Source organism: Microcaecilia unicolor, chromosome 10 (genome assembly GCF_901765095.1).
Source record: "Microcaecilia unicolor chromosome 10, aMicUni1.1, whole genome shotgun sequence".
Classification (NCBI taxonomy): domain Eukaryota; kingdom Metazoa; phylum Chordata; class Amphibia; order Gymnophiona; family Siphonopidae; genus Microcaecilia; species Microcaecilia unicolor.
This window is the reverse complement of record NC_044040.1, coordinates 171,211,273-172,279,545: the sequence shown is the minus strand read 5'-3', so window position 1 is coordinate 172,279,545 and position 1,068,273 is coordinate 171,211,273. Positions and strand designations below refer to the sequence as shown.

At 44.6% G+C, this 1,068,273-nt stretch overlaps 4 protein-coding genes across 5 annotated transcripts; 3 read left to right on the top strand and 1 right to left on the bottom strand.

Annotated features, from left to right (window-relative positions):
• Nucleotides 1-17,628: 17,628 nt before the first annotated feature.
• On the top strand, nt 17,629-95,859 carry SLC16A14 (solute carrier family 16 member 14). 2 transcript variants are annotated; one of them, XR_003943623.1, is made up of 6 exons: nt 17,629-17,947; nt 43,009-43,287; nt 75,236-75,379; nt 78,015-79,013; nt 92,299-92,496; nt 94,706-95,859. XR_003943623.1 is itself a non-coding variant. In XM_030216980.1 (5 exons), exons 2-5 carry the CDS (start codon nt 43,017-43,019, stop codon nt 92,433-92,435), a joined length of 1,551 nt encoding a protein of 516 aa, XP_030072840.1. In that variant the 5' UTR covers nt 17,629-17,947; nt 43,009-43,016; the 3' UTR covers nt 92,436-92,634. The 2 variants fall into 2 exon arrangements, 1 of the variants encoding a protein (XP_030072840.1); XM_030216980.1 differs by lacking the exon at nt 94,706-95,859 and having other exon boundaries at nt 92,299-92,634.
• An 11,919-nt stretch (nt 95,860-107,778) lies between these two features.
• On the bottom strand, nt 107,779-192,099 carry FBXO36 (F-box protein 36). The gene is made up of 4 exons (XM_030216097.1): nt 191,939-192,099; nt 143,237-143,345; nt 127,353-127,525; nt 107,779-108,079 (listed from the first exon to the last, which is right to left on the bottom strand). Exons 1-4 carry the CDS (start codon nt 192,032-192,034, stop codon nt 107,888-107,890), a joined length of 570 nt encoding a protein of 189 aa, XP_030071957.1. The 5' UTR covers nt 192,035-192,099; the 3' UTR covers nt 107,779-107,887.
• Nucleotides 192,100-219,948: 27,849 nt separating this feature from the next.
• TRIP12 (thyroid hormone receptor interactor 12) lies at nt 219,949-690,135 on the top strand. Its single transcript, XM_030216098.1, is given in 44 exon segments — nt 219,949-220,019; nt 230,647-230,685; nt 267,462-267,608; nt 299,473-300,272; nt 333,979-334,084; nt 351,015-351,151; nt 352,576-352,659; nt 362,081-362,143; nt 362,146-362,175; nt 364,597-364,745; nt 372,934-372,969; nt 373,384-373,479; nt 399,549-399,641; nt 400,948-401,109; nt 413,091-413,159; nt 436,514-436,679; nt 453,970-453,995; nt 453,997-454,098; nt 459,357-459,509; nt 461,152-461,305; nt 466,698-466,926; nt 470,354-470,472; nt 501,481-501,682; nt 506,062-506,162; nt 510,593-510,767; nt 535,291-535,432; nt 543,570-543,761; nt 550,112-550,263; nt 573,911-574,068; nt 583,279-583,352; nt 590,214-590,413; nt 590,787-590,914; nt 604,166-604,317; nt 604,817-604,959; nt 605,073-605,229; nt 608,364-608,462; nt 625,882-625,996; nt 627,163-627,317; nt 628,295-628,459; nt 645,626-645,790; nt 685,017-685,130; nt 685,608-685,702; nt 685,921-686,024; nt 686,760-690,135. Coding segments are annotated over 42 exon segments (6,057 nt in total). The 5' UTR covers nt 219,949-220,019; nt 230,647-230,685; nt 267,462-267,510; the 3' UTR covers nt 686,957-690,135.
• Nucleotides 690,136-704,103: 13,968 nt separating this feature from the next.
• On the top strand, nt 704,104-1,052,065 carry DNER (delta/notch like EGF repeat containing). The gene is made up of 13 exons (XM_030216224.1): nt 704,104-704,449; nt 857,578-857,874; nt 870,516-870,610; nt 878,964-879,130; nt 924,268-924,413; nt 953,425-953,578; nt 971,087-971,200; nt 989,955-990,179; nt 1,013,324-1,013,446; nt 1,020,776-1,020,889; nt 1,032,174-1,032,305; nt 1,044,841-1,045,087; nt 1,051,029-1,052,065. The coding sequence occupies exons 1-13, from the start codon at nt 704,240-704,242 to the stop codon at nt 1,051,138-1,051,140; spliced, it is 2,136 nt and encodes a 711-aa protein (XP_030072084.1). The 5' UTR covers nt 704,104-704,239; the 3' UTR covers nt 1,051,141-1,052,065.
• The last annotated feature ends 16,208 nt before the right edge of the window (nt 1,052,066-1,068,273 follow it).

Sequence of the window (1,068,273 nt, the reverse complement as noted above, 5' to 3'; positions counted from 1 at the left end):
GGGTGCGCAGAGAAGAGGAAAAGGGAGACCAATCTCATGGGCTTCAGTGACCACCTTCAGCTCTCTCCTACCCGCTCCCTTAGTTCCAGCTAGCAGCACCTCTGCCTTCTTTAATTTTCTGGGCCCCAGCAGGGTCAGTGAGGAAGCTCTCCCTCCGTTGCAGTGTCCTGCCTATGCGAGACAGGAAATTGCAGCAGAGAGAAAGCTTCTGGGCTGCCGATGGCAGTGTATTTACCTCGCTGCCGGTGGCCCGGATTGAAGAAGGCAGCGCTGCAGGGAGCCGAAAGAGAGTAGGAGAGAGATGACCAAGGCAGTTAAATTGAGAACAGGAGATGGCAATGACGGCTGAAGCAGGGAATGGGAGGGAGATGCTAAGGCCGTCGCAGGGCCCCTGGGAGTGTGAGGCCCTGTGTGACCACCACTGTTGCCCCTGCCAAAGACCGGCCCTGAAAATCATTTACCTGAAACTGCCAACTGCATGTTGGTGAAATCCGTGTGGATCTCCAAGAAAGGCCATTGGGGATGGGGGAGAGAGGCCGGGAGTAAGGGTCGAGAAGCTGAAGGGGTACAGGTAGTACAAACAGGACAACAGGAGTCAAAGTCTGAAACAAGGGATCGCAACTGGGGAGCCCACCACAAGGATTGAATAGAAGATAGTTGGGACTTCGCTCGGTGCAGAGGGAAATGCAGTTGATGAAGCAGAAGAAGAGCAGACAGGGAAATACACAGGATGCCACTAGGGTGTGTCCACACAGTTGTTCTGGGATCATCCAGCTGCTAACTATTGGTGACGTTTCTGAACTGTTGTAGACGCCTGCATTTCTATGAGGAGTATAACTGCCAGTGGCTCAGGGCAAGCAGACTCCTTGCCTGTACAAATTTGGACCAGGGTTTTCGAGTCTGGAGCAGACAAGGAAAGAATAAGAAAAGGGAGTCAACAGTAGCATTGTCCAAAAAGACCCAGTCAGGCCGCTTAGAGTGAGCTTTACATTTGAGGATGGCTTTACAGAAGTCATTGAACTGTCACCTTTTCAGATAGGAGGCAATCTCATGAATAGGGCATGTTGTAGAGGTTCACCAGAGCAAGTGTAATAACCACAGCCTTCCCACACGGTATGATAGGACTGGGTGCTGGTGGCCACATAGCCGAATCAGTGCAGATAAATAAATCAGAATCTTGCTAAAGCTGAAGAGCACATGCCAACGCAGCAAGTTCTCTACCTTTGGCACTGAAAACAGATGGGTCAAGAGAATGTTGGGCCACCACCCATCCCTTGTGGGAGCCTGGAGAGAAGACTTGAAAGACAGCAAAGGAGACAGACATGGGTGAAGAAGGAAGGCTGGAGAAAGAGCCATCAATAAAAAGGGTGGTACTACCAGGAATGTGGGTGTCCTCCAAATAGGAAAGTACAGGTGGGGGAGCACATGTATGGTCCTCACGCTCCAGAATAGCACCCTCTTCTGGTAGGAGGTAAGCCGCGGGATTAGGTGTTTGTAGCTTGTGAATGGAAACATTGGGAGCAGAAAGGAGGGCAGTGTATTTGGCAATACGCTAATGTGAAAAAGTGGTGGAGGGGGATTGAAGGAGGTACCAAACAAACTGTGGAGTGTGAACTTGGACAGGATGTCTGAGGACCACAGGAGCCTCCTGGTCCAGGGCATGTGCAGCAGTAGCGAGATCACGCATGCAAGGATTGAAGGCCCTCTCAATGGGGGAAAATTTCTTAGACGAAATAGGCATGAGTGCCAAAGGAAATTGTTGGGTCAACACAGCAGCCATCTAACACGCATCAGAACTAGGAAATAATAGAAAAGGCTTGTCATAAATAGGGATAGTAAGGGCAGGTGCTTGCGATAGCAAGGATAGAAGAAGGTCGATAGACTTTATAGCCTCCGGAGTCAGGGTGATTGGGTTAAGACTTCTTAAGGAGGAGCCCTGAGGGAGGGACTGTAAGGGTTTAGTTAGTGTGGAAAAAGAAGGTATCCAACTACGGCAAAAATTCAGCAGGCCCAAAAGAGCTTTAACGCCTTTAGTTGTCCTGGGGGATCTTAGGGCTTGGAAAGCCTGTATCCTATCAGGGCAAATTTTGCAGGCACCATGGGAAAGAACATATCCCAGGAATGTTACCTCTGGTAGATAAAACTGGACCTTGCCCTTATTTATTTTGTACCCACAGGACCTTATTCTGTTGCCCACCTGGAAAGTGGACAGATGCACAGGATGATTTCATGGAGTTTTTTTTTTGTTAGTAACATTTGTACCCCACGCTTTCCCACTCATGGCAGGCTCAATGCGGCTTACATGGGGCAATGGAGGGTTAAGTGACTTGCCCAGAGTCACAAGGAGCTGCCTGTGCCTGAAGTGGGAATCAAACTCAGTTCCTCAGTTCCCCAGGACCAGAGTCCACCACCCTAACCACTAGGCCACTCCTCCACTCCTTATACTTACAATGACAGTCTGGTTCTACTGGGTGACACTAGCTTATACTTGGACTGTCAGAATGATAGGGACACTCAGAACCTAATGAAGTTCCTGGATATGTGGAACTTCCAACATCACCCACTACAAAGGGCTAGACATGCAAGCCTACAAACTCGAGAACCATAACGAAATGAAAATCAGAGATGCCCTATGGTCACCAACCCCATGGTCAGACCATTATAAGCTAATATTCATCCATGCATGGCCAGAATGAGAAAAAAAGAGAATCTATGATGCCCGATCCAACTCCAAGAAAACAAGAGGAAAAATTGATGCAGACCAATACTGGCACAACATAAACCAGAGCTGTGTGTTAGGCCAGCACGACACAACTACCTTCCTGAATCAATGGGACAAGGTGAGTCATACAACACTGGACAAAATAGCACCGGAGAAGCTGAAAAATCATCACAGGAGAACAATCCATCTCTGGTTCAACCAGGAACTATCACAGGTGAAAAAAGCCTGCAGAAGACTTGAGGAAATGGATGTGCTACAAATCCAATGAAAGTAGAGCACAATGGCGCAAAATGATCCAAAAATACAAATCTGAAATCAAACAATCCAAAGCTAAGTATTATGAATACAAGGTAGGGGGGTCATCAACTAAACTTCAAAAAACGTGTTGGGCTGGTAAATGGACTGCTGGACACACAGGACCTGATAGTGGACAACAGACAACATCCCTCGGCCCAAGAGTTGACCAACTTTGAACAGAAAATCTCCAATATCAAAAGAAATCTACCTATCTCCATGAACGACATAGGAGAATACCTAGACAGGACAAGAAACACAGAGGTGCCCCTACCGGCAGATAGAACATGGTCAACTTTCACACCTCCCTCCGCCGAAATGGTTCAAAATCTTGTGAATAGATATGCTAAATCACAATGCATACAGGATACCTGCCCAAATTTCCTGCCAAAGAACGCCCCTGATGTATTCATACATAGCCCTACGAAATACATCACTTCCATGTTTCACCAGGGATAATTCCCAAAGGAGAAAGGAGGCATCATATTAACCCCATCCCTAAAAATAGCAAGATCATGCAAGACCAGTGGCTTCCATCCCTCTACTTACCAAGGTGATGGAAGGCATAACCGCAAATCAACTCATGGAATATATGACACACTTTTACATACTGCACAGCTCACAATTGGGCTTCTGCCCAAGTTATAGCACAGAAACCATCCTAACGTCTCTGGTGTCAGAACTGAGAAAAGAGATCAACACGGGTTGCAGGGTCATGATCCTCCAATTCGTCTTGTCTTCAGCATTTGACTTGGTAGACCATGGGTTGTTACTAAACATGCTAGACAACAAAGGAATAGGGGGCAAGGTTTTATCCTGGTTTGAGGGATTCCTGAATTGCAGATCCTACAAAGTGAAGATGCCACGATTCCTATCAGCAGAATGGATTCCAGATTGTGGAGTGCCTCGAGGTTCTCCCATCTCTCCATCATTATTTAACATTCTGATGGCCCCCTTAGGCCACAAACTAGAAGTGAATGGCTTTAAAACATACATCTACGTGGATGATGGTACCATATGCATCCCCTTTGCATCATGGCTGCACTAAGAGAAATCAAATGTGCACTTGATGTGATGGAAACCTGGGCCATGACTTTCAAGCTAAAACTCAACAGAGAAAAACAACATTCATGGCGATAATCAGTCCTTCCACACCAATAATAAGCAACAAAATTCATATCAGTCGAATGAAATACACTCTAGATACTAACATCAAAATGCTAGGAATACTGATTGACCAACACCTGACTCTAGAACTGCAAGTGTCCACCTTAACATCAAAAGTATTCAGATCCCTGTGGAAACTATGATGACTAAGACTATACTTTTCAAAAACCATCTTCCGCATTCTAGTCCAAAGCTGTCCCAGATAGACTACTGCAATGCGGTCTATGCGGGATGCAGAGAATACATTCTCAAAAAGCTACAAGCAGCACAAAATACCTATGTGTGCCTGATCTGCAGCACATCCAGATACGATCATGTTACACCACTGCTACAATATCTACACTGGCTACCAATAAGAGCAAGAGTGATCTTCAAAATTTGCACTTTTGTTTACCAGATTGTATATGGCACCACACCAAGTGACATGATGTCACTAGTAGAACTACCACGACCAACCCTCAAGGAGAAGCTGAGAGATTACCTCTATGTGTATTGGGCCACTTCAAAAGAGAAGGTAAAGAGGTCTTGACAAGAGTCATGTAAAGGGATGCATTAAAAAGCATTAGTAAGATCTAAAAGAGTGCTATAAGCCTGAACCTGTTCTGGGAGGAGGGGTCATGAACAACTGGGTGTTCAGGAAGGATCATTTAATCTAACTGACGAAGGTATTGCTCTATCTGCCACTGACCACAGGCATTCCGTACAGGACATAAAGGTGTATTAAAGGGACTATTTGCATAACGGATTATCCCTTCAGACAAAAGCAGGGCAAGTTCTGGCCTGATCCCTTCCCGAGCTACTCTAGAGAGTTGGTACTGTCGGATATGCAGATCCTGACCTGGGATCTTGAGGGTGATTGGTATGGAATCAACAGAAGCGGCCAGGCTGTAGGGATGGCTAGGCGAAGCCCAGTAATGGGGTGGGATTTCCAGGGGGAACCTTGCTGTAGAAGCAGTTGTTTCCAATAAGGGCCGTACATGATCATCCAGGCCTATTGCCCCATTACCAATCACACGTGAGGGTGTGATTGGTAATGGATCAATAGACCAAGTGAGTAATATAATCAGTTTGGTCAGCATAGTGTTCCACCAACTGGTCCCACAGGAGCGTGGTGGACAACCCTCACTCAATCCCTTTAAAAATAATTCCCATTCAAGCCTCTGCATGTTACTGATCTAGCCCATACTGCTATCTCTGACTCTCAGTGTGAACTGAAAGGGAACTACCATCTGGGGCCCATTCTGGAACTCAGAATTCACCCCCTCAATCGGCCTCAACATGCAAATACAAGGTGTCTGATAGTGAGTCAGCACAGGGGAATCCCTGTAAGGGCTCATCAGATCACAAGCTAGGGACTGAATGGAGATGAGTTCCATTTCTAGGGGGCAAAAGATGTAACCATTCCCAAATATTGGTTCCATCATGGCAAGTAGTGCTGTGCCATGGGAATAGCCCCCCCTCCTGCTGTCATGACATTCTATTAGTACAGTGAGTTTAGACAAAAGGTCTCGGCTGAATAAATTAACTGGAGAGTCAGGAGCAAACAAAAAGGATACCGATAATGACCCCCCCCCCCCCAACTCTATATCCAAGGGTTTGATGACATCTAACTGGATGGGATTACCACTAAATCCCAGTGTTTCCACCCTCTGAGATGTTAAAGGTACTCTTTCCCCCCTGCTCCTATACTGGAAATGGTTGCCCCTGTATTTTCTACCATAAAATTCACTGGCTGACCCCCAACCTTTGTCTGGACAGTGGGTTCGGACTGGCCACTATGGACATGCAATGGGGCCTGTAGTCATTGCCAATTAGGGTGATCCCTTCTACCCTCAATTATTCCTCCTCCCTCCGGATATCTCCAGTTTGAAAATCCATGAGACTGGTTGCATTCCGTGCTAATGTGGCCCCACTTCCCAACACTCAAGGGGCTCTCTCCTTAACTGGGAATCAGGTAACATGGGTGGACCCTGCCCCACCTGTATGGCTATGCCCTTCCCTGTGGGTTCCCTGTTTCCTTTATGTGCAATCTGGGCCATCTGTGAGGTTAAAGACTCCATTTGGGCCACAGTAACATTACTTCTTGGCCAAAGCTTCGGCTTGATTTTCCTTATTCTTCTCTTCCACCACTACACTACATCTGGCTTCCTCAGGAGGAACAGAGTTCACCCAGGACAGAGTAGGGAACCCAGCCAGGTTTTGTGTCATCCGCAAATTTAATTACTTCACTTGTCGTTCTGATTTCCAGATCATTTATAAATACGTTAAATAACACTGGTCCCAGTACAGATCCCTGCGGCATGCCACTATTCACCTTCCATTGAGAAAAATGGCCATTTAACCCTACCCTCTGTTTTCTGTTCAATAACCAGTTCCTAATGCACAGAAGGACATTGCCTCCTATCTCATGACTTTAATTTTGGACTCTCACAAGGAATTTTGTCAAAAGCTTTCAAAAAATTCAGATACACTATCGGGCTCATTTTCGAAGGAGAATGTTACGTTCCTCACCTGGTTCCAGGCCTGCGCGGCCGATTCGCCGGCAAGGCGCAGTCTGGCAGAGATAGCCGGCTATTTTGGATGTGGTTTCTCCAGGATGGGTCTGTTTCTGTTTCCTATTTCTGGCAGCTGTCATGTTGGTTGGATCAAGGACAGCAGCCATCTTGGCTAGCTCAGGAGGGGGCAGCCATCTTGTATACAAGAACAGGAAGGAAGCCCATATTTGGGTGTTGTGCTACTCTGCTGATGGAGGCAGCCATCTTGGAACAGCTGCACATGGTTGAGCCTAATTCCTGCACTATTTAAAGCCTTGTTTCCAGTCCTTCCATGCTTCGGCTTCTATTCGCATAGAGGTTGTGGTCTTCAGCTGTTCCAGTGGTTTCCTGTGTTCCTGACCTCGGATTGTTTACTGACTTCACGCTGTGTTGCTGCCTGCCCAGACCTTCGGACTGATTCTCGACTTCGCGCTGTGTTGCTGCCGGCCCAGGCTTCGGACTGTTTTCTGTTTTTGCTGCTTCGCTGACTCCTTGCTCCAGGACTGTGGCTGCGCTCCCGCTTGTCTGGTCAGTGGTCGCGCAACCCTGCTGGTTCCAGAAGTCCTGCTGGCCGCTTGAACCCAGGGGCTCAACTCTTGGGGGACAGTGGCTAAGTGCAGGTGAAGCTTGGGGTTGTCTGGCTGCCTGACCGAGCGCGATGGCACTCCATCTTCGCCGTGCTCAGTCGGGGCACAAGGGCTCACATCCCCAATCATAACAGTGAAGGATGCCCATCTTTCGACATAAATCCTTCTCACAGGATCGTCCAAATCGATATAATCGAAAGCCGATTTTGGACATCCCCAACTGCTTTCCATCGCAGGGATGGCCAAAGTTTAAGGGGGTGTATCGGAGGCGTAGCGAAGGCGGGACTTGGGCGTGCCTAACACTCGAACGACTTTACCTGGTCGTGTTTTTCTTACGACTAAGGCACAAAAAGGTGCCTGAAATGACCAGATGACCACCCCTTACTCCCCCAGTGGTCACTAACCCCCTCTCACCCTCAAAAAATATCTTTCAAAATATTGATTGCCAGCCTCAGATACCATACTCAGATCCATGACAGCAGTATGCAGGTCCCTGGAGCACTTTTAGTGGGTGCAGTACACTTAAGGCAGGCAGACCCAGGCCCACCCCCCCTACCTGTTACATTTGTGGAGGAAACAGCGAGCCCTCAAAAGCCCACCACAAACCCACTATACCCACATCTAGGTGCTCCCCTTCACCCGTAAGGGCTATGGTAGTGGTGTACAGTTGTGGGTAGTGGGTTTTGGGGGGCTCAGCACACAAGGTAAGGGAGCTGTGTACCTGGGAGCAATTTCTGAAGTCCACTGCAGTGCCCCCTAGGGTGCCCAGTTGGTGTCCTGGCTTGTCAGGGGGACCAGTGCAGTACAAATGTTGGCTCCTCCCATGACCAAAAGGCTTGCATTTGGTCGTTTCTGAGATGGACGTCCTTGGTTTCAATTATCACCGAAAATCAGAAATAACCAAATCTAGGGACGACCAAATTTAAGGATTTGGACGTCCCTGATGGTATTTTTCAAAGGAAAGATGGACGCCCATCTTGTTTCGAAAATACGGGTTTCCTCGCCCCTAGATTGGGACGTTTTGCGAGGACGTCCATATCAAAACATGGACGTCCCTTTCAAAAATGCCCCTCTATATCAACTGGCTCACCTCTTTGCACATGTTTGTTTGTGCCTTCAAAGAAATGAAGCTAATTGGTGAGGCAAGACTTTCCTTGGCTGAACCCATACTGGCTCTGTCCCATTAAACCATGTTTGTCCATATGTTCCATAATTTTATTCTTTATAATAGTTTCCACTATTTTCCCCGGCACTGAAGTCAGGCTTACCAGTCTGTAATTTCCAGGATATCCCCTGGAACCCTTTTTAAAAATCAGTGTTACATTGGCCACCCTCCAATCCTAAGGTGCTACGTATGATTTTAACCACAGGTTACAGATCACTAACGATAGATCAACAATTTCATGTTTGAGTTCTGTCAGACTAAATGTGCCAGTTGTATTGTACATATGTATTTTTTATTTAAAGTCTTTTTGGATATAAATGCATGCAGTACACTATTAGCTACCAAGTTCATACAAAGTTACCCCCCCCCCCCCCCCCGTTTACAAAGCCACACTAGCAGCTGCTGCACGGCAATTCCGACCCAGCCCGCTTAAAGTGAATGGGCTGTGTCGGCATCACTGCACCTGCAGCCACTAGCGCGGATTTGTAAACAGGGGACTAGTTATTATCAGTGGAAAAGAAATCTGTTGGCTGCATGCTATGTTTATTGCTACCAAGTATTACATATTGAGGGCATTTGCTTAAAACATTGATGGTTTTAATTCATTTATCCAGACTTTATATGCACATGGTATTGATTTTTAAATGCAAAAGCAAAAGAGGCAATAAAAAATAAATTTTGGATGTACTCTGTTGAAGTTGTTGTTTACTTTTGTAATGTGTGAATGCATGCTTGTTCTGGGGTGAGCATATGATAATGTTTGACTAACTGTTTACACTTATGGCTATGATTTCTCAACATGCTGCATCATTAAAGGACAGATTTTAAATGCCTAGTTGAGTATATATGCTAATCTCAACATTGTTAAATGTTTCAGACATACCCATCGACTTGCTTTCAAGATGTTATTATCATCCAGAAAGAAGAGATAAGAGTTTTCAGTTTTGGCACAGTATAAGTCATCACAAGAACAAAATATCAGAAAACTAATGGACTGCATTATAGCCAATTTAGATATGTTTCAACAAATGAGAGATCTGCCTGAAACCAAATATTTATTTTTATTATTTTGACTTATAAAACCACTTGTCCCTGAAACACGATCAAAACAGAAAAATCCACTTGTGTATCTAAAATGTAACCTCTACAAAAGTGATGAAGTGAAGATGTGATTCCATGTGCCACAATGAAAGGAGGGTATAATTTTACTTCCATTTAATTTCTATATATTCCATCTTAATAACACCAGGCTTCCCAAGGCAGTTTACAACAACAGTTAAGATGATCCCATCAGGAAACAGGACATCCTCACTGAGATTTGGCCATGTGTTACTGTATTAACAGTGTGGAAAAATTAGCACAAAATACAGAGAATTTATTTGCTGTTTCAGTGATTTTCAATTTTATTTTATGATATACATCTACATATGGGAAACTTTCAAATAAATAAAAAAGCTGTCAAATAAAAAGAAAAACCACACATATTGCAGTCAAAAGCGTTTGCTATTGTTTTAGTATAGAAATATCTTTATTTTCATCATAAGCAATAAAAAGGCATATATAGCCCAGTTCAAAACTCCGGTGCTATTCTGAACAGCGCTGTAAAAATACTGCTGAAACAGTGCAGAAAAACAACACCCTAATGCTCAGTGCTAATACAATGCAAATATAGGTGTGCTCATATCATTGAGCATTAGGGAGTTTGACGGGAGGACTGTTCTTTGGCATGGGAGGATTGTACTTGGTGTTCCACGGTAAGCTTGGCTCCTGGGCATGTGTGCCTGGTAAAACCTGAATGTGAAGCACACATTGGTGTCTGTTTTCTGCAGCCAAAGTATAAGTGTTTTGAATTATTTTTTGTTTGGACGCATATATTTAGATTTAGGAAAGATGTCAATTTTAAGGCATATTTTCAAATCACTTAGCCTTCCAAAGTTCCATAGGTTTCTATGGAACTTTGGAAGGCTAAGTGCTTTGAAAATATGCCAATGTGTACTTTCACTTTTGGCATTTTTAATTTATTTTAATTTATTTTTTTTTTTAGCTTGGGTGCTACTATTTAGATTCAGGAAACAGATACCAATGTGTGCTTACGCTTGGGTCTGCTGTTTCTCATGACCAGCACTTAAGGGCTTGCACAAGCTTCCTTCTGCTTCCAAAAGCAGAGGTGGATTGACCATTCAGGCAATCAGGCAGTGCCCAAGGGCCCAGAGGCTCTGCTCAGTTGCCCTTGCCCGCCGTTTCCACTGCTACCGCAGCTGCACACCAGGGGCGTAGCCAGACACCCAATTTTGGGTGGGCCTGGGCCCAAGATGGGTGGGCAGAAGAACTCTGCCTTGTCCAACAAGTGATTTGGTCTCTCCCTCGCTCGCCTGCATGCCATGTGGTCTCTCAAATATCCCCCTCCCCTGCATACCTTGTAAATAGCAGATTTTCACCGGCAGCGAGCAGCAGCTAATACACACTGCTCATGTTGGCCCCACAGCCTTCCCTCTGAAGCAACTTCCTGTTTCTGCATAGGTGGGAATACATCAGAGGGAAGGCTGTGGGGCCAGTGCAAGCAGTATGTATCAATGGGGCTTGGGGATCCCTGCCAGCCACATCATAGGTATGTTGCTACTGGGTGGGCTTGAGCCCAAAGTAGATGGGCCTGGGCCCACCCTTGGCTACGCCACTGCTGCACACTGCCTGTGTGTGCCGGCTCTGCGGTTTAAAATGGTGGCCACAAACTCTTGCGAGACTACCATGAGAGGTTGCAGACACCATTTTAAACTGTGGAGCTGCCACGGACAGCAGCAGCAGTGCACTCAGCAGTGGCAGGGATGGAAGAAGGTGGGAAAGGGGAGATCGGAGGACATGCTGCTGAACATGGAGGAAGGTAAGGGCTGCAGGGATGGCGATAGCATGTGGGGGAGACAGGGGCAATGGGGGCGGCAGTGGTTGGGGTCAGGGGGCGGCAGTGGGGAGGGGCCCAGAGTACTCTCAGTCCACCTGTGCCCAAAAGCAATCAGAACTGGCAGATTTAGCAGAAAGAATCATTAGGATCATGAGAAATCCAACACCCTAGCACCTGCTCTGAGCTGGCATTATATTTGGCAGCGGTAAAGCAGGTCTCTTTTTGGCGCTCTCTTCTGAGCTTAGGGAAGGAATACAAAATGACCTCATTAACATGAACTTGACTATATTAGCATGCTCCTTGTGTTGTTCATCTGCATACTTGTTTGTTCCTGTGCTCTGGGCCTCTGAACATTTTGCGCAGGTAAATGCGGGCGCTAGTCTGGCGCTAATGGCCTCTAGCACCCATGTTTACTTTTGAGCATCGGGGCCATAGCTTAGCACTGAAATCCACAATACAGCATTGCGTATAACAAAGGAAGCTCTGGAGCACTGACAAATTCATTGTGAATAAAACCTCCCCCCTTCACAGACACCTCAAAAAGTCCCCAACCCCCCACAACTCCCCTTACATCCCCCATCCCCTCCTAACATAGAGAATGCAAAACCTAGGAGGTTTAATAAAACAATATAAACCTCACTAGTTTGCTATTGTTTTGTTCTGACTAATATGGTGGCAAGCTCAGCCCACTGCCTTCAGCCCAGATAATGGGCCAGATAGGCTCATGCTGTTTCCTGCCACTAAACCTCCTTGGGATGTGCATTTCTTGGAAACAAAATAGGAAATGTGAGCCACACTTCCTATATCAAACAAAAACAAGCCGGAAAGAAAAACAGAAAATATGATTTTCATGTGCTGTCAATAACCCCCCCGGATTCTATATATGGCGACTAAAGCATGAACAAATATGGCTGTGCGGCCAAATCAGGGGCGTAGCCACGGGTGGGCCTGGACGGGCCCAGGCCCAGCCACTTTTCCTTCAGGCCCGCCCAGCGCCCACCCTAACAAGCCCCAACCCAAGCCATCTTTTCCTGCCTCTTCTGCTGGCTCTCCCCATCCGCGTGGTCTGTTTAATTTTAGTCCTTGAAGCGCCGTTCTCCCTCCAGGACCGCACCGGCGATTCCGATAGCCTTCTGCCAGCGTGCATCATCGGGGGCGGGGCTTCTCCTTAGGCGCATCCCACCTCAGGACGCGCCTGAGAGGCTCCGTCCCCGACGACGCACGCTGGCAAAAGGCTATCGGAATCGCCGGTGCGGTGCTGGAGGGAGAACGGCGCTTCAAGGACTAAAAATAAACAGACCACGCGGACGGGGAGAGCTGTCAGAAGAGAGGGAGGGGATGGCCAAGGTAGGCCGAGGGAGACAGAAGAAAATGCCGGGGGGGGGGGGGGAAATATTTTTAAATTACTGTGTAGGGGTGGGGTTGGGAACAGCCCACCCAGGTTAATGCGGGGCCCGCCCAAAATGGCAGGTCTGGCTACGCTGCTGGGCCAAATTGCATGCCCAATTTAATTGTTTAAGAAACTAATCGGTGCTGATAATTGGCCAATAACAAGCAATTATAGGCAGTAGTTAGAATTTATGTGTGCAACTTTCTAAGTGTATTCTGTAAAGTGGTGCTTGTAAATTCTAATGCACAGATCTCAAAGGGGAGGTGTGGCCTTGGGAGGGGCACAGGTGGGTCATGAGCATTTCTAGAAATTATGCTCACTGTTATAGAATTCCTGATCTGCACCTAAGTTAGTTGTGGACATTTAAACCAGTTTTACTTCGCAAAATTTAGTCACAGATCCGCGTGCTACACATCTACTATAATAAAACTCACCCTCAACGTTCTGAAGACAACGTTCTGAAGTCACTCAGTCACTCACTGAAGGGTTCATGGATTCATGGTGGTGAAGCCACAACACTGACCATGTCTCTCTGCCCCGCCCTCGCATAACAGACCAATCAGAAAAAACACACTCAACATTCTGAAACACAAAGGACCATCACAACACCGTTCCCAGGCAACACTAGGCAACGTAAGACGGACCAATCAGAGGAAACTACGTGACAATAAGGGAGGAGCATTCCCCAGCAGAATGGCTCACTATCTGTGCAGCACGGAGAGCACAGAACCACCGCTGGAACGAGAGAAGAATATTCCTGCTGTGGGTATGTGCAAAAATAGACCGGGGGGGGGGGGGGGGGGAGAAATTTTTAAATGCCTAATTCCAGTACTGAAGAGTGCCAGAGGGCCTATAGCACAGACTATATTTGGGCTCACTTGACATGGAGTCAGAGGAGCCGGAAAACAACGTGCCCGTCACCATCTGGGACGTGGGCGAAAAGGACAAGCTGCGGCCCAGCTGGAAGGATTACCTGCGACCCAGCCAGCAGCAAACAGCGACCAAGGAAGGGGGAGGAGTACTCCTTCCCTGCCTAGGAATCGCTGGAGACTGGCTGCCAAACTAACGAAACAACCGCACACCGACGCACCACTTCCATCATTCGAAAGGCATCCACTCTTTCTTCAACAGAAATGCAAACTAATAATACAAAACAAATAAAGAATACATGGTTTCTCAGGCGGCTGCAGGTAACTCCCCACCCCCTTCCTCTTCCCCTTTTGCCGAAGCGGCCAAGGACGTACCCAACCATCCCCAGCCTCAAGCAAGCAGTCTCCCACCTCAGGGATTCCCACAGCACATCCCCCAACCCCCAAGCAAAGAAAAAAAACAAAAAAAGACACACATCAACAACCTGTACACACACCGCACCCTCACACACTCACACACACACACACAAAATAACTCTGTGACACATACACTAACACACAAAAAAAACCACATGCTAGCGCCCGTTTCATTGGTTTCGGAAACGGGCCTTTTTTACTAGTATTCCATAAACAGCACCTAACAGGCTCTGGTTATAGAATAGCACTAAACACATTTTCCCATGATTTATCTAGTCTTAAATGTGTATCTGCCAGAGTGCACACTGTTTGCAGAGTGCACACCATCACACACATGGGCGTAGTTTGGGGGGGCGAGGGGGGCATTGCCCCCCCCCAAACGCAGGGCTGGCGCAACACTGCAGGCAGCTCTTCCCGCCCTCAGCTCCCAGACAGGCTTCCTCTTCGTTCCTTCCTGCCCCCCCTCGCACGCATTTAAACCTTTTATTTTCCTCGCAGCAACGGCAGTGAAGTGCACAACACAGCAGGTTCACCTCCAGCCTTTCCCTTCCCTCACTCAGTGTCCCGCCTTCTTGTGATGATGTATTTCCTGTTTCCGCGAGGGCAGGACACTGTGTGAGGGAAGGGAATGGCTGGAGGCAAGCCCGCTGTGTTGTGTGCTTCACTGCCATCGCTGCAAGGAAAATAAAAGGTTTAAACATGCATGGGGGGCAGGAAGGAACAGAGAGGAAGGCTGTCGGGGAGCTGAGGGAGGGCAGGGAGAATTGCTGGACATGGAGGGGAGAGGGAGAGAAGAGATCGCTGGACGTGGAGAGGAGGGGAGGGCAGGGGAGAGGAAAATTGCTGGACATGGATGAATGGAGGGGAGGGCAGGGGAGAGAGAACAATTGCTGGACATGGATAGATGAATGGAGGGGGCAGGGGAGAAAGCAAATTTGCTGGATATGGGTGGATGGAGGAGAGGGCAGGGGAGAATGGAGAGTTACTGGACATGGATGGATGGAAGGGAGGGAAGTCAGGAAGGAGATGCACATGGAGGGGAGGGAAGAGCGGATAAATGCTGGACATGAATGGAGTGGAGGGCAGGGAAGAGAGGAGAAATGTTGGACAAGGATGGAGGGAAGGAAAGATGAAGGAGATGCACATGGATGGAGTGGGAGGGAGAGAGGAAAAATGCTGGACATGGATGGAGGGGAGGGAAGACAGAGGAAGTAGATGCACATGGATGGAGGGGAGGGGAGAGGAGAAATGCTGGATATTGATGGAGGGGAAACTGCTGAATTTAAGAGCTGGATCGGAACACTTTGAGGGCAGATACTGAAACTGGAGGAAGGATAGGGACAGGGCTACAGATGGTAGACAGGATGCATAAGGACACAGGAGGATGGTGGACATGGTGAGAGAAAAAAATATCAAATGGAAAGAAGACACTGCTTAAAACAGAAGACACTGGGACCAAAGCGAATAGAAAAATTAAATGATCAGACAACAAAGGTATAGAAATGTTAAATAGTAGTAGTGGTAGTAGTAAAAAAGTATTTTATTCAGAATGTATTAATTGGAATATGTCAGCTTTTGGAAATGTGCATCTGTGATATTTTGCATGTAAGTTTCAATTTTTCTGGTATTGCTGCATGCTGAGTCTGACTTCTTGAGGTAACTTTCCAGTTCAGTATTTTGCCTTCATATTTTTTTTTTCTAGCTTCTTGTGTCATATCTGTTGTGTCATGTGTTTTTCACCAGGTAGTGTACTGGTGTTTTAGAGCCCGGTGTAATTACAGTGCTGCCTTTCCACGCATAAGGTTGTAGCTTGTCCTATCCTTGGAATTAGTGCTGTTATGGTTTGGTAAGGTTATGAGTGTGTTTTTGCACAAGTTTGTGTATAGTGTTTTGCAGTGGAGAGATTGTGTGCTGGCCTTACTGAGGTGGCACCAAAACATCAGAAAGGGTTTTAGCGCCTAAATCATGACACACTACCTCATGAAGGATCTATATATAGAGCTTATGCATTTCTAAGGTCTACAATGGCATGGTATGGGAAAGGGGGTGGGGAAATACTACTGGAGAGGAAGAGGGAGTGCTAGGTAAGGATAGAGTTAACATATTTTGTCCTTTCAAAAAGAGGACACATGCCCCTGCCCCGCCCATGCCCCTTTCAAATCCTCGCCCCTCCTCTCCCCCCGGGTCACATATTCCCCTCCCCTGCCCCCCATCACCTCCCCTCCCCCTTACTATCTTACTGCCCTGGTGGTCTAGTGACCTCTTTGGGGCAGGAAAGAGCCCCCTCTTTCCTGCCCGGAGCTCTGTCCTTGCCCTGCCTCCTGTTGCTGTGACGGTCTCGGGATTCAAAATGGCAGCCGAGAGTTGAAGTCTCGCGAGGCCGCTTCACCTCTCGGTGGCCATTTTGAATCTCGAGACCGTCACAGCACCAGGATGCAGGGCAAGGGCAGCGCTCCGGGCAGGAAAGAGGGGTCTCTTTCCTGCCCCGAAGAGGTCACTAGACCACCAGGGCAGTAGATAGTAAGTAAGGGAAGGGGAGACTAGGATAGGTCCACCTGCCCGTTTGTCCAGAAATCCGGACAAATGGGTGGACTGGCAAAACCCGTCCAGACATGTCCTCAAAAAGAGGACATGTCCGGGTAAATGCAGACATATGGTAACCCTAGGTAAGGAGGAAGGAAGGGAGAAAGAGCTGGCTTTTTTGGGAATAACCATAATGAATATGAGATCATAGAAATTCATTATTGTTATTCCCAAAAAAGCCAGCTCTTTCTCCCTTCCTTCCTCCATATTAGCATATTCATTTGTGTGTGTGTGTGTGTGTGTATATATATATATATATATATATATTATATATATATAGATAGATAGATAGATATAGATATAGATACATATATGCAAATGAATATGCTAATATGCCCCACCTCATCCTTTGCCCCCCCCCTCAAATGAAACAGTCAAACTACGCCCATAATCACACACAAAGTTGCCAGGGCTGCAGGATTCTCGCCCAATTGGGCTCCTTTCCGCGACCTGCTGCAACTTTTTCACGCCGCGTGCGGGTTGCTGATTTTGGGCGGCTTTTTTTTTGCCCCACTGCGATTTTTTCACTGGCCAATAGAAGCCCCACGGAGGCGGGCTTAATGACATCACTTGTATGCAAATGGACTCATTAATATGTATTATATCATTCATATGCAAATGACTTTGTGCGGTTTGGGGCTGGTTTTGGGCGTGGAAATTTTTTTCCATCTGGCAACACTGAGATTCACACATGGTGCATAGTCTTTCTGAATTAGTATGCATATGCAGGAGTATAGGGAAAAGAATACACACTCTTTCTGAAGGAGTGTGCATTGTTTACAAATAGTGCCAACTGTGAGTAATGTATACTCTGTGTACAGTGCGCACTCTTGCACATTGCTTCGACCCTTAACAACATTGATCCGGTGATGGCATTATGTTCATAAACTAGACACAAGTTAATACATTGATAACCATAGACACAAACTTCATCCTTCCACAAGAGGGTGCGTGTGAGGTTATTGTATATGTCCTTTTCCAAACCAGAATCAGCCGGTCTAGGAATGAAAGAGAGTGTAACAGAGGGGTAACTGTACATACTTTGCAGCAATACATTACAAACATACGTCCACGGTGGAGAAAAGGACTGCAACATTACAGTCATTTTTTTTTTCAATCCGTGCCATTTGCTGCAAGCACAGAAACGATCCGAATGAAAAAGAACTCGGCAATGACAGCCTGCTCCTGAAACAGAGCAGCAAAATACACACGCTAAACTGCTGATGGGGCATCCCGGAAAACACAGTGAATAAGAAGAGAAAAAGCAACTGGGGCAGGCAAGGTTCTTCTGTGTGGTGACTCCGACCTGTAGGATCGGGACAGGTAAGGGCTGTAGTACTACCTGTTAGGTTCACCGGCGAACGTCTGCCGGTGGATGGCTGCCTGCTTGCTTGAACTGAACTGCAAATTCGTTTCGTAGGCTCAGTAGCGCTGCTGCTGCGAGAGGTAACTGCCGGTCATTCATTGTTTGAGGGAGATCTGAGGTTGTGTCTTCGCCCAGGCGGGCTGCCAGATCTCTAGGAGCAAATGGAATCCCCCACCAAGGCGCTTTGTGATCTGGACTGTGTTGGCATTACACTTTTGCACATTTTTTGTCCAGAATCGTGCAAAAACTCTGAGCATCTGACTTGCAGGTCGAACTTTTGTTTGCCGACGTATGTGAGATCTGTCTGTGTTGTATTTCTCAAACAGATCTAAAGAGAGACCCCAAACTTTCCAAATGTTGTGAGTTTAAATTTGGCACATAAATGTATTATTAATATAAGAAAAGCTTAATATCCATGCCAATGCTCAGAGTTGCCATTTTGTTACATTTATGTTTGTGTGTAGTCTTGGTGATCACAATGTTGAAAAAGACTGTGTGGCTGGGGTTGTAATTGTTTGTGCTGGAAAGCGGTGTAGGAGATTCACAGTCCGCACAGCTAATAGGCCGGCAGTTCCGAATCCCAGCAGATGATAAGGAGAGAAGCTGCTGAACCAATCAGGGCTTTCCGAGATTATAGTCGGCAGGCAGGGAAATATGCGACTGCTACCATGGGCTAATGTTTTCTTCCTCGCTGTATGTAGTACGCTGCCGGATAGCGATCCTGACCTGCACACTGTAGATTCCCCTCGTCCCCTGCTTTTCTGTCGATTATTGTAGTTGGACCCTCTCTCCTCTCTGTGTCCTCGCTTTCTGACCCAAGACACTCTTTAATTTAATTTGCCTTTAATTGTAACTTGTAAAAGCCCAAAATAAACTTGTATTTAAGATTTCTGAACTGAGGCTTCCAACACCACTTCCTGGTCTGCCATGGGCAGAAAAATTGTGTCCAAAGGACAAAAAGACACAGGGCCCGATGTAATAAAGCATGAGTTAAAATGTGTTCTACTTTTTAGCATACTTTTTACTTGTTCACATAGTTTAAAAAATGCATGAATGCATAAGGTAAAAATGTCTTTAATGCATCAGTAGAGCGAATGCTACATACCTGTAGAAGGTATTCTCCAAGGACAGCAGGCTGATTGTTCTCACTGATGGGTGACGTCCACGGCAGCCCCTCCAATCGGAATCTTCACTAGCAAAAGCCTTTGCTAGCCCTCGCGCACCGCGCATGCGCGGCCGTCTTCCCACCCGAAACCGGCTCGTGCCGGCCAGTCTCATATGTAGCAAGACAAAGAGAAGGGAAGACACAACTCCAAAAGGGGAGGCGGGCGGGTTTGTGAGAACAATCAGCCTGCTGTCCTCGGAGAATACCTTCTACAGGTATGTAGCATTCGCTTTCTCCGAGGACAAGAAGGCTGCTTGTTCTCACTGATGGGGTATCCCTAGCCCCCAGGCTCACTCAAAACAACAACCATGGTCAATTGGGCCTCGCAACGGCGAGAACATAACTGAGATTGACCTAACAATTTATCCAACTAACTGAGAGTGCAGCCTGGAACAGAAAAAACATGGGCCTAGGGGGGTGGAGTTGGATTCTAAACCCCGAACAAATTCTGAAGCACTGACTGCCCGAACCGACTGTCGCGTCGGGTATCCTGCTGCAGGCAGTAATGAGATGTGAATGTGTGGACAGATGACCATGTCGCAGCTTTGCAAATCTCTTCAATAGTGGCTGACTTCAAGTGGGCTACCGACGCTGCCATGGCTCTAACATTATGAGCCGTGACATGACCCTCAAGAGCCAGCCCAGCCTGGGCGTAAGTGAAGGAAATGCAATCTGCTAGCCAATTGGATATGGTGCGTTTCCCCACAGCCACTCCCCTCCTGTTGGGATCAAAAGAAACAAACAATTGGGCGGACTGTCTGTTGGGCTGTGTCCGCTCCAGATAGAAGGCCAATGCTCTCTTGCAGTCCAATGTGTGCAGCTGACGTTCAGCAGGGCAGGAATGAGGACGGGGAAAAAATGTTGGCAAGACAATTTACTGGTTCAGATGGAACTCCGACACAACATTTGGCAAGAACTTAGGGTGAGTGCGGAGGACTACTCTGTTGTGATGAAATTTTGTGTAAGGGGCCTGGGCTACCAGGGCCTGAAGCTCACTGACTCTACGAGCTGAAGTAACTGCCACCAAGAAAATGACCTTCCAGGTCAAGTACTTCAGATGGCAGGAATTCAGTGGCTCAAAAGGAGGTTTCATCAGCTGGGTGAGAACGACATTGAGATCCCATGACACTGTAGGAGGTTTGACAGGGGGCTTTGACAAAAGCAAACCTCTCATGAAGCGAACAACTAAAGGCTGTCCTGAGATCGGCTTACCTTCCACACAGTAATGGTATGCACTGATTGCACTAAGGTGAACCCTTACAGAGTTGGTCTTGAGACAGACTCAGACAAGGTGCAGAAGGTATTCAAGCAGGGTCTGTGTAGGACAAGAGCGAGGATCTAGGGCCTTGCTGTCACACCAGACGGCAAACCTCCTCCATAGAAAGAAGTAACTCCTCTTAGTGGAATCTTTCCTGGAAGCAAGCAAGATGCGGGAGACACCCTCTGACAGACCCAAAGAGTCAAAGTCTACGCTCTCATCATCCAGGCCGTGAGAGCCAGAGACCGGAGGCTGGGATGCAGAAGCGCCCCTTCGTCCTGTGTGATGAGGGTCGGAAACAGTCCAATCTCCACGGTTCTTCGGAGGACAACTCCAGAAGAAGAGGGAACCAGATCTGACGCGGCCAAAAAGGAGCAATCAGAATCATGGTGCCTCGGTCTTGCTTGAGTTTCAACAAAGTCCTTCCCCACCAGAGGTATGGGAGGATAAGCATACAGCAGACCCTCCCCCAGTCCAGGAGGAAGGCATCCGATGCCAGTCTGCCGTGGGCCTGAAGCCTGGAACAGAACTGAGGGACTTTGTGGTTGCTCGAGATGCGAAAAGATCTACCAAGGGGGTGCCCCACACCTGGAAGATCTGACGCACTACAACGGGAATTCAGCGACCACTCGTGAGGTTGCATAATCCTGCTCAACCTGTCGGCCAGACTGTTGTTTACGCCTGCCAGATATGTGGCTTGGAGCACCATGCCTTGACGGCGAGCCCAGAGCCACATGCTGACGGCCTCCTGACACAGGGGGCGAGATCCGGTGCCCCCCCTGCTTGTTGATGTAATACATGGCAACCTGGTTGTCTGTCTGAATTTGGATAATTTGGTGGGACAGCCGATCTCTGAAAGCCTTCAGAGCGTTCCAGACCGCTCGTAACTCCAGAAGATTGATCTGCAGATCGCGTTCCTGGAGGGACCAGTTTCCCTGGGTGTGAAGCCCATCGACATGAGCTCCCCACCCAGTAGAGACGCATCCGTCTTCAGCACTTTTTGTGGCTGAGGAATTTGGAAAGGACGTCCCAGAGTCAATTGGACCAAATCGTCCACTAATACAGGGATTTGAGAAAACTCGTGGACAGGTGGATCACGTCTTCTAGATCCCCAGCAGCCTGAAACCACTGGGAAGCTAGGGTCCATTGAGCAGATCTCATGTGAAGGCGGGCCATGGGAGTCACATGAACTGTGGAGGCCATATGGCCCAGCAATCTCAACATCTGCCGAGCTGTGACCTGCTGGGACGCTCGCACCCGCGAGACGAGGGACAACAAGTTGTTGGCTCTCGCCTCTGGGAGATAGGCACGAGCCGTCCGAGAATCCAGCAGAGCTCCTATGAATTCGAGTTTCTGCACTGGGAGAAGGTGGGACTTGGGATAATTTATCACAAACCCCAGTAGCTCCAGGAGGCGAATAGTCATCTGCATGAACTGTAGAGCTCCTGCCTCGGTTGTGTTCTTCACCAGCCAATCGTCGAGATATGGGAACACGTGTACCCCCAGTCTGTGAAGTGCCGCTGCTACTACAGCCAAGCACTTCGTGAACACTCTGGGCGCAGAGGCGAGCCCAAAGGGTAGCACACAGTACTGGAAGTGACGTGTGCCCAGCTGAAATAGCTGATACTGTCTGTGAGCTGGCAGTATCAGGATGTGAGTGTAGGCGGTCCTTCAAGTCCAGAGAGCATAGCCAATCGTTTTCCTGAATCATGAGAAGAAGGGTGCCCAGGGAAAGCATCCTGAACTTTTCTTTGACCAGATATTTGTTCAGGGCCCTTAGGTCTAGGATGGGACGCATCCCCCCTGTTTTCTTTTCCACAAGGAAGTACCTGGAATAGAATCCCAACCATTCCTGCCCGGATGGCACGGGCTCGACCGCATTGGTGCTGAGAAGGGCGGAGAGTTCCTCTGCAAGTACCTGCTTGTGCTAGAAGCTGTAAGGACTGAGCTCCCGGTGGACAATTTGGAGGCTTTGAGGCCCAAATTGAGGGTGTATCCTTGCCGGACTATTTGGAGAACCCACTGATCGGAGGTTATGAGAGGCCACCTTTGGTGAAAAACTTTCAACCTCCCTCCGACCGGTAGGTCGCCCGGCACTGACACTTGGATGTCGGCTATGCTCTGCTGGAGCCAGTCAAAAGCTCGTCCCTTGCTTTGCTGGGGAGCCGAGGGGCCTTGCTGAGGCGCACGCTGCTGACGAGAGCGAGCGTGCTGGGGCTTAGCCTGGGCCGCAGGCTGTCGAGAAGGAGGATTGTACCTACGCTTACCAGAAGAGTAGGGAACAGTCTCCCCCCCAAAAAATCGTGTACCTGTAGAGGTAGAAGCTGAAGGCTGCCGGCGGGAGAACTTGTCGAAAGCGGTATCCCGCTGGTGGAGCTGCTCTACCACCTGTTCGACCTTCTCTCCAAAAATATTATCCGCACGGCAAGGCGAGTCCGCAATCCTGCTGCTGGATCCTATTCTCCAGGTCGGAGGCACGCAGCCATGAGAGCCTGCGCATCACCACACCTTGAGCAGCGGCCCTGGACGCAACATCAAAGGTGTCGTACACCCCTCTGACCAGGAATTTTCTGCACGCCTTCAGCTGCCTGACCACCTCCTGAAATGGCTTGGCTTGCTCAGGAGGGAGCTTATCCACCTAGCCCGCCAGCTGCCGCACATTATTCCGCATATGTATGCTCTGTAGAGCTGGTAGGACTGGATTTTGGTCACGAGCATAGAGAATGGTAGGCCTTCCTCCCAAAGGAGTCTAAGGTTCTAGAGTCCTTGCCCGGGGACGCCGAAGCATGCTCCTAGAACTCTTAGCCTTCTTTAGGGCCAGATCCACAACTCCAGAGTCATGAGGCAACTGAGTGTGCATCAGCTCTGGGTCCCCATGGATCCAGTACTGGGACTCGATCTTCTTGGGAATGTGGGGATTACTTAATGGCTTGGTCCAGTTCACCAGCAATGTCTTTTTGAGGACATGATGCATGGGTACTGTGGACGCTTCCTTAGGTGGAGAAGGATAGTCCAGGAGCTCAAACATTTCAGCCCTGGGCTCGTCCTCCACAACCACCCGGGAAGGGGATGGCCGTAGACATCTCCCGGACAAATGCCGCAAAAGACAGACTCTCGGGAGGAGAAAGCTGCCTTTCAGGGGAGGGAGTGGGATCAGAAGGCAGGCCATCAGACTCCTCGTCAGAGAAATATCTGATGTCCTCCTCCTCCTCCCACGAGGCCTCACCATCGGTATCAGAAACAAGTTCATGGACCTGTGTCTGAAGCCGTGCCCGGCTTCGACTCCATGGAACCACGGCCACGGTGGGAGCGTCGAGAGGGTAGACTCCCTTGCCCGCACCGGCGAAGCCCTCCACCGACGTCGTCGGGGAGCCTTCCTGGGAGGCGACCGCAGTCGGTACCGCAAGTGGCACCGATGTCGGAGACCTCACCCCCGGGCAAGGGGCCAGCCTGCGCCTCACTCGAACGGTACCGGTGGCGCAAGCACCCCCGATACCGGAGGGGAAGGGCGCAACAGCTCTCCCAGGATCTCTGGGAGGACGGCCCGAGACTCTCGTGCAGAGCGGCTGTGGAGAAAGACATGGAAGCCGATGCAGGCGTCGAGGTCAGAGTCTGTTCCGGGCGTGGAGGCTGTTCCGGGCTGTCCATAGTGGAGCGCATCGACACCTCTTTGACAGAGGGTGAGCGTCCTCTCGGTGCTGATGCCTACTGGGTGCCGACTCCACTCGGGCGACCCAGAGCTCTCGGTGCCGATACGGGAAGGGGACCGGTGTCGATGCTTCTTCGACTTTTTGGAACAAAGCATGTCCACTGGAACTTCCCGGCACCGACGAGGAGGACGTAGAATCCAGCCGTCGCTTCCCTCGGGGCCGAGGCCGAAGAAGGTCGGTCTCGGGGGGGCTGTACCGCAGGAGCCCTCAGGGTAGGGGGAGACCCACCCGAAGGCTCACCGCCACCAGCAGGGGAATGGACAGCCCTCACCTGCACTCCAGTCGAAGCACCACCGTCCGACGACATCAGCAGAAGTGGAGGTCCCGGTACCACCGACGCAGCCTTCCGATGTCTCAGCCCCGATTCAGAGGGCCGATGCCTCGATGCACTCGATGCAGTCCGCGGCCGAGGACGGAGGTCTGGATGCTGTCGACGTCGATGCACTCGATACTACTCCCGGTGCCGATGCCGACGAAGAGCCCGAGAACAAAACGTTTCCACTGGGCCAATCTCGCTACCTGAGTCCGCTTTTGTAAAGGGCCGCACAGACTACAGCCTGCGGGCGGTGCCAGCCCCCAGACACTGAAGACACGACGCGTGGCCTGTCAGTGAGCGAGATTACCCGGTCGCACTGGGTGCACTTCTTGAAGCCGCTGGCGACTTCGATGACATGGGCGGAAAAAATCACGCCGGCGAGATCAAACTCGTGATTGCGTAAGGCACCAAAAGAGGGGGAGAAAAAATACGACCCGAGGCCTCAAAAGGGCCTACCCGAAGACGAAAAGAAGCTACCGGGGCAAAACTTGAAAATAGAGGAAAGGGAAAAGACCGAAAAGGTCTTCTTCCGAAATCCTTTTTTTTTTTTTTTTTTGTAGCGAAAAGTAAAAAGAGACGCGCGAGGTCAACTTAAGGGGCGCAAACGGCGTAACACGACCGTACCGAGCGCGGACAAAAGAAGACTGGCTGGGCACGAGCCGGTTTCGGGTGGGAAGACGGCGGCGCATGCGCATCGCCGCGCGAGGGCTAGCAAGGCTTTTGCTAGTGAAGATTCCGATTGGAGGGGCTGCCATGGACTTCACCCATCAGTGAGAACAAGCAGCCTGCTTGTCCTCGGAGAGTTTTAAAATACACATTACAATATTCACACAAAAAACGTGAGTAAAAATATGTACTAAAAGCAGGTTTTTACAGAAGGTATGCATTAAGTTGTTGATAAGTTCTAACAACTGTTCCTGTAACTGTTCGGAAACATGTGGATAACGCGTACCACATCATAGGACCCAGGGGCGTAGCCAGACCGGCGGGAGGGGGTTCAGAGCCCAGATGAGGGGGCACATTTTAGCCCCCCTCCGACGCCGCTGACCCCTCCCGCCATTGCCGACCCCCCTGCCGCCGCCGCCACCAACTTTGCAACCCCCTGCCAACGACCCTCTCGACCCCCCTCCCGCCGTCAACCCTTCCCCCGCCGCCGCCATCGCCTACCTTTGCTGGCTAGGGACCCCCAATCCCCGCCAGCCAAGGTCCTCTTGCTTCCCGTGCAAGGCTTCGTTCTGTTTCTGTGGAGTCTACTCCGACCGTCAGAAACAGAACGAAGCCTCCGCGGAAAGCAAGAGGACCCTTGGCTGGTGGGGGTTGGGGTCCCCCGACAAGCAAAGGTAGCTCACGGTGCCTGGCGGGGGGAGAGTTGGCGGCGCGAGGGGGGTCGAAAGGGTCGTCGGCAGGGGGCCCCAGGACCAACTACTAACGGGTCCCGGGCCCCAACGTAGCTACGCCCCTGAGTTAGGACCTTCTATGGAAAGACGCTCTTAAGTTACTAAGGGCCTAATTTTTAAAGCACTTAGACTTTGGTATGGGATTTGCGTTACAAAACGTATGAGAGACTTGCTGACCTGAACATGTATACCCTGGAGGAAAGGAGAAACAGGGGTGATATGATACATACGTTCAAATATTTGAAAGGTATTAATCCGCAAATGAACCTGTTCCGGAGACGGGAAGGCGGTAGAACTACAGGACGTGAAATGAGGTTGAAGGTGGGCAGAAGAAAAATAGGAAGTATTTTTTCACGGAGAGAGTGGTGGATACTTGGAATCCCCTCCCGCGGGAGGTGGTAGAGATGAAAACAGTAACAGAATTCAAAAATGCGTGGCAGTTATGAATGCCCACCTTCCATATCATCAAGCTGATCAATCCATAGACTGGTGGTTGTGTCCATCTACCCAGTGGAGATAGAGAGCAAACTTTTGCCTCCCTATATGTGGTCATGTGCTGGCCGGAAACTCCCGGTATGTGCTCTAAGCTCAGCAAGGTGGTGGTCACACACAAGCATCAGCTCTGGCCTAGGCCATCCAGCTAATTTTAGGTTTTGTTGAGTGCCTTGGGTTGAGGGCTCTTTGAGCAAGTGCAAACTGGGGTGCCAGGGTCCCTCCTTTTCCTCCCCCCTCCCGCTGGCTCCGTTAAAAAAAAAAAAAAAAAAAAAATTTTAAACGTCCTTAAAGGCGTTTATTTCGACGTTTATTTAACGTTCATTGCAGCTACTCACTGGGACACCAGTTCGTTACAGCTCGAGCGGACAGCAGGTAATTTTTACCTTTTTATAGCGGGCAGGGGGGTTCCCCGATTTTCTTCTCCTCGGGCAATATGGCGTCGGAGGGCGAGGGCGCAAAGGGTCGCTCCCCGGATCGCTTGAGCGCTTCTAGAGGGGATGCGGGTGGTCTTACAGCCTGATTCGCCCTTGTTGGGTGACAGTTTCGTGACCGAGAATGTCCCGTCCTTCTCCGGCGTGGCGGTTTTTCCCGCCATAACGCCATCCCCCGCTCCTCGCCTCCGCCATCTTGGCCGGCCACGCGGCTCGGACGGCTTCCTCGTGGGCCTCCCTTGAGGTTGGAGACTTAAATTGCCATGAACGCCCTTAATTTGGGCGGCGGCACAAAAGCGGGCTAAAGTTAAGCGCCATTCTTCCTGCGCGGCTCCCTTCGCGAGTGTCCGCGCCGGACGCCATTTGGATTCGCAGCATGTTTTCTCCCCCGCTCTTGCGGCGCCGGTTTGAGGGTGCGTCTAGGGCTGTTGCCCAGGCTGCGGAAGTGCACAGTCTGGGGGGTTTCTCCCCCGAGTTTGTTTTGCTGCTGCAATCAGCTTTCCTCATGCAAAACGCTGCCCCTGCTCCTCGTCTGGTAAAGAGGTTGAGGTTCCCAGAGGTAAACGCCCTCGGGTTGATTCCCAGTCCTTGGAGGACTTGTCTCCTCCGATGTAGATGAGGGCAGCGTGTCTGAGGTCTCCCAACGGTCCTTTGCGGATTCCTTGGAGGAGACCGGATCCCCGCTTGGATGGAGCGGATGACCCCTCTGCAGCGCGGCTTTTAGCCCAGAGGATTTTGCCCAACCTGTTGTTACAGGCCATGGACACTTTGAAGATTTCCTCTCCGGAGGACGTCTCTCCCTCAGCCTCTTTTGGCTCTGCCATTATGCTGGGGACGAAGCGCTCCGCCTAGAGCCTTCCCACGTGCATGATGCCATGCACAACTTAATTCGGCTCAATGGGATGTCCCGGAAGCGAGCCTTAAAGTGGCTAGGGCTATGTCCCGCCTCTATCCTTTGGCTGTGAGTGAACGTGAGGCCTATCTGTGGCCTACCGTGGATTCTTTAATCACTGCGGTGACTAAGGAAAACGGCGTTGCCGGTGGAAGGTGGCAACGGCCCTAAAGGACGCCCAAGACAGAAGATTGGAGGCGGCCTTAAGGTCGTCCTTTGAGGCGGCTTGCTTTAAGTTTGCAGGCCTCAGTTTGCGGCTCCTATGTGGCCAGGGCGTGCCTGACTATGGTGCAGCGGGCTTCCCCCTCGGATCATTCCTTGAGGGCTGATTGGCCGGCCCTGGAATCGGGCTTAGCCTATTTGGCAGTCTTGCTGTATGATGTCTTGAGGGCCTCAGCTAAAGGCAGGGCTCAGACAATCTCTGCGCGGCGGTGGCTTTGGCTGAAACATTGGTCTGCTGACCACGCCTCTAAATCCCGCCTGGCTAGATTGCCTTTTAAAGGCAAGCTGCTCTTTGGGGTCGAGCTGGACAAAATCGTGACCGATCTCGGCACGTCTAAGGGCAAGAAATTACCAGAGGTCAGGGCTCGGGCTAGTACTCGTCCCGGTACCTCCAGAGGACGGTTGCAGAAAGCCCGTCGGTACCGCCCGGGCAAGTCGGGTTCCTCTGCCCCCTCTTCCTTTAAGAGGAATTTCTCCCCCAAGCAGCATTCCTTTCGCAGAGACCGCCGTCCCGGAGTGCTTCCTCCGGTCCTCCCCCAGGGTCTCGTACCCAATGACGGGGCCTTGGTCCACGCCCCAGTGCAGATTGGAGGACGGCTGTCCTCGTTTCTGGGCGAGTGGACCACAATAACTTCAGACGTGGGTGCTGGAAGTCATCAGAGATGGCTACAAGCTAGAGTTCTGCCGACCCTTAAAAGACGGGTTTGTACTCTCTCCCTGCAAGTCTCCGGTCAAAGCTGTGGCAGTGCAGCAGACCTTGGACAATCTGATCCGCCTGGGCGCGGTCGTTCCTGTGCCAGAAAGTCAGCTTGGCAAGGGACGTTACTCCATTTACTTTGTGGTACCAAAGAAAGGAGGTTCTGTCCGGCCTATCCTCGACCTCAAAGGGGTCAATCGGGCCTGGAAAGTGCGGCACTTTCGCATGGAGACTCTCCGCTCTGTTATAGCGGCAGTGAAGGCAGGAGAGTTCTTGGCTTCCTTGGACATCAAGGAAGCGTACCTGCATATTCCCATCTGGCCTCCTCATCAACGCTTTCTGCGTTTTGCAGTCCTGGGACGACACTTCCAGTTCAGAGCCCTCCCATTCGGGTTGGCTACTGCTCCGCGACCTTTTCCAAAGTAATGGTGGTCATCGCGGCCTTCCTACGAAAGGAAGGGGTACAAGTCCATCCTTATCTGGACGACTGGTTGATCCGAGCCCCCTGTTATGCAGAGTGCGGCAAAGCTGTGGACCGGGTAGTTGCTCTTTTGAGCTCCCTGGGATGGATCATCAACTGGGAGAAGAGCCAGCTGCGCCCGACTCAGTCCCTGGAGTACCTGGGAGTTCGATTCGACACCCAAGTGGCAGAGTGTTCCTGCCAGACAATCGGATTGTCAAACTTCAGGCTCAGGTGGACCAGTTCCTGGGAGCCTCTCCTCTTCGGGCTTGGGACTATGTGCAGCTGTTGGGCTCTATGACGGCCACGATGGAAGTAGTGCCCTGGGCCAGGGCTCATATGAGACCACTTCAACACTCCTTGCTGCAGCGCTGGACTCCGATGTCGGGATTATGCTGTGCGACTTCCCTTGGACCCAGCAGTGCGCAAGCGCTGAGCTGGTGGATGCAGACAGACAAATTGTCTGCGGGAATGCCTCTGGTGACCCCAGAGTGGATTGTCGTCACGACGGACGCCTCTTTGTCGGGCTGGGAGCCCACTGCTTGGGAAGGACAGCGCAGGGGCTCTGGTCTCCTGCAGAGGCAAAGTGGTCTATCAACCTCCTGGAACTCAGAGCCATTCGGTTGGTGCTTTTGGAGTTCATCCCTACTGGTGTGGAAGCCTGTATGGGTCCTGTCGGACAATGCCACAGCTGTGGCCTATGTCAACCGCCAGGGTACCAAGAGCGCCCCTCTAGCCAAAGGCTATGTATCTTTGCCAGTGGGCGGAAGCGAACCTGGAGCAGCTTCAGCGGCCCACATTGCCGGAGTCATGAATGTCAAGGCGGACTTTCTCAGTCGCCATACCTTGGAGCCCGGAGAGCGGCAGCTATCTGCTCCGGCGTTCTTGGACATCACGAAGCGCTGGGGCCAGCCGAGCCTAGATCTGATGGCGTCATCGGCCAATTGCCAAGTGCCGCGCTTCTTCAGCAGAGGACGGGACCCTCGATCCCTGGGACTAGATGCTCTTCTCCAACAGTGGCCGACACAAGAGCTCCTCTATGTGTTTCGCCCTGGCCCATGTTGGGCAGGGTGCTAGACCGGGTGGCAAAGCATCCCGGAGGGTAATCCTGGTGGGTCCGGATTGGCCCAGGCGTCCCTGGTATGCGGACTTGATCAGGCTCTCAATGGACGATCCTCTGCGACTGCCAGTGGAGCAGGGCCTGTTACATCAGGTCCCGTGGTGATGGAGGATCCCTCCCCCTTTGGTCTTAAGGCCTGGCTATTGAGCGGCAGCGTCTGAGGAAGAGGGCTTCTCAGACAAGGTCATCGCCACTATGCTGAGAGCGAGGAAGCGCTCTACTTCTACTGCTTACGCCAGGGTTTGGCGTATCTTTGCAGCGTGGTGTGAAGCAGGCTCACTTTCTCCCTTCACTGCTCCAATTTCTTCAGTGTTGGCGTTCCTGCAAGAAGGTCTGGAGAAAGGCCTGTCGCTCAGTTCCCTTAAAGTCCAGGTAGCGGCTCTGGCTTGCTTCAGGGCCGCCTGAAGGGTGCTTCCCTGGCTTCACAGCCAGATATGGGCGCTTTCTCTAGAGAGTTTCACCTGCGCCCTCCTCTGCACTCAGTGGTGCCTGCGTGGAATCTCAACCTGGTGCTAAGAGCATTGCAGAAGCCGCCTTTTGAACCCTTGTCAAGGGCATCTCTGAAAGACCTGACGTTGAAAGCAGTCTTTTTGGTGGCTATCACTTCAGCCAGAAGAGTTTCCGAGCTCCAGGCGCTCTCATGTCGAGAGCCTTTTCTGCAGTTCACTGAGGCAGGAGTGACTATTCGCACAGTGCCTTCCTTCCTGCCCAAGATTGTTTCTCTCGCTTCCATGTGAATCAGCAGCTCTGTCTCCCTTCCTTTCGTAGGGGGACTACCCAGAGGAGTACTCTGCTCTTAAATTTCTGGATGTGAGACGAGTCATCATCAGATACTTGGAAGTGACCAATGATTTCCGGAAATCGGATCATCTGTTTGTCCTGTTTGCAGGTCCCGTAAGGGTCTGCAGGCTGCTAAGCCTACAGTGGCAAGATGGGTCAAGGAAGCCATTGCAGCGGCTTATGTGGCCGCGGGGAAGGTTCCGCCTATCCAGCTGAAGGCTCACTCCACGAGAGCTCAGGCGGCCTCGATGGCAGAGGCCGGATCCGTCTCCTTGGAAGAGATATGCAAGGCGGCAACTTGGGCTTCGGCTCATACATTCTCCAAGCATTACCGTTTGACTGTGGCTGCACGGGCGGAGGCCCGGTTTGGAGCTTCAGTGTTGAGGTCAGGGATTTCTATGTCCCGCCCTGGGTGAGTACTGCTTCGGTACATCCCACCAGTCTATGGATTGATCAGCTTGATGATATGGAAGGTAAAATGTATAATCATACCTGATAATTTTCTTTCCATTAATCATAGCTGATCAATCCATAGCCCCTCCCAGATATCTGTACTGTTTTTATTCTGGTTGCATTTCAGGTTCAAGTTTAGTCTTCAGTTACTTCAGAAAGACTTTGTTCAAGTTCTTCCTTTACTTGGATTCTTCAAGAGTTGAGACGAGTTTGTGTTATAGTGAGCTGCTGCATTCCTCTCCCCCCGTTTTACGGGGCTGGATTGAGACTTAAATTCTGCCCGCACTCCCTTCTTTCCTTCCTGCCCTCTCTTCCTCTTATATCCCCCTCTCTCTCATCTCCCCCTTCCCTCCCTCCTCTTCCTTTCGGTCGCCCGGCTCTGTTCTGTAGGCAGCTTTGTACCCCTCCCGCTTCGGCGGTGTTAGGGTCAGTCAGCTCCTCCCGCGGTTGCAGGATAAGCCAGATCCCCCCCATCGGCGGGTGTGGTGTCCCTCCCCCGCTCCGCGGGGATGAGCTGGACGGATTCCCCTCCCCCACTTGTGTGGGGATGAGCTGGGTTAATTCCCCTCCCCCGTTTCGGCGGTGGTGAGCTGGGCAGAGTGTCCCTTTGTGGGTGTAATTCTCTAAGTGCTGAGTCCTGCGGATGGAGCTTTGATATCGACATACTGAGGAGTTTCCGGCAGCACATGACCACATATAGGGAGGCAAAAGTTTGCTCTCTATCTCCACCTGCTGGTAGATGGACACAACCCACCAGTCTATGGATTGATCAGCTATGATTAATGGAAAGAAATTATCAGGTATGATTATACATAATTTTACCTTCTATAACTACCCTAACAACTCTCTTCCTTCTTCCCTCCTCCCTCCTTAATCGCTACACATTACTAACTGTATCTGATATTCTGATATGACAATGTTAACAAATCTATGTAAGCCACATTGAGCCTGCAAATAGGTGGGGGAATGTGGGATACAAATGCAATAAATATAATAATAATAAAGGAATCCTGTTCAGAAGGAATGGATCCTCAGAAGCTTAGCGGAGATTGGGTGGCAGCGCCGGTGGTTGGGAGGCGGGGCTAGTGCTGGGCAGACTTCTACAGTCTGTGCCCTGAAAATGGTAGGTACAAATCAAAGTCAGGTATACCTATAAAGTAGCGCATATGAGTTTATCTTGTTGGACAGACTGGATGGACCATACAGGTCTTTTTCTGCCGTCACCTACTATGTTACTATTAAAAACAGCAGTAAACTTAAACAGTGTATTAACTATACTGTTTTAAAAATGTAAACAATTTGAGGCTTACCTGTTCTGAAAGGGACCCTCTTAAGCCAAGAGCGATCTTGCTACCAGACAGACTACTGAGCAGGGGGCATAGCCAGACAGCCAATTGTGGGTGGGCCTGAGTCCAAGGTGGATGGGCACGGAATTCATAGCCCCCTCGCTGTACTTTGCTCCGCTCTGTGCGCTTCGTCTCGCCCTCCACCTGCAAGCTCAAAATATTAAATACCTGAGCAGGAGGGGATCTACAAACCCCGCCAGCTGAAGATTTCCTCCTGCTCAGGCAGCCAGCAGCACTTTCCTCGAGCTGATGCCACAGCCAACAGGCTGTGCATGCATGAAACTAAGCATGTGCAGAGGGGCTGGTATTGGTGTCAGCTCAACGCAAGTGTTGCCAGTTGCCGTTTGGAAGAGCACCGGCTTCCTGAGGAGAAGGAAATCTTTAGCTGGTGGGGTTTTAGGATCTCTGCCAGCCACAGCAAGAGTGCCACAATTTTGGGTGGGCCTGAGTCCAAATAGGGTGGGCCCTGACCCACCCATGGCTATGCCACTGCTACTAGCCAGGACCCCTGTGATCCAGCACCATAGAAGGCCAACCTATCCCCATAGGGATAGTTGGAATTTGGGAGGGCAATCCCCTCCCCCCCCCACCAGAATGTTACACCTTATACTTTGCCCTCCTCCTCAAAATGGCTTGGGTTCAGCTGAAATCAGAGACTTTGCTGGATCTGCCAAAACCTCCAGACTGAAGGTAGTCTGTGCAATGAGAACAAAACTATCTGATAAAAGAAATTAAGAATAAGGAACCACAGATTCTTCACTACATAAGTCTTCACACCCTTTGTCTCATACCAAACCCAGATTAGTTCTGGTTCCAAAAACTGGTTTAACAAGGGTTATAATAAGGTGTGAAGAATCAAGCTATTTCTGTTGCAGATACTTGTCCAAACATTTTTTAAACCGAGATACGCTAACAGCTGTTAACACATCCTCCAGCAACCAGATCCAGAGCTTAACTATCATTGAGTGAAACAATATTTCCTCCTATTTGTTTTAAAAGTGTTTCCATATAACTTCATTGTGTGTCCCCTAGTCTTTGTACTTTTTGAAAGAGTAAAAATTCAATTCACTTCTACTCATTCTACACCACTCGGGATTTTGTAGACCTCAGTCATATTATTTAATATTTATTATATTTGTATCCCGCACTTTCCCACTAAAAGCAGGCTCAATGCGGCTTACATAGTAATAGGTAACACAGAATTTTGTTATGTAAAGTATCCCCTCAGTCGTCTCTTTTCCAAGCTGAAGAGCCCTAACCTCTTTAGCCTTTCCTCATATGGGAGGAGTTCCATCTCTTTATAATTATTGGTTGTTCTTCTTTGAACCTTGGCTAATTCTGCTATATTTTTTTTGAGATACGGTGACCAGAATTGAACGTAATACTCAAGGTGAGGTTGCACTATGGAGCAATACAGAGGCATTATAGTATTTTCAGTCTTATTGTTATCTCTTTCCTAATAATTCCTAGCATCCTGGTTGCTTTTTTGGCCACCACTGCACACTGGGCAGAAGATTTCAGTGTATTGCCTACAATGACACTTAGATCTTCACCTGCCATTTGGATGCCCAGTCATCCAATTTCCTAAGGTCTTCCTGTAATTTTTCACAGTCCGCATGTGTTCTAACAACTTTGAATAGTTTTATGTAATTTCCAAATTTAATCATCTCACTTGTCATGCCAATTACCAGATCATTTATAAATACGTTAAATAGCACCAGTCCCAGTACAGATCCCTGTGGCATGCCACTATTCACCCTCTTCCATTGAGAAAAATGGCCATTTAACCCTACCCTCTGTTTTCTGACCAATAATCAGTTCCTAATCCACAGAAGGACATTGCCTCGTATCCCATGACTCTTTAATTTTCACAGGAGTCTCTCATGGGGGACTTTGTCAAAAGCTTTCTGAAAATCCAGATACACTACATCAACCGGCTCACCTTTATCAACATTTTTATTCATGCCTTCAAGGAAATGAAGCAAATTGGTGAGGCAAGACTTCCCTAGTCTGAATCCATGTTGACTCTGTCCCGTTACACCATGTTTATCTGTTCTGTAATTTTATTCTTTACCATAGTTTCCACTATTTTGTCCAGCACTGAAGTCAAGCTTAATGGTCTGTAATTTCCCAGATCACCCCTAGAACCATTTAAAAAAATCGGTGTTACATTGGCCACTTTTTAATCTTCAGATACTACGGGTGATTTTAATGACAGGTTACAGATCACTAATAGCAGATCAGCAATTTCATGTGTGAGTTCTGTCAGTACCCTAGAGTGCGTTTCATCCGGTCCAGGTGATTTAGTTTGATTTAATTTGTTGATTTGGCTCAGTACATCTTCCAGGTTCACTGGGATTTTTTTCAGCTCCTCATGGTGCCTGAAGGTGCACCCATTTACACCTTCCATTGATATGGTATAAACGGTTGTGCCTAAACTTAGGTGTGCCCATGCTAATATACTTTAAGGGCATCTTAGCTCACTACTACTACTACTACTATTTAGCATTTCTATAGCGCTATAAGGCGTACGCAGCGCTGCACAAACATAGAAGAAAGACAGTCCCTGCTCAAAGGGCTTACAATCTAATAGAAAAAATAATAAAGTAAGCAAATCAAATCAATTAATGTGAATGGGAAGGAAGAGAGGAGGGCACCTAGCATTCAGCCTCTGCTCACCTAAATGGAGGTGCCAATTTATAGAATGGCCGCCTTTATTTTTCTAACTGGGTTGGTTTCAGTATCTCTTTTCCATGTTCCTTGTGTGATTCTTCTGTATTCTTTTTATCAGCATCTTTCTTTCATTTCTTCTCTCCTCCTGTATTCCTATTGTCCCCAGTCTCTTCTCTTTTTTTCTTTCTTTTACTGCCTGTTTTTGCTTTGTCTTTCACTCACTCTCCAGTTCCCCATTTCCATCCTCTGTACTTACCCCTTCCCAAGACCTCATCTACCTTTCTCTAACTCTCATTCTTTCACCAATCTTAGCTCTTTCATTGTAACTCAGCTCTTCTCTTGTAGAGGAGTAGCTTGATGCTTAGAACTGGCACTCCGCTCCATGGATAAATCCTTCTTATCTGTTCCCTTCTCCACTACTGCCAACTCCAGACTTCGCGCCTTCTGTCTCGCTGCACCCTACGCCTGGAATAAACTTCCTGAGCCCCTACGTCTTGCCCCATCCTTGGCCACCTTTAAATCTAGACTGAAAGCCCACCTCTTTAACATTGCTTTTGACTCGTAACCACTTGTAACCACTTGCCTCCACCTACCCTCCTCTCTTCCTTCCCGTTCACATTAATTGATTTGATTTGATTTGCTTACTTTATTTATTTTTTGTCTATTAGATTGTAAGCTCTTTGAGCAGGGACTGTCTTTCTTCTATGTTGTGCAGCGCTGCGTATGCCTTGTAGCGCTATAGAAATGCTAAATAGTAGTAGTAGTAGTAGTAAAGCATCCAGAAGCAGAGATTATAGGTTTATAGGTTCAAATCCTTCTGTAGATCTGGGTTACTACTCAGCCTTCTAGACATCTAGCCCATTTATTTTCCTCTTACCTCCTATTCAGCTTCCATTCCTCCTCATTGGCTTCTCTCAGTCCCATTTTCATATTCGCTGTGCCCTTCATAGTCCATCTCTTAATACTGCTTCTAGCCTTCCCCAATCCTTCACACCATCTCTCTTTGCCCCTCTGGAAACACTTCCCCCTTTTCACCCCCCTCCCTACCTCTCCTCACTAGAGACTCTCTCCCCTTGTCCTTCACCCTCTCTCTAGAGACTCTTCTTTTCCTCTGTTCACCCTCTCCCTCTCTCCATCTAGAGGCACTTCCCTCCAGTTTTTGTTCCTTCCTTCGCCTCCTCCTTGCATCCTCCCCTCACTAGAGATTTACTTTCACCCCTTAAAGACTAACCACCCTCCATTCATGTACTTCCCCCCATTCTCACCCCTCACCCACTCAACACTTTTTCCCCCAATTTTTATCCCCACCCCTTCCAATGCTTTCCTTCTCTCTCCCTCTGATCTACAAACCAACCAACCAACTACTAGAAGTACCTCCCTTCTTTCTCCTCATCCTTCAGTTCTTTGCAGCATCAATATGCTGCTTACCCCTCCATTGGCAGCAGGAGAAGCGTTGATAAGACATGGGATGCCACTGCTTGCCCTGGGATTGGTAGGATGGAATGTTGCTACTAAATGGGTTTCTGCCAGGTATTTGTGACCTGGATTAGCCACTGTTGAAAACAGGTTGCTGAGCTTGATGGACCATTGGTCTGACCCAGTATGACTATTCTTATGTTCTTATGATCTCCTGCTACCGCAGGAGAAGTCTCATGATAATAACTGCAAAATCTACATCTCTTATCAAGAGATTGTTCCTGCGATAACACATCTCCTGCTTCCAATGGAGGGGAAAGTTGGTGCACCACACCAAGTGAGCTGAGTGAGTTTGCAGTCCCTCAGCAGGAGTGTGAGAAATGACTCACAAAAGCAGGAGTCTACCCCTGAATGCAGGAGACTTGGCAGGTATCCCTCAACATCTACTCCCTTCTTACTGCTTCTTCACCCTCCTTCAGGTTAATGAAGCAGGTGTTCAGCACTGCGTGCATCTGGTAGCGCTATACAAATGCTAATAATAATAATAATAATGAAGCAGCAGAAGACAGTCCCTCCATTCTCTACTGTTTTGCAGTCTATTAAGCTGCTCACACTGTGAACACTTGCAGTATTCGGCAGGCAAGACTTCCTGTTGCTGATTCCCAAGATCGGCAACAGGAAGTCTCACCCCTAAATACTGCAGGTGTTCATGGTGCCAGCAGTTTAACAAATGCTACAGCTACAGAGTGGAGGGACTAACTTCTGTAGCTCTTCTTGCTAGAGGCAGAGTGTTGGAAAAGGTAGGCAGCAAACGACAGTTGGTCATCACAGTCCAGGGTTGCTCTCCTTATGCTGGTGCCCAAAGTGAATGAACTAGTGGTAAAATTGACCCTGCCAGTTATGAAACAGCTGTAAACTAAAGGGGTAGTAGATATTGCCTCTTCAAAGGAAGGGACTTTTTACCTAATGGTGAATTTATGGAATTTTTCACCAGTGGAAAGTAGCTGTCTTATAATGCAAAATTAATTCTAAATTAAATGGCCAAGGTTTTAGATCAGAAAGCTGCAGTCTTTCAAATTAGAAGAGCCATTTCATGTCTTTGCCTTATCCTGAGCCCCAACTTCCATTCCTTTAATTCTCAATCCTCTATCCTCTTTCAATCCCTCCTCACCACCAAGAGTCGCCCGCTTTCTCAGTGCCCCTCTTTCTTCTTCATCCTTCAGTGCTGCCATGATGGAGCCGCAGGTTGCAAACTCCTGTTTCAGAGGATCAAAGGTATCTGTTTGTGATTTGATAACAGCTGTATGCAATTCTGAGCTGATGGCTATTTGGGGATTAGGAAGGAATTTTTTTCATTTGCCTGCAGATGCTCACTGATTTTTTCCTTTTCTTGGATTACCACACAGGACCTTTGTCAATAGATTTTTCTGATAGGCAAAAGTATTTTTTGAATATGGCCCATAGAGAGTGCTGTTAGGCAGTCCAAAGAACACTGGACCTTCTGGTTTTCATTCTAGAAACTCAGCTTAATGTGCATGGTTACATTGTATTAAAAAAAAAGATTTATGATAAATAGCATTAGGAGAGCTGTTTACATTATTTGAAAGTGAATATGAGATTTTATATATGTAACCTGGGTCTCACACCCTGGTGGCTCAGCTCCAAATCCCACCCGGAGTCTGACCGGGAATCACAAACTTAAGTTTCTCGACGTGTTACAGGGGGACCACCCCACATACACACTGTACTCACAGTTCCAATTCTCCAGCAGTTCACAGTTCCAATTCTCCAGCAGTTGAACTTGGGAGTGGGTTAATGGCCTGGAACAGAGATCCGGGCATTGAGAGTTTGAGAGATTTACCAATGGCCCTTTTTTCTCAGTTCGGGAGCAAACGCTTTCATTCTGTTGCCAAAAATCACGCTGCACTAATTTTATAGAATGTAAATAACTTTACTGGAAACTTCTGCAACTGGCAGTGTGAACACAATTCCATGCAAGACCATTCATGATAATCTTAGCCACTCTTTTTTCCCTCTTAGGGTATTTCTCAGCTGTAATATTTACACCAGCTCCTGTCCTTTACCCATCCTGTTGTTCCCTTAATAACCCCAAGGCTGCTCCTCTTACACCTGATATCAATCCAATTCCTTCAGGCACAGACCCTTTAGGCTGTCCTTCTTCCAGCAGTGTACCCAGCCTTGAACAGACTTCCCCTGTTCGGGTTTCTCGCTTCCAGGCTGGATTCCCCTTATCCACATGAAGTTTTGTCTCCTTCTCAGTTGCCACTTATAGGGGCAGTAACTACTCCTTTATTCAGCCTGGCTATATCTTCTTACACTCCAGGATCCCCCAATCCTCCCAATGGTCCTGGTGGGGGTATAGGCAACCAAGGATCTCATGTACCTCACTCCAATCCATTTTATCATTGTCCACTCCATTCCTGATGTCACTCCACTTTATCTCTGCAACTTCTCTGCCTACCTCTCCCCTGGGTAGGCGTCCAAACCTCATTCTCCAGACCCATGGCAGGGGCGTCCCTTCCCCGCAAGGCGTCTGGAAAAATCTATCACTGCTGGCTTAGTAATACCCATATCATGGGGTATACATATATTTACCATGTGAACAATATGTACCCTAGTTCACAAAATCATTCACGGAGACGCCCCAGCCTACATGTCAGACCTAATAGGATTACCACCCAGGAATGCTAAAAAATCATCCCGTACATTCCTTAATCTTCATTTTCCCAACTGCATAGGTCTAAAATATAAACTAGCGCATGCATCAACCTTTCCTACTTGAGAACACAATTCTGGAACGCGCTGCCGCGCAACTTAAAAATGATCTATGAACTAACTGACTTCCGCAAACTACTGAAGACCCATCTCTTTAACACGGCATACCACAGAGATCAACAAATATGAACTCCTCCACACATATCCAGAATTGTCTTATAATATTTGCTGTTATGCTACCATCATGCTTTTTCATTATCATGTTACCCAAAATTCTTCTGTAATACTAATTGTCTACTTTCTTTTATATTTCCACTATTCATGATGTATTGTAAGCCACATTGAGCCTGCAAAGAGGTGGGAAAATGTGGGATACAAATGCAATAAATATGTAACTTTTGGCAGAGTGTCAGCAGGTTTTGAAATTATTTTACTTTGACTAATGCTGGACCTAGCTCTCAGCATTTGTTTTTCTGTTGCAAAAAACAACCAACCAACTGCTCATTAAGCATGGTTAAAGATTACCTACCTTTCTGACTTCTATGGTGCTTTTCAGCTTTGTAATAGCAGAGCTGCCAACTTACCCAGTTCCAAGGTGGAGACATTTTGGCCTGTCCTGGTTTTGAGCTTACAGCCCAAATCAGGGTGCGATTTGTAGTGCCTGAGCCTGCCAGAGGTGGAGCCACGGGGAGGGGGGCCTTAGGGGCCTGGAACCCCACTTCCATTTTGGGCTCAGGCTCCTTTCAAATATATAGCTCCCATTAAATGGCTGGTGGGGTTGCCAAAGCCCTGCCAGCCAAAGAAATTCGTTGCCGAGCTGCTCCCCTCCTCCTCGTCCTGCTGCAGTACTGAAGAATCTGGCGGTGTACCTGCAGCTGCTGATGCCAGAACTCCTTGTGCATGCTCAATGCATCCCTGGTGGCACACTGCCAACTTCTTCTGTACTGCAGCAGTGCAAGGACAAGGTTTAGCTGGCAGGGCTTCAGCATACCTGCCAGGAAGTCCACCTCTGCCTCCCCCAAATTGGAGCGCTGGTTATGCCCCTGGATTCTGCCCATTGAAATTAGCACTGCAAGTCCCATAATGCGCCTTGATGAGGTGGTCAGAAATTAAGGACTGTCCCAAAATCTCTGGGTAACTTGTCATCTCTGTAATAGTTCATTGTGTTGGTGAGTAAGATGAATGAGGAGAAGAACTGAGACTTCGGGGTTGGGGGGCAGGAGAATTGAGTTTATTCCCTGTCTGACAGGATAAGGGAGATAATGTCCTCCATCTCTGGGAGGGAGGTAAAACTTGCTGATACAGTGATCCAGGCTGGCCAAAGAAACATGCAGAGGATGAAGTACTGAAAGAACTTCTATCCAATCCTGCTGACTGTTGAGAATATTTATCAGCTTAACTGCTTAGCATGCCATGTGGAGGTGGGAAGCTACATAAAAAAAAAAAGATAAAATGATGACTTAAAGAAAATCCCTTGGCCTCTTGTCGATTTTGAACACCTGTAGATAATTGTAGTTAGATATTGTAGGCAGAAGAAAAGAATTATGTTTAATTTTATCAGTAAAACCTTTAGAGGCATTTTTAAAATAGTAATAATAAATACTAGTAAAAGAGGCCCGTTTCCAACAGAAAGGAAATGGGCACTAGCAAGGTTCCAGGCCCCCTCCCTCCCTCTCTTCTGAGTTCCAGGAACCCCTCCCCTTCGAGTTCCAGGACCCACCCCTCCCCCTTCTTCCCCCTCCCCGTCCCTTCTCCCCCTCCCCTTCGAATTCCAGTACCCACTCCTTCCAGTTCCAGGACCGGCCCTCCCCTTCCGGTGGAGTTCCAGGACCCCTTCCCCCCCCCTATCGTCCCGAGCCCCCTCCCCTCTCTCTCGTCCCGTGCCCTCCGAGTTCCATGCACCCACTGTCGTCCGAGTTGCACAACCCCGCGCCTCCCTCTCTCTCTCTCTGTGGCCTCCGAGTGCAAACAGGACGTGTGCAGCTGCCCCTCCACTTCGTAAGTGCCGGCTGTTCTTTAAAACATTTTCCCTCCTGGTCCGCCGGCAACAGTGAAGTCGAGCAGGCACGGCATGGCGCTTCAGACTGCCTTCGCTTTGCTTCTGTTTCAGCTGTGCCTCTGGTCCCGCCCTTCCACAAACAGGAAATGAGGGTGGGACCAGAGGCACAGCTGAAACAGAAGCGACATTGAAGGCAGTGTGAAGTGCCATGCCGTGCCTGCTCGATTTCACTGTTGCCAGCGGACCAGGAGGTAAAAATATTTAAAGAACAGCCAGCACTTACGAAGCAGAGGGGCAGCCGCACATGTCCTGCTTGCACTTGGAGGCCACAGAGAGAGAGGGAGGGAGGCTCGGGCTGATGGGACTCAGAGGAGAGGGAGGGCGTGTAACTTGGACGGGAGTGGAAGGAGGGAGGGAGGTAGGGGGGCATGGAACTCAGGGCGGTGGAACTCGGACGCAAGTGGAAGGAGGGAGGTAGGGGGTCATGGAACTCGGAGGGGCAATTCTGTACTCACCTCTGGTTGCTGGTGCTGGGTTTCCTTCCCTCTCACTTCCCATTGATCCGCCCTGTGACGTCATCTCCAGGGCGGACCAATGGGAACAGTGTTACGAACCCAGGCATCCAGACAGAGGTGCAAATTATTATATAGAATATACTTAAGATTTTTTCCTTTGTATTAAAAAATTTAATTGAAAAGCAACAAAATAATTCCTTCAGTGTGAGGAAAGCTTTTGATGATTATCAACAGATCTAGAGCCCTGGGTATAAGCGGAGAATGGGAGAAAACCTTTACTACATAGGCCATTTAAGGATATAGGGGTATGTTTACTGAGGTGCGTTAGCGTTTTTAACGTGTCTTTAAAGTTAAGGCACATTAAATGCTAACGTGCCTATACATTTGTATGGGTGCATTAGCATTTAATGCGCGTTAATCATTAACGCACGTTAACAACGCTAATGCGCTTATAGCGCACCTTAGTAAACATAGGCAATAGTTTTTTATTTGGTGCTCCTCACATTTTAAACGCCTGAAACATCAACTGCATTCCAGCGAAGTCAAACTGGATCTGACTGTCTTTAATCTTTTTTGATTTGCTGGACTTCAGTGTGCTGTGTTTGTATAGACAGACAACCCTAATGTAAATATATCACTAAAACACAGCATGACTATGATCGAACAGGACAATACGCAATCTTCATCCATTCCGACCCTCCACTTATACCTCATACGATCACTATACAACTTTGTATTTGTTATCCACGACTGGGCAAACGCCTTTGACGGTACTATGTAAGCCACATTGAGCCTGCAAATAGGTGGGAAAATGTGGGGTACAAATGCAATAAATAAATACATAAAACATTTGTTTGCAAAAATGCTAAAAGTAAGACAGCGCCAATTCAGTGCCACAAACTATGTTTGCTGAAAACATGCATTCTATCCATTCCAGAATATTGCATGAAGACGATGTACCCCAGTACTGAAGACGTTGCTAATGGTGCAAAAGATGACTACAAAGCCAAGAAGAAATTCTTGAATCCCAGTCGAGACATAGATGGCGGATGGGCCTGGATGATCGTTTTGGCTTCTTTTCTTGTACATATACTTGTCATGGGATCCCAGATGGCACTAGGAATTCTAAACATGGAATGGCTTGATGAATTCAGTCAAAGTCGTGGTCTGACAGCATGGGTTAGCTCGTTGAGTATGGGTATCACATTGATTGTGGGTATGTTCTTTTATTGTTAACTTACTACAAAAATACTGTATAGTTCTTAAAGGCGGTTATTGTAGAAGGGGTTATTCACATTCGAGACATGCATAAACTGGTATTTAAACATTTATCTTGCATAAAAATCTAAGTTCCCATTTTACAAAGGTGGGATTATCATATCAAAAACCCAAGTGTGTGGAAATGTCATGGTGGGATGATTTCGACATGTTTCAGGTGGGACTAAGGCATGTCTAGAAGATGCATGTTTATTCCCCACTTCAGAAAGGGAATGTCAATATTATAACAGATTGACATCAGGATTTAATCCTTATACCAAGCACATTTAGGTTTTGGCAAACTTCTCCAATTGAGCAGCGCTGCACTGGAGGGATTAGGGGAGGCTGCCCCCTTATTGCCCCTACAAAAAGGTAAACTGGCAAGGATACCAGTCTCTGTGACAGCATCAGGAAAATACACGTTTATATTTCTAAACTGGCTAAGATAAATATGTACGTATGTGCCAGCATATACACGTTTATGTTGCTATTTTATAACAAAACCGTGTATGTGGTGATTTTCAACTCGTAGAAAGTTTCTCTGTTTTTTTTTTCTAAAATGGACGTTTAGCCGCATACACTCGGTGCATAAGGCCCGTTTCTCTTGTATTTTAGAAAAGCTTGTTCTAAATCCTAGTGAACTTGAGACATCCTGACCAGGACATCTCAATTCTGACTTCTACATGATTTGTTCTAGATTTGTTTTCCTGGGATGCAGCAAAAGGAGGGATTGACATGGGGGGAAGAGAGGAAGATATTCTCATTCCTTTCTAGACTCCAGTCTCCTTGATCTCATGTTCATCTCAATCACTCTTTCAGTGCATGGTCATATCTTGATTCATTATAATTCTTCCTTTTCTTTTCTTTAACTTTTCCTTTTCCCCTTCACCTTCACTTGATCTCCATACTTTTCTGTCTTCCTCTGCGTTCTTCATTTCCCTTAATATCTCTGTCCTTTTTCACCACATTTCTTTTTCCTTCCTCTGTCTCATTTGGTACGTAACCTAATCCAATTGCAAACCTTGTCATCTTCCTAGCTCTTCAATGTGCCTTATTTATTCAAACACCCAGGCCGCATCCCTGGTCTTGCTACCAAGCTGTGTAATAATCCAAACAGCCACCAACATTTTCGAGAATGTTTTCTGAAATATTTAGTCACCCTTTCCTCATCGATATTTAGGTTATAACCAAAGCCATTCCATGCAGGTTATCCAAACCTTCTTGGAAGCTTGATACAGTCTTACCTCAGATTTTAAGGTTCTAATCCCTGCTTCTCCATTAGTCCATCAAATTTTATGTGGTACTGCTCCGACATATGCAAGGCCTTGTAGACCTATTTGAAAGAAATGCTAAAGTAGATTCAAAGGAGTTTTTGACCCTTCATTATCCAAAATGCAGGAAAACAGTTTATAAAACTGTACATTCTGCCTGGTTTCCATACCAAGCTACCAAATACTGGAATTTGTAATCACTGAAAATCAAGCGTCAGGAGAACTACTTTTCCTTTCGAAAAGTGTTAAAAACTTTTTTATTTTGTAGATTTGTGCTACAGTCTCATTAGGAAATTGGTGATATATAAAATGTTTGTTATTTGCACTGCTGTTTCTATGATTTGTATCTTATTACAAGTAGTTTAGTTTGGTTTATTCAGACTTGATATACCGCCCTTCAATACAATCAGAGCTGTGTACAATAAAATTAAAAAATATATATTCCAGTAAAAAAAAAAAGAACTCCATAAATTGTCAAAGGATAGATTCAAGGGAAAATGAAAGCACATAAGGCAAAGGGGAACAGCATAGTAGGGACCAGGGCAGGCAGCACTGCCAAACCACAGCAGGGGACTAAGAGCAAAGCAGGGGGAGCCCTATCACATAGCAGGTACAGGGAAGACAGTCCACATCAGGGAGGGGAAAGACTTGGAAACACCTGACTAAATAAATGGGTTTTGAAAGGAGTCTGGAAACGGGAATATGATTGTTCTGAGTTCAGAGTTATTGTTAGGGCATTCCAAAAGGAGGGAGCAATGCAAAAAAAAAAAGAATGCTGAGTGGATTCTAAATGAGAGCAATGCAGTAGAGGCAAAGACAGCCAGGAGGCGAGAGCCGAACATAGCACCGTAGAGGGAGTATAGGGGAAATTAATGCTAAAAGGTAGGAAGGGATACCTGAGTGCTAGACTTTGTGAGCCATGGTAAAAACCTTGAACTGGATACGGAAGGATACGGGAAGCCATTGCACCCAACAAGGGAGTGACATGATCGGACCTATAAATATGTGAGAGTAGGCGAATGGCGGTATTCTGTACTGTTTGCAGACATTTAAGGGAAACCTTTGGGTGACTAGAGTAGATAATATTACAGTAATCCAACCAGGAGGAGACCAAGGAGCAAAGAAGAGTCATGTAAGAGGAATTGTCAAGGTAGTTATGGAGGGAGCAGATAAACCTAAGGTAGTAAAAACACATTTTTACTACAGAAGAAATTTATTATTTTTGTTCTTAGGATTGTAAGCCATATTGAACTGTTAAAGGCTAATGTGGGATATAATTGTCAATAAATGTAAATTTGGTTTATTCCTAACCTTCTTGGAAACCAAAGCAGCTATATTGTTGCCCTCTGTCTATCGAGTTGTCCTCTCCTTATTCCTCCAAAGTCCCAGAGGAGTGAAGCATTTCCCTCATTTCTTCTATTTGTTATCCTTCCCTTTTAACTCTGTAGTTTTTTGAATACTACTGTGTCTACCAGTAAGCAGTTTTCTCCGGCATCTGTATTTTCTCATGTTTCTTCTGAATTTGTTAGGGCGTGCATATGTGGAAGCAATTACTCGGAGCACAGAGAATGCTACAATATTTTGTTATTGCATGTCTCTACATATTCAAATACTCTAGTAAGTTTGAAAAATGCTAGTTTGTATGCGTCTCCCACCTGTAATGGAATGATTTTCAACCAGGAAATCCGTTCTCAATTTCCCACAACCGGAACCTCAGAGCTCCAGATAGGGAAAATATATAGAGTATTAAAAAAAACCACTATCAAGTTAGGAGTAGGCTATTATCATTGGTCCCTAAGGGGAGAAAAGAGAAACAAGAATCATCCGCAAAAACTCATGCTCAATATGAGAAAATTGAATGATTTAAAAACTCTTTTCCTCCTAAAAACCCAAACAGGTGAGAGACACAACACCACAAACCAACCTACACGGGAAACACCCGATCAAGACTATAAACATTTACTTAAATGAGCAGAAACACTCCCCCCCCAAAACACACATACACACAAGCCAAACACAAACCAAACAGACCCAAACAAACCAAAACGAAACCCCCTACTATCAGCCCCTAATTACAGACCTATTTAGGGTGGATTACTGAACCTGGGAATCCAAGTATCCTGGCCAGGAATACTTCCAATGAGACTTTAGTAGAACCCCGAGATTTCACCGTCTGCGGCTTGGAGGAGGAGATGTTCCAGCAATCTAGCGCATATATCACCCTTATAATATCACCCTTCAACAAGTGTGCCTTGTTTCACCAACTTTCTGGCTGCCTCAGGAAGGGCACGACTGAAAAACAAAATTATTAGTCCTTATCGCTGGCTTCAAAGATGGGGTTCTACTAAAGTTGGTTTGTGGTGTGTATCTCACCTGTTTGGGTTTTTAGGAGGAAAAGAGTTTTTTAAATCATCCGATTTTCTCATATTGAGCAAGAATTTTTGCGGATGATTCTTGTTTCTCTTTTCTCCCCTTAGGGGACCAATGATAATAGCCTACTCCTAACTTGATAGTGTTTTTTAATACTGTATGTATTTTCCCTATCTGGAGCTCTGAGGTTCCGGTTGTGTAAATTTGAAGAACGGATTTCCTGGTTGAAATCATTCCATTACAGGTGGGAGACACACACAAACTAAAGTTTTTCAAACTTCTTAGAGTATTTGGATTCAGGCTTTGATTAAGTTTGGAAAATCTCTTTCTAATTTTAGAGAATGTCTCTACATATAAAATACCTGAACGTTGACCAGGATCCTGCAGAATATGTCTAACTATTCTCTAAAATAAGGATTTATCTCATCTGCACATGTTTGTTTCCCTGTGGCACCAAGAATGAGTATCCAAAGGTGTCAGTAGTATTGCCTTGGAGTTAGGGATCAGTCTGCTTCATTCTATCTTTCCCTCTTTCCCTTATGGCTGGATGACATAATATTGTATTTCCTATAGGTTTTTCACCAAGGCAGAATTCCATATTAGGTCTCTGAATATGCTGACTCAGGGCTGATGTACAAAGGTCACTGTTAAATACAGCAGCCCTGGGTGAACTTAACAATTTGCTAACAGTGACTGAGGCACAAAGGTGATGGCATGCAAATGAAATGTACGGAAATTTAAGGGTGACCTTTGTGCATCGGCCTCTAAAAGTGCCTAGCACATACAGAGGTCAGTTGTTAAGAACAGTTGTTTCCAGGACACAGGGGAGGGGGAGGGGGAACTTCCACAAGCAGTTGAACACATATCAGTTAATTTATTCACTCCTTGCTGTACAAATGAAAGCAGACAACTTACAGTTTGTTAATGTCACTGTCTGCAGTCTCTTTTACAGCAGCAGCTGTTCTGTGCTGTCCACTTCTGAGAGAGGGGGGAGGGAGCTGGGAGCAGGGAAGCTGTCTAGCCTTGTGTTGTTGCAAGGGAAGGGGTTATCTAAGGTGAGAGTGTTCCAGGCAAAGCAGCTTCAGACTGTTGTTTGTGATGCCCAGAAACTGAAGTTTGTGAGCTGACTTGTGAGCAGGACAGAATCATTACCTGAGAAGGTAAAGGTCAGCAGAGCACTGGAAGGAGGGGAGGATTCCTTCCAACAGGCGGGGGGGGGGGGGGGGGGGGGGGGGGGGGGGGATCGGAAGGCAGAGGCTGAAGGGAGAAGAGAACTGGACAGGGCATCAGCCCTGGAGTTGCCAGCATGGTTGAGGAGGGCTCCTTTCTGACAGCTCCTGACCTGCCATAAAAACTAGCATGGAATGCTCATTATAATACTAATGAGCTCATTGTAATACATTTGCATAGAATTCACGGTAGCTGCTATGGCAATGGTTAAAGCCACTCCAAAACCCTTTGTGCATTAGACACTACATAACATTTGCTTTAGACGGCCTACAACGGTAAAGCAAACATGCTACCATGGTAAGCTTTGTGCATCAAGACGTTAGAGACCTTCTCTTTCCTGCAGCTTATCAGTAGAGGGTTTGTGAAAGACTGTGTTTTGCTGGACAGACCATGGGAGCTCACCCATCTGTATGTTGCAGTCTTCTAATAATTCTGCCTCTTCTGAAGTATGGTATAGTAGTCCTTACTGATTAGGAGTCTGCAGATGTTTGTAAGGTCCTCCATACTATATTATTATTAGCATTTGTATAGTGCTACCAGACGCACGCAGCGCTGAACACCTGACACAGAGAGAGACAGTCCCTGCTCAATAGAGCTTACAATCTAAAAATACAGACAGACAAGACAATTAAGGGCGAGGGAAGTACTGGGTGAGAAGGAACAAGGGGAGGGCAATTGAGTAGTGGCTAGGAGCCAAAAGCAGAGGTGAAAAGGTGGCAAAAGTAATAAGCAGCTAGTGGATGAACTTTCATCTGGAAGTTGTATGTATTCATTCTCAGGACCAAAAGAAATTGCTGCTGATCAAAGGTGAGAAACAAACTGATTAGCCTAAACCTGGTTCATTTATGCTAAAGGCCTTGCTCATTCTGTCTACTAACATATAGTAACATATGAAGTACTAATGCCTCCCTTCAGTTGCCTAAGGGAACTAGAGTAAACATAGGTAGCTGTACTTAATACAGTAATGATTTAAATAGAGTAAAGCAGGTAACAAATGATAAAGGAAAAATGCAATATCGTGAATGTATGTAAGCTAAGATGAAAGCAAATGATAATGTGGTATCAGTTTGTAATGTGATGTTAGCATAATTGAAAGTGATGAGAGTGCAACTAGATAGAGCATGCAATGTGAATTTAGTGTAAATAAACAGCTACATTTACTAACATATGCAAGATGTCTGCAGGGTTAATCCGTGTTGAAACAAGTGGAAACTGAGAGCGGTGGCAGCGAATCTGAAAAATGTCTGTGATAACGAGAAATGCATCATGAAATACTTTTTGAGCCATCAAAGATTTGCAGCAACGAGGAAGATGAAACTGTACTTAAAGAGGACAATTAGATACAGATCACCAGAACTTGATTCACCTTCCCATGACTGAAGAACTAGTGTGCAGCCCTGGTGGTGGAGGAGGCGAGAACATCCTAGGAACAAGAGAAACCAGAATCCAGAGCACAAATATCCCAAAACTGTAGGATTAGCAGCTACTGGTAAGAAAGAGTAGTGGTGGTTGGTGATTCCCTCGAGAGATACAGAGATGTCCACCTGCCAACCAGACATAATGTCCCGAGAGGTGTCTGCCTGGTTGTGAGTATGTGAGACATTACAGAGAGTTTGCCAAGACTTATCAAGCCTGACTATTATCTGATGCTGTTCATCCATGTTGGCACTAATGATACTGCTAGTTATCCCTCTGAATGTATCAAAAGTGACTTCATGGCTCTGGGAGAGAGGATGAGGCACTTGCAGGTAATTGTATAAATACGCATTAACATTTACACATCAATTACATTCGTCCCACACCTATCTCAATCTCCACTTTCCCAACTGCAGGAATTTAAGATACAAGTTGCTCTTTGCCTCGTCTTTTTGCTTCACTTGTCCCCGTTACTGGAACGCTCTACCATCAAAGATAAAAGAGACATCCGATCACAGCCTGTTCAAGAAATCCTTAAAGGCCTACCTGTGTGATCGATCTTACTCCTCTACTGCTTGATCTTCTGCATCCCCGCATTCCCCTCCCCTGTTGATTCCCTCTCTTCCCTTCCTCTACTTTCTACCCTGACTTGCACTTGACTTATTGTGATGTACTTTTCCTTAGCATTGTAAGCCACATAGAGCCTGCCTTGGTGGGATTATGTGGGATATAAATGTTCACTATAAATAAATACATAAATATGTGACATACAGGCATAAATGCCAAAAACCCGCCCGGGTGCTATTCTGAAATATGTTTCAATCATTTTTATTCAAAAACTTAAGGAAGAAGAAAAGTTAACATCATCATGTATGAACGTCTGATATTTTCCCCCCATGTGGCTAAACTAACACATTGTACTTCTACCCCAACAAATAGTTTCTGAAAATATATGTATATCTTAATAGCACATATTTTACAGTAAGCATCCACATGGAGAGGGTTCTGGTGGAGCATAAGCGGGACTTACACGTATGTAACTGATAGATTACACTTGTATCTTTGGCATATAGGTACAAGCACTTACATCAGCTCTATGGCTACGGAGAGGAATGGCCAGCAGGAAAAAGATGGTGATAATGTCTCTGTATAAATCTCCGGTCAGACCTCATTACAATTCTGGAGAATGCACCACCAAAAAGATATAAACAGGATGGAGTCCGTTCAGAGAACAGCTGTTAAAATGGTCAGTGGTCTTTGTCATAAAGTATGTGGTGACAGAATTAAAGATCTCAAGATGTTTACTTTGGAAGAAAGTTGGAAGAGGGGAAATAAGATAGAGATATCTAAATACCTCATGGCAGACTAAGTGACATCATCCAACAAAATGGAGGCTCAAGCAGGGAGCTCTATTCAAACGAACCAATATTATGGTAATCCTCCTTAATCAAATACCCAAACCCTCTGGAAAGTGCTGGAGAGTTACTGTGGGTGCTAGAAACAACTGCTTGGTGAAAAACTGTGGATTTAAGAGAGTTTGATTATGCCATGGTAGGGAAGAGACCCAGGAAGCAGATAAGCTGGTAAACAAAGAGCCACATGAAAGCAATTCTGTATCCGAAATAGTAACAGATGGAGTGAGTACCTGATCTGTAGTGCTCCCATTACATGAGAAGAACATCACAATGAGAAATTGGGACACAGTGGCTGAGCTACAGGCAGACATTGCAGAGTTAGGCTATCAGGTCAAGGAGATTGATGAGAGAGTGGAAGAGCAAGGGGAAGGTGCACAGACAAATGAAGGAATTGGAGGAGGCGAGGGTGCAAATGTTGTAAAAATGGAGGCAGTGGAAAACAGAATGCAAAGAAACAATTTGAGAACTAAAGGATTTCCAGAATATACAGACTGCAAAGAAGTGGCGGTTAAGATCTGTAAAACAATACTTAATATGGGAGACCATCCATACATTCACAGGGTGCACAGAGTGCTGCGCTAGCCTAAAGAGATTGCATCAAGGTATATAATCATCTGTGTGCATAACTACACAACAAAGGAGTGGATTGCATCAAGGGTGAAAGCAGTGAATGCAATTTGAAATTTTGACTGGGAGTGCCTCCAATTCCTTAATGGAGGAAAGAATTCAAGGTCATTATGAACTGATTGCAGCAACTGCATGGTAAGTACCAATGGCTCTTTACAGTACAGGGTGTTCTGTGGGGTGTTAATGGAGGAAGTGGTGGCTGCACTGTGGGAAGCTGGACTGGAAGGAGTCGAACTCTCATCCATAACAGAGCCAGCACTACGAGAACCGCTTGGAAAGTGGCAAAAGGTTCTTAAAAAAGGAAAGCGTGTTCTGGAAAAAGCGAACAAGAAGGAAAGCTTATTACAGGACCACAAGAGGCTTCACAGAAACAGACCGACTATTAGACTGTGGACTGTTTTCTCTGCACATTACAATAGGATCATCGTTAGGTGTCAACAACAATGTATGGTGCCAACTAAGACAAAGTTTACTGGTTGAATGGTGAGTGTAAGTGAAGGTTAGGTGGATGTGGGTATCTGAGTTAGTGAGGATTTAGAGCTTAAGAATGGTATGAGGTGGGAGGAAGGTGGGATTTCCAGATGATTGTGAAAATCTTACCAGTCAGTATTCAGTGGGAGCTAGGAGCCCACCAACCAGTTAACTCCCGCTGACTGGGTCCGGAACATACAGTGGGGGAAATAAGTATTTGATCCCTTGCTGATTTTGTAAGTTTGCCCACTGACAAAGACATGAGCAGCCCATAATTGAAGGGTAGGTTATTGGTAACAGTGAGAGATAGCACATCACAAATTAAATCCGGAAAATCACATTGTGGAAAGTATATGAATTTATTTGCATTCTGCAGAGGGAAATAAGTATTTGATCCCCCACCAACCAGTAAGAGATCTGGCCCCTACAGACCAGGTAGATGCTCCAAATCAACTCGTTACCTGCATGACAGACAGCTGTCGGCAATGGTCACCTGTATGAAAGACACCTGTCCACAGACTCAGTGAATCAGTCAGACTCTAACCTCTACAAAATGGCCAGAGCAAGGAGCTGTCTAAGGATGTCAGGGACAAGATCATACACCTGCACAAGGCTGGAATGGGCTACAAAACCATCAGTAAGACGCTGGGCGAGAAGGAGACAACTGTTGGTGCCATAGTAAGAAAATGGAAGAAGTACAAAATGACTGTCAATCGACAAAGATCTGGGGCTCCACGCAAAATCTCACCTCGTGGGGTATCCTTGATCATGAGGAAGGTTAGAAAATCAGCCTACAACTACAAGGGGGGAACTTGTCAATGATCTCAAGGCAGCTGGGACCACTGTCACCACGAAAACCATTGGTAACACATTACGACATAACGGATTGCAATCCTGCAGTGCCCGCAAGGTCCCCCTGCTCCGGAAGGCACATGTGACGGCCCGTCTGAAGTTTGCCAGTGAACACCTGGATGATGCCGAGAGTGATTGGGAGAAGGTGCTGTGGTCAGATGAGACAAAAATTGAGCTCTTTGGCATGAACTCAACTCGCCGTGTTTGTAGGAAGAGAAATGCTGCCTATGACCCAAAGAACACCGTCCCCACTGTCAAGCATGGAGGTGGAAATGTTATGTTTTGGGGGTGTTTCTCTGCTAAGGGCACAGGACTACTTCACCGCATCAATTGGAGAATGGATGGGGCCATGTACCGTACCATTCTGAGTGACAACCTCCTTCCCTCCGCCAGGGCCTTAAAAATGGGTCGTGGCTGGGTCTTCCAGCACGACAATGACCCAAAACATACAGCCAAGGCAACAAAGGAGTGGCTCAGGAAGAAGCACATTAGGGTCATGGAGTGGCCTAGCCAGTCACCAGACCTTAATCCCATTGAAAACTTATGGAGGGAGCTGAAGCTGCGAGTTGCCAAGCGACAGCCCAGAACTCTTAATGATTTAGAGATGATCTGCAAAGAGGAGTGGACCAAAATTCCTCCTGACATGTGTGCAAACCTCATCATCAACTACAGAAGACGTCTGACCGCTGTGCTTGCCAACAAGGGTTTTGCCACCAAGTATTAGGTCTTGTTTGCCAGAGGGATTAAATACTTATTTCCCTCTGCAGAATGCAAATAAATTCATATACTTTCCACAATGTGATTTTCCGGATTTAATTTGTGATGTGCTATCTCTCACTGTTACCAATAACCTACCCTTCAATTATGGGCTGCTCATGTCTTTGTCAGTGGGCAAACTTACAAAATCAGCAAGGGATCAAATACTTATTTCCCCCACTGTATATTCAGCGGCACTTAACCAGAGAGTGCCACTGGATATCTGCGTAGTCTGCTTAGCAGAGCAGTCTGAGCAGAGGTGGAGCTGAGAGTTATCCAGGTCCTGCCAATATTAAGTGCTGGAGCCCAGATAACTATCTGAGGAGGTTGGACCACATAAATAAGAGACATGGAGGGGCATAATCGAACGCGAATGCCCATCTCCATGGGCGTCTATGTCTGAGAACCGGTGCGTGAAGGAGTGGGCCAGACCGTATTTTCGAAAAAAATGGGCGCCCATCTTTTTTTTCGATAATACAGTTTGTGCCAGGCAAATGCATCGGATTTGTTCGGATTTGAGCTGGGCGGTTTCGTTTTTCAGCAATAATGGAAACTGAAGGCGCCCAGCTCAAAAACGAACAAATCCAAGGCATTGGGTCATGGGAGGGGCCAGGATTCGTAGTGCACTGGTCCCCCTCACATGCCAGGACACCAACCGGGAACCCTAGGGGGCACTTGTAACAATTAAAAAAAACCAAATTAAATACCTCCCAAGTCCATAGCTCCCATCCCTTGGGTGCTGAGCCCCTCAAATCCCCCCCAAAACCCACTGCCCACAACTCTACACCATTACTATAGCACTTATGGCTGAAGGGGGACACCTGCATGTGGGTACAGTGGGTTTTGGGGGTGGTTTGGAGGGCTCCCATTTACCACCACAAGTGTAGGGGGGGGTGGGCCTGGGTCCACCTGGGTGAAGTCCACTGCACCCACTAACAACTGCTCCAGGGACCTGCATACTGCTGTGATGGAACTGGGTATGGCATTTGAGGCTGGCAAAGAGGCTGGCAAAAAATGTTGTTAAAGTTTTTTTTTTTTATGCTGGGAGGGGGTTAGTGACCACTGGGGAGTCAGGGGTGATCATCCCCGATTCCCTCCGGTGGTCATGTGGTTATTTAGGGCACTTTTTTGGGACTTGTTCGTGAAAAAAAAGGGTCCAATAAAAATGATCAAATTCGCGCTAAAAATGCCTTTCTTTTTTCGATTATCGGCCGAAGGCGCCCATCTCTCGGCCGATAAACACGCCCCCAGTCCGCCTTCACCACACCTCCGACACGCCCCCGTCAACTTTGCCCGTTTCCGCGACAGACTGCAGTTGAAGACGCCCAAATCGGCTTTTGATTACACGATTTGGGCGCCTTTGCGAGATGGGCGCCTATCTCCCGATTTGGGTCGAAATCTGGGCGCCCATCACTTTCGAAAATAAGGCTGCTAACCTGCCAGGATATCTATCCAGCTACAAGCACTGAATATCAGCAATACCTGGCAGCTAACGTTGTCCTGGATATTCAGCACTGGTAACTGGATATGGCATGGCATTGAACATCCAAATGTAACCTGCGGCAGCCAGTGTTTGAAAAAACAGTGACCGCTTCGGGTTGAATATTGATCTGTTAGTGTTTAAGGATGTGAGTGAGAGGCTGTGTATGAAATGAGGTGACAAGTGAGGTTGGATGGTGACTACATTATAGGGGGGGGTGCTGCCAAGACAAAGCAGCAAGTGACATATGTGAGGAGGGAGGAGGATGGGGATAGTAGGTGTCTGATCCGTAAGGAACAGTAATGGGGGGTGACTGGAGGAAATATTTATAACGGTGTCACTAAAATAGTGTCAATTAATGACAAGGGGCTAAATTCTGGCAACAAGTGTCAATTGCTTTTTAAGGAGGCCTAAGCAAATGTAAGGTGATACCTTGTTAGTCTAGGAAACACACTTGAAAAGAGGTGATGAGCATCTGTTAAGACAGAGAATGCTTATACAGAATTTCTGGTTGCTTAAAACAAAAACATTGGAAGTGGGGGGGGGGGGGGGGGGAATAGGGATTTTTGTCTCCAAATGACTGACAATAGGAGGGATTTATGTCTCCAAATGACTGACAATAGGAGGGATTTTTGTCTCAAATGACTGACAATACATATTAAAGGTTTGCATAAGGATGAAGAGGGGGTGTCATATACTGCACTCATTTTATATTGTACACACTCTAAGACAATTCCGAGCAGTTCACCCACTGCTTGGTAAAAAGGCCCCTGCACCTTCTTATTCATTCTTATTCATTCATTTGTAGACTTGAATACTACAGTTCTCTATATCAGTGATTGAGACTTTCTCAAGTTCGTAGATAACTCATATAGAACTGCTCTTAGAAGCCAAGAAATATAATCATGCAAACCACTTTTGATTGAGAAGCACGGGTTCCTGCTCTCCTACTGCTCCCCATTTAAGTTCTTTGTATTGACCTTTAGGTTTTTACTCAGAATTACCCATGTTTATCTACAGCTCCCTTATCCCTTATATACCAATACACACTCTTCACTTATCTCAACATAATCTTATTGCCATTCGCTCACACCTACTCATTCATCAGGATGAAGGCACTCATGTTTTAGCATCATGGCCCCATCACTGGACCAACGTACCCCCTGACATTCAACTGGAAATGTAATTCAAGAAATTTAAATCGGCATTAAAGACTTATTTCTTCGGTCTGGCATTCCCTGCTGTATTGCAGTGTTCTTCAATGCAATGCATTGGGGGCCAATGGCTGCCTCCGGGAGACCTCTGGGGCAGCTCCCATTGTCTTTCTGGGTTTATTTCTGCTACTCAGCCTCTCTACCTAGGCTAAGGTTAGAAAGGGGAAAGTGGATGAGGGAATGAGCTGCATGCTTGAAGGACAAGGCGTTTCTCAATAGACAAAAGAGAATGCATTTGGAAATGCTCACAGCCTTGAGGATATCCCCCAATGAAGTTTGAAGGTGGGCTGGTGGGGATGATGTCATTGATACACACTGGTCAGCAGTGTCCATTGCTGACCTATTGCCTCCCTCTGAGAACTTGGCATGTGGCACTCAGCAATTTTCTTCTGTATGCTTCTGTCTATTCATGCCTTGTTTCCTTCTGTCCTTTCTTATGTTGGTAATAATATTCTTTGTGTTATGTGTTTACTAGTAAAAAAAAAAAGCCCGTTTCATATTGAAATGAAACGGGCGCTAGCAAGATAGTCACCTTCTGCATTAATGTTTGTAAGGGAAGTATTAGGACCAGAGCCGGTGGTGGGAGGCGGGGCTGGTGGTTGGGAGGCGGGGATAGTGCTGGGCAGACTTATACGGTCTGTGCCCTGAAGAGGACAGGTACAAATCAAGGTAGGGTATACACAAAAGTAGCACATATGAGTTGATCTTGTTGGGCAGACTAGATGGACCGTGAAGGTCTTTTTCTGCCGTCATCTACTATGTTACTATGAATGTGCAATGATGGTAATCAACAATTTCCAGTGGTGTTTGACAGTCTGAGTATCTGTCAGAGAGTGGAAGACACAGATACACATTGTGTGTGTGTGTGTGTGTGTGTTTGTATCAGTGAGACACATGTCCAATGGGGGGGGGGGGGGGGGGGTAGTATGTGTGACAAAGAGAGTGAGATAATCAGTGTGTTTGAACACTGTGTGTGCATCAGAGAGTGGAAGTCTGAGATACACATGTGTGTGTATGTATTAGTGTCAGACAGATCCAATGGGGGGGGGGGGGGTATAGTATGTGTGAGAGACAGCTCGAATGGGGGGCTAGTATGTATGTCAGTGAGAGAGAGAGAATCTGACTGTTTCACGGGGGGGGGGGGGGGGGGGGGGGGGCTGTTTGTCCGTCTGTCTGTCAGAGAGAGAAAGTCAGAGAGAGTGACATGAAATCAACTCTGCCCATTCCCCACACCACTACAGCCCAGCCCCTTACCACCTCCTGTTCCCACAGTGATGGAGCCTGGAGTAGTGTAGGAGGTCCAACTTGAATACATGAGAGGCCAAGCAGCACAGAGGTCAGGTTTTCTTTAGTCAGCCGCTGTGCTGGTGTAGTGACGGCCAGTGTCTTTGCAGGTGGAGTTCTTTCAGAGCAGTTTATCCAGGTAGGAGTTCTGCGCGAGGAAGTGAGTGAGGCGTCAGGTTGTTAAGCGGGAGGAGGATTTCAGCGCGAGGGACAGATTCAGGCGGTTGTTTGTTGAGCAGCGTGAGGAACTGAGTGAGAGGCGGCTCTTTGTTCTGTTCAGGAGGGCTCCGAGTGCGGGAGGGTGGGACACGGCGCGAGGGGCAGGAGGGCGGAACATGGCGCGAGCAACTTAGCCAGCTGGCTGTTTTGATCAGCTGGGCTCTGAGGGCGGAGCTATGACAGTGAGTGGTGCGATTTCTGTGGAGGGCGGAGCGATGACGAAGCCTTTCTGATCAGTCCTCTCTGAGGGCGGGAGGGCTCTGAGGGTAGTGCTATGACAGCGAATGTTGCGATTCCTGTTGAGGGCGGAGTGATGACGAAGCCTATGGAGGGCTCTGAGGACGGGAGGGCTCCGAGGGTGGGGCTTGAGAGCGAGTGGTGCGATTCCTGTGGAGGGCGGAGCTATTACGAAGCCTACAAACACTTCAGGGCTTCAGGCTTCACTGCCAGGCTGCCAGCTTCAGAACGTTGGAGGTGTGTTTTATTATATAGGAGATTGTTATATCTCCATACTCTTCATGTATCTTTGTTAACCTAATATGTTAATTGGTAACATAGACCTCCTTCTGTGTACTCCTTTTCGTTGTTCCATAATATTAATTTTCTTCTATAAACCACATTTTTAAACTTAGACTTGTGATGTATCAAAATCACTTCACTGGCTTCCGATCAGGTACCGCATACAGTTTAAGCTTCTCCTTTTAACCTACAAATGCACTCGATCTACAGCCCCTCCCTTCCTCTCTACCCTCATCTCCCCTTACGCTCCTACCGTAACCTCTGCTCACAGGACAAATCCCTCCTCTCAGTACCCTTATCCACCACCGCCAACTCCAGGCTCCGCCCTTTCTGCCTCGCCTCACCCTATGCTTGGAATAAACTCCCTGAGCCCATACGCCAAGCCCCCTCCCTGCTCATCTTCAAATCCTTGCTCAAAGCCCACCTCTTCAATGTCGCTTTTGGCACCTAACCATTGTACCTCTATCCAGGAATCTAGACTGCCCCTATTTGACATTTCTCCCATTAAATTGTAAGCTCCTTGGAGCAGGGACTGTCCTTTTATTAATCTGTACAGCGCTGCGTAACCCTAGTAGCGCTCTAGAAATGTTAGTAGTAGTAGTAGTAGATGTATCAAAATAAAGTAAATATGGATATTCAAGGTATGAGAGCTACAGATGTATGTGTGCATACTCCGAATGCTGAGCAATTGGAAACCAGAGTATTACAAACTACTACTGAAACCTTCTTCTTGCACATCTAGTATCTAAAACCACACGTAATGCAGGGACTATTACAAACTGACAAGTTAATCGAGGGCGGGGATTTTTAACATCACTAGCAGTTATGCCAGGTCTATGGCCTAGCCACTGGTACTGTCCCTGATGCTTGGAAAATTTATGTTGTACATCCAATCCTGAAGAAAAATTTGTTTGATAAACTTGAACCCCTTCAATTACAGACCCATTTCTCACATCTTTTTTCTTTTGAAACTTTTGGAGAAGATTGTCTTTTCTTAATTTAGCGAACATTCTGAGGCTTTCATATTCTATATCCCCAGCAGTCCAGTTTTTGGCATGGGCATTCTATCAAAACTATTCTTGCCTCTCTCCTGAATGACATTTACTAAGCTTTTGAATCCTCTGTTCTTTTGATTCTTTAGACTTAACTGCTGCTTTTGACCTCATGAACTACACTCTTATCTTGCCTCACATCTGTTGGTATTTTGGGTACTGTCCTTTCATGGTTTGCTTCACTCCTCGCTGATCGCCAGTTTGCTGTTCACACCTCACAGGCATCACTTCACCGCATGTTCTTCACTGTGGCATCCCCCAGGGTTTCATTTCTTCCCCCCCCCTTTTTTTTAACAACCTTCTGGAAATCATTGAAGACCTATCTGTTCAAGAAAGCCCTACCACAACGATCCAACCTAAACACCTGAACCCTGCAACACAACGAAACTTGTACCAGAAAGGACACTTAATTCTTCCTCCTCAACTACCTAAGACACTCTGTATTGTTGAACTTTAACGCAATTACCACTATGTATTCCTAACACCGGAATTGGCGTTCACCATCACGATACTATGTACGCACATTGAACCTACAAATAGGTGGGAAAATGTGGGATATAAATGCAACAAATAAACATTTTTTGTCCCCTTTAGCTCTTCTGATCCAAAACTCTGGGTCCAATTTTTATGTCTATGCTGATAACATATGATACTCTTACGCCGAACCTTTCTCCACCACAATTATGCCTCAGTTCCGTTGAACCATTGCCTCAATACTAACCGTTTAGTACTTAATCCTTTGAAATCTTCAGCCGTTGGCTTTCTAGATCTTCTCTCACCCCTACTTGGAATCCCTCAGTCGAGGTATGCCAATACAACTGGGAGACTCCCTGAAATATTTATGCATTAACTTTTGATTCTGTATGTCAGTCAAAGTGGTATAGCAAATGTGCATAAAGAATAAAGGATTCTAAGCTGTCCTTTATACCTTAAGTTTTCCTCAGTTGTTCTCTCATGTTTTTCCTCCTTCTCATGGTTCGCTGTGTCTGCCCTCTTTTAGATGACGATGCTTGCGCTACTCTTCTCCATGCTCTAGTCATTTTAAAACTCGATTACTGCAATATTATTTATTGCTGGTCTTCCATCATCTCTTATCAAGGAAACTACAAATACCCCAAATACTGCCATCTGTATTCTCACAGGTGTTTGCCGATTTGACCATATTACTCCATTGCTTAAACTTCATCATTGGCTTCCTATCTATTTTGAATCCAGTTTAAAATCTTGGTTAACCATAAGGTACTTTTCTCTGATCCCCTGTCCTACCTCTCGTCTCTAATTGTTCCTTATTGGCCCACCCACAATTTGCGCTCCTTACTGCTAACCAGCTTTCTATCAGACTGCAAGCTAGTCATCACTCCACTTTCTTTCTTTGAGCCCATCCATTTGGAATTCTTTGCTCTTCGCCCTCCATTTTGAACAGTATTACTTGTACTTTAAGATTACCCTAAGATTAATTTATTTACTGAAGCCTTCTCTAAGGTCTCTGCGATCTGGTCATGTCCCAGGCAGGCTGCTAGCATTTGCTCCCTCTTCTACTCTTCTTCTCTCCTTTCTTCCTTCCTCTTTTCTCTTTTTTTGTTGCTGGTTGGCGTTCCTTTCCTTTTATATGCTGATGGACTTTGATTGTTCTTGAAAGGTGGTATATCAAATGCCAATAAACTAAACTATATCCAGGAACCCAGATTCCATTATAGAATAGGCTGTCACTATGCAACATTGGGGCACTAAATGAAGGTGTCCACTAATAGAATTGTTCCCTTAGAGTTCACCTTCTTTCCAACCAGAAGAGCAGTGTTTCCCACATCTTTTCTGTTCATTCTGCAGAAGTTGATGGATGGACACTACCAACACCTCCTTTGGAGCATTGAAATAATTAAGGAACAAAAAGAGGTGACCTGGGCTCACCTTCCGCATTATCTTAAAGGAAAGGTCTCCACCATTCTCTGAACAAAGATGAGGTCGATTCTAATGAGGAGAGGAGAACTCTGAAGGAAGGTCTAGAGAGTGCTCCTGATCAGGCAAAATCCTCAGAACCAAAGGCAGGATCCCAAGATTATCAGACTCTGAAATTACAAGTAGAGAAGTTGTCTGATGAAGCACCAATTTTACAGGCTTCATCTCAGATATCCTATGATCAGATCGTTTTGGCCTCAGTGTTAATTAGTTTGCACTCTGGAGAGTCCAAGCCCTTCATACAAGCTTTTTCAGAAGAAAGCAGCAAGATATCAGACGTCACATGTATCTCATCATTCATCAATAGAAGACCCTGAGGAAGGCCTTTTTAGGCTGAAACACAACTCGTGTTGAGTTTCAGATGTTACAATAAAGGCAATTGTTTGGACATCATCTGCTGATCTTTCCTTTGTCACCCTCGCTGTGATCGATTTGTTTGCGTGACTACAAGGGTTACTGTTCTTATATATTTTGCCACTAACTAATACCAAACATTATAGATGTTCCTTCTCAGAAGCTGTCTGGCTATGACTTTGCATGGTCAATACCAAAGTCAAACCACAATATCAAGAGATCAATGTTGGTATTGAACTGCTTGATGTGGTAGCAGAGGTTTCAAGGATCAATTACACCTACACTACAGTGATGCCAGTGTGCTCTGTGTTGATAATTCATCTACCTGTGGTGCCAAGAGAATGCCCCCCAAGGCTTCTTCTATTTGGCAGCATGAAAGGTTGCTGAGATCAAAACTGGATTCTGTTGCTCTTCTTCCTCCTGTCCTTGGTTGACTTGCACCGTGAAAGATCCAGTAAAATAAAAGGACATGTATTTCTTCCAGGGCTTGGAATATCCTGGATACTGTTTACAATAGTAACCTAACTTGTATAATGTAGTAATTTCAGTTTGTGCACAATAATCAATGAAAAGCTGTTTGCATATAGGCTGTGGATGGAGGAGTAACCAGTTCAGAAAAGACCTAAAGACCTATACCTCTTCAGGATATTCTCTGAGTAAAATGTGCACTAATCATTCTGGGACAACAATATACAACACAACCTCTAACTGTAATGCAGCAGCATGAGAACCAGGTGAACCAGATTTGATTCCCACTGGAGCTCCTTGGACTTTGGGTAAGTCACAACTATCTATTGCTTCAGGTACAAAATAAGTACCTGTATATAATGTGCAAACTACTTTGATTGTAACCCACTGAAAGGTAGTATATCAAATCTCATCCCATCCTCTGTGTAAATATGGGACCCAGGCCAATGCCTTTGTTTTCAGCAGCAAGTAATATAACATCCAGGTCAATGGCAGAATTATCAAAATATTAGACAACATATGGTAGTTGCTCTAACATATAAACCATGCAGAATGAGTGACTGGAATGCACGGGCTCTTTTGATAGGTTACTTTTTGCAGTATGAATAGCAATATAATATTTTTATTGTATTTTCAGCTTGGTGGCTCCTTTTGCTCTGTTGGCCTTTCAGCTCAATGAAACAGACTGTGGTGCCGTTAGTCTTCTTTCAAAACTACCTAGGATTTTATTCCAAATTTTAGAGACCGTCATCTAGCTCAGCCACTGTAGTGACAGCCTCAGTCTATCACCTGTCCACTTGGTGTCACTATCAAGTGATGACTGACACTCCCAGCCCTGAGGGTGCTGGAAAAGATTATAATTTTTTAACATACTTTATTCTCTCTATACCGTATTCTCTCTAATAATCGCCCAGCATATTATTAGAAACACTTGATTTTATGAAGGCTAGGATGGGCTATTAATCCAGGCATCATTTCTCTCCTCCAGTCCTTCTCCTGAGATGACCATTTCTCTCCTCCAATCCTCCTCCCCATGATGATGACCATTTCTCTACTCCAGCCCCCTCCTCCCGCGATGCACCATCATTTCTGTCTCCATCTTGCCTCCTTCAGTAACTGGCATTGCTCTCCTCCACCCTCCACCTGCGATAACCTCAAACATGCACAGATCTTTAAGGCCTTGCACCAGCCCAAGACAGCAATGACAAGGGGAGCTGGCGATTACTGGAGGAATCTTGATTTGGTTTTAAACCAAATTTTCTGGGGTTTTTTCGATCCTAAAGCGGGGGGGGGGGGGGGGCAATTATTGGAGGTGGGCGATTGTTAGAGAGAATATGGTAATAGGAAGAGTTGTTTCTGTTCAAGACCTGGGAGTTGGAGCTATTACAGTTTGTCAGGTTTACCATAAAGGTTCAGATTGACTTTTATAGGGTTTTATTTTAGGGCCTGATTCATCAAATTCTTTCTCTCTGCAGGCATTCAAAGGGAAAAAATTCTTTAGAGGCCTATCAACTATTAGATGTTAGCTAATACTTAAGTACTGTGGCTATTAACTTATTTGCATGCACGTTAGCATCATCACCATCCTGACAGTAAATCTAATATGTATGAAAATTTGAAAAAATCTAATACAAATGTATATTAAAATATCCCCATTCTTTCTTTAGTGGTCCCTTAGACATCTTAACTAGCAGATGGGGCTGGTTCCTGGGCTCAGTGCGCTTGTCACACTGTTATTAATGCCATTTTGAATTTTACATTGGTGCTAGCAGTGGGAAAAACTCACATTCTTGGGAAAACTCACATTCTTGGGACTTCATTCCCTAGCTGCAAGGTCTAAAGTACAAATAATACATGCGTCTTGTTTTTCTTACATTGGCATGCAGCTGTGGAATGCATTACCACTTGATCTGAAAAATATTCATGACATCACCTTTCAAAAATCTCTAAAGAGAAGTGGCCTAGTGGTTAGGGTGGTGGACTCTGGTCCTGAGGAACTGAGTTCAATTCCCACTTCAGGCACAGGCAGCTCCTTGTGACTCTGGGCAAGTCACTTAACCCTCCATTGCCCCAGGTACAAATAAGTACCTGTATATAATATGTAAGCCGCATTGAGCCTGCCATGAGTGGGAAAGCATGGGGTACAAATGTAATAATAATCAATAATAGGAATTCCAAACACATCACTAATTACTTGATAATCTGTATGCTTATTGAATTGATTATATCCATTTTGTTACAATTGTTCTTTATGTAACCAATTATCTACTCTGGCGCCTGTCATGGTGTATTATTGTAAGCCACATTGAGTCTGCAAATAGGTGGAAAATGTGGGATACAAATGCAACAAACCAAATAAATAAATAAACCCAGCTCCCTCTTTCCAGTGATTTCTGAGAGATTATGAGGGTATGAGAGGGGTCTAGGAGAAACAGGGGTTCCGGCCTGGAGGTCCTTCAGAGCTTCGTGAGGAAGATGGACAGAGTGTTCAGGACTCAGAGTCCCTTTAAGAACTTCAGGAGGCATGTTCCGCATGCTACCTGGTCCTTTTACTTTGAGCTGGTTAACATGGGAAAAACAGAGCTGCAAAATGTGTCATTACTAACATGGCCATGTGAACACTGCTGCTTTGTGTGTCTTGTTAACTTAGTACATACATTATAATTGGTGGATAATGCACTTTATTCACCAGTGTTAATGGTGTTAGTAGTACATAGACTAATACATGATACACAATTTTGCTTAAATTGGCTATGAATAATACATTTACCGGAACAAACAATATATATTAAAAAAATAAACCTCAACTGGCTAGGAGGTACTATACTGCCTCACCCAGGTTTCAATGGAAAAAAGACCCAGAACCCAAGAGCAATAGAAAACAACTCCCCAAGGAGAAAAATCTATTGCTCTAAAAAAAACAAAAACAAACAGGCACTACAGGTCACATGGTAACTAATTATTTCAATAGTCAATCAAAAATGTGAGGCCAAAAAATGACAACTCGAGTTAGTAATACTGTACAGAATAAATCAAAATGACTTATATGAAGAACCAAGTTCCACGATCTTTGGAGAGGTTTTAATCTTGAACTCCAAAACGTCCAAATGATGTGCCACAGTAAAAGGAGTGGCCTAGTGGTTAGGGTGGTGGACTTTGGTCCTGGGGAACTGAGGAACTGAGTTCGATTCCCACTTCAGGCACAGGCAGCTCCTTGTGACTCTGGGCAAGTCACTTAACCCTCCATTACCCCATGTAAGCCGCATTGAGCCTGCCATGAGTGGGAAAAGCGCGGGGTACAAATGTAACAAACAAACAAAAAAAGCAAATTCCCGACAAGGGTCCCCTTTGTTTCACAATAGCTGCGTCAGGAGGATACTACTACTACTTAACATTTCTAAAGCGCTACTATGGTTACGCAGCGCTGTACGAGTGACGGTCCCTGCTCAAGGAGCTTACAATCTAAGAGACAAGTGACGGACAGTCCGATAGGGGCGGTCAAATTGGGGCAGTCAGGATTTAGTGACCGGTAAGAGTTAGGTGCTGAATGCAGCATTGAAGAGGTGGGTTTTAAGCAAGACTTGAAGATGGGCAGGGAGGGGGCTTGGCGTAAGGGCTCAGGAGGTTGTTCCAAGCATAGGGTGATGCGAGGCAGAATGAGCGGAGCCTGGAGTTTGCGGTGTTGGAGAAGGGTACAGAGAGGAGGGATTTGTCCTGTGAACGGAGGTTACAGGCGGGAACATAGGGGGAGATGAGGGAGGAGAGGGAGTGAGGGGCAGCAGACTGAAGGCATTTGTAGGTAAGAAGGAGAAGCTTGAATTGAATGCGGTATCTGATTGGAAGCCAGTGAAGTGACCTGAGGAGAGGGGTGATATGAGTAAATTGGTTTTGGCGGAATATGAGACGTGCCGCAGAGTTCTGAACAGATTGAAGGGAGGATAGATGGCTAAGTGGGAGGCCAGTGAGGAGTAAGTTGCAGTAGTCAAGGCGAGAGGTAATGAGAGCATGGACGAGAGTTCGGGTGGTGTGTTCAGAGAGGAAAGGGCAAATTTTGCTGATGTTAAAGAGGAAGAAGCGGCAGGTCTTGGCAGTCTGCTGGATATGCGCAGAGAAGGAGAGGGAGGAGTCAACGATGACTCCGAGGTTGCGGGCAGATGAGACGGGGAGGATGAGGTGTTATCAACTGAGATAGAAAGTGGAGGAAGAGGAGAAGTGGGTTTTGGTGGAAAGACGATGAGCTCGGTCTTGGACATGTTCAGTTTCAGGTGGCGGTTGGACATCCAGGCAGCAATGTCGGATAGGCAGGCTGATACCTTTGCCTGGGTCTCTGCGGTGATGTCTGGTGTGGACAGATATAGCTGGGTATCATCAGCATAGAGATGATACTGGAAACCATGAGATGAGATCAGGGCGCCTAGGGAAGAGGTGTAGATTGAGAAGAGAAGGGGTCCAAGGACCGATCCCCGGGGAACACCAACAGATAGGGGGATAGGGGTGGAGGAAGATCCATGAAAGTGAACTCTGAAGGTGTGGTGGGAGAGATAGGAGGAGAACCAGGAGAGGACAGAGCCCTGGAACCCAAATGAGGACAGTGTGGCAAGAAGTAAGTCATGATTCACAGTGTCAAAAGCGGCGGATAGATCGAGGAGGATGAGGATGGAGTATTGGCCTCTGGATTTGGCAAGGAACAGGTCATTACAGACTTTAGAGAGTGCTGTTTCTGTCGAGTGAAGAGGGTGGAAACCGGATTGAAGTGGATCGAGGATGCAAGGCAGCGACTGTGAATGGCGCGCTCAAGTATTTTGGAGAGGAAGGGTAGGAGGGAAATGGGGCGGTAATTGGAGGGACAGGTAGGGTCAAGTGATGGTTTTTTTGAGGAGAGGTGTGACTACGGCGTGCTTGAAGGTGTCAGGGACAGTTGCAGTGGAGAGAGAGGTTGAGGATATGACAGATGGAGGGGGTGACAGTATGAGAGATGATGTTAAGTAAGTTGGTGGGGATGGGATCAGAAGAGCAGGTGGTGGATTTCGATGAGGAAAGAAGGCGAGCGGTTTCCTCCTCGGTGATGACAGGAAAGGAGGAGAAAGAGGCCTGGGTTGGTTGGGTGAGGGAGAGGGTTGCAGGGTGAAGAAGAGATGGCTTGGTAGTGAACTGAAGGTTGATCTCAAGGATATCCGATTGTCTCAAAAGCAGTACACTCGGATATCTCAAAAGCAGGCATATGCTCTCTTTTGAAAACTAAAGAGATTTGCATTTTCTTTTCCTGTGGGTACTTTATAGGGGTAAAAATGCAGATCCAAACTATGCATGTTGTTGCCTCTGTCGGCCTTAACCTTGCCGAAAGAAATTCCTCCACAGAAATGCAGGTAGAAGTAGTGATTGAACAACATACTTACAGAGTGGGCAGTTTTCAAAAAGTTATTTTACCTGTGTGCTGATGCCATTGCATGGGACAGCCTTTGGTGTATATATGGTAATGGATTTCATGTCTGTACATTTGATTTGTGTAAAATGGACCAGGTTTCTGTATTTCTGTGGTTCTCATTGTTTAGCCTTATAATCACCTGTGCTACTTTCAATACTGGCAGCTTGTTTAGGAAACATGCCCCTGGGCATGCTGGGAGGAGCAGGGTTTCCTTCCCCCTTCCTTCTGAGTGATCTCTGAAGAGAAAAGTAGAAGAACATGGCAAACTGGTTGTTATAACTATCCCTTAAGAATTAATCTGATATATAGACTACACATTGAGGCAGCTCCCGGCTGCTTAGTATCCCTTTCTAAAATAGAAATGATCGCAAACCGGCAACAATATACTTCTCCTACAATTCGACATGTCAAGTGCCTTTGATATGGTTGACCACGGAATTCTATTGCACATACTTGAATACTTCGGCATCGGAGGAAATGTCCTAAACTGGTTCAAGGGGTTCCTAACCCTGCGGTCATATCAAGTTACATCAAACTCAACTACGTCCGCTTCTTGGACACCTGAATGTGGAGTACCGCAAGGATCACCCCTCTCACCAACCATCTTCAACATAATGATGATCCCATTGGCAAAACTCCTATCAAATCATAACCTCAACCCATACATATACGCCGACGATGTAACAATATATATCCCGTTCAAACAAGATATCAAAGAAATATCCAACGAAATCAACCAAGTTTACACATCATGAACACCTGGGCAGATGCATTTCGATTGAAACTAAACGTGGAAAAAACTCAATGCCTAATACTCACCTCCCAATACAACACGAATGAATGTACACCTTAAACACACCAAAACTAAACGTTCCAATCTCAGAAACTTTAAAATCCTTGGAGTCACTATCGACCGCCATCTAACTGTTGCGTGCTCGAGGACCTTGGCATGCTGTCAGGCTTCTTCCCCGGGAGCACTGGGTTCGTGAGCCCATGGGCCACTACCGTGGAGCGGCAGTGGCAGGCAAGATCACCTCCAAGGTAGAGATGAGACAAAACTGGACCGGAACCCCGGACTGGAGTTCTACACCGGAATACACGGAACTGGAAACGCACCGGACGGGTGCGCACTGGAGTGGAGCCCGCTGGACTGGAACACACTGGAGGGCCCCACAGGACTGGAACATACAGGAGTGAAACCCGCTGGACAGGAACACACTGGACCTAGGCTTCACCTACGCTTGACAACCTTTCCCCGAGGGTTGAGCCCTCAGGTTCTGGCAGCCGGTAGGACTTACAGGAAAACCCGGAACTGGAACTTGCAAGCAGGAACAGCAGGAATGAAGATCCAGGAGTGCCCCCTGGCACCTAGGCGCAGGCAAGGCCGACAGGCAGGGACTGTCCGGGTTCTGGCAGTCGGCAGGTTTAAACACAATGACTAGTAAACTGTACCTAGGCTAATAGAAACGCTATACCCAGGCAAACCAGTCATACACAAGAAACATACACAGAGCACACTCAGGAGACTTGAAAGCTATACACCAGCTAACAGCAAAGCTGTGCCCAAGCTAACAAGTCATGCACTGGAAACAAACACAGAGCACTAGCAAAGCTATACACAGGCTAACAAGCCACATGGTGCCTAAGCTGGCTAGTCTAAACAAACACAGAGCACTAGCAAAGCTATACACAGGCTAACAAGCCACACGGTGCCTAAGCTGGCTAGTCTAAACAAACACAGAGCACTAGCAAAGCTATACACAGGCTAACAAGCCACACGGTGCCTAAGCTGGCTAGTCTAAACAAACACAGAGCACTAGCAAAGCTATACACAGGCTAACAAGCCACACGGTGCCTAAGCTGGCTAGTCTAAACAAACACAGAGCACTAGCAAAGCTATACACAGGCTAACAAGCCACACGGTGCCTAAGCTGGCTAGTCTAAACAAACACAGAGCACTAGCAAAGCTATACACAGGCTAACAAGCCACACGGTGCCTAAGCTATCTAGTCAAACATAGAAACTCACACAGTGTACAGAGCCCTCTATACACCAGGGCCCTAGATGAACAATGCAAAGGCCCGGGCTGTAGTCTCTAAGAGGCAGATGCAGCAACCAAACGTAAAAAACTCTAAATCGTTAAAGTCCCTAACGATTTTAAAATAACGAAAAATGCACCAAAAAAAAAAGTCACACATGCTGAGATCGGTAGTGAAACGTACAATGTATCAAAGAATCACAATACACATCGTTAATCGGCCCCCAAATCATGCGCAGAGCAGCCAAGCGTTATGTTAGCTGCTCTGCGCATGCCACAAACAGTCAAAACACAGTCAAATCGCAAGCACATGGCTCCCAAATAAAACAAAAATAAAAAAAAAAGGGTCGGGAGGGGGCAAGGGCGCTCATCAGGAGCGTCCTGTACAGACGGCCTTGCCCCCCCCCCGCTGCTCCCCACTTTCCGCCGCTCCCCCCACCCCGAAAAAGCAAAATTCTAGCAGCCCCTGCCCCCTCCCCACTTTCCGCCGCTCCCCCCACCCCGAAAAAGCAAACTTCTAGAAGCCCCTGCCCCCTCCCTTCCTCACTACTCTCTCACCTCAGCTCCGCCTCCCGACATCCTCCGTCCGTGCCCCGCCCCCTTTTGGGGTCGTCGCCGCCATTCCCCTCCTCCATCGGGCCCCCCCTTCCTCTTACCGGGCCCGTGCAGCGCCTCTCTCCTCTGTCCGAAGGCGCTGCACGGGCAAGAAGAAAGCTGAATCAGCTGATGCCTGCCTTCGCCTAGCTTCGATAGAGCGTCTTTCTCTTCCTGGGCCCGCCCCTGTCTGACGTCAGTAACCTACGTAGGTTACTGACGTCAGACAGGGGCGGGCGCAGCAGAAGAAAGACGCGCCATCGCGAAGGCAGGCATCAGCTGATTCAGCTTTCTTCTTGCCCGTGCAGCGCCTTCGGACAGAGGAGAGAGGCGCTGCACGGGCCCGGTAAGAGGAAGGGGGGCCCGATGGAGGAGGGGAATGGCGGCGACGACCCCAAAAGGGGGCGGGGCACGGATGGAGGATGTCGGGAGGCGGAGCTGAGGTGAGAGAGTAGTGAGGAAGGGAGGGGGGCAGGGGCTTCTAGAAGTTTGCTTTTTCGGGGTGGGGGAGCGGCGGAAAGTGGGGAGCAGCGGGGGGGGGGGGGCAAGGCCGTCCATACAGGACGCTCCTGATGAGCGCCCTTGCCCCCTCCCGACCCTTTTTTTATTTTTATTTTTTTATGTGTTTTCTGAGGTCCTTTGGACCAATCACAGCGCTTTTAGCTCTGCTAATGCGCTGGGATTGGCTCAAAGTTTGTTTATTTTTTCACTTAACACTTTTTCCTGCCACGGAGCTGTCCTAACGAGAGGTCCAGACCTCTCGTTAGTTTTCCTGCCTTTTTCCTGCGTAAAGGCAATCGGAAAAGGTTAGTGCATGTCGTTTCAATGGGGTTTTCACACTAATTGCTCATCTCCATTCCGTTTTCGTTAGCTGCTACTGTCGTCGGAAAATAGGCTTAAGTGCATGGAAAGGATAGGAAATTCTTCCCTGAGGGCTCATTTAATGATGAAAAACGTTTAGTGCATCTACCTCTAAGTGATTAATAAAGCCCTTCCACACCAGAGGCACAGCTGCAGCAATCACCTTGCATCCAAACAGAGGCTTGACACACAGAGAAGTCAGCCCAGCGGGAGCCATCTTGGATACTGGCATAGAGGAGTCGGCGGCAGCCATCTTGGAAAAGGCATAGCCCACACAGGTGAGGTTCAGTAGGGCAATCAGCACACAGAGCCAGAGAGAAACTAACACAGAGACAAGCAGAAGCCAGCACAGCCACTGACTCCCAGAAATAGGGTAAGTCTGAGGGTGGTCACGGCCACAGACGTAACACTAACACTAGAAACCCATGCAAACAACACAACCAAAAAGATGTTCTATTGCATGTGGAAACTGAAAGAATAAGACAATACTTCCCAAGATCCGTCTTCCACAACCTAGTGCAATCCCTCGTCCTCAGCCATCTGGATTACTGCAATTCACTATACGCAGGTTGTAAAGAGCAAATACTGAGGAGACTTCAAACAGCCCAGAACACTGCAGCCAGACTCATCTTCAGAAAACCAAAATACGAAAGTGCTAAACCCTTACGAGAGAAGCTGCACTGGCTCCCACTTAAGGAACGCATTACTTTTAAGATATGCACATTAGTCCACAAAATTATCCACGGTGAAGCTCCAGCCTACATGTCCGACTTAATAGACCTACCACCCAGGAACGCTAAAAGATCATCTCGAACTTTTCTTAACCTCCACTTCCCTAATTGCAAAGGCATAAAATACAAGGCGCTGCACGCATCAACCTTTTCTTACTTAAGCATGCAATTCTGGAATATACTACCACGCAACTTGAAAACAATCCACGAACTAACCAACTTCCGCAAACTACTGAAGACTCATCTCTTCGATAAAATTTACTGTAAGGAGCAATACACATGAAGTCCACACTCACTATTCCAGAAATACACCAATACATTCTTTTCTGAACTCTCATCCCCCGTAATCTCATCACACTTAAACCTCACTCACAGAAAATGTTATACCGAATGTTCTTTTACTAAGGTTCTATCACCCTACCAATTTCCCATTGTCTCTTTCCATTGTTTCATTGTTCTTTTCCTTGTCCTATTCCCTAACGACACCTCGACTTTGTCTCGCTTAACTTCTCACAATGTAATCCATAACTGATTGTAACAAATTGCATTTCCATTATTTACAATGTATTGTAAGCCACACTGAGCCCGCAAATAGGTGGGAAAATGTGGGATACAAATGCAATAAAATAAATAAATAGAAAGCCATACTGATTTTTCACCTGATGGCTGTTGCCACTGTTACTGTGGACTGCTGCTGATCCTGCTTCTGTAACTGCTGTCTGCTGGGCTGATCTTTGAGCATCAGTGGCGTAGCTGCAGGGGGCCTTGGGGGCCCAGGCCCCTCACACTGGCTCAGGCCCCCAACAATAGTGGCCAGCCAGGCATTTGTTTACTTCAGGCTCCTGCTCCCTGTCCCCATGGTCAGACAGCTGAGCTCTCCCTCCCTTCCTTCGGGTTCAACCAGCTAGATATCTCGTTTCCAGCAATGAGCCGTGACGCGGAGCAGTGCTGAAGACAACTGCTTCTGGCTCTCCCAGTCCGTTTGCTGCTTCATCCCACCTTTTCAACTTCCTGTGAGTGGACAAAGCAGATGGACTGGGGAAGCTGGAAGCAGCTGTCTTCAGCGCTGGCTGCACGGCTCACTGGCTACCCTAAGGAGGTTAGATTGAGAACAGGAGCATAATATAAAAAAGCTGAAGCCATAGAGATTAATCTCTCTTTTCCGCTCCCCTATGAGTTGTTGGTAGCGTTTTTATTTAATCTCACTTATATTTTCAAACATGCTGGCTTGTGCAGCATACGAATGTCCACAGAGGAAGTATAATAATCTAATAACATTTATAGGTAGAGTAGTAATTTGCTATAAATTGTAATCAGTGTGTCATTTGGAGGGGCTAGTTATAGAGATACTGGTACCCTACCACGCGTTGTATTTGTGCACTCCTGTAAAGGGCCACTAAAACAGACATCATGTTATGAGATTCAGGTGCTTAACATCCAGAGTTTGTATCTATTTACTTATTTATACCATTTATATCCCACATTACACATGAATTAGGTTGAAACCTGGGAGCATTTAAAATAGTAACATAGTAACATAGTAGATGACGGCAGAAAAAAGACCTGCACGGTCCATCCAGTCTGCCCAACAAGACAACTCATGTGTGCTACTTTTTGTGTATACCCTACTTTGATTTGCACCTGTGCTCTTCCCTGTGCCTAGATCAAAAGAGAAATATGGTGTGTGGGAACTTTCTCTTTTTGTGTGTGTGTGTGTGGGGGGGGGGGGGGGGGTGTTTGTGAAATGCAGTGGTATATTATAAAAATGCACTTAATATTGTTTAGTACTACTATTTATAAGAGAGATATTGAATGATGGCAGAGCTACATTCATGCAGAAGTCCAGAGTCAGTCTAAATGTGCCAACATTTTCCAGTTCTGTGGTATATATTGATTTCTTCTTCGAGTCTGTTTGATTGTAGAAGGCATGTTTTTTTTTTTTTTTTTTGGGGGGGGGGATCTTTTCTCCCAGCTTTGTGTTTGTATATAGATAAGTCCCTGGAATAATATTGGCTAAGGGAAATCAGCAGTAGAACAGTTGGAGCTGAATGACATTTATGTTCATAGAAAGTTAATTATTTTCAGTGGAAATTAAATCTGTTGGCTGCCTGCTATGTGAATATTCCATCACTGTTTCATTATTGCTGCCAAGTATTACATATTTAGGGCATATGCCTTTTCAACATAGATTGTTTAAATTTGTTTATCTAGACCGTACATGTAGATGGTATTGCTTGTTAAATCCAAAGGCAAAACCTAAGGGTGGTTAAACAGTTTGGCATAAACTGTGTTGTGTATGACTTTACCTGTTTTGCACAGCTTTGGGTCCTACTGGATGTTCAATGCCAGTCACTGGAAACAGCCTGGCATTGAATATCTACTGTCAGTGACAATCACTGGCACATATGCAGGCTGCCTCCTGTGATCTGAATATCGGGCCCACTGTTTCCCACAAGTTTAAGCATTTCATGGGCATCCAGATAATTTATTTGTAGGTTTTATTTGGGGGTAGAAAGTGATCTTGCATTTTGCTTCCTATAGTAGATAATGCATTTATTTTAATTCTCCTGTTCTGTACTACTTATAGAGAATGTAATCTCTTAGTGTTTCCTTTTCTGATTTTTGGTCCTTTATTCTGTAATTAGTGAAGATTGGTCCGTGTTCTGTGAGAGACCGAAGTAAGAGAATTAAAAATGTCAGTGTTTCCAAAGTTTCTGAAAGTGTGAATGTGGTTTATGTTGAGACAGAACAGCCTGTCTAGTTAGAAATCCATCATAAAGTTCACTCTAAGGCATTATTTGGTATACTCCTAAACACTAGTCACACCTATATGCCTAGTGCCCCTCCATGTCAACTCTGGGCTCCCCCAAAATGTCATGTGGCTGCGCCCCTGGAATCTCATTAACAGTCATTGACAATTCTCCTCTATGGGAGAGGATTAAGTTACAGGCACAGACTCATTCTGTATAGGCAGAGTCTCAATCCAGATTAATTCTGTTTACAAGTGCTCCATTTGTTTGTTAATTTGTCATCAATTCTATTAAATGTGAATTTGGATGAACGGTTTGGAGTCTCCCTTATTTGGTAGAAAACAGTTTCAGTACAGTCACAGGTTTACCCATCAGGCTATACTTGGAAAGAAGACCTTGTAGAGGCCTGAATAACCTGTGCAAGTAGCCATTTACCCTCATAAATAGCTTTTCAAAATTCCCCTCCAAGATATGCTTGCACGTTGTGATGATTTCTGTATATTTAAGTGGCTATGGATTTTCATCATTTGTCAATTATTATTTTTATATTGTAGGGCCTTTTATTGGGTTGTTCATTAACATTTGCGGATGTCGCAAAACGGCAATAATTGGAGGAACATTGAATGGTCTTGGTTGGATATTGAGCGCCTATTCTACGAATGTGCAATACCTCTTTATTACATTTGGAGTGATAGCTGGTAAGCAAGGTATATTTGTTGAACAGGTAGTAGCTCCTTCTATGTCTTTGTTTCAGTAGTTTAATATTGAAGAAATAAAGTCAAACTTGAATCCTTTTGGAACATTTTTTCTTCCTTGATAACTGAAAATATTAAGGACCCTGTTTACTAAACCGCGCTAGCATTTTAAACATGCGTTAAAATTAGCGCGTGCTAATTACTAGTCACCTATGGTCAACTTAGCATTTAGCATGTGCTAATCAGCGTGCACTAAAAATAGTAACGCACACTTAGTGCTGCTTAGTAAACAGGGCCCTAATATTTTCTACTGTTTTTCATGGATTTGTTTTTGTTTAAATTGCAAATTCTACTTTAAAATATGTAAAGATGAGAAAATAATGCTAGTACTACCAAGGAGTGTATTCATGTTGTAATGTAGACCATTGTGGTCGAGGCCTGAAATGCTTAGCAAAGAATCCCCCAGTTTTAAGACTCTACTGTTTAACTTCAGAAGGCTTTACCAAGGAGCTAGTGGACTGTTAAAATAAAAATACACACTTGAATCGGTTTCTTTACTTAAAGTAATATTTTTCATCTTTTATATTAATACAAAATTTGTATTTGGAATTTAATATTAACCTCCAGAGCTAGGAATTTTCTGTTAATCTCCTGCTGTGCAAACAGGCTGTCAACTTTTTATTCGGTTTACTGTTACTGCCACCAAGTTATTACTTATCAGCAACTATTACATGAATAAACACACATTTTAGTTGTTTTGAGTAGGAAAGAAACAACCAGTTATGGGCCCTAAGAGTCACAAAAGACCTGTTTTTCTTTTTCTTTTATTAATAGATATTTAAAATTAACACATGTTAAAAACGCTTGCAGGAAGAATGGAATTCACATACAGTAAGATTTACAATACAACATATCTTCCCTATCCCAATACAACATTTTGTAACTATCCTGTACCGGATTTGGCGAATGCCTTCACGGTATTATGTAAGCCACATTGAGCCTGCAAATATGTGGGAAAATGTGGGATACAAATGTAACAAATAATAATAATAAATCTAAATTAAAAAAAACAAGGAAAACTACAAACAAATGAAAATCCTCTATCAAGTCCACAATCTAAAAGAGAGGAGCACATTTTACAGAGAGTATTTAAAAAAGAAAAACATCAAGTAAATAATAAAAATTGTAATTCTAACCAGCATGGAGTCAACAATGCTCATGTCAAGATACTACAGGGAAGCAACATGAATCAAAAAAGGAAAACAGATTAAGTTAGAGCTTAAACAAATTGCTGAAGCTGTTTCAAATTTAAAACAAACAAACAAACAAACAAACTATATATCTAGCATTATCAAGTTTAACCAAACATTTAGGGATTCTTTTTGTAAGCCATGGTAGCGTTTTTAGCTTGTTGTAGAAATCATCTGGTGGTAAATGCCATGATGCCCATAGGAATATAAAGGGTGTCTCGGTGTTTACCGCCAGCTGATTTCTACTACAAGCTAAAAACATTACTGCGGCTTAGTAAAAGACCTCCTTAGCAGGATAATGCAGGAAAAATACTCCTTCTAAAGCAATAACTTCTAGAAAGACCTGTTTTTCTAAGTATCTCCAATGAATATTTATGAGATCTAGTCTAATATATATTCTATATGTGAAAAGGATTAATTTGCATGTTTTTGTTATTCTGAAGAAAACATAGAAGAACCACACTCCACAATCAACCAGCAAAGAAACGCCACAGTGGACGACAAAAAAAAAGAACAAAGATGTCTTTATTCAAAATCTTCAGTTGACATGACATGACCATATTTCGGCTATAAGGCATTTAGCAGGAGTCTGAACATGTATTCTAAAACATATATATAAATACAAAAATACATATACATAAATACATGTTTTTATTTTTGTATTTATGTATATATTTTAGAATATATGTTCAGACTCCTGATGAATGCCTTATAGCCAAAACAGCCGTGTCAAGTCAACCAAAGATCTTGAATGAAGATATTTTTGTACCATTTTTGGAGATGTAATTTGGGCAGAGCAGGGGTGGAGTTGAAATGTGCATGCATATTTTATAAAATATGTAAGAACACACATAGAATGCTTCTTTGGTGCAGGTGTAAATTTGTATGTTACTGGGGCTGGTTCTGGGTGCCTACTGTATAAAGTCATAGAAGTGCCGAGTTTGATTCCCACTTCAGGCAAAGGCAGCTCCTTGTGACTCTGGGCAAGTCACTTAACCGTCCATTGCCCCAGGTACAAATAAGTACCTGTATACAATATGTAAGATGCATTGAGCCTGCCATGAGTGGGAAAGCACGGGGTACAAATGTAACAAAAAATGTATACTTCTACCTGCTTTCAGTTGAAGTGTTCCCAGGGGAGGATATTTTCAAAATTATCAGGGGGGTCTTAGTTGGAATGAAGCAGCTGTGTAAGTCTCTGGGCCAACTTTATCCATAAGTAGTTTTCAAAGTGAACGCATGTGTGTGAATTTTCACTTTGAAAACCAGGTGCAAAGGCCACGGGGAAAAAGACCTGTGGACTTTGTAGCCATGTGGGCAATTTGAAAATTGCCCTCTAGAATGATATTGATGATTTCAGTACAGTCACTTCTGATATTCACCTGCAGGTATTGGGAGCGGAATGGTATATTTGCCTGCTGTCGTCATGGTTGGGCAGTATTTCCAGAAGCGGAGAGCCCTGGCGCAGGGACTTAGTACCACTGGAACGGGGTTTGGAACCTTCCTGATGACCATGTTACTGAAGTACCTCTGCAAGGAGTTTGGCTGGCGGAATGCCATGTTTATACAGGGTGCAGTGTCACTAAACTTGTGTGTCTGCGGTGCACTAATGAGGCCTCTTCCCTCCAGTGAACAGAGTGAAAACAGAGTAGAGAGCAGGATGGTGGCGAATGACCTCGAGAAAACATTGCCACCGCCAGCGGAACCTCTTACACCTAATGGTCTGTTAACTGAAGTGGAAGAAAAAGGAGGGCCAGCAGCTGTTGATGTCACTAACTCTCTTCCCCCTATAAAGGGGAAGGGTAAGAGAAGAAATGGAGTTGTTTTCAAGGACGTGTACGCACTTAGCATCCTGAAAACAGTCAGCCACATAACTGTGACAATCAGGAAAGGATTTTGGTCCTGGTACTCCAGTTACTTTGGAACAGCATCACTCTTCACCAATAAAGTATTTGTGGCCTTTGTTGTTTGGGCTCTGTTTGCATATTGTAGTTTTGTTATTCCTTTTATTCACCTCCCCGAGATTGTCAAGATGTATAACTTAACAGAACAAAATGACATTTTCCCTTTGACTTCCATAATAGCAATAGTCCATATTTTTGGGAAAGTGATTCTTGGCGTCATTGGAGACTTACCCTGCGTCACAGCTTGGAATGTCTTTTTGATGGCTAACATCACCTTGGGGGTCTCGATCCTGATTTTGCCATTAATGCATATATATGCTTCCTTGGCTATTGTCTGCGCCCTTGTAGGATTTTCCAGTGGCTATTTTTCTTTGATGCCCGTTGTGACTGAAGATTTGGTGGGGATATCACATCTTGCGAATGCATATGGCATCATCATTTGTGCAAATGGGATATCTGCATTACTGGGACCACCCTTTGCAGGTAACAAGATTAGTGTCTGATTCAGTACAGTCTTCTGTCTATTTGAAACTGCACTTTTTGGGTTTATTGGGTTAATACAGATTATGGCTGCTTTAAATGAGACAAAACTATGCTGATCCACTCTAATACCATGAATAACTAGGCAGTAAACTTTACTGTCACCATCTGTCTTTGTAAATCATTAACTGCTTAACATGCCTTACATTCTTCCCCGTACATTTTATGCTGTAACTTGTAATTTATTTTTCCATGATAAAACAAGAACGCTTTTTTTTTAACCAGTAATTTTTTTTTCAATTTCTTATAACTATGAATTTGCAGTGGGTTTTTTTGTATCATTAATGAAAAGTGGTAACTTTAACTCTAGCTAAAAAATTAAGACAGAAAAATCTTTCATCGTATCAATAGCCATTAGAACAGTCATTGGTGCAGCTTTTATTAAGCCACTCAGCAGTTTTCTTTGGGAATCTGCTAAAAGTTTATACTTGCATGTCTTGTTTCTGCTGTATTTGAATATGGACTATGTGATGGAAAATACATGAACCAACACAGAGAGGGTACAAAGTACAAGACAAAGTCCAAAATAGCAGAAAAAAAAAGCACTAAGAGCCTTCAAAATAGAGACACAGTTCCTTTTAATCATGTAGCTTGAGCATCAATCTTGTACTAAGGACCCGACTGTATAACGAACATAGACAATAATACAAATCAGACATATCAGCAATAAAAAAGAAGAAATAAATGGAATCCTTGAAAAGTACACATTAATAATGTGAACATGCATATTAATTGTGTATTTGAAGTCAACATGCATATTAATAGTTTATATAAATTGCACTGAAAATGTGAATGTGCTTCTTAATAATTCTGTGTACATATTTAAAAGCGGTATGTGATGTAATAATACGAAGAACAAGTAGTAGTTATAAACTGAGAGAAGATACATATTACTTCTAGTATTGTTGAGAAAAATGTCCATCAGAAGCGGTTGTTTAAGCAAAAAAAGTGTCATGGTGCATATCGAAAGTGATTGTGTAAACAGAAAACTGTCATGGTAATTATAGAATGATCTTGAAAAAATAGGGGGTCTAAAGAAATCACTAATATGATTGTACTAAACTCACCAATAGGTTATTCTTAAGCACTACTGGTTAAAAGATTGAGGTTGATTTTTGGATTAACATCAAGTTTCCTATGGTTGATTACTCGATAATGCCTACTATCTACATGCTACTTAAAGTACACAAATCATTTTAAAAAATGCCAGGAAGACCAATTGTTGTGGCTATCAGATCTCTCTTAGAACCACTATCTAAATTTGTAGATGTTTTTCTAGAAGCTTCCATTCTAAGAGTTAAATCATATGTACGAGACGCCTCCCATGTAATTACATTATTACATGAATTTGATGGAGATATCAGCAACATCATCTTGGTAACATTTGATATTGAGGATGCAGCATTGAATATTTTAACCCAAATTCTGAATGACCAAACTGAATATGTAAGAGTTCCTACCTTTTCATTATTCAATTGGTGGCACTGGCATTGAAGAAAACTTTTTTTCTGCTTCAAAGGAAAATATTACAAATAAAGGTACTGCAATGGGAGCAACCATGGCTCCCTCATATTGCAATCCTGCATGTTGCAAACTTTGAAAAGGGAGTCATATCCCTTTGAAGAAGAAGTGAGGTTAAGAAATGTTGTATTGACGACATCTCTATGTTTTGGAGAGGAAGTATGGAGAAACTGCATACTTTCCATGCATGGCTCAGTACATTTGATTCCAATCTAAAATTCACCATTCACTATCATGAATCTATCCCATTTTTGGATGTAAGGTGATAATGGTTTTTACACTTCAGTTGATAAAAAAAAACAGATAAGAACCATTTTCTGCATTTCAATAGTTTCCACAATAGATGTCTCAAGGAAAATCTTCCTTATTCCCAATTCCTGTGCCTGAGGAGACTTTGTAGCTACTTTGAGGAGTTTGAGTCACAATCTAAGCCAATGATGGAATGCTTTAAGTATAGAGGGTACTCACCACATTGCGAGAGCAGCAGACAGAGAAATGTTACTCTAACTAAGATTTTCCAATCCAGTGATATCAAGAAGATACTGAACCACAATTGGCATATCCTTGAATGCCATCGCTGCTTCCAGAATAAGAAAGTGACAGTTGCATACACTCAGGGAAAAAACATTAAGGAAATTGTCACTCCATCAGCAATACCAAACCCTGTTACACAAACGGACTTGGATGTTGGCCATCGACCATGTGGTGCTTGTTCTGTTTGCTCTTCATCATTCAGTATTACAGAATTTAAAGATCCACATACTGGCAAGACATTTTTGTTAAAACATCAATCGGATTGCAATACAGAACAAGTTCTTTACTTTACGATTTGCCCATGATCGTTACTTTATGTGGGTAAAACAAAAAGGAAACTCAGAATATGCATGATAGAACATAGGAGCAACATACGAAGAAGTAATTTAAGCTGCTCCACTTGTGCAACACTGCATGTACTTCTCACACTCCTTTAATGACCTAAGATTATTTGTTTACCGAGTAGTCACAACACTATAATGTGGAGGTGATTTAGACTAATTTTTGTTACAGAAAGAACAACGTTGTATTTTTGAGATGGATACTGTTTCTCCAGCAGGTTTAAATAATGAAATTGATTTATCTGTCTTTTAGTTCAATCAAAGATTAGTAGAATTGCGTTGCATCTTCATAAGAAACACAGTCATTTTAGATGTTTTTTTCACTATTCAAACACTGTGTTATGTTACATTGGTGTTTATTATTTCATGTTAATATTAACATTTTCTTCTTTTACTGCAATTATCTATAAGTAGATTATGAGGTAAGGAATAGCTTACCAACATTTTTATTGATTTTTCTATTGCAAGTATTATGATTTTAAATGATATATGTACATGCATGTTTGTTGTGATTATGATTATTATCTTAATACACATATTTCATTTATGTTTTACTTTGTTTTTACCAACTGTTAAACTAATTACTGAATTAAATACCCATCTGCTAGCATCATAATATAAAGATACTGTTTCTTATATTAATATTTTGTTATTTTGTATTTTCCAACATGTTATAGCCAAATGCATATGATTTCATATTTAGCATATGTCTGTAAGTATATGTTATAATTCACCCAAAAGAGAGTAGTAATTATACATTCAGTTTTCTTGAAGAATGTTGATTATTTTTTAGACGGCACTACAGATGTACACATAATAATGCATGTCACACTTAACTGTAATATATATTCATCACTTCAAATTATCTTAAGATGTGACGCTCACAATAAATCCTTAGTGTTGTGACACATATAAGAAACCCCCAATTTTCATATATATATATATATATATATATATATATTTATATTTCTCTTGAGCTCACCCGACACCTCAAAGAAGATGTCATCATTACGTCATCAGGTCCTTCATTATTTAAATTGAGTAGGAAATCATCATCAGTTTGCTTCATTCCTAGATTATGAAGGACTGTTTCACTTCTGACTGTGAGGAATAAGAAACTATGTTTAGTTTGTTTTGTGTGGGTAAGCCTCTTTCCCAGACTTTGATTTGATAAGTGGATCACAAACTTCTTAATTTGTGGAATTAGAAAAGGTGCAGAGAAGGGCGACGCAAATGATAAAGGGGATGGGATGACTTCCCTATGAGGAAAGGCTAAAGCGGCTGGGGCTCTTCAGCTTGGAGAAAAGACAGCTGAGGGGAGATATGATAGAAGTCTATAAAAAAATGAGTGGCGTGGAATGGGTGGATGTGAAGTGTCTGTTTATGCTTTCCAAAAATACTAGGATTAGGGGGCATGTGATGAAGCTACAAAGTAGTAAATTTAAAACGAATCAGAGAAAATGTTTCTTCACTTAACGTGTAATTCAACTCTGGAATTTGTTGCCAGAAAATGTGGTAAAGGCGGTTAGCTTAGCAGAGTTTTTAAAAGTTTTGGACGGCTTCCTAAAGGAAAAGTCCATAGACCATTATTAAATTGGACTTGGGGAAAATATTTCTGGGATAAGCAGCATAAAATGTTTTGTACATTTTTGGGATCTTGCCAGGTATTTGTGACCTGGATTGGCCACTGTTGGAAACAAGATGCTGGGCTTGATGGACCTTTGGTCTATTCCAGTATGGCAATACTTATGTACTTAAGTAGGTCTAGCCTACTGCATGATACACAGTGTGTCTCATTGATAAGATGAGACAATTTTTTCCAGCAAGATGTAGCCTGGGGGGTTCTCCTTTCATCACATCCAAATTGAGAATTATAGAGGCTTTTATTTAATTTTACTTACGGTTCTTTTTTAGTAAATGTGTATAGTGTTATCATATGTGAGTTTGTTAGCAGTGTCAGGAAATATGAGATTTTGGCAGCTTTTTTAAAATGAATGTTAACAGAGCCAGAATAACACACGTGATAGTATAATATGTTATAAGTATTTATGGTTTTGAGCCGAACATTTGGCGAGTACTTTGATTTAATATATAAACCTGCAAGTAATGTCAGCTAGTAGAGAAGAGACGGCTGAGGGGAGACATGATAGAGGTATATAAAATAATGAGTGGAGTGGAACTGGTGGATGTGAAGCGTCTGTTCACGCTTTCCAAATATACTAGGACTAGAGGGCATGCAATGAAACTAGTAGTAAATTTAAAACAAATCGGAGAAAAGTTTTCTTCACCCAACGCATAATTAAACTCTAGAATTCGTTGCCGGAGAACGTGGTGAAGGCAGTTAGCTTGGCAGAGTTTAAAAAGGGATTAGACAGTTTCCTAAAGGACAAGTCCATAAACCACTACTAAATGGACTTGGGAAAAATCCACAATTCCCGGAATAACATGTATAGAATATTTGTATGTTTAGGAAGCTTGCCAGGTGCCCTTGGCCTGGATTGACCGCTGTCGTGGACAGGATGCTGGGCTCGATGGGCCCTTGGTCTTTTCCCAGTGTGGCATTACTTATGTACTTATGTAGTATGAGATTTTAGCATTTTCAATAATCGCCAGCAGAGCTAGGGGACAATTTTTATGAACTGTGGCTTCCACAAGAGTGAAATGGTATCACACAGTTCACTATATTAAAGTTGGATGTGATAATTAAGTTATAAGCATTTATGTTTCTAAGTAATATATCTGTTGGGCACTTTGATTTAAAAACTTTAGATGGCTCTAGACTATTTTCATTTCGCGATGGCAGCGGATTTAATCTATATTTTTACAATTTAATTTTTTAATTTTAATTTTATTATTCCACTTGTTGTTTATAAAGGAGGCATCTCCATCGTGTGCATCAGGTCTTTTAACCAGTATTGCTTTAAGAATAACCTATTGGTGAGTTTGGTACAATCACATTAGTGATTTCTCTACACCCCCTATTCTTCATATTCATGTTCACTTCAACTATATAATTAATAGCATGTTCACATTATTAATGTGTATTTTTCAAGGGTTCCATTTATTTCTTCTTTTTTATCACTGATATGTCTGATTTGTATTATTGTCTATGCTCATTATAGACCCCTGACGCAGGCACTGTGCGCTAAAACACAGCCCATGTCAGGTCCTTAATACAAGATTGGTGCTCAAGCTACACGATTAAAAGGATCTGTGTCCCTAATGGAAAATACATGACCATATCTGAACATTTAAGAGACTATTTTAAAAGCATCGACGTGTATAAACAGTAGTATTAAGAGTTGGACCAAAGAATGTGGAGTCGAAGAATAAATTATTTGCTTCCATTTATTTATGATAAAATGCCATCTACTGGAATATAACAATGCACTTGGAGACGCATGACTCGACACAGCCATGTTTTGGCTGAAATTCCTGCATCAGGAGTACAATATGCTAGAATGCTATAAATCCAATGTTGGGACATCTAACAAATGAGTTCTTAATGCCAAAGGGATCTAAGGTGCTCAGTATCAAGGAAACCTCAGCTTGTGCAAAACCAGTTTTGAGTAAAATGTCCTTGTTGAGTCGTGCTTCTCCAAGCACATTGTTATATTCCAGTAGATGGCATTTTATCATAATTAAATGGAAGTGACTGTTTTATTCTTGGACTTCACGTTCTTTGGACCTCATTCTATTCTTTGCTGCTTGCTACCTGTGAGGTGCTTGTTCTCCTCGTTTTTTGCCTACCTTAAACAGTGGCTTTTACATGTGTAGATTGGCTACATGTCAACCCCCAAATTCTAGAAATGGTGCCCAAAGGTAGGTGCACAATTAGGTGTGTGGTTATAGAATAGGGTCAGTTATGCACGTAACTTAGGGCCCCTTTTACAAAGGTGCACTAGCATTTTTAGCACATGCTAACCGTGTACACACCTACAGGAATATTATGGCTGTCTATATGTTTAGCGTATGCTAATTGTTAGCCCACATTAAAAATGCTAGTGCACCTTTGTATAAAAAAACCACTTAATTTGCTCTAAATTGGTACTTAATTGGTGGTATCAATAATTGGCCTTAAGAAGCACTAATTGGAAATAATGTGTACTTACATAACTGACTTATGTTCGTATTCTATAAACTGAGCACCTAATTTCCTTGGCGCACAACTCCAAAGGGGGTGTGGATCTGGGAGGGGCATGGGCAGGTCAGGGTCATTTACCTACATAACTGCCAGTACCTAGGTATGTTGGTTGAGAGTCCGCTGAGGCAGAGGAACTCTGAGATCCCACGACAAAGCAATGGTAATCAAGAAGGAATGAGAAATAGACCAGGCTAACCAGAGACAAACGAAGAGACTTCAGTCGATTGTAGATACTTTATTGGTGAAAACGCGACACAGTGCCGTGTTTCGGCTAGTAGCCTGCATCAGGAGTCTTTAGGATAAAATACATGAATAACATCTAATGGTCAATAAATGTAGACCCAAGTGGATGGAACAATGTGGTCTTTAAAAAGACCTTTGCGCTATAGGTGCTGATTTTCTTTTAAAATTTCCATGTGTGTGTAGAATAAAATATCAGTCCAAGCAATTTCAATGTTTTGACCCGAAACAATTAGAAGATTTTTTATTAAGTAAAGAAGTGGTTGATGTACAAGTTTAGTCACACACAACACTGTATAGCAGATTAGAGTTAGTCGCACGGGAATTGAGCTGTTCTTTTTGATTTATTTTTTCTTCTTGTGTTAATGCTTAATGTTTAAGTATTGAAATTTTCTTTAAGTCTTGGATCAATTGCCTAAATTTGTGGTCGTTAGTTTTGGATATTATTGTGGATAGTATTTTCTATTGTGAATTTGAAAAGTTAATTTCAATTTTGTGTATTATCACTCATAAGTATATATTATGAATGTTAAAATGATAAATAAAGAATTTAAAAAAAAGACCTTTGATTAGAAAATATGTGGGTTCTAAAACATATTTTACCCTAAAGACTCCTGATGCAGGCTACTAGCTTAAGCACGGTACTATGTCGAGTCTTCACCAATAAAGTATCTACAGTCGACTGAAGACTCTTCGTTTGTCTCTGGTTACCTGGTCTATTTCTCATTCCTTCTTGATTACCAGTGCCTAGGCATGAACATTTAGATCAGCCTTTGAGCTGGAGTAAATGCTCGCACTTAGAGTTATGCGTGAAAATGTAAACTTGTGCTAGTATTCTATAATATTATAGAATTTACATTTAGCATGCATCATTCTGGTGCCAAAATTTCAACATCATTGCTTGATTATACCCACAAATGTGTATTTCAGAAAGCCACTATTTATATGGTTAGAGGTCTAGGATGCAGAGATTTCAATGGTTTAGGTGGGCCAAAAATTTATATGTTTATTTATACATGTATATTTAAATAAGTTTCTCTGGTGGCTTCTATACCAACTCTGAGGCACATATAGGTTTTTGTACTCATTTTGACTAGGGTTGTAAACAACAGGGTTTAATTACCCTTAATTCCCCCTTTTTTGTTTCTGCCTCAAACGTAAAAAAAAACCCAAAAACCTATTTTGGTGGCTTTTGGGCTCATTTTGAAAAGAGATGGACGTCCAAAAAGTGACATAAATCGGTGTTTAGATGTCCATCTTACAGAGTCGTCCAAATCGGTATAACCAAAACCTCATTTTGGACGTCTTTCTCCAAAGTCCATCAGAAGGATGTCCAAATCTCAAGGGGGCGTGTTCAAGGCGGGACTTGGGTGTTCCTAAGACTTGGACGTTTTTCAGCCATAATGGAATAAAGCAAAAACGTCCAGCACTAAAACTTTGATGTTTTGAGCTAGACCTGTTTTTCTTATGAATAAGGCACAAAAAGGTGCCCCAAATGACCACTGGAGGGAAACAGGGATGACCTCCCCTTACTCCCCCAGTGGTCACTAACCCCCTCCCACCCCCAAAAGGTGTGTTGAAGAACATTAGTTGCCAGCCTCTATGTCAGCCTCAGAGTCATACTGAGGTCCATGACAGCAGTATACAGGTCCCTGGAGTAGTTTAGTAGTAGGTGCAGTGCACTTCAGACAGGTTGCCCCAGGCCCATACCCCCACTACCTGTTACAATTGTGGAGGAAACTCCAAAACTCACCAGAAGCCCACTATACCCACATATAGGTGCCCCCTTCACCCGTAAGAGCTATGGTAGTGGTGTACAATTGGGGATAGTAGGTTTTGGGGGGCTCAGAACACAAAGTAAGGGAGCAATGGTGAGATGTGTACCTGGGAGCATTTTATGAAGTCCACTGCAGTTCCCCCGAGGGTGCCAAATTGCTGTCCTGGGATGTTAGGGGGACCAGTCTACTAAAAATGCTGGCTCCTCCTACGTCCCAATGGCTTGACTTTGGACGTTTTACATTTGAACGTTTTTTTTTTTTCAAAAATGGCCAAGAATCAAAGACGTCCAAATCACAGGACATCCATGGTATTTGCGAACACAAAAGATGGATGTCCTTCTTTTTCGAAAATGTCCTTCTTCCCGGTTCGGAATTTGGATGTCTTTGTAAAACGTCCAAATTCTGACTTAGATGTTTCTTTCGAAAATGCCCCTCCACGTTAGCTAATTGCCACCACATATAAGTACAGTTTTGTGAAATTGGGGATATATAAGTGCCAACACCTACACATGGAAGCTGACAAATTACAACTTTCATATATAAGTGCCGCACCATGATGCCACTCTTGTTTTCCGTATAGGGTTTTGCAAAATCACTGCTTCCACTCTACGTGTTGGCAGATACATGAGTATTTTTTGATGTCCTTATTTGTATTTTATAAAAGGCTCGGAATTCGGCAGAGTCTTTTGCAAAATACTAGGGAAATGTGAACATCCTGACCTGGTCGTCCTACTTCCCCACATTGAACTGCTATACTAAATGGGGCCTCGTGTATACCTGCATATTTATGAGCTCGCTACACTTCCCAAGATGCACATTTCTATGAGTTTCTACGTACAGCCATCTTGCAAATATTTAGCCACTCTACAGCAGACAATTTTCAAAGGGCAAAGGGACAGATAGACCCGCCTAACTGCAGCCCTAGGCAGCTGGATTATTTTGAAAACTGCCATGAAAAACTACCTGCCTATCTTGTACGCATGGCAGGTTTCAAAGTAAAAGTATGCTGCAAAGTTCACTGGTACAAAATAACCACATGCTTTGTCGAGTGCAGGCAGCATAAAACAATGAGATACTAATGCGTGCAATGATATATATTTTTTAAAATTCTCTTCCAACTATATCTATTCTCAGTGATGGTGAGGAACTGTGAGCATGATTTCAAAACACAGGTGTCACAGAAGTGTTTGCAACCGATGCAAGTACTATTGCTTGACATTTCCTCCTTTTAATTTGGTACAGAACAGAATGAATACAGATTTCGTTTAATATCTGGCCATGATCTGCTCTGAAATTCCCTCAGTACTATGAATGTAGTACATGGTTAAGTATTCAGTGAGTGGCAAGAGAGGATGATGTATCGGTTGCTTCACGTTGCCAAATACAATGTGATCTCTAAGGGGTCCTTTTACTAAGATGTGGTAAAAGGGAGCCTGCGCTAGCGTCAGCGTGTGTTTTTGACATACACCGAGGCCCTCTTTAACCACAGCGGGTAAAAGACTGTCTTTTTTGCTGGAAAAGAAATGCCGTGTGGCTGTTTTGGAGGGGAGCACTTACTGCCACCCATTGAGGTGGCAGTAAGGGCTCCTGTGCTAACCCAGCAGTAACCGCTGCCAGATTACCATCAGGTAAGCACCAGCGCTACAAAAAGTAGAAATATTTTTGTAGCACTGGAAATGGCGCACGTTGGGGGTGGAAACTTCCAATGGATATTTCCGGATTGGCACTCGGCAAGCATGTTGCCGCATGCCAACCCTTTTGTAAAAGGACCCCTAAGTTTTTGCCATCTGTATTGTATGCAGGTCATTTCATAATTTCAGAAAACAATTATTAATATGGCTGTAACTATATACTGCACAGAAAAGGCATAAGAGTCAATTAAAAATGACTTTGTATGAATTAAAATAGAACTTGGAAGCTATAGCTATAATCTTGAAATATAAATTTTATAACATGATCAGGATCTGTTGGGTGGGGAGTGGGGGCAGGAGGGCCATTTGGTCCAGGCCTCACAAAGAAAAGGCACATATGCTTGGAAAAATGTTTACTCAATATTTTTTTAATGAGTTCCAGGACTAATTTGCAGAGGCCTGGGCTCCTCTGACCCTCTGAAAGGCCCTGAATATGACAGTAGCTGTGACATTTGAAATACTATGTAGGGCTTGATCTCGCTAATATTTGGAGTACTGACTGCTGCTTGAAGAGGTTTTGGTGACTGAGGGAGGAAGTTCTCAGCGTGGGCTACCATTAAAATGGGTTATTTTACCACAAGTCATGCTATTTTAGCACAGGGTCCCATTTTATACATTAAGCCCCTGAGCTGAAGTAGCATGACTTGTGGTAAAGTAAACTTTTTTTTTAATTTATAAATTTTAGTGTGTACAATTTATAAAAAGTACAAGAAAATTGAAGTATCACATTAACAACAAAAAGAAGAAACCAAAATAAAGTAAACCAACAAGCCCACATCATAGGATGTGACTAAAACCTATTTTCTTAATACAAAGAAAGAAAGAAAGAAAGAAAGAAATCATTAGGGTATCACAAAAAACCTAAACATTATTCGTCCTAATACTAACTTATGTACTTCAGCTCAATACAATGGTTACTTCTCAGCCTTTCAAATATTGCTCCAGTTGCAGTGAATCCCAAAAACAAATTGCTTGCCCTGAAAAGATATAATAGGCTTACATGGGAATTTAAAAAAGAAAGTAGCACCCAAAGCCAAAACTCTTGGTTTCAGTGCTAGAAAAGCCTTATGTCTGAGTTGTGTTTCTTAGGATACATCAAGAAAAATGTAAATTTTTGCACCACAAAATTGCACATCTTTAAGAAAATAATCCATTTTAATGTTAGCCCACATTGATAACTTCCCTCCCCTGCCCACCATGAATAGGGAGCACTTTCTGCCCTGAATCAAAGTGGTGGTGGAGGGAGAGGAATCAGTTACTGATGTGCCATCTTTGGAAACTTTTTATAAGGGTAGGGATGGTTCTTCAGGTAATGGGGGCTGTTTCAACATGGGTTGTAGAGAGGTGTGGTAGCCGTGTTAGTCCTCCTCTCTAACTAAAGTTGGGGTTGCATATGAAACGATGGGCTCTGTACTTTGTATCTGCATTAAGCACACTAGTGAGATTTTCAAAAGGAAACTCAGGGGCACTTTTACTAAAGGGTTGGTGTTGCAACTGGCTTGCGCGCTATTTCTGGAACTACCGCAGGAGCCCAGCGGTAGTTCCCACCCCCAGCATGCACCATTTTCAGCACTTACTCATAAAAACCAGATATGAACTTGAAAGCAAATTACATGCTGTAAAACTGAGTTAAACTAAACATTTTCTTGTGGCATAATGTCTGAACTCTGAAACTGGACCGCTGCCTTAACTTACCTAACAACTACTAATGCACAGTCATCAAGGAAACAGCCTGGCCCACCCTACCATGCTACTATATGTTATTCATATTATTTCATTTACTCACTGATTTTAGCAAAGGCAAAAGCTTCTGCACTTAAACTATAAAGGACACCTACTGAACTATGAAAAAGGGAAGACATTTTTCTTAGTCTTATTTAGCATATTGTGAGAAAGATTATACAACCCATGTTATCAATAGAAATCAAACAAAATAAAACATGGAAAAGAAAATAAGATGATACCTTTTTTATTGGACAACTTAATACATTTCTTGATTAGCATGTAATTTGCTTTCAAGTTCATATCTGTTTTTTATGAGTAAGGATGACTGCCCACAGCTGCTAGCCATGACAGCATTGGGGCTCAATCACGTTGCTGCCTTACTGGGCCCCTGCTTGTGCCTGAAAGGATGTCAGTCAGCAGCTCCAACAGCTGTCAGAGCCCCCTCTTGCAAAATGTTCAGGCGCTTCCTTCCCTCTAGCCCTCTTTTAGTCTTCCCAGGGCCTCCTCTCTAACTAAAGTTGGGGTTGCATATGAAACGATGGGCTCTGTACTTTGTATCTGCATTAAGCACACTAGTGAGATTTTCAAAAGGAAACTCAGGGGCACTTTTACTAAAGAGCTGGCGTTGCAACTGGCTTGCGCGCTATTTCTGGAACTACCGCAGGAGCCCAGTGGTAGTTCCCACCCCCAGCATGCACCATTTTCAGTACTACAAAAATATTTTCTATTTTTGTAGCACTGGCGCTTACCCGGTGGTAATCGGGCAGCAGTTACCGCCAGGTTAGTGCAGGGGCCCTTACTGCCACCTCAGCGGGTGGCGGTAAGTGCTCCCCCCCAAAATGGCCGTGCGGCAAGTGGTTCACTTACCACATGGCCATTTCTTTTTGAGAAAAAAAGACAGCCTTTTATCCGCTGCAATAAAAGGGGGCCTCAGCGCATGACAAAAACAAGTACTGACGCTAGCGCAGGCTGCCTTTTACCGCAGCTTAGCAAAAGGACCCCTCGTTGAAAAAAGAATTTCCCTTTGAAAATGAACTTGGAGTCCTGCGGGTCATAGAATACTCATTGTTGTGCTCTCCATATAGCAAATTAGCATTTGCATTCTTGGTACTACACTAGTACATATCCTTTGGATTTCAGAGGTGTTGAGTACAATTCTGGGGCTGCAGAATGTGGAGTTAATACTTTGTATATTATTTGTTTAACCTATAACCAAGTACAGATTTAAAACCTTTTTTTTAAATCTTTTTACAGGTTGGATCTATGATGTCACAGAAAAGTATGATGTTTCCTTCTACGTATGTGGTTTGCTATATATGGTTGGGATAATGTTCTTGCTGCTTAAGCCTTGTCTTAAAACAAAACCACAGTCTGAGAAGGACACTACTTAAAATGGACAAGCTTAATAGACATTATAAACTTTTGAAGTACTGTTGACTATAAAAATGAAAGGTGATAAATGCTACAATGGAATGCTGGATGGGAATATAATATTATCATAGTCTTCTCCAATTTTTTTTTTATACTGTAACAGCAAATGGCAACCACCAGAGAAATTACTGGTTTAAAGTAAAAACATTTTAAAGTTTGTATTTTGATCTTGTAGTATTCGATGACTATGCCCTTAGTGGGGGGGGGGGGGGCAGTTTTTAATCTGTTTGCATTAAGGCAACGTTCATGGGTACTCTTCTGAAGACTTTGCACCAGTGGCATCTCTAGACATAAATATGTGGGGTGGCAAGCCAAAGTGACATTTCTGCACATCTCACCACCACATCACACACCCCTTCCTTCCAAACCTCCTTTTTTTAAATTATCAATATAAGACACCAGGCCTTCTATGCATAAAGAAACCCTTCCCCTCTAGCTAGTTTCAGATACCAGCTAAAACCACCATTGTAAATGATAGCATCGTTCACCAAATTCTTTTGTATGAAGTGAAGGCTCAACAGGATCGGACAAAATCTCAATATTATAAACTCCATATTCCCCAACAATGGAGCTATCCCTCTTACAACACATTATGCAAATATATTCAAATTGTGATTAACACCTCAGGAACAGCACATGCTCCTTCCACTGCCAGACACTTTGATTAAATCAGATGGATTTTTGCTTATGTGGTGACTCTATAGGATGTGGACTTCACTAATCTTAAGCATTTTTATTTTGAGTGCCAAGGGCCTATTGGTCAATAAGGCCAGACACTTTGCAAAATAACACAAAACCCTGCAAAATGACATTCAAAACCTATATAGCAAGCTTACCAAACCATAATAGTTCTAACTCAACTATGAAAAGACAATAAATATTACACTGGGCCCTAGAGCACCAGTATACCTACTGCTGAAAAACTAGGACAAGCTGGATTGCTACATATTCCTACACAAAGAGTACATGCTAGCAGAATCCTTAACCTGAGTTGCACATGCAGAACATGAGACCCTCACCTGATACAAAATAGGGGACCACAAAAAACTTGCAGACAAAAACTGAAATGGAGACCCACCTCCCTTCTGCCCAAGAAAACCAAACTCTATAAGCAGGGCACTATTGGTACAGGTGAAACTAAAATGCATTTTCTCCTGTACTCTACAAAATACAACACTAGAAACGGTGTACATTTCCCAAAGCAGACACATTCTAATCCTTAAAAGGTATTAAATAATATTTTTCTTTTCTACCTTTGTTGTCTAGGCATTATATTTCTAATTGGGCTGATCCCAATCTCTTTTCCACTTTCCTTATGTCGGTCTTCTAAATTACTTTCCAAGTTTGCCTTTCCATTTTGTTCTGTCTCCTCTTGTCTTCTTTTCTTTCTGTACATCTGTCTACCACTGATCTTTCTTTTTATGTTTGTTCCACTTTTCTCTTTTCTGTGTTTATATCCACCCATTTCATTTTAACCTAACACTCCCTCTCACCCTCTTCTCAGTTTCCTCCTTTTAATCTCTCATCTGCCTACCAGCTTTTCCCATCTCCCTCTCATCCTCTGTCCAGCAGATATTCTACTGTAAAAAATTGTGGAATACAGAATGTGAGTCCACATCTTTGGTAATAGACCATTATGTGCAGTGGCTGCCTATGGGCTCAGAAGGACAAATCAAGAAGGAGAAAAAGAGAAAGGCACAGATGCTGAACATTTAGTAGAAACAGACTTTTATGTGGATGATGAACTGAAGTCCATACACATTGCAGCAGAGACCATTGACTTATTAAAAGAGTGCAAACAGTGCTAGCAGAGGCCAGTCTGAGACTCCACAGGAACTGATTGGAGATAAAGGAATGGATAGTCAATATTGGATGTTTTCCAATAAACTCCAAAATATTTGTAGAAGTTGTTTTCAGATAAGTGTTTTGTTCTTTATATTTACTGTTAAATAATTTACATTTTATTTGTAATCATCACATAGATTTGTTAGAAGGTTTTTCCAGGGCACTGATGAATTTTTTTCAGTCACCTTCTCCAGTTATATAGGTGACCGATATATTTTTTGAGCATTCATTTTTTTCCCTTCTTTATTTTTGATGCATACGTTTTGATTGATTAGTCATTAAAAAAGTTTTTTAGATTTAGGGTTCCTAGTGATTTTATTATTTATTAAAATAACTGGGTTACATTTTCTTTAAATTTTTATATTTTTCCTGTTATAATTTTTAGAGACAACACTCAGAAAAACCATAGCGCACCCCATCCATATTGCATTAAGCAGGTGATAGAAAACCAGATATTGATATCACTGGCACCATTGCACAAAGTCCAATGAGTTTTCTCAACCAGATAGCACCATCTTATGATGCATACAACAGGAAACATATGTGAAGCAATCAACACCTCATCGACACCTCACAGAAAGTGCTTTCCGAGCTGCTGAATTGTGGACCTTCAGTGACAACTTGGCACCACCTAGGAACTTCAACACTAGAGCCATCTACAAGAGACAATGGGGCTCATTTTCAAAGAACTATGCAAAGTAGCTTAGTAACCTATGGTATGTGGAGGCATATTTTCAAAGCACTTAGACTTACAAAGTACCATAGGTTACTATATAACTTTGTAAGTCTAAGGTGCTTTCAAAATTAGTCCGAATGGCTTGTGAAGAGACATGAACTTTGTGGAGTGTTGTCCACCCCCAAAGGTTCAGAGATTATTTATGTTATCTGTCTCTCAGCTCTTGTAACATGATAAAGAAGAAATCACCTGGACATCAGAGAGTCTGAAAAATGAAGAAGTTCTGTGGACAATAAAGATCCAACTCTGCAAAAATGGACTTTGCATGTTATCATGTTTAATTATTCATAGAGTTAAAACAGTAGTTTCTACAGATACCAGGCAACTAGTGTTCTGCCCCCATTTTACATGTGCAGATAAGGTTATTTATATTCTAATCCAGTTGAACTGTGAACTACCAGTTTGGTATATTTCCTGTAAGTTGTAATTCTGTTCTCATTGGTTCTCCCTGGGCATGCGATCCCTGCTGTCACTGTCTAGTTGGTCCTCTTATTAGCCCTGCTACTTGCTGGGTATCTGATCCCCTTCCTATTCATAAGCTTTCATGAAAGAAGAAAGGCTGAAGGCACCCTGGGCTCCTGTAAGCAGCTTCAACTGTTCTCTCTTCCCCTCAGCAGAGTACCTTCTTTTCACCTGCATTGCCAACTCCCCACCATCGTTCCAGCAATCTACTGTAGCAGTGGTAGCAGTTGACCCAGTACTCAGGGCCCAATGTACAAAGGCAGCTGTAAAATATGGCTGCCTCTGTAAAATTTAGCGATTCACAAACTGCGAGTGATGCACAAATGGGATCACATGTAAATGAGCTGCATGGATTCCACTTGTGCATCGGTCGCTGTTTGCGAGTCTGAGCTGCAAATGCATGCACTGGGTGGGCCCAGTGGCGTACCAAGGGGGGGGGGGGGGGGCGGTGGGGGCAGTCTGCCCCAGGTGCACGCTGTAGGGAGGGTGCAGCGCACCTGTCTGCTATGTTCATTCTGTGCTCCCTCTGCCCCAGAACAGGAAGTAACCTGTTCCGGGGCAGAGGGAGCATGGAAATGAATGAAGCAGACAGGCGCGCGGCACCCTCAACCCCCAGCGGTGTGCACCGGGGGAGGGGGTCGCATCGGCGATCCACCCCGGGTGTCAGCCCCCCTAGGAACGCCACTGGGTGGGCCTAAACACCATATAAGGAGTTTTTTCTTTATATAGTGCTTAGCCCCATCCAGAACATCCCAGAATGCACTGGGCAGGGCCTGGGTGCTGCCATTTTGTTCCAGGCAGGCCCGAGACAGGAGGGAGGGGCTGTTGGCTCCTTTCTTCACCTTGTAAAGGTACAGGGAGGGATGCAGGGGGATCAGGACTGGGACTGGGGGGAGAAGGGGTTCAGTTCACTGGACCACCAGGGAAAATTAAAAAAAAAAAAAAGAGGGAGGGCGCAGTGGGGGGGGTGGGGTCAGGGTCCACTGGACTGCCAGGAAATTAAAAAAAAAAGATTCATGGGGGCTTCTCATGGTTCATGGGACCACCAGGGGTGAGGGCTCGGCTGGGGGGGGGGGGGGGTGCCAGGAGGTGAGAAATAGGAATCACAAGCAGGCAGTCTTTGCAGCTCCCTGCTTGTGCTTTCCTCCTTTTCAACAGCTCCAGAGCAGCCATAAAATTTGCTCATTAAATTATGGCTGCTCTGGAGCTGTGCATCCCCTGGAATACACATTAGAATACTAATGAGCTCATTTGAATAGTTCAGACCTGCTAAGTCAGTGGGAGACTCCCGCATTTGTGGGTCATCTCCCGCACTCCCGCTGGGGAGCTGGGATCTCCCACTGAACAGCTCCATTTCCAGGGACAGCAGGAATTGATGTTTTACAAGGCATTTCCTGCTGTCACTGGAAAGGAGGCTGTGCCGGGGTGCAGCCGTGGGCGGTTTCTGGCAGAGCTGTGGGTGATTCTGGGCGGAGCTATGGGTGGGCTGGCAGAGCTATGGGCAGGCCCTAAATCTCCCGCTCAGGAGGCTGACCCCCTTGGTAGCTCTGGAATACTAATGAGCTCATTGTAATACATTTGCATGGGGTTCTTTGTGGTTGCTAACGGCACATGTTAGAGCCACAGAAACCCCATTTGTACATTACTAGCTACATAATCATTTACTTTAGAATGGCTAGAACCAGTCTAAAACAAACATTGATAGAATGGTAAACTTTGTGCATCTGGCCCTCCTTTCCCCCTCCTCCTCAGCCAGCAGCATCCAGTAAGTGGCCTGTTATTCATTTTCCTGTTGCAATAAAACTGTTGGAATTTTAGACAAAGTGTCCTCATTTGGAGATTGGTACAGGGTTTAGCTGATTGATTATCAATGCATGGGTACAGCGAAATCAGTATATAACTATTGGAGTAGTTTGGAGAGCTCTGTTGCATCTGCATTTCAAAATAAATTCCTGAAGCTAATAGCTGTCAAATTCAAATTAGAAGGCATAAGATATTAATTTCAATCTGGTTCCCAGGCTGCTAATGAATTCATGAATGGGCCTATGAAGCCTAGATCTGTGGTATAATTAAGGTATAAATGTTACCAAAAGCTGAGACATCCTTATAGATCTCTCCTTCAGACTGCCCATCAGCGCAATGGTAGTTCTTTCCTGATTCTTCCACTAATGTTTGCCTTAAATTTTAATTTTGATTTAATAGAAGCAATGATTCTTAAACTGTTGGTGGTATTTATAGCATCCATCATAAGAACATAAGAATAGCCATTCCGGGTCAGACCAATGGTCCATCTAGCCCAGTATTCTGCTTCAACCTGGTAGAAACCCAAATAGTAGCAAGATTCCATGCTACTAATCCAAGGGCAAACAGTGGCTTCCCCCATGTCCATCTCAATTGCAAACTGTGGACTTTTCCTCCAGGAACTTGTCCAACTCTTTTTAAAACCCAGATATGCTAACCACTGTTACCACATCCTCTGGCAACATTCCAGAGCTTAACTATTCTTTCTTTGAGTGAAAAAATATTTCCTTCTGTTTGTTTTAAAAGTATTTCCATGTAAATTCACTGTGTGTTCTCTGGTCTTTGTACTTTTGAAAGAGTAAAAAAAAAATCAATTCACTTTTACCCATACTACACCTCTCAGGATTTGTAGACCTCAATCATATCCCCCCTCAGCCATCTCTTTTCCAAGCTGAAGGGCCCTAACTTCTTTAGCCATTCCCTCATATGAGAGGAGTTCCATCCCCTTTATCATTTTGGTCGCTCTTCTTTGAACGCTTGCTATGTGCTTCTTATATAGATTGCTTCTACGGCTAGTGGTGTAGCATGGAGGGCCAGAGTCAGGGACCAATGTTTGCATTTAGTCCCCCTCCCTCCTGCAGCCACCCAATCCCAGCTGATAGCAGGAGTGTGCAGCTGGAGGCATGGAGGGCTCAGCATGTCTTTAGCTATTCTTTCTGCCCATGTGACGCCTGCCCATGTGACTCATAGCTTAGATCAGGTGTTTGACCTGCATGGTACTGTATATTTCTACAGCGCACCTTCTGGTTCAAAGAACTTTGAATGATGCAGAAGAGGCACTGGTAGCAGGAAGAGCAAGTTGGACCAGTGTCTGATCATCATGCCAGTAATTCTACTCTCCTGCTGTCAGCTGGGATCAGGTTGAAGGTGCAAGAAGGAAACGGGGGACAGGAGAGGGAGACTGGGGTGACAGATGGTGCCTATGAGCAGAGGGCAGAGTAATTGCTAGATACTTGAAGGAACCTGGAATCAGACCCATAGAACCTCCATTGAACACACTTTTTATCCTCACTCATCACAACCTTTATCCTCCCATGAATGATCCTGTAAATCAAAAATGGGCCTTATACATGATTAACTAGAGCACAACTTCCTTTCACTGCCAGGCACAAGTATTTCAAAACCTTGCCAAAAGTGCACTCAGAGCTTTTAGCAACACCTACCATACCATAACAGTACTGTCAGAACTATACCTATGGAAAAGCAGCACAGCAAATATACCAAGCCCTAGAGTCCTAGTACACCTACTTGGAAAACAGAACAGGTCAGACGGCTCTAGATTTCTACATAGAAATTAAACACTAGTGGGATATGGGACCTCAGTCACACACACAGAATATGGACAGACCTTCACAAATTTTGGAGTAATCTGACAAACATTCAGATAAAAACTAAACCAGAAATTCCAAGAAGCCAGACTGTGCATGCAGTGCAACACCATAGAAGGGGAAACAAATACATTTCTTCTCATACTGAGCAACTACGGTAACACTAGAGATGCACATTTGCCAAACTGACATACTCCAATTAATAAATTAAAAATAAAATGCTTTTTTTTTCTGATCTGGCTATTCACTGGTACAGCTTTGTTTCTTTAAATCTTTGATTATTGTATTTGGGTCGGGAAGGAATTTTGGATGGTGGCTCATGCGTTTTTCAGTAATAGCACAAGGTGAGTTATCCATTCAGGTACAGTAGGCATTTTCTTGTTCCCAGAGTGTATACAATCTGAGTTTGTACCTGAGACAATGGAAGGTTATAAGGGCAAATTTATAGCTGTGCACCAGCTCTTAGGCACCACATGCACACATAAATGACAATTTGTTACTTATGTACACACTTGCCCTAAATGCTAATTTATAAGGATGCACCTAAGTGGCATTGAGCACAGCTGTGGGGGGGGGGGGGGGGGGGGGGGGGGGGATACACGTGGGCGAACGCTAGGGCGGCACATGGGTGTATCTCCCATTGACACACACACCTTATGGAATATTATAAGCTGCACGGATAGCTTGCCACATATGCATGTGCCCATGTTCACCAGCCACTGACCTGCTGTAAGTAGGTGCACATTTTGGTGCACCAGTGCCAATTTGCATTAGCATTTTAATAATGGAATCTGGGCACCCAGATACCATTATAAAATTGGCACAAACCACACTGCATCGGGGTGCCCAAATGTGGGCACTAATATATAGACTTACCACCTACATGACTTGTCCAGATTTGCGTTACAAGACGTATGAGGAGAGACTTGCGGACCTGAACATGTATACCCTGGAGGAAAGGAGAAACAGGGGTGATATGATACAGACGTTCAAATATCTGAAAGGTATTAATCCGCATACGAACCTTTTCTGGAGATGGGAGGACAGTAGAACGAGAGGGCATGATATGAGAGTGAAGGGGGGCAGACTCAAGAAAAATGTCAGGAAGTATTTTTTCACAGAGAGAGTGGTAGATACTCGAATGCCCTCCCACGGGAGGTGGTGGAGATGAAAACGGTAGCAGAATTCAAGCATGCGTGGGATAAATATAAGTAATCCTGTGCAGAAGGAATGGATCCTCAGAAACTTAGCCGAGATTGGGAGGCGGGGCTGGTGTTTGGGTAGTGGGGCTAGTTCTGGGCAAGACTTCTACGGTCTGTGTCCTGAAAATGGGGCTAGTTCTGGGCAAGACTTCTGTGGTCTGTGCCCTGAAAATGGCAGATGCAAATCAAGGTAAGGTATACACAAGAAGTAGCACATATGAGTTTATCTTGTTGGGCAGACTAGATGGACCGTGCAGGTCTTTTTCTGCCGTCATCTACTATGTTACTATGTTACAAGGAGGGACAGTAGAATTTGAACTCTGGCTTGCTTAGCTCAGTCCACTGCACTAATCGTTAGACTACAAAACTTTGCAATAAATATAAAATGTAAAACATAGGGGTCCTTTTATTAAGATGCGCTGAAAAATGACCTGCAGTAGTATAGGCATGTGTTTTGGGTGCGCACAGATCATTTTTCAGCGCACCTGCAAAAATTGCCTTTTTAAAAGTTTTGCTGAAAATGGACGTGCAGCAAAATGAAAATTGCTGTATGTCCATTTTGGGTTTGAGACCTTACCGCCAGCCATTGACCTATTGGTAAAGTCTCACGCGGTAACTGGGTGGTAATGACCTACAAGAGTCAAATGCCACTTGGCACACATCTGATATGCACGTCCGAAAATAAAAATTATTTTTCAGACGTGTGCATTGGACACTCGCCAAAAATGAAATTACTGCAAGAGCCACACTGTAGCAGGGCGGTAACTCCATTTTGGCGCATGTTGGGTACACGTAGACGCTTATGTGGCTTAGTAAAAGGGCCCCATAATAAAGAAATATATTTGCTAACAGGTTCAGCTAGTAAGAAAAGGTGAGGGAAGAAGTCTGGTTGCTAATCAATTGCCTATCCTTCTGAATGGCAGCTTCCAAACTGTAGAAGATCAGAATTATTAGTATAAGTCAATGGCAGTTAGGTGGGTGGGGTGGGGAGAGGAGAGAGAGAGAGCGTGTGTGTGTGTGTGTGTAAAAAAACAAACTGTAGGCTGACATATCCACTAATGTGAAAAAGGTTTTGCCCCTTCATGATTTCCTCTATTATTGCATATATATCACACTGAATTTTAATGTCGACCACATAAGAGAAGTTCTGATACTCAGTTTCAGAACATTGTAATTCCAAATACCTTCATCTTGGCCCAACAACAAAAATTTAGTTTTTTGCTTATTAAGCTTCAGATAGTGGCTATGAATCGAAGATTCCAATATATTAATAAAATCCCTAATCTGCAAGGCCTAACCTCAGCTGAGTAGGTTATTGGTAATAATATAGTTATGTCATCAGCGCAACTAAAGATTTTATAGCCTACAGAAGTTATGGCTTCTCCCTAATGAGAACATAATAGATTGAACAACAATTGGTGGAAGTGGGGAACCCCACTTTCTGCCACCTATTCTTCTGACATAGAGGCATATTTTCAAAGCACTTAGCCTTCCAAGTTCCATAGGATTCTATGGAACTTTGGAAGGCTAAGTGCTTTGAAAATATGCCTCATAGTTTCCTTAAATGGCTCTCACTGTGGCTCTGTGGAGTCCCAGAACTTTAGAAATGGTTTTGTAACCCTTTCCAAACTGATATATTTCAACAACTTTATTTCTCATCTCTTCTTGTAGAAACTTTTGTGTGACTACTTCATTCTCATGGTATGAGAAACTAAGGGGGCAGTTACTTTTTACATGGAGGAAATGCCTGGCCCTGGGGTGTGTGTGTTGGGGTGGGGGGGAAGAAGAGAAAAGAAAGTGACATAGGGAAGGACAATGACACAGAGAAGAGCATGGAGGTAACATAGGTACAGGGAAATAGAGGGGAGGGAAAAAGCCACTGAGGAGAGAAGATGGACAAAGCAAGATAATGACACAGAGGGGAGATGTTGAATATGGGGAAGGAGAGAACAGGAACACTAAGAGGGAAGCTACTGAACATAGGGGGAGGAAGAGGACAGGGAAACATTCTGGACAGGATGGATAGGGACACAGGAGGAAGAGGGATAGTGGACATGGAGAGAGAAGAAATGTCAAATGGATAGGAGACCCTGAAAGGAGCAAAAAAACATAGAACAGCAAAGAACATAGAAAAGGAAAAAAAGAAGACAAAGTAAATGGATAAATAAAATGCTCAGACCACAAAAGCAGAAAAAAGTATTCTGAATTTATTAATTGGCACATGTCAGCTTTGGGAAATATGCATCTCTGATATCTTGCATTTCAGTTTCTAGTTTTGCTGTACATATAGAGTCTGATTTCTTAAGGTTTCTAGTTGCATTTTTTACCTTTATATCTCTATTACTGATCTGTGGTCCCTTGTTTCATATTTGTTGAGGTGTCTGGGTTTGCACGTGACTAAGGTGCAGTATTCTGCTAACAAACAGTTTCTGTATAGAGTTCTGTAGTAGCCCCATTGGTTTTGTTTCAGTGTTTTGGGTGGGCCTGAGCCCAAAGTGGGTAGGCGCAAGAACCCTGTGCCCCACAGGCAATCCAGTGCTTATCAACCCCCATTCCTCCCTGGCTAGGGTTGCCAACTTGCCGGTTTTCAGCTGGCCAGGATGGTATTTCAATGGCCAGCCCAGCTGCTGGCAGACCCTCAAAACCACATAGAAAAGCCATTTTTTTTCTCTGCAATAGCAAGGCACTTTGGCAGCTCCCACTCTCCCTTCCTCTCTCAGTGCAACATCTCTCCCATTGTCTTTGTCTGCCCTCCCCCTCCCCAGGTCCATCCAATGTCTCTCCCTATTCCCACCCTCAGTGATTTAAGCAAGAAGCTTCTGCCTGCATTTGGGGCCTTCTCTCAACCGCATCCCCTCCTGCTCGGAAACAAGAAGCTGATCATAGGAGGCGGCTGAGAGAAGGCCCCGAATGCAGGCAGAAGCCGCTTGCTTTAATCACTACAGCTGTCGCTTGTCAGGAAAGACGTTTCAGGACCTGGGAGGTGCAGGGGAAGAGGGAAAGATGGTGGAAGAACCTGCGTGGGGGGGGGGGGGGGGGGGAAGAAGACAGAGGCAGCAGGAGACATGCTGTCTAGAACAGGTGATAAAGGGAGAGGGACTCAAGAGCTACTGAACTCATCCAGGGGGGAGAGACGGAGGAGAGATGCTGGATCTGCTAGGTAAGTGGGGGGGGGAGAGGAAGAAAATGTCAAATCAGGTGGGAAGGACTCAAGAAATGATTAACTCATCAAGAAGAGGGAGCGATGCTGGATCCATTGGGGAAAGGCAAGGGGGGGGGGGGGAGAGATGCTGAATATGTCAGGTGGGGGCTGGGAGGGAGACTGAAATGTTGGATCTGCCCAGGAAGGGGAGAGAGAAACCAGACTGAGGGAGGAGGAGAGATGCTAGAGCTGGGGAACAGGAGGGGATGGAGAGAGAAAGACCAGTTTGGGGGGTGGAGAGGGGGAGAGATACAGAACCCAGGGAGGGAGGGAGAGATGTAGCAGACCATGAGGAGGGGGGCAGGGCAGAGAGAGATGCTGGACCCAGGATGGATTGTGTAGGAGGAAGGGTGGATTGTGTAGGAGGAAGGGAAGAGAGAGATGGGAAGGACAGGGACACATAAAAGAGGTGCTGGGCATGGAAGTAGTATAGGGAGAGGGACATAGAAGGGCAGTACTGGAAAAGGGAGGACAGGGACTCTGAGAGGGCAACTACTGAACATGGGGGAAGATAGGGACACAGAGGGCAGATTCGGGGGGGGGGGGGGGAAGAGTGAATAGGAATAGAGGCATAGAGAAAAGATGCTGGACAGGACGGATAAGGGACACAGAGGGGAGATGGATGGTGGACATGGAGAGAAAAACAGGAGACCCTCCAAAGATAGGAAAAGAGAAATGCAGAAAAGAGACACTGGGACAGTTGTTTCTAGAGGGGTGGGGGGAAGGCTGTGACAATAGGTACAGCAAGAAACTTGGGTGGGGCATGGTTAGGGCAAAGGAGGAGCATGAAGCGGGGCAGGTGTTAGGTCTTTCTCTGTCAAAAAGTTGGCAACCCTAAATCCAACATCTCTCAACCTCCCTGCAAGCGATGAGGCGTCTCAACCCCACTCCCGTGTACCTTTTAAATACTTTATTCTTCACAAGCAACAACTCATACATGCTGCTGTGCTGGCCCCCTGAGTCTTTCCTCTGACTTCAGCTTCCTGCTTCTGCAGAGGTAGGACCATGCCAGAAGGAAGGCTCTCAGGGGCAGATAATCAAAAGCCCCGCACTGTTCCAAACAGCGCTCTAAAAATAGCACTGGAACAGCATGGGGCTTTACCGCATGCTGAGGGTGGGAACTACCATTGGGCTGCTGTGGTAGCCCAGTGGTACTTTCTTTTTAGCGAGAGGTAAGCCCGTGTTGGGCTTACTGCCACTTTGTAAAAGGGGCCCTTAACCTTCCGTTGCCTTGGGATGACCAGGGGTGGCGCTGCAACCTCACCTCACCTAGGGGCCCTTTTATTAAGCTGCAGTATAAAGTGGCCTTTGTACACCTTATGTGGGGTTTTCCCAAATGCGGAGGCCATTTTTATCACAGCAGTAAAATGGCCGATTTTCCCTATTAATGAATAGCCATGCGCACACAGCCATTAAAAAATATTAGCGTGTGAGTAGTTACCAACACCTATTTTGTAGGCAGTACGGACTCACATGCTAATCCTGCGCTAATCAGTTAGCACACCGTAATGTAGCTGTGCTAACCGATGGTCGCAGAAATGCCCACTCTCCACTCCCCAGACACGCCTGTTCCACGATAAAATAAAAATATTTTTTAGTGCGCGGTTTGCATATACAGATCAAGAAATTACTGCAGAATGCCTGAGCGCTTCCCATAGTAAGCACACACTAATGCTTAATGCAGCTTAGTGAAAAGACTCCTTAGGGCCTGTCATGGAAACCGTCACACTTGTGGTGGCCCCCCATAAGTCATTCATGGCTTGGTGTATGTACACAGGGGAAAGATAGTCTAATGAAAGCAACATTAACAAAAGCCAAAAGATTAGGCAGTCATAGAAATGACAGTGAAAGCACAAAGTCCAGATTCTGTTTGCCGCATCATTTTACATAAGGGAGACTTGTAGCACTCCAATTTCAATAGGTGAGCAAAGATGTCTCTCTTTGTGGTGCATTATTGCTGTAAAGATTAAACTATTTTTGTTGTACTTAAGTGCTTTAATATCTGAGGACAGACTTTGTAAGTTCAGTCCATAAAGAATTGTGTGTTGAATGTTAAGCTATTTTTCTACATTAAAATTTATTTTTGTAATTTTTTTCCTGGAAAATGATGCCCCAATATAAAATGTAGCTATAAATACTTTATCACTTGAGATAGATATTGTGTTTCTGTTGTGAAGCACAGTATTTAATATACAAAATGTACTTATCTTTTTATAAAGAAGTGTAAACTTGGTTCACAGACTTCTATGCATATTGATTGGGAAATTACAAAAACAGATTATCACTTTAACAATCAAAATGCATGCTTCCAAGAAGAAATATTACTGTGAATAAAACTGAGAAAACAGCTATCCTTAAGTAGCAATGAAAAGGGTCAAATTATGCACTACATTTAAGCTATACAAATATATCTTTTTAAAATATCTGTAAATACTGACTTACACTTATTCTGGTTCCATGCAATCAAATGGCAAATGATTTAGATGGCTTTTCAAGTTTTCCCTACTCTTTTGTACATAGATATTCTCTGAAGTAGGCCCATCATGATTTCAACAGTCCTATTTTGATTTAGGTCTTGAGAGGCTTTCTAACAGAGAACTGTAAGATCCAACATCAGTCTTCAGTGTTAACAAATTTATAGGAAATCTAGTTTTCAGAAATTGGACTGAAGAAGAAACAAAATGAACTACATCTGTTCTTGATGACAATTACTCTACCAGCTATGTAAATGGAACCTGGTGTATTCAGCCCAAGATATTTTGACCTCAGCTGTAGCTATCTAAATAAAGCTGTTGTTTTGAGTTGAATGCATTATATACTGAGAAAATAAATTGGACAAATGTTTCCTCACCATGTTAGATATTTATTCCACATATATGGGACTAAATTCTGTAAAAACGCACACTAAGTGCTATTCTATAAACAGCACTCCAAGTTGGGCACTGTTTATAGAATAGCGCTTAGTGCCGCGATTTGCGCCCAAATTTGGGTGTGAGGATTTATACCAACAGAACTCTGGTGTAAATCCCCCGAATTCTATAACACTGCACTCAAATCCTAGAAATGCCCCTGAACCGCCTATGCCCCTCCCATGGCTACACCCCTTTTTTAGATCCACCCAGATATATTTATGTGCACATCTTTATAGAACAGCACATGTAAATTCCAATTATTGCCAATAATTGTTAGCACCAAATTATCAGGGCTATTTGGCTCATCAAGCAATTAAATTGTATGCACAATTTGGGTACACACCTCAATTTGCATGTGCAATTTTGAGTGCTATATAAACCATTAGGGTGATGGCATATATCTCAATTACATAAATTCATATATAGTTTAAAGATGCACACATTTGAAGAATACCTTATTTTTGTCCCTGGTTGTCATCATGCTCCACGTATCTTCAACAAAGTCCAGATATGAGAAATAAGAACATCACTTCAAGACATTACATAAATGGCACAGGCTGTCAAGCTTTGAGAAATTAATTTATGACTGCTAAAGTAAAAAGATGTATAACGCCCATGTCAGTGTTTAGGATTCACATGTTAGGAATTTATATATCCTGAAGTCCTAACCGGGCAAAATACTTGATACTTGAAAAGCATTCACTTAAAAATTAATATAGGAAGACAGATGTTTTCCTATAGAAAAATTAGAGAACAAAATGCAAAATAAAGATGCTATTTGGTGGTTATCATTTATTCTTATGTACAATAGTTTACCAACTTTGAGTTGTCACTACTTTTTCTTAAAGCTAAAACCCAGCAATCCTACCTAAATAAGGGCCTCTTTTACAAAGTCACACTACTGATTCTCAGTGTGGCAAATGAGAGGAATCCCATTCAATTCCTACAGGCTTCCTCTCATTTGCCACATGGGAATCACTATCGCGGCTTTGTAAAAGAAGTCCTTAGGCTCCCTGCATGTACTGCAGATTAAAATTAATTGATACTTTTATGCCTACATTGTGGGAAGATCAATAATATTAACAACCTGACCTAAAGTTGTTTGTCCTGTGCATATAAATCTTTTAACAGGCAACATTTTCAGGATAGTATTTAACTTTGCTAATGTCACTACATCTGAGTTCAGCTAAAACATTTGCCAGGGACCTAAAATATAGAATGGCCATGTTGTTAATTTGTTTACATAATCATCAAGGTAAGATGTGCATAAGACATGTTATAGATAGGTAAAGAATACTGTTAGATGCATTTTTTTAAGCAGAGACCATCTTTACAAATAAAAAATAAGATAAAATAGTTCAACTCTCATAAACAACAAACCCAAATCTCAAATAGTAGAAGGTAGATGAAGGTATCTTGTTGATTCAATGAAGCAGTTGTTTGCGTGGATAATATGCAGCCTTCCTTCTTCTGCGGAGCTGCAACTGAAGTTGAAGCTTATTTGTAAAGAAGATCTGCTTCCAGCCTATATCTTGTGCCAGCATTCTCATTTCAGGGGTGACAGTATCACACAAACTTTCCACAATGTGCTCCCACAGTTTGTCAGAGCTGCATACCTGTCAATTATGAAAGAGTGAGATCGCTCCCACAAACCTAATCTCAATCTTAGTTACCTGTTATATTTTCATTAGTGATATATATTTCATAACTGGTTGAAATTCAAAATGATTTAACTGGCCACTGAACGGTTAAGTTGCTTGTTCGGGGCTATCTGCTAATTTTCAGCAGCACTTAACTGGTTATCACTGCTGAAAATTAGCGGTTAGTGCCTAAGTGAAAATCTTCTACTTTGGAGGTGTTCTGGGGGTGGAGTCAGCAGTTGGACAGTTAAGTGCCAGTATTCAGCTCCTAACAAACCAGGATAATCACACAAATGGAATTGCATAAATCATAGTCCTATCTTTATGCACTAACTCATAGTTGCTTAAGTTCTGAATATTGACTTTACGAGCTATGCGCCAGCCAGCTCCACATAAATGGGATATTCAATGCTGATACCCGGACATGGCCCAGCATTGAATATCCGGGAAGAACACTGGCGGTGGACAGCAAAAAATTCAACGTCTGAATATCTACCCCTAAATAAATAACATCCAGCTTAATGTTATTACTATTATTAAAAAATATTTATATCTTGCCTATCTCAGAAATTCTAAGCAAGTTACAGAAATGCATGTATAATATTAAGTTTATTAATATAACTTAAAAACAAAATTAATAGCTATGGTATAACACTTATATCTCTAAAAATAAAGTAATCTAGATGTGAGCAATTAAAAATAATATATTTTGACAAAAACAGTAACACAGGTATAATAACTTTTTAACTAACAAGTACTGTGGAGTTTAGCTCCCTCTGCTGGTGTTTTGAATACTTTAATTCCTAGACAGATACTTTTGAATTCAACTTTCAATTCTGCATAAAGTAATGTGGTTGCCATGTTAGTCTGTTTTAATGGTTAATAAATAGATATTAAAAAAAATAAGATGAAAACTTTTTTATTGGACCAATGTAAGGGGGTGGAGAGTTGTATCCTCCCAGGGGGTCTGGGTATGTTGAGCAAACTGAATGGACTATACAGATGTTTATCCGTCATCATTTACTAAGTTATGTTACTATGACAGTAGGAAAATATTGTCACTTATCTCTCCATTGCCTCAGGCACAAAATTAGAGGGAAATATACCTAATGCACTTGAATGTAACTCACCTTGAGCTACTACTTAAAAAAGTGTGAGCTAAATCTAAATACATACATAGATACATAAATAAGTGAAGCATTCCAATGACAGTCTCAAGGGAAAAGATAGGAGTGGGAAGGAGATAGGAAGAACAAAGAAAGAGATGGATGGATGATAACAAGGTGACAGAACAGTAGAATTTATGGTTTTACAATGTGAACAGAAACCCAGATATATGTAAAGTTCTTTCTTGTTGGTGTCAATTTTCTCATCTTAACTTGGAAGGTCTTTCTGAAACACTTATTCACTCCATAAAGATCACTGGAAAAAGATACAGTACTCAAAATCTAGGATAACAAAAACTATTTATCTATACGTGTTTTTGGAGGACAGCAGAAAAATCAGCAACAGAAGTAGGTAACTTCATCCAAAGGTGTGGGTATGGATCCCAGAAACTGCTTGAAAGCTTTTACAGACAAGCATATGTAATTCCTGTTAAGCAGCTGTCACTTGAGACTCCTTCAGTCCTACAATATAGCTGAATATAACAATTCCATAAGTAGAAGAATAGGGCTTATTATCCTGCTGTCCTTAGTGAACATCCATTAAAGCAACCAACTTTCTCCCTGATATTGAGCCTGCAGTGGTCAGCCTGCACTGGCACTTGCATAACTAAGCATTCTTATGTCTCTTATGACCCCATACAGCTTCAATTTTTTCTTGAAGGTAGAGGAGTAAAAGAGCTGTGATAGATGAGGGTTTCTCTTTATTTAAGTTCGGTCATATATTATTATAGGGGGGCATTCACTTTGTATCTTATTTAGTGGTTTCTTTTGAAATTACTATTCCTTCTAAAATGTGAATTGTGATCTCTCCCCTAAATGTAGTCTGACAGATTATTTCAGGTTATTATTTTATTACTTACTGATTGGTGGTGGTTATAACATTTTTTTTACTGATTGTCTGTATCTTCATTCAAATTTCTTTTCATGTTTATTGAAATTAATAAAATTTAAAAAATACATAAATAAAAGATAGGACTATCATGTGGGCACCAGACATATTCAGTGTACAGCTGCAAGCTCTTCACCGCATTCACCCACAGACTGCCCTGGCACTAGCTACATACTGCAACGGCAATCAGAGCTTCTCCTTCCTGCTTAAACCCCATTGAATATCTACCCCTCTATTTTCTCTGAGGAAAAGCGAAGATACTTACCTGTAGCAGGTATTCTCCGAGGACAGCAGGCTGATTGTTCTCACATGTGGGTCGACGTCCGCGTCGGCCCAGGAATCGGCATTTTGCAAGCAAAATATAAAAAAAGGTTTTGCCAGAGTCTTCTGGTGCGTGTGCAGAGCACTGATTTCCCGCCCATCGCGTGAGCGCATTCCCTCCGTTAAAGCAAAAAGCATAAAAAGAAGCAAATAACTCCAAAGGGGAGGTGGACGGGTTTGTGAGAACAATCAGCCTACTGTCCTCGGAGAATACCTGCTACAGGTAAGTATCTTCGCTTTCTCCGAGGACAAGCAGGCTGCTTGTTCTCACATGTGGGGTATCCCTAGCAACCAGGCTCACTCAAAACAATGAATATTGGTCAATTAGGTCTCGCAACGGCAAAAGACATAACATAGATTGACCTGAAACCATAAACAACTAACTGGGAGAGCAGCCTGGAACAGAACAAAATTGGGTCTAGGGGGGTGGAGTTGGATTCTAAAACCCGAACAGATTCTGCAGCACTGGATGCCCAAACCGACTATCGCGTTGGGTATCCTGCTGAAGGCAGTAGTGAGATGTGAATGTGTGGACTGATGACCACATTGCAGCCTTGCAAATCTCTTCAATGGAGGTTGACTTTAAGTGAGCCACTGACACAGCCATGGCTCTAACATTATGAGCCGTGACATGGCCCTCTTAGAGTCAGCCCAGCTTGGGCATAAGTGAAGGAAATGCAATCTGCTAGCTAATTGAAGATTGTGCGTTTTCCGATGGCGACTCCCCTCCTGTTGTGATCGAAAGAAACAAACAACTGGGCAGACTGTCTGAAGGGCTTTGTTCGATCCACGTAAAAGGCCAATGCTTTCTTGCAGTCCAAGGTATGCAAACTGCTTTCGCCAGGGCGGGTATGAGGACGGAGAAAGAATGTTGGCAAGACAATTGACTGATTCAAATGGAACTCAGACACCACCTTTGGAAGGAACTTAGGGTGCATGCGGAGGACTACTCTGTTGTGATGAAATTTGATATAAGGTGCATGTACTACCAAGGCCTGAAGCTCACTGACCCTACGAGCTGAAGTAACAGCCACCATGACCTTCCAGGTCAAGTACTTCAGATGGCAGGAATTAAGTGGCTCAAAAGGAGCTTTCATCAGCTGTGAGAGAACGATGTTGAGATCCCATGACACTGGTGGAGGTTTGATAGGGGGCTTTGACAAAAGCAAACCTCTCATGAAGCGAACAACTAAAGGCTGTCCAGAGATAGGCTTAGCCTGTACACGGCGATGAAAAGTACTAATCGCACTAAGGTGAACTCTTACGGAATTGGTCTTGAGACCAGACTCTGACAAGTGTAGAAGGTAATTAAGCAGGGTCTGTGTAGGACAAGAAAGAGGATCTAGGGCCTTGCTGTCACACCAGACAGCAAACCTCCTCCATTTGAAAGAGTAACACCTCTTCATGGAATCTCTTCTAGAAGCAAGACTCGGGTGACACCCTCTGAAAGACCCAAGGAGGCAAATTCTAAGCTCTCAACATCCAGGCCTTGAGAGCCAGAGACTGGAGGTTGGGATGTAGAATCGACCCATTGTTCTGAGTGATGAGGGTTAGAAAACACTCCAACCTCCACGGTTTTTCGGAGGACAACTCCAGAAGAAGCGGGAACCAAATCTGACGTGGCCAGAAGGGTGGAATCAGGATCATGGTTCCGCAGTCTTGCTTGAGTTTCAGCAAAGTCTTCCCTACTAGAGGTATGGGAGGATACGCATACGGAAGGCCTGTCCCCCAATGTAGGAGAAAGGCATCTGATGCTAGTCTGTCATGGGCCTGAAGCCTGGAACAGAGCTGAGGGAACTTGTGATTGATCTGAGTGGCAAAAAGATCCACCGAGGGGGCACCCCATGCTTTGAAGATCTTACGGACTATGCCCATGTTCAGTGACCACTTGTGAGATTGCATTATCCTGCTCAACCTGTCAGCCAGACTGTTGTTTATGCCAGCCAGATAAGTGGCTTGGAGAAACATGCTGTGACGGCAAGCCCAAAGCCACATCTGGACGGTCTCCTGACACAGAGGGCGAGATCCGGTGCCCCCCTGCTTGTTGGTGTGAAACATGGCAACCTGATTGTTTGTCTGAATTAAGATTACTCGGTTGGAAAGCCAATCTCTGAAAGCCTTTAGAGCGTTCCAGATCGCTTGCAATTCCAGGAGGTTGATCTGCTTTTTCCTGAAAGGACCAAGCTCCTTGAGTGTGAAGCCCATCTACATGAGCCCTCCACCCCAGGAGGGATGCATCCATCATCAGCACTTTTTGTGGCTGAGGAATTTGGAATGGGAATGCCAAAGTCAAATTGGATCGAATCATCCACCACTGAAGGGAATTCCGAAAGTCGGTGGACAGTTGGATCACATCCTCTAGATTCTCTGCAGCTTGACACCACTGGGAAGCTAGGGTCCATTGAGCTGGTCTCATGTGTAGACGTGCCATGGGAGTTACATGAACTGTGGAGGCCATGTGACCCAAGAGTCTCAACATCTGCCAAGCCGTGATCTGTTGAGACGCACGCACTATGGACACTAGGGACAGGAGGTTGTCTGCCCTTGCCTCGAGAAGATAAGCACGAGCTGTCTTTGTGTTCAACAGAGCTCCAATGAATTCAAATTTCTGAACTGGGGTGACATGGGACTTGGAATAATTTATCACGAACCCAAGTAGCTCTAGCACCTGAATAGTCATTCGCATGGACTGTAGAGCACCTGCCTCCGAGGTGCTCTTCACCAGCCAATTGTCGAGATAAGGGAACACATGCACTCCAAGTCTGAGTAGTGATGCTGCGACTACCGCCAGGCACTTTGTGAACACTCTGGGCGCAACGCCAGACCAAAGGGCAGTACACGGTACTGATAGTGCTTTGTTCCCAGCCGAAATCAAAGATACGTCCTGTGAGCTGAAAGTATCGAAATGTGTGTGTAAGCATCCTTTAAGTCCAGAAAGCATAGCCAATCATTTTCCTGAATCATGGGAAGAAGGGTGCTTAGGGAAACCATCCTGAACTTTTCTCAAATAAGAAATTTGTTCAGGGCCCTTAGGTCCAGGATAGTACGCATCCCCCATTTTCTTTTGCACAAGGAAGTACCTGGAATAGAATCCCAGCCCCTCTTCCCCTGGTGGAACGGGTTCGACCGTTTGGGCCTGTAGAAGGGCGGAGAGTTCCTCTGCAAGTACCTGCTTGTGCTGGGAGCTGTAGGACTCAGCTCCCAGTGGGCAATTTGGAGGCTTGAATTCCAGATTGAGGGTGCATCCTAACCGGACAATTTGAAGAACCCACCGGCCGGAGGTTATAAGACGCCACTGCCAGGATTGCTGGACATACTTAGATTAATATTAAACCAGCTTCTGACTTCTGATAACCCCCCCCCTCCCTCAGGAATCACTAAGGATAGCAAATGGACCAAATGTTGCCCAGCTGGCTGATAGCCCTGTTGTTTCTCAATTACTCCTGATTAGCATACCTATCTCCTCTCTGGGCATCTGGGAGCAGTGCTCTCAGTGAGAACAAAAGAAAGCCAGAACTAGGGACTTCAAAGAGGAGAACCTGTGAAAATGGTCACCTTCCTGACTTCAGAAAGCAAACTGGAGTTGGTAAAGGAAAGAGCTGAAATCAAAGGCTGGGAAGAAAATAGTTTTAAAAAATGTCAGAATATGTCAGCAGTTGTTGTCTAGGGATGGTCCCAGGTCCAGTTCACAGAGGCAGTGGGTTTGTAGAGGCAGTCGGGTCCAGTTCACAGAGGCAGTGGGTTCCCAAAGAATACACAATCCACACGGGTTTGGATATATATAGAAAATATATTGTATGTACATATATAGGCTCATAACACTTGGTACAGGGAAATAGTACAATGCTGTATCTGTGTGTGTGTTTAGATGGGAATCAATGAGAGAAAGGTAAGAAGGGGGAGGTGCAGAGAAAGAGAAAGAGAGAGGGGTGCCTAAGAAAGCAGAGCCATGTGCTCTGGGAGAGGAAGCTTTGGGGTAGAACTGGGGAAGAAAGGGGGGCCAGAGCTGGGGCTCTGGTGGCTGGAGATGGGTGTGGGCAGAGAGAAAGACAGAGAAAGAAGTGACCTGAGCAGAGCCCTGTGCTTCTGCTTTATACCTCAGGAACAGAAAGAGATCAAAAAACCTAGTTCTGGAGCCTGTCAGCCTCTCACCTCTACTCCTATTTTTTGTATTTTTGCTACACAAGTAGGGTTTTTTTTCTCTTTCTTTTTGATTTTGGATCAAATATCACCTCTAGTATCTTCACAGAATCCTTACGTGGGAGGAAAGTGCCATGTATGCAAGGAGGAGAATATGCAATTGAGGAAGAAAGTGAAGGAGATAATAGTATCCGATTTTACTGTATTAAGCCTTAATTCATTTTCAGATAGCCATTCATCTATCTTATTCAGGTCAGTAGAGGTAACAACCATAGATGAGAGAGAGTGCAGGTCTAGAAGGGAAAGAATCTGAATACGAAAAAGGCAAAAACAGGGGTTGAATGAATAGGAAGGGATGAACAAAATACTGAATAGAATGGATATAGATCCTTGAGGAACACCAGAGGCAAGGGGTCAGGGCATGGAGGATGTCCTAGACCAGGTGACCAAGAAAGATGTATTAGTGAGATAAGATTTTTTTTATTTTGAAAATAATATGTACAATTCAGTGTAGTACAAGAAAATTAAATTTATCATAATAGTGATAACAAAGGAAGATATTATCTCTCCAACTTTGTAAGTCTAAGTACTTTGAAAATACACCTCCTGGTATCCTAGTGTTCACTCCTCTTTCAAATGCATCTAATTTTGTACATTGGAAATGCATTCATATTTCTGCTGCTAAGCAAATAATAAAGTTAAAGTTAAGCAGAATTGGATCCTGCAGCAAAAGTGGATCCAATCTCAGCCAGTCACATAATTTTGACAGGAAGCTCACCTCACCTCAACTACTCAGGCAGTGGTTTGACAATGATGGAGTGGCAGTTTATTCATATACAGTGAGTAGAAGATGCCTAGAATGTGGACTGAGAGGATATAAGCAGCTATGGTTGTTGAGGCAGAGGCACAGAGGAAGTATGAGTCGAGTGAGCAAAGAACTCAAAATATACTTGCGAGATGTGGTAAACAGTACCTGTCTGTTTCGAAAGCACTTTCTGCTTCTTTGGAGACCAGGTTTGAGCATATGTAAGTGATTTCCAGGTGAAAAATACAAGTCAGAGTATTTTAGTGTATCTGTCAAACATCTGTTGAACATCATGGCTTGGGGCTGTATGAAAGTAAGTAGTATTGGGATGTCCACAAAGCATCAATGACATGGTAAATGCTGAAGTGCATGACTCAGGGGCGGACTGACTATTTGGGCCCGCCGTTCTCCCCATTCCCACACACTACCCTTCTGCTGCAGCCACCACGGCTGCTGCTGATGTTACAGCAGCGGCGGCAAAAACAGAAATAAAGATAGTGGAGCTGTACTGTTCCTCCTGTTCGCGGCTGCCTGAGATTCTGGATGGAAGTGAGGAGAGAGAAAGGTCAGATACTGGATGGAAAGGGGAAAGAGAGAGAGAGGGAGCAGGTGCTGGATGGAAAGGGGGAGAGAGAGAGAGGGATAGATGCTGGTGAGAGTTAAGAAGAGATCGAGGAAAGAAGAAACAAGAGACTGGGACCAACACAAACGGCCAGACAACAAAGGTAGGAAAAATAAATTTTATTTTTAGTTTAGTATAAAGTAGTGTGGTAGCTGTGTTAAAAAAGAAAATGGAAATAAGATATCTTTATTGGAATAATTTTAATACATTGTTGACTAATATTTGGAGACTCAACCCTCCTTTCTTATGTCAGAACAGAATACCTTAACAGCAGTATACTGTCCTGACCTGAGGAAAGAGGTTTTGGCCTCTGAAAGCTAACTGGAAAATATATTAGATCCAATAAATTGGTATTATCACATTTTCAATTTTTTGTTTTATTTGTATTTGTTAACTTATAGTATAGTAATTGAAATATGTCAGTTTTTGAAATTTGCATCTGCAGGCAGGGGAGTAGCAGCAGTGCAGCGGGCAGGAAAGAACCGGGATGATGAGAGCATTGGTTGTGGCGGTAGGGGGGCATCGGACAGTGGCCAGGCGGGGGGCCCAGACCACTCTCAGTGCCCGGGGGTCCAGACCACCTTCAGTCCACCCCTGGCATGAGTCCATCAGCACAGAAACTTGTTTCCAGATGACTACGTATTCCAGGGCGACAATGCCCCATGTCATCAAGTAAAAGCAGGAAGAAATCAAAGAAGATCTCTACCCTCAATTGACCAACCCAGTTACCAGGCTTGAATCCATTCAAGAACTTGTGGCATGAAACAGCACTAGAACTATCCAAGTGGCATCCTGAATCAAAGAGAACTGACAGGGGTACTTACACAGTTTCACATAAGTAACATACATTTATGACTGAAACAGCATTACTGAATCCTTCTGCAGGAAGCAGCAAATAATAATACTAAATAAGAACACATTAAAAAAATGGAAATGGAATTGCCAGCTACACTGACATTCCACATTGCAAACAACCTATTCCAGACTTTTGCATACCACTGTATATGTAATTCTCAACTAATTATTTATGTATTAAGACTGATTTGGCACAATGTCTCGTAATCCGCTTTGAGTATCAAGCTGTAGGCGGAATATAGATAGAGAATTAAATTAAGTTAAACTAAATTTCAACTAGCCCACATCATGAGGAAGCAGCACAAATTAGAAACATCTTCAGAAAATCGAAGTCAGGACCCAAATAGAACCTAACACAATTTACAGCTTTATAATGAACTAAATAAACCTTTTATCCATTATAACCCAACTAGCCGTTGAGCCCGTAAAAACGGGCTAGTATAGGACGGGGGGAGGGGGGAGTTGAAAGGCCCCCCCTGCCGCCGAGCTCGCTGCTGCCCCTCCGAGGTCACCGCTACGCCCCCCCCCCCCCGGAGTCGCCGCCACCCCTCCACCCAGGCCGGGCCCTCGCTTCGCTATTGAAACAGCGCGGGAACGCAGCACACAGCTCAGATGAGCTGCCGTCCTTCTTCTCTGCCTGTGTGACACAGGCAGGGAAGGAAGGCCGACGATAGCTCAGCTGAGCTGTGTGCTCCGTTCCCGCGCTGTTTCTATAGCGGAGCGAATGCCCGGCCCGGGTGGAGAGTGGGTGGCGACGGCGACCTTGGGGGGGGGGGAAGCGGTAGCGACGGCGGTTTCGTCCCTCCCCTTGCGCAGTAGAGACCCTCTCTATCCCGCCCCCGTCATCACGTATTGACGCGGGGGCAGGACAGAGAGGGTCTTTACTGCGCATTTGCGAGTGAGTTCGGTCACTCCCCGTTTATATGTTTGATAGAAACCTCTCCAGTTTCTGAGAACACCTATCAATCTAAGGAATACATATTTTGGGAATAAAACATTTGCAGGCATATCTAATAAAATAAGTAGCACCTAGTGCCTAAACCCTAGGCTTTAAACCCTAGACTTTAAAGCTAAAAAAGCTTTTCATCTGAGACAATGTTCCCTCTAAGCTGACAAGTGGAGGAGTGGCCTAGTGGTTAGGGTGGTGGACTTTGGTCCTGGGGAACTGAAGAACTGAGTTCGATTCCCGGCACAGGCAGCTCCTTGTGACTCTGGGCAAGTCACTTAATCCTCCATTGCCCATCGCATTGAGCCTGCCATGAGTGGGAAAGCGCGGGGTACAAATGTAACAAAAAAAAAAAAAAGAACAAAATTTTTTTCTTTGGGAACAAAGGACTGAGTTGACATGAGCAAAGATTTTCTGTTACATTACCTTGTGAGCACTTTTTACAGATACACACACATGAACACTCACAGAGAGGTTGGAAAGAATTCCATGAGCCATGTTGTGCACGTTTTCCCTACCTGTTCAATTGTAGTTTGACTATGTTTATGGTTACTCTGAATTTTACTCAGCTACTGGATGTTTAGGGTAGCTTAAAGGGAACACTGCTCCCCCTGTACAAGTAACACTCTTAAAAAAAAAAAAAGAAAAAAAAAAAAAGATAGTATGGGCATTTTTTGAACACAGCATGAAAGGACTCCTTCATTGACTACCAGCTGCTTCCCCTAGTACTTCTGTTACTGATGGTATTAAGTACACTTGTCACAGTCTTACTGTGACTTCGCCCCCCGACATAGCGGAATCCAGCGGTGGCATCTTCCCGCACCTGTGCATGCCCCCCTCCTGGGGTGCACCTGATCAGGGCTGATGGTAGGACATCGAGGAAGAGGCAAACTGCCACATGCTTGGGTGCTGTCAGCTCCGAGCACTCTTAAGGAAGCTCAGCCCCGCTTAAAGTACCTTCGCAACAAGCCTGGTTCCCAATAGTCTTGTTCCTGCCAAGTCAGACTTGTTCCTGGCTCCTGCTAAATCCTTGTTCCTACCAACCCTTACTTCTGGTTCCTGCTAAAGCCTTGCTCCTGGTCCCTGCCTTGCCGAGCTCCCAAGTTCTGTCTTGCCAAGCTCCAGATTATTAGCCTTGCCTAAGCTCCAGGGTTCCAGTCATGCTAGTTCCCTGCTTTGGCCTCTCTTCTTGGGCCTTGGAGGTGATCTGTCTGCTGTAGTCGGACCTGCGACTGTAGTCCAAGGGCTCACTACCACAAATATAACAGCTTGCAAAGGTCATGAGCTCAACAGAATCACTAGCCTTACAATTGCTACAACAGCTTGCGCTCCAATTGCAGCAACTATTCAGAGCCATGCAAACTCTGACCAATCTGATGGACAATCTTCAAGGACCAGATTTAGGTCCAGTGGCAGCCACACCCCCTGTTGCAGAACTTGGACTGCCCGCTTCCCCTGGTGGCGTGGGGATTTGCGTCTCTCCACTTCCTCGTTTCGATGGGCACCCTAAGACATGCCAGGAATTTCTGAATCAATGCCAAATCGTATTTGAATTACAGGCTAGAAACTATTCGTCAGATAGGGCCAAAGTGGCCTATATCATTTCCCTCATTATTGGTCCTACGCCTGTATGAGTATCCCCTGACTAGGAGAGAAAAGATCCCATAATAAATAATCTGGCAGAGGTTCTTACCCACTCTCATAGTGGTAAGGCCATTTTGGTGGCTACAGAGCTACTGAATCTACGACAGGGTTCCCAGACCATTGGAGATTACGCTATTTGGTTCTGTACCCTTGTGGCAGAACTAGAATGGAACAATGAAAGCCTAGCTGCCATGTTCTGGCAAGGAATGTGCTTCCCGATTAAAGATGAATTGGCTGGCGTGAACTCCTCACGAACCTTGATTTGATTCTTCTATGCACACGAGTGGATATTTGCTTCCGTGAACAAGCCCTGGAGTGTCAGACCAGCTGCAGACCTTTCGGTTGGCTCCTACATTTCTATGCAAACCCTCAACACTCCCCTTACAGCCTTCCTCTTCTGGGAACAATGAGGAACCCATGCAAGTGGATGAGGTGGGGCATTCAGACCATGAGAAGAAATGAGGTAGGGTCCTATACTGCGGCAAAAAAGGGCACTGTACCTGACGATGCCCAGAGAAGCTGGGAAACTTGCAGGTCTAGCTCTAGCCGGGCAGGCAGTGCTAAGACCCTCGCCATAAACTCCACACTCACAACTACTGGTTCCAGTTGCCATCGATTTGGAACCTGAATTTTTCACTGAGGCATTTATAGACTCCAGATCAGGAGGCAACTTTATCGATGAGGCCTTGGTTTGTCATTATCACATTCCCAAACAGAAGTTATCTCATCCTATTCCAGTATCCTCTATCTATGGGCACATCCAGGGGATGCTTGAGGTCAAAACCCTCCTGCTCAGCCACCAGATTGGGGTACTACATAGAGAAACTATATGTTCTACAGACAGCCATAAACCCCATGATCCTGGGTTTCCCTTAGTTACAACGGCACAATCCCCAGATTGATTGGGAACAAGGCCAGTTAACTGCTTGGGGTGCATCCTGTATAAGATGCTGTTTGGACTCTGTCTCTCCTCCCAAACCGGTGGCTATCCACGCGCTAGAGGTCGGGCAAACCTTACCCCAAGCCTACCAAGAATATGCCGACGTCTTCTCTAAGTAACAGGCTGGGACTCTTCCACCTCATCGAAGTTATGACAGTCCCACTGAACTACTGCCTGGGGAAATACCACCCTGGGGCAGAGTATATTCGCTCTTGCTTCCAGAGACCGAAGCCATGTCCACTTACATCAAAGACAATCTGCAACAGGGGTTCACCTGTCCTTCCGAGTCTCTGGCTGGAGCTGGATTCTGTTTTGTGGGCAGGAAGGACAGGGGGCTGAACCTGTGTACCAACTACCAGGGCCTAAACGCTATTACCATGAAGAACAAGTATCCTCCTGCTGCTCATCTCCAAATTATAGACTTTTGTCGCTAGACAACTGCGGGAAAATGTCCTCAAGTGGGGGCACAATTCAAAGACCGCTGGCTGCCCTGGAATACAAGGCACAATGGAGTTAATTTCCCATTCTTATTGGTGGCCCTCTCTCAGGAAAGACTTAAGGGATTTTGTATTGGCTTGTCCTTTGTGTGCTTACCAGAAATCCTCACATGCCTGACCTTGTGGTCTTCTGAAATCATTTCCTATGCTCAAAAAACCTTGGACACATTGCCATGGACTTACAGATCTTCCTCCCTCTAAGGATCACACTACCATTTGGGTGGAAGTGGACCGATTCTCGAAAATTGTCCACTTCGTGCCTCTTGCTGGATTACCCATTGCGCCCATGTTAGCGCAACTCTTTCTCAACGAGATCTTCCGGCTGCACGGCTTGCCCAAATCCATTGTATCAGATGCGGTGGTGCAATTCACCTCCAAATTTTGGTGAAACCTTAATCGCTCCCTTCAAACGAAACTGGATTTCTCTTTGGGCTATTATTCTCAGTACAACGAGCAAACAGAAAGAACCAAAGTCTGAAGGCCTTTCTGCAAGCCTACATTTCAGTTCTTCAAGACGACTGGGTGCAGCTGTTACCTTATGCAGAGTTTTGCCATAATAACCATGTAAGTGCATCCACTCGAGCTTCCCCCTTCTGAAATGTCTACAGACAACATCCACGGGTACCCATGCCCGTCCCAGTGGCTCCAGAGGTTCCTGCCATTAAGAAAGCTATCACTTAATTTTCCCCAGATATGGGGGCCACCCAGGCAACTCAGTGGACCAAGCAACAAGCTGATCGGAAAAGATGCCTGGCGCCCCGTTTCCAGACAGGGGACCTGGCATGGCTCTCTACACAAAACCTACGACTTAGGACACCCTCAACTCAGCTCACCCTTCACTTCATCTGGCCATATCCAGTCATCCACCAGATTGGTCCTGTTACATATCAATTAAAGCTTCCAGTTAAGTTGCGAATCTACAACACCTTCCATGTATCATTGCTGAAACCAGTAGTATTAAGGAAGATGGCCACAACCTGCCCCACTCCATTACAGGTTGAAACAGATCCAGAGAAGGAATACAAGGTAAATGATATACTGGATTCCCGAAGAGTACGAGGCAAGTTATAATACCTTGTTGCCTGGAAAGGTTTTGGTCCTGGGAACCTGCAACTCTTGTTCATGCTCCAAAGATTCCACCGCCTGTTTCCCCACAAGCCCAAACCAAGGTCCAGGCGCAGGAGGGGCTATAGAAGAGGGGGTACTGTCACGGTCTTACTGTGAATCCAGCAGCGGTGGCCTCCCACATCTGTGTACACATGCCACAGCTCACTGGATGAGGGCTGGCGGTGGGATGTCGAGGAAGGAGCACACCTGGGAATTGGGTCTGAGTGCTCTTAAGGAAGCTCTGCACCACTTTCAGTGCCTTTGCAACAAGCCTGGTTCACGCTAGTCTTGTTCCTGCCAAGCCTGCCTTGTTCTTGCGAAGTCAGCTTTGTTCCTGGTTCCTGCTAAAGACTTGTCCCTGGTTCCGGCCTGCCTAGCCTTGTACTTGGTTCTTGCCTAAGCTCCAGGGTTCTGGCCATGCTAGCTCCCTGCTTTGGCCTCTCTTCGTGGGCCTTGGCCAGCCACAGTCAGACTAGCGACTATGGTCCAAGGGCTCACTACTGGTGTCGGTGCTGGGCAAAATGGTAGAGACTATTATTAAGAACAAAATTACAGAGCATATTCAAAAGCATGGATTAATGAGACAAAGTCAACATGGATTTAGTGAAGGGACATCATTTCTTTGAAGGGGTGAACAAACATGTTGATATTGTGTATCTGGATTTTCAGAAGGCGTTTGACAAAGTACCTCATGAAAGACTCCAGAGGAAATTGGAGAGTCATGGGATAGGAGGTAGGGTTCTATTGTGGATTAAAAACTGGTTAAAAGATAGAAAACAGACAGTAGGGTTAAATGGTCAGTATTCTCAATGGAGAAGGGTAGTTAGTGGGGTTCCCCAGGGCTCTGTGCTGGGACCGCTGCTTTTTAACATATTTATAAATGACCTACTACTACTACTACTAACTAGCATTTCTAAAGCGCTACTAGGGTTACGCAGCGCTGTACAATTTAAACATAGAAGGACGGTCCCTGCTATAGAGCTTACAATCTAAAAGACAAGAGAACAATCTAAAGACAAGTGAACAATCTAGAGGACGAGTGAACAGTTAATCTGATAGGGTGGATAGATTGGGGCATTCTATATATCTCGAGCGGTTAGGCGCTGAAGGCAGCATTGAAGAGGTGAGTTTTAAGTAGAGATTTGAAGATGGGTAGGGAGGGGGCATGGCGTATGGGTAAAGGAAGACCTAGAGATGGGAGTAACTAGTGAGGTAATTAAATTTGCTGATGACACAAAGTTATTCAAAGTTGTTAAATCGCGGGAGGATTGTGAAAAATTACAAGCGGACCTTACGAGACTAGGAGACTGGGATGTGTATTTTCAAAGCACTTAGACTTACAAAGTTCAATAGGTTACTATGGAACTTTGTAAGTCTAAGTGCTTTGAAAATGAGCCCCTGGGCGTCTAAATGGCAGATGACGTTTTAATGTGAGCAAGTGCAAAGTGATACATGTGGGAAAGAGGAACCCGAATTATAGCTATGTCATGCAAGGTTCCACGTTAGGAGTTGCGGACCAAGAAAGGGATCTAGGTGTCGTCGTTGATGATACGTTGAAACCTTCTGCTCAGTGTGCTGCTGCGGCTAAGAAAGCAAATAGAATGTTAGGTATTATTAGAAAAGGAATAGAAAACAAAAAGGATGTTATAATGCCTTTGTATTGCTCCATGGTGCGACTGCACCTCGAATATTGTGTTCAATTCTGGTCGCCGCATCTCAAAAAAGATACAGTTGAATTAGAAAAGGTGCAGAGAAGGGCAACGAAAATGATAAAGGTGATGGGACGACTTCCCTATGAGGAAAGGCTAATGCGGCTAGGGCTCTTCAGCTTGGAGAAAAGGCGGCTGAGGGGAGATATGATAGAGGTCTATAAAATGATGAGTGGAGTTGAATGGGTAGATGTGAAGCGTCTGTTCACGCTTTCCAAAAATAATAGGACTAGGGGGCATGTGATGAAGCTACAATGCAGTAAATTTAAAACGAATTGGAGAAACGTTTTCTTCACTCAACTTGTAATTAAACGCTGGAATTCGTTGCCAGAGAATGTGGTAAAGATGGTTAGCTTAGCGGAGTTTAAAAAAGGTTTGGACGGCTTCCTAAAGGAAAAGTCCATAGACCGTTATTAAATGGACTTGGGGAAAATCCACTATTTCTGGGATAAGCATTATAAAATGTTTTGTACATTTTTGGGATCTTGCCGGGTATCTGTGACCTGGATTGGCCACTGTTGGAAATAGGATGTTGGGCTCGATGGACCTCTGGTCTTTCCCAGTATGGCAATACTTATGTACCACAGACATAACAACACGGAATGCATTCCAGGAATTTATATACCAAAAAATCAAAATAATGCACAGGAAAATCATAAAACATATTAAACAGAATAGTATTTGAGTATTGAGGAAATATATGTAGGTACTTTAACACTTGCCTCCCACTCAACCCTAACTCCCCAGTCCAGCATCTTCCTATTATCCATGTGAACAGAAGTAATACAGAACGCTACAAATGTCACTCAAGACCTACAGAGCAATTTTACCATACCATAATAGCAGTAACTTCCTGAATCACACAATAGCAGTAACTTTCTGAATTGCACAAGGACCTACCTGAGAAAAGACAGCACCACAAACACTGTAGTGAGTACTAGAACATCAATAAACTTACTGGAAAACTAAACAAAAAAAGATTAGTACAGATTGATCCTGCACAGTCAATAATATCAGAACACAAGACCCTCACCCAATATGGAATAAGTCTAAGTAGCCACAAACTAAAAACAGAAATATGTAGACAAAAATTAAACTGAACCTCCAAGAAGCCACACTTCATATAGTGCAACATTAGAGCACGGCAGGTCCATGCCCCCCTGTACTGGGTAAAATATAAGGATAGAAGACGTAAATTTCAAAAACTGACATATTCCAACCACTACATTACAAAGGAAACAAATACAAATAAAACAACAAATGAAAAATATGATAATACCATTTTATTGGACTAAACAATTTTTTCAAGTAGTCTTCAGAGGCCAAACCACCTTCCTCAGGTCAAGACAGTACACTTGTTATGGTATCCTATCCTGACCTGAAGAAGGAGGTTTTAGTCTCTGAAAGCTAGTCAAAAAGGTATTAAAATTAGTCTAATAGAAATATATTGTTTTATTTCTATTTTCTATTTATATTTATTAACCTTTATAAACACAGCCACCACATTACTTTATCTTAAACTAAAAATAAGGGGCCCAATATTTAGCTGGTGGCGATCAGGATGCTAGAAATTATTAGGAAAGGGATGGTGAATAAGACTGAAAATACTATAATGGCTCTGTATCGTTCCATGGTGCGACCACACTGTGAGAATTGTGTTCAGTTCTGGTTGCCGTATCTCAAAAAAGATATAGCGGAATTAGAAAAGGTTCAAAGATAAGCAACCAAAATGATAAAGGGGATAGAACGCCTTTCGTATGAGGAAAGGTTAAAGAGGTTAGGGCTCTTCAGCTTGGAAAAGAGATGGATAAGGCGAGATATGATTGAGGTCTACAAAATCCTGTGTAGAACAAGTAGATCGATTTTTTTTTACTTGTTCCAGAAGTACAAAGACTAGGGGGCACTCAAGGAAGTTACATGGAAATACTTTTAAAACAAATAGGAGGAAATATTTTTTCACTCAACGAATAATTAAGCTCTGGAACTCTTTGCTGGAGGATGTGATAACAGCGGTTAGAGTATCTGGGTTTTAAAAAAGTTTGGACAGATTCCTGGAGGAAAAGTCCATATGCTATTGAGACAGACATAGGGAAGCAACTGCTTGCCCTGGGATTTGTAGCATGGAATGCTGCCAAGATTTGGGTTTCTGTCAGGTACTTGTGATCTGGCTTGGCCACTGTTGGAAACAGGATACTGGGCTAGATGGACCATTGGTCTGACCTAGTATAGCTACTCTTATGTTCCCATCCCAATTAAAACAGTCAATATCTGCTAACTGCATGGACGTCATGGAAACCAGCAAAAGAGGTCCAGTGAGAGAGGGAAAGATGAAGAAACAGCATTCAAAGATGGATATATGGGTACTTATTTTATTTTTTATCACTGCATTTACAAATAGGGCAGGACTATTTTTAGAGCCATTTATGTGGGTAAATAGTGATGTAAACAGTGGCTTGGCTATCTGAAAATTGCCTTCCTTCAAAAGAATTAAATAATTATATGCATTGTGGAATCACCTGTGTATTTTTTTCTTTTCTTTTAAACTTTATTTATTAATTTTAAAACAACATAGTGTATTTTTAAGCTACATTTAAGAGAGACATTGCCAGGGGCAGGTTATAGGCAGGATCACAAAAATAACACAAGTCTATTCATGTTATTTTCCAAAGATAGCAGATAGCAAATGTCCACAAGTATGCTATACCTGCAATAAGTTTCAAAGTGAAAGTATGACTTATTTTTTCTTTGAAAATTTGTGTAAAGTCTGAGTAAGAATTGTTTATCACCTATAACAGACATTTTCAAGCTCAGAATGTACTATATTCTTGAGTTAATTGTCTCCATTCTCCTCATGAAGTGGGCTATTTTCACCTATTTTCCTGAACCATATTTTTGTTAATACTATTTTCATGGTATAGTTTTCCTGATTTTGTATTTGTAATAATGCAATTGAAGAAAAAATTAATTAAAAAAGAATGTAGTACATTCTGAGTGTGCACAGTCCTTCCTATGAGCAGCAGTCTCCTCAGCAAGTCAGTTAGGCCCTCTTTACAAAGGCACATTAGCTTTTTTAGCGCACGCTAAACATATGAGTGTGCTAAATGTTAAAGATGCCCATATATTCCTATGGGTGTCTCTAGCATTTAGCACACACTAATCATTAGCAAACACTAAAAACACTAGCATGCCTTTGTAAAAGACCCCCTTAGTTTGAAAGCTCAAGACATTCAGGAAGTCTTGGGGAGGTAGGAGGTACTGTATGCCTGATCAATCCTGTTGTCTACATAAAACACGTCTTCCAATGCCTTTTCCATGGACAGACAAGACTGAATTAAGTACGCAAGTGGGTGACTCCAAAGCTTGGTGTGTTGTTCCATACTTAGGAGCAAGCTGCAGTAGAAAAGGCAAGAACTGCTACTTCACACAAATTGTCGGCGGAGCTTTGTTTAGGATCCAGTTGGCACCCACTTGTGTGCTTGACTCAATCCTGCTTGTGGAAGGAAAACAAAACGTTAGCACACACTTTGTCCCAATAAAAACAACCATAAAGCTTGTATATACCAGATACAGCTTTTAAAAAACCTGTAACAAATAACATATTATTTTACCTTTTCAAATGTGTGAGAGGTTTGAGAAAGTCTTGCAATATCTTCAAGATCCAAAAAGGTCATGATATACAGTAGTAATCCTTCAGGAAGTCGTTCAAGGAAGTCAAACTTTCCTCGGCACAAATTGCTGACATACTCCAGAATATTCTGGCCAAACACTATGCTAATCTGAACTGTGATTAAAGGAAATCCAAGATGCTGTTATATTTACAATTATTGACACTACTTATTGCCAGATAATCTTTACAATTTTGGTAACTATTTCCATGCCAAAAGACCAGTATATCTTAATTCTAAAAGGCTGATTTTCAAAAGGTCTAGGAGCCTAACTTTGAGAAAGGATTTTAAAATGTCCCACTGAAAATTAACTAGGGTTCAGTGCCTAAGTTTTCAAGTCTAATTTCAGTAGGCCCCCAAATTTAAAATTCTAAAAAAGTGGCTACAGAAGCAGTTTGTGGGAGGGGAAAAATTTAGGAGCTTACTACTGATTTACAGAATGAGGCATTTGACTTATGCCTCTAAATTTCGACATGTGAATAGCAGACCTAAATTTAGGACCTAACATTTTGGCACCTAACTTACATACCTAAGTTTAGGTGCTGAACGTTTATTTGAATATCAGCCTCTAAATCCTCTAAACAGTGTTTAACACCTTTGTCAAGTAATGAAATTCTCTTGAGCCAGTTGAATTGAGAACAGCCACAATCTCAGGACCAGGTCTGCCTAGAGTTGGAAATTTTGGGGGGCAGTAGCAAGGCTCTGGTCACATTAATGCAGCTTTCAGTGTGAAGCCTTCCAGCACAGGACCTCACTTAAGCCCTGCTATGTCCCGACCCCCTTCAACAAGAAGTTTGCATCTGATAGGCCTTGACGGTAAACCTATGCTCAAGACCCTGTGCTGTGCCGGTTTTTTTTTTAATTGAGCCTTGGGCCTGGGCAGAGGTACAGTGGTGGTGGTGGTGGTGACAGGGGGAAGGAAGTGAAGAGGAGGAAGATGCTGGACATGAGAGGGCCAGGGAAGGTGAGATATGATGCTCGACACATGAGGAGAGAGAGGAGGGGGAGATACTGGACATGGTGAAGGTAGAGAAAGAAATGCTGAACATGGGGGAAGGGTTTAGGGAAAAGAAAATTCTGGACTTTGGGGAACTGCTAAGCAAGGGAAGGGGAGATGAGAACAGATGCTGGACAACTCGGGGGGGGGGGGGAGTGTGTAGAAAGTAAAGATACTGGACAGCTTCTGGGGGATGGGGGAGATGCTGGAAATCAGGAGAAGAGTAGGCAAGGGAATGGGAAATGCTGGCCTATGGTTGGGAGGAGGAGGAGTGAAGGACCTCAAGCAGCCCAGAGAAGTGAACACAGCTGAAAAGGAATCTGGTATGGTTCTCTAAATAAGAAGCTGAAAAAATAAAGGGAAAAGAGGCGGCATTCATGAGGAACACAGAAAAGAATACCAGATATAACTGAAAGACGCTGAAAAGCGAATGCTACATACCTGTAGAAGGTATTCTCCGAGGACAGCAGGCTGATTGTTCTCACTGATGGGTGACGTCCACGGCAGCCCCTCCAATCGGAATCTTCACTAGCAAAGTCCTTTGCTAGCCCTCGCGCGCCCGCCCGCACCGTGCATGCGCGGCCGTCTTCCCGCCCGAAACCGGCTCGAGCCGGCCAGTCCAGTATGTAGCAAGACAATACAAGGGAAGACACAACTCCAAAGGGGAGGCGGGCGGGTTTGTGAGAACAATCAGCCTGCTGTCCTCGGAGAATACCTTCTACAGGTATGTAGCATTCGCTTTCTCCGAGGACAAGCAGGCTGCTTGTTCTCACTGATGGGGTATCCCTAGCCCCCAGGCTCACTCAAAACAACAACCATGGTCAATTGGGCCTCGCAACGGCGAGGACATAACTGAGATTGACCTAAAAAATTTACCAACTAACTGAGAGTGCAGCCTGGAACAGAACAAACAGGGCCCTCGGGGGGTGGAGTTGGATCCTAAAGCCCAAACAGGTTCTGAAGAACTGACTGCCCGAACCGACTGTCGCGTCGGGTATCCTGCTGCAGGCAGTAATGAGATGTGAATGTGTGGACAGATGACCACGTCGCAGCTTTGCAAATCTCTTCAATGGTGGCTGACTTCAAGTGGGCTACCGACGCAGCCATGGCTCTAACATTATGAGCCGTGACATGACCCTCAAGAGCCAGCCCAGCCTGGGCGTAAGTGAAGGAAATGCAATCTGCTAGCCAATTGGATATGGTGCGTTTCCCTACAGCCACTCCCCTCCTATTGGGATCAAAAGAAACAAACAATTGGGCGGACTGTCTGTTGGGCTGTGTCCGCTCCAGATAGAAGGCCAATGCTCTCTTGCAGTCCAATGTGTGCAGCTGACGTTCAGCAGGGCAGGAATGAGGATGGGGAAAGAATGTTGGCAAGACAATTGACTGGTTCAGATGGAACTCCGACACAACCTTCGGCAGAAACTTAGGGTGAGTGCGGAGGACTACTCTGTTATGATGAAATTTGGTGTAAGGGGCCTGGGCTACCAGGGCCTGAAGCTCACTGACTCTACGAGCTGAAGTAACTGCCACCAAGAAAATGACCTTCCAGGTCAAGTACTTCAGATGGCAGGAATTCAGTGGCTCAAAAGGAGGTTTCATCAGCTGGGTGAGAACGACATTGAGATCCCATGACACTGTAGGAGGCTTGACAGGGGGCTTTGACAAAAGCAAACCTCTCATGAAGCGAACAACTAAAGGCTGTCCTGAGATCGGCTTACCTTCCACACGGTAATGGTATGCACTGATTGCACTAAGGTGAACCCTTACAGAGTTGGTCTTGAGACCAGACTCAGACAAGTGCAGAAGGTATTCAAGCAGGGTCTGTGTAGGACAAGAGCGAGGATCTAAGGCCTTGCTGTCACACCAGACGGCAAACCTCCTCCATAGAAAGAAGTAACTCCTCTTAGTGGAATCTTTCCTGGAAGCAAGCAAGATGCGGGAGACACCCTCTGACAGACCCAAAGAGGCAAAGTCTACGCTCTCAACATCCAGGCCGTGAGAGCCAGAGACTGGAGGTTGGGATGCAGAAGCGCCCCTTCGTCCTGTGTGATGAGGGTCGGAAAACACTCCAATCTCCACGGTTCTTCGGAGGACAACTCCAGAAGAAGAGGGAACCAGATCTGACGCGGCCAAAAAGGAGCAATCAGAATCATGGTGCCTCGGTCTTGCTTGAGTTTCAACAAAGTCTTCCCCACCAGAGGTATGGGAGGATAAGCATACAGCAGACCCTCCCCCCAATCCAGGAGGAAGGCATCCGATGCCAGTCTGCCGTGGGCCTGAAGCCTGGAACAGAACTGAGGGACTTTGTGGTTGGCTCGAGATGCGAAGAGATCGACCAAGGGGGTGCCCCACACCTGGAAAATCTGTCGCACTACACGGGAATTGAGCGACCACTCGTGAGGTTGCATAATCCTGCTCAACCTGTCGGCCAGACTGTTGTTTACGCCTGCCAGATATGTGGCTTGGAGCACCATGCCGTAACGGCGAGCCCAGAGCCACATGCTGACGGCTTCCTGACACAGGGGGCGAGATCCGGTGCCCCCCTGCTTGTTGACATAGTACATGGCAACCTGGTTGTCTGTCTGAATTTGGATAATTTGGTGGGACAGCCGATCTCTGAAAGCCTTCAGAGCGTTCCAGATCGCTCGCAACTCCAGAAGATTGATCTGCAGATCGCGTTCCTGGAGGGACCAGCTTCCTTGGGTGTGAAGCCCATCGACATGAGCTCCCCATCCCAGGAGAGACGCATCCGTAGTCAGCACTTTTGTGGCTGAGGAATTTGGAAAGGACGTCCCAGAGTCAAATTGGACCAAATTGTCCACCAATACAGGGATTTGAGAAAACTCGTGGACAGGTGGATCACGTCTTCCAGACCCCCAGCGGCCTGATACCACTGGGAGGCTAGGGTCCATTGAGCAGATCTCATGTGAAGGCGGGCCATGGGAGTCACATGAACTGTGGAGGCCATGTGGCCCAGCAATCTCAACATCTGCCGAGCTGTGATCTGCTGGGACGCTCGCACCCGCGAGACGAGGGACAACAAGTTGTTGGCTCTCGTCTCTGGAAGATAGGCGCGAGCCGTCCGAGAATCCAGCAGAGCTCCTATGAATTCGAGTTTCTGCACTGGGAGAAGATGGGACTTTGGATAATTTATCACAAACCCCAGTAGCTCCAGGAGGCGAATAGTCATCTGCATGGACTGCAGGGCTCCTGCCTCGGATGTGTTCTTCACCAGCCAATCGTCGAGATATGGGAACACGTGCACCCCCAGCCTGCGAAGCGCCGCTGCTACCACAGCCAGGCACTTTGTGAACACCCTGGGCGCAGAGGCGAGCCCAAAGGGTAGCACACAGTACTGGAAGTGACGTGTGCCCAGCTGAAATCGCAGATACTGTCTGTGAGCTGGCAGTATCGGGATGTGCGTATAGGCGTCCTTCAAGTCCAGAGAGCATAGCCAATCTTTTTCCTGAATCATGGGAAGAAGGGTGCCCAGGGAAAGCATCCTGAACTTTTCTTTTACGAGATATTTGTTCAGGGCCCTTAGGTCTAGGATGGGACGCATCCCCCCTGTTTTCTTTTCCACAAGGAAGTACCTGGAATAGAATCCCAGCCCTTCTTGCCCGGATGGCACGGGCTCGACCGCATTGGCGCTGAGAAGGGCGGAGAGTTCCTCTGCAAGTACCTGCTTGTGTTGGAAGCTGTAAGACTGAGCTCCCGGTGGACAATTTGGAGGTTTTGAAGCCAAATTGAGGGTGTATCCTTGCCGGACTATTTGAAGAACCCACTGATCGGAGGTTATGAAAGGCCACCTTTGGTGAAAAGCTTTCAACCTCCCTCCGACTGGCAGGTCGCCCGGCACTGACACTTGGACTTCGGCTATGCTCTGCTGGAGCCAGTCAAAAGCTCGCCCCTTGCTTTTGCTGGGGAGCCGAGGGGCCTTGCTGAGGCGCACGCTGCTGACGAGAGCGAGCGCGCTGGGGCTTAGCCTGGGCCGCAGGCTGTCGAGAAGGAGGATTGTACCTACGCTTGCCAGAAGCATAGGGAACAGTCTTCCTTCCCCCGAAAAATCTTCTACCTGTAGAGGTAGATGCTGAAGGCTGCCGGCGGGAGAACTTGTCGAATGCGGTGTCCCGCTGGTGGAGATGCTCTACCACCTGTTCGACTTTCTCTCCAAAAATGTTGTCCGCACGGCAAGGCGAGTCCGCAATCTGCTGCTGGAGTCTATTCTCCAGGTCGGCGGCACGCAGCCATGAGAGCCTGCGCATCACCACACCTTGAGCAGCGGCCCTGGACGCAACATCAAAGGTGTCATACACCCCTCTGGCCAGGAATTTTCTGCACGCCTTCAGCTGCCTGACCACCTCCTGAAAAGGCTTGGCTTGCTCGGGGGGGAGAGCATCAACCAAGCCCGCCAACTGCCGCACATTGTTCCGCATGTGTATGCTCGTGTAGAGCTGGTAAGACTGGATTTTGGCCACGAGCATAGAAGAATGGTAGGCCTTCCTCCCAAAGGAGTCTAAGGTCCTAGGGTCTTTGCCCGTGGGCGCCTAAGCATGCTCCCTAGAACTCTTAGCCTTCTTGAGGGCCAAATCCACAACTCCAGAGTCGTGAGGCAACTGAGTGCGCATCAGCTCTGGGTCCCCATGGATTCGGTACTGGGACTCAATTTTCTTGGGGATGTGGGGATTAGTTAATGGTTTTGTCCAGTTCGCCAGCAATGTCTTTTTTAGGACATGGTGCAGGGGAACAGTGGACGCTTCCTTAGGTGGAGAAGGATAGTCCAGGAGCTCAAACATTTCAGCCCTGGGCTCGTCCTCCACAACCACCGGGAAGGGGATGGCCGTAGACATCTCCCGGACAAAGGAAGCGAAAGACAGACTCTCAGGAGGAGAAAGCTGTCTTTCAGGGGAGGGAGTGGGATCAGAAGGAAGACCCTCAGACTCCTCGTCAGAGAAATATCTGGGGTCCTCCTCTTCCTCCCACGAGGCCTCACCTTCGGTGTCAGACACAAGTTCACGAACCTGTGTCTGCAACCTCACCCGGCTCGACTCCGTGGAGCCCCGTCCACGATGGGGGCGTCGAGAGGTAGACTCCCTCGCCCGCATCGGCGAAGCTCCCTCCGCCGACGTAGTCGGGGAGCCCTCCTGGGAGGTGGCCGCAGTCGGCACCGCACGCGGTACCGACGTCGGGGACCTCACCCCGGGCGATGGGCCAGCCGGCGCCACGCTCGACGGTACCGGAGGCGCAAGCACCGCCGGTACCGGAGGGGTAGGGCGCAACAGCTCTCCCAGAATCTCTGGGAGAACGGCCCGGAGGCTCTCGTTCAGAACGGCTGCAGAGAAAGGCAGAGAGGTCGATGCAGGCGTCGACGTCAGAACCTGTTCCGGGCGAGGAGGCTGTTCCGGGCTGTCCAGAGTGGAGCGCATCGACACCTCCTGAACAGAGGGTGAGCGGTCCTCTTGGTGCCGATACCTGCTGGGTGCCGACTCCCTCGGCGACCCAGAGCTCTCGGTGCCGACGTGGGGAGGAGACCGGTGTCGATGCTTCTTCGACTTCTTCCGAAGCATGTCACCGGAGCTCCCCGGCACCGACGAGGAGGACGTAGAATCCAGCCGTCGCTTCCTCGGGGCCGAGGCCGAAGGAGGTCGGTCTCGGGGGGGCTGTACCGCAGGAGCCCTCAGGGTAGGAGGAGACCCACCCGAAGGCTCACCGCCACCAGCAGGGGAATGGACAGCCCTCACCTGCACTCCCGACGATGCACCACCGTCCGACGACATCAGCAGACGGGATCCCGGTACCACCGACGTCGATGCAGCTATCCGATGTCCCGGCGCCGATGCAGAGGGCCGATGCCTCGATGCACTGGCGGCCGAGGATGAAGCTCTGGACGCTGACGACGTCGATGCACTCGATACCCTCGGTGCCGATGCCGACGAAGAGCCCGAGAACAAAACGTTCCACTGGGCCAATCTCGCTACCTGAGTCCGCTTTTGCAAAAGGGAACACAGACTACAGGCCTGAGGGCGGTGCTCGGCCCCCAGACACCGAAGACACGACGCGTGTCTGTCAGTGAGCGAGATGATCCGGGCGCACTGGGTGCACTTCTTGAAGCCGCTGGAAGGCTTCGATGTCATGGGCGGAAAAATCACGCTGGCGAAATCAAAATCCGAAATGACGAATTTGAGCACCAAAAAGTTTTAGGGAGAAAATCTCGACCGAGGCCAAAAAGAGGCCTACCCCGACGACGAAAGAAAACTTACCGGGGCAAAGACTGAAAAATACGGGAAGGGGCAAACGAGGCCCGGGGGGCTTCCGGAGTACTTCCCGACAGTTTTTAAGGATTTTCCGAAGAAAAAAATAACACGCTAAAGAAAAGGACGCGCGAGGTCGACTTTCCGGGGCTCGACACGGCGAAAACACGACCGTACCGAGTGCGGACAAAAGAAGACTGGCCGGCTCGAGCCGGTTTCGGGCGGGAAGACGGCCGCGCATGCACGGTGCGCGCGGGCGCGCGAGGGCTAGCAAAGGACTTTGCTAGTGAAGATTCCGATTGGAGGGGCTGCCGTGGACGTCACCCATCAGTGAGAACAAGCAGCCTGCTTGTCCTCGGAGAAAAGAGATTTAGCCTGCAAAAGCACAAGCAGAAGAATAAATGGCTAGAGATGTAAGAAGAAATGAAAATGCTTTTTTTCTGGTACATTAGTAAAAGAAGAAAGGCTAGAAATGTGTAATCTGGGTCTCCCAACCAATTCAACTCAGCTCCTTCCACGACTGACCTGGGTCACAGGGACACTATTACTTTTACCACACCACACCACATTCATGTTCACTCTGCACGTTCCACTCAACATAGTCCTTCTAGTTCGAGCTTCAGAGTGAGTAAATGGTCTACAATAGCAATCCGGGGATTTGGAAATTAAATGGAGCTTCTTTACAGTGCCTCACCAGTTCAGAGAGAAAGAGTCCTTACTCCTGTTTAAAGAAATCACACAGCACTCTAATAGTATCTTTTGTTGCAAACTTAACTTTACTGAGCTTTCTGCAATCGGCAGTCAAATTACATTAGAACTCCATCTGTATAGTAGAACTCCTCATGTCCATTTAAAATTGTGTATTACAACCACAATCCTCTTTTCCAACTTGATCTTCTTGGTAATTTCAGTATTTATACATTTATAATATTTCCTGTCCTTTACCCATCCCAGAGGCTGGTAATAATCCAAGGCTGCTCCTTACTCTCTTTAATCACAATTCACTTCCCTCAGGCACAGACCCTTTAGGCTGTCCTTCTGAACTACACCCTGGCCTTGAACAGGCTTACCCTCTCTAGATTCCTGCTTCAGGATGGGTTCCCCTTACCCACCCTCAGCTCCGACACCTTCACAGTTGCCATTTAGTGGGGCAGCAACTACTCTTTAATCAGCCTAAGTTTATTTATTCACTTTGGGATCCCCCTCTCCTTCAAGGGTCCCGGCAGGGGTACAGGCAACCACAGATCACTTTCTCCTACAAGTCAGAGCCTTTATTACTTCCAGCTCCACATCTTTTGTCAATCAACTAACAAATCCACTTTCTTTCCAAGGTTTATTTCAACAACACACCCCTCGGGCTGGACTTCCTTCTCACATGGGGACATCCCATTCTCTCCCCCCAGTGACTCTTGGGAAAGTTGTCATCACTCAGTAATCCCCATATAATGGGGGATTACAAATGGAATTATAAGGCTGAAAGATGCTGTGAACCGTTATATGAAAAATGATAAGGGAAAAGCAGATGTGCTAAACAAATACTTCTATGCTCACAGAACAATATCCTGCAGAAGGATCACAGTTGGCTGACAAAAGGTACATATCAAAATGGAGTAGATAATCGTACCATTCACAGAATAAAGTGTTTATGAACAACTTACATAAGTACATAAGTACATAAGTAATGCCATACTGGGAAAAGACCAAGGGTCCATCGAGCCCAGCATCCTGTCCACGACAGCGGCCAATCCAGGCCAAGGGCACCTGGCAAGCTTCCCAAACGTACAAACATTCTATACATGTTATTCCTGGAATTTTGGATTTTTCCAAGTCCGTTTAGTAGCGGTTTATGGACTTGTCCTTTAGGAATCCGTCCAACCCCTTTTTAAACTCTGCTAAGCTAACCGCCTTCACCACTTTCTCCGGCAACTAATTCCAGAGTTTAATTACACGTTGGGTGAAGAAACATTTTCTCCGATTTATTTTAAATTTACTATACTGTAGTTTCATCGCATGCCCCCTAGTCCTAGTATTTTTGGAAAGCGTGAACAAACGCTTCACATCCACCTGTTCCACTCCACTCATTATTTTATATACCTCTATCATGTCTCCCCTCAGCCGTCTCTTCTCCAAGCTGTATAGCCCTAGCCTCCTTAGTCTTTCTTCATAGGAAAGTCGTCCCATCCCCGCTATCATTTTAGTCGCCCTTCGCTGCACCTTTTCCAATTCTACTATATCTTTCTTGAGATGCGGCGACCAGAATTGAACACAATACTCAAGGTGCGGGCGCACCATGGAGCGATACAACGGCATTATAACATCCTCACACCTGTTTTCCATACCTTTCCTAATAATACCCAACATTCTATTCGCTTTCTTAGCCGCAGCAGCACACTGAGCAGAAGATTTCAGTGTGTTATCGACGACGACACCCAGATCCCTTTCTTGGTCCGTAACTCCTAACGTGGAACCTTGCATGACGTAGCTATAATTCGGGTTCTTTTTTCCCACATGCATCACCTTGCACTTGCTCACATTAAACATCATCTGCCATTTAGCTGCCCAGTCTCCCAGTCTCGTAAGGTCCTCTTATAATTTTTCACAATCCTGTCGCGATTTAACGACTTTGAATAACTGTGTCATCTGCAAATTTAATTACCTCGCTAGTTACTCCCATCTCTAAATCATTTATAAATATATTAAAAAGCAGCGGTCCTAGCATGGACCCCTGAGGAACCCCACTAACTACCCTTCTCCATTGTGAATACTGCCCATTTAACCCCACTCTCTGTTTCCTATCCTTCAACCAGTTTTTAATCCACAATAGGACATTTCCTCCTATCCCATGACCCTCCAATTTCCTCTGTAGCCTTTCATGAGGTACCTTGTCAAACGTCTTTTGAAAATCCAGATACACAATATCAACCGACTCCCCTTTGTCCACATGTTTGTTCACTCCTTCAAAGAATTGAAGTAAATTGGTCAGGCAAGATTTCCCCACACAAAAGCCATGCTGACTCGGTCTCAGTAATCCATGTCCTCGGATGTGCTCTGTAATTTTGTTTTTAATAATAGCCTCTACCATTTTCCCCGGCACCGACGTCAGACTCACCGTCAGACTTGAACAGCTGAAAGTGGTCAAAGCAATGGGACTGGATGGGATCCATCCCATGATATTGAGGAAGCTCAGAGAAGCTCTGTCAGATCCTCTTAAGGATTTGTTTAATAAATCTTTAGAGATGGAAGTAGCTCTGTGGAACTGGAAAAGATCAGATGTGGTCCTTCTTCAAAAAAGTGGTGACAGAGAAGAAATGGGAAACTACAGGCCAGTATGATTCACTTTGATGGTTGGAAAAAAATGGAGGCACTGTTGGAGGAAAGAATAGTGAACTTCCTGGAATCCAATGGGTTACAAAATCCAAGGCAACACGGGTTTAACAAAGATTGACTGAAAGGTTTCCCATCCAGTTTGCCACCTTGGGTCCTAATTTCAGCCCACTCAGCTTATTCAGGAGTCTCCTGTAAGGAACCATATCAAAGGCTTTGCTGAAATCCAAGTAGATTATGTCTAGCGCATGTCCTTTATTAAGTTCTCTGGTCACCCAGACAAAGAAATCAATCAGACTCATTTGGCACAATTTTCCTGTGGTGAAACCATGTTGCCTCAAATCTTCTCATGTTAACTGCTTAACCACTTTGGTAAAATAGGCCTTTAAATGTACATACTTTATTGCAAATTTTCAAACAGAAACTACCTATGCTGATTAATTTTGAAAATTAGTGTAAAGTACACATGCTAAAATTAGCTGTGCACGTCATAAATATAAAGACTATTTGAAAATTGCCCATATACCCCCTAATTTTATATAGTGCGCCAAAAGTAAGGTGCCAATTAAGCGCCTAACGTTTTGCATTGAAATGGAAGTTAAGTACCAAAATGAGTTTACAGTTAGGCACCTTGCATTTAGGTGTTATTCTATAACTTGGCACTTAAGTGTTCTCGCGCATAACTGTAAAGAGGAATTCACATGGGAGGGGCATGGCACTCCAGCTAATTAAGCTCATGCTTTATTGAATACTGACAGGTGCCTAATTGTTACTTTTAGGTATGCCCATTTACACCTGCCATAGAGCAAGTATAAGTGGTTGCACCTAACTTTAAGTGTCTAATTGCCGACTTATATTAGTATTCAATAATGGATTAGGTGTACTAATTTGCCATTATAGGATACTAGCTTAGTACCCAGATTTTGAGCACTTACATTTTAGTGCCCTTTATAGAACTGCCTCCACAGAGGGTAATTTTCAAGTTAATATATAGAAATCAAACAAAATAAAAAGTTTAACAATAAGATTATACTTTTTTTTATTGGACTAACAATACATATTTTTGACTAGCTTTCAAATGTCAGATCCTTCTTCTTCAGGTCAGCACAGTATGAGAAAAAGATGACAATATCGGAATATATAAGTGACACATAAAAGCATTTCAATGACAGTCTCAAGGGGAAAGACAGCAGTGAGGATGGGGGTGAAAAACAGGAAGAGATGGATGAGTAACCAGAAAGTAACAAAGCACTATAATTTTATGGTTTATAATGTGATAGGAAACCCAGACCTTTATTCATTTCAAAATTTCTTCCATGGGTAAAACGGAAATGGGATTTTATATAAAACTAGCCGTTGAGCCCGTAAAAACGGGCTGGTATTGAAGTTTTCCTTCCCCCCCCCTGCGAGGTCACCACCGCTCCCCCCCCCCTCGGAGTCGCCGCCGCTGCTGCCACCCCTCCACCCGGCCGTGCCCTCTCTTCGCTTCTGAACTTACACATCCATTCGCCGAACGCAGCAAGGCACATCAGCTGAGCTGCCGTGGGCCCTTCCTTCTCTGCCTGTGGCCCCGCCCTCCTGTGACGTAACGTCAGCAAGGGCGGGACACAGGCAGAGAAGGAAGGGGCAGCTCAGCTGATGTGCGTTGCTGCGTTCGGCAAATGGATGTGTAAGTTCAGAAGGGAAGAAAGGGCCGGGGCCGGGTGGAGGGGCGGCGGCGGCAGCGACTCCGAGTGGGGGGGGAGGGGTAGCAACCTCGGCGGCGCAGTTTCCCTCTCTGTCCCGCCCCTCCCATCATCACGTATTGACGCGGGGGCGGGACAGACAGGGAAGTCTCTACTGCGCATTTGCGAGTGAGTATGGTCACTCGCCGTTTATATGTTTGATTGTCATGTCAATATGCAGGTGTATTTATGTGTGCACAACCTGCATACAGATTTACCCAGACTCCAAAGAGGCACTCCTTGACGCAGGGTTAGGTAGAGGTTTGCATTTACACACATAGGTGCCATTTTTACTAAGCAGAGCTAAAAAGTGACCTGCTCTGTCCTCAGCGTGGATCTTTCTCGTGCGTTAAGACCACTTTTAGCGCTGCTTGTAAATGGGCAATTTTCTTATTCCTGAAATAACAGCCAAGTGTTAATTTTCCCATTAGAGTGTGGCCATTACCACATGAGCACTTGCCAACACCTATTTGGTAAGGGCTCACATGCTAATTCTGTGCTCATCAGTTACCACAAAGTAATGCCCACATGCTAACTGATTAGCATAGCTATGCCCATTCTCTGCCCCCAAAACACCCCCAGCACTAAAAAGTAAATTTTATTTTTTAGCATATGAATAGTACACGCACATGCAAAATCTACTGTGGGGCACCTAAGTGCACCCCGTGGAATTGCATTTTAACCTGCAGTAACCATGCGTTAGTGCTTACCGCAGCTTACTGACGGGCCACATAGTTTTGAAAATTTGAACAAATGCATGTAAATCAGCTCAGAAATTTGGTGCATGCTAAACAGCAGATATAAATGTAAGTGCATAAATTCCATTGGGTAATTTTGATACTAGAAACTGTGCAAACATTTGCTTTGAATATTCACGCAAGTCCACATAGGGCAAAATGTGCATGTATTTTCTATGCATGGACACAACTACAAAGTTACCCATAGGAAGGGTAATTTAACAACAAGCTGCCTAACTTATGCATCAAATATATGCCTAAGTTATACCAGGCTTTTACAGAGACATGTGCATACTTCCTATTTGAAAATTATCATGCGTGAAGGAACAGGAGATGAGATGCTGAATCCCGAGGGAAGGAGAGGGACAGTGACCTATACTCAAGCCATCACATTTTCTTGCTATGGTTCAAAGCTATGTCAACCAAGTCCGTCAATGAGGCTGTCTCTTCCTATAATACTATTCTGTCATCTGCTCTGGACACTCTCGCTCCTCCCGTGTCTCGTCCTGTTAAACATACCAAACCTCAACCTTGGCTGACCCCTACAATCCGTCACATAAGCTCTTGTGCCCACTCTGCTGAATGCCTCTGGCTTAAATCTCATGCTCATGCTGACTTCATACACTTCACGTTCTTGCTGACCTCCTTCCAGTCTGCTCTCCAACTTGCCAAGCAGGACTACTACATCCAATTGACTAACTCTATTGGTTCAAACCCTAAACGTCTGTTTGCCACGCTTAATTCTCTCCTCAAAGCGCCTTCTCCTCCAACTCCCCCTTCACTTTCTCCCCAGACTTTGGCTGATTACTTTCATGATAAGGTTCACAAGATAAAACTTGAATTCACAACCAGCTCTCCTCCACCCCTTCTTCCCTTAGTCCACTCTCCCAACCCTCTTACCCCTACCTCCTTTTCTTCCTTTTCTGAAATCACTGAAGAAGAAACTTTACTTCTTCTTCAATCCTCAAAGCTAACCACCTGCTCCTCTGACCCTATTCCCACTCACCTACTCAACACTATCTCTCCTGCTGTCACCCCTTTCATCTGTCATATCCTCAATCTGTCACTTTCCACTGCGACTGTCCCTGATGCCTTTAAGCATGCCGTAGTCACCCCACTCCTCAAAAAACCTTCTCTGGATCCTACCTCTCCTTCCAACTAATTGCCCCATCTCCCTCCTTCCTTTCTTATCCAAGTTACTAGAAGTGCTGTCCACCATCGCTGCCTCGACTTTCTTTCTTCTCAACCTATTCTTGATCCACTCCAATCTGGCTTTTGTCCCCTTCATTCAACTGAAACAGCACTTACTAAAGTCTCCAATGATGTATTCCTGGCTAAATCCAAAGGGCTCTATTCTATCCTCCTCCTTCTCGATCTTTCTGCTGCCTTTGATACTGTTGATCACAGCCTACTCCTTGACACGCTGTCCTCACTTGGATTTCGGAATTCTGCTCTCTCCTGGTTTTCTTCTTATCTCTCACAGCGTACTTTTAGTGTATACTCTGGTGGTTCCTCCTCTTCCTCTATCCCGCTGTCAGTGGGTGTACCTCAAGGATCTGTTCTAGGACCTCTCCTTTTCTCCATCTATACTTCCTCCCTTGGTGCTTTGATCTCATCACATGGCTTTCAGTATCACCTTTACACTGATGACTCCCAGATCTACCTCTCCACATCAGTAATCTCGGCAGAAATCCAGTCCAAGGTATCTGCCTGCCTCTCTGACATTGCTACCTGGATGTTTCACCGCTACCTGAAACTCAATATGTCCAAAACTGAACTCCTTATCTTCCCTCCTAAACCAACCTCTCCCCTTCCCCCATTCTCTATTTCTGTCGATAACACGCTCATTCTTCCTGTCTCGTCTGCTCGCAACCTTGGGGTCATCTTCGACTCCTCCCTCTCCTCTGCCCATATTCAACAGATTGCTAAAACCTGTCGTTTCTTCCTTTATAACATCGCCAGAATTCGCCATTTCCTTTCTGAACACGCTATCAGAACCCTCATCCACACTCATCACCTCTCGCTTAGACTACTGCAACTTGCTTCTCTCAGGTCTTCCACTCAGCCATCTCTCTCCTCTTCAATCTGTTCAAAACTCTGCCACACAACTAATATTTCGCCAAAGTCGTTATGCCCATATCAGCCCTCTCCTGAAATCACTTCACTGGCTCCCTATCCGTTTCCGTATACAATTCAAGCTCCTCTTGTTAACCTATAAGTGCATTCACTCTGCAGCCCCTCACTACCTCTCCACCCTCATCTCTCCCTACACGCCTTCCCTAGAACTCCGTTCACTAGGCAAATCTCTCCTAATTGAACCCTTCTCCTCCATCGCTAACTCCAGACTCCGCTCCTTCTAACTCGCCGCACCTTATGCCTGGAATAGGCTTCCTGAGCCATTACGTCTAGCTCCATCCCTGGCTGCCTTCAAATCCGGGCTAAAGACCTACCCGTTTGATGCTGCTTTCGACTCCTGACTTGTAACTTTTATCTTATCCTTATGTGTCCTTCTGTTTGTCCTTCCCTTATCCTTTTTGGTCCTGTCTGTTTGTCCTGATTTAGATTGCAAGCTCTTTTGAGCAGGGACTGTCTTCTTCATGTTCAATTGTACAGCGCTGCGCATGACTGGTAGCGCTATAGAAGTGATTTATAGTAGTAGTAGTAGTAGTAACTTGTACATGAGAATGACCTATATCTGAGCATCTATGGTAAATAAAAGAATGTCTATATGCTGTGGACAGAAGCTTTGACTATGAATTCCTCCATTAAGAAAAATACTTTTAGCTCTTACCTTGAAGTGTTGAATCCTCTAGGAAGTCTTGATGAGACTCTCTAAGTTCTCCAGGTTTCGTATCCCTAAATTCACTTCGAAGTGAGATTTTCCACCATCTCACAATCACCTGCAAAATAAGATTATTTTTTCTTAATTACTTCCCATTCTGTGGTGTATATTCATTGATATTTGTGACAGTAAATAATAATATCATTTATATAGGTTCATTAACAATAGTTACATTAGTATTATGATTTATTCAAACTCGATAACTTGATATACCACCAAATCTACAAAGATCAAGGTGGTTTACATCATACAGAAAGAAAAGAAGTACAATAATGATAGGCAAGCACAAACATTGAAGTACAACAGGACTGCTCTATTCTGTTCCTGAGGTCTTGATAGAATTGAAGGGATTGGGATACTACATGTCCACTGGCCTTTGTTTCAACAAACCCTGCCCCAGGGCAGAGGAAGCTCCACCAAAGTTGCATCAGGTCCATGTACCAAACACACTGTGGCCACTCCAGGGCAACCAGGAGTACCAGAAAGTGATGACAAGCAATCTTCCATAGTATTCGGCTTATGGATTAATGAGACAAAGCCAACATGGATTTAGTGACGGGAAATCTTGCCTCACCAATCTACTATATTTCTTTGAAGGGTTGAACAAACATGTGGATAAAGGTGAGCTGGTTGATATCGTGTACCTGGATTTTCAAAAGGCATTTGAGAAATTACCTCATGAAAGACTCCAGAGGAAATTGGAGAGTCATGGGATAGGTGGTAGTGTTCTACTGTGGATTAAAAACTGATTAAAAGATAGAAAACAGAGAGTAGGGTTAAATGGTCAGTATTCTCAAATGTAGAAGGGTAGATAGTGGGGTTCTGCAGGGGTCTGTGCTGGGACCGCTGCTTTTTAACATATTTATAAATGATCTAGAGAGGGGACTAACTAGTGAGGTAATTAAATTTGCTGATGACACAAAGTTATTCAAAGTTGTTAAATTGAAAAAGGATTGTGAAAAATTGCAAGAGGACATTAAAAGACTGGGAAACTGGGTATCCAAATGGTAGATGACTTTTAATGTAAGTGCAAAGTGATGCATGTGGGAAAGAGGAACTCAAACCATAGCTACATGATGCAAGGTTCCACATTAGGAGTCACCGACCAGGAAAAGGATCTAGGTGTCATCGTTGATGATACTTTGAAACCTTCTGCTTAGCGTGCAGCAGCGGCTAAGAAAGCCAATAGAATGCTATGTATTATTAGGAAAGGAATGGAAAGCAAAAATGAGAATGTTACAATGGCTTTGTTATCGCTCCATGGTGTGACCGTACCTCGAATAATGTGTGCAATTCTGGTCAGCGCATTTAACAAAAAAAGATATAGTGGAATTAGAAAAGGTGCAGAGAAAGGCGATGAAAATGATAAAGAGGATGGGACAACTTCCCTATGAGGAAAGGCTAAGGTGGCTAGGGCTGTTCAGCTTGGAGAAGAGATGGCTAAGAGGAGATATGACAAAGGTCTATAAAATAATGAGTGGAATGGAATGGGTGGACATGAATTACTTGTTTATTCTTTCCAAAAATACCAGGACTAGGGGCACATAGTGAAGCTATTAAGTGGTAAATTTAAAAATAATCGCCATTACTTACTAAATTGTAGTACTTGTGAGAAATTATCTAACAATTCGCAATTTCTCCTGAGTACTGCAAGTTAGTAAGTAACAGCAGTTATTTCATTTACCTGCCAAGACCCACTACCAGCACTGATTGATTCTACAATCCTAGCCTGAGTTGAGGCATATGCTACACAAACAGCATTAAGAGACTCCTGAAGCAGGCCCATTGGCCGAAATACAGCCTTGTGGAGTCTGTAGATTGTTCAATAAACTCTGTATTCGAGCACTGCCCAGTCCTCTTTTTGAGTCACCTTCGCTGTTTCCTGTGTGTTAATCACAGAAGATCCACACTTCCAATTATTTTCTCCAAACTTTTTGGGACTGCACATGTGTCTTGTACATTCATTTGGCCTGTTGCTCTCAAATAAGCTTTGTATAGACTTGAATATATCACTGTAGAGGATGTACATGATTCTTTTGAGCTCAGCAAGCCAAGAATGTCAGCAAAAATAACTTCATCTAAGGAAGTCAACAATGTACAAGAAGAATGGAAAGAAACTAGCCACACATTGTCTGATCTTGCTCCAAGTATGATTAATCTACTGAAACTTTGTTGTGACAGATAGAAAAATGCATTTTGAGTTTCTAGTGAGGCGCTGCTGAAAAGGTAAATACTTCTCCTAACGGATGTGCTGTGAATTGGTTGTGGCTAGAAGAAACAAAAGAGGAAAGAAAAAGGGGACTAGCTGACAAGACCCCACATTTGTCTTGTGATTATTCACCAACCTATGATTTACTATAACAGATAAGTTAGTACTTTTATTTTAGGAAAATTCCTTCTATTATTTATTTATTTATTTTAAATTGTTTCATGATTACAGACAATAAGATAAGAACTTCTCACCGAAAAAAAATACCAATTGAAAGCTGTTTCTATATCTCAAGAACAGTCAAGGTAATACAAATATAATCACAGCCCACATTATTGGGGAAACAAGATATCAGGAAGGAAGGAAGAAAGAAAGCAGGGCCGTGTCTAGGGTCTCTGGTGCCCCCCTGCAGACTATCAGTTGGCGCCCCCCCCCCCCCCCCCCCCCCATGTGGCATTTTAACAGATAGTCAACAATATCAAAGGGTTAGAACATTTATCTTATTGTTACAGGTTTTAAACATTTTTCCCTGAAGTGATCTGTCTGCATAACATCTCCTAAGAAAACTGCCTGTTGAAATCCTTTAGATTTATTAAATAGAAATATAGAGCCCTATATTAAAGTAACTAATTCCAGTCAAAGTGTATTTAAATAGGCACATTATATATTTTTACAATACAAAATGACAAACATCTGCATAACATCTTCTAGGACCCTATGCTCTTTTTAGCCTTTGCTTGCACCTAAGGTTGACAGTATGAAAACATGAATTCACCCTACTATCCTAAACCATGTTTGTGTGTCTTTTGGTTTTCCAATAAAAACCCAAAACAAAACTCCATTTAATACTAGATTATAAGCCTTTTACTTCTACACTGGGTTCCCTTAGAAAGAAAAGTAAACAGTGTCTTTAACATCAGATACCCCAAAGCCCTAAAGAATAAATTAATAAAACTGTGCAGTACTGTGACAATCTAGCAAAGTGTAAGCAGGAAAAGTGCTGACTCATCACCTGCTGACATAAAGCAAGTAGATTCACCAGCTTGAGGACATTTTGGCCTCAGTGCTGTCCACCAGTTATGCACCAAAGATGTTAAAAAGAAAAACAAGCAAGCAAAATAAATCATAACACAACAATGAATAAATAAAAGCAGGAAAATCAAGGTTCTGCATTCTGAAAATATGGTTTATATTTTTCTCTAAATAGATTTCCCACGGGCTTCCTGAATTTACATAGCAAAGTTTCAAGGCAGAAAACAAAATGTAAACATCAGTTATTTCGCCCCTCCCCCAAATGGAAATGTTGAAAAGAGCTTCAGTCAAAATAGGATAGTTTTTTTTCAGCTGCTCTTGTAGATGGACTAAGCTGTATGTTACTAATATCTTAGTGATTTTTATTCTCAGGCCCTTCAAGCAGTAATTTTCTGCTTTGAAAATGGAAACAGAAGGTTGGCCTACGAAAGAATGCAATTTGCATTCGTTTCCACATTTTAAAGCGCTCAGAAAGTTAGGATTCACTAAATCCGGGTAATTGTAGCACAGGTAAATATGATTCATTTAACTATGATTTGTATTTAGTACTAATCGATGCCAAAGTTTCTGGAAACATAAAATACAGACAACAATTTAAGGACTAGTTTCCAATTGTTTTAAATAAAGTTCATAGTACTGATGATGGCACAAACTGTTAAAACACATTTTCATCATACAATACATTTCAAATGTGACCACAATTTCAGTTTCTTAAGTTCTCACATTGCATATTTTAGGCCATAAAACTGCGAAGTGTGAAGTTAAAAAAAAAAAGTTTGTCTCTTGTGTCAAACCCAATATATAACCCTTCTATTATTTTAGGTTAGACGAGGAAACATTTTTAACATGATTTCTTCTTCCAAGCCATAAGGATCGGCAGTAATTTCGAAATTAGTGAAACGTCACTCTTGGTGGGGGCTTTGGATTAAGAGGCTGGAAGGAAGAGTGTGAAACAAGCCAAGGTGTAATGTATGATAAGGCTCTCACCTCACGAGGAATTTATTGGCCAAGTTGCTGTTCCATTCTGTCCCAATCTCATTTAGCACATTCATTCTCTGCAATCTGTCTCCATAATCTTCTGTGACAGAACGGAAGCGTGGGTGTTTGGAAAGCAGCGAAAATATGCAGAGGCTGATAAACTAACTGATGCTAATTATCCACATTTAGGACACCAAGTGCAGGAGATCAAGGTTTACAAATAAGAAACCAGAGCCAATGATGGTGGCTTCCTAGTGTGGAAAGAATCTTTCCACACTAGGAGGCCACCATCATTGGCTCTGGTTTGTACAAAAACAGCTGATTTTAGGAAGCAGGAACGCACCGCAGGCAGCCAGGCTCTGCAGCTTCTCCTCGCGCTCTATGTCACTGCCCCTGAAGGCAGTGTTGCCAGGTGGAAAATTTTTTTCCCACCCAATGCAGCACAAAACCCGCCCAAACCCCGCCCCTGACACCCCCACCCCCGCGTCATCACCCCCGCCCCCGCCGTCATTAACCCCGCCCCCGCCGTCACCGGCCCCGCCTCCCCGTCACCGGCCCCACCTCCCACGTCATCGGCCCCGCCTCCTACGTCACTAACCCCGCCCAAAAACGTCACTAACCCCGCCCCCCGCGGCCGAAAAAGCCGCACAAAAAACCGCCCGGAAGCCCAAAAAACAGCCCAAAAAACCGCAACCCGCCGCGGGCAAAAATTTCCCGCGGCGGGTCGCGGAAAACCGCCCAATTGGGCGGTAAAACCGCCCACCTGGCAACACTGCCTGAAGGAGAGCCCCGGAGGAGCGCAGCGACGTGAGAGGTGGGGCTGCAGAGCTGACAGCCAATGGCTGATGGCTGCCTGCGGTGCTGCTCCGGCTTCTTGAAATCAGCTGCCAGACGGAGGTACAAAGGAGAAAAAAAAGGAAAGGGATCTTGCAGAGAGAAGAGGGCGGACAGTTGGGCAATGGGAGCAGGAGGGCGAGGTAAGCATGGTGCGACGGCGCCCCCTAGAGGACAGCGCCCCCCTGCCGTGCTTACCACGCTTACCATGTTGGCACGGCCCTGAAAGAAAGAAAGAAAGAAAGAAAGAAAGAAAGAAAGAAAGAAAGAAAGACCTTTATATGAATGCCTAATCTATAGTTATTACCTAAATCCACCCCACCTATTTAAGACAGATTATTCCAGAATAATAAGACAACTAAAAATTTAACTAGTCTACTTTCCCTTTATTAGCAATAAATGCTTCCAAATGAATGGGTTCAAAGAAAACAAAACAGATAATTACACAACTACAAGATAATTGTAAAAAGAAAGTAGCACCCATTTAAATCACCTGAGGTTTCAGTGCCAAAAAGGGCTTACACCTCAGCTGAGTCAAACGTGCTGCATCTAGGAAAAGCTGAAGAATTTGGCTACAAAAAGGTACAGTGCACTCCATTTAAGTGCACGTCGGATAAGCGCATGCTATGTTTAACTGCATGCTGTACTTCGGTCCCGTTTTTGGTGCCATCAATTTCTATGGGGACAAACTTTGGTTTAGCGCACCACTGATAAGTGCAAGATTTGCTTACATGCATGGTTTAAGACCGCTCCTCTGCCGGAAAGACTCCGCATAAGCGCGTGCATGGAATATGGAAGCCGATTGGCGCGTGACAACCAACGAGATTTCAAATTTACCACCCCTTTAGCTGCCACAGGCAGAATAAGCAAAAGAATTTTGTTAGACTGTACACTGGGGTCTTCGTCGTCGTTGCAGCGGAACTGTAAGACTAACACTGGCTGAACAAATAGAAGTTCTTAAAAAATTAGAAAACAAACAAAATCAAGCATCTATTGCTAAAGAATATGGTGTCAATCCCAGCCAAATTTCACGTGCCTTGAAGCAGAAAGACCAGCTTCTGGAAGGCTGGCAAAACAATACAAATCCACAACGGAAACGAAAACGGGCAGGAACAGCTGAGGCGGTAGAAGATGCTGTTCTTCGGTGGTTTTCTCGAGTCAGGAGCAGACAGTTTCCTGTCAGTGGTTCACTGATTATAGAGAAAGCTAACCAGCTAGCTGAAAGTGTTGGACTAACTGAATTCAAAGCCACTGTTGGATGGTTGGAAAGATGGAAGGAGAGGAACAACATAAAATTCAAGAAACAGCATGGTGAAAAACAAGACGCTGATGACTTTGGTGCTGAAAATTGGGTTGTTTCAGTTCTTCCTACCATCTTGAACGAGTTTGCACCTCGTGACATTTTCAATGCTGACGAAAATGGTCTCTATTGGCGAGCGATTCCTGATGGAACACTTGCATTCAAACATGCCGAAGCTATTGGAGGTAAAACATCGAAGAACCAACTGATGATCCTCCTTTGCTGCAATATGGATGGGAGTGAGAAGTTGGAACCCCTCGTCATTGGAAAGGGCAAACAGCCCCGTTGCTTCAAGACAGTTACGTGACTTCTTGTGTCATATGAGGTTAACGCAAATTCATGGATGACTGGGGAAATTTGGAAGCAGTGGCTAAAGAAGTTAGACACTAGAATGCGGCACAAAGGCGTCAGATTTTGTTGCTTTGTGATAATTGTGCTGCACACAAGGATGATGTCAGGCTGTCTAACATCAAGGTGGTCTTCCTGCCACCAAACACTACCTCTCTGATCCAACCTATGGATCAGGGCATAATAGCCAATTTCAAACAACATTATCGGGCTCTTGTGCTACGTCGTCTGATGAGCGTTATGGATGACCAGACTGGCAAGGATAAACCTGCTGTTGAACTGGCTTGTAATCTATCACTGTTGGATTCCCTATATATGCAGAAAGAAACCTGGAATCATATCACACAGGCAACCATTGTGAACTGCTACAAACGGGCAAGCTTTGTTAAGGATGTGGAGAGGGACGAAACAGATGCAGCTGTTGCAAACGTGTCAGATGAAGAGGTTATTGACATCCCAGCTGGTGTTACTGAAGAGAAGTTTCATCGCTACATAGCTGTTGATTACGATCTACAAACAGCTGAAGACAGCACTGATGTGGAGATATGCGCCTACACGCAGGCAACAACGGCTGATGATGAAACAGAGGATGAAATGAGCAGTGAGGCATATGCTGACGAAATTCAACAACCTCCACCTGCCACTTTTGCAAGAGCGCTGGAGAGTCTCAACACCATGCGGGCCTATCTGGAGGCCACTGGATGTTAGTGCTATGACAGTTTTTACCGTCTGGCAGACGTAGTCTATGGAACACACAGACCCATTAGTGTACAGAGGACCCTGATTACTTCAAGTAAGCCTGTCAGTTAACGGAGACTGTATACTGTACAAATAATAATAAACAGTACTGTACATATGTTTATCAGATGTCAAGCTTCTTTGGGTCACAACGGTTAAGTGCACACTCCGGTTAACTGCATGCATTTCTTTGGACCCAGACCTTTGCACTTAAGCGGATTACACTTTATTTCCTTATATTGAAAATAAGCTTTCATGACAATCTTTTTTCAGAAATAAATGAAACCAGAAGGGTTCCCCTACTAGGAAAAATAGCTTGAGAAGTGCTCTCAGCTCTTTCTAAAACATCTAGGTCTGCCTCTGACCATCAGTTTTCAGGATATCCCTAGACAGATATTATAACTTTGAGATACCAATCTCTTGAGCATTAGAGAGCTTTAGTATCTCAGAGAAATAATGCCTAATCAAAATCTCTGGGTTTCAGAAATGAATGATAGGAAAATTTAGCAATCTTGGGGGGGGGGGGGGGGGGGGGGGTCTTTCACTAAGGTATGCTAGCATTTTTAGCCTCTGCTAAAAATCAGCTGGTGCTAAACGCTGAGACGCCCATTATGGAGGAGATTCTATATATGGCACCTAAAAATCAGAACTGAAATCAGTGCCGATTAAGTGCATTCTATAATCGGCACCTAGATTTAGGTGCAGATTATAGAATATGCTTAGTTGATATTTCAGCGCAGATATCTGCGCGCATCCATTTACGCCAGTGAAAACCTAGTGAAAATCTCAGTGTATAGATTTAGGCGCACTGGGCTATATTTTTAGAACTAGGCACCTAAATTTTGGAACGCTCATTTCCCTGCCCATAACCACACCCCTTTTTTGTCTCCGCACGTTAGAAGTTTGGCGCACATCGATATAGAATACGCTTAGCGAGCTGTGCGCCTAAATTCTAATCAATGTTAATTAGTGATCATTATTGCTTAAGTTTTGTTATCGGTGCTCATTAGCTTGTTAAGCCAATTAAGATACGAATAGTGTTATAGAATCCACACCGATTTCAGTACCTAAATCTAAGCACACTGGGCATCTCAACATTTAGCACCAGCTGATTTCTAGTGCAAGTAAAAATGCTAGCGCACCTTAGTAAAAGACCCCTTTAAATTCCTAGAATGATAAGTATTTTCTATAAATTCCAAACGTCTATGAAGTACCATGCAATCCAGTTGCATTAAAACTCTTAACTTAATGCAGAAGCATTATTTTCCACTTTGCCAATTCTTCTATCAATTTCATCTAATTTGTCAACTGTTGCCTTGGGGAAGTCACACAACTGGGGAACAGTCCCTTTCATACTGTTTTCAATACGAATAACAACATTCCAAAAGTCCATTAAAGAAATATCAGATTTTGCATTTTCTACTGGTTGGGTTAAAGAATTAGGAAATTTCACAGGAAGTGGAACAGGCAATATATGTATGTATGTATGTATTTATTTATTTATTTATTGCACTTGTATCCTACATTTTCCCACCTATTTGCAGGCTCAATGTGGCTTACAAAGATCTGTTATGGGATCGCCATTACAGGGTAAAAGATACAATTGGTATTACAAAGAGATCAAGGATGACAGAGAAAAACTAGGCCAACCTTTAAAGAAAGACGTCATTTAGAGTCAGGGTGGGGTGGTGAAGTGTTATAGTTAAGTTATGGATTCTCGTGGTAGGCCTTGTTGAAGAGATAGGTTTTTAGAGATTTGCGAAAGTAAGTTATTTCGTTAATTGTTTTCAGTTTTGTTGGTAGTGCATTCCACAGTTGTGTGCTCATGTATGAAAAGCTGGTCGCATGTGTTAGTTTGTATTTTAATCCTTTACAGCTGGAGAAGTGTAGATTAAGAAATGTGCGGGCAAATCTTTTAGCATTTCTAGGAGGTAGGTCGACGAGGTCTAGCATGTAGGTCGGGGTGTCTCCGTAAATGATTTTATGAACAATCGTGCATATCTTGAACGTGCTTCTTTCTTTGAGTGGGAGCCAGTGCAGTTTCTTTCTTAGGGGTTTTGCATTTTCATATTTTGTTTTTCCGAATATGAGTCTGGCTGCAGTGTTCTGGGCTGTTTGAAGTTTCTTGATAGTCTGTTCTTTGCAGCCAACGTATAGTGCGTTGCAATAGTCCAGGTGGCTTAGTACCATTGATTGTACCAGATTGTGAAAGATGGATCTAGGGAAGTAAGGTTTTACTCTTTTAAATTTCCACATGGCGTGAAACATCTTCTTAGTTGTATTCTTCACGTGGTTTTCAAGTGTGAGGTTTCGATCAATGGTGACTCTGAGAATTTTCAGTATGTTTGAGATGGGTAGGGAAACATTTGGTGTGGTTATTGTGGTGAATTTGCTTGTGTTATATTGTGAAATGAGTATAAGACATTGTGTTTTTTCTGCGTTGAGTTTTAACTGAAATGCATCCGCCCAGGAGTGCATTATTTGGAGGCTTTGGTTGATCTCGTTGGAGATTTCCTTTAGATCATGTTTGAACGGGATGTAGATCGTGACTGAAGATGAGGTGTCCTGCACAGTAGGTTCCTTCGATAAGGATCTCATGGTCACTTCATCAAGTAGGGCCAATTCAGGCCTAGATTTTGTGACCAGTGAGTGGGGAGGAGTAATATTCCCTCTTGGGCTTAGGAGGAGCCTGGTTCCAAGGAGGAAGCACTAGATATATTCAACTCACCAGATTTAATGATATGGTTATCCATAGGTCCCACAATTTTAGGAGATGAAATCTGAACTTTGGGGACACACACTTTCCTTTTCTTCCACCTATTAAATGTGTATAACACTCTCATCCTCCCTGTCCCGTCTGCGCGCAACCTTGGAGTCATCTTTGACTCCGCTCTCTCTTTCTCTGCTCATATTCAGCAGATTGCCAAAACCTGTCGTTTCTTTCTCTATAATATTAACAAAATTCGCCCTTTCCTCTCCGAGGACGCTACCAAAACCCTTACCCACACCCTTATCACCTCTCACCTAGACTACTGCAATTTGCTTCTCGCTGGTCTCCTGCTCAGCCATCTATCTCCTCTTCAATCTGTCCAAAACTCTGCTGCGCGTCTTATATTCCACCAGAGTCGCTATACTCACGTTAGCCCTCTCCTCAAGTCGCTTCACTGGCTCCCTATCCGCTTCCGCATATGGTTCAAACTTCTCCTTTTGACCTACAAGTGCATCCACTCCGCAGCTCCTCGGTACCTTTCCGCTCTCATCTCTCCCCTACACTCCTCCCCGTGAACTCCGTTCGCTGGGTAAATGTCTCCTGTCGTCCCCCTTCTCCCCCACTGCTAACTCCCGGCTCCGTTCCTTCTGTCTCGCTGCTCCCTATGCCTGGAATAGACTCCCTGAGCCAGTACATCAGGCTCAGTCTCTGGCTGTCTTCAAGTCTAGGCTAAAAGCCCACTTCTTTGCTACTGCTTTCGACTCCTAACCATGACTCTCTTACTCAACACCCTCACTTATCACCCCTACCACTGCAATTTCCCCACCCCTAACTGTCTGTTCGTCTGTCCAATTTAGATTGTAAGCTCTGTTGAGCAGGGACTGTCTTTTCATGTTAATTTGTACAGCGCTGCGTAAGTCTAGTAGCGCTATAGAAATGTTTAATAGTAGTAGTAGTAGTAGTATGTCAGTTCTACTTACATATAAAATATCTTCTTCTAATAGAGCATAGAAGAAGAAATAATATGCTACACATCAGGTTGGCATCTCCTTGCATCTCCTTGTGGTGCCACGGGGCTCAAAAGGGGCATAATCCTTAGGTCACACCCCAATGACCACATGCTGTTAGCATCAATTGTTCTTACGCACCTTCTCCTTTGTGACATCAGTGGTATTCCAGGATTCCAGCTAGGAAAGCCTCCAAAAATGTTCACTATCAGAACATAAACAATGTTTCATATCTGTCTCTTTTGCTCCTACTTGGGCAGGAATATTCCCACTTTCATTCTATAGTATCTGCATAAATTCACATTCTAAAGATCTATATACATTTTATTCCCAAATTATTTATATATCTAACTTAATATTTTATTAGCAGTATATCAAATAAACTTAATTTAAGTGGTTTATGAGCAAATAAAATATTTATTCATACTTTTCTACTGCAGATCTGAAACCACTCTCTGCAAGTGTACAGGCAAACAAAATAATGGCCATTTTCACATAGGTAAACCAAACCTATAAAAATACAGTACAAACCCCAATATATAATATTCTCTGGGGCCCTTTTACTAAGCTGTGTTAGACAGCAAATGCGGGGTTTAGCGCAGTAGTCAGTAGTGCAGACCCACACTACTGTCTCCTGTGCAGTGGCGTAGCCAGACCCAACGTTTTGGGTGGGCCCAGAGTTAATATGCAACCATCGCAGGATGGCCCTTGCCACATAACTGCCACAAATGGCCTGAACACTAGATGTTCCCACAGAAAAGGCCAGGTGGAGTTGCTGCTCCACCTTCGTGTCATGGAGCTCCTTCAGAGCTGAGCTCCCCTGGACCAGCACAGCAGTTGCCATGGTAACTGATGTGACCAGAGGGTCCATCAAGAAAAAACCAGTATCTTTCAACCTCCTTCAGAGTGAAGGTATAAAGGTGATCCAGAACCCTGGCACCTCTAAGGGAACCATCTGGATTTTCCCACTCCCCCATCATCATGCAGATAAGATCCTTGTGCAGAGAAAAATGCTTAGGGGGCCCAGCGACCCCCTCCAGCAGCAGATCCCCCTCAATGGGGTCTGCAACCGAAGTTCACAGCATAGAAAAGGTCTTAGTAACTTTGTCAATAAGAGACAGCTCCTCTCGCTGAAAGAGTTGGATCAAATGGAACCACTCATCCCCCACTTCCCAAGATGGGAAGCCTCAGACTTAGAGTCCCCTGTGAACTGTCTGAGAAGACATTGGAGTCCTCTTCTACCTCAGGCACTTTTCCCTCAGTCCTATGCTGCTTAGAACCCAAAGTGAGGCCTATAGGGGCCCCACCAGAGGGGAGGTGGGACTCTATCTGACTGCAACTGCTGTCGGACCAACTGTGCCAAACACAACTTCCCACCTACTGGAAGGTAGAGAAAAATACAGGATTGTTCCAGAGAGCACCACAGATTATAACTGGTGATGTCACTGGTTGAATTCAATTTTCTCTACATCCATCTTCTGGTGGGAAGGGATAACACCCGCCAGTTCAGAACAGTGTAAAGATGACATTAAGCGGCCCTTCTGAAGATACTGATTGCAAATAAACCTCCAAAATCTGGTTCATTTGCTAGCAGACTCTCCAGAGACTACAACAATGCATGAGATGTTAAGTCTATGACAGCATGATGTCCCTGAGGAAACTTACCAAAGTGAAACTGTGGTCCCATTGGACAATGCAAAGATAAGTGCTGATTCTTTTGTGTTGTAAATCATCCAGTGATACTTAAAAATTGTGTATTTTGAATCGTGGTGTATGAAGTTGGGTAGTTCTTTTAAAAAAACAAAAAAGGCAGTTGAACATTCTTAAAAGCAAGTTAGCATGAATGGGTTAACTATTTTAATGTTGGTTAGACTTTGTTACATTTGTATAACCAATAAGTGTTCCTGAATGAGACCAGTAATCATTCCAGATTCAAATGGAGCTTCTGGACCAAAATCTTCTCCCTAGACTAAAGCAAAGGCTCTGGTGATCCACATCTTTAAGAGGTTCATATGGAGGGATCCAGGCTGTTTTCCACTTGTCTGATTGGGCCACTCTGTAGTTTACAGGCCCACCTTCTTGATTAATTTCCTGATGACCACTGACACTGTAGCTTACTGTCTAATGATGGTAGTAGTACCAACTCAGTTTCCTGGTTGGAATATTGCATGACTGTAGAGCAATTATATTCCTGGGTTTGTGTACTGTGGAATTTCTCCAAACATAGCTTGGCAGTTTCTCCAGCTGTCTTCAGCCACTTTTGCATTTGAAGGATATAGTCCACCAAATTCTATCCTGGGCTTTGCTCCTCTTCCCAAGTATCTTAGCCAACATCCAGTATTCCCTGGGGTTTCCTCTCATAAAGCAATCAAAGAGAGCAGAAATATGTTGAGCTCTGTGAAATATCCTGGTTGGCAAGTGAGTACCGTGTCTATAATCAAGGATGATGAGAATGTATTGGTTGCCTCGGGTGATCCTTTCCAGAGGTCCATGGCAACACTAAGAGGGCAGTACAGACTCTACCAGCCTTAGTTAACCGACATGTTGGACAGGACTGACAGTAAAACTGAATATAGCTATGGCCAATAGAATGGAACTAATATTTGCTTATGGGTTTTCTCTTCCTCTCAACAACCTCCTAACAAATGCCCATGTATCAACTAATAGTATACCTCAAACAACCCAATGTCCCTTCAAATTATTCCTTCTAAATGCACAGAAGAACAGTTTACAGTGTAAAAAGTCATAGACCTCAGTGGGAAATTATTTCATAAGAGCCAGAAAAAAAACTCTTAGCCCGCCTTGCTTCCTCACTGGTCTATATTGACTTATTTATTATTATTATTATTACTGATTTTAACAATTTAGCTTGATTCAAAAAGCTTTCAGTATATTATAAAGATAAAGCAGTTTGTACTTATCATTTTCAAAAATTAGGACCGCTGGCTGACATGCGGCATGTTTTGCAACAGCTGCGTCAGGGTCTGGTCCACTGCAAAAAAGCATAAAGTAAAATTAATACAGAATATAAGTAGAACTACTCAAAAAATTGTCTAAATTCACTCACCGTTATGCACGCCATGAAGCAACATCTCTTTAAACATGGTGGCACAGTGATACCAGTTAAATAGCTTAAACATGGTCCCTGGCCAATCAGTTCAAAAAATGTACAACCAATCAGCGACAGCAAAAATCATTCAGTGAAAACAGGAGTTTGTATGTCACAGCAAAGAACCCCGATCCAATTCATTGTTCAAACACCCTAGGGGATAAAATGTCTAATGTAAATATCCAATAATTTTTCAAGCTAAGAGTTTTTTTCTGTAAACTGCTCTTCTGTGCATTTAGAAGGCATAAATTGAAGGGATGTTGGGTTATTTGAGATACACTATATGTGGATTACTCCCCGTCCAAATAAGACTGGTGTATTGAGTGGATGCCAGATGAACGTGATTTATCGAACACTTTGGCCTTCGCTATGACTACCACGGATCCAGTAGAATTTACCTATTCAGTGGAACAGGAAGAAATGTTACTTCAAAGATTATCTATTCTGGGTACGGAATCAGCATCCTCCAGTGCCAACACATGGATGGAATTAGAGACTCAATATAAACGAATGATGAAGGCAACTCTACACAGAAACACGTTAGCCCATTATGTTAAATCCCAAGTGATTCCCAGTGGTCTTCATATTTATAAGCCCCTGAAGTTACTTACCAATGATATGGGTTTCATTAATAAATGGAATGCCATTTTAAACAAATATATTAAAGACTTGAGGTTATTGATAGTGGAGTTTACATCAAAATTAGAAATGGAGCTTAAGACTACAACAACTACGATCTCCGAGAATATAAAACAGGGGTTGTCCTTGGATGAGTTTAACAAATCTCACAGTGGATTACATCAAAAATTTCAGATGTTCAGAGAACAGCTACGAAAAATGAAAATTAATAAGTTAAAAAGAGACGAGAAGGATTACAAGTCTCATAATGTGTACAATTGGATGAATAAAGATAACAGACTCATACAAGCTTTAGAGCACTTATGACTCTGATTGCAGTGAGGAGGAACACTAAAAGGATACATCTAAACCAGACCATCCATTTCCAGAGGCTCATCGTCCAAAGAGACGCAACCGGGGAGGTTCACAGACAGAATTTTACAATCAAACTCACCAGAGAGGACCGCATACCTGAGCATGGACGTCCACAGATTCACAGTGACCATGATTGCTAATTACTAGCTAATTACTTAGCAATATGAATTATTGGAATTAGGTTTAGCATTTGTGCCTTCCTTGAGATATGATTCCTTCCAGATGAGAGTTGTGATCAAACAAGTCACCCGCAAACTTCAATTAAGGAAGTTTTTTTGAACATGGGGAGACCATGCAAGATATTTCTATAATTCAACTGAAATCAAATTGTTCTCCGTTGGGTCCCCTAGATCCTGCCATCCAAGTTTATCATGATCTACTGATAAACCAACTGAAAGCTTCTGAAAGACAGAGAAATCGTTTCACTAGAGACAATCTCACTTATGCCCAATGACACGCCCTTCAGGCTTTGAGAGATGAACATCAAGTTGGTTATTTTGAAGGCGGATAAAGGAGGGGCAACAATGGTGCAGTTTACAGATTTACCAACAAGAGGTTAGTAGACAACTTTCAGATACTACTAAATATTGCACATTACCAGGTGAGTCTGTTGGCTAAATAAGCTTCTTCTTACTTGCAGGACACCACTTATTTCCTAAGGGATTTACAGGGAATTCACTTGACAGATAAATCTGTGTTTGATACCATGGATATAACTTCCCTCTATACCCAAATACCACAAGGGGAATTAGGCAGGCGTAGTAGTCCACAGAGAATATCTACTCCTTTTTGCTGGATTTAGCCTCCTTAATGATTGAAAAAAATGATTTCCTATTTGGAGATCAATTTAAACAACAAAAACGAGGTGTAGCAATGGGGGCATTGTTGGCGCCATCAGCAGCCACCTTGTTTGTGGCCAAATTTGAAGAGACACTTGTATATACATCAGAATGGTTCCCCAAAATAAGACTGTGGTATTGCTTTTAGATGACATCTTCTTTTTGTGGGAAGATTCAATTGAACGATGGCAAGAATTGTTGACATCATCATTACAACTTGACAACCATACAATTGATTTTTTGGATGTACGGGTGTATAGAGAGGAGGATATGATCCAGACTACTCTATATCGCAAAACAGTATCCCATAATATATTGCTACATTACACTAGCTCCCATCCACACACTGTAAAAAAAGGCTTGCCTGTCAGCCAATTTTTGCGCATTAAACAAAATTGCTCCTCTGCAGCTCAGTTTGAAATGCATGTGAAACAAATAACTGAACATTTAAAAGAGGGGTTATCCACATTTCATCATCAGGAAAAGCATATTTGAGAGCAAAATTCACCAATTATGAATTACTACTACAGTACAAATTCAAGGAATCAGAAGCTAGAATTGTAGCGGTTTTACCTTATAATGATGGTAGCGCTTTTGACACTTCCATGATTCACAAATTTTGGGAGGTTTTCTCTATGCATTCCTGTTTTTTTTAACATCCCATTGTGGCCTTTCGGAGAGGTAAAACTATGGGGGAAATGTTATCTTACAAACGATTAGATTATGATTCAGTTGAATAGACACACAACTTGAATGCATTGTCAATGATGTACCTCAACTATTACTGGGATTTCTTGGGTTGTGCCAGGTAAAAATAGAACCATTGTTGCTTGTTCTAACTCTACCTAGAGATGGGAGTAACTAGCGAAGTAATTAAATTTGCTGATGACACAAAGTCGTTAACTCGCGACAGGATTGTGAAAAATTACAAGAGGACCTTACGAGACTGGGAGACTGAGCGGCTAAATGGCAGATGACGTTTAATGTGAGCAAGTGCAAGGTGATGCATGTGGGAAAAAAGAACCCGAATTATAGCTACGTCATGCAAGGTTCCACGTTAGGAGTTACGGACCAAGAAAGGGATCTGGGTGTCGTCGTCAATAACACGCTGAAACCTTCTGCTCAGTGTGCTGCTGCGGCTAGGAAAGCGAATAGAATGTTGGGTATTATTAGGAAAGGTATGAAAAACAGGTGTGAGGATGTTATAATGCCGTTGTATCGCTCCATGGTGCGACCGCACCTTGAGTACTGTGTTCAATTCTGGTCGCCGCATCTCAAGAAAGATATAGTAGAATTGGAAAAGGTGCAGCGAAGGGCGACTAAAATGATAGTGGGGATGGGACGACTTCCCTATGAAGAAAGACTAAGGAGGCTGGGGCTATTCAGCTTGGAGAAGAGACGGCTGAGGGGAGACATGATAGAGGTATATAAAATAATGAGTGGAGTGGAACAGGTGGATGTGAAGCGTCTGTTCACGCTTTCCAAAAATACTAGGACTAGGGGGCATGCGATGAAACTACAGTGTAGTAAATTTAAAACAAATCGGAGAAAATTTTTCTTCACCCAACGTGTAATTAAACTCTGGAATTCATTGCCGGAAAATGTGGTGAAGGCGGTTAGCTTAGCAGAGTTTAAAAAGGGGTTGGACGGTTTCCTAAAGGACAAGTCCATAAACCGCTACTAAACGGACTTGGGAAAAATCCAAAATCCCAGGAATAACATGTATAGAATGTTTGTACGTTTGGGAAGCTTGCCAGGTGCCCTTGGCCTGGATTGGCCGCTGTCGTGGACAAGATGCTGGGCTCGATGGACCCTTGGTCTTTTCCCAGTATGGCATTACTTATGTACTTATATGTACCTGTGATACCATGAATGTGGTTTATGTTCTTATATGCCCATGTGATTTGATCTATGTCAGACATTCTACACGTCCAGTAAAACAAAGATTAGCGGAACACAAGTCTCGTATCAATACCCAAATCTTAACAGCTCCTATTGTGCAGCATGGATAAATATCACCTTTTAACTGACTTACATTGGTGAATTATTGATAAATGGGAACTGGGGCGGGAGGGTGAAGATATTGAACAATTATTGAATTACAAGGAACGTTGGATATTTATATTAGACACTTCATATCCCCTAGGGGTTTGAACAATAAATTGGATTGGGGTTCATTGCTGTGACGTACAAACTCCTGTTTTCACTGATCGATTTTCGCTATCGCTGATTGGTTGTACATTTTTTAAAACTGATTGGCCAGGGACCATGTTTAAGCTATTTAACTGGTATCACTGTGCCGCCATGTTTAAAGAGATGTTGCTTCATGGCGTGCATAATGGTGAGTAAATTTAGACAATTTTTTTAGCAGTGCTACTTATATTCTATATTAATTTTACTTTTTGTAGTGGACCAGACCCTGACGCATCTGATGCAAAACATGCCACATGTCGGCCACAGGTCCTACTTTTTCGGAATGAAAAGTTAAGTACAAACCGCTTTATCTTTATAATATACTGAAAGTTTTTTAAATCAAGCTGAATTGTTAAAATCAATAATAATGGCTTTTTACACTGTAAACTGCTCTTCTGTGCAATTAGAAGGCATAAATTGAAAGGACATTGGGTTGTTTGAGATATAGAATGGAAAAATTATGTTCTTACCTGATAATTTTCTTTCCTTTAATCATACCAGACCAGTCCAGACTAATGGGTTGTGTCCATCTACCAATGGAAGGAGACAGAGAAAATAGTGCCCCTTAAGGGTATCGTTCAGCCTGGAATGTTCAGTATTTTGAATAGCCAAACAATGGTGCTCTGAAGTTTAGAAGAAAACACAGTTAATACCAAACAGACAAACTCTTGGAGCCAATATGCAGAACCTCACTGTTCCTGCTTGGCCGAAGGCAACTGCAACCTCCCCTCACAGTAAAGTAAGTAGGAGGGAATGGTCTATATCGAGCTTGCCCAAGCACAGAGATCTACCCCTGAATCCGGGGAAAGAACTCTGTGATCCCAAGTAACAGGAGTCATACAGAGCTGGCACAACAATAAGTGGCAGGAGATTAAATAGAGAAGATGAAGTAGACAGTGCTGTAGGACATCCCACCGTATTGAAGAGTTGTGGAACAGCCAGGGATACCTAAAGGAAACAACACTCTGAAAGACTTAAGCCAGGGAGGGCATCTGGACTGGTCTCGTATGATTAAAGGAAAGAAAATTATCAAGTAAAAACATAATTTTTCCTTCCTTGTCATCTATACCAGACCAGTCCATACTAATGGGATATAGCAAAGTAGTTTCCCAAAGGGGGGGGGGGGGGGGGGGGAAGAAGATTGCAGAAGGTTAAAAAATCAACAAAGCTATACACATAGCAAAAACTGATCAGCAGAAAAGGACTTGAATATCCGAACCACCAGGCTACCAAAATGGAACAGTGTTAGACACTAAAAAATGAACTGAAGCCGTAGGACTGTTGAATAAAAGCATAAAAATGTTGAATAAAAGCATAAAAGAATAGAAGTGGAAAGCTTCAAAGAACATGCAGAGCAAGCTGTTTCAACACTAAATCTCCTGAGACATGAGGCCCACATCAGCCAAAGGCAGGCTCCAGAAAGTCTGTGGGATAATGGGAACCAGATGCAGCATATGTTCTGCTGTAGGATTTATGGTATGGTACAGCCTGCAAGCACGTGATATCAGGAGAAGATTATAAGGAGAGTGAAACAAAGAAATAAGTAAGCATTTTGAATTTTTCTTTGTCTGTATATAGCATCCTGATTTCTTTGCTGTACATTGCTTTGTTTTAATCATTCATTCTGACTTGTATATTGCTTATCAAGAAATGCTTCCTGAATATGATTGGTATTCAGTTCATAAACTACTTTTTATATTAAATATGAAATTCGTCTAGCCTTTTCTTCAAAGTGGCGAGCCAGCCAGGAGTAGGCCGCACACGGAAAAGAGAAGGCGAGACGAATGACAAATTAAGTGTGTGTTGTTAATGAAGTTTTTTACAGGATTGAAAGCAAAGCAAGCGTTGTTTAAACCTGATTTCTGTGCACCACGTAAGTGGACGTGATCAACCTACTGACGTGGACATACAGGTGACGACTCCTGAGCTTGCTAAAGAGAAATAAGAAGACGCGTGAGTAAGCTTACATTGTGGACTTATTAGTGGTATATTTGTTTAGCTTTGTAGTTTTCTTTTTTGTATATTTTCTTTGTTTAAGTGCATTAGTATATTTTTGTAGGTTGTGGCTCTATAGGAGAAATTGTAATAGTCAGAATAAAATGAAAGGGAAAGGAGCAGATAAGAAAGAAAAGCCCCCTGTATATGCTATGTATTTAGATTTAGATAGTTCAAAAAAATGCTCCCCTTTGCAGCATGTCATAGAATTATTCCCGTTAGAAAAAAAACAGATTGAAAAAATACATGAGAAATGGATCAAATATGATGCAAACTGGTCTCAGTATGGATCATTTGATCGTCCAAAATTATTATCTCTCCTGGAATACTTACAACAAAATAAAAAGAAGAAGAAAAGCTTAGAGAAGCATCTTACAATTTGGAATTTATTTTCTTTAGCAGCAGATCTTTTTCATGCTGATGTAGATAGGATACAAAAAGAGGCAGAAAGAAATAATCCCCCGTCATATGAATCTAGCAGGGACACGTTGTGCCCCATAAGGGCGACTGATAAAATGAAGGAATTAAAGTCAAAGCGCTCTGTGCCATGCGCTGGGTATTCGGCTCTTGATGACCCCCCCAGTGATTCAGAAAGTGAAAAGGGAGGGGATAATGAGGACAGTGATGTGGGGACTAGGGAACAGAAAAAGGAGGAAAAACGGGTGAGACAGAAAGAAAAAGGAAAATCTAGTGCAGAATCAGGCACTTACCCTGATTTGAAAACTTTAATTACATCAGAACAATATGACCTGGCAACTCAATTTGAAATTGAGGGACGGCTTCGGCTATGTACCGAGTCACCCCCTGAACCTTCCCTTAGAGTGGATCCTCAGACACCCACGTCTAAAATCAGGGAAACACCGCCCAAATTGACACCCAGACCGTCAAAGGCAATTTTTAAGGAAACCTATGTAGCTGCAGAACTTGTGAGATTGGATAAAACTAAATATGGGGCAGAATGGTGGGGAGTTACTAAAAACCTATTGGAAGTTAAAAACCTCCTTTTCCCCTGTGATAAGGGAGGACCTACCTCACATGAGGATGTACAGAATTTGACAAAAGTAATAAATAAATATTGCCCCAAGGCGGGAAGCCTGGACTTTATTAAAGCAGGGCTGGAGTACTGGGACGATTGGTTTTACAAAATGAAACAGGCTGAAGAAGAGGTGGAAGAGGAAGGTAAACAGGAGATTTGCAGTGCTTTAGATAGTAGTGCTTTACACATGCCAGTTATGACGCGCTTAGACGCAGCTGGTAATCGAGTACGCCATTACAAACCATACACCCCCGTAGATGTTACAACTTTAGTTGCAAAAATTCCCAGTATAGTGAAAGGAGCTCGTATGTGGTTAGATGGGATAGAACAGGCAACTGCAGGGACTCAATTGACTATTGGAGATTTTAAAGCTTTCTGTGCAGCATCGGGTATCAGTATTTCTCAACTGGCAGTGCAGTGTGGATATCAGCGCCTGCCATCACATACTGTGGATGGGGATGTATACGCAGGGAATAGTAAGGCTGCTCTTTCTGCAGCTCTGCATGTGATGTATCCAACACCGATTGATTTTTCAGCCATAACGGCAAATAAATGGGACCCTAAAACTGATTTTTCGGCACATTTGACAAAATGTATAAATTTGTATAAGGCTCAAACAGGGCAAGATGCGGATGTGGATCATAATGTAGCAGTTTTTTTACACCTATTTATGTCCACACTGCCTGATAATATGCGTAAGAATTTAGATGCTGTCATTGCCCTGTCCTCAAAGCCGTGGCCAGAAATAAGAGAGACATTGATGCATTTTAGTAATGTGCATCGTAAACTGATAGAGACCCCACAGAAAGAACAGGCTAAATTAACTTCTAAGTTAATGACTATGCAGTTAAAGGATTTGGAAAGCAAGGAACAGGATAGAAACAAAAAACAGGAAACAATGGTAATGCCCTCTGCCTCACCTCCACAGGTCATTTACTATGTACAACCAGGATATAGCCGGCCATACCAACCAAGGGGACGAGGCATGGTTAGAGGCAGGGGTAGAGGTCGAGGGATGCAAGGATCAGGACCATCACCTAATAGAAGGACGCATGTACAATGCTGGGGCTGTAATCAATTTGGTCACTATGCCTCAGAATGTTATCAGAATGCAGGAATGCCCCAAGTACAAATGCAGACGCAGCAAGGATTAATGCCACAAGTAGTAGGGATACCTGCGAGTGCCCCGCAGACTGCAATACAGCAGCCGGCGATGCAATCACAGGGACCAGGGGCTGCAGTACAGAGACAGGGTACTGTAAATGCCTTTCCAACTTGGCAGAATATTCCAGACCAATGCTATTGACTGGAAGCAGACCAGTGTCAGGAGGAGGGAATGATTTTCAGGTTAGACACAAGGGAGCCCTTTATTACATTGACAATTGGAAAATATGGAACTCCTGTGAGATTTTTGATAGATACAGGGGCGAGTACCTCTGTGTTATGTGCAAAACCGCAGGGAGTTAAGCTTTCAAATCAGTATAGAACAACAGTGGGATTTACGGGGATAGAACAAAGAAAAAGGCTAACGGAACCGACTCTGGTGCGCTTGGAATGCCAACCGCACGGTTCAAGGGAGGCTGTGGTACCCTTCTTAGTGGCACCTGATTGCCCAGTAAATTTGTGTAGTAGAGACTTGTTGTCTCAATTAGGACTCTGTTTAGATTTTGGAAATAAAGAAATACCAAGTTTGCTCACTATGGTCCAACAGTTGAATAATGAAAATAAAGTAAGGGTTATGGAAGAATTACCGCAACATATTTGGAGTACAAGTGATTCACCATATGGACTAGCCATAAATGCAAAACCCCATAAGATAGAATTAATAGAAGGGGCAAAGGGGCCGAAACAAGACCCTTACCCCATACGACCTAAATTAGTATCCAAAACCCTGGAACACATTGGTAAATTATTGAAATGTGGTATTATTGAACCTTCAGTATCCCCGTACAATACCCCATTGTTTCCGGTCCCGAAAGGGGAAAACAATGTAAGGATAGTACATGATTTAAGAGAGCTAAATGAGGTTACAAGAAATCAATTTCCGATTTGTGCAAACCCCGCTACTCTTTTGCATACCCAGAATATATATGCATATAACACTGTTATTGACTTGTCTAATGCATTCTTTTCAATACCTCTTCATCCAGAGTCTAGGGATTTGACGTCATTTATAGTACAGAATGAGGCATACAGGTGGACTAGGATGCCTCAAGGCTTTACTGATAGTCCATCGGTATTCTCAAAACAACTAATGATGGATTTAAAGGATTTCAGGAGTCAATTGCCTGACACGGTGTCATTGTTTGTCTATGTAGATGATATTCTACTGTCTGCTGAGACTGAAGCAGAATGCCTAGAATGGACTAGAAAATTATTTTTGTTATTAGGAGAGTTAGGATATAAATGTAACAAGGAGAAATGTGTTATAGCTCAGTCTACTGTCACCTTTTTAGGACAAAATGTTTCAGCAGAACATAAGGTCATTATACCGGAAGTTATATCTATTTTAAATGAGACTCCGGTACCGCAAACAGTTACCCAGTTACGTGCTGTTTTGGGAATGTTAAATTACTGCAGACAATGGATACCAAATTATACACAAAAAGTAATGAGACTTTATAAACATTTGAAACTGCCCGCAGCCACACCAAAGAATACACTAATTGTGTTGGAAGAGCAGGATAAAATAGTGCTGGCTAAGATTGTGAGGGATTTGTTATCCCCAGGACCGTTAGCAGTAATAGATATCCAATCACCTGTGCATTTGTGGGTAAAAGACATGGGAAATAGTTGGGCAGCTATGATTAATCAAAATAATGAAGTAAATGCACCAGTAGCTTTTTTGTCAGGCTCTTTTAATCATGTGGAAAAGGGAATGAAAGAAATACCAAAGTTACTGACAGCTATAGTGGCTGCAGTAGGCAAATGGAGAGCACAAATGCCTTTTGTTCCTATTGTAATACATACCAACCACACGATTAAAACGCTGTTGAGCCCTAGCCAGACGGCATTGACAGCCACTAGATTTGGAAAATATCAAGCAGTACTTTTAGGACAAGATATAAGAATAATACCATTAACTAAAGAACAGAGAAATAAGGTAGATCTGCTTTTTCCTGTCAATCTAGAGGGTGAGATTGATACTATAGAAATCCCTACATTTCACTGTCTTACTTTTGAACCCTTATCTGATGGGTTAATATGGTTTACAGATGGAGCTTGTGAAAGGACTGTTGCAGGCTTTGCCTGCGTGCAGGTAGATGAGAATCTAAGAAAGATAATGCAAGTACAATATAAAACCCCTCCTGACCATACTGCACAGCATGCTGAACTTTTAGCCGTTATTACGGCCTTACAACACACTGATATGACTCAAAATGTCACTATATATACTGATAGTGGTTACGTTGCAAGTTCACTACAGTATCATATATTAAAATGGCAGCGTAGGGGGATGATAACCAGTGCAGGTAAAAATTTACAACATTACACATATTGGAAATTGCTGTTTGAAATTTTGGCAAGAAGGGAACGTGAAGGTAGAAAAACTGCAGTTGTGTGGACCCCGGCCCACACTGAAAAGCCAACCTTTGAAGCACTAGGTAATGCAATGGCTGATGCAGCAGCAACGGAGGTGGTTAAGCAAAGTGAAAAGATTTTGTATAATACTAGACAGACACAGGAAGGGCCACTTACGAATGTAGATAAGATTGAAATGTGGCAGCCAGAGGGACAGGAAAGTGAAAAATGGTTGAAGAGAGGATGTATGAAATTGGGAAGTGAATGGTTTAATGCAGAAGAAGGATTACCTTGTATGCCAATGAGCCAGGCGATTAAGGTATTGGCTGAGTGGCATGCAACCATGCATTGGAATAAGGAAACAATGAGGCAACAATTTGAGCAAAGATTTGGACTTTAAAAATTGATAACCTGATTCAACAGGTTGTGCAAAATTGCATGGTATGCAATATTAACATACCTAAACGAGGTCCTAAAATATCACCTGGGACACTTCCAATACCAGAAGGCCCAGCAAAAGAATGGTATATTGATTTTACCGATATGATTGTTCCAGTGCAGGGAAAAAGATATTTGTTAGTTTGGGTGGATGCTTTCTCAAGGTGGATAGAAGCATTTCCATGTAAAAGGGAGACAGCACATGAGGTGGTACAATGCCTGATAACTCATATTATGCCAAGCCATGGGTGTCCGTCTAGAATAATTTCTGATAACGGGACACATTTTAATAACAGTGTTTTGAAAGAAATGGAAACGATTATGGGTTTAACACACAGGAAAGTATCAGTGTATCGCCCCACCTCCAATGGTTTGGTGGAGCGCTACAATGGCATTTTAAAAACAAAATTGAGAGTCTTATTAAAATCTCTCAATAAAGAAATGGTGGGAAAATTATATACATGGCTTGATGTATTGCCATTAGCATTAATGACAATACGGGCCCAACCCAATGGGCGTACTAAATTGACCCCATTCCAAATTCAGACAGGACGTCATTTCTTCCCGATGCAGACAGCAAGTACTGATAGCACAGCTCAGTACTGGCAAAAGCTACAACCGATGTTGAACCTGACAAGTGATATGATCCGAACAAATGTAGCATCACAGGCAGGGACTACTAATGATGTTTGTGCTTTTAAAGTAGGTGATTTAGTACTACGAAAGAACTTTACACATAAAACATGGAAGGATCCTGTGTATGTAGGACCTTTTGCTATCACAGCCCTTACTCAGACCGCTGCCCGTCTGGAAGGTCATACTTCTTGGATACATTTATCAGATATTCGACGAACTAATAATATTGAAGTGGACAAAGAATAAACATGATGGTATTGGACTGTTGTTGTTTGTTAATGGACAATGAACACATATGATAATAGACTTGTTGCAGCGGCCAAGATGTTGAATTTGACTGATTGTATCATATGTGCCCACATCCTTGTCCTTGCCAGCTATGATGTATGGGACTACAATGATAAAATTGAGTGGGCACCATGACTGTGATCCCAATAATACCTGTGTAAGAGATGATGAAAACCTTCATTGGACAAATGAGACTATTTATAAGCAAGCCTTGCTTATGGACAAGTACCCACAGACATCATGTCATACTATTAATCAGACACCAACAACTGAACACATTCCTCCGATAAAGTGCACTTACACGCAGAATGTTGTAACAACTGATTCAATGAATGTTATGCTTTTAATTTGTGTAATTTTTAATGCCACATTAACTAATGCAATTGGGCATTATCCTTATAATTGTTCTTATATGAAACATAAGAATGACAGTGTACTTCCCTTTGATGAAACTCACTGTCTGTATTCAAAAGAAATATAAATTTTGTACCCTAGTACAATTGAATCTGTTTAATGCAACATGTATTAGCATGTTTGCAAAGATGTGCCAGGATGCTTTTAAAATGATAATGGTAACTGAAATCAGGAATGAATAGAACGTTAATATGTCAGCAGAAATATTGAAAGATGTATAAAGATGATGAGAAGGCAGAGCTTGCAGGCACAGCATATCATAAATAACAAGGGGGAGGAGATTTAGAAGGGAGGTAAGGAAACAGACTGGAGCTGAAACAGATGTGTTGAGGCCTGGAATATCAGTCCTCAAAGGGAGGATGTTGAATAAAAGCATAAAAATGTTGAATAAAAGCATAAAAGAATAGAAGTGGAAAGCTTCAAAGAACATGCAGAGCAAGCTGTTTCAACACTAAATCTCCTGAGACATGAGGCCCACATCAGCCAAAGGCAGGCTCCAGAAAGTCTGTGGGATAATGGGAACCAGATGCAGCATATGTTCTGCTGTAGGATTTATGGTATGGTACAGCCTGCAAGCACGTGATATCAGGAGAAGATTATAAGGAGAGTGAAACAAAGAAATAAGTAAGCATTTTGAATTTTTCTTTGTCTGTATATAGCATCCTGATTTCTTTGCTGTACATTGCTTTGTTTTAATCATTCATTCTGACTTGTATATTGCTTATCAAGAAATGCTTCCTGAATATGATTGGTATTCAGTTCATAAACTACTTTTTATATTAAATATGAAATTCGTCTAGCCTTTTCTTCAGGACGTAAAACAAACGTACTGAGCAAAAGAAAAACTACATACTCCTGTCCTGATAGTAGCAAAAGAAGCAGCAAAGATACTCATGCTAAAGGACCCCCCCCTTGGAAGGAAGGCAACAGTCGTATCTGAGCAACAAGGAGAAGAACTGTCTCTCCTAGACCAGGATCCACTTCTCCGAACCCTGGCAGGACAAAGACCAACTCCCAAACCTGCCGGTCTGCCTTGAGTCCAAGATGATCGGAGGAAGCGACTCTAACAAGTACTAGGAGTACACAACCCCAAACAGTGCGCCACACTTCATAGAAGAAAGCAAGCAGGGCCCAGGAACCACCCATACCCACGCCTAGTGAGAGAATCAAACTCCACAGAATAAGAAGAGACTCCAGAGTCGAGAGAACCAACTAACTGGAGCGCTAGTCTCTCCAGGAGACCATGAAGAAAGGACAGCAGCATACCAAGGTACAACCGTAGAAAGAGTACTCCTAAACCAGCTCGCTCAGGGATGAAAGGACAGAGCCACGAGAACAAAAGGAGACAAAAAGAAAGAGAGTCAAGAGCCATACTGTAGAGAAAAGACCCCCAAGGTGCCAAGAAGCCACAAAAGGAGCAGAGACGAATTCAAACTCCAGCAATGGAGAAGCTTCTCGCCAGCCACCAAGAGGCTATGGGAAGAAAAGGTGCCACAGGAATGGTAGCTAACAGGAGACAAGGCAGCCTTGTCTAGCAATCTAAACTGTGGTATGCTACAGCTGCCGAGAAGTTACTGTATCCAATCCGCAGAAAAGACCTGAGGTTGACCGACAAGGTGAAACAGTGCCCAACAGGCAAAGGTGAAAATACGCTCCACAGTCAGAGACTGAACTGTGCTCAAGGGACAGAAATGAAGCTGCGCTCATCAGGCAGAGTAGGATCCGTGCTCAACAAGAACAAACGGATTTGTACTCAATCACACAAACTGAGCCACGCATCACGGGCACAGAAAGGTTGCAAACCTCTGGCAAAGATAGAAATGCACTGATAAAGCAGAGAAGAAGCTGAAAGTAACAGACAGAGGATGAGCAGTGCCCCACTGAAAGAGCTGGATGTTAGAGGTACCTGCAGAACTGAAGCTGCGGTAGCGATGGAACTGTGTATAAAACGCAGACAAGGAGCTGCTTTCCACATGCAAACAAGGATCTGCGCTCTGGACGCCAGCAAGGAGCTGCGCTCCTGACAATGGTAAGGAGCTGTGCGCCAGACACCGGAAATGAACTTCGCTCCAGACACCGGCAAGGAGCAGCGCTCCACACGCCGACAAGAAACTATGCTTCCTACGCAGACATGAAGCTGTGCAGCACCTGCAGTCACAGAGCTGTGCTCCACATATCGCCCTGGAACTGCGCCCAGACTGCAGAGAAAAGCTGTGCTAAACACACAGAGATGGAGCCACACTCAACAGGTGGTGGAGCTGCATTCTATACGCAGAGAGAGAGAGAGAGAGAGAGAGAGCTGCATGCCACACACAGACAAGGAGCTGCATTCCACAGGCAGACACAGAGCCGTGTTCTACACGCAGGCACAGAACTGCACCCCACACTGAGACCTGCAGAGAAAGAACTACACTCAACATGCGACAATGGAGCTGTGTTCAACATGCAGAGATGAAAGGTTGCAGAATATGCAGCGAAGGAACTTCACTCAACATGCCATGATACAGCTGTCCTCAACATACAGCGATGGAGCTAAAGCCAACCTGGAAGTGTGGAACCTTGCCCAACATGCAGTGATGGAGACGTGCCCAACATGGGATGGCGGAACTGCATGGATTGGAGGAAACGTACTAAGATAGTTTACAGGCTTCTTAACAACAAGAACTTATCAAGTGACTTCCAAATCAAAAACATGAACAACATGGAAACCTGAATGTGGAGTACCACAAGGATCACTGCTCTCACCAACCCTTTTCAACCTAATTATGACACCATTAGCCAAATCACTATCTGACCAAGGACTTAACCCGTACATATATGCAGACGATGTCACGATATACATCCCGTTCAAACAAGACTTAACCGCAATCACAAATAAAATCACACACAGCCTCCAGACAATTAACTCATGGGCAGACGCATTCCAACTGAAGCTGAACGCAGAAAAAACACAATGTCTCATCCTATCCTCACAATACAACACAAACAAACCCAACACCATAAACATCCCAGACTACAGCCTACCAGTCTCAGACAGCCTGAAGATTTTGGGAGTCACAATAGACTGAAACCTCACACTCGAAGACCATGCGAAAAACACAGCAAAGAAAATGTTTTACTCAATGTGGAAACTTAAAAGAATCAAACCTTTCTTCCCAAGGGAAGTATTCCGCAGCCTAGTACAATCAATGGTGTTAAGTCATCTAGACTACTGTAATGCCATCTATGCCGGATGCAAAGAGCAAATCATTAAGAAGCTTCAAACAGCTCAAAACACAGCAGCCAGACTCATATTTGGGAAAACGAAAAACGAACCCCTAAGAGAATAAGTGCACTGGCTCCCATTAAAATAACGAATTGCGTTCAAGGTTTGCACCATGGTCCACAAAATCATTTACGGAGAAGCCCCGAACTATATGTCAGACCTCATAGACTTGCCTAGGAGAAACACAAAGAGATCATCACGCACATACCTCAATCTCCACTATCCTAGATGCAAAGGGCTGAAATATAAATCCACATACATCAGCACGCAGCTGTGGAATGCACTACCGAAGGCCATAAAAACAACGCAAGACCTAATCATCTTCCGAAGACTAATGAAAACAGAGCTTTTCAAGAAGGCATACCATAAACATCCATCTTAAATACTAAATAATAACACTACACACGAACCATACAAAAACGAACTCTTATCACATGACAGACACCACCACCCTAAACCTTATGCAAAACAAGATCTCTCTACAGTCGATGACCTAATGTAGATTATAATGCAATGTATCACCCTGAAACCTTCAGGCAATACCATATTTACTCTTCTCTACCATGTATGTACACACATGGTATATATATACCATGATCTTTTCCATATAAGTTATGTTCCATGTATGTTATCATGTACGTAGGCACCATACGCAATAACCTTTGCAATTCTACTATCTGAAATGGCATCCGCCATTACGGCAAATGTAAGCCACATTGAGCCTGCAAATTGGTGGGAAAATGTGGAATACAAATGCTACAAATAATAATAATAATGGAACAATGAAGCTGCGCTCAATGTGCAGCGATGGAGCTGCGCTCAACATAGAACGATGGAGCTGTGTTCAACATAGAGTGATGGAGCTGTGCTCAACATACAGCAATAGAGTTGTGCTCAAATGCAGTGATGGAACTGTGCTCAACATGCAGCAATGGAGCTGTGCTCAACAAGCAAAATGCATAGATAGAGCCCCGGGGAACAGCCAGAGAAGAAGGTGATGCCAGGAGGCCAACAAGAAAGGAGCACAACGTGGAAATGCAGACCTGGCACTGCACTCCTCTAGCCCAGAGGGACTAAAACTAAAAGAAGAGAAGACCCCATGCCCCAAGAGACACTCTCGGCCCCCAAATGGTCTCTGAGCCACAATGACCTCCCTCCTAGGCAAGCGAGATGGAGCAGCAGTCAACGTAGAGAAAGAACGCCCGCCAAGAGGGAGGTAACACCACAGATCTGGAATCCTCAGACCATAGGGAGCAAAATGCAGCCATAAGGCAGTGAGAAAGAAACAACTCTCGCCAGGCCAGGAACAAAGAGGAAGCTGGCCACAAACACCAAACTGAGGAAAAACCAGCTAAGGGAGAGTCAAACTCCAGACCAAGAACAAAGCCATTTCCCTGCAGAAAAGTAGAGAAAAGCGCAGAGCTAAGAGGCGATCCAGCAATCCAGAGAAGCTGCACGATCCGTCCATCATCCACTAGGAAACAGAGAAAATACTGGACATTCCAGGCTGCACGATACTCTTAAGGGGCAGTTTACTTGGAACTATTTTCTCTGTCTCCTTCCACTGGTAGATGGACTCAACCCATTAGTCTGGAATGGTCTGGTAGATGACAAGGAAATGTGGATTACCCTCGTCCAAAAAAGACTGGTATATTGAGTGGGTGCCAATTGAAGGTATGTATCAACTAAAGCACTTGTTGACAGTAGGGTGGTGGTACCTGGAACTGCTTGTGTACTTTCCCCTCTAAGATTACCTTTGCTACCCTATACACTAGGTTCTTTTTAAATTATGAAAAAGAGCAGAGACGGTTCAGATCTACCATTTGAATTTATTCTCAGATGAACATAAGGAACTCAGACTTCATCTGGACCCTCCTAAAGTTCCTTGGGTTACCCTCTCCAACTAATTCAAATACGATAGCAACAGCTCCCAAGCATCAACGGCGTTAACGTTGTAACATGTAGGTTTGTAGCCAAGGTAATAGAGGGTTAAGTGACTTGGCCAAAACCACAGGAAGCATCAATGGGTTTTGAATCCTGGCTTCTCCGATTCTCAGCCACATGATATAACCACTAGGTTATTCCTCCATTCAACTTACACATAAAAGTGCCACCACCTACACATACAAAGCCCTGCATGATGCCTGCTAATATACCAAAATACTACTACTAGTATTAATCATTTCTATAGCGCTACTAGATGTATACAGTGCTGTACAGATTATATACAGGTACTTTTCTCTGTCCCTAGAGGACTCACAATCTAAGTTTTTGTACCTGGGGCAATGGAAGGTTAAGCGCAGCTGTCTCAAAGGACAGTGGTACCCTGAGCCAAACTGCTTTGGTGGCACCCCCCCCCCCCCAACTGTATTGCTTCCAGTGCCCCTTCCCTCCTCCCTTCCTGTGTGTTCAGCATCTCTCTCTCCCTTGAGCTGACATCTCTCCCCCCACCTCAGTCCAGTCTCTCTTTCCCCCTCCCCACCGAGTCTGGCACTGTTCCCTCACCTCTCTCATACCCCCTCAGTCCTTTAAAGTTTACATTGGTCGCCAGCAGCAGCAGCAACAGTCTGACAGGCTGCCTTCAGCCAGTACCTGGGTCGTCCCTCTGCCGTGTCCCATCTACAGGAAATTGCATCAGAGGAGGCAAAACATGGGAGAGGGAAGACTCAGGGGTTGGTCAAAGGCAACTTGCTGTTGCTGCTGCTGCTGCCAGTGACCAATATGCGGGAGAGTAAGAGAAGTGAGGGTGTAGTGCCAGCCCTGCAAGGAAGGGAACGAAAGAAGGGGAAAGACTGGACTGGTGGGGGAGAGGGAGGGAGGGGGAAGAAAAGGCTTAACCTGTACACCAGATGAGGTCAGAGGCTGGGTATTTTGGCCCCCTTAATCGCCAGGGCCCTGGGCCAGAACCTTACCTCGTTCAATGGTTAAGCCAGCCCTGGGGTTAAGTGACTTGCCCAAGGTCACAAGGAGTATTCTCATTTATGGGTCTACAATTATGGAACACATTACCAAAAGAAATAAAGGAGGGGAAGGTATTTTGGATTTAGCTTATACCTTTTTCAGTTGTAGTTCAAGGTAAGTTACAGGAGGATTATTTCAAGCAGTAAATGCATAATTGAAAATAATAGAAATGACTGGTGAGGATGATGATATAATGTACCTTTTTTTAATATTTATTTTATGTTTTAGGTTGTTAGTTGCTCTGGATTCCCTGGAGGAAGTGACAACTAATAATTAATCAATTAATTAAACAAACCTGCCACATATACGCCAGTCCTGCCTTTATTTTAATTATCTGTTAATAAATCCTTGTTTGCAATGTTACCTCTGAGTGTGGCTGCAACCTGGCAATAGGTGAAAGGAAAAAGCCATGAACCAGAGAAGGATGGAGGGTTAATCAAATAGGGGCCTGGTGCAGAGGCCATGAACGGGCCCTTCACTATATGGCATTGCTTGGAAGTGGCTTGCTGTAAGAAATAATTGGGGAATACTACACTGCAAGCTTTCCCTTTTACTTTGTGTTGAGTTTGGGCAAGAGGTGGCTGGTTCAACCAGCACTGATGCAGAGAGAAGAAAAGATGGAGTTGGGGCTTATCCCTCATGTCCTCTCCCTCTAGCCCCTTAAGCACCCTCCTGTTGGTGCTGCAGACTTTGTAGATTGCAGTGGCATACCTAGGGTAGTTGACACCCGGAGCCGGTCATTTTTTAACATCCCCCTCCAAAATTCAGTACTAGGCATACTGAGAATACAAAACACTCAGGACCTATAGAGCAATTCTACCATACCATAAGCAGTAATTTCTACGAGTCACACAAGGAAAAAGAAAGCATCTTAAACACTACAGTGAGCACTAGAACATCAATTCACCTATTGTAAAACGAAACCAGACAGATAGTACAGATCGTCAATCCTGCACAGTCAATGCCAACTAAAAGTCATGTCTTTTTCACAAACACAGATACACCCTAATCCACTATAGAACAAGTAATCATAAACTTTCTATTTAGTTAAAAAATTAAACTGAACCCCCAAGATGCCAGACTCTGCATACAATGCAACATCACAGAAACAGAAAATGACCCCTAGTACTGTGCAAAATATAAAGACAGCAGATGTAAATTTGAAAAAAACTAAAATACCAATCACCACTTTACAAATTAACAAATAGAAATAAAACAAATATAGAAAATAAAATACCATTTTATTGGACTAATACATTTAGCTGTCAGAGGCCAAAACCTTCTTCCTCAGGTCAATACAGTATAGTGTGTTACAGTGTCCTAACCTGACCTGAGGAAGGGGGTTTTGTTCTCCGAAAGTTAGTCAAAATTTATTAAAATTAGTCCAATAAAAAGATTACCTTATTTACATGTTCTATTATAAACATTTATTAACACAGCTACAATACTACTTTATCCTAAAGCAAAAAAAAAAAAAAGAAATAAAAATATATATTTTATATACAGTTTGTTGTCTCTGGTTTCTGCTTTCCTCATCTTCTTTTCACTGTCTTCCTTCCATCCAGCATCTGTCTTCGTTCTTTCTCTGCCATCCAGTGTCTGCCCTCTCTGCTGTCCCCGCCATCCAATGTCTGCCCTCTCTCCCTGCCCTTTCCATTCACTGTCTGCCCTCTCTCTCTCCCCCTTCCACTCACTGTCTGCCCTCCCTCTCCCCCCCCATCCATCCAGGGTCTGCCCTCCCTCACCCCCCTTCCATCCATCCAGGGTCTGCCCTCCCCTCTCCCCCCCATCCATCCATCCATCGTCTGTCCCCTCTCTCTCTCTGCCCCTTTTTTCAGCCCCCAGTTCCAGCCCTCTTATCCCACCTGCCCCTAGTTCTAGCCCCAGCCCACATCTCCCACTTGCCCTCCCTTTTCAGCCCCACTATCCCACCAGTCCGCAGTTTCATCCCCAGCCCTTTTCTCTCACCAGTCCTGAGCTTCAGCCCCAGCCACTTCTCCCTGTCCCCTTTTCAGCCCCCAGTCCCCCCAGTTTCTGCCCCTGCCCCTTTTCAGCCCCCAGTTCCAGTACTAGCCCCTTTATCCCACCTACCCTCCTTTTCAGCCCCCCAGTTCCAGCCCCCTTCATCCACATGCCTTGCATTAGGGACCCCTTTTCAGCCCCAGACCCATTTTCCCACCAGCCCCAGGCATGGCTCCCATTTTCTCGCATGGCCCCTTCCCCTCCCCCCTTCTCCCCACCCGTCCCCTTCTCTCCTCTTCTCCCATCTGAGATCCCCCTTCCCACCCCAGTCCCCTTCTCCCCTCTTCTCCCATCTGAGACCCCCTCCCCACCCCAGTCCCCTTCTCCCATCTGAGACTCCAATCCCCACGTCCCCCTTCTCCCATCTGAGACCCCCCACCCCCTCTCTCCCCACCCCAGTCCCCTTCTCCCCTCTTCTCCCATCTGAGACCCCCTCCTCACGTCCCCTTCTCCCATCTGAGACCCCCTACCCCCCTTCTCCCCACCCCAGTCCCCTTCTCCCCTCTTCTCCCATCTGAGACCCCCCTCCCCACCCCAGTCCCCTTCTCCAATCTGAGGCCCCCCTCCCCAGTCTCCTTCTGCCATTTGAAAACCGCCTCCCTAGTCCTCATCTCCCATCTAAACCCCCCCCAACTCGACCCACCTACCACCTTCGTGGAGAGACGACAGCCCTCGTCTCCTGCCTCCATCCTGCTGTGCCTTAAAGAAAAATCTGAAAAGCGGCATGGCAGGCATGCTTCACGTCTGCCCTGCCTGCTTGTAAAAGAAAGCGGCAAATCTCCTCGTCAACGTCGTGACTTTGCGTCGGGTCTTCCCTCACTGGGTCCCGCCCCGACGTCGACGAGGAGATTTGCCACTTTCTTTTACAAGCAGGCAGGGCAGACGTGAAGCATGCCTGCCATGCCGCTTTTCAGATTTTTCTTTAAGGCACAGCAGGATGGAGGCAGGAGACGAGGGCTGCCTGCAGTCTGCAGCGCCAACGGAGCACGCCCCCACCCACTGACACCTGGGGCAGACCGCCCCCACCGCCACCCCCTTGGTACGCCACAGGTAGATTGTCAGTTTATTAAAGTTTCTTTTGTAAGATATGGAGGAGTGGCCTAGTGGAGAGCACCAGTCTTGCAATCCAGAGGTGGCCGGTTCAAATCACGCTGCTGCTGCTGCTGCTCCTTGTGATCTTGGGCAAGTCACTTAACCCTCCATTGTCTCAGGTACAAACTTAGATTGTGAACCCTCCTGGGACAGAGAAATATCCAGTGTACCTGAATGTAACTCACCTTGAGCTACTACTGAAAAAGGTGTGAACAAATTCTAAATAACAAAATCAGGCTTATTTTCAAAAGAGAAGGGTGCCCATCTTCCAACACAAATCGGGAGATGGGTGTCCTTCTCTCATATTTAGGTTATGTTTAAAACAATAGCAACTCATAATTTCTAAACCAAATTTCATTAAAATCACAGCAGTAATCTGAAGCTAATTGTGAAATGTTGCACTGACAGGAAAGGCAACATTAAAAAAACAAAACAAAAAAGTTGCAGGTCTGCATTGGCCCTGTTCTTGGAGGCCCTCATCCTCGATTTGACCTGACCGGACTGCTGATTCCCCTGAACATGGCAGCTGATCCCCTCTGACAATCACTAGTATTATTCTAACAAATTGAGTGGGATAGTTACTAATATGCACAATATTTATCTGTTAACGAATGTAAAATGGCAAAATCTTGTGTTATTACGGTAAAGTATCATGCATTCTGATAAAATGTGTGCTACACAGTAATGAGATGCTAGTCACCTCATTATTATGCAACTCAAATAATGCAACTTTCATTAAATTTTGTACATTGTTTTAGTCATGCAAAACAGCTTTGAGATGGCATTATTTTTCCTCCCTGGGAACACAGAGTTGCTAACACATGATCCAATGCTTCCAAGAAGATCATAAAGAGCTGGAGCTAAACAAAAGTGATGCATAGACCCCTCCCCACACCCTAGAAAACATCTCCAAACCAGTCACAACTCCAGAAAACAACCCCATACCCTCCTGAAGACCCCTTCCCATGAGGCCTACTGATGGGTTTCCTAGTGTCAAACTGCTGAGATAGGCGTGATCCCCAGGAGCTCTTTTCCCATCAGGATCTGAGTAGTTCAAAATGGTGCTGGATGACTCTCAGCAGTAGTCTGTAGTAGTACCACTAGGGGAGGAAGGTCTTCAGGAGTGTAGTGGGTCTAGGAAGGTGGGAAGGATTCAGTGATGTCTTTCAGACAGGTGCCATTTCTGATTAGCTCTGACTCTTTAAGAAGGTGTCCTTTTACTAAGGTGCGCTGAAAAATGGCCTGCGGTAGTGAAGGCCCGAGTTTTGGGTGCGTGCAGAATCATTTTTCAGCGCACCTGTAAAAAAGGCCTTTTTTAAATTTTGACGAAAATGGATGTGCGGCAAAATGAAAACTACTACTTGTTCATTTTGAATCTGAGACCTTACTGCCAGGCATTGACCTAGCGGTAAAGTCTCACGTAGTGACCGGGCGGTAATGACCTACATGCGCCAAATGCCACTTGGCGTGCATCCGATACGCGTGGCAGAAAATAAAAATTATTTTTTGGCTGCACGTATTGGACGCGTGCCAAAAATTAAATTACTACAAGAGCCACGCAGTACCTCCATTTTGGTGCACATTGGGCGTGCGTAGACGCTTACCCTGCTTAGTAAAAGGGCCCCCCAACGTTCCCAGGAAGAATAATACGACTTGTGAGATTGATCACGTTACATTATTCATTTACTGGGTGGGAATACTAAACTGTGGCACTGAATTTACCACAGATTAGTGATTCCCACAATAAACTAAGCTGTGATAAAATATAGTTTATAAAATTACCCCGATACTGCACACATATAAAACAGGCATGGAGAAAGTTTGTGCCTACCTTTACATGATCTGAACCAGGCCTCTTCGGAGAAGGAGTTTGGGAAGAGCACAGGTAGAGACACGACGTACATGAATATTTTATACCAAAATCTGAGCAAGTGTGTATTTGTGGAGGAGTAGCCTACTTGTTAGAGTGGTGGATGGAGAATCAGGCAAACCTGGTTCAAATTCCACCATGGCTTCTTGTGATCTTGCACAAGTCTCTTAGGGGTCCTTTTGCTAAGCTGCAGCTAAAAAAAAAAAAAAAAAAGCCTTAGCACACCCTCAGGCGGGTCTTTCCTGCAAACAAAGGCCATAAAAAATGGCCTTTTTTCCTATCTTTTAGCATTAAGGGCCAAGTGATAATTTTGTTATTAGTAGCCTAGTGGTTAGTGCAGTGGACTTTGATCCTGGGGAACTGAGTTCGATTCCCACTGCAGCTCCTTGTGACTCTGGGCAAGTCACTTAACCCTCCATTGCCCCAGATACAAAATAAGTACCTGAATATATGTAAACCGCTTTGAATGTAGTTGCCAAAACCTCAGAAAGGCGGTATATCAAGTCCTATTTCCCTTTCCCTTCCCTTTTAAAAATTACTGCATAAGTACTTACTGCCTGTGTTATCAGTGCACTAACCAGTTGGCGCTCAGCGATACAGATGTGCTATCTGGTTAGTACAAGGACACTCGTCACCCCTGAAACGCAGCCTAAAAAAAATTGAAGTATTTAGGTGCACATTAGTTCCTAATGCAGCTTAGTAAAGGACTTCTCAGTTGATTCAGATACAGAATGAGGGACCCTTTTACTAAGCTGCGTGTGCTAAAATGCATGCCCAACACATCATAAAATGGTATACCATGGGATGCCAAACATGTGTGTGCTAAAAAATATTTTTACTTTTTTTTTTGAGGGGTGTGTGTCTGCACTAATCAGTTAGGGTGTCTTTTACAAAGGCGTGCTAGTGTTTTTAGTACGTGCTAATTGCTAGAGTCACTCATATATTCCTATGGGTGTCTCTAGTGTTTAGCACATGCTTAATTTTAGCATGCACTAAAAAAGCTACCGCGCCTTTGTAAAAGGACCCATTAGTGCAGTTACATTACGGTGTACTAACTGATTAGCTTGGGAATAGCGTGGGAATCCTTACTACTACTACTAATCATTTCTATAGCGCTACTAGATATATGCAGTGCTGTACTCTTGAACATGAAGATACAGTCCCTGCTCAACAGAGCTTACAATCTAATGAAGATAGACAAACAGAACAAATAAGGGATAAGGGAATTACTAAGATGGAAATCATAAAACAGACATGGGTATTGAACAAGTGAATAGGGGTTAGGATTTAAAAGCAGCATCAAAAAAGTGGACTTTTAGCCTAGATTTGAAGACGGCCAGAGATGGAGCTTGATGTACTGGCTCAGGAAGTCTATTCCAGGCATATGATACAACAAGATAAAGGAACAGAGTCTGGAGCTGGCAGTGGAAGAGAAGGGTACAGATAAGAGAGATTTACTTAATGAATGGAGTTCCTGGGGAGGAGTGTAGGGAGAGATAAGAGTGGAGAGGTACTGAGGAGCTCCAGAGTGAATGCAGTTATAAGTCAAGTAAAGGAGTTTGAATTGTATGTGGAAACAGATATGGAGCCAATGAAGTGACTTGAGGAGAGGGCCAATACAAGCATAGCGACACTGGCGGAATATAAGCCGTGCAGCAGAACTATGAACAGAATGAAGGGGAGAGAGATGGTTTAGTAGGAGATCTGTGAGAAGCAAGTTGCAATAGTCTGCGAGAGGTGATAAGAGTGTGGATAAGGATTTTGGTAGTGTGCTCAGAAAGGAGAGGATGAATTTTGATGATATTATAGAGAAAGAAATTACAGGTTTTAGCAGTCTGTTGGATATGTGCAGAGAAACAGAGAGAGAGGAGTCAAAGATTACCCCAAGGTTATGAGCTGATAAGACAGGGAGGATGAGAGTGTTATCCACAGAGATAGAGAATGGAGGAAGAGGAGAGATTGGTTTAGAGGAAAAGATAAGAAGCTCAGTCTTGATCAGTTTCAGATGGCAGTAAGACATCCAGGCAGCAATATCAGACAGGCAGGCAGGCTCATACTTTGGCCTGGATTCCTGCTGAAATTTCTGGTTTGGAGAGGTAGATCTGGAAGTCATCTGCATAAAGGTGATACTGAAACCTATGGGATGAGATCATAGCACCAAGGGAAGAAATATAGATGGAGAAAAGAAGAGGTCCCAAGACAAAGCTCTGAGGTACAGCACCAACTGATAGTGGGATAGAAGTGGAGGAGGTTCTGCCAGAGTATACACTAAAAGTAAGATGGGAGAGATAAGAAGAAAACCAGGAAAGAACAGAGCCCTGAAATTCAAGTAAGGACAGCATATCAAGGAGTAGGCAGTGATCAACAGTGTCAAAAGCAGCAGATAGATCGAGAAGGATGAGGATGGAATAGAGACCTTTGGATCTGGCCAGGAATAGGTCATTGGAAACTTTAGGAAGCACAGTATCAGCTGAATGAAGAGGGCAAAAGCCAGATTGAAGTGGATCAAGAATAGCTTGAGATAAAAGAAAGACAAGACAAAGGCGGTGAACAGCACATTGAAGTATCATGGATATGAAAGGCAGGAGGGAGATGGGGTGATAGTTGGAAGAACAGGTAGGGTCCAATGAAGGTTTCTTGAGGAGTGATGTAACTACGGCTTGTTTGAAGGCATCAAAAGTCGCAGTGGAAAGTGAAAGATTAAGGATATGACAGACAGAAGGGATGACAGTAGGAAAGATAGTGTTAAGTAGATGAGTGGGAACAGAATCAGGGGAATGGGTAGTTAGTTTTGAGGAGGAAAGAAAATGTGCAGTTTCCTCTTCAGTGATTTCAGAAAAGGAAGAAAAGGAGGCGGGGCTTGAAGGAGGGTTGAAAGAATGGACTGAGGGAAGGAGAGGAGGAGGTGACGGTTGAGAATTCAAGGTTAATCTTGTGAACCTTATAATGAAAGTACTCAGCCAGAGTCTGGGGAGAAAGTGAAGGTGGAGTTGGAGTAGAACGCACTTTGAGGAGAGAGTTCAGTGTGGCAAAGAGATGTTGAGGGTTTGAGCCAAGAGAGTTTGTCAACTGGATGTAGTAGCCCTGTTTGGCAAGTGAAAGAGCAGACTGGAAGGAGGTCAGCAAGAATTTGAAATGTATAAAGTCAGCATGGGCATGGGATTTCAGCCAAAGGCGTTCGGCAGATTGGGCACAGGAAAGTAGGTAGTGGATTATAGAGGTGGGGTTTGGTACACCTTATAGAACAGAGAATGGGAGGAGCAAAAGCATCCAGAGGAGAGAATAGTATTATAGGAAGAGACAGCCTCATTGACAGACTTGGATAACATAGTAGTCAAGAAGAGGTTTGAAACACTGGAGGACAGAGTAGGAGAGTCAATAGCTTGAAGATTTCTAAATGTATTGGTGGAGATTGGACATGACTGGACGGGAGGGTGTGTAAGTATGAAAGTTATCAAATGATAGTCAGAGAGGGGAAGAAATGAGGCACAGAAACTGGAGAGTGAGCAGTTGGAGAAGAAGATAAGATCAAGAGAGTGGCCATTCTGGTGAGTAGGGGTATGGAGGAGAACAGCTGAAGATAGAAGGAGGATGTTAAAGCGAGAAACTGAGAAGCATAAGAGTCAGAGGGATTATTAGCATGGATGTTAAAATCTCCAAGAATGAAGGAAAGCCAGGAGTCAAAGTCAATGAGAAAGGAAGAAAGGGACTTGGGGGGGGGGGGGGGGTGGGGGGGGGTCAATAAATGACTGCTACTTGGAGAGATAAAGGAGTAAATAGACGGATGGAGTGGACTTCAAAAAAAGAAAAGCAATGAGACTGAGGTGGAAGAAAAGGTTGTAATATACAAGAGGGTAAGAGTCAGTGGTGTGCTGGAGCCAGCTCGCTCCGGCTCGCTCCAGCTCGCAAGATCCGGTTGTTAAATTTTGGCCGGACTTGCGAGCCGGTTGTTGGAAAGGGCGAGCCAGCTCTCCCTCCTTCTGCCCTCCCGATCCAGTCCCTCACCGACCCTACCTTGGCCATCAAATTCTTCGGGCAGGCAGTGTTGCCTGCCCGCTGCCATCACTGACTTTCCTCCGCCGCCCGATCGCACTTTGAAAATGGCTGCAGAGACTTCCAGAGGCAGCCTTGCGAGACTTCTGTAAGTCTCGGCGGCCATTTTGAAGCGCGATCGGGCGGCGGAGGAAAGTCAGCGATGGCAGCGGGCAGCAACACTGCCTGCCCCGAAGAATTTGATGGCCAAGGTAGGGTCGGTGAGGGACCGGATCGGGAGGGAGGGAGGAAGCAGGAGAATTTGTGAAACAAGTCGGGAGAGGGTGGCAGGGGAGAGAAGGGAGCTGCTGGACATGGGTGGATGGAGGGCAGGGGAGAGAAGGGAGCTGCTGGGCATGGGTGGATGGAGGGCAGGGGAGAGGAGGGTCACTGCTGGGCATGGGTGGATGGAGGAGGGTCACTGCTGGGCATGGGTGGATGGAGGACAGGGGAAAGGAGGGTCACTGCTGGGCATGGGTGTATGGAGGGCAGGGGAGAGGAGGGTCACTGCTGGGCATATGTGGATGGAGGGCAGGGAAGAGGAGGGTCACTGCTGGGCCTGGGTGGATGGAGGGCAGGGGAGAGGAGGGTCACTGCTGGGCATGGGTGGATGGAGGGCAGGGGAGAGAAGGGTCGCTGGGTATGGGTGCATGCTGGGCAGGGGAGAGGAGGATCACTGCTGGCCATGGGTGGATGGAGGGCAGGGGGAGAGGAGGGGAGAGAGAATAAATGCTGGACATGGATGGAGGGGAGGGAAGAGTGAGGAAGGAGATAAGATAAGGGAAAAGGAAGAGAGGAAAAAAACTGCACATGGATGAAGAAAATAGGCAGAAGCTGAGGACCAGAAATGAAGAAGAAAGGAGGAAAGGAAAGAAATAAATGGAAAGGAAGCCCTGGAAACGGAATTAAGAGGACAGATAGCAGCAGAATCGGATACTGGGCCAGCATGATCAGACAAACAGTCACCAGACAACAAAGGTAGAAAAAATCATTTTATTTTCATTATAGTGTTTGGAATATGTTCCCTTTGAGAATCAGGTGCTCAACATTAAAGTTTATATTTATTTACTTATTTATGGTATTTTATCCCACTTTAAACATGAATTAGATTGGAACCTGGGATCATTTATTTTTTTTTCCTGGAGAGAGTAATGCATTGCCCCCCCCCCCCCCCCCCCCACTGGCTATAGCCAGCTCTGCAATTTTGGGGGGCGCAGAGGTGGACGGGGGAGAGAGCCTGTTGTTAAAAATTTACCAGCACACCACTGGTAAGAGTAGTAGCCCGACAACACCTCTGCAGCCAATTGGGCGAGGAGTATGGGAGAAAAGGTAACCTCCATGACACAGGGCCACAGCTGAAACAAAGTTTTCAGGGCCAAGTCTCAGTTAGGGCAAGCAGATGGAGAGTACAAGAGATAAAGAGGTCGTGGATGTAGGAAAGTTTGTTGCAGACAGAGCGGGCATTCCACAGAGCACATAAGAAAGGCAGAGAAGAAAGGGAGAGGAGAGGAACAGAAATTAGATTGGAGACATCACATTGTAACCTGCACATATAAGATGACAGCTGATGTGGAGGACCAGGATTGGGATTGATATCCCCATTGGAGAGCAAGAGAAGGAGCAAGAGAGTACGGAGAAGAGTAGGTGTAGTTCCCGAATACATGCTTAATCTGGTTGACCTACCACCTAGAAACAGTTCCAGTTTAACCCGATCCTACCTAAATTTACATTATCCTGATTGTAATGGACTTAAATATAAATCTACCTACGCCTCTGACTTCTCCTACATAGGCACACAACTATGGAATGCTTTACCCAAATCCTTAAAATCAACCCAGAACTATCTAAATTTTAGAAAATTATTGAAGACCATCCTGTTCAAAAAGGCTTACTTTCCTGACTCAACCTAACCCACCCATTCCTGGTTTTCAGCAAGATTCATCAACTTTATTAACATGTAACTTTGTATTATCTTTTGCTACCTTACTAGTTTAAATGATACCTATTTGTCTATTACCTTACTCTTACATTGTTTAATTGTACTTCTCTGTACTGTAGTCTTCCCTACGGTTCTATGTAAGCCACATTGAGCCTACAACTAGTGGGAAAATGTGGGGTATAAATGTATTAAATAAATAAATGACAGCAACAAAGGCAAGATGGACTCAGATAAAATGGAGATGGTTGAATGAAAGAAAGGAAATGTTGAAGGTTGAGAGCTGAGAAGGGAGAAGACAAAAGGGATGATGAGATGATGAAAGCAGAAGGTGGGCAATGCATTCCTGCAGTATACAGTGGTTTCAAATGGAGAAAGAGATTGGAAAGGGCAGTACCAAGAAGAGAAACTGTACTGGAGTCATTAGAAATAGCAGAGAGAAAATACAAAGTGTAAGGCAGTTAGTGGAAGCTCTAGGTACCTGGAGCAAAGGCCCTGAGAGGATCAGGGTGGACCTGGGAGTTACCCTGGAAAAGGCTGTGAGGATATGAAGATGGTCTGCAAGTCCTCCACAGCACCTGGAAGGCAGCTGGTGGAAGCACTAGGCACCTGGAGCGAAGGCTCCGAGTGGATCGGGGTAAACGTAGAAGCAGTGGCGTAGGAAGGGGGGGCGGTCCACCCCGGGTGCACACCGCTGGGGGGTGTCGGCTCTGCGCTGGTGCACTGCCCTCTCTGCCCCGGAACAGGTTACTTCCTGCAACTTTGTCTGCAACAAACTGCCCTTCATCCACGATCTCTTCATCTCTCGTTCCCTTCAACTGCTCGCCCTAACTGAAACCTGGCTCTCCCCGGACGACTCGGCCCTTCGCCATGGAGGCTATCTCTTCTCCCACACTCCCCGCCCAGTTGGCCGCGGTGGAGGCGTCGGGCTACTACTTTCGCCCTCCTGTAGTTTCCAACCCCTCCTCCTACCGCAGTCTCACTGCTTCTCATCCTTTGAAGCACACTCCATCCGGCTATTCTACCCATTGCCACTCAGAGTGGCAGTCATTTACCGCCCCCCTAATAAATCCCTCTCTTCCTTCCTCACCGATTTCGATGCCTGGCTTTCCATGTTTCTTGAACCCTCATCTCTGTCACTCATTCTCGGAGACTTTAACATACACGTTGATGACCAATCCGACCATCACGCGTCTCAATTCCTCACTCTAACATCCTCCTTCAACCTCCAGCTATGCTCCACCGCCTCGACTCACCGAGACGGCCACTGTCTTGACCTCGTCCTCTCCTCCTCCGGCTCCCCCTCCAATTTCCACACTTCAGCTTTTCCTATCTCGGATCATCACCTGATCACCTTCACACTTCTTCACACCCCACCTCAGCCCCGTCCAACTCTAACCACTACCTCCAGGAATCTCCAGGCTATTGACCCTCCCACCTTATCCTCTTGTATCTCCAATCTCCTCCCCTCCATCTTGTCCTCCGAGTCTGTCGACAAGGCTGTCTCCGCATACAATACCATTCTCTCCTTTGCTCTGGACACCCTCGCTCCATCCACCTCCCGTCCCACAAAGTGTACTAATCCCCAGCCTTGGCTGACCCCTTGCATCCGCTACCTTCGTTCCTGCACCCGATCTGCTGGAACGCCTGTGGAGGAAATCTCGCACCCATTCAGATTTCCTTCACTACAAATTCATGCTATCCTCCCTCCACTCTTCCCTATTCCTTGCCAAACAGGACTATTACACCCAACTGACCAATTCTCTCAGCTCCAACCCCCGTCATCTCTTCGCCACCCTAAACTCCCTCCTCAAAGTGCCCTCCGCTCCTACCCCCCCTCACTCTCCCCTCAATCACTGGCCGATTACTTCCGCGACAAGGTGCAAAAGATCAACCTTGAGTTCACTACCAAACCATCTCCTCCTTTTCACCCTTTAACCCTCGACCAACCAAGCCAGGCCTCTTTCTCCTCCTTTCCAGACATCACCGAGGAGGAAACCGCTCGCCTTCTTTCCTGCTCGAAAAGTACCACCTGTTCCTCTGATCCCATCCCCACCAACTTACTTAACACCATCTCTATACTGTCACCCCGTCCATCTGTCATATCCTCAACCTCTCTCTCTCCACCGCAACTGTCCCTGACACCTTCAAGCACGCCGTAGTCACACCTCTCCTCAAAAAAACCATCACTTGACCCTACCTGTCCCTCCAACTACCGCCCCATTTCCCTCCTACCCTTCCTCTCCCACATACTTGAGCGTGCCGTTCACAGCCGCTGCCTTGATTTTCTCTCCTCGCATGCCATCCTTGATCCACTTCAATCCGGATTTCGCCCTCTACACTCGACAGAAACAGCGCTCTCTAAAGTCTGTAATGACCTGTTCCTTGCCACAATCCAGAGGCCACTACTCCATCCTCATCGTCCTCGATCTATCCGCCGCTTTTGACACTGTCAATCATGATCTACTCCTTGCCACCACTGTCCTCATTCGGGTTCCAGGGCTCTGTCCTCTCCTGGTTCTCCTCCTATCTCTCCCCACCGCACCTTCAGAGTTCACTCCCATGGATCCTCCTCCACCCCCATCCCGCTATCTGTTGGTGTTCCCCAGGGATCTGTCCTTGGACCCCTTCTCTTCTCAATCTACACCTCTTCCCTGGGTTCCCTCATCTCATCTCATGGCTTCCAGTACCATCTCTATGCAGACGACACCCAGCTGTATCTCTCCACACCAGACATCACTGCGGAGACCCAGGCAAAGGTATCGGCCTGCTTAACCGACATTGCTACATGGATGTCCAACTGCCACCTGAAACTGAACATGTCCAAGACTGAGCTCATCGTCTTTCCACCAAAACCCACTTCTCCTCTTCCTCCACTTTCTATCTCAGTGGATAACACCCTCATCCTCCCCGTCTCATCTGCCCGCAACCTCGGAGTCATCTTCGACTCCTCCCTCTCCTTCTCGGCACACATCCAGCAGACAGCCAAGACCTGTCGCTTCTTCCTCTTCAACATCAGCAAAATTTGCCCTTTCCTCTTGGAACACACCACCCGAACTCTCGTCCACGCTCTCATTACCTCCCGACTTGACTACTGCAACTTACTCCTCACCGGACTCCCACTTAGCCATCTATCCCCCCTTCAATCTGTTCAGAACTCTGCTGTACGTCTTATATTCCGCCAGAACCGATATACTCATATCACCCCTCTTCTCAGGTCACTTCACTGGCTTCCAATCCGTTACCGCATTCAGTTCAAGCTCCTCCTTCTTACCTACAAATGTACTAACTACCCTCATCTCCCCTTATGTTCCCACCCGAAACCTCCGTTCACAGGACAAATCCCTCCTCTCAGTACCCTTCTCCACCACTGCCAACTCCAGGCTCCGCCCATTCTGCCTAGCCTCACCCTATGCCTGGAACAACCTTCCTGAGCCCCTACGTCAAGCCCCCTCCCTGCCCATCTTCAAGTCTCTGCTTAAAACCCACCTCTTCAATGCTGCCTTCGGCACCTAACTCTTACCTTCAGGATATCTGGACTGCCCCAAATTGACTGCCCCCATCGTATCGTCTACTCACTTGTCCTTTAGATTGTAAGCTCTTTGAGCAGGGCCTGTCCTTTATGTTAAATTGTACAGCGCTGCCTAACCCTAGCAGCGCTATAGAAATGTTAAGTAGTAGTAGTAGTAGTAGTGAACCAGTGCAGAGCCGACACACCCCAGCAACGTGCAGTTGGGGTGGATCGGCCCTCCCGCCCGTCCCTCGCCGCAGGTATGCGCTCCAGGGGGGGGGGGAGTGCGCTCCAGCGGGAGGAGGGTGCGCCGTGCTGCACCCGGGGGGGGGGTGCGCAGCAGCGACCCGCCCCGGGTGTCAGCTCCCCTCGCTACGGCTCTGCGTAGAAGTCACTCTGGAGAAGTTTAAGAGGATATGCAGATGGACTACAAGTCCTCCACAGCACCTGGAAGGCAGCTGGTGGAAGCGCTAGGCTTCTAGAGTGAAGGCCCTGAGTGGATCGGGGTGGACCTGGGAGGAACCCCGGAGAAGGCTGTGAGGATATGCAGATGGGCTACAAATCCTCCACAGCACTTTACCACCTACAAAATGGATGGTGGTAAGTGTACATGTGCTAATTTATTTTAATTGCTATGTACTAATGGCAACAAAGGCAATGCAAAAAATGGCTGTGGTAAAAATTGCCTAAATGCTGAAGAAAAACCTGTGCAAAGGTGTGATAAGACCACTTTTTACCTCAGCTTAGTAAAAGGATCCCTTAGATTGTAATCCCTCTGTAGAAAGGAAAATACCTTATATGCTTTGAGCTACAACTGAAAAAAAAGCATGAGAGTGCATTTACACACTATTGTTGAAGGCTTAGGGAAACTATTTTATCACACATTGGTGTCTATGATCTGTTATAAAATCATAAGGATTTGCCCACAATTGCATGTAAAAAATACAACCAAACAGAGCTGAAATCAACGTAATATATCTATATCTACATACACAAAAATCTTTAAAGGAAAAAGATTAGCAGAAAACCAAAGCCATTAGGGACATATGGAAAAGCAGGGTTTCTAAAATATGTTCACCAAAAATAAGTCATAAAAATACATTTAAAAGCGTTTGTCTGCAAAAAACTGTTATCAATAAATAAAATATAAATTGGGTGAAGCTGAATTCAAAGTGAAAGAATTATATGTCTATGTGGAAAAAAAAAACAGCATACTGTATAGAAGATCCTGGAAGTAAGAAAAAGATATCAATTGCCTGAGCGCTAAGTGAAGGACTTATCTTGCAACAGTTTAATGAAGAGATATCATTCTTCTATGAGATGCATATAATTCGAATACTTACTTCAGTCTTGGTTATCACAAGCTGGTAAAAGTCTTTGCTGGGTGCTGGAGCTTGGCTAGACACATCAAAAAGACATTCAGGCAGCAGGGACGCCATGATAAGACGCTTGTTACTGTTTCCACGGCAACCAGGAAGAGGCGGGTTTTAAAGGTCATTCAGCCAAGAAAGATATACGAAATAAATTCCAGCCATTTTAAATGATAACAACTCAAAGAAACCTGTCGAGGCGACAAATAAGAAACCTTTATTCTGTACTACTTGAAAAAAAAAATCCCTGAAGAAAAACGACCTGAGGGAAACAGTTGTGGTGAGTGAGAGGTTATGACCTGGCGGAACAGCATCGTTGGCAGCCACAGTAACGCAATTTTCTGAGGCCGAAAAAAAGGTGCTAGGATTACGTAGACGGGCAGTCGCCGGGAGAGGGGGCTGTGGGGATGAAAGTGTGGCGGGTGGATAGGTCGGCGCTGTTAAGAGCCGTAAGGCCGGGTGAGCTTGCTGTTTAGGGCCGCAGTCGGAAAAGTAGTGCGCGTGTGGAGCCGGCGGAAGAGTACGAAGCGAGTTGTATGGCTTCAGCTGATAATTGAAGGGAGAGCTGGGAGATTGGAAGTGGAACAAATCTAGGTAAATTAAACGAAAAAGTCACTGAGGTACGGCCCAGCTCTGACAGATTCCTTTACCTAAAGCCCAAGGGGAGCTCCGGAGTTTGCATTTTCTTCTATTTTAGCATGAGTAATGGGCGTAGAATTGAAAGCCTCAAAACACTGTTGTCATCTATTGAATTGAGTTCCTTTCCTGTTTTTGTGATGTAAGCAGTTTAAAAAAAAAAAGGGTAATGGGGACATGGGTTTTGGAAGTGAAAATAACAAAATGGCAACTCGCCTTTCCATTACGAAGAGACTAGTGAAAAAGTGGTTATTCTAACAGTAAACCCGAAACGATTTTATTCTTAAAGAGTGAAAGCAAGTCGGAGCCCGAACCGATTGCTGGGAACCGTGAAAACAAAAGGCTGCCTGTGGAAGAGCTAACACACTTTTTAAAAACAGCGTTTGAACTTCAGCCAACTTGTTTATTCCCCTTTCTTTGTCTTTTTTTTTTAGTTTTTAACAAAGTGTCTTTTGAAACCCTGGAACAGATCCACAAGAGATATTTTAATCTGTTTAGCTATGTGTATAAAATGTGTATTTCGAAATAATACCTGTCTTTAATTCTAAGTGGGAATGGGGTCCTAATTGTGTAAAGATCGAAGTGTGGTGGTGCTGTGTGTGTGGGGGGGGGGGGGGTTCTCCTGTCCTGTCTTGGCTGGTTAGACGTGTAATGGGGTCCCCCCCCCCGGTCAGACAGAAACCCAGTGTTTTTCTTGTTGCTGGACTGGTTCTCTTTTCATAGACTGGTTTGGGTCGCCCTCCTTTTCCGGGGCTGGGGAGGAAGGTGAATTTTATTACCCTGCTGATAGACCCGAAACTGCTCAGCTACTGTGGGTAAGATGATCTGTGTTTTTTTTTTTAGCCTGCCTCCTGGTTCGCTTCTGGTTGCAGCTCTGCCAATGAACTAGAGAACCAAAAGCCGGGGCTTTTTCATAGTCAGCGGGCCCTTTTCTTAACTTTCCGAAGGGGTTAAGTGGGAAATGCTCCCTTGCTGTGGCCCGGGAAACAGTGACTTTCGGACACGTCGGACGCTCCGTGGTCTCTACATATTGTAAAACGAATAAAGTTGTAAAGGGTTTTTGAGAAAAAGTCGCCGTTTGGAACAAAGGTCCTGCTTGTGTGAGAGAGGCCTGCATAGTAGGCCTGATTGTGTCGCATTTACACACAAGGAAGAAAAGCGATGTTTGGTTCGGCCTGAAGTCAACCCTAAGTGGGCATTTTGTCAGACAAAGAGTAGTTTATGTTTACTTTGCTTTCGGAGCCGAATCGAGAGACCCGAATCGTGCTACGTCAATGTGCGTTTAAGTGTAAACACAATGCCCAGGCACCAAGATTCATCGCTTCGGCGGGCACTTCTTTATTGTGAATTTGTCATCGTGAACGAGTAAGATTTCCAAAAGTGGGAAAGTCATTATCATTTGAATTGCACGTCACCTACGATATAGTTTGAATGCAGTAGGATAGTGAAATATGCCTTTAAGTTCCATACACGATTTCAATGTCTGAGGTGAAGTGGTTGCCTACTGCTAGAGGTTAGACTTAGTTAATATGTATAATTACAGAACATGATGATCAGAAAACCTTAAATAACATATTTATAGCGCTGCCTTTGAGTTTCACGTGTGTTCAGGTGTTAACTTTTTAACCAGTTTTGGTTGATTTTCCTTTCTTTTGTAGGTATGCTTTTATATAATACTCCATGGTTAATTCTTGTTTCAAAAATGAAGATGCCTTTTCAGTACTACATTTGAGCCTACGTTTGTCAAGAGAGAATACTTCTAGAATTCTTTGCAGAAAAAAAGGTACTGTAATTGTAAACAAAATGCTGGTTTTGTATTTTTGTTGATTTAACTTTATTGTACATTAGGCCCATTTTTATTTTCTGTGTAGTTGAAGGACAACTATTTTGGTTTTGATACACATCTGGTGTTACTGTATGAGAATGTAATGTTTGTGTAACCAAGGCTAAAATTCATTAAAAATGGATACTTTTTATTATGAACCCAGTATTCATTTACAATACCCAGTATATTGAAGGGAGAAATCATTTGTTGTTTTTTTTTTCTATAGCACCATGTTAAAGACAACATGAAATAATTTAGGAGAGGACCTTACCCATGCATTGGTTTTCTTGTATTAGGTATTGTTTAACTGACCTATTAAAGCATTTCTGTTCTGTAAGGGGTTTGTCTTATATGCCTATTTAATCCTGTAATTTTTTTTTTTTTTTTACTTACATGGATTTAGTGCTTTTCTTTGTCAGTAGTAGCTCAAGGAACTACATTCAGGTACACTAGGTATTTCATGTATATAATTTGCTGCGTTTAATACATTGGTCGCTGTCATGCTTTAGAAACCATATTTACATTGTTTTGCAGCAAAAATTATTTTTTATTTTTTATGGCAGCAGTGTAGCCAGACCTCGAAGTTTGGTGGACCTGGGGGTGAATCCTCTCTGGAGTCCTCCCCAAGTAGTCTGGCAGCAGTCAGCACATTTCCAGCCACAGACACAGCATTGCCCCCCTTCCCCATACTCGGTTCAACCAGCATCCCTATACACGCATGCGCGGGGGTGCCAATTGAGTTGGGGATTGCTGGCATTGGCAGCTGGAAATGTGCTTCTGACTGCTCCGAGGTTGAGACGGGGTGGGGAGGGAAACTTCAGAGAGGACTTTTCAGCTGGTGGGGCCTGGGGATCCCCGCCAGCTACACTAATGACGTGTACCACCACTGGGTGGGCCCACCTGTGGCTATGCCACTGATTTAGGGAACATGCACAGAGAACAATTTTCTATGATTTTCACAAGATGAAACTGTTTACACTGGACAGATGGTTCAGAATGTTACCTGGTCTTGTGTGGGTAAAAATACATGTTTTGTCTTTTTGGCCCTGAAAATAAGAGAGATTCTCAGGAGTGACTATATATAAATGATTTTACAGGCTATTCTGTTAGTGTTACATGTGAACCATTTGTTGGGTATACTATCATAGGCCTAGTATTTAATTTTAAGTATTTTGTTCTGTATTTCTTAGTTCAGATTTAGGTGTCTGCTATTATCTGCTTTACTGCAGGAAGGTAATAAGTTTCATATTTTCATTTATTTGATATACTGTGTCACTCTAGTCATAACTATGGAATGCCCTCCCACGGGAGGTGGTGGAAATGAAAACGGTAACGGAATTCAAACATGCGTGGGATATGCATAAAGGAATCCTGTGCAGAAGGAATGGATCCTCAAGAGCTTAGTCGAGATCGGGAGGCGGGGATAGTGCTGGGCAGACTTATACGGTCTGTGCCAGAGCCGTAGGTGGGAGGCGGGACTGGTGGTTGGGAGGCAGGGATAGTGCTGGGCAGACTTATACGGTCTGTGCCAGAGCTGGTGTTGGGAGGCGGGGATAGTGCTGGGCAGACTTTTACAGTCTGTGCCCTGAAGAGCACAGGTACAAATCAAAGTAGGGTATACACAAAAAGTAGCACATATGAGTTGTTTTGTTGGGCAGACTGGAAGGACCGTGCAGGTCTCTTTCTGCTGTCATCTACTATGTTACTATGTAGTTTCAATAAGATTTATTTATTTACAGCATTTATATCCCACAGTTTCCCACCCATGGGCAGGCCCAATGTGGCTTACAACAATCTACATAAAAACACAGCATGTCAGGGGTCAGACAATTAATGTCCTAGAAATATAATGGGGAAAAGGCAAAGCGAGGTAAAGTAAAAGAGAGAGAGCAGTGGTGAGTAATGTGACAGATCAGAAGGTAGAGATGCCTGGCGGGAGTGATGCATACGCTTTGCCAAATAGAAAGGTCTTGAGGCGGTTTTTGAAAGTAGGGTGATCAGTAGTAAGTTTCACCAGTATACTTCACTTTGGGATCCTTTTACTAATCTGTGGTAAGCTCTAATGTATGTTTATCACAGTTGAAAAGGACTTACTATGGGGACGCATGCTGAGGCAAACCACGCATTAAAAATTTCACTTTTCTTGGACGGGACATGTCTGGGGGTGGAGAGTGGGCATGACAACGCAAATCAGTTAACACAGCCACATTACTGGCCACTGATTAGCACGGGATTAGCTTGTGAGCCCTTACTGCCTACAAAATGGATGGTGGTAAGGGCTTATGCAATATTTAATGGCTGTGCACTAATGGCCATTAATTGGGAAAATGGAAAAACGGCCATTTTCTGGCTGTGGTAAAAATGGCCTTATCGTGCAAGGATGCAGTAAGGCCACTTATTACTGCAGCTTAGTAAAAGGATCCCAACTTTTCATCCTTTTTACCTGTGTTCTGATGTCTGCATCACTTTATTTTAGAATTCCAAAAAAGCTACTCTATACAGATTTACAAAAAACTTGTAAGGACAATTTGCACCGCTACACAATGTACCTAGAGGGTAGTGTGATATTTTACTAAATACTGTTCCCCTTGATGGCCATATTTCACAATATACTCATCATTTCATAGACACAAATGGTCTTAAGTAGGACACATCTCTTGTTTTGACTTGATGAAAAATAATCAGTCAATCGGTCCTTCTGGTGTTTCGGTGTTCCTTTAGACGTCCTTTGTTTAAAAAGTTTTGTTGACTATGTAGAATTTTTCAGGGACCCACCCCAACGATTTTTCTTAGACACATGCTTGGACCAGATACACAAAATGGTTTTCCCATTTTTATCTATAAAAAAAATTGATTATAGAATATTTGGCCTAAAATGTGGAAAAACCTATTAGTACATGAAGCCCAAAATGGAGGAAGCTATTGTGCAAAGAGGAACCTTAAATGTGGTAAGATGGCATTTGGTAATGGGCAGAACTTGTAGGTGAAAACATTGTGTAAGACCACCTTTTTGTGTTCTTATTCTTGATAGTAAATAGGCCCTAAAAGAAGCCAAAACTAAATTGCTTTAGCTCTTGAATTCAGGAATAACTGCACGCTAATAGTGTGGGTGTTAACTATTCATATGTGCTAATTTCTGCAACAAATAGGTAAGTGAAAACATCATTTTGGAGAAGTAGGTGGGGCCCAAGCCTTAAGTAAACACAAGGCTGTTGCTTTGGGTTAAGTTCATATGAGATAGATGATGCAGAGCAGTTAGTATCACATGAAAAGGCATAGATAGCTAAGTATATCGTGCGCTATCTGCTATGCATTTCGTGTATGATAGAGACATTTTCTCTATATTGCTTGGCAGCTTTTCCAGAAGTCCTGGGAAGAGCCCACAGTTGGAAAGCTATAGCATACTGTTGTCAGTTGAGGCCATAGTTTGTGTTATGCATTGAATTTGTATGGTAGTGCAGAGGAAAACATGCTTTGTGGAAATGCTAAGTGGACTACTGCTGTGGAATAAGGCATATTACTTACGTTTTCAAGATATTTTGTGACATTGCTTGAGAAATATTAATATTTTTTAAGACTCTTGTTCTTTATAGCAGAGATGATGACCTCTAGTCCTTCAGTGCAGCAAATGATTTTGCTTTTCAGGGTAAAGAAATGCAAATCATCAGATGTGTGTGTATGTATAATATAAGATTATGTATTTCACAGATACGTAGATATTCTGAAAACTAGACTTGTGGCACTTGAGGATCAGAGTTCATCACTGTAGTGCCTAACAGTATAGGAATAAACATTACTTATGGTGTGTACTACTTTTGATTCAACTTGCATGATGACTTTTAATCATGAAGGTGCTGTGGAATATATAGCGATTCCACTTGTTCTGGTTTAAGGCTGCAGAGTGGCGTTGTGTTTATTGGTTTTTGGGCCTGTAGGTTTGGTTCCCAGCTCAGTCAAAACAAGTCTGTGCAGGGCAGTAGCACCATAAGCCTTCATCTGTAATTACCTGGGGTGTTTCCCTCTGTCTTTGTAATCTTTTGTAGCCCCAGCCATTGCAGTGATGGTTCTTCACTGCAGCTCCCCTACCTCCTGGTTCTGTGAATGTGAACATCAAATCATGTCCAGCTCTGGTTGGCCTTTAGATAGAAAGCTAGGACTGGGAAGCAAATTCTGGTTTTCTGCATGATAGTGCCATTTATTAACAATTAGGCATATAGATAAGAGTGGCTGGTGGATATGAGGATTGCTGGGTTACTTGCCTGCCTGTTGCAAAGGTGGCGGACCTCATGTGTCACATAGGTAAGATTTAGACAGTGTTGGGGAGAAGCTGGCTGTCTTGGTACATGTGGGTACTAAAGACATAAGAAAATGTGGGAGGGAGGTTCTGGAAGCCAAATTCAGGCTCTTAGGTAGAAAGCTAAAATCCAGAACCTTCAGGGTAGCGTTTTCAGAAGTGCTGCAGACCCAAGAGGCAGGCAGAGTTCTGAAGTCTCAATGCGTGGATGAGACAATGGTGAAGGGAAGAGGGATTTAGATTTGTTAGAAGCTGGGCGACATTGTGGGGAGGGAAAGCCTATTCTAAAAGGATGGATTCCACCTTAACTGGGATAGAACCAGGCTGCAGGCATTAACATTATTTAAAAAGGAGAGAGAGCAGCTTTTAAGTTAGAGTGGTGGGGGGAAGTGGACAGTCGCTCAGTAGAGTGGTGGGGGGAAGTGGACAGTCGCTCAGTAGTGAGGCATCCTTGAAGGATACTATTATAACAAGAAATTTTAGGGAATCGCAATAGAGAAGTTTAAAAAAAGGTGAAAGAGAGCTAGTATTGTTTAAGGGTGCAACTTATCCCTGTTAACATCTAAGCAGCTTGTAGATGCAAAGAAAAAACACTTTGAAATGTCTGTGTACAAATGTTAGAAGCCTAAACAATAACATAGTATATAGTACTAAATGAAGATGTAGATAAAATAGTTATCTCAGAGATCTGGTGGAAGGAGGACAATCAGTGGGACACTAGCGGGCATATTTTCAAAGCACTTAGCCTTCCAAAGTTCCATAGGTTTCTGTGGAACTTTGGAAGGCTAAGTGCTTTGAAAATATGTATGTATGTTACCAGGGTATAAATTATATTGAAATGATAGGGTGAATCAAATTGGGGAGGGGGGGATTGCGCTGTATGTTAGAGGGAATTGAGTTGAACAAAACAAAAATTCTGCCTGAAGCAGCAATGTGGAATCTTTATGGATAGAAATTCCATGTGTGAAGAGAAAGAATATACACATAGGGCTATACTTAGTGTACCAGGCCAGAACAATTAGATAGATAACAGAAATTAAAAAGGATTGTAAATTTGGCAACAGTTTTAATAATGGGTGATTTTTAGTTAGTATACTCAGACAACATGAGCAAAGATGGATTTTTTTCCTTATGTACAGTTACACCTGAAGGGTTAAATGTGATTGAGTGGAAAGCTTTTTTGAGTGCTGAGGACAGATGTATGGAAGGTGGTGGTGTCATCATGCTGGTGTATATTGAAGGTGTTTTTTTCGAAAGCCCTTCACCATTTTGAGAGAAGCCATGCACGGAAAGTTTGTTCCTTAAAGTTGCTTACTGCGAACTATCTTGGACAGAGCTGACATCTTGGAAAGTGTTTATAAAAAGATGTTTCCCCTGAAGCAGCCTGTTTTGGTGAAACAGGGAACTCTTGTTGGGATTAGTGGAAAATTATTCCAAGAAGGATATAGTCTATCACTCAAAAGATAAGTACTTATTATTGACTCATGTGCAGCAATATTTTTTCATGCTTTCCAAAGTCAAATTCTGTATCTCTAAAAATTATTTTGGTCATTTTGTATAAGATGGATAATAAGGTGGAGTTTTTTTTATGACTGAGTATGGAGACATCCAAGCACCATACATCTGAATAGTAGAATACCTCTATAAAACTTAGTATGGTACCCCAGAAAAAATGTCTTATTTAAATACTGTTTCTTTTCTCAATGTTTTTGATCATTAAAAATAAAAAAAAATAAAATCAGGAGGAAAAGACCTCATTTAGACCTTAACCACACTCTTGGAACTTGTTTCCTACATATGGGGTTGGTCAAACAAATAGTCATTGGTCTAAAAAACCTCCTGTTGATGGTTGTTGAACCAACAAAAATAAATGCACTTTATTCACAATAACTTTAGTTCAACAAGCGTGTATATAAAAAAAAATGTTACTTAGCTTGAGCAGCCTTGCTCTTAAACAGCTCCAAGTGATCATCTTTTTTTTTTTTTTTTTTTTTTTTTTTTTTGTGAGACCATGTATGATGCTGTCAGTTGCTTGGTGGGGGGTCTCCGTTGTTTCTCAAGTCTTTTTTTTTTTTCTCCACCTTTTGCATGGTATTACTCTTTATGACCTTTCTTGAGATACAGAATAACATTGTAGAAGTTTGTGAATAGTGACTTTCAATTCTGCAGATTCTTTGAGTGAAGTGATTTTAGTTACCCCAATATTGACTGGTTAAATCCCATTTCAGGAAGTGCTAGGGGGATTAAAATTCCTGTACATAAGTGGTTGCTTCTTAGAGCAACTGCTCCGGTAAGCTATTTTAGATCTAGTCCTTAATGGAATGTAGGACTTAGTACAAGAGTTAAGTGTTGGATTCCTTGGGAAACAGTGATCATAACATGATCAACATAAGAACATAAGCATTGCCATGCTGGGACAGATCGAAAATCTGTTGAGCCCATTATCCTGTTTCTAATACTAGTCAATTCAGGTCGCAAGTACCTAGCAGAATCCCAAAACAGTAAAACAGATTTTATGCTGCTTAGTCTAGAATTAAGCAGTAGATTTTCCCAAGTCCATTTTAATTTTGGCTTATGGACTTTTCTTTTAGGAAATGATGCAAACCTTTTTTTTAAACCCTGCTAAGTTAACTGCTTTTACCACATTCTCTGGCAACAAATTTCAGAGTTTAATTACACATTGAGTGAAGAAATATTTTCTTCAGTATGTTTTAAATTTACTACCACTTGGCTTCATTGTGTCCCCTCCCCCCCCCCCCCCCCAATCCTAGTATTTTTGGAAAGAGTGAAAAAAGGATTAATTCATTTCACGCCATTCATATTGTATAGACCTGTATCATATCTCCCCTTAGCCATCTCCTTGCTAAGCTGAAGAGCCCTAACCTCTTTAGCATTTCCTCAAAGGGAAGTAATCCCATCCCTTTTATCATTTTTGTCACCCTTCTCTGTACGTTTTCTAATTCTGCTATATCTTTTTTTGAGATGCGTTGACCAGAATTGTACGCAATATTCGAGGTGCAGTGCATCATGGAGTTATACAAAGGTATTATATCATTCTCATTTTTGTTTTCCATTCCTTTTTTTAGTAACTCCTAACATTCTATTTGCTTTCTTAGCTGCTGCTGCGCACTGAGCAGAGGGTTTCAACGTATCATCAACAATGACACCTAGATTCTTTTCCTGGGTGGTGACTCCTAATATGGAACCTTGCATAACGTAGCTATAATTTGGGTTCCTCTTTCCCACATGCATCATTTTGCACTTGCTCACATTAAATGTCATCTGCCATTTGAATGCCCAGCCTCCCAGTCTTGTAAGGTCTTTCTGCAGTTTTTCACAATCCTCTTGCGATTTCACAACTTTGAATAACTTTGTCATCAGAATATGTAATTACCTCACTAGTTATTCCCATCTCTGGAACATTTATAAATGTTAAGCAGCGGTCCACGCACAGACCCCTGGGGAACCCCGCTATCTACCCTTCTCCATTGAGAATACTGACCATTTAACCCTACTCTCCGTCTTCTATCTTTTGACCAGTTTTTAATTTTCAAAAGGATGTTATTTCCTATTCCATGACTTTCTAATTTCCTCAGGAGTCTTTCATGAAGTATTTTGTCAAATGCCTTTTGAAAATCCATATAATATTCTCTGGCTCACCTTCTCTGCACGTTTATTCACCCCTTCAAAGAAATGTAGTAGATTAGTGAGGCAAGATTTTCCTCGACTAAATCCATGTTGGGTTTGTTTCATTAATCCATGCTTATGTATATGCTCTGTAATTTTCTCTACCATTTTGCCCTGCACAGACGTTGGGCTTACTGGTCTATAATTTCCCTGATCATGTCTGGAGATCTTTTAAAAATTGGCCTTACATTGGCCACTCTCCAATCTTCTGTTACCGTTCTTTATTTTAAAGATAAATTACATACTACTAACAATAACTTTGCAAGTTAATTTTTCAATTCTGTCGATACCCTGGGATGTATATCGTCCCGTCCAGGCAATTTGCTGTTTGTCAGATTGCTCCATTACAGCTTCCAGGTTTACAGAGAGATGTTTCAGTTTCTCGGACTCATCAGCATTGGATCTCATTTCTGGAACTGTTAATTTCTCCCACGCTTCCTCTTGAAGACTGAAGCAAAGAATTCATTTAATCTTTCTGTTATGGCCTTGTCTTCCCCGAGAGCTCCTTTTACCCCTTGGTCATCTAGTGGTCCAATTGATTCTTTTACCGGCTTCTTGCTTCTAATATACCTCAAAAAGATTTTAGTACATGCTTTTGCCTCAATGGCAGTCTTCTTTTCAGAGTCTCTCTTTGCCTTTATCAGTGTTTTGCAGTTGACTTGCCATTCCTTATGCTGTTTCCTATTCTTTTCATTCAGATCCGTCTTCCATTTTCTCAAGGATTTTCTTTTTGCTTTCATAACTTCCTTTACCTCATTTTTTATTTATTTATTTGTATCCCACATTTTCCCACCTATTTGCAGGCTCAATATGGCTTACAATTTCCGTCATGGCTTTCGCCATTCCAGAGAAAAAGATACAATTGGTATTACATGGAGAACATGGATGACATAATAAAATTAAACAGTCGGGTAAAAAGAGAAAACTTTTAATTGGTATTACATAGGGAACATTCAGAATATCAAGTAAGTGGTAATGTGTTACAGTACTTACTATGGATCATTGTGGTATGCCTTATTAACCACGCTGGCTGTCGTTTGGCCTTCCTTTCTCCCTTTTTTTTTAATACATGGAATATATCTGGTCTGGGCTTCCAGGATGGTATTTTTGAATAGCATCCACACCTGATATAAATTTGCAGCTGCTCTTCCATTTTTGTTTAACCATTCTCCTCATTTTATCATGTCTCCTTTTGAAAGTTAAATGCTAATGTATTGGATTTCCTGTGTGTACTTACTCTAGAGATTATCTCAAATCTGATCATGTTATGATCACTGTTATGTGGCCCCTGCACCAGATCATGTACTCCACTAAGGACTGGATCTAGAATTGTTCTAGATCTAGTACTTCTCTTTTTGGTTCCTGAACAAGCTGCTCCATAAAGCAGTCCTTAATTTTTATGAAAGAATTTTATCTCCTTAGCATGCCCTGAAGTTACATTTTACCCAGTCAATATCAGGGTAATTGAAATCACCTATTATTGTTTCCTAGTTTGTTAGCCTCCTTAATTTGATTACATTTCTGCATCTGTGTGTTCATCATGGCCTGGTAGATGGTAGTTCAGTTCTATCAAATTTAACTTAAATGGAGGGCAGTGACTATTAATCTACTGAATCAGCATTTAATTTTCAAAAGGATAACTATAATAAAATGAGGAAAATGGTTAAAAAAAACAAAAACAAAACAAAGCCTGAAAGGCTCAGCTACAAAGGTAGGACTTTAAATCAGGCATGGACATTGTTTAAAACACCATTTTGGAAGCCCAGACCAGATGTGTTCCATGTATTAATAAAGATGGAAAGAAGAGCAAATGACAGCCAGCATGATTAAAGGGAGAAGTAAAAGAGGCTATTAGTGCCAAAAGAACATCTTTTATAATATGGAAAAAAGATCTGAATGAAGAAAACAAGAAGTGGAGAAGGGTGAGTAGTGGAGTGCTTCATGGATCTATACTGGGACATAAGAACAGCCATACTGGGTCAGACCAATGGTTCATCTAGCCCAGTATTCTGCTTCCAGCAGTGGCCAATCCAGGTTACAAGTACCTGGCAGAAACCCAATTAGTAGCACCATTCCGTGCCGCCAATTCCAAGGCAAGCAGTGGCTTCCTCTTGTCCATCTCAATAGCAGACTATAGACTTTTCCTCCACGAACTTGTCCAGATCTTTTTTAAATCCAGATACACTAACTTCCGTTACCACATCCTCCGGCAACGAGTTCCAGGGCTTCTATTCTTAGGAGGAAATATTTTTTTCACGCAATTTGTTGTAAAAGTATTTCCATGCAATTTTGAGTGTCCCCTGGTCTTTTGAATGAGTGAAAAATCAATTCACTCCACACCACTCAGGGTTTTGTAGACCTCAATCATAGTCCAGTGCTTTTAACATATTAATGATCTGGAAATGGAAAACTATTTAAAGTTGTTAAAACGCATGTGAATTGTGAAAAATTGCAGGACCCCACAGTCATTCACAAAGGAAAAATATTCAGCATTAAGGAATCTTTCATGTGCTCATCTTCCAAAGTCCTATATATCATTCAGTGTAAAAATGCAACGAAGGCTGCTACATTGGAGAAACCAGTCAGATGCTAAAGAATAGATTTAATTTACATAGACACCATATGAAAAATGCATATACTAATAAAGATGCCACGCCTGTGGGGCAGCACTTTACAGAACCAGAACACTGTACCAGTGACTTCATGGTAAGAATCTTAAAAGGGAACTTTAAAACAATACAGGAACGTAAGACCTTTGAAGTCAGAATAATTAAATATTTTGACACCCACCAGACAGGACTTAACAAAGATCTGGGTTTTCTAGCCCATTATAAACCATAAAATTGTACTGCTTTCACACCCTCCTGTCTCCATGCATATCTCACCTGTCCCTTTTCCTCTCACCTAACCACCCCCCATCCTGTTAGACTGTCACTGAAATGCTTTGATGTTTCACTTATATATTGTCATCTACCAACATTTGCTTATTTCCAATCTGATGAAGAAGGGCAACCTTTGAAAGCTAATCAAGAAATGTATTATGTCCAATAAAAAAGGTATCATCTTTTCTTTTCCATGTTTTATTTTGTTTGATTTCTGTTGATTACCTGAAAAATTGCAGGAAGACTTTTGGAAGCTTGGAAGACTGGGCATCCAAATGGCAGATGAGATTTAATGTGAACAAGTGCAAAGTGATGCACATTGGGAAGAATAATCCAAATCATAGTTATTTGATGCTGGGTTCCCTAGGAGTTGACACCTAAGATTTTTTTCTTGGGTGCTATCATGGACAATAGTCAGAACTTTTCTACCCAGTGTGTGGTGGTAGCCATAAAAGCAAACAGAATGCTAGGAATTATTAGGAAAGGGATAAAAAGTAAGACAACTATATTTTGAATATTGTGTGCAATTCTGATCGTCTTATCTTAAAAAAGATATAGCAGAATTAGAAAAGGTTCAAAGAAGGGTGACAAATGATTGAAGGGAATGGGACTTGAAATACCGCCTTTCTTTGGTTATAATCGAAGCAGTTTACATATTATAAGCAGGTACTTATTTTGTACCTGGGGCAATGGAGGGTTAGGTGACTTGCCCAGAGTTACCAGGAGCTGCCGTGGGAACTGAACCCAGTTCCCCAGGTTCTCAGGCTGCTGCACTAACCACTAGTCTACTCCTCTTATTAGAGGGAAGGCTTAAAAGTTAGGACTCTTCAGCTTGGAAAAAAAGACAGCTGAGGGGGATATGCTAGAAGTCTACAAAATATTGAATAGTGAATGATGTAGAACAAGTAAACGTAAATCGATTTTTTAAATTATTTTTTTTTGCTCTTTCAAAAAAATACAATGTCTAGGGAACACTCAAGGAAGTTACATTTTAAAATACAAATATTTTTTCACTCAACAAATAGCAATGCTCTGGAGCTTGTTGCCAGAGGACGTTGTATCTAGGTTTAAAAAAAAAGTTTGGACAAGTTTCTGGAGGAACAGTCCGTAGTCTGCTATTGAGAGAGACATGGGGAAAGCCACTGCTTGTCCCTGGGATCAGTAGCACACATCTTGCTACTATTTGGAGTTCTCTCAGGTACTTGCGACCTGAATTGGCAACAGTTGGATGTAGGATATTGAGTTAGATGGACCATTGGTCTGACCCAGTATGACTGTTCTTTTGTTAATCGTACCTTAGAGCAGAGTTCTGAGGAGGACCCTGTTTACAAGATGTAATACACATTAGGGGATTGTGAGGAATCAATAAAAAAGATGTTTCACTATATGAACTCTGACTGGGACTTCTTTGTTTTTGATGCTCTAAAAGTTATCAGTGTACAAGAACTTGTCTCGGGGACCCAATCCTAGAGCTATAACAAAGGTTCAGATCTAAAAGGATGTTTACTGTGCATGTTCTACATTTTAGTTTCTTTGTAGTTGAGTGGAATAGAATGATGATTGGATGATAATCCTAGAGTTCAAGCAGTATGATAAAACTGTACAAATTGCTGCATCCATTATTGAAAGAAATTGTCCTTTTTATCCCAATGTGTGAATAATGTAAGAAGATTTGTTTTCCATTATTGGAGCCAGCCCTGTGGTGCTTGAGCACCCCCTTTATTGAATATACTCTTTGTGTGAAAGGAGAGGTAATTTTCCTTTGGGTTTAGTGCACTCAATAATTCTGAAAAGTTAGCTCCTATTTTATCAGTTGCTTGATAAATGTTACTGTAAACTGTACAGTAGAACAGTAGTACAGCCTAATTTTAACTGTATTTCCATGTGTTTGGATTCTACTCTGCATGCAGAAAGATTAACAGTTATCCCATGTTTGTGGTAGTTTGCTTATAGACCATTTACATTAGTTCCTTAACGTGCGTATAGTGTATGTATGTATTTTGTTTGCAAGATTCAAAATAAGCTATTCCGTATCATCAAGCCAATCAATCCATAGACTGGTGGGTTGTGTCCATCTACCAGCAGGTGGAGATAGAGAGCAATCTTTTGCCTCCCTATATGTGGTCATGTGCTGCCGGAAATTCCCCAGTATGTTCTCTATCTAGCAGGTGTGTGGTCACACAGCAGCAGCTCTGGCTAGGTCTCCAAGCCTAATTGTTTAGGTTTTGTTGAGTACCTGGGGTTGAGGGCTCTTCGTGAGCAAGTGCAAACCTGGTGGTGCCAGGTCTCTCCTTTTCTCCCCCCTCCCGCTGGCTCCGTTAAAAAAAAACAAAAAAAAAACCCAGAAAAATAGACGTCCTTGAAAGAAAGACGTCCTTGGTTGCAGCTACTCACTGGGACTCCAAATCGTTGCAGCTCGGAACGAGAAGCGGGTAATTTTACCTTTTCCTAGCGGGCAGGGGGTTCCCCGAACGGTCTCCACGTGGCTATGGCAAGGGCGCGAAAAAACGCTCCCCGGACCGTGTGCCCACGTCTAGCGGGGGTTCAAAGGCAGAGACGCCTTTCTTGGGCGCCTTTTCGGAATCGGGAGAGTTCACTGGGTTTTCCTCCAGTGCGGCGGTTTTTCCCGCCTTAGGCGCCCATCCTCCGCTGGCCGGCCCTCCCGGTTGTGGCCGGCCACGCTGCTCGGTCGGCTCCTTCTTGGGCCGCCCTTGAGGTGGGAGACGTTAATGGTATGGTCACCCTTGATTCGGGCGACAGTATAAAGTCGGCGAAATAAAGCGCCATTCTTCCCGCGCTGCTCCTTCACGGAGTGTCACGGCGGACGCCATTTTAGATGCGCAGTGCGCCTCTCCCCCGCTCTTGTGAGCGCAGGGTTGAGAGTGCCGCTAGGGGCCGTGGCCCAGGCTGCAGAAGTGCCCAGACTGCTGCATCAGGCGTTTCTTATGCAGAACGCTGCCCCTGCTCCCCTGTCTGATAAGGGTGATGAGGCTTCTGTGGTTAAACGACTTTGCGTTGATTTCCAGGCCTTGGGGACTCGGTCTCCTCGATGTGGATGAGGGCAGCGTGTCTGAGTTCTCCCAGCGGTCCTTAGGGGATTCCTTGGAGGAGACTGATCCTCGCTCGAAAGGAGCAGATGACCCTCTGCAGCGCGGCTTTTTTCGCTCAGAGGATTTGCCCAACCTGTTAGTGCAGGCCATGAGCATTCTGAAAAATTTCCTCTCCAGAGGAAGGCCCTCTCTCAGCCTCAGCTGGCTCTGCCATTATGCTGGGAACTAAGCGCCCGCCCAGAACCTTCCACGTTCATGAAGCCATGCAGACTTTAATTTCGGCTCAATGGAATGCCCCAGAAGTGAGCCTTAAGGTAGCCAGAGCCATGTCCCGTCTGTACCCTCTGCCTGAGGGTGAACGGGAGGCCTTTCTCTGGCCTACAGTAGACTCTTTATCACTGCGGTGACTAAGACGGCTCTGCCCTGAAGGACGCTCAGGACAGGAGATTGGAGGCGTCCTTAAGGTCGGCCTTTGAGGCGAGATGCCCTGAGCTTGCAAGCCTCGGTTTGCGTCTCCTATGTGGCCAGGGCATGCCTGACCGTTTTGCAGCGGGCTTCCCCCCTCGGATTCTTCCTTGATGGCGGACTGGCCAGCCCTGGAATTGGGCCTGGCCTACTTGGCGGATTGCTGTATGATGTCTTGAGAGCCGCGGCTAAAGGGATGGGTCAGTCAGTTTCTGCCCGGCGTTGGCTGTGGCTTAAGCACTGGTCTGCTGACCATGCCTCAAAATCGCGCCTAGCCAAGTTGCCTTTTAAAGGCAAGCTGCTCTTTGGGGACGATCTGGACAAGATCGTGACCGAGCTCGTACATCTAAGGGCAGTGCTCGCCCTGGTCCCGCCAAGGGCCAATTTCAGGAAGCCCCGTCGGGAGATCGCTCGGGCAAGTCGGCCTCCTCTTCTTTCAAGCGGAAACTTCTCCCCAAGCAGCATTCCTTTCGCAGGGACCGCCGTCCCGGAGGTTCTTCCTCCGGCCCTCCCCCAAGGTCTCGTACCCATTGACGTGGCCCTGGTCCATGCCCCAGAGCAGATCGGAGGACGGCTAAACTCGTTTCTGGGCGAGTGGACCAGGGTAACTTCAGACACTTGGGTTCTGGAAGTCATCAGAGACGGCTAACAAACTAGAGTTCTGCCGGCCCCTAAGAGACCGGGTTCGAAACTCCCTGCAAGTCTCCAGTCAAGGCGGCGGCAGTACAGCAGACTTTGGACAACCTGCTCTCCGCCTGGGCGCGGTGGTCCCAGTGCCAGTAGAATCAACTGGGCAAGGAGATGTTACTCCATTTACTTCGTGTGCCAAAGAAGGGAGGTGCTGTGCGGCCTATCCTCGACCTCAAAGGAGTCAATCGGGTCTTAAGATATGGCACTTTCCAGATGGAGACTCTCCGCTCTGAAAAGGGAGAATTCCTGACAAGCTTCGACCCAGGTGGACCATTCCTAGCCTCCTCTACTCTTTCGGGCTTGGGACTATGTCAGCTGTTGGGCTCCATGATGGCCACGATGGAGGTAGTGCCCTGGCCAGGGCTCATATAGACCACTACAGCACTCTCTTCGCGGCGGTGGACACCAGTCCTCTGAGGATTACCTGTACCCTTCCTTTGGATCCATTGGTGCGAAGGCACTGAGGTTGGTGGCTGAGGCCAGCAAGCTGTCCGCAGGAATGCCTCTTACGACCCCCAGAGTGGGTCGTCGTCACTACGGACGCCTGCTTGACGGGCTGGGGAGCCCACTGCCTGGGACATACAGTGCAGGGGCTCTGGTCTCCTCAGAGACGAAATGGTCCATCAACCCCTGAACTCCGAGCCATTTGGTTGGCGCTTCTATAGTTTCTTCTCCCGGTACTGGTGCTGAGGCCTGTGCGATTCCTGTCTGACAATGCCACGGCTGTGGCCTATGTCATCGCCAGGGAGGTACCAGAGCGCCCACTCTAGCCAAGGAGGCCATGAAGCTATGCCTGTGGCGGAAGCGAATCTAAAAACAGCTGTCGCGGCCTACATTGTAGAGTCATGGAATGTCAAGGCGGACTTTCTCATCGCCATAACCTTGGATCCCGGAGAGTGCAACTGTCGCTCGGGGCGTTCTGGACATCACGAAGCGCTGGGCCGGCCGAGCCTGGATCTGATGGCGGCCTCGCCAATTGCCAAGTGCCGCGTTTTTTCAGCAGAGACGGGACCCTCAATCTCTGGGAGTCGATGCTCTTCTCCAGCTGTGGCTGGCACAGGAAGCTTCTCTACGTGTTCCCGCCCTGGCCCATGATGGGCAGGGTGCTAGCCGGGTGGCAAAGCATCCGGGCCGGGTGATCCTGGTGGTTCGGATTGGCCCAGACTCCCTGGTATGCAGACTTATCAGTACTCTCGGTGGACGGCCCTCTGCGACTGCCAGCGGAGCGGGGCCTCTTGCATCAGGGTCCCGTGGTGAGGGGAGGATCCCTCCCCCTTTGGTCTTACGGCCTGGCTCTTGAGCGGAAGCGGCTGAGGAAGAAGGGCTTCTCAGACAGTCATCGCAACTATGCTGAGAGCGAGGAAGTGCTCTACTTCTACCACTTATGCCAGGGTTTGGCGTACCTTTGGCGTCGTGGTGCGAGGCAGGCTCTGTATCGCCCTTCACGTGCTCCAATATCTTCAGTGTTGGCGTTCCTGCTAGGGGGCTGGAGAAAGGCCTGTCGCTCAGTTCGCTGAAAGTTCAGGTGGCGGCTCTAGCTTGCTTCAGGAGCCGTCTGAAGGGTGCTTCCCTGGCTTCGCAGCCAGATGTGGTGCGCTTTCTCAAATGAGTTAATCACCTGCGCCCTCTGCACTCGATAGTGCCTACGTGGAATCTCAATCTGGTGTTATGGCCTTGCAGAAGCTGCCCTTCGAGCCCTTGCCAAGGGCATACGCTGAAGGACCTGACGTTGAAAAGCGGTCTTCCTGTGGCTATCACCTCAGCCAGAAGTTTCCGAGCTCCAGGGCGCTTTCGTGTAGAGAGCCGTTCCTAGCGATTCACTGAGGGCAGGAGTGTCAATTCGCCCAGTGCCTTCCTTCCTGCCCAAGATTGTTTCTCGATTCCATGTGAATCAGCAGTTTTGCCTACCCTCCTTTCGTAGGGAGGAGTACCCAGAGGAGTACCCTGCGCTCAAATACCTGGATGTTAGACAGGTCATCATCAGATACTTGGAAATGACCAATGATTTCCGGAAGTCGGATCACCTGTTCGTGCTGTTCGCAGGCCCTCGTAAGGGCCTGCAGGCATCTAAGCCTACGGTGGCATGTTGGATCAAGGAGACGATCGCGGCAGCTTATGTGGTCGGCAGGGAAGATTCCGCCTATTCAGCTGAAGGCACACCTCTACTAGAGCACAAGCAGCCTTGATGGCGGAGTCCATATCTGTCTCCTTAGAAGAGATTTGCAGAGCGGCTACTGGATCGTCGGCTCATACCTTCTCACGACATTACCACTTGGATGTGGCTGCTCGGCCGAGGCCCAGTTTGGGGCTTCAGTGTTGCGTTCAGGGGATTTCCATGTCCCGCCTTGGGTGAGTACTGCTTCGGTACATCCCACACGTCTATGGATTGATCGGCTTGATGATAGGGAAGGTAAAATTATGTATCATACCTGATAATTTTCTTTCCCTTAATCATAGCCGATCAATCCATAGCCCCTCCCAGATATCTGTATTGTTTGTGTTCTGGTTATATTTCAGGTTCAAGTTCAGTCTTCAGTTCCTGTTCACGAGGACTTCGTGTTCAAGTTCTTCCCATTGAAGTTTCTTCGAGTTGAGACGATTTTGTGTTACAGTGAGCTGCTGCTTCCTCTCCCCCCGTTTCGGCGGTGGCTGGATTGATAACTAAATTATGCTGGCGCTCCCTCCCGCTTCGTGCGGCTGTAGGGTAGCTTTGTATCCCTCCCACTTCAGCGGTGTTAGGGTAGGCCAGCTCCTCCCGCGGTTGCAGTAGCAGGATAAGCCAGTTCCCCCCGCGTCGGCGGGTGTGGTTTCCCGCCCACCGTCCCGGCGGTGGTGCGCTGGAATATTTCCCCTCCCCCGCTTCGGCGGTGGTGAGCTGGGCAGAGTGTCCCTTTGTGGGTGTAATTCTCTAAGTGCTGAGTCCTGCGGATGGAGCTTTGATATCGACATACTGGGGAATTTCCGGCAGCACATGACTACATATAGGGAGGCAAAAGATTGCTCTCTATCTCCACCTGCTGGTAGATGGACACAACCCACCAGTCTATGGATTGATCGGCTATGATTAAGAGAGAGAAATTATCAGGTATGATACATAATTTACCCTTTTGCTTGTTTTACTTCTATGTATTGGAGTTCAGTGCATCAGTTTAGTCGTTCTTTGTAAATATGTGGTAAAATCAATTGTTTACTATGGGTTCTCTCTCTCCCCCCCCCCCCCCCCCCCCCCAATACTATTTCCCTATATTATAAGCAAATGATAGCTGAATACTTCTTGATATTTCTGCTTCAGCTATTCCATAGCGTCCCCACAGATCAGTCCAGAGACAAGTGGGTTATGTCCCTCTACCAGTAGAGAGAACCTCAGAGGTTTACTATATGTGGACATATGCAGCCACCTCAACGTCAGTATTTTCTCTCTCTCAGCAGGTAAGAAATCTCCTGTGCTGCTCTGGTTTGATCTCCTTGCCTGTTCCTGCAGCTTAGTTGAGATGGGGGCTTTGAGAACAGCTTGGTGCATTTCTTGGGGTACACTTGGTGGTGCCAGGTCTCTCCTCCCACCCAACTCTGTGGACGTCTTGGGGCCAGTGGTCTCTGAAGAACAACTGGACTCTGTCCTGCTTCTTAAAAAAAAAAAAAAAAAAAATGTTTTCCATAGTGGGGCGTCTTTGGGCGCTTTGTATTTGAATCTGCTGACCGATGGAGGCTTTTCCCTTGGTTGAGTATGCTGAGCTGGATCAACCGTGCTGCCATTGCTGCCTGTTCAGTTCGCCACTTCCTACGCTGTCTAAACTCTCAGCTGGCTGCGTTTTTTTTTTTTTTTTTTTTTTTTTTTGAAGTGCTGGCTCTTCGGTGGCCTTCGGGGGATCGCAGCATATGGCGGGGTGCTCTTAGGCAGTGGTTCTTTGTCTTGAGTCACGCTGGGCATGCACTTGCGGCGCCATCTTGCAGCTATGTCATGGTGCATGGTTTGTGCTTTGTCGCAGTGAGGCTGCCGGTTGGGTTTGGCATGCTGCAGGTCAGTTGGGGGCTCATTTTATTTTTGTTAAATAGCCCCTGTTTTTGTTGCCGGTCGGCAGGGTCGCGGGTGGCTAGATGGATTGCGGCTGTTGCCGACTCCCCTTTTCCCGTGCTTTAAGGTTTGGTGCTCTGTCTGAATTGCTAACAGTTTTTGAGCCTTTGGAAGTTTGCACTAGCATTCCTTCTTTTGCTCTGGCTCTATCTGTATATGGTACATTCAGTGCTGCAACAGCAAGTGGTTTTGTGTATGTTCCGTCCAGATCTGGTTTAAATTGCTTCACTTCCTGTCATGGGTTTAGATTTGTTTCCTGTAGGTATGGTGAAGTGCCTCGTTCCCAAGTTTAGGCTAAATACAAGGGCAGGTATTTATACTTAGGTTTTTCTGTGGACGGCGCATCCTTTGTTTAAGCTAATGTGGCCGTGCCTGGCCCAGACTAAGGTCCTCACTAGCCCAGTGTTCTGTTTTGTAGCTGACTAACAGCAGGCCTCGAGGTCTAGGTCGACCAAGAGGATTCACTGGATCCTTCTTTAAGGGCCTTGCTTGACCCACTATTGGATGGCATTCTTATAATTCTTTACCCCACCCCCTGCAGCAAGGGCACCATAAGACCTCTTGGATCGTAGGCTTTATTGCTTTTTCTTATGTACTGCACTCTGAGTTGTGGTATTTGGCGTCTCAAAGCTCAACGAGCTTTGTTTGGTCTTCCCACATCATGTGACTACGTTTTTAATGAAACTCTGTCATTTGTTATGTCAGTGGCTTGCAGGTCTTCTCCCCGTTGGGCATACATCATTGGCTTTTCAGAATATCGTTTTCTCTACTTGCTGCTATGGTTGGTGGGGATTGCAGGACTGGGAACTCCAGCTTACAATGCAGCTACCGCCAGTCCACATTCCCAATTCTCGGCAGTCCAGGGCACGTTGCAGTTTTGGTCCGCATCCGCGGCCAGTTGCTTCCTTCCAAGACTTTCTAGTAGCAGAACTCTTAGAAGTCCCATTCATGTTTCGCCTGGACAAGGTGAATGTGCCCGGCACATCGAGTTCCAGCATAGTCCAGCTTTGCTAGCTTGTAACAGGGTGTGCAGCTAGGTCTGGACACTTGCTTTTCCCTGGTAGCAATTAGGACTGTGAGCACGGGTCTGTTGGGAACGCTGGTGCACGAATACTCTGAGCTTTCCCTTCTCAGACCTGGATCAGTCTCTGGGTGCGGACCCTTGCTTAGTTTTGGGAAGTTGTGAGTCGGACGGACCTGCTCCATCTTGAACACCGCCCAGTACTTGAGCTTTACACGGTTTCTAGTGGTCGCAGAGCTTGCTGTGTGTTTCTGGATGTCTGGCCTGGTTCCTACTCTGGACATAGAGCCTTGTTCTGTCTCTGGACATTGAATCTTCCTCCTGCTTGATAGTCTTCTGGGGTCTCATCTTGGACACTGCCCGGTATAATTGAGCTTTACATGGTTTGTAGTGGTCGTCTTTCCTCAGTCCTCTGGATGTTGAAATCTTCTCCTGCTTGGTAGTTTTCTGGGGGCTTGGACTTGCTTCGTCTCTGGCGGTCTAGCCCTATCGCCGACAAATGGGGAGTCTAGTCTTACTCCATCTCCAGAGGGTGGGTCTTGCTCTGGTCTCCGGATGTTGACCTTTGCTCACTCCTGGTCGCTGAGACTTGTGTCTATCTCTCATCTCTGGAAGTCAAGTCTTCCTCTTTGGAGGTTTAACCTGGCTTCATTTCCTGGGGCCCAGTCTTGCTCCAGTTCTGGAAGTCTGGTCTTGCTAAGACACACTTGGAGAGAAGGGGGAGGGGTTCTACCTTATTCTGACTCCAGAGGTTGACCTTTGCTTCGTGTCCGGAGGGTCAGCTGGACGAGATCATCTCCGGAGCCTTGGATTGCTCTGACTATGCTAAGGACCTGGCCTGTCCTCTGTTCTGGTTGTGAAGATTACCTAGTTCCGGCTACGACTGTAGAACCGGGCCTAGAATCTATCTTTCTGTGGGGCTTTTCCCAGCTCCAGCTTGGGCCGTAGCCCTGCTCCAGCTACAGTTCCACCTGTGGGACTTTGTCTAGCTTTTGCTTTGCCGCTCAAGCATTGACTTGCTCTGACCTTGGCCATTGAACCTTGCGTAGTTCGGTGTTGTCCATCGACCTTTGCTTGGCTATGGGTTGGTCTGTGGAGTTTGCCTAGCTTCAGGTTCCCTATCGAGCCTCTCTTCCCTATGGCTTTGCCCGTAGATCTTGGCCTTCCTAGGGTTTTTCTAACTACGGCAGTGTCCGTAGAGACTTGCCTGAGTCCGGTGACTGGCCTAGCCGTGGCTATGTCCGGAAAAGGGGGGGGGGGCTTTTCTCAAGCTCGGCCCCTTCCGTGGTGTTCTTTTTAGCTCCCGTTCCATCTGTGGAGTCTTACCTACTTCTGGTTTTCTGCTTTCGAGATTTGGCCTTGCTCTGGTGTCAGCCTGAGCATTTGCCTGGCTTTGGTTTCGACCATTGGACCTTAGCCTAGCTCCAGTTCTAGCAGTCGTGATTGGCTTTGCCATGATTCAGATCCTATGGTTTGGCCTGCTGGCCTCTCTACAGATGTTTCCCTCCCACAGGAGTGGTGGAGGAGGAGCCTAACAGGCTTTTTAGAGGCAGGAGAGGGGTTTTCATGCTGGATTTCTTCAGTTGCTTTGGTATCGACAATACTGAGGGGTTTGCTATATGTGGACATGGTGCAGCCACCTCAAGCTCAGTATTGTCGATACCAAAGCAACGCAAGAAGAAGAAATCCAGCATGAAAAACCCTCTCCTGCCTCTAAAAAGCCTCAGGCTCCTCCGCCACCTTTTCTGTGGGAGGGAAACATCTGAAGTGACAAACTGTAGCTTATAGGTTGACCTCGTGTTTTTGGTGTTTTTTTTTTTTTTTTGAAAGAACTGAAATGGAAATAAGAGAACCTTGCAAATTCAACCAAGGGCAGGTCTCTGAACTGATCTGTTAGGACTAATGGAAAGAAAATGATCAGGCAAGGACTTAACCCCTCTGGACAACTACTAAAACCTGATCATCAAACCTATTTAAGTCTGCTCTGCTTGTGAGAGCTGTTGGAACAAGGAGATTAAAAAAATGAGGGAAAGTGCTAGAGATGTTAGGATATGGGAGGGAGCCTACCCATCCAAACTATGAAATTTGTAAATGACAGTATAGAAACCTAACCTAACAATACAGAGGCTGTACTATCCCCCAGTGCTGAATCACAGAATCGCTTTCAGAGGAGAGTGACCCTTTTTTTCATTAGGTCCTGGTGATCTCAAGCAAGAGCTCAATTAGTTCATTTCAAAGGACTTGTGGAAGAGGATAGTCACAGCAGTCACCTGTTCCAGCATATTGTAGACTTTATTTGACACACATGGTTTTTAACATTCTGATTCATCTAATCAAGACCAGAAGAAACAGACAATATTCTGTGGAGGAAAGGCTGTAGGTTGTTTTGGGAGTAGATCAGAAGAAAAAGTGAAGTGTTGGAGAGGAAGCACACAGTATATGGGTGGATTGCAGAGAGGAGAGAGTTGGAGAAGGGGGTGAAGCTTAGTGTGGCAGAGAGAGAGCGTGGAGAATATTTCTGGTTCTTCTGGAGAGGGAAATGAAGAAAATCTGGGAAGAATTTCATTCCAGAAATGAAGTGAGAGCCGGGGATAATTCAGCCTTGGGGAAGAGGGGAGAACCCAGTCTCTGATATGGGTTCAGTAATTTTTCTTTATGAATTATTGAAGTGATTGTATTGTGTGTGTGTGAACAAGCATAGCTTACAGAATTTTCTATCAGGTTTGCCTTTTTTTTTTTTTTATTTGTCACTTTACACTTCATGCTACTTTGTAGGTCAGTGCTTCTCAACCCTTTCCTGGAGCTCAACTGGTCAGGGTTTCAGGCTTACTGCATGGATATGTATGCAAGGTTTACATAGAGGCGTGTTTTCAAAGCACAAGTGTTTTGAAAATGAGCCCCTTTGTGTGTCCAGTGTATGCAGAATTATCTTGTGCAAATTAATTTTGTTAATCCTAGAAAACCAAGTGACTAGATGGTGCTACCAGTAGTGGGTTGAAAAGCAGTGCTGTCGGTATCAGTACATAAATATTGCCATACTGGGACAGACCAAAGGTCCATCAAGCCCAGCATCCTGTTTCCAACAGTGGCCAATCCAGGTCACAAATACCTGGCAAGATCCCAAAAAAGTACAAAACATTCTATACTGCTTATCCCAGAAATAGTGGATTTTCCCCAAGTCCAATTTAATAATGGTCTATGGACTTTTCCTTTAGGAAGCCATCCAAACTTTTTAAAATTCCGCTAAGCTAACCATCCTTACCACATTCTCTGGCAATGAATTCCAGAGTTTAATTAGAAGCTTAGTGGAGATTGGGTGGTAGAGCCGGTGGGGGGAGGCGGGGCTGGTGGTGGTGAGGCGGGGCTAGTGCTGGGCAAGACTTCTACAGTCTGTGCCCTGAAAATGGCAGATACAAATCAAGGTAAGGTATACTCAAAAAGTAGCACATATGAGTTTATCTTGTTGGGCAGACTGGATGGACCATGCAGGTCTTTTTCTGCCGTCATCTACTATGTTAGTATGTTACACGTTGAGTGAAGAAATATTTTCTCAGATTTGTTTTAAATTTACTACTTTGTAGTTTCATCGCATGCCCCCTAGTCCTAGTATTTTTGGAAATCGTAAACAGACACTTCACGTCTACCCGTTCAACTCTACTCATTATTTTATAGACCTCTATCATATCTTCCCTTAGCCACCTTTTCTCCAAGCTGAAGAGCCCTAGCCGCTTCAGCCTTTCCTCATAGGGAAGTTGTCCCATCCCCTTTATCATTTTTCTCTGCACCTTCTCTGCACCTTTTTCTAATTTCTCTAAATCTTTTCTGAGATGCAGCGACCAGAATTGAACACAATATTCGAGGTGCGGTTGCACCATGGAGCAATACAAAGGCATTATAACGTTTTCATTTTTGTTTTTCATTCCTTTCCTAATAATACCTAACATTCTATTTGCTTTCTTAGCCACACAGCACACTGAGCAGAAGGTTTCAACCTATGATAAACGAAGACACCTAGATCCCTTTCTTGATCTGTAAACTCCTAACGTGGAACCTTGCATGACGTAGCTATAATTCGGGTTCCTCTTCCCACATGCATCACTTTGCACTTGCTCACATTAAACGTCGTCTGACATTTAGGCACTGAGTCTCCCAGTCTATAAGGTCCTCTTGTAATTTTTCACAATCCTCCTGCGATTTAACAATTTTGAATAACTTTTGTGTCGTCAGCAAATTAATTACCTCACTAATTACTCCCATCTCTAGGTCATTTATAAATGTTAAAAGCAACGGTCCCAGCATAGACCCCTGGGAACCCCACTAACTACCTTTCTCCATTGAGAATACTGACCGTTTAACCCTACTCTGTTTTCTATCATTAACCAGTTTTTAATCCACAGTAGGACACTACCTTCTATCCCATGACTCTCCAATTTCCTCTGTAGTCTTTCATGAGGTACTTTGTCAAATTCCTTCTGAAAATCCAGATACAGGTGGCTTTATTTTTTTTGTTTTTTTTGTTTTGTGTGTGTGTTTTATTTTGTGTTAAGCAACTGGTACATATGGTGCAAATTCCTAAATAGCTAATTTTTTTAATGTGCTTATAACCATGTTAGTATGTAATACCCATCTTATGCTAAAAAGCTTGGTAATAGTGTAATGCGTTGGGAAACATGTTATTACATTTTAGTTTGGCTCCAAAGTTGGAGAAATTAACTTTTTCCTCCATATTTTTTAACATGGTTTTCCCCCCTCCCTCCCTCCCCAAGTTCCTGGAGCACATTTGTGCATACTGATTAATTCCTATAAATGAAGGATTTTCTGAATAATTATGTAATATTTGAAACTAGCATTTTGTGATTGATAGACTACATACAGGAATTAATGGAATATATGTAATTCTTGCTGCTTGTGACTAAGTTTGACTTGCATGAAGAAATATACCCCTCTGTTTACTAAGTTGTGTGACATTAGCCAACGGTAGCCGCTAGCGCAGCTTAATAAATAGCAGAGAGAGTTTTCTAATCTCAATGTTCTATAAATATATTTGAGCAAACAATATACATATAGTATATATGTCTTTGCTCTGTACTGTTTTTTCATGAGAATAGCATGCCCTAATGTTGTGATTCATATAATTTTATAGATTTTACTACCAAGGCCTCAGTTTTCTCCTTTAGCTAACTGGTTCTACCCTTCAAATTTTGTTACCACTCTGATTCTTATAGTTTGATCCCTCTTTAGGGCCTTATTTGTTCTGGGATCATTTGGAAAATATACTAATTGCTTAAGCTGTGCTTTATTGCAGACAACATATACGATTTTTTTATTTCGTTGTTTGTCATGTCAACTTCTTGTTCACACAGGCCGAGTACCACAAAGATCAACTGTGGCTGAAAGTTTTCTGCTGTTATGAATTACTTCAAATGCCATAGGTAGGTTGATAAGATTTTGTCTCCTTATGCTTATTATTTTTCTGCCCTTTGGGATCAGTTGTTATCATCTGATCCTTCAAATTCCCTTTCTGTTGTGCAAGTGATAAGGTATTTACAAATACGGTTCTTAAAGAGAATTATTCCAATTGTATTTTGATGCTATTCCTGAACTTGAGCAGCATTTTTTTTTTTTTTTTTTTTTTTTCAATGGAATAAATTTTGGAAACAGTAAAACTTTGGTAGGTGGTATGATTTGCTAATCATAATTTCTTTGGTGTAAATGAAGTGTGCTTAGTTTTGTGGTGGTTTTTTTTTTAAATACCCCTGGTATATCATGCATCATCAACCATCCAGTGGTAAATTTTTAAAAATGTTTTCCCTTTATTAGCCATGGTATAATAAAATAGAGGCTTATCAAATGGTAAAAATATTTTCCCCCGCTACTTCCATTATATTTTTTGACAGGGCTAGAATAACTCCATCAAACTTGTGTGGAGATTTTTTTTTTTTTTTTTTTGGGGGGGGGGGGGTTGTGAGTGCATCTGACTTGTGAATGTTGATGAGTGAGTGCTTTTTGGAGGTAGGTGTGAGGTCTTACAAAGGGACAGAACTGGCAGATTTCTCATAGAAAATGTATTCAGGTTGTACAAGTATGTGTTCACCTCTCCTTATACAAGTATGTGTTCACCTCTCCTTATAACTTTGAATTGAATAGCTCTAGTTTTTCCAAAGTTTTGTGGAGGCTAACTTATTTGTGGACATGTAAGACTTTCCTCCTTTTTTCAGAGTTGAAGAATAATTCAGAGGTGAAGTATGTGAGGTGCGATCAGTGGGCACAAGTTATACTTTTTGAACTTGAATAGAATGATTGAGCCAAGGTTATCTAGAATACTCGTAAAAAAAGGCCCGTTTCTGACACAAATGAAACGGGCGCTAGCAAGGTTTTCCTCGGAGTGTGTATGTTTGAGAGAGTGTATGTGAGAGTGACTGTGTGTGAGAGAGAGAGTGTATGTGTGTGTGAGAGAGTGAGTCTGGGTGCGAGTGTGTCTGTGAGAGAGTGTGTATGAGAATGAGAGTGTGTGCAAGTGCGTATGTGAGACAGCATGAGAGAGAGAGTGTGTGTTTTACACAGATACAGTGTGTGCGAGAGGGGGATTGTGTGTGAGACACAGACTGTGAGACTGAGTGTGTGAGTGACTGTGTGACATACAGAGAGTGAATGTGATACAGTGTGAGACATAGAGTGTGTGAGAGAGAAAGACATTGACTGTGAGACTGAGTGTGTGTGTGTGACAGAGATACCTCCCCCCCCTCTCTGGTGTCAGCCCCCCCCCCCCTCTCTCTCTGGTGTCTGAGCGTTACTGTGCAGGATGCTGAGCTCTGGCTGTTCTTCAAGGAACTGACCAATCCTATGTAATAGAATGCACCTCCAAAATTCTGAAGCCGACAAACCTCGTGTGGTTGGTCACTTCTGCTTGTGAGGAACCCGGAAGTACGTGATGTCAATTCAGGAGATGGATACAGAGAGCAGAAATGCCTCAGCCATGCAGTCAGCTTCAGAATGTTGGAGGTGCGTTTTATTATATAGGATTAGACATCATGGTATTTGAACAACTTGCAACAGCTAACTAATGTTAGCCATTGGTGGCTCTTCTCACCCCCCCCCCCCTTAGTGGAAGTAAATCTTAGTGGTGGAGAGGAGCCAGAAGACTCACTCAACTACTTCCTTGTCATCAGCAGCAGATGAATCCATTACGAATAGGTTGTGTCCACCTACCAGCAGGGGGAGATAGAGAACACTGAAAACCATAGTGCCTCTAGGACGGCTAGCTCCATGTGCATCTCAGTATTTCTCTATCTCCCAGCAGGGTAGGACGCAGCTTGTTCAGCTCCTTGAAAATTTCTGCCTGGGGAGGCTCCTGTGCTTGGCCAGTTAAGCTGGGGTGTTGTGGCTGCTGGTGCCCACTTTAAAGGCACATAGGTTCGCCCTTTCCCTGCCTTACCCATTGTGGATGCAGGCACATAGGTTCACCCTTTCCTTGCCTTTCCCACTTCCCCCTTGTGGATGTAGGCATATAGGTTCGCCCTGTCCCTGCCTTTCCCACCCTCTACTGCCTCCGGAGTACCTCTGTAGCTGTTTGCCTCCAACTTTCCTCACAGCATAAAAAAAAAAATCCTGCGCTTTTTATGCGCTGCTATTCTGAGGCTTTTATTGACGTGCAGCGTGACCGGAGCTCGGTGGACTCGGTCCTTTGAGGTAAGAGCGGTACTCAGCTCCTCCGGGGAGGGCCCGCGGACGGCGTTCCGATCGGGTGATTTTGGTGTGAAGCTGCCATTTTGTATTTTATTCCGCCGTTTTTCGGCGATGGCTGCTGAGGGAGTTGAGCGCTGTTCCTGTTGTGGCAAGCGCAGATCAGCAGCGGGGCTCTGTAAAACATGCTGTATAGATGGTAACATAGTAACATAGTAGATGACGGCATAAAAAGACCTGTACGGTCCATCCAGTCTGCCCAACAAGATAAAATCATATGTGCTACTTTTTGTGTATACCTTACCTTGATTTGTATCTGTCATTTTCAGGGCACAGACCGTAGAAGTCTGCCCAGCACTAGCCCCGCCTCCCAACCACCAACCCTTCCTCCCCAGAGCCAGTACGAGCATGGCGAGCAATGAGTCTTCCCGCTCAATGGAGCTGGCAGCGGGCGCCATCTTGGAAGCGCCGCATGGCTCGACCCCCGCGTTTGCGGAGGAGTCTGTGAGCAGAGGGGCGCCTCGGGCCGAGGCTACCAGAGGAGCTCCATTCCCCGTAGCTCCTAATTCGGAGATGGGAGGTCAGGCTAAGTTTTTCTCCCCTGAGTTTGTGCTTATTTTACATAAAGCCTTCATGCTGAAATGAGCTCTGCCGCAGGTGTCTGACGCTGCGTTGCTACCTGGTCTCCCTCCGATTGATGATGGCCCAGGGCAGATGTCAGAAGTGGATGCTCCTGAGCGTTGGATGCACGCTAAACATAGACGGGTAAATTCCCTGTCAGAGAGTAGCGCACCTCCCCCCACCCCGTGGTCGGGCTGTGGGGACTCTGAGGGATCTGGCAGGCCTTCGTGGTCTGAGGAGCCAGAGGAAGGTGCCGGTTTGCCACTGGATCTGGATGATCCCACTGCGGTTCGGATTTTCCACCACGATGAGCTACCAGCACTTACCTCTGATGCCTTACAGGCCCTCTCTATTGATGATTCTGTTCAAGTCGAGGCTTCCTCTGGTAATCCGAGGATGGCGAGTACTAAGAAGCCTGCTCGAGCCTTTCCTTTGCATGACTCCATCCAAGAGCTTATTTCTGCTCAATGGGCTGACCCAGAGGGGCCTTTGAAAGTGGCCAGGGCGATGGGGCATCTTTACCCTCTGAATGAGGAGCACTTGGCCCATTTTGGGATGCCTAAAGTGGATGCCTTAGTCACGGCTGTGACAAAAAAGACCACCCTCCCAGTAGAGGGAGGGGTTACCCTGAAGGACATTCAGGACCGGCGCTGTAGGATAGCCACAGATAATAAATTGCCTGTGTCCCAGGATCCCCAAACAGAACTATCTGCAAGCAAATTATCCTGTACTCGGCCTAGGGGTGGGAACCTTGGAACTTAGCCAAATACTTCAGTTAGAAAGAACTGCAACTCTGGATCTAAAGTGGTTCCAGGCAAGATGGCGTCTGAATAGGACGTGTGTGAAACAGCTCCTCACTCAACTCCCTCTTGCTGTTTTTTTTCCTTAAAAAAATACATTTCCATGCCCAAGAGAAGGGGCAAACAGAGCGCTTACCCTGCTCCCTCTGCAAGACAGGAATTGGGACCGATGGACCGTTTCACTGTTCCCAGAGTAGAATTGACTGGGCAACAACCCTTGCTGCAGGAGGGATCGATGAGAGGAGAACCGACCTACCTGCCTGAGGGAGAGACCACTCTGAGCCCAGAGGAACGGAGTCCTCCTTCAATGCCGGCAATGCTGGCAGACCAGAGTTCTGGATTGACTAGACCCGATGAGGAGATGTCTGATCTGGGAGCAGGGGCAGACTCTGCTAGCAGAACGCTGAGTGCAGCAGTGCTGGTGGTTACTGCTGAGAATACCGAAGGAGCAGGAGTTGAATCACAGGAGAGCAAGACTGGCTCTGAGAAAGGAGCTCAGGAAGAGGTAACATTGAAATTATTTCCTAAAAAACCAGAGAAAATAACCCTAGAAAAAAATTTGGGATGCTTTGGAATGTTTAGAAGATTCTTTAACCCAGAAACTATCTCCAATAGTTAGTCACTCAATCAAATTAAGCTAAAATAGCAGACTTGGAAAAACAGTTGGAACAATCTAAAACTTTTGAACAAACAATTATACTTGAAACAAATCAAATTAAAGAGAGTCAAATAACTTTAATAAAAGAAAATGTATACTTACATAGGAAAATAGAAACTTTAGAAAATTTACAGAGGATGAAAACATTGAGATTTATAAATTTTCCTAAAGTTCCAGCAGTGGCTCCTTTAATAACATTCTTTCTGAAGTATTAAAAATTACTGAACAATTGTTTCCACCTGTAGCAAGGATTTATTATTTGGCTCCCTATGTTAAGAAACTAAGTGAGCGCATAATACCATCTATGGAAACCCCATTTGAGGAGCTAAATTTGAATTTATCACAAACAATTGAAGATGAACTATGTGGAGTACAACCTGCTACATTAATTATAGACTTTGTTCTACAGCCGGATCGGGACTGGATCTTGAAAACTTTCTTTAAACATAGACATGAAGTCTTTCTGAATTGCAAAGTCAAAGTATTTCCTGATATTGCTCGACAAACTCAGAAAAGACGTCAGTCTTTTTTGAAACTTCGTGATTGTGTATTGTCACAGGGGGGAATTTTCTGGCTTAATTTTCCTTGCAAATGTGTTGTTAAATTTCAATCAATTAAATATGTTTTCTTTGAGAGTGATCAGTTAGCAAAATTCCTGGACTCCAGACAAGAACCAGCCGTAAACTCTCTTGTGCTTCCTCCATTAGTATCTACTCCGTGATAGGATAAGTGGGAACATGTTCTACTTATATTTTTCTATGTTAACCTATTTTTGAATTGTGCCTTGCCTGTAATTGTGGACTTTAGCAGTAATTATCATTTAATAGATTTTCTTTATAAAATATTTTCTTGTATGGTAATACTCCTTTTCTGTACAAGTGTTTCTTGTAAAATTCATTAAAATTACAAATAAAATTAAAAAAAAAAAAGAACTGCAACTGATAATGCAAGCTGGAATACATTAGTTTATTATAGATAAGAAAATATAGATAATGTATGCAAAATATATAGAATTCTGGCAAAGCTTTGGCTGAATACAAAATTACTGGCTGAAAAAAATTACAATCATACGTCACACTACTAAACACTAATTCTTACTGGTTACCAGATAAAATTACACCACTGATTGGTCAGGTTACACTATGTACGAGGTAGTACAGTTATTAGCAGCTTATCTCCTGATCACGGTATGACTACCCCAGTCCTTTGCTCCGGTAATTACCACTAACTAGCCCCAGACTAATAGGAAATAAATCACCGTGTTGCTCACCAGGTTGACCTCAGGGCTGTCTCTCGGGAGCTGGCACGGGATACTCCACAGACTCAAGCTGAATTCACAGCGAGTCTCAGTCAGAGCTGGAACGGGAACTCTGCAGCAGACAGGGAGGGCGCAGGTCACTCAGTGCAGGTTCAGCTGAACCACGATACTTCCTCCAGATACACAGCTCATCAGGTGAGGACCTTATTAGGTCTCACTGGTCTTCGTTCCACCTCCACCTTCTTCCAAGGCTTCCGACTAACTCTTCCTTGTTCCTGCTCTTCCCAGTACCTGTTGGTCCGGTGGCTGCAGGAACCAATCTGGATCTTCCTCGGCTCACTGCCTGGCAAGAAGGGTCTGTTGTTCTTGACCTTCAAGTTGTTACATTATGGTCTGCATGTTCTGTTTCTCACCCGCCTTGCTGGAGCCAGCCTCTCAGGGAGATAATGGAGGCATGGTTTGCCCACAGCATGTCCTTGGTTTTGAGCTTCTGCTGTAATTTTCCACAAGCTGCCAAGCTGTTTCTTGCTGACAGAGATGTGCAGGTCAGAGGTTGATGCAGCCATCATCTTGTAACAGGATGTCATAGGCTTGTATAGGCCAAGCCCAGCAAGGTGAGACACACAGGGAAATACTCCTACAGCGCCTGGAATCAGCGCTAAAACGGTCCTTTTGAGATTTCGGGCCTAGCCTTAAGGGCGTCTGTTTGCAGTTCTTATGCTGCTAGAGCCTGCCTTTCTTGGTTACAACAGGCAGTGGAACAGCCCGTGAATGGTGCGGAGTCCCTCGCTGAGGTTGCACCGCGCATGGAGTCGGCCTTGTCATTTTTAGCTGACGCCCTCTATGATCTGGTCAGAGCTTCGGCTAAACAGATGTCTGTGGTGGGTGTCCGCCCGCCTCCTTCTATGGCTACGGCATTGGGTGGCTGACATGGCCTCTAAGCAAAGGCTGGTGAAGTTGCCCTTTTCTGCAATTCTCAGAGTCCGGCGTAACGGTACGTACAGTGCCTTCCTTCCTGCCTAAGGTGGTTTCAGCGTTTCACCTGAACCAACCCATTTATCTGCCCTCCTTCTCTAGAGAGTAGTTTCCGGAATCTTTTGGGTAGTTACATCTTTTGGATGTCCGCAGGGCTCTGTTGCAATATCTGAAGATGTCAAATGACTTCTGATCACCTTTTTGTGTTATCAGGTCCCTGTAGAGGGTCTCCGGCGTCTAAGGCCACTATAGCCCGTTGGCTCAAGGAAGTCATTTTTTCTGCGTATCTGCTGTCAGGGTGGCCTCTGCCTGATTCGTTCAAGGCGCATTCCACGACAGCGATTTCCTCCTCGTGGGCTGAAACAGGAGCACTCTCTCTTCAAGAGATCTGTAGTACGGCTACTTGGGCTTCTCAGCTCTCTTTTGTCCGACATTACAGGCTGGATGTTGCAGCGCAGCAGGACGCGATTTTTGGAGCATAAGTGCTTGCTCACGGAGTTGCATGTTCCTGCCCTAAATAGGGAGTGCTTTTGTACATTCCATCAGTTAATGGATTCATCTGCTGCTGATGACAAGGAAGGGAAAATTAGGTTCTTACCTTGGTAATTTTCTTTCCTTTAGTCACAGCAGATGAATCCATGATCCCTCCCTGTCTGACTCTGTTTTTTGTTCAGTTCTCTCATGCAGATATGTATCGGGAGGAGTTGCAAAACAGTTTTCGGGATTTCTATATACTGTTCTATTACAGGAGGTGGAGATTGTCCCTCCTTTGTATGGTTATTGCTCCTATTCTGGGGCGTTCGTTCGCTGTGAGGAAAGTTCATGTTGTTCTACTTTGAGGATTCACTCTGCTTTGGAAGTTTCAAATACTGAAGGCAGCTGTCCAAGAGGGCACTATGGCTTTTCAGTGTTCTCTATCTCCACCTGCTGGTAGGCGGATACAACCCATCAGTTAATGGATTCATCTGCTTTTACTAAAGGAAAGAAAATTACCAAGGTAAGAACCTAATTTTCCCCTCCAAATGGGGCCTCATCAATAACTTGTACAGGGGTATCAATGCCGCCTTTCTTCTGCTGGTTATACTCTTCTCTATGCAGTCTAGCATTCTTCTGGCCACGGCCACCTCCTTGTCGCACTGTTTTGTCACCTTGAGAGCTTAAGATGCCATCACCCAAGAATCCCATTCTTGAGCTAAGCTTACCAATCACTCCCCTCCTATCCGGTACATCTCTTTTGTATTTCTGGATCCCAAGTGCGTCACTCTGCACTTCTTGGCATTAAATTTTATCTACTTAAAAATAAGTGCTCTAATCTTTAAAAAAACATATTAATAAAGATTTATTTTAAAAAAACATGTACAAAATTGTGCAACATAACTAAAATCATTCATTGAAAACATTCATATCTTCACAACCCTATGGAAATTACATATACTATGAAGTGTCACAAAAACACCCCAATATAGTCCTCTTACAAATGCCCCTCAATCAAAGCAATCTTATCCTAATTTCCAGTTTGTCAACTGCAACACTGCATGAATGGCTCAACGCCAGTAGCTATAATCACTTCTCATAGTCCAGCTTGGTTCCAATCTGTGGAAATCAGTAAATAGAGAACCAACAATTCACAAATGTCTCAAAGGAGCTGAAACAATTGGCCCTCCGAAAAAGTTGTAAAATATACCTTAATCATCACTCAGCTGGCTCGCCATACAAATTTCAGAGCCAGTGCAGATAGATGTTAATGAACAGCAAACTCTCTCATATTCCTTAGCTCTTCAATGCGAGCCACATTTCACATAAAGCTTCATCATGAGGAGCAATCCCACACCCTGTGTTACAAAACTTCCAAGCCCTTCTCCCAGCGACCACGATACCCAAACTAGTCAAAGAGCTTCACTGCTGCCAGCTATATATTCGTGTCATTTGCAAAAAGGCAAACTTTTCCTTCTAACCCTTCAGCAATTTCTCACAAATATATTAAACAGAATCGGCCCCACCACCGATCCCTGAGGCACTCCACTACTCACCTTCCTTCCGATCTGATTCCATTTACCACCATCCTCTGCAGCCTGTCATATATTGTAGTTCTCTCTTGCCCACTCAATTTCCTCTTTCCTTTAACAACCTTCTCCTTTTGCGATCCTTTCTCTTTTCTTGTAGCACTCATATAACCTGTTTGATGTATGGTATAACAAACGCTGAATAAACTTGAAAATAGTTTGAAGCCAAAAATTGAACTGAAAACCACAAGCAGCCAACCCCTGCACTGGAGAAATATAAACAGGAATGCATTTCCTGTTGAACTGACAATACAAAGACATGCATGATGCACATTTCCTAAAGTTAACATATTCTAGTTAATAAAGTAAACACTTTTCTACCTTTTAGTTGTGTGTTCGTCTTGTAGCTCTATAGAAATTATTATTAGTAGTAGTATGGACGTTTTATTTTTCAATAATGTTGGTCCCAGTTTCTCTCTTCTGCTTTCCTATATGTCATGTGCTAACATTTTTTTACCAGTTGCTGCTTCCATTTATCAGTTCTCCTCTCCTCCTGTCTAATTACATTCTCTCACTATATATGTCTCTGACATATTGATCTTTCCCTTTTATCTTTTCCTCTTTCTCTTCTGCCTCTGTCTACTCAAATTTCACCCTTTTGCACACATCCCGTCCTCCATCTCCTCCTTATTTACTTTTCATCTACCTATCAACTTTCCATCGTTTCACCCCTCCAGCTCCCTTTTTCCCAGCCTCATTCTTATTTCATCTGCTTGCCATTACCACGTTTCTGCCCTCCATGCTCACTAATTTCTTGAATGTTCTATAGCTTCTCCCACATGGCTGTGTCATTTCCAGCATCTATCTTCTCTCTCCCTTTAACGCTTGGAGACCAGCATCTCCTCGTTCCATCTCTCAGCTCCTGCTCCCTCACGCAAATGTTTCAGCATCTTTCCCTTCCTTTTCTCCTCAGTCTACTTTAAACCTTTAGTGTCCAATGTTCCCATCAATCTGTGCCCATATGGCTTATTACGGGAACATTGGACACATTTCTCGAGATCACCTGGTAGTGGCAGCAATTCATACGTGCTGACCACAGCTAACCCCAGAGCCTTCCATCTGCCATGTCCTGCCCATGTTTCAACAGGAAGCTGCATCAGAGGGTAGGCTCTGCAGTCAGATGCAGTGTATGTGAATTGCTTCTGCCTGCCACCTCTAAAAGTGAAGACAAATTTTAAGGTAGATGGGGAGGGAGTGAGATGCGTGTGACTTGGTATCTCTGGTTTTTGCCATGTCAATTCATCAGACTTAAATTAGCCAGGCAGTGTGCTTATTGAAGAGAGCCACTTCATTCTGCTGACTATGGGGGGGTGTGTGTGTTTGGGGGGGGGGGGGTGTATGTATCTATATGCATTAAAAAAACTGTGTGTGTATTATACTAAGCCCTGCTGAAGGAGAAGGTGAGATAGCTACATATCCTCTTTCCCCAACCCTCCCCGGTAATGTTTTTGCATGTGACTTACACATACCAGACATCTGTATGTGTGTTTCCTTGGAAGTAAGTTCCTTTTAATTCTGGGAGGAACTTGTTTGTTGAGACTATATTTTTTTGGATAGGCAGCCTTTTCCCTTATGTGAATAAAATAGTTGGCTATCAAAAATTTACAATTTTCAGGTTTGCTTTCCACATCTGTGAAAAGCAAACAAGTGTTCTAAGTGTAGTTGATATTTTGGTGGAATTTCTACAAACATGTTTTACAATTATACATTTTTTTTTTTACCCTTTCATCCTTTAGAAGTTCAGTACTTTGACAAATAGAACCATTCACTGCCAGATCTTGGGGAAGGGACTAGGGAAATTTAGTCCTTAGATGCAATGATTTGCAAAATGCATTATTTTGTCCTTATGTTTGTAATTTTACCATCTTAAACACATGCAATTTAAAAAATGTTTTCAATCTTTTTTTTTTTTTTTTTTTTCTCAACAACTTGAAGATTTTTCTGATTATATTATATAATGTTTCAAACTTATTAATGTACAAAATATTTGTGTATTGACAGGAATAGTGAAACCTTTCAACTAGCAAGTGAAGATTTCAGGTTAGTCTTTGTCTTCTAAGCTTCATTAATTTTTGTGACATGTTTATTCCTTGGTCAGATGGATTATCTATAAAATAAATTTCATTTATTCATACTGACTTTTTATAGGCATTAAATAATTCTTGTGTACCATGATCTGTATATTGCTTTAGAGAAATTAGTCTAGTTAGAACCATGGCTGTCTATACAACTCACAATGAGGGATATATATTCTTGATTTAAAAAAAAATTTGGCCATAATTTAAGATGTTAGAAGTCATTATGGTTTAATATGTACCTTGCTGTGATCACGGTTAATGCTAAGTCAATTGAATTTGAGTAATGTTACTTGAGAGTGTTCCTAAGTATATAAAATAGGGGGAATTGCGATTGAGAAATGGGAGAATAGGGATTGAGAAATGTATTTGGAGACGATCTTAAGGAAGCTATTAGATTACAGAATATTTTTCATAGTTGGGATGCTACAGAAAATGTAGAATTATGGAATCACCATTTTGAAAAGGCATCTGATAAGCTGGCTGCTAAATGGACACTAAGATTGAGGTTGGTATGTATTGACTTGCTTGGTTTCATCCAGGGCTAGTGTTAAAACAGCAGTCTAGGCAGTTAGAAGATGAAAAAAGCAAAGGTATGTGGGTTCCATAAATAGGTTAAGGAACATCATCTGTGTTTCCTTAGCATATGCAGCAGCTGAATCCAAGAACTGGTGGGTTGTGTCCATCTACCAGCAGCTGGAGATACAGAGTACAAAGCTGAAGGCAGTGATACCAGATGGCCTGTACATCTCTATCTCCAGCAGGTGGTGGACGACTCTTCAGCAGCTCCTGGATTTGTCTGTTGGGGATACTCCTGGGTCTTGTGGGCCAGTTGAGTTTAGGGGTGTCTGGCTGGTGGTGCTGACTTTGGGGGGGCATAGTCAGTCTTCTGGGTCCCTGCTTCACCCTTTCCCCCCTTGCCTCCTGGTCTTTAGAGCTCTAGCCTTCCTCACCAGTAAAAAAAAATAAATAAATCAGAAAGCAAAGGAATCATGTACTACTAACTAGTTGAGCACAGAGAGGGATGGATCTAAACTTTTATTTGAGATTATGAAAAAAATGTACAGATGTATCTGGTTCAGATTTAAAGGCAGGATTTGGTTTCACTGCATGCCAATTTATTTTAAATTCTTTATTTGTAATTTCCAATTTTACAGTCATTCAAAAGTGAAGAGAAATAGCAACAATATCTAAGGAATAGAAGATATTGGAAATAAAAATTTAATGATTTGTCCACAATATTAAAAGGGGTGGGCTACAACTTGAAAATAATCACAAGGAAATTAAATCATAATACATGCCAAAAGACACATTCCAGGGTTATCCCTACAGACAATAGCAGCAGCTATACCTGTGGAGTTATATTCAAAGCTTTCATCTCTTCTCAGCTGCTTATATAACTACTAGTTTTCAGCAATTTAAGAAAATGTTAAAAACACAGCTTTTTGTTAAAGCTTTCTGATGTGCAGTGTAGAGTTGGAGAGTTTGTATTTTAATATGTATGTTTTTATGGAAACCGTTTAGTACGTAGGCAGGTTAGAAGTATTTAAAATATGTCAAAAACTCTGGGAGTTTGGGGTTACAAAAATAAATGATTTACCCTCAAAAAGAACAGAACAATTGCAGGGAAATTTTAACAAAAAAAGTCCGCACCAAGCACAAGTCTTTGAAGCTTAATAGCCAAGAATTCTTATCTTTTCTGTGTTGCCTTGATAAATCAGGAAATACACAAATTATAGATCCCAAAGACTGCTCTTGCATATACTTGAAAAATAAATGCAATACAAGATTATGGTCCATTTCCAGTGCAAATGTCAACACCAAAGTCATTCTCTGGGTTATTACGTCATCTCTTCATATCACTTATTTAGACTTTCCTATAATCATTTGTCTCATGTGTACACTGACAGTTTCTGCTTTTGTCACACCTAGAATGTAAACCGTATTGAATCCTGGAAAGAGATATTAGCTGTACATAAGATCTGATTTGAAGTGAAGACTTCAGAAAATTGGTCAAATCTAGTTTTTATAATCATTTGCTCCGATCTTCTTGATCAACTTTCCCTGGTACAGATAAATAATAAGCTCTTACAGTAAGAGTTATAATTCGTTCAGTCAATCATACTTCCCTCAGATATTTCCTGGGGAAATTCAGAAGTATTAAATTGCTACACCTCTGTTGATTTTCAAAATATTCTAGCTGACACTGTACCATAAATTTTTCTTTGACCATCGTAGCATTTGTTTGTTCCATAGATGACAACTTCTTTTCCAAAACCTTGACCTTGGTGGACAATTGATCTAATTGTATGGCATGGGTAGCAATTCCTTCTCATTAACTTTATCCACAAGTCTATCAGTTATAGCTAATAAAGAAGAGTTACTGGCTTGATGACATCCCACAGGGACCAAAGTCACAACGGCAGGTGTCGCACGTCTGCGCAATCCTGGAGGAATTTTTTTGAGAGGCTGACTCACTTCTCCCCCAGAATATCCACCAAATGGTGCAACTAAAGGTTTAGGAGAGGACTTAGCTGCTGGAGATCTTCTGGCACAAGTAACAGCACTTCACCCACTCTGGGTGCTGAACTCTGCACTTCTCCAACACAGGTTCCACATCCTGGGTTGCGAGGGAGCTGTCCTCAACTTGGTGCCAGTGGCGTAGCTATGTGGGGCCTGGGACCCCATTGATTTGGCCCTGGACCCCCCTGCCGACAACCCGCCCGACCACCCCCCTCCTGCCGCCAACCCGCCGTCGCCTGCCTTTGCTAACCCCCTTCAGCACGCAGGACATCAGAAACAGAAGGAAGCCTTTTGCGAGAAGAAGAGGACCTTGGCTGGTGGGGGTTGGGGTGCCCCGCTAGTGAAGGTAGGCGAGGGGTTGACGGCGGGAGGGGGGAGGTCGAGAGGGTCGGCGGCAGGGGGGACAAAGTCAGCAATGGGGGGGGGGGGGTTCGGTGGCGCTGGGGGGGTGCTAAAATGTGCCCCCTCACCTCGGGCTCTGGACCCCCCTCCCGCCAAAGTCTGGCTACGCCCCTGCTTGGGGCTAATGGGACCCTCACTAACGCTGTGCTTGGCCGAACTCCCCAGCATTGCGGTTGAAGCAGGAAGCACTCTGGAATTGGCAACGGGCGCGAAATCCCTCCAAAGTCGTTTGCTGTTAAGCAGGGGACTGTCAGTCGCAGAGGGGGTACACCTTGGATTTACTCCTTCTCTTCCCCATGTTCTCATGAGATAAGAGTACAGTGTTGGCAAAAAAAAACCCCCAAAACCTCCAAGAGGAGTTCAAAGTCTCGCTGACCAGTGCTGTCTTGGCCACACCCCCAGCGCCTCACTGCATATCAATTTAGTTTGTTTATCAAGAAGAAAATTGATGTTGGGGCCTTTGGGTAAAACGTTAGCTGGGTTGGGTTTTAGAATTTTTATGTATACAGATGATTTGTTTTTATTCCTTTTGAAGGTCACCTGCCGATTGTAGTCTCTATTGTATCTAAGGTGATTAATGTAATAGAAGGATGGGCAACTACCTTTAGACTTAAATGAATAAGGATAAAACGTTTATAGTGTTTTTTTCTCACTTCCTATATTGAATTTGATACCACTTATGTATTGATGATATTGATTTTCCACTGGAGTCTTCTCTTAAAATTTTTGGAGTAATTTTTGATAAATATCTCATTTGAAGAGCAAGTGAAAGCAGTAGCTAATAAGGTATTTTGTTGCGATGTGGAAGCTACGTCATATAAGATCAAATTTTAATCGGAAGTGTTTAGATCGAATGCGCAAGCAATTGTGCTGTCACATATCGATTTATTGTAACATTTTCCTAGGTTGTAAGGAGGTAGTGTTAACTTGGGAGGCAAGATGGCGACCTGATCGGACGCCGAGTCGGGAGCTCCCCTGAAGATCGCTGGGATCTGTCGGAGATCACGATCTGTGCGGCCCTGCTGCACACGAGGAGGTGGAATACCTCCTCTCGTAGGGTTTGCATTCCCGGGAAGGTGGAGGGGCTCGCCGGGGGAGCCTAAACCACGAACAAGGCCTCCCCCACGAGGTAACCATTTGAGCACCCGAGAGTCCCCAGAGAAGGCGCCACTTACCTGCTGAAGGACAGGCGGCGGGCCGGAGCGGAAGGGAGACAGTCTTCCTTCCTTCCGCTGCAAGGGCGAGGTGCAGAGCCGGCGAGGACGGGCTGATCTGAGCCAATCGCGGCTATCTGCTGCCTCGTGGAGGCCCCGGAACGGGGCGAGCGCCTGCCGTCCTGATCAAGGTGAAGAGGAGGGAAGCGCCGCACACTCGGTTGCGCGCTGAGACGCGCGGCTTCTCTGCTCGGGGCTAGTTTTGGCTGTCTGTCTGCCTGCCTGCCTGCTACAGCCTGTCCCCTTCACTCTCGGCCGGCTACCCAGGGCCCAGCTTTTCCCTGCCAGCTCTGCTCCATCTGCACTCGCTGCCTGTTACAGCCCACCAGCATGCCCCAATCCATCTGCCTGTTCCAGTGCCTCTGCTCCTGCTTCTTCCAATCCGCCTGATCCAGCTTCTCCAGGCCTTCTCCAGTCCATCTGTTGCAGCCTGATCCAGCTTCTTCCTGCCTGTCCCAGTCCGCAGTTCCAGCCTCTCCCTGCCTGTTCCTGCCTCCTGCTCCGGCTTGCCCCGGTCCGCCTGATCCAGCTCCTTCCTGCTTGTTCCAGTCCGCCTGTTGCAGCCACCTGTTCCAGCCTGTCCCGGTCCGACGGATTCAGCTTCTTCCTGCTTGTTCCAGCCCGCCTGATCCAGCTGCTTCTCCCTGCTCGTTCCAGTCCATCTGCTCCAGTCGCTCCAGCCCGCCTGATCCAGCTTATCCCTGCTTCTCCCAGTCCAGCTTGCTCCAGTCCGCCTGATCCAGCATCTCCAGTCTGTTCCGGTCCGCCTGATCCAGCTTCTCCCTGCTAGCATGTTCCTGCCCTAGTGTGTTCCAGTCCGCCTGCTCCTGTCTGCATGATCCCATCTCGTGATCCCAGCTTGTTCCAGTACGCCGACCCAGCTTCCCCTGCTTGCTCCAGCGTTCCAGTCAGGCTTCTCCCTGCTTGTTCCAGCCCATCTGCTCCAGTACACCTACTTGCTCCGGTACACCTGCTCCAGCCTGCCTACTCCAGTACATCTGCTCCAGCGTGTTCCAGTCCGCCTGAACCAGCTTCTCCCTGCTTGTTCCAGTACACCGGCTCCAGTCTGCCTGAACCAGCTTCTCCCTGCTTGTTCCAGTACACCGGCTCCAGTCTGCCTGAACCAGCTTCTCCCTGCTTGTTCCAGTACACCGGCTCCAGTCTGCCTGAACCAGCTTCTCCCTGCTTGTTCCAGTACACCGGCTCCAGTCTGCCTGAACCAGCTTCTCCCTGCTTGTTCCAGTACACCGGCTCCAGCCTGCCTGAACCAGCTTCTCCCTGCTTGTTCCAGTACACCGGCTCCAGCCTGCCTGCTCCAGTACATCTGCTCCAGCGTGCTCCGATCCACCTGAACCAGCTTCTCCCTGCCTGTTCCAGTCCATCTGCTCCAGCCTGCTTGCTCCAGCTTCTCCCTGCTCATCTGCACCAGCTTGTTCCAGCCTGCCTGCTAGCTTGTCAGCCATTGACTTACTCGCCTGCCTGCTAACTTGTCAGCCCTTGTCTTATCTGCTCTCCAGAATCTCCCTGCTCGTTCTTGTCCACCGGCTCCAGCATGCCCCAACCCGCCTACTAGCTTGTCAGCCATTGACCTACCTACCCCCCCATCCTCTCCCTGCTCATCCCTGTCCATCCACTCCAGCTTGCTTCAGCCCGCCTGCTAGTCTGGCAGCCACTGCCTCACTTGCCTGCCTGCTAACTTGTCAGCCATTGACTTGCCTTCTCTTCAGTCCATCTATCCCTCCAATTCCAAGCCTCCGACTCTCCGCTCTATCTATCTACTTCTCACCTCAGTCTCTACACTTACACCGCATTCACTACTTATGGCCCCTGTCCACATCCTCTTCCTTGCCCTATCCCTTCCTAATCTTTTTCCCCTCCCCTTACCGCTGTCCACTGCTGGAACTCATTGCCCACCTGTGTTCCCTCCCAACCTGCCCACTACGGCAATACCCTATCCACCCCCATCCCTCACCACCTCACCATCTCTCTTGTCCCCCTCCTCCTTCCTAGCCCTTAATCTTCAACATCTCCTTCCTACCATTAACCCTTCACCATTCCTCCTAAGTGCACCCCGTCTTCGTCGCCCGACCTCCCCCACCCTCCTCCGCACTCTCCTGCTCCTCCTCCTGCTATCCGCTGGAGACATTAATCCTAATCCAGGCCCCCCCTCACCTGTCCTCCTCCTATCCACACAAACGATTCCATGACGCCTCCAATCTCGTCTCTATTCCCCTCCTCCCCCCCTCGTCTCTCCCCTTCTCATGTGCCTTGTGGAATGCCCACTCGGTCTGCAACAAACTGCCCTTCATCCACGATCTCCTCATCTCTCGCTCCCTTCAACTACTCGCCCTAACCGAAACCTGGCTCTCCCCTGACAACTCTGCCTCAGTCGCCGCCCTTTGTCATGGAGGTTATCTCTTCTCCCACACTCCCCGCCCAGATGGCCGCGGCGGAGGCGTCGGGCTACTTCTCTCGCCCTCCTGTAGTTTCCAACCCCTCCTCCTGCCGCAGTCTCACTGCTTCTCGTCCTTTGAAGCACACTCCATCCGACTATTCCACCCATTACCACTCAGAGTTGCCGTCATCTACCGCCCCCCTGATAAGCCCCTCTCTTCATTCCTTACTGACTTCGACGCCTGGCTCACCGTCTTTCTTGATCCCGCATCTCCATCCCTCATTCTTGGTGATTTTAACATTCACGTTGACAACCCATCCAACTCTTACGCTTCTAAATTCCTCACTCTGATATCCTCCTTTAACCTCCGACTATCCTCTACCGCCCCTACTCACCGTGATGGCCATTGTCTCGACCTCGTTCTCTTCTCTTCCTGCTCACCTTCTAATTTCTGCACCTCAGTCCTTCCTATCTCAGATCATCACCTAATCACCCTCACACTTCATCACCCTCCCCCTCAACCTCGCCCAACTATAACCACTACCTTCAGGAATCTCCAAGCTGTCGACCCCCCTACCCTATCCTCTCACATCTCCAATCTCTTCCCGTCCATCGCGTCTTCTGAATCTGTCGACACGGCTGTCTCTACCTACAATGAAATTCTCTCCACTGATCTGGATACCCTAGCACCATCTGTCTCTCGCCCCACTAAGCGCATTAATCCTCAGCCCTGGTTAACCCCATGCATCCGTTACCTTCGCTCCTGCACCCGATCTGCTGAACGACTCTGGAGGAAATCTCGCACCCTGTCAGAATTCACCCATTACAAATTCATGCTATCCTCCTTCCAGTCCTCCCTATTCCTTGCCAAACAGGAATACTATTCTCAATTAACCAATTCTCTTGGCTCCAACCCTCGTCGCCTCTTCGCAACCCTCAACTCCCTACTTAAAGTGCCCTCCGCTCCCACCCCCCCCTCACTCTCTCCTCAAACATTAGCTGACTACTTCCACGATAAAGTGCAGAAGATAAACCTTGAATTCACCTCCAAGCCTTCTCCTCCCTGTGACTTCTTAACCCACTCCCTCAACCAACCTAACCTATCCTCCTCCTCCTCCTTCCCTGAGATCACCGAAGAGGAAACTGCTCGCCTTCTTTCTTCCTCTAAGTGCACCACCTGTTCCTCTGACCCCATTCCCACCACTCTGCTTACCAACATCTCTCCTACAGTTAACCCCTCAATCTGTCACATCCTCAACTTCTCTCTCTCCACTGCTACTGTCCCTGACACCTTCAAGCACACTGTAGTCACTCCACTTCTTAAAAAACTATCACTTGACCCCACCTGTCCCTCCAATTACCGCCCCATCTCCCTTCTACCCTTCCTCTCCAAATTACTTGAACGCGCTGTCCACAGTCGCTGCCTTGATTTCCTCTCCTCTCAGGCCATCCTTGATCCGCTTCAATCCGGCTTTCGCCCACTACACTCAACAGAAACAGCTCTCTCCGAAGTCTGCAACGACCTGTTCCTTGCCAAATCCAAAGGTCACTACTCCATCCTTATACTCCTCGACTTATCTGCCGCCTTCGACACCGTCAATCATAATTTACTTCTTGACACACTGTCCTCATTTGGATTCCAGGGCCCCGTCCTCTCCTGGTTCTCCTCTTATCTTTCCCAACGCACCTTCAGAGTATTTTCTAATGGCTCTTCTTCCACCCCCGTCCCGCTCTCTGTTGGGGTTCCCCAAGGATCTGTCCTTGGACCGCTTCTTTTCTCAATATACACCTCTTCCCTGGGCTCACTGATCTCATCACATGGTTTCCAGTACCATCTCTATGCCGATGACTCCCAGCTCTACCTCTCCACTCCCGACATCACAGTCGAAACCCAGACCAAAGTCTCGGCCTGCCTCTCGGATATCGCCGCCTGGATGTCCAACCGTCATCTGAAACTGAACATGGCAAAGACTGAGCTCCTTGTCTTCCCACCCAAACCCTCCTCTCCTCTTCCCCCACTCTCTGTCTCTGTTGACAACGCCCTCATCCTCCCCGTCTCGTCAGCCCGCAATCTCGGAGTCATTTTCGACTCCTCCCTCTCCTTCTCTGCCCATATCCAGCAGACAGCTAAGACCTGTCGCTTCTTCCTCTATAATATTAGCAAAATCCGCCCATTCCTCTCTGAACAGACCACCCGAACCCTCGTCCACTCACTCTTTACCTCTCGTCTTGACTATTGCAACCTTCTCCTTGCTGGTCTCCCGCTTAGCCACCTATCCCCCCTTCAATCTGTCCAAACTTCCGCTGCACGTCTTATCTACCGCGTGAACCGATACTCTCATATCACCCCTCTCCTCAAGTCGCTTCACTGGCTCCAGATTCGCTACCGTATTCAGTTCAAGCTTCTCCTAATGACCTTCAAATGCACTCAATCTGCAGCCCCCCATTACCTCTCTACCCTCCTCTCCCCCTATGTCCCCACCCGTAACCTCCGCTCTCAGGACAAATCACTCCTATCTGTACCCTTCTCCACCACCGCTAACTCCAGACTCCGTCCCTTCTGCCTCGCATCACCTTATGCCTGGAACAGACTCCCCGAGCCCATACGCCATGCGCCCTCCCTGCCCATCTTTAAGTCCTTACTTAAAACCCATCTCTTCTCCCTTGCTTTTGGCGCCTAACCACCTTCCCCATTCATGATACACTGACTACATAGTTTGTTACCTTTAGATTGTAAGCTCTTTTGAGCAGGGACTGTCCTTCCCCATGTTTTAACTTGTACAGCGCTGCGTAACCCTAGTAGCGCTATAGAAATGCATAGTAGTAGTAGTAACAAAACCCCTTCAAACTTTATTACATACCATTGTGCAATTAATATTTAGGGTTTCTAAATTTAAGAGTTTTCCCCATTATTGTTGTAGTTGCATTGGTTGCCAATGCAAGCGCGAGTTGTCAGTAAGCTTTGTTGCCTTGTTTTTCGAATTGTACATGGTGAAATACCAGAGTGTATAGTAGGTTGATACGATTATCGCATAGAAATATTATGCTTTTTCTACTTTTACATTATCCAGGCACAAAACAGGTGGCTTATAGACAGGTTTTCTCTGGCACATTTGCTTATTTGGCAGCTAGCCACTGGAATGAATTACCTATTGATCTAAGAAGGCAATCTGATTATTTGGTTTTTTGAAAACTGTTGATTCTTGTGACTATTTTTCTTGACAGTTGACCATCATGTGTAATATTCCTGGAGTTGGTTCAGTTTACTCTTTTTGTGAGCCACACTGAGCTTTTGTGGTAAGTGTGGGATACAAGTGTCTTTATTATTATTAATATTTGGAATATAGGCCGGTGGGGGCAAGATGACATCCAGAGCAGACGCTTCGCACGCAGCTCCCTTTCGTGTGTACTTTCTAGATGCTATCAAACCCCAGACAGCTTTTTTGCTGATATGGGGAGGAGGGTAGACACTCGGAAGGCTTACTCTTTGACCTCTGAAGCTGTGAGGTATCTGGTAAAGACCACCTTTGAGGGAGCATTGATGCGTGAGATCAAAGGATTGCTGAGTTCATCGGCAGTCCTTAGTGCTGATCGTGTTTCTTTGAGCCCAGATCTAAGGCTGATTCCTCTGCAGCCTGGAAGAGGTTTAGTGGTAGAGGCTGGTGTGGTGCCTTGTTCCCATGAAGTTGGAGAGAACCACTCTAGTGGAGGGGCAGCTGAGCAGGAACCTTTGGGGACAGGTTAGGCAGCAAGAAGATCGCTGCTGCAAACAGAGAGTGGAAGAGGAACCTTCTGAAAGTAATAGAACTCTGCATGTGGATATTGTTCAGTTGGCCATAGTAACTTTGGACTCTCTATGGTAAGCTATTAGGGCAATTGACTCCAATCTTAAAATGGCATTTAAAGAATTTAAAACTGATTTTGGGACCTTAGTTACCAAGTTGGAAGATACTGAGTATTGTTAACTTCTCATAGGGAACAATTGGAGAAACAAGCTGAACAGAAATGAATTGAAACAGGTAAAATTGATTTTCTTGAAAGAAAGATCTTTCATAGCCCAGAAGTTGGAGAGTATGGAGAGAAAAACCTGAAAATTTTGAATTTTCTCAGGTACTTCTGGTTGAAATGGTACGTAGATACTTCCGTGAAATATTACTTATCCCTGTAGAAAATATTCCACCTCTCGTGAGGAACCAATATTTGACTCTTGGGGGAAAACCTGGAAGTTCAACGTTGGAGCAAAGGGAGATCCTCCAGTTGAGTTAGAATTAACATGCTTTTCTGGAGAGTTCACTGGAGGTTGTAAAATCTAGAACAACTGTACTTTGACTTTTGCTCTGGAACATGATAGAGATTATGTTTTCAAATTATATTTCCTTCATATTAATGAACAGTTTTGGGGTTCAAATGTACATATTTCCTTATTTTTCTGAAGCATCACAAACGTGCTGGAAAGAGTTCTTTGCTCTTTGACCGAGGGTCCTGGCTTTGGGAGCATCATTTATTTTGAAATTTCCTGTGAAATATTGTATTTCTTAGCAGAACAAGGTAATAGAAATAAAATAAAGCATGGAAAAGAAAATATACCTTTTTTTTTAATTGGACTAACAATAGATTTTTTGATTTAGCGTTCGAAGACATCTCTCTCTACTCTTAGCAGAACAAAAATGTCCTTTTTTTTTTTTTTTTTTTTTTTTTTTTACCTAAACAGCTCCTTGAATTTATTGTGGGTAGAGAAGAAATTGGAGTTGTAGTTGGCACTGAAGTAAAGCCTGGGCAATGACGCGTCTGGCAGTTCATTTCGGATCCTTTGATTATATATTTCTTTTCAGTTTCTTATTTTTCCTTTTCTTGTCTCCAGTATATTGTGGACTAAATAATGAGAATTTCTTTTTCCTTTTTGTATTATGTTTTGATCCTGTAATTGTTGATTTTGAGTCTTTTCAAGTTTATAATTACTGTATACTTGATTATATTGATAAAAAGATACGTACAAACAAATATTTGGAGTACCAATCTGACCAGCTCCTCTATTACATGCTGAGAGTTTGGAAGATGATGTTTTGTAGTTTGTACAGGTACCCATTAATGATGAAATCACTTCAGCTCATCCAGATGAAAGTGGGGGTTTACCACTGGCTGAACTATGCCCAACAGGTTTCAACATCCAGCATCAACTAAGACCAGGAAGATGGGGTGGAGGGGTAGCAGTCTTGATTTGGGATACAATCTTATTATGCAGAATATTCATCCCCCAGCTAAATGAATCAGAATCTCTTTTAATCCAGCTTGAAGAACAGGAGAAACCACTGTAGCTGCTCATGGTATACTGAGCACCTTGTAACCACAATATCTGTGCAAGAAAGACCTGCTTACTCTAGTGACCCTGAATTACCCTAGGCTGCTGCAGGTTGACATTTGGAATACGTACTTAGCCAAGACCTTAGAGAAAATGGCACCACTAAAAAAGGTCTTATTCCCCACTAACAAACGCTCACCTTTGGTTTTCTCCAGAACTTCGGTTCCTTAAATGTGAAGGATGGAAACTAGAAAGGCGATGGCATAAGTATTGCCTGAATGAAGACAGGCTAAACTGTAGGAAGCACACGACAAAGTACTGTCAAGCCTTAACAGCAACCAAAAAACATTTCTCTCAATGCGGTGCACAAACTGTCAATTCAACCAAGCAGTTGTTCAGTATAGTAAACAGCCTACTGCAACCCTCATAACAGAAGCAGCATGCCCAGTCTAAACTGCTGCAATGATTTTCTTGCATACTTTGTCAACAGATTTAAGTCTCCACCAGGACTTACAAGCAATCCCACCCCAGTCGCCAATCAGTTAACTAGGAGTGCACAAACTCAGAGACAGGTGGGGCATTTTTAAACCAATGACAGAGAGGAGAGCCTTGACAAAATCCTAAGAGACCTTCAATTAACTACTGCTCCCTTGACCCCTGCCCATCATAGTGCAGCAGGCAAGTATGGGCCTCATGTAAGGCGCCATCAAAATTGTGAACTCCTCTCTTTCTAATGGGCAGCTACCAACAGCATTAAAAAGGGCAGTAGTTCACCCTTTGCTTAAGAAAAACAACCTTGACAAGGAAACTTGAAAGTTACCGGCCAGTATCCAACATCCCATTTCAAGGGAAATTTATAGAACAAACAGTTTATGTTCAACTCAGTGATTGACTAGAAGAGAGATTCTCCGAGGACAAGCAGGCTGGACATCATCACGCATGGGTCGTCGTCCGTGACAGCCCAGGAGACCAGAAGTAAAACAAAAAAAAATTTCAAAAGTTCTAGAAGTGGCGTGGTGCGCATGGGGACAACGCACCATGCATGCGCGAGTGACTTTCCGTCGTGCGCTTCCCTCAGTTTCTTTTTCTCTGCAACTGCGAAGGGGTGGTGTTTTTTTTCGCTGATCCTCATCTGTTTTGCCCATGAGTGTTTTTTCGCATGTATCGCGTCCTTTCTATTCTTTTTCTAATAGTTACTTCAAATTTAAAAAAAAAAAAAAGTTTTTCCCCTTAATTTTTAGATTTCTCATTTTTTTCAAATTTCCTTTCTTTTTCGTTGCGGCCGCGTCTTTTTTTTTTTTTTTCCCCCCCCTCTTTTGTGCCTTTTTAAGTGGCACCATCGAGCCGTTTGATTTTCCTGCTCATGTCAACGAGGACTCCCAGTGGCTTCAAACGCTGCACTCGCTGCAACTGGATCATCTCGTCTACCGACCCTCACACGTGGTGTCTCCAGTGCCTCAGGGCCAATCAGCTTCCAGCTGCTTGCAAGCTGTGTAAATTAATGAAGAAAAGGACCCAGGTGGCTCGAGAGGCTCAGTGTGAGAGACTTTTTTCCAATTGATCCGGACCTTCGATGTCGACATCGGCATCAATACCGTGGTCGGCGGCATCGACGTCGAGGGAAGCAGCACTGAGAGTCCAGATAATGGCTGCCAAGATATCACTTCGAGCTGGGAGCAGCGAGGCATTGAGTGGGTCTCCACCCGTCTGTAGGCCTTAGTGCAGGCCCCCCGGGACCGACCTGACTCAGACTCAGCCCCGAGGAGGCGTGAGGATCCCACGTCCTCATCGGTACCGAGGAGTGTCGATGGTTGGAGAGAAGGTTGAGGATATGGTTGATACCCTCAAGAAGCATCATGATGCAATGGATTCTCTCTCCTGCCGGATGCCTTCTGCTACTAACTCCTCCACTAGGAGGTTTTTTGGTGGGAGAAGGAGTGCTCCCTATTCCTATAATAGGCGTAGATACACTCCTACCTCTCAACAGCCTGTTCAAGCTTACTCCCAGCATGCTCACTCTTGTCAGCGGCATGCGCCTAAGCCTCCTCTGGCTCCCCAGCAAAAGCAAGGGACGGGCTTTTGACTGGCTCCAGAGCAGCATAGCCGCGGTAAAAGTATTCGTGCCGGACGATCTACCTGTTGGGGGGAGGTTGATATTTTTTCACCAAAGGTGGCCTCTTATAACCTCCAACAGGTGGGTTCTTCAAATAGTCCGGTTAGGATACGCTCTCAATCTGGTATCCAAACCTCAAAATTGCCCACCGGGAGTTCAATCCTTCAGCTCCCAGCACAAGCAGGTACTTGCAGAGGAACTCTCCGCCCTTCTAAAGGCCAATGCGGTCGAACCCGTGCCACCAGGGGAAGAAGGGCAGGGATTCTATTCCAGGTACTTCCTTGTACAAAAGAAAACGGGGGATGCGTCCCATCCTAGACTGAAGGGCCCTGAACAAATTCCTAGTCCGAGAAAAGTTCAGGATGCTTTCCCTGGCCACCCTTCTTCCCATGATTCAGGAAAACAATTGACTATGCTCTCTGGACTTAAAGGATGCCTATACTCGCATCTCGATGCTCCCAGCTCACAGGTAGTACCTTCGATTCCGCTTGGGGAAATCAGCATTTTCAGTACTGTGTAATACCCTTTGGTCTAGCATCTGCGCCCAGGGTCTTTACAAAGTGCTTGGCAGTTGTCGCAGCATCGCTACGTAGACTGGGAGTGTATGTGTTCCCTTACCTCGACGAGAACACCTCGGAGGCAGGAGTTCTACGATCCATGCAGATTACTATTCAACTGCTCGAGCTGCTGGGGTTTGTCACAGATTATCCCAAGTCCTACCTGATTCCAGTACAGAAGTTGGAATTCATAGTAGCTCTGTTGAACACACGGATGTCTGAAGCTTATCTCCCCCAGGCAAGGGCAGACAATCTTCTGGCCTTAGTGTCCTCAGCTCGAACATCTCAACAGATCACAGCTCGGCAGATGTTGAGGCTTCTGGGCCACATGGCCTCCACAGTTCATGTGACTCCCATGGGACGTCTACATATGAGATCAGCTCAATGGACCCTAGCTTCCCAGTGGTGTCAGGCTACAGGGGATCTAGAGGATGTCATCCATCTTTCTACCGATTTTTGCAATTCCCTACAGTGGTGGACAATTTGCTCCAATCTGATCTTGAGATGTCCATTCCAAATTCCTCAGCCACGAAAAGTGCTGACGACGGATGCATCTCTCCAGGGGTGGGGAGCTCGTGTAGATTGACTTGTTTGGTCTTTTCAGGAAACAGGTCTTCAGATCAACCTCCTGGAATTACGAACGATCTGGAATGCTCTAAAGGCTTTCAGAGACTGGCTGTCCAATCAAATTATCCTAATTCAGACAGACAATCAGGTTGCAATGTACTACACCAACAAGCAGGGGGCCAGTGGATCTCGCCCTCTGTGTCAGGAAGCCGTCCAGATGTGGCTTTGGGCTCGCTGTTGCGGCATGTTTCTCCAAGCCACTTATCTGGCAGGCGTAAACAACAGTCTGGCCGACAGGTTGAGCAGGATAATACAACATCAAGAGTGGTCACTGAACATGGACGTTGTCCGACAGATCTACCGAGCGTGGGGCACCCCCTCGGTGGATCGTTTTGCCACTCAGACCAATCACAAGGTTCCTCAATTCTGTTCCAGGCTTCAGGCCCACGACAGACTAGTGTCAGATGCCTTTCTCCTACATTAGGGGACAGGCCTTCTGTATGCGTATCCTCCCATATCTTTAGTAGGGAAGACTCTGCTGAAACTCAGGCAAGACTGTGGAAGCATGATTCTGATAGCACCTTTTTGGCCCCGTCAGATCTGGTTTCCTCCTCTTCTGGACTTGTCCTCCGAAGAACCGTGGAGATTGGAGTGTTTTCCGACCCTCATCACCCAGAACGAGGGGTCGCTTCTATATCCCGTCCTCCGAAGAACCGTGGAGATTGGAGTGTTTTCCGACCCTCATCACCCAGAACGAGGGGTCGCTTCTATATCCCAACCTCCAGTCTCTAGCTCTCACAGCCTGGATGTTGCGAACCTAGAAGTTGCCTCTTTAGGCCTTTCAGAGGGTGTCTCCCGAGTCTTGCTTCCAGGAAAGATTCCACTAAAAAGAGTTACTCTTTTAAATGGAGGAGGTTTGCCGTCTGGTGTGACAGCAAGGCCCTAGATCCTTTATTTTCTTGTCCTACACGGACCTGCTTGAATACCTTCTACACTTATCAAAGTCTGGTCTTAAGACTAACTCAATAAGAGTTCATCTTAGTGCAATCAGTGCTTACCATCAATGTGTAGAAGGTCAGCCTATCTCTGGACAGCCTTTAGTTCGCTTCATGAGAGGTTTGCTTTTGTCAAGGCCCCCTGTCAAACCTCCACCAGTGTCATGGGATCTCAACGTTGTTCTCACCCAGCGGATGAAAGCTCCTTTTGAGCCACTGAATTCCTGCCATCTGAAGTACTTGACCTGGAAGGTCATTTTCTTGGTGGCTGTTACTTCAGCTCGTAGAGTTAGTGAGCTCCAAGCCCTGGTAGTCCATGCTCCTTATATTAAATTTCATCATAACAGAGTAGTCCTCCGCACTCATCCTAAGTTCTTGCCGAAGGTGGTGTCGGAGTTCCATCTGAACCAGTCAATTGTCTTGCCAACATTTTCCCCCCGTCCACACACCCATCCTGGTGAGGACAAGTTGCACACCTTAGACTGTAAGAGAGCATTGGCCTTTTATGTGGAGCGGACAAAGCCCTATCGACAGTCCGCCCAGCTGTTTGTTTCTTTTAATCCCAACAGGAAGGGAGTTGCCATCGGAAAATGCACCATCTCCAATTGGCTAGCAGATTGCATTTCCTTCACTTATGCCCAAGCTGGGCTGACTTTAGAGGGCCATGTCACGGCTCACAATGTTAGAGCCATGGCTGCGTCAGTGGCTCACTTAAAGTCAACCTCCATTGAAGAGATTTGCAAGGCTGCAAATGTGGTCATCAGTCCACACATTCACATCTCAGTACTGCCTTCAGCAGGATTCCCGACGCGACAGTCAGTTTGGTCAGTCGGTGCTGCAGAATCTGTTCGGGGTTTAGAATCCAACTCCACCCTCCTAGGCCCTTTTCTGTTCCAGGCTGCACTCTCACTTGTGTTTATTTTCAGGTCAATCTCAGTTATATCCTCGCCGTTGCGAGACCCAATTGACCTGTGTTCATTGTTTTGAGTGAGCCTGGGTGCTAGGGATACCCCATGCGTGATGATGTCCAGCCTGCTTGTCCTTGGAGAAAATGAAGATGCATACCTGTAGCAGGTATTCTCCGAGGATAGCAGGCTGGACATCATCACAACCCACCCTCCTCCCCTCTGGAGTTGTTCTTCTTGTTTGCTTTTCATATAACTGAGGGAAGCGGGTGTCGCAGGCGGGAAGTCACTCGCACATGCGCGGTGCATTGTCTCCGTGTGCGCCATGCCGCTTGTAGAACTTTTGAAAGTTTTATTTTTTTTGTTTTTTTTTTGTTTGACTTCCGGTCTCCTGGGCTGTTGCGGACGACGACCCATGCGTGATGATGTCCAACCTGTTGGCCTCGGAGAATACCTGCTACAGGTATGCATCTTCATTAACTGGCTAGATCCATGTCAGTCTAGATTCAGATCCGGTTATGGAACAGAAATGGTCCTCATATCCCTACTAGATGAACTTCACCGAAATCGAGACAGTGGTTTCTCATCGGTGTTAATACTGCTAGATTTCTCAGCAGCTTTTGATACTGAATCATGATATCATGCTAGCACGGCTAACAGAAACAGGTATCAATGGACCAGTACTTGCTTGTTCAGATCCTATCTATCAGACAGGCAACAGTCCATAATGTTTGGCAGCAGCTCGTCGCCACCATGGGTACTGACCTTTGGGGTACCACAAGGATCAATACTGTCACCTATTCTGTTCAGTTTCTACCTCGAACCACTAGCTGAGCTGATTTGGTCAATGGACACTCAGTTCTACATCTATGCGGATGATGTGCAGCTACTCATACCCACTGAACCTGACTTACCTACAGCCCCTGAATAAACTGATTACCTTTCTAACATCAATTCAAGAATGGGCTAAACACAACAAACTTTGCCTGAACCCAAGTAAAACTGAGCTTCTCTGGGTCCCTAACACAAGTGGATATAGACCTGACATCAAAATCTCTTTTGGGAAGTACGAACTTCTCCTCAAATCACAAGTGAGGAACCTTGGAATACAGTTAGATTCAACACTTACTCTGATTCACCAATTCCAAGCAACCTTCAAGAGCTGCTTCTACTATTTGCGACAGCTACGCTGCCTCTTTCCTTACATTGAGAAGGTAAATCTTGTCCCAGTTGTGCATGCCATGATAATAACAAGACTGGATTACTGTAATGCTGTCTACAAGGGTCTGACTACAAAAGGCCTGCACTAACTCAAGTTGATTCACAATGCTGCAGCAAGACGAATAGAAGGTTGCAAGCAGCGTGACCACATCACACCATTTTTGCAAAAACTTCCTTGGCTACCAGTAAAATACAGGGCTAAATTTAAAACTGATCTTCAAGGTCTTTAAAGGAAATGGCCCCAAGTACCTGAAGAATAGGTTGATCCTCTACACACTTTCAATGACACTAAGGTCTTAAGAACTCTCACTAACCACATCCTCTACCAAAGACATTACACAATGTGATACCCACAAGCGAGCCTTCTCCAGAGTAGCTCCCTCTGGAATGCATTCCCTGAAAGGCTCCGCTTAACACAAGACTATTTCTACTTCAGGAAGCAGGTGAAGGCTTGGCTCTTCCAACAGTCCTTTAATGGAAGAAGTAACTAACCTAGTCTTATTCACACACAAGAAATGACATAGGCTACACATACTACACAGAACATTTTTTTCCACTTCTACCCTAGCTGAGATATTTAACCATATCTCTGACCTCATGTGCACCTTTCTTTAAATTAGTCACCTTATTTTCTAACTCCTCTTACTCTCTTACCTTTCTATATGTTAACCATCTCTCTGACCTCATGTACAACTTCTTTAAATTAAGTCACCTTACTTTCTAACTTCTCTTACTTTTACTTATGTATGTTTCATCTTTGCTGATACCTTACACTGTCAATTAAAATGTTCTATTGTGTTGACATTGTAAGTAGTATACTATGCCATACTTTGAATTATTATTTGAATATTTTTACTGCTGTAATTGTCTATTGCTCATGTTTGATTTATTCTTATTGTACACCGCCTTGAGTGAATTCCTTCAAAAAATAAATCCAAATAAATATTAGAGAATATGGAGTGGGGAGTTGCCTGATGGTTAGTGCAGTAGCCTGAGAATCTGGGGAATTGGGTTCAATTCCCATTGCAGCTCCTTGTGATTCTGGGCAAGTCACTTAACCCTTCATTGCTCCAGGTACAAAATAATTACCTGTATATAATATGTAACCCACAGAAAGGTGGTGTACTAAATCCCATCCCTTTTCCCCTTTCCTTTCTTTGTAGTCTGCTGTCATACCCACTACAGATGATCCAGTTTTGCTGTCTTCTCAACTAATTTTATACCATTTTAGATCTGTTTCAGTAGGAGTTAAAGCAATTGTGCCAGTCTGATCCAATTCCTAATTTAAAAAAAATGTTTAAAGGAGTGTAAGCAATAGATAGCTTCCCTGCTGACTTGTTCTGTTAATACTCCTTTGCTGCAGAGTACTTTACCTAAGGCTTTGAAACAAGCTATTACCAGCCCATTCTTAAGGTGGTAATATAGACATAGGGTCCTTATCTTTCTGTCCTCTGATCTCTCATTTGCAGTTTATTAATTTTTTTTTTTTTGCAAATTTGTTTAACTATTGGATTATGTGGAGCTGTTAGGGGCTTGTCAGCGGACTGGTTTTCAAAAAAATCATGGCATGGAAATGGTTTTAGTTTTCTTGGTAAATAACAGATTTAATATGGCTAGGGGAAGTGATGATCTGTTGTTTGGTCTAACAGCTGCCTTTGATACTATAAATCAGAGCTCAACAAAATTTTCACTAAATCTAGGAACCAGCCCAAAAATGTAGGAGTCAGCAGCTGAGATCTCTTCTCCTTCCCTATCCTTCCAACATTGTCCCTAGTGAAGTTAGGGGGTGGGGATCCCCTCACAGATCAGCAATAGCTCTTTTAAAAACTGACTTACTAAGGCTTTTTTCCTATTTTCTGTGGGCAAAGAAATGTTAGTAAATTGGTTCGTTAACAGTGCCTCTGCAAATCACTGGCAGAAGCCAGTAGTCTCCCTTGTCCTACATCTGTCAGCATGCTTTGCTAGCATCCTGCTAGATAGGTGAAGCAGAGGTAAATTGCCTCTTTCCTTGTCATCAAGCAGATGAAGCCAGCAGGGGGAGATAGAGAGCACTCAACTTTTCACAGTGCCTCATGGCCAGCTAGCTCCACTGCCTCTTCAGTATTCTCTATCTCCCCAAGCAGGGTGGCTGCAGCTTCTTCGAGCTCCATCAAAAATCTGCCTGGGGGTGGCTCCTGGCTTGCCAGTTGTTAGCCGGGGTGTTAGAGGCTATAGCAGCTTCACTTTGAAGGCACATAGGTCAGCCCTTTCCCTGCCTTACCCATGCCCCCGTGGATGTGGACATATTAGCTTGCTTTTCCCTGGCCTTTCCCACTCAGTGGATGCAGGCTCATTGGTTCGCCTTTCTCTGCCTTTCTCACTTATCTGAGCCTCTGGAGTGTTTTTATTTACCTCTTTTTGCCTCTGCTTTCCTCACAGCGTTAAAAAAAATAAATAAATAATATTTTCCATATCATCAAGCTGATCAATCCATAGACTGGTGGGTTGTGTCCATCTACCAGCAGGTGGAGATAGAGAGCAATCCTTTTGCCTCCCTATATGTGGTCATGTGCTGCCGGAAACTCCTCAGTATGTTCTCTATCTCAGCAGGTGGTGGTCACACACAGCAGCAGCTCTGGCTAGGTCTCCAAGCCTAATTTTTAGGTTTTGTTGAGTACCTGGGGTTGAGGGCTCTTCTTGAGCAAGTGCAAACCTGGTGGCGCCAGGTCCCTCCTTTTCTCCCCCTCCCGCTGGCTCTGTTAAAAAAAAAAAAAAAAAAAAAAAATTTTTTTTGGACGTCCTTAAGGGCGTTTATTTCGACGTTTATTTAAACGTTTATTGCAGCTACTCACTGGGACACCAGTTCGTTACAGCTCGGAGCGAGAAGCAGGTAATTTTTACCTTTTTATAGCGGGCAGGGGGTTCCCCGATCGATCTCCACATGGCCTATGGCATCGGAGGGCGAGGGCGCGAAGAATCGCTCCCCGGACCGCGTGTGCGCTTCTAGCGGGGATGCGGGGGTCTTAAAGTCTGATTCGCCCTTGGTGGGTGTCAGTTCGGAGGCCGGTCAGTGTCCTGGGTCTTCCTCCGGTGCGGCGGTTTTTCCAGCCATAAACGCCCATCCCCCGCTGCTCGCCTCCGCCATCTTGGCCGGCCACTCTGCTCGGACGGCTTCTTCTTGGGCCGCCCTTGAGCTGGGAGACGTTAATGCCATGGCCGCCCTTGATTTGGGCGACGGCAAAAAAGCGGCTAAAGTTAAGCGCCGTTCTTCCCGCGCGGCTCCTTCGCGGAGTGTCGCGCCGGACGCCATCTTGGATGCGCAGCATGTTTTTCTCCCGCTCTTGCGAGCGCCGGTTGAGGGTGCGTCTAGGGCTGTGGTCCAGGCTGCTGAAGTGCACAGTCTGGGGGGTTTCTCCCCCGAGTTTATTTTGCTGCTGCATCAGGCCTTCCTTATGCAAAACGCTGCCCCTTCTCCCTTGTCCGATAAAGGGGTTGAGGCCCCCAGAAGTAAACGCCCTCGGGTGGATTCCCAGGCCTTAGAGGACTCTGTTTCCTCTGATGTAGGTGAGGGCAGCGTATCTGAGTTCTCCCAACGGTCCTTTGGGGATTCCTTGGAGGAGACGGATTCCCGCTCGGATGGAGCGGATGACCCCTCTGCAGCGCGGATCTTTCGCTCAGAGGATTTGCCCAACCTGTTAGTGCAGGCCATGAGCATTTTGAAGATTTCCTCTCCAGAGGACGTCTCTCCCTCAGCCCCTGTTGGCTCCGCCATTATGCTGGGGACGAAGCGCCCGCCTAGAACCTTCCACGTGCATGATGCCATGCACACCTTAATTTCGGCTCAATGGGATGTCCCGGAAGCGAGCCTCAAAGTGGCTAGGGCTATGTCCCGCCTCTATCCTTTGCCTGAAAGTGAACGGGAGGCCTTTCTGTGGCGACTGCGGTGACTAAGAAAACGGCGTTGCCGGTGGAAGGTGGCACGGCCCTAAAGGACGCCCAAGACAGAAGATTGGAGGCGGCCTTAAGGTCGTCCTTCGAGGCGGCTGCCTTAAGTTTGCAGGCCTCAGTTTGCGGCTCCTTTGTGGCCAGGGCGTGCCTGACAATTGTGCAGTGGGCTTCCCCCTCGGATCCTTCCTTGAGGGCTGATTTGGCCGGCCCTGGAATCGGGCTTGGCTTATTTGGCAGACTTACTGAATGATGTCTTGAGAGCCTCGGCTAAAGGTATGGCTCAGACATTCTCTGCGCGGCGGTGGCTTTGGCTGAAACATTGGTCTGCGGACCACGCCTCTAAGTCCCGCCTGGCTAGATTGCCTTTTAAAGGCAAGCTGCTCTTTGGGGTCGAGCTGGACAAAATTGTGACCGATCTCGGCACGTCTAAGGGCAAGAGGTTACCAGAGGTCAGGGCTCGGGCCAGTGCTCGCCCCGATATCTCCAGAGGACGGTTTCAGGAAGCCCGTCGGTACCGCCCGGGCAAGTCGGGCTCCTCTGTCCCCTCTTCCTTCAAGAAGAACTTCTCCCCCAAGCAGCATTCCTTTCGCAGAGACCGCTGTCCCGGAGGTGCGCCCTCCGGTCCTCCCCCAGGGTCTCGTACCCAATGACGGGGTCCTGGTCCATGGCCCAGTGCAGATTGGAGGATGCCTGTCCTCGTTTCTGGGCGAGTGGACCAGGGTAACTTCAGACGCTTGGGTGCTGGAAGTCATCAGAGACGGCTACAAGCTAGAGTTCTGCCGACCCTTAAGAGACGGGTTTGTACTCTCTCCCTGCAAGTCTCCGGTCAAAGCTGTGGCAGTGCAGCAGACCTTGGACAACCTGATCCGCCTGGGTGCGGTTGTTCCGGTGCCAGAAAATCAGATTGGCAAGGGACGTTACTCCATTTACTTTGTGGTACCAAAGAAAGGAGGTTCTGTCCGGCCTATCCTCGACCTCAAAGGGGTCAATCGGGCCTTGAAAGTTCGGCACTTTTGCATGGAGACTCTCCGCTCTGTTATAGCGGCAGTGAAGGCAGGGGAGTTCCTGGCATCCTTGGACATCAAGGAAGCGTACTTGCATATTCCCATCTGGCCTCCTCATCAACGCTTTCTGCGTTTTGCAGTCCTGGGCCGACACTTCCAGTTCAGAGCCCTCCCGTTCGGGTTGGCTACTGATCCGCGGACCTTCTCCAAAGTAGTGGTGGTCATCGCGGCCTTCCTGCGAAAGGAAGGAGTACAAGTCCATCCTTATCTGGACGACTGGTTGATCCGAGCCCCCTCTTATGCAGAGTGCGGCAAAGCTGTGGACCGGGTGATTGCTCTTTTGAGCTCCCTGGGGTGGATCCTCAACTGGGAGAAAAGCCAGCTGCGCCCGACTCAGTCCCTGGAGTATCTGGGAGTTCGATTCGACACCCAAGTGGGCAGAGTGTTCCTGCCGGACAATCGGATTGTCAAACTTCAGGCTCAGGTGGACCAGTTCCTAGTAGCATCTCCGCTTCGGGCTTGGGACTATGTGCAGCTGTTGGGCTCTATGACGGCCACGATGGAAGTAGTGCCCTGGGCCAGGGCTCATATGAGACCACTACAACACTCTCTGCTGCAGCGCTGGACTCCGGTGTCGGAGGATTATGCTGTGCGCCTTCCCTTGGACCCAACAGTGCGCAAGGCGCTGAGCTGGTGGCTGAAGACAGACAAGTTGTCTGCAGGGATGCCTCTTGTGACCCCGGAGTGGATTGTCGTCACAATGGACGTCTCTTTGACGGGCTGGGGAGCCCACTGTTTGGGAAGGACAGCGCAGGGGCTCTGGTCTCCTGCAGAGGCAAAGTGGTCTATCAACCTCCTGGAACTCAGAGCCATTCGTTTGGCGCTTTTGGAGTTCCTCCCGGTACTGGCGTTGAAGCCAGTACAGGTCCTGTCGGACAATGCCACGGCTGTGGCCTATGTCAACCGCCAGGGAGGTACCAAGAGCGCCCCTCTAGCCAAGGAAGCCATGAATCTATGCCACTGGGCGGAAGCGAACCTGGAACAGCTGTCAGCGGCCCACATTGCCGGAGTCATGAATGTCAAGGCGGACTTTCTCAGTCGCCATACCTTGGATCCCGGAGAGTGGCAGTTATCGGCTCAGGCGTTCTTGGACATCACGAAGCGCTGGGGCCAGCCGAGCCTAGATCTGATGGCGTCATCGGCCAATTGCCAAGTGCCGCGCTTTTTCAGCAGAGGACGGGACCCTCGTTCTCTGGGAGTAGATGCTCTTCTCCAACAGTGGCCGACACAGGAGCTTCTCTATGTGTTCCCGCCCTGGCCCATGTTGGGCAGGGTACTAGACCGGGTTGCAAAGCATCCGGGCCGAATAATCCTGGTGGGTCCGGACTGGCCCAGATGTCCCTGGTATGCGGACTTGATCAGGCTCTCAGTGGACGACCCTCTGCGGCTGCCAGTGGAGCAGGGCCTGTTGCATCAGGGTCCCGTGGTGATGGAGGATCCCTCCCCCTTTGGTCTTACGGCCTGGCTATTGAGCGGCAGCGTCTGAGGAAGAAGGGCTTCTCAGACAAGGTCATCGCCACTATGCTGAGAGCGAGGAAGCGCTCTACTTCTACTGCTTACGCCAGGGTTTGGCGTACCTTTGCAGCGTGGTGTGAAGCAGGCTCACTTTCTCCCTTCACTGCTCCAATTTCTTCAGTGCTGGCGTTCCTGCAAGAAGGTCTGGAGAAAGGCCTGTCGCTCAGTTCCCTTAAAGTCCAGGTAGCGGCTCTGGCTTGCTTCAGGGGCCGCCTGAAGGGTGCTTCCTTGGCTTCGCAGCCAGATGTGGTACGTTTTCTCAAGGGAGTTAATCACCTGCGCCCTCCTCTGCACTCAGTGGTGGCTGCGTGGAATCTCAACCTGGTGCTAAGAGCCTTGCAGAAGCCGCCTTTTGAACCCTTGTCGAGGGCGTCTCTGAAAGACCTGACGTTGAAAGCAGTCTTTTTGGTGGCTATCACTTCAGCCAGAAGAGTTTCCGAGCTCCAGGCACTCTCATGTCGAAAGCCTTTTCTGCAGTTCACTGAGGCAGGAGTGACTATTCGCACAGTGCCTTCCTTCCTGCCCAAGATTGTTTCTCGCTTCCATGTGAATCAGCAGCTCTGTCTCCCTTCCTTTCGTAGGGAGGACTACCCAGAGGAATACTCTGCTTTCAAATTTCTGGATGTGAGACGAGTCATCATCAGATACTTGGAAGTGACCAATGATTTCCGGAAATCGGATCATCTGTTTGTCCTGTTTGCAGGTCCTCGTAAGGGTCTGCAGGCTGCTAAGCCTACAGTGGCAAGATGGGTCAAGGAAGCCATTGCAGCGGCTTATGTGGCCGCGGGGAAGGTGCCGCCTATTCAGCTGAAGGCTCACTCCACTAGAGCTCAGGCGGCCTCGATGGCAGAGGCCGGATCCGTCTCCTTGGAAGAGATATGCAAGGCGGCAACCTGGGCATCGGCCCATACCTTCTCCAGGCATTACTGCTTGACTGTGGCTGCTCGGGTGGAGGCCCGGTTTGGAGCTTCAGTGTTGCGGTCAGGGATTTCAATGTCCTGCCCTGGGTGAGTACTGCTTCGGTACATCCCACCAGTCTATGGATTGATCAGCATGATGATATGGAAGGTAAAATTATGTATCATACCAGATAATTTTCTTTCCATTAATCATAGCTGATCAATCCATAGCCCCTCCCAGATATCTGTACTGTTTATATTCTGGTTGCATTTCAGGTTCAAGTTTAGTCTTCAGTTCCTGTTCAGGAGGACTTCGGGTTCAAGTTTTTTTTTTTCAATTGGATTCTTCAAGAGTTGAGACGAGTTTGTGTTACAGTGAGCTGCTGCATTCCTCTCCCCTCCGTTTTACGGGGCTGGATTGAGACATAAATTCTGCCGGCGCTCCCTCCCGCTTCGTGCGGCTGTAGGGCAGCTTTGTACCCCTCCCGCTTCGGCGGTGTTAGGGTCAGTCAGCTCCTCCCGCGGTTGCGGTTGCAGGATAAGCCAGATCCCCCCGCATCGGCGGGGTGGTGTCCCTCCCCCGCTCGGCGGGGATGAGCTGGACGGATTCCCCTCCCCCACTTGTGTGGGGATGAGCTGGGTTAATTCCCCTCCCCCGTTTCGGCGGTGGTGAGCTGGGCAGAGTGTCCCTTTGTGGGTGTAATTCTCTAAGTGCTGAGTCCTGCGGATGGGGCTTTGATATTGACATACTGAGGAGGTCCTCCGAGTGAGGCTAATAGTAGAGCTGATAGCCCTGGGCAGGATCCGGGCTGTCAGGGAGCGGTTTTCTCCCCTGATTTTGTTTTAATGCTGCATAGGGTGTACATGCTTAAAAGAGCTCTTCCACAGGGATCTTCGGACCCTCTGCCTGCCCCCCGGTGGATCCTGGCCTTTTGGAGTTGGCTTTGCCTGTTTCTTATCCTCCTGATAAACACAGAAGGGCGGCGGTAGAGGAGACTTTGCACAGTCTGTGCCAGATAGGGGCTGTGCCCCTGGTGTCTCCCGCCGAACAAGGTTTAGGCCGCTACTCCATTTACTTTGTGGTGCCACGAAAAGGAGGGTCTTTTCGCCCGATCCTGGACTTAAAAGAGCTAAACAAGTCCTTAAGGGTGCGGCATTTTCACATGGAAACCCTGCGCTCAGTCATTGCGGCGGTACAGCCAGGAGAGTTTCTCACGTCTCTGGACCTGAAAGAAGCTTACTTGCACATACCAATTTGGCCCCCGCACCAGAAGTTTCTGCGGTTTGTGGTGTTGGGAAAACATTTCCAGTTTCGGGCCTTGCCTTTTGGCCTTGCCACAGCTCCCCGAACCTTCTCCAAGGTGTAATGGTGGTAGTAGCTGCCTTTCTCAGGCGAGAGGATATCCGGGTTCACCCGTACCTAGACGACTGGCTCATCAGAGCAGACTCAGAAAAAGAGAGTCATCTAGCTACAGCCAGAGAGCGGTTTCAGTCCTTCAATCTCTGGACTTGGTCGTCAATATGGCCAAAAGTTACCTGCCCCCCTCACAATCTCTAGAATATTTGGGGGCCAGGTTCGACACAGCCTCGGGCTATGTGTTTCTTCCTGAGCAAAGGTGGTGCAAGCTTCAGAGTCAGGTCCATCTGCTCCTGAGGATGCCCCCGCCCGCGAGCTTAGGACATTGTCCAGCTGTTGGGATCGATGACGGCCACCTTGGAAGTGATGCCCTGGGCGAGAGCTCACCTGAGACCTCTACAGTATTCTCTACTTCAACGATGGTCTCCAGTATCTCAGGATTATCAGTGCAGACTTTCTTGGCTCCCTGCGGCCCGCCTCAGTATGGAGTGGTGGCTCTTGGACACCATGTTGCGGCGGGGAATGCCGCTGGTGCTCCCCGATTGGTGCCTGGTGGTGACAGATGCCAGCCTGAAGGGCTTGGGCGCACATTGCCAGGGGAAGCATGCCCAGGGTCTGTGGACGCCCGACGAGTTGGAGTGGTCTATCAACCGCCTGGAGTTGAAAGCGGTGTTTCTGGCTCTTCGGGCTTTTCAAGTGACCCTGGAAGGATTGGCTGTCCGAGTGATGTCGGACAACACGACAGCAGTGGCCTACATAAATCGACAAGGCGGAACTCAGTGCAGACCTCTAGCCGTGCAGCCGAACAAATTTGCCACTGGGCCGAGCTGCATCTACAGTCCCTGTCAGCAGCTCACATTGCAGGTCAGAGCAACGTGCAAGCCGACTAAGCAGGCATCAGATCGATCCAGCGGAGTGGGAACTAGCAGACGATGTATTCCTGCAGATATGTGCCAAATGGGGCAAGGCAGTGATGGATCTTATGGCGACCAGTTCCAATGCCAAAGTCCCATGCTGCTTCAGCAGACGGAGGGATCCTCGCTCTGCCGGGTTGGATGCCTTGGCTCAACCCTGGTCCCTGGGCTTGCTGTATGTCTTCCCTCCGTGGCCCTTGATAGGGCGAGTGCTCCTGTGGATTCGGCTGCATCCAGGAGAAGTGGTGCTCATCGCCCCGGATTGGCCCAGGATGCCTTGGTATGCAGACCTCCGACAGATGCTGTTGGAGGCTCCCTTTCCGTTACCTCTGGTTCCGCACCTGTTGTCACAGGGTCCAGTAGCCATGGAGGACGCCTGCCGCTTTGGTCTTATGGCATGGAAATTGAGAGGGCGCAATTGAGAGATAAAGGCTACTCAAATAAGGTAATTTCCACTCTCCTGCAGGCCCGTAAGCGCTCCACTTCCGTGGCTTATGCCAGGATTTGGCGCCAGTTTGGTCTGGTGTGTTTCAAGAGCGCTTTCTCCTTTGCGGGCTCCTGTTTCGCCGTTTCTGGATTTTTTTGTAGGATGGTGTACACAAAGGCTTGACCCTGCGGGTGCAAGTGGCAGCATTGGCCTCCCTGCATGGCAAGGTTGAAGGCGTGTCCTTAGCTGCTCATCCAGATGTGGCACGGTTACTTAGAGGGGTGCTTCGGCTCTGTCCTCCCGTGCGGCACCTTGTCCAGCTTGGAACCTGGGATTAGTATTGAAGGCCCTTCAGGGGGCTCCCTTTGAACCGCTTCGGCGTGCTTCAGAGAAAGATTTGACACTGAAGGCCGTCTTTGTAGTGGCCATTACCTCGGCGAGACGGGTGTCAGAGCTCCAGGCGCTGTCCTGTAGAGACCCTTTTCTGCAATTCTCAGAGTCAGGGGTCACGGTTCGGACCGTGCCTTCCTTCATGCCTAAGGTGGTTTCAGCGTTTCACCTAAACCAGCCTGTTTTTCTTCCCTCCTTTGTTGAGGAGGAGTTTCCAGATTCATTTGGGCAGTTGCACCTTTTGGATGTGCGCAGGACTTTGTTGCAGTATCTGCGAATTACAAATGCTTTCAGGACCTCTGATCATCTTTTTGTGCTGTTTGCAGGTCTTCGCAGAGGATCTTCAGCGTCTAAAGCCACTATTGCCCGCTGGCTCAAAGAAGCTATCTTTTCAGCATATCTGCTGTCTGGCTGGGCTCCGCCTGAAGCCTTTAAGGCACTTTCCACAAGAGCGATTTCCTCTTCCTGGGCGGAAACTGGAGCACTATCTCTTCATGAGATTTGCAGTGCTGCAACAGGGGCTTCTAAGCTCTCTTTCGCCCGACATTACAGGCTGGATGTGGCTGCCAGGAGGGATGCGCGTTTTGGAGCAGAGGTGCTAGCGCGTGGTGTGGCTTGTTCCCTATTTTTAGGGATTGCTTTGTTACATCCCATACGTAATGGCTTCATCTGCTTGATGACAAGGAAGGGAAAATTAGGTTCTTACCTTGGTAATTTTCTTTCCTTTACTCATAGCAGATGAAGCCATGAGCCCTCCCTGTATGATTGTCTGTATTGCAGTGATTCTGATTTTAGGTGCTGTTCTTGTTTCCTGAAGTTATATTCCTTCCTTGGGGAGTCGGAAAACAGTCTTCAGGGTTCTTGTTACAGTTATAGGAGGATGAGTTCATGTTTTGGGAGGATGAGTTTATTCCCTCCAGGAGGATGCAAGTATTCCCTCCGTTTATACAAAGTGGAGGACGAGTTTATTCCCTCCAGGAGGATGAGTTCATTCCCTCCTTTTTTGAGTTTATGCCCTTGTTAAGGGGCCATCGTTCGCTGTGAGGAAAGTTCATGTTATTCCCATTGTGGTTTGCCATTCTGCTTTGGAAGCTTCAAATATTGAAGAGGCAGTGGAGCTAGCTGGCCATGAGGCACTGTGAAAAATTGAGTGCTCTCTGTCTCCCCTTGTTGGTTGATGGAGTGGAACAGGTGGATGTAAAGCGTCTGTTCACGCTTTCCAAAAATACTAGGACTAGGGGGCATGCGATGAAACTACAGTGTAGTAAATTTAAAACAAATCGGAGAAAATTTTTCTTCACCCAACGTGTAATTAAACTCTGGAATTCGTTGCCGGAGAAACTGGTGAAGGCGGTTAGCTTAGCAGAGTTTAAAAAGGGGTTGGACAGTTTCCTAAAGGACAAGTCCATAAACCGCTACTAAACGGACTTGGAAAACTCCAAAATTTTAGGAATAACATGTATAGAATGTTTGTACGTTTGGGAAGCTTGCCAGGTGCCCTTGGCCTGGATTGGCCGCTGTCGTGGGCAGGATGCTGGGCTCGATGGATCCTTGGTCTTTTCCCAGTATGGCATTACTTATGTACTTATGATGGACACAACCCATATGGCTTCATCTGCTATGACTAAAGAAAAGAAAGTTACCAAGGTAAGAACCTAATTTTCCCTTGTTTTAGGTGATGCCATAGCATGGGTCCTACACCTTGACTTGACCCAGTCTCTTGCTTATTCTTTTGAACAATCTCCCCCCCTCCCTCCCCCCCCCCCCGACTTCACCTGATCTCTCTCTCTCATTTGCATATACTCCTCCAGCCTTCACCCTGTCTCTTTGACACTGCTACCTATTACCCTCACTTGCGGGCTGCATTTTTAGAAGAAACTGCGTGCTTCTTAGTCCCCTGCTGCAGTTCAGCTCAGTATGTAAACTTGAGCGCATGGTACAGGAAGTTTGGGCTCTTCTCACAGTACCACAAGAGTTCCTGGACTTATTGCATCACATGGCACAAGCTTGCATACAGAGCTGAACTGCAGTGCAGAAATAGTCGGTGTACTATTTGAGGTAGCGCTAAACATAAAGGAATCCTGTTCAGAAGGAATGGATCCTAAGGAGCTTAGCCGAGATTGGGTGCCAGAGCCGGTGGTGGGAGGCTTGACTGGTGGTTGGGAGGTGGGAATGGTGCTGGGCAGACTTATACGGTCTGTGCCAGAACCGGTGGTGGGACGCAGGGCTGGTGGTTGGGAGGCAGGGATAGTGATGGGCACACATATACGGTCTGTGCCCTGAAAAGGCCAGGTATAAATCAAGGTAAGGTATACACAAAAAGTAGCACATATGAATTTATCTTGTTGGGCAGACTGGATGGACCGTGCAGGTCTCTTTCTGCCGTCATCTACTATGTTATTATGTAAGTTGTGGAATAATCTTCCCTTGGCGCTACAGCAAGTACATTGTTATGGGAAGTTTAAAAAGAACCTGAAAGCATGGTAGGAAATTGGTGTTTGGTGGAGCCCCTGTTAACACCGGGTTTATATTATATGATAAGCAGTATAATATGTACAAACTGTAAGCAAGTAAAGGGGATGGGATCTATTGTATTTTTTATAATGAGCTAAATATTAGTTTGTAACTCACTTTGAGCTAATTTGATGTCATCAAATGTTGTAAGGTATGCAAATAACTTTGAGATTACTACAGAAAGTGTTTGCCTCATCCATATCCTGTCTTTAGCCAGCATGTATTCCTTGGCCAGGTATCCACACTACAATGAAAATCTTTACCATTAGCGTTAACGTGTTTCCCAAATCATAAACATGTTGACCTTTTGATAGCTTCTCAAAACACTGACAGATCTCTAATTCCTTAAAATCTGTAGCAGTATTCTCCATCAATTTCCAATTTCAGGGCACTGAGAACGCCCTCTATTTTCCTCGTAAACTCTCTTGCTGTCTCTCTCCTGTTAACAGTCTGGTGGACTTCTAAGGGTCTGGTTTCTCACTACACCATCCAGAGCAGTGTTGCGGGTTGGTTTCTCACTACACCCTCCAGACCAGTGTTAGCTAAGTTGCAGTTTTCTCACCCAGCTCTCACTCAGTAGTAGCCTAGAGAGGGTTTCTCCCTCCTCCCCCCCTCCACTTGACACCATGCTCTTCAACCTTGATTAGGAGGAGTCCAGCAGTCTTTTCGTTTTGGATCACAGGAGGGAGACACCCAGGAGTGGGGAAGGGGGAGGCAGTGAGTAGTACTGGCAGGGAGCATCTGCACTTCTCACTTAGCAGAAAGTGCTGTAGGATAGGGCTTAGTTATGGTGTCAAGTGATATTAGATGGCAAAAAAAAAAAAGAAATAATATTCAGTTTGACACAAGGGAGCCGAGATGGCGGCATTGGACTGTTTGTGAGGAGAGCTGTGGTTAGAACTTCTGAGTCTTAATTTCTTTTTTCCTTTTTCTGAATTTTCTATGGCTCTTAAGAGGAAGAGAAAGGTGTGAACTTACCTGCTAACTGCTTCTACCTTTCCCTTCGAGTTCACAGCAGATATATATCGGGTTTCTCGATTAATTTTCTTGGGAGTTATAATGTGGTAGTAAATCTTCTGCTATAGCCTGCAATGATAGAAATGTGGGACTGTCCAGGGGAAAGTTTTAATTCAGTCTCTGCAAACATTCTGGCCTGGTTCCACTCTGCTGTAGATGAGCATCGGGGGAAGGTCTTGCAGATCTGGAAGGATTTGAGGCGACTAACCCACTGGCAGTTGGTGGGTTCCTTTTTTTTTTTTTTTTTTTTAGAGATTTTCTGCAGCAATAAGAAAGCAGCCTTATGGGTTGGTAGAGGGAGAACTTGGGAGTGGTACAGCATCCCACATTGGCATTGCTGCATTCTTAGTAAGAATTGCTATCTGTGGAGAGTCGTGAACAGAGATCCAATTAATTAATTGGTAGCTCTGGTTCCTAGAGAGGTAATTCTAGAGAGTATATTTTATTTTATTTATTTATTTATACCATTTATACCCTGCATTAGCCAGAGTATAACTCGGGTGGCATACATAACAATTAGGAAAGCATGAACATGTTCAAAATATATTAACAGAAAGTAAAATACATCATATAATGTTAGACCAATAAAACTTGAGTTAAGAACAGATGTAATTAAATACTTAGTTATTTAACCTAGATAATTGAAATATGGAGGAAAAAGGTAAAGGGCTAGGATTAACTGGGTTAGACAGGAGTAGTGGGATGAGGTAAAAATGTCATGAGGTTATTTGAGAAGTGCTTATTTCCTTAAAAACTAGATTTTTCCTTGTCATCAAGCAGATGAATCCATTGCGAATGGGTTGTGTCCACCTACCAGCAGGAGGAGATGGAGCTAGCTGGACAAGAGGCACTATGGTTTTTCAATGCTCTCTATCTGCCTCTCAGTATTCTCTATCGCTCCTTCAAAAATCTGCCTGGGGTGGCTCCTGGGCTTTTGCCAGTTGTAGCAGTGGTGTTGTGGCAGCTTCACTTTAAAGGCACATAGGTTAGCCCTTTCCCTGCCTTACGCTTCCCCCCCTATGTGAATGCAGGCATATAGGTTTGCCTTGTCCCTGCCTTTCCCACACTCTTCTATGTGGATGCAGGCACATTGGTTCGTCCTTTCCTTGCCTTTCCCACTCTCCTGGACCTCCGGAGTGCCTCTTAGCTGTTGCCTCTAACTTTTCTCACAGCGTAAAAAACAAAATGCGACGCGCTTGTTAGCACTGCGGTTTTGAGGCTTCCTTCTGTCTGTGCAGCTTGACCGGAGCTCTGTGACTCGGTCTGGTGAGGTAAGAGAGTCTTGTAGCTCCTCCGGTGAGGGCCCGCGATTGGGACGTTCTGGCGTGAGTCCACCATTTTGAAATTTTCTGCCGTTTTCAGCGATGGCTGCAGAGGTTAAGCGCTGTTCACGTTGTGGCAAGTGCAGATCCACAGCGGGGCTCTATAAATCGTGCTCTTCAGACGTCAGGGCCGGCCTGAGCATGGCGAGCGAGGTTTCTTCCCGCTCGGTGGAGCTGCCTGCTGCCAGCTTGACCCCCGCAGGAGCGGAAGGGTCTGAGGCCGGAGGGGAGCCTCAGATGGAGGCTACCAGAGGAGCTGCTTACCCTGGATGGGAACCGGGAGGCCAGGGTTAGCCTTTCTCCCCTGAGTTTGTGTTGCTTTTACATAAAGCGTTCAGGTTAAAAAGAGCTCTACCGCAGTAGCAGTTCACAATTGTTGCCTGTGTAACATGATTCCAGGCTTCTTCCTGCATATGTAGGGAATCCAACATTGATTACGAGCCAGTTCAACAGCACGTTTATCCTTGCCAGTCTGGTCATCCATAACGCTCATCAGATGACGTAGCACATGCGCCCGATAATGTTGTTTGAAATTGGCTGTTATGCCCTGATCCATAGGTTGGATCAGAGAGGTAGTGTTTGGTGGCAGGAAGACCATCTTGACGATAGACAGTCTGACATCATCACTGTGTGCAGCACAATTATCACAAAGCAACAAAATCTGACTCTTTTGTGCCGCATTCTAGTGTCTAACTTTTTTAGCCACTGCTTCCAAATTTCCCCAGTCATCCATGAATTTGCATTAGCCTTATATGACACAGGAAGTCGCTTAACATTCTTGAAGTAACGGGGCTGTTTGCTCTTTCCAATGACGAGGGGTTCCAACTTCTCACTCCCATCCATATTGCAGCAAAGGAGGATCGTCAGTCGGTCCTTTGACGTTTTACCTACTGTAGTTTCAGCTTGTTTGAGTGCAAGTGTTACATTAGGAATCGCTCGCCAGTAGAGACCGTTTTCGTCAGCATTGAAAATGTCACAAGGTGCAAACCCGTTCAAGATGGTAGGAAGAACTGAAACAACCCAATTTTCAGCACCAAAGTCATCAGCGTCTTGTTTTTCACCATGCTGTTTCTTGAATTTTATGTTGTTCCTCTCCTTCCATCTTTCCAACCGTCCAACAGTGGCTTTGCATTCAGTTAGTCCAAGACTTTCAGCTAGCTGATTAGTTTTCTCCATAAGCAGTGACCACTGACAGGAAACTGCTCCTGACTTGAGAAAACCACCAAAGAAGAGCATCTTCTACCTCCTCAGCTTTTCCTGCCCATTTTCGTTTTCTGTGTGGATTTGTGTTGTTTTGCCAGTCTTCCAGAAGCTGGTCTTTCTGCTTTAAGATACGTGAAATTTGACTGGGATTGACACCATATTCTTTAGCAATAGAAGCCTGACTTTGTTTTCTAATTTTTTAAGAACTTCTGTTCGTTCAGCCAATGTTAGTCTTACAGTTGCATGATAATGACCACTCCAGTGTACACACTAACAACATTCTTTCGCTTATTCTGCCTGTGGCAGTTAAAGGGGCAGTAAATTTGAAATCTCGTTGGTTGTCACGCGCCAATCGGCTTCCATATTCCATGCGTGTGCTTATGCGGAGTCTTTCCTGCAGAGGAGCAGTCTTAAACCATGCATATAAGCAAAACTTGCACTTATCAGTGGTGCGCTAAACCGAAGTTTGTCACCATAGAAATTGATGGTGCTAAAAACGGGACCGAAGTATGGCATGCAGTTAAACAGAGCATGCGCTTATCCGATGTGCACATAAATGGAGTACACTGTACTTTTGTGGGGCTTCTTATACCATCAGCATATTCTAGATATAAAAATTTCCTTTTACAGTCCTTGAGTCGTATTTGAATATGGGACTTATGTGGTCACAAAAGCTTATGTATTGCAACCTCCTTTTAGTTGCATGTTAAAAAGATACCATAGTGTACTAAGTCTGCTCAAGGGTTGTAGGCTATTGCAAGAGAGGAGCAAGAAGGGCAATTGCTATTGGGTGTTAAGTTGGGAAAGGAGAAGGGATGTAAGTGCCATATTAGCTTATTGAGTTGGTCTATGAATCTGCAAGCACATCTTGGTGGGAGTTTGGGACATGAAACGCTACCCTTGCCTGGGGTGCTATTTTGTTCATTGAATGCTGTGTCTGGATTAACGAGCTATTAGCAGTGTCATATGACTGAACTTTTCTAGTTAAACTTAACTGTGCACAAGTACATTTGTATAAATAAAGTGACTCATAAGTTTGGGTGTTTTTTAGTTGGGAAAAGTGGTACAGAAGTGGTGATACATTCAAGTACTGCAGGTATTTCCCTGACCTCGGAGGGCTTTTAATCTAAGTTACATAAAGATGAATGCCGTGTTCATTTTTTGCTTGTAGTACTTTTTAATAATAATGTGCATAATTATTTTTCCTGTAGGTGAAGTACAAAATTTGTTTCATTTCTGAAAATTTTTTATTTTTAATATCAGCTGATCCAAAATTTGGAATAGGGGTACAGAAAGTGTTTTCAACAAAAAGTGGGGTTTTAAAAACAACATAAGATTGTATAGTTAAATGTGCACTGTAATGCGTTGCATGCTTGCATGTAAAGTTGTTATGGACAAACCAGTTGCATTCACTGTGCATGTTGGCTTTACCATCTGGCTAGTGACTATCGGATAGAAATCCCCCATCCTGCCAGTAAGATTCCTAGCTTATAAAAATTGAATTGCACCGCTGGTGCTGGTGCAATCAGCAAACAGTAACAGATTTGTATACTATCTAAATAGTACCTGGGGAGATCAGGACATATAGCTGCTCACAAGTTATCAAATATAACTGTTCACAATGACTCAGCAAAGAGATTTCTCTCTCTCTTCTTCCTGGTTAAGACTGGAGAAAAAGCCAGTACATCCTAGCTGAATTTTGAGCTCCTGGGCCAATCAGAGCCCAGAACAACAAGTTTTAAAAATAGCTGGCCACATCACTGCAGGTTACCTCTTGCCTGTGTTGACTAAAGAAGGAACAATCAGTTCTCTGTAACAGCTTTAAACATAAACATGCACCACCTGCTGGCCAAACTAGAGAAATACACTTCAAGAAATAATACAGTTTTACAGGCTTAAAAACCCAGTTTTGTCACAGTATTATTTTGTGGTGGAAATGCATTTGCTTAAAATTATCTGAATAAGCATGAGATATCTATTTGTGTGCATTTTATTTTTTAGTGAATGGTAGTGTCTAGAAAGGGTATGTCCCTTCAGGAGAGAGGTGCCAATGTCCAACCGGCCTAATAACAATCCAGGGGGGTCACTGCGACGTTCACAGAGGAACACTGCCGGGGCCCAACCGCAAGACGACGCAGTAGGAGGAAGGTATATTTCTGTTTATAGACAATGTGGGCTGCAAATGAGAGGTTTTTTTAATTAAATTGTTATAAGTTTATATTAGTATATGTTCCCTTAAATAAGTAAAAATTCAAAATGAGGATTATTTTTACATTTTTTGATACTTTTATACTGTGTTATTGTGTTTTAAATATCTGCACAGAGCAAGGGTTCTCAACTTAGTCCTCGAGGGAGACACAACCAGTCAGGTTTTCCAGAATATCCACAATGAAGATGCATGAGAGTGCATGCAAATTTATCGCGTACATTTTCATTGTCATCTGTCAAGTAACTACCTCTCGCTTTATTAAATTATACCAGCAACTTCTTTATTGAAAACTTTGTTGTAAATTATTTTCTCCGAGGACAAGCAGGCTGCTTGTTCTCACTGATGGGTTACGTCCACGGAACCCCCTCCAATCAGAATCTTCACTAGCAAAGACGTTTGCTAGCCCTCGTGCGCCCATGCGCACCGCGCATGCGCGACCGTCTTCCCGCCCGAACCGGCTCGTGTTCGTCAGTCTTCTTTTGTCCGCGCTCGGGACGGTCGTGTTTTGCCGCCGTTTCGTGCCCCTCAGAAGACCTCGTGCGTCTTTCGCGGTTTTTCTACTTTTTCTCTGTCAAAAAAAAAAAAAAAAAGAGGTTCCCCTTTTTTCCCGTATTTCTAGCTTTTTCCCAGCGTAAGTATCCTTTCGCTTTCGGGAGCGGCCTTGTTGGCCGCCCGTACGGGTTTTTCCCCCTTTTTTTTTTCGGTGCATATTGTCATCGCGAATTTTGATTTCGCCGGTGTGATTTTTCCGCCCATGTCATCGAAGCCTTCCAGCGGCTTCAAGAAGTGCACCCAGTGCGCCTGGATAATCTCGCTCACTGATAGGCACGCTTCGTGTCTTCAGTGTCTGGGGGCTGGGCACCGCCCGCAGGCCTGTAGACTTTGTGCTCTTTTGCAGAAGAGGACTTGGGTAGCGAGATTAGCCCAGTGGAACGTTCTGTTCTCCGGCGCTTCGACGGCAACAGCATCTCGGGATTCGAGTGCATCGTCGTCGGCAGCACCGAAGTCTTCGGGGAGTGCATCGGCGTCGACGGCATCGAGGCGTATTCCTCCTGCATCGACGGTACCGAGACTTCGGAAGAGTGCGTCGGCGGTACCGGGACCCCCGCTGGTGCTGATGTTGTCGGACGGTGGTGCTTCGTCTGGAGTGCAGGTGAGGGCTGTCCATTCCCCTGCTGGTGGCTGTGAGCCTTCGGGTAGGTCTCCTCCTGCCCTGAGGGCTCCTGCGGTACAGCCCCCCCCCGGGATCGACCTTCTTCGGACCCGGCCCCGAGGAAGCGACGTCTGGATTCAACGTCCTCCTCATCGGTACCGGGGAGCTCCGGTGATATGCTTCGCTCGAAGAAGTCGAAGCAGCATCGTCACCGGTCACCTTCCCGACTTGGTACCGGGAGCTCTGGGTCGCCGAGGGAGTCGGCACCCAGCAGGCATCGGCACGGGGAGGACCACTCACCCTCCATCCAGGAGGTGTCGGTGCGCTCTACTCCAGACAGCCCGGTACCGCCTCCGCGCCCGGAACAGATTTTGACCTCGACACCTGCACCGGCTTCTCAGTCTTTCTCCACAGCCGCTCTGCACGAGAGTCTCCGGGCCTTTCTTCCAGGCATCCTGGAAGAGCTGTTACGCCCTTCTCCTCCGATACCGGGGGTGCTTGCGCCACTGGTGCCGTCGAGTGAGGCGACGGCTGGCCCTTTGCCCGGGGTGAGGTCCCCGGTATGGCTTCGGCTGCCTCCCAGGTGGACTCCCCAACGACGTCGGGGGAGGGAGCTTCGCTGCTGCCAGCCAGGGAGTCCACCTCTCGACGCTCCCGCCGTGGCAGTGTTTCCACGGAGTCGGAACGGGCGCGGCTTTTCGACGCAGGTTCATGAACTTGTCTGATACCGATGATGAGGCCTCGTGGGAGGCAGAGGAGGACATCAGATATTTCTCTGACGAGGAGTCTGATGGCCTTCCTTCTGACCCCACTCCCTCCCCTGAAAGGCAGCTTTCTTCTCCCGAGAGTCTGTTTTTCTCGGCCTTTGTCCGGGGGATGTCTACGGCCATCCCCTTCCCGGTGGTTGTAGAGGATGAGCCCAGGGCTGAAATGTTTGAGCTCTTGGACTATCCTTCTCCACCTAAGGAAGCGTCCACAGTACCCATGCATCATGTCCTAAAAAAGACATTGCTGGCGAACTGGACCAAGCCACTAACTAATCCCCACATTCCCAAGAAGATCGAATCCCAGGATCGGATCCATGGGGACCCAGAGCTGATGTGTACTCAGTTGCCTCACGACTCTGGTGTGGTGGATCTGGCCCTGAAGAAGGCTAAGAGTTCTAGGGAGCATGCTTCGGTGCCCCTGGGCAAAGACTCCAGAACCTTAGACTCCTTTGGGAGGAAGGCCTATCATTCTTCCATGCTCGTGGCCAAGATTCAATCGTACCAGCTCTACACGAGCATCCATATGCGGAACAATGTGCGGCAGCTGGCGGACTTGGTGGACAAGCTCCCTTCTGAGCAAGCCAAGCCGTTTCAGGAGGTGGTCAGGCAGCTGAAGGCATGTAGGAAATTCCTGGCCAGAGGGGTATTTGATACCTTTGATGTTGCGTCCAGGGCCGCTGCTCAAGGTGTGGTGATGCGCAGACTCTCATGGCTGCGTGCCTCCGACCTGGAGAATAGGATCCAGCAGCGGATTGCGGACTCCCCTTGCCGAGCGGATAACATTTTTGGAGAAAAAGTCGAACAGGTGGTAGAACAGCTCCACCAGCGGGATAATGCTTTCGAGAAATTCTCCCGCCGGCAGCCTTCAGCATTTACCTCATCAGGTAGACGTTTTTATGGGGGAAGGAGGGCTGTTCCCTACTCTTCTGGTAAGCGTAGGTACAATCCTCCTTCTCGACAGCCTGCGGCCCAGGCTAAGCCCCAGCGCGCTCGCTCTCAGCAGCGTGCGCCTCAGCAAGGCCCCACAGCTCCCCAGCAAAAGCAGGGGGCGAGCTTTTGACTGGCTCCAGCAGAGCATAGCCGAGATCAAAGTGTCCGTGCCGGACGACCTGCCGGTCGGGGGGAGGTTGAAAGTTTTTCACCAAAGGTGGCCTCTTATAACCTCCGACCGTTGGGTTGTTCAAATAGTCCGGCAAGGATACGCCCTCAATTTGGCCTCCATGCCTCCAATTTGCCCACCGGGAGCTCAGTCTTTCAGCTTCCAGCACAAGCAGGTACTTGCAGAGGAACTCTCCGCCCTTCTGAGCGCCAAAGCGGTCGAGCCCGTGCCATCGGGGCAAGAAGGGCTGGGATTCTATTCCAGGTACTTCCTTGTGGAAAAGAAAACGGGGGGGATGCGTCCCATCCTAGACCTAAGGGCCCTAAACAAATATCTGGTCAAGGAAAAGTTCAGGATGCTTTCCCTGGGCACCCTTCTTCCCATGATTCAGGAAAAAGATTGGCTATGCTCATTGGACTTAAAGGATGCTTACACGCATATTCCGATACTGCCAGCTCACAGACAGTATCTTCGATTCCGTCTGGGAACACGTCACTTCCAGTGCTGTGTGCTACCCTTTGGGCTCGCCTCCGCGCCCAGGGTGTTCACGAAGTGCCTGGCTGTGGTAGCAGCAGTTCTCCGCAGGCTTGGAGTGCACGTGTTCCCTTATCTCGACGATTGGCTGGTGAAGAACACATCCAAGGCAGGAGCTCTACAGTCCATGCAGATGACTATTCGACTCCTGGAGCTACTGGGGTTTGTGATAAATTATCCAAAGTCCCATATTCTCCCAGTACAGAGACTCAAATTCATAGGAGCTCTGCTGGATTCTCGGACGGCTCGTGCCTATCTTCCGGAGACAAGGGCCAACAATCTGTTGTCCCTCGTCTCCCGGGTGCGAGCGTCCCAGCAGATCACAGCTCGGCAGATGTTGAGATTGCTTGGCCACATGGCCTCCACAGTTCATGTGACTCCCATGGCTCGTCTTCGCATGCGATCTGCTCAATGGACCCTAGCTTCCCAGTGGTTTCAGGCTGCTGGGGATCTAGAGGACGTGATTCACCTGTCCACGAGTTTTCTCGAATCCCTGCACTGGTGGACAATTTGGTCCAATTTGACTCTGGGACGCCCTTTCCAAATTCCTCAGCCGCAAAAAGTGCTGACTACGGATGCGTCTCTCCTGGGGTGGGGAGCTCATGTCGATGGGCTTCACACCCAGGGAAGCTGGTCCCTCCAGGAAAAGGTCTACAGATCAATCTCCTGGAGTTACGAGCGGTCTGGAACGCTCTGAAGGCTTTCAGAGATCGGCTGTCCCACCAAATTATCCAAATTGAGACAGACAACCAGGTTGCCATGTATTACATCAACAAGCAGGGGGGCACCGGATCTTGCCCCCTGTGTCAGGAAGCCGTCAGCATGTGGCTGTGGGCTCGCCGTTACGGCATGTTTCTCCAAGCCACATATCTGGCAGGCGTAAACAGTCTGGCCGACAGGTTGAGCAGGATTATGCAACCTCACGAGTGGTCGCTCAACTCCAGAGTAGTGGGACAGATCTTCCAAGTGTGGGGCACCCCCTTGGTACATCTCTTCGCATCTCGAGCCAACCACAAAGTCCCTCAGTTCTGTTCCAGGCTTCAGGCCTACGGCAGACTGGCATCGGATGCCTTCCTCCTGGACTGGGGGGAGGGTCTGCTGTATGCTTATCCTCCCATACCTCTGGTGGGGAAGACTTTGTTGAAACTCAAGCAAGACCGAGGCACCATGATTCTGATTGCTCCTTTTTGGCCGCGTCAGATCTGGTTCCCTCTTCTTCTGTCCTCCGAAGAACCGTGGAGATTGGAGTGTTTTCCGACCCTCATCACCCAGAACGAAGGGGTGCTTCTGCATACCATCCTCCAGTTTCTGGCTCTCACGGCCTGGATGGAGAGCATAGACTTTGGGTCTGTCGGAGGGTGTCTCCCGTGTCTGTCTTGCTTCCAGGAAAGATTCCACTAAGAGGAGTTACTTCTTTTTATGGAGGAGGTTTGCCGTCTGGTGTGACAGCAAGGCCTTAGATCCTTGCTCTTGTCCTACACAGACCCTGCTTGACTACCTTCTGCACTTGTCTGAGTCTGGTCTCAAGACCAACTCTGTAAGGGTTCACCTTAGCGCAATCAGTGCATACCATTACCGTGTAGAAGGTAAGCCGATCTCGGGACAGCCTTTAGTTCGCTTTGAGAGGTTTGCTTTTGTCAAAGCCCCCCATCAAACCTCCTACAGTGTCATGGGATCTCAGTGTCGTTCTCACCCAGCTGATGAAACCTTCTTTTGAGCCACTGAATTCCTGCCATCTGAAGTACATGACCTGGAAGGTCATTTTCTTGGTGGCAGTAACTTCAGCTCGTAGAGTCAGTGAGCTTCAGGCCCTGGTAGCCCATGCTCCTTACATCAAATTTCATCATAACAGAGTAGTCCTTCGCACTCACTCTAAGTTCTTGCCGAAGGTGGTGTCGGAGTTCCATCTGAACCAGTCAATTGTCTTGCCAACATTCTTTCCCCGTCCTCATTCCTGCCCTGCTGAATGTCAGCTGCACACATTGGACTGCAAAAGAGCATTGGCCTTCTATCTGGAGTTGACACAGCCCAACAGACAGTCCGCCCAAATGTTTGTTTCTTTTGATCCCAATAGGAGGGGAGTGGCTGTGGGGAAACGCACCTTATCAAATTGGCTAGCAGACTGCATTTCTTTCACTTACGCCCAGGCTGGGCTGGCTCTTGAGGGTCATGTCACGGCTCACAATGTTAGAGCCATGGCAGCGTCAGTGGCCCACTTGAAGTCAGCCACTATTGAAGAGAACTGCAAGGCTACGATGTGGTCATCTATCCACACATTCACATCTCATTACTGCCTGCAGCAGGATACCCGACGCGACAGTCGGTTCGGGCAGTCGGTGCTTCAGAATCTGTTCGGGGTTTAGAATCCAACTCCACCCCCCTAGGCCCATTTTTTGTTCTGTTCCAGGCTACACTCTGTTAGTTGGATAAGTTGTTAGGTCAATCTCAGTTATGTCCTCGCCGTTGCAAGGCCCAATTGACCATGTTTGTTGTTTTGAGTGAGCCTGGGGGCTAGGGATACCCCATCAGTGAGAACAAGCAGCCTGCTTGTCCTCGGAGAAAACGAATGCTACATACCTGTAGAAGGTATTCTCCGAGGACAGCAGGCTGATTGTTCTCAGAAACCCGCCCGCCTCCCCTTTGGAGTTGTGTCTTCCCTTGTCTTTGTCTTGCTACATACGGGACTGATGAACAAGAGCTGGTTCGGGCGGGAAGATGGTTGCGCATGCGCGCGAGGGCTAGCAAACGTCTTTGCTAGTGAAGATTCCAATTGGAGGGGGTTCCGTGGACGTCACCCATCAGTGAGAACAATCAGCCTGCTGTCCTCGGAGAATACCTTCTACAGGTATGTAGCATTCGCTTAAAATCCTATCATTCACATAATATTAGCCTAATATTAGGTGAATTATTTTAAAGTAATTTTTAACTAGTCTAATTAGATTAATGATATAATTTTACAACTAAAAGTTTTTAATACAGTGAGAGGTAGTTACTTGATAATATCTTAATTTTTAACTAGAGTGGAAGAGGGATACTCAGAGATCTGTACATTATTTTCATTGTGGATATCCTAAGAACTTGACTGGCTAGTTATGTTACAAGGAAGGGGTTGAGAACTACTGATGTAGTATACCTTGGACCCTGTAAGCCTTTTTCCATAGATATAAAAAAGGGGTAAAACTTGCAGTAAATATACCCTTTTATCCTAGTCCAAATTAAACTTTCTGTGCACTGAAGTTGGTGGACCGTTGCCACGATTTGGGTTTCTGCCAGGTACTTTGTGCTCTGGCTTGGTCACTGTTTGGAAAGCAGGATACTGGGATAGATGGACCATTGCTCTGACCCAGTATGGCTACTCTTACATTCCTGTGGGTGGGAAATAAACAGTATAACATTTGTTTAAGAATTGTAATTGAAAATGAACTTTCCTAAGCATCCTGACCAGTCCAGAATCTGTGGGTTATTCTCACCCACTTGTGGATGAAGACAGAGAAAAGTCCAGCGTACGTAGTTCAGTAAGGGCCCCCTGTAGCTTTAGAGCTTCAATATTTCTGTCTCCTGCAGATGGTGACAGGTGGACTGTGCAGCTTCTGGATTGATTACTGAGGCAGCCCCTGGGCCAGTTGGAGAATTAAGCTTCAGCTGACAGGGGCCTTCTGGAGGTCTTGAGCTCCTTTAAAAATGAAGATTGGTGAGCTTGAAACATGGATGCAATCAAGTTTCCTCCCCTCCCTGCCCCTGAGAGAATTTAAAAATGGGTAGAGGGCTCATTGCCAGTGGCCAGTTCTGAGGGAACCCGGACTTGGGCCATGATCCTTTGCTGGTTGGAGCACCATTTTTCATGTCTTACCTCATTCCTCTAGGTAATTTTGTGAACTGCGTTCTGAATGTAAGACCCTGTGAGGTGTGCCAAGCACTACTCTTACAGTGACTGTTGGAGGCCATCTGGGCAAGGTCTCTCTGTTAACATTGGACCCTCTGAGTGTTTAATGTTGGAGGGGGGGGGGGGGTCAGAGAAACCTGGGCAAGGTCTGTCTGGTAAGATTGGACCCTCTGAGTATTTAATGTTGGGAGGGGGGTGTCGGAGGAACTTGGGGACAAGCATTTGTTGGTCTGCGCACAAGAAAGAACTGTGTTAGGAATGCTTATTCAGGCCCATGTCTCATTGTGAAAAGCACGGGAGAGATCTCCATTTTAAAATTCATCTTGCCTGCAGTGTTCCAAACACAAAACCCTTGCGGGGGTACTAGCCATTAGCCTGATTTATATTGATTCCCAAAAGGATCTGCTCCTAGAGGCGCAGAAGAAAGACGGAAGTTTTTATTTACTTCACGGTGCCAAAAAAAAAAATAGAAGGCACATTTCAACTGGTTATAGATTTTGAAAAGTGAATTGTACATGGCGCATTCTATCCTTCAGAATGGAAACCTCAAGATCAGTAATGCTGGCCATGTGGCAGACACTTTTTTTTTTTTTTTTAAGCCTTGGTGCTCAAACAAGCTTATCTACATATCCTGGTTCTGTGTGTTACAGATACTTAAAAATGTTCTGTTTTGGCATTTCTAGTTCCCAGCATAGCCTATTGGTTTGTCACCACCTTCCTGAACCTTCTCTAAGATGTTGCTAGTGGTTGTAGTTTTTTCATCTAGAAGGTATTGGAATGCATAGTAACTGAAATAGCTGTTTCACCCCAGTACTGAACAAGATGTGAAGAGATTAGTGTGATTCCTTCTTTCTGTGATCCCTGTGCCAGGAGAGAATCCTTGGGATGTGACTGATTGCAGGTGCTGAGGTCAGTGGTAGGTTTCATGTATTAAATCTCATGAGCTTGGTTTGCATCTCTGTTACAGAATTCTTTACTCTCCCTGGTTCAAACATTCCCACAGCTACTAATATGTGCTCCAAACATTGCAAGCATGAGTCTATGTGGAGTGGCTGAACAACAGTCTGTTCCAAGGGGTAAACCTGATGGCTGTCATTAGGCTTTCATTGAATTAAAATTCCATCCAGTTTGGCTGGTGCTAACTCTTTGGTTCTTGGGGTGAAGCATTTTGGTCCACTGACTGTCTCAAACTAAGAGGAATATACAGTGCTTCACCTAAATACAATTCAGCTATGCTTGCTTAGCTAAGCAGGATCTTCAGGACTAGTGCCTGGATGAGTGACCATTTGTAGTACACCTTTGGTTCATCTAGCTCTTCAAGTCTTAGATTTCATCTTCTTGGAAGATTAGTAAGGATGTTTGCTGCCATGGTAACTATGGGGGTTTCCATCAACAGGCAAAGAATGACAACCTTTTGTCATCAGCAATGCCTGTAAATGGAATATATAGAATGTACAATTTTTTTTCAGTAGAGATTTGCTCAGTCTGGGGGTATGGAAATGTTCTAATGGCCTTGCTCTCATATCCTACTGTTGTGGTTATGTATTTCTAGATATCATATCAAATAGGGACTGTCCTTCCATGTTAAATTGTACAGCGCTGCGTAACCCTAGTATCGCTTTAGAAATGTTTAGTAGTAAATAGAAATCTCTGGGTTCTGTCCTTTTGTTGATGTACAGATTTGAATGTGTTTTTGCAGCCTTATCTCAACTCCTGTAGGTATTCCTGCAGCCTTGGTTTCCAAGGAAACTCTTGTAGGTATTCCCGACTCTCCTGAGATTAGGGCAGATGAGCCAGGTAAGTCTTTTTCGCTCAGGCCCAGTAGTGCTATTGCTCTTCACTGGCCCAGGAGACCTTGAAACAAGTTAGATGGACTAATCAAATTCAGACAACTGCTGTAATTTACAAATTAAACAGAGGTCCCTTCAGGGTCCAGCTGTCATGGAGAATCCAGTTCTATTCACTCTTAAGCCGTTGTGCTTCAGGCATTATTACTTTCATGAACATCTTGCTATGCTACTTCAATCTAGGAAGTGTTGTACCTCTTTAGAGTACACGGGACTAGCGATTCTTGAGTTGTGTTCTTAGAGAGCAGTTTCTCTATTGCTGCATTATTCCTTTCATCCTGGTGTTCAGGATGTATTTAGGGGGAATATTGGCCCTTGTGGATGGGGTCCTTAAAGGTTTGTTGTACCTTTTCTCCAAGGACAAGTAGACTGTATTCTCTCCATGTTGCCTGGTGTGGAAGGCTAAAAAGCTTAATGTAGCTTTAAGATTCACCAGCATTCCCACTGCACATATGCGAGTGCCTTCCTGCCTGCCAGAAGAGTGCGGGACCAGCAGTCTTCTCTCATCCATTGTGAAAAGACGCACTGTTTCGTGGCTCCCTCACTACCTCTGGTGTGGCTTTCCAATTTGAGCCTTTTTGTGCCTTCCCAGTGGGATTTTTATCTATGTGCCTCTTCCCCCATTGGGGCATTTTTCCTTTCTTCCTATATAGGTTTAATTTAGTTTTCCCCACTTAAGTTTTTATTTTTTTATTTTTTAAGGTGCTCATTAGGTCCTCTTAGGCCTGAGCTGCAGTCAGACTCTTCTCCTAGTTTTTTGATGATTTGCTCCTTTTTAGGATCACCATTGAGTTGGTTTGATTTGGCCATGGCTGTTTTCCCTTCCATGTCATCAAAGGTTCCCAGTGGCTTTAAGCACTGTACCCGGTGCAGTAAGACCATTTCTGGTACGCACACCCATTCTCGGTGTGTCCAGTGTTTGGGGCCTGAATATACCCCTTCCAGCTGTGTTGTTTGCCATTGTATAAAGAAAAGAACTCAGCTGGCCTGAGAAGCTCAGAGAATTTTTTGGAGCCCGGTCCGAAATATCGGCATCGACATCAAGCCTCACACTGACATTGGGTGTATCGGTCCCTATGGTTGCTAGACCCTTATCAGAAACTGGTAGTGTTCATGCATCAAGCAGGCCTCTACCTGCTTCGATATTGACCTCTCTGCAGGGCTTCCGGAACCAGTCAGCATCAGACCTGATTCTGAGGAGGTGTGGGGATTTGACAACATGCTCGTCGACACTGAGGAGCACCGATGGCCGGCATCAGCATTGATTCCCCTCGACACATGGTGCCGGGAGCACCAGAGTACCAAGGGATCTGGTCCCTGAGAAGAATTGGCACTGGGAGGACTGCTCTTCCTCCATTGTGGAGGTACTGACCTATGCGCCAGGACCAAGCACCTGCACCAATCCTGATGGTTCAGCAAGCTGCTTCTTAATGCCCCGGCCTCTCCTGATGGTGGCCCTCTGAGAGTATCCAGGCCATGCTCCATGGGCATTTGGCGGGGATCCTTCAGCAGACTGCATTGAGTTCATCGGTATCAGGGGTGCTTTCACTAGCCATGCCTATACCTGCTGCCCCGCAAGACACACAACCTGTGGTGAGGCCTCTGACCCCGGTGCCACATGCAATACTGGTGTTGACAGCCGCACATGCTGGTGCCCCTTTGATGTTAGTGGAGGAAACTTTGCCGGAGTTGAGTGTGGAGCCTGTGCCTTGATGCACCTCTAGACAAGGATGTGCTTCCTCCTATCTCCAAGCAGGCTTGGTCTCGGCTCTCCCATGAGGAGTATTTTGCTGACACCAATGAGGACCCTAGGTACTTCCCGGATTCCATCTGACCCCTCCCCTCCTGAGGAAAGAAGGAAATCTCCACCTGAATGCCTTTCTTCCCACGTTTTGTGAGGGAAAATGGCGGCTGCCATTTCAATCCATTTAGAGACTGAGGACGAGTGCAGGGTTGAGATGTTCAAGTTCCTGGACTACGACTCCACCAAGAGAGGCTGTGATGGCCCTTGGAATACACAAGACTCTCACTGCGGACCCATCTAAAGGGGGAACCTGTGTTGGAGGAGCTTGCAGGGCCCAGAAACATTTCACACTTAAGGCCCTTATTCTCATGATGCTGGCGGAGACCCTGGTTGGGGCTGTTAGAGGGGCCATGGCCCTTGATTCTCTCTCTACCTTCACATCAGAGGAAGTCAAAATATTGGTCATAACCTAAAGTGGTCACCAAGGTGACCACTGTTCTTGTAGCCTTACCATCACCTCAGTGGGTGGTGGTAAGTGCTTGCCCTGGAAATGGTCATGTGACAAGTGCTTCACTTGCTGCATGGCCATTTCTTTAAAACAAAACAAATCAAAACAAAACCCAGCTTTTTCCCCGCTTCTGTAAAAGGGGGCCTCAGCGCACATCAAAAACACATGCTGATTCCAGCGCAGTTCAGGCCTCTGAGCTCTGTGAGAAGCGTGTGGAATAGTAGTTTCCCTTAGCTTTTTTGATGGGTGCTTCCATTGATCAGGCTGTTATCTGTTGCACTGTGTGGTGAGAGCCATGCTGTGTTGACTGCAGCAGCTGCCAGGGTCCCCAGAGGCTTCTCGCCTGGAATCTGCGACAGTATTTTTGATGAATGTTCTTTACAACCTGGTCCGTCTTTCTTCCCAGTCAGTGGCCGCTTCTGTGGTGGTTTCATGCTGGCTGTGGCTCTGTCATTGGGTTGTGGATGCATAGTCTAAGAAGCTTCTCAATCAGCTGCCCTGTGGGGGGGGGGGGGGGGGGTGTTCGCCATTTGGAGATGAGTGAGAGAAGCTGGTGAAGGATATGGGCGAGGCTTGGCCTTTTCATCTCCCTGAACCGAGGCAAAAGAGTGCTCAGTGGTCCTCTGCGTCTGCAGGGCTCTCCAGAGGGTTGGACCACTTTCAGCCCATCTGGTGCTTCCAGTTCAGGCCTCTGGTTTGGAGCACATTTGAGTCGAGTGACACAAGGTGCCCGGTATGTGCATGAGGTGACTTGGCCCATCAATTACCTGGAGACGTGGACAATCTGCCTGGCCCTGCTGTAATTTTTACCTCTCCTTCAGGGGAAGGCAGTCCGAGTAATGTAGGATAATGCCACAATGATGGCTTATATCAACAAGCAGGGGGGCACAAGAAGTTGGTCGGTGGCCTGGGAAGCAGTGTACCTCTGTTGGGCAGAGAGACATGTGCAGGTCCAGTTGCAGTTTACATTGTGGGCAAGGACAATGTGCAGGCAGACTTTCTCAGCCACTCTCTTCTGGATCTGGGGGAATGGGAGCTAGGACTGCAGACCTTCCAACTCATTCTGGACTAGTGGGGGCCTCTGGTCTTTGATCTGATCAGTATCAGATCTATGCGAAAGCAGACTGTTCGGTCACCGAAGGAGCCCACTTCTTGGGGGTTAGATGCTCTGGTGCAGCCCTGGTTACAGAAGTTACCTCTCTTCTTTCCATAGCCTCTGATAGGCTGGCTGTTGTGCAGGATTGCATGTCATCCTCATCTGGTCTTGCTCAGTGGGTATGGCAAGGTCTGGTAGAAATTGAAGAAATGGATCCCTTCTGGCTTACGGTTTGGCTCTTGAAAGGAGGCGTTTAGAGGTGAGACTTTTCGTCTGCAGTGTTTTCTACTCTGCTCTTGGAAATGTTCCACCTCCCTTGCTTATGTCAGGGTTTGGAGGGTTTTCAAGACTTTGGTGTGTGGGATAGTTGCTGTCCCCTTGGAAGGCTCAGATCCCAGATATTCTGGTGTTTGTACAGCTGGACTATTATAAAGAACAACATTAAAGAGCATATGCATAAGCATGGCTTAATTGACCAAAGCTATCATGGAATTAGTAAAAAGAAATCTTGCCTCAATAATCTACTACATATCTTTGAAGGGGTGGATAAAGGTGAGCTGTTCGATTTTACTGTGTGTTTGAATTTACAAAAGGCATATGCTAGCACTGCTGCTTTTTAACATATTTATAAATGATCAAGACATGGGAATAACTAGTGATGTAATTAAATTTACTGATGACACAAAGTTGTGAAATTGCAAGAGGATTTTGAAAATTGCAAGAGGACCATACGAGACTGGACATCCAAATGACAGATGACCTTTAATGTGAGCAAGTGTAAAGTGATGCATGTAGGAAACCATAGCTACGTGATGCAAGGTTCCACTTTAGGAGTCACTGCCCAGGAAAAGGATCTAGGTGTCATCCTTAATATGTTGAAACCATCTGCTCAGTGTGCAGTGGCAGCTAAGAAAGCAAATAGAATGTTAGGAATTATTAGGAAAGGAATGGCAAACAAAAATGAGAATGTTATGTCTTTATATCACTTCATGGTGTGAGCACACCTTGAATACTGTGTGCAATTCTGGTCACCACATCTCAAAAAAGATATAGTTTACTTAGAAAAGATATAGAGAAGGGTGACATGATAAAGAGAATAGGATGACTTCCTTATGAAGAAAGGCTAAAGCAGCTAGGGCTCTTCAGCTTGGAGAAGACGGTTGAAGGAAGATGTGATAGAGGTCTATAAAATGTGGAATGGAATGGGTAGATGTGAATCGCTTATTCACTCCTTCCAGTAATACTAGGACTATGGGGCACGTAATGAAGCTATTAAGTAGTAAATTTAAACAAATTGGAGGAAATATTTCTTCATTCAGTATGTAATTAAACTCTGGAATTTTTTTGCCAGAGAATGTGGTAAAAGCAGTTAGCAGGGTTTAAAAAAGGTTTAGCTAATTTCCTAAACGTCCATAAGCCACTATTAAGATGGACTTGGGAAAATCCACTGCTTATTTCTCGGATATGCAACATACAGTCTGTTACTACTTGTAACCTCGATTGACCAATGTTGGAAACAGGATACTGGGCTTGATAGACCTTCGGTCTGTCCCAGTATGGCAACACTTAAGTTCTTTTCATCAATGCCTTCTACTGGGCTCTTTGAAGGTCCAGGTGGCTGCCCCTCTCCAGCTTTTGGTACAAACTAAAGTGTATCTCCTTGGTTTTGCAAGGGGAGTTGACCCTGTTTCTGAAGGGGGTGGCAAGTGCACCTCCTCAGCATCCTTCCTTTCTATGGGTGTTGGTCAAAGTTACGTTTGACGCTTTGAGGTTAGCCTCCATTAAGGATCTCACACTCGAGAGAGTTTTTTTGGTGGGGATTTACCTTGTCTTGGAGAGTTTCCAAGCTGCAAGTTCTGTCATGCCAGGATCCATAGCTCTCCTTAATGGAGGACCCTTTTCTCCCTTTGCACAGTTCATTCCTTTATTCCTAAGGTGGTGTCTCCATTCCACATCAATCTGGAGGTCTGTTTGCCTTCTTTTCATGGTGGAAGGCTCTGATCTGGTGGATCGGAGGTTACACAAGCTGAACATACAGACATTGTTGCGGTACTTGAATGATTTTTGCTTTTTGATAATCTCTGTCTCTTCTGTGGCCCTAGGAAGGGTCAGGTCGTCTCCAGAACCTCTATTGTGAGGTGGATCAGTGGCCATTGAAGCCACCTACATTTACAGGAATCATCTGGCCCATTGGGATCTGAAGACCCACTCCACTTGAACTCAGGTCATGTTCTAGGCAGATGCCCTGGTGGTGATTCCAGAGGAGATTTTACAAAGCAGCAACATGGTTGTCATTCCATTCCTTTTGTGAAACACTACAGGTTGGACTTATTGGCCAGGACCTGTTTGAACTTTGACTGATCTGTCATTGTTGGGGGGGGGGGGGGGGGGGCTTCGTTTTTTTCTGCCCAGTAGATTTGCTTTGGTATATTCCACTTGTGCAGAAAGAACAGTATGGCCTGGCTAGGAGGGAGAAATCGTCTTACCCGATAATTTTCTTTCCTTTAGTTGACTGTACCGTTCTGTAACATACTCTTAGAAGACTAAGGCCTTGAGCATTCAGAATGCTCTGCACATTCCCTTAGAGTTGAAAAAAAATCGGATAATTCTGGAATATGCAGGGTAGCGAGTGCCACTGTGGTGGTATGCTCGCTTGATGGTCACTGCACCTGCAGTGGTGGTTGGGGCATGGGTGTGCATTGCAAAGGGACCTTCTGTTACTTTGGCAGATGTATACTGCATCTTTCCCTTGAGCACAAGCAGGTTATACCAGTGAGATCACTGTTAAAGATCAGCTTTTTCTCTACCTGCATCTTCTGGTTGAAGAGGATAACACCCACTTGTGTAGAATGGTATGGCTGGCTGAAAGAAACAAACTCATTGGGTAAGCCATAGTGTTACCATCACATTTAAAAAAAAAAAAAAAAAAAAAAAAAAAGGCAAAATTGGACCAGGGCTTCCAGAGAAATTAGTGAATGGAATAAAACTTGGCATTTGATTTGAGAGGAAAAAACCAGTGAAAAAACACATTGAGTTCCAAAATGGGACAAATCAGGATGTGGGCTCCAGAGAGAAAAACTGTTATGATTCTGCCGGTTTGGCTGAGGGGGAGGGGGGGGGACGTCTCTTCTGATTGGCTGCCAGGGGTTGTGCTGATGTCAGGGGATAGTACTTTAGCCTGCAGCTGAAGAGTTTCTCTGCTTTTGCGTTACTTACTTGGTGGTAACAGGAAAGCCTGATAGTTTTCTCTCAGAGCGTGCTCTAGGTTCTGACAGGGATCTGTGTTGTATTAGAGTATTCTTTTCCTTCCCTCTGGGTTAGCTGCTGCTGTGTGTGTGTGTGGGTAGCTCTGTAATCAGGGTCAGCTGCTCCTTTGTTTAGTGGGGGCTAGGTTCTGGGCTGAGTGAGAGCTTCTCCTTTGTTTGTTTGTTTTAAGGATTTCTCTTCCCAGTGCCTGCTGGCTCAGTGAGTTTAACCCTTTGTGTACTGTGTGTATTGTATTCCTGCCTCTGCCAGTGTGTTTGTTGGATGGGCCCTGCTCCCTCTCGGGAGGGGAAGGTTCTCTCTGATTGTTTGTTGATTTATGGCACTCTCTGCTGGCTCTACAAGCTTAACCCTTTGTGTTCTGTGTGCCTCTGTCTTCAGTGGGTTTGAGGCAAAGGCTTTCTGCCTTCCTTTTGTGTCTGGTTCCTCTGGCTTCTGCCTGGGGCTCCTACCCTGGTGGGGGGGGGGGGGGGATTGCTGTGTTAGTTCCCCTGTCCTGCGCTAGTCCCCTGGGTGGGCGTGGCCCGCTCTGGTCCTTTGTTTCCCCCTCTGGGTTCTTTCACCCCTCCCTGTGTGTGATTCGGTTCCAGTTCAGCCGTGAGGCTCGCACAAGTGGTTTTGTGTGCATGGGTTCCGGTTCGGCCGCGAGGCCCGCCTGTATGCCTATTTCCCTTCTTCCTGAGGGACTGTGGGGAGGGGTAGCTTAGGGGGTATTGTGTAGCTGGGGTGTGCGGTGGTGGGTCGGTCTCCCCTTGGCCTGGGTCGGCGCCCTGCTGGCCTCGGCCAGGGCCCAAGGGCTCACGACCAACCCAACGGATTACATAAACCCTCCTTCCAAAAAAACAAATGGCCCAGTGCATTTCTCCGGGAGCAGGAGTTTAGCTGCTATAGCATACAAACTTACTTACAGTGAAACATTGCAGTTAGACAACTTCTCCTTTCAAGTTGCCTCTTTTCTGTACGCCCCATTCCCAAAAAATACCCGTCTGCAACTGGCCCACCATATAAGTTAACCTTTTATAACACACACCCTAATGCTGCAACACCAAGGACAGCATAAAAATGTACACTTGTAATCGCAGCCTGTACATATACAGAAATACTCCTACTCTTGAAAACCCACAAGCAACTTGAGTATACATTCACATTATATATAATATCTATAGTGGGTTTTGAAAAAAATCATATCAGCCATGCTCTGCATGCTTTCCCCATGAATTAAGCAGTAATTAAAAAAAAAAAATTCTTTAAAGCTACTTGTCTACTGTTTTTCCTTTAAAAAGAGAAATACTCGAATAAAAGTTAAAAGTACAACTTTTTTTTTTTAATTACAAATTGTAAAGTATTTTTAATAAGTTGGACCACGGAATCTAGTATGTTTACCAGCAATACTGTATTGTTATTGTGTACCTATCAACTTGTAATCTGTCTGGATCTCTGTGGGTACAATGGAACAGAAACTTATTAAATTAATACCTTTTTAACAAGCTTGTTAAATTTATTTGTGAGAGGAGGGAGGGGGTTTTGTGTGTTAATGTAGATTAATTTTACATTTGTAAATGTTTTGTCTTTAAATCACTAGGATGATGGGCTTCTGCACAAGAAACCCCACCTGGTTCCAGTTACTTCCTCCCCTATCTTGATCCATCATTTCCCTTCTGTCGCACTATTTCTCCCATGTCAACTATCTCACTCTGCCACCCCAAACAAGCATATCACCTTTCTTCCCTCCTCCCCAAATCCAGCACTCTACTTTCTTCTCCTGGCTGGCTGGCCGGCCCCGATCCAGCCCCACTCGCCCTCAGCCCCACTGTCACAGCACTTGGTGCCACTACTACTAACTTGGATGAAGTACAGAAGAGAGAAGTCATGCGGCCTTCCGTCTTGTATATGCAGCTAAAGGTTCTGCTGGTCCTGCTCCCGCCCTCAAAGATGGGAATTGACTTTAAAGGGGACTGGGAGTAGGACTGGCAGAGCCTTTAGTTGCATACATCTGAATTAGCAGTAGTGTCAGTGGGTGTGAGAGTGGGGCTACCAATGCAGGGCATATTGGGGCATTTCCTACACATTTGCCCTATGGTGGGCGACCCACAGCCAAGATTATAATTTGCCGCTGTTTTGGGCCAACTTAGGTTGTACAAAGACACTTTTTGGGGGTGACAGTTGCCACTCTGTAGCAACGTGTATGCCTTCACCAGAGACCAGGTCTACCCACATCTTCCGTCCCCTTGTAGTTACCAATGTTAATGCTGTTCTAACTACAGGGACAATTCCTGCTGCCTCAAACTTTTTTCTCCTGGGTGCTCTCCTCACTGCACAGGCATGGAGCATAAAAAAAGTCTTCCGGTGACGTTTGCAAGTTGGAACTGTGCCCTTCCCGGTTCAGGCCTCGTGGGGGTAGTTTACAAGTGATGTCAGAAGGTAGCTTGCATCTGATTGGGCCTGAACTTCTGGTACCAGCCCGGAAGTTCGGGCCCAATCAGATGCAAGCCGCGTCTGACATTGCTTGGAAAGCCTGTAGAAAGAGAGAAGCAGAGAGGTATGAAAAATATTTTTTTAAAACTACTTTCCAAATTTGTCCTTTGTTACTAAGTACAGTAGTACAGCTTAAATTGTAACAAGTTAAAAGTATGATCAAAAAATGTAACTCATAACAAAGTAACAAGTACTGCCAATAGTACTCAAGTACTCGGAACAAACTAACTGTACTTAGTTACTAACCATCTCCTGGCTATATAGAAGGAAAAAGGAAAACTTCAACATAACACCACTTTAAGAAATGGTATTTCCTGTCTAGTTAATGATTGGTTGATGCCATGCTATGTATTTTCTTTGATCAATGTGTTAACACTAAAAGGATACTTCCTTGTCATCAAGCAGATGAAGCCATTACGTATGGGTTGTGTCCATCAACCAGCAGGGGGAGATAGAGAGCACTCAAATTTCACAGTGCCACATGGTCAGCTAGCTCCAGTGCCTCTTCAGTATTCTCTATCTCCCCAAGCAGGGTGGTTGCAGCTTGATCAAGCTCCTTAAAAAATCTGCCTGGGGGTGGGTCCTGGCTTGCCAGTTGTTAGCCGGGGTGTTAGAGGCTATAGCAGCTTCACTTTAAAGGCACATAGGTTAGCCCTTTCCCTGCCTTTTCCATCCTCCCAGTGGATGCAGGCACATTGGTTCGCCTTTCCCTGCCTTTCCCACTGTTCTGTACCTCTGGAGTTGATTTGATTGCCTCTTTTGCTGTTTTCTCTACTTTCCTCACAGCGTTTAAAAAAAAAAGAAAAAAAAGCAAGAGGTTTTCTTCAGTTTCTACAGCGTGACCGGAGCTTGTATACTCGGTCCAATGAGGTAAGAGTGTTTTCTGGCTCCTCCGGGGAGGGCCCGCGATCGGGATGTTTTTGGCGCGAAGCTGCCATTTTGAATTTTCCGCCATTTTTCGGCGATGGCTGCAGAGAGTGTTAAGCGCTGTTCCAAGTGTGGCAAGCGCAGATCAGCAGCGGGGCTCTGTAAAACCTGCTGTTCAGGAGTAAGAGCTGGCCCGAGCATGGCGAGCGATGATTCTTCTCGCTCGGTGGAGCTGGCAGCGGGCGCCATTTTGAAAGCACCACATGGTGCGACCCCCGCTGAGGCGGAGGGTCTGGAGACCGGAGGGGGCCCTCAAATTGAGGCTGGCCAAAGAGCTACTAGCCCCGGACTGGAACCGGGTGCCCAGGGCGAGTTTTTCTCCCCTGACTTTGTGGTAAGAGCTCAGCCACAGGGGTTTTCTACGGCCCCCCTTACTGCCCCTCCGGTGGATGCAGGCCTGGGATTGCCCTCTGAGGCGTTTTTCCCTGATAGCTGGCCGCAAGAGAAGCGCAGAAGGGTAATTCCCCTTCAGAGAGTGGCGCACCCCCCCTTTCCCCCCCGTGGTCGGGATGTGGTGACTGAGGGGTGTGGCAGGCCCTCGTGGCCAGAGGAAACAGAAGAAGGTGCAGAAGGGCCACTGGATCCAGATGATCCGTCCGCGGCGAGGATTTTCCACCGCCAGGAACTGCCAGCGCTTATTTCAGATTGTCTTACAGGTCCTCTCTGTTGAAGATCCTGGGAGTGGCGTGGCCTCCTCTGGAAATCCGAGGATGGCAAGTACCAAAAAGCCTGCTCGAGTCTTTCCTTTGCATGACTCCATCCAAGAGCTTATTTCCGCTCAATGGGCTGACCCCGAAGGACCTTTGAAAGTTTCCAGGGCTATGGGGCAATTATTCCCTCTGAGTGAGGAGCATTTGGCTCGCTTTGCAATGCCTAAGGTGGATGCCCTAGTCACAGCTGTGACAAAGAGAACTACCCTCCCGGTTGAAGGAGGTGTTGCCCTGAAGGACATGCAAGACCATAGACTGGAATCAGCACTTAAACGGTCCTTTGAAATTGCTGGTCTTACTATTCGGGCATCTGCATGCAGTTATGCTGCTGGAGCCTGCCTGGCATGGTTGCAACAGGCAATGGAACAGCCCGGTGATGGAGCAGAGCCCTTGTCTGAAGTGGCTCCGGGAATGGACTCAGCCTTGTCCTTTTTGGCTGACGCCATTTATGATATTGTCAGAGCTTCGGCTAAACAGATGGCTGTAGCAGTGGCGGCTCGCCATCTTCTTTGGCTACAGCATTGGGCGGCGGACATGGCCTCTAAGCAAAGGTTGGTGAAGTTGCCATTTCAAGGCCTTCTGTTGGGTGAGGAGTTGGCGAAAATTGTGAAAGGCCTGGGAGATGCTAAACCCTAGCGCTTACCCGAGGATAGGCCGCGGCCTCCCTCCAAGGGTCAGGCAGTTCACTCCTCTTATAGACCTTGCTTCCGTGAAGCTAGAAGGTACTGCCCGGGGCATTCTGCTGGGTCCACTTCTCGTGGCCGGTTTTCAGCAGAGGAACTCCTTTCGCTCGGACAAACGTTCCGCAGCAGCAGGCTCAAGACCTGGAGTTCAAGGGCGACCCTCTCAATGAGGGTGCGCCGGCCCCCTCCTCGATTCTTGTTATAGGAGGACGTCTTTCCCTCTTTCTCGAGGAGTGGGCCAAGATATTACCTCAGTTCAGTGGGTCTTGGACCTGATCAGAGAAGGATACTGAATAGAATTCGATGCCCCGATAAGAGACGTGTTAGTGGAGTCCCGATGCGGTTCTGCCGCCAAACGGGCGGCAGTAGAGGAGACCTTACAAGGCTTGATTCACATTGGGGCGGTTTCCCCCGGTGCCTCCCACCGATTTCGGCTGCGGCCGCTACTCCATTTACTTTGTGGTGCCGCGAAAAGGTGGGTCTTTTCGCCCTATTCTGGACTTAAAAGAATTAAACAAGTCCCTAAGAGTGCGGCATTTTCACATGGAAACCCTGCGCTCCGTCAGTGCGGCGGTATAGCCAGGAGAGATTCTCACGTCTCTGGACCTGAAAGAAGCTTACTTGCACATTCCAATTTGGCCCCCGCACCAGAAGTTTCTGCGGTTTGCGGTGATGGGAAAATATTTCCAGTTTCGGGCCTCGCCACAGCTCCTCAAACCTTTTCCAAGGTAATGGTGGTAGTAGCTGCTTTTCTCAGGCGAGAAGGTATCCGGGTTCACCCGTACCTAGACGACTGGCTCATCAGAGCGGACTCCGCAACAGAGAGCCATCAAGCTACAGCCAGAGTGGTCTCAGTACTGCAATCTCTGGGCTGGGTCGGTAATGTAGCCAAAAGTCACCTGACCCCCCTCGCAATCTCTAGAATATTTGGGGGCACGGTTCGACACAGACTCGGGATATGTATTCCTACCCGAGGAAAGGCGGTGCAAGCTTCAGAATCAGGTCCGTCTGCTCCTGAGGATGCCCCGCCCGCGAGCTTGGGACATTGTCCAGCTGTTGGGATTGATGACGGCCACCTTGGATTTGGTGCCCTGGGCGAGAGCGCACCCGAGACCTTTGCAGTATTCCCTGCTTCAACGATGGTCTCCAGTATCTCAGGATTATCAATGCAGACTCTCTTGGCTCCCTGCGGCCCGCCTCAGCATGGAGTGGGGGCTCTCAGACAGCATGCTGTGGTGAGGAATGCCGCTGGCGCTCCCCGATTGGTGCCTGGTGGTGACAGATGCCAGCCTGAAGGGCTTGGGCGCACATTGCAAGGGGAAGCATGCCCAGGGTCTTTGGACACCCGAAGAGTCGGAGTGGTCCATCAATCGCCTAGAGTTGAAAGCGGTGTTTCAGGCGCTTCTGGCCTTTCAAGTGACCCTGGAAGGTTTGGCTGTCAGTGTGATGTCGGACAACGTGACAGCAGTGGCCTACATAAACCGACAAGGCGGCACTCAGTGCAGAGCGCTGGCCGCGCAGGCCGAACAGATTTGCCACTGGGCCGAGCTGCATCTACAGTTTCTATCGGCAGCTCACATTGCAGGTCAGAGCAACGTGCAAGCCGATTAAGCAGGCATCAAATCGATCCAGCGGAATGGGAACTGGCAGACGAAGTATTCCTGCAGATATGTGCCAAATGGGGCAAGCCCGTAATGGATATTCTCCGAGGACAAGCAGGCTGCTTGTTCTCACTGATGGGTGACGTCCACGGCAGCCCCTCCAATCGGAATCTTCACTAGCAAAGTCCTTTGCTAGCCCTCGCGCGCCCGCGCGCACCGCGCATGCGCGGCCGTCTTCCCGCCCGAAACCGGCTCGAGCCGGCCAGCCTTCTTTTGTCCGCACTCGGTACGGTCGTGTTTTCGCCGTGTCGAGCCCCGGAAAGTCGACCTCGCGCGTCCAAATTCTGTTTGAGCGTGTTTTTTTCCTTCGGGAAAGCTTTGTTAGTCGGGAAGTGCTCCGGAAACCCTTCGACCGGGTTTCGTGTCAATCCTCCCCGTACTTCCAGCTTTTTGCCCCGGTAAGTTTTCTTTCGTCGTCGGGGTAGGCCTCTTTTCGGCCTCGGTCGAGATTTTTTCTCCCTCTAAATTTTTGGTGCTTCAATTTTCGCCATTTCGGCTTTTGATTTCGCCGGCGTGATTTTTCCGCCCATGACATCGAAGCCTTCCAGCGGCTTCAAGAAGTGCACCCAGTGCGCCCGGGTTATCTCGCTCACTGATCGACACTCGTCGTGTCTTCAGTGTCTGGGGGCCGAGCACCGCCCTCAGAACTGTAGTCTGTGTTCCCTTCTTCAAAGGCGGACTCAGGTAGCGAGACTAGCCCAGTGGAACGTGTTGTTCTCGGGCTCTTCGTCGGCATCGGCACCGGGATCTTGGAGTGCATCGACGTCGTCAGCGTCCAGACCATCTTCCTCGGCCGCCCCTGCATCGAGTGCATCGAGGCATCGGGCCTCTGCATCGGCGCCGAGACATCGGATAGCTGCATCGACGTCGGTGGTACCAGGACCTCGTCTGCTGATGTCGTCGGACGGTGGTGCATCGGGTGGAGTGCAGGTGAGGGCTGTCCATTCCCCTGCTGGTGGCGGTGAGCCCTCGGGTGGGTCTCCTCCTACCCTGAGGGCTCCTGCGGTACAGCCCCCCCGAGATCAACCTTCTTCAGTCTCGGCCCCGAGGAAGCGACGGATGGATTCGACGTCCTCCTCGTCGGTGCCGGGGAGCTCCGGTGACATGCTTCGGAAGAAATCGAAGAAGCATCGACACCGGTCTCCTCCCCATGTCGGCACCGAGAGCTCTGGGTCGCCGAGGGATTCGGCACCCAGCAGGCATCGGCACCGAGAGGACCGCTCCCCCTCTGTTCAGGAGGTGTCGATGCGCTCCGCTCTGGACAGCCCGGTACAGCCTCCACGCCCGGAACAGGTACTGACGTCGACGCCTGCATCGACCTCACAGCCTTTCTCTACAGCCGCTCTAAACGAGAGCCTCCGGGCCGTTCTCCCAGAGATTCTGGGAGAGCTGTTGCGCCCTACCCCTCCGGTACCGGCGGTGCTTGCGCCTCCGGTACCGTCGAGCGTGGCGCCGGCTGGCCCATCGCCCAGGTTGAGGTCCCCGACGTCGGTACCGCGGCCACCTCCCAGGAAGGCTCCCCGACTACGTCGGCGGAGGGAGCTTCGCCGATGCGGGCGAGGGAGTCTGCCTCTCGACGCCCCCATCGTGGACGTGGCTCCACTGAGTCGAGCAGGGCGAGGTTGCAGACACAGGTTCGTGAACTTGTGTCTGACACCGAGGGTGAGGCCTCGTGGGAGGAAGAGGAAGATCCTCGATATTTCTCTGACGAGGAGTCTGAGGGTCTTCCTTCTGATCCCACTCCCTCTCCTGAAAGACAGCTTTCTCCTCCCGAGAGTCTGTCTTTTGCTTCCTTTGTCCGGGAGATGTCTACGGCCATCCCCTTCCCGGTGGTTGTGGAGGACGAGCCTAGGGCTGAAATGTTTGAGCTCCTGGACTATCCTTCTCCACCTAAGGAAGCGTCCACTGTTCCCTTGCACCATGTCCTGAAAAAGACATTGCTTGCGAACTGGACCAAGCCATTAAGTAATCCCCACATTCCCAAGAAGATCGAGTCCCAGTACCGGATCCATGGGGACCCAGAGCTGATGCGCACTCAGTTGCCTCACGACTCTGGAGTTGTGGATTTGGCCCTAAAGAAGGCTAAGAGTTCTAGGGAACATGCTTCGGCGCCCCCGGGCAAGGACGCTAGAACCTTAGACTCCTTTGGGAGGAAGGCCTACCATTCCTCTATGCTCGTGTCCAAGATCCAGTCTTACCAGCTCTACACGAGCATGCACATGCGGAATAATGTGCGGCAGTTGGCGGGCTTGGTTGATGCTCTTCCCCCTGAGCAAGCCAAGCCTTTTCAGGAGGTGGTCAGGCAGCTGAAGGCGTGCAGAAAATTCCTGGCCAGAGGAGTTTATGACACTTTTGATGTTGCGTCCAGGGCCACTGCTCAAGGTGTGGTGATGCGCAGGCTCTCATGGCTGCGCGCCGCCGACCTGGAGAATAGAATCCAGCAGCGGATTGCGGACTCGCCTTGCCGTGCGGACAACATTTTTGGCGAAAAAGTCGAACAGGTGGTAGAGTCTCTCCACCAGCGGGACACCGCATTCGACAAATTCGCCCGCCGGCAGCCTTCAGCTTCTACCTCTACAGGTAGACGATTTTTCGGGGGAAGGAAGACTGTTCCCTACTCTTCTGGCAGGCGTAGGTACAATCCTCCTTCCCGACAGCCTGCGGCCCAGGCTAAGCCCCAGCGCGCTCGCTCTCGTCAGCAGCGTGCGACTCAGCAAGGCCCCGCGGCTCCCCAGCAAAAGCAAGGGGCGAGCTTTTGACTGGCTCCAGCAGAGCATAGCCGACATCCAAGTGTCCGTGCCGGGCGACCTGCCAGTCGGAGGGAGGTTGAAAGCTTTTCACCAAAGGTGGCCTCTCATAACCTCCGATCAGTGGGTTCTGCAAATAGTCCGGCAAGGATACACCCTCAATTTGGCATCAAACCCTCCAAATTGTCCACCGGGAGCTCAGTCTTACAGCTTCCAGCACAAGAGGGTACTTGCAGAGGAACTCTCCGCCCTTCTCAGCGCCAATGCGGTCGAGCCCGTTCCATCCGGGCAAGAAGGGCTGGGATTCTATTCCAGGTACTTCCTTGTGGAAAAGAAAACAGGGGGGATGCGTCCCATCCTAGACCTAAGGGCCCTGAACAAATATCTCGTAAAAGAAAAGTTCAGGATGCTTTCCCTGGGCACCCTTCTCCCCATGATTCAGCAAAACGATTGGCTATGCTCTCTGGACTTGAAGGATGCCTATACACACATCCCGATACTGCCAGCTCACAGACAGTATCTGCGATTTCAGTTGGGCACCCGCCACTTCCAGTACTGTGTGCTACCCTTTGGGCTCGCCTCTGCGCCCAGGGTGTTCACAAAGTGCCTAGCTGTGGTAGCAGCGGCACTTCGCAGGCTGGGAGTGCACGTGTTCCCATATCTCGACGATTGGCTGGTGAAGAACACATCCGAGGCAGGAGCCCTGCAGTCCATGCAGATGACTATTCGCCTTCTGGAGCTACTGGGGTTTGTGATAAATTACCCAAAGTCCCATCTTCTTCCAGTGCAGAACCTCGAATTCATAGGAGCCCTGCTGGATTCTCGGACGGCTCGCGCCTATCTCCCAGAGACGAGAGCCAACAACTTGTTGTCCCTCGTCTCCCGGGTGCGGGCGTCCCAGCAGATCACAGCTCGGCAGATGTTGAGATTGCTGGGCCACATGGCCTCCACAGTTCATGTGACTCCCATGGCCCGCCTTCACATGAGATCTGCTCAATGGACCCTAGCCTCCCAGTGGTATCAGGCCGCTGGGGGACTAGAGGACGTGATCCACCTGTCCACGAGTTTTCTCGAATCCCTGTATTGGTGGACGATTTGGACCAATTTGACTCTGGGACGTCCCTTCCAAATTCCTCAGCCACAAAAAGTGCTGACCACGGATGCGTCTCTCCTGGGATGGGGAGCTCATGTCGATGGGCTTCACACCCAAGGAAGCTGGTCCCTTCAAGAACGCGATCTACAGATCAATCTTCTGGAGTTACGAGCGATCTGGAACGCTCTGAAGGCTTTCAGAGATCGGCTGTCCCACCAAATTATCCAAATTCAGACAGACAACCAGGTTGCCATGTATTATGTAAACAAGCAGGGGGGCACCGGATCTCGCCCCCTGTGTCAGGAAGCCGTCAGCATGTGGACCTGGGCTCGCCGGAACGGCATGGTGCTCCAAGCCACATATCTGGCAGGCGTAAACAACAGTCTGGCCGACAGACTGAGCAGGATTATGCAACCTCACGAGTGGTCGCTCAATTCCAAAGTGGTGCGCCAGATCTTCCAAGCGTGGGGCACCCCCTTGGTGGATCTCTTCGCATCTCGAGTGAACCACAAAGTCTCTCAGTTCTGTTCCAGGCTTCAGGCCCACGGCAGACTGGCATCGGATGCCTTCCTCCTGGACTGGGGGGAGGGTCTGCTGTATGCTTATCCTCCCATTCCTCTGGTGGGGAAGACTTTGTTGAAACTCAAGCAAGACCGAGGCACCATGATCCTGATTGCTCCTTTTTGGCCGCGTCAGATCTGGTTCCCTCTTCTTCTGGAGTTATCCTCCGAAGAACCGTGGAGATTGGAGTGTTTTCCGACCCTCATCACGCAGGACGAAGGGGCTCTTCTGCATCCCAACCTCCAGTCTCTGGCTCTCACGGCCTGGATGTTGAGGGCGTAGATTTTGCCTCTTTGGGTCTGCCAGAGGGTGTCTCCCGCATCTTGCTTGCTTCCAGGAAAGACTCCACTAAGAGAAGTTACTTCTTTCATTGGCGGAGGTTTGCCGTCTGGTGTGACAGCAAGGCCCTAGATCCTCGCTCTTGTCCTACACAGACCCTGCTTGAATACCTTCTGCACTTGTCTGAGTCTGGTCTCAAGACCAACTCTGTAAGAGTTCATCTTAGTGCAATCAGTGCATACCATTACCATGTGGAAGGTAAGCCGATCTCAGGACAGCCTTTAGTTGTTCGCTTCATGAGAGGTTTGCTTTTGTCAAAGCCCCCTGTCAAGCCTCCTACAGTGTCATGGGATCTCAATGTCGTTCTCACCCAGCTGATGAAACCTCCTTTTGAGCCACTGAACTCCTGCCATCTGAAGTACTTGACCTGGAAGGTCATTTTCTTGGTGGCAGTTACTTCAGCTCGTAGAGTCAGTGAGCTTCAGGCCCTGGTAGCCCAGGCCCCTTACACCAAATTTCATCATAACAGAGTAGTCCTCCGCACTCACCCTAAGTTCTTGCCAAAGGTCGTGTCGGAGTTCCATCTGAACCAGTCAATTGTCTTGCCAACATTCTTTCCCCGTCCTCATTCCTGCCCTGCTGAACGTCAGCTGCACACATTGGACTGCAAGAGAGCATTGGCCTTCTACTTGGAGCGGACACAGCCCCACAGACAGTCCGCCCAATTGTTTGTTTCTTTTGATCCCAATAGGAGGGGAGTGGCTGTAGGGAAACGCACCATATCCAATTGGCTAGCAGATTGCATTTCCTTCACTTACGCCCAGGCGGGGCTGGCTCTTGAGGGTCATGTCACGGCTCATAATGTTAGAGCCATGGCTGCGTCGGTAGCCCACTTGAAGTCATCCTCCATTGAAGAAATTTGCAAAGCTGCGACGTGGGCTTCTGTCCACACATTCACATCCCATTACTGCCTGCATTAGGATACCCGACGCGACAGTCGGTTCGGGCAGTCAGTTCTTCAGAACCTGTTTGGGCTTTAGGATCCAACTCCACCCCCCGAGGGCCCTGTTTGTTCTGTTCCAGGCTACACTCTCAGTTAGTTGGTAAAATTTTTTAGGTCAATCTCTGTTATGTCCTCGCCGTTGCGAGGCCCAATTGACCATGGTTGTTGTTTTGAGTGAGCCTGGGGGCTAGGGATACCCCATCAGTGAGAACAAGCAGCCTGCTTGTCCTCGGAGAAAGCGAATGCTACATACCTGTAGAAGGTATTCTCCGAGGACAGCAGGCTGATTGTTCTCACAAACCCGCCCGCCTCCCCTTTGGAGTTGTGTCTTCCCTTAAGAGTATTGTCTTGCTACATACTGGACTGGCCGGCTCGAGCCGGTTTCGGGCGGGAAGACGGCCGCGCATGCGCGGTGCGCGCGAGGGCTAGCAAAGGACTTTGCTAGTGAAGATTCCGATTGGAGGGGCTGCCGTGGACGTCACCCATCAGTGAGAACAATCAGCCTGCTGTCCTCGGAGAATACCTTCTACAGGTATGTAGCATTCGCTTTATGGCGACAAGCTCAACTGCCAAAGTCCCGTGCTTTTCAGCAGACGGAGAGATCCTCGCTCAGCCGGTTTAGATGGCTTGGCTCAACCCTGGCCTCTGGGCCTCTGGTATGTGTTCCTTTCGTGGCTCTTGATAGGGCGTGTGCTCCTGCGGATTCGGGTTCACCCAGGAGAAGTGGTTCTCATCGCCCCGGATTGGCCCAGGGGGCCTTGGTATGCGGACCTCCGACAGATGCTAGTGGAGGCTCCCCTTCCTTTACCTCTGGTACCGAACCTGTTGTCGCAGGGACCGGTGGCCATGGAGGACGCCTGCCGTTTTGGTCTTACGGCATGGCTATTGAGAGGGCGCAATTGAGAGACAAAGGCTATTCCAATGTTATTTCCACTCTCCTGCAGGACCGCAAGCGGTCCACTTCCGTGGCTTATGCCAGGATCTGGTGCCAGTTTGAGGCTTGGTGTGTTTCAAAAGCGATCACACCCATGCGGGCTCCTGTCTCGCCGATTCTGGACTTTTTGCAGGGTGGTGTACAAAAAGGCTTGGCCTATAATTCCCTGCGGGTGCAAGTGGCAGCATTGGCCTCCCTTCATGGTAAGGTTGCAGGCGTGTCTTTAGCTGCTCATCCAGATGTGGCATGGTTTCTTAGAGGGGTGCTTCGGCTCCGTCCTCCCTTGCGGGCACCTTGTCCAGCTTGGAACCTGGGGCTAGTTTTGAAGGCTCTGCAGGGTTCTCCTTTTGAGCCGCTACGGCGAGCTTCAGAGAAAGATTTGACACTAAAGGCAGTTTTTCTGGTGGCCATTACTTCGGCGAGACGGGTGTCAGATCTCCAGGCGCTGTCCTGTCGAGACCCATTTCTGCAATTTTCAGTGTCCGGGGTCACGGTTCGTACCGTGCCTTCATGCCTAAGGTGGTTTCAGCGTTTCACCTAAACCAGCCTATTTTTCTACCCTCTTTTGTTAAGGAGGAGTTTCCAGAATCCTTTGGGCAGTTGCACCTGTTGGATGTGTGCAGGACTCTGTTGCAGTATCTGCAAGTTACTAATTCTTTCAGGACCTCTGATCATTTGTTTGTTTTACTATCAGGTTCTCGCAGAGGGTCTCTAGCGTCTAAAGCCACTATTGCCCGCTGGCTCAAAGAAGCTATCTTTTCAGCTTATCTGCTTGCCGGCCGGCCTCCGCCTGTAGCCTTTAAGGCACATTCTACAAGAGCGATTTCTTCCTCTTGGGCTGAAACTGGAGCACTCTCTCTTCATGAGATTTGCAGTGCAGCAGCATGGGCTTCAAAGCTCTCTTTTGCCCGACATTACAGACTGGATGTGGCTGCTAGGAGGGATGCGCGTTTTGGAGCAAAAGTGCTAGCGCGTGGTATGACTTGTTCCCACCCTATATAGGGATTGCTTTGATACATCCCATATGTAATGGCTTCATCTGCTTGATGACAAGGAAGGGAAAATTAGGTTCTTACCTTGGTAATTTTCTTTCCTTTAGTCATAGCAGATGAAGCCATGAGCCCTCCCTGTATGATTGTCTGTATGATGTGAATCTGTTTCAGGTTCTGTTCTTGTTTCCTGAAGTTCTAATCCTTCCTTTGGAGAAAGTTGGAAAACAGTCTTCAGGATTCTTGTTCACTTATAGGAGGTTGAGTTCATTCCCTCCAGGAGGATGTCTGTATTCCCTCCATAAATACAAAGAGGAGGACGAGTTTATTCCCTCCAGGAGGAATGTGTTCATTCCCTCCTTTTGAGTTTATGCCCTTGTTATGGGGCCATCGTTCGCTGTGTGGAAAGTTCATGTTATTCCCATTGTGGTTTGTTATACTGCTTTGGAAGCATCAAATACTGAAGAGGCAGTGGAGCTAGCTGACCATGTGGCACTGTGAAATTTGAGTGCTCTCTATCTCCCCCTGCTGATTGATGGACATAACCCATACATAATGGCTTCATCTGCTATGACTAAAGGAAAGAAAATTACCAAGGTAAGAACCTAATTTTCCCTTACTGTTACTGAAATGTCATTTATTTGATTTGTTTGAAATGGGAAATTGAGTGAAGAAAACTCAGAAAACCTACTTTCTGATTTGGATATTATATGCTGTGTCCTTGTCCTTGCTTGCTTTTAAGTTTCTACATTGTGCTTTAAAACGCTTCCTTTTGTGCTGTTACAGGCATAGGATACAGTCAGGGGAATGGTGAATACTAAATTTAAAACGTAATTGATTAATGACAGAGCAGCCTAAGAGGTCTTGATTATTGTAGTTTTTATTCAGTAGAATGGTAGTTTATCAATTTGCTGTATATAAATTCTGAATGAAAAATGAACACCTAGTTTACAAAAAGATAAAGAAAATAAGCTTTTGATTAGGAATAGCATTGCAAAAAAGTCCATATATTTTATTGCAAAAATATAGTTAAAATTTAAATGTTGTCTTCTTTCTAGCTTTGTTGATGATTTCTATGGCATCCCTTAATGAATGTATTAGATATTGCTGAATCTTAAAAAGCAGTTGTGTTAGAATGCAGGTGGAAGAAACTTAGGCCATGCAATGTTTTTGCTGCTTTAAGATGCATTACTAGTACACTCCATCAGCCTTTTGATTTATTAGCAGTTTCAAGTTTTTGCAAAATTACTTGTATTTGAAATGCGGTGGGTAGGGCTGGATTTAGGCATATGCAACATATGGCAAATGCATAGGGCACCAAATTATGAAGGCACCCAAAATCTGTGATTCAAGACCCTTTCACTCTCCAGTTCTTTCTCCACCAGTCTGTTGCTTATGGATACTATAATCCTAAATTTGACCCTGGTCATGAAATGTATTAGGTTGAAACTGTTAAAATAAAAGAATGAGCTGTACAGCTCAACATAGCTGAAGACAAACAGGTATATATAAATTCTCGATGACAATATACTTTTCCTTTACATATACATTATTTACACTTACCCAGTTTCCTCCCCACTCCCTCTATATAATACTGGACATCCAGAAGGTAAGATCAGCTTACTTAGTGCTAAATTGTATTTTAATGTGTGGCCTTCATGTGTGGGTGCAATGAAATTTCTGTATAGTATATTTAAGAGTTTCAAAAACACCAAACATGATTTCAGCTGAAAATATTCAAATTAGAGGAGGCCAAAATGCAGTTCTCTTTAAGTACTTCAGAATTGTTTCATATTGCATAGACGTTTGATGCTCAGTATTGCTAATATATGCTTCCTTTTTCCAGAGGTTGCAGTTCTTCTACTGTTTTGATACCACAAGAGGACCCAGAACGAATACATACTTCAGAAAGACAGAAAACAGGGCACGTGTCTAAGAAAGACAGTTCTCGAGGTGTGAAACGCAGTGCTAGTCCAGATTATAATAGGACCAATTCTCCTAGCTTTGCTAAAAAACCCAAATCACTTCGGAATACTGAGACTTCTTCAGAAACACACAAACCTCATTGTAAATCTAAGAAGAGACACATAGATCAAGACCAGCATTTAGAATCTGCACAATTGCCATCAACAAGCAAAGCCTATACCAGGAAGGGTGGAGCTACTGGTAGCTCCCCAAACCAGAAAAGAAAAAGGACAGAGAATTTATCTTGTGTAAAGAGTAATACAGCAGTTGATTCAACTGGTGCTGAAGAGAGATCTGCAAAACCAACCAAGCTGGCTTCAAAATCAGCAACCGCAGCCAAAGCTGGGTGTAGCACCATCACTGATTCTTCTTCTTCTGCCTCTACATCCTCTTCCTCTTCAGCTATTGCCTCTGCTTCTTCCACTGTACCTCAGGGTGCCAGAGTGAAACAAGGAAAAGACCAGAGTAAGGCCAGACGTTCCCGTTCTGCATCCAGTCCCAGTCCTCGAAGAAGCAGTCGAGAAAAAGAGCAGACCAAAAGTAGTGGCTCTTCTAAATTTGACTGGGCAGCTCGTTTTAGCCCAAAAGTTAGTTTACCTAAAACAAAACTGTCTCTCCCAGGTTCTTCCAAGTCAGAGACTTCAAAACCTGGACCTTCAGGATTACAGGCTAAATTAGCAAGTAAGTGGATAATCACAAGCTAACACAATTTTGCCAAATGCAAACCAAAGAGTTTGGTTAATCTATATCTTTTATGTATTCATATATCCACCTCATATAATTTGTCTAGCCCTAATTGGTTAGTGCATTTAGGTGCATTAGATGTTTTTGGTATATAATCCTTTAAGTGGATCTGAAAAGTATGCACATTAAAGGTTTGAATTAAGCCATTGAATGTTCAAATGTTAATATGGATTGGTGTGTTTGTCCCCTTTCCCTCCCCCCCCCCCCCCCTTTCTTGAGGTGCTGTGTTTTAGTTTTGAAAAATAGCCCTACATCATTTTTTTTTCATCACATTCCTGTATCAGTCCCTATACTTAGTTTAATAGCATGGATAAACTTCTGTTACTTCATTCCTGTATCAGTCCCTATACTTAGTTTAATAGCATGGATAAACTTCTGTTACTTCATTCCTGTATCAGTCCCTATACTTAGTTTAATAGCATGGATAAACTTCTGTTACTTCATTCCTGTATCAGTCCCTATACTTAGTTTAATAGCATGGATAAACTTCTGTTACTTCATTAGTCTTATCAGTTGCTAAGCTGCACATTGGTTAGTTGTCATGATTTGGAGCAGGGCTGCCATGAGAAGACACTTCTTTGCCAAAGTGAAGAATATATGCTAGGATCTATTCATCTGTCTGGTAGTTGGGTGACTATTAGAGCTGAGATATGTTAGGGAGTAACTCATAATGTATAGGCATTCTCACTGTATCCCAGGAGGCTGTGAATGGGTTTTTGGGATGATGTAATTTTGAGCCTTTTTCTAATAAACTTCTGATGTGAACTCATAGAGTCCGTTGGATGTTTTTCATCATCCTTGTTGTCACCTTCACTGTGTTTGTTTGTGAACCTTTTTCTAATCCATTCCCTTCTTCTAATTGTAGTCTATTTTATTGTAAACTGCTTTGATGCGCCATATCTAGGCTTTTCTTTCACATTTCCTGATTAATTTCTGTGACCTCAGTGATTTTTGTAAAACTGATTTTGGTGCATTGACCAGCTGGTCAATCAAATGAATAAAACTATTTTAAACATTTCTAACCTGCTTATTATACCCTAAGCGGGTCCATAAAATTATACATAATAAAATACACAATCTACCATCAAAACAGATATCAACTGCTGCCATTATGACCCCTCCATCAATACATTGCCCATCAATCAAAAGAATGGACAAAATGCTGTTTTTTTTTAAATTACTGAATACTTGTATTTACATACAAGAGACCAGGCAGTGTATTCCACATGTGTTCCAGCAATAGAAAATGCTGAAGCTTGAGTTACAGTATAATATACAGAAGGCACTAATTGTAAAAGATTTGAAAATTATTCCAAAAAAAACCAAAGGATTTTATCATGAGCTACCTGATGAATCAGGGTCAAAACTTTAAATTGCACTCTATGCTTCAACGGTAACCAGTGAAGTTGCCTGAAAACTGGTGTAATATGGTTAAATTTGGAGATTTCAGAGACCAGTCTGGCAGCTGCATTCTGCACAATTTGTAACAATTTAAGCCTATATTCTGGAACCCCCAAATAAAGAGAGTTGCAGTCAATCCTTGACAAAACCATAACCTGGCTAAGTCTCGAAATCAGTCAAACATAACATAGGTTTCAAACGAAACAGTAACCACAGTTGATGAAAAGCTGATTGAACCATATGCAGAATTTGTTCTTTCTTTGTAAGTTGAGCATCCAAAATGAGATCCAAAAGCTTAATCTCCTCCTGCACAGGCACATCAGCTAAGAAGCTGTAGATGCTTTATTTTCTCCGTGGACAAGCAGGCTGAATATCATCAGTGATGGATCGTCATCCACGACGGCTCAGGAGACCGGAACTAGTCCAAAAAAAGACTTTTCTAGAATGCGACGTCGTGTGGGGTCTGACGCACTGCGCATATGCGAGCAGCTTCCCGCCCGCGACACGAGCGTGTCCCCTCAGTTCTTTTTAATCCGCGCTGGGAGAGAGTTGTGTTTGCGCATCTTATTTTTCGGCTCAGGAGAACCGTGTATTTCTTGCTTTTTGCATCCCCTTTTCTTCTTTTCATTCTGTGTTAAAAAAAAAAAAAAAAATACTAGTATAGTTTCCCCCTATTTTTCAGTTTTTCTCAAATTTTCAAGTTTTCTTTTGTTTTCGTTGCGGCCGTCCTCAGGCTGCTTGGCCAGGTCTTTTCCTTTTTTTCTGTCTCTCTTTTTTGGCATCATCGAGCCGTTTGATTTAGCCGGTGCTCTTTTTCCGCCCATGTCATCGAAGACTCCCAGCGGCTTCAAGCCTTGTACTCGCTGTAACCGGACCATCTTGGGTACCGACCCCCACGCGTGCTGTCTTCAGTGCCTTGGGCCTGACCATCTTCCAGCTAATTGTAAGTTGTGTAAATTTAATGAAGAGGCGGACCCAACTGGCTCGGGAGGCTCAACACAAGAAACCTTTTGCTGATCGATCAGGTCCTTCGAAGTTGGCATCGACAACGGTACCAAGGTCAGCGGCGTCGAGGGAAACTGTGACAACGAGAGTCCAGGTAATGGCTGCCGATAGACTGCACCGAGCTGGGAGCAGTGAGGCATTGAGCAGGTCTCCACCTGTCTCGAGGCCACCCGGCCCCGAGGAGGCGAGCGGATTCCATGTCCTCGTCGGTACCGAGGAGCCTTATTGACGGGCGTCAAGCAAAGGCTAAGAAGCACTGTCATCGATCTCCTATGTTCAGTACCGGGAGCTCTGGGGAGCCGAGGGCCTCGGCACTTCAGAAGCGTCGATGCCGGGAGGACCGCTCACCCTCCATACAAGATGTCACCATGACGGTCACCTGGCAGCCTGGCACCGGCTCTCGAGCCCCTTCAGATCTCGGCACCGACTCCTGCACCGGCCCCTCAGCCTTTTCCGATGGCTGCTCTCGACGAGCGCATCAGAGCCCTTTTACCAGAACTTCTGGAAGGCTTGCTTCGCCAATCTGCATCTGTCAGGGGTGCTTGCGCTTTCCGTACCGACTGTGGAGGTGGCATCTGGGCCATCACCTGCGAGGAGCCGGCTGCTACCCGGGTCGATTCCCACTCGACGTCGGTGGAGGAAGCTTCGCCAGAGTCCAGGTGACTTCTCGACACCCCCACGAGGTCATCAATCCTCGACGTCAAGGCAGGCTTGGGTTCGGGCTGCTCTTAGAGAGCTTTTGTCCGATACCGAAGATGAGCGCTCGGGGGGAGAAGAGGAGGAGGACCCCAGGTATTTTTCGGAGGAAGACTCCTGTGGGCTTCCCTCTGATCCTACTCCACCGATTGAAGTAAGGATGTCTCCACCTGAGAGTCTTTCCTTCTCATCCTTGTGCAGGAAATGTCTAAGGACATTCCATTTCCCATGGAGGTTGTGGATGAGCCCAGGGCTGAGATGCTCGAGGTCCTGGATTATCCTTCTCCACCTGCAGAGGTTTGCAACGGCCCCCCTGCATAATACACTCAGGGAAGTGCTTATGCAGAATTGGTCTTGCCCTCTATCTAATCCAGTCGTCCCTAAGAAGTCAGAGTCCCAGTACAGAGTCCATGGAGAGCCTGTGATGGTGAGGCCCGACTTCCTCACGATTCTATGGTGGCTCTTTTGAAAGCAGAATCAACCATCAGTACTAGAGAGTCTAGGACCCTGGATTCTTTTGGGAGGCGTACGTATCAGGCCACGATGCTCGACACCAAAATCCAAACGTACCAGCTCTACAGGCGCATCCACTTACGGAACTCGGTGAGGCAACTGTCCAGTTTAGTTGAAGCACTTCCTCCGGAGCTTGAAGGCATGTTGTAAATTCCTGGCCAGGGGTACTTATGACACTTTTGATGTGGAATCCCGAATAGCTGCTCAAGGTATAGTGATGCGCAAACTCTCATGGCTGCGTGTCTCTGACCTGGACCCAGCAGCGAATGGCGGATGTTCCTTGCTGGGGGGATAATCTTTTTGTAGAGAAGGTTGAGGACATGGTTGATACCCTCAAGAAGCATAATGATGCCATGGATTCTCTCTCCCACCGGGCGTCTTCTGCTACTACCTCCTCAACCAGGAGGTTTTTTGGAGGGAGGAGGAGTGCTCCCTATTCCTATAATAGGCATAGGTACACTCCTGTTCTCGACAGCCTGTTCAGGCTTGCTCCCAGCATGCTCGCTCCCGTCAGCGACGTGCGCCTAAGGCCCCTTCGGCTCCACAGTAAAAGCAAGGGACGGGCTTTTGACTAGCTCCAGTGCAGCTGGGGGGAGGGGGGGTTGATATTTTTTTCACCAAAGGTGGCCTCTTATAACCTCAGACAGGTGGGTTCTTCAAATAGTCCGGTTAGGATACACCCTCAAGCTGGCATCCAAGCCTCCAAATTGTCCACCAGGAGCTCAGTCCTTCAGCTCCCAGCACAAGCAGGTACTTGCAGAGGAACTCTCTGCCCTTCTACAGGCCAATGCGGTCAAACCTGTTCCACCAAGGCAAGAAGGGCAGGGATTCTATTCCAGGTACTTCCTTGTGCAAAAGAAAACAGGGGATGAGTCCCATCCTAGATCTAAGGGGCCTCAACAAATTCCTGATCTGAGAAAAGTTCAGGATGGTTTCCCTGGGCACCCTTCTTCCCATGATTCAGGAAAATGATTGGCTATGCTTTCTGGACTTAAAAGGATGCCTATACCCACATCTCGATGCTCACAGGAGGTATCTTCGGTTTTGCATCGGTACTGTGTAATGCCCTTTCGTCTGGCGTCTGCGCCCAGGGTCTTTACAAAGTGCGTGGCAGTTATTGCAGCATCGCTACGCAGACTGGGAGTACATGTCTTCCCTTATCTTGACGATTGGCTGGTGAAGAGCACCTCGGAAGTGGGTGCTCTACGATCTATATGGATGACTATTCAAGTGCTAGAGCTACTGGGCTTTGTAATCAATTATCCCGTCCCACCTTGTCCCGGTACAGAAATTGGAGTTTATTGGGGCTCTGTTGGACACACAGACGTCTCGAGCTTATCTTCCCCAGGCAAGGGCAGACAATCTTCTGGCCCTGGTGTCCTCGGCTTTAGCGTCTCTCTACAGGTCACAGCTCGGCAGATGTTGAGGCTGTTAGGGCACATGGCTTCCACGGTTCATGTGATTCCCATTGCATGTCTACATATGAGGTCAGCTCAATGGACCCTAGCGTCCCAATGGTGTCAGGCCACAGCAGATCTAGATGATGTAATCCATCTTTCCACCAATTTTTGCAGTTCCCTTCAATGTTGGACCATTCGAACCAATCTGACTTTGGGATGTCATTTCCAAATTCCTCAGCTACAAAAAGTGCTGACGACGGATGCATCCCTCCTGGAGTTGGGAGCTCATGTAGATGGGCTTTACACTCAAGGAGCTTGGTCTTTTCAGGAAAGGGATCTTCAGATCAACCTCCTGGAATTACGAGCGATCTGGTACGCTCTAAAGGCTTTCAGAGATCGGTTGTCCAACCAAATCATTCTAATTCAGACAGGTTGCAATGTATTACACCAACAACCGGATCTCACCCTCTGTCAGGAAGCCGTCCGGATGTGGCTTTGGGCTCGCCGTCATGACATGTTTCTTCAGGCCACATACCTGGCAGGCATAAACAACAGTCTGGCTGACAGACTGAGCAGGATAACGCAACCTCTCGCGTGGTCTCTGCACATGGATGTTGTCTGCAAGATCTTCCGAGCGTGAGGCACCCCCTCGATAGATCTTTTTGCCACTCAGATCAATCACAAGGTCCCTCAGTTCTGTTCCAGACTTCAGGCCCACGACAGACTAGCATCAGATGCCTTTCTCCTTCATTGGGGGAAAGGGCCTTCTGTATGCATATCCTCCCATACCTCTAGTAGGGAAAACTCTGCTGAAACTCAAACAAGACTGCGGAACCATGATTTTGATTGCACCTTTTTGGCCCCGTCAGATCTGGTTCCCTCTTCTTCTGGAGTTGTCCTCCGAAGAACTGTGGAGATTGGACTGTTTTCCGACCCTCATCTCTCAGAACGAGGGCCGCTTCTACATCCCAACCTCCAGTCTCTGGCTCTCACGGCCTGGATGTTGAGAACATAGAAGTTGCCTCTTTAGGCCTTTCAGAGGGTGTCTCCCGAGTCTTGCTTGCTTCCAGGAAAGATTCCACGAAAAAGAGTTATTCTTTCAAATGGAGAAGGTTTGCCGTCTGGTGTGACAGCAAGGCCCTAAATCCTTTTTCTTGTCCTACACGGACCCTGCTTGAATACCTTCTACACTTATCAGAGTCTGGTCTCAAGACCAACTCAGTAAGGGTTCATCTTAGTGCGATTAGTGCTTATCAACGTGTAGAAGGTCAGCCTATCTCTGGACAGTCTTTAGTAGTTCTTTTTATGAGATGTTTGCTTTTGTCAACCTCCACCAGTGTCATGGGATCTCAATGTCATTCTCACACAGTGGATGAAAGCTCCTTTTGAGCCACTGAATTCCTGCCATCTGAAGTACTTGACCTGGAAGGTCATTTTCTTGGTGGCTGTTACTTCAGCTCGTAGAGTTAGTGAGTTCCAAGCCCTAGTAGTTCATGCACCTTATATCAAGTTTCACCATAACAGAGTAGTCCTCCGCACTCACCCTAAGTTCTTGCCGAAGGTGGTGTCGGAGTTCCATCTGAACCAGTCAATTGTCTTGCCAACATTTTTTCCCCGTCCACATACCCGCCCTGGTGAGGACAAGTTGCACACCTTGGACTGTAAGTGAGCATTGGCCTTTTACGTGGAGCAGACTAAGCTCAGACAGTCCGCCCAATTGTTTGTTTCTTTCGACCCCAACAGGAAGAGAGTTGCCATCGGAAAACGCACTATCTCTAATTGGCTAGCAGATTGCATTTCTTTCACTCATGCCCAAGCTGGGCTGACTCTAGAGGGTCATGTCACGACTCACAATGTTACAGCCATGGCTACGTCAGTGTGTCAGTTAGCCTCCATTGAAGAAATTTGTAAGGCTGCAACGTGGTCATCAATCCACACATTCACATCTCACTACTGCCTTCAGCAGGATACCCGACGTGACAGTCGGTTTGGGCAGTCGGTGCTGCAGAATCTGTTTGGGGTTTAGAATCCAACTCCACCCCACTAGGCCCATTTTTGTTCTGTTCCAGCCTGCACTCTTTCTTTTTAGGTCAATCGCAGTTATGTCCTCGCTGTTGCAAGGTCCAATTGACCAATGTTCATTGTTTTGAGTGAGCCTGGGGGCTAGGGATACCCCATCAGTGAATGTTATCCAGCCTGCTTGTCCTCGGAGAAAATGAAGATACATACCTGTAGCAGGTATTCTCCGAGGACAGCAAGCTGGATATCATCACAACCCACCCTCCTCCCCTTTGGAGTTGTTCCTGTTATAGTTTTTGCTTTTTAGAAACTGAGGGGACATGCTTCGCGGGCGGGAAGCTACTCGCGCATGCGCAGTGCGTCGGCCCCCCCCGCGCGACGTCGCGTTCTAGAAAAGTCTTTCTTTTTGGACTAGTTCCAGTCTCTTGGGCCTTCGCGGACGACGACCCATCAGTGATGATATCCAGCCTGCTGTCCTCTGAGAATACCTGATACAGGTATATATCTTCATTTTGTGCAGTGCTAACTGCCCAGCAAATATAGATTCTAAAATGATTCTTGGCTTTACTCCTTTCATGAGAGGAAAAGTCATTTTGCAGCACTCTAGATTCATCTGATGCACTGTAAGGTGTGAAAGAAGATATGAAACCTCCTACAGTGTCATGGGAGATCATTGTTTTCAACCAACTGATAGAGGGCATTTGGTAATAGCAGCTCCAGGTCTTTTTTTTTTTTTTTAAATAGTTTTGTTCGTGTTTGTTTTTCAGTGATTATTCTGTTGTTGTAAACTTTGATATAGTTTTGGATTGAGAGCTGGTATACCAATTTTTTTTTTTTAAATGAATGCATACATATTACCTTATAACAAATGCTGGATGAACTTCAAATGCTTTAGTCTACTCCATGTTAAAAAGATAAGGCTCTCTTGCAATCAACGTGCACAATGTGAATTGGGCTTTCCAGAGGCTTCTCCTTAAGTATCCAAGGTCTTACTTTGGACTAGCATCAGAAGCTGTGTGAGCTGCTTATTCTGCTGACATCGTATTAAAGGTATCTATCATATCCTATTTACTGGGTGAATGTGTGAGTGAGTACTTTATGCACATTTGTCATCAGAAAATGCAAGGTACTAGCAGGGTTCACTGTTTTTCTAGATCAGTGAGCAAGGGGACTGAGAAAGCATATGCTCTGAATGGAGCAGCATAATAGATACAGCTGTAGAGCTGCCAAGTTATCCTGTTCAGGAGAGACAAGAATACCTGATTGGTTATATTAAGAAAAGGTGTATTATAGCTGCAAAGGATGAGCTTGTTAGCTAAAAACCAAGAGATCTGCATTCCACCTCAATTTCAAAAGTAACTACACTTGAACACAGCACTTTTCCAACTTCAAATACACATCCTTTCATTTATCGAATGGAAAAGTAGAAGGTAGTTTGACTTTGGAGATAGGTAGAGTGTGGTAGTATACCTGTAATGGGTGTTGTTTCTGGACAGCAGAATTTTACAGCCACACAGTTGGATAAAGTCAATGACAGCAGATTGGTGATTGTCACACTCTTTAAGGGAAGGGTCGGTGGAAGACGAGAGATGGCTGCAGCAATGAAAAGGGTAGTTATAAGATCAAATAAAGTGTTAAGGTTTACTGATGAGTTAAGGAAGTTGAGGAAATCACATCTTATCCATTCTTCTATGTAGAGTTGTAATCATCAATTGAAGCTGAAAGAAGCATTAAAGAGAGTGCTTAGGTGTTGTAATAGATATGCAAAGGAGGTAAAACAGTGGCGTTTTGCTGATAAGTTGAAAGAGTAGTTTGGGTTGTGGGGAAAAAGAAAGGTAGCCTTGGAGTATGGGATATATTTGGAGGAAGAGTTAGTAAGAGTATGGGAGTAGTTATGATATTTTTAAGAGAAAGGTGAAAGATTATATAGAGATATAATAGAGAGGGATGAGGAGCAGTTAGATTGAGTGCCATTAGTTGATTTTTAGATTTATTGGAAAATGCGATCATGTGGCTCACCACTGGATGTTTGTTCTAGCCTGGTTGATGAAGGAAGTTAGCACTGTCTCATTGCAGAAAAGAGTTTTTCCAGGTGTCTAGAGTTAGTCCAATTGCTAAAGATAGCTCTGTTGGTTGACTATTTTAAGGTGATCATTTTAGGCTGATTAACCAGCTCCCATTTGTAGGGAAAATACTTGAACTAGTAGTCATTCAATGTTTGATCATTTGGAACTTGTGGCTGAGCTGACTGCTGGACAGGTATATTTTTTTGGACTAGATATGGAACAGAGACTTCGCTGTTAGTTCTTGTTGATGGGATGTGTGGAACGTTGGATCAAGGTAGAAACGGACTGTCCAAGGGCATGCAGGTCTTGTAGTCTCACAGCTGGGTGATGTCATCAGATGGAGTTCAGTGCAGACACTGACTAGCGAGACTGAGAACTTTCTAGTAGCATCCCATCACGCGAGCTGGTGCCTTCTCACCTGCCGTGCTAGTACGGGTCCCTCAGTCTCATTTCTTTCACGGAACAGGGAGGACACATTTTATGTTCTCTCAGTGCGTGTATCTCTTTTGCTGTGCCTTCCCATGTGGGTTTTTATTTTTGTTGTTGTTTTGTTTTCTAGGCTATTTTCTAATGTCTCTTTGTTTTAACTAGTTTTTTTGGCTCTTCGTTTCCTTTATTTTTCATGAGTTGGAAATTTGAACGCTTCCCCTTTTTTGGTTCACAACCGAGGAGTTTGTCTGCAGATCTTTTCTTGAAGTTCCAGAAGATCCCCAGTGGCTTCAAGAGAAGCACCCAGTGTAACTGGGTGATTTCTGTGACGGACTCACAATCTTGGTACGTTGGGTGCCTTGGGCCTGACCATGTGCCTAACTCTTCTCAAATGCAGTTGATGACACAGAGGGCATGGCAGGTCCAACAGCAGAAACGTTTTGGCTCTTCTAAGGCTGATACATTGTCATTGGCACTGGCACCAGAAGCATGGACCTCGATGGCTGCCAAGATTTCAGTATCCACTGGGAGTGTATTGGCAATGAGATGGTCTCCACCTCTCTACATCGGGGGCTGAGAGCATCGTACCTGACACTGAGGACACTTATGGGTTCGACGCCATCCTCGGGATCAAAGGACTGCAGTGATGAGCATTGGGGAAAGGCAAAGAAGCACAGGCATCAGTCCTAATCGAGGCGTGGTGCTGGGAGCACCAGGGCATCGGCTTCGCCAGTACCCATGAAGCACCAGAGGAGTGCTCCCCACTCTTTGGACGAGGTGACAGTGAGGTGTATTTTCAAAGCACTTAGCCTTACAAAGTTCCTTTTCTAATGCCTTCCTTTGGTTCCAAGCCATGCTTAGGGAGGAGCTAGCACAGATGCTGCAGCTTCAAACTGACATTGAGGACACTGGTGCCATCTGCAGATCAGACCCAGTTTCTTCCTGAGGCTCAGCCCATGCCTGTGCAGAGATCCTCAATGCTGGCACCTCGAAGGGTGACAACGTTGAAATACAGTATAACACTAGACGTGGGTGGGGAGGGGGAGGACTCGTGGAGTCAGAGTGTAGGGCTGTACCTCGGTGCTCTTCGGGGTATGGATATAGTTCCACTGAGCCAAGGCAGGTACAGACTCATTCAGCCCGGTCTGAGTATGGTGAAGAATCTGATTGGGACTGTATATGGGACTCTGAGGAGAACTCACACTGCTTCTCGGAGGAGTTGTCTTATGGGATATCCTTTGATCCCTCCCCACCTCAAGAGAGAGAAACTTCCACTTGAGGGTCTCTCTCTTTTTCTGTTTTTGTTAGGGAGATGACTTCTGCCATCCCATTTAAATTTAGAGACTGAGAGAGAGCCTAGGGCAGAAATGTTAACTGTCCTAGACTGAGTCTCCTCCAAACAAAGGGGTCACAGTACCATTCCACCCTATCCTTAAAGATGCACTGACAAAGAACTGGGAATATCCCTTCTCAGTGCATGTTGCACCTAAAAGGTGGATATGCAGTATTGTATCCAGAAGGCTCCTGGATTTGAGAGGGCTCAGCTGCCTCAGCACTCTCTGGTGGTCAAATCTGCCCTCAAATGAGCTAGGAGTTCCAGGCCTCTGCACCCCCAGGTAGAGAGGCTCAGACACTGGACTCATTTGGGAGGAAAGCTTTTCAGGCCTCAATGCTTATTGACCACATCCAGTCCTGTCAGCTGTATACGAGCCTTTACTTGAAGTCTTTAATCTGCAGTACTCTTAAGTTTTGCAAATTCTCTCTCATAGGAGCAGACTGCAGAGCTTCATCAATTGGCCAATAAGCAGCTGGAGTGTAGAAAGTATGTGGCGAGGGGCGCATATGATTCTCTTGATATAGCGTCTAGACTCTCTGCCATGGGTGTAGGGATATGGAGACTCTCATGGCTGTGTGTCTCTGACCTAGAATCAATGATTCAGAAGAGTTTGGAGGATATACCATGCTGAGGTGACAACCTGTTTGGAGAAAGGTAAAAGAGATTGCAGACCTCATCAAGAAACATAGATACCATCCAATCTGTTGGCAACCTGCAGCTGCAGCCTCCTCTTCTAGGAAGTTTTGAGTGAGCCTAGGCAGTTACCCTACTACTCCTAGAGGCGTAGATTTTCATCACCTCGTACTGCTCATAACCCCCAGGCCCAGCATGCTCAGCTTTGTCAGTCCTGCCCTCAGAAGCCCAGCCTGCTACCCAGTTTAAACAAGGGATGAGCTTTTGAGTAGCTTCAGGAGAGCATAGTGGCGCTCAAAGTAACTGTCCTGGACGGCTTACTGGGAAGGGGAGGAGGCTGAATTTATGAACAAAGGTGGCCCCTTGTAACCTTTGATTGGTGGGTTCTTCAAATAGTCTGTCTGTTACACCCTGCATTGATGTCAAGGCACCAAATTGCCCACTGAGTGCTTCGTACATCAGCACTCAGCACAAACAGTTACTTGTATAAGAGGTCACCCTTTCTCCAGGCCAATGTGGTCGAACCTGTGCCACCAGGCAAGAAAGGAAGGAATTCTATTCCAGGTACTTGTTGTGGCCAAAAAGCCTTTTGGATTTCATCCTATCCTACAACTAAGAGCTCTGAACAAATTCCTGGTCAAATAGAAGTTCAGGATAATTTCCTTGGGCACCCTTTTTGCACATGATTCAGGAAAATGATTGGCTATGCTCTCTGAACTTGAAAGATGCCTATACCCACATTTCAATACTTCCCAGTCACAGGAGGTATCTGACTTCAGATAGGGAAACACCACTACCCGTACAACATTCTTCTATCTGGCCTCACATCAGCTCCCAGGGTATGAATCAAGTTTCTAGTGGTAGCGGTGTATTTATGCAAACTCCTGCATTTCCCTATGTGGACGATTGTCTGGTCAAGAGCACATTGCAGCAACGGACGTTGGAGTCAATGCACCTAACTATTCAGGTATTGGAGCTCCTATGGTTTGTCATAAACTACCCCGTCCCACCTTTTTCCAGTCCAGCAATTTGGAATAAATAGGAGCCCTGCTTTAATACATTGTAGGGTTGGGCTTTTCTCCCACAACTGAGAGCAGACACCTTAGCCTCACAGGTCCACAGCAGCAAGCAGGTCACAGCTTGGCAAATGTTCAGATTGATGGGCCACATGGCCTCAACAGTAAATGCCACTCCCATGCCATGGCTCTGAGAGCGGGCCCAGTGATCCTAACTTTCCAGTGGTCTCGGGTGACTGGAAATCTAGCAGATGCAATCCAGATTCCACCAGAGTTAACTCTTTTGGACAGTTCAGTTGAATTTGGCTGTGGGACTACCATTCCAAATTCAGCCTCCTCAGAAGGTGTTTACAACATATGCATCCAACCTAGGATGGGGAGCTCATGTAGATGGGCTTCACGCCCAGGGAACTTGGTCTGCTTAGGAAACAGATATTCATATCAACCTCCTCAGGTTGAGGGCCATTTGGAATGCCCTAAAGGCTTTCAGAAATCGGCTACAGAAACAAATTATTCTTATTCAAATGGACAATTGGGTTGCAATATTCTATGTAAATGAGCAGGGGGTACGGGTTCTTAACCCTCATGTGAGATGGCAGTGGGCCCTCCTTTACGGAATGGTACTTTGAGCCACACACCTACCAGGAAAGGACAACTGCCTGGTGGACAGACTGAGCAGGGCTTTGCAACCGCATGAGTGGTCTCTTAACATGGGCATAGCCCATATTCCGAGAATGGGGCATTCTCTCTGATTTTTTTTTCCACTCATCTCAACAACAAAGTCCACCAGTTCTGTTCCAGGCTTAGATCACATGGCAGACTAGCGTCTGATGCCTTTCTCCTACTTTGGAGGAAGGGACTTCTCTGTGTATATCCCTTGATACCTCTCATAAGAGAAGACTTTGCTGAAACTCAAACAAGACTAGAACTATGATCCTAATCATGTCTTACTGGCAGAGGCAGATCTGGCTCCCTCTTCTGGAGTTTTCCTCCGAAGGTCTGTAGAACTTGGAATGTTTTCCGACCCATGCAGAACGAGGGATTTCTGCATCCCAACCTCCAATCCCTGACTCTCATGGCTTGAATGTTGAAAGTGTGGAATTTGAATCCTTAGACTTGCTGGAAGGAATCTCCTGCATTTTGCTGGCCTCCAGGAAACACTCCACTAAGAGGTGTTCTCCATTTCAGTGGAGGAGGTTTGCCTGGTGTGAGGGCAAGGCCTTAGATCCTGTCATTTGCCCTATATAAAAACTGCTTGTATACCTCCTGCACTTTTCTGTGTCTGGTTTGATAACCAACTCTGTAAGAGTTCATCAAAGGTGCAATCAGTGCTTATCACTGGTGGGAGGTAAGTCCATCTCTGTACAGCCTCTAGTTGTTCGCTTCATGCGAGGTTTGCTATTGACAAAATCTCCTGTCAAACCTCCAACTGTGTCATGGGATCTCAACATAGTCCTCACCCAACTGATAAAATCTCCTTTTGAGACACTTGATTCCGGTCATCTGAACTGTTTGATCTGGAAAAGTTGTGTTTTTGGTGACAGTCACTTCAGCTCACAGTCAGAGCTTCAAGCCCTAGTAGCTGATCCACCTTACACTAAGTTTCACCACAATAGAGTAGTACTCTGCACGCACCCTAAGTTCCTTAAGGTAGTGTTGGAGTTCCATATTAGTCAGTCAGTTGTCCTGCCTACATTTTCCCCCAAAACCACATGCGCATCCTGCTGAAGTGTACTGCTTCTCCAAGGACTAGCAGGCCTTCTTATTCCTGCATCTGGATGGCGTCATCCGACAGAGCCTGGTGTGGACACTGACTACTGAGTACAGTAGAAACTTCTTGCAACGTCCTACTGCACGTGTGCTGGTGACTTGTATGAGTGCGGGTCCTCCAGTCTTAGTTTTTCCACAGAGCTGAGAGAGCACATTCCTGTGTTCTTTCCCTCATGCTGCGTTTTTGGCTCAAGACTTGCCTTCCCGTGCGGGTATTTTTTTTTTTCTTTTTCTAGTATTTTTTTTTAGTCAGTTTTTTCCCTCAACCCTCGTATTTTATTAGTCTTTCAGCTTTACAAGTTTTCTTTTTTGGGCATGGCTGTGCCGTTAGGCTGCAGCCCCATCCTCAGTTTGAACTCTGCCCCCCCCCCTTTAAAAAAAATTTCTTCAAGGTTGAGTTTAATTTACCTGATATTCTTTTTTTTTTTTTTTTGACGTCACAGAATACCCATGGCTTCAAAAGGTGCGCCAAGTGTAGACGTGTGTGTTCTTCTACGGACAATTGGTGCATCTTGTGCTTTGGGCCAGATCATGACTCTTGTGATTGTGATCTCTGTTTAACAATGCAGATGAAAACTCAGTGGGCTCAAATGGAGCATCTTTTTGGCTTCTTAAAGGCTGGACCATCAACTTCAGCACCGGCCACATTGACTTCCATGCTGCTCCAATTTCGGCATCCACTGAGAATGCACTGGCATTGAGTGGGTCTCCAGCTACTTTGATACTGGGTGCTAGCAGCAGGCCCTGGGATTAGTTAGCATCGGGTCCAATACAGAAGACACATACAGATTCGGTGGTGTCCTCATTGGCACCAAGGGATCAAGGCTGTATTTATCGGGGGAAGCCCGAGAACCATAAGCATTGGTCTTCCTCGTTGCACTGTGCCAGGAGCACCAAAACATCAGATCCATCAATATCTAAGAAGTGCAGACTCCAGGAAGAGCACTCCCCCATCCTTAGAGGTGCTGGTGCACAAGTCCTACCAGTTCTACATGACCCTTTACTTGGAGTTTCTGGTGAACAGTACACTGGCGGACTCTCTTCCTTCGGAGCAGGCCACAGAGCTTCGCCAGCTGGCCAACAAGCAGATAAGTGTAGGCATTATTTATTTATTTATTTGTTTATTTGTTGCTTATATCCCACATTTTCCCACTTGTGCAGGCTCAATGTGGCTTACAGTAAGTTAAATAAGAGTACAAACTTAAAGATTAGGCAAGCATCTAACAGAGTGAACTAGGTAGGGTAGGTGACAAGGGATACATTAATCAACATAGTAAGATGAGAGGGGTAAGTCTTAGCAAAGAGGAATGTCTTTAACAACTTCTTAAAAAGGGCATGATCCTCTTGAGTTTTAAGGTGATGAGGTAACGTATTCCAGTGTTTGGGACTCCAGTAACAGAAGGACGAAGCGAAGATTTTCTTGTACTTGACTCCCTTACAGTTCGGAAAATGGAGGTGGAGATATGACCGAGCGGCAGGGTTGGCATTTCTAGGCGGAAGGTCGATCAAGTGGAGCATGTATTCCGGTGCAGTCCCATAGATGATTTTATGTGTTAGGGAGCAGATCTTAAAAGCAATGCGCTCATGTACAGGCAGCCAATGAAGTTTAAAGCGCAGGGGTTCGGCATGTTCGAAACGCCTTACTCTAAGGATGAGCCTCGCCGCAGTGTTCTGAGCCGTTTGGAACGTTTTCAATAAGGAGGCCTGACAACCCACGTAAATACCACTGCAATAATCCAGATGGGATAGGACAAGCCAGTGGACAAGGGTACGAAACAAGTCTCTGGGAAGGAGGTATCTGATGCGCCGAAGTCTCCACATTGCCTGGAACATTTTTTTGGTGACCAAGTGTACATGATCAACCAGCTGGAGATGTGAGTCCAGATGTACCCCTAAAAGTCTCAGGCTGTTGGCAATCGGGAGGGCCGAGCCCAGAACTGGAAGCATTGTGTCAGATACATGAGCGTACGTGGACGAGAGGATGAGACAATGAGTTTTTTCCCTGTTGAGCCTGAATCTGAACACCTTGGCCCAGTGTTCTAAAGTGGTGAAACATGCATCTATGAGGTTGGCAACTTCTGATATTGAGGATTGAAAAGGGATGTAGATTGTAATATCATCCGCATAGATGAAAGGGTTGAGGTTTAGGTTTGCAAGTGCTGTGGCTAACGGCATCATCATAATATTGAACAGTGTAGGTGAAAGGGGAGAGCCCTGAGGGACCCCACAGGAAGCATTCCACGGTTCTGAAGTGTGGGAGTTCACCATGACCTGATAGGACCTTGAAGTCAAGAAACCCTTGAACCAAAGCAAAACTGGCCCTCCTATACCGAAAGAATCCAGTAGATGAAGCAGGAGTTCATGATCCACCATGTCAAAAGCACTAGACATGTCAAATTGTAGCAGAAGAATCTTCCGTCCAACCGATAGTTCTCGTCTAAAGTTAGATAAGAGAGTGACCAAGACTGTCTCCGTGCTGTAATGAACTCGAAATCCTGATTGCGAATGGTGGAGGATATCAAAATTAGTCAAAAATTCGTTAAGCTGAACATTGACCAGACTCTCCATCAGTTTGATAACTAGAGGTATCGAAGCCACTGGACGATAGTTGGAGATGACATCTGGCTTGATCTTTAAATTCTTTGGGATTGGGGTGAGAAGGATGTTTCCATGGCCTGGCGGGAAAAAACCTGCGCTTAACATATAATTGAGGTAACAAGTCAATTCTTCAATGTAACATTTTGGTGCAACTTTTAGGAGGTGGGTCGGACATACATCTAATCTGCAGCTTTTATTTGTGAATTTATGTAAAGCCGCAGTTACCTTGTCAGGCAACAGGCGATTGAATTTGATCCAATAGCGGTCAGCCGGGCAAGCACCCAATGGCACGACCAGGGATGCCAGGAAGTCATCCACATCAGAGAGGCTACTGACGGTTGAAGACCGCAGGGTAAGGATTTTCTCCTTGAAGTAAGCTCCTAGTTGTGTAGCTGAAGGAGGATTAACACTGGAGCGTTCTAACTTGCGAGTATCTAGAAAGGTGTTTAGTAGCTGGTATATCTGTCGGATGTCCCGGCCTGCCGCTTGCATCTTAGATGAAAAGTAAGTGCGCTTTGCAGATCGGATAGCATATTTATACTTGCGATGAATACTTTTCCAGGCCTCCCAAGCCAGATCAGTTTTGTATTTTCGCCAAGTTCTTTCCGTACGTCGTACCTCACATTTCAAAGCTCTCAGGTCTGGTGAGAACCAGGGTGATAGTCTACGATTGTACGAGGATTTGAGACGCAGGGGTGCAATTGTATTCAGCACTGTTTTGCAAGTGTGGTCCCAGTCCTAGGGTGCCAATGATACTTTTGATGTTGCATCCTGACTCTCTGGAATGGGCGTGGGGATGTGCAGACTCTCTCAAGGCTGTTTATCCCCTGACCTGGAACCAGTAGTTCAAGAGAGGTTGTTGGATATGCTGTGCTGAGGGGACAGCTTGTTTGGAGAGAGCGTGGAAGAGGTTGCTGCCTATAATGCCTTTATATTGCTCCATGGTGCGTCCACACCTTGAGTATTGCGCTCTGTTCTGGTTGCCGTATCTCAAAAAAGATACAGCAGAATTAGAAGGTTCAAAGAAGTGCAACCAAAATGATAATGGGGATGGAACTTCTCTCGTTTGAGGAAAGGTTGAAGAGGTTAGGGCTCTTCAGCTTGGAAAAAAGATGGATGAGGGGAGATATGATTGAGATCTACAAAATCCTGAGTGGTGTAGAACGAGTAGAAGTAAATTGATTTTTTTTTACTTGTTCCAAAGTACAAAGACTAGGGGACACTCAAGGAAGTTACATGGAAATACTTTTAAAACAAATAGGAGGAAATATTTTTTCGCTCAATGAATAGTTAAGCTCTGGAACTCTTTGCCGGAGGATGTGGTAACAGTTGTTAGTGTATCTGGGTTTAAAAAAAGTTTTTACAGATTCCTGGAGGAAAAGTCCATAGTCTGCTATTGAGACAGACATGGGAAGCAACTGCTTGCACTGGGATTTGTAGTATGGACTGTTGCCATGAATTGGGTTTCTGCCAGGTACATGTGACCTGGCTTGGCCACTGTTTGGAAAACAGAATACTGGGCTAGATGGACCATTGGTCTGACCCAGTATGGATACTCTTATGTTCTTATGTTCTCATTAAGAAATATATGGATACTATCCACACTCTCGGCGTACTCCTTGCTGAAGAAGATGAAGATTTTGGACCAGTTCTAGATAGTGTTCCTACTACTTTCAAAGGCCATAGGTTCCTGTCTCATGATCGTTCTGCTCAGGCGACTCAGGCCCAGCATCCCAGGCCTTGCCAGCCCCATCCTTAGAAGTCCTAGCTGGCTCTCCAGTCCAAGCAGGGCATGGGCTTTTGACTGGCTCCAACAGAGCATAGCCGCTCAAAAAGTATCCGTCCTGGACATCCTTGTGGTCAGGGGGAGGCTCATTTTTTTTACCAGCACAGATGACTCCTTGTAACCTCTGCCCGGTGGGATCTTCAAATAGTCCATCTCTGGTAACATACATAGTAGATGACGGCATAAAAAGACCTGCATGGTCCATCCAGTCTGCCCAACAAGATAAACTCATATGTGCTACTTTTTGAGTATACCTTACCTTGATTTGTATCTGCTGGTCCAAATTGCCCACAGAGATCATCCATCAGCTCTCAGCACAAGCAGGTAGTTGCAGAGGAAATTTCTGCATTTCTACAGGCCTGAGCTGTGGAACCCATACCACCATGGGAGTAAGTGAAGGGTTTCTATTCTGGGTACTTCCTTGTGTCCCAAAACATGGAGGTATGGGGCCCATCCTAGACCTAGTCAAGGAAAAGTTTTTAGGTTTTTTTCCCCCTGGGCACCCTGCTTCCTCTAATTCAAGAAAACGACTGGCTATGCTCTCTGGACTTCAAGAATGTCTATACCCACATTTCGATACTTCCAGGTCACAGGAGGTATCTGATTCTGAGTAGGGAAGCACCACTACCAGTATCGCGTTCTGCCTTTTGGCCTGGCATCTGCACCCTGAATTTTCACCAAGTGTCTGGAGGTAGTCTCAGCATATCTACGCAGGCTGGAAGTGTATGTGTCTCCCTACCTAGACGATTGGCTGGTCATGAGCACAACTCAGGAAGGAACCAAGGAGTCAGAATGACTGACTATTCAGGTGCTGGGGTAATTGATGACAAACCCCATTTGCTCCATGTCCCACCTACACTGGAGTACATAGGAACTCTGCTAGATAACAGTACAGGCTCAGGCCTTCCTTTGTGAAGCAAGAGCGGATATCTTAGTAACGCCTCGCAGATGGGCCACATGGCCTCCACTGTGCATGTCTCTCCCATAGCATGGTTACATTTAATGGCGTCCCAGTGGATGTTAGCTTCCCAGTGATCTCAGGCTACAGGGAATATAATGAATGTTGTTCACATACCACCTGAGCTGGCCCACACCCTTCTCTGATTGACATTTGGGTCCAATTTAACTCTGGGACTTTCATACCAAATTCCATTGCCTCGGAAGGTGTTGACAACAGATGCATCCAACCTGGGTTGGTAGTCTGCTCAGGTTCAGTTCCACATCAATCTCCTTGAGTTCAGGGCTATTTGGAATGCTCTAGAGACTTTCAGAGATTGAGTTTAGAACCAAATTGTTCTCATTCAGACAACCAGGTTGTGATGTTTTGTGTCAACAAGCAGGGGGGTGTTGGATGCTATCCCTTGTGTCAGGAAGTGGTGGGCATGTGGCAGTGGGCTCTACTTCCCGGTATGGACCTCCGTGCCACTTACCTGCCTGGCAAGAACAGCTGCCTGGCAGACAGATTGAGCAGGATATTGCAATCACACAAGTGGTCTCTAAACATGAGCATAGCCTGGAAGATCTGAGGGTGGGGCACCCACTCAGATCTTTTGCCACTCATCTGAATGACAGTCTCAGTTCTGCTCCAGGCTCGGGTCACATGGCAGCAGTGCGTTTTTTTTTCTAGCAAAAAAGGTGCCGGTACTCAAATGCCAGGCCACCCTTCAGGGGTGCGATGATCACTGAGGGACCCCATCCCCACAATAGCCAGGCCCCCTGCAACCAGTCACAGAATCTATGACAAGGCAGAATTGGTGTGTAGAGCCTGAACTTTTTCATTAAAACTTGGGGACTATGGGTCAATTTTAGTAGACAATAGAAAAGGTGCCGGTACTCGGTACCCCCAAGTACCCCCTCAAAAAAAGCCCTGCATGGCAGACTAGTGTCAGGTGCCTTCCTCCTACATAGGGGGGGGGGGGGGAGGGTCTTCTGTACTTGTATCCTCCCATGCCTCTCCTAGAGAAGACTTTACCGAAACTCAGGCATGATCAGGGCACCATGGTTATAATCACTTCTTACCTGCCGCAGCAGATCTGGTGGAGGAGTGGCCTAGTGGTTAGAGTGGTGGACTTTGGTCCTGAGGAACTGAGTTCGATTCCCACTTCAGGCACAGGCAGCTCCTTGTGACTCTGGGCAAGTCACTTAACCCTCCATTGCCCCATGTAAGCCGCATTGAACCTGCCATGAGTGGGAAAGTGCGGGGTACAAATGTAATAAAAAAAAAAATAAAAATATGGTTCCTTTTTTCTTCTGGAGTTGTCCTCTGAATTCCTGTCATCTGAAGCTTTTGACCTGGAAAGTTGTGTTTATGGTCACTTCATCTCGCAGAGTCAGTGAGCTCCAGGCTCTGGTAGCTCATCCACTGTATACTAAATTTGATCACAACATAGTAGTCCTCCACATGCACCCTAAGTTCCTTCCTAAGATAGTGTAGAGTTTCAATTTAACCAGTCAATTGTTCTGCCAACATTTTTCCCCAAACCTCATTACCCATTACCCAAGCTGCAAAGGACTCAAATACAAATCAACCTATGCATCCAGTTTCTCCTACATAAGCACACAACTGTGGAACGCATTACCAAAAGCCATGAAAACAATGTACGACCACCTAAACTTCCAGAAATCACTAAAAACCAACCTCTTCAAAAAGGCGTACCCCAACGACCCAACTTAAGTGCCTAAACCCTGCAACACGATACCAAAGCTTGTAATAGACTATTCATAACTCAATGATACCAAAGCTTGCAATAAACTATTCATAACTCTTCTTTTCTATGATTCCCAATGTGTCTATAACACATGAACCTTATCCGACCACATTAACTCCTTGTATTTGTTTCACTACCGGAGATGGCGAACGCCTCTACGGGACAATGTAAGCCACATTGAGCCTGCAAATAGGTGGGAAAATGTGGGATAGAAATGTAACAAATAATAATACAAGACTTGTGGTTTTGGTAGCTCTGGATTGGCCTTGCAGGCCTTGATATGCCGATCTGGTGCGTCTTCTTGTGGACTACCCTCTGAAACTTCCACAGTCTCCAGGTCTCCTGATCCAGGGTCCTGTAGTTCATCCAGATCTGGCTTGATTTTGTCTTACGGCTTGGCTGTTGAAAGGGCTGAAGAAGAGAAGATACTCAGCAAATGTGATTCTAATAATGCTTCATTCATAGCGTCAGTCAGCTTCTCTGAATTACGTTTGAACTTAGCTCATTTTTGAGGCCTGGTTCTCTGAATGGGCTGTTTCTCCACTTCGGGCTTCTGTGGCACAGGTCTTTGATTTTTTGCTAGCTGGTTTTGATAAAGGATTGGCGCTGCCTTCCCTTAAGGTATAGCTTGCAGCATTGGCTTGTTTTTGCGGGCTAGTTAAGTGGACGTCTTGTGTTTATTGCAGGGGGTTGCTGTGATCTGTCCTCCTAGATCGATTGTTTCCTGCTTGGGATCTCAATTTGATTCTCTCGGTCCTTAAGCCTCCCTTTGAACCCTTGTCGGCTTGCACCCTCAAAGATTTAACTCTCAAAACGGTATTCTTGTTAGCGATTACCTCATCTAGGCGTGTATCTGAGTTGCAGGTGCTGTTCTGTTGTTTTCCTTTTCTTGAGTTTTCTAAAGACCAGGTCATTTTACGTCCAGTACCTTCTTTCCTTCCTAGGGTATTGTCCAGATTTCATTTGACCCAGGCTCTCGTTTTGTCAATGCTAGGCTCCTCCTGTGGATCAGAGGATCAACACTGTGTAAACTAGATGTCAGAAGAGTGCTCCAGCATTATTTGCAGGGTGTAGAGGAATTTAGACGATCGGATCATCTTTTTCTGCTTCTTGGGGTTCCCGCAAAGGCTTGGCGGCATCTAGGTAGCTAAAGGAAATGATTGTTTCCACTTATCTTCTTTCAGGTAAGCCTATTCCAGAAAGAGTGAAAGTGCAGTCTACCAGAGGTCATGCTGCTTCTTGTGCAGAGCGTTTCTTGGTGCCTCCTTTGTACATCTGTAAAGCAGCGACATGATCTTCCTTGCATTCTTTTTCTAAGCATTACAGGCTTGATGTTGAATGTTAAGATACTGTGTTTGGCGCGATTGTCCTTACTCTGCCGGGTTATTAGGGTCCCTCTCTTGAATGCATTTTTCTGGGCTGGTTGTTGAGGGATGCTAAGGAAGGAGAAATTTAGGTCTTACCTGCTAATCTACTTTCCTTTAGTCCCCCTGGACTGGCCCAAAACCCTCCCTCTTCTATGGTGTTCTGTGAGTTTCATTTTTTTTTTTTTTTTTTTTTTTTCGGCTCCGTGTAGAGCTGCTTTGTCAGTTCGGAATTTTTTTTTATCTACGGTTCAGAAAAAAAAAAGACATAATTTTAAATTTATGCTTGGCTCTTGTGTATATATATACTAGGAAAAAAAGGCCCGTTTCTGTCACAAATGAAACGGGCACTAGCAAGGTTTTCCTTGGAGTGTGTGTGTGTTTCAGAGTGTGTGTGAGAGTGAGTTTGTGATAGAGAGAGAGTGAATGTGTGTGTGACAGAGAGAGACTGGGTGCGAGAGTGTGTGTGAGAATGTGTGCCAGGGGCCCCCCTCCCTCCCTCCCAGTTCCAGGGTTCCCCCTCTCCCTGTTGCAGGGTCCGGCCGCCCCTCTCCAAGTTCCAGGGTCCTCCCCCTCCCACCCACCCAGTTCCAGGGTCGTTGCCCCCCCTCCCATCCACCCACCCAGTTCCAGGGTCGTTGCCCCCCCTCTCCCCCCCCCCCCCTCCAATCATCCTGCGATGTTTAACTGCAAAATTAGGGAGCTGTGTAGTGTAATAAAACACACTTGCAACGTTGTGAAGCTGACTCTGTGGATTCAGATTCGTCAGCCTGTCACCATATCTCTCGGCACCGCCCTCGACGTCATCACGTTTTGACGCGAGGGCAGGGCCGAGAGAGATGGTGACAAACTGACGAACCTTACGAATCCTTCACTTCAGTGAAGCCACGGAGTCAGCTTCAGAACGTTGGAGATGCTTTTTATTATAGTAGAAATATGTGTTCCATAGATGGCTGTTCAAGTTTCCTGGTTGCACAGATTCTTGCTGTTTCTCTTTCTTCTCCTGCTTTAACGTAACACTGAATTTAACTCTACCTAGCCAGAGCTCTTATTGGCTCTCTCAAGAGTCAAATTTCTGTTTTCATCTGCTGGAAGGCATGCACAACTAATCAGTTATTTTTCTGGGCTGGTCTGGAGGGTCTAAAGGAAAGCAAATTAGCAGGTAAGATTTAATTTCTACTTCTCCGAGGACAAACAGGCTGTATCCTTCCAACAAGTGGGAACCAGCATATTGCATAGCAAGAAAGGAAAATTTTGCTAGAGGCTTCTGGCACGTGTACCACACCGCACATGCGCAGAGTGGCTTCCTGCCTGTCGCGCAACCGTCCTGCTCAGTTTGGGGGGGTTTTTTTTCCGCGTGAGGAGCAGCAGTGTTCTCTGCAGCTCCTCTTCTGCCCGGCTTTTGATTTTTGCCAAAGCAGTCTTCCCTTCCATGTCATCGAAGACTCCCAGTGGCTTCAAGTGTTGTACTCTGTGCAACCGGACCATCTCAGGTACTGATACACATTCTTGGTGTATCCAGTGCCTTGGGCCCGACCATAACCTGGCAAATTGCATCCTTTGTCATCATATGAAGAAAAGGACGCAAATTTCCCGAGGAGCTCAGAGAGAAACTTTTTGGAGGTTGGTCCGGTCCTTCGGCATCGAGGTCATCGGCGTTCAAGGAGGCATCGACACCGGGAGTCACTGTAGGGATGGCTGCTGCTGTGAGACCCAGAGACACTGGGAGCAGTGAGTCATCGAGTGGGTCTCCACCTGTCTCGAGGCCTCCACCTGTGCAGGCCCCCCGGGAACGACTGTCGCTGGACCCCACCCTGAGGTGGCATAAGGATTCCATCTCGTCATCACCGAGGAGTCTCGGTGAGGTGCATCAGGTGAAGGCCAAGATGCACTGACACTGATCTCCTTCGCATGGTGCTGGGAGCTCAGGGATGTCGAGGGATCTGGCTTCTGAGAAGCATTGACGCTGGGAAGATTGCTCTCCCTCCATTCAAGAGGTGCCGACACGCCTTTCTCCCAGCAGCCAAGATCCTGCTCCTGCTTGCCAGGCGGTTAGGCAGCCTAAGCCTGCACCGGCCCTGCAGCCTCTACCGATGTCTGTTCTCGATGAGCATCACTAGGCCTTGCTTCCAGAGCTTTTGGAGACCTTTATGCAGCGATGTGCATCAGGGGTTCCTGCACCTGCCATGCCTTCTGCTGTGGCCCTGCCTGCTCCCAGCCCGTGGTATGGCCTCTGTGTTGCTTGAGGTCCGGTGTCGACTGCCACCCAGGCCGGTTCTCCTTGAGGGAGCTTCGCTGGAGTTGAGTCAGGAACCGACTCCTCGATGTTGTTCTCGGGGCCACGGGTCCTCAAGTCGAGGCGGGCACGGTCTCGGACATCCCTGAGCGAAATACTGTCCGATACCGAGGAGGAGCACTCGTGGGAGTCTGAAGAGGATTCCAGGTACTTGTCCTCCGATGAGTCCTATGGAATTCCTTCAGAACCTTTCCCTCCACCTGAGAGAAGGCTATCGCCACCTGAGAGCCTCTTTCACCTCGTTTGTGCGGGAAATGGCTAAGGCCATACCCTTCCCAGTAGGAGGATGAGCTCAGGGCTAAGATGCTCGAGGTGCTGGGCTACACCTCTGCACCTAAGGAGGTAGTGACAGGCCTCCCTGCATGAGGTACTCTAGGCAGTCCTCAAGCGGGACTGGACGTCCCCTCTAGGAGTAGCCTAGTGGTTAGTGCAGTGGACTTTGATCCTGGGGAACTGAGTTCAATTCCCACTGCAGCTCCTTGTGACTCTGGGCAAGTCACGTAACCCTCCATTGCCCCTGGTACAAAATAAGTACTTGAATATATGTAAACCGCTTTGAATGTAGTTGCAAAAACCTCAGAAAGGCGGTATATCAAGTCCCATTTCCCTTCCCCCCCCCCCTTTCTATCTGTCCCTGTGGTCCCCAGGAAAATTGACACCCAGTATCGGATCCATGGGGAACCTGGGTTGTTGAGGTCTGTTACCCCACAACTACATGGTGGTGGATACCGCTCTCAAGAGAGCCAAGAGTACTAGGGATTATGCGTCAGTGCTCCCAGGCAGAGAAACTAGGACCTTGGACTCTTTTGGGAGGAAAATGTATCAGGCCGTGATGCTCATTGCCTGTATTCAATCATACCAGCTCTTCATGAGCGTCTACTTGTGGAACTCGGTGAGGCAGCTGTCTGACTTGGTTGATACACTCCCTCTGGAGCTCGCTGAGCCTTTTTGCCAGCTGGTCAAGCAGCAGAAGTCATGCCGCAAGTTCTTGGCCAGGGCACTTACAACATTTTTTTTTACGTGGTATCCAGAATTTCTGCCCAAGGTATAGCGATGGGCAGACTCTCATGGCTGTGTATCTCCGTTCAGCAGAGAATGGTGGATGCCCCATGCTGGGGAATTAATCTTTTCGGAGAGAAGGTCGATGAACTGGTTGACCAGATCAAGACAAGCAAAAAAAGCAAACACTGGGCCTTCAGGATTGGGAAAAATGTAGTCCTTTATTACAATGAAGACCCGACATGGGCCGTGTTTTGGCATACAAATGCCTGCATCAGGGGTCAAAAAAGTCCTATAGGTCAGCTTATGGACTAGTAAGCAAGGATGTGAAAAGAACAATCAGGAAATATTCCCCGTTGTTAAAACAACTCGTATATGGTCAGAAAAACGCCTTCAATGACCAGATCAAGAAGCATACTGATGCTGTGTTTTCTCTCTCCTGCCAGGCGCCTTCTGCTGCCACCTCCTCATCTAGAAGGTACTTTGGTGGGTCCCGGGGTACTTGTTACGGCTATTCTAGGCGTAAGTATGTCTCGGCGGCTTGCCAGCCTGCTCAGGCTACACCCCAGCGCGCTTGTTCTCGTCAACATCGTGTGCCTAAGGCCCCTGCTGCTCCCCAGCAAAAGCAAGGGATGGGTTTTTGACTGGCTCCAGCAGAGCATAGCCACCATAAAAGTGTCTGTGCTGGACGACTTACCGGTTGGAGGAAGGTTAAAATTTTTCACCAAGAGGGGCCTCTCATGATCTCCGACCAGTGGGTTCTTCAAATAGTCCAGTTAGGAGACACCCTCAATCTGGTATCCAAACCTCCAACTTGTCCACCGAGTGCTCATTCGTTCAGCTGTCAACACAAGCAGGTACTTGCAGAGGAACTCTCCGCCCTTATAAAGGCCCATGCAGTCGAATCTGTTCAAGCAGGGGAAGAAGGGCAGGGATTCTATTCCAGGTACTTGTACAGAAGAAGAAAGGTGGGATGTGTCCCATCCTAGATGTAAGGGCCCTGAATAAATTCCTGATCCAAGAAAAGTTCAGGATGGTTTCCCTGGGCACCCTTCTTCCCATGATTCAGAAAAATGATTGATTATGCTCTCTGGCTTTGAAGGATGCATATACACATATCCTGATACTTCCAGCTGACAGGAAGTATCTTCGGTTTTGGCTGGGAACACGTCACTTTCAGTACTGCGTGTTGCCTTTTTAGCCTCGTGTCAGCTCCCAGGTTGTTTACCAAATGTCTAATGGTAGTTGCAGTGTCGCTACGCAGACTGGGAGTGCATTGGTACCCTTATCTTGACGATTGGCTGGTGAAGAGCAGCTCAGAGGGCGGTGGTCGGGAGTCCATGCGGAAGACTATTCAGGTGCTCGAGCTACTAGGGTTTGTAATAAACTACCCCAAGTCCCATACCCCCCCCCCCCCCCCCTGTCCAGCAATTGGAATTCATAGGAGCCGTGCTTGATATGCAAGCTGTTCACTGCATGCGGACATCCTTCTTTCCCTCACGTCCAAGTTTCGGACATCGCATCAAATCGCAGCTCGACAGATGTTGAGGTTGTTGGGCCACATGGCTTCCACCGTATATGTTACACCCATGGCACACCTTCACATGAGATCTGCTCAATGGACCCTGGCTTCTCAGTGGTATCAAGCCACGGGGAGCCTAGAAGATGTCATCTGAGTGTCCCCTGAACTGATATGCTCTCTTCAGTGGTGGACAATTCGATCCAATCTGACTTCCATTTCAAATTCCTCAGCCTCAAAAAGTGCTGACGATGGATACATCTCTGCTGGGGTGGGGGTGGGGCTCATATACTACTACTACTTAACCTTTCTAGAGCGCTACTAGGGTTACGCAGCGCTGTACAATTTAACAAAGAGAGACAGTCCCTGCTCAAAGAGCTTACAATCTAATAGACAAGTGAACGGTCAGTCCGATAGGGGCAGTCAAATTGGGGCAGTCTGGATTCACTGAACGGTAAGGGTTAGGTGCCGAACGCAGCATTGAAGAGGTGGGCTTTAAGCAAAGACTTGAAGACGGGCAGATGGGCTTCACACGCAGGGAGCCTGGTCCCCCCAGGAAACAGATCAGATCAATCTTCTGGAGCTCCGAACGATCTGGAATGCTCTAAAGGCTTTTAGAGATCAGTTATCCAGTCAAATTATCTTAATTCAAACAGAGAATCAGGTTTGTGATGTATTACACCAACAAGCAAGGGGGCACCGGATTTTGCCCTTTGTGTCAGGAAGCCATCCAGTTGTGGTTCTGGGCACGCTTTCACGGCATGTTTCTACAAGCCACTTATCTGGCAAGCGTAAACAATGGTCTGGCTGACAGACTGAACAGGATAATGCAACTTCACGAGTGGTCCCTGAATATGGGTGTTGCCCGCATGATCTTCCGAGTGTGGGGCAACCCCTTGGTGGATCTTTTTGGCAATCAATTCAATCACAAGGTCCCTCAGTTCGATTCCTTTCTCCTGCATTGGGGAACAGGCTGCTTGTATGCGTATCCTCCCGTACCTATGGTGGGGAAGACTTTGAAACTCAAGACCGCGGAACCATGATTCTGATTGCAACCTACTGGCCATGTCAGATTTTGTTCCCTCCGTGGAGATTGGAGTGTTTCCCAACCCTCATCACTCGGAACGAGGGGTCACTTCTGTATCCCAATCTCCAGTGTCTGGCTCTCTCAGCCTGGATGTTGAGAGCCTAGAATTCGCTTCCTTGGGTGTTTCGGAGGATGTCTCCCGGGTCTTGCTGGTTTCCAAGAAAGATTCCACTAAGAGGTGTTATTCTTTTAAATGGAGAAGGTTTGCTGTCTGGTATGACAGCAAGGCCCTAGATCCCCTTTCTTGTCCCACACAGACTTTGCTTAAATACCTTCTACACTTGTCAGAGTCTGGTCTGAAGACCAACGCCGTAAGAGTTCATCTTAGTGCAATTAGTGCTTATCAACGTGTAGAAGGTCAGCCTATCCTCTGGACAGCCTTTAGTAGTTCATTTTATGAGAGGTTTGCTTTTTGTCAAAGCCCCCCGTCAAACCTCCACCAGTGTCATGGGATCTCAACGTCGTTCTCACCCAGTGGATGAAAGCTCCTTTTGAGCCACTGAATTCCTGCCATCTGAAGTATTTGACCTGGAAGGACATTTTCTTGGTGGCTGTTACTTCAGCTCGTAGGGTCAGTGAGCTTCAGGCCTTAGTGGTGGATGCATCTTATATTAAGTTTCATCACAACAGTCCTCTGCATGTACCCTAAGTTCCTGCCGAAGGTGGTGTCGGAGTTCCATCTGAAACAGTCGATTGTCTTGCCAACATTTTTTCACCGTCCTCATGCCCACCCTGGCGAAAGCAGCTTGCACACCTTGGACTGCAAGAGAGCGTTGGCCTTTTTCATGGAGCGGATGAAGCCCTTCAGATAGTCCACCTAGTTGTTTCTTTTTTGATCCCAACAGGAGGGGAGTCACCATCGGTAAATGCACCATTTCCAATTGGCTAGCAGATTGCATTTCCTTTGCTTATGCCCAAGCTGATCTGACTCTAGAGGGCCACTTTTACGGCTCGTAACGTTAGAGCCATGGCTGCGTTGGTAGCTCCCTTGAAGTCAGCCTCCATCGAAGACATTTGCAAAGTTGTGATGTAGTCTTCAGTCCCCACATTCACATCTCACTACTGCTTTGAGCAGGATACCCGACGCAACAGTTTGAGTAGTCAATGTTGCGGAATCTGTTTGGGATGTAGACTCCAACTCCACTCTCCTGTTCCAGGCTACACTCTCAGCTAGTTTGTATATAGTTTCAGGTTAATTTACGTTACATCCTCGCTGTTGCAAAGCCTAGTTGACCACTTGTTTTGGGTGAGCCTGGATGCTAGGGAAACCCCACTTATGAGAAGGATAAAGCCTTCTTATCCTCAGAGAAAACGAAGATACTTACCTGTAGCAGGTATTTTCTGAGGACAGCAGGCTGATCATTCTCAGAAGCCCGCCCTTCCTCCCCTTGGAGTTTTTTTTTTTCTTTATGCTTTTGTATTAAACTGAGGAGCACACTTGTGCGACGGGTGAGAAGACACTATGTGCATTGTGGTGTGGTACACGCGCCAGAAGGCTCTAGCAAAATTTTTTTCTTTTTTTGCTGTGCAATATGCCGGTTCCCGGGCAGACGTGGATCGTTGACCCACATATGAGAATGATCAGCCTGCTGTCCTTGCAGAAATACCTGCTGCAGGTAAATATCTTCGCTTTATTGCATTGTATCGTCAGGCTGCATTTGATACAGTTGATCATGAGATTTTCTTACAGTGATTGGAAAAGTTAAGTGTAGTGCATACTCTTCTACAATAGTTTAGATCTTTCTAATAGAACATAGCAAGTAAAATAGGATAGTATATATTTTCCTAGCTTGGTGAGTTTGGAATACCACAGGGGTCTAATTTATTGCGTATATTGTTTAATGTGTATATGCAACCATTAATGAAGGTGATGGAGAATATGGGGATATTATGTGTGCGTAAGATATTCAGATCTTTTGTATGTTTTCTGACTGTATGGAGAGGGTTGAGAGAAGTGGAGAGTTGGTAGTATAAGAATAAACTGAAGCTTAGCCAATAAAAACTGTGAGTGACCACAGTAGTTCATGCTATATTAACATTATGATTGAACAACTGTAGCAACCTGTATATTGGTCTAACCAAAACCTTTGCACCAGCTCCTAATTCAAGATGCTGCAACATGACAGTGCTTCAAGCAGCATAATTGCATCACACCCATCCTTCAAAATATTTCCTGGGCCAAATTCAAAACTGTGTTTGATTTTCAAGGTCCTTAGACAAAATGGGCAATAGTACCTAAAGAATAAATTAACCTTTTGAGGCTTCTAAGTTCCTCTCATAGAGGATCACTACTTGCACTCTTATCAAAAATCTAATGATGTGATACCCTCCAGCCAGCCTTCTCAGTAGCAACCCCCATATTCTGAAACTGTCTCCCAGAGGAGCAAATCCTAATTCAATACTATCTCTTCTTTCAGGAAGCAGGAGAAAGCCTGGTGACTCTGTCCGCTTATTCTGCATATAAACTAGCTTCTTGCACACCCGGTTAATAAGACTAGTTCCTTATTCATTGCTCAACAGTACATATAATTTGCCTTCAAATAAGTTGTGGGGGGAGGGGAGGGTGATTAGGTGAGTTTTCTTGGGTTTAATTTTCGGGAGAGGGGATTCTGTTTCATGAGAATAATATTTCTTTGTAATTATTGTCTAGTTGCATGTATAAAGATGTTATATCAGGATCTGGATTTGTGTATTATAACTGAACATTGAAAGTTCAATGAAGATGATTTAAACATAATTTTCCTTCAGTAGTCACCTAGCCAATGACTTTAACCTACCTGACTTGTTTGTCTGTTTCAATTGCACTCACCCCCATGGCTACCTATTAAGAGGTATCATACTGACATCGAGTATGATATGTGTTTGAATGTTCTAATGCATGCCTATTAAGGTATTTCATTTGTATTGTGCTGACATTGTATCATATCTATGATATGTGAATGTTCTCTACACCCGCCTGTTAATGGCGTATCGTTTGTACTCTGCTGACATGCATCATATTTCTGTTATAATCTACTGTGCTGTTTAATGTGTGCATTTCTGATACTGTATCACTGTACTTCTATTAGTAAATCCCAAGAAATAATTTCTTATGTTGGATTTTGTATTAGTTGTGGAAATTGACTGTTTCAAAATAACATCTGCAAGGTGATCACAAGTATGACACATGGGAACATATTTGATCTGTATTAATGGAGCTTTACTGGTTGCAAATAGAGCATAGGATAGATTTTAAAATTTCAGTTTGAAAATCTTTATTGCTGGCTCCTACTGCTCTGGTGACCTATATTTAGCAATATGGCTGGTTAGAGATTTATGGTCCTCTTAGGAGTTATTGAAGCTCCCTGGGGGTATAGTGTTGAGTGAAACATAGAAATGCACATTTTTGTATGTGGGTTATATTTTATCAAATAAACTCTCTGAAAAGCTACGGGCTATTATTATTATAGAAACCTATGGTGAGGTTATTTGTATCAAGCTTATTGGGGGGGGGGGGGGGGGGGGGGGAGGAGTAACTATTTTGTGCTCTGTGTTTTACAGGTATGGTGAACCTGAGAGGGGACTGTTGGGAGCTGATGTTTAATGCTCTGATTTTATTTTTTATTTTTTTTTTTGGGGGGGGGGGGGGGGGGGGGGGGGATGTTTTTATTGTAAACAATTTTGTAGCCTTCTAAAGAAATAAAATTAGTACATAAATCCATGATCCATACTGCCATACACCTTATCAACTCCAGAAGGAGGTTCTTTGCAACCATATGTTGAGATGAGCATTAACGTTGAATCTGACAGATTGACATCTTTGCCAACATATCCTGAGAACAGAGTTGGTTCAGTCCTCAAACTAACCCACTTGGAGACATTTTCCAAAAAACTAATGCGGAGAACCTTCTTTTCCATTAGTTTTCTTTAGTAGTGATGGATTTATAGGAGGAAAAACCTTTTGGAGCATGTTATAAGAAACATTTCTCAGCTTGTGAGTTGGGTTAGTATGCCACAGTTTTTATAAATCAGAAAATTAAACCTTTTTCTTTTTTTAGTAAAAGTGAATAAAGAATTAGGAATTCAAATGTTAGTGTGGTGTAATAGAATAATAGACTGGAAATGATGAGATCTGGATACAAAGCTCACCTCTTGTCATTGATGCTTTTCCTGCCTCTTTGAATGCTGACCTTAGAATGATTTGCCTAGAGTTATTTTTCCTGACCTGAAATAGAGTAAGGGATAAACTGCTAAATAAGTATTTGTTTTCACTGGGTACCTGCATTTAGTTTCCTAAAAAGGAGAGATTAGGGTGGGGAAATGAGCACTCAGTTGCCTAGGTGCCTTCATTTAGAAAGTGAATGACAGCCCTTAAAACTTTGGGCCTTGGGATGAATTTTCAGCATGAAACATAAATACCTAATTTTGGATGGAATTTGATGTCTGAAGTGTAGGGTGTGTAGGTCAGGAGCTCAGTGTCCTTTTGAATTTTTGCTTCTTTATCTGCAATTGCTGCATGTCCCCTTCTTAGAATTATCTTTCTTGGACAGGGACTTTCACCTGCATGTAAAATGTACTTTTGTGTAAATTTGTAGTAAACTTACCCAGGTTTCAAATGTTATATATATGGTAATTATAATTAATAGAATCTTGCTCTCCCTTGATTTTGACTTTTAAGGAGAAACTTTCAGGAAGTTTCTTATTACAAATGATTATTCATAGGAAGGATGCCTTTAATTACAGATATGATATTGTGTAGTTGATATTTCTTTTGTTGTTGAGCTATAGTAAAGGTTTTATAGTTCATAATTTTGTTTTGAGGTGAATTTTAGTAAAATGGACTGCTGTCACACAGACACCCAAAAAAGTGATTTGTGGTCAGCTGTTAAAACCAGACTTCCTTGATTTAATCTGGAATGTTTTATGGCTATCCATAATAGTTTCATTCTGTTGTTGAGATGGTAAATGTAGCACAGCACTTTGCTAATCATTTTTGTCAGGTAAATATTATTTATTTGTTTAGATTTAAGAAAATCCACAAAGAAACGCAGTGAGTCACCACCTGTCGAGCTCCCCAGCTTGCGGCGGAGCACACGCCAAAAGACCACGGGCTCCTGCGCTAGCACCAGGTAAAGTTGGGTTTTTTTTTTTTTTTTTGGGGGGGGGGGGGGGGGTGTTGCTGCATTTGAGGTTCACTATAAGTAGCTTTTTAATCCATGTTTGTTTCTCTTTTGGTCCTATGGGTATTGCTTTTTAATTTAAACATTTTTTTTTGGGGGGGGGGGGTTCAATAAATGTGATAAATTGGCTTGTATTTTTTCTTTTGAGTAGACTTTTCTGTTATCTTAAAGGAGTTTGAGCGCTGTTAGGTTGGAAATGCACTTCAACTTTTTGGTATGTTGCAAATCTTGAAGGCAAAATAGCCTGATTTCTCAATGAAGAAACATAGTTCTCATAGTCAAAAGCCTATGTTTCTGTCTCTTTCCTATCCTTCTTTATTATCGTCTGTCTAAAAGAAATAAAATTCAGAATCCATTAAAATAGTTTCTTGCTGATCTGCATACCATATACTATATTTTTTGATGGGAAAGAAGAATAAGAATATCGAGAGTAAAAATATGCAGTCAAGACTTCTGCTTCTTTAAGTCTTTAAAACCCTTGTCTCCGTACTTGGTGGAAGCAGTGGTGTAGCCACAGGTGGGCCCACCTACTTTAGGCTCAGGCCCACCCAGAGGCAGCATACTTTTAATGCAGCTGTCAGGGATTCCCAAGCCTCCTGCTAACTGAAAACCTCTTCGAATGCAACTGGGACTCTCCAACACATGTGCACAGTTGGTGGCACCTCTCCTTTGTCGCTAGGTCCTGCTGTGAAGTGTCTCAGAAGAGCTGCCACTGACTGTGGAGCAGTGTTAGTCCCGGTTGCATTCAGGGAGGTTTTCAGCTGGCAGGACTTGGGGATCCCTGCCAGCTGAGGTATTTAATGTTTTGAGTTGGGGGGAATAGGATGCAGAGATTACATGTACTCACCCAGGTTGCCCACTGTCCCACCTAAAATTTGAAGTTTGGCTACATTTATTAGTGGAAGCCCCCTTTTTCAATAATAAGTCTTTGAGTTGTTTAGGATAAGTGCCTAACAATTTCTTGTAGCAACATAATGCAGTTTTTGGATTTGGATTTAATGCTTCCAAATCTGAGCTCGGTGAGAGTTAAATATTCATATGTGGATTATTTCCCTTCCCAAATGGGTTGTACTTGAGGCAATGGGAGGGTAAAGTGTCTTCCCCAAGATCAGGGTATGCTAGTGGGAGAAGCAGAATTTGAATCTTTTGCTGCTCTGGTTTCAGCTTCCTTATCTAGCCACTAAACTGCTACTCCTTTCTTGGCAGAATAGCTCAAGCTTTTTCAGGTTGGCTGGGGATAATCTGTGGACTGCAGTATTAAGTCTTGCCACAGATATTTTATTGAATTTTGTGCCACTTGAAAACCTTCATCTTACTGAGCTGGTTCATAGTTTTTGTTGTGCTGTGGATCATTGTTTTGATGAAAGGTGAATCTTCACTTTAGTACTAGGTCTATGGCTGATTAGAATAGCCTGTGCTTTGCACTTCCCATCCTTCTCTTGATTTTCACAAGTCTCCCTATCCCTGCTGCTGTAAAGCATCCCCACAACATAATTCTGTGTCACCTTGCGTTCCTGTAGGTATGCTGTTAGGAGGAGGATCTATTTTTATGTCAAACACATCACTTAAAATCGAGACCAAAATCCTCTCCCATATGTATACAGTACCACCTATGTGTTTCTGTGCAACTATATGGGGCTTCACACCATATAAGGGAGTTTTCTCCCTTACATGGTGTGAAGCCCTGCCCAGCGCATCCCATGATGCACTGTGCAGGGCTGGGTGCCACCATTTTCAAGGCGGCACTGCTGGAAGAGAAGGGAGTGTACTGCCTCCCTCTCTCCAACAAAGGTATGGGGTGGGGAGGCGGAAAGAGGGCCTCAAGACCACCAGGTTGGGGGGGCTTGATTTGCTTTTGGAGCGGATTTAAAGGGGGTTAGGGAGGCTGGAGTTCCGGTGGATCTCCTAGCCCCTGTGAACATGTCTTGGGGGAAGTCGGGGGGGGGGGGGGAGACTAGAGGTCTGCTGGACCTCCAGCCCCTCTGTTGCTGACTTGGGGTGGGACTGGGGGGCCTGCTAGCTGCAAATGCATGCTGGACTGGGCTCAGCATTCCTCCCCGATGGTCTGCAAATCCTAACGCAAGTTCCGAGCTGGCATAGGGTTTGCCGTGGACAGCATGCCAGTGTTTGCTGATCATTGGGGAGAACTATGTTCAGCATACATTTACATGCTAGTTGCGGTCAGAGCCCGTTGTTTTATGTACTCGGGGTCTCTGATCATGGGGTAGTAGCAAACGCAGGCGCTAATAGCTTCTAGCGCCTTCGTTTGCCTCTGATCATCGGCCCATGTTAATTTGGAGGTACAGCCTAATTGTAGCAGTGTCTGTGGTGTCAAACTGCTGCCCTTTTGTAGTTATGAACCTGACAGTGCCCAAAGGTATTCATACATATGCAAACATTCTTATAGGCCTTCCACAAACCATGCCTAGCAGTAACTTAGTCCTGGAGTTCTTTAGACATGTGTAGATGTTTACTTAAAATGACTTGCCCAAGATTACAAGGAATGGCAGTGCAATTTGAATCTGGTTTTGTTGGTCCTCAGCCTGCTGCTTTAACCGTTAGGCTACAGAAGAACTTAAAAAGCCATAGTGAGTCAGACAATGGTCCATCTAAACCAGTATCCTTCTTCTAGCAGTGGGCAGGCCAGGTCATAAGTACCTGGCACAAACTCAAATAGTAGCAACATTCAATGCTACCAATACCAGGGCAAGCAGTGGCTTCTCCACGTCTTTCTCAATAGTAGACTATGGACTTTTCCTCCGGGAACTTGTCCAACCCTTTTTTTCAACCTAGGTATGTTAATCGCTGTTACCATATACTCTGGCAACAAGTTCCAGAGATTAACTATTCGTTGAGTGAAAAAAATATTTCATCCTGTTTTGAGTGTCCCCTAGTCTTTGTACTTTTTGAAGGAGTTAAAAATTGATTCACTTTTACTTGTTCTACATCACTCAGGATTTTGTAGAACTCAATCGTATCTCCCCTCAGCTGTCTCTTTTCCAAGCTGAAGAGCCCTATCCTTTTTAGCCTTTCCTCATATGATGGTGGTTCCATCCCCTTTATCATTTTGGTTGCTCTTCTTTGAACCTTTTTTAATTCCACTATATCTTTTTTGAGATACAGCGACCAGAACTGAACACAGTACTCAATGAGGTCGCACCATGGAGTGGTAGAGGCATTATAGTTTTTTTTGGTCTTATCACCTTCCCTTTCCTAATAATTCTTAGCATCCTATTTGCTTTTTTGCCTGCCGCCACACATTGAACAGAAGATTTCAGCGTATTATCTATGATGACACCCAAATCCTTTTTCTTGGTTGCTGACCCCCAAGGTGGACCCTAGCATCAGGTAACTATGATTTGGGTTATTTCCAATGTGCACAACCTTGCATTTGTCCACATTAAATTTCATCTGCCATTTGGATGCCTAGTCTTCCAATTTTGCAAGCTCTTACTGCAATATTTCACAGTCCGCACATGTTTAACAGCCTTGAATAGTTTTGTGTCATCTACAAATTTAATGACCTCACTCATCGTCCCGAATTTCATAAAATTTATAAATATGTTAAATAGAATTTGGGCCCAGTACTGATCTCCTTGGCTTTCCAGTGTTCACCCTCCTCCATTGAGAGAAATGACCATTTAACCCTACCCTCTGATTTCTGCCCAATAACCAATTCCTAATTCAGCTTGGAGAAGACAGCTGAGGGGGTATATGATTGAGGTCTACAAAAATACTGAATGGAGTAGATCAGGTAAATGAAAACTATTTGTTTTCAAAAAGTACAAGGACAGTCCATGAAGTTACAAGGTAATACAGATAGAAGAAAATATTTTTTCACTCAATGAATAGTAAGCTCTGAAACTTATTGCTGGAGGATGTGGTAACAGCAGTTAGTGTATCTGGGTTTAAAACAAATTTGCACATGTTCCTGAAGGAAAAGTCCATAATCTATTAAGATAGACATAATGAAAGACACTACATATTTGTGGGATCAGTAGCATGGAATCATGCTACTCTTTGGGATTCTCCCCAGGTACTTGTGACCTGGATTGGCCACCATTGGAAACGGGATACTGGGCTAGATGTTCCATTGGTTTGACCCAGTATGTCTATTCTTATGTTACGTGGAAAACAAACCAGCAGATCAGTATAATATCAAGTAACCTTTATTGAAGATACTGTATGTAAGACAGTTGCCCGACACAGGCCATGTTTTGCCCAACAATAGGGCTGCGTCAGGGGCTATAATGAACAAACATATCACATCGTAAAACATAGAAAAATTATATAAAAAAATAATAATCACATATGCATCTCTATGAAATTTAAAAATACATCAATATGAATAATGTACATGTAAAATATAGGCATGAATTATAAACATCGAGAGTCTCTTTTGTTTCAAAAATATGAACATTTAAAAATATTAATATTATAAAACATATGAGATTTCATTGGACATAAATATGCATGTAGATATACATAAAATATAGATATATCAAAAAACCTCTACATTAGAAATTTAAAACTAAAAATTAAAAACATATATATTATATGTTGTTGTTATAAATTACCAGCAAAGAAAGGGCACGGGCGCAAACATAAAAATTGGTGCATAAAATGAATAATAAAACCATCAAGAAACATCAAATTAGAGATACATACTTAGTCTGTATCTTTCTTAAATAAGAATGGCTGAAAGAAGAGGAAAAGATATACAAAAAGTGTGCATAATTACATAAATAATGAAGAAAATGAAAAAATCAAAAAATAAAAAAAAAAACAAATGAAAAAATGAAAAAAATGTATATACATATTTTTAAAAAATGCAAATCAAATGGGTATATAATACTTACTTGCAAAATGCATATCAGGGCAAGGATAAAGGAATTTTCTTTATAAAAAAAACAGCATAAGCAGCACAAAGCAACGTGTCCCTAAATATGAGATTAATTCAATGATGACAAAATACAATAGAAAAAATGATGATAAAAAATAAAATGAATGGTAAAAAATAATGATGATAATAAAACCCAGGTGATAAAGTGAAAAACGAATATATAAGCCCATAGGACGCCTTTTATCAAATACCAAGAGCTAATATACTATGAACTGAATTGTGCTTCAATGTGTAAATCATTTAAAATGCAATAGTGCTCTTTAGAAATATTTAAAAATTAAAGAATAATATATAATGACACATAGAACATTCGTGTGTCAAATATCAAAAATTAATGTACTATTATATGAATCATGCGAATTGCAGTAGTGCTCTAACAGGACCCAATAGACACGTATCTATCAATAGACACAAATCAAATTTATCAAAATAAAGGTCCATTCTGCAACATGACGTTTGAAATAACCTGATGTAGACAACATCGCAAATTAAAGCTGCTGGCGCACTAGTCCCAGACTCTGTTGTGAATACTGATGGCGTCCATGTGTAACTCTATATACAAGACCTGTCATAAATTTAGTATTGATGTTGCATAAAATAGGACTAATCTCACACTGATCTCTACCTCTGTGAAAAATCTCCATACAACAACTAGGAGATAACTGTTGTAAGTAATATATACATGACTCGTTTGTGACAACCAGATGTTCCTATGGACAAAAAGCGCTAACTGATACACATCAAAATTATTTTCCCACCGATAACAATCTTAATTGTGAAGTCTGATAGTTGGTAAGTGAACGTCAAATTGATATCTTGTAAAGCTATACTTCGCAAAAATGATAATACTCGCTGTAGATAGGCTACTATCAAAAGCTGGAAAAAAAACCATTTGAAAGTGGAAACACTTCATTTCCGGTGTAAATTCAAACAAAAACACTTCAAAACCGCAATAATGTAGGATAGTCTAAGTGAAGGGGTGATTTGAATATGGTGTAACAACTATGTGTGTGACTGTTGTAGTGAGACATGATAGATAACCACTAGGCCACTCCTCCACTGCTGATAAAACTTGGCATTAAAAGCAAAATAATTTTTAGTTAATGTCTTGCACTTGAAAGCTTCTGTTTCAACTGATATTTTGTTGGGACCACCAGATGTAGTCAAGGCTTAGTATCTGTTGAAAGTTGTTTTGTAGCTCTGTTAAATGGTTCCAACACAATAACTTCTGCCAACAAGAAGTCATCAATTTTGCACAATTTGGTCAGGAACTGTTTGCACCTGTTTCAGTGGCAATTGCTTCTCCATATTCTCTGCCACAGATTTCATTGTCATAGAATGCTGTTCCACAGAGTTGACTTGCGTTGCTTGAGTGTTTTTCTTCAGTGAACAGTTGATTTGTGTTCACTTAGTGAGTGTAACTGCCTCCTTGCATAGTGTTATAGCTCGCTTTACCTCACTAGGGAGGTCATTTGGATCAACTTCAGTTTTTGGTGGCTGGAGTCCATGAGAGAGTACGAGATTGAGATTATGAACTGCACAACTTATCCAGACTTCATCTTGAAATGCTTTTCATATTAGCAATGCATAGCCCAACATAAATAATTTCAATAGTGGGGGTCATTCAAAAATGTGCCATATATCACTCAACACTAAAAAAAAAATTTCACCACCATACTATACAAGAGTCTTCTGGACCTCGGTGACAACTTTTTTTCACACGATCCATGGTTTTTACTTGCTTCTTCATCACTGTTTATTGATTACCATTTATAACTTCATTGTAATATCAGGCAGAAAATGGCCAATGTTAGCGGTCCATCAGAAAATTAAGGTAAGTGGCGTTGAGCTTGTAAATAAAATTTGTGAGAATTTTTAAAAAATGAGTTTGATATTAAGTGGTTATAAGTTGTAGTCAATGAACATTGACTAATGAGGAAGCAGGCAAATTGTGAATTGAGTGGTCTGTGTGAAAAAGGTGCCATTGATGTTCAGAAGACTGTTATACGGTATGGTGTTGTGATGATTGAGTTTTCAGAGTTGGGCGATTATATGGCATGTTTTCATATTAACTGCTTTTCCGAGGACAAGCAGGCTGCTTGTTCCTACGGATGGGTGACGTCCACGGCAGCCCCCAGGAATGGAAATCTTCCTAGCAACAAAAGTTTACTAGAGCCTTCGAGCGCACGGCCGCGGCCATCTTCCCGCTTTAGTTCTTTCCTTTCTGTGGTGAGGGCGTGGCTTCTTGCAGTCTCTCTCTCTTCGTTTCACCCTGAGAAAAGCCTTCGTTTTCACGAATTTTCGCTTTCTTTATAGTTTTTTGCTCTTGTCTGAGCTGCTTCTCTTCTTAAAAAAAAAAAATACTGAAAAAATTATCCTATATTTCTTAGTTTTCCCCTGTTTAGTTTCCTTTCGTTTTTGCTGCCGCTATTTTTCTGTCTTGTGTCATTGAGGACTCCCACCGGCTTCAAGAAGTGTACTCGGTGCAACCGTGCAATCTCATGTACCGACCCCCACGTGTGGTGTCTTCAGTGCCTTGGGCCCGACCATCGCCCAGACGCATATAAGTTGTGTCTTAGCCTTAAAAAGCGGACACAGGCGTCGAGACAAGCTCAGCGAGATCGTCTATTTGGAGCTTTGCCCGGCTCGTCGACATCGGCACCAGAGATGGCATCGACATCGGGAGCGCAGGTAATGGCTGCCCGGAGACCACCACATGCTGGGAGCAGTGAGCCATCGAGTGGGTCTCCACCTGCCTCTATGACTCCTGCTGTGCAGGCCCACCGGGACCGACCACTTTCAGACCTGACCCCGAGGAGGTGTGTGGATTCCAAGTCCTCATCTGTACAGAGGAGTGCCGATGTCATGCATCGAGCGAAGGCTAAGAAACATCGTCAATGGTCTCCTTCTGCACCCATGAAGCGTTGATGCCGGGAGGACCGCTCACCCTCCATTCAAGAGGTGTCGGTCATCGGACAGCCCGGTACTGCCTCACTCTTTGCAGGTTCTGCCTCCAACTCCTGCACCGGCCCCACAGCCTTTACCCGGCAGAGACTCTGGACGAGTGCATCCGAGCCATTCTCCCAGGTCTTCTAGAAGGACTGCTGCGTCAGTCTGTTCTGGTACCGGGGGTGCTTGCGCCCTCTGTACTGTTGATGGAAGTGGCAGCTGGCTTGTCCGCCTGTGGTGAGGTCTTCGACGCCGGTGCCGCTTGTGGCATCAGCTTCGGTTGCCACCCAGGTCGACTCCCTGTTGACATCGTTGAAGGGAGCTTCATTACCGCCAGTACGGGAGCCGACCTCTCAACGTCGTCATCAAGGACGTGGTTCCTCACTGTCGAGTCGGGCCTGGTTTTGGACTGCAGTTGGAGAACTCTTGTCCGACACCGAGGAGGATGCCTCGTGGGATGAAGAGTAGGATCCCAGATATTTCTCATCTGAGGAGTCTTGCTGTCTTCCCTCTGATCCTACTCCTTCACCAGAAAGAAAGCTTCCCCTCTGGAGAGCCTTTCTTTCTCTTCATTTGTGCGAGAAATGTCTGTGGCTATTCCCTTCCCAGTGGTATCTGAGGATGAACCCAGGACTGAGATGCTCGAGGTCCTTGACTATCCTTTGCCTCCTAAGGAGTCATCCACTGTCCCTTTGCATAATGTCCTTAAGGAGACATTGCTTAGGAACTGGATGAAACCACTAACTAATCCCATCATTCCCAAAAAAGCTGAGTCCCAATATCGGATTCACGGAGAACCTGAGTTGATGAAGTCGCAGTTACCTCACGACTCTATGGTTGTGGATTCCACTCTCAAGAGAGCCAGGAGTTCTAGAGATTTTGCTTCGGCGCCCCCAGGATGAGAATCTAGAACCCTAGACCCTTTTGGGAGGAAGGCCTATCAGTCCTCCATGCTCGTGTCCAAGATTCAATCATACCAGCTCTACACGAGCATCCACATGCGGAACAATGAGAAGCAACTGGCGGACTTGGTGGATAAGCTCCCTGTGGAGCACGCCAGGCCTTTTCAGGAGGTGGTCAGGCAGCTGAAGGCGTGTCGTAAATTCCTGTCCAGGGGTGCTTACGACTCTTTTAATGTTGAATCCAGATCTGCTGCCCAGGGTATAGTGATGTTCAGACTCTCATGGCTGCGTGCCTCTGACCTGGACAATCGAGTCCAGCAGCGGCTTGCGGATGTTCCTTGCCCGGGGGGGGAGGGGGGGTAATATTTTTGGCAAGGAAGTCGAGCAGGTGGTCGAGTAGCTCCACCAGCGGGAAACCACCCTCAACAAACTCTCCCACTGGGCGCCTTCAGCATCTACCTCATCAGGCAGATGTTTTTTCAGGGGAAGGAGGAATGCTCCCTATGCTTACAATAAGCGTAGGTACAATTCACCTAATCGACAGCCTTCTCAGGCTCAGTCCCAGAGCGCTCGTTCTCGTCAACAGTGTGCGCCTCGACAGGCCCTGCAGCTCCCCAGCAAAAGCAACGGACAGTCTTTAGACTGGCTCCAGTTGAGCATAGCCGCTATAAAAGTGTCTATGCCGGATGATCTGCCAGTCGGAGGGAGGCTAAAATTTTTTCACCAAAGGTGGCCTCATATAACCTTTGGTGGGTTCTTCAAATAGTCCGATTAGGATACTCCCTCAATTTGATTTCCACACCTCCAAATTGCCCACCCGGAGCTCAGTCCTTTAGCTTCCAGCACAGGCAGGTACTTGCAGAGGAACTCTCCACCCTTCCCAGCGCCAGTGCGGTCGTGCCCGTTCCACCAGGGCAAGAAGGGCTGGGACTCTATTCCAGGCACTTCCTTGTGCAAAAGAAGACGGGGGATGCGTCCCATTCTAGACCCATGGGCCCTGAACAAATACCTGGTCCGAGAAAAGTTCAGGATGGTTTCCCTGGGCACCCTTCTTCCCATGATTCAGAAAAATGATTGGCTATGCTCTCTGGACTTAAAGGATGCTTATACACATATCCCGATACTTTCTGCGCAGAGGAAGTATCTTCGATTCCGTCTGGGAACACAGCACTTCCAGTATTTTGTGCTGCCCTTTGGGCTCGCGTCTGCGCCCAGGTCTTTTCAAAATGCCTGGCAGTAGTTGCAGCGTTGCTATGCAGACTGGGAGTGCATATGTTCCCTTATCTCGACGATTGGCTGGTGAAGAACACCTCAGAGGCAGGAGCTCTACAGTCCATGCAGATGACTATTCAACTGCTGGAGCTACTCGGGTTTGTTATAAATTACCCCAAGCCCCATCTTTTCCCTGCTCAAAGACTGGTTTTTTTTTGGAGCTCTGCTGGACTTACAGATGGCTCGCGCTTATCTTCCCAAGGCGAGAGCAGACAATCTTCTGTCTGTAGTTTCCATGGCCAGAGCATCTCAGCAGTTCACAGCTCGGCAATGTTGAGACTTCTAGGCCATATGCAGGCTCATTTTCAAAGCACTTAGCCTCCCAAAGTTCCATAGAAACCTATGGAACTTAGCCTCCCAAAGTGCTTTGAAAATATGCCTCATGGCCTCCCCGGTTCATGTGACGCCCATGGCCCGCCTTCACATGAGATCTGCTCAAATGAACCTTAGCTTCCCAGTGGTATCAAGCTGCAGAGAATCTAGAGGATGTGATCCAGCTGTCTACCAAATTTCACAATTCCCTTCAGTGGTGGACAATTCGATCCAATTTGACCTTGGGACGTCCCTTCCAAATTCCTCAGCCTCTAAAAGTGCAGACTACGGCTGCATCTCTCCTGGGGTGGGGAGCGCATGTAGATGGGATCCACACTCAAGGAGCTTGGTCCCTCCAGGAATCGGGTCTTCAGATCAATCTCCTGGAGTTGCTAGCGGTCTGGAACGCTCTAAAGGCTTTCAGAGATCGGCTGTCCAATCAAATTATTCAAATTCAGACAGACAATCAGGTTGCCATGTACTACATCTACAAGCGGGGGGCACCGGATCTTGCCCCCTGTGTCGGGAAGCCGTCCAGATGTGGCTTTGGGCTCGCCGTTTCGGAATGTATCTCCAAGCCACGTATCTGGCAGGCATAAACAACAGTCTGGCCGACAGGTTGAGTAGGATCATACAACCTCACAAGTAGTCGCTCAACTCGCGCATAGTGCGTGAGATCTTCCAAGCGTGGGGCACCCCCTTGGTAGATCTTTTTGCCACTCAGATCAATCACAAGGTCCCTCAGTTCTGTTCCAGACTTCAGGCCCACGACAGTCTACTACTACTTATCATTTCTAAAGCGCTACTAGACTTAGCAGCGCTGTACACTTGAACATGAAGAGACAGTCCATGCTCGACAGAGCTTACAATCTAATTAGGACAGACAAACAGGACAAACAAGAGATAATGGAATATTAAAGTGAGGATGATAAAATAAGGGTTCTGAACAAGTGAATAAGGGTTAGGAGTTAAAAGCAGCATCAAAAAGGTGTGCTTTTAGGCAAGATTTGAAGACGACGGCCAGAGATGGAGCTTGACGTACCAGCTCAGGAAGTCTATTCCAGGCATATGGTGTGCAGTAAGATAAAAGGAATGGAGTCTGGAGTTAGCAGTGGAAGAGAAGGGTGCAGATAAGAGGGATTTACCCAGTGAACAGAGTTCCCGGGAGGAATGTAGGGAGAGAGATGAGAGTGGAGAGGTACTGAGGAGCTGCAGAGTGAATGCACTTATAAGTCAATAAGAGGAGTTTGAACTGTATGCGGAAACGGATAGGATGCCAGTGAAGTGACTTGAGGAGAGAGCTAATATGAGCATAACGACACTGGCGGAATATTAGTCATGCAGCAGAATTTTGAACAGATTGAAGAGGAGAGAGATGGCTAAGTGGGAGACCTGTGAGAAGCAAGTTGCAATAGTCTAAGTGAGAGGTCATAAGAGTGTGGATGAGGGTTCTGTTAGTGTGCTCAGAAAGGAAAGGGTGAATTTTGCTGCTATTATAGAGAGAGAAACGACAGATTTTAGCAGTCTGCTGAATATGTGCAGAGAGGGAGAGGGAGGAGTCGAAGATGACCCCAAGGTTACGAGCTGATGAGACAGGAAGGATGAGAGTGTTATCCACAGAAATAGAGAATGGGGGAGGAGGAGAGGTAGGTTTAGGGGGAAAGATGAGAAGCTCAGTCTTGGTCATGTTTAATTTCAGATGGCGCTGAGACATCCAGGCAGCAATGTCAGACAGGCAGGCTGATACTTTGGCCTGGATTTCGGCTGAGATTTCTGGTGTGGGGAGGTAGGTCTGGGGGGAGTCAGCATAAAGATGATACTGAAAACCATGGGATGAGATCAGAGTACCAAGAGAAGAAGTATAGATGGAGAAAAGAAGAGGTCCCAGGATAGATCCCTGAGGTACACCAACTGGCAGTGGGATAGAAGTAGAGGAGGATCCACTAGAGTATACACTAAAGGTATGCTGGGAGAGATAAGAAGAAAACCAGGAAAGAACAAAGCTGAAATTGCGAAAAACATGCACCAGTTTTTATCAAGTTGAGCTCTTCTTACAAATTAAATTTTTTTTTTTTAGCTGAGGTGTTGGTGTCAAGCCTCCGAATTGAGGTGTGTACGGGGACATAATCTGGTCCCAATCCCTTTCAGTCCATCCCCTCTCCTCGTTCACTTTTGATCCATCCCATGCTATCCTGTGGTAGTAATGCCTTTTGCATCCCATCCCTGCGGATTCTGTGAACTTCCTCAGGGTTCCCAATGTCCCAATCCCTTTGAAAACCTGTACTCTGAAGGTAGTGATATCCTTGGTGAATGGAATTCATACTTTGGTTAGTGATCATGAAATGGTTTTGACTGCATCAGATTTGGCTTTGACATAGATAACTGAGGGACTGAAGGCAGCAGCCCCAAGTAAGTGGAGTGAAGTCAACTCTAAGGCTTTTTTTTTGTCCTTATGCTCTATTTCTTGCCAGGGGAATCTCACCCTCTGCATGTGTGTATGATCTTAACAAGGAATATTTAGTTATCTTGTTGGGTGTACCTCTAAAGTAGTGGTTCTCAACCAGTGTATTCCCAAGAGAATGGGAGGTATGTCACAAAACAATTTGGTATAGACAGCAAGCTTGAGTTTCCTTATAACTATCACTACCTGCCAACTGGGAAGCCCAGCAATCTTGAGAGACAGGTTTTTGAAATCCCCATAACTGGTCCTTATTTTTGCTTCCCCAAAACCCCCAATAATAACTGATGCCTTCAGCCCCAACTGAGTATGTTGCAGGTCTGCTGTTTGCTATATGGTTTCTGAGTAGCATATTTGCAGGTCTTTCTGTTGCTTCACAGTATCTGGCAGTGGAGAGTTTTTATGTTGCTGTTACTGAGGTGACATTGTATGACAAATAAGAAATCTAGGATTGACGTGTTGCATACAGTTTTTTGATATGGAATAGGCAAATTCATTCTAAGCTTATAATTAAACAGTATAACAGTAAAATTCACAGCTTTGTTCAGCAGTGAATTTTAGTGCTCAGCGTCGTATACATACTACTACTACTACTTATCATCTCTATAGCACTACTAGACGTACGCAGCGCTGTACACTTGAACATGAAGAGACAGTCACTGCTCGACCAAGCTTACAATCTAATTAGGACGGACAAACAAGAGATATTAAGATGAGGATGATAAAATAAGGGTTCTGAACAAGTGAATAAGGGTTAGGAGTTAAAAGGAAGCATCAAAAAGTTGGGCTTTTAGCTTATATTTGAAGACGGCCAGAGATGGAGCTTGACGTACCGGCTCAGGAAGTCTATTCCAGGCATATGGTGCAGCAAGATAAAAGGAACGGAGTCTGGAATTAGCAGTGGAGGAGAAGGGTGCAAATAAGAGAGATTTACCCAGTGAACGGAGTTCCCGGGGAGGAATGTAGGGAGAGAGATGAGTGGAGAGGTACTGAGGAGCTGCAGAGTAAATGCACTTATAGGTCAATAAGAGGAAATAGGAAGCCAGTGAAGTGAATTGAGGAGAGGGCTAATATGAGCATAACGACACTGGCGGAATATTAGTCTGGTTGGTTTAGGGGGAAAGATAAGAAGCTCAGTCTTGGTCATGTTTAGTTTTAGATGGCGCTGAACATTGTCAAGTGTGCCACAACAGAAGAAATGTTGAGAACCACGTCTCTATTGTAAAGCCTTTAGGAGTAAGGGATGGATCCTAGCAGCTTTGATGGTTAGAAATAGCTCTTTGTGAGAGTTTTGCTTGGTTGATCAGGTATGAGTAATAAACTTTTGTTTTCCTTTGGACATTTTCCACAGCTGATAAATTGGATAAATATTTTTGTTTGAATTCCACTGAACACAACTTCCTTAATCTTAGTCATGTTTTGAAGCAGTTATTATATTTATTTGGTCTCCTTTGGGTATGTATGAGTATGGAATTGGACTGTATTTGTTTGACTTGCAGTGTAAAAAAAAAAACTGGATGCAGTGGATGACTGTGCTGACCAATGATTGAGTAAGAGAGCCTTTTAAGTGCAGCAGTGTTAAGTAAATATGTTGCTGCAAATTGTCTCTTGGCTCTGAGGTTCCTTTCACTTGACTGCAGTTTTGGTTGTAGCGTTGACTTGAGGGAAACCATTTTAACACCTTGTTTTTCTGTGTTTTCATGTATGTACATAAATATAAAGTGTGTGTGTTTTGTATATGTATATAGAATAGACTTTGGGTGTGCTCTAGGGTGCGGTCTGCAAGCAGTTCTGTTTAATTGCAGTGCCAGTTTACTTTTTACATTCTAGCTCCTTGGTCTTCACTCCCAGTCCTTGAGGGGTGCCAGTAACTCAGGTTTTCAGTATATCCTTAATGAATGTACATGAGTTATGTTTACAATGAAGGTAGCAGGCATGCAAATTATTTCATGCATATCCATTATGGGTATCAAATTCTGACTTACTGGCAGTCCTCAGACAGGGAGTCAAGACCTAGGTTCTATCACATTTGTTTTAACTCTGGTATGAGGTAAGAAATCTGTTTAGGTTAATTGATTTATAACTCACTAATTGCTATAGTTCTAGTAAACATATATTAATAGTATTTGTATTTTAATCAACCAATTTGCATTTATCTGTTCTACTCTACTCATGATTTAATAGAGCTCAATTTTGTCCAATTAAGGGCTCATGTTTAGTTTAATATAGGGCTGCATTTTGATAAAAAAATTTTTAATCTAGCAATTAATGGTACGATTAAAAATAAAAGAAGCAGGGAAAACTTAATATACTAATAAATAACCATTATAGCAAGAACAGCCAAAAATACTCATTCAGCATAAGTAAACAATTACACATACTGTCTTTTTTTTTTTTTTTTTTTTAAGAACAGCAGAACACTTTCAGCATATACAGTAAACACGTTATACATTAGCAGCTGGCTGAATCACTAAGACAAAAATAATTCAAAATTAAATTTGGTAATAGTGAACTGTCGCTGTTTCAAATTTATTTGACATTTCCCACCCCACCCCACTACCCCCAGCATACAGCATGTGCAACAGTATTAATGTACTCAAATATAAGATTTGATGCTCCAAATTATAAATAAGGGAAGATACCCAGCTCACGATTAGTGTTAGTAACACTTCCCCCACCCCACTTATGATAGGAGCAGCCTTGTGGTACTTCAGTAGTAGAAATGGGGAATCTTGCCCCTTTAGGGAGGGTGGGAGGAGGATCAGAAGGGGGGGCTTTGTGCTACTTCACTAGGGGGTGAGAGGGGGTTGATGACACTTAAGGACGTTAACTGGTCATTGACCAGTATTCAGATCTGTGCTCTGTTGTCTCTCTAAATAAAGTTAGGGTAGACAGGGCAAGCAGGCAGTAGGAAGCAGTCTTGGAGGAAGGTGCACCGAGAAGACTACTAGACCCCGTGGGGGGGGGGGGGGGGGGAATGGAACCCAGAAAGGATGCTTACCTAGGGTGGGGGGAGGTAGATGAGAGAGTGCTGGACCTCGGGGGGGGGGGGGGGTGAGCTTGGGCAGGCAATATAGGCAGCTTGGGTTGGCAAGGCAGCAGCTCAGGCATGTGACAACATTGCAGGCGGGCAAGGCAGCATGGACTGAGCTTGATATTCAGCAACAGCAGCACTCCTTATTGGGATCCCTGGGGGTAAAGCCAATCAAGAGGCACTTGGGGCTGGCCAGTCACAAAACGTGGCACAGAAGGGAAGGAGAAGCAATGGCAGACATGGGAAAAGCTGGTAAGAAGAAGAAAACTGAGAAAACGATCAATTTTATTTACCTCAATTTGAAATTTTTAAAATTGCAATTAATAAAATGTTAATCGCGATTGAAGTGCAGCTGTAGTTTGATATGCTGTTTGGTTTTTTCCAGTAGTCTTTTGGAAGACATCCTTTATTGTGCATTCATGTTCATTGGCATGAGTCTGTAGAATGTATTTTTCTAAATTGTAGTATTTTCATGGATTTATCCAACCCCCTACGTTTCCTCAATTACACTGTTTCTTCTGAGGATAGCTTCACCTTAGTAAAGACTTAAAAAGAGCTAACGGTTGATACTGTTCTTTGAACATAGGAAGAGTGTAAGGTGAAATTCTAAGTTTGGAAGCTTCATAGTGGCATTGTCAAAGTGACATAATCCATCATTGCAAACCATAGGGTGTAAGTACTTCATCAGTAAGCAGGTCTCAAATTGTGTAGTAGAATCTTGAATAAACAACTGTTTTATTTATTTTAATAGTTGGGTTTGTGGGGATGGGGAGGAAATAGCTATAGATAATACAGGGAGTTTGTCATCTTAATATAATGGTAAGTCTTAGATTAGGTTGCCTGACAACTGGTGTCTAGCAGATTGTCTTTAAACTGTGTTTTGAGAATAGTAGAATTCCCCCACAAAATGGGGCTCAGTAATGTTTGCAATACCATTCATTCTTGTTTGATTATACTTTTTGAGAGGTTAAATCTTAAATATGGCAGCTACTTTCAGAGCATTGCCAATGTTTGTAATTGCATAAGCAAAACAGTATTTGTCTTTATAGTCGGCGAGGCTCTGGCCTGGGCAAGAGAGGAGCAGCTGAAGCTCGCCGACAGGAGAAGATGGCAGATCCTGACAATAATCAGGATGGAGCTAATTCTTCAGCTGCACGTACTGATGAGGCACCACAAGGAGCAGCAGGTAAGGAGACAGGTGAAAATAACACCTTACATATGAAAAGAAAATGTAATGCTCATTTACTTTGATTTACAACCATAACAAAACTCTGATATTTATTTGTTGCATTTGTATCCCACATTTTCCCACCTATTTGCAGGCTCAGTGTGGCTTACATAGCACCATGCTGGCGATCGCCAGTTCCGGTATGACAAATACACAGTGATATGGTAGAGATCATGTGTGACAGACACATTATGGAATCGGAAAGGAGGAAGTTATGTTATGTTCATTTCAAGTATTAGATTCATTTAACAGAAGCACAAACATAAATTTGACTCGTATTTTAAAACTGATTTGCATGAGTTGCTTTATCGAGTGTCATATATGTTTCTAGATAAGAGCCATAATATTTTAGGATCATGCATATTGTTGCCAGTTATCACAGATTCCTGCCATAATGCAGTTAGTAAATACGGGCCTAAGTTTGATTCTGAGGCAGTGGATGATGAATCTCTTCCTTGTTGATATGCTTAAGTCATGATGAGTATTAGTGCAGTGTGCTATTAAAGTTATTATACACTGCAAAGTACTTGATTTTTGCAGCGTGCCATAATGAATATAGTGAACTTCAAAACAAAATGCTGATAGCATAACATACCTTCTAGTACAGCTAAAGTAATTAAGTGTTCTTGATGCTAAGTTTTCAACTGATCTAGTGAAATCAGTTTGTCGTTCTATATTAAATATGATTTCCGAATATGCATATTTTTTTAAAGAATATATTTGTTTACCATCTGTTTTGCTTCTTATAAACTGTGTTAGAGTGGTCCTTTCCTTGACCAAAAAGGCAAGTATGTAAGTTCCAGATGGGATTAATTCTGAACTGTGCTTTTGCCTACATGATCTGCATTTTGCACTTGCAAACTTTTTTTGGCATATTCTTTTGATGTATTGACTTCTGTTGGTTAATATTGTTAATTTTTCAAACTGACCATGGTCTGACATCGCAGGAAATCTTGAGCAAGCAGTGTTCTAATTGGACACCTCAGAAGCTCTTAAGCCATGAGGAACCAATTAGGAGCAAACATTTTTATATGCTTTTATTTAGAGATTCAGTGCTGTGTACAGTTGGGAATGAAGCTCCTGCTTATACTATGGCTTTAATTAAAGCATATTTTGAAATAATTTACAGTGATCTAATCTCGTAGACGTGCCCTTGGTTGGAGAGATGTACTTGAGGTCAGGTTGAAATGAAGTTAAAAATTCCAGTTCCTCCAGTATGATATTCTGTTAAAGCTACAGAGCACTGTTTTTGGATATGAATTGGTATCAGATGACTTGGTTTTGCAGTTGATTTCTCTGTGAAATACTTGCATATGTTTTTGATTCTATAACCCTGCTCTAGAGAACTACACACTAACATTTTTGTTTTGTCCCATTCCCAGCATCTAGTTCTGTTGCTGGAGCTGTGGGCATGACTACCTCTGGAGAGAGTGAGTCAGATGATTCGGAGATGGGAAGGCTGCAAGGTATATAATCCAGAGTACTTCTGACATCTAGATGTAAAGAAAACACTTTTGCTTAAGATACTGCAATTTTGATTAATGTTGCCTAACACACCTGGCTCAATATCTAGTGCAAGAGAAGATCTGGTGTTTTGAGCTTTGTGGGAAGCTTAATACTCACTGTTTTCTTTTGGGGTGGTCCATTGGTAGAAAACATAGCTATGGCAGGGCCATTTGATAAATTATGGTCCCTGTTTATGAAATATGCAGTGTTGTAGTGAATATTTAATTTATTAATTAACCTAGATAATTTGTGTTGACAAGTGGTGTGTCACTTTGGGGCTCATTTTCAAAAGAGAGAAACATTCAAAAAGCGTCATAAAGCACCATTTGGATGTTTTTCTTCTCAAAATGTCCAAATTAGTATTTTCAAAACCTATTTTGCAGACGTTTATCTATGCAGTTTGTCTGCAGTGTGTCCAAATCACAAGAGGCCACGTTGGCATTTTGAAGGCGGGATTAGGGTGTGCCTTACGCTTAGATGTTTTACAGCCATAATTGAACAAAACAAAAACGTCCAGGACTTAAAACCGAGATGTTTTGGTCTAGACCTGTTTTCAGAACAAATAAGGCACAAAAATGTGCACTAAATGACCAGATGACCACTGGAGAGAATCAGGTAAAACCCCTTCCACCCCCCCTCAACAAAAAATATGAGTTAAATATGACTTACCAGCCTCTATGACAGCCTCAGATGTTGAAGTCAGGTCTATTAGAGCAGCATGCAGGTCTCTGGAGTAGTGTAATTTTCTGTGCAGTACACAGTGAGGGCCCGAGGTCCCTATCTCCCTCTGTCACACTTGTGGTGGAAACTGTGACCCCCCCCCCCCCCCCCCACCAAAGTCATCAAAACTGTACTGTAGCCACATATAGGTGCCCCCTCTACTCATAATGGTTATTCTAGTGGGGGACATTGTGTTTTGGTTGCAGTTTGGAGTGCTCAGGGGACAAGCTAAGGGAGCAAAGGTAAGATGTGCATCTGGGAGCTTTTTCACTAAATGCACAGAAGCACCCCGTAGAGGGTGCCCCGTTGCTCTCCTGGGATGTCTGGGGGACCAGTCTACTAAAAATGCTGGCTCCTACTACATCCCAATGTCCTGAATGTCTGCGTTTTGCACTTATTTGCTTTTTTGTTTTTTTTTTCAAAAATGTACCAAAAAACAAAACATCTAAAGCACAAAACCTTGTTCGAAACAATATTATCGATAAAAAAGGTAAGACGTTTTTCTTTTTTTCAAAAATAACCTTGTTTCCTATTTGGATTTTGGATGTTTTGTGCAAAACGGACTTAGATGTTATATCAAAAATACCCCTCATTGTTAAACTGAGACACATTACATAATTCAAGCTACACCATGATTTTCTTGTCCCATCTGCTGAGTAAGCAAACCAAATTTTTTTACTCCAGTAGATGAATACACTTTAGCTCCTTAGTGATACTTTAGTTTTTTTCTTTCATGATGTCAGTCAGACTGGTAATAGACTGTCATGAGTAGAAAGAACAAAGCCCAAGACGAACATTTCTGATTTCACTAAGCTGCAGCTAAGACGTTGAATAACCATAAAAAAAAAAACTACAGTGGAAAAGCTAGCCTACGATCTATATGGGAATCTGAGCTGCAATGCCACTTGACAGATCAGCAGTGGAGTCTGTTCTGGACCACAATCAGTAGACCTATAGCATCTGCAAATTATTCGCAATCTTTCTTCTTTCTTCATCACAGGTCGTTATGGACTCCTCATAAAATGAAAATTGCTAGTCTTTTGGATAACTTGTGTTGGTCTTGTAAATCAGCTATAGGAACCTTCAACCATATTCTTTTTGATTGTTCTAAAACCTTCAAATTTTGGAATATTATTTGGCGTATGATTTCTGATATCTTTCATTTGTCTGAAGTGCTTTCAATCAGTAAAATCATATTTGGTTCGCCTATTATTGAAAATGTTTTAGACAAATACTCCTCCAAACTGTATGATACGTTAATTGCTATAGGTTTAAAAATGGTTTTAGCAAATTGGAAGGATAACTCCTTTCTTAATTCTCACTTTTGATGGCATTCTGTTTTACAAATACACAAATTTGAATTATCTTTAGCCATCAAAGTTAGAAATTCCTTATATTTTGACAAAGTGTTGTTGCCTTTAAAAACTTATCTTTCTTTAAACAAGAGTTCTCCATAATAATTGTGTAAATTGCAGGTTCTGTTTTGAATATATTTATAACTTGCTTTCCCCTACCCCCCCTTTACCTTCCTACCTTTCCCTCCTCTGTTACTTATATATTGATATTCCTTGATATGACTATTTGATTATTCCTTGTATTTTGCATTTCTTATCCCTGTATCATTATAAATTAATAAAACATTTCAAAAAGAAAAAAAACAAACTGTAAAGAAGATATGACTTGGAAGTCTTACACAAATAGAAGCAGATGCCTCAAACTTTTTCACAGTGACAGTAGCATAGAGATTTTAGTGCCATCTTTATTTTTTGTCAAATAGATTGGAAAAAGTGCATTCATATAGAAGTCCAAGTTTATAATTTAATCTTATAGCAAGTATCTAGAAAATGTCATTTAGCAGAAGAACCATGAGATAGAATTTTGTATCATAAAGGCAATTTCCTTGTCATCAACAGCAGATAAATCCATTAACTGATGGGTTGTATCCGCCTACCAGCAGGTGGAGATAGAGAACACTGAAAGCACATGGTGTTCTTGGATGCCCAGCCCCCCTCTGCCTTCAGTATATCTCTTATCTACTACTACTACTACTACTACAACAAATCATTTCTATAGCGCTACCAGTCATACGCAGCGCTTCACAATTGAACATGAAGAAAAGACAGTCCCTGCCCTATCTCCCAGCAGGTGTGGGCGTCGTTTTCTCAGCTCCTGGATGTCTGCCTGGGGTGGCTCCTGTGCTTTGCCAGTAGAGCAGCGGGGTGTTGTGGCTGGCGGTGCCCACTTTAAAGGCATACTTGGTTTTCCCTGTCCCTGCCTTACCCTATTCCCCCTCCTCCCGGAGTTCCTCTGTGGCTGCCTGCCTCTAACTTTCCTCACAGTTAAAAAAAAAAAAAAGAGGCTCGCTTTCTCAGCGTGGCGATTTCTGAGGCTTTCTCCAGAGTTCCTGGTTCGATGCAGCTTGACCGAAGCTCGTATGACTCGGCCTCCTGAGGTGAGAGTGGTGCCCAGCTCCTCCGGGGAGGTTTCCGCTGACAGCGCTCTGTGTGGTGTAAGTTTTGCTGCGAAGGCGCCATTTTGTTTTCTGTATTTGATGGCTGCTGAAGGGGTTAAGCGCTACTCCCACTGTGGGAAGCACACATCAGCAGCGGGGCTTTGCAGCTCATGCTGCCTAGATGCTAATGCTGGCACGAGCATAGCGGGTTGTGAATCTTCCCGCCCGATGGAGTTGGCAGCGGGCGCCATCTTGGAGGCGCCGCATGACTCAACCCTTGCAGTTGTGGAGGGGTCTGAGTGCAGGGGGACGCCTCGTTTCGAGGTTTCTAGAGGAGCTATTGCCTTCGCTTCCCCCAATGTGGGGATGGAGGTACAGGGTGAGGTTTTTTTTTCCTCCCCTGAATTTGTGCTACTGATGCATAAGGCTTTTATGTTAGACAGCATTGCCTGAGGCTCATGACAATTCCTTTCGGACTGGGTTGCCTCCCGTTCTTGATAGCCCAGCGTCTGCTGGAGACTTCATTTCTTCCCCGAGCTTTTGGCTTGCACTAAGCGTAGACGAGTGACTACCCCGTCTGAGGGGGACTCTTTACCCTGTTCTCCCCCATGGTCTAGTTTTGGGGAGTCTGAGGGGTCGGGCAGGCCATCATGGACTGATGATCCAGATAAGGGTGGCTGCTTGCCACAGGAATTGGATGACCCTAAAGCGGTTTGAATTTTCCACCGTGACGAGCTGCCAGCTCTCATTTCTGATGCCTTACAGGCCCTTTGTATTGAAGATCCCTACGAGGGCGCTGCCTCTTCTATTAATCCTAGGATGGCTAGTACTAAGAAGCCTTCTCGGGCTTTTCCCGTGCATGCGTCCATCCAAGAGCTTATTTCAGCTCAATGGTCTGACCCTGATGGTCCCTTGAAGGTGGCCAGGGCTATGTGTCACCTTTACCCTCTGAGTGAAAGTCAGTTGGCTTTCTTTGGGATGCCTAAAGTGGATGCGTTAGTCACGGCTGTGACTAAAAAGACTACTCTCCCGGTGGAAGGAGGGGTTGCTTTGAAAGATATGCAGGACCGGCGGCTGGAATCCGCACTGAAGCAGTCCTTTGAAATCTCGGGCCTTTCGTTACGGGCGGCTATTTGCAGTTCCTATGCAGCCTGGGCCTGCCTTTCCTGGTTGCAGCAGGCTGTTGAACAGCCCGCCGATGAATCGGGTTCCCTTGCTGAGGTCGGCCTGCGTATGGATTCTGCACTGTCTTTTTTTTTTGGCTGATGCTTTTTATGAACTGGTCAGAGCTTCGGCTAATCAGATGTCGGTGGCGGTGGCTGCCCGCCACCTTCTTTGGCTCCGGCATTGGGCAGCTGACATGGCCTCTAAACAAAGGCTGGTGAGGTTAGCCTTTCGGGGCCTTCTTTTATTTGGGGAGGATTTGGAGAAGATGGTTAAGGATCTAGGGGACTCTAAGTCCCAACGGTTGCCTGAGAATAGGCCGAGGCCTTCTTCCAAAAGTCCTTCTTTTCCCTCCTCTTCCAGACCACGTTTTCGCGAAGCTCGCAGGTATTGCCCGGGGCGCTCTGCGGGGTTTGGTCAATGTACCTGTTTCCAGCAAAGGAACTCCTTTCATTCGGACAAACGCGCTGCGGCGCCCAGGCAAAGCCCAGGAGTTCAGGGGCGTCCTCCACAATGATGGGACGCAGGTCCACTCGTCAGTTCACGCAGTCGGGGGTCGTCTCTCCCTCTTTCTCGAGGAGTGGACCAAGATTACTTTGGATCGGTGGGCCCTGGACCTGATCAGAGAAGGTTACTGACTAGAATTCGCTGCCCCGGTGGGAGACACGTTTTTGGAGTCCCAATGCGGCACTGCCGTCAAGCGGGCAGCAGTAAACGAGACCTTGCAGGTGTTGCTGAAGCACGCAGCGGTGGTTCCGGTTCCTCCCGCCGAACACGGCTGCGGTCGCTACTCCATCTATTTTGTGGTGCCTCGAAAAGGCGGGTCATTCAGACCTATCTTCGACTTAAGCAGAGTCAACGAGGCCTTAGGAGTGCGACACTTCTGCAAGGAAACCCTGCTCTCCATCATTGCGGCGGTACAGCCAGGAGAGTTTCTCATGTCTCTGGACCTCAAGGAAGCGTATTTGCATATTCACATCTGGCCGCCGCATCAGTGGTTTCTCCGGTTTGCGGTATTGAGCCAACATTTCCAGTTTCGCGCCTTGCCTTTTGGCCTAGCAACTGCCCCTCAGACTTTTTCCAAGATGATAGTAGTGGTGGCTGCCTTTCTCAGGCGAGAGGGTATCAGAGTTCACCCTCATCTCGACGACAGGCTCATCAGGGCGGATTCGGCAGACAAAAGCCGACTTGCCACATCCAGAGTTGTTACAGTTCTTCAGACTCTGGGCTGGGTAGTCAATATGCCCAAAAGTCACCTGACCCCCTCTCAGTCTCTCGAGTATTTGGGGGTCCAGTTCGACACGGCTTCGGGGTTTGTGTTTCTTCCCGACAACAGGCATCTCAAGCTTCAGAATCAAGTCCGCCTGCTCCTGCGGATGCCTCACCCTCGAGCTTGGGACTTTGTTCAGCTTCTGGGATTAATGACAGCCACCATAGAGGTGGTCCCCTGGGCGAGAGCTCATATGAGGCCACTGCAGCTTGCTCTGCTTCAGCAATGGTCCCTGATTTCCCAGGAGTACCAATGCAGACTAAGGCGGCTTCCTGCGACCCAGCGCAGTATGGATTGGTGGCTTTCCGACAGCATGCTGCGGCAGGGGATGCCACTGGCTCTTCCGTTTTGGTGTCTGGTGATAACGGATGCCAGCCTTTCGGGCTGGGGAGCTCATTGCCGGGGACACTATGCTCAGGTTCTGTGGTCCACTGCGGAAGCGGGATGGTCCATCAATCGCTTGGAACTGAGAGCGATATTAGTTTCTTTTGGCCTTCCACAGGAAACTGAAGGGTCTTCCTGTCCGAGTTCCGTCGGACAGCACGACAGCAGTGGCCTACATCAATCGTCAGGGCGGTACTCAGTGCAGGGCCCTGGCTGCGGAGGCGTCTCAGATCTGCGACTGGGCCGAGCGTCACCTAGAGACGCTGTCCGTGGCTCACGTAGCCGGTCAGAGCAACGTACAAGCCAATTTCCTCAGCAGACTCAAATCGACCCGGCGGAATGGGAACTGGTGGAAGAAGTTTTTCTTCAGATTTGTGCCAAATGGGGGACTTGTGTATATATATGGCCGCCCTTGCTCTCAGTAAAATACAGGTCAATGGCTCAGGCTAAAGTGCTAGGCCTCTACAAGCAAATGGCTCAAGAGCTGGGCTTCTCTTAAAAATCCAAAGTCATCTCTGATACAAAATACATTTTTCTGCAGCACAAGCTGAACTGAGTTCTCAGGGAGCTGGCACGGGAGGGGGTCTTTTGCTCTTATAAACATGCCTGGGACTGGCATCAGTGAAGAGTCATGAAAGATGTTTTGGGCTAATGAATGTAGATAAGGGGGTAGATGTACGTAGTTAGAGAGTACTCAGAGGGAGGGGGAGCTGAGAATAGCTGAGAAGAGCAGAATGACCGATGAAGTCATCTCGCCACCTGTGCTTTGCACCCCTTTTGTGTATAGTTGGAACCTGGGACCTAATGAAGTCACCCTTATCGGTTCTTTATCAACTGATAAGGGATAGCAAGTTCTGCTGACAAAGCTGGATCCCATTGGAATCCATTGGGTTGAGACAGTATAAAGGAAGCACCCCGAGAAGTGTAAGACGCAGAAAGAGAGACAGAGAGAGAGAGACAGACGCAGATACAGAGGCAGATGCTGATGGAGGAGAGAGACAAAGTACCACCGAGGGCTGATGTGTCGTGTGATTCTGTTCCACTGTATGATTGACTGAATTGCTGGTATCCTCATTATTGGGTAATGTATCAATGCTAATTAATACTAATAAACTATATCTCTTTAACTAATTGAAACTGGGTTCCTCTTTAATTACAGACCTAGCTACGGCTGAGCTTGTACTGAACTGCCATGAGCAGATTCAAGGTTGGGAAAGCTAGATATTTGGAGGGCATATGTAACTTTGCCAAGAGAGATGAGACGGGCCACTGCTTCCGCTGCTTGATTAGCAAAGGCAGATTCTGAGAAAATAAACAGACTCCAGACTTGGACCTCATGGCGTCAAGCATAAATGCCAAAGTCCCTGGCTGGGCAGGGTTGGATGCCCTGGCTCAACCTTGGCCCTCGTTCTCCTGTATGTGTTCCCTCCTTGGCCCTTGATAGGGCGAGTGCTACTTCGGATTCGCCTGCACCGAGGATTTGTGATTCTCATCGCCCCAGATTGGCCAAGGCGTCCGTGGTACGCGGATCTCCGGCGGATGCTGGTGGACGTGCCTCTTCCTTTGTCTCGGGTTCCGAACTTGTTAGTTCTGGTTCCAGTGACTATTGAAGATCCTTGCCGCTTTGGTCTTACGGCCTGGCTCTTGAGAGAGGGCGCAATTAAGGGACAAGGGCTATTCTTATAAGGTTATTGCCACGATCTTGCGGGCTTGCACGCAGTCTACCTCTGCGACTTATGCTCAGATCTGGCACACTTTTGAGGCGTGGTGTACTCCAAAGGTTATCTCGTCGAGTCTGGTGACAGTCTCGCTTTTGCTGGACGTTTTGCAGGACGGGCTACAAAAGGGCCTGGCCTACAATTTTCCTTCGAGTTCAAGTGGCAGCATTGGCCTGCTTCCGGGGGAAAGTCTCCGGCTTCTCCCTTGCTGCTCATCCGGATATTGTCCGATTTCTCAGAGGGGCACTTTGTCTCCGTCCTCCTTTGCGGTCGCCCTGTCCCGCTTGGAACCTGGGGCTCGTGTTGAAAGCGTTCCAGCGATCTCCATTTGAGCCTCTTAAACGAGCTTCTGAGAAGGATGTGACTCTCAAGACAGTTTTTGTTTTTTAGTGACAATGACGGCAAGAAGAATATCTGAGCTTCAGGCTCTTTCCTGTCGGGATCCTTTTCTGCAGTTCTCGGAATCCGGGGTAACTGTTCGTAAGGTGCCTTTCTTTCTGCTTAAGGTGGTTTCAGCTTTTCACCTGAACCAGCCCATTTTTCTTCCTTCCTTTTGTAAGGAGGAGTTTTCGGACTCCTTTGGGCAATTGCACCTTTTGGATGTCTGCAGTGCTCTGTGGCAGTATCTGCAGATGTCAAATGAGTTTAGGAATTCTGATCATTTGTTCTGTTGGCAGGTCCCCGGCGTTTAAGGCCACTATAGCCCGATGGCTTAAGTAACTCATTTTTTCTGCTTATCTGCTTTCAGGGCAGTCGCCGCCTGAAGCGTTTAAAGCGCACTCTACAAGGGCAATGTCCTCTTCGTAGGCTGAAACGGGTGTCTTTTCTCTTCAAGAGATCTGTCGTGCGGCTACCTGGACTTCTCAGCTCTCTTTTGTGCGGCATTACAGGTTGGATGTGGCAGCGTGGCAGGATGCGCATTTTGGAGCCAAAGTGCTTGCTCGCGGAGTTGCCTGTTCCCACCCTATTTAAGGAGTGCTTTGGTACATCCCATCAGTTAATGGATTCATCTGCTGTTGATGACAAGGAAGGGAAAATTAAGTTCTTACCTTGATGATTTTCTTTCCTTTAGTCACAGCAGATGAATCCATGATCCTTCCCTGTCTGACTTTAGTTTTTGTACAGATGTTGCATACAGACATTATGTCTCATCAGGAGTTCTTGAAGACAAGCTATCAGAGTTACTACGTGCTGTTTTTATTGCAGGAGGTTGATAACATCCCTCCTTTGGTTATTGCTCCGGTTCAGGGGCGTTTGTTCTCTGTGAGGAAAGTTTGTTGTTTTGCCTTTCTTATTCACTCTGCTTTGGAAATTTCATATACTGAAGGCAGAGGGGGCTGGGCGTCCAGGAACGCCATGTGCTTTCAGTGTTCACTATCTCCACCTGCTGGTAGGCGGATACAACCCATCAGTTAATGAATTCATCTGCTGTGACTAAAGGAAAGAAAGTTATCAAGGTAAGAACCTAATTTTCCCTTAGCTTTGGTGTGAGATTTTAACTTATCAATACAGTCAAACTATTTAAGCCTTAACAAAAAGATGATGGCAAACTCTTCAAATATCACCTGTTCTCTTATTTCTAGAAAATTGTTGTTGTGGGACAGTGTGTTTTGCCCCAGAATACCTTTAATGTTTCAAATAATCTTCCATTTAATATTTTTGTTTTATTGCAGCCCTGTTAGAAGCCAGAGGCCTGCCTCCCCATCTCTTTGGCCCGCTTGGTCCTCGAATGTCTCAACTTTTCACAGAACTATTGGCAGTGGAGCTAGTAAGTGTTGGTTTTTCTAAATCTGAATTAAAAAAAAAAAAAACACCTCATTTGAGATTGGCTGATTTGGATTGACTAGGCTGAAATGCTTCATGTTGGTGTCTAGTGCTAAAATAGTGCTATAAGTCTATAAGAGATGGGGACCTTTCTCACTGTACAAGTTTTTTTTGCCCTAGAAATTCCTCAGGGTGTTGTGCACCCTTGACTTTTACTGAACCTTAGAAAAACTTTCTATGGAAACATGGGTCCCTGACTTGCTGAGCCAGGTGTTGGAAAGGCACATGAATAGTTTTGTTGCTGCTCAATAGCGAAAAGAACTTGCAAAATTCTATTATTATTTTGATCTTCTAAACTAACATGCCTGTGAAGGCAGTTTATGAAACTTTATTAATATGGGGCTGGATACTAAATGGCTCATCTGGCTGTTTTGGAGGGTTCTTTTATTTAGAGACAAAGAATATATTTTTCTACCAATTGTATTATGTAAATTGTAATGCATGACTTTATGGGAGATAATCGGGCTTGTCTATGCTGTAGTAATGTAAGACTTGAATTGTTTTTGAGAGAAGTACAGTCTTGTTAAAAATCTGTAAATCATTGTACAATTTTTACATTTTGCTGTTTAAAAAATATTTTTCAAGGTGCATTAACATAAGAGTTTGATGTAGACATGTTCTACTCTTTCATTTGGAAGGATCAGTTCTAGAAATATTGAAGTAATCAAGAATTAGAAACCAAAAACATTTGATTGCACAAGTAGCACCCTTTGTCATGGCAAACCCAAAAACTTTTTCTAAAAATTGTGTTAAGTTTATCCACCTAGGTCCAATCCAGTTTAAAGTGGTCAGTGGTCTTTCTCATATACAGGGACAGACTTAAAGATCTCAATATGTATACTTTGGAAGAAAGGCAGGAGAGAAGAGGTTATAGAGACGTTTAAATAACTCCGTGGCATAAATGCATGGGAGGCGAGTCTGTCAGGGGCTTAGCTACCATTGAGTGAGCCCAGCAAAAAGCTCAGGGCTGCCCTTGTGGCATACTCTTTCCCTTTCCTCCTCTCTTGCATCTTTCTTGCTGGCTCCGCAAGCTTACAGTGGATCGCTGGCATTCAGCAGCATGATGGTCGACTCCCTTGGTCTTCCTTCTTCCACATCCTGTTTCTTTTGATGCAGTTTCCTATGGGTGGAATGTGGAAGAAGGAAGATCAAGGGGGCTGACCAGCCACAAGCAGTGTGTGTTTGCATTGCTACCACTGAATTCCAGTGATCCACTAAAAACTAGCAGGGCTGTGTCAGGGACAGAGTGAAAGATGCCTTACCTGTATGGAGTTGGGGGTGTGGAGTGACAGTGCGATATGCCAGCATCGGGGGTAAGGGGGCCGGTGGTAAGAGGAATTAAAAGTAAGAAATGCCAGACCTGCGGAAAGGAGGGGAAAGAAGGGGAGACATGCTGGATGGATTCCCCCTAGAGGGGTTTGGAGGAAAGGGAAGGAGAGATCAGATAGGGGGAGAGATGCTGAATGGTGGATGGAGGGAGCAAAGGAAAAAGACAGACTGGAGAGAGATTCTGCTTTGGTGGGAGAGATGCTTGTGCCAGGGTGAGGGATGTGGGAGAAGGAGAATGATAGCATTATGAGTATTCTTCCATAACCTGGGGGTTTCCCATATTTTAAATGTCTCCCATTCCAGCTTAGCCTAGCCATTAAAATCTGTCCTTGGTCAGGGTTCACAAGTGCACCTTGAGTCTGGTTATTGTTACCATTGTGTTTTGGTTGAAACTCTTCCCTCAGCAGCTCCTCACCCCCACCATACACAGGAGCTGTGAATGCTTTCTTCGTAGTATCCTACTTGTGGTTGACCTGAGGAGTAGAAGCCAAACTTTTAAACTTTGGTCTCCTGTAGGCAGTATATAGCAGTGCACTGAAATTGTTGGACTTTCGCCTTTCTCCTCATTATTGGTTCCTTTTTTTGCTTTACAGGAACTCTTGCCAATTAAGAGATTAACTTCTATTTTTTTTGTGCTAATTCTGGTGTACCATTTTCCAGCAAGAGGTTTTTTTACAGTTAGATCTGATGTATGAAATTCAGCTGTTACCATTATAAAATGATGTCTTAGTTGTCTGGGGCCTCACTCCATAATGCAGAAGGGCTGACTGTCCCATGCTTGGAGATGCCTGACCTCAGAATGAAAACAGGTTTCCTTTTAGAAGCTGGTGCGATTGTAGATGAGCAATAAAAATAAACATTAAAAATTGGGCAGTTATGCTTCGGATTCTTCACTCCCAACAGCAAAGACCTGAACAGTGAATAAGAAAAACTTTTGGATTTATTCCAGTTAAGATAAATAGATTTCTCTCATCACAGTGTGTATGTCAAATTTGTGCTTGTGCTCAATTTTATTTATGTATGTTTGATTTTTCAGGTTCAAAAGCCCAACAGCTTTTACAAGGGCTCCAAGCCACTGATGAAAGTCAGCAGCTGCAGGCAGTTATTGAGATGTGTCAGTTGTTGGTTATGGGCAATGAAGAAACATTAGGAGGGTTTCCAGTCAAGAGTGTTGTGCCAGCTTTGGTAAGAAATCAAAGCTTGATTAATACATTACATTACCATGAAACAGTTACTAACATGTTGTTTCATGCTGTTTTTAAGATCTGTATTTTCTCCTTGCAGTAGATGTATGTAAACATGGGTGTGTTTGTTTCCAAAACAGAAAAATATGCTATTTGAAAGTTAAATTATGGAAGGTACCACAAGTGATCACATGTAAGCCTTCCAAAACTGCTTATAATACATGGGACTTGTCTTCTCAGAGGATAAGCAGGACAACATATTCCCACAGATCATCCGACAGAGCCTAACATAGTAGATGACGGCAGAAAAAGACCTGCACGGTCCATCTAGTCTGCCCAACAAGATCAACTCATATGTGCTACTTTTTGTGTATACCCTACCTTGATTTGTACCTGTCCTCTTCGGGGCACAGACCGTATAAGTCTGCCCAGCACTATCCCCGCCTCCCAACCACCAGCCCCACCTCCCACCACCGGCTCTGGCACAGACCGTATAAGTCTGCCCAGCACTATCCCCGCCTCCCACCACCGGCTCTGGAACTCCTCAGCAACCTTCCAGAAGCATTTAGAAGACCACACCACATACATTTTTTCGCCCACAGCTGCCACACTGGACCAGAGAGTCTGAAGACGTTCTCTCCCATCTCTCTCACAGCTTGCATATGTTTGTGGGTTCAGATTGCCATTTATTTTGTAATTGCTGCATGGGACCAGAACTCTGTGCCCGTTTTATTGCTCTTACTGGTTTTGACACTCCTTAGGCCTGAGTTCTCCAGTGAGGAAATGTTTTCTTTCTTTTTTCACAATTGAGCCATTTGATTTTACTTTGGCTATCTCCCCTGACATGTCTCGAAGAACTCAGTGGTTTTAAAAAGTGCACCCAGTGTGGCAAGACTGTGTCACTCAGGTACTAATTAAGCACAACAAAAAAAAATTGTTCGTGTGCTACTGGGCAAAAACCATTTGTCCTATACTAAATTCAGTGTGCATATTCCAAATCCGAAGTCAGAATTGTTGTAACACATCAGGAAATTTTGTTATGCATAAGTTTGTCCAAATGAATTAAGCACTTGGAAAGCATTGAATAATTTTTTACAGAACGAGTTTTACTCCAACAATTAACCTGATCTACATCAAAGTTTTCGTAGTAAACAGTATATTAAAATATAATGGAATAACAAAATTTCAAAAAAGTCTCGCATTCCAGTTTAAAAGTCTTACTTCAAGGCCCAGTACTGTTAAAGTGCTTCAGGCATCTGCTTTTGCTTTTGTGACCGGTCATATTTTCCCATTGCGAAAACCAGCAGTAGTCCCCCATCATGTTGGGATTCCAGTGGCCTTGATATCTGTTCTCCATTGTAGAAATGTCGTTATGGAACCTCTCTCCATGTTCGTCACTTACATGTCCCAAATTGGGTGGGAAAAAATCAAGATGCGAATGTAAGAAATGCATTTTCAATGATATTCGGCAGCCAAGTTGTTCATATGCTTTAAGCATGTTGTCTACTAGTTCAGCATAGTTTTCAGCTCGTCTGTTCCCAAGGAAGTTCTGCACTACTAGCACAAATGCATCCCAAGCTGCAAGTTCCAGAGGGTTGAGTTTTCTTCTGAATGTGTCGTCATGCATTAGTTTGTTGTTTTCAGGGCCAATAAAAATTCCAGCCTTTATTTTAGCCGCAGTTTTCAGTGTGCTAAACATCTTCTTCAAATACTGGAAACCATTTCCATCACAATCAAGTGCAATTACAAAATTTTTTATTAAACCAAGTTTAATGTGTAGTGGTGGAAGATAAACTTGAAGTGGATCGACCAGTGATTTGTGTTGTACATTGTACCGACCAACTGTGTGCTCGTCTCTGAGAGGCCACTGTCATTTTGTAATGATTTTTGTCATCACGACTGTTCAATAGGCACAAGAAACACATATGCTTTGTGTACCCTAACTGTAGGCCAAGCAGCAGTACTACCACTTTCAGGTCAGCACAAATATTCCATTTATGTTCAGAGTATTTGATCATTTTCAAAATTAACTCCATAGAAGCATGGGTCTCTTTCATTCCAACCCCATGAGCCAATGGAACAGATGGTTTTTCGTTACCATTGTGCAAGAAGACAGCTTTCAAACTCGTTTTGCTAGAGTCTATGAATAGCCTCCATTCATCGGGAATGTGTACCATCTAACTCCATCATAAGACCATTTACATCAGTACAGAAACAGACATCGCTTTCCATTGCATAGTATGCTGCTAACTTGGTGTGTCGATGACGAAAGTGTGAAGTTGTGGTGCTTCGTTGTAGCAAATTCCATTCCCGAAGTCTAGAAGCTAGCAGTTCTGACTTTTCTTGACAGATCTCTTACCAGATCATCTAAATCTGATTGGCTCAGCAAGTGCGGCTACCCTCCAGCTGTTCTGGATCAGGAAATACATCATGCCAATCAACATCTTCATCAGGATCAGAAGCGTCAGTTTCAATTGCCGTTCCTGCAGCAGGAGGGGCAGGTACTGGTTTAAGAGCAGACTCACAGTCAGGATACACAATTTGTGACTTGTTTCTCTTTGAATATCCAGCGATTTTAGTCATGCAAAAATAACAGTCTGGTGATTTTTCTGCTCACACCAAACCATCGGCACTGCAAAAGCCATTCGTTTCCTTTTACCATTCAACCACTGCGTTAGCCCAGAGTAACACACGGTGCAACAAATATGAGGTGCCCAGCTTTTATCTTGATCTCCAATTTGACAGTCAAAGTAATACTTGTAAGCAAGGCGCACTCGCTTTGTCAGATTCTTGCGCTGATCAATGTATTTGCCACATATGTAGCAGAAATTGTCCGGATTGTTAACACATTTGGGTCTATCCATCTTGCCTTATACTTACTGCTGACATCAGCCAATAGACCTGTCTGAGCGCGTCCGGACAGGTCCGGGCATGACCGTTGGAATATTTCCAATATATAATGCATTAATATAAGTGAATAGGCTTTGAATGTATAACTTAAAATCTAAACGTGTCAGGCAAATTCGGAGTTCATATTTAGAATCGGCGGGTTCAATTTAGTATAAATCACATGTTTTTCTCTCAGTAGCAAAATCATTGTTGCATATATGAGTGTCAGTCATATCTGGGACCCAGCCATCATGATTCTTTTCTAAACTATCAGCAGATGTCAAAAAGAACCATCAAGAGTTGCGAGGAACAGTTCAGAAATATTTTGTTCACTGAGAAGTCCGACATTGGAGACATTAGTCCCTATGGCCCCTGGAGCTGTGTTGGATATTGGAGATGCATCAGCATCAAGGAGGTTTCTACTTTTCTCGAGAGGGAGCATCAGCAGTAACCATTGGGTTCAAGCATCCTTGGATCCCACATCAAGGACCTGTAAGGATTCAATATCATCCACATCGGCACTGAGGCCAAGAAGCATCTGCATTGATCCTGTTTGAAGCATGGTGCCTGGAGCACCAGAACATAGACATCGTGAGTATCTGAGAAGAGCCATGAAGGTCACTCCCTCTCCTTGGATTCAGTACCAATGTGCCAGCATCTTTTGGTCTCAGACCAGCCTTCTGATTCAGCCCCAATACCTTTTGTGGATTTATTTATTTAGGTTTTGCTCACACCTTTTTTCAGTAGTAGCTCAAGGTGAGTTACATTCAGGTACACTAGATATTTCTCTGTCCCAGTTGGGCTTACAATCTAAGTTTGTACCTGAGGCAATGGAGGGCTAAGTGACTTACCCAAGATCACAAGGAGTAGCAGCGGGATTTGAACCAGCCACCATTCCAACGGAGGCCCCACCTTGACCAGTCCCTGTGTCCAAACAGCGGTTCCGAGCCATGCTCTAGGAAAGTACAGGGGCATCTTTTCTCCTGATGCGATGCCAGGGTGTAGAGGGCATTGATATATTAAGCCTGATGGTGGTCCAGCCTGTCTTGTAGGCCCATACTCTCTCTGTTCGTCAAGCATCTATGCTGTTGCCTGAAAGGGTGTTGGGGTCGGTGCTGGCTGAGATGGTGTCAGTATTTAGCTCCTTGGTTGGGGAGGAAGCTTCCTAGAGGTCCATATCTAGGGCTGTTCCTTGGCACTCTTGTTCAGAGCCTGGTCTCAAGTCCAGTCATCTGAGGCGGGTGCAGAATCACACACAAAACTACTAACCAGACTGCTTCTGGGACTTTGAGGAAGGAGCCCCAGGTTCTCTCGGTGGGGGGATATTTTGGATCTTTAGATCTCTCCCTTCCTTATGAAAGGGGTACGTTTCCCCTGGAGGAGTTTTCCTTTACCAGTTTTGTTAGGGAGATAAGCATAAGCATCGCCATGCTGGGACAGACCAAGGGTCCATCGAGCCCGGCATCCTCTCTCCGACAGCGGTCAAAAGAACAAGCATTTCTTCCTTCCCATCCCAGAAATAGTGGATTATTCCTACGTCCATTCAATAACATTCTATTTCCTTTTCCTCCAGGAAGCCGTCTAACCTTTTTTAAAACTCCGCTAAGCCAACTGCCCCAACCACCTTATCTGGCAACGAATTCCAGAGTCTAACCACACGTTGAGTGAAGAAAAACTTCCTCCGATTCATTTTAAATTTACTACACTGCAGCTTTATCGCATGCCCCCTTGTCCTAGTATTTTTGGAAAGCGTAAACAGACACTCCACATCAACCCATTCCATTCCACTCATTATCTTATAGACCTCTATCATATCTCCCCTCAGCCGCCTTTTCTCCAAGCTGAAGAGCCCCAGCCTCTTCAGCCTTTCCTCATAGGGAAGTCGTCCCATCCCCTGAATCATCTTTATCGCCCTTCTCTGCACCTTTTCCAATTCCACTATATGTTTTTTGAGATGCGGCGACCAGAATTGAACACAATACTTGAGGTGCGGTCGCACCATGGAGCGATACAATGGCATAATAATATCCTCATTTTTGTTTTCCATTCCTTTCCTAATAATACCCAACATTCTATTTGCTTTCCTAGCCGCAGCAGCACATTGAGCAGAAGATTTCAACGTAACATCAATGATGACACCTAGATCCCTTTCTCGGTCCGTGATTCCTAAAGCGGAACCTTGCACGATGTAGTTATAGTTTGGGTTCCTCTTTCCCACATGCATCACTTTGCACTTGCTCACATTAAACGTCGTCTGCCATTTAGGCGCCGAGTCTCCCAGTCTTATAAGGTCCTCTTGTAATTTTTCACAATCCTCCTGCAATTTAACAACTTTGAATAACTTTGTGTCATCAGCAAATTTAATTACCTCACTAGTTATTCCCATCTCTAGGTTATTTATAAATGTTAAAAATTAGCGGTCCCAGCACAGAGCCCTGGGGAACCCCACTAACTACCCTTCTCCATTGAGAATACTGACCATTTAACCCTACTCTGTTTTCTATCTGTTGACCAATTTTTAATCCACAATAGAACCCTACCGCCTATCCAATGACTCTCCAATTTCCTCTGGAGTCTTTCATGAGGTACTTTGTCAAACGCCTTCTGAAAATCCAGAATATCAACCGGCTCACCTTTATCCACATGTTTGTTCACCCCTTCAAAGAAATGTAGTAGATTGGTAAGGCAAGACTTCCCTTCACTGAATCCATGTTGAGTTTGTCCCATTAGTCCATGCTTTTGAACATGCTCTGTAATTTTGTTCTTTATAATAGTCTCTACCTTTTTCTTTATAGAAAGTAAATTTGTACTATGTGTCACATATGTATCTAATGTTACTTGTAACAAGATTAAAGCTTGTGAAGTTTAAACATTGCATAAATATTAAAAAAATAAAATAAAAATAATAGTCTCTACCATTTTGCCCGGCACCGACATCAGACTTACCGGTCTATAATTTCCCGGATTTCCTCTGGAACCTTTTTAAAAATATCGGCGTTACATTGGCCATCCTCCAATCTTCCGGTACCACGCTTTATTTTAAAGATAAATTACATATCTCTAAAAGTAGCTCCGCCAACTCATTTTTTAGTTCTATCAGTACCCTTGGATGAATGCCATCTATCCAGGAGATTTGCAACTCTTCAGTTTGGCGAACTGCTCCATTACGTCTTCCAGGTTTACAGATATTTCATTGTTTCTCCGACTTCTCAGCCTCGATTACCTTGTCCGGCACCGGTATCCCACCCAAAACTTCCTCGAAGACCAAAGCAAAAAACACATTTAATTTTTCTGCTATTTCTTCGTCTTCCCTGATCGCCCCTTTTACACCCTGGTCATGCAGCGGTCCAACCGATTCTTTTGCCAGCTTCCTGCTTTTAATGTATCTAAAAAAAAAATTTTTGCTATCAAGTTTTCGCCTCTAACGCTATCTTTCTTTCAGACCAGCCCATTTAAATTGGACATCCTTGACTTTGATGCCCTTCCTAAGGAAGCTGTGATAGTGACCATTCACAACGTCATGAAGGTGGTACAGATGAAGCAGTTGGGAGACTCCACTCTCCCTACAGCCTTTTCATAAGAAGGCCAGCACCATACATAGAAAGCACCGGGATTTGAGAAGCTCCAACTGATACATAGTAACATAGTAGATGACGGCAGAAAAAGACCTGCATGGTCCATCCAGTCTGCCCAACAAGATAAACTCATATATGCTACTTTTTGTGTATACCTTACCTTGATTTGGATCTGTCATTTTCAGGGCACAGACCGTACAAGTCTGCCCAGCACTATTCCTGCCTCCCAACCACCGGCTCTGGAACAGACCGTATAAGTCGCCCAGCAATATCCTTGCCTCCCACCACCGGCTCTGCCACCCAATCTCAGCTAAGCTTCTGAGGATCCATTCCCTCGGAACATGATTCCTTTATGTTTATCCCACGCATGTTTGAATTCCGTTATCATTTTCCTCTCCACCACCTCCCGCAGGAGAGCATTCCAAGCATCCACCACTCTCTCCGTGAAAAAATACTTCCTGACATTTTTCTGAGTCTGCCCCCCTTCAATCTCGAATCGTTCCCTCTAGTTCTACCGCCTTCCCATCTCCAGAAAAGGTTCGTTTGCGGATTAATACCTTTCAGATATTTGAACATCTATATCATATCACCCCTGTTTCTCCTTTCCTCCAGGGTATACATGTTCAGGTCAGCAAGTCTCTCCTCATATGTCTTGTAACGCAAATCCCGTACCATTCTCGTAGCTTTTCTTTGCACCGCTTCAATTCTTTTTACATCCTTAGCAAGATACGGCCTCCAGAACTGAACACAATACTCCAGGTGGGGCCTCACCAATGACTTATACAGGGGCATTAAAACCTCTTTTCTTCTGCTGGTCACTCCCCTCTCTATACAGCCTAGCAACCTTCTACTTACGGCCACTGCCTTGTCACACTGTTTCGTCGCCTTCAGATTCTCAGATACTATCACCCCAAGATCCCTCTCCCCGCCTAACACATACGTCTCCCGTGGATTTCTACTCCCTAAGTGCATCACTTTGCATTTCTTCGCATTGAATTTTAATTGCCAAACCTTAGACCATTCTTCTAGCTTCCGCAGATCCTTTTTCATGTTTTCCACTCCCTCCCGGGTGTCCACTCTGTTACAAATCTTAGTATCATCCGCAAAAAGGCAAACTTTACCTTGTAACCCTTCAGCAATGTCACTCACAATATATTGAACAGAATATATTCATGTCCCTTATGGTTGTTAAATCTGCTCTTAAAGGAGTCAAAAGCTCCAAGCCTCATTCCTTGGTGCCCCCAGGGAGGGATGCTAGGACATTTTTGGAATTTTTATTGGTGAAGGCTTCCTCCAAGTTGACTTGATGGACCATTTATTCTTTCTGCAGCCATCTATTATGGTAACTTACTAAAAGCATGGTTATTGAACTTAAGGCACCTAGTAGCAGAATTGAGATGGCAGCCTGAGGGCCTCATTGGGAGAACAGATTTGGATGGTTGGGTAGCCTTAGAGTCTAAAGGGACAGGTGGGAGATTTGGTCACCACCTCTTCTCCGGGAGCTCTGGTAGATATAGACCTTGAGGAAGAGGGCAGTGTGAATACAGACAACTCTTTCTCATTTAGTTGCATAAGCTAGATAGAAACCTGGAGACTCTAATTTGCCTATTGCTGTTATTGCTGTCATACTATTATTAAATATGTTTGTAAACTATAAGTGTGCTTGGGATTTGGTCTGGCACAAATAAAATATCTATTATTTTCCCTTTTTTTTTTTAATTTCAGATAACGTTGCTGCAGATGGAGCACAATTTTGATATTGTAAGTCTGTGGCAAGCTCTTTAGTATGAAATTGTCTACTTTCTCATTTGAATGGAGATCATGTTGAAATATCACAAGAAACTGAAAGTTTTCTTGTATATATGCAAGCTTTTGATGTGTTGTGATTATAGTATTGGGTTTGGGGCTGCCCTTTTAATTTGTATTTTTTAGGTATGTTTTGTTTTGGTAGTTACATATTTTTATATTTGATTTTATGTGCATTTTTATTGTACTCCACCTGGGACATTGCTTTGTAATGAATAGGTGGATTATAAATCCTTTAATATGAATACATTTTATTCAGTGTAAAATGACTTTCAGTATCACTTTCCTTCCCTTCTTTTATTTTCAACTGGAAGGAGTGTTTTAAATAAGAATAATTTTCCAGATGTATTGTTTTGTTTGCTTGGTCAGATGAACCATGCCTGCAGAGCCTTAACCTATATGATGGAAGCACTTCCCAGGTCATCTGCTGTTGTAGTAGATGCAATTCCTGTCTTCTTGGAAAAGGTAAAATATTTTTCATGTTATGGTTTTTGTGCAACTGACAGCATATTACATTCATTCAAGGAAATAGTCAAATACTTTCTCAGTTTAAACAGTTTTTTAATATGCACAACTGGGCACTTATTTGTCATTTCTGCATAACCATTAAAATAAAATATAGCTTTAAGAGATTCCAGTTCATCCACAACAACATTCTAACTGCTCACTACTGCATAACTCCCCTTTCACCTCATCTCTAAATCTCTTCAGGCATCAACATTGGTAAATACATGTTGCCACAATTGTACCTTTGCTTCTGAAACTGAAAATAATTCAACTTGTGTTATACTGCCTGACAACCTGTTCCACAAAGTTGGTCCATCACTGAAAAAGCCCTTTGCTTTACAAAATATAGGTGCTAATCCTTAACCAATAGTAAAAACAGCAACTTTTGTACTGATCGCAATGTACCTATTGATTGATTTGAAACAAAAAGATCCAACAAGTTTTTTTTTCATTTTATTTACATTTTGCTCACACCATTTTTCAGTAGTAGCTCAAGGTGAGTTACATTCAGGTACACTGGATATTTCTCTGTCCCAGGAGAGCTCACAATCTAAGTTTGTACCTGAGGCAATGGAGGGTTAAGTGATTTGCCCAAGATCACAAGGAGCAGCAGTGGGATTTGAACTGGCCACCTCTGGATTGCAAGACTGGTGCTCTAACCACTAGGCCACTCCTCCGCTCTAGACTAGACCTATATCTCTTCTCACCTAAGGTATCCTGGACAATATTATGAGCCAGTCCTAATGGAGACCAATGAAGTTCTTTGAGAACTGCTCTATATTCTCTACTTACCAGATCTTCAGTCAAATAGGCCACCATTTTTTTTCAGCAATTGCAGTCACTACAACATCAACTTAGGCAGACCAACCAATACGACATTTCCATAGGCTGACATCGAGAGAATCAATAATTGTACAATCAAATGCAACTGATCCACTGTCAAAGCCTCTAGTTTGGCAAGTCACTCTAATATAAACAGAAATTGTCCAAACAAATCTTGAAATGTGATCATTCCATAGTTTCCCTCTAGACTGGCACAGATTATGCACGCTGACCAGCAGATGGCGATTGAGAACAAACTGAGCTTCAAATGAGCCTTTAAATGGGCTGTTCAGTCCTCAGGAAACCAGGCTGTTCTTAGTCTCAGCAGATGGAGAAGTGGTAAGCCTGTGCAGTCGGTTACTTGTAGGCCCTGGGATTTTTTTTTTGTCTTGAGTTTTCTTCCTGGGGCTACTGGGTAAGAGAAAACACTCTCTCTTAAAATAAAAAGCAGGGAAAACAAAAATGCCAGAGATAGTTTTGGGTTTTGCTTACCATTTGTCTGCCTGCTGGATAGGGGTTGAGGCCCACAGGGATCTCTTTTGCCCCTGGGGGTGTTAAACCCTGATGGCCAGGACCTTCCTCCCACTTGGACCCTGCTGCGGGTACTTTTGGTTTGTGAGCCTCAGCTGTCTGGCTCTGTCTTCATGCATACCGGTAGTTTGGAGTGCTGTGGGGTCTGCCTTGCTACTTTGAGGGTCGGTTAAAAAAAAAAATAAAACAAGAAACGAGTGTCACCAGTGATTTACCACAGGGAGTCTGTGTAAAAAAAAAAAAAAAACAGAAACAAGAATAGCAGTTGTTTCCCTGCTGACCCGATGCTTATTCAGGGAGCAGCAGAGTTCCTGTGGTTTTTTTTTTTTTTTCTTTCTTGATGGAAATGCCTTAAGCGCTGTGCAGTTTGCCAGAGCCAGAGGGTGGACGTGGCAGGGCACTGTGATCTCTGCGCAGCTCTGTAGTGCACAGAGTTGGGATGTGGGGGAGTCCTGGTAGGCAGCTGTGCAGCCTCCAGTGTCCGAGGTTTCAGCGGGACCATCCTCGGGGGAGCCCGTTTGGGCTGTTGCCTCCTTTTTGGTGGAAACACCACCATTTTGTTCCTAGCGTCTGTCCTTGATCTCCCTCCGCATTTGGAGCTCGTCCCTGCCCTTCAGCCTACACTGCTTGGTGCTTCGGGGGTTGATTTCCCCAGGAATTTGTTTTGGCCATGTTCAAGGCCTTTTTTCCTGAAGTAGGCTGGGGCTGCTCCGCAGAAAAGAGCTGTACTTTAGGGAGACTCCTCTTCCTTCACCCCCCCCCCCCCCCTCTAAACGCAAGTGTTGGGAATGGGAAGAGGAGAAGGAACTCCTGGACCGTGCTTCTCAGGGGTCAGAAGCTTTACCTGGCTGGCCTGAAGGGAGGAGCTCAGGGACCAGAAGCAGCCAGGGGGGACGACTCCTGGCAGGGGAAGATGCCTCGTTTGTCCGCATTTTCCATCGGGAGGAGTTTCAGGAACTAATTTCCCAGGTGTCTTCCATGTTGTGGTTTGAGGAGGCTACCCTAGAGGCTTCTTGGACAGTGGATCCCTTGATTAAGGGGGTTCACAGATCCTCTTACTCTTTCCTCATACACCAGAAAATTAGGGATGGCATCCAGGTGTAATGGGCTTCTCCCGACGTCTCTTTTCAGGTTGTGAAGTCCATGGTTTGCCTTTATCCCATTCTGGAGCAGAATCGTGAGTCCTTGCATCCCCCCATTTCAACAGTTATTGATGGCTGTGCAACAGCAAACAGGAAAGTGGAGTAGCAATAAGATTACCTGGCTATTGCTGGCAATTCTCCAGAAAAACGTCAAGTAGTTGCATAGACTATATCGCATAACCTCATCGTCAGAATGAAACCCCCTGTCCCTCCTCCTACGCTTAAAAACTAAAAACATATCAACCTACCAACCTAGGCTCAAAGTGCCCAACCAGCATCCCCCCCCCCCCCCCCCCCCCCAATTACCCCTTTATATCCCTCAACCTCCCAAGTAATTACACCAAAACAGATCCCATGGGCCTGGACTCTGATAGCCCCTGAGAACTTTATAACTCAAAGAGAGATGTGTAAACCCACTTCCCTCCCTCCCCCCTCTAAATACAAGTATATTGGCTATAGAGGACATTAATAATCGTTACGTCCAACCATCCACATTTATTATTAACCAGGAAACTACGCCTCCTAGGACTGAGGATCTGTAGGTAAGGAGACTAAATTTGGGTGAAAATCTTTCTCTGCTTGGGGGAACCTCTTGCCTCCCTGGCCTCCCAAGCTGCCAGAAGATGCACCTGGTTCCTCCAGTGCCAGAAAGCCGGGGGCTCTGATGAGGTCCAATATTGCAGGACATATTTCTGGGCCACCAAACTCGATTTTCGACATAGGAGACTAGGATATTGGGCCAGGGGAGAGAGAAAGCTTTAGGCTTGTCAAGCAAAAATTGATCTACTGTCCCTTGAACCGTACCCCCCAACAGCCTGATCAAGAAATCCCGTACTTTTACCTAAAAATTCTGAATCCCAGGCAGGACCAAATCGCATGAAAAACGAATGGGGGTTATAACCACATGAACAAGTCTGATCCCCACTTTCCCCCATATGTGCCAACTGGGCTTTGGACATATAAGCCCGCAAAACTTACCTGATAACCACACTCACGTAACCTGCTTGTTGTGAACCAAGGTGACAGTGCATCAGCATCCCTGGATCTTATGTGATCTATCCATCGCTGCTGTAGTCTCATGAGAGTAAATCCAAGTCAAGCAAATTCTGCCTCCGAAAAGGGCACAGACCATCAAGCAGGCATTTTAGAGATGGTTTCCATCCTGCCACCATGGCTAACGATCTCCATGCACCACTCCTTCCAGCTGCGTCAGGAACTCCTGGGCAGCCTTTGCTGAGTCATACACTCGTGTAACACCATTATAAACAATCCGCAACTTAGCTGGATGTTGGAAGAACGATTCTGATTTTCAAGGTAAACAACTTTGAGCAAATAGAGGAAAAAGCTCGGCGCTTTGCTGCTATTTCAGCTGAGTAATCCTGAAAGCACCGAATATTTATTTTTATTACATTTGTACCCCGCGCTTTCCCACTCATGGCAGGCTCAATGCGGCTTACATGGGGCAATGGAGGGTTAAGTGGCTTGCCCAGAGTCACAAGGAGCTGCCTGTGCCTGAAGTGGGAATTCAACTCAGTTCCTCAGTTCCCCAGGACCAGAGTCCATCATCCTAACCACTAGGCCACTCCTCCACTCCCATATGCTGAATATGCATATGAATATGCTGAACCTCATTAGTTAAGGCTTCGCCCGATCGGACTGCTTGCAACACAGCCTGCTTGTGAACATAATTTAACACCCGCAGGATGACTACATGAGGCTTGGTTGAAGCAGCTTGTCGAGGGCCCACCCGATGAGCCCGCTCTATACACAATGGCCCAATGCTCTCTGGGAGATGTAGTTCTTTAGAAATCCACCGTGCCAGGAACGCGCTGAGCTTCTTATTTGCTATAGATTCCGGCAACCCCACTAACCCCAAGTTACTCCTCCTGTACCTGTTTTCCAGGTCCTCCACTTTTTCTAGCAAGGTAAGCATGTTTTAAGGATTCCTTCTATTCTTCTACAGCAGTTACTCTGTCTTCCACGTTGCTGGCATGTGTCTGGAAGGCCGCACAATCGCGGGAAAGATCTTCTAGTTGCGTTTGTACTCTTTCTAGCTTCGAGTCTATGGGTGTTAGCTGGCACTCCAGCAAGTCCTCTTAACACTGAGGACATTTCCATGGTGATTTCAGCAATCCATGCCAATGACACTGTGGGGCCGGGCAGGCTTTCAGGCGGCATCATCTTGTCCTCCATGGACTTGCTGCGGAGCTTCTCACTGCCATCATATAACCGCCAAGCAGCTAAAACTGTTACTAGCTGCTTTAAACACACCGTGGAGAGAAAAAAATAAAATCTTGAGGTCCAAAGTGCCGAACAAAAACTCGGGGGAGACAACAGGGGGGCCGGAGAAGCTCACTTGAGCGGCTTCCTTCGGGCATGGTGTCACATGACCCCTGCAAGCGATGCTTAAACAGAGTTTCGATGTGTCTGCCTTGGCTGTTTGTGGGGTGTGTGGTAGCCTGGGCGTGTTTTCATTGGGCAGAGCACATTTTGGACAGAGTTGTGTGAGATTGGTCCTTAGTGGATCAGGAAGCTGCCAAATTGGAAATGGGTGCCACCTTCTTGTCAGATGCCTTGTATGATCTGCTCTGTGTGTCCTCTAAGTCTATGGCTCTTGGTGTAGCAGCCCGGCGGTCATTGTGGCTCCGGGGCTGGTCAGCGGACACGGTGTCCAAGTCTAAATTGAGCAAGTTCCCCTTCCCAGGATCTCAATAAGTTGGTCAGATATCTAGGGGAGACTTAAGATTCCTCGGCTTCCGGAGGATAGGCCTCGTCCGGTGGGCAGAGGCATGTCTGGGAAATTAGGTTTAGGTAGGCATGTTGCTATAGGTCGAGTAGAGAAGGTGGTCCTCAGCGTAGCCGTTTCTTTTAGAGACTGCATTCCTTTCAGGGGGGGGGGGGGGGACTCTGGACCTTCAGGGACTGGCTGCGTTTGACACATACAATGAAGGTGTCGGGGTCTAGTCCTTGGTTCCTATAGGGGCAAGGCTGCGGGAATTGTACCAGGAGTGGACCCGGATTACCTCAAAATCTGTGGGTGCTCGAGGTGGTTCGCAACAGCTATGCACTGGAGTTCGCTCGCCCCTTACCGGACGCCTTCGTGGTGTCTCCTTGTAGGGCCCCTTGGAAAGTATGGGCAGTTTGGCAGACCATGCGTCAGCTGGTGGCCTTAAAGGCAGTGGTTCCCGCCCCCAAGAGGGAATAGGGCACAGGTAGTTGTTCCATCCCCAAGAAAGAGGGTTCCTACCAGCCTATTCTGGATCTCAAAGGGGTAAATCATGCTCTTCATGTCCTTTCCTTTTGCATGAGAACCTTGCGCTTGGTTATTTTAGTGGTGTAGCCTGGTGAGTTCCTGTCTTTGGATCTGACGGAGGTGTACTTTCATAACCCTATTCGCCCTGCTCATCAGCATTTCCTTTGGAGAAGCATTATCAGTTTTGTGTGCTCCCCTTTGGTCTGGCAGTGGCTTCCCATACGTTTTCCAAGGTGATGATGGTAGTGGCAGCTGCTCTGCGCAAAGAAGGGACATTTTGGTACATCGGTATCTGGATTGGCTCATCTGAGCAAAGTCTTACCAGAACAGTGTGCCGACTACAGCCTGGGTGGTGCACATGCTCCAGTGCTTGGGTGTGGTAGTTCATCTGGACAAGTCATCTTCAGCCGTCCCAGACCTTGGAGTATTTGGGAGTTCGTTTCGATACCAGTGAGGGCAGAGTTTTTCTCCCGGAGGCCAGGATTTGCAAGTCCGGTCTCTTTTGGACTTCTAGTGCCCAAGGGCCAAAGATTACTTGCAAGTGCTCGGCTCCATGGCAACCTCACTGGAGGTGGTACAGTGGGCCAGGGCTCACATGTGGCCCTTGCAGTGGGCACCTACTTCTATCCTGCTGGTCTCCCTGGAGGATCGCCTCCCTCTGTACGACCTGGTGAGACGCATTTTGTGATGGCGGGTGGTGTCAAGTCATCTCTCAGTTGGCATGAGTTTGGATTTCCCAGTGCACTGTGGTGACCACAGACACCAGCCTATCTGGCTGGGGAGCATATTGTTTGGGAAGAGTGGCTCAAGGGGAGTGGCCTCTCCTCTAGAGGCAAGTTTGTTGATAAATGTGTTGGAACTGAGAGTGATCTGGCTGACCCTTTTTAACCTTTCAGCCTCCTCTGTTATGAGCGGTGGTGCGAACCTTGTCCGACAGCGCCATGGCAGTCGACTACGTCAATCATCATGGAGGCACGAAGAGCTGGTCTCGTTTGGGTGGAAGTTCATCTGGTAGGTCTCTCTGCAGTTCACGTCGCAGAGTGGACAACATACAAATGGATTTTCTCAGTCGACATCTGGACCCGGGAGAATGGAAACTCAGTCTAGAGGCCTTCTCTCAATGGACAGCTGCGGCCTCCTGGTCATGGACCTCATGGTGTCTGCTGTCAACACTAAGGTTCTTCTCTTCTTCAGCCGGTGGAAGGATGGTCAGGCAGAGGATGTGCTGGTATAGCATTGGCCTAGCGTCTGCCTGCTTTGTGTTCCCTCCTTGGCCCTTGATAGGTAGGTTTCTGCTTCAAATTCAGCGTCATGCTGGTCAGGTGATTTTGGTGGTGCTGGATTGGCCATACAGGCTGTTGTAAGGAGACCTCATTCGGCAGAGCCTTTTCAGTTTTCATAAGTACATAAGTAGTGCCATACTGGGAAAGACCAAAGGTCCATCTAGCCCAGCATCCTGTCACCGACAGTGGCCAATCCAGGTCAAGGGCACCTGGCACGCTCCCCAAACGTAAAAACATTCCAGACAAGTTATACCTAAAAATGCGGAATTTTTCCAAGTCCATTTAATAGCGGTCTATGGACTTGTCCTTTAGGAATCTATCTAACCCCTTTTTAAACTCCGTCAAGCTAACCGCCCGTACCACGTTCTCCGGCAACGAATTCCAGAGTCTAATTACACGTTGGGTGAAGAAACATTTTCTCCGATTCGTTTTAAATTTACCACACTGTAGCTTCAACTCATGCCCTCTAGTCCTAGTATTTTTGGATAGCGTGAACAGTCGCTTCACATCCACCCGATCCATTCCACTCATTATTTTATACACTTCTATCATATCTCCCCTCAGCCGTCTCTTCTCCAAGCTGAAAAGCCGTAGCCTTCTCAGCCTCTCTTCATAGGAAAGTCGTCCCATCCCCACTATCATTTTCGTCGCCCTTCGCTGTACCTTTTCTAATTCTACTATATCTTTTTTGAGATACGGAGACCAGTACTGAACACAATACTCCAGGTGCGGTCGCACCATGGAGCGATACAACGGCATTATAACATCCGCACACCTGGACTCCATACCCTTCCTAATAACACCCAACATTCTATTCGCTTTCCTAGCCGCAGCAGCACACTGAGCAGAAGGTTTCAGCGTATCATCGACGACGACACCCAGATCCCTTTCTTGATCCGTAACTCCTAACGCGGAACCTTGCAAGACGTAGCAGTGACAGATCTTCTGTCTCAGGGTCCAGTGCTCATGTCAGATCCAGCTCGCCTCTCGCTTATGGCTTGGCTCTTGATTGGGTGCGTTTCTTGAAGAAAGAGTTTTTTGCCACTATGCTTCGTTTGAAGAAGTGTTCAACTTTCTTGCCTATATTCATGTCTGGCGTGTGTTTGAGGACTGGTGTGGGGACCGTTCCATTGTGCTGCTGCAGTTCCCAAGGTTCTTGATTTCTTAAGGCTGGCCTAGCTAAAGGTGTGTTTGTTACATTTGAGGGTGCAGCTGGTGGCTGTGGCCTGCTTTCGGGGCCTGATTTTGTGGGCGTCCTTTGGGGGTCCCTTCCTGATGTGATTTGTTTCTTTCGGGGCATACATCTTATTCGTCCTCCAGTTCCTAGACCTTTTCAACTTTGGGATCTTAACCTGGCGTTGTCTGCCCTCGTAGAGCCGCCTTTTCAGCCCTTGGGGTCCTGTACTTTGAAGGATTTGACGTTGAAGATGGTGCTTCTTGTGGCCTTGGCTTCAGGTCGGAATGTTTCCGAGTTCCAGGCTCTGTCTTGTAGGGAGCTTTTCCTCCCTTCTTGAGGGACAGGTCTGGCTCGGAGGAGCAAAAGCGTTTGCAGTATTTGGATGTCGGTAGAGCCCTCCGTCGCTGTTTGAGGGTGACTCATGATTTTTGCCGTTTGTATCATCTGTTTGCAGTGTTGGGGAGGTTCATGAAAGGGTGAGGCAGCATACAAGGCCACTATTGCCTGTTGGGAGAGGGAGGTGGTGGCCTCGGCCTATTTACTTTGGAAATGGCCTGTTTCCTCCTTCCTGAAGGCCCGTTCTACTTGGGCTTTAGCGGCTTTGTGGGCGGAGCATTCATTGGTTTCTCCGATGGAAATTTGTAAGGCTGCAGACTGGTATTCTAGTTATTCCTTTATGTGCCACTATCGCCTCAATGTGTTTGCTTGTCAAGATGTGAGGTTTGGAGCCAGGGTGCTGACAGCGGGGCTCCATGGGTCCCACCCATGATAGTCACTTCTCTGGTACTTCCCATCTGTGCCGGTCTAGAGGGACGCTATGGAAGGAGCAATTAGATCTTACCTGTTAATTGACTTTCCTTTAGTCCCTGTAGACCGGCAGAGAGCCCTCCCAGCGGATGGTAATTTCATCATTTTTGGTTATTTTGTAGCTGGCACTCTCATGAAGTGTTTTTTCTTTTTCGGGACTGTACAAAAATAAAATAGTCGCAGGGGAGCGTCGGGATTTAGCCCTGTACTAGCCTTCTTGCAGGTGGTCGGGGCTAGTGTATCCTGTTCCTCCTATTTGGCGGCAACAGTGCTGCAGACAGCTTTGGTCAGGGGATCGAGGTGTCTAAATTGGATGGAGATTTTGATTTCCTTTTGGAGTGTTTTTTCTGTTTAGTCCTGTGGGTCGTCTGCTTTGCTGGGCTTAGATTTGTTTCCTAAGGATTGTACAGCCCACTTATAGGCTCTCTTGAAGCTCAGTTTGTTCTCAGTCTTCATCTGCTTGTCGGAGTGCATAACTCATATGTGGCTAAAGAGAAGCCAATTAGTAGGTAAGATCTAATTGCTCCTTGTTAACTCATTGTCCAACCATATACCCAAATTCAATGTGGAATTTAAACTCCATTAATCTCTACTGAAAACCAATAATTTCTCTGCCTTCTAATTGCAAAACTACATTGCTGCCTCCTTGTTCATATTAAGCCACAGATTATCGCCACTTGCAACTTTGTTAACCTACTTCACTTCTGTGCCCTCAGGAGTCTTCACTGATAAGATTTGAGTATTGTCAACATAGAGGTGAAACCTCAAATTCTGTTTTGCTGAGTCTTTTAACATACTGGAAATGGAACATTGGATTGATATGCTGTTTTAAGAATGTAATATTGTCTGTTATGAGATTTCTCTTACTGATACTCTAAGCTTCGGGCCAGTTGTCTAATGAATAAGCAAGAATGATTATATCATATAGGCTTCAAAGCATGCTGGTGGTTTTAACAGTAAGATGTAATGCTGGTTCCAACTCTTTTGGTTTCCAGCTTTCTCTCACCCCACTTTGCAGCTTCAGTTAACTATTGTTGAAGCCAAATGTTCTATCTTTTAATTAGAGTTCAACACAATAATAATGGTGCGAGAGATTTAATTTTTACTAAGCTTTCCAGAATGTAACAAGACTCCTCATAAATAATGAACATTTATGCCTTACATAAAGATTACCATATATGAAAAAAGTGGGTAGTAAAATAGGAATCAAATTGAAGGATATACCATTTGATTTTTTTTTTTTTTTAATTTTTAGAAGTCTTTATTGAAGTATGGAATACAGAACAAAAAGAAATACTTTCAATTCAACTCAGCTCATGTCAATACAAGCTACAATAAATGTTTCACCAATGGCAGTCTTGAAAGATAATGAAATTCTGTGTCCACTTAATACCATTTGATTTTAAGTTAAAATTAAAAAAGGAAAAACAGGCTAAAAACTCCATTTCCTTGTCAGAGCAGATGAATCCAGAAACCGATGGGTTATGACCATCTATCTCCACCTGCTGGTAGAGGAATACTGGCTAAGAAGAATGCATACTGTCCTATATGAGAGAGTTCAGTTGTGTCTGCTATCTCCAGCAGGCAGTGGATGGTCTCCCATCAGCTTCTGCTCCCTTCTGAAAGCTTTAGGCTCCTGTTGTGTGTGTGTTTTTTGTTTGCTTTTTTGGGGTTCAGTTGAGCCCAGGTGTGATTAGACTGTTGCTGGTGCCTGTTGGGGGTAGACCTGGTGGTGCCAGGTCCCTCCCCCTCCCCTCCGACTGCAGGCTTCTCCTTCCTCAAACCCCCCCCCCCCTCTCCCCCCCAAAAAAATGAAGACAGACCCAGTGTGTTATCTGCTAGCTAAACCTTGGGAAGGGGTTGAGAAAAGTCAAAATCAGCTCTGCTCGACTTTTCCCTTCATAGAGAAATTGTCTGCATGCTTCTTCCCTGCCTTCAGTGAGTGCAGCTTTAAATCCTGAATACCACAGCTCTTTCTGTTTCATTTTCCTTCGTAGCAGCACTGATTCTTTAACTCCCGCAGGAGGGGAGTTATTTTTGGCGTCCAGACTTTTTGTGCTCTAGTTTCCCTGCATGGATTTGAGGTAATGGTGGGTACTTCAGATTCCCTTGTGGTACTTGCTCAGTCCTTGTTGGCTTCAGCATCTGCAGCCATCTTGGAGCCCTGCAGGTCTCTTTCACTCAGCTTAGAACATAAGATCAACTGGATTGCTGTTTTAGAGTATCAAACATATAAAAGGCGAGTGGCGTACTCACTCTCAAATGCACAGTAGAGACTTCCCTCTCTGCCCCGCCCCCGCATCATTATGTGATGACGGGGGCGGGACAGAGCAGGAAATCTCTACTGGTAAGTTCAATAAAGACAGTGCTCAGGCCGGGTGGAGGGGCGGCGGCGACCCGTGGGGGGGCTCGGAAACCCCCCCCCCCCCCCCCATTCCAAAACTAGCCCGCTTGGATGGGCTCAATGGCTAGTAAGACCATAACATATGACTAGCCATACTGGGTCAGTCCAATGGTCCATCTAGCCCAGTATTAGAGAATAACATGGGGACAAAGTGTTTCCCCATCCCCGTGGGTTCTGTCTCCGTCCCCACCCGTCCCCACAGGTTCTATCTCTGTCCTGTCCCTGCTTGTCCCCAACCCATCCCCGTGGGCTCTGTCCTCATCTGCAGAAGACTCAACATTTATGATTTTATATTTAAATCTTTTTATTAAAGTATAAAAGGAACATTCCATATCATCAAGCTGATCAATCCATAGACTGGTGGGTTGTGTCCATCTACCAGCAGGTGGAGATAGAGAGCAAACTTTTGCCTCCCTATATGTGGTCATGTGCTGCCGGAAACTCCTCAGTATGTTCTCTATCTCAGCAGGTGGTGGTCACACACAGCAGCAGCTCTGGCTAGGCCTCCAAGCCTAATTCTTAGGTTTTGTTGAGTGCCTGGGGTTGAGGGCTCTTTTGAGCAAGTGCAAACCTGGTGGTGCCAGGTCCCTCCTTTTCTCCCCCCTCCCGCTGGCTCCGTTTAAAAAAAAAAAAAAAAAAAGTTTTAAACGTCCTTAAAGGCGTTTATTTCGACGTTTATTTAAACGTTCATTGCAGCTACTCACTGGGACACCAGTTCGTTACAGCTCGGAGCGGACAGCAGGTAATTTTTACCTTTTTATAGCGGGCAGGGGGTTCCCCGATTCTTCTCCTTGTGGCATATGGCGTCGGAGGGCGAGGGCGCAAAGGGTCGCTCCCCGGATCGCTTGAGCGCTTCTAGAGGGGATGCGGGGGGCTTACAGCCTGATTCACCCTTTTTGGGTGACAGTTTCGTGACCGATGAATGTCCCGGTCCTTCCTCCGGCGTGGCGGTTTTTCCCGCCATAAACGCCCATCCCCCGCTCCTCGCCTCCGCCATCTTGGCCGGCCACGCGGCTCGGACGGCTTCTTCGTGGGCCGCCCTTGAGGTTGGAGACATTAATGCCATGAACGCCCTTAATTTGGGCGACGGCACAAAAGCGGCTAAAGTTAAGCGCCGTTCTTCCCGCGTGGCTCCGCGGAGTGTCGCGCCGGACGCCATTTTGGATGCGCAGCATGTCTCTCCCCCGCTCTTGCGAGCGCCGGTTGAGGGTGCGTCTAGGGCTGTTGCCCAGGCTGCGGAAGTGCACAGTCTGGGGGGTTTCTCCCCCGAGTTTGTTTTGCTGCTGCATCAGGCTTTCCTCATGCAAACGCTGCCCCTGCTCCCTCGTCTGGTAAAGAGGTTGAGGTTCCCAGAGGTAAACGCCCTCGGGTTGATTCCCAGGCCTTGGAGGACTTTGTCTCCTCCGATGTAGATGAGGGCAGCGTGTCTGAGGTCTCCCAACGGTCCTTTGCGGATTCCTTGGAGGAGACGGATCCCCGCTCGGATGGAGCGGATGACCCCTCTGCAGCGCGGCTTTTAGCCCAGAGGATTTGCCCAACCTGTTGCTACAGGCCATGGACACTTTGAAGATTTCCTCTCCGGAGGACGTCTCTCCCTCAGCCCCTGTTGGCTCTGCCATTATGCTGGGGACGAAGCGCCCGCCTAGAACCTTCCACGTGCATGATGCCATGCACACCTTAATTCGGCTCAATGGGATGTCCCAGAAGCGAGCCTTAAAGTGGCTAGGGCTATGTCCCGCCTCTATCCTTTGGCTGTGAGTGAACGTGAGGCCTATCTGTGGCCTACCGTGGATTCTTTAATCACTGCGGTGACTAAGAAAACGGCGTTGCCGGTGGAAGGTGGCACGGCCCTAAAGGACGCCCAAGACAGAAGATTGGAGGCGGCCTTAAGGTCGTCCTTTGAGGCGGCTGCTTTAAGTTTGCAGGCCTCAGTTTGCGGCTCCTATGTGGCCAGGGCGTGCCTGACTATGGTGCAGCGGGCTTCCCCCTCGGATCATTCCTTGAGGGCTGATTGGCCGGCCCTGGAATCGGGCTTAGCCTATTTGGCAGACTTGCTGTATGATGTCTTGAGGGCCTCAGCGAAAGGCATGGCTCAGACAATCTCTGCGCGGCGGTGGCTTTGGCTGAAACATTGGTCTGCTGACCACGCCTCTAAATCCCGCCTGGCTAGATTGCCTTTTAAAGGCAAGCTGCTCTTTGGGGTCGAGCTGGACAAAATCGTGACCGATCTCGTCACGTCTAAGGGCAAGAAGTTACCAGAGGTCAGGGCTCGGGCTAGTACTCGTCCCGGTACCTCCAGAGGACGGTTGCAGGAAGCCCGTCGGTACCGCCCGGGCAAGTCGGGTTCCTCTGCCCCCTCTTCCTTCAAGAGGAATTTCTCCCCCAAGCAGCATTCCTTTCGCAGAGACCGCCGTCCCGGAGGTGCTCACTCCGGTCCTCCCCCAGGGTCTCATACCCAATGACGGGGCCTTGGTCCACTCCCCAGTGCAGATTGGAGGACGGCTGTCCTCGTTTCTGGGCGAATGGACCACCATAACTCCAGACGCGTGGGTGCTGGAAGTCATCAGAGACGGCTACAAGCTAGAGTTCTGCCGACCCTTAAAAGACGGGTTTGTACTCTCTCCCTGCAAGTCTCCGGTCAAGCTGTGGCAGTGCAGCAGACCTTGGACAATCTGATCCGCCTGGGCGCGGTCGTTCCTGTGCCAGAAAGTCAGCTTGGCAAGGGACGTTACTCCATTTACTTTGTGGTACCAAAGAAAGGAGGTTCTGTCCGGCCTATCCTCGACCTCAAAGGGGTCAATCGGGCCTTGAAAGTACGGCACTTTCGCATGGAGACTCTCCGCTCTGTTATAGCGGCAGTGAAGGCAGGAGCGTTCTTGGCTTCCTTGGACATCAAGGAAGCGTACCTGCATATTCCCATCTGGCCTCCTCATCAACGCTTTCTGCGTTTTGCAGTCCTGGGACGACACTTCCAGTTCAGAGCCCTCCCATTCGGGTTGGCTACTGCTCCGCGGACCTTTTCCAAAGTAATGGTGGTCATCGCGGCCTTCCTACGAAAGGAAGGGGTACAAGTCCATCCTTATCTGGACGACTGGTTGATCCGAGCCCCCTCTTATGCAGAGTGCGGCAAAGCTGTGGACCGGGTAGTTGCTCTTTTGAGCTCCCTGGGATGGATCATCAACTGGGAGAAGAGCCAGCTGCGCCCGACTCAGTCCCTGGAGTACCTGGGAGTTCGATTCGACACCCAAGTGGGCAGAGTGTTCCTGCCAGACAATCGGATTGTCAAACTTCAGGCTCAGGTGGACCAGTTCCTGGTAGCCTCTCCTCTTCGGGCTTGGGACTATGTGCAGCTGTTGGGCTCTATGACGGCCACGATGGAAGTAGTGCCCTGGGCCAGGGCTCATATGAGACCACTTCAACACTCTTTGCTGCAGCGCTGGACTCCGATGTCGGAGGATTATGCTGTGCGACTTCCCTTGGACCCAGCAGTGCGCAAGGCGCTGAGCTGGTGGATGCAGACAGACAAGTTGTCTGCGGGAATGCCTCTGGTGACCCCAGAGTGGATTGTCGTCACGACAGACGCCTCTTTGTCGGGCTGGGGAGCCCACTGCTTGGGAAGGACAGCGCAGGGGCTCTGGTCTCCTGCAGAGGCAAAGTGGTCTATCAACCTCCTGGAACTCAGAGCCATTCGGTTGGCGCTTTTGGAGTTCATCCCGGTACTGGTGTTGAAGCCTGTACGGGTCCTGTCGGACAATGCCACGGCTGTGGCCTATGTCAACCGCCAGGGAGGTACCAAGAGCGCCCCTCTAGCCAAGGAGGCTATGAATCTTTGCCAGTGGGCGGAGGCGAACCTGGAGCAGCTTTCAGCGGCCCACATTGCCGGAGTCATGAATGTCAAGGCGGACTTTCTCAGTCGCCATACCTTGGAGCCCGGAGAGTGGCAGCTATCTGCTCAGGCGTTCTTGGACATCACGAAGCGCTGGGGCCAGCCGAGCCTAGATCTGATGGCGTCATCGGCCAATTGCCAAGTGCCGCGCTTCTTCAGCAGAGGACGGGACCCTCGATCCCTGGGAGTAGATGCTCTTCTCCAACAGTGGCCGACACAAGAGCTCCTCTATGTGTTCCCGCCCTGGCCCATGTTGGGCAGGGTGCTAGACCGGGTGGCAAAGCATCCCGGCAGGGTAATCCTGGTGGGTCCGGATTGGCCCAGACGTCCCTGGTATGCGGACTTGATCAGGCTCTCAGTCGACGATCCTCTGCGGCTGCCAGTGGAGCAGGGCCTGTTACATCAGGGTCCCGTGGTGATGGAGGATCCCTCCCCCTTTGGGCTTACGGCCTGGCTATTGAGCGGCAGCGTCTGAGGAAGAAGGGCTTCTCAGACAAGGTCATCGCCACTATGCTGAGAGCGAGGAAGCGCTCTACTTCTACTGCTTACGCCAGGGTTTGGCGTATCTTTGCAGCGTGGTGTGAAGCAGGCTCACTTTCTCCCTTCACTGCTCCAATTTCTTCAGTGTTGGCGTTCCTGCAAGAAGGTCTGGAGAAAGGCCTGTCGCTCAGTTCCCTTAAAGTCCAGGTAGCGGCTCTGGCTTGCTTCAGGGGCCGCCTGAAGGGTGCTTCCCTGGCTTCACAGCCAGATGTGGAGCGCTTTCTCAAGGGAGTTAATCACCTGCGCCCTCCTCTGCACTCAGTGGTGCCTGCGTGGAATCTCAACCTGGTGCTAAGAGCATTGCAGAAGCCGCCTTTTGAACCCTTGTCGAGGGCATCTCTGAAAGACCTGACGTTGAAAGCAGTCTTTTTGGTGGCTATCACTTCAGCCAGAAGAGTTTCCGAGCTCCAGGCGCTCTCTTGTCGAGGGCCTTTTCTGCAGTTCACTGAGGCAGGAGTGACTATTCGCACAGTGCCTTCCTTTCTGCCCAAGATTGTTTCTCGCTTCCATGTGAATCAGCAGCTCTGTCTCCCTTCCTTTCGTAGGGAGGACTACCCAGAGGAGTACTCTGCTCTTAAATATCTGGATGTGAGACGAGTCATCATCAGATACTTGGAAGTGACCAATGATTTCCAGAAATCGGATCATCTCTTTGTCCTGTTTGCAGGTCCTCGTAAGGGTCTGCAGGCTGCTAAGCCTACAGTGGCAAGATGGGTCAAGGAAGCTATTGCAGCGGCTTGTGTGGCCGCGGGGAAGGTGCCGCCTATCCAGCTGAAGGCTCACTCCACGAGAGCTCAGGCGGCCTCGATGGCAGAGGCCGGGTCCGTCTCCTTGGAAGAGATATGCAAGGCGGCAACCTGGGCATCGGCCCATACCTTCTCCAGGCATTACTGCTTGACTGTGGCTGCTCGGGTGGAGGCCCGGTTTGGAGCTTCAGTGTTGCGGTCAGGGATTTCAATGTCCCGCCCTGGGTGAGTACTGCTTCGGTACATCCCACCAGTCTATGGATTGATCAGCTTGATGATATGGAAGGTAAAATTATGTATAATCATACCTGATAATTTTCTTTCCATTAATCATAGCTGATCAATCCATAGCCCCTCCCAGATATCTGTACTGTTTTTATTCTGGTTGCATTTCAGGTTCAAGTTTAGTCTTCAGTTACTTCAGAAAGACTTCGTGTTCAAGTTCTTCCTTCACTTGGATTCTTCAAGAGTTGAGACGAGTTTGTGTTACAGTGAGCTGCTGCATTCCTCTCCCCTCCGTTTTACGGGGCTGGATTGAGATTTAAATTCTGCCGGCACTCCCTCCCGCTTCGTGCGGCTGTAGGGCAGCTTTGTACCCCTCCCGCTTCGGCGGTGTTAGGGTCAGTCAGCTCCTCCCGCGGTTGCGGTTGCAGGATAAGCCAGATCCCCCCGCATCGGCGGGTGTGGTGTCCCTCCCCCGCTCGGCGGGGATGAGCTGGACGGATTCCCCTCCCCCACTTGTGTGGGGATGAGCTGGGTTACTTCCCCTCCCCCGTTTCGGCGGTGGTGAGCTGGGCAGAGTGTCCCTTTGTGGGTGTAATTCTCTAAGTGCTGAGTCCTGCGGATGGAGCTTTGATATCGACATACTGAGGAGTTTCCGGCAGCACATGACCACATATAGGGAGGCAAAAGTTTGCTCTCTATCTCCACCTGCTGGTAGATGGACACAACCCACCAGTCTATGGATTGATCAGCTATGATTAATGGAAAGAAAATTATCAGGTATGATTATACATAATTTTACCATATGCTGTGCAACTGTTTATAAATCACAAATAGAAAGCAGTAAAAACAAGCAACTTGTTTTCTTAGATGTGCTGGTAGCAGGAATGTACAGGATCCCTCATGCAAATTTTGCTAGTTGTGGCCAGCTTCTTTGCTTGTTTTTCCAACATATCTAAATATTGTCGTCTGCATCACTCAAACATAAATAACAATCCAGTTCATTAATGGACTTCAAAGTAGAAAATGACATGGGGACAAAGTTTGTCTCCTTCCCTGTGGGATCTGTACCCGTCCCGTCCCCATAGGCTGTGTCCCCGTCCCTGTGTCATTCTCTACCCAGTATCCTGTTTCCAACAGTGGCCAATCCAGGTCACAAGTACCTGTCAGAAACCCAGATAGTAGCAAGATTCCATGCTATCAATCCCAGGACACGCAGTAGTTTCCCCATGTCTGTCTCAATATCAAGACTATGGACTTTTCCTTCAGGAACTTGTCCAAACTTTTTTTTTTTTTTTTTTTTAACAGTCAATAACTGGTGCTTCAGGGGGTTTTCATCGGATTCTCAGGCTTCCTCACTGACTTCTTTAGGGGCTGCAGGATGAGTACCATGTGTCCTATAATCTTTCAACATACATCAACATTTCCACATGGAGACCGTGCATTCATGATGGCAGTGTTGGATCTAGAAGAATTCCTTACCTCTCTGGATCTCAGAGGCGTATTTTCACATCCCCATTTAGCCTTCTGCAGGAGCACTTTGCTATTCTCAGTAAACATATCCAGTTCAGGGTGATGCCCTTTGGTCGTTCAACGACTCCCCAAACCTTTTCCGTGGTGATGGCGCTTTTATGGTGAGAAGGGATCATGGTTCACCCCTACTTGGATGACTGCCTGATCAGGGTGTCTTCCTTCCAGGAAAACCTATCCATCACCTCTTGAGTTATAGCTCTTCTTCAGTTGCTCACTTGGATCATCAGCCTTCACAAGAATCAGTTGCAGCCGTCTCAGACTCTGGAGTACTGAGGGTCCAATTCAACATTAAACAAGGCAAGGTTTTCCTTACAGATCTCGGGAGAATCAAGATTCAAGGGTATCACTTTCTTCAGATCCGAAACCCTTGTTCTTAGGATTATATTCATTACTGGGGTCTATGGTGGCAATTTTCGACGTGGTTCCCTGGACCAGAGCTCACATGAGACCTCTTCAGCAGTCATTGTTGTCCCACTGGTTGCCCATGTCTCAACATTACAATCTTTGTTTTGGACCCCTCAGGTGAGGTCCAGCATGATGTGGTGGCTTCACTTGAGTAACCACCTGCGGGGATCCACATTGTCTACACCACAATGGATGGTGGTGGTAACAGATGCCAGTTTGTGGAGGTGGTGTGGCTCATTGTCTCCATTTCAGTGCACAGGGGCTTTGGTCTGCGGTAGATGGCCAATGGCTTATCAATCGTCTGGAACTGCGGTCGGTCAGACTGGCACTTTGAGCCTTTCAGGACGCCCTGAAAGGATACCTGGTGCAGATACTTTTGGACAATCTGTAAATAATTGCATGTTCCCACTGCATGATTAATTACTCTGAACTCGTATCTTCCCAGACTGTTTTACACAGTCTGAGCACTAACTATAATCAGAAGGATAACCGGGATTCAGTGAATGTGAGAGAATAGTTTATTAGCATCTTACCAAAGGCAATACATGTCTTAGGCATTCATATCTGGAACTGGAGGAGCAGCACTGCGTGATACACAGCATGTGCAGTCAGTCTTCTCTCTTCTGCCCCCATACCCTAGCAGACTGCCTTTTTAAACATTTTTTGTACCATTCATTCCTATGGACCCTCACTTTCTCACCAGCAGTCTTTGCCTATTATCAGTTGATAGCAATGACTTCACATGTTCCCAAGCTCTAAATATCAACATCTTTGATACAAATGATGTGACATGCATCCAAGTACCTTCTAGATATCAACATCTGTGAATTAATGACTTCACATGTCATTACGTTCCCTTCAGCCCCCCTGGATGTTCTTGCCCTACTTGTATCTGACCCACTGCTATCTTCCTTAACCAAAACATGCTACTACTACTACTTATCATTTCTATAGCGCTACTAGACGTACGCAGCACTGTACACTTGAACATGAAGAGACAGTCCCTGCTTGACAGAGCTTACAATCTAATTAGGACAAACAAACAGGACAAACAAGAGATAAGGGAATATTAAAGTGAGGATGATAACATAAGGGTTCTGAACAAATGACTTCTTGCTAGTGCCAGTCCAGCTGTTTATAGAGCAGATTCCCCCTCCTTCTGTCTGCTCTCAATTACCTCATCCAGCTTTTATTACAGTGAAATGTCTTATGATTTTTAGAGGCCTAGCTTTTAGCTCTCTCTAAACCTGAGTCCTTGGCCTGTATTTCACCGAAAGCAAGTGGCAGCATTTTTCTACATTCCCCTCTTGCTGGGCCTATTGGTGAGGTCGGCACATGTGACCTCTAATATGTGGCCATCCTTTCCAGAGGGCTCCTAGATTCCTGTGAGGGGATGTATATACCTGAGGTGACATGGGTGGTCTGGCATAATAAGAGACAAAGCCATAGCAAGAATCAGCTTGCGGATACATAGATATATGCTGAATGAAATGTAGCGTCGGGATTCCCCTTTACTGTAACCAACCCAAGGGGCCTAACTATCCTACAACTATTCCTCTGGGGCATGGTGAAACTTGGAAGCACATGAACTCATATACGTCTATTTAATATACCATAAAATTTACAAGTTTGAGTAAATATGATTGCAAATAACTTATATATCATTACTACAGAGCTAATCATTAGCACTTGACTATGTACATATTACTAATACAGAAGCAATGTCTTATTTTGGCCTTAGTCAAAGGGTTAATATTGGCTACATGAAAAAACTTACAAATATAGAACTAATACAAGCTAAATAGCATTATAATTATGAATCAGGCAATGGCAAAAGCTCTTGTAATATATCTAGATTGTATACTCAGGCACTGTCGAGTTGTAGCGTTTTGGAAAATACATAGGAACATAATCTCCTTCCTCTGCTCCGGCAATAAGCTTGGTATCAGCCATAAAGCGTTCATATAGGACATAGTGACCTGTAGATTTTCTTATAGCAGCTGTAACTACGCGTACTACTAATTCTCTGCATGAGATGATGCAGCATCCTACAACTATGAAAGTAACAATACAAACAATAATAGCAATTGCAGCTGAAATAAAAAGATTTTTCCACTTTCCAAATGTTTTATCCAACCATCCAGTCCAGGAAGTGTCAACGCCAGAGTTGCAGGCCAACTCCTCAGAAAGTGATGTGAAGCCTTTCAGAGCTTTGGAAATTGATCCATCTGGAGCGGTATTGTTGGGGATAAAAGTACAGCATTGAGTACCCAATTTTACACACACTCCGCCATCTGACGCTGAGATCATATCAAGAATCATCCGATTCTCCATGGTCATTCTACTGGTGGCATCTAATTGGGCTCTGGTGTAATTAACAAATCTTTGCTGATTGTAATATTTTGTATTTTTGTTACATTTGTACCCCGCGCTTTCCCACTCATGGCAGGCTCAATGTGGCAGGCAATGGAGGGTTAAGTGACTTGCCCAGAGTCCATAAGGAGCTGCTTGTGCCGGGAATCGAACTCAGTTCCTCAGTTCCCCAGGACCAAAGTCCACCACCCTAACCACTAGGCCACTCCTCTACTACTACTTACTACTACTTAACATTTCTAGAGCGCTACTAGGTTACGCAGCGCTGTACAATTTGACAAAGAGAGACAGTCCCTGCTCAAAGAGCTTACCCACAATAGATGTAATTAATCCAGTCTACGTCAAATCGCTTCAGGATTTGAGTCAATTAACAAATTAACAATTTGAGTCAATTAACAAATTGTGGCCCAAGGGAAGAAAAATGACTCAAATCCTGAAGCGATTTGATTGCGGGCCTTGAATTCATCTGGAACCTCTCTTGGAACTCCGATTGAGTCTATATAGATATGATCATCAAATGAGCCAGGTACAGTGAAAGCAAGTGACAGCATTTTTCTACAAATCTGGTGGTGATGTACAGGCAATGCAGCACACGAAGTGCACACCTCATTCTAGATACTTGTCTATTTGATTCAGTGGAAGAGTTTATGCCCATGCTTTCTGCAGCTCACATTGTCGGGAGCTTGAATATCCAACTGGACTATCTCAGCAGAAGCTCCTTGGACCCAGGGAAAGGGGTGCTGTTGGACATAGCTTTCTAAATGATTTCTCAGAAATGGGGGGATGCCGGCGCTCGACCTGATGGTGTCTCACTGCAGTGCGAAGGTGCCTCTACATCTCTCCTCCCTGCTTGATAATTGGTAGGGTACTGCGCAGAGTTCTGCTTCATCCAGTCTGGGTGTGTGGATCTGATTAATCTCCTAGTGGACAAGCCATTTCACCTTCTGGTTGCTCAGGACCTGTTGTCCCAATGTCCCATCCAGATGGAAGATCCCTCCAACTTTAGTCTTACAGCTTGGCTATTGAGTTCCAAATTTAAGGAAGAATGGTTGTCCGGAAGATGTGATCTGTATGCTGCTTCAGGCATGAAAGTATTTGACTTGGCATATGCTCAAGTTTGGAGATTGTTTGAGTCCTTGTGCTTGGAGAGAGCGATTTCTCCTATTCAGGCCTTCTTGCAAGAAGGTTTAAGAAGGGTCTAGCGTACAGTTCTCTTTGAGTGCAAGTGGCTGCATTATCCTGCTGTCGTGAACATCTGTCCAGTTCCTCGTCGGCAGCTTATCCAGATGTAGTGCGTTTCCTTAAGGGCGTCAGACATCTTAAGCCTCCTCTTCACTCTTCATGTCCTGAGTGAAACCTTATTCTGGTGCTGAAGGCACTTCGGTCTACTCCATTTGAGCCAGTGAGGAAGGCTACCTTAAAGGATCTTATGGTTAAAACAGTTTTTCTGGTAGTAATAACTTCAGCCAGAAGAATTTGGAAATTGCAATCGCTGTCATGCAGAGATCTCTTCCTTCCTTCGATTTTCTGACACGGGGGTTTCTGTTCAAATAGTACCATCATTTCATCCTAAAGTTCTATCGGCGTTTCACCTCAACCAGCCTTTGTTTCCCCCTTCCTTCCGGAAGGAAGATTATGAGAAGGCCTTTAACTAAAGTTGTGTTTCCTAGATGTTCATCACATTCTTCATTATCTTGAGCTTACTAATGAGTTTCGTAGATTGGACCATCTATTTATTATTTTTGCTGGGCCAAATAAAGGAAATGCGGCTTCTAAGGCTACTTTTGCGCGCTAGATTAAAGAATTCATTTTGTTGCCGTACACTCTTTCAGGAATGGCATAATCTCTTTCTGTATGTGCACCCTCCACTATGGCACTTTCCGCTTCTTGGACGGAGTCTCAATTTTTTTTCCTGGAGGAGATTTGTAGATCAGCTACATGGTCCTTGTTGCACAATTTTCCTAAGCATTATCGGGTGGATGTAGCAGTGCGCTTGGACACTGCATTCAGGGCATCTGCTCTTTCAGCTGATGTTTCCGTTTACCACCCAGATTAAGAACTGCTTTGCTACATCCCATCAGTTTCTGGATTCATCTACTCTGACGACAAGGAAGGGAAAATGTATAACCAGATGACACTTTATTTTTTTCCTTTAGTCATAGCAGATAAATCCAGAATCCCTCAAAATGTATTTGTATGCTTACTCTGTTGGTTTTTTTTTTGTTTAGGTTGGCTATTTCACCGTTCAGTTCTTTCATATTGAGATTCTAGGTTCATTTGGCCCTGTTCTGTGGGGATGGAGAAGTGCTCTGCCTGGACCTTCTTAGCTTGTTTCCTTCTGCTTTGTTATGGGAAATAACTGGCTGACCAGAATGCATACTGTCCTATGTGACAGAGTTCAGTTGTGTTCTTTATCTCTACCTGCTGGTAGATGGTCATAACCCATCAGTTTCTGGATTCATCTGCTATGACTAAAGGAAGACAATTATCAGGTAAGACATAATTTTTTCATCCACAGTGAACTTCTCATAAAATATTTGTGTGGAATTTCATCTAGAAGTGGAAAGAAAAGGAGTTAAACCACAAAAATGTCTTCATAGTGTGTCCATATGTTGAATGGTCCATGGAATCAACTGTGTTTCGTAAACCAGGTTTTAAAAAAGTCTACAAATACTCAGTTTGCAATATTAATCAGACACTAACAGATATTTTCTCTGTTTTCCAGTCAAAATGTGTAACCAATATTTAAGCATCTTGTAGAACTATATTCAAAACAAAACTTCGTAAATCCACAAGATTTCTGTAAAGGCATTATTTGCTATGGCCTGTATCTTGTCAGCATCATCATAATATCTATAGAAAAACATAATTGAACAGGAAAACAGAGTTACACAGTCTATTTAAATGAAAACCATTGTGACTTCTTGATGTGTACATCTATTCACATAGTTATAAGTTTCTCCTATTTCCAGTACTTGGGTAACCATTTTAAAACTTGCATGTCAGATCATGCATTATGTGTGACATAGAGAATGACACGGGGACAAAGTTTGTCTCCGTCCTCGCCCTGTCCCAATGGGTTCTGTCTCCATTCCTACCCCGTCCCCGTGGGTTCTGTCTCCGTCCCTACCCCGTCCCCGCGGGTTTTGTCTCCGTCCTCGCCCTGTCCCAATGGGTTCTGTCTCCATTCCTACCCCGTCCCCGTGGGTTCTGTCTCCGTCCCTACCCCGTCCCCGCGGGTTCTGTCTCCGTCCCCACCCCGTCCCCGCGGGTTCTGTCTCCGTCCCCACCCCGTCCCCGTGGGTTCTGTCACCGTCCCCACCCTGTCCCCGCAGGTTTTGTCCCCGCAGGCCCTTTCTCCATCCCCGCCCCATCCCCCTGGGCTCTGTCCTCATCTGCAGAAGCCTCGAACACTTATGATTTTATATTTAAATCTTTTTATTAAAATATAAAAAGTAACAATATGCTTTTCAACTGTTGTGTATAAATTACCAATAGAGAACAATAATAACAATGAGCAGCTACAATAACCCTCCTTCCCACCACCACCCTCTACCCTTCCAACCCGAACAATAGGTGATTTCTACTACACCAAGGAATCCTAATTCACACTGTTCAAATATCCGGGGTTATAAAATACAACCCGTTCTATATGCCCTAAAGGGGAAAAATATGCCCTATAAAGCACTTTTATGTTTTTTTTAATTTGTGGATAAATAAGAAATCATCAACAATCTCAGGATTCAATCTAGCTCTCCTGCCTTCCACAGTCCTTCCTGGAATAAAAGTTGTCGTCTTAGAAGATGTGCTGTTAGCAGGTTGTACAGGATCTCCCATGCAAGTTTTGCTAGTTGTGGCCAGTATGTTTGCTTGTTTTTCCAAAAAATCAAAATATCTTTGTAGGCATCACTTAAACATAAATAACAGTCCGGTTCATTAACAGGCTTCAAAGTAGAAAATGACACGGGGACAAAGTTTGTCCCCTTCCCTGTGAGATCTATCCCCTCCCGTCCCTGCGAGGTCTGTCCCCGTCCCCATCCCCGCGGTTACTGCGGTTCCCCGTCCCCATGTCATTCTCTAGTCTGACAGTCATCATCAGTTCTAATGTAGTCTTAACTAGCACATGAAGTGAGCATTATACATAAAGTTGCCATTAAAAAAAGACCACCAGAAACATATGTTGGTTCTTTGCAACAGATTAATTTTATTGTTTGATATTCAAACTTCACACTTTTTTTTTTTTCATTCTGTACTCAAATTGAAACCATATGGAAGAGCTGAATTAAAGTTTAAAATATTTTGTTGCACTTGTTGAAGACGTATCTTTTTCTTCAACTTGTCTCTCTATAGCTATTGTAAACTGTAAAACAAAGGTCATATGGTTTGTGGTATGCTTTGATCCACTTTTGAACCATCAGTTCTTACAAAGTAGTATCTTAAGCAGTGTCACTGCTCCAATTTCCAGACTTTCGCTGTTCCTTGTTTTTAGAACTAGCTGTTATATGTATGGCACATCCAATAGTTTAATCTCTTAACTCTAATTAGAGGATAGGTAGAAATCTGCTGGATTTGGAGAGATAACACAGTGTAGAGCAAGAAATAACTGCCTTGATTTTTGTTTTAAAAGCAGAAACATAATTTCAATAGATGATCATTATTCAATTTATCTGTTACACTTATTTGTTAGTTTGAATTAGCTCCATCATTTCAGAGGAGTATAATAATGTTCTCTGAGGACAAACAGGTTAGCATATCCTCACATATGGATGACATCTGATGGATTCCAGATACTGAGAGATTCCATGTTCTTTAAATTTCAAGGGCTTTTCTGATGAATTAGTCCAAATGAGACTTTCTTGCAATAGAAGACAAGATGCTAACTTTGTATTTCTTATGTTTTTAGCTACAGGTTATTCAGTGTATTGATGTGGCAGAACAAGCACTAACAGCACTGGAGATGTTATCACGTAGACACAGCAAAGCCATATTGCAAGCAGTAAGTATTTGCACTTTCTGAATGGAATCTACTCTCCCTGACTTAATCGTGTACAACAGTAGTTTTAGTTCAGAAAAGTTTCTATTTATTTATTTATTGCATTTGTATCCCACCTATTTGCAGGCTCAATGTGGCTTACATAGGTTTGTTATGACATTGTCATTACAGAATATCAGATACAGTTAGTAGTGTGTAGAGATTAAGTAGGGAAGAAAGAGGAAGTGATTAAGCGGGTGATAGTAGAAGTGGATTTTCCTAACTGGATGAGTTGGGAAAGTGAATTAGTGAAGCTGTTGGCTCTCGTTGTAGGCCTTGTTGAAGAAGTATGTCTTCAGAGATTTGCGAAAGTTATTTGTTTCAACAATTCATTTCAGGTCTGTGGGTAGAGCATTCCATATCTGCGTGCTCGTGTAGGAGAAGGTAGTGGCATGCATCACCTTGTATTTTAGTCCTTTACAGCTGGGGAAGTTCAAATTGAGAAATTTGCGGGATGTTCTTGTGGCGTTTCTGGGAGGTTGGTCCACTAGGTTTAGCATGTAGATCGGGGCGTCTGCGTGAATAATTTTGTGTACAATCGTACATATCTTGAACGCAATGCGTTCTTTAAGTGGGAGCCAGTGCAGTTTCTCTCTTAGTGGTGTTGCACTTTCATATTTAGTTTTTCCAAATATGAGTCTGGCGGCAGTGTTCTGGGCTGTTTGGAGTTTTTTGATAGTCTGTTCTATACCACCTTGTCTGGCATCCAGGTCTAGGCAGTTTACAAAATAATGTAAGAAGTCAGTTGGACAGGAAAGAATTTGAACCCATTTATATAGTTCCCATTTGCATATGTAATAAAAATAAAGTAAAATTCTTAGAGAGTTAAGTAGATATTAAAACAAACAACAAAAAAAACCTAAAGATTAATAAAGTTGTCATGTTGCATGCAAGGTCTGTCCAATGAGATCATCTCTCCTGCAAATTCCCAAAAGCCAAGGGAAATAAAAATGTTTTCAAGGTTGCTTTGAATTTCTTAAAATAAGGTTCTGCCATGATAGAGTGGAAAGCTATTCCACATAACTGGAACAACAAAAAAGAATGCTAAGTGCCCTATAGGTTCTAGGTGATTATTGAAGAGCTATGAAGCACTAAGTGATCATTGTTGGACCTAAGAGCATATGTAACATAACTTGTGGTTTTTTTTTTTTTTCGACTTTTGTAATGTGTATGTAAATTATTTGCTATTTGGGATCTTTCAGGGCAGTAAAGTCCTGGGATTGTTGCATGTGGGTAAAAATGATGGTGCTTTAACAACTGTCTTTTGTAGGGAGGTTTGGCAGATTGTTTGCTGTATCTGGAGTTTTTCAGCATAAATGCACAGAGGAATGCGTTAGCTATTGCTGCCAACTGCTGCCAGAGCATTACCCCAGATGAGTTTCACTTTGTTGCAGATTCTCTCCCGCTGCTTACACAAAGGCTAACCCATCAGGTAAGAAATATTATTGAATATGCTTCTGCTCAATTTGGGGGCTTTTCAATGTTATTTCTTTTGGGGGTGGGGGAGGAATGTTCTCAGTTCTGTACTGGATGTCAGTATGTGTTGTGGATTGTTGTGTATTAGCCCCCTTCCCTTCCCCCCGTTCATTTGGAAAGCAGCAAGTAGTAGGTAAAGCGAAATTTGTACATAATAGGTCCATAGAGTGGGGATGGAGATATAAAGTTGGGGAGGGGACAAAGTTGATGATGATTCCCAAAATAAATGTTCAGAATTTGCACTTTCTACTGGCTTTTTCTGTTTTATAGTTTAACTGCCAATGTATATAAAAAGTATGCATTTAATAATCACTCTATTAATTTTGGAGAGTTTTCCATGAGAAATGACAAATTTAACGGTGTAAAGGAGTAATTTAGTGATTAAAGGTAAAGGGTCATGGATTTGATATACCATTTTTCTTAGGTACAACAATAGCAGTTTACAAATATATAATATGCATATACTTTATCTGCCCCTAGTGAGCTCAGTCTGTGTTTTTTTGTTTGGGTTTTTTTGTACCTGGGGCTATGGAGGGTTAAGTGACTTGCCCAGGTTCAGAAGGAGCTGCAGTAGGAATTGAACCCAGTTTCCCCAGGTTCTCAGCCCACTATACTAACCATTAGGCTATTCCTGTTTAGAGCAGGAAAGCAAGGAGTTCAAATACTGCTGTGCTCCTTTGACCTTGGGCAAGGCACTTTACAAATTGCACTGTGTGCACCCTTTTAACTGTATGAGTAGTGACCGCCGGATTTTTTTTTTTTTTAAAGCCGGAGCTGCTTTGGGTCCAAAAAGACTGACACACAACGAATATTTTCATACATAGGACCACGATACCAACTACTGTGTGTCAATATCCATCCTATCAAAACCCCTGGCCTTGGTCAAACACACAGAACATAGCCTCTTTTCAAATACAGGATAAGTGACCACAGACTAAAAAGTACTAATGTAGGCAAATATTAAATGGAAATCCTAAGACGTCAGACTCTGCATTCAGTGCAACACCAGAGAAATAGAAAGTAATACAAAATGCATGCAGTCAGAATACAAACATTGTAGAGATAAATTCTCAAATCTGACATTTTGGTCACTAAATTTAAAATTTTCCTTCATTTTTTGGCCCAGTGATGATATTTTTGTAATTCCAGTCTCTTGTTCTGCTTCCCTTTTGCTCTTAATTCTGTTTCTAGAGCCTGCTGTCCATTAGCTATTTCTTTTCTCTCCTGTTTTACTTCCTGCCCTACATTCATCTTTGATGAACAAAAAAAACAGGTAAACAGGATCTGTAGACAGTCTACAAATGTAGAAACAGCAGACCACCAGGACCACCTCAGATAAAAGTTGTTACTACAAAGGTAGATTACTGACACCCCTGTTTACAAAGCTGCGCTAATGCCGACACAGCCTATTCACTCTGAATGGGCTGTGGGCATTACCACATGGCAGCCACTAGTACGGCTTTGTAAACGGGGGTTAAGAATATTACGTAGAGTTGGAGTTAACTTTGATCAAGCTTGTAGTTCAAACTTACATTTTGGCCTACATTGGCTATTGTAACTCTATACATCTTGGAGCAAAGGATTCAGTTATGAAAAAAATTTGGCACGCCTTATTTGTAAATCTTCTAACTTTAAAAGAATCACTCCTTTGTTTTTGTTTACGTTGGCATCAAGTAAAAGCATGGATCAAATTATGTATTTCAATTTATCTTAGTCATGGATGTTCTTTAGGTTGTATGTCGAATTTTCTCGTCGAAGAAATATCGGCCTCTAAGAAGATTTTCATTGTTGCACTTCCCAGATCTGAGAAATATCAAATCTGACAGTTTTTTCTGGTCTAAAACCGACCACTAGGGACTGTACGTCTTGTGCCAGACTGTTAGCCGGTATTTTAGCAAATAATTTGGCTTCAACATTCAGAAGAGAGAGAGGCCTATAGAATGAAGTCCAAGTTGGATCCTTCCCTGGTTTCAAAAGCACAACGATCTGGGCAAGGTGGAAAGTGTAGGGCAATTTCCACATGAGAACATTGCATAAGTAAAGATTGTAAAGTGGGGCTCAGAATCTTGTAAAATTCCAAATGGAACCCATCTGGACCTGGATTCCTATATAGAGCACCCTGCTTAATAGCCAACTCAACCTCATCCACTGTGATGTGAGCATTAAGCAGAGATTTAGAACTGTTTGAAAGTGTTGACAGAATCCAGCCATCCAAACAAACATCACTTTCCAAGGTGTTTCCTGTTGGGCGAGCATACAGTCTGTGCGCCAACTGTCCTTTGTCTTTTATCAATCTGGGAAATGAGATGTGACTCCCCCTTCCTCCCCCGCCTGCTGAACTAGGTAAGCTAAAAGTTTCCCATGCTTATTCCCATGCAAATAGAGCAGATATTTATAATACTGTAGGGATTTCACTGTATGAGCATGAAGTTCTTTAAGAACAACCTGAAGTGCCAACAGAGCACTCATCTGCTGGGGAGTAGTGCAGTGATCATACTGTATACGTGCTACAGTGACCTGATGTTCAAGGTGCAAGATTTCCCAATCACGAGCCTTCTTTTCAAAACTAGTGTATGCTATGATAGCTTCCCCTAGTACAGCTTTTGTGGCTTCCCAATAAAGCACAGGATCATCCTTATGAGGTTCATTATGAAATTGATAAATCAGCCTGTTGATGCAAAAGGTATTCCTGAAATTCCATATCCCAATACAACCCAAGAGGAAATCTCCATTTACGGGACTGGTCTCCAGGGACTCCAGGATCAAGGAAACACCAAATCAAGGCATGATTAGAAATGCAGTAAGGGCTATGCCAGCATCCTGAGCCTATGAGAAAAGCGTCTGAAAAATTAACCAATAATCAAGTCTAGACTGGGAACCATGGGCCCTAGATAAATGGGTATAATCCCTATCCCCAGGCTGTAGAGTACACCAAACATCTATAAGATCCAGTGCAAAACAAAGGAAAGGGATATCCCGAGTAGAAGCCAAACGTTTCCTGTCAGATCCCAGGGACTGATCCAAAGAGGGATTGTGGTCCAGGTTAAAATCCTCCCCCCCCCTCCCCCCACACATGACAACAGGGACATTAGGATGTCACAAAAGGACTGTGACCAATGAGGTAAGAAAACTATGATCATAGACATTGGGACTGTAAACATTACATTGAACCAATTATTACTTGTGCAGAGTGACCCGGGCAATGATAAAGTGCCCAGAGGTATCTTTCCAGCAATTATGTACTGACACGTCTTCTAAAAAAGAATTAAAAGTCTATCCTGCGGTGCACTGCTGGAGCTTCTAGTAGATTGTCCACCCACCACTTTTTAAATTTCTCATGTTCTAACATGGACAGATGCATTTCCCGTAAAAAAAAAAAAAAAAAAAGCCATATCTGCGTTATGGCGATTTTAATGCTTGCAAGATTTTTTTGTTGCTTAATAGGAGATGTAACCCCATTAACATTCCAAGAGATAAGTTTAACTACCATCAAGACTAACCTGAAAAAGAGTAAACAATAAAAGTCCAATGTGTAGAGAAAAATGGAGAGGATTGTCCCAGTCACCAATCCCCCCTCAAGTTAAAAAAAATAAATAAAAAAAGGCAGATCCTAACCGAGGGACCTGCTGTATGGCGCATGCCACAAGGTCACCCAACACAATCATCAAAGACTAGAAAATAAGAAATAAAATTAAAATAAATCAATTGTCCAATCAATTGAAAAACAACCAAAAAAGAAACCTCATTATCTACCTAAGATCTCCTGTATAAACCACTACCCACCAAAACGCTTGAGCAGCCACACTCCACATTCATATTCAATATAAAGTGTCCTATATAGGACTGAGATAAACTGAGACTCACCCCTTGGGCCCCCAATCCTCCCCCCACCAGTTGGTACAGAAAAACAAAAATAAAATAAAAACATTTCCCCCTGTTTTCCCCTTTCTATCTCTTTCCTCCTCCCCCCCCCCTCTCTCCCTCAATTCTTCCCTTGTCTCCTCCCCCTGCCCCCCTCCTCCCCCCTCCTGGAGAACTAGTCCGATAGTACCAAGAAAATTGGAGCTAAAATATATATAGACTGAATACTATCAACTACCCATAAATGAGTATTACTCAGACATGACAAATAGAAAAGTCCAGGAGGCAAAGGTACTACTACTACTTAACATTTCTATAGCGCTACTAGGGTTACGCAGCGCTGTACAATTTAACAAAGAGAGACAGTCCCTGCTCAAAGAGCTTACAATCTAATAGACAAGGTACAGGTAACCTAATTGAAGAGAATCTGCAGGTAGTCAAGAGGGCATAATTTAAAATATCAGGAAGCTGAGTCAAATAGTGAAAGTCTTAATAACAGGAAAAAAGCCAGAAATGCATCTCTTATAACATTTCAAATATTGTAACACAGCAAGATTCTCGAACAGCGCAAGTAAAGCATTGCAATAGTAATGAACTCCATAAACCGACAACTAGCTCTAGGGGTCTTTTCCTGCTGTCTCACTTGTGCTAGGCCTTAATCAACTCTTCCTAAACCAATATGGATTTTGCAGCCTGAAACCTGGTACTGCAGAAATCAGCTTTCTTCATGGAAAAATTATTTCTTGTCATAGCTGTGCTGCTGGCTTCATCTAAGGGCACATTGTTTACTTCAATCTAGCCTACAGTTATCTCCTGGGAGGTGCAGAGGAGCAGTTTTCACAGAGACAGTCTCCGGTACATCTGTGAACCATGGAGGGGAGTTTGCTACCGTCAGGCTTGTGTCTGATAAGTGATTCTTGCTGGAAGCTCACAAGGCCTCACATTGTCATGACCGTGGGTAATCTGGGGTACAGATGTACATGGTTGGTGATAAGTCCATGTGTGTCACCTGGACCCAGAGGAATGCCAGTGCTGGGCATGAGAGAGAGAAGTAAATCAGAAGAGAAGAAGATTGCCTGGTGTATGAATTTCTCTCAGAGGAGATAGACTGATTTGCCTAAAACATTTGTGAACTGCAATTCCTTGTGCTAAGAGCTGAGAAGGTTCAGTTCAGCTGTGGCTTGCCCAAAGACTTGAGTAACCAGCAGCACAGAGCAGGGACCTTGGACTGTTAAGGGCTTGCAGGTTATCTGCTGAAGCCTAGAAGAGAAGCCAATTCTACACATCACCTGAACTGGGACCTTCGGGACTGCAAAGGCGAGATTCAGGACTTGCCTTTTTATGGCTCAGGTTTCAGTTAGCTTTGGTTTTTGTAACTGGTTGTCCCAGGACTTGTGGTCAGTAGCCTCTTTGCTGCTAAGGTGATATTTTCTCAGGATATATTATAGTTGTGTAATTATATTTCTCCGAGGACAAGCAGGCTGCTTGTTCTCACTGATGGGTGACGTCCACGGCAGCCCCTCCAATCGGAAACTTCACTAGCAAAGACCTTTGCTAGTCCTCGCGCACCCATGCGCACCGCGCATGCGCGGCCGTCTTCCCGCCCGAACCGGCTCGTGTTCGTCAGCCTTCTTTTGTCCGCGCTCGGTACGGTCGTGTTTGCGCCCCTTAAGTTGACCCTCGCGCGTCTTTTGACTTTAGCTTCTAAAAAAAAAAAAAAAAAAGGGATTTCGGAGAAGGGCCTTTCGGTCTTTTCCCCCTTCCCGTATTTCCAGTTTTTTGCCCTGTTAAGTTTTCTTTCGTTTTCGGGGTAGGCCCTTTTGAGGCCTCGGGTCGAGTTTTTTCTCCCCCTCTTTTTGGTGCCTTACCACAATTACGAGTTTTGATTTCACCGGCGTGATTTTTCCGCCCATGTCATCGAATTTTCCCAGCGGCTTCAAGAAGCGCACCCAGTGCGCCCGGGTAATCTCGCTCACTGATAGGCACGCGTCGTGTCTTCAGTGTCTGGGGGCTGGGCACCGCCCGCAGGCCTGTAGTCTTTGCGTCCTTTTACAAAAAAGGACTCAGGTAGCGAGATTGGCCCAGTGGAACGTGTTGTTCTCGGGCTGTTCGTCGGCATCGGCACCGGGAGTATCGAGTGCATCGACGTCGACAGCGTCAACACCTCCGCCCTCGGCCGCAACTGTATCGATTGCATCGAGACATCGACCCTCTGCATCGTCGGGGCCGAGATATCGGAAGGCTGCGTCGGCGTCGGTGGTATCGGGACCTCCACTAGTGCTGATGTCGTCGGACGGTGGTGCTTCGACTGTAGTGCAGGTGAGGGCTGTCTATTCCCCTGCTGGTGGCGGTGGGTCTCCCCCTACCCTGAGGGCTCCTGCGGTACAGCCCCCCCCCCCGAGACCGACCTTCTTCGGCCTCGGCCCCGAGGAAGCGACGGCTGGATTCTACGTCCTCCTCGTCGGTACCGGGAAGCTCCGGTGACGTGCTTCGTTTGAAAAAAGTCAAAGAAGCATCGACACCGGTCTCCTTCCCGCGTCGGTACCGAGAGCTCTGGGTCGCCGAGGGAGTAGGCACCCAGTAGGCATCAGCACCGGGAGGACCGCTCACCCTCTGTTCAGGAGGTGTCGATGCGCTCCACCTTGGACAGCTCGGAACAGCTTCCACGCCCGGAACAGACTCTGACTTCGACACCTGCATCGGCTTCCATGTCTTTCTCCACAGCCGCCCTGCACGAGAGTCTCTGGGCCGTTCTCCCAGAGATCCTGGGAGAGCTGTTGTGCCCTTCCCCTCCAGTACCGGGGGTGCTTGCGCCACTGGTACCGTCGAGTGAGGCGCCGGCTGGCCCCTTGCCCGGGGTGAGGTCTCCGACATCGGTGCCGCTTGCGGTACCGATTGCGGTCGCCTCCCAGGAAGGCTCCCCGACGACGGCGGAGGGAGCTTCGCCGTGCTGCGGAGGGGAGTCTACCTCTCGACGCTCACACCGTGGCCGTGTTTCCACGGAGTCGAGCCGGGCACGGCTTCAGACATAGGTTCATGAACTTGTCTGATACCGATGGTGAGGCCTCGTGGGAGGAGGAGGAGGACATCAGATATTTCTCTTGACGAGGAGTCTGATGGCCTTCCTTCTGATCCCACTCCCTCCCCTGAAAGGCAGCTTTCTCCTCCCGGGAGTCTGTCTTTCGCAGCCTTTGTCCGGGAGATGTCTACGGCCATCCCCTTCCCGGTGGTTGTGGAGGACGAGCCCAGGGCTGAAATGTTTGAGCTCCTGGACTATCCTCCACCTAAGGAAGCGTCCACAGTACCCATGCATCATGTCCTAAAAAAGACATTGCTGGCGAACTGGACCAAGCCTTTAACTAATCCCCACATTCCCAAGAAGATCGAGTCCCAGTACCGGATCCATGGGGACCCAGAGCTGATGCACACTTAGTTGCCTCACGACTCTGGAGTTGTGGATTTGGCCCTAAAGAAGGCTAAGAGTTCTAGAGAGCATGCTTCGGCGCCCCCGGGCAAAGACTCTAGAACCTTAGACTCCTTTGGGAGGAAGGCCTACCATTCCTCTATGCTCGTGGCCAAAATTCAGTCTTACCAGCTCTACACGAGCATACACATGCGGAAAAAATGTGCGGCAGTTGGCGGGCTTAGTGGACAAGCTCCCTCCTTTAGATTGTAAGCTCTCTTGAGCAGGGACTGTCCTTCCCCATGTTTAAACTTGTACAATGTTGCGTAACCCTGGCAGCGCTATAGAAATGCTAAGTAGTAGTAGTAGTAGTAGCAAGCCAAGCCATTTCAGGAGGTGGTCAGGCAGCTGAAGGCATGCAGAAAATTCCTGGCCAGAGGGGTGTATGACACCTTTGATGTTGCGTCCAGGGCCGCTGCTCAAGGTGTGGTGATGCGCAGACTCTCATGGCTGCGTGCCTCCGACCTGGAGAATAGGATCCAGCAGCGGATTGCGGACTCGCCTTGCCGTGCGGATAATATTTTTGGAGAAAAGGTCGAACAGGTGGTAGAGCAGCTCCACCAGCGGGATACCGCTTTTGACAAGTTCTCCCGCCGGCAGCCTTCAGCTTCTACCTCCACAGGTAGACGTTTTTATGGGGGAAGGAAGACTGTTCCCTACTCTTCTGGTAAGCGTAGGTACAATCCTCCTTCTCGACAGCCTGTGGCCCAGGCTAAGCCCCAGCACGCTCGCTCTCGTCAGCAGCATGCGCCTCAGCAAGGCCCCTCGGCTCCCCAGCAAAAGCAAGGGACGAGCTTTTGACTGGCTCCAGCAGAGCATAGCCGACATCCACATGTCAGTGCCGGGCGATCTGCCGGTTGGAGGGAGGTTAAAAGTTTTTCACCAAAGGTGGCCTTTCATAACCTCCGATCAGTGGGTTCTTCAAATAGTCCGGCAAGGATACACCCTCAATTTGGCCTCCAAACCTCCAAATTGTCCACCGGGAGCTCAGTCTTACAGCTTCCAGCACAAGCAGGTGCTTGCAGAGGAACTCTCCGCCCTTCTCAGCGCCAATGCGGTCAAGCCCGTGCCATCCGGGAAGAAGGACTGGGATTCTATTCCAGGTACTTCCTTGTGGAAAAGAAAACAGGGGGGATGCGTCCCATCCTAGACCTAAGGGCCCTGAACAAATATCTGGTCAAGGAAAAGTTCAGGATGCTTTCCTTGGGCACCCTTCTCCCCATGATTCAGGAAAACGATTGGCTATGCTCTCTGGACTTGAAGGACGCCTACACGCACATCCCGATACTGCCAGCTCACAGACAGTATCTGCGATTTCAGCTGGGCACACGTCACTTCCAGTACTGTGTGCTACCCTTTGGGCTCGCCTCTGCGCTGTAGTAGCTGCGGCGCTCCGCAGGCTGGGGGTGCACGTGTTCCCATATCTCGACGATTGGCTGGTGAAGAACACATCCGAGGCAGGAGCTCTACAGTCCATGCAGATGACTATTCGCCTCATGGAGCTACTCGGGTTTGTGATAAATTATCCAAAGTCCCATCTTTTCCCAGTACAGAGGCTCGAATTCATAGGATCTCTGCTGGATTCTCGGACGGCTCGTGCCTATCTCCCAGAGACGAGAGCCAACAACTTGTTGTCCCTCGTCTCGCGGGTGCGAGCGTCCCAGCAGATCACAGCTCGGCAGATGTTGAGATTGCTGGGCCACATGGTCTCCACAGTTCATGTGACTCCCATAGCCCGCCTTCACATGAGATCTGCTCAATGGACCCTAGCTTCCCAGTGGTTTCAGGCTGCTGGGGATCTAGAAGACGTGATCCACCTGTGCACGAGTTTTCTCAAATCCCTGTATTGGTGGACGATTTGGTCCAATTTGACTCTGGGACATTCCAAATTCCTCAGCCACAAAAAGTGCTGACTACAGATGCGTCTCTCCTGGGGTGGGGAGCTCATGTCGATGGGCTTCACACCCAGGGAAGCTGGTCCCTCCAGGAACGCGATCTGCAGATCAATCTCCTGGAGTTACGAGCGGTCTGGAACGCTCTGAAGGCTTTCAGAGATCGGCTGTCCCACCAAATTATCCAAATTGAGACAGACAACCAGGTTGCCATGTATTACATCAACAAGCAGGGGGGCACCGGATCTCGCCCCCTGTGTCAGGAAGCCGTCAGCATGTGGCTCTGGGCTCGCCGTCACGGCATGGTGCTCCAAGCCACATACCTGGCAGGCATAAACAACAGTCTGGCCGACAGGTTGAGCAGGATAATGCAACCTCACGAGTGGTCGCTCAACTCCAGAGTAGTGCGCCAGATCTTCCAGGTGTGGGGCACCCCCTGGTAGATCTCTTTGCATCTCGAGCCAACCACAAAGTCCCTCAGTTCTGTTCCAGGCTTCAGGCCCACGGCAGGCTGGCATCGGATGCCTTCCTCCTGGACTGGGGGGGGAAGGTCCGCTGTATGCTTATCCTCCCATACCTCTGGTCGGGAAGACTTTGTTGAAACTCAAGCAAGACCGAGGCACCATGATTCTGATTGCTCCTTTTTGGCCGCGTCAGATTTGGTTCCCTCTTTTTCTGGAGTTGTCCTCCGAAGAACCGTGGAGATTGGAGTGTTTTCCGACCCTCATCACACAGGACGAAGGGGCACTTCTGCATCCCAATCTCCAGTCTCTGGCTCTCACGGCCTGGATGTTGGGAGCGTAGACTTCGCCTCTTTAGGTCTGTCAGCGGGTGTCTCCCGCATCTTGCTTGCTTCCAGGAAAGATTCCACTAAGTGGAGTTACTTCTTTCTATGGAGGAGGTTTGCCGTCTGGTGTGACAGCAAGGCCCTAGATCCTCGCTCTTGTCCTACACAGACCCTGCTTGAATACCTTCTGCACTTGTCTGAGTCTGGTCTCAAGACCAACTCTGTAAGGGTTCACCTTAGCGCAATCAGTGCATACCATTACTGTGTGGAAGGTAAGCCGATCTCAGGACAGCCTTTAGTTCGCTTCATGAGATTTTTGCTTTTGTCAAAGCCCCCCATCAAGCCTCCTACAGTGTCATGGGATCTCAATGTCGTTCTCACCCAGCTGATGAAACCTCCTTTTGAGCCTCTGAACTCCTGCCATCTGAAGTGCTTGACCTGGAAGGTCATTTTCTTGGTGGCAGTTACTTCAGCTTGTAGAGTCAGTGAGCTTCAGGCCCTGGTAGCCCAGGCCCCTTACACTAAATTTCATCATAAGAGTAGTCCTCCGCACTCACCCTAAGTTCTTGCCAAAGGTTGTGTCGGAGTTCCATCTGAACCAGTCAATTGTCTTGCCAACATTCTTTCCCCGTCCTCATTCCTGCCCTGCTGAACGTCAGCTGCACACATTGGACTGCAAGAGAGCATTGGCCTTCTATCTGGAGCGGACACAGCCCAACAGACAGTCCGCCCAATTGTTTGTTTCTTTTGATCCCAACAGGAGAGGAGTGGCTGTGGGGAAACGCACCATATCCAATTGGCTAGCAGATTGCATTTCCTTCACTTACGCCCAGGCTGGGCTGGCTCTTGAGGGTCATGTCACGGCTCATAATGTTAGAGCCATGGCAGCATCGGTAGCCCACTTGAAGTCAGCCACTATTGAAGAGATCTGCAAAGCTGCGACGTTGTCATCTGTCCACACATTCACATCTCATTACTGCCTGCAGCAGGATACCCGACGCGACAGTCGGTTCGGGCAGTCAGTGCTTCAGAATCTGTTCGGGGTTTAGAATCCAACTTCACCCCCCTAGGCCCATATTTATTCTGTTCCAGGCTACACTCTGTTAGTTGGATAAATTGTTAGGTCAATCTCAGTTATGTCCTCGCCGTTGCGAAGCCCAATTGACCATGTTTGTTGTTTTGAGTGAGCCTAGGGGCTAGGGATACCCCATCAGTGAGAACAAGCAGCCTGCTTGTCCTCGGAGAAAGCGAATGCTACATACCTGTAGAGGGTATTCTCCGAGGACAGCAGGCTGATTGTTCTCACAAACCCGCCCGCCTCCCCTTTGGAGTTGTGTCTTCCCTTGTCTTTGTCTTGCTACATATGGGACTGACGAACATGAGCCGGTTCGGGCGGGAAGACAGCCGCGCATGCGCGGTGCGCATGGACACGCGAGGGCTAGCAAAGGCCTTTGCTAGTGAAGTTTCTGATTGGAGGGGCTGCCGTGGACGTCACCCATCAATGAGAACAATCAGCCTGCTGTCCTCGGAGAATACCCTCTACAGGTATGTAGCATTCGCTTTATACCAGCAAACGGCACTGTAATGTCCCAGATTTATTCTAATGGGAATTATTAGAAATTAATAGGTAAGACAGACATGTCTCTCTAATGCCGGATCTGGTGCAGAATTAAGAAGGCTCCTTTGACATTTTGGTTTACTGAAAATAAGGTTTTGTTCCCATACAAGAAAAATGTGTATAACACAATGGAGAAGATTTTATTTAAATTTGTTCTACTGTTCGTTTCCCTTTAATCTTCCTAAAATGTCTGTGTATATAGGAAATTTGTAGTTAGTTTTGGGGTATAATGCTGCTATTGAAGTATGGCTTGTACAGTGCATTTTATAAAATATAGAATACTGATAGAAGTATTACCTCTTTTTTTTTAAAACAGGATAAAAAATCTGTAGAAAGTACTTGTCTCTGTTTTGCACGGCTAGTGGATAACTTTCAACATGAAGAGGTAATTTTTTACTGTTTTCCTGAATTTTAGTTGATTTAGGATAACTTCATATAAGTCATTTAGGTTCATGTGTTAAAAAAAAAAAGTTTTTTTGAAAAGGTTCAGAGAACAGCACGTTTAAAAAAAACTGTTTTATAATCTGTGTGCATAGATGTGCACCCAACCCATGATCTGCACATGTGAATGCCCACCTGCAATATACGTACGTACACTGTGTAGCCATAAAATGTTAATTTATGTACATAGATATGCCTATACTCAGATAAATGACTGTAATATACTGGCATTTACATGGGTTCTTGATCAGCTCCTTATAGATTTACCCTGAAAAAAGTAATTTTATATAGTGCTTACTTGTCTTTATAGAATTCTAGTTTCCTTAGCATTAGGAGCAGATGAATCCAGAGACTTGTGGGTTGTGACCATCTACCAGCAGGTGGAAATAGAGAGCGCTGAACTGTCTGATAGGACGGAATGCTCCTTGGTCAGTCAGTATTCTCTGTCTCCAGCAGGCGGATGGACATTCTCTCACAAGCTCCTGATCTCATCTGATGGTGGCTCCTGTTCTTGGTTTCTCAGTTCAGTGGCGCTTTGGGGTGCATGGCTGAGTGGTGCCGGCTTTAGGGGTATGTACCTAGTTATACCAGGTTTCTCTCCAGCCCTTCCTCCGCTATCCTTCCTCACTGAAAAAAAATTGGGGCATAATTCTTTAGCCCAGCGCCTTGGTTGCAGGAGGAATACTGGTTTGGATCAGTATAAAGGGCTTAGTAGCGAAGAGGGTGTGAGTATGCTTCCAGCAGCACTGAGTTCAGCAAGCAGGACTCCCAACGGCTGGCTGTCCCTGGGTGAGTATATGTTTAATTTTACTTTCAACTTCGGGTCAGTCACGGTTTTACTTTCATTTTCTTTGTAATGGCTGCCAAAGTTTTTAAACACTGCTCTCCTTGTGGAAGCATCGGGGCAGTGTCCAAGTGGCTGTGCAGACTCTCCTCTGGCAGAGGGGGCTGTGTTTGGGGAGGCCTCATTAGTGTCCTGTGTGGAAGAGAGACAGGCTCATTCTCCTTATGGGGCTGAAAGTGATCTGGCAGCCATTTTACAGCAGTGCGATTCGGGAGCAGCACTGCCGACTGCTCTTTTACCCAGCACTGCTTTGGAGGTCCTTACACAGATGTCAGCCACTCTGGGGGTTTCTCTGGGGGTGGGTTCTTCCGATCTCTCTCCCTACCTCCCTGTTCATTCTGCTGCTCCATAATGCCTATATGTTAAAAAGGTCTGGTAAGGGAACTGGCAATTAATTTTTAGCTCAGCCTTTGGGGAGTTCTGGCTTGCTTCCTGCCTCAGTCTCTCCTGATGGACCCTGCCCCAGAGAGGAGATGTTTGCACTCAAGGGTCTATTGCTCCCCTGTCTCTCTCTGAGGGAGTCATGTCGGGGCAGTCCCTCTCTGCATAGATGCAGGAGGAATTGAAGGAGAGGGAGCAGTTTACAGAGGAATCTGATGATTCCACCACAGTGAGGGTATTTCATAAGAAAGAATTGCCTTCTGTGACAGAAGTGTGTTGTTAAGACTGTAAAACTGTCTTAATTTTTGAAGTATATTTCTCTAGCTTGGCCAGCAGGTGGTGCGTGTTATGTTTTAAGCTGTTACAAAGGACTGACCTTTCCTTCTTTAGTTAAAACAGATAAAGGAAATGCCTGCAGTGATGTAACCAACTACAGTAATACCTCGGTTTTCGTTGACTTCGGTTATCGTCGGTATCGGTTTTCATCAATTTTTTTCCACGAAAAATTTGTCTCTGATTTCGTTGGTGTGCCCACGTGACCTCGGGGTCACAAAGGGCGACCCACACGTTCTCCTGCTCAGAAATAATTGCCTTGGTTTTCGTTGGTTTTGGATTTCGCCGATTGTTTTCGGATGGATTATTGACGAAAACCGAGGTATCACTGTATTTTAAATATTTGTTGTTCTGTGCTGTGATTGGCCCAGGAGCAAATTTTCATCTAGATTTTACTAGCTTTTCCCCCAGTCTTAGCCCGGAAGAAAAGAGAGAGGGATCTCTTTGCTAAGGCCTGGTAAACAGTACATTTGATAACTTGTGAGCAGTATGTCCTGATCTCCCCAGGTACAAGAGAAACAGACAACTGAAGAAAATCATCACAACCACGAACATAAAAGACCCCTACCAAACAATTCAGATGGGATACATAAACGCCAGATCAGTAGTAAATAAAGCAACAACTGACTGGATTATGGCAGACAATCTTGATCCTAGTACTCATCAGCGAAACCTGTATCCACGACCACAAGGACCCCATAATACTAGAACTATGCCCCCCAGGCTACAAAATTACACACTGGACAAGGAAAGAAAAAAGAGAAGGTGGAATAGCATTAATCTATAGATCTCACTTCACCATAACAACAACTGCTGAGTCTATAACACCAAAACTTGAAATTGCCTCAGAATCCACCTTGCTACCCTGCTCGACCATCTAAATGTGGTCCTGTTTTACAGACCACCAGGAAATTGGCAAGAATGCCAGTCAAACTTTATGGACTTTATATCGAATACATGTATATCCAACTCCAAACTACTCATAATAGGTGACATAAACCTACACCTGGAAGACCCTAATGCAACTAATACACGTGATTGCAAAGAATTCCTACAACTTATGGGACCTTAACCTGCCTAATATGCAAGCTACACATGTCAAAGGACACACAATTGATCTCATTACGTACAAACTATCCTTAGACTCAAACCTAATACTAACAGATACAAAATGGACGGCCATACCATGGTCAGACCGCCATAAACTAAACGTAGCACTACAATGGCGGAAAAAAGATACGCAACTCAAGCAAGAATGCACAACCTACACCACTAGAGGACAGGTTGATCCTGCTACATTCTGGCAACAGAACTACAAAAATGAATGGCTAGCACAGACAGACTCCAAACACTATCTCCAAAATTGGGACGACAGATGCAGGAACATACTAGATGAAATTGCACCACTACAAACAAGAACCACACGAAGACACAGCTCAATACCTTGGTTCAACGAGGAGCTGAAAAAACTAAAACACAAGTCAGGAGACTCGAATGCGCTTGGCAAAAAACAAAAAATGACCATACATTCAAAGCTTGGAAACAAATGCAAAGAAAATACAAATATACAATAAGACAAACCAAAAGAACATACTACAAAACCAAAATAGGACCAGACTATAAAGATGCACACAAACTCTACCAACTTGTGAATACACTAATAGACACCACACCGGTTACCACAGCCAGCTCAGACACCCCATCGGCAGACCAACTTGCCAAATACTTCAATGAGAACATTATAAAACTTCGATCCACACTACCACTCAATACCACTGATCACGAAAAATTCATCGATTGCCTGGACCCTACCCCCGATGAATACCCAGCAGACAGAACCTGGAATAACTTCAATCTGCTAACCAAAGAAACCATCACTCAAGTACTCAACAAATTCTCCGAAACCCACTCTAAACTAGATATCTGCCCCAGCAACCTAATAAGGTCCGCCCCCAAACGCTTCATAACAGACCTTACGTCACACCTGAACTACATGTTACAACACGGACTTTTCCCCAAGGACAAAGGAAATATATTACTTATACCCATGCCCAAAGACTTAAAGAAAAAATTAAATGATACAGCCAACTATTGACCAGTAGCATTCATCCCCCTGATAGTAAAACTAATGGAAAGTTTGGTAACCAAACAACTCACCAATTATCTAAACAAATTCATAATACTAAATGAATCACAGTCAGGATTTCGATCCAACCATAGTACTGAAACAGTGCTAACCACCCTCATAACCAAATTTAAACAACTAATTGCAACTGGAAACAATGTGCTACTCCTACAATTTGATATGTCAAGCGCGTTTGACATGGTCAGTCACCAAATACTCCCGAACATCCTAGACTACTTCAGCATTGGAGGAAACATACTAAGATGGTTTAATGGCTTCCTAACAGCAAGAACCTATCAAGTGATTTCAAATTCAAAAATGTCAACACCATGGAAACCTGAATGTGGAGTACCATAAGGATCTCCGCTCTCACCAACCCTTTTCAACCTAATGAAGATACCTTTAGCCAAATCGCTATCTAGCCAAGGACTTAACCCGTACATCTGTGCTGACGATGTCACGATATACATCCCGTTCAAACAAGACATAACCGAAATCACAAATGATATCACACACAGCCTCCAAATAATGAACTCATGGGCGGACGCATTCCAACTAAAGCTAAATGCAGAAAAAACACAATGTCTCATCTTGTCCTCACAATACAACACAAACAAACCCAATACCATAAACACCCCAGACTATACACTTCCAGTCTCAGACAACCTGAAAATCTTTGGTCACAATTGACCGAAATATCACACTGGAAGACCATGGGAAAAATACAGCAAAGAAAATGTTCTACTCAATGTGGAAACTTAGAATCAAACCTTTCTTCCCAAGGGAAGTATTCCACAGCCTAGTACAATCAATGGTGCTAAGTCATCTAGACTACTGTAATGCCATTTATGCCGGATGTAAAGAACAAATCATTAAGAAGCTTCAAACTGCTCAAAACACAGCAGCCAGACTCATATTTGGGAAAGCGAAATACGAAAACGCCAAACCCCTAGGAGAAGAACTACACTGGCTCCCACTAAAAGAAAGAATTACGTTCATAGTTTGCACCCTGGTCCACAAGATCATCTACGGGGAAGCCCCGACCTACATGTCAGACCTTATAGACTTGCCTACTAGGAATGCAAAAAGATCATCACGCACATTCCTCAATCTCCACTATCCTAACTGTAAAGGGCTAAAATATAAATCCACATACGCGACCAGTTTCTCATACATCTGCACGCAGTTATGGAACACACTACCAAAGGCCATAAAAACAACGCAAGACCTAACCAACTTCCGAAAGCTACTGAAAACAGATCTTTTCAAGATGGCATACCATAAACATCCATCTTAAATACTAAATAAAAAACATTATACACAATTTATACAAAACTGACCTTTTATCGCATGACTGCTTAAACCCTTTCTATTATTGATGAAGCACTACCACTCTAAACCTTACGTCGAATAGGGTCTCTCTAGAGCCGATGACCTAATGTATGTTACAAACCAATTTATTACTCAGAAACCTTCATGCAATACCAAAATGTATTCTTCCTTACCATGTATGTATACACTTGATACATATATATTCCATGATTTGTTCCATATATATCATGTTCCATATATGTTACCATGAATGTATGCACCTAAACGCATTACCATTTGTAATTCTGTTACCTGGAAATGGCAACAGCCATTACGGCAAATGTATGCCACATTGAGCCTGCAAATTGGTGGGAAAATGTGGGATACAAATGCTACAAATAAATAAATAGTAAACAAATGTTTAGATAATTTTATAATTAATCCATATTTAGTTATGTTACTGTGTGCTGCTTTGTTCCATCTGTTTTTATGGTTCACTGTTAACATTTTTCCTTGACAATAAACATTGTTAGTTTATTGCCTCTGCTTGCCTGGACTGATTAAGAATCCTGGTGGCTTGTATGTTGGGTCTGAGTGCTTTCTAGGAGCTGTGGGAGGGTGGCCCCAGTAACCTAGAAATCATTGGGGATAACTTGAGAGCAGGAGACTCGCCCAGAGGCGGTTGGGACCCAGTCGGTAGGAGGAGGGTACCAGTGTAGAGCACATGCCTAGGTGTGGGCAGACCTGAGAAGTTCTGTGGGGCAGACCCTCTAAGTGGCCACAGGGATAACCCCAGACGGGTTGATAGGCATTCCGTGACACCTTTCTTTATACCTAAGGTTATCCAGGTTCTTAATATTTCTTCTTCTGATCCTGCTACACATCTACCAATCCTAAAATGGCAAACACTAGAAGACCACCTAAGTTTTTTTCCAGTGCATGAGGCTATGCAGGAAATCATCACTGCTCAGTGGGTCACCCCGGATGCTACCCTTTGTGTAGTGAAGGCTGTCACATCTTTACCCCATTTCCATGCCTGAACAGGAAAAGCTACATTTGCCTAAAGTGGATTAGTTGGTAGCAGCAGTCACAAAAACAGACCATGCTGCTTGTGGTGAGGTAAGGTTTTTTTTTACTTAGTTTCAGAGTTGATTAAATGCTGTTCCTAGGCTGGGAGCCAGCAAACAGCATTACGGCAGTGCACCATGTGTGTTAGGTCCTCTGAAAGGGCCTATTTAGTGTTCTCATATTCCACACCCGTTCTACACCCACAGAGGGAATCTGAATAAGTACTTGTATTCCTCATTAATATAACAACCTGCTTCTTGTATCTTGAAGAACAGGTTAAGGATAAAGTAAGATTAGGACTTTGGGACCTCTTCTTTCTAGTGCAAAAAGCATCTACAGTTAAGTGTGGCTAAGCATCTAGCTCCCAAAGCTGCTGCTGTCCTTACAGCTTCTGATTCTGTCCATACTGAATGCTAGATCCAAGGCAAGGGACTAGCTTTATGTGCTAAATGTATACACATTGAATCTCTCATGAAAGAAGTACAAGAACTAGAGTGGAGGTGGCAAGACTAAGAAGCATCTGTGACAACAAGAAATAAATCCCAGAAATGCATCACAAGGCGCTGGTATCTCCAATAAAGGGATAGCTCAGATATACATTAAAAAAATCCCTTCCCACAATACTAACCATGCACTCCTCACATTCATACCAACCTAACTGTATACTGTCTCCATCCTAAAATATATGGCTGATATTTACTGTATAACTACCAAAAACTCTAGAACATATGAAAAAACCTTTGCTTTTATTCACAATAAATGTCAATTATTCATACACCCCTACATACCCTGTAATGCCTCACTCAGACATTCACACTCATCTGCCCCCCATCTATGTACATACCATTAATATACAACTATAGATGCCTCTCACAGAGATGACACAGCTCATCACAGATTAATGCAATATACATATATCACTTTGAAACTCATCAATTAACCAATGAGCTCATCATGAGCGCTGGTTCCATAAGTCTTTAGAAACCTGCGTATAGTTTGTATCCATTGTCCTTTATAGCTGAAACCGCTCTATAAGAGTTACACCATATACAATTATATGGAAAAATTGGAATATTCCTCCAACCACATTGATGTTTCTTGTGGAAAACAAAATATCACTGGGAATATCCAAAACCCACAGATTAAGGAGGCTAGAAGCGTGTGTCCAAGTTTGAAAACATCAAATCGCCGGTTCCCCGATATTTACTGTGCCATATATAAACAGGCTTTAGTAGGGACTACCGTGGCCCCCATCGCTACTCCTTGAGTTTGGAGATATTTTTGTTCAAAAATAAAGTAGTTCCTAGTAATAACTAATTCTGCTACTTTATTCAAAATTAATGGACCTGATTTATCCATGGTGTTTAATATCTGTTCTGTCACTAACCATGCTGCTTTCTTGGGGAATGTGAGTATAAAAAGCATTTACATGTAGTGTTTCTAAAGTAACTATATGAGTCTTCTCAATGTTAATATGTTGTAAAATTTGTAATAAATGAGTACAATTTTTTTACATATGAGGAAATCTTAACCACTTCAGACCGCAAATGGTAATCTAGGAATTGAGATAAAGCCTCCAATAAAGATCTCCCATTTACAATAGGGTGTTGTGTACATAAGTAATGCCTAATATAATATATTAGGAGATACGAGAAGCTGCCTCTTATAATTGAAGATTTATGGAAAGTATAATAGGGCTTTAAAAGGAAATATCACAAATACATTTTAAGATTGGATTGTGAAATTCTAGTGATAGAGGGATTATTAGAAAATTTTATTAGGTTGGTATGAATGAGAGGAGTGCATGGTTAGTATTGTGGGAAGGAATTTTTTAATGTATATTTGAGACATTAAATAAAGAGATTTTGATAATTGAAGTTGAGAATAAGTTTTACTATATTGAGGGATATTAGCTGTAACTAGAGAAAGATATATACTCAGTAGATGATTATATACAATAAAGGGATAGGAGATCTTGTACAGAAAGAGGAAAACTGGACATGGATCACCAGATGTTGAAAAATCAACCCTCCCCCCCCCCCCCCCCAACTCCATCTTCTGTTGAACTGAAGAACCAGTTTACAGCCCCAGAGGTAGAAGAGTTGAAAATATCTCAAGAACAAGAGGGAACAAAGCTCAAGAATCCCAAAGTTGCTGGATCAGTGGCCAATAAGAAACAAAAGGTAGTTGTAGTTGGTAATTCTCTTCTGAGAGGTACAGAGGCTCCCATCTGCTGTCCAGGGAGGTGTGCTGTCGGCCTGGTCCAAAGATTCTGGATGTAACAGTTTACAGAGACTCATCAAACCTACTGGCCATCATCTTATGTTGCTCATCCATGTTGGCACAAATGATACTGCTAGGTATTCTGCTGAATATATCAAACGTGACTTTATGGCTCTGAGACAGAGGGTGAAGCTGTTAGGTGCACAGATAGTTTTCTCATCGATCCTTCCTATTAATGGTAATGGCCAAATAGGGGAAGCTCACATTCTGGAGCTGAATGTGTGGCTCTGTGGATGGTGCCAGCGAGAGTGCTTTGGTCCCCTTTATCATGGGATTCTTTTCCAGTTCTATAACAGACTGGCTAATGTACTAAAGAGGGCTTTAAACTAGATTCGATGGGGATGGGTGAGAAAAGCCCCCAAGTCATTAGCAATTCTTAGGAATGTAAGATATCTAAAACTTTTATAGAAATGGGTAAAAAAGAGCAATATCTATAGAGCCTTGTATACCAATGCCTGTAGGATGGGAAATAAATTTCTGGATCTAGTGGCGGTCACAGAGAAGGTGGTTCACGAAGAACCGTGACTGGGGTATAGTTATACCTGGTTACAATCTATTCAGGAAAGACAAGGTAGGAAAAAGGGTGGGGGTGGCAGCATTTATATGTTAAAAATAATATTGGAGAGACAGAATTGCAAGACATATAGGGTAAGGAAAAAGCGCTGTGGGCTAATCTGGAAAAAAGGAATGGAAAAAGTATTTAAATTGGTGTGATATACAGGCCTCCCGCACAATCAGAAGAAATAGGCAGATTTAATCGAAAATATTCACAAGATACTGATAGGTGATTTTAAGGTGCAGGAGGTTGATGGCGCCCCTGCTGTGGGGTTGTCTAGAAGTAAGGGGATCTTGGATTCTCTACATGAAGAATTGTTCCACCAGTTGGTAATGGAACCCATGAGGAATGAAACTGTTTGGGACCTGGATCTTACAAATGGGTAGAGTGTTTCTGATGTTCTCCGAGGACAAGCAGGCTACTTGTTCTCACGACTGGGCTGACGTCCACGGCAGCCCCCACCAACCGGAGAAAAACTTCGCGGGCGGTCCCGCACGCAGGGCACACCCACCGCGCATGCGTGGCCGTCTTCCCGCCCGTGTGCGACCGTTCCCGCTCTGTCTTTTTTCTTTTCCGCGCTGGAGAGAGCCGCGTTCGTCTCTCTCTGTCAGCCCCGGAAACCGGATCGCGTTTTAGACGCGAGTTTTTTTTTTTTTTTTTTTCCTTCTTAGTTTCTTTTTTGAGGTGTGTTTTTTACCGCCACCATCGTTGACTTCGCCGATGTGATTTTTCTGTCGATGTCCTCAAAGGTCCCAAGTGGATTTAAGAAGTGTGGTCGGTGCGGCCGGCAGATCTCGCAGACTGATACTCTCGCTTGGTGCCTCCAGTGCCTCGGGCCGGAGCATGATACCAAGACGTGCACCTTGTGTCTCGGTTTATGGAAACGGACACAGGTGGCGAGGCAAGTTCTTCGGGACCGTGTTTTTGGAACTTGCGCCGGCCCCTCGACGTTGACGGCATCTGTGTCGACGGCCGGGTCTCCGGTACCGATGTCGATGAAGTCAGCACCGACCCCAGGAGCACAGGTTCCGTTGGCCCGCCGGTCCTCCGGAGATGGCAGAGGTGAGCGGCCGCGCGGGCAATCGGCCCCGGTCACTCCCTCTACCCAGGGCCATCGGGACCGAACCCTCGAGGCTGGGGGGGATCTACCTCCTCCTCTTCAGTACCACCGAACGCCAATGATGGGCACCGGAAGAAAGCTAAAAAGCACTGGCATCGGTCGCCCACGGCGCAGGTGGCTACCAGCTCCGGCTCCAGAGATGACTGTACGCCGCGGAAGCGGCAGCGCCGGGAGGAGCGGTCCCCCTCGGTGGTAGAGGTATCGCTACGTCAGGGCACGGGCACTTCGGTGCCGTCTCCTGGACCCGAGCAGATTCTGGCACCGGCACCTTCACCAGCCCCATCGCCTTTCCCGACAGCGGGCCTTGACGAGTGCCTCCGAGCCATCCTTCCGGGGAAGCACCCCCGGTGCCGTTCATGTAGGCGCCGGCGTGCTCTAGCCCGGTGCCAAGGCCTTTGACGCCGACGCTGGTTGCGGCGCCGGTCTCGACCGTCACGCAGGTGGAGTCCCCATCTACGTCGATGGAGGGAGCTTCATCCCCGCCAGTGCGGGAGTCCACCGCTCGACGCCACCACCGAGGACTCGGTGCCTCGAAGTCGAGCTGGGCCCGGTTGAGGTCTGAGCTACAGGAGCTCATGTCCAACACCGAGGAAGACGCCTCGTGGGGGGAGGAGGAGGACCCCAGATATTTTTCCTCAGAGGAGTCTGTGGGCCTTCCCTCCGACCCCACTCCTTCACCGGAGAGGAAGCTCTCGCCACCTGAGAGCCTCTCCTTTGCCTCCTTTGTTAGGGATATGTCTATCTGCATTCCCTTTCCCTTGGTCTCTGTGGATGAGCCGAGGGCCGAGATGCTCGAGGTCCTCGACTATCCATCACCACCTAGAGAGTCCTCCACGGTACCGTTGCACAATGTCCTCAAAGAGACACTGCTTCGGAACTGGTTGAGACCTTTATCTAATCCCACCATCCCCAAGAAAGCGGAGTCCCAATACAGGATCCACTCAGACCCAGAGTTAATGCGGCCTCAATTGCCTCATGACTCGGCAGTTGTGGACTCTGCTCTCAAGAGAGCACGGAGTTCGAAGGATACCGCTTTGGCGCTCCCGGGGCGCGGGAGTCTCGCACTCTGGACTCGTTTGGACGGAAGGCCTACCAATCTTCAATGCTCGTGACCCGCATCCAATCCTACCAGCTCTATACGAGCATACACATGCAGAATAATGTGAAGCAACTGGCGGACCTGGTCGACAAGCTCCCCCCGGAGCAGTCCAGGCCTTTTCAGGAGGTGGTCAGGCAGCTGAAGGCGTGCAGAAAGTTCCTGTCCAGGGGTAACTATGACACCTGTGATATGGCATCTCGAGCTGCGGCCCAAGGTATAGTGATGCGCAGACTCTCATGGCTGCGTGCCTCTGACCTGGACAACCGCACCTAGCAGCGGCTGGCTGATGTCCCTTGCCGGGGGGATAATATTTTCGGCGAGAAGGTCGAGCAGTTGGTGGACCAACTACACCAGCGGGAAACCGCTCTCGACAAGCTCTCCCACCGGGCGCCTTCAGCATCCACCTCAGCAGGTGGACGTTTTTCCCGGGCCAGGCAGGCTGCACCCTAAGCCTACAACAAGCGTAGGTACACCCAGCCGGCTCGAAGGCCTCATCAGGCACAGGGACAGTCCCAGCGCGCTCGTTCCCGTCAACAGCGTGCGCCTAAGCAGCCCCCTGCGCCTCCACAGCAAAAACCGGGGACGGGTTTTTGACTGGATCCATGGGAACATAGCCGCCATCAAAGTGTCCATACCGGGGAGAGGTTGAAAGTTTTTCACCAAAGGTGGCCTCTAATAACCTCCGACCAGTGGGTTCTCCAAATAGTGCGGTGCGGATACGCCCTGAATTTGGCCTCCACCCCACCAAATTGCCCACCGGGAGCCCAATCCTTCAGCTCCCATCACAGGCAGGTACTTGCAGAGGAACTCTCCGCCCTTCTCAGCGCCAATGCGGTCGAGCCCGTGCCACCCGGGCAGGAAGGGCAGGGATTCTATTCCAGGTACTTCCTTGTGGAAAAGAAAACAGGGGGGATGCTCCCCATCCTAGACCTGAGAGGCCTGAACAAATACCTGGTCAAAGAGAAGTTCAGGATGCTTTCCTTGGGCACCCTTCTACCAATGATTCAGAAAGAAAATTGGCTATGTTCCCTGGATTTAAAGGACGCATACACTCACATCCCGATACTGCCAGCTCACAGACAGTATCTCAGGTTCCATTTGGGAACATGGCACTTTCAGTACTGTGTGCTGCCCTTTGGGCTCGCCTCTGCGCCACAAGTGTTCACAAAGTGCCTCGTGGTGGTGGCGGCGTACTTGCGCAAGCTGGGAGTGCACGTGTTCCCATACCTCGATGATTGGCTGGTCAAGAACACCTCAGAGGCAGGAGCCCTTCGGTCCATGCAGTGCACTATCCACCTTCTGGAGCTGCTGGAGTTTGTGCTAAATTACCCGAAGTCCCATTTCCAGCCAGTCCAATCTCTGGAATTCATAGGAGCGCTGCTGAATTCTCAGACGGCTCAGGCCTTTTCTTCCCGAAGCAAGGGCGCAGAACCTTCTGTCCCTTGCTTCCCACACCAGAGCGTCTCAGCAGGTCACTGCTCGGCACATGTTGAGACTCCTGGGTCACATGGCTTCCACAGTTCATGTGACTCCCATGGCTCGCCTTCACATGAGACCTGCTCAATGGACCCTAGCTTCCCAGTGGTGTCAAGCCACCGGGAATCTAGATGTCATCTGCTTCTCCATCAGTTGCCGCAATTCACTGCACTGGTGGACCATTCGAACCAATTTGACCCTGGGACGTCCATTCCAAATTCTGCAGCCCACGAAAGTGCTGACAACGGATGCATCTCGCCTGGGGTGGGGGGCTCATGTCGATGGGCTCCACACTCAGGGATTGTGGTCCCTCCAGGAACAGGATCTTCAGATCAACCTCCTGGAGCTCCGAGCGGTCTGGAACACGCTGAAGGCCTTCAGAGATCGGCTGTCCTACCAAATCATCCAAATTCGGACAGACAATCAGGTTGCAATGTATTACATCAACAAGCAGGGGGGCACCGGATCTCGCCCCCTGTGTCAGGAAGCCATCGGGATGTGGCGTTGGGCTTGCCAGTTCGGCATGCTTCTCCAAGCCACATACCTGGCAGGCGTAAACAACAGTCTGGCCGACAGACTGAGCAGAGTCATGCAACCGCACGAGTGGTCGCTCCATTCCAGAGTGGTACGCAAGATCTTCCGAGAGTGGGGCACTCCCTCGGTGGACCTTTTTGCCTCTCAGACCAACCACAAGCTGCCTCTGTTCTGTTCCAGACTACAGGCCCGCAGCAGACTAGCGTCGGATACCTTTCTCCTCCATTGGGGGACCGGCCTCCTGTATGCTTATCATCCCATACCTTTGGTGGGGAAGACCTTACTGAAGCTCAAGCAAGACCACAGCACCATGATTCTGATAGCGCCCTTTTGGCCCCGTCAGATCTGGTTCCCTCTACTTTTGGAGTTGTCCTCCGAAGAACCGTGGAGATTGGAGTGTTTTCCGACTCTCATTTCGCAGAACGACGGAGCGCTTCTGCACCCCAACCTTCAGTCTCTGGCTCTCACGGCCTGGATGTTGAGGGCGTAGATTTTGCTTCGTTGGGTCTGTCTGAGGGTGTCTCCCGTGTCTGTCTTGCCTCTAGAAAGGATTCCACTAAGAAGAGTTACTTTTTCAAGTGGAGGAGGTTTGTCGTCTGGTGTGAGAGCAAGGCCCTAGAACCTCGTTCTTGTCCTGCACAGAACCTGCTTGAATACCTTCTGCACTTATCAGAGTCTAGTCTCAAGACCAACTCAGTAAGGAATCACCTTAGTGCGATTAGTGCTTATCATCGTGTAGAGGGTAAAGCCATCTCTGGAGAGCCTTTAGTCATCCGATTTATGAGAGGCTTGCTTTTGTCAAGGCCCCCTGTCAAGCCTCCTGCAGTGTCATGGGATCTGAACGTCGTCCTCACCCAGCTGATGAAACCTCCTTTTGAGCCACTGAATTCCTGCCATCTGAAGTACTTGACCTGGAAGGTCATTTTCTTGGTGGCAGTTACTTCAGCTCGTAGAGTCAGTGAGCTTCAAGCCCTGGTAGCTCATGCTCCTTATACTAAATTTCATCATAATAGGGTAGTACTCTGCACTCACCCCAAGTTTCTGCCAAAGGTGGTGTCGGAGTTCCATCTTAACCAGTCAATTGTCTTGCCAACATTCTTTCCCAGACCACACACCTGCCCTGCTGAACGTCAGTTGCACACATTGGACTGCAAGCGAGCGTTGGCCTTCTATCTGGAACGGACACAGCCCCAATAGGAAAGGGGTCGCTGTCGGGAAACGCACCATCTCCAATTGGCTAGCAGATTGCATTTCCTTCACTTTCGCCCAGGCTGGGCTGACTCTTGAGGGTCATGTCATGGCTTATAGTGTTAGAGCCATGGCAGCGTCGGTAGCCCACTTGAAGTCAGCCACTATTGAAGAGATTTGCAAAGCTGTGACGTGCTCATCTGTCCACACATTCACATCTCATTACTGCCTACAGCAGGATACCTGACGCGACAGTCGGTTCGGGCAGTCGGTGCTGCAGAATCTGTTTGGGGTTTGAATCCAACTCCACCCTCCAGGACCCAAATTTATTCTGGTCAGGTTGCACTCTCAGTTAGTTGTTCTTCGTAGGTCAATTTCTGTTATGCCCTCGCCGTTGCGAGGTTAAATTGACCTGGGTTCTTGTTTTGAGTGAGTCTGACAGCTAGGGATTCCCCAGTCTTGAGAACAAGCAGCCTGCTTGTCCTCGGAGAAAGCGAATGATACATACCTGTAGCAGGTGTTCTCCGAGGACAGCAGGCTGATTGTTCTCACCTACCCTCCCTCCTCCCCTTTGGAGTTGCGTTTTTACTCATTCCTTGCTTGTCATTCAACTGAGCGGGAACGGTCACGCACGGGCGGGAAGACGGCCGCGCATGCGCAGTGGGCGTGCCCTGTGTGCGGGACCGCTTGCGAAGTTTTATTCCGGTTGGTGGGGGCTGACGTGGACGTCAACCCAGTCGTGAGAACAATCAGCCTGCTGTCCTCGGAGAACACCTGCTACAGGTATGTATCATTCGCTTTACGGTGGGTGATCACCAAATGGTGTGGTTCAGTATTAAGAAACAGTGGGAGAGGGCTTATTCAAGACTGAAGGTTCTAGACTTCAAAAGAACTAACTGTGCCTAGATCGGAGAATATCTTAAGGAAAGGTTAGCTGGACAAGAACAGCTGAAGGAATTAGAACAGCGGTAGGCAAAACTGAAAGGAGCTCTTTTAAAGGCGACAAACCTTCACGTTAGAAAAGTAAGTAAAAGTAAGAAGAAAATAAGACCGCTTTGGTTCTCAAATGTAGTAGCAGAAAAGGTGAGAGAAAAAAAGGCTAGCCTTCATAAGTTACAAGATGATGCAGAAAGAGGAAGACAGGCAGAAATACGTAGAAAAGCTAAGAGAAGCTGGAAAAGCTGTCAGGAAAGCACAAATGGAAGAAAAGACAGCCAGTATGATAAAACTGGGAAACAAGACATTTCTTTTAGATATGTAAGTGGTAGAAGTAAAAGTGGTATAGTGAAGGTGAGGGATAGAGGAATATGTAAAAGCTGTTAAGGATAAAACTGAACTGCTTACCAATTATTTCTATTCTGTGTTCACAAATGAAAGGTCGGGGGCAGGGCCACAGAATACAATTGCTAATTGAAATGGATGTTTGGTAGAACAGGACTGATTTTCAGAAGACTCTGTTCGGAAGAAGTTAGCTAAACTAAAAATAGACAAAGCGATGGGGCCTGATGGGATACATCCGAGGGTACTCAAAGAACTTAGGGAAGTTTTGGCGACTCCGTTGTCTGACCTCTTCAATGCTTCCTTAGAATCTGGAGTGGTCCTGGAGGACTGGAGAAGGACGGATATGGTCTCTCTGCACAAGAGTGAAAGTAAGGAGGAGATTTGGAATTACAGACCTGTTAGTCTGACCTCGTTGGTGAGTAAACTAATGGAAACGCTTCTAAAGCGGGGGATTGTGAGGTTTCTAGAATCGAATGGACTACAGGACCCGAGGCAGCATGGTTACACTAGAAGCAGGTCTTGCCAGACAAATCTGATTTGATTTTCTATGATTGGGTTACCAAACAGTTGGGTATAGGAGGGGTGCAAGATGTGGTATACTTGGATTTTAACAGTCGTTGACACCATTCCACACAGGTGACTGATAAACTGAGTGGCCTCGGTATGGGTCTTATAGTGACTGGTGTAAAAACTGGCTAATTGGAAGAGGAAGAGGGTAGTGGTAAATGGAGCTTTCTCTGAGGAAAAGGATGTAATCAGTGATGTACCGCAGGGATCATTTCTTGGGCCTGCTCTTATCTTTGTGAGTGATATTGCAGAAAGACTGCCCGGTACGATTTGTGTCTCTTTGGATGATACCAAACTCTGTAATAGGATAACATGCAGAAGGATCAGGAAAAGCTTGAAGAATGGTCCATCAATTGGAAACTTAGATTTAATGCTAAAGAATGCAGGATAATACACTTAGATTGCAAAAAAAAAATCCAAGGGAACAGTATAGGGGGTGAAGTACTTCCGTGTACGAAAGAGGTGAGAGGCTTGGGAGTGATTGTGTCAGATGATCTCAAGGAGAACAAATAGGTAGAAAAGGCAGTGGTCAAAGCCAGAAAGATGCTCGGGTGTGTAGGGAGAGGAATGGGCAGCAGAAGAGGAGGTTATAGTGCCCTTGTATAAATCTTGGTGAGGCTTCATTTAGAATACTGTGTGCAGTTCTGGAGGCCGCACCTATGAAAAGGTATAAACAGGATGGAGTTGGTCCAGAGGGCAGCTACAGAATTGATCAGTGGTCTCTGTTGTAAAACATATAGGTACAGTCTTAAGGATCTCAATGTGTATACATTGAAGAAAGGCAGGAGAGAGAAGTGTGAGAGACATTTAAATACCTCTGTGGCATTAATGTACAGTAGGTGAGCCTCTTTCAAATGAAGAAAGACTCTGGAATGAGAGGGCATTGGAGGAAGTTGAGGTTATAGGCTCAGTAGTAATTAAGGGAATACTTTTTCACAGAAAGAGTGGTGCATGCATGAAATCGCCTCCCGGTGGGGATGAGAACTGTGTCTAAATTTAAGAAAGCGTAGAACAGGCACGTAGGATCTCTTAGGGAAAGGAGGAGAGAGTGATTACTGTTGATGGGTAGACTGGATGGGCCATTTGGTTCTTATCTTATCTTGTTTCTATATACCTTTCATTTTAGAGAGTTTTGAGGCCCCTCAGTTTTTTGACAGAAGGCAGTTACTTAAAAAAAAAAAAAAAAAAAAAAGAAACACCCTGAAAGTTTCTCTCACTTTATTTGTAGAACTTTCTTTTTGTTACCAGAACTGGTGGTACAGGTATACTTTTTTTCCCCCAGTATCTTTACAAAGGAGTTTAGTATAGAGCAAAGCTTAGTATTATTTCTCTGTTTCTGTGAGAAGTTTTACATCTTGAGTTTTTTTCTGAGGCTAGTTCACTGTTCCCATGTCTGTGCTGGGATTTTCTCCAGGTGCAGTGTTTATAGTGCTTTGAAAAGCAGAATAGTTTATTCTGGAAGGTGGCTGGCTTTTAACCTGAAGATCACAGGTTCAAGGCTGGTTTGTGCATAAAAAAGGTCACAGGTTCAAGGCTGGTTTGTGCATAATATTAGAACTCAGCTCTATTTCAAGTTGGGCATATTTTACTTCATTCTCCCATATTTTTTGCCTTCTTAAGCAGTTCATTGCAGCTAACACTACAGTGCTAAAGATTAGCTGTGTTGGTTTTCCACAGTAGCTGTGCTCTCTGGTATTGCACACTGGCCAAAACCCTTGCATACCGGCTCCAGCCACCACTGTATCAACGGCACCACTAGCTATATGTCATAGTGTCTCTACATGCTTCTGTTGCACTTTTGCGCTTTCTCATTGTATTGGATGGCTAGTGACATTACAGAGCTACTTCAATGTAGAGGAATAGCTTAATGGTTAAAGCAATTAGCTGAGAGTGAGCACAGAGATCCAGAGGTGGTTGGTTCAAGTCCCACTGGAGCTTGCTGTTAATGGTACAAACAGCCATATTCTGCCATACCATCTATCTCTGGCTCTCAGCCACACTAGTTAGCTCCAGTGTGCAGCCATGCCAGCCAGTTCTAGTGCACATCCACACCAGCCAATTCTCGACAGTCAGCAAGAAGATAGCTCTGGCTTAGGCATTGGTCAGCTGATGTGGCTTCTAAGTCACATTTAGCAAGCTACCTTTTAGAGGTAAACTTTTGTTTTGGAAAAGATCTAAAGAAGGTTAAAGACCTAGGAAACTCCAAGTATCAGAGATTTACCAGAGAACAAGCCTAAAGATTCTTTTAAATCCTCTTCGTCTCTTGTCTGAGGTTTTGAGGCCAAGTTCTACAGACCAGGCAAATTTACTTTTTTTTTTTTTTTTTAATTTATAGAAGTCTTTATTGAAGTAAATGAGAGGCAATACAAAGCCATAAACATTAGCTCACAACAAGCCTGCATAAGACAATACACCCCATGAACTCTCAAATACATCTGAGTAACTAACAAAGTGCTTCTCACTTTTATAACAAGAGATTTTTATGTTAACCCCCCCCCCCCCCAAACTCCCTTATCCACCCCCGTTACAGATGAAGAACCCCGCCCTCACATCCATCCCTTCTCCCTCCTTCCCTCCCCCTATCAGGTGCTTAACACAATGAGAAACAGGCAAATTTACTTTTCAGGGTTCCCACCAACAAAGACGAGCCTTCTTTCATGCTGACAAGAAGAACTCAGCTTTTAAAAAAAAATTTTTTTTTGTTACATTTGTACCCCGCGCTTTCCCACTCATGGCAGGCTCAATGTGGCTTACATGGGGCAATGGAGGGTTAAGTGACTTGCCCAGAGTCACAAGGAGCTGCCTGTGCCTGAAGTGGGAATCGAACTCAGTTCCCCAGGACCAGAGTCCACCACCCTAACCACTAGGCCACTCCTCCTCAAGTTCCAAGTCTACCAGTGCCTCCCGCACCTCCCAATGATGGGGTCTCTGATCACTTCTCAGGTTTCATAATAGCAGGACACCTCTCCAGGTTCTATGAGGAGTGGACCAAAATTACCTCAGACCAATGTGTCTTGGAAATGCTAAAGTAGGGTTACAAACTGGAGTTCTCCCATTCCATTGCAGATTTTTTTTCTTAGAATCTTAATGCGAATTCCAGCCCAAATGTCAATCAGTTTAAGCCACCCTGCCAAACGCTTCTTCATTTAGACACAGTATAGACTGTCCTCAGTTGCGATTGGGGAATGGGAAGTTATTCCATTTACTTTGTAATTCCAAAGAAGGGAGGATTCCTTCCACCTTGGTTTGGACTTCCAAAAAAGTCAACATTGTTCAATGTTCAACATTTCACAGTGGACACATTACAGTCTGTAATATTTTCAGTCCAGCAGGGAATGTTTCTAACCCCCCTGGATCACAAGGAAGTGTACTTTCATGTTCCCATTTCACCTCCCGACAGAAGATTTCTGTGATTGCAATCCTTGGAGAACATTATCAATTTTTGACCATGCCATTCAACCTTTCCATGTCACCAAGGACATTTTTTTCAAGTCCACGGTAGTAGTGGCATCCTTTCTTCGCAAGGATGGTTTGCAGGTTCATCTATACCTCTACGATTGGCTGATTTGCGGCTCCTCTTATCAAGAGAGTCTGCAAGTTTCATCCAAGATAGCTACTCTTTTTCAGTCCTTAGGATTGGTATTCAATTTCACCAAGAGTTGGTTGTTTCCAACACACATCTTGGAGTGTCTGGGAGTGATATTAGACATAGGCTTAGGGAAGACATTTCTTCTTGTTGCTCATCAGCAAAAGATTCACACCAAAGTCAGGCTCTACTTTTCCATACCATGTCCTGGGGTTTGGAAGTATGTTCAAGTTGCAATGACCTCTATCTTGGACATTCTTCCATGGGCCAGATTCCACATCAGACCACTTCAGCGGTCCCTTCTCAGCTATTCGTCGCCATCTCTCTTGGATCCTCTGAGCCAAACTCAGTCTCAACTGGTGGATTCAGCGCAGCCTTTCTCTGACAATTCAGAAGTTCTCGCTCTCTGCAGGCTGCTTTCTGCAGCATGTGTACTGCTAGGGCGTGCCTTAGCTGGGTGCACCAGATTTCGTATTCCTTCTAGGAGTCTATGGTCAGCCTCCTACTGAATTGACAGATATGGAGATGGAGATGGCATATTTGGCGGATTTCTTGTATGACTTGATTCTGGCATTGGCCAAGCAGATGTCTTTGGCAGTCACAGTCCATCGTTTGCTGTGGTTGTGGATGCAGCTTCAAACGGTGGCTAGTTAAGCTCTCTTTTAAGGGTAAGCTGCTTTTTGGTGAGGACTTGGTGAAGTTGGTGAAAGATCTGGGAAACTGAAAGACTCTGTGTCAAAAGTCTAAATGTTCTTTCCGGTCAGGTCAGGCTAGCCCTTCTTTTAAAGATACCCTGTGGCTAGTGTTAATCAGAGATCAGGTATCAGCCCAAGCAGGGTTTCGGAACGCCAGGCTTTGTCCCGTCGAGGTCTTCGGATTTCTCCTGAAGAGGTGATGGTGTGCACAGTCCTATCTTTTCTTCCTAAGGTGGTTGCTACCATTCATCTGAATCAACCTTTGTTTCTTCCTGCTTACTTGGCTTTCGCTGTGTACTCTGCACTGTTTGCAAATGACTAACGAGTTCTGTCGATCAGATCATTTGTTTGTGCTTTGCTTGGGACCTCAAAAAGGTAATGTGGCTTCCAAAGCCATGATAGCTCACTGAGTCAAGGATGCTGTAGTGTCCACATATATACTAGTGGGTAAACTACTTCTGGCCGGATTCCGAGCGTATTCCTCCCGAGCTGTTGTGACTTTCTGGGCAGAAGCCTGTCTGTTCTCCCTGGAGGAAATATGTAGGGCGGCGACTTGGTCTTCCTTGTATATCTTCTCCAGACCCCCACTGTTTGGATGTCTCCACTCATTCGGATGCATGTTTTGGAGTATCTTTGCTATTCGCGGGAGCTTGAAGTTCTCACCCTACTTAAGGACTGCTTTGCTACATCCCACAAGTCTCTGGATTCATCTGCTGCTGATACTAAGGAACAAAAAATTGTCTTGCCTGATAATTTTTTTTCCTTTAGTCACATAAGATGAATCCAGAGGTCCCACTGTTTTTTTCCAGCTGTTCCTATCTGTTCTCTGTTGGGCCATGTTGGTGCATTTTTACGTTTTAGATGGGTGTTGTAATCGGTTTATATGTTTCCAGTTCTTGGTTTATCATTTTTCCCTTTGTGGAAGGAGAAATGTTATATAATTCTGTGTCCTTCTACTTTGTTATGAGAAATACTGGCTGACCAAGGAGCATTCCTTCCTATAAGACAGAACACTCAACTGAACTATCTCCACCTACCCACAAGTCTCTGGATTCATCTGCTGTGACTAAAGGAACGAAGATTATCAAGTAAGACATAATTTTTCTGTATAGAGTAGAGAACATGCCTTGAATATAGGTATGATCACTTACAGCTGCTCAAGAACTGGTGTAAATGAAGATGCATACTTTAAACACAGGTGTGTAGATTAAGGTATTTCATAGTCTAGACGCATACATTCTAATAACACCTCTCCAAACTGTGCCCTTGTGCACAGCTATTGGCAAAGTATGTGCCATCGTTAACCTGTTTTTATGCTAGTATTCTGTAAGAAGGCATTTACTCACATATATGGCTATGTACGCATGGAAATGGCTTTATAAAATTACCTCCAAAAGGTTCAGTTTTTGGAAATCTGTATGTATACTGGAGATGGATTCAGGAGCAGACCTTTAAAACTCAAACCTTTTACAACTGATAATGATTGTGAATACTAGAGAGGCAAGCAAAATTCTTCCCTTCCACCCCATCCCACAAGCTGTCCTCCAAAGCCCAGGTCCAAATGAGAAGTTTCCAAGAGCTATGCTTGACTGAAATAAATACTGATAAGGGAATTTTCCAGGTTATGTGTAATGCTGTTCAAAGATACACACATGCACTTTGAAAGACCACCCAAACCATGTTCATAACACATGATCATCAAATCTGTGTCAGCACCTGCCTTAAAATTGGACTGTGAACATATATGCTAATTTACACATGAAAATTTGCTTTTTACCTAGGGCTGCAAGTTAATAGCAGTTAACTTCAATTAATGCATTAATTGATTCATTTTAAAAATTTCGATTCTTTTAAAATTGTGATTTTTTAAAATCATGTTGCAGCTTCTCCTGTCTCTTCCAAACATCTCTTCTGCTCTCCTCCATTCCCAACCCCTTTACTTTGCATGGTCCGGCATTACTTCGCCCCCCCCCCCCCCCCCCCCCCCCCCACCAAAAAAAAAAAACCTGCGCTGGTCTACCTTAAAGGTGATATTTTATGTTGGTTCCCAGCAGTGGTTTATGCACAGTGTGCTGCATGCTCCAAAGCTTTCCATCTGACCTGTCTTGCCCATTCAGGAATGGAAATTGATGTCGAAGGAGGTGAGACAGGCCAGAGGGAAAGCTTTGGAGCAGGCTGTAGGCAGCATATGTGTAATGGGCCAACAGAAGACCAACTTTAAGGTAGACCCTCAAAGGGGGTGGATTGAGAGGGGAACCAAATGCTAAATCTCTGGGTGGGGTAGGGGAGTGAGCTGCAAACCTGTGAGCAGAACTGGAGGGGCCATTGGTGGAAACTGTGGCTGAGGCATTGAACTGCAGCTTGGTGCTGCTCACCACTAAGTTGGTGTCACTGTTGATGGGGGTGGAGGGGAGGGAGGAAAGAAGGGGAAGAAAGAGAATTGATCTAAATAAAAGAAAGAGATAAGGTACCTAAGAGGAGAGGGAGAGAAGAAATGTTGGAACTGGGGTGGTAGGGAGGGAGCTTATCAGCCCTTTAGGGAAGGGAGATGGATTTGATATGCTGCCTTTCTGTAGTTACAATCAAAGCGGTTTACATATTATGTACAAGTACTTATTTTGTTCCTAGTGCAATGGAGGGTTAATTGACTTGCTTACAGTCAGAATGAGCTGCAGTGGGAAATAAATACATAATACCTTTTAATTGTGTGATTAACCATGATTAAAAAATTTTAATTGAAATGCAACCCTATTTTTAACCTGTGCCATCAGTGTGTAACTTATAAAATTGCCTCCTGTATGTTGTCTTAAGTCAACACACGTTAACTTTTCCATCATTTCTTTCTTTACAGAATTTGCTTCAGCAGGTTGCTTCTAAGGATTTGCTCACAAACATTCAACAGCTGTTGGTGGTAACGCCTCCAGTCCTGAGCTCAGGGATGTTCATTATGGTGGTGCGCATGTTCTCCTTAATGTGTTCCAATTGCCCAATGTTAGCAGTGCAACTCATGAAGCAAAGTGAGTGTATTGTTCTTGAATAATTAGTATCTTATCGACTATTTGTAGTCCACAAATTTCTTACTCTAAAGCATGCATTCTGAAGTGTGGCATCAAAAACACACCACAAAACTGAAGGGTTCATGAAGAATTAAAAGCCATCAAGATGTCTTAATGCTGTGGTGTATTAAATGACCTTGTTGTGGGGGGGTGGGGGGGGGGGGGAGGAGAACGTAACTGGGTGATACTTTTCTGCCCATGGAACTGAATGTAAAACTAAATCTCTGTTAGCTTAACCTGCTCGTGTGTGCATTTTTGATTACATTTTTGAGGAAAAATGTTCAGAAAACTGAGCAAAAAATAAAAAGGAGATGCAAAGTACACATGCAAAGCAGAAACATAAAAACAACCAATAATATCTTTTGCCATAAATTTCTGTATTAAAGAAAGTTAAAAATGTAAAATGAGTGAACATAAAACCACAATACCAGATAGGAACTCCCAATAAAAGGAGTCTGATATTGAGGCTTTTTCCTCCTTTTATTTACAACAGCAGTAGAATTTATATATTCTCCGAGGACAAGCAGGCTGCTTGTTCTCACTGATGGGTGACGTCCACGGCAGCCCCCTCCAACCGGAAACTTCACTAGCAAAGGCTTTTGCTAGTCCTCGCGCGTCCATGCGCGGACCACGCATGCGCGGCCATCTTCCCGCCCGAACCGGCTCGTGTTCGTCAGTCTTCTTTTGTCCGCGCTCGGGACGGTCGTGTTTTGCTGCCGTTTCGTGCCCCTCAAGTTGACCCTCGCGCGTCTTCGCGATTTTCGTTAAAAAAAAAAAAAAAGGGACCTTTTGGTCTTTGTCCCTTCCCGTGTGTCCAGTTTGTTTTCCCCGGCGTAAGTTTCCTTTCGCTTTCGGGGTAGGCCTGTTTCGTGGCCTCGGTACGGGTTTTTTCTCTCTCCACTTATTTTTGGTGCCTTCGTCGCCATCACGAATTTTGATTTCACCGGCGTGATTTATCCGCCCATGTCATCGAAGTCTCCCAGCGGCTTCAAGAAGTTCACCCAGTGCGCCCGGGTAATCTCGCTCATTGATAGGCACGCTTCGTGTCTTCAGTGTCTGGGGGCTGGGCACCGCCCGCAGGCCTGTAGTCTTTGTGCTCTTTTACAGAAGAGGACTCAGGTAGCGAGATTGGCCCAGTGGAACGTGTTGTTCTCGGGCTCTTCGTCGACAACAGCACCGGAGGCATCGAGTGCATCGACGTCGACAGCATCAAAGTCTTCGACCTCGGCATCGACGACATCGAGGTTTCGACCCTCTGCATCGTCGGTACCGAGACGTCGGTGGTACCGGGACCTCCGCTGTTGCTGATGTCGTCGGACAGTGGTGCTTCGACTGTAGTGCAGGTGAGGGCTGTCCATTCCCCTGCTGGTGGCGGTGAGCCTTCGGGTGGGTCTCCTCCTACCCTGAGGGCTCCTGCGGTACAGCCCCCCCCCCCCCCCCCCGAGATCGACCTTCTTCGGCCTCGGCCCCAAGGAAGCGACTGCTGGATTCTACGTCCTCGTCGGTACCGGGAAGCTCCAGTGACATGCTTCGTTTGAAGAAATCAAAGAAGCATCGACACCGGTCTCCTTCCCGCGTCGGTACCGAGAGCTCTGGGTCGCCGAGGAAGTCGACACCCAGTAGGCATCGGCACCGAGAGGATCGCTCACCCTCTGTTCAGGAGGTGTCGATGCGCTCCACCTTGGACAGCCCGGAACCGCCTCCACGCCCAGAACAGACTCTGACCTCGACGCCTGCATCGGCTTCCATGTCTTTCTCCACAGCCGCTCTGCACGAGAGTCTCCGGGCCATTCTCCCAGAGATCCTGGGAGACCTGTTGCACTACTACTACTACTACTATTTAACATTGCTAGAGCGCTACAAAGTGTACGCAGCGCTGTACAAACACAGTACCTTGCGCCACCAGTACCGTCGAACGAGGCGCCGGCTGGCCCTTTGTCCGGGGTGAGGTCTCCGACATCGGTACCGCTTGCGGTACCGGTGGCCGCCGCCTCCCAGGAAGACTCCCCGACGACGTCGGTGGAGGGAGCTTCGCCGGTGCGGGCGAGGGAGTCTACCTCTCGACGCTCCCACCGTGGCCGTGGTTCCACGGAGTCGAGTCGGGCACGGCTTCAGACACAGGTTCATGAACTTGTGTCTGATACCGATGGTGAGGCCTCGTGGGAGGAGGAGGAGGACATCAGATATTTCTCTGACGAAGAGTCTGATGGCCTTCCTTCTGATCCCACTCCCTCCCCTGAAAGGCAGCTTTCTCCTCCCGAGAGTCTGTCTTTCGCAGCCTTTGTCCGGGAGATGTCTACGGCCATCCCCTTCACGGTGGTTGTGGAGGATGAGCCCAGGGCTGAAATGTTTGAGCTCTTGGACTATCCTCCACCTAAGGAAGCGTCCACTGTACCCATGCATGATGTCCTAAAAAAGACATTGCTGGCGAACTGGACCAAGCCTTTAACTAATCCCCACATTCCCAAGAAGATCGAGTCCCAGTACCGGATCCATGGGGACCCAGAGCTGATGCACACTCAGTTGCCTCACGACTCTGGTGTGGTGGATCTGGCCCTAAAGAAGGCTAAGAGTTCTAGGGAGCATGCTTCGGCGCCCCCGGGCAAGGACTCTAGAACCTTAGACTCCTTGGGAGGAAGGCCCTACCATTCTTCAATGCTCGTGGCCAAGATTCAGTCCTACCAGCTCTACACGAGCATTCCCATGCGGAACAATGTGCGTCAGTTGGCGGGCTTGGTGGACAAGCTCCCTTCTGAGCAAGCCAAGCCGTTTCAGGAGGTGGTCAGGCAGCTGAAGGCGTGCAGAAAATTCCTGGCCAGAGGGGTATATGATATTTGATGTTGCGTCCAGGGCCGCTGCTCAAGGTGTGGTGATGCGCAGACTCTCATGGCTGCGTGCCTCCGACCTGGAGAATAGAATCCAGCAGCGGATTGCGGACTCCCCTTGCCGAGCGGACAACATTTTTGGAGAAAAAGTCGAACAGGTGGTAGAGCAGCTCCACCAGCGGGATAACGCTTTCGACAAATTCTCCTGCCGGCAGCCATCAGCATCTACCTTTTCAGGTAGACGTTTTTATGGGGGAAGGAGGACTGTTCCCTACTCTTCTGGTAAGCGTAGGTACAATCCTCCTCCTCGACAGCCTGCGGCCCAGGCTAAGCCCCAGCACGCTCGCTCTCGTCAGCATCGTGCGCCTCAGCAAGGCCCCACAGCTCCCAGCAAAAGCAGGGGGCGAGCTTTTGACTGGCTCCAGAAGAGCATAGCCGATGTCAAAGTGTCTGTGCTGGGCGATCTGCCGGTCGGGGGGAGGTTGAAAGTTTTTCACCAAAGGTGGCCTCTTATAACCTCCGATCAGTGGGTTCTCCAAATAGTCTGGCAAGGATACACCCTCAATTTGGCCTTGAAACCTCCAAATTGCCCACGGGGAGCTCAATCCTTCAGCTTCCAGCACAAGCAGGTACTTGCAGAGGAACTCTCTGCCCTCCTCAGCGCCAATGCGGTCGAGCCCTTGCCATCCGGGCAAGAAGGGCTGGGATTCTATTCCAGGTACTTTCTTGTGGAAAAGAAAACAGGGGGGATGCGTCCCATCCTAGACCTAAGGGCCCTGAACAAATATCTGGTCAAGGAAAAGTTCAGGATGCTTTCCCTGGGCACCCTTCTTCCCATGATTCAGCAAAACGATTGGCTATGCTCTCTGGACTTAAAGGATGCTTATACACACATCCCGATACTGCCAGCCCACAGACAGTATCTTCGATTTCGTCTGGGATCATGTCACTTCCAGTTCAGTGTGCTACCCTTTGGGCTCGCCTCTGCGCCCAGGGTGTTCACGAAGTGCCTAGCTATGGTAACAGCAGCGCTTCGCAGGCTCGGAGTGCACGTGTTCCCTTATCTCGATGATTGGCTGGTTAAAAACATATCCGAGGCAGGAGCTCTACAGTACATGCAGATGACTATTCGCCTCCTGGAGCTACTGGGGTTTGTGATAAATTATCCAAAGTCCCACCTTCTCCCAGTACAGAGACTCGAATTCATAGGAGCTCTGCTGGATTCTCGGACGTCTCAGGCCTATCTCCCAGAGACGCGGGCCAACAATCTGCTGTCCCTCGTCTCCCAGGTACGAGCGTCCCAGCAGATCACAGCCTGGCAGATGTTGAGATTGCTTGGCCACATGGCCTCCACAGTCCATGTGACTCCCATGGCACGCCTTCACATGCGATCTGCTCAATGGACCCTAGCTTCCCAGTGGTTTCAGGCTGCTGGGGATCTAGAGGACGTGATCCACCTGTCCACGAGATTTCTCGAATCCCTGTATTGGTGGACGATTTGGACCAATTTGACTGGGACGCCCCTTCCAAATTCCTCAGCCACAAAAGGTGCTGATTACGGATGCGTCTCTCCTGGGGTGGGGAGCTCATGTCAATGGACTTCACACCCAAGGAAGCTGGTCCCTCCAGGAACGCGATCTGCAGATCAATCTCCTGGAGTTATGAGCGATCTGGAACGCTCTGAAGGCTTTCAGAGATCGGCTCTCCCATCAAATTATCCAAATTGAGACAGACAACCAGGTTGCCATGTATTACATCAACAAGCAGGGGGGCACCGGATCTCGCCCCCTGTGTCAGGAAGCCGTCAGCATGTGGCTGTGGGCTCGCCGTTACGGCATGTTTCTCCAAGCCACATATCTGGCAGGCGTGAACAGTCTGGCCGACAGGTTGAGCAGGATTATGCAACCTCACAAGTGGTCGCTCAACTCCCGAGTGGTGCGCCAGATTTTCCAAGTGTGGGGCACCCCCTTGGTAGATCTTTTCGCATCTTGAGCCAACCACAAGGTCCCTCAGTTCTGTTCCAGACTACAGGCCCACGGTCGACTGGCATCGGATGCCTTCCTCCTGGACTGGGGGGAAGGTCTGCTGTATGCTTATCCTCCCATACCTCTGGTGGGGAATACTTTGTTGAAACTCAAGCAAGACCGGGGCACCATGATTCTGATTGCTCCCTTTTGGCCGCATCAGATCTGGTTCCCTCTTCTTCAGGAGTTGTCCTCCGAAGAACCCTGGAGATTGGAGTGTTTTCCGACCCTCATCACACAGGACGAAGGGGCGCTTCTGCATCCCAACCTCCGGTCTCTGGCTCTCACGGCCTGGATGTTGAGAGCGTAGACTTTGCCTCTTTGGGTCTGTCGGAGGGTGTCTCTCGTGTCTTGCTTGCTTCCAGGAAAGATTCCACTAAGAGGAGTTACTTCTTTTTATGGAGGAGGTTTACTGTCTGGTGTGACAGCAAGGCCTTAGATCCTCGCTCCTGTCCTACACAGACCCTGCTTGAATACCTTCTGCACTTGTCTGAGTCTGGGCTCAAGACCAACTCTGTAAGGGTTCACCTTAGCGCAATCAGTGCATACCATTACTGTGTGGAAGGTAAGCCGATCTCAGGACAGCCTTTAGTTCGCTTCATGAGGGGTTTGCTTTTGTCAAAGCCCCCCCGTCAAACCTCCTACAGTGTCATGGGATCTCAATGTCGTTCTCACCCAGCTGATGAAACCTCCTTTTGAGCCACTGAACTCCTGCCATCTGAAGTACTTGACCTGGAAGGTCATTTTCTTGGTGGCAGTTACTTCAGCTCGTAGAGTCAGTGAGCTTCAGGCCCTGGTAGCCCATGCCCCTTACACCAAATTTCATCATAACAGAGTAGTCCTCCGCACTCACCCTAAGTTCTTGCCGAAGGTCGTGTCGGAGTTCCATCTGAACCAGTCAATTGTCTTGCCAACATTCTTTCCCCGTCCTCATTCCTGCCCTGCTGAACGTCAGCTGCACACATTGGACTGCAAAAGAGCATTGGCCTTCTATCTGGAGCGGACACAACCCAACAGACAGTCCGCCCAATTGTTTGTTTCTTTTGATCCCAACAGGAGGGGAGTGGCTGTGGGTAAACGCACCATATCCAATTGGCTAGCAGATTGCATTTCCTTCACTTACGCCCAGGCTGGGCTGGCTCTTGAGGGTCATGTCACGGCTTACAATGTCAGAGCCATGGCTGCGTCAGTGGCCCACTTGAAGTCAGCCACTATTGAAGAGATTTGCAAAGCTGCGACGTGGTCATCTGTCCACACATTCACATCTCATTACTGCCTGCAGCAGGATACCCGACGCGACAGTCGGTTCAGGCAGTCAGTACTTCAGAATCTGTTCGGGGTTTAGAATCCAACTCCACGCCCCTAGGCCCATGTTTTATTCTGTTCCAGGCTACATTCACAGTTAGTTGGATAAGTTGTTAGGTCAATCTCAGTTATGTCATCGCCGTTGCGAGGCCCAATTGACCATGTTTGTTGTTTTGAGTGAGCCTAGGGACTAGGGATACCCCATCAGTGAGAACAAGCAGCCTGCTCCTTCCTCGGAGAAAGCGAATGCTACATACCTGTAGAAGGTATTCTCCGAGGACAGCAGGCTGATTGTTCTCACAAACCCGCCCGCCTCACCTTTGGAGTTGTCTTCTCTTGTCTTTGTCTTGCTACATATGGGACTGACGAACACGAGCCGGTTCGGGCAGGAAGACGGCCGCGCATGCGCAGTGCGCATGGGCGCGCGAGGACTAGCAAAGGCCTTTGCTAGTGAAGTTTCCGGTTGGAGGGGGCTGCCGTGGACGTCACCCATCAGTGAGAACAATCAGCCTGCTGTCCTCGGAGAATACCTTCTACAGGTATGTAGCATTCGCTGAGTATATGTATGCTGATTGCATGTATGTTAATTAATACTCTAATAGCTCGCAATTTATACAGATTTAGATGAACATAAAACCACACATAAGTACATAAGTAATGCCATACTGGGAAAGGACCAAAGGTCCATCGAGCCCAGCAACCTGTCCCTGACAGCGGCCAATCCAGGTCAAGGGCACCTGGCAAGCTACCCAAACGTACAAACATTTTATACATGTTATTCCTGAAATTGTGGATTTTTCCCAAGTCCATTTAGTAGCGGTCTATGGACTTGTCCTTTAGGAAACCGTCCAACCCCTTTTTAAACTCTGGCAAGCTAACCGCCTTCAAGACGTTCTCTGGGAACGAATTCCAGAGTTTAATTACGCGTTGGGTGAAGAAACATTTTCTCTGATTTGTTTTAAATTTACTACTCTGTAGTTTCATCGCATGCCCCCTAGTCCTAGTATTTTTGGAAAGTGTGAACAGACGCTTCACCTCCATAGGTCCACTCCACTCATTATTTTATATACTTCTATCATGTCTCCGCTCAGCCGTCTCTTCTCCAAGCTGAAAAGCCCTAGCCTCCTTAGTCTTTCTTCATAGGGAAGTCGTCCCATCCCCGCTATCATTTTCGTCGCCCTTCGCTGCACCTTTTTCAATTCTACTATATCTTTCTTGAGATGCGGCGACCAGAATTGAACAGAATACTCAAGGTGCGGTCGCACCATGGAGCGATACAACGGCATTATAACATCCTCACACCTGTTTCTGCATACCTTTCTAATAATACCCAACATTCTATTTGCTTTCCTAGCCACAGCAGCACACTGAGCAGATGGTTTCAGTGTATTATCAACGACGACACCCAGATTCCTTTCTTGGTCCGTAACTCCTAAAGTGGAGCCTTGCATGACGTAGCTATAATTCGGGTTCTTTTTTCCCACATGCATCACCTTGCACTTGTTCTCATTAAACGTCATCTGCCATTTAGCCGCCCAGTCTCCCAGTCTCGTAAGGTCCTTCTGTAATTTTTCACAATCCTCTCGCGAGTTAACGACTTTGAATAACTTTGTGTCATCAGCAAATTTGGCCATGCTCATCTTACACCTGCCTGAAGGATTACTGAAAAGCAAAACAAACTTCATACATAAATATATGTAGCCCCTGCTAACAAAACAGAACTACACTATGAGCATCTCATAAAACTGTAGAGGTTTTACTTTTTTTTTTTTTTTCTTCAGATAAATGTCTTGATCCAAGAATGACAGATGTAATAATCGTTAACAAACTAAGTGATGATGTAAACCATATATAGCAAACATCAGTTGACAACCTCAGTATTAATGCCATATAGGTCAAGCAAAACCCTTTTTGTATCGCATCAAAAATATTTCTACGTAATCGTTGACTATTGGCTCTTCCTAAAATCACCCTTTAATCACTATTATTTATTAATTTACTCTTAAGAAATATATTTTTACCATTATCTGTATGACATTTTAACTCATTTTTGTTATGATGGAATTAATATATAATTGTTACTGTAATGTTCATAGCATATTTATATGTTTTGTTAACAGGTTCTCTGAAATGCGTAATTTGAAAATTCTAAGTCCATCGAGTGAACAGTACTTTACACCCATGTGGACAGTTACAAAATCACTCTAACCAAACAGAAATAAGTGTGATGTTCTGGATAGCCTTGGTTCTACCCCTCATTCATTTGTTAAGAGTAAAGTGTCAACTTTATTCCCCCTCCCCATTTCTAGTCCAGTGTATCCCTGAGGACCTATTTCATACAAATGTTGGTTCTTATGCTTGTATGCATTCTGAAGTGTGGCATCCCTGGATGCCCACGGTATGTGTCCATCTCTCACAGATAAGAGAGATGGACACATACCCCAGGCATCCGGTACAATCTGATAAGCCTCTGTATGCTAACAACCATGCTCTCTATCTTACCCCCTACCCCCCCCGCCCCCCGCCACCCCAGAATAGACAGATCAAATGAGTAAAGACATATTGAAGAGCTCATTTTTCTTATCCTGCTAAAACAGTCTAGACATGCTTCTCAGTCGGCAGAGAGTACTGACTTTTAGTGATATTAGTATAAGGTGTGTGATATTAGTATAAGGTGTAGTGCAACACTAGAACCTGCCTGTATTCTATGTCTCCAGCAGATGACTGCAGTTTAGATTGATGCATCAGGCTTGTCCTTGTTCCTTTGGCCTGTTTCCATGAGGTAGAAATTGTGATCTGTGACCCCTAGGGTCAAGTTCTTGTTGCCTTGTGGCAGCATTGAGGGATTGGTTGGTTGAGCCAGTGAATGTGCTTTCCAGAACTCCAACCTGAGTCCAAGCCTTAATGAACATGTTAGCTCCTTGAGGGGGTTTGTCTCCTTCACCCTCCTTTTTGTTTTTGAGCTTTTTTTTTTTCTTCTTGTCTTGATCTGCCTAGTCTTCATGTTTGCCTTAATGAATTAGAGTTTTAAGAAAAAATGAGAATAAGAGTAAAGGGGGCAAAGGTGCAGCTCAAGGGCAGCTTAGCAAGGGAATTACCAGTTCTGGTGTCCTGGTGTTGTGAGGGGATTCATGTGATGCTGAGTGTAGGGTGGAAGTGTTTTGTGTGTCAGCATGTGAAGTCTCAAGGTTTTTTGAGGTTTTCAGCTGAATTTTTAGTATGATCTCGCTCATGTTTAAGTTGTAGCGGCTTTAGTGTGTTTCCAGGCTCTTGGCTCTGAGAAGGCATGGGCAGTCAGATGTAGTCAACTTTGCAGATGCTGCTAATCAGAATGGCTGTGCATCAAAGGGAGCAGTGGTCATCTTAGTTTCTGGACACATGTCTCCTACAATAAACAAAATAATTATTCAGCAGGCTGGCGTGTCTTGGGAGGGAGGCTTTGGTCCTGCATCTGGAGCAAGGAGGCTTATCAGAGACTCCACAGAGAGGTTAGTCTGTCATTTCAGGTTGGTAAGAGATAGCTACCTGCCTGCATGGAGCCCTCCCTGCCATTTGGAGGCAAGATTAGGGCATACCTTACAGCTTGTCATCAGATTGGTACTCTAGAGAGCCAATAAGAGCCCTGGCCATGTGACCCTAGATTCAGTATTCTCAGTCTCCAGCAGGTGGAAGGAGGCGAGCCCTTTAGTCTCTCTGTTTTCTTGTTTATTTTAAAAAAAAAATCTTCTGTGTAACGGGGAATCTGTGTTGCGGAGGCTGCTGTCTGTAGGGATTGTTTTTTACCAGCCTCAGGGGTGCTACACTCGGGGGTTCCTGGGTCCCTTCCCCTCCTTCCTCCCATTCTCCTGCTTGCTGTGCAGGGAAGAGCTCACCCTTTCGGAGGGAAGGTGTTGAAGCTTTCAGGAGAGGCAGCCACGTTCTAACTTTAAAAGAACAACAAAAACTTCCACTTCCCTTCAGCACGAACGAGCAAGTTGGGTCTGTCGTTGTTCAGAGCAGCAATCTTTGGTTTTTTTTCTTCCCTTCATTACCGCGGTAGAGCGGTTTCTTTGTGCAAGCAAAAAAAAAAGTGACCAGAGGGGGAAGCCATGCTTCCATACGATTTTGGAAAAGCTTAAGCGGTGCAGCTTCTTGGTGCACTTGGAGTCTGTAAGTTTTGTATAGTGGTAGACCCGGTAGCGGGTCCTCCTTTTCCAGCTCCTCCGGTGGCCCTGGTACCTTTGACACCCTCGGATCCCACTTTGGAGTTGGCCGGCTCTTCCATTTTGGTGGGGAAAACCACCATTTTGTCGGCGCTGGGAACCACTCAGGACTGGGTTGCTCCTGTCCTTCCTCAGGCAGCTGATAATGCAGCAGTATCCCTGATACATTCTGGAGGCTCCCAGAAGGGTGGTTTTCCCCCTGAGTTTGTCCTCCAGATGTATTAGGCCTTTTTATTAAAAACGTCAAGCACTGGGGCTGGTACTTCAGGGGATCCCCTATCTAGGCAGTTGGCCCCTGCTTAAGGGGTAGGTTCTGGGACCCAGAGGAGGACCTGGCTTTGGACCCGGAGTTAGAGATGCTCTTCCTGAAGGAGGAGGAGGGTCTGGATGAGGGACAGTTGGAGGACTAGGTCCCTTCTGAGTCAAGTACAGACCCCTTACCTCCGGGGTAAGATCCGTCCATTGTCCGGATCTTCCATAAGAGGATCTTCAGGAGCTCATGTCGTTGGTGGCCTCCACCCTCATTTTGAGGAGGAGCAGCTGTTGGTCCCTGAGGTCCGTAAGGTGGACTTACTGGTTAAAGGCATTAGATTTTCTGGGAGAACTTTTCCAATGCATCGAGACTTTATTCAGGCTCAGTGGGATGTGCCGGACTCCCCTTTTCGATCAGCCTTTACCTGGTCCCCCGGATGCAGACAGATCCCTCCTTAAAGTGGCGGTGGTTGATGCGTTTTTCTCAACATCACCAAGCATAATAAGGTTCCGGTAGATGGTGGCACGGCACTTCTGGATGTCCAGGATCGGTGGTTGGATACTCTCCACAAAAACTGTTTTGTCTCTTCTTTAGGCAGTGCAGGCGACCATCTGCGGCTCCTTGGTGGCCAGGGCCTGCATCCACTGGGCTGAAAGAGTCTTGCACAGGACTTCGGATGATTTGTCTTCTGTAGATGCTGAGGTAGCCAAATGGGGTCTGCTTTCTTGGCAGCTGCCTTTTATGATTTACTATGAGCTTCTTCTAAGTCCATGGCTTTGGAGTTTGCAGCCCATTGCTCCCTTTGGTTGAGAGATTAGTCAGCGGATGTGGCCTCCAAATCTAAATTAAGTTCCCTTTCAAGGGTTCCTTTTTGTTTGGTGAGGAATTGGATAAGTTGGTACATAGTTTGGGGGGATACGAAGGTCCCTTGCCTTCAGGAAGATAGGCCTCGGTCAGCTGGTAGGGGCGAGCGCGTGATTTTCGTCGATTTCAGTCTGGCCTAGGGAGCTCAGGTCCAGAGGTCTAGGTTTTTCCAGAGGACACTGTCCTTTTGAGGCTCCCACAGTGGGGGCTGAGACTCTGGTGCCTCTTTCCAGTCTCCTTCCTGTCCTTCCCAATGAAAGTGCGTGGTTCTCTCCTCTGATCCCCATGGGAGCTCAGCTGTTAAAGTTTCTTCAGATGTGGGCCCAGATTACTACCAGTCAATGGGTGTTGGAGGTTATTCAAGACGAGTATGCATTAGAACTTTTTCAGACCCCTTTCTGGGGTCTCCCTCTCTGTCTCGCCTCAAGGTAGGCGTGGTTCGGGACACTTTGTTGAGGCTCTTGGGTCTTCACGCTGTTCGTACAGTACCTCCCTCAGAAGTCAGACAGGGCTATTACTCCATTTACTTCATGGTCCCAAAGAAAGAGGGCTCCTTCCATCCGATCAGATCTCTAGGCAGTTAATCGTGCTCTCAAAGTCACCAGTTTTCGGATACAGACCCTTCAGTCAGTGATTGTCACCATACGGTCAGGAGAGTTTCTGACGGCGTTGGACCAGGCGGGGACTTACCTGCACATTCCAATCTGGCCCATTTCACCAGAGGTTGGTTTGCGATTCTGGGTCAGCATTTTCAGTTTGATGCTTCTGTTTGGTCTGGCCACAGCTCCTTGGACGTTCACCAAGGTCATGGTGGCGGTGGCAGCAGTGCTCAGGAAAGAGGGCATTTTGGTTCATCCATACTTGGACAACTGGCTGATCCAGGCAAAGTCGTATCAGGAGAGTTTGCAGGTCATGGCTCAGGTAGTCCAGTTCTTGCAGTCCCTTGGTTGGGTAGTCAACTCTGCCAAGAGCAGTCTGGTGCCCTCTCAGTTCCTGGAGTACTTGGCAGTGTCTTTCGACACGGCATGGGGACAGATTTTTCTTCCCCGAGCAGAGTTCTTGTTACAATCTCAGGTTCAGGGGTTGTTGCGCAAGCATGTCCCCTGTGCTTGAGATTATCTGCAAGTGCTGGGCTCCATGGCAGTGACCATAGATGTAGTACCGTTGTCCAGGGTGCACATGAGACCTCTACAAGCTTCTCTCCTGGCCAGGTGGTCTCCTTGGATGGACTTCCTTCTGGTGAGGTTGCCTCTACGGACCTGGGAGTGCAGCAGTCTCTTCTGGTGGCTGCGGGTGGGCAATCTAACCAAAGTAGATAGTGCTGACGACGGATGGCAGTCTCAAGGACTGGGGAGCCCATTGCTTGGGAAGGTTTCGTCAAGGTCTTTGGTCACCCAAGGAGACATCCCCGTCGATCAACCTGTTGGAAGCCAGGGTGATACGACTGGCTCTAGAGGTGTTTCACCCCCCTGTTGAAAGGCACAGTGGTTCGCGTCCTGTCGGACACGCTATGGTGGTGGCTCATGTCCATCGCCAAGGGGGGACGAGAAGTCGCCTGTTGCAGCAGGAATCTGTGAAGCTCATGACCTGGATGGAGTGTCACCTGACTGCCCTCTCAGCCTCTCATGTAGCGGGAGTGGAGAACGTTCAGGCAGATTTTCTCAGCCGTCACACCCTCGATCCAGGGGAGTGGTCCCTAAATTCGCAGGCATTTCAACTGATAGTGGATCAATGGGGACTTCCCTTCATGTATCTTTTCACCACAAGCCTCAAAGCAAAGTCTTCCGCTCTTCAGACATAGATGAGATCTGAAGGTGGAAGGGATAGATGCTCTTCTTCAGCAGGGGTCTCCCGGTCTTCTCTATGCGTTTCCTCCGTGGTCCCTCTTGGGACGTCTCATTTAAAAGATCAAGGCGCACGGAGGTCCGGTGATTCTCATGGCTCCTGATTGGCCTTGCAGACCGGAGTATGCAGATCTGAGGCGTCTTCTGTCTGCTCCCTCTCTTTGTCTTCCGGGTCCGATTCCTCATTCAGACCCGGCTCGATTTTGTCTTACTCCCTGGCTCTTGAACGAGCTTGTTTGCTGAAGAGGGGTTTCTCTTGTGTGATTTCTACCATGCTTCGGTCATGTCGTCTGTACACCTCCGTGAATTATGTTAGAACTTGGTGAGTTTTTGAGGCGTGGTGTGTGGACCGAGACATTTCTCCTCTCCGCGCTTCATTGGCGGAGATGCTGGAATTTATACAGCTTGGATTTGATAAAGGCTTGGTTCTCGCTTCCCTTAAGGGACGCTAAGGAAGGAGAAATTAGATCTTACCTGCTAATTTGCTTTCCTTTAGTCCCTCCAGACTGGCCCAGGTCTCTCCTGTATTCATTGATGAAGATTGGGTCTGTATAAGAGTTCCAGGATGGAGCTGTCCTGCGCGTTTACGCTACATTAAAAAAAAAATCATATTCCTGTTTTAAAGCATAAAGTACAAGCTGCTGCCACACATCTTCTCCAGTCCGGGTTGTGTTTGGTCAGGTATCACACGGGTTTTCCTGTGTCTGTAAAGCATGTGGTTCGAAGTTCTCTTGTTAGGTGCTCAGATTCCCAGTGGCACAGAAGTTAGTTCTTTCTCTTTTCCTGCTTGGTTAGTCGCAAACTGAATCTAGGGTCACATGGCCAGGGCTCTTATTGGGTTTCTCGAGTCAGAAGTTCTCAGTCTCCCCCATGCTGGAAGGAGTGCATAACCCATCAGTCCAATCCTGGGCCGTTCTGGAGGGACTAAAGGAAAGCAAATGAGCAGGTAAGATCTAATTTCTCCTTCCTTAGTGTCCCTCTTTAGGGAGTTCAACAGCCCCATGCAAACACCACCAGTGTCCCTCCCAATCTTCTCCTCCATTATGTATTGTCCAGCAGCTTCCCTTGTCCCTTACTCTGCTGTCTGCCTCTCACTTCTTCATCAAGAACTGTGCTGTGTATAACCCTGCTGTCCTACCCTCTCTTCTCATCTTGACCCTTAATTTCTCTCTCTAAAACCTTACCCGTCACCCTACATACTCTCTATTCTCCCTCTGCCCTATCCTTTCTCCTTCTTACCCACATCTTGTATTCCCTTTTGCCCTTCTAACTCATTTTATCCCCATCTCACCCCTGCCAGGTCCCTTTCTTTGCTCCTCTTTTTCCTGCCCACCCCTTGTCCTTGTCTTTGCCTCAACCAACCTCTTTTTGGCATCAGTATTCCCCACCTAGTCTTCTGTCTCTTCCCATTCCCTAGGTTCTCAATGTTTCTATTCTCACTTATATATCTCCTCTCTTCCCTCCGGTCACACCTAATGCTGGTCTGTGTATCTCCAGTGCCTCACCCTTGCAGGCCAATCCTCAGGGTGAAAATGAAAACAAATCATTCCATAGTAACTGCTGCTGCCTTCTTGCAGTAGCCAGATGGCCCTCTTTGTCTCTCTAACAGCAGCTGCTTGGTTCAAATTGTGGAGAGCTCCCTGAAACTAGGTTGCGTGCTTGGGCTGCAAGTGGCACAGAGCAAGTGCTCAAAACCAAACAGCACAGGGCTGGAGGTTAAGCAGTTGCAAACCAGCAGCCCATACATATTCCTCCTCCGTTCTTGGTGAATGTCTTCTGTTCCCATTCCCCATGTGCTGTTTCCTGTATAGACTGTGATGAAGACAAAAGATGTTGGTCTTAAGAAAAGATAGGTGAGTACAGCACACAACTTGAGGGAGAAAGGGCTATTGGGGTGGACATAGCTAAAGAATTTACTGAATCCCTTGAAGGCCTTGACTGCATGCCACTGTCAGCTGCACAACCCTTATGCATCCTCTACTGGAGTTATCTTTGCTAATTTATCCATAAGACTGTGGAGGACCATGTGGAAATGGTAGCATCACCACAAAAGCCTTCAAAGATTTTCAAGGTGGTAGTAGAACACTGTCAATATCAGGCGATATTACCCACTTGTGGGTTGCATCCTGCTGTTCATGGGAGATACCTGTTATAAGTATGCATTGAGAATTTTAGGTATAGGGAAGGATGTACGTAGAATACAGAGAATAGAATCAATAGTGAAAGCGGCAAGAACCAATCAATGGTGCGCTAAAAATCCTTTAATCAGCACTATAGCGAGTTTTGGTGGTGCATGCACATAGTGCTAGCACTGGTGGTTTTTCCAGCAGTGTGCCAACGCTCTGTGGTGTTGGTTTTTGTAGCGCTTTGATATTGGTTAGTCTGATTTCTCCCTGAAAATATTGGGTGCCATCTCAATCGTGCAACTAACATATCTTTAGACTCCTGATGCAAGCCAATTAGCTGAAACATGTCGAATTGAGTGAGCTGTATTTGAAGACACCGGTTAAAGGATTTAAAGCGCACCATTGTTTGGCTCTCATCTCCACTATTGTTGTAACTATGGTGTTAAGTGTGGGGTTGTGTTCTGTTTTTCTATGAACTACAGAGAATAAGCATTAAAACAGCATGAATGTGGTACAAATTACTAAAATTGCAGTTGGGTGAACTGTGAATTCTTGTGTGATGTTTTCTAGGTTTGTGTGTTTATTAAAAACTTGATACCCTTCCTTTCAAAATAATATCAAAGTGGTTTACAAAATTCTAATAAAAATGAGGAACAAGAAAGGAACTACAATTCTGATAAGAAAGGAAAAAAAGAAAAAAAAAAAACCAAAAACCTAACTTCAATAAAAATGGCCTGTCAATCTCGTCAGATCCCAGTCCCCTTGGGGAAAATGCCTGCATAATGAGAAAAGCTTTCACCAGGACCCTAAGTTTACTATAAGATTGTTCTGAACAGATTTCTGAGGGCATGGAATTCCAAAGTGTTGGGGCAGTAGAAAAAGTCAGTGTGACAAGTGGATTCCAACCTGGTACATTGAACAGCTTGAGAAGTCAAACGATGGGCAACTAGAGGCCGCAATGTATGTGCAGGACTATAAGGCATAATAAAGAAGCAAGATAGCAAGGAATATTTGTATGCAAAACTTCATGTGCAAGATGTCAAAATCTTATGCTGAACACAATAAACAATTAGTAACTAGTGGCGGTGTTTAAGGAGAGGGGCAACATGGTCATATTTATGTGCATGAGTAAGTAACAGTATTGCCATTTAAACATGGATGTTGCAACATCTGCATGCAAATGAACCCTTACAGAACATGAGCTAGTGGCAAAGTATGTGGTTTAACGTGATGGCATGTATTTTGCTGGTGAGTGTGGACAGAGATGGAGTTTGGAAAGATTGCACATGTATATGTGTAAATTATAAAATAGCTATAGCTTTCTTTTGTACATGAGATATTGGTATGAATATTTATACCTGCCCTAGAGCTGATATAAATGTCCACACTGCTACTTAGGCAAATCTTTTATAAAGAAAAGTAGGCATCTCCTTTTCTTTATAAAATAGTGGCTAAGTATGCTCCTCAGTCTTTTGACATTTGGAAATTATTCATTCCGATGACACAGTTGCCTTGTGTATCTTTGATCCTTTTTAAATGCCAATTTGTCTTTTAGATTTTGTATTGTTAAAATGAAAAAAAAAAAACCCAAACCATTGTCTCTGCAAGTTTTCAAACCTAAGTATATGTTATAGTTGAGGAAACAAGAATTAACTTTGCATTTAAAGTGGTTTGAACTACTGTTTGCGGTTTGATAGTAAAGGAAAATGTAATGACTATAGCTCTTAGGCAGAGAGATGTAATAACTTCTCTGTCATAGAATTATGAGCTAATGATACATAGAAATAATATGCTATCATTTTCCAAAGATATTGCAGAAACTCTTCACTTTCTTTCTTTGTGGTGCATCAAATGGCAGCTGCCAAGAACAGATTGATCTTGTTCCTCGAAGTCCTCAAGAACTTTATGAGCTACGTCCCTTATCTGGTATGTGCTCAGTTAATTTAATTTTTCTTGATGATGAGGTTATACTTCAAAAATATTTGTGATTCTTACTGTACCAAATGAGTTCCTGTCCTACATTTGCTAAAAAGAAATATATCATTATTGATGTACATGTTAGATTAATGCAGCAGTTAAAATCTGCAAACTTTAGATTGATCTTGTTCATTTTTATTTTACTTCATTCTACAGTATCTGTTAGTGTGAAATTCTACCTACATAACTATTTCCATCATTGGTAATCTGATTCAGTTGGCAACTAATATGCTATACTGATTTTTTTTTTATGTAGATAAAGGTGAGATGGTTAATTATAGATATCTGGATTGTTAGAAGGCAATTTTAGAAGCCTCCTGAGAAAATCCCAAAAGCTATGGGATAGGCAGTGCCTTATTGCAGATTAGAAATTGACTGAAAAATAAACAGTCTAAATAGTCAGTTTTCTCATTGAAGTAAGGTAAATGGTATACTGGGACCAGCATTTTTAATATATTTATACATGGTCCGGAAAAGGGAGGAGCATACGAGATGGTTAAATTTGCAGATAATGCAAAATAATTGAGGAGTTAAGAGGACCTAGCAAGACTGCGGCACTGGGTGTTTAATTGCAGATTAAAACTAATGCGGACAAGTACAAAATGAAGCATATAGGGGGGGGGGAAAAAGGAAAAAATCCTCCAGTACCAAGAAATGTGGCCGAAGAGATTAAGGGGTCCTTTTACAAAGGTGTGCTAGCAATATGTGTGCACTAAACACTAGACGCCCATTTATTCCTATGGGCGTTTAGTGTGCGCTAATTAGCGTGCACTAAAAACATTACTGCACTTTTGTAAAAGACCATCTAAGAGAATGTGGCAGAAAGATACATAAATTTCCTGTTGCTTGATCAAAATAATTTCCAATACTCCTGGATAGGTTGCCTATATGCGTTACATGTTATGAACTCCAGACTGAAGCTCTTTGGCACGATGCAAGTTTTACATCTTGGGAGCTGGGAGCTGCGCTGGGCTTTTCAGACATGGTTTAATTGGTAACTGAGGTTACCTGTGTCCTGTTCTTAATATCTCTTAATATATTCCTGATAAACTATTGCCTCCTTTATTCTATTTCACCACCTTTTTATTCTATCCTATTAAGACAAAAAACAAAAAAACCTGTCCTTTCACTTGCAGAGGGCCTGACCTCTATAAGTTCCTATCTGTCTCTATCCTATTGCCTATATTGCACTGTGATTTTATATTTTTATGCTGGTATTGTCTTAAAGGGATTTTAGACAATTGTGTTTTGAATATCTGTGCTAGTGATTTCATCTTTTTATGCTGGAATTGTCTTAAAGGTGTTTTCATTGGAACTGTGTTTTAACCTGTGCCAAGTATTTAAACCTGTGACTTAATCTGGTGACATTGAATCTGGAGTCTGTTTTCATTAGAATTGTGTGTTGAATCTACACTGCCAGAGAGTTAATTCAATCAGTTTTGGTTACATAGCATCTGGTGACTCATAGCTCTGGAGGAGGGGCAATTTTGTTTTGAGCTGTGTAGTAGAGCCTAAGTTTACCTTGTGAGCTGGGAGCTGCGCTGGGCATTTTCAGACTTGGTTTGATTGGCAACTGAAAGGGATCCGAGAAGAGAGCAAGGCTTCAAATGCTGATGTTGTAATTCACTTGGGGGCAATAGCATGTTTACAGCAGAGAGCGTTCCAGAAGCTTGGGGAGGGACTAAAATCTTTGGTTCGGACTTTTTCTGAAGTAATTCCTACATGGGGGAGGGGAAAGGAAAGACTATGCAAACAGAGGAATTCAACAAGTGGCTTGAGTCTTGGTGTAAAGAAGAAGGTTTTGGATACATAGGAGAATGGGGTAAAATGTGGAAAAATAACAGGCTGTACTGTAATGATGGGCTACATCTTTCTGTGATGGGAAAAAGGATCCTTGGGGAGAAATTCAGACAGTATGTTTCTAGACATTTGAACTAGAGGGTGGGGTGACAAAAGGAAACAGGGGATTTCGGAAAGTCACCCCCAGAATGAACATGATGGCAGAGGGAAAGGTCATGTAAATATAAAAAAGCACACAAACTCACTAAGCACATGGAAAGCTATCTGCACAAATGCTCGTAGTCTAAGTAAAAAGGTTCAAGACTTACAAGCCCTGATGTTTGAAGAAAACTTGGATATTGTTGCTATTACGGAGACGTGGATCAACGATTCTCATGAATGGGATGTGACCTTACCGGGCTATAATCTTTTTAGGAAGGCTAGAGAGGGCCGAAGAGGTGGAGGAGTGGCTCTGTTTGTGAGAGAGAATATCAGAGCGGCTGAAATGCGGGGAACCTGGGGAAAAGAAGAAGCAAATGGATCCTCCTGGAAAGAGAATACGGAACCTGTATCCACACAGGAGTTATCTACAGACCTCCTGCGCAAACGGAGAAGTTAGACAAGGATCTGATAGAAGATATTCAAAAGATTGGTATGAAAGGGGAGGTGCTACTGTTGGGAGATTTCAATTTGTCTGACGTGGATTGGAACGTCTCCTTTTGCGGAATCGGAAAGAAGTAGGGAGATTGTGGATGCCAAGTGCCTTGCTCAGACAAATGGTGACGGAACCCACAAGGGAAGGATCGATACTGGATCTAGTGCTCACTAATGGAGGTGGTGTTTCCGATATCCGGGTGGGTGCCCACCTATGTAATAGTGATCATCACACCGTATGGTTTGATATAAGGGCGAAGGCGGCGTGCACAAAACTCAAAGTACTGGATTTCAGACATACTGATTTTGATAAAATGGGGGAATACCTGAAGGAGCTGTTGGCATGGGAAGGCATAGAAGTGGAAAAACAGTGGTTCAAGCTAAAGGCTGCTATAAATATGATGACTGATCTTTTTGTGAGGAAAGTAAACAAAAACAAGAGAAGCAGGAAGCCTATATGGTTCTCCAAACAAGTAGCTGAAAAAATAAGAGCAAAAGAGGCTTTGTTCAAGAAATACAGAAGAATGCAATGAGAGGATCACGGAAAAGATTATCAGATTAAACTGAAAGTAGCAAAGAGGGAAATATGGCTAGTGAAAACGCGAGCGGAAGAAAAAATGGCTAAAGATGTAAGGAGAGGTGACAAAACTTTTTTCAGATATATTGGAGAAAGGTAGGAATGGAATTGCGAGACTGAAAGATAATTAGAATGGCTGTGTGGAGAGTGATGAAGATAAAGCGAACATGCTAAGCAATTATTTCTCTTCGGTGTTCACGGTGGAAAATCCTGAAATGGAGCATTGAACCGAAACAGGGACTCCCTGTTGGATTAAAGCCGGTGATTTAGTGGACAGCGTAAACACAATAATGACTGGATTGAAGCTAAGTGTTTTATGGCTGGAATCACTGGGAGTGTATAAATGCAGGATTGATTGGATATTGAACTATTATAAACTGCATAAATTGTACTGATTAAGATTCTGTGCTCTAAGGAATATATGTACAGGTCTGTCACTGTGAAAGAAATTTGTAGGAAAAACAATTTATAAGATATGCCTGGAAACACTGAGTAATAGTGGATATTTTTTTTAGCCAGATGATGGTGCACCGGGCTCACGCCGTATAGTCTGATGTTGGGCTGGCTGGGTGGTGTTACTGAGGCTTTTTTTCTCCACCACTAAGTGTATGGTAATGTTAAGCCAATGGTGACAGCTGTGATGTTTATGTTTAATATACGCAGCCGGTGTGAAGTTGGGTTTTGAGTTTCGAGATGTTTTCAAAGCGTGAGTGAAGTATTAGTTAAAATTTAATGCCATGAAGTGTAGAGTGATGCATGCCCCCTAGTCCTAGTATTTTGGAAAGTGTAAACAGATGCTTCACTTCTACCTGTTCCCACTCCACTCATTATTTTATTGACCTCTTTCATATCTCCTCTCAGCTGCCTTTTCTGCAAGCTGAAGAGCCCTAGCTGCATTATCCTTTCCTCATAGGGAAGTTGTCCCATCCCCTTTATCATTTTTGTCGCCCTTCTCTGCACCTTTTCTAATTCCACTATATATTTTTTTTGAGATACAGCGACCAGAATTGAACAGGCTCCAATGATCAGTTCCCCACACAGTTCCAATTAGCGCGGGGGAAAATACCTCCAGAACAGCATGTGGATTTAACTCCCAATGATCAGCACTAATAACATGCAAATTTATGCACATTATTAGTACTGATCATTGGGAGACTTCTGCGGGTGGATTGTGCCTTGGCATGGGCTCAGAAGAGGTTTGACAGGGCTGGGCAGTCAAAAAAAAAAAAAAAAGCCCAGATTTGTCAAACCCAAGATCAAGCCCCCTAACGCAAGGGCTTGGTGGTACAATGGACCTCAAGACCCCCCTTATCCCCCCCCCCCCCCAAACACCTGGTGGTCCAATTAGACCCCTACTAGCTCTCCCCACCCACAAGGCTGGCCTGGTAGTTTAGTGACCCCCTGGTACCTTGAAACAGGAAGAGGGAATAGAACTCCCTCCCTCCTGCAAGCGCCGCCTCAAAATGCAACATCCTGCCCAGTGCATCCTGAGATGCGCTGGTCTGAGCTTGGCAACCATATAAGGGAGTTTCAGGATGCACCAGGCAGGATGCCATGCTGGACAGGGTCTCCCCATTCCTCTCCAATGCCCTGGCAAACCCTAATGCCAGCAGTTGCAGTATATATGCATATTTTTAAAATAAACATAAACACACATTTACACTTCAGAGAAGGTATCAAGAAGGTATCAGAGAAGGAGTGGAGGAGCGGCCTAGTGGTTAGAGCACCGGTCTTGAAATCCAGAGGTGGCCAGTTCAAATCCCACTACTGCCCCTTGTGATCTTGGGCAAGTCACTTAACCCTCCATTGCCTCAGGTACAAGCTTAGATTTTGAGCCCACCTGGGACAGAGAAATATCCAGTGTACCTGAATGTAACTCACCTTGAGCTTCTACTGAAAAAGGTGTGAGCAAAATCCAAATAGATGATGATAATAATAATAATTTGTTTACTGTTACAGATAATTCTGAGTGTTTCATAAAGGTACATTAGGATTTATATTGCTTTCACAAAATAAGCACTGTTTTGAACATTTCACCTAGGGACCCTGACTTGAAATTAACCTCCCAAACTGTTTAATGTTTTAAGTTTTTTTCTAGTTAATATTCTCAGCAAAAGGAAGTACGTTAAGCAGAGTTGTGTATTGCTGAAGTTAGTACTGTAACAGACTTAACAATACTGAAGCCATGATTTTGTATTTTTCAGTGAGCTAATGCCATGTTTACCTAAAGAAGGGATTTTTGCTGTGGATACCATGTTAAAGAAAGGCAATACACAAAACACAGATGGTGCAATATGGCAGTGGCGGGATGACAGGGGGTTATGGCATCCCTATAGCAGGATTGATAGTCGAATGATTGAGGTACCAATTTTAATATATATTTTAAGTTTGTGCATGCTTTTGTTGGTTTTCAGTGGATCCTTTAATTCATGTCTTAGGCTAACTCAAAACATTAAGTGCTATCAATTTATTTGGCTGGCAAGCTGTTCTGGGTACTCTATATTTAAGATTATTTGAAATTAAGTAGAAATTTGGAATGTTCATGTTTTAAAAATTGATTTTACTTTTATATCTGTAGTTTATTGAAATATGTAATTTATTGCATTGGATGGGGATTTGTAAATGCAGAGGTTTTGTTTTCTGGGGGGGGGGGGGGGGGGGGGAGTTATTTTAGATATTCCTAAAATAGAACGATACCATTTAGCCTCTGGCTTCCATTCCACTAGCTTTTTTCTACAAATGTATTTTACACTCTTCCCTCATTAAGTTATTTCACTGAAACTTTTTAGTTATGCAGCATGCTGGTGAGATAGAAATGCCATTTACAAGTGCATAGTATGAAAATATACAGTGTAAATAGTTTGGTATGTAGATAAGATGTTTCATATAGTATGTTTTAAAGAGAAAATGTTTGTTCATAATTGTGTGAACATTTTTGCAGAGGAGGGAGCTGGGGGTAGAGTGCTGCCACTTTACCCAACTGCTCATTCAGCTAAATTCAGGAAAGTGATGCAGTATCATGTGGTTACTTAATAGGATTTACTATCCTGGGATGTACTTATACCTGAATTATAATGGCTTTAATTTCTAGTTAAGTAATTTTCTCATCATTTGGGTGTATATTGTGCTAATCCACCACTACATAAAAATATAGTAGTTCAGTCTGGTTGTGATTATGTACAGTTCAATGCATTAACAGGTTCTCACAGTGAAAAGCAGTCAGGAAAGTGAGAAGCTGTTGAAGGGTTTGCATGTGCCCAGCTTCTTTTGTCGTTTCTGAGCTTTCTTATTCAAGTAATTGTGAAAATTATCCCCAAAGGCTGGAATCTTAAATGCTAACACCGATGTTCTTATATCGATTAATTTGGTATTTGTAAGTTGCTTTAGTTTCATATATTTTAGATATTAGGATTTATCGCCTTTTTGAAGAAATTCATCCTAGGTGGTGTGCAGCAAGAATAAACCAGACATAGGCAATAGATAATTACAGCAGTAAAAAACATTAAAGCATCTTAATAGCATAGGATGTAAGTGGAGATGAGAGAGTAATATGAGTTAAAAGAAAATGAATAGCTAGCTACATTGATCATAGGTAGCCAGATCTCAAACACCTGATTTGTTTAGCCAGTTTTTTTTTAATTAATTTTAGAATTCTATCTAGCTTGACTTCTGTGATAACTTATTTTTGAGTTTGGGCTTTGTAGTTTCTTTGCTGTTAATTGGGACTTCATGTTTTAGTGGATTTCTGCAATATGAAAAAAAAAAAACTAACAACCCCCCCCTCCCCCCCCCCCACACACACACACACAAAACAAAGGCCTCATCAGTTAAAGAATAAAGTAATCTGTTTTGTTGTAAAGGTATAGAAAAGTTTTCTATGGCTAACACTAGTTTTTAGTAGTAAGGATATGGCCCAGAGGGAAGAGAATGCTCCTTATTATTTGTCACGTGCTATAATGTTTTATATGCAAGGATTAAATTTGTTTTATATCTGTGTTCTCAGGCAGCCCATCAGGTTGGTGAGGATGAGATAAATTTGTCTACACTGGGGCGTGTTTATACTATTGATTTTAATTCTATGCAGCAAATCAACGAGGACACAGGAACAGCACGTGCCATTCAGAGAAAACCTAATCCTTTAGCCAGTACTAACACTAGTAAGTACCTTTTGAATTTATAGAGACATCTGTAAAGATAGTCAGTCCTTCTTAGCTTTTATCTTGGGGAGGTGAATGTGCTAGGAAGCTGTATTTCAAGGAAGAAACTATATAATAATGCAATTGTTTGAAATAGGGTATCTTGATGGAAAAAGATTAGGTAATATATTTTGTCTTGTACAGAATTGACATGGGGTTTTAAAGTGTAAATCTGAGTAAATGGTATGGTCTTAAAATGTGTGTTTTGATGGCTTCTAGTAATCGACAAATGTCTTGTACAGCTTTACTGTTTTACTGAACAAGAGATTTATTTGTGTTGAAATATACTAGAGGAAAAAAATTAAACTGATGGCACACTTCCATTTGACTACACTATTGCATGTACATTGATTTTTAAGAAAACTGACCAGTAAAGCAGTATTCAGGGACATGTGAGACATCAAATTTTTAAAAAGCAGAACATATTCTAAAACAAGTGACTTTCTCTTCTAAATATTTTATATTAAAGCATAGTACCTCCCTTTTTGCTTAATATAGTTAACAAAATTAAGTTTGTCCATAAATACAAAACTTATTTGCAGGCACAAGAGAGTGCTGATCAATTCATATTAGCCTGACAACAAAGGTCTGTGTGTATTAAACGGAGATTTATGTGCAGAAATAGCTTCTTATGAGTGTATGTGGGTAGCAATAGCTGTGAAGTGCCATTTATTATATACACTTGCCTTTGAAGAGCAGAGGCATTCCTGGGGAAAGACTTGGGACGGGGGTATGAATTACATGTGTACTTTTGGATTTTCAAAAGTATACATTTAACTTTTTTTCAAATATGTTGTGTGTATTAAAAAGAAAAATGTGTACATGTAGTTTTGGTGGGGTAATTTTCAAAGTAAAAGGATGCATGTATATTCCCTTTGAAAACTGGCATAGATATACTTGCTGCACAAGTTAGGCAGCCTGTTTTATAAAATTCTTGCACGTTTCCATTTTTTATTCTGTTATGTCTGATTACCATATGTGGCTTCGGTCTATTCAGAGGAGCCATTGTTGAAGGAGCTATTAGAGGAGGGAGTGCTCCCGCCTGAGAGGGGGGATGATCCTAAAGCACAGAGGTTTCATAAAGAGGAGCTCAGTACTCTCATTTCTGAGACACTGGCAGTGCATTCCATTGAGGAGCCCTTCTGCCTTAGTGTCAGGAGTTCCATCTTGGTTGATCAAGAGGGGTTTAGAGTTTCTTCTAAGGCCTTCCTAATGCATCCAGATATCTAGGACATGATTACAGCAGAATTGGGTCGCACCAGACATGGGACTGAGCGTGGGAAAAGCTATGGCTCAGTTCTGCCTGTTCTGGAAGAGAAAGATAAATTTCAGCTTTCCAGGGTGGACTCCTTGGTTATGGCGGTGACTAAGAAGGTCACTTTCCTGGTGGAAAGGGGTATTGCCTTAAAAGACCTACAGGATAGGAAGCTGGAAGGCTCACTGAAACAAGCCTTTGAAGTGGTCTCTTTGGGCCTTTAAGTGACAAGTTTGTGGTGAGAGCATGTCTGATATGGCATCAGCAGTTGGCAACACAAGATGGGCACCATTAGCCCAGCTGGAAGTAAGGTTGGCCTACTTAGTGGATGCTATTTGACGTGTTATGGGTTGTGGCTCACAGTATGTTTTTGGCTATTATGGCATGTCAACAACTCTGGTTGCTGCATCAGTGGCTATTTGGAAAAGATAGTAACTTGTTGAAAGAACTTGGGGAAACTAAGCCACAGTGATTGCTGGAGGACAAGCTGAAAGCCTCTGGTTATCTGTCTTCAGGGGGCTCTCAATCTCAAATTTGAGACGGCAGACGGTACCAGCCTGGTTGTCAGAAATATAGTCAGACGTCCTGCTGACAGGCATGCCAGTCTTCCTTTCGTGTAGACAGGAAGTCCTCCTCTGTCAGGTAGATCACCCAGTGTCTGCAGAGCTTCACAATAATGCAAGATTGCTCCACATCTTCCTCTGGTGGGAGGACATCTTCAGGGGTTTCGGGAGGAGTGGGTTAAAATCACATCAGACCATAGGGTTCTGGTTATTCTTACAGAAGGTTACAAGTTGGGAGTTCTCCTTCCTGGTTGCTTCTCTCTTCTTGCAGTCTTCTTGTCGAAAGAGAACCGTGGCTGTTGATCAGGCCGCTATAGATTCCTTGCTGGCGCTCTGCATTTGTTTGTTTCCCAGGCTAAACAGGGTCATTGCTAATACTCTGCTTCATTGTCCCAAAGAAGAAAGATACCTTTCATCCAGTTTTAGATCTCAAAGGTCTAGAAGCTGCCTCCGAGTGTCCTGTTTTCGCATGGAGACACTAAGAGCAATCATAGCCTTGGTACAAGCAGGATAATTTCTCACCACCTTTGCTCTAAAGGGGCATGCTTGCATATACCCATAAGGCTGTCATTTCCAGTTCAGGACTTGGAACTGTGGCGAGGCTCAAGGGCAAAGAACATTTACCAAAGTTGTTGTGGTGGTGGTGGCAGCAGCCTTCCTTTGTCACCAGGGAATCGGAATTCACCTGCATCTCTAGCTCCCTGGTAGAATCAAACAATATTCAGGTGAGCCACAAGAAACATCTTCTGTGGTTGGCCCCTTAAATAGGCCATGGCTACAACCTGAACTTTGAGACCCCAACGCCAATCCTTTCTGAAGGCTTGCCTGGAGAAACACTAGAATGTGCATGATCTGAACAGTGAAAGGAGAAACATCTGCGCTCAAAACACCAGCCCTCGAACATCCTCCACACCCTCACATAAGCCATATATGTGGAGCGTTTCTGAGTCTGAAGCAAGGTAGCAATGACCGAATCAAATAACCTTTGTCTGAACCAAGCCCTTTCAATGGCTAAGCCGCAAGACCAAAGGGGCACGGATCCTCCATGAGCACCTGACCTCGCTTCAGTAGGCCGTGCACCTGTGGAAGATGGAGAGGACCCCTGTCCAGCAGTCAAATCAAGTTGGCGTGCCATGGCCTCAGTGAATTATTCGACCTGGTGCAATGCAATGCAACCCTTTTTAACACACAGCCTACCATGGGCCAAGGAGCGAAGACATACAGTAGATGTGTCTCCAGCCAGGGCTGCAGTAGGGCATTGGTCCCCATCAAATTCTGTTCTTTCCGATGGCTGAAGGACTTTGCCAGAGACCCCCATCTGTCCACTGTCAGATGAAACTCCTGGCTGGATAGTTCCCATTCCCCTGGTTCCAAGGAATGCCTGCTGAGAAAGTCCACCTCCACATTCAAGGACCCCAAGATGTGAGCTGAAGATAAGCAGAGAAGATTTTTCTCCACCCAACTCATGAGGGAGACCACCTCCACTGTGGGTCCTGCCTTGCTTGTTTATATAAGCCATTGTATTGTTGCAGAAAACTCAGACTGGGGCCCCCTGCCAGAAAGTGAGCAAAGTTGCATAAGATATTTTGCACTGTCCTGAGTTCCAAGCAATTTATTGATCACTGAACTTCTGTCCAGGTGCCCTGTGCCAGGTGGAACTTCTAATGAGCTCCCCAACTTGACTTGCTGGCATCTTGTCACCATTGCCCATTGTTTGGTCTGAAAGGGAGCTCAAACGTTCAAATTCCTGGGTGATAACCAGCATACTTTGTCAGGCAACCGGCGTCCAAGGAAGATGAAGGTCGTACTTCTATGGCATTGGAGGAAAGATTCCTGTAATGGCCACATATGTGCTCTTGCTCATGGCACCACTTCTACTGCTGCCGTTGACCCTAGAACCTGGGCCTGACTTGACTGAGGAGATGATGGACTAGCTTCAATCATCTGCACTCCATGAGGAAGATCCTGTCCCGTGGTATGTTGAATAGAATGGCCAGATACTCTGGTATCTGTGATGGAGTTAGTCTGCTCTTCTCAAAATTGATAACCCACCCCAATGACTGCAGAAGATGGACAACTTTGTTGCCACAACACTGTTAGAATAGGATGATGCATGAATGGGACAGTGGTCGAGATACGGGTGAATTTGACAAAGGAAGGCTGCTGCCATGACCACCACCACCACCATAACCTTGGTAAATGTTCTTGGAACATTTGCGAGGCTCAAAAGCAAAGTCATGAACTGGAAATGATAGCCATATGGGTATATGCAAGCACGCCTCCTTGAGATAGAGGGTGGTGAGAAATTCTCCTGCTTATACCGAGGCTATGATTGCTCTTAGTGTCTCCATGCGAAAGCAGGACACTCTGAGGCAGCTTTTAGACCTTTGAGATATAAGACTGGATGAAAAGTATCTTCCTTCTTTAGGACAACGGAGCAGACAGAGTCTTAGCTGATGTCCAGAGCGGAACCTTAATTTGGTCTTTCAAGCTCTTCAGAAGTCTCCTTTTGAGCCATTCCAAAAGGCAGCCTTGAAAGATCTTGCACTAAAGATGGCATTCTTGGTGGCTGTTGTATCTACATAAGGTTTCAGAGCTTCAGGCTTTTTTTGTCTGGATCCCCTTCTTTGCTTTTCAGAGGCGGGGGTCTCCCTGTGCACGGTTCCTTTCTTACGAAAGTGGTATTAGCATTTCATCTTGACCAATCTGTGAAGCTTCTGTCCTTTTGCAGAAGAGACAGAGGCTCGGTATTCTTCCTTGAAGCTTCTTGATTTGCATAGAGTCCTCGTTAGGTATCTGGAAATCACAAATTTTTGCAAATCAGACAGATTATTTGTGCTTTTTGGCAAAAGATGTTTGGCCTCATGTCTTCCAAGCCTACAGTTGCTAGATGAATAAAGGAGACTATCCTGTCAGCTTATTTGCTCAGGCCTTGTGGGCTCATTCTACTAGGCATACAGCGACATCATGGGCAGTGACTATTTTACTGATTTCCAGCGGTATTTGCAAGGCAGTGACATGGTCAACGATATATACCTTTTGACAAGCACTACAGGGTGGATGTTGCAGTGCATTCGGAAGCCAGTTTGAGAACTTTGGTTCTGAGGGTGGTGGCAGCGCCAGGATCCCACACCCTCTTGGGATAGGTTCGGGAATCGTGGGAAGCTGTGTAATGGAAGGAGAAATTAGATCTTAGCTGATAATTTTTTATCCATAGTCTTTCCCACTCTTCCAGGGGCCCTCTTGAGGTTTCTGGGATGTTTAGTCTGTGGAAAGAAAATAATCAGGTAAGACCTAATTTCTCCTTACTTTTTTGTATTGGGAGTGGTTTAATTGCTGTTCATGTGTAAACTATATATAAAAGCTGTCCTTCTGATATCAAGATCCAGAGTTCATTAGTGTTTTTGTAAAAGTTTATAGAATGTGTTTTTTAAGTTGTTGCTGTTGTAAAATGTTTTTCAGTAAATCATTAGCTTAGATATACCAGCCATGTCTCTGCTTGACATTTTATAATGTATCTTTTTTTTTTTTCTAGTTGGACATTCAGAATTAAAAAAAGATGATGCGCGTGCACAGTTAATGAAAGAAGACCCAGAATTGGCTAAATCTTTTATTAAAACATTGTTTGGCGTTCTTTATGAGGTATACAGCTCATCTGCTGGACCTGCTGTCAGACACAAGTGCCTTAGAGCCATTCTTAGGATAATTTATTTTGCTGATGCGGAACTTCTGAAGGATGTTTTAAAAAACCATGCAGTTTCTAGGTAAGTTTTGAAAAAACATGGCATGAGAATTCATATGACTATAATGGCATATTAAACTCTTCTGTTTATAGTTTTTGAAAATAATTTCCTGAAGCATAAGGCGAAGTATGTAGTAGCACATTTGAAATGGAAGAAACCACTTTTAATTTGCTGCAAAGTAAAATTCAAAATGTTGAGGCTGGGATAAGAAATCCAGGTGTGTGTTGCTTGTTTGATTTTTAACATGTGAGGTTTAACTAGTGAATGAATTATTGGGCTCCAAAGTAATTGCCAGATGATAGAAAATAGCATCTCTTACTCTTTGAACTCTATCGTTTGTCTACCCTGTGGGTGTGGGTTGGGAGCAGGATGAAGAGCTCAGAGCAGACAGTTTTGGGCTCCTGCAGTAGATAATATATACAACTCAAATGAGTCCATAGCTGTGCTGATAGTTATGCAGGAGCTTCAGAAGCAGATGCAACAAAACTTGATTTATTGCCCATTGTTTACACAAAATCTGGATCACAAGCACAGGGACCTGCCCACCCCGGAATTTGATGTTTTGCGGCTTCTAAATCTTTCCATAATTTGAGTATGTCTTGAAGAAAGCAAGGAGTTACAGCCCATCTGGCAAGGATCTAAGGACATTGGCTCTAATAGAGAAGAAAGTGTTTCAAGGTGCTATGCTCAGCTCAATAATAAACCCATTTATATAGGCTCATAATCAGAAGGATAAGATTTTGGACCAAATTTTAGATATGGATGTATGCAGAAAACACCTGATCAGGTCCATACATACGGTATTTGGCACTTTGGCCATAAACACCACATTAACAATAGGGACTTAAAAGGCTGCCTTTGTTTAAACCATCAGACTTCTAAGAGGGTGTTTGACAGACTAGCAGATGTATCCTATACTTGCAAAAACTTATTTGGCTACGGTGCTGGTTAGTTTTACAAAACATCACTGCTCTACTCTTTGTACTTTTCTTGGCTAATCCAGGAAGCAGTCTTTTCTCTGCAAAGGCAGCTCTACCAGAGGAGATCTTACCAATCATTTATCTCGGTGACAAAGGCAGTAGCAGCAGCAGTCTCGCAGAAGCATCACAATAGTTTTGAAGGGCGACAAAGATGATAGAGGGGATGGGATGACTTCCCTATCAGGATAGGCTGAAGAGGCTGGGGCTCTTCAGCTTGGAGAAAAGGCGGCTAAGGGAAGATTAGAGGTCTATAAGATAATGAATGCAATGGATCAATGTGGAGCGTTTATGCTTTCCAGAAATACAAGGACAAGGGGGCATGCGATGAAGCTGCAATGTGGTAAATTTTAAAACGAATCAGAGGAAAATTTTCTTCCCTCAATGCGTAGTTAAACTCTAGAATTCGCTGCCAGAAAAGGTGGTTAAGGCGGTTAACTTAGCGAACTTCAAAAAAGGGTTGGACGGCTTCCTGGAGGAAAAAGCCATGGAATGTCATTGAATGGACTAGGGAATAATATAGTATTTCTAGGATGGGTGGGACAAATTGCTTGTTCTTTTGGCCGCTGTCAGTGACAGGGTGCTGGGCTCGATGGACCCTTGGTCTGTTCCAGCATGGCGATGCTTATGTACTTACGTACTTAAGTGGCTCACAGGACCTTGCACTGCTTTTGCAGTGACATGTTGGGAAGTTTCAGCAGATCACCAGCCTATATCCTAGTGATGTCACTGGAAGATTCAACAATTTACTATTCATACGTGAATGGTAACCTAATTTCAGTTCACTGCATTTCTGTTCATAACTGGGTTATGGCATTCAGAACCCCCTGTAAAGAGCTCTAGTATAGCTCTAGGCCATCTTATAAAATATTTTTTTGAATCTCTGGAAACAACCATCCTGAAATACCTAACAGGTTCTAATCTTAATAGCTATATCTTGGGTTCAAAGAGTAAGTGAGCTTCAGGCACTAATGTTCACCATACCTGCAGTTCTTTCTGCCAAATGTGGTATCAGCTTTACAGATCAGTCGGTCATGCTTCCTGTTTTTTTTTTTCACAAAGCCTCACACACTTGATTTGCAAAAGAGTGCTGGCCTACTTTAAGAGATAAGTCAAATAACCAAGCTAATCTACTTTTCATGTACCGTGATGCAAACAGTCTGGAAATTCCAGTAGTTTAGAAAATGTTATCAATATTATGACATTTCTACAGCCTAGGAAGACTGCACTTAACATGTGTTATAAAGTCACATTTGCTGTGGTGATATGTGACATCTCTGGGGGAAAAGGGTGCCTAAGTCACCAGAAACAAAAATTGAAGTTTTTATGAACTCTAAAAGAGCAAAATGTTTGTAATACAGCAGTCCAAACGCCGTCCTTTTATGTGAAAAAATTAGTTACAGAAGTTCAAAGATGTACATTTTTCAGACTGCTTATGGACCCATGACATGAAAAACTGGCTATTCTCAACACTTTGGATTCACTACTTTAGTCACCTTTTCCCAGAGATGGTAACTGTTGCCATTCTTGATTCCTTTATGGTTCGAAGACTTGTGTAGAGATGCTATATGGTCATCAATGAATACCTTTGCATCTCACTTCTATCTGGACTAGTCCCAAAGAGAGCTTATTAGAAAAGCAGTTCTGCTTAATAGTCAGCTCCCCCCCAAATTGTCCAGAACCAGATCGTGCCTAGTGTAGCTGTTGGTTACAGGAGGCCCCACAACTGTGGCTGACTGTATCTTGCTGATTAATGGAGAAAACTTTTGCTCACCTATGACAGGAGTTTGCCATAGCAGGAGAAATGAGAGGTAAATCTTCTCACCTTTCTGAGGGGTTGATCCCTGTGTTACTTAAGGACAGATGGTACCAACAAGAAACTCTTGTGCATGTTTGGGGAAAATCTTGATTTTTCTGTGTTCTGAGAGCTGGACCACACTGATGTAAGTGAGTGATATCATCCACCAGTGTGACTTATATATCCTGCTATTCTTAGAGAATCCTAGTTACAGGTAAGCAAGCTGTTTTATAGGTCAAGTTCAATATATGATGAACTGCATATATAATAAGTCTAGTTGTTTATGTTATATGGGGAAGGAAAACATGGAATACCACAACACCACAATAGGCAGGCATGCCTAGTGTAGCACTTGGTTATTGGAGGCCCCACTATTGAAGCAAAAATAAACTAAACTTTCATAAAATGTTGTATAAAATTTGCTTCTCTGCTCTGTGAGGACAGCCTGCACATCTATGATTAGAATATGCATATGTTGCATCCTTACATTGTACCAGTGCATCACTTCTGCAAAGCCCTTTAAACCTTTGTTGTATATCTATCAATTTATAAACAAGATAGAAAATGTACTATAAAATCATTTTCATCAGTTATCTGAAAATTTGAAATGCTGCTCTTCATTTTGTGCTAGAAATCAAATGTAGTTATTAATTTTAATTTGCAACTTTTTTAGTCACATTGCTTCCATGCTGTCAAGTCAAGACCTCAAGATAGTAGTTGGAGCTATTCAAATGGCAGAAATATTGATGCAAAAGTTGCCCGACATTTTTAGTGTTTACTTCAGAAGAGAAGGTAATTGTTCCTCTTTATTTTTTAATTGGCGTAGGCTAATTATATCTTTATCTATATTGATATTGTGCACGCTTAAATGGACATCATTGTTTTGGCATGAATGTGGTAGCTTGGGCATTAAGGTAAAGGACTGTAGTACCCATTTTATTTGCAGTCTTCCACCACTTTGAGTATAGTTTTTATTTAGGGTGCATGTTTACATAAAACAAATTAGATCTATCAGCCTACTGTTGTGAGCTGAGACAATAAGAATTGTGGCTCTGTGCCAGTGATTGAGGACTAGAAAGGTATGAAAACGATGGAACATTAATGCGAGAGAGATCCTTGGTGGGGAAGTTTGCAAACCACTAGTCTATGTTGAACTTTTGGGAACACATTGGTGACTAAAGTTGAATCTGTATTTTAGTGTAATATAATTGAAATTGTGTATTCATAGCCGCTTATAATAGTGCTAAAAAATTTTACCACATTGCTTTGGCAAGCTGTGTCAGTTGAATGTAATCAGTCCAGCTACCTGTGTCTATTCATTTATTCATTATTTGATTTCTCCGAGGACAAGCAGGCTGCTTGTTCTCACTGATGGGTGACGTCCACGGCAGCCCCTCCAATCGGAATCTTCACTAGCAAAAGCCTTTGCTAGCCCTCGCGCGCCGATGCGCACCGCGCATGCGCGGCCGTCTTCCCACCCGAAACCGGCTCGTACCGGCCACTCTTCTTTTGTCCGCGCTCGGTACGGTCGTGTTTCGCCGTTCGTGCCCCGGAAAGTTGACCTCGCGCGTCGTTTTCGACTCGTTTCTTCTCAAAGTTTAAAAAGTGTTCGGGAAGAGCCTGTTTGGTTTTTTTTTCCTTCCCGTATTTCGAGCTTTTCGCCCCGGTAAGTTTTCTTTCGTCATCGGGGTAGGCCTCAGTTAGGCCTCGGTCGAAATTTTCTTCTCCCTATTTTTGTGGTGCCAATTTTCGTCATTTCGAGTTTTGATCTCGCCGGCGTGATTTTTCCGCCCATGACATCGAAGCCTTCCAGCGGCTTCAAGAAGTGCACCCAGTGCGCCCGGGTAATCTCGCTCACTGACAGGCACGCGTCGTGTCTTCAGTGTCTGGGGGCTGGGCACCGCCCTCAGGCCTGTAGTCTGTGTTCCCTTTTACAAAAGCGGACTCAGGTAGCGAGGTTAGCCCAGTGGAACATTTTGTTCTCGGGCTCTTCGTCAGCATCGGCACCGGGGGTATCGAGTGCATCGACGTCTTCAGCGTCCAGACCTTTATCCTCGGCTGCCAGTGCATCGAGTGCATCGGCCCTCTGCAGCGGCACTGAGACATCGGACGACTGTATCGACGTCGGTGGTACCGGGACCTCGTCTGCTGATGTCGTCGGACGGTGGTGCTTCGTCTGGAGTGCAGGTGAGGGCTGTCCATTCCCCTGCTGGTGGCGGTGAGCCTTCGGGTGGGTCTCCCCCTACCCTGAGGGCTCCTGCGGTACAGCCCCCCCGAGACCGACCTTCTTCGGCCTCGGCCCCGAGGAAAAGACGGCTGGATTCTACGTCCTCCTCGTCGGTGCCGGGAAGCTCCGGTGACATGTTTCGCAAGAAGTCGAAGAAGCATCGACACCGGTCCCCTTCCCGTGTCGGCACCGAGAGCTCTGGGTCGCCGAGGGAGTCGGCACCCAGCAGGCATCGGCACCGAGAGGACCGCTCACCCTCTGTCCAAGAGGTGTCGATGCGCTCCACTCTGGACAGCCCGGAACAGCCTCCACGCCCGGAACAGACTCTGACATCGACGCCTGCATCGACCTCCATGCCTTTTTCTGCAGCCGCTCTGAACGAGAGCCTCCTGGCCGTTCTCCCAGAGATCCTGGGAGAGCTCTTGCGCCCTTCCCCTCCGGTACCGGGGGTGCTTGCGCCACCGGTACCGTTGAGCGTGGTGCCGGCTGGTCCATCGCCCGGGGAGAGGTCTCCGGCGTCGGTGCCGCGTGCGGTACTGACTGCGGTCGCCTCCCAGGAAGGCTCCCCGACTACGTCGGCGGAGGGAGCTTCGCCGGTGCGGGCGAGGGAGTCTACCTCTCGACGCCCCCACCGTGGCCGTGGTTCCACGGAGTCGAGCCGGGCACGGTTGCAGACACAGGTTCGTGAACTTGTGTCTGACACCGAGGGTGAGGCCTCGTGGGAAGACGAAGGAGACATCAGATATTTCTCTGACGAGGAGTCTGAGGGTCTTCCTTCCGATCCCACTCCCTCTCCTGAAAGACAGCTTTCTCCTCCCGAGAGTCTGTCTTTCGCTTCCTTTGTCCGGGAGATGTCTACGGCCATCCCCTTCCTGGTGGTTTGTGGAGGACGAGCCCAGGGCTGAAATGTTTGAGCTCCTGGACTATCCTCCTCCACTTAAGGAAGCGTCCACAGTACCCATGCATCATGTCCTAAAAAAGACATTGCTGGCGAACTGGACCAAGCCTTTAACTAACCCCCACATTCCCAAGAAGATTGAGTCCCAGTACCGGATCCATGGGGACCCAGAGCTGATGCGAACTCAGTTGCCTCACGACTCTGGAGTTGTGGATTTGGCCCTAAAGAAGGCCAAGAGTTCTAGGGAGCATGCTTCGGCGCGCCCGGGCAAGGACTCTAGAACCTTAGACTCCTTTGGGAGGAAGGCCTACCATTCTTCAATGCTCGTGGCCAAAATTCAGTCTTACCAGCTCTACACGAGCATACACATGCGGAACAATGTGCGGCAGTTGGCGGGCTTGGTGGATGCGCTCCCCCCTGAGCAAGCCAAGCCATTTCAGGAGGTGGTCAGGCAGCTGAAGGCGTGCAGAAAATTCCTGGCCAGAGGGGTGTATGACACCTTTGATGTTGCGTCCAGGGCCGCTGCTCAAGGTGTGGTGATGCGCAGACTCTCATGGCTGCGTGCCTCCGACCTGGAGAATAGAATCCAGCAGCGGATTGCGGACTCGCCTTGCCGTGCGGATAACATTTTTGGAGAGAAAGTCGAGCAGGTGGTAGAGCAGCTCCACCAGCGGGACACCGCATTCGACAAGTTCTCCCGCCGGCAGCCTTCAGCCTCTACCTCTACAGGTAGAAGATTTTTCGGGGGAAGGAAGACTGTTCCCTACTCTTCTGGTAAGCGTAGGTACAATCCTCCTTCTCGACAGCCTGCGGCCCAGGCTAAGCCCCAGCGCGCTCGCTCTCAGCAGCGTGCGCCTCAGCAAGGCCCCTCGGCTCCCCAGCAAAAGCAAGGGACGAGCTTTTGACTGGCTCCAGCAGAGCATAGCCGACATCCAAGTGTCAGTGCCTGGCGACCTGCCAGTCGGAGGGAGGTTGAAAGCTTTTCACCAAAGGTGGCCTCTCATAACCTCCGATCAGTGGGTTCTCCAAATAGTCCGGCAAGGATACACCCTCAATTTGGCCTCAAAACCTCCAAATTGTCCTCCGGGAGCTCAGTCTTACAGCTTCCAGCACAAGCAGGTACTTGCAGAGGAACTCTCCGCCCTTCTCAGCGCCAATGCGGTCGAGCCCGTGCCATCCGGGCAAGAAGGGCTGGGATTCTATTCCAGGTACTTTCTTGTGGAAAAGAAAACGGGGGATGCGTCCCATCCTAGACCTAAGGGCCCTGAACAAACATCTGGTCAAAGAAAGGTTCAGGATGCTTTCCCTGGGCACCCTTCTTCCCATGATTCAGGAAAACGATTGGCTATGCTCTCTGGACTTGAAGGACGCCTACACTCACATCCTGATACTGCCAGCTCACAGACAGTATCTGCAATTTCAGCTGGGCACACGTCACTTCCAGTACTGTGTGCTACCCTTTGGGCTCGCCTCTGCGCCCAGAGTGTTCACAAAGTGCTTGGCTGTAGTAGCAGCGGCACTTCGCAGGCTGGGGGTGCACGTGTTCCCATATCTCGACGATTGGCTGGTGAAGAACACATCCGAGGCAGGAGCCCTGCAGTCCATGCAGATGACTATTCGCCTCCTGGAGCTACTGGGGTTTGTGATAAATTATCCAAAGTCCCATCTTCTCCCAGTGCAGAAACTCGAATTCATAGGAGCTCTGCTGGATTCTCGGACGGCTCGCGCCTATCTCCCAGAGGCGAGGGCCAACAACTTGTTGTCCCTCGTCTCGCGGGTGCGAGCGTCACAGCAGATCACAGCTCGGCAGATGTTGAGATTGCTGGGCCACATGGCCTCCACAGTCCATGTGACTCCCATGGCCCGCCTTCACATGAGATCTGCTCAATGGACCCTAGCTTCCCAGTGGTTTCAGGCTGCTGGGGATCTAGAGGATGTGATCCACCTGTCCACAAGTTTTCTCAAATCCCTGTATTGGTGGACGATTTGGTCCATTTTGACTCTGGGACGTCCTTTCCAAATTCCTCAGCCACAAAAAGTGCTGACCACAGATGCGTCTCTCCGGGGATGGGGAGCTCATGTCGATGGGCTTCACACCCAAGGAAGCTGGTCCCTCCAGGAACGCGATCTGCAGATCAATCTTCTGGAGTTGCGAGCGATCTGGAACGCTCTGAAGGCTTTCAGAGATCGGCTGTCCCACCAAATTATCCAAATTCAGACAGACAACCAGGTTGCCATGTATTACATCAACAAGCAGGGGGGCACCGGATCTCGCCCCCTGTGTCAGGAAGCCGTCAGCATGTGGCTCTGGGCTCGCCGTCACGGCATGGTGCTCCAATCCACATATCTGGCAGGCGTAAACAACAGTCTGGCCGACAGGTTGAGCAGGATTATGCAACCTCACGAGTGGTCGCTCAATTCCCGTGTAGTGCGACAGATCTTCCAGGTGTGGGGCACCCCCTTGGTAGATCTCTTTGCATCTCGAGCCAACCACAAAGTCCCTCAGTTCTGTTCCAGGCTTCAGGCCCATGGCAGACTGGCATCGGATGCCTTCCTCCTGGACTGGGGGGAGGGTCTGCTGTATGCTTATCCTCCCATACCTCTGGTGGGGAAGACTTTGTTGAAACTCAAGCAAGACCGAGGCACCATGATTCTGATTGCTCCTTTTTGGCCGCGTCAGATCTGGTTCCCTCTTCTTCTGGAGTTGTCCTCCGAAGAACCCTGGAGATTGGAGTGTTTTCTGACCCTCATCACGCAGGACGAAGGGGCGCTTCTGCATCCCAGCCTCCGGTCCCTGGCTCTCACGGCCTGGATGTTGAGAGCGTAGACTTTGCCTCTTTGGGTCTGTCAGAGGGTGTCTCCCGCATCTTGCTTGCTTCCAGGAAAGATTCCACTAAGAGGAGTTACTTCTTTCTATGGAGGAGGTTTGCCGTCTGGTGTGACAGCAAGGCCCTAGATCCTCGTTCTTGTCCTACACAGACCCTGCTTGAATACCTTCTGCACTTGTCTGAGTCTGGCCTCAAGACCAACTCTGTAAGGGTTCACCTTAGCGCAATCAGTGCATACCATTACTGTGTGGAAGGTAAGCCGATCTCAGGACAGCCTTTAGTTCGCTTCATGAGAGGTTTGCTTTTGTCAAAGCCCCCCCGTCAAACCTCCTACAGTGTCATGGGATCTCAATGTCGTTCTCACCCAGCTGATGAAACCTCCTTTTGAGCCACTGAATTCCTGCCATCTGAAGTACTTGACCTGGAAGGTCATTTTCTAGGTGGCAGTTACTTCAGCTCGTAGAGTCAGTGAACTTCAGGCCCTGGTAGCCCAGGCCCCTTACACCAAATTTCATCATAACAGAGTAGTCCTCCGCACTCACCCTAAGTTCTTGCCAAAGGTTGTGTCGGAGTTCCATCTGAACCAGTCAATTGTCTTGACAACATTCTTTCCCCGTCCTCATTCCTGCCCTGCTGAACGTCAGCTGCACACATTGGACTGCAAGAGAGCATTGGCCTTCTATCTGGAGCGGACACAGCCCAACAGACAGTCCGCCCAATTGTTTGTTTCTTTTGATCCCAACAGGAGGGGAGTGGCTGTAGGAAAACGCACCAAATCCAATTGGCTAGCAGATTGCATTTCCTTCACTTACGCCCAGGCTGGGCTGGCTCTTGAGGGTCATGTCACGGCTCATAATGTTAGAGCCATGGCAGCGTCGGTAGCCCACTTGAAGTCAGCCACTATTGAAGAGATTTGCAAAGCTGCGACGTGGTCATCTGTCCACACATTCACATCTCATTACTGCCTGCAGCAGGATACCCGACGCGACAGTCGGTTCGGGCAGTCAGTGTTTCAGAATCTGTTCGGGGTTTAGAATCCAACTCCACCCCCCTAGGCCCATGTTTGTTCTGTTCCAGGCTGCACTCTCAGTTAGTTGGTAAATTTTTTAGGTCAATCTCAGATATGTCCTCACCATTGCGAGGCCCAATTGACCATGGTTGTTGTTTTGAGTGAGCCTGGGAGCTAGGGATACCCCATCAGTGAGAACAAGCAGCCTGCTTGTCCTCGGAGAAAGCGAATGCTACATACCTGTAGAAGGTATTCTCCGAGGACAGCAGGCTGATTGTTCTCACAAACCCGCCCGCCTCCCCTTTGGAGTTGTGTCTTGCTACATATGAGACTGGCCGGCACGAGCCGGTTTCGGGCGGGAAGACGGCCGTGCATGCGCGGTGCGCATCGGCGCGCGAGGGCTAGCAAAGGCTTTTGCTATTGAAGATTCCGATTGGAGGGGCTGCCGTGGACGTCACCCATCAGTGAGAACAATCAGCCTGCTGTCCTCGGAGAATACCTTCTACGGGTATGTAGCATTCGCTGTACTGCTATTAGCAATAAAACATCATAGTGGTATAGGATACCTGTAGAATCTTAACACTAACAATAAAGCAATAAACAACATCATAACACAAGGCCAGGGGCCACTGGCGGCCCTTGAGGATCCCTAGTGCAGGCCCCACCGTCATCCCTTTTTTTTTTACCCCTGGGCAGCAGAAAGAAAGCCTTAAGTCAACCCATAGCATTAGGGCAAAGAACTGTTTTACTCCTTCCTCACCCAGTGCTGCCCCCTCCCTTTCTGGCTTGGTTCACTAGGTCACTGTGATATCCAGCATCACAGGCACAATGGACTCAGAATCTGTGTATTGTGTGGGCTGTGCTTCAGGCTATGTTTGCTCTGAAATTGCTCCTGCAACTAATATCCAAGCCTTGCTGGAGAACCTGTGGCTGCTGCACCTTAAGGGAGTGAAAGAAGAGTTTGCACAAATATCCCTGTGCCCTTCACAGTTCTACTTGTAAGTGAATGGTAGTGGTTGTGTTTTTCAGATTTTTAATGCAGTTTAGTTGAAGGTGTTGGTCATTTTCAGGTGACAGTATAATTTTGTGCCATTAAGTAAGAAAGCATTTTGTGTTATACAATACATTTAGTCTATAAATCATTTTTTACAGTCTGTCGAAATATGCTTGCCAGTTTCTTACCAGCCCAGTCACATCACCGTTTGTTATAGCATGTACAGTTTCATTAAAAAAAAAAAAGTGCTGGTGGAAGGGGCTGGGAACCAAAAAGTGGAATACTGGCGATAATGTTGTGGTGGGGGGGGGGGGGGTGGAGTCAGAACAGAGGGTAATAGCACATGGTGAGGTGTTTTCAGAGAGGCTAGAGGCACAGGATAGGGAGAATTTGAGAAAGAGAGAGACTGATCACATTTGGGTGGAGAGAGGGGGCTGCTGAGAGAGAGAGACTACTGCAGATATGCCATCGGCAGACACGGATTAGCAGCATCACAGCACTTGTGTCGGGGGTGATCCCAGAGAACTAGTGCAAATGTGGTCCCTCTCCACAAAAGCACAAGTAAGGAATGGGAACCACAGATTAGTAAGTGTGACTTCTGTAGTAAGTAAATTAATGAAAATGCTTTTAAATGATTTAATTGATCTGTCATCCAGAAATTCTTTGATAACTGCTCGATCCTACCTTAATCTACACTATCCAAGCTGCAAGTCAGTTAAATATAAACTGCTTTTTTCATCATCTTTCTCCTACGTCAGCCCAAAGTCCTGGACTGTTCTACCAAGGCATCTAAAGGAGATTGACGATCACCAGCTATTCAAGAAATCTTTAAAAATATTTTTTTCGAGAGAGCTTATTCTACCAATTAACGCTTATTCCCTGCCTACCTCAATTTGTCTAAACCCATTTACTACTCCAACCTATTCAAGCATCCTTGTATAATCCTCCTGTACTTTCCCGTCTTTCTGACTTGTCATGTCATTACTCTCATTGCATTGTAACCTTTTGTAACATTGTAAGCCACATTGTGCTCGCTCTAGTGGGAAAATGTGGGATATAAATGTACCGCAAATAAATAAAACAGAGAATAGTAAAGTTTTTGGAATCCAAAAGATTACAAGACCCGAGGCAACATGGTTTCGCTAGAGGCAGGTCTTGTCAGACAAATCTGATTAATTTCTTTGACTAGGTGACCAAAGAGTTGTATCTAAGGAGAGCGTTACATGTGGTTATTTCTTTTTATTCTTTAATAAAATTATTTAAATATAAAATCAGAATGAGGCTTATGCAGTGGGATCCAACAGAGCTATTGAGGATGAGGACAGAGCTCGCAGGAAATTTGTCCCTGTGTCATTCTCTACTCTGCACGTAATGTAAAACCATACTTTTTAATAATGGTTCCCTTTCCTTGAACACAGTTCAGTAACTGTTCTAAATGTAGGTTATCAGTTTTATGATTATTTTCCATGTTAGAGCTTTTGCCCATTTTAGGGTTTCTTGTAGTTTACATATATCAGCCATATTAGCAGTTAATAACAGATGAGGGTATCCCACTTTATATGGAGAATGAACCTGAAGAGTTAACAGGCTCAGCAAGACCTGGGCTCTAGAAGAAGCTGGATAGCAGTAATTTTTATGGATCAGGAAATCACTTTCTATCAATGAATTTGAATCAGTGTTTGTGCATCTGTCACGAAACGCCTAGCCCACCCTCCTTGGGTTACCCTGCAGCCACTTAGAGGGTCTATCCCCAGCACAGCTCAGGTCCGGCTATACCTGCCACTTGTGCTCTACACTAGCTCCCTCCTCCCACCGACAGGGTCACAACCACCTCTGGGCGAATCTCCCATTCTCAAATTATCCCCAGTGTTTTCTAGGTTACTGAGGCCACACTCCCAGTGGTTCCCAGAAAGCACTCACAGACCCAACAGACAGGTTCTTTATCAATCCAGACAGGCAGAGTCAACAAACTGAAAATTGTTTATTGTCTTAAAAATTGAACAGTGAAACAGAAAAAGTGCAATCAGCAAACAATAATGAGTAACTGAAATATGGATCAATTATAAAACTATCTAAACATTTGTTTACTTTCTAAAAAGTACCTGGGGAGATCAGGAAATATTTTGCTCACAGATTATCAAATATAACTGATCACAGGTCCTCAGCAAAGAGATCGGTTTCTCTTTTCTCCTGGGCTAAGACTGGGGAAAAAGCCAGTAAAACCTAAATGAAAATGAACTCCTGGGCCAACAGAGCCCAGAACAACAATCTTTGAAAGTATACTGTAGACTGCCTATCTAAAAGGCTTAAACAAAGAAAACAGCCTTGGTTCTGCAGCAGCTTCAAAACATAAACATGCACCACCTGCTGGCCAAAGTAGGGAAATACACTTCAGGAAATACCCTATACATTTTATAGGCTTAAAACACACTGTTCTGTCACAGTATCACACTGTAGGAAGAATTCACTGCCCCTTGGCATACCAGTACATGTTTGAGGATTCTGACTTGTATGTAATAGCAGCTACATAAAATAGAACTGCAAATTGAATTACATCTGCTTGTTTCATGTATTATTGCCTCCCACTCAACATCAGTAATTATCTGCCCACTCTCTTTCCCAGTCATTTTTATTGCATTTCCTGAGTCGGTCATCTGTATCTTCAAATAACATCTGGTTAGTCTGTAATATTAGACTTACTACAAAATGAGTTACTGTTAATACTGGCAGTACCATCATCTTTCTGCCGTAGCCTGTTTTTTGAGGTATTTAAAAAAAAAAAAAAAGTGTTTGTGTGGCATAAGGGCAACAAGATAAATAACTATAAGCAGAACAAAAGCTTGCTGTCTAGACACTTTCAAAATCTGTTAACGTAAAGTGTTTAATAATTGTTTACTATCTAAGGGACCCTTCTACTAAGGTGCATCAAGCTGCTAATGTGGGGTTTTCAGCACAGTAGACAGTACAGACCCACGTGCCTGTGTGTTAAACCTCATGTTTGCTGCCTAATGTGGAAGTGGGATGGATCAGGGTGTAACGAGGTTGAGCAGAGGTGTGGCCTGCTGTGATAGTTAGCACTTGGATCTTTGTTTGCTGATAGCACAGTCAAACTTACTGCCATCTCAAGAGGAGGCGGTAGGTGCAGTTGCACTATTGGCATGTTGCAGCCTCCCTCTGATCCCCAACCCCAGAGCAAGCCTCTTACCCTGACATCCAAACCTTTCCCTTTCAGACCTCAACTGGTAAGTCCTGGAGTTTGGGGTGGGGGAGGGCAGGGTTTGGATGTCGGAGGCTGGGTCTTGCTCTCAGATTGGGAATTGGGCTGGGGGGCTTGCTCTGGTTGGGGATTGGGAAGAGGTACCCAAGACCTGATGCTGATGTCAGGTTGAGACAGGCAGAGACCCAGACTTTCCTTTTGCAGTGCTTTTCAGGGTCTGCTTGAGTGCTCCCGGTATTCTGTCTGAGCCAAAGGTATTCTCTGAAGAGGGTTCAACTGGCTTACCATCACACCTGTCTCCTTCGTGTGAGAAAAAAAGTCCCCACCAAGGAACTGATTCATTGATTTTGTTTGTGAAATGGCTGTGGCTGTTCCAACTAACTTGAGAGAGAGGAGGAACCCAAGACCAGAAGCATTGGACATTCTCCAGTTCTTCCCCCACCCCCCCTATCTTTTATCAATAAGGTTGATTCTATATAGAGAGTCCAGAAGGCTCCTGGATTCAAGAAACAGCATCTTCCTCAGCATTCCATTCTAGTTGAATCCGTTCTCAAAAGAGCCAAAAGTTCCATGATGCACACTCGTATGCTCCTGGGGAGAGAGCTCAGACATTGGAGTCGTTTGGGAGAAAGATGTTTCAGAATGTTATGTTCACTGCCCACATTGCTGCTTACCAGCTCTTCATGGACATATACTTATGAAATGTGCACAATGCTGGGGAGTTTTCATAGACTGTGCCTCAAGAAGATGGCTGAGCAATTTCTTTCCCTCTTGTGCAAAGGGAAGGAGCATGAGAAATACATTGTTCAAGCAACATATGATCTTTTTGATACAGCATCAAAGCTGCATCTCTGGGTATTGGGGCCCAGACACTCGCATGATTCCTGGGCTTTAGACCTCAGGTGATACGTGCATGAAAAACTTCCTGAAAACATAGAAACAGAGAGAAATGATATGCTTTCTGATGTAAAGGTTCAAGAGGCTGCTTCAGTTATTAGGCAATGCAGTGGTACCTTTTTTTTTTTTTTTTTTTTTAATTTCAAGAAGTCTTTATTGAATGTTAAATTCAACACAGAAAGCAACACACCATTCCTTCCTTACAAAATGTTATCAATAAGAATAAGATGATACAGTTCCTTTCTTCACTATACAAGATACTAACATTTTGCATACAACAATATTGAACACTTGAACTTCAACATTTTTAGAGTTTTTTAGAGAGATTAATTCCCCCTACCTCCCCCCCTCCCATCCCTCCCCCCACCCCCTTCAAAAGTATGGCTCAGCGTTCTCCTGTCCACAGGGTCTAGATATCCCTCACCATTCATTATGGGTACTGTTCCAAGAAGGTACCCCAAACAGCTTGCCATTGATTCAGCTTGCGTTTACGTTCTGCTAATAACCTTTCCATTTCACAAACCTATTTCAACTTTGAAATCCATCTCTTGATGGAGGGTACACCCTTCTGCTTCCAATGAGAGGCTAAGACCTGTCTAGCTACTCCGGTCGCCATTCTCACCAGAATCTGTTGGCTAGGTGTTAACCCTCCTACCTTAACAGAGAACAGAAAAATTTCTGGGGCCCACCTAAAGGTATTTCCTACCCATCTCTGCAGTCTACTATGTACTGTTTTCCAATACGCTTTAATTTTGCCACATGTCCCCCACATATGTCCCATTGTTCCTTTTTGACCACATCCTCTCCAACACAGTCCTGAGCCTGCTGGATATATTCTTTGGAGGTGTGCTGGAGTGAGGTACCAGCGAAACAGTACTTTTACTGCGTTCTCTTTTAGCGGTACATGTACCGACACGCCACCTGCCCCCTTTTCAATCCTTTCCCAATCTTTTTCCCCCAGGGCCATTCCCAGCTCGCTATTCCAGCTCTTTCTGTGGAGGCAATAGCGAGGAGCTTGTGCACTGACGCATTTATATAATCGGCTAATCAGTCCACCATAAGACTCACTCCCCACGCAGATATCCTCCAGACTAGACCTTTCCCGCTTTATGACCCCTCTCACTGCCTCTGTTTTGAGAAAGTGGGTCAACTGAATGTATGCGTAGGTGTCCTCCTCCAATTCAGGATATTGTGATTGCAAACTTTGGAATGGGAGTATTTGCTCTGCTTCAAACATTTGGCCCCAATTTCTTAGACCTATGGCATACCATCGAGTAAATATCCCCGGTGTAGTTCCAGGCATAAAAAGTGGATTATATGCTATTGGAGATAAACTAGTGAGAGTGCATTTCTTCTGAGGGAAGAGACTATCCCAGTAGTAGAGGGTTACCCCAATGGAAGGACATTCACCCACCCCTAGTGCCCTAAATGGTTTTGGGATCCACATTAGCGCTCCTAGAGGTGTTTGCCCCAATGAGTATTGCTCCAGTTGGACCCATTGCCTATCTGGGTATTCTTGGTACCACTCAACCGCTACTTTCCCTTGGGCCGCCCTATAGTACCACATGAGGTTCGGGACCCCCAACCCCCCCCTTTCGTTTATCTTGGTATAGTAAAGTACGCGATAAGCGTGGTCGCTTTCCTGCCCAGACGAACCGCATTATTTTATCCTGCAGCGTTGTTAAATATCGTCTGGGCATTAATACAGGCAGCGCTTGAAAGAGGTAGAGCAAACGAGGTAACACGTTCATTTTAACTATAGCTATCCGTCCAAACCATGAAAACACCATGTCCCCCCAGCGTTCTAGGTCCACCACAATGTCCCGCCCTAGTCTTTTATAGTTAGCTTGAAAATGTTCCGATGATTCAGAGGTCAAATTAACCCCCAGGTATCGTATATACTTAGAGGCCCACCGAAATGGAAAATAAGTCTTTAAAGAGTCCATATCCGGAGCCGGCAGCGTAATGTTAAGGGCTTCCGATTTGTTCATATTGACTTTGAACCCTGACAATGCTGAATATTCTTCAATAGTACGCAAAAGGTTAGGAAACGATGTCAGTGGTCTAGTAATGAACAACAAAACGTCATCCGCAAAAAGAGCCAACTTGTGAGCCCTGCCATCTATGGCCAAACCGAAGATACCCGGTTCTGACCGTATCCGAGATGCAAGAGGCTCCATTACCATTGCGAATAATAAAGGAGACAAAGGGCAGCCCTGCCGAGTTCCTCTGTGAAGAGCAAATAGCCCTGAGTTGCCCCCATTGACTCTCACACATGCCCTTGGAGACTCATAAAATGCTTGTATCCAGCCTCTAAACCGACTCCCAAACCCTAACACCTCTAATGTCTTATACATGAATGGCCAATGTACCCTGTCAAAAGCCTTTTCGGCATCTAAACTGAGAAGACACAATGGCCGCTGGCTTCGCTTGGCCAAGTATATAAGGTCTAGTACTCTTCTAATGTTGTCCATAGCCTTACGGTGCGCGACAAAGCCCACCTGATCAGGGTGAATTAATACTGGAAGCACCGGGGCCAACCTATTGGCCAAAACTTTGGCCAAAATTTTGACATCGGAGTTCAATACTGAAATAGGCCTGTAGGAGCCACATTCAGAGTGGTCTTTGTCCGGCTTAGGCAAGACCGCTATCCATGCCTCTTTCATAGAATGAGGCAGTATCTCCCCCCTTCCCACCAGATTGAATAAGTTTGCTAATAGTGGTGCCAGTTCTTTAGCAAACATCTTGTAAAATTCATTTGGGAGCCCGTCCAAACCCGGGGACTTACAAGATGGCAAGCCACTAATAGCTTCCTGTATTTCTAATGGTGTAACAGGACTGTCTAGTTGGGCCTGCTGCTGGAGAGTCAATGGTGAGAGGTCACTGTCCGCCAAGTACTCCTCCACAGAGTCCTCGGCAGGGTGTATCTCCTGGTCGTACAAAGCTTGATAAAAATCCCTAAAACGTTTACGAATTTCTTCTGAGGTACGTATCAGGCCTCCCTCCCCATCGCGTATCTGTGTGATTGTACGGTCTACTTTCTGCCTTCGTAGCTTTATGGCCAGAAGGCGACCTGCCTTATTTGTGTGTTCATAGGACCCCATCCTCTGTCTATTGTGCAAATGGCTCAGCTGTTCCGAGTAAATGGAATCCAGCAGCATTCTCTGATCTTTCAGTTCTTGTAAGATCTGCCGGGAACCATTTGCTTTGTGTTGTGCCTCCAGATTGTGTATACGGCCCATACACCCCCTAATCTGAGCTTTGCACGTTCTAGATCTCTTACTAGCTAGTTTCAAAAAATATCCCCTAGTGACGGCTTTCATCACATCCCATACCACACTGAGATCCGACCCAGATTCCTTATTGAACTCCAAGTATTCGTGTAATACCGCTCTATACCCCTCAGCCACCTCCCCTTCCTGTAATAAACTGGTGTTAAGTGTCCATCTCTTATCCTTATATTCTACCTTTATTTTCGGAAGTACCACCCAAACTGGAGCATGATCGGATAAAGTTTTACTGCCTATTGCTGCTGTGGGCAGTGGTACCTTTTAAGACTCTTTCCAGGCTTACATCTGACCCAGCCTCCCCTTCCAGGAGGTGCCAAAGTAGAAAGCAAAAGCATAAGTAACTTCCCCCTTCCCACTCTTCCAAAACAAGATGGAGTTCTTGCTCACCCTGGAGAGTAGAGGGCTCAGAATACCCAACTACTTTCACAGCCAAAACCAGGCACAGGGTTTTGACTGCTTCCATGAAATCATGACCAGTGTACCAGGATACATGTTAGATAACCTGCATGTGGAAAGGAGACTAATGGTTTTTTCACAGATCATGGACCTTTTATTTATGTAGTGCTGAACCCTTCAAAATACTTGAGTTTTTCAGTGTCAGTGCTAACACGCTGCCTGGATCAACCTAGATTCTTTCTTTTGCTACATCCCATCCTCGTATAAACAGGAAATTACATCAGAGGGGCAGGATGCGGCAGAGGGGAAGTATCCCAGGTCAGTCCAGGCCAAGGAGGTTTAATAGACAGGAGACCAAATGACGTCAAAATGTTGAAACCAATTAGGTCAATTTAAGTTTCCCCTTTTCCGCACAACCGTCATCCCCATACACTCAAAACAAAGCAAATAAACCTATGAGTTGCTGTATCCAAGTTGTCGTTATTTAATGCTGGTAGCATTTTATTATCTCACTATATTTTCAAACATGCTGGCATGTGCAATATACGGATCTGTACATCTGCTGTCTGGAATTTTGGAAGATAGAAATAAGGAAATAAAAATTAAATTTTGGATGTACTCCATAAAAGTTGTTTACTTTTGCAATATGATGGATGCTTGTTCTGGTGTGTGCATGTGATAATCTTTGAATAACTGCCTATACTAATGGCTATGGATTTCTGAACATGTGGTATCATTAAAGGAAAAAATTTTAAATGCCCAGTTGGGTATATAAGCAAATCTCAACTTTGTTAAATGTTTCAGACATAACCATCTATTTGTTCCCATGATATAACTGGAATTATTCTGTCTCACTGTATTTTCAAATGGTAAGCCATATTGAACCCGACTTTGCTTGGGATAATGTGTGATATAAATGTAAAAAAAAAAACCCAAAATGCTTTATCCCCCACCTTTTAAGACACTGCCTACCTACTGGATAGTGATGGCACAAGGAAAGCAAGTTTGGTCCAGTGAAGACTAACTCATCCTGTTCCTTAGCTGTGCCCTAGTATTACCATAATGCAACCATACCATTTCTCTGTGGTTATGCTTTACTAATAAGTTAAAAGATAACTGGATTTCTTGAAAGGATTATATAAACTTAGGATGAATGACCAGGGGCACAAACATACTTATTTATTCAATATCACAATTCTTCATGCACATCCACAAAACAACCTTTTAGGGTGGATAGTGTTCAAAATGAACTCCTTTTATTATCGACCAGATAGAGATAAGAATTTTCAGTTTTGGCACAGTATAAGTTATCACAAGAACAAAATATAAGAAAACAATGGGCTACATTTTTTATTTATTTATTTTATTTTTGTTAGATTTGTACCCCGTGCTTTCCCACTCATGGCAGGCTCAATGCGGTGGGCAATGGAGGGTTAAGTGACTTGCCCAGAGTCACAAGGAGCTGCCTGTGCCGGGAATCGAACTCAGTTCCCCAGGACCAAAGTCCACCACCCTAACCACTAGGCCACTCCTCCACTACATTAGGGGCTTATAGGCCATTTATGTTTAAACAAAAGAGATCTGCGTGAAACAATATATTATTATATTATTAATTCTACTTTCTTTTTATTTCAATATATTTCATCATCATTATAACACGAGGCTTCCCAAGGCAGATTACAACAACAGTTAAGATGAACCCATCAGGAAACAGGGTATCCTCACTGAAATTTGGCCATCTGTATTGTATACAGTGTATTTATTTAGTTAGTTTTTAGAAAAATGAGCACAAAATAGAGTTTAAAATTGCTGTTTCTACCAGCTATAATAATTTTAATTTTTTAGTGATATTCAATTGTTTTATGATATTTATAGTTACATATGGGAAGCTTTCAAATAAATTAAAAAGCTGTCCAATAAGTAAAACAAAAATAAGATAAAATCTTTTGTCCTTCACCTTTTAAGGCACTGCCTATCCAATTGAAACAGCTTTAGACAGATGGACCAACAATAAAGGATGACAATGTGGATGCAGCAACTCATAGGTTTGCTTGCTTTGTTTGAGTGTACTAGAGATGACGGCTGCGCGGGGGAGTGGAAACAGAGATTAACCAGATTGTCTTCCTTGCTTACAGTGGACTAGATAGGCTCACTTCCACTCCTGTCTATTAAAACTCCTTGGTCCAGTCAGTGAGTTACTACTGCTGCTGCTGAAGAACTCAGGTTTCATGGACTGTGGGTGGGGTGAGAGGATATGAGAGAGAGGAACTGGATCCATGGCAGGAGAGGAGAGGAATGAAGGGAGAGACATGCTACATTACAGAAATTAAAAAATAAAAATCCTGTGTGTCAGCCCTGCGACACAACAGTTGAGAGCCACTGTCCTAAGGTATTGCCAGAGTTCCTTCTTAATCAATCCAGTGTCCTTCCAGCATTTTTTCCCAGGCCTCAAAAAAGTGAAAGCACACTGCACACTTTGTTTTGCAACGGGGCTGGAGCAACACTGTAAGCGCGGTAAGCATGGCAGGGATCGCCGACCTCTGGAGGGCACCACAAGCCATGCTTACAGCCGCCGGGTGGCTCATAGTTACAGTTCCAGCCCCAGCAGCAGGCAGCTCTCGGTCCCCACCTGACCACCCTCAGCTCCCCAACAGCCATCCTTTTGTTCCTGCCACCCTGCATTTAAATCTTTTATTTTACCTCAAGTCGCAGTGGCAGCAGCAGTGAAAGCAGCAGGCTCGCTTCCAGCCTTTCCTTCCCTATGTGTCCTGCCCTTGCGGAAACAGGAAATTACATCAATGGAAGGTGGGACACAGGGAAGGCTGGAGGTGAGCCTGTTGCTTTCACTGCCACCGCCACTACAGCTTGAGGTAAAATAAAAGATTTAAAAAGCCAGGGTGGTTGGAATGAAAAGGGGGACTTTGCAGAGAAGAGGGACGGGCAGCTGGGGTTAGAACTGGAACTCGACTGAAAAGGAGGGCAGATGGGGGCTGGGGTGAGTCACTGGACATGGATGGGAGGGAAGGATAGGGGGCAAAGGAGAGTCATTGGACATGGATGGGGAGAGGGCAGGGGAGAGGAGGATTGCTGGATATGGAGGGGAGGGAGGATAAGGGGCAAAGGAGAAATGCTGGACATGGAGGGGAGGACAGAGGAGAATCACTGGACATGGAAGGGAGGGCAAAGTGAGAGGAGAATCGCTGGACATGGAGGGGAGGATGGGGGAGAGGAGAAATGCTGGACATGGATGGGAGGGGAGGGCAGGGGAGAGGAGAATCGCTGGACATGGATGGGAGGGGAGGATGGGGGCAAAGGAAGAAACCGCTGGACATGGATGGGAAGGGATGACTGGAGAATTGCTGGACATGGAGGGATGGAAAGGGGCAGGGGAGAAAGAGTTGGCTGGACATGGAGGGGGGGGGAGGGCAGGGGAGAGAAAGTTGGCTGGACATGGAGGGAGGGAGGGGGAGGGCAGGGGAGAGAGGATATTTGCTGGACATGGATGGAGGGGAGGGCAGGAGAAATGTTGGATGAATAGAGGGGAGGGAAGACAAGAAGGAGATGCACATGGATGGATGGGAGAGGAGGGAAGACGGAGGAAGGAGGTGCACATAGATGGAAGGAAGAGGAGAAATGCTGGATATGGATGGAGGAGAGGGAGGACAGAAGGAGATGCACATGGATGGTGAATATAGACAAAAACTGGATCCACTCTATACCTCCTCCAGTCATGTCTGCGGAGGACCCAGATTTACTTATGGATGTAAGGCAAGAAATGAAGAAGAAAGGAGGAGGTTAAAGAAATAAATGGAAAGGAAGCCCTGGAAACGGAGTTAAGAGAACAGATAAAGAGCAGCAGAATCAGCAACTGGGCTCAACATGATCAGAAAAACAGTCACCTGACAAAGATAGAAAAAAAATCATTTTATTTTCATTTTAGTGTTTGGAATATGTCCAATTTGAGAATTTACATCTGCTGTCTGTCTTCACAATATTAGCAACTAGTAAAAAAGGCCTGTTTCTGACACAAATGAAACGGGCGCTAGCAAGGTTTTCCTTGGAGTGTGTGTGTGAGTGACTGTGTGAGAGAGAGAGTGAATGTGTGTGTGTGTGTCTCAGAGAGAGAGTGAGACTGGGTGCGAGTGTGTCTGTGAGAGAGACTGAGAATGAGTGTGTGTGCCAGGGTCCCCCCCCTCTGAGTTTCAGGCTAGTTGGGCTCAGGGACCTCGGCCACTCACCGTGTGTTGGGCATCGGGAGTTGCTGTCGCCTGCACTATTCGTCCGTTGTCTCTGTCTCCATGGACGTGTGTGTGGTTCTCGATTTATTTTTTGTTTTCTCAGATGCAGCGGTTCCAGGAGTTTTCTATGCCCCCGTGGCTAGGGCAAGCTTGTTCAGGGTGGCAGTGGCTTGTGCGCTGGTGCCGGGGCTCTGCCCTCCGCCCGGGATCCTCCGCCACCAGCTCCTGCCGCGACTGTCCTGCACCCCTCCGCCTCCAGCCGCTGCAGAGGCCAAGTACAGGAGCGGGGCCGACTCAGCGGCTCCAATCCAGGTCGATGTCCACCGTGGCTCCGCCATCTGTGCACTTGGCTTCTCTGCGCCCTCCCGCTGTCCCGGTACCGGCCTCGCTCGGTCCCTCCGTCTGGGTCGCACTTTTGTCCCTTCCTCCCAGTTCCAGGTTCGTCGTCCCTCCCTTTCTTCTTCCCTCCCTTCCAGTTCCAGGCCCCTCGATGGTTCTGTTTATTGTTGAAGCTTCGCCTCAGCCCCTGTGCCCTGCCCCTTTTGCCCCTCCGCCTCTGCCGTCAGCCTGAGCTACGGAGCCTAGCAGACCAAGGAGCCACGGTCTTAGTCAGCAGGACGAATAGAACGTTGGAGGTGAGAATTATTATATAGGATGCGTTTCTTTCTGTTTTTCTAGTATTGTGCTTCATGCCGAGTGTAACTTCTTAGGATTTCTGGTTAATTTTTGAAGAATTTGGGCTATCTCTGTTCAGAATGTGTGACTGCAAGGCCAAGTGTCTGAATAAGGATCTGTTTATTAGGTTCTGAGATTTTGATAACATATTGTTTCAGATTTAGCAAGACTTCTCCTAATTCCTGGTCTGTATGTTAATTTGGGTTGTGTCATTTTGGGTATACTGGAGCTGTAACCGCTTACAAAAAATATTTATAATGAAAAACCCCACAAATTATTTTTACTTTCATATACTGGTGTAGTATCTTCAATGATGCCTGTTTATATGTGCCATGGCTGTTAAAAGGGATGTGGCTACTTCAGGGGTGGAGCCATAGTGATCCTGCCCCTGGATGGGGTAGGGGGCGCTGGCTAGTAGGCTGCAGAAGGGCACCAGAAACCCTAGCACTGGCCCTGTTTTGCAAGAGACTTGTCTTTTAATTTGGAGTGGACTAAAACCCTTAGAAGGTCCAGTGAAGCAGCAGGCAGGAATGATGCACTTGGCAGCTCAGAAGCTTTAGTATCTGTAGGCTAGAGTAGTTTCCCATACAGGCTTTCTGTGACATTGCCCTATATTGTGAGGACTTGTATCCTGTTGTCTGCAGAGAACATCAGCTACAGGTAAGTAACTTTGGTTTTGTTGAGCCAAGGTGGTGGTGGTGAGTTTTTTTTTTTTGTGGTGGTTTGTTTGTTTAATATTAAAGGTCACAATCAAGATATTTATTTATTTAGGCATTTATATCCCACACTTTCCCGCCCATGGGCAGGCTCAATGTGGCTTACATTAGTTCAAAAGGTAACAGCAATATAAAGGACACTTCAATCTAGTAATAGACAAACAGACACATTAAGGGCGAGGTAGTTGGTGGGGAGAGACAGAGAGAGAGGAGGTAAGGAATGCAGTATGGTCGCATAACATAATGGGTCAGAAAAACATTAAGGCAGTGTGGAGCTGCAATGTAAGCTGTCCTGAATAAATACGGTCTTCAGGGCAGATCCTGAAAGCCTGTTGTTCGGAGGTAGCTTTTACTGAGTTTGGTAAACCATTCCACAAACGTGCACTGATGTAGGAAAAGGTAGATGCGTGGCTGGTTTTATACTTGAGGCCATTGCACGAGGGGTAGTGGAGATGTAAATAGGATCGGGAAGATGTGCTCAAGTTCCTTGGTGGCAAGAGGATAAGATTATCCATATTAGCTGGAGCTTCGCCGTGAAGGATTTTGTGCACCAGGGCGCAAATTTTGAATGTTATACGTTCCTTGACAGGTAGCCAGTGCAGCTTTTCTCTTAGTGGTCTGGAGCTGACGAACTTCGATTTACCATAGATCAATCTTGCAGCGGTATTTTGGGCAGTCTGTAATTTTTTAAGAAGTAGTTCCATGCACCCTGTATAGATACCATTGCAGTAATCAAAATGACTCAAAACAAGAGACCGCACTAAATTGCAAAATACTTCTCTAGGGGAAAAAAAGGTTTTATACGCTCAGTTTCCAAGAGAGAAGAATGCTTTTTTTCACATCTGCATTAGTGTGATCTACTAGAGTTAGATTTCTGTCAAGTATTACTCCTAGAATTTTCAGAGACGTAGAGATTGGCAGGTCAAGCCCAGGTGCAGTTAAGGTGGTAGGATTGTACTTATTGTAAGGTATGTGAGTAGAAGGCAATGAGTTTTCTCTGTGTTGAGCTTCAATTTAAAGGAGTTCGCCCAGGCATGTACAGTTTGTAACCCAACGCTGATGTTGGCAGCTATTTCAGCTAAGTCTTTTTTTGAAAGGAACGTAGATGGTGATGTCATCCGCATAAATGAACGGTTGGAGACCAAGTTTAGAAAGAGCTGCGGCTAGAGGAATGAGCTTCAAGTTAAACAGTGTAGGAGAAAGCGGACCGGAGTTGCCTACCCCTGTGCTACACTATCTGTAATGTGGATCTAAGATGGCATTGGCCGACTGAGATGGTACTGCCAGGTGCTCCGATCTGTCAGATGTTTCTACTTAAGAAATTACCTTTTGGTTTTGTGATGGTGAAGAGGAGGTGATCAGGGGTATGCTTTAGGGACCCCTTCATTAACACAGTTCTGCAGTTGGGGCACTTAAGCAGGCGGCACCTGAATCGGGTGTAGTCCTTGCTATCAAGTCTGCCTAGGGAGAGGTGACCTGACAAGGCAATGTTGAGCCCTGAGTTCCAGGAGACTCTTCCTCAACTGGGAATTGAAATCATGTCAGAGGCAAGGTTGATAGAGGCAGCTGTGGAAGGAAGTCTTAAGTGGAGTTACCCACTTTCTTAATGGCTGCAGGGAAATTGGCAGCTTCTCCCGATCCTGGAAGCACTCCCAGTTCCCTGCCAGGTGAGATTCAATACAAGGAGGGAGCCTGCGGCTGGGAAGAAATGGTGATGGTACTGGTATTTGCCATGAACCTCTGCTAGCCAGTCTTCGTTTTCTTTGTAGCTACTTTTACAGGACTGGATGACGCGGATTGGCATCATCCACTTGTGAGGAAATGAAGCCTGCTGTCCTGGGAGAACACCTGCTACAGGTAAGTATTTTCACTTTCTCCAAGGACAAGCAGGCTCCTATATTCTCACAAGTGGGTTACGCCAATCCGCGTTGCCTGGTCCTATAAGAGGAGCCACAAAGAAAACAAAACTATACAACCACTTGTGAGAATATGAAGCCTGCTGTCCTCGGAGAATACCTGCTACAGGTAAGTATCTTCGCTTCACTCTGAATATGGCATAGTGTGCACTGGAGAAGATGGTAGGTGGCAAGGTCTTGAATATAGAGGGCGCTCTAGGACAGCTTGAGGATGGTTTTAATATCTTAAAATAATCAGTTGAAAGATCTGAATCAACAAGTTCTGTCTCCAAGAGACAGAAGTGTTGAACATTAAAGATACTGTGCACTTCATAAGGATTTGAGACTTTGAAAAATAGGAAAAGAAATTTGAACTTAAGGGGTTTGAGCTTCCTACAGATTCCCTCCATATTCCCTAAAAAGTTTTTTAAAAGATTAGTTTGGGAATGTGGGATACAAATGTTACAAATAAATAAATTAAATAACAGAAGGGGCCTTTCTAAAGAGGCTTATTTATTTTTTAAATCTGCCCTATAGACAGAAGATGAAAGATTTGGGAATTAGAAGTTCAGGAGGGGATCTCATAAGCTAGCTGAATTTGACCAACTTTTTAGAAGCATCTGTGGAGAATATTCAAGGTAGTGACCTTGCATGTATCTTTTGTGTTTGAGCCTGATAAGGACACTTTACTTTCATTGGCAACAAACTGTTTTTAGCTCATCGTGTTTGTTTTTTCCTGATATCTCAAAACACTCAAGCAGAAGACTTTTCTCGAGTTGAGATGAGAAGTATAGTCCATTGGGGGGTGGGTGCTTAGTGAAAATTGGAGGGTATAACAATTGAGATTGTAAGAAAAAAGATAAGCGACCCGATAGTTGACTGTCATCTGGAGTTAGTGTGGCATTAACATGTTAGGATAGTCTTCCAGTGCCTATTTCCTATATATATTTAGGCTCCAGTTCAGCATAGCCTCAGTAAACGTGTCTGTACCGGATGACTTGCCAGTTGGGGAGAGGTTATTGTTTTTTTCACCAAAGGTGGCCTCTAGTCTTTTGATTAGCGCCGGCAAAGGAGCATAGACGCTCTTGGACCTGGAAAAAACAACTCAATCGCTCCCGAATTATTCAACCACCATGCCCAAAGGAGTGGAGGAGTGAGTTAGAGGTATATGCTGAAACGGAGGACGTTTACAGCAGAACTTGAATCAGCGGAACCACTCCTAAACACCTATGAGAAATCAACTTGGAGTTTTTGGCTCCCATGGAGGTTACATTGAATACCATCTGGAAGGTGCTTCGGGACCTAACAGTGGCAGTAAATAATTTATTTTCAGGTATAATTTTATTAGAGAGTTACATGGACAATTCAACTGAACCCTTTGAGAGTAAAAAATTGATATAACAAATGATTCTACATGAGCAAGAAGTGGTTGTGATTTTGAAAATGATAGTGGACCAGAAATTTTGAATAGTGAAATGAATATTATTATGGATGATTGATGTCGAGATTATTGTTTTTCCCAGTGTTCCGGGTATTTATTTATTTATTTTATTTATTTATTACATTTGTATCCCACATCCCACCTCTTTGCAGGCTCAATGTGGCTTACAATTCATCGTGGATACTGGAAATAGAAAAGAATATACATTTGGTTTTACAGAAAGTTTTGGGTACATGATGGTGAAATACATGGTAGTGTTAAAGCAAAAGACATTAAAGAACATTTCTGGATATCTTAAAGAATGTACAGTTACACATGTTGATCTTTGTGATATATTTTATCGAAGAGGTAAGTTTTCAGTAGTTTGCGGAAATTGGTCATTTCATAGACCGTAGCAACGCGTTCCAGAGCTGTGTGCTTGTATAGGAAAAGGTTGATGCATGCATTAATTTGTATTTCAAGCCTTTACACTTGGGAGGATGAAGATTGAGGAATGTGCGAGAGGATTTTTTTGCGTTTCTGGGTGGTAGTTCTGTTAGGTCTGACGTAGGCTGGGGCGTCACCATGGATGATTTTATGGGCCAAGGTACAGAGTTTGAACGTGATGCGTTCTTTGAGTGGGAGCCAGTGTAGTTTTTCGCGTAGGGGTTTTGCACTTTAGTATTTTGATTTGCCGAATATGTCTGGCTGCCGTGTTCTGGGCTGTCTGGAGTTTTTTTGAGTATTTGCTCTTTGCAGCCGGCATAGAGTGAGTTACAATAGTCCAGATGACTAAGTACCAATGATTGAACCAGGTTGCAGAATACATTCCTTGGAAAAAATGGTCTGACTCTTTTAGTTTCCACATTGAATGAAAACATCTTTTAGTTATGTTTTTCACATGATCTCAAGTGTTAGGTGTCGGTCAGTGGTGACTCCAAGAATTTTTAGGGTGTCCGAAACTGGTAGACTTAGTTTAGGTGTGTTGATGGTGGTAAATTCTGTGTATTGCAAGGTGAGTACTAGGCATTGGGTTTTTTTCCTGCATTGTTCAGTTGAAATGCATCTGCCCAGGAATTCATAATATGTAGGCTTTGGTTGATTTCATAGGAGATTTCTCTTAGATCATGTTTGAATGGGATAAAGATCGTTACATCATCAGTGTATATATATGGGTTTAGATTCTGATTCGATAGTAGTTTAGCCAAGGGTGTCCTCATTAGGTTGAATATGGTCGGTGAGAGGGGGGATCCCTGTGGAACTCCGCATTCAGGTGTCCATGTAGCTGATGAAGTCTAATTTGATGTCACTTGATATGAGCGGGTGGTTAGGAACCCCTTAAACCAATTGAGAACGTTGCCTCCGATTCCGAAGTATTCGAGGATGTGTAATAAAATTCCATGGTCAACCATGTCGAATTGTAGCAGTAGTATGTTGTTGCCGTTTGCTATCAATTGTTTGAGTTTGGTCATAAGCGTGACTAGTACGGTTTCCGTACTGTGATTAGAGCGAAATCCTGACTGGGAATCGTGTAGTACTGAGAACTTGTTTAGATACTCTGTAAGTTGTTTGGTCACCATGCCTTCTGTTGTTTTGGTAATTAAGGGAATGGATGCTACTGGTCTATAGTTCGTTAGTTCATTAGCATTTTTCTTTGCATCCTTGGGTATGGGGGTGAGTAAAATGTTACCTTTCTCCCTTGGGAAGAGTCCATTTTGTAGCATAAAGTTCACATGGTTAGGTCCATTATAAATTGTTGAGGGGCCGACTTCATGAGGTTGTTTGGGCATATATCTAATTTGCAGTGAGATTTGGCGAATCCTTTAAGTGTTTGTGAGATAAGATCTTCTGGTAGTATAGTGAATTCAGTCCAGATCCTGTGTGCTGGGTAGACTCCAGGGTCTGGGTCTAGGCACTCTAGGAGTGTAGTGTTTTCGATTGGGCTGGCTGGTATTTTGAGATGTATATGACTCCTAGAGTTTTCCTCGGAAATAATTCCTCAAATTATTGCTTTGAAAGGAGTGAAGCCTGTGAAAAATGGGATTATTTATTTATTTATTTATTGCAGTTGCATCCCACATTTTCCCACCTATTTGCAGGCTCAGTGTGGCTTACATAGTTTTGTTAACATTGTCATTACAGGATAACAGATACATTTAGTATTGTGCAGAGATTAAGTAAGGGAAGAAAGAAGAAGGAAGGGAGTGATTAGGGTAATTATAGAAGGTGGGCTTTCTTAACTGAGTGGGTTGGTGAGGTGGATTGGTGTGGCTACTTTAATCGGTGGGGTTTGAGTTGGAGACTTGAGTATATGTATTGTTGAATAACTTCTGCTTTTTAAGAGAGAGAGAATGTAGTCGGATATATTGTTTCTAACTAATATTGGACGGTAAGTATGTTTTCAATGAAATGATTTGACTATACACTGTATTGGCCTTGAAGAGGCCAACCAGATGATCAATGTGGAATAACGAATTAGATGAGTAATATCGGGGGATAATCAGGTTAATACCATGGGTTTTGTTTTCCGTTTACTGTTTAATTGATCTTATTTTGTTTCACTCTCCCTATTTGGTGGTCTAAGGAAGAGAATAGAATTGCCTGACTTAAATAATTCCTACATATTACTTTCGCTGTATGTCCGGCAAGTTGTTTTATCGCTTGTGGAATTTTAAATGGTTATAAATAAATAAATAATAAAAATGGCCTCTTATAACCTCCGACCAGTGGGTTCTTCAAATTCTCCAGTTAGGATACACCCTCAATCTGGAATCCAAGCCTCCAAATTGCCCACTGGAAGCTCAGTCCTACAGCTCCCAGCACAAGCAGGCACTTGTAGAGGAACTCTCTGGCTTTCTACAGCCCAAGCGGTCAAACCCATTCCACCAGGGGAAGAAGGGCTGGGATTCTATTCCAGGTACTTCCTTGTGCAAAAGAAAACAGGGAGGATACGTCCCATCCCAGACCTAAGGGCATTGAACATATTTCTTGTCCGAGAAAAGTTCAGGATGGTTTCCTTGGGCACCCTTCTTCCCATGATTCAGGAAGATGATTGACTATGCTCTCTGAACTTGATGTGATGCTTATACACACATCTCGATATTTCCAGTTCACAGGAAGTATTTTCGATTTCGGCTGGGAATGCAGCACTTTCAGTACAGTGTACTGCCTTTTGGCCTGGCGTCTGCGCCCATAGTGTTTACAAAATGCCTAGCTGTAGTCGCAGCGTCGCTACGCAGACTAGGAGTGCATGTGTTTCCTTATCTTGACGATTGGCTGGTGAAGAGCACCTCGAAGGAGGGTGCTCTGGAATCCATGCGAATAACTATTCAGGTGCTAGAGCTACTGGGGTTCTTCATAAGTTATCCCAAGTCTCATTTCACCCCAGTCCAACAATTGGAATTCATTGGAGCTCTGCTGAACACTCAGCTCGAGCTTATATTCCCAAGGCAAGGGCGGACAACCTTCTGTCCCTGGTGTCCATGGTTCGAGCGTCTCAGAAGGTCACGGCTCGGCAGATGTTGAGACTTCTGGGGCACATGGGCCTCCACAGTTCATGTAATGCCCATGCCATGTCTACATATGAGATCAGCTCAGTGGACCATAGCTTCCCAGTGGTTTCAAGCTGCGGGGGATCTAGAGGATGTAATCCAACTGTCCACTGACTTTTGGAATTCTCTTCAGTGGTGGACAATTCGATCCAATTTGACCATGGGGTGACTATTCCAAGTTCTTCAGCCACGTAAAGTGCTGACAACGGATGCATCTCTCCTGGGATGGGGAGCTCATGTAGATGGGCGCCACATTCAGGGAGCCTGGTCCTTTCAGAAAAAAGGTCTGCAGATCAACCTCTTGGAATTAAGAGCGATCTGGAACGCTGTAAAGGCTTTCAGAGATGGGCTGTCCAACCGAGTAATCTAGCCATGTTTACACCAACAAGCAGGGGGGCACCGGATCCCACCCTCTGTATCAGGAAGCCGTCCAGATTGGCTTAGGGCTCGCCGTCACAGCATGTTTCTCCAGCCACTTATCTGGCAGGCGTAAACAACAGTCTGGCCAACAGGCTGAGCAGGATAATGCAACCTCACGAGTGGTCACTGAACGGGGGCATAGTCCGCAAGATCTTCCGAGAGTGGGGCACCCCCTCGGTGGATTTTTTTGCCACTCAGATCAATCACAAGGTCCCTCAGTTCTGTTCCAGGCTTCAGGCCCACGACAGATGCCTTTTTCCTACATTGGGGGACATGCCTTTTGTATGCGTATCCTCCCATACCTCTAGTAGGGAAGACTTTGCTGACACTCAAGCAAGATTGCGGAACCATGATCCTGATTGCACCCTTTTGGCCGCGTCAGAATTGGTTCCCTCTTCTTCTGGAGTTGTCCTCCAAGGAACCGTGGAGATTGGAATGTTTTCCAACCCTCATCAGCCAGAACGAGGGGTCGCTTCTACATCCCAACTTTCAGTCTCTGGCTCTCACGGCCTGGATGTTGAAAGCTTAGAATTTGCCTCCTTGGGTCTTTTAGAGGGTGTCTCCTGAGTCTGTCTTACTTCCAGAAAGAATTCCATGAAGAAGTGTTACTTTTTCAAACGGAGGAGGTTTGCTGTCTGGTGTGACAGCTAGGCCCTAGATCCTCTTTCTTGTCCTACACGAACCCTGCTTGAATACCTTCTACAATTATCAGAGTCTGGCCTCAAAACCAACTCAGTAAGGGTTCATCTTAGTGCGATTAGTGCCTATCATTGCTGTGTAGAGGGTAAGCCTATCTCTGAACAGCCTTTAGTTTGCTTCATGAGAGGTTTGCTTTTGTCAAAGCTCCCTGTCAAACCTCCACCAGTGTCATGGGATCTCAACGTCATTCTCACCCAGCTGATGAAAGCTCCTTTTGAGCCACTGAATTCCTGCCATCTGAATTACTTGACCTGGAAGGTCATTTTCTTGGTGGCTGTTACTTCAGTTCATAGGGTCAGTGACCTTCAGGCCTTGGTAGTGCATGCACCTTATATCAAGTTTCATCACAACAGAGTAGTCCTCCGCACGCACCCTAAGTTCCTGCCGAAGGTGGTGTCGGAGTTCCATCTGAACCAGTCAGTTGTCTTGCCAACATTTTTCCCCGTCCTCATACCAGGGAACTTCAGGCTTCTCTACCCTCAGCTAAGGTCAGTGTTCATGACTCCAACAATAAGAAAGACTGAGTAATAATGGTGCTCATGGGAAAGTAGAAAGGTGATAACTGCTGCTATCCAAGAGGAGCACCAGTGCTCATCTTGCATTTCCATAAACAACCTGGATAATCCCTAAGACCTTTTTTGGGATAATGTTCTATGGACAGACAAATCAAAAGTGGAACGCTTTGTTCAATACAGATCCCATTATGTCTGGTGTAAAACAAATACAACATAGCACAATAAGATCATCATACCAACATGAGGTGGTGATGTGATGGTATGGGGATGTGTTGCTGCCTCAGGACTGGAAAACTTGCTTTTATTGCAGGGACCATTAATTCGCTATTGTGCCAGAAATTTCTTGAGGAGAACGTCTGGTATTATGTCTGTGATCTAAAGCTGAAGCTTAATCAGGCTATGCAGCAAGACAATGATCCAGAACACAAAAGCAAGTCTATATCTGAATGCCTGAAGAGAAACACAGTTAAAAATTCTTTGAATTGGCTAAGTCAAAGACCTGACTTGAACCCAGTATAGAGATGGCAGTATTCGAAATGAGCTATGCATGTACAAAAACCTACAAATATGTCTGAATTCAAGTAGTTCTGTAAAGAGTGAGCTAAGATTTCTCAACAGTGAATGATGATGGTATTAAGTTTAGGGGCAATTGATTTTTCACATAGGGGATATGGGTGTTGGCTGCACTAAGAAATGGACTTAATGTGCCCATACGCAGCCCTTTCCTTCATGTTAAGCCCACTTCTAGTGCAGACATCAAATAGGGCTTTTTTTTTTTCTGTTTTCACTTCGTGCGCTGTTAACATTAGCATGTGGCCATTCAAAAAAATTACTGCAGGGAGTATTTGTTTATGTTGATTGTCAGGCTTAATGTACTGCATCTTCTAGAAAAAGGTTTATAAATGAAAACAGGATAGAGAGCAAGAAAGGAACTCCAGGGCAAAACAGGAAAGAGTCAGTCAGGAATAACAAAGGCACCATTGGGTCAAAAGAAGCAAGTATCTCTGGAAAGGTCAACCCGGCACACACTGCTACCTCGTCTGGGGTGTGAGGCTAAAGGTAACAGTAAAAAGAAGTGGGTTTTGAGAAGTGATTTGAAACATGAAAAGGAGAGTTTGGACCTCAACGATGAGGGGGATGTCCTTCTAAAATTTTGGAGCCAGGAAGAAAAATGCAGAATGCTGGGTCGATTCTTAGTGGTCCTGTTTGGGGAAGGGCAAGACAAGGTGGTGTGGGAGTCAAGGGAGTGAAGAACACGAGCGAGTGTGTGGGAAATTATAAGGATATGAGAGAGGCCGGAGAACTGGAATGGTGGGTTTTGTGGGTAATACAGAGAATTTTGAACCAAGCCTAGATCTTTATGGAGGTACTAACCAGTTAGTGCTGTGGTAAAGTAGATGCACTAGCTGATTAGCATGTCCACGTTCGTTCTCCACCCTTGACACACACCCCTGCTAAAATTTACAAAAATAGAATTAGTGCACACAAATGCCAAAATTAATTCAGAATTCTTTAGCGTGCTGTGCGTTAGGCTATTTTTAGTGTATTTAAGTGTGTGTTAGCATTTAATACAGCTTACTAAAAAGAGCTCCCCTTGTTCTGTAAATGAATTATATGTTTATTCAGGTTCCATTTGTCTAATACTACATTACATTTTGTTTAAAGACCAGAAAACATTCAGTGTGTGACACGTGCAATAAGGGAAATAAAGAGAGGAAAGTTTTTCATATCACTATAACTTGAATTTAAAGTTGTCGTAAAACTAGGAGTAATAGAACAAATAAGCATCCTGACTTATTTGAGGAATAGTTTTTAACATCACAAGGACAGTATTATTTAATGTATTTCTCTTTTAACAGAAAGATGTGTTAATGTAATTTTACATGTGTACTAATATATTTTTAATTATTTTAAGGTGTGATGCATCAAGTAAAAAACTTAGCAGAATCCGAGGCTTTGCTGACGAGTCCACCAAAGGCATGCACTAATGGATCAGGTTCTCTGTGTTCAACAATAAGCACTGGAACATCTTCTGCTTCAAGTAATGCAGCAACAGATTTGGGATCTCCTAGCTTACAGCACAGCAGGGATGATTCTTTAGATCTGAGTCCACAGGGGTAAATAGTTCTTCTCTTTTAAACCTGTTGTTTTTTGCTTTAAAAAGGAAGCACATGATTCTGCAGAAATGAGGTCCAGTTTCATAATAAGAACAGAAGAAAAATTGTTACGTTTGGGACCAGTTCCTTTCCTTATGGGCAATACGTTTTTCAGTTTCTTACTTAAAACTCTAAACAGGTTGGGTTTTCAGTAACCAAAAATATGCAAATTGTCTCTTAAGATACAACTATCTTGTAAGTATTCATCATGGTAATTCTGAAAGTAATACCTGCTTGGAGATTAGATTAGACTTTTCTCAAGGAAAGGGTAGGGGCATCTACTTGGTGAAAGTTGTAAATGCCTTTTCAACCTTTTAGATATAATTGTTTAGATCCAATTTTCAAGGAAGAGGGCAGTAGAACAAATTTTACACCCTTTTGATTTCTGCTGCTGCGTATAGAATGCTACGAGTTTCATTTGCACTCTGGCTTGATTATGTATTTTTACAAGCTTGAACAAATTTTCTGAACATAACAAAAATGATCAGGCATACAACTCTGCACAACTTGTTTTACTTTATCCTAACTGCCTTTTTTTCAGTTACTGTGGGCTGAGAAAAGGTAGTGTAAATAAATTGTCTTAATGGCAAAAAAAGATAAACATGTTTACCATAGTTCTTAGTGTATACTACTGTTTCTTGTACAGCAGTCAGTAAGGCATTCTGTGTTTATGATCAGATTGACAGTCTAAATATTAGCATATCAGTATAGTTTTTGGAATACTGTTTTAGTATTGGGCTAGTGCTTTTTTCTTAGGGAAAAAGTACTGATCGATACTCGTGCACAGGGTGACCTCTTTGGGCATTGCCCTCACAATAGTCACACACTTGGCAATCAGTCATAGAGCCTATGAAGATGCAGCATGGCAAATATTACCCCATTCCCTAGACTACCATACCAAACCAAAAAAGCAAGACTGCTATAGATCTCTATGCAGACACAACTTGTTAGCAGAATCCCTTACTTCAGTCACATACGTACAACATGGGCAAATCATCAACTAATACAAAATAAGGGCTCAGAAATTAGAAGACAGAAATATGAAGGAAAAAATTGAAACTGGGAACCTTGGGATGTTATACTATGAACAGTTCAACACCGGAAAGAAACAGAAGTGTATTTCTGCCTATACTGAGCAAAATGCAAAGATGTAAGATGAACGCTCCCAAAACTGACATATGCCTGTCTTTAAAAACTGAAAATATTTTATAATTTTGTTGTCTTGAGTGTTTTATTTTTGAGCACATCACACCATTTTTGCAAAATCTTCATTGACTACCAGTACAATAAAGAGCTGAATTTAAAACTCTGTCTGATCTTCAAGGCCCTTAAAGGAAATGGCCCCAAGTGCTTTGAAGAACAAGGTGACCTGCTACACACCTCCAAGGGGTATTCCTAACCACACCCTCTCCAAAAGACTACACACAATGTGATACCAGCAAACATGCCTTCTTCGGTGTAGCTCCCACATTCTGGAATGCATTCCCTGAAAGGCTCCACTTAACACAAGACTATCTCTACTTCAGGAAGCAGGTGAAAGCTTGGCTCTTCAACCAGGCCTTTAATGGAAGAAGTAACTAACTTCTTAGTCTCTCACACACACACAAGGAGTGACACAGGCTGCACATACTGTAGCAGGACATGTTTATCCACTTCTACCCTAGCTGAGATAACATTTGATCATCTCTCTCACCTCATGTGCAACTTTCTTTAAATTAGTCACCTTACTTTCTAACTCCTCTTACTATCTTATCTATCTATATGTTCCATCTTTGCTTATACCCTACTCTATTAAAATGTTCTATTACATATTGTATTGACGTAAGTATATTATGCCATACTTTGTATTGTTAGACAATTATTCTTTTTTTTCCAGAAATTTTTTTGAATTTTCATAAAGAACAAATTAAGCAGATTACATTACAAAGGTTATGCATAGGATAAAATATAGTATGTTGAGAACTTCAATATTAGACTAATTACATTTATTATTGCAGCATTCTATCACTTATGTTTGATTTATTCTTACTGTACACCGCCTTGAGTGAATTCTTTCAAAAAAAGCGGTCAATAAATCCTAATAAATCACACACCCTAATGTATGCTTCCAGCCCGTGTAACAGAACATAGTACCTCTTATATCCACCTAATTGCCAAGTCCCCACTATTCACAAAATCCTTCTTAGTCTCCACATCCCCACTCTTCTCTTTCCACAATTCTTGGCTCTACTTCCTTCCTCCTACTTTATTTTAATATCCCTAGCTATTTTCAGTACCAGGGTACTTGCTTTCCACCCGTGGCGTACCAAGGGGGTGGGGGCGGTCCGCCCCGGGTGCACGCCGCTGGGGGGGGGGGGGGTGCCACGCGCCGGTCAGTGTCGTTGGTTTCCATGCTCCCTGTGCCCCGGAACGGGTTACTTCCTGTTCCGGGGCAGAGGGAGCATGGAAACCAACGACGCTGACCGGCGCTCGGCACCCCCCCCCCCCCCCAGCGGCGTGTACCCGGAGGGGGTTCTTTCGCCGGGGGGGGGGGGGCGTGCTGCATAGGGGGGGGGGCGAGGCGCATCGGCGATCCGCCCCAGGTGTCAGCGCCCCTCGGAACGCCACTGCTTCCCACCAAGACCCTGCTGTCTCCAGAGTCCCAGTTGTCAATGATTTTTAGTCCCATTCTTCTTTTGCTTTCCCTCTCTTTTACCAATCTGAGTCCCCACACCACCTGACATTTCCAAGTCATGTGTGTTTGTGCTCTCTCTCTTCCCCAGCCCCCCTGTTTCTTACCTTTCTGTTCATTCCTCAAGATACTACTGTACCTTTAACCCCTTTACACTTTGATCTGCTGCCTTTTCCTCCCTTCTGTGGGCAACTCATGGAAACATCTGCTATTTGAACCATGGGCAATTCAGTATGTGGGTAGCACCATGGTTCAAACAGCTGTTCGAACTGTGCAGTCCTGTGCAATTCAGGAATGTGATGTTGAAATTGCCTGGCACCCTGTACATACTGAATGCCCATGGTTCAGATAGCAGATGTTCCTATGCCACAGAAGGGAGGCTTAACAAGTAAAAGGGTTAGAGGTAGTAGCCAGAGGCAGGGATATCATGTAATTTCTGATGTGGGTTTGCTTGCTGTCTCATATCAGTAACTTGTCTTAGTGATCCTGGGGCAATTTTAGTAGGTGCACTGCCTGAAAAAGCCCTGGTATTAGCCATGTCATATGTTAAACTGCAGAAAAGTGTAAGTTGCATGGAGTGATGAATAGTTTGCAATATATACTTAAATCAGAGCTGTGATTTAACTTAGAAAATAGAATGGTGATATATATTCATACGGTTAAAAATACTATATTAATCCATCTGTGTTTTTATATCCCAATGCTCAAATCTCTGGCGCTATACGGAACAGCGCTGGAATTACTGCTACCACAGTGCCCAAAAATAACTTCCTCGTGCTGAGAGCTAATAGTATGCAAATGATTTACACGCTATTAGCTTTAAGCATGAAGAAGTAAATTGGGCGGATGGAGCCTGGCCCATGCATTGAAGAGTCGCATGCGCCAGAGAGAAAGAGGGAGGGAGGAGGAAGGGGCCGATAGCTTCAGCCTCCATTCCTGAACTGCCCAGGACTGCTGTATGAATTAGGTCACGCTCAGGCTTCATACTGTAGGCAGGGTCCTACTGTCCGAGTTCAGTGTGAGTGACTCCCCAGATTATTTCTTTACTTAAAACATTTTTATACCACTAATCAGACCTGCCATATGTGCTGCCTTTCTTCCAGTGTGTCGGAGCTGCAGCAGGCTAAATAGCTGCAGATACTGGCCTCATAATAAGCTTGCCTGCAGAGTCTGTCTGGCTGCCCTCCCCTCCTCCCACATCAGGGAGCTGACCTGCAGGTCAGGTGGCTATGCACTGCACTGGGCCTGGGCTGGTTTGCTGGGCTGCGTTTGCTTGCTGGGTTGTCTAATGCCAGGTCTGAGCTGGCGTAAGGTTCTCGGCGGTAAGAGCGTCCTTGTTCAGAGCTTTGAGCATTGTACTGCATAGAAAATTACCTAATTTAAATGAGGTTAGCATGCTGTTTGCATTAATCTCTGTCACGCTCGCTGTCCCCTGCGCTGAAGCCCTCCGAGCATTTGGTGCCAGCACATACGGGCACTAGTCTGGTGCTAAGGGCCTCTAGTTCTGCCCATATTTGCTTCTAAGCATCGGAGCCTTACTGATCTCATCTGTTTGCTAAGTGCTAATGCCATGACTTTATATGTAAATTTGTCCTATAAAGAGTAGCTATTGTCCTATAAAGAGTAACTATATTTTGAAGTATTCTTTTTTTGCTGATTTGTATGACAGGCGATTAAGTGATGTTCTAAAGAGAAAGCGACTTCCAAAACGGGGGCCTAGAAGGCCAAAGTATTCACCTCCAAGGGATGAGGACAAAGTAGACAATCAAGGTGGGCCACTATTGAAAGTCAAGAACATAATTATATCTGCTAAAAAGAGCATAACTAGAGCTTCTGTTCTTAGGTGTTTTACCAGCTAATTAGGGCTTCTTGTACAAGCAATGGTGTTTCAGTGTTTACACACTACAGGTTCCCTTTCTGTTTCAATTAAATATGTACACGTGTGTCACTGGGAGTCAACACAACAGACACACAAACCGAGTGGAGGATATAAGACACGCCAGAGGAGGGGTGACAGTACTGGGGAAATGTTGTTTTTCTAGTGTTTATCCAGTAAATACCTATTTTTATTTTTCTACCCCGTTATTTCTGCTTTCACCTCTCCCATCCTTCCTCTTTTCCACTGTTTTACATAGGCCTCATTCCTCGTATAACATTCTTCTTACTTTCATGCCTTTATAGACTCAGCCAGTTACAAAAGCTGCTTCTGCTTTCTTTAAAAAATTTTGTTAGCTGTCACCATAAGACCTAGTAATTTTTCGTTTTTTAAATCTTTCTATAAAACCTCCCTTCCGTGACTCTTATCAATGATGCACCATCACAAAGTATGAGGTAAAGTCTCCAATGACCTATTACTGGCTAAAGCCAGAGGTCAATATTCCATCCTCATTCTTCTTGATCTTTCCACTGCTTTTTGACACTGTCGATCACAACATACGTCTCGATACCCTGTCCTCACTTGGATTCCAGGGCTCTGTCCTTTCCTGGTTCTCTTCCTACCTCTCCCTCCGCACCTTTAGTGTTCACTCTGGTGGATCCTCTTCTACTTCTATCCCTCTGCCTGTCGGCGTACCTCAGGGTTCTGTTCTTGGTCCCCTCCTCTTTTTTATCTACACTTCTTCCCTTGGTTCATTAATCTCATCCCATGGCTTTTCCTACCATCTCTATGCTGATGACTCCCAAATCTAACTTTCTACCCCTGATATCTTACCTTGCATCCAAACCAAAGTTTCAGCGTGCTTGTCTGACATTGCTGTCTGGATGTCTCAACGCCACCTGAAATTAAATATGACCAAAACTGAGCTTCTCATTTTTCCCCCCAAACCCACCTCCCCGCTCCCCCCGTTTTCTATTTGTTGATGGCTCTCTCATTCTCCCTGTCTCCTCAGCTCGAAACCTTGGGGTCATCTTTGACTCTTCTCTCTCCTTCTCTGCTCATATCCAGCAGATTGCCAAGACCTGTCGTTTCTTTCTTTACAACATCCGTAAAATCCGCCCCTTTCTTTCCGAGCACTCTATCAAAACCCTCATCCACACCCTTGTCACCTCTCGTTTAGACTACTGCAATCTGCTTCTTGCTGGCCTCCCACTTAGTCACCTCTCCCCTCTCCAGTCGGTTCAAAACTCTGCTGCCCGTCTCGTCTTCCGCCAGGGTTGCTTTACTCATACTACCCCTCTCCTCAAGACCCTTCACTGGCTCCCTATCCGTTTTCGCATCCTGTTCAAACTTCTTCTACTAACCTATAAATGTACTCACTCTGCTGCTCCCCAGTATCTCTCCACACTCGTCTTTCCCTACACCCCTTCCCGTGCACTCCGCTCCATGGATAAATCCTTCTTATCTGTTCCCTTCTCCACTACTGCCAACTCCAGACTTCGCGCCTTCTGTCTCGCTGCACCCTACGCCTGGAATAAACTTCCTGAGCCCCTACGTCTTGCCCCATCCTTGGCCACCTTTAAATCTAGACTGAAAGCCCACCTCTTTAACATTGCTTTTGTCTCGTAACCACTTGTAACCACTCGCCTCCACCTACCCTCCTCTCTTCCTTCCCGTTCACATTAATTGATTTAATTTGCTTACTTTATTTATTTTTTGTCTATTAGATTGTAAGCTCTTTGAGCAGGGGCTGTCTTTCTTCTATGTTTGTGCAGCGCTGCGTACGCCTTGTAGCGCTATAGAAATGCTAAATAGAAGTAGTAGGATAGGGATATTTGGCAGTCATGCTTTAGATCAGTATTTCCCAATATGTGGGATGTGTACCCCAAGGGGTACACAACCAACAAAAAAGAAATCTGATCCTTCTTGTTCCCTCCCCCTTTTGTGCATTCTTTAGTGGCAGCAGTTCAATTTAGAGCAGGCGGAGAAGCTACATAGAACATGTGCAGAGGAGCTCCATTGGTGTATCATGCAGTATGCGCTCTGTAGCTTCTGTTCAGTCTAATTCTGACCCTCTACTGCTGGAAAGCTACACCTTTCTTTTGCTGCTTCTGAACCCCAAGGGCCTGACAGTTGGCTCAATTTTATTGTGGCTGCAGCCTTGCTGCTAGGCCTTCCAGTGCTCAAGTAGAGCTCTAAGTTGACCCACCACTGCCAGGAAGCAACCCCTTCCCCTGGCCTCCTCCATACCCCTGTCCATGCAGTCAAATCAAGAGTCCCAATCGCATCATGGCTGCAGTTTGCTCCAGTTTCTCAGCCCAGAAATTGCTACCTCAGCACTGGGTTATGAAAATAAAACTTTACTGTGAGGTTGGGATGAATGGATACAGCAAGAGAAAAGTGATGGTGGCAGGAGAGGAAGGTATAAGGGTATAGAAGGGAGATTTTGGGGTTAGCAAGAGGGGAAGGGGCAGGATGGGAAAAGAAGAGAATAGGTATGCATTCCTAAAAAGGGTAGGAGGAGGGAAGCGAAAACAAAGTAAAGGTGTGGAGTGAAGAAGTTTGGGAAACAAGATAACAGAACACAGAAGGCATGATGGAGTGGAGAGAAAGGCGTGTGTGGTGGGTAGGCAGATGTCATTTGAATGGAGCTACCAAGCTCCTCTTGTTTTCTTTGAGGGTGGGAGTTAATATCCTGAGGCGGCTGAGTCATCTTTCCTGTGTTTCGGGGGGGGGGGGGATCTTCCCTCCCTCACAGAAAGAGCAAGACAGGCATGGTGGTCCCACTCTATAAGCTGCCGCTGAGTGGTAATATGATGGGGTTGTCAAGCATCTCGTATTACTTTCTATGGTATTGGATCTGCTGATTCTTTCATCCTGTTTTTCTGGAGATGGAAGCCTCCCAGCCTCAGAGAAACAGCAAGAGGGGCTTGGCAGCCTCAGCCTATAAGCTTCCACTGAGAGGTGCTATGATGGAGCTGCTGAGTTTCGCTGTTTCTCTGGAGGTAAGAGGTGACATGTTGGGGCTGCCGAGTTCCTTTTGTTGCTCTAGGCTTAATATGTTGGGACCACTGAGCCCGCCCTTCCTATGTCTCTGGGGAGTTGGATCCTCCCAACTTCAGAGAAACAGCAAGAGGGGCTTGAGAGAAGAATGCATGAACAAGAGACTGGGACTGACATAATTAGAAAAAAGACCAGTCAATAAAGGTAGGAAAAGTAATTTTATATAGCATGTCAGTTTTTAGAATGTATATCTGCCAGAGCTGGTATTAGACATAGGCATGAAATATAATAGATCATGCTTATTCTGCTAATTTCCAAATTTTCTAAGCACAGTGTTAAGAGGTAAGAGGACACACTTTGAATTTAAGTGGCTATGGTTGCATTCCTTGTATGTTCTGAAGACAGTTTGCACTTCTTTGTATTACTATGTTATGTATTTTTAGTTCTCATTTGTTATGTGCACAGAAAAGGACCTTGGTTCACTGGGGCCTATTTATTAAAAAAGAATAAAACAACAAAAAAGGTTCATCACAAAAGTGGAGAAGCTGCCCATAGTGTTTAATCAAGTTTCATCTTTTATTCTCTCGGAAAAATGTAACAAGGAATCTGATTAGTCACTATGGGCAAGTTCTCCACTTTTTCTCCTGCCTTTTATAAATAGGCCTTGTCTGTAAGTCTCATTGATCAGTTTGTAAGAACACACGACCTGTCAAGGAGCCAGACAGTTTACATGGGAGTGAAATACAACAATCATGTGAACTGTCTTATTCTGTGTGCCATGTCCAGTGACCTGTATTTGTTATGTATGTTGCCAAGTTTAACTGTTTAGTAATAAAATGTCCATTTTAAAATCTCTGCTGATCAGAGGTTGGGGGTACTCCGTTGAAATTTTTTCGACTTGGGGGGTATGGGTCTTGAAGTTGAGAAACACTGCTTTAGATTGTATACCATTGGAGAAGTCTTTTCTGTTCTTCAGATATTTTTTCTGCTTGTCTCCTTATCCTTCATGCGGTGTCATGATTATTGACACTGTATGAAATTTAAAAAATGAGAGCAGAAATTTGAAAACAGAACTTTTCTTTAAAACTGTCCAATTTTATAATGTAAACTGTTATATAAATTAAGTAAAAACTTTCTAATAAATGTGAAAGATTATTATTTTTTAAACAGTTTCTACTTTTCTCAAAATCTTGCATAGAAGGTTCTGAAATATGGAAGCTTTGATGGAATAAGAGAACTAAGTTTCATTTAATTCACTCTTAACTTACAATTATATGAGTTCTGTACTAGAATGTTAATTGTGGTTTTCATTTCTTTGAAGCTAAAAGCCCTACATCTACACAGTCACCCAAATCATCTTTCCTGGCAAGCCTAAATCCTAAAACATGGGGAAGAGTAAGCGCACAGTCCAACAGCAACAACATTGAACCAGCACGTTCAGCAGGTGTCAGTGGGCTTGCTAGAGTTGCCTCAAAGGATACTATATCCAACAACAGGTAAAATAAATCAAGTTTCCTGCTTGTTTCTTACTTTTTTTTATATATGTAAGGTATTTTATCAGGAAAATATTATAAATGTAAATAAATATGTACTTTATCCGAGGACAAGTAGGCTTCAATATTCTCACAATTGGGTAGACGCGATCCTGCATTGTCTGGTTCGGCAAAATTCCAGAGGAAAAATCTAGAGTTCCTTGTCATCAAGCAGATGAATCCATTACAAATGGGTTGTGTCCACCTACCAGCAGGGGGAGAATAGAGAGCACTGAAAAACCATAGTACCTCTTGGCCAGCTAGCTCCATCTGCCTCTCAGTATTCTCTATCTCCTCAGCAGGGTGGACGCAGCTTATTCAGCTCCTTCAGAAATCTGCCTGGGGTGGCTCCTGTGCTTTGGCCAGTTGTAGCAGGGGTGTTGTGGTTGGTGGTAACCACTTTAAAGGCACATAGGTTCGCCCTTTCCCTGCCTTACCCGGCCCCCTATGTGGATGCAGGCATATAGGTTTGCCCTTTTCCCTGCCTTTCCCACACTCTTCTGTGTGGATGCAGGCACATTGGTTTGTTCTTTCCCTGCCTTTCCCACTCTACTGAACCTCCGGAGTGCCTCTGTAGCTGCTGCCTCTAACTTTCCTCACAGCGTAAAAAAAAAAAAAACGTGACGTGCTTGTTAGCGCTGCGATTCTGAGGCTTCCTTCTGTTTGTGCAGCGTGACCGGAGCTCTGGGACTCGGTCTGGTGAGGTAAGAGAGTCTTGTAGCTCCTCTGGGGAGGGCCCGCGATTGGGGTGTTTTTGGCGTGAATCTGCCATTTTAAAATTTTCCGCCATTTTCGGCGATGGCTGCAGAGGTTGTTAAGCACTGTTCACGTTGTGGCAAGCGCAGATCAGCAGTGGGGCTCTGTAAATCGTGCTCTTCAGACGTCAGAGCTGGTACGAGCATGGCGAGCGATGTTTCTTCCCGCTTGGTGAAGCTGGCAGTGGGTGCCATTTTGGATGCGCTGCATGACTCGACCCCCACAGGAGCAGAGGGGTCTGAGGCTGGAGGGGAGCCTCGGATGGAGGCTACCAGAGGAGCTGCTTACCCCGGATTGGAACCGGGAGGCCAGGGTGAACCTTTCTCCCCTGAGTTTGTGTTGCTTTTACATAAAGCGTTCATGTTAAAAAGAGCTGTGCCGCAGATGTCTGACTTTGCGTTGCTACCTGGTTCCCCTCTGGTGGAGACTAGCCCGGGATTGCCATCAGGCGTTTTTTCCCCAGACAGCTGGCCGCAAGACAAGCGCAGAAGGGTAAATTCACCTTCAGAAAGTGGCGAACTCCCCCCCTCCCCCCCCCCCCCCCCCCCCCGTGGTTGGGCTGTGGGGATTCTGAGGGGTCTGGCAGGCCTTCGTGGTCCGAAGAGCCAGAGGAAGGTGTAGGATTGCCACTGGATCCAGATGATCCACTGCGGTTAGGATTTTCCACCGTGAGGAGCTGCCAGCGCTTATTTCTGATGCTTTGCAGACCCTCTCTATTGAGGATCCTGTGATGGGCGAAGCCTCCTCTGGTAATCTGAGGATGGCAAGTACTAAGAAGCCTTCTCGAGCCTTTCCTTTGCATGACTCCATCCAAGAGCTTATTTCGGCTCAATGGGCTGACCCTGAGGGGCCTTTGAAAGTTGCCAGGGCAATGGGGCACTTATACTCTCTCAGTGAGGAGCACTTGGCACGCTTGGCCTAAAGTGGATGCCCTAGTCACGGCTGTGACGAAAAAGATTACCCTCCGAGTAGAGGGAGGGGTCACCCTGAAGCAGGGGTGTGCTGGTAAATTGTTAACAGGGGGCTCTCTCTTGCCAGCAAAGTAAAAGAGAATTCAGGAGGGGCCCAAGCCCACATTTTGGGATCCATTTGTTAAAGTAGCCATGGAGAACCGGCTCCCAAAATTCTTAAAAACTTAACAAACGGCTCTCAAGAGCCTGTGAGAGCCTGCTCCAGCACACCACTGCCCTGAAGGACATGCAGGACCGACGTCTGGAATCAGCAATCAAACGGTCCTTTGAGATTTCAGGCCTAGCCTTACGGGCATCTGTGTGCAGTTGTTGTTCTGCTCGAGCCTGCCTCGCTTGGTTGCAACAGGCAGTGGAACAGCCCGGGGATGGAGCGGAGCCCCTTGCGGAGGTGGCACCTCGGACGGAGTCGGCCTTGTCATTTTTGTCTGACGCCCTCTATAATCTGGTCAGAGCTTCGGCTAAACAGATGGCTGTGGCGGTGGCCGCTCGTCGCCTTCTATGGCTACGGCATTGGGCGGCTGACATGACCTCTAAGCAAAGGTTGGTGAAGTTGCCCTTTCAAGGCCTTCTATTTGGTGAGGAGTTGGAGAAAGTTATCAAGGGCCTGGGGGATGCTAAACCCCAGCGCTTACCCGAGGATAGGCCGCGGCCTTCTTCCAAGGGTCAGGTGGTTCCAGACCTTGCTTCCGTGAAGCTAGAAGGTAACACCTGGGGCATTCTGCTGGGTTTACTTCACGTGCCCGCTTTCAGCAGAGGAACTCCTTTCGCTCAGACAATCGTTCCGCAGTGGCCAGCTTAAGACCTGGAGTTCATGGGTGACCCTCTCAATGATGGTGCGCCGGCCCACTCCTCAATTCCTGCAGTGGGAGGACGTCTTTCCCTCTTTTTCGAGGAATGGGTCAAGATTACCTCAGATCAGTGGGTTTTGAACCTGATCAGAGATGGCTACAGATTAGAATGCCCCGGTGAGAGACGTGTTTGTGGAGTCCCAATGCGCCTCTGCCGTCAAACGGGCGGCGGTAGAGGAGACCTTGCAAGGTTTGTTGCACCTCAGGGCGGTGGTCCCTGTGCCTCCCATCGAGATCGGCTACGGTCGTTACTCCATTTATTTTGTGGTGCCGCGAAAAGGAGGGTCTTTTCGGCCCATCCTCGACTTAAAGGAAGTCAACAAGTCACTAAGAGTGCGGCATTTTCGCATGGAAACCCTGCGCTCCGTCATTGCGGCGGTACAGCCAGGAGAGTTTCTCACGTCTCTGGACCTGAAAGAAGCCTACTTGCACATGACTATTTGGCCCCCGCACCAACGGTTTCTCCGGTTTGCGGTGTTGGGAAAACATTTCCAGTTTCGGGCCTTGCCTTTTGGCCTCACCACATCCCCGAACCTTTTCCAAGGTAATGGTGCTAGTAGCTGACTTTCTCAGGCGAGAGGGTATTCGGGTTCACCCGTACCTCGATGACTGGCTCATCAGAGCGGACTCTGCAGAAGAGAATCATCATGTGACAGCCAGAGTGGTCTCAGTACTTTAATCTCTGGGCTGGGTCGTGAATATATCCAAAAGTCACCTGACCCCCTCTCAATCTCTAGAATATTTGGGGGTCTGGTTCGACACAGCCTCGGGGGTTTGTCTTTCTACCCGAGCAAAGGTGGTGCAAGCTTCAGATTCAGGTCTGTCTGCTCCTGAGGATGCATCGCCCGCGAGCTTGGGACATACTCCAGTTGTTGGGGTCGATGACGGCCACCTTGGAAGTGGTGCCATGGGCGAGAGCGCACCTGAGAACTCTGCAGTGTTCCCTGCTTCAGCGATGGTCTCCAATATCTCAGGATTACCAGCGCAGACTCACGTGGTTCCCTGCGGCCCGGCTCAGTATGGAGTGGTGGCTCTCAGACAGCATGCTGCGGCGAGGAATGCCGCTAGCACTCCCCGATTGGTGTCTGGTGGTAACAGATGCCAGCCTTCAGGGCTGGGGAGCACATTGCCAGGGAAGGCATACCCAAGGTCTCTGGACACCCGAGGAGTCGGAATGGTCCATCAATCGCTTGGAGTTGAAAGCGATATTCCAGGTGCTCCTGGCCTTTCACTTGACCCTGGAAGGACTGGCTGTCAGAGTTCTGTCGGACAATACGACAGCAATGGCCTACATAAATCGACAAGACGGCACTCAGTGCAGAGCACTGGCCGTGCAGGCCGCGCAGATTTGCCACTGGGCCAAGCTACATCTGCAGTTTCTGTCAGCAGCTCACATAGCAGGTCAGAGCAACGTGCAAACCGATTATCTGAGCAGGCATCAAATCAACCCAGCAGAGTGGGAATTGGCAGATGAAGTGTTCCTTCAGATCTGTACCAAATGGGGAACGCCCGTAGCGGATCTTATGGCGTCAAGCGCAAATGCCAAAGTCCCGTGCTTTTACAGCAGACAGAGAGATCCTCGCTCGGCGGGGTTGGATGCCTTGGCTCAGCCCTGGCCTCGGCCCTCCATGGCCCTTGATAGAGCGAGTACTCCTGCGGATTTGGCTACATCAAGGAGAGGTGGTTCTCATTGCCCTGGATTGGCCCAGGCGGCCGTGGTATGCGGATCTCCGGCGGATGCTGGTGGAGGCTCCCCTTCCTTTGCCGCTGGTACCGAATCTGTTGTCACAGGGGCTGGTAACCATGGAGGACGCCTGCTGCTTTGGTCTTACGGCATGGCTATTGAGAGGGCGCAATTGAGAGACAAGGGCTATTCCAACAAGGTCATCTCCACTCTCCTTCAGGCCCACAAGCATTCCACTTCCGTTGCCTATGCTCGGATTTGGCGCCAGTTTGAGGCTTGGTGTGCTGCTAAAGCGATTACACCCATGCGGGCTTCTGTCTTGCTGATACTTTTTGCAGGATGGTTTACAAAAAGGCTTGGCCTATAATTCCCTCCGTGTTCAAGTGGCAGCCTTAGCATGTTTTCGGGGGAAGGTGGCTGGACTCTCCCTGGCTGCTTATCCGGATGTGGCACGGTTTCTTAGAGGGGTGCTTCGGCTCCGTCCTCCCGTGCAGGCTCCGTGTCCAGCCTTGAACCTGGGGTTAGTTTTAAAGGCCCTTCAGGGTTCGCCCTTCGAGCCACTTAGGCGAGCTTTGGAGAAGGATGTGACTCTAAAGAAGGTCTTTTTGGTGGCCATTACATCGGCGAGATGGGTATCTGAGCTCCAGGCGCTGTCCTGTCGAGACCCATTTCTGCAATTCTCAGAGTCCGGAGTTATGGTACGTACTGTGCCTTCCTTCCCTGCCTAAGGTGGTTTCAGCGTTTCACCTAAACCAGCCTATTTTCCTGCCCTCTTTTTCTAGAGAGGAGTTTCCGGAATCTTTTGGGCAATTGCACCTTCTAGATGTGCGAAGGGCTCTGTTGCAATATCTGCGCATGTCAAATGCTTTCAGGACCTATGATCACCTTTTTGTTTTGTTGTCAGGTCCTCGCAGAGGGTCTCCAGCGTCTAAAGCTACTCTGGCTCGTAGGCTCAAAGAAGCTATTTTTTCAGTATATCTGCTGTCTGGCCGGCCTCCACCTGAAGCCTTTACGGCACATTCTACAAGAGCGATTTCCTCTTCTTGGGCTGAAACTGGAGCACTCTCCAAGAGATTTGCAGTGCAGCGACATGGGCGTCTTAAGCTCTCATTTGCCCGACGTTAGAGGCTGGATGTGGCTGCCAGGAGGGATGCGCATTTTGGAGCACAAGTGCTGGCGCGTGGTGTGGCCTGTTCCCACCCTATCTAGGGATTGCTTTGATACATCCCATTCGTAATGGATTCATCTGTATGATGACAAGGAAGGGAAAATTAGGTTCTTGCCTTGGTAATTTTCTTTCCTTTAGTCGTAGCAGATGAATCCATGAGCCCTCCCTGATTGATTGTTTGATTAATGCTGTTTTGGGTTCAGTTTTTCCTGTAGATATGTTTCCTCATTGGGAGAAGTTGGAAAACAGTCTTCAGGATTAATGTTCTGTTACAGGAGGTTGAGTTCGTCCCTCCTTTGAATTACTGCTCCTGTTCTGGGGCGTTCGTTCACTGTGAGGAAAGTTCATGTTGTTCTACTTTGCGGTTTAACACTGCTTTGGAAGCTTCAAATACTGAGAGGCAGATGGAGCTAGCTGGCCAAGAGGCACTATGGTTTTTCAGTGCTCTCTATCTCCCCTGCTGGTAGGTGGACACAACCCATTCATAATGGATTCATCTGCTATGACTAAAGGAAAGAAAATTACCAAGGTAAGAACCTAATTTTCCCTTTTGAGGAGCGCAGGCTACGCTCCAACACACATGCGCGAGTGCCTTCCCGCCTGCCACACGAACGTGCCTCTTCAGTTTAATTTTTTCCGCATGAGAAGCAGCTGTGTTTCTCTACTCACATGCCTGGTAGAGCGGTTTTTGTGAGTTCCTTTCGGTGGTTTTTGTACCCGCTTTCTTCTTTCTTTCTTTTTCTTTGTGTTAAAAGCTTTTCCTTTATTTCTAGTTTATTTGCCCCGCGTCTAAGTTTCCTCTCTTTTTTGACACGGGCCGCTTTTAGGTCTGCCCGGTTGGGTCACTCCATTTGTGCCTTTCCCATTTTTTAGGCACCATCGCGACTTTTAATTTTGCCAAAGCCATTGTTCTTTCCATGTCCACGAAGACTCTCAGTGGCTTCGAGCATTGTACCCGATGCAACCGGACCATCTCAGGGAAGGTGACCTATTCTTGATGTCTTCAGTGCCTCGGGCCCGAACATAACCCTGCCACCTGTGTCCTTTGTCTTCATATGAAGAAAAGGACCCAGGTTTCTTGGAGGCTGAACACACGAAGATTTTTGGAGCCCGGTCTGGTTCTTTGACGTTGGCATCAGCATTGAAGTCTGAGGCGTTGACATTGAGTGTTGCACCAGCATCAGGAGTCACGGTAAGAATGGCTGCTTCGAGACCTTGGGAGCAGTTGAGCCATCAAGTGGGTCTCCACTTGTCTTGAGCCCTCCTGCTATGCAGCCCCCCCCCCCCCCCCCCCCGGGGACCATCTATCGTCGGACCCAAACTTGAGGTGACGTGAAGATTCGATGTTGGCCTCGTCGGCACCGAGGAGCATCGGTGACATGCATCGGGTGAAGGCCAAGAAGCACCGTCACCGATCTCCATCAACACTTGGTCCCAGGAGCTCCAGGGCGCTGAGGGAATCTGCACCCAAGAAGCGTCGACACCAGGAGGACTGCTCCCCCTCCATCCAGGAAGTGCTGATGCTTGCGTCTCCTAGTAGCCGAGCTCCTGCTCTTGCACTGACCTCGGCGGTTCTGCAGCCTGAGCTCCAGCCGGCTCCTCAGCCTATCCCGATGGCAGCCCTCGATGAGCGTATTTGGGCCTTGCTCCCTAAGCTTCTGGACGGTCTCATTCAGCAATGTGCATCGGCATTGGGGGTGCTTGCGCCTGCCATGCCTTCTGCTGCAGCTCCGCCTGGCACTGAGCCCGCTGTGTCACCGGCACCACTTGCGGGCCCCACTGTCGACTACCACCCAGGCTGGCACCCCCTCAACGACCGTGGAGAAAGCTTCGAAGGAGTTGAGACAGGAACCAGTTCCTCGATGCTGTTCTCAAGGGTATGGATACTCAACGTTGAAGTGGGCCCATTTTCGGGTATCACTTGGGGGGTATCCCCTCTGTCCCTGTGGTCCCAAAGAAGATTGACACCCATTATTGGATCCACGGAGAACCTGGTTTGGTTACCTCACGATTCCATGGTGGTGGATGCTGCTCTCAAGAGAGCCAGGAGTACTAGGGACTATGCCTCAGCTCCCCCAGGCAGGGAAGCTAGGACCCTGGACTCTTTTGGGGGAAAGATGTATCAGGCCTCTATGCTCATCGCCCGTATCCAATCATACTAGGTCTTCACAAGCATGTACTTCCGGAACTCGGTGTGGCAGCTGTCAGACTTGGTCGATGCACTCCCTCCGGAGCAGGCTGAGCCATTTCGCCAGTTGGTCAAGCAGCAGAAGGCATGTCACAAGTTCTTGGCCAGGGGCACTTATGACATCTTTGACGTGGCATACAGTTGGTCAAGCAGCAGAAGGCATGTCACAAGTTCTTGGCCAGGGGCACTTATGACATCTTTGACGTGGCATACAGGATCTCTGCCCAAGGTATAGCAATGCACAGACTCTCATGGCTGTGTTTCTGACCTGGAACCTTCTGTTCAGCAGAGGTTGGCGGATGCCTCTTGCTGGGGAATAATCTTTTTGGAGAGAAGGTCGAGGAGGTTGCTGACCAAATCAAGAAGCATACTGATGCTATGTCTTCTCTCTCCCGCTGGGCGTCTTCTGCAACTGCCTCCCCATTCAGGAGGTATTTCGGTAAGCCACAGAGTGCTCCCTATTCCTATTCTAGGCGTAGGTACGCTTCTGCGACTCACCAGCCTGCTCACGCTCAGCCCCAGTGTGTTCATTCTCATCAACAGCGTGTGCCCAGGGCCCCTGCTGCTCCCCAGCAAAAGTAAAGGGATGAGCTTTTGACTGGCTCCAGCAGAGCATAGCTGCAGTCAGTGTTTGTCCCGGATGACTTGCCAGTTTTGAGGAGGTCAACGTTTTTTCACTGAAGGTGGCCTCTCATAACCTCCGACCAGTGGGTTCTTCAAATAGTCCAGCTCAGGTGCACCCTCAATTTGCTTTCCAAACCTCCAAATTATCCACAGAGAGCCCATTCAGCTCTCAGCACAAGCAGGTACTTGTAGAGGAACTCTCTGCCCTTCTAAAGGTTCACCAGGGGAAGAAAGGCAGGGATTCTATTCCAGGTACTTCCTTGTGCAGAAAAAGACGGGGGATGCGTCCCATCCTAGACCTAAGGGCACTGAACAAATTCCTAGTCTGAGAAAAGTTCAGGATGGTTTCCCTGGGTACCCTTCTTCTCATGATTTAGGAATACAATTGAATATGCTCTCTGGATTTGAAGGATGCATATACACACATTACGATACTTCCAGCCCACCGGTAGTATCTTCGGTTTTGGCCGGTTTCAGTACCACGTGTTGCCTTTTGGCCTTGTGTCAGCTCCCAGGGTCTTTGCAAAGTGTCTAGCAGTAGTCACAGCGTCGCTACGTAGACTGGGAGTTCATGTGTTCCCTTATGTCAATGATTGGCTGATGAAAAGCACCTTGTAGGAATTGGCTGATGAAAAGCACCTTGGAGGATGGTGCTCAGGAGTCCATGAGGATGACTATTCGGGTGCTGTAACTACTAGGGTTTATCAGCTACCCCAAGTCCCATTTCCATCTAGTTCAACAATTGGAATTCATAGGAGCCCTGCTCAATACAAAGACTGTCCGAGCCTACCTCCCGGAGACACATGTGGACAACCTTCTTTCCCTTGCATCCAAGGTTCTGGCATCGCAGCAGGTCACAGCTCGGCAGATGTTGAGATTGTTGGGCCACATGGCTTCTATAGTGTGTTACACCCAGGGCACGTCTACACATGAGATCTGCTCAATGTACCCTAGCTTCTCAGTGGTATCAAGCCACGGGAAATCTAGAAGATGTCATCCAAGTGTTTCCGGAGCTTATGCGCTCTCTTCAATGGTGGACAATTCAGTCCAATTTGACCTTGGGACTTCCATTCCAAATTCCTCATCTTCAAAAAGTGCTGACGATGGCTGCATCTCTCCTGGGTTGGGGAGCTCATGTAGATGGGTTTCACACTCAAGAAGCTTGGTCTTTCCAGGAAACAAATTTTCAGATTGCTCCTGGAGCTCCGAGCAATCTGGAATGCTCTAAAGGCTTTGAGATCAGCTGTCCCATCAAATTGTTTTCATTCAAACAGACAATCAGTTTGCAATGTATTACACCAACAAGCAGGGGGGCACCAGATCTTGCCTTCTGTGTCAGGAAGCCGTCCAGATGTGGCATTGGGCTCGCCAATGAGGCATGTTTCTCCAAGCCACTTATCTGGTTGGGCGTAAACAATGACCTGGCCGACAGGCTGAGCAGGATAATGCAACTGCACAAGTGGTCTCTAAATATGGGCATAGCCCACATGATCTTCTGAGCATGGGGCACCCCCTCGGTGGATCTTTTTGGCCACTCAGATAAACTACAAAGTCCCTCAGTTCTGTTCCAGGCTTCAGGCCCACAACAGACTAGCATCTGATGCCTTTCTTTTACATTGGGGGACAGGTCTTCTGTATGCACATCCTCTGATACGTCTAGTGGGAAAACCTTTGTTGAAACTCGAGCAAGACCATGGAACCACGATTCTGATCTCACTGTACTGGCCATGGCAGAAATGGTTCCCTCTTCTTCTGGAATTGACTTCTGAAGAACCGTGGAGATTGGAGTGTTTTCTGACTCTCATTACACAGAATGAGGGGTCACTTCTACATCCCAACCTCCAGTCTCTGGCTTTCACGGCCTGGATGTTGAGAGCTTAGAATTTGCTTTCTTTGGTCTTTCGGAGGGTGTCTCCCAGGTCTTGCTGTCTTCCAGGAAAGATTCCACTTCGAGGTGTTGTTCTTTTAAATGGAGGAGGTTTGCCATCTGGTGTGACAGCAGGGCCATAGATCCCCTATCTTGTCCTACACAGACTGCTTGAATACCTTCTACACTTATCAAAGTCTGGTCTCAAGACCAAATCCGGTAGGATTCACCTTAGTGCAATTAGGCTTACCTTCTTCACGATGATAAGCACTATCTCTAGATAGCCTTTAGTTGTTCGCTTTACGAGAAGTTTGCTTTTGTCAGAGCCCCCTGTCAAATCTCCACCAGTGTCATGTGATCTCAACGTCATGCTCACCCAGCTGATGAAAGCTCCTTTTGAGCCACTGATTTCCTGCTATCTTAAGTACTTGACCTGGAAGGTCATTTTCTTGGTGACTGTTACTTAAGCTCGTAGGGTCAGTGAGCTTCAGCCCTTAGTAGTGGATGCACCTTATAGTACGCTTCATCACAACAGAGTAGTCCTCCACTCGCACCCCAAGTTCCTGCTGAAGGTGGTGTCTGAGTTCCATCTGAAAGTCTATTTTCTTGTCAACATTCTTTCCCCAGCCTCATGCTCATCCTGGCGAACGCAGCTTGCACAAATTGTATTTTAAGAGAACATTGACCTTTTATATGGAGCCTACAAAGCCCTGCAGACAGTTCGCCCAGCTTTTTGTTTCTTTTGATCCCAACAGGATGAGGGTCGCTTCGGGAAATGCACCATATCCAATTAGCTAGCAGATTGCATTTCCTTCGCTTATGCCCAGGCTGGGCTGATTTTGGAGGGCCGTATCACGGCTCATAATGTTAGAGCCATGGCTGCGTCAGTAGGCCACTTGAAAGCAGCCTCCATTGAAGACAGTTGCAAGGCTGCAACGTGGTCTTCAGTCTATGCATTCACATCTCACTACTGCCTTGAGCAGGATACCCGACGCAGCAGTCAGTGTTGCAGAATCTGCTTGGGGTCTAGAATCCAACTACATCCTCCTAGGCCTGTTTTATTCTGTTACAGGCTGCACTCTCATCTAGTTTGTATATAGTTTCAGGTTAAGTCCTCACTGTTCTGAGGCCCAATTGACCATTGTTTGTTTTGGGTGAGCCTTGATGCTAGGGATTCTCCACTTGTGAGAGAATAGTGAAGCCTGCTTGACCTCGAAGAAAGCGAAGATACTTACTTGTAGCAGGTATTCTACGAGGACAGCAGTCTACATATTCTCAGAATCCCGGCCTCCCCCCCCCCCCCCCTTGGTGTTGTCTCTTCTGTATTCTTCTTTGTTGTCGCTTGATATTAAACTGAAGATGCACGTTCGCACGGCAGGTGGGAAGGCACTCATGCATGCGCGCTGGAGCGTGGCCCACGCTGCTCAAAGCTCTAGATTTTTTTCCTTGGCAATTTTGCCGAACCGGACGATGCAGGATCACGTCTACCCACTTGTGAGAATATGAAGCCTGCTGTCCTCAGAATACGTGCTTACAATTAGTTCAATTAGTTGTCAGTTAATTTGTCTCCTTGTGATCTTGGGTAAATCATTTAACCCTCTATTGCCTCAAGTACAAACTTAGATCTCGTATCCTGCTAGACCAGTCCATAAGATGGGTTATGTCCCTTCATCTTCAGATGGAGGCAGAGAACTTCAAGATTTCAATGATGACTTCACTATAAGATGTGCAACTAGGGACCTTCCAGTATTTCTCTGTCTCCAGCAGTTGATGAAGGTAGACTGGTGCAGTAAGATTTTATCTGTATCTGGTGTATTAGACACCCCAGACCTTTTACTACCACTCTTGGTTAGTGGTTGATGTCTTCCTGGGGCACTCCCTTCCACGGTTTAGCCACAGCCAGACGACTGGTTGAGATGAGAATTTTTTTTTCTGTTAGTCAGTCTGAAGCCTGGGACCATGGGCTCTTGTTCTCAGGGCTGATCTGCTTCAGAGCCCAGCAGCAGGGGTAAGGTCCTCCTGCCGGCTTTGAAAAGGAAGAGGAAAAAGGGGCTTTTTTATTTCTTCCTCATTGGGGACTCTGGGGCCCATCTAGAAAGCTGCTATTCGCTGCAGCAGGCTGTTAACGAGCAGTGTACATGCTTGTTATGGCCTGCATTATGCAAGAAGGGGTTTAGCGATGAAATTAACTCACACAGTAGGTATCAGTGCACAGCATATTAAAATGCATGGTAAGCAGGCTATTAGCTGATCCTCAGCAATGCAGAGAAACTAATAACCTGTGCACTGTCTGCAATGTGATAAATTTACTGCTAGGTCTGAAGCAGTGCAGAAGTGTTAGGGGAAGCCCCCAACTCAAGCACCCTGCCCCTGGCAGCTTTCTACATTCTTCCCTGGAAATCTGCCACCCTCCCTCTAACCAAAAGGTTGAGTTGCTCCTGTTTTCATAGTGTCCCTCTAGACAGGCACAGATAAGTTATGCACTCATATCAGCAGATGGAAACTGAGAACCACTGAGTTTTCAAGTAAGCCTTATAAGTGAGTTGTGCAGTCCCTTGAAAACCAGTCTGTTCTCAGTCTCAGCAGATGGTAGGAGTGGTAAGCCTGTTTTGTTCCCTTCATTTGTAAGTCGTGGTTGAATTTTTTTCCTTTTGTTAGGAGCTTTCTGCTTTTATACAAAAAAAAAAAATATATAGAGAAAGGAATCTCCTCTTGTGTTTCTATTGTACCGAAGGTTGAGGCCTGTGGGGATCTCTTAAGCCCTGGATCCCTTCCCCCTTTCCCCCTCTTGGGCTAGTTTGGGTGGTGTGTCTAAGCCTTCTCTGCCAGGGGGCAAACAGGTAACCTTGAGTTCCTGAGGGTCTGCAAGTTTAAAAAAAAAAGTTAGAGTAAAAGCAGTGGCTTACTTTGTGCTTAAAAGCAGCCTGCTCCCTTTAGCACTGCTGGTACCCTTGCTTCTGTTTCCTTTTCGGAGTGTCCTGGGGGTGGGGGGGGGGGGGGGTTCCACTATAAGTATTATTCTAATGTAGAGGACTCCGGTGCAATGGTTTCTTCTTCAGTTTCCTCTCTGGCACCAGGCCCTTCCTGTAGAGGCTCCTCGGCAGTTGGGGTGTCAGCTGCACAGTCGATAGTGGTGGCTCCTATCTTGACAGGAAATGCCAATGTTTTGCCGTTCGCGTCTGTGGCTTGAGTCCATTAAGAACTCCTCTCCTCAGCAGGGTGCTCCCCTCGGGCCAGGCCCCTCTGGAGTGAATTTCGTTCCTGATTTCGTCTTGGCCATGTACAAGGCCTTCTGCATATGTAAGGCCAATTGTCAGTGGGAGTAGCAGCAAGGGGGGGGCACCCTCTTCTTCCCCTTCGAAGTGTCAGTGAGTGGACTGGGAGGGGGTTGAACCTCTGGAGGACTCCCCACCGGAAGAAGAGCTGGACTGGATGGAGGGGGAAGGGTATGGATCAGTATCAGCAGTTATCTGAGGAAACCTGGATGAAGGAGTTGCTGCTTGGTGAGGACTCCTCCGTTGTTTGTATATTCATTGAGAGGAGTTGTAGGAACTTATCTATCAGGTCTTAGCAGTGTTGAAGTTTGAGGACGCTCCCAAACCCTCCACAGACAGTAGATCAACTTTTTTTGAAGGGCACAAGTAAGTCCGCCAGATCCTTTCCTATGCACCAGGATATTAGAGATGACACTCAGACTCAGTAGAACTCTCCTGATGCCCTATTCAAGTGGCTTGGACCTTGGTCCATCTGTACCCAATTCCAGAGCAGGATTGGGAACTATTGCAGCCTCCTATGGTGGTTGCGGTTGTTTCAGCAGTGACTAAGAAGAATACTGTCCCGGTGTATGGTGGGACCATCTTGAAGGACCCGCAGGATCGGTAGATGGAGGCTGTCTTGAAGCAGAGTTTTTTGATGTGGTGGTATTGCTGGACCAGGTAGCCAGAACCTGCTTTTGTTGGGAGTGAATCTTGGATAGGGAGTCAGATGATTGATCCTTTGTGGATCAGGAGGCTTCTAAGCTAGAGATGGGCTCTTCTTTTTTTTCTGTTGCTCTTTGACCATCTGCAGACATCTGCAAAGTCCATGGTGCGCAGTTTTGCGGCTCAGAGGGCTTTGTGGTTGCGAGTCTGGTTAATGAATGTGGCCTCTAAATCAAAGCTTAGTAAGTTTCCTTTTCAAGACAGTCTCTCCCAAGCTCTTCACTAACTTATCCAATCCCTCTCTAATCAAGAGACAAAGGTTCTGCATCTTCAAGAAGACAAGCCCAGAATGACTTTTTCATGGTTTTTCTGGCAAAGGGCGGTTTAGAGAGGCTTGCTGGTATAGGCCTGATAGAGGCGGTGGTTCCCAGTGAAGTCTTTTTTTCTAAAGAACACAATCTTTTCAAGGGGGTCACTGTGGTGGCCGAGACTCCAGTCTCTTGTCCTTGGGCCTTGGTTGAGCTTTCCAGTGAAGGTGTCCGGGTTCAGCTTCCCATCCCAGTAGGTGCAAGGTTGTGAGAATTTTATCAGAGGTGGCCCCAGATTACCTCAAATCAGTGGGTGCTAGAGGTAGTCTGCAAGGGGTATGCCCTGGAATTCACCCGTCCTTTGCCAGATGCCTTTCTGGAGTCTGTGTTGGGCATGTTGGAAGATCAGGGCCGTTCGGGAGACTCTTCAGGGGCGATCAGTAGTTCCAGTTCTCAGCAAAGAGTATGGCACAGGTTGTTAACCAATTTCCTTTGTGGTTCCCAAAAAGACGGGTTCCGTTCAGCCCATTCTGGATCTCAAGAGAGTGAACTGTGCACGTCACGTATCCTCCTTCCTTATGGAGACTTCATTGGTGATCTTTGCAGTACGGCCTGCAGAGTTCCTCACTTTGTTGGATTTGGCAGAGATTTACCTTCACATTCCCATTTGTCAGAGTCACCAGTTTCCTTTGTTTTGCTGTTGTATGTCAGCATTATCAGTTTTGTGCACTCCCTTTTGGTCTAGCTACTGCTCCTCGCATATTCTCCAAGGTAATGGTGGTGGCTGCAGCTCTTTGCCAGGAGGACATCTTGATTCACTCATATCTGGATGATTGGCTCATTCAGGCTAAGTCCTTTCAAGTGAGCATGAGAGTTACCAACTGGGTGGTGCGGGTTCTGTGATTCTTGGGCTGGTGGTCAATCTGGCCAAGAGACATCTAGTGCCGTCACAGAGCTTGGAATATTTAGAGGTGCATTTGCTGCTTCAGTCCCGGTGTCCTCAAGCCAGGGACTATCTGTAGGTCTTGGGCTCCATGGCAGCATCCCTGAAGGTGGTACAGGGGCTGGGGCTCACATAAGGCCTCTTCAGGCAGTTCTGTTTTCCAGCTGATCTCGGGTGCAGATCCTGGATTAACATCTCCCCCTTTGGAGCTTGGTGATGTGGTGGTGACCATTGATGCGAGTCTCTCCAGCTAGGGGGCTCACTTTATGACTCAGGTAGCTCAGGGACTGTGGTCAACCAAGGAGGCAGGTTGGTCTTTCAACAGCTGGAGACCAGGGCAATTCTTTTAGCATGGCTCGCATTCTAGGATCAGTAATGTGACAAGGCGTTGAAGATCTTGTTGGACAATCCGACTGCAGTGGCCTATGTCAATCGCTGGGGCGGCACGAAGATTAATTAGTTGACCCAGGAAGTAGCCCTCATAGTGGCATGGGCAGAGTGTCATTTGTCGGATCTATCCATGGTGCACATAGCAGGCATGGACAGCGTTCAAGCGGATTACCTCAGCAGGACTCTTCTAGATACCGGCGAGTGGCGTCTCAGTCAGGCCACTTTCACCCTCATCGTGAGCGAGTGGGGTCTCCCAGTCATGAACGGATGATGACCTTTCACAAAACCAAAGTTCCTCATTTTTTCAGCAGGAGGTGGGACAACTTGAGTGGAAGGATTGGATGCCCTGGTGCAGCCTTGGCCCTCAGTGGATCCTCTCTGTGTTTCCACTGTGGCCTCTCATCACCAGAGTGATCCAGAGAATAGAGCTCCGCAATGGGCCAGTAATTCTGGTGGCTCCGGATTGGCCTCACAGGGCTTGGTATGGGGATCAGGTACAGCTGGCTGTGGAGGTGTCACTCCATCTTGCCACCAAGAGATCTGCTGTTGCAGGGTTCTATGCGCAAGAAAGATTCTGCTCAATTTTGTCTTGCAGCTTGGCTCTTGAGAGGGTGCGTTTGAAGAAAGATGTCATGAAATGCCTAGCCACCCACCTGGGGCTACTCTGCGGCCACTTCTATCCCCAGCACAGCTCATGCCACCTGCATCTGCCGCTTGTTCTCTATATTTAGCACCCTTCTCCCACCGACTGGGTACCAACCGCCTCTGGGTGAGTCTCCCGCTCTCACATTTTCCCCAGTGATTCCTAGGTTACTGGGGCCATACTCCCAGTGGTCCCACAGTTCCTAGAAAGCACGCACAGACCCAACGCACAAACCTCAAAGATTCTTAGTCCAGACAGGCAGAGGCAATAAACTAAAAATATTTGTCATGAAAAATTAGAACACTGAACAGAAAAGGTGCAATCAGCAAAACAATAACGGGTAACTGAAACATGGATCAATTATAACACTATCTAAAAAAATTTTAACGATCTAAATAGTACCTAGAAAGATTAGGACAAATACTTCTCACATGTTATCAAATGTAACTGTTCACAGGGCCTCAGCAAAGAGATCCTTTTCTCTCTTCTCCCTGGCTAAGACTGGAGAAAAAGCCAGTACATCCTAGCTGAAATTGAGCTCCTGGGCCAATCAGAGCCCAAAAAAAAAAAGCTGGCCACATCACTGCAGGTTAAATTCTTCTCTGTGTGCTAACTAAAGAAGGAACAGTTATTTTAAACATAAACATGCACCACCTGCTGGCCAAACTAGGGATATACACTTCAAGAAATAATACAGTTTACAGGCAAAAAACCCACCGTTTTGTCACAAAAGGCTATTCGAGTTTGGTCATCTTGACTCTTGTATTCTAAAGAGTGTTGAACCTCACTTGCTTATGTATGGGTTTGGCACATCTTTTCAGGATCGGTGTAGAGACCACCATGTAGCTCCTTTGAAGGCTTCTCTGCTGCACATTCTGAGTTTTCTGGAAGTTGGGTTGGACAAGGGCCTTGCCTCATCTTCCCTTAAGGTTCAGATTGTGGCCCTGGCATGTTTTTGAGGTCTAATCAAGGGGAAGTACTTAGCCTGTCATCAGGATGGGGCTTGCTTCCTTCAGGGAGGGACGCTTCTTCATCTTCCCCCCTGTCCTTCTGTTCTCCCATGGGATCTTAACTTTGTTTTGTTGGCTTTGGTGTCCTCACCCTTTCAGCCACTGTCTTAAGTTGGTGTTTTCTATTGGCCGTGAATTTGGTGCGAAGAATTTCCAAATTGCAGGCCCTCCCCTTCTGAGAACCTTGTCTTTTGTTCTTCAAAGGTAAGGTGGAGCTCAGACCAGTCTCCATCTTTCTTCCCAAGGTCGTCTCAGGGTTTCATGTAAACCAGTTGGTGTCCCTGCCAGTGCTAGGAGCTCGGGTGCACTCTGAGGAGCAGCGTCATCTGCATTGCTTGGACATTTGGAGAGTGCTGCAGAGATATTTGCGGTGACTCAGTAATTTCACCAGTCGAAGCGTTTGTTCGTTCTAGTTGATGGTCATAGAAAGGGTGAGGAGGCTTCCAAGGTAATTGCCAGATGGATTAAGGGACAGTGAGTTAGGGTTATTTGCTCAATGGCAAGGTTGTCCCTTTGTTCCTGAAGGTTCACTCTTAGGGCTCAGGTGATGTCGTAGGTGAAGCACTCTTTGGTTCCTTCAATCGACATTTGCTAGGCGGCGGTCGTCACTGCATTCCTTTATAAGTCGTCATTGTTTGGATGTGCAGGTTTGGTGGGATGCAGCATTTGGAGTGAAAGTCTTGGAAGTAGGGCTCTGGGGGTCCCACCCTTGATTTTGTCATTGTTTTGGTACTTCCCATCTGTGCCAGTCTAGAGGGATGCTATAGAAGGAGAAATTAGGCTTACCCGCTAACTTGCTTTCCTTTAGTCCCTCTAGACCAGCACGTAGCCACGTCCCTCTAGCCTGCCCATATTGTTTACTGTCAAGTGTTAATGTGGTTGTCACTGGTTTTCCTTGTGGGCATCTGGGGTGTGGCTGCAAGGAGCTGCTTGTTTTGGGGGGGGATAATTTTGGGACTCTGCATGTTGAGAGGAGTACTCATGGTTGGTTTCATTTCTCTCTGCATCTCTGTCCTTTGAGATATCTGCTTGGCTATCTGTTGACTCATTTTCAAGTGACTGCACAGCTCACTTTTAGGCTTACTTGAAACTCAGTGGATCTCAGTCTCCATCTGCTGGTAGGAGTGCATAACCCATGTGTGTTGGTCTAGAGGGATTAAAGGAAATTAGCATGTAAAATCTAATTTCTCTTTTTCTCCTGTGCTAGGGATTCAGGCAGCAGTCTGTAACGTAGTCTGTGGTAGTTATGTGGCCAGGACAGTTCTCTGCTTGGTCCAGAGACTTCTGCTTTCCTGAGATGGCCCTTCTGAAATTGGAGGTGGCTTTCATTGTGGATGTCTTGTATGGTCCCATCTGTATTTCTTTCTGATTTGCTAGCTTTTGGCATATTGGCTCGCAGATGGTTGAGGCTGTAGAACTGGTTGGCAGATGCCATCTCTAAAGCGACACTCAAGAAGCTCCTTTTTGTAGGTTGTGTTCTTGGGAGGATCTGGGGAAGGCTAGATCTCAACACCTCCTGGAAGATGGGGGCTGGGACTCCAGGCCAGCTTTGGGTAGGTGTTGCTCTAGGGAATGAACGCATCCAAGAAGCGGTCTTCCTTTCATGCCTCAGCAGGCCATCATAAAGGCCAGCCCTTTGAGGGGACCAGAAGACAGGGAGATTTGGGGTCTTTCTCAGGTCTTCTCTGCAGTAGGGTCGGTTGGAGGCAGGCTTCAACTCTTTCACCAGGAATGGGCTCTCATTACTCAGGTCACTGGGTCCTTGTGGTTTACTACTACTAGTACTTATCATTTCTATAGCGCTACAAGGCATACGCAGCGCTGTATATCATACACAAAAAAAACAGTCCCTGCTCAAAGAGCTTACAATCTAGATAAGACAGAGCAATTAAGGGTAAGGGAATAAAGAGGTGAGGATAAAAAGGACAGGGCAAGTGAGCAGTGGTTAGGAGTCAAAAGCAGTGGTAAAGAGGTGGGCTTTAAGTTTGGACTTGAAAACAGCCAAAGACGGGGCTAGACGTACAGGTTCTGGAAGTTTATTCCAGGCGTGAGGTGCAGCAAGATAAAAGGAACGGAGTCTGGAATTAGCAGTAGAGGAGAAGGGGACAGATAAGAGAGATTTATCAACAGAACGGAGTACCCGAGGGGGGGCATAGGGAGAGACAAGAGTAGCTGGACTTCTTTCAAGTTAAGAAGGCCTGTCTGGACCTTCATGCAGTCCCCCTGCAGGGCAGATACTAAATGATGGGCGGTAGAAGAAACCCTATCACGTCTCCTAGGTAGAGTAACTGGGGGTTTGTTTTGATACCCATTAGGGGTTAATCTTCCTTTTGCAGACTCAAGTGAGCGAACTTTGGAGCCATCTTTATGCCCTCTATGATCTTCTGGGGCCAAGGATTTGGAATTGCTTGCAGTTGCTTGGTCTACGGCTGCAACCCTGTACATCCATGGTTCGGGGGCCCACATGCATCCACAACAAGGTGTCCTGTCTCACTGGTTTGATCTTCGGCTCCCCATTTACTGACCCTATGGCGTCACCAGGAGTAGTGGTCAGTTCACCATATCCTTGGGTGTTCACTTGGGCCCTCGGGACTGGATTGTAGTAACCATAAAGGCTACCTCAGAAGTTAGGGAGCTCACTGTCTAGACAGGGTAGCTCAGGGCCACTGGTTGCCAGTGAAAGTTGAATGAGCCATCAACTGACCTTGCGGCACTTCCTTCCTCTTTGGGATAGACCGATGTGGGTGATGTCCATCAATTCCACAGTGGAAAGTACCTGCATATAATGTAAATGTACCACAGATAAGCGGTATATCAAATCTATGACCTTTTAGTTGCACTGTATGTCAACAAGCAGCAAAAACCAGGAGCACTTCAGTCTACTTGGAAATAGACAAAACCCTATGTATGTGTGGAGGACAATCTCTTGGCTATTTCCATGGCCCATGTGGCGGGAGTGTGCAGGTGGGCAGACTCTGGATCTTGGAGAAATGGAAACTGTCTGGCAGCTTTCTGCCTAGTTGGTTCTCTGGCCTTTGACCTGATAGTAACTTGGCACAGTGCCATGCCTTTGATTCTTCAGCAGGATGTTGGAGCCCAGGTCATGCAACCTAGATGCCCTAGTACAACCATAGCTGGAGCTCCAGCCTCTTTATATCATTCTGCCTTGGTACTCTGGTGGGCCAGTCAGTTCGCAGGATCGAGAGACATCTGTTCCTTGTCATTCTGATTGCACTATATTAGCCTTACAAGTCCTCTGCTTCCCTTGCCAAGAAAGGGAAAGGGATTCTTTTACAGGGCATGATTCTCATGGAAGATCCAGATCCTTTTTGGTGTACAACATGGCCCTTGATAAGTTTCTTGTCAAGGGAGCAGAGGAGTAGCCTAGTGGTTAGTGCAGTGGACTTTGATCCTGGGGAACTGAGTTTGATTCCCACTGCAGCTCCTTGTGACTCTGGGCAAGTCACTTAACCCTCCATTGCCCCTGGTACTACTACTTACAAAATAAGTACCTGAATATATGTAAACCGCTTTGAATGTAGTTGCAAAAACCTCAAAGGCGGTATATCAAGTCCCACTTCCCCTCTTCTTCTGTTATTGCCACTTTTGACACTTCCTTGCCTTATGTCAGGGCCTGGAGGGTGTATAAATCTTGGTGCTCTACTCGGAGAGCCTCTCCTTGGTGAGTGGATATGCCAGCTATTTTGACCTTTTTGCAAAGAAGCTTTGACCAAGGGTTGGTCTTGAATTCTGTCAAAGTTCAAGTGACTGCACTAGCCTGTTGCAGAGACAAGGTGGGAGGTTCTTCTATTGCAGCCCACCTTGATGTGATACGTTTTCTGTGAGCAGTCAAATTGATTTGGCCTCCACTCTGTGCGGTGGTAACTCAGTTGGATCTCCAGTTAGTCCTGGCAGCCCTTGTCAGTCGTCCTTTGTAGCCTTTGCATTGGGCCTCAGTCAAAACCTTACTCTCAAGACAGTTTCCCTTTTTGCATTTCCATGGGTAGGAGGATCTATGAGCTTGAGGTCCTTGTAGAGATTCTTTTTTAGTTTCCTCTCCTGCTTTGGTTTCCCTGTGGACTGGTCCATCCTTTGCTCAAAGGTGATCTTGTCTTTTCACTTGAATCAGAAGGTGATCCTTCCTTCTTGAAGTTGTGTCCTGTTCTTCTTTAGGTTCTTTTAAAGTTGGACATGCACAGAGTTCTCCTTTCTTACCTTGAAGTCACTAATTCTTTTCGGTTGTCGGATCATCTTTGTCCACGATCCTCATAAGGGGTGTCATACTTCTAAGTCGTCCCTTGCATGTTGGATTAAGTAGACTATTGAGTCAGCGTACATTTTTTTTCCAAATTTCAAATACATATAGAGATGCAAAGAAAAGTAAATAAGTTCTAGAGCAAAATAAAAAGAATACCAATTTATGCGTATCTTTAAAACAAATATCTAAAATTTCAAAATTAAATAATACTTTTTGTACATTGGATGTGTTCTATTGCTATTTTCAAAGCTGAGAGATTCCATTTTTGGATTATGCTTAATCATTAGTTGAAGGGGGTAGTGCCCGTTATTTTGAAGAGACCTCTGGTGCTTCACTTTTAATTAAGAAATTAGATGTGCATATTTCAACTAATTATCTTCCATCCCATTCTTGGCCAAGGTTTTAGAAATGGTGGTATTAAAGCAGCTTCAGGATTATATTGAGACTCACTATTGGACTTGCATCAATTTGGATTCAGACCAAAGTATAATACAGAAACTTTGTTAGTATCGATACTTGACACGATCAAAATGGGATTTTATAATGGGAAACAGTACTTTATGGTCACATTGGATGTCTCAGCGGCATTTGATGCAATTGACCCTGTGCTGTTTTAAGAGGTTGGATAACTTTGGTTTGGCCAGATCTGTTTTGAGTTGGTTCCAGTCTTCTTGAACAGAGCTTTTCAAGTTAAGACAAATTGTGATATTGCTACATGGGAAGCTATTTCCTCTGGAGCTCCACAAGGCTTGTCCTTGTCTCCAGTGTTGTTCATTTTATATATAATGGCTATTTGTAAACTTTTGGCTTGTCTTGGTCTGCATTACAAACTTTATGCAGACGATTTGCAATTCTTTTTTCAGGTTGAAAACTCTATTGAATCTTCTCTGGCCTATCTATCACATGTAATTAAAATGATTCAAAATCGGATGACAGCCAATAGGCTTCAACTAAATGTTGGAAAACCACAAGTTTTGTTTTTGTCAAAGATGGGATTACTCTTTAAATTTTCGGGGAGATAGTTGTTCTATTCAGATTCTGAGAGCAATTTGGTATTTCAGGGTATGGTTGGATACCACACTGTCTATGAAGTCACATTGGATATGTAAGTAAGCCCTTTTTAAAAAAAAAAATTAAGATTACTGTGTAGGTTACAAGGATTAACACTCTTGAGAAGTTTCATGCAATTTTGCAAGCTGTTTTCCCCACTTTTACACTTGCAATGGTTGGTTTGGATTGCCAGGCTATATGCTATGAGTACTCCAGGTTGCCCAAAACTCGATGATGCGATTGTTAACAGGAAAATCAAGTAAGGAACATATTACATCTACATTGGCATCTTTGCTCTGGCTGCCAGTTGTTTATAAGATTGAATTCAAGGTTCTTACATTGGTTTTCTAAGCTTTGAATAAAGCATTTCCATCTCTGCTTGCTTCTGCTCTTAAAAATGTATAAGCCTACATGCTGTTTAAGGTCTTGAGAAGAAGCACTTATTGCTTGTTCCAAGTTTTCGAGCGATGTGTTTGTCTCCTTGCTACTACTTTTCAATTTGTGGGGCCTAAATTATGAAGTAGTTTACCACCCGAAATGCGTAAAATTGAAACATTGCTTTATTTCAGAAAAGTTAAAAACGTTTTTATTTTTAAAAGCATTTGGCGAAGCAGGAGGCTCTAAGGGAAAATAGGGTTAAAGGGCTGCTATATGGCTACTTTGGATCAATCGCTGTTATCAGTGAATCTTTGGAGATTTTGTCTTGTTGTTTTGGAGATGTTTTAATGATTGTGTATGTGATTTTTGTAATCAGCCAAGAATGTAGGATTGTGCAGAATAGAAATCTGGTTAAATAAATTACATATAGTAGATAGTCCACCAGTAAACAGAAATTATGATCCAAGATTAAGAAATTAATACGTAAGAAAAAGCAAATCAAGATTGCCCCCCACAGCCAGCCTTTACGGTGAACATATAGGTCTATAGAGTTACATTTCCTCCCTGGCTTAAAAAAAATCATCCAAATGCTTGGGATCAAAGAACTGATATTGATTACCTTCAAAAAGAACAATACAGAAGCAAGGAAATCTGTAAAACAAAAACAGCTCCTAAGGCCCGGTCAAAGTGCCAAAAAGGCATTCCGCCTCATGTGTGTCCCTCTAGAAAAATCAGGAAAAACCCTAATCTTCGATCCATAAACATGTATCTAGGAATTCCTATCTGTGAAGACTTCATATCCTGATTGTCCTTTGAGAAGGGAAAGTTGCTTGCTAGTAATAAGCTTTCTTCAAGAGCAGTAGGATATCAAGTCTTAACAAAAACCAGCTGCCTCTCTTAAGACTTAGATACTCCTAATTTAAAGCTGCATACTGAACTGAGGTGGTTCTGCACTCACTGCTCCAGAAGATTCTTAAGGCCCTGTTTACTAAGGTGCGCTAGCATCATTTTTAGCGCATGCACAAAATTAGCATGCGCTAACTGTGTAGGCACCCATAGGAAGATTGTGGGCACCTACACAGTTATCGTGCGCTAATGGTTAGCACACGCTAAAAGCACTAAAGTGCCTCTAGCGCAGCTTAGTAAATGGGGCCTTTAGAGCTTTATCTTTTCTCTGTCCCACATTCTGTAGATGTCACCCATCTATGAGGACCAATATTTTGCAGTCATCAGAGAACAGCTTTTAAGTGACTTTGGTTTCCATGTTTCCCTATATATAATAGATATATTTACATTTATACTCCTTTTTTTTTTTTTTTTTATAAGGCTGCTAAAATTACTTAATATGTGTTCTCTTTCATAGTGTGTTTTGTCAGATATATTTGATTTCTTTTATATAAAGGAATGTGAGATTTTTCAGCTGCTCATAGCACCATAGTCTGAAATTATTTTTTTTCTTTTAATTTTATTCTTTTCCGTAGGGAGAAAATTAGGGGTTGGATTAAAGAACAAGCCCATAAATTTGTTGAACGGTATTTTACGTCTGAGAATATGGATGGAACAAATCCTGCACTAAATGTACTACAGAGACTTTGCACAGCAACTGAACAGCTCAATCTTCAGGTTGGGAATTGGTATTCACTTTTTTCTTTTTACTGCAGTTTGTAAAGAAATATTTTAAAATAAATTTTGTTAAACAAATACTGGCCCTAATGTACCAATGCAATGAAAAATGTCAGGTTAAGGGCTAGATTTCACTCACAATTTCTCTTGCATTGCAATTATAGGGACATATGAGAAATTAAAAAAAAAAAGTTTCATTTATCATGATAGTGGCATGGGGTTTTAAGGGGGGGGTCTGATATCCTGCTACCCCCAGATGAGGGGGGGGGGGAGGAGAAAACTTAAATTCATGGTGGGCCAATGACATGCTTCCAACCCTTTCCCCAGCCCTAGTACAGAACATAAATACCAAACTGTGCCATTCAGCCCCCACCCCTGAAAGATCCATCCTGTAGTGGCAAGCCCCACTCCATCCCAGTAAATAAGGTTTTAGGCACATGGACCCTTGACTCTCCGGTAGCCTGTTGTCCTTGATATCCCTTGCCCCATGCTTGGGGCTCAGTGACTAAAAAAAAAAAAAAAAAATGTAAATGATGATTTGTCAAGAGGCATGATTTCTTTTCTTTCCGGAAATACCTGTCCTTAAGCAGTTGCTTCTGCCCATGGCCACCATTATTGAATATTGTCTTCTAATATCTAGAGGTATGGTCATTGTACCAGTAGAGGTTCAGAAGGTATCATTATTGAGCATGGCAGCCACAGGGCAAAAGTAGGTGAGGAACATACCTTCCCTTTTCTTGGTTTGTGCCATTTATGATGACTTAGGGGAGGGGATACAGCCCACTACTCCCATCTTTTTTTGAAAAACAAAATGGGGAGGGCTTGGTGCCCATCACCTAAATCTTTCATTCACTGAACAGTGCAGTGGTGCTTTGAGGGAGTTGAAGGGGCAGTTGGTCACCAGGGAGTTGGGAGTTTGGGGAAGCCCCAGGACCTTGAGCCTATGATTTTGGGAGTTCAGACTTTGTGATGAAGGCCAAGTATGGTCCTGAAATTCTAGGAAATTACCCTACTGAAATACATCACAATCTGATCAGCGAGAGGGGTGGAACTGACGTCATTGGTTGGATGGCTGCTTGGCTCCTCAGGGACCCAGGTAAATACCTTTCAATCTGCTGTCATCTCACTGTTTTGTGGCCGGAATTACTTGTCCTCTAGTAGTAATTATCTCCCTGGGCAAGTTTGAGTAAAAACAAGCTGACAGACTGCAAGATTGTTCCTCTTCAGGGAGCAGCCAGACACAACATGAAGCAGACATCATGGCAGCCATGTCATTCCAAGCAGCACCGTGGATGCCTGCAACATAAAGTGCAAGTGACATGACGTTTCCCCCACATATGGAAGAGATCAAGTGCTGGTTGAAGGATATCAAATCTGAGATTGAGGCATCCTGAGCAGATTTGGCCTTCTTGGACTCTGATTTACAATCCAATATTAATGAGCTCAGGAATCGTATAGAAGAGGTGGAGCAGCGAACTGAAGAACACGTGGAAGTAATCTCTGCGCTGGAGAAACGGCTTAATGAGTATGCACAGCAACAATTAGAGCTTTTTGATAAGCTCGAAGACTTTGAAAACAGAAGTAGGAGAAATAATTTGAGATTTTGGGGTGTTCTAAAGACCCCGAATTCCAGGATTGCAAGTCGATTATTCTCTGCCTTCTTATTCACTGAAGCAGAGGTTGAGATGGCCCAGCAGGATATTAAAATTGAATGAGCCCCTAGAGTTTTAAGGAATGCGTGTAACAATCTCCCCCAGGATATTATAGTGTGCTGTTACAACTGTGCATTAAAAGAGGCTATTTTCTCGGCTGCAGGAAGTGACATCAACTCGCATGGGAAACATATGATATATTGTTTTTTGAAGATATCTCTCTGATGACACTTTGCAAATGGTAAAATATAAGGGACGTTACAGAGAAACTTCAAGCTGAGCAAGTGAGATATCGCTGGTCCTTTCTGTCTAGACTACAATTCACGGTGAATTCACGGTGAATGGGAAAATCTACAGCAGAGGTTTTCAACCCAGTCCTTGGGGCATACCCAACCATTGGGGTTTTTTAGGATATTCCCATTGAATTCAGTGGGGATATCTTGAAAACCCTGACTGACTGGGTGTGCTCCGAGGACTGAGTTGAAAAAACCTGATCTGCAGTCTTCTATAGGGAGGCTGCATTGGCAGTGTTAAGATCTCTTGGATGGTGGGATGAGCAGAAAAGGTCTGGCAAGGAGCGCCATGTTAAGTGACATGGTGGACTGTATGATTAGCACTCTCTACTGCGATTAATGGTCAGTGGGCTATACTTTGAACTGCCTACCTTACCTTGGTTTGTACCTGTCTTTTTCAGGGCACAGACCGTATAAGTCTGCCAAGCAGGATTCCCCGCCTCCCAACCACTAGTCCCGCCTCCCATCACCGGCTCTGGCACAGACCGTATAAGTCTGCCCTCCACTATCCTCGCCTCCCAAACACCAACCCCTCCCTCCCCCCCACCTGCTCCACCACCCAATTTCGGCTAAGCTTCTGAGGATCCATTCCTTCTGCACAGGATTCCTCTATGCATATCCCACGCATGTTTGAATTCCGTTACCGTTTTTATCTCCACCACCTCCCGCGGGAGGGCATTCCAAGCATCCACCACCCTCTCTGTGAAAAAATACTTCCTGACATCTTTCCTGAGTCTGCCCCCCTTCAATCTCATTTCATGTCCTCTCGTTCTACCGCCTTCCCATCTCTGGAAAAGATTTGTTTGCGGATTAATACCTTTCAAATATTTGAACGTCTGTATCTTATCACCCCTGTTCCTCCTTTCCTCCAGGGTATACATGTTCATGTTAGCAAGTCTCTCTTCATATGTCTTGGAACGCAAATGCCATACCATTCCCGTAGCTTTTCTTTGCACCGCTTCCATTTTTTTAACATCCTTCGCAAGGTACGGCCTCCAAAACTGAACACAATACTCCAGGTGGGGCCTCACCAACGACTTGTACAGGGGCATCAACACTTCCTTTCTTCTGCTGATCACACCTCTCTCTATACAGCCTAGCAACCTTCTCGCTACGGCCACCGCCTTGTCACACTGTTTCGTCGCCTTCAGATCCTTGGATACTATCACCCCAAGATCCCTCTCCCCCTCAGTACCTATCAGACTCTCACCGCCTAACACGTAAGTCTCTCGTGGTTTCTACTCCCTAAGTGCATCACTTTGCATTTCTTCACATTGAATTTTAATTGCCAAACCTTAGACCATTCTTCTAGCTTCCTCAGATCCTTTTTCATGCTTTCCACTCCCTCCCGGGTGTCCACTCTGTTGCAAATCTTAGTATCATCCGCAAATAGGCAAATTTTACCTTCTAACCCTTCGGCAATGTCACTCACAAATATATTGAACAGAATCAGCCCCAGCACTGATCCCTGAGGTACTCCACTACTCGCCTTTCCCTCCTCCGAGCGAACTCCATTTACCACCACCCTCTGTCCGTCAACCAGTTCCTAATCCAGTTCACCACTTTGGGACCTATCTTCAGCCCATCGAGTTTATTTAAGAATCTCCTGTGGGGAACCGTGTCAAAAGCTTTGCTAAAATCTAAGTAGATTACGTCTATAGCGTGTCGATGATTCAATTCTCCAGTTACCCAATCAAAGAATTCAATGAGATTCGTTTGGCACGATTTCCCTTTGGTAAAACCATGTTGTCTCGGATCATCGCTTCCATTACTTTTCCAATAACTGAAGTGAGGCTTACTGGCCTGTAGTTTCCAGCTTCTTCCCTGTCACCACTTTTGTGAAGAGGGACCACATCCGCAGTTCTCCAATCCCTCAGAACCTCTCCCGTCTCCAAGGATTTATTAAACAAATCTTTAAGAGGACCCGCCAGAACCTCTCTGAGCTCCCTCAATATTCTGGGGTGGATCCCGTCCGGTCCCATGGCTTTGTCCACCTTTAGCTTTCCAAGTTGTTGATACACACTCTCTTCCGTGAACGGTGCTCTATCCACTCCATTCTCAGGTGTACTTTTACCAGTCCCTTGTGGTCCTTCTTCAGGATTTTCTTCAGTGAAAACAGAACAAAAGTATCTATTTAGCAAATTGGCTTTTTCTTCATCATTATCTACATAGCGTTTCGCTGTATCTTTGTCTCACAATTCCATTTTTAGTCATTCTCCTTTCACTAATATACCTGAAGAAATTTTTGTCGCCCCTCCTTACATTTCTAGCCATTTGTTCTTCTGCTTGCGCCTTCGCCAGACGTACCTCTCTCTTGGCTTCTTTCAGTTTCATCCGGTGTTCCTCTTCTTGAGATTTTCTATATTTCTGGAACGCCAACTCTTTAGCCTTTATTTTCTCAGCCACTTGCTTGGAGAACCATATCAGTTTCCTTTTTCTCTTGCTTTTATTTACTCTCCTTACATAAAGGTTTGTGGCCCTATTTATTACTTCTTTCAGCCTGGACCACTGTCCTTCCACTTCTTGTACGTCCTCCCAGCCCATCAGCTCCTTCCTCAGGTATTCCCCCATTTTACTAAAGTCAGCACGCTTGAAATCCAGGACTTTGAGTTTAGAGTGGCTGCCCTCCACTTCAGCTGTCAAATCAAACCAAACCGTTTGGTCGCTGCTTCCCAAGTGTGCACCCATCGGACATTTGACACACTATCCCCATTTGTGAGCACCAGATCCAGCGTTGCTCCCTCCCCCGTGGGTTCCGTTACAATTTGTCTGAGCAGAACACTTTGGAAAGCATCCACAATCTCTCTACTTCTTTCCGATTTCGCAGATGGAACCTTCCAATCTACATCCAGCAGATTGAAATCTCCCATTAACAGAACCTCTTTTTTCTTTCCTAATTTTTGAATATCTGCGATCAGATCTTTATCTAGTTCCTCTAATTGTGTTGGGGGTCTGTAGACAACACCCACGTGGACAGAGGTTCTGTCATCTCTTTTTAAGGTGATCCATATAGCTTCTTCCTTTCCCCAGGTCCCTGTCATTTCAGTCGCCATGATACCATTCCTCACATACAGAGCTACTCCTCCACCTTTACGACCCTCTCTATCCTTCCTAAATAGATTACAGCCTGGTATATTTGCACTGAGCCACGTCTCCGTGATTGCAACAACATCTAAGTCTGCCTCCAACATCAGGGCTTGAAGGTTTGGGCAAATTCCTGGAGAAGGCCATAGTTTTAAGACAAACATGGGAAGCAACTTTTTGCCCTGGGATTTGTAGTATGGAGTGTTACCACGATTTGGGTTTCTGCCAGGTGCTTGTGACCTGACTTGGCCACTGTTTGGAAAACAGGATACTGGGCTAGATGGACCATTGGTCTGACCCAGTATGGCTACTCTTATGTTCTTATGTAATGAAATTATATGGAAATACTTTTAAAACAAATAGGAGGAAATATTTTTTCACTCAAAGAATAGTTAAGCTCTGGAACTCGCTGCTGGAGGATGTGGTAACAGTGGTTAGTGTATCTGGGTTTAAAAAGCTTTGGATAAGTTCGTGGAGGAAAAGTCCATAGTCTGTTATTGAGATGGACATGTGGAAGCCACTGCTTGCTCTGGGATTGATAGTATGGAATGTTGCTACTAATTGGGTTTCTGTCAGGTACTTGTGACCTGGATTTGCCACTGTTGGAAGCAGGATACCGGGCTAGATGGACTGTTGGTCTGACCCAATATGGCTTTTCTTATGTTCATATATTCTTAAATTCCAGATTGGTTAGTGGTAATGACATATGCCAGTCTTTTAGATGGAGGGCTAATTTTTAAGACATTAGCTCCGGGGTACTTGGTTTCCTTCTGAATTGAAGTGGATAATCAGTCATCTGGAACCAAGTGGTTTGAAAAGCATTGTTCACCTTACCTTTGTACAGTTAATGAAGGATAAGGAGGCAGTCAAGGTGTTTTCAAATTGTGATAGCTTATAGTAATCAGGCCTGGAGGCACAAGAGGTGTGCAGAGTTAAGGGTTCTTTTTTTGCAGGGCAGAGCTTCATCTTGATCTTTCTGCTGCCCACATAGCAGGAGCTCAGAATGTGAAAACAGACTTTTTCATCAGTTCTCTGTTCAAGGTCCTGTTCTAATCCAAGGACCGGTTCCATTTTGTCTTATGGCTTGACTCTTGACAGGTCACGCCTGAGGAATCAAAAAGGTACTCAGATTATGTCATTTCTATTATACTGCAAGCCACAAAGTGCTCTACCTCTCTGGCTTATTCACAAGTCTGTAGAGCGTTTGAAGCCTGCTGCTCTGCTGGAGCTGTATGTTCGTTCACGGATTTTCTTACATCTTTCTTCAGGAAGGTCAAAGCAAGGGTTTAGCAGTTCTTTAAAGGTTGCAGTAGCTGTTCTAGCATCCTTTAAAATAGGGGTGGGCAACCACAGTCTTCGAGGTCCATGACCCAGTCAGGTTTTCAAAATCTCCAAAATGGAAGTGTTACATGCAAATCAATCACATGCATATTCATTGTGGAAATCTTTAAAATCCGAATGGGTTGTGGCCCTCAAGGACTGTGGCTGCCCATCCTTGATTGAGAGAGAGCTTCGTTAGCTTCCTGTTCTGATCTTGTTTATTTTTTGAAGGGAGCTTCGAATGTATTGTGCTGTTTTGGGATCTTGCCAGGTGCTTGTAACCTGGATTGGCCACTGTTGGAAACAGGATGCTAAGCTTGATGGACCTTTTGTCTGTCCCAGTATGGGAATACTTACGTTATGATTCAGCCCCCATTCAAGCCCTCTTGTCCTGAAAGGAGTTTGTATTTTGTTCTCAGGACTTGTGTTCACCTTTTGAACCTTTAAAAAAGGGCTACTCTTGAAGGTGGTCTTTCTCCTGACTATTGCTTTTGCTCATAGTGTCTGAGTTACAGGCCTTTTTTCAGTTTAGTGGTGTTTGGAAATTTCACTTCACACTTTTCCATCCTTCTTTTTTTTTCTTAAGGTAGTCCCTCCTTTTCATTTAAACTAGTTTCTCAGTCTTCCTTCCTTTAAGAGAGAAGATTGTGGTATGGAGTTTAAGTCCTTACATTTTTTGGATTTTCACAGGGCTTATGGACTCGACCAATGATTTTCAGACAACAAATAAGTTTGCTTCATAGCTTTGATAGCTATTATTGCTTGGTGGCTCCAATAGATTTCTGCAGCCTGTATTCTTGTGGATAAACAAATTCCTTAACATCTCGTAGCGCACTTCACAAGATGTATAGCAACTTCATGGAGTTGCTTGCACTATTACTAGATATTTCCAGAGCAGTGTCTTGGTTTTCTTGTCATATCTTTGGAAAGTACTAGAAGGTTGATATGACAGCTCAAGCTGATTCCATTTTGTAACTTGAGTAATTAGGGCAGTGATTTCAAGGAGTTACCCAAGCTGAGAAATGTTTTACTACATCCCATTGGTTCTGGAATGGTCTGGGGAGCTGAACTGCATGAATATTCAAGTTGAACTTCATAATGTCACATGTATTTGTATCCAGGAAAACTGATTGCATTGTAGTTTTCACAATTTTATTCTCGAGGTTTATGCCGATGAAGTAAATATATCCTGGATATTCCTACCATATAGTCTTCCATAAACAAGAAGTGGAGGAAGGTTTCCAAGGCTTTTTTTCGTATGAGATTTTTGTACTCCATTGCATGTAAGAGGTTCACAAATCTTTCTAGTTCTTTTATAGAAAGAGTTGAATCTAATTATATATATTTGATCTTTCTTCCTCTTTTCAGAGAATTAACTGTGGTCTGGTGACAGCAATAAGAGAGGAAAAATTCTTACTTGCTAATTTTCTTTCCTTGAGTCCCACCAGACCAGTCTAGATTCCCACCCTATGTTTTTTTATTCCCTGCAGTGGTTTATACTTTTGTTGTTCATCTAAAGAAAGAGGAATAAGATTTTTGTTTTTCTATAATAATTGAGACCACATTGCCATTGTTTGATTATCAAAATACTGATGACCTCCATCTTCAGGGTGCACTTATAGGGCTGGACTCACAAGCCTTTGTCTCCATTTCCTGGTAGATGGGCGCAACCCTCAGGTCTGGATTGGTCTGGTGAGACCAAAGGAAAGAAAGTAGGTACAAAGTCATTGTTTATGGTATGAAGAATCCTAAAATCTGGAGCCTTATGTCGTATTTCCTTTCTTACAGGTGGATGGTGGAGTTGAGTGCCTTGAGGAAATACGTAGCATAGTGTCAGAGTCTGATGTGTCATCCTTTGAAATCCAGCATAGTGGATTTGTGAAACAGCTGCTGCTTTACTTAACATCCAAAAGTGAAAAAGATGCTGTGAACAGAGAGATCCGATTAAAAAGGTTTCTTCATATATTCTTTGACTCACCAGTAAGTGTGTTTCATGATATTGATCTGATTTCTGTCTCTTCTAGAGGCTTCCTTCACTTTTGCAGGAGTTAGATTATGGAATAAGCTTCCTTTGAAAGCAAGGCAAGCACCTTCTTATCTTCATTTTAGGAAAATGTTAAAACACATTTGTTTGAACAGTGATTTTATTGCTTTGATTGTGTTTTAGTGTTTTATGAACTTATGCTGCATTTGTTATTTCTTCATTACTATTGAAGTATCATCTAAGTTGTTAACCGCTTTGAATTCAGTTGGACAATAGCGGTATAAAAGATTTCAATAGAATAGAATGTAGTTGTTGAGAGTGCAACTGAAGTTATGCATTTTCTGACACAGAAACATGGAATAGGATTGCAGGTACATCTGGCTTTACATTTTTCCTTTCAGGTTGCAGTTCCTGTTTGAACTCTAGTTTAGTTCTCACTTGCAACCAAAGATCCACTGTGCTTTTACTTACTGCTATTTTTTTTTTTTTTTACTTCTACTACCTTGATTTTAGAGTCTGTTCCATATATCCTATCCTACCCTTGCATCCCCTCTCCTTCCCCACTTTCTGTGTGTTGGGTATTTTTTTTTTTTTTTTTTTGCTTCACAGCATACTCTGATCCTTCTGCTCTGCTCTGAAAAGATTACTCTTTGTGTGTTTTACTTTAAGGTATTTGGTTGTTTCTATCATGTCCCCCCTCCTTTAGAGTGTATATGTTTAGGTACTTTCATAAGATTATTTACCATTTTTGGTAATCATCTGATCTGTATCTACTTTTAACCATATCCTTATGGGAATGTGGCCTCTGGAATTGGACACAGTTATTCAAATTGCCTGACTAGTGATTTGTATGGAGGCTTCTATTTCTTTTTTTTTCTTCTGCTGGGGAAATACCTCTCAGACCACTGTTTTGGAATCTCAGGATAATTAGATATAGTCAGCATAATTGCTCTTATTTGGAATCCATCATTAGCATCAGTACATTGCCCTCCATCATGTACTTTTGTCTTGTATTTTGATGCTCCAAATTTTTACTCTTGGAAGTAAAACTTAGTTGCCAGTCTTTTGACCACCACCCAAACGTTCTTGGATCATTCTGAACACATCCTGTCTCTGTGTGTTGAAATTTCACTTACGCTGCTCACTTTTTGTAAGAGGTATTCAAGAAAACTAATAAAGCAGTAAAAGGAGAGAAAAAAAGAGGTTAAAGTGTAAGAGGCAGAAGGGCATAGAGTGGAACAGATTAATCAGGAAAACTAGTAAAATGAAAGATAAGGAATGTTGAAAAATGAATGAATTAATTGAAGCCATGGTGTCTTACAGATGACAGCTGTATTAACTTAGGGGAATTGTCACCCTCACCCGGAGTCAGCTAATGTTACTATACCAACAAGAGACTCCAAGATTATAAACCATTTTCTCTTTATTGACACATCAGTGTCAATCAGCAACACACAGTAAAGTTATAACATATACACACTCATTCACAAGCACAAGTCAGACACCCATCAGGCACCCTTCAAAGCTAATGAGTATAATACTCCCAAAACAACTATAACATTGTTATCAAGTAACACAATACTGCCAAATAATACAGTGCATTCATTTAAACCTGATATTAGTCTCGCATTGATCCAGTGTACCAGAATATTTATCCGCCACTGAGTCCTTCTTGAGTGGCGTTCACATTATCATAAACCCACTGGGTCATGCATATTCAAATGATGCACCATATAGGTGTTTACTCCAAATGATAACGTCCAATGCTATCGTAATGTGCTCAAATCAGCAGTAGAGTCAAGTTGGGTGGCTGAAGAAATGCTTCCACAACAATTACCACTTCAAATAACCGGTTCCACGATGCTGGACCGCATTTCGAACTCCTTCGTCAGGAGGAACCAAATTAATAATTCTGTGCAAGACTGCACTCCTGCGTGGTAACCAGCCAGGCTTCCGCCCGAGGATCGCTCCACCGGAATCTGTATTATTTGGCAGTATTGTGTTATTTGATATAACAATGTTATAGTTGTTTTGGGAGTATTATACTCATTAGCTTCAAAGAGTGCCTGATGGGTGTCTGACATGTGCTTGTGAATGTGTGTATATATGTTATAACTTTACTATGTGTTGCTGATTGACTCTGATGTGTCAATAAAGAGAAAATGGTTTATAATCTTGGAGTCTCTTGTTGGTATGGTCTAACAGATGAGCCAGAAATTATAACAAAGAATTCTCCGAGGACAAGCAGGCTGCTTATTCTCACATATGGGTCGGTGTCCACGGCGGCCCCAGGAATGGAGATTTTCCAGCAAAATCTTCAAAACCTTTGCGACAGCCAGTAGAGCGCGGAATGGACAACACCGCGCATGTGCGGCCATCTTCCTGCGCATCCGTTCCCACCTCAGTTTTTTCTTCTCCGCGGTGGAGAGTGGCTGCATGTCGGTCTCTCGCCCGTAGGTCCCAGGAAAAACTTAGGCGCCCTTCGCTCGCGTTGAGCGCTTTCTTTTTGTTTTAAGTCGCTTTTTTCCTCTTCGTTTTCCAGTTTAAAAAAAAAAAGAAACCTTTTTTTTCTTAGTTTTTTGGCCTGGTAAGTTTTCTTTTGATTTCCATTGAGGCCTTTTTGGCCGCCCGTCTGTGGTTCTCCCTTTTTGTGCCCTTTTCGACCCGTTTGATTTCGCCGCCGTGATTCTTCCGCTGATGTCATCGAAGCCTCCCAGTGGCTTCAAGAAGTGTGCTCGGTGCCAGCGGTCTCTCTCGAGCACTGTTCCGCACTCCTGGTGCGTCCAGTGCCTGGACCCGACCATGGCCCAGACACTTGTAAGTTGTGTCTGAGTTTAAAAAAGCGGACACAGGCATCAAGAAAAGCTCTTCGGTACTGTCTTTTCGGAGCTCCGACTGATTCCTTGGCGTCGACGTAGACATTGGTACCGAGGTCGGTGGCGTCGATATCTGCACTGGGGAGGGCATCGACATCGGGAGTGCAGGAAATGGCTGTCCAAACTTCACCTTTAGCTGGGAGCAGTGAGCCGTCGAGTGGGTCTTCACCCGTCTCGAAGACTCCTGCTGGGCAGGCCCACCCCGAGGAGGCGTGTGGATTTCACGTCCTCATTGGTACCGAGGAGTACCGGTGACGTGCTTCGAGCGAAGGCTAAGAAGCATCGGCACCGCTCTCCTTCGAGACACTGTACCGGGAACTCTGGGGCGTCAAAGGATTCGGCACCCGGAAAGCGTTGGCGCCGGGAGGAGCGCTCCCCCTCCATTCAAGAGGTGTCAGTGCGTCGATCTCTGGACAGCCCGGTACCGCCTCCCAGGCCTTCGCAGATTCTGACTTTGACTCCTGCACCGGCCTTTCTCGACAGCGACTCTTGAGGAGAGCATACGAGCCATTCTTCCAGGCCTTCTGGAAGGGCTGCTGCAGCGCTGTGTTCTGGTACTGGGGGTGCTTGAGCCTCCGGTACAGACGATGGAAATGGCGGCTGGCTCAGTGCCTGTGGTGAGGTCTCCGACGCCAGTACCACTTGCAGCATTGGCCTTGGCTGCCACCTAGGTCGACTCGACGTCAATGGAGGGAGCTTCGTCGCCACCGGCATGGGAGTCGACCTCTCGCCATCGAGGACATCGTTCCTCTGCGTCAAGACGGGCCCGGTTTTGGACTGTAGTTCGTGAACTCTTGTCCAATACCGAGTAGGATGCCTCCTGGGATGAAGGGGAAGACCCCAGATATTTCTCTTCCGAGGAGTCTTGTGGTCTTCCTTCTGATCCCACTCCTTCACCTGAGAGGAAGCTTTCTCTGCCGGAGAGTCTGTCCTTCTCCACCTTTGTCCAGGAAATGTCTGTGGGCATTCCCTTCCCTTTGGTAAATGAGGATGAGCCCAGGACTGAGATGCTCGAGGTCCTGGATTATCCTTTGCCACTTAAAGAGTCATCCACTGCCCCTCTGCATAATGTCCTCAAGGAGACATTGCTGAGGAACTGGATGAAACCTTTATCTAATCCCACCATCCCCAAGAAAGCAGAATCCCAATATCGGATCCATGAGGAACCTGAGTTGATGAGGTCGCAGTTACCTCACGACTGCGGTTGTGGATTCCGCTCTCGAGAGCCAGAAGTACTAGAGATTTCGCCTCGGCGCCCCCGGCGCGAGAAGCTAGGATTTTAGACTCTTTTGGGAGGAAGGCCTACCAGTCCTCTATGCTTGTGTCCAAAATTCAGTCCTACCAGCTCTACACGAGCATCCACATGCGGAACAATGTGAAGCAACTGGTGGACTTGGTGAATAAGCTCCCTCCGGAGCAGGCCAGGCCTTTTTAGAAGGTGGTCAGGCAGCTGAAGGTGTGTTGTAAATTCCTGTCCAGGGGTGCTTATGACACTTTTGATGCTGCATCCAGATCCGCTGCTCAAGGTATAGTGTTGCGCAGACTCTCATGGCTGTGTGCCTCTGACCTGGACAATCGGAACCAACAGCGGCTTGCGGATGTTCCTTGCTGGGGGGATAATATTTTTGGTGAGAAGGTCGAGCAGGTTGTAGAGCAGCTCCACCAGCGGGAAACTGCCCTCGACAAACTCTTCCACTGGGCGCCTTCAGCATCTACCTCAATAGGTAGACGATTTTTCAGGGGAAGGAGCAATGCTCCCTATGTTACAATAAGCGTAGGTACAATCCACCTTCCCGACAGCCTTCTCAGGCTCAGCCCCAGCGTGCTCATTCACGTCAACAGCGTGTGCCCAGACAGGCCCCTGCAGCTCCCCAGCAAAAGCAAGGGACGGGCTTTTGACTGGCTCCAGCTGAGCATAGCCGCCATAAACGTACCTGTGCCGGACGATCTAGCGGTTAGAGGGAGGTTAAAATTGTTTCACCAAAGGTGGCCTCTCATAACATCTGACTGGTGGGTTCTTCAAATAGTCCAGTTGGGAGTACTCCATCAATTTGATCTCCAGACCTCCAAATTGTCCATCGGGAGCTCAGTCTTTCAGCTTCCAGCACAGGCAGGTACTTGCAGAGAAACTCTCCGCCCTTCTCAGCGCCAATGCGGTCGAGCCCGTTCCACCAGGGCAAGAAGGGCTGGGATTCTATTCCAGATACTTCCTTGTGCAAAAGAAAACGGGGGATGCGTCCCATCCTAGACCTAAGGGCCCTGAACAAATATCTAGTCAGAGAAAAGTTCAGGATGCTTTCCCTGGGCACCCTTCTTCCCATGATTCAGAAAAACGATTGGCTATGCTCTTTGGGCTTAGATGCTTACACTCACATTCCGATACTTCCAGCTCACAGGAAGTATCTGCGGTTCCGTCTGGGAACACATTACTTCCAATATTGTGTACTGCCCTTTGGGCTCGCCTCTGCACCCAGGTTGTTTATAAAATGCCTTGTGGTGGTTGCAGCGTCGCTACTCAGACTGGGAGTGCATGTGTTCCCTTACCTCGTTGATTGGCTGGTGAAGAACACCTCAGAGGCAGGAGCTCTACAGTCCATGCAAATGACTATTCGACTCTTGGAGCTACTAGGCTTTGTCATCAATTACCCAAATTCCCTCCTTCTGTGCCCTGATCGTGGATGGAGAGATTTGAATTGGCTGGACCAGGCTTCAATGACAGCTTCAATAGTTGAAGAGTAAGGCTAGTGCCAGGCAGACCTCTTCAGTCTATGCCCTAAAAAATGTCAAGGATAAATCAAGATTAAGTATTCATATGTAGTATCACATCATTCCTAATGCAATGAGTTTATCATGTTGGGCAGACTGGATGTACAGTACAGATCTTTATCTGCCGCCATCTACTATGTTACTCTTCATAACATCTTTAGACTTGTCATTTACTATGTCGTTGGCAGCAATGTGTGGCAAATGGTAGTGACTATGTAGAAAATTAAATGCATGTAATAAAGGTCACGCTTCAAACGTTATTTTTGTTTTATTCATTTTCAATATATTCATTTAAACAAGTTATGGAGGTGGAAGCAGTACTTTTCATTCAACCCTCATAAGTCCATAAGCCATTATTAAAATGGACTTGGGAAAATTCACTGCTTATTTCTGGGATAAGCAACATAAAATGTACTGTTTTGGGATCTTGCCTGGCACTTGTGACCTTCATTAGCCACTATTGGAAACAGGATACTGGCCTTGATGGACCTTCGGTCTATCCCAGTATGGCAACACTTATGTACTTGTATTTGGAGAATGCGTTTAGTGTGTTGAATAGACTTGGGTTATTAAAACACTGATGTATTGTTTTATTTACATATTACAGCTGTCTAGTTTTCTGTTACAGATCTAGCCACAATTTGTGTTCTCATGTTTTTAGAAGCTTACTAAAGCATTATTGGTAACTTCATTTAAAACTTCAGCTTCCTGGTGAAGAGCCCCTTGGAAGATTAGAACCATTGGAAAATGGGCCTCTCTTGTCATTGGTCCATAAAATGAACAATTGTCTAAGCCAAATGGAACAATTTCCTGTCAAAGTGCATGATTTCCCAAGTGGAAATGGAACTGGGAGCAGGTAAGGATTAATACTGGTATAATTTCTTGACACATGATGATCGGGGTCTCTTACTGTTTACATCATTGGTGGTTTGTGGGATATATCACATTCTCTGATGCCAGGCATTTAATGAAGTAATATTTGTAGAAACATTGGAATGATATACTATGCTGCAGTCATAGACTATTGTTACCCCATTGATGTTTACTGTGATTGTGCAGTTTTCTGTTTATTTTTTCGTTATGTCAGCTAGTTTAAATCTTAGGCTTCTGTTCTTTACACACAAGATTATTAATGCAGCTCTGCATAGGATTATACATTTGTGGGTCCCTAGCAGGGACCTTTATATACTGCTTTTTTCAGTTTTCATACAGTCACATTCACTCTTTTCCTGTCTCCCTCCTCCCCCTCCATATGTATCTTTGTTCATGGCCTTCTGCCCACACTTCACCTCCAAAGGTTGCATGGGAAAACCTTCAGGGCTTGATTCTAGTGTGGTGGCAACATCAGAAATAATAGAGACTGTGCCACCACTTGGCTTTGAAGTGGAGAGAGATCCAGTGAAGTTAGGCAGTTCATTTTCTCCTTCTGTTGCCTCTAATATATACATCATGAACAGCCTGCCCCAGAGAATGAGATATATGTGCAATATGTCTGAGGTATACATTTATTAAGATTTAAGTGTCCAAAAAGCTTCACAAATAGAATAAGCAATAGAAATTATTTAATTTTCTTTGGTCTCTATGAAAGGATAAAGACAGTGTGGAGGGAATAATGGGGTAGTTTTCAAAGGAATTTACTCAGGCATTAAATAGTTACTTGTGAAAAATTCCCTCCACTTAGTATGCATACAGAGATATTTCTACTAGTGGACTTCTCCAACCCAAATTTTCAAAGGGAAACTATATGATACTAGCCTCACCCGACAAAGAAATAGGGGGCAAGACGGGATCAACAGGAAGCACAACATAAAATTCAGCAGCAAACATGTAACATTACTGTGTATCTTAGGGTGAGAGAAATAATTACTTTCTCCAAGTCTTGATAAATGCCTTCATATACTGTCCCAGTTGTATAATCGTAACAAATTCAGCAAGGCAACTCTACAGTGGAAGTTTGGTAGGAGGAAAAGGAAGACTACATACTAGCACCATGTTGCCCAGAATAAAAAGGTGCTTACCTATATCTATGCACTAAAGCTAAAGAGTGGTAGCAATCATGTAAAACCTTCAGGAGAAGATAATATCCCTGGTAAAGCAATATATCATGCTGACTTTAATTAATTTCTGATTTCTCCTGCATGCAGTGGGCCCATGAACAAGTTCATAAATCCGCCCGTTTAGTTCCCTTAAGGGAATTTACTATTATACTACAAAAACAGTATTTGATTTGAGGGTACCCAAAGAGAGAATACCAAAAAGTGGAAGAAAGAGAAAAAAAAATAGAAAAAAATGCAAGACACAACTGATGTGGACAAATCCATCTGAATGAGGACATTTTAAAACAGCTGAGCAATCAAAGAAATAAGAAAGAGAAATAGTTGAAGGTGTGCCACAACAGAGCAATTAGAAGATACCTGGAAAGACATGGATAAAGAACAGCAAGGAGATACTTGTGATAAAGAACAGGAGCGAGAGAGGTAATATGTGACAGAATAGGAAGCAGAATGAAGACAGGACAAACCAGTGAATGATGGGGGAATAATACAGCACGATGAAAATTAAGACAGACCAGGAAGCAGAGAGAAGAGGAAAGGGAGGAGAGAGTGCTTTCCTGGGCTACATGGAGACCTGCTGGGGTCCAGGATAGGACAAGGCTACCTACATTAAACCCTTGACATCCAAAGTGAAAATAAAATCACTGCATATGTAACTATCACTGATAGAGTACCTGAAAGAATCGAGATCAAAGATAATGAGACAGATCCAAGGCATCAAGCTGAAACACACTCTAGTAACAGATTTAAGTATTTAGTCAAAGACATTCTAAATTTGAACAGGGATATTCAAACTAATTCAATGTAAATTCTACGTATTAACGAGAGTTTGAAACCAAAGTTTTGCAGGTGTTACTCTTTGTAATTCTAGGATTAAACCACTGAAATCCTTACTTTCAAAATTAACCAACTGGGAACCTCAGAACTCCTCATAGGGAAAATACCAGAAGTCTTGTAGCATCCACTATTATAGTCAGGAGTAGAGTACTATCATTGGTCCCCAGTGAGGAGAAAAAGAAAAAAAAAAACACAATCAAAAACTCTTATATAAATGAGAAAAACGAGTGGCATAAAAATTCTCCTCCTGCACTAATAATCTTAATTAACAAAGTGAGACACCTTACCCTCAAAACTAAAAAAAAAAAAAAAACAAAAAACAAAGCTATACACAGATCAACGTATGATAGCTTAAGAATCCTTCCGTGTTCACAAACTTATATCACGCCTCCAACCTGCAATGCCACTTAAAACTTTCAACCCCAGCCGAAGAATAATATACTCAGGAATGAAAAGTCCTCAATAAACAGATTAAAGACCATGAATCAAAAAATGATGGGGATGGTGTCATGAATTTTCGCTGAAACAACCAGGTTATCTCTCCGGGCAAACTATCAACAGCCCACTTCCGCTGGCCACTACAGCTCAGAGCTAAGTACCACGAGACCATTGAATGATAAAAGGGGAAGGCTTATGGTTCCATTTGTCTGTTTTCCCAAAGGCCTGTTTGAAAAGCCATGTTTTAAGTTGTGATTATTGTGTTTTCACTTTGGAGAAATTTTATGAGGACCCTGTAGCACAACCGAGAACCAGAATGGCTACTCAGCATACAGGATAACTTGGAAAAGGTAATGAAAGCTATTCAAAGCCTCAACAACAGAAAAGTTAGAAACCCAATTAAAAAGAGCCCTAAGCTGGAAGTTCCCCCTGGCCTAGATGAAGTGAAAAATTTTGTCTCAAAGGGTAATCATTTCTCCACCAAACTTGGCACACTCAAAAATAAATTGATAGGCTTCCAGATCTAACACCACAGTGGCTAATAACTTGAACACTTCTCTTTCCAAGGGAAGACTCGATGTTCCCAGAAAGTTTAGCGTAGCAGGGTTTAGCAAAGGTTTAAGAAAAGCAGAACAGCTGGAACTAGAAGTTTAGGACTGTACCCTGATGCTGCCAAAGGTGAAACGTAGCTCCATGTTGACAGCGGGTCCATCAGAAAAGTAAGATAAGTGGTATTGAGCAAAGATTGTCAAGGCACACCATCAGTTTTTTTAAGGATATATATATATTATCATTTATCAAATGGTTATTGATTGTGTTTAACGTTCAGTAATCACATTTTTAATCATTGTGTTATCTTTATAGTGGAATATTTTTTTTGAAGTACCAAACAAACAGTAAGGAAAACAAGCCTTCCATAGATGAAAGTTAAGATAGAGCGGAAAGCACCAAAACAACGAGCCCGGATGACCCAAAAGGCTCTGTTTATTCAAAAATTTAAAACAGTCTCCCACAGAAATATATCCAAACAACCCCCTCCCCCCCCCCCCCCCTAATAAAGGTAATCTTCTACAACGGTGTGCAGAAGGCGCTTCAAGTGAAAGAAACCCAACACTGCAGTATTTCTGAAACAATTGCCTTTATCAGGGGTCCTCGGGAGAAGTACTTAGAATGCTTGCTGTGCCACTGAATGCCTTAAAAACAATATCTGAAATCTTGTTAAAAAAGAAACACAAATGCCATGTAACCACTAACTGTGTCCTCCAGTTGCAGGACACAAGTTAGCAAAAAGGCAACAATACACTTCAAAGATAATGAAATTAACCACAAATAACATGCATTCAAAAACATGGAAAGGCATCATTCAAAAAACTTCCAATTCTTATATCTGAGCTATGGCGAACTCAAATGCTTATACTTTTACGTACAGAACATCTGGCAATGCGGAACCAGCCACGGATAAGAAGACAACAATTTGAATGCAGATGGGCACCCTTTTGGGAAACCTTGACCCCAATGGTCCGGAGCCAGATATTGAACCTATAATCCCCGTTGCTGCTGCTCCTGTAACCTCTGCTTGTTATTGGATATATAAGGGAACAGGGAGGGGAGGGGGAGTAGTTTAGGGGGGGAAATACTAATATCAATAAAAATACAAAATGTGAAGATATGCCAATTGCTGTTATGGAACTTGCTTATGTAATGTGAAATGTTACAGCTGATTATGTTCACTTAATAAAAATGATTGAAACATATCATCTGAGCTATAGCAAAATAAACTCTTCACTACTTAAAAAGCACATTGTGAAACACAAAACCTGAAAAAAATCCTACCATTCATGTACAAATGTGTCATACAACAGTAGCACTAATTCCTATGATTTAAATAGTAAGAACCCTTCGTATGAATAGGTAGCACTATAAATATTACCAGTACACCTCCTCCTGCTGGTAAAACAGAACAAGTGGGATAGCTGCAGATCTCTACATAGAAGCTACATGCCCACAGAATACCGTTCTTCAGTCATACGCAAAACACAGACAGACCCTTACCAAATACAGAACGGGATCACAAATTAGAAATAGAGATATAAAGACAAAAATTGAACTAGGCATGTACCACAGCATGGGAGAAATAAAAACAGATTTTATAATGGATAAATCAATACATAGTCCAACTTAAATAATTTCAGTAGTGGTCATTCAAAAATGTGCCATATATCACCCGACACTAAAAACTCAGTTATTAAAACGCCATACCATATAACCTCAGTGGCAACTTTTTCACACTGACCACTGGATCCACTGTTTGCCTTCTTCCTAATCAGTCATTGTTTATTGATTACCACTTATAACTCCTTCATTGTAATATCAAATTCATTAAAAAAGTTTTCTCTTAAAGTTTACATATAAGCGCAATGCCACTTACCTTAATTTTCTGATGGACCCACTACCATCATGGGCCATATTTCATCTTTGACTGTGTCAGGGTATGATACTCAACTTCTAGTTCACGTGATGGCTGTGAATTGCTGCTGGGTAACCTCTTTGGAAGACACGGTTTAAGGTAGACTGGGGAGGGAGGAGAGTGGGAGAAACGCTGTTTCACAAAGGGGGAGGCATTGGGCCCCTTGGTGCTCTGCATCCTCAAGCAGTGCTCGGTTGCCCTGGGCATATCTGGGGAGCAGCCACAGCACACCAATATGGTTGAAAAACACTGGTCTAGTCTCTTGTAATCCGCATTGAATCTAATGGATATTGTGGAATATAAGAATCAGATAGATTCCATGCTGCTTATCCCAGGAATAAGCAGTGGCTTGTCACCAAGTGCACCTTAACATTTATGAACTTTTGTTCCAGGAACTTGTCCACATCTTTTTAAAACCCTGCTACACTAATGACTTTTACCACATTTATCCTTAATCCTAATGATAGTAATGATCCACAAGCAGCAACACACTTAATAGATGACTATTGTGTGAGGCAATGACAAACCACCTAAGTGCCAGGACTTAGCCTGAGGTAAAGATGACTGAAAAAAGCAGTAGCAAACCATAATTGAATTGTAAGCCTCTATAAGTCGTTTGTAACTTGATACTTGTGTACAGGGAACTGTCTTTATCGGTTATAATAATACTTTTGAACCTTGTATTTTTCTTTGTGCATAGAAGGGTCTTGGGGATTTTTAGTGTAGTGTCTTTTATCACCAATTTAAAGGTAAGTGAGGTGATGTGATATGTTAGTGAGAATGGTGTGCAAGGGAGAAAATGGAGGGGAAGTAAATGGTGACTTTTTTTTAAGGATTAAGTGTCTGTATACTGAAGTTCAGATGTGGGAATGCTGGATGTTTATAGAGTCTCAGATGAGTCACTGTAATGTAATTTTTCATTACATGGTTTGTTCAATACACTTCACAAATTAAAAAAAAAAAAGAGAATGGTGTGCAAAAGTGTCAGATTGGATTGCCTCCCAGTTGCCACCCAAAATACTTGGTTCAGAGACGTCACTGGTCTGCTGACTTCCCCATCCCTCTTTGACAGATCATTTGGTCCTGAAAGTTCTCAAGGAGTGCCAACATGGCTGCTTCACACATCTTTCTGTCCTGATGACTAGAGAGCCCCCACTGCATGCAAATCTCTCTCATGAATACTTATTGTGGATATCCTAAAAACCTGACTGACTGGGGTGCCTCCAGGACTAGTTTTGGGAACCACTGACACAGAGTATATTAATAGTTGGATGTCACTGTCTACAGATTATAGATTTTATAGTTTAACCAGAGGGTATGACCGTTTCACAGCAACAAGTATTACTGCTGCCCCACAATCGAGTAATTATCTGTTACTTTACCTAAAAACCATTAAAGCTAAATGATTCAGTCACTAGGTTTACAACAAAGAAAAGGTGGTATCTTATTTTCATTTTGTTTTGTTTCCACTTATTACATTTAAAAGTGGATTAACACGGCTGCCACACAATTTATCCAACAAAGAAAATATTATACATATCTGTACTATTAAAAGCTAGCCCAGAAGGGAAAGGGGTGTTGCAGGGAAAGCATGCATGAAGATCATACCTCATGGAATTATGTCCTAGCTCATGTATTTTCTCTGTGTAATTGTTGCCTGTGAGAGTTGAGAAGGGTGAAGCAGTTTGAAAGTTGCAGTTCTTAGCTGCTATGTTACGCTGTAACCATTTTCAATATTGTTCATTTTTCACTGACTTTAACCTTATGCCAAATTTGTTTCCGTTCTTTATTTTTAGAAAGTTATTTTGGCCCCCACAGACATTCTCAACCCTTTTATATGATTTCTTTCTGACATTCAATCAGGTTGGAAAGAATTATTCATAAGGTAGGCCTCAAACAAATTTTCATTAAATCTAGGAGCCAGCTTCTTAAGATATTTCTCATTTTTCCTTTTCCACCCTTCCAACATTGTTCCCAGTGAAGTCTGGGGGGGGGGGGGGAGGGGGGTTTGAAATCCCCTCCCATATTAGCAGTAGCTCTTTTAGAAATTGTTACTAAGATTTATTTTCCTATTTCGTGCCTGTAGGGCAAAGGCACTAATAAATCAGATCCTTAAGATGCCTCTGCTAATCAACTGCAGAAGTCAGTTGTCTCCCAAAGCATGCTGTCAGCAGTGTGACAGCACCCTCAAGATAGAGAAAGCAAAGAGGCAATTGCCTCTTGGTTTCACCTATCATCATAACCTAGGTCACCATCAGTTTCTCTTTCATACCCGCAGCCTTCACCCAGTCTGGTTGTCTTTCTTTCTCTCTCTCTCTCATACCTCCTTACCACATCCTTCACCCAGTCTGTTTGGCTTTCTCTGTCCAGCCTTCTCCCCCCCCCCCCCCCCCCCCCCCCATCCCCCCAACCGGTGATCAGGCTCTGCATATACTTGAACTGTGTGGAGGTTTCAAGTCCCAAGAGACTTCTTGACCCCTCTGCACTGCTCGTCTCAAGTATATGGAGAGCCCAGTTGCTGTGCAGGGGTGGAAAGAAGCAGTTTTGTGCAGTGCTACAATAGGAAAAATCTTTAAGGGGTATGAAATCCCTAGTGCCAGGATGCAGTTTCTAATCACCATGAAGACATGCTGCCCGGGGTTTGTCAAGCCCTGATCATAAGGGGTTTAAAAAAGTCTGTCCACCTGAGAGCAGAATAATTTTCTAAAAATTTAATAGAATGGATCCAAAGTTGGTATGGTATTAAAACTAGGGAAAATACAAGTACCAAAACGGGTCAGATTGGACCATTAATTCCAGAGAAAGTTCCAAAAGATTAAAAGAGCCCAGTACATTTCTGTAGGAGAAGCAGATCATCTTCTGCAGCATGGAAACACTGATAATACTGAAAAATAGCAGTTGTGGAATTGGTTCTTTCAAAGTGCCTTTTCCCTCTTCTCTATTCTCCTAGTCACAGACATGCACACACATACAAATGCACAACAAAATTTTGGATTTATTCCATGAAGCAAGCTTGCTATACAAATCACTAAAATTCACCACATAAGTACATAAGAACGCAAGTATTACCATACTAGGACAGACCGAAGGTCTGTCAAGCCCAGTATCCTTTTTCTAACAGTGGCCAATCCAGGTTACAAGTACCTGGCAAGGTCCCAGAACAGTACAATGCATTTTATGCTGCTTATCCTAGAAATAAGCAGTGGATTTTCTCCAAGTTCATCTTAATAATGGCTTATGGACTTTTCTTTTAGGAAGCTATCCTAACCTTTTTTAAACCCCGCTAAGCTAAATGATTTTACTACATTCTCTGGCGACGAATTCCAGGATTTAATTACACGTTGAGTGAAGAAATATTTTCTAGGATTCATTTTAAATTTATTACTTTGTAGCTTCATTGTGTTCCCCCCCCCCCCCCCCCCCCCCAGTCCTAGTATTTTTGGAAAGAGTAAACAAGCAATTTATTTTATAGATCTCTATTATATCTCCCCTCTGCCATCTTTTCTCCAAACCGAAGAACCCTAGCCACTTTAGCTTTTCCTCATAGGGAAGTCGTCCCATCCCTTTTATCATTTTTGTCGCCCTTCTCTGTACCTTTTCTAATTCCACTATCGGCCTTATTTTCGAAAGTGATGGGCGCCCATATTTCGACCCAAATCGGGAGATGGGCGCCCATCTCACAAAGGCGCCCAAATCGGTATAATCGAAAGCCGATTTTGGGCGTCTTCAACTGCACTCCGTCGCGGGAACGAACAAAGTTGACGGGGGCATGTTGGAGGCATGGCGAAGGCGGGACTGGGGCGTGTTTATCGGCCGAGGAGAGATGGGCGCCTTCGGCCAATAATCGAAAAAGGCGGCAGAAGCGAAAATTTGGGTCGCTTTTGCTGGACCCTTTTTTTTCACGACCCAAGTCCCAAAAAAGTGCCCCAACTGGCCAGATGACCACCGGAGGGAATCGGGGATGACCTCCCCTGATTCCCCCAGTGGTCACTAACCCCCTCCCACCACAAAAAAAAGAACTTTAAAAAGTTTTTTTGACAGCCTGTATGCGAGCCTCAAATGTCATACCCAGCTCCCTGACAGCAGTATGCAGGTCCCTGGAGCAGTTGTCAGTGGGTGCAGTGGACGTCAGGCAGGCGAACCCACTTGTGCTGGTTAATGTTGAGCCCTCCAAAAAAAACCAAAACCCACTCTGTTCAGCAATTGGACTTCATCGGAGCCCTGCTAGATACACAGTGGGCTTGAGCATTTCTCCCTGTGATGTGGGTGGACACTTGTGTCCCTTGCCACTCATGTTTGAGCCAGTTAGCAGGTCACAGCTTGCAGATGTTGTTGTTGCCACGCCACATGGCCTCCACTGTCAATGTGATAGCCATGTCACATCTTCACAGGCCACAGGGAACCTGGAGGATGTCATCTGAGTGTCCTCGGAGCTGGTTCACTCTCTGCTTTGGTGGATGATTAGATTCAATTTGACTCTGGGACTTACATTCCAAATTCCTCAGCCCCGAAAGGTCCTGATTGATTCATCCCACCTGGTGTGGGGAGCTCATTTAGAAGGGCTTCATATTCGGGGTGCTTGGTCAGCCCAGGACACAGACCTCCACATCAACCTCCTGGAGCCGCTGGCAATCTGAAACTCTCTAAAGGATTTCGGAGATCAGCTGCTTGACTAAATTGTACAATCAGGTTGCAGTGTACTATACCAACAAGCAAGGGAGCACCGGTTCATGCCCTCTGTGTCAGGAGGCCATCCGAATGTGGTATTGGGCATTCCACCATGGAATGCTTCTCAGGGCCACTGGTGGGCAAATCAAACAGCCGACAGAGTAGGGTTATTCAACTGCACGAGTGGTCTCTCAACATGAGCATTGCCTGTAAGATCTTCTGAGTGTGAGGCACCCCCTCAGTGGATCTCTTTGCCACTATCACACAGTCCCTTAGTTCTGTTCTAGGGTTTTTGCATACAACAGACTAGTGTCAGAAGCCTTCTTCCTTCTTTGGTAGAACGGTCTTCTGTATTCATATCCTCTCGTACCTCTCATGAGGCAGACTTGCTGAACCTCAAGCAGGACCATGATTGTGATCACTGTTTACTGGCCCCAATAGATCTGGTTCCCTCTTCTTCTGGAGTTATCCTCCGAAGAACCATGGAGATCAGAGTGTTTTCTGACCCTAATCATACAGAAAGAGGGATTTCTTCTGTATACCAACTTGCAGTCTCTAGCCCTCACAACCTGGATGTTGAGAGCTTAGAATTTGTTTCCTTGCATCTTCCAGAGGATGTCTCCAGGGTCTTGCTGGGTTCTAGGAATGATTCCACTAAGATATTACTGCTTGAATACCTTTTACACCTTTCTGAGTCTGGCCTCAAGACCAACTCCAGTGACAGTTGACCTCCATGCAATTAGTGTTTATCAACATATAGAGGGTAAGTCCATCTCTGGACAACCTCTGGTGGTTCATTTGATGAGAGGTTTGCTGTTGACAAAGTCCTCTATTAAACCTCTCCCTGTGTCATGGGACCTCACCATTGTTCTCATCCAACTGATTAAAGTTCCTTTTATTTATTTATTTGTTGCATTTGTATCCCACATTTTCCCACCTTTTTGCAGGCTCAATGTGGCTTACATTATGCCGTAATGGCGATCGCCATTTCCGGATTGAGAAATACAAAATAGTGTTACATTAAAGTTCATAAATGTTGAAGTAAATTATAAAGTAAGTTGGCTAGACAGTTCATTTCAGGCATGGGAAATAAGGGGGTGATGCGTTAATGTTCATTGGTGAAAATTGATTGAAGCAGTCAGGTGTAGAGAATTTGGTTTTATCTGGTTTGGTAGAGTTATGGTGTTAGGTCGTTTATGATGGCTCATTATGATATATCTTTTTGAACAGGTTGGTCTAGTAATTTCCAGAAGGCTGTTAGGTCGTGCATTGTTTTTAAGGCCTTTGGTAGTGCATTCCATAGTTGCGTGCTGATGTAGGAGAAGCTAGATGCATATATTGATTTATATTTAAGTCCTTTGCAACTAGGGTAGTGGAGGTTCAAGAATGTGCGTGCTGATCTTTTTGTGTTCCTGGTTGGTAAGTCTATGAGGTCTGACATTTATGCCGGGGCCTCACCACGAATGATTTTGTGAACCAGGGTACAGATTTTGAACGCAGTTCGTTCTTTCAGTGGGAGCCAGTGTAATTTTTCTCTTAGGCGTTTGGCGCTTTTGTATTTCGCTTTTCTAGATATGAGTCTGGCTGCAGTGTTTTGGGCAGTTTGGAGTTTCTTAATGATTTGTTCTTTGCATCCGGCATTACAATAATCCAAGTGGCTTAACACCATTGATTGTACCAGGCTGCGGAATGTATCCCTTGGGAAGAAAAGGTTTAACTCTTTTGAGTTTCCACATTGCATGGAACATTTTCTTTATTTTTCGCGTGGCTTTCTAGTGTGAGATTTCGGTCAGTTGTAACTCCCAGAAGTTTCAGGCTGTCCAAAACAGGAAGGGTGTAGTCTCGGGTGTTTTATAGTGGTTTGTTTGATTGTGATGAGAGGATAAGACAATGTGTTTTTTCTGCATTGAGCTTTAGTTGTAATGCATCCGCCCATGAGTTCATTATTTGGAGGCTGTGTTTAATTTCATTAGTAATTTTTGTTAGATCATGTTTGAACGGGATGTAGATCGTGACATCATCTGCATAGATGTTTGGATTGAGGCCTTGGTTAGATAGTGATTTGGCCAGTGGCATCATCATTAGGTTGAAAAGTGTTGGTGATAGCGGCGATCCTTGGGGTACTCCACATTCAGGTTTCCATGGAGATGATGTAATCAAGTTTGATGTCACTTGGTATGTTCTTGCGGTTAGGAAGCCATTAATCCAACTCAGTACGTTTCCTCCAATCCCGAAGTATTCTACGATGTTCAGTAATATTTTATGACTAACCATGTTGAACGCGCTGGACATGTCGAATTGTAAGAGAAGAACACTTTTGTCAGTTGCAATTATTTGTTTAAATTTGGTTAGGAGAGTGATTAATACTGTTTCGGTTCTATGGTTTGATCGAAATCCTGATTGTGATTCATGTAGTATTGAAAATTTGGTTAAGTAGTCGGCAAGTTGTTTGGTTACCATACTTTCCATTAGTTTTATTATCAGAGGAATGGACGCAACCAGGCGGTAATTGGTTATATCATTGGATTTTTTTTTCTTTGGATCTTTGGGTATTGTGGTAAGTAATATATTTCCTTTATCATTAGGGAAGAGTCCATGTTGTAGCATGAAGTTTAAGTAAGAGGTGAGGTCTGTTATAAAGCGTTGAGGGGCAGATTTTATTAGGTTGTTGGGACATATGTCCAGTTTGCAATGGGACTTGGCGAATCTGTTGATCACTTGGGTGACGGTTTCGTCGGTCAGTAGGTCGAAGTTTGTCCAGATTCGTTCAGCTGGATATTCATCGGTGGTTGGGTCCAAATAGTTAATGAATTCTTCATGATCGGTGGTGTTAAGTGGTAACATGGATCGTAATTTAATAATTTTCTCATTGAAGTAAATTGCCAAGTCATCTGCTGATGGGGGTGTCTGTGTTGATTGAGGTAACCGGTGAGGTGTCAAGTAGTTTGTTCACGAGTTGGAATAGTTTGTGTGTCTTTGTAGTCAGGTCCAATTTTGGATTTGTAGTATGACCTTTTGGTTTGTCTTATTGTATATTTGTATTTTCTTTGCATTTGTTTCCATGTGTTGAGTGTGTGTTCATCTTTCATTTTTTTCCATGCACGTTCTATTCTCGTGTTTTTAATTTTTTCAGTTCTTCACTAAACTATGATATTGAGATGTGCCTTCGTGAGGTTCTTATTTGTAATGGTGCAATTATGTCTAGTATGCTCCTACATCTATTGTCCCAGTTTAGGAGATAGTGTTTGGAGTCTGTTTATACTGACCGTTCATGTAGAACTGTTACCAGAATATTACAGGGTCAGTTTGGCCTCTTGTAGTATAGGTTGTGTGTTCTTGTTTGAGGTATGATTCTTTTTTTCGCCATTGTAGGAATAGGTTTAGTTTTAGGTGGTCCGACCATGGTATGTCTGTCCATTTTGTGTCTGTCAATATTAGGGTTTGATCTGAGGAAAATTTGTGCGTGATGAGATCGAGTGTGTGTCCTTTAACATGGGTTGGTTGCATATTAGGCCAATTGAGGTCCCATAGTTGGAGGAAATCCTTGCATTCTTGTGCATTATTTGCATTAGGATCTTCTAGGTGTAAATTTATGTCCCCTATTATAAGAAGATTAGAGTTAGATATGCAGGTATTCAATACGAAATCCATGAATTGTGGTTGGCATTCCTGCCAATTGCCTGGTGGTCTGTAAAACAAGACAACATTTAGGTGGTCAAGCAAGGTAGTGCAGTTGATTCTGAGGCGATTTCAAGTAGTGGTGTTATAGATTCAGCTGCTGTTGTTACGATGAAATAAGATTTATAGATCAGCGCGATGCCTCCTCTCTTTTCCTTTTCTTGTCCAATGAGTAACTTTGTAGAGTAACTTTGTAGCCTGGGGGGCAAAGATCAAGGATTATGGGGTCATTCTGATCGTGTATCCAGGTTTCGCTAATGAGTAGTAGATCAAGATTGTCAGCCGTGATCCAGTTTGTTGTTGTTGTTGCTTTAACAACTGATCTGGCATTTATGTATCCTACTTGAATAGTTTGGTAGGGATCAGTTGGGCTCGAGACTGTGTTGATTTTCATTAGTTGTCTATTTTCCGATGGTGGGAGTTTGCTGTGTCCTTTCTTTCCTTTGTTATGATTTTGTCCGTGTAAGGTAGCTCTTCCATTGTTTTGGTTGTTGTTGTTTTGGTGATGTGTATTGTGTCTGGATGGTCTGTTAAGCTTATATATTGTGGGAATGTTATTGGTTTCCAAGTGGGGGGTGGTTAGTATGTGGTGAATTAGGGATAGTGAATAAATTAAGAGCAGTTTGGCAGTGTTCATTTTGAGCGGGTTAATTGATTAAAAGTGCCAGATATACTCACAGTTGATTGTGCAGTCCTAGAGTTATATCAGTGGTCGAGTGTTGTGGTAGTGGTCCAGGATAGGCATGTAGTTGGGGTGGATAGGTACCTCAAGCTTGGTATTAGGAAAATACGGCTTTCAGCTTAGGTTCAGACTAAAAGTTCAAACTGGAAGGGATTACCAGTCCGAGGAATAGCTACAGATTCAGTTCAAGTAGGCTCAGATCTTTTAGTTGGAGGTGGAGATCAAGGAAGGTAATAATATTGGCAGATCGGTGGGTAACTGGCTGGCAGTTAAGTAGAAGCTGGATTAATAATACCTTTCTCTATGAGCACAAGGCAGAAATGGTGATCATTTCAAGAGAATCTTGAAGGGGGAAGTGACTTTCAAGAGGCAGAAGAGTGGAGTGGTAGACGGAGCAGTTAGCAGCTCCTGGTCCTTGTTAATATACGTCGGGAGAGCTTCTTTTCAAAGATGGGCATATTACTCGGTCAGGAACACTGACTTGTCTACGTGCACCAATGCCACCTCGGTCTCGTAGTTTAGGCTGCGGCGCATCCGCACAGAAGTCTACACGTGGTCGCGATGCTGGGCCCGAAAAGTGCGGCTGCTGCTCGAGCCAACGGATCAGCCACAGATTGCTCTCTCTCTCGGTAATGGAACAGCACCCCAGGTATTGTAGTGGGTGGAAGCACCGACCAACGGATCATGTGCACTCGTGCTGATCCCCTACAGTCAGGCCGGCCCAGGCCCAATGCACTCCTCCCAGGTCGGGCCCAACCCCGAGGCGCGGAGGGAGAGTCAGGGATCACGGAACCATTCAGAAGTGTCTCCCAGGCAAGGAGCATGGGGCTGGGGGTCACCTCAGTCGCACTCCCTCCAACTGAGATCAGCGCTTCACTGGTTTGTCAGCAATGATCTTAATCAGGCGTCGGGAGCAATCAGGGTCGTCTCCCGTTACACCCAGATTCGCTCCAAGACCGCCGCTCACGCAGGTAGGATGAGCACTGCTGCGGTAGGTATGGACTCTGCTGCGGGTAGGTAAGGCGCTTCAGTTGGTTGGTCGGTCAGGGTATTACCTGCTGCTCCTATTAAGCCGGTTGTAAGGGGTTCAGGCCTGGAGCTCACGGTAATGCAACCAGTCTAGACAGATGCCATCTGGAAAGTCTTTCAGCCACTTGATTCTTGTCATCTGAAGTACTTGACCTGGTAGGTGATTTTTGGTGGCTGTTTCAGCTCATGTGGTCACTGAGCTGAAGACCCTAGTACCAGATCCACCTTACACTAAATTTCATCATAGTAGTTTTCCATACCCACCCTAAGTTCCTGCCTAAGGTTGTGTCAGAGTTATATCTGAACCAGTCAGTTGTTCCAGACCTCATGTCTATCCTGGCAAAAGTGCACTGCACATCTTGGACTGCATGTGAGCATTAGCCTTTTACTTGGAGTGGGCTAGGCCCTACAGTCTACCCAGCTTTTTGTTTCTTTTGATCCCAACAGGATAGGGAGACACCGGGAAATTCACAATCTTTAATTGGTTGGCAAATTGCATTTCTTTCACTTATGCCCAGGCTGAGCTGACCCTTGAGGGTCATGTCAAGGCTCACAATGTTGGAGCTGCATTGGTAGCCCACGAGATCAGCCTCCATTGAAGAAATTTGCAAGGCTGAACTTGATTGGGCTGTGTCTGCAATACCGCATGGCTTAATAAACAGACTCCTTAGTTTGCTATGTATGTGGCCCCTTAGTGGTGGTGAAACACAGCAATACTTGTTTGCCTTGGTACATTGGCACCACAGTGGTTTAAATGTAAAATGCATATTTTGAAATCTGTCTGCAGTGACCCCTAATGATTAGGTATGATTACACCTGTTTATATTTTATTATTCTTTCAAAACCAACTGGATGTATGAGAACTGCTCCATTCAAACTGCCAACACTTTGTAATACAACAGTCCAAGCCCAATCCTTGTATTGAGGGGGGGCGGGGGAAGAGGGAGTTACTGAAGTTCAGATATGTAACTTTTGCAGACTACTTATACGCCCATGCCATGGAAAATCAGCCATTCTCAACATTTTGGTCCGATACTTTAGTCACCTTTTCCTAGAAACAGTCACAAATTATGAAGAATTAGCTATTGTCCAAAAATATTTTTGGCTAACTTGACCTTAAGCATAAGGAAAAACAGATTTGCTACAGATGTAATCTGTACTAAATGTCTGCCAACTTGCTGTTAAGGTAATGTTATGAGAGCAGAAAAGCATGTTCCTTGTCATCAACAGCAGATGAATCCATTAACTGATGGGTTGTATCTGCCTACCAGCAGGTGGAGATGGAGAACACTGAAAAACCACAGTGACCTTGGACGGCTAGCCCCTTCTGCCTTCAGTATCTCTCTATCTCCAAGCAGGTGTGGACGTCGCTTTAGCAGCTCCTGGATTTCTGCCTGGGGAGGCACCTGTGCTTTGCCAGTAGAGCGGGGGTGTTGTGGCTGGTGGTGCCTACTTTGAAGGCATACTTGGTTTTGTTCCCTGTCCCTGCCTTACCCCATATCCCCATCCTCCCAGAGTCCCTCTGTTGCTGCCTGCCTCCAACTTTCCTCACAGTGTAAAAAAAAAAGGCACGCTTTTACAGCGCAGCTATTTTTGAGGCTTTATCCAGAGATTCTGGTTCTGTGCAGCTTGACCGGAGCTCGTTGACTCGGTCTTCTAAGATGAGTGGTGCCCAGCTCCTCCGGGGAGGTTCCCCTGGACAGCATTCTGTGCGGGGTAAGTTTTATATTTCCTTCCAGTCGGGCGATGGCTGCTGAAGGAATTAAGCTCTGCTCCCGCTGTGGTAAACGCAGGTCAGCAGCGGGGCTTTGCAGTACGTGCTCCTTAGACATTTGTGCTAGTATAGGCACGGCGAGGGTGATTCTTCCCGCTCGATGGAGCTGGCAGCGGGCCGCATGACTCGACCCTCGCTGTTGCGGAGGAGTCTGAGTGCAGGGGGAAGCCTCGATCCGAGGCTGCTAGAGGAGCTCCTTCCTCTGCTTCTCCTAATTTGGGGGTGGAGGGCCAAGGTGAGTTTTTCTTCCCTGAATTTGTGCTGCTGATGCATAAGGCCTTTATGTTTAAAAAGAGCTCTGCCCGGAGGTGTCTGACACTTTGTTGCAGACTGGAATCCCTCCAGGTTTTGTTAGCCCAGTGTTGGCTGCTGATTTTACGACTTCCCCCGAGTGTTGGACTGACACTAAATGTAAACGGGCAAATTCTCCATCTGAGAGTTGCGCCGCTCCCTTTCCCCCCCATGATCAGGCTGTGGGAAGTCTGAGGGATCTGGCAGGCCCTCACGGATGGATGATCCAGATGAGGGTACCTGTTTGCCACAGGACTTGGATGATCCTAAAGCGGTACGGATTTTCCACCGCAACAAGCTGCCAGCTCTCCTTGCTGACGCCTTGCAGGCCCTTTCTATTGATGATCCAGCCAAGGGCGATGCCTCCTCTGTTAATCTTAGGATGGCTAGTACTAAGAAGCCTTCTCGGGTTTTTCTGGTGCATGACTCCATCCAAGCGCTTATTTCAGCTCAATGGTCTGACCCTGATGGGCCTTTGAAGGTAGCACAGTCTATGGGTCAGCTTTACCCTCTGAGTGGGGATCACTGGCCCTTTTTGGGATGCCTAAAGTGGATGCGTTGGTCACGGCTGTGACTAAAAAGACCACTCTCCCGGTGGAGAGAGGGGTCACTTTGAAAGATATGCAGGACCGGCGGTTAGAATCCGCGTTGAAGCGGTCCTTTGAAATCTTGGGCCTTTCCTTAAGGGTGGCTATTTGTAGTTCCTATGCAGCCCGGGCCTGTCTTTCCTGGTTACAGCAGGTGGTTGATCAGCCCGCGGATGGTGCGGGGTCCCTCGCTGAGGTTGGCCTGCATATGGAGTCTGCCCTGTCCTTTTTGTCTGCTGCCCTTTATGATCTGGTCAGAGCTTCAGCTAAACAGATGTCTGTGGCAGTTTCGGTCCGCCGCCTTCTTTGGCTGTGGCATTGGGTGGCTGACATGGCATGTAAACAAAGGCTGGTGAGGTTACCCTTTCGGGGCCTTTTGCTATTTGGTGAGGAATTGGAGAAGATTGTTAAAGACCTAGGGGACTCTAAGTCCCAGCGGTTACCTGAGGATAGGCTGAGGCCTTCTTCCAAAAGTCCTGTTTTTCCCTTCTCTTCCAGGCCATGTTTCTGCGAAGCTCGCAGGTTTCCCGGGGCGCTCTGCTGGGTTGTCTCAACGTGCCCGTTTTCAGCAGCGGAACTCCTTTCGCTCGGACAAACATTCTACAGTGGCCGGGCCACGGCCAGGAGTTCAGGAGTGTCCTCCACAATGATGGGGCGCCGGTCCACTTGTCGATTCCTGCAGTAGGAGGTCGTCTTTCCCTCTTTCTCGAGGAGTGGACCAAGATTTCTTCGGATCAGTGGATCCTGGACCTGATCAGAGAAGGTTACCGATTGGAATTCGGTGCCCCGGTGAGAGACGTCTTTATGGAGTCCCGATGCGGCACTGCCGTCAAACGGGCAGCGGTAGAGGAGACCTTGCAAGTCTTGCTGCACCTCGGAGTGGTCATTCCGGTGCCTCCTGCCGAACGCGGCTGCGGTCGCTACTCCATTTATTTTGTGGCACCTCGAAAAGGTGAGTCTTTCAGACCGATCCTCGACTTATGAAGAGTTAACGAGGCCCTAAGAGTGTGTCACTTTTGCATGGAAACCCTGCGCTCCGTCATTGCAGCAGTATAGCCAGGAGAGTTTCTCATGTCTTTGGACCTAAAAGAAGTATATTTGCACATACCTATTTGGCCTCCGCATCAGCGGTTTCTCCGGTTTGCTGTTTTGGGCCAACATTTACAGTTTCGGGCCTTGCCTTTCGGCCTAGCCACAGCTCCCCGCACCTTTTCCAAGGTGATGGTGGTGGTGGTAGCTGCTTTTCTCAGGCGAGAGGGTATCAGAGTTCACCCTTATCTCGACGACTGGCTCATCAGGGCGGATTCGGCAGACGAGAGCTGACTCACCACGACCAGAGTTATAACGGTTCTTCAGACTCTGGGCTGGGTGATCAATTTGCCCAAAAGTCACCTGACCCCCTCTGTCTCTCGAGTATTTGGGGGGTCCGGTTCGACACGGCCTCGGGGTTCATCTTTCTCCCTGACCACAGGCGATGCAAGCTTCAGAATCAGGTCCGCCTGCGGATGCCTCGCCCTCAAGCTTGGGACTTTGTTCAGCTCCTGGGATCGATGACAGCCACCATGGAGGTGGTTCCCTGGGCGAGAGCTCATATGAGGCCGCTGCAGATTGCTCTGCTCCAGCAATGGTCTCCGATTTCCCAGGAATACCAACGCAGACTTAAGTGGCTCCCTGCGGCCCGGCCCAGTAATGATTGGTGGCTCTCCGACAGGATGCTGCGCCAGGGAATGCCGCTCGCACTTCCTTCTTGGTGCTTGGTGATAACAGATGCCAGCCTTTCGGGCTGGGTAGCTCATTGCCAGGGAAGCTATGCTCAGGGTCAGTGGACACCCATGGAAGCCGGGTGGTCCATCAATCGCTTGGAACTGAGAGCGATATTCCAGGCTCTTCTGGCCTTCCACAAGACTCTGGAGGGGCTTCCTGTCCGTGTTCTGTCAGACAATACGACAGCGGTGGCCTACATCAATCGCCAGGGCGGCACTCAGTGCAAGGCACTGGCTGCGGAGGCCGCTCAGATTTTCCACTTGCATCTGCTGTCAGCAGCTCACATAGCATGTCAGCAGCTCACATAGCAGGTCAGAGCAACATGCAAGCCAGTTTTCTCAGCAAACATCAAATCGATCCGGCGGAATGGGAACTAGCAGAAGAAGTTTTTCTTCAGATTTGTGCCAAATGGGGGACTCCCGGATTGGATCTAATGGCGTCAAGTTCAAATGCCAGTCCCTCGCTTTTTCAGCAGAAGGAGAGATCCTTGCTCGGCGGGGTTGGATGCACTACCTCAACCCTGGCCCCCGGGCCTCCTGTATGTGTTCCCTCCTTGGCCCTTGATAGGGCGAGTCCTCCTGCGGATTCGACCGCACCGAGGCTTGGTGATTCTCATCGCTCCGGATTGGCCAAGGCGTCCTTGGTATGCGGATCTCTGTCGATGCTGGTGGAGGCTCCACTCCCTTTGCCTCTGGTGCCAAACCTGTTGGTTCAGGGTCCGGTGACGATGGAGGACCCCTGCGATTTGGTCTTACGGCCTGGCTCTTGAGAAGGCGCAATTGAGAGACAAGGGCTACTCTAACAAGGTCATCTCTACTCTCTTGCAGGCCCGCAAGCAGTCTACCTCTGCAGCTTATGCTCGGATCTGGAGGAAGCTTGAGGCATGGTGTGTTTCAAAGGCGATCACACCCACGCGGGCTACAGTCTCGCCAGTACTGGACTTTTTGCAGGACGGCTTACAAAAAGGTCTGGCTTACAATTCCCTGCGAGTTCAAGTAACAGCTTTGACATGCTTTCGAGGGAAAGTCTCTGGCTTGTCCCTTGCTGCGCATCCGGACATTGTCCAATTTCTCAGAGGGGCGCTTCGGCTCCGTCCTCCTATGCGGTCACCGTGTCCGGCCTGGAACTTGGGGCTGGTGTTGAAGGCTCTCCAGCGTTCGCCTTTCGAGCTGCTTAGGCTGGCTACTGAGAAGGACGTGACTCTGTCTTTTTTGTGACCGTGCCATCAGCTAGACGCATTTCTGAGCTTCAGGCGCTTTCCTGTCGGGATCCTTTTCTACAGTTCTCAGATTCCGGGGTAGCGGTACGGACAGTGCCTTCCTTCCTGCCTAAGGTGGTTTCAGCGTTTCACCTGAACCAGCCCATTTTTCTACCTTCCTTTTCTAGGGAGGACTTTCCAGATTCCTTTGGGCAATTGCGTCTTTTGGATGTATGTAGGGCTCTGTTGCAGTATCTACAGATGTCAAATGACTTCAGGACTTCTGATCACCTTTTTCTATTGTTGACAGGTCCTCGACGCGGGGGTCCAGCGTCTAAGGCCACTATAGCCCGTTGGCTAAGGGAAGTAATTTTTTCTGTGTATCTGCTTTCAGGATGGTCTCCTCCTGAAGCGTTTAAAGCGCATTCCACGAGAGCGATTTCCTCCTCGTTGGCTGAGACGGGTGTTCTTTCTCTTCATGAGATCTGTCGTGCGGCTACTTGGGCTTCTCAGCTCTCGTTTGTACGGCATTACAGGCAGGATGTTGCAGCGAAGCAGGATGCGCATTTTGGGGCGCAAGTACTTGCTCGTGGAGTTGCCTGTTTCCACCCTACATAGGGAGTGCTTTTGTACATCCCATCAGTTAATGGATTCATCTGCTGTTGATGACATGGAAGGGAAAATTAGGTCTTACCTTGGTACTTTTCTTTCCTTTAGTCACAGCAGATGAATCCATGATCCCTCCCTGTCTGACTTTGTTTTTGTTCAGATCTTTCATGCAGATATTGTAGCTCCTCGGGAGGAGTTGAAGACAAGTTCTCAGAGTTTCTACATGCTGTTCTATTGCAGGAGGTTGAGATCGTCCCTCCTTTGTTTGGTTATTGCTCCGGTTCTGGGGCGTTTGTTCACTGTGAGGAAAGTTTGTTATGTTGCCTTTCTTATTCACTCTGCTTTGGAAATTTCATATACTGAAGGCAGAAGGGGCTAGCCGTCCAAGGTCACTGTGGTTTTTCAGTGTTTTCTATCTCCACCTGCTGGTAGGCGGATACAACCCATCAGTTAATGGATTCATCTGCTGTGACTAAAAGAAAGAAACTTAACAAGGTAAGAACCTAATTTTCCCTTCATATTGTAATCACCTAGAAAGCTTTTCTCGCCCTATATGTGCTTACAAGATTAATCTCCATGACATTCCTCACTGTCCTTTATGGAAACATTAAAAAGCTGTGATTCATATTTATATAATGTAAAATGTTCCTTGTATAGTCTGTTTTCTGGACAGACTGATTTCTGAAATGGCACAATGCTATACAAGGGTAATCAGAGGAGTAATGTAGTCAACAGGGCACACCCAAAGACACGAGGGAGACACATACTGTTATATACAGGGTTTATTCATAAAACATCAGTAGACTACACTAATCCTCTGATTATCCTTCTACGTCTGTAATGATCCCTGTTCCTTTACTTTTGTGTTTGATCCCCAAGCTACAATGTTATACAAGTCATTCAAATGTAATATAGTGTCGCTTTTTAGTGCAAGCAATCAAACACAAAAATGCTTATCTAAACTATGTATACAAATGATAGGAATCAGTACACCAAAAAGAGGGAAAAGAGTTTGTTTTTACAGAACCATGTATGGGGTAGACTTCCCAATAGACTCTTTAAGCAGCAGCCCTAGGGTTAGCTACCTTACCACTGGAAGTGATAATACTGTACAACCCTGTCCTTATTTTAGGTCAAATAAACAATGGGACGATACCACTATCTTTGAAACAAATAAAATTTTACCATCCGAAGTGGTTCAATCAATAAACAGTTGCTCATTCAACTTATTGCTTGTTCAACTTTTTCAATTTTTTACATGTACACCCCATTGCTTTGAAGTGTTCAAATATTTAACTTTTTTTAAAAATTTTTATGAAGACATATATAAAAAGAAGGAAAAAGCCTCTGTATTCCCGTTTTCAGTACGTGTTAGTGTCTGTTAACCGGGACAGAATCTTCATAGGCTCAAAAACCTCCTCTTATTTTTAATTAACAAAACCAGGTTATTATGACGAACACTTATCTTTTAGTGCCGTCCTTGCCGTTGCAATTTAGCTTCACTCTAATATGCCGACGGGGTCCCGTTTCGCCGTGCAGGCTTTCTCAAGGGAAACATCTGTTGCTACGATGTCAATCTACTTATTCAGCCCTGCCGTGCTCACTATCTGATAGTGAGCACGGCAGGGCTGAATAAGTAGATTGACATCGTAGCAACAGATGTTTCCCTTGAGAAAGCCTGCACGGCGAAACGGGACCCCGTCGGCATATTAGAGTGAAGCTAAATTGCAACGGCAAGGACGGCACTAAAAGATAAGTGTTCGTCATAATAACCTGGTTTTGTTAATTAAAAATAAGAGGAGGTTTTTGAGCCTATGAAGATTCTGTCCCGGTTAACAGACACTAACACGTACTGAAAACGGGAATACAGAGGCTTTTTCCTTCTTTTTATATATGTCTTCATAAAAAATTTTTAAAAAAGTTAAATATTTGAACACTTCAAAGCAATGGGGTGTACATGTAAAAAATTGAAAAAGTTGAACAAGCAATAAGTTGAATGAGCAACTGTTTATTGATTGAACCACTTATTTTAGGTCAGCCAGTCAACCCAATTTTAGGGAAAGGCCTCCGTCCTCCTTCCACCCTTCTGGTTGGAGGAGACATCTGGCAGTAGGAGGGTTAAATCCATCCCTTACTGTATAGCATTGAAATGTTAAACACAAATTTCTTTTTTCCTCTTACATTGTGGGGTGTACTGTCTCTCATTTCTGTTGACTTGAATTTTACAATAGTAAATCAGTATGAAAGCATCACATAGCTCATCTGTTGCTCGATAAGAAATATTGTGTACTAGTTAAAAGTAGTAATGTTTGCAAGGCTAACGTAGATATTTCTCTTGCACTGTTCTGTACAGCTAAAATGATATATTGATGATACTGTGCATGTAGAAATGTTTTCACAAATTATTTTGAGTTTTTCTCTCAACAGAGGATCCCAAGCATTAAAATTTTTCAACACACACCAGTTAAAGTGCCAGCTTCAGCGACATCCGGACTGTACTAATGTAAAGCAATGGAAGGGTGGACCTGTTAAGATTGATCCCTTGGCTTTGGTACAAGCCATTGAGAGATACCTTGTAGTTAGAGGTATTTTCTGTTTTATCACTTTAAGGTGTGAAGTTTTGTATTTAAGTTTTAGAAAAACAGTTTACTTTGGGACCTGTTTACTAACGTGCTTACTACAGTGAACAGTTACCACATGAATTGGTATGCAGTAACAATTATTGCATAACTGTGGCACTTAACCACATGAATTGGTATGCAGTAACAATTATTGCATAACTGTGGCACTTAACCTGCTCTATTTTGCATAGTAGCTGCTTCCTGGGACTATTTGCTCAGATACAGCGGTATTCATGGTTGTTGCTACTACAGATGTCAGTAGTTGAGAGAGTTCAGAGCTGTGGAAAGTTCATCTTTGACCCGATAGATTTCTGGCTTACAGTTATTTTGATTTGGCAGCCATAACTGTAAGGTAGTAAATACACTTGAATTTCCCTATCTCCAACATACTTCTACCCTCCCCCAGCGTATTGATCATTCAGAACACCCCTCTCCCTCACATATTCAATCACTTTTTCTCAAGTTTCTTTCCAGCCTTTTTTCTCCCCTGACTCAGTCTCTTCCCCCTAATCCCCTTCATCACATCTACCAGATGGTTCCACTGTCTGCGCCTGTCCTGCTCACACCTGAACCCATGTTATAAATCCTATCCCCAGAACCATTGTCTTCCTGTGTTACACAACTCTATGTACTCTGTATGGTGCATGAGATCCTGTGCTCTCTTGAGAATGGCTTGCAAGTTTGGGTACCATGCAGCTCATTACCTTTGAGAGCTGTATTATACAAAAGAACACTGGTTCCTCTTCCTCAGGTTGACATGCGGTTGTCACTCTGGATTGTCTGCATGGATTCCTCCCCATGCTGGCTCACAGTATTTAGTTCTGTGCTTGTGAAAACTGACTCTTGTGCAAACTGACTCTGGGAGGAATTCTGTGCAAATTTTGCATACAAATGTTGCTTAGAATTCCCCTAGGAATGACTAGGGACCGTCATTTCATAAGTATCTGCTGAGCCTAGAAGCCTTTCCTCCTAACTGCTTACACATTTAACATCCCTAAAGCAAGAGTTTTATTCCTAGTATTATTTTTCTCTATAGTCTCCTCTTGGTATAGGAAAAACAGAGACCGAGGAGATTGGACCTCAAGAAGATTTTACACTTCATGTGCATATTTTTTTGTGGAATATGGTCTTAAGATTTCTATTAAACATTAAGTGCAACTAATGTTTTTTCCGAAATTGCCTATTTAATTGCTACTTTCTGAGTTTAGTTTTATGTTTGAGATGTCATTTATGTTTAGCATGGTTAAACGTTCAATCCAGTGTCAAATGTTATTTATAAGGTTATTGTTTACCTTTCTAAGGTGCCTGTGTGTATTTGTTTCTCCGAGGACAAGCAGGTTGCTTGTTCTCACATGTGGGTCGACGTCCGCGGCGGCCCAGGAATCAGAAATTTTGTAAGCAAAATAAAAGGTTTTGCCAGAGAGTTCTGGCGTGCGAGTTGCGTGCACTGCGCATGCGCGGACGACTTGCCGCCCATCGTGCGATTGTGCTTCTTCCTTTTTTTCTCCGGTGTAAGGTGCGACAGTTTTTTCGCTGCGCTCTGATCAGGCCCAGGAAGAGGACATCTCTATGCGACTTAGTTTTGCTTTATTTTCGCTTTATTTTTGTTTACTCTTTTTTCAATATTTAAAAAAAAATTATTAATTCGTGTAGTTTTCTTGTTTTGTTTTTGCCACCTTTAAAGTTTCCTTTCTTTTCGACGAGGTCGGCCTTTGGGCCGCACGGTCGGGTTTACTCCCTTTTTGTGCCTTCTCTTTTTGGCACAATCACATCATTTGATTTTGCCGAGGCCGTTTTTCCTTCCATGTCATCGAAGACACCCAGCAGCTTCAAACGTTGTACTCGGTGCAACCGGATGATCTCAGGTACCGATACCCACGCCTGGTGTATCCAGTGCCTTGGGCCCGACCATAGCACAGCCGCTTGTAGTCTGTATCTTTGTATGAAGAAATGGACCCAGGCGTCTCGAGAAGCCCAACGAGAAAAGCTTATTGGGGCTTTGTCCGGTCCTTCAACAACGGTACCGAGGCCGGTGGCATCGACATATACAGGAGCATCGACATCGGGAGCAAAGGTAATGGCTTCTCAGAGACCAGTTCACGCTGGGAGCAGTGAGGCATCGAGTGGGTCTCCACATGCCTCGAGGCCTCCTGTTATGCAGGCCTCCCGGGACCGACCTTAGTCGGACCCGGCCCTGAGGGGGCGTGAGGTTTCCACGTCTTCCACATCGGTACCGAGGAGTCTCGATGACGGGCGTCGAGCGAAGGCGAAGAAGCACCGTCATCGTTCTCCTTCGACACACGGTACTGGGAGCTCCAGGGCATCGAGGGAGTCGATGCCGAGAGGATCGCTCCCCCTTGATACAGGAGGTGCCGATGCGTCGGTCACCTAGCGGCCGGTACCTGTTCCCAAGCCTCCATGGATTCTGACACCGCCTGTTCCACCGACCCCTGCAGCGTTTTCCGATGGCAGCTCCCGACAAATGCATCCGGGCCTTCTTTCCAGAATTTCTGGAGGGACTGCTACGTCAGTCAGCTTTGGTGTCGGGGGTGCCTGCGCCTTCCCTACCATCTGCTGCAGTGGTGTCTAGCCCTTTACCTGTGGTGAGGTCCCCAACTGCAATGCCGCCTGCCACCCAGGTCAACTCCCCTTAGACGGCTGTGGAGGGAGCTTCACCGCAGTCGGACCGGGCATCGGCCTCTCGACATTGCCACAAAGGACATCGTTCCTTGGCGTCAAAGCACCTTAACTCAGGTTTTATCCGACACTGAGCAGGAGCGTTTGTGGGAGTCAGATGAGGATCTCAGGTACTTCTTTTCTGATGAGTCCTTTGGGATTCCCTCTGATCCTTCCCCTCTGCTAGAAAGGAGACTTATCTCCACCAGAGAGTCTGTCCTCCCCTTTTGTCCGGGAAATGGCTACGGCTATTCCCTTTCTTGTGGAGGTTGAGGATGAGCCCAGGACTGAGATGCTTGAGGTCCTGGATTATTCTTCTCCACCTAAAGAGGCTGTGACAGTTTCTCTGCATAAGGTACTGAAGGAAGTCATAGTAACATAACATAGTAACATAGTAGATGACGGCAGAAAAAGACCTGCATGGTCCATCCAGTCTGCCCAAGACAAACTCATATGTGTATACCTTAACTTGAATTTGTACCTGTCCTTTTCAGGGCACAGACCATATAAGTCTGCCCAGCAGTATTTCCCGCCTCCCAACCACCAGTCCCGCCTCCCATCACCGGCTCTGGTACAGACCGTATAAGTCTGCCCTCCCCTATCCTCGCCTCCCAACCACCACCCCATCTTTCCCCCACCTGCTCCGCCACCCAATTTCAGCTAAGCTTCTGAGGATCCATTCCTTCTGCACAGGATTCCTCTATGCATATCACACGCATGTTTGAACTCCGTTACCGTTTTCATCTCCACCACCTCCCGCGGGAGGGCATTCCAAGCGTCCACCACCCTCTCCGTGAAAAAATACTTCCTGACATCTTTCCTGAGTCTGCCCCCCTTCAATCTCATTTCATGTCCTCTCGTTCTACCGCCTTCCCATCTCCGGAAAAGATTCGTTTGCGGATTAATACCTTTCAAATATTTGAACGTCTGTATCATATCACCCCTGTGTGAAACTGGTCAGCCCCTGTCTCTGGCCCCGTGGTCCCGAAAAAAGCTGAATCTCAGTATCGGATCCACGGTGAACCTGGTTTGATGAGGTCTCAATTACCCCACAATTCCATGGTGGTGGACTCCGCCCTCAAGAGAGCCAGGAGTACTAGAGACTATGGTTCGGCACCCCCAGGCAGAGAAGCTAGGACTCTTGATTCTTTTGGGAGGAAGATGTATCAGGCCGCTATGCTCGCTGCCAAGATCCAGTCATACCAGCTGTTCACGAGCGTCCACTTGCGGGACTCGATACGTCAACTGTCCAGCTTGGTTGATGCACTTCCTATGGAGCTGGCCGAGCCTTTTCGCTAGGTGGTCAGGCAGCAGAGGGCGTGTCGGAAGTTCCTGGCCAGGGGTACTTTTGACACTTTTGACGTGACATCCAGGATCGCTGCTCAAGGTATAGTGATGCGCAGATTCTCATGGCTGCGTGTCTCTGACCTGGATCATTCTGTCCAGCAGCGGATGGTGGATGTTTCTTGCCAGGGGGACAACCTTTTTGGAGAAAAAGTAGAGGATTTTGTTGATCAGATCAAGAAGCATAATGATGCAATGGATTCTCTCTCCCACTGGGCGTGTTCTGCTACTGTCTCCTCATCTAAGAGGTTTTTTGGGGGGAAGAGGAGTGCTCCCTATTCCTATCCTAGGCTTAGGTACACTCCTGCTTCTTGGCAGCCTTCCCAGGCTTAGCCCCAGCGCGCTGGTTCTCGTCAACAGCATGCGTTTAAGGCCCATTCTACTCCTCAGCAAAAGCAAGGGACAGGCTTTTGACTGGCTCCAGTTAAGCATAGCCTCAATAAAAGTGTCTATGCCGGACGACTTGCCGGTTGGAGGGAGGTTGATATTTTTTCACCAAAGGTGGCCTCTTATAACCTCCGACCGGTGGGTTCTTCAAATAGTCCAGTTAGAATACACCCTCAATCTGGAATCCAAACCTCCAAATTGCCCACCGGGAGCTCATTCTTACAGCTCCCAGCACAAGCAGGTACTTGCAGAGGAACTCTCCGCCCTTCTAAAGGCCAATGCGGTCGAACCCGTTCCACCAGGGGAAGAAGGGCTGGAATTCTATTCCAGGTACTTGTGCACAAAAAGAGGGGGGGTATGTCCCATCCTAGACCTAAGGGGCCTGAACAAATTTCTGGGTCGATAAAAGTTCAGAATGGTTTCTCTGGGCACCCTTCTTCCCATGATTCAAGAGAACGATTGGCGATGCTCTCTGGACTTAAAAGATGCTTACACACACATCTCGATACTTCAGCTCACAGGAAGTATCTTCGATTTCGGCTGGGAACACAGCACTTTCAATACTGTGTACTGCCTTTTGGTCTGACGTCCACGCCCAGAGTGTTGTAGGGTGAGATAAATAATACCTAGGGCAACAAGTACCCACAGATTACTTACACCAAGATTCCCTGATGCATAAGTCTGCCTAACAGACTCACTAGCTCTGTCTAGGGTGAGATACAGGAATCTTGCTTCTGGCACCTCTCCAGGTGTTTTGGTGTGTAGAGTGAAAAAGAAAGACACAGCTGATAGATATATATATTAGCTTTATTATGGATAAGAAAATAGAAATACTCTGCGCTAGCTTATGCAATAAAAATATCCCTTACTGATATGAGCACTACCAAAATATATTGTCTAAACTACACTCTGATTATCCTGAGACTAAGTACAGTAATGATTAGAACAGTACAAATGATAACCTAATAATCCTTATGAAACTTATCACATCGTATGCAAAATACACATTAGCTGCTTTCCCTGACCAAGAGCTGACATAAACCAGTCGTACTTAGATAAAACCACTGCCTAACCCCAGACCAGGAAATATATCACTGTGATCTTACCACGCTGTCGTGATGACGGCTTCAGATAAGACCGGAGCAGAATCTCCCCAGACGCTATTTAGCTGTCGGTGTCTTAGGTAGTGCAGGTCTTTATTAGCCCACGTAGGTTCCCGTCACTCCTTTGGTTATCAGAGCCAATATCTCTGCCACAGGTATTTGCACCAGGATGCAGGTCACGAGGTTGGTATCATACAAAGTCTCTGGCTCCCCCCGAGCCTTGCTGGATCTCTCAGGTCCTCTTACCAGTTGCCCCCCTTCCAAGGGTCTCCGACTCACTTCTTCTGTTCCCGCTTTCCCCGTCCCTCTCGGTCAGGTGACGGTAGGAACCAATCGTGATCTTGTCCAGCTCAGTACATGGCAAGAAGAGTTCTTTATTTTGTGACCTTGGAGAATGGTAACTTCTGGAGCCATGTCTGCCTCCCTACTCCGTTCTCAGGGTGATAGAAGGGGGTGTTTAGAACACAGACTGTCCTTGGCTTTAGCAAGCCTGTAAGTGATTTTCCACAAGCTGAAGCTGGATCTTGCTGAGACAGAGAGGTTGCAGCAGCCATCTTATTATACCAAGATGTCATAGGCTTGTATAGGCCAAGACCAGCTTAGGCTAGATCACAGGGAAATACCCCTACAGTGTTCACAAAGTGTCTGGCGGTAGTTGCAGCATCGCTGCAGAGACTAGGAGTGCATGTGTTCCCTTATCTCGACGATTGGCTGGTCAAGAGCACCTCGAAGGCAGGCGCTCAGCAGTCCCATGCGAATGACTATTTAGGTGCTAGAGCTACTGGAGTTCGTGATAAATTATTCCAAGTCCCGTCTCACCCCAGTTCAGGAATTGAAATTCATTGGAGCTCTGTTGAACATAAAGATAGCTCGTGCTTATCTTCCCGAGGCAAGGGCAGACAACCTCCTGTCCCTAGTGTCCTTAGTACGAGCGTCTCAACAGATCATGGCTCTGCAGATGTTGAGACTCCTGGGGCACATGGCCTCCACAGTTCATGTAACTCCCATGGCACGCCTGCACATGAGATCAGCTCAATGGACCGTAGCCTCCCAGTGGTGCCAAGCTACGGAAGATCTAGAGGATGTGATCAACTGTCCACCGACTTCCGGAATTCTCTGCAGTGGTGGACGATCGAACCAATTTGACCTTGGGACGTCCATTCCAAATTCCTCAGTCACAAAAAGTGCTGACGGATGCATCCCTCCTGGGGTGGGGAGCTCATGTGGATGGCTTCACACGACTGTGCAATCAAATTATATTGATTCAGACACCAACAAGCAGGGGGGCACAGGATCTTGCCCTCTGTGTCAGGAAGCCGTCCAGATGTGGCTTTGGGCTCACTGTCACTGCATGTTTCTCCAAGCCACTTATCTGGCAGGCGTAAACAACAGTCTGGCTGACAGGTTGAGCAGGATAATGCAACCTCACAAGTGGTCACTGAACATGGACGTTGTCAGCACGATCTTCCGAGCGTGGGGCACCCCCTTGGTAGATCTTTTTGCCACTCAGATCAATCACAAGGTCCCTCAGTTCTATTCCAGGCTTCAGGCCCACGACAGACTAGCGTGAGTTGCCTCTCTCCTGCATTGGGGGACAGGCCTTTTGTATGTGTATTCTCCCATGCCTTTAGTAGGGAAGACTTTGCTAAAACTCAAGAAAGACTGCGGAACCATGATTCTGATTGCTCCCTTCAGATTTGGTTCCCTCTTCTTCTGGAGTTGTCCTCTGAGAAACTGTGGAGATTGGGGTGTTTTGCAACCTCATCACCCAGAACAAGGGGTCGCTTCTGCATCCCAACCTCCAGTCTCTGGCTCTCACGGCCTGGATGTTGAGGGCGTAGATTTCGCCTCCTTGGGTCTTTCTGAGTGTGTCTCCCGAGTCTTGCTTGCTTCCAGGAAAGATTCCACGAAGAGGTTTTACTCTTTCAAATGGAGGAGGTTTGCCGTCTGGTGTGACAGCAAGGCCCCAGATCCTCTTTCTTGTCCTACACAGACCCTGCTTGAATACCTTCTACACTTATCAGAGTCTGGTCGCAAGACAAACTCCATAAGAGTTCACCTTAGTGTGATTAGTGCTTATTGCCTTGTAGAGGGTAAGCCTATCTCTGGACAGCCTTTAGTTGTTCACTTTATGAGAGGTTTGCTTTTGTTGAAGCCCCCTGTCAAACCTCCACCAGTGTCATGGGATCTCAACGTCATTCTCACCCAGCTGATGAAAACTCCTTTTGAGCCACTGAATTCCTGCCATCTGAAGTACTTGACCTGGAAGGTCATTTTCTTGGTGGCTGTTAATTCAGCTCGTAGAGTAAGTGAGCTTCAGGCCTTGGTAGTGCATGCACCTTATATCAAATTTCATCACAACAGAGTAGTCCTCCGCACACACCCTAAGTTTGTGCCAAAGGTGGTGTAGGAGTTCCATCTGAACCAGTCAATTGTCTTGCCAACATTTTTCCCCGTCATACCTGCCCTGGCGAAAGCAGTTTGCATACCTTGAACTGCAAGAGAGCATTGGCCTTTTACATGGAGCGGACAAAGCCCTTCAGACAGTCCACCCAGTCGTTTTTCTTTTGATCCCAACAGGAGGTGAGTCGCCATTGGAAAACGCACAATCTCCAATTGGCTAGCACAGGGGTAGGCAACTCCGGTCCTCGAGAGCCGCAGGCAGGTCAGGTTTTCAGGATATCCACAATGAATATGCAGGAGATAGATTTGCAAGCACTGCCTCCTTGGTATGCAAATCTATCTCCTGCATATTCATTGTGGATATCCTGAAAACCTGACCTGCCTGCGGCTCTCAAGGACTGGAATTGCCTACCTCTGGGGTAGCAGATTGAATTTCCTTCACTTATGCCCAGGCTTGGTTGACTCTAGAGAGCAATGGCTGCGTCAGTGGCTCACATAGCCTCCATTGAAGAGATTTGCAAAGCTGCTACGTGGTCATCAGTCCACACATTTACATCTCATTACTGCTTTCATCAGGATACCCGACATGACAGTCTGTTTGGGCAGTCGGTGCTGCAGAATCTGTTTGGGGTTTAGGATCCAACTCCACCCCCCCCCCCCCCCCCGACCCATTTTTGTTCTGTTCCAGTCTGCACTCTCATTTAGTTGTTTATGGTTTCAGGTCAAGTTATGTTATGTCCTCGCCGTTGCGAGGCCCAATTGACCATTGTTCATTGTTTTGAGTGAGCCTGGGTGCTAGGGATACCCCACATGTGAGAACAAGCAGCCTGCTTGTCCTCGGAGAAACCGAAGATACTTACCTGTAGCAGGTATTCTCCGAGGACAGCAGGCTGATTGTTCTCACAAACCCGCCCACCTCCCCTTTGGAGTTGTTATTATTGGTTTGTGTTTATGCTTTTTGATAAAACTGAAGAAGCGCACGCTCGCGCAATGGGCGGGAAGGTGTCCGTGCATGCATAGTGCACGCGACTCACGCGCCAGAGTTCTCTGGCAAAACCTTTTGTTTATTTTGCTTACAAAATTTCCAATTCCTGGGCCGCCGCCCCAAATGTGAGAACAATCAGCCTGCTGTCCTCGGAGAATATTTGCTACAGGTAAGTATCTTCGCTGTATGTATGTATGTATGTATATGGAGATATATAGACACTAAAATGTCTGATAACTGCTATTCAATTTGAAACAAACCAGACTTTTGTTACAGGTTATGGAAGAGTAAGAGAAGATGATGAGGACAGTGATGAAGATGGATCAGATGAGGAAATAGACGAATCTTTGGTAAGATGATGCTTAATGTGAGATTTTACTTAACTTTAGGTCTACTGTTTCTTTCCTGTATGTGTGGTGCACATGTTTACCCAGTTTTTAGGTTTTTATAACATTACATTATATTACATTACATTAAGGTCTTATAGCCCTCTACAACCAGCAAGTTCTGAGTGGGTAACATCAAGAAAGTTGAATTCCCTGCAGTATTGAACTTTTGAAAATACCACCCTAGAAACCACAGGAATTCTCCCCTGCATTTTAAAAATATTTATATTTAATTTACTCCATCATTCACCTAGTATTAAACAATCCTTCCGAATGCTATACAAAATTGGCTTTTCAACAGAAGTAACTTCCAGTTGCTGTTTAGGATTATAGCAATTTTTCCTAATTACTTCTCCTTTCTTCTCCTTCTCACCTCTTAGACACATCAGATCTGGTATCACATTCCTTTACAGTACAGGTCGTAAGCAAACTGAAAGAAACTAGATACACAATGAAAGTAAACATTCTCTTTTACTTTATTCCTAGGAATTGTTTCATCTACAGAGGCATTATATCTATTGTTACCAATGGCAGTAAACTTTTCCATTAATCCAATTTGGGCTAGTTGGGTGCACCATTGGGTCATCATAGGAGTATCTGGGTTCCAGTTAGCCGCAGTCAACCCCATAATTGTCAATTTAGTACTTCCTCTGTCCTATTTATGGTAGAAGTCCCACCAAGAAAATCGGATCCAACCCCATGCCAGATAACGCTTCAGCAGAATTTATTTCCTTTCCAGTATCCTGAGATCCCATGTCATTTCCACCAAATATGAAGAAATGATCTCTTCTCAGAGCACCCTCTCCAGCAGAACTCAGAAGCTGTTGGATATTGATTTGTCAAATGGATGCATATACCACCATACAATATTTTGTAGATGTTAAGGAGCTCATCTATTGAAAAATATGCCATTACTTTTTCAGATAATTCTTCACCCAGAAATTTCTCCTAAACTAATATCAAGCTGCCCAGCTCAGAGTGGCCATAGGGTGGGCCATACACTTTTGATTAAATTTGATGAATTCAGTCCCTTTCAAATAATTATAGAACTTCATTATCACCTATTTCAGTTTTGAGAGTTCCACCTCTGCTCCAACAAGGCGGTTTCTTCCATCCTCAAAAAGCCCCATTCTTCTGTTCATTAGGGGTGTATTTGCACATTTGCGGGTTTTTGAGAAACCAATATTTTTTTCTCTGATTAGAGTTTTTTTACATTGGTTTGTTTTTTTTTAACCCGTTTTAATAAAAGAAAAGGACCAATGATAAGAATACAGCTCCAGTTATAGCGTTGGAGCTCTCTTGAAAAAAAGAACAACTTTTCTATATAGAATTGCCAAGCTTGGAAGCGTTGAGGTCCATGGTTGATAAAAACAGTTACTGTGTTCACATACTGAGAGAGGGATATCCAAATACCATCTGGTAGAAACCTGTAAAGAAATGGATTTTATAACCAGTGGTCCCCAGAAGATAGATTATGAGAAATCAAAAGTAGTATACTATGCCATTCTTTGTATTGTTTGAATATTTTTACTGCTGTAATTGTCTATTGCTCATGTTTGGTTTATTCTTTGTACCCCACCTTGAGTGAATTCCTTCAAAAAGGTGGTAAATAAATTCTAATAAATTAAATAAGTAAATAAACTTGTATAAGGGATTATTTTTGCATGTAATTGATTAGAATGATATTTACATGCATACTTGCTGCCTAACTTTAGGTGGCTCTTTATTGAATTACCTCCTATAAATATTTTGTCCATGTTGTTTAAATGTTCTAATGTATGCCTATTAAGGTGCTGACTTGTTCTAATGTATTGGTATACTATTTTTCTATTATGAATATTCTACTGTGAGGTTTTAATGTGTATATTTATGATATTGTATTATGTCATTGCTATTAATAGAATTTAATTTCGCCTATTTCCAAGTTTGTCACTGATTGTACTTTATATTTGACTAGTAAAAAAGCCCTGTTTCTGATGCAAATGAAACGGGGGCTAGCAATGTTTTCTTCTGTGTGCATGTGGGAGTGTGTGTGTCCCTGCTCTCTGGCCTCTCTCCCCTCCCCCCTCTGAGTCCTTCACTGTTACAGAGCCAGCGATTTGATTTCGTGCTCTTCTGTTTTCCTTCACTGACTGTGTTACAGAGAGGGCGGGGCAGACACTCATAGGGAAACCGGATATCTCGCCCCCTTCACACTTCCGGCTGGAGGCTTCATAGAACGTTGGTGTTGCTTTTTATATAGGGAGATCATTTTGTTATTGTTACGCTAACATAATGTAAGTTGTTTGTCAGGCTATGCGTGTTGTTCAGTGCCTTGAGTCAATCTCTTCATAAAGGCAGTTAATAAATTCCAATAAACTAATTTGTGTTCTCCAGATTTAGGTCCCCTAAATCTAGAGAGGGGAGAGGGATCTTGGGGTGATAGTATCTGAGGATTTGAAGGCGACAAAACTGTGTGACAAGGCGGTGGCTGTATCTAGAAGGTTGTTGGGCTGTATAGAGAGAGGTGTGACCAGCAGAAGAAAGGGAGTGTTGATGCCCCTGTATAAGTCGTTGGTGAGGCCCCATCTGGAGTATTGTGTTCAGTTTTGGAGGCCGTATCTTGCTAAGGATGTAAAAAGAATCGAAGCGGTGCAAAGAAAAGCTACGAGAATGGTATGGGATTTGCATTACAAGACGTATGAGGAGAGACTTGCTGACCTGAACATGTATACCCTGGAGGAAAGGAGAAACAGGGGTGATATGATACAGACGTTCAAATATTTGAAAGGTATTAATCCGCAAATGAACCTTTTCCAGAGATACGAAGGCGGTAGAACGAGAGGACATGAAATGAGATTGAAGGGGGGCAGACTCAAGAAAAATGTCAAGAAGTAGTTTTTCACGGAGAGAGTGGTGGATGCTTGGAATGCCCTCCCGTGGGAGGTGGTGGAGATAAAAACGGTAACGGAATTCAAACAATGCGTGGGATTAACATAAAGGAATCCTGTTCAGAAGAAATGGATCCTCAGGAGCTTAGCCGAGATTGGATAACAGAGCCGGTAGTGGGAGGCGGGGCTGGTGGTTGGGAGGCGGGGATAGTGCTGGGCAGACTTGTAGGTCTGTGCCCTGAAAAAGACAGGTACAAATCGAGGTAAGGTATACACAAAAAAGTGGCACATTTCTTGAGCAGACTGGATGGACCGTGCAGGTCTTTTTCTGCCGTCATCTACTATGTTTACTATGTGTGATCTACCCTGTTCTGAAGGGTAAACTATTGGATCCATTGAAAATGGAGCTTTATTGACCTATTAAAAATGTTTTTTTATTGAAACTCTTAGAAAAAAATAGCAGTACAACAACTAGTGGACAAGTTCTGTATTACATCTGAGACAGGCAGCATTCCACAGAGACCAATTTGGTAGCACTCCTTATGAGATGTGGAGTATTTTGGATGCAGGTGACTTAGTTCTGGTGGGAGTAGTTGGATTTAGCTTCTATACAGTGGTGGAAATAAGTATTTGATCCCTTGCTGATTTTGTAAGTTTGCCCACTGACAAAGACATGAGCAGCCCATAATTGAAGGGTAGGTTATTGGTAACAGTGAGAGATAGCACATCACAAATTAAATCCGGAAAATCACATTGTGGAAAGTATATGAATTTATTTGCATTCTGCAGAGGGAAATAAGTATTTAATCCCTCTGGCAAACAAGACCTAATACTTGGTGGCAAAACCCTTGTTGGCAAGCACAGCGGTCAGACGTCTTCTGTAGTTGATGATGAGGTTTGCACACATGTCAGGAGGAATTTTGGTCCACTCCTCTTTGCAGATCATCTCTAAATCATTAAGAGTTCTGGGCTGTCGCTTGGCAACTCGCAGCTTCAGCTCCCTCCATAAGTTTTCAATGGGATTAAGGTCTGGTGACTGGCTAGGCCACTCCATGACCCTAATGTGCTTCTTCCTGAGCCACTCCTTTGTTGCCTTGGCTGTATGTTTTGGGTCATTGTCGTGCTGGAAGACCCAGCCACGACCCATTTTTAAGGCCCTGGCGGAGGGAAGGAGGTTGTCACTCAGAATTGTACGGTACATGGCCCCATCCATTCTCCCATTGATGCGGTGAAGTAGTCCTGTGCCCTTAGCAGAGAAACACCCCCAAAACATAACATTTCCACCTCCATGCTTGACAGTGGGGACGGTGTTCTTTGGGTCATAGGCAGCATTTCTCTTCCTCCAAACACGGCGAGTTGAGTTCATGCCAAAGAGCTCAATTTTTGTCTCATCTGACCACAGCACCTTCTCCCAATCACTCTCGGCATCATCCAGGTGTTCACTGGCAAACTTCAGACGGGCCGTCACATGTGCCTTCCGGAGCAGGGGGACCTTGCGGGCACTGCAGGATTGCAATCCGTTATGTCGTAATGTGTTACCAATGGTTTTCGTGGTGACAGTGGTCCCAGCTGCCTTGAGATCATTGACAAGTTCCCCCCTTGTAGTTGTAGGCTGATTTCTAACCTTCCTCATGATCAAGGATACCCCACGAGGTGAGATTTTGCGTGGAGCCCCAGATCTTTGTCGATTGACAGTCATTTTGTACTTCTTCCATTTTCTTACTATGGCACCAACAGTTGTCTCCTTCTCGCCCAGCGTCTTACTGATGGTTTTGTAGCCCATTCCAGCCTTGTGCAGGTGTATGATCTTGTCCCTGACATCCTTAGACAGCTCCTTGCTCTTGGCCATTTTGTAGAGGTTAGAGTCTGACTGATTCACTGAGTCTGTGGACAGGTGTCTTTCATACAGGTGACCATTGCCGACAGCTGTCTGTCATGCAGGTAACGAGTTGATTTGGAGCATCTACCTGGTCTGTAGGGGCCAGATCTCTTACTGGTTGGTGGGGGATCAAATACTTATTTCCCTCTGCAGAATGCAAATAAATTCATATACTTTCCACAATGTGATTTTCCGGATTTAATTTGTGATGTGCTATCTCTCACTGTTACCAATAACCTACCCTTCAATTATGGGCTGCTCATGTCTTTGTCAGTGGGCAAACTTACAAAATCAGCAAGGGATCAAATACTTATTTCCCCCACTGTATTTGATGTTGTGAATGCTGCCTTGCTTTTAGATCGACTGATTAGAAATTGTCTTGGAGGGAACAGTTTTGTTGGGTAGACTGGATGGACCATACAGGTCTTTTTCTGCCGTCACCTACTATGTTACTATGTTACTAACTGAGCTCTTGTTCAGTCCAACTCTACCGTTGCTGCCTATTAAAGAACCAGTAACATGCAAAATTGTACACTTCTATATGCCCAACCACTCGCAGAAAACCCCTTTTGCCCCCCCCCCCCCCCCACGCAATAGTACCCTGCAACTAGCCAACTTACCCGAAGGGCCCCCTTATGGTGTGACCCCCCCACTTCCCCTTAGATTACCCTATACCCATACCTAAAAATAATTCCCTGGGATCTAGTAAGCAGGCAAGAGTGATTCCCAGTTACTCTTTCCCTTGCTAGCACTGGGATTTGAAATGGTGCTGGCAACTCCTAGAAGTAGTCTTAAGGCCACTAGGGGAGGGGGTCATCTTTCAAGGACTACTAGCAGTGGCACCACAAGATGATTAATAGTGTTGCAGGTAGAGCTGTACCGAATAGCATATTTTACTATTTGGCTGAATACGAATACCTACTGAATGCAAATAATGGGCATTGAGTGGAGGAGTGGCATAGTGGTTAGAGCACTGGTCTTACAATCCAGAGGTGGCCAGTTCAAATCCCACTGCTGCTCTTTGTGATCTTGGGCAAGTCATTGCCTCAGGTACAAACTTAGATTGTGAGCCCTCCTGGGACAGAGAAATAATCTAGTGTACCTGAATGTAACTCACCTTGAGCTACTACTGAAAAAGGTGTGAGCAAAATCCAAATAAATAATAAAAAGAAGCAACATGAAATCAGAGATCAAGTGTTTATTTCAGTAGAATTTAGCACAGTAGAGCCCCGGATTATTCGTATTCAAATTTAAAACACTATTCAGCCAAATACGAGTAATGTATTTGGGGCACTATTTTGAGCTGAATCGAATATGAATATTCAGTACAGCCCTAGTCACTGATGTCGTTTTGGATTCTGGCAGGGGAGGGGTAGGCGGGCAGCCCTTTGGGTTGGAGTGGCTAGTTGTGGGTTACTAATGGGGGGAGGGCTACAACAGGAGCTTTATTGTGGGGGATATATGAGAGTGTACAGTTTTACGTGGTGCTACCCCTTTTACGAGACAGTTCAGAAACATCGATGGACTGATTCTTCTTGTGAGGTGACTCACAAGCAGTGTTGGTCCTTTACCATAGTAATCAGCAACCTGCAGTATGGTAGGTTGGTGACTTCCCTGGTAAATCAAGGTGCAGCAAAAGCCTCCCCCCCCCCCCCCCCCCCCCCCCCCCCCCGTGCTGCTTGTTAACTTCCCCTAAATGATGATATTCTGTCTGCAAGGGTTGAAGGTATAACCCAATGGTTAGAGCAGATGACTGGGAACCAGAGAGCCCAAGTTCAAATCCTACAGCAGCTCCTTGTGGCCTTGAGCCAATCCCCTTAACCTTCCATTTTCTTTGAATGCCTGGAGCAGCGCTGGCAACCCTCTCCTTTAAGACCTGCAGTAAACTCTCATGATTGTCGCGGTCCCTCTAAGTCATTCACAGCTGGGTGCTTGTGAGCAGGGGTACTAATATACTATATCATTCTGTTTGCAAGACTGTAAAGAAAATGTTCAAACTATTTTACAGTGAACTTCACTATGTTTACAAACCATTTTTAGTAACTAATTTACCTAGTTTCCCTTTTCTGTCCTTAGGCTGCTCAGTTTTTAAATTCAGGGAATGTGCGACATAGACTTCAGTTCTATATTGGTGATCATTTGCTGCCATATAATATGACTGTATATCAGGCAGTCAGGCAGTTCAGCATTCAAGCTGAAGAGGAGAGGGAATCTACCGATGATGAAAGTAATCCATTAGGAAGAGCTGGAATATGGACAAAAACTCACACGATATGGTAAGTCTAGGGAAGAATATTAATTGTCTCTTGCTTCCATGTGTCTTGTATTTTATTTTTTGTTCTACAGCAGAGGTATTCACTCCCAGTTTTTGAGATATCCCTGATGACTCTGTATACAAAAGATTTGCATTCAGTGGAGGTTGTATCTAAGCAAATGTATCTCATGCATAGTTATTGAGAATATCCTAAAAACCTAAACCCTTTTTGGCCCTCAAGGGCTGGGAGTGAATACCACTGTTCTGCTGGCTTTCTGCATGCTTTGACTCTTATTCTAATATCACTTGGGACTCTCTGTGGCTTTGTATATTGGAATTTTCTGTGGCTGTGTTATCCATTAACCTAGTATGATTGTATATATTTAATATTTCAGGTACAAACCAGTCAGAGAGGAAGAAGAGAGTAATAAAGACTGTGTTGGTGGTAAGAGAGGAAGGGCACAAACTGCTCCAACCAAAACATCCCCCAGAAATGCAAAAAAGCACGACGAATTGTGGCATGGTGAGAGCATGTCCTGTGGCTCAGTAGCAGTTGGGTGCAGAAGAGACTTTGTGAAATTTTATGAGAAAATTAGATTAACATTGACTTTTTTTATTTTAAAATAAGTTCTACTTTACCGTCAGCAAACTTATTGACTCTTCTATTGCCTGGTTTATAAGTTAAATGCAGTAGTAAGAAGTGGGTTCTCTTGTACATTTGGGTTCAGGGACTGCAAAGTTTTTCTCTACCAGAAATACATAAGCAGTGAGATCCCTTTTCCTGCTTATTTGTTCCTTTTGTGTACCACAAAGATCAACACATGTGAAACTCCCCACATATATCCAGAAATGTTTAGTAATGCCTTCTGTTATATTACTATCATGTATTCTATTACCATGCAACCCAAAATACTTCTGTAATACCAAATGTCTATTCTCTTCCTAGTTCCACTATCCATGATATATTGTAAGCCACATTGAGCCTGCAAAGAGGTGGGAAAATGTGGGATACAAATGCAATAAATAAAAATAAATTATAGAATCTTAAATTCATAAATGGAATTCAGTTTGTATAAGTGAATGGGGATGGGACGACTTCCCTATGAGGAAAGGCTAAAGCGGCTAGGGCTCTTCAGCTTGGAAAAAAGGCGGCTGAGGGGAGATATGATAGAGGTCTATAAAATAATGAGTGAAGTTGAACAGGTAGATGTGAAGCGTTTGTTCACGCTTTCCAAAAATACTAGGACTCTAGGGGGCATGCAATGAAGCTACAATGTAGTAAATTTAAAACGAATCGGAGAAAATGTTTCTTCACTCAACATGTAATTAAACTCTGGAATTCATTGCCAGAGAATGTGGTAAAGGCGGGTTAGCTTAGCGGAGTTTAAAAAAGGTTTGGACGGCTTCCTAAAGGCAAAGTCCATAGACCGTTATTAAATGCACTTGGGGAAAATCCGCTATTTCTGGGATAAGCAGTATAAAATGTTTTGTACATTTTTGGAATCTTGCCAGGTATCTGTGACCTGGATTGGCCACTGTTGGAAACAGGATGCTGGGCTCGATGGACCTTTGGTCTTTCCCAGTATGGCAATACTTATGTAACTGTTTTTCTCTTATATTTGTGCTGAACAATTGAAATGTTGACCATATGTTAGTTATAAAGTAATTTAAGATGCTGGGTTGTTGAGATTGTTTATTTTTACCTCCACCACATATCTACACATACTTTAACTTAGATCAAATCCTTATCTCTTTCAAAAGATGGCATCTAGACTCCATCCCTGTATGAGGTCAGAATTTTGAAAACACTGATTTGCTCTTTAAAGTGACAGCAGTACATGTAATGAGGGTTCTTCATGGATAGCATGGATCCTGTAAATACTGTTGTCACAAGACAGAGCCAACTTTAATCATGGGATGGACTGGAGGGATTATGTGGCTTGTAGCATCCTGATGTCCGTAAAGACTTCCCCCCGTTTCAGGAATACAACTATGCTTTCTCCATGGACAAGCAGAATCATTACAGACGCTTAAAAGTGGAGAGAGATTTGCATGCACTGCCTCCACTGCATGCAAATCTCTCATGAAAATTTATTGTCGATATCCTGAAAACCTGACTGACTTTGCCTCCAGGACCGGATTTGGGAACCACTGCACTAAGACTTGAATCAGATAGCGAAAGGAGATTCAATTTTCTATGTAGAAGGTGCTATTTTATGGAATATACTCCCTATTGGAATTTGACAAATTAGCTCTGATTCAACTTAGAAAACAGCTTAAATGCTTTTATTTATTTATTTGTTGCGTTTGTAACCCACATTTTCCCACCTATTTGCAGGCTCAATGTGGCTTACATAGTACCAGTGGCGTTCGCCAAGACCGTTCGAGAAGCAAGTACAATGTGATGTTGTGGTCAAGGTTCATGTGTTTCAGGCATGATTGGGGTCGAAGAGAGGAGGAGTTAGGTAATGTCCATAACGAGCTTTGGTTTTGCTGTGTTGCAGAGTTCAGGCATTTATGTTGGGTCGGTAGGGTATGTCTTTTTGAACAGGGTGGTTTTTAGTGATTTCCTGAAGTTTAGATGGTCGTAGGTTGTTTTCACATTAAGAACCTGTTGTTTTCACATTAAGAAAAGTTGTTTTCACAGCTTTTGGGAGTGCGTTCCTCAGTTGTGTGCTTATGTAGGAGAAGCTGGATGCATTAGTTGATTTGTATTTGAGACCTTTGCAATTTGGGTAGTGGAGGTTTAGATAGGTTCATGATGATCCAGATGTGTTTCTAGTTGGTAGGTTTATGAGGTCTGTCATATATCCTGGGGCTTCGCTGTAGATAATTTTATGGACCAGGGTGCAAATTTTGAAGGCTATACGTTCTTTGATTGGGAGCCAATGCAGTTTTTCTCGGAGGGGTTTACCGTTTTCGAACCGAGTCTTACCAAATATCAGCCTAGCTGCAGTGTTTTGAGAGGTCTGGAGTTTCTTTGTGAGTTGTTCTTTGCATTCCGCATAAATTCCATTGCAATAGTCTGCATGGCTTAATACCATTGATTATATTAAGTTGTAGAATATTTCCTTCGGGAAGAATGGTTTCACGCGTTTAAGTTTCCACATTGAGTGGAACATTTTCTTAACTGTGGAGTTCACTTGGCTCTCGAGTGTAAGATTCCGGTCGATTGTAACGCTGAGTATTTTCAGGCTTTCTGAGATAGGGAGGGTGTAGTCTGAGGCATTTAAAGTTGTGGGTTTGTTCTTATTGTGTTGAGATGAGAGGATGAGGCAGTGGGTTTTTTCAGTGTTTAGTTTCAGTTGAAATGCATTTGCCCATGAGTCCATGGTGTTCAAACCAAGCTTAATTTCGCTGATAATTTCTGACAGGTCATGTCTAAAGGGGATGTATATTGTGATGTCTGCATAGATGAACGGATTGAGGCCGTGGTTGGCTAGGGACTTTGCTAGTGGGATCATTGTTAGATTGAACAGTATTGGTGATAGTGGTGAACCTTGAGGTACTCCGCAGTCTGCATTCCACGGTGGCGAGATGTTTGAGTTTACTTTCACTTGGTATGTTCTGGTAGTCAGCCCTTGTTCCAGCTAAGTATGTTTTCTCCAATCCCGAAGTAGTCAAGGAGTCTTAGTAGTATATTGTGGTTTACCATGTCGAATGCACTCGACATGTCGAATTGGAGAAGTACGCTTGTGAAAGCCTTTCCATCTTAATGGTTAACACATTGGACTCTGTTCTGACTGGTTTTTCTTTAATTTTATTATAATTTGTCCTTGTGGAATGCTAGGGTAGTGCAGGATAAAAAAAGTTTTTAATTATTGGCGGCTGAATGGCACACTAGGTAGCAAATGTCTTCCACCTAAAATAAATAATTTCCCTTCTCAGATCTAGTGGAATACTCTGGATCTCAGTTGGTAGCAAAATACCTGCAGCTAATGCCTCTCTGTATCAGTGCTGATAGGGTTAGTGACAGGTTGCAGTGAAGCTGCCACTTCTGTTGACTGAAGTACATCTGGCATCTGTGTGCAAGGCCCTCTTAGGCCGCACGTATGCGCTTCCCATTTTTGTGCCTTTTTTCTTGGCACAATCGAGAATTTTGACTTCGCCGCCACTATTTTTCCGTCCATGTCATTGAGGACTCCCAGCGGCTTCAAGAAGTGTACTCGGTGCAACCGGACAATCTCAGGTACCGACCCCCATGCGTGGTGTTTTCAGTGCCTTGGGCCCGACCATCGTCCAGACGCATGTAAGTTGTGTCTTAGCTTGAAAAAGTGGACACAGGCGTCGAGACAAGCTCTTCGGGACTGACTTTTCGGAGCTTCGTCCGGTTCCTCAACGTCGACAGCAGTACCGAGGTCGGCGGCGTCGATATCAGCACCAGGTATGGCATCGACTTCGGGAGCTCAAGTAATGGCTGTCCGGGGACCATCACATGCTGGGAGCAGTGAGCTGTCGAGTGGGTCTCCACCTGTCTCGAAGACTCCTGCTGGACAGGCCCACCGGGACTTACCACTCTCGGACCCGACCCCGAGGAAGTGTGTGGATTCCACGTCCTTGTCGGTACTGAGGAGTATCAATGACGTGCATCGAGCGAAGGCTAAGAAGCATTGTCATCGGTCTCCTTCAAGAAGCGGTACCGGGAGTTCCTGGACGTCGAAGGATTTGGCACCCGTGAAGCGTCGATGCGGGAGGACCGCTCACCCTCCATAGAAGGAGTGTTGTTGCGTCGGTCCTCCTGACAGCCCGTTACCGCCTCCTCAACCTCCACGGGTTTTGACACAGACTCCTGCACCGACCCCGCAGCCTTTCTCAACAGCCGACTCTGGATGAGTGCATCCGAGCCATTCTTTCCGGGTCTTGTGGAAGGGCTGCTGTGTCAGTCTGCTCTGGTACCGGGGGTGCTTGCGCCCTCCGTGCCGTCGATGGAAGCGGCAGCTGGCTCTCTGCCTGTGGTGAGGTCTCCAACGCCGCCTGTGGCATCAGGCTGCCACCCAGGTTGACTCCCCGTCAACATCGCTGGAGAGAGCTTCATCGCCGCTGGCACTGGAGTCGACTTCTCGACATCGCCATCGAGGACGTGGCTCCTCAGCGTCGAGACGGGCCCGGTTTCGGACTGCAGTCAGAGAACTCTTGTCCAACACCGAAGAGGATGCCTCGTGGGCTGAAAAGGAGAATCCCAGATATTTCTCTTCTGAGGAGTCTTGTGGTCTTCCCTCTGATCCTACGCCTTCACCAGAAAGAAAGCTTTCTCCCCCGGAGAGTCTTTTTCTCTTCATTTGTCCGGGAAATGTCTGTGGCTATTCCCTTCCCTGTGGTATCTGAGGATGAGTCCAGGACTGAGATGCTCGAGGTCCTTGACTATCCTTCGCCACCAAAGGAGTCATCCACTGTCCCTTTGCATAATGTCCTTAAGGAGACATTGCTCAGGAACTGGATGAAACCGTTAAGTAATCCCACCATCCCCGAAAAAGCTGAGTCCCAATATCGGATTCATGGAGAACCCGAGTTGATGAAGTCGCAGTTACCTCACGACTCTGGTTGTGGATTCCGCTCTCAAGAGAGCCAAGAGTTATAGAGATTTCGCCTCGGCGCCCCCAGGGAGGGAATCTAGAACTCTGGACTCTTTCGGGAGAAAGGCCTACCAGTCCTCTATGCTCGTGGCCAAAATTCAGTCCTACCAGCTCTACACGAGCATTCACTTGAGGAACATGGTGAAGCAACTGGCGGACTTGGTTGATAAGCTCCCTCCGGAGCAGGCCAGGCCTTTTCAGGAGGTGGTCAGGCAGCAGAAGGCGTGTCGTAAATTTCTGTCCAGGGGTGCTTAAGATTCTTTTGATGTTGCATCCAGAACCGCTGCCCAGGGTATAGTGATGCGCAGACTCTTATGGCTGCGTGCCTCTGACCTGGACAATCGAGTCCAGCATCGGATAGCGGATGTCCCTTGCCGGGGGGGGGGGGGGGGATAATATTTTTGGCAAGAAAGTCGAGCAGGTGGTCTATCAGATCACGCAGCGAGAAACTGCTATGGTCAATCTCTCCCGCCGGGTGCCTTCTGCCTCTACCTCAAGTGGTAGACGTTTTTTCCGGGGAAGGAGGAGTGCTCCCTATGCATATAATAGGCATAGGTACAATCCTCCTTAACAGCCTTCTCAGGCTCAGCCCCAGCGCACTCATTCACGTCAACAGCGTGCGCCAAAGCAGGCCCCTGTGGCTCCCCATCAGAAGCAAGGGACGGGCTTTTGACTGGCTCCAGTTGAGCATAGCCGCCATAAAAGTGTCTGTGCCGGACGATCTGCCGGTCGGAGGGAGGCTAAAATTTTTTCACCAAAGGTGGCCTCTCAAAACCTCCGATCTGTGGGTTCTTCAAATAGTCCGGCTAGGATACTCCCTCAATTTGATCTCCACACCTCCAAATTGCCCACCGGGAGCTCAGTCTTTCAATTTCCAGCACAGGCAGGTACTTGCAGAGGAACTGTCCGCCCTTCTCAGCGCCAATGCGGTCGAGCCCATTCCACCAGGGCAAGAAGGGCTGGGATTGTACAAAAGAAAACGGGGGGATGTGTCCCATCCTAGATCTAAGGGCCCTGAACAAATTTCTGGTCCGAGAGAAGTTCAGGATGCTTTCCCTGGGCATCCTTCTTCCCATGATTCAGGAGAACAATTTGCTATGCTCTCTGGACTTAAAGGATGCTTATACTCGCATCCCGATACTTCCACATCACAGAAAGTATCTTCGATTGTCTGGGAATGCAGCACTTCCAGTATTGTGTGCTGCCGTTTGGTCTGGCGTCTGCGCCCAGGGTCTTTACAAAATGCCCGGCAGTTATTGCAACATCGCTACGTAGACTGGGAGTGCATGTTTTCCCTTATCTCGACAATTGGCTGGTGAAGAACACCTCAGAGGCAGGGGCTCTACAGTCCATGCAGATGACTATACAACTGCTGGAGCTTCTCGGGTTTGTTTTAAATTACCCAAAGTCCCATCTTCTTCCAGTTCAAAAACTAGAATTTATAGGAGCTCTGCTGGATTCACGAACGGCTCATGCCTATCTTCCTGAGGCCAGAGCAGACAATCTTCTGTCTCTACTTTCTCTGGCCAGAGCGTCTCAGCAGTTCACAGCTCGGCAGATGTTGAGACTTCTAGGCCACATGGCATCCACAGTTCATGTGACACCCATGGCCCGTCTTCACATGAGATCAGCTCAATGGACCCTAGCTTTCCAGTGATATCAAGCTACAGGGGATCTAGAGGATGCAATCCAGCTCTCCACCGATTTTCACAATTCCCTTCAATGGTGGATAATTCGATCCAATTTGACCTTGGTACGTTCTTTTCAAATTCCTCAGCCTCAAAAAGTACTGACAATGGATGCATCCCTCCTGGGGTGGGTTAGCCCATGTTGATAGGCTTCACACTCAAGGACTTTGGTCCCTCTGGGAAACAGATCTTCAGATCCATCTTCTGGAGTTGCGAGTGGTCTGGAACGCTCTAAAGGCTTTCAGAGATCGGCAGTCCAATCATATCATCCAAATTCAGACAGACAATCAGGTTGCGATTTATTACATCAACAAGCAGGGGGGGCACCGGATCTTGCCCCCCTATGTCGGGGAGCCGTCCAGATGTGGCTTTGGGCTCGCCGTCATGGCATGTTTCTCCAAGCCATGTATCTGGCAGGCGTAAACAGTCTGGCCGACAGGTTGAGCAGGATTATGCAACCTAACGAGTGGTCGCTCCACTCGGGTGTGGTACGCAAGATCTTCCGAGCGTGGGGCACCCCCTCAGTGGATCTTTTTGCCACTCAGATCAATCACAAGGTCCCTCAGTTCTGTTCCAGACTTCAGGCCTACGACAGACTATCGTCGGATGCCTTTCTCCTACATTGGGGGGTCAGGCCTTCTGTATGCATATCCTCCCATACCTCTGGTGGGGAACGCTTTGCTGAAACTCAAGCAAGACCGTGGGACCATGATTCTGATTGCTTCCTTCTGGCCGTGTCAGATGTTCCCTCTTCTTCTGGAGTTGTCCTCCGAAGAACCCTGGAGATTGGACTGTTTTCCAACCCTCATCACTCAGAACGAGGGGGCGCTTCTGCATCCCAACCTCCAGTCTCTGGCTCTCACGGCCTGGATGTTGAGAGCGTAGAATTCGCTTCCTTGGGTCTCCCTGAGGGTGTCTCTCGAGTCTTGCTTGCTTCCAGGAAAGATTCCACAAAGCGGTTTTACTCTTTTTAAATGAAGGAGGTTTGCCGTCTGGTGTGATAGCAAGGCCTTAGATCCTTACTCTTGTCCTACACAGACCCTGCTTGAATACCTTCTCACTTGTCAGAGTCTGGTCTTAAAACCAACTCAGTAAGGGTTCATCTTAGTGCAATTAGTGCTTATCATCGCCGTGTAGAAGGTCAGCCTATCTCTGGACAGCCTTTAGTTGTTCGCTTCATGAGATGTTTTCTTTTGTCAAAGCTCCCTGTCAAACCTCCACCAGTATCATGTGATCTCAACGTCATTCTCACCCAGCTGATGAAAACTCCTTTTGAGCCAGTGAATTCCTGCCATCTGAAGTACTTAACCTGGAAGGTCATTTTCTTGGTGGCTGTTCAGCTTGAAGAGTCAGTGAGCTCCAAGCCCTGGTAGTGTATGCTCCTTATCTCAGATTTCATCATAACAAAGTAGTCCTCTGCATGCACACTAAATTTTTGCTGAAGGTGGTGTTGGAGTTCCATCTGAACCAGTCAATTGTGTTGCCAACTTTTTTTCTCCGTCCACATACCCGCCCTGCTGAACGTCAGTTGCACACCGTGGACTGCAAGAGAGCATTGGCCTTTTTTGTGGAGCGGACAAGCCCGTTCAGACAGTCCGCCTAAATGTTTGTTTCTTTTGATCCCAACAGAAGGGGAGTTGCTGTCGGAAATGCACCATTTCCAATGGCTAGCAGATTGCATTTCCTTCACTTATGCCCAGGCTTGGGCTGAATCTTGAGGGTCATGTCACGGCTCATAGTGTTAGAGCCATGGCAGCATCGGTGGCTCACTTGAAGTCAGCCACTATAGAAGAGATTTGCAAGGCTGCAATGTGGTCTTCTATCCACACATTCAATCTCATTACTGCCCTTCAGCAGGATAGCCGCCGCGACAGCGGTTTGGACTGTCGGTGCTGCAGAATCTGTTTGGGGTTAGAATCCAACTCACACCCCCCCCCCCCCCCCCAGGTCCCTTTTTTGTTCTGTTCCAGACTGCACTCTCAGATGTTCATCGTAGGTCAGTCATTATGTCCTCGCCGTTCCGAGGCCCAATTGACCTTTCTGTGTTGTTTTGAGTGAGCCTGGGGGCTAGTGATACCCCAGTCGTGAGAACAAGCAGCCTGATTGTCCTCGGAGAAATGAGATGCATACCTGGTAGGCAGGTATTCTCGAGGACAGCAGGCTGATTGTTCTCACATACCTGCTCACCTCCCCTTGGAGTTGGCTTTCTCCTTGTTATTGCTTTGTTATCGAACTGATCGGGGCTCTCGTCAGCGCTATGGGCGGGAAGATGGCCCGCATGCGCAGTGCACGCCCCTGGTACTCGAAGGCTCTAGCAAACTTTTTTGTTGCTATGGAAGATTTCCGTTCCTCGGGCCGCTGTGGACGCCGACCCAGTCATGAGAACAATCAGCCTGCTGTCCTCGGAGATACCTGCTACAGGTATGTAATCTTCATTTTATAATACTCCCAAAATCAATGGTAAGTACTGTTACACTGGTTTATTTCCTCTATAGATACATATTAAACACAGACCACATTTTTTTGTGGACCTTCCTACCATTAATTTCTCCAAAATATTAGTGCACAAAATATTCAGCATAGCTTGGTATGGAAGTTCTTCCCTTCATAATGTGAAAGTCCTTTCAAGGATAATTAAGTTTCTTAAAGAAACCACATTACCACAGACTTAACGACCATGTTTCCAGTAGTAATACTCTAGATTGGTTTATTTTTCACAAAACGACAGGTCCATTACCATTCTTTGAAAAATGTGAAATGGTGTCTTAGCATTCTTATCCCAAATACTCAATCAGTGACCACCAACCAGCATTCAAAATTAAAAAAAGGCACCAATTAGAGTTTTGGGGTTTTTTTTGTCTTAGATATCCAATTTATTTCCAAATTAAGAACCTGTGGGGACGCAGTACTGAGTAAAAATCCAATACTGTTCATGATACTTCTGAAATTTCTGTCTTTTCTCCTACTAGTTCTCATACTTGATTAGTCACTCTCCATTGACAGTGATCAAATGTATGTGGATGCTCTATAAAGTCTTCAATCCAATGGTGCTGTCAGTGTTCTGGTATTCAATTGGCTCCTAGTTTTGTAGCTAGAACTGAAAAAAATTGTCATTTGATTTCAATCTTTTGTAGTATATATTTTCTGCTTCTATAGTCTGGCCTATATAAGTTGGACAATAAGACCCATTAAGCAACAAGCGCACATTGGAGCCGATTGAATATCAGAATGCTGACAGCACCATTATTAAAACAGTTTTTAAAGCACGCATGTACATTTGACTGTGAATGGAGTGTTGGCTGGTCAAGTATGAGAATTACCATTCGGAGTAGATCTAGAGACATTTTTCAGTTACTGTGAATGATTTTGAATTTTTTTTGTTTTTAGTTTATTTATTTTTACTCTTAATACTGTGTCCCTGCAGGGATTTAATTTGGAAATAAATTAGATCTTTTAATATAAGAAATAAAGAGCCCTGATTGGTGATGCATTTGAATTTTGAATGCTGATTGGCTGATCCTTATTGATTTACTGTTTGGGATAAGAATATTACGATGCTATTTTACTTCTTTCAGAGAAGGATAATGGGCCTTGCTGTTTTGAGAAAAATAACTCTAAAGCAGAGTATTGCTACTGGAAACTTTATATCACGTTAATAGTAATGTAGCTGCTTTAAAGAAGCTGAATTATCCTGAGAAGAGGACTTTTACATTATGAAGAGAAGTTAGCTTTGTGTGTAAGTTGAATATTTTGTGCACTAATCCTTTTGAGAAATGTGGTATAGTTGGTGAGGCCATCTGGCTCTTCATATAGTTTTGTTATGCTGTGGAGAAAGGTATGAAGGGTCACTAAATTTCTCTGTTTAAATGTGCATCTATAGACATAAGATTGTGGTATAGTACTATTACTGTTTTGTGGAGTGTTGTTAAATATAATTTTGTTTGTCACTTCAGTTGGGCTAATGTGTGATTTCTTCATATCTGTGGATATGCCATCACAATTTGTTTTTCATCTAATTTGTGGATATAGAATTGATGTTGTGGTAGTACTAATATAAGTGGAGCATTCTGTTTGTCCCTCTGTTTATATCGAGCAACAAGTTTTGCATGCAACATTCAATAATGGAATGCGACTTCAAGGTAAGTCATCTACGTCTAGCCTAAGAATAAACTAGCGAGTTTCCTAAATGATGGAAAATATTGATTTAATTTTTCTCAGGTGATGAATGACTGTGTATTTTTATTGAGAAAAAAAGACATTTGGGGATAGGTTTATAAAGTTATTTTTGTACGTATGTGACCATTTATGCACATAAATGGCTTGTTATGTCATTCCAGCCAGTTTAAAAGTATGCATGTTGTCATAATGGCACATGCTTTGCCCTGTAGGCTTTTAAAGGTATGGAATTTGGCCAAAGCTTGGACAGAGTTTGCAAGTATATGTGTAGATTATAAAATGTGTGCTTACATACACAAATAATGTAGACATGGACATTTAAGCATGCCTGCCTGTGATTTCTGCTACTACTACTAGTGTTTTATAAAGACACAGTGAGAAGCATTTTCGAAAGAAACGTCTAAGTTGGAATTTGGACATCTTTGTAAAATGTCCAAATTCAGAGGTGGGGAAAAGGTCATTTTCAAAACAAAGATGGACGTCCATCTTTCATTTCGAAAATACCAAGTACGTCCTTAGATTTGGACGTCTTTGATTTTCAGCGATTTTCAAAACCAAAGACGTCCAAGTCTAAAACGTCCAAATACAAGCCATTTGGACGTGGGAGGAGCCAGCATTTTTATTACACTGGGCCCCCTGACATGCCGAGACAGCAATGGGGCACCCTAGGGGGCACTGCAGTGGACTTAATAAAATGCTCCCAGGTACATAGCTCCCTTACCTTGTGTGCTGAGCCCCCCAAAACCCACTACCCCCAACTGTACACCACTACCTTAGCCCTTACGGGTGACGGGGGGCACCTATATGTGGGTACAGAGGGTTTCTGGTGGGTTTTGGAGGGCTCACTGTTCCTTCCACAAATGTAACAGGTTGGGGGGGTATGGGCCTGGGTCCACCTGTCTGAAGTGCACTGCACCCACTAAAACTGCTCAAGGACCTGAGTATGACATCTGACTGGCATAGAGGCTGGCAGTCAATATTTTTAATGATGTTTTATGAGGATATGGGGGGGGGTTAGTGACCACTGGGGGATTAAGGGGAGGTCATCCCCAATTCCCTCCGGTGGTCATCTAGTCATTTTGGGCACCTTTTCGCAATAAAAACAGGTCCGGGTGAAAACGTCCAAGTTTTAGTCTTGGACGTCTCTGCTTTTTTCCATTGTGAATCAAAGATGTTCAATTCTTAGGAAAGCCCAAGTCCCACATTCACCACGCCTCCGATATGCCCCCCTCAGATTTGGACATCCTTGTGACGGACTTCCGCTAGAGACGTCCAAAATCGGGTTTCGATTATACCGATTTGGACATCTCAGAGATGGACGTCCAAATGCCGATTTATGTTGGAAGATGGATGTCCATCTCTTTCGAAAATGAGCCTGATAGACACCTATGTGTAGGTGTCCCCTTACTTTCTTGAATTAGCAGCCCCATTGAAAGGCAGAATTGGGGGGGGGGGGGGGGGGGGACACTAATGAATAGGTTGAACAGTTGCCACATTTAAAATGTCCAAATGCATAGTTTAAAATTTTTGGAAACTGGGTCAGGTAAAGCAGATGCCAATCAATGTTTAAGTATGAATAGCTGCCGTTCCGTACAGATTTCCATAACGAATCGGTGGAGGATGGCAGGAGCTGTTTTTTCTAAAAAAGGAGAAAGAGAAGAAGGAAGGGAGGGAGGGGGGCCGGGGCTGCCTAAAAAAGTCACGATTTTAATGCAGGGGGAGCGGGGAGCAGCGATGACCGCGGGGGGGGGGGGGGGCAAGGCCATTCATAAAGGACGCTCCTGACGAGCGTTTTTGCCCCCTCCCGATTTTTTTTTTTTTTTTTTTTTTTACATTTAAGTTTTGAAAGCCGGGCAGCCCCAACGAGAGGTACAGACCTCTCGTTAGTTTTCCCGGAGTTTTCCAGCGTTAGGGCAAGCGGAAAACCTTAGTGCATCTCATTTCAATAGGGTTTCTACACAATTTGCTCATCTGCATTCCGTTTTTGTTTGCTGCTACCATCGTCGGAAATTGGGCTTTAGTACACGCCAGGGTTAAAAACTTGTTCGTTAAAGGCTCGTTTAGTTTAGTGCATCTTGCTCTAAGTCTTCTCTCTAATACAAAGCAATAGTCTGTGCTTAATTCTGAATAAAACAAAGAACAATGTAATTGCATGTGCACTAGTAACATATCTTTTAAAGTAAATAAGTAACTGAAATATAACTCGTTTTAAATGGCCCTGCTTTTGTGGTTGACAAAGGAACAAAATGGTTTAAATCCTAATAAAGCGATTAAAATTCTAAACTGCTTTGGTTTCGTTATGGCATCAGTTATAAAGCTTTTTTTTTTTCTTCTCAGATGGTATATGTCCTTCTGTAACAAATCCTTTAGATGTTTACCTCATATCTACCCCACCGGAAAATATAACATTTGAAGATCCTTCGCTAGATGTGATCCTCCTTTTGAGAGTGTTACATGCTATAAGCCGATATTGGTATTATCTGTATGATGTGAGTAACCTGTATTACATTGGTATGATTTTCTGTGTGTGTTACTAAATAAGTTCTCCCCTTTAGAAATGAAACACAGTGAATAAGTACCAAGAGTTTTGTTTTTCTTTAGGGTTAGCTATTCACTACTTTACTTAATTCCCTGGTACATTTCACTCGGGGAATGCTTTTGAACCAACTGTTAACACTTTTGCAGAGTGGAGTGTTCCTCCTAATCCATATTATTCTACAGTGATCATAATCAAAGAATGCCTGTGGTAGGTTGTCCTGTTTTTCGCTCTCTTCATGGAGCTCCGTTACCAGTGGTAAAAACTGTATGTTTCAGTAAGGAAACAATTGTAATGTCAATTAGAGATGTTCAGTTAATATTTCTTAGTAGTGAAGAGATTTGTTTTTCACTTTTATTAACATTTTCAAAGACAATAAGCTTGAGCTTGCTTATTTTTTTCCTAGAATAAAATTGCTATGTGTGAAATTAAACTGTTGTTCAATCTCCTAGAATGCAGTCTGCCAGAAGATTATTCAAACCAGTGAATTTATTAACAGTAAACTAACAGCAAAAGCCAACAGGCAGCTTCAGGATCCATTGGTCATCATGACTGGCAACATACCAACATGGCTGACAGAGCTTGGAAAAACTTGGTGAGAAATGCTATACTAACATCATAATAATGTTTGTACTCAGCTGATGATTTCAAAATTCAGTGTACAACATTCATCATTTAAAATGTTTTGATTGCAAATTTATTTTTCAGCCCCTTTTTCTTTCCATTTGATACCCGGCAAATGTTGTTTTATGTGACTGCATTTGATCGAGATCGTGCCATGCAGAGATTACTTGATACCAACCCAGAAATCAATCAGTCTGACTCTCAGGACAGCAGAGTTGCACCACGGTTGGATAGGAAAAAAGTAAGGCTTGGTTTTGGTTTAAGTAATAAGCAATGTGTGAAATGTGCATCCATTCTTCTGTGTATGCCTTCAAAGTCATAGTAACATAGTAAATGACGGCAGATAAAGACCTGTACGGTCCATCCACTCTGCCCAACAAGATGAACTCATTTTACATGGTATATGATACTTTATATGTATACCAGAGTTTGATTTGTCCTTGCCTTTCTCAGGGCAGACTGTAGAAGTCTGCCCAGTACTGTTCTTGTACTAAGTTCTGAAGCTAATATCGAAGCCCCTTAAAATTTACACTCCAGCCCATCCATATCTATTCAGTCACGATCAGGGCGTAGACCATAGAAGTCTGCCCAGCTCTCATTTTGTTTCCCAGTTACTGGTGTTGCCATCCAATCTCCTCTAAGATTCCGTGGAACCATTCCTTCTAAACAAGATTCCTTTGTGTTTATCCCACGCATGTTTGAATTCCATTACCGTTTTCATCTCCACCACCTCCCACGAGAGGGCATTCCACAGATCCCCCACCCTCTCCATGAAAAAATACTTCCTGACATGAGTCTGCCCCCCTTCAACCTCAATTCATGTCCTCTAGTTCTACCACCTTCCTGTCTCCAGAAAAGGTTTATTTGTGGATTAATACCTTTCAAATATTTGAACGTCTGTATCTTGTCACCCCTGTTTCTCCTTTCCTCCAAGGTATACATGTTCAGGTCAGCAAGTCTCTCCTCATACAGTTTGCAATGCAAATCCCATAACATTTTCGTAGCTTTTCTTTGCACCGCTTCTAGTCTTTTTACATCTTTAGCAAGATATGGCCTCCAAAACTGAACCGACTTTGAGGGGCATCAACACTTCCTTTCTTCTGCTGTGTATGCTCCTCGCCATGCAGTCTAGCATCCTTCTGGCCATGGCCGTTGCCTTGTCGCATTTTTTCTTCACCTTTAGATCTTCAGACACCCACACCCGAAGGTCTCTCTCCTGAGTCGAGCTTACAAATCTCTCCCCTCCTATTTGGTATCTCTCTTTTGGGTTTCTGCACCCCAAGTGCATCACTCTACACTTCTTGGCATTAAATTTTAACTAGCAAATTGTCTTAAGGTATTCCAGACGTTTGTTTAAATTTCCACATACATTTTATTGTATCAAATTCCACCTATACATATATTTCCCTGAGGTTTACACAGAACTCACTCCCACTCCACATTCACTGCGTCATTCAAGGATTCACATCCAGCCAACTCGTAAAAAATTGCTTAATGAGCTTATCACTGATCTCAACAGTCTTATCCGAGCATTCACTCTTGTTGTTATATCATCCAATACATATTTGAGTCCCACAAATGTGGCAGCTTCCTTTGATTTCAAACATTGACAAAGGAGTCACTCCTATACGTTTTTGAGCACTGAACAGTACTGCACCATAACAGTCCCTTAGGAAATTGCATAGTAAGTTTCACTTATCTCAACAATCTTGTCCATGCGGCAGCTTCTTTGTTGTTATATTCTTGTGCGTTTTTGAATCTAAAAAATGTATAGCAGCCTCATTTTTAAATTTGAGCGCTAACTGAGAGTCACTCGTATGAATACTTAAGCATTAAATGTTGCAACGCCACGTGATTGAGGCTCCGTTTTCAGAGTTAATAATGACTGCGCTTCCACCAATCTTATCATCAACTGTGGATCCTTAACATAAATAGCATGATGAACTCCATTTATAATGATGCTACTAGGACACAGGTAACCTCAGTTACCAATCAAACCAAGTCTGAAAATGCCCAGTGTAGCTCACAGCTCACTAGATAAACTTAAGTTCTGCCACACAGCTCTAAACAAATTGCCCCTCCTCCAGAGCTATGAGTCACCAGATACTATGTAACCAAATTGATTGAATTAAGTCTCTGGCAGTGTAGATTCCACACACAATTTTAATGAATGCACCTGTAAAACAGACACCAGATTCTATGTAACCAGATTGATTGGATTAAGTCACAGGTTCAAAACACTTGGCACAGGTTAAAACACAGTTCCAATGAAAACACCTTTAAGATAATTCCAGCATAAAAAGATGAAATCACTAGCACAGATGTTCAAAACACAGTTCTATAAAATCATTTTAAGGCAATGCCAGCATAAAAATATAAAATCACAGTTCAATATAGGCAATAGGATGGAGACAGATAAGGAACTTATAGAGGAAGCGAAAGGTCAGGTTTTTTTTTTTAATAGGATAGAATAAATAGGGGGTGATATAGGATAAAGGAGTCAATAGTTTATCAGGAAGATATTAACAGAGATTAAGGAAAATATTAAGAGCAGGACACAGGTAACCTCAGTTACCAATCAAACCAAGTCTGAAAATGCCCAGCATAGCTCACAGCTCACTAGGTAAATTTAAGTTCTACCACACAGCTCTGAACAAATTGCCCTTCCTCCAGAGCTATTAGTCACCAGATGCTATGTAACCAAATTGATTGAATTAAGTTTCTGGCAGTGTAGAATCAACACACAAGTCTAATGAATGCACCTTTAAAACAGACACCAGATTCACCTGATGCTATGTAACCAGATTGACTGGATTAAGTCACAGGTTTAAAATACTTGGCACAGGTTATAACACAGTTCCAATGAAAACACCTTTAAGACAATACCAGCATAAAAATATAATATCACAGTGCAATATAGGCAATAGGATGGAGACAGAAAATTCTTCTTGCAGCACTCTTTGCTTTAATACTTAAATATACTTTGTGCTTACCTTCAGCAACTAAGATGAAATACAGGTCTATATTTTTGCATAATTAGCAGCTTTATTTTATGTTCTGCATTTTATGCAAATAGCATAGCTGTTTTTGTAGTTATTGTACTTTGCAAATGTGTACTTCTACCAGTAGTTAGGGATTGTGGGTTTCAGGTTTTAGTTTTATGGCTAGCTTCTGTGCCAATCAAAGGCTCCTTGACTAGAACTGACTCTGCTACTACTAGCTGTGGCAGTATGATGATTTTCAGATGAAAATTTGGAAATCCCAATTTGGAGTGCCAGAGTTCTTCTTGACAAACCAGTATTTTACAGTAAAAAATGATCAGTCCAGTACAATATTTCAGCAATTTTTCTTTTACATCTCCTTTTTTGAATCTAGCGCACTGTGAACAGAGATGAGTTGCTGAAGCAGGCCGAATCTGTGATGCAGGATCTTGGCAGTTCACGAGCCATGTTAGAGATCCAGTATGAAAATGAAGTAAGTTATTGGTCTCTGTGCAGCAAAAATAGACGGGCAAAAGGTTGCTGAAAGCATGTTACATACATAGCTATATGTAAGTAATATATAGAGAGAGCACTATTTAGATAGATTTGTATGCATGCCTGTAGTTTTATGTCAAGTCTAGACTGCGGTGTTTAATCAAGCATTTATAACTTTGGTGCATGCTGGGAGAATGAACAAACAGTTTTGGTTTTTTTTTCTTCGTTTTTTTTTTTATTATTTTTCCAGTTTGTCAGTTGTTTAATTAGCAGGATTATAAGCATTTTTAAAATGGTTTTAATGCTCTGTATAGGTAATAGCTAATGTATACAGATACTCACCAATAGCAATATGTTTTTATGATGTCTGAGAAATTTGTTTTTACCTGCTAATTTTCTTTCCTTTAGTCCCTGCAGATACATGTGTTTACTCACCCATACCAGCAGATGGAGATTGAGAACTACTAATGTCAAAATGATCCTATAAGTATCCTGTGCAGTCCACAGCCAGCCAGATTTTAGTATCAAAGCAAGATGATAGTCCTAACCAAAGAGGCACTTTTAAAATACCCATTCAACTAGGAAGCAATAAGCAAACTTGGTGGTAGGAAAAATAATGGAGTTGTTACTGAAGGGAAATATAGATAGCATTCTAGAAGCCAACGGGTTACAGGATTCAAGGCTACATGGCTTTACCAAAGAAAAACCTTGCCAAACGAATCTGATTGACTTCTTTGATGTGGTAACCAAAGAACTGAATGAAAGATATGCGCTAGATGTAATCTACTTGGGTTTTAGCAAAGCTTTTGATACGGTCCCTCACAGAAGACTCATGAATACGCTGCGAGGGCTGAACTTGGGACCCAAAGTGGTGAACTGGATTGGAAACTGGCTGACTGACAGGTGGCAGAGGGTGGTAGTAAATGGAATCCGCTCGGAGGAAAGGAAGGTGAGCAGTGGAGTGCCTCGGGTCTGTTCTGGGGCCGATTCTATTTAATATATTTATCAGAGACATTGCTGAAAGGTTAAAAGGAAAAGTTTGTCTTTTTGCAGATGACACAAAGATAGCTAATAGAGTGGTTACCCCAGAGGGAATAGAAACCATGAGAAGAGATCTCCAAAAATTAGAAGAATGGTCAAAGGTCTAGCAGTTAAAATTTAATGCTAAAAAGTGCAGAGTGATGCACTTGGGGTGCAGAAATGCAAAAGAGATGTACCAGATAGTAGGGGATAGATTGGTAAGCTCGGCTCAGGAGAGGGACCTTGGGGTGATGATGACTGAGGATTTCATGGTGACAAAACAATGCGATAAGGCAGTGGCCACAACCAGAAGGATGCTAGGCTGCATGGAGAGGAGTATAACCAGCAGAAGAAAGGAGGTATTGATGCCTCTGGAGAAGTTGTTGGTGAGGCGCCACTTTATTGTGCTCAGTTTTGGAGGCCACATCTTGTTAAGGATGTAAAAAGACTTGAAGCGGTTCAAAGAAAAGCGATGAAAATGGTATGGGATTTACATAGCAAAATGTACGAGCAGACACTTGATGACCTGAACATATATACCCTGGAGGAAAGGAGAACCAGGGGTGATATGATAAAGACATTCAAATATTTGAAAGGTATTAATCCGCAAACAAACCTGTTCCAGAAATGGGAAGGTGGTAGAACTAGAGGACATGAACTGAGGTTGAAGGGAGGCTTACTCAGGAATAATGTCATATTTTTTCACTAAGAGTGTGGTAGTTACCTGGAATGCCCTCCTGCAGGAGTAGGTCGAGATGAAAATGGTAAGGGAATTCAAAAATGTGTGGGATAAACACAAAGGAATTCTGTTTAGAAAGAATGGATCCAAAGAAGCTTAGCAGAGATTAGATGGCGCCATCAGTAACTGGGAAGTAAGGCCAGTGCTGGGCAGACTTCTACGGTCTGTGCCCTGAAAGTTATCTATTGGCTTACATCAGGGGATTTATCGGCAGGTTCAGCACCTTAGACTCTCCCAACTCTTCACTGAACAGCAGCCTTCCTCAGAAAGAGAGCTTTCAAGTTGCACCTTTGAAGCCATGTCTGTGGACAGCTGTAACCATCTGTGGAGAAAAGCTTGGAGAAAAGATGGCTGAGGGATGATATAATACAGGCTATAAAATAATGAATGTAGTGGAACGGGTAGATGTGAATCGCTTGTTTACGCCTTCCAAAAATACTAGGACTAAGGGACACACAATGATGCTACAAAGTAGTAAATTTAAAATGGATCTGAGAAAATATTTCTTCACTCAACGTGTAATTAAACTCTGGAATTTATTTCTGGAGAATGTAGTAAAAGCAGTTAGCTTAGTGGGGGGTTGTTAAAATGTTTGGATGGCTTCCTAAAGGAAAAATTCATAGACCATTATTAAAATGGACTTGGAGAAAATGCTAATTTCTAAGATTAGGATGCTGGGCTTGATGGACCTTCGGTCTATCCCAGTATGGCTATGTACTTATGAGGACAGCTGTTTAACCAGAGAAAGACAAACAGTGTATTACATATTATATACAGGTATTTTTTGAAGTTTTATTTTTTTGTACCTGGGGCAGTTGAGGTTAAGTAGCCTGCTGTCACAACTGTCAGGAATGGTGAGCCCTTGAACCAAAGCCGGAGCTTTGGCAGACAAATCACCTGGGCTGGCACAGGCAGGAATCAGAACAGACTCAACAAGGCAGGACAGAGGTAACTAAACACAATGGACAAAACAAGGACCGGATCCAGACGAGGCAAAGAAAGGAATGCAAAGGGGCCAGAACTGGAACCCAGACAGGACAAGGCAATACACGGAAGTAGATTAAAACTGGGTCCACATAAGGGCAAGGCAAGAACTGGATCTGGACAGGACTAGACTGAAAGAGACAAAGCACAACTAGACAGGCAAGACCGGGCAGGAGCTAGGCAACAGAAAAACAGAAGCAAAACAATACACAAGGCAGGAACAGGATTCAGGATTCTCAAACAGGCTTGGCAAGAGTCAAAAGCAGCGCTAGACTATAAGCAGAAGTCAAACAGATACAGACACCAAGGGCAGGGTGTGGCTCTAGGGCCAGGTCTTCAGGATCAAGGTTCAAAGCAAACTCACAGAAACAAAACAAAGCATTGAAACACAAGACTCAGGGAAACACAGAACAGACCTTCAGGAGCAAGACTCCGGAACAAAGCCAAGGAGGGATATGCCCTATTCAGGTAACACAGATTAAGAGACCTCTTGCAAAGGCAACGTAGGAGAGCTCCCTGGGTCCTTATAAAGGAGTAGGCTGCTGATGTCACAAATAGGAAATGAAGCAGGGAGACCAAAGCAAGGCTTGGCTAGCAGAAAGAACAGGAAATGAAGCAGGGAGACCAAAGCGAGGCTTGGCTTACAGGAAGAACAACAATAGGGAAAAAGGCAGACTGGAGAGGTCACAGAGCTAGATACCGAGAAACAGTAGGTCTGAACATAAGGGCACAGCCACAACCGTGACACCTGCCTAAAGTCACAAGGAGCTGCAGTAGGAATTGAACATACTACACTATTAGGCTACTCCTCCAGTCTTAGGTGCAGTCAGTTAGCCTTAGCCCTAGTAGGATCAATCAAGGCAGTCACCAGGAAGGCCAAGCCCATTTCAGTCTTGTCTGAAGCCAAACATCCTACACCAGCCCTTTCCAAGGACTTGTCCAAGATCATCTCGACTTGCTTGAAGCATGTAAGGGTCACATAGCCCTGCAGAGCACTGCCTGTAGAGCCCAAGGTTACCATATCAAAATACTACTTCAAAAGGGATTCATTCAGTGGTCCTGAAGGTCCTTCAGGGCAGTGCCTCCTACTCCTACAACTGGAATGGTGGTCGTCCTTGTTACTGCTGACAATCCAAGATCCACTCTAAGACTTCACTTTCTTCTGTGGGAATCATAGATTGATTGACCTTGAACCCCCCAAATACATGCCTAACTTGACCAGATATAGACCGTACAAGCTAGTGAACCTAACTCAACTTGCTATAGACTGCACAGGATACTTAGAGGATCAATTTGAAGCCTTTAGGTTCTCAGTCTCCATCTGCTGGACTTGGTTTGTTTTTTGTTTTTTACATGGGTTAGCCCCTCATGGTCTCTTATTAATCTATCTCCTGGGAACTCTAATGTCCATTCTAGGGATTTCCTGTTGCTTCATTATCCCGAGCAAAAGTACCAACATGATAGCTCTTATATTTATCAGGCTGCTTCCCGTTAGAATAGTCTTCCACTAATATAAGAGGCAGGCCAGTTATGGCATATTTCAGAAGCTGTTAAAATTTTTGCTTCAGTAATTTTTTATTTATTTTTTATTTTATTGTGGAGGAGTGGCCTAGTGGTTAGGGTGGTGGACTTTGGTCCTGAGGAACTGAGTTCGATTCCCACTTCAGGCACAGGCAGCTCCTTGTGACTCTGGGCAAGTCACTTAACCCTCCATTGCCCCATGTAAGCCGCATTGAGCCTGCCATGAGTGGGAAACCGCGGGGTACAAATGTAATAAAAATAAATAAAAATAATTTTTTATTTATTTTATTTGGATTTTGCTCACACCTTTTTCTGTAGTAGCTCAAGGTGTATTACATTCAGGTACACTAGTTAGTTCCCTGTCCCAGAAGGGCTCACAATCTAAGTTTTGTATCTGAGACAACGGAGGATTAAGTGACTTGCTCAAGATCACAAGGAGCAGCAATGGGATTTGAACCAACCACCTCTGAATGTCTAGACTGGTACTCTAGCCACTAGGCCATTCCTCTTGTTATGTATTGTCCGGTAATTTTCTTTTCTTTGAACGGTCTGTTTTTAATATTTTGTGATTTCATTATTGTAATATTCCTGGGAATGCCCAGTGATCTTGACATGTAAGCCACATTGAACTCTCTAGGTATATGTCTGGTATAAGTGTCCTGTTTTCAATGTGGAAAATGGCTTTTAAAAATCGTGTGGAATACAGACAATATAGTTGCATACCTATAATGGATGTTTTCCATGGACAAGATCCCACAGCCACACAGTTGGTGATGTCATCACGTGAAAGCCTAGAGAGATCTTAAAAAAAAAAAAAAGTAGTACAGTTAACTGTTTTGCTGTTGGTGAACGTTAATGACTAGTCTATCTCAAAGAACACTTCAGCCTGAGAAGGGGGGGGGGGGGGGGAAATGTGTGGTCTTGGGATCCTGCTTTCTGCTGAGCACATCTGTTAAAGGTATGCAACTACATTTTCTCCATGGACAGCAAGGATCTCCACAGCCACACAATTGGTGACTCTCAAACTTAGAGTTGAAGCAAAACCATATACTTTTATGCAGTAATACTTGTGGAGCAGCCTTAAGTTCCTGGAGGAGGCAGCTGGTTGAAACATTATTTAAAAAACTTATCTAGGATCTTGTGCCAAAAGCAGTGTCTGTATTTGAAGGCTGATCTAGACTGTAGTGCTTAGTAAAATTATTAAACAATATACAAAACAAACAGAGACCATTTTTATTGTACTAACTTAATAGATTTTTTGACTTGCTTTTGAAGGCCGGAATCACCTTCCTCAGGTTAGGAATAAGCAAAAGATGACAATGGGCAGATGCATTCCAACTAAAACTAAATGCAGAAAAAACACAATGCCTTGTACTCACATCGCAACACAACACAAAACACTTCTCTACCATAACAACACCATACTATTCTCTCCCGGTCTCAAAAAACCTGAAAATTCTTGGAGTCACCATTGATCGAAACCGCACTCTCGATGACCACATGAAAAACACGACGAAAAAGATGTTCTACTCCATGTGGAAACTTAAAAGAGTAAAACCTTTCTTCCCAAGATACATCTTACGGACCCTGGTACAGTCAATGGTAATAAGTCATCTGGACTACTGCAACGCACTATACGCGGGCTGCAAAGAACAGACTATCAAAAAACTACAGACTGCCCAGAATACAGCCGCCAGACTCATAGTTGGAAAAACCAAATATGAAAGTGCAAAACCCTTGAGAGAGAAGCTTCACTTGCTCCCACTTAACGCATTACGTTCAAGATCTGCATGATTATACACAAAAGCATTCACACAGATGCCCCAATCTACATGCTAAACCTTGTAGACTTGCCTCCAAGAAACGCCACAAGATCATCCCACAAATTTCTTGACCTGCACTTCCCCAATTGTAAAGGACTAAAGTACAAGCAGATGCATGCGACCACATTCTCGTACTTGGGCACGCAAGTGTGGAATGCACTGCCTACAGACCTGAGAACAATCGGCGAAACAACTATCTTTCGCAAATCTCTTAAGACATATCTCTTCAGCAAGGCATACAATGAGAACTAATAGCCACAATAATCCACCCGACAATCCACTCAATTAAGATAACTCATCTGCTTTAGCTACCTAAATCACTCCTCTCCTCTTCTTTTACCCTCATTTAACCTCTGCACAACATTAAATGGTATATGTCACCTTGCAATGACAATGTTAATAAAACTATGTAAGCCACATTGAGCCTGCAAATAGGTGGTTTAATGTGGGATACAAATGCAATAAATAAAATAAATAAATGTCAGAATATATATGTGAAATATAAAAGCATTACAGTGACACTCATGGGGAAAAGTGGGGGAGGGGTGAGAAAAAGGGAGATATGGATGGGTGATTAGAAGGTGACAAAATAGTATAATTTTATGGTTATTAGTGTGATAGGAAATACCTGTCTTGTTGGTGTGAAAATAATTCATCCTCTTAACTTGAAAGTTCTTATGTTCTTAGATTGTTTAAAAAATTCCTTATAGTATTCTGACCATCAGGAACATTGATGCACTGCCGAGGTTTCAGTGTATCAACAATGGCACCTAGATCCTTTTCCTGGGTGGTGACCCCTAATGTGTGTGTAGTAATATGGCATCTTTTCATAAAGTATTTAAGATACATTTATGTGTGTAGGCATGGAGCTCATGTGTTTAAATTTCTTACTCTGATATAACATATTAGCCCCTTCATAACTCATACAAAAGTAATCTCAACAATTTCAAATAGTACATTTGTTGTAACTTTGATTTGAATTTTATTGTTTTTACTTTGAATTATGTATGTGATAATTGTAATCCACTTAGTTGTAGACGGATTATACATTTTTAAATAACTAACGTGGAACCTTGCATTCTCCAAGGACAAGCAGGCTTCAATCTTCTTACAAGTGGGTGACGTTAAACCACGTTGCCCGGTCCAGCATTTTGCCAAAGCTAAAAGTAGAACTTTGTGGAACACAAGTGCCTTCCCGTTCATCGTGTGAATGCAGTCTCCTCAGTTCTCTTTTTTTCCGTGTGAGGAGAAGGTTCACTTTTTTTTGCACACTCGCCCGGTTCTTGAGAGCTTTCCAGTACCTTTTGGCCAATTTTCTCATTTTTTCTTGTGTCTTCTTTGTTTGGGCCTTTTTTGCAACCTGTCCTTTAATTTCTTTAGTTTTATTTTGCCCAGCGTTTGTTTTCTTCTTTTTTCTGTTGTCAGCAGGCCTAGGTTTCCAGAGAGGCTCAGCGAGAGAGAATTTTTGGATCCAGGTCCGGTCCCTCGACATCAGCATTGAGGTAGAAGGCGTCGGCATAGACGTTGACCATTGGGAGTGTCAGTAAGCATGGCTGCTTCAAGACCCTTAGACACTGGGAGCAGTGAGGCAGGACCATCCATCAGACCCAACCCCAAGGCGACAGGAGGATTCAACATCATCCTCTTCGGCACAGAGGAGCCTCGGTGACATGCTTCGGGTGAAGGCCAAGAAGCATCGTTATCGGTCACCCTCGACACATAGCGCCGGGAGCTCTGGGGCATCGAAGGATTTGGCACTGGAGAAGCGTCGGCACCGAGAGGATCACTTTCCCTCCATACAGGGGGTGCCGATGCACCTGTCTCCAAGCAGTCAAGATCCTGCTACCGCGTTGAGCCCAGTAATTCCGTAATCTGCTCCTCAACTGGCACCCCAGCTTTTCCCAGTGTTTGCCCTTGATGGGTGCATCCGGGCCTTGCTTCCAGAGCTGCTGGATGGCCTTATGCAGCGGTGTGCATCAGTGTCAGGGGTTCTTGCACCTGCCATACCTCCCGCTGCAGCCCTGCCTGGCCCTCAGCCTGCAGTACAGCCACTTGCAGCCCCGTGTAGACTTCCATCCAAGCCAGTTCTGCCTCAACATCAATGGAGGAAGCTTCACCGGAGTTGAGGCGCGAGCTGATTTCTTGACGCCGCTCTTGAGGGCACGGTTCCTCGGCATCAAGGCAGGTTTGGTCTCGGCAATTCTGTCCGACACCGAGGAGGAGCGCTGATGGTATTAAGAGGAAGATCCCAGATACTTCTCATATGAGTCTTATGGGATTCCCTCTGAACCCTCCCCTCCACCTGAAAGGAGACGGTCTCCATCAGAGAACCTTTCATTTCCATCTTTAGTTAAGGATGTGGCTGAAAGTTGAAGAAGTCGCTGACCAAATTTAAAAAACACATCTCCTCTCTTCTGCCGGGCTCCTTCTGCATCCACCTCCTCTTCTAGGAGGGTTTTTGGTGAGCCAAGGAACGGTCTCTACTACTATTCTAGGCGAAGGTACACTCCTTCAGCTCGTCAGCCTACTCATTCTCTGCCCCATTATTATGCTCATTCACATTAACAGCATGCGCCTAAGGCCCCTGCTGCTCCCCAGTCAAAGCAAGGGACAAGTTTTTGACTGGCTCCCACAGAGCATAGCTGCAGTAAAAGTGTCCATCCCGGATGACTAGCTGATTGGGGGGAGAAGCTCAAATTTATTCAGCAAAGATGGTCTTTTATAACCTCCAACCGGTGGGTTCTTTAAATAGTCCGTCTCGGATACGCCCTCTATTGGCATCCAGACCTCCAAATTGCCCACCGAGAGCTCATTCAGTCAGCTCTCAGCACAGGCAGGTATTTGAAAAGGAACTCTCCGCCCTTCTAAAGGCCCATGCAGTTGAACCCATTCCACTAGGGGAAGAAGGGCAGGGATTCTATTCCAGGTACTTTCTTATGCAAAAGAAAACGGGGGGATGCATCCCATCCTAGACTAAAGGGCCCTGAACAAATTTCTAGTCCAAGAAAAGTCCATGATGGTTTTCCTGGGCACCCTTCTCTCAATGATTCAGAAAAATGATTGGCTATGCTCTCTGGACTGTTGGAATGTTTACAGACTACTTAAAAATAAGGAAGATTAAAAAGATACTTGTTACTAAATTGTGTCTCTCCTTTATTGCATCCTTGAAAGGTTGTCTTTATTTTTGTTTCATGAATATTGATGCATGAGTGGAGTTTTATTTTTTTAGACTGATGATTAAAAGGAGCCCTCTTTATTTATGAAGGTGTATCTTTCAAATTAAGGTGTCTTCAAATTGTTTTGAAGTCTGAATATTGCTGGCACCCACATAACCGGGGGACTCCTCCCTAGTGATGCTCCTGACCTGCCCACTGGTCTTGGGGGATTTTCATCAGCACTGTCCAGTTAAGTGCCGCTGAATATCCCCAGTTAGGCGGTGGGAATCTTTTTAAGCAGGCAGGAGAGGCTCCTGCCTGCTTACATTGCTTTCAGTATCGTCCTCACCTTGTCTATTATGGTCTATTCTGCAACCTCGCTTTTGGGGTGCCCTATCTTCTCTGTTTTGGTGATATCTTTGAAAGATATCTTATTTCGAACCATATGCGCAACTGTCAGCCTTTCCCCAGTTTCTAGTTTAAAAGCTGCTCTATCTCCTTTTTAAATGCCGATGCCAGCAGACTGCTCCCACCTTGGTTAAGGTGGAGCCCATCCTTTTGGAATAGGCTCCCCTTTCCCCCGAATGTTCCCCAGTTCCTAACAAATCTAAAACCCTCCTTTCACCATCGCCTCGTCCACATATTGAGACTCCAGAGCTCTGCTTGTCTCTTTGGCCTTGCTCATGGAATGGGGAGCATTTCTGAAATGGTACCCTGGATTCTCCGAGGACAAGCAGGCTGCTTGTTCTCACGACTGGGTTAACGTCCACGGCAGCCCCCACCAACCAGAAGAAAAACTTTGCGGGCGGTCCCGCACGCAGGGCACGCCCACCACCCAGGGCCGTCTTCCCGTCCGTGCATGACCGTTCCCCGCTCAGTTTTTTTCCATTCCGCGCTGGAGAGAGACGTGTTCCCCTCTCTCTCTTAGTCAGCTCCGGAAACCGGATTGCGGCCTACCCGCGTTTTTTTTCTCTCTTCGAGTATGCGTTCGCGTGTTGTTTTCTTTTTTTTTAAAAAAACAGCGAAAAAGAGTTTTCCTCGTCGTTTTTAGCCGCGAGGGCGCATCGTCGCGGCCTTGTGGCCGTGCGGTTGTTTCTTCTTTTTCGGGTGTGCTTTTCACCGCCACCATCGACGATTTTGACTTCGCCAACTCGATTTTTCCGTCGATGTCCTCGAAGGTCCCGAGTGGATTCAAAAAGTGTGGACTGTGCGGCTGGCAGATCTCGCAGACCGATACTCACGCTTGGTGTCTCCAGTGCCTCGGCCCGGAGCATAATTCCAAGACGTGCACCTTGTGCACCTTAAGAAAGCGGACACAGGTGGCGAGGCAAGTTCTGCGGGACCGTCTTTTTGGAACTTGCGCCGGCCCTTCGACGTCAACCTCTACGGCATCGGTTTCGACGGCTGAGTCTTCGGTACCGGTACCGATGTCGACGAAGTCAGCACCGACTCTGGCATCGACCCCAGGAGTACAGGTACCTTTGGCCTGCCGATGACGGCGTGGGTGAGTGGCCACGCGGGCAGTCTGCCCCGGCCACTCCCTCTGCTCAGGGCCATCGGGACTGAACCCTGTCGGATCCGATACCTCGAGGCCGGGGGGGGGGGGTTCCACCTCCTCCTCCTCGTCTCTTCCGCCGAACGCCAATGCCGGGCATCGCAAGAAAGCCAAGAAGCACCGTCATCGGTCGCCCACGGCGCACGGGACTGCCAGCTCTGGTACATCAAGGGACGACTCGACGCCCAGGAAGCGGCAGTGCCGGGAGGAGCGTTCCCTCTCGGTCGAAGAGGTGTCGCTGCTTGAGTCCGCGGGTACCTCGGTACCGTCTCCTGGACCCGAGCAGCTTCCGACACCGGCCCCTCTGCCTTTCCCGACAGCGGGCCTTGATGAGTGCCTCCGAGCCATCCTTCCCAGGATCCTGGAAGGGCTGATGCGCCAGGCTCTGCCGGCACCGGGGGTGCTTGCGCCCCCGGCGCCATTGATGGAGGCGCCGGTGGGATCTGGGCTGATGCTGAGGACGCCAACGCCGCTTGCGGCGCCGGTGTCAACCGCCACGCAGCTGGAGTCGACGTCGATGGAGGGAGCTTCGTCCCCGCCGGCACGGGAGTTCACCGCTCAGTGCCATCATCGAGGACGTGGTTCCTCACAGTCGAGACGGGCCCGGTTGAGGTCTGAGCTGAGAGAGCTCATGTTCAACACCGAGGAGGAGGCCTCGTGGGGGGAGGAGGAGGACCCCAGATATTTCTCCTCAGAGGAGTCTGTGGGCCTTCCCTCCTAACCCACTCCTTCACCGGAGAGGAAGCTCTCGCCTCCTGAGAGCCTCTCCTTTGCCTGTTTTGTCAGGGATATGTCAATCAGCATTCCCTTTCCCGTGGTTACTGTGGATGAGCCGAGGGCGGAGATGCTCGAAGTCCTCGACTATCCATCACCACCTAGAGAGTCTTCCACAGTGCCATTGCACAATGTCCTTAAGGAGACACTGCTTCGGAACCGGTTGAAGCCACGATCTAATCCCACCATCCCCAAGAAAGCAGAGTCCCAATACAGGATTTACTCAGACCCAGAGTTGATGCGGCCTCAATTGCCTCATGACTCGGCGGTCGTGGACTCTGCTCTCAAGAGGGCCTCGGCAACTGGCGGATCTGGTCGACAAGCTCCCTCCGGAGCAGTCCAGGCCTTTTCAGGAGGTGGTCAGGCAGCTGAAGGCATGCAGAAGAAAGTGTCCAGGGGTATCTATGACACCTGTGATGTGGCATCTCGAGCTGCGGCCCAAGGTATACTGATGCGCAGACTCTCATGGCTGCATGCCTCTGACCTGGACAACCGCACCCAGCAGCGGCTGGCGGATGTCCCTTGCCAGGGGGATAACATTTTCAGTGAGAAGGTCGAGCAGTTGGTGGACCAACTACACCAGCGGGAAACCGCTCTCGACAAGCTCTCCCTCCGGGCGCTTTCAACGTCCACCTGCACCTCTGCAGGTGGACGTTTTTCCCGGGCCCGGCAGGCTGCACCCTACGCCTACAGCAAGCGTAGGTACACCCAGCTGGCCCGAAGGCCTCCTCAGGCACAGGGACAGTCCCAGTGCGCTCGTTCCTGTCAACAGCATTTGCCTAAGCAGCCCCCTGTGCCTCCACAGCAAAAGCAGGGGACGGGCTTTTGACTGGATCCATGGGAACATAGCCACCATCAAAGTAGCCGTGCCGGACGGCCTGCCGGTCGGGGGGAGGTTGAAACTTTTCACCAAAGGTGGCCTCTCGTAACCTCCGACCAGTGGGTTCTCCAAATAGTGCGGTGCGGATACACCCTGAATTTGGTCTCCCCTCCACCAGATTGTCCACCGGGAGCCCAATCCTTCAGCTCCCATCACAAGCAGGTATTTGCAGAGGAACTCTCCGCCCTTCTCAGCGCCAATGCGGTCGAGCCCGTGCCACCCGGGCAGGAAGGGCAGGGATTCTATTCCAGGTACTTCCTTGTGGAAAAGAAAACAGGGGGGATGCGTCCCATCCTAGACCTGAGAGGCCTGAACAAGTATCTGGTGCGAGAAAAGTTCAGGATGCTTTCCTTGTGCACCCTTCTACCCATGATTCAGAAAGACGATTAGCTATGTTCCCTGGATTTAAAGGACGCTTACGCTTACACTGACATCCCGATACTGCCAGCTCACAGACAGTATCTCCAATTCTGTCAGGGGACACGGCACGTTCAGTATTGTGTGCTGCCCTTTGGGTTCGCCTCTGCACCACGGGTGTTCACGAAGTGTCTCGTGGTGGTTGCGGCGTATCTACGCAAGCTGGGGGTGCACGTGTTCCCGTTTCTCGACGATTGGCTGGTAAAGAGCACCTCAGAGGCAGGAGTTCTTCAGTCCATGCAGTGCACTATTCACCTTCTGGAGCTGCTGGGGTTTGTGATAAATTACCCAAAGTCCCATCTCCAGCCAGTCCAATCTCTGGAATTCATAGGAGCTCTGCTGAATTCTCAGATGGCTCAGGCCTTTCTTCCCGAGGCGAGGGCTCAGAATCTCCTGTCTCTCGCTTCCCAGACAAGAGCGTCTCAGCAGATCACAGCTCGGCAAATGTTGAGACTCCTGGGCCATATGGCCTCCACGGTCCATGTGACTCCCATGGCTCGTCTTCACATGAGATCTGCTCAATGGACCCTAGCTTCCCAGTGGTGCCAAGCCACCAGGAATCTAGAAGATGTCATCCGCCTGTCCGTCAGTTGCCGCAATTCGCTGCACTGGTGGACAATTCGGACCAATTTGACCCTGGGACGTCCATTCCAAATTCCGCAGCCCACGTAGGTGCTGATGACGGATGCATCTCGCCTGGGGTGGAGAGCTCATGTTGATGGGCTCCACGCCCAGGGGGTGTGGTCCCTCCAGGAACAAGATCTTCAGATCAACCTCCTGGAGCTCCGAGCGGTCTGGAACACACTGAAGGCCTTCAGGGATCGGCTGTCCTACCAAATCATCCAAATTCGGACAGACAATCAGGTTGCAATGTATTACATCAACAAGCAGGGGGGCACCGGATCTCACCCCCTGTGCCAGGAAGCCGTCAGGATGTGGCATTGGGCCTGCCAGTTTGGCATGCGTCTCCAAGCCACTTACCTGACAGGTGTAAACAACAGTCTGGCAGACAGGCTGAGCAGAGTCATGCAACCGCATGAGTGGGTCGCTCCATTCCAGAGTGGTACGCAAGATCTTCCGAGAGTGGGGCACCCCCTCGGAGGACCTTTTCGCCTCTGACCAACCACAAGCTGCCTCTGTTCCAGACTACAGGCACACGGCAGACTGGCGTCGGATGCCTTTCTCCTCCATTGGGGAAACGGCCTCCTGTATGCTTATCCTCCCATACCTTTGGTGGGGAAGACCTTGCTGAAGCTCAAGCAAGACCACGGCACCATGATTCTGATAGCGCCTTTTTGGTTCCCTCTACTTCTGGAGTTGTCCTCTGAAGAACCATGGAGATTGGAGTGTTTTCAGACTCTCATTTCGCAGAACGACGGAACGCTTCTGCACCCCAACCTTCAGTTTCTGGCTTTCACGGCCTGGATGTTGAGGGCATAGATTTTGCTTTGTTGGGTCTGTCTGAGGGTGTCTCCCATGTCTTGCTTGCCTCTAGAAAGGATTCCACTAAGAAGAGTTACTTTTTCAAGTGGAGGAGGTTTGTTGTTTGGTGTGAGAGCAAGGCCCTGGAACCTCGTTCTTGTCCTGCACAGAACCTGCTTGAATACCTTCTGCACTTAGAGTCTGGTCTCAAGACCAACTCAGTAAGGAATCACCTTAGTGCGATTAGTGCTTACCATTATCGTGTAGAGGGTAAAGCCATCTCTGGAGAGCCTTTAGTCGTTCGATTCATGAGAGGCTTGCTTTTGTGAAGGCCCCCTGTCAAGCCTCCTGCAGTGTCATGGGATCTCAACGTCGTCCTCACCCAGCTGCTGAAGCCTCCTTTTGAGCCACTGAATTCATGCCATCTGAAGTACTTGACCTGGAAGGTCATTTTCTTGGTGGCAGTTACTTCAGCTCCTAGAGTCAGTGAGCTGCAAGCCCTGGTAGCTCATGCTCCTTATACTAAATTTCATCATAACAGAGTAGTCCTCTGCACTCACCCTAAGTTCTTGCCAACGGTGGTGTCGGAGTTCCATCTTAACCAGTCAGTTGTCTTGCCAACATTCTTTCCCAGACCGCATACCCGCCCTGCTGAATGTCAGTTGCACACATTGGACTGCAAGCGAGCATTGGCCTTCTATCTGGAGCGGAGACAGCCCCACAGACAGTCCGCCCAATTGTTTATTTCTTTTGACCCCAATAGGAAGGGGGTCGCTGTCGGGAAATGCACCATTTCCAATTGGCTAGCAGATTGCATTTCCTTCACTTACGCCCAGGCTGGGCAGGCTCTTTAGGGTGATGTCACGGCTCATAGTGTTAGAGCCATGGCTGCGTCGTTGGTCCACTTGAAGTCGGCCACTATTGAAGAGATTTGCAAGGCTGTGACGTGGTCATCGGTCCTCACATTCACATCACATTACTGCCTCCAGCAGGATACCCGACGCGACAGTCGGTTCGGGCAGTCGGTGCTGCAGAATCTGTTTGGGGTTTGAATCCAACTCCACCCTCCAGGACCCGATTTTATTCTGGTCAGGCTACACTCTCAGTTAGTTGTTCTTCGTAGGTCAATTTCTGTTATGCCCTTGCCATTGCGAGGTTCAATTGACCTGGTTTCTTGTTTTGAGTGAGCCTGAGAGCTAGGGATACCCCAGTCGTGAGAACAAGCAGCCTGCTTGTCCTCTGAGAAAGCAAATGATACATACCTGTAGCAGGTGTTCTCCAAGGACAGCAGGCTGATTGTTCTCACCTACCCTCCCTCCTCCCCTTTGGAGTTGTGTTTACTCATTCCTTTGCTTGTCATTCAACTGAGCGGGAATGGTCACGCACGAGCGGGAAGACGGCCACGCATGCGCAGTGGCCGTGCCCTGCGTGCGGGACCGCCCGCGAAGTTTTTCTTCCGGTTGGTGGGGGCTGCCGTGGACGTCAACCCAGTCGTGAGAACAATCAGCCTGCTGTCCTCGAAGAACACCTGCTACAGGTATGTATTATTCGCTGTATCTGGATTTCAGCTTTCTACCTTTGAGCCTAAATTTGACTTCCTGAACCTCCCTCCCACATTTTTCTATGTCATCGGTACTTACATGTACCAAGACAGCTGGGTCTTCTCCCCCCCTCCCCCAACCAACACTATCTAAAATCCTATATAGGTGATGCGTGAGGTCCACCAACTTCACACCAGGCAGGCAAGTGACCTGGCGATCCCCATATCCACCAGTCACCCGGCTATCTACCTGCCTAATAATTGAACTACCAACTACAATAGCCGTCCTAACCCTTCCCTTCTGGGCAGAAGCTCCTGGAGAGACATCCTCGGTGTGAGAGGATATTGCATCCCCTGGTGGGCTGGTCCTGGCTACAGGATTACTCCCAACTTCACCAGGGTGATACTGTCGTTTTAGGAGATTTCCCTCCTCCAAGGCAGCACAGGCTAGACATTTTCATAGCATTACCCAATATAACATATGTTGTATTTAATGTGATTTTAATGCTTTTGATCTAGAAGTGTTAGACCCTGCGTCGCCTCTTTTCCGATCTGGTGCCATCACTTTGTGGCTGTGGAGATTCTCGCTATCCATGGAGAAAGTACTTGACACCTTCAGAGCATGTACAAATTTGTGCACTTTTGTGCTGCTGGGTTGCTGCGGTTCCTTGTAGTAGCCTATCTAATAAAGGTATATAGGTGCCTATCTTGACTTATAAAATAGTAACATAAGAAAGCGTTGTCATTGAATTGAAAATGATCCGAATAGTGAAAGATTTAATTAGGTGGTTTGCCTTTATAAAATAGGCCTTCTTAAAGCAACTTGTGACTTTATGCATAATGTAAACCACTTAATTTTACATTCTATCTATGCATTTTTATATAACGTGTATAGCTTAATATAGTAATGAGCTAGACATGAACACCAAATGCTATATGACATTTTTAAGTTGGATTTATTTACTGAGAAGGTCGGACTGGCTGTTTTTGGCCTTTTACCACATATAAGGGCCCTTTTACAAAGCAGTACTAAAAAGTGGCTTTAGCATGCCCTTATGTGGGTTTTCCCGTGCTCTTAAGGCCATTTTTTGTGCAACAGTAAAATGGCCGATTTTTGTATTAATGGCCGTGCACTTTAAAAAAGATTACCCTTACCACCAACTATTTTGTAGGTGGCAAGGGCTAAATGTGCTAATCAGTGTATGGCAGTGTAGCTGTGCTGATTACTGCAGACACACGCCCCCTCCACTGGAAAAATAGAAAGTATTTTTTAGTGGGTAGTTCTAGCCCAGAAATTACGCCAGAACGCCTGAGTGTGCCCACGGTGTAAGCCCTTTCAAGCTGTGGTAAGTATGCGCTAGTGCTTATCTCAGCTTTGAAAAAGGACCCTTTCATGCAGAACACTGTTATGCATATTTCTGTGAAAATCTGGCTAGATTCATATTTGTCCAAGAGTAGTCCACAAGTTTGAGCATATAGAAATTTGGTGGTCTGAAGCTTTACAGTCGTGTGCACTGTATACACACAGGTATCTGTATTTGGAGTTTCACCCTATGAATGATTTGTGATTTTTATTTCTGTCTGAAGGTTGGAACAGGTCTGGGACCTACACTGGAGTTTTATGCACTTGTATCTCAGGAACTACAAAGAGCAGATTTGGGTCTCTGGAGAGGAGAGGAAATTACGCTTTCCAATCCAAAAGGTAATTTGAATTTTTTTTCTCTCATTTGAGGACTGTTGACTTGTGAATTATTTCACATTGTGGGCCCTGTTTACTATGGTGCATACATGGTTAATGTGTGTAACACGCCTATAACATAGTTTAGTAAACAGGGCCCTATATCTTTTCTTTCCAAACATTCATGCTTTCCTATTTGCAAATTGCCATGTACACACTTTTGCCTAAAATGATTTTATATTGGCGTACTATTACCTAGTATATTTTCAGTTCACGATGTTAGTGTTTATGTTTATATTCTTATTAGTTTAAAATGATGATAGTTATACCTCTGCCTTGGATTAGAGTGCCTCATCGAGATGTATACCTATACATCTCGATGAGGCACTGTAATCCAAATAATGGTCTAGCGTACATTTTATACTTTTTGATCTGTGCACATCAGTACCTAGTCATACACCAATGCACTTCTATATCTAAATTCTGTATTTTAAGAGCTTTTTATCCAAATAGCTTTTTCTAATTTTCTTGAATATTGAAAGAAGCCTGAGTCATGTTGTATTGAATGAATATAAATGTGCATTTACATCCTAGCTTTTTGCAGTGAGGGAGCTGGAATTCTCCTTTTCTCTGCTTAGAAACAGGGCATTTGTGCATGTGTAAAGGTTTAGGTTAGTGCTTCCCAAACTTTTATTCAGTATAACCCCGTTTTAACACCCTGACCCCAGATGATGATGATGAAAATACACAATTACAGACCTACAGTCCCCTCTCCTACCTTATCCCTTTCCTGCTTCTCACCCCACTTATCCAAAACAGGGCAGCTCCAGCACTGGTGGTGGTAGCAGCAGTCAGTACAGAGCTCTTTGTATCAATATGCTTTTACAGATCCAGTCTAACAGGAAGCCTACACAGGACTTGCACCCCATGTTGACTGCCGCTATTAAAAATAGGTCACAGTGGATGTCTAAGGTGAAGGTGAGAAACCCTCTTTCTGTTACCGCATCCACTGATCTGACCCCATTTTTGGGTCCTGACTCATAGATTTGGAACTGCTGATTTAGGTTAAGAAGCTTTTATATAGTCTGTGCAGTGATTTAGTCTTTTGTAGTAATATAGTGAAAATGTCCATTTACAGAAGATCCATGTTGACATTAGACAACCTGCTTATATAAGTTTGTTTCCAACAGGGAGCCAAGAAGGGACCAAGTACATTCACAGTCTCCAAGGATTGTTTGCTCTTCCTTTTGGTAGAACTGCTAAACCAGCTCACATTGCAAAAGTTAAAATGAAGTTTCGCTTTCTGGGCAAGCTAATGGCTAAGGCCATCATGGATTTCAGATTGGTAAGAATCATATATGGTCATTTAGGTCTAGGGTATTGGGACAAATTATATACCCTCATTATAGGCAGATTTCTTTCTTATTCTTAGGGATGTTCTGGAAACTCAGCTGGTTTTCAGTTCTCAAGGATCAACATTTAAGACCCCTGATTAAGGTTCACCAGCTTTAATTAGTTTCATGTTCGGAATTGGATTCATGAGCAGTAGTCCTGCAGAGGTGTGCATTCATAGTGCCGACTTTTCATTTCTGTTATAAGAATAGCCATACTGGATCAGACCAGTGGTCCATCTAGTCCAGTATCCTGATTCCATCAGTGGCCAATCCAGGTCACAAGTACCTGGCAGAAAGCCAAATAATAGAAACATTCCATGCTATCAATCCCAGGGTAAGCAGAGGCTTCCCCCATGTCTGTCTCAATAGCAGACTGGACTTTTTCTCCAGGAACTTGTCCAAACCTTTTTTTTAACCCCAGATACGCTAACCACTATTACTACGTCCTCCGGCAAAGAGTTCCACAGCTTAACTATTCAGTGAGTGAAAAAATATTTTCTCCTTTGTTTTAAAAGTATTTTTCTTGTAACTTCATTGAGTGTCCCATAGTCTTTGTTCCTTTTGAAAGAGTAAAATATCAATTCACTTCTACTCATTCTACACCACTGAGGATTTTATAGACCTCAATCATATCTCCCTTCAGCTGTCTCTTTTCCAAGCTGAAGAGCCCTAACCTCATTAGCATTTCCTAGTTTCACTGTAAAGGTACCTCCTCAAACTGTATCACTTGATAACTGCAAGTTATGGTGTGGCATGGTGCAAGAAGCCTAACTGATAGGGGTTGAAAATTTCTCTTTCCTATCTCATTAAACCACCTAAGTGATTTTTATTATATTGACAGTACATAAGCTTTTATAAATAAGTAGCATGGAAATTATAGTTTCAGTAATTTTCATATTCTTATTCAAGAAAGTTACTTGCTTTATAGGTAGACCTTCCTCTTGGCCTTCCGTTTTACAAATGGATGCTGCGACAAGAATCCTCTCTAGCTTCTCATGACTTGCTTAACATTGATCCTGTAGTAGCAAAGTCTGTGTATCATCTTGAAGACATTGTCAGACAGAAGAAAAGACTGGAAAAGGACAAATCACATGTAAGACCACTAAAGTGCTGATTTTTTGCATACTACAAACTAAACAGTGTGTATTTCATTAATATATTAAGACAAAGTTGACATATTTTAGCTGATTTCCAATTCACACTGAAATTGCTATCTTGAGCTCTAATTGACTGAGTTTACTAGTGACAAAGCCACTGTTTTGACTATACCTGTTAAATTCACATGGATGGGAGGCCTGATGGAGTTTATACTTTAATACATTGATGAAGTTCAGAGACAAAATTTACCTATACCTTTAAATTCCAAGGAATATAGTGCATGTTTATGGCAGCTGGAGGGATTGCAACAAGGCAGTAGGATCAGAAAAGTGTATTGCTAGCTGCAGGGAAAAATTATTCTCCGAGGACAAGCAGGCTGCTTGTTCTCACATATGGGTGATGTCCATTGCAGCCCCAGGTCCGGAAAATCTTCCTAGCAACAAAGGTTGCTAAACCCTTCGAGTGCGCGCACCGCGCATGCGCGGCCATCTTCCCGCCCATCGCGTGAGAGTCCCACTTCAGTCTTCTTTTTTCCGCAGTCAAGAGCGGCTGTTTACAGTGGTTCTGTTGCCCCAGAAAAGAAGATCCTTCAATTTAGCCAGCTTTCGCCGATTATCTTCTTCGTTTTGTGCTCGCGTTCGAGCTCTTCCGTTTTTTCTTTAAAAAAAAAAGTTTCCTTATTTTTCTTAGTTTAGCCTCAAGTAAGTTTCCTTTCGTCTTCATGTGCGACCATTTTGGTCGCCCGTATGAGTTTTCTTCCCTTTTTTGTGCCCTTCCTTTGGCACCATCGCAAATTTTGATTTTGCCGCCACTATTTTTCCGTCGATGACATCAAGGTGCAACCGGGCAATCTCAGGCACCGACCCACACGCATGGTGTATCCCGTGCCTTGGGCCCGACCATCGCCCAGACACCTGTAAGTTGTGTCTTAGCCTTAAAAAGCGGACACAAGCGTTGAGACAAGCTCAACAGGAACACCTGTTTGGAGCTTTGTCTGGTACTTCGGCACCGAGGTCGGCAGTGTCGATGTCTGCACCGGAGAGTGCATCGACCTCAGGAGTGCAGGTAATGGCTGTCCAGAGACCATCAAATGCTGGCAGTGAACCATCGAATGGGTCTCCACCTACCTCGAGGGCTCCTGCAGTACAGGTCCATCGGTACCGACCCCTTTCAGACCCGACCCTGAGGAGGCATGTGGAGGTGATGTGCCCCGAGCGAAGGCAAAGAAGCACAGTTATCGGTCCCCTTCTCGTCACGGTACCGAGAGCTCCGGGGCGTCGAGGGAATCGGCACCCGTGAAGCGCCGATGCTGGGAGGACCGCTCACCCTCCATACAAGAGGTGTCGGTGCGCCTGTCTCCAGACAGCCCGGTACCGCCTTCTCCTCCTCGGCAGATTCTGGCCTCGACTCCTGCATCGATTCCACAGCTTTTCTCGACAGACTCTCTTGACGAGCGCCTCCAAGCCATTCTTCCAGGGATCATGGAAGGGCTGCTTCAACCATCTGTTCTGGTACCGGGGGTGCTTGCGCCGTCGGTACCGTCGATAGATGCGGCAGCTGGCTCCCCGCCTGTGGTGAGGCCTTTGACGTCGGTGCCGCTTGCGGCATCGGCCTCGGCTGCCACCCGAGTTGACTCTCTGTTGACATCAATGGAGGGAGCTTCATCGCCGCCGGCACGGGAGTCAACTTCTCGGCATCGCCATCAAGGACATAGCTCCTCGGCGTCGAGCCGGGCTCAGCTTCGGACTGCAGTCAGAGAACTCCTGTCCGATACCGAAGGAGAGGCCTCGTGGGAGGCAGAGGAAGACCTCTTCTGAGGAGTCTTGTGGCCTTCCCTCTGACCCTACTCCTTCGCTAGAGAGAAAGCTTTCTCCCCCGGAGAGTTTGTCTTTCTCGTCCTTTGTCCGGGAAATGTCAACGGCCATTCCCTTCCCAGTGGTAACTGAGGATGAGCCCAGGGCCGAGACGTTCGAGGTCCTGGACTATCCTTCGCCACCTAAGGAGTCATCCATTGTTCTTCTACATAATTTTCTCAAACAGACATTGTTAAGGAACTGGATGAAACCATTATCTAACCCCACCATTCCTAAGAAGGTTGAGTCCCAGTATCAGATTCATGGGGACCCGGAGTTGATGAGGGCCCAGTTGCCTCATGACTCGGGGGTTGTGGATTCCGCTCTCAAGAGAGCCAAAAGTACGAGAGATTTTGCTTTGGCACCCCCGGGATGGGAGGCTTGGACTTTGGACTCTTTTGGGAGGAAGGCCTACCAGTCAGCTATGCTCATCTCCAAAATCCAGTCCTACCAGCTTTACACGAGCATTCACTTGCGGAACAATGTGAAGCAACTGGCGGACTTCGTCGATCAGCTCCCTTCGGAGCAGGCCAGGCCTTTTCAGGAGGTAGTCAGGCAGCTGAAGGCGTGTCATAAATTCCTGTCCAGGGGTACTTAAGATTCTTTTGATGTGGCGTCCAGAGCCACTGCTCAGGGTATAGTGATGCGCAGACTCTAATGGCTGCATGCCTCTGACCTCGACAATCGGGTCCAGCAACGGCTTGCGGATGTTCCTTGCCGGGGGGATAATATTTTCGGCGAGAAAGTCGAACAGGTGGTAGAGCAGCTCCACCAGCGGGAAACCGCATTCGACAAACTCTCCCACCGGGCGCCTTCAGCATCTACCTCATCAAGTAGACGTTTTTATGGGGGAAGGAGGAATGCTCCCTATGCTTACAATAAGTGTACGTACAATCCACTTTCCCGTCAGCCTGCTCAGGCTCACCCCCAGCGCGCTCGTTCACGTCAACAGCGTGCGCCAAAGCAGGCCCTTGCAGCTCCCCAGCAAAAGCAAGGGATGGGCTTTTGACTGGCTCCAGGCGAGCATAGCTGCAATAAAAGTGTCCGTGCCAGACGATCTACCGGTCGGGGGGAGGTTAAAATTTTTTAACCAAAGGTGGGCTCTCATAACCTCCGATCGGTGGGTTCTTCAAATAATCCGGCGGGGATACTCCCTCAATTTGATCTCCAAACCTCCAAATTGCCCACCAGGAGCTCAGTCTTTCAGCTTCCAGCACAGGCAGGTACTTGCAGAGGAACTCTCCACTTTTCTTAGAGCCCATGCCACCGGGGCAAGAAGGGCTGGGATTCTATTCCAGGTACTTTTGCAAAAGACGTGGACAAATATCTGATTCGAGAAAAGTTCAGGATGCTTTCCCTGGGCACCCTTCTTCCCATGATTCAGAAAAACGACTAGCTATGCTCCCTGGACTTGAAGGATGCTTATACACACATCCTGATACTGCCAGCTGTCTGGGAACACAGCACTTTCAGTATTGTGTGCTGCCCTTTGGGCTCGCCTCTGCGCCCCGAGTGTTCACCAAATGCCTGGCAGTCGTTGCAGCATCGCTATGCAGGCTGGGAGTGCATGTGTTCCCTTATCGCTACGATTAGCTGGTGAAGAACACCTGGGAGGCAGGTGCTCTACAGTCCATGCAGATGACTCTCAAACTCCTGGAACTACTCGGGTTTGTTTTAAATTACCCAAAGTTCCATCTCCTTCCAGTTCAACAACTAGAATTCATAGGAGCTCTGCTGGACTCTCAGACAGCTCGGGCCTATCTTCCCGAGGCAAGGGCGGACAACCTTCTGTCCCTTGTTTCCTTGGCCAGAGCGTCTCAGCAGATCACAGCTCGGCAGATGTTGAGACTTCTGGGCCATATGGCCTCCACAGTTCATGTAACTCCCATGGCCCGTCTTCACATGAGATCAGCTCAATGGACCTTGGCTTCCCAGTGGTATCAAGCTGCTGGGAATCTAGAGGATGCAGTCCAGTTGTCCACCGTTTTTCACAATTCCCTGCTGTGGTGGACAATTCGTTCCAATTTGAACTTGGGACGTCCCTTCCAAATTCCTCAGCCGCAAAAAGTGCTGACTACGGATGCATCTCTCCTAGGGTGGGGAGCTCATGTAGATTGGCTCCACACTCAGGGAGCTTGGTCCCTTCAGGAATCAGGTCTTCAGATCAATCTCCTGGAGTTGCGAGTGGTCTGGAACACTCTAAAGGCTTTCAGAGATCGGCAGTCCAATCATATCATCCAAATTCAGACAATCAGGTTGCGATTTATTACATCAACAAGCAGGGGGGCACCGGATCTCGCCTCCTGTGTCGGGAAGCCGTCCAGATACGGCTTTGGGCTTGCCATCACGGCATGTTTCTCCAGGCCACGTATCTGGCGGGCGTAAACAACAGTCTGGCCGACAGGTTGAGCATGATAATGCAACCTCACGAGTGGTCTCTCAACAAGATCTTGTCTGCAAGATCTTCCGAGCGTGGGGCACCCCCTCAGTGGATCTTTTTGCCACTCAGATCAATCACAAGGTCCCTCAGTTCTGTTCCAGACTTCAGGCCTACGACAGGCTAGCCTCAGATGCCTTTCTCCTACATTGGGGGTCAGGTCACCTGTATGCGTATCCTCCCTTCTCCGAGGACAAGCAGGCTGCTTGTTCTCACGACTGGGTTGACATCCATGGCAGCCCCCTCCAACCGGAACAAAAACTTTGCGGGCGGTCCCGCACGCAGGGTACGCCCACCGCGCATGCGCGGCCATCTTCCCGCCCGTGCGTGACCGTTCCTGCTCAGTTTTTTTCGATTCCGCGCTGGAGAGAGACGTGTTATCGTCTCTCTCTCTCTCTGTCAGCCCCGGAAACCGGATCGCGGCCTAGCCGCAAGTTTTTCTCTTTTCGTACACGTTCGCGCTTCTTTCCTTTCTTCTGTAAAAAAAAAAAAAAAAAGGTTTGTCCCCTCGTCGTCTTTAGCCGCGGGGGCGCCTCGTTGCGGCCTTGTGGCCACGCGGTCGTTTTATTTTTTTCGGGTGTGCTTTTCACCGCCACCATCGACGACTTTGATTTCGCCGACGCGATTTTTCCGTCGATGTCCTCGAAGTTCCCGAGCGGATTCAAGAAGTGTGGTCGGTGCGGCTGGCAGATCTCGCAAACCGATACCCACGCTTGGTGCCTCCAGTGCCTTGGGCCGGAGCATAATACCAAGACGTGCACCTTGTGTCTCGGCTTGCGGAAGCGGGCAAAGGTGGCGAGGCAAGTTCTTCGGGACCGTCTTTTTGGAACTTGCGCCGGCCCCTTAACGTCATCGGTGTCGACGGCCGGATCTTCGGTACCGATGTCGACAAAATCGGCACCGACGATGGCACCGACGCCAGGAATGCAGGTACCATTGGCCTGCCGGCAGGGGTGAGCAGCCACGTGGGCAATCAGCCCCGGCCGCTCCCTCTACCCAGGGCCATCGGGACCGAACCCTGTCAGACCCGATCCCTCGAGGCCGGGGGGGTTCTACTTCCTCGTCATCTCTGCCGCCGAGCGCTGATGACGGGCACTGAAAGAAAACCAAAAAACACCGTCATCGGTCGCCCACGACGCACGGGACTAACAGCTCCGGCGCCTCGAGAGAGGATTCGACGCCGAGGAAGCGGCAGTGCCGAGAGGAGCGTTCCCCCTCGGTTGAAGAGGTGTCGCTGCGTCAGTCCGTGGGTGCTTCGGTACCGTCTCCTGGACCCGAGCAGCTTCCGGCACTGACACCTACACCGGCCCCCCTGCCTTTCCCGACAGCAGGCCTTGACGAGTGCCTCCGAGCCATCCTTCTGCGGATTCTGGAAGGGCTGATGCGCCAGGCTTGCCGGCACTGGGGGTGCTTGCGCCCCCGGCGCCGTTGATGGAGGCGCCGGTGTGCTCTAGCCCGATGCCGCCGACGCCGCTTGCGGTACCGGTCTCAACCGCCACGCAGGTGGAGTCCCCGTCGATGGAGGGAGCTTCATCCTCGCCAGCGCGGGAGTCCACCGCTCGACGCCATCACCGGGGACTTGGTTCCTCGCAGTCGAGACGGGCTCAGTTGAGGTCTGAGCTGCAAGAGCTCATGTCCGACACCGAGGAAGAAGCCTCGTGGGGGGAGGAGGAGGACCCCAGATATTTCTCCTCAGAGGAGTCTGTGGGCCTTCCCTCCGACCCCACTCCTTCACCAGAGAGGAAGCTCTCACCCCCTGAGAGCCTCTCCTTTGCCTCCTTCGTCAGGGATATGTCTATATGCATTCCCTTTCCCGTGGTCTCTGTGGATGAGCCGAGGGCTGAGATGCTCGAAGTCCTCGACTATCCATCACCACCTAGAGAGTCTTCCACGGTGCCGTTGCACAATGTCCTCAAAGAGACACTGCTTCGGAACTGGCTGAAGTCATTATCTAACCCCACCATCCCCGAGAAAGCGGTCCCAATACAGGATCCACTCTGACCCATAGTTGATGCGGCCTCAATTGCCTCATGACTCAGCGGTCGTGGACTCTGCTCTCAAGAGAGCACAGAGTTCGAGGTATACCGCCTCGGCGCCCCCGGGGCGGGAGTCTCGCACTCTGGACTCGTTTGGGAGGAAGGCCTACCAATCTTCCATGCTCGTGACCCGCATTCAGTCATACGGAGCAGTCCAGGCCCTTTCAGGAGGTGGTCAGGCAGCTGAAGGCGTGCAGAAAGTTCCTGTCCAGGGGTAACTATGACACCTGTGATGTGGCATCTCGAGCTGCGGCCCAAGGTATAGTGATGCGCAGACTCTCATGGCTGCGTGCCTCTGACCTGGACAACCGCACCCAGCAACGGCTGGTGGATGTCCCTTGCCGGGGGAATAATATTTTCGGCGAGAAGGTCGAGCAGTTGGTGGACCAACTACACTAGCGGGAAACCGCTCTCGACAAGCTCTCCCACCGGGCGCCTTCAGCAGGTGGACGTTTTTCCCGGGCCAGGCAGGCTGCGCCCTACGCCTACAACAAGCGTAGGTACACCCAGCTGGCCCGAAGGCCTCCTCAGGCACAGGGACAGTCCCAGCGCGCTCGTTCCCGTCAATAGCGTGCGCCTAAGCAGCCCCCGGCGCCTCCACAGCAAAAGCCGGGGACGGGTTTTTGACTGGATCCATGGGAACATAGCCGCCATCAGTGTGTCTGTACCGGACGACCTCCCGGTCGGGGGGAGGTTGATAGTTTTTCACCAAAGGTGGCCTCTGATAACCTCCGACCAGTGGGTTTTCCAAATAGTGCGGTGCAGATACACCCTGAATTTGGCGTCCACTCCACCAAATTGCCCGCCGGGAGCCCAATCCTTCAGCCCATCACCAGCAGGTACTTGCAGAGGAACTCTCCGCCCTTCTCAGCGCCAATGCGGTCGAGCCCGTACCACCCGGGCAGGAAGGGCAGGGATTCTATTCCAGGTACTTCCTTGTGGAAAAGAAAACAGGGGGATGCGTCCCATCCTAGACCTGAGAGGCCTGAACAAATACCTGGTCAAAGAAAAGTTCAGGATGTTTTCCCTGGGCACCCTTCTACCAATGATTCAGAAAAACGATTGGCTATGTTCCCTGGATTTAAAAGACGCTTACACTCACATCCCGATACTGCCAGCCCACAGGCAGTATCTCAGATTCCGCCTGGGGACACGGCACTTTCAGTATTGTGTGCTGCCCTTTGGGCTCGCCTCTGCCCCACGGGTGTTCACGAAGTGCCTCGTGGTGGTTGCGGCGTATCTACGCAAGCTGGGAGTGCTCGTGTTTCCGTATCTCGACGATCGGCTGGTCAAGAACACCTCAGAGGCAGGGGCTCTCCGGTCCATGCAGTGCACTATTCACCTCCTGGATCTGCTGGGGTTTGTGATAAATTACCCAAAGTCCCATCTCCAGCCAGTCCAATCTCTGGAATTCATAGGAGCTCTGCTGAATTCACAGACGGCTCAGGCCTTCCTTCCCGAAGCGAGGGCCCACAACCTCCTGTCCCTCGCTTCCCAGACCAGAGCGTCTCAGCAGGTCACAGCTCGGCAGATGTTGAGACTCCTGGGTCATATGGCCTCTACAGTTCATGTGACTCTCATGGCTCGTCTTCACATGAGATCTGCTCAATGGACCCTAGCTTCCCATTGGTGCCAAGCCACCGGGAATCTAGAAGATGTCATCCGCCTGTCCCTCAGTTGCCGCAATTCGCTGCACTGGTGGACACTTCGGACCAATTTGACCCTGGGACGTCCATTCCAAATTCTGCAGCCCACGAAGGTGCTGACGACGGATGCATCTCGCCTGCGGTGGGGAGCTCATGTCAATGGGCTTCATACCCAGGGACTGTGGTCCCTCCAGGAACAGGATCTTCAGATCAACCTCCTGGAGCTCTGAGCGGTCTGGAACGCACTGAAGGCCTTCAGAGATCGGCTGTCCTACCAAATCATCCAAATTCGGACAGACAATCAGGTTGCAATGTATTACATCAACAAGCAGGGGGGCACCAGATCTCACCCCTTGTGTCAGGAAGCCGTCGGGATGTGGCGTTGGGCCTGCCAGTTTGGCATGCTTCTCTAAGCCACATACCTGGCAGGCGTAAACAGTCTGGCCGACAGACTGAGCAGAGTCATGCAACCGCACGAGTGGTCGCTCCATTCCAGAGTGGTACGCAAGATCTTCCGAGAGTGGGGCACTCCCTCGGTGGACCTTTTCGCCTCTCAGACCAACCACAAGCTGCCTCTGTTCTGTTCCAGACTACAGGTACACGGCAGACTGGCGTCGGATGCCTTTCTCCTCCATTGGGGGACCGGCCTCCTGTATGCTTATCCTCCCATACCTTTGGTGGGGAAGACCTTACTTGAAGCTCAATCAAGACCACAGCACCATGATTCTGATAGCGCCTTTTTGGCCCTGTCAGATCTGGTTCCCTCTACTTCTGGAGTTGTCCTCCGAAGAACCGTGGAGATTGGAGTGTTTTCCGACTCTCATTTCGCAGAACAACGGAGCGCTTCTGCACCCCAACCTTCAGTCTCTGGCTCTCACGGCCTGGATGTTGAGGGCGTAGATTTTGCTTCGTTGGGTTTGTCTGAGGGTGTCTCCCGTGTCTTGCCTTTAGAAAGGATTCCACTAAAAAGAGTTACTTTTTCAAGCGGAGGAGGTTTGTCATCTGGTGTGAGAGCAAGGCCCTAGAACCTCGTTCTTGCCCTGCACAGAACCTGCTTGAATACCTTCTGCACTTATCAGAGTCTGGTCTCAAGACCAACTCAGTAAGGAACCACCTTAGTGCGATTAGTGCTTACCATCATCGTGTAGAGGGTAAAGCCATCTCTGGAGAGCCTTTAGTAGTTCGATTCATGAGAGGCTTGCTTTTGTCAAGGCCCCCTGTCAAGCCTCCTGCAGTGTCATGCGATCTCAACGTCGTCCTCACCCAGCTGATGAAACCTCCTTTTGAGCCACTGAATTCATGCCATCTGAAGTACTTGATCTGGAAGGTCATTTTCTTGGTGGCAGTTACTTCAGCTCGTAGAGTCAGTGAGCTGCAAGCCCTGGTAGCTCATGCGCCGTATACCAAATTTCATCATAACAGAGTAGTCCTCCGCACTCACCCTAAGTTTCTGCCAAAGGTGGTGTCGGAGTTCCATCTTAACCAGTCAATTGTCTTGCCAACATTCTTTCCCAGACCACATACCCGCCCTGCTGAACGTCAGTTGCACACATTGGACTGCAAGCGAGCGTTGGCCTTCTATCTGGAGCCCCATAGACAGTCCGCCCAATTGTTTGTTTCTTTCGACCCAAATAGGAAGGGGGTCGCTGTCGGGAAACGCACCATCTCCAATTGGCTAGCAGATTGCATTTCCTTCACTTACGCCCAGGCTGGGCTGACTCTTGAGGGTCATGTCATGGCTCATAGTGTTAGAGCCATGGCAGCGTCAGTGGCCCACTTGAAGTCAGACACTATTGAAGAGATTTGCAAGGCTGCGACGTGGTCATCTGTCCACACATTCACATCACATTACTGCCTCCAGCAGGATACCCGACGCGGCAGTCGGTGCTGCAGAATCTGTTTGGGGTTTGAATCCAACTCCACCCTCCAGGACCCGAATTTATTCTGGTCAGGCTGCACTCTGTTAGTTGTTCTTCGTAGGTCAATTTCTGTTATGCCCTCGCCGTTGCGCGGTTAAATTGACCTGGGTTCTTGTTTTGAGTGAGCCTGAGAGCTAGGGATACCCCAGTCGTGAGAACAAGCAGCCTTCTTGTCCTCGGAGAAAGTGAATGATACATACCCTGTAGCAGGTGTTCTCCGAGGACAGCAGGCTGATTGTTCTCACCTACCCTCCCTCCTCCCCTTTGGAGTTGCGTTTTCCTCATTATTTTGCTTGTCATTCAACTGAGCGGGAATGGTCGCGCACGGGCGGGAAGACGGCCGCGCATGCGCGGTGGGCGTACCCTGCGTGCGGTACCGCCCGCAAAGTTTTTGTTCCGGTTGGAGGGGGCTGCCGTGGACGTCAACCCAGTCGTGAGAACAATCAGCCTGCTGTCCTCGGAGAATACCTGCTCCAAGTATGTATCATTCACTTTACGTCTCGTGGGGAAGACTTTGCTGAAACTCCGGCAAGACCGCGGAACCATGATTCTGATTGCACCCTTTTGGCCCCGTCAGATTTGGTTCCCTCTTCTTCTGGAGTTGTCCTCCGAAGAACCGTGGAGATTGGAGTGTTTTCCATCACTCAGAACGAGGGGGCGCTTCTACATCCCAACCTTCAGTCTCTGGCTCTCACGGCCTGGATGTTGAGGGTGTAGATTTCGCCTCCTTGGGTCTTTCTGAGTGTGTCTCCCGAGTCTTGCTTGCTTCCATGAAAGATAACACGAAGAGGTGTTACTCTTTTAAATGGAGGAGGTTTGTCGTCTGGTGTGACAGCAAGGCCCTAGATCCTCGCTCTTGTCCTGCATAGATCCTGCTTGAATACCTTCTGCACTTTTCAGAGTTTGGTCTTAAGACCAACTCAGTAAGAGTTCTTCTTAGTGCTATTAGTGCTTATCATTATCGTGTGGAGGGTAAGCGTATCTCTGGACAGCCTTTAGTTGTTTGATTCATGAGAGGTTTGCTTTTGTCAAAGCCCCCTGTCAAACCTCCTACAGTGTTATGGGATCTCAACGTCATTCTCACCCAGCTGATGAAAGCTCCTTTTGAGCACTGGATTCCTGCCATCTGAAGTATTTGACCTGGAAGGTCATTTTCTTGGTGGCTGTTACTTCAGCTCGTAGAGTCAGTGAGCTTCAAGCCTTGGTAGCCCATGCTCCCTATACTAAATTTCATCATAACAGAGTAGTCCTCTGCACTCACCCTAAGTTCTTGCTGAAGGTGGTGTCTGAGTTCCATCTTAACCAGTCAGTTGTCTTGCTACCCTTTTATCCCCGTCCTCATACCCGTCCTGCTGAACGCCAGTTGCATACATTGGACTGCAAGAGAGCATTGGCCTTCTATGTGGAGCGGACAAGCCCTTCAGACAGTCCGCCCAAATGTTTGTTTCTTTCGACCCCAACAGAAGAGGAGTGGCTATCGGGAAATGCACCATTTCCAATTGGCTAGCAGATTGCATTTCCTTCACTTACGCCCAAGCTGGGCTGACTCTTGAGGGTCATGTCACAGCTCATAGTGTTAGAGCCATGGCAGCGTCGGTGGCCCACTTGAAGTCAGCCACTATTGAAGAGATTTGCAAGGCTGCGACGTAGTCATCAGTCCACACATTCACATCTCATTACTGCCTTCAGCAGGATAGCCGACACAACAGTCGGTTTGGGCAGTTGGTGCTGCAGAATCTGTTCGGGGTTTAGAATCCAGCTCCACCCCCCTAGGCCCATTTTTATTCTGTTCCAGGCTGCACTCTCAGTTAGATGTTTCTTTGTAGATCAATTTTTGTTATGTCCTCGCCGTTGCGAGGCCCAATTGACCCTGTTTGTTGTTTTGACTGAGCCTGGGGGCTAGTCATACCCATATGTGAGAACAAGCAGCCTGCCTCCCCCCCCCCCCCCCCCCCTTTGGAGTTGTTCCTTTCTTTGGTTTTGCTTCATAAGTTGACTGAAGCGGGACTCTCGCGCGATGGGTGGGAAGATGGCCGCGGATGAGTGGTGTGTGCACCCGTGCGCTCAAAGGCTTTAGCAACCTTTGTTGCTTGGAAGATTTTCCGGACCTGGGGCTGCCATGGACATCACCATATGTGAGAACAATCAGCCTGCTGTCCTCGGAGAATACCTGCTACAGGTAAGTAACTTCGCTGTACATGCAGCCAGTCAGTCATGAAACGCCTAGCCCACCTGCCTGGGGTTACCCCATGTCCACTGAGAGGGTCTATCCCAAGCACAGCTCAGGTCTGCTTGCACCTGTCGCTTGTGCTCTACACTAGCACCCTCCTCCCACCGACTGGGTCCCAATTGCCTAAGGACAAGTCTCCTGCTCTCAAATTATCCCCAGTGATTTCTAGGTTACTGGGGCCACAATACCAGTGGTCCCACAGTTCCTAGGAAGTACTCACAGACCCAACACAAACAACCAGGATTCTTAGTCCAGATAAGCAGAAGCAATAAACTAAAAATGTTTATCTAAAAATTAGAACAATGAACAGAAAAGGTGCAGTCAGCAAAACAATAACAGGTAACTGAAGTATGGAACAATTATAAAACTAACTAAACATTTGTTTACTATCTAAACAGTACCTGGGGAAATCAGGACATATAGCTGCTCACAGGGCCTCAGCAAAGAGATCTTTCTCTCTCTTCTCCCTGGCTAAGACTGGCGAAAAGGCCAATACATCCTAGATGAATTGAGCTCCTGGGCCATTCAGAGCCCAGAACAGCAAGCTTTCAAAAGATTGCTTCCTATCTGTGTCAGACTAAAGAAAAAAACAGTTCTCTGTAACAGCTTTAAAGTAAGGAAATGCCACCTGCTAGCCAATAAGAGATATACATTTAATACAGTTTACATGCTTAAAACCCACTGTTTTGTCACATAGCCTGTTTGATGCCTCATGATATTGTAGTCCACTAGAATCCAATATTCCTTTCTTGAATATCAAGCACAACCAGCTTCAACACAAACCTTCTACTTTTTAAAGTGATAGGCTATGAACCTTAGCCACTCCGCACTACTTTCATACTTTTAGCAGAGTCTTATGCGCTCGCATCGTCATCGGCTCCAACCGCCTTCTCTACCCTTAAATTAGGTTTACACTTGTAAATAGCTTAAATCTTTAGCTGTTTTAAACTTTTTTTAATAAGCGATATACTCATCTTGAGATGAAAATTTCAGAACTTGTCTTCAGTAGGGGCACAGTGCTCTGGCATGTTTTGTAACAAGCTTTTTCAAGGAAGTCCCCTATAAAAATAAGGGTAAGTATTAAACCAACCCTTTCCATATTAAAGTAGCTATATTTATGAAAACTAATCAAAATCTTGCCTAACGATGAAAATGTCATAGCCTTAGGATGGCGGCAGCATCTTAACCACATTTTATACTGGCAATTCATAGGAACCCCACCAATCACAGGAAAGCTTGAATTTAAAGGGACATCTAAATTAGACATCCACTCAGTCTCAGCATTTAAACCCCCAGGGGCAACAGCATTTAAAGTGAAAATCCATTGCTGTTCTTTAAAATTTGATAAGTTCTCCAAATTGCCACCCTTCCACCCCAGTATAACCTCATCAATAATTCTCCAGTGGAGGTCTGACACTGAATGGTTTATTAATATCCAATGGTTCACTAATGGAGCCTATTTAGTCCTAGTGCTTCGAGATTTATGCTCATTTTGAGACTAATTTTTATGGACCTACTACTGTAGCCCACATAGACTACATTAGAACTAGTACAGGATGTGTCCCCTCTGGCCTTCAGTTCTAACCCCGTCTGGTCATCCCTCCATGCTGGCCCTTTCATACTAAGTGGACACCATTGACATCTACCACATAAACTATGAGTGCCAATGTCTGTATTAGCCCTCCCTTGGCCATATGTTACTTTAGATAACATTGCCCCTATATTTTTTCCATGACTATATGCAATTAATGGAAAGCCATCAAATGTAGAGCATGAACAGCCTGATAACCTAGCAGGAGCAATGATTAATTCTCTGCCTTTGTTTTATAAACTGTTGCTGTTAATCAGAGATGTCTTCCTGCCCCCCAACAACAAGAAAAGCCTCCATATGGTGTGCAGGGTCTGGAAAAAGAATATCTTTAGAATGGGTGGGCCCCATTGTAGTCTCTTTGCTGTTATAAACTGTTAGTCCAAACTGGTCGTGGTCCCCTATATCACATGGCAGTGTACCTGTTCATTCAGTAAGTGATGCTTAGTTTCTGTCAAGATTTTAGCATTTCTCTTGTAAACCTGCTCTCCATGTCTGAAGAGTCTTTGTGGTTGGTGGTGGGTCATTCAAAGAGTACTGATGGAGCTGTACAAACCACCATCTGTGCCTGAGGTCAGTAAACCTGTCAGCCAGGGAAATCTCCATGATCAGATGGCATATCTGAAATTTTCAAACATGCTCCTGAAACTTAGTTGGAAGCATGAGTCTGTGCCATAGGATTTTCAAGATGCATTCATTGTCCATCTGTATAAGACAAAAGGTGACAACGTGCGGCAACCACCACCATGAAATTTGCTGCCTATACCTGGTAAAGTGCTGGCAAGAGTAACTATTAATAGAATGATGAAGCAACTTATGTACAACATTTCAGAATCTCTATGAATTGAGACCTGGCTTAGGTACAAGAAACATGGTATCTCAGGCAGAGTCAAAATAGGTATCTTAAGCAAAGTCAAAATCTATATATGCTTTTGATAGACATGGCAAAGGCCTTTGATACCATTAACTGCAATGGCCTGTGGAAAACCTTCCAGAAATTTTCCAGGATGTGCAGCTGATATGACAGGCTCAAACAAAAAATACAGCCATCTCCAGACCATGAGAATACACTGGCAGAAGCAATTCTTAAGAGAACCTCTATGGCATTATCTAATACACACACACTCTCCAAAGAGACTAGAATTCTGGATGCAGTGGGAAGGAAAGTTCCAAAGTTGCTGGGCTGAGTTTGCAAATCACTACTTTTCACCTGCAAATAACAAAATAACCAGTGTGACCTATTAAAATAGTCTATCTCAGTGGCTAAAGCCTTTCCTTTGGAGTTTTCAGCTAAAATTTTGCCTCGGAGCCTGATGAGGGCAAATTTTTCATCTTGTATGGTACAAATATGATGCAGGATCTACAACAGTAGAAGACTTGCATGACCAATTAACTGATGCACCCTGCCTTGGAAAAAGGCATAGGCGCTGCTATGAAGTGGCAAGTACACACCCAATAAAATGACTTGCCACCTCAGCCAGAACCAGATAATGGTCTGGCTGGGGCAGCAGCTTTGATGCTGGCTACATGTCATACAGGTTCCTCATTCATTTACCAGGATGCACAATTGAAACCCTCGTGTTTGAACTGTGGCATTGATGAACACACAAGTCAGAATGCTCCCAGGACCACCTTTATACAGAGTCAATCCATAAACAAAAACAAATATAAATGTATACAATTACAGGACACGGTTATGTGTGGCAACTTTGAGCATTATGAGTTTGAGACTTAGGGGTCCTTTTACTAAGCTGTGGAAAGCTCTAGCACACGCTTACCACAGCTTGAAAGGGCTTATTGCAAGATGTGCTTAAGGCGTCCTGCGGTAGTTTACTCTCTGCACACACACACCATGCACTAATTTTTTTTTTTTTTTTGCAGAGGAGAGCGTGTCTATGCTAATCAGTTAGCTGACGCGCTGATTAGCATGTGAGCCCTTATCACCTACAAAATAGATGGCTGTAAGGGTTCACATTCTAATCTTATTTAATGGTCACATACTAATGACAGCATTAGTGTTTGGCTATTAATGCCGGAAATTGGAGATCAGCCATTAAATGGCTTTAGTGCACAAAAGACCTGTGTAAAGATGCACTAAGGCCACCTTTGTAAAAGGACCCTTTAGTAAGATGTGCATTCCTTTTTTAAGATGACAAAATACCCTTCAGTTTGAAAAGGGCTTTTATGACACCACTATATGCATTTATATAAGTTTTATGAGGCATGTATAGTGGTGTTTGTGCATATGGCTGATATTTCAAGAACAATTTTCATTTTTGTAATTGTATACATTTATATTTGTGCTTGTTTATGGATTGATGATTTACATAGAAGGTCCTGGGAGCATTCTGACTGTGTTCATGTTTTTATGCTGTTCATACCTTTTTTAAAGTGGACATTATATTTTATTTTTGGATATTTGTTTGTGATGGTTATTTTTTTTAATATGTCTGTTTCACTGATTTTGATATTTTAATTTTATTTACCCATGCATAAACATGATGTGATTTTAAAATGTAATACTTTATTTTTTACTTGAAAGTTCATTTGTATTTTATATGTTTTACTAGCCGTTGAGCCCGTAAAAACGGGCTAGTAAAGGAAGGGGGGTTTGAAAGGCCCCCCCCCCGGGGGCGTCGCTGCCGTGGCCCCCCCCCCCCCCCCCCCCCCCCCGGAGTCCCCTCCACCGCCACCCACCCTCCACCCGGCCCGGGTACCTGGCTTCACTATTCAAACCGCCGGAACGCAGCTCACAGCTCATCTGAGCTGCCGTCGGCCTTCCTTCTTCTCTCCGTGTGTTCCGCCCTCGTGTGACGTAACGTCGGCGAGGGTGGGACACAGGCAGGTAAAGAAGGCCAACGGCAGCTCAGATGAGCTGTGTGCTGCGTTCTGGCGGTTTGAATAGTGAAGCCAGGTACCCGGGCCGGGTGGAGGGTGGGTGGCGGCGGCGACTCCGGGTGGGTGGGGAGAGCGGTAGCGGCAACCCTGGGGGGGAGCAGTGGCGACTGCGGTTCCCTCACTCGCAGGTGCGCAGGTTCCCTCTCTGTCACGCCCCCGTCATCACGTATTGACACAAGGGTGGGACAGAGAGGGTCTCTACTGCGCATTTGCGAGTGAGTACGCCTCTTGCCATTTATATGTTTGATAGACCCCTAACTAGGTCATGCTGGGACCTTGCTTCCTTTAACACCTTCTTATAAAGAAAACCTCAACCAAAAAAAAAGATTAAAAATTATATTTGTAATGCTTTGTCATGCATAGCTTTCTTAAGCAAGTTAAAATAATGTGGTAGTCCCCTTGAATGCATGGAAATAAAATAAAGATGACTTTTTGTATTGTACTAATTTTACTAACATTTCTAGCTTTCAGAGATTGACATCCTTTCTCAGGTCTGAAACTGGAATTCTAAATACCTATAAACTTAAGATTTCTTTGTTTTTCTTTTTCTTTAGACCAAAGAGAGCCTACATTATGCACTGGAGAGCTTGAAAATAAATGGCTGCTCAGTAGAGGATCTGGGGTTGGATTTCACTCTCCCAGGGTTTCCTAACATTGAACTAAAAAAAGGGGGCAAAGACGTGCCTGTCACCATACACAATTTAGAGGAGTATCTAAGGGTAACTGGTACCAAATTTTACTGTTCTTTGGTTCTAAATGAAATTTATAAAAGTAATTTTCAAGCATTTTTACTTGTCAGTAATAACTGTATTTAATTGCATAGGGGCCCTTTTAATAATGTTTGATGCGTGCTAAATGCTAAGGAGCCCATTTTATACCTATGGGCTTCTTAGCATTTAGCGTGCTCTACGCTTGAGTAAAAGGGATGTGCCCAGGCAAGAAAAATTAGGTTAATTTCATGGTTTTTTTTTTCTGATTTACAGGTATTAGTGTCGCACATTTGTTCTAATAGGGAATTTTTAATATACACTAAGGGGATGGCAATTATTAAGGTGCATTAATAGGCGTAATGCATGTTCTCCGACGACAAGCAGCCTGCTTGTTCTCACGACTGGGTTGACGTCCATGGCAGCCCCCACCAACCGGAAGAAAACTTCGCGGGCGGTCCCGCACGCAGGGTACGCCCACCGCACATGCGCGGCCGTCTTCCCGCCCGTGCGCGACCGTTCCCGCTCAGTTTTTTTTGATTCCACGCTGGAGAGAGACGTGTTATCGTCTCTCTCTCTGACAGCCCCGGAAACCGGATCGCGGCCTAGCTGCGGTTTTTTCTTTCTTTACGTACGCGTTCGCGTATTTCTTTTCTTTTTCAATTGTTAAAAAAAAAAAAAAAGTGTCCTCGTCGTTCTTAGCCGCGAGGGCGCTTCGTTATGACCTTGTGGCCGCGCGATCATTTTCTTTTTCAGGTGTGCTTTTTCACCGCCCCTCAACGTCGACTTCGACGGCATCAGTGTCGACTGCCGGATCGTCGGTACCGATGTCGATGAAATCGGCACCGACTCTGGCACCGACCCCAGGAGTACAGGTACCGTTGGCCTGCCGGTGACGGCGGGGCTGAGCGGCCGCACGGGCAGTCGGCCCCGGCCACTCCCTCTACCCAGGGCCATCGGGACCGAACCCTGTCGGATCCGATTCCTCGAGGCCGGGGGGGTTCTACCTCCTCTTCGTCTCTACCGCCGAGCGCCGATAACGGGCATCGAAAGAAAACCAAGAAGCACCGTCATCGGTCGCCCACGGCGCACGGGACTGCCAGCTCCGGCACCTCGAGGGAGGACTCGACACCCAGGAAGCGGCAGTGCCGAGAGGAGCGTTCCCCCTCGGTTGAAGAGGTGTCACTGCGCCAGTCCACGGGTGCTTCAGTACCGTCTCCTGGACCCGAGCAGCTACCGACACCGGCCCCCCCCCCTGCCTTTCCCGACAGCGGGCCTGGACGAGTGCCTCCGAGCCATCCTTTCCGGGGATTCTGGAAGGGCTGATGCGCCAGGCTCTGCCGGCACCGGGGGTGCTTGCGCCCCTGGCGCCGTTGATGGAGGCGCCGGTGTGCTCTAGCCCGATGCTGAGGCCGCCGACGCCGCTTGCGGTACCGGTGTCAACCGCCACGCAGGTGGAGTCGATGGAGGGAGCTTCATCCCCGCCGGCGCGGGAGTCCACCGCTCGGCGCCGTCACCGAGGACATGGTGCCTCGCAGTCGAGACGGGCCCGGTTGAAGTCTGAGCTGCAAGAGCTCATGTCTGAGACCGAGGAAGAGGCCTCGTGGGGGGAGGAGGAGGACCCCAGATATTTCTCCTCAGAGGATGTGGGCCTTCCCTCCGACCCCACTCCTTCACAGGAGAGGAAGCTCTCGCCCCCTGAGAGCCTCTCATTTGCCTCATTCGTCAGGGATATGTCTATTTGTATTCCCTTTCCCGTGGTCACTGTGGATGAGCCGAGGGCTGAGATGCTCGAGGTCCTCGACTATCCATCACCACCTAGGGAGTCTTCCATGGTGCCGTTGCACAATGTCCTCAAAGAGACACTGCTTCGGAACTGGCTGAAGCCATTATCTAACCCCACCATCTCCAAGAAAGCGGAGTCCCAATACAGGATCCACTCTGACCCAGAGTTGATGCGGCCTCAATTGCCTCATGATTCAGCGGTCTTGGACTCTGCTCTCAAGAGAGCACGGAGTTCGAGGGATACCGCCTCGGCGCCCCCTGGGCGGGAGTCTCGCACTCTGGACTCGTTTGGGAAGAAGGCCTACCAATCTTCCATGCTCGTGACCCGCATCCAGTCATACCAGCTCTACACGAGCATTCACATGCGGAACAATGTGAGGCAACAGCCGGACCTGGTCGATAAGCTCCCCCCGGAGCAGTCCAGGCCTTTTCAGGAGGTTGTCAGGCAGCTGAAGGCGTGCAGAAAGTTCCTGTCCAGGGGGTATCTATGAAACCTGTGATATGGCATCTCGAGCTGCGGCCCAAAGTATAGTGATGCGCAGGCTCTCCTGGCTGCGTGCCTCTGACCTGGACAACTGCACCCAGCAGCGACTAGCAGATGTCCCTTGCCGGGGGGATAGCATTTTCGGCGAGAAGGTCGAGCAGTTAGTGGACCAACTACACCAGCGGGAAACCGCTCTCGACAAGCTCTCCCACCGGGCGCCTTCAGCATCCACCTCTGCAGGTGGACGTTTTTCCCGGGCCCGGCAGGCTGCTCCCTACGCCTACAGCAAGCGTAGGTACACCCAGCCAGCCTGAAGGCCTTCTCAGGCACAGGGACAGTCCCAGCGTTCTCGTTCCCAACAACAGCGTGCACCTAAGCAGCCCCCTGCGCCTCCACAGCAAAAGCCAGGGACGGGCTTTTGACTGGATCCATGGATCCAAAGGTGGCCTCTGATAACCTCCGACCAGTGGGTTCTCCAAATAGTGCGGTGCGGATACACCCTGAATTTGGCCTCCTCTCCACCAAATTGCCCACCGGGAGCCCAATCCTTCAGCTCCCATCACAGGCAGGTACTTGCAGAGGAACTCTCCGCCCTTCTCAGCGCCAGTGCGGTCGAGCCTGTGCCACCCGGGCAGGGATTCTATTCCAGGTACTTCCTTGTGGAAAAGAAAACAGGGGGGATGCGCCCCATCCTATACCTGAGAGGCCTGAACAAATACCTGGTCAAAGAAAAGTTCAGGATGCTTTCCTTGGGCACCCTTCTACCTATGAATCAGAGAGACGATTGGCTATGTTCCCTGGATTTAAAGGACGCTTACACTCACATCCCGATACTGCCAGCTCACAGACAGTATCTCCGATTCCGTCAGGGGACATGGCACTTCCAGTATTGTGTGCTGCCCTTTGGGCTCGCCTCTGCACCACGGGTGTTCACGAAGTGTCTCGTGGTGGTTGTGGCGTATCTACGCAAGCTGGGACTCCATGTGTTCCCATATCTCGACGATTAGCTGGTCAAGAGCACCTCAGAGGCAGGAGCTCTTCGGTCTATGCAGTGCACTATCCACCTTCTGGAGCTGCTGGGTTTGTGATAAATTACCCGAAGTCCCATCTCCAGCCAGTCCAATCTCTGGAATTCATAGGAGCGCTGCTGAACTCTCAGACTGCTCAGGCCTTTCTTCCAGAAGCAAGGGCACAGAACCTTCTATCCCTTGCCTCTCAGACCAGAGCGTCTCAGCAGGTCACAGCTCGGCAGATGTTGAGACTCCTGGGTCATATGGCCTCCACGGTTCATGTGACTCCCATGGTTCGCCTTCACATGAGACCTCCTCAATGGACCCTAGCTTCCCAGTGGTGTCAAGCTACCGGGAATCTAGAAGATGTCATCCGTCTGCCCATCAGTTGCCGCAATTCGCTGCACTGGTGGACCATTCGGACCATAAGTACATAAGTACATAAGTAGTGCCATACTGGGAAAGACCAAAGGTCCATCTAGCCCAGCATCCTGTCACCGACAGTGGCCAATCCAGGTCAAGGGCACCTGGCACGCTCCCCAAACGTAAAAACATTCCAGACAAGTTATACCTAAAAATGCGGAATTTTTCCAAGTCCATTTAATAGCGGTCTATGGACTTGTCCTTTAGGAATCTATCTAACCCCTTTTTAAACTCCGTCAAGCTAACCGCCCGTACCACGTTCTCCGGCAACGAATTCCAGAGTCTAATTACACGTTGGGTGAAGAAAAATTTTCTCCGATTCGTTTTAAATTTACCACACTGTAGCTTCAACTCATGCCCTCTAGTCCTAGTATTTTTGGATAGCGTGAACAGTCGCTTCACATCCACCCGATCCATTCCACTCATTATTTTATACACTTCTATCATATCTCCCCTCAGCCGTCTCTTCTCCAAGCTAAAAAGCCCTAGCCTTCTCAGCCTCTCTTCATAGGAAAGTCGTCCCATCCCCACTATCATTTTCGTTCGCCCTTCGCTGTACCTTTTCCAATTCTACTATATCTTTTTTGAGATACGGAGACCAGTACTGAACACAATACTCCAGGTGCGGTCGCACCATGGAGCGATACAACGGCATTATAACATCCGCACACCTGGACTCCATACCCTTCCTAATAACACCCAACATTCTATTCGCTTTCCTAGCCGCAGCAGCACACTGAGCAGAAGGTTTCAGCGTATCATCGACGACGACACCCAGATCCCTTTCTTGATCCGTAACTCCTAACGCGGAACCTTGCAAGACGTAGCTATAATTCGGGTTCCTCTTACCCACATGCATCACTTTGCACTTGTCAACATTGAACTTCATCTGCCACTTGCACGCCCATTCTCCCAGTCTCGCAAGGTCCTCCTGTAATCGTTCACATTCCTCCTGCGACTTGACGACCCTGAATAATTTTGTGTCATCGGCGAATTTAATTACCTCACTAGTTATTCCCATCTCTAGGTCATTTATAAATACATTAAAAAGCAACGGACCCAGCACAGACCCCTGCGGGACCCCACTAACTACCCTCCTCCACTGAGAATACTGGCCACGCAATCCTACTCTCTGCTTCCTATCTTTCAACCAGTTCTTAATCCATAATAATACCCTACCTCCGATTCCATGACTCTGCAATTTCTTCAGGAGTCTTTCGTGCGGCACTTTGTCAAACGCCTTCTGAAAATCCAGATATACAATATCAACCGGCTCCCCATTGTCCACATGTTTGCTTACCCCCTCAAAAAAATGCATTAGATTGGTGAGGCAAGACTTCCCTTCACTAAATCCGTGCTGACTTTGTCTCATCAGTCCATGTTTTTGTATATGCTCTGCAATTTTATTCTTAATAATAGCCTCCACCATCTTGCCCGGCACCGACGTCAGACTCACCGGTCTATAATTTCCCGGATCTCCTCTGGAACCCTTCTTAAAAATCGGAGTAACATTGGCTACCCTCCAGTCTTCCGGTACTACACTCGATTTTAGGGACAGATTGCATATTTCTAACAGTAGCTCCGCAAGTTCATTTTTTAGTTCTATTAATACTCTGGGATGAATACCATCAGGACCCGGTGATTTACTACTCTTCAGCTTGCTGAACTGACCCATTACATCCTCCAAGGTTACAGAGAATTTGTTTAGTTTCTCCGACTCCCCCGCTTCAAATATTCTTTCCGGCACCGGTGTCCCCCCCCAAATCCACCTCGGTGAAGACCGAAGCAAAGAATTCATTTAATTTCTCCGCTACGGCTTTGTCCTCCCTGATCGCCCCTTTAACACCATTTTCAGTCCAGCGGCCCAACCGACTCTTTGGCCGGTTTCCTGCTTTTAATGTATCTAAAAAAATTTTTACTATGTATTTTTGCTTCCAACGCTAATTTCTTCTCAAAGTCCTTTTTTGCCCTCCTTATCTCCGCTTTGCATTTGGCTTGGCATTCCTTATGATCTATCCTGTTACTTTCAGTTGGTTCTCTTCTCCACTTTCTGAAGGATTGTTTTTTGGCTCTAATGACTTCCTTTATCTTACTGTTTAGCCACGCCGGCTGACGTTTTCTAATACGTGGAATATATTTGTCCTGAACCTCCAGGATGGTGTTTTTAAACAGCATCCACGCCTGACGCAAGTTTTTTACTCTGCGAGCTGCTCCTTTCAGTCTTTTTTTCACCATTTTTCTCATTTTGTCGTAATCACCTTTTCTATAGTTAAACGCTAGCGTACTTGATTTCCTAGTTTCACTTCCTTCAATGCCAATATCAAAACCGATCATATTATGATCACTGTTATCAAGCGGCCCTCGTACCGTTACCCCCTGCACTAGATCATGAGCACCACTAAGGACTAAGTCTAGTATTTTTCCTTCTCTTGTCGGCTCCTGAACTAGCTGTTCCATGAAGCTGTCCTTGATTTCATCAAGAAATCTTATGTCCCTTGCGTGTACAGATGTTACATTAACCCAGTCTATATGCGGGTAATTGAAATCCCCCATTATTATTGTGTTGCCCAGTTTGTTTGCGTCCCTGATTTCCTTTAACATTTCCGCATCCGTCTGTTCGTCCTGGCCAGGCGGACGGTAGTACACTCCTATCACTATCCTTTTCCCCGTTTGCACATGGAATTTCAATCCACAGTGATTCCAAGGAGTGTTTTGTTTCCTGCAGAATTTTCAATCTATTTGATTCAAGGCTCTCGTTAATATACAATGCTACCCCTCCACCAATCCGATTCACCCTATCACTACGATATAATTTGTACCCCAGTATGACAGTGTCCCACTGGTTATCCTCCTTCCACCAGGTCTCAGAGATGCCTATTATATCTAATTTTTCATTTAGTGCAATATATTCCAACTCCCCCATCTTATTTCTTAGGCTCCTGGCATTCGCATATAGACATTTCAAACTATGTTTGTTGTTCCTAAGTACATCATGCTTAGTACTTGACAGTATTAATTGGCAATCTTTTGTCTGATTTTTATTGTTATTTAAAGATACCCGATCTACTACAATCTCTTTTGCAACCTCACTATCAGGATACTCTATCTTCCCTGTTATGGTGATATCTTTGAAAGATACCTTATCCCGAACCATGCTCTTTTGAGCGACTGTCGGCCTTCCCCCCATTTCTAGTTTAAAAGCTGCTCTATCTCCTTCTTAAACGCCGATGCCAGCAGCCTGGTCCCACTCTGGTTAAGATGGAGCCCATCCTTTCGGAATAGGCTCCCCCTTCCCCAGAATGTTGCCCAGTTCCTAACAAATCTAAAGCCCTCCTCCCTGCACCATCGTCTCATCCACGCATTGAGACTCTGGAGCTCTGCCTGTCTCTTGGGCCCTGCGCGTGGCACAGGTAGCATTTCAGAAAATGCTACCCTGGAGGATCTGGATTTCAGCTTTCTACCTAAGAGCCTAAATTTTGCTTCCAGAACCTCTCTCCCACATTTTCCTATGTCATTAGTACCCACATGTACCAAGACAGCCGTCTCCTCCCCAGCACTATATAAAATCCTATCTAGGTGACGCGTGAGGTCCGCCACCTTCGCACCAGGCAGGCAAGTCACCAGGCGATCCTCACGTCCACCAGCCACCCAGCTATCTATATGCCTAATGATCGAATCACCAAGTACAACAGCTGTCCTAACCTTTCCCTCCCGGGCAATATTTGGAGATATATCCTCGGTGCGAAATTTGACCCTGGGATGTCCATTCCAAATTCCGCAGCCCACGAAAGTGCTGACGATGGATGCATCTCGCCTGGGGTGGGGAGCTCATGTCGATGGACTCCACACCCAGGGACTGTGGTCCCTCCAGGAACAGGATCTTCAGATCAACCTCCTGGAGCTCTGAGCGGTCTGGAACGCACTGAAGGCCTTCAGAGATCGGCTGTCCTACCAAATCATCCAAATTCGGACAGACAATCAGGTTGCAATGTATTACATCAACAAGCGGGGGGCACCGGATCTAGCCCCCTGTGTCAGGAAGCCGTCGGGATGTGGCGTTGGGCTTGCCAGTTTGGCATGCTTCTCCAAGCCACATACCTGGCAGGCGTAAACAACAGTCTGGCCGACAGACTGAGCAACCGCACGAGTGGTCGCTCCAGTCCAGAGTGGTACGCAAGATCTTCCGAGAGTCGGGCACTTCTTTCGGTGGACCTTTTCGCCTCTCAGACCAACCACAAGCTGCCTCTGTTCTGTTCCAGACTACAGGCACACGGCAGACTGGCGTCTGATTCCTTCCTCCTTCATTGGGGGACCGGCCTCCTGTATGCTTATCCTCCCATACCTTTGTTGGGGAAGACCTTACAGAAGCTCAAGCAAGACCACGGCACCATGATTCTGATAGCGCCTTTTTAGCCCCGTCAGATCTGGTTCCCTCTACTTCTGGAGTTGTCCTCCGAAGAACCGTGGCGATTGGAGTGTTTTCCGACTCTCATTTCGCAGAACGACAGAGCGCTTCTGCACCCCAACCTTCAGTCTCTGGCTCTCATGGCCTGGATGTTGAGGGCGTAGACTTTGCTTCGTTGGGTCTGTCTGAGGGTGTCTCCCGCATCTTGCTTGCCTCTAGAAAGGATTTCACTAAAAAGAGTTACTTTTTTAAGTGGAGGAGGTTCGGGCAGTCGGTGCTGCACAATCTGTTTGGGGTTTGAATCCAACTCCACCCTCCAGGACCCGATTTGTTCTGTTCAGGCTGCACTCTGTTAGTTGTTCTTCGTATGTCAATTTCTGTTATGCCCTTGCCATTGCGAGGTTCAATTGACCTGGGTTCTTGTTTTGAGTGAGCCTGAGAGCTAGGGGTACCCCAGTCATGAGAACAAGCAGCCTGCTTGTCCTCTGAGAAAGCGAATGATACATACCTGTAGCAGGTGTTCTCCGAGGACAGCAGGCTGATTGTTCTCACCTACCCTCCCTCCTCCCCTTTGGAGTTGCGTTTTTTTCTTTATTTTGCTTGTCATTCAACTGAGCGGGAACGGTCACGCACGGGCGGGAAGACGGCCGCGCATGCGCGGTGGGCGTACCCTGCGTGCGGTACCGCCCGTGAAGTTTTCTTCCGGTTGGTTGGGGCTGCCGTGGACGTCGACCCAGTCATGAGAACAATCAGCCTGCTGTCTTCGGAGAACACCTGCTACAGGTATGTATCATTCGCTTTCTCGGAGGATAAGCAGGCTCTCTCAGCTGGGTAACGTCATCCGATAGAGCCTGGTGCAGACACTGAGTAGTGAGACTAAGAAAATTCTATTAGCGTCCTGACACTTAAGTGTGGGTATCTGTCTTGTTTTTTTCCCACAGAGGAGGGAAGATGTCTTTTCCTCTCAGTGCGTGTGTGTCTTCTTTTTCTTATTTAATTTTCCTTAATTTTCACTGGGGTTTTTCAGCTTATAAAGTTTTTCCTTTATTTTTCGCAAACTGCTAGGCCCATTTAGGCCGGAGCACTTACCTCATTTTGACCACTGCTCCTTTTTCGGTTCACAATTGAGGACTTCAATTTGGCCACAATTCTATCAGTGCCCCAGAAGATCCCCAGTGGCTTCAAGAGGTGTGCCAAATCTAATCAGGTGATTTCTGTGACGGACCTGCACTCTTGATGTATTTGGTGCCTTGGGCCTGACCATGAGCCTAACTCTTGTTCTCTCTGTTTAAAAATGCAGTTGAGGAAACCGAGGGGCATGGCAGGTCCAAGAGATATAGCTTTGGTTCTCCGTCGTTTCATACACTAAGCCGTTGTTTTTTGTTGTTTTAGTCCAGTAGGTGAAATTGGTTTTACTACATCACTGGGGTATGTATATATTTGTGTGATTTATTTGTTTATTTATAAATGATTTTATTTATGTTTTATGATATGTTTTATCTTTTAGTATGTTCAGGTATGATTTATTTATACACATATGTATATGTTATTTTACAGTTATATGCTAGCCCCTGACGCAGCCATTTAGGAGGGCAAAACCGGGCATATCGCGCCTATTTTAAATAGTGTGGTGAATAAATTATTTTTCTCAACATTGCCATTTGCGATTCGCATCTTTTTTTTCTATTCCATGCTGGATCTTGTGAATCGCCTGCCTGTTTTTCTCAGCCCATGCCTGTGCAGAAATCTTTAATGACTGCACCTCGAAGGTTATCGATATCGACACATAAGGTACCATTCTCAACCCCAGAGGAGAAAGTTTCCCCAGAGTCTGTGGGTAGGGCTGCACCTCAGCACTCTTCAGGGTCTGGGCATAGTTTGTGAGCCAAGGCAGGCACAAACTCATTGGCTAGCAGTTTGCATCTCCTTTAGTTATGCCCAGGCTGGGCTGACACTGGAGGGTCATATTAAGGCTTATAATATCAGAGCCCATGGGTACCTCGGTAGTCCGCTTGAGGTCAGCCTCTATAGAGGAGATGTGCAAAGCCGTGATGTGGTCATCTGTACGTACATTCCCATCTCATTACTGTCTTGAGCATGATATAAATGTAACAAATAAATAAATATACAATGTCGTAGCCGATTCGGGCAGACAGTCTTGAGGAATTTGTTTGGTATGTAGAATCCAACTGCACCCCTCTAGGCTCAGTTTTGTTTTTAGTTCCAGGCCACACCTTCACAGCTAGTATGTACATATTTTCAGGTTAATTGACTTCCAGGCCTTGATGTTTAAAGTCCCCATTGTTGTTCTGAGTTAGCCTGGTAGCTAGGGATTCCCAGCTGTGAGAATACAAAGGCTTGCTTAGAGCGTCCTTGGAGCAAGCAAAGTTACTCACCTGTAGCAGGTGTTTTCTAAGAACAGAGCCTGTGCCTTTGACAGGTAAGGCACCAGTAAATGCGTGATGGGACACTAGTAGAAAGTTCTTAGTCTCACTCATCAGCGTCCGCACTGGGCTGTGTCTGACGTCACCCAGCTGTGAAAATACTTGGCCTACTGTCCTCGGAGAACATCTGCTACAGGTGAATAACTTTATTTGCCCTTTAATGTATGATAAAGGACAATAACGCACATTATAGTTCCATAACACACATTAATGTGAGGTACTGTGGGTTACATAGTATTCAGATGCAAATGAATGCAGAACAGCTCATTAGTATGTGAACTGAATAATGTGGCAAGCTGCATTATTCCTGGAAAAATACCACCAACAAAAAGCTAGCAATATTTTTCCATTCTCCGAGGACAAGCAGGCTGCTTGTTCTCTCTGATGGGTGACGTCCACGGCAGCCCCAGGATCAGAAGATCTTCCTAGCAACAGAAGTTTGCTAGCTCTCGCGAGATCCGCATGCATCGCACGTGCACGACCGTCTTCCCGCCCGCTACAGCATGCTCCTCAGTCTCTCTTTTTCCGTGGTCAGAACGGACGTGTATCGCTTGTTCGTTGCCCCAGAGAGGCCCCCATCATGTTCGCTGCAGTTTTAGTGCCTTTTCGGCTTGTTCTTAGTTTCTCCTGTCATTTGTTTAAAAAAAAAAGCGTTTGTTTTGTTTTCCAGTACTTCTTCGAAGTTTCCTTTCTTTTACGTGTGCGGCCTGTTCTGCCGTCCATCCGGGTCTTCTCCACTTTTTGGTGCCCCTTTTTGCGGCATCATCGTGTTTGACCTCACTGGCGTGATTTTTCCGCCCATGTCCTCGAAGCCTGCCAGCGGCTTCAAGAAGTGCACGCAGTGCCACCGGACGATCTCACTAACTGATAAACACGTATCGTGTCGTCAGTGTCTCGGAACTGGTCATCGCCCAGACGCCTGTACTTTGTACCTCCAGCTTAAAAAGAAGACCCAGGTGGCAAGATTGGCTCAGTGGAACATCCTGTTCGGAGCCTCATCCGTTTTTTCCGCGTCGACGGAGCCAGCTGTACCGAGGTCATCGCCGGTATCGATGTCAGCTTCGGAGAGAGCATCAACGTCCAGAGTGCAGGTGATGGCTGTCCAGAGATCCCACGCTGGTAGCAGTGAGCCATCGAGTGGGTCTCCACCTGCCTCGAGGGCTCCGGTGCAGGCCCCCCCCCCCCCCCCCCCCGAGACTGACCACCTTCGGACCTGGTCCAAAGGAGACGTTTGGATTCCACGTCTTCCTCATCGGTGCTTTGCGCGAAGGCGAAGCACCGTCATCAGTCACCTTCCCGTCACAGTACCGAGAGCTCTGGGACACCAAAGGAATCGGTACCCACGAAGTGTCGACGCCGGGAGGACCGCTCGCCCTCCATACAAGAGGTGTCGATGCACTGCTCTGGACAGCCCGGTACCGCCTCCACACTTCAGACAGGTTCTCAGCTCGTCGCCGGTACCGGCCCCACTGCCTTGCTCGACAGCCACTCTGGACGAGCGCCTCAGAGCCATACTTCCAGAGATTCTAGAAGGGCTGCTGCGACCATCTGCTCCGGTACCGCCGGTGCCTGCGCTGGCAATACTGTAGAGTCATGAGGCAGTTGGCTCTCCGCCCATGGTGCGGACTGCGATGCCGGTACCACTTGCAGCATCAGCGTCCGCTGCCACCCAGGAGGACTCCCCGCCGACGTCGCTGGAGGGAGCTTCGTCGCCGCCGGCACAGGAGTCATCTTCTCGGCACCGTCGTAGGGGACCGGGTTCCTCGGCGTTGAGACGGGCTCGGCTTCGGACTGAAGTTCATGAACTTGTGTCCGATACCGACGATGAGGCCTCGTGGGAGGCAGAGGAGGACACCAGGTATTTCTCTGACGAGGAGTCTTGTGACCTTCCTTCCGATCCCACCCCTTCGCCAGAGAGAAAGCTTTCTCCCCCTGAGAGTCTGTCTTTCTCTTCCTTTGTCCGAGAAATGTCTACGGCCATTCCCTTCCCAGTGGTTACTGAGGATGAGCCCAGGGCTGAGATGTTCGAGGTCCTGGACTATCCTTCACCACCTAAGGAGTCGTCCACTGTTCCCCTTCATAATGTCCTGAAGCAGACATTGATGGCGAACTGGGCAAAACCATTAAGTAACCCCCACATTCCCAAGAAGATTGAGTCCCAGTATCGAGTCCATGGGGACCCAGAGTTGATGAGGACCCAGTTGCCTCATGACTCTGGAGTTGTGGACTCGGCTCTCAAGAAAGCCAAGAGTAGTAGGTATTATGTCTCAGCGCCCCCGCTAGACTCTTTTGGGAGGAAGGCCTACCATTCTGCTATGCTCGTGTCCAAGATCCAATCCTACCAGCTCTACATGAGCATCCACATTCGGAATAATGTGCGGCAGCTGGCAGACTTGGTCGATAAGCTCCCATTGGAGCAGGCCAAGCCTTTTCAGGAGGTGGTCAGGCAGCTGAAGGCGTGTAGGAAATTCCTGTCCAGGGGTCCCTACGACACTTTTGATGCAGCGTCCAGGGCTGCTGCTCAGGGTATAGTGATGCGCAGACTCTCATGGCTGCTTGCCTCTGACCTGGAGAATAGAGTCCAGCAGCGGATTGCGAATTCTCCTTGCCAGGGGCATAACATTTTTGGTGAGCGCGTCGAACAGGTGGTAGAACAGCTCCACCAGCGGGACACCACATTCAACAAGCTCTCCCACCAGACGCCTTCAGCATCTACCTCTACAGGTAGACGGTTTTATGCGGGACGGAGGAATGCTCCTTACGCTTATAATAAGCATAGGTACAATCCCCCTGCCCGCCAGCCTGCTCAGGCTAAGCCCCAGCACGCTCGTTCGCTTCAACAGCGTGCACCTCCTCAGGCCCCTGCAGCTTCCCAGCAAAAGCAAGGGACGGGCTTTTGACTGGTTCCAGGCGAGCATAACCAAGATAAGTGTCTGTGCCGGACGATCTGCCGGTCGGAGGGAGGTTAAAGTTTTTTCACCAAAGGTGGCCTCTCATAATCTCCGACCAGTGGGTTCTCCAAATAGTCCGGCTAGGATACGCCCTCAATTTGATCTCAAAACCTCAAAATTGTCCTCCGGGAGCTCAATCTTTCAGCTTTCAGCATAAGCAGGTACTTGCAGAGGAACTCGCCGCCCTTCTCAGCGCCAATGCGGTCGAGCCCGTGCCACCGGGGCAAGAAGGGCTGGGATTCTATACCAGGTACTTTCTTGTGGAAAAGAAAACAGGGGGATGCGTCCCATCCTAGACCTAAGGGCCCTGAACAAATATCTGGTCCGAGAAAAGTTCAGGATGGTTTCCCTGGGCACCCTTCTTCCCATGATTCAGAAAAACAATTGGCTGGCTCCCTGGACTTGAAGGATGCTTATTCTCACATCCCGATACTTCCAGCTCACAGACATTATCTTCGATTCCGTCTGGGAACATGGCATTTTCAGTACTGTGTGCTACCCTTTGGTCTCGCTTCTGCACCCAGAGTGTTCACGAAATGCCTGACTGTAGTGGCGGCGTCTCTACGCAGACTGGGAGTGCATATGTTCCTTTATCTCGACAATTGGCTGGTGAAGTACACCTCGGAGGCAGGAGCTCTACAGTCCATGCAGGTGACTATTCAACTCCTGGAGCTACTGGGGTTTGTGATAAATTATCCAAAGTCCTACCTTCTTCCAGTTCAAAGACTAGAATTCATAGGAGCTCTGCTGGACTCCCAGACGGCTCATGCCTACCTCCCTGAGGCCAGGACAGACAGCCTTTTGTCCCTGGTCTCTTGGGTACGAGCGTCTCAGCGGATCACAGCTCTGCAGATGTTGAGATTGCTCGGCCACATGGCCTCAAGAGTCCACGTGACTCCCATGGCCCGTCTCCACATGAGATCTGCTCAATGGACTCTAGCTTTCCAGTGGTATCAAGCTGCAGGGGAACTAGAAGGCGTGATCCAGCTGTCCACACTCTTTCTTTCTCAAATCCCTGCATTGGTGGACGATTTGCTCCAATTTGACCTTGGGACGTCCCTTTCAAATTCCTCAGCCGCAAAAAGTGCTGACTACGGATGCGTCTCTCCTGGTGTGGGGAGCTCATGTCGATGGGCTTCACACCCAGAGATGTTGGTCCCTCCAGGAGACAGGTTTCCAGATCAACCTCCTGGAGTTACGAGCGGTCTGGAACGCGTTAAAGGCTTTCAGAGATCGGCTTTCAGAGATCGGCTATCCAACCAAATTATCCAAATTCAGACAGACAATCAGGTTGCCATGTATTACATCAACAAGCAGGGGGCACCGGATCTCGCCCCTTGTGTCAGGAAGCTGTCAGGACGTGGCTTTGGGCTTGCTGTGATGGCATGTTTCTCCAAGCCACGTACCTGGCAGGCGTAAACAACAGTCTGGCCGACAGGTTGAGCAGGATAATGCAACCTCACGAGTGGTCTCTCAACTCGAGAGTCGTACGCAAGATCTTTCAAGCGTTTGGCACCCCCTTGGTAGATCTTTTTGCCAGTCAGACCAATCACAAGGTCCCTCAGTTCTGTTCCAGACTTCAGGCCCACGACAGACTAGCGTCGGATGCCTTTCTCCTTTATTGAGGGAAGGGCCTCCTGTATGCGTATCCTCCCATACCCTTGGTAGGGAAGACTTTGCTGAAACTCAAGCAGGGCCGTGGAACCATGATTCTGATCGCTCCATTCTGGCCGGGACAGATCTGGTTCCCTCTTCTTCTGGAGTTGTCCTCCGAAGAACCCTGGAGATTGGAGTGTTTTCCAACCCTCAGAACGAAGGGGCGCTTCTGCATCCCAACCTCCAGTCCCTGGCTCTCACGGCCTGGATGTTGAGGGCGTAGACTTTGCCTCCTTGGGTCTTTCTGAGGGTGTCTCCCGAGTCGAAGAGGTGTTATGCTTCCAAGTGGAAGAGGTTTGCTATCTGGTGTGACAGCCAGGCCCTAGATCCTCGTTCTTGTCCTACACAGACCCTGCTTGAATACCTTCTGCACTTGTCTGAGGCTGGTCTTAAGACCAACTCTGTAAGAGTTCATCTTAGCGCAATTAGTGCTTTTCATTACCGTGTGGAGGGTAAGCCTATCTCGGGACAGCCTTTAGTTGTTCGCTTCATGAGAGGTTTGCTTTTGTCAAAGCCCCCTATCAAGCCTTCTACTGTGTCATGGGATCTCAATGTCGTTCTCACTCAGCTGATGAAACCTCCTTTTGAGCCACTGAATTCTTGCCATCTGAAGTACTTGACCTGGAAGGTCTTGGTGGCAGTCACTTCAGCTCGTAGAGTCAGTGAGCTTCAAGCTCCTTATACCAAATTTCATCATAAAAGAGTAAGTAGTCCTCCGCACTCACGCTAAGTTTTTGCCAAAGGTGGTGTCGGAGTTCCATCTTAGCCAGTCAATTGTCTTGCCAACATTCTTTCCCCAGCCTCATACCCACCCTGCTGAACATCAGTTCCACACATTGGACTGCAAGAGAGCATTGGCCTTCTATCTGGAGCGGACAAGCCCACATAGCCAGTCCGCCCAATTGTTTGTTTCTTTCGACCCCAATAGAAGGGGAGTGGCTGTCGGGAAACACACCATCTCAAATTGGCTAGCAGATTGCATTTTCTTCACTTATGCCCAAGCTGGGCTGGCTCTTGAGGGTCATGTCACGGCTCATAGTGTTAGAGCCATGGCGGCGTCAGTAGCCCACTTGAAGTCAGCCACTATTGAAGAGATTTGCAAGGCTGTGACTTGGTCATCAGTCCACACATTCACATCTCATTACTGCCTACAGCAGGATACCCGACGCGACAGTCGGTTCGGGCAGTCGGTGCTGCAGAATCTGTTTGGGGTTTGAATCCAACTCCACCCCCCCCCCCCCCACCCCCCCAGGCCCTTTTTTATTCTGTTCCAGGCTGCACTCTCACTTAGTTGGTTCTGGTTATAGGTCCATCTCAGTTACGTCCTCGCCGTTGCGAGGCCCAATTGACCAATGTTTGTTGTTTTGAGTGAGCCTGGGGTCTAGGGATACCCCATCAGTGAGAACAAGCAGCCTGCTTGTCCTCGAAGAAAGCGAAGTTACTTACCTGTAGCAGGTATTCTCAGAGGACAGCAGGCTGATTGTTCTCACTAACCCGCCCACCTCCCCTTTGGAGTTGTCTTCCCTTGTCTTTGCTTTATACTGGACTGAGGAGCACGCTTCACGGGCAGGAAGAGGGTCGCGCATGCGCGATGCATGCGGATCTCGCGAGAGCTAGCAAACCTCTGTTGCTAGGAAGATCTTCCAATCTTGGGGCTGCTGTGGGCGTCACCCATCAGTGAGAACAATCAGCCTGCTGTCCTCGGAGAATACCTGCGACCGGTAAGTAACTTCGCTTTTTGAGAACATCTGGCTAAGAAGCTGTGGCCCATAAGTACATAAGCAACAGCACACTGGGAAAAGACCAAAGGTCCATCGAGCCCAGCATCCTGTCCCCGACAGCGGCCAATCCAGGCCAAGGGCACCTGGCAAGCTACCCAAACGTACAAACATTGTATACATGTTATTCCCAAAATTGTGGATTTTTCCCAAGTCCATTTAGTAGCGGTCTATGGACTTGTCCTTTAGGAAACCGTCCAACCCCTTTTTAAACTCTGCCAAGGTAACCGCCTTCACTACGTTCTCCGGCAACGAATTCAAGTTTAATTACGCGTTGGGTGAAGAAACATTTTCTCCTATTTGTTTTTAATTTACTACACTGTAGTTTCATCGCATGCCCCCTAGTCCTGGTATTTTTGGAAATCGTGAACAGACGCTTCACATCCACCTGTTCCACTCCACTCATTATTTTATATACCTCTATCATGTCTCCCCTCATCTGTCTCTTCTCCAAGCTGAAAAGCCCTATCCTCCTTAGTCTTTCTTCATAGGGAAGCCGTCCCATCCCTGCTATCATTTTCGTCGCCCTTCGCTACACCTTTTCCAATTCTACTATATCTTTCTTGAGATGCGGTGACCAGAATTGAACACAATACTCAAGGTGCGGTCGCACCATGGAGCGATACAACAGCATTATAACATCCTCACACCTGTTCTCCATACCTTTCCTAATAATACCCAACATTCTATTTGCTTTCCTAGCCTCAGCAGCACACTGAGCAGTGTGCTCAGGTGCTTCTTAAAATGTCTGGTGCTCGCAATCAGGAACTGACCCCTTCCTACTCCTTCCCACTCCCTATGACATCTCCTTTTCCGACCGTCCTTGCAAATGACATCCTGATGCCCTGAAGATGGAACCCCCCATCCCCCAAGTTGCACAGAGTGGCCCCTGGCCTACCTGCCAGCTCCCTGATGTCTAGTGAGTTGGGGACAGGAGTGATCCTCAGTCATTCCTGCCCCTTCCGGCACCGGATTCAAAGTTGTGACCACTGACATTAATCTAATAGTACTACTGTTAGGGGGTCAAACTGCTATATAAGGGTGAAACTACAGCTAGGAGTTGCTGGTGCCATTTTAAACCTGGCACCAGAAAGGTAGAAGCAACTAGGAATTGCTCCTGCTTCCACTCACTAAACACCAGGGAGTTGGCAGGTAGGCCTGGTTGGGCCTAAGAGAGGTTGTGGGGGATGCTTTGGGTGATGGGGGGGGGGGGCCCTCTTCAGTCGACAGGAATGACATGGATTTTTTTTTTTTTTTTGGAGCATAGAGGAAGGTTATTGGTAGGGTCTTCAGGGCTTGGGGGGAATGGGTAGGGGGCAGCTCCTGATTGTAAGCACTTGGCCACCTTTAGAAATGGCCTGGAAACATTTGGCTCATCTTTGTGACCTGACACTGCTTCTGATGTCAGTCGCAAGCAGCATTATTCTTGTAGCATGGGAGTGTCAAACCTCTGTTACAGAACTGTAGTAAATTAAGATTCTGTAAAAGCTTGACTTCTACCACACAACTGCCCCCTTATTTGATTTGATCTGCACTAGCCAAATTAAGACGCACTAAGTTGATTAGTGTGCATTAATTTGGCATGCATTAAGGAATGTGAACCTACTAAAAACATTTTCTGTTACTACTTGTATTGGGCTTTTTGCGCTTTATTATTTAACAGTTTTACATATACGTCAGAACTATAAAAGGTAGACGTCTACCCTCACATACTTATCTACAGTTGGCAAAGGAAATTATGTGAAATATTAATTGTAGTTATTTTCTCATATTTTTTACTGTTGCTTTTTGTATGAGTTTTTTTTAAAGCCCAAGATGTCTAATTGTAACAGTCTCTGAAGGGAGCAGTTCATCAGTCACACGAATGGATAATATGAGTTTTCAGCACCATGCACAAAACAATCTTTCCACAGATTTCTGGCAAAGACAAAAAAATCTTTACTACTCATGTACAGAACTCCCCTGTGTTGCAGTATCAAAGAGGTACTCAATTTCTGTCAAGCTTCTAGAACAAATCCCAAAAGGAAGTGGATGGGTTCATGTGACTAACAAACTACTGTCTTCAGAATTCATTTGTTTCAGTAAAGCAGCTTTATTTTCTCTGAAGACAAGTTAGGTTTATCAGTCATTACAAAGTGGGAGGACTGTTTCCAACAAAATCTGGAAAAACAAGACAGCAGTTGCCAATGGACAAAAGTTGCAGTTTTATAAGGGAGAGCTTATATTTCACACTTTTTCTTGTATTATTATTTTTGGATTATTTTTTCAAAGAACACTGGCAGTGGTTAAGATGACCCAAAATCATAAAAATGAGCCCTTGGAGAGAACAGAGGTTATACTTATCTCCTCCAAAAGTCCTGGGAGACTAGACAGTCTAATTGCTACTGTCTTGACAGAATGCTGTGCAGACAATGTGAAGTAAATGTATGTACTGAATGTCAGGTAACAACCTTGTTAACCTTCTGAAGCAAAAAAGAACTTAGATTGGTATCGGACATCACCATGGCTCTACCATGGTGGACCTTGACTTACCCCTCTGTCAGTTCTGTAAGATATAAGTGAAGATGCAGTCTGTCAATCATTTAGAAATTGTACATTTTTGTTGCTGCATTTCTATATATAGGGGTAGAAAAAGAAAAAGCAGATTGGACTTGCTAAAGGTTAGAGCTTACACTAAAGAGCAGGCAACAGCTCTTTTAAATTGCAAAAGATGAAGTACTGCTTCACCCTTATACACATATGGCAGAGAAGAATTTTTGGACAATTGACTGAATAAGGTGGAAGTATTGGCATTCTTATTCAGAAACATGGAATGTGTGTGAAGCACTACCCTGATATGATGAAACCTAGAGTAAGGTGGATAAATCAGTGGGGTCTAGAGCTCAGTGACTATGCAAGCTGAAACAATGGCCACACAAAACAGACTTTTTCAGATTGGCTAGACTTGCATTGATGCCCTACAGTGGCAGTAAGAGGTTTGAGAGGGGATGTCAAGCACATAACTTGAGAAGGAATTGAAAGATGGGTTTTTACGACTATTCAAGTGTTGGAATTGCTGGGGCAGGGGTGGGCATCCTCTGTCCTCAAGGGCTGCAGCCTGTTTGGATTTTCAGGATTTCCCCAATGAATATGCATGAGATCTATTTGCATCCAATGGAGGAAGCATATACAAATAGATCTTGTGCATATTCATTGGAAAAATCCTGAAAACCTGACTTGGTTGCAGCCCTTGAGAACCAAGGTTGCCCACCCCTTGGCTAGGTTTGTAATAAATTATCCCAAGTCTCATCTAGAGCTCACTTAAAAATTTAAATTCATAGGATTCTTAATGGCACGAGCAATTGTTTCTTCCACATCAATGAAAATCAACTTGATTTCCATTGTGGAGGGAGTTTGGGAGAGTCCACATTGGATGGCTGTTGTGCCGTATGGCATCAACAGCTCACATCACTCCAAAGGGATGCCTTCATTTGAGGCAAGCGCAATGGATTCAGTCTACGGATATCTCTAGGATATCATACCAGTCTCCAGCCCTCTTCAGGACTCACTGTCTTGGTAGATGATACATTCCAGTTTGACTGAAGGAATCATTACATTACATTATATTAGACTTATATCCAGCTAATACCATGAATAGTTCAAAGTGGGTTACATTTTAAACGAGTGAACCATGTGTTCAGGTGTTACATATCTCTAAATTAATAAGTACAGTAAAGATGAAATAACATCAACTAAGGGCCAGTTTCTATACATTGAAATACTTCTGAAATAAAAGACTTAAGTGACTTCCTAAAAATATAGTTAATTTCCTCCAGTTCAAGCAACTGTGACAGATCTGTCAAAGCTGATCTGGGGCGCTCATGTAGATGGGCTTCACACCCATAATGTGTGCTCTAATCAGTATAGGTCTTATCAGATAATCTTCCTATAGTTAAGAGCCATATGGAGTGATCTAAAAGCTTTCAGAGATCAATTGTCCAATAAGGTCATTCTGGTTCAAATAAACAATGAGTTGGTCATGTATTAAATAAACATGGAGGAAATTGGTCATACCTCATATGTTGGGAGACAATGAGGCGTATTTTCAAGGCACTGAGACTTACAAAGTTAAGTCTTACAAAGTTACATAGTAACCTATGGAACTTTGTAAGTGCTTTAAAAATGAGCCCCAATGTGGAAATGGGCACAAGTGTGCACTGGACAACATAGTTCTCTTGCCCACAGGATCTTTTGGGGAGTGGGGCACCCCTCTCCCCAAACGTGAGATCTCTTTGCCACTCTATTCAACAAGAAAGTTCCTCAGTTTTGCTCTAAGATATTGATGCACATCAGACTAACCTTAGAATGCCTTCCTTCTGAAATGGTGAAAGATTCTTCTGTATACAAAAAAGGTTTCCCCAAGCACACCAATAAAGAAAAAAAATGAGGGACGACCATTCGAATTTCAACTCAAGGGTAACTTATTCGAATGTAAAAACAAATGTGCAATAAAACTAAAGTGATCTTTCTTATTGACAATCAACTTGTTAAAATGTGACGCAATCCTGCGTTTCGATGCAGAAGGCCACCTGCCTCAGGAGTCACAAGTAATTCTGCAAATAATTATATATACAGATAAAGGTATAATTAATGAAAACATCTACAAATTAAGTTTATATCTCAAAAATAATGGTTTATTTAATTTGCTATACCAGTGGTCGGCAAACCGCGGCTCGCGAGCCACATGCGGCTCTTTGGCGCCTTGAGTGTGGCTCTTCCACAAAATACCACGTGTGGGCGTGCACGTACAGTGCGATTGAAACTTCGTGGTCCATGCGCAGAAGTCGGTTTTCGGCCTGGGCGAGTCTATTTTGAAGAAGTGGCGTTAGACGGGGGTGTAGGTGAAATTGCCATTCTCTCTCGGGACTCAGACCATGTGCACTCGCTTCCACCTGCACCGCTTTTGCTGCTTGTGACAATGTCTTCGAAAGTGAGGGGGGTGGATAATGCTTCAAAGTCAGGCGCTTGAGATTTTTAACGTGCTGAAGTTCATGCAAAATGAAGCAGTGGAAGGAATATCTATTCCGTTGAAGTGTGGAACTATTTCTCGTGAAGTGTGGAAAAAAGCGTGCGATCGGGCGAAAGAAGAAGGTAATTATGTTAATAATGAACTAACAAGGGATCATTTGGAAAGCAATTTAATAATAACTTTGAGTTCTGAGTCGGAAATAAGTGAAATAGACGATGATAGTGACAAAGAAATATAAGCTTGTGTAATAACAAAAATACTTGTAGATACGACTGGTTTTCTTATTTCTATTTTTACATACTTAGTTTGGTCTTTATCTTTAGGCGAGTTCTCTGAAGTGACTTATTGAGAAAACATTTCCAGAAAGATAAAATGTCAAGTCGTATCTTTGCATCGTGTTCTACAATGTATTACTTCCGGGCGTGTGTCCCCGCAGGAAAGACTAGAATTGTAGTTAAAATCTGCACCCCTGCGGTTGGCAATTCCACCTGCCTCTGTCTGAAGCGCTTTGCCTCTCCTCCAAGGTTTCCCCACCAGCGGCACTTTCCCCTGCACTCGCTGCCGTTCTGCGCATTTAGGGGCCACGAAGTTTCAATCGGCCTGTATGCGCGGGGGAGGCGCATGCGATTCATGCACGAGTTGAGTGAGCCAGTCAGCAGTCTCATTGTGCAGTGGTTAGTGCTAGTCGGGTCCGCAACTCGCGCGCGGGTGACAAAAGTAGCTACTCGAAACATAAAGTTACCTGTATTTTTCCAACCAGCTGCAAATCCTACAGGTATTTTTGTCATCAATTTAAGAATTGTAATTATTTTGTGTTGGTGGCTTTATTATTATAAAATGAAACATTTTTTTAGGTGCCCTGTTTGACATGGGTACAAAGAAGAAGCATAGAAAAACAGAAGACGAAAACCATGAATTTAAAGTTGAATGGACCGAGACTTTCGCGTTTATTCAAAACTTAAATGGCCTTCCGACCTGTCTTATTTGTCAGGAAAAATTGGCACATAACAAGAAATCAAATTTGGAGAGACACTTTACAACTAAACACGTGTCATTTAGTACTAAATATCCTGTCGGTGATGCAAGGTAGAAAGCAATTGAGGAACTTCCGAAGAGTCAAGAAAAATCAAGTTCTGTATTTAATTACTGGATGCAATCTTCCAACAATGTTAATATTGCAAGTTTTGTGGTTAGTCAAGAGATTGCTAAGAGAGAAAAACGAAAGGAGATAGACGAAACAAGTATACAAGACGAGTGTGGATGGGAGAGTTGGAAGGGGTCGACCTCAGCGAACGTACCTCAATCAGATTGAGGACGTTTTTAGCAAAGGCCAGCTTAGGAGTACCCCAATTAAGTTAATAACAATGTACCTACCTATATAGTTTAAGTTTAAAAAAGTTGGCTCTCAAAAGAAAATTCAATCATTGTACTGTTGATATTTGGCTCTGTTGACTAATGAGTTTGTCGACCACTGTGCTATACCATACAAAACCGATGAATGGAATAAGGTGGTTTATAGTAGCAATCACATAATAAAATACTGGAAAGAAACTCCATTTTTGGATAGAAAATAGGGAAGCAGTCAGTCAAGATAGACAAAAACATGGGAGGTGGAAAATGAAAAGCACACCAAAAATCAGTCCTCATCACTAGAAGCTCCAAAGGCTTGTGAAAATAATCAATTTTGATACGGATATACAATTAATGTGATAAAAGGTGAGATCCAAGATGGCGACTGGAGCAGTGCAAGTGTTTCTCTACTCTTGAAATCCTCTGAAGCAGCTAGAGGGGGGACAAAATTCCCGGGGCCCGGGCCTCCAAGGGGGGCCCGGCTCCGCAGTCCCACCCGCCACGTCAGACGCACAGAAGCCCTGCAGAGTACAGCGAAGATCAGCTGAGAGGAGCGCATCTGTGTGGGCCGCGCACGCCGGAGTCAGTTCGGGTGGAAGGGGTCCAGCCTGGTGGCGGAGGCGGGTGGGACTGTGGCGCCGGGCCCCTTTCAGGGGGGGGGGGGCGGCGGCGACAACCTTGGGGGGGATGGCAGTGGGGGCGGGCCCGGGGCGACCTTGTTCTGGGCCCGGCCCAGTCTCTCGGCGGCCCTGAGCTAGACGCCAGAACTTTCCCCATATTGTATTATGGAAAAACGAAAAGGGAAAGCTAAGGTTTTTACCCCCTCGAACCTAGCAATGGTTCCTGCTGCGCGTCAAACTACCTTGAAGAGTTTTGGTGTGAGAGTGCTCGGGGAGCAGACGCTCGCTTTGATGGGTTCCGTGTCTTCGGACGTGAACCATAGCATAGAGGGAGTGTCATTAAGCCCTCAAACACAGCCCCGCGACCCGGAAGGGATTTGGTGCCGATGGAGTTACAGCAGGCGGAGGTGACTGGTGAAGTTCAACCCTCGTTCGTTGAGAGAGGGGGACCTGCCGGCGCTTCCACCCCGAGCAGATTAGCAACGGAGGAGATGCAGGGAACGCCACTCTCCTCGTCTCCTGCTCGGGGTCTAACTTCCAGTAGGAACGGAGGTTTGTTAAGGTCGGCTGTGGTGATGATAGAGTCACTATGGGACGCTATCCAAGGTTTGAGCACTACCCTTTCATCAATTTCTAGCTCCTTTAAGGGAGAAGTTTTGGAGCTCAGACTTGTCAAAATCTGTCTGGAAATATCCAGGACCAGTCAAATGAGATTGTAGTTTTGGAGGGGGAAGTTACCCAGCTATATAATGTTGCCTCAATGCTTATTAAAGAGGGAGATATTCAAGCTTATAAGCTTGAATACCTGGAAAATCAAGGACGCAGAAACAATCTGAGGTTTCTAAATTTCCCCAAATCACCGTTAATTCCTGCTGTGGAAATGTTAAAAAAATATATTTTGAAGAAATACTGGGAATACCAGCAGAGGGCTTCCCGCCCATAGCTAGGTCACAGTATATAACAAGGTCTTCAAGACTAATGAACAACCTTAGTCTGTTTCTGATCTAAATTTGTCTGAATTTCTGGAAAGCTCCCTAGAAGTGGTGACAGAACGAACAACACTGTTGGTGACTTTTGCCTTAGAGCCGGACAGAAATAATATTTTTCATATTTATTTTCCAAACAAAAAAAGCAACACTGGGCCTTCAAGACTGGGACAAATAAAGTTCTTTATTGGAGACCCGACACGGGCCATGTCTCTGCCTCAGTGGTCTAATAATAAAATGCTTGTTTTGGGGGGGGGGGGGGGGAATTCAGGTTTTTCCTGACTTGGCCAGGGATACACAAAAAAGGAGGAGAGAATTCTTGGTATATAAACCAAGGGTTCTCAATCTAGGGGCATTGTTTAAGTTAAAATTTCCTTGCAGATGTCTTGTATCTCTAGATTCCAATAACTGTTCTCTTTTACCCCAAAAAACTGCTACAACTTATTCATTCTAAAGAAAATGGTAGGGCTCCCCTGGTTACACCTAATTAGCTAAAATTCAGTTTAATCGGCTGCAAGTAATGTCGTGCCCCCATCTGCTCTAATGATAAGATTTTCTTTTTCTTTTCTTGTTTCTTTTTACCTAGTATCTGGATCCAACTGTATTGTGGACAAAGTTAATGGGGAAATATTGCTGTAATTTGTATTTGTTTTATTTCCTTTTGTGAATATTTACGGATATTGCCTATGCATTTATGTTTGAAATGTAAATGTTAAAATTAATAAAAAAAATATTGAAGATAATGTGATAAAAGATTACACAAATGAAAAAAAAAGTAAAATACATAATATACAGTGGGGGAAATAAGTATTTGATCCCTTGCTGATTTTGTAAGTTTGCCCACTGACAAAGACATGAGCAGCCCATAATTGAAGGGTAGGTTATTGGTAACAGTGAGAGATAGCACATCACAAATTAAATCCGGAAAATCACATTGTGGAAAGTATATGAATTTATTTGCATTCTGCAGAGGGAAATAAGTATTTGATCCCTCTGGCAAACAAGACCTAATACTTGGTGGCAAAACCCTTGTTGGCAAGCACAGCGGTCAGACGTCTTCTGTAGTTGATGATGAGGTTTGCACACATGTCAGGAGGAATTTTGGTCCACTCCTCTTTGCAGATCATCTCTAAATCATTAAGAGTTCTGGGCTGTCGCTTGACAACTCGCAGCTTCAGCTCCCTCCATAAGTTTTCAATGGGATTAAGGTCTGGTGACTGGCTAGGCCACTCCATGACCCTAATGTGCTTCTTCCTGAGCCACTCCTTTGTTGCCTTGGCTGTATGTTTTGGGTCATTGTCATGCTGGAAGACCCAGCCACGACCCATTTTTAAGGCCCTGGCGGAGGGAAGGAGGTTGTCACTCAGAATTGTACGGTACATGGCCCCATCCATTCTCCCATTGATGCGGTGAAGTAGTCCTGTGCCCTTAGCAGAGAAACACCCCCAAAACATAACATTTCCACCTCCATGCTTGACAGTGGGGACGGTGTTCTTTGGGTCATAGGCAGCATTTCTCTTCCTCCAAACACGGCGAGTTGAGTTCATGCCAAAGAGCTCAATTTTTGTCTCATCTGACCACAGCACCTTCTCCCAATCACTCTCGGCATCATCCAGGTGTTCACTGGCAAACTTCAGACGGGCCGTCACATGTGCCTTCCAGAGCAGGGGGACCTTGCGGGCACTGCAGGATTGCAATCCGTTATGTCGTAATGTGTTACCAATGGTTTTCGTGGTGACAGTGGTCCCAGCTGCCTTGAGATCATTGACAAGTTCCCCCCTTGTAGTTGTAGGCTGATTTCTAACCTTCCTCATGATCAAGGATACCCCACGAGGTGAGATTTTGCGTGGAGCCCCAGATCTTTGTCGATTGACAGTCATTTTGTACTTCTTCCATTTTCTTACTATGGCACCAACAGTTGTCTCCTTCTCGCCCAGCGTCTTACTGATGGTTTTGTAGCCCATTCCAGCCTTGTGCAGGTGTATGATCTTGTCCCTGACATCCTTAGACAGCTCCTTGCTCTTGGCCATTTTGTAGAGGTTAGAGTCTGACTGATTCACTGAGTCTGTGGACAGGTGTCTTTCATACAGGTGACCATTGCCGACAGCTGTCTGTCATGCAGGTAACGAGTTGATTTGGAGCATCTACCTGGTCTGTAGGGGCCAGATCTCTTACTGGTTGGTGGAGGATCAAATACTTATTTCCCTCTGCAGAATGCAAATAAATTCATATACTTTCCACAATGTGATTTTCCGGATTTAATTTGTGATGTGCTATCTCTCACTGTTACCAATAACCTACCCTTCAATTATGGGCTGCTCATGTCTTTGTCAGTGGGCAAACTTACAAAATCAGCAAGGGATCAAATACTTATTTCCCCCACTGTAACTCTGGGAACATTATATAGATAAATATAAAATAAATACTGAAATGAAAAACAAAAAAGTATTAAAAGAATACCAGTCTCGATGATACAAGGATGTCAATCAGTAAGTCCAAAACAAAAAGTAGCACCATTTATCCAAAAGATATGTATGCAAACAGGAATTAAGTAACCTCTGAATTAATGAAAGATATTAAAGATATAAAAAGGTCTAACCAAAAGAATCAAACAGAGAAGTCCAAATGGGTGTATACATACATGAATGTGCATACAAGAATGCATAGAGGATACTTGTGAATGTATGTGCATACATGTATATATACATTTTAGCTATATCAAAAGGGTATAATTTTATAGATATGTGGAAAAATATGTGCATGAGAAATGCTTATAAATATATTAAAAGTTATGCTTTTAAAGATGTATTATAATAAAGTTTTTAAAAAATGATTCTAAAAAGTAAGAGCGCCTAACCATAGGACACCACAAAACAAGTAATGTGAAAAAAATGCAAAAAGTGAAAACACTGCAAATATTAGTATTGTACGAGGGCACAGAAAAAAAATCTGTGAAACTGCATTATAGAGAGATGTCTGTCTGTCTGTCTTCAATATTATCTACAAATGGTAATGTGAAAAACCTGCGACATTCTGGAAAAAAAGAAATAAAATAGAGAAAGCACAGTGCAATTTTGTCACAGACTGTGTAAAGGTTTTTCTGTACATGTATCCTCCAATTCTTCTTTACTGAAGATGATTCTGAAGTTCGGGCAAGACAAGGAAGCCATGGTTCTCGTAACCCCTTTATTGTCCAAAGCAGGTGTGGTTTCCACTTTGCTTTCCATCTGAAGTCATATGAAGCAACAATGCTTTCCATCTGAAGTCATATGAAGCAACAATGCTTTCTAACACTGATTGTGCACTGTTGTTTCCCAGCTTGAGTCCCTAGCTCTCTCAGCTTGGATGTTGAGAGATTGACAGTGTCTGCCTGAACTTGTCTGACAGCATCTCACAGGTCTTGCTAGCTGCCAGAAAGGATTCCACTAAGAGAGCATATGGTTTTAAATGTAAGAGGTTTGCCAGCTGTTGTGAAGGCAAGGCCATAGAGCTGTTCATATGTCCTACACAAAAACTGCTTTAATAGCTTGTACTGTCAGAGGTAGGTCCCAAGTGGGAGTTTATAGGATAGAAATTAAACCCATTTATGTACAGCCTTTTAGTAGTTCACCTTATGTGGGCTTGCTATTTATGAAACCTCCCATCAGGCCTCCAGCAGTGTCATGGAACCTCAGTGATCTTACTCAGCTGATGAAAACACCTTTTGAGCTACTAGATACCTGCCACTAATGAGTTTCACAAATTGGACAGACTGTGCTTTCTGGTAAGTGGAAGCTTGGCCCTCATGCAGGGCCGTGCCTAGGGTCTCTGGCGCCCCCTGCAGACTATCAGTTGGCGCCCCCCCCCCCCCCCCCCCCCCCCGGTGAAAATGATCGCTCACCACTTGCCACACTGACAGGAATTGTCAGCAATATTCTTAGAAACAAATTGCTATACATTGCAAAATAAGATAGCAGATGTAAATTCTCAAAGTGGACATATTCCAAACGCTAAAATGAAAATAAAATGATTTTTTTCTACCTTTGTTGTCTGGTGACTTTCTTTTTCCGATCATGCTGGCCCAGTATCTGAGTCTGCTGCTATCTGTCCTCTTAACTCCATTTCCAGGGCTTCCTTTCCATTTATTTCTTTACTTTTCTCCTTTCTTCTTCATTTCTTGCTCTATCTTTTCTCCTTTCTTCTTCATTTCTTGCTCTATATCCATTTCCAGCAATTTCTTCTCTCTCCCTGGGTCCTGTCCTCCCATCCACGTCCATCCTTGTCCCTCTCTGCCCTTCCCTCCTCCATCCATAGCCAGCAATCCTCCTCTGTCCCCTCCCCTCCCATTTCCAGCAATTTGTCCTCTCCCTGGGCCCCCATGTCCATCCTTGTCCCTCTCTGCCCTTCCCTGCTGCATCCATAGCTAGCAATCCTCCTCTCTCCCCTCCCCTTCCAGCAATTTGTCCTCTCCCTGAGCCCTGCTGCTGCCCTCCCATCCATGCCTCTCTGCCCTCCCATCCATGCCCTCCCACCCATGCCTGTCTCTCTGCCCTCCCATCCATGCCTCTCTGCTCTTTCCTCCGCGCCCTGGGGCCTTTAAATCTTTTACTTCCGGTCGCAGCAGCGTCAGTGAAAGCGGAGCGCTGCCGACGTCTCCCTTCCCTTCACGCTCTTGGTTCCCTCAGTGTCCGCCTTCTTCTGACGTCAGAAGAAGGCGGGACACTGAGGGAACCAATGAGTGCAAGGGAAGGGAGACGTCGGCAGCGCTTTCACTGACGCTGCTGCGACCGAGGTAAAAGATTTAAAGTCCTCGGTGGCGAGGGTAAGCACCGCGGCGGCGCCCTCCAGAGGTGGCCGCCCCCTGCGGCGCTTACCCCGCTTACCACATCGGCACGGCCCTGCCCTCATGACTTCCAAGCCCACAATTGCTAGATGGCTGAAGAAGACTATCATGTCAGCTTATTTGCTTGTGAGAAAGCTGGCTCTTCGGGCCTTACGGGCTCCTTCTACGAGGCATTTGAGTTCCTATACTGGTTTGAGGGATTTCTGAGCAGCAGATCCTACAAAGTGAAGATGCCAGGATCCCTATCTGCAGAATGGATTCTAGAATGTGGAGTGCCTCAAGGTTCCCCCATCTCTCCATGGCCCCCTTGGGCCACAAACTTAGAAGCAAATGACTTTTAAAACATACATCTATGCAAATGACATAACCATGTGCATACCCTTTGCTGATGACATCATGGCTGCACAAAGAGAAATCAAATGTGCACTTGACCTGATGGAAACCTGGACCATGACTTTCAAGATGAAACTCAATAGAGAAAAAAATGAAGTTCATGGCGATAACCAGCCTTTCCAAACTAATAATATGCAACAAAATTCATATCGATCAAACGGAATACACTCTAGATAGAAATGCCAAAGTGCTAGGAATACTGATTGACCAACACTTGATACTAAAACCACAAGTGTCCGCTTTAACATCAAAAGTATTCAGATCCCTCTGGAAATTACAATGACTAACAGCATATTTTTCAAAAACCACCTTCCGCATTCTAGTCCAAACTTTGCTCTGTCCCAGATAGACTACTGCAATGCAGTCTATGCGGGATGCAGAAAATACATACTCAAAAGCTACATACATAAAAGCGCAAACAGCACAAATTACCTCAGTAGACCTGATTGGCGCATCCAGATACGACTACGCAATGCCACTGCTGCAACATCTACACTGGCTACCAATAAGAGCAAGAGTGATGTCCAAAATTTGCACTTTCATTTACCAGGTTGTATACATCACCACACCTAGATACATGATGTCACTAGTTGAACTGCCGCAACCAACCCTCAATGAGAAATTGAAGAGACTACCTCATCATACACCTTCCCAGGTGTAAAGGGTGGTCTACAAATCAACCCACACGGTGGTAGACTTCCCGTTTAATGCAGCCAGATGGTGGAATGCATTGGTCAAGGACACATGGCACAACATCACCTATGAAAGCTTTCACAAAAAAATGAAAAACATTTTTGTACAAGAAATTCCTGCAGAACAGGCTGTACCCAGATCATGTTACCACACTAACTCCCTAGATATAACAACTCATCCATTTATCTCTTTTCTCTTTCTTCATGCACCTCTGATCTGTATTGGATCTGAGTTGTATATCGGAGTAATTTAATGTAAGCTACACAGAACTAAGTCCTTGACTTGGATGTGTGTGGGGTATAAATCCAATAAAGTAAAGAGATCTTGGGTGGAGACTACCTTAATGCTCCTGCAGATGCAGATATTTGCAAGGTAGCAACATGGTTGATGCTGCATACCTTTGCCAGGCACTACAGGGTGGAAGTTGTGGCACACTTGGAAGCCAGTTTTGAGCCTTCGGCCCTCAGGACATCGGTACCAGGATTCAACCCACTCTAGGTATTGCTTTTAAACATCTGGAATAGTGGGAAACTGCTTATCCGACATTGCTGCCTGGATGTCCAACCGTCACCTGAAACTGAACATGGCCAAGACCGAGGTTATTGTCTTCCCACCCAAACCCACTTCTCCTCTCCCTCCAATCTCTGTCTCAGTTGATAACACCCTCATCCTCCCCGTCTCATCTGCCTGCAACCTTGGAGTCATCTTCGACTCCTCCCTCTCCTTCTCTGCGCATATCCAGCAGATAGCCAAGACCTGTCGCTTCTTCCTCTATAACATTAACAAAATTCGCCCTTTCCTCTCTGATCACACCACCTGAACTCTCATCCACTCTCTCATTACCTCTTGCCTTGACTACTGCAACCTATTCCTCATTGGCCTCCCACTTAGCCATCTATCCCCCCTTCAGTCCGTTCAGAACTCTGCTGCACGACTTATCTTCTGCCTGGACCGATATACTCATATCACCCCTCTCCTCAAGTCACTGCACTGGCTTCCGATTAGGTTCCGTATACAGTTCAAGGTTCTTCTACTAATCTACAAATGCACTTGATCTGCAGCCCCTCCCTACCTCTCTACCCTCATCTCCCCCTACGTTCCTACTCGTAACCTCCGCTCTCAAGACAAATCCCTCCTTTCAGTACCCTTCTCCACCACCGCAAACTCCAGGCTCCGCCCTTTCTGCCTCGCATCCCCCCATGCTTGGAATAAACTCCCTGAGCCCATTTGCCAGGCCCCCTCCCTGCCCATCTTCAAATCCTTACTCAAAGCCCACCTCTTCAATGTCGCCTTCAGCACCTAACCACCATACCTCTATTCAGGAAATCTAGACTGCCCCAACTTGACATTTCGTCCTTTAGATTGTAAGCTCCTTTGAGCAGGGACTGTCCTTCTCTGTTAAATTGTACAGCGCTGCGTAACCCTAGTAGCGCTCTAGAAATGTTTAGTAGTAGTAGTAATGGAAGAAGGAATTAAGTCGTACTTGATCATTTTCTTTCCATTAGTCCTTCCCACAATTCCAGAGGCCCACCAGAGGTTTCTGAGATGTTTTGGTGGTGCAAATGGCTGACAGCTTGCATGGTGCATCCTACATATCTCTTGTTCTGTACAAGTTGTCCAGAGATGAGAGGTCCACACATGTTTGCTCATCTGGTTATTGTTAGGTTAGCAAGTGGTTTAAGGTGGTTGTGTTTAAGTTTCTCCTTACTGCTTGTCTAAGTAAATACTGAGAAGCTGGACTAGATGCCCAGAGAAGTCTCAGCTCAGTTTTCACTTCTCTATCTCCACCTGCTTGTTGATGGACACAACTATCCCACGGGTTCTGGAATAGTGGGAAGGACTAATGGAAAGAAAACTACGAGGTAAGACCTAATTTCTCCTTACCGTGGAAGTCATCAGGCCCAGTATTTTTAACATGAATTTGGGTCTAGCTGTTGTCTGCTGATCATTATCCATCCTACTGCAGCCACAATATCGCTTGCTTAATTCATAGGAAGTAAGGCTATAGCATGACTTGCCTTTAAGATAGTGGTTCCCAAACCTGGTCCTGGAGGCACCCCAGCCAGTCAGGTTTTTAGGATATCCACAATGAATATTCATGAGAGATATTTGCATGCACTGCCTCCATTGCATGCAGATCTCTCTCATGAATATTCATTGTGGACATCCCAAAAAGCTGACTGGTTAAGCTGCCTCCAGTGTCAGATTTGAGAACCACTGTTTTAAAAGATCCCATAAAACTCCAGTCGAGATGACAGCTTTAGATGACACTTGTAGTATTTGATGATGAGCTCTAATGACTTTGTATGAATTAATTTGCCCCTGATTGAGATGTTTTTGATCACTCAAATCATCCTTTAGGGGAAAGCATGGATTCCCTACCGTAGTTCACTCATAAGTACATAAGTATTACCACACTAGGACAGACCAAAGGTCCATCAAGCCCAGTATCCTGTTTCCAACAGCGGCCAGTACAGGTCACAAATACCTGGCAAGATCCCAGAAAGGCTCAATACATTTTATGATGGTTATCTCAGAAATAAGCAGTGGATTTTCCCAAGTCCATTATTAAATGGTCTATGGACTTTTCCTTTAGGAAGCTGTCCAGACTCTTTTAAAACTCTGCTAAGCTAACCGCCTTTACCACATTCTCTGGCAACGAATTCCAGAGTTTAATTACACGTTGAGTGAAGAAAAATGTTCTCCGATTCATATTAAATTTACTACTTTGTAGCTTCATTGCATGCCCCCTAGTCCTAGTATTTTTGGAAAGAATAAACAAATTATTCACGTCTACCCGTTCCACTCCACTCATTATTTTATAGACCTCTATCATATCTCCCCTCAGCTGTCTCCTCTCCAAGCTGAAGAGCCCTAGACGCTTCAGCCTTTCCTCATAAGGAAGTCATCCCATCCCCTTTATCATTTTCATCGCCCTTCTCTGTACCTTTTTTAATTCCACTATATCTTTTTTGAGATGCGGCGGCCAGAATTGAACACAGTATTCGAGGTGCACCATGGACCAATACAAAGGAATTATAACATCCTCACTTTTGTTTTCCATTCCTTTCCTAGTAATACCTAACATTCTATTTGCTTTCTTAGCCGCCGCAACACACTAAGCAGAGCATTTCAACGTATCATCAACAATGACACCGAGATCCCTTTCTTGGTCGGTGATTCCTAACGTGGAACCTTGCATTACGTAGCTATAGTTTGGGTTCCTCTTTCCCACATGCATCGCTTTGCATTTTCTCACATTAAACGTCATCTGCCATTTAGACACCCAGTCTCCTAAGGTCCTTTTGTAATTTTTCACAATCCTCTCACGATTTAATAACTTTGTGTCATCAGCAAATTTAATTACCTCACTAGTTACTCCCATCTCTAAATCATTTATAAATCTGTTAAAAAGCAGCGGTTCCAGCACAGACCCCTGAGGAACCCCACTATGTACCCTTCTCCATTGAGAATACTGACCCAGCTACAAGCTACAACAGTCATTTGGTGAACACTCAGAGCTGATAGAAGGCTAATAGATGGGTACTGCACCTCCAGTGCCATGAACCCTACTGCAAATTTGGATTAATTTATTATTCATTTTTTTCCAAATCAAGCTCAAATTGAATTGCATGTTGAGGTATATGAGTTATTTCACTGTCCAAATTGGCTTACTGTGTAGTTGTACCTGATGCAATGGAGGATGGAGTGAGCAAGGTCACAAAAAAGTCAATAGGAATTTACATGTTGAGGTATATGAGTTATTTCACTATCCAAATTGGCTTAGAGTGTAGTTGTACCTGATGCAATGGAGGATGAAGTGAGGAAGGTCACAAAAAAGTCAGTAGGAAAAGCAGTGTTTCCACACTGGGTTTTCTGGTTCACATCCTGCTTCTCTAACCTCTTAAGTTTTCTTCTTTATATTGGGTGTGTGACTTCCTGAAATCCAATGATGTTATCCAGTTTCCAGATTAAAAGTGGAAGAACAGTACTTAAGAAAATCCTTGTCAGTTCTTCTCGTTACAGGAATTTGTTTTTCAACACCCTTAGGTCTGGATTGTCTGTATCCATTAGTCTCATTGAGCATAAGGAAGGCCCTGGAGTAAAGAGCCAACCTTTTTTTTTTTTTTTTTTCCTGTGGAATGTATTTACATCTTTGGTTTGCTGAAGGGAGGAGATTTACAATTTAAGTAGACTCTGGTTTTGAATGAGTAACTACAGTATTTTGAGGGGACAAACTTAAGGATCATCCATAAAAAAAATGTGATCTGTAATCGTTCCTTGTGATCTGGAGGACAAATGTTTAAGGGTAGTAATTTGTGCACAAAAAGTCTCCCATGAAGTTCTTCCAGAATAAAGACAGGAAAACAGGCAATTTTCTCTGGATTCAGTTAAAAATCCAAACATGGTTTGACCGCATGATGGAATGGGACTTTGAGCTGTTGAGATTTCAGTGACAGCAGCAGAGGGCCTATGATAGTGCCCATTAATATTTATTTTTGTTTGTGAAAAGACTACTTCAGGAAGTTACTCAGAAGACTTTGGTAGGCTGAAGTCAGCTCAAATGTGGCGGTGAAAAGGGCCTGAAATGTGTAACAGTTGTCCTTTGATACCTATTGCTTTCTTAATCTTATGTTCAAAGAGATGGCGCTCAGTATGTGATATAATAGCAGGACTTACTGTATGTCTTGAAGGCCTCAAGCTTGCAGCTATGAGTTTGAGCATCTGTAGCCATTCCATAGTTTCCCCCATGTTTTCCCATACCACAGATCTGTTTGCTCAAGATGTTTGTATTTTCTTTCTGTTGATCAAGGTTTAAAAATGTTTACCTCTTCTGCAGGAGGTAACTTCTTATCATAGTTATTTTATTGAGCATGCAAGACTGTAGCATAGCAGGTTTAAGCTCACAAACCTCTGAGGCATGTGGCATGGTAGTCTTGCTCCTTTGGAAGACGATCAGTAACGACACTATACTGTCTGCTGAGACTTGACAAATCCTATATTTGCCTGTCCACAATACCTTGCTCCTATGGGAGAGACTCTGTGAGAATCCAATAATATTTGGGTGATGGTCGTACTTTGGTGACACTGGAGACCACATGTTTAATGGCCACATGTGAGTCCTTGCCCATTGACTCCAGAACCTGGACATAGTCCCAGACCCTGAGCCTGCCGTTGATGAGAAGACGAATCTGTTGAAGCAACTTCAACCTCATACGTTCCTTGAGGAAGATCCTCTCCCTTTCTGTCTTGAATAGAATACCCAGGTACTCCAATGTCTGCAATAGAGTTAGTCTGCTCTTCTTGAAATTGATCACCCAACCCAACTGCAGAAGACAGACAACTTTGTCCGTCACCAACACTGTCTGAATAGAACGACGCATGAAACCGCCAGTCTTCAAGAAACGTGTGAACTCTAATTCCCTGGTGGCGAAGACAGGTCGCCACCCCCACCATAAATTGATAAATGTTCTTGATGCTGTGGTGAGACTGACGAGCAAGACCCTGAACTGGAAGTGATGGCCCAGCACCGCAAAAAGTTGGAACATGTAATGCAGTGGTCATATGGTTATATGCAAGTACGCCTCCTAAAGATTGAGGGTGCTGAGAAATTCTCCCACTTAAACTGAGGTTATGACTGTGCTTAGCATTTCCATGAGAAAGCTGGACACTGAGGCAGCGGTTTAGACCTTTGAGATGTAAGACTGGACGAAAGTGCCTTCCTTCTTTGGGACGATGAAGTAAATGGAGTTTCTGCCTTGTTCCTGTTTGGCCTGAGGGACTGGAACCAATGGCCCAGAGTCCAAGCAAGGAATCTACAGTGGCCTGAACCTTGACCACCTTAGTTCCTTTCAACAGGGAGACTTCAAGAAAAGAGGAACAATCAGGTGGGAGAACTCCAACTTGTAACCTGTCAGAATATCCAGAACTCGCTGGTCTGATGTGATTTTGGCCCACACCTCCCAAAACTCCTGAAAATGTCCTCCCACCAGAGGAAAAGGAGTGGACCAGCCTAGCATTACTCCAAAGCTCTGACTCTGGGCTCTCTAGCAGACCGACAGGAGGACTTTCTGTCCACATGAAAGGATGATTGGCATGCTTGAAATTGGGACTTCTGACCATATTGCTGACAACCAGGCTAATACCATCTGCTATATTGAGATCGAGAGCCCCCTGAGACGGATGACCAGAGGCTTTTGGCTTACCCTCTGGCAACTGCTGCGGCTTAATTTCCCCCTGGTTCTTTCACCAAGTTACTGAGATCTTCTCCAAACAGCTACTTGCCCCGAAAGGACAGTTTAACTTGACGCAACTTTGATACTGCATCCACTGCCCAATGCTGCAACCAGAGCTGCCGATATGCCGTGACAGCCAAAGACATGGGCCATAACCCGTAACAACAACCCTAAAATAAAATTTAAAAAAAGGTTTATTGGAGACTCTGGGACTTGCTGCTTGGAACTGTGATGTGCTGCGCTTGTGCCAGTTGGGGTGAAAGGCGACTCTGGGAGGCAGTTAAGCAGTTTTCTTGCTGTGGGAACCAATGACCAGTTTCAGGGCATTGTAGTGCATGCCTTTCCAGAATATCTTACCTTTTTTCCTCATGTGAAAGCCTGACTATAGAACTAAGAGGGAAAGAGTGGTTTACAGTTTGTGGCTGAGGTCAAAAGAAGGTGTATTTGCTGGGGAAATGCTTGATTAGACTGATGGAAAAAAAAAAGGACATGGAAAGTAACTGAGGAACTGTAGAGCATGGGAATTTCTGCAAATGATCAGTAAAGAATTTGTGTTTACCAGAAATCTTTGGAAATTTTATTTTACACAGTACCATTTGTGATTGGTGAATCTGCTTGTTTTCAGAAAAAAAAAACACTTTTCTTGTATGCCCATAAAAAAGTTTATTCATCCTGAGTGTATTTTAAATCAGAAGTATTCAATTCTCTAAGCTCTGATGTACATTCTCAAATTCTGCATTCAGAATAGTTCCTGTAGACCAAGTTAGTTTTTCTGGTTTATCCAAAAACCAATAACTCCCATATTTTTATTTTTTCTGCTTATTAAGGGTTTATTTTGTGTGCTGCATAAATACATTTTCTTTAACATAATGGAAATGGCTTTATTATATTGAACTGGTTTGATGAATATTTACTATTTTTAACTCTGTCCAAATTTTCAGAATTAGTTACATCTTAAATCGTATAAGATATATTCATGTGTTAATTTAAGCTTCACATTTTGAATAGCCAAAAGTAATATCCTTAAGATTTATCTCTCCATCTTTTTTGAGCCACTTATCTTTACTGCTCACTGTGATGTCCATACAAGAAAAGATCATTGGCAGTCATAACTGTTCCCAGACCTCGAATTTTGGAGTAGAAGTTGAAACAAACAAACAAACAAAAAAAAGTGCCCATTAGCTCTGTACTGAAATCCACTTAGACGTGGCAGATTACTGTCACTATCAATCCTCCATTACCTGCTCATTCATTGTGTCCAGTGTATGAGAAGTTAAATTGACTTTAAAAAGAAGTTCTAGGATGAACTCTTTATGAATTACAAGATTAGAATATTTCCTGATATTGCAAGAGCAACTCAAAAGAGGTGTCAATTGTTCTTAAAACTTCGTCCCTGGGTCATACAGTTGGATGGTTTATTTTGGCTCAACTTTCCCTGTAAATGTGTATTGAAAGTTAATTCAGTTAAATATATTTTCTATGACCCTACTCAAGTTCTTCTTTTAGATTCGAGGATTACTTCCAATCTACAGCCAGCAGTAATATTAACATCTACTCCATAATAGCTATTGATGGCACTTAAGTCCTCCTTTTTATTTCCTAGCTTTAATCAGTGGAAAACATATTTCATGGCATTGTACCTTGTTTTCTCTCCTATATTGTGGACTACAGACTGGAGGGGGGAATAACATACATCTTATAATTTGAATATATGTATAATTTGAATCTATATTACCTAAGCCCCTCTATTTTCCAAATCAAGAGTTTTCTTGAAATGTGAATGTTTACAAGAATAAAATTAAAAAAAAAAGAGGTTCTAAATGACCTGAGAATATTTTAGTAGCGTTGGAGTTATTTTAAATATTCTCTAAGCAAATTTACAGTTGTTTTATTGTATACACGTAGTAAAAACTAGTTTTGTTGATTCTGTAATTTGAATCCTATTTTTTTTTAACTCTTTCTGTATTTCTGGCATTCCTTTAGTCTGAGGCTGTAGTAATTGGTTATAAGGTGGATGTAATGAATTATCTTGATAATGAGGGCTCATTTCTTTTGATTGGACAAAAGATGCTCAATCAGATCCCTGGACTTAGTTTTCTGGAAGAATTCAACACCTTGCCCCTCCCCCTGTTTATTTTTTGAGATATAATAGACATCCTTGTAAATTTGTTTTTGTTATGTTTTTTTTTTCTAGCTGGTAATATATTGGGCACTGAATGAAGGTGTTTCGAGACAGTTTGACTCCTTTAGAGATGGCTTTGAATCTGTGTTCCCTCTTGGTCATCTTCAGTATTTCTACCCCGAGGAGGTTTGTACATAATTATAAGTATTCATGTTAATATCTAGAGTTCATCATAGAGATAGGAAAAATAATTAAATCCAATGTTTCTTGGATCACAACTCAGCTGACAATTCATGTTTCAGAAACTAGATTTTCGGTGGTTCTAGACACACTGTAATTTATAATGCTCCCCTATAAGTAAGATGATTCTGGTAAATGAAGTGCCGTAGATCTAGTTTCTTATGCTGTGTTTGCAGTAAGTATTTTAATGTAAGGCTTCATTGATGCCAGAAACATATGTTGGTGCAAAGTATATTCTTTAAATTAATGTCCCATTTAAATATATTTTAACATGGCATTGAAATTTACTTTTATGTTATTTTTCTGTCCTAAAGAAATAAAGGTTTTAACACAAGTTTTCAATGTTTACATTTCATAAACTAGCTCTGCATTTATAATTTGTACCAAGTATTTTATCTTAACATAATTGTATTTAATATGTAGTTGGATCAGCTCTTGTGTGGTAGCAGAATAGACACTTGGGATGTGAAGACATTGATGGAGTGCTGCAGGCCAGACCATGGCTACACACATGACAGGTAATTACTTTAGTGGCTTAAAAACCCAAACTGTTATCCAGTTGTCAAGTGACTATGCCCCGGGGAACCTCTTGATAATCACAGAATAAAATGACCAATACACAAACTGTTGTGGTTGTCTAAGAATTTGCAACATACACAGAGTTGTTTTTACAGGTTAAAAAGTTTGCAATAATTTACTGAGTAAAGAGAACACTTTTTCTTTTTTTCTTTTTCAGTCGAGCTGTAAAATTCCTGTTTGAGATACTCAGTTGTTTTGACAGTGAGCAGCAGAGACTTTTCCTCCAGTTTGTTACTGGTAGCCCCAGACTGCCTGTAGGAGGTGGGTTGAGTATTTTTATTACAGCTACTCATTGTTAATTCATGTTTCTTTCAAATCAGCTGTACTGGTATTTTCACATATTTAGTGTTTGTGTTTCTTCATAGAGTTATCATCTTTTTCAGTATTTGAGGTTGTTAGATTTCACGTCTGATGGTGTGAATTTTGTTGATTAGTAAGCTTGGTGACAGATGCTGCTTAAAATTAGTTCTGGATCTTTTTGTTCCCTAGTAGGCTCACTACTTTTCCTTCTCATAAAGAAAAAAGGATCCCAGGGGGTACCTTAATCTAGTCGGAAGACAGTGTGCCACTGCAGACCTCAGACAGAGGCAGCATGCTGCAGGGAAGGAGTGTGTAATTAAAAGTGAACTGTCTATTAAGTTTAGACTTAGCTAATTCATTTTCTACCCTGATGAAACATACTGCATGAACAGGTAAAATGCCCTAAAGCCTGTCAGTTGTAACTGTGAAGAAAGTCATTGAATCTCCATACTCTGAAAACTTACCAGTCTCCTTAAAGTAAGGTGCCTTTTGTTTAGATTGATTAACCTTTTACAAAGACTTATTTACATGCGAGTCTTATTTTGAAACTAACACCTTTGAACTGTGATCTCGATAGTAGCAAAAGATCATGAATAATTTTCCTGTACACAATTTAAATAGCCTGTCATTTCACTGATGAGTAAGTACACTGAATCTTTTTTCCTTGTTGCTTTTCTCTTCCTCATGCTCCATCAGGCTTCCGGAGTTTGAATCCTCCATTGACAATTGTCCGTAAGACATTTGAGTCTACGGAAAACCCAGATGACTTCTTGCCCTCAGTTATGACCTGTGTGAACTATCTCAAGTTGCCGGACTATTCAAGCATTGAAATAATGCGTGAAAAACTGTTGATAGCTGCAAGAGAAGGGCAGCAATCATTCCATCTTTCCTGATTGCAATGAAAAACATGAAATGTCTGCCTGTTACAAAGAAAAAAAATCATGATTTCTTTTCTAAATGTATCACCTGAGACAAGGCAATGTGTCATGCCTTCTTGTTGTAGAAAAACAGCTTGCAGATTATAACAAAATTAAAAAGGACACTTGGTTGAGATATACATTAATGGCCCCAAGGACTTATAATGATCAGGCCCTAAAAAGTTGTTGTGACAGTTTTTTTTCTTTAGCAGGTTCTTGTTTAAATTATCATTTATTTGATGAGTGAAGTTTTTAACTTGCTTTGCTGTGTGAAATTTGAAAAAAAATAGAAAAAAAAAAAAAGAAAGGGATGTTTTTCAGGCTGGAACAATAAATGTCGCTGTGCAGTTTAATACTGGGCTGTGTGTCTCCATCTAGTTAATCTGCAATTTTTTTCACCTCCAAAGACACCTTTTGTACATAAGTACAGAAAGTAAATCACATGTATTTGGAAAGTTTAATTCAATCGTATAGTTGTGTACTGTCATTTGCCTCTGATTTCCCTTCCCCGTGTATTGTCTAATGTGCAATTCATCTAGGTTTTGTGTGCGGCACTCGGAAACATTAGTTGGTTAGCATGGGTTTTTCACAGCTCATGGTTTCCCACAAATTAAGATGTAATTTAAATTTTACTGAATGAAAATATATTGTCAAAATATAAATTCAACCCCTCTACCTAGGTCGATGTTTTCTTATAGTTTAGTTTTAAAGTAGTAGTAAGGATTATCTACAGCCCTGACAAGAGATTAATAAACTGTTTACACAGTGCTTACAGGCAACAGCCTCCTCAGAGGCCAGGAAGAATTTTCTTTGATTCAGTTGAAGACTTCAAAAGGCTGGGCTGGCCAGTATTTATTATTGTATGGCCAGAGCATTTCAGACTCATGTAAAGGGAGTGTCTTATTTTGGGATTTTTCCAAAGAAAAGCAACAGATTCATTCCCTGTTGAAACACATATTTTCTTGTTCTTGGTTAACTTCATGCTTAATTTCTTATGTAGCTTTTTTTTTTTTCCTGTCCCCCTTTGCAAGCTTGGAAGAAACAGATTAGCCATTGTCTTTTGACACAGATAAAGCACCTGTTTAAAATAAAAATGCTCTGTCCAACTGTTTTATGTGCTGATTTCTCAAATCTGCAATAATTTACTTCATCAGGTTGCTGTTTTTACCTGAATATAAATAAAAGAAAAGTTTGCTTCACATTTTTGTTGATAATTTTGTACACACAAGTTGATAATGCAAATAATTTAAATTATTGTTCACAGTTACATTCAGAGATGTGCATTGTTTGTGAACTCAGCCTGGCATTAGTTACTGAACGCAGAGGAGGAGGGGACGCAAGTGGGATGTTTATAGTTTATTAAAAACTGGCTATACTGCCTAATATCCAGATCAAAATAAAAAAAACTTTTGTGTACTGTCAGTAAGTAACAGTGGTAAGCACAAACCTTTTGTAGTCGTACCTCTTTCCTCATCAGTCTGTTTTTTTTTTTTTTTTTTTTTTAATTTATACTTTAAAATGGTCATTTCTTCTTTAAATTCAAGTGCATATAAAGAAAGTTTCTTCTAAAGAGGTACTTAGCGATGTGCTATATAACTAAGAGCCTTGTTTACTAAGCTGCACTATAGGCACACTAGTGTTTTTAGTGCAAGTTAACACTCTATCTAATCCACAACAAAAATTTGTTTTAATCTGGGAATTAGTTGTATATCTATTGTATCAATTCTCAGTCTTAGTTCTGATATTACCACATTATTATTTCAACTATTGAAGAGTGTACTGCCTAATATGACATGCATGTCAAGGCAGTTTACAATCTAAATAAATATAAGAAAAAGGAAAGAAAGAACTCCATAAAATAAAAGTGATGTGTCTAAACCAACTAAATATTTCCAATCTTTTAATTCCACTCCAAACAGAGTTAATGTAGTGCCACTTACCACCACCTAAATAGGAGACACTAAGTGCTTAAGTGTTAACCGGGAACAGGTACCATGCTTTAATCTGATTAACAATGCATGAAATAAATAGCAGAAACACCATTTCTCGATGCAGTGTTACTTTCGAGCTTGCTGCCTGTTAAAATTCTGCATTATAATGCATTAAGCCCAAAATGTAACTCATTTTAGTAGATGGGCCCCTTTTAATTTTACCTATAAATAACATAATTGTTGCTTTTATTTGGCTTATATCTTCATTGTATCCAAGTATTTCTTTAGAAAAAATTGTGTTTTTCTATGTGTACATTTTTACAAATGGTATGGAATCATTGAGATTACAAATTTTTAAGAACTACAGCATGCAACATACAGTATACAAAATAAATTGGTAATAGAGCAGTTTATATATTGGGATTTATTAACTGCAGTTTGCCATTTTTACAAATGCTTGTGTGTAATTATATATGACATTCAAATGGAAGGGGTACTATTTTAGATTATGTGATGAAAATCATTCTGATATCCTTGGATAAACAATGCAAATTAAGGAATTCTCTCCAGCACTTTGAAGCACATTTATTTTTAGCCAGATGGCAGCTAAATTGCCACTGTTATTTTTTTTCTTAAAATATTTTTGTGTAATTGCTTTGTTCATATTAGTTCTTGTAACACATTGTATTTCTTGCTGTAGTATAGTTTTGCTGTTTTACCTCATTGATATACTTGTACATTATTTGGGCAGGAGGGAAGATTAAGGGAATATTGTTTTTCTGAAACTGTAGTTCTCCAATGTTTGGGAGCATTACTAGATTTACAAAAAAAAAAAAAAGTTGTGTATGTTGGAATAGCATTTGGTCTGTTCCACAGTAGGCTACAAGAAAACCCTTTCTTATGGCATTTGAAAAAGAAAAAAAAAAACACACAGAACACTTTAATAAGAAACGCCTAGAAATTTGCAATATTCAAGTGATTCATGAAAGGTATTGCTGATGTTCTCTATTGATTAACAGGATGAATCAACTACATAAGAGGTTAATATTCAGTGGCATTGAGCAGGGGTGGCTGTTTTGTGCATTGCTTCCCCAACCTAGTACATCTGTTTTTCTTTCCACTCAACCTACCAAACAGGAAAGTTGCTTACTTTGTGCTATCCACCTGTATATTTGTACATTTTACATTTTCTAATTTTTATTAAAGACTTCAGTTTTTTTCTTGTCATGCGTGTAGAAATTGATTTAAGCTTCATTAGTCTTCAATGAATCTTTGAAGAGCCAGAAAATGCTCAGCTTATGATGGATATGGGTCTCACTGATGCAGAGAGTGTGTGTCCCCTATCTGGGCCCTATATATGATAAAGAAAACTGCTACTATTGTGGCAGGATGCCCTCAGGTTTCAAAGAGCACAGGCTGGCACAATTCCTAGTTGTTGTATCTACAAGAGGGAAAGGAAAAGTCCTTCACAACAAAAGGTAGCCACTTGGAAAAAAAAAAGACTAGATGCAGACTATATCTCCTGGACACAGTGACTTCAGAAACCCACTTGTCTAGCCAGGGACTGCTCTTCCACAAAGAAGTAAGGGCAAAAGAACAACAACAAAAAAAAAATACTATTCTGTCCCAAATCTATAAAGCACAGTTTTGGCAGTACTATGAAACAACTTTGTCATGGTGCACAAGCATGGAGCATCAGTGCCAGAATCTAGGTGTTGGGCCTTGACACCAATACATGCATCAGTGTAGATGTGGAACATCAGTGCCATGATATATGTGCAGACAATGGGCAAAAGGAGACAGCACAGATTCAAGGTCAATATATTGGCATGGAGGAACAAAACTCTGCCCAAATATCAATGGTATTTCAGCATCATAGCACTTAGAATCTGACAAATACTGGCAAAGAAACTGATGAAGTCCTTTCTCCTTAAACAATGTTAATGCTAGAAGTGGATAATTCTCCCATATCAGTGTCCAAATTGGTACTAACTGAAAGAGAACCAACTGTCATGGTGCAGATGTTTCAAGACTTCATGAATAATTCAAAGGTACACCAGCCAAATTTCTGTCCCAAACAGAAATTGCCAGATCCTAGTTTATGGAGCTCACCAAAAATTAAACCTGTATAGACTCTTAAGCTATTATTAGGTAACAAAAAAATCCCCAGGAATGTTAACTAGTAAGACTGTAGAGGACTCCTACTATTCTTCTGAAAATAAATTAGGAAGAATCACACAACTTGAATCTAACAACATCAGAGTATAAGCTCTCCACAGAATCCCCATCAGACCCTTTACCTCTTCCTAGAAGCACATTGCAATTTGAAAACATTACATGACCACATAACACTGCTCCTGAAGTCACCTCATTGACTTCCCATTGCTCATCACATTACATATAGGCTAGTTTTACTGGTGGTTAAAAATTTGGCATCACAATGACCCTTATATCTTTATTGTCTCTTACTAAAATATGCCCCACTGTGTACTCTTGGCTCTCAGGATCATAATTTATTGTACCAACCTACAAACAAGTTCCACTCCACTCATTTTATAGACCTCCATCATATCTCCCCTTGGACGTCTTTTCTCCAAGCTGAAGAGCCCTAGACACTTCAGCCTTTCTTCATAGGGAAGTCATCCCATCCCCTTTATCATTTTCGTCACCCTTCTCTGTACCTTTTCTAATTCCACTATATCTTTTTTAAGATGCGGTGACCAGAGTTGAACACAATATTTGAGGTGCGGTTGCACCCTGGACCAATACAAGGACATTATAATGTCCTCACTTTTGTTTTCCATTCCTGTCCTAATAATACCTAACATTCTATTTGCTTTCTTAGCCACCGCAGCACACTGAGCAGAGGGTTTCAATGTATCAACAACAACACCACGATCCCTTTCTTGGTCGTTGACTCCTAACATGGAACCTTGCATTACGTAGCTATAGTTCGGGTTCCTCTTTCCCACATGCATCACTTTGCACTTGTTGACATTAAATGTCATCTGCCTTTTAGACACCCAGTCTCCCAGTTTTGTAAGGTCCTCTTGTAATGTGTTCTATGTATAGGGGATAGCTTCTTTGGAGAAAAGGTGAAAAATAGTATGAAGGATCACTGTGCTTATCCTACAGATCTTAATGGCAAGGCAACCACTTTTTTCTTGATATATGAGACAATACTATTCAAATACAACAAATGGAACTGCAGCAATAACAGGCAAAGGGACAGGCAACAAAAACCTCAGACAATAAGCCAAAATAATTTGCATCATTTTGTATTTTAGCAGAGAGACAAGGATTAGCTGCCTGTCTACTTAAACCTCAGCATATGAACCCAGATCAGAGGGGACCACTGGGCTCTGAAAATAATTGGGGACAGAGTTTGGGTATGGTTCCTCCCCAGCCCATCAGACCACCCTGAGTACTGTTCAAAGACTTTAAAAAAACAGACACTTGTGCACCAGAGAGTAATAGATTAGGCCCCTCCACAAAGATACAGACTTTTAACAAGTACATCAAACCAAAAAAACTAGGTGATTCCACTACTGGATCACAGAGACCTCAATAAATTCCTCTTGGAAGAGAAATGTTGAATTCTGTGTCTAGCAACAATTCTCCCCTTCCTGGACAAAGGGGATTGATTAAGCAGTCTTCACTGTAGGTGTCTATCTGACAATACCAAGAAGCAAGAAATCCAAACCACATGACTTAAGTCTCCATTCACACCCTAAAATGGATAGGGTTTCTGATACATTATCCCACGTTCAGTATCTGTCTAGCAAAACCTTATCCTTCCTAGAAGTTTCATTATATGCAGCAGAACAAAAATAAATAGGACAGAGCCAACACTAAACTTGTCAGACATTTGGAAAAAAATTAGCAGCAAGATAATATACAGATTCTGAAGCATAGGGCCCGCTATTCAGCTGGTGATGGGCAGCGCTTTAGCTGTATGCTGCTGGCATTAAAGCAGGCCATTTCTGGCAAGTGGCATTGAATATTCAGGGGGGGGGGGGTTTAACTGCTAAAAAGTTAACCAGTTAAGCTGAACCAATTAACTGCTATTTATGCAGCCTATTTTAACCGTTGGCTCTGCAATTTATGCAGCCGCTGAGCATAGCTGGTTAAGCACTGAATATCTGCACCTAAATGGCTATGTCGCTAACCAGATCTTTAGCAGGAGACAACCAGTTATCTCCCACTGAATATCTGTGGTTAGGAGCTGAGAGATTATTTTAACTGGTCAGCGGCTGTGTCTGGCCAGTTAAATAGCTTTGAATATTGGGGGATGGCATCTAAAGTCTGTTCTCTGTTTGTCTTCTTATGAGATCATTTCAATGCCATCAATTTATAGTCTCTTACAAAAGGTCATTCTCTCAAATCATCTAGTAACCATACTTTGGACATATCCTCTCAACCTTTTTCAGGTTCTCCCCTTTCAACAATCTCAGCATTACTACATTAAATGGTTGGGGAACTGTCTTCAGTGGTACACCAAATGCAAAAGCAATACATAAGAAAAAGGAGAGAGGTTTTAGTCATGAAACATTTTAGTCATGAAAAATGTCTCCATTGTGGTTGCTGAGGTCTCTCTTCCTCTCAAGATCAAATGTGCTATTTCTTTCAAAACAGCTGTAAAGGGGTGCTTGTGGTCGTCTGTTAGCCTATCTTCTGTCCCAACACACACAAGGGTACTACTGGTCAGGAAAAGAACAAAAAAAGGCTTCATATTAATCAATTGGACTTAGTCAATACTTTATAGCACTGAAAATCAGCTTCAAAACAGGGCTATTCTAGCACATAGACTATCATGTAGCTACTAAATGGGGAGGCATGGGAGCATTCTCTCCTGAAGCAACTTGAAGTTGGGATCAGGTAATAGTAATAGGAAAGGACCTGAAAACCATGTATGTATACATAAGCAGAATCAAATAATGGTAAACTCGGTCAAGTCATGTAATTGATGCATGCTCTCTGGTTACAGTGCTGTGTATGTCAAGTAGCCCTATGGAAATAAGTAGTAGTAGCGGATACTATAAGTAGCAGACTGATTATTTCACAAAATAGTGAAAACACTACATGGACCTTTCTACAGCAAATGAAAGCAAGAAGATACCTCACTTCTGTTCACCAGGAGACCAGACGAACAGGATAGCATACGATGCCCTAGCAATAGACTGGGTGTGAGATATCACATATGCATATTCTCCAGTATATCTAGTAGCCAGCAAACTCAACATAGAGTGCTATGGCACAGAAACTATTGATCAAGAACACACAACATTAAAGATGTCTTCAAACCTGGTTACTCGGAAACACGGAACCCTACTACATCCCAGTCTCCATTGTTTGGCTTTGGCAGTTTGGATGTTAAGCTCCATTTAGTATCAATCTTCTTTAGAATTACCATATAAATTCAACAAATTTTATTTTCAGCAAGAAAGTTTTCCGCAAGGGAATCCATAGCTTTTTTTTAGTGGAAAAGATTTGGTATCAGGCATGCAGCCAGAAATCTAAATATTTAAATGTCTTTCTACACGTTTTCTCAAGTACTTTTCCACTCTAACCCATAGAGGTCTTAAGACATGAGTGACGGTTCTCCTAAGTGCCTTATCAGCATATCACAATGTGATTAATGATTTGCTTGTCTCCATGTTTGAGAGTATTCCTCATACAAGACCACCTACTCAGAATCCACCAGTGCCATGGTACTTAAATTGTAGTCCTGGCTAAATTGATGAAGCCAACCTTTGAACCAAGGTGCTTCATCATTCAAGCACTTTGTTTTTTTTTAATAGCAATAACTTCCTTTAGAAAATTCCGTGCTGGTGTCATGCACTATATACACATTTATTTCCCAAATAGGGTAACACATAGAACACATCATAACTTTCCACCAAAATTAGTTTTGCTTTTCCATATCAGCACCTCAGTGTAGCTGGTCATCTGTCCTAACACTTTCACTGACCCAGGAGAAAAGCTACTCTATACCTTGAATTCTGAAAGGGCAAGATCTATCTATACAAGCCAAAACACAAAGTCAATACAGCATTTTATATCTTGTGACCTGGATTGGTCATTTCTAACAGAACAATAGTTTAACGGGGTAGTAGAGTGTGTAGAGTACACTAGTGGTTAGTGCAGTGGCCTGGGAACCTGGGGAATAGACTTTAATTCTTTCCACTCCTTGTGATTCTGGGCAAGTCTCTTAACCCTCCATTGCCCTAGGTACAAAATAAGTAAACTGCTTTGATTGTAACCACAGAAAGGTGGTATATCAAGTCCATTGCCCCTATTCATTTTGCTAAGACCAGACTCACCTTTGAATCCAAAATAGGGTTAAGGCCCACCAAATTTGTGCAATGGCATCACCAGGGACTCACATAATATTCTACATAAGTATAGAAGTATTGACATATTGAAACAGACTGAAGGTCCATTAAGCCCAGTATCCTGTTTCCAACAATGGCCAATTCTGGTCACAAGTACCTGGCAAGATCCCAAAACAGTAGAATACAATTTATGCTGCTTATCCTGGAAATAAGCAGTGGATTTTTCCCAAGTCCATTTTAATAATGATCTATGGACTCTTCCTTTAGGAAGCCATCCAAACCTTTTTAAACCCGCTAAGCTAACTGCTTTTACTACATTCTTCGGCAATGAATTCTAGAGTTTAATTACACGTTGAGTGAAGAAATATTTTCTCTGATTATTTTTAAATGTACTAATTTGTAGCTTCATTGTGCTCCCCCTAGTCCTAGTATTTTTGGAAAGAGTAAACAAGCAATTCACATCTATCCGTTCCACTCATTATTTTATAGACCTCTATCATATCACCCTTCAGCTGTCTTTTCTCCAAGCTGAAGAGCCCTAGCCTCTTTAGCCTTTCCTAATAGGGAAGTCATCCCATCCCTTTTATCATTTTCGTTGCCCTTCTCTGTACCTGTTCTAATTATACTACATCTTTTTTGAGATACAGTGACCAGAATTGTACACAATACTCGAGGTGCGGTCGCACCATAGAGTGATACAAAGGCAATAAGTTTTCCATTCCTTTCCTAATAATATATAACACTAGTAAAAAAAAAAAAAGGCCCGTTTCTGACACAAATGAAACAGGCGCTAGCAAGGTTTTCCTCGGAGCGTGTATGTTTGAGAGAGTGTGTGTGAGAGTGGCTTTGTGAGAGAGTGTGTGTGTGACAGAGAGAGTGAGTCTGAGTGTGAGTGTGTCTGTGAGAGAGAGAGTGTGTGTGTTAGAATGAGAGTGTGTGTGTTAGAATGAGAGTGTGTGTGAGTGCGTATGTGAGACACAGTGAGTGTGTGTGAGAGAGAGTGTGTTTCACCCAGATACACTATGTGTGAGAGAGTGTGTGTGTGATATACAGACTCTGTGAGACCGAGTGTGTGAGAGTGACTGTGTGACACATAGAGAGTGAATGTGATAGAGTGTGTGAGAGACAGTGTGTGAGAGTGAGAGAAAGACACTGACTGTGAGAGAGAGTGTGTGTGAGAGGGTTTGTGTGTGACAGAGATACCTCCCCCCCACCTCTGTAGTCTCAGGACCCCCTCCCTCTCTGGTATGAGGACCCCCTCCCTCTGGTATGAGGACCCCCCTCCTCCCCTCCTCACCCTCTCAGGTCTCAGGCCTCCACCCTCAGGTCTTAGGACCCCCTCCCCTCTGGTCTCAGGATCCCCTCCCCCTGCCCCTCTCCTCTCTGGTCTCAGGATTCCCTCCCCCACCCAGCCACCCAGTAACCTGTTACTTTATAGGGGAGTCTGTCTTTATGGCGGCACAGGTGCGTGCAGGACCTTGTTTTTCTCTGCTGGTATGTGTGGAGAGGGTGTTTGCGATGTTTGAGGGTTGCTGTGGCAGCATGGAAGGGCGTTGTGGAAGTTCTTTTTGCGGCGTGGTTCTTGATTGTTTTGTTGTTGTTTATTCTCTGTTGCTTTTCGCTTTCGTGTCTCATCACTCATTAACCAGGAGGGCGGCTAATTTGCAAGGCAGGCAGGCTTGAGCAACAGCGGTAAGTCGGGAGGGCAGCTGTTGACTTTTTTTTTTTTTCACGGGTTCTGATGTTGACTTCATAATGGCTACGGTGTCGTCAGCCTGTGCTATGGAGCCTAGCAAACCAACTCCGAAGAAGTCACGAACACAGGTAGCCAGAGTCATAGAACGTTGGAGGTGAGAATTATTATATAGGATTCTATTTGCTTTCGTAGCTGCATGCTGAGCAGAGGGTTTCAACGTATCATCAACGATGACACCTAGATCCCTTTACTGGTTGGTGACTCCTAAAGTGGAACCTTGCATTATATAGCTATAATTCGGGTTCTTCTTTTCTGCATGCATCACTGTGCACTTGCTCACATTAAACATCATCTGCCATTTAGATGCCCAGTCTTGTAAGGTCCTCTTGTAATTTTTCATAATCCTCTTGTGATTTAACAACTTTGAATAACTTTGTGTCGCCAGCAAATTTAATTACCTCATTAGTTACTCTCATCTCTTAAATCATTTATAAATATGTAAAAAAGCAGCAGTCCCAGCACAGACCCTTGTGGAACCCCACTATCTACCCTTCTCCATTGAGAATACTGACCATTTAACCCTATTCTCTGTTTTCTACCTATTTACCAATTTTTAATCCACAATAGGATACTACCTCCTATCTCATGACTCTCCAATTTCCTCTGGAGTCTGTCAAACACCTTTTGAAAATCCAGATACACAATATTGATCAGCTCACCTTTTCCACATGTTTGTTCACTCATTCAAAGAAATGTAGTAGATTGGTGAGGCAAGATTTCCTTTCACTAAATCCATGTTAGATTTGTCTCATTAATCCATGCTTTTGAATATATTCTGTAATTTTGTTCTTTATAGTAGTCTCTACCATTTTGCCTGGCACCTACGTCAGGCTCACTGGTCTATAATTTCCTGGATCTCCTCTGGAACCTTTTTTTTTTAATCAGCGTTGCATTGGCCACCCTCCAACCTTCAAACTAGCAACATGGTTTTTCTTGTATGCATTTGTGCTTTTCTTCTGAGTGGATCACACATCCAGGAAAGAGAGTTTTGTTTTTTTAGGAGAGTGCTTTTGGTCATGCTCTATGAAGAAACCTGCTCACTTAACTACATCCACTCGAGAAAAATAAATAAGTAAAAGCTGGTTGCTCAGAATCAATACTGACCAAGAATCATATATTCAAAATAATTCCATCCAGCACAGGGGCACTCTTTCAGAGCTATGTCTTGTGATTCAAAGGCAATCCTCAGCTGGGGAGACCCCACATGTGTAGCTGATTTGTCCTGCTTGTTAAGAGAAAGCAAATTTATCTACATGTAATGGGAGTTCTCCATAGATGACAAGGTAAAACATATCTATGCCCCTAAGAACTGATGCCAAGTGACACATGAACTGAAGTACCAGCAAAGAGGTGGCAACATGTTGGAAGTGCTAAGCATGCTCAGAAGCTTCTTGAAGCTAATTTTGGACTCCAAAATGGTTGTTCCATCTTTGTCCCATCAGATGACATCACCCACTTGGGTATACTGTGCTCAGTATCAGCAGCATTTCTTGTACTTTTCTCTCTTTTTACTACCATCACTTTGTAGTTTTCTTCCCCCACCCTCACTTTGCCATATGACTTGCCTGGGGAACTTTTTGTATCCTTGCTAGCCTTCTGAGGTGTACCTGGTGAACTTTTTGTGGATAGATTAGGGCTATGTTCTCTTCTTCCCTTCCTGACCCCTGAGTATGCCACTTCTGTGATGCACATGGGCCTGACAGAGAAGGAATGTGAAACTGGGTCCCCCCCCACCTTGCAGTGCTATGGATTGGACCTTGGGATAGTCCAATTCATATACAGCTTAATTTGACAGGTTTCTCCTCTCTTTGGTGAAGGGGCAAGATACAAAATTGTTATAATAAATATATTTATATTTCCATTTGGCATTAATATTTATGAATAAAATGTGGTTCATATGGAATCTAAGAATACTCTTGTTAGCTTTTGGCATGTTTGACTTCTACAAAATATGTCTTGCTGTAGATCTCATTGGATTTTCACTAGCTAATATATTGTATGTTACGGTGATGTTGCATACCAATCGGCAATTTGTGTTTATTTTTCTGTTTCTCCCAATGCTTTTCTGGACTGAGAGGATGGGCAAGTACCCTGTACAGAAGAAAAATCTGATTTTAGGGATAAAGGAATAGAGGCCCTATCCAGAGTTCTTAAGGGGAGGGGGTGGGGAGAAAGAATAGCAATGCTGTTTTCTGGATTTGGCAACTAAAACTTTAGATTTGTGTTTTCAGATATACTAACATCTTTCAATTACTCAAAGTTGCCATACAGGGTACATTTTACACAGCTGAAGTTTGAGAAGACAAGATGTTGCACCTGATGTGTGTAATACTATGTATTCAAGTTGTGTTGAGTCAGAGAAATTAAAATATAGAATGTTCTAGTAATTGCACACCATATGTATAGAAAAGAGACACATCTTGTGTATGCCCATTTAGTAGCAATACACTTGTATCCCCACTGCACCTATACATCATAAGTTTCCACTATCATTTTAAGAGTGCAAAATGAACTTAAATAAAGCTTCAGAGCATGCTTAATTCTTCTCACATGTTGCCATTCCTGGCTTTGAATCTATACACCTGTATTTCAGGGAATTATTTTGAAATATGTGATTCATGGTCAGTAACGGCTCTGAGCAACTGCCTTTTATCTATCGTGGATGTAGTTAAGTAAGTAGTTTGACCAATAGTGCTTGACCAAAAGCCCATTCTCCTGGATGTGTGATGCAGTCAGTAGTGAAATGTAAATTTGCATGAGGAAGACCATGTTGCTGCTTTGAAGGTTTCTTCTAAAAAATGTTGATCTTAAGTGAGCCCTTGCTATTGCCACTACACTAATTTGCTGGGCTTTAACCCAATTTTCGATTAATAGGTCAGCTTGGTCAGTGGCACTGGTGGATCCTGAGTAGGCTGTCTTGTATGAGGAATCCTCTCGAACATCGAGACAGGCAAATCATTAACTATACCATGGTATGCTGATATGGCACTGAGATGCATCTTCACTGATAAGACCTCCATGGGATAGGTGTAAAAGGTACTTCAGAAGAACAGTAGGGCAATTATAAAGATTGAGATTTCTGTCTGAACTCCATAGATTTCCTTGTCAAAGGTTTTCTTGCTTAAAATAACTTGCTGAATTTTATGTGGTAAGTCTAAAGATGATTGATACTAACTGGAACTTAACATTCAGACTTTAAGCTGAACACAGGAGACTGATGGAGTAGGGTTCCCTGTTTCTGAATAACCGCGTTTGGAGATACCTTTAGTCTTGTGGGCTCTTCCACCAGGCGTTCCTGAAGAAAATGGAATGAGATTGCCTGTGTCAATAGGGTTCTATGAGGATCATAGCACCTTTGTTTTTTGAGATTGCGCAAGATCCTGGTTCCAAGATAGGCTGGAAAATATAGGAAGTGCCATCATGCATCAGTAAAAAAAAAAAAAAGATGCAAAATGGCATTTGCTTCTAATATTTATTGCAGTGTTTCTCAATTCATTAAGGATAGCCCTAATGAATATAAATGAGAAAGATGTGCAGCCATGCACTGCCTTCATTGTATACAGATTTATCTCATGCATTTTCCTTATGTCATCCAGAGGAGAGGAATATTTGGAGAAAGACATATAGAAAGAAGTAGTTGGGGAGAGGATCTAGTAGAGAGTGCTTAACTCAATAAGATGCATAATAAAATGCTACATAGGGCACACATGCATCTCAATTTGGTAAGCAAAGTATGGGCTGGAATTTCAAATAATTGTGTGAAATGTAGTAGTCTGGAGGGGACTCATACATTATGTGTGAGACTGCCTAGGTTCTGTTTTTATTCTTCCTTTCTCTGTTTCATATTTTTATTAAAGTTTTCCAAGCATAACACAAAACAAAAAGGAAAAACCAAAAGTAACAATAATCCATGGCAAATAAAGAAACAAAAAGGAAAAAAAAAAACAGAACAACAGCAGCATTTCATGACAATACCCATTTCAAATCAGCAATATACAGTAATCAGGTAGTGCTAGTGGGAGTACATAGAAAACCAATGCATTCCATTGACTCTAATGTAAATTCCAAACTGTCTGACCACAATCTTGCTCACAGGAAAGTTTCCCTCCCCTCTTTTCTCAACTTGTTTTTCTAATTTACATTAGAGAAAATTCCACTTTGTAACAGATACGGCTTCCATCTTGTGCTGAAATCCTCCATTTTGTTTCCATATCTATTGACCTAACTTTTCCTAATTTAGCTTATTTAGGCCTCAATCCGGGCTACAAACTAGGCCATACTTTTCCAGTAAGCTCCCAGTTATGTCAGCCATCAGATTTCTGACTCAGCCAAGGTCTGTAATAGCCTGAGCTCTATGACTGGGCCCTCCACCATTCCAGTGGGGGGGGGGGGGTCTCTGGCTGTACCATAATTATACATTCCGCACTTGTCACCCCATCTGGGGGGAGGTGACACAAAGCTCGTCAAGCTTGTCATCATCCATTCCAGAAGGTGGCAAGCTATCAAATGAGAGGGCGTGTTTTGCTCTTAGGAATTATCGGTACAAAATAGGAAACTTCAGTCTTAGATATTGATATTGATATATCTTCCTGGGTGTATGGATTTCCCTTTACAGTAGCCTTGGGCACTCTTAATCTTGATGTCACCCCTCTTGAGACCTACTCAAACCTGTGGTAAGGAAGACTTTATAGGTGAGAAAGATCTATGGGTCCATCTACAAAACCTATCTGGCATATCCCATTGATTAAGCAAACATAATGTCATGTATAAGTATCAACCTGAACTGATTGTACATATTTCCGCAGGTTATATATGGATTAGCACTATTTAACATTGTTTAATATGCAGCATCAATTTGTAATTAGTATCAATACCAGGTGTATCATACTACTAATTTTCTATGGCTTCCACTGTATCTGTTGCATAGTGGTTTAACTAGTGCGTAGGGAGATAATCTTCTATATCTGTCTCAGTGGTCTTGGGAAGGAATAGCAATTTCAATTAAACATTGTTATAGGCTCAACAAATATATGATTAGTACTCTGATTGCAGGCTGTCCTTAAGTTGGTTGGAATTCTTGGGCCTTACTTTTACCCGTCATAGCCATGCAATTATGAGCACTAGGAAGCAGATAGTAGTCATAAGGTTGCATTATACAGCAAGATGGTAGCAACAATTCTATGGGTCAGTTCCATGTATCCCCATGATTATGAAACTTCACAGGAAGAGAACCTAGGAAAATAATGCTAAGAAGGGCCATACATAAGCGTTGACATAGGAGCCCACCCCAGGGTTATATATATATATATATATATATATATATATATATATATATATATATATATATATATATATATATATTCCTTACCATTACCCCACTTGGAACCTGGTCAAACCTGCAGAGAGACATGCAACTAAGTGAGCCTATACCAAAGTTAAATAATGGCATAACTGGCTGATACTAAAAGGGTTTACACCTACATTGTGATATCTTGGCCAGTATTAGGGTTTGATGTTACCCTTGTGTGAGCAGAATCAACTTAAATTTAAATTACATAAACAGAAATGGCAGAAAAGAGGTTCATGAAATGTTCAAAACCAATGCAAAAAGAAAATAAAGACAGTTAGAGTCCAATTCTGACTGTCCATTCATAATAGAGAGTGTGTCATTAGCTAGAAAGGGAATAATAAGAAAACAAAATAAAATTGAAGCTTTCAATCAGGATTATTGCTAAACTGAAAATAAAACAAATTATGAGTCTATAATGTCCATAAATAGCAACTGTAGATCTCAAATTAATTCTCTCCTGATCTTGCTTGACAGTATTTGCCGGAGGTTCTAGTTCTGAGATGTTTTCAACAGGTATCAAGGAGTTGCATGAAAGTATCCTCATGGGTGATAGATCTTTGATGTTTGCACGGGCGTAGAGGTCAGCAACAGCAAGTTCACTAGATCTGGTTGCTTTTGGTTAGTCTTGTGGGGGAAGGAAAAGGTGCCAATTGTCAATCAGGTCTGAAAGTTCAAAGTGGATGTCCTGAAGTATAAAGAAATCTGGAGATTCAAGAGTCATATGAAAAAACTGGTAAAAGCACTGCTAACATATGAGTCCATAAATAGGCTGAAACAGGCAAAGTCTGTTATTCTCAGGAAACTGGGATTTCCAGAATGTATCCCCACTTCTGGCTTGCATAATGTGCAAGACAGATTGGTGATAGCTAATAATATATGGTGAAATAACAGTAGAGGCTAAGTATATGGAACAAAAAGAAAGGGTACAAAAAACAACAATAAAAATAAAAATTTGGAGATGATGTTGATAGTTCAAGTGATTGATGTATGGAGGGTCAGGAATACATGGTGCACAAAAATAGTAAAAAAGTGGGCACCTTCACACTGATTAACAAATTCATCAGCTGAGGCTTGGTTGCTGAAAGATTGAGAATCATTTGTATACAGGCTATGTTCTACAAGTAGGTAGTAAATCAATCTCCTGTCAGCTGAGTAAGAATAAGGACAGAAGCAAAGCCATACTGGGTCAGAGCAATGGTCCATATAAGCCGTATAAACTGAACTGTGAGTAGTTTAAGTAATTTGAAGGTAACCAGCAGTTCCTAATAGGAAAGCCTACTCCATATTGTTCACTTGCAGAAGAGGTGAAGACAAGCAAGAATATCTGGCTAATAATTTTGACCGACCTAGAAAATAATTATAGAGAGCAGGCATCCTTTTCCTATATACCCTGCACTGTAGACACTGGCATGCACAGATGCTGAAAGAACTCAGAGGACAACAATGACATTGAGGAAAAGAGACTTCTACAGCCAGTAGGGGATAGGAAAGAAATGAAAGGCAGGTCTTTGGTTTTCTCCACCTGCTCCTGGCCACAGGAGCACGTTGGATAAAATTTCCTAAGCAGCACAGAGGCGTCAGGCCCAGGTACCCCTGCAGTTAATGCAGCGGCAGAGAGGGCGCTCTCCCCCTCTCCACTGTTGCTTCCTCGGGCACAGTAATATTGAAGGACAGGAGTTGTCGTCACTGACCGGCTTTATGGGAAGCGGCTTCGCGCGCCCCTCGCTCACTCAGTCTGCGTTGCCTAGGGAACCGGATCCGGGGAAGTGAGGAGCGGCTGGTATTGCTGCACCGCAGCTCTTGTCTGCAGTTTGAGCCTGGCGCTAGCTGAAGCCGCTCTCGGAGGGACTTTGATCTTGCGTGCGCGGTCCCAGGAGTGAGTCGGCAATGCTCCCTCCATCCCTCCCCATTCAGCGCCTCTGGGTGCTGCTCAGTTTGCTTCAAGGCTGTGTGTCCAGCCCCGCGGGCGGTGCCCAGGCTGAGGACCCGTGCCAGGAGCAACCTTGCAAGAATAACGGCACCTGCAGCAGGGCGGCGCAGGGAGACCTTGGCTACAGCTGCGCCTGCAGCCCGGACTTTACCGGCAGCGCGTGCCAGGTAAGAGCAGCTCCGCGCCAGTCTAGGCTCCTGGGCATAAACAAAGGCGGGCGAGAGTTTTTTTTTTTTTTTTGCTCAGCACAAGGATCTTTTTGATGCCGGGGTTCAGGTTGTACTAATAGTTTCTCCTTTCTGTATTCTTTCGGTGAGCTGGTGCATCTTCCTTTAGTTTTCAGCTGCACTCCCGACTGGGCACTGAAGGCATTCGGTATACCTGGAAGGAGAATGCGAGAGCCTGTTTGGAATGAAAATGGTTTGTGGAACTGTTGGGCAAGATTGATGTGTCTAGCGTGGTCAGTGTCACTGGTCTGAACTGAGTTGCTTTACATTTTAGATGCCATGTTAAATGCAGGTGGATTCTTGGCTTTGTGCTGTTCACTGAAATTGAAGACGAAAATGAGACACACTAGAAAACTGGTGATGGGAGATGTGACGTAGTTTAGATATAAATATATTAAAACGGATGCATGTAGAGTCCATTCTGGCAAACGAGATAAATTGGTTATAATAATTGCAAAGACGTCTTCAGTTCACGTGGAAGACTGAAGATGTTACGTAACAATATTCTTTTTAACATGTGTTATAAATTGGACTGCTGTGGAAGAATGGGTAAAATATTATTTTGGATTTTGAAATTCTGGATTATTTGTATTTTCTAAGAAGCCATTAAAAATATACTTTGTCAAGTTATCTTGATAATCTTGACAAAATGTGAGAAACAGTTTAAAAAATTATGTAAAAACCCAGGTCCCGAATCTTACAAATACAGAAGTTTGTATTTCTTGTTTCTAATATACCAGTCCAAGTGATAAACTTTCAGAGTTGCTTCTTGTGAGGTAGTCTTCGTAATACACAGTTATTATCATGACGCTAATAATTAAAAGGGAACGGTCATTCTGTTGGGGAAAAAATGGAGCATATACATTTTTCTCCTCCCATGTGCTCCCTTTGCGTGTGTGCAGCCGTGGCTGGTTGGGAGCGCTGGGTGCGCGGAGTTTGGGCTTAAACTGCAGCTTAGACATTCGGTTCACGATGCTGCCCCCGGCTCAGTTTGTAGTTTAATCGCAAGAAAATGCCATCGTCTGCCAGCTCGCTAGAAAGAGAGACATGAAGGTTAGGTGACCCATTTTTACTAAGAAAGCTCGCTTGGTTTTGCAAAAGTTGGATTGGGCCGATATAATGGAATAACTATGTTAACAATACTATGTAAGCCACTTTGAGCCTGCAAATAGGTGGGATAAGGTGGGATACAAATGCAATAAAATAAATAAATAAATTTTGCAGCTTGAGGAGGAGGGAGGGAAGGGTTCAGGTGGGGGGGGGGGGGGGGGGGGGGGGTGCTGGTGCTGGTTCATGTGCCCTGCTCAAAGTTGCGCATGTTTATGCTGCCTGGGACAGGCGTCTCCTGCTGGTCGCTGTGAGTGTAATGTGCCGGCTGCAGTTTCTGTTTCGATGAAGGGGGGAGTCTGTCAGCGCTTCCACCTTTTGCCATAGTCTTAGGTGGGAATTAATGGTGGATGGGGCATGTATTAATCCGTTTTCGATGTGTCATAACAGACCAGCGACCTGGCTTCAAGCATCGTTTATCACATTTTTCTACACAAAAGAAATAATTGAAGACAGTCACATCCTTAGAATAATTTTTATTTCGAGTTAAAAATGCAACTGAAGAAACCCGAAAGTTCATTTTTCACTCTTATGTTCAATTTGGAATATTTTTATTAACATAAAGCACATAAAATCTTTGGTTACGGATATTTGTGAATATAATACTTTTAGCAGTGAGGTGAAGAGTATTCTTTCTTCCACCACCTTCATATGATGTAGTACTTTGAGTGATGGAAATGGTGAATTTTATCCATCTTTTGCTAAATTTATTTGTATGCTTTGAGTGAACAGATTACAGCAGTTTTGTATTTGTTGTGTTTTATGAGGGGTCAATTCTATTTATAGTGGAATTAATTCTTGATTGAAAGTGATATGTGATTAACTTATAATTTTTTTTGTTTTATTGATGTATTCTAAATTATGTACATTTATATGTAGTTAGTATTTCTTTTTGATTGTCATTGATTGTGTTCATTTTTGTAGGTCACTTTAAACTATGTTTTTGAAATTGTGACCCCTAAAATTGGAACAATAGATAGACAGGCCGGCAGACAGCTAGATGGATGCATTCCTGTATAATAAAGATAGCTAGAAAAAATATCCCAGTCCTTTAGATTAATGCTGTGTACACCTACTGCATGCATTAGAAGGCTGGACTAGACTTTGCCAAGGAATAAGCCTGCTGAGGAACTGAGCTAAAATTAATATTTACAAGGATTGAATCAGATTTGTTTTGAATGGAATGCTGCAGTTACCTTAAAAAAAAAAAACAACCAACCAACCAACCAACCAACCAACAACCCTGGACTTTTGGATTGCAGCTTTCTTATTTATTTCTTCTAATGTGGGGTCGTGTTGTGGTTCCAGGAAAGCTAGTGCACTGGAAGGACTGATGGGGCTAATAAGGATGTATGATTGGTAGCCTATGGTGTAATTTGACAGAGTTCTACACTGCTGAACCTAGTTACCTCTGTGAGGAGACCACCATGCAAATGCTTCACTCAGTCTAGAATGTAGTCAGGGCAAACCTAGCCAGTCGGGCTTTCAAGATTCCCACAATAAATATACATGAAATGGATTTACATACAAAAGAGGCAGAACATGCAAAGCTATCTACTGCATATTTATTATGCATCTCCTGAAAACCCAATTGGCTGGGTGTGCCCCGAGGACTGGGTGGAATACCACTGGTCTAGAAGAGTGAGTCTTAACCCAGTTACTCAGGGCAGAAACAGCTAGTTGGATTTTCAGGATTCCCACAATGAATATGCATGTGATTTCTATGCACTGACTCCAGTGTATGTAAATGTATTCATGCATATTTATTACAGATATACTGTGGTCTGGATTGAGAAGCACTGCTCTTGAAGATAAAAGCAAAGGATTTGGTTGCAATGGGTAGTATAAAATGTTTACAGCTATTGCATCTGAACTCATACAGGAATACTTTATTATTCTGCTTTATCAAGGGGCAGATTATATTGCCTGTGCTAAGTTTTTCAAACCCCATCCTTATCTAAAGTGGGTCATGTTGTGACTGCTCATTGCAGAGGAGTTGGGAGATGAAGGCTGCTGTAGGATTCAGAGGCACCATGTAAACTGTAGACTATTTCCTTACAGATAGGCGTCATTTATGCAGCATACTCTATGTATGATACAATTGAAGCAAGTGTACTGTGTTTCTATGATTGGTGCTGTGAGCCTGTGCTACAGAGGTGGAGTGTTTATGTTTAATAATACCGTTTATTCTCTAAGCAAATTACATACAGCTCATTTTTAATTACAAGTTAATGGAATAGCCAATATAATTAAAGTGTAGGCATGGCGCCTAGAATTCTGAACATTTTTATGGGCAATTTCTATGGCAAGGCAAAGTGTATTCAGCAGTTAATCTTGACAAGTTCTTATGTTGGGATAAATTGTAACCTGTATTTCTGTATGTAAAATATCAGTACTATCATAACTTTGCAGTTATTCACTGTACATAAAATTCATTTAAGTCAATCAAAATTCTTGATTTTATAGTACTCATATGTCAAAAACAGATGTGTGAACCCTAATGTCATGATAGGGATGAAGGAAAAATAAAAACAAATGAGAGAGGATACTCCACAAACAAAACAGAGTCCAGGAAATGGAAAAGAAAACATTGATCAGTTCATATGGTCCAATCCAAAAGCAAAACAAAAAGGGGAACGACCAAAGAAGTGCCAACCAAGAGATATTTATTAAAAATCACATAAAAAGACATACAGGCCACAGAAATCTATAAAATCCATTAAAAATGTAATATCAAAACTCGACACAGTCCTGCATTTACTGTTTTCCATTATTCTATATATTTTTTTACTAATAATCCTTATTGAATATTTATATATGCATAGTTATATAATTACACTGGAAACAGTGAAGATAACTCACAAATAAGTCTCTTGACAATGCTTGGTAAATCCAAGTTTATTATATCACAGTAAAGACTTGACAAAGCCGTGTTTCGGCCTGCTGGTCTGCTTCAGGAGTCTACAAAATCTAAAACATAAAGTTATACAATGTAAATAAAATAATACAATGTAAGTAGAGTAAAAATTATATGATCTGATAAACAACCATATAATTAAATAAAAGGAAAGCTGAAAAATTAACACTAACATAAGAAAAATATACTCCATTACAAAAAAAACAGAAACAACATTCATATTGTGGGAATATAAGATCACATAAAAATCAATCTTGAAATGTCTTTAAATCAACAATAGTGATACACTATCATGCTGTGTATCCAACATAAATAGGCATAAATACACAGTATATCATCCAGATTAAAAGTGTTAAAAAAAACATTTATAGGACATTCCACAACTCATATCAAGCAGAAATATGAAGTACATCCAAAATAAAAGTGTTTATAGAACATCTATAGGACATTTCACAGTACATATCAAGCCGTACAAATTTATACCACAAACCATATATGTGTGTATACATTACAAATTCATAAATTATGCTATTTCAAAACATAACATAATATATATATATCAACTTAAGCTATAAAACATTAAGAAAATATTTAAAAAATTAATAATAAAATAAAAGTATAGTAAACATGTATACCTCTCAGAGACATCTTTTGTTGAAAACAAGAAAATCACTTGCAAAAGTAAAAAGCCAGTATACAAACTTGTATAGTAGAGTCCTAAATAAAAATTTGATAACACATTTTTAATTGAAAAACAAAATACTATGATTTTGAAACACGGTGGTGAGAAAAACTAATGACTAAACTTATTATTCTGCCTATGTGCCAAAGAATTAGTAACGGTACCGAATAGTGATAGTGAACGATGTGCACTGAATATGAGTAATGAATAGACAAAAACCATGGTGTTGCAAACTATCTGCGTGTACTGTGTTAATCTGAAGGTGAAGCGGAAGGTTGCGTCTCATTGAAGAAAAACCTAGGGCAAATGCCATATCGTAACAGTGCTTTATAAATATGACGGCATAAATCGTGTGTATCTCTGGATGAAACAAAAGGTTATTTAACTAAAAAGAAATCAGACCGCAATATACAGAAAGAGTGTACCCAGGAAAAATACTGTGCTATATAAGTGCCTGTAGTGTTGGTTTTGGTGCCAAGGCATTTCAGTAGTCAACTACAGTTGACTGCATCTTATTCAGCTTTCATAGAGCTGTTTAAAATCAGGCATTACAGGCAATAGATATAGCTTTTGTCCCTAAGCATATATCGCTTCAGTGCTTCAATGGTTTTCTCCATTCACAAACTCTCTGAAATTGACTAATCAGGACTGCTACAACTCCTGAGGAAGGCGTTTAGCCGAAACATGGGCCCATGACGGGTCTCCTTGGGTCAGTTTACTTTGGCTGAATACATTTTTGGATACTCTTACTTCTTGTTTTCCTTGGTTATTTGGACCTTTCCTCACTTTCACCTGTGTTGTGCTTGTTTGACATTTGTGGAAACTGTGAGGACACCCCCCCTTTCTTTGTTTGGTGTCATTTTGTTGCCACAGCACATATTGTGGTCAGGGTCACCGAGAGGGGGGCAGGGGGGACAAAATTCCCCGGGCCCAGGCCTCCAGGGGGGGCCCGGCGCAGCAGTCCCACCCGCCCTCCGTCGTCAACTGTCTGCCACCAGGCGGGCCCCCTGCATTGAAATCACAGCGCCTTTCACCTCCATGTGAAAGCGCTGCAGGCAGCAGCAGATCACCTCCCTTTGGGCCTCCTTCCCTCCCTTTGTCCTGCCCTCGCGGAAGTTACGTCAGACGAGGGTGGGACACAGGGAGGGAAGGAGGCCCGAAGGGAGGGAAGGAGGCCCGAAGGGAGGCAATCTGCTGCTGCCTGCAGCGCTTTCATATGGAGATGAGAGGCGCTGTAATTTCAATGCAGGGGGCCCGGCCCGGTGGCGGACGGAGGGGGGCGCGTGGAGGGGGCGGGGCCCCGGGCCAGTCTCTCGGTGGCCCTGATTGTGGTTGGCTGTTTGATGGTGTTGTGTTTATATCTGTTTCTAAACAGTTGAGACTCCTGAGGCAGGTGCACTGCATGCCAAAATGCAGGACTGTGTCGAGTCTTGATGTTATATTTTTTAATGAATTTTATAGATCTCTAACGAATTGCATGTGTTTTTTGTGATTTTTAATAAATATCCCTTGGTTGGTACTTCTCTGGTCGTTCCCCTTTTTCTTCTGTTGTTTCTCCTTGGTTGGTTTTTGCAAATGTGGTACTTCGGCTTTTTTTTTTTGTCCAATCCAAAAGTGCCATTTACCCATTCTAAAGTAGAGAGGTGTGGTAGCCGTGTTAGTCCACTCTTAAGGTTATCAATAGAAATCAAACAAAATAAAACATGGAAAAGAAAATAAGATGATACCTTTTTTATTGGACATAACTTAATACATTTCTTGATTAGCTTTCGAAGGTTGCCCTTCTTCGTCAGATCGGAAATAAGCAAATGTGCTTCGAAAGCTAATCAAGAAATGTATTAAGTTATGTCCAATAAAAAAGGTATCATCTTATTTTCTTTTCCATGTTTTATTTTGTTTGATTTCTATTGATAACCCATTCTAGAGTAAATCACAGTGAATGAATGTTATCATCAATGGAGAACCCAGCTTGAAGGGCTTGGGGGCTTTAGAGAAACAACTGTATGCTCTGTATGCACTGAAAAAGACAAGAACATGAAATAGGCCACATAATATAAGAAACAGTTGCACAAATAAACATACAGTGAACAGGAAAGCTAGAAACCATAGGACACGTGGTAGTGTAACACTGTAACTGATCTCTTATCTCCTCCCTTTATTTTCATCCTACTACTACTACTATAAATCATTTCTATAGCGCTACCAGTCGTACACATACCTGTCCTAAACATACCCAAAAGATGTTACGTCAATGATGGCTTCCATCATCTTTGCTAGTAGGCTATTTCAGCCCTTGCCATCTTGCTTCTTGCAAGATCTTTACTTTAGCAAAACACCTGTGACCCCTTTCTATGACCTATTACCAAACTTTGTCATAATCTGCACAGCCACTAAAGTTAGTGAGGCTGTTGTGGAATCACTCCCCAAATAAAAGCCTCATTTCATCCTTCTTGAAGCATGATACTGTTGTACCAATGAGGCCTGTATTTAGATTTAGGCTTAGGCAACATATGCAGTTGTCTCCAATGCTAAATTTTGAAGGCATCATCAGAGCCCCATACCCGGGAACTGCTGTTTAGTATTCCAGCCCTGAGGGGTCCTTTTACCAAGGTGTGCGTATTGGATGCGCGCAGGTCTATTTTTCAGCGCGCCTGCAAAAAAGGCTCTTTTTTTGGGCCAAAAGTGGATGTGCTGCAAAATAAAAATTGGCGCGCATCCATTTTGGGCCTGAGACTTTACTGCTGCCCATTGACTTAGCAGTGAGGTCTCACGTGTTAGCTGGGCAATAATAGTCTATGCATGTAGAATTTTATTTATTTTTGTTACATTTGTACCCCGCGCTTTCCCACTCATGGCAGGCTCAATGCAGCAGGCAATGGAGGGTTAAGTGACTTGCCCAGAGTCACAAGGAGCTGCCTGTGCCGGGAATTGAACTCAGTTCCTCAGGACCAAAGTCCACCACCCTAACCACTAGGCCACTCCTCCACTATGAATGATGATTACCACCCGGTTTCTGCCGTGTGCCGGAAATTTTTATTTTCCGGTGTGCGTAGTATTTTGCCAGGCGGACTTGGTCCATGTGTTTTTAGGACCAAGTCCCAAAAAACAGCCCCAACTGACCAGATGACCACCGGAGGGAAGCGGGGATCACCTCCCCTTACTCCCCAAGTGGTCACCAACCCCCTCTCACACACAAAAAAAATTAAAACATTTTTTTGCCAGCCTGTATGCCAGCCTCAAATGTCATACCGAGCTCCCTGACAGCAGTATGCAGGTCCCTGGAGCAGTTTTTAGTGGGTGCACTGCACTTCAGGCAGGTAGACCCGGGCCCATCCCCCCCTACCTGTTCCACTTGTGGTGGTTAATATTGAGCCCTCCAAAACCTCCCAAAACCCACTGTACCCACATGTAGGTGCCCCCCTTCACCTCTTAGGGCTATGGTAATGGTGTAGACTTGTGGGCAGTTGGTTTTGGGGGGATTTGGGGAGCTCAGCATACAAGGGAAGGGTGCTATGCACCTGGAAGCTAATTTTGTTTTTTTATAAAAAAATTTTAAGTGCCCTCTAGGGTGCCCGGTTGGGGTCCTGGCATGTCAGGGGGGCCAGTGCACTACAAATGCTGGCTCCTCCCATGGCCAAATGCCTTGCATTTTGCCGGGTTTGAGATGGCCAGGTCTGGTTTCCATTATGGCTGAAAATCGGAGCTGGCCATCTCATCTAAACCCGGCGATCTGCTGGCGATCCTATTCTAAATCCGGCAAACGATTTGTCCGGCACCAAGCATATTTCGAAAATACGTTTGGCTCCGCCCGCTTACGGCGCCAGTCCCGAAGATGGCCGGCCATCCATTTCACCGGCGCCATTCGATTATTCCCCTCTATGACTCTCATTTCTATAGCATGTATGTTTTGCTTGTGTATGTTATGGAAATTATATATATATATATATATATATATACTAGACTGTTATGTGTAAATTTTCTGAAGCTTGGTTGGGCCTTTATGCAAGTAAAATAAGAGTTACATATGTCCCTGTATGTTGAGGGGGTAACTAAGTTCAGTGAATTTGCCCAACAACGCCCAGCTGCACATCAGTCCTCACAAAACCCATGTGCTTAATCCAGGAGTTGGTTTCTTCTAATTATAATAACTACACTGTCACCTGAAAGCAAAAGTGTTGTATGTGTGCTTGATGCAAAACAGAGAAAATGAGAAGTGAAGTTTAATGTGCTTATTAAAAATCACAAATAATATATTAAATTTTATTTTATTTTGTACTTGAGATAAGGCCAATCAGAAGTTTAAGCAGTTTGGCATTCAAGATCTTACAGCAGTGTACTGAAATATATGGTCTATCTCATTTCAACAAAAATTGCACATACAACACTTTTGCTCCAGGCAACAATATATGGAACTGAAGTAGCTTTGAGTGATGATGCAGATGCAAGAAGTCCCATACACAGGTGGTACACACAGATTACAAAAAAACCCAAACAAACCCAAAACAAAACTCTGGGAGCTTTGTTCACAGTTCTCTGGTCTGGTCTCCTTTCGATGAGGTTACCTATGTGTGAAGACTGAGATCCTGCTGTTCTGCTATCTTATCTTGTCATTTCTGATGCCTTCTGACAAAATAGTGTCTCTAGCAGTAGTATTGCAATACTACCACTAGGGGTCATGTTTCCATATAAGGGAATTGCAAGTAATAATCCGGTCCTTAAATGTCCTGAAGCTCCCTCCTGTTTGTAACAAACCCCACCATCTGAAACGAGTTGCATCAGGTTTCAGCAGTCCCTGACATACCTCCCTTTCATCTGTGAAAACATGGAGAGAGGGAAAGTTATAGTATGCTGATATGGAAAGGAGCATAGCATAAATCAAGGAAAACTGAACAAAAAAAATATTTTTTTAAAACGAGGTGTGACTAAAAATACTTGGCATTTTGAAGACAATACTTGTTACTTTGAATTAAACTATCTCCCTTCTCATTCCCTTTATCATCAGTGTAAATGCTGGAGCCCTAATCGAATATATTTACATCTGTAATCCTATTTGATGGGATAATTTATGGTCAATACAAATTAAAACATTTATACTTGAGGAAGTAGCAAATAATTGAAACTTTTCTTAAATGTAATTGTTTTACAATAACAATAGGAAATATGAGAACTAGTGACATTTCAAAACTATAGTTTTGTATAATTTGTGCTTATCATGACAAAATATATGCAAATTACTCCCTTAATTTCAGCATTTCCTTAACAATGTTCTCCAGAGGGCCTGCCCCCCCCCTCCAAAAGCATCTATCTCACTTCAGGGTCTTCAGTTTCACCTGTATCATGTGGAACCCCCTTCTCTTTGGCTGGTACTAACATCTCCCCTTTGTCTGATAGAAGTGTATGCTACTCCTTCATCCTTCTGCAAGTTAAGGATTCTTCTAACTGAGGTCACAGCTCCCAGTGTCCTATGATCTCTCTGTCCTTTAATGTTATTGCCTCATTATGAAACATGGAATTTCCCCAGGTTCTGCAGGAAGAGTTGCAAAGATTATGCCCCTACAACTTGGGACTTGTTCCCTGTTCATATGACCTGTTTGTATTCTGCAGATACTGTTTGATCTTTGTGGTCTCTGTATTCCTAACCTAGTCCTTCATTCTCTAGTCCCAGCTGCATCTGAAATGCTATAGCATCTCCTCCCTTTCTCTGGTGCCCTGCCACTTAGGAGCCAACTTTTCAAAATGATTGAGGGTGCTCAACTCGGCACACCATGTCTTTAAAAATGGAAAACAAATACGGCAGGGCAATAGGCACAACTTGCCAGGCCATATTTAGATGTAGAGCACAGCAGGTATTGCACACACTGGAAGGACAGATGTCTAAAAGAAGAACTAGGGAAGCAATGAATGTCCCATCAGTCTCCCTTCCTTTCCAATTGCAATTCATCTCCATCAGTTTACTCCATCTCCATAGGCGGTCGGTGGCCCAACTGTTTGGGGAGGCTAAAGGGGTTAGGGGTGGAGCCAGGGGTGGAGCTTAATTCCATAATTGTCTGATAACACACAGAAAAAATAAATAAATAAAAATAAGTCACAATTAATACATTTTATTAAATATAGATATTAGATATGTATCATATGTCAAAGAATAAAGTGGTTGCTCAAAGCATATACTAACCACAATCGCTCAACTGCAAAACACTATTCACAACTTTGTGCAAAAACACACTCAGAACCTTACTGTACCATAAATATTACACTGGGCAGAACTTAATACACCAATATACCACCCATATGGAAAATGCAGACCGTCAACAATATGAAACAAGGGATCATAATATCACAATTCTCATGTACAGCCACAAAACACCCTAATTCATGTTTAATGTGGGATAAAATGCCATAAATAAGTAAATAAATATAAACTTTTAATGTTGAGCACCTGATTCTCAAAGTGGACATATTCCAAACACTATAATGAAAATAAAATGATTTTTTTTCTACCTTTGTTGTCTGGTGACTGTTTTTCTGATCATGCTGGCCCAGTATCCGATTCTGCTGCTATCTGTCCTCTTAACTCCGTTTCCAGGGCTTCTTTTCCATTTCTTTCTTTCCTTTCCTCCTTTCTTCTTCATTTCTGGTCCTCAGCTTCTGCCTATTTTCTTCATCCATGTGCAGTTGTTCTCCTCTCATCTCCTTCCTCACTCTTCCCTCCCCTCTATCCATGTCCAGCATTTCTTCTCTCTCCCCTCCTCTCCCCTGCCCTCCATCCACCCATGTCCAGTGACCCTTCTCTCCCCCTGCAAGCACCCATACACAGCAACCCTCCTGTCCCCTGCCCTCCATGCACCCATGTCCAGTAGTGATCCTCCTCTCCCCTGCCCTGCATGCACCCATACCCAGTGACCCTCCTTCCCCTGCCCTGCATCCACCTATGTCCAGCAGTGACCCTCCTCTCCCCTGCCCTGCATGAATCCATTATACCCAGCAACCCTTCTCTCCCCTCCATCCACAAATGCCCTGCGATTCCCTTCTCTCCCCTGCCACCCCCTCCCAAGTTCTATGGTGAATTCTCCCTCCCTCCCTCCGGATCCGGTCCCTCACACCGACCTGACTCTTCGGGGCTCAGCTGTCAGTGCTAACTCTCCCCTGCTGGCGCTGCCGGCGTTTGCGCTTCAAAATGGCCGCCGAGACTTACAGGGCGGCCTCCAAGACTTCAGCAGAAGTCTCGCGAGGCCGCCTCTGGAAGTCTCGGTGGCTATTTTTAAAGCACGAACGCCGGCAGCGCCAGCGGGGGAGAGTTGGGGAGGAGCTGGCTCGCTGCGCCTCCCCAAGCCTTCAATACCGGGCGCCTATGTCCATCTCCCTTTTCTTCTCCTCCTTCTGCCTGCTCACCCACAGTCCATTTATACCACAGTCATATCCCTTCCAATTCAGCCTGGCTTATTCATACCACCCACGCTCGGGCAGGATGATTATTTTATTTTTGTGAAAAAGGAATATGATGTTCCTTTCCATTTCTCCTTCAGTCTGAGACTTGACTATAGGTCCTCTCCATTACAGAATGTTTTCGGACCATGGCGGCACATACTGCCAAAACTTCCTCTTCTCCCCTGTGTCCCTTCAGTAAAATAACTTTATCCTGCTGACTGCAGGGCTGGAGCAGAATGGCAAAATACCAGCTATTCCCACCCTTTATCCAGCTCAGCTAACACAGAAATCTTTACTTTTGTGTCTGTAGTTTGTCTTATATCCTCTGTCTCTACCTACTTTTGGTCTTCTCATTTGCTTCCTTTCTGCCTTTATGTTCTTTGTCTTTTATGAATTTTTCCCAGTTCTCTTTTCTCTTTACTCCATGTGTTTCACTCTCCATGGCCTGTCTCTCTACCTTCTTAAAGGGTATTATATTCCTATGGGCATCTTAGCATTTAGTGCCAGTTGATTTTTAGTGTGAGCTAAAAATGATATCGCACCTTAGTAAAAGACCCCCTTAATCTCACTTCCTTCTAGTATTACTCCCTCATGCCACTTCTCACCCTTGCATAGGAGCCAACTTTTTAAAATTATTGGGGGTGCTAAGCCCAGTGGAAATAATCCCTCCCTGGACACATACAAGGAATTTTCTCAATATTGGGGGTGCTCAAGCACCCACAGCACCCACAGAGTTGGCTCCTATTGTCTTCTTCATGTCTTTTCCCTCCGTCACAACCTCTCCTCTTACCTTTCTCTCAGCTTCTTTTTTTTCCCACTCACAGAGATACAATCCATCTCTTTCAGCTCCTCTTTCCTCTGTATCATGTGATTCCTCTGCCTGCTCTTCTTCCTCTCTCTCAAATTATCTCTTTCTCCCAGCTTCCTTCCCCCATCACAGGCCATGCTCTCTCCCCGAGTTCTTCTCACCCTCACAGCCTGTTTCTTTTCCACTTACTCTGCTACACTCCCAGTTGCTGTTCCTATCATACAGCCTTTCTTCCCTTTAGAGCTTTCAGGCACTTCTAGCTCTTCACAGCAACATTCTCTCTCCCAACCAATAACCCCTTTCAATTCTCTTTACCCTTTGTAGCTCCCTCTAGTCCTTCCTACAACTCCACTCCCAGCCTCTCTTCCCATTACCAGCCTCTCTTCCCATTACAACTGCTTTCTGCCTTTTCCAGCTGTTCACTGCAAAATTCTTTCTCCCCAGTAACCCCTATCAGTTCCCTTTACCCTTTCCTAGCTCCCTGTATTCCTTTCCCCCAGCTCTACTACCAATGCTTGTCTCAATCACCTAGTCCTTCTCCCTCTTACAGTTCCTTTCGGTTTCTTCTAGCGTTTCACAGTGACATTCACTCTCCCAGGCGGCAACTCCTTTCAATTGACTTACTCCTTCGTATTCCTCTCCCTACAGCTCCACTCTCAGCTTCTCCTCATCACTAGCCTCTCTTCCTCATAGAGCTTCTTTCTGCCTATTCCAGTCCTTCACAGCAGAAATCTCTTTCCTTGCCATTAATGCGTTTCAGTCCCTTGCATCCCTTCTTAGCCCCCTCTTTCCATGTTCCACATCTCTACTCACAGCCTCTGCTCCCATCAACCAGCCTGTCTTCCCCATTCATTTCCTTTCTGCCTCTTCCAGCTCTTTACAGCAGAATTCTTCCTCCCTATCAGTAACCCCGTTCAATCTCCTTCATCCCTTCCTAGACCTCTCTATTCCTTTCCCCTCAGTTCCACTTCCAGTGCATTTCACAAATCACACAGCCCCTCTCCCCTTTATTTCTCCTTTCTGTTTCTTCCAGCCAGTGGTGTCGCGAGGGCAGCTGACACCCGGGGCGGGTCGCCGCTGTGCACCTCCCCCCGGGTGCAGCACGGCGCACCCTTCCCCCTCCGGAGCGCAACCCCCCCCCCCCAGAACATACCTGGAAGGCGGTGAGGGGCGGGCGGAAGAGCCAATCCGCCGAGTGCATGCCGCTGGGGGGTGTCGGCGCCTCGCTGGTTCCCTGCTCTCTCTGCCCCGGAACAGGAAGTAACCTGTTCCGGGGCAGAGAGAGCGAGGAACCAGCGAGGCGCCGACACCCCCCAGTGGTGTGCACCCGGGGCGGACCGCCCCACCGCCCCCCCTTCCTACGCCACTGCTTCCAGCCTTTCACAGCAGAATTCTCTCTCTCTCTCTCTCTCTCTCTCTCTCAACTCCTTTCAGGTCACTTACTCTTTCCTATTCCTTTTGCTACAGCTCCAAGTCCCCATCTACCAGCCTCTCTTCCTCTTACAGCTTCTTTCTGCCTCTTCCAACCTTTCACAGCAGAATTCTACCAACTAGCCAGTAACTCCTTTCAGTTCCCTTCTCCTCAAGTCACTTCACTGGCTTCCGATCAGGTACCGCATACAGTTCAAGCTTCTCCTACTAACTTACAAATGCACTCGATCTGCAGCCCCTCATTACCTCTCTACCCTCATCTCCCCCTATGTTCCTACCCGTAACCTCCGCTCCCAAGACAAATCCCTCCTTTCAGTACCCTTCTTCACCACTGCCAACTCCAGGCTCCGCCCTTTCTGCCTCGCCTCACCTCATGCTTGGAACAAACTCCCTGAGCCCATACGCCAGGCCCCCTCCTTGCCCATCTTCAAGTCCTTGCTCAAAGCCCACCTCTTCAATGTCGCTTTCGACACCTAACCACTACACCTCTTCTCAGAAAATTTAGACTGCCCCAACATGACATTTCTTCCTTTAGATTGTAAGCTCCTTTGAGCAGGGACCATCCTTCTTTGTTAATTTGTACAGCGCTGCGTAACCCTAGTAGCGCTCTAGAAATGTTAAGTAGTAGTAGTTCCCTTCATCCCCTCTAGCTCCCTCTATTCCTCTCCCCACAGCTCCACTCCCTATGCTTATCCACATCACCCAGCTCCCCTCCCCTTACAGTGGCTTTCCACTACCTCCAGCTCTTTACAGCTTCGTTCTCTCCTTCAGCCAGTAACCTGTTTCAAACTCCTTCACCCATTCCTAGCTCCTTAGTTCCTTTCCCAGTACTTCTCTGTTTTTTAAATCTTAATTGCTAAACATATTATTGTGCCAACACATGTAAAATTGTCATGCCACTAAATTTATGTGACTCGGCCTTCTTTCAGTGTCTATCTGTTGCTCTTCCCTCCCCATTGGCAGCTGTCTGAAGAGTGTCTCTCCTTGATTACAGCAGTTCTGTCCTCCCTAAGAAGCCCATCAGCCAGACAAATCCAGCCAATAGGCTGCAAAACAGCTCTCTCTTTCCCTGGTCCCTTGGTAAGATATTCCAGCCAGTAGGCTACAAGGAGAGGCAAAAGCAGTAACTGAGGTACAGAAACACTTCCTTCCTGCCTTCCTTTGTTGCCCTTCAGCATGGAGGTTTCTGCTCCAGATTTAATAAAGTATACTCTTATGTTCTTATATCTGGGTTTAAAAAAGGTTTGGACAAATTCCTGGAGGAAAAGTCCATAGTCTGCTATTGAGACAGACATGGGAAGCAACTGCTTGCCCTGGGATTTGTAGTATGGAGTGTTGCCACAATTTGGGTTTCTGCCAGGTACTAGTGATCTGGCTTGGCCACAGTTTGGAAAACAGGATACTGGGCTAGATGGCTACTCTTATGTTCTTATATCATAAAAATATTGGGGGGGGGGGGGGGTGCCCAGGTACCCACAGAGCTGGTGCCTATGGACCTGTCCCTTTATTCATCTCTTTCTCTCTTATTGCTCTCTCTCTCTCATTCCTCTTACCCACTTGCCAGGCAGAATATTAAATGAAAGGCTCTGGTCCTGCTGTTTCTTAAAAAGGCTGGTTTCACATATAATGAACTGACTTCATTATATGTTATTCTTCTTTTTATTTTCTTCCTTTTTCCACAGTTGAGCAACTTTCCTTTTCCCCTCTCTAGATTGTTTTCCCTATCCACCACGTTCAAGATCTGCACGATTGTACACAAAATCATACACGGAAACGCCCTGACATACATGCTAAACCTTGTGGACCTACCTCCCAGAAACGCCAAGAGATCATCCCCAAAATTTCTTAATCTACACTACCCCAGCTGTAAAGGTCTAAAATACAAACTTGCACATGCGGCTTCCTTCTCCTACATGAGCACACAGATGTGGAATAAATTACCAGTCGACCTGAAGTCAATCGACGAAATATCCAACTTTTGTAAATCTCTGAAGACATATCTCTTCAACAAGGCCTACAAAGAGGACCCATAGCTTAAATAGACCACCTCACCAATTCAGCCCAGTCTGAAAGTCATCTTTCAATATCTATTTTCTAAAAACTTCCTTCTATCCTTAATCTCTTTGTTTCACCAATTGAATCTGAGAACCAGGATTGGCAATGCCACAACAAATCTCTGTATCAATTCTTTGTATCATTCTAATCTTTTTGTATTACCAATTGTATCTGATAACCTGGAATGGCAACGTCATAACAAATCTCTGTAAGCCACATTGAGCCTGCAAATAGGTGGGAAAATGTGGGATACAAATGCAATAAATAAATAAAGAAATAAATAAAATTGTTTGCTGATAAGGAATGAGTAGGAGCATGCAGTTTCAAGTTAGAAAATGTCTGAAAACCTTGCTAGCCTCAAGTATAAGGCTAATTAGATTAAAGTTATCAATACTGACCTGCTATTGTTTGTTTAGCTTTGTAGCACAATATATCCAGAGCTGGACAAAAGGTCATCTCAACATTCTATCAGGAGAATAAGAACAACTGTGAGCACCTGATACATAATGTAACGACATCTATCTAGCTATCAACTCAATAGTAACACATTGCAAGAGATTCTTAATTCTTAAATCCCCAGAGTTAACAGAAACAGTCAAATGTTCTAGCTAAGTGCAACATTCCTGATATTAGAAAAAGGAGAGATTAAAGGCATGAATGCTACACTGAGGTGACACAAAACATTCTTTTGTGTCTTTTGGTAAGAGTGGAATTATAGCATAAAGTATAGATGAAAGCAACATGAAAATCATAAAACACTAAAACAGTTTATACATGTTTGAGATAATTATAGATATAATTATGACTTCAAATATATAATTCTCGACATGCAAGTTAAAAAAAAAATGTACAGTGCTCTTTTTCCAAAAGGGTTTCTTCCATTCTGTGTTTAGCAGAAAAAAAATCTTTTGAAAATAAATTTCATACGTGAAAATTCATGAATTTTAATGTGTTTGCTACTGCTTTAAATTGCTCATCTTACATTCATCCTGGCACAAAAGCTTCTCCATACTTACTTGTATCTTAAGCAGACTGCAGAAAATGAGACATTTCTTCTGTTGCCAGAGATGGGTCAACGTGGTAATAAAACATAATGAAAACAATTTGGCTACTCCATGTAATTCCCTCCTTGCATTATTTTCTACAGAACCTGACACATGATTAATACCTACCTATGTTACTTTGGGGAAATTACTAGTGTTTGCTGACTATATATGGCCGAGTGCTTAGCTATTACTTTAGAAACTTTAACAATTGTGAGTGGTCATCTGGGACAAGTGTTTATAAACATGCTTGGTACTGTTTTAGCCCTTTAGATGAAAAATACTCTGTACATTAAATATAAATAGTGCAATTATATGCCACGATAGTTGTTTGAGAATTGGCTCGATATTTTATTTATGGCTGCTTAAGATAGTTAGAGCCTCCACGGTTGAAATTTCTGTTACTTCACAAACTTCAAGAAATGTAGGAGTTTAGTAGTATAGTTTCTGCAGGTGACAGGTTTATTTATGATACTAAAGTCCAATAATCAAGTAATTATAACTGTACCTTTCTGAAGGTATGCAAATGAAACCTTTTGCATTTTTCATGTGATCATTTTTCACATAATTCATCTTGTACTTGTCTTAAACTGACCAGTAGCTGTGTCTGATACTTGTGGGATGGCAATTTATTCAGACTCTTCTAGCTAGCTTTTGTGTGCGTCATTTGACCTTTTTCTAAATGATGCCAAGTACAACTTGATTGCTTTGGTTACATCCGTTGTTCACCTTAATGGTAAAATGCTCTCAAAATAAGTTATAAGTATGGGCCAGAAGATTAATGAACTGAGAGAGGCAGCAGTGCTATTTGCTTGTGTTTGCAGCAATGCTGCCCTTCTAACCTGTCTACTCTTATGCACTAGAAGGTCTGGGTTGAGGTCCCTGGCTGTTGACATATACCCCATTGTTCTCAGTAGAAAATGTGAGAGGCATTGATCTGCAAGTGCAGATGCAGACCAGATACACCAAATGATAAAAGCAGCAGAATATTTGTACAGAATAGATGAAATAAAGCAGTGCGTGTTTCGCTTAAGGATAGGCTGTGCCGGGGCATACAACTACTAAAACACTCTTCCCTCAAGAGCAAACAGAACTGGCAAATAGCCAAATGTAGTCACAGCAATGTTCCACATAGCTTGCCTTTGGTTGTATGCCCCAACGCAGCCTATCCTTAGGCAAAAAATGGCCACATCGGGCACTGCTTTATTTTATCTGTTCTGAATAAATATTCTGTCACTTTCATCATTTGGTATATCTGGTCTGCTTTCTGTTTGCTCTGCTCTTGTTCTCTACTCCACCACTAGGGGATTTATAATAGTTTTCTCCTTAAAATGTCAACACAGTACCAGGGGCACAGCCAGAACTTAATGTTGGAGGGGGGTCCAGTTGTGGACGGGGAGGGGGGGGTGATCATTTCTCGCTGCCCTCCCCAGCTGCCGTCGCCACATCTGCATCATACATGCTGAGGGGGATGCTGAAACCCTGCCAGCTGAAGAGATTCGCTGCTGCTATCCCCACCTGTGCTGCCTGAGCAGCAAGGAAGCCGGCGGGTACTCTAGCGTCCGACACTGACATGTACGCGCATGAACTGATTGTGTGCAGAAGCGGCTGGCATGGGTGGGGGCTCCAGCGGTGAATCTCTTTGGCTGGTGGGGCTTGAGCATCCCTGTCAGCCATGCATCTGTTGCTGCATGTTTGAAGGGGGCCTGAGCCCAAAGTGTGTGTGTGTGTGTGTGTATATATATGCAATCGAACATCTTATTAGACATCACAGGGTGTAAGCCAAGAGACAAGACTGAGTAATAAAAGTTAGAGAATAAGGGGCTAACTTAAAGTTGCACATGGAGTCAGCAAGGTGCATAAAAATAAACTCCTCTAGGTTAGGAGCAGATAAGTAAGCCCTGCTACAGTATGCGCAGCAAATGTTAGTTCTTATGGAGGAGATTCTATATATGACGCCTAAAAAATTGGCGCTGAAGTCAATGCCGACTAGGCGTAGTATTCTATAACCAGTGCCTAGATTTAGGTGCCGTTTATAGAATAAGCTTAGTTGATATTTCAGTGCCTAAATCTATGCGCATCCATTTACACCAACGAAAACTTGGTGTAAATCCCTGCATGTAGATTTAGGCTTACTAGACCATATTCTATAACTAGGCATGTAAATTTTAGAATGCCCATGAAATGCCCATTTCCCCACCTATAACCATACCCATTTTTGCCTTTGCACGATAGGAGTTCAGTGCACTTCGTTACTGATTACGCTTAGTGAGTTGTGTGCATAAATTCTAATCAGTGCCAATTAGTGCTCATTAGCTTGTTAAATTATACATACTGTTATAGAATCCACGACAATTTCGGCGCCGATCTTTAGGCGTGCTATATCCGTGTGTGTGTGCGTGTGTAAGATTAGCAAGTTACTTGCTTTTTTCATTAAAGGTTTGGGAGAAGAACCATGTTTTTACCTGCTTCCTAAAGTAGAGATAGTGTTTTCTCGAACAAAGCCTTTAAGGGAGTGCATTCGAGTGTGGGGGTTACTGAAGAGAAGGCTGATTGGTGGGTGACACATTGTGTGATGTCCTTTGGAGAGATTGTGGTTAGGGGTACTCCTTGGGATGACCTTAGCGCCCCTAGAAGTGTGTACAGGGAAATCCTGTTCTTCAAATACTCTGGCCAATTTGCTCTGAGGGCCTTGAAGATAAATAGAGTTTTAAATTTAGCCTGTATTGTATTGGTAGCCAGTGAAATTTTTGCAGAAATTGTATGATGTAATCATGTTGCTTACAACCTTCTATCAGTTTGGAGCTGATGCAAATCCCTTGTAGTCAGACCAATGTAAAATGTATTACAGTAATCCAGTCTTGATGCATAGCTGCTGAGGGGGGGGGGGGGGAGCAGGGGGGTAAAATTCCCGGGCCCGGGCCTCCGGGGGGGGGGGGGGGCCCGGTGCAGGGGTCTCTCTCTCTGTTCTGCTCCTGATGGGACCCAGGTGATCACATCCCAACAGGAGCAGGAGAGAGAAAACTCTGGCGCTGGGCCCCCCTTGCATTGCCTGCCTAGCAGCTGCTGGGCTCTCATGCCACACATGCTCAGTTTTGACACTGAGCATGTGCGACCTGAGGAAAGCAGCCACAGGGGCAGGCAATGCTGGGCAGAGGAAGGAGCCGCGCTATCTGCAGCTGGTGGGGGCCAGCCAAGGTACTTTGGGCAGGCGGGCGGGAAGGGGGCTGTGGTGGTAGTGGCGATGATGAATTGGGGGGGGGGGGGGGTAGGTGATGGCGGCGATGATAATTCTTCCCTAGACCCGGCGGCGGCAGCCTGGGCCCGGTTCAGTCTGTCGGTGGCCCTGTCTTGATGTTATCATAGCATGAACCCCTGTGACAAAATATGCCTTCTCAATGTATGGTGAGAGGCAGCCTTCTTGTCACTTATGATGGAATCAGCTCCTGAAGGTTGCTTGGATTTGTGGGATCAGTATAAGTGTTGAGTGTAGCTGTACTCCAAGGTTCCTGTCTTGTGATTTAAGGGGGAGTTCCTACCTCCCAAAAGAGATTTTGATGCCAGGTATGAGCACAGTTGTGTTAGGGCTTTTCAGCTTACAGAAGAGATGGCTGAGGGGAGATATGATAGAAGTCTATAAAATCCTGAATGGTCTGGAATGCTCTTGCAAGAAGTACAAAGACTAAAGACACTCCATGAAGTTATACAGTAGCACATTTAAAACAAATGAGATAAAATATTTTTTCAGTCAACATATAGTTAAGCTCTGGAACACATTACTGGAGCAAGTGGTATAAGCAGTTAATGTAGTTGGGTTTAAAAAAAGCTTTGGACAAATTCCTGGAAGTCCATGAACCATTATTAAGGTAGACTTGGGGAAAATCACTACTTATCTCTGGGGTTACATAACATGGAATCTTGGTGCTTTTTGAGACCCCACCAGGTACATTTGACCTGGATTGGACACTGTTGCAAATGGTTTACTTGGCTAAATGGACCCTTTGTCTAACTCAGTAGAGCAACTGTTATGTTCTTATGCTCTTATGATTTGATCAGAAACAGGTCACTAGAGAATTTGGCAAGGGCTATTTCTGTAGAATGTAGATGGCAAACGCCAGATTAGAGTAGATCAAGAATAGGACATTCAGGTAGCTTGGATGCAAAAGGGAAGAGGAAGATGGGACAATAGTTGAAAGGGCAGACAGAGTCCAGTGAAGGAGTTTTGAGGAGTGTTGTGATCATAGCATGTTTGAAGGCCTCAGGAACAGTTACAGTGGAAATTGAAAGACTGAAGATTTGACAGTTGGAGAGGATGACTGCAGGGGAGACAGAGCTGAGTAGTTGGGTCAGAGAGGGAACAGGTAGTAAATCTGGAGGAGGAGTAATGTACAGTTTCCTTCTCTGTGACTTTAGAAAAGGAAGATAAGGTGGCAACTTAAAGCAAGCTTGTTTCAACTCGGAACCCACTGCTTAGTTCTGTGGTTCCCCAGAAACTCTCCTTGATTTTATAGCACTGTTCATAGGAGATTCACAAATTTCCAAGCTCTTAGGCAGAATCTCTGTTAATTCAATTCCACAACTCTAGTAAGCTAAACCAAAATTGTAAATTTGTAGGGCCCGATATTTAGCAGGTGGCGATTGGCATTTTGCTGACCACCACCAGCATTAAACCCGGAAATTCAATGCCAGGCCATGTCCGGGCACTGGCATTGAATTTCTGGGTTTGCGGAACCAGCTAACACATAACCAGTTAAGTACAGTATTCAGCACTTAACTGGCTATGGGCTACCATATAAAGATAAGACTGACGTTTATGTGGTTCTGTTTACGTAGTTCCTGGCAGGTTAAGTGCTGAATATCGACACTTAACCATCCGATTGCTGACTCCACCCACGGAATGACTACCCCCCCAATAGCTGGTTTTCAATTTGGCACTAATTGGTTATTTTCAGCAGCACTAACTGCTTAAGTGCTGCTGAAAATTAGTGGTTAGCCCCGAATAGGTGATTTAACAAGCCAGGAGTCATTTCTGGCTGATTAAATCTCTTTGAATAGTGCTATAGTTCCTGAACAGGGTGTTGTTCTTGGGAGTCTGGTCACAGATTCTTTGTGGGGTTGCTGTTGGTACTTGGAAGAGTCCTTCATTGATGGGCAGAAACCTATGATAGCAGAGCAGTGAATTTAAGTGTCTGAGGCAGGACATTAGCCCCAAATTCTATATAGTGCGACCTAAGTTGCATGTACAAATCTAGTCGTATTCTGTTTTGCGTGAGCAACTTAAATGGCTTAACCAACCAATCAGCGCTGATAATTGCTACTTAACAAGCAATTATTGCCACTAATTGGCTTTAATTAGAATTTATGTGCGCAACTTTCTAAATGTATTCTATAAAGCGATGAATGAAAATTCTAAGATGCAGATCTGAAAAGAAGGAGTGGCTATGGGAGGGGCAAGGATGAGTCATGGGCCTTCCTAGAATTTACACGCAATGATATAGAATATGCCTGTTCCACTCGTAACTTACTGTAGGTGTCGGTATTTACACAAGGTTTTAGTTGGCGTAAATGACCGTGACCAAATATAGTCGCAGGAAATGGGCACTGGGCATATTCTATAAACTACACTTAAATGTAGGCATATTCTATAAACTGTACCTAACTTTAGGCATAGTTTATAGAATATGCCTAGGCGTATTTTTTCGGCACTAATTTTTGGGTGTCATAAATAGAATCTAGCCCTAGATGTTTTCAACCCAGAGGTTAATCCATACGTTTCAAAACTGATGTCTTTTACACAGGTGACATTAACACACAGGGCCTCAGATTGCTATGCAGTAACCTTACCTTATTAGTACACAACCTACTGTGGTGATTCAGAAATTCTACCTTCTGTGATCCTGTGAGCTCACTGTCCTTTTAGGATTGACCCAGAAAAAAATCTTTTACCTTTTCTCAGCACAGTGATCTGACTCAGTAGCTCAGAATAGGTTTCCCATTGGTTTCTGAACTCCAATTAGGACAGCTATCTCTGTTTCAATACAGGACATTACAATACAGTATATATATTTCTGTACTGCAACATCAAAATAATAAAATTATTTCAGATCTATGTGGTTTACAAAGAATTCTACCAGCTATTTCTGGGAATTAATAACATAAGATTACAATCACTATTAGTTAAAATATTAAAATGCCAAGGCTATATTTCTTTAAAAAGAAAAGTTTTTAACATGCAACAAAATAATACATATTCATTCTGAAATCTGAGAAGTTGTGGTAAGGAATGCCACAAATTTATGGCTAAATAAGGGGAAAGCAGAGGTTAGAAAATGCCTGTATTTTACATTTTTGTCTGCTAGTTAAGTCAAATAAAATTGTTGAACTGATTTAGTAGTTTTGTTATTGGCAGGACGAATTATGAGTTGATGCATATACTGTGGTGCCATTCCATCTAATATAGATGTGTATTTATGTTAATATCTTTATTAGCGCCAAAATCAGAAAATATTGTACAACACATATTTATAAATGATGGAAATCGGAATGATGAGTGAGGTGATTAAATTTGCAGATGACTTAAAACTAGTCAAGGTTGTTATATCACGTGCAGACTGTGAAATATTACAGGAAGACCTTTGGAAATTGGAAGACTGGGCATCCAATGGCAGATGAAATTTAGGGCTCCTTTTACTAAGCAGCAGTAAGCCCAATGTGGGCTTACAGCTCACTATAAGGAAGTATTGCTGAGCTACGGCAGCAGCTCGGTGGTACATCCTACCCCTAGCGCGCCGTCATTTCTGGCGCTACAAAAAGTATTTATTTTTGTAGCGCCGGAGTGTACCTGGTGGTAGGAGCCCTTACCACCACCTCAATGAGTGGCAGTAAGGGCTCCTCCCCCAAAATGCTTTACTTACCACCCAGCCATTTCCTGTAGGAAAGTGAGACTTCCCTTTTACCAGCTGCGGTAAAAGGGGGCCATGGCAACGCCAGCCCCCTTTTGCCACAGCTTGGTAAAAGGGACCTTTAATCTCTCCCTACATTCCTCCCCGTGAACTCCGCTCACTGCACAAATCTCTCTTATCGTCCCCCTTCTCCTCCACTACTAACTCCAGGCTTTGCTCCTTTTCTCTCGCAGCACCTTATGCCTAGAATAGACTTCCTGGACCTATACGTCTAGCTCCATCTCTACCTGTTTTCAAATCTATGCTGAAAACCCACCTTTTCACTGCTGCTTTTTAGCTCCCATTGCTTCCCTCACCTGTAACTGTCTTGGCTGTCTGTATTATTTAGATTGTAAGCTCTTTTGAGCAGGGACTGTCTCTTTGTATCAGGTGTTCAGCGCTGCGTGCGTCTGGTAGCGCTATACAAATGCTAATAATAATAATAATGTGGACAAATGTAAGGTGATGCACATTGGAAAGAATAATCTGAATCATAGTTACCTGATGCTAGGATCCACCTTGGGGGTCAGCACTCAAAGATCTAGGTGTCGTTGTAGATAATACGCTGAAATCTTCTGTCCAATGTGTAGTGGAGGTCAGAAAAGCAAACAGGATGCTAGGAATTATTAGGAAAGGGATGATGAATAAGACTGAAAATACTATAATGCCTCTGTATCGCTCTATGTTGTGAAAGCACCTTGAGTATTGTGTTCAGTTCTGGTCACTGTATATCAAGAAAGATATAGCGGAATTAGAAAAGGTTCAAAGAAGAGCGACCAAAATGAGATAGGGGATGCAACGCCTCTCGTATGAGGAAAAGCTAAGAAGGTTAGGGCTCTTCAGCTTGGAAAAGAGATGGATGAGGGGAGTTATGATTGAGGTCTATAAAATGCTGAGTGGTGTAAAAGAGTAGAACTGAATTGATTTTTTATTTTTTCCAAAAGTTCAAAGACTAAGGGACACTCAAAGAAGTTACATGGAAATACTTTTAAAACAAATAGGAGGAAATATTTTTTCACTCAACGAATAGTTAAGCTGAGAAAGAAGATAGTAGTCTAGGCAGTCATGGACGCCATGGGGGCAAGAATCCAAAGTTTAATCTTGTTTATTGCCATGCAAAACTTGCCACACATCTAGGACTTCTAAGGCACTAGAAAAAATTTACTCCTCTCCCTTCTTGGTCCTGCCGTTTTTGGGTGGGGGCTACGATCAATAGTCAGAATCGCTGGTTGAGTTAAAATCTCCCCCAATGAGAAGCTGATAATCATCAAAGGAAGAGAGGAATGCTGACAACTGGGTAATTGGGTGCATATATACTGCGTATAACCACCTTTACCCGCTGGAGCTCCCTGGCCACCAAGACATATCTATCTATCCTCTGGGTCCTGATATAGAGTGAGGAGAGTAAAAGCATGCCATTTGTGAAATAGAATTGCTGTCCCACACTGTCTGCTATTAATTGCAGCATAATAAAGTTCACCAACCCAATCCATTTTTAGTTTCAGGTGTTCTGATTTGTTTGTGTGTTTCCTGCAACTGGACAATCTTCACATGATCTCTCCTAAGGAAGTGTGAAATTCTAGTCCTTTTTACAGGAGAGTGAATACTATCCACGTTCAAGGTTATAGTTTTTAACTCAGATAATGTCAGAATCACACTCCAGGGTAAGCAATCTCAATATATCAAACAGGAGGTGGTAAGGGCTCAAGTGGTAATGACTGCATGCTAATTTGGAAATTAACATGTGGCAATTAATGACAGAAATAGAATTTGGCCATTTTAGGGCCACGCTAAAAAGTGGCCAGAGCACGTGGGAAACCTCAGTGCTATTCTACCGCTGGCCACTTTTTAGCGTGGCTTAGTAAAAGGACCTTATAGTTTTCAAATGCTATAAAAATACAAAATTAAGATATTTTTTTTTGTGCTGCGTCTCCTGAGTACCTCTAACCAGCAAGTTAAAATCTCCTGTAGATCCCTGGTAAGCATTTGTACCAGAAGGATATCTGTTTATAGATTCATTTCTGTTTGGTTTGCAGTTTAATACACATGCTAGTATTTTTATTAATATTTTCAAAAATTCTGCTCATGCATTAAAATGCAAGCTATATTATCACACTGTGTACGGTTTTTTTGTCCTTCACTCTATTCAAGGCTGCTGGTTGCTAGGCAACCAAAGAGCAGAGTCCTCTAACTTCCCTGTAGTGTTGTTATACAGTGACTGTCTGCAGGGAACAGGAAAATCAACAAAGAGATAAAAATACAAATCTAAAAATAACTGTAATTATTTAAAATTAAAAGTGTTCAGTTATAGAAGATAATGTGCTGGAAGCAATTAGGAATGCATCATGATGTTTGCCAGGCCCTTTGAACTCTTTCTTCTGTGTTTCATCTCATCTCAACCAATGCACTATGGGTCTTTGTACCTTCTTGATGGGGTCTGACTTATCTGAAAGCCAATTATTGCACTGTTCAATGAGAAAGCATAAATCATAATGCCTTGCAGTGCACTGCAGACCCTTAAAATGTGTTTTTAGAAAAATTCAAGCTAAAGTGAATTGATACCATTCCAAGTAGTTTACGGAAAAATGTGATCTGTACACACTTTAACAACAAGACCCATGATCTATAGACCACCCGTAAGGAAAAACCAGTGCCGCTTTATAAAGTTTTATAGTAGGCTTGGGAAAGACGAGCCTTTTGAGGTTTCCTTTGTTATAACAGTAAAGCTGATGTACCTGGAAGATTAGGCCAGAAGCTCAGCGTTCTTAAAATACAGGTTTTATATTTTAATGGTAGATTTTATTTGAGTAATACTTCTCTCAGTCAAGCTTAGCTTAGTGCCAAAGCAGTTTTACAAGGGAGTATGTTACATCGCAATACACTGGCAATAATTTGGGTCTGCAGGTACAATGGGTGCTTTGTTTAATTGGATGAGATGCTCATTTTAAGATAGAAATGTGATCTGTAACCTGCATAATTTATGATGAGGTCTGGTCCCTTGGACATATTCATGAGAATTTCATTCGGAGAATGACAGAGGAGGCAATTCTGGAATTGGGTGCCCTCATTTGGGCACACTGAGAGCGTGTGGTAGGAGTCTATTCTATTGCAGAACCTGAGAGTCCAGATTGACTTGTGCACAGAATGCTAGTGTAACCCAGGTATGATGTGCTTAACGTTTACACACCCGGAGTTACACCAGCCCTAGATCCGGCGTAACTGCGGGCATGTAAATGCAGGAGGGACGCGCGTAACATAAGCCCAATCAGGGGAATTCTATATATGGTGCCTAAAATTAAGCGCGACTTCCGCCCGAGTTTTCAGTGTGGAAAAGTGTTCTAACGGATGCAAGATCTGAGCGAAAACACACATGTCCATTTATAGAATAGCGCCTAAGTGTTTCGGGTTTGCAAAGGAGGTGTAATGATGGGAGGGACATGGGTGGCAGAAGCGTAACCAGATTGTGACGCCAGGGGGAGCGGAGAGGCCACTGATGGGTGGGTCAGGGGTGTTCTATTAACATGTGCGCAGTGTTATAGAATAGTGCGGCAACGTGCCCAACTTGTGCACCAGGATTTACACCTGTTTCATCTATTGTAAATCCTTGCACCAACAGTTGAACGCAGACCCCGGCACTACATGCTATTCCTTAAAGAGTGTCCATCCCGGAATGCCCTTTATAGAATAACATTCAGCGCCATTTTTTCAGCACTGAATTTTGAGGGCCACTTACTGAATCCAACCCAATGTTTGCATCCCCTTGCATTTATGTGCTATGTAAGTTATGTGCACTGTTACAGAATAGGGCATAGGTATCCTGTTGGCATTTTTGTGGATTAGTGTACACTTGTGCGTGTAAGTTTTTATGTGAAGAATATAAAAACTTACACGCACAAGTGTACACTAATCCACTAATCCACTGCAAGCATCTAGATTATGGAAATGTCCTTTTACTGTATTTCTGTTCACCTTTTTGAACATTACAGAGGAGTGTATGGGGTCCCTTTACCAAGCCACCCTAAAAAGTGGTTTATGCTGGTGTCAGCACATGGGTTTTCCGTGCGCTGTGGTCACTTTTAGCACGACGGCAAAATGGCTACCTTGCCATATTTTTCTGTAATGCCCATGTACTAATTTCCTCAGTGTGTGACCATTACCACGGGAGCCCTCACTGCCACCTATTTAGGAGGCGTTAAGGGCTCCCATGCGGGATTAGCACGCGCTCAGTGGGAAACTACTGCAGGACACTTCAGCGTATCCCATGGTAGTGCTGTTTGAGGCCTACCGCACCTTAGTAAAAGGCCCCCTATGACTTGATGAGTTTCCCACATGGGTGGACTCTGATCTCAGAAAAAGGGGTAGAGAATTCCTTAAGATGGGAGCTGTGACACTAAATTTCCTGTAAATTGTTCTCACTTGGGCTGAGCTCTCAGCAAGGTCTTATAGCACTACAATCAGTTAAATCCAATCAGGTAATCTATGTATGACGAGAAGCAACATCTTTTCACTTCGAGAATTATTGATGGGCCAACTGTTTAAATTATGAGTGGGCTTGGTCCAGCAGAGGCTCAGTGGCGGTTTCACTCACTTCCATGCAGGACACTTGGATTATATTCCCAAACCTGGCTTCAGCTGCTTGGACTGGCCAATGTATTGTAGAAGCAGCCCCGTAGGAGAGAGTCTCAGATGTTGCCCAACTGACAGCTATGACCAGATCTGGGGCCCACATAAGCCAGGCTCTTGATCAAAATGCAGTCTGTGATCCTTTGGTTGAGGATGGTGGCCATGATGGCTAACAGAGGGTGATAGTAAAATGATTTGGAAAGGGAGGGAATACAGCTGTTTGTGAATGAAGGCCAATTTTAATTGAGCAGGAAGCCCAAAGAAGCAGGAAGAAATTGCTGAGCCATTGATAACAAATAAATACTTATCCAATATCCTGTGCCAGAACCTGATTGTGCTGCTTAAGCTACTTCAATATTTTTTTCCCAACAGCTTTCAGTTACACCACATCCACAAAACAATAACAGGTCATAGCTTCACAGTTGGCTTTCAATTAACTATTTAGCCGATGCAATAAGCACACCATTAAACTGGCACAGATTGTATTACCTGAATTATAATATTATAGAGCTCATTTTCAAAACAGAAAAACATTAAAAAAGCTACACAAAGACATTTTTTGCCAATATGTCTAAATTTCTATTTTCAAAACCCATTTAAAAGACATTTTTCAATGCAGTTTGTATGCAGTGCGTCCAAATCACAATGGGATGTGTTGGGGGTGGAATTCGGGCATTCCCAAAACGTAAATGTTTTTCTGCCATAATAGAACAAAGCAAAAACGTCCAGAGTTAAAAGTTAGACATTTGGGTCTAAACCTGTTTCAATCCTGGTGCCTTAAATGACCACTGGAGAGATTGAGGCATGATCCCCCCTTACTCCCCCAGTGGTCACTGACCCCTTCCTCCCCCCCCCCCAAATGTGAAAGAAACGGTACATACCAACCTCTATGACAGCTTCAGATGTTATGGCCAGTCCTAATAGAGCAGCAAGCAGGTCCCTGGAGTAGCCTAGTGGTTGGTTCAGTGCACTGTAGAGAAGGGAAACCAAGCCCATATCCAACTCTGTTACACTTGTGGTGGAAAGTGTGAGCTGTCTGAAACCCACCATAAACCTACTATAGCCACATATAGGTGACACCTGCAGGCATAAGGGCTTTTCTAGTGGTGTACAGTTGGTGGGTTTTGGAGGTAACGGTGAGATGTGTTTCAGGGAGCAGAAGCGGAGCCAGGTTGATGGCGCGGGGGGAGCGAAAGTGGCGCAAGAGCAGACTCCAGCTGGCGCCAGCACACATTTTCAATGAAACACGACGAGAAAAAAGTAGGTGCCGGCACCAACAGAACTCCGTTTGGGGGAGCGGCTGCTCCCCTGGCACCCCACCTAGCTACGCCACTGTCAGGGACCTTTTATGTGAAGTCCACTGCAGTGTCCCTAGGGTGCCCCACTGTTCTGCTGGGATGTCTGTGCAGCCAGGCTTGTTTTTGTGTGTTTTTCCCTTGGACTTCCCCCCCCCCCCAAAACAAAATGAACCAAAAAGAGAGTCACACTGAGCACATTTTTCAAATTGCTATGTTTGCCACTCGATTTTGGATGTTTTTAGCAAAAGGTCCAAAATTGAATTTAAATGTTATATCAAAAATACCCTTCTACATCTGTCAAATCTGAAAAAAGTGTGTTGTGGGCTTTGATTCACAGTAAGCATCTCTCAGTTTCTCTATGTGACAAATTAGCTGAATAGACTATTTTTGACAGCAAGATATAATACAAGTTCCAGTACCATATTTTTCCCATAATGTGGTCAAAAAGACATTTATAATATCAACTAGCATAGGGTGATGTATATGTCTCATATTCTTATAATAGAATCAGTCTATCTTCTTTTGTTTTATCATTGAGCATATTGGGATTTGGTCTTTGCTTCTGATTGGTGGGTACAGCTTATTTTTGCGGTTCTGACGGTGTCTTGCTATATACTGCTGCAGTTTGATAGTTCCAGATTTCTACAAAGTTGTTTTTGCACTGACTCAGTCTCTTTTGAGTGTGTGACTACTGAGGCAGATGGGTGATTCCCGTCGAAACACGGCCCCATGTCGGGTCTTGGATTGAGTGGTGCCTAATAAAGACTTGCATCTTACTTGTCTGGCTGGAAGTATTTTTACAGGTCCACCCCTACTCTTGTTTTTTTTTTTTTTTGTTCTATACGTAGGGGTTCCTTTTCCATTTTTCTTGGTTGTGTTACAGCTTGTTTCAGCATCCACCAGTTTTTCATTAAAAAATAGGAATTTGTGTTCATAGAAGAAATGGCATAGCAAGATTGTCGATTTAAGTTAGGCCTAAGCCCAAAAGTGGGAGGGCCCAAAATGATGTCTTCATCCTTCTCCCCCACCCCTGGAATCTCCCAAAGGTCTGTGCTCTACTGGGTGGCGAATGAATCTGCAGGTTTCTGGGGGAGGAGTGGGAACACTTCTTGTGAGATAATCAATTTTCAGAGGTAGACCCCATAACAATGTGGGAAGCAGGGAAAGCAGTAATGAGTGGGAAAATTATTGAGTATACGAGCCGAGCCGTGTCCATAAGCAGAGAGATGGAGAGCTACTCAAATTACTCGAACAGCTTAAAGGGGTGCGAGCTGGTGCCCTGAGGTGGGGGGGGGGGGGGGGCGGTGATCTGGATGTCAGAGATGAGTACTGGCAGGTCAAGAGGCAAATTAATGAGGTGTTAAACCAAAGGGCCCATCAAGATGTTCAGCTGTATAAATACAACTTGCATTGCTGGGGGAATAAGGCAGGCAAACTCTTGGCAGTGGTGGTTCGGAGTAGAACAGCTAAAAAACCTATAACCCGCATAAAAGATAAAAATGGCCAATTGCTTACCTCAGCAGACAATATTCAGAAAGCTTTTGTCAACTTTTATAAATCACTGTATGATACTGGTCATTGTGATATGCAGGAGAGAGAGAATTTCTTTAGGGATTTACAACTGCCAGCACTGACGTCGGACCAGATGCCAAGCTTAAATGCTCCCATCCAAGGCCTTGAAATACAGCAAGCAGTAAAAAGATTAAAACTGGCGAAGGCACCGTGGCTGGATGGCTTAGGCCCTGAATTTTACAAAATTTTACGTGCTCAGTTGGTAGGTCCATTTGGGGACCTGTGCCAAGCCCAATGTAGTGCAGACCATCATACGGGAGCCCTAACCCATGCTACTATTGTTGTGCTACCCAAGCCTGGCAGGGATGCAGAACAGTTGGGGTCCTATCGGCCTATATCATTATTAAATCAGGACATTAAGCTCTTTGCAAGTATACTGGCTGCCAGATTGGGCAAAGTGCTGCCTTGTTTGGTACATAAAGATCAAACAGGGTTTGTACCAGGCAGATATGCCTCTACAAATATATTGCGAGCACTGAAGGCCATGCAAGCGAAGGGTAAACTTCCTGGGGATGCGATTATTGCCAGTCTCGATGCTGAAAAGGCGTTTGACAAAATCTTATGGGACTATCTATTTTGGGTGCTCCCTAGATTTGGCGGAGTTTTTGGCGGGTGTAAGGCCCTGTACAGAGCTCCTACAGCACAAATTCTCATTAATGGGTGTCTTACTGATAAGTTTGAGCTGGAGAGGGGAACGCATCAGGGGTGCCCATTGTCCCCTTTGTTATTTGTGTTGTCCTTGGAACCATTGGCTAGTAAGATTCGACAGGGTGGGGACCTGGAGGGAATTCGGGTGGGATCACAGGAATTTAAAATTAATCTCTTTGCGGATGACATGCTGATATTTCTAGAAAAAGCGTCCCAGGGATCTCTATTTTAGTAAACCTCATCCAGCAATTTGGTTCTTTTTCGGGACTCAAGATTAATTTAGACAAATCAGAGGCTTTGGCCATATCTGCAAACTGTGATTGCAAGCGTTTGCCAGATTTCTCGTTCAAATGGTCCAAGGGGTCGCTGAAATATCTGGGAGTATATCTCCATTTAGATTTGGATATATTGTATAGGAAAAACGTGCGGGAAAAATTGGAAAATATTAGAACTTTGTGCTTACGCTGGCGAGAACTCCCTGTTTCTTTTCTGGGCTGAGTCACGCTGGTAAAGATGGTGCTTTTCCTCTAAATACTTTATCCCCTCCAAATGATGCAGAGAGATGTTATGTTTTATCGAGGGATTATTTCCTCTCTCATCTGGCGTGCACGCAGAGCCAGGATTGGTTACAATAAATTAATTTGGACACGCACTGGGGGGGCGGGGAGTTAACCTCCCAGACCTGTGGCTTTATAATGTCGCAGCGGCCCTTCGGTGGATACATGAGTTACACACAGGTCAATACAGATTTGCACCCGAGGATGTGTGGGAGTCTACCGATGCCTCTGTCTCGGTGTTTAATGCTTTTCATTGCAGGAATAAAAAGATGTGCTTGACCCCACTGGTGCGGCCTTTGAGAACTGCTTGGGACTGGTGGAGATCTGGGGTGGGGGGCACAAGGGATGCTTCTCCCTTCTTGGAGGTCTTGCAGAACCCAGACTTTGTTGCTAGCTGAGACGGGTCTCCTTTCGGATTGTGGGTTAAGGGAGGTGTAGGTATGTGGGTTATGTAGTGGCTTTGGGCAATGGACAGTGCCCTTCCTTTTCTCAATGCCAATTAGCTTGGAATATACCACGCTCATTATCTATGTGGTACAAACTTGGGAAGGAACATAGACTTTCCCCTTTTTTTCCGAAGTTAGCAGCGGAGTGGAGTGGACGTTTGGGGTTGGAGGTTTCGGTTAAGGAAAAGGCCAGGGGCCTGTGGCAGTCTGACATGTGAGAGGTGTGGAGTGAACCAGGGCTCTCATAGCGGTGCTGGAAGAAACTTTGGATGGCTCGTATGAATGGTCTTATGGGGCTTTGTTAATGGGCTCGGATGCTGACTTGGTTGATCAGGGGTTAAGCAGTTACTCTTGTAAATTTATCTTGTTAGCATTAATATTAGCTAAAAAAGTAATTCTACAACATTGGACTAGCCAGCTTGCTCCTCCCCTGGAGCAATGGTGTATGAGCATGTGACAGATGGCTGACTGGGAGGGACGGAGGATATCTGAGATGCCCCGACGAGCCTATCGGGAATACGGGTATTTATGGAAACGCTGTGTAGAACGGTTGTCTGTGATTTCTTCTACCAAGGTATCCTCTGTATGAGTCCTGGACATAGGAAGGGGGGTGGGTTAGCTGGGTGGGGCAGGGGGGGAGGGAGGGTGGTCTTTTGTACTTTACCTGTTATATAATGCAAAACTACAAGTGGTCCGCTATGCAGGTTTTTGTGGTTGTGTGTAATTATAAGCAATCTCGTGCATTACTGTTATAAACAAATTGTTTTTGTTTTTGTTTTTGCTTATTTTTATCCTGTATGGAAAAAAGTGGTGCAGTATGCCTCTTCTTTGTGACACTTGTTAATAAAAAGATTAAAAAAAAAAGTAAAAGGGCCCCTGAGCTCCCAAATCCCCCCTCCATTGCCCGGCTGTAGTGTATGTGGTCAGAGCCAATATTCAGTGGCAGTGCCTAGACTTCCTCTAGAGGGCAGTGAACCGGTGTAATGGCCATTAAGAATAAGACTGCCACCAAGAAGAAGTGATGTCACGAGAGCGACCGGACATTTTTAAGCCAATGATATAAAAGCGCCTTGGAAGAACTGAGCAAGTGCATCAAAGAGTATGGTGTTGCGGTCTCAGCCGACAACAAGAGACGGCATGACATTTAACCCGAGTCCCTGAAGAAATCAGTGAAACCCGTGGTGTCGGACGCGACTAGGGGAAACCTAATGGATTTATGTGTGTGAGATCGGCAGTTAAAAGCAACAAGGGTGCTTCATTATAAAAAGCAAATGGCAATTAAAGAAAAAATAAAAGACCAAAAAGGATAAAAGATGGAGCCGGCCAAAGAATCGTCTGAAAGATAAGTTCACGTTTTGTATGAGCACTGTTTATGAGTATTTTGTTAGCACGTTAGTACGTTGTAATAGCACGTATATGCACATATAAGAAAAAGCCCTATGAAAGAGTTGCTATTCCACCAGGCAAAAAACAAATGGTATTGCCTTAAAAGTGGTGGTATGTTCTGAGGGCTCTTTCAAATAATAGTTTGTGATGAACAGCATGAGCAAATTTAGGCTTAATAAACAACCATTTTGTTATATGCGCTTTGATTGAGTGGTGCCAGCAGTCCGGATTATCAGTATCAAGTTTTTTGTTTTGGTAATTTAATAGGGTATTTTTACTAAAGACTTTGGGGAGGCTCAGTATATAACTGAATAACAGCAGCCAGCCCACTGAGTGCAAAATAAGTGGGCAAGGACCTCTCCTGCCTGTTTGAATCACTTTGAATATTGACTCCACTGTCTCAGTCCTACAGATGTAATTTGTAACATAGCTTTTATTGAACAACTTTTCCTATTAATTAAAAGAGAATAAGAAAAATTAGATTAATGCATAATGTTCATTTTTAACAAACACATTGGTTGGTTCATTGTCAGAATCTTATCTATCCTGCCAGTTGTTGCTTTATTTTTTTTGGTAAGCCTCAATTAATAAATTGCATTTTAATTGTAGCTGCTGAAAACAGCTTTATCTGAACCATACTTGTAATTGTCACACTAGTGTAAAGGTGTTGCATGCGTGAAAATCAGATGTTTCATTTTATTGATGTCACATGTTCTGCAAGGTGCTGGTTGATGAGCAAAGATTTTTTTTATCTCAAATCTACTGCATACGATTATTACTGTTTTACTACTCTTTGTTTTTCTCTTTTTTCCTATTTTCTTAAGCTCCATTGCTAAAATTGTATTTGTTTTAATGGCATTTGCACAGCTGTCAGCATCAGCAAATTATGATTAGGTAAAGAAACAAGATTAATAGAACAGCCATATTTATTTTATTGCTGCAGCACGACACTTGACTCTAATTAGGTTAGTCATCTTGTGATAATTTAAATTTGTTGTTGAGACTACTAATTGCTAAATAAATCATCTGCTTTTCAATAAACTTAATAGCATCACACAGTGAATTCAGTCTTTTAAACATTGGTTTATTAAAACAATACTAGTGCAGAAACATATAGGATTTTGTGAATGAAAAACTGAAAGATGCTAGATCACATAATAACATAGTAACATAGTAGATGTTCGGTCCATCTGTACCAGTCTGCCCAACAAGATAAACTCATACTATAAGGTATACTACATATGCATTCTTGATCTTGATTTGTCCTTGGCATTTTCAAGGCACGGACCATAGAAGTCTGCCCGGCACTAGCTTTCAGATACTGAAGCTGTCATCGAATTCCACTCCAGCCCATCCAGATCTCTCCAGCCATGATCAGGGCACAGACCATAGAATTGTGTCTGGCACTGGCCTATCTGTCCAGCCACGATCAGGGCACAGACCATAGAAATCTGCCTGGCACTGGCCTATCTGTCCATCCATGAGCAGGGCACAGACCATAGAAGTCTGCCTGGCAGTAGCCTTGTTCTCCAACTGCTGAAGCTGAATCCGAGTTCAACATGAGTTCAAGTATGGGCAGTGTTGCATAGACAGATCTAGTGACTTTATACATTCGGTCATAGTCAGAAAAGTCTTGCTATCCATATATATTGAAGTAATACACGGGAATCAGCAGTTTCTTCTTTTGGGTTTTTAAAGAAACTGAAAGAAATTAAGAAGATCAAAGAAAGCTTGAAATTCTTGCATGGAAAGAGGTGAAGGGATATCATGAACAGTTTGGGTCTTCTCATCCTCTGACAAGTTCTTGCCAGCTTTTCTTTTGAGCCAGCAGTAATCAAAACATCTTCAAAATACAGCAATACCTCTTTTATTTTGGCTAGGAATTTGTGTTGCTGAAATATGTCTTGGTGTGAATCCATTGTGGAGGCATTCAATACAAATTGGTCTTTAGTACATGCACCCTTAGATTCTTTATTGACCTCTGGTGTTAAACAGGCTTGGGCAACATATGGTTCAGGATATGGATATGCCTTAAGAATTTTTACTGTGACTTTGTTGTCATCACAGATATGTGCACCTTCATCAGGTTTCTCTACAGATATAGGTATTGCATATTTTGGAGGAGATTCTATATATGGCGCCTAAAAAATTAGTGCTGAAATCAGTGCCGACTAATTGTATTCTATAATTGGCACCTAGATTGCTGGACATGGATGGCAGGAGAGGACAGGGGAAGAGGGGAATCACTGGACATAGATGGGAAGGGGAGGGCAGGAGAGAGAGGAGAATCTCTAGACATGGATGAGAGGGGAGGGCAGTGGAGGGAGGATAATCATTGGACATGGATGGCAGGGGAGGACAGGGGTAGAGGAGAATTGCTGGACATGGATGGGAGGGGAGAGAATAGCTGGATATGGATGGGAGGTATGGCAGGGGAGAGAGGAGAATTGCTGGACATGGATAGAGGGAAGGGCAGGAGAGAGAGAGAGAGAGAGAGAGAGAGAGGAGAAATGCTGAACATGGATGGAAGGGAGGGGAGAGAGAAGAATTGCTGGATATGGATACAGGGGAAGGAAGAGAGAGGAAGTGAGATGAACATGGATGGAGGGGAGGAGAGAGGAGAAATACTGGACATAGATGGAAGGAGAGAGAGAGAGCAGAAATACTGGATGGAGGGGGGCAGAGAGAAGAAATGCTGGACATGGATGGAGTGGAGGGGGAAATGCTGGACATGGATGCAAGGGATGTGAGAGAGGAGAATTGCTGGGTATGGATGGAGGGGAGGGAAGAGACAAGAAGAAGATCCACATGGATGGAGAAAATAGGCAAAAGCTGGATCCATGCTATACCTCCTCCAGCCAATTCTGCAGAGGAACTGGCTTTTACTTATGGATGTAGGGCAAGAAATGAAGAAGAAAGGAGGGAAGTAAAGAAATAAATGGACAAGAAGCCCCAGAATCAGAGACTGGGACCAATATGATCAGAAAAACAACAAAGGTAGAAAAAAATCATTTTATTTTTGTGTTTGGAATATTTTTATTTATTTTTGTTACATTTGTACCCCATGCTTTCCCACTCATGGCAGGCTCAATGTGGCAGGCAATGGATGGTTAAGTGACTTGCCCAGAGTCACAAGGAGCTGCCTGTGCCGGGAATTGAACTCAGTTCCTCAGGACCAAAGTCCACCAGCCTAACCACTAGGTCACTCCTCCAATATGTCCACTTTGAGAATTTACATCTGCTGTCTTATTTTGCAATGTATAGCAATGTGTTTCTTTCTGTTTTTCTGGTATTGTGCTGCATGCAGAGTCTAGCTTCTTAGGATTTCCGGTTAATTTTTAAAGAATTTGAAGAAGGGCTGTCTCTGTTCTCTATGTGTGACTGCACGGCCAAATGTTTAAATAAGGATCTGTTTGCTAGGTTCTGAGATTTTTATAACATATTGTGTTTCAGATTTGGCAGGACTGTTCTCCTAATTCCTGGTCTGTGTGCTAATTTGGTTTGTGTCATTTTGGGTATACTGGAGCTGTAACAGTTTACAGAAATTATTTATAATGAAAAAAAATCACAAGTTATTTTTTTTTCCTCCTATACTGGTGTAATATTTTCTTTGATGCCAGTTTATATGTGCAATAGCTGTTAAAAGGAGTGTGGCTACTGTGGCAGGGGCGTAGCCACGGGTGGGCCTGGGTGGGCCCAGGCCCACCCAGTTTTGGTTCAGGCCCACCCAGCAGTGGAGGCAGCGGAGCGGAGGGAGCAGGCTGAGCTCCGACCCCGCATCTGCCTCCCTCTCTCTCACGGCAGCATAGGCGCCCCGTATAAGAGGCTTGCCTGCCACTGCCCCGCCCCCCGCCGCCACCGCCGCCGCCCGCCGTACCTTTAAATATTACAGTTTTGCTGGAGTCGCGGGCAGCCGGCATTGAAGACATCGGCAGGCTTACGCCGGTTCCAGCAGCCTTCCCTTCCCTCGTTGCAAGTCGGATGATGGCTCCGCCCTCTTCTGACGTATTTCCTGTATCTACGAGGGCGGAGCCATCATCCGACTTGCAACGAGGGAAGGGAAGGCTGCTGGAACCGGCGTAAGCCTGCCGATGTCTTCAATGCCGGCTGCCCGCGACTCCAGCAAAACTATAATATTTAAAGGTACGGGGGGGGGGGGGAACTGGAAGGAAATAGGGCAGACAGGAGAGGAGGGTTGCTGCACATGGTGGAAGAAGGGGAGAGGAGGGTTGCTGGATGGAGGGAAGGGGAGAGGAGGGTTGCTGGACATGGGGGAAGAAGGGGAGAGGAGAGGGCAGGGGAGAGGAGAGGGCAGGGGAGAGGAGGGTGCTGGATGGAGGGAAGGGGAGAGGAGGGTTGCTGGACATGGTGGAAGAAGGGGAGAGGAGGGTTGCTGCACATGGTGGAAGAAGGGGAGAGGAGGGTTGCGGGATGGAGGGAAGGGGAGGAGGAGGGTTGCTGGACATGGTGGAAGAAGGGGAGAGGAGGGTTGCTGGATGGAGGGAAGGGGAGAGGAGGGTTGCTGGACATGGTGGAAGAAGGGGAGAGGAGAGGGCAGGGGAGAGGAGGGTTGCTGGATGAAGGGAAGGAGAGAGGAGGGTTGCTGGACATGGTGGAAGAAGGGGAGAGGAGGGTTGCTGGATGGAGGGAAGGGGAGAGGAGGGTTGCTGGACATGGTGGAAGAAGGGGAGAGGAGAGGGCAGGGGAGAGGAGGGTTGCTGGATGGAGGGAAGGGGAGAGGAGGGTTGCTGGACATGGTGGAAGAAGGGGAGAGGAGGGTTGCTGGATATGGTGGAAGAAGGGGGAGAGGAGGGTTGCTGGACATGGTGGAAGAAGGGGAGAGGAGAGGGCAGGGAGAGGAGGGTTGCTGGATGGAGGGAAGGGGAGAGAGGGTTGCTGGACATGGTGGAAGAAGGGGAGAGGAGGGTTGCTGGACATGGTGGAAGAAGGGGAGAGGAGGGTTGCTGGATGGATGGAAGGGGAGAGGAGGGTTGCTGGACATGGTGGAAGAAGGGGAGAGGAGAGGGCAGGGAGAGGAGGGTTGCTGGATGAAGGGAAGGAGAGAGGAGGGTTGCTGGACATGGTGGAAGAAGGGGAGAGGAGGGTTGCTGGATATGGTGGAAGAAGGGGAGAGGAGGGTTGCTGGATGGAGGGAAGGGGAGAGGAGGGTTGCTGGACATGGTGGAAGAAGGGGAGAGGAGGGTTGCTGGATGGAGGGAAGGTGAGAGGAGGGTTGCTGGATGGAGGGAAGGGGAGAGGAGGGTTGCTGGACATGGATGGAAGAGAGGGAAGGGAGAGAGAAGAAATGCTGGACATGGATGGAGGGGATGGAAGAATGAGGAAGGAGATGAGATGAGGGAAAAGGAAGAGAGGAGAAAAACTGCACATGGATGAAGAAAATAGGCAGAAGCTGAGGACCAGAAATGAAGAAGAAAGGAGGAAAGGAAAGAAATGGAAAGGAAGCCCTGGAAACGGAGTTAAGAGGACAGATAGCAGCAGAATCGGATACTGGGCCAGCATGATCAGAAAAACAGTCACCAGACAACAAAGGTAGAAAAAAATCATTTTATTTTCATTATAGTGTTTGGAATATGTCCACTTTGAGAATCAGGTGCTCAACATTAAAAGTTTATATTTATTTACTTATTTATGGCATTTTATCCCACATTAAACATGAATTAAATTGGAACCTGGGATCATTTAATTTTTTTTTCCTGGAGACAGTAATGCATTGCCCCCCCCCCCCCAGGCTCTCTCCCCGGCTATAGCCAGTTCTGCAATTTTGAGGGGAGGTGGACGGGCGCAGAGGTGGACCGGGGAGAGAGCCTGTTGTTAAACATTTACCAGCACACCACTGTCTAGTGCCCACCCATCCAACCTGTTGGCCCACCCAAAAATTGACTTCTGGCTACGCCACTGTACTGTGGGTGTGGCTACCATAAGGCCGGGGGTCATAGACAAAAAAAAGCACTGGATATTAGCATAAGTTGGCATACATGCACCTACATTTAGGTGTATCCATTTATGCCATGTCAATAGCAGGTGTAAATGAGCGAGCTTAAATGCAGCACTTCAGTGTGTGACTTACAGTGCTGTGTAAAACATTGTGTCTAATGGTCATATTAAGCTTGGGCCTTGGCACAAATGGAACACTGCATGCTTTCATTCTAATTGGTTATCCTATTAGGCCCTATTGAGTATTTGTATTTTTTTTTAATAAGTACCTATTTTTTTTGCAAAGAATTTGACAAATTTAAGGAGTGCAGCCTTTATTAAAACTTTCTGAAGCTGATGAAGTCATAATGTTACAGCTGAATTCTAAGTACTTTGATCCAGCTTCTTCCAAAGGGCCTTGCAGTCTTCTCTTGTAATTATCGGCAGCAGTAAAACTCAGTATATACAATTTGGTATAATCTCAATGCAGTGCCCTTGCTGTTCGTCTGTTAATCACGAGGAAGATGATTGATGGTTGTAATTTTGGATGAGTCAGAGACTAGAGTACTTGGTATGTCTCTTGATGACAGTGAAATTATTTTTCTGAGTTCACTTCCCCCTCAGATAAGTCCACATTGAGAATCACTATAGGTTGAGTTTGTGAATCCTTTTGTTACTGGATATGTTACAGCTGAATTCTAAGTGCTTTGATCCAGCTTCTTCCAAAGGGCCTTGCAGTCTTCTATTGTAATTATCGGCAGCAGTAAAGCTCAGTATATACAATTTTGTATACTCTCAATGCAGTGCCCTTGCTGTTCTTCTGTTAATCACCAGGAAGATGATTGATAGGTGTAATTTTGGATGAGTCAGTGACTAGAGTGCTTGGTTTGTCTCTTGATGACTGTGAAATTGTTTTTCTGAGTTCACTTTCCCCTCAGATAAGTCCACATTGAGAATCACTATTGGTTGGGTTTGTGAATCCTTTTGTAACTGGATAGCATGGAAGAAGCCAGCAGGTGCTCACTTGGTAAATTTTTTATACCTTGATGGTTTAGAATTTATGAATGAGAAATGCCTGATGTGAGCATCTTTTTTTATTTTTATTTTTTCCAAAAGTGACACTCCACATTCTTCAGTGTAGAGAAAATATCATTACCATTGTGTTTGTGTTATCTTTCATTTTCAATTTTGACAAATGATTACATTGGTGATCTTTGTGAACTTGATTTATTTCCACTGGCATGGTTAACTATTTCATTCCATTATTTTATTTATTTATTTATTGTTACATTTGTACCCCACGCTTTCCCACTCATGGCAGGCTCAATGCGGCTTATGTCACCAAAGGATCAGTCCAGACTAATGGGTTATGCCCATTTGCCAGCAGGTGGAGATAGAGAACACTAATGAGCTGTGCTTTGTACGAACCTGTGCATACAGACTCAGCTAGTATTCTCTATCTCCAGCAGGCGGATAGCAGTTCCTTTGCAGCTCTGTGACTGTTCTTGAGGTGGTCTCCTATCCTTCTTGGATTATTTAGAAGAATTGGGGTTGAGATACTGGAAAGCTTTACAGTGTAAATCTGGTGGCCCAGGCCACTCTGTTTTCTGCCTTGTTGCTTCCCCATTCTTCTCCTGCCTCCTTAAAAAAAAAAAAAGAAAAGCAAGGAATTTGGAAAGTTTTTGTCTTTGTGTCTCAGGGCTAACCAACTGGCAGATTGACACTTCTTTCTGTAAATTTGCCTTTAATTTAATATTTATGTCAGCTGAGCATGTTAAACACTGTTCCTGGTGTGGCAGCTGGAGAACAGCATCTGGTCAAGGTACAATGTAGGCTACGTCTTCGGGTGGCCAGGAGCAGTTATTTTCTGACCTGATACTGGGTTCTAGCTCGGGGCAGGCTGAGCAGACTGACTCTTCAGTTTTGGCAGGCTCTCTCACTGCAGCCACGACTTGCGATGCTGCCACTGCCATCTTGGAAACTGTGGTAGTTTCTTCAGCACCTCTCCCACCAATTTCACAGTCTTTCTCCTCCTCTCAGCCGGCTCTTAGGCAGTCCAGTTTGGATACTAATGCCTCTGCCTTGGTCTTTTCATCTGAATTTGTTTTACTGTTTAATCAGGTGTTTCTATTCAAACGGCAGCAAGTTTCTAACCCTCCTGCTGCTTCTTTAGTTCACCATGAGGAGTAGGTGAAGAGTGGACACTTCTAGAGACATTGAAGATTTGCCCCCCCTTCTTTCTCCTTATGAATCTGAAGGGGACTTTTCAATTAATTCTGACCACTCAGGTTCTCATCCATTGCTTGAGGAAGAGCTTCCAGGTGCTGAGGGAGATGACCATTCTGCTATTTGTGAAGGATGAACTACCTCTGCTTATTACTAAAGTCTTAGAGGACCTTAATATTCAAGGAACTTTTGTAGATCCTTCTATTACGTCTGGCACTAAGAAACCCTTTGCGTCATTCCTGGTACATGAGGCCATACATGAGCTCATTCTAGCTCAATGGGAGGCTCCTGATTCCAGCCTCAAAATGGCTAGAGCAGGGGTTCTCAACCTGGCCTCCTGACACACCAAACCAATCTGGTTTTCAAGATATCCACAATGAATATGCATCAAAATCAATTCCACCAATTGGGTTCACAATCTAATTAAAGTTGTACCACAATACACAAAATCAATCACAATTATCTACCACTTCTCAAAACTTTATTGTAGAAAAAATACTACATATAAAATCCTTTAACCCAAGCACTAAATAAACTTTGTGTGACTCATATTGCCTAATAACTGTTGTAAGTATCAATTAACAGTCTCTGCATAGTTTGCTAGATACAAATTGAATCAGGTAAAAGCCCTGATTACATCAAAACAAGTCCATACTCTGTTGAAATCTTATAGGCCAAATAGTTGTAGATATAAATTAAATTTGAATACAGAATGGAAATCATCTCTCAAATCTTTATGAATCAGACTGCTCCAAATCTTGACTTAAACATGTGTTGAAGTGCTATCACACTTCATTTCAAGATAGCTTCGCTGTCTTCTGTAATATCTGGTCGCAAACTGTTCTTTTATTCTTTTACATCTTGACAAATAGTAAAACTTCCAACATGTCTAAGCTGTACATGGTGCTGTATTTTGCCAACCGGCTGCTTCAGGAGCTAAGACTATAATAAAACAAACATATTCTCATTAAACATTTCAATGTAGCACCTGCAAAACAAACATGTCTAAATCATTATTATATCAATTTAATAAATATTTCTTACCTATATTTGTTCAAAACAAACTTGGACCAACGTGTGGTTTTGTTCTTTCACCCAGTGAGACACTGCCCTCGGTGAAGTGTATAAAGGTAATCATTTCTGGGGCAAGTTCAGACACCCAACGAGTGCAGTGTCTTTTCTTGGTGTCTCCTTGTAGAGCCCAGCCAAGTGTCATGTGGTCCGTTTCACTCTTCAGATTCTGTTAAGTCTTGGCGCAGTTCAGCCTGTCCCTCATCATGAGTGGGGAACCGGCAGATATTCCATTTATTTTGTAGTTCCTAAAAAGGAAGGATCCTTCTATCCAGTGCTAGACTTCAAGGGAGTCAACAAAGCTCTCAGAGTACAGCATGGAAACCTTAAAATCAGTCATAGATTCGGTCGAACTTGGAGAATTTTTAACATCCTTGGACCTCAAGGAAGCTTATTTCTGTATTCCAATTTGGCCTCCTCACAGGAAATTCCTCTGGTTTTCAGTTCTTGGGGAACACTTCCAGTTCAAAGCTATGCCCTTCAGGCTCTCAACAGCACTCAGAAGCTTTTCCAAAGTAATGGTGAACGTGGATGGACAGGTTGGATAGACCATATGGTCTTTATCTGAGGTCATTTCCCATGTTATGTTTTTTACCACCCTTTCCACCCGCCCAGTAGCCTGACCTGAGCACTGATCTCCTTCTCTTCCTTCTGTTTATCTAGCTGCACTATCCTCTGTCCTATAGTCTGCTTGTCTCTCTGCCTTCATGACTCTATGGATTTTCTATAGTGCTGGTGACCCACTCTTCTGCCTCCATCCCACTGCCTCCTTCCATCTGTAGCACTGGGTGTAGCTCGTTTGACTCTGGGCCTCATGAATTTGCAGAGTTTACTAGTATGAGCTGTTTGCAACGTAGCATGTGTGATAGCATACAGTGCCCTCTAGCAACATGGTTTCTTATAGACACACACTGCTCTCAGAAGTGTATATAATTGTTTATGCTTCCTGTATGCGAATAAATCATCTGTAGTTGGGTAATACTTAGGTTGCAATCTGCCAGGTTCCTTACATCTTTCTAAGCTTTATGTTGCAGATCAATTATTTTTGTTACCAAGCCTTGTGTTCTGGGCAGTGTATAATTATTTCTTTGGTTTCTGTGCTCCAGCTATTTTCTTATTGGATTCTCTACATGGAGAGCTTAATTTAGTGCTGATGTAAAAAAAAAAAAATAATAATGTTTTTTCCCTGTACAATATTGTACTATATCAGTCTTCTTTTTCTTTATGACAGATATCTGTTATTTATATCTTATATACTTGCAAAATTAAAATCAGAAAGGAAAGAAAATTCTGAAGTAAAATCATGCTGCTTCCATCACTAGTTTTGAAAAGCAGTCAAGGCCATTAGTTCTTTGTTATTTCTGTCTGCTGCTGTTTTTAGAAAGCAGCTGCTGTTGATACAGGGAGGTGAAATATTTTGGGAAAGAAGAGATTGGTCCAGGTATCACACGGTGCAGCTGCACTGGGCAGTCTCATTTTCCCATTTCCATTCTGTGCTTTGGATCTTATACCTCTTTTATGTTTTGATTTCTGAAAAATTGCCAAATGTTAATATGAAAAGTTATAGAAAACATTATAATTAGGGACATATGCATTTAGGGCTAGATTCTATATATGGCGCCTATAATCTGGATGCGACCAAAAAAGCGTTTGGTGCTATACTTTATAATGTGCCTAAAGTTAGGCGAGATGTATGGAATAGCACATAGGGCTGGGAAATGCGCCTACATTTATGCACAGCCATTTACACCACTGAAAATGTAGTGTAAATACATACCCATGCCTAAATGTAGGCACTTCCCCCAAATTATATAATAATGCGCATAAATTTCAGTAATGCCCCTGACATGCCCACACTCCTCCCATGGCTGTGCCCCCTTTTCAGCTGCGTGCGTTAGAATGTGCATGCGCCTCTTTTTAGAATACACCCAAAAAGAAGCGAGTGTAAATTCCAATTATTGCCAGTTAGCGATGATAATTGGTTATTGGCCAATTATCATCACTGATTGGCTTGTTACTCAATTAAGTAGTGTGCATAAATTGGGGGGCATGCCCAATTTAATGTGAGCTACTCTTTGCACCTTATATAGAATCCGGGGGATAATGGCTGTTGCTAAATATCTAAGGGCCCTGTTTACTGATGTGCACTAGCGTTTTTAGTGCACACTAATGTTAGAGACACCCATATATTCCTACAGGTGTCTCTAGCATTAGCGCACGCTAAAAATGCTAGCACACTTATAGCGTGGCTTAGTAAACAGGGCCCTAAGTCCCCTCTCCACAAATTTTCAGTGGTAGTATGGGAGTAATTTTAGAAAATGGACACCTATTTTAGGAGGTAGTAATATCATATTTTTCTCCATTACAAACTTCCATTTCTGACTGTATTGCTTTGATTCACTCTTGGGCTAATTCCCATCTTTTGAAACTCAATGCAGCTAAGACTAAGTTGCTATATTTTTGTAATGATGTCTCTTTAGTTCCTTGTAGTGTGACTATAGCCTCTGGAGAACAGTTGAAGTTTGAAAAACCTTCCAAGGTTTTGGGAATTATCTTGGATTCACAATTGACAATGGATTTACAGATAAGTTATCTGAGCAAGAAAATATATTTAAAGTTAAGTCAATTAAGAGCGATCAGATCTGTTTTTTTTAAATTAAACATTTTCGCATGTTGGTACAGGCGATTGTGCTACCTCAGTTGGATTATTGTACTGTTTTATATGGTGGATTAAACTCATGGGGTCCTCATTGTAGGTGCTCTGATGCTGTGGGGTAAAAGCCTATTCTATAAGGGCATCTGGGTGCGAAACTCAGTATCGGTATGCCTTAAATTTAGTTTCCTGCAGTTATACTAGCCAAACACTTCGCATAACTGCAGGTGCCTAAATGTGACAAGGACACTCATTACTTCCAGCATTCTGTAAGTTACCTGCACAACAGGGAGCCCCGCCCATACCCATACTCCACCCTTGTGTTTGCAGTTGTGCACTATAGCACTTATGCATGGCTGTATAGTATAGTGTGCTAATGCACATACATAAGTTCTATTGTTTTGAGCATATACACATGCAAAGCCATACCTAGTTATAGAATATATCCCGATTATTCCTTGTAAACACTTCAGCACTATCCCAATAGTAAGGATGTGCATTAGTGAGCACACATTTGGTTCATATGGGCACTAAAAAACTTAAAGTGCATGCAGATCTCTTGTGTGTGTGTATATATATATATATATATATATATATATATATATATATATATAATCTATGACTTAACATGTACACAGTCTCAACTGCTGCATTCAAAAACATTCTTGTGCATATACCCCCAGATTCTATATATGATGCCCAAATTTGGATGCATTCAACTTAATTGAGTAATGAACCTTTAATTAGCAATAATTAGGTGCTAACAACCAATTGACTCTAATTAGGATTTGCGCATACATCTTGCTAGGTGCTATTCTGTAAAGATCAGCACACAAAGTTTTTAGTGCGCAACTCAAGAGGGGGCTTGGTCATAGGAGTGGCATGGGCAGGTTGGGGCATTCACTAAAGATGTGTGCAGTATTAGTGAATACTGGAGATCTGCACCTAACTTATGCACCAGGATTTACACTAGGTTTTAGTTGGTGTAATGCCCAACCTAATGCCCAAAGTTTGGCATAAAAATCAGCTCTAAGTGCTATTCTATAACTGGCATGCAACTTGAAGTAACAAAAACAATATTTATTTATTTATTTAGTTATTTATTTGCAGCATTTGTATCCCCCATTTTTCCCACACATTAGCAGGCTCAATGTGACTTACAAGTCATCGTATTTGGGAGCTCAATACGGCCGATGTTAAACAAATAGAAATAGAATCAGCCAGGGTAAGGGAAGGTAGGGGTAAATGGGAACAATAAGTGGCAAAGATATAAGAAATAACCGTGTCTTTTAAATCAGTGCAGAGTTGAGGTTGCTAATCAGAAACAGCAGGGTAGGCCTTACAAAACAGGTCTTCAAAGTTCGCCTGAATTGTAGATGGTCATGTATCGTTTTCACTGCTTTTGGTAATTCATTCCACATTTGCGTACTTAAATAGGTGAAATTGGATGCGTAGGTCGCCTTATATTTAAGGCCAATGCAATTAGGATAGTGAAGATTCATATAGGTACGAGATGAGCTGATACTATTCCTGGCTGGTAGATCAATATGGAATGCAAAGGTAACCAAAATCTATAAAACAAAAAAATCCTTTGCTAGATTGTTAAAGAGAGAAGCATAGATTAATGAACCATTATTACAATCATAATTTAAAGAAATGAAACCTCAACTGCCCACAGAGGTCAGCCAACACTGTCCATCTCCAATTGGCTTCCTATCACTACGCCTGGAATAAACTTCCTGAGCCCCTACGTCTTGCCCCATCCTTGGCCACCTTTAAATCTAGACTGAAAGCCCACCTCTTAAACATTGCTTTTGACTCGTAACCACTTGTAACCACTCGCCACCACCTACCCTCCTCTCTTCCTTCCCGTTCACATTAATTGATTTGATTTGCTTATTTTTTATTTTTTGTCTATTAGATTGTAAGCTCTTTGAGCAGGGACTGTCTTTCTTCTATGTTTGTGCAGCGCTGCGTATGCCTTGTAGCGCTATAGAAATGCTAAATAGTAGTAGTAGTAGTAGTGATTTCCAACAAATTATGCTTGGTAAAAATGAACAATGAAAAACTCCCCACAAAACCCCAAAGGGAGAAAAGATTGCTTCCAAACAAACCAAATATAACAAAAAGTATTTAATGGCTCCACTATCAAAGTTCTCTCAATTAACAGACTCTCATCGATAAACAGTCTCTCTTAAATAGAGCTTCAAACTGTGCACAGGCCAAAGAAATGGGACACTTATCAGAGCGTAGGTTAACTTCACCACCCTTCTGTGGCATATTCAAACCATAGTCCTCTTAGCTGAAAACACATCCAGTAATTCTCGACAAGGAATCAGGATCCTCCTTGTTTCGCTTTGCTGCATCAGGAGGATAAAACAGCTCACACATAACTTGGATCCAAGATGACGCCTGTTCTCATAAAGACGCTGAGAAAATCAAGTTTTTCATTGCTCTTTTTCCCCGAGCATAATTTGTTGGAAACCAGTGATAGTAAACCAATTGGAGATGGATAGCGTTGGCTGACCTCTCTGGTGCAACTCAAAGTGCCATTTATAGAATCTAATCCATACAGGGTTGAATTCAGTAAATGACACTCAAAAATTGGTGCTGGAAAAAATAGGTGCTGGAAAAAATAGGTGCTCAGCGCTATTATATAAATGTCGCTATGGGCTGAGCACTCTTTATAGAATTACACATAGCGCTGATTCTCATGCCCAAATTTGGGCACCAGGACTTATGCCTGCAGAAACCAGATATAATTCCTGGCACCCAATTTGTGCACATGTCCCTGGTATTCTGTAACATTGCACACGAATTTTTGTAAATGCCCCTGACCCACCCATGCCCCTCCCATGGCCATGTCTCCTTTTGGTTGGGCACTATGGGATTTAGGTGCTCAGTGTTATAAAATAATGCACAACCAGATGCATGCACAAATCCTAATTGGTGTCAATTAACATCAATAATTGATTGTTAGCATCCAATTATTGCCGTTAAGTGGCACATTAACCAATTAAGTTGTGCATGTGTCTCAGGATCACACCCAAATTTTGGTGCACAAAAATGGGCGATCTTTATAGAATCCAGGGGACAGTGTGTATAAAAAACATGAATAAATGAAAGAAAAAAACACGAAAATCACAAAACGTTTTAAAAATGAAGACTAAATGTTTTTTTGGCCATGCATACTGGATGGTGCTGGAACAGAGCAAGGGTGTTGTACCTAACTGCATGGATAGCAGCAATATTCAGGTTCAGGTTCTGTCTTTGAATAATTGTGTATATTGCCACCCAGAGTAGTAGATGGCATGGGATAGAAGATTTTTAAAATAAATAAATGTATCCCAACTTGATATACCACCTTTAGTCGCTAAGCACAGCAAAGTGGTGTACAATAACTTTGATGAGGTCTTTTATTAACAATTAGCACATGTTATCTGCAGCAGAGTCCTTAGGAATAAAATGGGACCAGTGACAGATAACATATAAGTACATAAGTACATAAGTATTGCAATACTGGGAAAGACCAAAGGTTCATCGAGCCCAGCATCCTGTTTCCAACAGTGGCCAATCCAGGTGACAAATACCCGGCAAGATCCCAAAAATGTACAAAACATTTTATACTGCTTATCCCAGAAATAGTGGATTTTCCCCAAGTCCATTTAATAACGGTCTATGGACTTTTCCTTTAGGAAGCTGTCCAAACCTTTTTTTTGAACTCCGCTAAGCTAACCGCCTTTACCACATACACTAATCATTAGTGAGAAACCCCTTAAGTTAGGACAGAAAAAATGCTATGCTAATTTAAACTGCATAGCTATTTGTATGACAGCTGAATATCGCTACTATATGTGTACCTATAGGCTGTGAGCGCTGTCTATGTCTATTCAGTGTCATCGTCTATCTGTATAGCAGTGCTGAATATACACATTTTTACAAATTCTGCAGCTGGTTTTTAAAAAAAACATGGCTGCTGCCAGTGCTGAATATTGATTCATACTGTACATTTTTAAAGGGGAACTCACATGGCTACAAACTCAGAGCTACTATTTCTTTAATTTTAGATCAGAAATAATTTATGTGCATTTTAGTGAAACATTTTTCCAAGGTTGGCTTATTTTGGGGCAGTAATTTTTCCTTTGCTTTTTTTTTTTAACTATCTTTATTGAATCAAAGGTAGGTACAACGCATTGCAAATCCAACTTCAAGGAAAATATACATCAGTCCAAATATAAACTGTGTGGTTGGGAAGCTGCACTGCAAGCCTTCATTTCCAAATATTTGGAATATTTAATTCATGTTTTACATCCCTCTCCCTCCCTTTTATGTTGGTTATCATGGCAGTGGTCCTCAGTGAAGGGTCATGTAACTAAACTTCCTTTTGGAGCATGCAGTCCTAGCCTCTGGTTCAGAACCTGCATCTCAGCACGTAGCACTACCCCTGAGCCACCAAAAACACCCCCTCTGCACTGTTAAGCATTTCAATTTTACTGTAAATTGGATGTACTACATAAAGACTGGAGCTGTGAATTGTTAATGAGTCATTAATGCAAATTACTTTCTTATTACATATTCAAGTTAAAATGCTAATAATCAATGGATTGATATTAAACTTTTGTACACAACTCCTTCTGCAGCTTCTACTGATTATGTTTAAAGTTCACAGTGACTTTTTTAATGAAAATAATGAACATGAGAGTATTATTGTGCCTGTGCAGTCCTAATTTCTCGTTTTAGTGTTTCCTCTTCCTGGCACCACCTCAGCCATTTTATTGTTTGAGCTGTGCAGGACTGGCTGTTCACGGAGACTGTGGCACCCCATGTGGTTCAAATGCGAAGTGACTGGAGTGGCTCCGGAGGCGAAAGAGTATCAGTGGATCCCTGTGCAGTTTAGAAGAAAAATAATTAAATTTCTCACAATGACAGGAAATTTCCTTCCCTTTGTGAGAAAATGGACATTTTGAGCTAAATGACTCACAAGACAGCTAAGTTGAAATTATCCCCGGTTTTTATGTAGTGCTTTGCAAAACATTTAGGGCTCCTTTTATAAAGCCGCGCTAAAGATTCCGGTGTGCCAAATGCGACAAAGCCCATAGGAATTGCTAGCACACCTTTGTAAAAGGAGTCCTTAATTTGATACATCCATTTTGCTTCCATTTTGCATGATTTGTGTAGGGAGAAGTAACCCCCATGGGTAGGCAGTTATAACTCTACACAAAGGTATGGTATGGTGTGTGTGTGGGGGGGGGGGGGGGGGGAGATAAACTGCAAGAAGCAGCAATTACAATCCTGATTACTTTACAGGACAGACTGGATGGAACACACTGCCTTCAGTTACTATGGGGCCCTTTTACTAAGCTGCATTTTGCAGCTCGTGTTGATTGTACTATTCAGACCTAAAGTCTAATGTGTGTTAAAACAGCCAGCATGACCACGGCAGTGAGTGGCTGGTGGTGTCAGCTAATGCGTGGAGCAATACCATGTGCTGGGCTGCCGTGACTGCCGACAGGCGGCTGCTATTACCAACACTTTGATAGGTGGCAGTAGCTATTGCTGTCCTTACAGTAGTTAGGTAGTGCAGCTGCTGTCATAAGAAGTTCTGTGGTGGCACTCCCCACCCCGTCTTCTGATCCCCCCTTGAAACCTCTTGGTTCAAAATCCACTTTCCTGACCACCCCCCCCCCCCCGGTTCAAAACATACCCTCCTGATACCTCCCTAACACACATTCCCAGTTCCAGATCTACTCTCTTGAGTTGAGGGCTTCCCTTCTCCTTCCCTCCCCTCACCCCTGATTCCCCTTGGGACCTACTGGGGGTCTTAATTGGTATTTCAGTGGTGCTAGGTGGGAGCAGTCCCCCTCTGCTCCTGCCTAGGCTCACACCAGGATCAAAAATGGTCGCCTTGACCCCTAGCAGTAAACCGATCTCTTTAGAAGAATAGTATTTCAAGCTTGTTAGTAAACATAAACATACTTATAATTACGGGGCAGATGCTGGGCATGCCCCCTGCATTTACAGCACAGCCTTTGCACTTACCATGCTCTAGTTTTTGCAACTAACACACAGTAAGTACAAAAACTTAGGGCCCTATGTTACGTATGTACCCATGAAAAAAGCAGAAGCAAAGAATGCAGAGAGAGGAAAGTGACTCTCACGTAAATGATGATCAAACCAACTGGAAAAATAAAATGATCAGACAGCAAAAGGTACTAAAAAATATATTCAATTGGTGGTGCATTTCTTTGAACTAGGTTCTGTACAGAGGATATACTTCTGTTTCTCTTTCTTCTGTATTCCACTGTCACTGCCACTAATGTGACACCAGAATTTGAATAGAAATTTTTTGTATGTTGAGTTTTAAAGTGATATCCTACTTTTGCCCTGTACCCATTCTTGGGAGAGTTTTATTGTTTGGTCTTGGAATGTTCCATATGAATAGATTATATTCTGTAAGGGTAATTTTATAAACCATTTTTTGCACATAAAACACTGATTTACACTTGTAATTGAGCTCTTACAAAATACCAGCTGGCATAAAATTATGTGATATGACACGATGATGTGTACTTTGCTTCAAGGTATATACAGGGTGGAGTTCACAAATATGCATGTAGATCTAGGTTTGGACAAGTTCCTGGAGGAAAAGTCCATAGTCAGTTATTGAGATAGACGTGGGGGAAGCCACTGCTTGCCCCGGGATTGGTAGTATGGAATGTTGCTACTAATTGGGTTTCTGCCAGGTACTTGTGACCTGGATTGGTCACTTAGGAAGCACAATACTGGGCTAGATGGACCATGGCTAATCTTATGTTCTTCTGATAAAATACACTAATCTACACACATACTTGCACGATTCAGCTGCGGACCATTTATTTTGCTTGAGAGCAAGTGTCCACTTCTCCAAGTACAAGCAATTTCTGACACCTATGCCAGTATTTATAAAGACACATAGGCCCATTTTTCAAGGTCATACCTTACCCTATTCTGACAAAGGTAGAATATTAGGGGTTCTTTTTGATCAGAAACTATCATTCAAATCTCATACTGACAAAGTTTTACAGTCATCTTTCTTTGCTTTATGACATACTTGTTTGGTCAGATCCTTTCTCTCTCTCCCATGCGTTTGTCTCCTTCTACTATCTTTAGTCATTTCATATTTAAATTATTGCAATTCAGTATTTGCAGGACTTCCACTTTCTTCCCTTAAACAACTACAGTTGATCCAATCCACATCAGTCAAACTACTTCATGGTACTTACAAATTCAACCATGTTACACCATTACTTAAAATGGAACACTTGCTCCCTATCTTGGCTTGAACTAAATTTAAACTGTTGATACTAGTACAGTATATAAGAGAAATAGCTCTCTAATCTCCTCAACCCTTATACTTTGACACACACATTACAGTGCTCCCAAGTTTCACTTTTACAACTTCCTTCACTTTCTGACATACACCTAGATATTACTTGTGAGACTGCTTTTCCCTATGATACCCTGAAACTTTGGGACATCTTACCTATGGACACCAAATCAGAATCCTCATATTCATTATTCAAAAAACTACTTAAAACTTGGTTATTTACACAGACTTTTTCTACACAATCGTCATATCCCCTTATATTTTCTCTCTTTTCTCTTTTTTTCTTTCTTTTTTTCTGCACTAATAATTTTCCTGCCTGTACCTTAACTCTATTGAGCTTTTTATTTATAAAACTGCTTTGTTGCATTCTTGCGATTAACAATATATCAAGTTTTTATAAATAATAAAAAACAATAATGTTAAACTATTAGGCTTATTTTCGAAAGAGAAGGACGCCCATCTTTCGACACAAATCGCAAGATGGGCGTCCTTCTCACAGGGTCGCCCAAATCGGCATAATCGAAAGCCAATTTTGGGCGTCCTCAACTGCTTTCCGTCGTGGGGATGACCAAAGTTCATGGGAGCGTGTCAGAGGCGTAGCGAAGGTGGGACTGGGACGTGCCTAACACATGGTTGTCCTCGATCGATAATGGAAAAAAGAAGGGCGCCCCTGACGAACACTTGGACGACTTTACCTGGTCCTTTTTTTCTTACGACCAAGCAGTATGCAGGTCCCTGGATCAGTTTTAGTGGGTGCAGTGCACTTCAGGCAGGTGGACCCAGGCCCATCTCCCCCTACCTGTTACACCTATGGTGGTAAATGCGAGCCCTTCAAAACCCACCAGAAACCCACTGTACCCACATGTGGGTGCCCCCTTCACCCCTTAGGGCTATGGTAGTGGTGTACAGTTGTGGGGAGTGGGTTTTGGGGGGCTCAGTACACAAGGTAACGGAGCTATGCACCTAGGAGCAATTTCTGAAGTCCACTGCAGTGCCCCCTAGGGTGCCCAGTTGGTGTGTTGGCATGTCAGGGGGACCAGTGCACTACGAATGCTGGCTCCTCCCATGACCAAATTGCTTGGATTTGGTCGTTTCTGAGATGGGCGTCCTCGGTTTCCATTATTGCCGAAAATCGGGGACGACCATCTCTAAGGACAACCATCTCTAAGGTCGACCTAAATTTCGTGATTTGGGCGTCCCCGACCATATTATCGAAATGAAAGATGGACACCCTTTATAAGGACCCAGGGAGCTTTCCTATGCTGCCTTTGCAAGAGGTCTCTTAATCTTGTGTTACCTGTTTAGATCATTTCCCTACTTGGCTTTGTTCCTGTGTTTTTTTGAGTCTTGTGTTTCAATGCTTTGCTTTGTTTCTGTGTGTTTGCTTTTGTATCTTGATCCTGAAAGCCTGGCTCTAGAGCCACACCCTGCCCTTGGTGTCAGTATCTGTTTGACTCTACCCTTGGCTCCTGCTTTTAGTCTAGCCCTGCTTTTGACTCTTGCTATAGTTAAGCTCTGTGTTTAAACCAATCTATGTTTCTGTTTTCCCTGTTCTGTTTTCTGTGTGTGTAGTTTGTGTCTGTTAATTCTGAGAGTCTGTAGAAGCCAGCATCGTCCCTAATTACTTCACTGTTATGCACCTGTGTCTGCTGCCTCTCAGTCTGCCTGGCCTTTCCCTTTCCAGCTGTGGGTGCTGGTAAGCACATTGTTTGTCTTCCCTTTGTCTGCTTAATCCTTTGCCTGCTATGTTTGCTTCCTCACTCTTGAGCTCTGTTTCTGCCAAGTTCTGTTCCTGTTGTGTGTTTGAGCCAGGTTCTGCTCCTGCTCTATGTTTGAGCTAGTTCTGTCCCAGTTCCCTGCTAAGCAAAGTCCCTTTCAGTATCCTATTCCAGCCAAGCCAAGCCCCTTTCAGTATCCTGTTCCACCCAAGCCAAGCCAAGTCCCTTTCAGTATCCTGTTCCAGTCAAGCCTGTTTGAGAATCCTGTTCCAGCCAAGCCTGTTCGAGAATCCTGAATCCTGTTCGAGAATCCGGAATCTTGTCTAGTCTAGTCCTGATCCAGTCCTTGCCTTGTCCTTGTCTTGCCCTTTTCTGGACCCAGTTTTAATCTACTTCCGTGTTTTGCCTTGTCTTACATTTCTGGGTTCCAGACCCAGTTTTAATCCAGTTCCGAGTCTTGCCTTGTCCTGTCTGGATTCCAGCTCTGGCCCCTTTGCCTTCTTTTCCTTGCCTCGTCTGGATCCGGTCTTTGTTTTATCCATTGTGTTTAGTTACCTCTGTCCTGCCTTGTTGAGTCTGTTAGTTTATCCTAGTCCAGTCTGTTCTGATTACTGCCTGTGCCAGCTCAGAGGATTTGTCTGCCAAAGCTCCGGCTTTGGTCCAAGGGCTCACCATTCCTGACAGTTGTGACAGACTGCTGTACACAAATGCCTGCTTCAACTGCAGAAAACAGGCCCCTTAGTAGTAGTATGGGGGTCAGTTTAGGTTTGCGTAAATTAAAACAACAAGAAAAAAGATCTATTACACAAATAGCAAAAATAGACAATAACTTAAATAAATACACTGGTTGGGAGCCTCAATATTGTTGGCAACGGTCTTTATGAGGTCTTTTCCTCCATAATTTTGATAATTTTTGATAGCAATTTTTTGGATAGCATTTTGTACATCCCTTTATTTCCTTTTATGCAACAGTGTATTTATTTATGTAAATTAAAGCAGAAAGCTGGCATATTTAAACTATAAAAAGGCATACCCTACCGACCCAACGTAAATGCCTGATCTCTGCAACACAACAACACTAAAATGCGTAATGGTCATCACACAACTCTCCCGTTGTACGATTCCCTTATGTGGTCCTACTACATGAACCTTATCCTACCACAACATGACATTGTATTTGTTTACTCTGGAGTCTGCAAACAGCTCTCCGGCACTATCCTGCTTATAATCGAATGAGAAAAACACCCAAGTTCCGACCTAAATCGGGAGATGGACGTTTATCTCACAAAAACGAATAACGCGGTATAATCGAAAGCCGAACTTGGATGTTTTCAACTGCACTCCATTGCGGAAGCGTACAAAGTTGACGGGGGTGTGTCGGAGGCGTGGTGAAGGCGGGACTGGGGCATGGTTATCACCCGAACAGAGATGGGCGCCTTTCGCCGATAATGGAAAAAAAGTATGCGTTTGTAGCTAGAATTTAGGGCACTTTTCCTAGACCCTGTTTTTTCACGAATAAGGCCCCAAAAAGTGCCCTAAATGACCAGATTACCACCAGAGGGAATCGGGGATGACCTCCCCTGACTCCCCCAGTGGTCACTAACCCCCTCCCACCACAAAAAATGATGTTTCACAACTTTTTATTTTCACCCTCAAATGTCATACCCACCTCCCTGGCAGCAGTATGCAGGTCCCTGGAGCAGTTGTTAGGGGTGCTTGGTTGGTGTCCTGGCATGTGAGGGGGACCAGTGCACTACGAATCCTGGCCCCTCCCACGAACAAATGCCTTGGATTTATTCGTTTTTGAGCTAGGCACTTTCATTTTCCATTATCGCTGAAAAACAAAAACGCCCAGCTCACAAATTGTCGAATAAAACATGGACGTCTATTTTTTGCGAAAATACGGTTCGGTCCGCCCCTTCACGGACCCGTTCTCGGAGATAAACGCCCATGGAGATAGACGTTTTCATTTGATTATGCCCCTCCATGTAAGCCACATTGAGCCTACAAATAGGTGGGAAAATGTGGGATACAAATGTAACAAATAAATTACAACCTTGATCTGTAATTGGCACTGTTGAAGGTTATTTTTGTATATGCCCAGTTGCATTTGTAAGGGTATAGTGCAAAATATAAGTGTTAAATTAATATTTGGTCATATTAATAGTGCTGTAGCCACTGTCTGATGCCTGTGTGACCGAGAATCTGTGTTGAAATGCTATTTATAAATTGAATGTGAAAACTATCTAGCAGAGGTCACATAACAGCTCACATCTTTCTAGATGGCATGAGGGCATGAGAATTTTTTTTTTTTTAAATTTAGGGGCCCTCAGGACAATTCCATGGTGAAGGCTGACTTTCTTCATCTTTGAGGTTTTGAAACTTCTGACACTTTTGTGCCATTATAGACCTTCAGACTGCAATTCAGGCACTTTTTGAGAGTCATTTTCGTGTGCCTGCATAGCTACAATGTCCGCCAGTACTTTTTTTTCCCCTCTGAATTTCAGTATGCACATACCCGAATGAAAATTCCCAGAGAAAAATGTACTGGCAGACATCTGCATATGTTTTTCTTTCTGGGTACTTTTTTCCAACCAAAAGAAATACAGGAAAAGATCTGTTATTTCAGACCCTACTCTTGGGAATCCACCCCCCCCCCTCTGCTAAATACAGAGGAAAGTATAAGCATTGTGGAACACAGAGTGGACAGTTTTCAAACAACTCGCTTCACCTGCAAGAATGACTTTGAAAATTGACCGCCCACAATCAATTTAGAACATGGCTGGACTTTCCATCTTGGTTTCTTTTTAGCCTGACTTGCAAAATGCAGCTTCTGCAGAACACGGCAGCAGAACTTATTACTTGGATGTTACTTAGGGAACATCTCATACCAGTAAAGGCTGTCAGTTTCACTGGCCTGCCATTTAAGCAGCAAATGTGCTTCAGGCTTTTATGTTTAATGTGAAGCCCTGAATTTAAATGGCCCTGTTTACCTGGGGAAGTAGCAGCAATAGTAGGGGAAAGGGACTTGATGTACCACCATTCTGTGGTTTTTGCAACTACATTGGAGAGGTGTGGTAACCATGTGATTTACATAGTATATACAAGTACTTATTTGCACGAGGGGCAGTGGAGGGTTGAGTGACTTACCCGGAGTTGCAAGGAGCTGCAGTGAGAATCAAACCCACTTCCCCAGGATCAAAGTCCACTGCACTAACCACTAAGCTACTCCTCCACTCCCATGCTAATTATGCTCTTCTAGAGTGGACCTGTGATTGGATTGGATTGTTTGTTTGTTTGTTAGGAGTAATTCATAACAAAGCAATTTTATTGGTTAGCTTTGCCATGTCTATTTATCAGTGTATATGTGTAATAAAGTGAAGCAGAGCAGGCTATATAAGTATTAGGTGTGCACAGCATTAACATGTCTCATTTTTGCTTTTTAGCCAGCATGCATGTCCCTAACTTGCTTTAATGTATATGTGGTGTGCAGGCAGGGATTTTTTTTTTTTCATGTAAAGCCCCATCTGGAATGCAGAGCTCCCAAGTTACCCAGTTCTAGGCAGGAGACTTTTTGGCCAATCTTGGTTTTAAACTTACATTTCAAAGCAGTGTGGGATTTCTAAATGTAACATGTGAAGGGGCATAATCGAACGGAAACGTCTATCTCCATGGGCGTTTATCTCCGAGAACGGGTCCGTGAAGGGGCGGACCGAAGCGTATTTTCGAAAAACATGGACGTTTATCTTTTTTTCAGCTGGGCGTTTTTGTTTTTCAGCGATAATGGAAACCAAAAGCGCCCAGCTCATAAACGAATAACTCCAAGACATTTATTCGTGGGAGGGGCCAGGATCGTAGTGCACTGGTCCCCCTCACATGCCAGGACACCAACCGGGCACCCTAGGGGGCACTTTTACAAAAACCAAAAAACAAGGAAAAACAGCTCCCAGGTGCATAGCACAGGGGCGTAGCCACGGGTGGGCCTGGACGGGCCCAGGCCCACCCATTTTCCCTCCAGGCCCGCCCATCCGCCTTGCTGTCTCTATCCCTTTTGTCCCACGGAGGCAGCACTACCTTCCTGCCCTGTCTTCTCCCGAAGCTCCGCTGCATCGGTCCCTTCCTGCAAGTAGAATCCTCCTTCGCCGGTCGCGCTGCGCTGCCATGCAATTGCACACGCAGCTACGCTCCTCCCCCTGCCGCGTCTATCTGGCCCTCTGTGATGCACTTCCTGTTTAGGGCCAGATGAACGCGGCAGGGGGAGGAGCGAAGCTCCATGTGTATGGCAGCGCAGCGCAACCGGCGAAGGAGGATTCTACTTGCAGGGAGGGACCAATGCAGCGGAGGTTCGGGAGAAGACAGGGCAGGAAGGAAGCGCTGCCTCCGTGGGACAAAAGGGATAGAGACAGCACGAAGGATGCGGATGGGCGGACCTGGAGGAAAAATGGCTGAGCTGCTGGGACATGGGAGAGAGAGGAAGAAGGGACTGGAAGGAAGGGAGAGAGTTGCTGGGACATGGGAGGGAGAGGAAGAAGGGACTGGAAGGAAGGGAGAGAGTTGCTGGGACATGGGAGGGAAAGGAAGAAGGGACTGGAAGGAAGGGAGAGAGCTACTGGATATGGGAGGGAGAGGAAGAAGGGACTGGAGGGAAGGGAGAGAGCTACTGGATATGGGAGGGAAAGGAGGAAGGGGCTGGAGGGAAGGGAGAGAGTTGCTGGGACATGGGAGGGAGAGGAAGAAGGGACTGGAAGGAAGGGAGAGAGTTGCTGGGACATGGGAGGGAGAGGAAGAAGGGACTGGAAGGAAGGGAGAGAGCTACTGGATATGGGAGGGAGAGGAAGAAGGGACTGGAGGGAAGGGAGAGAGCTACTGGATATGGGAGGGAGAGGAGGAAGGGCTGGAGGGAAGGGAGAGAGTTGCTGGGACATGGGAGGGAAAGGAAGAAGGGACTGGAAGGAAGGGAGAGAGTTGCTGGGACATGGGAGGGAGAGGAAGAAGGGACTGGAAGGAAGGGAGAGAGCTACTGGATATGGGAGAGAGAGGAAGAAGGGACTGGAGGGAAGGGAGAGAGCTACTGGATATGGGAGGCAGAGGAAGAAGGGACTGGAGGGAAGGGAGAGAGCTACTGGATATGGGAGGGAGAGGAGGAAGGGGCTGGAGGGAAGGGAGAGAGTTGCTGGGACATGGGAGGGAGAGGAAGAAGGGACTGGAAGGAAGGGAGAGAGTTGCTGGGACATGGGAGGGAGAGGAAGAAGGGACTGGAAGGAAGGGAGAGAGCTACTGGATATGGGAGGGAGAGGAAGAAGGGACTAGAGGGAAGGGAGAGAGCCGCTGGGACATGGGAGGGAGAGGAAGAAGGGACAGGAGGGAAGGGAGAGAGCCGCTGGACATGGGAGGATAGGGAGAGAAAGAGGGGAGATGGATGGAAGGATGCAGAGAGAAAGGGGAGAGACTGGAAGGATGTGGAGAGAGAGAGAGAGGGGAGACTGAACAGAAAAGGGTAGAGAGATAGAGACACTAGATGGAAGGATCAGGAGAGAGGGTAGATGGGTGGAAGGATGAGGAGAGAAAGAGGGAAGACACTGGATGGAAGGGTAGGGAGAAAAAGGAGACACTGGATGCAAAAGAAAGAGGGGAGCTGCTGGATGGAAAGAGGGAGAGGACAGAGTAGGGAAAGACTGGAGAATAAGAGGAAGGGGCATGTGGAGAACAATGGTGAGGAAAAGATGAAAAGCCATAGGTGGTGAATGGACAGGAAACCCTGGCAAGAGAAAGATGAAGGAAAGCAGAATCTTGAGACTGGGAGCAACACAATGAGAAAAAGTAAATGGCCGTACAACAAAGGTAAAGAAAATAATTTTATTTTAATTTAGGATAAAGTAATATGGTACCTGTGTTAATAAAGTTTCAGAGATCAATTCTTCCTTCCTTAGGTCAGGAGAGGATACTATAACAGCGTTATGCTGACCTGAGGCAGGAGGTTTTGGCCTCTGAAAGCTCATTGAAAAGGGTGTTAGGCTTTTAAATACATTTTCTGAAACCTGATGCACTGAAAAGCAGCACTTACCCTGTGTGACAATGCATCTGATTAGTGTGACTAAATTTTGCTGGGGAAGGGGGAATAGAGAGAAAATTTTGTGCCCACCCACTTTAGATTCAGGCCCATCCAAAATTGGCAGTCTGGCTACGCCACTGGCATAGCACCCTTCCCTTGGGTGTTGAGCCCCCCAAATCCCCCTCAAAACCCACCGCCCACAAGTCTACACCATTACTATAGCCCTAAGGGGTGAAGGGGGGCACATACATGTGGGTACAGTGGGTTTGGGGGGCGGTTAGGAGGGCTCCCATTTACCAGCACAAGTGTAAGGTGGGGGGGATGGGCCTGGGTCCACCTGCCTGAAGTCCACTGCACCCCCTAATAACTGCTCCAGTGACCTGCATACTGCTGCCAGGGAGGTGGGTATGACATTTGAGGGTGAAATAAAAAGTTGTGAAACGGCATATTTTGTGGTGGGAGGGGGTTTGTGACCACTGGGGGAGTCAGGGGAGGTCATCCCCGATTCCCTCCAGTGGTCATCTGGTCATTTAGGGCACTTTTTGGGGCCTTATTCGTGGAAAAACAGGGTCCAGGAAAAGTGCCCTAAATTCTTGCTAAAAATGCATATTTTTCTTCCATTATCGGCGAAAGGCACCCATCTCTGATCGGCCGATAACCATGCCCCAGTTCCGCCTTCACCACGCCTTCGACACGCCCCCATCAACTTTGTCCGCATCCGCGACGGAGTGCAGTTGAAAACGTCCAAATTCGGCTTTCGATTATACCGCTTTATTTGTTTTTGTAAGATAAACGTCTATCTCCCGATTTGGGTCACAATATAGGCGTTTTTCTATTTCGATTATAAGCAGGATAGTAACATAGTAGATGACGGCAGAAAAAGACCTGCATGGTCCATCCAGTCTGCCCAAGACAAACTCATATGTGTATACCTTACCTTGAATTTGTACCTGTCCTTTTCAGGGCACAGACCGTATAAGTCTGCCCAACAGTATTTCCCGCCTCCCAACCACCAGTCCCGCCTCCCATCACCGGCTCTGGTACAGACCGTATAAGTCTGCCCTCCCCTATCCTAGCCTCCCAACCACCAACCCCTCTTCCCCCCACCTGCTCCGCCACCCAATTTCAGCTAAGCTTCTGAGGATCCATTCCTTCTGCACAGGATTCCTTTATGCATATCCCACACATGTTTGAACTCCTTTACCGTTTTCATCTCCACCACCTCCCGCGGGAGGGCATTCCTAGCGTCCACCACCCTCTCCGTGAAAAAATACTTCCTGACATCTTTCCTGAGTCAGCCCCCCTTCAATCTCATTTCATGTCCTCTCGTTCTACCGCCTTCCCATCTCCGGAAAAGATTCGTTTGCGGATTAATACCTTTCAAATATTTGAACGTCTGTATCATATCACCCCTGTTCCTCCTTTCCTCCAGGGTATACATGTTCAGGTCAGCAAGTCTCTCTTCATACGTCTTGGAACGCAAATCCCATACCATCCTCGTAGCTTTTCTTTGCACCGCTTCCATTTTCTTAACATCCTTCGCAAGATACGGCCTCCAAAACTGAACACAATACTCCAGGTGGGGCCTTACCAACGTCTTATACAGGGGCATTAAAACCTCCTTTCTTCTGCTGGTCACTCCTCTCTCTATACAGCCTAGGAATCTTCTAGCTACGGCCACCGCCTTGTCGCACTGTTTTGTCGCCTTCAGGTCCTCAGATACTATCAGATACTAACAAATGCCTGATGCTGCCCATTTTAATCAGTGGTCCAAGTCCCACAGTGTGCCAGGATGAGGTGACCAGAAATCCAGAACTGTCCCAAAATATCCAGAGTCTGGAACTGGGTAACTTGGCATCTCTGGGAATGCGCTTCTAAGAGAACCTAGTCTGTGCCCTGCCTTGGTCTGTTTGCAGAGTGAAGCTGAAGATGCAGGGCTGATTCTAAGCTGATCAGCTCCATGTGTTAAAATTAAAATTGAGTGTCCCTCCTGCGGAATATAATTGCCTTCAGTCCTTTAAATGCACTTATTTCTACTGGCAGGATACAAGCAACATTTCTTATTGACATCTCCAGTGGTGTGCTGGTAAATTTTTAACAACAGGCTCTCTCCCCGGTCCACCTCGGCGCCCCCCCCCCCCGTCTACCTCTGCGCCCCCCCCATCCACCTCTGCGCCCCCCCCATCCACCCCTGCGCCCCCCCAAAAAATTGCAGAGCTGGCTATACCCGGGGGGGGGGGGGGGGGCAGCGGCCAACACATTACTCTCTCCAGGAAAAAAAAAAATTAAATGATCCCAGGTTCCAATCTAATTCATGTTTAATATGGGATAAAATGCCATAAATAAGTAAATAAACATAAACTTTTAACGTTCAGCACCTGATTCTCAAAGTGGACATATTCCAAACACTATAATGAAAATAAAATTATTTTTTTCTACCTTTGTTGTCTGGTGACTTTGTTTCTCTGATCATGCTGGTCCAGTATCTGATTCTGCTGCTCTCTATCTGTTCCCTTGACTCCGTTTCCAGGGCTTCCTTTCCATTATTTCTTTTCTTTCCTCCTTTCTTCTTCATTTCTGGTCCTCTGCATACTTGACTGTACAGTGGATCCAGCTTCTGCCTATTTTCTCCATCCATGTGCAGTTTCTCTCCTCACTTCCTTTTCCCTCATCTAATCTCCTTCCTCTATCTTCCCCCCATGTCCAGCATTTCTTCTCTCTCCCTTCCCTCCCCTCCATCCATGTCCAGAATTTCTCTTGCTCTCCCCGCCATCCATGTCCTGAAACTCTCCTCTCTCCCCTGCCCCTCTCTATCCATCCATACCCAGCAATTCTCTTCTCTCCCCTGCCCCCTCTGCCCAGCAATTCTCTCCTCTGCCCATCCATGCCCAGCAATTCTCTCCCCTGCTTCCCTCTGCCCATCCATGGCCAGCAAATCTCTCCCCTGCCTCTCTCTGCCCATCCATGACCAGCAATTCTCTCCCCTGCCTCCCTCTGCCCATCCATGCCCAGCAGTTTTCTCCCCTGCCCCCCTCTGCCCATCCATGCCCAGCAATTCTCTCCCCTGCCTCCCTCTGCCCATCCATGCCCAGCAGTTCTCTCCCCTGCCCCCTCTGCCCATCCATGCCCAGCAATTCTCTCCCCTGCTTCCCTCTGCCCATCCATGCCCAGCAGTTCTCCTCCCTTGCCTCCCTCTGCCCATCCATACCCAGCAGTTTTCTCCCCTGCCCCCCTCTGCCCATCCATGCCCAGCAGTTCTCTCCCCTGCCCCCCTCTGCCCATCCATGGCCAGCAATTCTCTCCCCTGCCTCCCTCTGCCCATCCATGCCCAGCAGTTCTCTCCCCTGCCCCCCTCTGCCCATCCATGCCCAGCAAGTCTCTTCCCTGCCCCCCTCTACCCACCCATGCCCAGCAGGTCTCTTCCCTGCCCCCCTCTATCCACCCATGCTCAGCAAGTCTCTCCCCTGCCCCCCTCTACCCACCCATGCCCAGCAGGTCTCTCCCCTGCCCCCCTCTACCCATCCAGCGATTCTCCTCCCTCCCCTGCCACTCTGAAGCATGTACAACCATGTCCTTCGCCCCCCTCCGTCTTTTTTTAATTACCTCCGTCGAAGCGCCACCATTTAAAGCCCTGCTGCGTGCTGGCTGGCCGTCTCCAGGCTTCCCCTGCTTGATTCGGATGATGTTCGTGCCTTAGTCCCGCCTTCGCGAAAAAAGGAAATGACGTCAGAATGAAGGCGGGACTAAGGCACGAACATCATCCGAATCAAGCAGGGGAAGCCTGGAGACGGCCAGCCAGCACGCAGCAGGGCTTTAAATGGTGGCGCTTCGACGGAGGTAATTAAAAAAAGATGGAGGGGGGCGAAGGACATGGTTGTACATGCTTTGGAGCGGCAGGGGAGGTAAGCATGGTCAGTGATGGCGCCCTCCTGCCATGCTTACCTCCCGCAATGGAGCCGGCTCGCCCCCAACAACAACTGGCTCGCAAGAGCTGTCAAAATTTAACAAGCGGCTCTTGCGAGCCGGTGCGAGCCGGCTCCAGCACACCACTGGACATCTCTCTCCTTTGCTGGCATCACTCTGCCAAACATCCTCATTTGTCTCTTTCTTCCCCCTTCCCAGCATCTCTCTCCCCCCTCCCTCCTTCCCGAAGGCCAAATGTATCACACACCTCTTTTACTGACAGCAAGCATGCATTATCTTGTGGCAATGGTGGCTCTGACACAAGATCTCCCACTCTCTTACCATCCCCCCCCAATCAAGCAGCATTCATTCCCCCCTCTGTTTTTCCTGATCCAGCAGCATCCATTCTTTTCTCTCTCTGCACATCTCAGAAATAACCTAATTCCCATTTCTTTCCCCCCTTATCCAGAAGCATCAGTCTCCCCTCTCTCTTCCTCCTCCTCCTCTTTGTAAAAAAACTGGCAGCGATTTTGGGTTCCAGCACCTCTCCCTCCTTAACTTTGTGAACTTCTGCACATATCTGATTCTCACACTCTGCAGCTGATGCTGACAGCTCCTGGCAATATGGCCTGCCTAGCATCAGAATTTCCTTGGCCAACAGGACAGTGCCATAGCGAGGGCGGCTGACACCCGGGGCGGGTTGCTGCTGCGCCCCCCCCGGGTGCAGCATGGCGCCCCCCCTCGGCGCGCACCCTCCCCGGAGCGCAATCTTACTTAGTTTAGAAGCGAGGGATGGGCGGGAGGGCCGATCCGCCCCCGAGTCCACGTCGCTGGGAGCTGCGTCGGCTCCATTGGTTCCTTGCTCTCTCTGCCCCGGAACAGGAATTAACCTGGAGGGAGCAAGGAACCAACGGAGACGACACCCCCCCCCAGCGGCGTGCACCCGGGGTGGACCGCCCCACCGCCCCCCCCTCTTCCTACGCCACTGCAACAGGAGGAGTGACTGATAGTGACCTTTTGGTATCATATTCAGGGCCTCTGGGGGAAAACAAGGTACAGATTTTGTCAGAGGGAGGGATGATGAAGAAGATCCTGGAAGAGGTTGGGAGTGGTGACATGCTATGGTACTTGCCTGTACCTCAGTATAACAACTTAAAGAGGGCCATATGTGGAGATCCCCTCGTGAATAGTACCAAGCGTGGTTGCACAGCATGCATATCTTAAAACTAAGTGCTTTGAAGATGAAGAGATCAGTCCTTGGTCTGACTCTTTAATATTTTTGTGAGTGATATTGCAGAACTTTGGAAGGGATGTCTGGTAAGATTTGCCTCTTTGCAGATGATACCAAAGTCTATAATAAAGGGGACGGACTCAGGAGTAATCTAAAGAAATACTTCTTAATGGAACGTGTGGTGGATGCGTGGAGACAAAGACTTTATCTGAATTCAAGCACATATGATCTTTTGGGGCGAGAAAGCGATAGTAGATGGTATGGATAGCCAGACTGGATAGGCCATAAGACTTTTATCTGCTGCCATTTTTTCTGTTTCTTTGTTTCCTAAATCCATAAAGATTTAGCATTACATAGTGATCGTTTCTTTTAATCAATTTTTTGAAGTACTTGACTGAACTTTTTCAATGAATATATTCATTTTGTGACCTTTTATTATATTGATAGGCAGGGTATAAATGTTGTAAAATAAATAAATGAGAAAGAGACTTGTTGGCATCGGCATGGTGTAAAGATAAAATTAAACATTAATTCAGCTCCATAGTTATTAGAACAAACTTTCAGTTAGCAGAGCAGGGCACATTTTTTGAGCTTCTGGATATGCAGCTTGTTACTTCTCCCACCATCTGGCCATGCTGACGGTGCAGAATGATATCATGGTTTGTTTTTCTGTACTGCTACACTGCATGCTGTGGAAAACTGAAAGAAGCGGAGGTGGTAACTGAGTCTGAGTCTGTGTATCCTTTGTCAAGTTTGCCAGCAGCTTGTTAGAATGGAATGATATGCTGATGGAGAGTTTCTGTTGCAAGGAGATTTTCTCTGCAGCCTTCTTCCATTAATTTTTTTTTGGGGTTGTTTACTCCCTTCCTTCCCACCCAGTTCTAACCTCAATTATTCAATTGTTTTATTCTTTTTAAACAGGAGAGTTAATCCATCTGCTTTGGCAGCGATCCGCATGTAATCATCTCCACAGTGTGTTTCAGGTGGCAGCATGTTAATGTCCCGAATTATACAGCACTCAATTTCAGCCAATAGGGCCAGAAGGGGCCCACTCTGAGCTCCTCGCTCAGACCCTACGCTGGTACAGGCAATCTCTGTCTCCCAGGGTCTCAAGATATCCACAGTGTATATGCACAAAATGAAGCTGCATACAGATATATCTCATGCGTATTCATTGTGGATATCCTGAAAACCTGACCAGCTACTAGCTGCCCTGCACTAAAATCTAAGCCAAAAAAGATGCCAAGAAACGATTAATATATATTAGGAAGCATCTTACAGATCAGGATATGTGAAGTGTCTGTTCACGCTTTCCAAAAATACTAGGACTAGGGGGCATGCGATGAAGCTACAATGTAGTAAAGTTAAAACGAATCGGAGAAAATTTTTCTTCACTCACCGTGTAATTAAACTCTGGAATTCGTTGCCAGAGAATGTGGTAAAGGCAGTTAGCTTAGTGGAGTTTAAAAAAGGTTTGGACGGCTTCCTAAAGGAAAAGTCCATAGACCGTTATTAAATGGACTTGGGGAAAATCCACTATTTCTGGGATAAGCAGTATAAAATGTTTTGTACATTTTTGGGATCTTGCCGGGTATCTGTGACCTGGATTGGCCACTGTTGGAAACAGGACGCTGGGCTTGATGGACCTTTGGTCTTTCCCAGTATGGCAATACTTATGTACTTATGATACTTAACTTACTAATTTTCACCTTTTTCATAAGGGTAAGGTGCCCTTTATTCATGTAGAGGCCCTTTTACTAAACCGTATTAAGTGCTAACACTCGCTTAATGCAGGAAAAAAGGCCTACTGCAATATGTATTAAAGTGTTTTGCAGCAGTTTGCCTTGTAGCATGCACTAATCGTATGCTAGTTATTTTTTTGTATTTATTTTCTGGAGGGCTCATAGCATGGGTGGGGAATGTTCGTAGAAGCGCTACCCAGCTAGTGTGTGCACATTAGCATGCACTAAGGGGTCCTTTTAATAACGGGTGGTAGGTCTATTGTGGGCCTACCGTGCAGTAAAAGGCAGTACTGCGGGGCATGCTGAGGCATTCCACGGTAGTGTTCTGCTTAGCGTGTGCAAATCCCGGGCTGGAAAATATTTTTTATTTTCCAGCACAGGAGGCGTGTCTGGGGGCAGAGAGTAGGTGTGCATGCACTAATCGGGTAGCACGGGCACATTACCTCACACTACCTGATTAGTGCAAGAGTAGCGCGGGAACCCTTACTGCCTCCTAAATACGTGGCGGTAAGGTCTTCCGGCGGTAATGGCCAAATGCTAATGGGGAAATTAGCACGTGGCCATCAAAAAACCCCAAACAACAATGCGGCCATTTTACTGCCACGTAAAAGTGGCCGCAGCTCATGGGAAACCCACGCACTGACAGCAGTGCCGGCTACTTTATAGCATGGCTTAGTAAAAGGACCCCTAAGTGCTGCCCAGTTAATTTTTGCAACCACTGCGCACTAACACGAACATTAGCACATGACCTGCAATAAAAAAAAGGTTGTGATGGGTATAGTGTGCAGGAAAGTTCCACATTAGCATGTGCTAAGCCCAGATTTTGCCATAGGTTAGTAAAAGGGCCTTGTAGAAAGCTGATTTCTACATTTAAATGATCATATATTCATAAATAGTGATTTCAGGTACACTGGCAGTTTAAAAGGAGGCATGTTCTGGACATGGTTTGGGTGATCCTTGAAAGTATATGTGCATATTCCCTATTTTACATGCCCATATGTGTACACCTGGGGAAATCTCCTCTGCAACATTTACACATGCTTCAAGTCATGCATAACTGTCAGTTAACATCTTGTTGGAACCTGGGTTTTGGAGGAGGGCTTGAAGCAGAGGCTTAGCCAGACCTTGATTGGGGGGGGGGGGGGCTGAGTCTAAAGTGAGGGGCACATTTGGCCTGCCTTTTTCTGTCCCTGCTGCAACCCCACATACCTGGGCTGGCGGGCGTCCCCTGGCTCTGCCAGCAGAAGCCTTGCTATGGTGATACTCAGTGCCGCACTGCCTGCACTCTTTTCCCGCCCCAGCACGCAAGCTCGGTTTTAGTGAAATTAAACTGAGCACGTGCATGAGGGAGGGGGAAACAGGGTAGGCAGCATAGCTGGGAATACAGCTGCAAAAAAGCTTCTGCTGGCAGGGTCTGGGGACCCCTGCCAGCCAAACCAGCAGACTTTGGGGGGCCCGAAGTCAGGCCCCCAAGGCCCCCCGTGGCTACACCACTAGCTTGAAGGGGGGATTATGCTTACCTCTCTGGGGTTGAACACTACCTGGAATTGCAAAAATTTGAGTTTTGGAGCTCAGCAACTTAATTGGCTCCCCTTTACATTCAGAATTGCAAAATCTGTCACATATATGTATAAGTGGCAATACTTACAGTACGTGTACAAAGCCCAGAGTGATACCACCCTTTTTATTTTGTATGTGTTCTTTCTAGAAATGGCTTCTTCCGATGTGTGTTGTGCCTAATACACAACTTTTTTTATGGGCTGTATGTTTATTTATTTGTTTGTTACATTTGTATCCCACATTTTCCCACTTATTAGCAGGCTCAATGTGGCTTACATAGTACCGTAACGGCGTTTGCCAGTTCCGGTATGAACAAATACAAGGTGATATTATGGTAGAATAAGGTTCAGATATGATGAATACTTTGAGGGAGTTTAGGGGGGAAGAGGAAGAGTCCATTGCGATCTTTGGTTTCATTATGTCGCAGATATCCAAGTTTTTAATGTTGGTTCGGTGGGGTATGCCTTTCTGAACAGGTTTGTTTTTAGGGCCTTTTGGAAATTTAAGTGGTCGAGCGTAGTTTTTACTACTTTTGGCGGTGCGTTCCATAATCGTGCGCTTAAATAGGAAAAGCTGGATGCGTAAGTTGATTTGTATTTGAGTCCTTTGCTGCTTGGGTAGTGGAGATTTAGATATGAACGTGATGATCTTGTAGTGTTTCTAGTTGTCAGGTCAATGAGGTCTGTTATATATCCTGGGGCTTCGCCGTAAATAATTTTGTGAACTATTGTGCAGATTTTGAAAGCAATACGTTCTTTGATTGGGAGCCAGTGCAGTTTTTGTCGGAGGGGTTCAACAATTGTTTGTAAAATACTATTGCAAAATAAAATGCAGGCTGCGCGTATCTGCTACTAATGGTGCGGGTAGAACTGAGGTGACATTGTGGTGTGTGTTGTGGTGGTAGTGGTGGGGGTGGGGACGCTGTTCATGTATCCTCTTCACAAAAGAGAACATTTAGTTGTTTTACTATTTTTTATGGTACTAACAAAATTTAAGTTTTATGTTAAACTGCACCACCTTGGGTGAATAGCTTCATGAAGGTGGTTAATAAATCCCAAACGGTTCTTGGACTCTTGTGAAGGGTATCTGCTATCCTTTCCTGACAAATTTTATTCAGTGGCTTGGATCAAATTAAATATGACCCGTGAATTGCTGTTTTTCAGTAATATGCTATGTTATGATGTAGGTAGTGACACCTGTCTAATCAGATGACAGATTTACATATTAAAACTGCTGTCAACCTCTTTACAGCTTCATTTTAGTTTTCGGTATCGTAGTGGGAATTAACCAGACTTGCAATATGACAGCTGCTGCTGTCTGACTGACGGATGCTCTAAACACTCTGCTCTTCTGTCCTCAACTGTCAGAGCAACCTCATTTTCCTGATTAGAGTCTCCTTGGCTTAAATTATTCTGGCTTGGATATGAAATATAATTTTAAAGTTTTACTGTTCAGCCTCTTACTGTAGCAAGTCATGGCTTCTCTAGACAGAAATATTTCAAGTGGCAACAGGGGGACAAGCTAGGTATGGAGGGGGGCAAGCCAAACGACGTTTCTGCGCACCGTGCCCACCACCACAGCACACACCTTTCCCTCCACCCAAATGTTTAAATTAGCAATATAAGACACCAGGCCTCCTGCGCATAAAGAAACCCTCCCCTTCCGGCTAGTCTCAGTCACTTAGTAAAACTGCCGTTATTGATTGCATCATGCAACAAATTCTTCTGTGTGGGAGTGAGGTCTGGATTCTCTATAAGACTGGGCATAATCTCAGTATAAACTGTGTATCTCCAGTTCTGTATTTCAAACTCCATATTCCCTAATAATGAGACTAACCCCTTTACTAAATGCCATACAAAAAAATATTCAGATTGTGACTTTCACCTCAGGAACAGCACACACTCCTTCTATTGCCAGACACACAAAATCAGATGGATTTTGTTTGTGTGGTGACCCTACAGAATGTGGAGGCCACTAGTCTTGAGCATTTTTATTGTATTTATGCATTCTTGTATCCCACTGTTACTACTAATAATGATGATTATTATTTTGGATGCCAAAGGAGTCTGCTTTCAAATGAGGCCAGGCCCTTTAAAAAAAAAAAAAAACATCCCACAAAACCCTGCAAAAAGACATTCAACCCTAAATAACAAACTTACCAAACCATAGCAGCCTCAACCCATCCTGTGAAAAGACAGTGCTATAAATATTACACTGGGCCCTAGAAAACCAATATACCTACTATTATTAAGCTAGAACTAGCTGTACTGTTGTAGATTCCTACACAGACAGTACATTATAGAAGAAACCTTCACATTGGTCACATGGGAAGACAGACCACCTGGCACAAAATAGGAGCTCACAGAAAACATGCAGACAAAAACTGAAATAGAGACCCTCTCAAGAAAGCCAGACTCTGAGGAGTGCAATACTGGTAAAAGAGAAACAGAAATGCATTTTCTCCTGTACTCTGCAAAATACAAAAATAGAAAAAATGTACATTTCCCAAAGCAGACACATCCTAATCCTTAAAAAGTATTAAATAATATTCTTCTTTTCTATCTTTGTCATCTGGGCATTTTATTTTTCTAATTGGGCTGGTCCCAGTCTCTTTTTCACTTTCAGTGTGTCAGTCACCTTTTAAATTATTTTCTGGGTTTGCCTTTCAATGTCTTCTCTCTCCTCTTTTCTTCTTTCTTTCCTTTTCTACATCTGTCTGCCACTGGTCTTTTTCGGCATTTATATCCAGCCATTTGATTTTACCCTCATTCTCCCTTTCTCTCACTTTCTTCATAGTATCCAATACATTTAGAAATTTTCAAGCTGTTAACCCTTCTACTCTGTCCTCCAATGTCTCAAATCTCTTTTCTGACGCTATGTCATCTGAGTCTGTCAATGAGGCTGTCTCTTCCTACAATGCTATTCTCTCTTCTGCTCTGAACACCCTTGCGCCTCCCGTGTCTCGTCCTATCAGGCGTGTCAAACCCCAGCCGTGGCTGACCGCTGACATCCACTATTTACGTTCCTGTACCCGCGCTGCCGAACGCCTCTGGCTGAAATCCCGTACCCTTGCCGACTTCGTTCATTTCAAATTCATGCTGATCTCCTTCCGATCTGCCCTTTCACTTGCCAAACAGGACTACTACATCCAGCTGACCAACTCTCTTGGCTCAAACCCTCGCCTTCTCTTTGCCATGCTGAACTCCCTCCTTAAAGTGCCTTCGCCCCCTACTCCCCCTTCGCTTTCTCCTCAGACTCTAGCCGAGTACTTTCATGACAAGGTTCAAAAGATTAACCTTGAATTCTCAATCAAACCACCTCCACCCTCCCCTCCCCTAGTCCATTCCCCCAACCCTCCAACCCCTCCCTCCTTTTCCACCTTCTCTGATGTCACTGATGAGGAAACTACACTTCTTCTTTCCTCGTCCAAATGTACCACCTGCCCCTCTGATCCCATTCCCACTCACCTACTTAACACTATCTCCCCCACTGTCATCCCTTTTATCCGTCATATCCTCAATCTTTCGCTTTCCACTGCGATTGTTCTTGATGCCTTCAAACATGCTGTAGTCACACCGCTCCTTAAAAAACCTTCACTGGACCCTACCTGCCCCTCTAGCTATCGGCCCATCTCCCTCCTCCCTTTCCTCTCCAAGATACTTGAACGTGCTGTTCACCGCCGCTGCCTCGACTTCCTTTCATCTCGAGCTGTTCTTGACCCGCTCCAATCTGGCTTTCACTCTCTTCACTCGACTGAAACGACACTTGCCAAAGTCTCTAATGACCTGTTACTGGCCAAATCTAAAGGTCTCTACTCTATTCTCATCCTCCTCGACCTATCTGCTGCTTTTGATACTGTTGATCACACCTTACTCCTTGATACATTATCCTCTCTTGGATTCCGGGGCCCTGTTCTTTCCTGGTTCTCTTCCTATCTCTCCCAACGTACTCTTAGCGTATACTCTGGTGGTTCCTCCTCCACATCTATCCCGCTAACAGTCGGTGTACCCCAAGGATCTGTCCTAGGACCTCTCCTCTTCTCCATCTATACCTCTTCCCTTGGTGCTCTGATCTCATCCCATGGCTTTCAATACCACCTTTACGCTGATGATACCCAGATCTACCTCTCCGCACTGGATATCTCAGCTGAAATCCAGACCAAAGTATCGGCCTGCCTGTCTGACATCGCTGCCTGGATGTCTCGCTGCCACCTGAAACTAAACATGACCAAAACCGAGCTTCTCCTCTTTCCCCCTAAACCTGCTTCTCCTCTCCCCCCGTTCTCTATTTCGGTAGATAACACTCATCCTCCCTGTCCCGTCTGCGCGCAACCTTGGAGTCATCTTTGACTCCGCTCTCTCCTTCTCTGCTCATATTCAGCAGATTGCCAAAACCTGTCGTTTCTTTCTCTATAATATTAACAGAATTCTCCCTTTCCTCTCCGAGGATGCTACCAAAACCCTTACCCACACCCTTATCACCTCTCGCCTAGACTACTGCAATTTGCTTCTCGCTGGTCTCCCGCTCAGCCATCTATCTCCTCTTCAATCTGTCCGAAACTCTGCTGCGCCTTCTCTTCACCTCTCATCTACCAACCAGCATTTCCTGTCTCTACTATAAATACTACTATAAATCACTTTTATAGCGCTACCAGTCGTATGCAGTGCTTTACAATTGAACATGAAGAAGAAAGACAGTCCCTGCTCAAAAGAGCTTACAATCTAAATCAGGACAAACAGACAGGACCAAAAAGGATAAGGGAAGTACAGACAACTCCTCTCCAGCACTCCCCTTGGTCCCTCTGTCTGTCTCCTTCTCCTAACCCCTCTCCCATCTTTCACCACTCTGTAGTCCCCCATTTCCTCCTCTGTACTCCCCATCTCAGTCCTCATCAAACTTACACTGCCTCTCATCCCTTTACCAAGCCCATCTCCATCCCTGTCTCTCCCTCCTTCCCTTGCTTCCAGGCCACTCTTCTTTCTCTTACCCTCTACCCCATCTCTTTCATTATCTTCTTAACCCCATTTCCACTCTCACTCAGTCCCATCAGTGACCCTTCTCCTTCTTCTTATACCCCTCACTAGCACCCCCATCCCTTTTCAATGCCTCTCATACTCTCTCCAGTCTTCCAGGTCATTCATTTGATTTCTCAACCTTTTCGCACAGTTCAACCCCATTCTTTTACCCTCCATTTCACTCTCACGTTTTCTTCAAACGTATAAACACACCCGTATCTCATACTTATCAATTTTCCAAGTCCCCACTATCCCCTCAAAATTCCTTCTTCTTCTCTGCCATCCATAATATCTTGCTGTACCCCCAATACTGTCCTATTCAGTCACCAAGTCCTAGTTATCTTCTACTCTGTTCCCCTTCCCCTCTCACTGAGTCCCATCGATCTTCTGCTGTTTTTCCCCATTCATCTTGTGCTCTGTTCTCCCACCCCCAAACCCCATCCACATTCTGCTGCTTCCAGAGTCTCCTGTTCATTTGACATTTCTTCTCTCTCTATGTTCACCATCATTCCCTCTGCATTCCTATCTGTTCTTTCCAGCATCACCCATCTATGTCTTTGTTCCTAACCATGTTCAGCTCCCTCTTCTTTTTCTCCTGCACCCCCCCAGTGCCGGTATCTCCCCTCTCTCTCTCTTCCCTCTCCACAGTCCAGCTTTTCTCTCTCTTCCTTTTTCCCTTCATGGGTCCTGCATCTCTCTCCCCTCCTTCTCCCAGGATGGTCTCTCTTTTCTCTCTGTTCTGCCTGACACAGCATCTCTCCCTCTTTTCCCGTCCCCCTCATACGATCTCTCCCTTCTCTCAACTCCACCCCACTCCCCCATCCAGCATCTTTCTCCTTTCTTGCCACTCCCGTGGTCACACATCTGTCTTTCCCTTCCCTTCCCTTCCTTCCCTCACCTACAGATACGGAATCACTTGCTTTTTCCTCCCACTCTCCCTGAACAGTCCGTTATTTCTTGCCTCCACCCATACCATCTAGTATTTCTCTCCTGTCTTAACTTCCGCCTCTCTCCTTCCCCTTCCTGTTTGTCCTTCAACTTTCCTGTGGGTCAGCTGACAGAGTCAGCATTTAAGGTAGCCTGCCCCCAGAAGTCTTCTCTCTTTTGTTTCCTGACTATAGTAACATATGCAGAAACAGGAAGTTGTTGCAAAAGGAAGGCTTCTGGGACCCACTGGAGGCAGGCTGCCTTGCTTGCTGACTTTTCTGGCAGGCATGAGGGAAGGTTGGAGGACATCTAGGGAGGGGAGGAGGGCAGGGGGAGAGGGAGAGAGAGATGCCAGACTGCAAGGGGGAGGTGAGGCTTGGAAGGAGGAGATATGCCAGACCTCACGTGGGTGGGGGGGGGGGGGGAGAAGGGGAGGATGCTGGACAAGGGGTGAGGCATCCTGTTCTACTGCTCCCCCCCCCAAAAAAAACCCCCACCTGCGGTGGCAAGTCATTTTATTGGGGTTTCCACTTGCCACCCTGTGCCACTCAGTAGCAAGACCTATGTAGCAAGTATTTTCCATTACTGGGAGTGAATTTAGGAATACGTTTGTTTTTTCTTTTAACAATATTTCCATCATTCTCATACAATGAATATAGTTCTTCATATTAACATAAAGTTATTTTTCCCTTCCTACACTCATTTGACCTGCTGTTCATTGTTATTAACTACTGGTAAACTCCTTTTCCTTCTTGTCTTGTATTTACCAGATGCTGTTACATATGTTGAGATATATATATATATTCTCATTGGGTATGTTCATTTTTAGATCAATGCTATTTTAAGTAACCGTTCCCTTCAGTGTGACATTTTGGAGATTATTTCTACTTATTACTTCATTTTTTAAAACCCACGTTGAAGGTAGATATTTTGGGCTTTTGATGATGACGGTAGAGCACCCACCGAGTTAGCATCAGAAGACTGGAAGTACTGCAAGTACAGCCACTTACAGTCAGCTGGGAAAAAATGAGCATGCAGGTCACCGTCCCTTTTCAATTTAATGATGACGCCATTAGCCAAAACATTAGCTAACCAAGGCCTTAATCCTTTCATTTATGCAGATGATGTTACGATTTATATCCCATTTAAACATGACCTAACAGAAATTACTAAAGCAATAAATGACAGCTTCCATATAATGAACTCATGGGCGGATGCTTTTAAATTAAAACTCAATGCTGAGAAAACACAATGTCTCATTCTTTTATCACAGCACAATAAGTACAAACCCACTAAGTTAAACATCCCCAGCTTTACTCTCCCCATCTCAGAAACTTTGAAAATTTTAGGAGTTACAATTGATCGCAACATTACATTAGAGAACCATACGAAAATCACAACAAAGAAAATGTTTCATTCCATGTGGAAACTCAAAAGAATTAAGCCTTTCTTCCCAAGAGAAGCATTCTGCAGACTGGTGCAATCATTGGTATTATGCCAGCTAGACTACTGCAATGCCATCTATGCTGGGTGCAAAGAACAAATTATCAAAAAACTTCAAACTGCACAGAACACGGCAGCCAGACTCATATTTGACAAAATGAAATATGAAAGTGCCAGTCCCTTACAAGAAAAACTACACTCACTCCCTTTAAAAGAACGTATTGCTTTTAAGGTTTGCACCCTGGTTCATAAGATCATACACGGCGAGACTCCAGGATATATGTCAGACCTTATTGACCTACCAACCAGGAACTCTACCAGCTCATCACGTACATTCATGAATCTCCACTACCCAAACTGTAAGGGACTGAAATGTAAATTAACATATGCATCCAGCTTCTCCTACATATGCACACAAAGTTGGAATGAATTACCAAAATCCATAAAAATAACACACAATATAGTGACCTTTTGTAAACTGTTGAAAACTTATTTAAGAAAGCATACAGTAACAACTCATCCTAAATGCAAATTAACAAAACGCAACTATACAACGTGTATTCTCTATATCTCAACTGTTTTTGCTAATTATCTTGATTTCAAGTTTAATGATCCCAATTGTTCAAGCTATTTTTGTCATGAATGAAGTTTAACCTATCATCTCTAGCTATCTGTCCCTCTACCTCAACTTTGTATTTCTCCTATCCGGAACTGGTAATCACCACTTACGGAATTATGTAAGCCACATTGAGCCTGCAAATAGGTGGGAAAATGTGGGATACAAATGTTATAAATAAATAAATAAAATTTTGACCCATGGGCTGTAGTTTGTTGAGCTCTGTCATAGATTGTCAAGTACACATCAGGGTTCCAGTTTGTTACAACTTGTGGTAGTGGCAATTGATTCAGAATGTATCCCTTGTTGTGGCAGGTACTGCTGACTGTGGTAGGTGCGGCAGTGAGATGAGTAAGTTGGCAAGATAAAAAATGAATAGTCTGACAACAAAACCTTAAATAGCAAAGTTAAAATTTTTAAATGGAATCCTAGTGCTGTTTAGCAGCCAACGATGATCTATGGAAAGTGGGGTCATATCTCACATGGTCATATTGACGAGCATTACACATGAGTTTAATAGTTATATTCAATGTAAGAATTGTTTAGTGATCCCTCTAAACCAGGGGTGGGCAACCACAGTCTGAGGGCCATAACCCAGTTGGGTTTTCACAGTTTCCTCAATGAATATGCATAAGATCTATCTGCATACAGTGGAAGCAGTACATGCAAATCAATCTCATGCATATTCATTGTGGAAATCTTGAAAACTCGACTGGGTTGTGGCCTTCGAGTGCCCATCTCTGCTCTAAACAGTGCATTGTTATAGTCAAGTTGATTTAATATTAAGGCCTGAAGAAATAAAAACAGGTCATATTTGGGTTCAATGCATGAATTTTCTGTAAAAAGAGGTTTCAAAAATTGAGGGATGTACAGCTAGAATGTTAAATTTAAATCAGTGATGGTGACCAAAATAGATATTGCTGGTTTCCAGCGGAGTAGATATTCCACACACCACAGGGTTTTAACTCAGTTCGATTACTGCAATTCCATCTATGCTGGATGTAAGGAGGGTGCCCTAAAATGGCTGCAAACGCTCAAAACACAGCAGCTAGGCTTGTCCTCAAGGTCCGCAGAAACAAAAAGGGGTTCGAAGTTTCCACAAAAGTTCAACAAAAAAGAAAAAAGTGGAAAAACACAACTTCAAGAGATCAATCCGAGACAAGGGGTGAGATACTCCAGGAAAGCAAAATGGTGAAAACTAACCAAGACAATAAGGTTGAATTAAGAGCTTTAGCATATCCATGATTTGTGCAACCTATTTATTTAGATTTTGCTCACACCTTTTTCAGTAGTAGCTTGAGGTGAGTTACATTCAGGTACACTGGATATTTCTCTGTCCCAGGAAGGCTCACAATCTAAGTTTGTACCTGAGGTAATGGAGGGTTAAGTGACTTGCCCAAGATCACAAGGAGCAGCAGCAGGGTTTGAACTGGCCATCTCTGGATTGCAAGGCCGGTGCTCTAACTACTAGGCCACTCCTCCACTCCATTTATACAATTCAACAAACTGTGCTAAATTATACTTCCTCAAGGTATCACATTTTGATAGAGCCACTTCATTATCATGCAAGCTGCACAGGCTGCCCATTAGAGCCAGGTTTATTTTTAGATTATGGGTTTTTGTCTTTCAAATATATATGTATGACACTGGATTACATGCACCCTTAATAACTATTCCCCTATGCAATATAACCTCTGGTTCTAGAGACTATCTTAGACTTTATCTTCCAGATTTTAAGAGAGTGCTCTATTAGTCGGTTCACTCCGCAGGCATGATTCCAATAATTCAAATAACAAATAAAATTGTCCTAATCAAATTGTTCTATGTCCATGTCTACTCGATTGCCATTCTCAGGAAAGATGTCAGGAAGTATTTTTTCACGGAGAGGGTGGTGGATGCTTGGAATGCCCTCCCGCGGGAGGTGGTGGAGATGAAAACGGTAACGAAATTCAAACATGCGTGGGATATGCATAAAGGAATCCTGTGCAGAAGGAATGGATCCTCAGAACCTTAGCTAAAATTGGGTGGCGGAGCAGTTGGGGGGAACAGGGGTTGGTGGTTGGGAGGTGTGGATAGTGGAGGGCAGACTTATACGGTCTGTGCCCTGAAAAAGACAGGTACAAATCAAGGTAAGGTATACACATATGAGTTTATCTTGGGCAGACTGGATGGACCGTGTAGGTCTTTTTCTGCCGTCATCTACTATGTTACTATTTGTGCCATCGCATTAAACCAACGTTCAAAAGAATAAAGATACGCTGAACTTATCTGTAAACAAATGGTGAATCCGGTTGGACAGAGAATTCCATTTTGATACTCCCTCCTCAGGAACAGATGCCAGTAACTATTTTGTAGAAGTCATGAACTTTCCTGTCTGTGATTCAGCGTATTGGTCTTCGTTGAAAGATGTTATTCCACTTCTATTCGGGCCCACAGCCACTACTGCCTCTCTTCCTCCTAAACACAGGCTCACAAGAAACAGAGTTGTGAGGAACCAAGAGACTGCTGAAATGGAATGGGAGAGCAGCAGGAGCAGAAACTGAGATTAAAGATTAAGAGGGAGATGAAAGAAAGCTGAATTTAAACAGGAGGAGAAACAGAGGATCGATGAGATGGAGGACAGACTGGTAGGAGGGATGAGAAAAACATTAAAACTTGCGAGTACTTTTACACTGTTAGGAAATGCTTAACTATGGGCACATGTATATAAAGGTGCTGTAAGCTTGCTAACTCTTGTAGCATCTGCTGTTGCAATGCTGCATGAAAATGAGCATTGGGGATAGATCAGAGGAACAAGGGCAATTGGCATCATTATATAAATGGAGCGTATTCATTCACATGCTCTTTAGTCTTTATTTTATAAATCTGATTTTACAAGAGGTGTTCTCTGATACCTTTATCTTCTATCCCGACCTTCTGTAGTAATTTTAGCTGCCATTTTCTTTCTTTCTTTTTTTTTTTTTTTTTTTTTTACTAATGCTGCAGTGTGGAAATGGAAGCAAATTCAAAAGGGTTCTAGGTGAATGTACTGGCAGAAAATTACCATTTACTGATTGCCAATGGTGAAAACTAACCAAGACAATAAGGTTGAATTAAGAGCTTTAGCATATCCATGATTTGTGCAACCTATTTATTTAGATTTTGCTCACACCTTTTTCAGTAGTAGCTTGAGGTGAGTTACATTCAGGTACACTGGATATTTCTCTGTCCCAGGAGGGCTCACAATCTAAGTTTGTACCTGAGGCAATGGAGGGTTAAGTGACTTGCCCAAGATCACAAGGAGCAGCAGCAGGGTTTGAACTGGCCACCTCTGGATTGCAAGGCCGGTGCTCTAACTACTAGGCCACTCCTCCACTCCATTTATACAATTCAACAAACTGTGCTAAATTATACTTCCTCAAAATATTATTTGCAAATACTGCTGCATAGATTGGCAATTGAATTAAAATAGAATAAAAGTAGTTCCGGAAACAAGCTGCACATGTGACTTTATTTTATGTATAACTGAAATTTTCCCAGGTGAAGTAACTTAGCACATTGAACAATTTGTCAACTGATACATTATTTATATGATGCATATGCCATTTATTCATTACGAAGCTGCAATTGGCGTTAATGTGCCAATGAAGTCATCTACAGAATTGTTGCTGACTTGTGATTCTAAAAACAGGCACCAGAGTGTTATTTTTAAGTTAGGTTAATGCTAAGCCTTAACTCATTCTTGTAAACAATAACATCTGTTATCTGTGCTATGTTGTCTTTGACGTAACTTTTTTTTAACTCTATCAGAGCAAGAAATCAGTAACAAACACATCAAAGTCTGACTTGTTCCATTTTGGTTTAATGCATAGTGGTATTTCCAGGTCAATCCCTTGACCTATGAATGGCTAATAACAGAAGCAGTAAAGAGACTGGAGATAGTTTTGGAACATCAGAAACCATAATGGTGGTGACACCTCTTACCCAGAGCAAGATTGATATTGATTTGCCTTTATGGATAATAGTAACTATACATTTTTATTCACAAGAAATTCCTACAATGTCTTGCTTCTGACATGGTGATCAGAGAAACAGTAAGGAAAAAAATATCTTTCATTGGGTATGTATAAAGCCCCACTGGTCCAGAACCTTGGACATTTTCCTCTGCTTCCAACTAGTTGCTTTATAAACATCAGGAACACCAGATAACACAGACACAAGCGGTGGTGGTGGGGGGGGGGGGGGGGGCAGTGTGTTAGGGTCAAGCAGATCTGTGTCATATGGATCTACTTAACAAGATGCAGTATGGCAAAAAGTGAGCTCATCCCTGGCTAGAACCTCCCCCCTCAGCCACTCCTGACCTTCTAATAAAATTTCAAAAAGTTTCAACTCCAATCCCCCCAGCACCTATCTTGGTAGGTAGTAGGGGTGGGGGGAGGAAGAGCAGTCACAAGTTGCTCTTCCTTCAGTGGCTCCCTCTGTGCATATGGGACTAGTCACCATTTATAGAATAGTGCTAAGCACCGGGAACTGTGACTACATTTAGGCACGACCACTTACACCAATGAAACCTTGGAGTAAATCTCTGTGCTGAAATTGGGTGCAGGTCTCCCTTATTCTATAACAATATGCCTAAATTGCAGGAATGCCCCTGATTCGCCCCTGATCTTCCCATGGCCATGTCCCCTTTTTTGATCTGTGCGTAAAAGTTACACGCAGATCTGGTCTTGTAAACTTATGCGCATAGATTTTAATTAATGCCAGTTAGCACTGAAAATTGATTGTTAGGGCCCAATTATTGGCACCAGTTGGCTCATTATTCAACTAAATTGCACATGCCAAAATTTGCACTTGCAATTTAAAGTGCCATTTATAGAATTTGGGGGATGGTGGCCACTGATCCCCTAGTGGTAGTCTTGCAGTACTACTGCTAAGATCAGATTGCTAAATAAGGGAGTGGAATTGGGTCTTGGGAATGGTTTTCAATTGTTGCGCATGCATTCTTTCTTTGTGTTGTGGCCAGGAATGTATGATATTCCTGACTGAGCAACATAAAACAGGTACCAGAATGTTAAAGGCTTTTTTGTTCTAGCTGACATTTTGAGATCTGAGTTGAGATATTTTGGCAAGATTTTCCAATGCTATAGAAATTTCTGAGTTTACTAAGAGGTTGCTTCATTGATAGCAGGCCTTTTAGTTTCAAGTGGTTATTAGTTGTAGGTTGATGCATACTGCTTTTGTATTTTACGTATTTTCTAAAATTAATTTGCTCATTTTGGTCTCGTTTTACTATGCTGTAGTGGAAAGTGGTCTTAGCGTGTCCTTACACAAGTCTTTCCCACGAATTAAAACCATTTCTACTGTGGCTGGAAAATGGCCGATTTTCCATTTTCTGAATTAATAACCACATGCTAATGTTGCCATTATTAAAAATTAGTGCGTGAGCACTTACCGATACCTATTTTGTAGGTGTTAAGGGCTCACGCATTAGTCCCAGGCTAATCATTTAGCATGCAAAAATGTAGTTGCACTAACTGATTAGCACAGAAACACTCACTGTCTGCTCTAGACACGCCCCCTCTGTTCAAAGATAAAGGGGCCGATATTCGGACCGTGGGAGGAAGCCTGGCTAACTTCTGCGGTCGGCGGTCGACCCGGATATTCAGTGCCTGGCCATATTCAATGCCCGGGCCATTTCCAGTGACTGGCATTGAATATCCAGTTTATTTTTAGCTGGTTTGAACTTAACTGGCTAAGTCAATATTAGAAGATAGCCAGTTAACTCTAAACCAGTTAAAGATATACCAGCTATTTAAGCGGCCCAATGTGGTCCCTTAAATAGCCGGATATGAAATGAATATTCAGGGACAGCCAGCTATATCTCATGATAAAGCCAGTTATTTTGTAAACGCTGACTGGGAATATTCAGTGGGGAATAACCGGCTATCACCCGCTGAATACTGCCTGATAGCTGGTTACGTGCCATTTAACTGGCGAGGTGCTATTCCTACTGGTTAAATGGTTTTCTATATCAGGGAGAAAATTTATTTTTTAGCATGTGGTTTGCATGTACACATTGGGCTTTTATCGCAGGACACCTCAGTGCATCCCGTGGTAAGCCCTTTTCAGCTGTGGTAAGCACAAGCTAGTGCTTACTGCATCTTGGTAAAAGGAGCCCTTTATGTTTTATCATTATTTATCTGTGTTTTATTGATTATGATTGTTTTTACTGTAAGGTAGAAACAAGGAGGATATCAACCAGTCTTTATTGGTAACAGATGAAAGGTGACCCGATACGGCAATGTTTTGGCACAATGGCCTGCCTCAGGGGTCAAGTAGATCTTTGTTGTGATGTGGAACTGTTTAACAACAAAGAATAATGTAGCCAAGGTTCTAACTGTGGAGTTTCTGCAGTATCCTCAATGGATCAATGAGCGTTGAGTCACAAAAGCTGTCCAATCAGCAACGGTATGCCACGCAAAGGTTTTTTTTTTAAACCTTTGCATGACATACCATTGCCGATCGGACGGCTTTTGTGACTCAAAGCTGAGTGGATTACAAATAAGAATGGAATGCAATATAAAATAAAAGCAGAAAGTCAAAATAACAAATAATTCAATTATATAAAACTGGAAAAGCACTAGAGTCAAATACAAAAACATATAATCAAAGTTTACATGACATCAGAAAATACAACCAAAGAAAATAAAGTAAATTAAGGGGTTGTCGCATCCTGGAGAGAGGTAAGCTCTTCGGCTGTCCCCAGGGATTGGAGACAAGCCGCTGACATTGCCCCTTAGTCTTCACCTAACCAACTGCCGTTCCCCGAGAGTTGAGCCCCCAGGTTTGGGCAGCAAGTTGAACTTATCAACAGGGGCTGGAGCAGTCGGATACCAGGTGAGAGTAGTACAGGCGGCAGACAGGAGAAGGCAGATACCAGGCATGAGTCAGGTCAGGCAGCGGCAGGAGAAGTCAGGCAGCAAGCAGGAGAAGTCAGGCACCAGGTGTAGGTCAGGTCAGGCAGCAGGCAGAAGAAGTCCACAATCAGGCAGAGGTCATGGCAAGAACAAAAATCCGAGATAGCAATTCACAGGACCAGCGTGTCTGGAGCTATTGCTGGAGCCCCGACTGACAGGTGAGGGCTGCTGAAGAGAGTACGGTGTCTGATGTAAGCTGGGAAACTCCCACTGATGTCAGTGTCTCCTACACACCCCTGCCCTGTCCTGGGAATGCCGTGGAGGCGGGATGATGTACCTGGCATGAGCAGCCTCAGCAGCCATGGCTGCATTGTGTCCCCCAGGCCACCTGATGCCGCGGTAGATCCACCAGCATGGCGCATGGTGCGCCCTGCAGAGCTGTGGCAGGGCCAACGCCACACTTCAGTGACAGGGGTCCTTTTACTAAAGTGCATTAAGCAGCTAGCATGGGCTTTACCACACATTAGATGCTAGCTGCTAGGGGCGGTGAGTAGGCATGACGGGGCACATATGAGTTTATCTTGTTGGGAAGACTGGATGGACCGTGCAGATCTTTTTCTGCCGTCATCTACTATGTAACTATGTAACTACTAATTGTTGCCAATTAGCACCAATTAAGGACAACTATAGCCAATAATTGGCTAACTCCAATTAATTCAATTAGGTTTTGTGTGCAACTGACCTTATTTTATACATTGTGTGCGCAACTTTGCACGCTAAGCGTAAAGTTGGGTGCCCAACTGTATCAAATTGTGGGGTAAGTGTGTACCTGAGGCAGTGGAGGACTAAAGATCTGATGCACAAAGCTTACTGTGCTTGCAACGTTTGCTTTAGGCCTGTTGTAGCCAGTCTAAAGCAAATGTTATTTAGCGTCTAATACTTAATGGGGTTCTGCATCCCTTTTACCATTCTGCATCCTTTTTACCATTCACTGTAGCAGCTACTGATAATCCTATACAAATGTATTACAACAAACTCATTAGTATTAAAATGAACATTCCAAGTGACGCACAGACATTTCCGTGCACCCAGTGCCTACCTTTGATGTACAAAATTTTCTGGCAGGTCTGGAGCTGTTGTATGGGGACCACTTGGTGGAGCAGTCTGCTTGAAGTACAGTTTGCTTGATTGTGTAGAGTACTTGTGTTAAATTGCCCAGTTCTCGACAGACAAGGGCTAGCAAATGTAGACAAAGCAACCCCCCCCCAAAAAAACCCCCACCCCACTTCAATTGAGCAAATGATTCACAGACAAAGCATTTTCTTTGTAAACATTGTAAATTTACTCCCACCCCCACCCCAAATTCTTACGTTACCACAACTGTTTTGCAATAGCCTTCTAAATGAAATAAACAAGGTTTTATAACTTAAATACTCATACACATTTTCTGTGTTTTAACTGGTCATGTGCACCATAGGATTGGAAAGCCGAGCTTTGAAGGTGGAAATGCATGCACCGAACATCAACGCTTACTAAGAGACTGTTCTGCGCATGTGCTAGGTGCTCTCCCTTCCGAGCCGCTGACAGATTTTCCATGCATCTCATTTGCATACGATTTTCTTTGAGCATCCGTCATTGTTTCAAAATCGCTAAGTTCAACCGTGGATATAAACATGCATGGTGTTTAATAGTGACTTTTTTTTCATCGGGCCCTAAGTGATGTGCCCAAAATCACAAGACGTATCGCTGCTTTAACCACTCGGCAGGCAGTTCACTCCAGGCTATACCTTCACTCTATTAAACTAGTAATGAACCTAAATACAGAAATATTTCTGTCAGTTCATCTGTTCCCTGAATTTGATGCATTTCTTCACAATAGTATAATTAGATCTATTCTTACATGAAGTCAATTTACCAAAATGAATTCTGAATCATATCATGTAAAAGTCATAACAGATATAAATACACCTTTATCTTGCTGTACAACTTGTATGCAAAATTAAACTATTTTACTAACCTGGTATTGAAAATAATTATCTATCTGGCTTTACAATGAACACTGTTTTATTTCTAGCTCTCCTAAGTAAACGAAGTAAGCAGCATTATGTAAAGCTCTGAAGCATCTGAAATTTCACTTAATAGCACAAGGGTCTGCAAACAGATTAGCCATGCTTAGTACAGTTTCCTCTGTATGTGGTTAGTTCCACTGTGCCATACTTTTACGGAATGGCTGGCCTCATCCTCAGTCAGCAGGATTTCTGTTATGTTTAGTTGGTCTCTTGCACCACCACTTGGTCTTAGAACTTTAGGGAGGTCATTTTAGAAGGCTCGTGCAGTATTTAGACTTGTCTTATGTGTATAAATAGCGATTTTAGAAGAGCTAGTACATCCCCGGCGCACACAGTTTTGAAGACGACGTGGTAGGAGAGGGCTTCAAAAGTATGCCTTTACTTCTGTGTTAAGTGAAACTTTTGTAAAGCACTCGAGGATTTTGCACATCCAGATTTAGATTCCCTTTTCCTACCTAGACAACCTATGCAAAATTAAATATATTAAAACTATTTACCTTTATAAAAGTGATTTTGAAATTGTCTAATTGTAAGAAATCAGGAAATACATATGGAAATAATTTAAGACTATTGCAGGATTTATTTGCATACAGGTGGGTAAAATAATGTACTTTTTGGATTTATCTTCTCTTGCAGAAAGTCAACTGTGGGTGGTGTCTTGGCGTCAAAGTAGCACAGTACGGTGGTTTCCCAACTGGTGTGGTGCAGCAGAAGTACAGCTGTACCAGTCTCCAACTGACATAAAGAGTAGTGGGTCAGTGGTGGTGGTGCAGCAAAATCATCTTTCTCATGTTCTCTGCCCTCTAAAGTTGCTGTGAATGAGAAGAAGGCTTGGCCAATACTGTCGTGGCAGAGAGAAGTGGGTTGGCCCAAAGTCATCCTATGTGTCATTTCCCACCATCTGTTTTAGTCCCTCCAGCCAATAGGTGGAGTCAATGAGTAGTATGTGTTCCTTGCTGCTCCTATTGCACCTCCTTCCTTCACTGTATACTTCTCTTTATGGTGAACTCAAGAAGCTGAGCAACCCCAAATGGTTCCCACTGTAGAGGGAAGCCTGTGGAAAAGGAGACCATAGCAGCAATTAAGAAGTGTTACAAACTGGAGGGAATCGCCCATGGAGCAGATATATGCTATAGGAGCAGAGAATCACACAGAGGGAAAGAGAACAGATGATTGTGCCAGTGGTCAAAGGAGTAGACGTTGGATTTTGGTAGGGTGGGAAGAGGAGAGGTGATGATAGTGTTTAGGTGAATTGCAGAGAGGTGTTGCATCAGGAGGGTGAGGTATATGATCAGGGCAGTGGTCTACATTTGTGTCGGTCTTTTTTTGTTGGTGGTGATGGTGGAGGGAGAGGAGAAATGAGGGGGGTGGGGAGGCAAACAAGCCAACCTCTGTCCCATACCCCAAGCTCTCTAGTTGCTGATGCAGTGTGGTACAAAACATTGGTGGGACCACTGTTCCAGTGGCCCACTCCATTTGGCTACCTATATGATATGATGTGATTATGTTGGGGTAGTGGATAAGAATGGTGATTGTGACAGGGGGTAGGTGATAATGGAGGTAGTTATGCTGAGGGAGAGGGGAAGACAACATAGAAGGGGAAATGATTGTGCTGGAGGTTAGAATGCTGATGAAGTGCTGTTATGAAGTCAGCCCAACACCAGGTGGGCTGCAATGTAAAAATGGTTGGGAACTATCAATATAGTATATAACATCAGATAAAGACCATTTGGCCCACCTTGTCTGCCCACTTGTCCCTGCCTATATTGCTGTAGCTAAGAATATCTTGCAGCTGCTGTTCATATACACTGCTTTAGCTGCAGACAACACTTTCCCATGCCCTTATCACATATCTCACAGTGCTAGGGATATCTTCCATCTGTCAGTCACAAGCCTGACTACTTGCAAGGTATCACTTCTTTTACAAATTGGTTTTGTTGTCTCTTTGCTTGGGCCCTCCATTGTTATAAGTGGATGCACATAAAAGTTTTCTCAGCTAAAATACCACCCAGGCCCACATTTGTTTTACTCAACCCCCTTACTACATTGACCAGTAATCCTCCAGTCATCTGAGATGATTATTCCTTTTTAAAGTTGCCGGTTCTTATCCTCCTAACTGATAGGTTGCTAATAGATTTTTGTACCCCATGGGGGAAATTCTGTTTATGGCACCAAACATTAGGCACTACTTCCATGCTGAATTTTCAGTGCAAAAAAGCATTCTAATGGATGTAAGGCGTGGAAACAGGGCAGAAATAGCAATGTGACAATCAGAGGCGTATCTGCGTGGGGCCACAGGGGCCTGGGCCCCCGAAGATTTCGCCCTGGCCCCCCTCCCACTGTCAACCCTCCCCCGCTGCTTACCTTTGCTGGCGGGGGACCCCAACCCCCACCAGCCGAGGTCCGCTTCCTCCTGCCTTTATAAATATTTCTTCAGCTGGCGGGGGACCCCAACCCCCGCCAGCCGACCCGAGGTTTTCAAAGCTCTTCTTCGTCCGACTCTTCCGTGGCCATGCTGTAACACTGTTGATTGAATCCAGTTCGGAGTCTGACGTGGGGGTTGGGGTCCCCCGCCAGCAAAGGTAAGCAGCAGGGGAGGGTTGACGGCGGAAGGGAGGGGGGGTGGAGAGAGTCGGTGGCGGGGGGGGGGGGTCAGTGGTGCCGGGGGGGGGGCTAAAATGTGCCCCCTCCCTCTGGCTCTGGCCCCCCCCTACCGCTGGAGTCCAGATATGCCCCTGGTGACAGCACACTTACGCGCTCATTTATAGAATAGTGCCTAAGTGTTTCTGCGCGGATGTGCAAAGGGGGTGGGTCCATAGGAGAAACATGGGTGGGCCAGGGGCGTTCCCTTAAAATACGCAGCGTTATAGAATTCGGAGGATCCATGCCCAACTTGTGTGCCAGGATTTACACCTGGTTTCAGTTGGTGTAACTCCTCACACCCAAAGTTGAGAGCAAATCCCGGCGCTATGCGCTATTCTGTGAAGGGCGCCGATCTCAGAACACTGATTACTGTTCAGTGCCAATTTTTTTTCAGTGATGAATTTTAAGCGCCATTTATAGAATTTCTCTCATATGCATAATTTTAAACTTGCTTGCTTTGAACCACAGCTTCCAAGCTTTTTGACCACTCTTCTACGTTTTTCAAGCCCCCTTTGATTTTTTCCACCCCTCCCAGTGTGTCTGTCCTGCTATTGATTTTTGTATTATCTAAAATAAGCATATTTTTCCTCAAATTCTTCTGCAATGCAACTAATAATGATATTGAAAAGAGCCAACCCTATGCCAAAGCCATAGGCGTAGTTTGACTGTTTCATTTGGGGGGGCAAAGAATGGGCGGAGCATATTAGCATATCATTTGCATATATACATATGCAAATGAATATGCTAATATGGAGGAAGGAAATGAAATTTACAGGCAAAATATCACAGATGCACATTTCAAAAAGCTGACACATTTCAATTAATAAATTATGAATAAAATACTTTTATTTACCTTTGTTGTCTGATCATTTAGTTTTTCTATTTGCTTTGATCCCAGTGTCTTCTGTTTTATGCAGTGTCTTCTCTCTAGTAGGCTTCCCTCTGCTCCCCACCCTCCCAGTCCCATCCATCTCTTGCTCCTTCCCTCTGCTCCCCACCCCTCCCAGTCCCATCCATCTTCTGTTCCTTCCCTCTGCTCACCATCCCTCCGTCCCATCCATCTTCTGCTCCTTCCCTCTGCTGTGCCTCACCTCTCCCAATCCCATCCATCTCCTGGTCCATCCCTCTGCTCCCCAGCCCTCGCAGTCCCATCCATCTCTTGCTCCTTCCCTCTGCTCCCCACCCCTCCCAGTCCCATCCATCTTCTGTTCCTTCCCTCTGCTCACCATCCCTCCGTCCCATCCATCTTCTGCTCCTTCCCTCTGCTGTGCCTGACCTCTCCCAATCCCATCCATCTCCTGGTCCATCCCTCTGCTCCCCACCCCTCGCAGTCCCATCCATCTCTTGCTCCTTTCCTCTGCTCCCCACCCCTCCCAGTCCCATCCATCTTCTGTTCCTTCCCTCTGCTCACCATCCCTCCGTCCCATCCATCTTCTGCTCCTTCCCTCTGCTGTGCCTGACCTCTCCCAATCCCATCCATCTCCTGGTCCATCCCTCTGCTCCCCACCCCTCGCAGTCCCATCCATCTCTTGCTCCTTCCCTCTGCTCACCTCCTCTCCCAGTCCCATCCATCTCCTGCTCCTTCCCTCTGCTTCTCACCCCACCCAGACCCATCCATCTCCTGCTCCTTCCCTCTGCTTCCCACCCCTCCCAGTCCCATCCATCTTCCCTCTGCTCCCCCCCCCCGCGAGGTCCAAGATGGTGACTCCGTTTACCCCCTCTCTTCCTCCCTCCCTCCCTCCGGTGCAGGCAACAATCTTCAGCTTTTTCAGCGTTCCTGGTAGCGGTAGCGATGTACACGCTGCCTTCGGTCTGCCCCGGAAGCCTTCTCTTCAAGTTCCTGTTCCCACCTATGCGGGAACAGGAACTTGAAGAGAAGGCTTCGGGGCAGAGCCAAAGGCAGTGTGTACAACGCTACCGCTGCCAGGAACGCTGGAAAAGACTGCTGCCTGCGCCGGAGGGAGGGAGGAAGAGAGAGGGGCATAGGCGGTCGGTGGCCCAACTGTTTGGGGAGGCTAAAGGGGGCGGGGTTAGGGGTGGAGCCAGGGGCGGAGCTTATAGCCACAATTAACACAGAAAAAAAATAAGTAAAAATAAAATAGTCACAATACCTTTTGTTAAATTTAGATATTAGATATGTATCATATGTCAAAGAATAAAGTGGTTGCTCAAAGCATATACTAACCACAATCGCTCAACTGCAAAACACTATGCACATATTTGTGCAAAAACATACTCAAACCTTACTGTACCATAACACTAGGCAGACCCTAATACACCAATATACTACCCATATAGAAAATGCAGACCGTCAACAATATGAAACAAGGGATCATAATATCACAATTCTCATGTAGAGCCACAAAACACCCTTTTAGGGTGGATAGTGTTCACAATGAGCTCCTTTTATTAACAACTATATATAGATCCTTCAAGAGGTAGTGTGTCATGATTTAGGCTCTAAAACCCTTTCCGATGTTTTGGTGCCACCTCAGTAATGCCAATACACAATCTCTCCACTGCAAAACACTATACACAAACTTGTGCAAAAACACACTCATAACCTTAGCAAACCATAACAGCACTAATTCCAAGGACAGGATGAGCTACAACCTTATGCGTGGAAAAGCAGCACTGTAATTACACCGGGCTCTAAAACACCAGTACACAACCTATTGAAACAAAAAAAAAAAGGGCTGTAAATACTACACACTAGTAGAATACTGCACCTTGATTACACATGAAAAACACATGACACAACAGATATGAAGGCAAAACTGGAAAGTTACCTCAAGAAGTCAGACTCAGCATGCAGCAATACTAGAAAAATTGAAACTTACATGCAAAATATCACAGATGCACATTTCCAAAAGCTGACATATTCCAGTTAATAAATTCTGAATAAAATACTTTTTTCTACCTTTTTTGTCTGATCATTTAGTTTTTCTATTCTTTGGTCCCAGTGTCTTCTTTCCATTTGATATTTTTTCTCTCAACATGTCCACCATCCTCCTGTGTCCTTATGTGTCCTGTCTACCATCTGTAGCCCTGTCCTTATCCTTTCTCCAGTTTCAGCATCTGCCCTCAAAGTGTTCCAATCCAGCCCTTAAATTCAGCAATTTCCCCTCCATCCAAATCCAGCATGTCTCCCCTCCATCCATGTGCATGAACTTCCTCTGTCTTTCCTCCCCTCCATCCATGTCCGGCATTTCTCCTCTCTCCCTTCTACTCCATCCGTGTGCATCTCCTTCTTCCCTCCCCTCCATCCATCCATGTCTTTCTCTTCTACCCTTCCATCCAGTGTCATCCCTCTTTCTCTCTCCATCCTTCTACCCATTACCCTCTCCCAATCCTTCCGTCTATTGTCTCCCTCTCCTTCCATCCATTGTCTCCCTCTATCTCCCTTCCTTCTAAACAGTTCTCTCTCTCGACCCTTTTCGATTCAGCATGTCCTCTCTATCCCCATCCTTCCAGTGTCTTTCCTCTTTCCCTCCCTACCCTTACGTCCAGTGTCTTCCCTCTTTCTGCCCCCTCCTTCCAGCATTTTCCCTCTTTCTCCCTCCTTTCACTCAGCATTTCTCCGTCTGACAGCTAGGGTCTGCCCCAGTTTCTCCCCAGCAGCTTCTCTCTCTCTCTCCCCATCTTTCCACTAATCTCTCTCTCTCTCTTCTTCCATCCAGCATCTTCTCTCTGGCTCTCCCGTGCTCTCTTCCATGTCCCCTCTTTCGCTCCCCATCTCTCTCTGGCTCTCCCCTGCTTTCTTCCATGTCCCCTCTTTCGCGCCCCATCTCTCTCTGGCTGTCCCCTGCTCTCTTCCATGTCCCCTCTTTCTCTCCCCATCTCTCTCTGGCTGTCCCCTTCTCTCTTCCATGTCCCCTCTTTCTCTCCCCATCTCTCTCTGGCTCTCCCCTGCTCTCTTCCATGTCCCCTCTTTCTCTCCTCATCTCTCTCTGGCTCTCCCCTGCTCTCTTCCATGTCCCCTCTTTCTCTCCCCATGTCTCTCTGGCTCTCCCCTGCTCTCTTCCATGTCCCCTCTTTCGCTCCCCATCTCTCTCTGCCTGTCCCCTGCTCTCTTCCATGTCCCCTCTTTCTCTCCCCATCTCTCTCTGACTCTCCCCTGCTCTTTTGCATGTCCCTGGCTCTCCCCTGCACTTTTCCACTTTCTCTCTCTCTCCTCCAGCGTCCTCATGCATCCCACCTTTCTCTTCCCTCCCCTTCTTGCTCCCATCACTCTCACTCCTTTCTCCACCCCCCTTTTCCTATTCCCTGCCATTGCTTTCCTTCCTCCCTCTTCCCCTTAGATGTGGCACCTCACATCCTCCTCTCTCCACCCCCTTTCCCTTTGGTCTAGCAGCTGGCTGGCATGATGCATCGCTCACCCCTCCCCCCCCCCCGGACTAGTTCGGTATCGCTTTCCCGCTCCGCTCCTGTCATGTCTTTGAACGTCGAGGATTCCTTCCGGTAGCAGCAGAATTGGCAATGATGTAAGCGCTGCTTTCAGCCTGCCCCAGAAGCCTTCTCTGGACAGCGTCCTTCCTACGCGGGAAACTGTACAGAGAGTGCTTCCGGGGCAGGCTGAAAGCAGCGCTTACATCATTGCCAATTTTGATGCTACTGGAAGGAATCCTTGACATTCAAAGACGACGTGACAGGACAGGAGCGGAGGGGGAGAGCGATACTGCAGTAGTCGGGGGGGGGGGGGTGGCGGTAATGATCGCGCGGTCCACGGGAGGGAGGGGGGGAGGGAGATGTTCAAGGCAGCGGGAGCTGCACCCGGGGTGGTCCAGTCTGCCCTGCCCTTGCTGCACTTCTGGCTGGGGAGGCTTAGCCTCTTATACCGGGCGCCTATGGAGAGGGGTAGACGTACACGCTCCTCTCCATCCGCTTGGCTTCCCTGCCCTCTCTGTCTGCGTCCCGCCCGAAAGGAAATGACGTCAGAGGAAGGCGGGACGCAGATAGAGAGGGCAGGGAAGCCAAGCGGATGGAGAGGAGCGCGTGCTTGCATGTGGTTTTTTGTTTTTCTTTAACTAATGGCGCGGCGGCGCCTCGCGTCATTTGGGGGGCATTGCCCCCCCTCGCCCCCCCCCCCAGTCTACGCCTATGGCCAAAGCCCTCAGGTACACCATCACTCAGAGTTCCTCAGCCCGTTAACAGCTAATGACATATTCCCATACCCTCTAATAGGGATATGTTTAAGCAAAACAGGAAATGCCATCAACCTTGTTTTGAAAATGTAAATAAAAAAATAATGACATATGGTCCTTATTATTTGGTTTCCATACTAACTATGTCCTGCCAACTAAATAAGCAGTCTCCAAATTTTTAAAGTCCCATTTCCTCCAGCTTACCACTATCCCTGGCATTTAATGAGCAGGATTGATCCTCAGTCAGTCAGTGCCATATGGCACCAGTGGGATAAGTGAGGATCATTGCTACATCTTCTGAGGATATCAGGTAAGCTGGAGGAAAGCAGGGTGCTTTTGTTAATTTGGTGATTAAGGGGGAAATTTATCAAGTGACAGAACTTGGTGGAGGGGTGATCGTGTCTGATGATATGAAGGTGGAGACAACAGCAAAAGCCAGAAGGATACTTAGCTGCATAGGGTTAAGAATGGCCAGTAGGAAAAAGGAAGTGTTAATACCTCTCTAGAAGTCTATGGGCAACCTCATTTGGGGTAGTGGATACAGTTCTGTAGATATCAACAGAATGGAGTTGGACCAGAAGACGGATAATGTAATGGTCAGTTGTCTTTGTAATAAAGCAAGTAGGGGCAAACAAACATGTAAAAAGAAAAAATATATATATGTACTGTATATAGAAAAAAGCGGAAAGTGGATATAAAATAAATACATGTAGACACCTTGAGGGTGCAAATGCACAGGAGGCGTCTCTCAATTGAAAGAAAGCACTGAAATGAGGGGTCCTTAGATGTTTGAATGGAATGGGAGGAGATACCCGCTTTGCTCAGTTTATGGCTCTCACTGATGCTGGTTTCAGCCTCCCTACAGCACCTGCTCCAGCCTCTGTGGCTCGCACTATCTTGTTGCAGCTTATGGCTGCTCCATCCTATGCCTATAGTGTTTCTTGCTGGTCTCCCTCTGCCATTGGTAGCTATGATGTGAGTGAAGCTACTCCTGAGACGCAATCCCCTCTCCATCCTGGTAAAACCATATTTTAACTGGTTACATTGCTATCATACTTGTATTAAAAGGTTTCATTTTCATCGCATTATTTATATATCAATTTCAGGTATATTATTTCTTATACCCTGCTTTTATAACATATTTGGAAAGGCAGGCTATAAATCTATATAAAAAATACCGTTAAGACATGTTGTTTTAGCACAGGTCCTATTTTATACAATGAACCCTAGTTACTAATAATTGGGGTTAACAGTAAAATAACAAACCTGGCTTATCAGTAGTTCATGTTGATAGCTTCCCCCTTAAGTGGGTTTACAGGAAGTGCAACATGAATTATATTATATTGTTCCAACAGCTTCTTAAACATGGATACCAAATATTTGAGAACCTTGTTGCATTTTGTTTTTCTATTCTTTCTCTAGTTCTGTCATGTGGCATGGTCTCATTGCTTGTATTACACTGTAACTGGGACATATGTGCACTGTACATATATATGTTTTAAAATATACAGTAGGAATTTTGTTTGCTGTTTAAATGTCTATGATTAATATGTTCGTACGCAAAATAGCCTTGATATTCACACTTTGGGGATATAATTAAACCATGAATGTTGAAAAAGCACCTGCTGTTGTCAAACTTTACCTGACAAGGCATATTTTGTCATAAATGTGTTTTGTTTAACTGTGAGCTTGTATTGTAGTAAAAGCTTTCACAGATTAAGAAATGGTTTTCTAAAAGTTCAACTTTCAAAACTATTACAGTAAAATAAAAGATGCAGAGGTGCAATTAGATGTTCCCTAGCTTACTTTTGATGTTTGACTAAGGGAAGGAGTTATCAAGGTCGGCTGTCAATAAGATCAGTTATTTTACTATTAATCTGTTATTAGTAACTAGGAGGGGCATTTTCGAAAGAAACGTCTAAGTTTGGATTTGGACGTCTTTGTAAAATGTCCAAATCCGGAGGCGGGGAAAACCATATGTTCGAAAAAAGATGGACATCCATCTTTTGTTTTGAAAATACCGTCAAAAACGTCCAAAGCCAAGAACATCCTTATATTTGGACGTCTCTAGATTTGGACGTCCTTGGATTTGGACGTCTCTGACTTTTGGCGATTTTGAAACCAAAGACGTCCAAGTCAAAAATGTCCAAATGCAAGCCATTTGGACGTGGGAGGAGCCCCAGCATTTGTAGTGCACTGGTCCCCCTGACATGCTAGGATACCAGCCGGGCACCCTAGGGGGCACTGCAGTGGACTTCATAAAATGCTCCCAGGTACATAGCTCCCATACCTTGTTTGCTGAGCCCCCCCAAAACCCACTACCCACAACTGTACACCACTACCATAGCCCTTACGGGTGAAGGGGGCACCTATATATGGGTACAGAGTGTTTCTAGTGGGTTTTTGAGGGCTCACTGTTTCCTCCACAAATGTAACAAGTAGGGGGGTATGGGCCTGGGTCCGCCTGTCTGAAGTGCACTGCAGTACCCACTAAAACTGTTCCAGGGACCTGCATGCGCTGTCATGGACCTGAGTATGACATCTGAGGCTGGCATGCAATATTTTCAAAGATGTTTTTTGAGGGTGGGGAGGGGGTTAGTGACCACTGGGGGAGTAACGAGAGGTCATCCCCGACGCCCTCCGGTTGTCATCTGGTCATTTTGGGCATCTTTTTGTGCCTTATTCACAAAAAAAATACACGTCCAGGTGAAAACATCCAAGTTTTACTTTAGGACGTCCTTGCTTTTTTCGATTATGGCTCAAAGATGTCCAAGTCTTAGGCACGCCCAAGTCCCGCCTTCACCATGCCTCCGACACGCACCCTTGAGATTTGGACGTCCTTGCGACGGACTGCAGTTGGAGACGTCCAAAATCAGGTTTCAATTATACCGATTTGGATGTCCCTGGGAGATGGACGTCCATGTTCCAATTTATGTCGAAAGATGGACGTCCATCTCTTTCGAAAATGAGTCTGTAGGTCTCATTGCGTAAAATGGTAAAATAACCCATCTTAATGGTATCCCTAAGGGGGGACTTTATCAGCATAGGCTACCCTTGGGTTATTTTATCACTAAGTAGAGAATTCATCAAGTGGTGTTATGACTTTAATGCACATTAAAGGACTTAGCGAATGCTAAATGCTAAAAGCCTATTGTATATGTATGGACTTTTAGCATTTAGGGCTCTGTTTACTAAGCTGCTCTGTAGGTGCACTAGCTTTTTAGTTTACGCTAAAATTTAGCGCGTGCTAACAATAGAGACGCCCATAGGAATATAATGGGTGTCTCTATCATTGGCACGTGCCAATTTTTAGCGCACATGCCTAAGGGCCCTTTTACAGAGCAGCGGTAAGCCCAATGCGGGGTTACCACTTGCTCTTCTGGGACTAGCGTCGGCCCAACGCAGCCACCGGCGGTAGTCCCGCCTCGAGCGTGCGCCATTTCCAGGGAAAAAAGAAACCCCTCAGAAATGGCTTGCGCAGCAGTAACCCGGCAGCAATCAGGCATCACCATGTGCTGCCCGGTTACCGCCGGGTTAGCACGGGAGCCCTTATCGCCATCTCAGTGGTGGCGGTAAGTGCTCCCCGCCACATAGCCATGCGGTAAGAGCTCTCTTACTGTATGGCCATATGTCTCGGGGGGAATTTTACTCACTGTGGTAAAAAGAGCACAGGCGTGCAGGAAAAATGATCCCCGCTGCTAGCTCAGGGCCCTTTCCCCGTAGCTTGGTAAAAGGAACCCCAATAGTGCAGTCCTTAGTGCGCACTAATTTTCTTAATGTGTGTTAACGCCATAACCTTGCTTGATAAATTTCCCCTATTTTAGTACAGATCCCATTTTATGCAGTGAGACCTAGTTACTAATAACCCTAGTTAACAGTAGAATAACCCTTCTTAACGGTAGCCTCACATTGATAACTCCCCCCCCTCCAAATGTTTTATATCTTAGACATTTCGCCCCAATGGTTATTGCCACCTTGCTATTTTTTCTGGGAAATTTTAGTTTATTTTCTCTATTTATGTATTCAAAATATAGTTTTGGTTGTTAAGCTTTGCTGCTTGTCTTTTCAGTGCTTTTTGGTTCTATTCGAGAATAGAAAATAGTTGGACTACCCTCATATTATATATGCAGTGGTGTGTTACCATTTCACACCAAAAGTTGAATAAGGAAAGGAAATTTATGATTATTGCAGGTTTATATTTCTTTTTTTATTCATTTATATAACAAATGTTACAGAATAACACTCTAGTAAAAGAAATTACAGAGAAATTACCATACACATCATACCATATATACTAGCCCACTTTATGAAAGACTCTCCTAGAAAAAACCCCAAAAAACAAATAAGAAAATCCCTAAAGGACATTAATCAGATATAGCTGCAGAATTTCTACCCTTACTCGTAGTAAAGAAACCTGAGAACACATTAATTAAGGAAAATTAAACTGCCTTTGTTGAAAGAAAATTCTCTAATGACTGGGGACAAGATAGATAAAGGAATTATTTTCATGTGTGATCAGGCACTTACAGGGAAATTTGAGGAAGAAGGTACCGCTGACAGCCAAAAACCTAGGCTTCAGCTGAAAGAAGGCCTTCCTCCTCATAAGAACAAAGCATTGCTTTACTGAGACAGACCGAAGGTCCATCAAGCCCAGTATCCTGTTTCCAACAGTGGCCAATCCTGGTCTCAAGTACCTGGCAAGATCCCAGAACAGGAAAACAGTGGTGTTATGATCGTGGTCAGAACCCCTCTCAAACTTACCTTTTTCCTGGTGGTCAGCTTCTTAGCTGGCTTCTGTTTCGTTTGTCTGTCCTGTCTGAGCTAGCTCTCTCTGTGCTGGCTGCTGCCAGCATGGGGCTAATTGTCTCACTTTACTACAGCTGTGTGTGTGGACTGAGTTAGCTCTACCTCTCTTTGGGTGTACTGGCTTCAAGTGCTTCACGGGCCTGCATTGGTGTGGGTTGGGCCTCTCTGGGTCAGTGTGCTGTTGCCTGGGGCTAGGGAGTGTGACATCATCTGGGAGGGCCTTGATAAGGAAGTGGTGTTCTTTCCTTAAAGGCCTTTGCAACGGTTGTGTTTGCTTTAGGTAGGGTGGTGCAGTGTGCACTTCTGACTTTGTGTCTAGTTTCCCTGCTTGCTTTTGCTAAGGTCCAGGTTAGTGTTAGTGCAGTGTGCACTGGTGTCTGTGTGTTTAGCTTTCCTGCTTTTCCCTTGTGGTTCCCCTGCTTTTCCCTCTTGGTTTTGGAAGCACCTTATTAGTTTGTGTCTAGCTTGCTAGAGTAGGGCTTAGGAAGCACCTTGATAGTTTGTGTCTAGCTTGCTAGAGTAGGGCTTAGGAAGCACCTTGTTAGTTGTGTATCTAGCTTGCCAGAGTAGTGCTTAGGATGCACCTTGTTAGTTTTGTGTCTAGCTTGCTAGGGTAGTGCTTAGGAAGCACCTTGTTGTGTATCTAGCTTGCTAGAGTAGTGCTTAGGAAGCTTGTTAGTTTTGTGTTTAGCTTGTTAGTATAGGGCTTAGGAAGTCCTTTTGTTAGTGTAGGCCTAGGAGTGCCCTGATTAGTCCAGTTCCTTGGAGCACTGCTGTCTCTTCTGTTTCCAGTCCTGGTCCCTCCGGTATCCGGTAAGTCCTGCCGGCCACTCGAACCCAAGGGCTCAACCGTTGGGGGGGGGGGGGGGGGTAGTGGCCAAGCGCAGGTGAAGCTGTACGGACCAGTCCAGTGTGCTCCGGTCCGGTGTGTGTTCCAGTCCTGTGTCCGCCAGTCCGGGGGATTGCAGTCCAGTGTTCCAGTCCTGTGTCCGCCAGTCCGGGGGATTGCAGCCCAGTGTTCCAGTCCTGTGTCCTCCATTCTGGGGGATTCCAGTCCATGTGTTCTGGTTCGCTGGGCAGTTCCTGCAGCCCCTGCCGGTGTGCTTGCCCAGTGTTGGTTGGTGGGTTTTGCCTGCTGCTGTCGCTCCTCGGCAGCAGCCCAAGGGCTCACGTTAGCTCCAGAGCCCGGCCCCGCGGGCTCTGAACCTGAGAACCTGACAAGTGGATTTTCACAAGTCCATCTTAATAATGGCTTATGGGACTTTTCTTTTAGGAAATTATCCAAACCTTTTTTAAAACCCTGCTTAGTTAACTGCTTTTACCACTTTCTCTGACAACGAATTCCAGAGTTTAATTACTTGTTCAGTGAAGAAATATTTTCTCTGATTTGTTTTAAATTTACTACTTAGTAGCGTCATTGTGTGCCACTAGTCCTAGTATTTTTGGAAAGAGTAAACAAGCAATTCACATACCTGTTCCACTCCACTCAAGCTGCAGAGCCCAACCGCTTTAGCCTTTCCTCATAGGGAAGTCGTCCCATCCCCTTTATCATTTTTGTCGTCCTTCTCTGTACCTTTTCTAATTCCACTATTTCTTTTTTGAGTTGCATTGACCAGAACTGCACACAATATTCGAGGTGCAGTCACACTGTGGAGTGGTACAACATTCTCAGTTTTGTTTTCCATTCCTTTCCTAATCCAACATTGTATTTGGTTTCTTTGCCGCTGCTGCACATTGAGCAGGGGGGCTCCAACTTATCATCAACGATGACACCTAGATCCTTTTCCTGGGCAGTCGAACCTTACATCACGTAACTATGGTTTGGGTTCCTCTTTCTCACATGCATCACTTTGCACTTGCTCACAATAAAAGTCATCTGTCATTTGGATGCCCAGTTTCCCAGTCTCATAAGGTCCTCTTGCAATTTTTCACAGTCCTCTTGCGATTTAATAACATCGAATAGCTTTGTATCATCCAGCAAATTTAACTACCTCACTAGTTATTCCCATCTTTAGAAAGTGAAAAGGTAAATACGGAACGTTTAACAGTTTTGAAAACACTCGATAATGCTTGATGGATGTTAATCAACAGACAGTAATGCTATCAGAGAAGAGCAATATAATAAAAGTTGTTACAAGACAACACAGCAGGGCATGGGAAATTAAGAACAATAGGTAAATCAGTAAAATCTTTAGTTGTGTATTAAAGATTCTGGTATTCTGTACTTAAGTGCCTGTATAAGAAAGGGTTTTCTCTTATTTTGTGTCTCTGGTGAAAATACTTAGTACATAGGGCCCCTGACAATTTCAGTAATCTCAAAACAATTTCATAGACATTTTAGGACCATTTTCGGGAAAAAAAGTCCAAGGGAAAGACGCACAAAAACAAGCCATTGGGATGTATGGGGGGGGGGGGCAGCATTCTTAGTAGACGGGCCACACAGACATCCCAGCAGAGCACTGGGGCACCCTAGGAGGCACTGCAGTGGACATTAGTATGAAACAAAGAAAACAGAAATCTCAAAAGGAACAGCTCCTTTAAACTGAGTAACAATTCTAAGCTCATATTTTGCCATAAGAGAACAATGTATTGTAATATTCTCATTATGAGTGCTCATTGTAAAGTAGTTTTCGTGCTCAGTTGTATTTTTGGATTAAAGTGACTGGAAGAGAATAATTTTCTGATGAGACATAATGTGCTATAATTTGAATTTGTTCTGGGGTATAAGCTTTAGATATAAATTGAATAGAGGTATATAATGAACCTCTGTGGGATGTAGAATCAATCTGGCAAGTGCAGTGACACTCATTTGGGAAAATCCTTCCTGCAATTTACATTAATTGCATGTTACAAGCATGTTCATGAATCTTAATTTATTCTGTATATGAAAAGCAGGCAAACATAACTGCCAATTATAATTATTTTTATGTCTTAAGTTCTTTAATTGGTTTAAGTCTTGTGAGTGTAGTCATGTATCAGTTCAAGAAAGGTCAATGCTGAATATGCTATTACATGCTTTATTTTTCAGGGTGATTTTCTTTCTTGTTTCTCCTCAAATTATATCAAGGTTTTAATAAATTGTTCTGTTAAACAATTAAATTGTGGTTTCCTTACCATCTTGCTAGACCAATACAGACCAATGGGTTGAGTCCCCCTACAAGTAGATGGAGACAGACACTGAACTCTTCCAGTGATATCACCAGTATAAGGGCTGGTGTAGTCTGGAAACCTTCAGTATTTTTCTACCTCCAGCAGATGGTTTCAAGTTCAAGTTTATTGAAAGACTTACTATCCTGTATACTGTATAAACATCTAGACAGCTAGGTGTAGGTTAGTCTGGTGCTGCAAGTTTCCCTTGTACAGGCCTGGCTGTCTAGGGTGCAGTCTGTAGCTTGTGTCCTTTGAAGTTGAGTCCTTTGGGTGATGTTGCTCCTGGGGTTTGGGACATGGCCCATACCTCAGTTGAACCTGGAAGAATCTCTCCCTCCTCAGCCTTGAGCTCTAGCCCATTGGCTATAGCTCAGTGAGGCTTGTTGGCAGAGCTCCCTGTGGGTCACTTTCCATGGGGGGGGGGGGGAATGGGTCTCTTCCCCCTCCCCTTTGTGCCTCTGCAGAAAAAAAAAAGAAAAATAATTTTCATTTGACTTTTCAGCTTCAGTCTCTTCAGCATTGTTAGGGGAATATTTTGTTTAAAAATCCACTAATTTGAGGGCCTCCAGAGGCCTTTCCATTTCATAGGGTCCTCTGCCAGATGGTTCTGGTTGTATGGGAGGTGCTGGAAAGTATTCTCCAGTGCATGAAACTCTTGAGCAGGCTCTATTCACTGCCTTCTAAGAAGCTGGACAGATTGTTACAATTTCCTAAGGTGGATGTTCTGGTCATGGCAGCAACCAAGAAGATGACAATTCCAGTTGAAGGGGGCTCTGCACTGAAGGATGCCCATGAAAGGAAGGTAGAGCACCTCCTTAAGCAGGCCTTTGCCTCCTTGGTAATTGTGATGTAAGCCTCAGTGTGCAGTGATTATGTGGCTCTTGTCCTTCTGTGCTGGACTCAGCAGCTGCTGGAGTCCCTGAAGGTTGTGCACTTAGAATTGAGGGTGGCCTTTCTGGTGGATATTCTTTATAAGATCATCCATTTCTATTCTGGTTAGTGGTGTCAGCAATAGTGGCCTGTGGATAGTTGCAGCACTGGGTGGCCACTGCTGCCTCAAAGTGCAGATAAGTAAGCTGCCCTTTAGGGATTGTTTACTATTTGGCAAAGTCTTGGAGAAGTTGGTGGGAGAGACCTGGCTCTAGCAGCTCCCAGAGGACCACTCATGTTTTGCATACACTGAATTGCTTTCTTGACAAATATTATAATCACATCAATTTAAAACAGTAGTACAGGAGAGCAGATTTGGACTCATCAGAAATTCTTGCTACAACACCTGTTGAAAGCATTTGTAGTACTGATGGTGGTGGTATTTTCTTATTAAAACTTTTCCTATACCTTGAGTACAATTAAGGAAAAGGGCAAGGCTTGTTTTTATCCTTTGGAGTTCACAGTCTTGATGTCAGTGGGAATCGGCGTTTTTGGGCAGGTACCATTGGAGGGAGCAACTGGGGAAGGTTTACTGTTCTCTCCTCCTGTGCTTGAAACATCTCTCTCCCCAGAGCGAACAAATGGCCTGTAGCAGTGTTTGCACCTAAAATGCTTCCAACAATGACACACTGCAAGGACAGGAGTTTTCCTCTAGTGCAGTCGGTGCTCCAAGTAAAGGTGTAGCATTTCTTGGAACAGCTGAAGTAGAGGAGTGTGGTAGCCGTGTTAGTCCACTCTTAAGATTGGAACAGCTGGAATTACTGCAGGTTTGGAGGAGTTAGTGAAGTCTTCTGCTGAGCTGGGAAAGAGAGAGAAGATATTTTTATTATCTTAAGCTTATGTGATTTGCCTGCTCAAACTGGATGTTACTGAGGTACATAGGCTTATTCTTGCATTGCTTAACAGCTGGCAGGATTATTTTGCAAAAGTAAAATTAGCCTCATTAACCATCTTCAACTAATTCAGAATATGGCAGCAGATCTCCTGTATGGAACTAGGAAATATGATCATGTGACTCTCCTGCTTATAATCGAACGAGAATAACGCCCAAGTTCCGACCTAAATCGGGAGATGGGCGTTCTTCTCACAAAAACAAATAAAGCGGTATAATCGAAAGCCGAACGTTGGACGCTTTCAACTGCACTCCGTCGCGGATGCGGACAAAGTTGACGGGGGCGTATCGAAGGCGTGTCGAAGGCGGAACTGGGGCGTGGTTATCGGGCGAACAGAGATGGGCGCCCTTCGCCGATAATGGAACAGTTTTGAGCTAGAATTTAGGACACTTTTCCTGGACCCTGTTTTTTGACGAATAAGGCCCCCAAAAGTGCCCTAAATGACCAGATGACCCCCAGAGGGAGTCGGGGATGACCTCCCCTGACTCCCCCAGTGGTCACTAACCCCCTCCCACCACAACAAATGATGTTTCACAACTTTTTACTTTCACCCTCAAATGTCATACCCTCCTCCCAAGCAGCAGTATGCAGGTCCCTGGAGCAGTTGTTAGGGGGTGCAGTGGACGTCAGGCAGGTGGACCCAGGCCCATCCCCCCCCCTACCTGTTACAATTGTGCTGCTTAATGCTACTAGTCGTCCAACCCCCCCAAACCCACTGTACCCACATGTAGGTGCCCCCCTTCACCTCTTAGGGCTATAGTAATGATGTAGACTTGTGGGCAGTGGGTTTTGAGGGGGATTTGGGGGGCTCAACACCCAAGGGAAGGGTGCTATGCACCTGGGAGCTCTTTTACCTTTTATTTGGTTTTGTAAAAGTGCCCCCTAGGGTGCCCGGTTGGTGTCCTGCCATGTGAGGGGGACCAGTGCACTATGAATCCTGGCCCCTCCCACGAACAAATGCCTTGGATTTATTCGTTTTTGAGCTGGGCGATTTCATTTTCCATTATCGCTGAAAAGCAAAAACGCCCAGCTCACACCTTGACGAATAAAACATGGGCGTCTTTTTCTTTTAAAAAATACGATCCGCCCCGCCCCTTCACGGACCCGTTCTCGGAGATAAACGCCCATGGAGATAGGCGTTTCTGTTCCATTATGCCCCTCTCTATCACTTAGGGAGGAACATTGGCACCCGATTCTATATAAAAATTTTTTTAAAGATTTTCATTTTGACACCTTGAGGCATATTTTCAAAGCATTTAGCCTTCCAAAGTTCCATAGGTTTCTAGACAGTTCATGGCTAAGTGCTTTGAAAATATGCCTCCTTGTCTTTCTTTAACCATGAACTGTCTAGATTCCTTTTGAATCTTAGTGGTTCTATATATTCCTTCTTGGTCCCTTAGAACTTTGCAGAATAATCTTTTTTAGTGCTGCATTTTACTAAAATTAGATTGAAGGTCACTCTGTGTACCACGTTTAGGGTGTTAAGCCCTAAGACGCTTTTAACACATGAGAAAATGCTTACTGTAAAATGCATGAAAACATTTTGCAGTAATATCTCCCTATCCATTCACTAACTGTGCATTATTTATTTATTGTTTTAGCATTTGTTTTGGAGGGGGCATGTCGTGGGTGGAGAATGGGTGTGGAAGCATAAGCATTGGGAGATGTAGTTCCTGAACCGCAGATTTTGGGGTCATTTTACCATGCAGCAAACAGCACTACCGCCGGCCATGCCCAGGCGCCTTGCAGTAGTTTTTCTTTTGCTGCGTGCCGTTTCCTATGCTAGAAAATGCCTGCCTACTTCCCGCCCCTGTGCTAGAAAATACTTTTTATTTTTTAGCACAGGGGCGGGGAGTAGGCATTCTTGGTGGTCATCGGGCAGTGTGGGCATATTGATGCACTAAATAGGTGGCGGTAACGGCTTAGGCAGTAGTGGCCACGAGCTAATTTAGAAATTAGCATGTGGCCATTAATGGCAGAAATAAAAATTCAGCCATTTTTGAGCCACGTTAAAAAGTGGCTGTGCACATGGGAAACCCATGTGCTAATACTACCGCCAGCCACTTTTTAATGCAGCTTAGTAAAAGGACCCCTAAGAATATTTGTCTCTAGATGTTCTCAACATCATTCAGAAAAAGCATAAGCAGTTTATGCTGTTAAGGCCTAGAATTCTGCAAATTGGGGAGTCTTTTCGGCTTTATTTTCCGTGTAAGTGCGTAATTAAATATTTATGTCTAAGGTGTATATTTTAGGAACTCTGTTGTTGCTTTCTCAAGTGCTATAATCTGTACAGAAATCAGCTGTGATGTTTCTTCTACCCACCTGGTCTCTATTAATGCATAGAAATATTTTTGTCAGTTTTTCCTTATTTTTCCTTATTTAATTGGGGCTCATTTTATAACAGGGCACCTATGTGAAAAGTCCAAAAGATGCTCGTTTTATCTATACTTTTTTAAGGCAATGTAGTCACTTATGTGTGCTGTCTGTATGTTTACTAAAGTGCAGTAGGGTTTTGCACTTCTGCGGTAAATGCAGGGGCCATGCCCAACATCTGGAAGACACTTACCACATATGGCAATAATGTGGGCTCTAGAGCTGCCCCAATTGTACAAAACCTACCTCATAATCCTCTTCCACCACTTTCTCCCGTCTGATCTTCCTTGGCGCCACAATCACCCCCCACAAAATATGCCCTCCTATGCAGACCCCAACCTTCCTCCCCATCACAACCCCTCAACTGGGGCTCACCTGAGGGTTCCCTGGTAGTCTAGTCTGGAGAAATCCCCCACTGTTCTTGCTCTATCTAGCTCTGGGTTTCAAAATGGCACTGATGACTCCTAGTGGTAATCTCTCAGTACTACCTCTAAAGGTCAGCCAGATATCTTCTCAAGGGGTGGGGTCTACTGTTGAGATGAGGGTCTATGGTTTGATGTTGGGGGGTTGCAATCTGGGGGTACCACAGTTGGGGGGAGCTGATGTTGGGATATTGTGGGGCTGAGAGGATTGAGAGGGGGTTTACCTGTCACCGTTGCAGCATCTATCTCTATACTTATACAGTGGTGTAAGTTGTTTCATTACTCAACTGCCTATGGAGTGATTGCATTTAATGCCACTTCCTGCAGCCATGTTATTAGCAATTGTGACAGCTGGCACACAGTATGCACCTAGGTACTAGCTGTCAAAGCTGGCTCTGCCTCTATTCTGCCCTGCCAAATCAGCACCCATCCCTACCGATCCTAAGGAGCTAGCACCAGATTTTTTCTCGTTGGTTGATTTCAACACATAGTAGTCATTAGTGTCGGTCCACATTACATAGTAACATGGTAAATGACAGCAGATAAAGACCTGATTGGTCCATCCAGTCTGCCCAACAGTCACACTCATTATCAATTCATGATTAAACCAACAATGAACGTGATATTATATACTTGATCATGATCTTTCTTTGGGGTTTTTGGCTCATAGACTGTTGAAGTCTGCCCAGCTCTGTCCTTATGTTCTATGTAGTGGAGTTGCTGTCAAAGCCCACTCCAGCCTATCTAAATTTGTCTTGTTATTTTCGGGACCAAGACCGTAAAAGTCTGCCCAGCACTGTCCTCTGTTCCAGCTACTGAAGTTGCTGTTGAAGCCCTTTCCAGCCCATTCTAAACTGGATTGCCATATACAGAACACAGACCTACAAAGTCTGCCTGGCACTGGCCTTAGTTCGTCACAGCTGGATTCGCCATTCAATCGTCACTCACACATCCACACACATACAGCCATTTACGGGTTTTTTTTTTTATATTTCATCCATTTTCTAAATAGAGATCTTCTGTGTTTCTCCTACACCTTTTTTGAATTCTGTCACTGTTTTTGCCTCTGGAGGGCATTCCAGGCATTGGTCACCCTCTCCGTGAAAAATAATTTCCTGGCATTACTACTAAGTCTGATTTGTATATAGAAGAAACAAATCTCCGCAGGAGTAAGGAATGTAGAGCAAAACAGTGAAGATGACTCAAAAAATAATAATGGACGACGCTCCAGAAGAAAAAATGTTTATTGGGGACTCATTAAACATTTTTGCTTCTGGAGCATAGTCCATTATTATTTTTTGAGCTATTACTACTAAGCTTACCACCCGTTTGCTGGAAAAGATTTGTTTCTATGTTAATAACTTTTAAGTGTTTAAACGTCTGTGTCATATCATAAGTACATAAGCACTGCCAAGCTGGGAAAAGACCAAAGGTCCATCAAGCCCAGCACTCCGTCTCTGACAGCGGCCAATCCAGGCCCCAAGAACCTGGCAAAACCCCCAAATTTAATAATGATCAATGGACTTTTCCATCAGGAATCTGTCCAGACCCCCTTTAAACTAAGCAAGGCCAGCTGCCGTCACTACCTTCTCTGGCAATGAGTTCCAGAGTCTAACCACGCGGTGAGTAAAGAAAACCTTTCTCCAATTTGTTTTAAACCTACCACATTCTAATTTCATCTTGTGTCCCCTGGTTCTATTATTGTTAGAAAGTGTAAACAAACGCTTCACATCTGTCTGCTGTACCCCACTCATTATTTTGTACACCTCTATCCAGGGGTGTGCTGGTAAATTTTTAACAACAGGCTTTTTCTCCGGACGTAGCCAGCTCTGCAGTTGGAAGGCCAGGGGGGGGGAGGACAACACTTGCCTCTCTCTCCTCCCTCCCTTTGTGCGGGCACGCTAGGCATACCTTTGCTGGCAGCCAATAAATGGACTGCCACCACTCCCAACGTCTTGCTCTGAGCAGCATGCTGGAACTTCTCTTACATGCTCGAGAAGTCCCAGCCTGCTGCCCAGAGCTGGAAACAAGGAGCGGGGACCAGCAGTAGTCTATTTACTTGGCTGGCAGGGCTCAGCATCTCCACCAGCAAAGTAAAAGATAATTCAGCAGGGGGCCCAAGTCCACATTTTGGGAGCCAGTTGTTAAAGTAGCCATGGAGGGCCCTACCTTAACAACCGGCTCCCAAAATTCTTAAAAACTTAACAACCGGCTCTTGCGAGCCTGTGAGAGCCTGCTCCAGCACACCACTGCCTCTATCATATCACCCCTCAGACGCCTTTTCTCCAGGCTAAAGAGTCCTAGCCTTCTTAACCTCTCCTCATAAGGTAGTCGTCCCATCCCTTTTATCATTTTCGTCGCCCTTCTCTGCACCTTGTCCAATTCCTTTGTATCTTTTTTGAGATGAGGCGACCAGAACTGAACACAATACTCCAGGTGCGGTCACACCATGGAGCGATATAACGGCATTATAACATCCTCATGCTTGTTTTCCATCCCTTTTCTAATAATACTCAACATTCTGTTCGCCTTCTTAGCCACCGCAGCACATTGAGCGGAAGATTTCAACGTCCTATCCACGATGACTCTCAGATCACTTTCTCGGTCTGTAACTCCTAAAGCGGAACCTAGCATGACATAGCCGTAATTCGGGTTCCTCCTTCCCACGTGCATCACTTTGCACTTGTCAACGTTGAACTTCATCTGCCATTTGGACGCCCAATCCCCCAGTCTCACGAAGTCCTCTTGTAATCTTTCACACTCCTCCCGCGATGAGACGACCCTGGATAACTTTGTGTCATCTGCAAATTTAATTACCTCACTAGTTACTCCCATCTCAAGGTCATTTATAAATATGTTAAAAAGCAGCGATCCCAGCACAGACCCCTGAGGGACCCCACTAACTACCCTTCTCCATTGAGAATAATGACCATTCAACCCTATCTCCCCGGTTCCTCCTCTAGGGTATACATATTCAGGTCTTCCAGTCTCTTCTCATACGTCTTATGGTGCAAGCCCCACATCATTTTTGTTGCTTTCCTCTGGATGCTTCTAATCTTTTTACATGCTTAGTAAGATACGGCCTTCAAAATTGAACACAGTACTTAAGGTGGGGCCTCATCAGTGACTTGTACAGGGGCTTCAACACCTCCTTTCTTCTGCTGGTTATGCCTCTCTCGATGCAGCTTAGCATCCTTCTGGCTACAGCCACCACCTTGTCACACTGTTTTGTTGCTTTAAGATCCTTGTACACCATCACCCCAACATCAACTGTGTGGGGAAAACTGTGCTAGCTGCTTAACACAGCTTAGTATATAAGCCCCTATATAAAATAGCCAGGACCAACATCCAACGTGTGCAAATTTGCACACACAAATTTATACGTGCTACAAAGAAGGTGCAACTCTGTTAATGTATTTTATGTATATTCTTTCATAGAAAATATGCACATACATTGCAACTCTGCTACCGTTTCACCCAAACTGTTCCCTCAGGAATGCCTATGCATAACACTTTTTGTATTATAGACAATTTTTTACTAAGCTCTATAATCTGAAAATTCTGTTTTTAATCTCCCATGATCCTTAATACACTTTAGATTCATGAGCTGTGCTTAGAATTGCTTGTTACCCATGCAGAGATAATCCACTTGTGACTGATAAGCTGATGCAGTCTGTAAGCTCTTTATGTTCCCTGTCTAAGAAATTAGAATTCTCTGAAACAAGTTCTTTCCTTAGACCATAAGAGAAAACGAGAAATTTGCTTTTAATGGTTTATTTACTTGGAACATTTTGCAGTATTTTTCTAATTTGTCTTCAAGATTTGCTACTGAATAAACATCAGCAAATGCATGCCTCTATCAAGGGTGAAGGGCCAGATTCTTGAACTAACTATCTCAGGAGTGATGGATTGTCTACATATGGGAAATGTCTGGCCTTTTTTTTTTAACCTGAGGCTTATGTATCTTTTTCCCTATTATAGTTCTAATATTGAACATGATGAGAATGTTAGTAGTTTGATTCTCATGTGTTGGTATGAGGTGGGTTTACACAGCTTTATGATGCATAGACAGCTATATCAGCAACATTTCCAGATGTACACAGCAACATATACATGTGTAGGTTTCACACACTGTTAAAGGCAATTCGAAAAGCTGCTGTTTATCCATGGAGAGCCACACCATGCAGAGATTTCAAGGGGATATGGCTTGGAAAAGCTATATCTATATTAAACATTTTGCACCTGCCACAAGGCGCATAGAGAAAGGGGAAAAGGAGTAGGACTTGATATACCATCTTTCTGTGGTTTTTGCAACTACATTCAAAGTGGTTTACATACCAGCTTATTTTCGAAGGAGATCGCTGGCCATCTTCCAACACAAATCGGGAGATGGCCGGCCATCTCCTGAAGCTGGCGAAATCGGTATAATGGAAAGCTGATTTTGTCTGGCTCCAACTGCTTTCCGTCGCTGAGCCGGCCAAAGTTAAAGGGGGCGTTTCGGAAGGGTACGGGAGGCAGGACGGGGGCGTTGTTAAGACATGGCCGGCTTCAGCTGATAATGGAAAAAAGAAGGCCGGCTCTGAGGAGCATTTCGTCGGCTTCACTTGGTCCATTTTGTTTTTAGGAATAAGTCTCAAAAAAGTGCCCCAATTGACCAGATGACCAACGGAGGGAATCGAGGATCACCTCCCCTTACTCCCCCAGTGGTCACCAACCCCCTCCCACCCAAAAAAAGCAAACAAACTTTTTTGCCAGCCTCTATGCCAGCCTGAAATGTCATACCCAGCTCCCTGACAGCAGTATGCAGGTCCCTGAAGCAGTTTTTAATGGGTGCAGGTGGACCCAGGCCCATTCCCCCCCTACCTATTACACTTGTGGTGGTAAATGGGAGCCCTCCAACCCCCCCAAAACCCACACATGTAGGTGCTCCCCTTCACCCATAAGGGCTATGGTGTAGAGTTGTGCGGAGTGGGTTTTGGGGGGGATTTGGGGGGCTCAGCACCGAAGGTAAGGGAGCTATGCACCTGGGAGCTATTTTTTTTTAATTTTTAGAAGTCCCCCCTAGGGTGCCTGGTCGGTGTCCTGGCATGTCAGGGGGACCAGTGAACTACAAATGCTGGCCCCTCCCACAACCAAATGCCTTGGATTTGGCTAGGTTTGAGATGGCCGGCCTCTGTTTCCATTATCAGCAAAAACCGAGGCCGGCCATCTCTGACATTTGGCCGGCCCCAACCGTATTATCGAAACGAAAGATGGCTGGCTATCTTTTTTGATAATACGGCTCGAGGCCACTGTTTGTGGCACCGGCCATATAGATGGCCTGCGCCGTTCGATTATGCCCCTCATAGTATATAAAGGGCTCCTTTTACTTACCACTCGCTATACAGGAAGTACTGCCAGGCTACCGCAGCAGCCTGGTGGTACTTCCCACCCCTAGCACGCCGTCATTTCTGGCGCTACAGTGCCGGAGTGTACCCGGCGGTAATCGGGCAGTGCCACGCTGTACCCGGTTACTGCTGGGTTAACATGGGAGCCCTTACTGCCACCTTGTGCTCCCCCCCTGAAATGGCCATGTGGCAAGTGCTTTGCTTGCCGCACAGCCATTTCCTGCAGGAAGGCGAGTCTTCCCTTTTACCAGCTGCGGTAAAAGGGGGCTTTGGCGCGCATGTAAAACACACGCCAATGCTAGTGCCAGCTCCCTTTTGCCGCAGCTTTGTAAAAGGGGCCCACAGGTACTTATTTGTACCTGTGGCAATGGAGGGTTAAGGTCCACTTTCACAAAGCAGCGGTAAGCCCAATGCAGGTTTACTGCTCACTAAAAAGGAAGTACTGCCGGGCTACTTAAGCAGCCCAGCGGTACTTCTCACTCCCAGCGTGCCATCATATCCGTCACTATAAAAATATATTGATTTTTGTAGCGCTGGTGGGTACCCAGTGGTAATCAGGCAGAGCCACACGCTGCCCGATTACTGCCGGGTTAGTGCGGGAGCCCTTACTGCCACCTCAATGGGTGGCGGTAAGGGCTTCCCACTGAAATGGCCATGTGACAAGTGCTTCACTTACCTCATGACCATTTCTTTTAAAAAAAAAGACCTACCCTTTTACCCGCTATGGTAAAAGAGGGCCTTGGTGACGCCAGTGCAGGCCCCCTTTTTCTGCAACTTAGTAAAAGGGCCCTAAGTGACTTGCCCAGAATCACAAGGAGCTAAGGTGAGAATTGAACCCAGTTCTGCAGGATCAACATCTGCTGCACTAACCACTAGGCTACTCCTCCCCTACAAATACCAGTGTCCAGGTTAGGATTCCTTATTTGGTAGCTTGATCCTAGCAGTACTGTTAGGGTCATGTCAGTGGGAGGATATGTAGGACTCCTTATTTAGCAGCTTAACCCCTAATGGTAGTACAAGCGCTCTATCAAAGGCTCGTGTGGGGAGATGGGTCTTCAGTCCTAATCTAAATTTCACGTGGGAACAGAAGAACATACTGAGTCAGACCATTGGTTCATCTATCCCAGTATCCTGTTTGCAACAGTAACCAAGCCAGGTCACAAGTACCTGGCAGAAACCCAAAGAGAAGACTCTGTACAGAAGGTAATGGGCAAAGTGTTCCACAGAGAGAGAGCAATACAAAAAAAGAAGATTGTCTAGTAGACTCAAGACTGGAACGGTAGACTGAAGGGATGGATAGCTGGAAATCTAGAGGTGTAGGGTGAAAGAAGACAAATACGCTGAATTGTTAGTATAGAGAGCCTTGTAGGCAAGGGTGAGGATTTTAAAAAGGAATTCTGAAATGGATATGAAGCTAATGATGATGGATCAATAAAGGGAGAAGTAGAGTGGAGGAGTGGCCTAGTGGTTAGAGTGGTGCACTTTGGTCCTGGGGAACTGGGTTCAGTTCCCACTGCAGGCACAGGCAGCTCCTTGTGACTCTGGGCAAGTCACTTAACCCTCCGTTGCCCCAGGTACAAATAAGTACCTAAGCTGCATTGAGCCTGCCATGAGTGGGAAAGCACAGGGTACAAATAAAAAAAAAAACATGATAGAACTTCTTTACATGGAATAAAATATGAACAGCAGCATTTTGGTCAGATTATAGACAGACAATTAAGGCCGTTTTTTATTGAGCCACACTAGCGGTTCCCGCGTGGCAATGCCGACGGAGCCTAGTCAAAGTGAATGGGCTTTGTCGGTGTTACCGCACTGGGAACTGCTAGTGCAGCTTGATAAAAGAGGGTCTTAATCAAACTATGCTATATAGAAGACTGTTGTTATTTTTCTTAGAACTGAATTTTGCCATGCAGGATAACTGAACTTTGTCACTAAATTAGAATATTGCAGAATGTATGAGAAGTAATTGAATCACTACAAATACCACTCTTATTTAAAATGCAGTTTTTTTAGAACCCTGAATTGAGAACTGAATTATTCGTAACTTCTGACATAAAGATTTACCATAAAATAGTCACATGAAATATTACTGTACTTTTCACTGCTAGATGTCGCTTTCGATCTATGTTTTTTCCTCCCAAGAGATCTAGACAGCTTCAACTTTTTTTGTAAAGGAAAAAAAATATTACAAATGCATTTCAACAACACATTTAAGTGTCCACATTCTCCACAAATTGTTATTAAATAAATATTTGGTAAAAGGACAATTAAAGAAATAAAGCCAAAATTAATCTGGAAGCCAAAGGAAATTTTTTTAATGTTTTCAGGCCATTCTAAGAACTCATTTTTACATTAAGTACTCTTTTTTTTTGTTTTTAAAGGGTGTTTGGTTCTTAACCCAATCCTTGGGGAACATCCAGCTGGTCAGGATTACAGCTATAGGCTCAGCACCCGTAGATGTCCAATATCTTCTTGACTATTTTTCCATTGATTTCTGTCCAGTACAGCATGGCTTAATTCTTAAAGGGTTGCACTAAACCATTCAACAATTTCATCTACCCATTCTCTGTGAGGTCGCCCACATTGGAGTCATCCATCATTCCAAATACCAATGTTTTAATCTATTTGTCATTGTTCATTCTGTAGATGTGTCCAAAAAGTCTGAGGTTCCTTTGAGTTGTTTTCTATATTAAATTTTTCTTTTGATTGTATCCTCTTACATAGGTTTTTGTTTCTTACCTTCTGTGCCATCCTATTCATAGAGGGCCTCTTTTACAAAGCCGCACTACCGATTCTTGGTGTGGCAAATGAGAGAAATCCCATACAATTCCTATGGGCTTCCTCTCATTTTCTGCGCGGGAATCGCGGCTTTGTAAATGAAACCCAGAATCTTTCTGCAACATATTTTCTCAAAAGCCAGCACTCTTCTTGCAGACTCCTTTGTGATTAGCCATGTTTCATAGTCATATAACATGTAACTGAATATACATGTGTTCAACACTGCCTTGCCTTTTCAAATTTTGTCCATTGCCTTTGGCATTGCTATTCCCTTAGCTGTTCCGACTGCTATTTCTTTTTTATAATCCAGGTAATATGTCATGTCATATCCAAGGTATGTGAATTTATCCATATTGTCCAACTAAATTCTCTACAAAAAAGTTGTAGTAGTTGCTTTTTCTCCAAATGTCATTAGTCAGTCCATAGCACTTTCTTTCTTCATTCAGCGTTTGCATCATGAGTTGCAGTTGTTGCTCTTCTTCTTCGATGAGGTCAATACCATTAGCATAATGCAGTTTATTTTTCCTGATACTGTGAACTGATATTCCATCATCTTGCTTGATCTTGTCCATTGCTGTCTCCTGGTGCTTAATGAAAATTGAACACACTAACTCCATTGTATGCAAATTTATCAAATGCATATTCATTGTGGGTATCCTGAAAATCTGACTGGCTAAATATGTTCTGAGGACTGGGTTGAGAGCCAATGAGTTAGGTTAAGTTAATAAAAAGGGATTTTTAAGGAGCTTATTTGTTTACTCTAGAGCAGGAGTTTGCAACCCAATCCTCGGGACACACCTAGCCAGTCAGATTTCAGGATATCCACAATGAATATGCATGGATGGAGTCGATCCAGAAGGCGGCTACAAAATTAATAAGCAGTCTTGAACACAAAAAGGGACAGGCCTATGAACCTCAACATGTATACGCTTGAAGAGAGGAGGGAGAGAGGATGTTAAACTGTTCGTGAGCCCTTGTGCCTAGGCCGAGGCTTAGGAAGGACCTTGGCCAAGGCCTAGGGTAGACCAAACTGGTACTAAGGAAGCCCACCACCACAAAGCCCCACACACTCAGGACAATCCACTAGCACCACCAGAAAAAGGAGCTAGACCACTCAGGCGGACCTCACGGCCAAACGGGAACCCACTCGTACAGAATCCAAGCGTACGGGCCTCACGGCCGAACTGGAACCAAGTCATACACTAAGGAAGGGAAAAAGAACAACGAGGAATCCCACAAGGGACTGGAGCACATGCAACGCACACAGTGCTAGCTAGTGACACAAGGGAAGGGCGACAGACAAAAAGCTGGCAGGTACAGGCTACGACCAGAGGAAGAGAATGCATACAAAGGCTACACAGAAACACAGGTAGCAGAGGCAAAGCACGCAAGGAAAAAAAGGAAAGCAGAGGAAAGAATGTGACACAGACTCTACAAGAGCGAAGCTCCACAGGAACACTCTAGGCTGTACAATATGGCACTCAAATACACTAGGCTGTGCCACACAGCACTCAAGGGTAAAGGGAAGCTACTTATAGGAATGCACAAGGCTGTGCTACACAGCACTTAAGGGTCAAGGGAATCCACTCACAAGAATACACAAGGCTGGCTATACAGGACTCAAAGGTAAAGGGAAACCACTCATAAGAATACACAAGGCTGTGCCACAGAGTCAAATAACAGACACTAGAGACAAAGGGAAAAGCAAGCAAACAGGGAAAGTTGCCTTTACATATACCAATCAGATAAGGAGCAATGCTCACAAGAATCATGAGACAAACACAGCAGACAATGAGTTAAAGCAGGTTAAAGGGAAGGGCTGCTTTAACACACAAGTCAGGAAGAAGCAGGGCTTACACTGCATTCAAAGGTTTAAAGTTAACAAAGGAGAAAAACAAACAGTGTTCTTACCAAAACTCAGCAGCACACAGAGCAGAGCACCCACAGCTGCACGGAAGCAAGGTAATCAAGGAAAGCAGCTAGGCTAGGGAAACAATCAAGCATACGCTGAGAACAACCAGCACACAGAGAAGCTACAAGCAACAAGAAGAGTAAGCAAACTCCAACGGGTGCACAGTGTGCTACTAGCACAGACAGAGAGAGGGAAAGAGACTCAGCTGACAGGAATCAATGCTAAAACATAGGCTGTAGGGAGAGGTAGGTTAAAATAGATCTGACTTCTGACGTCTGCTGCCTCAGACGTCAGCTCAATCCTTAACAGGCCAATCAGAAGCGAGTCCCATTCATTCCCCTGCCAGTCTTAGCACAATCATAAAACAGGAGATATGATAGAGACGTTTAAATATCTGAAGGGCATTAATGTACGGGAAGTGAGCCTTTTTCAACTGAAGAAAAACTCTGGAACAAGGGGGCGTACAATGAAATTAAGAGGGAGTAGGCTTAGGAGTAATGTAAGAAAATATTATTTCACGGAAAAGGTGGTGAAAGCGTGGAGTGGCCTCCCGGTGGAAGTTGTGGAGTCAAGAACTGTGTCAGAATTTAAGAAGGCATGGGATAATCATGTGGAATCGCTTAGGAAAAGGAAGAGTTAGGTGTTACAGAGGATGGGCAGACTGGATGGATAGATCCAAGGTAAGGGACTATGTGCAGCAAGACACCTACAGGTTGATGCCTCCCCTCCCCCAGGAAACAAGTGGAGGAACTGAGAGAGGAGGTGGCAAAGCTCAGAAGCATCAGTTCCAGTGAGAACTTCATTGATGAAATGCTTCCTGAGATATCAAAGATTCTGACAGAGGGGAAGATGAAACTGTACTGAAAGATGATAGCTGACACAGATCACCAGAGCCTGCAGAATTGATATCCTGACTCCACCTGCCCTCGAACTGAAGAACCAGTATGTAGCCCAGGAAGTGGAGGAAGTGAGAACATCCTAGGAACCGAAGCACAAAATCCAGTGACCATTAGGAAGCAAAGGGCAGTTGTAGTTGGTGACTCCCTTCTGAGGGGCACAAAGGCATCTGTCTGGAGTGGAGAAGTAGCCTAATGGTAAGAGCTATAGGCTGAGAACCAGGTAACCTGATTCCAATCCTACTGCAGCTCCTTGTGATCTTAAGCAACTCACTTAACCTTCCAATGTCTCAAGTTCAAATTCAGATTGTGAGCCCTCCAGGGACAGAAAATACCTCCTATACCTGAACGTACACTGCTTCAATAGCTTTTGGGCTTGATTTTGACTATAGTAAAAAGTGCTGACTGAGCTAATATTGTATTTTTATGCTAGGTATGATGCTTTAACGGCTAACTGATAGTTTGTCATGTTATTGTTCTTGAATTATATTGTGTATGTTTTTACTATAAACTGCCAAGGATTCTAGATTGTGCAGTCTATAAGTCTTGAAATTAAATAAATAAACAAACAAACAAACAAACAAACAAATAGTATATAAGAAATAAAATGCCACCCAGAGATGATGTCCTGGGAGGTGTGCTGCTTGCCCGATGCCAAGATCCTAGACATCATGTAAAGTTTGCCAAGACCCATTAGACCTACTGACTTTTATCAGATGGTGCTCATCCATGTTGTTAAAATTGTTACTGCTGGGTATCCCTCTGAATATATCAAAAATAAATTTATGGCTGTGGGAGAGAGGGTGAACCAGCTGGGTGTACAGGTAGTATTCTCCTTAGTTCTTCCTGTAGAGAGCCAAAGCAGAGAAGTTCGAAACCCGGAGATGAATGAAAGGCTGTGTGGATGGTGTAATCGAGAATGCCTTGGTTTCCTGGACCACAGGAGTTTCCATGGACTGCTGAGCATATCTGCCATTATTCTAATGATTTACACCTGTAACCGGCACATAACTGTTAGCACTTATGTTATAGACTTGTCCTTGTGTCTTTGGCAGCAGACTGCATTGCCTACTGAACAGGGCTTTAAACCAAACAGGGATTTAAACAGGGATTTAATTCAAAGTTTCATGGTTTGCATATATCTCCTGCACTGATAGAATTTACTATTTGGAAAAAGCTAAATGTGATTGTGAGTTTTTGAGCATGTTTTTGGAGGTGATATGTGCTGGCCTTGATAATTTTAATATTTAGTTATTATCTTGAACTAAAAACTCTTATAGAATGTACTTCTTATATAACATGGATCCTGTTTTAAGAATGGTTTTTCTTTGTTTGTCATCTATGGGAAAATCTGTATCTTTTTAAAACAGGAACCTAATCAAAAAGCAACATACATCTTGTTCTCCTTTTTAAATCTGCTGCCCTTGAGCAGGACTGAAATGAGAAACCGAGAGACAGCTTATTTAATAATAAATTATATCATCTTGTGTAAACATTATTTTGAGGATTTTATTTGTATTTATTTATTTCTTCATTACATTTGTATCCCACATTTTCCCCACATAGCAGTAGGCTCAGTGTGGCTTACAGGTTCCGGAGAGGAGAGTACCAACTCTGGGAATATATACAGAGTGGAAAATAGAGCAACAGTAGGTGCAAGGAAGCTGATAAGGTTCCGGAAAAGAGAGTACAACTCTGGGACGAATATATAGTAGCATATAGAGAAAGGTAATCCCAATGAGGCTGATAAGTCTCAGGGGATGGGACTACAGCTTCTAGTGAGCAATACAGAGTAGGATAAGGGTAGAAGTACACTTAATTATAACTGGAGTAGTAAAATTCATACAGTGTGAAGTAATAGGATTATGTGGAAGGGGTATTGTTCATTTCTTAGATCGAAAGATGTGATGCATTTTTCCTGAATTAGTTTGGGTCTGCTAGTAGGCTTTCCGGAAGAGGTGAGTCTTGAGGTCTTTTCAAAATTTTAGATGGGTGTTCACAGTTCTAATGTTTCTAGGTAAAGCATTCCAGAGCTGGGTGCAAATGTAGGAAAAGCTGGATGCATATGTTGATATGTATTTTAGTCCTTTACAGTTTGGGTAATGCAGGTTTAGAAATGTTCTTGATGATTCGATGATGTTTCTAGTTGGTAAATCGATAAGTTCGGTCATGTAGGTTGCGGCCACACCATGGATTATTTTGTGGACCAGAGTGCAAATTTTGAAGGCTGTTCGTTCCTTGACTGGTAGCCAGTGCAGTATTTTGCGTAGGGGTTTAGTACTTTTGAATCTTGTCTTTCTGAAAATGAGTCTAGCTGCCGTGTTCTGTGCAGTCTGGAGTTTCCTTAAGATCTGTTCTTTGCATCCTACATATACGGCGTTACAGTAGTCAATATGTTATGGAAAGTTTCCCTTGGGAAGAATTGCTTGATCCGTTTGATTTTCCACATTGCATGGAACATTTTCTTCGTGGTGGCAGAGGCTTGGCTCTCCAGGGTTAGGTTGGGGTATTCAGTAAGTTGCTTAGCTACAATGCTTTCCATCAGTTTGGTTGTAAGTGGGATGGATGCCACAGGTCGGTAGTTGGTGATATCGTTAGTTTTCTTTTTGGTGTCTTTTGGTAATGGTGTGAGTAGTATATTACCTTTGTCTTTGGGGAATATGCCATGTTGGAACAAGAAGTTTAGGTGGGAGGTAAGTTCAGTGATGAATCGAGCGGGGGGGGGGGGGGTTCATTAGATAATTGGGGCAGGTGTCCAATTGACAGTAGGCTGTAGAGATCTTATTGGTTGCTAGTGCTATTGTTTCTTGTGGGATCTGGGCAAAATTTGTCCAAGTTCGGTCAGCTGGGTATTCTTCTGCGCATGGGTCTAGCTCATTAAGGAAGGTATCAAGGTAGGTGTAGTCCTGTGACATATTTTTGCATAGATCGACAATTTTGCCTTTGAAGTAGTTAGCAAGATCATCTGCTGTTGGGATTCCTGATTTTGTTGAGGATACTGGTTTTGTGTCTAGTAATTTATCCAGTAGCTTGTATAACTTTTTCATGTCTTTGTAGTCAGAAGCTAGTTGTTCATTATAGTAGTTCCATTGAATTTTTTGATTTCATATTTGTATTTTCTATGTGATTCTTTCCAAGCGTTTAGATTTTGATCGTTTTTGTTTTTTCTCCAGGCTCGTTCGAGTTGTCTGGTTCTAGATTTTAATTGTTTCACATTTTCGTTGAACCATGGGGTCCTGTTTGGTTTGTGAATAGTTTTTTTTTGTAAAGGAGCTAATTCATTTAGAACAGTGATACATCTCGATTCCCAATCTACAAGATAGTTGATGGAATCAGATGGAATAGACCAATTGTTGTCGTAAATTGATTGCCAAAATGCAGTTGAGTCCACGTTACCTCTGGTTTGGTAAGATTTTTTTTCATCAGTTTTGAGATGCCCATTCTTCAGCCATTGTAGGGTCAGATTTAATTAAAAGTGATCTGACCATGGAATTTCCATCCATTTGTGGTCAATGACTTTAATGATTTGGTCTGATGCAAATTTGTGGGTTAGCAGGTCAAGTGTGTGGCCTTTTCTGTGGGTGGCATTCGGATGTGGCCATTCGAAATCCCATAGTTGGAAGAATTCCTTACAATCTTGGACACTAGTTGAGTTTGGGTCTTCTAAATGAAGGTTTATGTCTCCAATGACTAGTATGTTTGAGTTAGATGTACAAGTGGCCGATATGAAATCCATTAGGGTTATATATGCTTCGCTCCTAGTGCCTGGCGGTCTGTAGAATATGAAGCAATTTAGATTGCCAGCTACACTTTTATGTTGCAATCTGATTGAGGCAATTTCTAATTGAGGAGTGATTGATTCAGCAGTGGTTTCTGAAATGAGATGGGATGTGTAGATTATGGCAATGCCTACGCCTCTTTTACCTATTCTAGTCCAGTGTGTAATGTTGTATCCCGGAGGGCAAAGGTCCAGTATTATGGGATCTTTTTGGTCATGGATCCAGGTTTCGCTGATGAAGAGTAAATCTAAGGTTTCCGATGTGATCCAATCTTTTATAATTTCTGTTTTGTTTACTGTTGATCTGGCATTGATGTAACCTATTTGAATTGTAAGGTATGGATCTTCTGTAATGGTGAAAGTGGGAACCTTTATTAGTTGTCATTTGTATGTTGATTTGGATTTATTAGAGCTTTTTTGTGTTGGTTGTGCAGTTTGTGGGATAATGCTTTGCTATTGTAAGTTCTGTTGCCGGTTTGGTTGAGGTTGGTGTGTCTGGTAATCCTGAATCGGCTGTGTAGTATTGGTTTGGTGTTATAATCATCGAGAGGTGTGGCTAACAGTATTTGGACCAATGTTAAGGAGTAGATTCCTAGGAGTAATTTCATTAAATTCATTGTGGCTCCTTTGTGTAATAGCGAGTGCTTTTGGTTTTGCACTTTCTCAGGGGATCCTATGTGATCTGTTGCGTGTTAAATGACTTCTAAGAATGAACTCGTGGGGGAGAGTGGAGTGTTGTTAGGGGTAATGTTTTTTATGAAGTGAGGTTTATCTGGACTAAGTTAGTGAAGTAAAGAAGGAGTGTGCGTGTAAAAGTATGAGAATGATGAAGGAAGAGGGTATATGAATTTGTGGGTGTTTATGATATGGTACCCAGTTATGCTCTGCTTTTTTTTCTCAAGGGTGTATCCAGTCGACTAGTAATTGTTCCGTTTAGTGTGTGAATGTATGAAGGTGAGTGTATGTTGGAGTGTTGATGTGGTTCAAGGACAGTCAGTAATTTGCTCGTGAGTCCAAGGTCATAGGCTCCAATTGCGACTTGGACAATCCTGCAAGTGTCAGACCTTCTGTTTTCAGGTCTTCCCTTCCGTTTCCTCTATGACCTTGGTAGAGACCTGTCTGTAAGGAGTAAGGATCCTATCCTCTGATTTGGCACTTTTTCCACCCTTTGCAGTATAGTGGTTTCTTTGTCTGACCTGCTTTCCGTTCATTTGGGGAGATGTGCTACATTTGATTAGCGGCTAGGGTTCTTGTATCTTTTTCTGCACCACTTCTGAGGCCTGTCCCACTATGATTTCACTTTGCTACCTTCGTTACGATGATGGGGCTCCTTTCCTCTTTCTATATGAAATGCAGACTCAACTTTACTGGAACACTGTAATATTACAAGGGTCTTCAAATACATTCAAGATATTTCCACATCTGTTGGCTTCATATATATTTTCAAATAGAAGCCACCTGGGCCATTTGCTCTTTTGAAAATTAGTTACAAAGTACATGTAGTAAAAGTACTCTTGTGCTTTCAACTATACAGGACTATTTAAAATTGTGGTTTTTCTCACTATGCATCTCAAATAAATTTAGATATTTTCCAAGAATTATGTTATGTTATGTTAAGTTACACCAGAACTTCTATTCCGCCTTTACCTCTGTAGTTCAAGGTTGGATTACACTAAAAGAATCTAGATCAAACATCTGAGAATTACAATATTAATAATAAAATTAACCCAAAAATATAACTAGACCATCCTATTAATTAGGATCTGAAGGTACAAAGCCAGTATGATGAAATAGAAAAGCTTTCAGTTTTTTTCCTGAATGTTAAATAATGTCCACAGGTTCTTAGTGATAGTGGTAAAAAGTTCCTCTGTTTGGCCATCTGGTAATGTAACAAGGCGGAAACGTGTTTAATTTATTTTAACTTGATTATATCAAGAAAATGTAGTAAAAATTGATTTTGAGTATTGTGCTTTGACCCATCATTCGGTAACTAGATTTACCATATAGGAAGGAACCATGCCAGACAAAATTTTAAAACCTGTTATATTCAGTTTAAAATATACACGGGCTATAATTGGTGGCCAATGCAGTTTCAGATACATTTTGTTTTACTGAGTCGTATTTTGACAGACCATAAAACAACCTGACTGCTGTGTTCTGTATTAGTTGCAAATGATTAATTAATGCTTTAGAATAACAGATCAACACAAGGTTGCAGTAATCCAATTGAGTTAATAATAGAGCTTGAACCAGAATTCTAAATGTAGTCCAGTTAAAATTTTTTCTTATAGATCTTAATTTCCTAAGAACATAAAAGATTTCTTCATCATGGAAGATACATGATGGTGCAGAGATAACAAATTGTCAAGCTCCGCACCCAAAATTATTGAATTTGATCTAAAGAGAATGAATTATTCCTGATACTAAAAGTTTGTTGGTATCATATATCATTAGTTGTAACTTATAAAGAATCAAATATTTTTTCTCACTGCATTCCAAAAATGACAAATGTCTAATCATTATCACTTTTATGTCCGCTTACATGTTTCTGATATTTTGTGGAAGTAAGCCTGTTGGATTTATTGCTTCTTTTATGGTTTAATCTAGCCTGATATAAATATATAAAAGCAAGATGCTGCCTTGCTGAAGGACACTGTCAAAATAAAATGCAGTCTAGATGCCCTTTTCCCTAGCAACCGCAATCATGTGATAAGTCTCAGAATGTTTTCCTTTTACCTTGTGGCGTGAAGGGTATAAATAGAAATCTGGTATCCAATCTGAAACTCTTATTGAGGACAAGCCCTGAGGGATGCTGTACATGCAGGATGTTCTTCTAAATTGCTTGTAATCTGTCAAGAATAATGGTTTCTAAACTATACAGCAGAGCCCAAATATTTTGACACATCATTCTTATAGTCTTTACAAAAATTCTAAGGTCCTGATATTCAAATGCAGATATCCAGATAATGGTAGCCATTATCTGTGGATTTTCAGTGATGTTTCAGTATTGTAATCAATTCTAGTCGCCTTATCTCAAAAAAGATATAGCAGAATTAGAAAAGGTCCAAAGAAGAGCGACCAAAATGATAAAGGGGATGGAACTCCTATCATATGAGGAAAGGCTAAAGAGGTTATGGCTCTTCAACTTGGAAAAGAGACTGCTGAGGGGAGATATGATTGAGGTCTACAAAATCCTGAGTGGTGTTGAACGAGTAAAAGTGAATCGATTTTTCACTCTTTCAAAAAGTACAAAGACCAGGGGATACTCAATGAAATTACATGGAAATACTTTTAAAACAAATAGGAGGGAATATTTTTTCACTCAAAGAATAGTTAAGCTCTGGACCTCATTGCTGGAGAATGTGGTAACAGCAGATAGTGTATTTGGGGTTAAAAAAGGTTTGGACAAGTTCCTGGAGGAAAAGTCTATAGTCTGTTATTGAGATGGACATGGGCAAACCACTGCTTGCCCCGAGATTGATAGCATGGAATGTTTCTACTGTTTGGGTTTCTGCCAGATGCTTTTGACCTGGATTGGCCACTATTGGAAGCAGAATATTGGGCTTGATGGACCTTCAGCCTGTCCTAGTATGGCAATGCTTATGTTCTTATGATTTAACTGTTGCTTATTGGTTCCTGACTTCAGTATTGCCATCTGGACAGACTGTTCTGACTGCTGCAGTCCAGACTGAGACATAATTCAGTCAGTGGCCATAGCTCTACAAGAAGCCTCTCCTCCAGCTTCCAAACAGAGGTGTAGCGACACACCTCCTTAGCAGTGCTGCCATATTACTTTCTTTAATTCTGCCCCTGGTGCTGCCTTCTTCCCAGGCTCCTCTTACACATGAAATTACACCAGAGGAAATGTGACTGGCATTTGGAAGAGTGGTTGAATTGTCATTGGCTGCCTCATCAGTTCTGGGGTTTGACACCATAAGAAGGCTAGTAGGCAGTAGCAGCAACAGCAAAGGGCAAAGAACAGAAGGTCCCTGAACTTTAGATAAGGAGTACATACCGATAAGTGCTGACAGTGACTTATGTACAGTACACCTTGGTATAAAGTAGTTTAAAAGACTGTCTATCTTCTGGACAGGGACAGACAGGAGAACACTAGGCTACAGGAAGAAATTATTGTTAGTTGGACTGTGTTGTTGACTTACGCTTGTGGTAAGTGAAGGAGTGGCTTAATGGTTAATGCAGCAGGTTGTGGACCTGGGGAACCCGGTTTGATTCCTGGTGCTGCCCAATGATCAGGAGTGGGTTGAGATCCTGGGGAACTAGGTTCAGTACTTTCTGCAGTTCCGTGTGACCCTGGGCAAGTTACTTAGCCCTTCATTGGCCCAGGTACAATATACTACTTAGGTTGTGAGCCCATTAAAAACAGTGCCAGTACCTGCAAGGAAACATTAAACCTCTTAGGTCTAGGCAGTATATAAATACTGAAAAGAAATTAGACTGGTTATTTTGGGGCTCCAGGGAACAGTATGCAGAGGCCCAGGAACCAGCTGAGCTTCTAATGATCTTTCCCTAAGAGTGGCTATAACCAAACGTATGAATTTTGGGGGGGACTTACAATATATTTTCAATATATTATTATTACATTGCTGCTTCCGTGCTAAACAACAAAACATGAGGGATCTGCCAGGATTTAAATAAAATAATTCATGAAAAGACATGAGAGACAGCTGATAGTTACCAGCAGCAAGCTAAAGATTGACCTGTTTCTTCACAGTTGAAGAGTTCATCAAGCAGATAATAATGACTTCAAACTGCATTAAGCCCAAGGACAGTTAACAAGCTGAGTGGCTTGGAGGTTAATTGAGCAGGCTCATATTTGTTCACAGCCAGGAAAAAGAGTTTTACTTCTCTGGCATAAACAATGGATATAATTACCTAGGATTTCTTGTGGGCAATGTCTCTAAGTGGCTTAATTTTGTGCACACCATATCAGTAATAAACCTTACTCCTAAGCCAGTTATGAGGAGTTTAATATCAGTCTCTAATTTAATGATAATACTCACCATGATCCTAGAAAATAGAGCATTCCTTCTAGAGTTTGCAGGAGGTAATCTGTATAAGTGGCTTGAAAGTTCTTTTTAACTAGGCCAATGGCCCACAAAATAATTGGGATTGTTTCTTTCTGCCATGTTTTCTTGGTCTGTGACTTTGGGGTCTTTTTACTAAAGTGCAGTAAGTTTTGCATAGCCAAAATTAATGCACAGTAAGTGCAAAAGCTGTGTGGTATTTGTTGTGTAGTTTCTGCACAAATTCCCTACTATAGGTTAATGCCAAGTGTGATTAGTGCAGGTGTACCAGTGCACTAGCACTAACCAGGGGCGTAGCTATGTGGGGCCATGGGGGCATGGGCCCCTGTAGATTTGGCCCTGGACCCCCTGCCGAGGACTCTCTCGACACCCCCTCCTGCCACCAACCTGCCATCAACCCGCCGTCGCCATCTGCTACTTTTGCTGGCAGGGGACCCCAACCCCCGCCAGTCGAGATCCTCTTCTTCCTTCATTCTGTTTCTGAGTCTGACGTCCTGCACATACAACGTGCAGGACGTCAGACTCAGAAACAGAATGTAGGAAGAAGAGGACCTCGGCTGGCGGGGGTTGGGGTCCCCCGCCAGCAAAGGTAGGCGACGGCAACAGTGGGGGAGGGTTGGCGGCGGGAGGGGGGGTCGAGAGGGTCATTGGCAGGGCAGGTCAAAGTTGTTGTTGGTGGTGGTGGCGGCGGCGGTGGCGGGGGGGGGGGTCGGCAATGGGGGGGTGTTGGCAATGGGAGAGGGGTGGTGGCGGCACCAGGGGGGGGGGGGGCTAAAATGTGCCTCCTCACCTCGGGCTCTGGACCTCCTTCCTGCCGAAGTCTGGCTACGCCCCTGGCACTGACTGCACATTTGACAGTTATTATGGGTTACTTACCATACGCTAACTTTAATGTGCAGTCCATGCTCAATCTTCACTCATACCCTGCATAGTTTTGATCTAGCAGTTAGGGGGACATTCTATAAATGGTGCCTAAAAAATTGGCACTGAAATCAGTACTGACTAAGCGTATTCTATAATCAGTTCCTAGATTTAGTTGATATTTCAGCGCCTAAAACTACGCGCATCCATTTACACCAATGAAAATGTGGCGTACGTCTTGTGTGTAGATTTACGTACACTGAGCCATATTCTATAACTACACACTTAAATTTCGGAACGCCCAGAAAACTCCCATTTCCACACCCATAACCACACCACTTTTTGCCTTCACAAATTAGAAGTTCAGCGCACTTCGTTACAGAATATTCTTAGCAAGTTGTGCATGTAAATTCTAATCAGTGCCAATTATTTATTTATTTATTTATTGCATTTGTATCCCACATTTTCCCACCTCTTTGCAGGCTCAATGTGGCTTACATTACATTATGATTAGTGGAAGTACATAAGAAAATAGATATTTAGTATTGCAGGATCTTGGGTAACATGATAATGATAGAGCATGATAATAGTATAGCAAGCAAATCTCATAGGGCTATTCTGGATTTATGTGTAGGAGTTCACATTTGTTGATCTTTGTGGTATACCTTGTTAAAGAGATGAGTCTTCAGTACTTTGCGGAAGTTAGTTAGCTCGTAGATCATTTTTAAATGGCACTGCAGCGCGTTCCAGAATTGTGTGCTCAAGTAGGAAAAGGTTGACACATGCATTAATTTGTACTTTAGACCTTTGCAGTTGGGGAAGTGAAGATTGAGGAATGTGCAAGATGATTTTGTAGCGTTCCTGGGTGGTAGGTCTATCAGGTCTGACATGTAGGCTAGGGCATCTCCGTGAATGATCTGGAGGGGCATAATCGAACAGAAACGCCTATCTCCATGGGCGTTAATCTCCGAGAACGGGTCCGTGAAGGGGCGGAGTGAACCGTATTTTCCAAAAAAAATAGACGCCCATGTTTTATTCGCCAAGGTGTGAGCTGGGCGTTTTTGCTTTTCAACGATAATGGAAAATGAAATCGCCCAGCTCAAAAACGAATACATCCAAGGCATTTGTTCGTGGGAGGGGCCAGGATTCATAGTGCACTGGTCCCCCTCACATGCCAGGACACCAACCGGGCACCCTAGGGGGCACTTTTGCAAAAACAAAAAAAAAGGTAAAAGAGCTCCCAGGTGCACAGCACCCTTCCCTTGGGTGTTGAGCCCCCCAAATCCCCCTCAAAACCCACTGCCCACAAGTCTACACCATTACTATAGCCCTAAGGGGTGAAGGGGGGCACCTACATGTGGGTACAGTGGGTTTGGGGGGGTTGGACGACTAAGCATTAAGCAGCACAATTGTAACAGGTAGGGGGGGGATGGGCCTGGGTCCACCTGCCTGACGTCCACTGCACCCCCTAACAACTGCTCCAGGGACCTGCATACTGCTGCTTGGGAGGAGGGTATGACATTTGAGGGTGAAAGTAAAAAGTTGTGAAACATCATTTTTTTGTGGTGGGAGGGGGTTAGTGACCACTGGGGGAGTCAGGGGAGGTCATCCCCGACTCCCTCTGGGGGTCATCTGGTCATTTAGGGCACTTTTTGGGGCCTTATTCGTGAAAAAACAGGGTCCAGGAAAAGTGCCCTAAATTCTAGCTACAAACGCATCCATTATCGGCGAAAGGCGCCCATCTCTGTTTGGGTGATAACCACGCCCCAGTTCCGCCTTCACCACGCCTCCGACACGCCCCCGTCCACTTTGTCCGCATCCGCGACGGAGTGCAGTTGAAAGCGTCCAAAGTTCGGCTTTCGATTATACCGCTTTATTTGTTTTTGTGAGAAAAACGCCCATCTCCCGATTTAGGTCGGAACTTGGGCGTTTTTCTCGTTCGATTATAAGCTGGTTAGTGAACTAGGGTACATATTTTGAACGTGATGCGTTCTTTGAGTGGTAGCCAGTGTAGTTTTTCTCATAGGGGTTGAGCACTTTCATATTTAGTTTTGCCAAATATGAGTCTAGCTGCTGTGTTCTGGGCTGTCTGAAGTTTCTCATTATTGCTTAAGTCCTGTTATCAGCTGCACTAGCCCATACAAAATGCTTAGTGCACTTTAGTAAAAGGGCCCCTGCATTTCTTGATGCTTGAGGATTTTTACTGCAGGGCATACCTAGCCAGTCTGATTTTCAAGATATCCACAATGAATATGCATGAGATAGATTTACATGTGAAAAAGACAATGCATGCTCCTAGGTTCAGATCAGATGAGGTGGGCGTAGGCCAGGGCTGATGAAAATGTCTGGTAGGCCAAAGGGTATTCCCACCTTGAACTGTGCAAAAATCCATTTTTAAATAACGACCAGCAGTCACAATAGGTAAACTTCAAATTCTTCCTTTACTGCATCAACTCAAATCAAATAACAGTTCATGGAACAACCCTCATAATTACAGTTTGTTTACAGTTCGAGTGTATAAGAGGCTTAGACCCCACTGGACCAATAACATTTACTTGGTCCAGGGAGGTGTCCAATCGCATCTTTCTCTTCTTGCTGCCATATTAGAAAATGGCAGCACCTGACCTCGAACAGGGCATTGTGACACAATCCCTTATTTGGCAACTTTACTGCTAGTTGAATTACCATAAGACTACCACTAGGGGTTGAGAGGCACCATTTTGAGGCCACCGAGAGGGAGGGGTTGAAGGGTTGAGGAGGTGAGTTTGGCCTGTTAAGGCGTGAGGGTGGGGGAATTTATTCTACCAACAGCCCCTTTCAAATATTAACCCATTATCTTTGTGCATTCCTGTCTACAGTAGTGCAATATTCCCAGCTGCAGCAATATAAACAGAAATTTACCACAAAAGTGACTATTCTGCAGTACTGAGGTAAACTGAGTTGTGGTAAAGTGCATTTTATTGGAGCTTTCTAACCACCCCTTTCAGTCAGACAAAAGGAATTGTACAGTTTCAAAAGTAACAGAACTAGGGTAATACAGAAGAAAATAAATCTGGTGAATGGACCTTCTCTTTTAGCTTGAAAGCCTTGAAAAAAAAATCCCAACTGATCATCTGTAAATGTACTGATAAGGACTTGGTTCCCCTCCTCCAATCTTGTGTTGAGGAATCATAATTGAGGGCTGAGGAGAACATCCCGTAGGCTCTCTATTATTTCAAATTTTGTGTTGTCATACAGACGGTAATACACTTTTCTTGACCCTGCTGACCTTCCACTAAATAAGCAGTCACCTGTGTGGCTGAAATTATGACTTTGCATATTTCTGTGGGAGGAGAGTGCAGTCTTAAGCAGTTCTATAATATGTAATGTTAACATTTACAGGACATCTTTGCACAAAGCTATTTTGGCAATCCCAATATGTTGCATTCTATACCAAGTTGTAAAACTATGGCAACAGATAGCTGCTTTATTGCTTAAAGTTCTAAACAAAATACTGTTAATGGAAGAACAACATCTTTCAAATGACATCTTTCAAAGTTTTGTTTTGAGATAATTTGTTTAAGGCTTTTGGGAATCAAGGAATGTGTGTCACAGTGAGATGCTGTTAAAACAAAGTGTTTGGATGAGCTGGAAGACAAAGCAAACCAATGTATTTTCTGAAACAATTAAGATGAAAAGACATTAAAAAATAAAGCATGAAGTTTTCTGTAGCAATTTTAAATCATGTTTCAATCCATAAAAATCCTGGTGCCATGCAGGGTAATTATAGAAACACTTTTTAGAGAAGCTCTACAGTGATAGCCTTAAGTATGAGAATTAGAACTAATGTTGCTTAGCAGATCTGTGACTGCAATTTTATGTATTTTCTAAATGCACCTTTTTGCCTCATGGTGACTTATATTTAAAATTATACAGTGGGCAAACATTTATATATTTTGGTAATTCTGGGGCAAATCTGAATATTAAATATATTTCCCAGAAACAGTAAATTTAAATTTACCTTGATAAAAATACATAAGCCTGATATTAAAAAAGTTACTTATATCCCATGGATAAGTGCTGTTAACTGGGGCCATTCATCTATTTTCAGTAACATAATTACTATTACTACTACTTATCATTTCTATAGCGCTACTAGACGTGCGCAGCGCTGAACACTTGAACATGAAGAGACAGTCCCTGCTTGACAGAGCTTACAATCGAATTAGGACAGACAAACAGGACAAACAAGAGATAAGGGAATATTAAAATGAGGATGATAAAATAAGGGTTCCGAACAAGTGAACAAGGGTTAGGAGTTAAAAGCAGCATCAAAAAGGTGGGCTTTTAGCTTAGATTTGAAGACGGCCAGAGATGGAGCTTGACGTACCGGCTCAGGAAGTCTATTCCAGGCATATGGTGCATAATCCAGATAATGTAATGAATTTCAGCATCAGACTGTCCCAGTATTGCAGGTGGAGTGAAGGCAGTCCCCAGAGTAAGCTGGTTAGTAGCAATATTCAGGCCGGTAATTAGAAAGTTATCCAAATAAAGTTAGGACAGCAAAAAGTCTGTCCTTGTTTTATGCTGTTAGCTATCTAGATTGTGGGCTGAATATCACCACTATCTGGATAGCACTGGCCAGGAGCATAGCCAGACATCCATTTTTGGGTGAACCTGGGCCCAAGATGGGTGGGCAGAAGAATTCTGCCTTGTCTCACAAGTGATTTGGTCTCTCCACCTGCATGCCATAAAGAGGCTTATTTTCAAATTACTTAGCCTCCCAAAGTTCTATAGAAACCTATGGAACTTAGCCTCCCAAAGTGCTTTGAAAATATGCCTCATGGTCTCTCAAACATCCCCCCTCCTGCATACCTTTTAAATAGCAGATTTTCACCGGCAGCGAGCAGCAACTAATACACGCTTCTCATGTTGGCCCCACAGCCTTCCCTCTGATGCAACTTCCTATTTCCACATAGGTGAAAATATATCTGAGGGAAGACTGGGGCTGGTGTGAGCAGTATGTATCAGTCGCTGCTCACTGCAGGTGAAGATTTGCTATTTACAAGGTATGCAGGAGGGACAGTTGTTGGGAGTTTTTGGCTGGTGGAGCTTGGGGTTCCCTGCCAGCCACATCATAGGTGCACTGTTACAGGTTGGACCTGAACCCAAAGTGGGTGGGGCTGGGCCCACCCTTGGCTATGCCACTGGCACTGACTACTCTATCTGGATATTTGATGTTGGCCACTATCCAGATACCGATGTTGAATATTCAGAGGTTTTCTAGCTGTGGTGGCCGGCATTTAATAAAAATGATGACTGCCCCAGCTGAATATTGACCTGATAGTATATTTTTTTAACAGGGAAGTCAGTTTTGTTGGCTTAAAGAGAGAAAAATGGAGACCCACTTAGTGAAAAGAGTGAAGATTAGTTGCATTCCAGCTACTGAAGAATATTCATTTTCAGTTCTATTTCTGGGAGACCTTTGTACACATTCTGTGCTATAGGTTTATATTTCTATGGATAAATGAACAGAAAATGTGATCTCTTTGAAATGACTCAGCTTCTGTGATACATATTGGTGTTTTTCTGATAATTCTGAACCAATTGTCTTGACAACCCTGCATAAAAAGGATGGCAGAAAAGAGATGATAGAGAGATTCCATACCCCCCCCCCCCCGACACAAGATATTCAATACCGAGCTGTTTCGCCGATAGCCGGCTAAGTTGTGTGAGATAGCTGGTTATTGGCTAGCCACTAAGGAGGAGATTCTGTATATGGCACTTTAAAAAAATCAGCGCTGAAATCAATGCTGACTAAGCGTATTCTATAATCAGCATCTAGATTTAGGCGCCAATAAAAATATGCTTAGTTGATATTTCAGTGCCTAAATCTGCGTGCATCCATTTGCACCAACTAAAACATGGAGGCATATTTTCAAAGCACTTTGGGAGGCTAAGTTCCATAGGTTTCTATGGAACTTTGGGAGGCTAAGTGCTTTGAAAATAAGCCTCATGGTGTAAATCCTGATACATAGATTTAGGCGCACTGGGCCATATTCTATAACTAGGCATCTAAATTTCAGAATGCCCACAAAATGCCCATTTTGCCACCCATAACCATGCTCCTTTTTGCTTGAGCACATTAACAGTTTGGCACAGATCAGTCAGGGGCGTAGCCACGGGTGGGCCTGGATGGGCCTAGGCCCACCCAGTTTGGGTTCAGGCCCACCCAGCAGTGAAGCGGAGGGAGCAGGCAGTGCTGATCCTGCATCTGCCTCCTTCTCTCTGACGGCAGCGCTTCCCAGACACTGCCTCTGCCGCCACGATCTACCTCCTCCCTCTGTCTCACTCAACAGCAGCGGTAGCGTCGCGATTCAAACACGCTGCCTCCTGCTTCTAACCCGGAAGCGTCTCCTCTGCAGAGGAGACGCTTCCGGGTTAGAAGCAGGAGGTAGCATGTTTGAATCGCTACCGCTGCTGTTGAGAGTGAGACAGAGGGAGGAGGTAGATTGTAGTGGCGGTAGGCAGCGTCTGGGAAGCGCTGCCGTCAGAGAGAGGGCGGGCAGGTGGAATGGGAGGGAAGGATGCATGGGGGTGAAGGAGAATCGCTGGACACATAGATGGGAGCGGGAGGGGAGAGAGGAGAGTCACGTTATGGATGAATGGTGGTGGGGGTCAGGGGAGAGAGAATTGCTGGGGATGGATGGATGGAGGTGGGGGTCAGGGGAGAGAGGAGAATTGCTGGGGATGGATGGATGGAGGTGGGGGCAGGGGAGAGAGGAGAATTGCTGGGGATGGATGGATGGAGGTGGGGGGCAGGGGAGAGAGGAGAATTGCTGGGGATGATGGATGGATGGATGGAGGTGGGGGGGTAGGGGAGAGAGGAGAATTGCTGGGAATGGATGGATGGAGGGGACAGGGGCAAGAACAGAATTGCTGGGGATGGATGGATAGGGGCAGGGGAGAAGAGAATTGCTGGGGATGGATGGAGGGGAGAGGAGAGTTGCTGGACATGGGTGGATGGAGGGGAGGGAAGAGGAGAGAGGAAGGTTGCTGGACATGGGTGGATGGAGGGGAGGGCAGGGGGCAGAGGAGGGTTGCTGGACATGGATGGATGGAGGGAAGGGCAGGAGAGAGGAGGCTGCTGGATATGGATGGAGGAGAGGGAAGGGAGAGAGAAGAAATGCTGGACATGGATGGAGGGAAGGGAAGAGTGAGGAAGGAGATGAGATGAGGGAAAAGGAAGAGAGGAGAAAATTGCACATGGATGAAGAAAATAGGCAGAAGCTGGATCCACTGGACAGTCAAGTCTGCGAAGGACCCAGAGCAAGAAATGAAGAAGAAAGGCGGAAAGTAAAGAAATAAATGGAAAGGAAGCCCTGGAAACGGAGTAAAGAGGACAGATAGCAGCAGAATCAGATACTGGGCCAGTATGATCAGAAAAACAAAGTCACCAGACAGCAAAGGTAGAAAAAAATCATTTTATTTCATTATAATGATTGGAACATATCCACTTTGAGAATCAGGTGCTCAACATTAAAAGATTATATTTATTTACTTATTTATGGCATTTTATCCCACATTAAACATGAATTAGATTGGAACCTGGGATCATTTAATGTTTTTTTCTGGAGAGAGTAATGCATTGCCTCCCCCAACCCCAGGCTTTCTACCCCGCCTATAGCCAGCTCTGCAATTTTGAGGGGAGGTGGACGGGGGGGGGGGGGGGGGGGTGCAGAGGTGGACCGGGGAGAGAGCCTGTTGTTAAACATTTACCAGCACATCACTGTCTAGTGCCCACCCATCCAACCTGTTGGCCCACCCAAAAATTGACTTCTGGCTACGCCACTGAGATCAGTACATAATATGCTTAGCGAATTGTATGCCTATCAGTGCCAATTAATGCTCCTTTTTGCTTAAGTGCTTAACCTGGCTGGTTAAATAGTATTGAATGTTGGACCTCATGTATATACTAAAATTTCAACTTTGCTCAGAAAAGACCACAGCAGTACAATGTGAGAAAATATACTGACTGATCCAATAATCCAAGCCAATAAAGATAACACACTTTTTCTAATCTGAATCATAAAAGCCCCAGTTATTGTTGTTTTTACATTTGTATGCCAATCCTGGCAATAATAAAATGTAACAGGATCTCAAGGTCACCTTGGAGTATCCTTCTGTCTCAGTATTTAAACTTCACAGTATAAAGTAGCATTGAAAACCATTAAATTACATCTGTGCAGAGTGGCAAGCATATAAAATAGTAATTCAGGTGCAACTGATATTGTATTTTCTGTAGAAGCTTTGTCAGCTGTAATATTGGAACTGCTGACTGTACTGATTTCACTGAGGAATGGATAACATAGGTGTGTGAGCACTGTCAGTGAAATGACAATTGAAGATGTGAGTTCCAAACCCTAAGTACAGAAAGCTGTTTTTAAGAAAATAAATGCAGGTTTTTATTTTCAAGAATTCTATCCAACATAAAAATTTCTTTTCACAGAACGGTATATAACTTATGAATAAATGCCTTTTAGTGCAAATTTCACACATTCTATGGCTATCTATCAAGGCAGTCTATTTTTGAATTCATTTTTGAAAAATAAAATGTGTTAGGCCTTTTCAATTACTGGTACGGATTAGAAAAATGCTCCATTATCTTTTGACAGCGCAGCACAGAGAGGGTCCAAAGTACAGAACAAAGTCCAAATGGCAAAAAAAGCACCAAGAGCCTTAAAAAAAATGGACTACAAAGAGACTGTCTCTGCTACTAATATATGTGCAAGGGATAAAGTTTGTTCTCTGCACATTTCATCATTTTGATGCTGTTATTCATTTGACCCCTGACGCAGGAGCTGTGCGCTGAAACGCAGCCTGTGTCGGGTCATTTTATGGAAGATTGATGTTCAAGCCATACGATTAAAGGAACTGTGTCCCTTTTTTGAAGGCTTTTGGTATTTTTTTCCCATTATCTTTTGATGCACTTTATATTTTGTCCTAACTGGCTATTTTTTCAGTAATCATTTTGATCTTTCCTACTTGTTAGACTTCAAAATAGTGTTTTGATTTAGACGGTTTTAAAATGGAAGTTTCTTACCTTCTGAGAGCCGTGTGGTAGCTTCTGTGCAGTGAGTTGATGGTTTCTTACTACACATTCATACATATTTACTAAATAAACTAATCTTATCTACTTTAATACCTCTTCAGTGGTTTTTGTTAATGAATATCCAATGCTGTGGCTTTTTTTTTTTTCTCAGTAGAATTTGATATTAGAGCAAATGGAGGCCAAGGATATTCCATGGCAATAATGGCTGCTATCTCGGAAGTGCCATTGCTTAAAAAAACAGTGGACCCCTCTTGAAATACATTAAATAATACCAAGAAAGGTGACTTAGAGGGGCATAATTGAACGAAAACGTCTATCTTCATGGGCGTTTATCTCCGAGAACGGGTCCGTGAAGGGGCGGACCGAACCGTATTTTCGAAAAAAATAGACGCCCATGTTTTAGTCGACAATTTGTGAGCTGGGAGTTATTGTTTTTCAGTGATAATGGAAAATGAAAGCGCCCAGCTCAAAAACGAATAAATCCAAGGCATTTGTTCGTGGGAGGGGCCAGGATTCGTAGTGCACTGGTCCCCCTCACATGCCAGGACACCAACCGGGCACCCTAGGGGGCACTTTTACAAAAACAAAAAAAAAGGTAAAAGAGCTCCCAGGTGCATAGCACCCTTCCCTTGTGTGTTGAGCCCCCCAAATCCCCCTCAAAACCCACTGCCCACAAGTCTACACCATTACTATAGCCCTAAGGGGTGAAGGGGGCACCTACATGTGGGTACAGTGGGTTTGGGGGGGTTGGACGACTAAGCATTAAGCAGCACAATTGTAACAGGTAGGGGGGGATGGGCCTGGGTCCACCTGCCTGAAGTCCACTGCACCCCCTAAAAACTGCTCCAGGGACCTGCATACTGCTGCCAGGGAGGTGGGTATGACATTTGAGGGTGAAAATAAAAAGTTGTGAAACATCATTTTTTGTGGTGGGAGGGGGTTAGTGACCACTGGGGGAGTCAGGGGAGGTCATCCCCGATTCCCTCTGGTGGTAATCTGGTCATTTAGGGCACTTTTTGGGGCCTTATTCGTGAAAAAACAGGGTCCAGGAAAAGTGCCCTAAATTCTAGCTACAAACGCATACTTTTTTTCCATTATCGGCGAAAGGCGCCCATCTCTCCTCGGCCGATAACCACGCCCCAGTTCCACTTTCGCCATGCCTCCGACACGCCCCCGTCAACTTTGTATGCTTCCGCGATGGAGTGAAGTTGAAAACGTCCAAAATCGGCTTTCCATTATACCGATTTATTCGGTTTTGTGAGATAAACGTCTATCTCCCGATTTGGGTCGAAATCTAGGCGTTTTTCTCTTTCAATTATAAGGTAGTTAAGGTGCTACTAAAATGAGCCACTCAAAAAAAAGGACAGTCTTTTTTTCTACACAGATATTTAATATGACTTCTATGATAATGATATGACCTTACCATGATGTTGCATGGAGGGCAATTCTTTAACAGTTATTTAGGTGCCCAGAGAGTGCCTGTGTGGCATTTGTTCTATAAAGCAGGGGACCTCAGATCCGGTCCTTGAGGTCTACAACTCAGCCTGGTTTTCAGGATTTTCACAATGACTATGTATGACATCTATTTGCACGCAATGGAAGCATTAAATGTAAATAGATCTCATACATATTCATTGTAGAAATTCTGAAAACCAGGCTGGGTTGTGGACCCCCTGTTATAAAGGAAAGTAGATGCCTACTTCCCTTTATAGTATACTAGTGTAGCAGGTCGAATGCACAGCTATAGTTTGGTGTGAGCACTTATGCCACCCATCCATATAAGACGCAGGGGTGGGATCAGATTGGGGAGGGGTGATATCGGAGCAGGAGAGTTGCTATGTGTGTGTGTGTGTTGGCGGGCATCAGATCAGGGGAGTTGCTATATGTGGTGGAGCATTGGATGGGGATTTTGCTATGTGTGTTTGGGGGTTGGATATGTGGGTTGCTCTGTGTATGGGGCACTGGACCAGGTGGCCTTGATCAGGGCAGGTCTGGTGGGATGCTGGTTGTGGGAGGAATGAGTTGTGCTGCTGTAGCAGTTTATTTTTTTTCTCAGTTTGACCTAGCAATGCGTTACATGCTTTAGCAGGAAGTGCTGGAGCACCCTGCTGTATGCCAGTGCATGCGACATGGGGGCTGTGCTGTAAACGGACAATTCTGGGCGCTGAAGTGGTGTAAGAAAATTATCAATGTCAGTAAGGTATTCTTGTGCCTCAGAGTTATAGAGAGAGCTATAAAATTGTTGAAATGATTTTAATATATCAGGATTTGAAGTGACTTTATCTTTTTTGTTATTTTTAATAGACAGAATTTTAACTTTGGTTTTCTTACGTTTGAAGTAATTAGCGAGTAATTTACTACTTTTATTACCCTCTACGTAATATACTGTTTTAGTTTGAAACATTTCTTGTGTAGCTCTTTCACTGACCAATTTATTATAAGAATACTGATAAATTTTATTTAGTGTATTTTTATCATTATGATAGAGATAATCTTTTTCACATTCTTTTATTTGCTTTTCTTGGTCATGTAGTGCTGCAGTTTGTTCTTTATGCTTGAATGCAACAATCGAGATTATCTCACCCATCAAAGTAGCTTTTAATGCTTCCTAGACAGTGAGTGGAGAGATATTATCAGCAGAATTATGTTGGAAAAATTCTAATATAAAGTCATTGAGACATGATTTAATTTTATCTTCAGTGATAAGTTTAGAATTTAGCCTTCATAAAGGAGACCTGGAGCAGACTTGTGCTGAAGAAATTAGCATCGAGGAGATAGGGGCATGATCTGAAATAACTATTGAGTGTATGGTAGTCTCAGTGACGGAGGGCAACAGAGATGCTGAAAGTAAAAAGTAATCTATTCTGGAGAAACTATTATGTGGAGATGAGAAATGTGTATATTCTCTTGCATCTGGGTATCTAATCCTCCATGGATCCACTAAATTAAATTGAGATATTAATGAATGTAATGTTGTTGTAGTTTTGGAAATTAACGTAGGTGTTAGAGAGTGTTTATCTAGCCATATATCTAAGGGAATATTGAAATCACCTGAGATAATGAGAGGCAATGATTGAAAGTCTGAGAGAGAATGAAAGAGAGAGAGAGAAAAAAATCTGGAGAGTCAACATTAGGTGCATATATATTTACTAACAACAATTGCTGAGAATCTAATTCTACTCTAAAAATGAGCGAACGCCCTTCTTTGTCAGCTATATGATCATATATTTTTATTTGGAGATCTTTATGGAAAAGAATCGATACACCATTTTTTCTCCCAATTGAAGGAGCATTAAAAACTTGTGAAATCCAACTAAATGGGGAGATATGGAGGGGCATAATCGAAAGGGATGCCCAAGTATTGCTGAGGACGTCCTTGCAAAACGTCCCGGTGGAGGGGTGGGGAAACCCGTATTATCGAAACAAGATGGATGTCCAACTTTCATTTTGACAATACGGTCGGGGATGCCCAAATCCTGAAATTTAGGTTGTCCTTAGAGATGGTCGTCCCTAGACTTGGTCGTTTCTGATTTTCGGCGATAATGGAAACCAAGGACGCCCATCTCAGAAACAACCAAATGCAAGCTCTTTGGTTGTGGGAGGAGCCATCATTCATAGTGCACTGGTCCCCCTGACATGCCAGGACACCAACCGGGCACCCTAGGGGGCACTGCAGTGGACTTCATAAATTGCTCCCAGGTACATAGCTCCCTTACCTTGTGTGCTGAGCCCCCCAAATCCCCCGAAAACCCACTACCCACAACTGTACACCACTACCATAGCCCTTACAAGTGAAGGGGGGCACCTAGATGTGGGTACAGTGGGTTTGTGGTGGGTTTTGAAGGACTCACATTTACCACCACAAGTGTAACAGATAGGGGAGGATGGGCCTGGGTCCACCTGCCTGAAGTGCACTGCACCCACTAAAACTGCTCCAGGGACCTGCATACTTCTGTGATGGATCTGAGTATGACATTTGAGGCTGGCATAGAAGCTGGCAAAAAATATTTTTAAAGATGTTTTTTTAGGGTGGGAGGGGGTTAGTGACCACTGGGGGAGTAAGGGGAGGTCATCCCCGATTCTCTCCAGTGGTCATCTGGTCAGTTCGGGCACCTTTTTGAGTCTTGGTTGTAAAAAGAAAACACGACCAGGTAAAGTCATCCAAGTGCTCATCAGGGACACCCTTTTTTTTTCCATTGTGGGTCGAGGACGTCCATGTGTTAGGCACGCCCAAGTCCTGCCTTCACTATGCCTCCGACACGCCCCCATGAACTTTGGTCGTCCCCGCAATGGAAAGCAGTTGGGGACGCCCAAAATCGTCTTTCAGTTAAGCCGGGGCAACCCTGTGAGAAGGACGCCCATTTTGCGATTTGTGTCGAAAGATGGGCGTCCTTCTCTTTCGAAAATGACCCTGTAAATGGGCCAAATTTGTGACGTGTTTCTTGAAGAAAAATAATAGATGGTTTGAGTTTTTTGAGATGTGTAAATATTTTTTTAAGTTTAACAGGATGCTTCAAACCATTAACATTCCATGATATGTTGTTTAGAGCCGAATTGGAAATATTGTTAGCCATTATGGAGGTTGATAGGAGAAAAATGCAGAATTCTTTATTAACATAGTCCCAATCAGAGAAGTGATAGAAGAGAATTGTCTCTTATGCATATTTGTGTGGAAAGACATCAAGAGCTAGATAGGAAATAGCTCAGTCAAGAGAGAAAAACTATGTGTAATAGTGCTGATGACTTTGACAGAGACTCCAATCAATGAAAACCCACCAAAGAAAAATATTAATCAAATTCTCATGAGATCTAGAAAAACTATAACTATATGGTAGTGTAAAATGAAAATGGCAGTGATAATTATTATAACAATAAGTATAGCAGGAGAAAAATTGTGTAATAACATGTTTCAAGTATAATGTCTATAACAAGCTTTAACAGAGAATCTTATTTAAATTTATATTCTCATGTAACATATCATTAGATCATATAAACAGTTATACCTTGCATGTAATAGCAGAAGTCATACTCATTAAGACATGCCATGTGTTTGAAGCTGATCCAAGTAGGATTGGAGTTGCTCAGGAGAATCAAATGATTTAGTATTATTGTGAATAGTGATAGTCATGCGAGCAGGGTACTGCAGACCAAAACGTGCTCCAAGAGAGCTTTGGGCACATTTCCAAGAAAGCCTTTTTTTTCCTTGCAGTAGTTTTAGCAAGATCCGGAACAATCAGAACTTTCTCACCATCAATGTGCAGGGAAGTCGATCGAACAATGGCTAGGATTTGTAGAGCCTGTTGAAATCTTAGCAGTTTTGCTACAATAGGTCTTGGGTATGGCTGGTTAATCTTCTTGTAAGATGGCACGCGGTGCGTGCGCTCGAATTCTAATGGCGGATCAAAGATAATATGTAGGACTGAGGGTAGCCATTTGCTGAGAAATTCTAGCATGTTTGTGCCTTCTAAGTCCCTCTTTGAGTCCCAAGATCTGAATGTTGTTGCGTCTGGATCTGTTTGCTAGGTCTTCAATTTCTAGCTCCATTTTTTAAAATTGTGCGGCTGTAGAATCTTGGAACCAGGTCAGCTGCAAAGCCGCGTGGTTGGATCTGTGCTCAAATTCCTCTACTCGAAGTTGAAAGGCAGTGAGCGATGAGGTAATATTAGCAATTTCTGATTTTAATTCACAGGGGGTTTCATAATGGCGAGATGAGAGGTTGCTCAGCGCCTGAAGCTCTTCTAAAACTGAGTCAGTCTGAAATCAATGCGGCCGATTTCCTGGGCACCATTTTTGCTGGTGTTGGTGGATCAATTTTCGATCTTTTAGATCCTGCTGCAGTAGTGGTACAAGGCTCAGATCTAGTTGACTTTGAGCTCGACATCGAGTAAGCGTGTGTGCTAAGGATGTTTAAGATAAGAAAAAATTCTCCTAAAACGTTATTCTAGATGATTATCTATTCAGGGAGGTGGGAGATGAGAGCAGAGGTCCATATCCATCAAGAGCTCACCAGCACCCCCAAGAGAACCTAACCCTAAGGAGCAGGAATGGTGTGATGAAAAAGCCAGGTTTTAACCAAGGATTTAAATTTCTGCAAAGAAAGCTCAGAATGAATGAAAAGTGGTAGTGAGTTCCAGAGAGCAGGTGCAGAAAAGTAGACAGCTTGGTGTCTCATAGATTTCAGAGAGGCATTTTTTGGACTGAGAAGAACCAATTGATAGTCATTTACAGAGAGGCGGCAAGGTGAACAGGGGATGGTCAGAGATGCTAGATAGGGTGAATTGCCAGATCTATAAGCTTTGAAAGTGAGCATAAGAACTTTGAAGAGAATGTGCTGCTCAACTGGAAGCCAGAGATATGATGTGAAGAATGGGCATGGCAAAGGAGTCTCATGGTGGTATTCTGGAGGGACTACAGTTTTTTTTTAAATGACTGGTTATATCCTAGGTATACTATGTTGCAATAATCAAGTCGTTGTAAATAAAGATAAGATGAGTGCATGGAAAGAATCATGGTCAAAAAAACGTCGGATTGAGCACAATTGTCTATGTACAAAAAAACCTGTCATGCATAGATGAGAGAAATTTGAGCAGAAAATGAAAGCTGAGAGTCCAGTATTAAACATAGGTATTGGAAAGATTCAACCAACAGAGTTGAATAAATTAAGAGGAATACTGGGTGTAGTTAGACCGCCCGTGAACCAACAGGCTACTGTTTTCTAAGTATTGAGCAAGCCATTTTGAAACTACATTCAAACAATTTTGAAGGGAAGTGATGGAAGGAGAAAAAGAGATTAGTAGGCAAAGTCAGTAAGATAACATCTGCATACATGTAGCATGAGATCCCAAAGGACTGGATGAGTGTGGCAAGAGGGCTGAGAAAGAGATTAAATAAAAGTGGGGACAAGATACAAGCCTGTGGTACACTGCATGATAAGGGGTGGGGGAAGATGTGGAAGAAGTAGTGATGACTTGGAATGAGCGACCAGAAAGGAATGATGAAAACCAGGCTAAAACTGAGCCAGAGATAACCAGTGTGGATAGTTAGGAAAGGATAAAATCATGGTTCATGATGCCAAAAGCAGCTGAAAGATCAAGTGAGATGGCAAGAACAGCAAGATGTTTGTCCAGGTGGGAATGGATTTCACTAAGGAGAGCTGTGAGGACTGTCTCGGTGCTAAAGTGCGGACAGAAACCGGACTGTTGTGGGTGAAGTGCAAGGAACTTTTCAACAAAGGAAGAAGACAAAAACGATCTTTTTGAGAATTTTAGACAAGAAAGCATAAGTTTGAAATTTGCATTTCCCTCCCTGGGATGAGCTGTAGCTTTCCTACTCTACTTGGTTAATAATTTTTTATGGACTTCTTCTCTAGGAATTCGTTCAAACCACTTTTAAATCTAGCCACAGAAAGGCGGTATATCAAATCCCATCCCCTAGACTAGATGCCTTCCAATGTCCCCTGGCAAAAAATCTACTACTTAATTGTTAAATGAAAAAGTACTTTTTCCAATTTCTTTTATATCTGCTGTTAGTTTTGTGGAGTGTCCCTTAGTCTTGGTACAGTTTGAAGAAATAAATGTTCACTAGTTACCTGTTCCACCCTGTTCTTTTATACATCTCTTCCATATTAATTCTCAGATCTCTTTTCTTTAAGCTGGAGAGCTGTAATCTGTTCCGTCTTTCTTTATAAGGGAGTTATTCGATTCCCTTTATCATTTTTGTTGCACTTGTCTGTACCTTTCCTGTTCTTCTATATATTTTTGAGAAGGGTGACCAGAAATATTTAGGAGGAAGAATAGCCCGTCTAAGGACCTTTTTACTAAAATGTGTTAAAAAATGGGATTTTCCTGTGCGCTAAGCCTATTTTTAACACAGCTGTAAAATAGGGCTTTTTTTCTTTTTGCAGGTGTCACACTAATTTTTTCATTAGTCTGTGAGATCTGCAAAAATTTTAAAGCAGGACCCCTTACTGCCTCCTATTTAGGAGGCACTGTGTGCTTCTGCATTAACTCTGCGTTAACCTGTTAGAGTGTACTAGTCAAAATATGCTACCTTGTTAAAGCAGACATGCCTATTCCCCACCCATGGCATGCCCTCTTCCAAAAAATAATTAAAAAAAATGATTAATGCACCCTTAGGGGTCTTTTTACTAGCCGGCAGTAGGGCTACCATCGGGTTTGCAAGCAGGAAATTGACCCTACCTCCTGGCTCACTCAGGAGCCCATCAGTAGTTCCGGCTTCTGGTGTTAAGAAATTTTTAAAATTTTCTAGTGTCAGTGGTGTGCCCAGTGGTGCTGCCTGGTTACTGCTGAGTTAGCACTGGAGCCCTCACCACCACCTAAATAGGAGGTGACGAGGGCTCCCCCAGCAAATGGCCACATGCCAATGTGTTTCATTAGCACATGGCCATTTACTGGCCCTTTTAAAGAAAATTATCTTTAAAGAATGATGTTTAATCTTGTGGGGCATTGGGGAGTGGGTACACGGGGAGAACGCGTACTGTTAAGTAAGTCATGCATAGTAGGGAAGAAATGTATTCTTAATCATTGGGTGTCGGACATGCCTCCCTCATATTGGTACTGGAGAAACAAACTTCACCAACTCATGTTGTGGGAATCCAGAGAAGCGAGGGTTTCGCCAAAGAGACAGGAACGGTTCCTAGCAATCTGGATGCCATATCTTAATAAAGTATCACCTAGAGCTCGCAGTCAAATTCTGAATAGGTTGCCATGGGGTAATAAGGGGGATAGGGAATAATCTGGTATGGGCAAGTATGCAGAACTCAAGGAAGGGGGGGGTGGGAGGGGGGAGGGGCCTGTAGAGGAGAGGGTTATGGGTTAAGTGTGTGTATACGAGATGTCTGCAATGCTACACAACTGGCAACATTAGTAAAAAATGGGGGGAGTTTTGTAGTTTACAGATGAAAGCGCAAACATTTGGATTACAGGAACAGAGATTTGAGGGAGGGCTGAGAGAAAATTAAAACACTTTGATAATAGACGTTCATGATTTATTCATATGCGTATGTTATGTTATGTTCTGTAAATTATCATATATGGAATTTGTTGTTTCTGTATAACATGCTGATTCAATAAAAACCGTTGAAAGATTAAAGAAAATTATCTTTTTCCACAGTGGTAAAAGATGGCCTTGATGTGTGTCAGTGCCACTCACCGATGCCACCATGGGCCACCTTTTACCACCATTTGGTAAAAGGACCCTTTAGTGAGCAGAAAATGCAAAATTACAGCAAAAACACTTGCACACATTTTGCAGTAAGCGTTTCCTCACATGCTGAGTGCATGTGGTCCTGGAGGCACCCCAGCCAGTTAAGTTTTCAGGATACCCACAATGAATATTCATGAGAGAGATTTGCATGCACTACCTCCACTGCATGCAAATTTTTCTCATGAATATTCAATGTAGATATCCTGAAAACCTGACTGACTGGGGTGCCTCCAGGACCAGAGTTGGGAACCATTGTTAGGGTTTAATGCCTTTTAGTAAAAGGGCCACCTAATGAGGTTAGAGCAGAGGTTCTCAACCCAGTCCTCGGGACATACCAAGCCAGCAAGTGTTTCTGGATACCCCCAATGAATATGCATGATATATATTTGCATACCAGGGAGGCACTGCATGCAAATTTATCTCATGCATATCCATTGTTGATATCTTGAAAACCAGACTGGCTTGATGTGTCCTGAGGACTGGGTTGAGAACCCCTGGGTTAGACCAATTATTTTATAAAAAAGACTATTTATCAAGAGGACTTCTGGTGTTATTAAGTTTTTATTTTTTAATCATCTATTTTATTGTTGGTATCTTATTTTTTCTCAGTGACTTCTTGTATTGTGAGGTTTCAGCATACTTCTCATTGCCCTTGGGAATTAACTCATGCTTCTTTTTCGAATTTGGGGTCAAATTCTATGGAAGATATTTAAATCTTAATGTTCACCCTTGGGGAGAAGATGAGGAAGTAAATGGATGCCTCAGTAATTAAACCATAAAACTTAAGTGGCAGTACCTGATCTACTATGAAAATAATTTATTAAGAGCTTGCTTCTAGTGCCTAGACATTTCTGGTAATTTATTGCAGGTAGTTAATGGAGAAAAGGGAATGTAGATGCAGCGTGAAAAGCAGAAATGGTTTGGAAAGCCAGATGATAGAAAAAGCGTTATAAAGAAAGATAACTGAATGTGGAGTAAATGTCAGCAAATCTGAGCCCTGGTGGGATATTGTGAACGTGAATAATTGAGTGAAGACGAAATTAAAGAAGACTTGAGTCACTTAACTTTAGAGCTTAGAAACATTCCTGGCAAATAAGTAATTGCATACCAAGTTTAATAAACCATACTTCAGGCATCCTACTTATCTCAGGAAAAGAAAATGATGTACTGTCTGCTTCACTGCAATATGCATGAGCCTCATTATCTCTTTTTGGATGTGCAGAGTCACTCCTTCTATTGCTAACATCTGGAATTGGACAGAGGAAGCTCACAGAGCATGCTCATACCATAATGACATCTCTTAATTAACAACAAAAAACCAAAAGCACTTGCCTGCAATCACTTTACTGCCACATTTAAATATGCAAGCTGAAATCCAAAGGATGAATGTAAAATGTAACATCCACTTTCCTTGTCCTCATTATCTTATTAGTAGAACTGCACATCAATGCCTTTGCAAACACACCTGCCTTTTTAGTATGCTGAAACTTCAATCTCGACTCTGTCCCTCCAAGGTGGAGTGTATCTCGACAACTTAAAATTTACTTTAACAAGAAACTTAGCAAGTAAGGGCAGATGAACAGGAAGAATTATGCTCATATCTCACACAAGGCTTCATTCTGTTTCTGTGAGTCTGATGTCGTGCAGGATGCCAGACTAGAACGAAGCCTTGCGCGGGATTGGGAAGAAGAGGACCTCGGCTTGGCTGGCGGGGGTTGCGGTCTCCCGCCAGCAAAGGTAGGCGGCGGCGGGAGGGGGGGTCATCGGGTCGTCGGCAGGGGGGTCCAGGGGCAAATCTACGGGGGCCCAGGCCCCCGTGGCCCCATACTGGCTGCACCCCTGGTATTGAAGAAAGGGCCAAAATTCCTTAGTGATACTGTGAGAGACTGATCAATAGTTACAGGAAATATTTAGTTAATTTCGTTGTTACTCAAAGAGGTGCCACCAGTTATTGAATGAAGGATTCACATACTTATTCACACAGGGCTAATTACTGCTGATTTATTGAGCAAATAAAAAATATCCATTTTGTCTGCTGAATTCTTTCATTGAGGGTATCTCTCTCCTTTTAAGGTTTATTATTATTATTATTTATTGCACTTGTATCCTACATTTTCCCAACTTATTTGCAGGCTCAATGTGGCTTACAAAGACCTGTTATGGCATCGCCATACCAGGGTAAAGAATACAATTGGTGTTACAAAGAAATCAAGTAAAACAAGAGGATCTGGTCAAGCAGTTATAGAATGAGACATTCTGAATAAAGGTGGGTAGGCGTTGTGTTATAGTTAGTTATGGGTTATCGTGGTAGGCCTTGTTAAAGAGATAAGTTTTCAGAGATTTGCGGAAGTTAGTTAATTCGTTGATCATTTTCAAGTGTGTTGGTAGTGCATTCCACAGCTGTGTGCTCATGTAGGAAAAGCTGGTCGTATGTGTTAGTTTGTATTTTAATCCTTTACAGCTGGGGAAGTGTAGGTTGAGAAAGGTGCGAGAAGATCTTTTAACTTTTCTGGGTGGTAGGTCCACGAGGTCTAGCAAGTAGGTCGGGGCATCTCCGTAAATGATTTTGTGAACAATCGTGCAGATCTTAAACGTGATACATTCTTTGAGTGGGAGCCAGTGTAATTTCTTTCTTAAGGGTTTTGCGCTTTCAAATTTTGTTTTTCCGAATATGAGTCTGGCTGCGGTATTCTGGGCTGTTTGAAGTTTCTTGATGATCTGTTCTTTACAGCCAGTGTAGAGTGAATTGCAGTAGTCCAGGTGACTTAAAACCATTGACTGTACCAGGTTCCGAAAAATGGCCCTTGGGAAGAAGGGTTTTACTCTTTTGAGTTTCCACATAGAGTGGAACATTTTCTTAGTTGTATTATTCGCGTGATTTTCAAGTGTGAGATTTCGATCCATGGTAACTCCCAGAATTTTCAGATTGTTTGAGATGGGAGGGAAAAGTTTGGGGTGGTTATGGTGTTGAATTTATTTGTGTTGTGTTGTGAGATGAGTATAAGACATTGTGTTTTTTCTGTATTGAGTTTTAGCTGAAATGCATCCGCCCAGGAGTCCATGATTTGGAAGCTTTGGTTGATTTCGTTGGTGATTTCCTTTAGGTCAGTTGATAACACCTTTCTCAGTTGATAACACCCTCATCCTCCCCGTCTCATCTGCCCGCAACCTCGGAGTCATCTTTGACTCCTCCCTCTCCTCTGCGCATATCCAGCAGACTGCCAAGACCTGCTGCTTCTTCCTATTTAACATCAGCAAAATTTGCCCTTTCCTCTCTGAACACACCACCCGAACTCTCGTCCATGCTCTCATTACCTCTCGCCTTGACTACTGCAACTTACTCCTCACTGGCTTCCCACTTAGCCATCTATTCCCCCTTCAATCTGTTCAGAACTCTGCGGCACGTCTCATATTCCGCCAAAACCATTTTACTCATATCACCCCTCTCCTCAGGTCACTTCACTGGCTTCCAATCAGATACCGCATTCAATTCAAGCTTCTCCTTCTTACCTACAAATGCATTCAGTCTGCTGCCCCTCACTACCTCTCCTCCCTCATCTCCCCCTATGTTCCCGCCCGTAACCTCCGTTCACAGGACAAATCCCTCCTCTCTGTACCCTTCTCCAACACCACCAACTCCAGGCTCCGCTCATTCTGCCTCGCTTCACCCTATGCTTGGAACAAACTTCCAGAGCCCTTACGCCAAGCCCCCTCCCTGCCCATCTTCAAGTCTTTGCTTAAAACCCACCTCTTCAATGCTGCATTCGGCACCTAACTCTTACCATTCACTAAATCCAGACTGCCCCAATTTGACCGCCCCTATCGGACTGTCCGTTCACTTGTCTCTTAGATTGTCAGCTCCTTGAGCAGGGACCGTCCCTCTATGTTAATTGTACAGCTCTGCGTAACCCTAGTAGCGCTTTAGAAATGTTAAATAGTAGTAGTAGTAGTAGTCATGTTTGAATGGGATGTAAATCATGACACCGTCTGCTTGTATATATGGGTTAAGATTTTGATTGGCTAATAGCTTGGCTAGGGGTATCATTATTAGGTTGAAGAGGGTTGGTGAGAGGGGGGATCCTTGGGGAACTCCGCATTCAGGTATCCATGGGGCTGATATCGCCGCGTTAGTTGTTACTTGGTATGATCTTGTTGTCAGGAATCCTCTAAACCATTTAAGAATGTTACCTCCAACTCCAAAGTATTCCAGGATGTGTAGTAGTATTCCATGGTTGACCATGTTGAAGGCACTGGACATGTTAAATTGTAGGAGAAGTATGTTATTGCCAGTTGCAATTGTTTGTTTAAATTTATTCATTAAAGTTACTAGTACTGTTTCTGTGCTGTAGTTCGATCGAATCCTGATTGAGATTCATGCAGAATTGAGTATTTGTTTAGGTAGTTAGTGAGCTGTTTAGTCACTACGCCTTCCATAAGTTTGGTTATCAATGGGATAGATGCTACTGGGCGATAGTTGGTTAAGTCATTTGAACTTTTCTTTGCGTCTTTAGGTAAAGGAGTGAGTAGAATATTTCCTTTATCCTTTGGGAAGAGACCCTTTTGTAGCATGTAGTTCAGGTTTCTCATGAGGTCTGTTAAGAATTGTTGGGGGGCAGATCTTATAAGATTACTAGAACAGATGTCTAATTTGCATTGGGACTTGGCGTGTCTTTTGAGTGACTGAGAGATGTTTTCGATCGATAGTGAGTCGAAGTTGGTCCATCATCAGTCTGCTGGATATTCCCCATGTATTTTTTTTGTTACATTTGTACCCCGCGCTTTCCCACTCATGGCAGGCTCAATGCGGCTGACATATTGTATACAGGTACTTATTTGTACCTAGGGCAATGGAGGGTTAAGTGACTTGCCCAGCGTCACAAGGAGCTGCCTTTGCCTGAAGTGGGAATCGAACTCAGTTCCTCAGTTCCCCAGGACCAGAGTCCAACACCCTAACCACTAGGCTATTTCTCCACTAGACACTCAAGTAGGTTTACATAATCAATTGTGTTGCTGGGTAACATAGATCGTAGCTTTGTAATTTTCTCTTTGAAGTAATTCGCAAGGTCGTTTGCTGATGGAGTATCTATGTTGTTAGAAGTAACCGTCGTTAGACTAATCTAATCATGTTTTGAGTGCCAGTTGTATTTAAATAAGATCATCCTAGTGGGTTCACAACCTGTTTCTCTTCTCTGAATCTTATTCTATAGAATTAACCCTCCCCCCCTCAAAAAAAAACTTCTTCAGCGTGCGGCAGTCAGTGGTTTTAAAGTCACTGACTTCTGGGGGCTGAATCTAACCTGGATATTCAATGCCAGGCCATATCTAGCACTGGTATTGAATTCTGCAGTCATCCATGGACCCAGAAGTTATTGGCTGCCAGATAATATTCACAGCCAGCAACCACATAGTTAACCAGGTAAAATTAGGACTGCTTTTTGTGTGGCTCAGTTAGCTATGTGGGCACTGGCACTGAATATCACTGGTGCCCACAAAGTAGGCGACTGCCCCCCAACTCTGCCCATGGACCGTACCAACACAGCAGCCCAGCATTGCAGTAGTCAGAGGACATATTCAGCAGCATTGTGTGGTTAAGTTCCACTGAATATCTGGGAGACAGCTTCTCCTGCCTGCTTAAACCCTTTTGAAAATCTACCCTTAAGTAATTTTCTTCATTGGAAAAAACCAACTTGACAGAGCGTCACTTTCAAATCTGTAAAGATGAAAAGTAAATATAATCGTTAGGGAAGAGCCATTCAAAGATTGCATATAATGATCACAAGGCACATATGGAACTAAGTTTATGTGGAGACAGCATGACAGTTTTGATGTAAGGTTAACATTTTTATTGTTCTGACTCATTTACTCACTTTAGCCATTCCTGCGCTACAGAAATGAAGCCTGACAGTTTCAAAAAAAAGGGCTTTACTTTGAGTGGGAAAATACAGATAAATAGAGTAAATTAAAAACTGCTGACCATAGTAGCCAGATTATTTTATCTTATTTCTAGGATGTTGTCATAATGTAAGAAAGCATGGCGCTGCTAGAGGACAAAGCTTTTTTTAACATTTTTTCTAAATTCAGGAAACATCTGCTAATTTAAGGGAAATGCATGTTTGTCCTCAGGATACACCTAGCCAGTTGGGTTTTCAGGGTGTCCACAATGAACCTGCATAAGTGAGGTTCACACATACTGCCTCCATTGTATGTAAATGCAAATCTATATCATGCATATTCATTATGGTTATCATGGAAACCACTGGCATATAGCATTATAGTGAAAAGCAAACTTTGTTGCTGAAACTCTATATTTGTTATGCAGAAATAATGAATTGCTTTCTCTGCACTAATTTCCTTCTCAATTGTCTGCTCTCAGTTTTCCATAGATCCCTGTGAAAACAATCCTTGTCACTATGGCAACTGTACCACACGGGGAGGAGGCTACATCTGCATTTGCAGTGAAGGGTATGGAGGCAAGCACTGTGAACACTCATTGCCCAGCTCTTCTGTCTCTGGTACGACAGAGTCCGTGGCATCAAGACAACTTAGGCCGGTTTCATCAACCCAGGTGCCCGAAGTTATTTTACCTCGATCACGAGCAACAGTGACCCTACCCACATGGCAACCAAAAGCAGGACAGAAAGTTGTAGATCTGAAGTGGGATGAGATAGAGGTAAAAACCATTTTTTTAACATTATTTTAAAGAAAACGTTACACTGATATCTGTAGCAAGTGCATTTTTTTTTAAAAACTGTAATTAAAGGAAGAGCAGTGGTATTTTTAACATCATTTGGGGGGAAGTTATCTCACAGTTCTAGGAAAATAATGTGCACACATATTCAGATATCTCACAGTTTAATTTTCCATCCTATGACTCAGCAGAGTTTTATCTTTAATTAAGTCCACATGGACTAGGAATGTGTTTCTATAGCCTTCTTTATCAATGTGTTCCTTAAATTCTTTAGCATGCATTTGGGACTACTGTTGTACCTCTATATCCAATTTAGTTAAATTTGCCAAGTTTGTAATAGAAGAATGAACCAAAGTCAAAGCTTCCCAGATATTTCCCTGAGTAATCTGGGCTGGCCTCATCAGTGGGGGGACAGGGGTAGAAAGGACCCCCCCTGCTATCTTCCTTCAACAATTGTAGCCTTACAAGTGACGCCAAATACAGGGCACAACTCTTCTGCCATTCTGCTCTTCCAGTACCTGTTGCCCCGAAAAGAAGTTACTGGGATGCTTTACCATGGGGTTCCCCTCAGGAACTTTATATTTAATACTCCCAGTGGGGCATTACAGTTCCTGCCACTCTGACCCTGGAAGCAACATACTTTGGCAGGCGGGGCCATCCTCCCACCCAGGTTCAATAAAATTTCTAAGCCCTTTGAAGCTACTGCCAGAGACCAGCTGGGAAATGAACTCAGGAATGGTAGATTTCCTTAATGAGGGAGCAGTTTGTAGTTGGGGAGAGGGAACATTTGCACTTTCTCCTTTTACTTCCCCACGTCACTATGGGGAAGTCATAACTTGAGTCATAACTCAAGCTCTCCTCAAACTGCCATCTTAGCTCCTCCAGTAAAATTGACTTTGACATTAAAATGGAACTATAGTTAACTTTAATGATTAGAGGTAGAAATTGAGGTCCCAAGGCACTCTGCCTTGAGATCATAATTAAGCTCCCACCCACTAAGCCTCTGAGCCTAGTCTAAATTACTTCCCACTTGCCTTTATCCCCTGACACACATCCACCTAACCTCCATGCACTTACCAGCCCATCTTACTTCTATGTGGATAGGGGTGTAGGCAGTGGCGTAGCTGGACCTATTATTTTGGATGAGACCACGGTTGGGTGAGCCTTCCAACCTCCCCCCCTCCATTTGTCTTTCATCTCTCTCCTCCACCCCTAGATTTGGCATTTGCCTTCTTTGCCCATGGCCAAGCAAACCCCTGGTCTACCTTAACAGCTTCACCAGTGCAGCAGTGATGCACATCTGTTGACTGCACCAGCATCGGAGGCTTCCCTCTTGTTCTGTTTTAAGTTCTTTTGAGTATATCTGTCAGACATATACTATAGAGGCAGTCAAAGGTTATTACATAAACTTTATTCAAGTAAGTAAATCATAAATCATATGCTTGAGTTGCAGACAACATCTCCCGTCAGCAGCTGGGAGGTTTCGGTGCAGCCAAACAGAGAGTCTCAGCGGGCACAAGGGGCCTAGGCAACACGTCTGCTCCTGGGCTGAAACCTATGCCTGTCTGCCTTTAACTCCTAGCTTTTGTACTGACCAATAAACATGATCTCATATATGTTTCGATATTTTTATGTTTCAACATTTTTATTGATGGTATAACCAACTTGACAGTCAACATTCTCAATATACAACCAGTGAAGAACCAAACGGACCGGTTGATAACAGGATAGCAAATACACCATCATACATTTTTACATTTTCTCCCCCTCTTACTCCCCTCCCATGAGCTACTCATACTTTAGATCCAAATATTCCAACATTTCTCATCCCCCCCCAACAAAACATGATATCATGTAATTGAATAAGGCTGACGTGTAGTTAAGGATGTGACAGTTTCTTAATGCATCCCGGTTTCTTCCCAGGGCTATGCACATGTGCATAATCTCTTTATGCCTGTCCTACAGCCAGATATAATCTCAGTCTAGCTTTACCTCCTCCTGATACACTCCATTACCATCAGACAGGAATTGGTGAAGGATAGCTTTCTTCACAGTGTACCTTGGAAGGCAACACCCCGGGTTTGGGCAGGCTTATCACTGCCCCAAAACCCTGCTTACGGGCCGCACTCCCCAATTCTGCCCAAAACTCTGGCACCCTTCGCCAGCTGTTGCAAGTTGACAACAACTGTTCCTCGATTCTAGTCTATTAGGGTGGCACTACAGGACCCCCCCTTCTTTTCTTCGGGTCACTTGGCAGGGGGTTCGTAGGCATCTCAATACCTTAAGGCAACCTGCTCTAGGTTTTCTCTTTTATTTCCTCCTAAACTCCTCCCTGGACCTCCTAGTCACTCCCCCCAGTGACGCTCCACCCATGCCCACTCTGCCAACAAATCCCACTCTAACTAAGGGTTACACATGTTAAACAGCAATTTTATCATAACACTTATTATTTTAAGGTACCATGTTCTGCTGTTGTCTCTATCTCATCAGCACCTCAGAACTCCTGTGCTATAACTTGCTGTCTTTACCCCTCTGCTCCCAAGCCGACGGTGGCCAGCGTTTCGATGACTAAGAACACGGACATTAAAAAGATGTGTCCTTTTTTCAGTACCATAGCTCATCGTTGGATAGACTAGCTTGGATGTGTATGGCAGCCAATGGAGTGAATTAACTCCTTAGGATTATGGATTATTTAAATTTTCAAATTTAAGTCTGAAATGATAAGCTCAGCAAAACAAGTAATAAAAAAATAAAAAGAATAGTAAAGAAATATATCAACATAGTTGAACTTTGGAAGGTTTTTTTGGCCGATGATGAAGAGAGGATTGAATTGATCTGTTTAGCTCTTTTAGATATTAAATATCCAAGAGCTCTTTGAGGCCTTTTTCTTTCCCAAACGGAGACCGAGAAGATCAAGTAGATTATAAACTGGTGTCTACCTTGCATGTGGGATCTTGTTACAGTTTCGTACTCTAGCGATTTATTAATCCCACCCCCAACTTTTTGAACATATTTGGGAATCCCCAAAAATGGAGTTTTGGCTATGCCTCTGCCAGGTGGCACCAAAAATCAGCCTTGAACATCCCTGGTTCCCTGTAGTTCTCCAAACAATCCTCATCAAAGAGTTTCTCCCCAAACATTCCCCCCTCCTGAAGAGTTTCTGCCCTACAGCTTCTCTGGGCCTACCTGAAGGGATCCTTGGTGGTCTAGTGTTGGGTGGGCAGGATCAATCCTTGGTTTTTTCTGCTCATATTGGCTCTGTGATCTCTAGCAGTAGTCATGCAGTACTACCACTAGAGGTCTAGATAGCACTTTGACCTAATTTAGGCTCCTAAATCTAAGCAAATGAGCAGCAGACCTAGATTTAGAAGCATAACTCTTAAACTCCTAAATTTAGTTGAATTTTTATCAGAAAACATAGGTCCCTAAGTTTGGCTGAAAACAGGGGACCGATTTAGGTACCTGCAGAGCATATCCTTCTTCCAATTCTGTCACTGCATTCCTTGGACTGCCAAATAGGAACTGTTCCCAGCTTATTCTCTTTCTTGGATGTGGCTCTCTGAGTTTCCTGGGGCAATGGAACTATTTTTCCAATGTGCCTGCATATTTAACTTCTTCAGTCCCATACTTGGCTGCCAGAACCCTGAACTGAGTCGTCTATCCATTCTGACCCAATTCAGGCAGATTTTCAGAATTAGGAATTCTCTCTGGGCCTCACCATCACAGATGACAGAATGGTCTTGTGCTTTTTCTTTACCTCAACTGTATTGCTTCCAAGGCCCATTCCTTCAAAAGGTTGGAGCTGTGAATACTCTGAGCCCTCTATCTGTTACTAGTTTGCAGAGAGTAAAACCCGGCTGGCTCAATCCGTCCTCCTTTTTCTGGAGGCGCGACTCAAGCAGGAGAGTTCATTGGCTGGTGGGGCTTGGTTTCCTTGCCAGCAAAGGCAGTGTTGTGTGCATTGACAGGTGGCCAGGGGGAAGTAGCAGAGAATATCGAGAACAAACTCAGTCCACTTTTGGGAACCCCCAAAGTGGACTTCTGGCTATGCCCCAGGGCTAACTGGGCATATTCAGCGGTACTTAAATGGATAATGCTGTTAAAAATGTCCAGTTAGTGCCCAAGCTGAAACCAGCTACATTGTGGGCATTTTGAGGGCAGAGTCAGCACTTAGCCAGTTAATGTCGATATTCAGTACTTAAGGTCGCACAACAAGGCAAGGAAGTACTAACCTCCACAATTCTCAGCATTGATGAGTTTTATTATTATTTTTGGGTGGATGACTTTATTCAACATTATACATGTTCTTATTACTTTTTCATTTACATTTATCATTACATTCATCAATGTGATGTATTTGTATATTACTTATGAGCTTCTATGTTTACATTTCTCTAAATTCATATGCGTTATATAATTTATATTTGTTTTAGACTCCTGATGCAGGCCACATAGCTGAAACATGGCCTGTGTTGAGTGGTAGGATTGCTGTACATACATGATTGGTGGTTGCCATGTCATCACTGATCACTCCACTGTGTCCTTTTTTATTTGATATACAGCACTTAACTGGCTAGATTAACTGCATAAGTAGGACTGCATAAAATACAGTCCTATGTTTATGCAGTTCATTGTAGCCAGATAAGGGGCCCTTTTACTATTTATTTATTTATTTTAGTGCATTTCTATCCCACATTATCCGACAAGCGCAGGCACAATGTGGCTTACAATAAAAGAAAGGTATAAACATAGGATGACAGAGCTGGAATGAATTCACAGAAAAGACATGGAAAGGAGAAACTGTCCAACAAGAGCAATTGGGTTAGAGTCCCATTTCAAACTACAACAGGAGAGTCAAATAGTGGGATTCGGTATGGAATAGGCTTTCGTAAATAGGAATGTCTTTAAGAACTTCTTAAATAATTGATGGTCTGATATCCCTGTTAATTGCTTCGGCAGGTCATTCCAAGACTTAGCATTGGTATATGGGAAAGGCGAAGCAAACATATGCTTGTATCTGACTTTCCTACTGCTGGGATAGTGTAGACAGAGAAAGTTGTGCGATGACGACGAAGCATTCCTTGGGGGCAGATCAATTAGGTCGAGTATATATTCAGGGGCCTCTCACAATATGATCTTGTGCGCTAAAGAGCAGACTTTGAAGATGATGCGATCTTTGACTGGGAGCCAGTGCAGGTCAAAATGCAATGGTTGTGCATGGGCAAAGCGCGATTTGCCTAGTATTAATCTAGCAGCCATGTTCTGGGCTGTCTGGAGTTTTCTTAGTAAATAGTCATGACAACCAGCATATATCCCACTACAGTAGTCCAGGTGTGAAAGGACCAGCCAGTGAACAAGAGTGCGGAATAGACCTCTAGGTAGGCAATTTCTGATACGCTTCAGCTGCCACATTGCAAAAAACATTCCCTTCACCACAACCTTCACTTGATTGTACATTAGCAGGTGGTTGTCTAGCTCGACCCCAAGGATTTTCAGGCTATTTAAGATTGGTAGCTTAAAGTCATTGACATCAAGTGAAGTTGGAATGACTTTATTGTGCTGAGATGAAAGCATAAGACAATGTGTTTTGTCTTTGTTTATCTTAAAGTGAAATACTTTTGCCCATGAGGTAAGGATGGAAAAGCTAGCCTCAATCTTCTCATAGATCTCTGTCAGCGTAGATTTGAAAGGGATGTAAATGGTTACGTCATCTGCGTAAATAAATGGGTTGAGATCCTGTTTTGCAAGCGCTTTCGCCAGAGGGGTCAACATTAGATTGAATAGGTTTGGAGACAGAGGTGATCCCTGGGGTACTTCACAATGAGTCTCCCATGGCGCGGAAATGGTTGAGTTAACTTTTGATGCAGCTTAAAATGGCATACCATGGAATATACTCATGTGTCCTGAGGTAACTGCCAAATTAGTGTGTGCTAAGGGGGCAGGGAGAAGGTGTTTTGCTCCAATCAGTTAGCACATCCATATTAGCACATGCTAACTGGTTAGAGCAGGTATACCACGTGAGCCCTTATCCCCTACAAAATGGGTGGTGGTAAGTGCTCACGCGATATTGTTTTTTAATTGCCGTACATTAACGGCAACATTACTGCATGGCCATTAATACAAAAAAAAAAAAATAGAAAATCAGCCATTAATGGCTGCAGTAAAAATGACCTTAGCACACAGGAAAAAAAAACACATAAGGGCACACTAAGGCCACTTTTTGCTACATCTTAGTCAAAGTGCTGAATATTGCACTTAACCAGCTATGTTTTATCCAGCTGTATATGCCTGGATATTCAATGCTAGTGCCCTGACATGGCCTAGCATTGAATATCTGGAAATAAAGCCGGTGGCAGTCAGCAAAATGCTGACCTCCACCAGCTGAATATCTACTCCTGGGTTAATAACTTGAAGAGCATACATTAACATCATTAGGACATTTTAGTGACCTGGTTCACGATACCGATTTCAAAGAAGTTCTATGGTTACTCTGGTTATCATGTAACTTTGTGAGTCTAAGTTCTTTGACAATATGCCTCTAAGTGTACCAGGGTCTGTGTCATCCTATATTGCATTTTTCTCTTTCATTTGCAAGCAGGTAGAATAGTAAAGGCCATTGAGAATGAAGACAGAATCCAAACACATCATTCCAGTGTAAAACCTTAGTTGATGTTTCTTGCAAAGCAAGTGCACAGCCAACAGTTTACTTGCAGGAATTCAAGCTATTCAAATCAGAAGCGGAGCCAGGTTGACGGCGCGGGGGGGGAGCGAAAGCGGCACAAGAGCAGATTTAGCGCACATTTTGAATGCGACACGAGAAAAAATAGGCACCGGCAGAACTCCGTTTGGGGGAGCAGCCGCTCCCCTGGCACCCCACCTAGCTACGCCACTGATTCAAATATCTCCGAGTTGGGAATTACAGACCTGTTAGTCTGACCTCTGTGGTGAATAAGCTAATGGGACCGCTTCTAAAGAGGAGGATTGTGAGATTTCTTGAACTAAATGGAATGTGGGACTCGAGGCAGCATGGCTTCACTAGTGGCAGGTCGTGTCAGATGAATCTGACTGTCTTCTTCGACTGGGTGACCAAACAATTTATTTATTTATTGCATTTGAATCCCACATTATCCCACCTCTTTGCAGGCTCAATGTGGCTTACAATACATCATGGGTACTGGAAATAGAAGTGAATATACATTAGGTTTACAGAGGGTTTGTGTTACATGGTGGTGAATTACATGATGGTGTTAAAGCAAAAGACATTATAAGACAGTTCTAGAAGTTCAAAGATTATACAGTTACACATGTTGATCTTTGTGATATATCTTTTCGAAGAGATAGGTTTTTAATAGTTTGCGGAAATTGGTCAGTGGGATGTGGGAGGGGCACGTGATGTGGTATACTTGGATTTCAGCAAAGACATTGACACGGTTCCGCACAGGCGACTGATAAATAAATTAAGTACCCTCGGTATGGGACCTAGAGTAACGGATTGGGTTAAAAATTGGTTGAATGGTAGTGGTAAATAGAGCTTGCTCTGAAGAAAAGGATGTCATCAGTGGAGTACTGCAGGGATCGGTCCTAGGGCCGGCTCTTTTTAACATCTTTGTGAGCGATATTGCGGAAGGGCTGTCTGGTAATGTTTGTCTCTTTTGTGGATGATACTAAACTCTGCAACAGGATGGACACCCTGGAGGGTGTGAATGACATGAGGAAGGACACTTGGGTTGCAAGAATCCGAGGGAACGGTACAGTATAGGGGGTGAAGTGCTTCAGTGTGCGAAGGAAGAGCGGGACTTGGGGGTGATTGTGTCTGATGACCTTAAAGCTTCCAAACAGGTAGAAAAAGCGACGGTCAAAGCCAGAAGGATGCTTGGGTGCATAAAGAGAGGCATGACCAGCAGGAAAAAGGAGGTGATAGTGCCGTTGTATAAGTCTCTAGTGAGGCCTCATTTGGAGTACTGCGTGCAGTTCTGGAGACCGCACCTAAGGAAAGATATAAACAGGATGGAGTCGGTCCAGAGGGTGGCTACGAAATTAGTAAGCAGTCTTGAACGCAAAAATTATAGGGACAGGCTTATGAACCTCAACATGTATACGCTGGAAGAGAGGAGGGAGAGAGGAGACATGATAGAGACGTTTACATATCTCAAGGGCATTTATGTACAGGAAGAGAGCCTTTTTCAAATGAAGGAATGCTCTGGAATGAGGGGGCATATGACGAAGTTAAGAGGGAATAGGCTTAGAAGTAATCTAAGGAAGTACTATTTCACAGAAAGGGTGGTGGAGGCGTGGCATGGCCTTCAGGTGGAGGTTGTGGAATCGAGGACTGTTCCAGAATTTTAAAAGGCATGGGATAAACATGTGGGATTGCTTAGGAGCAGGAAGAATTAGGGGTTACAGAGGATGGGCAGACTGGATGGGTCATATGACCTTTATCTGCCATCATGTTTCTATGTTTCATTTTGCCAAAATGTTGGCAATCAATGCTAAAATTACATTGTAGAGTTCTATTTTTGAATTACATGTCTTGGAATTGATCCTATTCTACATTTTATACAGATGAGAACTGAACAGACATTCTCTACTTCAAATTAACCAAAGATATGATATGAAATATGTTAGGTTTGGTAGGGCCTCATAATTATAGGCACTACAAGTACGTAAGTATTGCCACACTGGGACAGACCAGTGGTCCATCAAGCCCAGCACCCTGTTTCCAACAGTGGTCAATCCAGGTCACCTGTTTCCAACAGTGGCCAATCCAGGTCACAAATACCTGGCAAGATCCCAAAAATGTTCAATATATTTTATGCTGATTATCCCAGAAATAAGTAGTGGATTTTCCCCAAGTCAATTTAATAATGGTCTATGGACTTTTCCTTTAGAAAGCCGTCCAGACCTTTTTTAAACCCCACTAAGCTAACCGCCTTTACCACATTCTCTGGCAACAAATTCCAGAGTTTAATTACACGTTGAGTGAAGAAACATTTTCTCCGATTCGTTTTAAATTTACTACTTTGTAGCTTCATCGCATGCCCCCAAGTCCTAGTATTTTTGGAAAGAGTAAACAAATGATTCATGTCTACCCATTCCACTCCACTCATTATTTTATACACCTCTATCTCCCCTCAGCCGTCTTTTTTCCAAGATGAAGAGCCCTAGACGCTTCAGCCTTTCCTCATAGGAAAGTCGTCCCATCCCCTTTATCATTTTTGTCGCCCTTCTTTGTACCTTTTCTAATTCTACTATCTACCTTATTTTCGAAAGGGAAGAACGCCCATCTTCCGACACAAATCAGGAGATGGGCGTCCTCAACTGCTTTCTGTCGCGGGGACGACCAAAGTTCACGGGGGCGTGTCAGCAGTGTATCGAAGGCGGGATGGGGGCGTTGTTAAGAGATGGGCGTCCTCGGCCGATAATGGAAAAAAGAAGGGCATCCCTCATGAGCATTTGGTCGACTTTACTTGGTCCATTTTTTTTCACAACCAATCCTCAAAAAGGTGCCCGAACTGACCAGATGACCACTGGATGACCTCCCCTTACTCCCCCAGGGTCACGAACCCCCTCCCACCCCACCCTAAAAAAATGTAAAAAAACATTTTTTTTCAGCCTCTATGCCAGCCTCAAATGTCATACCTAGCTCCATCACGGCAGTATGCAGGTCCCTGGAGCAGTTTTTAGTGGGTTCTGCAGTGCACTTCAGGCAGGCGGACCCAGGCCCATCCCTCCCCGTTACACTTGTGGTGGTAAGTGTGAGCCTTCCAAAACCCACCAGAAACCCACTGTACCCACATGTAGGTGCCCCCTTCGTCCCTAAGGGCTATGGTAGTGGTGTACAGTTGTGGGGAGTGGGTTTTGGGGGAGCTCAGCACCCAAGGTAAGGGAGCTATGCACCTGGGAGCAATTTGTGAAATCCACTGCGGTACCCCCTAGGGTGCCCGGTTGGTGTCCTGGCATGTCATGGGGACCAGTGCACTATGAATGCTGGCTCCTCCCATGACCAAATGGCTTGGATTTGGTCGTTTCTGAGATGGTCATCCTCGGTTTCCATTATCGCCAAAAACCGGGGACGACCATCTCTAAGGACAACCATCTCTAAGGTCAACCTGAATGTTGAGATTTGGGCATCCCCGAAAGTATTATCAAAATGAAAGATGGACGTCCATCTTGTTTCGATAATACGGGTTTCCCTGCCCCTTCGCCGGAACATCCTTAGAGATGGACGCCCTTAGAGATGGTCATCCCCGTTCGATTATGCCCCTCCACATCTTTTTTGAGATGCGGTGACCAGAATTGAACACAATATTCGAGGTGCAGTCGCACCATGGACTGATACAAAGACATTATAATGTCCCCACTTTTGTTCCATTCCTTTCCTAATAACATCTAACATTATATTTGCTTTCTTAGCCGCCGCAGCACACTGAGCAGAGGGTTTCAACGTATCATCAACGCTGCCGCTGAGATCCCTTTCTTGGTCGGTGACTCCTAATGTGGAACCTTGCATTACGTAGCTATAGTTTGGGTTCCTCTTTCCCACATGCATCATTTTGCACTTGCTCACATTAAACGCCATCTGCCATTTAGACGCCCAGTCTCCCAGTCTTGTAAGGTCCTCTTGTAATTTTTCACAATCCTCTTGCGATTTAACAACTTTGAATAACTTTGTGTCATCAGAAAATTTAATTACCTCACTAGTTACTCCCATCTCTAGGTCATTTATAAATATGTTAAAAGCAGTGGTCCCAGCACAGACCCCTGGGGAACCCCACTTTCTACCCTTCTCAATTGAGAATACTGACCATTTAAGCTTACTCTCTGTTTTCTGTCCTTTAACCAGGTTTTAATCCACAATAGGACATTACCGAATCCATAAAAACCATTTAGCTGCTAAGAATTATTTTCATATGCATGAAATAAAAGGAAATCTGTTACAATTAAGATATATGATAAATCATAAGTTCTATGTTGAATTAAAAATTGTGCTGTGGAAGAACTGGAATTCCCATCTCCAACATACCTTCTCCCCATACAGTAATGTTTTATATTCAGTACTGAATTAATTAGGAAATCAACAAAAATCCATTGAACTGCAACATCTTACAAACGTTGATTATAATGTAAATATTGTTGTATATGTGGTCAAAAAGATAACATAAGATGTGTTATACTGGATCAGACCAAAGGTCCATCAAGTTCAATATCTAGTTTCCAGTAGTGGCCAAGCCAGGTCACAAATACCTCATAAAATATTACACGTCTTGATGCTTGTGACCTGGCTTGGCCACTGCTTGGAAAACAGGATACTGGGCTAGATGGACCATTGGTCTGACCCAGTATGGCTACTCTTATGTTCTTATGTATTAATACATTTGAATACATTTTTATGTGCTCATATTTTTCAAGGGACATTCACGGACCCAACTGGTCTAAACTACAGATCCCCATTTCTTGTAATCATCGCACATTGTTTTGCATATACAGGTATATGTGTCACCAAAGTGATCACAGCATTTATATCCTTGTAACAGTGTTAGATGCATTTTTGGGTCTGAGATCTTACTGTCAACCGTTGACCTTGAGGTAAGGTCTCACGTGGTAACTGGGTGGTAATAGTCTACGTGCGTAGAATGATGATTACCGCCAGATTACCACCCAAGCACTAGAAAATAAAAATACTTTCTGGTGCACCGAGTGGACGCACGTCAAAAATGAAATTGCCGCAAGGGCCATAAGGTAGCCGGGCGGTAATTCAAAATTGACATGTGATGGGTGCATGTAGGCGCCTATGCTTAGTAAAAGGCCCCCTCTTTGACCTAATGGCTACTATAAGGCACTCTGATGACTGTTTTACCTTTTCGTCCATCCTTATATTAAGTTATTCTTATGGATGCATCACTCCAGGGTTCCAAAACACAGAACCAAGGCCAGTCTATTCAAGGTTATTAATCTTTCTATATCAGCCTTCTAGAACTATGAACAATTTTGCATTCTCTCAAAGCTTCCAACATCAAACTGTATTTGATAACCAGGTGCTGATATTTTACATCAACAAACAAGAGGAGGAGGGGCACTTGAACACAGCATGCAAAAAGTATGTAAATTGGGAAGGTGAAGAATTTTTTTTTTTGGCTGAAGAGTTTTTATGCTGAGGATGTGTGTAATCTCTATTCTTTAACATATGTACACCAATCAACAAAGGATAATAAACTAGGGCCTTACTTCTGAGGTAACCTCATTGGGATGAAGGCAAAGGAGATAGGTCAATATTCAAAAAGCAAAGCCATAACTAGGCATTTTAGTATCCAAGCAGCCAATTAGATTTGTGTCCTTATACCCTTATGGTGACACCAGCTTCTTTATCCCTCCACCTCTGAACTGTAATCCCTACACTCTCTTCAACCCTGTCACTCAGGATGACAAGAGTTTTTTTCCATCTCCTTTTGCCATTTTGTATTTCTTAGAAGCTTTGATCCCTAGGCAACTTCCCCTCTTGTTACAGCCATTTAGACTATTTTATATTAGAAATGAAGACTTGTGATGAATGCTTCTGCTGTTATCTATTTAAATGTTACATGTTTTGATAAAATAAATATCAAAGCAGTATTTATCATTTCCAGATCATCCCAGATGTTGCCTGTGGAAATGCAAGTTCTAACAGCTCTGCTGGGGGGAGGCTCACATCTTTTGAAGTTCCACAAAACACATCAATAAAGTAAGAGCAGAATTTTGTTAGACAATTGAAACAGATGTTTATGTACATCTTAATTTCTATTCAGAATGTATATTTAGCTCTAAAGATCACTGGCATCACTACCCATATCAGCTAATATTCAAAGGGGTTTATATAGTTACAAAGGAATTTTATATATTGTGCTGAATTTTTCAGGGTGGAAAAGCATTCTAATGGATGCAAGGTGGCGAAATGGGGCAAAAATGGCAGTTCTGCTCAAAAACACACATGTGCCCATTTATAGTGTTTCCGTGTGAATCTGCAAAGGGGCGTGGCCATGGAAGGGGCATGAGAAGATCAGGGACATTCCCTTAAAATGCTTTCAGTGCTAATAGAATAGTGCAGATGCACACCCAATTTGTGTGTGTCAGGATTTACGCCTGGTTTCAGTTGGTGTAACTCCTCGCACCCAAAGTTGAGCACAGATCCTGGTGCTACATGCTATTCTATAAAAGGCGGTGATCCTGGAACATCCATTATAGAATACCGTCCAACACTGATTTTTTTCCAGCACTGAATTTTGAGCGTTGTTTACTGAATCCAGCCCTTAGTGGCAGTCACTAAACATATATGTTGTACTGAGAATTTTCCAAAAAACAAAGACGGAGTCTGATATACACTAGGTGATTGGAAATTGTTGACTGGATCAAAGGTTTTACACCCTTCCTTGGAATCTTCCTTTTGGGGTGCCTCACTCCCTTTGGTTTTTCAGCAGTGCTAGATGGATACCAGAGGCATATCTGGACTTCGGCGGGTGGGGGGTGGCAGAGCCAGAGTGAGGGAGTACATTTTAGCCCCCCCGGCACTGCCGACCCCCCCCCCCTGCCATTGCCGGACCCCCCCACCGCCAACTTTGACCCCCGCCCTGCCTACGACCCTCTCCACCCCCTCCCACCGCCAACCCTCCCCCGCCGCCGTCGCCTACCTTTGCTGGCGGGGGACCCCAACCCCCACCTGCCGAGGTCCTTCCGTTGCAACGCTGGCGGGGGACCCCACCCCCTGCCAACCGAGGTCCTCTCTTCCGCTGCAGCAAAGCTTCTTTCAGTTTCAAATTCTGAGTCTGACGTCCTGCACGTTGTACGTGCAGGACGTCAGACTCAGAATAGGAGGCTTTGCTGTAACGGAAGACAGGACCTTGGCTGGCGGGGGTTGGGGTCCCCCGCCAGCTTTGCAATGGAAGGACCTCGGCAGGTGGGGGTTGAGGTCCCCCGCCACCTTTGCAATGGAAGGACCTCGGCTGGCGGGGGTTGGTGTCCCCCACCAGCAAAGGTAGGCGACAGCGGGTTGGAGGCGGGAGGGGGGTGGAGAGGGTCATCGGCAGGGGGGTCCAGGGCCAAATCTACGGGGGCCTAGGCCCCCGTGGCCCCACGCAGATACGCCCCTGATGGATACTGCTGTCCTAACCTGAACTGTTCATTTATGCTCGAAAGCAGATGAATATTGTTGCTATCTTTATAGTGGCAATGGTTGGTGCTGAATGTATGTGAACTATTTAAATGCTGCAGCCAGTGTTTTAAACAAACGCTGACTGCAGACTTTAAATACTGACCCATATTTACTAATTTTAAACTTTATTCAGTCTTTGATTGATTCATCTACTAACTAGACTCCAGCAAGGAGGCTGAGGTGAATAGCTGTTTGAACAAGATGACAATAAAAATAACTACTTTTAAGAGCTGGAGCAGAGGCTGCAGAGGAGGTCAAAGAGAATAAAAATAGGAGTAATGAGTGGACATGCCCTTCTCCGAGATTTGGAATGCATTTATTTCCTCATTGTCTATGCATGAGCCTCAAATGTATGCACATTCATTTCATGTATGTTCATGTATATCCAGAAAACCTTGATGCCTGGTATCCCTCAAGGACCAGAATGCCCACCCCTCCAAAAAAGTGCCTGCCCATACTTCAGTGCTCACACTGCTTCTTTTGCATACTGAAAAAAATGTGTTTTTCAATCCTCAATAGGAATCAGGGGGGGAAATTACAGAATTCAAAGTCATGGGGAAAAATGCTTACATGTATGTAAGTAAAAAAAAAACTCTCATTGATCATTTAATAAGCTTCACAGCATGAGAAGTTTTCATTCTACAAAATCTTTCTTCTGCATCTTTCACTCACAGCTGTCTCTATGGCACAGTATTCATAGGACACTAGCCAGACATCTCTCTTTTACATATACCTTATATGGGTCTTTATGCAATGGTGTCATGATCTCAGTCACCTATGAATATAAGGGTTCTATCACACTGTATCCCAAGTATTTGAGCCATAATAGAAGGAGTTCTACCTTATACACCTCATTCCTGCAAGCACCCTGCAGTCTTCAACAACACATTTATAATACATGTTTAATCACACAATCAGGCTCATTTTCGAAAGAGAAGGACATCCATCTTTCGACATAAATCGAAACTCGATTTTGGACATCTCCAACTGCAGTCCGTCGCATGGACGTCCAAAGTTCAAGGGGGTGTGTTGGAGGCATAGTAAAGGTGGGACTTGGGCGTGCCTAACACTTGGACGTCTTTGACCCATAATCGAAAAAAACAAGGACGTCCCTGACGAACACTTGGATGTTTTCACCCGGACGTGTTTTATTACGAATAAGGCACAAAAAGGTGCCCAAAATGACCAGATGACCACCAGAGAGAATCAGGGATGACCTCCTGTTACTCCCCCAGTGGTCACTAACCCCCTCCCACCCTCAAAAAACATCTTTAAAAATATGTCGTGCCAGCCTCAGATGTCAGACTCAGGTCCATGACAGCGCAAGCAGGTCCCTGGAGCAGTTTTAGTGGGTACTGCAGTGCACTTCAGACAGGCGGACCCAGGCCCATACCCCCTCTCTACCTGTTACATTTGTGGAGGAAACAGCGATCTCTCCAAAATCCATCACAAACCCACTGTACCCATATATAGGTGCCCCCTTCAGTTGTGGGTAGTGGGTTTTGGGGGGCTCAGCACACACGGTAAGGGAGCTATGTTCCTGGGAGCATTTTATGAAGTCCACTGCAGTGCCCCTTAGGGTGCCCAGTTGGTGTACTGGCATGTCAGGGGGACCAGTACATTACAAATGCTGGCTCCTTCCATGCCCAAATGGCTTACATTTGGACGTTTTTGACATGAATGTCTTTGGTTTCGAAAACTGCCGAAAGTCAGAAACGTCCATGTCTAGGAACGTCCAAATCTAGGGACATCCAAATTTAAGGATTTGGACGTTTCTGACAGTATTTTTGAAACGAAAGATGGACGGCCATCTTTTTTCAAAAATACGGGTTTCCCTGCCCCTGGATTTCGCCGTTTTGCAAGGACGTCCAAATTGCAACTTGGATGTTTCTTTCTAAAATGCCCCTCAATGTCTTCTAGGCTAGAATTCCTTGTACACATACTGTTCTTACTGCTTTAAACTGGGTTGCTTAGCAAAGCTCTAGGAGGTAACTATGGCATGTACAGATAGACACATGTGAAGGCTAGGCAGGAACTGTTGCCACTCCTCTTGTCCCTCCTTCAAAGCCTGCTGTTTTAAGTAGCTGGAGTTTTGCCTAGGTATTTCACACAGACACTGGCACTTTAACATTTAGTGTTGTATCACTGTCACAGTGGCGCTGGAGACAGGCATGTGCTTGTATATATTGCCTGTCTTTGAAGGACTCAGGGCCGCTGCCCTTAGCTGTGCGTTTAGATCCCTGGTAGAAGTTACCGATTTAGAAATGGTGAGCGATGCTGAAAGGAAATTGCATGCAAATGAGTTACGTGCAATTTGCTTGGTAGGGAGAGTGCGTAGCACATGCGTGGAACAGTCACTCATTAAGTGTTGATGCTATGCACATGCCCAAGAAAAAAGCTACAACCGCCTCATAGGCATGCGTCATATACGTCCAATGGAAAAACGCTGTAAAGCACTCGTGTTGTAAAGTGTTGTAAGTGTGCTTTAAGAGCCCAATATTTTATTATAACAGCCTCTTTGCTGTTTGCTGTGCTATCCTTTGTGGTGGTACGGTAATTAGTGGTAATCAGTGCTTTGTAAATCGTAGCTGTTAGCAGAGGCATGCTGTTTTGTGCATCCCCTGTGGTATGCTGCGGAAAGTATTATAAAATCCTGTGAGGATTCGAAAAACTGTCAAATTAAATTATTTTGTCTTCAAAACATCAAAGACTACACCATCTTCATTTTCATTAATATTCCTAAATGGTAAATAATACAAATTTGAAATAGATATCTGCCTCAGGTAATGATAATACTTCTTAATAATTGCTTATCAAAGTCTCTGGTATAAGCAAATGTATATAAGGAAAATTTAGTATATGCAGATTCCTTGACTTGTAAGAATTTTCCAAAGCTTCACATTTCTTGTGTAGTGCTAAACAATCTTTAATACTTTGTGATGTATGCAACTCTTGCTTCATCATCTGATTGAGCTGCTTCTCAGTAACGGAGAAGTTCCTGATAAAGTTGGGTGGTCATGAGCCTGTGAGTCTCCCATTTGGATGCCTGTTTACATCCTACTTGTTGAGAGAAATAGCATAGTTGCTTATCCGTAACAAGTGCTTTCTGTAGATGACAGGATTAATCAGACACACAGTTCCTCCCACCTACTCGTTGAACTATGAAACTAACTGACGAGACTGAGGAGACTGTTGCATGTTGGAGAGACCTTACAAGTTCAAAATGGCATACTTTTGGGGGCTCTGTGTGATGACATAACTTACTTATGGGCCTGATTAATCCTGCTGTCTGTATAGAACACGTGGAATAGGTAAGCAGTTTTGATTTACAAGCAGGGTTCTGGTCCTGTAAACAGATTCATGCAAAACAAAAAAGAGCCCCATATTGAACTTCAACAATACAGAAGCTGGATTTTCCAAATTAAACAGCACAGAACCCTTTTAATAGCAATGAAAGGCCTATTTAAACTAGAACCTATGAAGCTTCTCTGTGCATTGCATAAAACAAAAACATGGTCTTTCCAAAATCCACCTCATCTACTTCCATTGGATTTGCTTAAAAGGCTAGTAGACTCTTTCTCTGAGTACCTGCAACACAACAAAACCAAAGATCGTAATGGACATACCCAACTTCCCCCTTCCTCCCTAAATTCCCCAATGTATCAACTATACACTAACCCTATTCTAACATAATAACACCTTGTATTTGTTCATACTGGAACCGGCCATTATGGTACTAAGTAAGCCACATTGAGCCTGCAAATAGGTGGGAAAATGTGGGATACAAATGTAACAAATAAATAAATAGTAACCTGCCTAATAATACCTCAGCTGTCTGCAACTGCTGGACTCTCAAAGAAATGAGCTTCAGCTATTATAAGATTAATATACACACCCTGTACTTTTTGTATTAATAGATTATTCCTTTTGTACCATAATATGATTTCAGCTTCAATGAAGGAATGCAGTTTCCTCATTTCATGAGGATGTACCAATGAGAAGCCTCTTTATCTTGGTTGGCAGTCTAAATCTGACCCATTTCCACAGTAAACAGAGGTCATTACCCCTTAACGGCTTTTTGGTGGGCTTTATACAGTGGACAGGTGTTCACATCATTGAAAGTGCCATCTCAGTTGGTGTGTTGGTTGTCAGTTTCAGCAGTAACATCAAAGATGAACAGACATGGTAAGCTACCCTGTTTGGATTAGAGGTGGTCCTTTCTTTTATTTGAGTTGGGGAATGTTGGTTGAGTTAGTGCAAATAAGCCTGCAGTATAGTATTTTAAAGCTTGTCTGGTAATATTCAGAGCTATTTAACTGGCCAGGAACAACTCCTGGCCGGTTAAATAGCACTTAACCAGTTATCCACAAGTATTCAGTGGGGGGATAGCTGGCTATCTCCCACTGAATATTCATGGTCAGCGTATACCCTGGATTCTACATATGACGCCTCAATTTCCTCATTGAAATCAAAGCATATTCTATAACAATGCGCACAACTTAATTGGTTAACTAGTCAACGCTGTTAATTGCTTGTTAACATCCAATCAACAGTACTAATTGGCATTAATTGAGATTTATTTTTATTATTTATTTATTGCATTTGTATCCCACATTTTCCCACCTATTTGCAGGCTCAATGTGGCTTACAAGGTCCCATTATGGCAATCGCCATTCCAGGGTGAAAGATACAATTGGTATTCCATAGAGACCAGATGTAAAAAGAAAATGGTCGGAAACTAGGTGGAGTGTTGATGTGTTATAAATAACTATTGTTCCATTTGGTATGCCTTGTTGAAGAGATAGGTCTTCAAGGATTTACGAAAGTTAGTTAATTCATAAATTGTTTTTAAGTTACGTGGCAGAGCATTCCATATCTGCGTGCTCATATAGGAAAAGCTGGCTGCGTGTGTTAGTTTATATTTTAAACCTTTACAGCTGGGGAAGTGTAGGTTAAGAAATGTGCGTGCGGATCTTTTGGCATTTCTGGGTGGCAGGTCAATGAGTTCTAGCATGAAGGCCTGGGCATCTCCGTGAATGATTTTATGAACTAGAGTGCAGATTTTGAACGAGATTTACGCGCATAACTCATTAAGTGTATTCTATAACATGGTGCACCTAAATTCTAAGTCAAATAGTTGAAAAGGGGGCATGGTCTAGGCAGGGCATGGGCATTTCTACTATCTATGTGCATTATTATAAAATACAGCCGCTCTGCGTCTAATTTAGGTGTCAGGATTTACACCAAGTAAAACGTGGCCTGAACGGATGTGACAGAATTTGGTCATGTGGTGAGCCGCTCGGTGTATTCTATGTACTGCACGGAACTTTAAGCCTATTCTATAAAATTTAGGTGTATGTTGGAGAATACACCTAGGCGTAATTTTTTTCGCATGGATTCCAGGTGCCATATATAGAATCCCCCCCTTCCCTGCACCTAATTTAGGCATCGGGATTTACACCAAGTAGATAGTGGCCTAAATGGATGCAACTAAATTTGGTTACGCGGAGAGCTGCTCGGCATATTCTATATATCGTGCAGAACTTTAAGCCTATTCTATAAAATTTAGGTGTATTTTAGAGACTAGGCCTAGGCGTTATTTTTTTGGCACACAGATTTTTCAGGTGCCATATATAGAATCTAGTCCATAGCAGCTAACTGGCCAGCAGTGAATATTTAGCACTTTGCTGGCAAAGTTAAGCAGGCCTATCTTTGGCCGCTATAAACTTAACCGACCAGCACTGAATATTAACTTAGCCAGTTAAATTTAAAGCTATTCAGTGCCGGTCACTGGAATCGGCTCGGCGCCAACTATGGAACTTAGCAGGCCTGCTTTCTGTGGGCTGAATATTGGCCGTTGTGTATCTAATGAATGAGTTACTGTGTACCATGTTTGTAAATGTCAAACACATAATTAATCATGTGATTCCCATTGAGTGACTTCACTACAACAGTCACTTCAGAAAAATAATTATGTATCAGCAGAGTCCTGTAGTTTGTTGCTATTAATCTATAGAAAAATAGTTCAGTTTGGATTTGCTATATCATTGTTATTGTGATGTTTTTTTAATTGTACTTCACTTTGCACATTATTGAGCAAGTGAGTAATAAAATACAATAAGGGGTCGATATTAGGCATAGGTTAACTGGGTAGGTGAGGCACCTGATGAGTTAAACCATGCTGAGTAGTTTGGAAACAGATATTCAGCGGCACTTAACCAGAGAGTGCTGCTGAAAATCTGCTGTGACCATCATGGCATTTTCCAGTTAGTCAATAATATAATTTAGGGTTAATCCAAAGATCGGTTTCTATTCAAATATTAACCTCACACACACACACATATATATATACACACGAGAATTTTTCAAATCTTTTAGTCAATTTTCTAAATACAAAATTTTAAAAAAATATATTTTATTTTATGGTGCTCAGAGTGATAATGTGCCTTATACCAGATCGAGGTATGAACACCATTCAACATGAACCAGTTATACCATCTGTGTAGGCCAATTATATCATCATCATAGCTACCTGGTTAATTGAAGACAGTAGAAAAGATGTCCTAATTAAACCAGAGAGCTATCTGGGTACCGCCTCTAAATTTCAGCAGTAGCTGGGTATCTCCTGGTGGCTGTCCCAGACCAGACGATTCAGTGCTGGTACCTGAATAAGGGCCACCATTGAGAATCTGGGTCCAATTCAGATGACAATGGCCAGAATTTAAAAAAAAATGCTGACCACCACCTGCTGAATATTGCTTCATGAATGTATTTGTTTGCATCAGTGGAATACAGTTCATGGAATATAATCTTGCTTTTATTTTTAGTACAGTGCCTTATGAACTGAATTTAATATATAATTTTATTTTTTCCCTATCTCAAATTTTAGAATAAGGCAAGATGCCACAGCATCGCTTATTCTGTTATGGAAAGTGACCACAGTTGGATTCAAACAATGCTCGCTAATAGATGGTAGAAGTGTGACTCTTCTCCAAGCCCAGGGTGGACTTGTTCTGTCTGAAGAAATGCTTGCATTAGGGAACAATTATTTTATAGGTGAGTCTCTGGTCATTTATGATTGTCTAACTTTTTGTCTTCGGTTTTACCTTGAGATAATATGTAAGATTCATCTTGGCTAAAGCTTATTTACCATTATCAGTCTTATAAAGGAAGCTGTAATCTCAACAGGAGTGCCTGGGTAAGTAAAGGTTAATCTAAATAGTTTTAGTAATTCATTGCTAACAGAATGGCTAACAGAAGTAAACTAAAATTTAAAATTACACATTACATATGTCATAATGACACCTATTTACTAAACTGTGTTAGCTATTAACTTGGAAATTAATATTGTGAAGGATCCCTCCGCTCCTCTCTGGAAAACTCTGGCCTCCGGCCCAAGTTTTCTATATGATATTCCACTTAGGTACAGTTCCCTGTAATCTTCCAGGTGTACCCTCCTACCTGAGGGTACACCTGGAAGATTACACCTGAGGGTCAGCAGTATTATTCCAGCACAGCTCCCGAGATATCCGCCATGGATATTATCCCAGCGGTTTCAAGAATGCAATCCCAAAAACAAACAGTTTTAGAAAAAGTAGTTTTTAATAATGCAGTTCCAAAAGTAAAGCAGTTCAGGAATCTCCACAGCTTCAAAAATGCAGTTCATGAACCAACAGGACATGAATCTCAGCAGTCCCAATGATGCAATTCAAAATAAGTAATCCCAAAAGCAAAAAAACGTTCCACAAAGAAATAACAAGCAGTTCAAAGAAAACAAGCACTTCGAAACAGGCAGTTCAAACAAGCAATTTAGAAATCCCATCAGCAGTTCAGAGGCAGAAAGCTCCCAGGGGTCCCCTCCCTCCCTCCTCTGGCCAGCTCTATCTCCTGGCTTCCTCCCACTTGACCCCGTCGCTCCCTGGCTCCTCCACGATAGCCACTGCCTTCCCTTGTTTACCAAGACCCCGCACCAAGTGGTTACCTGCTGTCTGAACCTTTTACTTGTGGATCTCGCCAAAGCTGCAATCTCCATCGGCTCCTCTTGCCTCATTTCTTCCTCCTTTTCTTCCCCCTTCCATTCCATGGGCTCCTCGCCCCACCCATTCCCCAGCTGATCCTCCTCCCCCTGATTAGCTCTGCTTAGAGGCTCCCCCTCCATTCCTGGCCTCCCCTCTGTGTCTTGGGTTTCACCTTTACCTGCCTTTCCCTTTGGCTCCACTGGGGGCTGCTGGGATAGGAAGTCTTTGATTCTGTTGTAAGACTTCCTCAAGGGCTGCTGGGAATCGTAGTTTTTACCCTGCCTCTAGCCCTCTGGGGAAAATGATCTATGCTTTTTCCTGACATGTGGAACTCCCTTAGCTAAGAATCTGGGTTGTCCCCTCCTCTGGGCCTTCTCTTCTCCGCCGGTACCCCCTCTCTGTTCCCTTATCCCCTTCTTCACAATATGCACTAAGAGTTGACGTGGATGCTACACTAATAACACAACTTCTTAGCAGTTAGTAAGTGATAATTTTTACATTAACCTCCTAATTCCTAGTCGGTTGCCTCTGCTGCCCTGATCTTCTGGCCGTTGTGTTGGAGCTGTTGCCGGCCTGATGGTGCTGTGTCAGCAATCCCTGTTCTGGAGGGCCCCGACGGTTGGAGCTGTGGTGGAGGACCATTTGTACCACCGTCTTGGATTCTACTCCGTTGCCTGCCTCCTGCTAACGTCTGCTATTTGGGTTCCACTGCAGTTTCTGTTTGGGGATTGTCTCGCCTGGTCCTTTTAGAGTTCCTCTGTTTTGCCTGGATTTCTGCAGTTCCCGTTTGAGGATCACCATGCCTGCACCTGTTGGAGCTGCTCTGTTCTGCGTGGATCTCTATCATCCCGTCTGGCTGTCCGCCGTCCGTCTTTGTCTCTCTTCCCTTCCCCTCTCCCTTCTTCCCTGTCCTTTTTGCCCCTATCTAGTGCAATTGTAATTGATTTCACTTCCCTTCCTTTCCCTTCTTCCTCTGTTCCTCTTCCTCTTTCTCTTCCCCTATCTTTGTAATTGTAATTTTTCCCAGTTCATTGTAAACCGCTCTGAGGCTGCTTTCAGTGGCAAAAAGCGGGATATAAATGTGCTACAAATAAATAAATAAATAAATTCAGAAAAGGGCATAGAATGGGCAGGGATTATGCCTTACAGTAACACAGAGGAATTACAGCAGTTAGCTGTTAATGTGGCACAGTTAACGCCATGTCCAGAAATGTAGCTAACTGCATCATGTTATCCACTGTGTAATTTATGAATGTTAAAAATTCTTAGCATTAACTGAAGTGGAAGTTGTTGGGAAAACCACAACATTTAACACAGAAGTTTTGCAGGTATTGTGATTTAATCGTGGCAGTGCTTGCTGCACTTTAACAAATGGGCTCCAGTCCGGCCAATATTCAGCACGAGTTAACTTGCTGGGAATGGCCACTGACTGGTTAACTCACTTGTCAGCAGCTAACCGGTCATTTTCAGCGGCACGTAACTGGTTATTTTCACTGAAAATGACCAGTTAGCGCTGAAGTGCAAGCCGACTAAATTGGAGGAATTCCAGGGGTGTTTTGGGGGCAGAGTCTCTGGTTAGCTCCTGATTTTCAGAGCTAACCGACCTGTATTAGTGAATAAATAAGCCCACATAAATAGCTGTTTTATCTTTGGGGCCCTTTTACAAAGGTGCGGTAGACTCTATGAGTGTGCAGCACATGCCAAAACGAGACTACTGCCAGGCTAGCACGCCCCCTGGCAGTAATTTTGGATTTGGTGTGCGCCCATACTGCCAGGACAAATTATTTTTTAATCTCCTACTGCATGTGGTGTTTCCGGCATTAATCAGCACTTGGAATGCACCAACTGGTCACCGCGCGTATAGCATGTGAGCCCTTACCACTAGATCAGTGTGTGGCGTTAAGGGCTCAGGCTGTAAATAGGCACAAGGTTTCTATTTTACCACAGACCCTTTTCCTGGCTCATTGAAAGAAAAGGCCTTTTTCCCAGATGCGGTAAAAACTGACCTAGCGCGTGCCAAAAAGCACGTGCCCACACTACTGCAGGCCACTTTTTGCCACGGCTTAGTAAAAGGACCCCTCTATGCGCTAACTCATTGCCAGTTAGCTCTGAATATAGAGTTAACCGGGCATGTGCTAGTCGGATTTAAAAAAAAAAACGGATATTCAATGCTGGCAGCTGGATATGCATGGTCCAGATGAGGGAACTTAGGATGATACTGTCTGAGAATCTCAAGGTAGCAAATTAGCAGAAGACAGGAGGTGTTAAAACTGTTAATGTCCCTGGACAAGTCATTGGTGAGCCCCCACTTCGAGTACTGTGTTCAGTTTTGGAAACCATATCTTGCTAAGGACTTGAAGCATTTGAGAGGAAGGTGATACAAATGGTATGGAGTTTGCACCAAGAGTATGAGAAGAGACCCGAAGACCTAAATATATATATACCCTAGGGATAGGAGATATATGATACAGATGTTTAAATACTTGAAAGGCATTAATATACAAACAAATCTTTTCCAGAAATCAGGACGTGGGAAAACTAGAGGACACGAATTGAGGTTGTTGAGTGGTAGACCAGAGTAATATCGGGAAACACTTTTTCCCAGAGAGGATGTTGAGTGCTTGGAATCATGCCCCCCACCCCCTCCCGCGGAGTTGGTAGAAACAAAAACAGTGATAGAATTCAAAAATACGTGGGATAAACACCAAGGATCCCTAAATAGAAAAGGGTGGTATCAAAACAAAACTTAAATGACTCATGACTGTTGATGTGTTATGATGGGGAGGAATGGTGCTTGGATGGAAACTCCAGCAGTGGAGAAGTAAGGCCAGTTCATGGTAGACTTCTACAGCCTGTGTCCCATCTATGACAAGACGGATCTGTATGGACTGGAGTGGGCTTTGACGGAAACTCCTGTAATTGGGAAGTAAGGCAAGTGCAGGGCAGACTTCTATATTGTCTATCACAAAATTGGCAAAAAGACAGATCAGGATCAAGTATAGATATTTTATACCATATCTTTATATCATACGTTAAGAGTGCGGGTGCTGTGTATCTCAGTGGAGGAGGGGAAGACATCTTAAAATTGAATTTAGCAAGTAAAATGTTGTTAGTAATATTGTTGGATTGCTGGTTCAATCATGAATTAAACCAACAATGGGCAGACTGGATGGACTGTGAAAGGTCTTTGTCTGCTGTCATCTACTGTGTTACATTGCTACTATATTATTTGATTGTGTTTTGTTTCTGAGACAGTATTAAGACAACTGCAGCAGTTACAACTTTGAGTATCAGTGGTATAATTGTATCAGGTCTGGGGGGGCATGCAAGGAGATACCAGGGGTTGAACCCAAATTTAAAATGAGCCTGGGGAGGCCAGATATTTGCATGGACGGGATCTTGAGTGTTGGAAAAGTTGAAGATGGGTAGGTCTGTAGAGGAGCTCTCAGCTTTTGGTCTTTATTCCTTGTAATTTACTCTTTCACTATATAAATATGTGGCAGCATAGAAAAATTTTAAACTGGGCCCAAGTGTCTTTACGTCCTTCCTTACGATCTCATGCAGTACATGATGGAAGCAATTCAGTAAGAAGGAACCTAGAATTAAGCATTTGGAGAGTGTGTGGTAGGACCTATAGAATGTAGGTTCCTACTTTCCTATATAGAATACTAGCCTAAGAGGGTATTAATGTGCCTAATGTTTAGGTGCTTGCATGTATGTCAGCCGTAGAACTAGTGGCAGTGCCACTTACATTAATAGTAATGTAAGTGGGAGCCCTACTTGTGTCCTGCCCATGCCCTGTCCCTGTGTATGCTCCCTGCAGATAGACACTGTGTAAGTTAAGTGAGTATTTTCAGAAAAGCGCAGGCAATATGCTGGCACATATGCACAAAAGCGCACACATACACATGTATGTGCTAGAATTCTATACATTTATGAATCTAGTGGGTTTTTTACAAAGGCGCGCTAGCATTTTTAGCGTATGCCAAAATATGCGTGCACTGTTAGAGACATCCATATATTTCTGTGGGCGTGACTAGCATTTAGCATGTGCTAATCATTAGCGTGTTCTAAAAATGGTACCATGTTTTTGTAGAAGACCCCCTTTAATGTGCACAAAACGTTTGGTGCCTAGAATTGTCCCCAAGGTGTTCATATGGAGAACCTAAATAGTTAATGTTACTTCCTATGACTGTAATGTTCAGTTAATCTTACAGAAGATATTAATCTTTGGATTAGGAACTGTTATGAATCAGTATATAATACTTCTAAATACAATTTATATTAAATAATTTGTTTTGGTCCTTGCTGATAGAGAATATACATGTACACAGTAGAAATGTGAAAGGAGACATAATCTGGTCCATACCCCCACCTGTCCCCAGTCAATTCTTTTCCATCCCTACCCCATCCCTGGCATAAATGGATCTATTGTCACCAATAGTGTGAATTACTGTGGATTTCACGTAGTCCTCATCCCTGTGCACACCTCTGGTCTAGATGGTTTACAACATAGTTAATAAATTAGAAATAAAAACAATTAACAAAAACAATAAAAATATGGATAAATAAAACAAAGGAACCATTTTGATGGAGGGAAAAAGAATAAGGACATCTGACTGTACAGTAGGCAGGCAGAAATGGGTAAATTGGGTGGGCCAAGTGATCTTTTAGTGCTGATAGTTGCAGAAAAGCTTTATAATATTATCCATAGTATGAGGGAAACATAAAATATAGTATCAAAATTCAGTTAGGATTTGGCTGAGAAAATTAGTAGCATTATTAATGTATGGAAGAGTTAAAATAAAAAGAGATTTTGATCCACGTTGATAGACTTGACATGATAAATTGATCTACTGGTGCTTCCTGAGTATAGTGTCTTCAAATAATTAGGTTAAGCCTTTTGACCCTTGTACCTTTTCAAAATATATTCAAAAAAAATGTTGGCAGAAAGGGAGTCTCTTTTTAATGAAAGACTCCAGATTTTAATTAAATTAGGCTTTCTGGACAGATGGTTTGTTGTAATTAGCAAGCTTTCAATTTCATGTCCTAATCATGGCACTGTTTTGCTAATTTCTTGAAACGCTTTTTGTTTCAAAGTCGAGAGCTTAACCATTATTGTTTAGTAATTTGGTGCCATTTCTATTTCTGCATTCCAAATGTAAATGTACATTTTCCCGGCATTCTGCATCATAAAATAAGTAAATTATCAAGGTAAATTTCCTATCACTGGTGTAATCTGTTTTGCACTTGCTGGTGCTGGGTGTTCTGTTGCTGCTCTGTGCAGCCATTCCCTCATGTGCTGCCTTCACTCCTGAGCAGTTTTTCTCCTTCTCATTGATCTGATCTGTCCTTGTAACAATCTCATTAACTTCAGGGGGAAAAAACCCACCACCAACAAAATACAAAAACAAAAAGCAAAACAAGTGCAAAGCCTCGTTTTGCTTAGAATGTCTACATCAAGAAAGGGAGCCCCAAGTCAGTGAATTCAGCATTTTCTACGTATCTTACAAAAGGCTTGTTGAATGCAAAATGCTGCACATAGAATTGAAAATAAAATGTAATAATGCTGGTCTCTCAATACACCCTCTCCCTCTTGTTGGGAATGTCCCTTCCTCCAACCACAAGGCTAAAAATATGTGTGCTGAGATGCTTTTTTGCCGTTATGCATAAGTAATAGAAGTACTGGTGCGTGGGTTGGTTGAAATATTTATTTCTTGTCAATTTTTTTTATTATAATAGTTTTAAAATGTGTGCTGTGGAAATCTGTGTGTTCATCTAGCTGGACTTAATAAGAGCAATTTTCAGACCAGCCGTTTTACCCAGATGAATCATTTTTTTCTTATGGAAATAGCTATGAAAATTGCCTCCAAAAGATGAAATGGACATTGATATAGTGGTCCTTTTACTAACCTGCATTAAGCAACTAGCATGGGTTTTACCACGTGGCAGATATTTAGTGTGGACCACTGTCACCTACCCCATCTCCCCACTTCTTATCCCCCTGACAGTTACATATCCCCCCTGACATCTCTCCCCTTCTGATCCCCTCTGACAGTCACATACCCGTACTTGACCCCTTCTGATCCCCTCCAACAGTTACATAACCCTCCCTGACATTTTCCCCCTTTTGATCTCCGATAGTCACATAACCCTCCACTACATCTTCCCCCTTTTGATCCCCTCGAAATGTCACATACCCTTCTGACATCTGCCACCCTTCTGAACCTTCAGCAGTCACATATACCACTCATTTGAACTCTCTCCCTACACACAAACCTCACCCCCCCCAGAGCAAACCCCTTCCTCCTGAACCTGACCGTCCCCCCACCCCTAATGCAGGCCTACCATGTGCTAAAAGGGCATTACTGAGGGACGTGCTGGAGGTGTGGTAGATGCAATCATGGGTGGAGGGTAGGCATGCCTGTGCTAATCGATTAGCGTGGGAGAAGTGCGAGGGCCCTTACCACCTCCTAAATAGGTGGTGTTAAGGGCTCCCATGGTAATGGCAATATGCTAATAGGGCAATTAGCACATGGCAATTATAGAAAAATATGCCAAGGAGGCCATTTTATCACCGTTCTAAAAGTGGCCACAGCGTGTGGAAAACTCACACACTGATACCATCACCGGCCACGTATTAGTGCAACTTGGTAAAAGGACCCCTCTATGAGTTTGTATGTCCTTGCCCTTTTTACCGAGCTGCGGTAAGCACTAATGCATGTTTGCCGCAGCTTAAAATGTCACACTGCCAGGTGCGCTGAGGCATCCTGCAGTAAGGTGAACATATGCACGTGATACCCATACATTAAAATTTTTTTTATTTTTTTAGCTACGGGGCATGTTTGGAGGTGAAGAGTGGGTGTGTCTTCGTCTGGTAAATGGCAACATTAGCGAATAGCTATTTATTTGGAAAATGGAAAAACGGCCATTTTCTGACTGCAGTAGAAATGGCCTTAACGTGTGAGAAAGACCCATGTAAGGGCACATTAAGGCCACAGCTTTGTAAAAGGACCTCTTTGTGTGTGCAGATGTTTAGCTATCTTTTTAAAATGGTCTCATTGAAGCTTTGTTATCTAATTTAACAAAAAAAGATCTACTGAGATTTGAATTTTGTATTTAAAAAAGTTTAAGGATCCAACTACTACCAGTTTATATTGACATTGCCTGTTATTATATTGTACACTGCATTGAACGAGTGCATTGAGGAAGCTGTTTATAAATTATTTAAATAAAATAGAATATTCCTATATTTATGAAAGCTAATGATGTAGCTCATATTAACATAACACAGAAAATTTGAAAATAAAGAAAAATATGCCAGCATGCAACAAAATTGAAAACTGCAAGCACCTTGAAAATATATTTCTCACGCCACAAAAACGGGCCCAAACCCTGCATTCCCAGTCATAAAAGTGCTGAGAATTTGGAAATCATGCCGATCATAACTAGCATTTAGGGCAATTGCAGACTCATAGGATTTCAGAGGCTTCAACGACTTCTTCACTGGTTCAGATCTGGATTTGATTGGTACATATAAAGACGGCCTTGGGAAGTTAATTGATGGCCTCATTTCCCAATAGATAAGTGCCCATATCATTAAACATTTATCACAATTTAGCATAAATTGGCATTGCAATTTGTTGTCCCTTTTGAAAGAACAAGGACTGCACAGGATTAGAGACTGAACTGTGTTTTCTTCCTAACCTCACTGGAGCAAGGCCAAGGTACATCTGCCACTGCCCATTCTCAGTGGCGTACCAAGGGGGGGTGGTGGGGACGGTCCGCCCTGGGTGCACGCCGCTGGGGGGAGGTGCTGTGGCGCGCGCCTGCTCCGAGTTTGCTAAACTTCTTTGCTCGTTTGCTGCAGCTCCCTCTGCCCCGGAACAGTTACTTCCTGTTCCGGGGTAGAGGGAGCTGTAGCGAACAAGCAAAGAAGTTTAGCGAACTCGGAGCAGGCGCGCGCCGCGGCACCCCCCCCCCAGCGGCGTGCACCCAGGGGGGGGTGTCATTTCGCCGGAGGAAGAAAGGTGTAATTTAGTGGGGGGGGGGGGGCGCTGCACCCGGGGGGGGGGGCGCATCGGCGCTCCGCCCCGGGTGCCATCCAGGCAAGGAACGCCACTGCCCATTCTATTCCTCTTCTGTGAATAAATGACTTTGCTTTCTAGTGATGTCTTTATATCACCAATACAGGCATCAAATTTACTAAAATAAAAAAGAATAACTATCATTAATTGTGCAATTCATACATAAGTATAAATCATTATCAACCCAATAATGTAATGTGGAAATGGCTGTCAGATTTTAATACCCAGCGTATTTAGGACTATAACCCACAGGAAAACTAAATACAGTGCACTCGATTTAAGTGCACATCGGATAAGCACATGCTCTGTTTAATTGCATGCCGTACTTCGGTCCTGTTTTTGGCGCCATCAGTTTCTATGGGGACAAACTTCGGTTTAGCGCACCACTGATAAGTGCAAGATTCGCTTATATGCATGGTTTAAGACCGCTCCTCTGCAGGAAAGACTCCGTATTAGCGCACGCACGGAATATGGAAGCCAATTGGCACGTGACAAATAAGCGAAAGAATGTTGTTAGAGTGTACACTGAAGTCGTCGTCATCGTCGCGCAACTGTAAGACTTTAACACTGGCTGGACGAATAGAAGTTCTTAAAAAATTAGAAAACAAACAAAGTCAAGCATCTATTGCTAAAGAATATGGTGTCAATCCCAGTCAAATTTCATGTATCTTGAAGCAGAAAGATCAGCTTCTGGAAGACAGGCAAAACAATACAAATCCACACCAGAAACGAAAAGGGGCGGGGAAAGCTGAGGAGGTAGAAGATGCTCTTCTTCGGTGATTTTCTCAAGTCAGGAGCAGACAGTTTCCTGTCAGTGGTCCACTGCTTATGGAGAAAGCTAATCAGCTAGCTGAAAGTCTTCGACTAACTGAATTCAAAGCCACTGTTGGATGGTTGGAAAGATGGAAGGAGAGGAACAACATAAAGTTCAAGAAACAGCATGGTGAAAAACAAGACACTGATGACTTTGGTGCTGAAAATTGGGTTGTTTCAGTTCTTCCTACCATCTTGAACGAGTTTGCACCTCATGACATTTTCAATGCTGACGAAAACTGTCTCTACTGGCGAGTGATTCCTGATGGAACACTTGCATTCAAACAAGCCGAAACTACAGGAAGTAAAACATCGAAGGGCCGGCTGATGATCCTCCTTTGCTGCAATATGGATGGGAGTGAGAAGTTGGAACCCCTCGTCATTGGAAAGAGCAAACAGCCCTGTTGCTTCAAGAATGTTAAGCGACTTCCTGTGTCATACGAAGCTAACGCAAATTCATGGATGACTGGGGAAATTTGGAAGCAGTGGCTAAAGAAGTTAGACACTAGAATGCGAGCAGAAAAGCGTCAGATTTTGTTGCTTTGTGATAATTGTGCTGCACACAGTGATGATGTCAGGCTGTCTAACGTCAAGGTGGTCTTCCTGCCACCAAACACTGTTGATTACGATCTACAAACAGCTGACGACTGCACTGATGTCGAGATATGCGCCTACACGCAGGCAATGGCTGATGATGAAACAGATGATGAAATGAGCAGCGAGGCACATGCTGACGAAATTCAACAACTTCCTGTCACTTTTGCAAGAGCGCTGGAGAGTCTCAACACTGTGCAGGCCTATCTGGAGGCCACTGGATGTCAGTGCTATGACAGTTTTTACAGTCTGGCAGACGTAGTCTATGGAACTCACAGACACAAGAGTGTACAGAGAACGATGACTGATTACTTCAAGTAAGCCTAACGTCAGTTAACGGAGACTGTATAACGTCAGTTAACGGAGACTGTATATTGTACGTATAATAAACAGTACTGTACATATGTTTATCAGATGTCAAGCTTCTTTGGGTCACAACAGTTAAGTGCACGCTCTGGTTAACTGCAGGTATTTCTTTGGTCCCAGACCCTTGCACTTAAGCGGATTGCACTGTATATCTGTCCTCCAAGATGAACAGTATTGTTAGATTCCAAAACATGCTGTACACAGTGAAGAATATGAACAGAATCTAAATTACAATGTAGGAATATTTGTCATATGGTAATGAGCCATAGAAGAAAAGTACATGCATAATGAAAACATCATGGAATAATAACCGTAGAAACTATGATAATGAAGAGCCTAATGAAACAGAGGGGCCTAATTTGTAGCAAAAAAAAGAGGATTTTTTTTAAATATACCAATCAGAGTCTGAAAGAAATTTTGTAGGGCTTCTGTTCTTAAGTATTTATGAATTATAAATTTAGGGACCAATTCTATAACTGGGCACCTACTTTTATGCGAGCTGTGAACTTGCTCTGTAAGAAGCTTACAGGCATAAGTGGTGCCGATTTACACTAGTATTTTATAAAAACAACGTACCTACATTTAGGTGTGCTCACTTACACCGTCTGTGGTTCGCCTTATGTGGATGCAACTAAATGCGTCATTTACACACACAAGTCACAGTATTCTCTGTATGTTACATGCATAAATGGTTGACTCGTCAATGCCTCTCTCCTGTGAATTATTAAAGTGACAGAATTGCAGAACATATGAGGTAAGGAAGAAGCACTGTAGGTTAAACTGGTTTTCTGTAAGAACTGCTTTTTAATATGAGACATTTCTAGTCAAGATTGTTTCTTGATGTACAATTGTGAAATTTATAAATTTAAAAAAAACTGTTAAGAAGGAAATGAAAATGTGTTTACATTGGTGTAATATACAGGTCACCTTCACAGTCAGAAAAAATGGACACAGACTTAGGGCCCTTTTTACTAATCCACGTTATAGACGCATTAACATTTTTAACATGCGCTAACCATGTACGTGCATTAACTGTGTAGGCGCCTACAATATTCCTACAGGTGCCTACACGGTTAGCACGTGCGCTAATTTTAGGCACGTTAAAAATGCTAACGTGCCTTAGTAAACAGGGCCCTTAATTGAAGACATTCACAAGATAGCTAGGAAAGGGGAGGTACTATTAAGTGTATCATTAGTGTTATGCGAACATTATATTATATCTCTGGTATTTGAATTCCACTGCTGTTAAATGTGTATATTTTTTATACTGTTTCACGGTAATCCTATTACTAGGTTTCAATTTACTATTTTCAAGTTTACCTCATTTATTGTATTTATGTTTATGCTTGTTTTTTTTTTTTTTTACTATTGTTATGCTGTTAACAAAAGTGTAAGTTTTATGTCAAACTGTACCTGCTGTACACCACTTTGGGTGAATCTCTTCATAAAGGTAGTTAATAAATCCCAATTAAAAAAAAAAAAATAGATAAATAAATAAATAAATAAATGATTTTAATATGCCAGACATCGATTGGAGCATCTCTGCTGCGGGGTCATCTAGAAGCAAAGGGATCTTGGAATCTCTAGAGGAAGAATTGCTCCAGCAGTGGGTAATGGAACCAACGTGGGATGGACCTATTCTACAAGCACTGAAAAATTGGGAGATTATTTGGCATCTAGTGATCACTTAATGATGTGGTTCAATATTAAGACAAAGGAGAAAATGGCTTATTCAAGATTGAAGATCCTAGATTTCAAAAGAACTAACTTTGCCAAGATGGGGGAATTTCTCAAGGAAAGAGTTAGTTAGATGGGAACAGCTGAAGGAAGTATTCGTACATCAGTGGGCAAAACTGAAAGGAGATATTTTAAAGATGACAAACCTTTATGTTAGAAAATTGCATAAAAGAAAGAGGAAAAGATGGCCACACTGCTTCTCAAATGTAGTAGCTGAAAAGGTAAGGGAAAGAAGGTTAGCCTTCATACATTACAAGAAGACTCAGAAAGAGGAAGACAGGCAAAAATGCCTAGAAAAGCTTAGGGCCCTTTTTACCAAGCTGCGGCAAAAGGGGTCCGGTGCTCGGTGCATATTTTACACAGACGCTGAGGCCCCCTTTTACCGCAGCTGGTAAAAGGGAAGTCTCGCTTTCCTACAGGAAATGGTCGGGCGGCAAGTAAAGCACTTGCTGCGTGGCCTTTTCGGGGGGAAGCCCTTACTGCCACCCATTGAGGTGGCGGTAAGAGCTCCACGTTAACCTGGTGGTAACTGGGCAGCGCATGGCACTGCCCGATTACTGCCAGGTACACTCTGATGCCACAGCTAAACGCGCTGTGATTGGCTCAGAGACTTCCAGGTCTCTCAGCTGAGTGAAGCAATGCCAAAAAAGACGTTATTATTATTGCGTGGGAGGGGGGGGGGGGGGGGGGGATGACGGCCAAAATGGATGGTTTTTTTAAAGTGGAGCGCTATATTTTTTTGTTACTTTTGTTGCAGTTTTTCAATCCCGCGCAGCCCTCTCGTTAGATTTTCCAGCGTTGAGGCAATCGGAAAAGGTTAATGCATCTCATTACAGTAGGGTTTCTACACAATTTGCTCATCTGCATTCCGTTTTCGTTAGCTGCTACCCTCGTCAGAAAAAAGTCTTTAGTGCATGCCAGGGTTTACTACTTGCTCGTTTATGGCTCATTAAGTTTAGTGCATCTGGCTCTGACTGGGTTAAAAACTGGTTAAATGAAGGAGACAGAGGGTAGTGGTAAATTTATTTTATTTTTTGTTACATTTGTACCCTGCGCTTTCCTACTCATGGCAGGCTCAATGTGGCTTACATGGGGCAATGGAGGGTTAAGTGACTTGCCCAGAGTCACAAGGAGCTGCCTGTGCCTGAAGTGGGAATTGAACTCAGTTCCTCAGGACCAAAGTCCACCACCCTAACCACTAGGCCACTCCTCAGAGCTTGTGCTGAGGAAAAGGATGTTATCAGTAGTGTACCACAGGGATCGGTCCTCGGGCCAGCTCTTTTTAACATCTTTGTGAATGATATTGTGGAAAGACTGTTTGGTAAGGTTTGTTTCTTTGCGGAATTAGGGGGAATATATTCATTTTTTTCATATTTCTTAAAGCTGGCCTTTCACAAACATAGTGGTGCTGCTTGCCTTTGGGGCACATATGCATAAGGAATTGAAAAGCACACATGTCTCTTTGGAAACATTCTGCTACTGTTCTTGATATTGTAAACACAAAAGCTCCATCCTAAACAGGACATACATTTTTAATAACTGTAACTTGAGTCTCTAGTGTCAATTAAAATCAAATAAAGAGAATTGTTTTGCGTATACTTCCTGCAATATTTAGTAAGGGTTGATAATTGTTTTCTTCCACAGCAGCTAGCTTTCCAGGATTCATTCTTGAGTTCTGAAAAAGAGAAACCATAAGAAAACAGCCTGAGGAGAGATCGAAATGATTTAGCTTGATTCAAAATGCTACATTCTGTTGGCAGTATAATAAATTGTCTGCTTTTTATGCTGACTGCAAGCATCAAGGTTGAGGATGAATTTCCACTGATTGCACTTTCAGTCTAACAATTAGTAAATGAGTCTGCTAGTGACTATATAGAAAGTGCAGAAATGAAATAGCATAGTATAATTAAGAAGCAAGGCCATCTCTGTCATGAGATCACAGTGTAAGCAAAAAGAAACTGAAGTAAGACAAAGAGAAAAAGGAGTGTTCAAGAGATCTGTGTTGAAGAATTTTAATACAGTTTCTTGTTCAAGAAATAATTTCTACAGTGTTCTAAAATTATTGTGTCATGGGTAATGCCTGAAATATTCAAACCAAGCACTATTTGGTGCTCTGTTAAAGTCTGATTTTTCATAAACGATGATCATCTAACACCATTTGTAAAAGGAAAAAAAAATATATATATCTATATTAATGCCAACACCAATGCTCTGAATGATTTTTTTTTTCAAAAAACCAATTACTACAGTGTTCTCTAGAAGGAAATGTATTCTCCAAAGCTTGATGAATGTCCATCCAAGGGCTAGATATTCATCAAGCTTTGGGGAATATATGATTTCGTTTCAGAGAACAGTGTGGTAATTGGTATTGGGGCTTTGATGCTGGAATTTTGTTTTTTGTTACAAACGGTAGACGATCATAATTCTGAAAATCAGATTTTGAAAGAGCAGTGAGTAGAGTCTTGTATGAATACTTCAGGCACTGATAGAAATTATTTTCTTATTTATGAAATTTCAAATAATACATCCAAGCAGAGCTTGTAAAGAAAATGAGAGTAAATTAGGAAACATAATATCATCAGCAAAACATAGAGTGTTGTGTTAATTTTCTTCTATCAAGCCCACAATATGAAGGGGATAGAGCATATATCGTATGAGAGAACAGAAGGCAATATAAAATAATCTTCTTCTTCTAATATAATAAAACACACCCTCAACGTTCTGAGGACAACGTTCTGTGAAGCCTGAAGCCTGAAGCCTTGAAGCCTTGAAGCCTTGAAGCCTGAAGCCTTGAAGCCTTGAAGCCTTGAAGCCATCTGACGTCACTCCCAGGCTGAAGGGTTCGCGCCGGATTCGTGGTGTGAAGCCTTCAAGCCAGCCAGCCGTCTTTGCCCCGCCCTCGCCTCAAACCAAACAAATCCGGAAGCGAAGCGTCAGGGAAGGAGGCGGCGCTCCCGACGTCTAGCCTTCCCTTCGCTGTGTTCCGCCTTCAAAAGAAGGCGGGAGACAGCGAAGGGAAAGCAAGACGTCGGGAGCGCCGCCTCCTTCCCTGACGTTTCGCTGCACGAACCGCCACGGAGGTAAAGTTAAAACGAAGAAGAAAAAAAAAAAAGGATGCATGGATGCGAAGGGGGGGCATGGATGCGAAGGGGGGGGGAATGCATGGATGCGAAGGGGGGGACATGGATGCGAAGGGGGGGGGGGAAGAAGAGGGCGGGCCAGGCTGGGACATGGGAGAGAGAGTACATAAGTACATAAGTACATAAGTAGTGCCATACTGGGAAAGACCAAAGGTCCATCTAGCCCAGCATCCTGTCACCGACAGTGGCCAATCCAGGTCAAGGGCACCTGGCACGCTCCCCAAATGTAAAAACATTCCAGACAAGTTATACCTAAAAATGCGGAATTTTTCCAAGTCCATTTAATAGCGGTCTATGGACTTGTCCTTTAGGAATCTATCTAACCCCTTTTTAAACTCCGTCAAGCTAACCGCCCGTACCACGTTCTCCGGCAACGAATTCCAGAGTCTAATTACACGTTGGGTGAAGAAAAATTTTCTCCGATTCGTTTTAAATTTACCACACTGTAGCTTCAACTCATGCCCTCTAGTCCTAGTATTTTTGGATAGCGTGAACAGTCGCTTCACATCCACCCGATCCATTCCACTCATTATTTTATACACTTCTATCATATCTCCCCTCAGCCGTCTCTTCTCCAAGCTGAAAAGCCCTAGCCTTCTCAGCCTCTCTTCATAGGAAAGTCGTCCCATCCCCACTATCATTTTCGTCGCCCTTCGCTGTACCTTTTCCAATTCTACTATATCTTTTTTGAGATACGGAGACCAGTACTGAACACAATACTCCAGGTGCGGTCGCACCATGGAGCGATACAACGGCATTATAACATCCGCACACCTGGACTCCATACCCTTCCTAATAACACCCAACATTCTATTCGCTTTCCTAGCCGCAGCAGCACACTGAGCAGAAGGTTTCAGTGTATCATCGACGACGACACCCAGATCCCTTTCTTGATCCGTAACTCCTAACGCGGAACCTTGCAAGACGTAGCTATAATTCGGGTTCCTCTTACCCACATGCATCACTTTGCACTTGTCAACATTGAACTTCATCTGCCACTTGCACGCCCATTCTCCCAGTCTCGCAAGGTCCTCCTGTAATCGTTCACATTCCTCCTGCGACTTGACGACCCTGAATAATTTTGTGTCATCGGCGAATTTAATTACCTCACTAGTTATTCCCATCTCTAGGTCATTTATAAATACATTAAAAAGCAACGGACCCAGCACAGACCCCTGCGGGACCCCACTAACTACCCTCCTCCACTGAGAATACTGGCCACGCAATCCTACTCTCTGCTTCCTATCTTTCAACCAGTTCTTAATCCATAATAATACCCTACCTCCGATTCCATGACTCTGCAATTTCTTCAGGAGTCTTTCGTGCGGCACTTTGTCAAACGCCTTCTGAAAATCCAGATATACAATATCAACCGGCTCCCCATTGTCCACATGTTTGCTTACCCCCTCAAAAAAATGCATTAGATTGGTGAGGCAAGACTTCCCTTCACTAAATCCGTGCTGACTTTGTCTCATCAGTCCATGTTTTTGTATATGCTCTGCAATTTTATTCTTAATAATAGCCTCCACCATCTTGCCCGGCACCGACGTCAGACTCACCGGTCTATAATTTCCCGGATCTCCTCTGGAACCCTTCTTAAAAATCGGAGTAAGTAACATTGGCTACCCTCCAGTCTTCCGGTACTACACTCGATTTTAGGGACAGATTGCATATTTCTAACAGTAGCTCCGCAAGTTCATTTTTTAGTTCTATTAATACTCTGGGATGAATACCATCAGGTCCCGGTGATTTACTACTCTTCAGCTTGCTGAACTGACCCATTACATCCTCCAAGGTTACAGAGAATTTGTTTAGTTTCTCCGACTCCCCCGCTTCAAATATTCTTTCCGGCACCGGTGTCCCCCCCAAATCCTCCTCGGTGAAGACCGAAGCAAAGAATTCATTTAATTTCTCCGCTACGGCTTTGTCCTCCTTGATCGCCCCTTTAACACCATTTTCGTCCAGCGGCCCAACCGACTCTTTGGCCGGTTTCCTGCTTTTAATGTATCTAAAAAAATTTTTACTATGTATTTTTGCTTCCAACGCTAATTTCTTCTCAAAATCCTTTTTTGCCCTCCTTATCTCCGCTTTGCATTTGGCTTGGCATTCCTTATGAGAGGAGCATGGATGCGAGGGGGGGGGGGTCATGGAAGGGAGATAAAGTAGCAGATAAATGGAACTAGATTTTTGGAACTACTAGTGTGTATGATATATTTACATACACTTTTGATAGTTTATACCCCTGACGCAGCCTGAGGGCGAAACGTGGCCACGTCGGGTATTGTTCCAATAAATGCATTTGATTCCACTGCTTTGTTGTTTTTTATCTACTGTTTTGTAAGCAGTTGTGTGCCTTTTTGTTTTTTTTGTCTCAGGTAGAGAGGGCAATTGCTGGATAGGGAAAAATGGAGGGGCCAGGTGACAGATGAGCATGGATTGGAAGGGCAGGACTCAGGGAGAGGGAAATTGCTGGATAGGGATGAATGGAGGGGACAGATGGCCATGGATGGATATGGATTGCAGGGCAGGCCTCAGGCAGAGAGGGAAAATGCTGGATAGAGAAAAATGGAGGGTCAGGTGACAGAGGAGCATGGATGGGCATGGATTGGAAGGGCAGGACTCAGGGAGAGGGGAATTGCTGGATAGGGATGAATGGAGGGGACAGATGGGCATGGATGGATATGGATTGCAGGGCAGGCCTCAGGCAGAGAGGGGAAATGCTGGATAGGGAAAAATGGAGGGGCCAGGTGACAGAGGAGCATGGATGGGCATGGATTGGAAGAGCAGGACTCAGGGAGAGGGGAATTGCTGGATAGGGATGAATGGAGGGGACAGATGGGCATGGATGGATATGGATTGCAGGGCAGGCCTCAGGCAGAGAGGGGAAATGCTGGATAGGGATGAATGGAGGGGCCAGGTGACAGAGGAGCATGGATGGGCATGGATTGGAAGGGCAGGACTCAGGGAGAGGGGAATTGCTGGATAGGGATGAATGGAGGGGACAGATGGGCATGGATGGATATGGATTGCAGGGCAGGCCTCAAGCAGAGAGGGGAAATGCTGGATAGGGAAAAATGGAGGGGCCAGGTGACAGAGGAGCATGGATGGGCATGGATTGGAAGAGCAGGACTCAGGGAGAGGGGAATTGCTGGATAGGGATGAATGGAGGGGTCAGATGGGCATGGATGGATATGGATTGCAGGGCAGGCCTCAGGCAGAGAGGGGAAATGCTGGATAGGGATGAATGGAGGGGGCAGGTGACAGAGAAACATGGATGGCCATGGATTGGGAGGGCAGGGCTCAGGGAGAGAGGGGAATTGCTGGAAAAGGATGAATGGAGGGGGCAGGGGACAGATGGCCATGGATTGGGAGGGCACGGCTCACACTCTCTCTCTCATATACAATGTCTTTCTGACTCTCACTCTCACACACTCTGTCTCACACTGTATCACATTCATTCTCTATGTGCCACACAGTCACTCACACACTCGCTTGGTCTCATACACACACTCTCTCTCACACTGTGTCACACACTCTCATTCTCACACACACACTCTCTCACAAACACACTCACACCTAGACTCACTCTCTCTCTCACACACTCACACTTTCACTCTGACTCTCAAACAGTCACTCTCATATACACTCTCCCAAACATACACACTCCAAGGAAAACCTTGCTAGCGCCCGTTTCATTTGCGTCAGAAACGGGCCTTTTTTACTAGTAATAAAATAAGAGACTGCTAGCCACAACATCCAGCTTACTTCACTAAGGGCCCCTTTTACCAAGCTGCGGCAAAAGGGGGCCTGCACTGGCGTTGGCACATATTTTTGATGCACGCTGAGTCCCCCTTTTACCGCAGCGAGTAAAAGGTAGGTCTTTCTTTTATTAAAGAAATGGCCGTGCAGTAAGTGAAGCACTTGCTCCATGGCCCTTTCGGGGGGGGGGGGGGGGGGGAGTTCTTCCTACCAACCAGGGGCGTAGCCAGACAACAGATTTTGGGTGGGCCTAGGCAAGAAGTGGGTGGGCACCAAGTGTTCTCTCCCCCCCTCACCACCACCAAAAATATATCTCATTTGGCAGGAAAATGCTTCTTTCCACCATGGCAGTCTTAAGCAGGCATGTGCTGAAAACTGAGCATGCACTTGGAGAGTAATGTTTTCGTTACCATCAGAGGGAAGTCTTCAGCTGGCAGAGCTTGAGATCCCCACCAGCTACCACTAAATGTGTGCTACTGTTGTGTGGGCCTGAGCTCTAAGTGGGTGGGCCGCGGCCCACCCAGGCCCACCTGTGGCTACGCCACTGCTACCAAGCATTGAGGTGGTGGTAAGGGCTCCAGCGCTAACCCGGCGGTAACCGGACACTGCCTGATTACTGCCAGGTACACACTGGTGCTACAAAAATACATGTATTTTTGTAGTACCAGATATGACGGTGCACTGGGGGTGGGAACTACTGCCGGGCTGCTGCGGTAGTTCCTTTTTAGCGAGTGGAAAATCTGTATTGGGCTTACTGTCGTTTTGTAAAAGGGGCCGTAAGAGCCTCTTTTATCAAGCCGAGCTAGCAGCTCCCTGTGTGGTAATGCCAACAAAGCCCATTCACTTGGAATGCGCTCCATCGACATTGCTGAGCCGCAACTGCTAGCGCATCTTGATAAAAAGAGGCCCTAAAGGCATCATGCAGGAGTTCTGTTCTATCCTTTCACTGGGTGTGATTGGCCTGCAGCTTAAACCAGAGTATGGAACATCGCTATGAGAAGACTCATAACTCTTAAACCAAAATCTTCTATTTATGCAGTAATCAAGCAAGGGAAAATAACTTACAGTTCAGATGTGCTGGTTATGCCTTGCAAACTGGGAGTCTGTTCTCCACCAGCCCCCTCTCCATACAAGAGAGAAGTTGGGAGTAATTCATAAGTGTTGCTTTAATGGGACATACTGAATATTCCAACAGTGGCCAGTCCAGGTCACAAGTACCTGGCAAGATCCCAAAACAGTACAATACATTTTATGCTGCATATCCTAGAAATAAGCAGTGGATCTTCCCCAAGTCAATTTTAATAATGGCTTATGGACTTTTCTTTTAGGAAGCTATCCAAACTTTTTTTGATGCTGTTTATACTTATATTGGTAAAATCTTGATAGCGTCACAGTGGCTTCAAGGGGGCCATACAGCAAAATACAGCATAGGCAGTTCAGTTTACAGAGGAGATAAGTTGCAGACTAACTCTCCAGACCTGATAAGGGGGGTGAGGGGGGGGGGGGGGGAAGGAACTAGACCAGAATGCAGAGAGAACAAAGCAAGCAAATGGAAAGAGTCCCTTAAGACACAGTGTCGGGAACATGTGCCCTGGAAGAGCCTATTACAGAGAACTACAAGATCACAGGGATTTGTAGTTCAAGGGCACAACCTTAATTAAAGATACAGGCAATGTAATCTTACAGATAATGCTTTATACATACACTAGCCGTTGAGCCCGTAAAAACGGGCTAGTATAGGACGGGGGGGGGGGGGGGTTGAAAGGCCCCTTCTCCTCACCGCTGCAAGGCCCCCCCGCCGCCGAGCTCGCCGCTGCCCCTCCGAGGTCACCGCTACGCCCCCCTGGAGTTGCTGCCACCCCTCCAGCTGGGCTGGGCCCTCGCTTCGCTATTGAAACAGCACGGGAACGCAGCACACAGCTCAGATGAGCTGCCGTCCTTCTTCTCTGCCTGTGTCCCGCCCTCGTGGGCGAGGGCGGGACACAGGCAGGGAAGGAAGGCTGACGGCAGCTTAGCTGAGCTGTGTGCTGCGTTGACGCTGTTTCTATAGTGGAGCGAGGGCCTGGGTGGAGGGTGGGTGATGGTGGTGACTCCGGGTGGGGGGAGTGGTGGCGGCGACCTTGGGGGGGGGGAAGCGGTAGCGACGGCGGTTTCGTCCCTCCCCTTGCGCAGTAGAGACCCTCTCTGTCCCGCCCCCATCATCACGTATTGACGCGGGGGCGGGACAGAGAGGGTCTTTACTGCACATTTGCGAGTGAGTTCGGTCACTCGCCGTTTATATGTTGATACATACATAAATATATATATATACATACATATATATATATATATATATATATATATATACATACATACATACATACATACATATGTATATATATATATGTATATAAACAAACAGCCTGCCTTCATGCAGATGGGACAAAACAAGTTCCTAAAGAAGAAACCCAGTGACCTATTTCAGGTGGGTGAGCTGTAGGGGCTTATGAAGTTAAAAAGAACATTAGTTGTGATGGGTAACCCCCCCCCCCCCCCCATATTTAATATTATTATACCAAAATAAACATTTACAAAGACATTGAAATTGAGCCCCAAGCTGGAAAGCCGTATGCCTAAGGAGCAGAAACTGTCATTGCTAAATCTATGTGGCCCTAGTCACATCATGAAAAATGCAAACCTTAGTACAGGGGTTCCCAAACCTGTCCTGGGGGAACTCCAGCCAGAAAGGTTTTCAGGTTATCCACAATGAATATGCATGAGATAGATTTGCATACCAAGAAGGCAGTGTATGCAAATTGATCTCATGAATATTAATTGTGGATAGCCTGAAAACCTTTCTGCATCACATTACTATGCAAATGCCCTAATGCGACTTGTGGTGATACACTGCAAGTCGTGTTAGGATCCAAAAATGGTAAAATAACCCCAGCAAAACCTGGGAGCATTGGGCCACAAAGCTATGTCCTGATGCTACTGAGATGCCAGAGCAGGGTTCCCTCTGGCTTGCAGGCACCCTTAGATTAAGCCCCCCTGACACAAGCCCTGCCCTCTCCGTCAAGTTCAAGACCCCCACTCCCCCTCCCCTAGTACTTATCCCCACCTCACAGGTAGCCCTTGCTATTTTGAGATCATTGGTGGTCTGGGGGTCTTTGGGCAGGAGTGATACCCAGTTGCCCCTTCCTAGTCCATCCAGAATGGCACCCCTTGCAGTTATCTCTTCCACTAGGGGCTCTATTTCCATCCTTATATGTTAATATGACCCATGGTAGTAGTTGTACCATTTGAGATGTGCCCAGATGGACTGGGCAGGAGTGACTGGGCATTGCTTCTGCCTGGAGATCCCCCCCAGACCCCACAATCGATATCAAGGTAGCCTTTTGAGCGGCAAGGGCTACTTGTAAGTCTGTCTGTCCTGATTTAGATTGTAAGCTCTTTTGAGCAGGGACTGTCTTTTCTTCATGCTAAATTGTGAAGCGCTGCGTACGACTGGTAGCGCTATAGAAATGATTTATAGTAGTAGTAGTAGTAAGGAGAGGGGGTGAGTGGGAGACTTCCTCTTGAGCAGGAGACTGGGGCTGGGAATAAGGAGGACCCTGCTCTGGCATCCCAGGAGCATTGAAATGCAGCTTTGTGACCAAATGGTCCCAGACACATACAAATAACGCTGCTTATGAGGTGGCTCACAAGCAGTGTTATTCATTTTCTACAGGATTCAGCAACCTGAGGTAAATCAAGGTGCGGTAGACGGCAAACTTTTACTGCACCTTGATGATTTTTCCCCAAAGTCTCTATCCATAATTTCTCCAAAAGCTACTATCAAAGTTCCCTATTGCTAAAATGTAACAGATGGTATATTAATGTATCTGTTAGTCTGTTTAATAAAATTTCAATGATTCTGAGCTTTTGACCTTTCATAGGATCCAGTTCAAACATCCAAACTATCTGATAATTCCAATGATGATGAGTCTATATTTCCTCTATTATCAAAGATCATCCCTAAAGAAGATGGAATGAAATAAGCATGAACCACTGAAAGAGACAGAAGTCTTCAAAACCTCTTTCAAATATCCCTTTAAAGAATCCAGTAGAGACAAATCACTTCAGTTAGAAAGTTAATAAATCTCAATTTTTTTAATCTTGAAATATTCTCTAACACTTCCAGTTTTCTATTTATATTTAAGTGATGTTTCATTAAAGCTAGGTCAAAAGCATCCAACTTATTCAATATTAGATCCATGTCTTGAATTCTTTTTTCCTCCTAAATTAACTGGGTCAAATGAGAGGAAGTTAGAGCTGTAAGTTGAGTTATTGAGCCAATTGAGCTTGGAATTGATCAGACAAGGATCTTTTAAAATCATATACAAGGTATAGCATGCCATAAAGCTTCTAAAGTGTTTACTTATGGTTTCTCCAAAGGTGTATCAGGTAAGGGCAGCATTTGATCCATCAGGTTAGGCACCATAACTCCAGTCATAGAGGAAACTGATCCCATGGCATAACTGGTTTCTGTAACTGGCATCTGCTCACTCAACCTAGGTGTTCCTACACCGGTTCCTTCCAGCAACTCCCCAGTTCTTCTTTCCAAGATCCTACGCAACAAACTACCTGGACAAGGAGGTTGCCTTCTTTCTTCGGGGCTCAGTGTTACATTCTGGTCCAAGGGCGAGTCTGGGGCTCCCTTCTCAGCAACAATTCCCAGCGGACCACTCTCTGAAGATTGAGCTACGGCAGAGCTCTGATAAACAAATCCATTCAAAGGACCAACAAATGGATACCAGAGTGTTTATATCTTTTTAAAGGTGAAGTTTCCAGAATTACACTCAATACTTCAAATGAGTCTGACCAGAGACTTATAAAGAGGTATTAGCACCTCATTTTTCCTGTTGGCTATTCCTCTTCCTGTGCACCCAAGGATCATTCTGGCTTTTACTTTTCTACCTATTTGGCCACTTTAAGATTATCAGATGCGATCACCCCAGGCCCTGATCTTTTTTCGTACACAGAAGTACTTCAGTCCCCTATACTGCACCTCTCTCTTGGGTTTTTGCAGCCCTAATGCACGATACTGCATATTTTGGCATTAAATCTTAGCTGCCAAATTCTAGGCCATTCCTCAAGTTTCACTAAATATCATGTTATCAATATCATCCAAGGTGTCTGTCCTAATGTAGATTCTGTTGTTATCCACAGGGAGGAGAGCCTTACATAACTACATAAGCACATAAGTAATGCCACATTGGGAAAAGACCAAGGGTCCATCGAGCCCAGCATCCTGTCCCCGACAGCGGCCAATCCAGGCCAAGGGCACCTGGCAAGCTTCCTAAACGTACAAACATTCTATACATGTTATTCCTGGAATTGTGGATTTTTCCCAAGTCCATTTAGTAGTGGTTTATGGACTTGTCCTTTAGGAAACCGTGTTCTCCGGCAATAAATTCCAGAGTTTAATTATGCATTGGGTGAAGCAACATTTTCTCCGATTTGTTTTAAATTTACTACACTGTAGTTTCATCGTATGCCCCCTAGTCCTAGTATTATTGGAAAGAGTGAACAGCCTTTCTACAGTATCACATATAAAATTGTTAAAACAACAAGACCAAGGAACTCTGGCACACTACTGGTAATACTCTTATGCTCAGAGTGAATGCCATTTAATCACGGCCCTTTGTTGCCTCCCACCTAGCCAGTTTCTAACCCAGTCAGTCACTTTAAGGCCAATCCTACTAAGGGTGTGCAGTTTATTTATTTATTTATAAGTTGTCTATGGGGAACAAGGCTAAAAGCTTTGCTGAAATCTAAGTACATCACATCTAGTGCGCTTCCTCAATTTAATTCTCTGCTCACCCAGTCAAAGAAATTATGCTTGTTTGAAAAGAACTATTCACAATGAATATGCATGAGAGAGATTTCATAGAATGGGAGTAGTGCATGCAAATTTATCTCATGCATATTCATTGTGGGCTGTACTGGCTAGGTGTGTCCCAAGGACTAGCCTGAGAACCCTGGCCCTTCACCCAAATTCATTCATTAAGAACAGGATCATTTTTGCCAAAACACTTATTGGCAAACCATATGTTAACAAGTTGCAAATGTTGGCGTAACAAACAGCAGTAAAAAAGATGAGATAGAGTATGTATAAAAAAAAAACAACTCACAATTATCAGGAAGATGTCAGCATGGCTCCTGGCTGGTGAGCTGGTGCAGTGCTATCTTGTACTGCTATTGTTTGACTTTACCGATGCCTCATACAAAGAGAAAGGGGATTATAAGGGTGGTTCCCGGGCCTGCCTGATCTTCCTCCCCATTGCACCTATGGATGGACCAGTTTGTTGCTGGCTCCGCAAACTTACCCAGAGTGGAGGGTCCTGCTGTGGGGGAGCATGGAAAAGCTACTGCCTCCTTGGGACATGATTCTCTTTCTTCTCCAGAACCTAATAACTCACTGTGCCCAGCAACGTCATCGGCTTTCTCATTGGAATCAGAGAGTCTGGAAGTGGTGGTTGTTCTGGCCTCATGTAAGGGTGAGTTGCTGAAGAACACTATGCGGTTGTTGACTAACGAGGGAGCACCGGCTGAGGTGTCTGTGCCCCATGTGGTGGTGACGATGGATAACCTGTGGAAGCTTCTTTAGGACTTGAAAACTACAATTTCTAAGACTTTTCAGGAGGTAACTGTATTAGTTTCTAAAACGGATTCCTTAACTAATACCATCGAGGGAATTAAAAAGGATCACTCTGGTCAGATTCAGCAATTGTTAGAACTCTCCAAGATTTTCAATCTGCTATGGTAAAGGATAAATTGTTGGTTCAGAGGAAAATAAAGCAAATTGAAAATTTCAACAGAAGACTTAGGGCCCTGTTTACTAAGCCACTCTGTAGGCATGCTAACATTTTTAGCGTGCGCTAATTTTGAGATACCCAAAGGAATATATGGGTGTCTCTAGCATTAGTGCATGCTAAAAATGCTAGCGGACCCTAGTAAACAGGGCCCTTAATCTTCATCTATTAAATTTTCCTGTTTATCCTCCTATACCTACCTTGGATTTGTTTAAGAAATATCTTGTGGAAATTTTGAAACTTCCTTAATTCCATCTTTGAATAAAATTTATTATTTGCCTGTTGCTTCAAAATATTCTCAAGGTATGGTGGAAGTTTTTTTTTTGGCGGTTTCAATACCGACAGCGTTTTTTTGCAGCATATAGATTGCCAACATACAACGGGATACACATCCTGATTGTTCATTTTATTATATTTTATCTTATCAGTCCTTGAGCAGATCTGTAGGACCATTTTGACCCCTGATGCAGGCTTCCGTACGCCGAAACATGGCCCGTGTCGGGTCATTGTCAGAATAAAGGACTACATTTTTCTCAATCCTGAAGGCCCAGTGTTTGCTGTTCTTGTTTATATTTGTATGCTGTTACCCTCTCTTTTTGTGACTGTAAGTTTTAAGTGTTCAAAATGCTTGAACAGATTTAAATAATATTTCAGTAATTTTTGAAGATTAATGTCTGAAGTATCTCAGCGTGCCACACATTTGGTTAGTTTTGTCTTTGAACAGGATTTGAATTTTGTAATGAAACTTTATTTTCGGAACTCTAAAGCATTATTTTGTGGACAAAAAAAATCTGGATTTATCCAGATATTGTAAAGGTTACGCAGGAGAGCAGAAAGGCATTTTTGGCATTACAACAAGAAACGAGGAATCTTGGAATGACTTTTCTTCTTGCATATCCAAGCAAATGTCTGGTCAGGCTGAGTGGGACTAAATATGTTTTCTTTGTCCCGGAGCAACTTAAGGATTTCATTGATACGAAAAAGATCTTATCGTTTGGTTAAATTGTATTATGTTTGTGGGTGTAATCATGTTAATGCTTTTAGTATTTTCTTGATGGATCTCCTTGTCTTTAAATGACTCTCCCCTTAAATGCCTCTCCCCTTACTTTTGCGGTCTAAGGAGGACTGAGTATATTATTTTCTTTCTTTTTTTAAAATTCCTCTTGTTATATTTTTGCTGTCTGTATTTCTAGAGCATGTGGATACTTGTGTAATGTATTATAAAACTGCATAAATAAAAAATAAAACAAAACATAATTATCAATCTCTTATTCAATACTTGTAAGCAAAGAGAGCAGCCAGCTAATGGGACCTTGCTGTTGCTGACAATCAAATGGTATGGTTGTTCCCAGTGCATTTTTTTCTAGCGAAAAAGGTGCCGGTACTCAAATGCCGGGCCACCCTTCAGGGGTGGGGTGATCACTGAGGGACCCACCCCACAATAGCCAGGCCCCCTACAACTAGTCACAGAATCTATGACAAGGCAGAATTGTTGTGTAGAGCCTGAGCTCTTTCATTAAAACTTGGGGACCATGGGTCAAATTTAGCAGACAATGGAAAAGGTGCCAGTACTTAGTACCCCCAAGCACCCCCTCAAAAAAAGCCCTGGTTCTTCCTGAGCTTGTGAGCTCAGTTGAGTTAAGCATCTTCGACCCTTCCCCACAGAATGAATGTTCTGCTTCAGCATTTCTATCTTTGATATGTGACCTACTAATATGAGACCTCTTGTGTTGTAGACATTCTATTCAAGCAGATTGTTGTCAGGTTGTTAAAGCCCTCCAAAGATGAGCCAGAGGTTGAAAATCACTGGTACCAATCTGTCCAAAGACCATCACTCTCAATAACTCTTCACTGAGATCATTTGTCTCACTGTTCATTGAGTAATTTTGCTACAAATTTTCCAAGATGGTGCTGCTGGGATGGGGCAAGTGGAGATTGCTGCTGCTCCCAATGTCTTCAGGACTCCTAGATTGAGATGGGGTCCTAGAGGAAAGGGCTGGGTCTGACATTTTCTAATTTGAAGGGAGAAGAGCCTAAAGACCATGAGCCTCTGCTAGGGCCTCATATCCCCCCTTCTATTTTGGGGGGGGGGGGGGATATGAGGCCCTAGCAGAGGCTCATGGACCCCTCACATGGGACTCAGTCATCAGTTCATCTTCCACTTTACAGTGGGCCTGTTTTTTTCTTAAAATTACCTCAGAAAAAATAACTATTCTTTTAACTATACCTGCTGCGCCTTTTTTCGTGTGCTCATTTCCACTGTTTTTGCATTAATGAGCTGCTTTGCATGAATATACATTACAGCAAACTCATTAATGTAAAATTTAAATACATGTTTATGCAAAGCAGACTTTGAGTGAAAGCTTAATACTATGAAGTATGCCTAATTTTTCAGGCATTTTGTGCTATTTTTAATACAAATTATATTCTAGTAGTCATGGCGCATTTTGGTACATGAGATCTATTTACATGTACTGCCTCCATTGTATGCAAATAGATCTCATGTATGTTCATTGGGGAAATCCTGAAAACCCCTGCCCTACACGAAGGACACAAATGTTATCATTTTTGATAAATAAGACCAGTGACACTTAACTGATGGTCTATAGTAAAGATTTTTTATACAGCAGCCTGCCAGTTAATAAAATATGTTCAGTTGATGAATTTAAGTGTCTAGTACCCTTTTTAGATTGATGGACTGGAATTCTCCACATAGAAACGCTGATTTCACATTAGAGGGCAATTTTTCAAAGTGATTTTTACAGAACATGTTCTTTACTGTTGTTAATTGACTGAAAATTATCTACCTTCAATGTGGCAAAAAGGGACCTGTGCAGGCCCTGGTTAGGATTGTTGCCATGGTGGCTGGGCTCGATGAGTTGGGAAGGGACATAAAATAGGAAACATCCTGGGCAGTTGGGAATGAACGCTTACGATGCCAATTCCCAGTTCTACTTCTGAATTAGCTGAAAGTACAAATGAACAGGAGAAAATGACTCAACTCAAATAGAAGGAAAGGAAGACTGTACTATCTAAGGGGCCTCTTTTATTAAGCTGTGCTAGTGATTCCCAATGCGGCAAATGAGAGGGAGCCCATTCAATTCTTATGGGCTTCCTCTCATTTGCTGCGCAAGAATCGCTAGCACGGCTTAGTAAAAAAGGCCCTAAGTTTGTACAAAAAATGATGGTGACACATAAGGAGAACAAAAGTAAAAAATGCTCTCTAATAAAGAGCTGCAAGCATGAGAAACTACTCAGACCCTGCTACAACATCATTTTTGTAAAAATTGTTTTCTACAATGTGATGCTTCTTTACATTTCGCAAGTTGTTTACATACATTGTGGGAAAGCGCAGTACATGGATTTGAGCATCTGCGGTACTAAGTGCTCATAGAACACAATGTTTGTGAAAAACATCCTACATATTGCAGTTTTGCTTGTTTTAAAATACAACAGATACTTAGCTGCTAAAAGACTTTGGGGGCCCTTTTCCCACCGTGCTAAAAAGTGGCCTGTGCTGTTTTTAGCACAAGAGGTTCACATTGAGATCACTTTTAATGTGGCTGTAAAATGGCCACAATTTCTTTTTTTTCTATTAATGGCCATGTACTAATTTCCCAATTACTGCATGGCCATTAGCGCAGGAGCCCTTACCACCACCTATTTTGCTAATCCTGCACTAATCGGTCAGCATGTGCCAATGACCACACGCTAACTGATTAGCATTGGGCATGCATACTGTCCACCTCCAAACATGCCCCCCTGCACTAAAAAATAAAATCTATTTTTTAACGCATGGGAAGTGTGTGCCAATTCCAAAACTTACGTGGGACACCTGAGTGCGTCCTGCAGTAGTGCCTTTTAACCTTCAGTAAGCACATGCTAGTGGTTACCGCAGTTTTGTAAAAAGGCCCCTTTATGTGCTGTACTTAGGATGATGAAAAAAATATTTTTTGAAAACTCTTTTTTTTCTGTCTGAATTTGTAGTTAATATAAGGAAATGAGTGGTTCATTGAAAAATAGTTGCAAACTGCAGGCTTTGTATAGATTTCAAGGCAGAGACAGAGCGATAGAGTGAATCCCCACAGCACTGAAACCAGGCATTAAAACTTGTACAATAGCCTGTACCCTAGGTCCAGTTCCATTGGTAGTGTAAATAGAGCATATCTAAGAACAAAAAAAAAAAAATCCAAAAAACTAGCTGAACTGAAAAAGTCGATAGAGCCACTGACAAGTACTGTAGTATGCGTGTGTATGTGTGTGTGTGTGTATATATATATATATATATATATTAGAAAGGTAGCATATGGCATAATGAACAGTTAATATAAATTGCTTCATGTTCTATGGTGTGAATGAAGAAATGTGTTAGTAAACCAAAGGTATATTAATGCAGTTACTATTCTATTAATGATAAAGACATAGGCAGAGTTCCCAGTTAACAAAGAAGGGTGCAAAGAGTTAAAAGCATGAAAGGCTAACCTTTAAAAAGGAAGTAATCACTCAGGAGCACATGGTTTAGAGAAAGATTTCTGCTTTCCCTCAGGTTCTAATTTAAAAGATGCTCTGTTGTCAAGGGACACTGGCAACATGAGGAATTTTAAATATCCCGATAGAGAGGTTATGATAAAATGACTGCTTCATGAAATAGTTGGTCCAGGACCTTGTGCAAGAGGTAATGATAGTGAGGCTGCTAGGCAACAGTGATCATAGACCACCTGATAGTCAAAAGGTTTCAACCAGGCAAGAAAAGCCCCTGCCCAGCTAAACCCCGATGAGCAACCCAGCACACGATATTCAACTGCACTTAACTGGTTAGTGCCACTGAATATTGCTACTAATCAGCCATCCCCTAACTGGTTAGGTTAGGGGCGGGCTGGGGGCAGAGCGTAGGTTGAGTGCCTGCTTAGTTGGTTAGCGATTTCTGTCCAGATATAGCCTGATGAAAAGATAGTTACTTCTCAAGAACACACTCAAGAAATAAGTAGTAAGACAAATCTATCCGGAGATACGAAGGCGGTAGAACGAGAGGACATGAAATGAGATTGAAGGGGGGCAGACTCAAGAAAAATGTCAGGAAGTATTTTTTCACGGAGAGCGTGGTGGATGCTTGGAATGCCCTCCCGCGGGAGGTGGTGGAGATGAAAACGGTAACGGAATTCAAACATGAGTGGGATAAACATAAAGGAATCCTGTTCAGAAGAAATGGATCCTCAGGAGCTTAGCCGAGATTGGATAACAGAGCCGGTAGTGGGAGGCGGGGCTGGTAGTTGGGAGGCGGGGATAGTGCTGGGCAGACTTATACGGTCTGTGCCAGAGCCGATGGTGGGCGGCAGGAATAATGCTGGGCAGACTTGTACGGTCTGTGCCCTGAAAAAGACAGGTACAAATCAAGGTAAGGTATACACAAAAAAGTGGCACATTTCTTGGGCAGACTGGATGGACCGTGCAGGTCTTTTTCTGCCATCATCTACTATGTTACTATGTAGTTACTTCTCAAGAACACACTCAAGAAATAAGTAGTAAGACAACAAGGGGAAGGAATATCCATTACCTTGTTTTCAAATCTATGCTGAAAACCCACCTTTTCACTGCTGCTTTTAGCTCCTAGCCACAATTGCCCTCCCCTTGTCCCTTCCTCCCTTCTCACCCATTACTTCCCTCACCCGTAACTGTCTTGTCTCTCTGTATTATTTAGATTGTAAGCTCTTTTGAGCAGGGACTGTCTCTTTGTATCAGGTGTTCAGCGCTGCGTGTGTCTGGTAGCGCTATACAAATGCTAATAATAATAATTATTACCAATGGTCTCTGTAGAAGCATCCATACTAAAGAATGCTGCATAGGCAATTATAAAAGGTAACAGAAGAATTTTGGCATGAAAAACCTTAATGCTAAGTCATAGAAAGCCATCAAAATGTGCCTTGGAAGACTCAGTGTCACAAAACACGTGACCCAAACCTGGGAAGAAAGGAAGGACACAGAAAAAGTTCTCTGCAACCAGATGAGAAGAATGAGGCCAGTCCTATGGTGTTGTGACTCCTCTGTAGACTGAAACATGAAGGAATCTTGAAATTGGCTGCTGAGGCTAAACACCCAGAAAAGCACTAGGCCTCAAAGATACTTGTTAAGAGACGTTGACAAATTTCTTCCCCCTGTGAACTGAAATGTTCCTGGTAGGTGCACTTCTCTAGTACTTCCAAGCATCAAACGACCTAAGGAAAAGAAAAAGAGACACTTGGACTATCATTCTGTCTTTTCAAATATTATCCAATATAGTTTAATTGCTTTTTTGTTTTACACAAACTCAGAACTTTCTTTATTTTCTCTGAATTAGAAGTAGATTAAACAATGGCTTCAAGTCATGGTTTTCATAGCCTTTAAATGTGACTACTATAAATAGTCTAATCCTTGAATTCTGCACTTGAAATTACTTTGACGTCATTTGACTCTCAGTTGGCTTCTGGAATAGTGGAAGTTTAATTTCAGTGGAATTAACTTTCATTTTCCCTAAAGTTCAAATTAAGTGGAAAAGTAAAACACATTTTAAAATTGTATACTCACCTTAAATTTGACTAGAAGTGATATACTTCAGTCTTGCATTAGTATTTCCTGTAAATAAAATACTTTTTATCTACTTAACCTTTGGTTGGAAATTAGATTAGTTGATTGCAAAGAGGCTTATGGCGTTAATATGTGAAGTATTTTCCTTAGCTCTTTGCTTCAGAAATTCTGCTACTAAAATGTGACACAAAGTAAAGCTGTATTAAAGATTATGGTCATCGTTATTTTTTGTTCATCATACAAACTACGCATTCACAGGGTTGGCAACGCTTAAATCATCAACTGTGAATAGATCTTCTAACAAATACTGGCACATGTGACACATGGAGAGCAATTCTATCACTTGACGCCTATACTTACACGCCAGCCTAATTATAGCCCATCAAAACAAAAAGAGAAATCGAGAATGGAAATTGTAGGCACTATCATATGAAAAGAAAAACATCACCAAGGCCTGTGGCAAGAAACATTAATCAGAAAACTGTGAAACTATGGCATATATCTGTTCTCACTCCTTTAAGGAGCAGATGGTCACAAAATGCAAACTGTATTCAAACAGCAATATTCTCCAATACATGGTTTTCCTTAATTTCTTCAGGAAGGAAGAGAAGAAAATGTGCATTAAGATGCATTACGGTTTGTATTGTTATGATGGAGCCTGCCTGCTGTTCAGGCACAAGACAATAAACATTAAGATTTTTTTTTTTTTGGGGGGGGGGGGGGTGAATTACTCTTATGTAGCAAATGGGAGAGGAATCTGGGTATGATCATATCTCATCATAAGGTATCATAACAGAGTGACAAGGAAGTGGCATTTAGCAGAGGAATACTAACATGCACATGGCAAAATGTAATTAGCAGAAAAAAAAGAGAATACATTTGTGCAAATTGTTAGCAAGACCCTCATCTGGAATTGTGTGTTCAGTTTTGAAGGCTGCATCTCTGAAAGGATATAAGGAGAGTAAACACATTCTGTAGGAAAGGTTATGAAAACATGGAATAGCCTCTCCACTGGATATGAAGAAGTCAAAATAGCAACAAGTTAAGAAAGCATGGGCTAAGCCAGGGGTGTAGCCAGACAGCAGATTTTGGGTGGGCCTAGGCAAGAAATGGGTGGGCACCAAATGTTCTCTCTCCCACCCCTACATCAAAAACATATCTCAGCTGGTGGGAAAATGCTTCTCTCCAGTGTCCACCTTGGTAGTCTGCAGCAGGCATGTGCTGAAAACTGAGCATGCGAAGGTGCCAGTATTGTGGAGAGCAGCATTTTCATTACCATGTGCTACTGTTGGATGGGCCTGAGCCCTAACTGGGTGGGCCCTGGCCCATCCAGGCCCACCTGTGGCTACACCACTGGGCTAAGCAGATATATCTTGAGGTCCTCATCTGCTATTATATTCTGTGTTTCTATGGATCAAATTCAGGTGACAGCAGTCATCATTTTTTGGTTTGCTGCCACTGAAATTATGGTCGGATATTCAATGCCAGACCATGTCCTGGTACCCGGCATTAAATATCTGGGTATGTGTGGGTGCCAGCACTTAACCAGATAAGTGCCAATATTCACCCCTTAATTGGTTAAGTTAAACTAGCGAAAGATACTACTATTTATTCAGTCCTATTTGGCCAGTTATCTTAACTGGTTAAGGGCTGAATATTGGTACTTATCTGGCTAAGGGCTGACACTGCCATCAGACCACCCACCCAATAGGCAGTTTCAGCTTTAGTGGTTAGAGGGGATATTCACTTACCCAGTTCACTTGGCTTTGAATATTGACCCCTATTGGGCTCATTTTCGAGATAGAAAGATGTCCATTTTTCGATATAAATCAGAAGATGGACGTCTTTCTCCAGAGATGTCCAAATCGGTATAATCAAAACCTGATTTTGGACGTCTCCAACTGCAGTCCATTGCAAGGACGTCCAAATTTCAAGGGGGCATGTCGGAGGCGTAGTGAAGGCGGGACTTGGGCGTGCCTAACACTTGGACATCTTTGACCCATAATCGAAAAAAAACAAGGACGTCCCTGATGAATACTTGGACGTTTTCACCCGGACATGTTTTTATTACGAATAAGGTACAAAATGCTGCCTGAAATGACCAGATGACCACTGGAGGGAATCAGGGATGACCTCCCGTTACTCCCCCAGTGGTCACTAACCCCCTCCCACACTCAGAAAACATCTTTAAAAACATTTTGTGCCTTCTTCTGAACCACCTCAAGTCTCTTGATGTCTTTAGCTAGATACGGTCTCCAAAACTGAACATAGTACTCAAATGGGGTCTCACCAGTGACTTATACGAAGGCATTAACACCTCCTTTCTTTTACTGGATGTGCTTCTGTGTATGCAGCCTAGCATTCTTCTGGCTACAGCCACAGCCTTGTAAACTTTGTTTTTCTGCCTTAAGATCCTCTGACACTGTCACCCCAAGGTCCCTCTCCTAGTCTATGCTTATCAGCCTCTCACCCCCTAGCAAATACAAATCTTTTTTGGTTTCTACACCCTATGTACATCACTCTACGCTTGTTTGCATTACATTTTAACTGTCAAATATTAGACCATTCTTCTAATCTTTTTAGATCACTTCTAATGTTATCCACTCCCTCCAGGGTGTCCACTCTGTTGCAAATCTTCTTGTTGTCCACAAAAAGCTTCCATCTGTCACCAGTTTTGTGGAGAGGGGCCACATTTGCTGCTCTTCAATCCCATTGAACCTCTCCTGTCTCCAAGGATCTATCATGCAAATCTTTAAAAGAGCACATCAGAGCCTCTTAGAGTTCCTCCTTCAGTATCCTTGGATGTATCTCATCTGGTCTCATGGTTTTGTCCATTTTCAGTTTTCCCAGTTTATAAGCATTTTCTTCTGTGAATGGTGCGATATCTAATCCACTTCCATATAAGTCTTTGTCAGCCAACAGAAGTCCTTCTCTAGGATTTCTTCTGTGAACACAGTACAGAGGTATCTGTTTAGTGTATTAGCCTTTTCCTCATCACTCTGCACATATCAGTTCTCAGCAGCTTTCAGTCTCACAATTCCATTTTTAGCCTTCTTGCTTTCCCCAATATACCTGAAAAAAGTTGTCACCTCTATTTATACTCACAATACACAATTATAGCTAAGAAAGCTACCAAATAGAAAATTCCAGTTAACACTGATGGAGAAAAAACACTGTAGCAAAAAAAAAAAAAAATGGAGGGTCTGATAATCAAATAACTTCACAAATAGTTCCACAAAAATGAAGTCTCAGGTTTATAACCTTCTGTGTGCCCGAAAACGGACTGAAAAAATGCTTTATAGTTCATATGCAAGAATAAGGAGGTACTGATAACACCCAGGAATCAACAAATAGTCACTTAGCTTCTCTAGTCGGTGAAACAATTTCTTGTCATTCAACACCATAGAGCCTTGACTTCAACTGTGAGCTGGGATCATGAACCTCCATCTAATCCCCAACAGCGGGATCCCCTGTTTCGCTACCGCCACTAATCTGAAGTCCACAGTTTATACTAAAACAGAGAGCACCTCTATTTATGCCATTTTTAATTCCGCCTCTGCTTTTGTCTAGCATATTCCTGTTTTCACTTCTTTGAGTTTTATACGGTATTCATTTCTGTGCTCTTTCTGCATTTCTTCTGTACTTCATAGATGCCGCCTGTTTTGCCTTTATTCCTTCAGACACTTTTTTGGTGAGCTGTATAGGTTTTCTTTTCCTTTTGTTTACTTTCCTTATGTAAAGATCTATTGCTATTTTATTGCTCCTTTCAGTTTGGACCACTGACTCCACTTCTCTTTTGTCCTCCCATCCTGCTAGTTCTTTCCTCAGGTACTCCCTCATTTTACTAAAGTCAATATGTTTGAAATTCAGGACTTTGAGTTTTATGTGTCTACACTCTCCCTCAACTCCTATATCGAACCATACGTTGTAATGATCACTACTGCCCAGGGAGCACGCACCCAGACATTAGACACATTTTCCCCATTTGTGAATACGAGATCCAGCATTGCCTCTTCTCTGGTGGGTTCTATCACCATTTGCCTGAGGAGAGCACTTTGAAAGGCATTCACTATCCTGCTACTTCTTTCCAATTCTGCATCTGGCAAGTTGAAATCTTCCAGCAAATCTCAACTTTCAATCCCAGCCTTTTGATATTTATTTGTTGCATTTGTATCCCACATTTTCCCACCTATTTGCAGACTCAATGTGGCTTACATAGTACAGTCAAGGCATTTGCCCAGTCGGTTGATAGCAAATACAAGGTTGTATAGTGATCAAATGAGGTATATGTGGAGGGTCGGAAGGGATGAAGGTTGTGTGTTGTCCAGTACGATCATTAGGCATGGTGTGTTTCTGAGTGAAGAGGTTTACGTAGGGTCGTTGGGGTAGGCCTTTTTGAAGAGGTTGGTTTTTTAGTGATTTCCTGAAGTTCAGGTGGTCATGGATTGTTTTCACATATTTGGGAGACCATTACATAATTGTGCGCTTATGTAGAAGAAACTGGATGCGTAAGTTGTTTTGTATTTCAGTCCTTTACAATTTGGGTAGTGTAGGTTTAGCTATGATCTTGACGATCCGACTCTGTTTCTTATTGGTAGATCTATAAGGTCTATCATGTATCCTGGGACTACGCCATATATAATTTTGTGGACTAAAGTGCAGATTTTGAAGATGATATCTATAACTACATATTTGTCCAGATTTTCTATTTACGTTGGAGGTTAGTAGATGACACCTATATGAACAGAGGTTCCAAAAGGATCCATATCGCTTCCTCCTTTCCCCAGTTGCTCTGAACTTCAGCTGCTTTTATGTTCTTTTTTTTTTTACATACAGTGCTATTTCTCGACCTTTTCCGCAATTTCTATCCTTTCTAAAGAGATTATAGCCTGGTACAGCTGCATCCCATGCATGTGAGTCATTAAACCTTGTCTCTGTGATAGCAACAAGATCTAAAGTCTGCCTGTAACATCATAGCCTGCAGATCCTGCACTTTGTTGCTTAGACTGCAAGCATTCATTCTCATTGCTTTCTAGGCAATATTTTATTGACTTATCTTTTCATTAGTTTCTTTTCATAGTCTCTCCTTCTGCTTGATTGCTGATAAATGATTTGCTAAAATGGTTTATTTTATGTTTTTGCTGAGGGTGATTTATTGAACTCAGTTAGGGCTACCATATGGCTCCAGAAAAAGGAGGACAGATTGAGCCAGTCTGGGTTTTACTTCCATTGCTTTCAATGGAAGCAAAACCCGGACTGGATCAATGTGTCCTCCTTTTTATGGAGCCATATGGTAACCCTAAACTCAGTTCTGTTTACCATCCTTACCCTCTAGTTTAAACATGTGGAAATATGTTGACTGAATTTCTCACCAAGGATCCTCTTTCCTTGCAAAGAAAGATGTAGGTCGTCATTACTTTTGTTTCTCCATGTATTGCCCCAACCTCCTAAGTATATAAAACCTTCTTGTTGACACCAGGTTTTAAGCCTCTTATTGAATTTTTCTGTGTTACGTAATTTTTTCCTCTCCCTTTCCATAGGTATGAAGCACTTTAGAAAAAGCTATAGTCTGCACTAAAGAATTTAACCCCTCTCCCAGCTTCTGAAAGGCACTCTGTACTTCGAGTGTGCTATTATTGGCTAGATCATTTGTCCCCAGGTGGATAAGTACATCAACCTTAGAATCTTCTCTTTCTTTTCTGATCATAGTATTTGGTTTATATTCCAGCTCTCTGAGGATCCTGAAAGGCATTTCACTTTGTAGGTATCAACATACTATGATCCAAGGTTATTGTCTCTGATAATAGTTGCCTAACAGCAAGATTTTACTGTTTTGAGCCATCATCTGTGATTTGAGAGTGGGTTAACGTCTTAGTCTCTGGTTCAACTAAAGTTCTGATTTCCTGAGTATCAAAACGCTCCAGTGCTGCAAAAGAAGTTTCTATTGCTAACAATTGAACAGATGGATGCCTCTTTGTCACATGTCGTAATCTACCTGAAGCTACTGTAGCCCATGTGTTTTTGGGTTGTTTTAATCTCTGTGTCAGTGGATATAAACCAGTTGGATGCTGTGTAGTCCTGGTAGGGGGTTTAATTGCAGCCAGTTCTTTGTTTGAGTTTGATAAGCTCCATTTGCATAGCAGATAGTTGAAGACATATGGGGCAAGCTCTGAGCCTCCACTTGGTTTGCCACAGGGAAAAGGCACCACATTTATTCTGCTGAATGAAAGTCATGTTGATTGGCAGAACTGTAGAACTGCAGTATTATGGCAATGAGTACAAATTAGGAAGAGTACCTGATTGGCATTCAGTGATACATGACTAAAACAATAGAAGGTCCTACTGAGAGGAACAAATAACCTATGGGCCGATGCTCAAAACCTAATGCCAGAATGCTCAGAGGGCTCTAGCTCAGCAGACAATGTGCTCACCAAAGATTAGCTAGAATTTTAAAAAACCTATTTGTTTAGACAGGCGTATAAAGGAGTGTAATTTTGGCTGTTCAAGATATTTTACAAAAGTAGGAATCGGGCCGGGGAGAGTGGTTGTAGTTTCAGCACTTGATATCTGCAGTGTGTGTTGTATCATGTTGTTTTGTGGGTGTATGTGTATATCCATTAGGTAATGTGTTATACATTATTATGTATGTTGATGGTGCAATACACTTAGAAAACTGATGATAGACCGGAATATGTTTTTAAATAAATAAATAAATAAAAAAATTAGCATAAATATCATGCAAATGTCAAATGGATGTTAATGAGGTCATTTCCTATTCCCTCCCAATGCTTAGAGAACAGTGCACAAAGCAGAGCTGCCCTTACCGCTGGTGGCGTAGCTAGGTGGGGCACCAGGGGAGCAGCTGCTCCCCCAAACGGAGTTCTGCTGGCGCCGGCGCCTATTTTTTTTCATTGTGTAGCACTGAAAATGTGCAACAGTGCTGGCGGAAGTCCGCTCTCGCTCACCCTGCACCGTCAACCTGGCTGAACCTGGCTACGCTTCTGCTTACCGCTGAAAACCTAACGCTAGCGCTGAGCATGCATGGGGTGTTTGAACAGAGGATTTCGTATGATTTTTTTCTTTAAAAGCTGCAGGTCTTTATTTAATTTGAAAGCAGAAGGAAGCTTGTGCAAGCCTCTAAGCAGTGGTAGTGAGAGACAAATGTATGCAAGTCAGAGCAAACCTGAAAGTGAAAGCACACTTTGGCTCCTGTTTTCTGTGCTTAAATATAAGATTTTAAATTTTCAGGTTAAAATTGTTTTGAAAAGCTTATATTTAAAGATGCAGAAGGATGGTGGCCATGTGTGTTTTTCTTCCGGGTTTGTCTGGTGCATGCGTACAAGAGCTGTGCTTAATGTAAAACTCTTGTGCACGTGCACCAGGCAAATTCTTTCCCCTCGCATTCAGTCACAGTGTGCATATTATTTGCATCTTTTTATGGCTGAGCATTGAGGAGCTATTTTTGGGGCTTTTTTTTACTAAGCAGCGGTAAACCCACCACAGGCTTACCGCACATCAATCTGGAGCTACCACCTGCCCATTGCAGACACCAGCGTTTGTTCTATCCCCAGCGCATGGCATATCCAACACTAGCAGAAATATTCATAAAATATTTCTGCAGGCGGTTACCAGCGGTAATTGGGCACTGCCATGTGCTACCCAGTTACCGCCAGGTTTAGGGTTACCATATGTCCGGATTTACCCGGACATGTCCTCTTTAGGATGGCCCGCCCACCAGCCTGCCCATTTGTCCAGAAATCCGGACAAACGGGCAAATTGCTAGCCTCCCCTCCCCTTACTTACTATTGCCCTGGTGGTCTAGTGACCTCTTCCACCTTCGGGGCAGGAAAGAGCCCCCTCTTTCCTGCCCGGAGTGCTGCCCTGCATGCATCCTTTCTGTTGCTGATCTCGGCACCGATTCAAAATGGCCACTGAGAGTTGAAGTGACCTCACGAGACTTCAACTCTCGGCGGCCATTTTGAATCGGCGCCAAGATCAGCAACAGGAAGGATGCATGCAGGGCAGCGCTCCGGGCAGTAAAGAGGGGGCTCTTTCCTGCCCCGAAGAGGTCACTAGACCACCAGGGCAGTAGTAAGGTAAGGGGAGGGGGGTGACGGGGAGGGGGAGTGACGGGGTGTGTGACAGGGGGGAGGGGAAAATGTGACAGGGGTGGAGCGAGGGCGTGAAAGGGGGTGGGGCGGGGTGTGAAAGGGGACATGGCGGGTGTGTGGTGGGGGCGGGGCATGTGTCCTCCTTTTATGGGGACAAAATATGGTAACCCTAGCCAGGTTATCATGGGAGCCCTTGTTGCCACCTCAATGGGTGGTGGTAAGTGCTCTCCCCCCCATGCATGGCCATGCGGTAAGAGCAATCTTACCACATGGCCATGTCTTTTCTTTTTACCTGCTGTGTTAAAAAGGGCCTGAGTGTGCAGTAAAAACAGCCCCCGCCGCTAGTGCAGGGAGTGGGACTTTTTTGACTGCAGCTTAGTAAAAGGGCCTCCTTTCTTCTTCTCCTGTGGTATTGATCGTGCGCTGTTCCAGATGGCGCAGAGTTCTGAGCATTGGCCCACTAGAATTTTAAGGATGTTGACAGACACTATCTTTTAAAAGGCATTGAAGATGCCAAAGCTTTTCCACAGGTATAGGACAGAACTGAGACAATCTACTGTGCAAACTGAAACTGATTAATTTTGGACACCGGCAGCCTCGGTACAATACAGTTTGTACCTGATATATGCATTTTAGGTATTCTATTTTAATTTGTATATTATTTGAATTATATATGTCAGGTTGCAATCTGATAGATTTGAGATAGATGGACTATAAATATATTAAATTTAAAAAATCTGAAAGGTATGGAACAAATGCTTAGTTTGAAGGAAGGAAGAGTGAAGCCTTAAATCAGATAGAGTTTGTTCTATTGGAATGAGGAAGGGAAAATGGGCAGTGGGCTTGTGCAGCGATGTGAACCATGACCAAAAAAGCAGTGTAGAAGCTTCTATAAATGAATAAATTAAATAAATCTGTAATGTTCCAGAACCTTTCTCCTGTATGTTACGTGGGTATGAAGTTCTTCAGCTAAACAATGCTAAACTCCTTTAAAAACTTGCATTACTACAGTAACGAGTGCGAAATGGGGAATGTACCCCTTAAATGTGTGTAGCTAAAAGAGAAAAGCTCAGTTTTCCACGTACATTGACATTTACCACCAAGGCTTCCAGGTGTCCTTCTGACTGCTGTCCATTTCTCACTCATTCCCACTTGACATTTTTTCATTTTCCTGTGCTCTGGCTGATGACCTTTTCTTGAGAGGCTAATGATAATAATTACTTCTCCGTAACAGGAGTTCAGTGAGGCTATGCTGTCTGTACAAACAATTTTATGAGCTTTTCTGTGTTTTCGTTACCACAGAGTTTGGGAACTCTTGTAGGAGATGCAGTTCTTTCTTGTAATTCAGAATTTTACTGAAGTCATTAGACTGTGTCATTTGTTCATCAAATGTTTCAGTCTTCTAGGGCAGAGGCAACTCCAGTCCTCGAAAGCCTCAGGCAGGTCAGGTTTTCAGGATATCCAAATGAATATATAAGAGATAGGCCTGTATATTCATTGTAGATATCCTGAAAGCCTGACCTGCCTAGGACTCTCAAGGATCGGCATTGCCTACCCATGTTCTAGGGTTTGCTACCCTGTTTCCCCGAAAATAAGACAATGTCTTATATTAATTTTTGCTCCCAAAGATGCGCTAGGTCTTATTTTCAGGGGATGTCTTATTTTCGGGGAAACACGGTAACATGATTGGATTATTGCAGTTCTTTACGCCAAGGCTTACCTCAATATCAGCTGCAAGGCTACAAGCTGTTCAAAATACCGTACTACAGTAAAATTGCAGCTTCTTAGAGAAAATGGCCACTGCAACTTTTAGCAGTAGCTTCCTAGAATTTCAGCAGCCTTTTTAATTTCACAGCAGCAGGACAAGAAGTCAGCATTAAGTAAATTAAGGGGAAGCCTTGATACAGCTTGGTGAAACATGAGTCGGCACAACAATCCCCCTACAACGAAAAAGAAGGAGACTGAGCAATACAGTGCACAGAATCTCCATTTACCTACCGTAAGATAAGTACAGCATTCTAAGTAAGCTTAGTCCTTAGGGTTCCTAATACCCCCTTCTCCCCCTTCTCCCCATGTACCTTCTGTTGGAACACTCACCCAGTTTTAAAGATGTCAGGAGGCTGCCGAACGTCTGTGGGGAAAGGCAGCGGCGGCTCAACTTCAGCCTTTCCCTTCAATGTCCCGCCCTCGTGGAAAAAGGAAATACCTCATCAGAGGAAGGCGGGACACTGACGGGAGAGACTGGACTTGAGCTGCCGCAGCGACTTAAAATAACAGCTGAGCTTTAAACGCAGGGCGGCATGTCCGGAATGGAATGGAAGGTAATATGTCGGGGAGTTGAGGGCTGGCTCAGCCGGGGGGGCGGGAGGCGGAAGATACAATTTGGAGCTAGGTCTTACTTTCGGGGGAGGCCTTATATTTAGCAATTCAGCAAAACCTCTACTAGGTCTTAGTTTTGGGGAAACAGGGTAACTGGCTTCAGATTTTCAGAATAAGTTGCTCCAGTCCTGGTTTTACCTGACTGCTTGCAGGGCCTTGTAGTTTTGTTTTTTTTCTTAAGGAATGCATTAGGGAAATCAGGAATGACTCAACCTATTCTAAAAAGCTGAACACAACTGGAAACATAGTAACATAGTAACATAGTAAATGACGGCAGAAAAAGACCTGCATGGTCCATCCAGTCTGCCCAACAAGACAAACTCATATGTGCTACTTTTTGTGTATACCCTACTTTGATTTGTACCTGTCTTCTTCAGGGCACAGACCGTATAAGTCTGTCCAGCACTATCCCCGCCTCCCAACCACCAGCCCCGCCTCCCACCACTGGCTCTGGCACAGACCGTATAAGTCTGCCCAGCACTATCCTCGCCTCCCACCACCGGCTGGCTCTGCCACCCAATCTCGGCTAAGCTCCTTAGGATCCATTCCTTCTGAATAGGATACAGAGAATAAAAGTCATCCTGTTTGTTGGAATGGGAATGAACAGGTATGCTATGATGGGGTTAATACTGTGCAAGATTAACTTTACTCCTCAGCCATACATAGGCCACCAGAGGCAGTTGTAATTTGGGTGGAGTTAATTTGCAATAAGTAGAATAGTTAGGAAATTTATTTAGGAAGTGCCAGTCTTGGGGTGGGGGGGCTTAAAGTTTAAAACCTGTGGAATGTGTTTGTTTTAAAACCTATCTCCAGGAAAGGAAAAAGGTTCTAATACTTGCTAGCAGTTTTGAAATCTGAAATCTCCTTTTCAGGTTTACAGATACCAATAAACCAATTAGAAACAACAATCAAATCACAACAGGTAGAGCAGATTAAACAGAGCACACTATATTGCAGATTAAAACAGAGCACACTATAGGCAGAGTAGAATGAAACAGCAGAGCAGAATGAAAGTCAGATCACACCCTACAGCAGTGGTCTCCAATGTGCAGTCCGCGGGCCAAATGTGGCCCCTGAAGTCCTCCGTTGTTGCTCTCAATATGCTGTGCTGGTAAACAATATGCAGACACAAGTATCTCATGAATGATATTTGCCACAGCTCATAAGTGAAAGTTAAACGAGTTTAAATATATTCTGTCTGTGTTGTAGAATCAATATTTTGTGTTTAATAATCACTTGATTATAGTAACTACAAACAATCTATTTTAAGTGTGTTACTCAGGTGTCTCATTAATGATGTTTGCTACTGTTGACAAGCCAAAATAAAGTGAAATTTTAAAATGTATCCTTGAAGTGTTGTAGAATTAATGTTAGTGTTATTGTTTAATGTTTAATACCTGGTCTGAAAAAGCAAACAAAGGCAGTTTACAAATTCAGTAGTATTTATCTAGTATAGACTATATGTGTAAACTTGAAATATTTTGGTGGCCCTCAGAACTTTCTCGTATTCACATTGTGGCTCTTTGCATGCCCTACAGCAATCATAACCACATGTATGGGTTTATTTATCTCACTTGTATGATACATTACATTTCCTATTCATAAATTACAATTAGATTTTCATTTTAAAAATTTATGGCATTTCTATAGCCTATACGAATTACTGTCATACACTACATTGCTTTTTGCTAGAATTTATACTTAAAGAGTAAGGTATATGTTAATGATATTTGAAGCCATCATTTTACACTGCTAGAAACATCCCTGGACCATAATTGCTGTTTTCTTCTAGGTTTTTTGAATGATTCAGTCACCAAATGTATTGTGGCTTTGCGATTGACTGTTGTAGTAAAAGTCAGCCACTGTGTGCTGGAAGGAAGCGACTCAGACAGCCTGCAGTGCTCAAGGAAAGGCAAATGCACCACCAAGCCTTCAGAGGTAAGTTGAAACATTCCCATTTGGCAGTGTACTGCCATTAGAGAATGACACGGGGACGGAGACCACCGGTAACCACGGGGACGGGGACAGGGCCCGCGGGGATGGGGCGGGCATGGGGACAGAGACCACGAGGATGGGGACAAACTTTGTCCCCATGTCACTTTCTACTTTGAAGCCTGTTAATGTACTGGACTGTTATTTATGTTTGATGCAGATATGTCCGGGTTCAGGAAATGGCTGGCCATCTCCCGATTTATGTCGGAAGATGGCCGGCGATCTCTTTCGAAAATAAGCTGGTTATTATTCATCCACAGAATAAAAAATCATAACTGTGCTTCATAGGTCAAATTTCTCCCCTCTAAGGCATACAGAACAGGTTGTATTTTGTACCCCTGGACATTTTAATAGGGTGGATTAGGATTCCTTGGGGTAGTAGAAGTCAGCTATTGTTGGGGTTGGAAGGGTAGAGGGTGGTGGTGGGAAGGAGGGTTATTATAGCTGCTCATTGTTATTATTGTTTTCTGTTTGTAATTTATACATAACAGTTGCACAGCATATTGTTCCTTTTTATATTTTAATAAAAAGATTTAAATATAAAATCATGTGTTTGAGGCTTCTGCAGATGAGAACAGACCCACCGGGATGAGGCGGGGACGGGGATAGAACCTGCGGGGACGGGGTGGGGACAGAGACAGGGCCTGCGGAGACGGGGCGGTGATGGAGACAGGGCCTGCAGGGATGGGGTGGGGATGGAGACAGAACCCATGGGGACGGGGACAAATTTTGTCCCCTTGTCATTCTCTAACTGCCATCTTCAATAGAGGAAATACATAGTATCTATCCAGTTAAGAAACCAGGATTTTTCCAATTCGGCCTGTACCTTTCAAAAACAATGCGGGGAATATTCAGCGACAGAAGTCATTATATTTATTTAAATGCCAGCCACAGCATTTAAATAAATGCATATATTGAGCAATGCTATATGTACCACGGGGTGAGGCATAAAAAAGTAAACTCCTAAAGTTTTTTTTACTGTTTTCTCAGCAACTGCTTGGAATTTCAACATGAAGATTTACAACTTTATTTGTTGTTACTATTTACATCAATGTGCTGAGTGGAATGAAATTATCTTTAAACACAGGAAAGTGACAGACTTTTTAGCATAATTATTGTAGTTGTTTCTATATCAGCTAATCCCTTACAGCAATTATTCTGGACTCGCTTGCTAAGGATATGAGAGTACCTAAATTTGGCCCTTATATTCTGGCCAGGCTGTCCACTAATGAAAGGAATAATGCCAAAGTGGAAATATATTATTTATAAAATAACAATATGGCAAAATGCAAAGCAAGTTACAAAACTATCCAGCTTATAATCGAAAGAGAAAAACGCCTATATTTCGACCCAAATCGGGAGATGGGCGTTTTTCTCGCAAAGGCGCCCAAATCGGTATAATCGAAAGCCAATTTTGGGCGTTTCCAACTGCACTCCGTCGCGGAAATGAATAAAGTTGGCGGGGGCGTGTCGGAGGCGGGACTGGGGCGTGGTTATCAGCCAAGGAGAGATGGGCGTCTGTAGCTGATAATCGAAAAAAAAAGGCGTTTTGGGTCACTTTTTTTGGACCCTTTTTTTTCACGAACAAGGCCCAAAAAAGTGCCCCAACTGCCCAGATGACCACTGCAGGGAATCGGGGATGAAGTCCCCGGACTCCCCCAGTGGTCACTAACCCCCTCCCACCAAAAAAACCCCCCACTTTAAAAACTTTTTTCCCAGCTTGTATGCCAGCCTCAAATGCCGTACCCACCTTCATGACAGCAGAATGTGTTCGATCCTCTCACAGCCTTTCCCTGGGTCAGATGTGGCTCTCGAGTGCACTACAGGGTCACATCAGCATTGCATTGTGGTGGGTGTAGCAGGGGCGTGTCTGCATGGGGCCACAGGGGCCTGGGCCCCCGCAGATTTCGTCCTGGACCCCCCTACCGCCGTTAACCCTCCCCCGCCTACCGCCAACCCTTTCCCCGCCTACCGCCATCACCTACCCCGAGGTCCGCTCCTGCCGGCTTTTTAAACTATTACTTCAGCTGGTGGGGGACCCCAACCCCTGCCAGCCCAGCCGAGGTCTTTTTTAACTTCTTCATCCTCGTGCTGTTAAAGCTGCATGCATCCTTCCAGTTGGACGGAGTTTGAGAAGTTAAAGAAGACCTCGGCTGTGCTGGCGGGGGTTGGGGTCCCCCGCCAGCTGAAGTAATAGTTTAAAAAACCGGCAGGAGCGGACCTCGGGGTAGGTGACGGCGGTAGGCGGGGAAGGGTTGGCGGTAGGCGGGGGAGGGTTAATGGTGGTAGGGGGGGAGGGATGACGACGACAACGGCAGCGGCGGCGACGACGGTGGGGGGGGGCGGCAGTAGGGGGGGTTATAATGTGCCCCCTCACTCTAGCCCCTGCCCCCCCCTACCGCCGAACCTCAGATACGCCCCTGGGGTGTAGGGTATTGGGCTCCGTGATTTCATTAGCTTGTGTTACAGTCTCACCATGTTGGTAGTTGGTAGGCTCTTCTCCCATGGTGCTTTTCCCCCTGCCTACTGGGTCAGAGTGTGCCCTGTTGTGTTTCCTGTTGTAGTCCATGCGGTAGTGGCCATTTTTGTAAGCCAGTTTTAGTTCCCTTTCCTGAGTTAGCCACGTTAGACAACTTAGTTCTTACCTTGAATGTGGCCGAAAGAGGGCATTGTACAGCATTCTGCCAGCTCTGACCTACTGCTAATCTCAGTACCAGGGACACTCGTTGCCAGTGGGGCACAACCTCTGCAGTTAACTGTGAGTAAACGTGCTTATTCCAATAAAGGACGTTTTCGGAGAGATTAGTCTTCAGGTGTCAACTGGTGTGCCAATGTTATACAGCAGCAAGTCCTAGAGGCCTGCGTGTATGCAGGTCCCTGGAGCACTTTTAGTGGGTACCGCAGTGCACTTCAGGCAGGTGGACCCAGGCCCATCCCCCCCCACCTGCAACACTTGTGCTGGTAAATGGGAGGCCTCCAAAACACACTGTACCCACATGTAGGTGCCCCCTTCACCCCTAAGAGCTATGGTAGTGTTGTACATTTGTGGGTAGTGGGTTTTGGGGGAGGGGGGTTGGGAGCTCAGCACCCGTGGTAAGGGAGCTATGCATGTGGGAGCTTTTTCTGAAGTCCACTGCACTGACCTAGGGTGCCCAGTTGGTGTCCTGGTATATCAGGGGGGCCAGTGTACTACCAATCCTGGCCCCGCCCACGACCAAATGGCTCGGATTAGGACGTTTTTGAGCTGGGCGTTTTTAGTTTCCAATATTGCTAAAAAAAAACAAACGCCCAGCTCAAAAATGTCCATTTTTTCAAAAATACGGTTCGGCCCGCCCCTTCACGGACCCGTTCTCGGAGATAAACGCCCATGGAGATAGGCGTTTGCGTTCGATTATGCCCCTTTATGTACACTACCAAAAATATACTGATTATTACACCAATAGATGTATGAAAAATATATATATATATATGAGTAACTATGTAACTATAATATCCTGAGAAAAGATTACCAACAACAGCAGAATTAGGCTACTGATCACAAGTCTTAGGAGAACCAATCAGTTAGAGGCAAAAATCAAAGCTAACTAAAACATGAGCCATAAGATGGAAAGTCCTGAATCTCACCCTTGCGGCCTGTAGGTCCCAGACTCCAGGTGATGTGAAGAATCGGCTTCTCTAATAAGCACCAGCAGAATACCTATGAGTCCTTGTAGATCAGGAATAGTCAATGGTCCCTGCTCTGTGTAGCTGGTTATGTTTCCCCTCCCTCCCTCCTCTGCGCAAGGGGGTGTGCTGAGCAGTTGTGCGGCTGTAGGCCCTGCTGGTGCCCTGCTCCCAGGGCCGTGCTGACACGGTAAGCGAGGTAAGCAAAGCAGGGGGGCGCCGACCTCTAGAGGGCGCCACTCACTTGCAAAATCTTTTACCTGAAGTTGTGATTCTCCTCTCTCCCCTGCCCTTCCCGCATCAGGAAGTGAAGGTAGCCCAGCAGTGCTGAGACAGACAGGCTGCTCTGCTAAAGCTGCTTCAAAGAGTACAACCAGCAGCTATTTATGGCCTTGGTGTGTGAACAACATTCAAATTAAAGAGAACAGGTTTGGAGGCAGGTGTGCAAGTGAGACTGGGGAGAAATAAAAAATAAATAGTGTAATTGTTATCTGTAAGTGGTTCAAAGTTTTTGTTTTTTGAGCATGTACACTGAGAGGAGGGCATGACTGCAATGATGTGTACATAATTATCATAGCTACAGCTAGAATCCATTTAATTGGCTGAGGTTCAAAGAGGAAGTTTAGCTGACGTATAGTGTAGAATAGCTGGTAAGTAAAAATCTGATTGCTTTTTTTGTGTGTTTGTTTTTATATAAACATTCTGCTTGGATAGGGAGAGTTTGTGATATTTGAAAATACATTTTGCTTTAATGAAATTGCTAAACTTTAGAGTCAGAGACTTATCAATGAGGGATACATACAGTGGAAAGGATAGGAAGCCCTGGAAACAGAGTTAAAGAGGACAGATACCAGCAACAGAATCAGATACTGGGCCAGCATGATCAGAAAAAGAAAGTCACCAGCCAACAAAGGTAGAAAAAGATCATTTTATTTTCATTTTAGTGTTTGGAATATGTCCACTTTGAGAATTTACATCTGCTATCTTATTTTGCAATGTATAGCAGTCTCCAAGAGACTGGGCTCCCAGTGAGCCAGGGAGGTCAGACTATGTAAATGAGATGAAGAGACCCCCCCCCCACACACACACACTGTAACAAAGACAGGAACATGCATAATCAAAGCTTAGGTCTCTGCAGTTACAAGGGCTGGCCATTCCTAATTATGCTAATAGTTTTTAATAGGCTAAGTCCCACTGAAAAGCCTCTTTATAAAGGCAGTGCTTTCTCTGGAGAGCAGTGTTAAGAAACAGCAGGAATTGTGTTTATTTTTTTAAACTGCTTTCCTGTGTAAGCTAATTTACAGTTTTCTAGTATATGCTTAAGTAGAGGAGTGTGGTAGCCGTGTTAGTCCACTCTTAAGGTTATCAATAGAAATCAAACAAAATAAAACATGGAAAAGAAAATAAGATGATACCTTTTTTATTGGACATAACTTAATACATTTCTTGATTAGCTTTCGAAGGTTGCCCTTCTTCGTTCCGATCTGACGAAGAAGGGCAACCTTCGAAAGCTAATCTAGAAATGTATTAAGTTATGTCCAATAAAAAAGGTATCATCTTATTTTCTTTTCCATGTTTTATTTTGTTTGATTTCTATTGATAACCTAGTATATGCTTGACATTGAAGGGTGTGGTAGACCCTTTTGTCAGGTCTGGCTGGGCCTGTAGTTTTCAGTCTAAAGGAAAGACAGGTAGCAATGGAGAAACATCTAATGAAGAAGCGAGATGGGGGGGGGGGCACCAACTGATAGTCTGTAGGGGGCACCAGAGACCCTTGGCCCGGCCCTGGGCAGGCTCCCCCATAGCTACGCCACTGCAATGCAGACTTTAAATATTTGAAAAGTATTAGTGAACACATAAACCTTTTCCAAAGGAGAGGAAATGGTATGTAATCCTTTCTTTAGAACAATAAGATTTTTTACTTTAAGACTTCAAAAGGCTGCCCGTGAAAGCTGAATTAATTTTCTTGCGAGGAGCAAAACATATTTTATACATTTGGACAGATAATATGGATTCAGTATGAAATCAATCTTGAAGCAGCTGTGATTTGCAAGATGCATGTTATCGAAAATAGGAGTTATATAATAAAAGTTCTTGAGCACTTAGCCAAACTGATCCTGCATTGTTCAGAGAAGAAAGTAGAGCGTAATCAGAATAAAGGAGACCAATTATTCTAGGTGATTACTTTGTGAATTCTTTGGTGCAAGAAAAAAGAGCCAGCAGCAGTGCTGCTATAGCACCTGCTGGTATCCAGTCTTTATCAACATCTGTTAAATGAGCCTCATGACCCATCTTTGCAGAATCTTCATCTGGCCATTCTAGACAGGTGATAAAAACTAATAAAGAAATCAATGATGAAAATCTCAAGGCACATAGCCAAGTGCCTATATCAACAAAAATACTGGATAACAAGCAGCACAGAAGTACAAGCTAGAATAAACTTGGTAAAGCATTTTTAGAAGTAGCTTTCTTTTACTAGCAATTAAATGACTTCCTATATAATGAAATATTCTTATTTATGTTTTATCATCTTTCATTGTATAGCTGGACTTTTTTATAAGGTATAATGCAATAAATTTATTGTATTAATATTTATTTTGTTTTATTTGACATATAATGTAATTTTTATGGCCCTGTTTACTAAGGTGCGCTAGCGTTTTTAGTGCATGCTAAAAATTAGTGCACACTAACACTAGAGACACCCATATGGGTGTTAACGTATGCTAATATTTACCATGCAGTAAAACATTAGCACGCCTACAGTGCATCTTAGTAAACAGGACCCTTAATGTTTTCTGGCTTTTTTCCTTTTTTTTTTTTTTTTTTTTTTACAGATTGTAATTCATTTTGCTTTATCTTTGATAGAATATGCATTCTTAAATTAAAATTTGTGTTTTGTTTATTTCTGTATGTCTGTTGTGGAGGTGGGTGGATATTATAAAATAAAAATACAGAGGGCTTGAAAAGGCTTTTATCCCGGTTTTGTCTATGTGAAAATGGTTATTATATAGACCCCATAGATTTGCCTCATTTGCTAATCTGTGCTAATCTGCATTAATGTTAAAGCACATTGGGGGTTATTTTAGAAGCATTATTTGCAATTTCCACATTTGAAATTGCAAGGGAGCATGTTGGGGGGCCTTGACCTAGGTGGATCAGAAATTAGCTTGTGCATTCCCCATTTGATAAAGGGAACGCATATATAGGACTTAATGTTTCCATGTGTGGGTTTACAGCTGCACCCTGGCATGTATAGGTTTTGGAAAAATGCTCATTTTGGCCAGCCCTGGACAGGAGGGTTTAAGGGAGGTATCCTGCTTAAACCCCTATTGTTTATTTCTCCTGCCAAATTGAAAGTAAAGACAGATTGTGGTCTATGTATTTAATTAAAAGAACATACACGTATAAGTTTTCAACATTTTGACTGACATATATGTGTAAGTTGCTGAGTTTCCACTGTTGATTTTTTCCACATATATATTTGTAAAATTGATGCCCCTTCTGCGCATGAGAGCAAATTCCTGCAGATAATTTAAAAAAGGCTCTGGATGTCTCAATTCTGATCTATGCAAAATAGGTCTCATATGTAATACAAGCCCCATTATTCTCAGTGAGACCTATTTACTAACTAATCACACCTTGCTGATGGAAGAGGGAGAGAGGGGAGATGCAATGGAAGTGAAGAGAGAGGGGAGAGGGCTGGAAGGAAGGGAAGATAGTATAGAGAGGGGTCAGATGCTGGATGGAAAGGGAAGAGAGAGAGTGGAGATGCTGGATGGAAGTGGAGAAAGAGAGAGGGGAAATGCTAGCTGGAAGATGGGAGAGAGAGGGGAGAAGGTGGATGGAAGGGAGGATAGAGAGAAGAAGATAGGGGAGGCGCTGCCTGGAAGGGGGAGATGCTGCATGGAAGAGGGAGAGAGATAGGGAGGAGATGCTGGATGGAAGGGAGAGAGACATGGAGGAGATGCTGGATGGAAGGAGAGGGAGGGAGAAAGAGGGGGGGAGACCCTGGATGGAAGTGGGGAGACAGGGGGAGATGCTGGATGAAAGTGGAAAGAGAGAGAGGGAGACCCACTGGATGGAAGGGGGGGGAGAAAGAGAGAGAGAGAGAGCAAGAGAAGGGCATACCAAATGGAAAGGGGGAGAGGATAGAGTTAGTGAAAACAGGGGAATAAACGGAATGGGAGGGTCAGGGCGAGAGAAAATATATGAAATCTGTAGGTAGATGCAGTAAAAAGAGGAAAACTGAAGACTGTGTAGTAAGAATGAATGAAGAGAGAAGAAATAAGTGGAAGAATGGTGAGAGGAAAAAAATGTTAGAGATGGATGTAGTGGAGGAGATGAAGAAGACAGGAAGAGAGAGAAAAATGACAAATGGACATGAAGCCCTGGAATGAGAAGGTAGAGGAAAGCAGAATGTAGCTATTGAAAAAATTAAATGGCCAGACAACAATTAGAAAAAGAATTTTATTTTTAGTTTTGGATAGTGTAGTAGCCATGTTATTCCACTTTAATGAATTAAAAAAATAATGGAAAATAATGTGATATCTTGGTACATAAGTATCTTAGTAGACAAGAATGTAAGTACATAAGTATTGCCATACTGGGACAGACCACGTATAGGCAGGCCCTTATTTCTAATAATCTTTGACTATTGTTTTCAATAGCGTTTGCTATTGTTTTGGGTGAACTAAAATGGCGTCAAGCTCCGCCTACAGGCTTCAGCTCATATAATGGACTAGATGGGTTCACTTTGTCTCCTGTTCATTCAACCTCCATGAATCCATCCAGTTGTCAGCTGGCCATTCAGAGTTTGTTTTTTTTTACTTGGACATGATCAAAACAGGTCTAGATAAAAATGTACTTCTTTTTAGACTTGTATGCGTCCTACTGTTCCATTATTGCTGAAAGATGTCCTAATTTTGGACCCGCCCTAGTCCTGCCCAAAACGTGCCCATAACATGCCCCCTTGCTCTTTGGAGAAACTCAGTAGAAAACATCCAAACTGTGCCTTTTGAAAATCATGATTTAGATCATTTTGGAAAATATACATGTTTTGGGCCGTTTTGAGATGTCTATGTGCTTCGAAAATGACCTCCACAGGTTAGAGATTTTGGGAGCAAAGTTACCTGCTTTTCCCGTTTTCACTTGGAAAAGTAGGCACAACCTCCAGGATAGTGAGAGACACTGTGTGACCACCTCTGACACCCGGTTCATATAGGCGAGTAGTCAACACTGTGAAATTCTTTAATAAAACTGCTTTTTCCCCTCTGGTGACTGCAGCACCACAGGTTGTAGCTGGTGTCCATCTGCCTGTAAGACTGACTAACTAACTAACTAACTAACTAACTAACTAACTAACTTTAACTTTTTTCCATCAGAGAAAGCCACATTGAACTAGATTCTATATATCACACCTACAAATTCAGCGTCAAAATGAAATTCTGTTAAGCGTATTCTAAGTACGCCTTCATAGAATAGGCTTCAAATAGATACCTTCCTGGCACCTAAAAATAGGCACCCTTTTAGAGAACTGTCCTCTAAGGGAGGCAGTAAACCCAGATAAAATTGTGACTTGAATACTGCCCACAATAAATGTGGGTAGAGTCAGATCAGGAAGGAAGGTGCACATGGAGATTTGATTTTAACCCCACCCCCACCCCAACACTCACACACACACACACACACACACACACACACACACTTGAATATACATGTTGTGAATCTGCTTCACAACAGGTGTAAAGTATGTCTGTACAAAAGCATCAGCATCCCCCTGCTGGCTTGCATTTTAAAAATCAGCTTGCAGCCCCAGAGGCACTGCACCCTGGGGTATGCAAGCACCATATGCAGTATGAAAATTGCCTTTCCCATGAGCGTTATGCCATTATTGTCTCACAAGATTGATCTTCTAACTTTCTATTTGCAAAGCCAAATCTTTAATTTTTCAATTTTATAATATGCCCTTTGTGATTTACTCCTTGTTTTTAGCTATGATTCATTTCTGTTTTTGCACTCCATCTAATTTATTCAGCCAAAATGCAAAGCATGGTTATAAAAGGATGCATAAAGGTTTCATGCTATGACCAGCTGAATGAGTCTTTGACTCTAATGATTCTGGTGCCAGCTGGAAGATTAATGACTATCTTTATGTATTAGGCAGTTTTCACTGTTTATACTAATCTATTAAATGCAGCTGAATACACTTATATAACAATTTAATGGGAAAGTACACCTGAAAATGATATTTAAGTACAAAATTCTATGTTCTCTATATGATATATGAATCAATAAATTTGTTCGTTAATAAACAAGTGCACCTAATTGACAGAGAATCTTTACTACTGGTTTCCTACACTTGTAAACTGCATTGACAGAAATACCTAGCTTGGTTTACTCTCAGCCCTGCTGTTTGCATATTCATGGTAATTCTATAATACAGGCTCTAACATTTACAGGCCAGTCACATACATACATGTGTAGAATACAAGCATTTACGCATGTACTTACGAAGTGTGTACCTAATGCTATTGTGATACTATGGACCTCAGCAATGACTCATTTCACATAAAGATAGTCTGACTCGCTGATCTCATCATCGGGCCAACTGAATATTATTTTGTCTTTTTTTAAAACAATTTTTATTACTATTATTATTATTATTATTATCACTCATTAATAAAACTTTAGAATTCAACACTTATCTTTTGCTGAGGTTCATGGTAATGTTTTCTGAGTGACTTGCCTTTAGTAGGTACCTTGAGTGAAAAATAATATATGATTTTGCTGCTGGGTTCTGAAAAGCAAATTATCATATATATATATACACCCCTGCTGGGAAGCATTGAGGGGCATAACCGAAAGGGACGCCCACGTTTTGCTGAGGACGTCCTTGCAAAACGTCCCGATGGAGGGGTGGGGAAACCCGTATTATCGAAACAAGATGGATGTCCATTTTTTGTTTCGATAATATGGTCAGGAACGCCCAAATCTTGAAATTTAAGTCATCCTTAGAGATGGTTGTCCCTAGATTTGGTCTTTTCTGATTTTTGGCGATAATGGAAACCAAGGATGCCCATCTCAGAAACGACCAAATGCAAGCCCTTTGGTGGTGGGAGGAGCCAGCATTTGTAGTGCACTGGTACCCCTGACATGCCAGAACACCAACTGGGCACCCTAGGGGACACTGCAGTGGACTTCCTAAATTGCTTCCAGGTGCATAGCTCCCTTACCTTGTGTGCTGAACCCCCCAAAACCCACTCCCCACAATTGTACACCACTACCATAGTCCTTACGGGTGAAGGAGGCACCTAGATGTGGGTACAGTGGGTTTGTGGTGGGTTTTGGAGGGCTCACATTTACCACCACAAGCGTAATAAGTAGGGGGGATGGGCCTGGGTCCACCTGCCTGAAGTGCACTGCACCCACTAAAACTGCTCCAGGGACCTGCATACTGCTGTCATGGATCAGAGTATGACATTTGAGGCTGGCATAGAGGCTGGCATAAAATATTTTAAAAGATTTTTTGGAGGGTGGGAGGGGGTTAGTGACCACTGGGGGAGTAAGGGGAGGTCATCCGTGATTCTCTCCGGTGGTCATCTGGTCAGTTCGGACACCTTTTTGTGCCTTGGTCGTAAGAAAAACAGAACCAGGTAAAGTCGTCCAAGTGCTCATCAGGGACGCCATTTTTTCCCCATTATGGGTCAAGGATGTCCATGTGTTAGGCACGCCCAAGTCCTGCCTTCGCTATGCCTCCGACACCCCCCCGTGAACTTTGGCCGTCCCTGCGACAGAAAGCAGTTGGGGACGTCCAAAATCAGTTTTCGATTATGCCGATTTGGGCGACCCTGTGAGAAGGACGCCCATCTTCCGATTTGTGTTGAAAGATGGGTGTCCTTCTCTTTCGAAACTGAGCCTGATAGTGGACTTGTAAATTGTGTAACTATGCGCATATCTCCGATAGCGTGTAGTTTGCAGGTGGGCGTACACATGAGCAGAGTCCTAACAAAGTGTGGACAAAGCACACATTTATGCATTTGTCTCCAGAACATAGGTGCATAAATTTATGCCAGGTTGATGGCTGGTGTGAGTGCTCGTACCTAGGTGTATGCACATGTATATATCCAGTTATGCTAGTTTTCTATAAGATAAAGTAGGCATTTACACAGGGACGACCCAAGGCAAGATGCTGCCTCAGGCAGGGATAAGATGCTGCCCTCACACCCCCATTCCACAGTCTGGCATCTCCCCCCTTCCTTCCTCTGTCCCCCTTCCCCGAGTTTACCTTCTTTTTCTTTTTTCCAAAAGGTGGCTGTGGCAGCGATTCCCATATGCTGCACTGCCACCGGCCTCTTTCTACTGCGGCCCGCCTCTGAGGAAACAGGAAGTTACATCAGAGAGGCGGGCCACAGTAAAGGGAAGAGGCTAGTGCCAGAGGTAGGGCAGCATATGGGAATTGATGCCGTTGCTGCATTTTGGAAAATGGAAAAAGAAGGTAAATCAGGGAAGGGGGTGGACGAAGGAAGAGGGAGATGCTGCTCCAGGAAAAGTACCGCCTGAGGCCTCCGCCTCAGTTGGCCTAATGGTAGGGCCGCCACTGCATTTACACAAGCATGTGCCATAACTTTAGTGGGCTCTTTACAGAATAACCTTCCTAGAGGTTAATTTTTTAATAAGAGCTTTTAATATTGCCAGAGTATATGTATATAAAAGCAGTGCTTAATTTGTACAAAAATGGAAGTGAAACTGTGCAGCTAGGGGAGGGAGCAGGATGGCTGGTGATTTGGCCAGGGAACAGAAGCAACAGAAGAGGAGCTGGATTAGGATGACTTTTCTCCTTTTTGTTCCAGTCTCACACACTTCCTCCCCCCCCCCCCCCCCCCCCCCCCCCCCCCCCCCCCGGTAGGCTGCCTGGAAGGAAGGGGCTGGAGCGAATTACTCCTGCTGCTCTAGAGTCTGAAAAGAAGTGGTGGAACTGTGTTCCAGGCCATTCCCTCAGAAATTAAGCCCTGCATAAAGTTAGTGCTCAGAAAACATACAGGCTGTTATTCAAAGGGAATTATGCATTTGCCGCTAGGTTCCGAAGCATAATGTCTCTCATTATATATTTTAAAAAATTACACAGACAGTATTGAGACATTTAGGGGCCTATGATAAGCACTAATTCTTGCTGAGGCATCCTGCACAGGTTTAGCACGTGAATCCCTACTGCCTACAAAATAGGTGGTGGTAGGTGCTCACATGCTAATGGGAACATTAGTATGTGGCCATTATTCAAAAAGTCCAATTTACCCCAGTAGTAAAAACAGGCTTAGCATGCAGGAATGACCTATGTAAGGGCATGCTAAGGCCACTTTACCACTGTATAGTAAAAGGGTCCCTTAAATTGCTAAATAGTCAGATACTATTGGTATAACTGTGCATGAAGATAGGGGAGCGGCAGAGGTGGTCCTAAACATGATCAGTTTTGAGGCAGTATTCAGCTAGGGTTGTTGAGGTCTGAGATCTGCCTTTGCCCTTCCAATTTGAATTCCTCCCCCCCCCCCCCTGCTTGCAGTTATGCGCTAGAGCACTTAGGCGCCAAGTTATAGAATAGTGCCAAAGTACACTTTCACCTGTATCTGCCATTTCACCACCGTTTTGGCATGTAACTGCTTTTGTAGTGTAGAATTTAATCACTACATTGGAGGTATATATATATATATATATATATATATATATATATATATATATATATATATATATATATATATATATATATATATATATATGCATTCCCAGCACATATATGAGGAGGCATTCTACATGGACATAGTTACTCCTGTCTTGGAGCAAGTGTACCTTTGTGCATGAGCTTTGGGATAGGCTATATAATGAAGCCACATACAGTGGTGGAAATAAGTATTTGATCCCTTGCTGATTTTGTAAGTTTGCCCACTGACAAAGACATGAGCAGCCCATAATTGAAGGGTAGGTTATTGGTAACAGTGAGAGATAGCACATCACAAATTAAATCCGGAAAATCACATTGTGGAAAGTATATGAATTTATTTGCATTCTGCAGAGGGAAATAAGTATTTAATCCCTCTGGCAAACAAGACCTAATACTTGGTGGCAAAACCCTTGTTGGCAAGCACAGCGGTCAGACGTCTTCTGTAGTTGATGATGAGGTTTGCACACATGTCAGGAGGAATTTTGGTCCACTCCTCTTTGCAGATCATCTCTAAATCATTAAGAGTTCTGGGCTGTCGCTTGGCAACTCGCAGCTTCAGCTCCCTCCATAAGTTTTCAATGGGATTAAGGTCTGGTGACTGGCTAGGCCACTTCATGACCCTAATGTGCTTCTTCCTGAGCCACTCCTTTGTTGCCTTGGCTGTATGTTTTGGGTCATTGTCGTGCTGGAAGACCCAGCCACGACCCATTTTTAAGGCCCTGGCGGAGGGAAGGAGGTTGTCACTCAGAATTGTACGGTACATGGCCCCATCCATTCTCCCATTGATGCGGTGAAGTAGTCCTGTGCCCTTAGCAGAGAAACACCCCCAAAACATAACATTTCCACCTCCATGCTTGACAGTGGGGACGGTGTTCTTTGGGTCATAGGCAGCATTTCTCTTCCTCCAAACACGGCGAGTTGAGTTCATGCCAAAGAGCTCAATTTTTGTCTCATCTGACCACAGCACCTTCTCCCAATCACTCTCGGCATCATCCAGGTGTTCACTGGCAAACTTCAGACGGGCCGGCCGTCACATGTGCCTTCCGGAGCAGGGGGACCTTGCGGGCACTGCAGGATTGCAATCCGTTATGTCGTAATGTGTTACCAATGGTTTTCGTGGTGACAGTGGTCCCAGCTGCCTTGAGATCATTGACAAGTTCCCCCCTTGTAGTTGTAGGCTGATTTCTAACCTTCCTCATGATCAAGGATACCCCACGAGGTGAGATTTTGCGTGGAGCCCCAGATCTTTGTCGATTGACAGTCATTTTGTACTTCTTCCATTTTCTTACTATGGCACCAACAGTTGTCTCCTTCTCGCCCAGCGTCTTACTGATGGTTTTGTAGCCCATTCCAGCCTTGTGCAGGTGTATGATCTTGTCCCTGACATCCTTAGACAGCTCCTTGCTCTTGGCCATTTTGTAGAGGTTAGAGTCTGACTGATTCACTGAGTCTGTGGACAGGTGTCTTTCATACAGGTGACCATTGCCGACAGCTGTCTGTCATGCAGGTAACGAGTTGATTTGGAGCATCTACCTGGTCTGTAGGGGCCAGATCTCTTACTGGTTGGTGGGGGATCAAATACTTATTTCCCTCTGCAGAATGCAAATAAATTCATATACTTTCCACAATGTGATTTTCCGGATTTAATTTGTGATGTGCTATCTCTCACTGTTACCAATAACCTACCCTTCAATTATGGGCTGCTCATGTCTTTGTCAGTGGGCAAACTTACAAAATCAGCAAGGGATCAAATACTTATTTCCACCACTGTAGGTGTATATGTTGTTTTATTCTAAAATATGTGCCTTTCTCTTTGGACAAGCAGAGTGGAATTAGGCAAACACATCTCAAATTTCATCAATAGTTCCAGACGGATATGGTCCTTCCTGCCAGGACCACCGAGGGGGGACAAAATTCCCCAAGCCCAGGCCTCCAAGGGGGGCCTGGCGCCGCAGTCCCCTCCACCCGCCCCTTCCGTCTACCACCGGGCTGGGCCCCCCTGAATTCAAATCATAGTGCCTCACCTCGACCTTGCTCCGTGTGAAAGAAGCGCAGCAGCGGCAGTCTGCATCGCCTCCCTTCGGGCCTTCCCTCCCTGTGTCCCGCCCTCGTGCAAGTTACGTCAGACGAGGGCGGGACACAGGGAGGGAAGGCCCTGAGGGAGGCGATCTGCAGAATGCCGCTGCTGCGCTTCTTTCACACGGAGCAAGGTTGAGGTGAGGCGCTATGATTTGAATTCAGGGGGGCCCGGCCCGGTGGTGGATGGAGGGGGGCGGCCACAATGACGACCTCGGGGGGGGGGGGGGGGGGCAGGGGCGGCCCAGTCTCTCGGCGGCCCTGCTTCCTGCCATAATGTTCGCTGTATTTTTCACAAGCCTCTGACTCAAGTATTCCGCCTCTTGTTTGTCTTGTCGGTATGATGCTAAGCATAACTGCCCTTTTTTTTAGTCTCTGCTACTGTTCAGGCAGCAGAGACAGCAGGTGCATTTCTGTCAATACCTGGATTAACTCAGGTTGATTTCCAAGCACTGTCAGACCAATAGTCCATCTAGCCCAGTATCCTGTTTCCAACAGTGGCCAATCCAGGTCACAAGTACCTGGCAGAAACCCAAATAGCAGCAACATTCCATGCTACCAATCCCAGAGCCAGCAGCGGCTTCTCCATGCCATCTCAACAGCAGATTATGGACTTTTCTTCCAGGAACTTGTCTGAACTTTTTAAACCCCGATACACTAATCACTGTTACCACATCCTTTGGCAAAGAGTTCCAGAGCTTAACTATTTGTTGAGCGAAAAAATATTTCTTCCTGTTTGTTTTAACAGTATTTCCATGTACCTTCATTGAGTGTCCGCTGGACTTTGTACTTTTTGAAAGAGTAAAAAATTGATTCACTTCTACTCGTTCTACACCATTCAGGATTTTGTACACCTCAGACATATCCCTCCTCAGTCTCTATTCCAAGCTGAAGAGCCCTAACCTCTTTAGCCTTTCCTCATATGAGAGGAGTTTCATCCCCTTTATCATTTTGGTCTCTTTTCTTATTCGCTATATCATTTTTGAGACACGGCGACCAGAACTGAACGCAATACTGAAAGTGAGGTCACCATTTCTAGCGTTATAAAAATGTTTACTTAGTTTTCTATTTTTGTAGTGCCTCAATGGATGACGGTATGTGCTCCCTTCCGAAAAGGCACATGCAGCAAGTGGTTCACTTACCGCACAGCCATTTCTTTTTGAGAAAAAAAACAGCCTCGTACCCACTGCGATAAAAGGGGGCCTCAGTGCACATCAAAAACACGCACTGACACTAGCGCAGGCTTCCTTTTACTTCAGCATACTAAAAGGACCCCCTAGGGCCCAATTATCAGCACTAATTGGCTTGTTATTCAATTAAATTGTGTGCAAAAATTGGGCAAGCACCCAAATACGCATGCGCGATTTAAAGCACCATTTATAAAATTCAGGGGTTGGTGTAAATTCTGCACATTTCTGTGGCACAAGTTAGGAAGACTGTTTCAAAGTTATTTTACCTTAGGGACAAAATGGGAATTGGACTGCACTCTTACATGGGTTATCATTTTTCATATTTTGCTGTTTTGAAAATGTTTTCAAGATCAACTGTTTGTGCCAAAGGGAAAATATTTGTTTGAGACTTGCACGTCAATTATAATGAAATTAAAAAAGTGGAATAAACTAAATCAAAGGCAACTCAGTGCTGCTAACATTGTTAATCTCCAAATGAAGTACAAAGCATTTATTGAGGTCTTTTTTTATTGATGAAAATCAATGGCAATTTTTTAAGTGAATTGCCATGTCACTTGAGACCTACTGAGAAGTTATTAAAGGTGAGGAAAGTAACAGGTTACCTGCTAGAGAATGTAGTTAAGAATTATGTTTTAGGGATGTATATTTAAAGAATTTTGCTTGTTTTTCCATTTTGTTCTGGATTTTATGTTTCTGTTTGAATTTATTTCACTTTGTTTAAAACTTATAGTAAATAATAATAAATAACAATAAAATAAAAAATAAGATGAAATGCAAGGGCTAGAATCCCTCCTGCCTACCCCCCCCCCCCCCTAAAAACAAATCTGGTACCGGTGCCCAAAATTTAACAGTTGGCGTCCCTCAAACTTCCCCTACCCCTAGATTTATCTTACTCCGTTTGTGGGATCCATAATTCAAGTGGGATATGTGATCCTCAATTACCCCTTCTCCACCAGGTTAATATATTGAAAAGCTGCCAGTGGGCCCTGAGGCTGGCGCCATTGTGTTGTACAGAGGTATGGCCATACAACAAAAAATATTGCTGGCCTCAGGGCCTGTCAGTGTCATATGTAATTAGCAAAATCATTATTCACACAGGTATGTAGTACAGCTTACACATACAGACCCCCCCAATGATGATGCTCTTATTTTGAACATATCCTTTTCTAAAAGTGATGGGACATCAGGACACTGACAGGGGTATGGTTTGTTTTCGGATTCAAGCATATAAATAGACAGCAGACACATGCATGCATGTGTTCCAAAAGGGGGGCTTTTATAGGTCTGGTTTGAATTTCTTAGTGTGTAGAGAAATCAACTTTTATTGACAATATACAATTTAATTGAATTGTAATTTGCACTCCTTTGATTTAATAATGTTCCGTCATGATAAAAGATTTTGTTCAGGTATTTTAATTCTGAACACAAGCTGGCCGATGTTCAAAATCTTTTAACCGGCCAGTAATGGCACCTGGCCAGTTAAATATTACTTAACTGTCTATCCACCGATATTCAACGGGAGATAGCCGTCTGTATCCCACTGAATATTCCTGACTAGCACTTAGCAGATAGCCAGTTATATTGCGGGATATAATCGGCTATCCATCGATTTATCAGCACATTGCTGGCTAAGTTTGGTGGCCAAATCTGGCCACCTCAAAATCAGGTCTATCTTTGGCTGCTATGAACTTAGCCATCCAGCACTGAATATCGACTTGGCCGGCTATGTTCTTAGTGGCCACCCCCCCCCCCCCCCCGGATATTCAATGCCAGTCACCAAAAATGGTCCATCATTGAATGTCCAGCATCATCTCTTTCAGAATATTGGTCCCAAGGAAGATAATATTTAGCTCATATTGGTAAGCCGTGGGCTGGACTAACCTTGAATATTTAATGTTGGGGCATGCACGGCTACTGGCATTGAATATCTGGGTATGTGTGCTGACCTAGAAATTAAACAGGCACCGCCTGATATTTAGACTAATGCCCGGTTAACTCAGCGCATACAGTTAGGACAGCCTTTTGCTGTTATAACTTTATGTGTTTATTTATTTGGTTAGAAAATCTTTATATGGCGCTGAAATCAGTGCCGACTAAGCGTATTCTATAATCGGTGCCTGGATTTAGGCACCGATTAAAGAATATGCTTAGTTGATATTTGAGCACCGAAATCTATGCGCATCCATTTATACCAATGAAAATGTGACATAAATCCAAGCGCATAGATTTAGGAGCACTGGGCCATATTCTATAACTAGGGGCCCTTTTATTAAGCCGCATAGGCGCGTATGTGTACCCAATGCATGCCAATTTGGACCTACCGCCCGCCTACTGTATAGCCCAGGTGGTAATTCATTTTTTACGTGCATCCACTATGAGCGCCGAAAACTTTCTGGTATGCGGCACTAACTGGGTGGTATTCAGCAGTGTATGCATGCTGATGATTACCTCCCGGTTAACGCTTGAGACCTTACTGCTAAGTCAATGGGTGGCGGTAAGGTCTCAGGCCCAAAATGGATACGCGCTAATTTTTATTTTGCCACACATCCATTTTCAGCCCCCAAAAAGGCCTTTTTTGCAGGTGCGCTGAAATATGGACCTGCATGTGTCCAATACATGCGTCTACACCAGCACAGGCTATTTTTCAGCACACCTTAGTAAAAGGACCCCTAGGTGCATAAGTTTCAGAATGCCCACAAAACGCCCATTTTCCCATCCTTAACCACACCCCTTTTTGCCTGCACTTAGAAGTTTGGTGCACATCAGTACAGAATATGCTTAGCGACGTGTGTGCCTAAATTGTAATCAGTTCTCATTATTGCTTGTTAAGTGCTGTTATCAGCACTCATTAGCTTGTTAAGCTTATTAACAAGCTAATGAGTTATGTGTATTGTTATAGAATCCACACCGATTGCAGCGTGGATCTCTAGGCACTCTCTATAGAATCTAGGGGTAACCGGCTAAGTAACGGTTCTACCCAAGCTCTGCCCTTGACCATCCCTAATCTAGCTGGTTAACGAATGGCTGGTTAGCGTTGATATTCAGTGGCAGTTCCTGGTTAAGTGTTACTGAATATCGGTGACCAACCAGCTCAGTGGGCTTTAACCAGGCAGGAACCTCTCCTGCTCAGTTTAACCCCTTTGAATATTTGGGCCCCAGGTTTTTAATTTTTAGTAACTAGTAGGGATTTTTCAGTTTGCTCAGGTTGTAATGGCTTTTTTGTCAGAATAGATATTTTTTCAGTATTTCGACCTTTGGTTCAGTGTATAATAAAATGTGAAATCAGTCCAATAAATACTCCTCACCATAGCACAATTTACTTATTATGTGAAATAGAAGAAAATAAATGCAAATCTATGAGCTTCAGATTGATTACATTTTTTATTTAAAAGTTGAAATTATGTAGTTGATTACAGTCGGAATAGTGCCTTTGTTTAAAAAAAAAGTTTGTTGATATTATAGAAAAGGACACATCTATATTCCCCCACATATTCACACTTCCATACATGCATGCCTACATGCCCTCCCTCCACACACAAATATATACACACACAGACACACTAACTCTTGAAATACCCCTAGTTGTCTGCCACCCACACACTGTCACACACTGTCCCTATGCACACAATGCATCTACACACCCTACATATTTCTAGCTACCTGTCCCAACTCCCCACCCTCACCTACATACATCCACATTCACCCACCTCACTCATGTCTATATACTCACACACACACACAAATTCACACACTCTTATACCCATCACCCCAACGTGTATTCCAACACAAACCTATAACCCACACACATTGTTGCATATCTGCCATAGATACCTCTCATACATCACCCAGAAACACCCCTCACACTTTTCCCAAAGCTCACCTCCTCTAAACCTGCCTTCACTCACCCCTTCTCTGAACCAATGTTGAAAAACATTCCCTAAACCAGGGCTTCCAAAACAGTGGATCATGAATTCAAATGGGGTCCCAAAATCTGCATTTGGAGTCACAACCTGGGCTGGCCGAAAAACAAACCTCATTGGCTAATGCCACTTGATGAACCTGCTCTATAGTTAGATCTGTGTGGGCTCCACAGAAGGCGGGGGATGGTGGCAGCATTGGTTGTGACACTTTAGAAGGGCCAGGAGCAACAGCATGGATGCACGGTAGGCCTCTGGGGGCTCCATTCTTTTAGTGGCTCCATTAATGTGATTGCAACCATGGAAAGTTTGATAAATACTGCCTAAAATCATGGCTCTACTTGCTTTCCCTATTTTTTTTTATTTTCCATCTCTAAAGCTAGTGCTTCTTAATATTTGCTCCTAATATTTAGTCTTTATTCTTGGACTCTGGTAGCTACAACTCTGTATTTCTAAAATTTTAGGTGTATATTTTGGAGGGATCCTGTTGATAGAGAAGCTCCTAATGTCCCAGATGATTTTCATAGAACACTGTTCAGTATTAGTCCATGAGAGGGGTCTAATGTGCTACATTTGAAAATAAAGTAAATACCCAACAATCAATTTCTTAGTGTATACATAAAAAGTATATACATACTTCTCTCTACACATACTTCAATGAATTTTCAAATGGAATATAGGTACATACTTAGTTTTGAAGATCTCCCTTTGTCATTGCCACATTTCCCAGGATAATATACTGTACACGCATGTGTGCATGTTTTCTAAAATATGAATGTAAATGGTATGTGGTCTACAACAACCAAGGTGGATGTGGATTCAAATAAATCCAAAATCTTAAGTACAAACACCAAAAATGACCCACTATTAAGGCAAACATATGTGAAGATGAAGCACATTGTGTTTGAAAGAAGGAAAAAGCCTCAAGGAGCTCCAGACCAACCGGTCTATAGAGCTACAAGCGATCAATATGATCTGTTCCTCATCATTGTCTGAAAAAACTTTCCCTCATTTGAAGTTGAACAGTAAACAGTAAATGAGGGAAGGTTTTTTCAGCCAATGATAAGGAACAGATCATACTGATCGCTTTCAGTTGCTGCTTAGTAAATGGGCCCCTTAATAAAGGTTCTAGCAATTTGCATACCTTGAATGTTGGTGGTTTGTTTAGTGGCATGTAATCACCATGGGTTTCCTGATTTCTTTTAATTCTTTTGTAGTGTTTGTCATCAATGGGTGCTGAAGAAACCACGGTGACTCACAAGTTGTGTTGTTAGTGCTGAAATATACCTAAGTAACAAACACAAAAAAGAGGAGCTCGCTTAAAGTCAACCTCAGTAATGCAACCAAAAGCGAGTGTAAACCTTGATATGAATTAACACCATACAATTGAAAAGTAAAAAGTCAAAAACGGGGGAAAAGACCTCAGAAAGTAGTGACCTTCCGCTCCAAAACTGAAGTGACTGAATCGTCCTGGTCACGGTTCGTTTCTATATAATCATCGGTCAAAAAACCCCCAGCCAACCAAAATGGTTGTGCAAAACTGTTTATATCTCTTTTTTTATTTTTCTTATTGCATTGTATAAATACCAAAAATTGTGCCAAGAATAAAAGAAAAAAAGAAATTGTATCTAAACAACCAGCGCTCACCACTGCCAGACTGTAGTTAATAAATGTAAGAGTTCAATTTGACTTAACTGACTGAGATTGACTGCATGTAGTAGTCATGTTGAAGTGTGGCTTCAACAAAGAGTCACAACAAGAATCCAAACCCATGGATGACTGTTATGACTACCACATGCAGTCAAGCTCAGGGGTCATCTATCCAGAGTACACTGATCTGTGTAGTAGTTTAGCTATCCACCAGTGATCTGATAACTTAGAAGAATAAGTATAAATGTATATTTCCTAGTCCAACATAGATTTTCAAACTACAATGAAACAAAAAGTGTATGTTGTCAGCAAGCACCCCTCCGTGCTGTCCGCTCTCGACCTGCACCTCTCTGTGCTGTGTCTTCACCCACACAATTGGGGCTAATCCACCTCCTAAGAGGAACTGCTTCTGCTCACTTTCAAAAAAGTAATTATTCACAGTACCCAATTTATCCTGCAGAGTACTTTATTACACCACGGTACCAGTGGGAAAAACAGTATGTTCACTGTACCACAGCTGCTGGTCTCCGTGCACTTTGCTTCACTTTTCAAACACACCAAACAAACAACAGTTCAGTCTTAGAATTAGCTAAAGACTTGGGAAAACCTGTGGTTCAGTCTATTCCTCCGCTCCTCTCTGCTACTGCCTAGGAGTTAGAGGCATTTTCACCACCCTCATTTGCCAGACACCAACACTCTGACAACCTCCCACAAATGTTCAGACTGACCTCCTTCAGGTAATTAATTCCCACTGGTCCATGAAGCCAGACCGCATCTAGGCATTGTCCCTTAGCGGCCTCAAATCTCTGGCTTCTCTCTCTCTGCAGTCTCTTCCTTTTCCACCGCCCTTTGTCCTGAGCAAAAGAACTCCATTTGCTCCTCACCCACCTCTTTCCTTTCACTTTCTTCTCCTAGTTCAATCTCCTCCCACTCCATGGAGTCTTCCCCCACCCTCTCTCCCAGGTGCTGCTCCTCCCCCTGATTATCCTCCATCTCCCAATCACCCCCTGATTCTACTACCTGCTGGGAGTTGTGGTACTGTTTCTCTTGTTCCCTCCTTCCTTGCAAGTGTTGCTGGGCTCTGTAGTTCTCTTCCCTTTTCATCAGTCTCTTCCTCCCTTTTCCCCTCTGAGGGTTTTTCTCCTTTTCCCGCTTATTGTCACTATCAGCTCTTCTCTGCCTTCCTTCTACCTTCTCCTTACAATGTATACATAAATAATATTCTCATCAGTACCAGACTTCTAAATTTATGGAACATAGGTAGTTTGCTTTGTTCTATTCTCAGTTTTCTGCTTGCTTCTGTTTTCCTGTAAAGCTTAGTTAATGTTCCCTTGGAGAGATCTGTCTCCACAACTGTCATTTTCTGATGTTCATACTCTAATTTATGTATGTCCTTTGCCATCATTTTAAAGATTCTCTGAGGATAATTTTTATAAAGGGTTGCCTAGCCTTGGAGGTGGAGATAGTGACTGATTTATAAAGACACGTGAGGTACCCATGTATCTCATAAAATACTAGCACAAATCCTGCAGAATTCATGCCAGCATTGAAGCCATGGACATTATCCCCTGGATTCTATATAAGTTGTCAAAGTTGACTGCTCAGATTTGGGCGTGGATCTCAGATGCATAAGTAAATTAGTCAGTTAGGCACTAACATTTATTGGCTCACTGCTTGTTATGTCTGGGAATGTGAGCCCTTGTGCCCTGACTGAGCATGGCGAAGATGGAGTGACACTGCACTCGTTCAGGCAGCCAGACAACCCCTAGCTTCACCTGGGAAGCGATCGCCGTTCCCTGAGAGTTGAGCCCCCCGGTGCAGGTGGCCACCAGGACTTCCGGAATCAGCAGGGAAAGTAGACACCGTCCAGGAGCCAAGGAATCAACAACGCAGCGAATAGTCAGAGAAACAGTCCAAGGTCTAGGCAGGCAGCAACCCAGTGCGTAGTCAGGCAACAATCCAGGGTCTGGTACACAGAAATCACAGAAACAAAGATAGCCGGCTGTAGAACACAGATGTAGACCACGACCTCTAAGCACTAGAAGCCGAAGCAAGGAAGGACTGGAGGCAGGGCTTTAAATAGTGTAGGAAATTAGGTTCAAACATGTGCAGCGGATCCAAGATGGCTGCCTCCATCAGAAGAGATGCCCTACGCCCAAATATGGGCTTACTTCATGACGCTGCCCATCTCCAAGATGACTGCCACAACCTGAGATGCCCATCTCCAAGATGGTCGTCCTATCCTGGAGATACCACATCCAAGATGGCCGCCACATCCTCAAATGCCCATACCCTGCGCAAGCAGGCTGCACCTCTGGAGGAGTGGAACAGAGTGTAACACTGCTGCATTTTCAAAGGGTGAGCAGTAAGGGCCCTGTTTACTAAACCGCACTAGAAGCGTGCTAGTGTTTTTACCACACGCTAAGCATTGGCGCACGCTAACCGTGTAGATGCTCATAATATTCCTATGGGAGCCTACATGGATAGAGCGTGCTAATTTTTAGCACGCACTAAAAATGCTAGCGCACCTTAGTAAACAGGGCCCTAAATTTGAGGGACTGAAATCATATTCCACATACCCTGGCTTAGGAGTGAGGTTCATTAACGTCATGGTATGCAGAAAAATTACTCATTTGGAGACATTGCCCCGAAGGAAACTTTGCGGGGTATTTCCATTTGCAAATTGGCTTGCTGAGTGCAAGGTGAAAGTCTTATGGGGAGTATGATAATTGCTTTCTTACTAGCCAATGAGCTCACTATAGATTAGTAGCCATCTTTCTCCCCTTTCTGTAGTTGATGCGTGTCAGTTCTGTGGTATACCGGAAGCCCACTGTCTTCACTGTACAGGAGATTCAAAGCCTCTTTCACTATAGTACATTGTGCTGTGGCCAGCCAGAGGAGCCAGTGCAATACAATTATTTTTAATCGGAGCAAGAAGAATCTCGCTGTTATTGACTACAGAGCATGCACATGATATAATTTAGGGAGTTGTCAAGTTTCTAATGAGAAGTATAGCCATTTTCCAGTCTCATGAAAATGGATTCATGCTGTGCCAATTTATTTTCCTTACGATCTTTATCGTGGGAAGTTTAATGCCTTCTATATCTTGTTAATTATGGTAGTGTTCTGCAGTATTCCGTTGTGACCTTTTCAAAATTATGTAAAGTTTGACAATCTGACCACCCGTATTTTCTATAATCTTATTAAACATGGGAAAAGACGTAATTTTCACAACCTATATTCACAATTATAATCCTTTTGAAAAATTGTTAAATAGAAGGTGAAAGGAAGCAAACAAACTACCCTTTTCTTGTTTCATGTTAACAATTCCATTCATGTGGTTTTTGATTGGTCCTCTTGCATACCATGAAAATAATCATGGGGTGTTATTACAATATTCTCAGATAGTACATACACAGCTTAATTGTGCATCAGCGCTGTATCAAGGGATGTGTGAGTGGTGTGGCCTCACAGGGTGCAAATATATAATCTCCCAGCCCACCGTCTCCTCTCCTTGGTGGTGGCAAAGCGGCTAGGAGATACCAGTGGATGAGTTGCACAGGGTAAAACTATAGCTCGGTATGGTCCTTCTGTGTGTGACAATGATTTGGGTGTAATAGCATGCAGCTGCATGTTAATAGAATAACAAAGCCTCATTCATTCTTGAGGATGCCATCCTTATTCTATTTGGTTATTTGTTTGCTCTGATTTATCAGCTTGCAATGCTTTACAATAATAAAACAAAAAAATGCATCACAATCAATGTAACTACAGTAAAACTTACAGTACCTAGTAAACATTCCTCAAATTCTATCTCAGTCCTTTCCTCCTTACTCAGTTAAATTTATCCATCGATACCCTGTCTTGCTTACGAAAACAATTTCCCTAGCCTCCTCTGGCAAGCACCACTAGTAGAACCTTGCTGATAGCCAATCTTTACTGTCTTCAAACCAACCCCTGCCTAACTCAGGAGTAGGACGGGTATATGAGTGACGGGGGTAGGAGGAAGTATGGCCAGCTGTGGTAGCTAGCGCATGGGTCGAATCTACCACCACTTGAAGAGGAGAAGTGCACCTGAAGAGGAGAAGTGCACCTCAAGTGCAGCTGTGCTATTGGCAGTCCAGTAGCGCAGTATGTTGTCACAGGAGGTATGGCGGCACTGCATCCCAATCCCCCTACAGCCTCTGATGCCCCCTCAGAGGCACTGATTCCCTCTACAACCTCTGATACCTCCTCGTAGGCACTGATCTCTCTCCCCCGACAGCCTCCAATGCCCCATTGCAGGCACTGTTGCCTTCCCCATCCAACAGATCAACAGCTCTTCTCCCATGAAAATGTCCACCTCCTGAGAGCAGGACCATTCCCCCTCACTCCCAGGGCTTACCCGAGAATCACAATTGCTTGTAGAGTGGGGCCAGGCAGGAGAAATCCTCTTCTGCTGCTGTCTGGGTCATCATCTGACTCTAAAATAGCGGGGCTCATCATTCTGTATAAGAAGTAGATCTTTTATGGAAGGATGACTCTTAGTGGTAGTACCACAAGACTAATGCTAGGGGTCATTGGTGCCCTTTTGGAGTCAGGATCCAACCCGGGTGGTAGCGGAGGAGGGTCACTGTTGCTTGGCCCACTATACCACCAATTCTGATTGCTGGGTAAGCCCCGGGGAGAACTGGTGGGCCAGGGAGTGGGGTTGGGGGGGCAAGATTGTGGCTGGGGTGGTGAGCATTTTCATGGGGGTGGGGCTATTGATCTTTGGGAGACATTGGTGCTGGCTGGAGGGGTGTCACTGCCTGCAGGGGGGATTGATGCCTGCAAGGGGGGGAAATAGGAAACTAAAGGGGGGGATTCTAGCCTGTGGGGGCCCAGGGCCGGCCCTAGGGTTTCTAGTGCCCTCCTGCAGTCTATTAGTCGGCGCCCCTACCCATCCAGAGGCGGGATCACTATGGCTCCGCCCCCACAGTAGACACACCCCTTTTACTAGCCATGGCATCATTGAAAATATTACACCGGTATAGAAGAAAAATAACTTAGCACACAGACCAGGAATTAGGAGAACAGACAGTCTTGCCAACTCTGAAAAACAATGTGTTATCAAAATTTCAGAATCTAACAAACAGATCCCTATTCAGACACTTGGCCTTGCAGTCACACATGTAGAACAGAGATAGCCCCTCTTCAAATTCTTCAAAAATTAACCTGAAATCCTAAGAAGTTAGACTCTGCATGCAGCACAATAGCCTTCCCATCGAGCACAGCTTAGGATCTAGCTAGGACAGACTTAATCAGCATAAACTAACATATTCTACAATCTGAGTTGGACAGACTAACAGGAGTTAGTGAAGTGGGAATGAGAGATAGGTGATGGTTAGGAATTGAAAGCAGGCATCTAGCCCTCCTGTCCTGTGAGTTGCTGTGTTGGGGGTGGGGGTGGAAAAGGGTGGGTCAGGTGCAGCACTAAACAGCAGTCTCTGACAAAACAAGGGTCCAGGCTCTGCTGTGCTGTCTCTGTCTGAGCCCTCTCTGGGCAGAGGTTAGCTGAGCTCCCACAAGTTATTTCAGAGCCAGATTCAGTTGGAGCAGTGACATCCTCTGACAAACACAAGGAGGATATTGCTCTGCTTGGGAGGGGGGAGGGGACGGGACAGAGAGCTGACAGCTTTGGAGCCAGACTGAGATGAGCAGCAGAGATTAGATACTGAAAAACAAAAGCCTCAGCAGAGCTTGATTGCTTGCAAAGTGACGCCCTTGAAGGCAGGCGCCCTCCTGCAGTGCTTACCCTGCTTACTGGGTTTGACCGGCCCTGTGTGTGTGGGGGAGGGGGCATTGGAGGCTACAGGGGGCATTGAGAACTGCGTGAGGTGGATTGTGAACCTCCGTCTGTTGGTGTCCCAGTTATCACTGGTGCTGTGTTCCATGCCTGGGCCTATAGCACAGGTGCCAATACTATTGCCTTGCCATGGAATGCACTGCACCTGCACCTGCACCATCTGCCCTGTACGTTAAATGTAGGGCACACCCTCTGCATTTACCATACAGCTTTTACATTTACCACATGGTAAGTATGACATTAACCATGCAGTAAACACAAAATTTACCACAGTTTAGTATAAGAAGCCCATACTTATGTACTTATGTACATGTCTTACCAGTCTTAATATATGGGTGCTAAAGCTAATGTCTGTTAGTTTATAGGCTCTTTAGTGACAAAACTCAGATTGAACTGTGTCTCTAAGCCAACCTATTCAAGATTCTTTTTAACCATCCGACTATATTAAACAATGATCATGGAGTTAAAAAGATCACTCAACTGATGCTTATTCTGGTAGGCTTATTACTGTATGTTTATGTATTTGTTATATTTATTTATATATTGCATATATTTATTGCATGTTTAAAAACAGCTCCAGGTAATTATCTATCTATAAAATACTTAAAGTATGAGAACCAAAATTGTTTCTTTTTCAAAGGAGATGAAAAGATGGTAGCTAGGCATACAAACTCTATGGGCTTCTTATATTACAGATTGAATTTGCACACAAAACTCACTGCATGGACATAAAACCTAACCTGTAGAATTTACTTATGTTCCAGACAATAAATTTTCAAATTAAAATAAAGCATGGAAAGGGGGTGAATAGAGAGGACATTTAATTTATTGTTTCTAAAAACCTAACCAACTGTAGGCCCCTCTAATCCATCAAACTGAAAACATAAAAGTAATCTTGACTCTTGAATGTGCTTGTTTCTAGGTCACATTCTCCTGTGATTGTGAAGCTGAATATGTGGGTGTTTTCTGTGAAGAATTTAATGCCTGCCATAGTACACCTTGTCAGAATAATGGAATCTGCTTAGATGTTGAACAAAGGCATGATGGGAAAAATTTCACTTGCTCTTGCCCTGCCGGTATGTATTAAATTGCATTTTGTTATTATGCATGCTCACTGTAAATTGTAGCGTTAGACGTGGTACTTCAACTCACGGTTGTGAATCTATGTAGAGAAAATTGGGACATAAATGATTTTGAGCCATACGAATTCATGGTGAACCCAGGCTTCATGTGCCACAAAACAAGGGTAAAACTGGTACAGGCGAGAAGTGCTAGGAGCATTTGTCAAGAAAGAGAGACAAGAGAGGATGGCTAGAGAAAGATAAAAACAGAGAATTCTACCACAGAGTACTGTGGATTTTCCCTCTCACCAGTCCTGTAGGTTTGTTTCAGTAAGTTAGGATGCTGCAACTTGTGGGGAAGGGAGGGTTGATGAGAGGGTGAACTTGATGTTGCAAGAATAATAATAATAAGAAGAAAAAAATCCCTGACACTGAACAGTTGCTCATTTAGGGACCCTTTTACAAAGCGTCGGTAAGCCCAATGTGGGCTTATCATTCGCTAAAAAGGAAGTGCCGCCGGGCTACCGCAGCAATCCGGTGGTAGTTCCCACCCCCAGCGCGCCATCATATCTGGCGCTACAAAATTTTTTTTATGTTTGTAGTGCCAGTGTATACCCAGAGGTAATCGGGGAGCCCTTGCTGCCACTTCAGTGGGTGGCGGTAAGGGCTCACTCCCCCTGAAATGGCCATTCAGCAAGTGCTTCACAGGCCTTGGCATGCGTGAAAAACACGCGCCAGCGCAAGCCCTCTTTTGCTGCAGCTTGGTAAAAGGGGCCCATACTGTCTTGCCAAAAGTTCAGTATAATAGTCTCTTGCCAAAATGTACTCACCTGTGCAACAGCAATGATATTTTGAAAATGCTTAAATATATAATATATTATTTTGTACGAAGAGGGAGCCTTAAAAAAAAACAAGGTTGCTACCTCGGGTGGCCACTTTTTTCATGGTACTCCCTTATTGTAATGATAAACAGTATTTTCCAAGTGATAATTGGTGCTTACCTAAAACAATATGCACTCAAAAAATCCAGCCTACGGCAGTAAGCAATATCTAAGCCGCTCACAGACACGGGCTGAACTGACTCCAGATATTCAATGTGGCTTCTGACATCGAATATCTGAGTATCACCAGTCATCTGTAAGTTATCCTGGTACCAAACTGGTGTTTGGTTAAATTTACCGCATAAAGGGTCCCTTTTACAAAGCGTCAGTAAGCCCAACGTGGGCTTACCACACAGTAAATTAGAACTACTGCTTGCCCAACATGGCCGCTGGTGGTATTTCCAGCTAGAGTGTGCGCCATTTCCGGTGTGCTGGAAAAAATGTTATTTTCTAGCGCAGGGCTAACTTGGAGGTAATTGGGCATTGCTACGCACTGCCCAATTACCGCAGGAGCCTTTACTGCCACCTTAATGGGTGGTAGTAAGTGCTCCCTGTTGCATGGCCATGCGGTAAGAGTTATCATACCACATGGCCATTTTTTGGGCTTTTTACCCGCTGCAGGGCCCTTTTTCCCACAGCTTAGTAAAAGGACCCCAAAATTAGGATGGCCTTTTTGCTGTCCTAACTCTATATATGGTTACTTCACTGGTTAGTGGACTGAAAATCACCACTTGCCAGCTAAGTAGACGCTTTGTCCCCGGCCACCCCTAACCTAACCAGTTAGGAGATGGCCGGTTAGCAGCAATATTCAGCAGCACTAACTGGTTAAGTGCCGCTGAATATTGTATGTTGGATCGCTCAGCAGGACATACCACTTCTGCCTGTTTGTGTCAAGAACCAGAATGCTTTTAAGATGAGAGATATTAAGTGACTGGCCGCACTCTGTCTCCACTTGTGTCCAATGGTTATACATAGCATGGTTACTTAAATGTCTCATATCAGGCACGTATCCTAAGATTGCTATCAGTTTAGATCAGGGCAGAGATGTCATTCTTGGGTGGGGTTTTTTTTTAGACATGAATGCCTGTTCAATCTTCTTGATCATCAGCTTCTCATTCATCAATTATAGGATATTGGCCTCCAGATGTAGATTGGTTAAAATCAGTTTAGTCTCATCGGTGTTTAATCTTAGAATAGGACAATGCTATGTCCAAACATCATTTCTCATTCATCTGGGGATCCATTCTGGCTATTCTTATTAATATTTTTTTGATTTATTAATCACATTGATAAAGTTTTGATATTAGTAGCTAATATAAGGATGACGTCTAATTTGTCACTTATCCCGACTTTCTGATGGCATCTGATTTAGGAGATTTAAACAGCTGCCCGAATGCTGTTTGCCAAGTGGCTCTCATAGCCTGAAGCTCAGCCTCCTAAAGTCAGAAGCTATCTGGCTTAGTTAGAAAAGACTGCCCTCAGCATTGGCACCTTCCATTATGAGAGCGCTAAGCCTCCTCAAAGACAAAGTTAACCATTTTGGGTATCACTTTAGACTAATCTTTAAATTTCAAAGATCATGTTAATGGGCTGATGAAAAGTTAATGTTTTTTTCTGTATAAAATTTTGAGTACTGCATCCTTTCTTAGAGTTCAAGGATATGCAACTACTACTCCACACATTAGTGTTGAGTCACTAAGATGATGTGAGCGCCCTTTTCAGGCATGTCTAACATCTTTTTAAAATGATTACAACTAAAAGAGTGCCTCTGTGAAACTAATATTCTCCGAGGACAAGCAGGCTGCTTGTTCTCACTGATGGGTGACGTCCACGGCAGCCCCTCCAATCGGAAACTTCACTAGCAAAGTCCTTTGCTAGCCCTCGCGCGCCCGCGCGCACCGCGCATGCGCGGCCGTCTTCCCGCCCGAAACCGGCTCGAGCCGGCCAGTCTTCTTTTGTCCGCACTCGGTACGGTCGTGTTTTCGCCGTGTCGAGCCCCGGAAAGTCGACCTCGCGCGTCCAATTTGTTTTGAACGTGTTTTTTTCCTTCGGGAAAGCTTTGTCCTAGTCGGGAAGTGCTCCGGAAACCCCCCGCCGGGTTTCGTGTAAATCCTCCCCGTACTTCCAGCTTTTTTGCCCCGGTAAGTTTTCTTTCGTCGTCGGGGTAGGCCTCTTTTCGGCCTCGGTCGAGATTTTTCTCCCTCTAAATTTGGTGCTTCAAATTTCGCCATTTCGGCTTTTGATTTCGCCGGCGTGATTTTTCCGCCCATGACATCGAAGCCTTCCAGCGGCTTCAAGAAGTGCACCCAGTGCGCCCGGGTTATCTCGCTCACTGATCGACACTCGTCGTGTCTTCAGTGTCTGGGGGCCGAGCACCGCCCTCAGAACTGCAGTCTGTGTTCCCTGCTTCAAAGGCGGACTCAGGTAGCGAGACTAGCCCAGTGGAACGTGTTGTTCTCGGGCTCTTCGTCGGCATCGGCACCGGGATCTTCGAGTGCATCGACGTCGTCAGCGTCCAGACCATCTTCCTCGGCCGCCCCTGCATCGAGTGCATCGAGGCATCGGGCCTCTGCATCGGCGCCGAGACATCGGATAGCTGCATCGACGTCGGTGGTACCAGGACCTCGTCTGCTGATGTCGTCGGACGGTGGTGCATCGGGTGGAGTGCAGGTGAGGGCTGTCCATTCCCCTGCTGGTGGCGGTGAGCCCTCGGGTGGGTCTCCGCCTACCCTGAGGGCTCCTGCGGTACAGCCCCCCCGAGATCGACCTTCTTCAGTCTCGGCCCCGAGGAAGCGACGGATGGATTCGACGTCCTCCTCGTCGGTGCCGGGGAGCTCCGGTGACATGCTTCGGAAGAAATCGAAGAAGCATCGACACCGGTCTCCTCCCCGTGTCGGCACCGAGAGCTCTGGGTCGCCGAGGGATTCGGCACCCAGCAGGCATCGGCACCGAGAGGACCGCTCACCCTCTGTTCAGGAGGTGTCGATGCGCTCCGCTCTGGACAGCCCGGAACAGCCTCCACGCCCGGAACAGGTACTGACGTCGACGCCTGCATCGACCTCTCAGCCTTTCTCTGCAGCCGCTCTAAACGAGAGCCTCCGGGCCGTTCTCCCAGAGATTCTGGGAGAGCTGTTGCGCCCTACCCCTCCGGTACCGGCGGTGCTTGCGCCAACCGGTACCGTCGAGCGTGGCGCCGGCTGGCCCATCGCCCAGGTTGAGGTCCCCGACGTCGGTACCGCGTGCCGGTACCGACCGCGGCCACCTCCCAGGAAGGCTCCCCGACTACGTCGGCGGAGGGAGCTTCGCCGATGCGGGCGAGGGAGTCTACCTCTCGACGCCCCCATCGTGGACGGGGTTCCACGGAGTCGAGCAGGGCGAGGTTGCAGACACAGGTCCGTGAACTTGTGTCTGACACCGAGGGTGAGGCCTCGTGGGAGGAAGAGGAAGATCCCAGATATTTCTCTGACGAGGAGTCTGAGGGTCTTCCGTCTGCTCCCACTCCCTCTCCTGAGAGACAGCTTTCTCCTCCCGAGAGTCTGTCTTTTGCCTCCTTTGTCCGGGAGATGTCTACGGCCATCCCCTTCCCGGTGGTTGTGGAGGACGAGCCCAGGGCTGAAATGTTTGAGCTCCTGGACTATCCTTCTCCACCTAAGGAAGCGTCCACTGTTCCCTTGCACCATGTCCTGAAGAAGACATTGCTTGCGAACTGGACCAAGCCATTAACTAATCCCCACATTCCCAAGAAGATCGAGTCCCAGTACCGGATCCATGGGGACCCAGAGCTGATGCGCACTCAGTTGCCTCATGACTCTGGAGTTGTGGATTTGGCCCTAAAGAAGGCTAAGAGTTCTAGGGAACATGCTTCGGCGCCCCCGGGCAAGGACGCTAGAACCTTAGACTCCTTTGGGAGGAAGGCCTACCATTCCTCTATGCTCGTGTCCAAGATCCAGTCTTACCAGCTCTACACGAGCATACACATGCGGAATAATGTGCGGCAGTTGGCGGGCTTGGTTGATGCTCTTCCCCCTGAGCAAGCCAAGCCTTTTCAGGAGGTGGTCAGGCAGCTGAAGGCGTGCAGAAAATTCCTGGCCAGAGGAGTTTATGACACTTTTGATGTTGCGTCCAGGGCCGCTGCTCAAGGTGTGGTGATGCGCAGGCTCTCATGGCTGCGTGCCGCCGACCTGGAGAATAGAATCCAGCAGCGGATTGCGGACTCGCCTTGCCGTGCGGATAACATTTTTGGCGAAAAAGTCGAGCAGGTGGTAGAGTCTCTCCACCAGCGGGACACCGCATTCGACAAGTTCGCCCGCCGGCAGCCTTCAGCTTCTACCTCTACAGGTAGACGATTTTTCGGGGGAAGGAAGACTGTTCCCTATACTTCTGGCAAGCGTAGGTACAATCCTCCTTCCCGACAGCCTGCGGCCCAGGCTAAGCCCCAGCGCGCTCGCTCTCGTCAGCAGCGTGCGAATCAGCAAGGCCCCGCGGCTCCCCAGCAAAAGCAAGGGGCGAGCTTTTGACTGGCTCCAGCAGAGCATAGCCGACATCCAAGTGTCAGTGCCGGGCGACCTGCCTGTCGGAGGGAGGTTGAAAGCTTTTCACCAAAGGTGGCCTCTCATAACCTCCGATCAGTGGGTTCTCCAAATAGTCCGGCAAGGATACACCCTCAATTTGGCCTCACAACCTCCAAATTGTCCACCGGGAGCTCAGTCCTACAGCTTCCAGCACAAGCAGGTACTTGCAGAGGAACTCTCCGCCCTTCTCAGCGCCAATGCGGTCGAGCCCGTGCCATCCGGGCAAGAAGGGCTGGGGTTCTATTCCAGGTACTTCCTTGTGGAAAAGAAAACAGGGGGGATGCGTCCCATCCTAGACCTAAGGGCCCTGAACAAATATCTCGTAAAAGAAAAGTTCAGGATGCTTTCCCTGGGCACCCTTCTCCCCATGATTCAGCAAAACGATTGGCTATGCTCTCTGGACTTGAAGGATGCCTACACACACATCCCGATACTGCCAGCTCACAGACAGTATCTGCGATTTCAGCTGGGCGCACGCCACTTCCAGTACTGTGTGCTACCCTTTGGGCTCGCCTCTGCGCCCAGGGTGTTCACAAAGTGCCTAGCTGTGGTAGCAGCGGCGCTTCGCAGGCTGGGGGTGCACGTGTTCCCATATCTCGACGATTGGCTGGTGAAGAACACATCCGAGGCAGGAGCCCTGCAGTCCATGCAGATGACTATTCGCCTCCTGGAGCTACTGGGGTTTGTGATAAATTACCCAAAGTCCCATCTTCTCCCAGTGCAGAAACTCGAATTCATCGGAGCCCTGCTGGATTCTCGGACGGCTCGCGCCTATCTCCCAGAGGCGAGGGCCAACAACTTGTTGTCCCTCGTCTCGCGGGTGCGAGCGTCCCAGCAGATCACAGCTCGGCAGATGTTGAGATTGCTGGGCCACATGGCTTCCACAGTTCATGTGACTCCCATGGCCCGCCTTCACATGAGATCTGCTCAATGGACCCTAGCCTCCCAGTGGTATCAGGCCGCCGGGGGTCTAGAGGACGTGATCCACCTGTCCACGAGTTTTCTCGAATCCCTGTATTGGTGGACGATTTGCTCCAATTTGACTCTGGGACGTCCCTTCCAAATTCCTCAGCCTCAAAAAGTGCTGACCATGGATGCGTCTCTCCTGGGATGGGGAGCTCATGTCGATGGGCTTCACACCCAAGGAAGGTGGTCCCTCCAAGAAAGCGATCTACAGATCAATCTTCTGGAGTTGCGAGCGATCTGGAACGCTCTGAAGGCTTTCAGAGATCGGCTGTCCCACCAAATTATTCAAATTCAGACAGACAATCAGGTTGCCATGTACTATGTCAACAAGCAGGGGGGCACCGGATCTCGCCCCCTGTGTCAGGAAGCCGTCAGCATGTGGCTCTGGGCTCGCCGTCAAGGCATGGTGCTCCAAGCCACATATCTGGCAGGCGTAAACAACAGTCTGGCCGACAGGTTGAGCAGGATTATGCAACCTCACGAGTGGTCGCTCAATTCCCGTGTGGTGCGACAGATCTTCCAGGCGTGGGGCACCCCCCTGGTGGATCTCTTCGCATCTCAAGTGAACCACAAGGTCCCTCAGTTCTGTTCCAGGCTTCAGGCCCACGGCAGACTGGCGTCGGATGCCTTCCTCCTGGATTGGGGGGAAGGTCTGCTGTATGCTTATCCTCCCATTCCTCTGGTGGGGAAGACTTTGTTGAAACTCAAGCAAGACCGAGGCACCATGATTCTGATTGCTCCCTTTTGGCCGCGTCAGATCTGGTTCCCTCTTCTTCTGGAGTTATCCTCCGAAGAACCGTGGAGATTGGAGTGTTTTCCGACCCTCATCACGCAGGACGAAGGGGCTCTTCTGCATCCCAACCTCCAGTCCCTGGCTCTCACGGCCTGGATGTTGAGGGCGTAGACTTTGCCTCTTTGGGTCTGCCAGAGGGTGTCTCCCGCATCTTGCTTGCTTCCAGGAAAGACTCCACTAAGAGAAGTTACTTCTTTCATTGGAGGAGGTTTGCCGTCTGGTGTGACAGCAAGGCCCTAGATCCTCGCTCTTGTCCTACACAGACCCTGCTTGAATACCTTCTCCACTTGTCTGAGTCTGGTCTGAAGACCAACTCCGTAAGGGTTCACCTTAGTGCAATCAGTGCATACCATTACCAAGTGGAAGGTAAGCCGATCTCAGGACAGCCTTTAGTTGTTCGCTTCATGAGAGGTTTGCTTTTGTCAAAGCCCCCTGTCAAGCCTCCTACAGTGTCATGGGATCTCAATGTCGTTCTCACCCAGCTGATGAAACCTCCTTTCGAGCCACTGAATTCCTGCCATCCGAAGTACTTGACCTGGAAGGTCATTTTCTTGGTGGCAGTTACCTCGGCTCGTAGAGTCAGTGAGCTTCAGGCCCTGGTAGCCCAGGCCCCTTACACCAAATTTCATCACAACAGAGTAGTCCTCCGCACTCACCCTAAGTTTCTGCCAAAGGTTGTGTCGGAGTTCCATCTGAACCAGTCAATTGTCTTGCCAACATTCTTTCCCCGTCCTCATTCCTGCCCTGCTGAACGTCAGCTGCACACATTGGACTGCAAGAGAGCATTGGCCTTCTATCTGGAGCGGACACAGCCCCACAGACAGTCCGCCCAATTGTTTGTTTCTTTTGATCCCAACAAGAGGGGAGTGGCTGTAGGGAAACGCACCATATCCAATTGGCTAGCAGATTGCATTTCCTTCACTTACGCCCAGGCTGGGCTGGCTCTTGAGGGTCATGTCACGGCTCATAATGTTAGAGCCATGGCAGCGTCGGTAGCCCACTTGAAGTCAGCCACCATGGAGGAAATTTGCAAAGCTGCGACGTGGTCATCTGTCCACACATTCACATCTCATTACTGCCTGCAGCAGGATACCCGACGTGACAGTCGGTTCGGGCAGTCAGTTCTTCAGAACCTGTTTGGGCTTTAGGATCCAACTCCACCCCCCGAGGGCCCTGTTTGTTCTGTTCCAGGCTACACTCTCAGTTAGTTGGTAAATTTTTTAGGTCAATCTCAGTTATGTCCTCGCCGTTGCGAGGCCCAATTGACCAATGTTGTTGTTTTGAGTGAGCCTGGGGGCTAGGGATACCCCATCAGTGAGAACAAGCAGCCTGCTTGTCCTCGGAGAAAGCGAATGCTACATACCTGTAGAAGGTATTCTCCGAGGACAGCAGGCTGATTGTTCTCACAAACCCGCCCGCCTCCCCTTTGGAGTTGTGTCTTCCCTTGAAGTGTATTGTCTTGCTACATACTGGACTGGCCGGCTCGAGCCGGTTTCGGGCGGGAAGACGGCCGCGCATGCGCGGTGCGCGCGGGCGCGCGAGGGCTAGCAAAGGACTTTGCTAGTGAAGTTTCCGATTGGAGGGGCTGCCGTGGACGTCACCCATCAGTGAGAACAATCAGCCTGCTGTCCTCGGAGAATACCTTCTACAGGTATGTAGCATTCGCTTTCTCAATGTAGAAATTTGATCATGTGACCCCATTGCTTTTTGCCTTCCATTGTCTCCCCATTAATTATAAGATACAGATTGAAAGGTGTAAAGGTTTGATATATTGCTTTTGTGTGGTACAACCAAAGCGCTTTACATTTATTATACGCAGGTAAAGTCTTAGTTAAACTTTTTAAGCTCATCTTAGCAACTTTCTAAAATATCTATTTGATGCATTGATTTATTATTGTGGAGGAGTGGCCTAGTGGTTAGGGTGGTGGACTCTGGTCCTGGGGAACTGAGGAACTGAGTTTGATTCCCACTTCAAGCACAGCTCCTTGTGACTCTGGGCAAGTCACTTAACCCTCCATTGCCCCAGGTACAAATAAGTACCTGTATATGTAAGCCGCATTGAGCCTGCCATGAGTGGGAAAGTGCGGGGTACAAATGTAACTAAAATAAAATCTAAACATTTGTGTTCATCCCAGTCCAACATTATAGCAGAAAAGAAGCATAAATAGAGGGGTTTTCGCACTATTACATGGCATCTCATTTTATTGTCTTCTTCCATGGTACTCCCACATTATACATCACACTGCTACCAGGGAATGATGTTACCCCTGTGGCACACATACATTATTGATGGACGACGCTCCAGATAATAAAGCAGTTTATTAAAGGATGAACGAGACTCGATACAGCTGTGTTTCAGCCGAATAGGCCTGCATCAGGAGTCTCTTGTATTAAATAAAATCATCCACTTGAAATATTTGTTGTCGTTAATGTATAAAAACAACAAGTGTGAGAAAGGGGGTGGCAAACCGGAGGGGTGGGGGAGGAAAGGACTACCTGTGCCCACCGGGGATCAAAAGAAGAAAGAGTGGGGCTATAAGAACTACAAGTCCCAGAAGCCCGAGCTGAGCAGGAAACAGGAGAGGGAGGAGAAGTCCTCTCAGGGGGAAAAGGGGGAGGGGGTTGATTGGGAGATGAAGTCAGAGGAAGGGGATGGGGAACACCTGTGGGAGAGGGGAGTGGTGGAGCAGATGGATTGGCAAGGGGGGGAAGGGGGAGTGGAATCAGAGGAAATGGATATCTCAGCCTTTGCTCAGGGCCAGAGGAGGAGGAGAAAGAGTGCTGTGTGTACTGGATAACAAAAGGTATGAATTCCTTAACCCAGTGGGTGGTTGTCAGGAGTTAGTGCTGACAAATGAGGGAGGTGGGTCTCTAGGTGTAGCCAGTAGAAAGTACTAAACCTAGAGGAATTCATACCATAGGGGAAACTTTGGAACTTTATAGTACTGCTTGAGAAAAGCTGAACTGTGGGATAAGCATTTGATTCTGACTAGAGGTTCTAAAGAAAGGGGCCTGTGCCAGGAACAGGGCCCGGTCCGGAGGCCTGGGTGGGGGGACTTAATAGCCGGACTGGAAAGAATCTAGGCGGCTAGACTACAAGGAGGGGGACTCCACCCGGAGACGTATACTTGCCAGTAGCCAGTAGGGGTTGAACAAGGGGGTGGGCTACTGGCTGGAGAGAACGCAACTGAGTTAACCTGAGGGAGGTTGGCATAACTTACAAGGATTGCAGCCAGCACGGAGAGGTGCAACTCGAGCGCAGACAGCTCGGAGAGGAGCGGCAGTCTGATATTGGTGCGGCTGGGCTGCAGACAGCACGGAGAGGTGCGGCTGGCTTGCAGGCAGCACGGAGAGGTGCAACTAGAGGGCAGACGGCCGGAGAGGAGCAGCAGTCTGACATTGGTGCGGCTGGGTTGCAGACAGCACGGAGAGGTGCGGCTGGCTTGCAGACAGCACGGAGAGGTGCAACTAGAGGGCAGACGGCCGGAGAGGAGCAGCAGTCTAACACAAGTCATGCACTCCGTGTGCTGAAATAGAACAAAGGCTTTTGCAAGCAGTAAAACTTTGAGAGTGAGCTCATAGTTTGAAACTGGAAAAACTCTTGCTCTCGAAGTTTTATTGCTTGCAAAAGCCTTTGTTCTATTTCGGCGCACGGAGCACATGACTTGTTTTTTTTTACATTAACAACGACAAATATTTCAAGTGGATGATTTTATTTAATACAAGAGACTCCTGATGCAGGCCTAGTTGGTCGAAACACAGCTCTGTCGAGTCTCGTTCATCCTTTAATAAACTGTTTTATTATCAGGAGCATTGTCCACTGATTCTTGAGTCATGTTAGCTGTTCTGCTATGTACTGTATATTCTTGCAGATATTTGTTCTTGTGTGTATACATTGACACATACATCATTGCCACCAGATACTGCATTAATCTCTGAGGCTAAAATACTAAAAGGGCAGTTCTATAACTTGTCATCTAATATTAAGCACCAGGCATTCATGTATGTTATAGATTAATATAGCACTGTTGTATGATGTGTCTACCAAGCTGCTTCATGCATAACTGCAAGGCGGCTTGTCTGACATTGCTGTCTGGATGTCTCAATGCCACCTGAAATTAAACATGACCAAAACCGAACTTCTCATTTTTTCCCCCAAACCCACCTCCCCACTCCCCCCGTTTTCTATTTCTGTTGATGGCTTTCTCATTCTCCCTGTCTCCTCGGCTCGAAACCTTGGGGTCATCTTTGACTCTTCTCTCTCCTTCTCTGCTCACATCCAGCAGACCGCCAAGACCTGTCGTTTCTTTCTTTACAACATTCGTAAAATCCGCCCCTTTCTTTCCGAGCACTCTACCAAAACCCTCATCCACACCCTTGTCACCTCTCGTTTAGACTACTGCAATCTGCTTCTTGCTGGCCTCCCACTTAGTCACCTCTCCCCTCTCCAATCAATTCAAAACTCTGCTGCCCGTCTCGTCTTCCGCCAGGGTCGCTTTACTCATACTACCCCTCTCCTCAAGTCGCTTCACTGGCTCCCTATCCATTTTCGCATCCTGTTCAAACTTCTTCTACTAACCTATAAATGTACTCACTCTGCTGCTCCCCAGTATCTCTCCACACTCGTCCTTCCCTACACCCCTTCCCGTGCACTCCGCTCCATGGATAAATCCTTCTTATCTGTTCCCTTCTCCACTACTGCCAACTCCAGACTTCGCGCCTTCTGTCTCGCTGCACCCTACGCCTGGAATAAATTTCCTGAGCCCCTACGTCTTGCCCCTTCCTTGGCCACCTTTAAATCTAGACTGAAAGCCCACCTCTTTAACATTGCTTTTGACTCGTAACCACTTGTAACCTCTTGCCTCCACCTACCCTCCTCCTTCCTGTACAAAATAATTGATTTGATTTGCTTACTTTATTTTTTGTCTATTAGATTGTAAGCTCTTTGAGCAGGGACTGTCTTTCTTCTATGTTTGTGCAGCGCTGCGTATGCCTTGTAGCGCTATAGAAATGCTAAATAGTAGTAGTAGTAGGCTTATACTTGGCAGAGCATGGGCAATACACGGACATGTCACGAAGCGACACACCAATTTATAGAATACTAGTAAAAAAGGCCCGTTTCCGAAACCAATGAAACGGGCGCTAGCATGTGGCTTTTTTGTGTGTGTGTGTATGGGTCACAGAGTTATTTTGTGTGTGTGTGTGTGTGTGTGAGGGTGCGGTGTGTGTGCAGGTTGTTGATGTGTGTCTTTTTTTGGGGGATGTGCTGTGCTGTCCTTGGTCACTGTTTGCTGCTGGCTGGGTCGCGGGTAATCCTTCCAGCTGGGCCGCAGCTTGTCCTGTTCGCCCACGTCCCAGATGGTGACGGGCACGTTGTTTTCCGGCTCCTCTGACTCCATGTCAAGGAATCCCAAATATAGTCTGTGCTATAGGCCCTCTGGCACTCTTCAGTACTGGCATTAGGCATTTAAAAATTTCTCCCCCTCCCCCCCCCAGTCTATTTTTGCACATACCCACAGCAGGAATATTCTTCTCTCGTTCCAGCGGTGGTTCTGTGCTCTCCGTGCTGCACAGATAATGAGCCATTTTGCTGGGGAATGCTCCTCCCTTATTGTCACGTAGTTTCCTCTGATTGGTCCGTCTTACGTTGCCTAGTGTTGCCTGGGAACGGTGTTGTGATGGTCCTTTGTGTTTCAGAATGTTGAGGGTGTTTTTTCTGATTGGTCCGTCATGCGAGGGCGGGGCAGAGAGACATGGTCAGTGTTGTGGCTTCACCACCATGAATCCATGAACCCTTCAGGGAGTGACTGAGTGACTTCAGAACGTTGTCTTCAGAACGTTGAGGGTGAGTTTTATTATAGTAGATTGGCTGGTATGTGTATAATTTTATGTAAATAATCTCTCCCCAACCCCTGCAGCATAGGATAGATAATCAGCATGCTAAAGGTCTCTGATATTAGTTGTGAAGGTTGTACTATCCTACTTTGGCTCCTAGGGAAAGCATTTATCGCTGCTTAAGTGCAGTTTCAAAAAAATAGACATGAATATCTTTAGCAATATCTTCCATTCACTATCCTTGTAGGACGCGCTGGAAGCAAGTTGACAATAGATGTATTTCTCCTTATCATTTCCACTCCTGCCTGAGGAGGAAAAAAGGGCATGTAACTACAATTGTTTTAAAGAGATCTTGCCATTTTCAAAACTTCTTCAGATGTTAGGGCTCAAGTTCAAGATGAAATTATTTATGCCAAATGATTTTTCTATTGCCTACGGGAAAGAAGCTAATGCAATCATCTCATATGCATCATTGGCCCCGATATTCAGACTGCAGAAGATATCCGGGCTGTCTCTCGTGGTCTGTGCTGAACCCGGATATTCAATGCCGGGCTGTTTCCAGTGACTGGCATTGAATATCTGTGGGGTTTTTTTATGGCCGGTTTAAAGATAACCACCTTTGTCAGACATATCTGGTTATCTTTAAACCGACCAAAGATATACCAGGGTTTGATGTGGCCAAATATGACCGCCAAACTCGGTTTAAAAATAGGCGGATAGCTGGTTATATCACATGATATAATCGGTTATCCGCCACCGCGGATATTCAGTGGAGGATAGCCAGTTATCCCCCACTGAATATCAGCGGATAGCCAGTTAAGTGCTACTTAACCGGTCAGCATCCATTCTGACCAGTTAAATAGTGCTAAATATCAGGCAGACTACGTCTAGACCAAGGGTTCTCAACGGAACATACCAAGCCAGTCTGGTTTTCAAGATACCCATAATGAATATGCATGAGATATAATTGAGGCAGTGCATAGAAATATCTCATGCATATTCATTATGGATATCTTCAAAACCATACTGGCTTGGTGTGGCCCAAGGACTGGGTTGAGAACTCCTGGTCTAGATCAGGGGTAGGCAACTCCGGTCCTCGAGAGCCGCAGGCAGGTCAGGTTTTCAGGATATCGACAATGAATATGCAGGAGATAGATTTGCAAGCACTGCCTCCATGGTATGCAAATCTATCTCATGAATATTCATTGTGGATATCCTGAAAACCTGACCTGCCTGCGGCTCTCGAGGACCGGAGTTGCCTACCCCTGGTCTAGACTGATGCTGCCACTAAACTAAAACAGTGGCCATTTTTTTAAATTCAGCCATTTGAATCACATTATCTACTATAATAAAACGCACCCTGAACGTTCTGAGGACAAAGGTTCTGAACTCACAGCACAACGATAAAGGGTTCGTAACTTCATGGTGGTGAAGCCATCCCACTATGACTCTGTGCCCTGCCCTCGCGTAAAACGTAATGACGTCAAAAACCCTTTAACATTCTGCTCTGAGTTCAGAACCTTGGCAACAAGAACTTTCAGGGAGCGTATGAAAAAAGTAAAACTCAACAAAAAAAACAAAACCAAGTAGGGGGAGCAGTAGGGAAACACGCGGAGCATGTTTCCCTACTCCTCCCCCAGGATGTGAAACACCCACCCCCGCACCGCCACCACCCACAAAGCCACCCACGACAAACCCCATAAAACAACCCCCCCCTTACACATGTTGCTGGTGCAACAACCAACAACGCGCCACCCACCCCCCCCCCAAGCCACCAACGAAAATCCTGGAAAAAAAAACTCGCAAAAAAAAAACTCGCAAACAAATCCACATAAAGCAACGCCCACCCCCACCCCTACCCACCCACCGACGCGTAGCTTTGCCGCCGGGAACCAGAAACCCCGCAAAAAAACGACATGAATTCAGACTCCGGCGTGATCTTCAGCATTACTAGCCTCTGCAGGCAGGGCTTCTGTGCGTCTGACGTCCTGCACGTGCAGGACGTCAGACGCACATAACCCTGCCCTGCACAGGCTAGCAATGCTGAAGATCAAGCGGGAATCAGCACAGTACAGGACAAACACCTATGCTGGTGGGATTTTGGGTCCCCCAACAGCAAAACTACGACACGGTAGGGTGGGATGGCGGCGAGAGGGGGGGGGGCAACGCGTGGCGGCGGATCCATCACGCGGAGGAAGCGCAGACAGCACAAAATAAACAACCCCAAAAAGCAGCCTCCGCTTCCTTCGATCTTCAGCACAATACAATCACCCGCCCACAAAATGAAATATAAAACAAACACACACTCTCACAACTGGCAGCGCTACATGAAACCCCAGCCCCTACACCCCACACACAATCAAACACTCATCTGGCAGCAGTTCTAGAAAACACCACCCAAAAAAAAAAAAACCTTACTCACTATCAATTGGCCACAGTTCATCAACGCACCCCCCACAACACACACACACACTCACTCTCTCATCTGGCAGCACTTCCTGAAATCCCTGCCCCCACCCACTCACGCATCTGGCAAATCCCCCACCACCACACACACACTCACTCTCTCATCTGCCAGCGCTTACAGAAAACCCTGCCCCCCCCCGCCTACACACACTCACTCACTCAACTAGCAGCCGTTCCTGCCCCCCCCCCCCACACACACTTACTCACTCTCATTTGGCCACACTTCCTCAACGCCCCCCCCCCCCCACACACACACACACTCTCATCTGGCAACGCTTCCTGGAATCCATGCCCCCCCACACACACTCACTCACACATCTGGCAACCCCCCCCCCAAAAAAAAACACACACACATACTCACTCACTCTCTCATCTGGCAGCAATTACTGAAACCCCTGCCCCCCCCCCACATTCATACTCTCATTTTGCAACACTTCCTGAACCCCCCCCCCTCCAACACACACACACACTCTCTCATCTGGCAGTGCTTCCTGAACCCCACCACACACACACACTCACTCTCATGTGGAAACGCACAATTAACCCACCATCACACACACACTCACTCACTCAACTGCCAGCGCTTCCATACCCCACCCCCACACCCCTCTTCTTCCCTGCTGAAAACCCTAACACACACACACCCACACCCCTCCAACACATACACACACACACACACACACTCTCTCTCACTCAGGCAGCGCTTCCTGAACCCCCCCCCCCCCCCCAAACCACTCTCTCACATCTGGTAGCACATCCTGAAACCCCGTACACAAACTCACTCTCTCTCATCTGGCAGCGCTTCCTGAACCCCCTGCCCCACCCACACACACACTCACTTACTAATCTGGCAGCCGTTCCTAAAAACCCCACCCCCACCTACTCACTCACTATCATTTGGCCCCGCTAACTCAACCCTCCCCCCCCCACACACACTCACTCTCTCTTCTGCAAGTGCTTCCTGAACCCACGTCCCAAACACACACACACTCATCTGACAGTGCTTGATAAACCACCCACCCACCCCCACACACACACTCACTCACTCATCTGGCAGCACTTCCTGAACCACCCCCCTCACACCCCTCTTCTTCAAAACTGACACCCCAACACACACCCCCAAACACACACACACACACTCTCTCTCATCTGGTAGCACTTCCTAAAACCCCATACACACACACACACACACTCACTCAGTATCTCATCTGGCAACGCTTCCTGAACCCCCCCTACCCCCCCCCCCCCCCACACACTCAATCTCGCATACCAATTGCTTGGGTGCAGTGGCGGGAATCTCAAACACCAGAAAGATAGAGGGGTGGGCCTGACAACAGAGAGAGAGAGGGAGGGTGGTATCTCTGTCACACACACACTCTCTCACACACTCTCTCTCTCACAGACAATGTCTTTCTGTCTCTCTCTCTCACACACTCTATGTCTCACAGTGTATCACATTCACTCTTTGTGTCACACAATCACTCACACACTCGCTTGGTTTCATACAATCAGTCTCACAGAGCATCAGAGTATCACACACACTCTCTCTCATGCACACACTGAATCTGTTTGAAACACAATCACAATCACACTGTGTCTCACATATGCACTTGCACACACTCTCATTCTCACACATACACTCTCTCATAGACACACTCACACCCAGACTCTCTCTCTCTCACACACACACTCGCACTTTCACTCTCTCTCTCTCTCTCACACACACTCACTCTCACATACACTCTCACAAACATATACACTCCGAGGACAACTTTGCTAGCGCCCGTTTCATATGTGTCAGAAACGGGCTTTTTTTTCTAGTTGTTAATAAAAGAAGTTGCTTATAAAGGCAAAGAATTCTAGTGAAATACAGAATACTTTTGCAAGAAAACATTTTCAGTTTAATTTTTTTTCTCATATTTAAATAAATAAATCAGTTTGTTCTATTGACATACACAGTAAAATGGAATAGAGAATTTATTTTAATGTACAGAATGTGCCTTTCTTGCAGGTTTCACTGGAGAGCATTGTGAATTTAAAATTGACCACTGCATCTCACAGCCATGCAAAAATGGAGGTACCTGTTCTTCCAGCCTCGCTGGTTTCAGCTGCCAGTGTTCAGAAGGTATTATCACATGTGATTTAATGATTTATTTGGAAACTCAACTTTTATCTAAGGCATTCTGCTTGCTATCTACCTATAGAAATGGGCAGTAATCGTCTACAAGGTGTTTACTAATATAAAAAAGAGAATTCATGAAAAAAAAACACCTTTTGGCAAGTCAGTGGTGCGTAAAATATCTTAAGACGTCAGAAAACAAGGGCAAAAACAAATTCCACAAAACAGGTTTTGAAAATATCGAGCAGCCACAACCTTTCGTGATTCATTACTCATAATGGATGCATTGGGTGCCTTCCAGAGTTGGTGACCTTGAAGGAAGTTAGAGTTCTAGGCTTTGCATCATGACTTTGACCCACTGAGTAACATTTTAGAAAGGACATTCAAATTGGCAATTAGACATCGAAGTCAGATCCAAAGTTGGGCTAGAATCTTAGAACAGGATCTGCCAACATAGAGCCTGTTGTAAAATACATGATGAAATGGAAATAAATATGCTGGTTAAGTGCAGCATAAACATCCATTTTAGAAAAATAGATGTACAAAATATCAACAGGACAGCACAGGAATATAAATGTCTCTGTGGCAATATTTGAACATCTGTGTTATGAAATGGCAGTATAGACATTTATGTTCTGGAATATAAACAAATACATCAACCATTTTAGAAACATAAATGTCTATTTCTCCCAAAGCTGTCACAGAGTCCATTATCTCTTTCCTGGAACAGACTTCCCGAGCCCATACGCCATGCGCCCTCCCTGCCCATTTTCAAGTCCCTACTCAAAGCCCATCTCTTCTCCCTTGCTTTTGGCACCTAACCATCCTTCCCATTCATGATACCTACACTGACTACATAGTTTGTCACCTTTAGATTGTAAGCTCTCTTGAGCAGGGACTGTCCTTTCCCATGTTTAAACTTGTACAGCGCTGCATAACCCTGGCAGCGCTATAGAAATGCTAAGTAGTAGTAGTAGTTTTGTATCTGGGGAATGGGGAGAGGAGATACCAACCACTGAAGGATGAAGAAGGTGACCTCCCCTAACTCCTCCACTGGAGCACTGTTCAATGGGAGCACTTTTCTGAAACTTGGACATCCAGAGTAGAAGGTTTAACTCCAGTGTCCAAGTTTTTGGACATAGATGTTCATTCCCCCGTGTTTATATTTTGGGCCTGCCCTAGCCCGACCCAAAACACACACAAACCATACCCTGTTTGTGCAGCGCTGCGTATGCCTTGTAGCGCTATAGAAATGCTAAATAGTAGTAGTAGTAGTAATTTGGATGTTCTTCAGTTTTAGACATCCATATCCTGGTTTTGTAAAATCAGAACATAGATGACAATACATGATAGACATCTAAGTGGTGGTTTATGGACATCCAAAACATGAATAGCACTTCTAAAATAAGCACCATGATCAGTAGAGTATGAAATGCCAATATATTTCTTTAAAATGTAAAATAGTATTAATTTTATTGTAAGAGGGCTTGTCTAAAAGAAGATGAGTCTTGAGTTCAACACTTTTTGTGCCACCGATATTTTAATAATTCAGTGCTTTTTTAATGCACAATTTAGCCTCAAAACGTGATCAGCCCCTGAGAACAAAAGCGGGCCAAGTCCACTTTGTTACAGTGGAAGATAGTGGCCATATAAATTGTGAGGTATTCATTTCGGTAAAAAAAAAAAACAAGCAATGCCGTAATTAGCTTTAATCTGTATGTATGTAGAGAAAAGGGCACATTAAAATATCTTAACTTGACAGAAAAGAAAAAGACTGAAACATAAGGCAATATCCCATCAAAAACATTCCAGTTCTCATATTTGACTATATATAGCTGAAATAATGCAAAAGTGGGCATGGTCCACTTTTGCTCTGAAAAGCTCATATTGACTTGAGATTAGAGATTAGAAAAATATAGTCAAATATGAGAACTGGAATGTTTTTGATGGGATATTGCCTTGTGTTTCAGTCTTTTTCTTTTCTGTCAAGTTAAGATATTTTAATGTGCCCTTTTCTGTTGTGCAAATAAATGGATCCTCTCTGGGTAATGTCTCTGTCTCCATACATAGTAAGAATAGTCACTTGGTGTTGACATTTCTATTTGCAATGCTGTTCTTGTATTTTCCTCTATTAACACTATCTGTTTTTCTAGTATCAAGCTTTCTATCAGTATGGTAATCTCCCAGATGATCATTCCTGTCTTTCATGCCATCTAAATTCAGTTGCAATATCTGACCTCTTTTATCACTCTTCAAACATTTAAATGGCTTCACTCCTATGGTTCTTTTCATATTGTCTCAAGTGAGATTGCCTAGTGAAACTTTTATCACATTTAAGACATTTAAATTGTTCTATCTTATATGGGTCATTTCATGTTTTATAAGGCTATGTATGCAAGAGAAACATTTATAACAGAGCACTGAAATTGTTTCTGTTCCATGTGGATCCTTTCATGGTCTGATTTTGAACAATTAAATAGTGTGTCTTGAAGGCAGTGTCTCTAAACAGGATACTTTAACACGTGACGAGTGATTTTATAAATCATTATCACACATTTTGGAGGCAAATCTTTAAGGAGCTATCCAGATTTAGGTGGCAGGAATGCACATGAGTGACAATATTCTAATCATTTACACACGTATATGGCAACTACATGACCTCTTACAGAATACTGACTAGCAGAAAAATACACACCATGATTTGTGAACTGCTTTGATTATACCACAGAATGGTAGTATATAAATAATCTAATAAATGTTAAAAAATAAAAATGATTTGATGACGTGTACTTGCTGGTGGGCATCCACATGGATGGACTTTGGGCAGAATATGTCAGATCAGTCCAGAACCTGTGGGTTATGTTTGTTGACCAGTGGTGGAAACAGAGAAACAAAGTAGTTCTGTGTGATTCACCTCCTTATGGCATCGTGCTGCCACAGTATGCTCAATATTTCTCTGTCTCCAGCATATGATGGACTTTGCAGCTCCTGGACTGTTCTTCTGAGACAGCTTCTGAGCATGTCAGTAGAGCAGGGGGTTACTTCCTGGAAAGTTTATGCTCCTTTGAAGAATGCTGAAGGTTTTACAGAGGCTTTGCTTAGAGCTGGGGTGGTATTTGGTGGTGCCAAATCTCTTTCCTCCTTTCCTTATCTCTGCTGCTATTTTGTGAAAAGAATGAAGGGGAATTTCTAGGGCTGTAGTTTGATTAAACTTTCAATCACAATTAATTGTGCAAGTAAAGATATGTTATTTATTTATTTTTGTTCCCACTACAGCTCCTTGTGATTCTTGTCAAGTCACTTAGGGGGTCCTTTTACTAAGGTGCGCTGAAAGTGGCCTGGGCTAGTATAGGAGCGTGTTTTGGACACGCACAGATACATTTTTCAGCACACGTGTAAAAAAGGCCTTTTTTTGGGGGGGGGGGGGGGGGTCGAAAATGGACATGCGGCAAAATGAAAATTGGTGCATGTCCATTTTGGGTCTGAGACCTTACCACCACCCATTCACTTAGCAGTAAGGTCTCACGCATTAACAGGGCGGTAATGGTCAACACGTGCTCAAATGCCAATTACTGCCCACATGCCGGAAAATAAAAATATTTTCCGGCACGTGTGGTCGGATGTGCATAAAAAATGAAATTATCGCCCGAGTCATGTGATAGCCAGGCAGTAATTCCAAATTGTCGTGCATTGGGTACGTGTAGGTGCCTACGTGGCTTAGTAAAAGGGCCTCTAAACCCTCCATTGCCCAGAATCACAAGGAAATGCAGGGGGGAGCGAAAATAAATAAATAAATATACCTTTAATTGTGTGATTAATCGAGATTACAAATTTTAATCAAAATAGAGCTATAAAAAATTAAAGAATAAAAAGTAATGAACAGATAAGAAATAAAACCTGAAAAATTACAAAGTAAAGAATCTAAAACAGCATGCAGAATCACTATAAACAGCCTTAAAGTTTTTAGAGCCTAGTTCAGAAATACAAGCCTAGACATTTCTACTATCATGCTATTTTCTGCGGAACATTGATACTCTAGTGCCAAATAATCTATTATAATCTAGTATTTTCCAGTGGACCTTGGGTTTTATGCTGCCTGGTCTGCATTGTGGCTTCTGTATGAGGCAAATTGTGCCTTTTCTGGCAGTCCCCGAGAAAGCTTGTATTTCAGTGTGGTTTTTGTATTTGGAAACATTTGCTTTCTCTGCCCTCAAGAGAACTTGGTTTTTATACTGCCTGCTATGCGCTATGACTTCACAGTGAGGTAAATTATGCTTTCTTCGACAATACCCGATATAGCTTGGATTTTCTTCCACTTGGTTTGTGAGGATTTTCAACCAGAATTTGCTATTCATTTTGTGGCTTTCCCCAAGACAGTTTCTGTTTGAAGCTGAGAGCTTAGCGGGCTTGGCTTCTATTGAAGAGCATGAGGCTTTCTCTGTTGGTGCACCGTGCTTTAGCAGCAATGGCCAGACAGAAAGCAGAAAAATCTTCTCAATGTAGATGGTCTCTGAAGTTTCACAGATTGCACTTCAATCTCTTTCTTCTTGAGTTTTGGCTAAGGTTTTATTGTTGGCTGTACTCAGTCCTTTCATTGAATCTTGCTGCTCATGGACCGTGGGTTTTTGGGCTTTAAGTTGCACATCTTTTTTTTTTTTTGTATCAGTAAAGTCAGTTATTTTATCCTTCAAGGTGTTTTGCTTTGAGGTGGTTCCCAAGGGAACGTAAGTTGGTACTCTGCCTCAATCCATAGGGGGTTTCTCTTGATAGTGGTTAGGGGCTGTTCTTTGGTAAATAATCTGGTAACTAACCAGCTTATTTTCGAACGAGAAGGTCGACCATCTTCCGACACAAATCAGGAGATGGCTGGCCATCTCCTGTAGCCAGCGAAATCGGTATAATCGAAAGCCGATTTTCACCGGCTTCAACTGCTTTCCGTCGCAGGGCCAGCCAAAGTTCTAGGGGGCATTTCGGCAGGGTATGGAAGGCGGTATGGGGGCGTAATGGAAAAAAGAAGGCCGGCTCTGAGGAGCATTTTGCCGGCTTCACTTGGTCCATTTATTTTTAGGACCAAGTCTCAAAAAAGTGCCCCAACAGAGTAGATGACCACCGGAGGGAATCGGGGATGACCTCTCCTTACTCTCCCAGTGGTCACTAACCCCCTCCCACCCCGCCAAAAAAATTAAAAATCATTTTTTTGCCAGCCTCTATGCCAGCCTCAAATGTCATACCCAGCTCCATGACAGCAGTATGCAGGTCCCTGGAGCAGTTTTTAGTGGGTGCAGTGCACTTCAGGCAGGTGGACCCAGGCCCATCCCCCCCCCCTACCTGTTACACTTGTGGTGGTAAGTGTTGATCCCTCCAAACCCCCCCCAAAACCCACTGTACCCACATGTAGGTGCCCCCTTCACCTCTAAGGGCTATGGTAATGGTGTACAGTTGTGGGGGAGTGGGTTTTGGGGGGGATTTGGGGGGCTCAGCACCCAAGGTAAGGGAGGTATGCACCTGGGAGCAATTTTTTAAGTCCACTGCAGTGCCCCCTAGGGTGCCCGGTTGGTGTCCTGGCATGTGAAGGGGACCAGTGCACTACAAACGCTGGCCCCTCCCATGACCAAATGCCTTGGATTTGGTCAGGTTTGAGATGGCCGGCCTGGGTTTCCATTATCGGTGAAAACCGATGCCGGCCATCTCAAACCCGGCCATCTCTGACAATTGGCCGGCCCAAACCGTATTATCGAAACGAAAGATGGCCGGCCATCTTTTTTGATAATACTATTCGGGACCGCTGTTTGCGGTGCCGGCTATATAGATGGCTGGCGCCGTTCGATTATGCCCCTCTAAGAGATCTCGGATTATTTTGTATTTTTAAGTACATACTCTGCTTCATTTTGTGGGCTGAGGCCTCAGTCTTGAGTAACATAACATGGAGGGGAATAATCAAATGGCGCTGGCAAAATACATGGCCAGCGATGTATTTTGGTGGCGCCGCAAACAGCTGGCCAGACCCGTATTTTTGAAAAAGATGGCCGGCCATCTTTTGTTTCGATAATACGGTTCCGGCATTGGATTTGGTTGGGGTTTGAGATGGCCCGCTTCGTTTTTTAGCGATAATGGAAAGTTATGTCGGCCATCTCAAACCCCGGCCAAATTCAAGGCATTTGGCCGTGGGAGGAGCCACCATTTTTAGTGCACTGGCCCCCCTGACATGCCAGGACACCAACCGGGCTCCCTAGGGGTCACTGCGGTGGACTTCAGAAAAGCTCCCACGTACATAGCTCCCTTACTTTGGGAGCTGAGCCCCCCAACCCCCCCCCCCCCAAAACCCACTACCCACAAAAGTACTGCACCCACTAAAACTGCTCCATAGACCTGCATACAGCCTCCAGGACTTATTGCTGCTGTATAACTTTGGCACACCAGTTCACACCTGAAGACTAATCTCTCTGAAAAAGTCCTTTCTTGAACTAACCACAGTTACTCACAGTTAACTGCAGATCAGAGGTTGTGCCCCACTGGCAAAGAGTCCCCTGGTACTAAGATTAGCAGTAGGTCAGAGCTGGCACAATGGTGTACAATGCCCTCTTTCAGCACCATTCAAGTTAAGAACTATGTTCTCTGACGTGGGTAACACAGGAAAGGGATCTAAAACTGTCTTACAAAAATGGCCACTACCGCATGGACTACAACAGGAAACAAAACAGTGCACACTCTGACCCAGTAAGCAGGGGAAAAGCAGAGCCTACCAACTACCAATACCTTTACCCACCACAATGCATTGCTGATGTGACTCTGCAGTGCAAATAACAGAAAAGGTGCCACACTCACCCCAGAGCCACATCACAAGCAGGCAAAGGCTGTCGGAGGACAGAACACATTCTGTTGTCATGGAGGTGGGTAAGGCATTTGAGGCTGGCATAGAGGCTGGGAAAAAAGTATTTGTAACCTGTTTTTTAAGCTGGGAGGGGGTTGGTGACCACTGGGGGAGTACGGGGAGGTCATCCCCGATTCCTTCCGGTGGTCGTGTGGTCAGTTCGACCACCTTTTTGAAGCTTGGACCTGCAAAAAAGGGACCAAGTAAAAGCGGCCAAATGCTCACCATTGCTGTTTTGTTTTTCCATTATGGGCTAAAGCCGGCCATTTTTTAACCTCGGCCATGCCCGCCCATGTCCCGCCTTCGCGTCGCTGCCAACATGCCCCCTTGAACTTTCGCCGGCTATGCGACAGGAAAGCGGCGATGGTGTCAAAATAGCGGCTTTCGATTATACCGATTTGGCCGCTTTAGCGAGATCGCCGGCCATCTCCCGATTTGTGTTGGAAGATGGCCGGCAATCACTTTCAAAAATGAGCTGGATAGTAACATAGTAGATGACGGCAGAAAAAGACCTGCACGATCCATCCAGTCTGCCCAACAAGACAAACTCATATGTGCTACTTTTTGTGTATATCTTACCTTGATTTGTAACTGTCATTTTCAGGGCACTATCCCCGCCTCCCAACCACCAGCCCCGCCTCCCACCACCGGCTCTGGCACAGACCGTATAAGTCTGGCCAGCACTATCCCCGCCTCCCAACCACCAGCCCCGCCACCCAATCTCGGCTAAGCTCCTGAGGATCCATTTCTTCTGAACAGGATTCCTTTATGTTTATCCCACGCATATTTGAATTCTGTTACCGTTTTCCTCTCCACCACCTCCCACGGGAAGGCATTCCAAGCACCCACCACTGTCTCCGTGAAAAAATACTTCCTGACATTTTTTTTTGAGTCTGCCCCCCTTCAGTCTCATTTCATGCCCTCTAGTTCTGCCGCCTTCCCACCTCTGGAAAAGGTTTGTTTGCGGATTAATACCTTTCAAATATTTGAACGTCTGTATCATATCACCCCTGTTTCTCCTTTCCTCCAGGGTATACATGTTCCTGAGATATTCTTCAGCTTTCTACAGTTCCTAATGGTTTGATTTGATTTATTTACTTACTTGATATACTGCCTAGTTCAGGATAGTTTTAAAGCGGTTTACAATAAATATACTTATTACAATTTAAAATGGTTTACAAACATAACATAATTACAATTACAGTTTACATAATCATAATAACTATGAACTTCCAATAGCATTCAATAAAACCGTTTTTAAGGCTTTAAAAACCTACATAATGTAGCCATAATATTCATGAATTTCCAAAAGCATTCACAAAAAGCCATGTTTGAAGGCTTTATGAAAACTCACACAACTACTGATATCAGCAATTTCCTTTGGTAAGGAATTCCATATGGAGGGTCCAGCATACCAAAAACCTCGCTTTCTAGTTGAGGTCAGTTTAACCAAAGTCAGTGGAGGATATTGAACAAGAGAATGTTGTGAAGACGCTTAGGTACCTCCTGGAGTATAACATTTGAGAGATATTTAGGAGACCCCATTTCAAAACCCTTGAACACAACATTTTACAAGTAATTATCACTGATGAAGGTAACCAGTGTAATTCATCTAAAAGAAAAATGAACCACATACTTTGTGATTGTGAGATCTAGAAATGTTCTTATTAAGTTCTCTTTTGCAGAAAATTGACCATAGCAGAGCAGGACTTCTTTGGGGATATCTGACCTGGAAGATCCTACAATTCTTATTTTTTTCTGCAAGGTTGTCTTAGAATGGGATTGTAATATTTTAAGGCTTATCTTCTGGGTTAGACCAAACATCAGTACCCCAGTGGGTTTCTTCCTGTGGTCATTTTGGCTCTCTAATACCTGGCAGAATCCTAAGAAGTGGCATATTGCCATACCCTTCTCCTCAGGATTAAGAAATTGCTTCCCAGAGTTTTATAGTATTTTTCCTTCTGTTCTCCAAGATGCCTGCCTGTCAGCTCAGGGCTGACTCATAGGTTTCTTCTAGATTTTTCAGCACTTACCAGTACTTAAGAAAAAAAATCAGCTTCCTTGCTAAACTAAAAGAGTCAGCTATATTAGATCAGCCATGTTGACCAACTAAAGACTCAGTTTGAGTCATCTGACTTGGCAAACAGTAGAATCGCTGGTATTTGTTGTGCTGTCGTGGCATATCGAAAGAGCTGGCTGTATTTCCATACTGAAGGGGTCAACTGTATTGCCAAATTATTGACCACATTTATGAAGAAAGGAAAAGGGGGATGGGATTTGATATACTGCCTTTGATTGGTTACAATCAAAGTGGTTTACATATTATATGCTGGGCAGAGAATCTAAGAAACCATTTAATATGTATGGTTGGTTATCCTGAAAGTCCAAACTGTTTGTTGCTTAAGATCCAGAATTGTTCATGCCTTTGTTAAACCATTAATTTATTAAAATCAAAAAAAGATATGAAAGTACTAACAGTGAATAAGCATAGCCATCTTCTCAGTGTGGTTCAGGAACATTCCTAATTCCCTTCCTGACTTGGTGAACCCTGCAGCTTATTGTTTCAAGTATGCCACGCTCAATAACAACCAGATTTCTAGTCAGATAATTGTATGTTCTGTTCAGTTAATTTGTGGAGTCAATTACACACAGCAAAAGTCAGTGAGCGGCTGTATAATGGCAGTTATCTGCATAGTTTAATTAAACATTCCTTTTTCCTCTAATTTCTGTGAAAACAGATATTTAAAGAACCCTGTTGTTCCTAGTGGAAACAAGGTGCTTGAATAGGGATAACTGGAAAGCAGGAATTAGAGACTTCCCATGATTCCTCAGTGGAAGACAAATACATACCTGCAGACTTAGTGCTTGACCGGCACCTTGGCATACAACATACTGTAAAACTAATATACCATTTGAACAAAACACATTGGTGGTAATTCTGTATCTAAGACAGTATCCCTCTCATTCTATAACAGGGCAATTAAATTACATGCTCATTGTGCATATAAAGTTATAGAATTCTACCTGATGCTAGGGTCCACCTTTGGGGACAGCACCCAAGAAAAAGATCTAGGTGTCGTAGTAGTCAATACACTGAAATCTTCTGCCCAGTGTGAGGTGGCAGGGAATGAAGCAAACAGGATGCTAGGAATTAATAGCAAAGGGATGGTAAAAAAGACCAAGAATACTATAATGCCTCTGTATTACTCCATAGTGCAAGCTCACCTTGAGTATTGTGTTAAATTCTGGTTGCCGTAGCTCAAAAAAGGTATAGCAGAATTAGAAAAGGTTAAAAGAAGAGCGACCAGAATGATAAAGGGGATGGAACTCATCTCATACTAGGAAAGGCTAAAGAGGTTAGGGATCTTCAGCTTGAAAAAGAGATGGATGAGGGGAGATATGATTGAGGTCTACAAAATCCTGAGTGCTGTAGAATGAGTAGAAGTGAATTGATTTTTTACTCTTTCAAAAAGTACAAAGACTAGGGGACACTCAAGGAAGTTACATGGAAATACATTTAAAACAAATAGGAGGAAATATTTTTTTACTCAACAAATAATTAAGCTGTGGAACTCGTTGCTGGAAGATGTAGTAACAGTGGGTAGCATATCCAGGTTTAAAAAAAGGTTTGTACAAATTCCTGGAGGAAAAGTCCATAGTTTGCTATTGAGACAGACATGGGGAAGCCACTGCTTGCCCTGGGATTGGTAGCATGGATTGTTGCTACCATATGAGATTCTTCCAGGTACTTGTGGCCTGGCTTGGCCACTCTTGGAAGCAGGGTACTGGGCTAGATGGACCATTGGTCTGACCCAGTATGGCTATTCTTATGTTCTTATGCACACTTAGGCATGTAAATGGCAGAGCAGCACCCAAATGCTATTCTATAACTATGCATAAATTGCTATAGTGAGTAATTGTTAGAGAGGTGTTCACATGGATGGAGCTCTTCAGCTTGGAGAAAAGATGGCTGAAGGGAGCTATGATAGAGGTCTATAAAATAATGAGTGGAGTGGAACAGGTAGACTTGAATTGCTTGTTTACTCTTTCTAAAAATATTAGGACAAGGAGGCACGCAATGAAGTTACATTTTCTCCTTTTCTCCATCTATACTTCCTCCCTTGGTGCTCTGATCTCAATATTATCTTTACGCTGACGACTCCCAGATCTACCTCTCCGCACCAGAAATCTCAGCAGGAATCCAGGCCAAGGTATTAGCCTGCCTGTCTGACATTGCTGCCTGGATGTCTCACCACCACCTAAAACTTAATATGACCAAGACTGAGCTTCTTATCTTCCCACCTAAACCAACCTCTCCCCTTCCCCCATTCTCTATTTCTGTGGATTGCACGCTCATCCTTCCTGTCTCATCTGCTCGTAACCTTGGGGTCATCTTCAACTCCTTTTCTGCACATATTCAACAACTGCTAAAACCTGTCGTTTCTTTCTCTATAATATCGCCAAAATTCGCCCTTTCCTTTCTGAGCACACTACCAGAACCCTCATCCACACTCTCATCACCTCTCGCTTAGACTACTGCAACTTGCTTCTCATAGGTCTCCCACTCAGCCATCTCTCTCCTCTTCAATCTGTTCAAAATTTTGTTGCACGACTAATATTCTGTCAAAGTCGCTATGCTCATATCAGCCCTCTCCTGAAGTCGCTTCACTGGCTCCCTATCCGTTTCAGAATACAGTTCAAACTCCTCTTATTGACCTATATGTGCATTCACTCTGCAGCCCCTCAGTACCTCTCCACCCTCATCTCTCCCTACACTCCTCCCCGGGAACTCCGTTCACTAGGTAAATCTCTCCTAACTGCACCCTTCTCCTCCACTGCTAACTCCAGACTCCGTTCCTTTTATCTTGCTGCACCATATGCCTGGAATAGACTTCCTGAGCCACTACGTCAAGCTCCATCTCTGGCTGCCTTCAAATCTGGGCTAAAAGCCCACCTGTTTAATGCTGCTTTTAACTCCTAACTTTTTCATTTGTTCGTAACCCTTATCTTATCTTCCTTTCAGTAGTCCCTTATCCCTTATTTGTCCTGTCTGTCTGTCTGTCCTGACCCTTATCCCTTATTTGTCCTGTTTGTCTGTCCAAATTAGATTGTAAGCGCTCTTGAGCAGGGACTGTCTCGTGTTCAATTGTGAAGCACTGCGTATGTCTGGTGGCGCTATAGAAATGATAAGTAGTAGTAGTAAATTTAAAATTAATTACATATTGAGTGAAAAATTAACTCTGGAATTCATTGCCAGAGAATGTGGTAAAAGCAGTTATCTTATTGGGGTTTAAAAAAGGTTTAGATAACTTCCTACAAGAAAAGTCCATAAGCCATTATTAAGATGGACTTGGGGAAAATCCACTGTTTATTCTAGGATAAGCAGCATAAAATGTATTGTACTCTTTTGGGATCTTGCCATGTACTTGTAACCTGGATTGGCCACTGTTGGAAACAGGATGCTGGGCTTGATGGACCTTCAGTCTGTCCCAGTATAGCAGCACTTATGTTCTTATGGGTAGGGCTCTCACTTTCACCCATAACTTACAGAATACTGTAAGAATAACACATAACTGCTGCATTTAGGCGTTAACATTTACGCCAGCCATAGCCCTGCAGTTAGCATCTAAAAGCAGGGGCGTAGCCAGACCTCACTGGGAGGGGGGGCCAGAGCCCGAGGTGGGGGGCACTGTTTACCCACCCTCCCCGCCGTCGCCCCCCCCCAGCCGCCACAGTGGATCCTCCTCCCGCCACCAACCCCCCCTCGCCGCCCCCCAGCCGCCACATTGGACCCCCCTCCCGCCACCAACCCTCCCCCGTTGCCGCCCGCCCCGCCGCCGCATCAGATACATTTGCTGCAGCCGAAAAGAGTCTTCTTTAGTTCAGCGCCGGAGTAGCGCCTTCGTTCAAGGAAGTTCCTGCTGTGATCAGCTGTTTCTGACGCCTTACGTGCAGGACGTAAGGCGTCAGAAACAGCTGATCACAGCAGGAACTTCCTTGAATGAAGGCGCTACTCCGGCGCTGAACTAAAGAAGACTCTCTTCGGCTGCAGCAAATGAGGTATCTGATGCAGCGGCAGGGCGGCGGGGGAGGGTTGGTGGCAGGAGGGGGGTTGAAGGGGATCGTCGCCAGGGGGCCAGGGTCAAATCTATGGGGGCCCAGGCCCCCTCAGGCCCCACGTAGCTACGCCACTGTCTAAAAGTAGGCGTGTTGATGACAACTTATTTTAGTATTCTATAACAGAAAGTATGTGCATACTTGCCATTGTAGAGTAGACACACTACCCGCTTACTTTTTGTGCCTACCTTTAGTCATAGAATTGCCTCCTATGTGCATGTGAAATTACCCCCTACCTAAAAGTAACATGGAGGGGCATAATCGAATGTCGCCGGCGAAATAGATCGCCGGTGATCTATTTTGGCGGCGGCGCAACTGCTGGCCGGAACCGTATTATCGAAAAAGATGGCCAGCCATCTTTTTTTTTCAATAATACAGTTTAGCCTGGCCAAATGCCAGAGTTCGCCGGGTTTCAGATCGCCGGTTTTGTTTTTCATCGATAATGGAAAAAAATGCCAGCCATCTCAAACCCGGCGAAATCCAAGGCATTTGGTCGTGGGAGGAGCCAGCATTTGTAGTGCACTGGTCCCCCTGACATGCCAGGACACCCTAGGGGGCACTTCTAAAAATGTTTAAAAAAATACACAAATAGCTCCCAGGTGCATAGCTCCCTTACCTTTGGTGCTGAGCCCCCCAAACCCACTCCCCACAACTTTACACCATTACCATAGCCCTTTTGGGTGAAGGGGGGCACCTACAAGTGAGTACAGTGGGTTTTAGGGGGGGGGGTTTGGAGGGCTCAACTCTTAGCACCAGAAGTGTAACAAGTAGGGGGGGGGGTGGACCTGGGTCTGCCTGTGGGAAGTGTACTGCACCCATTAAAAACTGCTCCAGGGACCTGCATACTGCTGTCAGGGAGCTGGGTATGACATTTGAGGCTGGTAAAAAAAGGTTTTTATTTTCATTTTTTTAGTGTGGGAGGGGGTTGGTAACCACTGGGGGAGTATGGGGAGGTCATCTCCCATTCCCTCCGGTGGTCATCTGGTGAGTTGGGGCACCTTTTTGAGGCTTGGCCGTGAAAATAGAAGGACCAAGTAAACCCGGTGAAATACTGCTTAACGCCGCTTTTTTTCCCATCATCCGCGAAAGCCGGCCATCTGGTAGCCACGCCCATGCCCGTCCATGTCCTGCCTTCGCTACGCCGCCGACACGCCCCCTTGAACTTTCGCCGGTGTGGCGATGGGAAAGCGGCGATGGTGTCAAAAAAGCCGCTTTCGATTATACCGATTTCGCCGCTTTTGAGAGATCGCTGGCCATCTCCCGATTTATGTCGGAAGATCGCTGGCGATCACTTTTGAAAATAAGCCTGACAGTGACCAGAATGGACATACCTTTTTGTGACTCTGATATAGGCATGTTTGGAGGAGAAATTTGGGCAAATCTGCTTTCAAGCAGGCAAAATTTGTCTGTGGTTTCCTTGTAGCCACCATTTCTGCAAGATTTGTGTGGATATTTTATGAAGGCATATCAGCATCTATCCCCCCCAATATTCAAAACTATTTAACTGGCCAGGAACGGCTCCTGGCCTATTAAATAGTGTTTTAAGCACCTAACTGTGGATATTCAGCGGGAGATAAACGGTTATCTCCCGCTGAATATACTAGTTAGTGGCTAGCTGCTTATTGGCTACATTGTGCAACATAGCAGGATAGGCACACTTATTCAGCACCAAACCGGCTATGTTGAGCGGTCAAAATAGGCCACTAAAAGGTTAACCGGTTAGCGCTGAATATCGGCATAGCCAGATAACTTCTTAGTGGCCAAAATAAACCCGAATATTCAGTCCGCTCGCTGGATATGGCCCAGCATTGAATATCTGGGTTTAACACTGGTGGTGGACAACAAATGCGCTGCCCGCAGCCGGCTGAATATCAGGCCTTATGTGCCTTTAGAAAATTAACAGAGCAGCCTTAATGGATAAGTTCTTTTGAATATCTGGCCCACCTTAGCTTGTGCAATTTGATATTAAATGGCAGTCTCTATCATGTGGTTATCAGCTGTGGGGCCAGTTTTCAGTTGCCCACTTTACTTGCAGTGTATCTTGGAAATCTTTGCCACTGAACCTTGCAGCTAGTTTTTAAAGCAAAACTGCCTGCATTGTTTTACCTGTGAAAATTAGCTATTTTTTGTGGGTAGTCAAGCGAGGGCAAATAGCGTGTATACATTTGAAAATCAAATGTACCTGTACTTACCTCCTTTGACCTAAACATATCTCTGGAAATACCTGTTTTGAATCCAAAAAAGACTATGTGCCCTATGGAAGCTTGTGTGTACTTAGGCCAGATTATCTGGGCGAAATCATTATTTATCCACATAAATGGGTTTGAAAATTGCTCCCCAAACCCCATCAGCTGAAGACTCCCAGTAACTCTCCCTCCTTTCTCTCTCAAGCATCCCAGCATCTCAACTCCATTCCTCAATCCCCTCATCCGTTGGCCTTTTAAAGCCTTCATTTCTTTGCTGGCAGCGACTCATACCCATTGCTCACGCTGGCCCCGAGCCTTCCCTCTGATGAAACTTCCTGTTTCCACACAGGAGCGGCCCAAGGCAAAATGCCGCCTGGGGCAGGGCTGAGATACCACTCTCCCTCCTCGGGCCAAGTTCTGACATTTCCCTTTGCCTTCCTCCACCCTGTTCCCCAATTTTACCTTCTTTTTACGTTTTTTAAAAGCCAGCATTGGCACCGGCTTCTTCTCTACTGTGGCCACCTTTGAGGAAACAGGAAGTTACATCAGAGAGGTGACCACAGCAAAGGGAAGAGGCAGGTACCGGCGGCAGGGCAGCGTATGGGAATTGCTGCCACTGCTGGCTTTTATAAAACATAAAAAGAAGGTAAAAGTGTGGAAAGGGGTGGAGGAAAGAATGGGGGAGATGTCGCTCCTGAAAGAGTGTCACCTGAGGCCCCCGCCTCAGGTAGCCTAATGGTTGGGCCATTCCTGTTTCCACATAGGCAGGACTAGGTCAAAGGAAAGGCACGGGGCCAGCTTGTGCAGCAGATATGAGTCACTGCTTGCTGCTAGCAAAGTAATGAAGGTTTTAAAAGGTACAAAGGGGTGAACAGGCGGGGGGGGGGGGGGGGAGAAGAATTGAGAGATGCCCTGTTGCCAGGGGGGGGGGGGGGAGAGATGTCAGGCAGGATGCAGGGCTCTCATGCCCACCCACTTTGGACTGAAGCCCACCCCAAACTGTGTATCTGGCTACTTGCCTGATGACAAACTTAAGCCAGGAAATTCCAAATGTATGGCTATGTGAACTTCTTGTCCTCAGCTTTGCTCTCCAGTGATAAGCATCTCACCGACACACATGCCTTCTGTCCCTCCCCTTCTGGAGCTGTTGTGCATGAAGTGTGATATGTCTATTCAGTGGTACAGGAGTTGCCACATATGGAGGGGCATAATCTAACAGAAACGCCTATCTCCATGGGCGTTTATCTCTGAGAACGGGTCCGTGAAGGGGCGGACCCAAGCGTATTTTCGAAAAAATTAGACGTCCATGTTTTATTCGCCAAGTTGTGAGCTGGGCGTTTTTGCTTTTCAGCGATAATGGACAATGAAATCGCCCAGCTCAAAAACGAATAAATCCAAGGCATTTGTTCGTGGGAGGGGCCAGGAGTCGTAGTGCACTGGTCCCCCTAACATGCCAGGACACCAACCAGGCACCCTAGGGGGCACTTTTACAAAAACAGAACAAAAGGTAAAAGAGCTCCCAGGTGCATAGCACCCTTCCCTTGTGTGTAGAGCCCCCCAAATCCCCCTCAAAACCCACTGCCCACAAGTCTACACCATTACTATAGCCCTAAGGAGTGAAGGGGGGCACCTACATGTGGGTACAGTGGGTTCGGGGGGGGGGGTTGGACGACTAAGCATTAAGCAGCACAATTGTAACAGGTAGGGGGGGGATGGGCCTGGGTCCACCTGCCTGAAGTCCACTGCACCCCCTAACAACTGCTCCAGGGACCTACATACTGCTGCCAGGGAGGTGGGTATGATATTTGAGGGTCAAAATAAAAAGTTGTGAAACATCATTTTTTGAGGTGGGAGGGGGTTTATGACCACTGGGGGAGTCAGGGGAGGTCATCCCCGATTCCCTCCAGTGGTCATCTGGTCATTTAGGGCACTTTTTGGGGCCTTATTCGTGGAAAAACAGGGTCCAGGAAAAGTGCCCTAAATTCTAGCTAAAAACGCATACTTTTGTCCCATTATCTGTGAAATGCGCCCATCTCTGTTCGGCAGATAACCACGCCCCAGTTCCGCCTTCGCCACACCTCTGACACGCCCCCATAAACTTTGTCCGCATCCGCGACGGAGTGCAGTTGAAAACGCCCAAAAATCGGCTTTCGATTATACCGCTTTATTCGTTTTTGTGAGATAAACGTCCATCTCCCGATTTAGGTCGGAACTTGGGCGTTTTTCTCGTTCGATTATAAGCTGGATGGTCAGAAGAAAGTAAAAATTTCTAAAAAAAAGAAAAAAATCACCTTTAGAAAAGAGGTCCATTTAGTACTGTGTGGATGATGTTACCCACAAGTGTCCTCAGAATAATTATTTATGTACCCTCACCTAACCCTGCCCTTCTCTGCCCCCTTCTTGTGTAGGTAAAAGCTCCTGGGCTATGTGGGAACAGCATAGATACTTTTCTCTGCAGCGGGAGAAAGGGGTGCAATTTTCAAAGGCCAATTTACCCAAGTAAAACAGCAATACACATTTCGAAATTGCCCCCAAATTTTTAAGGAGCAGTCGTTGGTACATGCTACAATACAACAGGTCTCCTTTCTATTTGCTACCTTAATGCTGAACGCGTTTTGTTTCACAGAACAGCTCTCTATCCTTCCACATTTCTAAATGATCTGGCATACAGTAGATAGCTATAATTTGCAAGTTGGTATTACTTCCATCTTATCTTTTCAATCTATCCAAACACCCATAAATATAGTGCAGTAGGTCAATGATACAAAATAGCTTGATATATTTCAGCATTTGAACCACGCAGACATCTTGAATGATCTAATCAACATGAATGGTCTGTCAGCTAGTGCAATATGCTACGCAGTGCATTACTCCTCTGATGAGGGTTATTTTATAAAAGCCTGTATCCTGTTCTGAAAATCAGTGATAGTATACTCTGGCAGATTTCCTGCTTGTGTGTCAACTATATTTGCATATTTACAAGATTTCAAACATCCAAACTCTTACAACTGAAAAGTACCATATTTTAAAATGAACATTCAGGGTTCCTTTTACTAAGCCACGTAAGCCTCTAACTCGCGCCTAATGCGCGTCAAAATGGAGTTACCACCCGACTACCGCGTGGCTCTTGTGGTAATTTCATGTTTGGCACGCGTCCGATACGCGCGTCTGAAAAATATGTTTTATTTTCGGGCGCGCGTAATGGATGCGCGTCAAGTGCTATTTGGTGCGCATAGGTCATTACCGCCCGGTTACCGGGTGAGTCGTTAACACTAGGTCAGTGGCTGGCGGTAAGGTCTCAGACCCAAAATGGACACACGGCAATATTCATTTTGCCGCACGTCCATTTTTGGCAAAAATAAAAAAAGGCCTTTTTTTTTTACAGGCGCACTAAAACTTGGATCGGTGCGTGCCCAAAACCCGTGCCTACACTACCGCAAGTCATTTTTCAGCGTGCCTTTGTAAAAGGACCCCTCAGTGAATGATGCTGAAAAGTGGAGAAGAGAGGTTGATGATGGTGTGTGATCCTATGCCTTTGAGAGAGGCTCCTATTAAAATATTGCTTTTTTTTTTTTTTGTAAATCAGGATTTTTAGGAGCGACTTGTGAAGAGAAAATAGATCCATGTGCTTCATATCCTTGCCAGAACAATGGAACTTGCTATCCAGACAAAAGCTCTTATTCCTGCAGTTGCAACCCAGGATTTACAGGACCAACCTGCACTCAGCTGATTGACTTCTGTGCTCTCAATCCTTGTGCTCATGGCATCTGTCGAAGTGTTGGAACCAGCTATAAATGTCTCTGCAATCCTGGTTAGTACAACCAACTACTTATATTTTGCAAGTTGACAGGGCTGGTGCAAGGATATTAGGCACCCTAGGCCAACCTTTACCTTTCCCCCCTCCCCCTAATCTACCTCCCTAAGTCATCAGGCTTTTAAATATCAAACTTTGTTGTGTGTGTGTGTATCACACGCACACCAATAATGAGGGAAATTTCCAATAGTCATTTACTCAGGTAAAGGGGCTATTTGAAAATTGCTCACCCTTCCCGTAGGTAAAAGAACAATTATTACAATTACAATGAAATTTATATACCATTACAAATCATTCTTGGATCAGTGTGGATTACAAAACAAAAGTACTAGGCCATCACTAGGAAGTTGCAACATAAACTAAAAATAATACTGTCAAGATTGTTTAAAAAAACATCAACTATTTAAAATTACAACAATTTAACATAGATATTTTTGGAAATAATAAGCTTTCAATAATTTACAAAATGTCAGATAACATGGAATCAATCACAATTCTGATGGGATCAAATTCCAACATTGGGCTGCTCGATAAACAAACCCCATTGAATGAACAGATTTAAAATTTACTTCCTTAAGCACAGGTTATTGTAACATACAGTGAGTGGTCTTTCGACATTGGTGGTTCTCTGACCATCAGGATCTATTGATTTACTTTAACCCATTAGTGCCCAATGTTCCCATAATAAGCCAAATGGGAACAAATTGATGGGAACATTGGGCACTAATGGGTTAACTATAGCTGCTCTTTGCTGCCCCCAGAAGCTGTTGTCCATAGCAACTGCTTAGTTTTGCCTAAAGTTTGGCCGGGCCCTGCAGGTTGTTCTTTAAAATTCAGGGGGATTAAGGGATCATTGTCCCCAGTCTCTCCTGTAGAGCACTTCCTAAAATGAGCACTTTCCCAAAACCTGGGAAACCTGGGAGCAGCTGTAAATATCAATGTTGACCTTGTTGCAAATAGATGTGCATTCCCCTTCTGAAATGGGAAATACACATGTATGTTTTGGCCCCATTCTAATTCTGTAATAACCACACCCAAGCAGTGCTTTCTTGGCATATGCAACTGTTTGTGATTACAAAGGTAATAAATAGAAATAAAACAGAGAAAAGAAAATAAGGTGGTATATTTTTTATTGGACTAATTTAATACATTTTTTGATTAGCTTTCAAAGGTAACCCTTCTTCTTCAGATTAGAAATAAGCAAATGTTGACAGATATCAGAATATATAAGTGAAACACAAAAGCATTTCAATGACAGTCTCACAGGAAGAGGGTGGAGTGGGTTAGGTGAGAAATAGGGAGAGTTGGGTGGGTGAGAGACAGGGAGAATTGGACCATCTATATTTTGTATCTAAAATTGGGCACTAGCCTAAAGAATTGCCTTTCATATGTCTCGTATTACCCACCACTCAGCTATCAATCATACCCAAATTCATATGCTATGATACAAAGGAGTGCAACTAAGAAGCTCCTTGGGGTGCTCCATTGGGCTGACTTGGGGTAGGTTGGGTAATGCATTTCTTTTCTTGGAGTGTTATCAATAGAAATCAAACAAAATAAAACATGGAAAAGAAAATAAGATGATACCTTTTTTTATTGGACATAACTTAATACATTTCTTGATTAGCTTTCAAAGGTTGCCCTTCTTCGTCAGATCGGAAATAAGCAAATGTGGTAGCAGATAGTAAATATAAGAGAAACATCAAAGCATTACTTTGACAGTCTGACAGAGTGGGAGGGTGGGGGTATGCATGGGGACATCAAAGCATTTCATTGATATTCTAACAGGATGGGTGTTGGTAGGTGAGAGGAGGGTGATAAACAGAGAAATAAACAGAGAAATACAACTTTATGGTTTATAATGGGCTAGAAAACCCAGATCCTTATTAAGTCCTGTCTGTTGGGTGTCAAAATATTTTCTTGGAGTGTAACTTAGTTATAGGTTCTTTAGAAGTTGTTTCTTGGATGGATGTGTATGGACAATTGACTTGCATTCAATGGACTAAGATTCAGGTTAGGCCTTTAATAATAGGAATTTCCCACAACTCTTTTAATGTTTAGGCATATGTTTTACAGATAGGGCTTGTAAATGCTAGAAATAAGACCATGTTTATTGCAAATTTGATCCTTGCTAACATTTGGGCGTGTTCCTCTGGATTCTATATATGGCACCCAGAAATGGGTGCTGATATTTGGGCGCTGATCCAAGATGTGCGTCCAACTAAATTGGCTGAACCAATTAATGCCAATAATGGGGGGGGGGGGGGACGGACAATTAGTGCCAATAATGTGGGGGGGGGGGGCTAATTGGCACCAATTTTAATTTGTGTGCACATCATGCTATGTGCTATTCTGTAACAATGTGCACCCAAATACCATAGCATGCAACCCAAAAAGGGGGTATGGCTATGGGAGGTGCATGGGTGGATCAGGGGCATTCCTAAAATATAAACACAGTGTTATAGAACACCGGGGTTGTGCGTCCAAAATGGCAACGGGAATTATACCTGGTTTCAGCAGGCGTAAGTTCTGGCACCTAAGTTTGGATGCTGAAATTGGCACCCAATGCTATTCTATAATGGGTGCTCATCTTTTGATTGCCCATTGTAGAATAGTATTGAAAGCCAGTTTTTTTTGAGTCCATGAATTGTTATTGAAATTTTGCAATTTTGAAACAAGACAATCCAATTGTCAAAAATAATAACAACAAATGTAACATAAGTTACAATAAAATAATAACACTAAGATTAAATGCCTCATTCATACAACTTATTATGAAAAGAAGATTAGTATAACAGAATGCTGTCACCTGACAGTAACTACAAAGAATAACAAGACTCTAAATATTATCAGGAGGAGACCAAATTTTAGCAGTCCAACATGTCTTGCCCAAGTTTCCTGCTAAGGATATTTCAAATTTATGGATTTGTAAAATTAGGTGCCACCAAAAAAAATAGAGTTGAGATTCGAATAATCTTTCCAATGCATAAGAACCATTTTAAGTGCAGCAGTAAGCAAAATGTTCAGTAATTGTTGTTGGGAACTATCCAATTGGTCCTGAACCAAGAAAAATAATGGAAAACATGATTGGACCCTGTATAGGAAGAATATTAGTCATAAAAGTCCATATTTGCTCCCAAAATTCCTTAGTTAATCTACATTCAAAACTCATATGTATTAGTGTACCAGGATACAAGTGGCAAGACCAACATTTGTTATTAGTAACAAGCCCAGCTATAGCCATCTTATGGGGAGTCCAGATTGCCCTATGACGAAAGAAGTATACGGATTGCATATAACTGGCTGACACTATAGGCTTGTTTGATTTAGACCAAAGATAAATCCACTGTTGAGGGGTAACTTGGAATTTGGAGGTCGTTTTCCCAAACTGAATATAAGCTAAGCTTGCTGTGGGAATTTTTTTGCAAAAAGAATTTGTATATTTGTGATACCACATGGCCCTTATGGGATTTATTAAAGAGAAAAGCATGAATTGAAGGTGATTTTAAATTGAGATTGGAAATTACATTATTATAAGTGAGACAGTGCTTAATCTGTAACCATTTAAAATATTGGTTGGAAGGTAAAGAGAAATTAGAACATAGATCTTCAAAGGAAATGACATTGTTATCAGAGAAAACATGAGCAATTGTCTTTATTCCACACTTTGACCAAACCTCCCAAAATATGGGTAGCTTATTAATTTTAATCAATGGATTGCCCCATAATGTGGAATATAATGAAATATTGCTTGGAATTTCCATATAACTATCTAGTTCATGTAGACAAGAAAACAAAGAAGAAATTATATTTTTAGTTCTAAGATGTTTCGGTAGAAACATTGGTAGAAGATTAGGACTCAAGGAAAAACCCCACAAAAATTGCTCTATTGCTAACCAAGTTGGAGAATAATGTAAATGCTTGATTAACCAATACGCTGCCTGTTGTAGAATAAATGTTTTATGATAAATATAGAAATCAGGAAACAGGGCACCAGCCTTTTCTTTAGTGTTCTTAAGAGTTTTCAGAGCAATCTTTGGAGGTTTCTGCACCAATTTTTGAGCACCATTTACTGAATCTAGCCTACTAAGGGTTTTTTTTACTAAGCCACGGTAGCATTTTTAGTTTACGGTATAAATCAGCTGGTGGTAGATGCTGAGACGCCCATTATATTCCTACCGTGGGTTAGTAAAAGACCCCCTATGTGTTTTTGAATGTTGGTTGTTGAAATCTGGTATTTCTATTGTAAAGGAATGCTATCCGTGGGTTGCAGCTGGGAATGTTCTTGTAGATCATATAAATGGGGAGGTGGGGTTTTAGCTATCTTTGCTACTTCCTTGTCTTTTAGGAAATTGCAAGTTGTGTTTGAAAGGCAAATTGATATATTGTTACTAGCTAGCGAAGAATTGTTTGTTTATTTTATATTGTTCTATTTTATTTAGGGCCTCTTTTACCAAGCTGCAGTAAAAGGGGGCCTGTGGCGGTGGTGTCGGCATCTGGATTTGCCGCGTGTTGAGGGCCCCCTTTTACTGCAGCGGGTAAAAAGGTTGTTTTCGGCCAAAAAAAAGAAATGGCCCCATGCTAATCACAGGGATTGACATGTGGCTATTTCAGGGGGAATCCCCTACTGCCACCTATTTAGGTGTTGGTAAGGGCACACGCACTAACCCAGAAGTAAATATTTTTGTCACACTGGAAATGGTGTGTGCTGGGGGTGGGGACTACCGCCGGGCTCGTGCGATAGCTCGGTGGTAGTCCCAATTTCACACACAGCAAAGTGGCAGTACATGTACTGCCGCTTTGTTAAAGGGGCCCTAAATTTGTTAGTATTGCTTCCTGTTCATTTTGACCAGCTGTGTGTTTTTAGTGATTTTAATATTCCTTTTGATTTGAATAATCCTGCTTTTACAGAGCATTCTCATGTTTTATTTCATATTTTTAATTCTTGTTGAGGCAGACTGTGATTGATTCTACTCACATAGCTGGGCATGTGCTAGATATTTGATTTTTTTAAATCTCAGAAATTATTTTCTTCATTAGCAGGTCTCTCCTACTGGTGTGAAGGTTGCATGGTCTGACCATTATTGTCTTGTTTATAGCCTGTAGCATAGGCATAGTAAGACTAAAGTTAGTGTTTCTTCTAGGACTGTTTTAAGGAGGCATGTTTATGATACTGATGAGTTATTAGGGAACTGGTTGCCATGTTTAGTTTTGCCGGATTCTGTTTCTGTGAAAGAAGCTGTGGATATTTGGGATACCACTTTGAAAGAGTCTTTAGTTGAAATTGCTCCTTTGAAGCAGGTTGTGTTAAGGGAGAAAATTAATTTTTGTCCTTGGAAGAATAATGCTAGCAAACAATTGTGTGCTGAACTATGCCAAATAGAAAGACTGTGGAGAAGAAAACGTTCTGTTGATGATGATGATGACTCCTATAAGTTGCACTTATTAGAGTACAGAACTATTTGTGATGAAACCAGGAATAAATATTGTATAATAAAAGGAGCAGAGGCTTTAAATAGGCCATGCAAATTGTTTGATACTGTACTATACACTTTTTGAGTGGAAGAAGACCTGTACATTGGTTGGAGTGGAGGACTAGCTTAATGGTTAGTGTACTCACCTGAGATTCTGGGGAACTGTGTTTGATTCCCACTGCAGCTCCTTGTGACCCTGGATAAGTCACTTAACCCTCTATTGCCCTAGGTACAAAAAAACACCTTTGAGTGTGAAGATTTTGCTAGGGTTTTTAATGTGCAAGCTAGGGAGGTGGTGCATTTGATTGATTGAAAAAATAGTTTTGGCACACTTTTATTTATTTATTAGGATTTATTTACTACCTTTTTGAAGGAATTCGCTCAAGGCGGTGTATAGTAAGAATAAATCAAATATGAGCAATGGGCAATTACAGCAGTAAAAATATTCAAATAACAATACAAAGTTTGGCATGATAGTATACTACTTACAATGTCAACACAATACGTAATAGAACATTTTAATTGACAGTGAAGGGTATAAGCAAAGATGGAACATATTGGTAAGGTGTCTAATTTAAAGAAAGGTACACATGTGATCAGAGAGATGGTTAAATATTATATCAGCTAGGGTAGGAGTGGATAAACTTGACAGATTATGTGGAATATAATGGGTGTCTCTATCTTAGAGCACGCCTTAGTAAACAGGCCCTAAGTTTGTACCTGAGATAATAGAAGGTTAGGTGACTTGCCCAAGATAAGAAAGAGCAGCAGTGGGATTTGACCCAGGCACCGCTGGATGTCAAGACCACTGCTCTAACCACTAGGACACTTCTCCACTATGTAGGCTCTTCCTGCTTGCTAAGGCTATTTTTACCGCAGCAGTAAAAATGGTTGATTTTCCATTTTTTAAATTAATGACTATACATAATGTTGAATATATAATATAGGGTTCTTTTTTATAACATAAGCAAGCACGAAAGGTGTTACAGGAGGAAAAGCCCCGAGAAGCTCCAAGACTTACTCAACAGTCTTACAGGAGCGGGGCTTCATCATCATCGGCAAAAACCTCCTTTAGTATCAAAATAGCCCACAGATCAATTTATCAAACTTAGCTTTGGCTGCCAGGTCTCTTATCTTCCCTTCTCAAGGTTTCTTCAAACCGACCATGATCACATAATGTTGGCCATTACAGAAAATGAGCACTCCCTGCCACTGGTTTTGTAGGCAGTAAGTGCTTACACACTAATCCTGTACTAATCAATTAGCATGTGGTAATGTAGCTGCACTAACTGATCAGCACAGAAGCATCCACTCTCCGCCCAACACCCCCCTCTGTAGTAAAATACGTATTTTTTAGCGTGCAGTTTGCGCAGATCTCAACCTTACTGCAGGATGCCTGAGCCCTTTTAAGTTGCGATAAGCATGCAGTAGATCTTACTGCAGCTTAGTAAAAGGACCCCTAAGACTGCAATGCAGTTTTTTTGCCATATAAAAATATTGCATTTAGTTTTAGAAGTAATCTGCAAATGTCCGATATTTAATTGGCATTGTAAGGAAAGCAAATGCAATATATTGAACATAACTGTCTTCTCTCTATACTGATTAGGTCAAGTTAAATCAGATGGTTTGAAATCCCAAAGAAAAAACATGATTTTTGGAAAGACTAAGGGCCCCTTTTACCAAGCTGTGGCTAGACCTGGTCTTCAAATATAGTGAGATAGGAGGACGGTTTTATTTCTTGATGATTACAACAGTGGGTTTCATTCATAGACCCGTTTTTTAAGACCAGGGAGATATGACCCAGTGACAAATAAGACTTTTTCCTCCTATCCACCAATATTCATGTGAACATTATCAGACTTATTTTCTAAAGAGAAGGATGCCCATCTTTCGATACATATCGGAAGATGGGCGTCCTTCTCACAGGGTCGTCCATAATCGGTATAAACGAAAGCCGATTTTGGACGTCCCCAACTGCTTTCCAACTGCGTGCCTAACACATGGACATCCTCGACCCATAACAGAAAAAAAAGGTCCTGTTTTTCTTATGACCAAGGCACAAAAGGTGCCCGAACTGACCAGATGACCACTGGAGAGATTCGTGGATGACCTCCCCTTACTCCCCCAGTGGTCACTAACCCCCTCCCACCCTCCAAAAAATCTTTCAAAATATTTTGTGCCAGCCTCTATGCCAACCTCAAATGTCATACTCAGCTCCATCACAGCAGTATGCAGGTCCCTGGAGCATTTTGGTGGATGCAGTGCACTTCAGGCAGGCGGACCCAGGCGCATCCCCCCTACCTGTTACACTTGTGGTGGTAAATGTGAGCCCTCCAAAACCCACCACAAACCAACTGTACCCACATGTAGGTGCCCCCTTCACCCGTAAGGGCTATGGTAGTGGTGTACAGTTGTGGGTAATGGGTTTTGGGGGCGCAGCTCACAAGGTAAGGGAGCTATGTACCTGGGAACAATTTATGAAGTCCACTGAAGTGCCCCCTAGGGTGCCCGGTTGGTGTCCTGGCTTGTCAGGGGGACCAGTGCACTACAAATGCTGGCTCCTCCCACGACCAAAGGGCTTGCATTTGGTCATTTCTGAGATGGGCGTCCTTGGTTTCCATTATTGCCGAAAATCAGAAACGACCAAGTCTATGGACGACCATCTCTAAGGACGACCTAAATTTCAAGATTTGGGTGTCCCCGACTGTATTATCGAAACGAAAGATGGACGTCCATCTTGTTTCAATAATACAGGTTTCCCCCGCCCCTCCATCCGGACGTTTTTCGAGGACACCCTCTGCAAAACTTGGGCATCCCTTTCGGTTATGCCCCTCTATGTCTACTAAGTGTTGAGTTCTATACCTAGGATCTTTTATGTGCACTACAATGCCCCCTAGGGTGCCCCACTTCTATTCTGGGATGTCTGAGTGGCCAGTCTGGCTCCTCCTACATTCCAATTGCTTGATTTTATTATGCATTTTTCTCTTGGACTTTTTTTTCTTTCAAAAATGGTCCAAAAAGATAGATGCACTGAACACAAAACCAAAAAAGAGGTAGACATTAATAAATAAATAAATTATTTAGGTTAAAAAATGACCGTGTTCGCTACTAGAATTTTGGACATTTTCTGCAAAACATTCAAAGTCGGATTTGGATGTCATATCGAAAATGCCCCTCATAGCTTCTAAAACTGAACACAGTACTGCAAATGAGGTTTCACCAATGACCTGTACTGGGAAATCATCACCATCTCCTTTCTGATCATAAGGGCATATGTTTTTTTCTATTGCACTAGAACCCAGTGTAAGTTTATTTTAGGTCCATAAACATCATTTTGTAAGCAACACAAAGTGAACATTACATAAAAAATAGAAATGACATGGCAAGTAATTTAGGGGTCCATTTATTAAGGTGCCCTGAAAAATGGCCTGCGCTGTTGTAGACACATGTATTGGATGCGCGGAGGTCCATTTTTCAGTGCGCTTGTAAAAAAGGCCTTTATTTTGGCCGAAAATGGACATGCGGCAAAATGAAAATTGGCACGTGTCCATTTTTGGCCTGAGACCTTACCGCCACCCATTCATTTAGCGGTAAGGTCTCACACGTGGCGGTAATCATCAGTGCGTGCACAATGCTGATTACTATCTGGTTAGCACTGCGTGCTGAAAAGTTCTGGCGCGCCTACTGGATGCGTGTACAAAATTAAATTACCACTCGGGCCACGTGGTACCTGGGCGGTACTTCCTTATTGGCGCTCATTGGGCATGCATAGGTGCCTACGTAGCTTAGTAAAAGGGCCCCTAAAGCATTACTGACTGGACGCAGAGTCTGGATTTAATTCAAATGGAGGATTAACTCTATCTTTTATTCAGTACCATTTTGTTAGCATGCACAAAAAAGCATCTCTGCTGAGCAGAGGATAAGTCAATGGGAAAGTTGCTTTATGGACTGAGTCTATTTATGTATTTTGTAGCTGCAGCAGTTCTGATGCATTTGTTCCTGCTGATGTAGTAGCATAATTCCTGTGGCAGATCAGGTGCCACATTTGAATAGTGAATGCTTAATGTGTTTAAATGTATATGTAAAATGGCTTTAGATCCACCGTCTGAGGCTGTAGGATGTGAGCATATCTTGGAAGGGATTGTTTGGGCTCCAGGGATGACTTACTACAATGTGCAATTTGAATGCATGGTCCTCTTCCGTTCTCAGTTTGCCCCGGGTTTAATGATGAAAAGTTCAGCCACCATAAAGGATTACATCTGTTCCATGGTTGCTTAGCTTGCACTCTCTTTGAGTAATACATCTGATATATGATTCAAGGCTCTAAGCCATAAGATATAAAACCTTTTTAGAGCTGCTGAAGTACAAGTGTACATTCAGCAAGAAAAGTGGAAGGAAATAAATATTTCATTGTTTTAAAATGCAATTTGAATCATGCTAGTATGCATTAAAGACATTTTTGAAGACAAGGAATTAGATGGTTGTTGTACTTTTTAATGTTTAGCCACAATTCTCTCCCAATATGATAGAAATAAAATGACAGTGGGTAGATTAATTGGGCTGCAAAATGTAGGAAGGTCCTCATGGTTGTATGTAGGTGGGCCTCAGGAAAGTTAAGATGCATCCTTCCACCTCCAGACTATTAGATCTGCCGTTACATAGGAAAATATGAACTCTTATGAACAGCATTGCAAATTGGGTACACACCAAATTTGCATGTTCAATTTTTAACAACGTTTATAGAACTAGGGGGAAGTCCTAAAATGAACCCTATGAAAGCTCAGTGTTATCGTCCTGAACAAGACTCACTTTAATAAGTGGTCAGTCTTTTGGTGAAAGTTTTACTTAAGGATTTCTTGATTAACATATTATTTTACTGAAATCAGCATTGGTTGGCTAATAATACTGGTTTATGTTTTTACCATTTGATTATTGTCCAATGTCAGGGAGCTTGAGTTTTGTGGTATTATTGTATCTATAAATCTGTGCTACGTGATTGTATATTTAATCAAGAAGTGTTATTTAAGAATGTTTCTTCTAAATTAGAAGCAAACAAATATGCAGTGCTTGGAGACATGGCAGCTCCCATGGAGTGCCTTGTACCTGTAAATAAAACAAGTTCAAATAAGAATTTTTTTTTTTTACATAAGGTTGTACATGCCAATGAACCAAATACATATATGTAATCTGCAAAGATGCATTATATGATTCCATATGGATTCAACTATTTCCAGATATTTTAAACCTGTTTCACAAAGGCAACATGGCATCTACCAGCCCTTTAGCTAGAACTGAAAAAGAAATGTGAGCTAAATTCTAAATACCTTCCTCTTCTCTTCCCTTTATAAAATAGATACCCAGCCCCAGCCCCATAAATGCACGAGTGCTCTTGAACAAATCTATACCTGTTCCGAAGATATACATGTCTACATATGCTCTAAATTCACTCTTATTTTATAAAATATGTACATCTATCATAATTATGCCCCAGTGACATCTATAGCAAAAAAAAAAAGATCCCTAAACTCTTAAATATCATGACAGGCACGTGTAATTTATTAAGCAGAAGGGATTAGTCAGCATATCAACTTGTAACATAGCTTTAGGAGCTCAGCTTTGGAACTGACCATCATCAACGGCTTTCCATAGATGCTCTTATACATCATTAATTTCCTCCGTAGTAGAATAGTGAATATTGTGAAATTAGCTGTCCATTCTGTTGTATCCACCAAAGTGTAAATCTTTAATCTTCACTCTCGTCTCTCAAACAACAACATAAAGCCACTTGAATAATGCCAATAAATTGTAAAAAAAATTGTAAAAAAAGACTTATCTGGAAGTAATAGGCTCCAATAATCGTATGACAGAGCACTCAGTTTTGGAGAATCCTTTCTCAGGGACAAAACAATTTTGTCAGCTCCTTCAAGAATAAAGAGCCTGAAATTCTGAAAATCCTCAATTCTGTGGCTACATCTAGAATTGAGGATTTTCAGAATTTCAAGTGCTTTATTCTTAAAGTGGCTGGCAAAATGGTTTCATCCCTGAGGAAGGATTCTTCAAAAAGGAGTGCTCTGTTGGACGATTATTGAAGCCCATTACTTTCAGATAAGTATTTTTTTTACAAGTTTGAATGTTTACATAGCGCCTATCAAGCTTTTATTGACATTATTCAAGTGGCTTTATGTTGTTATTTGAGAGACAAGGTTAAAGATGAAGATTAAAGATTTACACTTTGGTGGATATAATAGAAATGACACTTAATTTCATGATATTCACTATTTCACTAAAGAGGTAATTAATGATCTTGATGATGGTCAGTTCCGAAGTTGGCCTCCTAAAGCTGTGTTAGTAGTTGATACACTGAATATTCCCTCCTACTTAATAAATTACATGTGTCCCTCATGATATTTAAGTGTTTAGGGATTGTTTTTTCTTGTTGCTGATTTCATGTTGTTGATTGAAGATTACCTCTCCATCTTGGGGTTTGATTGAAGTATCCCAGTGACATCTATGCATAGATTGCATAAGAGTTGGCCTTCTTTTTCCATGCATCTACTTTGTACACATATAGCCAAGCACAGTTTTATAAGAGCACTTTCCATGTTTAAAACCCTGCTTTATATGCAGATCATGCTTTATATAATTACCCCCAGGTGATTTCAAACAATTTTAAAGCTAAAAAGTTATTTCATTTGTTTAGTTTTTCTTAGGTTATATTATTGAAAGTGTACCTCGCTTTCTGTACTCATGGTAAAATCTTGTTAAATGCAGTAGAACCTATTTTATTTATCCTGGGAAATAATGATATGATTGAATTCCAAGGTTATATTTTAAACCTGTTCTATCAAATTTAAATTTCTCAGTCAAGCCAAAATTAAATGTCACAAAGCCTGCAGGTATGAAACCTCAGAAAGTTAGTACCAAACATTATAATGACATCTTCTTGCAATAATTTCTAATAGTAATGTAAAAACCACATGACCAATTAATGTCGAACGGCCAAAGTTAAACCAGATATTCAATGCTGGTGACCGGTAATGACCTGGCATTGAATATCTGGGTTTAGTGGGGACAAGGGGAGACAACCTGGCTACCTCCCACAGTCTGTATTTCAGGTGGATTGTCCTTTTTCAGACTCAGAGGACATTTTACTAAGATGCGTAAGCATCTACGTGTGCCCAACATGTGCCAAAATGGAGTTACCGCGTGGCCCTTGCAGTAATTTCATTTTTGGCGCGCATCCGCTATGCATGCCTAAAAATATTTTTTATTTTCTGGCGCACGTCAGCTACGTGCTCCAAGTGGTATTTGGTGCATGTAGTTCGTTACTGCCCGGTTACTGCGTGAGACTTTACTGCTAGGTCAATGGCTGGTGGTAAGGTCTAAGACCCAAAATGGACATGTGGCAATTTTCATTTTACCGTATGTCCATTTTCAGCAAAAATTTTAAAAAATTGCTGTTTTACAGGTGCGCTGAAAAATGGACTGGCGAGCGCCCAAAACCGGCGCCTACACTACCACAAGCCATTTTTCAGTGCTCTTTAGTAAAAGGACCCCTCAGTTCTTACAGATTACTTCAGATTAAAGGGATAGACACTATCAGACTTGTGCTTCAAGATCAGTTTTTGATAAAGCAGCAGCCGCCGGATTCTATATATCACACCTGGCGTTCTGTGCTGAAATCCAAACATATTCTATAACAATACATGTAACCTAATTGGCTTAACAAGCCAATCAGCATTTTTCACAGCACTTAAGCAATAATGAGCACTGATTGGCAATAATTAGAATTTATGCACATAACTTGCTAAGCATATTCTGTAAAGCACAGCACTTAAATTCAAATGTGCAGAGCCAAAAAGGGTGTGGTTATGGGGGAGGAGATGGGCGTTTTGTGATTGTTCCAAAATTTATTTGCATTGTTATAGAATATGCCCCTCTGCGCCTAAATGTCCGTACCGGTATTTACGCAACATTTCCCTTAGTGTAAATGGATGCGCATAGTTCTAGGCGCTGGGATTATCAGCTAAGCATATTCTATATACCGCACCTAAATCCAGGCTCCACTTATAGATTATGCTTAGGCGGAAATTTCTTCCATGCGGATTTTTCAGGCGCCATATATAGAATCTAGCCCCAATATTTAAAACACAGATCATTGCTTCAGTCTAGCAGTTTTCCGTTATGTTGTTTCCCCAAGTATCAGTATGAGTTGTGTGGAAATGACACAAAGAACTAACTTTGTGTCCCCAGTTTAAAAAAAAAATGCACTACAGCTTGTATTTTAGCATGCCTTTATAATTAATAATAAAAGTGAGACGAATGATTACAGTGGGGCCCTTTTACTAAGCTGCGGTAAGCACTACTGCATGCTTACCTCAGGTGAAAAAGCGATACTGCAGGGCACACTCAGGTGTACAACTGTAGTTTTGGGCTTGGTGCGCACTTACCACACACTTAAAAATCTAATTAATATTTTTAGCGCTGGGTGCATGTCTGGGGTGTGGGGTGGGTTGGAGTGTAGGCGTGTTCTGTGCTAATCACTTAGCGCAAATACATGGCTGCACACTAACCGATTAGCACAGGATTAGCAAGTGAGCCCTTACTGTCTAGAAAATAGGTGTCGTAAGTGCTCATGCGCTAATGGCCATGTGTTAAATGGGGGAATTAGTGTGTGGCCATTAATGGGAATAAAGAGAAAAGGGGTCATTTTACTGCAGTGCTAAAAGTATCCCAAGCGTGGGAAAGATCCCTGCTGGGAGTAACATTGGCCATTTTTTAGCGAGGCTTAATAAAAGAGCCCCAATGTGTCTTAGGAGCTCTTTTACTAAGGTGCGGTGAAATCTGGATTTGTTGTGTTCTAACGCAGGACTTTCCAACACACATAGGGCCCCTTTTACTAAGCAGTGGTAAGCCCAACGTGGGCTTACCACTCACTAAACAGGAAGTACCACTGGGCTACCGCAGCAGCCCAGCGGTACTTCCCACCCCTAGCGCACCTTCATAAATATATTTTTGTAGCGCCAGAGTGTACCTGGTGGTAATCAGGTTAGCGTGGGAACCCTTACCACCACCTCAATGGGTGGCAGTAAAGGCCCCCCTCCCCCGAAATGGCCGTGCAGCAAGTGCTTTACTTGCCGCGTGGCTATTTCCTGCAGGAAAAGAGAGACTTCCCTTTCACTCTGCGGTAAAAGGGGGCCTCGGCACACATGAAAAGCACGCACTTATGCCAGTACAGGGCCCCTTTTGCTACAGCTTGGTAAAAGGGGCCCTAAGCCTGGATTTATTGCAGCATTGCTTCACTATTGCATCAGTGCTTACTCCAGTCCCTTACGGTTTGACACAACGGTCTTTTTTAAGACCAACTTTATGTTGCTATTTCAAGCCTTCTGTTTTTCAACCTAAATGTAAAATTAGACCATCAGTCTTTCCTTAAGACATAAGACTCCTGATGCAGGCTGCCAGGCCGAAACACAACGTTGTGTCGAGTCATTTCTAAGGAAACATTAATAAACTGTTGATTTTATTATTAATTATTTGTTTGGTCCCAGTTCTTTGGACAAGCCTGATTTACTTTTCCCACTTCTTTTATCTCTGTTTGCTGCCCCGTGGGATCTATTGAGTTCTCCACGTACGTGGATCCTCTTTAGCTTTAGTCAGCCATTTTCTTTTTTTTTTTTTAATAGGCCATGCACTAATGACCCCATTAGCAAGTGTCATTTGCAACTGTCCACCCATAACACACCCCCCTCCCAAACATATTTTTAAAAATAGTTAACACGGGTTTAGTGCATGAAAACAGGGAAATTACCATAAAATGCTTTAATGTGTTTTTCAGTAAGTCTTAACACCCTTTAGTAAAAGGGCCCCTTAGGTTGCTGACTGGCCAAAGCTGTAATCTGGTTGCCTGATTAGGGCTGTTCTTGGGATGTAAGAGCAGTACTATAATTTTAGGGTGGAAGCAATGATATGGCATCACAAACTTAGTCAAATCAGATCAAAAATGTTAGAAATAATTCATATTATGAAGATTTAGAGCAAGTCAGAGCATGCATTACTTAACCATCAGATGCTCTACTTATTCAGCATTTTGTTTAATAATTTGTAGCAGGATGTAGGGTTACTTGGCATGAAATCATGTTTCAGTGTTTATTTATTAGCATGGCTTAATATTGACTTTTTAGAGACACCAGCACTTTAGTGGGATTTCTTATAAAACACTCAAAGTTGATATGCGATGAAGGGAATATAGCTATGGCTACAGGATTGATAGAAGACATTTTTGAACAGCATGAACTATGGTTCTGTTTACTGTTGTACTCCACCATCATTTATAATTCATGTTTTTACAGGTTGGTTTTCTGAAATGGTTGCTTTGTGGTATTTTGCCGGGTAGCATATATTATCACTTCAAATGTACCAAGAAGGCACTGTATCTACTCCCATTTGCTGCCTCATTGTCATGTCTGCCCTCTAGCATCAGGCTCACAGTGTCCACTGAGGTCTTGTCTCCATTTCTTTTCTGTCTCAGAAATTGAAAGAAGAGAATTTTAAACAGCTTCAGTTAGACCAAGAACAATGAAAATGTATTTCCTTGTCAGGGAATTCAGTTGCATGTGTTCCAGTCCATTTACAAGGCTGAAAGCTGACAGTTTTTAGTTAGTATGAATAATATCTGTTTCACGACACAGCATTCATAGAAGTCACTAATTTACAGGAATAATTCTTTTCTATACTTTTAATCGTGTTGTAACTATTGGAGATATTAAGGTAAGAGTACAAGTTGTTTGACATAACACATTCTTGCAACTGGATTTATAGAAATAATAGTAGGTGATACCTTTTTCTTAAACTAACAGGGGGTAATTTTATACAACTTTTTCACTTGCATATGCCAAGTATACATGTGTAAAATGCCACTTATAAAACTAGCTCCCATGTAAAAGTATGCATGATGGTGAGAGTGCATGTACTTTTATATAACTCCAGTGTAGGCATGTCCAGGGTGGATTTTGGAGAGAACACAGGTGGAGTCACAATCTATGCATATTAGGTTAGATTCTATATATGGTGCCTGAAAATTCCATGCGGAGAAAAAATACGCTTAGGTATACTTTTTAAAGCACGCCTATATTTCATAGAATAGGTTTAAATTTCCACACGGTATATAGAATACGCTGAGTGCCTCTCCACATGACCAAATTTAGTCACAGCCATGTTTTACTTGGCATAAATCTTGACGCCTAAATTAGGTGCAGAGTGGGTGCATTCTATAACAAAGCGCATAGATTTTAGAAATGCCCACACCCCGCCCAAGTCTCAGCATTTACCGCCAGCTGATTCTTAGCGCAAGCTAAAAACGCTAGCGTAGCTTTGTAAAAGGCCCCCCATGTGTGCTTGGGCCAAAATTTGATATCCTTTTATCTCCAACTCTAGGAGAAAAGAAATCATTTGTTTTCCCAGCCATGAGGCCAATATTCAAAAGATTTTAAAATTCTCCTGTCCCTTTGGCCAGACAAAATTCATCTAATTAAAAAAAAGTGGCAATTTGGGTGTTCTGGAGGCATGGTTTTGATTCAGCTGGGCAGGTCTGAATATCCAAAGGCTGACCTTATTTAGTTAACTTTAGCTAAGTATATAAACAGTGGCACTTTAATTGAGTATGCACTGCTGAACAATTGAGGTCAAGTTAATCAGATACAGATAGTTAGTTCATTTTACCAAATATCATCTCCTAATTTGTTGTTCAGTCTGTGTTTTAAAGCTTTATCTTTCCATAGGCAATCATCTTGTTTGATGTTTTTTTCTGGCAATATATTGCTGTGCTTTTATTGGACTATCATGCTATGAGCATTTTATCATAAATTCTGAGAAACATGTTGTAAATGGAGATTACATATATAGAGGGGGAGGCCAGAAAAGTTACCCCCTAGAGTTGTTTTTTATTTTTGCTGTTTTCTCAGCAGCAGCTTGAAATTTTAACGTGAAATTTCACAGTTCTTACTATCTACGTTTAAGTGCTGTGTGGAATGATATTATCTTTAAGCATGGTGAAGCTACAGACTTTTTAACGTGACCACCCTGCAATTTTCACATGTTTAAAAAATGTTTGCACTGTAAAACTATCATTATTTGAAAAAAATAAACCCCAGGGTACCAGCTTTCTTTTAATGATGTCATAGTGACATAGACTTTGTCTGGGGAGCAATGTTGGAGGCCTATCATAAGCATCACCCAAAGCCACAAACAATCAAGGAAGTGCTGCAGGTGATCTGGGACAGCCTCCACAGGGACTGATCAACAAGGCAAACAGCTTCCCAAAGCGACTAATGGCATATGTTAAAGCTGAAGAAATTCTGACACATTATAAATTGTTTTGTTTGAATAATGTTATTTTACTGTGTTTTAGCTCACTAGGTAGTAATGCTAAAATGTTAGTAGAACAATATAGCTTAAGATAATTACGGGCCCTGTTTACTAAGGTGCACTAGCATTTCTAATGTGCGCTAAAATTAGCACACGCTAAATGCTAGAGTCGCCCATATGTTCCTATGGGCGATTTTAGCTAATCATTTGTGCACGCTAAAAATGCTAGCACATCCTTAGCATGGCTTAGTAAACAGGACCCTAAATGTTTAATAGTAATACGTAAGTATGATGACTATGTAAGTATGTAAATTTTCTCACATGGAGATATATCTATATATCTATATATATATATATGTATAGATAGATAGATAATGTATATAAATAGATAGATAGGTAATGAATATAAATATTAATCTGGCAAACAGAATTTCATAGAGAAATTGTATGCAGTACAGTTGCAAGCATCACATAGATGGCACCCACCCTCTAGTGGTCAAAAAGATATTTTTAAATCATATACACATCTAAATATGCAGTAAACCATTTGTTTCACAGGAACACAAGATGTCAGTGGCATAGCAGGGGGGGCTGCCACCCAGGGCGGTTCGCCGTTGCACCCCCCCCCGGGTGCAGTAAGATGACATCCCCCCCCCCCTCGGCGCATCGACACCCCCCTCCCCCCCGACCAGCTCCCGCACCCTACCTGCCCTGCACGTAAAAGAAATGTGGACCGTCGGGCCTTCTCTCGCTCTGTCTGTCCCGCCCTTGCGGAAATAGGAAGTTGCATCAGTGGAGGGCGGGACAGATTCCGATATTCTTTTTAAAGGTAGGGTGCAGGAGCTGGTCAGGGGATGTCAATGTGCCAAGGGGGGAGCTGGCAGGGAGCATCCCCCCCCCCTGAGTTGACACCCGGGGTGGACCGCCCCTCCCACCCCCCCATGCCACTGCAAGATGTGCCTTACCAGGTACACTGAGGGGCCCTTTTTATAGAGTGGCAATAAGGCCAACACTTGTGTAAGCAGTATTACATGATTGACAGCCATGGGTGGTTACAGTGAAAAGGACCAAAGCAGTGATTCAGTAAGAGAACAGAATCTCTAGGTACAACCTGAAGCTCCCAGCAGAATCAGACGGAGTAAAAAACAGCTTCTACCGCACTTTTCGCCAATGTGGAAATGCTTTTGGAACCGGGCACCAAGCTGTCTGGGTCCTTCGTCTCATTCTCCTATATACTCAGGGTAAATACAAAACAAGTTAATATTTCTCTCACTGCTACAGTACCTTAAAACAAGTCACACCAGCTTTTTCTGTATGTAACTTTAGACGTGGATTAACTTTATTCTCCTAAAGCGTTCAATAAAGAACAATCTTCCCATCAGGCATTGCTGTATGCAAATTAAGTCAGCTCCCAATCTGGCAGGAGATAGGAAATATGCAAATCAGGCCAACTTAGTCTCTTAGCACTCTCTTGAAGAACTGAGTTTAATGGAAGGTTCATTTCCATTTCAAAAAACCAAGCCTGGCTCCTTCATTTCAATAGCTTGAGGACAGCCTTAAAACAACCTCCAATCCCTGGATAGAACATCACTCAACATGACATTTTTGTTCTATCCTCTACTCCCGGCTGTTAATATCAGTAAAAGAAAAACACCAGGGAAAACATGCCTCTGGTTTCACTTATTTGGTGCAGTCAATGTATCTCAACCAAAACAGTACCTTGTTCATCTTCTTGTCAAGGTCTTCATTTCTGTGCTGCTTCGAAAGTAAGCTCAGTTATGTTCCAAGTTTCCAAGTTATAAGTTTAATGATACTTGATATACCACCTAAGAGAGATTCCATCAAAATGGTACACAATATAGAGTCAAAAATCTAATAGCGAACAACTACACTGGGGACAGGAAAGCAAAAGGCAGATATTAAACATAAGACTAAGGTCTTAAGCAATGGTAAAAAGACAGCAAAGTGAGCAAGGAGGGATGCCATGTGGCCTCAATCAAGCCAGCAGGCAACGAAATATGGCAAGAGTCAAAGGGTATAGCAAACAGCTGAACCTTAAGGTGTGCTTTAAAAGTAGACAGAGGTGGTTCCAGTCGAAGGGCTAAGGGGACAGTGCTCCAGAGAAGAGGACCCATTATACTAAATATCCGAGAGCGACAGAAGAAAGACGGACCAAGGGAAGGAACTTGCAACAGATGGTCCTGTGAGGAACAGAGTGCCCTAGGAGGACAGTAAAGGGTCAAATTTTGAGATAAGTAAGAAGGGTTGTTCAGAATGGTGACTCTTATGAACCAAAAGGAGTTATATGAAATTTGAGATGAAACAGGTAGCTAGTGCTCATTATGGAGAAGTGGCGTGATGTGATCATATCATTTTGCCCCGCCAGGGAGATGTATGGCCACATTTTGGACTAGTTGTAAGCACTGAATATCCTTCTTCAGTTACCTGGACTTTTGAATCTTCCAGTCCTGCTCCTTCCTCTCTTCCCCCCCTTTCTGACTGGGTTTTTTTTAATATCCTGAGCAGAACGTTTTTAGAATGATGCTGGTCCATACCATATCCCCTTTATTAACTAATTCCTCAAATCTTTGGTGCAAAGTAGATATCTCACCTGATGATTTTGAAGAATTGAGCATTTTCCAAATTTGTCCAAGGTCTACCTCCTTAGATGTTTTGGGGGCCTCAGGAGAACCATGGGCCTCTCCTTCCAGACACCATTCCTGCAGCGATGAACCCCCAGAAGAAAACGCTGATGCAGCACTTCCGGCAGCACACTCGTTTTCTTTCAGCACGGCAGTGGAAGTTGGACAGGGGGGATTGTTGGAGGCTGAGGGAGGTGATAGCGATGCCGCTTGTCCCAGCGGAGATACCGCTCCTTCGGCTTGTTCCGCAGTGGGAGTACTCAGACCTGAAAGGGAGGTACCGGTAAGGAAGTGGTCAAACCTCTGTTGAACGGGGGAAGATGTCGAGGTAGGTGGGGGAACCATCCTCACATTCCCTTTCCTCTTGGAATGGGGCATATTGGAAACGCGGTATAGTGAATATTCAGCATGGAGCTCGACAGCGTTCTCTCTACCGGAGCTCACAGCGCCATATTGCCACGCCCCCATCCCCACCCTCTTTATGGGACTCTGGCCCAGGTTTTTTCCCCGTGCTAGGGCTTTCCTACAACACTGAGATTTCCAGGGCTGCTTTTAGCTTACTCCCCTGCTGGGGATCTCTACCAGGTTTTCCTCTTTTCCTCAACACACTCCCTATTCTAAAATCTCTCCTTATATGCATCTGCATCTAAGTTTGATAAGATTGCTTCCCAAGCTCATACGAGAAAAAAGCTACAACATCCAATTATTGCAAACACAGATTATAGTATGCATAAATTATAATAGACTCTCCAGCTTATAATCGAACGAGAAAAACGCCCAAGTTCCGACCTAAATCGGGAGATGGGCGTTTATCTCACAAAAACGAATAACGCGGTATAATCAAAAGCCGAATTTGGGACGCTTTCAACTGCACTCCGTCGCGGATGCGGACAAAGTTGACGGGGGCGTGTCGAAGGCGTGTCGAAGGCGGAACTGGGGCGTGGTTATCGGGCGAACAGAGATGGGCGCCCTTTCGCCGATAATGGAAGAAAAATATGCGATTTTAGCGAGAATTTAGGGCACTTTTCCTGGACCCTGTTTTTCCACGAATAAGGCCCCAAAAAGTGCCCTAAATGACCAGATGACCACTGGAGGGAATCGGGGATGACCTCCCCTGACTTCCCCAGTGGTCACAAACCCCCTCCCAGCACAAAATATGACGTTTCACAACTTTTTATTTTCACCCTCAAATGTCATACCCACCTCCCTGGCAGCAGTATGCAGGTTACTGGAGCACTTATTAGGGGGTGCAGTGGACTTCAGGCAGGTGGACCCAGGCCCATCCCCCCCCACCTGTTACAATTGTGCTGCTTAATGCGTTAGTCGTCCAACCCCCCCAAACCCACTGTACCCACATGTAGGTGCCCCCCCTTCACCCCTTAGGGCTATAGTAATGGTGTAGACTTGTGGGCAGTGGGTTTTGAGGGGGATTTGGGAGGCTCAACACACAAGGGAAGGGTGCTATGCACCTGGGAGCTCTTTTACCTTTTTGTTTTGTTTTGTAAAAGTGCCCCCTAGGGTGCCCGGTTGGTGTTCTGGCATGTGAGGGGGACTAGTGCACTACGAATCATGGCCCCTCCCACGAACAAATGCCTTGGATGTATTCGTTTTTGAGCTGGGCGCTTTCATTTTCCATTATCACTGAATAACAAAAACGCCCAGCTCACAAAGTAGCGAATAACATATGGGCGTCTATTTTTTTCGAAAATACGGTTGGCTCCGCCCCTTCACGGACCCGTTCTCGGAGATAAACGCCCATGGAGATAGGCGTTTTCGTTCGATTATGCCCCTCCATGTTTCCCCCTTTTGTACCTTTTTAAAATTTGCAATTATCATAAAATATTTACAATAAAAGTGCACAATAATAATTTTACTAATCTTGCAGAACTGACTCAGAATTTTATTATGTAACAAATAATCATATCTGGGCAAACATTGTCATGTTCTAATGGAATCAATGTCAACTTTTCATATCCACCAGCATACAACATAGTAATCATTTAAGACATCCTAATAGACAATAAATTACTCATCCCAAGGTCATACTTAATAGCTTTGGGAATTGTGAATGACTGTTCGCAAAAGAATTATTATGGTGATGTGAATTAAAAGGTATTCATGATTTAGATATTGGCTAATGAGCATTAGGTAGGCCAAAATTCATTGCAGTGGTCTTCCTACAAGCAACAAAATAAAAGATTTTGCTTTGCACTTTGTATATTCAGTTCAGATTGTATTTTTGTTATATTTTATTATGTGTGTTATGTATAATCCACTTAGGGGTCTAAATAGGAGGCGGTAAGGGCTCCTCCAGGAAATGGCCACGGCATGGCAAGTGTTTAATTTATCACACATCCATTTTCTGATTTAAAAGAAAAAAAGCCTTTTACTGGCAGCGGTTAAGGGGGCCTCTGCGTGCAGCAAACTCACGGACGAATGCAATTGCAAGGCCCCCCCTTTACTGCTATAATTTTTAGGTGGAATAGAAATTTTTAAATAAATATTATTCTTGTTTTTTCCTTTTGCATTTTTCACAATTTCCGGCCGTAGCAAGAATACATTTGTATTAGAGTTTGCCTTCAGTTTTGATAACTGCTGCTAATACACAATGGTGAATAGTTATTGTATGCTGAAAATGCTTCATTTTTTTAAACCTTAGGTTATCATGGTTTGTATTGTGAAGAAGAATACAATGAATGCCTTTCTACACCATGTCAAAATGCTGCTACCTGCAAAGACTTAGTCAATGGTTATGAGTGTGTATGTCTTGCTGAATATGAAGGTAGGTTATTTCTTTGAATTACTATTCATATATGAGGTAGTCTTAAAAGAAAGCATGTAGAGTGTTATTTTATACTCAAAGGATAAGAGAGTATAATATACAACAGTCAACCTCCCTTGTATAAACTGCAAAGTACTTAATATACTATAATATTACATTATAATATTCCTGTGGAGTGCAAAATATGAGAAAGGGAAAAAGTCTCTGTAACCCAACATCCACCCTATATATGTTAGTAGAGTAAGGAGAAAATCAATGGGTCCAACTTTCTTCATCGGCATAAAAAAACTTTTACTCTCAACTCTTGCTAAAAACTCCACAGGAAGTTCTTAATGGATCAATCCAAAAACATAAAAAACACACTTAGCTTTTGGGTTGGTGATAGACGCAAAACGTGCAAAGCCAGTCACACTGACTGTGGCCAAACTTTTGCTACTGTGGGCTGTTTCAAGGTGTGCATGACCAATCAGTAATGCTGAGTACAATTCGTCTTCAATCCACCAACTCAGAAACTAAGTTGGTGACTCCTAATGTGGAACCTTGCCTTTCGTAGCTATAGTTCGGGTTCCTCTTTCCCACATGAATCACTTTGCACTTGCTCACAATAAATGTTATCTGCCATTTGGATGCCCAGTTTCCCAGTCTCGTAAGACCCTCTTGTAATTTTGACAATCCTCTTGTGATTTAACAACGTTGAATTTCTTTGTGTCATCAGCAAATTTAATTACCGTACTTGTTACTCCTATCTCTAGATCATTTATAAATATGTCAAATAGCAGTAGTCCCAGTACAGGCTCCTGGGGAACCCACTATCTACCCTTCTCCATTGCGAATACTGACCATTTAACCCTACTCTGTTTTCTATCTTTTTACCAGTTTTTAATCCACAATAGAACACTACCTCCTATCCCATGACTTTCCAATTTCCTCTGAAGTCTTTCATGAGGTACTTTGTCAAATGCCTTTTGAAAGTTCAGATATACAGTATCGACCGAGCTCACCTTTATCCACGTTTGTTCACCCCTTCAAAGAAATGTAATAGGTTGATGAGTCAAGATTTCCCTTTACTAAATCCATGTTAGCTTTGTCTCATTAATCCATGCCTTTGAATATGCTCTGTAATTTGGTTCTTTATAACAGTCTCTACCATTTTGCCCGGCACCGACATCTGGCTCACCGGTCTATAATTTCCCGGATCATTGGCGTTACATTGGCCACCTTCCAATCTTCCGGTACCATGCTTGATTTTAAAGATAAATTACATATTACTAACAATAGTTCTGCAAGTGCATTTTTCAATTCTATCAGTACTCTGGGATGAATACCATCCAGTCCAGGCGATTTGCTTCTCTTCATTTTGTCAAATTGCGTCATGACATCCTCCAGATTTATAGAGATTTCATTCAGTTTCTCTGACTCGTTAGCTTTGAATACCATTTCTGTCACCGGTATCTGTCCTAGAAAATTCAAGTTTTAAAACTTTTTTTTATCTATTAATAGAGTGGAGAAATTCTTGCAAGACAGTCTTAATAATGTTGGAAAATTTACTGATGAAGAGTTGCACAGTTTTTGGATCAAGAATCTAGAATCTAGACAATGATGGAGGGTCAAAGGATGACAAAGCCTGTGTGGGTAGGGCAGAGGTTGACGGACCAGCAAGATCAAGGACTTGGTCCCGACGGTTAGGCACCGATACAGATGCAAAGGGTACAGATGTTTGAATTATCTTACTTTTGAGGAAAAATATGTGACAAGCTCAGTTGCTGTAAGTAAATCTATGGAAGTAAGGTCAGGTTGCTCAGTAAGTGATCACAGGATCCGATAAAATTTCCTTGAGTCAGGGGCCTTTGTTATCTGTTTAGAATAGTGGCATCTTTTTGCAGCGTAGATTTCCTACTTATAAGGATAGCATATTTCTGGCAAGGCTGGACAGTTTCATGCTTTTCTCCATTTGCGTTCACGATGACATAATTGGGTTCTGATAAGAAGCAGATTAGCTGTAAACCAGCTACCCTTCTTAGATGATTGGACAGAGACTGCTTTTAGTGATGCTAGTTTATCCAAAGACACATCTCAGTTCTTCACCTGAGCATCCAGGGGTAAAAGTTGGAATGTTGCCTCCTCAAGGTCTAATGAAGCTGCCAGGTTAGCTGGGGTGATAGAGTCCAGATTCCTTCTAGATCTCGTATCAGATGCAGCAGATGAAGCAATAGGTAGAGCAGTACACATCCTCAGCTACAACAAATAATGGGCCTGATTTGATGCCTGCTGTATTGCTGTAGCCAGGAACACACGATACCCTGGCTGCAACAATGCAAAAGTAATTTTACCACAGCTGTCCCTAATATGCAGTTTTGTGATAAATTTCACTGTAGTAAAATACAGTATTTTACTGTAGTTTAGTAACTACAGGCCTTAATCAGTTGTCATTGTAATAACTATGTTGAGGGCTTCCTAAATTTGTGTATGATTTTTTTCTTATGAAACTGAGTAAAAGTAACACTAACTCTGTACAACACCCTAGTGTATACTTATCTCTTTTCAGCTATAGTCTGACCCTTTACAACGTTCAGGTGCATATTTGCCCTGCCACTGGTTCATGCTGTAAGTCACAGGGCTGCTGAAGAAGAGACTAGGTAAAACTGAGAACAGACATTAGTCTTTATTGTTTGGTTTAAAATATGTCTTGTTGAGAGGTGTATAATGTCACTCAGTAGCACAAAACAAGCACTGCTGGAAATTGATAGATACATTCCACTGTCATAAACTGCAGCTTTAAAAGACAATTGCAATTGAAAATCTGCATTTCAAATTGCCTAATTTTAAAAAAGTAGTCTTCTGAGAGTTTATTTAAAATTATAACATTCTCTCATTAAATAATGAACTATTGACTAAACATTCTTTCACGTTCACAGAGACCTCTACTATCCACTATTCGATAGAATCTGCTTTTATTCAATAACTTAATTGCCCTCTTTACTCTGGGCTGTTTCCCATTTGTGCTTTTACAAATTGTTGAGAGAAGTTTGCTGTCTAACAATGGGAATTTGCTGTTCTTTCACCAATAAGCTAGTTGAAATGTTTTAAGTGCTTAGGATGATTGGAAAGCAGTGATGGGACAATTTCACAGATGTTCTCTATGGGTAAACAGGTGTGTATTCATGGAGAAAATGTCTTTGAAATTCTATTCCTTTTCCTCAGAGCAGGTTAAAGATGCCAGGCTCAGGACAGCCAATAAAGAATGTATGGGGAGTTTATTTTTAACTGCTTTGTGTGTTTCCCCAGAGAAAGTTTATAACTGAAAAGTTTGCAAGATACTAAAGTAGTCAAACAGAGCTGCCAAGTTACCCATTCCAGGAGGGAAACTTTTTGGCCAGTCCTTGATCTCTGCCAACTTCATCCTGATGCATTATGGGACCTGCAGCACTGATTTCAATGGATAGAATCATGGGCTACAAATACTACACTGCTTTGGGATGCAAGTTTAAAACCAGGACCAGCCAAAAAGTCTCCCTCCTGGAATAGTTAACTTGGCAGCACTGGTCAAAGATCCTACCAGGCCAGAGATTTTCATAGGGAAGTCCCAAGCAGCATGGGCCCGATATTTAAAATTATATAAATGGTGAGGAGAGGCTCCTGTCCATTTAAATCACTTGTTGGGGCGAACTGGATAGCACCACTGAAAATGTCTGGTTAGCGCCGATTCTGAAACTGGCTATTTTGAGGGCACTCCGAGGGCGGAGTCAGCACTTGGTCAGTTAGGTGTCAATATACAGCACATAACCGACCAAGGTAACTGCATAAATAGGATCACATAAAACACAGTGCTAGCTGAATGTGGTTCACCATAGCTGGATAAGCGCTGAATATCGTATTTAACCAACTATGTTTTATATATCCTGATAGTCAATGCCGGAGCCCGGACAAAACACTGATCGCTGCCAGTTGAATATTGAGCCTCATGATTTTAGTCTGGTTTTTCCTTTCCAGAACGTTTCTTCTCCTAGTTTACCTCCTCTGCTGAGGTCCAGATTATTTTAGACTCCTGTTCTTAATCCTGACAGCCAGCTTCTATGTGTCAGACTTGCTTTCATACAGGTTTGCAGGAAGGGGGCTTCATTATGATGAAAAGAGAACTGCATATGCTCAGTTTAATGTGTGTGCTAAGTGAGGCAGCACCTACACACTATTTAATAAGCAGGTGGATATAGAAAGCAGACACCATACTGTTTGGGATAGTGTGCACATCAGTAGAATACATATGCTATTGATGTTACTTTTTAGCATGTATGCTAAAACATTTAGGAGCCCTATTACTAAACTGCAGCATGTTTTGCACTTACAAAAATTAATGTGAGGCAAATGCAGAGGGTTGTCCATGCACGTACCACACAGGGCACACAGCGCATGGGCACTGCATTACATGCTTCACTCAATAGCGTGGGCCATCTGTACTATTCACTCAGCATGTAACACAGCTGCAAACACTAACTGACAGCTGGCTGGGGTGGCACAACCATTTCATATTCACCCTTCCCATCAGATTCCAACACCCTCCTGACACAGACCCAACCCCTTCCCCCCCAATGATTAAGTAGCTGCACCCGACACAGACCTAACACCCCTGATGCGGCACCCACACCCCTTCAACACAATCCCAGCACCCCAGTGGCACATGCAGACCCTCTGACACAAACCCTGACATTCCCTACCCCCCCCAGAGACACCCCAACCCACAGTCAACATCAGGGTGCCTGTAGAAGCAGCCCGCCCTTTTCCCCAATCCCACCCCTTGGACCTTAGCACCCCTCCCCCCAAGCACACACTCCCTCACTCTTACTCTTTCCTTTCCCTTCTTCCTCCTAATACACACTCTCCTCTCTATCCTTCCTCGCACTCTCCCTCTCCCTTTCCAATCCCTTGTGGCACAGCCTCTCCCCTCCCCACTTCTATTTCCCTCTCTCTCTTGTCCTTCACTCTCCTGGCACTCTTCCTCAGGGGCGGCAAAACTTCTTTTTCCTTGGGAGGACCAAACAAACCAAGCTCCGTTCCTCCCCTTCTGCCCCACTCTGTTGCTTGGGCTCTCCCTCCTTTTCCCTCCCCAGGACACTCTTCTGTCCCCACTGCCACCATGTGAAGAAACACAGAACCCTGCAAATGGACACTCAGGAGCATACCATACCAGTACCAAGTCCAAGAACTCAAAATACACTAGCTCTGTCTATGAGAAGTCAGCAGTACACCTCCAGTTGGGAAAGGAGGATATACCAGATGATAAGGTGGACTGCTACAAAATCTCACACACACGGCCTACAGGATCCCTGACCTCAGTTACACATGGAAAACACAGACTATCACCTAGTAAAAAGAAGAGATGGTGAATTAGAAACAAATATGTAGACAAAATATTAAACGGAAACCCTAAGAAACCGCAGATTCTGTTAAAAATGGAACACTGAAGAAAGAAAACCAGAAAGATGTTTCCTGTTGTACAGAACAAAATATAAGTAATACACATGTTCAAAGTTGACATTTTTCATTCTCTAAAAACTGAAAAGAAATATGTTGTACCCTTGCCTGATCAGTTAATTTTTCCAGTTGGGCAGCTCCTGGTCTTTCTTTAGCACCTCCTCTTGGTTTTGTTTAAGTTCTTTTCCAGGATTTATTTCCATTTTCTGTTTCTTCCCTTCTTATCCCCTTGTCTTCTTCACTTTATCTCTCTCTGACACTGATCCTTCCGTTTCTTCTTTTTCCCTGTTTCTCTTATCTGCCTTTTTATCTTTTAGCCAGATTTTATTCCTCCTTTTCCCTCTCCAGTGCTCCCTTCACTTCATGTGTTTATTTCTTTGGCCTCCCATATCCACCTGTGACTCTTATTCCTGTCTTCCAGTTCTCCATTTCTACTCTGTACTCATAGCCTTCCAAGTTTCATCTACAGTATCTCTGACTCTTATCCCTCACTAACCCCAATTCATTCGCTGTCACTCATCTCCTCCCTACCTCCAATTCATTTCTTATGTTGTACTCCTTATACAGGCTCCTATTCTCCCTTTTACTTTCCCATTTCCACCTTCTTTCACCTCCTTCAATGGCTTGTTCCCTTCCTTTATATCACACCCTGTTTGTAGCTCTTGAATGACATAAGCAAATACCTTCTACCATCATAATTCATTCATTTCATACTCTACATGTCCTCCTTCCTTCCTTCCCTCCGGGATCCTGTATTCTTTCCACAGTAAGCAGGAGCAGAACAAGTAAAAATACTTGGAGACGGGCCCTCTTGACAAGGGGCTCATTTGTTGGGGGGGGGGGGGGTCAAATTGTGGGCAGACCATTTTGTCGGGGGCTTTTTTTGAGAAAGCTATTTTGACCCAGTACCTATCAGGGGCGTAGCCAGATACCCAATTTGGGTGGGCCTGGGTCCAAGATAGGTGGGCCTGTCTCACGAGTGATTTCGTCTCTCAAACATCCCCCCTTCCCTGCATACCTTTTAAATAGCAGATTTTCACCGGCAGCGAACAGCAACTAATACACACTGCTCGTGTTGGCTCCACAGCCTTCTCTCTGATGCAACTTCCTGTTTCCACATATGCAGGAATACATCAAAGGGAAGGCTGTGGGGCTGGTGTGAACAGTATGTGTCAGTCGCTGCTCACTGCAGGCGAAGATCTGCTATTTACAAGGTATGCAGGAGGGACAGTTGTTGGGAGTTTTTGGCTGGTGGGGCTTGGGGATCCCTGCCAGCCACATCATAGATGTACTGCTACTGGGTGGGCCTGAGCTCAAAGTGGGTGGGCCTGGGCCCACCTGGGCCCACCCTTGGCTACGCCACTGGTACCTATACAGACTAGCTTAGAGTAGGTGAGTGGAATCAAACATAAACAGAAAGATTGTATCTGGCTTATTGCTTCCAGTGCTATGTCCCCCCTTTTGTGTGTTTTCTTGGCATGAATCAGGAGTACCTATTGTTTAGTGTTCTTTTTTCTTTTTACTAGAGAGCTTTTACCTAATTTATATCTTTGCTTCCTTTGAAATAAACAAAGATTTATCAGTGTAATCCACAATCTTCCTTTTCTCCAAGTTTTAAATTGATTTCTCAGCAAGTAAATGCAAGTGCAGATTCCTTGCTAACAGTAGCAGGTCCTGTCCCAACACTCCTTCAAAATAAGAAAAGCTATTTTTGTAATTCCTTTTAGCTAATAGAGACAGCCTACAAACTTTGTTCCAGTTGCTTCAACCCTTTTCCAAATTTTTTTTTCAGTTTTCTGTCTTAGAATGAAGGTATGAGTAATAAATAAACAACGCATTCCATTTTGCTGTCCTTCTCAGGAAAACACTGTGAATTATACAAAGACCCCTGTGTCAATATCAGCTGCCAGAACGGAGGAACTTGTGACAATGAAGGTCTAAATGCCACATGCATCTGCTCATCTGGATTTACAGGCGAGTCATCAAATTTATAAATGGAAGTGTTGTGTCATCATGAAAATTTCACACATTAAACAAACAGTGCAAAGTACCTGTAATAGATATTGTAAAGTGCATAGTCACCTCAGGGATCACTTGCGATATATCAAGTGGTGAAAATAATAATAATTATAAACAGCAAGATAACTGGGATTAGTTGTCTTTATTGTCTAATATCCCTGTGAAAAGATATTCTCTGAATGAGAAATTTTTTCCAGTAACCTATGCAGAGGTGTAGCCAGACTCGGTATTTTGAATGGGCCCAGAGGTAAATTGGATGGGCCCTTCCACATGCACGTGACCCCTCCCCCACAACCACACACCACAAATATCTTCCCAGAGATATTTTGTAAGAACATAAGAGTTTTTATTTCAGCTATCCACAGCTTCTCCCTCTGCGGCATCCTGGCATCTGTGCTCCTGTCTCTGTCTCTCTCCGATGTTGGCACAGGCGTCCTCAGCGCCTGCAGCCATTCATTCTCACTGCTTGCACCGGCCCCACAGGCTTCCATCTACCATGTCCCGCCCTCGCTGACATTGCCTGTCTGGTGAAACGTGGCATATGGAAGGCTGCGGGGCCAGCACAAGCAGTGAGAATGAATTGCTGCAGGCGCCGAGGACACCTGTACTGACACTGGGGAGGGAAAGGGTTCAGAGACCGGAGTGCAGATGCCAGGATACCACAGAGGAGAGGGGGGAAGAGAGCAGTGTGGCGCTGCAGCTGGGTGGGCCTGAGCCACGATTGTGTGGGCCTGTGCCCACCCAGGCTCACCCATATCTACGCCACTGAACCTATGTTTTTGTGTAAGTTTTTAATTATAAATCTAGGGCATAGGTGGGCAACCTCACTCCTCGAGGGCTGCAACCCAGTCAGATTTTCAGGATTTCCCCAATGAATATGCATGAGATCTATTTGCATGCACTTCCTCCATTATATGCAAATAGATCTCATTCATATTCTTTGGGGAAATCCTGAAAATCTGACTGGGTTGTGGCTTTGGAGGACTGAAGTTGCTCACCCTGATCTAGAAGGTCCTTGTACTAAGCTGCAGTAAAAGCTGGTCTTATCAAATCCTTATGTGGGTTAGTCCATTTTTTTATTGAGGCTATAAAATGACCAATTTCCTATTTTTTTTCTATTGATGGCCATGTGCAAATGTTGCCATTAGCATGCAGCCATTAAAAAGAATTACTGCAAGAGCACTTACCAACACTTATTTTGAAAGCAGTAAGGGCTCATGCGGTAATTCTGTGCTAATCAGTTAGCGGATGGTAAACACCTACTCTCCAACCCCCAGAATGCTCCTCCAACACTGCAAGCCATTTTAAGCTGTAGTAAGCACATGCTGATGCTTACCGCAGCTTAGTAAATGGAACCCTGGTTGATCAGAAAGTATCTGAAGTGTTAGTATTAAAATACATAAACTATGTGCTGAGAATTTCCAAATATAAAAGCATTTATTAGTATTTTAACAATTACCGGTGGCTTAGAAATGTATAGGTATCATGGCTCGGGGTAGATGAGCCCTTGGACCGCAATCAGGTTTACGCTGCCTACCCAACTTGAAGGCTAGGTGGGCCCCGGCTGGCGGCAGGCAAGTCACGCCCCAACAAAGACCAGACCCTTGAGGGTTCCCTGACAAATGAGAATGACTCTTAAGAGAGCCCTTGGGGGATTGCCCGAGTCAAGGCCAGGGAGTAGCTGGAACAAGGCATGGACTGGAACAGGACTGGAAATGGACTGGCACAAGGCTGAAGGCACAAACTGGAACAGGGCTAGAATAGCACTGAAGACACGGAATGGAACAGGATTGAAGACATAGGCAGGAACAAGGCAGGAACATGGAAGCTGGAACAAGGCTGCAAGTCACACTAGCCAAGCAAGGTGACCTATTGCAAAGGCACAGGCTGGGAGTAAGGAATTTCCTTATATACTGCTAGACAGGAAGTGATGTCCAACGGAGTAGGGAAGGGACTTAAGGCAATCCAACCAAAGAGGACCAGTGGTAGTGTTTTTCTTGTTGCTGTATGTGCTGTTTTGTGACAACCTGTTTACTAAAGTGCGCTTGCAGTTAGTGTGTGAGTTAGTGTACACTAACTGTTACTTCATAAGTGCAGTAACTACAACTCACTGGAATGACAGCACATGCTAATTCATGCTTTAACTACATAGCCTATTATGGAGCAGGGAATTTGTGTGGACTGTATTTTGCAATTACCTCCAGATTGTATATATGGTGACTAGAGTTGCATGTGCAACCTAATTGTTTAACAAGCCAATTGGCTCCGATAATTGGTCAATAATGAGCAAGTATCAGCACAAATTGTCACTAATTAGAATTTACACATACAACTTTCTAAGCGTATTTTGTAAAGGGGTGCATATAAATTCTAATGCATGGATCTCAAAAGGGGGCATGGCCATGGTTGTGGTCATTCCTATGCGCACGGTTATACAATATGCCTGATCTGCACCTAAGTTAGGCACAGGTATTTATACCAGGTTTTAGTTGGAGTAAATAGATGCGTCTAAATTTAGTCACAGGTCCAGGCATTACGCATATTCTATAGTCTGCACCTAATGTTAGGTGCAGGTTATAGAATAGCGCAAAGTGCGGTTTCTTCCATGCTGATTTTTTGGCACTGTATATAGAATCTAGTCCTTAGTGCATAGTATTTTACTGCAATGTTTCCCAAGTCGGTCCTGGAGTACCCCCTTGCCACTCAGGATTTCAGGATATTCATATTGAATATGCATGACATAGACTTGCATATACTGCCTCCATTGTATGCAAATCTCTTTCATGCTTATTCATTGTGGATATCCTGAAAACCAAACTGACTAGGAGGGGCATAATCGAACGGCGCCAGCCAAATCGATGGGCGGCCATCTTCGGGGCCAGCTCTGCAAATGGGCGGAGCCAAGCGTATTTTTGAAATACGCTTGGTGCCGGCCAAATCGCTCGCCGGGGTTAGATGAGATGGCCAACTCCGATTTTCAGCCATAATGGAAACCGGAGTCTCAAATCCGGCGACATGTAAGGCATTTGGGCGTGGGAGGAGCCAGCATTTCTAGTGCAGTGGCCCCCCTGACATGCCAGGACACCAACCGGGCAACCTAGGGGACACTTTAAAAAAATGAATAAAAAAAAAAATTAGCTTCCAGGTGCATAGCACCCTTCCCTTGTGTGCTGAGCCCCCCCAAATCTCCCCCAAAACCACTGCCCACAACTCTACATTATTACCATAGCCCTAAGGGGTGAAGGGGGGCACCTACATGTGGGTACAGTGGGTTTTGGGGGGCTCACATTTACCAAAGTGTAACAGGTAGGGGGGGATGGGCCTGGGTCCACCTGCCTCAAGTGCACTGCACCCACTACAAACTGCTCCAGGGACCTGCATATTGCTGTCAGGGAGCTGGGTATGACATTTGAGGCTGGCATACAGGCTGGCAAAAAATGTCTGATTTTGTTTTTTTTGTGTGTGGGAGGGGGGTGGTTACCACTGGGGAGTAAGGGGAGGTGATCCCCGCTTCCCTCCGGTGGTTATCTGGTCAGTTGGGGCACTTTTTTTGGACTTGGACCTAAAAAAAAAAGGGTCCAAATTCTCCTGACGGCCGGCTTTCTTTTTTCCATTATCGGGTGAAGCAGGCCATCTCAACACACGCCCCTGTCCCGCCTTCGCTACCATGCCAACACGCCCCCTTTCAACTTTTGCCGGCTCTGCGATGGAAAGAAGTAGCTTTCGATTATACCGATTTGGCCGGTTTCAGGGGATCGCTGGCGATCTCCCGATTTGTGCAAAAGATCAACCTTGAGTTCACTACCAAACCATCTCCTCCTTTTCACCCTTCAACCCTCGACCAACCAACCCAGGCCTCTTTCTCCTCCTTTCCAGACATCACCGAGGAGGAAACCGCTCGCCTTCTTTCCTGCTCGAAAAGTACCACCTGTTCCTCTGATCCCATCCCCACCAACTTACTTAACACCATCTCTCATACTGTCACCCCCTCCATCTGTCATATCCTCAACCTCTCTCTCTCCACTGCAACTGTCCCTGACACCTTCAAGCACGCTGTAGTCACACCTCTCATCAAAAAACCATCACTTGACCCTACCTGTCCCTCCAACTACCGCCCCATTTCCCTCCTACCCTTCCTCTCCAAAATACTTGAGCGTGCCGTTCACAGCTGCTGCCTTGATTTTCTCTCCTCTCATGCCATCCTCGATCCACTTCAATCCGGTTTTCACCCTCTACACTCGACAGAAACAGCACTCTCTAAAGTCTGTAATGACCTGTTCCTTGCCAAATCCAGAGGCCACTACTCCATCCTCATCCTCCTCGATCTATCCGCCGCTTTTGACACTGTCAATCATGATCTACTCCTTGCCACACTGTCCTCATTCAGGTTCCAGGGCTCTGTCCTCTCCTGGTTCTCCTCCTATCTCTCCCACCGCACCTTCAGAGTTCACTCTCATGGATCTTCCTCCACCCCCATCCCGCTATCTGTTGGTGTTCCCCAGGGATCTGTCCTTGGACCCCTTCTCTTCTCAATCTACACCTCTTCCCTGAGCTCCCTCATCTCATCTCATGGCTTCGAGTATCATCTCTATGCGGACGACACCCAGCTGTATCTCTCCACACCAGACATCACCGCGGAGACCCAGGCAAAGGTATCGGCCTGCTTAACTGACATTGCTACATGGATGTCCAACCGCCACCTGAAACGGAACATGTCCAAGACTGAGCTCATCGTCTTTCCACCAAAACCCACTTCTCCTCTTCCTCCACTTTCTATCTCAGTGGATAACATCCTCATCCTCCCCGTCTCATCTGCCCACAACCTCGGAGTCATCTTCGACTCCTCCCTCTCCTTCTTGGCACACATCCAGCAGATAGCAAAGACCTGTCGCTTCTTCCTCTTCAACATCAGCAAAATTCGCCCTTTCCTCTCTGAACAGACCACCCAAACTCTCGTCCACGCTCTCATTACCTCTCGACTTGACTACTGCAACTTACTCCTCACCGGACTCTCACTTAGCCATCTATCCCCCCTTCAATCTGTTCAGAACTCTGCTGCACGTCTTATATTCCACCAGAACCGATATACTCATATCACCCCTCTTCTCAGGTCACTTCACTGGCTTCCAATCCGATACCGCATTCAGTTCAAGCTTCTCCTTCTTACCTACAAATGTACTGAATCTGCTGCCCCTCACTACCTCTCTACCCTCATCTCCCCTTATGTTCCCACCCGAAACCTCCGTTCACAGGACAAATCCCTCCTCGCAGTACCCTTCTCCACCAATGCCAACTCCAGGCTCCGCCCATTCTGCCTCGCCTCACCCTATGCCTGGAACAACCTTCCTGAGCCCTTACGTCAAGCCCCCTCTCTACCCATCTTTAAGTCTCTGCTTAAAGTCCACCTCTTCAATGCTGCCTTCGGCACCTAACTCTTACCTTCAGGATATCCGGACTGCCCCAATTTGACTGCCCCTATCGTATTGTCTACTCACTTGTCCTTTAGATTGTAAGCTCTTTGAGCAGGGCCTGTCCTTTTATGTTAAATTGTACAGCGCTGCGTAACCCTAGTAGCGCTTTAGAAATGTTAAGTAGTAGTAGTAGTAGTAGTAGTAATAATTAGGTGCTAACAACCAATTATTGATGTTAATTGGTACATTAATATTTGCTCATGCATCTAGCCGCACACTATTCTATATGGCAGTGTGCCTAACTCCCATAGTGCGTATCTTGAAAGGGGGTGTGGCCATGGGAGAAGCATGGGCATGTCAGGGGTGTTCTGAAAATTTGCGTGCATAGTTATAGAATGCTGGGTCAGTGCGCCTACCTCGGGCACCAACATGTATACCACGTTTCAACAGGTTTAAGTCTAGGTGTGAGATCTGTGCTTAAGCGCTATTCTATAAAAGGTGAATACACTTTACAGAATAGTGCTTAGTGTCAGTATTTCCTGGTGCCTAATTTTCGGTGCCATTCTTGTAATCTGGACCTTAATGCACAGTAAGTGCAGAACGTTACCCCATTTTTGTAAAATGAAGCAAGATTTCACCTAAAATTTGGTTCCTTTAAATAAAACCGCTGCTCAAACTAATCATTGTAATTTTCTTTATAATTCAGCAAATGAGAATACTGTACTAGAGAACACGCAGAGTTTTAGATAAATGCATGTTTCTGCATGCTGGGATTACATGTAGAATGTGTTCATTTTGTTTCACAAGAATTTTACAGGCTCAGGTGTGCCCAGTCTTATAGTCAGACAACAGACTAACATAACATGTCCCAATTTCTCTTAAGAGCTTTGCAAATACAAAAACTGTGGTATCATCCTTGTCTTGGACAGCACTAAGCCTGTATATAATGGTATAAGCAAATATAGGGAATGCATGTAGAGAATGTTTGTGTGCATCTATATTGTCTCTCTGTGACTTTGACTGGAAGAGATAAAAGAGAGGTGGTTTGAATGGAGCAACTCTATGGCTGGCATAAATTGTTAGTATTCTATAAAAGAAAGAAGGCAATTACTTTATTTTGTAGAATAGGCTCCTACCACATAATTGTAGGTGCCCCATTGTGTAATTGTCCTTTTAGTCGATAAGTCACACACTTAAATATGGTTGAAACTTTTTTTGTACAGAAATTTTGTTTCACATGTATCAGATTCTATATTTTTTCTGCATTGTTGGTATGTACTCTGGATACAAGTCCTTAATTTCTGAATTTCATATATCTCTATTTCAAACTATATTACCAGATGCAATTTCTGCAAACTTGGCAAATCATTTTGAAATTGTGTATGCCAAGTTTCTGCTTCCTAGGATGTATCTACAGGGAGCAGTTTCCCTGGAACTGCAGTATATAAATCATAGTGTGAATAAATTAAATAAATAGAGATAATGGAGAGTCTAGTAGTCGTGGAGGGGCATTTTTTGAACGGGGATGCCTGTCTCTAAGGGCGCCCATCTCTGAGGACATCCCCGCAAAGGGGCGGGGCATCCCGTATTATCGAAACAAGATGGGCGCCCATCTTTCATTTCGATAATACGGTCGGGGAAGCACAATTCTCAACATTTGGGTCAACCTAAGAGATGGTCAACCTAAATGTTGAGATGGTCGACCTTAGAGATGGATGACCTCGGTTTTTGCCAATAATGAAAACCGAGGACGCCCATCTCAGAAACGACCAAATGCAAGCCCTTTGGTCAGGGGAGGAGCCAGCATTCATAGTGCATTGGTCACCCTCACATGCCAGGACACCAACTGGACACCCTAGGGGGCACTGCAGTGGACTTCAGAAAATGCTCCCAGGTGTATAGCTCCCTTACCTTTGGTGCTGAGCCCCCCAACCCCCCCCCCCAAAACCCACTCCCCACAACTGTACACCACTACCATAGCCCTAAGGGGTGAAAGGGGGCACCTACATGTGGGTACAGTGGGTTTCGGGTGGGTTTTGGAGGGCTCTCATTTACCACCACAAGTGTAACAGGTAGGGGGGATGGGCCTGGGTCCGCCTGCTTGAAGTGCACTGCACCCACTAAAAACTGCTCCAGGGACCTGCATACTGCTGTGATGGAGCTGGGTGTGACATTTGAGTCTGGCATAGAGGCTGTAAAATTTTTTTTTTGGGTGGGAGGGGGTTGGTGACCACTGGGGGAGTAAGGGGAGGTCATCCCCCATTCGCTCCAGTGGTCATCCGGTCAGTTTGGGCACCTTTTCGAGGCTTGGTCGTGAAAAAAATTGGACCAAGTAAAGTCGGCCAAATGCTCGTCAGGGACGCCCTTCTTTTTTCCATTATCGGCCAAGGACGCCCATCTCTTAACCACATCCCGTCCCGCCTTCGGTACACTGCCGACATGCCCCCATGAACTTTGGTCGTCCCCGCAACGGAAAGCAGTTGAGGACGCCAAAAATCGGCTTTCGATTATGCCGATTTGGGCGCCCCTGGGAGAAGGACGCCCATCTCCCGATTTGTGTCAGAAGATGGGCGTCCTTCTCTTTCGATTATGCTGCTGATAGTCTTCCCCTTTTTAGACAGGTTAGGACCGCTCAAGTTTCATTAGTACTTTACACCAGAACCTGCTGATGTAGAGGCTATTTTAAAGGGACATTTTATGCACGAGTGCAGGCAGCATAAACATCCATTTTAGTAAAAAAAAAAGTTGAACATTTCCACATGTTGAAAATTAGCATATAAGTGTCTATGTGCCAGTACAAACACATTTATCTTTGCTATTTTAGAAATATAAATGTGTATTTTCCAAGCATTGTCACAGAAACTACTATTCCTTTCCAATTTGGCTTTTTTTGGGGGGGGGGGGGGGGGCAGCTGATACAGCTGTACCAGAGCCACAAAGTGAAGGATTCTTTCCTCAACATGTTCTAAAGTGGCCCACTGTTTTTTTTTTTTATTGCTGACATAGTAAGTGACTGTAGATAAAGACCTGCATGATTCATTTAGTCTGCCCACCAAGGCAGCAAGAGCCACACCTGAACCCTCTGCACCATAGGATTCAAGTATATGCAGAGCCAGATCGCCCTGCAAGGGCCAAGAGAAGCAGTTTGAGGCAGCGCTGCGGACGGAAAATATATCTTTCAGGAGTATGACATTCTGGGCGCCAGGATGAAATTTCTAGCTGCTATGGTGACCTGGCATCCTGGATTTATCGAGCTCTGCCATAAAGTGTGTTAAAAAAAACTTACATTTTTCCTAAAGTTTGCATTTATAAAAATTAATCATAGTTGAAAAATATTATTTCTTTGCCTCCCTAGTCTTTCTGCAAACTATTGTGTGAACTGACTTTTGTCTTAGTACTGTAGAATATGTTAATATATGCGGAATATAAACAGAAGAAGTGAATAAAATTTGTTGTAAGACAAGGTATATTTATTTATTTAATTGCTACCTGACAGTTAGGTGGTTAACAATAGAAAGCTCAGAATGAGCAGTAGGTAAGACCAAGGGAGACCAGTAGGGAGACCAAGGGAAGAGTAAAGGAGAGAGAGAGAAGGAGAACGGCTGTTGAGAAGTGTGAGTATCTATCATAAAGGAAAAGCCCTGTGGCGAACCTAGATTGCTTGCCACCCGGGGTGGGTCACCGCTGCGCCCCCCTGAGGCATGTCACCCCCCTGAGAAGCGTCACACCCCCACACCCCAACCTCACTGAGGCACATCATCCCCCCCCTCCCGAAGCATATCACCCCCCTTCATCCTAGCAAGGGGGTGTATGGAGCAGTTGCACGGCTGTCTGCTCTGCCGGTCCCCTGCCCTGGAACAGGAAGTAACGTCAGAGGGGGCAGGGGACTGGTGGAGCTGACAGCCGTGCGACTGCTCCATGCATCCCCTTGCTGCCTGCACTGCAGAGAAAAATGTCTCAAATCCTAGTTTTGAAAATCATGATTTGGACATTTTTCAGAAAAAAAAATCCAAATGCCATTTTACACTGTTTTTGAGACATTTTTCTCTTTTGAAAATGAGCCCCTAAACTAGCTTCCAGATACACTGATACTGTGAATTACACTTGTGTGTTTGAGATTAGTAGTTTAAAGATAAGAGAGGTACTGATAACATTGATGGCAATAAAATTATTTATTTATTTTTATTTATTTGTTACATGTGGCTGACATAGTTCTGGAGAGGCGTTTGCAGACTCCGGTGAGAACAAATACAAAGTGATGTTGTGATAAGATAAGGTTCATGTGGCACGCCACATTAGAGAATCGTCTAACAGAAGAGTTGGGTTTTGTCCATTACGTACTTTAGTTATGTTGTGTTGCAGGGATCAGGCATTTAAGTTTGCTCAACCATGCGTGATACCTACTTCAGCTTTCAATATTCCAAGTTTCATTGGCCACAGTAGTCATAAACTTACACGACTCTCCTGAATCACAGCACTACTATCCAGTTCTGTACCACTCAATTAATTAATCATCAACCATATTCTTCTGGTTGCTTATTTTTATTATAGTTATTTGTACAGCACAAACCAGATGTATACAAAGCTGTATAGTGACATGCGGAGGTAAATATTTCTCAGATTTTCAGCCCAGTTAGGTGTGTAAATATGAGCACTGAATATGCCAGCATGACCCCCTAGCAGTAGTATCACAAGATTAGAGCTAGGGGTCACTGTGGCCATTTTGTAACCCAAGTGGGGATTTCTCCTGCTCCCACTAGACACCAGTGTTCTCTCTAAGCTGTGTGGGAGTCCTCCACCTATATTCCTACCAGTGGGGTTGCTGTTTCAGTATCATATTTTCAATAGCAAGGGATGAGCAGGTTCTACAGGACAGTGGAGGCTCTTATAAAATACTATAAGCTCCTTTTACTAAGCTGTGGTAAGCACTAGTGCATGCGTACCGCAGCTTAAAAGGGTTATTGCGGAATGCACTGAGGCATCCCATGGTTAGTTCCAAATCTGACTTTGCAAACCACGTGCTAAAAAAAATATATTTTTTTTATTTTTCTAGGAAGGGGCATGTCTGGGGCAGGGAGTGGGCATTTCTACACAAATCAATTAGCACCTCTACATTTCTGTGCTCTAACTGATTAGTGCAGGATTAGTGCTCAAGCCCTTATCGCCTACAAAATAAGTTGGTGGTAAGTGCTCACATGCTAATTTTTTGTAATCGCGGTGCGATAATGGCAGCTTTAGCACATGAGTAGGGTGGACCAAATAAAGCTTACAATAACGATGTAAAAAAAAAAAAACACTCTTATTGACAAAGTACCATAAATTAAAAGTGTCAATAAAAGTGTATTTCTTTTGATCATCGTTGGAAGCTTTATTTGGTCCATCCTACTCTGCTTTTGAATGTTCTTCATGTAGGGCTTTTTTCCTTTCCTTTTGGTTGGTATACTGTTGAACATTAGTGCATGGCCATTAATTTGGAAAATCGTCCATTTTCTGGCTACAGTAAAAACAGTCTTAGTACTTGGGATAAACCTGCATAAGTGAGTGCTAAGGCCACTTTCTATTGCAGCATTGTAAAAGGACATCTCTGGTAGTTCTCTAAGTTCTGATTCGAACATATCATGTGAGTTCCCCTGCCTGCCTTTATGTCTGGATGTAGAACATTCTTTTTCATGCAACGATGGCCTTTAACAATTATCCCCCAGAATTTTTGTTCACTGTACTAATAACATGATTGAGCCTATTCTGACTTGGTTGAGACTGAAATGACAGACTACAAGCAGAGTCATATTTACTGTTATAGCAGTGACAGATTAATTTATGTGTTGCAGGTGAAGAATGCGATATTGATATAAATGAATGTGACAGTAACCCGTGTCATCATGCTGGGACCTGCATAGACCAGCCTAATGGATACACCTGCCATTGTCCACACGGCTGGGTTGGAGCAAACTGTGAAATCCGTAAGTACTGTAAAGACTTGATTTCAACTTTAGTGCACCATTTTGCTTGGTTTGTCCTGAAAGAAATGTATTCACAATGAGAATGAGCCCACTAGGGGACAGAGAAAGTACATGCATATAAGATGTGTAAACCGGTTTGGTTGTACTCACACAAAGGCAGTATATCAAATTCGTGATCCTTTACCCTTGTTTTTAGTTTGTAGCTTAAGGGCCATGCTTATTGTTAAAAAAAGAAAGAAACAATGCAAGTTACGAACAAATTTTCTTTAAAATATATTTACCAGTTCATGTGCATGAACTCAGCCTTTTTTTTCTTAGTAAAAAACATAGCCTGAACCTTGGTCTTCTGCAATTCTGTGGTACTGGGAAGGTCTGCAAAATCCAGAACTTTCCAAAGAATTGCTTGGTTCGAACAGAATTGGTACAGGGGACCAGTACCAAGTGGATCAGGCAAGGTGGTGGTGTATTTAAAATTCCTCCAATGATGATCAGCAGCAAGAGGAGAAGAGCTGTAGTTTGAACCATGAACTTCCCCTTTGATGCCGTGGGCCATACCACTTTGAAATGCAGTTCAGTACAACCAGCTTTCCTTCTCTTCCTGATGCCGAATAGCATGGGGGGAGCATGGGGGGGGGGGGGAGGATTTTAAATATAACCAGCAGCTGCAGGTTATTGGGGGTGGGGGAAGGGAATAAAGGTCAGGAAGGAGAAAGGGAACGGGGAATGAGCAAGAGATGTAAGTGATGGGATACAGAGGAAAAACAGATTGTGTGAATGCGGAGGGAAGGAGAAAATGAGGGGAAGTGAGGACAAGTATTGAGACTGAAGGGGCTATGGGTTGTGTGGGCAAAACATAGAGAGTGAATGAGGGGTTGCTTGGTGTGAGTGAGATTAGAAGGGGATGTGGAGAGAGTGGCAGGATGTAGATGACTGTGGGAGAGTAATGGTGGAGAGTGAGTAAGGGAATTAAAGGTGGGAAGACGGGAGAAAGGGGGATGGAGATGCTGTAGGTGTAAGTAGGGATGAGAAATGTCAGGCAAAGCTCAGAGGGGATCAGGGGGATAAAGGGATAGAAGGGGGAACTCTGAAGTGTGAGAAAATCATTCTTCCTCTTCCAATCACTGTTCCTTGTTCTATGCTGAGTAGGAGTCCTCCAATTGCATTGTGACCAGTGGGGGGTACTTTCAATCAGAAGGGACAGATAGGTTCCCTGGAGTCCTGTAGAGCTTGCCTGGCTCTCTCTATTGACAATGTGCTAATGAAGCAGTTCACCCACTAGCAGAACTATAGATGGAGGATCCCGCTCAGCTGGATCTCTCTTCCCAACTCAACATTCCCTATTTCTTCTCCATACCTTAATAATACCCCCTCTCCTTCCTTCTCTTCACCTTTCCTCTCCTTCCCTTGCTGCATAATTCCCCCTTCTCTCCTCTCCCTCAATACCCCATCCCTCTTTCCTTTCCCTCCCTCACTGCTGCCTTTCTTGCTTGAAATCCCATCTTCATTTCCTTCCTCTGCAATGCTCTTTTGCTCTACATCCCCCAGATCTCTTCCCCTGTTCAGTATCCCTGTTCTCCTTTCCCAGTATTAATCAGTAAGATCCCTTTCCTCTCAATAAAGGTTCAAATAAATGAGCTGGTCATAAAAGAAAGACCAATATTTTTGGTCAAAGTTTTTAAGAATTGCATAGTTCAATATGCAGGTATGCAGATTTATGAAAATGTCATAAAATTGCTATAGAATTTGAAAACTCATGTTGTAGAATCTTGAAAACCCTGCCATAGAAAACCAGGGGCTCTGACTATACTATAAACATAAAATAATGTGATCACTCTGGTTATTCGATATGTTATAAGCAAATCATCATGAAGTTGCAGAAATATTTATATAAAAAAACACAATTGCAGGATGTATTTATTCCTATTTCTTGAAGAACTGCCGTGGCATATACGCATCATTGCTGGAACCACTCTGTCGTGTTTCTCACAGCTTGAAGGACAGTGTTTTTCTTCTCCCTAATTACTCATTCAGCTTCAAGAGCACAGAAGAGCTGGTGTCTGATCCAGTGCACAGTGAAGCTGCTATGAAAAGTAAATGGCAATTTAAAAAGAAAAGAAGAATACAATTCATGAAAATGGAGAGAAGGCAGGAAAGTTCTGACGTCAGAAATGCATCTTTATTGATCTTTATCAGTAGCCATTTAACAGCCATTGACCATTTCTGCTGATTTGTTAAACCCTGCTATATACATAGAAAACAAGAATATGCTGGAGGATAAGGCCCATCTTTACCTTCTGCTCAGCATTAATATGCCTTCCCCTTCCTCAGGAAACTGCTGCACTTAGCCTATGCCTTTTTGTACTCTGACATAGTCCTTGCCTCCACTACAATTGGGAGATCATTCCACATATCCTCTATCCTTTCTGTGAAGAAATATTTTCTTAAATCACTCCTGAATCCTCTCCCTTTTGCCTTCATCCCATGATCCCTCATTCTAAAGCATCCTTTTCATTGAAGAGGCCTGCCTCCTGCGTATATATACCTTGTAGATGCTTTAACACTTCTATTATACCTCTTTTATCCTGAAGAATATACATTTTAGATTTTAAATCTGTTCCCTTATACTTTATGATAAAAACTGTTGACCATTTTGTTATTTGCCTTTTGGACTGACTATCTGGTTTAAATCCTTTTAAAGATGTGACCTCCAAATTGTATATGGTTTTCAAAATGAAATCTCAGCTGCAATTTATACAGTACCATAATCATCTCCTGTTTCCTACTGCTTAGTCCTCTACCTATGCACCCTAGCATACTCCTGACTCAGATCTGTCTCTTGTTTTATGCACATCAGTGGCTATCAAGGTCTGGTCTTTTAGAATAGATTATAGCCTGGAGCAGCAAGTTTCTGGGAGGGAGGGAGGAAGGAAGGGAGGGAGGCAGTGGGGAGCCTGGAAAAAGCATAGATGGAGTGTAGGGGGGGGGCTAGAAAAGGTGTATGGATTGTGGGGAGGGGGGCTGAAAAAAGCTGCATGAAGTGTGTATTTGTGTGTGCCATGGGAATGGGGTGGAGGCCTGCAGAAAGGTGAATGGGGTTGTGTATGCCATGGGGGGGTGGAGGCTAGAGCGAGATGGATGAGATGATGTGTGCCATGGGAAAGCGGAGCAGCAAAGTGTATGGGGTAGTCTCTGCCATTGAGGAGCTGGAGAAAAGTGCTTGGGATAGTCTGTGCCATGAGGGATGTGGCTGAAGAAATGTGGATAGGGTGTGTGTGTGTCATGAGTGGGGGGCTGGAGAAAGGTAGATAGTGTGTGTGTGTCATGGGTACTGAAGAAAGGTTGATAGTGTGTGTCTATCATATTACTCCTTTTAGTATTGACCATTGTTCTTCTACTTCTCCTAGGGCCCTGTTTACAAAGGCACGCTAGCATTTTTAGCGCTTGCTAAAAATTAGCACGCACTGTGTAGACACCCATAGGAATATTATGGACATCTACATGGTTAATGCGTGCTAAAACGCTAGCACAGCTTAGTAAACAGTATTTTCCACCCTGTTAATGGTGCCCTAATGTACTTCCCTCTCTCACCAAACTTAGGGAACCCTCAACTCTTCCCCTCTCTGACCATCATCTGATAACTTTCACAATTAAACACCCTCCTCCCCAGTCCCATCCAATCTTAACCAATACATTTAGGAGTCTTCAGGCTAATGACCCTTCTACTCTGTCCTCCAGTGTTTCAAATCTCTTCTCTACCACTATGTTATCCAAGTCTGTCAATGAGGTTGTCTCTTCCTATGATACTATTCTCTCCTCTGCTCTGGATACTCTCGCTCCTCCCATTCCCCATTAATTCTGTAAAACGTACCAAACCCCAGCCTTGGCTGACCTCTAGAATCCGTTATCTATGTTCCTGTGCCTGCTCTGCCGAACGCCTTTGGCTGAAATCCTGTGCCCATGCTGACTTCATACATTTCAAATTCTTGCTGACCTCCTTCCAGTCTGCTCTTTTACTTGCCAAACAAGACTATTACATCCAGTTGACAAATTCTCTTGGCTCAAACCCTTGACGTCTCTTTGCCACACTGAACTCTCTCCTCAAAATGCCTTCACCTCCAACCCCCCCCCCTTCACTTTCCCCCCAGGCTCTGGCTAAGTTCTTTCATGATAAGGTTCACAAGATTAAACTTGAGTTCTCAACCAGATCACCTCCACCTCTCTTTCTCTTAGTCCATTCTCTAAACCCTACAACCCCTGCCTCCTTTTCTTCCTTTTCTGAAATCACTGAAGAGGAAAATAAACATCTTATTTCCTCTTCAAAACTAACTACCTGTTCCTCTGATCCTATCCCCACCCATCTATGTAACACTATCTCTCCTACTGTCATCCCTTTTATCTGTCATATCCTCAATCATTCACTGTCCACTGTGACTGTTCCTGATGCCTTCAAACATGCCGTAGTCACACCACTCCTTAAAAAACCTTCATTGGACCCTACCTGTCCTTCCATCTCCCCATCTCCCTCCTCCCTTTCCTATCCAAGATACTTGAACGTGCTGTTCACTGCCGTTGCCTTGACTTTCTTTCATCTCAAGCTATTCTTGATCCACTTCAATCTGGCTTTCGCCCCCTTCATTCAACTGAAACAGTGCTTGCTAAAGTCTCCAATGATCTGTTCCTGGCCAGATCCAAAGGTCTCTATTCTATCCTGATCCTTCTAGATCTATCTGCTGCTTTTGACACTGTTGATCACAGCCTGCTCCTTGATACGCTGTTCTCACTTGGATTTCAGGGCTCTGTTCTTTCCTGGTTTTCTTCTTACCTTCAGTGTATACTCTAGTGGATCCTCCTCTACTTCTATCCCACTGTCAGTTGGTGTACCTCAGGGATCTGTCCTGGGACCTCTTTTTTTCTCCATCTATTCTTCTTCCCTTGGTACTCTGATCTCATCTCATGGTTTTCAGTATCATCTTTACGCTGATGATTCCCAGCTCTACTTTTCCACACCAGAAATCTCAGCTGAAATCCAGGCCAAAGTATCAGCCTGCCTGTCTGACATTGCTGCCTGGATGTCTCAGTGCTGTCTGAAACTAAACATGTCCAAGACTGAGCTTCTCATCTTTCCCCCTAAACCAACCTCTCCTCCTCCCCCTTTCTCTATTTCTGTGGATAACACTCTCATCCTTCCTGTCTCATCAGCTCGTAACCTTGGGGTCATCTTCGACTCTCCCCTCTCCTTCTCTGCACATATTCAGCAGACTGCTAAAATCTGTCATTTCTTTCTCTATAATATCAGCAAAATTCGCCCTTTCCTTTCTGAGCACACTACCAGAACCCTCATCCACACTCTTATCACCTCTCGCTTAGACTATTGCAACTTGCTTCTCACAGGTCTCCCACTTAGCCATCTCTCTCCTCTTCAATCTGTTCAAAATTCTGCTGCACGACTAATATTCCGCCAGTGTCGTTATGCTCATATTAGCCCTCTCCTCAAGTCACTTCACCGGCTTCCTATCCGTTTCCGCATACAGTTCAAACTCCTCTTAATGACCTATAAGTGCATTCACTCTCCAGCTCCTCAGTACCTCTCCACTCTCATGTCGCCCTACATTCCTCCCCGGGAACTCCGTTCACTGGGTAAATCTCTCTTATCTGCACCCTTCTCCTCCACCGCTAACTCCAGACTCCGTTCCTTTTTTCTTGCTGCACCATATGCCTGGAATAGACTTCCTGAGCCAGTACGTCAAGCTCCATCTCTGGCCGTCTTCAAATCTAAGCTAAAAGCCCACCTTTTTGATGCTGCTTTTAACTCCTAACCCTTACTCACTTGGTTCAGTACCCTTATTTTATAATTCCCACCTCAGTAATTCCCTTATCTCTTATTTGTCCTGTTTGTCTGTCCTAATTAGATTGTAAGCTCTGTCGAGCAGGGACTGTTTCTTCATGTTCAAGTGTACAGTGCTGTGTACGTCTAGTAGCGCTTTAGAAATGATAAGTAGTAGTAGTAGTGGTGGTGGTAAGATCTGAGACCCAAAATGGATGGGCAGCAATTTTGATTTTGCTGCTCGTCTATTTTCGGTCTTTTTTACAGGTACCCTGAAAAATGATTCTGCGCGCGCCCAAAACCCACACCTACACTACCGCAGGCCATTTTTCAGCGCGCCTTTGTAAAAGGACCCTTTAGAGACTCTTTTATTAAATTGCGCTAGAGATTCTCAGCATGGCAAATGAACTGCAGCCCATTAATTTTGAATGGGCTGCATAACATTTGCCACACAGGAATCGCTAGTGTGGTTTACTAAAAGAAGCCCTTAGAGATGAATTTAATAACCTGCGTTAATACTTTAATGTGTGCTATTACTATTCAATGCATGCAATTAGTAAATAGGTTTCTTTGACAATAATGGAGCCTACATTAAATAATGCATGCTAATAACAATAGTCTGCATTAAAGTGCAATAACACACATTAATGCATTAACACAGGTTAGTAAAACTAGCCCTTAGTTTTCCTGAAGTTTAGGGCTTTTTTCTTTGTGGTAACATCCACTGCTTGAGCTTTAATACTGAAACCAACAGCCCAGTAATGTATCCCAGGAAATTGCCTACTATAACGTCAGATATACTTTCTCTAGTTTCTGGAATTATACCCAGTGCTGGGCATCAACTACTTAAAAAGTAGTTTAACTTTAACTATAGTTACTTTACTAAAAAAAAAAAAAAAAAAAAGTAGTTTAACATCCTGGTTAACTTAATGAGTCAACTACTGCAAAAGCTGTTAACTACTTAAATGGCATTTTAATTTGCCATAAAATCAATTGCACAACCATTGCACTTAGGAAGAAATGTTTAAAAGGAGAGTTGATAAATTCTCATCAAATCACTAACCTCTCTGTTTACTAAGCCGCGCTAGCGACTGCCTTGCGCTAATGCCAACTCTGCCCATTCACTTTGAATGGGCTGTATCGGCATTGTTGTGCGGCTTAATAAACAGGGAGGATAATTAACTAATGCTAAATAAGTTATGATTACTCTGCTTTATGTTTAAAGTCTCAGAATTACACAGTATAGATTTCAGATGACGTTTTTTTTAACATAGTTGGGAAGTTATTATTGGGTTGAGCTGTTCGGCTTATAGATGTATTGCTTATTTAGATAACTGGTAACTGTGTCCTAATGAAATGATTTAACTGTTATTACAGGAAGAGGGGGAAGGGGGGTCTAAAAAGTTTGGTTAAAAGTTTGGTTAAAAGATAATATCGGTTTGTTTTTACTATGTACAGTTTTATATTTGAATTCCTGGATACGTGTATTTTTGGTGGTGTTTACTATGAATGGTCATCAATAAAACAGTTGAAATATGTGGAGGGGCATAATCAAACGGGGCGCCCAAGTTTTCCTGAGGGCGTCCTCGCAGGACATCCCCATGAAGGGGCGTGGAAATCCGTATTGTCGAAACAAGATGGGTGGCCATCTTTCGTTTCGATAATATGGTTGAGGATGCCCAAATCTCAACATTTTTGTCGACCTTAGAGATGGTTGATCTAAATGGTGAGATGGTCGACCTTAGAGATGGTTGTCCCCGGTTTTCGGCCATAATTGAAACCAAGGACGCCCATCTCAAAAACGACCAAATCCAACTCATTTGGTCATGGAAGGAGCCAGCATTCGTAGTGCACTGGTCCCCTTGACATGCCAGGACACCAACCAGGCACCCTAGGGGGCACTGCAGTGGACCAACTGATGCACTAATGAATGGAAAAAGCCCTTCCCTTACCGAACCCTTAGCGATTCGGAAAGGAATGGGCATGCATGAAGGAAATCACATGCAAATGAGCTGCTCACTGTTACCTCATTTGCACACAATTTCCTTCCTAAGGAGGGGAAGCCAGTGCAGAGAGGCCAAGCATTATATGTGGCTGCTCTGTGCATGCCAAAGAGGGCTTCATACATGCAGACAAGCTGCATGTATAATAGCCATCTACAACCTTAAATAAATTGCCATCTACAACCTTAGAAAAATACAAGTCCAGGTGAAAACGTCCAAGTGCTCGTCAGGGACGTCTTTTTTTTTTTGTTTGTTTTAGAGTATGGGTGAAGGACGTCCTTTGCTATGCCTCCGTCCCTGCAACGGCAGTTGAGGACGTCCTTCGCTATGCCTGTCCCTGTGATGGTAGTTGAGGATGTCCTTTGCTATGCCTCCATCCCTGCGATGGCAGTTGAGGACGTCCAAAATGTGGCTGTTTCTGTGAGAAGGATGTCCATGCCTGGATGTTTCTGTGAGAAGGATGCCCATGCCTGCTATGCCTCCGACACCCCCTTTATTTGGATTTTGGATCACAAGTAGCAGCAGTGGGATTTGAACCAGCCACCACTGGATTGCAGGACCAGTGCTCTAACCACTAGGCCACTCCACTCCACTCCACTCCCTTGAAATTTGGCTGTCTCTGTGAGGGGGGCAGTTCAGGACATCCAAAATGTTTGAAAGAAGGACGTCCACGACTTCGCTATGCCTCCGCTGACACACACATACCTCCCCTCCCAGGGACCTGCATACTGCTGTGATGGACCTGAGTATGACATTTCAGGCTGGCAAAAAAAGTTTTTAAAGTTGTTTTTTTCAGGGTGGGAGGGGGTTAGTCACCACTGGGGGAGTCAGGGGAGGTCATCCCCGATTCCCTCCGGTGGTTATCTGGTCAGTTCGCACACCTTTTTGAGGCTTGGTCGTAAGTAAAAATGGACCAAGTAAAGTTGCCCAAGTGCTCGTCAGGGATGCCCTTCTTTTTTCCATTATTGCTTGAGGATGCCCATCTGTTAGGCACGCCCCAGTTCCGCCTTCGCTATGCCTCCGACACGCCCCTGGGAACTTTGGTCGTCCTCGTGACGGGAAGCAGTTGGGGATGCCCACAATCGACTTTCGATTATGATGATTTGGGCAACCCTGAGAGAAGGACGCCCATCTCCCGATTTGTGTCGAAAGGTGGGTGCTCTTCTCCTTCGAAAATAAGCCTGAAAGTCTCAGAATTTTCAATGTCACTTCAGTTTATTCTGAAAAAAAACCAACCGTTTCTCAAAGTTATTATCACTGAAAGAGAGCATCGTTGTGGCACTAAAATTTATACTGAGCAACTAAATAACCATTCTACTGGTGGCTCTGGTTACTTGGATTGATCACCTCCTTCAGCACTCCGTTTCTTGCCAATCCTTGTTGCTGTTATTGACTGTATGACCTTGAACCTTACATGATGACTAGGATGTTGTTCCTGTTTTTTTTGCAGTGTTTTGCACTTAAGTTAATTTATGGAAGTTAGACTAAACATCCTTATAGTCTCACTGCAGGGAATATAATGCATAAATGAAATAATGCAATTAAGGGATATATGAAGTGATTTTAAATTTCATTTTTACTTTAATTTTTACATAATAACTAAATTGCAATAGGATTAGACTTACAACCCTGATTACAAAGCTGCACAACAATGCCGACATTGCCCAATCAATGTGAATAGGCCGTGTAGGCATTACCACACCGGCAGCTGCTTTGTAAACAGGGGGGGGGGGGGGGTAGATTTTTAAATTACTTGTCAGATAGCTATAAATCACAGCAGTATTTTAACAAACTGCTGCTGCCATATTTTAACCTGCCAGCCATCTAAATGAAAATTACATAAAAATGAGACACTAACAAGCGGGACAATCACTACATCAGTAGTCTACAATACTCACCTTCACATGCTTGATGAAATTGGTGCTTGAAGTGATATTGCCACTGATCTGATGTCTTACACAGAATTTATAGTTCAGTACAAATTTTTTTCTCATCCGATTTATCACTTTTCAATCTCAGTTTCTCATAAAATTCCCTCACTACTGAACCATTCATTCTGGCTTATTTAAACAGCAACTGATTCTTAAACCAGCAACAAACATTAGCAATGCCATAGCACAAAAGAAAAGAAATGTCCCTAATACAGTTTCTCATTTTTTTCCAACCACAGACTAGTACTTCCTTCCTGTCCATCCAATCACAATACACTTTTTCATTTTATCCAATCACTTGCTCCAGAACCAAAGATATTATATCACAAGAGAACTGCACTAGCTGGGGTATTAGTAAGTCAGTAAGAGGCCCTTTTACAAAGCCACAGCACTAACGCGGGATAGTGCATGTGCCTGGCGGTAATTCTGAGCTCAGCATGTTCCGAATCCTGCAGTAGAAAATATTTTTCTATTTTCTACCGTGGGGGGTGGGGCGTTCCCATTGGTAATCGGCAGCGCAGCCACGTTGGCACGCGCTGCATTGTTACGGTGCGGATAGCACATGAGCCCTTACCGCTAAGTCAATGGCTGTCGGTAAGGGTTCAGACCGTAAATAGGCGCGTGGTAGTTTTAATTTTTGTGCATGCCCACTTCCCAGCCCATTAAAAAATGGTCTTTTTCCTAGCCGAGGTAAAATATGGCCCAGTGCGTGCCCAAAAGACGTACTCACACTGCTGCAGGCCACATTTTACCGAAGTTATCTAAAAGGACCCCTGAGCAAGCAGTGCAAAAGAACTTAAAGTACAACTGAGATTTTTTGTTGTTAACTACTTAAAATATAGTTAGATTACTAAGATGGGCGTCCATCTTTCGTTTTGATAATACGGTCAGGGATGCCCAAATCTTGACATTTAGGTCATCCCTAGAGATGGTTAGACTTGGTCGTTTCTGATTTTCAGCGATAATGGAAACTAAGGATGCCCATCTCAGAAATGACCAAATGCAAGCCCTTTGGTCGTGGGAGGAGCCAGCATTCGTAGTGCACTGGTCCCCCTGGCATTCCAGGACACCATCCGGGCACCCTAGGGGGCACTGCAGTGGACTTCAGAAAAAGCTCCCAGGTACACAGCTCCCTTATCTTGTGTGCTGAGCCCCCAACCCACCCCCCAAAACCCACTCCCCACAACTGTACACCACTACCATAGCCCTTATGGGTGAAGGGGGGCACCTAGATGTGGGTACAGTGGGTTTGTGGTGGGTTTTGAAGGGCTCACATTTACCACCACAAGTGTAACAGGTAGGGGGGGGATGGGCCTGGGTCCACCTGCCTGAAGTACACTGCACCCACTAAAACTGCTCCAGGGACCTGCATACTGCTATCATGGAGCTGGGTATGATATTTGAGGCTGGCATAGAGGCTGGCAAAAAATATTTTTAAAATTTTTTTTTGAGGATGGGACCACTGGGGAGTAAGGGGAGGTCATCTCCAATTCCCTTCGGTGGTTATCTGGTCATTTCTGGCACCTTTTTGTGACTTGGTTGTAAGAAAAAAAGGATCAGGTAAAGTCGTCCAAGTATTTGTCAGGCATGCCCTTTTTTTCCCATTATGGGTCGAGGACACCCGTGTGTTAGGCACGCCCAAGTCCCACCTTCGCTACGCCTCCGACATGCCCTGGAAACTTTGGTCGTCCCCGCGACGGAAAGCAGTTGGGGACGCCCAAAATCAACTTTCCATTATACCGATTTGGGTGACCCTGTGAGAAGGATGCCCATCTTGCAATTTGTGTCGAAAGATGGGCGAACTCCTCTTTCGAAAATAAGCCTGTAAGTAATTAACTACTTGAAATGTAGTTTAACTACTGGGCAACTACCAACTATTTTTGAGTAGTTAAACTTTTTGGATTAACTACTGAAAGTAGTTTAACTATATAGTTAAGTACTGCCCAGCATTGATTATTCCCCCCCCCCCCCCCAAAAAAAAAAAAAAAAAAACCCCAGAATCTTGAATCTCCATGTTCCAAGTTAACATTACAGCTAGGATATCCAAAACCAATATCTTGCAGATTGAAATCACCTAGCAACAGCACTTCCTCTGCCATAGCAATTTTGTGAATGTCTTAAACCAGTGGTTCTCAAATCTGGTCCTGGAGACACCGCAGCCAGTCATATTTCAGGATACCTACAATGAATATTCATGAGAGAGGTCTCAATGCACTGCCTCCACTGCATGCAAATCTATCTCATGAATATTCATTGTGAATATACTGAAAGCCTGACTGGCTGGGGTGCCTCCAGGTCCAGGTTTGGTAACCACTGTCTTAAACTAAACCGCTGTCCATCTGTCTGCAAAAGAGATCAGTATGTTACACTAACAGGAATGGATTCTCTATTCCCTTTTTCTAGAATAATGCACATTGTGTTCACTTTACCTTGTAAGCCCTGTAGTTTTGTTGCTTAAATAATAATCTTTAAATAGATAGTACTGCTCCTTTTCTTCCTACCCTGCCTTTTCTGAACAGATTATAGCCAAGTATAACTATGTCCATGTCAGGTTTTCTCTGTGACTGCCACAGTGTTCAATGATGTCATATAAATGCTATTGTTTTAGCAACGATTAGATAAGACTTCATGATTGGTATCATGGAAAACAGTTCAAAAGCATAATTTGTTTTAAATCAAGTAGATGATTCAAGTTTTGACAGTGTTATTTTAGTGAAAGACTGAAACTAATCATTCAGTAGGAAATAATGTGTGTATTTATTGGTTCTTACTTCCAGATTTACAGTGGAAGTCTGGTCATATGGCAGAGAGTCTAACAAACATGCCTCGTCACTCCCTATACATCATAATTGGAGCACTCTGTGTGGCATTTGTCCTTATGCTGATAATTTTAATTGTGGGGATATGTCGCATCAGTCGCATCGAGTACCAGGGCTCTGCCAGGCCATCCTATGAAGAATTTTACAACTGCCGAAGCATTGACAGTGAATTCAGTAGTGCGATTGCATCTATCCGACATGCCAGGTTTGTTAAGTGGGATAATAGGCATATCTTTTACAACTGTATGCATATATTTAAAGGTTCACAAATGCAGAACTGGTAAAAATAAAAGTATGACTACAGTGCTTTTAATTAGAAATAATATTAAGAAAAGTAAACATCTGTTGGCTTTCCAAATTATCAAGTTCTTTTATAATATTCCCATTAAAAATGCATTAAAACCATATTTATTTATGCAGGCTTTTATGGGTATGTAAGACATCTTTGTTTATTTTATAGGTGGAGTGTTGTGAAAATTTGATGTATTTAATTTATTTTCTATAAATTATTTTTTGTATGTATTTTAGTTTTAGGTGGGGTATACGTTTTAAAAATAAATAATTAAGTTATATGAAGGGCAGTTCTATAACTAAGCACCTAAGGATTTAGGCGCCAGTCATAGAAAATGCTTAGTTGATATTTCAGCACCTAAATCTACGCCCCTTTTTGCCTGCCTGCGTTAGAAGCTCGGCGTACATCATTACAGAATATGCTTAGTGAGTTGTGCACCTAAATTCTAATCAGTGTCAATTAGTGCTCATTATTATTCATTTGGTGCTGTTATCAATGTTCATTAGCTTGTTAAACTTGTTAAATTATGCACTTTGTTATAGAATTTGTGCTGATATCAGCACCAATCTTGGCATGCTATATAGAATCCAGGGTCTGCGCCTAATTTAGGCATTGTGATTTACGCCAAGTAAAAAATGGCTTAAATGGCTGCAACTAAATTTGGTCTTATGGAGAGGCACTTGGCGTAATTTTGTTTCAATATATTTTATTTTACATTTATATATATTCATAAATGTTTAAGCAATATCACAACTTAATTAACAAGAAAAATAATAATAAATTGCAATAATAATTATTTCCACTTTGTCCACAATTTTAGATCCAAGTACTAAGAAATAAAGAAATACAAAAAAATTATTATATCAATAGATCAGTAGAGAGCCAAATGTTCGCAGCCAATATACAGCGAGTTCAATTAGATGCAACCAAGGTATCTATAACTCCCTCCTTAGAATGAATATACTCCAGCAGTTTTTTTTTGATCAAAAAAACATAATTATTTGAGTTAAATGAAATTAAACACCTGCAAGGGAATTTTAACATAAATGTACCACCTAAATGTCCTTCTTTTTTGTGTTTCCCTGGCTAGGTAAGGAAAAATTTTAATTTTTGCTCCGAAAAACTCTGCATTCATATGGCGAAAATAAATTCGAAAAATATTATTTTTTTCTGGTTCTAATGCAAATGTCACTAGAAGGGTAGTCCGTTCCGTTATCACTTCCAAAGAATTTTCTAGAAATTCGGTCAAGTTCATATCAGATTGAAGTCCTATAATAGGTCTGGAAGTGCCCGTAATGTATTGGGCTCTGACTATGGATGGACAACCCTCAGTTGGTATTCCCAGTATCTCCCCAAAATATTTCTTTAGCAAATCAAGCGCTGAGATGAGTGGTGACTTAGGGAAATTGAAGAACCTCAAATTGTTTTTCTTCCTTGGTTCTCCAAGTACTCCAACTTACGAACTTGTGAATCTCTGTCCTTAATAGCCAATGAGGAAAAACTTTGCAGATGGGCTACCTCCCCTTCTAATGATACAGTTCTCTGAGAGTAGTTATCAACATTATCAGACAAATAGGCCTTTTTTAATAGTAATCCCTATTGTATGGAATATGTTACCACTAACTTTGCATTAGGAGGAAAATGATATGACATTCTGTAAAAATAAATAAATAGTTAAATAACTCATCATACTCCTCCCCTCAGTAGAAAAAGCCATATATTTATTTAAGATTTTGTTGTTTTGTGTGTCTTATGTTTTTATGTATGTTTTTACTTTAAAGAATTTTAAGTGATTTCACTTCGGGTGTAACTTTTGTTCTGGGAAGGCAACTAATTAATACGTGAAATAAATACATTTTTCCTGCATAAATTAAGTTACAGGGAGATACTCTAATATGAGTTAATAAAGAAGAATGCCATATAGTGTGTTTGACCTCTGTTCACAGAAAGGTGTACTGTAGTGGTTTTCAAACTCAGCAGAAGAACAAGAAAAACAATGTCTGCATGCAATCCTTAGCCGCCTGTGCTCGTTCGTACCTCCACACCCAGTCCCCATTGCTTACCCTCTCATCTGCTCTCACTGTTCACTTTTCAACACCCACTGCTCACTCTAATACTATCTTCCTCCTTCCACCAGCTATCATTAGTTCTTGTCCTGATGCTCCTGTAGCATCGCATGGCTCAGTTACTTTGAGCCACATGGATTTTGTGCTCTCCAGCACTACAAGTATAGGTACTGCACAGCTCTCAGGAAGCTTGAGCTGCGTGCAGTACCTATACTCATCAAAAGCACAAGAGTACTACAGACACCAAGCGACTCAATGTGACTGAGCCTTATGGAGCTGAACTTTGGTCAGAAACAGGGCTGTAACCCAATGTCAGGCCACATCCCCAAGTTTGGAAACTACTTGTTTATTGCGTTCATTTCACCATTTCACCCAGAGTATATGCATGACATATAGGATGACAGGAGGGTGGGGGACTGAAAAAGGGAAGTGGAAAAGTTGAAACAAAGAGCCTATAATCATAGAAATATTAATAGAAAGTGCAGTTCAGCATACTTCCTTTGTTTCTGCTGTTGCCATCAAGGGAAAATTTGCAGAGTCAGGTGCCAATAGAAGAGCATTGTAGAAATTTCAAATATTTAATTATTCCAAGGAATAATGTGGTTGCTGTGTTAGCCTACGTGAATGTGTAGAAATAAGGGTCAACAAACCAAATGTTTTATTGGACAAACTCTATACCTCTGCGACTGTTTATTTATACTCTTGGGTTAGTGTTTGTCAGCTGTGCTGTCTTCATTTGGTCTGTGAAGCTCCTGAAAACCAGTCACAGGAGCAGTGGTGTACCGAGGGCGGGGTGGTGGATGCGGTCTGCCCCGGGTGCATGTGGCAGGAGGGGTGCAGGGAGCAGCCACGTGGCTATTGGCTCCTCTGGTTCCTTCTCCCTCTGCTATTACTTCCTGTTCCAGGGCAGAGGGAGCAGGGAACCAGCTGAGCCGACAGCCGTGCAGCTGCTCCCTACAGGTAGGAAGAATGCACTGGGGGAGGGGGAGAGGGGGCTTGGAGGTGATGTGCCATGGGGGGGGGGGGTGTCATGCTGCACCTGGGGGAGGGGTGCGCAGTGGCGATATGCCCCGGGTGGCAGTCGACCAAGAAACACCACTGCACAGGACTATTGGATTAGTCCAATAAAAGGGGATCTCCAGCATCTGGTTTGTTGACAATTATTTTGGCTTTATTCCTAAGCAAAGTTTATTAATCAAACTGTAGCCATTATTTTAGAAACATAGCCACATGTAAAAAATAGCATTTAAAAGTGTATGTCACATATAGCTATAAGTACCAATTACACAAGCAGAGATTCCAAGGGGCATAATTTGAGTGTGGCTTGGACAAGACTAAAGTCTACATGTGTACTCCTTGTTTTACAAGGAGAATACCTATGTTGGGATTTACACATGCTGAAAGCAGGGCCAACTCAAGGGACTGTGGAATCCTAAGACAACCTTTGCTTTGGTGCCCCCTCCCAACTCCTTTTTAGACAGCTAGCTCACATGCATAACTCCAACTTACCCTAGGGGTCCTGAGGGCAAAATCGATTCTCACTCATTCTTCCCCTGGAGGCTGCCTTCTTCAAAGTGGCCCCATTAAGGGTTCAAGCTGCCATGTAAAAGAATAAAACCCTTATATGGCAGCTTGAAAACCCTAGCGGTAGTACTGCAAGACTGTTGCTAGGGATCAGTGGCACTATTTTGAAGAAGATTCTAGAACAGGGGTGGGCAACCATAGATGTCAATGGCCACAGCTCAGTTGGTTTTTCAAGATTTCTGCTATGAATATGCATGAGATCTATTTGCATACAATGGAAACAGCATGTGCCAATCAATATCTACTACTAATCATTTCTCCTTCTCATTTTTCCAGCACCTCTCCCTCTCTCCCTCTCCTCCACCTCTGGGTCCAGATCCAGCATCTCTCCCTCCATCCCCTCTGCCCTGAAGTCCAACATTCCTCCATCTCTCCTTACTCAATCCCATTATCCAGTATCTCTCCATCCCCCTCTTCTCCACTTCAAATTCTAGGTCCAGCATCTCTCCCAGCCCTCTGCCTGTGGATCCAACATCTCTACCTATCTCTTCCCTCCCCCCCATTGTCCAGCACATCTGTCTCCCTATCCTTCATGCCCGGGACAGGTATCTCCCCCTTTCTTCCTCTCATACCCTACCCTTCTTACCTAGCTTGGATATCTTCCCCATTCTTTCTCTCTTAACCCCCATGCCATATGGTTGGATGTCTCCCCCTCTCTTAAACTCCCCCTCTATGCTCAAGTTGGGTATTCCCCCACTCTCTTTTAACCCCCTCATGCTCAGGTTGGGAACCCCATCTCTCTCTTACCTCCACCCCTATGCCTTGGTTGGGTGTCAACCCCCCCTGTGCTCAAGTTGGGTATCTACTTCCCCCCTGTACTCATTCTGGGTATCTATCCCTCCTCTGCCTGGGTTGGGTATCAACCCCCTTGTTCACTTTGAGTATCTCTCTCTGTCTCTTAAGTCCCCCAAACCCCCACCAGCCAACTCCCTGCTATGCGGGCATTTCTCTTTGTTCCAGGATCCATAAAATCCTCCTCTCCCTGTCCCCTCCCCCTTTCTCAACTCCCCTCCCCCGATCCAGCAGCTACCCTGGTGTACCTTTCAAGGCTTTTTTTGTGCACCAGCAGCAGTAACATTTCACATAACACTGCCTGTGCCGGCTCTAGCCTCTTCCCTCAACCACACTCCTGTGGAAATAGGAAGATACATCTAAGGGGGCAATGCATGGTCGAGGGGACACACTGGAGCTGGCACAGGAGCGTTATTTGAAACGCTACTGCTGCCAGTGATGGGGCAGAGAAAAAAGCCTTAAAAGATACACTGGGAGAACTGTGGGGGAGGGTTTGAGAGAGAGAAGGGAGGGTCAGGGTTTGCCAGATCTGAGGCTGAAGAGAGATGCTGGGGGGGGGGTGGGGGGTGGAAGCAGGTAGCAAGGGACCAGGTGAGGCAAGCTTTTGACTCCCTTGAGCTTGTGCCAGTTCTCACTTGATCCAGGCTGGCCCTGACTCAAAAGCATGTTTAGGTTTTTTCAAAAATTGCTTGCTTTGGCCAGGGCTTTACCCCATGTAGATTATATAATACAATAGAATACAACAGAATTTATATTCCACCATATACCAACTAAGGTTCAATGTGGATTACAAGTTAAATAAAAAAAAATAGACCATCACTAGGAAAAAAAATACAATAAATATGATTATACACAGACTAATCAGAATTATCACAAAACCATAAGCACAACATTATGAAAGTGTAAATAAGATTCAACAAATCTCAACTCCAAAGGGAGGGAGTTCCAACATTGCACTGAACAATAGATAAAACCAAGTTAAAATAATAGATGAAACCAAGTTAAAAATGCAGCCTCACTACTTACCCATGTAGGTTTATAAAATGGTGCATCTACACATGGAAATGGTGCCACTTACATTTGGGAGTTGTGAAATTGTACTTCCATGTAGGTACTGATACCTCGATGTTGAAGCTGCAGGGTCTGTGCTGCCTTGGATGTCTCAGTTCCAATCTCTAGGTTCTGTGTAAAATAGAGCTGCATGTATTCATGATCTTGTAAGATCTGACTCTGCTTTCAGTGGACATATTTCATATGCAGAAAATACCATAGGAATGCATATGGTCAGTGCAATAAGTAGTATCCAGATGCTGCTTCATGACAAATGTTTCAACTGCAAGTCCTGGTGATTCATATGAGATTCCATTTATTTATCTCTGTGTGAGACACTTGTCTGTTGTTTTCCTGTTTAGGTTTGGGAAGAAGTCCCGACCTGCAATGTTTGATGCTACTCCTATAGCCTATGAAGATTACAGCCCTGATGACAAACCCTTGGTCACGTTGATTAAAACAAAGGATTTGTAATCTACTGTATCTTTTCTTGACTATTTTTCAAAAGTACGTGATTAGTAAACTAAGTATTTTTAAGAAAAAGAAAAGCGTAAGAAATTTCAAAATGCTATCTGTTCAAGAATTTTCTGTAGAATATTTAAGAACTAATTTTCTGCAGTTTTCAATTAAAAGAATAATTAAAAAAGCCAAATTTGTAAATTTTTTTGAACTACATTTTAATGTATTGTAAGGCATATATCTATGGATATAGATGTATACTGGATGCTTAAAATAGTGTATGCTTGTTCCTGGCAGACACTATCAGCAGACTCAGATACATTACTGTAGTAGTAAACCCAAATCAAAAAAGAGTTGTTTGACATTTCAGTACCAGCTATTCTGTAGAAGTTAAAGACAAACAATATAATGTATTATATATTTGTTAGACTGTTACACAAAAAGTCAGTCTATGATGTTTGTGTTGTGAAAAAACAAAGTCCAGTAGCTAAATTTATTATTCCTAACCTGAATAAATTAGCTTTTGCCTTACTTGTGCATGGGTCAATTTCCAATTTCTGCATTTTCCTTGGAATCTGCTTAAACATACTTTTGAGTTGGTGTTTGTTCATTTTGTTATAGTATTCAGGCTATACCTTACAAATGTATAGAGTATAAGTTCCTATAAAGACAGAGTTAGGATTGGATTGAACCTATATTTTTTCTTTGGAAAGTTGAAGATTTTATTTTATTTTTGTTTTAGTGTGAGTAAACTGAGCTTATACAGTAGATTTAGTTGTTTGCTTTGCAAAAGTTGCTAGTGAACCAGACTTGTTCCAGGTCGTGCATCCCTCATAGTGCATCTTCTTTATATACAGTATGTTTTTTTCTGTAGCTCTGTTTGACTGCTCTGTGATTCTTCCAGTTCCAAGAGTACCGAATAAATGTTACCAGTCAAGAATATGAATGTGTGTGTACTTTTCTTATTTCAGGTGGTATAGAAAGCAGACACACCTTGGGGCTCATTTTCAAAGCACATGGATGTCTCAAAATGGCAAAAAAAAAAAAGGTCTATCTGCCAAAAAGGTCCAAATTGCAATTGTGGAACGGCAGAATTTGTGCAAATAGCAAGGGGGTATGTTGTGGGTGAGTTTTGTGCAGGACCAAGGAGGGCCCAAAATTAGGATGTCCAACAGCAAATAATCAAACAGGAAGTCTAAAACGTAGGACAGTTGCAAAAACCACAAGTCCCATTTCCTTTCCCTTTCCCCCTATTGAGGTGGTGTGCAGTAGGTTTATTCTGGTCCTGGAGGGCTCAGCATTTAAAATAAAGGTTGTAGGGGGATATGAACTTGGGTGCCCTGGTTTAAGTCCACTGCATTGACCATTAAGCTGCCCCTCTGCTCTGCAAGGACATCTATGTTGCTATTCTGTAAAAATGCTGCCAGACGTCCTTGTCCCTGGATTTTTGCATACATAATTTGGGCGTTTCAGTTTGTAAAATGGCTGTTCATTTTGGACATTCTCATGTAATTTCAAACAGGAAACCCGAAGTATTTCCTGTTCAAAAATGACTATGGGATGAATGTTTGTTTTTTTTAACATTATGAGCAGGATGTTACAATTTTGACTTGGGCATTCTTTTGAAAATAGCCCTCCATGGGCGCAACTAGAATATTATTACTGCTTAAACTAATAAGAAATAAAAAGAATAGAGGCCAGACACCAGAAGATAAAGAGCAACTACAACAGTGGAGATGAAGCCAAGTAGCAAAATACATTAGATTAAGAAAATTACAACCTTTATTTGAATAGTCCAGAAGAGTGTCAGCACAGGACTTTCTTAATCTGAAGTTTTCTGCTACTTGACTTTATCTCCAATGCTGTGGTTGCTTAAACTAATAGAGAAATGCATAATCTTTTACTGTGGGGCCCTTTTTACTAAGCCGTGTAAGCATCTATGTGCACCCAACGTGCACCAAAATAGAGTTATCACCCGGCTATCACGTGGCTTTTGCAGTAATTTTATTTTTGGCGTGCTTCCAATATGCACGTCTGAAAAAGAATTTTTATTTTCGGATGTGTGTAAGTGGCATTTGACGTATGTAGGTCATTATCGCCCTGTTACCACATGAAACTTCCAGAAAACAGCAAGGCAAACGATCTGCGAAATCCAACGTGGAAAATGAGCAAGCAGATCAGTATATTAACCAAAATATTTTATTGAAGATACCGTATATAAGACAGTTGCCCGACACAGGCCGTGTTTCGCTCACAAAAGTGCTGCGTCAGGGGCTATAATAAACAAATATATTAAATTATAGAATCTAAACATTATAAAAACAAATCAATGATATTTAATATTAAAAATTAAAAATTAAACCAAACATAAAATATAAAATATGTAAAACAGACATGAATTATAAAATGTACATGTAAAACATAGACATGAATTGTTAACAATGAGAGTCACTTTCAATTTAAAAAATGGATAAAAACATAAAATATTCATAAATATATAATTATAATAATCAAATGAATTAGACAATAACATAGGAAAATATAACATATATATATATATATATATATATATATATATATATTACCAGCAAAGAAAGGGCACAGGTGCAAACATATAAAAATGACTATCAAACATCTTTTCAAAATATTGTATATTAAAATATTTTGGATAATATACTGATCTGCTTGCTCATTTACCACATGAAACATTACCGCTAGGTCAATGGCTGGCGGTAAGGTCTCAGACCCAAAATGGACGCGCAGCAATTTTCATTTTGCCGCACATCCATTTTTGGCAAAAATGTTTAAAAATCTTTTTTACAGGTGCGCTAAAAAATGATTCTGCGTGCGCCCAAAAAACACGTCTACATTACCGCAGGCCGTTTTTCAGTGCGCCTTTGTAAAGGGGCCCCTGTGATTTCACATCACAGAATATTTATAAGACAATCACAGGAATAAATGGAGTGTAGAGTTCTGTGGGTGTTGTTAATCATAAAGGGGACATTTTACTAAGCCGCAGCAAAAAGTGGACTGCGGCAGTGTAGGCATGTGTTTTGGGCATGTGCCTGGCCAGTTTTTACCGCGAATGTAAAAAAGAGATGGGAAAAGGGCATGTGGTAAAACTGAAACGAGTGCACGCCTAAAACCAGCCTGAGCTCTTAACGCCACCCGATGATCTAGCAGTAAGGGCTTACAAGCTACACGTGCAGTGACCGGTCAGCGTACCCCAACTGCTGATTACCGCCGGAAAGGCAGCGCATGGGAGGAAATAAATAAATAAATCATCCAGGCATTATGGGCGTGTGGCAAATCTGAAATTACTGCCAGGGAGGTGCAGTAGTCTTATTTTGGTGCATGCTGCATGCGCATAGAGCCTAACACACTGGGTATTCACAGGAAAGAAAGCTAAGCTGCTTCTTTTGTTTGTTTTCACAAGTCACATATTTAGGTTACCAGGTGACAGTTGCATTGTGCAGAGTTTTTTAAAGCTTGAAAATAAGTTTTTTTATGCCAATGACTGTAACATACCCTACTTTGAAAGTTCATGTAGTACAACATTGCTGGCTTATTCTTATGTTGATCCTTTGAAAGTTTAATCCATCCAAAGAACTAGGAATCACTTGTGTGGAGTGGAGGAGTGGCCTAATAGTTAGTGCAGTGGGTTGAGGACCTGGGTTCAATTCCTGCTCCTGCCTGATGGTCAGCGGGGGGGGGGGGGGGGGGGGTTCAGATTGTGGGGAACAAGGTTCAATTCCCTCTGCAGCTCCATGTGACACTGGGCAAGTTACTTAACCCTCCTTTGCCCCAGGTGCAATAGTAATACAATGTACTACTTAGACCATGAGCCCACTAGGGACAGACCCAATACCTGTAAAATTAAACTGTAAACTGCTTAGGTCTAAGCAGTATATAAATACTTTAAAATATGGGTGTGTTTAGCGCATGTTCATTTTTAACACTCACTAAAAATGCTAGCATGCCTTTGTAAAAGGGTCCTATGCTGAAGAAGTTAAAAGAAAAAATAATCTAAAAGCAAATATTTAAACAGCCTTAAAACCTTTAGAAAAACAAAAAAGTCCATTTGATAGCAAAGAGGGGCATTTTCGAAAGGGACGTCCAAATTGCGATTTGGATGTCCTTGCAAAACGGCGAACTCTAGGAGCGGGGAAACCCTTATTTTCGAAACAAGATGGACGTCCATCTTTCGTTTTGAAAATACCGTCAGGGACATCCAAATCCTTAAATTTTGCCGTCCCTAGACATGGTCATTTCTGATTTTCGGTGATTTTCGAAACCAAAGATGTCCATGTCAGAAACGACCAAATGCAAGTCATTTTGTGGGAGGAGTCAGCATTTGTAGTGCACTGGTCCTGAAAATGCTGAAAATGCCAGGACACCAACCGGGCACCCTAGGGGGCACTGCAGTGGACTTCATAAATTGCTCCCAGTAACATAGCTCCCTTACCTTGTGTGCTGAGCCCCCCAAGCCTCCCCCCCCCCAAACCCACTACCCACAACTGTACACCACTACCATAGCCCTTACGGGTGAAGGGGGCACCTAGATGTGGGTACAGTGGGTTTGTGGTGGGTTTTGGAGAGCTCGCTGTTTCCTCCTCATATGTAACAGGTGGGGGGAGGGGGTATGGGCCTGGGTCTGCCTGTTTGAAGTGCACTACAGTACCCACTAAAACTGCTCCAGGGACCTGCATGCTTTGTCATGGACCTGCGTATGACATCTGAGGCTGGCACGACATATTTTAAAAGATGTTTTTTGAAGGTGGGAGGGGGTTAGTGACCACTGGGGGAGTAATGGGAGGTCATGCCTGATTCTCTATGGTGGTCATCTGGTCATTTTGGGCACCTTTTTGTGCCTTAGTCGTAATAAAAACAGGTCCGGGTGAAAACGTCGAAGTGTTCGTCAGGGATGTCCTTGTTTTTTTCGATTATGGGTTAAGGACATCCAAGTGTTAGGCACGCCCAAGTCCCACCTTTGCTACCCCTTTGCTACCCCTCTGACACAACCGCTTTGAACTTTGGCCGTCCTTGTGACGGAGTGCAGTTGGGGACGTCATAAATCGGATTTCGATTATACCGATTTGGACGTCCCTGGGAGAAGGACGTCCATCTTCCGATTTATGTCGAAAGATGGACGTCGTTCTCTTTGGAAAATGAGCCCAATAGTGTCCATATATGTACTTTGGGTCCTTGAGCTCTGGCATAGCAGTCACCTAAAAACTAAATTTGAAAAATTTAAAAATCTTTTTTAGTCTAAAAGTATACACCAACCATAAAACAAATTCAGAAAAAACCTTTGATACCTGTGAAATTGCAATAATAAGGAGGAAAGGACAAGATATAACCAATAAATAAAGATACACACTCATAACATTTTCCACCTTTCTTGCCGCAAAATTTATAAAAATAATTATAACCCCCCCCCCCCAACCAAAAATATCAAAATAAAAAAGAAAAGACAGAATAAAGACAGCCTTATAAACAATATGGTTTTTCTCGGTGTTCAGTACTGAGGTCAGTGAGAAAGTGCCAACATTAGGACAGCTCTTAAAGCTGGTTTCTCACCAAAGATTTTTTAGGTGGGGAGGAGACACAGCTCTCAGGGAGGTCATGTAAGGACAGACAGTTCCTTCTACTTCTAAAAAAAGATTTAAGGTGCCCTCAAGCAATAAGGGTCATGGGCTCTTAACCACCTATCAAAAATGATTAAACTAGATGGAAGCTAGGGGAGAGTGGGCCCCCAGGCACTGTCCTATTATCCTAATGTTCAGTCCGTCCCTGAGCATAATTCTGTTACATATGCAACTGCAAGTTATCTCCAATTATCTGCCAGTTTCATGCCAATTAGTTAAATATGTTACATGCTTAACTGGCCCTATTCTATAACTGGGCATGCAAAATTTCTTGTGACCTGGTAGCAGGATACTGGGCTAAATGGACCTTTGGTCTGATACAGTATGGCTAGTCTTATGGTCTTAAGTTTAGGTGCCATTTATAGAATTCAGGGGAAAGAATCCGATGCAGATAGGAAACATTAAGCAAGTAAACTTGAAAATCTTAGGCATGATGAGACCAGCTAACCATTGCCACTCTTTGTGATGTTGAGCAAGTCACTTTAACCCTCTATTAACTCAGGTATGAACTTAGATTTTAAGCAATCTGGGGACAGGAAAATATCTACTGCATCTGAATGTAACTTATCTTGAATATATGTGGTATCCTTCATTTAATCAGAACAATGTTGCTCATGTAATACAGAAGAAAATGAGAATTAACTAGAAAGCTGGAAGCACATCTGTACACAAGCACAATTAGTAAGAAATGCAACCATTGTAAAATAGCATTTGCCAATGTGAGAAAAACAGTGACAATATGAAGCAGCTGTGCTTTCATGGTCTTCCTTCCTCCTCTGCCTGTTTAACAGCTTCCACTCTTAAAATAAAGTCCTGTTTCACAAGCAGCATGAACTTGAGGACATTCAGCATCTGTTCTGCCTAGAAGCATTTTGGGATAACTTGTGTAAACCTAATTCCAGTCAGATAGGGTGTGCTGGAACCAAGTGTGGTAATTGCACCCCAGATATGAAGAACCACTGAGGAGATGGACAGAGTTAAGCTTTCTTGACAGAATTCAGTACTCCTACTATAGATAGTGTTCCAACACCCTTGTGAGCCAATCATTTTTTGCGATCTGTTATATGAAAAACCTTATAGAACCTCACAATGGTGGTGAGCTGTGAACGTGCATTATTTGTAAAGGTTTCAATGCTGAGCTGGTTAGAGAAACGCATGGGTCTAAATTTCCACAACCTGAAGCATAAGAAAATAATTCAAATTTTAATAATACAGTATATTAACACAACAACATAGCTGTGATGTGGTTTGCAATAGGCAGCCCATGACTGAGGTCTTATAAGCCAGGCTACATAGCTACATCATTAACACATTTAGGATTATTACAAACATCTCAGATTGAATTGTTATTCCCCCTTTCCCTTGGCGGAAGTAGGCTGGAGAAGCCTAGCCCACTCCAATAGCTAGATGTAGAATAGCTGTCAGAAGCCCTTGTCTCGCTTCTTTCTCCTTTAAAGGGTCATGTCATCACTCTTCAAAGGATAGGTAGAAGCCCTAATCTGTCTATTGAAAAGTATGGTGACAGGGTTATCTGTCCTTCCTATGATTCTACCTTCTCAACTGATGGTCTAGAAACTGAAATATGGGTAGACTGCTATGCCCTCACCACAAACCAGATAATACACAAACACCCTGCCACCACATTATTGGCCACGAGGGGCCAGATAACATCTTCCGGGCCAACATAAATCTCAGTCTACTCATCACATGCCACTGGTTTCAGTTTTTATCCCAACCAAGTTCCCCAAAACTGCTCTATGCTACAAGAAGAATGTACTTAGTGTGCTTGAAAATCGCTGAGCAACGTGCCTGCCTGGTGCAAACGTGGCAACACTTCATGTTTCACCTAGACAGGATGTTCGACTGCTGGGGAGGTGCCAGCTATAGTACATGTGGGTTGGGTTCCAATGAGACAGAAAAGTGTGGGAAGAAAAATGGAGAGCTAGAATATATGGCACTAAGTGGGTAGCTTATTAATATGGATTACCATTAAGTTGGGTTATTTTACTACAAGTTGTGTTGTTTTAGCACAGAGTCTCATTCATAAAATGGAACCCTGTGCTAAAATAGCACAACTTGTGGTAAAATAAACCAACTTAACGGTAACCCAAGTTGATAACTTCCCCCTATAGTAGTAATCACAGAGACCTGAAGGTCAACAAATGGAACACTGCGATACCAGTATGGTAGATCAAATTGGTGGAGGGGGAGCACTAGTCACCAGATTCTATATATGGTGCCCAAATTTGGGTGTGCTCCCGACATGCTAGCACCAGAAACGGAGCCAGGATGAGGCAAGTTGATGGTGCGGGGGGAGCGAGAGTGGACTTCCGCCGGCGCACATTTTCACTGCAACAGGATGAAAATAAATAGGCGCCGGCAGAACTTTGTTTGTGGGAGCAGCTGCTCCCCTGGCGCCCCACCTAGCTATGCCACTGGCTAGCACAACTTAATTGGCAAATGAGCTGTTAACCATCAATAATAGAATACTAACAACTTATTAATGTTAATTAGCACTGATTAAGATTTATGCACACATCTTACTGCACACTATTCTATAACACTGGGCACCTAAATCTCATTTCACACAACCCAAAAGGAGGCATGGCCATGGGAGGGACATGGGTGCGTCAGGGATGTTCCAAAACGTTGTGTGCTGTGTTATAGAATAATGGGTCAGTACGACCAACTTGGGCACCAAGATTTACACCAGGTTTCATCAGGCATAAGACTGGTGCCCAGAGAATTGGCGCTAAGCACCAATCTTTTCCAGCAGCTAGTTTTTGAGTACCATTTATAGAATTCTTCTCAATATGTTAAGGGTAGCATAGAGTCAAACAGAATAAAAGTCAATCCATAGCACACCCTGTTGCTCCTGCATCTACAGAGGAAGGAAAAGGGTCAGTAGGCCATGCTATCAATGAACTGTGGCCTGGGCTGCATGCCATATTTAAGTCATTGCCTTCACCCTGGCTGTACACCAGGGTCTGGTTTCTTTAACATAATTACTAGGACCTGGGATGATAGGAAGTATATCAAGCACCTTAAATAAAATAAAGAAAAGAAAAGAAAAGAGAAGTGTATATGGGGAAAGGAAGAGGAGAAGGAGAAGGGATTGCGTCCCCAATAGCATGTTTTCTGCCAACTCCCTCAAAAGTGCAAGACAAGGCACCTGGCTGCTTGATATTTATACAGCATGCATGTTGTTGGTGTTCCAATGCGGATCTAATTGTAATGCATTCCATTGTTTTACATGTATAGGTTTGTGAAGGGAATCTATTAGAAAGAAATTAAAATCCATAACATAATGAGAAAATGTATTTCTGTCAGAGACTGAAATGAGCACCATTGGTCAAACAGCCACTTAATATTTCTGTCACAGAACAATAGGCAGTCTTCCAGTTCTGCCTTAGTCCTGGAATTCCCAGACAAGAACTACAATAAACACTGCATTTTCCATGAAATAATTTTTTTTTTTAATTACATTTCAAAATTTTATAAAAAAATCTAAATTCTTAAGGAAATAGTGATACATTTTAAGCATTATAAACAATAACATAAAAAGGTAATAAAGACAAAACTAGTTACATTTCACTAAAGATAGTCCATAAAATGGGAGATCAAAGAAACAAATTATAGAAGAACTAATAACATAAGAAAACAGAAACAAAGAAAGCTGAGCTACCATTCTTCAAATATTCTCACAGTCCTAAAATTAAGTGGCATTGGAAACCATAACACAGGCCCCTTTACCATATAAAAAGAACTGAAGTTGAGACAGATCATAAAAAGCATAAGTATGATTGAGAAACCCCCCAATACATTTACAAGGAAAGCGTAATTGACATTTGGCACCCATATATATCTCTTGTTGTCTGTATGACTACAAAAGGTCTGCACCAGCTCCAATTGATTCAGAATGCTGCAGCAAGACTCACAGAAGGTTGCGAGCAACGTGATCACATCACACCATCTTTGCAAAAACTTAATTGGCTACCAGTACAATACATACAGGGCTAAATTTAAAATTCTATATCTGATCTTCAAGGCCCTTAAAAGAAATAGCCCCGAGTACTTGAAGAACAGGATGACCCTCTACATACCTCCAAGGACACTAAGGTCCTCCTAAGGGGTATCCCTAACCACACCCTCTCCAAAAGACGTTACATGATGTCAGTGCTTTTTTTGTAGAAAAAAAGGTGCCGGTACTCATTATGGGCGGGGTCACCACATATGGCTCCACCCCTATGATAGCCACACCCACATTAACCACACCCCCTATACCAGCCATGGCGCATATAAACAGACGTCATTGAAAATATTACAGTACTATAGGAGAAAAAAATAACGTGATTTGCTAAGTAGTAGTAGTAGTATACCCAGTGCAAAATAAGACAGCCAATGTAGATTCTCAAATTGGACATATTACAAACACTAAAATGAAAATAAAATGATTTTTTTCTACCTTTGTTGTCTGGTGACTGTTTTTCTTTCCATATTGGTCCCAGTCTGTGATTCTCCTTTCCTTTGTTTTCGCTTAACTCTTCTTTGCCATTTGTCATTTTTTGTCTCCATTTCCTTTGCTTTCTTCAATATTTTTCAGGCTCTCTCTCTGTCCAGATTTAATTCATTCTTACTATCCATTCTTTAATTTCCTTCATCTACCCGTGGCTTTTCATCTTTTCCTCACCCTTGTTCTCCGCATGCCCCTTCCTCTTATTCTCGTCTTTCTCTATTCCCCTTTTCCATCCAGCAGCTCTGCTTTCTCTCCCCATCCTTCCAGTGTCTCCCCTATTTCTTTCTGCATTCTTCCATCCAGCGTCTTCCCTCTTTCTCTCCCTATCCTTCCGTTTTCCCTCTCTCTCTCCCCATCCATCTGTTTTTCCCTCTCTCTCTCTCCCCATCCTTCCATCTGTTTTTCCCTCTCTCTCCCCATCCTTCCATCTGTTTTCCCCACTCTCTCCCCATCCTTCCATCTGTTTTCCCCTCTCTCTCCCCAATCCTTCCCTCTGTTGTTTTCCCTCTTTCTCTCTCTCCCCAATCCTTCCCTCTGTTGTTTTCCCTCTTTCTCTCTCCCCATCCTTCCATCTGTTTTCCCCTCTCTCTCCCCAATCCTTCCCTCTGTTGTTTTCCCTCTTTCTCTCTCTCCCCAATCCTTCCCTCTGTTGTTTTCCCTCTTTCTCTCTCCCCAATCCTTCCATCTGTTTTCCCCCTCTCTCCCCAATCCTTCCATCTGTTTTTTCCTCTCTCCCCAATCCTTCCATCTGTTTTCCCTCTCTCTCCCCAATCCTTCCCTCTGTTGGTTTCCCTCTTTCTCTCTCTTCCCAATCCTTCCCTCTGTTGGTTTCCCTCTCTCTCTCCCCAATCCTTCCCTCTGTTGTTTTCCCTCTCTCTCTCTCCCCAATCCTTCCCTCTGTTGGTTTCCCTCTTTCTCTCTCTCCCCAATCCTTCCCTCTTTCTCTCTCTCCCCAATCCTTCCATCTGTTTCCCCCCTCTCTCCCCAATCCTTCCATCTGTTTTTTCCTCTCTCCCCAGTCCTTCCCTCTGTTGTTTTCCCTCTTTCTCTCTCTCCCCAATCCTTCCCTCTGTTGTTTTCCCTCTTTCTCTCTCTCCCCAATCCTTCCCTCTTTCTCTCTCTCCCCAATCCTTCCATCTGTTTTCCCCCTCTCTCCCCAATCCTTCCATCTGTTTTTTCCTCTCTCCCCAATCCTTCCATCTGTTTTCCCTCTCTCTCCCCAATCCTTCCCTCTGTTGGTTTCCCTCTTTCTCTCTCTTCCCAATCCTTCCCTCTGTTGGTTTCCCTCTCTCTCTCCCCAATCCTTCCCTCTGTTGTTTTCCCTCTCTCTCTCTCCCCAATCCTTCCCTCTGTTGGTTTCCCTCTTTCTCTCTCTCCCCAATCCTTCCCTCTTTCTCTCTCTCCCCAATCCTTCCATCTGTTTTCCCCCTCTCTCCCCAATCCTTCCATCTGTTTTTTCCTCTCTCCCCAATCCTTCCCTCTGTTGTTTTCCCTCTTTCTCTCTCTCCCCAATCCTTCCCTCTGTTGTTTTCCCTCTTTCTCTCTCTCCCCAATCCTTCCCTCTTTCTCTCTCTCCCCAATCCTTCCATCTGTTTTCCCCCTCTCTCCCCAATCCTTCCATCTGTTTTTTCCTCTCTCCCCAATCCTTCCATCTGTTTTCCCTCTCTCTCCCCAATCCTTCCCTCTGTTGGTTTCCCTCTTTTTCTCTCTTCCCAATCCTTCCCTCTGTTGGTTTCCCTCTCTCTCTCCCCAATCCTTCCCTCTGTTGTTTTCCCTCTCTCTCTCTCCCCAATCCTTCCCTCTGTTGGTTTCCCTCTTTCTCTCTCTCCCCAATCCTTCCCTCTTTCTCTCTCTCCCCAATCCTTCCATCTGTTTTCCCCCTCTCTCCCCAATCCTTCCATCTGTTTTTTCCTCTCTCCCCAATCCTTCCCTCTGTTGTTTTCCCTCTTTCTCTCTCTCCCCAATCCTTCCCTCTGTTGTTTTCCCTCTTTCTCTCTCTCCCCAATCCTTCCCTCTTTCTCTCTCTCCCCAATCCTTCCATCTGTTTTCCCCCTCTCTCCCCAATCCTTCCATCTGTTTTTTCCTCTCTCCCCAATCCTTCCATCTGTTTTCCCTCTCTCTCCCCAATCCTTCCCTCTGTTGGTTTCCCTCTTTCTCTCTCTTCCCAATCCTTCCCTCTGTTGGTTTCCCTCTCTCTCTCCCCAATCCTTCCCTCTGTTGTTTTCCCTCTCTCTCTCTCCCCAATCCTTCCCTCTGTTGGTTTCCCTCTTTCTCTCTCTCCCCAATCCTTCCCTCTTTCTCTCTCTCCCCAATCCTTCCCTCTGTTGGATTCCCTCTCCCTGCCAAGTTTCCCGCGAACGGCGCGAAGTCGCGACGCATGCGGCACCAGCCCCTATTTCCGGCCGCTGCTGCTTCTCCTGTTGAGCAGCAGCGGCTGCTACACAAAGAAAAAGAAGATTTAAAAAAAAAAAATTTGAAACCTGGCTGAAACGCGGCACCCCGGCACTGTAGACAGCCATTAGGCATTGGCTGTTGCCCCGCAGCCGCTCCTCCTCTTGCCTTTACGTCACTGCCCCTGGATGAAGACCCCGGAGGAGCGGCTGCGGGGCAACAGCCAATGCCTAATGGCTGTCTACAGTGCCGGGGTGCCGCGTTTCAGCCAGGTTTGAAGTTTTTTTAAAATCTTTTTCTTTGTCTAGCGGCCGCTGCTGCTCAACAGAAGCAGCAACGGCCGGAAATGGGGGCTCGCACTGCCGTCCGTCACGGGGCGGGGGGAGCAAAAAAAAAAAGGTGCCGGTACGCCGTACCGTTGCGTACCGGCACAAAAAAAGCACTGCATGATGTGATACCCACAAGCGAGCCTTCTCCGGAGTAGCCCCCACACTCTGGAATGCACTCCCTGAAAGGCTCCGCTTAACACAAGGCTATCTTTACTTCAGGAAGAAGGTGAAAGCTTGGCTCTTCAACCAGGCCTTTAATGGAAGAAGTAACTAACTTCTTAGTCTCACACACACACACACACATACACGAGGAGTGACACAGGCTGCACATACTTCAGCAGAACATGTTTATCCACTCCTACCCTAGCTGAGATAAGATTTAATCATCTCTCTGTCCTCATGTGCAACTTTCTTTAAATTAGTCACCTTATTTTCTAACTCCTTTTACTCTCTTGCCTATCTATATGTTCCATCTTTGCTTAAACCCTACGCTGTCTGTTAAAATGTTCTATTATATATTGTGTTGACATTGTAAGTAATATACTTTCTCTATAACGTTATGCCAAGAGAAACTCAAGTGTTGTTCTCCCAGCGTGTGTCTGCCTTAGCTTCACTTATTTTAATTTATTTTAACTGGACCTCAATGCATCCACCCTTGGCACTTCACCTTTAGAACCAAGGGACCCCATAAGTAAAACAGAGAAGTAATATACTATACGCCATACTTTGTATTGTTATTTGAATATTTTTACTGCTGTAATTGTCCATTGCTTATGTTTGATTTATTCTCACTGTACACCGCCTTGAGTGAATTCTTTAAAAAAGGGGGTAAATAAATCCTAATAAATAAATATGAAAAACAATTTTTCCTCCTGGCATGAGTCTAACAATATACATCTGGAAATACAGATATTTTATCACCAAGAAAATTACACTCAGTTTTTCTAAAGAAAATTCTCATTAAAGGAAATCATTAATGTAGACCTGGAGACAACTTCTTCCATTGAACTTTCTAGAGTATCCATTAAATTCAAGCTGTCTGTGAAAACATCTTCAAGCTGGGTGACATTCAGGCACAGGAACTTTATAAATCTTTTGAAGTGTTAGGCTCCCATCTGAATAACTGAAAATCTCCTTTAAGAACCTGTAAATAAATCTTGGACTTGATGCTAGTAATTGAGGAAAATTCAAAATTCTTAGATTACGATACCTAATATTTTCAAAGTTCTCAATCTTATGTTGATAAACCAGTCTATCTTGAATTGAGGAAGACTGTGTCTGTTTCAGTAATTGCATCTGAGAATTTACCTGTGGTAACTCCCTTCTTGAGCCCCCACCGAAGCCTCCAATTTCTGAATTCGAGAAGTATTTTAATTCACAGCAGGGCACATACCAGAGCGAACTTGATAGAGAGCTTCCAGGGCCAACTCTATAGAATCAAGCATCACTTTTCCTGGTCTTTCTAGCTGCGGGACAGCCAATCCCAAGTTTCCATCAAAAGTACCCTCGTATCCTTAGTAGAATCTAGCAGAAGGTTATGTTGTACGTCTAGTAGCGCTATAGAAATGATGAGTAGTAGTAGCAGTAGTTGTTCCACCAAAGGGGCAGAGGGAAGCGTTGGGTCCCCAATAACCTCTGAGCACTGCATTGAATCTACCAAAATGCTTAATGGCTCCAATGTTGCGCTGTGCCAGGGGTGCAGCAGGATCAGTACGGCTGAGTGAAATATCATTCTCAAAATCAGGATTCTTCCCTGGAGCCTGATTAGACGGAACGTCCTGTTGTGAAGTAGGACACTGAGTAAAGCTGGTGATATGACTCTGTTGCAAGTATGAAGAAGGGAGCATGCAGGACACAGCATGTGCTTTTACCTCTACTTTTCAGCATCAGAAATGAAGAAACAAAGCAAAAAAGGTAATTTAAATTGCTGGATTCTGAGAGAACCTCTGCTCAGTGTGCTCAGACAAGCACCATCTTGGATCTCTACCTCTCCCTAAATAAATTTTCTTTTTATTTGTTCATGGATCACTGAAAGCATCTAATTTTTTGGGTAATATCATAATGATCACTCTGCCTCCTAGTGGACATGTGTAGGTAGAGATGTGCAAATCAAATTCTATTATGCACTCTAGAATTATTATAGAAACCACTTCTCCAAATGAGTGATTCTGAATTCTAAATCTTACCTATGTTTATACAACAAGGCTAACCACATAAAACAAAGAGGAAATGGAATAATGGAGTATATATATATAGTGATTTGTAAACAAATGAATAAAGATACCTAGGCTATGAATAAAAGTAGAGAATATCAATTCTCTTAAATCACCAAATATAGATTAGATCAAACACGCATATCCCTAAACAAAATAAGTATCACCTGTTGTTAACCCGTATGTGGTTACAGGGCCTGGCTGAGAACCAGAATTGAGGTCTGTAGCCTTCTCAGAATAGGAGGCAATTCTTGAAATATACTGTATAGATGAATAGATGTGACGATCAGATGAAAGGGTTGGGTTTCTTCTTTTTCTTTCTCCTGTTTCTATCTTTTAATGAGCTGAACTGATGCCTTTATACCATTCAGTTATCAGCACTCTTCCAGATAGCTGGATAAGATTGTGACAGGTGATTGTCTGGTTCCTTTTGTTATCATTTCAGTGACTACAGGAATGTCTTGTGATATTATTTCTGGAGTATTTCTTAGAATTCAGTCTTGGATCAGCCTGACCACATTCCTTGCATCAGCCAAATGATGTCACAGGTACTTTCCTTCTGACGTGCGATCATTTGCAGAAAAGTCTTTTTAAAGTTCATGCCTGGACATGTTTTAAGCATAGCCAAAGTCTCTGCTTTCTTGGAGCATAAGCCCTGTATAATTGGATTTTGTAGCATAGGTGCACACTCAGTCAGGCTCTGCAATGCACTGCTTCAATGTGATAGGCTCATACATCCCTACATCATAATAGTATTTCTAGCTGTATTACTTTTCTCCTTTTGCTATTGTCACTCAGGGGCTAAACAGCTAGCACAAAGCTATTCTAATAGCTACTTTTTATTAAAACCAGATTACCAACACCATTTACTAGCTGCCTAACTCAGTTAGGAGTGGGTTGTAGGCATGAGATAGGCAGCACAGAGGTGTGGCTAGCTGTAACAAAATAGAATATGGGATGGTGTCACATACCAGTTGTCAAGAATGCCAATAGTATAGTTCCACTTAACGCCAATCTGATCCTTCCCTCCCCCGCAGCAAACCTCCAATACCCAGAGCTTTACACCCTTCTGACCCCACTAGGCAATCTAGTATTCTAGTGGTCCAAGATGGGAGTAGCCTGACTGCTCATGTTTTGGTGTTGTCCTGGTTTCAAAATGATGTTTGCAACCCCTAGCAGTAGTCTTTTGGTATTGCAACTAGAGGTTAATCTGCCATATAAGGTGTGATTACCCTTATATGACAAATTGACACCTAGCTGGTAGATGTAGGTGGCCATTTTGAACCCAAGGCACTATTGAGAAAGGAGTGAAGGAGGACTGCTTATGTTTCAGGCCACTGGACTACCAGGGCAACCCCTGGATAAGTCCTGTGTGGCAAGGGTTGGGGTACTGGAGTGGAGTAACCTAATAGTTAGTGTAGTAGGCTGTAAACCTGGGGAATTGGGTTCAATTCCCACTGCAGTTCCCAGTGACTTTGGGCAAGTCACCTAACCCTCCAGTGCCCCAGGAACAAACTCCTAGATTGTGAACCCACTAGAGACAAAGTACCTGCATCTAATAAATGTAAACTGTTTTGATTGTACCACAGAAAGGTGGTATATGAAATCCCATTACCTTTATTGGAATGTATCAGATAGAGAGATTTGAGGTGCATCGCTACAGAATAGATGTACTGGGCCTGTGCCATGTTCCATGCTTTGGCAGATAGTACAGGAGAACCTGGTGTTCATGTGGTAAGTATCTGCCCTGTGCACCAAATCTAGGGCAGGCTCTGAGCATATCCCCTGCATCTGCTACTCAGGCTTTGCACTTACTACATTTTAACTTTAGGAGTAGCCTAGTGGTTAGTGCAGTAGACTTTGATCCTGGGGAACTGAGTTCAATTCCCACTGCAGCTCCTTGTGACTCTAGGCAAGTCACTTCACCCTCCATTGCCCCTGGTACAAAATAAGTACCTAAATATATGTAAACCACTTTGAATGTAGTTGCAAAAACCTCAGAAAGGCGGTATATCAAGTCCCATTTCCCTTTCCCTATTTGAGATTCTAGA

What these genes read in the sequence shown, in the direction of transcription:
- SLC16A14 (XM_030216980.1), top strand. Translation starts at nt 43,017, where the DNA reads ATGAAGACGATGTACCCCAGTACTGAAGACGTTGCTAATGGTGCAAAA. An exon ending in TACATTTGGAGTGATAGCTG is followed by an intron (nt 75,380 to 78,014) that starts GTAAGCAAGGTA and finishes ATTCACCTGCAG; the next exon opens with GTATTGGGAGCGGAATGGTA. An exon ending in ACTGGGACCACCCTTTGCAG is followed by an intron (nt 79,014 to 92,298) that starts GTAACAAGATTA and finishes ATCTTTTTACAG; the next exon opens with GTTGGATCTATGATGTCACA.
- FBXO36 (XM_030216097.1), bottom strand. Translation starts at nt 192,034, where the DNA reads ATGGCGTCCCTGCTGCCTGAATGTCTTTTTGATGTGTCTAGCCAAGCT. An exon ending in TTGTGATAACCAAGACTGAA is followed by an intron (nt 143,346 to 191,938) that starts GTAAGTATTCGA and finishes CTTATTTTGCAG; the next exon opens with GTGATTGTGAGATGGTGGAA. An exon ending in AGAGGATTCAACACTTCAAG is followed by an intron (nt 127,526 to 143,236) that starts GTAAGAGCTAAA and finishes CTTTAATCACAG; the next exon opens with TTCAGATTAGCATAGTGTTT.
- DNER (XM_030216224.1), top strand. Translation starts at nt 704,240, where the DNA reads ATGCTCCCTCCATCCCTCCCCATTCAGCGCCTCTGGGTGCTGCTCAGT. An exon ending in TTACCGGCAGCGCGTGCCAG is followed by an intron (nt 704,450 to 857,577) that starts GTAAGAGCAGCT and finishes GTCTGCTCTCAG; the next exon opens with TTTTCCATAGATCCCTGTGA. An exon ending in ATGTCTTGCTGAATATGAAG is followed by an intron (nt 1,013,447 to 1,020,775) that starts GTAGGTTATTTC and finishes TGTCCTTCTCAG; the next exon opens with GAAAACACTGTGAATTATAC.